At 44.0% G+C, this 1153433-nt stretch overlaps 1 protein-coding gene, 3 non-coding genes and 2 pseudogenes across 4 annotated transcripts; 2 read left to right on the top strand and 4 right to left on the bottom strand.

Moving 5' to 3' along the window:
• Positions 1-361838: 361838 nt before the first annotated feature.
• Positions 361839-1061673, bottom strand: LOC124552712 (acetylcholine receptor subunit alpha-like). The gene is made up of 10 exons (XM_047127053.1): positions 1061645-1061673; positions 773610-773654; positions 690797-690906; positions 638326-638506; positions 492909-493024; positions 451282-451450; positions 416807-416943; positions 402560-402706; positions 379140-379428; positions 361839-367142 (listed from the first exon to the last, which is right to left on the bottom strand). Exons 2-10 carry the CDS (start codon positions 773634-773636, stop codon positions 366951-366953), a joined length of 1368 nt encoding a protein of 455 aa, XP_046983009.1. The 5' UTR covers positions 773637-773654; positions 1061645-1061673; the 3' UTR covers positions 361839-366950.
• On the bottom strand, positions 459875-459993 carry LOC124552844 (annotated as a pseudogene).
• Trnas-cga lies at positions 501033-501107 on the top strand. The gene has a single exon. It is a non-coding gene; the product is annotated as a tRNA-Ser (tRNA).
• On the bottom strand, positions 708128-708202 carry Trnar-ucu. Its single transcript has one exon. It is a non-coding gene; the product is annotated as a tRNA-Arg (tRNA).
• On the bottom strand, positions 884478-884595 carry LOC124552895 (annotated as a pseudogene).
• On the top strand, positions 1057719-1057793 carry Trnat-ugu. Its single transcript has one exon. It is a non-coding gene; the product is annotated as a tRNA-Thr (tRNA).
• Positions 1061674-1153433: the final 91760 nt, after the last annotated feature.

Raw genomic sequence — 1153433 nt, 5'->3', positions numbered from 1 at the left:
ACACAGGTCTGCTTTCCGGTGGATGCCGCATTGTGACATTCTTTTCTGACACAGCTTGAATTGGCAGACGAGTCCCGGTGGTATCCCCGTCTGTACCACCTGCAGTCTCCTTGTCAACACGTAACTGTTGCTGTTAAAATATCTGGCGGTATTAGCTGGTTAACAAGGAATGAAGTTTTCCTATCTTATTAAATTCACTTGCGCTCACCAATAACTGGACGTAGAGGCAGAGTTGCATACTTTATTTCCCTTTTCGGTATGATTGCTGTTATCCACCCTCCCTTTTCGGCGTAATTGCTCTGATCAACCCATCGCTATGTGGTGTTGCATTATTAACATTGGGAAGTTCACTACTACTGACGCTACCTGCAACATCACCAAATTTGAACTACCGAAATGTCAATACCCAGGACTCAGTACTTTGACCAGAACTCTCTTTCAACAGCATTCATTGAAATTCGTTGCCTAAAATTTTAGTGAGCACCTAAATTCTTCGCGGAGCTAAATGCCTCTCAGCCGCCCGACTGGCGCACATTATGCCAGACCGTCAGGGCTCAGCCCGATCGTTACTTCGTAACTTAACGTGCTGGAAAAATTCCCTGAATGACTTATGAAACCAATAATCAGTGTTTTAAATGTGATCAATTCGTAAACGTCTGGCAGCTGACCAGACATCGAGACCTTCACCTCATTAGAAGCGGTAAGAACTCAATGACCACAAATTACAGTAAAAAATGCAGCAGTTGTTATTTCCTTGAGTGCAGGAAGAATCGTTGTGAAAGATTGAAAATACTGTACCCTTAATATCAGAAACAACTACATTACACAGAAGAAACTTATACTGCTCGAACAGTCCATGGGTGTACTGCCGGTTCGTAGTGCCCAATGGGCACAGTATTTCGGCCATCAGACATGTCGCTATCGTCAGGTGCGCTGACGAACTGAGCTCCTGAGGGCTGGTGCCCTCCGGGGTGAGGGGATGTAAATCGGCCGCCCGTCCTCAGCTCAGTTCGTCTGCGGACCTGACGATGGCGACATGTCTGATCGCCGAAATTAAAAAGTAACAGATCGGATAGGTAAGATGTTACAAAATCAGGTTTTATGTCATGTCTCTAAACCAACAAAGAAAATAAGTCAAGTACTACGATATGTGAAGGTTAAACGCCCTCCCCTGTCGACATGTGTGTGTGAAATTCCATGTACCTGTGGTAAAGTTTATATTGGTACTACCAAAAGAAGCGTAAACACGCGACTGAAAGAGCATGAAAGTCTCTGTCGACTTGGAAAAATAGAAAAATCAGCTGTAGCGGAACATGCTCTTTAATCAGGCAACCACCAAGTGAAGTTTCCGGATACCGAAGTTTTATCTACAACGTTAAATTACTATCCACGGCTATATAGAGAAGCTATTGAAATTTATAAACATAACGATAATTTTAATAGGAAAGAGGAGGCTATGAAACTTAGCGATATATGGACAGTGGCTCTACAAAATTGCTAACAATTTTTTTATCTTTGACAAGGTGGTAATCGATAGTCAACCTTATCTTTGCTATGGATTATCACTGCTCATCACGTGTCACCTGAACCACGCCCCCCTTTCTCACTATATGTAAGTCGCTCTCAGACACCCGACCAGTCAGTCGGCAAGACTCAGCGGAGCAGCGCCTCTGAGGAAGTCCAGCGCAGTCCTGGACGAAACGTAAGGAGCAGAAAAGTTCTTAGACCATGACCTCAAATCCCGGAAAGTATATCAACAGCCATGTCACCAGGTTGTGAAAGCCTTCATTCTACAAGCTGTCATTCTGCTCCAAAAAGAATACATTTCCGGTCGTGATCCTGGGAATAATGCCTTTCCAATCATCATCCACAGATTGTCAACACGGTACAGGGAGCAGGTCTGTACATGGTGAGTTGGAGAAGATCGCCAACGTATTGAAAACCCACGAGATATCAAGCAATCCCTGCGTTGCAAGACCATCTGCAAAGGCCACTGGAGACGCTGTGACCGATCACACTAACTAACGAAAAGGGCCTTACCACCTGGACATTTGCTCCAGCATCTTGCTCGACACATCCTGCAGTATGTAGGTAAGTTTCGCGAAGCCTGGACATTGACGTAGCGCAATCGCCGGCAGTATTCCGAACTAAACCCCAGTAACGTCTCCGTAAACTTATCCAGATCATGCCACATGGGTGCAGCGCACTGAAACGCTGAAGGAGGGCATAATTTTTACGGGGTCCAGCACTAAAAATTTAATGAAGAGTGTCTTTCCACTTTGAAATATCGTTATGTAAAAGATCGATTACGTAATAATTGTGTACTTCATTGATGAGAGATGAATCTATGATTTAGGACTGTACCCAGTCCTCAGTTATTGCTCAATGGAGTAAGGAAGCCATTTTACCCTCCTTTTGAACAGTGTATTTCATTAGTTGATGTGACTATATTTCTGTCCCTAAATTAGTTGTTAAATGTTAATCCAGTTTCTTCTTTGTAATAATTTACAGTGGGATTGTTACCTTCCTGGAACTTTAGGAAACCTTTCTATGTACCACAGGGCGAAAAGCTCTGTTGAAACGTAGCAGTTAGCTGGCATCATTTTCTCCTACGGCAGTTATGTTGATGACACCATTGTATTGAACGTAACCAATATTGAACGAAATGAATATGTGGTTAGTTTAATCTTTAGTGTTTAGTATATTATTTGGCATGATAACGAAAACTAGGGAATCCATTTCGTGGCTCCAAAAATGGCGCCACAGATACGTTTTTCAAAACCCACAACAAATGTTCTCAGCTAACTGCCCGTTTCTGTCAATACAGCTTTGTGCAAAAGATCGAGTCCCCAAAGTATCAAAGAAGATTGAAGACCGCAATGGTCTTGAGATGGCAATACAGTTTTATTTGCAAGAGAATAGCACTCACAGTGGAAGACGAGAGATGGAGAGGAAGACAGACACATTGCGTAGATGACGTTTTGAAGGTGAAAGACGTATGAGAAACTGAAGTATAGAGCCAGTCATTCCAAGAATACTGTGTTTACCTGCACGGGAAAAGGCAGAAGCGCAGGAGAGTAAGATGAAGCGTAAGGGGAACAAAGACCCAGCACAAAAAACTTGTTTTCAATGAATGCGGAGAAATGGAAGGAAATTAAATCGCCGCCAAGCTGATGGCTCTACTGACAATCGGCATGCCGAATTTCTCAAGTCAGTCACGAAGTCTGAAGCGACTAATGGAAGTTACCACAGCTTTTAATGTAGTCAGGATTCGTTTGCGACTGCTAGATTTTGCAAGTAACTGAAGCTTGATTTGCCACTACTCTTCTCGAGTAGTGTCGCGCGGTCTGGGATCCTTATCTAATAAAATTAACTGAGAACATCAACGAAGTTCAAGTTAGAGCAGAACGTTTCTTATTCTCGCGATATAGCGGAGAGAGTCACTGAAGTGATCCAGGATTTGGGGCGGACACCTGTGAAACAAATTCTTCGGTGCGGGTGTAGCTCCTCACGAAATTGCTATCACCAACATTCTCCTCCGAAAGCGAAAATACTTCGGTAACTCACAGCTACACACGGAGAAACTACTATTAGAATAACGTGAGGGGGCTCAGGGCTCACACAGAAAGATGGTTAGTTTTTTCCAGTCGTCGTTCGAGAATGGAGTGGCTAACATTAATAGCGAGAGTGGTTCGATGAAACCAGTGCCAGGCATGTATGACTTTTAGACTATGTTAATGTAGATGTGCTTTTATGTGAGCTGTTACAACAGCTGAACTGATTTTTCAGCCAGCAATAGGCAGACTATTGAATTACCTGAAGGAAATATTAAGGCTGCTGGCATCCTTGACGCTTCTTGCGACATAACGCCAGATGGCAGTTTTCTTTTTGACCACACAGCTGGCAGTCAATGTGCACAAGCTGTGCCGTTTAATCAGTCGGACTGAGTTTTAAGCGCCAAGCATGGTTCATTTTATATAGCAGAAAGAAATTTGCCTCTCGTTGGTGACGAACAAGAAAGGCAAATACTGAATGGGTGTGTGTAGCAGAGCCAATTTCCCGTTCCGCTGGGTAACACCGTGATTCTCTGTTGGGTCCAGTGTTGAAATCGGTCTGCGATAGAGCTTTTTATCCATCTTGAAGGTAAGTATCTGTTAATGGCTTCCTTTGTTGGCTGTCAAGTGCGTTGTGAAACGCGAACTACAAACATGTTTTATTAAAAACTAAAAACCCCTCTATTGCGAAAAAAAGCACCTAGTGTTTAACCCAGGTTTTGGCGTAGATAGCTACACCATCTTCAGAACAACAATAAAAACCACAATTGTCTAAGAAGACACTTGTCAATGATTAAAAGAACACCATAGCTATACATTTATAAACGAAAGAGAAAAGGAAAACACAAACAGTACGTGCGTATAAAGTCAAAACCACTACTTAACTTAATGGTGTACGCTCCACCTCACACCGGCCTATGTTCGATGGGCCTGACCCGCCATAAACTGCAGCTACAAACGGTCGCTCACTTAGAAACCTGACCCCAACGCTCACCGCCCTGCCCCAACACCATTGAGATTAAAAAACGCAAAACAGAATAAAAACCACTTTCCCGGAGGGAACTGAGAACCAGTTAGACTATCCGGGAATCGTCAGCCAACATTAAAGGTAAAGTGCGGGGCAGACCGTACTTAGAATGCAGAGTCTGAAGAAGGGACCATTCCACCAAAATGTGGCCTGCTGACTGGAATTCTCCACAACCACAAAGTGGGGGTGGCACACTACGCAAAAGAAAACCATGGGACAGCCTGGTATGGCCGATGCGGAGACGACACAGTGTGGTCGAGTCCTTTCGGGAGAGGCGAAAGGAAGAATGCCACGGGCCTGGTGTCACAATCGCATTAAGTTTATTAGACAGGGAGGTAGGCTCCCAAGACTTGGGCCATGATTGTGTGAAGTGGGATTTGATGTGGACTGTGATCAAGTTCCAATTGATGAGCTGGCCCTCCAAGCAGCCGTATCTGAACCTGATCGAACGTATCTGGCATGTGATTGAACGCTGTGTCAGAGCTTATCGCCCCCTCCACGGTACCTACTGTGTGTGTGTGTGTGTGTGTGTGTGTGTGTGTGTGTGTGTGTGTGTGTGTGGTGCCAACTCCCTACAGCGTCCTACCAAGGCACCACTGCTTCAATGTCACGACGCATCACCACTTTTATCCATGCCAAAGTTTGACATACCGGCCATTAGATACGCGGTCCTAATGTTCTGTCTGGTCAGCACATAGCTCTCTGACCATGATGAAGGATATTGTGATCTTCATTTAACTACGCTTTGGGTGTTTGTTTATCATGTGTGAAGGAAGATGTACTTGGGCTGATGATCCAGTGGACGGACTGAAGTCGTTACGTTTTTCCTGAAATTACGAGTTCTTGTTTGGACGTGCTCTACTAACGTAAAGATCGCTTCACGTATCTACAGAACAAGACAGCTCGAATGATTTAGTATCGCGGAACGAGACTGAAGCACACATGTTATGTCTGAATACGAGAGGCGAAGTTTCCCCAGCGTCTTGAGGCTTCGGCCACCCAAAATTTGAAGGAAACGTAGAATTAGAGTGAGAATATATTAGAATTCATTATAAACTGTAAGTGTATGATGATATAGCTTCATTCGAGCCATCCGTGAGCTTACCGTTCACTGCATTATTCATGCTACTCAGCTGAACAGTGAGCCGTGGTGGCTCATATCGATAGTGCCACTGTGGTGGTTTATCTTTCCTTCCAAGGTCAGGGCGGTAAGCAGCGCCCTCTGGGGCCTACACGAGGAGTGTCGAGGTGAGGTCCTGTGGGAGGGGTGTGCTCCGGGACGTGGTGGAAGACGGTTGTCTGGTTGACACAGCGGGTGTGGGACCGGACCTACCACATGGAGATATACAAGTTGGCTCTGAACGGATGGCGCCGTAGCAAGCAACGGGAAGTGGGCGTCCTGTAATTTGTGTAAAGGAGTAACGATTTTTGCATTGGATGTCCCAGTGGTTCCCGAGAGTTGCGGTGGCTGCTTTCGGAGAAGAAAATAGGTAAGAGCTTGTGTCTACGCTCTTTTCCATACGATGTTGCTGCCTGCCGTTATAAACGGGTGAAAATCAGGCGCTTGTATTGACCATACAGGAACTGGTGATGTAAAATTACATTTGTGATTGAGTCTCTCTTGTACTGTGACAATTTAGAGGCGAAATCACAAATGTAATTTTACAAGTGAGACGCGAACTGTGGTGGTTTCATTAGGTCTGGTCCTTTGCTGTGCAACTAAGGGAGTCAGTTATTTGGGGTAATTGAGGGAGCACCATTATGTTGGTCAAAGTGATACATTCTCCAGGTTTTGTCTATGGCTTTGCGAATCGAAATCGTGAGGCAGTACACATGTAATTTGTTATTGTATTGATGGTTATGTTGTAAAGACTGTCCTGTGGTCTGTTAAATCACCCACTGATTTGTAGCCAATCTAAGCAGAAGTTACCATCGCTACTTGCTTATGTGCTACTGTCCTTATGATTGGCGTTGTTTGCCATTTGATTGTAGGTGTGCTCAGGTTTAAAAAGTATTACGGCTACTATTCATAAGGGTTGTCTAGTAAGGAAATTGCTTAAACTTTTACCATATCCTGGTCTGTTTGCCTACCACATTGGCTTTCTATGCAGTAACTGAAGGGATGTGTGTGGTGGTTCAAGATTGTAGGCTGACTAGTATTTGAACTGGTGTCGAGGTTAAGGGCGAGATCAGCATCCCGCAAACCCACACGCTGCACGTGGTTAAATGTTCCGCTATTGGGGAGCCGGCCCTCTGTTCTTGTATTTTGTAAGGATACGTGATGAGTGCATCGCTGTAGTTTTTTATGTCCTAAATTGCGGGGCGTCGGTGCCGTCCTAGGACTAGACTTGTGATGTATGTTATGTTGGAAGTGAATTAACTGGACCAAACTAGGTCTGTACATGTAATGATGTTGATATTTTGTCGATAGCGGCCATAACTTCATGTGAAAGACTTTGAATGCACTGCAACAGTACAATAAAACTGAAACGTGCTGCTTAAAACTTGGGACTGCAGCTCTCTGATATTTATTACCGTTGAATCTTAAATGTCTTGGATGTAATATGGTTGTTGAGGATGATGTAATTAATTTTGATCGCTGGTTCCTTAAAAGAAGAATTTAGTTTTAAAATATGTGCTCGGTCAGAGCCTATTTAAATGATTTTAACTCATTCAAATTTTCTAGTCTTGCTTTGTTAAAAGGCTTTCAGTTAAGTGATTGCTATTTGCCTGTTTAAATGTTTGCGTGACTTAAATGAAAAGAATATTACATTTTTATTTGTACTGATTGTTCCTTTTGGGTAATACCTGACTTGTGTGTTCAATAAATGAGTGTCTAGTCAATTGTGATGCACTGTTCTCTTGATGGCCTACCCCTTCCACTCCACAGTCTACTGAGCTGCTTTGTTTCGAAACTGTTCAGAACACCCCTCTGACCTGACACCTTAAACAGTTTGCTGGAGGCTTCTAGAAACAATCTAGTTTCCACGTGGCAGCCAACAGGGAGGCAGGCGATCACGTGTCTCGTAGAGGCATAGCAACGAAGCTTGGCTTAGCAATGAGGGTGATTACTATGTGCCTATATTAAGGGATATCTACAGGAACACAAGTGTTTATTTAGCTAATTAGACGACTGATCCCAAGTTCAGCTTGGAAACAGTTAAAGCGCGCCTGTAAAGGTAAGCCTTTCGGGTCACTTTGACAAAATAGTTGGTAGGAGGGAACTATACAATTTCGATTTTCTTTATACACGAAGTGTCCTTGTCTTACCAGTTGCTCTGTATCTAACTGTATTGTTGCAGATTTATTGTTTGGTGGGTCTGTGATTGAAAAAATTGGACGTCTACTTCTTTCGGAGTGACAAATTTTGGCATAAAAACAGTAATAGCAAAATTCATGAAGGCACCTTCGTTATCACGGTAACTAAGTTGTTTGGTTATTGCCGAACTGAACAGTTTTTTGATGAGCTGAGCTGACATTAACAAGGAAGATAAGCACGAAGGCGGCGAGTGAGCGATGCGCGTTCGTTTGGCTCGCGACTTTACCCGAGTTTCAGAGGTGTTACCACGCAGCAAGCTTTTCAAAACATAAAGGGAATGGTGTGGCGTGTTCCTAGCTTCATTTTGACGTCTATATTTGACTGCTTGTAAAGTGGAACTGTATTTAAAATAGAAAACCGTCGTACAACATGCAGCGCCGCCAACGGCCAGTCGAATGAGAGCGCCGGACCTGAGCAGACAGCAGGAGATGCGGCCGCATCGTCCGCCATCGCCGACGTCAGCGCACTCATCAAGGCTGAGGTTAGAGTCGCGCTGCTGGCAGGGGACACTCGGGCTTGTCCAAACCATCACTGATGATGTCACCGCAGCTGAACTACAGAACACTCTGGAGGCGAATAAGACGGAGATCCGTGCCATGAGCAATTATTTAGAAGAACGTGAAGAAAGGGCACGAACGCTCGAAAGGAAGCTTATTGAGAAATCAGACGAAGTTGAACAATACCAGAGACTCAATAACCTGACACTTCACCAGTGTAAACAATTATGACGTAGTGATCAATATTTCTAGTGAGGAACTTTATGTACCGGTGACAAATGACGGACAGACGCCAGACAGTGGGTTATATGAAGCCAGGACCCACGAAACCTAGAACTATCAGTATCAGGTTCGTGTCATACAGGAGAAGGTCCGAAATCTTCAGAGCGAAGAAGAAACTCGCAAGATCAGGTATAACTATACGTGAGGATCTTACCTCTGAAGTATTGAGATTCTGAACAACGCGGTATCGAGTTTTGGACCGAAAAATGTATGGCAAAACAACGGCAGAATAATGGTGAAGACATCATGTGGGAAAAGTATGTAATGCGAATGAACTCCAAAGCCTGTGCTTTAGCAGCTAGGAATTGGTAAACACTGCTGCCCATTGCTCATTTGTTTTATTTTTGTACCTCTATTTTCTGAAGAACTAACTTATTTCATTGTACTTTCGTTATAACAATTTCCTGCTATCATTCGTTTGACTATGTACAATTTTGGTACTAGTTATAATAAATCTTTTAATTGTTTTGTTCTTCAAAGTCCAGTATTGTCATTTCACCCTTATTTCCCTACTCACATATGTCTCTGATTCCTATGATTAAGTTTCTGTAAATATACTTCTTTATTCATTAGCAACATAATCCTTGATGTACTGTTTACTCCATAGTCGTTTTACATTATTGTTCTACTTCACAATCATTTTTGTGGTTGTTTCCTGTTACATTTTATTTTCTTTCATTACGTATTTTACCGTACCTAAACATCTCACTGTCTCTCCATGTATTGTCGATCTCTGTAAGATTCCCGCACTCAGTACTGCCACACTGTCTCTGGGCCCACGTGCCTGTCCTTTAACCTCAGCCCGGCTCCCCTCCCAGCTGCCTTTAGGTTCGTTTGAGCAGTTACCAGCGGGCTCACGCGCATGCGCAGAGCTGAAGTCGCGTACGAGCAGTGTTTTCTCCCACTTTCTGTCTTCTTTAAGTCAGGCTGCCTGCTGTATGAGCAGTAGCAGCAGCAGCAAGCTGCCAGACGCGACCTTGAAAAAATGTTTCTGGCGCAGCCAAGCAGCCAGATTCGAGCATCCGCAGAGCTGTGCGAGTTGGATTGGGGGCGGACTTCACGTGCGTGTTCACTCTTCATTCTTTTCGAAGATGTTGTGGCAGTAGGTCTGCTCTCTTGCTGCTTACGCTGCATCTTCGTGAATTGTAAGGTAAGCATTTTTTTTATTCTCGGCTGAAGTCACCTTTACTACGCCGAGTACGAAGCGATGAGGAGCTAGAAATGTTCCAACCGCAATAGAGACAAAGGATCGAAATCAATGTAGAGAATGTGGCGCCACACTATAGCAACAGTGAATTTGTAGAACATTTTCGGGTGTGGCGTCACGTGGCAGATGGCCTTAATTATAGTATCTTGAATTTCTGAATCTTTTCCATTTCCCCCTGCCTGATACTGAAACTGCTCCCACTGCAGCACATCTTGATATTTTTGTAGTTTGCTGGTCACGAAGCTGCAGGTTTCAGGGATGTAGCAGATAGGTTCAGTATCTGTGTTTCTTCTGTGCTACGAGGTAGACAGTTACTAACTTCTTCAGTGATTTAGGATGAGAAGTTATACAGTGGACGTCCGCTGAAGAAAGTAGAGATTCAGTCTCATTTCCGGGCAAATGGATTGCCTCGTGCGATTGGGGCAATCGACGGTACACACATTAGAACTGATAGTCCTCAGAAACATCCCCAGTCGTGTATGAATAGGAAGAATTATTTTACATTTAACTGGAAGTAGTTTAAGATCATACCGGCTGATTAGGGACTTATTCTTCGCCTATCCAGGCTCTGTGCATGACAGGTGAGCGTTCAGGACGTCCACACACTACCAAATGCTCGAAGAAAAGTGTGGAGATTAATATTTTGTGTGACAGTGCCTATCCTTTCAGAAATACAGGGCATTTGTTCAGAGTGCAATGCGACTTCAATATGACTCAAAAATAACAAGTGTGTTGTAGAACACTGCTTTGGCCTGTTGAAGCAGCGTTTTAGAGAATTATAACACTTGAAATTGACGAGTGTGAAAGTGAACGCGCACTTCATCCGAGCATGCTGTGTGATTCACAATCTCGCCGAGGAATATAACTTGGAGTTAGGAGACAACGAAGGTACATACAGCAATGTGTGATTTCATTATTTTACTACATTCACAATAATTTTGTAAACGCTACTGACATAAGCTTAATATTCAGATAACTGAATTCTTGTGAGTGTATTTAAGTATCTGATCCACACAGGTGAAGTTGATGAACCAGTAGTTGGCTTTTACAACACGAATGACAAGTGGCATTACCAAGAGGAACCTTAATTGCAGTCCAGCTGCAAATGTAAAAGCAGCACCAGATGCCCTATCACCAACATATGGCAACAAAGGTAAGTAGAACGCTATCGGATAAAACCATACCCTCTGGTTAACAGCTTTAGGTAATCCTTTTTTAGTATGGCAAATTACCGAAAAATGCCATAAATTGTTAGCATTGGGTCGTGTAGTCTTCCGACACGTTTGGTTATTTGTTCAAGATGGAGCTGTTAACATCGGAATTCGCGAAATCTTGAGGCCTCAGTGAACCCGAAATTCAGTGTCAGTAGTATCGTTTCAGTGATGTGAGTTTGTTTCGTAGCTGTTTGAAAGCTTCCAGCTTTTTCACCGTATTGAAGTGTACACACAGGGCTCGAGACATACATATGCATATCCCCTGTTAGTCGATCTGTCTCATCAACTCGACCGGCCTTGTACATTTGAACAAACCTGACAGCTGATGTTAGGACACCTGTGCTGACAGCCTTTCCATACTGTTACCTGAACAGCACTGCCTATTAAATCTTAAAAATTTCATGTGAACCACTAAAATGATCGACGACGAGCGCTATCGCCACTACCAACAATTCTCGTATTGTAATCGTCTTCTGTCGTCTTCTCTGTGGCCACATTGTGTAATCTTCCCTGCTGCATTGTTGGAAACACCTAACAGGCGACATTTCTTAGCATCTCGCCTCTAGCCGCACCTCTACACCATTTTCGAACAACACTACAAAACAATATAAAACGACCAAGTTTTATTTATCAATCACTATACAGATTGTAAATATATATGTAACGGTTAGACAAAAATCTACATTTTACTGTGATGTCAACCATAACATATGTTGGCCTGTTAAAATTTTTCAGTTTTGTAAGTACATAGTTCCTGAGGTATTTTATACCTAAATTTTCTTTTAATGTCTTCTTTTAGTGCATGTAATTTGTCTGTAATATTGTGAACATAATTAAGTATATATTTTTTGTGATTTCAATGCAGTGCAAATGGAAGAACATTTCCAATAACAAAAATAAAATCGAGACCGAAACAAAATTTAATTCGAACTAAAAGTGGGGCCTTGTGTAAGCTAGGCCATATGTTAAGTGACAGTGGTAAGTATGTCTAAGGTTATATATCTTACTTTTAAGGAACTGGAAGTCTATGGGAAACAGCATTGGACATTTGCTTGTATATCTGATTCTGGCACAATAGAAATACAGGAGTGAAGGCGACCACTGACTGAAGTGAAATTACTCAATTTTTTGATAGTACTGTATCTACTATGTTTCCATGTTGCATTCGTGCATCTGAAGAAAAACAAAATTTACAAAGTGAAAATTGGAAGATATGGAATAATTTGTAACGTAAGCACATACTTTTATGTTCTATTATTAATGCTTCTTAACATCTGTAGCGTTGTGTGAACACACTGAATTAGAGCTGGCTGATCCTAAATTCCAGCTGTGAAATGATCTTGACAAATTGCAGTGCAGATGCCTGAAATCACATGCTGCTTTATTTCAGTCTAGGGAGCTTTATGGAAAAGAATGAGAAAGCTCAGAAAAGTAAAACACCATACAAATAGGTAGGTGAAGTGTGTGTTATCTGTCTGTGCTGCAAAGTGCCACAAGAAAGTTGCAAGTCTGTCCTGGAGGCACATTAACGTAGATCTGGTAAGCTGTCATCTGAATCACCCATGGCATCGATTGTGCTGCTTATGTAATATCACACGTTGCTCATGGATCACACTGACATTGTGATATCTTCCTGTCCCAGATTCTCTGATTTGCACCACACAGTCATGTTGCCCCAGCTTAAAAGCAGCATCTACAGCTTTTCAGTGTGCCAGTTCCTCTCGAGTTTACCTTTCTCACGTGCCTGTTGTTGAAATTGTGGTTGTCTAATACTACTATTCATATCTCGACTCTAGTGATTACAGTATAACAAATGATCCTTATTGCCTCAAATAATAATATTCCCTTATCAACGAAGATTGTTATTGTCATGTATTTTGTTGACCACTGTATCAGGTGTTCTCATGTATCTTGTTTATCTGTTTCATGGTATATGAATATTTTTGTTTTTATTCGTTTTTGTGCTGAGTTAAGGAACTTGCCTAGAACTAATCTTATTAACGACTTTTCCCCTCATAATTTAATTTTTTTGACCCTTAGCAACCCATTAATATTCCAAAAGTTCATTTCTAATATTACCTTTCTCCATATTTTTCTTGATCATGAATTATATTCTCTCTAGTCTGGTCATTTCAACAGCTTGATAATATGAATTTGTCTTACATTTCATTTTATTGCTCTTTTCCCCATTTATAAAAAGTTAGAGAAATTATTTTCCATAAACAAAATAATCACTAAGACAAGAGATGGTTCAAGCATTAGCTACCCATGTGCAACTGCTACCTTCAGAAAGTCCAGTCAGAGCAATTTTCGTCTTCTGACATTGAGTATAGTAATTTATGTAATGGAATTTATGTCTTATTATAGATATGACATTTTGTGCTGTGTTTTTTTCATTACTTTTGTCCATGTAATGTAGCAAATAGTGTATTAGTGCCCTTTGCAGCACATACAATTATTTTACTTTTTACATTTCTTAAAAAAATGTCCACAATACATGAAAATGTGGACTCAGGTATACATTACCTTATAATGAATGTGTGAAACTTTGGTCCGTTTTTTTAATACCTTCTGTTCCACTGAAAGTGCTAAATATGAGCTCACTTTATTTTTCTGTAGGAAAAACTAAAAAATAGAGACCTAGCTGCTCGAACTATGTAAGCAAATCTCATAGGTTAAAAGCGAGACAGTAGTTGTAACACTATGGGTAAGTGATAAGAGAGAGCCCAGGAAGCAGCTTGCTGAATAGGGTCTGAAGTATGTGAAGGTGTGAGAGGGGGGGGGGGGGCGGAACCTGTAGTCGCTTGCGGGGAGGGGGGGGGGGTGTTACCGGCCAGAGGGCCGGATTCTCTCCCCACAACCACCTTAAACACTAGAAGTGGTAGAGTATTATAGGCTGGAGGAAAATCCGCTCTCGATCTCAGATGCTTGCGGATGGCGGGACAGCAACTACCAAAGTTTTGAATGTCCTGATATAGACAAGCTGGGCGAATGCCGCGGACCAGCCAACAGTTGGTTGGTTGGTTGGTTGTTTGAGGTTAAAGGGACCAAACAGCAAGGTCATCAGTCCCTTGTTTCAAATAGACTCCATTCTGCTAACGGGACATCTCAGTATAGTCAGAAAAATAAAACGGATAAAGCGGAAACGTAAAAGGGCAGTCACGTTGTCATTAGTAAAAACAAATGAGGGAAGTCGGCAAGAGAACGAACCCAACACTATGCTGAAACAGCATAGGCAAGACCACCTGTGACTTAAAAGGTACAACTGCTATAATGCAGAAAGTACGTATGGGAATAGAAAAACTAACCAAGCCTTAAAAAGAAGGGGTAAAAACAGAGTAAAAGGGAAAGAAAAGAGGATTCCGGTCAGGGAGGTGAATCGGGAATCTCTGAACACTGCCTACAGTGGGAGACACCCAAACACTCACCGCCCTGCCCCAACACCAGAGGGAGATTAAAAACTTTAAAACTGAGAACAAAAACCACTCTCCCAGAGGAAACCTAGAACCAGAGAGACCATCCGGGAATCGTCAGCCAACATCAAAGGTAAAGTGTGGGGGAGTCTGTACTTAGCACGCAGAGCCAAAAGAAGGGGGCATTCAACCAAAATGTGGGCCACTGACTGGAAGGCTCCACAACCACATAGCGGGGGTGGCTCATCACGCAAAAGGAAACCATGGGTCAGCCTGGTATGGCCAATGCGGAGACGACACAGTGTGGTCGAGTCCTTGCGGGAGAGGCTAAAGGAAGAACGCCATGGGCCTGTATTCACCTTAATGGCACGAAGTTTATTAGACAGTGGAGTAGCCTCCCAAGAATTGGCCCATGACTGTGCAAAGTGGGATTTGATGTGAAGCCGTAAATCCGCTGCAGGAGGGGTTACAGAAAACGGGGGGGTAAGTAACTGCTCCCCCAGCCAAACGATCAGCGAGCTCATTACCCGGGATACCCACATGGCCCGGGACCCATAGGAAGTCAATGGAACAAGCAGCACGGTGAAGATCAGCGAGATGGTCATGGATGGCAGAGACCAAGGGATGGCGCGAAAAACACCGGTCAATAGCAAGAAGGCCACTCATCGAGTCCGTACATAACAAAACGCGGTTGTGTTGGGATTGTTTAATAAAGGTAAGGGCCCGGGAAATTGCCATCAATTCCGCAGTAAACAGCCCACATGAGGGTGGCAGTAGATGATTTTCCGTTCCAACAAAGGACGTGAAGGCATACCCAACATGATCAGCAGATTTAGAGCCATCAGTGTAAAAAACAACAGGATCCCGAAACTCCCATAAAATTTGGCGGAAAAAGGAACGGAACACCACCGGGGGGATGGAATCTTTCGGACCGCGGCGGAGATCCATCCGAATTCGAGGCCGAGGAACTAACCAAGGAGGGGCGGAGGGGAGGGAGCGAGGAAGACAGGACAAAGAAGGAAGCCGAAAATCACGGGTAAGAGACGCAAGGCGCAGCCCAACCGGTAAACCCGCCCGAGGGCGGGAGTCAGGCGGCCGACGTCCATGGTCTGGGAATAGGATAGAATAGGAAGGATGAGCGGGAGAAGAACGGATAGTAAGGGCGTAAGACACCAGAAGCTGGGACCGCCGAACAGAAAGGGGGGGATCCCAGCTTCAACCAGGAGACTATCAACAGGGCTAGTAGGGAAGGCACCGGTGGCCAAACGGATGCCACGATGGTGGACTGGATCCAGCACGTGCAGCGTGGAAGGAGCAGCTGAACCATAAACTTGACAACCATAGTCCAAACGTGACAGAACTAGAGCACGATAAAGACGGAGGAGGAGGGAACGGTCCGCACCCCAGGAGGAGTGGGCAAGAAAGCGAAGGACATTGAGTTTACAGAAACATCCTACCTTCAGGAGTCGGATATGGGGCAGCCAAGTGAGCTTGTTGTCGAAAAGAAGACCTAGGAAACGAAACTGTGGAACCACAGGCAATCTTTGTGCAGCGAGATAGAGCTCTGGATCAGGGTGGACCGTAGTACGGCGACAGAAGACCAGCCAACAGGGCGCACTCGACAAGAACACGTGCAATCTTCAGTAGACTACAGCAGCTGCAGTGTGGAGGATCCTCCTGACCCAGAAGGAACTCATTCGAGTATCGTGTGGTCGATGCCCACTTGCCACAACCTAACGGCATCTTTCTGAGATACCTGGAAAGATGGATGACACAGCATCGCGGACATGTCGGCCGCTTTCAACTTGTTTTGGGTCATAGCAGCCTGCCATTCCAATTCCCACAGCCTCCAAATATTGTGTCGATATTGTAATCCTGCGTCTGTGCCTAGTATCCTGATATGAAGTTGATCGCTTGTAGTTGCATCCTTAGCTAGACGGTCGGCGGGTTCATTTCCTGGAATGACTATGTGGCTCTGTGTCCATATGAAGGCAACTCCCTATCCAGAGCAGTAGGTGTCATTCAGTATGTCCTGGGTGATGGCGACCAAAAGGTTAAGGATACCTCCACGTTACACCTTTTAAGCAACTCGTGCATCTCGACAGATGAGAAAGTTCGTCGACGTCTGGGATTTGACCTACCGCAAAGCCTGAGTGATGGCAACAAACTCTGCAGTGAGTACTTCTCGTGTCACTGTGCATGCGTGAAATTTGTATCCTAACCTGTCTTCGACCTTCGATCTGTCTATGTAGATGCATACCGACATAGTGTAATCGTGGAGAATTTAAATGAACACGTGTCTGAGAAGTATAGCACCAGCGCCCTTCCAGGGGCCACGAAAGAGGTCCATCTGTATCACAGGACACCACACAGCCCACGAGGGGTGTCTAAGTAGAGCTGTAGGAACACCGACTGACACAGGCTGCTGGAGCTCTTTCAGTACAATATCGAGTCGGAACCGGGCTGGTCTTCCCAGTTTTGCGAGATTCGCTAACAGTCTGGACTGTTGGTTGTGGAACAGATTTGAGTGACACGTATGTGTAGGCACGTGGCTGATGGTGGCTGGGTAACTTGCCTGAAGCTGACGCCATTTAACCCACAGCGGTGGGACACTCGCTTCCACCAGGAGGCAGTCGCCAGGGCTCTTTAGGAAGACCACCGTTGCCAGCCGCAAGCTTGTGTGGTGGTCCAGCAAGCTCAGTAAAGACGGTGCTGCCGACCCACAGTTAACACATTCATAGTCGAAGCAGGTTAAAATTAGCACTTTGCAAAAATTCCGAAGAACAGTTGGGTCCGCAGTCCACGAGGAATGGCTAAGAGAGCAGAGCTTTCAGCTTTTGCATTTAAGTTAGTTAACCTTGAGCCACAGTCCTGAGTCGACAAAAATACCCAGAATTAAAAGCAATTTGTGTAAGGTCATCGCTCCCTAAGCCTACGCACTACATAATCTAAGTAACTTACGCTATAAAAACGCGCACACTCACGCCAGAGGGAGGTCTGTAACCTCAGTCGGGGGGGGGGGGGGGGGGGGGGGGGGGGGAGCCGCACGGACCATGAAAAGGCGGCTCGGACGGCGCGGCTACCCAGTCTTAATGTGGAGTCCAGTAACGGCCGGAATACAGTCTGTTGCGTTTCAAAGCCAATCCTGCCATTTGATTTTGATCAAAAGTTTATGTAATGGACTATTATGTACCACAAACTAGTATAGGAATCCGAACATTCGGTGGTCGATGTTTCCTCTAGTACCTGCTTCAATAAATGGTCAAAATCACAAAGCTTTCACTTCTAAAGAAACTTATTTCACTCTCAGAGAATCATCGAATAACCAAATGCGAATGGTTGTGTTCCAATTCGAGAAAATCCTATAGAAGTTCTATCTCACATTACACCACAAGAGTAACTCTTCAACGTATACGAAATGACGTATGCTCTGGGAATAGTCGACGCCGATCGTAAGGATGTCCCTCACAGACACACGAACAGGGCCACTGCACGCACCAGTTCAGTAACATCGAGATTAATATTACCAGCTTGAATACAATTTCTTTTTTTGCTGTAGCAGAAGTAGTTTGCTTCGCGAATTACACATTTGTAATGGCTGACGACCGCGGCTGTCCCTGCTGCTCCTTATCCATTACCCAGTCGTCCAGTTGCTGCTTGAACTGCTGGGTTCTCTCTTGGAACTTTTGTTCCATTCGCCCTTCACATCCGGACGCTAATTGCGTGTTCGCCTTCGATGGAAAAATTATGAAGACGATTTTTGAGCCTGTCCACGAAAGGAGATCGTGTTAACACAGACAAATCCAAGAATTTTATGAGCTGATGCAACCGAAAATTGTTCAAAAACTGAAAGCGCGAAGAGTAAGATTGGCAGGCCACATTTCTAGGAGCCAAGGCACCTCTAGCGCAAAAGCCGTGCTTATGGGAAGACCTGATGGTACTCGTCCAATCTGAAGACTCAGAAAGCGATGGATGAGCTACAAGAAGACCTTTGCCAGCTGTGAGTCACAACAAATGGATCCAAACTGCACAAGGTCGTCATGTATGGAGGAACATTGTGAGATCGGCACATCACCTACACGGTTCTCCATCGCCGATTTGATGATGATGATGCTAGGTAAGCAACAACGGTGGAGTAACAGGTTGCACTGTAATGTATTGTTTATTAAGGAAGTATGATTTTCCAAAAAACCTGCAAGCTGTAGGACGTTTTATCTGGAAAAATTGTGAGGCTTGTCACAAGTAGCAATGAAAGTGATGACAAACGAACGGGGCGGAAGATGTCTAAATATCTGCAAGGCACACATTTCGTAACGCAGTTCGTGGCTTCAAGCTATTCCTAAGTCTGCAGATCTGAGAAAGTAGTGGGTGTTTATTTTCCACCAAGTGCGACTTCGCGACAGATGTTTGATACTCTTCATGCTATTAATTATTTCATGAACTAAGTGAGTTATTTCAAGAAGTCATACACGAACGTTTGATAGCCTGAAATGTAAAAAAAACTGTGACAAGCTATCACGTCAATATTTTACTTTTATGGTCAAGTAGTTACTTCCATGAATCTAACCTCCATTAACAACGACGTATCAAAAGCTTCAAGCCGTTCGCGGGGTGATGCTTCTAATTTCCAACAAGAAAATGGAATTAATCATTCGCTGAAGTCAAGTTTGAACTTAAGCTGTTTCTGCATGCGAGTTACGAGTTTAACGACAGCGACTGTAAGGGTCAAGCGACCTACCGAAGTTCTCTATATTGTAATTTGGTTCTGTGCATCTAATGGCAGGTTCCTACCTGTGTCAGCTGATGTTTTGAAAATGAAACATTTAGAAATGCCCAACTGTCTTACACGCTATATACCAAGTTGCCGACTTATGACGACCTCACCGACAGTTGGAATGAGATGTTGGCCGGACGTGGCGCGTATGCCGCCGACCCGTATTGTTTTGACTGCAGTAATACCCTGGCACCCGAAGAGAACTTTCCAATGCCCGAGTCCAGCAGAACAAAAACTGACAGTACTGCCTGGGAGTAAATTGGCCAAGAATCGAAGGGCTTTCTGCTGAGTGCACTGTACCTTGCTCCAAGTTCTCTGAGGACAGCTGGAAAGGGTATCCATTTGAGAAGATCGCCATATATCTCCAGAAAGCAACCAAAATTTACCACCAGACTGAGGCTCCTGCTCACACAGGAATTTGGTCTGAAGATGACCACAGGCGTGGTCGAAACCGGTTAGCGGAGTAAATAAATTTGTGACCAAGACTGATTTTAGTAGTAACTACGAGTAATGACATTGATCACCCTCTGCTCTCACGATGTATACGAAAGTAACCAAAATTCAGATTGTCGCAACGCACTATTACCAATGGGTGGAATAACGCAGGCACTTATCTGGGGGACTGCATCCAGCCACACACCAAATAAGAATAGCTAACGCGGGAGGTAAGGAGCCGTTTTCTTAATTTTAGTACGCCAAAATGCCGTACATTGGCGGAGAAAATAAGCGAGATGAGGACGTGGTTCCTGATATATGGATTTCTCGGAACAGTGCAAGCGAATAGCTAACCTACAGAATTATTTTTTACGGTTTTAGGTGGGAGAAAGGAGACTCGACAATTCGACCGCTGGCTAGAGCTGTGTGATTCTTTAAGGTAACCCAGCGCAAGCAGAGGCAGGAGACACGATACATACTACTCTGTGGAGCACAGACCCAAAGACTACGTTTCACGACAGACGAAATGACACTGCTCTGCTATCCGCTGGATACCTCATAGTGACAGTTTTGTCTCTCAGACTTATCGCTCCATGTGATAGCTTGAATTGGCAGACGAGTCCCAGTGGTATCCCTCTGTACCACCAGCAGTCTTCTTGTCAACACGAGCAGTTATTGTTACATTATCTGGCGACATGAGCTGGTTAACAAGGAAAAAAGTTTTAGTATCTTAAATTCACTTACGCTCACAAATAACTGGACTGACAGGCATAGTTGCATAGCTGACTTCATTTCCCTTTCCGGTATGATTGCTGTTATCCATCCTCCCTTTTTACGTGTAATTGCTCTTATCAACCCATGGCTATCTGGTGCTGAATTACTAACACTGGAAAGTTCACTGTTACTGACGCTACCTCCTTGGTAAGCAGCATTGCAAAATTTGAACTATTTTACTGTCAATATCCAGGATTCAATACTTGGACCAGAACTCTTTCAACAGCATTCATTAAAATTCGTTGCATAAAATTTTATTGAGCGCCTGAATGCTTCGGGGAGCCAACTGCCTCTCAGTAGCCCGACTGAGGTATTATGTCAGACCATGAGGGCTCAGCCCGATCGCCACTTTGTAACTTAACGTCCTCGAATGACATATGAAACCAATAATCAGTGCTTTAAATGTGGCCAACTAAATGCTTCATACACTTCTGGCAGCTTACGAGACATCGCTATCTTCAGCTCATTAGAAGTAACAACTGTTATTGACCACAAATTTCAAGAAATGCAGCAGTTGTTTTGTCCTTGAGTGCAGTAAGAATAGCTATCAAAGCTTGAAAATACTGTATTCTTAATATGACAGTAAAGATAATTAACTACACAGGAGAAACTGTTATACTCTTCACTCACTATGTTTGACCGATGTCTCATTGAAGTTCAGAAGGAAAAAATCATCAGAATGTTCATTTTTGTTCACGGAATAATGTCATGAATCATAGGGGAAAATGTGTATCAACGTACAGTGTATTAACCTATTTTGATACAGGTGGTACTTATTGTCTTCGCTTTCAATGTAGCCAACAATTCAAATCATTCAGTATCTGTTGGCTGTGTTATGAATTACGTTGTCCGTTGACACATCAGAAAGAAGTGAATACCAGCGTGATAGTGTATGCTAGTGAGGTACACCGATGGCAGTTTTGATTTGCGGACGTTACACTCAACCAAGCCCATGCAACTGGACGTCTTTACGCAATGCAACTCGCAGAGGCTGTCAGTTTGGTCCAGAAGGAATACATTTCCTGTCGTGTTCCTCGAAATGTCAATGCCTTTCCAGTTATTCTTAGATTGTCAGCACGCTACCGGGAGCAGGTCTGTACAAGGTGAGTTGGACAAGGTCCCCAACATATTTAAAATCCCCACGAGATTTCAATAATCCCTGCGTTGCAGCGTATTACAGATACCGACAGAGTACTGGAAGACTATCTGCGAAGGGCCACTGGAGATGCAGTGACGAATCATACCAAGTTACGAAGAGGGCTTTACCACCTGGACATTGTTCCAGCATCCTGCTTGACATCCCGCAGAATGTATGTCTCGCGAAGCCTGGACATTGACGTAACGGAATCGCCAGCAGAATTCTGAACTGAACCCCAGTAAGATCTCCGTAAACTTTTCCAGATCATGCCACACTGGTGCAGTGCTCTGAAACGCCGAAGGAGGGCGTAATTTTTACGGGGTCCATCACTGAAAGTATAATGACGAGGATCTTTCCACTTTGAAATTTTATGTAGAAGATCGAGGACGTAATGATGCTTTGTTGTGTACTTCATTGTTGAGAGCTGAAGGTATGATTTAGGACTGTACCTAGTCTTCAGTTATTGCTCAATGGAGTAGGAGAGACGGCCTAAGCCATTTTACTCTCCTTTTGAACAGTATAATTAGTTGATGCGACTATATTTTTCCATAAATTACTTATTCAATGTTAATCCAGTTTCTTCTTTGTAATAATTAGCAGTGGGAGTGTTACCTTCCTGCAACTTTAGGAAACTATGTACCACAGATCGAAAAGCTTCGTAGCTCCTACAGGAGTTATGTTGACGACACCACAATTGTATTGAATGGAACATATTTAACGAAATGAATATATGACTAATTTTGAGTGACTAATATGATGTTGGGAATGAATTTGAAAACTGGGGAATGTACTTCCTGGCTTTAGAAATGTGTTACAGTTGAGCGAGTTTTTCGAAAGCCACAACAAACGTTCTCAGATAGCAGCCAGTTCCTGGCAATTTAGCTGTGTGCCAATCATCGATTCCCAAAGGTATCTAAGGAGATTGAAGAAAAGACTGCAATGGTCTGGAGATGGCAATACAGTTTTATTTGCGAGAGAATAGTGCACACAGTGGAAGACGAGAGATAAGAGGAAGACAGAAGACAGATTGCGTAGGTGACGGTTTGAGGGAGGAAGATGGGTGAGTAATAGTAGTATAGAGTGAAGTAAAATCGAACAGCCATTCCAAGAATACTGAATCTGCATGAATGGGAAAAGGCAGAGAAGGAAATTAACATGAAGCGTAAGAGGAACAAAGACACCGCACGAACTATTTTAACAAATGTGCAGGAATGAGAGGAAGTTACATTGTGACCAAGCTTATAGCCGACGTTTTAAGTATTGGAGCCTATGCTGACCCTTGACATGCTGAGCTTCCCTCTCACAAGTGTATCACAACGTGTGAACCAACTAACGGAAGTTACCACAGATTTTAAAATCTGTAAAGGTTCGTTTATGACTCTTAACACCTTCCAAATAATCTTTATTTGCCACTATTCTGGAGTAGTGTTGCGTGGTCTGTGAACGTCGTCCATGTTCTCAGTTAATCCTATCTGCTAAAGATCAAACAAGAGCGGAACGTTTATTACCGCGATATAGTAGTGTGTGTGTGTGTGTGTGTGTGTGTGTGTGTGTGTGTGTGTGTGTGTGTGTGTGTGTGTGTCACTGAAATGACAATTTCGTGAGAAGCTACAGTCGCACCGGAGAACAAATTTGTTTCATAGGTGTCCGCCCCAAATTCTGTCACCAACATTTTCCTACGAAGGCTGAACAGCTACACAGGGAGAAACTATGATCTTAAAATGAGGGGTACAGTGCTCACACAGAAACATGAAAGTAACTTTTTTCGACACATTGTACTTTCGTTATAACAATTTCCTGCTATAATCATTCGTTTAATTAGGTATAATTTTAGTGCTAGTTATAATTTTTCCTTTAATTGTTTTTTTTCTTAAGAGTCCAGTATAGTCGTTACTTCACCCTTACTTCACTACTCTCATAGGTCTGCTTCTAATGATTAAGTTACTGTGAATATACTACTTTATTAATTAGCAACACAAACCTAGAAATACGGTTCTCTCAATCCTCCTTTTGCATTATTGCTCTTCTTCAATCATTGTGGTTGTTTCCTGTTACATTACTATTTTCTTTCATTCCATATTTTCTCGTACCTTAACATCTCACTGTCTCTGCATGTATTGTCGCTCTCTGTAGGATTCACGCACTCAGTACTGCCACAGTGTCTCTGGGCCCACGTGCCCACCCTTGAACCTCACCCCTCCCCCCATCCCTGCTGCCTTTAGGTTTGTTTGAGCAGTTACCAGTGGGCTCACGCGCACGCGCAGAGCTGTAGCCGCGTATGAGCAGTGTTTTCTCCCACTTTCTGGCTACTTTAAGTGGGGCTGCCTGCTGTATGTGCAGTAGCAACAAGCTGCGAGACGCTACCCTGAAAAAATGTTTCTGGCGCAGCCAAGCAGCCTGATTCGCTCATCTGCAGTGGTGTGTGAGGCGGAGTGGGGGGCAGACTTCACGTGCATGTTTACTCTTCATTCATTTCGAAGATGATGTGGCAGTAGGTCTGCTCTCTTGCTGCTTACGCTGCGTTGTCGTGAATTGTAAGGTAAGCATTTTATTTATTCTCGTATTAAGTCACCTTTACTAGGCCGAGTGCGAAGGAATTGCATGTGGTTGAAACTTGAAATTTATTATACTATTTATTCCAGATATCCAGCGAGTCTGAATCAGATTTTGTGTGGAGCGATGAGGAGCTGGAAATTTTCCAACCGGGGTAGAGACAAAGGATCGAAAACAATTAGAGAATGTGGTGCCACACTATAGTGACAGAGAATTTGTAGAACATTTTCGGGTGTGGCGTCACGTGGCAGATCTTAGCGAAAGGTTTAGGAATTCAAGATTCTATAATTATGGGGCAGGGGGAAATGGTAACTGCTCCCACTGCACCACATCTTTATGTTTTTGTGCTTTGCTGACCACGAAGCTGCTGGTTGCAGGGATGTCGCACATAGGTTCAGTATCTGTATTTCTTCTCTGCTATGTGTTATACAGATAGTTACTAACGTCATCAGTGATTTATGAAGAGAAGTTATAAAGTGGGTATCTGCTGAAGAAAGGGTAGAGATTGAGGCTCATTTCTGGGGAAATGTGCGATTGGAGCAATCGACGGTACACACATTAGAACTGATAGTCGTCAGATCACAATCGTATATGAATAGGAAGAATTGTTTTTCTATTTAACTGCAAGTAGTTTCTGATGATAATCGACGGATTAGAGACTTATTCGTCGGTTATCCGGGCTCTGTGCATGGCGGGAGAGTGTTCAGGACGTCCACACACTACCAAATGCTGGAAGAATATTTGGAGATTATCATCATTTGGGTGACAGTGGCTATCCCTGCACCATAAATACAGAGAATTTGCCGAGAGTGCAATGTGACTTCAATATGACTCAAAAAACAGATGTGTTGTAGAACACTGCTTTGGCCTGTTGAAGCAGCGTTTTAGGCAATTAAAACACTTGAAATTGACGAGAGTGTGTGCTTCAAAATCTCGCCGTGGAAGATAAATTGGAGTTAGGAGACAACGAAGGTATATACAGCAATAACTTATCATATGATTGTTTTACTACTCACAATTTTTTTAAACGCTACTGACGTAAGCTTAATATTCATATAACTGAATTCTTGAGTGTATTTAAGTATCTGATCCACACAAGTGAAGATGATGAACCAGTAGTTGGCTTTTACATCAGGGATGACAAGGAGCATTACCAAGAGGAACCTTAATTGCAGTCCAGCTGCAAATGTAAAAGCAGCACCACATGCCCATCACCTACATATGGCAACAAATGTAAGTAAAACCCTATTGGATAAAACTATACCCTCTGATTAAAGCTTTAGTTACTCCTTTTTTAATATGGAAAACTACAGAAAAATTGCCATAAATTGTTAGCACTGGATAGTGTAGTCTTCCGACACGTTTTGTTATTTGTTCAAGATGGAGCTGTTAACATCGCAATTCGTTAAATATCGAGGCCTCAGTGGACCCAAAATTTAGTGTCATTAGTAGTATCGTTTCAGTGATGTGAGTTTATTGCGTAGCTGTTTGAAAGCTTCCAGCTTTTTCACCGTGTTGAAGTGTACACACAGGGCTCCATACATACACATGCATATTCCCTGTGAGTAGATCTGTCTCATCGACTCACCCGGCCTTGTGCATGAGAGCCTGCCTGACAGCTGATGTTAGGACACCTGGGCAGACAACCACCTTTCCATACTGTAACCCAAATAGCACTGCCTATTAGAAACGTGTTAAAAATTTCATGTGAACCATTAGAATGATCGACGAAGAGCGCTATCGCCACTCCCAACAATTCTCGTTTTGTAATCGTCTTCTGTGGGCGCACTGTGTGATCTCTGCTGCTTGGTTGGAAACACCTGACTGGCCCCATTTCTCAGCATCTCGCTTCTAGCCACACCTTTACACAATTTTCAAACAACACTACATAAAATTGTAAAACGACAAAGTTTTATTTAACCATCATTATACAGATCGTGAATATTATATTTATACGGGTTAGGCAAAAATCTAAATCTTACTATGATCTCAACCATAACAATTTGGCCTGTTAAAGGTTTTCAGTTTTGTGACTACGTAGTTCCTGAGGTATGTTATACCTAAATTTTCTTTCAATATCTTCTTTTAGGGCATGTAATTTGTAATATAGTGAACATATATACTTATTTTTGTGTTATTTCCATGCAGTAAAAATGGAAGAACATTCCCAATAACAAAAAATCGAGACCGAAACAAAATTCAATTCCAACTAAAAGTGGGGCCTTGTGTAAGCTAGGCCATATGTCAAGTGACAGTGTTTAGTATGTCTAAGGTTAAATATCTTACTTTGAAGGAACTCTAAGTATCTGGGAAAGAGCATTGGACATTTTCTTGTATATCTGATCCTGGCACAATAGAAATTTGGGAGTGAAGGCGACCGCTGACTGAAGTGAAATTCATTAATTTGTTGATAGTACTGTATCTACTCTGTTACCGTGTTGCATTCGTGCATCTGAAGAAAAAATTTACAAAGGGAAAATTGTAACATAAGGACATACTTTTATGTTCTATTATTAACGCTTCATCACGCCTGTAGCGTTGTGTGAACACACTGAATTAGAGCTGGCTGATGCTAAATTCCAGCTGTGAAATGATCTTGACAAATTGCAGTGCAGATGCCTGGAATCACATGCTGCATTATGTTCAGTCTAGGGAACTTGATGGAAAAGAATGAGAAAGCTCAGAAAAGTAACAGACCATACAAATTAGGTAGAGTGTGTTATCTGTTTGTGCTGCAAAGTGCCACAAGAAACTTGACAGTCTGCCCTGGAGGCACATTACCGTAGATCTGGTAAGCTGTCATCTGAATCACCCATGGCATCTGTGCTGCTTATGTAGGATCACATACACAGTGCTCATAAATCACACACTGACCTCGCGATATGACATCCCTGTCCCACATTCTCCGTTTTCCACCACACAGTCACGTTGCCCCAGCTTAAAAGCAGCATCTACGGCTTTTCAGTGTCCCAGTTGCTATCGAGTTTACCTTTCTCATGTGCCTGTTGTTGAAATTGTGGTTGTCTAAAACTACTGTTGACATCTCGACTCATTTGTGAGTACAGTATGACAAATGATCCACATTGCCTCAAATAATATTATTCCCTTATCACGGAAGATTGTTATTGTCATGTATTTTGTTTACCACTTCATCAGGTGTTCTGATGTATCTTGTTGATCTGTTTCACGGTATATGAGTATTTTTGTTTGATTAGTTTTTGTGCTGAAATAAGAAACTTGCCTAGAACTAATCTTGATAATGACCTTTCCCCTCGTAATTTAGATTTTTTGAACCTGAGAAACCTATTCTAAAATTTTATTTCTAATATTACCTTTCTCCATATTTTTCTTGATCATGAATTATTTTCTCCCTAGTCTTATGAATTTGCTTTTTCATTTCTCTTTTCCCCCTTTATTTTCCATAAACATAATCACTAACTTTTTATAAATTCTCTAAGACAGATGGTTCAATTATCAGCTACCCATGTGCAACTACTATCTTAAAAAGGAAAGACTCCAATTAGAGCATTTTTCCTCTACCGACAATGAGTATAGTAATCTGTATTGATGGAATTTATGCTTTATTATAGATGTGCTGCTATAAAATTAAATTTACATTTTTTGTTCATTACTTTTTTCCATATAATGTAGCGAAAGTGTAGTGCCCTTTTCAGTTCATATTATAGTATTTTACTTTTTATGTCACTTGTTAAAAACGAAAATGTGCACTCAGGTGTAAATTAGTTCACAACGAATGTATGGCGTTGGAAACTAGGGTAGAATTTGGTGCTACTGTAACATCAAAAACTGCTGACCCCTGGCCTTTCTTCATGTATCGAACCCTGCCATTGAAGTTCGCCCTTACACTACTACAGTGAACTTCAGTAACGATGAAGAACGAGCGGCTGAATTGGAATCCATGTCGTTTATTCTTGCTACCAGTTTTGACACCAAATGGAGTCCTCTTCAGGCCTTAAACGTGAACTGCCATTCATAACAGTTCATGTGTTGTGAATGGCAAGTTACTCTTGGGGCCTGAGGATGACCGGATACCAATTGAACTGGTAGCAAAAATAAAGGATATCTATTCCAACACAGCCGCAGGCTTTTCTACCAGTCAAGTACTTCATGTCCATCTGACGTGATGGATTACCAGCGACATTACAGACTAAGTTCGTAGGTATCTTTGTATCGAAGTTCGAAATTATGGAAAGAGTAATACTTATTCCGTTGCGTTGCGTGGTTTTAGTCCATCAGTCACGTATTTATGTTGTATGAGAAATTTTGCACAAGCCATAGAGGCTCTTCTTTCTGTTAGTGCCTTCTAATGTTTATCCAGCTCATGTAACTACTTGAAAATAACCTAAGGTCTAAACCGTTCCAGTGGATTCTGTAATAAATAGCACAGTCGATGGCCAAATTCGTACGACACTGATCATACAACAAATGTTTAACGGGAAGTTTACCACCTGTGAAGTGCGAGCACACGAGAAGTGTGAGCAAGTAACAAGTCAGGAATGGAGATTAAAACGTTTTGTAATTAACTGTGGCATATTGTTTTTATCCAGTTGCACAGTAAATCACCAGACAACGCTGTTAACAAGCGATGGGAAGAAATAAGGAACTCTTTAAAGCAGGTGAAGATATTCTAGGAGACAAAAAGCTAACTAAGAAAAATTGGATCAATGAGACATGTGAACAAGCTGTGATGGCCAGGAAGAGAGCAAGGGCGGTACACATCCTGGACAGAATGCGCGGATCAACAGGAAGCACTCAAAACCTTAAGGAGAGACACGAGTACGATTCTAAGAACAGAAAAAAGAAAGTTCGTGAACAATGACGAAATAGAAAAGGCAAATACAGTATAAGACAGCAGGAAAATATTCCGACGAATGGTCAGAGAAACGAAACTTCAGTTATTGATAAGAATGGAAATATGCTAACATACAAGAAAGAATTCTTAATAGTTGTAGAGAATATTTTGGAGAGTTATTAAATGCTGAAGATACAGGTAGTGCCTTTCCACATGAGAACAATACAAGGGTTCAAGGAGAAACCGTGAACATAACTCAAGATGGAGAAAGAGCAATGAGGGAACAGAAGGATAATAAGGTACCAGGAAAAAGGGGGGCGGAAACCCCGGAGGGGGGCGGAAACCCCGGAGGGGGGCGGAAACCCCGGAGGGGGGCGGAAACCCCGGAGGGGGGCGGAAACCCCGGAGGGGGGCGGAAACCCCGGAGGGGGGCGGAAACCCCGGAGGGGGGCGGAAACCCCGGAGGGGGTGATAATCAGCCACCATCATCCCACTGCATCAAAAGAACAGTAAGAGATTGTATGAAGTACAGGTGCATTTCTCTCTGAAGTGTACCTTATAAAGTTTTATCTTTAATAATACTTTAGAAACTTAAGCCATTTGCAAAATATGTTGTAGGATATTACCAGACAGGCTTCCAGGAAGGAGTATCGACCATCAATCGAAATTTCACCACGTGACAGATCTGGGGGAAGTGCTTGGGGCCTGATCAATCTGAGAAATCCACGAACGTTACCAGAAACAAAGGATTGTGACAGTATCCTTAGGTTCAGTATGTACAACATACTGAGAGAGCTTGGTATACCCATTACGTTTATAAATGTGGTCAAGGTGTGCACAGTAGAGATGAAAGCCAAAGTCAAATACCAAGGGGAACTGTCCACGGAGTTCCAGATCAGAACGGGTGAGAGACATGGTGATATTTCACTACTATTATTCGACCTGGTCTCCCAGAAAGTAATCTGAGAAATGAAAAGAGGGAACAAAGGGGTGACGCTAAATGGTAGGACAGATTTATTGGGCTATGCAGACGACAGCGCAGTTCTAGCAGTATCAGTGGAAGAGACAGCACAAACTATAGAGGACCTAGCACAAGGTACAAGAAAGTTCGGGGTACGGATTAATACAAGAAAGACTGAGGTCATGGAGGTATAAATAGAAGCCCCTAATGACATCCCATTACAAGCAGGGATATCGATATTTGCTGAAGTGGAAAATCTTTAATACCTCGGGACACGGTTCAACAGGCGAAATAATTTGAAGCGGGGAAAAGTATTGTTAATGGGTCTAAAACTGATTTCAGTATAAAGCAGATAATATCATCCAAGAATGTCACTGAAGACCTATGCCATTACAGCGCCGGTATTATTGTATGGGACCGAAGCCTGAAGCCCAACAAGGAAGAATGAAGGAAACTTGGATCTTTGAAAGAATAATTATGACGACAGGCATTAGGCCAGTCCACGAAGGGAGTGTAATATCGCTTGGCCCTGCTAGCTACTGGATGTGAACGGATCAGTTCAACAACCTTGCTATTATTATTGGTTTAAGTTAGTATATATCGCGAGGTAGTGCGTTTCGTCTACCTGAGCGACGTTATTCCTTTACTCCAAATTGCACCATGGCGAGCGAAAGAAAGTACGAAAATCGTAATGTGAGGGGACTCTCACCAACCCACACACCCGAGGGAGGACTAACCTCCGACATGAGGGAGAGTTAGGACCGTGACAAGGCGGCCTGGGCTACCCAGTCTTTATGTGGAGTCCAGCAACGGCCGGAATACAGTCCGTTGCATTTCGTAAGTAATCCGTCGTATTTAATTTTCATCAAAAGATTCTGTGATGGACTATTATGTACTACAAACTAGTATAGGACTTTGAACATTTCGTGGTCGATGTTTCCCGTAGCACCTGCTTCAGTAAACGGTCAAAAGCACAGAGAAAGTTTTCCCTGCTGGATGATTCATTTCACTCGCAGACGATCATCGAATAACGAAATGGGAATGGTTGTGTTCCAATTCGAGAAGATCCTATAGAAGTTCTATCTCACATTACACCACAAGACTAACTTTTCAACGTATACGAAATGACGAATGCTGTGCGAATAATCGACACCGATCAAAAGGATGTTCCTCACAGACACACGAACAGGGCCACTGCACGCACTAGTTCAATAACATCGAGATTAATATTACCAGCTTGAAAAAAATTTCTTTTTTGCTGTAACAGAAGTAGTTGTTTGCTTCGCGAATCACACATTTGTAATGGCTGACGACCCCGACTGTCCCTGCTACTCCTTATCCATTACCCACTCGTTCAGTTGTTGCTTGAACTGCTGGGTTCTCTCTTGGAACTTTTGTTCCATTCGCCCTTCACATCCGGGCGGTAATTGCGTGTTCGTCTTCGAAGGAAAAATTATGAAGACGATTTTTGAGCCTGTCCACGAAAGGAGATCGTGGAAACAGACAAATCCAAGAATTTTATGAGCTGATGCAACCGAAGATTGTTCAAAAACTGAAAGCGCGAAGAGTAATATTGGCAGGCCACATTGCTAGGAGACAAGGCACCTCTAGCGCAAAAGCTGTGCATATGGCAAGACCTGATGGTAACTCGTCCAATCGGAAGACTCAAAGCGATGGATGAGCTACATGAAGACATTTGCCAGCTATGAGTCAACGAATGGATCCAAACTGCAAAAGGTCATCTATGGGGAACACTGAGGTCGGTACATCACCTACAGGGTTCTCGATCGGCGAATTGATGACGATGCGAGGTAAGCAACAATGGTGTCTTAACAGGTTGCAAAATACTGTATAGTTTATTAAGAAACTAATTTTCCAAAAGACCTGCAAGCTGTAGGGCATTTTATCTGGAAAATTGTGGGGCTTGTGACAAATAGAAGTAAAAGCTATGACAAATGAACGGGGCGGAAATAGTCTAAATATCTGCAAGACACACGTTTCGTAACGCAGTTCGTGGCTTCAAGCTATTCCTATGTTTGCAGATCTGAGAAAGTAGTGGGTGGAGTCTCCAGGAGAGTGGAGAAAATCGTTTACGGACAAGTTTAATTTAAACGAAGTGCGACTTCTCGACAGATGTTTGATAGTTTTGAATATGAGTGTGGTCTTCATGCTATTAACTATTTTATGAACGAAGTGAGTGATTTCAGAAAGGTATACACGGACGTTTGATAGGCTCAAAGGTCAAAAAACAGTGACAATAAGATATCCTGTCAAAATTTCAATGTTTTGATAAAGTAGTCACTTCCATGAACCTAACCTTCATTAACGATGACGTATGAGAAGCATCAAGCCATTCGCAGCGTGATGCTTCTCATTTCTAACACGAAAATGGAATTAATCATTTACTAAAGTCAAGTTTGAACTTATCGAGCTGTTTCTGCATGCGAGTTACGAGTTACGAGTTTAACGACAGCGACTGTCAGTATCAAGCGACCTACCGAAGTTCTCTATATTGTAATTGGGTTCTGTGTATCTAATGGCAGATTACCTGTGTGAGATGACGTTTTGAAAAGGAATCATTTAGAAATGCCGACCTGTGTTACACTGTATATACCATGGTGGCGACTTATGACTACCTCACCGACAGTTGGAAGGATATGTTGGCCGGACGTCGCGCGTATGCCACCGGCCCACATTGTTTGGACTGAAGTAATACCCTGGCACCCGAAGAAAACTTTCCAGTGCACGAGCACAGCACAACACAACACCGAAAACTGACTCGTGGCCAATTTACACCCATGCCGTACTGTCAAAGTGCTTTCTGCTGAGTGCACTGTACCTCGCTCGAACTTCTCTGATGGCAGGTGGAAAGGCTATCCATTTGAAAATATCGCCATATATCTCCCGAAAGCAACCAAAATTTACCACCAGATGGAGGCACCTGCTCATACAGCATTTTGGTCTGAAGATGAACACAGGCGTGGTCAAAAGCGGTTAGCAGAGTAACTAAATTTGTTCGGAGCCCCTCAGCAACGTTCGCTAACGAGTAGAAATCATGAATTTGATTTCAAACACTTTCTGACGGGGAGGAAGTTTGAAGCTTTCCTTTATTCGGCCACGAGAATTCACCCGCAGCCCTGGTTGCAATAATTCTAATTCTCCCTTCCTCCGACGTGGCCAAGTGCACACAAAATTGAATACATGTGCCGTTACCTCGAAGGTGAGCCAGCAGTGCATATGAGGTCAATTGCACGCAATTGCAACTCAGTCAGGGAATTTCGACGTTTTTCTTTCAATTCATAGGTCAGTAGCAGCCCAAAGTCTAGTAAAACACAGACTAATCACGCTACCAGAACTCAACCAGTCGAAATTCTCCAGCCCTGTGCAGATGTTCTAACACATGCTGCAGGCGAATGAGTATTTAGACGATCCACATGGGCCTGGGGAAATTCTCATTTGTCTGCGAAAATATCCCATGCAATTGTGCCACGTTATCCTTGAAGGGCGACGCAAGGGCGACGCAAGGGCGACGCAAGGGCGACGCAAGGGCGACGCAAGGGCGACGCAAGGGCGACGCAAGGGCGACGCAAGGGCGACGCAAGGGCGACGCAAGGGCGACGCAAGGGCGACGCAAGGGCGACGCAAGGGCGACGCAAGGGCGACGCAAGGGCGACGCAAGGGCGACGCAAGGGCGACGCAAGGGCGACGCAAGGGCGACGCAAGGGCGACGCAAGGGCGACGCAAGGGCGACGCAAGGGCGACGCAAGGGCGACGCAAGGGCGACGCAAGGGCGACGCAAGGGCGACGCAAGGGCGACGCAAGGGCGACGCAAGGGCGACGCAAGGGCGACGCAAGGGCGACGCAAGGGCGACGCAAGGGCGACGCAAGGGCGACGCAAGGGCGACGCAAGGGCGACGCAAGGGCGACGCAAGGGCGACGCAAGGGCGACGCAAGGGCGACGCAAGGGCGACGCAAGGGCGACGCAAGGGCGACGCAAGGGCGACGCAAGGGCGACGCAAGGGCGACGCAAGGGCGACGCAAGGGCGACGCAAGGGCGACGCAAGGGCGACGCAAGGGCGACGCAAGGGCGACGCAAGGGCGACGCAAGGGCGACGCAAGGGCGACGCAAGGGCGACGCAAGGGCGACGCAAGGGCGACGCAAGGGCGACGCAAGGGCGACGCAAGGGCGACGCAAGGGCGACGCAAGGGCGACGCAAGGGCGACGCAAGGGCGACGCAAGGGCGACGCAAGGGCGACGCAAGGGCGACGCAAGGGCGACGCAAGGGCGACGCAAGGGCGACGCAAGGGCGACGCAAGGGCGACGCAAGGGCGACGCAAGGGCGACGCAAGGGCGACGCAAGGGCGACGCAAGGGCGACGCAAGGGCGACGCAAGGGCGACGCAAGGGCGACGCAAGGGCGACGCAAGGGCGACGCAAGGGCGACGCAAGGGCGACGCAAGGGCGACGCAAGGGCGACGCAAGGGTTTCGAGCAGAGCCGCAGCCGTCGGAGCAGATGGCACTCACGATGTAACGGAACACCCGGGTGACACGGAGCGAGCGATTGTTAGCAGCGTCGCTGCTCTTCACGGAGCTCTGGTAGAGCAAATGATGCCAGTGGTCGCCGATCGCCGAGAGGGAATCTGAGACACCCCGGAGGGGTAGAGATACGGAAATGAGCAGCGACGGCAGACTAAGGAACGATAGTTATGACCAGCCCTTGCATGATTATCGACCAAGCAATGGCAAGGGCGCTACTAATAGTGTGGGTGGTCCGCCAGTTATCCTAGAAATTCGTCCAGCAAACCCCGGACACAATCCGCCTAATGCCCCTAATCAAATGGAACAATGACAGTTGACTGATGCAGAATGCATCAACCTACAGAGGACCAGTGCTATTGTCGATATTTGAATACATTTGATTGAGGAGGACGGATATTAGGGAACATTTGTTGAGGGAGGGCCACTGTATTTCTGTGCCAGCAGTAAGCCCAGTCATTTGTTTCCATTCGAGGAGTCAGAATCGATATGGACAGCCCCTTTTCGTGAGGCAGAGTGTGTAAGGTGTGAAGAGACAGGGAGCAGGCCGACTTTCCAGGTGAGAGGAATCACAGTCAGTAGCGCGATGTAAGGAAAAAGTGTCAAGATACAGGAACGAGTAAACTTCATTTGTCAAGGTCATGAGTAAGTTCAATTTGTTGTGTTGCCAATATGAGCATGGCCATGATATTGGGGACTGACTTAATGAATGCACACTGCGCCGTAATTGACGTGGCTGGAGGTGTTATGACTTGTTGTCAGGAGCAGCCCTGTCAGACTAATTTTTGAGGAATGTCTTTTGTACAAGGAGTCTGAGGTGAGCTGTCAAATTTTACCTTAGAACTGAGCCGCGACCTGGGCAGGTGGTTTTTGTCAATCTTATTTGTGACCTGGACTCACAGTCTGGAGAGCATGAGAGGAACGCTGTTTTCACGAGCATTGTGAACAGATGTATTGCTGGTGCGGGACCCACGGAAACTATTGAGTGGAACTGTGTCACTTTCTGAGAAGCCACGCCTGAGTACCTTCAGACTCACCAGGGGTAATCATTGGATTGTACTGCTTTACAGTGCGCGACCATCTACCGTTTTTTGTTAAACCCTACCCTATTCCACTATTGTACAAAGTAGTGTGGAAGCCGAAATAAGTAGGAAGCCGGAACAGGGTGTAATACTGCGAGCAGGGAGTTCATACAAATCGCCGTTACTCGTTGTACGGAAGTGGGACAAATCCTTGCATTTGGTGCTCGACTCATCGCAAATAAATACGATTATTATGTCCGAGATGGATAGGCCAGAAGGTGTGAATGTTTTACCATCAGTTGACCTCTGGTCAGCTACTGGCAAATAATGCTCAATCCGTCATGCAGGCAATACTCTGCATTCCTCTGCTATGGAAGTTGCTACCATTTTGAACGCCTCCATTTTGGATTGTTTCTTCAGCCACTTTCGTAACAGGCCTGAATAGCATACTACCTGACGACTTGAAGGCATGCGCAACTGTGTACGTGGACGTTCTTATTGCAGAGAAGTCATGGAGGAACACAACCGGGTTCTAAATCGGTTGCTTGAGGTATTCGAGAAAGCAGGGGTAACAATCTGGACGAATCACATTTCGGGTGCGAAAGTATTAAGTTTCTGGGTCATATTCTGTAAGCAGATGGGGTTCATCCAGACTGACAAAATTGCAGCGATTGCGGAGTGTGTGACTACTTCAAAGTGTGAGATTAGGGGTTATTTGGGACTCTGCAACTTCTAGAAAAATTTCACTGTTTTGTCAACCCCTCGTTTGTGTGCACTGACAAGTAAGAACACAATTTGGATGTGGGATAAACAAGCACAGAGCGATTTTGACTGGCTAAAAAGTGAACTGGTTAATATTCCATTGCTCACGCTCCCGGATCTCAATCAGGAGTTTTGCCTGATGACAGCTCACTAAATGGGCTGGGAACGGTATTGTTCCAGACGGATGGTGGAAAGGACCCGTCTACCTGGGAAACTATTTCGTTCACCAGCCGTGTGCTCTGAGTGAACGGAACTACTGTCACAGAGCTTTAAACCCTGGCCATGATCTGGGCGTTCAAGAAATTCCGCTACTATTTGTTCGGGCGCAAGACTAGGGTGTAGAGCGACCATAGAGCATTACAATTATTAATGAGTGCCAAGATTAATCATCTTAGGCTAGGGCGGTGGACGGTATTTCTCAAGGAATACCATTTCACGATGGAATATAATCCTGGGCCCAAGAACATCATTGCTGATGCTCTGGCTCTGATGCCTATCAGGCTCACCCATGCTGAGGATGGTCCAGTAGAAGAAAATTTTAATGTTTATACCTACAATACATGGCATTTGAAAATTATGTCACTGCAACACTAGGTAATATCGGGGCAGAGCAAGGCAAGGACTAAGTTTTACATCACATCAAAGAGAAATTGCACAATAAAACTTGCACGGCCATGAGGCAGTATTGTATGGAATGGCGTCCTATTTAAAAGGCGAACCCTGGATGACTCCAGGTGGCTGTTAGCGATTCCCGAGGAACTTGTGAATAAGCTCGTGTGGTACGTGCATCTGAGCTAGGGTCACTTTGGTGCGCGGAAACGCTTGGAGAAGCGGAGGGAAACCTATTTTAATAATATGCTTTGGCGTATCCGTAAAGTAATTAGGGCATGCGAGTCCTGTCAAAGCCAAGCCACCCACTGTGTCGTTTGCTGCACCAATGCACACGATCATTCCCATTAAACTAAGGGATCTCTCAGCAGCAGACCTACTTGATCCACTGGTGCTCGCTCCATGAACGGGTTTGGTTACATATTCGTGGCGGTAGAGCCACATCAAAATTCATCTGCCTCACCCTGCCGCGTAATACGAGGTCGTTGGGATCCAGAGCGGCATTCCGTATTACCCTCCTGAACCCACCGACTCCATATTCTGCTGAAAGTCATTGGATCTCGACCAACGCGAGCAGCGATGTCGCGATACGATAAACCGCAATCGCGATAGGCTACGATCCGACCTTTATCACAGTCGGAAACGTGATGGTACGCATTTCTCCTCCTTACACGAAGCATCACAGCGTTTCACCAGGCAACGCCGGTCAACTGCCGTTTGTGTATGCGAAATCGGTTGGAAACTTTCGTCATGTCAGCACGTTGTAGGTGTCGCCACCGGCGCCAACCTTATGTGAATGCTCTGAAAAGCTTATCATTTGCGTATCACAGCATGTTCTTCCTGTCAAATTTCGCGTCTGTAGCACATCTTCGAGGTGTAGCAATTTTAATGGCCAGTAGCGTATATGCCTAAAAACAAATGAAACACTAAAAATACAAAATAACAAAAAGCAAAAATAAATTGAACAAAACCGACAATCTGCCCCACAGGACATACAAGAATAGTGTACACTGCACATACCCCAAACAGGCCAACAACAGTAAAACAAAACACTAAGCAGGAGGAAATGTCTAAAGACAACACCCTCCACATTAAGCCGGCTCTGAAGTATGAGGCCAAATATTAGTGAAAGCAGCAGCATACAGATCGTTCCATCAGAACCACCTGATGATGGCTGGAAGGTTATTTGCCGAAATATCGTGGGACTTTGAACGATCGCATCCGGCTGGACACCCGAGAGGCCTGGGAACAAAACCTTTGTTTCAGTGACTGCCACCCCAACTCACGCATCAAATCAGTGGTACTCTCACCCTTACTGCGCGGTAACACGAAACGAGCTGCCCTTCTTTGCACTCTTTCGATGTCCTCCGTCAATCCTACCTGGTAAGGTTCCCATGCCGCGCAGCAATATTCCAGCAGAGGACGGACGAGTGTAATGGAAGCTGTCTCTTTAGTGGGTTTGTCGCATCTTCTAAGTGTTCCGCCAACATAGCGTAGAAATTCGTGAAATTGAGAGCTGTCCTCATCTACAAAGTTTTCCTTCCCAGGAATCTGTTTGTATGGACGCTGTCATTTGGTTCTACATCAGATACAGATTTTGTGGGAACCTCAACCCAAGCGATTTTAGTTTGCAACAACATGTAAGCTATTCTGTCACTATTATAAAGCCAATTACATTAACATTACAGCCTTAATATGCTTCGCCCTCTACTTTTCTCTATTTACTAAATCGAGTAAGTTACTAAACTAATTCACAATTATCTGAACCTCTCACTCTCTCGCAAAGGCAATTACATGTTCACAGCTGAACAGTTTCTTCGGACTAACGGCGTATTTTATTGGTGAGGAGACTAAGCAGTACCTTCGAGGGGTTGCTATCTGAAGAAATGTACTGAAGAAAGTATTTCAAATTGAGTAAAGCTTTTTATTACCAAATGTGATCAAAGTTTAAATTCACTGCCGTAGTAAAGCGCAATGTTTCGGACATGGACTTGAACCTTTGAATCTTTGAATCTTTGAATACAGGGGTCAGCACAGGAAACTTTACTTCAAGAGAGCCGTTTTATTTTTTGTATATAGCTGATAATTACAAGGAAATTTAAATATCACGTATCAACTAGTTACGGGCAGGACTCAATTTTGGAGTTCAGTTATACAGTCAGTCGGTTCCAAGGAAGCAATGACTAAGGAGCTGCAGGAATTGTCTAATTAGACATTTTCATGGTTTGTGTTATCTACAGCTGTCTACAGCTATTCAGGAGTTTGTAATTTTGAAGTTTTAAAGGTGAAATTTTTCTTAAATCGTAAAATTGCAACACACGTAAGGGAAATTATTAATCCTCGAGGTTTTTCAAGGCGCATTAGAAAATGTGAATAATGTAAAGTTTGTACACTGGAGAGCAAGTCATCTAACTTTCATATAATTTAGTTAACGTCGAGTGAGCAGTTCTGATACGATCCTCGCAATGAACCGTTCCGCCAGTGTGTTTCCTAGGGCAGCTACCGCAACTGCCGACAGCTCCAGGTCTGAATTCATCTCAACTACCTCAGCTGTTTCAACGATTACGCATGGGATCGTGACAAAGCCTACGTCGAATAAAATAGTCACCCCTTGATACCGCAGTCAGCTTTGTAATTAAATGCTTTCATACTAACCGTTTTCCATTGATCATTGTAACGTAACTAATGCTAATGCAACTAGAAATAAACAGAGGGTTCCAAAAATTGTATCGACTGTTTAAAAGTCCATAACTGGCAAACTAATTGAGTTGTCTCATCTTTGGTAGTGTAATAATTGGTAGTTCCGGCAGTCGCCACACAAGCGTTGTGTTGCGTTGTTTTGTCAGATGAGTCACCAGATAGTGTTTTATTCTTTGTTGCACCTATACCCGGGCCGCTGAAAGGTCTTTGCGTATGAAGTTGGCAGCATAACAGAGTAACAAGTGAAGAACGATAGGCGCTAGGCGTTCAGCGTGGGGCGCCAGCCAATCACAGCGCAGTGAGCACTGCTGTTACTCAAGTGCTGTGACGTCAAAGTTCCCGCGTTGCCGGCTTTGTTTAGTGAATGTGTATACAACGTGAATTGTATGTTGTTTACCGCGTGTTTTCGTTGTACTGTGTGCTATATCGTTGTGACTTGTTACGTTGTGAGTGTACATACTTGGAAAATGCCACCGAAAAGACTTCGCTCATCTAGTGACAATCCTTTGCGTCGAGGGGTGCCGCTAAACAGCCAGGCACTGGAGTTAATACGCAGAACTCTTGAGTTTTACGAGCAGGAGAAAAACTACGTAAGCAATCATGGACAGCCATCAATTCCTGCCGACAAAGTGGTGGAACGTAAGTCGAAAACTCTTGGTATTAGTGCAAGAACCGTAGTAAGTAAGGGAGTATTACTACAAAACTTGGAAGATACTGAAGTGAGCCGTAATGATTCCGAGCTGTTTGGATCAAATAATACATTTTTATCAACCCCGGGAAAGAAGAAAACGCGGTCTAGTCCTATCACAGATTCAGATTCTTTCGAGACTGATGCAATTCGTAGGCACGTTTATGCTTACTACAGCAGAAAAGAGTATCCGACTGTAGCTAAGTTATTAATCTCTTTAAAAGAAAGTGAACTCTTCAGGGGTGGTAAAACATCACTAAAAATTGTGCTAAAAAATATGGGTTTCCGTTACAAAACGCTAGAAGGACGCAAAATACTGTTAGAGAGGGCACATATTGTTACCGCTCGTAGCATTTTCTTGCACAAAATTGTGGGCAGAAACATTCATTCCATAATTTGGCTAGACGAAACGTGGGTTAATGCCGGGGAAGCTGTCAGTAAATGTTGGACGGATAACACACCCAGCAGTAGCGGCCATCAGCCGACGGGAAGAGGAGCTAGATTAATTGTAGTCCATGCAGGCTCCTCTAGTGGTTTTGTCCCTGACGCACTTTTAGTTTTTAGATCGAAAAAGACTGGTGATTACCATGAAGATATGGATCACACACGATTTGTTGAGTGGTTCAGGAACCTTTTAAAACAATTTCCTGTCCCTACAACAATTGTAATGGACAATGCTCCATATCATTCCGTGATACAGAACAAAGCCCCAACCACAAATGATCGGAAAGAAGTTATGGTGCAGTGGTTACAGGCTCGAAATATTGCAGCGGATATGAGTATGACAAAGGTTCTGTTATATTCTCTTGTTAAAGAAAATAAGCCTACGACGCCTACATATGTAGTAGACGAAATTGCCAAGGAGCAGGGTCATACTGTAATAAGGCTGCCACCATATCGCTGCCATTTCAACCCTATTGAGTTAATATGGAGTGATGTAAAAATGTATGTAAGGAACAACAAGTCCTTTACAATAACAGAGGTGGAAAAGCTGTTGCGTGAAGCTCTTTTGACTGTGGATGCAGCCTCATGGAGAAAAAAAGTAGAGAACGTCGAGAAACTTGTACGAGCAGCACAGACGATGGAAGGCATTATCAGTGGCCATGAACAATTAATGATTTGTCTTGCTGATGACGAAGACTGTTTTGGCGATGAGTCGGACAACAGTGACGATGGCGAGCTGGATGCAATTGCGCCATTATCGCTGTAAATTGGTGAGTGAAAAATTACTACTATTGGTTATTTATTGCAATCTCTGTTATTTTGTGAACTACGAACATTATTGATTTTAAAGTACCAGTCGTCAGATGCTTGTTTTTTGTATTTCTTTGCTCCGTTATCGAAAGGGTGCGCATTGTTATGCTTTTACATGCATTATTATACGGTTGTTTACTTCCTGTCATTGTAGTGCAACTAAAAACGAGTTTTTATACACACTGTAATTGCTCAATCGCTTGCATTTACGAGACGGAACGGAAAACTGTATCGTCTGCTGTGTGTATAGAGGCTGCTGTTGCAACATCGCTATTACAGTATAGCCAACCTAACTAGACAAAAAGCGAACTGTCAAGTGCAATGTTTCGCCGGCGGGGGTATAGTTACCCGAGCAAACCTGGCTGGTGCAAGGCTTACATTCGATGAAAGGAAGCCAATTTTGTAGTGGTATTTTAAGTACGAAAACATTAATGAGGTTCAACGGCAATGGCGAAATGAGTATCAAACAGAGCCATCTACACATTTAACGATTCGTCGCATTCGAGACGTATTTGAAGCCGAAGGCTGTGTTAAAGATGTACACAAACAACGATGTGGACGACCTGTAACCGTAACAAGTCCAGCTAACTCCCGTCATGTGTTACACAACTCACTCGCTCACCACAGAAGTCTGAGACTGTGTCCGTTAAACAGGAATGAGTCGCTCAAGTGTTCGGCGAATTTAGGAGACGGCAAAGTGGAAGTGCTACATCCCACGATTGCTACACGCAATGAACGAGGACGACAGATCGTGGAATGGAGTACTGCGAGTGGTTTACTAACTTGGTGCGCAACGATGAAGAGTTTGCAGAGATGATTATGTGGTGTGATGAGGCACAGTTCAAACTCAGTGGTACAGTAAATCGCCACAATTGCATCTACTGGGGCGCCGAAAACCCGAACGTCCATGTAGACAAAGCCCTGAATTTGCCAGCAGTAAATGTGTGGCGTGGGTTGTCTTACCGGGGCTCGATTGGGCCGTTCTTTGACGGCACAGTTACTGGAGAGGTACCTTCAGAAGCTTCAGACATCCATTTTACTTGCCATCCGAGACTTGTACGGAGATGGGAAGAGTTTACTTTCAACAAGATGGTGCCCCAGCCCACTACCAAAATCGTGTTAGGGCGTATCTCGACGAAAATCTACCACGAAGATGGATAGGCCGTAGATGTGCTGTGGAGCATCCACCACGTTCCCCAGACCTAACTTCTATGTACGAGGGCCGTTCAGAAAGTAACCTCCGGTTGATTTAAAAAAATACACCAAGTTAAATAAAAATATTTTAATATATACATCTTACAACTACATCTTTGCACTATTTTTCTACATAGTCTCCATAGCGATTGAGGCACTTATCGTATCTCTTCACAAGCTTTGAAATTCCTTCTGCATAAAAATCACCCGCTTGTGCCTGGAGCCAGCCTGTGACCGCATCTTTGAGCTCTTCGTCGTCATCAAACCGCTGTGACCCGAGCCATTTCTTCAAATGCACACTTGGCGCCAGGTCTGGGCTGAAAGGTGAATGGTTGATAACGTCCCACTTGAAGGACTCAAGAAGGGCCGTTGTTCTGCGAGCAGAGTGAGGACGGGCGTTATCGTGCAAAAAAACGATACCGGAAGTCAGCATACCACGGCGTTTGTTCTGTATAGCCCGTCGTAACTTTTTTATTGTTTCACAGTACACGTCTTGATTAATGGTCGTACCGCATTTCATGAATTCAACCAACAACACCCCTTTGGCATCCCGAAACACCGTTGCCATCAGTCTTCTGGCAGAAAAATCTTGCGAGGCTTTTCTTGGTTTGGTAGGCGAATTTGAATGTGCCCACATCTTTGATTGTTCTTTTGTCTCAGGGTTCACGTACTTGGTTGGTTGGTTGGTTGGTTGGTTGTTTGAGGTTAAAGGGACCAAACAGCAAGGTCATCAGTCCCTTGTTTCAAATAGACTCCATTCTGCTAATGGGACATCTCAGTATAGTCAGAAAAATAAAACGGATAAAGGGGAAACGTAAAAGGGCAGTCACGTTGTCATTAGTAAAAACAAATGAGGGAAGTTGGCAAGAGAACGAACCCAACACTATGCTGAAACAGCATAGGCAAGACCACCTGTGACTTAAAAGGTACAACTGCTATAATGCAGAAAGTACGTATGGGAATGGAAAAACTAACCAAGCCTTAAAAAGAAGGGGTAAAAACAGAGTAAAGGGGAAAGAAAAGAGGATTCCGGTCAGGGAGGTGAATCGGGAATCTCTGAACACTGCCTACAGTGGGAGACACCCAAACACTCACCGCCCTGCCCCAACACCAGAGGGAGATTAAAAACTTTAAAACTGAGAATAAAAACCACTCTCCCGGAGGAAACCTAGAACCAGAGAGACCATCCGGGAATCGTCAGCCAACATCAAAGGTAAAGTGTGGGGGAGTCTGTACTTAGAACGCAGAGCCAAAAGAAGGGGGCATTCAACCAAAATGTGGACCACTGACTGGAAGGCTCCACAACCACATAGCGGGGGTGGCTCATCACGCAAAAGGAAACCATGGGTCAGCCTGGTATGGCCAATGCGGAGACGACACAGTGTGGTCGAGTCCTTGCGGGAGAGGCTAAAGGAAGAACGCCATGGGCCTGTATTCACCTTAATGGCACGAAGTTTATTAGACAGTGGAGTAGCCTCCCAAGAATTGGCCCATGACTGTGCAAAGTGGGATTTGATGTGAAGCCGTAAATCCGCTGCAGGAGGGGTTACAGAAAACGGGGGGTAAGTAACTGCTCCCCCAGCCAAACGATCAGCGAGCTCATTACCCGGGATACCCACATGGCCCGGGACCCATAGGAAGTCAATGGAACAAGCAGCACGGTGAAGATCAGCGAGATGGTCATGGATGGCAGAGACCAAGGGATGGCGCGAAAAACACCGGTCAATAGCAAGAAGGCCACTCATCGAGTCCGTACATAACAAAACGCGGTTGTGTTGGGATTGTTTAATAAAGGTAAGGGCCCGGGAAATTGCCATCAATTCCGCAGTAAACACCCCACATGAGGGTGGCAGTAGATGATTTTCCGTTCCAACAAAGGACGTGAAGGCATACCCAACATGATCAGCAGATTTAGAGCCATCAGTGTAAAAAACAACAGCATCCCGAAACTCCCATAAAATTTGGCGGAAAAAGGAACGGAACACCACCGGGGGGATGGAATCTTTCGGACCGCGGCGGAGATCCATCCGAATTCGAGGCCGAGGAACTAACCAAGGAGGGGTGGAGGGGAGGGAGCGAGGAAGACAGGACAAAGAAGGAAGCCGAAAATCACGGGTAAGAGACGCAAGGCGCAGCCCAACCGGTAAACCCGCCCGAGGGCGGGAGTCAGGCGGGCGACGTCCATGGTCTGGGAATAGGATAGAATAGGAAGGATGAGCGGGAGAAGAACGGATAGTAAGGGCATAAGACACCAGAAGCTGGGACCGCCGAACAGAAAGAGGGGGGATCCCAGCTTCAACCAGGAGACTATCAACAGGGCTAGTAGGGAAGGCACCGGTGGCCAAACGGATACCACGATGGTGGACTGGATCCAGCACGTGCAGCGTGGAAGGAGCAGCTGAACCATAAACTTGACAACCATAGTCCAAACGTGACAGAACTAGAGCACGATAAAGACGGAGGAGGAGGGAACGGTCCGCACCCCAGGAGGAGTGGGCAAGAAAGCGAAGGACATTGAGTTTACGGAAACATCCTACCTTCAGGAGTCTGATATGGGGCAGCCAAGTGAGCTTGTTGTCGAAAAGAAGACCTAGGAAACGAAACTGTGGAACCACAGGCAATCTTTGTGCAGCGAGATAGAGCTCTGGATCAGGGTGGACCGTAGTACGGCGACAGAAGTGGACCACCCGCGATTTTAAAGGAGAGAATTGAAACCCGCGGGAGAGGGTCCATGCAGAGGCACGCCGTATAGCCACCTGGAGCTGCCGTTCTGCAGATGGCATCGAGGAGGAACTAACCCAAATGCAGAAATCATCCACATACAGGGCAGGGGCGACCAAGGGACCGACAGAGGCCACAAGTCCATCGATAGCAATGAGGAAAAGAAGGACACTCAAGACCGAACCCTGTGGGATGCCCGTCTCCTGGGTCCGTGGAGAACTAAAAGCAGTACCAACTCGAACTCTGAATGACCGATGGATCAGGAACTGGCGGATAAAAATCGGGAGTGGGCCCCGAAGACCCCACTGATGAAGGGTTAGTAAGATGTGATGGCGCCAGGCCGTGTCATAGGCCTTGCGAAGGTCAAAAAACACTGCAACCAAATGGCGGCGCTGGGGAAAAGCCTGCCGAACTGCGGATTCCAAGCGAAGCAAATGATCGATTGGAGATCGTCCCTCTCGAAAGCCACACTGGTAAGGGGACAATAGATCCCGAGATTCGAGGACCCAAGTGAGCCGACGGGCGACCAGCCGTTCAAGTAACTTACAACCAACATTGGTCAAACTAATTGGCCGATAGCTGTCAACAGATAGGGGGTTCTGACCAGGCTTAAGGACAGGAACCACAATGCTATCCCTCCACTGAGAAGGGAAGTCACCCTGGAGCCAGATACGGTTAAACACCCGAAGAAGATGGTGCCATTGTGGAGCACTGAGATGTTGAAGCAGCTGGTTATGAATGGAATCTGGGCCAGGAGCCGTATCATGAGAAGCAGATAGAGCAGAAAGAAATTCCCATTCAGTGAAAGGTTCGTTGTAAGATTCTGACTCACAAGTGGTGAAACATAAGGTGACAGCTTCAGCCTGCTGTTTTTGATGAAGGAAAGCAGCTGGATAGGAGGCCGACGCTGATGCCACTGCAAAATGGGTCGCAAGATGTTCTGCGAGAACTAATGGGTCCGTACAAATGCCATCTGGGAGGTGAAGGCCTGGGAGGGTGGACTGCCGATGGCAACCTTGGAGAGAGCGAAGTGTAGCCCATACCCGTGACAGAGGGACAGTGGAACCAAGGGAAGAAACGAATCGTTCCCAACATATCCGCTTGCTCTGTTTGATTAAATAACGGGCTTTAGCGCGAAGGCGCTTAAAGGTAGAAAGGCTGGCTACAGATGGGTGCCTCTTAAAGTGTTGCAAAGCTCGACGGCGATCACGGATGGCAATGGCAATGGCCGTACTCCACCACGGGACTTGCCGACGACGAAATTGTCCAGATGAGCGCGGGACAGCAAGGTTAGCAGCGCGAACAATCGCGTCAGACACGTCACGTAGGACGTCATCAATACAACCCGACAAAGAGGGAGAAAACTCGACCTGTGCAGTATATAGAGGCCAATCGGCGCGGTGGAAAGACCAACGAGGTAACCTCTCCATCGGGGAGCGGGAAGGGAGCATGATAATCAACGGGAAATGGTCACTATCACAAAGGTCGTCGTGTGGCGACCAGTGTAATGAAGGGAGGAGAGAGGGAGAAGAAAGAGAAAGATCAATGGCAGAAAAGGTACCATGACCAGCACTGAAATGAGTAGGGGAGCCATCATTAAGAAGGCACAGGTCGTGGTCTGCAATAAATTGGTCGATAAGAAGACCTCGTCTAGATGGAAAGGCACTGCCCCACAAAGGATGATGAGCATTAAAATCCCCAAGGAGGAGGAAGGGAGGAGGAAGTTGCTGAAGAAGGGTGGTTAAGGCAGCAGGTGTAAGAGTCCTGTCAGGAGGGAGATAAAGATTGCATACTGTGACTGCAGAGTCTAAGTGGACCCTAACAGCAACTGCTTCCAATGTAGTTTGGAGAGGAATCCACGTGCTAGCAACGTCTGTACGGACCAACGTACAAACGCCACCAGAAGCCCGCAAGGGTCCGACCCGATTTCGACAGAAAACACGGAACCCACGGAGGGTCGGTGAGTGAGCATCAGTAAAATGAGATTCCTGGAGAACCACACAAGCTGCTGAGTAGGACGAAAGAAGGGATTTCAATTCCGGAAGGTGACGATAGTAGCCATTACAATTCCACTGGAGAACCACAGAACGATGGTTTAAATGAGGGCTGAACACGCTAAATCCAGTCATACCGCCGGGTCCCCACCTGTCACCGACAAGGAGGGGGCGACATCCATAAACGACAGGTCAGAATCCGGTTGTGAAGCCGGGGAAGGGACCTCCGGTGACACCAGAGGCTCTTTGTCCCGGGACTTATGTTTCTTCTTCTTTTCAGGCTGAGATCGAGGAGGGCTGTGTGGCATAATGGAGCCAGCTGCAGCAAGATCAGGAACAGAAAGAGACCGGGCGACCTGGGGGCCGATAGACCGCGGCTCTCGCGGTCGCCGCGCTGCAGCAGACCTTTGACCTGGAAGGTGCCGGGAAGGGGCATCCCGGGAGAGGCGCCCTTGACCGGCAGACGCCGAAGGAGTGGGACACTTCTCCGGCTGGGGAGGGGGAGCGGCGCCCAGAGGAGAAGGTGTGTGAGCCGCAGGGGAGGGGGGAAGGAGAGGGGTCCGGGACGGGGGTAAGGAAGGGGGAGGAAGGGATGAAGATGTAACCAAGGCGTAACTAGATGTCATGGACACAGGGTGCAATCGTGCATATTTCTTACGGGCCTCTGTGTAGCTTAAACGATCAAGAGACTTATACTCCTGTATCTTTTTTTCTTTCTTATAGACTGGGCAATCTGCTGAACGTGGAGAATGACTACCATGACAATTTACACATACAGGAGGGGGAACACAGGGACTCCCCTCATGGAGTGGACGTCCACAGTCACCACAGAGAGGGTCCTGGGTACAGCGAGAAGACATGTGGCCAAAACGCAAGCACTTAAAACACCGCATAGGAGGTGGGATGTACGGCTTCACATCACAGCGATAGACCATAATCTTAACTTTCTCAGGAAGGGTATCCCCTTCAAAGGCCAGGATAAAGGCACCAGTATCAATACGATTATCTTTAGGACCCTTCTGAACACGCCGAACAAAGTGAACACCCCGCCGTCCGAGATTGTCCCGAAGTTCCTCATCAGTTTGAAGGATGAGGTCTCTGTGAAAAATTACACCTTGTACCATATTTAGAGACTGGTGAGGGGTAATGGACACGGGAATTGTGCCAAGATGGGTACAGGCACGAAGGGCCGCAGATTGGGCAGCCGAAGCAGTTTTTATCAGTAATGAACCCGACCGCATCTTGCTCAGGGAGTCCACTTCGCCGAACTTGTCTTCAATGTGTTCCACAAAGAATAAAGGTTTGACACCGGTGAAAGTATCTCCATCAGTCCTGGTGCAAACTAGATAACGGGGGAAAGGTTTTGCCCCTAGACGACGGGCCTGACCCTCCTCCCACGGGGTAGCCACGGAAGGGAAGGCCGAAGGGGCAAGAGAAGCAGCACTTGAATCAGTACCACGCAGAGAGACGGCCGCAGAAGAGCGGCCAGAGGTTTGGACCCTTATGCGTTTCATCTGCATAGCGTCCGCCCTGATACCACCCACTCCGATCAGGGGCTCTCCTCACGGGCGCCACCCAGCCACAGCAAGGGCCGTCTGGCACGGCGGCCATTGCCGGGAGTTCCGATGCTCCAGGATGACGAGCAACCACTCCAAGGCATGCATGAGGAGGTCACAGCTCAGGTATCAGAAGTGTGATCCCTGTGTGTTCAGGGGGCTCAACCAAAAGGGTACATAGCGACCCCACCACACGGGCTGGCTACCGTGCTGGCTATGCACCCTAGCATCAGACAACGACGTAGAAGAAAAGGTGGAATATACTAGGAGGGCACACGTCGGAGACACTAGGTAAGGTGCTCTTCCCCAAATGGCTCACACTACGGAAGAGAAATTTTGGAATGGAGGTCAAACCCCAGAGGGGGACCAAGGAATGCCAAAAGGAGGAGATGATTACGCAACAAAGCCAGAGTGTAAAACCAACAGAACCAGGAGGATAGCGGGGGCCAACATAAGCAAGGACACCAATAGAGGGAGAGGAGAGGGCGATGGGAAAGGGGTATGGAGGGGAAAGGAGGGGAAGGGAAAGGAAATGCAGCCCGGGAGAGAAAGAAGGCTGCAATGGCTCGGGGCCCCGTGCTCGCCACGCACGTATCCACGAAAGAGTTGTGGACCCCCTGGGGGGGGTTCACGTACTTAATCCAGGTTTCGTCACCGGTCACGATTCTGTTTAACAATGGTTCTCCTTCGTCCTCATAACGTGACAAAGTCTAATGCAGAGGCCATTCTTTGAGTTTTGTGGTGGTCGGTAAGAATTTTGGGCACCCATCGTGCACAGAACTTACGGTAACCCAATCTTGCTGTCACTATCTCGTACAAGAGTCTTAGAAATCTGTGGAAAACCAGTAGACAACTCCGACATTGAGAAACGTCGATTTTCACGAACTTTTGCATCAACTGTCTGAACGAGTTCGTCAGTCACCAATGATGGTCTACCACTCCTCTCTTCATCATGAACGTTTTCTCGTTCACTTTTAAATAAACGTACCCATTCACGGACAACTCCTTCACTCATAACTCTTGGTCCGTACACGGCACAAAGCTCACGATGAATAGCTGCTGCAGAATATCCTTTGGCTGTAAAAAACCTTATGACAGCACGCACTTCACATTTGGCGGGGTTTTCTATTGCAGCACACATTTCAAACTGCCACAAAAACTAAACTAGCGCAGGTACGACGTTCACTCGACCACGGCTTGATGCAGACTTACCTGTTGAGTGCGTGAACGCACAGATGGCGTCGCTACTCCCCCCACAACCCGCACTGTGACCAATCGGAGGTTACTTTCTGAACCGCCCTCGTACTTTCACCTGTGGGGAACACTAAAGGACGTCGTTTATCGACAAAATCCACGCACATTGGATGAACTTCAAGAATCCATCGTACATTCATGTGCAAATATCCAACTGAACACGTTTCAGTCAGTAGTTCGTGCTGCAGTTCGGCGGTATCGTTTGTGTGTGGATGTTAACGGTAATCATTGCGAACACCTACAGTTAAATCTTTAAGTTGGACTTTAAGCTGCACTTTCACCAAAAATGAAAACTCCGTCAATTAGTTTGCAAGTTATGGACAGTGGATAAATATTTTGGATCCCTCTGTATTACCAAATGAAACGTTAATTTTTGAAGAATAGAGGTTAACTAGTTTTCACAAGTTTTTTGCACACATTAACACCTGTTAGCCCTTCTACGCATTTCGTGCTCCTAAAGTGAATTTATAAATAAACCGACTGTCTTCCAACTTTCTAGTATTTTATTCTGCTACCAGTTGCAGTATGATACATCCAGATGTCAGGCGTACGTAACATTGTATATCATTACATTCCAGTGCCAGTTTTTCCAGCGATTCTTGACACCATAGTTATGAGCAATAATTTGACATACTAGCTCCATTCGATTCTAGCTGAAAAGGAGATCTGAACCAGTAGTGGAATGGAATAATTGGCAACTGTAGCCGACAGGAATGAACATAAACTGGCTATTAATTTGCCTCTGAAGGACTATACGGAGGCAACTACTGAAGCTCTTATTTTAAAATAGCATACATAGTTTATCGTTCGATGCATTGTGTAATTTGTCTTCAACTTTCAGTTATAGCCTTGACGGTGCGAATGGTTTGAATATTTGTTTAAAACTGTATACAGTATTACGTTTTGGTTATGTACAACTCGTGCTGAGTGCAACCGAAACTTTCATGTACCTCCGATCCAGAAGTGTTTCACATATGACATGCAACGCAAGCACACGCCACTGCAGCTAACCTTCCTGTAGAAGTGCTAAGTGTGGTCCGCCAAGTACCGTACCCTCTGTCAGAACTATCACCGAACCTTTTTCCTGTTTCACCTTCAGATGCCATCGCTGTTTCCTTCAAAACTCTTTCGCAGTCAAAGTAAATGTGAGTCACCTCCAACCCGCAACAACATGTATACAGCCCACTTGCTGTGCTACCATATGGCAGGGACAAGCGCGATTGATCGCAAGTAATAACCTCTATTCCCTGCTGCTTTTGCTATAGAACCGAGACCACAATATTACAAGCATTTCGCATTATCTACATGCGAAATCCAGAAATACTCCGATAATTTATTGAAGAAGCTATGTAAAGCGACTGCTAAATGATTAGGCTTGACTACTTTTTTGTACATAAAAGACGTGACTAATGCAAAGGAAGAAATTTACTCACGTTGTTTGTTAAGCAGCTCTGGACCAATGATTTTCTTATTTATTTAAGAACGGACGAAACGTATTTCGACGCTGCTGAACCTCATGAAATCATTCTGAACGATAAAGAATAGTCATGAGATGGGCCGTAAGCTACAAGACGAGGCTGTTAGCTACAGTATGATTTCTAGTTAATGGCAGATGTTCCTACCAGCTCAAATTCAGTAGCATCGCCGTAACTATCTAAAATAAATGATAATTAACTGAAACCCACAGCTGCCGACAGGTGTTTATATACCTCGATGGGGACAGCTGAAAATGTGTGCCCCGACTGGGACTCTAACCCGGGATCTCCTGTTTACATGGCAGACGCTCTATCCATCTGAGCCACCGAGGGGACAGATGAATAGCGCGACTGCAAGAACTTACCCCTTGCACTCCTCACGTGAGAACACTCACGGTAAGAGTCACCTTAGTGTGCGCGAGTAATGAGTGGATGGGCAAAATATTTATTAGGAACATTACGTATGTAGATTGTTGAGAGTTGGGAATGTGGGTTCCACGGGATGCGTGCAAGGAATAAGTCTCTGCAGTCGCGCTATTCATCTGTGTCCCTGCTGGCTCAGATGGATAGCGCGGCTGCCATCTAACCAGAAGATCCTGGGTTCGAGTCCCGGTCAGGGGCACACATTTTCAGCTGTCCCCATCGAGGTATATCAACACCTGTTGGCAGCTGAGAGTTTCAATTAATTATTTTAGCGAAGCTGCACGGTGATCAATGGTATCTGTTCTTTCGAGAACAGTTACTATCTTCGTATATATCTAAAATGACTCATGAAACCTGCAACGTGGTTTTTAGTTGCCTGAGGTAATACATCATGGTGAAACAAAATAAAATATTTACTTCAACGTTTTTTATATACGTAGCATAAAGTATGAACTGTAAATAAGGAAATCATTTCAAATTCCAGGAAGACTGCACACTACGGGATGCAAATCAAATTCAGCAGATACATGCTAAATACGTTGAACTGTTAGAACTGTAGATAATATCCCCATCTTTGCTCAGAGGGCAGAGGTTTTGACAGAATGGGATTTTTTAACACTTGCACCAGCAAAGCTAGTGTCCCTATTGCATTTACATCAAATGTCGGTGTTTCGATTTTTTGACCATTTCAGGTAATTATGTGAAATAACTAATAAAAATACAAAGGGTTGACGTATTTATCCTCCATATGCTGCAAGTAACCATTGAGTTATTAAAAAATGTAAGTACTTTATTTCTCGCATCTGTATCTCTATACTCTGTGTGATGCGTTCCACACACTTTTTGGTCTTTAAATTTCTCCAGTATCTGTCGAAGTTTCGCCCTCTTCGCGCCCTGTTATGTATATTACAACGGCATTTTATCCTGAGTGTCTTGATAAAAAGGCCAATTTTTGTCGCGCGGTTGGCACGACAGCGCTACAATGCCGTAGTTTGTTCAGTTGTGGTCGGCTGTTTCTACACGCCCGACATCTCGACAAGGAATATTCGTCGGTTGATCGGTTAAAACCCCGAACTCGTCCTATTTGTCCGTCCGTCGGATAGTGCGTGCGTAGCGCCCTTACGATTGAAGACAGTATAGCAGGCCCCCACTACCTCCACCACAGGAAAGCTTTTAGGAGTGCTTCCATACCTGTAAGGCTACTACAGCTGCAGCTGAAACGTTCGCCTCATCAATTTACAATCATGACGCGGCACTATACCCATGAAGCTGGAGCAGTGACGTAAGTTTCACACATTTTACATATTCTAAGTTGTCCATGACTTAGAAAAATATTTCTAGTTTATACAGTTTGATGTTATGTTCCCTGTTGGTTTCAGTGTACCGCAGGTTTTAATGTAACTCAGCATTGCGAAAGCGTGCTAAGTTATAAAGAGCATGCAGAAGAACACATTCCAATAAAGTAATTCGATATCCTTTTGTTTATTGGACATATCAGATCGCTAACATGTAGAGCTCCGAAGGTAATGTTGGTAATGTTTTCTTTGTTCAAGCTGCACGTAAATATGGGGTGTACAGTGAGTCCATAAAGTATCAGTCTAGCTGCCTATCTTTTACAAAACAACGTCTATAACATTAAAAAATTTGTACAAAATCTGAAGAACCAGTCATGCATGAAGTACCTCGGTAAGTCATTCTTTTCGGAAAAGAAGGAAAGAAACACATCCAAAGCGACAGCAAGGTTAAAAAATAGAAAATGTAATACAAGTTCTGGTACATTAAGTATTCCCTCCGCCACGCCGAAATTCTGCGCGCAATGATTAAACTATAACGCTGACCCACGGCACACACTGGAGTCAACCAAGGGATCTCTAGAGCCTGTTGGGGTTCTGAAAGGGGCCGATACAGTACAATTATATGGAAGCTGGAAGAATCCTGGAGATACTAAAAGGTATCAGATTATATAATGGTAAGAGATTTAGGAACCAGGTTTTAAATTGTAGGACATTTCCAGGGGCAGATGTGGACTGACCACAATCTATTGGTTATGAACTGTAGATCAAAACTGAAGAAATTGCAAAAAGGTGGGAATTTAAGGAGATGGGACCTGGATAAACTGACTAAACCAGGGGTTGTACAGAGTTTCAGGGAGAGCATAAGGGAACAATTGACAGGAATGGGGGAAATAAATACAGTAGAAGAAGAATGGGTAGCTCTGAGGGATGAAGTAGTGAAGGCAGCAGAGGATTATACAAGTGCGATGTACTTGAGGACAATATTATGGAAATGGAAGAGGACGAAGATGAAATGGGAGATACGATACGTGGAGGGTAAAAATCGTAGAGGGAGACCAACAGATGAATACACTAAGCAGATACAGAATGATGTAGGCTGCAGTAGGTACTGGGAGATGAAGAAGCTCGCACAGGATAGAGTAGCATGGAGAGCTGCATCAAACCAGCCTCAGGACTGAAGACCACAACAATAACAGCAACAACACAGTGCAATTAGCGCCATGGGCCGTATAGGTAGTGAGACGGCGCTGATCAAAGGAATCTTATTCTGCGCTTACATAATGAGTGAAAATCATCTTACGAGACTGTTAAAGTAGTCTGTAGACCTACATAGACTGCTCAGGTCGATTTTGCGTAACAATATATATATATACGATTTGAGAGAGAACCTGAGCAGCAATCTTCAGTTGATGACGCTGCCGTTTATCGACTAATAAAGTCATCAGAATATCGAAACAAAGTGCAAAACGATTTAGAAAAGATATCTGAATGGTGCGAAAAGTGGTAGTTAACCCTAAATAACGAAAAGTGTGAGGTCATCCACATGAGTGCTAAAAGGAACTAAAACTTCGGTTACGCGATAAATAATCTAAAAGCCGTAAATTCAACTACATATCTAGGTATTACAATTACGAACAACTTAAATTGGATGGAACACACAGAAAATGTGGGGAAGGCTAACCAAAGACTGCGTTTTATTGGCAGGACACTTAGTAGGTTTCTAAGGAGACTGCCTACACTACGCTTGTCCGTCCTCTTAGGACATTGCTGCGCTGTGTGGGATCCTTACCAGTTAAGACCGGCGGAGTACATGGAAAAAGTTCAAAGAAAGGCAGCACGTTTTGTATTATCGCGAAATAGGGGAGAGTGTCACAGCAACGATACAGGATTAGAGGTGGGCATCATTAAATGAAAGGCGTTTTTCGTTGCGACGGAATCTATTCACGAAATTCCAATCATCAACTTTCTTCTCCGAATGCAAAAATATTTTGTTGACACCAACCTACATACGGAGGAACGGTCACCACGATGAAATAAGGGAAAGCAGAGCTCGTCCAGGAAGATATAGGTGTTCATTCCGCGCGCTATACGAGATTGGAATAATGGAGAATTGTGAAGGCGTTTCGATGAACCCTCAGCAAATCACATTTAAATGCCTGGCAGATTATCCATGTAGACGTAGATGAAGCCAACCATGCACCGGACACCGTCACACTGATGCAGACGTGAGATTTATCACGAGGGAAATTAGTAAGAAACCTAAGATCAGCGCTCCTAAGATGGCAGGGATTTAGAGTCTAGGGGAAAGAAGGTATGTGCCAACAAGCAGAAATACCTTCAAAATTTATGGGTATCCCGAGGACATGCAGCTTTACTGTATGATTAAATGATGATGGCGTCCTCTCGGGTAAAATATTCCGGAGGTAAAATAGTCCCCCATTCGGATCTCCGGGCGGGGACTACTCAATAGGACGTCGTTATCAGGAGAAAGAAAATTGGCATTCTACGGATCGGAGCGTGGAATGTCAGATCCCTTAATCGCGCAGGTAGGTTAGAAAATTTAAAAAGGGAAATGGGTAGGTTAAAGTTAGATATAGTGGGAATTAGTGAAGTTCGGTGGCAGGAGGATCATGACTTCTGGTCAGGTGACTACAGGGTTATAAACACAAAATCAAATAGGGGTAATGCAGGAGTAGGTTTAATAATGAATAGGAAAATAGGAATGCGGGTAAGCTACTACAAACAGCACAGTGAACGCATTATTGTGGCCAAGATAGATACGAAGCCCACACCTGCTACAGTAGTACAAGTTTATATGCCAACTAGCTCTGCAAATGAAGAAATTGATGAAATGTATGACGAGATAAAAGAAATTATTCAGGTAGTGAAGGGAGACGAAAATTTAATAGTGATGGGTGACTGGAATTCGTCAGTAGGAAAAGGGAGAGAAGGAAACATAGTAGGTGAATATGGATTGGGGGGAAGAAGTGAAAGAGGAAGCCGCCTGGTAGAATTTTGACAGAGCATAACAAACATAGCTTACACTTCGTTCAAGAATCATAAAAGAGTGTATACATTGAAGAAGCTTGGAGATACTGACAGGTTTCAGACAGATTTATATAATGGTAAGACAGATTTAGGAACCAGGTTTTAAATTGTAAGACATTTCCAGGGGCAGATGTGGATTCTGACCACAATCTATTGGTTATGAACTGTAGATCAAAACTGAAGAAATTGCAAAAAGGTGGGAATTTAAGGAGATGGGACCTGGATAAACTGACTAAACCAGAGGTTGTACAGAGTTTCAGGGAGAGCATAAGGGAACAATTGACAGGAATGGGGGAAATAAATACAGTAGAAGAAGAATGGGTAGCTTTGAGGGACGAAGTAGTGAAGGCAGCAATGGATCAAGTAGGTAAAAAGACGAGGGCTAATAGTAATCCTTGGATAACAGAAGAAATACTGAATTTAATTGACGAAAGGAGAAAATATAAAAATGCAGTAAATGCAGCAGGCAAAAAGGAATACAAACGTCTCAAAAATGAGATCAACAGGAAGTGCAAAAAGGCTAAGCAGGGATGGCTAGAGGACAAATGTAAGGATGTGGAGGCTTGTCTCACTAGGGGTAAGATAGATACTGCCTACAGGAAAATTAAAGAGACCTTTGGAGATAAGAGAACGACTTGTATGAATATCAAGAGCTCAGATGGCAACCCAGTTCTAAGCAAAGAAGGGAAGGCAGAAAGGTGGAAGGAGCATATAGAGGATTTATACAAGGGCGATGTACTTGAGGACAATATTATGGAAATGGAAGAGGATATAGATGAAGAAATGGGAGATAAGATACTGCGTGAAGAGTTTGACAGAGCACTGAAAGACGTGAGTCGAAACAAGGCCCCCCGGAGTAGACAATATTCCATTAGGACTACTGATGGCCTTGGGAGAGCCAGTCATGACAAAACGCTACCATCTGGTGAGCAAGATGTAAGACAGGCGAAATACCCACAGACTTCAAAAATAATATAATTATTCCAATCCCAAAGAAAGCAGGTGTTGACAGATGTGAAAATTACCGAACTATCAGTTTAATAAGTCACAGCTGCAAAATACTAACGCGAATTCTTTACAGACGAATGGAAAAACTGGTAGAAGCGGACCTCGGGGAAGATCAGTCTGGATTCCATAGAAATGTTGGAACACGTGAGGCAATACTAACCTTACGACTTATCTTAGAAGAAAGATTAAGAAAAGGCAAACCTACGTTTCTAGCATTTTTAGACTTAGAGAAAGCTTTTGACAACGTTAACTGGAGTACTCTCTTTCAAATTCTGAAGGTGGCAGGGTTAAAATACAGGGAGCGAAAGGCTATTTACAATTTGTACAGAAACCAGATGGCAGTTGTAAGAGTCGAGGGGCACGAAAGGGAAGCAGTGGTTGGGAAAGGAGTGAGACAGGGTTGTAGCCTCTCCCCGATGTTATTCAATCTGTATATTGAGCAAGCAGTAAAGGAAACAAAAGAAAAATTCGGAGTAGGTATTCAAACCCATGGAGAAGAAATAAAAACCTTGAGGTTCGCCGATGACATTGTAATTCTGTCAGAGACAGCAAAGGACTTGGAAGAGCAGTTGAACGGAATGGGTAGTGTCTTGAAAGGAGGCTATAAGATGAACATCAACAAAAGCAGAACTAGGATAATGGAATGTAGTAGAATTAAGTCGGGTGATGCTGAGGGTATTAGATTAGGAAATGAGACACTTAAAAGTAGTAAAGGAGTTTTGCTATTTAGGGAGTAAAATAACTGATGGTCGAAGTAGAAAGGATATAAAATGTAGACTGGCAATGGCAAGGAAATCGTTTCTGAAGAAGAGAAATTTGTTAACATCGAGTATAGATTTAAGTGTCAGGAAGTCGTTTCTGAAAGTATTTGTATGGAGCGTAGCCATGTATGAAAGTGAAACATGGACGATAACCAGTTTGGACAAGAAGAGAATACAAGCTTTCGAAATGTGGTGCTACAGAAGAATGCTGAAGATAAGGTGGGTAGATCACGTAACTAATGAGGAAGTATTGAATAGGATTGGGGAGAAGAGAAGTTTGTGGCACAACTTGATCAGAAGAAGGGATCGGTTGGTAGGACATGTTTTGAGGCATCAAGGGATCACAAATTTAGCATTGGAGGGCAGCGTGGAGGGTAAAAATCGTAGAGGGAGACCAAGAGATCAATACACTAAGCAGATTCAGAAGGATGTAGGTTGCAGTAGGTACTGGGAGATGATGAAGCTTGCACAGGATAGGGTAGCATGGAGAGCTGCATCAAACCAGGCTCAGGACTGAAGACCACAACAACAACAACAACAACAACACGGCCAAGTAGCGCGCAAGCAATTTTGGGTCAGTGAACTGAATAGAAATAAACGTCTTCATTTTGCGATGGAACAGACTCAAAATGGAAGATTTCTGGAATAGTATTTTCTGATGATAGTAAATACAATGTATTCCGGTCGGATGGCAGGCGAATGGTGTGGCGTAAGAAGAAAGCGGATATATTGCCAAGCAATCTTGTGCCAACACTGTGGCTCCCTGATTGTGTGGGGCAGTATGAGTGCTGCAGGTGTTGAAAAATTACATTTCGTAGAAGGTACAATGGATCACCATATGTATACCAACATTTTGAAGGACCATCTGAATCCTAGCGCTGAAAAATTAGGTCTGCAAGAAAATTACATTTTTTCAACAAGGTAACGATCTAAAGCATACGGCTCTAAATACTACGCTGTGGTCCCTGTACAGTACCCCAAAACAACACTCGTGAGAAGAGCCCAGACAATCCTACTGAACACCTTTGGAAAGCACTGGAAGATAGCATCAGGAAAAGACATTTCTAACAAGGGAGACCTAAAAGAAGTACTTTAGTGGGACAAAATTCCAGCCCCTCTCGCGACAAACTTGGTCAAAATGTCCAGACGAATACAAGCAGGAGAAGCTGCGGAGGGAAACCCCACTACATGTTAGTTTTTGTAATTGATATTTTCAGATCGTGAATTAAAAAATATGAGGGCGAATACTTTTTGAAGTAGCTCTTTAAATTCTCAATTTTGTCAAATTTGTCATCACTACGGATGTATTTAATTCCTTGTCCATCAATAAAAATGACTTATAAAGGTTCGTTGTATATGACTGGATGTTCACATTTTTGTTCCCTTCCTTCCAAGTGACATACTTAGTTTTTTAAAAGAATTACGAGACGAATACTTTTTGTACCGCCTGTAAGTGATATTTCTATCATCCACCAAAGCCCTTCCGCTCTGTTTTAGTTAAACGTTCACTTTAAGATGTGGCTTTTAGTGCCTCTAAACCGGAAGTGATCCAATAATTAACGACTAAATACAGCTGAAACTTAATACCGGAGATACATCGAAGTGTTTTTCCTTCGGCGCAACTCTTGCCACTTCTTCCACAGAATGTTCCCCCACAAAAACTGCTTATTTTAGTTATTTTCATGCATTATTGCTGTATGGAATAGTTTTCTGGTGTAATCAGCCACTATCTAAAAAAATATTCATTGCCCAAAAGAGTTATTAGGACAATGAACGGAGTCCAGCCTAGACATTCTTGTAGGTGCCTTTTCAGAAAATTAGGGATACTGACAACTGCATGCCGATGTATGTACTCCCTGTTATGTTTCATTGGTAAAAGTGGACAATCGTACAAAACCAATAATTCGTACCATACCCACAATACCAGGAGGAAGATGGACCTCTTATGAATCAAAAACCTTACTATTGTACAAAAGAAGTCCATTACATGAACTGCAAGGTCTTCAATGCTCTCCCACCATCACTGAATTACTTATCCACGAGCTTCCCAAATTTAAACAGCTAAAACAGTATTTATTAGATAATTTCTTCTATTCAGTACAGTTAACTGTAATTAGTTTCTCATTTGCTAATTTGATGTGCTATTGTGCATTACGATACTCGCAATCACTGTTAACATTACTGTGTCTGATTTAGCTATTAAGATCTACCATATTTTTAATGTAATTTTTTTTCTATACCTATTAATGTGTATTTTGTGTTATACCAGATATCTTCTTGCAAGAGGTACTTTTATGTATTCCTTTTGTATTTGTATTAATTCTGACACGTCCTACAGCCTCGCAGTATTGGATTTATGGGATATAAATAAATCGTACCGATTAAGTCTTCTCTGGCACGAGTAAAATTTTCTGACTGTTTCCTTTGAAATACAAATTTCTATTGACTACGACATTTATCGTCGGATTTAAGTTAAGTAAAATATCTCAAACTTCATTGGTTCACTTTTCTACGTGGCAATACAATGTTTGAGTGGCATTTCCCTTGAAGCACGCAGAGAGATACTTAGGTGACCTCACCTCCGCATCTTTTGTGCATACTTCAACGGCAAATATGACGTTCCTGGTAAACACGCAGCAGTGAAAATGGATCTTTCACCATTCTGACAAAATGCGGTATCGATAGCTGTAGCTGACAGGAAATTTTAAAGGTACGGTACCTGAAACCAATTACGAAAGTATTACGGTCACGAAATAAGTTACTCAAGAAAACTTGTCTTTACGTGTAAAATTACGGCATTTAGAACCGAACAATATTTCGGTCAGACAACTCGGTATTAAGTAAACATTCGTACCGAAACTAAATTCATGGAGAGCAATAAGAGTACGTTACTCATTCGAATACTTACGAAGACATTTTCATTTTGATGCATGAGAAATTAGTTACCGTCCAAGTATATTACAGCCTTGAATGTTGGCGAGATTACCATTATTGAAACCAGAATCAGCGAGATATATTTATTACAACTCCAGCGGAAAACATAACGCAACTGTACGTAAAGACAAGAAACTAGCATTTTCTACGTATCTGTTTCATGAAATACCCAAGTCATTCTCGTCAGAAGCTGCAATTACAAACATTTCCCCAAATCAATGTAAAAATCTGACTCCGCTCTTTTCAAGCCACTTCCATGTCATACTCCCCGTATTTCACATGGAGAGCACTGATTTCATTTGCCGTGGTTTGGCTCTGAGCACCATGCGACTTAACTTCTAAGTTCATCAGTCGCCTAGAACTTAGAACTAATTAAACCTAACTAACCTAGGGACATCACACACATCCATGCCCGAGGCAGGATTCGAACCTACGACCGTAGCGGTCGCCCGGCTCCAGACTAGCGCCCAGAACCGCACAGCCACTCCGGCCGGCTGCCGTGGTTTATGGGCGATTTTGGCGCAGTAATGTGGTAACAACCTTGACCTCGGGTGTAGCCTAATGGTTACTTCAGTGCAATATGTCAACGCACTTTGCGAGACTTAACGCATTTTGCATCATAACTTGGAGCTGGCTGGCTGCATACACTGTTCTGCACTTCTCCGAAAGCGGAATTGTATCTGGCACTAGAATCCTTACAGTTGTCAGTCCATTTCGAATTTAGAAAACGAGCTAGGCACTTTAGCAGTTTAGGGGGTACATGCGCTGATCACGAGAAAAGCACCTATTTTTGAAGTGTTAATCATTCGCTTTATTTTGTCGATCATTTTACAAACGCAACCACGAATCATGTGGAGTCAGTCTGGCAAAAACCTAAAGGAAAAAAATGCGTTTCGAAACTCACCGTGCTATGCTGAATAACTACCTGGCGGAATTTCTCTGGCGTCAACGTTTTGGAGAAAATCCATTGCACAATTTCAATGAGCATGTTCCAAAAATCTATCCTAATACTGCAAATTAACTGGAGGTGGCTGTTTTTATCTAATCTGTGATTCGAGCTTTAATGTGTATCTCTGCAAAATAAATATGATTTGAGAAAATTGTTATTAATTCCATCTTTTTGCAAAAAAAGTTTTTGAAATTCAGTGCATACATATGCAATACATTGATAAATTTGAGGCAGTTAACTGATTTTTTTTGCATCCATATGAAAGTAAGTACTTTTTTGGTGACGAGCGCATCAGATACGAATTTTTGAAATAAATTTTTTGGTATTCCGTACATATGTGTTTATATCTTCAGAAACACGCGTTTCCTTCAAAAATAGGTACTTCTCGTAATCAGCGCATGTATATGAAATATAAAATATTTTGTGAAGTCTACTGCACTAGCAATATCGTAACGAAGGAAATTTAGGCCCGACTTTACCGGTATCTTACGCAACCGCAGCTTAACACTCCACACTCCCCCCTCCCCCCCCCCCCCCCCCCCCACACACACACACGCACACACAAACTCTGAACTAGCTCTTCCAGGTCTCTACGTAATATCTATTCCTAGAGTTTCAAACAGTCTCAAAGTATGTTTCACTAGCTAACCGACAATTACACAATGCCCATCACACGTGACGTACACCGTCGCTGCCAACTGTGGTTCATCTTTTAAGCTAATCAACGTATGAAAAATTCTACCACGTTTGACTACACAATGCAACCACGGTGTAGGGTTCCCTCGGCAGGTAATGCGGAAACAATACTCAAATGCATACTTCCGGAATTAACACTTATTCTCAGAAAAATTTTTGAACCATGCAACCAACAGTATGTAGACAACTTATGTTTTACCTTTATTTGAATAAATAAGTAAACACACTCTTCGTAAGTAAAGTGATGCAAGGTTCACCACAGAAAGCAGCATTCGACAGCACGAATTTGTTTAGTCCTAATATGGCCAAGGGTTAAGATAGTAATTACATAATCAGTAACACGGGTTAACCTTATATATACTTGATGATGTTTAGAGGACAAATAGATGTACAAATTAATTTGCAATGTGAATGTAAAATGACTCTTTCCACATCATGACGATTTATCGTGCAAAATGATGCATGGAACATGAAAGTAACACTTAAACCTGTAACATCTACTCCAGTAGATTTTTTCCAACAAAACTGAGCTTTGTAGGACATTGGCAAAGCATGTTTGTACTTACCAAAATATGCAGCGTCAAACAGTAAACTGATGAGATACTGACCCAGAACTCTCCGCAGAATACGAACACACGTGTCACCAACGGCGGCGGCGGCGGCTGCTGTTGCTACGATTCCCACGCGAAACGAATGCTACGCGCCCGAACTGCGGCAGTAAACCCGACTAGAGTTAATGGGCTACCCCAGTGTGGAGCGATGCGTCACGTAGCGACTGTAGCGCCCTCTGCACCCGGCATCGACGCACACAACCTCTCGATATCTTACAATACTCGCAGTCTACAAATCGGAAGCGAACTATGCCGGCAGACGTCCCACTAATGATTGGGGACGTCGAATGTTTACTATAATACCAAGAGCCTTTGTTTCTGGTAATTTCCAGCGCATTAATTTATGGTTGAGGTGCTCAGCGTATATTAATTCCTTGGGCCGTGTGAAATAGCTTCGGTTAACCCACAAAGGAAATTTAATGAACGTGATATTCTGCTAGAGCAAGGAAGAAGGCAAAGTAGCGTCATTCTATGGTCCTTGGAAGCAAGCATTGGCATATCTTTTCTTGTCTTCATATACGTTTTCTTCTTCTATGACGTATTCTACATCTTAGAAATCACCTCACCATGGATCTAACAAGGGAACCTCCCCATCGCACCCCCCTCAGATTTAGATAAGTTGGCACAGTGGATAGGCCTTGAAAAACTGAACACAGATCAATCGAGAAAACAGGAAGAAGTTATATAGAAGTACGAAAAAAATAAACAAAATATACAAACTGAGTAGTCCATGCCAAGATAGGCAACATCTCGGAGAACATGCGCTCATGAGCGCCGTGGTCCCGTGGTTAGCGTGAGCAACTGCAGTAGGAGAGGTCCTTGGATCAAGTCTTCCCTCGAGTGAAAATTTTAATTTTTTATTTTCAGACAATTATTATCTGTCCGTTCGTTCATTGACGCCTCTGTTCACTGTAACAAGTTTAGTGTCTGTGTTTTGCGACCGCACGGCTAAACCGTGTGATTAGTAGACGAAAGGACGTGCCTATCCAATGGGAACCGAAAACATTTGATCGCAAGGTCACACGCCAACCGATTCCTCCACAGGAAAACACGCCTGATATATTCTATACGACACTGGTGACGGCATGTGCGTCACATGACAGGAATATGTTGTCGACCCACCTAACTTGTGCACTTGGCGAATGGGTAAAAAGATTCTTCTACCTTGCTCGATTTAGGTTTTCTTGTGGATGTGATAATCACTCCCAAAAAAGTGATCGCATCGGACGGACAGATAATAATTGTCTGAAAATAAAAAATTAAAATTTTCACTCGAGGGTAGATTTGCACCAAGGACCTCACGAACTGCAGCTGCTCACGCTAACCACGGGACCACGGCGCTCGTGAGCTTAGGAAGTTCTTGATGTTGCATATCATATACATAGACTATTCAGTTTGTATATTTTGCTTATTTCTTTCATACTTCCATACAACTTCTTCCTGCTTTCTCGATTGATCTGTGTTCAGTTCTTCAAGGTCTATCCACTGTGCCAACTTATAACTAAATCTGAGGGGGGTGCGATGGGGAGGTTCCCTTGTAAGAAGCAACAATATATCAGATATAAAATGTTTTTTTTATTCCAGTCTCTGATCACAATATCAATTCTGTTGACGATGACCGGTTTCAGTCCGTAATGACCATCCTCAGATCTGCTCTATACCATGTCCTAATGCCATAATGGCATAGTCAAAACATACAAATATACTCAGCACAGTATCGTCACATATATCTAAAATAAGGTGTAGAATAGGCCACATCGTCCACACAGTCATTTTTGCAGCTGCTGATATCAAATATAATAAAATTTGTAATAGTTGTAAGAATTCATTCACTTAACGTAAATAAATGTCGTGTGGCTAGGGCCTCCCGTCGGGTAGACCGTTCGCCTTGTGCAAGTCTTTCGATCTGACGCCACGTCGGCGACTTGCGCTTCGATGGGGATGAAATAATGATGAATAGGAAAACACAACACCCAGGCCCTGAGAGAAGAAAATCTCCGACCCAGCCGGGAATCGAACCCGGGCCCTTACGATTGACATTCCATCGCAGTGACCACTTCATTTTTTTAAAAATTCTCATTTTGTTCGCTTTTTGTTCGTTGCATCTGCTCGTTGCGGACGTCGTAAGACATCCATTTAAGTTCGTTGTTGATCCATTGACTCAGTTCTTTTTATTACAGAGGACAGCTAACCCTCTGACCGAACACGCTGAGCTACCGTGCCGGCCTCAGCTACCGGGGGCAGACGAACTAACGTGTAACACTATACACCAAATAGAATAAAAAATTCAAGAAAGGGAAGATATAAATAAAAACGATCCACTGAACTAACAAACAGTTGTTGTATGCTGATGGCGAGCCTTCTTATCGAATCCAGGCATGATGGTACAGCTATGAAAAAGTTGTCTGGTTTACCCAGATCACACTCCTCGGGAATGTGCTGGATGGTCAGGTTCGCTGCTCCACTATCACACCTTGGTCTGGACCGCTTACCTTACTTGTTCAGGTTGGTCTGTGCCCTGTTCGGTTACGATTTATGTTCTTCTATTCATGCCACGGATTTCGAAGCTTTTCGTTATCTGTATAGCGTTAAAAAGATGCACTTCTGACACAGTATTCGTAACCCAGGTTTTTGCTATCAATGGCGAAGCTGCTATCAGCTTCCTGTTGGGTCAGTCCTATTGGTGGATTTCTGTAACGAACCCAGGAATAACATCATGGATGGAACATTATAATTTTGGCATATTCTTTCGTGTCGACTTTCTTCTTAACAGAGGAGGGGTTATGTGGCTAAGTGCTGAAAATCATTATAGTGGTTTTGATCCACACAGAGATGCTTAACATGTGTATACTCAGCTGCCCATTTATTTAGGTAACGGCTATTCAACTACAGAGGAACCAATATGCAGTATTAAACAGAAGCGATTGCCACAACACACAGACCCATAAACATTTTGTAATTAATCGTCAGCCAGTGTCTGCACTACTGGCCATTAAAGTTGCTACACCAAGAAGAAATGCAGATGATAAACGGGTATTCATTGGACAAATTTTCATGCAGTTTGGGTGCATAGATCCTGAGAAATCAGTACCCAGAACAACCACCTCTGGCCGTAATGACGTCCTTGATACGCCTGGGCATTGAGTCAAACAGAGCTTGCATGGCGTGTACAGGTACAGCTGCCCATGCAGCTTCAACGCAATACCACACTTCTTCAAGAGTAGTGACTGGCGTATTGTGGCGAGCCAGTTGCTCGGCCACCATTGACCAGACGTTTTCAGTTGGTGAGAGATCTGGAGAGTGTGCTGGCCAGGGCAGCAGTCGAACATTTTCTGTATCCAGAAACGCCCGTACAGAACCTGCAACATGCGGTCGTGCATTATTCTGCTGAAATGTAGGGTTTCTCAGGGATCGAATGAAGGGTAGAGCCACGGGTCGTAACACATCTGAAATGTAACGTCCACTGTTCAAAGTGCCGTCAATTCGAACAAGAGGTGACCGAGACGTGTAACCAATGACACCCCATACCATCACGTCGGGTGATATCCTAGTATGGCGATGACGAATACACGGTTCCAATGTGCGTTCACCGCGATGTTGCCAAACACAGATACGACAATCATGATGCTGTAAACAAGGCCTGGATTCATCCGAAAAAAATGACGTTTTGTCATTTATGCACCCAGGTTCGTCGTTGAGTATACCATCGCAGGCGCTCCTGTCTGTGATGCAGCGTCAAGGGTAACCGCAACCATGGTCTCCGAGCTGATAGTCCATGCTGCTGCAAACGTCGTCGAACTGTTGTCTTGCAAACGTCCCCATCTGTTGACTCAGGGATGGAGACGTGGCTGCACGATCCGTTACAGCCATGTGGATAAGATGCCTGTCATCTCGACTGCTAGTGATACGAGGCCGTTGGGATCCAGCACGGCATTCCGTATTACCCTCCTGAACCCACCGATTCCATATTCTGCTAACAGTCATTGGATCTCGACCAACGCGAGCAGCAATGTCGCGATACGATAAACCGCAATCGCGATAGGCTACAATCCGACCTATATCAAAGTCGCAAACGTGATGGTACGCATTTCTCCTCCTTACACGAGGCATCACAACAACGTTTCACCAGGCAACGCCGGTCAACTGCTGTTGTGTATGAGAAATCGGTGGGAAACTTTCCTCATGTCAGCACGTTGTAGGTGTCGCCACCGGCGCCAACCTTGTCTGAATGCTCTGCAAAGCTAATCATTTGCATATCACAGCATCTTCTTCCTGTTGGTTAAATTTCGTGTCTGTAGTACGTCACCTTCGTGGTGTAACAATTTTAATGACAGTAGTGTAATACTCGATAATTCGAATTGCTTTATCGGTTATTAAGATAATAGTTTCGTCCTTCAACTTTTCGAAAAGTTCCCTTGTTTTCTCATTACAGCATAAGCACAGCACATAAATCTGTCGTAAAAATGACTTCGAAGAAGTATTACAAGTGTTCGACTACCACAAAAAAGAAGTGGATTCTTGAAGCTGCGGAATAGCGAGCAGAAAACAAATAGGATGTAACGTTTTGGGATTCCCTCATACTCGCTGTAGACATTCCTCAAGCAGGAAGATCAGATTGGTGAAGACATCTCACGAGGAGCGAGGAATAAATTCACTCTCAAATAACTACCCTATGAGATGCCTCCCCGCCTTTTGAAGGGTGTCATGGGCTTCTGCGGCCGTGGACTTTGCGACCCGTGACGTCAACGTGGTGTTTCTCACCACATACATTTCAGACGTGGGTTCTCCGACCTTCAAAGGAAGCCGCAACAATGGGGAGGTTCTGCCTGTCGTTTTGTAAAAAGAACGTCCCTCCACATTTTATCTAGTCTTAAGACTGACTATGCATATAGTGCATAGCCGTATTTTAAAACATACATACTTTTTTAACTTTTCCATTCTACAACATTATTGCAGGAAATTTAATCTTCCTGCCTTGTTTTACAAACTTTTCGTGGGGGTGTCGGAAATTTTAAACGTCTTAAATCGACCGAGTTGTTATGTATTCTTAATATATCTTTTAACCCTTTGTGACGCTTCGTCACATAAATGGACATTTGGAGAAAGGGAAAGGAAGTTTTTCTTATGAGACGTGTGAATTATAAATTATTTCAAGACTGTGTACGTGTGCGCGATGTATCACAAATAGTAAAGAACGTAAGTTATTATTATCAAAACACAAATATCGATGTAATTAACAAAACACAGTTTTTTGGTATAATCTCTGTGTAATATAGGCCATGACGGGCCATGAAGATCAGAGACAATGCTTTGATTGGACTAGCTCTCCTGTTTTGTTTCGTGTAGCGGTAGGCCGCCATTGTAGTGCTGTCTGATAATTAACGTAAGTTTCATCTGTATTTTGAAAAATATAATAGAAATTATTATTAGAAAGTGCGTATTATTGACTTAGTTGTCACCTCTCATGATCGCAACCATTAATTATAATTAACAAAATTTTTACAGAACTTCGCAGTACAGGGAGTTCATCTCCCCTAGCAGGATTTAGTCGGTCATTACGCTGACTGTATTATTTAATTAAAATATCATGTCATAATATTAAATGTAAATGCGAGAGACTTCTCAATTTTGATCTTTCATTAATTTCAAAGTTAAAAAGAGTCAAAATAGATTTCGTTTATTAATATTTAGAATACTGAGTGAGTTCAGTATGTTTCATTTTGGCCGCCTAACGGCAGACGAGATTCTCTCCAGTTTTGCCTTGCAAATCATGAACGAGATATATTGACAAGCATTACATTCCGCAATATCTGGTGGTGGTGGTGGTTAGTGTTTAACGTCCCGTCGACAACGAGGTCATTAGAGACGGAGCGCAAGCTCGGGTTAGGGAAGGATTGGGAAGGAAATCGGCCGTGCCCTTTCAAAGGAACCATCCCGGCATTCGCCTGAAACGATTTAGGGAAATCACGGAAAACCTAAATCAGGATGGCCGGAGACGGGATTGAACCGTCGTCCTCCCGAATGCGAGTCCAGTGTGCTAACCACTGCGCCACCTCGCTCGGTTCCGCAATATCTCAGTTAATCTTTGTGTAATTTGGTACATGAATAACCAGTAGCCCCTGAGACCCATATTAATAATTACAGTTTGCGTAATAATACGCATATTTTCTTTTCTAAAAAGCAGCGCTCACGCAAACTATTTATTACAAGGCAATGAGTCGCGCGCTTTGTTTAAAAAATATTATATCGTACGTACTTCGGGGCAGCCGATATCCGTACGAGTGTTATCGCGGTATAAGTTACTTAAAAGTCTCATGCTAGCCCACAATATTTAAAGCCACCCAAAACCAAAAATCATAAAATAGATTTTTGTTGTTGTTGTTGTTGTGGTCTTCAGTCCTGAGACTGGTTTGATGCAGCTCCCATGCTACTCTATCCTGTGCAAGCTTCTTCATCTCCCCGTAACTACTGCAACTTACATCCTTCTGAATCTGCTTAGTGTATTCATCTCTTGGTCTCCCTCTACGATTTTTACCCTCCACACTGCCCTCCAATACTAAACTGGTGATCCCTTGATGCCTCAGAGCATGTCCTACCAACCAATCCCTTCGTCTAGTCAAGTTGTGCCACAAACTTCTCTTCTCCACAATCCTATTCAATACCTCCTCATTAGTTACGTGATCTACCCATCTAATCCTCAGCATTCTTCTGTAGCACCACATTTCAAAAGCTTCTATTCTCTTCTTGTCCAAACTATTTACCGTACATGTTTCTCTTCCATACATGGCTACACTCCATACAAATACTTTCAGAAACGACTTCCTCATACTTAAATCTATTCTCGATGTTAACAAATTTCCCTTCTTCAGAAACGTTTTCCTTGCCATTGCCAGTCTACATTTCATATTCTCTCTACTTCGACCATCATCAGTTATTTTGCTCCCTGAATAGCAAAACTCATTTACTACTTTAAGCGTTTCATTTCCTAATCTAATTCACGCAGCATCACCCGATTTAATTCGACAACATTCCATTATCCTCGGTTTGTGTTTGTTGATGTTCATCTTATATTCCCCTTTCAAGACAGTATCCATTCCGTTCAGATGCTCTTCCAAGTCCTTTGCTGTCTCTGACAGAATTACAATGTCATCGACAAACCTCAAAGTTTTTATTTCTTCTCCATGGATCTTAATACCTACTCTGAATTTTTCTTTTCTTTCCTTAACTGCTTGCTCAATATACAGATTGAATAACATCGGGGAGAGGCTGCAACCCTGTCTCACTCCCTTCCCAACCGCTGCTTCCCTCTCATGTCCCTCGACTCTTATAACTGCCATCTGGTTTCTGTACAAATTGTTAATAGCCTTTCGCTCCCTGTATTTTACCCCTGCCACCTTCAGAATTTGAAAGAGAGTATTCCAGTCAACATTGTCAAAAGCTTTCTCTAAGTCTACAAATGCTAGAAACGTAGGTTTGCCTTTCCTTAGTCTAGCTTCTAAGATAAGTCGTAGGGTCAGTACTGCCTCACGTGTTCCAATATTTTTACGGAATCCAAACTGATCTTCCCAAGGTTGGTTTCTACTAGTTTTTCCATTCGTCTGTAAAGAATTCACGTTAGTATTTTGCAGCCATGACTTATTAAACTGATAGTTCGGTAATTTTCGCATCTGTCAACACCTGCTTTCTTTGGGATTGGAATTATTATATTCTTCTTGAAGTCTGAGGGTATTTCGCCTCTCATATATGTTGCTCACCAGATGGTAGAGTTTTGTGAGGACTGGCTCTCCCAAGGCTGTCAGTAGTTCTAATGGAATGTTGTCTCCTCCCGGGGCCTTGTTTCGACTCAGGTCTTTCAGTGCTCTGTCACACTCTTCACGCAGTATGGTATCTCCCATTTCATCTTCGTCATTTCCATAATATTGTCCTCAAGTACATCGCCCTTGTATAGACCCTCTAATACTCCTTCCACCTTTCTGCTTTCCCTTTTGCTTAGAACTGGGTTTCCATCTGAGCTCTTGATATTCATGCAAGTGGTTCTCTTTTCTCCAAAGTTCTCTTTAATTTTCCTGTAGGCAGTATCTATCTTACCCCTGGTGAGATAAGCCTCTACATCCTTACATTTGTCCTCTAGCCATCCCTGCTTAGCCATTTTGCACTTCCTGTTGATCTCATTTTTGAGACGTTTGTATTCCTTTTTGCCTGCTTCATTTACTGCATATTTATATTTTTCTCCTTTCATCAATTAAATTCAATATTTCTTCTGTTACCCAAGGATTTCTAGTAGCCCTCACCTTTTTACCTACTCTATCCTCTGCTGTCTTCACTACTCCATCCCTAACAGCTACCCATTCTTCTCCTACTGTATTTCTTTCCCCCATTCGTGTCAATTGTTCCCTTATGCTCTCCCTGAAACTCTCTACAAGCTCTGGTTCTTTCAGTTTATCCAGGTCCCATCTCCTTAAATTCCCACCTTTTTGCAGTTTCTTCAGTTTTAATCTACAGTTCGTAACCAGTAGATTGTGGTCAGAGTCCACATCTGCCCCTGGAAATGTCTTACAATTTAAAACCTGGTTCCTAAATCTCTGTCTTACGATTATATAATCTATCTGAAACCTGTCAGTATCTCCAGGCTACTTCCATGTATACAACCTTCTTTCATGATTCTTGAACCAAGTGTTAGCTATGATCAAGTTATGCTTTGTGCAAAATTATACCAGGCGGCTTCCTCTTTCATTTCTTCCCCCCAATCCATATTCGCCTACTACGTTTCCTTCTCTCCCTTTTCCTACTACCAAATTCCAGTCACCCATGGCTATTAAATTTTCGTCTCCCTTCACTATCTGAATAATTTCTTTTATTTCATCATACATTTCTTCAATTTCTTCGTCATCTGCATAGCTAGTTGGCATATAAACTTGTACTATTGTAGTAGGCGTGGGCGTCGCGTCTATCTTGGCCACAACAATGCGTTCACTATGCTATTTGTAGTAACTTATCCGCACTCCTATTTTTTTATTCATTATTAAACCTACTCCTGCATTACCCCTATTTGATTTTGTATTTATAACCCGACCAAAAGTCTTGTACCTCCTGCCACCGAACTTCACTAATTCCCATTATATCTAAGTCTAACCTATCCATTTCCCTTTTTAAATTTTCTAACCTACCTGCCCGATTAAGGGATCTGACATTCCACGCTCCGATCCGTGGAACGCCAGTTTTCTTTCTCCTGATAACGACGTCCTCTTGAGTATTCCCCGCCCGGAGATCCGAATGGGGGACTATTTTGCCTCCGGAATATTTTACCCAAGAGGACGCCATCATCATTTAACCATACAGTAAAGCTGCATGGCCTCGGGAAAAATTACGGCTGCAGTTTCCCCTTGCTTTCAGCCGTTCGCAGTACCAGCACAGCAAGGCCGTTTTGGTTGGTGTTACAAGGCTTGATCAGGCAATCACCCAGACAGTTGCCCCTGCAACTACTGAAAAGGCTGCTGCCCCTCTTCAGTAACCACACGTTTGTCTGGCCTCTCAACAGATACCCCTCCATTGCAGCTGCACCTACGGTACGGCTATCTATATCGCTGAGGCACGCAAGCCTCCCCACCAACGGCAAGGTCCATGGTTCATGGGGGGAGGAAATAGATATTATAAAATTAAAAATATACACTTGTACCGTGATACCTTTCTTTTTCCTCTTTCGTTGAAGAGGCTGGCCAACGTTTTTTTTTTTTTTTTAATTTCGAGTACTGATTTTACTGCTTCCTCCTTTAGCTTATTGATCAGTAACTGTTGGGTCAGATACTATTGCCTTATTGACGAGTATAGTTTGATATGCCAAACTTCGGCAGCATTCATGGTCCTGTGCATCGAATTGATGACAGTAGACACCCAACTGCAGGTACTTCCAAATAAATTCTCTTAACCCAGATAACTTCGCTTCTGTTGTCCTAGGTATCGATGTACTACCTAACATTGCTGAAGCCGAGTTCAGTTCAGTGAATTCATTTTGAAGTAATTTCGGTCGGCAGTCTATCGTTGTCAGTTCCACATTTCAATTGGTATACCAGGATTTTCCGTCCATTGAGTAACCATATACTCTGCGAAGACCACAGGGCCTTTCGTACAGTATTACCAACCACGTTTCGTCAAGAGTGTTTGTTGGAAGATGTGCTCTGCAGCACACACGCGGCAAAACAATCGGACTTATTCTCCAGCACTGTATTTATCCATTAACTCCAGTTCTTGTATGTCTTCCACAGACATTGGTTGAAACGAAAATTGCAAAGGGAAATAGATGTTTCGGAGAACACTGTTTCCATGGCTTTAATTGCAGCCATTTCTAAGTTCAACAATGCAGTATTAGATGACAACGCAGGTAACATATTTCTCATTCCAGAAAAAATACTTTGCGTTTATTTTGACTTCCCTCTGGCAAAAAAGCTCGTTTTCTGTGCTACCAATGTCAGTGTGCAATGATGTATGATTGTTTCGAACATATCCGAAATGTCACTCCATAAGAACAGTTTCATTTTCACACAATATTTTCTCCTCTTCTTCATATCTGACCACCAGTATTCTTATGTCAGGAGCAGATTCATTGTCAGTTTTCAAAACTTCAGTCACTTTCAAAATCTCTTCGCTCAGCTGAATACCTTAACTAATGCCATGGTCCTGGGTCATCCCAGCAGCTTCCCTTCCAGCTTTACATGCCGCAGTTCTCATAATCTGGCATACTTGGGTCGTAATCTAAACCTTTATCCAGCAAAACCTGAAATTCCTCTTTAAAACTTTGGAAAACAGGCACTGTCTTCTCCCCACATACTCTCTTCTGGCAGTTATTCTTTCGTTTCTTAATCTTCACATCTGTTTCGTCAGGTCCTGCTCCATCAGGTTGAGTGAGAATCTTGGTGTTCAGCTGTGATTGTGCCATTTACAATTTTTAAATGGCCGCTGCTCCTTCTCCAGTCTCAGTTAATGCACAATGAATTTGTATACACATCTCATTTTCCATGTTCCTGATACTGATGACCTTCATTCAGAAGGCACTCATTTTCCCTTCCCCTCCCTTCTTTTCCACTTTCCCATCCCACTTTGCTTTCTTCCTTTCCCCTCAACCCCTTTACCCTCCACCCTGCTCTCCCCCATGTCCCTCCCAACATATCCCCCATATCCCCCTGCTGCTACTCCCCCCCCCCCCCCCCCACCACTGCTCCACTATCACTGCCCCTGCCACTGCCACCCCAGTCGCTGCTCCCACCACCGCTGATGCTCCCCCTCCCGCCACTGCCCACCCCATTGCAGTGGCCCCATTGCTGCCCCCCCGCCACTGCCCACCCACTGCTGCCCCCCACAGCATCATCTCCCCACCAATGCCTCCCCATCAATGCCCTCCCCACCACTGCCCCCTGCCACTGCCCACCCTGCCACAGCCCCCCTGCCAGCCCTCCCCTACACTGGCCCCCCATCATATCATCTCCCCACCACTGCCTCCCACCACTGCTTCCACCACCACTGCCCCCCTCGCCACTGCTCCCTCTCCACCACCTCTGCCCCCCTGCTGCTGCTACCCCAATGCTGCCTCCCTGCTACTGCCCCCCTGCTCTGCTCCTCTCACTGCTGCCTCCCTGCCACCGCCCCCCACCGCTGCTCCCCACCACGGCCCCCCCGCCCTGCCAACCCCCACCGCTGCCCCCCTGCCCCTTTACCCTCACCCCTTCTTCTCCCCGTATATCCTCCCCCTTTCCCCTCCCCCTCTCCCCTTATCCTCCCACCCCCTTTCCCTATTCCACTCTCACTTTCCACTTCCCCCCTCCCTTAATCCTCTTTCATTCCCCTCCCCATTCTCCCATCCCCCTTTCCACTCACCCTGTTCCCCTCCATCCTATTCTCCTTCACCCTCTCTCCTCACCCTCTCCTGTCCCCCTTTCCCCTCCCCCTTTCCTCCTTACCCATTACCCTCCCACCTTGTACCCTCCACCCATTACCCTCACCCCATTACCCTCCTCCCTTTCTCCCCTCACGCCTGTTCCTCTCCCACCCATTCCCCTCGCCCCACTTCCCTCCCGCCCCTTCCCCTCGCCACCATTCCCCTCCCCTTTTCGCCCCCTGCACCTTTAAGCCCCGCTTCCTTTGACCCCTGCACCTTTGACCCCCGTGACTTCGCCCTCTCCTTGTAATCACATTGTGATCACTACCTATGGTCGACGTTAATGTGCAATAACCACTCACAGACGGCAGATGGCAGCACTTGCAGTGGAGGGTATAATAATCGTTTTAGGGGGATGCAGACAACAGTGGAGTCGTTTTCGTAATGCTTAAACTAAACCATTTATATGATCAGCTTTTGGGACTGGGGTGGTATCATTTTCGAAACGGCGAAGATCGTGCACTGTTCCTGTTTTGCCGCGTTTAAAGTACACTGTGCATGGCGCTATCCAAAATCGACGCCGAGGCAGTTGTGGTTCACCACGGGTCACAGGTGACAGGCGCGAATGAAGGTTGTTGTGCAGTTCAATTGTGTGCAATTATTGATCAACTGACCACCTACATGAACCAAGGGGTTACCAGCAGTGTACCCTCAAAGAGCATTCAGCAGACATTGCTGCATACGGGTCTCGCAGCAGATGTGTGGTCCGTGCACCTATGCTGGCTGCTGTTCATCGGCGACAAAGGCTGGAATTTGCATGCCAGTACTGCAACTGGACGTCCACTGAATGGTGACAGGTGGTCTTTTCAAGTGACAGATAGCCATTGGCGTGTATGGCGTGAAGCACCTGACAGCAAACATGTTGCAACTATAGTCGGCAGGGTTAAGGCAGGAGGAAGGATCGTTACGGTCTTCGGAACATTTTCGTGACACTCCCGACGTGATCTCGTCGTTCTCGAAGGCACAGTGAATCAACAGAAATATCTTTTGGAACCACTTTCACCCCTACATGCAGTTGTTTTTCCCTTGGCATCTACCAGCAGGGCGAGTGTACCACACTCCACTGACCAACAAACTCCCACTCTTTGGCGCGTTTGTGCTTGGCTACCATGGGGCCCCAGCCTTTGCAGCATTTTTTCCCTTCCGTCCTGCGTGTGTCTCCTCTTGCTATTCTTTTTCCCCTCCGTTGGAAAACATGTCTGGGGTATTATTGGGATTGTTTTGCGTTCTATCGCTGACGTGCAAACAGTCTCACCTTTGTTTTCTGCTCTCTTTTCCTTTCTTTGTTTCCCTTCTCCCCTCGTTCCTCTGCTTCGGCGTTTGAGGATCCTCTTTTTTCATCTTCCTCCCTTTGCCCTCCTGAAGGGCAAGCCAAGCGTCTGACGCTTAACAGGTGGCTGGATAACGCGGTAATTCCCAGCCACGGGTAGACAGGTAGGTTTCGCAAGTTTCCTCTGGTACAGGCAAGGCCCAGGGAGGGGTTATTGCCTTAGCTGTAGCCTTCCTAAATTGCCGATTGGTGCCTCCATCAGGCGTTCGGGAGGTGTGACCTGAGGTGTGAACCATAGCCAGGTGCACCCCCTTGTAAAGGGGGCCCTCAGTTGGAAGGAGCGCGGCATTGGAGACGCTGGCCATCATGGGGGACTTCCTCACGATGACTCAGTTATCTTCCCACTCAATCTAAAAAACGTAAACGCAAAGAGGCTAACAATTCGAAGACCCTTCCCGCTGCACCACAGTTCCTCATGGTCTCACTTACTGAAAATGGTGAGTCCTTCGCCACAGTAAATCTGTTCATTATTCAGAAAGGTGTAGATGCAATTGCTGGCCCTGTGAAATCCTGCTCTCGTTTACAGAATGGCACTTAGCTTTTGGAGATCACTTCTGATTCTCAAGCACAACAACTGCTTGAAGCCTCGCTTCTCCATGGTTACCCTGTTCAAGTCGAGGCTAAAATACAATCTTACCGCTCTGATCAGGGTGTCATTGCCATTCATCGTGTAATGAAATACGTCGATTCCTCCTTATCGCCCATCTGCACTCACTTTCTCGTCTTTGATAGAGTGATGCTTCCGTTCAAGTTCAAAGCAGCCTATGAAATTATCACCATCTGGCCATAGATTCCGAACCTGATGTGCTGCTACCAGTGCATCGTTTTAACCACACTAGACTGTCTTGTTGACACCCAGACAAATGTGTCATCTATGGCGGGGAAGTGCATGAGGGCCATTGTCCACCTCCTTCGCCCCGCTATACCAACAGCAATGGCAGCCATTTCCAGTATATCTTGATGAGTGGACTATTCAAGAGATTCGGGTAAAGGAAAAGGTGGCTCATCCAGTAGCTCTCAAGTTAATGGCTAGTTGCAAACCCTTCGTTCTCATGTCTTATACCTATAGCTCTGTTCTCGTTATCCCTCACTCCATGGAAGACATGGCCACACAGACATGCGACCTCCCCTTCAGCTCTGAGGTTGTGAAATCGCTCTGTCAAGGTAGAATCGCCATCCCTCCAGCCGAGTTGCCACCCCTATGTCTCTTCCTCATCATGACTCTCCTCCAATGGAACGTTTGTGCCCTTCGGTCCCACAAAGAGGATATACGGCTGCTTTGATTTTGTATTTATAACCCGACCAAAAGTCTTGTACCTCCTGCCACCGAACTTCACTAATTCCCATTATATCTAAGTCTAACCTATCCATTTCCCTTTTTAAATTTTCTAACCTACCTGCCCGATTAAGGGATCTGACATTCCACGCTCCGATCCGTGGAACGCCAGTTTTCTTTCTCCTGATAACGACGTCCTCTTGAGTATTCCCCGCCCGGAGATCCGAATGGGGGACTATTTTGCCTCCGGAATATTTTACCCAAGAGGACGCCATCATCATTTAACCATACAGTAAAGCTGCATGGCCTCGGGAAAAATTACGGCTGCAGTTTCCCCTTGCTTTCAGCCGTTCGCAGTACCAGCACAGCAAGGCCGTTTTGGTTGGTGTTACAAGGCTTGATCAGGCAATCACCCAGACAGTTGCCCCTGCAACTACTGAAAAGGCTGCTGCCCCTCTTCAGTAACCACACGTTTGTCTGGCCTCTCAACAGATACCCCTCCATTGCAGCTGCACCTACGGTACGGCTATCTATATCGCTGAGGCACGCAAGCCTCCCCACCAACGGCAAGGTCCATGGTTCATGGGGGGAGGAAATAGATATTATAAAATTAAAAATATACACTTGTACCGTGATACCTTTCTTTTTCCTCTTTCGTTGAAGAGGCTGGCCAACGTTTTTTTTTTTTTTTTAATTTCGAGTACTGATTTTACTGCTTCCTCCTTTAGCTTATTGATCAGTAACTGTTGGGTCAGATACTATTGCCTTATTGACGAGTATAGTTTGATATGCCAAACTTCGGCAGCATTCATGGTCCTGTGCATCGAATTGATGACAGTAGACACCCAACTGCAGGTACTTCCAAATAAATTCTCTTAACCCAGATAACTTCGCTTCTGTTGTCCTAGGTATCGATGTACTACCTAACATTGCTGAAGCCGAGTTCAGTTCAGTGAATTCATTTTGAAGTAATTTCGGTCGGCAGTCTATCGTTGTCAGTTCCACATTTCAATTGGTATACCAGGATTTTCCGTCCATTGAGTAACCATATACTCTGCGAAGACCACAGGGCCTTTCGTACAGTATTACCAACCACGTTTCGTCAAGAGTGTTTGTTGGAAGATGTGCTCTGCAGCACACACGCGGCAAAACAATCGGACTTATTCTCCAGCACTGTATTTATCCATTAACTCCAGTTCTTGTATGTCTTCCACAGACATTGGTTGAAACGAAAATTGCAAAGGGAAATAGATGTTTCGGAGAACACTGTTTCCATGGCTTTAATTGCAGCCATTTCTAAGTTCAACAATGCAGTATTAGATGACAACGCAGGTAACATATTTCTCATTCCAGAAAAAATACTTTGCGTTTATTTTGACTTCCCTCTGGCAAAAAAGCTCGTTTTCTGTGCTACCAATGTCAGTGTGCAATGATGTATGATTGTTTCGAACATATCCGAAATGTCACTCCATAAGAACAGTTTCATTTTCACACAATATTTTCTCCTCTTCTTCATATCTGACCACCAGTATTCTTATGTCAGGAGCAGATTCATTGTCAGTTTTCAAAACTTCAGTCACTTTCAAAATCTCTTCGCTCAGCTGAATACCTTAACTAATGCCATGGTCCTGGGTCATCCCAGCAGCTTCCCTTCCAGCTTTACATGCCGCAGTTCTCATAATCTGGCATACTTGGGTCGTAATCTAAACCTTTATCCAGCAAAACCTGAAATTCCTCTTTAAAACTTTGGAAAACAGGCACTGTCTTCTCCCCACATACTCTCTTCTGGCAGTTATTCTTTCGTTTCTTAATCTTCACATCTGTTTCGTCAGGTCCTGCTCCATCAGGTTGAGTGAGAATCTTGGTGTTCAGCTGTGATTGTGCCATTTACAATTTTTAAATGGCCGCTGCTCCTTCTCCAGTCTCAGTTAATGCACAATGAATTTGTATACACATCTCATTTTCCATGTTCCTGATACTGATGACCTTCATTCAGAAGGCACTCATTTTCCCTTCCCCTCCCTTCTTTTCCACTTTCCCATCCCACTTTGCTTTCTTCCTTTCCCCTCAACCCCTTTACCCTCCACCCTGCTCTCCCCCATGTCCCTCCCAACATATCCCCCATATCCCCCTGCTGCTACTCCCCCCCCCCCCCCCACCACTGCTCCACTATCACTGCCCCTGCCACTGCCACCCCAGTCGCTGCTCCCACCACCGCTGATGCTCCCCCTCCCGCCACTGCCCACCCCATTGCAGTGGCCCCATTGCTGCCCCCCCGCCACTGCCCACCCACTGCTGCCCCCCACAGCATCATCTCCCCACCAATGCCTCCCCATCAATGCCCTCCCCACCACTGCCCCCTGCCACTGCCCACCCTGCCACAGCCCCCCTGCCAGCCCTCCCCTACACTGGCCCCCCATCATATCATCTCCCCACCACTGCTTCCCACCACTGCTTCCACCACCACTGCCCCCCTCGCCACTGCTCCCTCTCCACCACCTCTGCCCCCCTGCTGCTGCTACCCCAATGCTGCCTCCCTGCTACTGCCCCCCTGCTCTGCTCCTCTCACTGCTGCCTCCCTGCCACCGCCCCCCACCGCTGCTCCCCACCACGGCCCCCCCGCCCTGCCAACCCCCACCGCTGCCCCCCTGCCCCTTTACCCTCACCCCTTCTTCTCCCCGTATATCCTCCCCCTTTCCCCTCCCCCTCTCCCCTTATCCTCCCACCCCCTTTCCCTATTCCACTCTCACTTTCCACTTCCCCCCTCCCTTAATCCTCTTTCATTCCCCTCCCCATTCTCCCATCCCCCTTTCCACTCACCCTGTTCCCCTCCATCCTATTCTCCTTCACCCTCTCTCCTCACCCTCTCCTGTCCCCCTTTCCCCTCCCCCTTTCCTCCTTACCCATTACCCTCCCACCTTGTACCCTCCACCCATTACCCTCACCCCATTACCCTCCTCCCTTTCTCCCCTCACGCCTGTTCCTCTCCCACCCATTCCCCTCGCCCCACTTCCCTCCCGCCCCTTCCCCTCGCCACCATTCCCCTCCCCTTTTCGCCCCCTGCACCTTTAAGCCCCGCTTCCTTTGACCCCTGCACCTTTGACCCCCGTGACTTCGCCCTCTCCTTGTAATCACATTGTGATCACTACCTATGGTCGACGTTAATGTGCAATAACCACTCACAGACGGCAGATGGCAGCACTTGCAGTGGAGGGTATAATAATCGTTTTAGGGGGATGCAGACAACAGTGGAGTCGTTTTCGTAATGCTTAAACTAAACCATTTATATGATCAGCTTTTGGGACTGGGGTGGTATCATTTTCGAAACGGCGAAGATCGTGCACTGTTCCTGTTTTGCCGCGTTTAAAGTACACTGTGCATGGCGCTATCCAAAATCGACGCCGAGGCAGTTGTGGTTCACCACGGGTCACAGGTGACAGGCGCGAATGAAGGTTGTTGTGCAGTTCAATTGTGTGCAATTATTGATCAACTGACCACCTACATGAACCAAGGGGTTACCAGCAGTGTACCCTCAAAGAGCATTCAGCAGACATTGCTGCATACGGGTCTCGCAGCAGATGTGTGGTCCGTGCACCTATGCTGGCTGCTGTTCATCGGCGACAAAGGCTGGAATTTGCATGCCAGTACTGCAACTGGACGTCCACTGAATGGTGACAGGTGGTCTTTTCAAGTGACAGATAGCCATTGGCGTGTATGGCGTGAAGCACCTGACAGCAAACATGTTGCAACTATAGTCGGCAGGGTTAAGGCAGGAGGAAGGATCGTTACGGTCTTCGGAACATTTTCGTGACACTCCCGACGTGATCTCGTCGTTCTCGAAGGCACAGTGAATCAACAGAAATATCTTTTGGAACCACCTACACCCCTACATGCAGTTGTTTTTCCCTTGGCATCTACCAGCAGGGCGAGTGTACCACACTCCACTGACCAACAAACTCCCACTCTTTGGCGCGTTTGTGCTTGGCTACCATGGGGCCCCAGCCTTTGCAGCATTTTTTCCCTTCCGTCCTGCGTGTGTCTCCTCTTGCTATTCTTTTTCCCCTCCGTTGGAAAACATGTCTGGGGTATTATTGGGATTGTTTTGCGTTCTATCGCTGACGTGCAAACAGTCTCACCTTTGTTTTCTGCTCTCTTTTCCTTTCTTTGTTTCCCTTCTCCCCTCGTTCCTCTGCTTCGGCGTTTGAGGATCCTCTTTTTTCATCTTCCTCCCTTTGCCCTCCTGAAGGGCAAGCCAAGCGTCTGACGCTTAACAGGTGGCTGGATAACGCGGTAATTCCCAGCCACGGGTAGACAGGTAGGTTTCGCAAGTTTCCTCTGGTACAGGCAAGGCCCAGGGAGGGGTTATTGCCTTAGCTGTAGCCTTCCTAAATTGCCGATTGGTGCCTCCATCAGGCGTTCGGGAGGTGTGACCTGAGGTGTGAACCATAGCCAGGTGCACCCCCTTGTAAAGGGGGCCCTCAGTTGGAAGGAGCGCGGCATTGGAGACGCTGGCCATCATGGGGGACTTCCTCACGATGACTCAGTTATCTTCCCACTCAATCTAAAAAACGTAAACGCAAAGAGGCTAACAATTCGAAGACCCTTCCCGCTGCACCACAGTTCCTCATGGTCTCACTTACTGAAAATGGTGAGTCCTTCGCCACAGTAAATCTGTTCATTATTCAGAAAGGTGTAGATGCAATTGCTGGCCCTGTGAAATCCTGCTCTCGTTTACAGAATGGCACTTAGCTTTTGGAGATCACTTCTGATTCTCAAGCACAACAACTGCTTGAAGCCTCGCTTCTCCATGGTTACCCTGTTCAAGTCGAGGCTAAAATACAATCTTACCGCTCTGATCAGGGTGTCATTGCCATTCATCGTGTAATGAAATACGTCGATTCCTCCTTATCGCCCATCTGCACTCACTTTCTCGTCTTTGATAGAGTGATGCTTCCGTTCAAGTTCAAAGCAGCCTATGAAATTATCACCATCTGGCCATAGATTCCGAACCTGATGTGCTGCTACCAGTGCATCGTTTTAACCACACTAGACTGTCTTGTTGACACCCAGACAAATGTGTCATCTATGGCGGGGAAGTGCATGAGGGCCATTGTCCACCTCCTTCGCCCCGCTATACCAACAGCAATGGCAGCCATTTCCAGTATATCTTGATGAGTGGACTATTCAAGAGATTCGGGTAAAGGAAAAGGTGGCTCATCCAGTAGCTCTCAAGTTAATGGCTAGTTGCAAACCCTTCGTTCTCATGTCTTATACCTATAGCTCTGTTCTCGTTATCCCTCACTCCATGGAAGACATGGCCACACAGACATGCGACCTCCCCTTCAGCTCTGAGGTTGTGAAATCGCTCTGTCAAGGTAGAATCGCCATCCCTCCAGCCGAGTTGCCACCCCTATGTCTCTTCCTCATCATGACTCTCCTCCAATGGAACGTTTGTGCCCTTCGGTCCCACAAAGAGGATATACGGCTGCTTTTGGCGTCTCAGCGTCCCCATGTACTCGGCTCCCTCACACCCGCTTTCAGCCTTCACAGTTCTTACCGATTCGTTTTGACCTCCCCCTGAGGTCGGCATTCCCTCTCATGGGGGCGTCATGCTGCTCATACAGTCAGTTCATATCCCCAACGACCAATCTTCAAGCTGTTGCAGTTCGCCTTTTCCTTCTCCACCTGACTTTTTTCCTCTGCACTATATATGTCCCATCATTCGCTGTCACCAGGGCAGACTTCCTTCAATGTACTGGGCAGCTACCTCCCCTTTTTTGCTACTTGGAGATTTTAATGCCCATCATCCTCTTTGGGGTTCTCCCAGGACCTGTCAGAAAGGTGCCCTCTTGGCTGACTTTCTTAACCAACTTAACCTCTTCTGCCTCAACACTGGAGCACCCACTTTCCTTTCCCACTCCTAGCACACCTATTCCCATTTGGGCCTATCCTTTTGCATTGCCCAGCATGCCCATCGTCTTAAGTGGTCCGTTCATTCGACCGAGCGACCATTTACTGCATACTATCCGTTTGCTGACCCCTAGTTCTTTTAACATTCCCACATCTTCCTCTGTCGTGTGGATCAACCTCCAGAGGCTCTCTGGAACCAAGATCCATTCCCCAATATACGGCCTGACAGTCGCTGACTATGTCATCATGGACACCATTGCTATCTCTAACACCTTGGGCAGCCATTTTGCGGAAGTTTCGAACTCTTCCCACTGTCATCCTGCCTTCCTCCATTGGAAACGAGTGGAGGAGGCTCGGGCGATACCCTTGTCTTCTCCAAATCGTGAGTGCTACAATGCTGTCTTTACTATGAAGGAGCTCGACCATGCTCTATTCATCCCGATTCTCCGCCCCAGGGCTGGACGCCATCCACATTCAGATGTTGCTGCACCTTTCTATTGTAGGCAAGCACTTTCTGCTTAACACATACAACCGTACTTGGGCATCGCCAATGGTCCTCCTTGCACTGGAATAAGCTCCAATTTATTAAGCCTCTCCCAGAGGCTTGGACGACTTCCTCTCGGCCCTCCCGCCATGAGGAGGTTTTTTTCACTCGGCTACATATTGGGCACTGCCTTTTTAACCATCGCCATTTGCTAAGTGGCGCTACCGCACCACTTTGTACAAATTGCGCCCAAATTTTAACTGTCCGCAACTTCCTACTGGAATGCCCTCTTTTTAACCATTTACGTTCCTGCTTGGGTTTGCCGTCTGATATATGAGGCGTGTAAGTAACGTTTCGCCACACCACGGCCGCAGCAGTGCGGTCGGCGTTCTGCGCATGCGCACTGGTTACCTACATCTGTTGTCTACGCACTGACGCCATTACAGTCTGATTCTTCCTTGTTCACGTTGTGTACTGAGTGTTTAAGATGCCTCCGATAATCGTGAGTCCGGCCGACTGTGAAGTACGGGCTTTTATAAGACTTCTTAGTGATAAAGGCCTAAAAGCGATCGATATTCATCGTGAGATCTGTGCAGTTTACGGAGAAAACATTATGAGTGATGGAATGGTAAGAAGTGGGTGAAATCATTGAAAGATAGCCGCACAAATGTGCACGATGAACATCGGAGTGGGCGTCCTTCAGTCGTCAATGAAAGTTTGGTGCATGAAGTGGACAATAAGGTGAGAGAAAACAGACGCTTTACGATTTTCTACTTGCGGGATGGCTATCCTAATGTTTCTCATAGTGTTTTGTACGGCATTGTGACCGAGCACTTGAATTACCGAAAACTGTGCACAAGTTGGGTACCGAAAATGTTGACGGATGTGCACAAAACCAAACGTTTAGACAGTGCATTGGCTTTCCTTGAGCGCTACCACAACGACAGTGATGATTTCTTAAGCCAAATTGTTAGGGGCAATGAAACATGGGTGGCCTACGTCACACCAGAATCAAAGCAGCAATCCACGGAATGGCGGCATTCAAAAAAATGGTTCAAATGGCTCTGAGCACTATGTGACTCGACTTCTGAGGTCATTAGTCCCCTAGAACTTAGAACTAGTTAAAGCTAACTCACCTAAGGACATCACACACATCCATGCCCGAGGCAGGATTCGAACCTGCGACCGTAGCGGTCAAGCGGTTCCACACTGCAGCGCCTAGAACCGCTCGGCCACTGCGGCCGGCGCGGCATTCAGATTCACCCAGTAAAGTGAAGTTTAAACAAACAATTTCTGCCCGTAAAATCATGTACACAGTTTTTTGGGACAGAAAAGGAGTATTGCTTATGGAATTTCTGCCGCGTAATGATACAATCAATGCAGCACTTACTATAAGACATTCCACAATCTGCGCCGTTCAGAACAAAAGACGTGGCAAGTTGAGCAAGGGCATCGTTTTGCTGCAAGACAATGCCCGTCCGCATGTGGCTGGCGAATCAGACCAAAGATCTCATCACGTCTTTTCGATGGGAAACTCTATATCATGCTCCGTACAGCTCCGATCTTGCGCCCAGTACTTGAAGAAACACCTTGGCAGTCAGCGTCTTCAAGATGATGAGGAAGTCAAAACAGTGGCGATGCTGTGGTTAACAAGCCAGGCGGCAGACTTGTACGAGGAGATTATTCAGAAACTTGTACAACGTTGTGACAAGTGCCTCAATATTGACGGAAATTATGTAGAAAAGTAGATCAACGTACAGGCTTTCATGTAAAAATAAAATTATTGAGATATCTTAGCACGTCTTTTTTTTAAATTTCAAAACAGTACTTACTTAAAAAACAAGCCTCATACATTTAAAATGTATTTTTACGTGACCATTGGATTGAGTGGTCCCAGATTAGTCTAGTGCGATATTTGGTTTATCGACGTGTATTATCAAGACCAGCAAAACACGAAGAGTGGCCGCTACTCCAGCAGCCACACCATCACTGCTGCATGGCGATAGAAGTCAGGGCCAGCTAGGGTGATGCTGTCTCTGGTGTTCTGTTGGCCCTGATAATACATACCGATAAAACAAATATCATACTAGACTAATCTGGGACCACTCAATCGAAAGGGCACGTAAAATTCCACTATAAAAATTTGTTTGCTACTAGTGGGAAAGAAAACGACGATCTCTATCGGAACTTTGCGTTTGATGAAAGACGTGATTTGTTGGGCTGAGTCCAATACATATTGCAAAAACGAATTTGCAAATATCTGCCGAATCACCAGACAAAATGCGCCTAATGACTCATGGGAGGAAAACCCTGTATGTGGGAAAAACACTCACGATTCAAATGCCCTGCTATCGTAGTTAAAGCAACTGCAAGAAAGCAAACCGTACATTTTCACAGCAGAGCACAGCATTTTCTTTGTCACAGTCGGTTTCAATAGAACATTTGTACACTTTAAAACTTCCTGGCAGATTAAAAGTGTGCCGGACCGAAACTCGAACTCGGGACCTTTGCCTTTTGCGGGCAAGTGCTCTACCAACTGAACTACCCAGGCACGACAGACACCCCGTTCTCACAGCTTTACTTCAGCCAGTACCTCGTCTCCTACCTAGCCAGAAGTCTCATAACAGCGCACACGCCGCTGCAGAGTGAAAATCTCATTATGGAAACATCCCCCAGGCTGTGGCTAAGCCATGTCTCCGCAATGTCCTTTCTTCCAGGTGTGCTAGTTCTGCAAGGTTCGCAGGAGAGCTTCTGTGAAGTTTGGAAAGTAGGAGACAAGGTACTGGTGGGAGTAAAGCTGTGAGGATGGGGCGGGGGGGGGGGGGGGGGGGGAAGGGCGGGGGGGTGGGGGTGACTCATACTTGGGTAGCTAAGATGGATGCCGGAATGGTAGATCAGCATGTTCGGTCAGAGGGCGACGTAAGGCCCTGATGAAGGCTAGCTGCAACGCTGGCCGAAACGTTGGCGCATTTTAAATTATGACGATGCGGTCTGATACCCTGAAGAATTTTATTGAAGAAGAAAAAAAATGGTAGAGCACTTGCACGCGAAAGGCAAAGTTGCCGACTTCGAGTCTCGGTCTGTCACACAGTTTTAATCTGCCAGGAAGGTTCATATCAGCGCACACTCCGCTGCAGAGTGAAAATCTCATTTTGTACACTGTTGTTTAAAACAATATTTAGCGTATATCTGTCCAAATGTTTAGTTGAGTATCGTTTACATATCTTAAGTAAATCTATGAATAACTTTTCGAGATTTTTGCCAACAATGTCGCCTTTTTTTAATTTTTGTATAGATTAATCTGTACTTTGGTCAGTTTTCGGTATTTGTTAAGTGTAATACGAATAGCTGTTTCAAATGTGAATAGATAAGAGGAGAATATTAAAAATATATTTCGCTTCACAAAAGCAATTAAATTAAATACACTGTTTTGGCTTTTGACAGGAACGTGGGAGGGCGGCCTGGGATTGGTGTAACGTATTTTGTGTGTGGGTGTGTGTGTGTGTGTGTGTGTGTGTGTGTGTGTGTGTTTGGCATTGACTGTCGGATAATAAAACACTCCAGATAAAAAACACTTCACAAATCTTTTTCGTGATACTATGGAATTCATTTTGCCGTGAACTAGGGTAATAGGGTACAATAAAAGTGAAAATAAAGGATAAATGCAAAAACAAAATATGGGATGTAAGTGTGACTACTCATACAGCATAACAATTGGCAAGTAATCGCATTGTATTTCTATTCTTAACAAGAATCTTGCAACACCCTTACGAGCTCTTCCGACTGTTTGTGATCACCAACTACAAAGGGTAGTGGTAAAGTTTTGCAATACGACGCAATAATAAGTCGCAGGAGGCTGATTGTTGCTGTGTTGTGAGAATACTTCATATTTGCATTGTAGCCGCTGAGAAGAGTCTGTGGGCGCAGTCGTATGAGATTGGGTAGCTTTGCAGTACAACTTCGAGTGGGGTTCAACATAGACCAGGGCTTTGAAGAAATGACTCTTGCATTCGGTGATGTGTGTACAACTGCATTCGGGTGGTACAGAGAATTACAAAGAGAAAATTTCACTCTTCAGGACACTGAGAGGATGAAAAGGCCATGATCATCAGTTGCGGAGGAAAACGTTGATGCTGTGAGGTAGATGCTAGACGAAGACAGGGGAGTGACCTATAAGCAGATAGAGGATACCTTACGGTTAAATGTACCAGCAATTCTTTCGATTCTTCTTGATCATTTGCAAGAAAAGAAACTTTGTTTTCTGTGGGTGCCACATAGACTGACAGAAGAGCAGATGACGCGACATGTGACTTGGTGCCGGGAGATGATAAAGAAGTTATCTAAGGGGCAATTTCAGCATGTGAATAACATCATGACAGGTGAATGGTCTTGGCTGTATTATTATGACATGCCAACTAAGACTCTAAACAAAGTACGGGTCTTTGAAAATGACGAGACACAAGCAGCTGCCAGAAAAGAAACTGAACAGCAAAGAAGAAAATGAAAGCTGTTTTTTTTTTCAAATGGAGTGGAATTATGGAGCGTGTTGTTTTGGACACACGGAAGAAATTCACAACTAAGTGGTACACTGAGCAGTGCCTGCCCAAAGTTATCTAATCTTTGAAGAACCTGCGACGGAAGTCAAGAATGAACCCTTGGTTCCTCCAGCACGACAAGGGTCTAGCTCACTGCTCCAAAGCATGCACCGAATATTTGCAGGGTACAGGACTGAAACTTTTTGAGCACCCCCCTTAAAGTCCAGACCTTGCTCTTTGTGACTTTGCACAGCTCCCGCTTGTGAAAATGAATCTGAGAGGAGTGCAGTTTTCAGGTGATGAGGACCTCTTGAGAGAAACTTGGGAGAACTGGTTTAGGGACTGGTTTCAGAGGATGGAGAGGTGTATTCAATGTGGCAGAAATTACAGGGTGTCCCACTCAAACCTTCCTGATTTCAAGGACCCAGGAGAGAAAATACACAGTAGATACGGCAGTCAAAAATGCACCACATTGCAGAGCATCTCAAAGAATTTATATTCCCACGTCAATAGTGTCAAGTATCGTCGCCAGATTGCAGCATGATGGCATTAATTGAAAATGGCGACTCCGCAGCAGCGCGCCCAAGTAGTGGTGTGGTGGTTTGCAGAAACAAAATCGCCGATTACTGTCAAAGAAATTATCGTGTGTATGAATGTGATCCACCTGATGTGAAAACAATTAAGGAATGGTATAGGACGTTTCTGGCAACAGGAAGTGTTCTGAAACATTCTGGTAGCGCACATTACATAGTTTCAGAAAAGACAGTGGAGGACATCAGACAAGCATTTCTCAGAAGCCCACGTAATTCAATTCGTTAAGTATCTAGGGAACTTGATGTACCTCGATCAACATTGCATCGTGTAGTTCACCGGTGTCTGCGTATGTGTGGTTACACGGTGCAAATACTGCAACATCTGACGCCGAACGACAAACCGCGCCGACAATTTGCTGTGGATAGGCTGCAGCGTATTAATATGGATGCCAGCTTCCTGGAATGATGTTTATTGACGAGGCAACCTTTCATCTATCAGGAACGGTTAATAGGCATAATGTTCGGATTTGGGGTTCGCAAAATCTGCACATTGTCACTGAACATGTTCGTGATAGCCCTAAACTAATCTTTTTTTTAGACAACATAGTTGTATGGAGATAAACAGCGATTAATTTACTTATAATCAATTATTCAATGCGATTGTGACTGTCATTAACCCAGCATCAGCTTTCAACAAGATGGCGTTCCACCGCATTGGTCAGAGGCTGTTTGCAAATTCCTGGACAGGAAATTTCCCAGTCGTTGGATCGGACGTTGAGGACTCTGGCGTTAGGAACTTGCTTATTAATAACAGTGATGCTATAACTGTTGGTTGGTAATGTTTACCGGCAAAATGCAACCTGACGCTAGATTGCGTTATTACAGCTATCCTGTGTGCCTGTTTTTTAGTACGACTTTAAAAGAGAGAGAGATTATTAGTTGATCAGCGATGCGTCGGTTCTCGATTGTGTTCAGGAGACGTACGGATTATTTATGCAAATAATTGACCTTTTGACGTGGATTGCCTTCACGCAATCAGAATCTTGGATGAAAATACCTAAGGAACCTGTTTGAATATAAAAATGGAAATGAAAGCAAATTAGTGGAATTTCGTAAGAGAAAGGCTAACAGATCGGAAGTTGGAACACATTAGTGGTTTCCCAAATACAATCGAGACACCACGATAAAGAGCGAACCTATAGCTGTGAGTAGCGGACGTGAGTCGTCCTTCGGTAGCTCAGATGGTAGAGCACTTGCCTGCAAAAGGCAAAGGTACCGAGTTCGAGTCTCGGTCGGGCACACAGTTTTAATCTGCCAGGAAGTTTCATATCAGCGCACACTCAGCTGCAGAGTGAAAATTTCATTCTCATATATACAATTTGAACATCATTTTTGGTTAGTGAAAAAAAGCATAAGAAGAAAATTACTGCATCGTAAGATATTAATATATTTTGAACAAATTGGCTTTAAACTACTAGACATTGACAAATACACAATAAATGCATGACTTACATCTGATATTTCTTCTGTGGATGGCACAGTCGAATAATCGCTGCTTTGTCAGCTCGTTCCTTCTTGTACCAATGCTATGTAGTACGTCTTAACATGTCGGCGACCAACAGTACAAGGGATAATGAAGTCACTAGAATATTTCTTAACAAAAGACAGATTGTTCTTTCTTCTGTTTCGCAGCCTCTTGCTATCAAGCGCTGCGACAATGATTTTAAATACACTCCTGGAAATGGAAAAAAGAACACATTGACACCGGTGTGTCAGACCCACCATACTTGCTCCGGACACTGCGAGAGGGCTGTACAAGCAATGATCACACGCACGGCACAGCGGACACACCAGGAACCGCGGTGTTGGCCGTCGAATGGCGCTAGCTGCGCAGCATTTGTGCACCGCCGCCGTCAGTGTCAGCCAGTTTGCCGTGGCATACGGAGCTCCATCGCAGTCTTTAACACTGGTAGCATGCCGCGACAGCGTGGACGTGAACCGTATGTGCAGTTGACAGACTTTGAGCGAGGGCGTATAGTGGGCATGCGGGAGGCCGGGTGGACGTACCGCCGAATTGCTCAACACGTGGGGCGTGAGGTCTCCACAGTACATCGATGTTGTCGCCAGTGGTCGGCGGAAGGTGCACGTGCCCGTCGACCTGGGACCGGACCGCAGCGACGCACGGATGCACGCCAAGACCGTAGGATCCTACGCAGTGCCGTAGGGGACCGCACCGCCACTTCCCAGCAAATTAGGGACACTGTTGCTCCTGGGGTATCGGCGAGGACCATTCGCAACCGTCTCCATGAAGCTGGGCTACGGTCCCGCACACCATTAGGCCGTCTTCCGCTCACGCCCCAACATCGTGCAGCCCGCCTCCAGTGGTGTCGCGACAGGCGTGAATGGAGGGACGAATGGAGACGTGTCGTCTTCAGCGATGAGAGTCGCTTCTGCCTTGGTGCCAATGATGGTCGTATGCGTGTTTGGCGCCGTGCAGGTGAGCGCCACAATCAGGACTGCGTACGACCGAGGCACACAGGGCCAACACCCGGCATCATGGTGTGGGGAGCGATCTCCTACACTGGCCGTACACCACTGGTGATCGTCGAGGGGACACTGAATAGTGCACGGTACATCCAAACCGTCATCGAACCCATCGTTCTACCATTCCTAGACCGGCAAGGGAACTTGCTGTTCCAACAGGACAATGCACGTCCGCATGTATCCCGTGCCACCCAACGTGCTCTAGAAGGTGTAAGTCAACTACCCTGGCCAGCAAGATCTCCGGATCTGTCCCCCATTGAGCATGTTTGGGACTGGATGAAGCGTCGTCTCACGCGGTCTGCACGTCCAGCACGAACGCTGGTCCAACTGACGCGCCAGGTGGAAATGGCATGGCAAGCCGTTCCACAGGACTACATCCAGCATCTCTACGATCGTCTCCATGGGAGAATAGCAGCCTGCATTGCTGCGAAAGGTGGATAATACACTGTACTAGTGCCGACATTGTGCATGCTCTGTTGCCTGTGTCTATGTGCCTGTGGTTCTGTCAGTGTGATCATGTGATGTATCTGACCCCAGGATTGTGTCAATAAAGTTTCCCCTTCCTGGGACAATGAATTCACGGTGTTCTTATTTCAATTTCCAGGAGTGTATCTGCGCCCAGCGGGTCATAGTGTTTATTTGGAGTATAAACGCTGGACGCTCGTCTTGGTATAGGCGCGCTAAATGAAAAAAAAAGAATTATTTCATCTCTTTACTCTCGCGCTGTGACGCTTAGCATCTTTACGACAGCTCGTTGGCTGCCTTTTCTTTAATGACAAATATCTCACATGCAGAGTAGCTGAAATCCAATAATATTACAGGAGCCATTGCCTGGCCACCACGTTCACCCGACATTACGCAGCTTGTTTTCTTCATGTGGAGATTCGTGAAGGACCGCGTGTATGCGGCCGAAGTGGACGATATTCCTACGTTGCGACATCGTATCACTAATGCGATTGCAGCAATGACAGAGGAAATGTTACAAAGAACTTGGCAAGAAACTGTATATAGACTTGATATTCTTCGTGCTACACGTGGTTCACATGTAGAGGTGTACTGATGATAAATAAATAAATTCTTTGAGATGCTCTACAATGTGGTCCATTTTTCATTGTCGTATCGATTGTGGTTTTTTTTCCTGGGTCTTTGAAGTCAGGGAAGTTTGAGTAGGACACCCTGTACGTCGAAAACATGAAATAAATAACTCTGCACTGCGAAACGTTTGTAGTACCCTTTGTATATTTAGGAATTGAAAAGCATTTCCAGGTCTGCATAAAAAGGTAAAAAGTTGCTAGCAAATATCTCGAAAAGTCCTTGGCCGATGTACTTCAAATGTTTATGCAAGATTATAATAAAGCTCTGTTCGAACAAAGGCTATATATTTTTTAAACAATAATGAGCACTTAAAGAAGACCGCAAAAAAGAAAATCCTATGCTGTGAAATTGTGCAGTGTTTTTGTCTTTCTCATAGTCGCTTTTAACAGCATCAATGGGTAAATCGATTGGGATAAAAAAAGTGGAATGTAATTATGCAGTTTCTCGTGTTTTGCTAATAAAAAGCGAGTGGCATCCCATGTAAACAAACTGACTGGAAATTTAATTATTTCTAAAATAACAGTTCCTCGCTGGAAGTTTCTTACAGCCTCAAGATAATGTATTTACGACGTACGTACTGTTTCCTGCGCAGGGGCAACAACTGTAGAAGACTAAAGGTTGGTAAACATTTATTAGAACTTAATGCGTTCTACTCAGGGCGGTGGAAGAAAACAGACACCTCGCGTGTACTGCAATCTTAGTACAACTGAGATCAGTGACACTTCATCTGTGGTAACACGGAGGAGGTATGAAGAAGAAAAATATTTTCGAGGGAAGGGGTTTGTCATACGCACGTATATATCACCCTGTCTCACGCTGTCTATCTTTTTTAACTTGCCGTAAAGCACTGATATACAACACAAACTGGAGTACACATATTGCCAAACGGTAGCCCCACCCCCAGTTGTACGCAAAGACGTCAATGCGTATGCCAAAAATGTCGAGTACGTTCTAGCCTGTCATGTCGACAAACCATGCAACCATTTCCTGTGCCGGCCGGGGTGGCCGAGCGGCTCTAGGCGCTACAGTCTGGAACCGCGCGACCGCTAGGGTCGCAGGTTCGAATCCTGCCTCGGGCATGGATGTGTGTGATGTCCTTAGGTTAGTTAGGTTTAAGTAGTTCAAAGTTCTAGGGGACTGATGGCCTTAGAAGTTAAGTGCCATAATGCTCAGAGCCATTGCCGTTTGAACCATATTTATGTTGGCTTACTTACCTGTTTCGTATTATAACTTTCGGTATGGCGTTTCAAGGAGACAGCGTATTGAAGATGTATAGACATGGCATCCCTATAAAACAATTTCAGTTAATAACGCATTAACAAGACGTTCAGTGCTTGAAGAAGCCATAGCGCAACGGTTAACCTACTGGGTTACAGAGTTAAGGAATGCAGGTTCCCATCCTATAGTGTGAGATGCTTTGCATTTTTTTCGTTTCCATTTTAGCGTTATTGACACATTCTGGGAGTTTCTTATGAATTTAGTACAGGTATGCTCTGCAATATTCGATGTAATTTAACATTTCCGTTTAATTACAGAACAAGGGGTGATATAAAAAATCGGTTGTTTATTTCCGAATATGTGGCGATTTTTGAGTGCGTGGTCTATGCAGGAACCTAAGAGAACGACAGCTTTAAATTGCTTCTAGGGAAATGGTGCGCAATAACATTCATTTCCCTCCTTTTCAGAAATATTTCGCTCATGTGACAAAGACTTCTTGCGAAGCAGTGCCACGTCTGGTGGTTATACAGAGTGGTCGGAAATTCCCGCTACAGACTTCTAAGACTTGTAGAGGCGAGTGAGTACATCGTATTTTGAATAGGAACCCATGTCCAGAAAGTCATCTAACGAGACTACAAAGCGTCAAAGTTATAGGCGCGGCCGTCTGTAAATGTACGTATACAAGGGGTGATTTCGTGATGATGTTACAGATTTTCTACGATGATGGAGAACGATAAATGTATTAATTTGAAGTAAGGATCCCTGTACCGGAAACTAAGAGTCGAAAGCTATAAACGAAAACCGTTCTGATACATCTCTCTGACAGTTGAATACATGTACCAGTTGTTGTGTTGAGAAGAGTGTAGGGTTGGTAACTTTAGGTGGTGGTAGTGTGGATAAAAACGAGAAAATGTCCAATAAACGTGGGCTCTAAATTGCATACCTGAGGAGCTATGACCATTTGTTCATGTGTTCATAGCTGTTAAGGTATGCACTTTAGAGCCCACGTTTATTGGACATTTTTCTCGTATTTGTCCACACCACCACCACTTAAAAGTTACCAACCGTACACTCTTCGCAACACAACAACCGGTACATGGATGCAACTGTCAGAGAGAGGTATCAGAACGGTTTTCGTTTATAGCTTTCGACTCGTTCGTTTTTGGTACAGGGATACTTAGTTCAAATTAATACATTTATCGTTGTCCATCATCCTAGAAAGTCTCTAACATTATCACGGAATCGCCCCGTGTATACGTACATTTACAGACTCCCGCGCCTATAACTCTGACGGTCTGTAGTCTAGTTAGATGACGTTTCCGGACATGGGTTCCTATTCAAAATACGATGTACTCACTCCCCCCTGTAAGTCCTAGAAGTCTGTAACGGGAATTTTCGAACACGCTGTGTTTCGCCGAAAACCAAGCTGATCTCTCCCAAGGTCGAATTCTACCGGTTTCTAGATTCTTCTGTAAATAATTAATTATTTTGCAACCACTACGTATTAAAGGAAATACGATATTCCAGAGCCTGTGTAATTCCGAATGACGATGCAGAGTTCCTTTGGGCGTCCAAAGGAACTTTCCATCGTCATTCGGAATAACATAAGACTGAAAATACGTATGGATGTCCGCAGCTCGTGGTCTTGCGGTAGCGTTCTCACTTCCCGCGCGCGCAGTCCCAGGTTCGATTCCCGGCCGGGTCAGGGATTTTCTCTGCCTCTTGATGACTGGGTGTTCTGTGTCTTTCATCATTGACTAGCAAGTCGCCGAAGTGGCGTCAACTAAAGAGGACTTGCAATACGGCGGCCGAACTTCCCCGCATGGGGTCTCCCGGCCAACAATGCTATACGATCATTTCATTTTTTTATGCATGGACGTCCGAAGGAACTTTGCATCGTCATTCGGATAGCACAGGCTCTGCAATATCCTATTTATTCGCCTACACCGATCTAGCGACTTTCAAATAAAATATCTGGCCTGTGCGGGAATGCACGTGATAGATGTATGAGAACCTGTTGTAGATGCATGCTTGACGAAATGTGGAAATATGGAAATCGTGCACGGATAGCCAAATTGTGGGGCGGCAGGTGGAAATTAAAGTTATTATATGTTTTTATTATTTGTTTGCCGTTCTCAACACAGGCTCTCTAACTACAATGTTGGCAACCAGAAAGTGATTAGCGAAAACGTGATGCCTGTAATTAGAGTTCACTGTACCCACTCTGATGGAGAATAAAAAGTTGTTGATTATTGAAGTTCATTACTCTGAGGATTTAGGATGATGTCTGGGATTCATAGAAAATGCAGTTTACTATAACCATTTTTAATATATTCTGAAAACGATAAAACGTAAAATTCCATACGAATAATTACCCATATCAGCTATTGTACTATCACAGCTGTTCAGAGTCTATTGCGTGGATCATATTATCACGCCCGCATCGAAATAATAAATAATAACTCATCTCGACTGCAGTTACTGCGGTTGTCAATATTGCGTGTCAGTGCGTTAAACCGTCAAGAAGAAAGGACCAATGACAAATTTTTGCGACTGTTTGCATTCCTTTTCACTGAAAAGGTGTGATACGTCCATATTAATTAATTAAAAACCATTTTAATCTTAAGACCGCTGCGCCTGCCTCGCTCCGCGTCATCGTCCTGCTGCTACCAGTGCCAGGGTAGCAGACGACACAAGGAGGTAGCCAGTCGCCACTAGCGCAGGTGCCTACGACCGCGCCACCTCCTCGCGACGGCTGTCACCCTAATAACGACAGCAGCAGGAGGATGTGGCCAACCGCCACTAATGCCGCAGCGCTGCACTCGCACAGCCACCGCGCCATCTCCTCGCCTCGGCTGTCACCCCGGTCACGACAGCAGCAGGAGGATGTGGCCAACCATCGCAAGCCCCGGCTGCGCTGCGCTCGAAAGGCGACCGCGCCACCTCCTCGCGTCGGCTGCCACCCTGGTCACGACAGAAGCAGGCAGAGGCTACGGCGGCAGCACCAATCGCCCCCCCCCCCCCTCCAGATTTTTTTCTAAGCCAAAGGCGGATATTTTAGTCGAATATGACACTATAAACTGATCAAACTTGGGATTTCCTCCCACTCATTTCTGTACCTGAAGTTCATATTGCAATGATTAGCCCACAACAGTGGCTTTGTGCAGGCTTTTTAATTACAGTAGAACCCCTCTAATCCGTCACCTTCGGGACTGGGACCACGGTCGGAACGAAAAAAAGGTCGAATTATCCGAAAAATCTAATATTTATTGAAAAAAATATAAAAAGACGTTTAGTACAAAAAATTAAATGATTTAAGAAGTAAAAGACGTCTGCAGTAATAAAAAAAGTTGCTTTTTACACAGTGTTAAACAATATATTAACTAAAAAACCTCTACAGACAATATAACATGTATTGGTTTTAAAAGGAAAAACGACAAACAAATTACAGCACTGTACTGTAGTTAATAACGTATAAACGATATATACTGTAAACTAAAAAATGTTTATAAGAGCAGTTGAACGGCATGTATAGTGTCTTGAAAGGAGGATATAAGATGAACGTCAACAAAAGCAAAACAAGGATAATGGAATGTAGTCAAATTAAATCGGGTGACGCTGAGGGAATCAGATTAGGAAACGAGAAACTTAAAGTAGTAAAGGAGTTTTGCTATTTGGGGAGCAAAATAAATGATGATGGTCGAAGTAGAGAAGATATAAAATGTAGACTGGCAATGGCAAGGAAAGCATTTCTGAAGAAGAGGAATTTGTTAACATCGAGTATAGGTTTAAGTGTCAGGAAGTCGTTTCTGAAAGTATTTGTATGGAGTGTACCCATGTATGGAAGTGAAATGTGGACGATAAATAGTTTGGACAAGAAGAGAATAGAAGCTTTCGAAATGTGGTACTACAGAAGAATGCTGAAGATTAGATGGGTAGATCACATAACTTATGAGGAAGTATTGAATAGGATTGGGGAGAAGAGAAGTTTGTGGCACAACTTGACTAGAAGAAGGGATCGGTTGGTAGGACATGTTCTGAGGCATCAAGGGATCACCAGTTTAGTATTGGAGGGCAGTGTGGAGGGTAAAAATCGTAGAGGGAGACCAAGAGATGAATACAGTAAGCAGATTCAGAAGGATGTAGGTTGCAGTAGGTACTGGGAGATGAAGAAGCTTGCACAGGATACAGTAGCATGGAGAGCTGCATCAAAACAGTCTCAAGACTGAAGACCACAACAACAACAACAGCACAGTATATAACAAAGAATTTTTTCACAATGAAATAAATTACTGTATGTATAAACTATGAAATGATTATACTGTATGCAATGTTTTTACAATAAAAACGAAAACAAATTACTTGGGAAAAAGTCAGTGATACATTTTTGTTTAGCACATGTTATTTTAGATTTCGCTGCAGTGTCCCTCCATTTTTTTTATCGACAAAATGTCTATTGGGATTGAAAGTGGATTCTGCTCGATGTCTTGAAGGGCGATGTCAAAAGCGTTTTTCCATCGTTGTGTGATATCCGGGAGGGGGGTTCGTCTTCGCCGCTGATTCCTCATTCACAGTTTTCTGGCTAACAGGGGCAGCAATCTGGTCGTCATTGAGCTCTTCAAAAGTGTCACAGCCTTTGTCACATTCGTTGATCCACTCTTCAACTTCATTGGCAGGCTCGTTCGGCTCTAGAGTTTGTAGATCTGTAACGATTTCCAGTGCGTCGTTGTTTTGCTCATCGCCGGTATGCTCATTTTCAGTCATAACTTGTGGACAGGTTTCAGTTCATCCCATGCTGCAGCGATTGTGTAGATAGCATCTTTGATGTCCAGGAATTTCAGTGCCTCAAATAAGTTATGACCTCCTTCAGATTTTTCCAAGATTGAGCTGATATACTTTCTGCGATATCGCCTTTTTAACCATTCGATAACGTCCTGATTCATTTGTTGGAAGAATGAGGTCACATTAGGAGACAGAAAGACAGCTCATATGTCCCCTTTCACCAAATCTTCCTCAGACAGATGTGATGGTGCGTTATCCAATAGCAGTAGAGCACGAACAGGCAGATTTTTTTGCTTCAAGTCTTTTTCGACCGCTGGCACAAACTCGTCGAAAAACCAGGATTTAAAAAGGTTGTAGTCCATCCAAGCAGATTTTTGATTGCGGTAATAAACCGGCAAGTAAGGTAAGTTTATATTTTTGAGTGCCCTTGTCTTCTTAGATTTGCCTATGACGAACAAGGGCAGCTTGTGGGTACCATCTGCGTTTGCTATCTTTTGTAGGTTTCGTTCCTACCACGGATTCATTTGAATTCGCGAGCGTTTTTGTTGGTAACATTTTAAAGTTCAGCCCTCTCTCGTCGATGTTATACACTTGCCAAGCAAGGTAACAGTTCATTTTCTTCTACAATTTCTTGAAACTTAACAGAAAACTCCTTAGCAGCTGCGGCATCGGCAGATAGTTTTTCACCGGAAATAGAAACAAATCGGACATTCGGCTTCCAGTTTTTTGTGCAAAACTATCGCTTTTTCTTTGAGAATTGACCCGGATATTGGAGTTCCTTTCATTCTTTCTTGACAAAACCACACCCACACTGCGTAATCAAGCAGTTCAAGTTTAGGCTTTTTTAATGTTTTGCGATTCTTCAGAGTGTTTTCACCATCAATCGTAACTATAGGATTCAATGTCTTTCCCATTCTTCCTCCAATCCTTAATTGTCGTAACACCTACATTCAGTTCCTTTGCAATTTTTTGGAGCGAATCTCATTCGTCCAGTCTTTGTAGAACAGCTAATTTTCCATTTAGTGAAAGAGTTGCGTGTTTACGTTTGAATCCAGACATGTTGAAAAACTGACAACTGTACACAAAGAGTCTACAGTAATAAGTACTGTAGAGAACGGGGAATAAAGCAAATAACGACGTTTTGTAATCCCAACAAAGGCTAAAACTGTACAATAACGTACAGTATAACAGTATGCACAGCATAGACACCGCAAGAATGGTCCGACAGGCGTCCAGTCAGTGACAAGTCGCTGACAAGCCTGAGCATGTCGGACTAACCGGAGTGACGGACCATCCAAGGCCGAATTAGAGGGGTTCTACTGTATTTTAATAAAAGCCTTTATTTACTATTCTTTTTAGTAAATATTCATAACTGGGCGCTTACAAAATGATAATCTGTGGAAATGAATTTAATCTGAAAAGCAATCGCAGTTCTTTTACAAAATGTGGCGGCTTTCGCAAATATTAAGAAAACGAAACTGGAGCAAAATGGCGCTCAACAATGACTTCGTTAAAATTACAAATCGTTTCCGTTTATGAAAAACGGTCATATTTATATTTATTGATAAAATCATTGTACTGATGGGAAGGGTAACATTAAATCAGTAAGACGACACATATTTAAAAATCGATTATTATTTCAAAAATATTTACTACTTATACAAATATCAACTTCAGAGTCAGCGTCAGAGAGAGCTCAATATTGATAATGTTACTGGGTTCATAGACCAAAAACAAAGGTCATATGTCGTTATTCAGTTACATAAACTTTGCTTTTTTATTATCTGTTTGGATTTATTACACTGATTACTGTCCTATGATAAATTACGAAATATATGTTATGTACGAGGAAAAGGACACTAGAGGGCATACAATACAGTGAGCGTTTTAGATGATTATCTTCACCTACGTGAATCCACGAGTAAACCTTACACCATTCGTCATTAAAATTGGTTTTCAGTTTCACTTTTAGTATCTTTTTCGCAGACGGCGCTTCCAGTACAGTAGAAACCCTTCTCCGTCAGTAACATCCAACTGTTTCGATCGATGCCCGGTTCGCTGCGGAGTTCCATGCAACTTAGCTGACTGCATTCACAGTCACGGTGCGGGGTGAGCAAACCACACAGTTGCATCTGCAAACAGAAGTCACAGATGAAAATCGATTAAATGACGTTCACAATCGAAAATTAAATCGTTATATGTACTGATATTTTTAATGAAGATCGTGAGGAATGATCAGAGGGAAGGAATATGTGGAAAACACTAACAAGCAGAAGGGAGAGGATAATAGGACATCTGTTAAGACATCGGGGAATGACTTCCATGTTACTAGAGGGAGCTATAGAGGGCAAAAACTGTTGAGGAAGGCAGAGATTGGAATACATCGCCGGCCGTGGTGACTGAGCGGTTCTAGGCGTTTCAGTCTGGAACCGCGAGACCGCTACGTCGCAGAATCGAATCCTGCCTCGGGCATGGACAAGTGTGATGTCCTTAGGTTAGTTAGGTTTAAGCAGTTCTACGTTCTAGGGGCCTGATGACAGGTGTCAAGTGCCATAGTGCTCAGAGCCATTTGAGCGATTTTTGGAATACATCCAGCAAATAATTGAGGACATAGGTTGCAAGTGCTTCTCGGAGATGAAGAGATTGGCACAGGAGAGTAATTCGGGGCGGGCCGCATCAAACTAGTCAGAAGACTGATGGCTCCAAAAGAAAAAAAAAAAAAAAAAAAAAAGAGGCACTTATTACAAGAATAGGAAACATTTGAAACCGAGTGAGATGCAACACACAGTAACAATGCGTCGTAGGGTCGTATGAATAAAAAAAAAAAGCATTCTCCGGAAAAGATTCTCAGACCAAAATAAACTGAGAAAGTTCTCAGTTTCGTATGAGTAAAATTTTCGAAGCATATTGTCTGACGAGGCAAGTTCCATCTCACTACCTCGTTTCCCTGAGAAGGTTCTCGGTGTATGTCGTCTGAACGCACGCGTTATGTTACATTTCGTTCAGCTACCTAAAACAGGCAAGCTATGGTATTCAGTGCAAGTACATGGAGCTGGCATCAGTGTGTTCTGGGAAAGTTGCACTACGTTTCGATTTTACTTTAATGTGCGACAACAAATTATTAAGATATTGCGGACAGTTCAAGAAAATGCATTTTCTTGTGATGTTACCGAATTTTGGACATGCTGGGAATATTTTTGTTATTTAAGTAAGGTAAACATGTTATGCGAACGAAATCTTAAAATTACATGATATTTTCATCTACTTCAAACCGGAACTCTGTAAGAGTTTTCTACCACGAGAAAATTTTGGTTAAATACGACGCACATTGGCCTGCTCGCGTGTGAAGTACGTAAGACGTCGCCTGCGCTAGTGGTTCCGAGAAATAGATCGCTAGGTTTGTAATAAATCAGTTACTAATTTTTCTGGTCCGCCTACGTATTCCTAACAGAACAAAATATAAGATTTATGCTGTGAGAAGACGTGTTGATGAACATAAGGAAATGACAGTAACACAGATGTTTGGTGCGTACCTAAACCTTCCCGTAAATCAGTCTGAAAAGTTGGATCTGCTAGCAACAAAAGTGTTTTAAGTTTCACTTCGCTTGAAAGGTCACCGTTCTCTCTTCTTTCATGATTTTCTGGAAGGAAGTCCGCCTCCCAAGCGTAAATTCTGCCAGTTCTACCAAAAAGTCGGAAAACAACCGAAGCTGAATACGCTAAGCTCGAAGTATACTACAGAGGTCACTTCAAAAAACCGAGGATGTTCTTCGCTTGTGAGAAGCTCTTCTAATTTTATTCATATGAAGTCGGAGAATGTTCGCTGTTTTAAGCGATTTTGTTCACCCTTCCACTTACGCTGAGAACATTTTCGGGCGAAGTACATTCTCTGACTCGCGTTATTCATACGAACCTGAGAATGTTCTTCGAAATTTTCAGTATACATACATTGTCTCACAAAATACTGTCAGCTATGTAGGTAACATTGGCTGCATCCAAAAACAAATGACCCTCTACCGAATCCTATCGACTTCTACCGATTTTCTGTCGTAAACTGGCATTGGTCCATATTTATTTATTTAGTTTTGGTCCTGTGACATCTTGTACAGATATAGGACAGGTCAATAAATGATATATAAAATTTAAAAATTACACACACACACACACACACACACACACACACACACACATGCAATGCTGTGGCTTTCAAATATCTACAGTAATACAACATTACATGTACAACTAGTACACTTTAATAAACAAATAATTGCCATTAATTATTTATTAATTTAACATTATAAAATTCTGTTTCATTCTGAGAGGTAGTAATTTACAGAGTAGAAACTGTGGTCCTTCAGAAATGACTTCAGCTTTTTTTGAACAAGCTATCTTACTTTATCAACTTGATGTTGTTAGGTAGGTGGTTATACGATTGTGTGCCTCTATGAAGGGCACTTTTCTGGTAGGATGATGTCCTGTCATATGAGACATGAATGTTTTTGCCATTTCTTGTTGTGTAATTGTGCACAGAGCTGTTCAGCTGATAAGCATTGGAGGTTCTTAAATATTCTCTTACAAAGACTACTCTTTCTAATATATATAGGCATGGGAGGTTCAGTATCTTTAGAATAGGAAAAAGAGAGCGACATGAACCTTGCCTCTTTATGTTGCAGATGATTCTGATAGCTCGTTTCTGGGTTTTGAAAACAGATTGACTACATCGTGCATTCCCCCAAAATATTATTCCATATCGGATTGCTGACTGGAAATGTGCATGATGCGCCTGTATTACTATTTCTCTATTACAGCTTGTGCTTAGTATCTGTAGCACGTAACAGATTGATGATAGCTTGGTTGTAAGAGTTTTAATGTGTGTATTCTACTTGAGATCACTATGCAGATATATTCCTAGGAACTTAACATCATCAACTAATTTTACAATTTTGTTGTTTATATTCAATCATGTTCATTTTGTTGTTTATAGTGGGATGTACGAAAATTCATGGCCACCGTTTTCCCAGTGTTAATTATAAATTTTTTTTTCAAACCAGTGTGTTAGCTCCAGAAATGATGCATCTGTAGATAATTGAAGCTCTTTTTGGTCTGACCCTGTAATCAAAATACTGGTATCATCTGCAAATAAAGTTTTCTGTTTGGCATGGACAGTGTCATTCAGGTCATCAATACACAAAAGAAAGAGGATAGGACCTAATGTTGATCGTTGTGGGACACCATATTTGATGGTAGTTTTTTCTGGTGTGTATGTTGTTCTTCTTGAAATGTTTTCATTTATTGTGTCTTGTTTGAGAACAACTTTTTGTTGCTGGCTAGTAAGATATGATCTAATCCATTCATTTGGAATACCTCTAATTCCCTTTCTTTCCAACTTACGTAGTAGGATACCGTGATCTAAAATGTCAAATGCTTTGGATAGGTCCAAGAATATTCCAACAGCCATTTCCTTTTCATCTACAGGTTGTAGAATGGATTGCAAATATTCATAGACTGCTGTGGTTGTGGATCTAGATTGCTTGAAGCCATAACTGTAGTGACGTGTACCTAAATTTTGGCTCCTTTTTGCAAAATGTATTGATGGGTTTCCAATCTTTTTGTAGAACGTAGGGACTTTTTGTCCAAGAAAGAAGAATTACAAAATAAGAAACTAAAAAAGTTGCGAAACTGCATACATTTTGGAAATGGCATATATCTGTCACCACTGTGCACGGTCTATAAGGGACTACCTCAAGGACGAAACGAGTGGCAGAAGGGAACCATTTTTGGTCAGTAACTGGAAAGGGTGTGTGACAGGGGAAATACAAATTTCACACGGAAGTGACATAGATTCGGGAATGTGCATTACGAGACAATAGTTTTCAAACGCGTTACTTATTTGTAGCAAAGAACTTGAATTACCCTAAAGTAGTTTGCAGTATAACGCAACGGTTAGAAGAAAAATTGGCACTGTTAAGGAAACTCTGACGCTAACAACACTCGTGTATAGAAGACAATCAACTTACAGCGCTACGAATAGGGCCGACATGCGGCGACTGAAACCTGGGGCCCTTCAGGAACATTTTAGAGCGTCTATTGTAATTTGTTAACATCGAGCATAGATTTAAGTGTCAGGAAGTCGTTTCTGAAAGTATTTGTATGGAGTGTAGGCATGTACGGAAGTGAAAGGTGGACGGTAAATAGTTTGGACAAGAAGAGAATAGAGACTTTCGAAATGTGGTGCTACAGAAGAATACTGAAGATTAGATGGGTAGATCACGTAACTAATGATGAAGTATTGAATAGAATTGGGGAGAAGAGAAGTATGTGGCACAACTTGACAAAAAGAAGGGACCGGTTGGTAGGACATGTTCTGAGGCATCAAGGGATCACAAATTTAGCATTGGAGGGCAGCGTGGAGGGTAAAAATCGTAGAGGGAGACCAAGAGATGAATACACTAAGCAGATTCAGAAGAATGTAGGTTGCAATAGGTACTGGGAGATGAAGAAACTTGCACAGGATAGAGTAGCATGGAGAGCTGCATCAAACCAGTCTCAGGACTGAAGACCACAACAACAACATTGTAATTTCTGCACCATTGTTACTTTCACAGTTATATTCTTAACTTCCGCGCCGGCGATTGTGTTTCTGTCTTTGTTGCGTGTTCACATACTGAAAATAAAGGATAAACAGCTCACGTTGATCATGCATGAGTAACTCTAGTATTAGTATTTTTTTATTATTATGGCTTCAGCACCGAAAATGAAAAGAGAGTTACAAAACAGTGATAGTCAAACCTGCAAACTGAAATTAAGGTTAAGTGTGGCAAGAGGAAGAACTGTGCAAAAGGTAGTTCACTTGAGATCCCAAGGACAGTTATCTGCGGGGCGTCTGATATTAGTTTGTATGCTGGAAGAAGCGAACTTTTGAAACACGCAAATCGCGATTCGCACAAAAATCTAGTGAAACGATGTAATAAACAACCAATGCTTTGTCGATAAAATTCTTCAGGGGTTTGGAGCCGCATTGTCAACTATAAAATTCCGACGTTTCGGCGACTATTGCCTTCCTCAGGGTGTATTGCTAATTGCTGAATGAATACAACCTGAGGAAGGCGTCTTGCAATAGTCGCGGAGACGTCGGTTTTTTTTTGTTGACAATGCGGCCCCAAACCCAGACCAAATTTTATCGACTGTGACAATGGTCGAGGAAGCCTAGGTTTACAACCAGTGTTTTCATTATTAGTGCATCGACCTACTGCACTACTGGCCATTAAAATTGCTACACCACGAAGACGACGCGCTACAGATGCGAAATTTAACCGACAGGAAGAAGATGCAATGATATGCAAATGATTAGCTTTTCAGAGCATTCACACAAGGTTGGGCCGGTGGCGACACCTGCAACGTGCTGCCATGAGGAAAGTTTCCAACCGATTTCTCATACACAAACAGCAGTTGACCGGCACTCCCTGGTGAAACGTTGTTGTGATGCCTCGTGTAAGGAGGAGAAATGCGTTCCACCACGTCTCCGACTTTGATAAAGGTCGGATTGTAGCCTATAGCGATTGCGGTTTATCGTACCGCGACATTGGTGCTCACGTTGGTCGAGGTCCAATGACTGTTAGCAGAATATGAAATCGGTGGGATCAGGAGGGTAATACGGAACGGCGTGCTGGATCCCAACGGCCTCGTATCACTAGCAGTCGAGATGACAGGCATCTGATCCGCATGGCTGAAACGGATCGTGCAGCCACGTCTCGATCCCTGAGTCAACAGATGGGGACGTTTGCTAGACAACAACCATCTGCACGAACAGTTCAACAACGTTTGCAGCAGCATGGACTATCAGCTCGGAGACCTTGGCTGCGGTTACCCTTGACGCTGCATCACAGACAGGAGCGCCTGCGATGGTGTACTCGACGACGAACCTGGGTGCACGAATGGCAAAACGTCATTTTTTTGGGTGAATCCAGGTTCTGTTTACAGCATCATGATGGTCGCATCTGTGTTTGGCGACATCGTGGTGAACACTCATTGGAAGTGTGTATTCGTCATCGCCATACTGGCGTATCATCTGGCGTGATGGTATGGGGTGCCATTGGTTACACGTCTCGGTCACCTCCTATTGGCACTGACGGCACTATGAACAGTGGACTTTACATTTCAGATGTGTTACGAGCCGTGGCTCTACCCTCCATTCGATCCCTGCGAAACCCTACCTTTCAGCAGGATAATGCGCGACCGCATGTTGCAGGTCCTGTACGGGCCTTTCTGGATACAGAAAATTTTCGACTGCTGCCCTGACCAGCACATTCTCCAGATCTCTCACCAACTGAAAACGTCCTGTCAATGGTGGGCGAGCGACTGGCTCGTCACGATAGGCCAGTCACTAGTCTTGATGAACTGTGGTATCGTGTTGAAGCTGAGTCGGCAGCTGCACCTGTACACGCCATCCAAGCTCTGTTTGACTCAATGCCCAGGCGTATCAAGGCCGTTATTACGGCCAGAGCTGGTTGTTCTGCGTGAAAATGTAATCACAGGTCAGTTCCAGCATAATACATTTGTCCAATGAATACCCGTTTATCATCTGCATTTCTTCATGGTGTAGCAATTTTAACGGCCAGTGGTGTACAAGCGCTGCTAGTCTTAAGCTCGAAGAGGACACCAAAGCTGCTGACATAAAACTGTCGACAGCATTTTCTCAGCACTCACTATCCTTGTCAACAATGCGTAATATAGGTGAGGCCATGACAGACATTTTCGTCGATTCTAAAATTGCCTAAAACACTAACAGCAGCAACCTTCCCAATTACCACTGTGAATATTTTGTTTGAAAACAATGATCATTCAATGTACGAAATTGTTAATAAAAGGGAACTGCAACTACACAATACGTGATTAGAAATTTTTTTGTCATCACTCGAGAATATCTTTCGTCCGTAGAGACTTTCGATGTGAACGTACGGACTTTTCACATGCCATGTATGGACGTGGTCGAAAATGAGTTGGCAACATTGATTTGGTCGTCGTCGGTTCAGGTCTAGGGAGATGATCGACCAACTTAAAGATGAGACTCGAAACGGCCGTTGAGTGCAAGTTTTTTTAGGACTAATAGCTGCATTTTTAAGGTCAATTAACTTTACAAGAGTGCCACTTAACTCCTGTAATGGACAGACTATATTGTGCGAAATACACTGAAGCGCCAAAGAAACTGATGTAGGCATGCGTATTCAAATACCGAGATATGTAAACAGCCAGAATATGGCGCTGCGGTCGGCAATGCCCATATAAGACAACAAGTGTCTGGCACAGTTGTTTGAACGGTTATCTCTGCTACAATGGCAGGTTATCAAGATTTAAGTGAGTTTGATTGTGATGTTATATTCAGCGCACGAGTGATGGGACACTGCATATCTGAGGTAGCGATGAACTGGGGATTTTATCGTACGACCATTTCACGAGTGTACCGTGAATATCAAGAATCCGGTAAAACATCAAATCTCCAACATCGCTATGGCTGGAAAAAGATCCTGCAAAAGTGGGACCATCGACGGCTGAAGAGAATCGTTCAACGCGACAGAAGTGCAACATTTTGCGCAAATTGCTGCAGATTTCAATGCTGGGCCATCAACAAGTATCAGCCTGTGAACCATTCAATGAAACATCATCGACATGGGCTTTTGGAGCCGAAGGCCCACTCTTGTACCCTTGATGACTGCATGACACAAAGCTTTACGCCTCGCCTGGGCCTGCCAATACCAACATTGGACTGTTGATGACTGGAAACATGATGCCTGGTTGGACGAGTCTCATTTCAAATTGTATCGAGTGGATGGACGCATACGGGTATGGGGACAAACATATGATTCCATGGACTCTGTGTGTCAGCAGGGGATTGTTCAAGCTGGTGGAGGCTCTTTAATGGTGTGGGGCGTGGGCAGCTTGAGTGATATGGTACCCCTGATACGCCTAAATACGACTGACAGGTGACACATACGTAAGTATCGTGTCTGTTCACCTGCATCCATTCATGTCCATTGTGCATTGCGATGGACTTGGGCAATTCCAGCAGGACAATGTGACACCCCACACGTCCAGAATTGCTACACAGAATTGCTAATACTTCTGCTGACCACCAAACTCCCCAGGCGTGAATAATGTGGACTATAACTGTGATGCCCTGCAACATGCTGTAGAGAAGACATCTCCACCCCCTCGTACTCTTATGGATTTGTGGACAGCCCAGCAGGATTCATGGTGTCAGTTCCCTGCAGCGCCGCTTCAGCCATTGGTCGAGTCCATCCCACGTCGAGTCGTGGCACTTATATGCGCTTGCGGGGACTCTACACGATATTGGGCAGGTGTACCAGTTTCTTTGTCTCTTCAGTGTATAATCTGTTCCAGTGTAATTGGTATTTTATGTACCGATCCAGATAAGGTTTAAACAGGAGCCGGGTTTGAACAGAAAAATTTTGACAATCCACCCCAAATCGCGATACGTAGGAACCCTGACCGTTCCCCACAGAAAAGGGTGAAGAAGTGTGTGACATCACTGAGTGGAAAAGTTTATGTAACTGACGTAATCGACAGGAACTGTGTTTCATTCGACTGAAAAAATCGGTTGAACGAAAAATAATCGATTGGCCAGTCGTTTGTTGAAAACAGTCAGTTATCCCATCACTATACAGGGAGTACTGCGAAAATGGAAAGTGGTATTGATATGCAGTTTTCACAGAATGGATTGGTTGTCAGGGGCTCGTATTGTTAGGCAGTCAACAGATTGTAATATACATACTTAGAAAGTGTATTTTTTGTGCAAAGATACACTTTTTTGAAAGTAACAATGCCTATTGACCTAAAAATATGCTAAATCAGAATGTCGGTGGTGTCTGTTGCAAGATTCTAATGTGAGTCGCTTACGAGGTATCGTAACCGGCCGCGGTGGCCGAGCGGTTCTAGGCACTTCAGTCCGGAACCGCGCGACTGTTACGGTCGCAGGTTCGAATCCTGCCTCCGGCATGGATGTATGTGATGTCCTTAGGTTAGTTAGGTTTAAGTAGTTCTAAGTTCTAGGGGACTGATGACCTCAGATGTTAAGTCCCATAGTGCTCAGAGCCATTTTTTTAGATATCGTATTTTGAAAAGTTTCATACCTACACTTGTTTGTGCCATTTACCCTGCGCATTTGCCAGGTACGATGTTGTTATGTTTTCTTCCAATGCGCTTGGGTGTTCCTTGAGTGGAATGCGACTTGTTAGTCAGTTAGTGTGCGACAGTCCGAGCAGTAGGTAGTGAGTAGACGATGGGATCTACCTATGCAGATAAAGCCGACAGGCTCTTGGTCTATGGAGAGTATACAAGGAATGCAGTTCGTTCTTGTACAGTGTATACGGCAAGATATCCCACTAGAAAACCATCTCGGCAGTTATTTACCAACCTCGTCAACCAGTTACGTGAAAGTGGTAGTGTAACACGTGGACAACGTAACAGAAGGGAACAAATGACAACAGAAGAGGGGGAAATTAATGTTCTTGCTGCTGTTGCGATCGATCCGCACGTTAGATCCCGCGCAATGACACGAGGAGAGCATATGGGCTATCAGATTGTGTGATTGGATTGAAGAGTTCTTAGATAACAGAACGCAGCATGTCGTTCCCAATGGAGAGAAGTCTTCCGAAGTAAGAGCGATTTCAGGTGTGCCACAGGGGAGTGTCATAGGACCTTTGCTATTCACAATATATATAAATGACCTTGTGGATAACATCAGAAGTTCACTGAAGCATTTTGCGGATGATGCTGTAGTATATCGACAGGTTGTAACAATGGAAAATTGTACTGAAATACAGGAGCATCTGCAACGAATTGACGCATGGTGCAGGGAATGGCAATTGAATCTCAATGTAGACAAGTGTAATGTGCTGCTAATACATAAAAAGAAAGTTCCTTTACCATTTAGCTACAATATAGCAGGTCAGCAACTGGAAGCAGTTAATTCCATAAATTATCTGGGAGTAGGCATTAGGAATGATTTAAAATGGAATGACCATATAAAATTAATCGTTGGTAAAGCAGATGCCAGACTGAGTTCATTGGAAGAATCCTAAGGAAATGCAGTCCAAAAACAAACGAAGTACGTTACAGTACACTTGTTCACCCACTACTTGAATACTGTTCCCCGGTGTGGGATCCGTACCAGATACGGTTGATAGAAGAGATAGAGAAGATCCAACGGAGAGCAGCGCGCTTCGTTACAGGATGATTTAGTAATCGCGAAAGCGTTACAGAGATGACAGATAAACTCTAGTGGAAGACTCTGCAAGAGAGGCGCTCAGTAGCTCGGTACGGGCTTTTGTTGAAGTTTCGAGAACATTCCTTAACCGAGGAGTCAAGCAGTATATTTCCCCCTCCTCCGTATATCTCGCGAAGAGACCATGAGGATAAAATCAGAGAGATTAGAGCCCACACAGAGGCATAACGACAATCTTTCTTTCTACGAACAATACAAGACTAAAATAGAAGGGAGAACGGATAGAGGTACTCAAGATAGCCTCCGCCACACACCGTCAGGTGGCTTGCGGAGTATGGATGTAGATTTAGAGGTGGAAGAGGTGGCATGAGCGAGGCAAATGTCCTATGCATTCTCCACTGACATAGGTTCCATCCGTATCACTTCTCTCTCCATCAAGAGCTGCATGGAAATGATGGTGAGAATCGTGTTAACTTATGTACAAGGGCATTAAACAGGATATTCCAGAAGTAGCATGTATTTTGTTCAGTGATGAAGCCACATTCACCACTAACGGCCAGGTAAACCTCCGAAACATGCACTACTAGTCTGTTAACAATCCCCGTCAGCTTCGGCAGGTGGGATGTCAGCGTCCATGGAGAGTAGTGTGTTGAGGGATAGTCAACCATGAGCTCATAGGCCGATTTCTCATAGACGGAACACTGAACGCGGAGGAGTAACGCAGCCTCCTAACAAACCATCTTCCATGGATGCTAGAAAGTAGAAGACTGGGAGGAACCTCTGGTACAACATGACAGCTCTCCAGCCCGTAGTGCACAAATTACTGCAGCATGTCTTCACTAGTTTTTTCCCATTCATTGGACTGGAGGCGCAGAGGATCTGTACCTTCGGTGGCCCGTTACCCAGATTTGACACCTCCGGCTTTTTTCTGTTAGAAAGCTATAAGACACTGTCTACAAGGACATACCAACTACATCCGATGATATGCAACGACTTATTACTGCAACCTGATCAGACATTTCTGCTGAAATGCCAGCACATGTGCAGCAGTCGTCGCATACAAGACTGGAAGTGTGTATCGCCACTGCCGGTTGGCATTTTGAACACAACAGAATCCACATAGCAACGAGGGCGTTTGAAAAGTCCGTGAAGAGTCCGAGAGATGGCACCACCGGCGCGTATCGACATCATGTTTAGTTAGTAGCTTCTTTGGAAAGAACGCACATCAAGTTTCAGCCATACTGGTCTATTTCTTTGTGTTTGGCATTCGTGTGAATCAAGGAAGTCGAGTGATTGTCAAAAAATGGACGAAAAAGTATTTCGTATGATGATTAAACATTACTTTATGAAAGGTAAAACGCCTCAGGAGACTAAAGAGAAGCTTGGTAAACATTACGGTGACTCTACACCTTCGATTAGAACAGTTTATAAGTGGTTTCAAAATTTTCGGTGGCCATATGGGCGCAAGTGATGCTGAACGTTCTGGACGCCCTGTGCAGGTTATGACTCCAGAAATCATTGATAAAATCCATGATATGGTGACGGATGACAGAAGAGTTAAGGTGCACGAGATTGCTAGTGCTGTGGGCATCTCGAATGAATGGGTACAGAATATTTTGCATGAAAGCTATCCGCAAGATGGGTTCCGCGATTGCTCAAGCTTGACCAAAAACGGAATCGTGTGAAGTGTTGCAAGGATGGTTTGCAGGTGTTCAGGAAGAATCCGTAGGACTTTAAGCGTCGCTTCGTCACTGTGGAAGAAACATGTATACATTACTATCCTCCTGAGACCAAACAACAATCTAAACAATGGGTTACCAAGGGAGAACTGCACCACAAAAGGCGAAGATCAGTCCTTCGCGGTTCTAGGTGCTACAGTCTGGAACCGCTCGACCGCTATGGTCGCAGGTTCGGATCCTGCCTCGGGCATGGATGTGTGTGATGTCCTTAGGTTAATTAGGTTTAATTAGTTCTAAGTTCTAGGACACTGATGACCTCAGAAGTTAAGTCCCATAGTGCTCAGAGGCATTAAAACCATTTGAACCAGTCCTTCGGCTGGAAATGTTATGACGACTGTCATTTGAGATTCGCAAGGGATAATCCTCATCGACTATCTGGAAAAGGATAAAACTGTTACAGGTGCATATTATTCATCGTTACTGGACCGTTTAAAAACCGATCTGCAAGAAAAACGTCCGCGATTTGATCGCAAAAAAGTCCTTTTCCATCACGACAATGCACCAGCACACACCTCAACAGCTGTGGGCGCAAAATTAATGGAAATAGGATTCCAACTCGTTCCACATCCCCCCTATTCTCCAGACTTGGCTCCATTGGACTACTATTTGCTCCCGAGTTTGAAGAAATGGCTGGCGGGACAAAGATTGTATTCAAACGAGGTGATTGCAGCAACTAATAGCTATTTTGCAGCCTTCGATAATTCCTGTTATTCGGAAGGCATCAACAAATTAGAACGGCGTTGGACGAAGTGTATAAGTCTAAAAGGAGACTATGTCGAAAAATAAAAAAGGTTTATCCCAAACACGTAAATAGTTTTATTTTTGCACGGACTTTTAAACGCTCCTCTTAGTGTATGCACTTGTGTAGTTCTTCAGTGTGTACTATCACAGATGGCGTACAAGTGTCGGTATGGGAACTTTTCAAAATACGATATCTCCTAAACGACTCACACTAGAATCATGAAACAAACAACACTAACATTTCAATTTACTCTCCGTTTAGTCTGTTAATGTCAGTTGGTATTGTTCGATTTAAAAAAGCGTATGTTTGTACAAAAATACACTTTCTAAGTATTACTTCAACTTGTTGATTGGTAACAATAGATTCTTTGAAAACTGCAAATCAATAGCACTTTCGACTTCTACAATATTTCCGGTGCAAGTTTTAGTTGGTTTATCCAGTATACAGGGTATGAGAGAGACCTCTCCAACTGATGAATCTGCAAGGATAGAGTCTTCATTGACGTTATTTTGCAAAGTTTTTATCTGTGAGTGGTTGGTATTACAAAGTTTCGGGCGATTGCATAGTATTCAGACCATAAACCACAAACACAGCTTTCCTAATGAAATGGTTTTCTGTTAACACTGACTGATAGGAAGGCAACAAAATGTCGCATTGTTGTGTAGATAAAGTTGTTTAAAACTGTATATCTGGAGAAACAATATACAAGGCATCTCAGCAGGAGGAATGTTCAATATTCAGTAATAAGACTCGAACGAACATTCAAACGTCTGTAGTCTGCTCCACGAACGATGGCGGTCTGCGAAAGTCGAGACAATGACGGGGATTGTATTGTTGTCGGTTCCTAGCGACAGTTGTGGTACGCGCATACACGTACTATGTGAAACTTCCTGGCAGATTAAAACTGTGTGCCGGACCGTGACTCGAACTCGGGACCTTTGCCTTTCACGGGCAAGTGCTCTACCAACTGAGCTACCCAAGGACGACTGACGCCCCGTCCTCACAGCTTTACTTCTGCCAGTACCTCGTCTCCTACTTTCCAGAAGAAAAGGTGTGAGGACGGGGCGTGAGTCATGCTTGGGTAGCTCTCTTGGTAGAGCACTTGCCCGCGAAAGGCAAAGATCCCGAGTTCGAGTCTCGGTCTGGCATACAGTTTTAATCTGCCAGGAAGTTTCATATCAGCGCACACTCCGCTGCAGAGGGAAAATCTCATTCTACGTACTATGTGCTTTGTAAAAGCGCGCATCTCGCAAATTATGTCTCTCGATTGCTTCCGTAGAATTTGTCGCTTACCACCACCATCAGCCGTGACAACCCGCAACAAATGGAATAAAAATCCACTGATTACCTGGCTACGATCACGTTAAACGGTCGCCCAGCATACAACATTCACAGCAGAACGCTCAGTATATTTCTGCACTTTTGAACACTCGTTGGTTGTCGGAGAATGCGTAACGTAGACAAGCAGAACAAGCCTAAACTCGATTGTCAATGTTCGTGCTTCCAACTATTGTAAAATTGGACTCTAAAATGCACGCTATGGGCATTTGTTCAACTTCGCTACTGTGGAACACGTCTCTCCTACTGAGCAAATGCTAATAGGTTTTAAGATATGCGTCTTAGAGGCCATGTTTGCTATACTACGAGGGTAATCCCCAAAAGTAAGGTGTCCTTTTTTTTTATAGGTACAGAACTCTGTTTGTGTGACAGTTGGTCACACTGTTATTAAGAGTGCTTCACACGCGCCGAGGCGCTCAGTCTTGGCTTGGCAGCCGTTGAGAATGGAGCTCCCTTTGGATGTTACCGCCAAGTGCGAATTGCGCGCAGTTATTCGGCTTTTGAACGCAAAGGGCACTGCGCCGATTGAAATCCATCGTCAATTGAAGGAAGTGTGTGGTGAGTCGTGCATGGATGTCAAAAATGTTCGTAAGTGGTGTAGAGAGTTTGCAGATGGTCGGACCGAAATTCACGACGAACAGCATGGCAGCGAGCTGGTATGCCATGGGCATACAAAAACTGCCACAGCGTCTACAAGAATGCATCGACAGAAATAGTGATCATGTCGAAAAATATCTAATGTTGAAGCTGTAAACTGATGTAAACCATTGTAGAAATAAACAGGTTTATGTACTTATAAAAAAATTAGGAGACCCTACTTCTGGGGTTACCCTCCTATCATTTTCTTGTTTTGGTTGTATCTCCTCGCAAAATATCATCAGCAAACACCTTCCTGGAGAACAGATTTGTTTTACAGCATCGAAGATTAATAATTGGTCGTAGCCCTCAAGGCATGCATTTTACAGCCCTTAGTTACTACACTTTTTTCCTTCGAATAATCGCTCTGTCCAATCCCTGAATACCGACTATTCCTCCTGGGACGCCCTGTATATGACAGCAACAATTTGTCGGACGGTTGAAACGCCCTGCTATCGTAGTTAAAACGGTCTGCGAGAAAGAAAACGAAGCCACACATTTTTATAGCACAGCACGCGATTTTCTTAGTCGCAATCCGTTTTAACAAAGAACCTGTATCCACATCTACATCTGTACTCTCAAAAACACCCCGAGATACATTGCAGAGGATACATCCGATTCTACCAGCTACTAGGGTTCCTTCCTGTTCCATTCACATGATCAGCGAGGAAAGAATGATTGTTTGAATGCCTCTGTGCACGCGGTAATTAATTTTATCCTCACGATCCCTATGTGAGCGATACGTAGGGGGGTTGCAGTATATTCCTAGAGTCATCATACACTCCTGGAAATGGAAAAAAGAACACATTGACACCGGTGTGTCAGACCCACCATACTTGCTCCGGACACTGCGAGAGGGCTGTACAAGCAATGATCACGCGCACGGCACAGCGGACACACCAGGAACCGCGGTGTTGGCCGTCGAATGGCGCTAGCTGCGCAGCATTTGTGCACCGCTGCCGTCAGTGTCAGCCAGTTTGCCGTGGCATACGGAGCTCCATCGCAGTCTTTAACACTGGTAGCATGCCGCGACAGCGTGGACGTGAACCGTATGCGCAGTTGACCGACTTTGAGCGAGGGCGTATAGTGGGCATGCGGGAGGCCGGTTGGACGTACCGCCGAATTGCTCAACACGTGGGGCGTGAGGTCTCCACAGTACATCGATGTTGTCGCCAGTGGTCGGCGGAAGGTGCACGTGCCCGTCGACCTGGGACCGGACCGCAGCGACGCACGGATGCACGCCAAGACCGTAGGATCCTACGCAGTGCTGTAGGGGACCGCACCGCCACTTCCCAGCAAATTAGGGACACTGTTGCTCCTGGGGTATCGGCAAGGACCATTCGCAACCGTCTCCATGAAGCTGGGCTACGGTCCCGCACACTGTTAGGCCGTCTTCCGCTCACGCCCCAACATCGTGCAGCCCGCCTCCAGTGCTGTCGCGACAGGCATGAATGGAGGGACGAATGGAGACGTGTCGTCTTCAGCGATGAGAGTCGCTTCTGCCTTGGTGCCAATGATGGTCGTATGCGTGTTTGGCGCCGTACAGGTGAGCGCCACAATCAGGACTGCATACGACCGAGGCACACAGGGCCAACACCCGGCATCATGGTGTGGGGAGCGAGCTCCTACACTGGCCGTACACCACTGGTGATCGTCGAGGGGACACTGAATAGTGCACGGTACATCCAAACCGTCATCGAACCCATCGTTCTACCATTCCTAGATCGGCAAGGGAACTTGCTGTTCCAACAGGACAATGCACGTCCGCATGTACCCCGTGCCACCCAACGTGCTCTAGAAGGAGTAAGTCAACTACCCTGGCCAGCAAGATCTCCGGATCTGTCCCCCATTGAGCATGTTTGGGACTGGATGAAGCGTCGTCTCACGCGGTCTGCACGTCCAGCATGAACGCTGGTCCAACTGAGGTGCCAGGTGGAAATGGCATGGCAAGCCGTTCCACAGGACTACATCCAGCATCTCTACGATCGTCTCCATGGGAGAATAGCAGCCTGCATTGCTGCGAAAGGTGGATATACACTGTACTAGTGCCGACATTGTGCATGCTCTGTTGCCTGTGTCTATGTGCCTGTGGTTCTGTCAGTGTGATCATGTGATGTATCTGACCCCAGGAATGTGTCAATAAAGTTTCCCCTTCCTGGGACAATGAATTCACGGTGTTCTTATTTCAATTTCCAGGAGTGTATAAAGCCAGTTCTTAAAACTTTGTCAGTAGACTTGTTCATGAGAGCTTCTGTCTATCTTCATGAGTCTTCCAGTTCAGTCCCTTCAGTATCTCTGTGACACTATCCCACGGATTAAACAAACCTCTGACCATTCATACTGTCCTTCTCTGTATATGTTCAATATCCCCTGATAGTCCTATCTGGTATGAGTTCCACACACTTGAGCAACATTCTAGATTCAGTCACACGAGTAACTTGTCAGCAATCTCTTTTGTAGACTGATTGTAATTCCCCAGTATTCTTCCAATAAACCGAAGGCTACCACCAGCATTACCCGCAACTGAACCTATGTGGTCATTGCATTTCATATCCCTACAAAGTGTTACACTCAGTTATTCGTGTCAGTTGGCCGATTCCAACAGTGACTCATTGATATTATACACTACTGGCCATTAAAATTGCTACACCAAGAAGAAATGCAGATGATAAATGGGTATTCATTGGACAAATATATTATACTAGAACTGACATGATTACATTTTCACGCGATTTGGGCCCATGCAGCTTCAACATGATACCACAGTTCATCAAGAGTAGTGACTGGCGTATTGTGATGAGCCAGTTGCTCGGCCACCATTGACCAGACGTTTTCAGTTTGTGGGAGATCTGGAGAATGTGCTGGCCAGGGCAACAGTCGAACATTTTCTTTATCCAGAAAGGCACGTACAGGACCTGCAACATGTGGTTGTGCATTATGTTGCTGAAATTTGGGGTTTCACAGGGATCGAATGAAGGGTAAAGCCACGGGTCATAACACATCTGACATGTAACTTCACTGTTCAAAGTGCCGTTAATGTGAACAAGAGGTGACTGAGACATGTAACCAATGGCACCCCATACCATCACACATGGTGATACACCAGTATGGCGACGACGAATACACGCTTCCAATGTGCGTTCACCACGATGTGGCCAAACACGGATGTGACCATCGTGATGCTGTAAACAGAACCTGGATTCATCCGAAGAAATGACGCTTTACCATTTGTGCACCCAGGTTCGTCGTTGAGTACACCATCGCAGGCGCTCCTGTCTGTGATGCAGGGTCAAGGGTAACCGCAGCCACAGTCTCCGAACTGATAGTCCATGCTGCTGCAAACGTCGTCGAACTGTTCGTGCAGATGGTTGTTGTTTTGCAAACGTCCCCACCTGTTGATTCACGGATTGAGACATGGCTGCACAATCCATTATCTTCTGCATGCACATCAGTTTTTTTTATTTTAAATCTTACAATTAGTAAAACTTCAGAGTCACAAATCTTCAGGTCTATATGTATGGGTTTATATATATGCAGTTGTTGAATAAACACTATTTTTTTCAAGTGCACTGCTCCAGAAGAATAAAGACAACAAATTGTGAAATTATGAGCAATAATCTAACATTCTTTTCTTCAGCTGACCATAATGAGAGATGCTTCTAAAGGCAAAACTAGGCAAAACTAACCAAACTCAGCTTCTTGATTAGTTTATACTGAGGTGATAAAAGTCATGGAGAACTCCAAATATTGTGTCAGACCACCTTTTGGCCAGTCTAGTGCAACAGCTTGATGTGGAATGGACCAAACAAGTTGGAAGTTCCTTGCACAAATACTGAGCCATGGTACCTCTATAGCCATCCACAATTGCAAAAATGCCGCCATTGTAGGGTTTTGTGCGTAAACTGACCTCTGAACTATGTCCCATAAATGGTTGACGGGATTCACATGGGTGGCTAGATCATTCACTTGAACTCTCCATAATGTTCTGCTAACCAATCACAAGCAATTGTAGCCTGCTGACTTGGCACATTGACATTGATAGAAAGTCCATCAGTGTTTCTGAAACACTGCATATGGTCTGAAAGTAACCAATCATAACCGTTTCCAGTCAATGATCAGTTCAGTTGGACCATAGGAGCCAGTCCATTCCATGCAAAACAGTCCACACCATTATGGAGCCACCATCAGCTTGCACAGTGCCCTGTTGACAACCTGGGCCCATGCATTTGTGCAGTCTGCACCACACTTGAAGCCTACTATCAGCTCTTGCCAACTGAAATTGAGACTCAGCTAACCAGGTCACAGTTTTCCAGTCATTTAATGTCCAACCGATATGGTCATGAGCCCACAAGAAGTGCTGCAGGCAATGTCACGCTGTTAGCAAAGACACTTGTCTCTCTCTCTCATCTGCTGCCATAACCCGTAACACCAAATTTCACCACTCCGTCCTACCAGGTATGTTTGTTGCATGTCCCACATTGATTTCTGTTGTTATTTCATACAGTGTTGCTTGTCTGTTAGCACTGACAACTCTACGCATACTCTGCTGCTCGCAGTCATTAAGTGAAGGCCGTCGGCCACTTTGTTGTCTGTGGTGAGAGGTAAAACCTGAAATTTGGTATTCTAGGTACACTTTCGACACTATGCAGCTTGGAATACTGAATTCCCTAATGATTTCCTAAACTGAATGTCCCATCCATCCAGCTCAAACTACAATTCCATGATCTAAATTTTTTAATTCCTGTTGTGCGATCATAACCACATCTGAAAATTTTTGTATGTATCACCTGAGTACAGATGACAGTTCTGCCAACGCAATGCCATTTTATCCCTTGTGTACACAATACCACCAGCATCTGTATATGCGCATACCACTATTTCATGACTTTTGCCATCTCAGTGTATTTGCGTGTGGACTCCATTGTAACTTATTATCCTGATGGACCCAAGAAGTTTTTCATAATGTACTTCACTGTTTTGTATGACCATTAATGACTACTTCTGATATCAGCAGGTTATTTTTGCTTGTTTGCAACCACATAATTTGAGTCTTCATGAGATTCGGACAAACTGTCAGTTGTGAATTGGCTACAGGGTTGTTCAGGTATCATCTGCTAAGAATGAGTTTGAATCATTATCACAAGCAAACATTAGTTTTTGAAATGCCCTTTGAAGTACCATAAAATGGGGTGACTTTGAACATTTTAAATTCATTTTTGTAAATTAAACAGAAACTTCTCAAGATATTGACATGAAACGTTTTGGGAAGTAGCAAGAGGTGTTGCTGAATATGATAAAGCATATTATACATTTTCATCCTCAATGCTTAGTTAATTTTTTATTTTTTTATTTTTCACTGTTGAGGTCACTTTGAACATGGAAACATTTGAATATTCTATGGGAGTCATGTCAATTACTGTTAAGTGACACCCCTATCATATGAAACAGCATGATATTTTGTATATAAATATAGTTTTGAAAGTAACTTATGTAGAAAAAAATTGAGTGTTTTTTATGTTTTTTTTAATCGCCTGAAACTGTTTGTATGAATATGAGTTAATTTTGCTAATAATGGAAATGGGTGCTGAGGTAGTTATGAAAATAAGAAAATTATTTAGAAACATATCTTTTCAAACCAGTCTGTATGACTCTAATAAAAGTAATGAAAAAAAGTTATTGCATTTTAAAGAAATACATCTGTAAGCACTCTACAGGAAAGGAAGTTGCCATGAAAGAGTATCCACTCTAGCAGATGTCATAGACATCAAATTTAAACTCAAAATGAAGCCTTCCCCTTCTATCTGCCTTTGAATCAGGTAAAATCCTACAAATGTCATCTTTCTCAAAACCTGACACATTGGTAACATTAGACCACATGAAAAAACATCATCTGATTCCACCTTGGAATGCCATTTCCTCAGAAGTGTAATTTGATCATCAGTGATAACATGTCAAACACATATTTTACATTTTTCTTTGAACGAAACTTCACTAAAACATGTTTTCCATGGTGCTGATGTTTCAAAGAATATGGAAGGCGCTGTTCAAAGTCGCCCTTTGAAAGCAAGCCTTCACCTTTTATTTTTTTATGTCATCAAAGAATAAATTTTAACATTTTATGCTTTCTGTAAATGTTCATTCAAGTGTTAACCTTGCCCATAAAAACTCGTTTCAAATTCTAAATTCAAAAATGCATCTAATAATAGGCAAATGTCTTTGCAGTTGCGAAAGAACTTACATTTCCAGAAAATTATTTTATTTTCTGGCATTGGTATGTCATATCGACTGTCATATCATCAGAAAATATCAGTTATTGGCGATATTTAACAACCTTGACCTTAGCACCATATTTACATACTACAGTGGAGCATTTACTTTAAGACGATGCTAAATTGCTGTTCAAAGTCACCCCACTTTATGGTAATCTAAAGATCATAAGAGTAGGATCCCACATGTTATGTTCTTCTGTCCTGAGGTTTGTTTCATCCCTGTAACAAGTCTGTGTGATTCTCTGCTTCCAGTGAGGAAGGTATGAACCCATGCATGGAGGAAGTGCATCATTAGAACCATAAATTTTAGTTTGCAGAATACAATTTTATTGTCCACAAACTCAAAGGCTTTGGCAAGGTCCCATAGCATACCATTGGGATAATTTGATATTTATCTATGACTGAACTTCATTTCTGAAGACTTGTACTGCTTCTTCTGTGGACAGTCTTTTACTACATGCTATCTGAGAGGCAGTTGACATGTTTTGCTCTGTTAAATGAGTGAATATTCTGCCATAGGTTACTTTACCAAACAATTTTGAAAAGACCGGAAGGAACTGAATGGCTCTGAATTATAAGTGGTTTGCTCATCTCCAGTTTTATAGATGGGTATTACTACAGAATATTGAAACCTGCTTCTGAGTCGCTGACTGATTACAAAGATAGCTTAAGAGTAAACCTATCAAGGCGACCCTCAAATTTTAACATTTTATGAGAAACACAATTGTTTACAGAATGAGATTTCCACTCTGCAGCAGAGTGTGCGCTGATATGAAACTTCCTGGCAGATTAAAACTGTGTGCCGGACTGAGACTCGAACTCGGGACCAACTGGCGGAAGTAAAGCTGTGAGGACGAGGTGTGAGTCATGCTTGGGTAGCCCAGATGGTAGAGCACTTGCCCGTGAAAGGCAAAGGTCCCAAGTTAGAATGTCAGTCCGGCACACAGTTTTAAGCTGCCAGGAAGTTTCAACACAATTGTTTTTTCTAAATCTGATGGCCTACATTGCATAGCTTAGTCTACTTTGAAATATGCCTGTATGCTGCTCAGTATCTTCTCTATGTGCAGAGTAGCAGCCAATTATAAACCATATTGTAGTTACACAACTTGGCAACATACTTATGGAAGAAACAGAGTTTCCAGTGACGAGAGAAATGGCTTTGTAAGAAGAGAAAGAGTTCATGTGAAGCGCAGGCAGCAAGTGCACATAACAGCAAAACTTGTTTCACGTGACGAAGACAGCTCAGGCAGTCATAAACGTACTGTATAGAAAATGGAAACAACTCAGAAGATTACCTTCAAGCACATATTATCTTGAAATTTGTTTATAGCAGCAACCTGTAATAATTTTTTGAAATTGTATTATATTTTTGTACCAAACTTTGAATTTGTTTTGTCTCAACATTTTTAAATATTTTTGGGAGAGACTGGATAGTAGTTTTACGTATATTGTTTTGAGCCTCTTTTTTTGGGTGATGGTTTTATTATAGCATACTTCAGAGAATCTGGAAGAACACTTCTTCAAAGGACTGATCAGCTATTGTGGATAGTGGCTGCACAATTATTTTAGAGATTTTTTTACACCTTCGTTGACATTCCATCCCATCCTGCTGACGTTTTACTTTTTAATAATAGTATTGGATTTTCTGTGTCTTTTGGTGTAGTCTTGCTGAATTACTCACCTTCAGATTGCTCCGTGCCAAAGAAATTAATTACTTCAGCTGTGTAATTTTCGGTATTAATGTTTGTTTTGTTTAACATTAAATGTAAAATTTATAGATTTTATAAAAAAATAATTAAAAAATTCTGAGATTGGAGCAGGATTTACAAATGTTTGTCTCATTTTATGAGACCAGTGCTCTACCACAGAGCTAAGAACCCGGCAGCTTTCCATTTGTGGGATTGTCATGTGATCATGCTGAATCTTACAAGCTACAATCAGATACTGAATTAGGACAGAGATGTCCACATCATCAATTTTCAGCTCTCTTGACCATTTCATCCCCATCATCCATGTCAAGTGTGAGCAGAAATATCACGGCCTTTAGTTAGAAGCCCTGTTTCAGATGTGATCACTAACCATACTGCCTCTATGACTTGTTTCCACCATGTAAAATAAACATTTTTGAATCATTTTTGCTGTCTTTACAACGCTCTTAAAAATATTATAATTTTTTTAATGTAGGTACTGAAGTCAGGACTTCTGTTGTAATTTAGTTCCCCGTGAATCTGTCTTTTTCCAGCACCAGGAGCTTTTATTCCTTTGGTAATCTACTCTATTTGTTACTTTTTTATGGTCTACAGTGAGAGGGAAAGTTTTATTAAAATGTGCAAAAAGTTTCCCAAGAATGGGTTCTCATGGTAGCTGTGGGTCTCCTTGCTTTTCTGATGTGCACTCTCTCTCATGTGGAATGGGCTGGAGAGGGGGCATATACTAATTTATTGTTGTCCATAGATCATATTTTACAGTGATATCTGACACATCATTTTGCACACTGTATACAGAATAAACAATATTCTTTGTACAAATTAATCAGCTGACACAGAAAAACAAAATGTTCTACATAATAATAATAATAATAATAATAATAATAATAATAATAATAATAATTATTATTATTATTAACATAGTAATGAAAAATTGGAAAACCACACTTAATATCCAAACAAATTCAAATAATATCACATCACAGCCAATACACATTAGGTGTGGAATATATCAAGGAGACTCATTAAGTCCTTTCTGGTTCTGCCTTGCTCTGAACCCACTATCCAACATGCTAAATAATACAAATTATGGATACAACATTAAAGGAACATACCCACACAAAATCACACATTTGCTATACATGGATGATCTAAAACTACTGGCAGCCACAAATCAACAACTCAACCAATTACTAAAGATAACAGAAGTATTCAGCAATGGTATAAATATGGCTTTTGGAACAGACAAATGTAAGAAAAATAGCATAGTCAAGGGAAAACACACTAAACAAGAAGATTACATATTGCATAACCACAGCGACTGCATAGAAGCGATGGAAAAAACAGATGCCTATAAATATCTAGGATACAGAGAAAAAATAGGAATAGATAATACAAATATTAAAGAAGAACTAAAAGAAAAATATAGACAAAGACTAACAAAAATACTGAAAACAGAATTGACAGCAAGAAACAAGACAAAAGCTATAAATACTTATGCTATGCCAATACTGACCTACTCATTTGGAGTAGTGAAATGGAGTAACACAGACCTAGAAGCACTCAATACACTTACACGATCACAATGCAACAAATATAGAATACATCACATACATTCAGCAACAGAAAGATTCACATTAAGCAGAAAGGAAGGAGGAAGGGGATTTATCGACATAAAAAACCTACATTATGGACAAATTATATATAAAAACAAAGATGAGGTGACTTACCGAACAAAAGCGCTGGCAGGTCGATAGACACACAAACAAACACAAACATACACACAAAATTCAAGCTTTCGCAACAAACTGTTGCCTCATCAGGAAAGAGGGAAGGAGAGGGGAAGACGAAAGGAACTGGGCTTTAAGGGAGAGGGTAAGGAGTCATTCCAATCCCGGGAGCGGAAAGACTTACCTTAGGGGGAAAAAAGGACAGGTATACACTCGCACACACGCACATATCCATCCACACATACAGACACAAGCAGATTATGGACAGGTAGACAATTTAAGAAAATTCTTTCTAGAACAAGCAGAAACTAGCAAAATACACAAAGCAATCACTCATATAAATACATCGGCTACACCACTACAATTTCATAACCACTTCTACAACCCTTTAGATCACATAATATCAACAGATACAAAGAAAGTAAATTGGAAAAAGAAAACACTACATGGCAATCACCCGTATCATCTAACACAGCCACACATCGATCAAGACGCATCCAACACATGGCTAAGAAAAGGCAATATACACAGTGCGATGGAAGGATTCATGATTGCAATACAGGATCAAACAATAAACACCAGATATTACAGCAAGCGTATTATTAAAGATCCCAACGCCTCAACAGATAAATGCAGACTTTGCAAACAACAGATAGAAACAGTAGATCACATCACAAGCGGATGTACAATACTAGCAAATACAGAATACCCCAGAAGACATGACAATGTAGCAAAAATAATACATCAACAGCTTGCCTTACAACATAAACTTATAAAACAACACGTTCCCACATACAAGTATGCACCACAAAATGTACTGAAGAATGATGAATACAAATTATACTGGAACAGAACCATTATAACAGATAAAACAACTCCACATAACAAACCTGACATCATACTCACCAATAAAAAGAAGAAATTAACAGAACTAATCGAAATATCCATACCCAATACAACAAATATACAAAAGAAAACAGGAGAAAAAATTGAAAAATACATCCAACTGGCTGAGGAAGTCAAGGACATGTGGCATCAGGATAAAGTTGACATTATACCAATTATACTATCAACTACAGGAGTCATACCACACAATATCCACGAGTACATCAATGCAATACAGCTACATCCAAACTTATATATACAACTACAGAAATCCGTAATTATTGATACATGTTCAATTACCTGAAAGTTCCTAAATGCAATATAACATATACCTTACAGTTAAAAGGAAGTCACGCTTGATCAAGGTCCGCATCACTTTCCATTTTTGACCAGACATAACGTCTGAGAAAAGAAAGAAATAATAATAATTATAGTAGTAGTAGTAGTAGTAACAACAACAACACAGAACTACTAGTAACCAGATGTTGCAGATATAACAAAGAGAAAGAGAAAAAGAAAAAACAAAATTTTAGCAATATATAAGGGTTGATTCACACAACAATCTTGCAGACACAAGAAAAGGAGATGAAGCTGCCATAATGCAGAAAAATACTAAAAATTTATACAAGCTGAAAAACTACTTTAAAAATCATGTTTGCACAAAACCATAGGATCAGGAACACAATTTTTCGCGTAATCTATACATTTCCTTCTGTATTTTCAGTACAACATCTGGTCATTTTTTCCCTCCTCAGGAACTTAGTTATTACAAGAAGCAGTAGTGTTCTACATTAATTTTAAATTTACATTTGTTGAATGAATTTACCTGCAAGTATTGGTTCAACTTTACCAACATCCTGAGATGAGGTGTTTGTTCAGTTTTCTTCTGGAGGTGCTCAGTTCCTTTATGCTAGGTAGCAATCCATTAAAAAATAAGTTTCCAGTATTGCTAGGGTCCTTATTGCCATTTTCAGCCTTCTGGAGCAGATACCGTAATTTTCTCTAGTTCTTGTGTTGTGGTCATGAAAATCTGTTGAAAGGTCTATACAAAGTGTTATTGAAATAAGTGTTGTCTCACATATATACAGACTTCATACAGTTCATATTTTAAATTGTTTTGTTTCTGCAGGATTCCTGTGATGTTAATTTCTCTATGTGTCTGATGGTTTTCTTTTTAAGTTTTAAAATTATCTAAATGTGTATGTCTGCTGCTTCTCTCTGTACAGGTATGCAGTAAAATATGTATGGGAAGGATAAGTCCCTAGTATATTTTTAGCAAGATTTCTGTGTCTACTCCATAGGACATTTTCTCCATTAAGTATATATTTGCACTTTTTTGCAGAGATCTTATCAATGTGATTTTTGCGTATCAAAAATTTGTCTACCTCTATTCCCAGAATACACTATTACAGTTCCCTTCTTCTAGGTCTGCATCCCTGAAGCTTAAAAAAAAAAAAAAGAGCCTCTGAGATGTCAGTTGTCTTTGTTTGAAATTGAAATTTTATACATGTTGTTTTCCCCTGTTGATCAATAAATTATGAGGGGGCAGGGGGGGGGGGGGGGGGAAAGAAAGAAAAACTGGTCTGTCCTGGGCAGAGTTAAGGATGTAAAACAAAGGACCCAGGTTTTCAACTTATCTGGCAGCTTCAAAATAATTTAAACCAAAACATCTTGACATATTTGCACTATTTGATGAGGGTGAGTCGAATGAAAACATTAAATATTTTTTTAAATATTATTTATTGTGCAGAAGTGGTACAAAGCTGTATCACTTTTCAACATAATCTCCTCCATGCTCAATGCATGACCTCCAGCACTCAATGTAAGTCCTCCAGCACTCAATGCAAGTCCTCCAGCACTTACAAAGTGCATAAATTCCTTTAGAAAAAAATTATTTTGGTAGTCCGTGCAACTACTCATTCACCGCGGGGCATACCTCTTCATCAGAATAGAACTTCTTTCTTCCCATTGCGTCTTTGAGTGGTCCAAACATATGGAAATCACTTGGGGCAAGGTCTGGTGAGTATGGTGGATGAGAAAGTGGTTGGTGGAAGTGAACCCAGGTTTCATCCACAGTAACGATTCTTGCAAGGAAGCCATCACCTTCTCATTCCAAGTGCCGAAGTTGTTCTTCAGAACAACATCTGGTCCTTTTTTCCGTCCTGAGGAACTCAGTTGTTACAAAAAGCAATAGTGTTCTGCACACATCGTTCCCTCATTTCAGGAGTCAGCTGCCATGGCACCCATCTTGCAGACACTTTGTGAAACTGGAGTACATCATGCACAATGTGATGTGCTGACCCATGACTAATCTGTAAACATGTTTCAGTGTCATTCAGTGTCACTCAGCAGTTTTCCTACACTGTGGCTTCAACTGCTGCAATGTTCTGTGGAGTCACAACTAATTGTGTCTGGACAAGGAGCATCTTCCACTGAAGTCACACCATTTGTGAACTTCTTACTTCATTTGTTAGACTTGCTGTTGTGACAAACATGCATCACCACACTGAACCTTCATTCGTCGATAAATTTCAATAGGTTTCACACCTCCACTACACAAAAACCAAATAATAGAGCGCTGTTCTTCCCTGGTGCAAGTCACAAGTGGAGCGGCCATCTTTATACTGATATTTTGCGCAATGGTATGTGTGCATCTGCACTATGATGCCACCTACAGGCCATTCTGCACGCTGTTTGTAGCACGCTTACCTACTTACAGGACAACAGCGTGAAATTTTGATTTGTTATTACAAATTTAAGGTTTTCATTTGACTCACCCTTGTACTTGAATATTCGTACCCATGTCATGTAATATAATGCATCATGTGAAGTAAAATAACATGATATACGATGTCATGTCATATGACATGACACATGGCATCATGTCAATCAATATGAAGTCTGTCATGTTGTGCAATATGACAACATTTAGGATGCATGCATGCCTTCTCTGTGATACTTCCTATCAACGGTGATGAATTTAGTTGACTATGATATAATGATGTACACAGCGTGATATATGGAATTTTGGGTCAGTCCAGGGAGTGTAGACAGATAGCCCCAGTGGTGAAGGTGACTGCTTGCTATAAGAGGGAAATCCAGGTTTGAAACCTGCACTGACACAAATTTTCATCTGTCACTGTTTGGTAATAAATCTGCACCTAATACAGCTGAGTGTGGGGAAGGGAGTGTTGAGCAGGCAGAAAATTTTGTCATGCTGCCAACTGTAGTAATCTACACTGCATACTTTGGCTTTTTATGAATGTGTGCCATGTTCAAACAGCAGTTTGTCTGCATTTGTAATCAGGATCGAACTGACTTGAGAACTGGACAAATACTCAACAATATCATGCATTTCTGCAGCAGAGGCTAAAAGTCTATACCGGAGCTGGTGGTGTACATATGTGTTTCGTGCAGCAATGTTAACAATGTGCACCATGAGGTATGACAGGAACAGTAGGGAGTGTGTCAGCTGCTGATACTCTACAGCCTATGGGGGAGTGATGGGCAGATAATATGTTGGGAAACACGAGACATTGAATCATTCTTATGTCAATATACAGCTGCATTCTCAGGTATCAACCTAACCACAAATAGCAATATGTTCAGAAGAAACAGCCAAATATTTGTGACAGTGAAATTATATCTTTGACAGCTGTCCTGTTAGGATGGTGAATATGATGATTAAAAATAGTGATACCACAGATGACAGGCTAAGTAAACGGAATAGGCAAGGAAGATCAAAATTAATGCAAACAGTTTCTTTTTGTTTATTTATCCTTATGTTATCAGAATGTAGACAATAAATAAGTGGCATAAGTTTAGAATATGTGTAATGTTAACTTTTTAGTTAACATTACACATATCAGCAAAAGTTTGTAAATTTTAAAGTCAGAATATGTTAAAAATTAAGTCTTTCTCATGGAGCCACTCAAAAAGAAGGGGGTCATCTTATATTCAGAGACATCTTATACTTGGGTAAATATGGTAACTGAACTGAAAATCATTTAGCTTCTTTAAATGCTGAGTAAGTGTAGTTGGTTTTGGAAAAGTTTAAAATAGTGACAGTAAAACATAGAAGAAGATATCCTGCTGACTAAACATCAATGTAATTGACATGTTGACCATCTGAAGACTAACATGATAGCCTGAAAGTGTTTATAGCATTGAAATAGACCAATTTAAAAGTATTTGTAGCTGGTTGTGTTATTCACTAATAACTGGCTCAACTCCACAATTGTAGAGGTTCCCCTCCCCATTGGAATCTTAAAAAAACAATGTTCAAATGAATGATATTCTGAGGTGTTCATTGATACATTAGTGTCACTTACATAACATCATATTACTTCTTAGTAGTTTGATACAAAAACTGATTGGTAACTTACTTCAAAAGTCAGGGAGGTGTTAATGAATACTTACCCATTACCTTTCTTACCTGTCAGTTCACACCCAAGTACCCCAGAGTATTAGTCGGATATAAAAACAAGAGTAGTTGGTAACTTACTGTACAATTCAGACAGTTGTTAATGAATACTTACCCCTTTACCTTCCTCACCTGGCAGTTCATGCCACAGTGCGCCACAGCTTTTATCAGGTGCAAATCCAAACGGGGGGGGGGAAGTCTTTGCAGCCTCTCCCCCCCCCCAAACATTTTAGTAAACAAGTTACTATTTTTACATATATTAACTTCTGTTTTCCTGATCCATGACATCAGGTTACAGCTGGTAGTGTTTGAGGGAACTCCAATGGCACAACAATACCTCTCATGTGACTGTATAGCGATCCCATTTTTTCAATAAGACAGAGCTCATCCACACACGGTGTGTCTTTATGAGCTGTTGGCAGGATGATGAGGTATTCTCACAGTTAGCAAGATCTCCATTTCTGACCTGATAGAACGTGTGGGACCAACTCGTACATCAACTCCATTGCTGTGCCAGTATCTGGGATCACGCATCCATGCAGGAGGTGGTTCAACGTTATACAGGTAAGTGGGCTCATAATGGAAAATTCTTCACAAATTTGACTTGATTTTGTAATCACTGCAATGACATCACATACACTCTCAGCCTGTGAACTTCCATTTCATTTCCCCCTCCACTTCTGGATGTTTCACTTTGTCAGACAGTGTATATGTAATCCCCCCCCTCCCTCCATAAACTGAACCCTATATGATCTACGTTTGACCCTTACAGTGAACACTAGCAGCAATATGATCTGCAATTTCACACTCTGCCCCATTGCTCTGAATATACAGTGGCAGCCCCACCATGTGTGCAGGTTTTCCTCCTTTCTTCCCCCCTCCCCCGCCCCCCCCCCCCCCTCTCTCTCTCTCTCTCTCTCTCTCTACATATGCAGTATTATGTCTAGGTTTCATCTTCGTGTCATCTAGAACACAACCTTGCATATTTTGCAGGAACTTCAATTAAGCTGTTTGTATACTAGTTATTTCCTTTAGAGGAAATCCATACATTACTGTAAGAATTGCCACAGTCTTGTGAAGTTTTAGCAGTGCATTCTTTCCAATTGTATTCCATTTTTTCAGTATACTGTGTCACATATACAGGGGATAGGTAACGTAATGTGAACAATGTCAGTAATGGGATGGTTGTCTTTGACAGTCAACAATGCAGGTAAGGCAGATGTCGCGCACGATTGTGTATGTTCAGTATGGACTAGACATCAGTGCAGGTTGTTTACGAGTAGTGCACACTCTGTATATGCATTCAGAGGCCGAGTCAACATGCAGTGAAAGGTTTACAGAGTTCCAAAGAGGGCAGATTGTGGTGGCTTGCTTAGCCGGAGCATCAGTAGCCAAGACCGCCAACATATTGAATGTTTCAAGAGCAACTGTTTCAACAGTCATGACAGCCTACACAAAACAGAAAAAGACATCATTGTGAAAATGTAATAGTGGGTGCAAATCAAACATACATGACAGAGATCATTATATGCTAATACAAATTGTGTCAAAACGATGCAAAACTGTGGCTGCTACCGTGACTGCAGAGTTCAATAGCTATCTTTGAGACCCTGTATCTATTTTTTCTGCCAAGAACTCCATAAAGCAAATATTCATGGACAAGCTGCTATACCGAAACCATTAGAGGTGGCAACCAATGCAAAGAAGCGTAAAACATGGTGTCAGAAGCATAAATCATGGACAGCTGATCAGTTCAAACATGTCATATGGTCTGATGAGTCAACATTTTTGTTATTTCCAACATCAGGCTGGGTTTATGTCTGGAGAACACCAAAAGAAGCCTACAATCCCGATTGCTTGATTCCAACAGGCATGGAGGTGGAAGTGTGATGGTGTGGACAGTCATGTCATGGTATTCTGCTGGTCACATCATTACTTTCAAAGGCTGTGTTACAGGCAATGGTTATGTGAACATTTTAGATCATCAGGTGCACCCCATGATGCAATGATAGGTCAATAATGCACCCATTAACACAGCCAGGACAGTACAATTGTGGTATGAGGAGCATGATGCTGAACTGCTGTGTCTTCACTGGCCAGCACAGTCCCCGGACTTTAACATCATTGAACCATTGTGGGCGGTATTGAGTTAGAAGAGGTTCTGGTTGAGGAGTGGCATAACATTCCACTGGAGACTAGACAATCATTATACACCAATATTCCAAGAAGAATCACAGCTGTATTACTGGAAAATGGTGGTCCAACCCTTTATTAATAAACCATTCCCAAGTAAGTACAGGGGTTCACATTATTTTGCCTATTCCCTGTACATGGAAATTTATATATCTTATGTTGCTGCTTTCATTCCAGATTATGTCAAATGTAAGATAAATGAGCAGTTACACTTAGCGAAGGGCAATCAACTGGTTTTAACAAACGATTCGTTAGTCAATAGTTTTCTTGCTGAAGCAATTTTTTCAGTCGAATGAAACAACCATACGAAACTAGGCTATGTGACCATGTTGACTATATGTATGTTCATTTTCTACCCATGTCTTGAGTGGTTTCACTTCTGTTAATGTAACATTACCAAGTGGCTGTTACATCTGTTATATGAATGTTTTCACTGGGTATCTCTGTAGTACTTTCATTAGCTGAATTAAAGCAGTGGTATAAAATTGGGGTTTACAAAACCACTGAGGGTAACACTAGTCCTGGAGGGTGGGGGAGAGGGGGGGGGCACACTAAACTTTTTTTGTATCATTTAAAACAATATATACAGGGTGATTAAAAAATGCAAACACTCTTTACAGCTCATAACTACAATACCTTTGCTTTCTTTTTCAGGTATAACGGCCTGGAAAAGGGCTGAAAGCAGGCTGAACCCTGAGCAACAAAAGTTCATTCTGATGTGCTTCTGAAGGACTGAGAGTGTATGTGAAATGCAAAGACAGTTCAGAATGAAGCTTCAGTGAGATAAATGGGTTCTGACCATAATTTATTGGTCGTGTGGTGACCAAATAATCAATTGCAACAAACTACTTCAACTGGGAAGTGTGTCATCTTTTTTATGCTTTTGATCTTTGATGTTCTCCTGGGTTTTAGCACCTTTTTCTGTTGACGTTCAGAATTTGTGCTCTTGTAATTGACTGTAACTGAAGGTATGTAATACTATCCAGAGTTTTGTATCGAGGTAGACACTGCACTAAAGCATTCATATAGTTACAAACTGCAGACTGAAATTGTAAAAAGGATGGAAATTAAGGATATGGGACCTGTATAAATTGTAGGAAGAAGGTATTGTTGAGAGTTTCAATGGGAGTACTGGGCAATAATTAAATGAAATAAGGATAAGAACATGATAGGAGGTGGATGGGTCACCTTGAGAGATGAACGACTGAAGGCAGCAGAGGATCAAACAGGTAAAAAGACACAGCTCAGTAGAAATCCTTGGACAACACAGTAAATATTGAAATTAATGTATGAAAAGAGAAAATATAAAAAAGTCATGGTTGACAAAAACAAAATGGAATACTATTATCTCAAAAACGAGACTGATAGAAATTTTTAGAGGGCAAAGACGAGGCTGTAGAAACATGCATAACTAGGAACAAGATGCCACCTACAAGAAAATTAGAGAGACCTTTGTAGAGAAGAGAAGCACCTGTATTTGTATCAAAATCTCAGATGGGAAGCCAGATCTAAGTAAAGAAGCATGAAAATGAACTTGAAGGCAGTATGATAGAAAGATTGGAGGAAGTAGATGAGGATGATATGAAAGACATGATACTTTGAGAATAATTTGACAGAGCACAGAAAGACCTAAGCTGAAACTGGGCCCCTTGGAAAGACTATGTTTCCTCAGACTGATTGAGATCCTTTGGAAAGCTTACCATGACAAATTTATTCCATCTGGTGAGCAAGATAATAAGACAGGTCAAATACTCTTGTATTTCAGGAAGAATGTAGTAATTCCAGTTGCAAAAAAGGCAGATGCTGACATATTTGAATTTTACTGAACTATCACTTTATTAAAGTCATGGGTGCAAATTACTGACACAATAGAGTAGAAAAACTGTTAGAAGCCACCCTCAGGCATGAACCATTTGGATTCCACAGAAATGTAGGAACATGTGAGGCAATAGTGATCCGATGACTTACGTTAAGACGATAAATTGAAGAAAGACAAACTAATGTTAATAGCATTTGTAGTTTTAGAGGAAGAGTCTTGTCAGTGTTGACTGGAATACACTCTTCGACAGAAACATGGATAAACTATAGGGATCAAAACGTTATTAGCAACTCATACTGAAACAAAACTACAGCTGTAAGAATCAAAGGACATGAAAGAGAAGCAATAATTGAGAAGGAAGTGGGGCAGGCTTGTAGTCTCTCCCCGATGTTATTGAATCTGTATATTGAGCAAGCAGTAAAGAAACCAAACAGAAATTTTGAAAGGGAATTAAAATCCAGAGAGATGAAATAAAAACTTTGCTATTTGCCAGTGACATTATAATTTTTCTGAGATGGCATAGAACTTGGAAGGACAACCGAATGGAAGATGAGTATTAACAAAAGTAAGACAAAGGAAATGGAATGTATCTGAATTAAATTAAACCAGGTGATGCTGAGGGAGACCATAATAAAGTAGAAGGGTTGGAACTTAAATAATGGCAACTATTTATTCACAGCTGATACAAAAGAGTTACATGTTTGCTTTTTTTCTGAGGGGTGGGGGGGTTAGGGCACAAAACATCTAAGTTCATAAGCGCCCAGTATAGAATCATAGAATGCTGGGACCATGAGGGTAAAAAAACTGTTTCGGGGTAAAAAAAAAAAAATAAATAAATAAATAAAAAACTGAACCATCAAGACATTATGGAAGAGCGTCTAAAAGACGTCGACAAGACACTGGAGCCACCAGGTAGAAATCAAATCTCTTGTCATATTACTGCTTTTTAAAATACTTAAAACACGAGCCACAGCTCGCACATCATCTGCTAAAATGTCCGGCAAAGCGGGCGGCAACCCGATCCAGAGACGTAAGTGGCTAAAATAAGGGCAGAGGATCAGGAAATCTCTGACTGCTAATGGCTGGCTGCAGAAAGGACAGCTGGGTGCAGGGTTGCCACTCAATAAGTCATGGTAACTAAAGTGGCAGTGCCATATTTGCAACTGAGCTAACATTACTTCCTCACGGTGAGATGGCCAGGAGGAAGTCGACCAGGCTGTTGGGAGAGATTTGACTTCTTTGAGTTTTTTTCCATGAAGGGACTATCAATGTTCATGCCAAAGTGACATGATACATTGACAGAGAAAATTATGAATATCTTGTGAGGGAGCAGAGTAAGAGGCGGGCCGAACGAGATGGACTGCGGCCTTGCTGCAGCATCAGCAGCATCATTCCCAGGCACACCAACATGGCCAGGAACCCACATGAATTTCACTTGGGCTACCCATCCGGGAACAAATGGAGGCAGTCCTGGATCCATCGAATGATGGGTTGGACTGGATCTGGGTCATCCATACTCCGAAGGGCACTGAGGGAGTCAGAGCCTCATGATACATTTTGCCATGCCGACTATACCGTTCCCTGGTCCAAACAGGAGGCAGTGACTAAAGAGATAAGAAGGATGCTCAAACTGGACATAATCAAACCATCTTTATCCCCATATAGTAGTCCGCTAGTTGCAGTAGCAAAAGCAGATGGTGGCATGTGTCTTGTACTCGATGCACGGGATATCAATGAAAGAATATTTCAGAACCTAGAGAGGACACGTGTAGTTTGTCAGAAAGTGAAACATATCAATCTGTCCACTGTAAGCAAACTTCATTCTATTGTACCCAACAAACTGTTACGAGTGGTTTCAGTGGATATCCAAGGACCACTACCCATTGGGAGAGGAGGTGTAAAATATATCTTTGCAGTGTATGATTCTTTTTTCAAATTCTTTAAGTTATACCCAGTGAAAACTTCAACTGATACACCCCTCATTCAAAAGTTATGAACTGACTACTTTATAAAAATTGGTAAACCACCTATCATTGTATCAGACAATGCTACATACTTTACCGGTATGAAATGGAAAACTTTTCTGCCAGAACACGGTGTTAAACACATTTTTGTATCTCGCTTTTATCCAGAAAGTAGTCTGGTTGAATGTACATTTAAGGAACTGAACCCGTTCATGTGAACCTATATCCCTAATCGCCATACCAATTGGGTAGAGTACATTTCGGCTTTTGAGGAGCTGCATAATAAGTTACCACACTCCCCCACTGGGTACACTCCGACAGAAGTCATGTTTAGTAAAAATGAGACTGATGGCTGGCTATCACCATTGCCAACTTTACCTCTGCAAGCTACACAACATGACCAAATAATAACTGAGACTTTCTGTAACCTAATGAGGTGTGCAGAAAAGAGGAAAGAGAAACATGACAATAAAATTAAAAAAGTAACGTTATATCAACCTGGTGACATGGTGTTACTGAAGACCCACCCCCAGTCTTTTATGTTAGCTAAGAGAAATAAGAAATAAGAAATGGCAACCGGTATATGCCGGACCTTATAAAATTATATATAAAAACAAAGATGAGGTGACCTGCCAGCGCTTTCGTTCGGTAAGTCACCTCATCTTTGTTTTTATATATAATTTTTCCCACGTGGAATGTTTCCTTCTATTATATTGGACCTTATAAAATAATAGACATACCTCATGGGTGTAGTTATTTGTGGGCGATGTCCAATCAGAGGAAGTAAAAGGACTACATCCGTATAAAGATCTGAAAAGATTTTCCCAATAGAGCAGTGTTCAAATTTGTAAGTAGTAGATTAAGTTTGTAGTATATTTTTCATATGTAAATGTCATATATTTCAATGTAGTATGTAAGAAAAGTTATGCACAAAGCTTTGTGTCATACATTTCTGTAGAGCTTAAAAATACCATTACCATGAAAATAATTTCAATTTTGAAGGAATAGTAAATATAGGTTAAAGAATGCTTTAAAATCGTATTCAAGAATATGAACAGTATACAAAAGCTGAATGAATTTCTATTAGTGTGTATAAGACATTTTAATTGTAATAGTAATGAAGCTTGTAGAAGCAAATATTGTATATTGTGTTCTCAGTATTTATGTGTGTTCCAAACTTGAGACACAAATTGATCCTAATTTGCTATACAACATGGGTGTAAGGTGTTTTAACACCAAAGGTTCCTCATGTTTGTGAGCAAAGAATAACTTATAATTAGTAAACGCGAGTAATTCTAGGCCCTGCTAAGGGCAGAGATATTTTCACGAGTTTATCGAGCAATTTCAATTCATAAGCAGCTGACAGCCTAGGAACTTGCACGTTAGGCCTAGGTTGCAAAATGAATAAATAATAACTTAGGCAAAGTTTTTGTAAAGTCAAGCCTGGCTCTGGAAGGCAAGTAGGCAATCTATAAGCAGACATGACATGGGACTTACCTCAGATCAGATGCAAATACAATGGTATTGTTAAGAATCTGATTGAAAGTATGAATATGTAAATGAAAGTTTGACTTGTGTATTTGGTGAAAGAAACTGGTAGAACACGGTATGAACTAAAAACCAGTTTGAACTAAGCTAAGTGTGTTAGTGCTTGTAAGCTAGCTGAGACCATTACTTTTGAACACTGTAAAATTGTGAAAGTGAAATTTTGATAACGGACAGTGAAGTGCAGATATTGAATGTTCAATAGTTGTGAACACACAAAACGACAATATTGTGCACAAGAAACTGTGAGTGTTATTATAAATGTGTAAATTTTTGACTCACAATGTGTCCACAACCCATGTTTTTTAGACAGACTGTGTTTTCATTAAGACTAACAATATGAGTTCGGTATGCTATGTGCGGACTGTTATAAACACAGCGAACTCAGATGCAAAAAATATCTGTGCAAAGAAGCGTACTTGTATTTGGATGCCCAAAAGTACCTGTGAGTGCAATGGAGAAATTAAAGTGACCTTAACAGAACCAAAGTTATGTGTAACCAAAACTGTGTCACATATAAACTGCATTTTAAGAGAAAGAGCCATGTCATGTTTTTCTGCTAAATAGTGCTTACTTGATACTCCAAAACTGGTGAAAACTTCACATCACCTGCCGAACTAATGAACTTTCCTATCCCACTAGCCATAACAGCTGCAGCAGGAAAGGAATATTACGTTGTGCCTGTATGTTGTTTCATGTACAATGCTGGAGATGTATTGCTGAGCAGAATCTTGTCAAGGAGAAGGGGGGGGGGGGGGGGGGGTCCTCATCCCACCCCAGCTGCTGACAAATGCGCATTGCCAGCTGTTCAGTGGATCAGCTGATCCCAATGTCCAATGCCTGCGGGTACCACGCCTACGCCATGTGGGTGTCGACCTCTCCATCGCCATGTGGATGCAGACCACACCTACCAACACCATTGGGAGCTGAACGTCGTGGCATTGAACAACAACCATCACCACCACAACAAATGAAAACAAAATTGATAAAAACCTACCGATCGATAGCAACATAAACTGTTGTAAAAAACAAACTGTCATTTGCACAAAATATTGGTACGGTTTACCAACCATCATTCTAACATACAACTCTCTTGCATGTTTTAACAAGCAATCACTAATTAACATACACATTTCACTGCTTTGCAGAGGTCATACAACAAGTATGAGGATGCGTCAAATGAAAACCTTAAATATTTTTTTAAAAATATTATTTATTGTGCAGAAGTGGTACAAAGCTGTATCACTTTTCAACATAATCTTCCCCACACTCAACACAAGTCCTCCAGCACTTACAAAGAGCATAAATTCCTTTAGAAAAGAATTCTTTTGGTAGTCTGTGCAATCACTCATGCACCACATGGCATACCTCTTCATCAGAACAGAACTTCTTTCCTCCCATTGCGTCTTTGAGTGGTCCAAACATATGGAAATCACTTGGGGCAAGGTCTGGTGAGTATGGTGGATGAGGAAGACACTCAAAATGCAGGTCTGTGATTGTTGCAACTTTTGTACAGGCAATGTAAGGCATTACATTGCCATGTTGCAAAAGGACACCTGCTGACAGCAATCCACGTTGCTTTGATTTGATTGCAGGCTGCAAATGATTTTTTAGGAGATCTGTGTATGATGCACTGGTGACACTGGTCCCTCTAGGCGTGTAATGCTCCAAAATGATGCCTTTTTTGTCCCAGAAGAGTCAGCATAACCTTCCCTGCTGATGGTTCTGTTCGAAACTTCTTTGGTTTTGGTGATGAGGAATGGCACCATTTCTTGCTTGCTCTCTTCATTTCCAGTTGGTGGAAGTGAACCCAGGTTTCGTCCCCAGTAATGATTCTTGCAAGGAAGCCATCAATCACCTTCTCGTTCAAAGCACCAAAGAAGTTCTTCACAAGCATCAACACGTCATTCTCTCATTTCAGGGGTCAGCTGCCATGGCACCCATTTTGCAGACACTTTGTGAAACTGGAGCACATCATGGACAATGTCATTCAGTGTAAATCGGCGGTTTTCCTTCGCTATGGCTTCAATTGCTGCAATGTTCTGTGGAGCCACAACTCGTTGTGCCTGACCTGGACGAGGAGCATCTTCCACTGAAGTCACACCATTTGCGAACTTCCTACTCCATTCATTCATAGACTTGCTGCTGTGACAAAAATGCACCACCGTACTGAACCTTCATTCGCTGATGAATTTCAATAGGTTTCACACCTTCACTACACAAAAACCGAATAACAGAACGCTGTTCTTACCTGGTGCAAGTCGCAAGTGGGGCGGCCATCTTTACTTACAGGATAATGGCGTGAAATTTCGATTTGTTATTACAAATTTAAGGTTTTCACTTGACTCATCCTCATAATTAATTGAGGATAGTCAAAGTGGGTTAGTCTATCACTCCGCCTAGGTTTTCACCTGGTGTTTCCCTCAGGCCTTGCCGAGTGGAGAGCGAACAGCTAATATCTCTGGACTTTATAAATTTTTGACTAACCCATAATTGATTGCCTCCAAGCACCAAACAAGCTGCAACAGTCAAAAGCAAGCAACCAAAGCTACAGTATGACCTCTGTATAGCAATACAGCCTACACAGTGTTTGAAATTCCATGTTATAAAATGTCAGTTCAATGGCATACTATTTCCATTTGTACATGACTTCATTTGTATGGTTTCGTTGACCAACAACATAACTTAATGAAATTTTTGAGAATGATGATGATGTATGTGCAAAAGAAAGTGATCAGTCTATGTGGTGAAGTGTTTAAATATATTTTGGTGGGCATTATGCCATCCCCAGTGAAAATATTGAAAAAACTTAAACAAAAATATTAAAAAGATTTAATATGGACAAGAACTTTTATCTCAGTGCAAAATATTACACTGAGTGCAATACTGGCTGCACAGGTGCCATAATTTTTCTCATTTGTATTATTATTGTGTAAAATGTTAATGTCAATATTTGAGTGCAAAGATTACTAATTATGCACAATATAATCTGTGTAAGTTTAATGTGAGCATAATATAATCTGTGTAAGTTTAATGTGAAGAAGAACAGCAGTTAATTCTACTTTTTTTCCCTCTCTTGGCTGATGTGGTAGAGGTTGGTATGTTTGTTAATTGCTGACAAATGTAAACTCATTTCTGAGATTAATTCAACAATATAATAGTTTAAAGTTATTGTTCCCCTTTATTTGTAGAAAGTGAGCCCTGTGTCATGTTTATTTCCCTTTAAAATCGGTATTCTGAGTAATTTTCAGTTTAACAGTTGCAGCCTCCACTGCAGCAACAGACGCCAAGATGCCATTATGTGGCATTTTTAATTCACGAATTTAGCAGAAGCGAAGAGATTGCCCACTCGAAACATAAATATTTTTTCCACAGCCGCCTGATGCAGCAGAAGAAAACATGGTTTTTAAGATTTTTATTTTCAGTTACTCACCGAGATCTAGAGCCACAACTCGGACTTCAATTGAGTGGTAAGAACAATTCTCTCACATGTGTGGGCAGTTGCAAATTATAACAAAGAACTCATGCTTGTTAAAAATATTACCCTAGGCAAATACAAAAATATTATTTCAGTTTTCAATTTAAATGCAATGTGATTCTAGACTGGTTCATACTAAAGTAACTTTAACATGAACAAAAAGTTTGCTCCTCTTAATCTTTATTGGGTTGGGTTGTTTTGGGGAAGGAGACCAGACAGTGAGGTCATCGGTCTCATCGGATTAGGGAAGGAAGTCGGCCGTGCCCTTTCAAAGGAACCATCCCGGCATTTGCTTGGAGCGATTTAGGGAAATCACGGAAAACCTAAATGAGGATGGCTGGACGCGGGATTGAACTATCATCCTCCCGAATGTGAGTCCAGTGTGCTAACCACTGCGCCACCTCGCTCGGTAAATCTTTATTAATCAGCCAGTTATTAAAAGCATTAACTCAAAAGTATAAATAAAATCTCAAAAATAATTTCAATTCAATTCAAATTCAAATCCAAATCACAATAATTGAAAAGTCTCACAGCCACACATTTTAAGGCATTGGAAACATGTGACAGTTGATGAAGAGGGAGGCTGTTTTAAGTTCTAAATGATAGAAAAACTTGACATATTCCTGATCCCTCATGTATTACTAAATGACATGCACTATTGAAAAGGCAGTTTTATGTTTCTTTTGTCCCTACAACAATGGTGGAGCTCCACGAGTAAAAAATATAAAAGAAGCAACTCCGATACATGTGAATTTGCTTTCCCTCATGAACCATGTCAACAAATTTGCATTGTGCTGCTGAATTCAGACAAGTTCATTCGAAATGGAGAAAAATGAAGAACAAATGACAAATTGGTCAACAATTATAATCAGGGGTTCTGGAGTTCCAGACAAGCAATATGGACATACAATCTCATGAATCACATGAATCTATTGCACCCTAAATCGTCAAGTGTAAAGGTAAACCCAGCAGATGTAAATGAAGGTGTACTTCAAGTAATCATCAAATTTATTGCAATGAAGTGCCATCACAAGAAAGCTTTTCAAACCATATATGCAGATTTTAAAACATTGCCAAGTTTCCACATCAAAATGTGTTTATCAGCCCTATGATCTGCCAGTTTTCAAGTTCAGGGAACTGCATGTTCCTGAATACAAGGAGGGGCAATCAGTGATGCCAAGTGGTGAGATTTGAGGATAAACAAACAATCAAACTTCGCTCAAACATACATGGGCCTATTAGAATTTGCCACAAATATCTGAGCCATTTTATGCAGAAAAGTGGGAAATAGTGAAGAAAGCATTGTTGCTGAAGAATAAGAGCAACCAGTGAGACAGAGATTCATCAAGCTGGCAAATAATACTAAAATGGTACTTATAAATGTGCCGGATGTCATACGAGTCCATTATTTCAACTGCTAATGGATTTGAAAAATTATTTCTATAGGCTGTTAGTACAATGGGTACCACTTTACTTGGAGGATGAATTTTGTGATGAACATAACAAATACAACGCTCTGTTTAAGATGTGACAAGATATCTGCTAATCTGTGTAGTAAGCATAGAATTAAAATTCGCCCCACCAGCCACTTGTAATAATTTGTGCTATCACTGTCATACCTGGCACTAGGCAGAGCTTACTTTTGTAAATAATGCTTCAGAGGAAATCAGTTGTGTGAGAGACTTATTCAGATGAATGGTAAAGCTGAAATCAGTACCCGTTTTTCAGGCTGACATTAAAGCTACCATGAGAATGTCACAAAACTTTACATTTTAAAATGGCACTGAACATATTAACATTTAGCATTTCTTCATTCAAAAGAGTGATAGAAGGAAACTTTATTGTTTAGTATGTATCAAAATTAGATCAATTAGCATAAAACATGAGGAAATCACTGACAGGACTGCTGTTTTTAAGTGATAAAGTTGGTCCCTCTTCAATGAGCCACATTAAATGTCTTTAATTACAGCTGTTTCTTGTTCTCATAAAAACTCTTCCAAATATTATACACTCCTGGAAATTGAAATAAGAACACCGTGAATTCATTGTCCCAGGAAGGGGAAACTTTATTGACACATTCCTGGGGTCAGATACATCACATGATCACACTGACAGAACCGCAGGCACATAGACACAGGCAACAGAGCATGCACAATGTCGGCACTAGTACAGTGTATATCCACCTTTCGCAGCAATGCAGGCTGCTATTCTCCCATGGAGACGATCGTAGAGATGCTGGATGTAGTCCTGTGGAACGGCTTGCCATGCCATTTCCACCTGGCGCCTCAGTTGGACCAGCGTTCGTGCTGGACGTGCAGACCGCGTGAGACGACGCTTCATCCAGTCCCAAACATGCTCAATGGGGGACAGATCTGGAGATCTTGCTGGCCAGGGTAGTTGACTTACACCTTCTAGAGCACGTTGGGTGGCACGGGATACATGCGGACGTGCATTGTCCTGTTGGAACAGCAACTTCCCTTGCCGGTCTAGGAATGGTAGAACGATGGGTTCGATGATGGTTTGGATGTACCGTGCACTATTGAGTGTCCCCTCGACGATCACCAGTGGTGTACGGCCAGTGTAGGAGATCGCTCCCCACACCATGATGCCGGGTGTTGGCCCTGTGTGCCTCGGTCGTATGCAGTCCTGATTGTGGCGCTCACCTGCATGGCGCCAAACACGCATACGACCATCATTGGCACCAAGGCAGAAGCAACTCTCATCGCTGAAGACGACATGTCTCCATTCGTCCCTCCATTCACGCCTGTCGCGACACCACTGGAGGCAGGCTGCACGATGTTGGGGCGTGAGCGGAAGACGGCCTAACGGTGTGCGGGACCGTAGCCCAGCTTCATGGAGACGGTTGCGAATGGTCCTCGCCGATACCCGAGGAGCAACAGTGTCCCTAATTTGCTGGGAAGTGGCGGTGTGGTCCCCTACGGCACTGCGTAGGATCCTACGGTCTTGGCGTGCATCCGTGCGTCGCTGCGGTCCGGTCCCAGGTTGACGGGCACGTGCACCTTCCGCCGACCACTGGCGACAACATCGATGTACTGTGGAGACCTCACGCCCCACGTGTTGAGCAATTCGGCAGTACGTCCACCCGGCCTCCCGCATGCCCACTATACGCCCTCGCTCAAAGTCCGTCAACTGCACATACGGTTCACGTCCACACTGTCGCGGCATGCTACCAGTGTTAAAGACTGCGATGGAGCTCCGTATGCCACGGCAAACTGGCTGACACTGACGGCGGCGGTGCACAAATGCTGCGCAGCTAGCGCCATTCGACGGCCAACACCGCGGTTCCTGGTGTGTCCGCTGTGCCGTGCGTGTGATCATTGCTTGTACAGCCCTCTCGCAGTGTCCGGAGCAAGTATGGTGGGTCTGACACACCGGTGTCAATGTGTTCTTTTTTCCATTTCCAGGAGTGTATGTAACATTTCCTGTAAGTAATAGAAGTAGTATATTTGTTTCATGTAATTCTCACAATTAAATCACTTCAGTAGACGTATATGTAATTTTTGTTGAAATATAAAAGTTTATGGAACTTCAAAATCTCCACCACGGAAAAGAGGCTTGTTTTTATGAGGGACTGGTGACTAGGTGTTTCCACATGACAGTGATGCAGAAATGTTAAGCAAAGTACAAGTGTGGGGAGAGAAGAAGGTTGTCGCAGCCAGCTTATGATGACAATGTGCCGGTGGTCGAGCTGTCGGGATGTATCAAGTTGGTGTCCAGGGCTGATGTTAAAAGATAGAACAGGAAATTAGATCAAATGAAGAGAATATTTTTCAATCTATGGGACACACAGGTTGCATGTAGGGTAGGAAGCTATCAGGCGAAGGCCAGTCTCGATTAAAACAACTAAAGTGAGCAATTGGAAGGGAGGCAGATCGTGCTAAGATATGTTGGTGGCTGGCCGTTGGGCATAGAGCCAGAGACTCTTCCTCCAAAGAAACATGTCCTATTCAAGACCTGGTTCACAGGAGAAGCAACTGTGTTGTGCTCCGCAAAACCCTCCAGCATCCACATAAGTGACCTGTCTCCCACACAAGTTATTTGCCAAGATTATGGTGTGAATTCACTAGCAGTTTCAGCAGAAAGCTGGAGGTGTCTCTTGTCAGCAGCTTTAACAGGACAGAACAGCCTCAGTTCTGTTAAGGCAGGCAGCTTGTGTCAAGTAGGGAAGCTGAAGTTACTCTGGGAGATAACTTGTAAAGAGTGGACTGTGGCCTTTGAAATAAAATTTTTTTAAACCAATTCCATAAAATACTACTCGACTGGCTACCACCTTTTACAGCAAATTGTAATTTTTTAAATCACAGTTTTGTGTGAGAAACAGAACACTTTCTCTTCTGTTTCAGTAGGAATCCTAAAATTCTGTTTGTGTTCAGTATCTTTTATTGTGTTTCCCAAAACAGGAAAACATAACACCACATGACTACAATATCAATGAATTACAATTGGAAACAGTTAACTCGTACAAATACTTGGTTGTAAGAATAGAATGGGGTAACCTCATATGCTCAGCTGTAAGTAGAGCATGAGGCAAACACTCTGGTCCACTGGTAGGATCCTGGAGAAGTCAAATCCATGGGGAAGGAGGTGTGCTTCCAGCACAAAGGCAATAACCATAAGTGGGTTGGGATCTTCCCTCACCATCTTGCTAGATCCTGCATATGACTGTAGCTCAGGCTTGGCAGTGAAATACTGCACAGTACCATGATGGTAGAATTATTGATAACATATATAGAAAATTGTAAACTTTCACATCCAGAAATGCCACAATTAATGAAATGTCTGGGCTATTACCCGTGGTTAAATGGATTTCACATTAAAACCTAACTTTTCATTCCCATCTGCGGAGGATGTTTTCAAGGAGGACTGTAGCTTCTTTGAGTGTGTTTCGCACCCTGTAATTTAAGTCAATGTTTTAATTTTTGATCCAATGGACCTATAGTGTAGAAGATATTTCTTAGAGACATATAATAAAATTGATAATGTCCTGGGACAAGAGCCACAATCTAGGATGTGAAAATACAATAATAGGCCCATATATAGAAAAGTTCACAGGCTTTACACATAAAATACACATGTGAGAGTGGTTACTAGATGAAAAATAAAAGCCAACCAAAATCTATTGTATTTGGGGAACTATATGAGGAGAAAGTAGATATTTTTGTAGACACGAGCAGTGTGATTTCACAAGAGCTATTACAAATGATGAGAAATAAAAATCAGTGTTCTACACTGTCTTTTACAAGTGTATATATCTCAAGGATTGCTGGAAGTAAAGATGAGTTAATTAAATAGTGAGTAGTAATAATAAGTACAGGAAATTGTCAATTTATGCAAACATTACTAATAGTACCAAATGCTAATTTAAAAATATTATTTGGTGTATATTGGTTACTGAAATATAAAGTAACTTTAGATTTTGATGCAGAATTATTGTTCTGGGAAACTGATGGGTGCCTGACAATAGTGCCCTTTAATATGCATTCTGCAATGGGTAAATGTGACACATTGGTCACAATATACACTTAACTGCAGATGCAAGGTTACGAGCCAGGAAGAACCTAAAAGTGGTATGCAGATTGAAAACAACCAAATATATAGTAATATATTCAAAAACAAAGATGATACGAAAGTGCTGGCAGGTCAATAGAAACACAAACAGACACATACATACACACAAAACTCAAGCTTTCGCAACAAACTGTTGCCTCATCAGGAAAGAGGGAAGGAGAGGGAAAGACGAAAAGAAGTGGGTTTTAAGGGAGAGGGTAAGGAGTCATTCCAATCCCGGGAGCGGAAAGACTTACCTTAGGGGGAAAAAAGGACGGGTGTACACTCGCACACACACACATATCCATCCACACATATACAGACACAAGCAGAATGTCTGCTTGTGTCTGTATATGTGCAGATGGATATGTGTGTGTGTGTGTGTGTGTGTGTGTGTGTGTGTGTGTGTGTGTGTGCGCGCAAGTCTATACCCGTCCTTTTTTCCCCCTAAGGTAAGTCTTTCCGCTCCCGGGATTGGAATGACTCCTTACCCTCTCCCTTAAAACCCACTTCCTTTCGTCTTTCCCTCTCCTTCCCTCTTTTCTGATGAGGCAACAGTTTGTTGCGAAAGCTTGAATTTTGTGTGTAGTAAAGTTTATGACTATTTTGTTAGTGAATAAGCAGAGAGAAAAAAGAGTTCTGCAATATCCTACGGCAATATAGATCAGCACTTTCCAATGGACTATGCATAATAGGTGATTACATTTGTCAATTTAAAATAAAAGATGACAGTCCTTTCTTTTGTAAACCCTATTCTGTACCTGGAAGTTTACAACCTGCAGTACAAGAAGAAATAAATAAAATGATAGAAAATCAAGTTACTGATCACTGCATCTCTACAACAATCTGTTGTTAGTTGGAGGGGGGGGGGGGGGGGGGAATGGCACAGGTGGAGTGTACCTGGTCTTTGACACATGTATTCTAAAGAAGATAGAGGCCTATGTACATCGATGTATTGCGTTCTAAGGTTTGAACCAGCGAAATATTTCAGTTCAGTGGATCTGGTAGATGGATACAGGCAAGTAAAATTACATGAAAATTCAAAAAAATTATACAGCTTTCTTGTTTGATGGAAACTCCTACAAATTTAAAGTGCAACCTTCTGGCTTAAGCATTTGAGTTGCAGTATTTATCAAAGCCTTAGATGAAGCTTTAGGGAGAGGATTATTGCAGAAAGTAGTTATTTGTGTTTCTGACATCTTATTAGTATTTAAAACAGCAGAAGAGCATTACACCTTATTAAGAAAAATTCTACAGAAGTTTTATGAGAAAGGTATTAATATTGAGTTAGCAAAGTTTCATTCTGGCAGGAAGGAACAAAGTCCTTAGGACACCTTGTAGGAATCAGATAGGAAACAATAAGAGCCACATATGACTGCCTTGGGAGAGCCAGGCCTAACAAAACTCTACCATCTAGTGAGCAAGATGTATGAGACGGGTGAAATACCCTCAGACTTCAAGAAGAATATAATAATTCCAATCCCAAAGAAAGCAGGTGTAGGCAGATGTGAAAATTACCGAACTATCAGTTTAATAAGCCATGGCTGCAAAATACTAACTCGAATTCTTTACAGACGAATGGAAAAACTGGTAGAAGCTGACCTCGAGGAAGATCAGTTCAGATTCTGTAGAAATGTTGGAACATGTGAGGCAACACTGACCCTATGACTTATCTTAGAAAATAGATTAAGGAAAGGCAAACCTACCTTTCTAGCATTTGTACACTTGGAGAAAGCTTTTGACAATGTTGACTGGAATACTCTCTTTCAAATTCTGAAGGTGGCAAGGGTAAAATACAGGGAGAGAAAGGCTATTTACAATTTGTACAGAAATCAGATGGCAGTTATAAGAGCTGAGGGGGATGAAAGGGAAGCTGTGGTTGGGAAGGGAGTGAGACAGGGCTGTAGCCTCTCCCTGATGTTATTCAATCTGTATATTGAGCAAGCAGTAAAGAAAACACAAGAAAAATTCAGAGTAGTAATTAAAATCCATGGAGAAGAAATAAAAACTTTGAGGTTTGCCGACGGCATTGTAATTCTGTCAGAGTCAGCAAAGGACCTGGAGGAATGGACAGTGCCTTGAAAGGAGGAAATAAGATGAACATGAACAAAAGCAAAATGAGGATAATGGAATGTAATCGAATTAAATCGGGTGATGCTGCGGGTATTAGATTAGGAAATGAGACACTTAAAGTAGTAAATGAGTTTTGCTATTTGGGGAGCAAAATAACTGATGATGGTTGAAGTAGAGAGGATATAAAATGTAGACTGGCAATGGCAAGGAAAGCGTCTCTGAAGAAAAGAAATTTGTTAACATTGAGTATAGATTTAAGTGTCAGGAAGTCGTTTCTGAAAGTATTTGTATGGAGTGTAGCCATGTATGGAAGTAAAAGGTGGATGATAAATAGTTTAGACAAGAAGAGAACTGAAGCTTTCGACATGTGGTGCTACAGAAAAATGCTGAAGATTAGATGAATAGATCACATAACTAATGAGGAGGTATTGAATAGAAGTGGAGAGAAGAGAAATTTGTGGCACAACTTGAGTAGAAGAACGGATCGCTTGGTAGGGCGTGTTCTGTGGCATCAAGGGATCACCAATTTAGTACTGGAGTGCTGTGCGGACGGTAAAAATTGTAGGGGGAGACCAAGAGATGAATATACTAAACAGATTCAGAAAGATGTAGGTTGCAGTAGGTACTGGGAGATGAAGAAGCTTGCACAGGATAGAGTAGCATGGAGAGCTGCATCTAACCAATCTCTGGACTGAAGACCACAACAACAACAACAATGGCTGTCCAGAATCTCAGAATATAACACAATTACTCTCATTCCTCTGGATTGCTGGATTTTATGACTGATACGAGGAGGTTCAGGTAATGAATGACCCTCAATTGTAATCATTATTAAAAATAAGATCTAAATGAATATGGGATGAAGGGGCAATAGAAGTTTTTAAGAATATTAAGGAAACACTAGTGAAAGTGCCTGCCTAAACTGAATCAGCCTTTGATGTATGAGTCATTAAGTTAGCAACAGAGGCTTCAAGATATGCTGCTGGGATATAATTATTGCAAGAACAATGGAATCCAGAAAATGGTGAATTTAAGTGTATCACTATCACAGATAGAAGCCTTAATGAGTAAAAATTAAATTACACAGCTACAGAGAAGGAGCTCCTAGCTACTGTTTGCAGTATACGAAAATTCCAGATGTTAATTTGGAAATCAAAATTGATTATCTATGCTGACCATGAAGAATTATCATTACTGATGGGAAGCAGACTATTGCATAATGCTCTAATGAGGTGGGAATTGTTTTTACAAAAATTTCAAATGGAAATAAAATTACGTGAAGTGTTCCGGTGTATTGACAAGCACTGGCACGAAGACGAAGATCGCAGGATCAAAGAAGTCAGTGTGGCAACGTCAGCCAATAGCCCACTGACAAGGACCACACCATGACAGGAGCACCCTCTAGCCGAAGAGAAAATAAGCACTGTTCCTGCCAGCCTTGGCCACTCAGTACTTCGACCGAATTCGCACAGGTATAGGAGAGCACTATGATAGCAGTGACGTGTCATCCATATCAATTGCTTACATGGACCTTGTAAACATCAAAGGATTGTTTGCAAGTCTCCCACTGCTTGTGACACCATTGTAATTAAAGTTAAGTATTGTCAATCTTCTTATTTGAGAAGGAAAGTTGCTACTCACCATATGGCAGAGATGCTGAGTCGTCATAGGCACAATAAAAAGATTCACACAATCATAGCTTTCGGCCATTAAGGCCTTTGTCAGCCGTTCAGCAATTCAAAAAAGCTGGTGTTGGTGGGAAGGATCCATATGGCACAGGCTGTGAAGCAGCCATTGAGATGAGGGGTATCATGTTTGGCAGCATGTTCAGCAACAGGGTGGTCCACTTGTTTTTTGGTCACAGTTTGTCGGTGGCAGTTCATGCGGATAGACAGCTTGTCGGTTGTCTTGCCTACATAGAATGCAGCACAGTGGTTGCAGCTTATCTTGTAAATCATGTGACTGGTTTCACAGGAAGCCCTGCCTATGATGGGATAGGTGATGATAGTGACCGGACTGGAGTAGGTGGTGGTAGGAGGATATATGGGCTACGCCTTGCATCTCGGTCTGTTACAGGGATATGAGCCATGGGGTAAGGGATTGGGAGCAGGGGTTGTGTAAGGATGGACAAGTATGTTGTGTAGGTTTGGTGGATGACAATACCACGGTGGGAGAGGTGGGACTCCTTAGTATGGAATGGGTGGCAGCTGTCGAAGTGGAGGTATTGCTGGTGGTTAGTAGGTCTGATATGGACGGAGGTTCTGATGTAGCCCATTCTGAGGTGGAAGTCAACATCTAGGAAGGTGGCTTGTTGGGTTGAGTAGGACCAGGTGAAGCAAATGGGGGAGAAGTTGTTGAGGTTCTGCAGGAATGTGAATAAGGTGTCCTCATCTTCAATCGAGATAGCAAAGATTTCATCAATGAATCTGAACCAGGTGAGGGGTTTAGAATTCTGGGTTTTTAGGAAGGATTCATCTAGATGGCCCATGAATAGGTTAGCATAGGATGGTGCCATGCAGATGCCCATAGCCGTACTGTGGATTTGTTTGTAGGTAATGCCTTCGAAGGGGGAGTAATTGTGGGTGAGGATATAGTTGGTCATTGGCTTGGAATCCATAGGGCATCTGGAAATGTAGTGTTTGATAGCAGTAAGGCCATGGGCATTAGGAATGTTAGTGTACAGGGAGGTGGCATCAATAGTGACAAGCACAGCACTGTGTGGTAAAGGGAAAGGAACTCTTTTTATTGCACCTATCATGACTCAGCATCTCCGCTATATGGTGAGTAGCAACTTTATTTCTCTGGTATTGTTACATTCCATCCTGGATTTCCCATTGTTCAATCTTCTTATTTGTAATTAAAAAAACTATTAATGTGATTTTGCTTTAATTGTTGTATAGCATTCCAAGAGCACAGCGTCCTTCAGGTACCCTATATGAGCCAAGTGGGCAGGATCCCACATAAGTGGTTCTCAGAATTAAGTTCCTGATTGTTGTCGAGATTACCCTTAGATATGAATTACATGAAAGTAGTGAGGGACCTGATGTCATTTTTTTGGTTAATTTTTTAATTTTAAGTTATACCAATAATAATATAAGGATCATAGCTTTAAGAATAAAGCAAGGAACAAAGATGGCTGAATAACTGGGCATCAAATTCATCTTTGTACACATCCACAAATGGTACCAGGTGAGCTGGAATTATCGATGAATATTGATGAAATTTTGTTCTGGATATTAAACAACACTGCATATAGTTGGAAATTATGCATACCTTGGAGTGGGGAAGAAGGTCTAATATGGTTTATCTATAAGAGAATGGACATTTCAGTATCCAGAAGTGCATTAAGCACATGAGCAAATTTTATTACTTATAGAACTTATGAAAATAGTAAACTTACTGCAAATACTGATAATAGCTTTCTAAGTATAAGTTCTATCCTATAATACAAAAAGGATATCATGATTTTAACTGCTGCTGATTTTTTTGGACAGTTACCTGAAGGTCAAGGTGTGGTAACCTACATCTTGATAATATTAGAGTGTTGGTCGTAGTACATTGAACTTTACCCTACTAAACAAGCCAACACAGATACAGTAACAAAATGTTTAAGAGATTATTTTAAAGATGTGGGTAAACCTTAAGGTTCTTTACTGTAAATGGTTCACAATTAACTAGCAATAACTTCAAGCAATTTTTAGTGCTGGAAAGCTTAGAACATGTAGCAATCTTGAAATATCGTTTGCAATCAAACTCTTGTGAATGTGTAATGAAGGAAATTGAATGTCTACGTAGAATTAATTGTTCTAACAAACTACATGGGCTAAACTGATTCCTGAGTTCCAGACTATAGTGAATGAATGTCCACAGGTCTAACCCCAGCAGAAATTATGAACAGGGTTTTTATTCATGAACCACTATCAAAGCTGTTTAACTGGCCGCCTTCAGAACCTATGGAAGCAGAACAACTACAGAACATCATAAAAGGAAACTTATGCAAACAAGCGGAAAATTTCCATAAAAACCTCTTGGTGGCTTCTTCCACCATTGTTCTGCATTACACATTAACAGCATTTGTGAAGTGACCTGCCATGTTTGTGTGTCACCTATAACCGAGCTGTAGCAGGCAGTAGATGTGGCAACACTGTAGTGGCAAGTGACATACATTGACTATCAAGTAATTTTAATCAGACTATAGGATATAAATCTGTAACTAATACTAAATCATTAATCAGCAATGCAGGTAATAATTGCTTTCTCACTGCATGTTAACAACAAATGCAGAGTGTGTTCAACTGAACATGAGAAATTACTAGATAATATATACAGTGGGTCTTGCTTTAGAGAAGTTAAGAACATAATATGCTATCATTAAAATGTCAGCTCCAAACAAATTTTCTTAGCAGGATCGCAGTGTGACTGCTTCAATAATACAATGCTCAGCCAGAACATTATGACCATTGACCTACTATCAATGTAAAATCAACTAGATGATAGCATCATCTGGTGAGGAATGACTGCTTAATCAGACACATGCACAATGCACGTATTATCAATGAGCATGCTGTCCATGTGTAGAACGGGTAAGGCACGCAATCGGAGTTTGACCGAGGGCAGATTGTGATGGTGTGGAAGCTCAGCACAAGCATTTCAGAAACAGCCTGACTTGTCGGGTCTTTGAGGAATGCTGTGGTGAGTGTCCCCAATACTTGGTGAAGCCACATACAGATGTCACGGGGTTGGGCAGGCACTCCTCATTATGGAAGTCAGACATCATAGGTTGGGCAGACTGGTAAAACAGGACAGGCAGTGAACTTTGGTAGAACTTAAAATCAGACTTTAATGCTGTGCAGAGTACACACAGTACACTGATCACTCCTAATGATGGGGTTCTGTGGCCAATGATTTGCATATGCCAATGTTAACACCATGACATCGGTAACTACTACTGAAATGGCACATGATCACCAGCACTGAACACTGGCATAGTGGCAGAGCATTGCATGGTCTGATGAATCCTGATACCTTCTTCATCATCCTAATGAGAGGGCACAATCTGTCGTCTATCAGGGAAACACTTCCCTGACAAGTTTATTGTGGGATGCAAGCAAGCTGGTGGTAGCTCCATTACACTCTCGGGAACATTCACATGGGCATCCATGGGTCCAGTTGATCTTGAGCAAGGCACCATGACAGCCATGTCACAAGGCTAGGAGTGTGATGGAGTGGTTTGAGGAACACAGTGGCAAGTTTCAAAGAGAGAGAGAGAGAGAGAGAGAGAGAGAGAGAGAGAGGGAGTGTGTGTGTGTGTGTGTGTGTGTGTGTGTGTGTGTGTGTGTGCCTGCTAACTCCAGCAACCTGCCAAGGCCTCACTACTTCCATGCAATGATGCATTGTCACTGTTATCTGTGCCAAAGGTGGACATACAGCCTATTAGGTAGGTGGTCAAAATGTTCTGGCTGATCAGCGCACTTAAGACAAAGCAAGCTGGGATAATTTAAATTCCCCTCTTGTTTTTCCATCTGTCTCCTTAAATTCATTTGGTTACTTTTAACTAATTATCATTAAGATATGTGAATACAACCTGTATTCCCATAAAAGAGAAAGTTTGGCCCTCAGTTTTAAAGTAAACGACACCAGATCTAATTTTGAGCTTAGTTTTATGTCTGTAATTGATTTTCTAATTTATTTCAACTATTCATAGTTAGTATAATTTGTTATAGGGTGAAATCAGTGATTGTTTTGCAACTTAAATTCTATTGTTGACACATAAACAATTATAAATTCTGTAATAATTGTAAACATTTGCAAGATGAAGTACTAGTAATTTTAAAGTATCTATTTAGCTCTATTCAAAAACATGTTAGCAAAAGCAGCCCTTCATTAATTCCAAAGTAATTAACAGTTTTGTCAAAAGTATTGTTTGTGTAACTATATTTGTTAATTTCACAATTTAAACAACTAATTTGGCGTAACTCTTGCAGTAGAAGAAACTGTTAAAAGGACAGAATTTTTAAATGTAGTCAGTTAATTGAATGAGTTAAGTTTTAATTGTAATTTCTGTAAATTAAACTTTGAACAATGTGTAGTTTCAGCACCTATTTTGTGATGATATATAAGGGCCCAATTTTTGGTCCCGAGACAGTCAGTTCATGGCCATGATTCAGACGAGTAATTTGTGCTGGTTAGAACAACAACAATGCTTCAAATTAACAGTGAAATAAGTGTTAAACAATTAGACCATGTGTAAAAACCAGTGACAATGTCTGCTCCATATGCACCTGATTACTCTTCAAGAACTGTGAACTTTGTGATTAGGTTTTACTGCTCGTAGATGTTCAACAAGAAACTATTGTAGCAGTATGTGGAGTTTTGCCTGCAAACTATTAATGAGGCTTATGGAAAGTTTAAACAATAGTGCACTAGCCACATACATATAACTGTGTCTTATTAGGGGTGGCGCAAAGTGAAAATTAAAGTACTGTAAAATCAAACAATGGAAAATCCAGGATGGAATGCAATAATACCAGAGAAGGAAAGTTGCCAGGAGATGCTGAGTCACGATAGGCTGTGTGAATCTTTTTATTGTGCCTATCGCGACTCAGCATCTCCGCTATATGGTGAGTGGCAACTTTCCTTCTCTGGTAAAGTACTGTAAAATGTAGCTGTGCATCTGTCAGCTACATGATTTAAAGTAGTAAGTGTCGGAATCCTCAAACCCCATGTTTTAGCCAGTGTAGCAACGAGGACAACAGACAACAAAGGAAGAAATAAAAATCAGGTGGAACCACCACACACTGTATAAATATGATAATCTAGTAACAATAAATAGATCATGAATGATATGCCTTTGAGAAAGATAACATGAGAGAAGGCCCTGTATTGCAGAATTTGAAAGGATGTATGTGAATTACAGCATTGCAAAAGGTCATAAAATAAGGTGTTGAAATAGTCAGGTAAGGCAAATAGGGTAGGGACAAACTTTGTTGTTGCAAGTTATGAAGGTAAAGGTTATAAGCTGTGCATAAAGATTCAAATTGTCAAGATGGGGTAAGCTGAATTTTATATATACATGGGAGAGAAGAAAGAGAAGTGAACAAAGAGTAGGGATGGCCTAATCCTTGGTCAACTGGAAGGACTGACCCGCACTGCTTCTTTTAGATAGAATCAAACTAATGAAGTGTTCTCCAAAAGCGTCAAAAGCTGGATAATGATTGGTTCTTTGAATATTTGTTTCTGTACATGTAGACCTATCACAAATCTGGGATTTGAAATTGTAGAAAGTCGTGTAGAGGAAAATGTCAGCAAGAATGATAATTAAAGATACCCTTTTTATCTTAGTAAATCTGAAAAACTTGTGCAGCTGTAGATAACGAGTTACAGTGAGAAGCAAATAACCTTTGAGTAAAGCCTGGTCAGATAGGACAAATCTCTTATAGGTTTCCTTCATCTATGAAAATATATGAATGTAATTACAAAGCAGTTGGATGGCAATAGTACTTGAAGAAAATGGGAGAGTATAGAGTAAAGACATTAGTAAAAAAGTTATCTATTAATGAAGTAAGCATAAATATGGTCAGTAGCTGAGCCTGGTAATCACAAAATGGAAAGACTGAACTACAAATATGTGTGCACAAGTTTTGTATTGTGCCCCACTGGGGGTCGAACTGCACAATTCCTTGGGTTCGGTGTGGGGTGGCGGTGGGGTGGGTGGACTGTTGTGGGGTTGTAAACCACTGAGGGCTACAGCAGGATGAAGCCTCTCTGTTGTTTCTAGGTCCCCAGTTTAATACCTACAAACAAACATGTGAAGCACCTATTAGGCATATTAAGATCATTAAACTTCTACTGTCTAAATGACAAACCCACCAGGCTCAGTGCTTGCTTAGATAATATAATATGCAACTTTCAGACAAATAAAACTGAATTTAATACTATAAATCTTGGGATATCAGACCATGTAGGGCTGTGGCTTAGGCACCCTCTAAACAACAAAACAGACAGTTCTTCTAATAATTTCTGGGTATGCAGCCGGATCCCGTCGACATTCTGCCACGATATTTCGGCCCAGAGATGTCCAGCCATCATCAGGTGAGTACACAACTACTGAAGAGCCCAGGTGCAGTCGCGGTATTTATGCCGAATCTCGCGCATGTGAAATGTACTGGCATCCTACAGCGCATGCGTCAGGTGTTGACATGCGCAGCATAGCCGAGTTGTACGTGCTGCCCTCGGTGGTGGAAATAAAGGTTCATCTAGTCATTGAGTATCGAATGACACTGTCGATTCCGCTGTGATTGTATAATTTTAATAACAGGATTCCAATTTTTATCCAGCTGAAAGCCGTTGTCACGATTTATAAGATTATTGGCAAGACGTATTTCCACTGATTCCTTGATTACGGAATCCCAAAAACCGGAAACCGGGGATAAAATTTTTGTTACATTGTATTCCATTGAATGTCCCAAAGAAATACAGTGCTCTGCTACTGCCGATTTTGACGGTTGCCGCAGACGGGTGTATCTTTCATGTTCTATACATCGTTCATGGACAGTTCTTGTCGTCTGGCCAATATATGCAGCGCCACATTCACAGGGAATTTTGTAGACGCCTGCCTTCTTCAGTTGTAAATCGTCTTTAACGGATCCAACCAGGGCCCGGTTCTTTGCTGGTGGACGGAAGATAACCTTGATTTTATTTTTCTTCAGTAATCGGCCTATTTTCGACGACACATTCCCGGCGTATGGAAGGAACGCCGTTGATTTAAAGTCATCATCTGCGTCCTCAGTGCGTTGCTTCTTGTTATGATAGTTGCGCATGGCCTTCCTTATTTGGCGAGAAGTGTAGCCATTCTCTTTGAAAACCTTCTCCAAGTGTTCTAATTCTGCGTGGAGGTTTTCATCATCCGATATTATATGCGCACGATGTATTAAGGTACTGAGAACACCGGCTGTTTGTGCTGGGTGATGGCAGCTTGACGCCTGGAGATACAGATCTGTGTGAGTCGCTTTCCTGTACACAGAATGTCCTAATGACCCATCATTTTTACGGCGTACTAGCACGTCTAGAAATGGTAAAGTGCCCTCTTTTTCAATCTCCATCGTAAATTTGATGTTCTCATGTAATGAGTTTAAGTGATGAAGGAATTTCTCCAGTTCCTGTCTGCCATGAGGCCATACAGCAAAAGTATCATCTACGTACCGCCAGAAGACCGTAGGCTTTAAAACAGCAGACTCAAGTGCTTTCTCCTCAAAGTCCTCCATAAAGAGATTAGCTACCACAGGCGACAAAGGTCTCCCCATGGCGACGCCGTCTGTTTGTTCAAAGAATTCGTCATTGAATAAAAAGTACGTTGAGGAGAGTATATGTTCAAACAAGGCCGTCATTTCTGCACTGAATAAGTTACCAATAAGACGTAATGATTCCATTAAAGGCACTTTGGTAAAAAGTGAGACCACATCAAAGCTGACTAATAAATCTGAGCTGCTAAGCTTAACTTCCTTCAAGCGACTGACAAAATCCTCGGAATTACGTATATGGTGGCAACACTTACCCACATACGGCTTTAGTAATGAGGCCAGATATTTTGCTGTAGAATAGATCGCAGCACCAATATTACTCACTATTAATCGTAATGGGGCACCATCCTTGTGTATCTACGGAAGACCGTAGAGTCTTGGTGGTACTGCATTGTGTGGTCTCAATCTCTTGATAACTTCTTCAGGCAGAGAACAGTCATTCAAAAGGGTAGTAGTTTTCCTTGATATTCGGCTTGTTGGGTCCTTTTCAATTCTACGGTACGTAGAATCATTTAGCTGACAATATATCTTCTCATTGTAGGCTTCTCTTGTCAGAAGAACTGTGGCGTTACCCTTATCCGCAGGCAGTACGACTGTGCTAGTATCATCTCTCAGGCTGCGGAGAGCAGCTAATTCCGAGGATTTTGTCAGTCGCTTGAAGGAAGTTAAGCTTAGCAGCTCGGATTTATTAGTCAGCTTTGATGTGGTCTCACTTTTTACCAAAGTGCCTTTAATGGAATCATTACATCTTATTGGTAACTTATTCAGTGCAGAAATGACGGCCTTGTTTGAACATATACTCTCCTCAACGTACTTTTTATTCAATGACGAATTCTTTGAACAAACAGACGGCGTCGCCATGGGGAGCCCTTTGTCGCCTGTGGTAGCTAATCTCTTTATGGAGGACTTTGAGGAGAGAGCACTTGAGTCTGCTGTTTTAAAGCCTACGGTCTTCTGGCGGTACGTAGATGATACTTTTGCTGTATGGCCTCATGGCAGACAGGAACTGGAGAAATTCCTTCATCACTTAAACTCATTACATGAGAACATCAAATTTACGATGGAGATTGAAAAAGAGGGCACTTTACCATTTCTAGACGTGCTAGTACGCCGTAAAAATGATGGGTCATTAGGACATTCTGTGTACAGGAAAGCGACTCGCACAGATCTGTATCTCCAGGCGTCAAGCTGCCATCACCCAGCACAAACAGCCGGTGTTCTCAGTACCTTAATACATCGTGCGCATATAATATCGGATGATGAAAACCTCCACGCAGAATTGGAACACTTGGAGAAGGTTTTCAAAGAGAATGGCTACACTTCTCGCCAAATAAGGAAGGCCATGCGCAACTATCATAACAAGAAGCAACGCACTGAGGACGCAGATGATGACTTTAAATCAACGGCGTTCCTTCCATACGCCGGGAATGTGTCGTCGAAAATAGGCCGATTACTGAAGAAAAATAAAATCAAGGTTATCTTCCGTCCACCAGCAAAGAACCGGGCCCTGGTTGGATCCGTTAAAGACGATTTACAACTGAAGAAGGCAGGCGTCTACAAAATTCCCTGTGAATGTGGCGCTGCATATATTGGCCAGACGACAAGAACTGTCCATGAACGATGTGTAGAACATGAAAGATACACCCGTCTGCGGCAACCGTCAAAATCGGCAGTAGCAGAGCACTGTATTTCTTTGGGACATTCAATGGAATACAATGTAACAAAAATTTTATCCCCGGTTTCCGGTTTTTGGGATTCCGTAATCAAGGAATCAGTGGAAATACGTCTTGCCAATAATCTTATAAATCGTGACAACGGCTTTCAGCTGGATAAAAATTGGAATCCTGTTATTAAAATTATACAATCACAGCGGAATCGACAGTGTCATTCGATACTCAATGACTAGATGAACCTTTATTTCCACCACCGAGGGCAGCACGTACAACTCGGCTATGCTGCGCATGTCAACACCTGACGCATGCGCTGTAGGATGCCAGTACATTTCACATGCGCGAGATTCGGCATAAATACCGCGACTGCACCTTGGCTCTTCAGTAGTTGTGTACTCACCTGATGATGGCCGGACGTCTCTGGGCCAAAATATCGTGGCAGAATGTCGACGGGATCCGGCTGCATACCCGGAAATTATTAGAAGAAGAAATACGCCGGGAAAATTTCAGAAGTCACAAAACAGACAGTTCTTTGACTGAACTAGCAAGAATAGTTAGGCCAACCAATGAACATAAATTGAATCAGTTAAAAACCAATCTTAATCACATAAACTGGGTTACAGTACTCACTAATGATATATCTGCCTATGATTCAACACAGAAATTTTTAGAAATATTAGTAGAACACCTTAACTCATTTTGTTCCAAATATCACAGAAAAGACAGAGAGCAGAACTGGAGCAATAAACCACAAGAAGTGAGAAACTGGTACATGCCACACCTGCACAAACTTAGGGAAGAATGATGGTGCACTATGACAGATTGCAGCAGAATCAAGCTGAGAAGGAAGCTTACACAGTAGCGAGAAGGGTGTATGGATCAGAAATAAGAGCAGCCAAGAGGAAAGCCAATAACAGTTGCATACTCCATTTGACTAATAAGTGTAAAGCATCATGGAAAATTATCAAAAGAGAGGTAAGCTCCAAAAATAAACACAACATTCCATTCCAACCAAACACCTTAAATGCACATTTTACCAGTTCTGGCTCAAATAAAACTTTCACTGAAGATGCAAGTAATGCTGTAGTTTTGCTTCCAGCTCTAGATGGTAAGCAACATGACAACTTCTGCTGGACTTGTGTATCCCACAGACAGATTAGTGAACCAATTGCCAAACTTGGCAATTCAAAAGCAGAAGGCTTCTATGGACTTTCATATAATCTAAAACAAAGATGCTGTAACTTACCTAATGAGAGCATTGGTATGTTGATAGAGACAATAACAAACACAAACACACACACAAATTTCAAGCTCTCGCAACCCACGGTTGCTTCATCAGGAAAGAGGGAAGGAGAGGGAAAGAAAAAGATGTGGGTTTTAAGGGAGAGGGTAAGGAGTCATTCCAGTCCCAGGAGCGGAAAGACTTACCTTAGGGGGAAAAAGGGACAGGTATACACTCACACACACACACACATATCCATCTGCACATATACAGGCCATATACGGCAACTTGAAATTAGCGGAGGTTGAGGCCTGGTGGGTAACGGGAAGAGAGGATATATTGAAGGGCAAGTTCCCATCTCCGGAGTTCTGATAGGTTGTTCACCAACCTAAGTTCACCACAGGATCAAATTAGCTCAGCTTTAACCAACACTTTTTCGACATTTTTCACATCAGATCTCCAGCTGCTTTCTAGTTCACCCTTATCTCTCCCCATATATTTTTATTTTTATTGTCATTTCAGCCTTATGCTACACTTTCAACCTTCTAATACCATGTCATCCTCACAACATCCCCACAACGACCCCATTAAGTTTTATTTACATTCCCTCTGCAAACATGCCTTCGCCCTAGCCAGATTATGCTCCCATATTTTATTTACTCAGTCTTTTCTGACATTTGGCATCACCCCCAAAGGCCTCACACTTAAAGTTCCCATCTCTAGCTGTAACCCTTCTTTCCATCAGTCCCTACACCAGTTCCCAACTGAATAATCCATAGCCCTCACCTGCCTAATCCTTCACCTACACATCAACTCAGCCAATGAACACACCCGTCAACTCCTATCCATAATAAAAGTCCTGAATCTTTCCTCTCCCACATCCAAACCGGCTGTTCAGAGCATCCTCCCACAGGCCAACTGCAAATTAGAAAAGCATGCCACCCTCCACCTCAAAAAACTATCCAATCTCCTGGTTTCCCACCTCTGGAAAGGCAACTCACTCACCCTCCACAACCTTTCCAGCAAACCTCAACCTCCTCTCATTGCACACAGACCCAGTCTCTCCCATCTACTCAATCTCCCACTTCCAGCTCCACTCCCCCCAAAACCTCAAAATTATAATCAACACAATCAGGAACCACAACACCCCAATTCAGTAGTTAACCTTTCCTCCAAACCTCTCTCCCAATCCGAAACCTCTGTCCTATCCAAAGGCCTCACCTTCAGCCCTACTCCCAGATTCAACCAAACAGCCGTCGTCAAAGATTTATTGTCCTACACTCGTACTCTCTGCTGGAAATATCACTTTGCCACGAAGAAAAAGAATTCTGATACTACTCCTAATGATTGAACTCCCCAAGACACTATCCAAATTGAACCCTGCCTGGAACAGTTCCGTCCTCCGTCACAGCGGGACCCACCTCCTATTCCTCAAAAATCACCCTCTCCAAGGGAAGGAGAGGGAAAGATGAAACCCCCCCCCCTACACACACACACACACACACACATATCCATCCGCACATATACAGATACAGGCTGAAATGTGTAAATCCAAAGAGGTTGGGCAGAGATGTCTGTCGAGGCAGAAGTACAGAGGCAAAGATGTTGTTGAATGACAGGTGAGATACGAGCGGCAGCAACTTGAAATTAGTGGAGGCTGAGGCCTGGTGGGTAACGGGAAGAGAGAATATATTGAAGAGCAAGTTCCCATCTCCGGAGTTCTGATAGGTTGGTGTCAGTGGGAAGTATCCAGATAACCCGGATGGTGTAACACTGTGCCAAGATGTGCTGGCTGTGCACCAAGGCATGTTTAGCCACAGGGTGATCCTCATTACCAACAAACACTGTCTGCCTGTGTCCGTTCATGCGAATGGACAGTTTGTTGCTTGTCATTCCCACATAGAAAGCTTCACAGTGTAGGCAGGTCAGTTGGTAAATCACGTGGGTGCTATCACACGTGGCTCTGCCTTTGATCGTGTACACCTTTCGGGTTACAGGACTGGAGTAGGTGATGGTGGGAGGGTGCATGGGACAGATCTTATACCAGGGGCAGTTACAAGGGTAGGAGCCAGAGGGTAGGGAAGGTGGTTTGGGGATTTCATAGGGATGAACCAAGAGGTCACGAAGGTTAGGTGTACTGCAGAAGGACACTCTTGGTGGAGTGGGGAGGATTTCATGAAGGATGGATCTCATTTCAGGGCAGGATTTGAGGAAGTCGTATCCCTGCTGGAGAGCCTCATTCAGAGTCTAATCCAGTCCTGGAAAGTATCCTGTCACAAGTGGGACACTTTTGGGGTTCTTCTGTGGGAAGCTCTGGGTTTGAGGGGATGAGGAAGTGGCTCTGGTTATTTGCTTCTGTACCAGGTCGGGAGAGTAGTTGCGGGATGCGAAAGCTGTTTTCAGGTTGTTGGTGTAACGGTTCAGGGATTCAGGACTGGGGCAGATTCGTTTGCCACAAAGACCTAAGCTGTAGGGAAGGGACCATTTGATATGGAATGGGTGGCAGCTGTCATAATGGAGGTACTGTTGCTTGTTAGTGGGTTTGATACGGACGGATGTGTGAAGCTGGCCATTTGACAGATGGAGGTCAATGTCGATGAAAGTGGCATGGGATTTGGAGTAGGACCAAGTGAATCTGATGGAACCAAAGGAGTTGAGGTTGGAGAGGATATTCTGGAGTCCTTCTTCACTGTAAGTCCAGATCATGAGGATGTCATCAATAAATCTGTACCAAACTGTGCGTTGGCAGGCTTGGGTAACCAAGAAGGCTTCCACAAAGTGACCCATAAATGGTTGGCATACAAGGGGGCCATCCTGGTGCCCATGGCTGTTCCCTTTAATTGTTGGTATGTCTGGCCTTCGAAAGTGAAGAAGTTGTGAGTTAGGATGAAGCTGGCTAAGGTAATGAGGAAAGAGGTTTTATGTAGGGTGGCAGGTGATCGGCGTGAGACGAAGTGCTCCATCGCAGTGGGGCTCTGGACGCGCAGGATATTTGTATATAAGCAAGTGGCATCAATGGTTACAAGATGGTTTCTGGGGTAACAGATTGGGTAAGGATCCCAGACGTTCAAGAAAGTGGTTGGTGTCTTTGATGAAGGATGGGAGACTGTATGTAATGGGTTGAAGGTGTTGAGCTACATAGGCACAGATACATTCTGTGGGGGCTTGGTAACCAGCTACAATGGGGCGGCTGGGATGATTGGGTTTGTGAATTTTAGGAAGTAGGTAGAAGGTAGGGGTGCGGAGTGTCGGTGGGGTCAGGAGGTTGATGGAGTCAGGTGAAATGTTTTGTAAGGGGCCTAAGGTTTTGAGGATGCCTTGAAGCTCTTCCTGGACATCAGGAATGGGATTACCTTGGCAAACTTTGAATGTAGTGTTTTCTGAAAGCTGACAGTACCTCAGCCACATACTTCCGATGAATAAGTACCACGGTCGTGGAACCCTGTGTCAGCCGGAAGAATGACGATATCGGTCAGCCTTCAGATCACGGATAGCCTGAGCTTCAGCTTTGGTGATGTTGACAGGATACTTTCTGGGACTGGATCAGACTCTGAATGTGGCTCTCCAGCAGGGATACCACTTCCTCAAATCCTGCCCTGAAATGAGAACCATCCTTCAAGAAATCCTCCCCACTCCACCAAGAATGTCTTTCTGCTGTCCACCTAACCTTCGTAACCTCTTGGTTCTTCCCTATGAAATCTCCAAACCATCTTCCCTACCCTCTGGCTCCTACCCTTGTAACCGCCCCCGGTGTAAGACCTGTCCCATGCACCCTCCCACCATCACCTACTCCAGTCCTGTAACCCGGAAGGTGTACACGATTAAAGGCAGAGCCGCGCGTGAAAGCACCCACGTGATTTACCAACTGACATGCCTACACTGCGAAGCCTTCTATGTGGGAATGACCAGCAGCATTCGCATGAACAGACACAGGCAGACAGTATTTGTTGGTAATGAGGATCACCCTGTGGCTAAACATTCCTTGGCGCACGGCCAGCACATCTTGGCACAGTGTTACACCGTCCGGGTTATCTGGATACTTCCAACTGACACCAACTTATCAGAACTCCGGAGATGGGAACTTGCTCTTCAATATATTCTCTCTTCCCATTACGCACCAGGCCTCAACCTCCACTAATTTCAAGTTGCCGCCACTTGTACCTCACCTGTTATTCAACAACATCTTTGTACTTCCGCCTCGACTGACATCTCTGCCCAACGTCTTTGCATTTACATATGTCTGCCTGTGTCTGTAAATGTGTGGATGGATATGAGTGTGTGTGTGTGCACGAGTGAATACCTGTCCTTTTTTCCCCCTAAGGTAAGTCTTTCTGCTCCCGGGATTGGAATGCCTCCTTACCCTCTCCCTTAAAAACCACATCCTTTTGTCTTTCCCTCTCCTTCCCTCTTACCTGATGAAGCAACCTTGGGTTGTGAAAGCTTGAAATTTGTGTGTGTATGTTTGTGTGTGTTTTATTGTCTCTATCAACATACCAATGCTTTCTTGTTTGGTATATATAAAAATAGAGGAAGACATTCCACGTGGAAAAAATATATCTAAAAACAAAGATGATGTGACTTACCAAACGAAAGTGCTGGCAGGTTGATAAACACACAAACAAACACAAACACACACACAAAATTCAAGCTTTTGCAACCAACGGTTGCTTCATCACGAAAGAGGGAAGGAGAGGCAAAGACGAAAGGATGTGGGTTTTAAGGGAGAGGGTAAGGAGTCATTCCAATCCCGGGAGTGGAAAGACTTACCTTAGGGGGAATAAAGGACAGGTATACACTCGCGCGCGCGCGCACACACACACACACACACACACACACACACACACACACACACACACACACACACACACATATCCATCCAGATATATAACAGTAAAACTGGAGATATTGTTTCCAAGTGTCTCCAATGAACATCAAGAAGTAATAAGACTATTAGGTTTCCACGCATATCAGAAACTCAACTGGACAAGTCACACAGAAAAATAGCACTCAAAACTTGGAGTAATTTATCTGCTTTACAAACTATGTAGTAATGTAAGCGAAACCCTACTAGTATATGTATATTTAGCATTTTTGCATTCCCACCTTACCTATGGAACTCTTTTATGGGGTAATTTTTCCAGCTCAAAAACTGTATTCAAGTGAAAGAAAGAAAGAAAAAAAAAATGTTGTGGGATGTACAGCAGCAGTGGATCCAAGAAAATCCTGTGAAGATCACTTCAAATAGCTCAATATTATTACAGTCCCAAGCTTTTATATGTATAGTTGCCTTCTCAGTGTTAAACAGAATTTAAATAATTTTAATCTTAAGATATCTGTACATGATCACAACACAGTATCTGGACAATCAATTGATATACCCTCATTAGGCTATCTAAGGTTCACAACAGTCACAAATGTCTGGGCCACAGAGTTTTCAATAGACTCCCAAAAGCTCCCCATTCTGTTCCCTATAATACATTTAAGAATGTTCTAGCAGGCTGGCTTAAGAAGGAAGCATACTATTCCATAAAAGAGTATGAGGGATCAGATTTAAGGGTCATGAAGTTCTGACTACTGTCATATTAAGTAGTAATAAATTATTGGTTACATGTTTCCTGTTTATATAATTTTCACCTTATATGTAACAATATGTCACTTATGTAAATACATTTTCATGTTTTTTATGTATCTTAGCTTTATATGTAAATAATTACACCAATAACATGTAAAATGTTTGAAGGTGAATAAAATCAGTCACCTTAAAAGACTCAGAGATAAATAACGTGAATTAACGTGCAGTATGTGTGGCACTTGAGATAGCATTATCAGACCTCATTATCATCACAGTAATTTATATATTTCAATTGCCTCTCATGTAAAAATGATTGTGTCCAAGTGTTTCCTTATAATGCTTGGACAAATAAAAAAGATGGCATCTCATTCTCTTAAGACTTGGAATGTAATTGTGATGCAAATACTAGGTGTGATGTCGTCAGTCATACGACCACACCGCCGCCTGAGAGAGCGATTTGCTGGATGTGATTCTCTCAATAAGCAGAACAGAAGATCAGCTGTGTTAGCCAAAGAGTACACAGCCAGTGGCAGTACTTACGCTCGCCGCGGGGTGCCGCGAGGCCACTTCATGTGCAGCATGAGAGTAGTGCAGTTGTGCCAGTCTACAGTCCGTAGCCATGCTCAGTGATCAGCCAGTGCCGATGTTAGTCATCGTCTGCAGCTCAGTCATTGCTGCCATCAAGTCTTTGTAGCTCCATTCCAACTTAGTCTTCAAATTCACTGGATTCGACAATCAAGATTACGAGAGATTAATTCGTCACTGCAAGATTTGTGACTTGTAAATTATGTCATTCTACAGACACTTAGTCTAGTCACGTCTTCTATAATTGTCAACCAACTGATCATGGACTACAGCAAAGTTAAGTAATAAATACTTTCTTATTTTGTACTCCTGCTAATTAATTGTGTTTTCCTGTTGTAACTACCAAGCAGTCTTGGCATAGTAGAACCCACGTTCCCATCTCCTTGGCTACCTCATATTTGCCACCTCATGTTGTGGACTCGATTATGGTGGAAGATCAAGAGACATCACTAGCAATCCCACAAACCTCCCTGATTAAACCAGCACTTTAGGAACCATGATCTACAGAGAAGACTTCCAGTGGGGAAATGCAACAGCTACAGTAGGTAAAAGGTAAGCAGGCCTCTGCTTAAATAACCAGTGAAACATCAAGTGCACACAATTATTGCAGGTTGTTAAATGTAGTCCTCCACATGCAACTTCCTGTAAAGGTCAACTCAGAGAGAGAGAGAGAGAGAGAGAGAGAGAGAGAGAGAGAGAGAGAGATAGAGATACAATGGTCATCATCAATGTTTGTATACCAGATAACTGGGTCTTGCAAACAGTAATGACTGCCCTGATCTCCTAGTATCCCTATAGAATTAACAAAAAATTATCAATAGACAATAAACACTGGTTCATTTTGGTGACACACACACACCTGCTGAAACTAAATCCAATTTTCCATTACACAACAAATTTAGTACCACTGCCATCTCTTCTGTGCCGTTGTTGCTTCATCATATTTCAGACTCAGAATAGGCAGGAAACAGGCACTATTTTGCAAACCTACTGCTGAGAACACAATCAATGCTTCAGTGCCACAGTTTGTGTTGAGTACAATACCTGGTGTGTTCCACATGCACTTTTAGCAGAGACGAATGTTTGTGAGTAACTGGTACGGATGTGTGGTCTGCACCAGCAACTGGGTTTCTCCAGCCATGTACAGGTAAAATTGTAGATGTATAGACAGTTGGACATTCAGCTGATGGCAGAATTTGATGCACTGCTGTAATCACCTGCAATAGATTAGGCTGTAAAGTGTACAGATGATGCATGCATATCAGACATGTTACAGAACTAATGATGTACAAACTAATAGAAAGCCAAAATCTTGAATCTGGTATGTAAGTGTCAAGGGATAAACTCGAAACTTTGATACCACCCATTGACTCCGACCACTGACGTCATCACAAATTCCAAAATACAACACGAACCTAACTTCAAAATGGAGATCATCATATTAACTAAATGAGACACTTTTTTCACCATGTTTCGCAAACTTTATTATTACTGTAAATGTCATCTTTTCAATCTATTGATTCTTGGCTTAAATTAAAGATGTTACCTCTGAAGACAATTCTGATGAATCACATATTTATTTACAGAATTTGTTAGGAAAGCATTTTCAATAGCTACGATTAAACATACATTGGAATAGAGCTATTGCAGAGGTATCGAATTTTTTGTTATGTGTGTGTGAAGGCACCTGGATTCTGCCATGTAGGTGTCGCAATGTTGTCTGAAAGGGGTGAATAATTGAACTGTGTTTGTTCATTCAATAATAAATTTGGGGTACAACATATCTCTTACTCAATTACTAAAATTTCTAACTGAGTGAGTTTTGCATCCTTTCCCTCTATGAGCAGAACCTGTACCTCTATTAGTATGAGGGTAAGTCAATTATTATATGCAAAGTAGTTATAAAATTTCGTTGTAATCAAATAAGAAACTTACAAGAACATAATTTTTTGACATAGTCTCCTTGCATTTCAATGCACTTGGTCCATCATTGTACAAGCTTCCTGATGCCCTCATAAAAGAAGGTTCTATGCTAAGCTGCGAGCCAAGAATGCACCGCTTCTTTCACTGCTTCGTCTGAGGCAAATCAATGGCCCCTTAATGCCTGTTTGAGTGGATCAAACAAGTAATAGTCAGAAGGGGCAAGATTGGGACTATATGGAGGATGATCCAGTACTTCAAATTTGAGTTTCTGGAGCGTTTCAGCAGTGTGGGCAGCAGTATATGGACGGGCATTGTCGTGCAACAACACAACACCTTTTGACAACAATACTCGGCATTTGCTTCGAATTGCAGGCTTTAGCCTGGCAGTAAGCATCTCACTGTAACATAAACTTTTATTGTTGTGCCCCTTTCCCCATAATGTTTCAGTACTGGACCTTGTGCGTCCGAAAAAATGGTAAGCATCAATGTTCCTGTGGACAGTTGGACATTTAACTTTTTTTTGCATGGTGAATTTGGACGTTTCCATTCCAAACTCTGCTGTTTACTCTTCAGCTCAAAATGATGGATAAATGTTTCATCACCAGTACTGACACTGTCTCAGAAGTTGTCCCCTTCATTGCGATAGCGATCCAAATGTTTTTTTTGCAGTTGTCCATGTGCATTTGTTTATGCAACTGTGTGAGTTTTTTTGGGACCCATCTGTTGTGGATGATTTCACATGCAGAACCATGACTAATTTGCAGACGATGTGCCACTCCATCAATAGTTAATCATCTAAGAGAATCATTTCACATGGTTTCTTCATTTGTGGTGGTAAACAGCTGTCTGGCTCCTTCATCATGTGTAACACTTGTGGGACCATTTCGGAATTTTTCAATCCATTTGTACATACTCCATTGTGGCAAAACACTGTTACCATACTGTACCGAAAGTCTTCGATGAATTTCAGCCCTTGATATGCCTTATAACAAAAAATATGGATCACTAAACGGTGATCTTTGGTGCAAATAGACAGTGGGGCAGCCATGATTAACAGCATGGCAACAATAACAAAACTAACCTAGCAGCTTGAAAATTGCAAAGATATAACAACAAATAAACAAAGCATGTATCATCAACGTAAAACAACAGTACTACCAAAATAAAAAAAAAATATATAACTAAATTGCAGATAATAATTGACTTACCACCGTATATGTGGTTTTCATTTATTCAATTTCAACAAAGGCTGAATCTGGGTTCTTTAACCCTTTCACTGCTGTGGAAGTGTATACATGTCCAGAGACACTGTTCCTCAGATGTTGTGGATATGTATACATGCACTGCTTACATTTTTCTACAGTGCTATGGATTTTTTTCAGTACAACCATTGTAGATGAGAAACTGTGACTTCTTTAAATTGGTGATTTATCTGGTAATAAATATGCAACATGTTTTTGAGCCACTGCAGGCTATGTTCACAAATGTCTAAATACTTTGTATATTTGTGCACATAGCTTGATAATGTACATTACAGGAGCAGATTTGATACGGATATCACAAGGTGGCACACTCAGCATGAGCACAGCATCTACCTACTACACTTGGTCCACACATAATGTTCTTGTTAACACCTCCATCTGATACTGAGGCTACAGTGGCTCAAAAACATGTTTATGGCAGAGTAAATCATATAAAAACCTTAAAAAGTGACACATTGCATGTTAGTTACTAGAATAAATTGCCAAAGTGCTATGGGTACCTCAATGCGCCCTGAGACGTCGGCTGCTCACTGGTGTGGATGAGTTTCTTCTATATGTCAGTGAATAAAACGTTTTGAGTAGTTCTCATACACCATATGTGCCAAATTGCATGCTATCATTTGTAAAAAACCTTGTTTCAATATCTTCAATAATATATGAGATACAATAATTGTTATGACCACATAGTTCATGATGCACAAGGATGTGAAAGGATATGTTGTGTGGGATCGTCCTTCGGATATAAAACCCAGTAACTTGAGAATGAAATGAGATCATCCGGCTCTAAATTTTAAATTTTCAGTTTGCTGAGCTAAAAATCAACCAAATGCAAAGCTTATGCAATGCGATTGTACCTCTGAAAATTCTTTAAAATTTCATGAAATATTTCGCTCAATTTGATTCTGTGCAGTAAAAATGGTGGATAATGAAAAGAAATTCAAAATTGGATGGTAAGTATCCCTTATTGACTCAAATGTTATCTCTCAGCAAAGGCACCAATATTTGGCAAGCAGTACAGCCATAATGAAAGCCATCTCAGCATGGAATATAAAGAACACATATGTGACAGCAAAAGGTTTAATATGCAAAAAACTGGTGATATCTCAAAATGGAGAACAATCAAGAATTGGGGGTTGCAAGGTTTGGTCTTGGGTCCTCTGCTGTTCTTAATATATATTAATGTCTTGCCATTCTATATTCACGAAGATGCAAAGCTGGTACTTTTTGCCAATGATACAAGTATAGCTATCACACCCAACAGACAAGAATTAACTGATGAAATTGTAAACGATGTTTTTCAGAAAATCATTAAGTGGTTCTATGCAAATGGGTTCTCATTAAACTTTGACAAAACACAGTATATACAGTTCCACACAGTAAATGGAATGACACCAGTAATAAATATAGACTTTGATCAGAAATCGGTAGCTAAGGTAGAATATTCAAAATTTCTAGGTGATGAGGGGTTGAACTGGAAAAACACATTGAAGATCTGCTGAAACGTTAGACTTCAGCCACTTATGCTATTAGGGTAATTGCAAATTTTAACGATATAAATCTCAGTAAATTAGCTTACCAGCCCTGTTTTCATTCTCTGCTTTCATATGGCATCATATTCTGGGATATCTTATCATTGAGCTATAGAGTGTTCATTGTACAAAAACGCGTAATCAAGACACACACACACACACACACACACACACACACACACACACACATTTGTAAAGGCAAAGAGTCTTTGCCTTTACAAATGTCTGCTTGTGTCTGTGTATGTGCGGATGGATATGTGTGTGTGTGCGCGCGAGTATATACCTGTCCTTTTTTCCCCCTAAGGTAAGTCTTTCCGCTCCTGGGATTGGAATGACTCCTTACCCTCTCCCTTAAAACCCACATCCTTTCGTCTTTCCCTCTCCTTCCCTCTTTCCTGATGAGGCAACAGTTTGTTGCGGAAGCTTTAATTTTGTGTGTATGTTTGTGTGTCTATTGACCTGCCAGCACTTTCGTTCGGTAAGTCACATCATCTGTGTTTTTTATATATATAGAGGGAAACATTCCACGTAGGAAATATATATCTGAAAACAAAGATGATGTGACTTACCAAATGAAAGTGCTCGCAGGTCGACAGACACACAAACAAACACAAACATACACACAAAATTCAAGCTTTCGCAACAAACTGTTGCCTCATCAGGAAAGAGGGAATGAGAGGGAAAGACGAAAGGATGTGGGTTTTAAGGGAGAGGGTAAGGAGTCATTCCAATCCCGGGAGCGGAAAGACTTACCTTAGGGGGAAAAAGGACAGGTATACACTCGCACATATCCATCCACACGTACAGACACAAGCAGACACATTTAAAGACAAAGAGTTTGGGCAGAGATGTCAGTCGAGGCAGAAGTGTAGAGGCAAAGAAGTTGTTGAAAGACAGGTGAGGTATGAGTGGCGGCAACTTGAAATTAGCGGAGATTGAGGCCTGGCGGATGACGAGAAGAGAGGATATACTGAAGGGCAAGTTCCCATCTCCGGAGTTCGGATAGGTTGGTGTTGGTGGGAAGTATCCAGATAACCCGGACGGTGTAACACTGTGCCAAGATGTGCTGGCTGTGCACCAAGGCATGTTTAGCCACAGGGTGATCCTCATTACCAACAAACACTGTCTGCCTGTGTCCATTCATGCGAATGGACAGTTTGTTGCTGGTCATTCCCACATAGAATGCATCACAGTGTAGGCAGGTCAGTTGGTAAATCACGTGGGTGCTTTCACACGTGGCTCTGCCTTTGATCGTGTACACCTTCCGGGTTACAGGACTGGAGTAGGTGGTGGTGGGAGGAAGCATGGGACAGGTTTTGCATCGGGGGCAGTTACAAGGATAAGAGGCAGAGGGTAGGGAAGGTGGTTTGGGGATTTCATAGGGATGAACTAACAGGTTACGAAGGTTAGGTGGATGGCGGAAAGACACTCTTGGCGGAGTGGGGAGGATTTCTTGAAGGATGGTTCTCATTTCAGGGCAGGATTTGAGGAAGTCATATCCCTGCTGGAGAGCCACATTCAGAGTCTGATCCAGTCCCGGAAAGTATCCTGTCACAAGTGGGGCACTTTTGTGGTTCTTCTGTGGGGGATTCTGGGTTTGAGGGGACGAGGAAGTGGCTCTGGTTATTTGCTTCTGTACCAGGTCGGGAGGGTAGTTGCGGGGTGCGAAAGCTGTTTTCAGGTTGTTGGTGTAATGATTCAGGGATTCCGGACTGGAGCAGATTCGTTTGCCACGAAGACCTAGGCTGTAGGGAAGGGACCGTTTGATGTGGAATAGGTGGCAGCTGTCATAATGCAGGTACTGTTGCTTGTTGGTGGGTTTGATGTGGACGGACGTGTGAAGTTGGCCATTGGACAGGTGGAGGTCAACGTCAAGGAAAGTGGCATGGGATTTGGAGTAGGACCAGGTGAATCTGATGGAACCAAAGGTTTCGTTTCGTTCGGTAAGTCACCTCATCTTTGTTTTTATATATAATTTTTCCCACGTGGAATGTTTCCTTCTATTATATTGATATCATTAATTTGAATCCAACAATTTTTTCTGTTATTGTCACTGTTGCATTTCGAAATCTTTTCTGTCGTCTTATTTTCCTCTTTCTGTTTTTGCCAGTAGTTTCACTTTGTATTCACCTTCTCCTTTTTACCGTAATCTGCTATACTATTTTATCCCGCCTATATATATACTCAATAATACGTAACCCACTTCCAAACCATAACCAAAAAAATTTTTTTGTTTGCCGCTTTCAGCACTACCGCCGCTATAATATCCACCGTTTCTAGTTCACAAACAGCTCCTTTCACCTTTTAAACAACCATATCGGCCAGTTCTAATAACTTTCGCTTTATTTCCATTTCCGTTTTTCCCACATCACTGATCATTTTTAGCCGCTTCCCACAGGTTTTAACGCCATTATTTCTTCGTCAGACAATTGTTAGCCTCATTTTCATAATCTGCCACCACAATACCACTCCTTTTAATATACTACACGCAGTTTTTTCGAAATTTTCCCGAATTTCTCCGTCCTTTAACGTGTTTTGGCGGCAACACAACCACCTAACCTTTATGCACATCGTTGTCTACCAACCCAAGTCCAACATAGCCCAGCTGTAACCAACACCTTTTCGCCTTTTTTCATTCCAGATCTCCAGTTACTTTCCGGTTCACCTTCATCTCTCCCCATATATATTTTTATTTTCATTTTCATTTCACCTCGTGTTACACTTTCCACCTTCTAATACCATGTCACCCTCACAACACCCACACAACGACCCCATCAAGTTTTATTTACATTCCCTCCGCAAACATGCCTTTGCCCTAGCCAGATTACGCTCCCATATTCTATTTTCTCAGGCTTGTCTGACATTTGGCATCACCCCCAAAGACCTCACACTTAAAGTTCCCATCTCTGGCTGCAACCCTTCCTTCCATCAGTCCCTATACCAGTTCCAAACTGAACAATCCATAGCCCTCACCCACCTAATCCTTCACCTACACATCAACTCAGCCAATGAACACACCCGTCAACTCCTATCCTTAATAAAAGTCCTTAATCTTTCCTCTCCCACATCCACACCGGCTGTTCAGAGCATCCTCCTACAGGCCAACCGTAAATTAGAACAGCATGCCACCCTCCACCTCAAAAAACTATCCAATCTCCTGGTTTCCCACCTCCGGAAAGGCAACTCACTCACCCTTCACAACCTTTCCAGCAAACCTCAACCTCCTCTCATTGCACACAAACCCAGTCTCTCCCATCTACTCAATCTCCCACTTCCAGCTCCACTCCCTCCAAAACCTCAAAATTCCGATCAACACAATCTGGAACCACAACACTCTAATTCAGTAGTTAACCTTTCCTCCAAACCTCTCTCCCAATCCGAAACCTCTGTCCTATCCAAAGGCCTCACCTTCAGCCCCACTCCCAGATTCAAACAAACAGCCCTCGTCAAAGATTTACTGTCCTACACTCGTACTCTCTGCTGGAAGTATCACTTTGCCATGAAGAAAAATGATCCTAATCCTACTCCTAATGATCCGACTCCTCAAGACACCATCCAAATTGAACCCTGCCTGGAACAGTTCCGTCCTCCGTCACAGCGGGACCCACCTCCTCTACCTCAAAATCACCCTCTCCAAACCTTCCAGGAATTTCTGACTTCCAGCCTTGCATCTCAATCCTTCTTAAAAAACCTTAATCCTACACCCAACATCACCACTGCTGAAGCCCAGGCTATCCATGATCTGAAGGCTGACCGATCCATCGTCATTCTTCCGGCGGACAAGGGTTCCACGACTGTGGTACTTGATCGTCGGGAGTATGTGGCTGAGGGACTGCGTCAGCTTTCAGACAACACCACATACAAAGTTTGCCAAGGTAACCCCATTCCCGATGTCCAGGCGGAGCTTCAAGGAATCCTCAGAACCTTAGGCCCCCTGCAAAACCTTTCACCTGACTCCATCAACCTCCTGACCCCACCGACACCCCGCACCCCTACCTTCTACCTTCTTCCTAAAATCCACAAACCCAATCATCCCGGCCGCCCCATTGTAGCTGGTTACCAAGCCCCCACAGAACGTATCTCTGCCTATGTAGATCAACACCTTCAACCCATTACATGCAGTCTCCCATCCTTCATCAAGGACACCAACCACTTCCTTGAACGCCTGGAATCCTTACCCAATCTGGTACCCCCGGAAACCATCCTTGTAACCATTGATGCCACGTCCTTATACACAAATATTCCGCACGTCCAGGGCCTCGCTGCGATGGAGCATTTCCTTTCACACCGATCACCTGCCACCCTACCTAAAACCTCTTTCCTCATTACCTTAGCCAGCTTCATCCTGACCCACAACTTCTTCACTTTTGAAGGCCAGACATACCAACAATTAAAGGGAACAGCCATGGGTACCAGGATGGCCCCCTCGTACGCCAACCTATTCATGGGTCGCTTAGAGGAAGCCTTCTTGGTTACCCAAGTCTGCCAACCCAAAGTTTGGTACAGATTTATTGATGACATCTTCATGATCTGGACTCACAGTGAAGAAGAACTCCAGAATTTCCTCTCCAACCTCAACTCCTTTGGTTCCATCAGATTCACCTGGTCCTACTCCAAATCCCATGCCACTTTCCTTGACGTTGACCTCCATGAAATGAAATATGTCTGCTTGTGTCTGTATGTGTGGATGGATATGTGCGTGTGTGCGAGTGTATACCTGTCCTTTTTTCCCCCTAAGGTAAGTCTTTCTGCTCCCGGGATTGGAATGACTCCTTACCCTCTCCCTTAAAACCCACTTCCTTTCGTCTTCCCCTCTCCTTCCCTCTTTCCTGATGAGGCAACAGTTTGTTGCGAAAGCTTGAATTTTGTGTGTATGTTTGTGTGTCTATCGACCTGCCAGCGCTTTCGTTCGGTAAGTCACCTCATCTTTGATTTTTTTATATATATATATATATATATATATATATATATATATATATATATATAAAAATTTTTTTTTCACTTATGAAATTTGTTATTAACAGTCTGAACGAATTCGAAAGTAATAGCAGTGTACATGGCTAAAACACTAGGAGGAAGGATGATTTTCACTACTCAAGGTTAAATCTAGCTTTGGCTCAGAAGGGGGTAAATTATGATGCCAAAAAAGTCTTTGGTCACTTACTTAATAGCATCAAAAGTCTGATAGATAGCCATATAGCATTTAAAAGGAAATTAAAAGAATTTCTGAATGGCAACTCCTTCTAACCATTAGATGAATTTAAATATTGAGTGTCATGTAATATTTTGTGTAATGTAATATCTTGGATAGACACCTTTTATTAACCTGACATGTTCCACATCATTACAAAGTGTTGTATTAATGATCTATGTAACAAGTACTAATCTAATCTAGTCTAATCTAATCTCCAACCTTGATTGTGTTCTCCAGCCTAGTGCAGATTAGCCTCAGAGTCTGTCTGTCTGACACACTCAGCATATGACCTTACAGACCTCACCTTTTCATGATGGCCTATTGTTTAACTTTTGAATTGAAGATCCATCTACCTACTGTCTGAGGGACACACAGGCAATCACAAATCCCTTGCTTTTAAAATGTTGCTTATCCTATTTGACGTTTTACCTATAAAAGGTAATTTGCACCAATTCCTTATTGGTATAACTATGTTGTACACTGTGTACAGTAGAGATCTGGTTTGCTTCTTTAGTTTTTCTTGAGAATTTTCTTAATAATGTTGGAATCAAATGTAATATTTGTGGTTATTGTTTTTATTCTATTGAGTTGTCTTATTATGCTGGTCTCTATTTATTTTATTTTATTTATTTATTGTAAAAACCAAGATGTTTGCATTCCTGTAAAGTGCTTCAATGCATATTCATTCCTTTAACACATTTACATATTCCATATGCATAATAAGATAAGGAATCTTCATTTATATGAAAGTATGTTGCATTTCTTCCTTTGATACATTTACATATTTCATAAGCATAATAAGACAGGAGTCTTCACCATTTACATAAAACTGTGTAGCACTTCACTAAAATGAGGAAATTATGTTGAACCAGGTATCTTGTGTTTGAATGCATTCAGTGTATCACAAATACATTATTTACAGTAATAATTCTTACTGAATTCCTGTCATAGTGCACTATTAATTTCTAGGCGGAAAATGTTGTCATTTCTAAAAGGTGCACATTTGATTTCTGCAAGTGGTTAAATATACTACTGACCCAATTTAATTTATGCAAAAGAATTTTCTTAATGTTGGTTGCTTTAACCCATGTGAGGAACATTTTCTTTGGAGATCATCACAAATCTGGACACTACACCAATTACATCCAAAAGCATAGGGTAAAACCCTAGAGCAGGCAACCCTCTTGCCTAGAATTTTTTGTCACAAACTCGTGGCGCAAAGAATAGCAGGAAGTTAAGATAGTGAGCAGCTGATTTGTGTAGCTGATAATAAACAGTAGTTTTTGTTTCGATCACAGGAGACAGAAATACTAATTTTTACATAATGAATGCCTAAACATAATAGGTTACCAAGTACAATGCAACTGAATTTTTGGAAGGAAACAACTTTTTTGCTGCCCACATATATATAATAAATGATTCAACACTTCCTCAGCTGTTTCCTTTTTCTTTCTCCCGGCCTGAAGTAAGGTATTCTGCTGGATTTTACAGCAATTTGAGACCAACAATCGGCTACAAGATGTGATGTAGTGGTGGCTGTGCTGTGCAGGGCATTGCCTTGTTTTCCTTGGGAACACTAGTAGTATTAAGTAAACACTTGTCACTTCAGTTTTAGGTGGGGGTATTCTGGAGTATGGTTGTGGAAGATACTGCTAGGGACTGGCCTGAACTATCACATTTATGAAATTGCCAACCTTAGCAAACCATTGTGGTGTAGCTGTTACCAAATGCTTTGTGTTTTCCACTTTATTTTGTCTTAACCATTGTTTTCTTTTCTTATTTTTAAACACTTTTTATTGCTCATTTTTTCCCTTTTTTTGATTTGAATTGAGTGGAGAGACTAATCCCAATCTACAATAGAGTTCAAGCACAACACTTGTAACACCAGAAATGATTGATGATTCAAAAGAGCTTTATGTCAGTTTCAGAATGAGATTTTCACTCTGCAGCAGATTGTGCACTCATATGAAACTTCCTGGCAGATTAAAACTGTGTGCAGGACCGAGACTTGAACTCGGGACCTTTGCCTTTCACGGGCAAGTGCTCAACAATCTGAGGTACCCAAGCATGACTCACGCCCCGTCCTCACAGCTTTACTTCCACCAGTACCTAGTCTCCCACTTTCCAAACTTCACAGAAGCTCTCCTGCGAACCTTGCAGAACGAGCACACCTGGAAGAAAGGATATTGTGGAGACATGGCTTAGCCACAGCCTAGGGGATGTTTACAGAATGAGATGTTCACTCTGCAGTGGAGTGAGCGCTGATATGAAACTTCCTGGCAGATTAAAACTGTGTGCCGGACCGAGGCACAGTTTTGCAGGAGAGCTTCTGTGAAGTTTGGAAAGTAGGAGACGAGGTACTGTCGGAAGTAAAGCTGTGAGGATGGGGCCTGAGTCACGCTTGGGTGGCTCAGATGGTTGAGCGCTTGTCCACGAAAAGCAAAGGTCCCAAGTTCGAGTCTCGGTCCAGCACACAGTTTTAATCTGCCAGGAAGTTTCATTATGTCAGTTGTTCTTTTGCAGGAGGACAAGACAAGGATGTAGACTGCTAGCCCTGAGGTAGGAAGGTGGGACCTGTTGTTGAATGTCACTTCTCTCCCCTCAGGTGGCCAAGTTCTTGTCAGTTTACACTTCTGACAAACTGCCACGATATAATGTCAGTACTATCAGCTGATGCAGTAGTTGTTGTTTGTACTAAATTTGGAGGGGACATATTGAATTGTGACAGTGTGGGCACATTATCAAATTAAGAATTTTAACTACATGTATATGCAAGGTTACTATTCTGATTAGTCAGATCTTTAATATTTATTATCTTTGGTTGTGCTAGTAGTAAGTGTAAATAGTGAATAATAGTGTAGCACATTGAGTGAATTTGTGCTTTAGATACCTGGTTCTAGTTTTAATTAAGTGCTGTATCCTTTTATATGGGTTGTACTGGGAGGAATTGTCAGTATTCAGGGGTATGATAGGAACAATCATTTGTAGCAAAAAAGTCTGGTAAACATGGACTCTAAAACATATAGCATAACAGCTACGAGCATTTTGTCTTTGCTACTGTGAAACACTTCACTTCTATTGAATAAGCGCTCATAGCTCTTCAGGTATGCATTTTATAGCCCATGTTTGCTGCACTTTTTTGTCTTGTTTTGGTCCTTACTACCTCCCCACAAATATGGAAAGCAAAGGGCTTGCATAGAGGAAATGTGTTTCACAGAATCGAAGATGACCGAGTGCTCATAGCTCTTAAGGTATGCATTTTAGAGTCCATGTTTAATACTTTTTTTGCCTTGAATGATGGTTCCTGCCATATATCTGAATGCTGACCATTCCTTCTGGGACATCCATCTTGTTATGAATATCAAACATAGAAACATATTAAAGTAATGATTATGCATTGGCAACTTCATAGTGAGGTAGGCAGTGATCAATTATTTTAAAAAAAAAACACTGAGAGATTGTATTCTTATAGCTGTATTGGTCTTTTAATCAATTTATGTTATGACAGCTATCACTTGAGAATGGCGTAACTGGCCAAAATCACAATTATGAATAAATACATCCAGTATCAGTCAGACAAGAAAGTAATGTTTCCAAAATATTGCAGGACTGTGGACACAAAGTAAACAGGAAATAAACTGTGATATGTTAACCAAAACACAGTGCAACATAAAGAACTGCCACTGCTTCCTAATTAGAATCTTCACCCATTTGTATTTGACTAAAGACTTAGCTTACTTTATATTAAAAACAAAAGTCCTCTATCACCTATAGAATTTTGACCCTCAGGGCTTTGGATGTCCTGTATTTACACCATAAGGGTTCTTCTGTGAAAGCAAATCCCAAACTCTTACAGAAGTGACTTATTGCCCATCTCCGTGATTTCCTATCTGCTTTCCATGTAATACTTCAATCTGAATCGTCAAATCACCTGTATCATCTATATCAACACATAATGATAGCTATATATATATATATATATATATATATATATATAGAGAGAGAGAGAGAGAGAGAGAGAGAGAGAGAGAGAGCTATCTGACGGAATTGTCCTATTGCAAGGTTAACACCTGCTACCACACTGCCAATCTGATGAAGGTTATGCACAGTGATTTGTTAGGAGACACTGCAACACCTTTGGCACCCTGAAGAAAGGCATGGGTCTGGTGGAGAAGTACAAGAGTGGGTGTGGTTGTGAACTATCAACAGCCAATTGCATTCTATGAAACAGGGACTGATTGTCTCATCACGTGTGGTGATTACTTTTGAAGTACATTTAACTGCTTGCATCAATAAAATGCATGGTTGGTCCACAGTGTGACAACAAATTGCCAACCCTGATAATTAAGTGACTTATCATTTTTACTTGACAGAAGATCCAGCTCACAGTATTTATATTACAAACTTAATATATCACGTACACTACTACATATTTTTTCAATTTATGTTTTCATCTCTAAATACAAGTGCTTATAAAAGAACAGATCCTCAAAACGACAACATAATGGCTCCAACTATACCACCACCAGGAAACCTTGTGGCTGATAGTTGTTAGAAAGCAGTACTGTCAAACAGCACAAAGCATGCTAACACTGCATGGTTTTGGTGGATATGTATATCACATTAAAAGACAGAATACAATCTAAACATGTAGTCCAAGATTGGCTGATGGTTTGAGGTATAAAAGGACCAAACTACCGGTTCATCAGTCCTATTTTCCTGACACAAACAAGGCTCAGGGGCCCATGACTGCGCCTTGTGGATGTCTCCCTGTAGGCACCCTCAGCAACACCAGTACTAGAGCAGAAGTATGAAATGCAGAAGTCGTTTTGCATACAGTGAAGGTGAAACAGACAGACCTACAACTGCTTCTAGACCATTAAAGACCACTAAAAATAGAGAGACACTCAATATGGAGCCCTGCACGACTCCATTTTCCTGGATATGGATGGGACTATGGGAGGCACCCTGCTTCTGCCAAGGATATGCAGATGACCTTGTCATAGTAATACTTGGAAAATTCACTGACACAGCCAGGAATATGGCACAAGGAGGGTTGGACATTGTGCAAAAATGGTGCATTAAACAGTATCTGAGAGTTAATCCTAAGAAGACTGTTGTGGTGCCATTTACTAAGAGACATATTCAGCATGCAAGTTGGAATCTAAAGCTCTTCCATGAAACTCTACCTGTGAAGGGGACAGTGAAATATCTAGGGGTAACCTTGGATGGGAAGCTAACTTGGACCCCTCATATTAAGAGTATCTGCTCCAAGGCAAAAAGCACTTTAGTGAGTACTAGGAGGGCTTGTGCAAAAGCTGGGGCCTAAGCCTCAGGGGTATGCACTGGATATACACCACAGTGGTTAGACCTATGATAGTGTGGTGGAAAAAGGTAGAACAGCGGATTGCTGCTAGAGAGCTTGCTAAGGTGCAGAGATTGGCCTGCTTAGCCATAACGGGCAGAATTAGCAGCACACCAACCACTGGAATGGAAGCCATGCTGGATATGCCTCCACTTCACCTTTGGGTTAAGATGGGGCCAGCAGCTGGGGCATACAGACTTAAAACTGGGCAAAACTGGGTCTCATTTGGATATCCAGAATCACACCCTAACATAGTGAGTGAGGTGAATATAGATATGGCTGGGGAAATGCCCACCGACTATATAATAACTCCCAACTGCTTTGACAAGCCATACAACATAATAATTGGAAGTAGGGGGCACTGGGAGAAAACAGTTCGACACCGTGCGGGGGACATCGTTTGGTTCACCGATGGGTCAAAAACAGATCAAGGCGTTGGGGCAGGGTTGTATGAGGTTCAGCCAAGACTGGAGAGCAGCATCTCTCTAGGGAAACTGGCCTCTGATTCCAAGCTGAAATTGCTGCAATCAGGGCATGTGTGGAGGAGAATATGAGTAGGTGCTGCAATGAATGTAGCATCTATATCTATTCGGACAGCCAGGCAGCCCTGAAATCATTGGCAGCTCCTGCAACAAGATCTAAGATTGTTGCAGATTGCCACAGGGCTCTGGTGGAGCTAGGGGGAAGCAATAGGGTGTACCTAGTGTGGGTCTCTGGCCACTCAGGAATCTGTGGCAATGAACAAGCCGATGAGCAACAACTCCATTTATTGGACTGGAACCTGTCTTGACAATCACCAAGGCTATGATCAAATTAGAACTATGGAAGTGGCTTAGCATGTAGGATATTGGACCAAGGTCCATAAACAAAAACATGGTAAGGTAATGATGCCCAAGCCATGTTTTAAAAGAAGCTCTGTAATCCTGGGATTGAACAGGAAAGAGATCAAACTCATGACTGGACTGATGACCAGCCATGGGAATTTCAAAAAATACCTACACACAATAGGTACAATGGAAGAGGACCATAAATCTAGGATCTGTGATGACGGTGAAGAAACTGCATCACACCTAATCTTTGAATGTATGACATTGGAGAGTAAAAGATACAGAATCTTCAGGACAACTAGACCTGAAGAAATTGTGTCTAACAAAAAACTGGTAGAGGGGCTCCTTGCACTATTTAAGGGCACTGGTTGGCTGTACTAGATATAAAGGGAGCGATACCGCACAATAAGCCTAGTTTTGGCGTGGGCAGTGGCAGGTTAGACCTAAGCTGTTTTAGCTCTCCTGTTAAAATCAATCAATCAAGCAATGGGAGGCACTCACTTGGACATGAAAAGGATGGAGCATCACGAAGTTTTGGTTAAAAATTGGGAGTGGGCCCTGCCCCACTCATATAAAGTGGCAAGGATATGATGTCACCAGGTTGTGTCATATGCTTTCCATGAATCAGAAAAGACAGAAACCAGATGTTTGCACCTGTAAAAGGCTGTTCGTATGGCAGACTCGAGGGACACAAGATTATCAGTGGGAGAGTGACCCTGGTGGAAACTTCCCTGACATGGGGCTATTAGGCCCCATGACTCCACGAACCAACACAACCACCAACTTAGCATATGTTCTAACAGCTTACAAAGAATGTTGCTGAGGCTGATGAACTGTGAGTTATTCACTTCAAGCAGGTTTCTGATGAGTTTGAGCACTGGAATGATGGTACTCTCCTGCCATTGCAATGGAAAGGTGTCATTGCCCCGGATTTGGTTGAAGATGATGAGGAGATGTCGCTTGTAGTAGAGATGTTTAATCATCTGATTATGGATTGGATCTGATCTGGCCCAGGAGGTGTCGGGGCAATGGGCAAGGGCACTGAGGAACTCCCACTTTGTAAATGGGGCATTATAGGTGCCACTGTGGAGTGTAATGAACGAGAGGACCTTCCCTTCCATCCACCGTTTGAGGACAGAAAGGCTGGGGAGTAATCCTCTGATGCAGAGGTGCGAGCATAGTGCTCAGCAAAGTGCTCGGCAATCGCGTTTGTGTCGGTAGATAACACACCATTTATGTTACCGACAGGAACACCTGTTGGGATCTGGTACCCAAAAACTTGTCTGTTCTTCGTCCAGACTTGGGGAGGTGACATATGGCACCCAATGGTTGAGACATACCTCTCCCAACACAACTGTTTCCATCTGTTTATAAGCTGGTGAACATGGGCATGGAGGCATTTAAAAGCTATCAGGCGCTCCAGGGAAGGGTGCCGCTTAAGTCGTTTTAGAGCCCACCTACACTCTTTAATGGCCTCAGCAATTTCCGGTGACCACCAGGTTACCGTCTTTCGCTGGGGGCATCCTAAGGAACAAGGGCTTACAATTTCTCCCACAGAAACGATTGTCCTGGTGACACACTCAACCATCACATCGATGTTACCATGTGGGAGAGATTCAACGGTGACAGCAGAGGTGAAAGCTTCCCAGTCTGGCTTGTTTAAAACCCATCTGGGTAGGCGTCCATAGGCATGACGCTGGGGCAGTGACAGGAAGATGAGGATGTGGTCACTACCACACAGGTCTTCATGTGCTCTCCAGTGTATAGATGGGAGAAGTCCTGGGCTGCAAAGTGATAAATTAATGTCTACCATGAGGCACAATGAAATGTGTGGGGGCCCCAGTATTTAGGAGGCAGAGGTCAAATTTAGACAGTAAAGTTTCAACATCTCTACCTCAGCCAGTGAGCAAGGTGACACCCCACAAGGTGTTATGGGTGTTAAAAACTACCAAAAGCATGAAAGGTTTAGGGAGTTGATCAATCAGAGCAGCCAATACATTCAGGGGTACAGCACCATATGGAGGAAGATATACATTGCAACAGATATTTCCTGCGTTGTCCTTATCCTGACAGCTACAGTTTCCAGAGGTGTTTGAAGGGGTACAGTTTCTCTATATACTGAGTTCAGGACATAGTCGCAAACTCCATGTGACACACTATTATAGTCACCACCGCTACGTTTCCTGTAATATCCCTTATAGCCACGGAGGGCAGGGGTCTGCATTGCCAGGAACCAGGTTCCCTGGAGGGCAATGCAGAAAGCAGGTGAAAAGCTTAACAGTTGCCATTGTTCAACCAGACGGTGGAAGAAACCTCCCTCTGCAATTCCACTGGAGGATGATGTGATCATGAAGTTGGGAAGGCATGAAACATTCAATTAGGCTGTTTACACATCAGGGACATCTGCTGCCACTGACTTAGTTCCTGAGATTTCTATATCCAGGTGAGATCTAGGTCCTCAGCAGATGCCGGAATCTCCACCTCATCCTCTGATGCAGAGCTAGCAGGTAGCAATGGTGTGGGTGCCACTGCAATTTCCTTGGTCTTGGGGGTCTTCTTTTTGGATTTCTCATGCTGATCCCTGGGTTTCTCTGGCTGAGAGGGCTTCACTGATTCATTCTCCAGGACTGAGGAGGAACATGAAGCCCAACGACCAGCTGCTTTTGGGCACTTCAGCCACTGGCAGGGGTCATCTTTCCCACTAGCAGAAACCTGGGAAGGGAGGGACCCAAGGGACTCCTTCCTAGTGAGAGGAGTTGAAGAAGACTTGCACTTTTCTGGCTGAGAACTGGGGATTGATGTCCCCAATGGGTGGGGTGGGGGGGGGGGGGGGGAGTGCTCCTGACTCCCAAGGTAGGTGATGTGGGAACAACAGGGAGGGAAGTGCCCCCCACCATCAAGGGGGCAGGTGTAGTCTTATGGCTCTGAGAGCCAACTGGAATAGGCGGAATGGAAGGTGATGGAACAGTTGTCGTAGCAGCGGCATAGGTGGATGTCATATGCACAGGATGTAGCCTTTCATATTTACTTAGCCTCAGTGTAGGTCAGTCAGTCCAGGGTCTTGTATTCTATTATTTTCCTGTCTTTCTGTATAATCCTACAGTCCGGCAAGCAAGGGGAATGGTGCCCTCCACAGTTGACACAGATGGGAGGCAGGGCACATGGAGAATTGGGATACTGGGAAGACATATGCCTGAACTTTCCGCATTTAAAGCACCACATTGGGGGAGGGATATATGGCTTCGCATCACAATGGTAAACCATCACCTTGACCTTTTCGGGTAATGTGTCACCATCAAAGGCCAAGTTGGAGGCACAGGTGGCAACCTGATTATCCCTTGGACCCCGATGAATGTGCCGGATGAAATGAACACCTCATCACTCTAAGTTAGTGCACAGCTCATCATCAGACTGTAAAAGAAGATCCCTGTGGAATATAATACCCTGGGCCATATTTAAGCTCTTGTGGGGTGTGATGGAAACAGAAACATCCTCCAGGTTGTCACAGGTGTGTGACTGGGCAGAGGATGCTGTTTTTATGAAGACTGACCCAGAGTGCATTTTGGACAAGCCCTCCACCTCCCCGAACTTGTCCTCTAAATGCTCCACAAAAAACCGGGGCTTCAGGGACATGAAAGATTCCCCATCAACTCTCATACATACGAGGTACGAAGGTGAATAAGCTTCACTGCCTGGGGGTAGGAGCCTGGTGCTCCTACCATCATGTGGCAAGGGAGGTGAATGATTTGGGGTTGTATTTCTTTGCATTGAAGTTAGACCTCGACTGCTGGTGGTCCACCAGCAAGAGATGACGTACTACACTTCATGGCGTGTCATCCACCCTGATGTCACCCACTCTGACCAGGGCCCCTCCCTATCGGTGCCACCCAGCCACAGCACAGGCCACCAGGCAGGATGGCCATTGCCAGGAGTCCCGTTGCCCCTGGGTGACAAGCATCTATTCCTTGGCATATGTAGGGACTTAACGGCGCAGGCATCAGCAGAGTGATCCCTGTGCAGTCAGGAGGCTACAACCTGCAGGCTACATGGGGGCCCCGCCACAATGGACTGGCTACCGTGCTGGATATCAGGTGCAAACAAGCAAAGAAGTCCATTTCATCGTCAGCACAGGAAATGATACTGCACAGTGGATGGAGGAAAATGCACCCAGGAGGGTGACCTCACCCAACAGCTGAAGAATGAGCAGAAGCACAGATCCATGTTGACGAAGGATGCAAGAGGTCTCAGTGTATGATGGACCATATAAGGTGACCTTTGGCTCGCTCTTTGGGAAAATTTTGAAAAATCAAGGTCAAACCCTACAGGGGACCATCACATAAAGGCCAAATTGTGTGACTCCTTTTAGTCACCTCTTACAACAGGCAGGAATGCCTCGGGCCTATTCTAACCCCCAGACCCACAGGGGTTGTTGTCAGGGAATGAGAGGTCGTAAGTGAGGGCTTATTCTCACCAATTACTTTTCTGGCAATTGAATACAGTTAAGCTTCACACATCCCACTGCAAATTGAAAGATTGACATCTTTTCTGCAAATTAATTAATGCCTCACATTTCAGGCGCAGAGTAGGCAGGTCACTGACGAGAATGTAGTCAACACTTTAATACCACAACTGTATCTTTAGTACAGTACCTGCTCTGTTCCATATGTGCTTGTAGCAGGTAAACATCTCCGAGCCACCAGCACGAGAAGTGTTGCCTGTGCCAGCAACGAGGTTTCTGCGGCCTTTCACAGGCACAACTCCAGGAACGTAGACTGCTGGCGGTTCATCTGATGCCAGAATCTACGGCACTATTGGAACTTCCTGCAGTAAATTAGGCCATACAGTGTACACATAAATCACATGTGACTTAACTACCAAAATATAAACTACATATCCATACCACAAAAGGTAACACTTGCCACAAGTGTCAGGGGGTAACTCAGATATTTATATTCCACCTGATCAATGATGTCTTCATGAGCCCCAGAATACAATACAAATATGAATCATGATCACCCATTCCCATAATGCAAAAATATACATATCAGTTATGGAATTCTACAAGATCTTAATAGTATGAGTGTCATTCGGAAAATAAAGCACACACAGACACAAGCAGACATTTGTACAAATGTCTGCTTGTGTCTGTGTATGTGCGGTTGGATATGTGTGTGTATGCGAGTGTATACCTATCCTTTTTTCCCCCTAAGGTAAGTCTTTCCAATCCCGGGATTGGAATGACTCCTTACCCTCTCCCTTAAAACCCACATCCTTTCGTCTTTCCCTCTCCTCCCCTCTTTGCTGATGAAGCAACCGTTGGTTGCAAAAGCTTGAATTTTGTGCGTATGTTTGTGTTTGTTTGTGTGTCTACATTATGGACAGGTAGACAATTTAAGAAAATTCTTTATAGAATGAGCAGAAACTAGCAAAATACACAAAGCAATCACTCATATAAATACATCGGCTACACCATTGCAATTTCATAACCACTTCTACAACCCTTTAGATCACATAACATCAACAGATATGAAGAAAGTAAATTGGAAAAAGAAAACACTACATGGCAAGCACCCGTATCACCTAACACAGCCACACATCGATCAAGACGCATCCAACACATGGCTAAGAAAAGGTAATATATACAGTGAGATGGAAGGATTCATGATTGCAATACAGGATCAAACAATAAACACCAGATATTACAGCAAGCATATTATTAATGATCCCAATACCACAACAGATAAATGCAGACTTTGCAAACAACAAATAGAAACAGTAGATCACATCACAAGCGGATGTACAATACTAGCAAATACAGAATATCCCAGAAGACATGACAATGTAGCAAAAATAATACATCAACAACTTGCCATACAACATAAACTAATAAAACAACATGTTCCCACATACAAGTATGCACCACAAAATGTACTGGAGAATGATGAATACAAATTATACTGGAACAGAACCATTATAACAGATAAAATACCACCACATAACAAACCTGACATCATACTCACCAATAAACAGAAGAAATTAACACAACTAATCGAAATATCCATACCCAATACAACAAATATATAGAGGAAAACAGGAGAAAAAATTGAAAAATACATCCAACTGGCTGAGGAAGTCAAAGACATGTGGCATCAGGATAAAGTTGACATCACACCAATTATACTATCAACTACAGGAGTCATACAACACAATATCCACCAGTACATCAATGCAATACAGCTACATTCAAACTTATATATACAACTACAGAAATCCGTAATTATTGATACATGTTCAATTACCCGAAAGTTCCTAAATGCAATGTAACATATACCGTACAGTTAAAAGGAAGTCACGCTTGATCAAGGTCCATGTCACTTTCCATTTTTAACCAGACATTACATCTCAGACATGAAAGAATAATAATAATAATAATAATAACAATAATAGTAATACAACTTTGAATTTAAAACAGGCATGAGGCTGGGGATGGAGTGCCTCTGTTATTATTCAATTGCATTTTGGAGAAAGTAGTATGGGAATGGAGACATAGGAACAGAAGACAGGGAATAAATAAAGTAAAACTTGGAAGAAAGAGAGAGAACCCCAAAACTGACTGCTTAGCTTTTGTTGTTGATTTAGAAATCCTTAGCATAGAACCTACAAGAAGCAACACAACTGTTTTAACATTCTGCACAAGGTGGCAGAAAAAACTAGATTACAAATTTTCTATGAAGTAATTGTTACAAGGCCAACACGAAGGGTGCTGGCAAAACAATGGGAATCAAAATCAGGAAAAATAAAGTTTCAGAATTTAAATATTTAGAAGAAATTATTCAGCCAAATACTCTGAACAAAGCATGTAACATAAATACAGCCTTAGAAATGGAAATGGCATTGCACTTAACAAAGAACATGTAGAGTAACAAATCCTATGTATTAATACAAAATTGAGGAATTACAATGTGGTGATTAAAACTGGGTGCCTTTATGCCTCATCAGTCAAACAGTCACATAATCTGGAGAGGGAAGAAAGAAGAATAATTCAAAACATTTTGGGTCCATACTATGAAAATGAAATATGAAAACTTAGAAGCAACAAGCAGGTGTATGAAGAAACTGAATATATGAGGTACAAGGAGAAACCACAGGATTGCATGCTATGGGGAAGAACACCAAGATTAATGGTTTATAGAAAGATATACAGGAGTTGGGAATAACAGACAAAGACATAGAAAACTGACATGAATTCGGGGAAAAGGGTACAAGAACTCACAGGTTTAAGAAGAAAACACAAAAGAAGAGAGGAGGTACGTGCAGAGACGCAAGAATACTAGAAAGCAACAATGAAGAATTATTGGGAACTAAAATAAAGAAAAAGTGTTGTGACTCGCCGATCAACTTGAAGTTATAACAATTGGCAATGAGGTAGTGATTTTTTTCCCATTGTTGATCCACATGTTTCCATGGCTACTTTAGAGCAACTATTGCAAGGTCTCATAGAACAGCAAATGCTACTCACAAATGCGATTTGTGATTTTGTTGCAGCACCAAATGTGGGGTGTCTCTTGTCATTCTCTCTACCTGCTTTTCCTCCTTACGACGAGATGGCGGAAGACTAGTCTGATTACGAGAAATGTCTTCGACAGCACTTCTTGGCATTTCATGTTGCGGATGAACAAACATGTAAGTCTCTGTTCCTCTCATGGATTTCACCTCAAATGTATCGGTTGTTGTCGCAATTGGCTCTTTTGAAAGATCCTGCGTCTTTGTCCTTTGCTGAATTGTGCTCACTTCTGTCCGTCTATTTTCAAAAACAAACACATGTGGTAACCTCTCGTGTTGCCTTTTATCGTTGTCAAAGACAACTGAATCAATCCTATCGCGCTTGGGCTGCTGAACTTCGTGGCCTCAGTAGAAAGTGTCAATTTGTTACTGAAGTTCACAAAGAATCCTACGCCGATTCCATGGTATGGGATGCTATTATCCAATTGGCACCTGAGAAAGAAGTTAGGCAACGTGCCCTTCAGTTAGCAAATCTGACTCTAGATGAAGTCCCATCCATCGCTCAGTCTTTTGAAATTTCTCACACCGCTGGAGCGCAAATAGAGGCATGGGGCGATGTTGGGGAAATACAACCTCTGTGCGACGTTGACGAAGTGTGTGGCGTGTCCCCGCTGGCCAATGTGGCCACAGTATGCTCCCAAGTGCAGCCTCAGCCTAACCATAAACAAACCTCTAAGAAACTGTAGCAAAATCCAGGGCAACTTCCTTCATGTCCGCGGTGTTTTATGAAACATTCACAAGACGATTGTCCACAACGTTAGGACATGTGTCACAAATGCAAAAAAAAGGGTCATCTGTTTGCAAATCTGACCCCATGCATGATGTTCATGAACATGACACTGATTCTGATTCTGTGTTGTCTGTCAGTTGTACTTCTTCCCTTTCAGGGGAGTTATTCCTCACTGTCCAAATACTTGGTTCAAATGGTTCAAATGGCTCTGAGCACTATGGGACTTAACTTCTGAGGTCATCAGTCCCCTAGAACTTAGAACTACTTAAACCTAACTAACCTAAGGACATCACAGACATCCATGCCCCAGGCAGGATTTGAACCTGCGACCATAGTGGTCTTGCGGTTCCAGACTGTAGCGCCTATAACCACTCGGCCACTACGGCCGGCCCAAATACTTGATCAAGATGTTTGCATGCAGGTGGATACTGGTTCTGCTGCCACTATCATCAATTCTCAGACGTATCTTCAGTTGGGTTCTCCAATCCTGTCACCTGTCACTAGGCAATTACGGACTTACAATGAACAGAAGATTTCTCTCTTGGGACAATTTGATGCAGAGGCATCTTACAAATCTGTCGTTCGTACTGTTCCCATATTTGTGGTCAAACATAGTAATGTGGAGAATCTTTTTGGTTTCAATGCCTTTTGCGTTTTTGGGTTCTCCATAGATGACTCTGTCAATATCGTCTCTGATGCTATTTCTTATGCTCAATTGGATTCCTTGTCAACGACGTTTTCATCCTTTTTTTCTCCTGGGTTAGGCCATGAAAACGACTTTGAAGCTCATATCACGCTCAAACCCACTGTTCGGCCTAAGTTTTTTCAGGCTCGGCTCATTCCTGTGGCCCTTCGTGATTGGGTCAAATGGGAGCTGGATCATCTCACTGCTTCAGGGGTCTTGCTTCCTGTCACTTGCAGTGAGTGGTCCTCTCCTGTCGTCATTGCTAAGCCAAATGGTGATATTTGTATCTGTGGCGATTTCAAAGCCACTGTAAATGCTCAACACTTTATCGACACTTACCCTATGCCTCAACCTGAAGAATTGTTCACTAAACTTGCTGGAGGCCAGTATTTTTCTAAACTTGACCTGTCAGAAGCTTATCATCAACTTCCTCTAGACGCTGCTTCCTGGCAATTTCTGGTCCTTAACACGCCTTTCGGCCTCTATCAATACTAACTATTGCCATTCGGGGTTGCCAGTGCCCCTGCTCTCATTCAGCGATTCTTGGAACAATTATTGCTCACTGTCCCTGGGTGTATAAATTACCAGGACAACATTGTTGTCACTGGCTCCACCACTGAAGAACATCTTCAGAATCTCCACACACTTTTTCATGTCTTACAGACTGCCGGTCTTAAGTGTAGTCTTCAGAAATCAAAATTTTTTCAGGCATCTATCACGTACTTGGGGTTTCAATTCTCTCAGGATGGTATTCGTTCGCTTCAGCAAACTGTCGCTGTGATCGATGCCCTTCCTTGCCCTACATCTGTTAAGGAATTGCAGGCCTTCTTGGGGAAAATAGCATACTATCACAAGTTTTTACCATCTGCTGCTTTGGTGGCTCAGCCGTTGCAATGCCTGTTGCATGAAAACATGCCTTTTCACTGGTCCATGTCATACGATGCGGCTTTCCAGAAATTGAAGACTATGCTGAAACAGGCCCCATGCCTGACTACTTATCGACCTGGCCAAAATCTTGTTCTTGCCACGGACGCCTTTCAATAAGGGGTCGGTGCAGTCCTTTCGCATCGTTTTTCTGACGGTTCTGAGCAACCCATTGCTTATGCCTCCAAAACGCTCACGGATGCCCAACAAAAGTATTCTCAAATTGAAAAAGAAGCTTTGGCCATTATTTATGCTCTTCATAAGTTAGGTGTTTTTCTCTATAGATCAAAATTTCATCTTGTTACGGATCGCAAACCACTTGTTTCCTTGTTTCATCCATCAACGTCACTTCCAGACAAGGCTGCATACCGCTTCCAGCGTTGGGCTCTTTACTTGTCTTGTTTGAATTATGAGATTCATTTCTGGCTGACGGCTCAACATGTGAATGCTGATTCACTGTCTCATCTTCCCATGGGTCCTGATCTGGCATTCGATAGGGACGAACTTCTGTGTTTCCACTTGGATATTGCTGAGCAGCGGGTTGTGGACGGGTTCCCCATCACCGGGGACCGGCTGGCGGCTGCTATGGGTTCTGACCCTACCCTCTCCCGGGTTTTACACTGTATTCAGAAGGATTGGCCAGGTTGTCCATCCGCTAAGACTTCTGATCCATTGTGGAACTACTACGCTTTGCATCACCGGCTCATGGCTAGGGATGGTATTATCCTCCTTTCCACTGACAATGCTTCCCCGCATGTTGTGGTACCTGCGTCTTTGCATGCTTCGGTCTTGCGCCTCCTTCACCAAGGGCACTGGGGTGTCTCTCACACAAAATCTCTGGTGCACTGTCATGTGTACTGGCCCATTATCAACTCTGAAATCGCACACACGGTTGCTGCCTGCGGCCCTTGTGCGTCACAGCCTGCCGCCCCGAAGTCATCTTTGTCACTGTGGCCTTCACCTGAGAAGCCCTGGGAGTGTATTTATGCTGACTTTGCGGGACCTTTTTAGGTACTTATTGGCTTCTCGTTATTGACGCCTACTCTAACTTTCCTTTCATTGTCCGTTGCACGTCGCCTACCACTGCGGCAACCACCAATAATGAAGCTCGCATTTTCTCTTTGGAAGGCCTTCTCTCTACTCTTGTTACTGATAATGGTCCGCAATTTGCCTCTTCCGATTTTGTGGATTTTTGTGCCCATCACGGCGTCATGCATGTCACGGCCCCTCTGTGCCATCCACAGTCAAACGGTGAGGCTGAACAACTGGTCCGCACATTTAAGGCTCAGACTTCTTCTGCTGCTGATGATGTGCTTCTCCCATTTCTGGCTTCTTACCATTTCACCCCCATGGGCGACCACAGCCTGGCTGAGCTCTTACATGGCCGACAGCCCCGCAAGCTACTTCATCTTCTGCGGCCTTCCACCTCACGGCTGCTGGTGCCTTCGCTTGGCCAGTTCACTGCTGACAACCATGTATGAGTATGGGGATATGGCAGGTGGCCAAAATGGAGTCCTGGCCGCATCTTACGACACTGTGGCCGACGCCTGTATGAAATCCAGATGGACACGGGTGTTGCAGTGCATCATTCGGACCAGCTTCAGCCTCGTGTGCTGGCAACGCCTGTTCCAGATGCCGCTACACCACCTTCGGCTCTACCCGATGCTCGGGATACTGGAATCTCTCATTACTCACAATGCAGTCCTCTCACCATCATATCGGTGCCAGCACAAGAACTGACGCCACCAGGAGACATGCTCATGCAGGAACCAGATGACCACGATCTGTCGGAGCAACTCTACTCGCCTCCTTCTCCTACGGACGCGGACACATCGCCCACGTCTCCTGTTATACCAACCGGACTTGCCGCAACGGGCAGATTGGTGCACGGGGCCCCAGCAGATTCGACCCACATGTCTCCTGTCATCTCAACCCATTATCATCGGGGACACTTCTGTCCATATGGAAAGCCTCCTCCTCGAGACTTTACGGTCAGTCAAACAACACCTATCGACGTTAGCACTCTACAGGCCATCTCCGTCAAGACCTGTGCAAAAAATTCAAAGGGGGGGAAAAGTGTTGTGACTCGCCGATCTTTCCAAGTGCCGCCGTGCAGTTACGCGTGTCCTCTACATGCGGCGCTGTCTGCCAGCCACGCAGCAGCAGCGCCACCTAAGTGGCCAGCCAGCCAGCGACCGCTAGACTTGGACTCAGTTATGATTTGAATGTTAAAGTGTACACACGTCTTACTCTGTCTACTTGATCTGTGACTTTCATGTATTGTGTCTTCCTTGAAATATATTTGTTCAATTTGAAGTTATAACAAAAAGTATCAGCTATTTCATCTGATCCTGAATTGGGCAAATTATAACAAGAAAAACAATGTTATGCACAAACCAAACAACCATAATCTCCCCTACCACTTAATAAATAACAAGAAAAATAAGAACCAAAATAAATTTGAAATATAAAGTGGTAAATATAAATCAAAACAAAAAATACAAATAACAAAATAAGATACAAAACGTAAATCCACCCACTTTTGTTTGCTATTTGTTCAAGACATCTTGAACTATGTGTTCCTTGTTCTGGATTGGCTAAAATCTGGAGATGTTTGTCCACTTTGTACTAAATCTCTTTTATATCCATCTGGCCATCCAAAATTGGTGCTCCAATGCCATGCCAAAACAAATGCACACTCATAGTGCCAACACTTTGTGAGGAAAGCACAATTTGTTCCTCCTGAAGATCCATTCTACAGCCACTGTCAACATATTGGGTTTCAGTGAGTGGAACAGAAAGATGATCGAAATGTTGTGAAACAAAGCAAATACAGCTTACATAATAGTGAAACTATCTGCAATAATTAAAAACATAAGACTTCTAACATTCAATTCATGCATAACAAGTGTCACAGAAGTTTCGTAATAATAGGTTAAAATCACCTCGCTCCCCACACTAGACTGACCTCCACTGTCACAGTGACATCTTCACATATCACCATCTAATGACTGCTTTGAGAAAAATTTTGGTAGGTGTGTATTATCCCCACAGATACAACATTTACAAAATTCCCCAGTTACACCACACATCAACAAGAATTTCACAGTTGACTTGAGCCTCCATCTCTTGCCACAACATGTCACTGTTAAATATAATAGAAGGCTCCATTTAGCAAAGAGAGGAACAAATTGCACTGACTGCGATGTTACTGCTCAAATCAGATGTGTGATATCAAAAACTCGAACTGAGCTAAACCAGCTGCACTATGGGGGCTACCTGCAATACAAAAAGTCCATTCATGTACCGGCAATATATGTATATCTTACATGTGATAGTATCATTGGCACAAGTACCCAAAGTGAAATTCCATGATGTCCAGAGAGAGCTTCAGTATTTTTCCCTATCAAATTTTGAGGTCTGAGGGATAAGTAGACAGATACATTGGGGGGGGGGGGGGGGGGGGGGAAAAAAAAAAAAAAAAAAAAAAAAAAAAAAAAAAAAAAAAAAAAAAAAAAAGTGTAGGGACTTTATGAATGTGTTGCTGACTCTCATTATGGATGAACAGCAACTTGTTGTCTCCTTTACAGGATTGATGATCTGAAAGGTACATAAACCAGTAAGTTGTGTAAATAAAATGTATTTTTAGTTAAAGGATTTCTGTGTTTATTAATGAGTTAACTCAAACTTTGATCTAGCAGCAAGTTTTTGCTCCTCCCCCACACAGTATTTATAAACTTTCTAGTTGAGATAATGTGTCAGACTGGAAAAGAAACACAATAGGAATATTTTGTATAACATAACATTAAAATTCCAGAAATAAAAGGATGACACTGGAATACATATAGTGACACGCCAAACAATACTCGGTATTTTGTCAAACAATAAGAGGCCCAATAAACAACTAAAACCAATAAATGAAAACTCCTTTGTGAAAGAAGCAATCTTTTCATCAGTTCCACTCAGTTCATTGGCCCTCTTGACGAGTATCCATGACTTTTTGGTCTTTCATTTGTTAAGTTGCTGGGCCCTGGGCCACTGTATAGCTCTCTTGGTTTCTTCATCACTTTCACATTGCATCTGCTTTAAAGCCTCACCGTATCGAACTTGAGTGTTATGATAGTCGAGAATCAGTCTTTAAAATCTTGAATGTGGTGGCAGTCAGCAACTGTAGAATTATGGATACAATGGGAATCATACAGGTAACTAGTTGTGTGTCAAAAGTTTATTCAAACCTTTACCTAGGTTCGACAGCTATAAATCTATTTTTCTCAGAAGAAATAATATGTGTCACATATTGTATGGAAAGAGAAACCAAGTCGTAAGGATTCATCAACAATGAAATGATCCATATAAATGCTATGGCATGACAATAAGGTTTAGACACCAGTAAAAATGATCCATGTAAAATCAAAGGCAGACATGCAGCATACACACAAATTTCCCTATTTGAATTATTATGTCTTCTGAGGAAGACAGTCAAAAGCTAGGTACAAGTTTGAATAAACTTTTGATGTACAGCTGGTCGGCTCTGACATTAAAAAGAGTATGATCCTGGATAGAATGGGAATTAATTTTGAAGACACTGCATGAACAGACCCAGCCTGCAGGCAGATTGGGGAGACTACATCTCATGGTCAGAGCCTACACCTTAGTGAGAAACAACAAGCCTCAGATCGGCAAGCCCAGTCACCAGAGATAACCATGGGACTGGGCCACAGTTCAGGTCTGTTGTGGAAATCCACACGTGCAGCCAGCTATTCATGTCCACTGACATGAGTCGCCCAGTGTGTTGATGAAATGAGACTGTGCACATCAGTCCATCTATCAGATAACTTTGCGAATACTGTTGAGATCCAAAACCAATCCTCACACCTCCCTGCCACTCTGACAAAATCTGCTAAGTGGTAGGAAGGATGGAATAGGGATGGGGTTCATGGCATCCACCAGCTACTCGGCTGCATTCAGCTAGTGATGATACATGGAGTCTCCATAAACAAACCATTTCATCAGTTAAGCCAAAAATCAGATTTTCCAGTTTGTCACCCATTCCTGACACATTTGATATTCCCTCAGTTCCAGGAACTTGTGGCAGGTCTGATATTCATATTGGGAAAGTCAAATTTGTAATTTTGCGTATGCTTCAAGTGCCAAAATTGCTCCTATTTTACTGAAAGGTTTAGGAAAAATACAAATGTGGCTTTCACATTGTGTGTCCCATGATTTCTTCTATTATATCACTACGGTCTATATCCATGCAAAGAAGAAAATGTCTGGTCTGTAACGAAAGCCTGTGACAGGGCTACTGGCCTGCCTGCAGGCAGAATTCAACCTTCCTTTGCCATGGCACTAGGATGGGGTGGGTGGCAGGTTCATTGTCCTAGCCACCTTTTACCCTTGGAAAGGAAACCACAGTACTCATTTAATAGCAGGCTGAGTGAGTCTTGAGTAACCTTGGAGGGACTGGAATAAGGAAGAACTCCCAATCTTACCTGGGACTCTTTGGCCAGAGACGAGCACCCTACCAGCTAGTACATCACAGCCAACTATGTCCCTGTATAGAATGAAACATTATTTTGTTGTTTTATTTTTTACTAGCTGTACCCAGCCACATGTTGCCGTGGCTTAGTCTGGTTAAATGAAGAAATTGCTAAATATTTATGGAAATTGGATATACATCCTAATCTCCTCCTGCCCCCTCCCTCTGAGTCTGTCTCCTCCACCCCCCCCTCTCTGTCCATATCATCTGCCACCCCCCCCCCCCCTCTTTCTGTTCCTCTCCTCCAGCCCCCCCTCTCTCTGCCAATCTCCTCCTGCCCCTCTCTCTCTCTGTTCATCTCCTCCTTTCCATTCCCTAGGTCCGTTACCTCCCACCCCTCTGTACATCTCTCCCCCCTCCCCCACCCCACCCCACTTTCTATCAAACACAGTCTTGTTTATTGTTACTGCAAATTCATTTTCTGTAGTAGTATTCTAATCATACACCAGTAAGCCATGAGTATAAATTTGCTGTATGCTACAATGTTTCACTATTACATATCTGAAATACATAATCTGAGTGTGTCCAAATAGTTATTACAGTAATATGTAAAAATGTGAAGTCAAGTCAGTCGAGTACTTATGACATTTCTGGTAACAATGCTCCCCCTTTATATATTACATCTAAATATTTGTAAATTGTAAAGTTATATAATAAACAATATATAGTGCACATCCATCTGAAAGTTCAAAATTTTTTAGTAAATCTGTCAAGAATATACACTCATGCTCATAAATTAAGGATAATGCTGATACATGGTGAAACAACGCTCTGGTGGGCAGTTTGCACATTTAAATCACCTCGGGATATGACCATGCAGTGCATTTGACCTGCGGTCTTCGCACGGTGGCACTGGAAGCAGTCCACAAATGCAGAGGTGTGTTGGTGCATGTCAGAGTACAGTGCAGCGAGTAAGTGTGCAGACGTTTTCAGATGCGCTAATGGTGACTGTGTGTTGAAAATGGCTCAAAGAACACATATTGATGACGTTATGAGGGGTAGAATACTAGGGCGACTGGAGGCTGGTCAAACACAGCAGGTCGTAGCACGGGCCCTCCGTGTGCCACAAAGTGTGATCTCAAGATTATGGCAACGATTCCAGCAGACAGGAAACGCGTCCAGGCGCTACATTACGGGACGTTCACAGTCTACAACACCACAAGGAGACCGATATCTCAGCATCAGTGCCTGCAGACAGCCACGGAGTACTGCAGGTTGCCTTGCTTGGGACCTCACTGCAGCAACTGGAACAGTTGTCTCCAGACACACAGTCTACAGATGACTGAACAGACATGGTGTATTTGCCTGGAGACCTGCAAGGTGCATTCCACTTACCCCTGGTCCCAGGAGAGCCTGTAAAGCCTGGTGTCAAGAACACAGTACGTGGTCATTGGAACAGTGGTCCCAGGTTTTGTTCACAGGCGAGTCCAGGTATTGTCTGAACAGTGATTCTCACCAGGTTTTCATCTGGCATGAACTAGGGGGTGGGATAATGAATGATGCATGTACACCCCTGCATGTCTTTGACAGAGGAACTGTAACAGGTCAGGTGTATCGGGATGTCATTTTGCACCAGTATGCCAGCCCTTTCAGGAGTGCAGTGGGTCCCACCTTACTCCTGATCAATGACAACGCATGGCCCCACTGAGCTGCCATCGTGGAAGAGTATCTTGAAACTGAAGATATCAGGCAAATGGAGTGGCTTGCCTGTTCTACAGACCTAAACCCCATCTAGTGCGTCTGTGATGCTCTCGGTCAACATATCGCTGCATGTCTTCAAACCCCTAGCACACTTCGGGGGCTCGAACAGGCACTGGTGCAAGAATGGGAAGCTATACCCCAGCAGCTGCTCAACCACCTGATCCAGAGTATGCCAAGCCTTTGTGTGACTGGTGTACTTGTGCATGGTGATTATATCCCATACTGATGTCGGGGTACATGCGCAGGAAACAGTGTTGTTTTGTAGCATCACCAATACCGTGAACTTACAGATCTGTGTCATGTGTGTTCCCTGTGTGCCTATGATATTGGTGCCTGTTTTGTGTAGTGCTACGTTGTGTAGCACCACACTCTGCAATTATCCTTAATTTATGAGCATGAGTGTATATGTAAAACTTGTATTTGAATGCATTATGTCAAAACTTCACAAATCCATCAACCAACTACTTTTTGAGTTTTGCAGGTATGAAAGTACACAGGCTGAATTTCTATGTACAAATATTTTCACATGTCTGGTTCCATAGGATGAAATTCAGGAGCGGATCCCCATGATCTTGGAACAAGTCAGTACATAAAATTACCATCAGAAAAACTAATAGCAAATAAAATAAAATGTACTCAAATTCTGTGCAGACAAACTACTGAATACACGCTAGCAGAATAAACAATGTGACACAGCAATTTCATTAATTTTTTTTCCTGGAACTCCCCAACAGAATATAAGTCATGAGCCATGAGGAAATTCTTCAGTTTAGACTTGAAAGCATATGGATTACTGGTAATATATTTTAGTTTTTGTGGTAGCCCACTGAAAATGTGTGCAGCAGAATACGCCTTTCTGCATGAGAGTTAAGGAGGTACGATTCAAATGGGGACCGGTTCTCTGACTAGTATTAACTGTGTTAAAGCTGCTAAATTTGTTCATTTATCGCAGATACTGTTCTAATGGTAAATATAGCATCATTCAATTTTTGAACAACGTCCTGAACATGAGCTTTCTATGACAGCTCACCACCTATCTCAACACCCAGGAGGCCAGCCGGTGTGGCTGAGTGGTTCTAGGTGCTTCAGTCTGGAACCGCATGACCGCTACAGTCACAGGTTCGAATCCTGCCTCGGCCATGGATGTGTGTGATGTCCTTAGGTTAGTTAGGTTTAAATAGTTCTAAGTTCTAGGGGACTGATAACCTTGGATGTTAAGTCCCATAGTGCTCAGAGCCATTTGAACCATTTTCAACACCTAGGAATTTGAATTTTGCGGACTCATTAATTGTATACTCATTCTGTATAAGCTAAATGTCTGTTTTATTGAACTGTGTTAGAAACTGTAAAACTAAGGTTGACTGTGATTTAGTATCAATTTAGTTTATGCAGGCCATGAACTTGCATCCTGAACTGCTATATTTGATGCACTGCCTATGGTACACTCATCTCCTTCAATATCAAGCTATTGTCATCAGCAAACAGAAATATTTTACAGTCATCTGTCATAATAGAAGCCATATCATTTTGGTACCAGCATTGACCTCAGGCACCATCCCTCCCACCCCTGTTTCAATCGTGCCCCAATCAGACTGTTCCACATCTTAACCACTCTGATGATGATGAAGAAATACTTTTCCTGTCTGTTCATAAAGTATGAGAGGAACCAATTGTACACTACTCCTGTTATTCAATAGTAGTCAACTTCTGCAGTAATATTTTATGACCACCACCATGAAATGCCCTAGATAAGTCAAAGGAGACAAACAGCATTCGTAATTTTTTGTTTAAATCATCCAGAGCCTAAAAAAGGAAAGACAATACAGCTTACTGAGGACAAATATCAATGAAACAGTGAAACATATCTTATTAATCCTGTCTGTATCTATGTACGTGCTCTGCAGCCCAACATGTGGTGTGTCAAGAGGGTACCTATTACATTACTAGTCCTTTCTTTTCCTGTTCCACTCGCAAACAGAGCAAAGGGAAAATGACTCTCTACATGTCTCTGTGCAGGTCCTAAGCTTCCTAATCTTTATCTTCATAGTGCTTACACAATATGTACATTGAAAGCAGTAGAATTGCTTTGCAGTCACAGCCTCAAATGCTGGTTTTCTAACTTTCTCAACAGCACACCTTGAAAAGAATGTCACCTTCCATTTGAGTTCCAGAAGCATCTCCATAATACAGTACCTGCATGTTGTCTGAACCCACCGGTAAAAAATCTAGTAGCCCACCCTTGAACTGCTTCAATGTCTTCATTAAATCCACCCTGGTGCAAATCACGAACACTAACAGTACTCAACAGTGGATCACACTAGTGTCCTATGTGCACTTTCCTTTACAGATGAACCACACTTCCCTTAAATTCTCCCAATAAACAAATGTTGACTACATATTTCATTGGCGTGGTTGTGTCAAGCAGCACAGTACTAATGTTATAGTCAAAGGTAATGGGTTTGTTTTTCCTACTGAACTGGATTAACTTACATTATTATACAGAGTGAAAAGTATTTAAACCAACAAACTCTGGGAGGTTGTAAGGGACATCAAAACAAATATTTTTCCCTAATGTCGTTTTTTCCTATGAGGATTATTTAAATCAGTGGAGGCTGTATTATGCTATTCAGTTATAAGCAACTGCTGTCCACCAGTGTAGTAGTGCAGAGTACACTGATATGGTTGGTTCATACTACGTAGCACACCACAACGGACGAGCTGCACAGCGGGTTTATCAACAACAATATCCTAATCACCGTATCCCGCATCATACGACCTTTGCTACTGTGTACCAATGTCTGCGTGAGACCGGGAAATTTAGCAGATTACCTGGAGAGGGACGCCATCACACAGCAAGAACACTGAAATTTGAGGAAGCTGCCTTGCAACATGTGAAGCGGGATCCATCAATCAGCACTTGTGCAACTGCACATAACATGGGGACTTATCAGATGAATGTAAGAACAGTCCTTTGAGAGCAATTGCTACATCCATTTCACTTACAGTGTTTCCACAACCTGGAACCAGTGGTACCTAGAACAGTGTGAAATGTATCCTACATTTCCAGCCTCTGTGTTGTTTACCGAAGAAGCAATGTTCGGGCATGATGGAGTCTTCAACATGCGCAATTCGCATGTTTGAAGTGAGGATAACACACATAGCACAGCTACTAGTGCTCATCAAGTGCGGTTCTTCATTAATGCGTGGGTCGGTGTTGTTGGGGACTGTTTACTTGGGCTGTATCTGCTACCTAGGCCATTAAATGGCAGGCAGTATTACAATTTTCTTGCCAGAGCGTTGCCAGAATTGCAGGAAGATGTCCTGCTCCCTACAAGACCACGCATGTGGTTCCAATGTGGTGGGGCGCCGGCACATTTCAGTCGTCATGTGCGTCGATTCCTGGACCGACGGTTCCCAGAAATGTGGATTGGCAGAGGTGATCCTGTACCATGGCCTGCTTGATCCCCAGATATATACCCTCTGGACTTTTTTTGTGTGGAGCGAGATGTGCAACCTTGTTTACACAACTCCTGGTTGCCCGGATAGTAGCAGCAGCAGCAGCAGGAACAATTCAGGATACTCCTGGTTCTTTTTTGGCCTGTGTCAGCCAGAACATGATCCGATGGTGTAACCTTTGTTTACGTGTCAATGGAGGCATTTTTGAAAATCTACTGTAATTGAAATTGGGTTGTGTTAATGTGTTGTCTCTTGGTCATTATAAAATAGAAAAGTGTTTGTTGGTTTAATTAATTTGCCATCTGAGAAATCTTCCTCTAACGGTTTAAATACTCCTCATAGGAAAAAATGACATTTGGGAAAAATATTTGTTTTGACGTCCCCTACAACATCCCAGAGTTTGTCGGTTTAAATACTTTTCACTCTGTACATTTGTAACTAGCTGCCATTCATCACACCAACTAGAAATTTTGTCTAAGTCATCTTATATTGTCGTACAATCATTCAACAACAACATCTACTCATACACCACAGCATCATCAGCAAGCAATTGCAGACTGCTACTTAGTCTGCCTGCCAGGTCACTTACGCATATAGAAAATAACAGCAGCCTTATCACACTTCCTTGGGGCACTCTTGACGATACCTTTGTCTCTGATGAATGCCCGCTATCTCTCAAAGTACTACAACTGAGTCAGTGTAAGACAAGCCCAGACAGCTGCAGTGGGCTCAGTGTACCTGCTTTGGCTGTCTATCTCAGGCAATCATGTAATGCGACTTTGTATGCATCTCTATGGCAATGCCTCAGTGTTATTGAGCTCTACTACAGTCTTCTACTGTTTTCACATGCAGCCATCTGTGCTTCACAGATGAGCTGGTAACAGTGCAGCTGTTTCTTCATCCGATGACTCCACTATGAATCACATTTCTCTTGTCGCAAAGTACGTATCATGTTACTGGTTGAAAACTACGCAATAGGGAATACATTGTTTGGCCAAGGGAGGTGAGGGTGAGCCAGAAGTTAAGTATAGTGAAGGTTGGTGTCTGCAAAAACTAAGTCCACAGTGCCACAGCACCGGGAGAAGCAGGAAGATCTACACTGCTACAGGGCGCACGTCAAACTCCAGGAGAGCAAGAAAACGAGAGAGCAGGCCTGGTGATGGGCGGCCAGGTATGTTCGACACACCACATGCCTTCCTCTGACCTGATTGGTCGTGATGGAGAAAACCGTGAGGGCAGCATTGGAACTTTCCAGAGGGTCACGTGCTCAGCAATGCCTCCGCATAGCACACCCTCGTCAGCACACGAGGGAGGCATGTGGTCAAGATAACCTTCCCCAGTGCTGACTTCCTGCTGCTAGACCATGGGACAAAAGTCTCTATCAACATACCAACGCTTTCGTTTGCTAAGTTACATCATCTTTGTTTTACACAAACATACACACAAAATTCAAGCTCTGTACTTCCGTTTGACTGACATCTCTGCCCAAACTCTTTGCCTTTACAAATGTCTGCTTGTGTCTGTGTATGTGCGGATGGATATGTGTGGGTGTGTGAGTGTATACCTGTCCTTTTTTCCCCCTAAGGTAAGTCTTTCTGCTCCCGGGATTGGAATGACTCCTTACCCTCTCCCTTAAAACCCACATCCTTTAGTCATTCCCTCTCCTTCCCATTTTCCTGATGAAGCAACCGTTGGTTGCGAAATCTTGAATTTTGTATGTATGTTTGTGTGTCTATCAACATGCCAGCACTTTCATTTGGTAAGTTACATCATCTTTGTCGTGTAATATTTTGTGTAATGTAATATCTTGGATAAACACCTTTTATTAACCTGACACATTCCACATCATTATGAAGTGTCGTATTCATGATCTATGGAACAAGTACTAATCTAAAGAATTTTCAGGCAGCTTACACTGCTGGCCGTGGCTTGGCCGTAATGGAAAAATGAAGTTACCTTTGAGAGCTAATAGAATAAATTAAAATTTTCCTACCAACTGGCTCATCCATTACACACCACACTATTCACAACTACATACTCATACACTGACAAGAGAAGCCTTGAGAAGGCAGAAAGTGGGGGAAAATGCATTGAATACTGGACATAACACATTGCAAAACAAACCATTCAATTCAGAAACAAACCCAACAATTAAGGCCTATGAGAGACAGCAGAAATCAAGATCTATTAATTCAGTGGGACAACCTGTGACTGTACACGAAGGTGACAACTATATTTGACACAACATAGTTATTTTCTCAATGAGCAAGTTAACAGTAGGAAGCAAGCCTCTTTATGAACTTACTGAATGGATACCAGATTGAGTGAATCAGTGATAAATATTAGTTGCCAAGGTTAGCTAGGAAGAAACAGAAAAAGTTATCAAAGAACTAAGAAATACATATTGAGCAAGATGTTACAGCTTGTGACAAGGGTGTACAATCAACCCCCACACCTACGAAGAAAATCTTCGCACACTGAACACATGTCATGGCCCAGTAGACAGGCAGAAGCATCACTTTGAAGAAAGCAACATAAAATGGATATTAATAAGTAACAAGTGTACTCAGAGTTCAAAAATCTCAAATTATTTAGACTTTCACTGCAATGGTAGCACGAGTTGCCTCCTCACCTAGTTCAGGTCTTAGGTATGCTCTTGTCTCTCCCTCCAAAATATAATTTAGCTCATTATCATCAGGAAAATTGAAAACACACATGAAAAGCTACTGTAATGGAATACCATTGCTTTATAATATCAAAACCATTAATGGTAAAAAGAGAGGGGGGGGGGGGGTTGGGGGGTTATTTAAAGGATAGTTGTAAGTACCAATGTGAGTAATTGGAAGACAAAGCACAGTATTGGATAATTACTAGACAATTATGAGACAAAGAGAATTAAAAGGTAAGAACTTTTAAAACAGAAGTAGTATTTCAGAACCACACTTCATAATTTAAAGAGCTCTTTGTTGTATTTGACATTACTGTAGAGTTACTTCACATCAGCAATGGTTTTGCCATGAAAGGGATTAATTGACTGTCTTGATACAACAAGGCAGATTTTGTAGCTACTTCCACTTGTTCTTTCAATGTCCACTGACTTCTACTCTCTCCTAACTACTTTGAAAACCTCATTTCAAGCGCCATAGTTTAATACAGGAGAATGGAAGGAGCAACATGGAAATAAATAAGTGGGGGTGATGAGCAAAAGTATTGCAGGAGAATGTTAGAATCCTGTTATGGTGGAAGATGTTCCTCGAAACAGTACAACTCTGATACACTGGATATACTATGTTCAAGATCTTGTAATATGCCTGAAGAACACAGTAATGAAGGGATGATGATGATGATGATGATGATGATGATGGAGGTTCCATACTCCGAGGAGCGTAGGGGACGATGCGAGAGACCCGCACCGCTGTACTAGGCAAGGTCCTAGTGGAGGTGGTTTGCCATTGACTTCCTCCGACCGTAATGGGGGTGAATGATGATGATGAGGACGACACAACACCCAGTCATCTTGAGGCAGGAAAAATCCCTGGCCCCATCGGGAATCAAACTCGGGACCCCGTGCGCAGGAAGCGAAAACGCTACCGCAAGACCATGAGCTGCGGATGTAACAAAAGGAAGAGAGAAGAAAAATACAAGACAGTGGGAAGAAACTGCTGAGAAATAGTACTGGACTGAAGAAGATAAAAGGGTTAATTAGGGAACTAGTGAAGAGGAACCATTACCAGACAGGACAGAGGAATTGAGGCTTAAATGGTATAAACATAACAAGCAAATGGAGGAGAAGATGATCTCCTGGAAGATAAATGAAATGAAATGCAAGGGAAGAAAGACCAAAAGACATGTGGCAGAAAGGTGTGATCGGCTGTATATGAAATAATGGATGAAACTGGATCTGAGTGAAGACAGAGAGATGGGAAGACAGAAGTTGATGGAGAGGGCCATGTTCCAAAGAGACGCAACCAGTGGCTGGAAACTAAAAGAAGATCATGATTTCAACTTTCATCAGACACTTCTTACATTTTAGACGAATCTCGGCAGGAAGTGGTCTTGTCAAGATTGTAAAAACATTTTTATCGTCTTTTACACGAGTCTCTCCATTACATCTTTCACCAACTCGTAAAAGCTGTAAATTGTGAATGAATTGTTCATGACCCCTCTTATAGTTTGCTGTAAGTGCCCACTAAAACTGATGTAATTCCGTTTGTGTATGATTCAAATAAATCAAGGTGTCTTCTCGACCCTACAATACACTAATAAACGTAATAAGTGATACATATAATAAGAAAGTGATACATATGATAAGAAAATGTTAAGAGAAACTTTCCTCTGGAATAGTGAGAGGACATAATTTTTTGTGATTTCTTTTCTTGCTTTAAAATCTTCGAAACTCCTCATTCAAATATAATACACTCCTGGAAATGGAAAAAAGAACACATTGACACCGGTGTGTCAGAACCACCATACTTGCTCCGGACATTGCGAGAGGGCTGTACAAGCAATGATCACACGCACGGCACAGCGGACACACCAGGAACCGCGGTGTTGGCCGTCGAATGGCGCTAGCTGCGCAGCATTTGTGCACCGCCGCCGTCAGTGTCAGCCAGTTTGCCGTGGCATACGGAGCTCCATCGCAGTCTTTAACACTGGTAGCATGCCGCGACAGCGTGGACGTGAACCGTATGTGCAGTTGACGGACTTTGAGCGAGGGCGTATAGTGGGCATGCGGGAGGCCGGGTGGACGTACCGCCGAATTGCTCAACACGTGGGGCGTGAGGTCTCCACAGTACATCGATGTTGTCGCCAGTGTTCGGCGGAAGGTGCACGTGCCCGTCGACCTGGGACCGGACCGCAGCGACGCACGGATGCACGCCAAGACCGTAGGATCCTACGCAGTGCCGTAGGGGACCGCACCGCCACTTCCCAGCAAATTAGGGACACTGTTGCTCCTGGGGTATCGGCGAGGACCATTCGCAACCGTCTCCAGGAAGCTGGGCTACGGTCCCGCACACCGTTAGGCCGTCTTCCGCTCACGCCCCAACATCGTGCAGCCCGCCTCCAGTGGTGTCGCGACAGGCGTGAATGGAGGGACGAATGGAGACGTGTCGTCTTCAGCGATGAGAGTCGCTTCTGCCTTGGTGCCAATGATGGTCGTATGCGTGTTTGGCGCCGTGCAGGTGAGCGCCACAATCAGGAGTGCATACGACCGAGGCACACAGGGCCAACACCCGGCATCATGGTGTGGGGAGCGATCTCCTACACTGGCCGTACACCACTGGTGATCGTCGAGGGGACACTGAATAGTGCACGGTACATCCAAACCGTCATCGAACCCATCGTTCTACCATTCCTAGACCGGCAAGGGAACTTGCTGTTCCAACAGGACAATGCACGTCCGCATGTATCCCGTGCCACCCAACGTGCTCTAGAAGGTGTAAGTCAACTACCCTGGCCAGCAAGATCTCCGGATCTGTCCCCCATTGAGCATGTTTGGGACTGGATGAAGCGTCGTCTCACGCGGTCTGCACGTCCAGCACGAACGCTGGTCCAACTGAGGCGCCAGGTGGAAATGGCATGGCAAGCTGTTCCACAGGACTACATCCAGCATCTCTACGATCGTCTCCATGGGAGAATAGAAGCCTGCATTGCTGCGAAAGGTGGATATACACTGTACTAGTGCCGACATTGTGCATGCTCTGTTGCCTGTGTCTATGTGCCTGTGGTTCTGTCAGTGTGATCATGTGATGTATCTGACCCCAGGAATGTGTCAATAAAGTTTCCCCTTCCTGGGACAATGAATTCACGGTGTTCTTATTTCAATTTCCAGGAGTGTATTTTTATCTTAAAGTTACTTCTGGGAATTTGGCATGGTTTTTCGTATACGCAGTTTTTGAAAGTAGGTTGGGTTGCGATGCAATATACACACAGAACTCTTCCCTACTTTTGGTAGAATCTGATATTTTTATAATGGACAGAAGTTTCGCTTCAGCTAATTAATGGACTTTCATTTTGTTCTAGGGTACGGAATTGAGTGTGGGTGCAAAAAGCCATCAGGAGTAATTGAATTCTGTGATGGTTACCATCTTATGTCGAGTACAGTTCCATACATCCTTAATACTGGTGCACACAAAACGATATTATTATTCATCTATTAAGTACAAATGGTTCAAATAGCTCTGAGCACAATGGGGCTTAACAGCATCAGTCCCCTAGAACTTAGAACTACTTAAACCTAACTAACCTAAGGACATCACACACATCCATACCCGAGGCAGGACTCGAACCTGCGACCGTAGCGGTCGCGCGGTTCCAGACTGTAGCGCCTAGAACCGCTCGGCCACTTCGGCCGGCTCATACGGTAACTCTGATACGTCTAGATATGACTGACAGGTGACACACATGTAAACATCCTGTCTGATCACCTGCATCCATGTCCAGCGTGAGTTCCAACGGACTTGGGCGATTTCAACACGACAATGCGACACCCTACACGTCCAGAATTAATTCAGGAATAGTCTTCCGATTTCAGACACTTCTGCTGGCAACCAAACTTCCACATATTAAACTGGCAAACTGTAGTGGAAAACCTTACAGCACGCAAGATGCTTTTAAGATACTAGTCGTTAACTCTGTCGAATGCCTTTGCAAAGTCAATTGCGCTTTAGCATCACCTAATCTTGCAAGCATCTGCAGTGGCAATGACATCTCTGTCCTGAAAGAAGTCGTAGATGACGTTTCTGGCAATACCGACGCTTGTTTGGCACCGACCGATTATTGTATGCTTTAGCGTTTAACGTCTGTGGGGAATTATTCTTGCCATTATTTTATAGCCACTGTTCAGTAACGTAAGCGATCTAAAATCATCAGTAAAACTGCTTGCTGCGTATTTTAATCCCTGAACAGCGGTACCTGCCATGAGCTCTCGGGGGACATTAAAATTCTGTTGCAGTAATTCACTATACGTAGGCTTACATAGTAACTTGGGCTTCAGTTGATCTTGAGAGACATAATAAAATTCTGCAGCGAGGCCGTCGGGTCCCAGTGATTAATTTTTGGGGCTTAGTGATAAGGCACATTCAAGTTCCTCTCCATCGATTTCCTGCAAGAGGTCTTCGACTTCAGCAGCGCTTGATTTTCTGTGGTTGTTTTGCAGTAATTCTTGCTGTATTCCGTCGTCGGTATGTTTCACCGCCAGCAGTTCTTCTAGATGTTGATGGATGGCGATTTTGATTTCGTTTTGCTGCAAGAGCGTGGTGCCATCACTTAGCTTGCTGTGTGTTTTAATTTTCCTCTTCCCTCTCTTATTTTCACGGATTACGTGGAACGTAGTTGATTCTTCTTGCTCTATCACATTCTGCAACCTCGACCTTATTTTGTAGCTTTTCGACTGCTGTTACCTGAGTTTTAGTTTTTTTTGTCTTTAGATAATTTTCTACTACCGAGACACCCAAGGTGTATAGATCTCTGAGACAAGTAAAATAAAATTCGGTTGTGTTCTTTTCCTATGAATACTTTTCTCTTGCGTAAGTTTCAAACGTTTCTGTTATTTTTGTTTGGGATGTTTTAGTTACGGTTCCGTTCCCGAGCTGTATTGTGCGGCTTTATTTTCATATTCTCTCCAAGAGTATATGGTATGTCAGTAGAATAGCTAATTCTCAGGATAAAACTAAAAATATATGGCCACTTGTGAAGGAAGTGTCTGGTCAGCAGCACTGGGTCGACGATATAAAGTCAAAAAATGGTTCAAATGGCTCTGAGCACTATGGGACTTAACTGCTGAGGTCATCAGTCCCCTAGAACTTAGAACTACTTAAACCTAACTAACCTAAGGACATCACATACATCCATGCCCGAGGCAGGATTCGAACCTGCGACTGTAGCGGCCACGCTGTACCATGCTGTAGCGCCTAGAACCGCACGGCCACCCCGGCCGGCGATATAAAGTCAGTTTGCAGTAAAATTATTTCTGTTACTGATAAGTCAGATATATGTACAGTATTTAACAATCATTTTCTGAGCTGGTGAATTAAATGAAAACAGTTTCTACAGAGAATCATATAACTCTCTTGGAAAATGCCTTTCCGAGACATGTCTGAGGGAGATTGAGCCAATATTTAAATCACTGAAGAAATTTTCAAATGTGTGTGAATTCCTAAGGGACCAAACTGCTGAGGTTATCGGTCCCTAGACTTACACACTACTTCAGCTAACTTATGCTAAGAACAACACAACCCATGGTTATGATGGGATGCCTAGCAGAATACTGTGCTTCATATGTTAGTCCTGTATTGAGCCATATTTGTAATGTTTCCTTTAGGAATGATCAGTTTCCTGAACAAAGTACTCAGTAGTTGTAGTTGTTGTTGTGGTCTTCAGTCCTGAGACTGGTTTGATGCAGCTCTCCATGCTACTCTATCCTGTGCAAGCTGCTTCATCTCCCAGTATCTACTGCAGCCTACACCCTTCTGAATCTGCTTAGTGTATTCATCTCTTGGTCTCCTACGATTTTTACCCTCTACGCTGCCCTCTAATACTAAATTGGTGATCCCTTGACGCTTCAGAACAATTCCTACCAACCGATCCCTTCTTCTAGTCAAGTTGTGCCACAGACTCCTCTTCTCCCCAATTCTGTTCAATACCTCTTCATTAGTTACGTGATCTACCCATCTAATCTTCAGCATTCTTCTTTAGCACCATATTTCGAAAGCTTCTATTCACTTCTTGTCCAAGCTATTTATCTTCCACATTTCACTTCCACACATGGCTACACTCCATACAAATACTTTCAAAAACGACTTCCTCACACTTAAATCAATACTGGATGTTAACAAATTTCTCTTCTTCAGAAACGCTTTCATTGCCATTGCTACATTTTATATCCTCTCTACTTCGACCATCATCAGTTATTTTGCTCCCCAAATAGCAAAACTCCTTTACTACTTTAAGTGTCTCATTTCCCAACCTAATTCCCTCAGCATCACCCGACTTAATTCGACTACATTCCATTATCCTCGTTTTGCTTTTGTTGATGTTCATCTTATACCCTCCTTTCAAGACACTGTCCATTCCGTTCAACTGCTCTTCTAGGTCCTTTGCTGTCTCTGACAGAATTAGAATTACAATGTCATCGGCGAATCTCAAAGTTTTTATTTCTTCTCCATGGATTGTAATACCTACTCCAAACTATTCTTTTGTTTCCTTTATTGCTTGCACAATATACAGATTGAATAACATTGGGGATAGGCTACAACCCTGTCTCACTCCCTTCCCAACCACTGCTTCCCTATCATGTCCCTCGACTCTTACAACTGCCATCTGGTTTCTGTACAAATTGTAAATAGCCTTTCGCTCCCTGTATTTGACCCTAAAGTGACTGGAATTTTCGAAAACATATTTTTGCCGCCGTCTGAAAGACAAATTTCTCCATTTCAATCGTTGATCTGGTCTTAAACGCTCCTTGAACAAGTGTCGCTCATGTTTCAGGCAGGGAGTATCACTACAAACATTTCTTGCCTGCCATCGTCATGGACACAATAAAGCCAATATAGAGGACCTTGCAGATACAAACCACCTTCAGTATTTGAAAGAGAGTATTCCAGTCAATATGTCAAAAGCTTTCTCTAAGTCTACAAATGCTAGAAATGTATGTTTGCCTTTCCTTAATCTTTCTTCTAAGATAAGTCGTAGGGTCAGTATTGCCTCACGTGTTCCAACATTTCTACGGAATCCAAACTGATCTTCCCCGAGGTCGGCTTCTACCAGTTTTTCCATTCGTCTGTAACGAATTCGTTTCAGTATTTTGGAGCTGTGACTTATTAAACTGATATTTCGGTAATTTTCACATCTGTCAACACCTGCTTTCTTTGGGATTGCAATTATTATATTCTTCTTGAAGTTTGAGGGAATTTCGCCTGTCTCATACATCTTGCTCACCAGATGGTAGAGTTTTGTCAGGGTTGGCTCAGTAGTAAAGCCGCTTTGTAAAAAGGGAGGAAAGGATAATGTAGGCAATCTTAGACCTATTTCTATGCCATCAGTGTTTGCTAAAGTTATTGAAAAGGATGTGTATGTAAGGATAATTGATCATTTTACATCACACGATTTGCTATCAAATGTACAGTTAGGCTTTAGAAGTCGCTTAACAAATGAAAATGGTATATTCTCTTTTCTCTGTGAGGTACTGGATGGGTTGCACAAAAGGTTTCGACCGATTGGCATATTTTTTTTTATTAAACTAAGGTGTTTGATTGTGTTGATCACAAAATATTGCTCCAGAAGTTAGACCATTATGGAATATGGGGATTTGCTCACAGTTGGTTCACCTCTCTTTAGCAACAGACAGCAAAAGGTCATTATTCATAATGTTGAGAATGGCTGTGATGTGGGGTCTGAGTGGGGTGCCCCAGGGATCACTGTCGGGGCCACTCCTGTTCCTTATTTATATAAATGATAAGCTCTCTAGTATTGCAGGTAACTCTAAAATGTTTCTGTTTCCTGCTGACACTAGCTTGATAGTAATGGATGTTGTGTGCAACATAGGCTCGGTTGCAAATAGTGCATCTCATAACCTAAGTTCATGACTTGTAGAAAATAAATTAACGGTAAATCACAGTAAGACTCAGTTTTTACGTTTTCTAACACGCAAGTCAACAAAACCTGACGTTTTAATTTCGCAGAATGGGCATATGATTAGTGAAACTGAACAGTTCAAATTTCTAGGAGTTCAGATAAATAGTCAACTGTCGTGGAAAGCCCACGTTCAGGATCTTGTTCAAAGACTTAATGCTGCAATTTTTACTATTCGAACAGTATCTGAAGTGAATGATCGTTGGACACGAAAATTAGTCTACTTCGCGTCGGATCGTTCGCTTATGTCGTATGGTGTTATATTCTGGGGTAACTCTTCCCATTCTAAAAGGATATTCTTGGCTCAGAAATGGGCGGTTTGGGCAATATGTGATATAAGTCTACGAACCTCTTGTCGACCCCTGTTCACGAGTGTGGTTATTTTGACATTGGCCTCTTAATATATATATTAGTTACTGTCATTTCTTGTTAACAATATTAGCTTATTCCCCAGAATAAGCAGATTTCACTCAGTTAATACTCGGCAGACATCAAACCTGCATTTGGATCGGACTATCTTAACTCTTGTGCAGAGAGGTGTGCAGTATAAGGCTGCATCCATTTTCAGTAAATTACCACTTGAATTCAATAATCTTAGCAGTAATTCACGCGCTTTCAAATCGAAACCGAAGAGTTTCCTAATGGGTCACTCCTTCTATTCTGTCGAGGAGTTCCTTGAAAAAGTAAGCTGCGTTTACTTATGACTTGACTTTTTTCGGGTTCATAAACATTTTATTTTTATCTGTTATTACTTTTGTGTTGTAATAACATGTACTGACACGTTCCATGACCTTGGAGATTTACTCCTCAATTTGGTCCTACGGAACTTGACATGTAAATAATAAAAATAAATAATAATAAATGTCGCAGTAATTATTACTATTAACGAAATGGCGGGTATATCATCATGACATGATATATGAAGCTGGAAGTAAAGCACAAATAATTTTTTTTTTTTACCAAACATTTTCTGTGTAATGGTTTGAGAAAGATTGCAGGGCTTGCGCCTCGGTTCTGTCATCATTGACATGCCGAAAGGTGGAACACATTTGTCGGGCTCCCGAAGAAACGAATGAACTCAGCCAGTGCTTTGGACAAAAACTGATCTGTGCGCATCGGCCACCGTACACTGTGTGGACTCTTATCAGGAACTTTCCTTGGTGGGAGGGCTGGTACGAGCTGCATTCGGCCCCCGTGAGCCCAACTGAGGAGCTGCTGGAGCGATGAGTTGCAGTTCCGAGGCGGAGAAACCCGACAAAGGACGGGAGAGTGCGGTGTGCTGACCACAAGCACTTCCATACTCATAGAATGACGTCATTGGCTTAAGGTGACACGGCGGTCGGTCGAAGTATCCGGAACTTTACCTTACCTTCATCAGCGTACGAGGTGTGACAACAAAGTAATGAGACTGATGTGAAAAAAAAATAAAAAAAAAGATGTTGCTTACCGTTTGAGTCAAGTTTAGTGTTGTCTCCTTCAAAGTAGTTCTCTTCTGTTTGCAAACACTTTTTCGAGCGCTTCTGCCATTGATGGTAAGATTTCTGGCTCATCTTCTGTAATATCCTCCAAGACCCTCGACACAGCTTTTTGGACATCTTCTGTTGTTTGAAAATGGGGTCCCTTGACCGCCATTTTGACTCTCGGAAATAGAAAAAAGTCACGCATAGTGATATCTGGTGAATAAAGTGGCTGTGGTAGCACTGAAATTTATTTTGAGGTTAAAAATTGCTTTTTCTTTTTTTTTTTTTTTTTAAATGGTTCAAATGACTCTGAGTAAAAATTGCTGTACCGACAGAGCAGTATGGGATGGCGCATTATCGTGATGCAGAATCCAATTATCAGCAATGTTGGCACGGACACGAAGTCTTTTTAAAATTTCTTTGTAGTAATATTGGTTAACTGTTTATCCAGGAGGCACCCACTCTTTATGAACAATTCCCTTGGAATCAAGGAAGCACAGAAGCATGCATTTCACTTTTGACTGACATATGAGCTTTTTTTGGTCTGGGTTTGAGCACCATTGCGAACTTTGGCGTTTTGTCTCTGGGTTGTACTGAAAAAGCAACTTTCGTCACCAATAACACGGCTCAACAATTCTCGATTGATTTCCGTTTGCTCTAACAGATCGGCTGCCACGTTTTTCCGTGTTTCTCACTGTTGTGGTGTGAGATTTTTGGGGACAATTTTTGCACCAATCTTTCTCATAGCAAGATCTTCAGTTATTATTAGACAAACCGTTTCTCGATTGATGGTGAGTTCTTCTGCAATCATTTTCTACATCTACATCTAGGTGATTACTCTGCTATTCACAATAAAGTGCCTGGCAGAGGGTTCAATGAACCACCATCAAGCTGTCTCTCTACCGTTCCACTCTCGGACGGCACGCGGGAAAAACTAGCACTTAAATTCTTCTGTGCGAGCCATGATTTCTCTTATTTTATCGTGATGATCATTTCTCCCTATGTAGGTGGGTGTCAACAGAATGTTTTCGCAATCGGAGGAGAAAACTGGTGATTGAAATTTCATGAGAAGATCCCGTCGCAACGAAAAACGCCCTTGTTTTAATGATTGCCACTCCATGTATCATGTCTGTGACACTATCTCCCCTATTTCGTGATAATACAAAACGAGCTGCCCTTCTTTGTAGTTTTGTTATGTCATCTCTAAAGCTATAGATACAGCAATAAGGAATAGCGCAGTAGGCAGTACGGTTAAAGAGGAATGGACATCTCCAAAAAGGGCAATCGCAGAAGTTAGGAAGGAAAACATAGGTACAAAGAAGGTAGCTGTGAAGAAACCATGGGTAACAGAAGAAATACTTCAGTTGATTGATGAAAGGAGGAAGTACAAACGTGTTCCGGGAAAATCAGGAATACAGAAATACAAGTCGCTGAGGAATGAAATAAATAGGAAGTGCAGGGAAGCTAAGACGAAATGGCTGCAGGAAAAATGTGAAGACATCGAAAAAGATATGATTGTCGGAAGGACAGACTCAGCATACAGGAAAGTCAAAACAACCTTTGGTGACATTAAAAGCAACGGTGGTAACATTAAGAGTGCAACGGGAATTCCACTGTTAAATGCAGAGGAGAGAGCAGATAGGTGGAAAGAATACATTGAAAGCCTCTATGAGGGTGAAGATTTGTCTGATGTGATAGAAGAAGAAACAGGAGACATTTAGAAGACATAGGGGATCCAGTATTAGAATCGGAATTTAAAAGAGCTCTGGGGGACTTACGGTCAAATAAGGCAGAAGGTTCAAATGGCTCTGAGCGCTATGGGACTTAACATCTTAGGTCATCAGTCCCCTAGAACTTAGAACTACTTAAACCTAACTACCCCTGCGACCGGAGCAGTCCCGCGGTTCCGGACTGAAGCGCCTAGAACCGCACGGCCACCGCGGCCGGCTATAAGGCAGAAGGGATAGATAACATTGCATCAGAATTTCTAAAATCATTGGGGGAAGTGGCAACAAAACGACTATTCACATTGGTGTGTAGAATATATGAGTCTGGCGATATACCATCTGACTTTCGGAAAAGCATCATCCACACAATTCCGAAGACGGCAAGAGCTGACAAGTGCGAGAATTATCGCACAATCAGCTTAACAGCTCATGCATCGAAGCTGCTTACAAGAATAATATACAGAAGAATGGAAATGAAAACTGAGAATGCGCTAGGTGACGATCAGTTTGGCTTTAGGAAAAGTAAACGGACGAGAGAGGCAATTCTGACGTTACGGCTACTAATGGAAGTAAGGCTAAAGAAAAATCAAGACACTTTCATAGGATTTGTCGACCTGGAAAAAGCGTTCGACGATAGAAAATGGTGCAAGCTGTACGAGATTCTGAAAAAAGTAGGGGTAAGCTATAGGGAGAGACGGGTCATGTACAACAACCAAGAGGGAATAATAAGAGTGGACGATCAAGAACGACGTGCTCGTATTAAGAATGGTGTAAGACAAGGCTGTAGCCTTTCGCCCCTACTCTTCAATCTGTACATCGAGGAAGCAATGATGGAAATAAAAGAAAGGTTCAGGAGTGGAATTAAAATACAAGGTGAAAGGATATCAATGATACGATTCGCTGATGAGATTGCTATCCTGAGTGAAAGTGGAGAAGAATTAAATGATCTGCTGAACGGAATGAACAGTCTAATGAGTACACAGTATGGTTTGAGAGTAAATCGGAGAAAGACGAAGGTAATGAGAAGTAGTAGAAATGAGAACAGCGAGAAACTTAACATCAGGATTGATGGTCACGAAGTCAATCAAGTTAAGGAATTCTGCTACCTAGGCAGTAAAATAACCAATGACGGACGGAGCAAGGAGGACATAAAAAGCAGACTCGCTATGGCAAAAAAGGCATTTCTGGCCAAGAGAAGTCTACTAATATCAAATACCGGCCTTAATTTGAGGAAGAAATTTCTGAGGATGTACGTCTGGAGTACAGCATTGTATGGTAGTGAAACATGGACTGTGGGAAAACCGGAAGAGAAGAGAATCGAAACATTTGAGATGTGGTGCTATAGACGAATGTTGAAAATTAGGTGGACTGATAAGGTAAGGAATGAGGAGGTTCTACGCAGAATCGGAGAGGAAAGGAATATGTGGAAAACACTGATAAGGAGAAGGGACAGGATGATAGGACATCTGCTAAGACATGAGGGAATGACTTCCATGGTACTAGAGGGAGCTGTAGAGGGCAAAAACTGTAGAGGAAGACAGAGATTGGAATACGTCAAGCAAATAATTGATGACGTAGGTTGCAAGTGCTACTCTGAGATGAAGAGGTTAGCACAGGAAAGGAATTGGTGGCGGGCCGCATCAAACCAGTCAGTAGACTGACGACAAAGCAAAAAAAAGTAATCCGTCAGTCCCACCTGATGCAGATCCCACACCGCACAGCAATACCCCAGAATATGGTGGACAAGCATGGTGTGAGCAGTCTCTTTAGGAGACCTGTTTGGTTTGCTCTACCCACAATATTACCTGTGTGATCGTTCCAATTTAGCTTATTTTTAATTATAATTCCTATGTATTTTGTTGAATTTACAGCCTTCAGATTTGTGTGACTTACCACGTAATCGAAATTTAGCTGATTTCTTTTAGTACTCATGTGAGTAGCTTCTCACTTTTCCTTATTCAGCGTCAATTGCCACTTTATGCACCATACAGATATCTTATCTAAATCATATTGCAAGTCGTTTTGATCATCTGGTGACTTTACAAGACGGTAAATGACAGCATCATCTGCAAACAATCTAAGACGGCTACTCAGATTGTCTCCTATGTCGTTAATATAGATCAGGAACAACAGATAATCTTCGATCAGATTGTACGAGTTCAGGCACCCTCGTCAAGTTGACATCCATCCGTGAGGTTGCCACTTTGACTAGAAGCAGCTTATAGACCAAGGTCAAAAATATTGTGCCTACACAAGCCTGCAGGGTTGTCACATCTTGCAAAGAAAATCAGTCTCATTACTTTATTGTAGCACCTCGCATACCTCTTGAAGAGCGGATTATGACAGCATTTAAAATATTCAAAATTCGGTAAATAATTATAAAAGGCGATGAAAATCAGTTTTTTGTAGTTTCTGAAAGCCGTTAGATTAGTAACCTCCAACTGGGACCATGCACCATGCACTGTGTTAATCGTCTGGTACTGTAGATGTTCCTTGTTGCACATCTGCAGAAAGCCATAGCTTTTGTTTCCTTGATGTTTATGTCCATTCTTATTTCTTGGATATAATCTGTGTAAGTAGCCTGTTCATATGTTTGCATGTTGGCAGCGCTTTAGACAGCATTAATATCTCTGACAGCGCTGTGTGCTCTCTGTAACAGACTCTTTGGCTGGTTGGACTCGCAGTTGGGAGTTACCATACTCATGCCCATAAATTAAGGATAACTGCAGAGTGTGGTGCACAAAACCTGGCACTTCACAAAACTGGCGCTAATAGCATAGGCACGTAGGGAACACACACAGATCTGTAAGTCCACAGTATTGGTGATAAGTTGAGAAAACCGTCCCGAAACACATGTGCTGCAAAACTCCACTGATTCCTGCGCATGTACCCCGACATCAATATGGGATACGATCACCATGCACACGTACACAGGCCGCACAACAGGTTGGCATACTCTGGATCAGGTGGTCGAACAGTTGCTGGGGTATAGCCTCCCATTCTTGTACCAGTGCCTGTCCGATCTCCTGAAGTGTCGTAGGGGTTTGAAGACGCACAGCGATACGTCGACTGACAGCATCCCAGATGTGCTCGATGGGGTTTAGGTCTGGAGAACAGGCAGGCCACTCGATTTGCCTGAAATCTTCTGTTTCAAGGCACTCCTCCACGATGGCAGCTCGGTGGGGCCGTGTGTTGTTATCCATCAGGAGGAAGGTGGGACCCACTGCAACCCTGAAAAGGCGGATATACTGGTGCAAAATGATGTCCCGGTACATCTGACCTGTTATAGTTCCTCTGTCAAAGACATGCAGGGGTGTACTTGCACCAATCATAATCCCACCCCACACCATCAAACCACAACCCCCATACAGGTCCTTTTCAAGGACATTAAGGTGTTGGTATCTGGTTCCTGGTCCACGCCAGATTAAAACCCGGCGAGAATCACTGTTCAGACTATGCCTGGACTCGTCCGTGTACAGAACCTGCGACCACTGTTCCCTTGACCATGTACTGTGTTCTTCACACCAGACTTTACGGGCTCTTTTGCGACTAGGGGTCACGGGAATGCACCTTGCAGGTCTCCAGCCGAATAAACCATGCCCGTTTAGTCGTCTGTTGACTGTGTGTCTGGAGACAACTGTTCCACTGGCCGCGGTAAGGTCCCGAGCAAGGCTACCTGCAGTACTCTGTGGCCGTCTGCGGGCACTGATGGTGAGATATCGGTCTTCTTGTGGTGTTGTACACTGTGGACGTCCCGTACTGTAGCGCCTGGACAGGTTTCCTGTCTGCCGGAATCGTTGCCATAATTTTGAGATTACACATTGTGGCACACAGAGGGCCCGTGCTACGACCTGCTGTGTTTGACCAGCCTCCAGTCGCCCTAGTATTCTACCCCTCATAACGTCATCAATATGTGGTCTTTGAGCCATTTTCAACACACGGTCACCATTAGCACGTCTGAAAACGTCTGCACACTTACTCGCTGCAACGTACTCTGACATGCACCAACACACCTCTGCGTATGTGGACTGCTGCCAGCGCCACCTTGCGACGACCGCAGGTCAGATGCACCACGTGGTCATACCCAGAGGTGATTTAAACCCGCAAACCGCCCACCAGAGCCCTGTTTCACCATGTATCAGCATTATCCTTAATTTATGAGCACGATTGCAATTAGCAGTGATGGAGGTTAGAAACAGTGCTATCGCGAGCGGACGGTCTGGACGTGTGTCCGTCGTGGAGATTTAATATTGGTTGGACATGGATTGTAAAATGTGGGCAATGGAATACTGACGATTATATAATTTTTTTAACTGGTTGTCACATTATTAAGGTAAAATCTGCAAAATACATTGTTTGCTCCGCAACTAAATCTTTCCTTTTCTAACCACATGTCTAGTAGTAGTTACAACCTACAGTAGTTAGAATCTTTTTATTTAGCTGGCTGTATGCTTGCTGTAGTTCGTGTCATGAAGATTTTCTGTGAGGTAAATGACTTACGAAATGTATTGTTAGGATTTATTCTAATTCAGGGCCATTACTTTGTGTTAATTAATAGTCAGATTGCATTATCCTTGAACATTGTGCGTCATAAATGAATAGAATAAGTTTGAACTGTATTTGCCAGGGAAAATTCTGTAGGTCAGTGTTGAAATGATAAGGACAAGCAAAGTGACAGTACTTTCGTTTCACTCAGCAGTTTAAGAAGGATCACTTGCGTTCAATCTCACGCAGCAGTTTCAGAATTAAATAAAGAAGTTTCATCTGTAAATTGTTTGCCGAGTTCTACATGTCATCTCCTGGAGAAAGTAAAGCATCTGGCTTTATGTTTCTGTTGATTTGAATGAAATCGTGTGGCATTTGTCCCCATTCTTGAGTGATTTTATCCCTAAAAATAACAAACAAGAGTGCTGAAAAGATCGCATCTCTGTCAGGTTCCTGGATGTATTCTGCCTGACTCTGGTCTTTTGTGCTCTTTCCCGCACGAATAAACTTGTTTAGCGACATCTACTAGAATCTGTAACAATCTGTTTTTGTTCACGTTATCGAAAACTATTTTGAAGTCGACGAAGGCAATATGTGTTGATACCGTGGAGAGTTGCATCGTACCAGTCTTCAAGCAGACGACCACAACAACTACCAGCTGCTCTAAATAAAACAAAGAAAAAATATTTCATGAAGTTGTGTGGCAGCGAAACCTCGCTACAACACGGAGGAGAAAAACAGTAGCAGAGGTCATATGTAAAGGAATCGTATAAAATACACATGGACAATTGAAATTTTTTGTCGGCGTTACTACTATTGCTTCGTTATGTTTCCGACAACCGATGCGTGTTTCATGTAAATGAACGTTTGTGGGATGAAGAATTGAAATGCTAATTCGTTATCCGTGCGGCAAGAAAAAATGTAAAATGTGGGAGGGTAAAAGAGACGTATATATAGAGACGGCTTTTCATGCGAGGAATAATTACGAGCGACAACGCATTGATTTAAAAATGGAAATAACACAACGAAGCTGACCGGATTATTTACATTAGATGTAACGCGCAAGAAAAAGCTTGAGTACCAGATAGGAACACGGCTGGTGCTAAGAGGAGATTTACATGTTGGGAAATCTATCACATGATAAACTTGAACCTGTGATTTAATTTTATTGAATTTGAAACGTCCCCTTTGGAAAATTAATGAATTACTGTGCTGATAAACCTCTTACGTTATTTGATTTTCTAACAGCTGAGCAGAACTGAACGTACTCAGACATTTCTCTCTTTACTTATTCTGATCAACACTAAACTGAGACACACAATATTTTTAGCGCAACGCAATCTGACTTTCAATAATCCCTACAAAAGAATGACCCTGACTAACATTAACCTATACCTTTCACGAATCACTTACCTCACAAAAATCTTCGTTACTCTAACTACTGCAATACAGCAAGCGCCACTACTGCCAGCTAAATAAAAGATTCTAACTACTGAAGGCACTAACTACTGATAGGCATAGTTAGCAAATGAAATAATTTGATAGAGAACAAACAATGTGTTTACCTTAATAGTGTTCAAAAGTCATCATATACATATCAGTTCATGATATCCAGTGTTACAAATTTACTCTTTCTGGCGGACACACGTCCAGATCATCCGCACTCAAAACTCGGCCATCTCTCTCTCCCCACATCCACCACTGCTGGCGGCTCACCTCCAACTGAGCAACGCTACGCGCTGTTCACATCCAGCTGCCCAACACTACAGTAGTGAATATTACAACAATGCCAACCAGCCACAGACTTCACGCAGCACAGTCAGTTATTTTCACATAGAGCCCTACGTGGCGTTACCAACAAAAACCTAAACACCCTACTTTCTCTGCACTTTTTGTGAATCAGAGTTCGATTGCGAGGACGCGATCAATAGCGAACCGATTGCTTCAAAACGGAAGCACATTATTCATCACAACCAATTTTTTTCTTTTTTTTTTTCTTTTTTGTAAAAGTCGATTTTGGAGTAACAGTTGACCACGGTAGTGCACGCAGTTGCCGCAGACTACACGTCTCTTTCCAAATATATCTTTTTTCATACGTTTATCAACTTTATTCGTAGTATTCAAGTTTTCGTATTTGGTTTCTGTTTATAAAATTATCCGCAGCATTACTGACATTTGTTGCAAGTCAGCCATTGACGGATCCACAACCATGCCTACTCTTGCGCTTCCTCATGACTGAAACCGACGTCATCGCATGTCTTTCTTCAGGTAGCCAAAGATATGAAAACCAAATGGTCAGACACATTGGCTGTATGGAGGATGGTCCAATGTTTCCCAACCAAATCGCCGGAGTGTAGCCTTTGTGCGACTGGCAGTGTGGGATGATTCCATCAGACAGCACTCCTGGACGTTTTGTTTTTATGGCAAGTCACAGTCTCTGCGAAGTGTCTTCACAGCACTGGACATTGATTGTGGTTCAATGCTCCAGGAACTTGAAGAGAAGAGAGGGCCTCTGCAGTCGAAAAAGAAGGTCATCATGACGTTATCGGAACATGTTTGAACAACTTTGCATTTCTTTGGCGAGGAAGATGTGGGATGTTTCCACTGTTGACTTTGCCGTTTGTTCTCAGGTGGATGGATTGCTGTCGGACTGAATCACCCAGTTGCACGATAACGCACGCTCCCACACTGGCAATTGGATGAAGGCTATGCTTCAGCGATTTGATTGGGAAACATCGCCAAGACTGGAAAGTTGCACAGGTCACACCAATATTCAAGAAAGGTAGTAGGAGTAAACCACTGCATTACAGGCCCATATCGTTAACGTCAATATGCAGCGGCATTTTGTAACATATATTGTGTTCGAACGTAATGAATTACCTCAAACGGTCTATTGACACACAATCAACATGGGTTTAGAAAACATCGCTCTTGTGAAACACAACTAGCTCTTTATTCACATGAAGTGCTGAGTGCTATTGACAAGGGATTTCAGATCGATTCCGTATTGCTGGATTTCCGATAGGCTTTTGCCACTGTACCACACAAGCGGCTCGTAGTGAAATGGGCGTTATGGGACTGTCGGAGAGGTCACAGTTCGTTGTAATTGACGGAAAGTCATCGAGTAAAACAGAAGTGATTTCTGCGGTTCCCCAAGGTAGTTCTACCGGCCCTTTGCTGTTCCTTATCTATATAAACGATCTGGGAGACAATCTGAGCAGCCGTCTTCCGTTGTTTGCAGATGACGCTGTCGTTTATCGACTAACAGAGTCATCAGAAGATCAAAATAAACTGCAAAACGATTTAGAAGAAATATCTAAATGGTGTGAAAATTAGCAGTTGGTTGGTTGGTTGTTTTGGGGAAGGAGACCAGACAGCGAGGTCATCGGTCTCATCGGATTAGGGAAGGAAGTCGGCCGTGCCCTTTTAGAGGAACCATCCCAGCAAAAATTGGCAGTTGACCTTAAATAACGAAAAGTGTGAGGTCATCCACATGAGTGCTAAAAAGAACGCGTTAAACTTCGGTTACACAATAAGTCAGTCTAATCTAAAAGCCGTAAATTCAACTAAATACCTAGGAATTGCAATTAAGAACAATGTAAATTGGAAGGAACACACAGAAAATGTTGTGGGGAGGGCTAACCAAAGACTGTGTTTTATTGGCAGGACACTTAGAAAATGTAACAGACCTACTAAGGAGACTGCCTACACTACGCTTGTCCCTCCTCTTTTAGAATACTGTTGCGTGGTGTGGGATCCTTACGGGATAGGACTGAGTACATCGAAAAAATTCAGAGACAGGCAGAACGTTTTGTATTATCGCGAAATATGGGAGAGAGTGTCACAGAAATGATACAGAATTTGGGATGGACATCATTAAAAGAAAGGCGTTTTCCGTTGCGACGGAATCTTCTCACGAAATTCCAATCACCAACTTTCTCCTCAGAATGCGAAAATATTTTGTTGACTCCGACTTACATAGGGATGAACGATCACAAAGATAAAATAAGGGAAATCAGAGCTTGTACGGAAAGATATAGCTGTTCATTCTTCCCGCTCACTATACGAGATTGGAATAATAGAGAATTGTGAAGGTGGTACGATGAACCCTCTGCCAGGCACTTAAATGTGATTTGTAGAGTATCCATGCAGATGTAGAGGTAGATGTAGAACGTGCAGATCTTCCAGTGTGTGATTTTCACATCTTTGGTGATCCGAAGAAAGACCGGCGTGAATGTTGGTTTCAACCAGGAGAGAAGGTGAGGTTGTGGAGCTATCAGTGGGTGACTGAATTCCGCAAAACATGAATTGATCGTCTCGTCTCCCAATAGGATAATTGGTTCAACGTGTGTGGTGATTAGTTTTGAATGGGACCATTCCATGGCGCTGTTGTGGCTGCTGTTCATTTCTCATTTGACTGCCCTTCATAAACAACTAAACTACCCACTCTGCAGTAAAGAAAATGCATAACGTTCAGTTCACCCTGCGTGAAGCGAGTGCTGTTTTGATCATCGTGTTCGCCTCACATGTTCTGAGACAATCACAAAGGCCAATAGACACCTCTTGCCATCTTTGATACAACATGTGACATCAAAATGATGTCACAGTTACCTCATGTGCTGTGAGCTGTGGACTGTGTGAAATATGGTCGCCTGTAAAGGAACTTGTGACGTCACACTAATTGCCTTGCCTGGGGTAAATCGCGAACACAGTACTACTTTTGGAGCCAAGAGGGAAATTAGTATTTGAATTAAAAGATACCCATTGAAGTCCTTAACTTTTTCATTTGTTATCGCGAGCTTGTCTGTATATAAACTAGCGGCTACAAAATATTAAATTGTTGTGAAACAGTAAGTCGTTCCCCTGAAGAAATAGCCACCACAGCTCGTATGACCTATTGTGTCACGTGCTATGACACACGCCGCTTGGCCTGCACATCTCGTTCGCCCCATTGTTAACCTGGCGTCAGACTGTCACCACACGGAACGAGAGAGTGAATGCTGAAGTGCACGCAGACGGGATTTCCAGCTACAGGACACACTGAAATGTCGGCACACGGCACGAGCTGGTTAACGTGATTTTGCGCTGTCAGTGCTCTCCAGTGGTAGTTGTCTGCTTTATTTGCCTCCCAAACCTCACAGTTTGTTCACGAAAATGAATGCTCACAGAATTCCTATGCTGGCTCTGTCGTGACCATATGCTAGTCGTGTTGTTCTGTCTCACATAAATAAAAGTTCAATATAAGTGAACGTGTAATACGACAAAAATGAGAGGAACATATACACTACGTACGAGCATCAGCTTATAAGAGTTCAGCCAATCAAACAAACTCATTCGCTCTGCCTTGCCATCCGTATCCGCCTTCCTTCCCCCACATGGTTCCTGTATTAGCTCATCCCCTTCCCCCACCTCCTCCTTTTCCTCCAACGTCTCCACAGGCTTGATCCCCACCCCCTGGTTTCCACCTTCCTCTCTGCCCCCCAACCACTGCCGCACCTCTGTATCCCTCCATCTCCACACCCTCCATCTCCTTCATCAGGGCAATTTCCAGCACCTCCCCCTCCCAGATATTGAACTTCACTGTGGACATTAGTATTCCAATTAAAAAATACCCAATAAAGTCCTTAACTTTTTCATTTGTTATCGCAAGCTTGTCTGTATTTAAACAAGTAGCTACAAAGTGTTAAATTGTTGTGAAACAGTAAGTCGTTCCCCAGGTTATCCTGGCCTTCCAGAATGAAGTTTGCAAGGTAGGAGACGAGGTACTGGCAGAAGTAAAGGTGTGAGGACGGGGCGTGAGTCGTGCTTGGGTAGCTCAGTCGGTAGAGCACTTGCCCGCGAAAGGCAAAGGTCCCGAGTTCGAGTCTCGGTCCGGTACACAGTTTTAATCTGCCAGGAAGTTTCTTATCCTGGCCTTGTCCCCCGCCCCCCTGCCCAGGGCCCTCCCCTTTTCCTCTCCCCTCCTTCTCCAAGAGCGGATTTTCCTCCTTCCTCCCCACTGAGTCCCTATACCCCATCCTCGCCTCTTTCCTTCCTACGTACCCTCCCCGGCCCTCTTCGGCGCGCCCAATGATCGTCCCCCCCTTCTCTTCCCCTCCCTCCCTTTTTTCCTTCTCCCTCATACGCTTGCACCTGGCAGATCTCGGTCCGGTACACAATTTTAATCTGCCAGGAGGTTTCTTATCCTGGCCTTGTCTCCCGCCCCCCTGCCCAGGGCCCCCCCTTTTCCTCTCCCCTCCTTCTCCCAGAGCGGATTTTCCTCCTTCCTCCCCCCTGAGTCCCTATACCCCATCCTCGCCTCTTTCCCTCCTACGTACCCTCCCTGGCTCTCTTCGGCGCGCCCCATGACCGTCCCCCCCTTCTCTTCCCCTCCCTCCCTTTTTTCCTTCTCCCTCATATGGTTGCACCTGGCAGATGCTCTGTTTTCCTCGTCGTCATCAGTGTGCTATGTCAGTGTTGTGTTTGGTGCTGTTCTTCTGTGTGTCGAGGGGTGTGATTTTAATTGTGTGCTGGACTTGTACACGGTGTTCCTGTCAGTGATTGTTATGTACTATGCCTCCCGCTGATACTTTTATGCTTCGGTCATACTTCGCCTAGTTTTCTTTTAATTGTCACAGTGTGTCGTTTTTTGTGTGCGCCACTTTTTTCGGTTTTTATCTCCATTTTACAGTCGCCCCTTTTGTCTATTGTCTTCCACAATGTTCCCCCTTTTTTGTCTCTATGTACACCATGTTATCTCCTTTATGTTATTTTCAAATGTCTTCTATTGTTTGTTCTATGTCTTTCAGCTGAAGAGCAATGCATATGCTGCTGCCAGCCCACCCCGATGGCGAATTGAAATACAATGAAGAAAAAAAAAAAAAACAAAAAAAAAACAAAAAAAACAACTCATTCCTGACAGAGAGTACACACTTATATTTACATAACATCAAATATTACAGATACTATTTCCATTAATTTTATAGAAAACTCCTACAATACATCGGAAAACGCAAAGGTGAAAAAAAAGGCTTTACAACAACATGCAAATCTTCGACCCATTGATCCTCAGTTCTGCAACGTCTCAACCAACTATGTTGTGCTAAAACTGAGCTTCTAGTAATCTCATGTTGTACAATCTTCTAAAGGTTTTAATCGCCAACATGTTATAGCCATTATTTCATAAAAAATCCTAATAAGAAAGACGCGTTTTCATAAATCTTCAATGGGTCGTTGCCTTAAAACGGCCTACTCTCATAACACGCGTAGTAACGCGAAAGTAACTAAATACAAAAATTCTTTAACCACCAGTATGACGTTTTCCATCATTTTATTAGAACAGATCGTACCGACAGGGGCCAATCCGTTATCGGTTGTATCTTTTTTTCTACACCATTTTAACCCCAGTGTTAAAACTGCTCACAATTACCAGTTCCCGAAATATTTGATTTTCGGTTTTTTAAAGTCCTATTGTTCACTATAATAAACGCAGAAAGGGAACAAAAATTGAAAAATTTTAACTCACCTCCAAGACAAATAGAATCAAAATATTAAATTAAGTTGGCGAAAAAAGCTTAGTCCATCCACCATTTGCTGCTTTTCACGAAGAGTGGTAAGTCGTTGAATAACACAAAAAATCACCGCTGTTCTACTGTTGATTCTAATGTTTTGAAACTGCTAAAAAATCACATTGTAATCGGAGATCGCACCACTATTTGGGCACTGCTAAAGACTGAAAGCTGATGTTAAAGATATCTGTTTCTCGAATCAATTTGTCCGTTTTCATGTGCCACAAGCAGATAAGGGCATATTATGTAGACACAGGAAGCAGATCAGTTACTATCTATTTTACAGTATACTAAAACTGCTCGAAATAAGCTGTTTCTGAAATAACAGATGTTTCTGTTATGTTCATAATTTATCACTGTTACCACAGTTTCCTTCCTCATTTGTATTTCATAGAAATGACAGCCGTCCCCCCCCCCCCCTCCCCGCCCGGAACCATGGGCCTTGCCGCTGGTGAGGCGGCTTGCTTGCCTCAGCGATACAGATAGCCCAACGGAGGGGTATCTGTTGAGAGGCCAGACAAACGTGTGGTTCCTGAAGAGGGGCAGCAGCCTTTTCAGTAGTTGTGTAAGTAGGCTGTTTAGGTTTTCTTATTGGTAACGCCACGTAGCGCTCTGTGTGAAAATCACTGGCTGCGCTGTGTGCAGTCTGTGGCTGGTTTGCATTGTTGTCTGCCATTGTAGTGTTGGGCAGCGGCAGCTGGATGTGAACAGCGCGTAGCGTTGCGCAGTTGGAGGTGAGCCGCCAGCAGTGGTGGATGTGGGGAGAGAGATGGCGGAGTTTTGTAATTTGTCATGAACTGCTATATATATTATGACTATTAAGGTAAATACATTGTTTGTTCTCTATTAAAAACTTTCATTTGCTAAATATGCCTATCAGTAGTTAGTGCCTTCAGTAGTTTGAATCTTTTATTTAGCTGGCAGTAGTGGCGCTCGCTGTATTGCAGTAGCTTGAGTAGCGAAGATTTTTGTGAGGTAAGTGATTTGTGAAAGGTATAGGTTAATGTTAGTCAGGGCCATTCTTTTGTAGGGAATTTTTGAAAGTCCGATTGCGTTGCGCTAAAAATATTGTGTGTCAGTTTAAGCACAGTCTTGTATAATTGTTCAAAAGGGGACGTTTCATATGGCGACCCTTAGCCGAGGATACCTCACTGGAATCTTCTGATTTTTTTCTTGTAGTTTGTGTAATTAGTGTAGCTATAGTTTATTGCTAGCGCGTAATTGTAGAGAGAATCTCCTTTGTAGTTGCAGTCTTTCATTGTTGTACAGTAAAACAGTTGTGGCATGCATGTAGATTTGCACCAAGTATTTCGCAGCTGCAATTAACTAGATATTATTTTCAGTGCTATGTTAATGTGTTCCCCTATTTTTGTTCTTCAAATTGTGTTTTTCTGTGTTGTTGTGTGAAATATTGTGACAATAATGGCGTGTGAAAAACGTAACACTAGGCTCCAAAGTAAACTGAGAAATGACAGCGAAGATGAAAGCAGTGTGTTAGCGCCACTGCCTAATGAATTAACTAATGTTCAACATAGTAACTTGGTAATTGTGCATAGGGAAATGGAGCGGGCGGCAAACAATGGCGTAGGCAGTGAAACAATTAGTGAACAGGGAAGCATTATCGATCGATCGATCGGTAACAGCTCGCCTCAGGAATCGGGAATGACAGAACACAACACGGCAAATACTGTAGACTCAGGTTTTGGGTTCTCACCGTTTTCTCAAATGAGTCAAGAAACATTTTCTGCTTGTCAAAATGTGAATGTTGCCGGTGCAACTTCACTGCCGAAAAGCACTGAGGAACATGTTTCAGACACCAGTGCATTGTTATTACAGTTAATGCAACAAATGGGACAAAGGCTACAAAAATTAGACACAATGGAACAAAATCTTCAAAAGTTAGACACCACGCTTGAACAAACACGTGAAGATTTAACTACTGAGTTACATAACATCGAATCGAAATGTCAAAAAGTCTGCAATGACGTAAAAACACAAATTTGTGAGCATTTCCAACCTATTTTTTCGCGTCATGAAAATGCATTACAGAATCACGAAGCAGCCATAAAAGAACTGCAAACTATTGTTCATGAAAATCACGACACCTTGCAAGCTAAAATTGACTCAGTTGCATCTACCGATTCGGTTACGCAACTTGCAAAAACTCAGGAAAACTTAAAGGACACAGTAGATACGATTTCAACACAAATGGACACTCTGAAACTTGGTTCAGAAAAACACACTGAGGAAATAAGTACACTATCGGAGAAAGTAGCCGAACTTTCGGATCAGTTTGCGAGGTGCCGGGGCTAGGAGTGTATTTAACACTAAATTCTAGAATCTACATATGTAAATAATGCTCTAAACCCCCCCCCCCCCCCCCCCATTCTAACTCCGACTTTTGCTGTTGCACAAGGATTAAAAAATATACGCGAACTGACTGTAATCAACCCTGCAAGTGGAGTAGAAAAGAGTTTGGCACCTGCAATAATTTAATTTGATAAATAAGTTAAATAAACGAAGGTTTCATTAACATAGTGAGGAATGATAGGTTTGCTCTACCGATTAACAGAATGAAAGTTCTCTCCAAAATAACAATATGATTTATTAAGACTAAACACAAAATACTAAACCAAAACACATGAAACATTTACAATACATCAAATTGGCTCAAATTGGATACTCATACAAACACTGTAAAGGTGAAGTTGTCCCTAAACTAGATTGTGAGGTTTAAGACGAAGTGGTATGTGGAGCCAATTCCTTGCTACTCAAATCATAAGAGAGACACACAACTGACCCAACATTAACTGCTGGTACTCAAGACAGAACAAAGTTAGAAAGAGACGAACAGGCGCGCTCTGCTGAGCTCTGATTATCACCTAGGAAAATCCCTGTCTGCCGGTGCTGCGGACATACATTACCAAACTGTCTTCTTAACTGCCAGAACACGATCTGGTGTACCGTAGGCGATGGCTGGTTGCTTCGACGTCCTCGACCGAAAGGCGAGAGCCCACTACACCACAAGAGCACCCGTACAGGCCGAACACAGAACATTCCCGCCCCCACGACAGTGGCCGTGGTTAAACGTTCCAATCAGCAACTCGAAAACCGGCGGAAAATTCCACCCCATTGCCGGAACACTACCATTCCACCAATGGAGATTCTTGGCGCCAATTTCTGCACTGATTTTACTAAGTCACGGAGCTATGCCCTGAGCAAGCCAATCACAGTTACTATTTTGCAGAAAGCGCGGGAATTTTCCCGCCACAACTGCCTGGGTACACAAGTCATTCCCACGCCTCGCTGGTAGCCCGCCAGAAAGTGTTTTCGCTAAGTTTCTGCGAAGTAACGGAACCTCTAGCCCAGCTGCTACTTCAGGCCCCGGCGGGCGTGTCTCTTGACAATGTCGGCGTCTGGAAAGCATTCACTCGACTGCCTCACACACGTCGGCTTAACCCTCTCGAGATCAGTATTGCCCGCCTGTCACCTGACCACCTGGGTGACGAGAGACGCTGCGTGGGAAGTCCGCGTGTGAAGGAATAGTAACTTTCCACCGCATACAATAAGAGAGGAGAATCGTAAGATAGAAATATGAGAGGGGGCTCATGCCAACTCTCAAGTTCACTAACTTATCTGCAAAGGTAGATGATGATCTGAGTGACACAAGACCTGTAGCCATCACTGACACATAAGAGTATGAACAAAGTAAGAAATTTAAACAAAATCAGAATCAACTTAATACGCAATACAAAAGAGAAATCCGGGAAGTACAAGATCAGTTGGCACAAGTAATACAAAAATTTCGTATTTCAGAGGACACTCGCGCTCCAACAAAATAATAACACAGGGCATTTCGGAAATTATGAAAGAAATTGGCAAGGTGCACCGAATTTTGAAATGGAACCGCCGAAACGACGTAACAATGACCGATATGCGACTCGCCGACATGATGACTTTGACTATAAGCTGTTCATTACTACACGTAAATTCAAAACATTTAAGAATTCTGGCAACGACATTCATCCACAAGCGTGGCTCCATCAATTCTCTCATTGTTTTCCTCCCAACTGGTCATTAGAGCACGGATTAGAATTTATGTGTGGCTACTTAGAGAATGAACCAGCTGTAAGAATGCGATCGGTCATTCACGATTGCCACAGTGAAGGAGAGTTTTACCATGCCTTCCTCTCAGCACAATGGTCTCAAGCCACACAAGACCGAGTAAAACATAGCATCATAATGATGAAACATTTCGAACAATCTGAATTTTCCAGTCTTGTGAAATATTTTGAAGACATGTTACACAAGAATCAGTACCTGTCAGACCCATACAGCCCCTCAGAACTCATCCGCATTTGCTTAATCAAATTGCCTGAACATTTACGACATATTATTTTGGCAGGACGTTGCAAAGACGACATTGAAGCTTTTCAGGGACTTTTACAAGAATTAGAAATTGACACAGACAGTCGCGGGATGCGAAAACAGGTAAACAATCACTACAGGTCACATCCGTCACAATTCCGTGACGACAGAAACGATAACTGGACGCGACAAGGCTATTCTCACCACACAAATCGTGACCAAAACAGACACCACCCGTATGACAATCGTTGGCAGAGTAGTAATAATTACAGGGAAAGATCACCTCTCCGCAGTAATGACTATCACAGAGAAAATCAGAGAAACAGACAATATGGGAACCAAAACAATTATTATTACGGGAGACAGAATAACTTTAGACGCAACGGTCCACCGTGCAGTGATAATTCAGGGAGAAATTCTCCACCACTTAATCGAGAAGAAAGAAACTACAGGAACTACCGACATGACGACAGACGATATGATCGTAATGACAGACCTGAATTGCATCAGAACTGGCGGGATTCAAACAGAGCAGGGCCCTCTCGACAAAGTGAATTTGTAGAAGTTAGGTCTCCAAACCCCAATAACGACGCGCGCCAACAAAGAGACAATAGGCAATGACTCATACCGCTGACAGCCACAAAACGTACGTATGAAACTAACGACGCAGCTGCTGTAGCTAGTAATTACGTAAAAATGGAAGACATTAGGGACATCCTACTCCAGGAACACGACATAAAACATAACAACATTGCATATCCTGTGATTCACATTACTGTAAATGACGTAAAATTTACGGCAGTATTTGACTCTGGCAGTCCCATTTCAGTAATTAGTGAAACAGCTTTTAGCAAATGCAACAAATCGAACGATTGCCCCACACTTCCGTTACGTAAGATTAAATTACAAGGTGCAATCTTTGGAAAAAGTGTAGATGCACGCCAACAAACAAATTTAGAATTCCTTTGCCAAAGCCACAGCTTCTCTATGAACTTTCTTATTTTTCCATTATTGTCGACGGAAATTATATTGGGAGTAGACTTTTTGAATGAATACAAAGCAATCTTAAACTTTCACGATGCGGAAATAAGTTTAGAGAAGGAAGGTAAGTCAATAGCTTTGAAATTTGAAGATTGGCTCTCAAACCATGACGACGAAATTAATTGGCTTTACCTTCTGTTAGACAACAGTTCGGAATTTTCTACGGAACTAGACACTAACAATCACTCTGCAAGTACTGACAGGAATGACATCGACGGCATATTTGAAATTAATGAGTTAATTCAGAATAAAATTCAAACAATAGAGAATTGTAATGACTCTAATAGGCAGGACCTTTTTGAGATTTTACAAGCACATTCCACAGTTTTTACTCATAAAACAGGAGCAATCAAGGGATTTCAATACCAATTTCGTGTTCGTGAGCATACTAAATTTTGTGTTAGACCATATGTAATTCCAGCACATTATAGGGACCGTGTTAGAACAGAAATACAATCTATGCTTGACGAGGGCATTATTGAGCCTGCAGTAAGCTCATACAACAATCCATTACATGTTGTTGAGAAGAAAAATGGATCGATCAGGCTTGTCTTAGATTCGAGACAAATCAATACTATCATTATTCCTGAAACAGACAGGCCGCAAACGTTGGAAGAACTTCTTCAAAATTTTAATGGTGTAAAAGTGTTGTTTTCCATTGATCTCAGATCCAGCTTTTATCAGATCGAACTTCATCCAGAATGTAGAAAATACACAGCTTTCCTTTGTTTTGGCGTTTGTTATCAGTTTCGGAAACTTTTCTTTGGTTTGAACATTTCTTCAGCCGCATTCATTCGCGGGCTAAATTCCATATTACCTGAGTTCTTAAAACGTCACATCACCTTATATGTGGACGATATTCTAATAGCAGAAGCTTCATGGGAACAACATAATCGCATCCTCAACAGTTTGTTACGTATTTTTGCAGAATCTGGAATTACAGTTAACTTGGAAATGTCTGAATTTGGTAGGACAAAGGTGAGGTTTTTGGGACATATTATTTCTTCTGAAGGCATTCAGCCGGATCCTGAAAAGTTAGAAGCAATCAGAGCCATTCCAGTTCCATCCACAAAAAAACAAGTCCGCAGTTTTCTAGGTCTCGTAAATTTTTACCGTCGTTTTCTGAATATGCAAATTCTTGTTACACCAAAACTTTGTTCTCTCACTGGAAAAAAAAACTATTTGGAACTGGGACGAACAAGCACAGTTGGAATTCAATTCTTTGAAAGAATCGCTACTTAACGCGCCAATACTAGCACATCCAGATCTGTCACAAGATTTCTGCCTCAGCACGGATTCTTCTAAAGTCGGTCTTGGTGCCCATTTATTTCAAGAAGCCATAGAAAATGACACTACCGTTCAGAAAACCATTGCTTTTGCTAGCCGAGTGCTAACAAAATCTGAAAAAAATTATTTCGTTACTGAATTAGAAGCTTTAGCTATTGTTTGGGCATTTAACAAATTCTGTTTCTTTCTTTCTGGTAAGCACGTAAAAGTATACAGTGATCATCGTGCATTACAATTTCTTATGTTTTCAAAATTAAATCATGACAGGTTAAAACGTTGGGCATTGTTTCTGCAAGAATTCCACTTCACAATAGTCTACATTCCCGGGAAGGAGAACATTGTTGCGGACGCACTGTCACGCGCACCGGCTGGGCTTGAGAAAAGTAACACAGAAGGCAACCTCGAGAAAAATTTCAGTATTCTTTACATTCAGAAAGTCGCCTTTGAAAACTTCATCACCACATCTTTAAAGGACATTGCTCATGAACAAGATAAAGATCCGATTTGGAAAGACATAAAAAGCAAATGGCATGAAAAGACGCACACACAGATTCGGCATTATTATCTGGTTAGAAACAACATACTGTTCAAACGCTGCACTGTTGATGACAAGCTATGGGTACTTTGCATTCCTGACGATTTTGTTAATAAGCTCATTTGGTACATTCATTTCAGCTACGCACATTTTGGTCCATGAAAATGTTATCATATTCTTCGAACGACTTGTTATTTTAACAATATGGAAAAGAGAATTCGAAGAGTCCTGTCTATTTGTAAACTTTGTCAAAAGGCTAAACCATCTACTATCTCACATCGTGCTCCGTTGTTTCCTATCATTCCTTCTAAATTAAAAGAATTTGCTGCAGTTGATCTATTGGGACCCCTTGTCAGAACATCAAATGGATTTTCGTATGCTCTAGTCGTTGTTGAACTTACTTCAAAATCTGTTTCTCTCACTCCGTTACGTAAAGCCACTGGACGATCTGTATCCAACGCCTTTGTTAAAAATTTCTTACGTGAAGTTGGCCATGTTGCTAAAGTCATTTCAGATAACGGACCGCAATTTAGATCTGCTGTTTGGTCACGCATGCTTCGGAATCATAAAATCAAACCTGTTTTTATTTCATTGTACTCACCACATTGTAACCCGTCTGAACGGATTATGAAAGAAATCAATAAGCTTTGCAGACTTTATTGTCACAGAAAGCATCAGCATTGGGACAGATATGTATACTTATTTCAAAACGTGCTGAATGAAATGCCTCACGACTCCACTGCTTTACCACCTACTCTTGTACTGAAGAATGAAGAACCACCGAACAGAATCAGAGAGTTTGTACCTTTCCCAAATACACGTAAACTTCGACACAAAGACATAATTGATTTGGCTCTTAAAAATATAAACTCTGCAGCAGACAAAAGGAGAAAACCACACGGTAAAGCAAATGCAAAGAAATTGTATATTGGTCAGAAAGTTCTCATTAAAGCTCATTCATTGACACATAAGAAGAAACACTTGAGTCACAAATTCTTTCTAGTTTACAATGGACCTTACAGAATCCGACGTATACCACATGATAATTGCGTTGAAGTTGAAACTCTGCGTACTAGGAAGAGGAAAGGTTTACACCACATTTCACATGTAAAACCGTTTATTGAAAGATAATCTGCTTTTTAACTTTGTCTTTGCCATATAACTTTTCACTTTACATTACTAGTATGCTTTGTCAGACTAAGAATCTGTTAACATGCGACAATGTTTGAAGTTAAATATCCAGTCAAGAACCAAGAGAACTTATTTAAACAGAAATTACGAATGCATTGTTATTGTGAACAGACGACACAGTATAATTGTGTGTGTACATTCTTGCTTGTTAGTTGCACGATTACGTAACGGCTATAAGGCTCACATACTTAGATCATTTACCAATACTGCTAATGAGATTTTAATGCAACATTTTGGTTTACTTGAAAATACAATCTGGATTTAAAGTACTTTCTGTGAGATACCAGATGACACAGTGGTTAGTTTATGTGACAGCTACACGATCTTATCACGACACTACTAATGAGTGACAATTTACAATGTTGCTTTTGCGGTGTTTCTGTTTTATATCTGGACAGTTTTCTGAATTCTTCTGGAAAGTAAAACATGTTTTAGTAGTAACTTTTGTGGTATAGCAACAATGAGACAGCCTTTTTCGTGGCACAACAATACGTTACTGTACAGTACTTTTTTCATCACGCCAATAGGCATAATAACTACGATATCTATACGCAAAGCATTTCACTTTTGTTTATCATGAGGTAAGTACATTGACTTCAGCAGAACTTTGCTTACAGAGGACGATAACTACGACACTTCCACAGAATTATCTTACAGTAAGACGCACATTTAGCGCTACAGGACACGCATTTGAGTGATTAATTTTGTACTTAAAACATTTATTTTTAAAGATATTTGAAGTACAATGATGCAAAGGTTTTCCGTGATACATTTCATTCCATTGCTGTAATCTGTAACACCTGAGGGTAGAATTACATTAATCCTCAGGGGGATACACGCTCACTTTGTGTACCATGTGTTTGGCAAGCACAAGGAGCCCTAGCTAATATGGTATTTGCTTATACAACGTTACACATCGGTACCATATTTCTCTAACACAGAATTACACAGCTATCTGATTATTTGACAGAGAAACAAACATTCTTTTTACTATGTCAGTGGCAGATGTTTACGTAATTACACAGTTGGATAACTTCACACTTATTAAATTGTATTTTGTCTGTACTTTGTAAACTGTTAATATTTTTTCGGAACCATTGTGATACTATGAGAGCTTTGAATGATGTATTTGGTATGGGATCATGATTTTTAAAGTGTGTTTGAGGCAGATGACACTTTTGACATGAGCAGAGAATTTTTTTAGGTTTTGAAATTATTGGAGGAAGCTACGACGATTTTGAGAGTTGACTGAGGTGTTATGATGTTATTTTTACGACGACGATGTGTATTATGCTGCTGAGGTATGTTTATGGTCAATAAGCTGATGCTATATGAGGAATTTGATTATGCTACGTATCTGTTATGATGAAATTTTGAAGAAGTGTCGACGAATATTTATATGTGTAGTAAGGTAAAGAGTAATGAACAGTGGTTACAGACTCTGACTTGTGAAAAAGGATGTTGGAAACCAAGAATCATACTTTAAGAATTATGAAATGTGTGTACATGCGTGAATGTATTACAATGCCACTGAAAATTTTTTGGACTCTGTTATATTTACAGGATTTTGTTTCTACAGATTTGTAACGCAAATTCTTGACCTGTGAAATACTTTTATATGAGACTGTCACTGTAGCGGAAACTGGTGTCGTAAATATTTCGGTAAGAAAGTTAAGTGACCACCTGCACGTAATGCGTCGTGGGCACCCAGCTGGGCGACAGTCGCCATGAAAAAAAAAAAAAAAAGAGCCATTAGCGTGTGCCTTTCAGAGGTACAGGTGAAAAAAAAGGAGACCATTATCCTCGCTATTGACATTCCTTAGTAGAAAGCATCGCAAATACGACACGCTCATTACTTGGAAAGATACTTACATCTGCACACCTGATTATGACAAGCGTCTTCCTACGAGAGTTGAGAGAATTTCTACTAACTTATGAAATGTCACATGACTATTGAATGATATTTTTATGCTTTGGTTTGCGTAATTGCTTATTTCATTTGATATCTGGTTTCCAGCTGTGTTGCAGCATTGGTTTTATAAAATAAAATTAAATGCATTTGCTAATGTGAACACTTTCTGTCAACAGATCTATTAAATAATTATTTTATGATCCACATTCTTCGAAACAGGAGCTCTTGGAATGGAAACAACAATAAGAAGGGACTAATAACAGTAACTGCATATATAATTTTCTTTTCAAGTACTTGGTAACTTTTTTTGGTAGAGTAACTTCTTGTTGTGCACCACTTTAATTACATGGACATTAAGATGCGATTATACATTTCCTTTTCTGCATTGTTGTCTTTAGTGTACTATTTTTTCTGCTTGAGCTTTGTCATGTTTAGATATAATTTATTGCTTTTGCTTCTGCTGTTTGCCAGGCATAGTGCTATTAAATTTCACTTTGTATTACTCTGTTAATCTAGTTTTACTACTGATTTATTTTTCTTGTTGCTGCACGTTGGCTCATATTAGTTGTAATGTTGAATTGGTTGGTAATTTAGATTTACTGTAGCTTGCTTTGCAAATTTCCATTTTTTTTTCATTGCTGTTTGTATTAATTGTTTTGTGCTGCTGCATTGCCTCGTCCCTTAGTTTAGCATCTGAGCTCAGTAGATTTAAGTTAGCTTAAGAGGGGGTAGACTATAAGAAACTGACTGTGGACAATAGGGAAAAAATGCATTGAGAAGTTATATGAAAAAGATTTGGGCCAAAATGAATATTGTACACTAAGAAATAATTATTTTGAAAGAAATATGAATATAATACAGAAAGCAGGTATAGATAGGACATTTTGGGAATAATGATGAATGAAGGGAGATCTCCAAGAAGTAAAGAAAGTTTTGTTTGCAAAATACTGCAGTAAAACAAACCCTGTCCTTTCCTTTTGTATTATTATGCTATGTGTTTGTGTACCCTTGTGTATTTCTTTTCTTCCTGTCTCTGTGTACTGTTTCATAGAAATTTTTTTCTGTTCTAGTACTAAGCTACATTCACTATGATGAGGAATACCGTTATCATCAAATATAATTTGCATTTATAATATGTTATATTCTTTGTAAAGATGTTTAGACATTATTAATTCTGTTCTGTCTTAATGCTCATGTGTGAAGTTGATGTTTCAAAAGTTATTCTGATCTTTTATGTATGTACTTATGTCATTATTTTTGTAATACTGATGTATACATTTTTATTCTTTTGTAAAGCCTGTATTACTACAAATGTTATCTGTATTATTATGTTTTTAATGATGTGTTTTGTACTTTTGTTATTGTGTTCTTATGTTATAAAATTGTACTTGACACCAGTTCATCAAATTAAGTAACTTGTAAGTTCCATTTCACTGCACACATTTCTGTTGGTCATAGTATATGGACAATATGTGAGAAGTAGGGACTGTTAGTGTTTGCACGTGTGTTAATAATTCAGCAAGGGACTGGATAACAGCATTGCTGGTTCTAAGGACAATTCCAAACACTTTGTGAGTGCACAAGTGGTGGTTATGGACTTGCTATATTCTCCGCAAGAATCTTCGATGGTGATTGTGCACCTGCACAGTCGCAATGGATGGCTGCTGGCCGTCTCTACAAGGACTACAGTGGGTCTACACCTTTGCTGACTCACCAGTACCATTATTTCTACAAGGACTGCAGTGGGTCTGCACCTCTGGTGGCCCACCAATACCGTAATCTCTACCAGGACTACAGTGGTCTGCTCTGTGATCACCTACCTACCAATATTCTTCAAAACTTCGACTGACTCTGCTGTGGGTTTGCTCTGCTGTCTTTCCGTTGGAAGGACAACACTACTTCTTCAAGACTGCATGGAAATCCACTACTTCTGTGTGCAATTTCTTTTACTAATGAGACTTTGTGAAAAAAAACTGTAATTACTATTATGATGAATGATCAGGACTGTCTTTATGGACTGTGAGAAAATTTTAGCTTTTGACCAACATTGTATCAATAACTGTGTGCATTTGATTTCTTTGTTATTGTAATTATGAAAATTTTTTTCAAATCATTAGTGGCCACTGCCCAAAACAATTTGTAAAATTTTTTGTGGGGAGCATGAGGGCTATGTAAGTAGGCTGTTTAGGTTTTCTTATTGGTAACGCCAAGTAGCGCTCTGTGTGAAAATCACTGGCTGTGCTGTGTGCAGTCTGTGGCTGGTTTGCATTGTTGTCTGCCATTGTAGTGTTGGGCAGCGGCAGCTGGATGTGAACAGCGTGTAGCATTGCGCAGTTGGAGGTGAGCCGCCAGCAGTGGTGGATGTGGGGAGAGAGATGGTGGAGTTTTGTAATTTGTCATGAACTGCTATATACACTCTTGGAAATTGAAATAAGAACACCGTGAATTCATTGTCCCAGGAAGGGGAAACTTTATTGACACATTCCTGGGGTCAGATACATCACATGATCACACTGACAGAACCACAGGTACATAGACACAGGCAACAGAGCATGCACAATGTCGGCACTAGTAGAGTGTATATCCACCTTTCGCAGCAATGCAGGCTGCTATTCTCCCATGGAGACGATAGTAGAGATGCTGGATGTAGTCCTGTGGAACAACTTGCCATGCCGTTTCCACCTGGCGCCTCAGTTGGACCAGCGTTCGTGCTGTACATGCAGACCGCGTGAGACGACGCTTCATCCAGTCCCAAACATGCTCAATGGGGGACAGATCCGGAGATCTTGCTGGCCAGGGTAGTTGACTTACACCTTCTAGAGCACGTTGGGTGGCACGGGATACATGCGGACGTGCATTGTCCTGTTGGAACAGCAAGTTGCCTTGCCGGTCTAGGAATGGTAGAACGATGGGTTCGATGACGGTTTGGATGTACCTTGCACTATTCAGTGTCCCCTCGACGATCACCAGTGGTGTACGGCCAGTGTAGGAGATCGCTCCCCACACCATGATGCCGGGTGTTGGCCCTGTGTGTCTCGGTCGTATGCAGTCCTGATTGTGGCGCTCACCTGCACGGCGCCAAACACGCATACGACCATCATTGGCACCAAGGCAGAAGCGACTCTCATCGCTGAAGACGACACATCTCCATTCGTCCCTCCATTCACGCCTGTCGCGACACCACTGGAGGCGGGCTGCACGATGTTGGGGCGTCAGCGGAAGACGGCCTAACGGTGTGCGGGACCGTAGCCCAGCTTCATGGAGACGGTTGCGATTGGTCCTCGCCGATACCCCAGGAGCAACAGTGTCCCTAATTTGCTGGGAAGTGGCGGTGCGGTCCCCTACGGCACTGCGTAGGATCCTACGGTCTTGGCGTGCATCCGTGCGTCGCTGCGGTTCGGTCCCAGGTCGACGGGCACGTGCACCTTCCGCTGACCACTGGCGACAACATCGATGTACTGTGGAGACCTCACGCCCCACGTGTTGAGCAATTCGGCGGTACGTCCACCCGGCCTCCCGCATGCCCACTATACGCCCTCGCTCAAAGTCCGTCAACTGCACATACGGTTCACGTCCACGCTGTCGCGGCATGCTACCAGTGCTAAAGACTGCGATGGAGCTCCGTATGCCACGGCAAACTGGCTGACACTGACGGCGGCGGTGCACAAATGCTGCGCAGCTAGCGCCATTCGACGGCCAACACCGCGGTTCCTGGTGTGTCCGCTGTGCCGTGCGTGTGATCATTGCTTGTACAGCCCTCTCGCAGTGTCCGGAGCAAGTATGGTGGGTCTGACACACCGGTGTCAATGTGTTCTTTTTTCCATTTCCAGGAGTGTATATTATGACTATTAAGGTAAATACATTGTTTGTTCTCTATTAAAAACTTTCATTTGCTAAATATGCCTATCAGTAGTTAGTGCCTTCAGTAGTTTGAATCTTTTATTTAGCTGGCAGTAGTGGCGCTCGCTGTATTGCAGTAGCTTGAGTAGCGAAGATTTTTGTGAGGTAAGTGATTTGTGAAAGGTATAGGTTAATGTTAGTCAGGGCCATTCTTTCGTAGGGAATTTTTGAAAGTCCGATTGCGTTGCGCTAAAAATATTGTGTGTCAGTTTAAGCACAGTCTTGTATAATTGTTCAAAAGGGAACGTTTCAGTTGTAGGGGCAACAGTCTGGATGATTGACTGATATGGCCTTGTAACACTAACCAAAACGGCCTCTCTGTGCTGGTATTGAGAACGGCTGAAAGCGAGGGGAAACTACAACTGTATTTTTTCTAGAGGGCATGCAGCTTTACTGTATGGTTAAATGATGATGGCATACTCTTGGGTAAAATAGGCCCCCATTCGAAACTCCGAACGAGTACTACTTAGGACGTCGTTATCAGGAGAAACAAAACTGGCGTTCTACGGATCGGAGCGTGGAATGTCAGCTCCCTTAATCAGACAGGTAGATTAGAAAAATTAAAAAGAGAAATGCATAAGTTAAAGTTAGAAGTAGTGGGAATTAGTGAAGTTTGGTGGCAGGAGTAACGAGACTTCTGGTCAGGTGAATGCAGGGTTATAAATACAAAATCATATACGAGTAATGCAGGAGCAGGTTTAATAATGAATAGGAAAACAGGAATGCGGGTAAGCTACTACAAACAGCATAGTGAACGCATTATTGTGGCCAAGATAGACACGACGCCCACGCCTACCACAGTAGTACAAGTTTATGTGCCAACTAGCTCTGCATGTGACGAAGAGATTGAAGAAATGTATGATGAGATAAAAGAAATTATTGAGATAGTGAAGGCAGACGCAAAATTTAATAGTCGTGGGGGACTGGAATTCGATAGTAGGGAATGGAAGAGAAGGAAAAGTATTAAGTGAATATGGACTGGGGTAAGGAATGAAAGAGAATTTCGCTCACAGCATAACTTATTCATAGCTAACACTTAGTTTAAGGATCATGAAAAAAGATTGTATGCATGGAGGATACCTGGACACAATAGAGGATTTCAGATTGATTATATAATGGTAAGACAGATTTAGGAACCAGGTTTTAAATTTTAAGACATTTCCAGGGGCAGATGTGGACTCTGACCACAATCTACTGGTTATGAACTGTAGATTAAATCTGAAGAAACAGCAAAAAGGTGGGAATTAAAGGAGCTGGGACCTGGATAACCTGAAAGAACTAGAGGTTGTAGAGAGTTTCAGAGGAGCATTAGGGAACGATTGACAAATAAAGGAGAAAGAAATACAGTAGAAGAAGAAAGGGGAGCTATGGGAGATGAAATAGTAAAGGCGGCCGAGGATCAAGAAGGGAAAAAGACGAGGGCTACTAGAAATCCTTGGGAAGCCGAAGAGATACTGAATTTAACTGATGAAAGAAGAAAATATAAAAATGCAGTAAACGAAGCAGGCGAAAAGGAATACAAATGTCTCAAAAATGAGATCGACAGGAAGTGCAAAATGGCTAAGCAAGGATGGATAGAGGACAAATGTAAGGATGTAGAGGCATATATCACTAGGGGGTAAGATAGATACTGCTCACACGAAAATCAGAGAGACGTTTGGAGAAAAGAGAACCACCTGTATGAATATCAAGAGCCTATATGGAAAACCAGTCCTAAGCAAAGAAGAAAAAGGAGAACGATGGAAGGAATATGTAGAGGGTCTAGACAAGGGCGATGTACTTGAGAGCAGTATTATGGAAATGGAAAAGGACACGGAAGAAAAGGAAACGGGGGATATGATACTGCATGAAGAGTATTACAGAGCGCTGAAAAGGCCCTGGGAGTGGACAACATTCCATTAGAACTACTGATAGCCTTTGGAGAGAAAGCCACGACGAGACTCTGCCACGTGGTGACCAAGATATATGAGACAGGCGAAATACCCTCGTACTTCAAGAAGAGTATAATAATTCCAATTCAAAATAAAGTAGGTGTCGGCAGGAGTGAAAATTACCGAACTATCAGTTTAATGGCACGAGTGCAAAATACTAACACGACTTCTTTAAAGGCAAATGGAAAAATTGGTGGAAGCCGACCTCGGGGAAGATCAGTTTGGATTCCGTAGAAATGTTGGAACATGTGAGGCAATACTGACCCTACGACTTATCTTAGAAGAAAGATTAAGGAAAGGCAAACCTACGATTCTAGCATTAGTCGATTTACAGAAAGCTTTTGACAACGTGGACTGGAATACTCTCTTTCAAATTCCGAAGGCGGTAGTGGTAAAATACAGGGAGCGAAAGGCTATTTACAATTTGTATAGAAACCAGAAGGCAGTTATAAGAGTCGATGGGCACGAAAGGGAAGCAGTGGTTGGGAAGGGAGTGAGACAGAGTTGTAGCCTATCCCCGATGTTATGGAGTCGGTACACTGAGGAAGCAGTAAAAGAAACAAAAGAAAATTTTGAAGTCGGGGTTAAAATCCATGGAAAAGAAAAACTTTGAGGTTCGCCGATGACATTGTAATTCTGCCAGAGACAGCAAAGGACCTAGAAGAGCAGTTGAACGGAATGGACAGTGTCTTGAAAGGAGGATATGAGGTCAACATCAACAAAAGCAAAACGGGGGGAATGTAGTCGAATTAAACCGGGCGATGCTGAGGGAATTAGATTAGGAAATGAGACAAAGTAGTAGATGAGTTTTGCTATTTGGGGAGGAAAGTAACTGATGATGGTCAAAGTAGAGAGGCTATAAAATGTAGACTGGCTATGAAAAAGAAAGTGTTTCTGAAGACGAGAAATTTATTAACATCGAATATAGATTTAAGTGTGAGGACGTCTTTTCTGAAAGTATTTGAATGGAGTGAAGCCATGTATGGAAATAGTTTAGACAATAAAAACTTATGAAACGTGGCGCTACAGTAGAATGCCGAAGATTAGATGGGTAGTTCACGTAAGTAAAGAGGAGAAACTGAATAGAATTGGGGAGAAATTCGTGGCACAACTTGACCAGAAGAAGGGATGGGTTGGTAGGACATGTTCTGAGGCATCAAGGGATCACGCACCAGTTTAGTATTTGGAGGAAGCATGGAGGGTAAAAATCGTAGAGGGAGACCAAGAGATGAATACACTAAAGAGATTGACAATGTTGCAGTAGTCAGAGAGGAAGAAGCTTGCATAGGATAGAGTAGCATGGAGAGGTGCATCAAACCAGTCTCTGGACTGAAGACAACAACAACAGAAATGGCAGACAAATCTTTAATCTCTTAAGCAAATGAAGCATTGTATTTCATTGCTATATCAGAATGCGGAAAGTGTGATTCTGCAGTACAATGGAGGTCTGGTCGGCGCAATTCTAGCAAAATGCACGTCCAAGCGTACCGTAAAATAAGTCACAACACACGGTAACAGTGGCATTGTTGTCTCAGCAACGCTGTACCAAGACATATTCTATTTCTTTGTTGATTGTTTCTGTCGGTATTGTTACTAAAATATAACTCATCACTTTTCTGGATTTTCTATAACAAAATAACCCAGTATTTCAAACCGATGCAATTTTTTCGAATAAAAATTACTCCTTTCTTAAGAAAAAGTTTATTTAAGAACGAAAAATTTCGCACTACTGCTATTGTTAATGTTATTAGAAAAAAATTTAAACAGCCACGCTTTGCAACTGAGACCAAACAAATAGCTAGCTTATTCAAAACTACATGGGTGACCTCAAAAGTAAAATAAGATTTTCAGTTTTCTTAACAAGTATAAAGAAACATTATTTACAACAAATTGCGCATACTTTTGAGGCTCGAACATTTTCCTGTTTTCTCCAAATAATTGTCATTTCGATCGATGCATATTTGTAGGTGCTGTAGGAGTTTTTGTATGTCCACTTCATATCAGCCAACCGCCATGCTACTGAAGAAGCGCCGTCCGTATCTTTCACCTCATCGACGTCATTCAAACGCCTTCCAGCCAATTATTCTTTCAACGTGGGAAACAAGTGGTAGTTACTGAGCGCTCCGGACTATACAGGGTGGTTCATTGATCGTGACCGGGCCAAATATCTCACGAAATAAGCGTGAAACGAAAAAACTACAAAGAACGAAACTTGTCTAGCTTGAAAGGAGGAACCAGATGGCGCTATGGTTGGCCAGCTAGATGGCGCTGCCATAGGTCAAACGGAATTCAACTGCGTTTCTTTTAAAAATAGGAAACCCCATTTTTTGTTACATATTCGTGTAGTGATATCAGATAGTGAAGGGAGACGAAAATTTAATAGTCATAGGTGACTGGAATTCGAGTGTAGGAAAAGGGAGAGAAGGAAACGTAGTAGGTGAATATGGATTGGGGCTAAGAAATGAAAGAGGAAGCCGCCTGGTAGAATTTTGCACAGAGCACAACTTAATCATAGCTAACACTTGGTTTAAGAATGATGATAGAAGGTTGTATGCATGGAAGAACCCTGGAGATACTAAAAGGTATCAGATAGATTATATAATGGTAAGACGGAGATTTAGGAACCAGGTTTTAAATTGTAAGACATTTCCAGGGGCAGATGTGGACTCTGACCACAATCTATTGGTTATGACCTGTAGATTGAAACTGAAGAAACTGCAAAAAGGTGGGAATTTAAGGAGATGGGAGCTGGATAAACTGAAAGAACCAGAGGTTGTACAGAGTTTCAGGGAGAGCATAAGGGAACAATTGACAGGAATGGGGGAAAGAAATACAGTAGAGGAAGAATGGGTAGCTTTGTGGGATGAAGTAGTGAAGGCAGCAGAGGATCAAGTAGGTAAAAAGACGAGGGCTAGTAGAAATCCTTGGGTAACAGAAGAAATATTGAATTTAACTGATGAAAGGAGAAAATATAAAAATGCAGTAAATGAAGCAGGCAAAAAGGAATACAAACGTCTCAAAAATGAAATCAACAGGAAGTGTAAGATGGCTAAGCAGGGATGGCTACAGGACAAATGAAAGGATGTAGAGGCTTATCTCACTAGGGGTAAGATCGATACTGCCTACAGGAAAATTAAAGAGACCTTTGGAGATAAGAGAACCACTTGTATGAACATCAAGAGCTCAGATGGAAACCCAGTTCTAAGCAAAGAAGGGAAAGCAGAAAGGTGGAAGGAGTATATAGAGGGTCTATACAAGGGCGATGTACTTGAGGACAATATTATGGAAATGAAAGAGGATGTAGATGAAGATGAAATAGGAGATACGATACTGCGTGAAGAGTTTGACAGAGCACTGAAAGACCTGAGTCGAAACAAGGCCCCCGGAGTAGACAACATTCCATTAGAACTACTGACGGCCTTGGGAGAGCCAGTCCTGACAAAACTCTACCATCTGGTGAGCAAGATGTATGAAACAGGCGAAACACCCTCAGACTTCAAGAAGAATATAATAATTCCAATCCCAAAGAAAGCAGGTGTTGACAGATGTGAAAATTACCGAACTATCAGTTTAATAAGCCACAGCTGCAAAATACTAACACGAATTCTTTACAGACGCATGGAAAAACTAGTAGAAGCCGACCTCGGGGAGGATCAGTTTGGATTCCGTAGAAATACTGGAACACGTGAGGCAATACTGACCTTACGACTTATCTTAGAAGAAAGATTAAGGAAAGGCAAACCTACGTTTCTAGCATTTGTGGACTTAGAGAAAGCTTTTGACGATGTTGACTGGAATTCTCTCTTTCAAATTCTAAAGGTGGTAGCGGTAAGATAGAGGGAGCGAAAGGCTATTTACAATTTGTACAGAAACCAGATGGCAGTTATAAGAGTCGAGGGGCATGAAAGGAAAGCAGTGGTTGGGAAGGCAGTGAGACAGGGTTGTAGCCACTCCCCGATGTTATTCAATCTGTATATTGAGCAAGCAGTAAAGGATACAAAAGAAAAATTAGGAGTAGGTATTTAAATCCATAGAGAAGAAATAAAAACTTTGAGGTTCGCCGATGACATTGTAATTCTGTCAGAGACAGCAAAAGACTTGGAAGAGCAGTTGAATGGAATGGACATCAACAAAAGCAAAACGAGGATAATGGAATGTAGTCGAATTAAGTCGGGTGATGGTGAGGAATTAGATTAGGAAATGAGACACTTAAAGTAGTAAATGAATTTTGCTATTTGGGGAGCAAAATAACTGATGTTGGTCGAAGTAGAGAGGAAATAAAATGTAGACTGGCAATGGCAAGGAAAGCTTTTGAAGAAGAGGAATTAGTTAACATCGAGTATAGATTTAAGTGTCAGGAAGTCGTTTCTGAAAGTATTTGTATGGAGTATTTCCATGTATGGAAGCGAAACATGGACGATAAATAGTATGAGCAAGAAGGGAATAGAAGCTTTCGAGATGTGGTGCTACAGAAGAATGCTGAAGATTAGATGGGTAGATCACATAACTGATGAGGAGGTATTGAATAGGATTGGGGAGAAGAGAAGTTTGTGGCACAACTTGACAAGAAGAAGGGATCGGTTGGTAGGACATGTTCTGAGGCATCAAGGGATCACCAATTTAGTATTGGAGGTCAGCGTGGAGGGTAAAAATCGTAGAGGGAGACCAAGAGATGAATACACTAAACAGATTCAGAAGGATGTAGGTTGCAGTAGATACTGGGAGATGAAGAAGCTTGCACACGATAGAGTAGCGTGGAGAGCTGCATGAAACCAGTCTCTGAAGACCACAACAACAACATATCTCACTGACATGTGTTCGCCATCTTTTCAGTAGCAAAAACCGCATTGTAGCACTCCTAGCGGAGCGCCAGTGTGGTACCAACACCACCCTTGTGGGTTAAAACCATACCTATTTCGTACATACAAAAGATTCTAGCCTAAGCTAACCACCTTGACCCCGGCAAAAGCTGACGAGGGAGATCGGACGCATTGTGACCAAGTTTTCGGCCGATGTTATCAGGCGATCTCAGGCGACGGTGCCTGACGACTGTTTTCTGCGCCGATGTGAACGCAGCGGCAAGCCGTTGGCACACGGGATGAGGCAGCTGATGTCCGCATGCACGCAGGCGGGATATCCCACGTCACCACACTCAGCGCTACCGCCATACGACACGAGCTGGTTGAGGCGAATTTGCGCTCTCCGTCGGTGGTTGCCGGATTTATTTGGCTCGCAAACTATACGGTTTGTTCAAGAAAATGGATGCGCGAAGAATCCTGCCTTAGCTCTACTGAAACGAACATTTCCTTTCCTGGCCGTGTGCCAGCCATGTTGTTCGCTCTGTGGTATACATAAAAAATTTAATATCTGTGATAGTGTAATAAGACAAAAATGAAATATACATGTCCACTCAGGAAAGACATCAGCTTATAAAAGTTCACCAAATTAAAAGCCGTCACATCTGACGGAGAGCACACTCATATTTACACTATTGGCCATTAAAATTGCTACACCACGAAGATGGCGTGCTACAGACGCGAAATTTAACCGACAGGAAGAAGATGCTGTGATACGCAAATGATTAGCTTTTCAGAGCATTCACACAAGGTTGGCGCCGGTGGCGACACCTACAACGTGCTGACATGAGGAAAGTTTCAAACCGATTTCTCATACACAAACAGCAGTTGACCGGCGTTGCCTGGTGAAACGTTGTTGTGATGCCTCGTATAAGGAGGAGAAATGCATACCATCACGTTTCCGACTTTGATAAAGATCGGATTGTAGCCTATCGCGATTGCGGTTTACCGTATCGCGATACTGCTGCTTCCGTTGGTCGAAATCCAATGACGTTAGCAGAATATGGAATCAGTGGGATCAGGGCGGTAATACGGAACACCGCGCTGGATCCCAACGGCCTCGAATCACTAGCACTCGAGATGACAGGCATCTTATCCACATGGCTGTAACGGATCGTGCAGCCACGTCTCGGTCCCCGTGTCAACAGATGGGGACGTTTGCAAGACAACAACCATCTGCATTAACAGTTCGACGACGTTTGAAGCAGCATGGACTATCAGCTCGGAGACCGTGGCTGCGGTCACCCTTGACGCTGCATCACAGACAGGAGCGCCTGCGATGGTGTATTCAACGATGAACCTGGGTGCACGAATGACAAAACGTCATTTTTTCGGATGAATCCAGGTTCTGTTTCCAGCATCATGGTGGTCGCATCCGTGTTTGGCGACATCGTGGTGAGGGCACATTGGAAGCGTTTATTCGTCATCGCCATACTGGCGTATCACCCGGCGTCATGGTATGAGTTGCCATTGGTTACATGTCTCGGTCACCTCTTGTTCGCATTGACGTCACTTTGAACAGTGGACGTTACATTTCAGATGTGTTACGACCCGTGGCTCTACCTTTCCATCGATCCCTGCGAAACCGTACATTTCAGCAGGATAATGCACGACCGCATGTTGCAGGTCCTGTGCTGCCCTGGCCAGCACATTCTCCAGATCTCTCACCAATTGAAAACGTCTGGTCAACGGTGTCCGAGCAACTGGCTCGTCACAAGACGCTAGTCACTACTGTTGATGAACCGTGGTATCGTGTTGAAGCTGCATGGGCAGCTGTACCTATACACTCTATTCAAGCTCTGTTTGACTCAATGCCCAGGCGTATCAAGGCCGTTATTACGGCCAGAGGTGGTTGTTCTGGGTACTGATTTCATAGGATCTATGCACCCAAATTGAGTGAAAATGTAATCACATGTCAGTTCTAGTATAATGTATTTTTCAATGAATACCCGTTTATCATCTGCATTTCTTCCTGGTGTAGCAATTTTGATGGCTATTAGTGTAATACAGTTCCATAACCAACTACGTTTTTTTTCGATAAATGGTCATTGTATTTGTTCGAGGCGAATATCCCACGATGCTTGTTCAAGTTCATCGTTGATCCATCAAGTCAGTTTTTATTTATCACAGAGGGCACCTAACCCTCTGACCGAACACGGTGTGCTACCGTGCCGGCTAGGCTAAACTAACGTCCACCTAAGTCGCTGTCTCTTGTTATATTTTACTCTCCAAAATAGTATTGATTATTAGTTATGTAATAAATCTTAATAAGAACGACATGTTTTCATGAATCTTAAATGGGCCGTTGCTTTAAAAAGGCTTACTCTCACTACATCGAAATATAACGAGAAAATAACTAAATATTAAAATTCTTAAACCAGGAATGTGACTTTTCCAGTCGTTTTATAACCATTAACGATTCAGAATTTGACAGAGCACTGAAAGACCTAAGTTGAAACAAGGCCCCAGGAGTAGACAACATTCCATGAGAACTACGGATAGCATCAGGTGAGCCAGTCATTACAAAAAACTTCCATTTGGTGAGGAGGATGTATGTGACAGGCGAAGTACCATCAGACTTCAAGAAAAATATAATAATTCCAATCCCAAAGAAAGCAGGTGTTGACAGCTGTGGAAAGTTACCGAACTATCAGTTTAATAAGTCACGGTTGCAAAATACTAACACAAATTCTTTACACACGAACCGAAAAAGGGATGGAAGCCGACCTCGGGGAAGATCAGTTTGGATTCCACAGAAGTGTTGGAACACGTGAGGCAATACTGACCCTACGACGTATCGTAGAAAATAGATTAAGGAAAGGCAAACCTACGATTCTAGCATATCTGGACTTACAGAAAGCTTTTGACAATGTTGACTGGAATACTCTCTTTCAAATTCTGAAGGTGGCAGGGGTAAAATACAGGGAGCAAAAGGATATTTACAATCTGTACAGAAATCAGATGGCAGTTATAAGAGTCGAGGGACATGAAAGGGAAGCAGTGGTTGGGAAGGGAGTGAGACAGGGTTGTAGCCTCTCCCCGATGTTATTCAATCTGTATACTGAGTAAGCAGCAAAGGAAACAAAAGAAAAATTTGGAGTTGATATTAAAATCAGTGGACAACATATAAAAACTTTGAGGTTTGCCGACGAGATTGTAATTCTTTCAGAGACTAAGGACTTGGAAGAGCATTTGAACGGAATGGACAGTGTCTTGAAAGGAGGATGTAAGATGAACATCAACAAAAGCAAAACGAGGATAATGGAATGTAGTCGAGTTAACTCGGGTGATGCTGAAGGAATTAGATTAGGGAAAGAGACACTTAAAGTAGGACTTTTGCTATTTGTGGAGCAAAATAACTGATGATGGTCGAAGTAGACAGGATATAAAATGTAGACTGGCAATGGCAAGCAAAGCGTTTCTGAAGAAGAGAAATTTGTTGTCATGGAGTATAGATTTAAGTGTCAGGAAGTCGTTTCTGAAAGTATTTGTATGGAGTGTAGCTACATATGGAAGTGAAACATGGACGAAAAACAGTTTAGACAAGAAGGGAATAGAGGCGTTCGAAACGTCGTGCTACATAGGAATGGGTAGATCACGTAACTAATGAGGAGGTACTGAATAGAACTGGGGAGAAATTTGTGGCACAACTTGACTAGAAGAAGCGATCGGTTGGTAGGACATGTTCTGAGGCATCAAGGGATCACCAATTTAGTATTAGAGGGCAGCGTGGAGGGTAAAAATCGTAGAGGGAGACCATGAGATGAATACACTAAGCAGATGCAGAAGGATGTAGGCTGCAGCAGGTACTGGGAGATGAAGTTGCACAGGATAGAGTAGCATGGAGAGCTGCATCAAACCAGTCTCTGCACTGAAGATCACAACAACAAAAACGAGTCACCTGCAGACATGCAACGTATTGGTGCTTAGAAATAGCATATAAAACCCATAGAACATGGGTTTCTGTTAAGCACGACAGGTACAATATGACATCTTACTTTTTGCTTCCTATTGGTTGTACTTTACGTGGCACGTTGCCGAAATATCGCAGAATTTTCTTCAGCTGCCAGAGGCTGTGATCGTAAGTGTGTGAGTTGCGTTTGCGTGAGCGTCTGTGTCTGTCGTCTATTTTTGACGAAGGCCGAAAGTTTATTTTGTGTCAGTCTTTTTGTTGTGCCTATCTGCTACTCAGCATCTCCGCTGTATGGTGAGTAGCTACTATCCTATTCACAATATTGTTACATTCCAGCCTGGATTTTCCATTCTTTGCTTTGGCATAGCCTATTTAGTGTTTTATGTGAAGAAATGGCTGCTCAAAGAGAAATAGCAGGAAATGACGTCATAAAACTCGAGCGCCTCGCCATCTTTAGCTAACACGTCCCGTGTGCAGACCATGGAGGTAAAAATAAGAGTTGTCATCACGTCACAAACTTGAAGCCGACCCATGTGAAGATCCGTCATGTTAGCTACCCCAAAACATTCGCTTCTGGTGTTTTGATTCCGTGTAGTCGTGAAGTGTTTTAATAAAAAATGCCGGCTTGCGTCGCTTATGGGTGTATAAATTGTTCTGATTGTAGTCTTAAGTTTAAACAAATCACATTTCATCCGTAAGTGGACTTATTTAAGCGCTATTTTCTTATATATACTTGAAATTTTGATGCACTGTAAAGTTTTACAGTATGGTTTTATTTATGTGATTTGACTTTAGATTTCCTATCAATCCAACGCGAAGAGCTCTCAGGAGGTGAGCAATACACTTGGTTTTCATTGTTTGTCTATTCCCAAGGAACTGAAAAGTCCTGGCAAGAAATATCCTGGATATGGGGTCTAATATTTTAAAATGCAATAATTTAATACAAAAGTAATGTAACTACATGTAGTTAATTAAATATTCAGTAAAGTGTGCGGAACACCCGTTACAGTGATTAAATTATACGTACTTAAAGCAAAGTTCCATATCTATGTCTAGGCTATTTAGACCATTATATTAACCACTGTGTTGTTGTGTTACCCTGTAAATTGCTGTTATCTGCCACACTGAATGTCACATGGTAGTTACAATTTGAAAACCAAGCAGATGTGTAAACTACAATGGGCCTGACAATCTTAAATTCCGTTCTTTATCTTCGTAATTTAACGAATCTTTCACATTGTTGACATGACAGCTGGCTTGTTTATATCATTCCTGTATACGTCTATGGGACACCAAAGGAAATAAGGCAAGTTCCTTGCAAACTTCAACATTTAAAATTTGCATTTGACTTGAAAATGTAACGAAAACAAATTGGTGCCTCTAAACTATCATTGCGTTTGGAGTTGTGGCTTTATCAATTATCTTCACAAACTCAATGAAAATGGAAATGGATTACGAAAGCACGCTTTTCATAGCACGTACTTCTCGGTTATTCGAAGTGTATAAACAAAAAGGAATTACAGTACTGAGGCCAGAAGCGTCATATTTTCGTGTCGTATTACTGTATCGAACATGCGTTTAAGACCAGAAAAACGCTTGAAGTTGCGTTCCTTATGCTGTGTTGCTCACTAAAACAGTGTAACATTTACTATATAAAACAAATATTGCGTGCAACGACAGAAATATTTTGTGTTCAGACATAATGACCTTTCTAGACTCTGAGAAGCTCATCTGCAGAAACCAGCGCGGTTTTAGGAAACAGCGGGCGAGACACAGCTGGCGCTCTTTGTGCATGATATACAACAGGCTCTAGATACCGGCTCCCAGGTTGATGCCATATTTCTCGAGTTTCGAAAGGCGTTCGACTCAGTTCCGCACTGTCGCTTGCTACAAAAAGAGCACGCTTACGGCCTATCCAATGACATATGCAGTTGGATAGAAAGTTTTCTAACAGACAGGGAGCAGTATGTCGCCCTGAATGGGGTAACTTCAACATAAACAAGAGTAACTTCAGGTGTGCCCCAGGGCAGCGTAATAGGTCCTCTGCTTTTTACGATTTACATAAACGATCTGGTTGATGGTATTGACAGCGGCCTTAGACTGTTTGCCGATGATGCTGTGGTCTACAGGAAAGTAGTATCACACGAAAGTTGTGAACAAAACAATGAGGATTTGCAGAAAATAAGTGCGTGGTGTAATGAATGTCAGTTATCTCTCAATACTAGTAAGTGAAACCTACTGCGCATAACAAGGCGAAAATCCCCATTAATGTATGAGTACAAAATAAATGCCCAATCTTTGGAAGCTGTAACATCCGTCAAGTATCTGGGTGTGACTATTCGAAATGATCTCAAATGGAATGATCAGGTTACACAAGTAACGCGCAAGGAGAACTCTAGATTGCGGTTTATTGGTAGAGTCCTGAATCGATGCAGTCCTTCAACAAAGGAAATGGCTTACAATACATTAGTTCGTCCAGTCTTAAGAGTATTGTTCGCCTGTGTGGGACCCTTACCAGTTGGGTCTGATTCAAGAGATGGAGAAGGTCCAAAGAAGAGCGGCAAAATTCGTGACTGGTATATTTAGCCACCGCGAGAGCGTTACAAATCTTATAGAAAGTTTGAAGTGGGACACACTTGCAGATAGATGGGGCGCTAAACAGAAGGATATGCTCACTAAATTCCGAAATCCAGTCTTCGCCGAGGATGTAGAGCATTTATTATTACCACCAACTTTCGAATCGCGTAACGATCATCAGTCAAAGATAATGGAAATAAGAGCTCGTACTGAAGCGTTCACAGAGTCGTTATTCCCTCTCGCGATCCGCGAGTGGAACAGAGGTGGGGGGGGGGGGGGGGGGAAATATGACTTCGGCGCGAATTGTGCCCTCCGCCACACACCGCTTGGTGGCTAGCGGAGTATACAGGGTGTTACAAAAAGGTACGGCCAAACTTTCAGGAAACATTCCTCACACACAAAGAAAGAAAATATGTTATGTGGACTTGTGTCCGGAAACGCCTAATTTCCATGTTAGTGCTGATTTTAGTTTCGTCAGTATGACCTGTACTTCCTCGATTTACCGCCAGTTGGCCCAATTGAAGGAAGGTAATGTTGACTTCGATACTTGTGTTGACATGCGACTCATTGCTCTACACTACCAGCATCAAGCACATCACTACGTAGCATCAACAGGTTATCACGGACGTGGTTTTGCAGTCAGTGCAATGTTTACAAATGTGGAGTTGGCAGATGCCCATTTGATGTATGGATTAGCACGGGGCAATAGCCGTGGCGCGGTGCGTTTGTATCGAGACAGATTTCCAGAACGAAGGTGTCCCGACAGGAAGACGTTCGAAGCAATTGATCGGCGTCTTAGGGAGCACGGAACATTCCAGCCTATGACTCGCGACTGGGGAAGACCTAGAATGACGAGCACACCTGCAATGGACGAGGCAATTCTTCGTGCAGTTGACGATAACCCTAACTTCAGCGTCAGAGAAGTTGCTGCTGTACAAGGTAACGTTGACCACATCACTGTATGGAGAGTGCTACGGGAGAACCAGTTGTTTCCGTACCGTGTACAGCGTGTGCTGGCACTATCAGCAGCTGATTGGCCTCCACGGGTACACTTCTGCGAATGGTTCATCCAACAATGTGTCAATCCTCATTTCAGTGCAAATGTTCTCTTTACGGATGAGGCTTCATTCCAACGTGATCAAAATGTACATTTTCACAATCAACATTTGTGGGCTGACGAGAATCCGCACGCAATTGTGCAATCACGTCATCAACACAGATTTTCTGTGAACATTTGGGCAGGCATTGTTGGTGATGTCTTGATTGGGCCCCATGTTCTTCCACCTACGCTCAATGGAGCACGTTATCATGATTTCATATGGGATACTCTACCTGTGCTGCTAGAACATGTACCTTTACAAGTCAACACAACATGTGGCTCATGCACGATGGAGCTCCAGCACATTCCAGTCAAAGTGTTCGTACGCTTCTCAACAACAGATTCGGTGACCAATGGATTGGTAGGGGCGGACCAATTCCATGGCCTCCACGCTCTCCTGACCTCAACCCTCTTGACTTTCATTTATGGGGGCATTTGAAAGCTCTTGTCTATGCAACCCTGGTACCAAATGTAGAGACTCTTCGTGCTCGTATTGTGGACGGCTGTGATACAATACGCCATTCTCCAGGGCTGCATCAGCGCATCAGGGATTCCATGCGATGGGGGGTGGATGCCCGTATCCTCGCTAACGGAGGACATTTTGAACATTTCCTGTAACAAAGTGTTTGCAGTCACGCTGGTACGGTTTGTTGCTGTGTGTTTCCATTCCATGATTAATGTGATTTGAAGAGAAGCAATAAAATGAGCTCTAACATGGAAAGTAAGCATTTCCGGACACATGTCCACATAACATATTTTCTTTCTGTGTGTGTGAGGAATGCTTCCTGAAAGTTTGGCCGTACCTGTTTGTAACACCCTGTATATGTAGGTGCAGAAATAACGAACAAGAAGCAATTGGAAACAATCGTCTGCTAATGTTTTGGGGGATCCAAGATGGCGGCAGGCGCCGTCCACTGTCATGAAAACAACGTACAGCGTAAGTCTGTAGCGCCATCTCCCCCTATTCTACGGGTAGCATTCATTTCACGCTAAGTGAGGAGTGCTCCACGTCATAGTGACGTAGGCACGCGTCATGTTTCTCGAGTTGTGCGATCGACTGTTTGTATGCTGTATACATCGATTGTTGTGTGCCCTTTGATCTGCATTGCTATTTGTTTGTGTGGTTTCATTGTCCTCTTATACGGTGTTGCTTGCGTGGCGTCCTTCTGAACAACGTTTCTGCTCACATGAATTGTATACAATTAATTGGCTTTTATAAAAATACGAAACATTTTAATTTCTCCCTATTTCACGTTTTTATCCACATGATTTACGCACGATTAACCGGATTTAAAGAAATGAAGAGACACTTTTTCTAACTTTCGTTAAGGTTATGATTCCTTTATTCAGATATTCGTTGTGTTCGTGAAAGACATTAGTTTCTTTGGATTGCAGCTTAATAATTAATTATTTCTCGTTTCTGTCCACACGATTTATGCACGATTCATCGGATTAAAAAAAAAAGTCTTCTTTACGTTATGGATCCTTCCTTCAGTCATTTGTTATGTTCATGAAAAACACACGTTTCTGAACACACGATTTTTATACTTTCGTTATGGTTCCTTCGTTCGGACATTCATTCAACTCGGATAAGCATATCACATAACTCCTGTCACTTCGATTGTACACATGTATTTACATTTACCTTTGACGATATCGGTACAACTGCAAAGATCGATATACGTACTCATGTAGTCGATTTAGGTTATTTACGTCACGAAGACGCGTACCTACGTCACTATGACGTAGGGCTCTCCTCATCTTGCGTGAAATGAATGCACCCCTATTCTACCTCCATGGTGCAGACGGCATTGCCCGCAGCCGTCACTGCGAACAGCTGAGCGCCGAACAAGACAGGTGACGGTGCGATGCGACGCCCGCGCCCCTGGCGGCCGCCGGCGAAAGCGCATCGGCGCGCGCTCCGCATGGCAGGCTGTGTAGCGAGGCAGCGCTGGTGCCGCTGCGAACAGCTGCTGCTGCTGCTGCTGCTGCTGCGACAGGACGCGGCCTCGCTCCCCTCTGCCCGACTATCGATCCAGCGCGACGCCGCAGCATCCGCCGGTCCCTGACCCACATACAGAGGCGGGGCACACTGTCCAAGCACGCGGCGTTACTCTCCCCTCACTGCCTGTCTCTCTGGGCTCTCAAACTCCTCAGCATACTGTCCGTGGAGATTAAGTATTCTACACTACTGGCCATTAAAACTGCTACACCACGAAGATGACGCGAAAATAAACCGACAGGAAGAAAATGCTGTGATATGCAGATGATTAGCTTTTCAGAGTATTCACACGAGGTTGGCGCCGGTAGCGACACCTACAACGTGCTGACATGAGGAAAGTATCCAGCCGATTTCTCATACAAAAACAGCAGTGGACCGGCGTTGCCTGGTGGAACGTTGTTGTGAAGTCTCGTGTAAAAAGAAGAAATGCGTACCATCACGTTTCCAACTTTGATAAACGTCGGATTGTAGCCTATCGCGATTGCGGTTTATCGTACCGCGACATTGCTGCTCGCGTTGGTCGAGGTCCAATGTTAGCACGATATGGAATCGGTGGGTTCAGGAGGGTAATACGGAACGCCGTGCTGGATCACAACGGCCTCGTATCACTAGCAGTCGAGATGACAGGCATCTTATCCGCATGGCTGTAACGGATCGTGCAGTCACGTCTCGATCCCTGAGTAAACAGATGGGGACGTTTGCAAGACAACAATCATCTGCACGAACAGGTCGACGACGTTTGCAGCAGCATGGACTATCAGCTCGGAGACTGTGGCTGCGGTTACCCTTGATGCTGCATCACAGACAGGAGCGCCTGCGATGGTGTACTCGATGAGGACCTGCGTGCACGAATCGCGAAACGTCACTTTTTCGGATGAATCCAGGTTCTGTTTACAGCATCATGATGGTCGCATCCGTGTTTGGCGACATCGCGGTGAACGCACATTGGAAATGTGTGTTCGTCATCGCCATACTGGCGTACCACCCGGCGTGATGGTATGGGTTGCCATTGGTTACACGTCTCGGTCACCTCTTGTTCGCATTTGAATAGTTGACATTACATTTAAGATGTGTTACGACCCATGGCTCTACCCTTCGTTCGATCCCTGCGAAACCCTACATTTCAGCAGGATATTGCATGACCGCATGTTGCAGGTCCCGTACGGGCCTTTCTGGGTACAGAAAATGTTCGACTGCTGCCCTGGCCAGCACATTCTCCAGATCTCTCACCAATTGAATACGTCTGGTCAATGGCGGCCGAGCAACTGGCTCGTCACAATACGCCAGTCACTACTCTTGATGAACTGTGGTATCGTGTTGAAGCTGCATGGACAGCTGTACCTGTACACGCCATCCAAGCTCTGTTTGACTCAATGCCCAGGCGTATCAAGGCCGTTGTAACGACCAGAGTTGCTTGTTCTGGGTACTGATTTCTCAGGATCTATGCACCCAAATTGCGTGAAAATGTAATCATATGTCAGTTCTAGTATAATATATTTGTCCAATGAATACCCGTTTATCATCTGCATTTCTTCTTGGTTTAGCAATTTTAATGGCCATTAGTGTAAGTTTACCTAAGCAAAGAGGAAGCACTCTAGAACTACGGCACCAACTGTGAAAAGAACGTGTTTTGGAGACTGTGAAGAAAGGGGGTATTTAAGAGCAAGATCGAATCGAGTAAATGATGAAATGCATGAAACGCAAAATGCGGATTCAAGGAAAGTTTGCAAGGGTGGAGAAAGGAGCGAAAAAACTACGTTGTGATTGCTGCAAGAACTAAGATACTGAACATTTCCTGAACTTAGTGTAGTACGTATCTCTAAGTTCAAGGAAGTAGTTCATAACTGTGGTACAAAGTAGGAAAGCAGGTTCCTAATTTGTACCACTCGCAGTATATCACACTTCTCCTGGCTGCAACGAACGAGTTTCCCTTTCCAACTATTTTTGCGATTTTGTGTAAAATTTTGGTCTTCATTGTTCTCGGCAAGAACCCTTCATTATCCATTAGATGTACAGCAGTATTATCACTGCCGCCGTCTCATTTCCATCTGTCTTGAAATAAATGAAAACACTGAGAGGCAACTGTTATTTGCCTTCTCCTGGGAGTTGTAAAGCTAACGGACCCAAAGAGAGGCGCGCTGTCGCGTTTGTAATAGATATGCTAAAATAAAGGGTGAGTGGTATTTATGTTCAAGAAGGAAGGACAAACAGATTGTATTCAACAGAGCAAAGAAAAATTTCTTCCGCCAGTCTCAGTCGAAAGTACTATAAGCGGCAGTCAAATGAAAACGAGACTGATGGGAAAGAAGTCCATAAACAGTTATTTCAAAACTAATCGCTGTAACTGTAAATATATTTATCCCTCTGTGAGACTAGACGGTCAGTGCCTTCAAGGAGAAATGTTTGCGGTTGCCTACTTAATCATGACTGTAGCCAGGCGTCTGAAACGCCCGCTAAACCCGCTGGCAGAACAGGTGATTAGGATTGTGGAAAGAGCCTAATAAGGGTGGGGTCAGTTTCACCTTAAAATTATAATTTATCGTAATTTAATAACACATTTGCAACAAAAGGGGCACGTAGCCGAACTTTTACAACTAAGAGTTTGAAACTCTTAATCTTATATGGCTGAAAGCCTGCAAACAAGAAACCTTAAAAATCAACAAAGTAAATTTCAAGTGACTGAAGACACGCAGTTTGAATTACAAATAAAATAATTAATATATGACAGCTAGGGTGATAGCCACAAGGCAAGGGTGGATAGACAAACATAAACAAGATGCAATACAAACGGCTGAAGAACCACAATAAAAATTTCAAGATTTTAAGGTAAATTACCATAATCTTTCAAAGGCAGAAGGCCGCAATGTTTAAACTTGAAAGGTAATTTTAAGCGTGAGGTTCCAAGGCTGGAGGCCACCAATTAATTATCCAAAATAAAAAAAAAATAACCATAAGCCATAAGTTTTAAGTAGATAAACCTGGACTAGAAGAAAAGACAACACAACGGCAATAACCTTTCAGCAAATATCCACTTGCCGCAATTCAAACTTACTTATATAAAGCACAATAAAACCAAGAATTTTTTTATCATTGGCTGTGATAGATTATAAACAGACAATTAAACACCGGTGAGAAAGACAGCAAAGACAACAGCACTCATAAGCCTCCAGGGGGTCGGTCTGCCCTCGTTCACTTAGGTGAGACAGCAGGTGAGCCCAACTACACTTGATCCGTCGGAACCCAACCAAAGGACAGCCAGGGACCGACCGACAAACGACTTGCTTGCCACTAGTCGGTACAGGAGAATTCAAACACAAAATGTTACAGGCGTGATCATCCACAATCAAATATGTACATTTATTAAGCTGTCAAAACTACACACCGGGTTGGACAGCGACAACAGGTGAGGATAGGACACTGTCTGAAATTATGTTAGTGGCCAGGGCAGGTTACCCGAACGCTAACGGCCACAAGAGCAGTGTGCGATTTGCAGGGGGGGAATGGGGGGGGGGGGATTTCCCCCCCCCCCTCTGCATCAGACCATCCCCTCCTCTGGTTTTAGTTTATGCATCCCAACCTGGGATGTTTATTTCCCACGCACTGGAGTAAAACTTTACATATAATTTAAATTTGTGGAGCCGAACACTGAAAGTTTTTAATAAGTCTTACTATATATACGTTTCAGTTTTCTATCATCAGAATAGGTACAACTTTTCACAAATGTGCCTCTACTTTTTGAACTCCCCTCGTATAACCGTACCCATATGTAGATGATTTTGTAAATAAGCTTTACCTATAATGTACTTTTAAAGATATAACAAGGGATGGCTTTTCTGATAGTGCATACGCGTCAATAGTGAGTTTCGGCATTAACGTCTATTTATAAATAGCTGTTTAACCATGTGTAACGCCACGGTCCAAGCTAGTAACATATATAATTATACTAACCCCCTAAGACATCCCCCCCCCACTGGTAAAAGCACAAATCGCACCCTGCACAAGACAGAAAATTCCGCTGGTGCACTCGAGTTGTAGTCAACCAATATAAATTCCACCGCATGGCGGCTAAATTTCAACAATACAAACATTTTGTGTTGCTAACAGGAAAACGTCCCCAACAGCGAACCACCGAAACGGACCCCACAACATGAATGGACGTAGCTTAGGTACTTAACACACCACTCAGCTTTGACGTCCTGGGTCGGTGAGCCACGAAGCTCGTAGCGATCGGACAGCTCCACACACGCTCCGACACTGCGCAGGGACCACCAGCGGACCCAGCCGACTGCACCGCGCGGAGATAAGTTCCCTGGTCCGCAGGAACCGACCGACTGCCCGCAGAATGCCGACAACATCTAAAATAGTCGTCAGTGGAAATAGCGCCAGGTACACACACAACCTGACAAACACTTGCACGAAGACCCGAATGATACCCAACAGTAACTAAGCACGCATGAGTCGATGCGCACGCACGCACGCGCACACACACACACACACACACACACACACACACACACACACACACACACACACAAAGTCAACTGATGAACGATCGGCGAGCCAAAACGCGTCGTCCAGTACGACAACCGACCGACGATCCACCAAGACCGTGGTCCGGCTCAAGTGGTGCGTGGCGGCAATGGTGGGGCGAGCCATGTCGACGCAGACCTCACTGCTGCTCCAACCCGGCTGCACCAGTGCCGCGTTGCAACTCCCCGACTGGCAGGTCCGGACTGCGCTCCAGACGCGTTCCAACTCACTGGCCGCCGGAAGTCGCGACCCGAACTGGTTACGACAGACAGCGACGGGAAGTAATAGCAGTCGAGCAAAGATACTACGAGAGGGGATATATCGATACGTTCTGCTAACGCCGCTCACGGTCAGGCAAAGCAGCAACTCAGTGACAGTAGGAATTTAAATAAACGTAGTGAGGTGGAAGTACGTTAAAAACAGGGTGTACAATACATGATGACGGGAACACGAGCCACGCACGGCTCAGCGTGCAACTGTTCTTCCTAAGCAAATTGACGGCTATGAATGTCTTTCTCCAGAGCTCCAAAAATATGGAAAAGGCATGGGGGGAGATCGGAACTGTATGGAGGGTGTGTTAAGGGGTTCTGCAGCGTAGTCGAAATCATCATGGTGACATGTTGGCGGACATTTCATTGCAACCGAATGCTGCCCCCGTCAACACTCCCGGGCGTTAGGATTTGATGGCGCGCTTAAAGTTTGCGAAGTGTCCCCGAGCCGCTGCGCCTTAATTGTGGCGTCGTGTTCCACTATGTCAACCAGCAGTGAGTTTCGCTAGTTAAAGGGAAAGGTCATCATGACTTTTCCGGAGCTGGTGTGCCCATCGTCTCGACTACGATGCCGCAGATAACATCCTCCATAGAGTGCCGATCTCTGCTCATGCGGTTTCCATATTTTTGGAGCCCTGACGAAAGACATCCGGGGCCATCGATTTGCTTCGGACTAAGAGGCGCTCGCTTGGGTACAGTAATGGTTTCGTAGTCAGCCGAAAACATTTTTCCACGAGGACACTGAGCGTCTTGTCTCACCGAGGGATAAATATATTAACAATTATGGTGATTACTTTTGAAATGACCTGTTTATTTACTTTATCTCCATCTGTCTTGTTTTCATTTGACTGCCCCTAATGCAGAATGTGTGTTATAGCTTGAGACAACTAAATGTCTGGTAAACCACGCATTGTACGAAACCCAAAGTAAATAAATAAATAAATGTGTAGGTGAAAAGTTAATATTAATAAGAGGCACATCTGTATGTGCTACAATTGGTCACCTCCTAACTACCGCTCTTGCGTGGGCGGGGTCAACTTTGTATTTTCAAATGTGAATGCCACATTTTCTCTATAATGCCGCCCTGAAGAAGGTGATAAGAAACGCAGATTTTCTGAAAAGGGGAACGATCTTCTATAAATCAGTCCAGATACTAGCCTATGCGGATGACACAGATGTAATAGCAAGAGCCCAAAATGCAATAGAAGAGACATTTGCAGCTCTCGAACAGGCTAGTAGGAACATGGGGTTAATTATTAACGAACAAAAAACAAAATATGTGGCAGCTGGAAAAGCACATAGAGGAAATATGCCAAATGCAACAACAATGGGCAATTATACGTTTGAGAGAGTTGAACATTTCAAGTACCTGGGCTCGACAGTTACATATCTAAATGTACCTCCTATGAAATCGAGCAGAGATTAATACTAGCCAATAGAGCCTATTTTGCCCTAACAAGACTTCTATCCTCAAGGCTCCTGACTTGTACCACTAAATTAACTATCTATAAAAAATCTTATATGACCAGTGTTTACATAAGCCTCTGAAGCCTGGACATTAACAACTAAAGATATTGAAACACTGGATGCATTTGAAAGAAAGGTACTTAGACGAATTACCGGCCCAGTCTGTGAAAGAGGAAGATGGAGGAGGAGATACAACCATGAGTTGTATACCATATACAAAGACCAACCCATCATAAGGTTAGTGAAATCAACCAGACTGAGGTGGGTGGGACATGTGGCTCGCATCAATGTTACAGAAGTACCAAACAGAATACAAGCCAGGAGGGCAGAGAGGATGTGGTCGACCAAGAGCCAGATGGGAAGATGGAGTAATCGAAGATCTTAGGAAGATGGGCTATAGAACCTGGAGAGTATTGGCAAAGGACCGAAAGAAATGGAAGGAAATTGTAGGCCAAGGCTCATCATGAGCTGTAGAGCCAAGAAAGAAGAAGAATGTGAATGCTACATTTTTGTTGCATATTCGGATTCTACGCCAAAAAATATGTACGCTGTACTCAAAAGAATGTTCTCTATTCCTGGTACATGGCGCTGTAATCGAGAGTTATTAAGTGTGCCTGTTTTTGCAGTTTGATTCTACATTTCATTTTCAATATAAATGTAAAAATTATCTTCTGACAGTTGATATTTATGTTCGAAATGTGCTTTAGCGCTGCAAATTTTATTGTACGGTACAGTATCTTTAGCAATTTCAATGTTTAGCTTGACCTAGGAACTACAACGTAATTTTAATAGTTTTCTGTTCCCATCGTGATGTCTGATTTTGGTGAGTCCCCTTACCTCTCGGCATTCGTGTGCTTGATTTTGGTGAGTCCTTGCCTCTCGCTCTTGGTGTGCTTGATTTTGGTGAGTCGCCTTCCCTCTCACGAGTGATGTGCTTGATTTCAGTAAATGCTCTTGCCTCTCACCATTGGCGTGCTTGTTTGCTGTGAGTCCCCTTGCCTCTCACCATTTGTGATCTTCATGTCGGTGAGTCCCCTTGCTCTCACCGTTTCTGTGCTTGATGTCGGTGAGTCTCCTTGCTCTCACCGTTTGTGTGCTTGATGTCGGTGAGTTCCCTTGCCTCTCACCGTTTGTGTGCTTGATGTTGGTGAGTTCCCTTGCCTCTCACCGTTTGTGTGCTTGATGTCGGTGAGTTCCCTTGCCTCTCACCGTTTGTGTGCTTGATGTCGGTGAGTTCCCTTGCCTCTCACTGTTTGTGTGCTTGATGCTGGTGAGTTCCCTTCCCTCTCACCGTTTGTGTGCTTGATGTCGGTGAGTTCCCTTGCCTCTCACCGTTTGTGTGCTTGATGTCGGTGAGTTCCCTTGCCTCTCACCACTGTGTGCTTGATGTCGGTGAGTTCCCTTGCCTCTCACCACTGTGTGCTTGATGTCAGTGAGTTTCCTTGCCTCTCACCACTGTGTGCTTGATGTCGGTGAGTTCCCTTGCCTCTCACCACTGTGTGCTTGATGTCGGTGAGTTCCCTTGCCTCTCACCACTGTGTGCTTGATGTCGGTGAGTTCCCTTGCCTCTCACCACTGTGTGCTTGATTTCGGTGAGTCCTTGCCTCTCACCATGGGTGTGTTTGATTTTGTTAAGTCACCTTTCAACACTAGGGTGCTTCATTTTGGTGGGTATTCATAGTATGTGCAACTTCCACGTCATGGACATTTTACCTGATTGCAATCGTCGTGGTTTGTGTCACACCAGTACCCACGCAGCGGCCAGGGCAAGAGTTACGGCAGTTGGATGAAAACACACACCGAATTGAGTCACCCAGTTGACGGGGTTCGAGGGCGGCCACTGAAATCAAGCATTCTGATGGTGTGGGGATTCACCACTATCAAATCCACAGGTAACAGTCAACTAAATTACCATATAACGAGCTTATTTGCCAGAAATATCAGTGTCTAGCCATAGTTTGTGAACTGTGCAATCTCATTTCCGACACTGGAGTAACATTTAAACATCGTGTCCACCGTTACAACACAACGATTTACATTTACATCATAAATGAAATGTAGAATCAAATGTATCGTTTCTTAGCTGCAAAAACAGGAACGGTTGGTATTTGTCGATTACAGTGCTATCTACAGGAAAATGCTGAAGATTCAATGGCGACATCGAGTAAGTAATCAGGAGATACTGAATCAAACTGGGGAAAAAATTATGACAAACATGACTACAATAAAACTTCCTGGCAGATTAAAACTGTGTGCCGGACGAAAACTCGAACTCGGGACTTTTGCCTTTCGCGGGCAAGTGCTCTACCATCTGAGCTACCCAAGCACGACTCACGCTCCGTCCTCACAGCTTTACTTCCGCCAGTACCTCGTTCCTACCTTTCAAACTTTACAGAAGCTCTCGTGCGAATCTTGCAGGACTAGCACTCCTGAAAGAAAGGATATTGCGGAGACATGGCTTAGCCACAGCCTGGGGGATGCTTCCAGAATGAGATTTTCACTCTGCGCCGATATGAAACTTCCTGGCAGATTAAAACTGTGTGCCCGACCCAGACTCGAACTCGGGACCTTTGCCATTTGGATGATTACAATAAGTGATCGGTTGACAGAAGAATCGTCTATTTGGTAATGAAAGGAAGAATGTGGGGGAGGGGGGGATTAAAATTGTAGAAGAGACCAAGGGACGAATATAGTAAGTTGGTTCATATGGCTGTGGATTGCAGTAGCTATGCAGATATGAAGAGGGTCGCACTGTACAGATTACCGTGGACAGCTACATGAAAGCAGTTTTACCACTGGAGACCGTAATAGCAACAACATCTCGTTACATAAACAGAAGTGCATGGTAGTTGGTATGGCACGTCATGTTAAGCTTTTTTCCCGTTCCAACTGTGTACAGATCGCAGGAAGAATGACTTCTTGAATGCCTCTGTGAGTGGTCTAGCTAGTCCAACACCGTCTTGGTGATCCCTACATGAGCGACACGTAAGACGTTCAGTAACACTTCTAAATTCTAATTTTGTCACAGCATAACTGACAGCTAAATATCTCCTGCTGTGCCTGTTCGGATTTTTCAACATCTACCTGACCTTCTCCTGCAATCCAAACCACCCTGTGACAGTTTGTGCCGTCGTTCTTTGTATACGTTCCTTATCCGCCGTTAATTAATACGTGACATACACACTATGCGAGATGCTAATACGAGGGGCGTTCGAAAAGTCCGTGCCGAGTCCGAGAGATGGCACCACTGGCGCGTATCGAGATCATGTTTAGTTAGTAGCATCTTCGGAAAGAACGCACACCAAGTTTCAACTATATTGGTGTATTTATTTGTGTTTGGCATTCATGTGAATCAAGGAAGTCGAGTGATTGTCAAAAAAAATGACGAAAAATAATTTCGTATGGTGATTAAACATTACTTTATGAAAGGCAAAACGCCTCAGGAAATTGAAGAGAGGCTTGATAAACATTACGGTGACTGCACCTTCGATCAAAACAGTTTATAAGTGGTTTCAAAATTTTCGGAGTGGCGTCCTCGTGCGCAGGGTGGGGTCGCGATTGGCCACCTTAAGCATATCCCCGTCCGGCCACAACCTCTCCTCAATGACCCCACTGAACACCTTATCCTCAGCGTCTTCATCCTCTCCCTCACCATTACCTGTGCCACCATCTATGTCCGCTCCACTGCTCCTCTTCCTTATGACTTCATCTCGCACATTGACCGCACCTTCTCCACCTATGTGATTGCCGCCGACCTCAACATCCATAGCCGCACTCCTGCCGCCCTTCGGCGGTGGCATCAGTTCCTCTCCACGATCCAAGGTGACCTTGTTCCCCTTCCCCAGTACACCCGACCCGAAAGTGACACCACCCCCAATGTTGTCATTGCCTCCGCCAACCTCCTTGAGCGTATTGCTGTCGCCGTCCTTGACCCCACAGGTAGCGATCACCTCCCTGTCCTTCTCACCATAACGTCTGCAAACCGCCCCCCTCCGGCTCTGCACCCTGCACCCCCTCCCAAGGTCGTCCATGACTATCACCGTGCCAACTGGGATGCCTACTGGGACTCCATTTCCACCCAGGTTGAAAGCCACCCTCTTACCTATCGCCATCCTGACGACATCATCCATGCCTCGTCCTTCCTTCAGAAGGTAATTACTGACGCTGTGGAGGCCCATGTTCCAACTAAAACCATCCACCCACACCGTCCCACTCTCCCTCCGTGGGCTCCTCCATGAATCCCGCCGCCTCTATCACTCATTCCTGCGCACTCGTCACAGGGATACACTCCAACGCCACCGGCAAATACAGCGACACGTACGTAACCTTATTACAGCAACGAAACGCCGACACTGGCGCCAGACCTGCACAGGACTCAACGCCACCCTCCCTATCAACTCCTCCAAGTACTGGTCCGCCTTCCATCACCTTACTGGTTCCCTTTCTGCTCCCCACTATCTCCTTCTCCATAACGATCGCCCCCTTCCTGACGACCTCAGTAAGGCCAACCACTTCGCTTCCCACCTTTCTGAAGTCTTCTCCATCCCAGATGATCCCCACTGATTATTCTCTTTTCCCCACCATCATGGAATGTGCTGATACCTCAGTCGCTCCACTTGCTCCTAGTCTCCAGTACTTGGGGCAGTTGTACCCCTCCGACATAAACACTCCCATCACAGCACGAGACATTAAACTTATCCTCTGGTCCAAACGTAACACGGCCCCTGGTCACGACTGTGTCACCTACCGCCACCTTCGAGAAAGCTCCTATTCCTTCCTGACTGTCCTTGCCCATCTGTATAATGTCATCCTCTCTAGTGGCTTCTACCCTGGCCTGTGGAAGACCTCCCGCATCCTCTTATTCCCCAAACCCAACAAACCCCCTTCTGCTGCCTCTTCCTATCGTCCCATCTGCCTCACCTCCGTCTTCAGTAAGGTCTTTGAATCTGTCCTCTCCCACTGTATCCATCAGCAACTTACTCAACACCACCTCCTCCCCCCTACCCAGTGTGGCTTCCGACCCTCCTTCTCTGCTGAAGACCAACTTCTAAACCTCGTTCACCTTCTGTCCCTCCAGCTCAACTCCTGTCGCTCCGCCATTTTTGTTTCCCTTGACCTCCAAAATGGCAACTCCAAACCTACACCCTGCCTATCAATTTTCTCCATCTGGTCACTTCCTTCCTCTCACACCGTCCTTCCTATGTCACCCTCCACAACACCAACTCCCGTGTCTTTTATCCCACGGCTGGCATCCCCCAGGGTTCTGTCCTCTCCCCTCTCCTTTATCTCTTGTATACAGCTGATATGCTCAAGCCACCCCCACCAGTCCACCTCCTCCAGTATGCTGACGTCACTGCCTTCCTGGCTCTCTCCTACAATGGTCCCAACATACCCTCCAAACCCACCTTAACCAGTTCACCACTTGGTGTAACCAGTGGTTCCTCCGTCTCAACCCCTCCAACACCCCGGCAATCATCATAGGCTGCACCACTCACTCCTTTCGCCTCCATGATTTCTACCTCACCCTTTATGGTCATCCAATCCAGCTCACCCCCACCCTGAGATACCTTGGCCTCACCCTCGGCCGACACCTCACCTGGACCCCTCATCCCCAGACCGTCCGGCAGAAAGCCCATTCCCGCCTCCGTCTTCTGAAACTCCTGTCTGGCCAGACATGGGGATTGCATCCCTCTACCATCCTCCACACCTACAAATCCCTCATCCGTCCTATTCTCTGTTGTGCCAGTGTTGCCTGGATCTCTGCCCCCACCCGCTTTTACAAGTCTCTCAAAATCCTTGAACGCCATGCGCTCCGCCTTGTCTTCCGTATCCACCTTCCTTCCCTCACACAGCTCCTGTATGAACTGATCCCCTTCCCCCACCTCCTCCCTCCAACATTTCCACATCCTTTACACTGTCCGCAGGCTTGATCCCCCCCACCCTCTGGTTTCCTCCTTCCTCTCCAACCCCCGCACATTGGCGCGCCTCTATGGCTGTATCCCTCCCTCTCTCCACCTCCACACCCTCCATCTCCTTCATCAGGGCAATTTCCAGCGCCTCCCCCCCCCCCCCCCCCCCCCGATGACGAACTTCGCCGTGACATCTACCCTTCCTTCCAACTATAACCTGGCCTTGTTCCCTCCCCCTCCCCAGAGCCCCCTTTTTTCCTCTTCCCTCCTTCTCCCAGAGCGGATTTTCCTCCATCCCCCTCCCCTGAGACCCTGCACCCCATACTTGCCTCTTTCCTTTCCACATCCCTCCCTCCCTGGCCATCTTCAGCGCGCCCTCCGCTCATCTCCCCCATCTCTTCCCCTCCCTCCCTTCTTCAGGTCTCCCTCATCTCCAAGCGCCTGTATTGATCATCATCAGTGTGCCACATCAGTGTTGTGCTTAGTGCTGTTTCTCCTGTGCGTCAAGAGGTGTGATTTTAATTGTGTACTGCCTTGAGGTTCGCCGTCAGTGTTACGTTATGTGCTACGCCATCTGTCGATACTTTTTATGCTCCAGTCATACTGTGCCTTGTGTTCTTTTAATTGTCGCAGTTTGTGGCTTTTTGAGTGCGCTACTTTTAAACAGTTTTTTATCTCCAGTTTACAGTCACCCCTTTTTTAATCTATTGTCTTCCATGATGTTCCCCTTTTTTATATCTATGTTCACCATATACTCTCCTTTGTTATTTTTAAATGTCCTCTATTTGTTTGTTCTATGTCTTTCGGCTGAAGAGCAGCGCCTATGCTGCTGCCAGACCGCCCCGATGGGGAATTGAAACACAATAAAGAAAAAAAAAATAATTTCGGAGAGTCCACATGGCCACAAGTGATGCTGAACGTCCTGGACGCCCTGTGGAGGTTAAACTCCAGAAATCATTGATAAAATCCATGATATGGTGATGGATGACGGAAGAGTTAACGTGTGTGAGATGGCTAGTGCTGTGGGCATCTCGAATGAACGGGTACATAATATTTTGCATAAACATTTGGACATGGGAAAGCTATCCGCAAGACGGGTTCCGCTAATGCTCACGATTGACTAAATGCGGATTCGTGTGAAGTGTTTTAAGGATGGTTTGCAGCTGTTCAGGAAGAATGTGCAGGACTTTAAGCGTCGTTTTGTCACTGAGGATAAAACATGGATACATTACTATACTTTTGAGACCAAACAACAATCTAAACAATAGGTTACCAAGGGAGAATCTGCACCAAAAAAGGCGAAGACCATTCCTTCGGCCGGAAAGGTTATGGCGACTGTTTTCTGAGATTAGCAAGGGATAACCGTCATCGACTATCTGGAAAAGGGTAAAACTATTACAGGTGCCTATTACTCATCGTTACTGGACCGTCTGAAATCCGAGCTGCAAGAAAAACGCCGGCGATTGGACCGCAAAAAAGGCCTTTTCTATCACGACAATGCACCAGCACATATCTCAGCAGTTGTGGTCGCAAAATTAATGGAAATAGGATTCCAACTTGTTTCACACCCCCCCCCCCCCTCCCCCCTGTTCACCAGACTTGGCTCCCTCGGACTACTATTTGTTCCCAATTTGAAGAAATGGCTGGCGGGACAAACATTTTATTCAAACGAGGAGGTGATTGCAGCAACTAATAGCTATTTTGCAGACTTGGACAATTCCTATTATTCGAAAGGGATTAACAAATTAGAACAGCGTTGGACAAAGTGTATAAGTCTAAAAGGAGACTATGTCGAAAAATAAAAAAGGTTTATCCCAAACTTTTCAAACGCTCTTCGTATGAGGCGCCCAACTGATTTGCAGTCGTTTTCCTTTGTATGCATATTGCATTTACCCAGTATCCAACAAATGAACCAAAGCCTTTCACGTGCGTTACATACGTCTGAACTTATGTAATCATTCCGTTTGATATGCCTCACAAATTATTACACCTAGGTATTTGTATTCGTTGGCTCATTCCAGTGGAGACTCATCGATGCTGCAGTCAAAAAAGGTAATGAGGCATTGTGGTATGAGTGCAGTCAGAGGTCAAGATCAAAGATCAGCAGTGGTCAGCATCCTGAGGCCACTGCCCTCCTTCAAGGTCACAGGTGAATGTCCTCCTCGGTCATACACGTGGGACAGTTGTCCTTCTTATCTTAAAGGTCATGGACCAATGTCCTCTGTGAGAAAAGGGCTCTATTGTTCTCCACAAGTCAGTGACATGGACCAGCTTCTTTCTCATATAAAAATTCACTGATAGAAAAAAATCACAACACTAAAAAATAATTTTGGGAGGACAATTGTGTAGCTAATAGATTTACGTGATTAACATTGAATGTAAGCGGGAGATAAGACATTGCAAATGTGAAATGCTGGTACATTAATAAACTGTGTAACTGCCAAAACATTCAATGAAAACATTCAAATGTGCATCCATTGTGTTTTACAAGTGCTGGATGTCAGCTTGTGGGATGGAGTTCCATCCTTACTGGACTTGGACGGTCAACACATGACGTCCCTATGTGCTCGGTTGGAGACTGATCTAGTGATCGAGCAGGTCAAGGCAACATGTCAGCAGTCGGTAGAGCATGTTGACTTATAACAGCGGTATGTGGGCGTGCGCTATTCTGTTGAAAAACACCCCCTTGAATGCTGCTTATGAATGGCAGCACAACATATCGGATAGCAGATCGAAGTACAGATTTACAGTCAGTGTGCTTGGGATACCGACGAGAGTGCTCCTGCTGTCATACGAAATAGCAACCCAGGTTTAGGTCCTGCGTGTGTAGCAAGCAGACAGGTTGGTTGCAATCCCACAGCTGGCTTGCTGGTAACCAACACTTGGCCATCACTGTTACTTGGGGCTTCTCTTATGAAGGGCGCGAAATTTGAATAGACCTCTTTCAGATGTAGAAACACGTCTACCAGTCGCACAACTCGTTCTTGGTGTAACGATTTTTTCCGTCAGTTTATATCAATTACAGTTATTTATTACCTAGCACTCTTATCATAGTTATTTACGTGTTAATGAATGACCTGTCGTTATTTACAAACCAATTATATAGATGTATTAACCAAAATAACAATTTTTGCCAGTCACTTCAACCATCAAGGTGACTCTTCAGTACACCACAATCTCGCTAGTGGTTCTGGGTATCTGTACACCTGAAATGTGTCTCAACCTTTTATTCTATTAAGTTTTCTTGCAATTTTAGCATCAAAGTGGTCCTATTGTTTGGGGAAATGAGTACAGATTGCAGATTTTTATCAGTTCTTTTGTGCAAATTATAATCCAGCTACAATGATTTATATCTCAAAAAACGATAGTGGAAATTTTTAAAAAGTTTCTCTATTCCCCACGATACTGCAGGCATATGCCATCCCCCCTCCCCCTCCGCAGCTCCACCAGTCCAAAAGAGTTACTGCCACCACTCACCAACTCAGTTCAGACGTAATAGCCATGTGATTTTGGTGCTGTGTACACCATAGACTGTACACCATACAGAGACAGGATCTTGAAGCACCATCAGCAAAGATCTACCCTCGACACAAGCAATATAAAAAGAAACTAGCTGAATCGAGGTATTATTAGTCCTCGCCCAACGCTCATTATTATTGTTATTATTCTATATGTTTTCACAAATACTTAACGGTTATTGTTTCCACAGACGCAGTAGCTGATATATTCCTTTTGCTATCACTGCTCAAGCTGCAGTGTATGGATGGAATACGAGGGGGGTTTGAAAAGTCCGTGCAAAGTCCGAGAGATGGCACCACCGTCGCGTATCGAGGTCATGTTTAGTTAGTAGCATCTTTGGAAAGAACGCACACCAAGTTTCAGCCATATTGGTCAAATTCTTCGTGTTTGGCATTCGTGTGAATCAGGGAAGTCGAGTGATTGTCAAAAAATGGACGAAAAAGAATTTCGTGTGGTGATGAATCATTACTTTATGAAAGGCAAAACGCCTCAGGAGACTAAAGAGAAGCTTAATAAACATTACAGTGACGCTGCACCTTTGATTAGAACAGTTTATAATTGGTTTCGAAATTTTCGGAGTGGCCACATTGGGGACAAGCGATGCTAAACGTTCTGGACGCCCTGTGGAGGTTAGGACTCCAGAAAACATTGATGAAATCCATGATATGGTGATGGATGACAGAAGAGTTAACGTGCGTGAGATTGCTGGTGCTGTGGGAATCCTTAATGAACGGGTATGTAATATTTTGCATAAACATTTGGACACGAGAAAACTATCCGCAAGATGGGTTCCGCGATTAGTCACGCTTGACCAAAAACGGAATCGTGTGAAGTGTTGCAATGATGGTTTGCAGATGTTCAGGAAGAATCTGCAGGACTTTAAGCCTCGTTTCATCACTACAGATGAAACATGGATACATTACTATACTCCTGAAACCAAACAACAATCCAAACAATGAGTTACCAAGGGAGAATCTGTACCAAAAAAGGTGAAGACTATTCCTTCAGCTAGAGAGGTTATCGCGACTGTCTTTTGGGATTCGCAAGGGATAATCCTCATCGACTATCTGGAAAAGAGTAAAACTATTACAGGTTCATATTATTCATCGTTATTGGACCGTTAGAAATCCGAGCTGCAAGACAAACGCCGGCGATTGGACTACAAAAAAGTACCAGCACGCACCTCAACAGTTGTGGTCGCAAGTTAGTGGAAATAGGATTCCAACTCGTTTCACATCCCCCCTATATTCCAGACTTGGCTCCCTTGGACTACCATTTGTTCCCCAATTTGAAGAAATGGCTGGCAGGACAAAGGTTTTATTCAAACAAGGAGATGATTACAGCAACTAATAGCTATTTTGCAGACTTGGACAATTCCTACTATTCGGAATTAGAACAGCATTGGAAGAAGTTTATAAGTCTGAAAGGAGAAAAAAATGACTCTGAGCACTATGGGCCTTAACATCTGTGTCATCAGTCCTCTAGAACTTAGAACTACTTAAACCTAACTAACCTAAGGACATCACATACATACATGCCCGAGGCAGGATTCGAACCTGCGACCGAAGCGGTCACGCGGTTCCAGACTGAAGCGCCTAGAACCGCACGGCCACACCGGCGGTCACGCGGTTGCAGACTGAAGCGCCTAGAACCGCACGACCACACCGGCCGGCATGAAAGGAGACTACGTCGGAAAATAAATAAGGTTTACCCCAAACTCGTTAGCAGTTTTTATGTTTGCACGGACTTTTCAAACGCCCCTCGTATGTCATCTAAATAATTCATTATGACCTGTGAGAGACAAAGTGAATCGGTGGCTGTTATATGTGGAAGCTATTTAGACTGACGTGTATTGTCCGTGTGAGCGTAGTGTGAACGTAAATAATTTTATTGTTGTGGTGTTTGTTGGCGGCGGTTGCTGGTAACCAGTTGAAAGTGGTCCATTGATCTGTTAGTGGTAATAAGATTTCAGTCCCGTGGTATGAACTGAGAATCTTCCTTGAAACTAGTGTGACGAGGCCGTCACATATTGTAAAGCGATTTGATTTTTTTCTTCTCATTTGTTGGCTATTTCTGAGGGGAGCACAGGGCTTGATAATGGGAAGAAGAGTTCAAATTATCTTGAAACTTTCTGGCAGATTAAAACTGTGTGCCGGAGCGAGACTCGAACTCTGGACCTTTGCCTTTCGCGGGAAAGTGCTCTACCATCTGAGCTACCCAAGCACGACTCACGCCCCGTCCCCACAGCTTTACTTCTGCCAGTATCTCGTCTCCTACCTACCAAACTTTACAGAAGCTCTCCCGCGAACCTCTGTCTGTCACAGACCAGGAGAGCTTCTGTAAAGTTTGGAAGGTAGGAGACGAGATACTGGCAGAAGTAAAGCTGTGAGGACGGGGCGTGAGTCGTGCTTGGGTAGCTCAGTTGGTAGAGCACTTGCTCGCGAAAGGCAAAGGTCCCGAGTTCGAGTATCGCTCCGGCACACAGTTTTAATCTGCCAGGAAGTTTCATATCAGCGCACACTCCGCTGCAGAGTGAAAATCTTATTCATCAAATTATCTTGTTAAGAAGCTAGTAGCCCCAGCTGTTCCTCCTCTGATCTGACTGGACCACAGGAGATCAGTTGCAGAGGCTCTACAGGAGGAAGTGGGTCTCTAGGACACTCCAGCTCACGCAAGTGGTTGCAGGAAGTTCACGATCCACACTTTGGCGGAAGATGCCGTTTTCTCCTTCCAAGGCAGCTGCTGCCGAGCCCCTCCAACCCCTAGTGCAAGTCTGGCCAAACAGCACTCCGCGAGTTAGACCGCTGCGACCGCGCTCCTGCCTATTACTGAATGCAGTGGCGAATGATGTTGAGGGATGAGGAGGAAGAGGGAAGCGAAGGCCGCATCCGCCATTATAACGATGCATTCACCTTGTCAGACGTCAAGCACTTCGCTGGCAGTACTGCTTGCGTTAAATTAGACTTTCGTTGCGCATTAGGACTACTGTGATGTCGATGTTTCTGACAAAAAAAAAAAAAAAAAAAAAGAAGAAGAAATGCAGAAGAAACATCGTTCAGTGCCAGACGAAAATTACTTAATTTTTCTTATCAATAAATGGCTCTGAGCACTATGGGACTTAACATCTGAGGTCATCAGTCCCCTAGAACTTAGAACTACTTAAACCTAACTAACCTAAGAACAACACACACATCCATGCCCGAGGCAGGATTCGAGCCTGGGACCGTAGCAGCAGCGCGGTTCCGGACTGAAGCGCCTAGAACCGCCACAACGGCCGGATTTTTCGTACCATTTAAAGGCCATGCAAAGTGCTTAATACGTCATCGCACTATTATGAGCTTGAAAAACACTGATAGGAACGTCATTACAACACCGGCAAGAAAGTTTCATGCACTTGTCTTCTTATGAACAACAGCTCGCTCAACTGAAAGCTGCCATTGCGGAAAACTGAGGTAATGGTAAGTAAAGTGGTGACAATATCTTTAATGGCTGGTACTACCAATTCTTCAATACATTAACTGTTTCAATGCAAGAGAAGAATTATTTGGTAACAGGTACGACGGACAAGGTTGATGTCATCTGACAAAAAATAATCGTATGGAAAAGTCAGGTTAAAGTTCATGATGTGAAACATTTCCCGTAACTCAAGGCACTCATTTGAGGACGAGACATGTTTGAGGAATTGAAATATTTAATCACGAGTTCTTAAGGAGAGGTTTACTATCTTTTGGTTTAAAAAAGATGTTTTTTAAAAATTGCATTTTTGGATCCATAAAAGTGTTTAGAATCCACCCCTGAAACAGTTTTTCCGAATACGGAACGGAAATGTTTGTTGAACAAAAAAATGCACCTGCCTGAAATCGGGCTTTTTGACGAACCAGTTTCTTTTGGGAATTTCGACTTTGTAGCAGCGAAAAATTATTCTATGTGCTTGCCTATGACTAAATCTGATAAAGTGATCAAGGAGATTACGACGTACTACGGATTGGCAATCCGATGGCATTCCAATTCGGTGTAACAGATGAAGGCAATTTTGCCAACGTATTTCCACAAGTGTTCAACGGATGACCACCCACAACACCAAAATTGTCCGGCTGGGGAAACTAGTTGGTGCAAGTGGTGCATTGCAGAGTCTACCGGACATCTCGACCAATACGAACACGACCAGCCGCTCTCCAAAGAAGTTCAAAAAGTGATTCATCCGATCTAAGAGGCCCTTACGGAGAAGGAGTTATTGTACCAGTGCTTGGGAGGAAACACACGAAATTCAAATGAAAGTTTGAACGCGTGTGTTTTGAAGTTAGCCCCCAAGCATTTGCATTCTGGTGCGAAGACTGTGGAGACTGCGACTTTCCTGGCAGTGAGCAGCTTCAACGAAGGGTATTCAGCAATTCTGAAGACCATGACAACGATGGACGTCACCCTGGGACTCTATTCGGTGCGGTTTGACAAGCATTCGGACGACCATCGGATTCAAACGGCCGAAAACCGCTTGTCACCGGCCGTACGAGCGGCTCTAGAGCAGCGCAGGATGGCCCAGATCGAGCAGAACGCCCTTTTTGAGGAAGAGGAAGGACTACTTTATGGACCCGGAATAGGAGATTGAACGTAAGTTGCATAATATTGCATTTATATGTAATCAAAACTTCAAACACGTTTTTCTCGAAATGACCTTTTTTTTTTATCGCGCGGTATGGTAATTAAAATCTACTGAAGCGATTGGCATGATTCTTTGTTTCCGACGAAGCTAATTGAACTGTCTAGGAGTTGTACCGCTTTTATTCCGATCCATAAACTATAAATATTTTTACTTGGCTGACGAAGTCCAAAAATCGATGGAAAAAACCCCATTTTTTCAAATGGCCGTCATTTTGTTTCCTATGGTCCAAATAACTTACGCGGGGTACAACTCCTAAAGAATGTTATATACTTCGCTAACGTCAACTCAAATTTGATTTCAGACGAGCCGGCTGACCTGTGACATACCGCGCGTGGAGGTGTACATCGAAATTTTTGTTTCGTTCCGATGGCACTTCCGACTTCGTTCTTCGACATTTTCGGTGGACAAAATTCCAGTTTATAGAGGAAATATCAATAAACATTTTGAGCAAATTTGACATTGATATCTATAACACATCCCGAGAAAAAAAATCTCAAAGAACATGCTTTTTCCGGCCAAAAATAGTATACCTCCCCTTAAAGAGATTCCAAGATTTTGGTTGAATGAAGAGAGATTCCGATTTAGCCATCAGACCGTTCTCGCTTTTGGTTGCTAATATACCTCATTAATTCCCACTTGAGCTGATAAATGTACACAACCCAGCGACCTCCAATCCAAAAACTTACAAGAATTTTGTGAAATGTTACCCCAAGAGCTCAGACAAGCCGCTAAAGTTGTGACAGTATTTGGTTCGACACATGTGTGAATGTCCTTTCCTTCTGTTATGAAAATGTCTCATCAGTGTTCAAGTTAAACGGATTTTAATCTACATAAATCCACGTGTTTGTGTCACAAACCACACGGCCAGATATATAACATATTTTCAAAATCTAAATGTCCGTGATTGTACGAACATCAGGACTTAATGTTGAATGCTTCTATTGTAGTTCTGCTCACTGTATTAGCACCTTCTTATATACTCCTTTACTGAAGTAATAAAAACTATAGCACTGGCAACAAATGAGTGGTTAAAAATGATTGTATACCAGTGATGTTCATCTCAGAGCATGCTGATAAAATAGCTCCATATTTAGCAATTATATACAACCCATCGCTCACAGAAAGATCCGTACCTGAAGACTGGAAAATCGCTCAGGTCACAGCAGTACCTAAAAAGGGAAGTAGGAGTAATCCGCTGAATTACAGGCCTATATCACTAACGTCGATTTCAAGTAGGGTTTTGGAACATATACTGTATTCGAACATTATGAAGTACCTCGAAGAAAACGATTTATTGACACATAGCACGGATTCAGAAAATATCGTTCTTGTGAAACACAACTGGATCTTTATACTCATGAAGTAATAAGTGCTATCGACAGGGGATGTCAAATTGATTCCATACTTTTAGATTTCCAGAAGGCTTTCGACACCGTTCCTCACAAGCGTCTTCTTACCAAACTGCTTGCCTACGGAGTATCGCCTCAGTTGTGCTACTCTATTCTTGATTTACTGTCAGAAAGGTCACAGATCGTAGTAACAGACGGAAAGTCATCGAGTAAAACAGATGTAATATCCGGCGTTCCCCAAGGAAGCGTTATAGGCCCCCCTATTTTTCCTGATCTACACTCCTGGAAATGGAAAAAAGAACACATTGACACCGGTGTGTCAGACCCACCATACTTGCTCCGGACACTGCGAGAGGGCTGTACAAGCAATGATCACACGCACGGCACAGCGGACACACCAGGAAGCGCGGTGTTGGCCGTCGAATGGCGCTAGCTGCGCAGCATTTGTGCACCGCCGCCGTCAGTGTCAGCCAGTTTGCCGTGGCATACGGAGCTCCATCGCAGTCTTTAACACTGGTAGCATGCCGCGACAGCGTGGACGTGAACCGTATGTGCAGTTGACAGACTTTGAGCGAGGGCGTATAGTGGGCATGCGGGAGGCCGGGTGGACGTACCGCCGAATTGCTCAACACGTGGGGCGTGAGGTCTCCACAGTACATCGATGTTGTCGCCAGTGGTCGGCGGAAGGTACACGTGCCCGTCGACCTGGGACCGGACCGCAGCGACGCACGGATGCACGCCAAGACCGTAGGATCCTACGCAGTGCCGTAGGGGACCGCACCGCCACTTCCCAGCAAATTAGGGACACTGTTGCTCCTGGGGTATCGGCGAGGACCATTCGCAACCGTCTCCATGAAGCTGGGCTACGGTCCCGCACACCGTTAGGCCGTCTTCCGCTCACGCCCCAACATCGTGCAGCCCGCCTCCAGTGGTGTCGCGCCAGGCGTGAATGGAGGGACGAATGGAGACGTGTCGTCTTCAGCGATGAGAGTCGCTTCTGCCTTGGTGCCAATGATGGTCGTATGCGTGTTTGGCGCCGTGCAGGTGAGCGCCACAATCAGGACTGCATACGACCGAGGCACACAGGGCCAACACCCGGCATCATGGTGTGGGGAGCGATCTCCTACACTGGCCGTACACCACTGGTGATCGTCGAGGGGACACTGAATGGTGCACGGTACATCCAAACCGTCATCGAACCCATCGTTCTACCATTCCTAGACCGGCAAGGGAACTTGCTGTTCCAACAGGACAATGCACGTCCGCATGTATCCCGTGCCACCCAACGTGCTCTAGAAGGTGTAAGTCAACTACCCTGGCCAGCAAGATCTCCGGATCTGTCCCCCATTGAGCATGTTTGGGACTGGATGAAGCGTCGTCTCACGCGGTCTGCACGTCCAGCACGAACGCTGGTCCAACTGAGGCGCCAGGTGGAAATGACATGGCAAGCCGTTCCACAGGAATACATCCAGCATCTCTACGATCGTCTCCATGGGAGAATAGCAGCCTGCATTGCTGCGAAAGGTGGATATACACTGTACTAGTGCCGACATTGTGCATGCTCTGTTGCCTGTGTCTATGTGCCTGTGGTTCTGTCAGTGTGATCATGTGATGTATCTGACCCCAGGAATGTGTCAATAAAGTTTCCCCTTCCTGGGACAATGAATTCACGGTGTTATTATTTCAATTTCCAGTAAACAATCTGAGTAGCCGTCTTAGATTGTTTGCAGATAATTCTGTCATTTACCGTCCTGTAAAGTCATCAGATGACCAAAACGAATTGCAAAATGATTTAGAAATCTGAGTGGTGCGAAAAGTGGCAATTGACCCTGAATAAAGAAAAATGTGAAGTTATTCACATGAGTACTAGAAGAAATCCACTAAATTTCGATTACCCAATAAGTCACACAAATCTGAAGGCTGTAAATTCAACTAAATACTTAGGGATTACAATTACAAATAACGTAAATTGGAAAGAGAACATAGATAATGCTGTGGGTAGAGCAAACCAAAGACTGCGATTCATTGGCAGAACACTTAGAAGCTGCAACAGGCCTACTAAAGAGACTGCTTACACCACGCTTGTCCGCCCTATTCTGGAGAACTGCTGTGCGGTGTGGGATCCGCATCAGGTGGGACTGACGGATGACATCGAAAAAGTACCAAGAAGGGCAGCTCGTTTTGTATTATCGCGAAATAGCGGAGATAGTGTCACAGACGTGATACGTGAATTGGAGTGGCAATCATTAAAAAAAAAGGCGTTTTTCGTTGCGACGGGATCTTCTCATGAAATTTCAATCATCAGTTTCCTCCTCCGATTGCGAAAACGTTCTGCTGGCACCAACCTACATAGGGAGAAATGATCATCACGATAAAATAAGAGAAATCAGGGCTCGCACAGAAAAATTTAAGTGCTCGTTTTTCCCGCGTGCCGTTCGAGGGTGGAGCGGTAGAGAGACAGCTTGAAGGTGGTTCATTGCACCCTCTGCCAGGCACTTTATTGGGAATAGCAGAGTAATGACTTGCATGTAGAACACCTATGATAAAATCCTGCTAATACAAGTATGCTGCAGTTATCGCCTCCTAGGAGTAGTTGCACTGTGCTGCAAACACGTCTTCCTGTGTTTCCTGGCCGGCCGAAGTGGCCGAGCGGTTTTAGGCGCTACAGTCTGGAACCGCGCGACCGCTGTGGTTGCAGGTTCGAATCCTGCCTCGGGCATGGATGTGTGTGATGTCCTTAGGTTAGTTAGGTTTAAGTAGTTCTAAGTTCTAGGGGACTGATGACCTCAGAAGTTAAGTCCCATAGTGCTCAGAGCCATTTGAACCGATTTTTGTGTTTCCTGCACGTATAGTCTTTGGCATTAGTCGTCTCACTTACACACTTGCTTGCAATAGTGTAATGGTGGGGGAAGCCAGAGGCTAAGTAGAGTCGACAGTGCTTGCAGAGAGTGCTCCAGGAATGCAAATCTTTACCGGCCTGCGCTAGTGTTTAACTGTGTGTGACGAATCCACCTCCCTCTTTGCAGATCTAAGAACGAGCCAAAGAGTGCTGCTTGGCCACGGTGAGAAAATTAGTCACATGCCCCCTCCTCCCCGATATTGTTATGCAGACAAATGATTCTTACTGCTACCTTACGTAGGCAGGAAAGGCTCGACCAGTGATTGGGACATTGATGGCAGCTGATACCTGATGCCAACCCCTTGCACATTAATGTGTGTTCTGTAACCCACAATGAAACATTTGTGCTGGGCTCCTCTGTATTCATGTAATATTGTGGCAATGGATGAGTGTCATCCCTTCCATGCAGAGTTTGGTAACAGTGGGGAGATAGGTTCAATGGAATACAATTGCTGTCCTGCAGTAGAGGCAGAGAGACTTCTTATGTAAATTGAAGGTGGATGGGGAGAAAGGAAAGAAAAGGGCCAGGTTTGAAAAGACAGACACCATGCAGTCACACAGTTTATTTACATCGCAACTGCCTAGTAAGCAGGAGATGCCGGCTTCGAGTCCCTGTTCACCACACATTTTGACTCTGTTACTGATTCCGCATGAAGTCCCGATGTCGCGGATATAATTAACTCCTTTCCTTTCTCCCTCTCCAGCTTCAATTTGCATAAATCGAATCACAGCTGCGGATTTCGCGTGGAGTCAGTTTTTTTTTTCGGACATGTTGACATTAAAGAGACACTTCTGGTTGCTGACACGGACTGGGGGCGCACCTTTGATGAGTAAGTTTCGCGTTTCACCTTATTGCACTTTCTGAGCAGCTCAGTTTTCGGGATTTGCGACGCAACTCGTGTTGGCTGGTAAATTTGTTTCGTGGGTCTTGGACTCTTTTACTTTGCATTTGCGAGCTGCAGAGATTAGGAAAGCTGGTAATGTTTCCCAGGCAGTCTTCCATGTAATTGAGATACTTCCCCCAGTGCTAGCGTGGCATTCATGATTAAACTGAGTTCTAGATAGCTTTTGTGTTTCAGTGTTCTATGTGACTCTGTGATTGTGTTGGAGCAATTCTTCAGCCAGTATTACGAGACTTTATGTTAATTTCATTCGAAACTTATTCTCTGTCATTTTGACGTGGTATGTGTCGAGATCTTAGAGTAAACAAATATCTTTCTAATCTCGAACTTGATATGAATCTCACAACCAAACCATTGTCCTACAATTGATCGTGACTAGCCGAACCTCTGAAAACAGATATAACCGCTGCATTTCTATATGTTTGTCTCATTCTGATGGTGTTCTATTGCAAACTAGGAGCTGACCCTTTCTGTGTAAGTATTACATATAAGAGTATTTTGATCCGTGGTAACGACTTATGATTTACAAGTATTGTACTGAACTTGTCACAGACTTACTAAAGACAAGTTAGAGAGACCAAGTGCGATACCTCCTTCCGTGTTTGGGACATCATGGTTTAACGCAAATGGTCTAATACTGAATGAGGAAAAGACCCAGAATATGTTGTTCAGTCTGTCAAAGACTAGAAAAATAGAAAAACAATAGGCAAAGTTTTTAGGTATCATACTTGACAACAGACTAACATGGATTATCTTGTTGATCACATAGTGGCTAGGTTGTCAAGAGTTATATATTTGTTGAAGAGACTGATGTGTTGTGTGGCATTTGAGTACGCTAGGACAGCGTACTTTGCCTTTTCTCAATCTGTTTTAAGGTATGGGTTAATACTCTGAGGAAACAGCAGAAAAATAAATGAAATTATGGTGATCTAGAAGAAAGCAATCACAGTAATGGCTAAGGTAGATAATAGGACAAATTGTAAACCGTTGTTCATTAAATATAGAACTTTAGCAGTTATTAATTTATATATTCTTGACAGCGTTAACTACATACTTGCTGAACTACTTAATTTAAGTGTAACAAATCAAAGGCATGACTACTATACAAGAACCTGCTGTTGCCACAAAATAGGTTAGCTAAAACTAACAACTGACATACGTATATGGCAGTTAAAATATATAACAAACTGTCTACGAATGCGTCAATCAAGCCAGACAAATTATTTACAGAAAATGTTAAAAAAAATGGCTCTGAACACTATGGGACTTAACATCTATGGTCATCAGTCCCCTAGAACTTAGAACTACTTAAACCTAACTAACCTATGGACAGCCCACAACACCCATCCATCACGAGGCAGAGAAAATCCCTGACCCCGCCGGGAATCGAACCCGGGAACCCGGGCGTGGGAAGCGAGAACGCTACCGCACGAGCACGAGATGCGGGCTTTACAGAAAATGTACATAACGTCTTGTTAACTAATCCATTCTATTCTATTTTTAGAAACGTCCAATATCAAATTAAATATGTAAAAATGTATTTTGTAAAATTAATAGGTTAAGTGAACTGACGAAGTCTATGCATGTAATAATGCTGAATGACCAATAAAGAATCATAATCTGAAAACCATCCTTAAAGTTAAAGACGGGCAATTCACTCAAAATTGAAGAATTCAACAGATAATTCTTAACTGAGCATTTTTCATCATCATGTTTTAAGGAATAATAATAAGGCAAGCAAATAAATTTCTCAAACGGCTTGGATTTGAAAAGAATTAAAAGTTTGATTCTCGTTGCATGGAAATAATCCCAGGTAGAGTGCTGCGAAGGATAGCATTCGCTGCACGGTATCGCATAAGGACAAAAAACGAACCTGTATCAAATGGTTCAAATGGCTCTGAGCACTATGGGACTTAACAGCTGTGGTCATCAGTCCCCTAGAACTTAGAACTACTTAAACCTAACTAACCTAAGGACATCACACACATCCATGCCCGAGGCAGGATTCGAAGCTGCGACCGTAGCGGTCGCGCGGTTCCGGACTGCGCGCCTAGAACCGCGAGACCACCGCGGCCGGCGAACCTGTATCAAAGCTGGTTGTATACATAAAATAATGCACTCGTATACGGCGCGCTGTTTAATCACAGCGCATGGATAATCGTTGCCTGAAGTTTTCCTGTGATTGCAAAAGACTAATGCTCAATTTGGGCATGAGATATAGAAGAGAACAATCGCTTAACCGACTCGTTAAGAAATGTTTACATCACTTACTCCAAACCTGGTAAATCGATAAATTTACAAAACATACGAGGGTGAGTCAAATGAAAACCTTAAATTTGTAATAACAAATCAAAATTTCGCGCCGTTATCCTGTAAGTTGGTAAGCATGCTACAAACAGCGTGCAGAATGGCCTGTAGGTGGCAGCATAGTGCAGATGCACACATACCGTCGCAGTATCAGTATAAAGATGGCCGCCCCACTTGCGACTTGCACCAGGAAACAACAGCGTTCTGTTATTCAGTTTTCGCGTAGTGAAGGTGTGAAACCTATTGAAATTCATCGACGAATGAAGGTTCAGTATGGTGATGCATGTTTCTCACAGCAGCAAGTCTACGAATGGTGTGACTTGAGTGGAAGATGCTCCTCGTCCAGGTCAGGCACAACGAGTTGTGACTCCACAGAACATTGCAGCAGTTGAAGCCATAGTGAAGGAAAACCGCCGAGTGACACTGAATGACACTGCAGCATGTTTACAGATTAGTGATGGGTCAGCACACCACATTGTGCATGATGTGCTTCAGTTTCACAAAGTGTCTACAAGATGGGTGCCACGGCAGCTGACTCCTGAAATGAGAGAACGACGTGTTGATGCTTGTGAAGAACTTCTTCGGCGCTTTGAAAGAGAAGGTGATGGTTTCCTTGCAAGAATCGTTACTGAGGTCGAAACCTGGGTTCACTTCCACCAACCGTAAACGAAGAGAGCGAGCAAAGAATGGCGCCATTCCTCATCACCAAAACCAAAGAAGTTTCAAACAGAACCATCAGCAGGGAAAGTTATGCTGACTCTCTTTTGGGACGAAAAAGCCGTCATTTTGGAGCAATACATGCCTAGAGGGACCACTGTCACCAGTGCATCATACACAGATCTCCTAAAAACTCATCTGAGGCCTGCAATCAAATCAGTGCGACGTGGATTGCTGTCAGCAGGTGTCCTTTTGGAACACAACAATGCAAGGCCCCACACTGCCCGTACAACAGTTGCAACAATCACAGACCTGCATTTTGAGTGTCTTCCTCATCCACCACACTCACCAGACCTTGCCTCAAGTGATTTCCATATCTTTGGAGCACTCAAAGACGCACTGGGAGGAAAGAAGCTCCGTTCTGATGAAGAGGTATACCACGCAGTGCATGAGTGGTTGCGCGGACTACCAAAAGAATTTTTTTCTAAAGGAATTTATGCTGGAGGACTTGCACTGAGCTTGGGGGAGATTATGTTGAAAAGTGATACAGCTTTGTACCACTTCTGCACAATAAATAATATTTTAAAAAAATTTAAAGTTTTCATTTGGCTTACCCTCGTATCTTGAGAACGTTTTAAAACCATATGTCGGCCCGCATCTCGTGGTCGTGCGGCAGCGTTCTCGCTTCCCACGCCCGGGTTCCCGGGTTCGATTCCCGGCGGGGTCAGGGATTTTCTCTGCCTCGTGATGGCTGGGTGTTGTGTGCTGTCCTTAGGTTAGTTAGGTTTAAGTAGTTCTAAGTTCTAGGGGACTTATGACCACGGCAGTTGAGTCCCATAGTGCTCAGAGCCATTTGAACCAAAACCATATGTCGCAGATACTGGTTTTCTGGCATGGACGAACTAATACCGTCATGTATTACAACGTCTTTATAGATGATGGACGTCAACCGAGTTGCACAGTAGAAGTAATATCGCCAGACTGTACACCTGTGTGTCAGCCATGTGATGTTTATTTTGATCGCCACGTTAAAAACTTGATTTCAAGACTTTAAAACTGCATCTGCTTCTGGAAGTCCAGTGGGAATAGTAAAGCAAGAGGATGCAATAACGATTCACAGCATAATTCATGACCTCCTTTTAGCATCGGTTTCTCAGACAATGAATGGTAAGCATCACAACTAATTCCCGAAAAAAAAATTTCTCAATATAAACCAAGTATGGTTTTCGCCAAATCTTCGAAAGCAACGACATAACTGCGAAGATCGCATTCATTAGGTGTTCTGTGTGCTGCGAGTACATTTGAATCGAATGTTTATATGAAAAGTACCACACATCTACTCGTTCGCAAGAAATGGAGGACAGGTAACAGAATGTGTGAAAGAGCCACTGTTAAGCAATCAGGATTACATTTTTATTTCTTTATTAATCAAAGTCATTTGAGAAATTTGTCTTTTTATTATTCCTTTTTCATTTACTTACCATATTAACCCTCGTATTTCTACCAGTCTCGAAATCGATAAAATACAAATTAAAAAATGCATTTCGGAATTGAACACAGGTTCTGTCCTGCCTAGGTCGCTATAGCATCGGCGTTTTCGTTGCACAGCGTTTGGTTTATGGTACGTAATAGGCAATCAAAATTTCTGTCCTCGCTTTATAGAAAAACTAGCTTAGCCCCCCCCCCCCCCCCCCCCCTGCTACGCTCGCGTGGGCTGTACGGCCCCCGCAGATATTTTTGCTATTCTTTAATAGGATATTCATGTTGTTCACGAACTGCGACACGTTCTAAGCTTTTCACGCTAACAAAGGCCATACAAGCATGGTCTTTGCCGAACGCACTTCTGATAAAGAAGCGATTCTGGTAGGTGGAGCCCAAGGTTTTTGTTAAAAATGGCTTTTGCGTTCTTGTGGTGGTGTTTCAATAGAAAATTTTATCCCCTAACATATTTTTTCGTTTCTAACAGAGAAGTAAAACATAAATTTTCATAGATTTATCTTTAAAAACGTTTTTTAGTGTAGTCAAATATTTTCTTAAAAATTTTCATATCCTTTTTCACTCTGTTAGGTGTTGAATTGCGAAAAAGAGTGAGATCCATATTTTTTATTTCTAATATAGAAATCAAAGCATAGATTTAACTTTTTTAAATGATTTCATAATGAAATAATTTTATAAAACTTTTCACTCCCTATTTCACTCCCTTAGGGGATTGAATTTCCAAAACCAATAAAACAGATATAATATTTATTTTTAACCGAGAAGTCATTTACCATCTTTCACAGACCTAGCTTTAAAAATGTTTTAGTTGTTAATTAACAACGATTTATTAAAAGAAAGCTTTCACCCATCAATTTATCCCCTTAGTGACCGAATTTCCCAAAGCGCTGAAATACGAATTTCTTTTTTAAATTTATGACTGAGAAAGCAAAACTGCCTTAATAGCGAATATTTTAAAAAACCTTTCATTCCCTATTTCACCCCTTTAGGAGTGAAATTTCGACCAATCCCTTCTTAAGGTGCCTACATAATATGATCCACACCCTCTCTAATTTTTTAAGTTTTTCTCCTTAGCGGTTTGGGCTGTGCAATGATGAGTGTTGAATCATTCAGGCCTTATTTCATTTGAATTTCCAAAAACTGTAAAACACGTAGTTTTTTCATTCGCAGCTGAGAACACAAATCTGATTCGATTTCTCGTCATGGACAGATCGGTTTCCTCAAAAACGGAAGAGTGTTGAGCTGAAGTATTTTCCACTTCATGCTGTACACAAGCGACCTGCCAAATGCGATCGGAATCGGTTGGCCGTATCTGAGGCCTTCCCCTTGCAAACGGTTACACTTTCCTTAAAAGCTCCCCTACACGATCAAGTAGTTAGTCAAGTTCTCAATTTTGGATCCAAGGGTTTGTCAAACAAGCCCGTTCTTATTCCAACAAAGTATATCAATTTACCCTGACTTTTGAAACAGAGGCTCTTTGTGTCGCGAAGTATTTGGACACTAGTGGGAATGGATACCAATGCAGCAAGCGTTTTTAGCGTTAACATAGGCACTGTGTTTCAAGTAGAAGAAGAAAACGAGGTATACTGATCCAGGGAAAGGCTGAAATTGAGGGGTAAATATACAAATGAAAATCTGGTAAAGGAAATATTACACTAAAACTTGATTGGTCTGAAGTGACAAAAGTCATGGAATGCCTCCGAATATAGTGCCAGACTACCTTTTAGTAGTGCAGCAATTCGACATGGCACGAACACAACAAGCATTCGAAGTCCCCTGCAGAAATACACTACTGGTCATTAAAATTGCTACACCACGAAGATGACGTGCTACAAACGCGCAATTTAACCGACAGGAAGAAGATGCTGTGATATGCAAATGATTAGCTTTTCCGAGCATTCACACAAGGTTGGCGCCGGTGGCGAAACCTACAACGTGCTGACATGAGGAATGTTTCCAACCGATTCCTCATACACAAACAGCAGTTGACCGGCGTTGTCTGGTGAAACGTTGTTGTGATGCCTCGTGTAAGGAGGAGAAATGCGCACCATCACGTTTCCGACTTTGATAAAGGCCGGATTGTAGCCTATCGCGATTGCGGTTTATCGTATCGCGACATTGCTGCTCGCGTTGTTCGAGATCTGTTAGCAGAATATGGAATCGGTGGGTTCAGGAGGGTAATACGGAACGCCGTGCTGGATTCCAACAGCCTTGTATCACTAGCAGTCGAGATGACAGGCATCTTATCCGCATCGCTGTAACGGACCGTGCAGCCACGTCTTGATCCCTGAGTCAACAGATGGGGACGGTTGCAAGACAACAATCATCTGCTCGAACAGTTCGACGACGTTTGCAGCAGCGTGGACTGTCAGCTCTGAGACCATGGCTGCGGTTACCCTTGACGCTGCATCACAGACAGGAGCACCTGCGATGGCGTACTCGACGACGAACCTGGGTGCACGAGTGGCAAAACGTCATTTTTTCGGATGAATCCAGGTTCTGTTTACAGCGTCATGATGGTCGCATCCGTGTTTGGCGACATTACGGTGAACGCACATTGGAAACGTGTATTCGTCATCGCCATACTGGCGTATCACCCGGCGTGGTGGTATGGGGTGCCACTGATTACATGTCTCGGTCACCTCTTGTTCGCATTGACGGCACTTTGAACAGTGGACATTACATTTGAGATGTGTTACGACCCGTGACTCTACCCTTTATTCGATCCCTGCGAAACCCTACATTTGAGCAGGATAAAGTACGACCGCATGTTGCAGGTCCTGTACGGGCCTTTTTGGATACAGAAAATGTTCGACTGCTGCCCTGGCCAGCACATTCTCCAGATGTCTCACCAACTGAAAACGTCTGGTCAATGGTGGTCGAGCAACTGACTCATCACAGTACGCCAGTCACTACTCTTGATGAACTGTGGTATCTTGTTGAAGCTACATGGGCAGCTGTACCTGTACACACCATCCAAGCTCTGTTTGACTCAATACCCTGGCGTATGAAGGCCGTTATTATAGCCAGAGGTGGTTGTTCGGGGTACTGATTTCTGAGGATCTATGCACCCAAATTGCGTGAAAATGTAATCACATGTCAGTTCTAGTGTAATATATTTGTCCAATGAATACACGTTTATCATCTGCATTTCTTCCTGGTGTAGCAATTTTAATGGCCAGTACTGCATTGAGCCATGCTCCCTCTATAGTTGCGCATAACTAAGAAAGTGTTGACGAACTGGCCTCTGGATTATATTCCATAAATGCTAGACGGGATTCATGTAGTGCGAACTAGGTAGTCGAAATATTCGTTCGAACTGCCGAGAATGTGCTTCAAACCAGTGGCGAACAATTGTGGCCCGGTGACATGACGTATTGTCGTCCATAAAATTCCATCGCTGTTTGTCAACATGAAGTGCATGAATGACTGCAAATGGTCTCCAGGTAGCCAAACGTAACCATTTACAGTCAATGAAACCCATGAACGCAGTCCACACCATTATGGAGCCACCATCAGGTTGAACAGTGTCTTGTTGACAAATTAAGCGCTCCGTCCTCAGGCCACAAGTAACCCATCGGTACCATCCGACCGCCCTGTCATCCTCAGCTGAGGATGCGGGTAGGAGGGGCGTGTGGTCATCAAACCGGTCGTTACGGTGGTTTTCTGTGACTGGAGCCGCTACTATTCGGTCGAGTAGCTCCTCAATTGACACCAGCAGTGCACCCAAAAAATGGCAACAGCGCATGGCGGCCTGGATGGTCACCCATCCAAGTGCCGGCCACACCAGACATCGCTTAACTTCGGTGATCTGACGGGAACCGGTGTATCCACTGCGGCAAGACCGTTGCCTTTTAACAAACTAAGCTCACGGTTTAGTGGGGTCTGCGCCACACTCGAACCCTACTGTCAGCTATTACCAACTTAAATCGGAGCTCATCTGACGAGGCCACGGTTTTACAGTCGTCTAGGGTCCAACAGACATGGTCACGAGCCCAGGAGAGGCGCTGCAGCCGATGTCGTGCTGTAAACAAAGGCACTCGTCTTGGTCGTCTGCGGCCATAGCCCATTAACGCCAGATGTCGCCACACGGCCCTAACGGAAACCTTCGTTGTACGTCCCAAAAATGGTTCAAATGGCTCTGAGCACTATGGGACTCAACTGCTGAGGTCATTAGTCCCCTAGAACTTAGAACTAGTTAAACCTAACTAACCTAAGGACGTCACAAACATCCATGCCCGAGGCAGGATTCGAACCTGCGACCGTAGCGGTCTTGCGGTTCCAGACTACAGCGCCTTTAACCGCACGGCCACTTCGGCCGGCCGTCGTACGTCCCACGTTGATTTCAATGGCTCTGAGCACTATGGGACTTAACATCTAAGGCCATCAGTCCCCTAGAACATAGAACTACCTTAACCTAACTAACATAAGGACATCACACACATCCATGCCTGAGGCAGGATTCGAACCTGTGACTGTAGCAGCAGAGCAGTTCCGGACCGAAGCGCCTAGAGCCGCTCGGCCACCGCGGCTGGGAACGTTGATTTCTGCTGTTGTTTCATGCACTGTTGCTTGTCTGTTAGCACTGACAACTTTATGCATATGCCGCTGCTCTTGGTCGTTAAGTGAAGGTCGTTGGCCATTGCATTCTCTGTGGTGAGAGGTAATGCCTGAAATTTTGTAATCTCAACACGCTCATGACACTGTGAATCTCGGAATATTGAATTCCCCAAAGATTTTCGAAATGTAATGTCCCATGCGTCCTACCTCCAACTACCATTTCGAGTTCAACCCCTGATAATTCCAGTTGTGCGGTTACAATCACGTCGGTAACCTTTTCACATGAATCACCTGAGTACAAATGACAACCCCGTGGTACCACCACCATCTGTACGTGGGTATATCGGTATCCGATGTCTCTTGTCGCCTCATTGTACATCATATTTGTCCAAATTGTCAATTAAAGTTTTATTAATTGAGTCACTTCGCCCTCATACTGAGAAGGAGAGGCCACTACTTTGGGATCATAAATTGACTTCAAACTTTGCACACCTTTAGTTGGCCATTAAAACAACATAATGTGCAAGTAGTGAGGTGTACTACTCTGCCAGTTCCGAGAAAATCTCAAGAGAAGTTTTACGCGTCTATTGCGTAATTGATGTCCCTGGGCGTAGGGGCCGAACGTTAGAAGTTAGCGGTGGTCAAGTTGTTAGCATTCGTAAGAGGAACGGTAAGAGGTGAAAGTTCGACTCCCGCTCAAACGTTCAGTTTTGTACTACAAGTGTAGATTCTGTAATATTAAAAAAAATTGCACTAATACTATTCGTTCTTGCTTCACACAGGTTGACTGCCAAATGGGGCCTGGTGCTGAGTCTGCAACGCGAAGCTTCGATGTGCAAAGTAGTTCCGGATACCTTACCAGACTGCATGTACAAGGGATTTCGCAAATCACGACAGCCACATACTTTCAGGAAAGCTCTATACGTTTATTCATTTACTTGTTGATCATCATCATCATCATCATCATCATCAGTGTTCTGCCAATAGGTAGGTTTTCACATGGTAGTTCTCCAGGCTGTCCGGTCTTCTGCCATCTTCTTCAGGTATGCATAATTTCCTCTTCCCTTTATGTCGTCTATCATCTTGTATCTCCTTCTTCCTCTCAGTGTTCTCCCACAAACCAAAGCATCTGCTAGTAAGCACTCCCTTCTAAATGAATGCCCCAACCAGTTCTTTTTCCTTTCTCTTACAACCTTCAGCAGATACCTTCTCTCACCAACCCTTTCCAATAGCCGGCCGTGGTGGCCGTGCGGGTCTAGGCGCTGCAGTCCGGAACCGCGGGACTGCTTCGGTCGCAGGTTAGAATCCTGCCTCGGGCATGGATGTGTGTGATGTCCTTAGGTTCGTTAGGTTTAAGTAGTTCTAAGTTCTAGGGGACTGATGACCTCAGAAGTTAAGTCCCACAGTGCTCAGAGCCATTTGAACCTTTCCAACACTCTTTCATTAGTCACTCTTTCCATCCAGCTTATTCTCTCCATTCTCCTCCACATCCACATCTCAAATGCTTCTAACGTTTTTTCATCCTGTCGTCTCAGCGTCCGTGTTTCTGCCCCATATAGTGCCACACTCCAGACAAAACATTTGCCAAGCCTTTTCCTTAGTCCTTTATCTAATTTGCCACATAAGAGTCTCCTCTGTCTGTTGAATGCCTCCTTCGCTATGGAAATTCGAGTTTTCACCTCCTGGTGACATCTCAAGTCTTCAGTTATTGTGCTTCCAAGATATTTAAATGCACTTACTTGGCTAATGGTAGATTGTCCTACTTTAGTATTGGACAGTCGGCGTCTTGTACTGATGACCATACTCTTTGTTTTTGCTGTGTTTATTTGCATCCCATATTCCACACAAGCTCCATTCAGATCTTTGAGCATGTTATTCACTGTCCGCTCACTTTCTGCCACTAATACCATGTCATCAGCAAATCTTATACATTATATTCTCTTTCCACCAATACATATTCCCCTTTTCCCATCTAAGCCTTTCGTAATAATCTCTTCAAGGTATACGTTAAACAACAGTGGGGAAAGGCAACAACCTTGTCTAACAACTTGTCCAATACTGCTTCCTTGTGAAATTTGATTTCCTATCCTTATCTTTACTTTCTGGTGTAAATATAGATTCTGTATCAGTCGTCTGTCTTTCCAATCTACTCCTTTCCTCTTCAAAATATCCACCAGCTAGTTACATTGAACTCTGTCAAAAGCCTTTTCTAAATCTATAAAAACAGCAAAGATTTCTCTACCTTTTTCCATATATCTTTCCCCTATAGTTCTTAGCAGGCCAATAGCATCTTTTGTTCCTTTCCCTCTTCTAAATCCGAACTGTTCCTCTGCAATCCCTCTATCCAGCTTGCCATATAGCCTTCTATTCAACACTCTCAGCAAGACTTTAGCTGCATGAGAAATTAGACTGATGGTCAGGTGCTCTTCACATTTTTAGTGTGTCTCTTTTTCTCTATTTCTCTGTTGGTATCATAACTGCTGCTAGGAAGTCCTCAGGCCATTTCCCTTTGTCGTATATCTCGTTACAGAGGCAGACTATTTCTTTTCTTGCCTTGTTTCCGAGAATCTTCAATAGTTCTGCTGCCAAATCATCAATATGTGCCGGAAGATGGAAAGGGATTCACCATCTTGGAAGCAGAAGTAGAAGTAGAAAAGGCGCTGAAGGAGATGAAGAATAGGAAGACATGTGAAATTGATGATACTTGTCGATAGTTACAAAATTGTTTGATCTAAGAATTAAATTTAATTAAATACAGTAAGTAGTCAATTAACAATAATTCACGAACACTTCGTGGAAATACGAATGATTTTTTAAAATTGTATTACGTGTCAAGTGTCATCTAAATTAAATAATACGACCAGTGATGAAAAACATACAGATTGAAACTCAATTTTTAGCAGGTGTCGAACCGTCGCCTCATACATGTTCGTCTTACGTAGCTCGAACGCTAACCACTCTTTTTTTTCCATTTTGTTCGTTATTGTTTCGTTGTATTTGTTCGGGGCGGACGTCCCATGACGCTTATAAAAGTTCATCGTTGATCCATTCACTCAGTTTTTTTGTTACAGAGGGCAGCTAACGCTCTGAACACGCTGAGCTATCGTGCCGGCAACCACTTCAAAAAACACCGTGAATTCTAACGTCCGGCAGCTACGCGCAGATACACCTGTTACATAATACACGCGTAAAACTTTGCAGTTTTCTCAGAATTGCCAGAGTAAATTACAATGAAATGAATACCCTTAGCTGCATACAGGCGTTGATATAAGTCAACGGGGACAGTTGAAAATGTATGCCGCGGCCGGGACTCGAACCCGAGATCTCCTGCTCACATGGCAGACGTTCTATCCATCTGAGCCACCGAGGACAGAGAGGGTACGACTGCAGCGACTTACGTCTCGCACGCCTCCCGTGAGACCCACATTCGCAACTTATTGTCCCGCACTATATTCGTAGTGCCCCTGCCCATCATACTTTACCGCCGATTCCCGTAAGACTTCGGGCACAGTTTGTGCATCCGCACAGAATAAGATGGTCAAATGGCCGATGAGCCTTAACATATACGGGGTGTTACAAAAAGGTACGGCCAAACTTTCAGGAAACATTCCTCACACACAAATAAAGAAAAGATGTTATGTGGACATGTGTCCGGAAACGCTTACTTTCCATGTTAGAGCTCATTTTATTACTTCTCTTCAAATCACATTAATCATGGAATGGAAACACACAGCAATAGAACTTACCAGCGTGACTTCAAACACTTTGTTACAGGAAATGTTCAAAACGTCCTCCGTTAGCGAGGATACATGCATCCACCCTCTGTCGCATGGAAACCCTGATGCGCTGATGCAGCCCTGGAGAATGGCGTATTGTATCACAGCCGTCCACAATACGAGCACGAAGAGTCTCTACGTTTGGTACCGGGGTTGCGTAGACAAGAGCTTTCAAATGCCCACATAAATGAAAGTCAAGAGGGTTGAGGTCAGGAGAGCGTGCAGGCCATGGAATTGGTCCGCCTCTACCAATCCATCGGTCACCGAATTTGTTGTTGAGGAGCGTACGAACACTTCGACTGAAATGTGCAGGAGCTCCATCGTGCATTAACCACATGTTGTGTCGTACGTGTAAAGGCACGTGTTCTAGTAGCACAGGTAGAGTATCCCGTATGAAATCACGATAACGTGCTCCATTGAGCGTAGGTGGAAGAACATGGGGCCCAATCGAGACATCACCAACAATGCCTGCCCACACGTTCACAGAAAATCTGTGTTGATGACGCGATTGCACAATTGCGTGCGGATTCTCGTCAGCCCACACATGTTGATTGTGAAAATTTACAATTCGATCACGTTGGAATGAAGCCTCATCCGTAAAGAGAACATTTGCACTGAAATGAGGATTGACACATTGTTGGATGAACCATTCGCAGAAGTGTACCCGTGGAGGCTAATCAGCTGCTGATAGTGCCTGGAAACGCTGTACATGGTACGGAAACAACTGGTTCTTCCGTAGCACTCTCCATACAGTGAAGTGGTCAACGTTACCTTGTATAGCAGCAACTTCTCTGACGCTGACATTAGGGTTATCGTCAACTGCACGAAGAATTGCCTCGTCCATTGCAAGTGTCCTCGTCGTTCTAGGTCTTCCCCAGTCGAGAGTCATAGGCTGGAATGTTCCGTGCTCCCTAAGACGCCGATCAATTGCTTCGAACGTCTTCCTGTCGGGACACCTTCGTTCTGGAAATCTGTCTCGATACAAACGTACCGCGCCACAGCTAATGCCCCGTGCTAATCCACACATCAAATGGGCATCTGCCAACTCCGCATTTGCACTGACTGCAAAACCACGTTCGTGATGAACACTAACCTGTTGATGCTACGTAGTGATGTGCTTGATGCTAGTACTGTAGAGCAATGAGTCGCATGTCAACACAAGCACCGAAGTGAACATTATCTTCCTTCAGTTGGGCCAACTGGCGGTGAATCGAGGAAGTACAGTACATACTGACGAAACTAAAATCAGCACTAACATGGAAATTAGGCGTTTCCGGACACATGTCCACATAACATATTTTCTTTCTTTGTGTGTGAGGAATGTTTCCTGAAAGTTTGGCCGTACCTTTTTGTAACACCCTGTATATTATTGCCAGAGCATTGCACCTTACTTCTTGCACATTATGTTGTTCTGATGGCCTGCCCATCAGTTGTTGACTTAGGCACATTCTTCACTGAGGCGCCAAAGAGCCTGGTATAGGCATACATATTCAAATACAGAGATATGTAAAGATGTAGAATAAGGCGCTGTGGTCGGCAACGCCTATATAAGACAACAAGTGTCTGGCGCAGTTGTTAGATCGGTTACTGCTGTTACAATGGCAGGTTATCAAGATTTAACTGAGTTTGAATGTAGTGTTATAGTCGGCGCGCAGTAAAACCTAACAATGATAAGCAATGGGTAACTAAAGGCACAAAAATTTCCAGTGAGAGAAACAGATTTTTGCACTACTGTTGCAAGAAATACAAAGTAACCGAAGAATTCGCAGATTATTCAAAAGCCAAAAAAAATCTATGGTAGAATAGTCAAAGAGGCAAAAATTATGTGGAATGACAATTCGATAAGAAACTCATCTAACAAAATGAGATCCACGTGGAGAGTTGTAAAGAAACAAACTTGTAGTTCAGCGCCAAAGAAAAAGAATGTGTCATTAACACTAGAAGGCTCAAAAGTCACAGATCCAAATTCAATTGTGGAAAAATTCAATGAATGCTTCATCTCACTAGCTGAAGACCTCATTCAAGTACACTGTCAAGAACTAGTCCCAAGTTTCTCCAGCAAGCCGGTGATCTCGACTGCTTCTGTGTTATGTTTATGAAACAAATCCCAATGGAATTACAAGTAAAATTAAATCATTAAGCAATAAAATGTCAAGTGGTCTTGATGAAGTACCTGATTTCATAATAAAAGCATGTGCTCACCACATAGCAAACCTCTAGGCAAAAATTTTCAACCTCTCTTTAAAAACTGGTGTATTTCCAGATTTTTTAAAATAGCAAATATTTCACCACTGCCAAAAAAAGGTTGTTCTGAAAAAAAAATGTAACTACCGACCCATGTCAAAATTAAGCTCCTTCTCAAAAATTCAAGAAAAACTCTTCTATGACAGGCTTTTAAGCTTCATAAATAAATATGCACCTCTTACAGTACAATAACATGGTTTTAGAAAGTCTAAATCTATACAGACAGCAATTTTCGAATTCTTATACTGCATTTTAAAATCCCTTGATCAACATGAATGAGCTGCAGGTATTTTTCTAGATCTATCAAAAGCCTTTGACGTCCTCGACCATAACATTCTGCTCGAAAAATGAGGAAGACGAGGAGTTAGAGGTGTAGCACATACCTAAAAAAAACCACAGGCAGAAAGTATCACTTCAGTATGAATTCAACAAAATGAATAAAACAAGAAACAACTCCTTTCTAGCGAATTACCAATGAAATATGGTATACCACAGGGCTCAATGTTAGGTCCACTACTCTTCTTGATTTATGTGGACGACTTAGTTGAATATATGAGTCCCACAAAAACTATCTTGTTTGCCGATGAAACCAGCATATTGCTCACTGGATCCAGTCCAAAAACTTTGCAGTCCACAGCAGAAAGTTCTATGAAAATACTTTGAGTGGTTCACAAAAAACAAACTCATTACAAATATTGAAAAAACTGTGTATGTCGATTTTCATTTAATTCCTCCAACTAATCAAATGTCATTTCGAGTAGAATTAAAAAATGATCCCCTAGAAAGTGTAAATCACAAAATTTTTGGGCCTGTGGGTTCAGCAAGACTTAAAGCGGGACATACATATAAATAACTTGTTTAGAAAACTATCATCTGTGTGCTATGGCCTAAGAATTTTAAAGGCTACAATAAGTAAAACAACAGTACTGCAGGCATACTATGCACAGTTCCACCCACTAGTCTGATACGGGATCGTTTTCTGAGGATACTCAACTCACAGTGTAAAGGTTTCTGGAATGCAAAAAAGAGCTCTAAGAATAATTTGTGGCCTTAAAAAGATGGAGTCCTGTAAATCCCATTTTACTGAGCTCTAAATGTTCCAAGTTTATTCATTTATGACACTATCTTGTCCACTAGGGACTACCTCCTGAAAACAGGCAAACTGCTACAGAACAAAAATGTACACAACCGTAGTACCAGAGGGAAATCAAATATACATCTAAAATATTACAGAACAACTACCTATCAGAGGAGCGTAATTGACATTGGTGTAATACTACACAATATGATACCAGAGGAAATAAAAAATGCTACTCATCCAATATTTAAAGCTAAACTAAAGGCATATCTAATAAAGCACTGTTTCTATTCTGTCAGAGAATTTCTGAATACGTAACAAAATTAATTGTAATAGGTACCTATTTTTAATTTGCCTACTATTTTGCTAATTCTATGTATTATTGTAACTTATCTTTGACCTGTCCAATACCAATTGTACAATTTGTGCTGTATGATAAAACTGGACCAATAAAAAATCAAATCAAATCGAATCAAAGCGATGGGACACAGCATCTCCGAGGTAGCGATAAGTGGGGATCACACTAAATTTCTGACATCTCTGCTGTCGGAAAAATATCCTCCAAGAACGGGACCAACGACGACTGCAGAGAATTGATCAACGTGTCAGAAGTGCAGCCCTTCATTCAATGAAACATCATCGATATGGGCTTTCGTAGCCGAAGTTCCAGTCGTTTACCCTTGACGACTGCAGGACACAAAGCTTTACACTTCACCTGGGCCCATCAGCGCCGACATTGGACTGCTGCTGACTGGAAACATGTTGCCTGGTCGGACGAGTCTCGTTTCAAACTGTATCGAGCGGATGGACGGGTACGGGTATGGAGACAACATTATGAATCTATGGATCCTTCATGTCAGCAGGGGACTGTTGAAACTGGTGGAGGCTCTGTAGTGGTGTGGGGTTTGTGCAGTTGGAGTAATACGGGACCACTGATACGTCTGGATACAGCTCTGAAAGGTGATTCACTAAGTGATCAAAAGTATCCGGACAACCCCAAAAACATACGTTTTATATATTAGGTGCATTGTTCTGCTACCTACTGCCACGTAGTCTGTAGTGAATTGGCAGGAGCCAATTCACGGGGTTTGGAGGAAACCGAAAGGCACGCCTTTAAACTCACGCAGGCTGGCGTGAGGTCTGGAACAGGTCAGAGAAATAAGACTAGCAAAACAGGAGGTAACTGGTAAAATACTTAACTTTAATCCATAATTGAAGAACATCGCTCTTGATGATACAGAATTATAATAGCAATATAATCTGGTAATGGCGCCTTGCTAGGTCGTAGCAAATGACGTAGCTGAAGGTTATGCTAACTATCGTCTCGGCAAATGAGAGCGTATTTGTCAGTGTAGCATCGCTAGCAAAGTCTGCTGTACAACTGGGGCGAGTGCCAGGACGTCTCTCTAGACCTGCCGTGTGGTGGCGCTCGGTCTGCAATCACTGACAGTGGCGACACGCGGGTCCGACGTATACTAACGGACCGCGGCCGATTTAAAGGCTACCACCTAGCAAGTGTGGTGTCTGGCGGTGACACCACATACTCCATATCAGCGACCTGAGTAGTCATTAGACATCGTGGGAGAGCAGAATGGGGCGCTCTGCGGAACACACAGACTTCGAACGTGGTCAGGTGACTGGTTGTGTCATACGTCTGTACGCGAGATTTCCTCACTCCTAAACATCCCAAGGTCTTCTGTCTCCGATGTGATAATGAAGTGGAAACGTGAAGGGACACGTGCAGCACAAAAGCGTACAGGTCGACCCCGTTTGTTGACTGACATAGACCGCCGACAGTTGAAGAGGGTCGTAATGTGTAATAGGTAGACATCTATCCAGACCATCATACAGAAATTCCAAAATGCATCAGGATCCACTGCAAGTACCATGACAGTTAGGCGGGAACTGAGGAAACTTGGATTTCATGGTCGAGTGGCTGCTCATATGCCACACATCACGCCGGTAAATGCAAAACGACGCCTTGTTTGGTGTAAGGAGCGTAAACATAGGACAGTGGAAAAACGTTGTGTGGGGTGACGAATCACAGAACACAATGTGGCAGTCCGATGGCAGCGTGTTTGTGTGGCGAATACTCGGTGAACATCTACCAGCGTATGTAGTGCCAAAAGTAAAATTCGGAGGCGGTGGTGTTATGGTGTGGTCGTGTTTTTCACGGAGGGGGCTTGCACCCCTTGTTGTTTTGCGTGGCACTATCACAGCACAGGCCTACATCGATATTTTAAGCACCTTCTTCCTTCCCACTGTTGAAGACTTCAATGCGATAAGCTTGCAATCGTTTCCACAACGAAACTTGGTCTCGAAACCTGGCAGAAATTCCAAATAGATTCTGGTCGTATGTGAAGTATGTTAGCGGCAAGAAACAATCAACACTTCCTCTGCGCGACAGCAGTGAAGATGCTATCGAAGACAGCGCTGCCAAAGCAGAGTTACTAAACACAGCCTTCCGAAATGCCTTTACAATAGAAGACGAAGTAAATATTCCAGAATTCGAATCAAGAACAGCTGCCAACATGACTAAAGTGGAATATCCTAGGAGTAGTGAATCAACTTAAATCACTTAATAAAAGCAAGTCTTCACGTACAGACTGTACACCAGTTAGTTTCCTTTCAGAGTATGTTGATGCATTAGCTCCATACGTAACTATCATATACAACCGTTCTCTCGACGAAAGATCCGTACCCAAAGACTGGAAAGCTGCACAGGTCACACCAATATTCAAGAAAGGTAATAGGAGCAATCCACTAAATTACAGGCCCATATCATTGACGTCGATATGCAGCAGAGTTTTGGAAAATATAGTGTGTTCGAACATTATGAATTACCTCGAAGAAAACCGTCTATTGACATACAAACAACATGGATTTAAGGAACATTGTTCTTGTGAAATACTAGCTTTCTATTCGCATGAAGTGTTGAGTGCTATTGACAAGGATTTTCAGAGTGATTCCGTATTTCTGGATTTCCGGAAGGCTTTTGACACTGTACCACACAAGCGGCTCGTAGTGAAATTGCGTGCTTATGGAATATCGTCTCAGTTATGTGACTGGATTTGTGATTTCCTGTGATAGAGGTCACAGCTCGTAGTAATTGACGGAAAGTCATCGAGTAAAACAGAAGTGATTTCTGGCGTTCCCCAAGGTAGTGTTATAGGCCCTTTGCTGTTCCTTATCAACATAAACGATTTTGGAGACAATCTGGGCAGCCGTCTTCGGTGGTTTGCAGATGACGTTGTCGTTTATCGACTGATAAAGTCATCAGAAAATCAAAACAAATTGAAAAACGATTTAGAAAAGATATGTGGTGTGAAAACTGGCAGTTGACCCTAAATAACGAAGAGGTCATCCACACGAGTGCTAAAAGGAATGCGTTAAACTTCGGTTACACGATAAATCAGTCAAATCTAACGGCTGTAAATTCAACTAAATACCTAGGAATTACAATTTCGAACAACTTAAATGGGAAGGAACTCATAGAAAATGTTGTGGGGAAGGCTAAGTCAAGATTGCGTTTTATTGGCAGGACACTTAGAAAATGTAACAGACCTACTAAGGAGACTGCCTACACTACACTTGTCCGTCCTCATTTAGGATACTGCTGCGCGGTGTGGGATACTTACCAGATAAGACTGACGGAGTACATCGAAAAAGTTCAAAGAAAGGCAGCACGTTTTATATTATCGCGAAATATGGGAGAGAGTGTCACAGAAATGATACAGGATTTGGGATGGACATCATTAAAAGAAAGGCGTTTTTCGTTGCGACGGAATCTTCTCACGAAATTCCAATCACCAACTTTCTCCTCTGAACGTGAAAATATTTTGTCGATACCGAACTACATAGGGAGAAACGATCACCACGATAAAATAAGGAAAATCAGAGCGCGTACGGAAAGATATAGGTTTTCGATTTTTCCTGCTCTATACGAGATTGTAATAATAGAGAATTATGGAGGTGGTTCGATGAACCCTCTGCGTGGCACTTAAATGTGATTTGCAGAGTATCAATGTTGTTGTAGATGTAGAAGAGCAATTCGGGGATGGCGATTGCATGTTTCAAAACGATCGGCCTGTGGCGGAGTGGTTACACGACAGTTACAGCCTTGTAATGGACTGGCCTGCACAGAGTCCTGACCTGAATCCTATAGAACACCTCTGGGATGTTTTGGAACGCCGACTTCTTGCCAGGCCTCACCGACCGACATCGATACTTCTCCTCAGTGCAGTGAATGGGCTGCGATTCCCCAAGAATCCTTCCAGCACCTAACTGAAGTGCCTGCAAGTGTGGAAGCTATAATCAAGACTAAGGGTGGGCCGACATCATATTGAATTCCAGCATTACCGATGGAGGGCGCCACGAAGATTTAAGTCATTTTCGGCCAGGTGTCCGGATACTTTTGATCACAGATTGTACGTACGTAAGCATCCTGTCTGATCACATCCATCCATTCATGTCTATTGTGGATCGCGGCGGACTTGAGCACTTCCAGCAGGACAATGAACCGCTACACAGTGGCTCCAGGAAAACTCTTGAGTTTCGCTGACCATCAAACTGTCCAGACATGAACATTATTGAGCGTATCTGGGAAGCCTTGCTATGTGCTGTTCAGAAGAGATCTTCACTCCTCGTCCACTCTACGAATTTATGGACAGCCCTGCAGGATTGATGGTGTCAGTTCCCTCCAGCACTACTTCACACATTGGTCGAGTTCATGCCAAGTCGTACTGCGGAACTTCTGGGTGCTCGCGGGGGCCCTACACGATATTAGGCATGTGTAGCAGTTTCTTTGGCTCTTCAGTGTATATGCGCGCACGTTCGTTTAATCCTTGTTCCTCATTTAGCTGTACTATTACGTCTTAATGTCTAAATGGAATTTATCTGCTCTCCACTTCCCATAACGCATTTCTGTGCCATACTGTAAATACCAAATCGTTAAATGATTAATCATTTAGGATAACCTCATTAGAAAATCCACATCATTTCTAAAGATTACTTTGCACTATATACTAAACGTGTTTCTTAAGCTTCTCAAATTTTTTTATTTGAGCCGTTACAATATCGAAAACTCATAATGGTACGTTGTAGTCAAGGCTGCCACTTAGTTCTAGTAAATTTCCTACAAAGGAAACAACGAATACAGATTCGTGACCGTCTGGTAATTATTATTTCATGTATACACTCCTGGAAATGGAAAAAAGAACACATTGACACCGGTGTGTCAGACCCACCATACTTGCTCCGGACACTGCGAGAGGGCTGTACAAGCAATGATCACACGCACGGCACAGCGGACACACCAGGAACCGCGGTGTTGGCCGTCGAATGGCGCTAGCTGCGCAGCATTTGTGCACCGCCGCCGTCAGTGTCAGCCAGTTTGCCGTGGCATACGGAGCTCCATCGCAGTCTTTAACACTGGTAGCATGCCGCGACAGCGTGGACGTGAACCGTATGTGCAGTTGACGGACTTTGAGCGAGGGCGTATAGTGGGCATGCGGGAGGCCGGGTGGACGTACCGCCGAATTGCTCAACACGTGGGGCGTGAGGTCTCCACAGTACATCGATGTTGTCGCCAGTGGTCGGCGGAAGGTGCACGTGCCCGTCGACCTGGGACCGGACCGCAGCGACGCACGGATGCACGCCACGCAGTGCCGTAGGGGACCGCACCGCCACTTCCCAGCAAATTAGGGACATTGTTGCTCCTGGGGTATTGGCGAGGACCATTCGCAACCGTCTCCATGAAGCTGGGCTACGGTCCTGCACACCGTTAGGCCGTCTTCCGCTCACGCCCCAACGTCGTGCAGCCCGCCTCCAGTGGTGTCGCGACAGGCGTGAATGGAGGGACGAATGGAGCCGTGTCGTCTTCAGCGATGAGAGTCGCTTCTGCCATGGTGCCAATGATGGTCGTATGCGTGTTTGGCGCCGTGCAGGTGAGCGCCACAATCAGGACTGCATACGACCGAGGCACACAGGGCCAACACCAGGCATCGTGGTGTGGGGAGCGATCTCCTACACTGGCCGTACACCACTGGTGATCGTCGAGGGGACACTGAATAGTGCACGGTACATCCAAACCGTCATCGAACCCATCGTTCTACCATTCCTAGACCGGCAAGGGAGCTTGCTGTTCCAAACGGACAATGCACGTCCGCATGTATCTCGTGCCACCCAACGTGCTCTAGAAGGTGTAAGTCAACTACCCTGGCCAGCAAGATCTCCGGATCTGTCCCCCATTGAGCATGTTTGGGACTGGATGAAGCGTCGTCTCACGCGGTCTGCACGTCCAGCACGAACGCTGGTCCAACTGAGGCGCCAGGTGGAAATGGCATGGCAAGCCGTTCCACAGGACTACATCCAGCATCTCTACGATCGTCTCCATGGGAGAATAGCAGCCTGCATTGCTGCGAAAGGTGGATATACACTGTACTAGTGCCGACATTGTGCATGCTCTGTTGCCTGTGTCTATGTGCCTGTGGTTCCGTCAGTGTGATCATGTGATGTATCTGACCCCAGGAATGTGTCAATAAAGTTTCCCCTTCCTGGGACAATGAATTCACGGTGTTCTTATTTCAATTTCCAGGAGTGTATTTACCCATAAATAGAACATTGTCTTAGCACTTACCTTAGAAGAGTAATGCTGTTCCGTACTTGTATTTACAAGACCAATAACAAAATCAATGTTGTCTTCACAGTTTCTACTCCGAAACAAACAGAAGTTATAGCTGGCAATATGGCGCCAAGAAACAAATGGTTCCCACTGAACTTGCTGAATGTCCCGTAGTACAGGTAGTACTAATTTGATAGCAGTGCTACAGATTAGGAGTAGCCGTTGCGATGTAAGTCTCTCCTACAAGCGAGAAAAGTAAAAACTAAAGAAGATCGAGGCTATGCGTCTCTTCAGCGGACGATGCACGCTATATGCTCCCAGGTACTGACACCAAGCAGAAGCAAATAAACTTTCGCATATTTGTGACTTCTGTCTCACAAGGAAAGGCCACGACGTTGGAATCATAGATTTATTTTAATCTTTGTACAGCTGAAATAGGGCTACAGGTATACATAAAAGAAATATCGTCGAATCTGATGGAAATGTTGAATGTTTAAGTAGAAGTTGAAGGCATAGGCAAGGTGGCTGTGAGCTGACGGGTAGCCCAAGCAAAGGAGAAGAAACCTGGAACTACAGCTTCAATTGTGAAAAGGCAGGGTTGTGGAGACACCACTATGGGGATCGGGGGTATTTGCGAGGAAGGTTGGATGAATAAAATCATCGGATGCATGAAAGGGAAAGTGTGGATGCAAGGAAAGTCTGCAACAGTGGAAGAAGGAACGAGAAACTGCATTATAATTCCCTCAAATAGTTATCTAAGAAATAAGGTATGAAGCATTATCTTAAATTTAGAGTAGTACATTTCTTCAAGCTCAGGGACATACACTACTGGCCATTAAAATTGCTACACCAAGAAGAAATACGGATGATAAACGTGTATTCATTGGACAAAGATATTATACTAGAACTGACATGTGATTACATTTTCACGCAATTTGGGGGCATAGATCCTGAGAAATCAGTACCTAGAACAACCACCTCTGGCCGTAATAACGGCCTTGATACGCCTGGGCATTGAGTCAAACAGAGCTTGGATGCCGTGTACAGGTACAGCTGCCCATGCAGCTTCAACACGATACCACAGTTCATCAAGAATAGTGACTGGCGTATTGTGACGAGTCAGTTGCTCGACCGCCATTGACCAGACGTTTTCAATTGGTGAGACGTCTGGAGAATCTGCTGGCCAGGGCAGTAGTCGAACATTTTCTGTATCCAGAAAGACCCGTACAGGACCTGCGACATGCGGTCGTGCATTATCCTGCTGAAATGTAGGGTTTTGCAGGGATCGAAAGAAGGGTAGGGCCACGGGTGGTAACACATCTGAAATGTAGCGTCTACTGTTCAAAATACCGTAAATGCGAACAACACGTGACCGAGACGTGTAACCAATGGCACCCCATACCATCACGCCGGGTGATACGCCAATATGGAGATGACGAATACACGCCTCCAATGTGTGTTCACCGCGATGTCGCCAAACACGGATGCGACCATCATCATGCTGAGAACAGAACCTGGATTCATCCGAAAAACTGACGTTTTGCCATTCGTGCACCCAGATTCGTCGTCGAGTACACCATCGCAGGCGCTCCTGTCTGTGATTCAGCGTCAAGGGTAACCGCAGCCACGGTCTCCGAGCTCATAGTCTGTGCTGCTGCAAACGTCATCGAACTGTTCGTGCAGATGGTTATTGTCTTGCAAATGTCCCCATCTGTTGACTCAGGGATCGAGACGTGGTTGCACGATCCGTTACAGCCATGCGGATAAGATGCCTGTCATCTCGACTGCTAGTGATACGAGGCCGTTGGGCTCCATGACAGCGTTCCGTATTACCCTCCTGAACCCACCGATTCCATATTCTGCTAACATTGGATCTCGACCAACTCGAGTAGCAATGTCGCGATACAATAAACCGCAATCGCGATAGGCTACAATCCGACCTATATCAAAGTCGCAAACGTGATGGTACGCATTTCTCCTCCTTACACGAGGCATCACAACAACGTTTCACCAGGCAACGCCGGTCAACTGCTGTTTGTGTATGAGAAATCGGTGGGAAACTTTCCTCATGTCAGCACGTTCTAGGTGTCGCCACCGGCGCCAACCTTGTGTCAATGCTCTGAAAAGCTAATAATTTGCATATCACAGCATCTTCTTCCTGTCGGTTAAATTTCGCGTCTGTAGCACGTCATCTTCGTGGTGTAGCAATTTTAATGGCCAGTAGTGTAGTTTATAAGGGCGGTATAATTTATGCACTGACTGATACGAATTAGGAAACCAGATCCCTTGTACCGCTTGAACACGTGTAGAAAATTACGTATGGTGTGTCTACTATACTCAGAATTTCCATTTTTAAAATTATATACCAAGAAGAACATGCTGCATTTGAGGATAGCGATATTTAAGTAATTTTATAACTTACTGTTTTGGCTGCAATAAACACATCTGAGAAGTGTTGAACTATAGGCAACTCTATGAGGTGTTATCAAAAAGCAACGGGAATTCTTTAATTTCGCGAACTTTAGACATTAATTTTCAACCCGCCAGGGTAGCCGAGAGCGCTAACGTGCTGGTTGCAGGAGTCGGGGAGGCGTACCGGACCCCGATCGAATCCGCCCGGCGGATTAACGAGGGCCGGTGTGCTGGCCAGCCTGGATGTAATTTTTAGGCGGTTTTCCACATCCCGTTAGGTGAATACCGGCCTGGTCCCCATGTTCCGCCTCAGTTGCACGGCTCGCAGACATGTGAACACATTCGCACTCTTCCATGGATTATACTAGACTCAGACAGTTGGGGTACACTAATTCCTTCCCGGGGAGGTACGGGGTGGCGGCAGGAAGGGCATCCAGCCACCCCTTAAACATTAACATGCCACATCCGATTACCAGCAGACGACCCTGCAAGTCGCGATAAATGCTTGGAAAGAGAGAGAGACATTAATTTTCAACTTTCTTATATTGTTGGTACACATGAACCTGATGTAAGTTTGCATTTTCAGCCGTTTGGAATATTTGGTTTATTGTTGACAGTCTATAACGTTATACGTCTTTTTGAGAGCTCGGCGAATTTTTGCTTTGGAAAAATATGGATCAAGAATTTCCATTAAATTGTGCTTGTAAAAAAAATGAAATAAAGTGCAACACCGCATGCGAAATGTTGACTGTGGCTTTTGGATCATCTACTATGAGTAAGACAGTGGTACAAACGTTTCAAAGAGGGTCCAGAAGACACTGAAGACGACGGCTGCACTGGGCGTTCTAGCACACCAGTTACTGAAGACAATGTGGAAGAGGTAAAGAAATTGGTTCTGGAAAATCACCATGAGACACTTTGCTGATGTTGTCGGTATATCCTTTAGCTCATGACAAGCAATTTTTATCGGATGTTTTGGGCATGGAACGTGTAGCAGCAAAGTTTTTTCGAAAATTGTTGAGTCTCGACCAATAACGACGTCTCGTAGACATCGCTCAGGAATTGCTGAATGAAGACGACAACGATCCAGAACGAAAGAAGGTTATAACAGGTGACGAAACATACAGGGTGGCGCACGAAATGTGTTACCATTTTGTTTTTGAATATGAACTTTATTGTCAATACAATCTGAGAGGAACGTATACTACAATGAAGAGCCGTCCATGGAGATTTGTTCTAACTCAGCACATGCGCAATATGTCCACCATTTCGTTTCCTAACTTCCTTCAAACGAACACTGAAGTTAGTGATTACCCTACGCCACATGTCTTCCGTAATTTCACTGCAAGTTTGGAGAATAAGTCTTTTGAGCTCCATTAAATTCCAAAGCTTCTTGCTACTGCCTTACCCTTCAACACGCTGTGGTTCATGCAAGATGGAGCAAGGCCACATACTGCAAACACTGTGTTAAAGTTTTTCACGAGCATTTCGACATGCAGATCATTTCACTCAGGTTTCAAGGTCGCTTCAATGACTGACAAAATTGGCCCCTCAATAGTCCAGACCTCAATCCATGTGACTTTTTTCTTTAAGGATATCTAAAGGAAAAATTTTCCCGAAACCTCCACGTGATTTAATGGAGCTCAGAAGACGTATTCTTCAAGCTTGCAGTGAAATTACGGAAGACACGTGGCGTAGGGTAATCACTAACTTCAGTGTTCGTTTGAGGGAAGTTAGGAAACGAAATGGTGGACATATTGAGCACGTGCTGAGTTAGAACTAATCTCCATGGACGGCTCTTCGTTGTAGTATATGTTCCTTTCAGATTATATTGACAATAAAGTTTATATTCAAAAACAAAATGGTAACACATTTCGTGTGCCACCCTGTAGGTATACGGGTATGACGTCGAAACCATGGCCTAGCCGTCCCAAAGGAAACTACCTGAAGAGCCAACACGGAAAAAAATTTTAGGAGTCCGACCACATGTTAAGGTTCTTCTCACGGTTTTCTTCGATTACAGTGGGATAGTGCATCACGAGTTCCTGCCTTGTGGTCGTACGGTCCATATGAAATACTGCATGGAAGTCATGCGCCGTTTTCATAAAGAATTGCAGCATAACCAGTCGTGGAAATTGCATCACGATTACGCTTCCGCTCATAACTCAATGCTTGTTCGGGCCTTTTTGGCAAGAAACAAAACCGTTACGTTGCCTCAGCCGTAGAATTCGCTGAACACTGCGACTTCTTTGTATTCACGAGGAGTAGGATTACCATGAAAGAACGTCGTTTTGTCACCATTGACGAAATAAAAACAGAAGTGCTGAAGGAGCTGAACAACATAACGAAGGGTAAGTTCCAGAAGTTCTTCCAAGACTGGATAAAGCTCTGGCGCAAGTGAGTTACTGAAACGCCATGCAGGACAGGTAGTTTAGATTGTGGAAAAGGGCCAAAATAGGCGGCTGTCAGTTACACTCGAACATAAAACTTTATTTATTTGACCAAACATTACAAGAGCCAAGAAAATTAAAAAAAACTCAGTATTAATCTTTGGAACTTAATTACTGTCTGAATGCGCCATACAATCTCATGCCTTAAGGACAAGACCACTTTAATTTAAAATCGGCTGAAAGCCAATAACATAGGACTCAAACCAAAATCAGAACTTTTAAAGGCAAAGGGCCTTATCTTAAAACAGTTCTTTAATTAGGCTGAAGGCCCAAACAATCTTACGCCTTAAGGGCAAAACAACCTTCATTTAAAAATCGGCTAGAAGCCTTACAAATACAAACGACAAGAACAAATAAGAAAAGGCAATACGGGCAACGGCGCTCAGAAGTTTCTGAGGATCGGCCTGGAAAACAAACACCAGCGCTCGCTTAGGTGAGACAGGCAGTCGGGCCAACCATTCTCGATCCGACGGCAACCCAACCGACAGTCAACGGACCCACCGACAAGATAACTTCCGCTCCACCCGACCAGCACACAACAGGCAGTTCAATGGAACACCACAGAAAGTATTGGCGCCCACAACCAATTATACATTGAGCGACAACACGATGAGGAAACTACACTGGCTGCATTTTCGTCAACGGCCAGGGCAGGTAATCGGAACGTTAACGGTCACAAGGCAGAAGATTCCGCTGGTGCACTTCAATTCAAAATAACCAAGTACAGTTTAGCTCCACCGGAGGGTGGTTAAAATTTACCAACTTGAAAACACACGTTGTTGCTCGCAGGAATGTCCCGACAGCCGATAACCGACACAATTTGAACAGTCTTGACTTGCTGGTAGATTAAGTCAAAACTCAACTTTCGTGTCCAGGATCGGTGAGCCACGGACCTCGCAGCAATGGGAACAGCACCACACACTCCGACTGCGCGTGGACGCCGCCAGCGACCCAGGCCGAACTACGCGCCACGGACATTTCCTCGCTGCTCCACGCCAACCGACCAACTGGTCGCACACAGCACAGCCGGAAACTATAAGCGCCAGGCCAAAGATAGTACAAGTTGCGAATATCGATACACACCGCTGCTGCCACTCGCGGAGAGGGAGGATAACAGCATAATCGCAATAACCGCAGGAGACTAAACACAGAATATCAATCAAGGTTTAATCCAATGCATTACAATGAGCCAGCCACGGCTTAACCTCCCCCACTCAAACTTAACATAGGGAGAGGGTGATTCAACCCCTGAGCTATCTGAACTTAACTTGGCTAAGGTGAACCCGATATTGCTTACCTGAACTATTCTCCTTGACCAACAGGTTTACCGGGCATAAAATACGCACGATAGTGCAAGGCCCCAGAAAACGAGGAGTAAATTTACTAAGATTCGCGCCAGGCACCTACCTCCCAGGAAATTGCGGACATAAACTTGATCCCCCGGCCTGCCCTTAAAGGTTTGTCGATTACGATTATTATGGGCTCTGAGTATATTACACTTGGTCCAGTTCCAGGTTTCCTTGATAACACGAGGACTAATATCGGCTGGAATAAGATCTTGAATTCCCCACAAATTCGAAAGAGGGGAATTAACCGGATAGGAAAGGATCAAGGAGGCGGGTGTAGTTCGCAAGGCTTCATGACTGGCGGTATTAAAGACAAAACTAAGCCAGGGAAGACTGGAGTTCCATTTACTAGTGGTTTTCTGATGATAAATAATCAAGACAATATTTCGGTTAACTCTCTTCGCAAAGGACCCCTGAGGATAATACGGGGTGGTCGTGATACGCTTGACACCTTTCTGAAAACAGAAGGCCTTGAAAGGAAGCCGGCCGGTGTGGCCGAGCGGTTCTAGGCGCTTCAGTCTGGAACCGCGCGACCGCTACGGTCGCAGGTTCGAATCTTGCCTCGGGCATGGGTGTGTGTGATGTCTTTAGGTTAGTTAGGTTTAAGTAGTTCTGTTCTAGGGGACTGATGACCTCAGATGTTAAGTCCCACAGTGCTCAGAGCCAGTTCTTGAACCTTGAAAGGTGCCGAATGAAAAGCAGGATCATTATCGCTAACAAGCTGATTGGTTGGGCCAAAAACGCTGAAGGCATTAATTAAATGATAAATAGTGGTGGCAGCGCTAATGTTATGGCTCAAGAGAAGCCAAGTAAATCTGGAGAACGAATCGATACTAACTAGTTCATATCGATGGCCCTTCTTAGTACGAGGTAATGGTCCTAAATAACGAATATAGAGCTTGTGCATAGGGCAGCACTCTCGTTCAGAACTCAACAAACCCTGTTGAAGAGCATTCTTGGGTTTGGCTGCATTACACAAGTGGCATTGTGATATCATCTCTCTGACAATCCAGTCTAAGTAGGGCCAAGTTAAATGCTGCTTGATTTTTTGGAGAGTCTTACAAGTACCAGGTAGATTAAGTCAAAACTCAACTTTCGTGTCCAGGATCGGTGAGCCACGGACTTCGTAGCAATGGGAACAGCAACACACACTACGATACCGCATAGAGGCCGTCGGCCCTGGCCAAACTACACGCCGCGGAGATTTCCTCGCTGCTCCACGCCAACCGACCAACTGGTCGCACACAGCACAGCTGGATACTATAAGCGCCAGGTTAAAGATAGTACAAGGTGCGAATATCGATACACACCGCTGCTGCTACTCGCGGAGAGAGAGGATAACAGCATAATCGCGATAACCGCCGAAGACTAAACACAGAATAACAATAAGTTGGCACAGTGGATAGGCCTTGAAAAACTGAACACAGATAACTCGAGAAAACAGGAAGAAGTTGTGTGGAACTATGAAAAAAATAAACAAAATATACAAACTGAGTAGTCCATGCACAACATCAAGGATAATGTGAGCTCAGGAGCGCCGTGGTCCAGTGGTTAGCGTGAGCAGCTGCGGAACGAGAGGTACTTGGTTCAAGTCTTCCCACGAGTGAAAAGTTTAATTTTTTATTTTTAGACAATTATTATCTGTCCGTCCGTCCGATGCGAGTGATGGGAGTCATTATCACAGTCGCAAGAAAACCTAAATCGAGCAAGGTAGAAGAATCTTTTTACCCATTCGCCAAGTGTACAAGTTAGGTGCGTCGACAACATATTCCTGTTTAATATAATCCATTATGGGGTCGAGGTAGCAGTTGTTATACTGGTTATCACTGTTAGTATTCATACATATACAGGGCTATTACAAATGATTGAAGCGATTTCATAAATTCACTGTAGCTGCATTCATTGACATATGGTCACGACACGCTACAGATACGTAGAAAAACTCATAAAGTTTTGTTCGGCTGAAGCCGCACTTCACGTTTCTGCCGCCAGAGCGCTCGTGAGCGCAGTGAGACAAAATGGCGACAGGAGCCGAGAAAGCGTATGTCGTGCTTGAAATGCACTCACATCAGTCAGTCATAACAGTGCAACGACACTTCAGGACGAAGTTCAACAAAGATCCACCAACTGCTAACTCCATTCGGCGATGGTATGCGCAGTTTAAAGCTTCTGGATGCCTCTGTAAGGGGAAATCAACGGGTCGGCCTGCAGTGAGCGAAGAAACGGTTGAACGCATGTGGGCAAGTTTCTTGCGTAGCCCGCGGAAGTCGACGAATAAAGCAAGCAGAGAGCTAAACGTACCACAGCCAAAGGTTTGGAAAATATTACGGTAAAGGCTAAAGCAGAAGCCTTACCGTTTACAATTGCTACAAGTCCTGACTCCCGATGACAAAGTCAAACGCTTTGAATTTTCGGCGCGGTTGCAACAGCTCTTGGAAGAGGATGCGTTCAGTGCGAAACTTGTTTTCAGTGATGAAGCAACATTTTTTCTTAATGGTGAAGTGAACAGACACAATGTGCGAATCTGGGCGGTAGAGAATCCTCACGCATTCGCGCAGCAAATTCGCAATTCACCAAAAGTTAACGTGTTTTGTGCAATCTCACGGTTTAAAGTTTACGGCCCCTTTTTCTTCTGCGAAAAAAACGTTACAGGACAGGTGTATCTGGACATGCTGGAAAATTGGCTCATGCCACAACTGGAGACCGACAGCGCCGACTTCATCTTTCAACAGGATGGTGCTCCACCGCACTTCCGTCACGATGTTCGGCATTTCTTAAACAGGAGATTGGAAAACCGATGGATCGGTCGTGGTGGAGATCATGATCAGCAATTCATGTCATGGCCTCCACGCTTTCCCGACTTAACCCCATGCGATTTCTTTCTGTGGGGTTACGTGAAAGATTCAGTGTTCAAACCTCCTCTACCAAGAAACGTGCCAGAACTGCGATGCTTTCGGACTCATTGATGGGTACACGCTGCGCCGATTGTGGGAGGAACTTGATTATCGGCTTGATGTCTGCCGAATCACTAAAGGGGCACATATCGAACATTTGTGAATGCCTAAAAAAACTTTTTGAGTTTTTGTATGTGCGTGCAAAGCATTGTGAAAATATCTCAAATAATAAAGTTATTGTAGAGCTGTGAAATCGCTTCAATCATTTGTAATAACCCTGTATTTTAACAACGCGTTTCAAGAGACAATGCTCTCATCATCAGGTTGTAAAGTCTGTCATGAAATCAAACGGACTAAAGACAAAATACCATCAAAAATAGTTGGGAAATCCATAGAGTAAAACAGAATTAAAAGTATATTGGACTGTGGGTCCCCGTCTTACATTGAAGTTGTTGACACAAGTCGATGGCCGTCCCATAGCTACCAGATATGCTGTCGCACTGTGCCGGCTCGGGACTTGTTACAAGTCACTGACGGAGTTGCGAGAGGCTAACGATGGCAGAACAATGCAATAAGGAAATAAGGCGCCCAATAGCATAGCGTTACCGTCAAGCACACGGCTGTAACCACGCCACAACACCTAGGCTCGGCAGTCCACAACAGTCCCGAGCCGGCACAGTGCGACAGCATATCTGGTAGCTATGGGACGGCCATCGACTTGTGTCAACAACTTCAATGTAAGACGAGGACCCACAGTCCAATACACTTTTAATTCTGTTTTACCCTATGGACTTCCCAACTACTTGTGATGTTATTTTATCTTTTTAGTCCGTTTAATGACATAGACTTTACAACCTGATGATGAGAGAATTGTCTCTTGAAACGCGTTGTTAAAATATATGTATAAGAATCGCGGTTGAATGCTAACAGTGATAACCAACATATTCCTGTCATGTGACGCACATGCCGTCACCAGTGTCGTATAGAATATATCAGACGTGTTTTCCTGTGGAGGAATCGGTTGACCTATGACCTTGCGATCAAATGTTTTCGGTTCCGATTGGAGAGGCACGTCCTTTCGTCTACTAATCGCACGGTTTTGCGCTGCGGTCGCAAAACACGGACACTAAACTTATTACAGTGAACAGAGACGTAAATGAACGAACAGACAGATCATAACTTTGCGAAAATAAAAAAAAAGTAAACTTTTCACTCGAGGGAAGACCTGAACCAAGAATCTCGTGTTCCGCAGCTGCTCACGCTAACCACGGGACCACGGCGCTCCTGAGCTCACAGTATCCTTGATGTTGCCTATCGTACGCATGGACTACTCAGTTTGTATATTCTGCTTATTTTTTCGTAGTTCCACACAACTTCTTCCTGTTTTCTCGATTGATCTGTGTTCAGTTTTTCAAGGCCTATCCACTGTGCCAACTTATAACTAAATCTGAGGGGAGTGCGATGGGGAGGTTCCATTGTCAGTTAGATCTGAGGAGAAATACTATGAAGAGATGAAGTCGGCTTTGATGAATGAATAAAAGTTCCTTAAGAAAAACAAAAATTTCCGTACTTTTTGATCAAACCTCATTTAAGCTTTGGATGAAAGACGTAATACCTCTTCCATTTCGGTAATTGCCACTACTGTTTTGTTCTTATCCTTGATCGCATTTTGCACTTTTGTGGAAACCCGAAGCAGTAAGATAAACTGTATTAATACTCTTTCTCGTTAAACGTCAGAGGCGAAACAATACACACAACGTCCATCTTGTCAAATCTGCCGTCGATCAAAATTTCTCTCAAACACGTCATTCACGCACTGCGTTTGACAAACGCGTCAAACAGCGCCGTACAGTGTCAAAAGTATGTAGCAAATATCTCTCAAATACGTCATTCACGCACTGTGTTTGACAAACGCGTCAAACAGCGCCGTACAGTGTCAGATGTACGTAGCATATTTCTCTCAAATACGTCAAACACTCACCATGTTTGACAAACCCTTCAAACATCGCCGTACAGTGTCAAATATACGTAGCAAATTTCTCTCAAACACGTCAAACACGCACTGTGTTTGACAAACACGTCAACCAGCGCGGTAAAATGTCAAATATACGTAGCAAATTTCTCTCAAACACGCACTGTGTTTCACAAACGCGTCAAACAGCGCCGTACAGTGTCAAATATACGTAGCAAATTTCTCTCAAACACGTCAAACACGCACTGTGTTAGACAAACGCGTCAAACAGCGCCGTGCAGTGTCAGATGTACGTAGCAAGTTCCTCGTCTTCGCAGACAGCAGAAATCCTTTTCCCCACCCGTCCCCTCTCGACGCTCTCCTCGCTCGTCAGCTGTTCTGTGCATCCTGACGGTGTCAGCAGACGTTTCCGCCAGCACTTCCCCCGCTACACATCCGCCGGCCACAGGCAGAATGGATAGGCAACTGGGTCAGCACCCCGGGAGACTCTCCCCCCCCCCTTCCCCCACCCACGCCCTTCACTCCTCACCCCCTCCCCCTCCCACAGCTCTCCCACCACCACCCCATTCAGAGTCGCACGTCTCCAGGGATCGATCCCAGAGCCTCACACCGCCGCCCACAGACGATGTCTGCGCCCATCGAAAGTAATGCGGTGCCCGCTCGCCACCCAGCTACACGGCTCTCGTCTCTCCTATCCACCAGGCCGCAGAATAACCACCACAATGATCAATTATTTTCGGAAAAATGGCAGTTCTTCAGGAGATTCTTTGTACACTTAAAATTTTCATTGACGCAGTCACTAAGATAGTCTTTTTGCAAAAATTTCCAATTGCAGGTTCTCGGCTGATGCTATGGCTCACTTTATTAATACACTCCTGGAAATTGAAATAAGAACACCGTGAATTCATTGTCCCAGGAAGGGGAAACTCTGTTGACACATTCCTGGGGTCAGATACATCACATGATCACACTGACAGAACCACAGGCACATAGACACAGGCAACAGAGCATGCACAATGTCGGCACTAGTACAGTGTATATCCCCCTTTCGCAGCAATGCAGGCTACTATCCTCCCATGGAGACAATCGTAGAGATGCTGGATGTAGTCCTGTGGAACGGCTTGCCATGCCATTTCCACCTGGCGCCTCAGTTGGACCAGCGTTCGTGCTGGACGTGCAGACCGCGTGAGACGACGCTTCATCCAGTCACAAACATGCTCAATGGGGGACAGATCCGGAGATCTTGCTGGCCAGGGTAGTTGACTTACACCTTCTAGAGCACGTTGGGTGGCACGGGATACATGCGGACGTGCATTGTCCTGTTGGAACAGCAAGTTCCCTTGCCGGTCTAGGAATGGTAGAACGATGGGTTCGATGACGGTTTGGATGTACCGTGCACTATTCAGTGTCCCCTCGACGATCACCAGTGGTGTACGGCCAGTGTAGGAGATCGCTCCCCACACCATGATGCCGGGTGTTGGCCCTGTGTGCCTCGGTCGTATGCAGTCCTGATTGTGGCGCTCACCTGCACGGCGCCAAACACGCATACGACCATCATTGGCACCAAGGCAGAAGCGACTCTCATCGCTGAAGACGACACGTCTCCATTCGTCCCTCCATTCACGCCTGTCGCGACACCACTGGAGGCGGGCTGCACGATGTTGGGGCGTGAGCGGAAGACGGCCTAACGGTGTGCGGGACCGTAGCCCAGCTTCATGGAGACGGTTGCGAATGGTCCTCGCCGATACCCCAGGAGCAACAGTGTCCCTAATATGCTGGGAAGTGGCGGTGCGGTCCCCTACGGCACTGCGTAGGATCCTACGGTCTTGGCGTGCATCCGTGCGTCGCTGCGGTCCGGTCCCAGGTCGACGGGCACGTGCACCTTCCGCCGACCACTGGCGACAACATCGATGTACTGTGGAGACCTCACGCCCCACGTGTTGAGCAATTCGGCGGTACGTCCACCCGGCCTCCCGCATGCCCACTATACGCCCTCGCTCAAAGTCCGTCAACTGCACATACGGTTCACGTCCACGCTGTCGCGGCATGCTACCAGTGTTAAAGACTGCGATGGAGCTCCGTATGCCACGGCAAACTGGCTGACACTGACGGCGGCGGTGCACAAATGCTGCGCAGCTAGCGCCATTCGACGGCCAACACCGCGGTTCCTGGTGTGTCCGCTGTGCCGTGCGTGTGATCATTGGTTGTACAGCCCTCTCGCAGTGTCCGGAGCAAGTATGGTGGGTCTGACACACCGGTGTCAATGTGTTCTTTTTTCCATTTCCAGGAGTGTATTTATAATACAGAGTCATATCACCAACTACAGATACATTTTCAGCAAGTGCACTAATATCTTTCATCCATAGATGAATTTTTTCATCATTACTAACTTTTCTACAGGAACGGGTACACAGAGTAAAAGGCATATTACAATAAACATAACTAGGTCTACTAGAGCTCTTCAGGTCGATTCCACAATGCCAAGTCTTGTAGGCGATGACATCTCGGTCGGCGAATGATTCCAGTCCAGGTAGCGAAGCGTTTTCACAGTGGACAATGGCGAGTGTAAACCACCCAGTGCCAGCTGCTCCGGTAGCGACATCAAGTGTGAAATTAATTCGACAACCACGAAAGAATACAGGTTCATTTAGAATAACAGACTGTGCAGTGCCATTTGTGCCAAGTTTATTTTCAAGACTGAGAATATTTATGTAGACTGGATGCGGTGGCGGCGTTGACGATACACACGTCGACGAGGCATAGTGCTTCAATGCTGTTGCAGATAGAGCTCACAGCGGAATAGTTCCGCTGGCATGCACTGCCCGCTTATATAGAGAACGGGTGATCTTGGTTACCGTCTGATCCATGGCATAGGATACCTGTACCACTTATAACACGCCAAAAGTATGGCATTCCTATGTCAAATATAATTTGTGATGTCAGTTTCACAAAAACTTCAGTACAATCTTCTTGGTTTACAAGCCGCGTTACTTCAAACAAAACACTTGAGCTTTCGATAGCTGTCTTTGCCTTTGTCGTCAGGAGTTAAGGTCACCGACTACCGCCACTTGGGCTGTGTTGTTCTTATATACTTGTAGATGCTACGGCAGTGTCTGGAACCTTCCAGAGAGGACTGGGATGATGCATGCGTAAATAATACACTCAGTCTTTCGATAGCTGTCTCCGCCATCATCATTGAAACGCCAGCTAAATCACGCAGGGCTAACAGGTAATTAATATTGTAGAAAGGGCCAAGGGAGTTGCAGTCGGATTCATTTCACAATTGTAATTTATCATCATTTAGTTCCCAAATACACTTTTGAAAGAATTAAATTTGCTTCGCGGCTGAAGGCCTCCAAACAAATGCTTTAGAATAAGTTCAATTTTGAAAAGACATGACACACAGTTAAAATTACGAGTAAGATAAATCGTATACATGTATGAGATCAGCATGCGGAGCGGCTGAAGGCCTCCGGATTAAATCTTCAAAATTCCATATAAACTGGGTGATCACAAAGTCAGTATAAATGTGAATACTGAATAAATCACGGAATAATGTAGATAGAGAGGTACAAATTGACATACATGCTTGGAATGATATGGGGTTTTATTAGAACAAAAAAAAAAAAAAAATACAAAAGTTCGGAAATGTCCGACAGATGGCGTTTCATCTGATGAGAATAGCAATAATTAAAGTAACAAAGTAAGACAAAGCAAAGATGATGTTCTTTACAGAAAATGCTCAATATTTCCACCATCATTCCTCAACAATAGCTGTAGTCCAGGAATAATGTTGTGAACAGCACTGTAAAGCATGCCCGGAGTTATGGTGAGGCATTGGCGCCGGATGTTGTCTTTCAGCATCCCTAGAGATGTCGGTCGATCCGATACACTTGCGACTTCAGGTAAGCCCAAAGCCAATAATCGCACGGACTGAGGTCTGGGGACCTGGGAGGCCAAGCATGACGAAAGTGGCGGCTGAGCACACGATCACCACCAAACGACGCGCGCAAGAGATCTTTCACGCGTCTAGCAATATTTTTTTTTTTTTGGTTCTAATAAAACCCCATGTCATTCCAACATGTGTGTCAATTTTTACCTCTCTATCTATATTATTCCGTGGTTTATTAAGTTTTCAAATTTATACTGACTTTTTGATCACCTGGTACTATGTTTATTTCTGAAGGCAGAAGGCCATAGTGTTTTAAGATTCTAACAAGGCTGATATCCCACAAGGGGCACAGAAAGAGATAAACAAACGCAATAAGATGGCTGAAGGCCGCAAAGTTAAATTCTGCAAATTAAGTTAGAACTAATTAAACCTAACTAACCTAAGGACATCACACACATCCACGCCCGAGGCAGGATTGGAACATGCGACCGTAGCGGTCACGCGGTTCCAGACTGTAGCGCCTAGAACCGCACGGCCACACCGGTCGGTTGTAAATTAAGGAAATGTATATATTGCAACAATCGGTAAAACAATACATTAAGTGTAAAAATTTCCTTTCTGCAACACCAACGGCGGAAAGCCCACAATAATTTGTAAAATCTTTCAGAGGAAATTACAATTACCTTTCAGGAGCAGAAGGCGCTAATGTTTGGACTTGAAGGGAACTCTGAGAACATGTTTTCACGGCTGAAGGCTCACAACTAACCTTGCCAAATTGAAAACATAAAATACAGTTAAATTACAACAACATTAAGACTGCCAAAAGGGTAATTAGGAGACCGGCAGTCAGTAGTCTCCAGTGGATCGGTCTGCCCTCGTTCACTTAGGCGAGACAGGTGGTGAGTCCAACTACACTTAAATCGTGCGAACCCAACTAAGGGACAGTCACGGACCGACCGACCAACCGCTTGCTCGGAGAACACGAGAATTCAAGGCATCCCAAAAAAATTAGAAGTATCACTATCCCCAAACAAACTCGTATGCGAACTGAGCTATCAAACCTACACACCATGTTGGGCAGCAACAAGAGGTGAGGAAAAGACACTGCCTAAAAACTACGTTAGCGGCCAGGGTAGGTAACCAGAACACTAACGGCTACAAGGCAGAATATTCCGCTGGTGCACTTGACTATGGGTAAATTAATTTGATCAATTCCACCTGACGGCGGCTATTTGGAACACTTCACTCGTTGTTGCTCACAGGGAAACCTCCACAACAGCAACGCCGGAACCAACAACGTAATGCTCAAAACCACTCAACCTGCACGTCCTGGGTCGGCGAGCAACGATGCTCGTACCGATCGGACAGCTCCAAACTCCGACACTGCGCAGAGACCGCCAGCGGACCCAGTCGACTGCGCCTCACGGAGATGTGCTCGGACCAACCGACCGACCAACAGTCCACCAAAGGTCAGGCCCGGCTGAAGTGGTGCGTGGCGACAACGGTCGGGCGGGCGATGTCCACGCAGGGCTGACTGCTGCTGCAAGCCGGCGACTGGCTGGCCCGGGCTGCGTTCCAGACACCTTGCAACTGCCGCCGTGAACTCTCCTCCACGCACGTTCCGACTCAGTCCACGATGATGACAACCGGGAAGTCATAGCAGCCGAGCAAAGGTCCTGTCAGATGGGATATATTGATACCAGCTACTAGCGCCGATGACGGTCAGGCAAAACAGCAACTCAGTAACGCCAGTAATTTAAATCAACGTGGTGAGATGGAAATACGTTAAGACAGGGTGTAAAATACCAAATGGTGGGACGGCGAGCCACGCACGGCTCAATCATCGTGAGATAATGTGGTGTCACCGCCAGACACCACACTTGCTAGGTGGTAGCCTTTTAAATCGGCCGCGGTCCACTAGTATACGTCGGACCCGCGTGTCGCCACTGTCAGTGATTGCAGACCGAGCGCCACCACACGGCAGGTCGAGAGACTTCCTAGCACTCGCCAGTTGTACAGCCGACGTTGCTAGCCATGGTTCACTGACAAATTACGCTCTCATTTGCCGAGACGATAGTTAGCATAGCCTTCAGCTACGTCATCTGCTACGACCTAGCAAGGCGCCATTATCAATAGAGATTTAACTTGTGATGCCTGTACCGTCAGACCACATGTTCACCAATTATGGATTAAAGTTAAGTATTACATCAACTACGTACTTTATTTGCTACTAAAAATTCCCTTAACTGTTCCAGACCTTACGCCAGTCTGCGTGAGCTTAACGCGTGCCTTTCGGCTTCCTCCAAACCCCGTGAATTGGCTCCTGCCAATTCACAACAGATAAAATCACTCACTACCTTGGGTGACAGTGTTATGCTTATTAAGATGCAGTGGGAACCTGTCAGAGAGGGCTGGGAAGCTGCATGTGCAGAGGTCAAGTTGGGCAGTTTCTAGCACCTTCGTTTCACAGTGGGACTGGATACCGCAGGTGTTACGAGTGACAGCCGTCTCTGACAGGCAACAAGTAACTATTTCAAACGAGTTAAATAATTATTAACTTCACATTTAAATGCACGTACACACACGACAACACACGACGAGGTTAAGACTGTAAATAGGCTGTTTATGTTTTTATGTTGGTAATATGTACGTAGGCTGTTTAGGTTTTTATGTTAGTAACGCCACGTAGTGCTCTGTATGAAAATCACTGACTGCGCTGTGCAGTCTGTGGCTGGCTGGACTCATTTTTGGAATATTCGCTAGTGTAGTGCTGGGCGATTGGATGTGAACAGCGCGTAGCGTTGCGCAGTTGGAGGTGAGCCGCCAGCAGTGGTGGATCTGGGGAGAGAAATGGCAGAGTTTTGAGAGGTTACTGTAAGCGGACGATCTGGACGTGTGTCCGCTAGAAAAAGAAAATTTGTAAAGTTGGATTATATATATAACTACTGGCCATTAAAATTGCTACACCAAGAAGAAATGCAGATGATAAACGGGTATTCACTCGACAAATATATTATACTAGAAAACTGACGTGATTACGTTTTACGCATTTCGGGTGCATAGATCCTGAAAAATCGGTACCCAGAACAAGCACCTCTGGCCGTAATAGCGGCCTTGATACGCCTGGGCACTGAGTCAAATAGAGCTTGGGTGGCGTGTACAGGTACAGCTGCCCATGCAGCTACAACACGATACCACAGTTCATAAAGAGTAGTGACTGGCGTATTGTGACGAGCCAGTTGTTCGGCCACCATTGACCAGACGTTTTCAATTGGTGAGAGATCTGGAGAATGTGCTGGCCAGGGCAGCAATCGAACATTTTCTGTATCCAGAAAGACCCGTACAGGACCTGCAACATGCGGTCGTGCATTCTCCTGCTAAAATGTAGGGTTTCGCAGGGATCGAATGAAGGGTAGAGACACGGGTCGTAACACATCTGAAATGTAACGTCTACTGTTCAAAGTGCCGTCAATACGAACAAGAGGTGACCGAGACGTGTAACCAATGGCACCCCATACCAACACGCCGGGTAATACGCCAGTATGGCGATGACGAATACACGCTTCCAATTTGCGTTCACCGCGATGTCGCCAAACACGGATGCGACCATGATGATGCTGTAAACAGAACAAGGATTCATCCAAAAAAATGACGTTTTGCCATTCGTGCACCCAGGTTCGTCGTTGAGTACACCATCGCAGGCGCTCCTGTCTGTGATGCAGCGTCAAGGGTAACCGCAGCCACGGTCTCCGAGCTGATAGTCCATGCTGCTGCAAACGTCGTCGAACTGTTCGTGCAGATGGTTGTTGTCTTGCAAACGTCCCCATCTGTTGACTCAGGGATGGAGACGTGTCTGCACGATCCGTTACAGCCATGCGGATAAGATGCCTGTCATCTCGACTGCTAGTGATACTAGGCCGTTGGGACCCAGCACGGTGTTCCGTATTATCCTCCTGAACCCACCGATTCCATATTCTGCTAACATTGGATCTCGACCAACGCGAGTAGCAATGTCGCGATACAATAAACCGCAATCGCGATAGGCTACAATCCGACCTATATCAAAGTCGCAAACGTGATGGTACGCATTTCTCCTCCTTACACGAGGCATCACAACAACGTTTCACCATGCAACACCGGTCAACTGCTGTTTGTGTATGATACATCGGTGGGAAACTTTCCTCATGTCAGCACGTTGTAGGTGTCGCCACCGGCGCCAACCTTGTGTCAATGCTCTGAAAAGCTAATAATTTGCATAACACAGCATCTTCTTCCTGTCGGTTAAATTTCGCGTGTCTAGCACGTCATCTTCGTGATGTAGCAATTTTAATGGCCAGTAGTGTATTTACAGTACGTGTTTCATTTCGCGTTTGAATCATTAGATTCTTCGAAATAAAATTGATACACAAAAATTGTGGATAGGGCAGCTGTGTGTTCCTCACCAAAAGGACCCGAATCTGTCAGCTGATTTCAAATTCAGTTATGACGTGTCAATCATCCTTTGTTTCGAGCGCTAAATGGCAGCTCACTGCTCGTGGCGTACTTAGGATTGTCCGTATTGTAATGTGTTATACATTCTGATGAATCCCGATACCGTCTTCATCATGCCGATGACAGGGTGCGAATCGGTCTTTTTCCAGGGGAACAGTCCTTGAGAGGGGCGGAGACAAGGCGACGGCAGCTCCATTACGCTCTGGGGAATATGGATGTCCATCCGTGGATCCAGTGGATCTCGTGCAAGGCACCATGATCGTGAAGGAGTGCCGTACACTGGTTGTAGGTCACGCGCACCCCTACGTGACGATAATGTTTCCCGACGGCAGTGGCATTTTTCAGCAAGACAATGCGCCATGTCTGAAGGCCAAGAGTATGATGGAGTGGTTCGAGGAACACAGTGGCGAGTTCCAGTTGATGTGCTGGGCCCCTAACTCCCCCGATCCGGACCAGAGCTAAGACATCTGGGATGTGATTGGACGTTGCCTCAGAACTCATCGTCCCCAACCCAGAATTTACGGGAATTAGGTGACTTGAGTGTACAAGCGGTGCCAACTCCCTCCAGCGACCTACTAAAGTCTCAATGCTTCCATGCCAGGACGCGTCGCCGCTTTTATCTGTGCCACAGTTGGACATACCGTCTATTGGGTAGGCGGTCATAATGTTGTGGTTGATTAGTATAAATATAAAGCATAGTACGCTTTGCTTTCTCGAGAGATCTCTCAACATGACAGATTCTACAGAACGAGTCCAGACTGTTTCTGCTATGTTGAGCAACTACACTCATGCTCATAAATTAAGGATAATGCTGATACATGGTGAAACAGGGCTCTAGTGGGCGGTTTGCGGGTTTAAATCACCTCGGGGTATGACCATGCGGTGCATGTGACCTGCGGTCGTCGCACGGTGGCGCTGGCAGCAGTCCACATACGCAGAGGTGTGTTGGTGCACGTCAGAGTACGGTGCAGCGAGTAAGTGTGGAGACGTTTTCAGACGAGCTAATGGTGACTGTGTGTTGAAAATGCCTCAAAGAACACATATTGATGACGTTGTGAGGGGTAGAATACTAGGGTGACTGCAGGCTGGTCAAACACAGCAGGTCGTAGCACGGGTCCTCTGTGTGCCACGAAGTGTGATCTCAAGATTATGGCAACGATTCCACCAGGGAAGAAACGTGTGCAGGCGCTACAGTACGGTACGTACACAGTGTACAACACCACGAGAAGACCGATATCTCACCATCAGTGCCCGCAGACGGCCACGGAGTACTGCAGGTAGCCTTGCTCAGGACCTTACCGCAGCCACTGGAACAGTTGTCTCCAGACACACAATGAACTCGCTGTCTGGTCTCCTCCCCCAGACAACCCAAACCCCAAACGAAACCGCTCTAAACGTCGATATGCAGCAATATGCAGGAGGATTTTGGAACATATATTGTGTTCGAACATTAAGAATTACCTCGAAGAAAACTTGTATTGGCACACAGCCAACATGGGTTTAGAAAACATCGTTCCTGTGAAACACAAGTAGCTCTTTATTCACACGAAGTGTTGAGTACTATTGGCTAGGGATTTCAGATCGATTCCGTTTTTCTGGATTTCCGGAAGGCTTTTGACTCTGTACCACACAAGCGGCTAATAGTGAAATTGCGTGCTTATGTAAAATCGTCTTAGTTATGTGATTGCATTTGTGATTTCCTGTCAGGGAGGACACAGTTCGTAGTAATTGACGTAAAGTCATCGACAAAACAGGAGTGATTTCTAGCCTTCCTCAAGGTAGTGTTATAGGCCCTCTGCTGTTCCTTATCTATATTAATGATTTGGGAGACAATCTGAGCAGCCGTCTTCGGATGTTTGCAGATGACGCTGTCGTTTATCGACTAATAAAGTCATCAGAATACCAAAGCAAACTGCAAAACGATTTAGTAAAGATATCTGACTGGTGCGAAAAGCAGCAGTTGACCTCAAATAACGAAAAGTGTGAGGTCATCCACAAGAGTGCTAAAAGAAACTCGCTAAACTTCGGTTACACGATAAATTAGTCTAATCTAAAAGCCGTATAGTCAACTAAAAACCTAGGTATTACATTTACGAACAACTTAAATTGGAAGGAACACATGGAAAATTTTGTGGAGGAAGGCTAACCAAAGACTGCGTTTTATTGGCAGGACACTTAGAAAATGTAACAGACCTACTAAGGAGACTGCCTACACTACGCTTGTCCGTCTTCTTTTAGAATACTGTTGCGCTATGTGGGATCCTTACCAGACAGGACTGACGAAGTACATCGAAAAAGTTCAAAGAAAGGCAGCACGTTTTGTATTATCGCGAAATATGGGAGAGAGTGTCATAGAAATGATACAGGATTTGGGCTGGAAATCTTTAAAAGAAAGTCCTTTTTCGTTGCGACGGAATCTTGTCACCAAATTCTAAACACCAACTTTGTCCTCCGAATGCGAAAATATTTTGTTGACACCGACCTACATAGGGAGGAACGATCACCACGATAAAATAAGGGAATCGGAGCTCGTCCGGAAAGATATAGGTGTTCATTCTTTCCGCGCGCTATACGAGATTGGGATAATAGAGAATTGTGAAGGTGGTTCGATGAACCCTCTACCAGGCACTTAAATCTGATTTGCAGGGTATCCATGTAGATGTAGGTATAGAAGAGCTTTAAAACCTTGTTGAAAACATTTCATTCCTTTAAAAAACACGTTTTCTTCAATATTTCGGTTTATACGAGCTGTAGATGGATTAAACATGTTACAGAATTACCTGCCCCCGTCGTACGTATCCTTATATCCAAAACCTCGTTTCTGTTCCACGAAATGAAAGGGGTGTACGTTTTACGTGGTCCTTCTTGTGTAGCCCACGAGTTGTGAGAGTCTTGTCCGGCAGGAGATATGAAGACCTAAGCAAAGCCTGTACCGGAGTGAATATGCAAATAAACTCGACATATGGTGCGAAAAAGAGAAGCGCTCAGAGTCCGAAACTAGTCAAAGCAGAGGGGAAGAGGCGTATGAATATTTTGAGAGAACCGCACTCCATCAAAGCCGGGAACATCAGGAGTCGTGTGCTGTGAGTGCTCGCTTTGACCGGCAATGGCATCCGAGGGCCGAAGTAATTAACACTCGAGTTTCGTCTTACAGGCAGCCGCTGAAGAGCCACTGGTGCAGGGAGCGTAAGATGGGCAGTGGCCGCGATGTTATTCTGTCTGTAAATTGAACAAATAGTAAAGGCAACCAAGGACAAATTTAGAAAGGAAGTTGTGAGAGACAAAATAAAAAAATAAAAAATAGAAGTTTGTAGCTGTCTCAATTCTGTCACAGATGGTCTCTGAGGTTCAGCAAAACGGAATGGATGATATTTTGAAAACACATGTGCCCTCGGAGTATTTGGCAGAGGTATGTCTGAATCTGTACATTGAGCAAGCAGTAAAGGAAACAAAAGAAAAATTCGGGGTAGGTATTAAAATCCATGGAGAAGAAATAAAAACTTTGAGGTTTGCCGCTGACATTGTAATTCTGTCAGAGACAGCAAAGGACTTGGAAGAGCAGTTGAACGGAATGGACAGTGTCTAGAAAGGTGGATATAAGATGAACATCAACAAAAGCAAAAAGAGGATAATGGGATGTAGTCGAATTAAGTCGGGTGATGCTGAGGGAATTAGATTAGGAAATGAGACACTTAAAGTAGTAAAGGAGTTTTGCTATTTGGGGAGCAAAATAACTGATGATGGTCGAAGTAGAGAGGATATAAAATGTAGACTGGCAATGGCAAGGAAAGCGTTTCTGAAGAAGAAAAAATTGTAATATCGAGTATAGATTTAAATGTCAGGAAGTCGTTTCTAAAAGTATTTGTATGGAGTGTTGCCATGTATGGAAGTGAAACGTGGACGATAAATAGTTTGGACAAGAAGAGAATAGAAGCTTTCGAAATGTGGTGCTACAGAAGAATGCTGAAGATTAGATGGGTATATCACATAACTAATGAGGAGGTATTAAATAGAATTGGGGAGAAGTGGAGCTTGTGGCACTACTTGACTAGAATAAGGGATCGGTTGGTAGGACATGTTCTGAGACATCGAGGGATCACCAATTTAGTATTGGAGGGTAAAAATCGTAGAGGGAGACCAAGAGATGAATACACTAAGCAGATTCAGAAGGATGTAGGCTGCAGTAGGTTCTGGGTGATGAAGAAGCTTGCACAGGATAGAGTAGCATAGAGAGCTGCATCAAACCAGTCTCAGGACTGAAGACCACAACAACAACAACATGGGCATTATCATTTTCCGTTCGTTCTAAAATTGAGGTTGAACATAATGTTGCACTGGGGACACGCCCATCTGTCAGTTTGAAGTGCTGCTTTGTGAAGTGATGCTTTATTTTGTCCTTCCATTTTCTCTGTCGTTAGTTACGGGTCGTTAACACAGGTGTATTCTAGTAGGCACTGACGTACAGGCATGTCTAGAAGGGTGTGGTTCGAATGCAAACAAAGATCTGAGAATATATGATTTCGGAATTTCATATGCATGTGGTTTTGTAGTTATTGTGTGTCGTTTTGTTTCTGTGTGTGTGTTTCCTGTGCTATAAATGCCGAGAGTAAAGAAATTTAGCCCCAAACGAAAGTTTTGTGGCAACCAGTTCCAAACAGAACCGAATAATACACATCAGAAGCTTCCAAAGACGCCCACGGAAACTGTGTCCACAGGCAGTGCTTCTAGACGTAAACTTTCTGAATGTAATAAGAAGTCTAGTAGTATTGTGAGCAGCAATTACGACTGAAATGTTATTGTGAACCTAAATATGCTGTCAAGACTTTTGAAGAGTGCTGTGAAATGTTAAGTACTGCAATTGTGAAGGTAGTATTGACGTTTCTGAGGGCATTTCAGCAAGGAAGGATATTTCAAGTCGGTTAGTGATTGCCTGTAACTTGTGTAAGATGCACAGTGATACTATGACATCGCCAGTTACTGATAGTCGACGTTACAGTGTAAATATTCAGCTTGCTTATGCAATGCGATGTATTGGAAGGGGAAGGAGAGCTGCCCAGAGTTTTAGTACAGTGATGGATTTGCCTCCACCTCCACTGAGGTTTGACAGAGACATTCAATGAAAAGAGCAGCAGAAGAGGCAGTAGCCTTGCCTGAGAATGCATACATTGTAGTGGCATTTGATGGATCTTGGCAGAAGAGAGGTCATACTTCTCTGAATGGGGTTGTAACTCCCACATTTATTGAAACTGGTAAGATACTAGATTATGAATGTCTAACGAAGCACTGCAAAGGTTGTTCAAGTAAATTTATTGGCACCCATATTTGTGTAAAGAACCTTGATGGCCGAAGTGGAAACATTTTTAAGAGATCAGTCGTGTTGTGAGGTATGTAGCCTACCTTGGGGATGGGGACTGTAAAGGACACACTACTGTTGTTAATGAAAGCTCATATGGGGACACTCTGATAGAAAAGCTTGAATGTGTTGGGCATGTACAAAAAAGAATGGGAGCTCTGCTGAGAAAATTATGTAAAGACTTCATTGCAAAAGAGCTGTCTGACGGCAAACACATTGGTGGTATGTGGTCCAGGTCGTCTTACAAAAAGTGAAATTGATTCTTTGACTCAATATTATGGGCTAGCAATAAGGAAAATGCAAATGAGCGTTTGGCGTCACTGGCCTTACGGGGCAGGTCCGGCGGCCTTGGTGCAGGTCTTATTACATTCGACGCCACATTGGGCGACCTGCGCGCTGGATGGGGATGAAATGATGATGAAGACAACACAACACCCAGTCCCTCAGCGGAGAAAATCCCCGACCCAGCTGGGAATCAAACCCGGGCCCATAGGATGGCAATCCGTCATGCTGACCACACAGCAATTGGGGCGGACAGCAATAAGAAGAAATGTAGGAGAGTTGGAGAACATGAGACGAGCTGTTTGGGCAAGATGGTTTCACAGAGCGTCAACAGACGAAATCCCACAGCATGGTTTCTGTCCAAAAGGGAAAGATTCGTGGCGCAAGTACTGGTTGAGAAATGCTACAGGCTTAGAATATGCCAACAAGCACTCCTTACCACTTGCTGTGATGGAGGCAATTAGGCATATATATAGGAATCTGGCAAATAAAAATCTACTTAGGAAATGTATGCATGGTCTCTCTCAGAATGCAAATGAAAGCTTCAACAGCTGTATATGGGAGAGAATACCCAAAACTGTATTTGTTGGGCTGACAGTGCTGAAGATTGATATAATGGATGCAATAATAACATTCAATGATGGTGAAATTACAAGGATCAATGTTATGCAGAAATTGAACATCCAGATGGGAAGGAATATGGCTTCAACTCTAACTGCTATTGATAAGTGGCGGGTAGCCGAAGCAGAGACAGCTGCAGAAGCTGCTACCAAGGAGTCAAGGGTAAAGAAAGGATGGAAGAGAAAGAGTGCGGGGATAAGGTTCAAATGGTTCAAATGGCTCTGAGCACTATGGGACTCAACTGCTGTGGTCATCAGTCCCCTAGAACTTAGAACTACTTAAACCTAACTAACCTAAGGACATCACACACACCCATGCCCGAGGCAGGATTCGAACCTGCGACCGTAGCGGCCTTGCGGTTCCAGACTGCAGCGCCTTTAACCGCACGGCCACTTCGGCCGGCGGGGGGATAAGGAAATAGGACAACTGGAGTATGCAGCTGGAATGTTCTAAACGAGCATAGGGGTAAGTTAATAAATCTGTAAATTGTCTTTTGCGATTTAATGAAAACTTGAATTTTCATCATTCAGGTACACTTTTTTCCTAAATGAGTTAACTCACAATAAATTATGTTAATTTCGTCTGTACTCTGACTCTTTTTTCAAGCAATCCAGTCAGTGGTTCCAGAGAAAATTGTAGCGCAGTGAAACATGTTCCGTTTTTTATACTATTATAAATGTTGTTGTCAGTACCAAAATGTAATAAATATCACAATGATTTTTTGGGAAATACTTTGACCGATGACCTAATTATGTAAGTCACATTTGCACCATGAGGGTGAAGATAATGGTAAAAATGCAGCCCAATCAGGGGTGTGCACCCTCAAAGGCTATTAGTTGCTCTAGGGAAGGGTGCTGCTTATATTATTGGCCGACGCCCTTAAATTGCCTCAGCGACTTCCGGCGACCAGTAAGGGACTATCTGTTGCCGGGGTCACCCTAAAGAACGAAGGACCGAGTTTTCGCTTCAGAGACGACCGTTGTAGTGACCTGCTCAACGACAAAATCGATGGTACCATGTGGGGGAGATTCAACGGTGACAGCAGAGGTGAAGACTTCCCAGTCTGCCTTGTCTAAATCCTATCTGGGTAGGCGTCCATGGGCATGACGCTGGGGGAGTGACATGAAGATAGGGAAGTGGTCACTACCACACAGGTCATCATCATGTGCTCTCCAGTGGGTAGATAGGAGGAGTTCTGGGCTGCAAATTCATAAATCAATTGCCGAGTAACTACCATGAGCCACACTGTAATGTGTGGTGGCCCCAGTATTTAAGAGGCAGAGATCGAGTTAGGAAAGTAAATTTTTGACCTCCCTACCTCGGCCAGTAAGCATGGCGCCACTCCACAAGGGGTTATGAGCGTTAAAATCTCCCAAAAGTAGGAAAGATTTAGGGAGCTGATCAAACAGTGGAGCCAATACGTTTAGGGGTACTGCACCATCTGGAGGAAGACATACATTGCAGACAGCTATTTCCTGCGTCGTTCTTATTCTGACAACCACAGCTTAAGGAGGAGTTTGAAGGGGCACAGGTTTATTACATACTGAGTTCAGGACATACACCCCTTAGGTTTGTGTGGCTGGGAGGGCTTCAGTGATTCAGTCTCCAGGACTGAGGATGATCGTGAAGCCCTACGATCGTCTGCTTTTGGACATTTCAGCCACTGGTGGGTGTCATCTTACCCACTAGCAGAAACCTGGGAGTGACCCAACGGGCCCCTTCCTAGTTAGAAGACTTATGCTCCAGCTGAGAAGTGGGGACTGGTGTCCCCAGTGGCTGGGGGACAGTGCTCCCAAGATAGGTGGTGCTGGAGCACACTTCAGCCACTGGTGGGTGTCATCTTACCCACTAGCAGAAACCTGGGAGTGACCCAACGGGCCCCTTCCTAGTTAGAAGACTTATGCTCCAGCTGAGAAGTGGGGACTGGTGTCCCCAGTGGCTGGGGGACACTGCTCCCAAGGTAGGTGGTGCTGGAGCATCAGGGAGGGAAGTGGCCCTCACCATCAAGGGGGCAGGTGTAGCTTTCCACCTCTGAGAGCCGACTGGAACTCGGGGATCTGATGGGGCTACAACTGTTCTCGTTTTTTTTAAATTTATTTTTTGTCATCAGTCTACTGACTGGTTTGATGCGGCCTGCCACGAGTTCCTTTCCTGTGCTAACCTCCTCATCTCAGACTAGCACTTGCACCCTACGTCCTCAATTATTTGCTTGACGTATTCCAATCTCTGTCTTCCTCTACAGTTTTTGCCCTCTACAGCTCCCTCTAGTACCATGGAAGTCATTCCCTCATGTCTTAGCAGATGTCCTATCATCCTGTCCCTTCTCCTTATCACATATTCCTTTCCTCTCCGATTCTGCGTAGAACCTCCTCATTCCTTACCTTATCAGTCCACCTAATTTTCAACATTCGTCTATAGCACCACATCTCAAATGCTTCGATTCTCTTCTGTTCCGGTTTTCCCACAGTCCATGTTTCACTACCATAAAATGCTGTACTCCAGACGTACATCCTCAGAAATTTCTTCCTCAAATTAAGGCCGGTATTTGATATTAGTAGACTTCTCTTGGCCAGAAATGCCTTTTTTGCCATAGCGAGTCTGCTTTTGATGTCCTCCTTGCTCCGTCCGTCATTGGTTATTTTACTGCCTAGGTAGCAGAATCCCTTAACTTCATTGACTTCGTGACCATCAATCCTGATGTTAAGTTTCTCGCTGTTCTCATTTCTACTACTTCTCATTACCTTCGTCTTTCTCCGATTTACTCTCAAACCATACTGTGTACTCATTAGACTGTTAATTCCGTTCAGCAGATCATTTAATTCTTCTTCACTTTCACTCAGGATAGCAATGTCATCAGCGAATCGTATCATTGATATCCTTTCATCTTGTATTTTAATTCCACTCCTGAACCTTTCTTTTATTTCCATCATTGCTTCCTCGATGTACAGATTGAAGAGTAGGGGCGAAAGGCTACAGCCTTGTCTTACACCCTTCTTAATACGAGCACATCGTTCTTGATCGTCCACTCTTATTATTCCCTCTTGGTTGTTGTACATATTGTATATGACCCGTCTCTCCCTATAGCTTACCCCTACTTTTTTCAGAATCTCGAACAGCTTGCACCATTTTATATTGTCGAACGCTTTTTCCAGGTCGACAAATCCTATGAAAGTGTCTTGATTTTTCTTTAGCCTTGCTTCCATTATTAACCGTAACGTCAGAATTGCCTCTCTCGTCCCTTTACTTTTCCTAAAGCCAAACTGATAGTCACCTAGCGCATTCTCAATTTTCTTTCCCATTCTTCTGTATATTATTCTTGTAAGCAGCGACGATGCATGAGCTGTTAAGCTGATTGTGCGATAATTCTCGCACTTGTCAGCTCTTGCCGTCTTCGGAATTGTGTGGATGATGCTTTTCCGAAAGTCAGATGGTATGTCGTCAGGCTCATATATTATACACACCAACGTGAATAGTCGTTTTGTTGCCACTTCCCCCAATGATTTTAGACATTCTGATGGAATGTTATCTATCCCTTCTGCCTTATTTGACCGTAAGTCCTCCAAAGCTCTTTTAAATTCCTATTCTAATACTGGATCTCCTATCTCTTCTAAATCGACTCCTGTTTCTTCTTCTATCACATCAGACAAATCTTCACCCTGATAGAGGCTTTCAATGTATTCTTTACACCTATCTGCTCTCTCCTCTGCATTTAACAGTGGAATTCCCGTTGCACTCTTAATGTTACCACCGTTGCTTTTAATGTCACCAAAGGTTGTTTTGACTTTCCTGTATGCTGAGTCTGTCCTTCCGACAATCATATCTTTTTCGATGTCTTCACGTTTTTCCTGCAGCCATTTCGTCTTAGCTTCCCAGCGCTTCCTATTTATTTCATTCTTCAGCGACTTGTATTTCTGTATTCCTGATTTTCCCGGAACATGTTTGTACTTCCTCCTTTCATCAATCAACTGAAGTATTTCTTCTGTTACCCATGGTTTCTTCGCAGCTACCTTCTTTGTACCTATGTTTTCCTTCCCAAATTCTGTGATGGCCCTTTTTAGAGATGTCCATTCCTCTTCAGCTGTACTGCCTACTGCGCTATTCCTTATTGCTGTATCTATAGCGTTAGAGAACTTCAAACGTATCTCGTCATTCCTTAGTACTTCCGTATCCCACTTCTTTGCGTATTGATTCTTACTGACTAATGTCTTGAACTTCAGCCTACTCTTCATCACTACTATATTGTGATCTGAGTCTATATCTGCTCCTGGGTACGCCTTACAGTCCAGTATCTGATTTCGGAATCTCTGTCTGACCATGATGTAATCTAATTGAAATCTTACCGTATCTCCCGGCCTTTTCCAAGTATAGCTCCTCCTCTTGTGATTCTTGAACAGGGTATTCGCTATTACTAGCAGAAACTTGTTACAGAACTCAATTAGTCTTTCTCGTCTTTCATTCCTCGTCCCAAGCCCATATTCTCCTGCAACCTTTTCTTCTACTCCTTCCCCTACAACTGCATTCCAGTCGCCCATGACTATTAGATTTTCGTCCCCCTTTACATACTGCATTACCCTTTCAATATCCTCATCACCAGATTTGGCTTCAATACAACGTATACGACTCATAACCGGGCGAGCGTCATCCACAGACAGCATTAACCGTCGCTGTATTGGACCGACCAATTGCAACAGGCATAGAACTCCAGCCCACAAACTGACATCCGGCATCTCTGTAACACAGTGCATTCACACTAGCATGCTTGGATTCAACATTATGGCGGTTACACCGGTTGTTAATGCAACAATACTTAAGGGGAGGTTTACTATCTTTTCGTTCAAAAAATCAATTTTTTTTAAATCGCATTTTTTTTATCCATAAAAGTGTTTAGAATCCACCCCTGGAACGGTTTTTCCGAATACGGAACGGAAATCGGCCTTTCCCCCCACCAGTTTTTTTCTTTCGGAGGACGAGTTATTATACCGGTGCTTGGGAGGAAACATACAAAATTCAAATGAAAGTTTGAACGTGTGTGTTTGGAAGTTAGCCCCCAATCATTTGCTTTCTGGTGCAAAGACTGTAGAGATTGCGACTTTCCTGGCAGTGAGCAGCTTCAACGAAGCTAAAGACCATGACAACTATGGAAGCCACCCTGGGACTCTATTCGACGCAGTTCGCCAAGCATTTGCACGACCACCGGATTCAAGCGGCCGAAAACCGCTCGTCACCGGCCGTACGAGCGGCTCTGGAGCAGCGCAGGATGGCTCAGATGGAGCAGAACGCCCTCTATGAGGAAGAGGAAGGACTAGTTTATGTGGTGTCACCGCCAGACACCACACTTGCTAGGTGGTAGCTTTTAAATCGGCCGCGGTCCGCTAGTATACGTCGGACCCGCGTGTCGCCACTATCAGTGATAGCAGACCGAGCGCCGCCACACGGCAGGTCTAGAGATACTTACTAACACTCGCCCCAGTTGTACAGCCGACGTTGCTATGAAAGGTTCACTGAGAATTACGCTCTCATTTGCCGAGACGATAGTTAGCATAGCCTTCAGCTAAGTCAATTGCTACGACCTAGCAATGCGCCATTTATCCTTTGCTATGTATCTAATGAAGCATGTACAGTAACAAGATCAATGTTCACCAATTGTGGATTAAAGTTAAGTATTCCAGCAGCTACGTACTTTTCTTTATAGCATTCATTACGTATCCTGTTTCAGACCTCATGCCAGCCTGCGTGAGTTTAAGCGCGTGCCTTTCGGTTATCCGTCACTGTGGACTGGCTGTCAGTCCACAACAGTTTATGGACCCGGAATAGCAGATTGAACGTACGTTGCATAATACTAGATTTATGTGTAGTCAAAATTGCAAACGCGTTTTTCTCGAAATGACTTTCTTTATAGCGCGGTATGGTAGATTCAAATCTACTGAACCTATTGGCACGCTACTTTTGTTTCCGACGAAGCTAACTGAATTGTCTAGGAGTTTTATCACTTTTATTCCGTTCCATCAACTATAAATATTTTTACTTGGCTAACGAAGTCGAAAAATCGATGAGAAAACCCTATTTTTTTCAAATAGCCGCCATTTTGTTTCCTATGGTCTAAATAACTTAAGCAAGGTACAACTCCTAAAGAATCTTATGTAGTTCGCTAACGTGAGCTCAATTTTGATTTCAGACGAGCCGGCTGACCTGTGACATACCGCGCGAGGAGGTCTACATTAAAATTTAGTTTCGTTCCGACGGCACTTCCGCTCTTTTTCGAGTCCGGATCCGCCACAAATTTTCACTGTCGTGATTCCATTCTATAACTGATAGCAGTCTTTATTCGCAATTGGGAATACGTTTGATACGTGACAGAGTGGGAAGTGCCCTTGTAAAGCAACCAGGATTAAATTTTTCTAATCCACGTTGTTTGAGAAATTGATTTCCCTACCTTGTTATTATTTCTCTTATTAACCTTCTTATTGCTGCCAAAGAAAAAAATATACATGGAAACATAAAAAAAACGTGAAGGATGCACCAGAGAATCGAACACAGGTCCCAGTCAGATGAGTGGCTCATTCGTTGAACGGCGTTTAGCTTATGGGTACATTCATTGAGGGACAACGGCCTTGCAGCAGTGGTAACACCGGTTCCCGGCAGATCACCGAAGTTAAGCGCTGTCGGGCTGGGCTAGCACTTGGATGGGTGACCATCCGGTCTGCCGAGCGCTGTTGGCAAGCGGGGTGCAGTCAGCCTTTGTGAGGCAAACTGAAGAGCTACTTGATTGAAAAGTAGCGGCTCCGGCCTCGGAAACTGACATACGGCCGGGAGAGCGGTGTGCTGACCACATGCCCCTTCATATCCGCATCCAGTGACGCCGGTGGGCTGAGGATGACATGGCGGCCGGTCGGTACCTTTGGGCCTTCATGGCCTGCTCGGAAGGAGTTTACATTCACTGAGGTGACAAACAGTCATCGGATAGCCGTATGTACATTCTGATGGCGGCAGTATCATGCACGCAAAGTATGAAAACGTAGTGCTTGGCCGAAGCTGTCGTTTGTACTCAGGTGACTCATATGGAAAGGCTTCCGACGTGGTTATGGCGGCACGACGGGAATCAACAGATTCTGAACGCGGAATGGATGTTGACGCTAGACGCGTGGGAGATTCATTTAGGAAATAATTACGGAATTGAACGTTCCGAGAACCACAGCGACAAGACAGACGAGAATTCCAAATTTCAGGTATTACCTCGCACCACGGAGAACGCAGTGGTCAATAGTCTTCACTTAACGACCGAGAGCAGCGCCGTTTGCGTGGAGTTGTCAGTACTAACAGACAAGCAACACCGTATGAAATAACAGCAGAAATCAATGTGGGACGTAGGACGAACGTATCCGTTAGGGCAGAGCGACGAAATTTGACATTAGTGGGCTATGGCAGCAGACGACCGACGTGAGAGCCTTTGCTAACAGCACGAAATCGAAGGCAGCACCTCTCCTGGGCTCTTGACCATATCTGTTGGACCCTAGACGACTCGAAAACCGTGGCCTGGTCAGATGTTAACCAAACGATAGCATGTCACTGGGCCACAACTGTTCGCAATTGGTTTAAAGAACATTCTGGAGAATTTGAGCGAAAGATTTTCCTACCCAGATGGCCCGCTATGAATCCCACCGAACATTTGTGGGACATAATTGAGGCCAGTTCGCGCACAGAATCCTGTGCTTCGGCAACTTTTTCGCAATTACGAACTGCTACAGAGACAGCGCGGCTTAATACTTCAGCAGGGGGATTAGAACGACTTGCTCACGCCATGTGGAGTTTGAGCACTGCGGCGAGCAAACGGAGGTACGACATGATACCAGGAGGCATCCCCTGCCTTTTCTCGCCTCAGTGTAATGTGGCAGTTGTAGAAGTTTCTTTCCTCGATTTATAGGAGAAGCATTGCAGAACGCATGTAAGATGACGAAAAATGATGTTTTAACCGTCTTTAGATTCCGTCAGTTTTAAGTCTATCGGGCATCATGAACCTAAGGGGTGGTTTTATCAAAAACATGGGCGTACTGAGCTCAAATACCTTAGCCTTTCATTGCAGGCTGTACACAAACAACCTGCCAAATATCAGCCCAATCGGTTGGGCGCGTGTGGGGTCTTTCCCTTGTGATCGTAGAACTTCCGACGGGGGGGCAGCCGCGCGAACCGTGTTAAGATGCCTAACACCGTGCGGCTACGCCGCGCGGCGGAAACCTTAAATCACGTTGCAGGTATCAGGAATCATTTTCATATTCAAATAACTGCGATCAATCTATACACGGTCAAGGATTTGTTCATGTCTTGAAATAAGACACCTTCTTTCTTTCTTTCTTTCACTGGTGCCTTATCCAGCGGTTTCTCAGGGTCGGCATGGTTAGGAACGGATTTGGCAAGGTTATTTTAAGGGGTGGCCGGATGCCCCTCCTGCCACCACCCCATACCCCCTGGGACATAAGTAGTATACGCTAGCTGTCTGCATCTAGTGTAATCCATGGAATAGTGCGGACGTGTTCTGACGCCTGCGAGTCATGTAACTGATATGGAACGTAGGGACCAGCCCAGTATTCACCTAGTGGGATGTGGAAAACCGCCTAAAAACCACATCCAGGCTGGCCGCTACACCGGGCCAACGTCGGTAATCCGTCAGGCGGATTCGATCTGGGGCCGCCACGCCTAACCGAGTCCAGGAAGCAGCGCATTAGCGCTCTCGGCTAACCCGGAGGGTCTATTGAAATAAGACATTCCTGGTTGCAAATTATGTTATCTGCCTATTGGCAGTGACATTTCTCCCATCTGGGGCATCTTCCAGTTAATCGAGGGGTGTAAAATAACGCTGTGAGGCGTAACTACATTGAAAACGAGTGGTTAGAGTAGTACAAGGCAAAGTTGCAGGCGTGTAGCCGTTTCTATAGCTGGCAACAGTCGGCCCTGCACACGCGCTAATCGATCGACCGTCATATTGAACGTACGTTGGTATTTTGACCGACTGAATGGCGAAGTTCCTGGGATGTTGGGTGGGTAGGACCACACGACAGACAATCGTCAATCGTCCCCCCCCCCCCCCCCCCCCGCTCACCCCTTCCCCATGGCCACTCTACACTTTCATCCAACAAACTGCTCCGTGTGCAGTGATGCCATGCCAATAGCCCGACAAAAATCCGTCTTTTACCATTAAGTGCGGGCGAAATATCAACAGAGTTTCCGAAGAAATTCAAAGACTGAAGAAGTTTGTGTGACATGTCGAGCGAAAACAACAGAGATCTAACAAATTAAGCACCTGTTTCATTTTCTGTAACGGATCCATAATGCTTTATGTGGCAAATAGAGTTAAAGATGTAAACTCCTGGAAATTGAAATAAGAACACCGTGAATTCATTGTCCCAGGAAGGGGAAACTTTATTGACACATTCCTGGGGTCAGATACATCACATGATCACACTGACAGAACCACAGGCACATAGACACAGGCAACACAGCATGCACAATGTCGGCACTAGTACAGTGTACATCCACCTTTCGCAGCAATGCAGGCTGCTATTCTCCCATGGAGACGATCGTAGAGATGCTGGATGTAGTCCTGTCGAACGGCTTGCCATGCCATTTCCACCTGGCGCCTCAGTTGGACCAGCGTTCGTGCTGGACGTGCAGACCGCGTGAGACGACGCTTCATCCAGTCCCAAACATGCTCAATGGGGGACAGATCCGGAGATCTTGCTGGCCAGGGTGGTTGACTTCCACCTCCTAGAGCACGTTGGGTGGCACGGGATACATGCGGACGTGCATTGTCCTGTTGGAACAGCAAGTTCCCTTGCCGGTCTAGGAATGGTAGAACGATGGGTTCGATGACGGTTTGGATGTACCGTGCGCTATTCAGTGTCCCCTCGACGATCACCAGTGGTGTACAGCCAGAGTAGGAGATCGCTCCCCACACCATGATGCCGGGTGTTGGCCCTGTGTGCCTCGGTCGTATGCAGTCCTGATTGTGGCGCTCACCTGCACGGCGCCAAACACGCATACGACCATCATTGGCACCAAGGCTGAAGCGACTCTCATCGCTGAAGACGACACGTCTCCATTCGTCCCTCCATTCACGCCTGTCGCGACACCACTGGAGGCGGGCAGCACGATGTTGGGGCGTGAGCGGAAGACGGCCTAACGGTGTGTGGGACCGTAGCCCAGCTTCATGGAGACGGTTGCGAATGGTCCTCGCCGATACCCCAGGAGCAACAGTGTCCCTAATTTGCTGGGAAGTGGCGGTGCGGTCCCCTACGGCACTGCGTAGGATCCTACGGTCTTGGCGTGCATCCGTGCGTCGCTGCGGTCCGGTCCCAGGTCGACGGGCACGTGCACCTTCCGCCGACCACTGGCGACAACATCGATGTACTGTGGAGACCTCACGCCCCACGTGTTGAGCAATTCGGCGGTACGTCCACCGGGCCTCCCGCATGCCCACTATACGCCCTCGCTCAAAGTCCGTCAACTGCACATACGGTTCACGTCCACGCTGTCGCGGCATGCTACCAGTGTTAAAGACTGCGATGGAGCTCCATATGCCACGGCAAACTGGCTGACACTGACGGCGGCGGTGCACAAATGCTGCGCAGCTAGCGCCATTCGACGGCCAACACCGCGGTTCCTGGTGTGTCCGCTGTGCCGTGCGTGTGATCATTGCTTGTACAGCCCTCTCGCAGTGTCCGGAGCAAGTATGGTGGGTCTGACACACCGGTGTCAATGTGTTCTTTTTTCCATGTCCAGGAGTGTATATCTCTTGAATGAAAGTCTGTCGACCTTGTGTATTTTGGCTTTCGGTTGGTTGATTTGCGGTATGGGACCAACCCAGTGACGTGATCGGTCCCATCGGATTAGGTAAGCATGGGGGAGGAAGTTGGCTGTGCCCTTTCACACGAACCATCCCGGCATATCGTTCAAATCTTTCACAGATTCAACCTCCGGCTGCAATGCAACTCGATGAAAGGTGACCTAGATCACTGATCATCACGAACAAACAAGGATCAACAGAGACAGAATGTCTGTGCAGCACTTTCTACTCCAAGTCCACAGACATCTACTCATTGTTATCGGCAGTTGACAGTTCAAAATGGTTCAAATGGCTCTAAGCACTATGGGACTTAACATCGGAGGTCATCAGTCCCCTAGAACTTAGAACTACTTAAACCTAACTAACCTAAGGATATCACACACATCCATGCCCGAGGCAGGATTCGAACATGCGACCGTAGTGGTCGCGCGGTTCCAGACTGAAGCGCCTAGAACCGCTCGGCCACTCCGGCCAGCCCCGGCATATGCCTGAAATGATTTAGGGAAAGCACAGAAAACCTAAACCAGGATGGCCGGACGCGGGTGTGAACCTTCGCCCTGCCGAAAGAGAGTCCAGTGTGCTAACGACTGCGCCACCTCGCCCTGTTCGGTTTTTAGTATTTCCATTTCCGATATGTATTGGAATTAAATCTTAAAAACCGAAATATACGAAAGCAATAGACGTTCATTCACACAAGGCTTACTTGCTTCACTGTTACAAGTTTTAAACCAAAAGTCCAACCTATATCCAAGCGTTCTGCTGTGAAGACCAAAGCGTGTTTTTGTTCCAACTCTAACAGGCTCTGAATGCTTTATTTCATATATATCTGTTGGATTTACCAGATGATGAGCACCATCATTTGTAGTCTTTCTTCTTCTCATTTGAAATGAGTTTATTAAATTTACAGAGCCATCTTTTATAGTACATACATAAACAAATTAATAAAGTTTTCATGAACAGCTTTTGTTTTATTTATTTTGCTTTCCTACGACGTATTTCCTCAGACAACTGTGAATTTTTACATTTCGTAAATTTGTGGTAAGTTCCTGCGGGACCAAACTGCTGAGATCATCGGTTCCTAAGCTTAGACACTACTTAATCTAACTTAAACTATCTTACGCTAAGGACAACACACACACCAATGCCCGAGGGAGGACTCGAACCTCCGAGGGGGGGAAGCCGCGCGAACCGTGGCAAGATGCCTAAGACCGCGCGGCTACCCCGCATGGCAGCAACTGTAGATTTCGTTGCAAGTATCAGGAATCATTTTGATTAATTGTGGAGGTACAACAGCACTGATTTTCAGGTCCTCTAAACTTCTGCCAGTGGCTGGAAACCGTAAAGTAACTAACAGCCTCTCCTGTCAATTTACAGCCCCTCTCATGACTGCATTCTTTTTCGTTAAGAACGTTTTGATGATGCTCAGCAGTTCCGAAAAGCGTGTTTCGTCCATTTTTAGATAATTCAGAAAATCATCGCCTCCCGGCTCCTTCGATAAGAGAATGTGCACGAATTTCTTTCCTCGTATTAGCCACTTATTTGCCCACAGCTTACTCTCAGCTTTTATTGGCCTTGTTACCTCTACAACTGCCAAGGCAAATACGGACGAATTTTTGTTTCTGTGTAAAACCAAAGGGGATTTCCTAAAACATAAACACATCATCATCATCATCATCATCATCAAAATTTAAGACTGATTATGCCTTTCAGCGTTCAGTCTGGAGCATAGTCCCCCTTATAAAATTCCTCCATGATCCCCTATTCAGTGCTAACATTGGTGCCTCTTCTGATCTTAAGCCTATTACTTCAAAATCATTCTTAACCGAATCCAGGTACCTTCTCCTTGGTCTGCCTAGACTCCTCCTACCCTCTACTGATGAACCGATGAGTCTCTTGGGTAACCTTACTTCTCCCATGCGTGTAACATGACCCCACCATCTAAGCCTGTTCGCCCTGACTGCTACATCTATAGAGTTCATTCCGTTTTTCTTTGATTTCCTCATTGTGGACACCCTCCTGCCATTGTTCCCATCTACTAGTACCTGCAATCATCCTAGCTACTTTCATATCCGTAACCTCAACCTTGCTGATAAGGTAACCTGAGTCCACCCAGCTTTCGCTCCCATACAACAAAGTTGGTCGAAAGATTGAACGGTGCACAGATAACTTAGTCTTGGTACTGACTTCCTTCTTGCAGAAGAGAGTAGATCGTAGCTGAGAACTCACTGCGTTAGCTTTGCTACACCTCGCTTCCAGTTCTTTCACTATGTTGCCATCCTGTGAGAATATGCATCTTAAGTACTTGAAACTGTCCACCTGTTCTAACTTTGTTCCTCCTATTTGGCACTCAATCTGTTTATATCTCTTTCCCACTGACATTACTTTCGTTTTGGAGATGCTAATCTTCATAGCATAGTCCTCACATTTCTGATCTTGCTCTGAAATATTACTTTGCAAACTTTCAATCGAATCTGCCACCACAACTAAGTCATCCGCATATGCGAGACTGCTTATTTTGTGTTCACATATCCTAATCTCACCCAGCCAGTCTATTGTTTCCAACATATGATCCATAAATAATATGAACAACAGTGGAGACAGGTTGCAGCCTTGTCTTACCCCTGAAACTACTCTGAACCATGAACTCAATTTACCGTCAACTCTAACTGCTGCCTGACTATCTATGTAATGACCTTTAGTTGCTTGCAAAAGTTTGCCTCCTATTCCATAATCTCGTAGAACAGACAATAACTTGCTCCTAGGAACCTGGTCATATGCCTTTTCTAGATCTACACTCCTGGAAATGGAAAAAAGAACACATTGACACCGGTGTGTCAGACCCACCATACTTGCTCCGGACACTGCGAGAGGGCTGTACAAGCAATGATCACACGCACGGCACAGCGGACACACCAGGAACCGCGGTGTTGGCCGTCGAATGGCGCTAGCTGCGCAGCATTTGTGCACCGCCGCCGTCAGTGTCAGCCAGTTTGCCGTGGCATACGGAGCTCCATCGCAGTCTTTAACACTGGTAGCATGCCGCGACAGCGTGGACGTGAACCGTATGTGCAGTTGACGGACTTTGAGCGAGGGCGTATAGTGGGCATGCGGGAGGCCGGGTGGACGTACCGCCGAATTGCTCAACACGTGGGGCGTGAGGTCTCCACAGTACATCGATGTTGTCGCCAGTGGTCGGCGGAAGGTGCACGTGCCCGTCGACCTGGGACCGGACCGCAGCGACGCACGGATGCACGCCAAGACCGTAGGATCCTACGCAGTGCCGTAGGGGACCGCACCGCCACTTCCCAGCAAATTAGGGCCGCTGTTGCTCCTGGGGTATCGGCGAGGACCATTCGCAACCGTCTCCATGAAGCTGGGCTACGGTCCCGCACACCGTTAGGCCGTCTTCCGCTCACGCCCCAACATCGTGCAGCCCGCCTCCAGTGGTGTCGCGACAGGCGTGAATGGAGGGACGAATGGAGACGTGTCGTCTTCAGCGATGAGAGTCGCTTCTGCCTTGGTGCCAATGATGGTCGTATGCGTGTTTGGCGCCGTGCAGGTGAGCGCCACAATCAGGACTGCAAACGACCGAGGCACACAGGGCCAACACCCGGCATCATGGTGTGGGGAGCGATCTCCTACACTGGCCGTACACCACTGGTGATCGTCGAGGGGACACTGAATAGTGCACGGTACATCCAAACCGTCATCGAACCCATCGTTCTACCATTCCTAGACCGGCAAGGGAACTTGCTGTTCCAACAGGACAATGCACGTCCGCATGTATCCCGTGCCACCCAACGTGCTCTAGAAGGTGTAAGTCAACTACCCTGGCCAGCAAGATCTCCGGATCTGTCCCCCATTGAGCATGTTTGGGACTGGATGAAGCGTCGTCTCACGCGGTCTGCACGTCCAGCACGAACGCTGGTCCAACTGAGGCGCCAGGTGGAAATGGCATGGCAAGCCATTCCACAGGACTACATCCAGCATCTCTACGATCGTCTCCATGGGATAATAGCAGCCTGCATTGCTGCGAAAGGTGGATATACACTGTACTAGTGCCGACATTGTGCATGCTCTGTTGCCTGTGTCTATGTGCCTGTGGTTCTGTCAGTGTGGTCATGTGATGTATCTGACCCCAGGAATGTGTCAATAAAGTTTCCCCTTCCTGGGACAATGAATTCACGGTGTTCTTATTTCAATTTCCAGGAGTGTATAAAGCATAGATACAATTTCCTGTTCCACTCGTAACACTTCTCCATTATTTGCTGTAAGCTAAAGATCTGGTCCTGACAACCTCTAAGAGGCCTGGCAACAATCACGTAAACACAATGAATTTAAAATAAACAAGTAACAACAACAGGGTGGAGCTGTAATCGGAGAGTGCTGACACGGAAATGGTCGGTCGGTCGGTCGGTCGGTCGATCGGCTGATAAACTGATACATCTGTAGCGGCCTTAACTGAACTGACGTAGGAAGTAGAGAGGTGATCGAACATCCATGCTCTAACGTCAGAGGATGGAATTAATACAATACAACGAAACATCGTCCTATCGCCATTAGGAAAATAAAAGCATAAGGCACTTGAAACTCGGTATAAAGTACCAGAGTATAACTACGGTACCTAGTGGAGAGAGCAACTATGGAAAACCAAGAAAAAATATTTAATAGCTTACATAAGACGGAGCCAACCGCATTCCGGCGTACACAGCATGAAGCGTCGCGTGCAGCGGACGAAACGTAAATGTAATGCGGTTGAGAACACAAGGTAAGTCAAACCCTGCAGCCGGCCACACAAACATGGAGGCGTAGAGACAAGGTCATACAACCGTAATAACAGACATCAAGGGTAGATGGCGTTGCTTAACCAGCGTACTTACGAAGAGCGTTTTCACGGCTAAATTAGATATGAGGAAAAAAGTAAATTAGATAAACAGTAAAATTATTAAAATTAAGTCAGTGCAGCTTGTGTCTTGGCACTTATTTTATCACTGTACCTGCACTAATTTAATTTTAATAAATTGACTGTTTATCTATGTTTCCCCCATATGTAATTCAGCTGTGTAACCGCTTTTCTTAAATGCTCACGCCTGTCAATGTTATTTTACATCACTAGCTTAATCTGAATATGCCCCACAACGGTGAAACACGACACTGCCGAAAAACAGACAACACAATTTGCAACCAGCCGGCCACGGTGGCCGAGCGTTCCAGGCGCTTCAGTCCGGAACCTCGCGACTGCTATGGTCGCAGCTTCGAATCCTTCCTAGGGCATGGATGTGTGTGATATTCTTAGGTTAGTCAGGTTTAAGTAGTTCTAAGTTCTAGGGGACTGATGACCTCAGATGTTAAGTCTCATAGAGCTCAGGGCCATTTTTTTTTTTGCAAACAAGGCCGTCTTATCTAAAGAAATTCATAACCGTTTACTGTACCAGGCGTCCAGCCTAAAACTGAACCAGTTGTATTCCTTTATTTATTTCTGATTGCAAACTTTTCCTCGTTGACTGTAATTGTGTCTTGAAGCAGGTACCTGTCAGATCAGCACAACAGTCAAAAATTTTACTAGAAGACGCCTTAATTACCACTGTAAATCCTTCATGCGCATAAGCTACGACTTTCACAATCTGTCATGTGGATGTTCCCCAGAAAAGGTAAAAGAAACGATAATAGTCCTGAAATACACTCTAAGGGAAAAAAAGACGCACCGCGAACGGAATTATCAGAATGGAACGGAAATCAGTAGATGTGTTGTACACGTACAGACAAGCTAACGATTACAATTTCATGGTAACAGAATCTTCCGTCAGTTCTTGGTACAACAACATTATAATAAAGATACAATAAAATAGATAGATACAATAAAATAATAAAGATACAATAAAATTTATTGCCACAGCCAATGGCTACAATCCAGTTCCTAATGACCACATCTTGCACAGGAAACAAAAACGGGAAATTATACCCCTTCTGTATGCCCCACCCGCTTCCCCATCCTCCGCCTGCAAGAAATGGTGTACACTACCATTCCTAGGAGAGGTATCACAGATTGTAGCCAAAGCACTGAAATCCTGGAGGTATAGGCTTTCCTACTATGTCAGGAACACGACAGCCCAGTGTGTTTTTAATAGCAAAGACAAGATCCAGTTATTAGCCAACAGTGGGGTATACAAAATCACCTGTTGTGATTGTGACAAATTTTACATTGGTCAGTCTGTCAGAGACATATCAACTAGGCTGGCTGAACATGAACGCAGCTGGAGGTTGCAGAATTCAGACTCTGCATTTGCTGAGCATGTACTGAGTGAGGGTCACAACTACCAGACAGTGTCCCATGTACTTCACTTAGCAAACAAAGGCCATAAACTCAACCTGCTGGAAACCCTGGAAATTAACAAACATCTTGCTCACAATCCAGATCTGACCCTAAATGAGCAGACACTACTCAACACTTCCCCTCACCTAAACTTCATATAATAATCTCTGTTGTTCTTTACTTCCCACACTATTTGTCGATATATATTCCCATTTTCCTGTATTCATTAAGTTCTTTTGTTTGTTGAAGTTGTCTTTGTATTCAATATAGACTGTAGTTTCAATAGTTACGGCTTTCTTTTAACTGGTACTTGTATTACTGTCCATGTTTAACACCCCTTGTAGTTGTATCATCAAATATTGTTCATATTTTACTTTGTTCATTTATTTAATGCAAACTGTTACACAGCCACTGTTTTGATTATAATGTTAATGTTAAAATGCAGTACCACCACACTCTCAAAGATTACATTTACTGTAGGTTCCCTCAAACACCTCCATTTTCCTGCATTTATTTATTTCTGTTTATGTTATTGATATTCCTTATGTATTCTGTAGTTACACTGATAATTGTCTCTTCTTTTAATTGGTTTCAGTATCACTCTCGATGTTTCATACCTCCTGATGTAGCCTTGTCCAGTGCTGATTTTATTCTATTTTATTAGTTTTGTTTATTAATAGAAACTGTTATGTAGGCACGCTATTCCTATTTTGTGTTAAAGGTTTTCCAGTCCACACCATCGTTATTTATGTACTGTTCAATTTTTACTTTTTCATTGTATTACCACCACACTGTCAAAGATGTTTCTTATTGTATGTTTCTACTTCAATCTAGACGTGTTACTTCTCTCCCATTTTGTTTTTAAGCATTGTACCTTCTTTGGTGATAATACTCAATAGACATCTGAAGATGGGCGTGTAAGCCGAAAATCGGTTAACAATAAAAGTAATATTGTAGAACAAAAGCAAACTAGTGCTTTCCATTTATGATTACAATTTCAGAAAACTGGTGATGTATTCAAGTGTAGGTGCTTAACAAATTGAGCAAGTAAATAACGCATTGGTCGACATCCAGATCTTGTGTAATCAGTTATTCGGCTTGTCACCGGTTGATGGAGTTGTTGGATGTCCTCGTGAGGGATACTGCGCCAAATTCTGTCCAACTGGCGCTTTGGTTCGTCAAAATCCCGAACAGGTTGGAGGGCCATGTCCTTGATGCTCCAAACGTTCCCTAGCGGTGTGAGAACTGGCGACCTTCCTGGACAAGGTAGGGACTGCTAAGCACGAGGACAAGCAATAGAAACTCTCGCTATGTGCCAGCGGACATTATCTTGCTGAAATATAAGGCGAGGATGATTTGCTATGAAGAGTAGCTAAATGGGGCGATGTGTTAAGCAGCGCCTATTAGATGGAGGGGGGTCCGACAGCCGATCAGTTCCAGTCATTCCACCAGGAAGGAGGTACATGACTCTTGTTGTCTGAAATTCAACCATGCCTAGATGGTCAATACTGCTGTTCGATCGTGTGGTGTGCATACTGTAAGACGTTCGGTACACACACCATCAGATTATTTGACTTGTCGCTCTAACGAAGTAGGCGAGTGTCAGCAATATGTCTCGTGGTCTTATCGTGGCGTGTTTATCTTCTGCCGTTAGGACGGACGATAGAATTGCCGCTTGCACGCTTAGAGTAGCAGATTGACGCTGTCCAACTTTGAACAGAACTTGATTAATTTTCACACACATTTATTAAAATAATAAAAAGCATAGACAGTACATAACTTGATTCTGGATGCTGTTTACAATTGACAATGTGAAGTTCCTTTGGTCTTGGTACGTTAATCTTATTATCACATATCTCTGATACTTGACAAAGTGTCTATTCATTTATCTTCATGGCTATGTACAGAAATATGATAATCTTCCTAGGTGCAGACTGAAACTTGACTCTAGACTGGTGCAGACAAATGCAGATTAACTAATTGGAGGTCTGTACACTCGTTATAATACCTCGCGTGTTCAGGTATCACTGTGTGATTGTGATCTGCGAGGAGAAAAGGTTCTACGTTAGCAGCAATCTCATTGGCTGCGTTACATATTAATATGTGGATTGGCGGAAGCAGAATTTGGTCTGTCTCTAAGGCAGCGCCATCTTGTAGTGTGGAGACGGACGAGCGCTGCGCCTGCGCTGTTGTGCTTAGCGGGGCGCGCTCTAGTGGGAAAGTTCTGTACGCGCTGACTACACAGAACTATGTGCAAAACAGATCGTGTCCACATTGTTACTTTGTGACACGAAGGGCTCTCAACAAAGGAAGTGTCCAGGCGTCTCGGAGTGAACCAAAGAGATGTTTTTTGAACATGGAGGAATACAGAGAGACAGGAACTGTCGATGACATGCTGCAGTCATGCCGCCCAAGGGCTACTACTGCAGTGGATGACCGCTACCTACGGATTAAGGCTCGGAGGAACCCTGACAGCAACGCCACCATGTTGAATAATGCATTTCGTGCAGCCACTGGACGTCGTGTTACTATTTAAACTGTGCGGAATTGCTGCATGATCCGCAACTTCACTTCTGATGTCCATGGCGAAGTCCATCTTTGCAGCCACGACACCATGCAGCGCAGTACGGATTGGTCCAACAACATGCCAAATGGACCACTGAGTATTGGCATCAAGTTCTCTTCACTGATGAGTGTCGCATATGCCTTCAACATCAGAGACGTGTTTGGTGGCAACCTGGTCAGACTGAACGCCTTAGACACACTGTACAGCGAGTGGAGGTGGAGGTTCCCTGCTGCTTTGGGGTGGCTTTATGTGGGGCCGACGTGCGCCACTGGTGGCCATGGAAGGTGCCGTAATGGTTCTACGATACGTGAATGCCTTACTCTGGCTGATTGTGCCGTGGATGGCAGCTACAGGAGCCCTGCTATAAAAAGAAATGGCACCCGCGGCACCCCAGACCATCACAACTGGTTGTCGGAACATATGGCGGGCAACAGTCAGCTTGCCTTCCCACTACTGTATGGGCAGTCTCAAAACAAGGCTTCACTGGTTGACAGGGTGGCGGGGCTCATGACTGAAGACAATTCTACTCCAATCAACGAGATTTCAGGCCGAATGTGCGTGTAAGCGAATGCGTGAACTCAAACCCCTATCTGTGAGCCGCCTATTAATAATCCTTGTGGTCGCTGAAGGACCAGATGCACGTCGGGTTGATAATAATGACAAACCGGGGGCTTCGAGTGCCTCTCTGACGATTGCTCGGTTCTCATGTTCTGTCACCCCTTTAGGTCGGCCGTTTCCATTTCGACCCTGTCTTCGGCCATGTTTCACCAATTTCTGCCAGCAACGTCGAATGCTGCGATCGCTCCTACTCGAATGTCGAGCGATTCGCCGGTTGCTCCAACCGGCTTCTTTGAGCCCAACTACACGTCCCCTCTCAAATGCTCACATCTGCGTATATTGTTCATGCGGCAGTTGGCATGGCAAAGCTGCTGTCGAACTGAGTGCACCGAATGAAATCCGCGAAGACTTTATGCCCAGGTATGGACACGTCCACCATTTACAGTCCTTACCAGCTGCGCAATGAAATTGCGCTGCAGTGTCACACATTCATCTATCGCCTGTCAACGTTTGCACGCTTGCATTCAAATCCTACAGTTTACAACTGTTATTCATGTACCAGTACTTCACACTTGCAGTTGTTGATGTCATGCTTATAAAAACCAGTGATCTCGCAATGTTTATCACTTCAATATGTTACTTAGACAAATGTGTCCAGAAATTTGATTACTATACTTTACTTCTTTTTGTTGTTTTTCCGTCGGTGTATACAGGGTGGTCCATTGATCGTGACCGGGCCAAATATCTCACGAAATAAGCATCAAACGAGAAAACTACAAAGAACGAAACTCGTCTAGCTTGAAGGGGGAAACCAGATGGCGCTATGGTTCGCCCGCTAGATGGCGCTGCCATAGGACAAACGGATATCCACTGCGTTTTTTGAAAATAGGAACCCCCATTTTTTATTACATATTCGTGTAGTACGTAAAGAAATATGAATGTTTTAGTTGGACCACTTTTTTCGCTTTGTGATAGATGGCGCTGTAATAGTCGCAAACATATGGCTCACAATTTTAGACGAACAGTTGGTAACAGGTAGGTTTTTAAATTAAAATACAGAACGTAGGTACGTTTAAACATTTTATTTCGGTTGTTCCAACGTATCATTTCTGAGAACACATGTTGTTACAGCGCGATTACGTGTAAATACCACATTAATGCAATAAATGCTCAAAATAATGTCCGTCAACCTCAATGCATTTGGCAATACATCTAACGATATTCCTCTCAACAGCGAGTAGGTCGCCTTCCGTAATGTTTGCACATGCATTGACAATGCGCTGACGCACGTTGTCAGGCGTTCTCGGTGGATCACGATAGCAAATATCCTTCAACTTTCCCCACAGAAAGAAATCCGGGGACGTCAGATCCGGAGAACGTGCGGGGCATGGTATGGTGCTTCGACGACCAATCCACCTGTCATGAGATATGCTATTCAATACCTCTTCAACCGCACGCTAGCTATGTGCCGGACGTCCATCATGTTGGAAGTACATCGCCATTCTGTCATGTAGTGAAACATCTTCTAGTAACATCGGCAGAACATTACGTAGGAAATCGCCATTTAGACTGCCATCGATAAAATGGGGGCCAATTATCCTTCCTCCCATAATGCCGCACCATACATTAACACGCCAAGGTCGCTGATGTTCCACTTGTTGCAGCCATCGTGGATTTTCCGTTGCCCAATAGTGCATATTATTCCGGTTTACGTTACCGCTGTTGCTGAATAACGCTTCGTCGCTAAATAGAACGTGTGCAAAAAATCTGTCATCGTCCCGTAATTTCTCTTGTGCTCAGTGGCAAAACTGTACACGACGTTCAAAGTCGTCGCCATGCAATTCCTGGTGCATAGAAATATGGTACGGGTGTAATCGATGTTGATGTAGCATTCTCAACACCGACGTTTTTGAGATTCCCGATTCTCGCTCGATTTGTCTGCTACTGATGTGCGGATTAGCCGCGACAGCTGCTAAAACACCTACTTGGGCATCATCATTTGTTGCAGGTCGTGGTTGACGTTTCACTTGTGGATGAACACTTCCTGGTTCCTTAAATAACGTAACTATCCAGCTAACGGTCCGGAGACTTGAATGATGTCATCCAGGATACCGAGCAGCAGACATAGCACACGCCCGTTCTGCATTTTGTTCACAATAGCCATACATTAACACGATATCAACCTTTTCCGCAATTGGTAAACGGTCCATTTTAACAGGGGAAATTATCAAGAAGCCAACACTGTCCGCACTGGCGGAATACTACATGATACCATGTACCTATACATCTGTGGCTATTACAGCGCCATCTATCACAAAGCGAAAAAAGTGGTCCAACTAAAACATTCATATTTCTCTACGTACTACACGAATATGTAATAAAAAATGGGGGTTCCTATTTACAAAAACGCAGTTGACATTCGTTTGACCTATGGCAGCGCCATCTAGCGGGCCAACCATAGCGCCATCTGGTTTCCCCCATCAAGCTATATAAGTTTTGTTCTTTGTAGTTTTTTTCGTTTGACGCTTATTTCGTAAGATATTTATATATGGTGTGTGTGTGTGTGTGTGTGTGTGTGTGTGTGTGTGTGTGATGTATATTGCTAATCGGCTAACATGGGACGTGCTCCTACGAGCTGAAATTTATTGTAGAACTCAATCTTCCTAGTACCAAGCCCATACTCTCCCGTAATCCTTTCTTACAATCCTTCCCATTCAACCGCACTACAGTCCCTCTTGACTCTTAGATTGTTCTCATTTTACGCACTGAATTACCCTTTCAGTATCGTCATATAAATTCTCTGTCCTTCAAGTTCGGCTTATGACGTCGGCATCTATACTTGAACCACCGCTGTCGGTGTTGCTTTGCTGTGGATTCTGATGTGACCAATCATATCACTGTACTGTTCACAGTAACTCTCTATCTCTGCCTTACCTTCATATTAATAACCAATCCTACTCCCGTTACATTATTTTATGCTGCTGTTGGTATTACCCTGTACCAGAAATCCTTATCTTGTTTCCATTTCACTTCGCTGCCCCCCATTTATCTAGGCTGAACCCCAGCATTTCCCCTTTCAGTTTTCTAACTTCCCTACCCCAGTCAAACTTCTCACATTCCACACACCGACTCATAGAACGTAACTCTTTCGTTGAGTATTCAATCTTTTTCTCCCGGTCACCTCTCACTTGGCAGTCCCCTCCCAGAGATCTGAATGGGGGACTAGTCCAGAGTCTTTTGCCAGTGGAGAGATCATCATGACACATTTTTCAGTTGCAGGCCACTTGTGGATAAACATTACGTGTCTTTAATGAAGTGATTTCTGTTGTCTTCTGCATTCACACGCCGCTGATCATCACTGATTCTTCAGCCTTTAGCGTCAGTTTTCCACTCCAAGGGCAAAAGAGTGCCCTAAACCTCTTTCCACTCCTCTGCCCTCTTTGACGAGGCTGTTTGGTGAATGAGGGTGACCATGCCGGAAGTCTTTGCCCACCATTGCTGATGATTCTTATTCAAAACTTAAGCAGTGATGGGGTTCGACCCCAGGTCTGAGGACGTTTTGGTTACTAATGAAAGAGCTACTCCTAGACCATGGGTGCAGGCTAAATAATGGACCATAACTTCAATTTCCACGAAGCTTGAGACAAGAGTGGTATAATAATAATAATAATAATAATAATAATAATAATAATAATAATAATCGAACAGCGCACAAGAGCTTTATTCATGCCAACAACAAACCATGGGAAGTTGATCTTCCCCATAAGACATGGATTACATCAGACCAGATACAGACCAACCATGGGAGATTCAGTAACCTGTTACACAGTTGGGGTTTCCAAGAGACTGTCAGACACATTATGGAAGACTGTTCCAAAATTCTTACTCTGCAAACTCCTCAGACTTCATGGATACTACAGCAGATGTCACAAAATACACATATATAAAAAAAGTTTTGCATCAACTCTGTTCCGAGAGTTGGAATAGAGATCAACATAAACATCATTTCCACCCTTTTCATCGCTCATAGAAACCACACATTGCATGTTGTACCACCATACAGCGAGACCTTCAGAGGTGGTGGTGCAGATGGCTGTACACACTGGAACTTCTACCCAGCAGCACATCCTCCTGCATTGATGGATGCCTGTATTCCTAATGGCATACTATCCACAAGTTCATCAAGGCACTGTTGGTTCAGATAGTCCCACTCCTCAAAGCCGATTCGGCGTAGATCCCTCAGAGTGGCTGGAGAGTCACGTTCGTCCATTAACAGACCTTTTCAATCTTTCCCAGGCATGTTCGATAGGGTTCAAGTCTGGAGAACATGCAAGCCACTCTAGTCGAGCGATATCGTTTGTCTTGAAGGAAATCATCCACAAGATGTGCACGATAGGGGCGCGAATTGAATTGTCGTCCATGGAGACAAAAGCCTCGCCAGTATGCTGCCGATATGGTTGCCCTATCAGCCAGAATATGGCATTCACGTATCGTACAGCCATTACGACATCTTCCATGGCTACCAGTGGCGTACATCGGCCCCACATAATGCCACCCCACAGCAGCAAGGAACCTCCACTTTGCTGCACTCGCTGGACAGTGTATCTAAGGCGCTCTGTCTGACCAGGTTGCCCTCAAACACGTCTCTGGCGCCGGCCGAAGTGGCCGTGCGGTTAAAGGCGCTGCAGTCTGGAACCGCAAGACCGCTACGGTCGCAGGTTCGAATCCTGCCTCGGGCATGGATGTGTGTGATGTCCTTAGGTTAGTTAGGTTTAACTAGTTCTAAGTTCTAGGGGACTAATGACCTCAGCAGTTGAGTCCCATAGTGCTCAGAGCCATTTGAACCATTTTTGAACGTCTCTGGCGATTGTCTGGTTGAAGGCATCTACGACACTCATCAGTGAAGATAACTTGATGCCAGTTCTAAGCGGTCCATTTGGCATGTTGTTGGGCCCATCTGTACACCGCTGCATGATGTCGTGGGTGCAAAGGTGGATCTCGCCATGGACATCAGGAGTGAAGTTGCGCATCATGCAGGCTATTGCACACAGTTTAAGTCGTAACACGACGTCCTGTGGCTGCACGAAAAGTATTATTCAACATGGTGGCGTTGCTATCAGGGTTCCTTCGAGCCATAATCCGTAGGTAGCGGTCATCCACTGCAGTAATAGGCCTTGGGCGGTATGACTGAGGCATGTCATCGACAGTTCCTGTCTTTCTGTATTCCTCCTTGTCCAGACAACATCTCTTCGGTTCACTCCGAGACAACTGGACACTTCCATTGTTGAGAGCCCTTCCTGTCACAAAGTAACACTGTGTACATGATCGAATTGCGGTATCGACCGTCTAGGCATGGTTGAACTACAGACAACACGAGCCATGTACCTCCTTCCTGGTGGAATGACTGGAACTGATCAGCTGTCAGACCTCCCTCCATCTAAGAGCAGCAGCTCATGCATGGTTGTTTACATCTTTGGGCGGGTTTAGCGACATCTCTGAATAGTCAAAGTGACTATGTCAGTGATACAATATCCACAGTCAAAGTATATCTTCAGGAGTTCTGGGAACTGGGACAATGCAAAACTTTTTTGTTGTGTGTATATAAATAATATGCGTGAAAATTTGTAAATTATGTATGTATGTATTCTATTTGTATTTCTAAAGTGATGAGTTATTGTCATACAATTTGTAATAATGTGGCTCTCAACATGTGGTGCACTGTTGATAATAATAAACGTATATTTCAGAAATTGTGGTCTGTGCAAAAGAACATGACTTCATAACCTTCATGTGCCACCTTTTATTGTAGTGAATGCTATCTGACTAATTAGCATCTACATGAAAGGAATATAGCATAATCCTGCTGTCATATTTAGAGTGAGGTGAAACATTTTTGCATTATTTTCTGGACTATTCACACATCATTTCGCACTAACCTACAATATATTACAGTAATATAAATGAGATTGTAGTTGGTACTCAATTTCAAAACTAAGATGACTAAGCACGATGAATTTAGTCGCAATTGTTTCACTGTAGGTATTTTGTTTTCATTCTTTATTCATTTTATTTGTCCACAGTTGGTAGTACCAAAAGGCTCCACAAGCAGATCTGAAAAATATTTTGTCACTTGACTAGTTGGTAACATTGGAAATACCATGTAATGTGGACCATTGTCATATGTGAGAAATTAACAACAAAAGGTTGTAAGTAAGAAGTATGAAAATAATTTCCTAGTAACAAGAAACAGAAAGAAATGAGTCATCATTTAAAATTTTTAAACATTGTTTGCATAAAATAGTGACCTTCTCATATCTGGCAGATGTCAAAAGCCACATAAGCTGTTGTCAGATGTTATCTACCTTATGGAACGCTGTATTAATTTTATATGTTGAAAGGTAAACATATCAGCATAAGAATAAATTTCCACACTTCCCTCTGATATATCACCAGACTAAATCTTCATGCTTGACATAAAGCAACAGACTGAATAATTTTACACACTTTCTGTTAGGGTGTAAATTAGGTATTTAAATAATTTGATTTATGTTACAGAAATGGTATGATTTAAACAAAATTTAAATATATTTAATCATAATTTTATTGTGAATTATTTACTTGCATGTTTATATTTCTACATTCTAATACAAGCCACACAGACACCAATAGAGTTAACCATAATTATTTTTCAACATTTTATTACTGAAATGTAATATTATAAAATCAAGCAACAATAACAATTATATCTATCACTTTCTCTGCTTCATAAAATCCTTAACAAATATTATTGTGAACTATTATTGGAACAAAAATCAGTTTTTTGTTCTATGAGTAAATACATCTTGCTTAAAATTATTTTGTTCCACTCTAAATGTTCTTTTACTTCAAAATAACGATTTTCTATTTTATGAAGTGAATTTTATGTAGAGGTTGTACTTCAAAATAAATTTAATGAAAGACCATAATATCAAAATTTAAAATAATAAATTTTCTGTATATAATCTTGGAAAACACTAGCTTAATTAATGAAACAGTATTTCATCAGTAACAAATTGTATTCATTACTATAAAATGTAGTTCAAATTACGCTGAATGTGCTTATGGCAAAATAACAGCTGCACACATGAAGCAAGATTTATTTATTCAGTAAACTTTAATGTCAGTAATTATGTTATTTTCTTTAGTATGCTACTAATTTTAACTAAATACTATCTCATAGACTATACAATCATGATTCCAAATGAAACAACATATTATATCATACAAAGTTTTCTTTTATCTTGACATGTAAACAAGTTGGAATTCTATATTACTTGTATAAATATCTGTTTGCTCCCTAGACATTTGTATGTACAAATATATAAACAATATAATTTGTATCTGACTCTGTCTTCATACCAGTAACATATATAAAGTAGTAAACAAATCTTATTTTTGTGCTTGAACTGTGCTATTCTTAGAAGTATATGTTTAAAATATGCTTTCTTGGTTGGAATAAAATGGCAGATGTCTGTTACTCATGATTATGAGAAATACTGCATCTATTTCACACATAATAGATACTGAGTTCCTGTGCTTCAGTGTCATTTCTTTGCTGATTTAGTGTATTTAACTCATTGAATAGAAACTCAACATGAGAGATAATTTTAAGTGGCCCTGCTTACAGCTAAAATTTACACAAAATCTACGAAAGATGAACTTATTCGTAAACGAGGTAACATGTTAATTTTATCATGTAACATAAATGGTTTGCACTAACATTCATTAGTCTTTATAAAACCATAGTTAGTTGACATCAAAAATGAAAGAATACAAATATTTCACTAACAAAATTCCATTCACAAGTCATTCACCTTCCTAGTTTTGTTTATAACTTTATGACAGTTGTATCACAGTATGAATCTACTACAAATTCCTTATTAAACATGTTCGTTTTCTTTGTAATTTCATGCTTAACGACTTTAATCAGTGTGATATTGCATTTTCCAGTGTTCGATTTTAGGACTCTTTTTTATTTCAGAGCAAATGGAGGTCTGTTTTTTGTAAACAAAATTTGTTTATTGGATTATCATATCCAGTACAAAAGTAGTGATGCTGAATAACTACTCTGGACCACTCTGGACTTGGACTCAGTTCAAATAACAAAAACTTAATCGAAAATACGCTAGTTATTCCTGTTTTTTATTGCATATTTTCAAAATAAAACTGTTTGTGTAGGGAAATGACATATAGGGAAATGTTTTAAGTTTAACACCCATAAGATAAATGTCACACAGAAATTTACAGAATGTTTTGAGATGTAGAAAATTCTGTCAGCAGTAAATTTTTTAAACTCATCACCATTGTTAAGTTTAGATGCCATTGTGTATTACTAAGCCAGTTGGAGAAAAAGAAAGAAAATCTAAACAGTAAATGAATTTTAACAGTTATAAGCATGAGTACATTACACATGCTTCACCATGTGTGTAAAACTATAAGGAATTTACTTCTGTTACTTCTAAACATTTAAATGATTCGTCACATGCACAATGGGCATCTGCTGGTCTACCATTCACACTTAACTGAAGCTGAGCAAACTGAGAGGTCAGAACTTTGATGCTGGATCCAGGAATTTACTAGCTGCAAAGATCCATTCTCCATCAGAGGGAACGCTATCCAATTCTCAGTAGATATTAGGCCATTATTGAGAAATTTTCTTCTTTTCCTCTAAATAATTTGCCAAATACAAGCCTCAGAGGAACAACTATGCCAGAAGAAAGAAGTCAGTTTCGAAGACTGTGTTCACTCATCTGTTGCATGGATAGAGATCTCACAGTCCTACTTGCTAATATCCTTAGCTGTACCATGAAATGTGTGCAATTTCACCAATAGTGCCTTTAGTTAAGGTATTCCATAACAGACACTTTCCCCTGTAAGAAAATATCGTATTTTAGTTCAGCATCATTCAATTCATTCCAAAACATGCACATTTTTCTATGCTCTGTTTTCCTTTGTTGCCTTTCAATTTTGCATGCCAAATTCGTTATTTTAGTGCTACTCATTGCTGACTAAGTCATGCAATGGCTCAGCAAAATGTCCTGTTGCTTGTTCCTTTCCAGCACACTACATGCTCAGCTATAGTCATAGAAAGCACAGTGCAAAATATTAATAAGCTCAAGAATAAAAATAATGATACAGCCAATGACAATCTACATACCAATATTAATATTCTTTTAATGATTGGTATTATTAAGTAAATAAAACCAATTTGGTAAATACTTTTGGGAGTTAGAAAAAAATTTTTAGTGCTAACCAAACTTATTAGTATTACATTTTATTTTGTTCACTTACTCATTGTTGTTGTTTTAAAACCATTTTGATGCTGAAATGAGTTTAGTAGCTACATCTGTTCATGCATATTAAAATTTTACATCGCCAGTAACTGGGATAGTGTTTTGGTAACAGATTTCCACAAATCAGCATTTCATATTTTGCTTTGTTTTATGTATGTTGCTTCAAAAGTCATGTCTTTAGTTGTATTTATTTAATTAGTTTTTATATCATAATTTATTCACATATTTGGTATACATTCTATTTCTTTTACTTCAATCTGATTTTACAGTTGAATCAGAAATTATTCATAAAGTAATCACATACAATTTTACGTGCATGAACTGACTACATTAACATAATATTTAATTTATGTTGTCTATATGTTGTTATTTAATGAAAATTATTAGACAAACTTGTATGAAGTCTAAACCAGAAGACAATGTTCATATTAGTACATAATTATTGCTTGAATAGTTAAAATATTTGTATTTCTCTCTCTAATTATGCATTTTTATATTATTGCTTTAAGAGTAACACATAAATCATACTAAAATATAGGCTTAGTTGCCCAATGGAAGACACATGCTCAAAAAATGGAAGTAAATATCTGTATATGATAACAATAGAACAACTGTACAACTAATATTACATAATTGACTAGAACAATGAATGTATAATTTCTGATGACTGACATTGTTGAATGTTAGTGGTTTGTATGAATATAATGTTCTTATATTTCTCATGTCATTTCAACTGATCACATGTAACATACCCCAAAACCAGTGTGAACAAGCAAGCAAGAAATTATAGAAGGCATTAATTATTCTTTCAAACTCGTGTTCATTTCTTATGCACATAGCTCTGTTACATACATGAAGAGTGGTGTGAAAGCTTGCAGCTATGAAATATTTGGAAATAAAGGCACATTTTAAATATGTCTTGTAATGTTAACCAAATGGAGACTGTGGGTAAATTTAACAAGCTCATAGTAATTGCTATAAACTGAATATGATTTGGTTGAAGTTGGCAACAAAATAAGAAATCTTATGGTAATGAGAATTCCTGTACCTCTTTTCTATGTAAAATTCACCGATGATTGATTGCAAATACTTGTGATTATTTCTGAATGTAGTCTGCATAGATGTCTAATTAGTTTGAATTATACTATGTAAAAAGGAAAGTTTTGGTTTTAATATTTGTAACTTAATCGTGCATACATTCCTCCACTGTCACTGTTACTAAACAGCTCTATTACTACAAATCTAAATACCATGGCTAAGGATGATTATTAGATAGATCACAGATTCACTAAAACAGCACATCACTTTCAACAATGCTCACTACATAAAACTAAGACACACAATAATTTGCCTACTTATCAACCCAGATAGCCAATAAATTATCTAATAGTTTGAGACTTGTCACTGAAATAACCTTGTATATTTTTTTGTAACTTTGATTTTACCCTGAGTTACAAGCATTATTTTCTTATTAAATGTGTCTTTATGTCAAGTAGCTTATGTAAGTTAAAGAAGCTGCAGAACAGTATGGTTTTTGGGATTTTATGTCTGATTAAAAAGTGCAACATAACGGGAATTGATGAAGGGTATGGGTACATGCCCTTTTCGGGTTTGAGTGTTCTGACTGATACTGTACACGAAGAAGCTTGACAGATATGTGGAGTAAGTCAGAAAAAATTGTCAAGTAAAGATCATATATTTGGATACTGAATATAAAATATATGACAATATATGTAAAATATTGTGTAAGTGAGAGGAAAATTAACTGAAGATGGAATTTCCAGAAAAATAAAAGATAATATATTTAGCAGAGTATTTTTATCAGTTTCTTGCAATCTACAAAATTTTTGTTACAGAAATATATAGCATGAAATAGTGAAGTGTTGCCGACTGTGTTGTTCATAACGGAATGAAAGCAAGGTATGAATTTGTAAAGAAGAGGTGAATGAGTGGAAATATTGGAAGAATATTGGACTGGTTGACTATTGTGGTACAGTGCCAGAAAAACTGCGTCATTTTCTTGAAATGTCTGAGTACTGATAGTACCCATGGCTTTCTGATGAGCCTGCCAGTTGTGAATTTGGAGGAAGGTATGACATTTAAAGCATAGTGACCTACATCCCAGAAACTTGTCTTCAGTTGGAGGTTCTAATAAATTGTTAAAATTATAGGAATGTGGAGGCTGCTTTCAGACACCTAACGAAGCCGTAGTCTTCGAATGAACCTAATAGCCGATAACAATGCCGATGAAGGACATGGGGGCGTTAGTGATGCTACTAAAAACTCGTCTGCAGAATCAAGTAAACCGTTGGAGCTCTGTGCGTTGCACCTGCATGTCGGGAGCAGGGATCGGGTGCAATGCACGAGCCCAGCTGGCACAGTGTTCCGTGGCCTTCGTGGACGGGAGTATCGCAGGGAGAGGTAGGAGGGAGGCGGCCACCTACTGAGGAGGGCAGCGTACCACGGTGGTCGTGGCGAACTCGCTGAACTTCTTGTCGATGGGCACTCTGTCGTCGTAGAGCGTGGGAGCCTGTAGGATGATGCCCGCTGTGCCCACCAGCACGGCCAGTGTGAAGATCCACAGGAACAGCCGGTCGAGCACCATCGCCACGTACTTCCAGTCCTCCTTCACCTGTAACCAGTGGTAAACCACGTTGAGCTTCCTATGCTGCTTAGCTGGAAGTGAACGACACGACCGTTAACGTGGAAAGGATGAAAACACATGGAAACTATCACTCCTGTGCCACTGTCACGCACTTCCAATCCTCCATCGCCTGCAACCAACAGTAGACCACATTTAGCTGCCTAAGTGTGAGTTTATGGGCAAGAACAGCTGGAGACAAAGGAAATGACCATCAATGTGAAAGGAATGAAGACTACTACTACTACGAGGTGCATTCAAGTTCTAAGGCCTCCGATTTTTTTTCTAATTAACTTCTCACCCGAAATCGATGAAACTGGCGTTACTACTCGACGTAATCGCCCTGCAGACGTACACATTTTTCACAACGCTGACGCCATGATTCCATGGCAGCGGCGAAGGCTTCTTTAGGAGTCTGTTTTGACCACTGGAAAATCGCTGAAGCAATAGCAGCATGGCTGGTGAATGTGCGGCCACGGAGAGTGTCTTTCATTGTTGGAAAAAGCCAAAAGTCACTAGGAGCCAGGTCAGGTGAGTAGGGAGCACCAGGAATCACTTCAAAGTTGTTATCACGAAGAAACTTTTGCGTAACGTTAGCTCGATGTGTGGGTGCGTTGGCTTGGTGAAACAGCACATGCGCAGCCCTTCCCAGTCGTTTTTGTTGCAGTGCAGGGAGGAATTTGTTCCTCAAAACATTTTCGTAGGATGCACCTGTTACCGTAGTGGCCTTTGGAACGCAATGGGTAAGGATTACGCCCTCGCTGTCCCAGAACATGGACACCATGATTTTTTTAGCACTGGCGGTTACCCGAAATTTTTTTGCTGGCGGTGAATCTGTGTGCTTCCATTGAGCTGACTGGCGCTTTGTTTCTAGATTGAAAAATGACATCCACGTCTCATCCATTATCACAACCGACGAAAAGAAAGTCCCATTCGTGCTGTCGTTGCGCGTCAACATTTCTCGGCAACATGCCACACGGGCAGCCGTGTGGTCGTCCGTCAGCATTCGTGGCACCCACCTGGATGACACTTTTCGCATTTTCAGGTCGTCATGCAGCATTGTGTGCACACAACCCAGAGAAATGCCAACTCTGGAGGCGATCTGTTCAACAGTCATTCGGCGATCCCCCAAAACAATTCTCTCCAGTTTCTCGATCATCTCGTCAGACCGGCTAGTGCGAGCCCGAGGTTGTTTCGGTTTGTTGTCACACGATGTTCTGTGTTCATTAAACTGTCGCACCCACGAACGCAGTTTCGACACATCCCCAACTCCATCACCACATGTCTCCTTCAACTGTCGATGAATTTCAATTGGTTTCACACCACGCAAATTCAGAAAACGAATGATTGCACGCTGTTCAAGTAAGGAAAACGTCGCCATTTTAAGTATTTAAAACAGTTCTCATTCTCACTGTTGGCGGTAAAATTCCATCTGCCATACAGTGCTGCCATCTCTGGGATGTATTGACAATGAACGCGGCCTCATTTTAAAACAATGCGAATGTTTCTATCTCTTTCCAGTCCGGTGAAAAAAAATCGGAGGCCTTAGAACTTGAATGCACCTCACACTACTACTACTACTACTACTACATGATCAGGCCCAGTGGACAGCATGCATCTACAAGTTTCCTCCTCCACTGTATTCTGTCCATTGTTGCTATCCGCCATTCGTCCACATCTATTGACACTTTGTTTAAATCTTCATGGAGTCCATCCCTCCAATGCTTCTTGGGTCTCCCTCGCGGTCTCTTTCCTGTAGGTGTGAAATCCAGGAGCTTTAGAGGCCATCTGTGATCCTCCATCCGGGCCACATGGCCGGCCCACTGCATTCGTGTGGCCTTGACAGTTTCTGCTCTGTTGGGCTGCTGGTATAGTTCCTCAAGCTCTTGGTTGTATCTGATCCTCCATTCCCCTGTATCTGCATCCAGAACCGGACCGAAGATCTTCCGAAGCACTTTTCTCTCAAAAACAAGGAGCTTATGGAAGTCCTGTTTCCGGATACTCCATGTCTCACAGCCATATAGAACAACAGGCTGGATCAGGGTTTTGTACAGTCGAATCTTGAACTGTCTGGAGAGATCTAAATCCCCTATTCAGTCACTCGTTGACCACGATGGCACCGAAACAGAGGACGACCGAAGAAAGGCAGAAATACTGAATTCAGTGTTCCGAAACTGCTTCACTGCGGAAAATCGTAACACGGTCCCTGACTTCAGCCGTCGCACGGACGCCAAAATGGAAAACATTGAAATAAACGCTATCGGAATTGAAAAACAACTGCTATCACTTAGTAGCGGAAAAGCATCCGGACCAGACGAGATACCCTTAAGATTCTACAGTGATTATGCTAAAGAACTTGCCCCCTTTCTATCAGCAATTTATCGTAGATCGCTGGAAGAACGTAAAGTACCTAGCGACTGGAAGAAAGCGCAGGTCGTTCCCATTTTCAAGAAGGGTCATAAATCAGATGCGAATAATTATAGGCCTATTTCGCTTACGTCAATCTGTTGTAGAATAATGGAACATGTTTTGTGTTCTCGTATTATGACGTTCTTAGATAATACAAATCTCCTTCATCATAACCAACATGGATTCCGCAAACAGAGATCATGTGAAACTCAGCTCGCCCTATTTGCCCAAGAAATTCACAGTGCCGTAGACACTGGCGAGCAGATTGATGCCGTATTCCTGGACTTCAGGAAGGCATTTGATACGGTTCCGCACTTACGTTTAGTGAAAAAAATACGAGCTTACGGAATATCGCACCAGGTTTGTGATTGGATTCAGGATTTCCTAGAAGAAAGAACACAACATGTCATTCTTAACGGTTCAAAATCTGCAGATGTAGAGGTAATTTCGGGAGTACCGCAGGGAAGCGTGATAGGACCTTTATTGTTTACAATATACATAAATGACTTAGTTGACAACATCGGTAGCTCCGTGAGGCTATTTGCAGATGACACGGTTGTCTACAAGAAAGTAGCAACATCAGAAGACTCGTACGTACTCCAGGAGGACCTGCAGAGGATTAATGCATGGTGCGACAGCTGGCAGCTTTCCCTAAACGTAGATAAATGTAATATAATGCGCATACATAGGGGCAGAAATCCATTCCAGTACGATTATGCCATAGGTGGTAAATCATTGGAAGCGGTAACGACCGTAAAATACTTAGGAGTTACTATCCGGAGCGATCTGAAGTGGAATGATCACATAAAACAAATAGTGGGAAAAGCAGGCGCCAGGTTGAGATTCATAGGAAGAATTCTAAGAAAATGTGACTCATCGACGAAAGAAGTAGCTTACAAAACGCTTGTTCGTCCGATTCTTGAGTATTGCTCATCAGTATGGGACCCTTACCAGGTTGGATTAATAGAAGAGATAGACATGATCCAGCGAAAAGCAGCGCGATTCGTCATGGGGACATTTAGTCAGCGCGAGAGCGTTACGGAGATGCTGAACAAGCTCCAGTGGCGGACACTTCAAGAAAGGCGTTACGCAATACGGAGAGGTTTATTATCGAAATTACGAGAGAGCACATTCCGGGAAGAGATGGGCAACATATTACTACCGCCCACATATATCTCGCGTAATGATCACAACGAAAAGATCCGAGAAATTAGAGCAAATACGGAGACTTACAAGCAGTCGTTCTTCCCACGCACAATTCGTGAATGGAACAGGGAAGGGGGGATCAGATAGTGGTACAATAAGTACCCTCCGCCACACACCGTAAGGTGGCTCGCGGAGTATAGATGTAGATGTAGATGTAGATATTTGGACTGAAGCAGTTGTGCTAGGCTGTGGTAAGATCGGTTTCCTGCTTGTATTCTGGCATTGATCTCTGCTTCACATGACGAGTCCTCAGTGAAAAGTGCCCCTAGTATTTGAGTTCTTGCACACTCTTGTAGGAATGGTCCTCAACCTGCAATGATTGTAGATGATCAGCAGTCTGACAATGACCACGCGCCATAACGAGGTACTCTTCGTTTATGGTTCAAATGGCTCTGAGCACTATGGGACTTGACATCTGAGGTCATCAGTCGCCTAGAACTTAAAACTAATTAAACCTAACTAACCTAAGGACATCACACACGTCCATGCCCGAGGCAGGATTCGAATTTGCGACCGTAGCGGTCACGCGGTTCCAGACTGAAGCGCTTCGTTTATGTTTAGCCCAAATTTGCTGGCAGCCTCCTTTAGTGCTCTGGTCATTTACTCCAACTCCTCTTCCGACCTAGACAGTAAACAGATGTCGTCTGCATAGGCTAAGTATGTCAGTCTCTTTCCTTCAATTTCAAACCTTTCTCTTGGAATGTCTCGCGTACGATCTTCTCGAGGGCAAAGTTGAACAGGATAGGGGATAACCCATCTACTTGCCTGGGTCCTGTCACAATTTCAAACTCCTCAGTTACGCGATTTCCCATCTTTACCTTTCCACGTGTTTCGTTCAGACATATCTATATCAGATTGATGAGTTTGTCTGCTGTGCCAGACTCCCTTAAACAGTTGAGCAGGCTCTTGCGATGTATGCAGTCATAGGACTTCTTAAAATCAACGAATAAAATATGCAAATCTTTACTATATTCACACAGTTTCTCAGTGAGCTGCTGGAGACTGAAGATGTGATCTACTGTTGACCGTCCTGTCCGGAAACCTCCCTGGTACTCCCCAATCACCGATTCTGCTACTGGCTGAATTCTATGTATGAGGCAATTTGACAGGATCTTATACCAGACGTTAAGCAGGGCGACCCCTCGATAGTTGTCACATTTCAGTTTGTCGCCCTTCTTATGTATTGGACAAATCAGAGCTGTTTTCCATTCTCCTGGTAGTTCTTCTTTGGTCCATATTGCCTGTATCAGTTGGTGTATTTTTTCTGCAAGTTTCTCTCCTCCTGCCTGGATCATTTCAGCCTGTATTCCATCTTCACCTAGACTCATATTCTGTTTAAGGTGTCTGATTCTGGTTTTTATCTCATCCAGGGGGTAGTTGGGGGACAGTCTGCATCGGCTGTAATTGGGTACTGGAAATCAAACTGCAGTTCGGGTTCATCACAATTCAGCAGCTATCGAAAGTAATCTTTCCATCTCTCAGCTATGTCCCTATCGTTCGTCAGGATCTTATCATGGGAATCTTTGACAAATTTCTGCTTGGCCTGGTGACCTTTGCAGAGACACTTCACCCTCAGAAACATTTCCCTAGCCTTTTGTCCTCTGAAGTCTGTTTCTGCTTCAGTGATGATATTCCTTATGTATTTCCTCTTTGCTCTTCTCAGAATTGTTTGTGTAGTCTTTCGGACCTCCTCAAATTGTGCTTTGGCCTGTGCCAGATTTGTCCCCTTCAGCCACTTGTTCCTGGCTTCCTTTCTCCTTTCCAGGGCATCTGCACATTCCTTTCCAAACCAGATCTTCTTGCCCACTGGGTTTCCCATGAGTGTTTCCTTTGCTGTATTCCTAACTGAGCGCTAGATGTTTCCCCACATTACACATGGAAATAATCGTCTCAGCCTTATTACCACATATTTCCATTCTGCCTCCACCTGCAACTACCAGTACAAGTCATTCAGCTGTCATCCACTTAGTTTGGAGACGAGCTACATAATCAACAATGTGGATGAGGATAAAGACACATGAAAACAGACATAAATACCACTGCCATGTTAGAGTAGATAAAATCCTCATTTACCTACAATGATCAGTACGCTGTATTCAACTGTGATCAGGAGGTCATGCCAGACACAACTTTTTGAAGGTCAGCAACATAACCAGCAACGTGGCAGTAGTGAAAACCCATGGGGACGTACCTCTAGTAATGCGTTACCTAAAACCACTATCACACCAGACTGCACTACTGTTTAGTGGTTTGATGGATGAACAACTTAACTGCAGGGTGAGCTAAATGAACATCATCAACCTCACTGTGAAGATTTGCAGGAACATTCCGCTGAGCACCATCACCACATGCATACAGTCTCAAATCTGCAACCACCAGCAAGCAACATTTTGCACCCGATTCAGTAACCAGCCACGTAGGTGTTCAACTTAGCTGGAGTATGAGCTACACGACCACCACCCATGTGGTGTGGGTGAAGATTAATCAGAACAATGAGCACAGCAGCACCATATATCTCAAAGCATGGTTCACATGCGGCTACGAACTGTCAGTGGGGAAATGGTCGAAAAATGCAGTTGAAGGATAAACTACTCACCACCTTGAACAGGTGAGGAATGAAAGAGACAATGACCATCAACACGGCTTTCTATTCACAGGTTTGTTATCGATAGTTAAGAATTTATTTACGTATGTAATGAGTCCCATGTTTATATGTTATATAGATAAAGCAGAATGTATGTGTGTATGACTGAATGTCCAGTATCTTTTTCGCAAACCCCTGGATCGATATCAGATAAATTTGGCACACAGACAGTCGGCCTCTTGAGTATCAGCATTGCGGGTTTTATAACATTCTATTTTCAATAAGAGTGGAGATGGGGAAAAACGTTCTTTTTACAGTCTCTGGCGTATAGGCTGCCCTGAACAACAGACAAATGTGTGGCAATCGTATTAGCCTTTCAAATCATACTACTTTTCTGGGCAGCCTACATGTCAGGGGCAAGAAATAGTTTATTGGGCTCTAACATGTAGGCTGCCTGCATATGAGTGTGTTATGGTAGAGTAGTATTGACCTTCTTTATCGGTTTGCTTTGCATGACAGCCTATATGTCAGGGGGAAATAAATGATTTTCAAGCCCCTGATGTGTGGCATTACATGTATGTTGTGGGATTAGTATCAGCTTGCTTCACTGGACTGCCTTGCATGGGCTACATGTGGAGATGGGCATGTCTACGGAGGGGAGAGGTGGAGATGGATAGATAAGGGGATGAACAGAGTGAGGGGGGGACAGAGAGAGGGGAAGACGGGGAGATGTGCGAGGCAGATGTAAGGTGTAGAGCGGTAGTGGGCAGGTGGAAAAGAAAGAGGATGAGGTGGAGATGGAAAGAGAGAAGGGGAGGAGGATATAGTCAGAGGGGGGGGGGGGCTAGACAGACATGGAAAAGATTATTTCTCGATTTCTTCACATTTTTGATCCAGCCATGTCGCCTAGTTTCCCTGCACTTCCTATTTATTTCATTCCTGAGTGACTAATATTTCAGTATTATTGAATTTCCCTGAACATTTTTGTACTTCCTTCTTTCATCGATCAACTTTAGTATTTCTTCTGTTACCCCTGGTTTGTTTGCATTTACCTTCTCTATACCTATATCTTTTTTCCAACTTCTATGACTGCCCTCTTTAGAGATCACTGTGGCTTTAGGAAAAGGGAAGGCACTGGGGAAGCAGTTCTGACGTTGCAGTTGATAATGGAAGCAAGATCAAAGAAAAATCAAAACATGTTCATAGGATTTGTCGACCTGGTAAAAGCGTTCGACTATTTAAAATGGTACAAGATGTTCTGAGAAAGGTAGAGGTAAGCTGTGGGGAAAGACGAATAATATACAATATTTACAAGAGTTGAGAGGGAACAATGAGAGTGGAAGACCAAGATCGAAGTACTTGGATTAAAAATGGTGTAAAGCGGGGATGTAGTCTTTCACTCCTACTGTTCAGTTTATACATCGAATAAGGAATGATAGAAATAAAAGAAAGATTCAAGAGTGGAACCAAAATTCAAAGTGAAAGGGTATCAATGAGAAAATTCGCTGATGATGTTGCTATCCTCAGTGGAAGGGAAGAAGAATTACAGGCTCTGCTGAATGGAATGAACAGTCTAATGAGTACATAATATGGAGTGAGAGTAAATCGAAGGAAGACGAAAGTAATGAGGACATGCGAACAGCGAGAAACATGACGTCGAAACTGGCATTCACGAAATAGATGAATTTTGCTACGTGGGTAGCAGAATAACCCATGATGGACGGAGCAAGGAGGACATAAAAAGGAAACTAGCTCTGGCGAAAAGGGCATTCCTGGCCAAGAGAAGTCTAGTAGTATCGAACATGGCCCTATATTTCAGGAAGAAAATTCTGAGAACGTATGTTTGGAGAACAGCATTGTACGGCCGTGAAACATGGACTGTGGGAAAACCGGAACAGAAGATAATCAAACAATTTGAGAAGTAGTGCTACAGAAGGATGCCGACTTGCAAGGTAAGGGGTTGGGTTGTTTGTGGGAAGAGACCAAACTGCGAGGTCATCGGTCTCGTTGGATCAGGGGAGGATGGGAAAGGAAGTCGGCCGTGCCCTTTCAGAGGAACCATCCCGGCATTTGCCTGGTGTGATTTAGGGAAATCATGGAAAACTTGAATCAAGAGGGCCAGTAGCGGGATTGAACCGTCGTCCTCCCGAATGCGAGTCCAGTGTGCTAAGCACTGCGCCACCTCGATCGGTGCAAGGTAAGGAATGAGGAGGATCTCGGCAGAACCAGCGAAGAAAGGAACATTATGGAAAATGTTGACAAGAACAAGGGACAGGATGGTAGAACATGTGTTACAACATCAGGAAAAAGTCTCCATGGTACTAGATGGAGCTGTAGAGGGCAAAAACTAGAGAGGAAGACTGAGACTGGAATATAGCCAGCAAATAACTGAAGACGTAGGTTGCGAGAGCTACTGTGAGATGATGAAGTTGGTACGGGAGAAAATTCGTGGCAGGCTCCGTCATATCAGCCAGAAGAGTGACATCAAAAAAGCTGTACATTGCTCATATACAATATTTAAAGGTTTTAAAAAAGCGAGCAGGCTCCATGCAGTGTGTACCTTCCGTCTCATAACGTACGTTACTACATGATTTGGATTTTTTATAGGCTATTTGTCTCCTGATTCCTTTTCCATCTTATTCTACATCTCTTCCATCAAGTTGCACACAAAATATTTCATTATTCCTTCATTACACATAAATACTGAACTTTGATGGACATATCTTTTCCTGAACTCGAATGTTATGAAGTATCTCGAAAAGCAGAGCCTGCTCGACGCCAACCAAAATGAATTCTGCATACAGTGTCCAGTTTGAGCTTTCCTCACATGGCGTTCTGAATGCGTCGGCAGTCAGTTGGACGCAGTATTTCTTGACTCCCGAAAAGCATTTGAGTCGGCATCACATCCACGTTTACAGTCGGAAGTACAGTCATATCGGATATCAGAAGAAATTTGTGAGTAAACTGAGGACGTCTTCGTAGCGAGGATGCTGCGTGTTATCTCTGCTAGACAATCATTTACAGATGTAGAAATAACTTTAGCCGTGATCCAGGAAAGTGTGTCAGGCCCTAGCTGTTCCTGTTGTATATTAATAACCTAGCAGACACTATTAATGATAACTTCAGAAGATGATGCTCTAACGTATAAAGAAGTAAGGAGTGCTAGTTCTGCAAGGTTCGCAGGAGAGCTTGTGTTAAGTTTGGAAGGTTGGAGACGAGGTACTGCCAGAAGTAAAGCTGTGAGGACGGGGCGTGATTCGTGCTTGGGTAGCTCAGTTGGTAGAGCACTTGCCCGCGAAGGCAAAGGTCCCCAGTTCGAGTCTCGGTCCGGCACACACTTTTAATCTGCCAGGAAGTTTCATATCAGCGCACACTCCGCTGCAGAATGAAAATCTCATTCTATAAAGAAGTACTCTCTAAAAACAGCTGGAGTTTTGTTCACCTAGATGTTGATAAAACCACAGGACTTAATAACAAAATTGGTCTTGATATGTATTCTAACTGCTGGAAAGAATGATAACTTTCTATAAGTATACAAGAATGTAAAATTATGCACCCCTCAAAGTCGCGAAAAAGAGTTTCTGTGACTACAATATCCATGATGTGGAAGTGAGATCATCCACCACATACAAATATCTGGGTGTAACAGGCTCAGACATAGGTAAAGCAAGTGGTAGACTTTGGCTTAGTGGTGGAATACTACGCAAATACTATCAGTCTGCGAAGGAGATTGCTTTGCCGGACGGAGTGGCCGAGCGGTTCTAGGCGCTACAGTCTGGAACCGCGCTGCTGTTACGGTCGAGGTTCGAATCCTGCCTCGGGCATGGATGTGTGTGCTGCCCTTTGGTTAGTTAGGTTTAAGTACTAAGATCTAGGGGACTGATGACCTGAGAAGTTGAGTCCCATAGTGCTCAGAGTCATTTGAACCATTTTAAGCACTAGTATATTGCACAAATTTGGGGGACCGACACCAAATATAACTAGCAGGTGATATCCACCAAGTATAAATGAGGCAAGTACAATTGGTCATAAGTTTGTTTGACCCACAGGAGAGCATCAGGGAGAGAATCCTGTTCCGGCAGCTGTTTGAAGAAGGACGCCAAATATCATGTGAAAGCCTACATATAAGCTTTCAAGGATCAGTATTAATTGAAGAATCTAGTAGTACTTGAACGTGCTATTTACTGGTCTCATAGGACTGTAAAGACAAAATTAGATTAACTATAGCAAATACATAAGATCACCAGTTGCCAGAAAACCACTGAGGGTAATGTAGCATAGAATTTACTGAAAGGCTGCTGACAATCTACATCTACATCTACATATATACTCCTCTAGCCACCAAGCGGTGTGTGGCGGAGGGCACAATTCGCGCCAAAGTCATATTTCCCCCTCTTTTCCACTAGCGGATCGCGCGAGGGAAAAACGACTGTCTGAACGCCTCAGTACAAGCTCTTCTTTCCCTTATATTTGAATGATGATCATTACGCGATTTGAAAGTTGGTGGTAATAATATATGCTCTACATCATCGGTGAAGATTGGATTTCGGAATTTAGTGAGCAGCCCCTTCTGTTTAGAGCGTCGTCTATCTGCAAGTGTATCCCACTTCAAACTTTCTATGAGATTTGTAACGCTCTCGCGATGGTTAAATGTACCAGTCACGAATTTTGCCGCTCTTCTTTGGACCTTCTCAGTCTCTTGAATCAGACCGAACTGGTAAGGGTCCCATACAGACGATCAATACTCCAAGACTGGACGAACTAACGTATATTGTAAGCTATTTCCTTCGTCGAAGGACTGCATCGCTTCAGGATTCTACCAATAAACCGTAATCTAGAGTGCGCCTTACATGTTACTTGTGTAATCTGATCATTCCATTTGAGATCATTTTGAATAGTCACACCCAGATACTTGACTGATGTTACCGCTTCCAAAGACTGATCATTTATTTTATACATTAATGGGGATTTTCGCCTTGTTATACGCAGAAGGTTACACTTGCTAATATTGAGAGATAACTGCCAGTCATTACACCACACATTTATTTCCTGCAAATCCTCATTGATTTGCTCACAACTTTCGTGTGATACTACTTTCCTGTAGACCACAGCATCATCGGCAAACAGTCTAAGGCCGCTGTCAATACCATCAACCAGATCGTTTAGGTAAATCGTAAAAAGCAGAGGAGTTATTACGCTGACCTGGGGCACACCTGAAGTTACGCTTGTTTCTGTTGAAGTCACCCCGTTCAGGACGACATACTGCGCCCTGTCTGTTAGAAAACTTTCTATCCAACCGCATATGTCATCGGACAGACCGTAAGCGCGCTCTTTTTGTAGCAAGCGACAGTGCGGAACTGAGTCGAACGCCTTTCGAAAGTCGAGAAATATGGTATCAACGTGGGAGCCGGTATCTAGAGCCTGTTGTATATCATGCACAAAGAGCGCCAGCTGTGTCTCGCATGACCGCTGTTTCCTAAAACCGTGCTGGTTTCTGCAGATGAGCTACTCAGAGTCTAGAAAGGTCATTATGTCTGAACACAAAATATGTTCCATGATTCTACAACAAATCGATGTAAGTGAAATTGGCCAGTAATGATGTGGTCATAGAGTGTTTACTGACATTAGCAGGGCCTTCAAGTACATGCATGTACTCGGTGATGAAGAGCGTGCTGTGGATGACGGGTGAAGATGATTTATTAACCTTATTGTAGGTCTGCTGTAGATGACAGACAGTAACTTCACTGGAGTGCTACTGTTAATGCGTTTATCAAAGACTGGTGGCTCACCTTGGTGGAGTCCTCGAGCATGCGCGTGTGCTCAGCGATGAAACGCACACAGAAGCAGGAGCGGTGCACCTCCGGGGGACAGCGAGAGTGGGGGAAGGCTGGGGGACTCCGCAGCGCCCCTTGGGGGTGTGGGGGCGCCGCCAGCCCCAGGCCCAGTGGAGGCAGTGGCGGCAGCGGGGGCGGGCTCTTGCACGCCTCCTCTGCGTCGGACAGTCTCTCTGCCTCCAGTGCCGCTCCCAGGGGGCCGTGCACCTGGCAGCTGCCGCCCAGCAGCCCGCCGTCCAGCAGGCTGTGCAACACACCGGCACACTCACCACACTCCGCATATTCTCCGTTTCTACACCACGCGTCAACACATTCATCACTCTCCAAATATCTTACAGCGATATGGGACACACCAACATAATCATTATACTCCACATCTCCTCCATTCCCACACAACACAGCAACACATTCATCACACTCCAAACCTCCTCCAGCACTACAGCACACAACAATATAATCAACATATCTCACATCTCCTCCATTTCCACACATACAGCAACATACCACATTACACATCTTCTCCATTTCCACACAGCACAGCAACACACTCACCACAGTCTGAATCTACATATCCACTTCACACACCAACGCAAGCACCACCCTCCACATCATATTCGTCTTCATACTACACACCAACAGGTTCATCACATGCCACATATCCTACATCTCCATACCACACACCAAGACACCACACTCCAGGTGTCCTCCATTCCCACACAACACATCAACACATTCATCACACTCCAAATCTCTTACAGCGCTACAGCACACACCAACATAATCACTCCACATCTGTTCCATTCCCACACAACACAGCAACATAGTCACCACATTCCACATCTTCTCCATTTCCACACAGAATAGCAACACACTCATCACACGCCGAATCTATATACTTCACACACCAACACACGCACCACCCTCCACATTATCTTTGTCTTCACACTACACACCAACAGGTTTGTCACATGTCACATATCCTACATCTCCATACCACACACCAAGACTCCACACTCCACATCTCCTCCATTCCCACACTTACAGCAACATACTCACCACATTCCACATCTTCTCTATTTCCACACAGCATGGCAACACACTCACCACAATCCGAATCTACATATCCACTTCACACACCAACACACACACCACCCTCCACGTCATATTCGCCTTTACACTACACGCCAACAGGTTCGTCACATGTCACATATCATAGATCTCCATACCACACACCAAGACACCACAGTCTAGGTCTCCTATATTCCCACACAACACATCAACACATTCATCATACCCCAAATCTCTTACACACCAACATAATCACAAACTCCACATCTCCTCCATTCCCACACATACAGCAACATACTCACCACATTCCACATCTTCTCCATTTCCACAGAGCATAGCGATGCACTCACCACAGTCCGAATCTACATATCCACTTCACACACCAACACACACACCACCTTCCACATCATCATCATCATCATCTTTACACTACACACCAACAGGTTCGTCACATGTCACATATTCTACATCACCATATCACACACTAAGACACCACACTCCAGGTCTCCTTCATCTCCACACAACATATCGATACATTCCACCACACTCTACAAATTCTCCAGTTCTACACCTCATACACAAACGCTGATCACACTCCACATTTCATCACACGACAATACACTCACCAAACTCCACAGTCCATCCATTTGTACACAACGGAGCACCACACTCACCAGACTGCACACCTTCTCCACCCACACAGCACTGACCAACACATGCATCACGCTGAGAGTGGCTATAGTTATCAAGCTGTTTGAATTAAAAATAATATAATGATATCATCATCATTCGATGTCTGGATAAACAGTAACTAATGACATGAGGCGCATCATAGAAGCAAATGAAACAGTATGTTTTCCACATTACGTACAGAATGTGAAGCAACCTATTGTACTGCTACGTTTCCCCCCAACTGGTTCTATTCGGAAACAGACCTCGTTAACATTACATAAGAACTCTTCACATAATCACATTGGCAAAACACATAATTTATGTAACAAACGCCACTGGCACAGTCTAAGTACCAGGGGTACTGTAACTCGTCCACCTGCTGAAGCGATAGTTTCACAGTAAACAAATGGAAACATAGGGAAAATGCATGTCACTGAATCAATCAACGGTCTTCAGTTGAAGATGGTGTGGGTAGATTGCACATCACTGGAGAGAAGGTAGAAATTCTACTCATCTATGAAGAACGTAAGCTAAAAAAACAGTAACTGCAATAATGTTTCCTTCTTTTCAACAGAGATACATACAATACAATACTGTAATACATTTCAACGCTATGCTGTGTACAGTATATTTTCGGAACGAACAAAGTTACAAGAAAGACGATCATGCATGTTAACGTCCCACTAGTACCTGAACAACATATGCTTGATACATTGTTTATCTTGCTTCTGGGCAAAAAGTTGTTTGGCGTGGCCAAGATAAACGGAACAAACACCCTTATGTTATTGTCCGTTTTCGTCTCATCTGCTATCACAGTCGGCGTTATCAGACACGTTATCATTTGCTGAAAACTTGTCTATTAAGTACATTGGAGATGACTGTTAACCACTTGGTAAGGTATTTTTCGAAAAGAGTTGACGTTCATTGACAACGACAGATACGCTGTCTTCCTCTACGATTTTTACCCTCCACGCTGCCGTCCAATGCTAAATTGGTGATCCCATGATGCTGATGAGAGACCAGATCAGCCAATCATCCAGACTGTTGCCCCTGCAACTACTGAAAAGGCTGCTGCTCCAATCCAGGAACCACACTTTTGTCTGGCCTGTCAACAGATACCCCTCCGTTGTGGTTGCTCCTACGGTACGGCTATCTGTATCGATGAGGCACGCAAGCCTCCCCACCAACGGTAACGTCCTTGGTTCATGGGGGAGAGGGGGGAGGAATATGCTGATGGAAAAAAATTGCAACACAAGGAGGAGTTGTGTAACATAAACGAAAGTTGGTAGACGTGTTTCTACATTTGAAAGATGACGTATATTAAAATTTCATACCAGGTTCGCCGATGACATTGTAATTCTGTCAGAGACAGCAAATGACTTGGAAGAGCAGTTGAACGGATTGGACAATGTCTTGAAAGGAGGGTATAAGATGAACATCAACAAAAGCAAAACGAGGATAATGGAACGTAGTCGAATTAAGTCGGGTGATGCTGAGGGAATTAGATTAGGAAATGAGACACTTAAAGTAGTAAACGTGTTTTGCTATTTGGGGAGCAAAATAACTGATGATGGTCGAAGTAGAGAGGATATAAAATGTAGACTGGCAATGGCAAGGAAAGCGTTTCTGAAGAAGAGAAATTTGTTAACATCGAGTATGGATTTAAGTGTCAGGAAGTCGTTTCTGAAAGTATTTGTATGGAGTGTAGCCACGTATGGAAGTGAAACATGGACGATAAATAGTTTGGACAAGAAGAGAATAGAAGCTTTTGAAATATGGTGCTACAGAAAAATGCTAAAGATTAGATGGGTAGATCAGATAACTAACGAGGAGGTATTGAATAGAATTGGAGAGAAGAGGAGTTTGTGGCACAACTTGACCAGAAGAAGGGATCGGTTGGTAGGACATGTTCTGAGGCATCAGGGGATCACAAATTTAGCATTGGAGGGGAGCGTGGAGGGCAAAAATCGTAGAGGGAGACCAAGAGATAAATTCACCATGCAGATTCAGAAGGATGTAGGTTGCAGTAAGTACAGGGAGACCAAGAAGCTTGCACAGGATAGAGTAGCATGGAGAGCTGCATCAAACCAGTCTCAGGACTGAAGACCACAACAAGAACAACAACAACAACAACAACAACCAGTCACGTAAGAGTGGGACTAGTAGTGTCACTTTGAGGATGAAAATCCGGGAGCTCCATGTTCAAATGTGTGTGAAATCTTATGGGACTTAACTGCAAAGGTCATCAGTCCCTAAGCTTACACAATACTTAATCTAAATTATCCTAAGGACAAACACACACCCATGCCCGAGGGAGGACTCGAACCTCCACCGGGACCAGCCGCACAGTCCATGACTGCAGCGCCTAAGACCGCTCGGCTAATCCCGCGCTGGTTTGGTTTAAATACACCCTGTAACGGTCGCGAGCGATAGTTTCCTTTGGGACTGGAAATTTTGAGTTGGTCAACAATGTCTTTAAGGCGATGAAGATGGCATTATCAGTGCCTCACTGAGTTTGATCAAACTCGTGTGGTAGGGCTGCGAGAAGTTGGATATTCCTTCTGCGATAGTGCAGAAAGACTTGGCAGGAATGTAGCCACTGTACATGATTGTTGCCAGCAGTGGTCACGGGAATGTAAGGTAGCAAAAAGACTGGACGCCGGTCGGCTACAGGGCACTACCAAGAAGGAGGACCTTCGTGTTCTGCATATGGCTCTGGCGCATAATACAGCATCTGCTGCAGCAATTTGAGCACCAGTTGGTACCACAGCGCCACAACGAACTGTTACGAATCTATTACTTCAAGCCAGAAGCTCCGTAAGCGTGTATTGCACTGACCCCAAACCACTGCCAATTGCGACTTCAGTAGTATCAAGCGAAAGTTTATTTGACGGGAGGGGGGAGATTTGTTATGTTTTCTGATGAAGTCTAGATCTGTCTCGGTGTCCGTGATGACCGTGTACTGGTTGGGAGGAGGAAAACTGAGGCCCTGCAACCAACCTGTCTACGTGCCAGACACACCGGACGTACACTTGGAGTTATGGTCGGGGGTGGAATTTCCTATGACAGCAGGAGCACTCTCATGGTTATCCCATGCAAATTTGTAAGTTCATCTGGTCGTGTGACTAGGGCCTCCCGTCGGGTAGACCGTTCGCTAGGTGCAAGTCTTTCGACTTGACGCCACTTCGGCGACTTGCGCGTCGGTGGGGATGAGATGATGGTGGTGAGGACAACACAACACCCAGTCCCTGAGCGGAGAAAATCTCCGACCCAGATGGGAATCGAACTGGGCCCTTAGGATTGACATTCTGTCGCGCTGAGCAGTCAGCTACCGGGGCCAGACAGTCCACCTGGTGATTCGATGTGTTGTGTTGCCATTCATGAACAGCGTTCGAGGGGGTGTTTCCAAACAGGATAACGCTAGCTCATACGCCGCTGTTTCAACATAGTACGTTGTACAGAGCATCGACACGTCGCGTTAGCCTCTTAGATCATCAGATCTGTCTCCAATCGAGCACGTATGGGACCTCATCGGACAACATCATCCACAAGCATCATTAACAATCCCTGTATTGATTGACCAAGACCAAAGGCATGGAAAGCCGTTCCACCAACAGACATCTGTCACCCGTGCAACGCAATGTATACACGTTTGCATGCTTGCATTCAACATTCTGACCGTCACAGCTGTTATTAATGTACCAGAATTTCACATTTACAGTAGCTTATCTCGCGCTTACATTAACCTGTGATACTGCTGTGTTAATCACTTGTATACTCCTATATTACCTAGACAAATGTATTCCCGAAATTTTATTTTCTACATTGATGGTGTAGTGATTTTTTTCGTCAGAGGAATACAAGGTAAATAATTTAAAATTTATGTAGAAAAGTTGAGGCAAAATACATGGAGATAGGGATCGAGGTGATCCCTTCTTAAAGATGTTCGACAATGCGTTCAACATTAAGGACTCCCTTATTTCTGCTGCGAAAACACGGAGAAAGGTGGCACAGAGAACTCAAAAAAGAATTTGGAGAATTATAGGACACAGGGATACTACTGGAGTGGATGACCGCTACCTGCGGATTATGGCCCGGAGGAACCGTGACAGCAACGCCACCACGTTGAATGATGCCTTTCCTGCAGTCACAGGACGTCGTGTTACGACTCAAAATGTGTGCAATAGGCTGCGCGATGCGCAACTTCTCTCCGACGTCCATGGCGATGTGCATCTTTGCAACCACGACACCATGCAGCGCGGTACAGATGGGCCCAACAACATGCCGAATGGACCGCTCAGGATTGGCATCGCGTTCTCTTCACCGATTAGTGTTTCATATGTCTTCAACCAGACAATCGTAGGGGACGTGTTTAGAGGCAAGCCGGTCAGACAGTATTACACACACGCTCCAGCGAGTGCAGCAAACTGGATGTTCCCTCCTGTTTTGGGGTGGCATTATGTTGGGCCGACGTACGCCGCTGGTGGTCATGGAAGGCGCCGTAACGGCTGTACGATACGTGAATGCCATCCTCCGACCTATAGTGCAACCATATCGGCAGCATATTGGCGAGGCATTCGTGTTCATGGACGACAATTCGCGCCTCCATCGTGCACATCTTGTGAATGACTTCCTTCACGATAGTGATACCGCTCGACTAGGGTGGCCAGCGTGTTCTACTTACATGAACCCTATCGAACGTGCCTGGAATAGATTGAAAAGGGCTGTTTATGGACGACGTGATCCACCAACCACTCTGAGGGATCTATGTCGAATTGCCGTTGGGAAGTGGGCCAGTCTGGACCAACAGTGCCTTGATGAACTTGTGCACAGTATGCCGCGACGAATACAGGCATGCATTAATGCCGGACGACAGTGCTACTGGGTATTAGAGGTACCGATGTGAACGGCAATTTGGAGCACCACCTCTGAAGGCATCACTGCATGGTGGTACAACATGCAGTGAGGGATTTTCACGAGCAATAAAAATGGCGGTAATGATGTTCATGTTGACCTGTATTCGTATTTTCTGTACAGGTTCCGGGAGTCTCGGATCCGAGGTAATGCAAAATTTTTCTGATGTGTGTATGAATGACGATCCAACGTATCATGAACCACTATCGTTCGCGATCGGTTTGAAGAACATTCTGGACAGTTCGAGCGAATTGTTTGTGCTATGTCTCTCGTAGTTAGATCCTTGAGAAATAACACGTTCCAAATCAACAAGAGAAAGATTTATAACATGACTGGATATTAGGTAAACAAAAAACTACTTCTTACAAAAGATAATCTCATCTCTCGCAGAAATCGGTGAGGTGCTCTCCTAGACAACAACAAAGTTAATTAAGATGAAGGGACGCAAAGGCTACTCTAACGAAGTTTCCTACTGGAAGGGAGCAGGGTGTACCAGCCAGCAGCTGGCCAAAGATACTTATCGGAGGCGACGTTGGAGAGGTCCAACGTCGCGTTGCGATGGTTCCAACCGAGCTCTGATTGTGGAGTTACTATTAGCGGGGACAATAGTTGGCCGAGAGCGTCAGAGAACTACCGACGAGTGGAGTTGCACCGCTGTAAATAGCGGCTGCGCTGGGGCATACTTCTGGATATTCTTCCTCACACGTGACTCAGCGGAGGGAAGTAGATCTCTAGCGAGGATGCCCCCACCCCCTCCCCCCGTTGTGCTAGCCCCGCTGTCTCGCTATGACGCACGCCGGGCGCCGGAGCCCTTGTTGGAGACGCCTTACAGGTACGCATGTCCGCGATACTTTCCTGTAAGCCAGGTTGCCGGTCTGTCAGGCGTACTGCTGGTATATGACAGCTTGGCTACGCTGATCTCCCGACATGAATCCCATCGAACATTTCATGGGATATAATCGAGAGGTCAGTTCGTGCACAAAAGCTTGCACTGGCAACACTTTCGAGATTAAAGCGGCTGTATAGGAAATATGGCTAAATATTTCTGCAGTAGACTTCCAGCGACTTGTTGCGTCCAGGCAACGTCGAGTTGGTCCAATACGAAAGGAAATAGGAGGTCCGACACGATATTTCTGCAGCTGGCACATCTAATCATTCTGTCTGATATTGATTGCAAATACCGTAATGTAGCTCAATTTTTTACATTAAATAAATGTAATATAATTGACAGTTAATGGTCCACCTCATATCATAACGTCTATCTCTTTCTTATACTTGTCAGAGCTGCCTGCACACTTCCCCTTGTCACACAGTCCTTTATTGAAAATTCTGTCTTTATTACTTCAATCTTCTTGTCTTTCATTATCTCTTCAGATTCATATGGCAGTAAACACGGCTGCAAATGTTCTAAAGTAATCAATATTTTTGTTGTTCTTAATGCCATAAATTATCGTCACTATTACTACTAGCATCGTTATAATTATTATTGTTATTGTTTTTATTATTATTACTCACAATTATTACTGTTCCATGTTAAGTGTGTGTGAATGGTTTTGTATGCATTGTTCCTGACTCCACGTAAGAGAAAGCCTCAAGGCCCTGAACCTGTTAGGCTAAACTATAAATAAATAAACTTATTAGTAGGATGAATAACGTAACAAAAGAATTAGTGCTAACAAATTTATAGAGCGAGGTTAAGAAAATGCTCTCTGAATGAATTGACTTCACAAAGTGTGTCCCGACTTACTGCAAATTACAGCGTCTGTAAGTTGACTAGCGAGACTGTTGAAAGATGATGTTTAAGAAGTTATCATCCACAACAGTGAACGAACTTCTCTGTTTTTACCATCTCTGCTAGAAGTCAGCTGTTTAGTTTTATCTTATGATGCACCTACCAGTAGCCTGGACCATGGATCACTTTCATTTATTCGATAACTGCCACTTTAAGTAAAAATAACGCCTTGCTCGATGCGTGGATTACTTCTGTGTCCATCCTCTGCTCATTTGCTGTGCTTCATGAAAGCGTATGAAACTGTCGACAACTGATATGTCTTTATGATTTAATTCAATCTGTTATAGTCACACTAATACCAATGAAAGGAAAAAGGAGAGATCCGCTGAATGACAGAGCCGTATCACAAATATCTGGAGCGCCGTCCGATGTCGTTTCTGAACACGGATTCCTACCTTCCATTTCTTCCTGGAGACACCCTCTACAACTTCTCAAACTTTGTCGCAACATTTTTGGGGCACCTGGCACATTCCACATTATGTACGAATGTTTACTCGAGCACTGACAAGCACTTGCATGTCTCAAAGAATGCGTAGCTACTCTTCCATCTACTAGAGTAGCTTTGTCTTTAGCTGAGTACATAGAGTATAAATATCCACGGAGCGAGCATAGTCTACTGCGCATGTTCTCAACATCAAACCGGGCCAGTCACGTGGTAATGGGACGTCGCCTCTTGTCTGCAATTTGTGGTAACGGCGAACCTTTAGTATTACACGTATTCACCTGTTTTTACATTCGTTTCTACACGTTTTAGAAGTAATAGCAGCCATGGTGCAGTATTGTTGTTGCTACGGATGTGAAGAGAAGTACGTCAAAGCAGGGCCAGTTACTTTAGACAGGTACGTACAACAAATCTCTAATAGTGCATATCATATTGATGTGAGACGCTTTATATGTTTAAATATATCGAGACGCGTTATTGTAGTGTCTTGTATTGTAGAGCAAATTTCAGCGATTTTTTTCTGTCGATGTGTTCGTGAGAGAAATGCTAGATAAATTTGCAACTGTGTTCAAGCTGCCTGTCAGTGTTTACGTATTCGTGCTATGTCATCTACAGATCAGATTTATAAGAGAGAGTGTGATTAATTTCCTCCAGTTTATTCAGGTGAATAAGTGCAATAGAAAACCTAAAAAGAATATTGTTGGGTGTCAAATAAGCAGGTGGTGTAAATTGCTTATTTATACCAAGAATTTCATTGCTACAAATGAGTTTTTACCCTCCTTCCTGTGATGCATCGGCGCCCAACACAGTGTCATTGTGATGCAATTAATTAGAATGGAGATTCGACAACATGAATAAGTGCAATAGAAAACCTAAAAAGGTAATCTTCGCTTAGAGTGACCATACGTCCCAATTAATCGGGATTGTCCCGTTTTTTGAGGCTCCAAAATTTGTCCCAACTTTTTTTTTAAAACAAGCAATTTGTCCAGATTTTCAAGGATTATTTTCAGACATTTACAAAGTGATTAAAATATTTTCTGAGTGTCGATTTTATAAACTATCAATTGAAACTGACATTCCATACGTTGGTACCCCCTGAAAATGTACAGCTTAAGCACTATAATTGTTGCGTACTCTTATTTTCTTTGCTTTTGCTTGCCATTGTTGTCAGTACTCAGCTTCGTGAAGTGCTAGCACGTCGTGGCGATGCCGAAACGAAAATCAAGTCTTCGGAAGAGCTTCAGAAGAAATTTCCTTGCTTCACTGCTACAGACAATGGCTGTTCAGCAAAATGTAACGTATGTAACTGTGCTGTATCCGCGTCTCATGGTGGTGCTGCAGATCTCAAGCATCATATGGAATCAAAGAAACACAGGAAGAATCTTCGATCGGCAGGTTCCTCTCCAAAAATGACGAGATATTTTGTAACTTCAAATACACAGGAACAGAAAACCTAGCTGCAGCAGAAGGAACACTGTAATTCCATGTTGTTAAACACCACCAAAGCTATTGTTCTAATGTCTGCAGTGTTCAACTAAACAATTCCTGATTCTAAGATTGCAGAAAATGTTTCCTGTATAACAACAAAGTGTGAAGCAGTTATCAACAATATTATAGCTCCGCATTCCCAGAAACAGGTAATAGCTGCTGTAAACAGTGCAAAATACTTTTCAATATCTACTGATGCTAGCAACCATGGGCATCAGAAAATTTTTCCTGTGATAGTTCATTATTTTTCTGTAAGTGAGGGTGGACTGCAGACGAAATTGCTTGATCTTCATGAATTGCAGAACGATAAGTCCGAAACAATTTCCAATTATCTTTCTCATGTTATACAGTCATTCAGTATCATCTCAAAGTGTGTTGCATTTGGTGCAGACAATACTAACTGTAATTTTGGGGGGTTAATGAAGAAAGAGGGTAATAATGTTCACACACATCTGAAAAAAAAATTAAAAAACTCTAACATTGTTGGCATAGGTTGTCCAGCACATGTTGTTCGTAACAAACTTCAAAGTGCTTGTGATGTTTTACCTATTGACATTGGCTGCATTGTCATGAAGTTGTACAACCATTTTCATATTTTTTCTATTCGTGTTGCAGAACTCATTGAATTCTGTGAATTTGTTGGTGTCACTTACAAAAATTTACTTTCCTTTTCCAAAACAAGGTGGCTTTCATTGTTGCCAGCCATAGAAAGGATCTTGAAAATGTATGAACCTTTGAAATCTTACTTTTTGTCACAGTCTAACTCAATGTGCCCTGCAATCTTAAAGAGTTTTTTCACTGATCCTATAAATGAATGTTATTTAGTTTTTGTACATTCACAAATGAGTGTTTTCCAACAATCCATTCTGAGCATTGAGAAACAGAATAATTCCATATGTGAAGTATTAGAAGTCTTAAATAAAGCTTTGACAATACTAAATTCAAGGAAACATGAACATTTTGTACCACTAAGAGTAAAAAACATGCTGAATGATTGTGATGACCAGTCTGTTAAGAGATTTGACATAGCAATATCAACGTTTTATGATGCTTCAGTAGGCTATTTATCCTCATGGTTAGAGAGGTAGCTGAGTTTTCTGTATTCTCATGGATGATGCTCGCAGAACCACCAGAATGGTTAGTAGTTGAAAATACTTTAATGTGGCTAAATGAAAACGGCATTATAATAAATGACAGCCTCTTATTTGATGAAATAGTTCATATAGAGTCATTTGTAAAACAACAAGTGGAAACAAACAGTGAACAATGGAATCAGTTGATGGCACATGAAAAATGGTGTAGGTTTTTCAGATCTTGCCAGTGTAACGAACAGTTCAGAGAATCGCCTAATATAGCGCAGTACTTCTTTTCACTCCCTGCCCGCAATGCAAATGTTGAAACAGTTTTCAGCTTACTATCGTCACAGTGGACAGATGAGAGGAATTGATTTACGGTGAGGAGCGTTAAGTGTATTTTACTGACCTGTTTAAACTTCACTAAATACAGCTGCACTGACTTCTATTCATGCCTATGAGGCAAACCTGAATTGCTGAATGAAATTTCATCTTCGAAGAAATATGATTGCCGTGTGGAATCCACAAAACCCTAAATTTCTTGTGTTCACTAAGAACTTTTTTTTGTAGTGATTGTTACTGTATGTCTTTCTACATTCTGTGTTATAAATGTTACATTTCTTAATAAGTAAATTTCTGAAAACTTGAAATGTACTTCTTTCCAGTCTTTCCATTCTTTGTTTGGTTTTGTGCACACACACACACACACACACACACACACACACACACACACACACACATATATATATATATATATATATATATATATATATATATATATATATATATATATATCAGTGAAGGCTATATTTGCAGAGGAAGAAGAAATGTTAGCATTAAAAGTGATATTTAACGAGAAATAAAAGTTGTCCCACTTTTTGGCCAAGAAAATGTGTGAAAGTCCCACTTTGTCCGAAGAAAATATGGTCACACTATCATCGCTGTCACTTCTTTTCTCGCATCCGAAAAAAACGTAAGTAAAGTGGAAGTGAGCTATGATACTGTAGCGAAAAAGAACAAGACCCTTGCCCTTCACAGCTTTAAAACTAGTTAAGTTCCAGGTATAAAATTGTTGAGATGTCTATAAAATGCATATACAGAGTTTCAGGATACTATCTGTCTGTTCTAGCGAAGTAATAACACTCAAAATACGCCAAACGCTATAAGGACTAACATCGTCGTCCCAATACCACGTGACTTGAGCAGCAGTAGAAGTAGCGGACAGCTTTCTTGTTCTGCACATCCGAATGCTCATTCCATAGATACTTACACTCTATAGCTGAGAACTATAAAAGCATGTCCTGAGCAAGGCTCTCAGACAGATTAGCCAGCCAATCGTGTCGCCTGACACGGAGGGTCAGTCAGCAAAACTCCACGGCTTGTGGACAAAGACACGCCTCTTCGCTTCCCTGTTTGGTCGTGCCGGACTCAATAGTACAGACGCTTTGCGGTGTCAGATTGAAGTGCGCACACTGAACTGGCGTCGTCCAGCACTATGGTAACATGGTTACTTATTTCAGCAGTCTTCGCTTAATTATATACTGAGTCGTTTTTCAGATTTATTCACGCGAGGTACTTTGAAATCGCAATCTATGTGAGGATGCTAGTTCTTTGCCTGGTTTCACAACTTAGTTGGAACTCACGGAAATCAATATCCATTTCCTGTTCAGTCATATGGTCTGCAAGTTGTTTATCCCATTGTTTTTCCTCTCATTAAATAATTTTACTGGCGTTAATATAAATATAGCGTTATTTTTCTGCCATTTGTAAATATGTGGTCATGTAAGGTCACGAGTTCATGTAAGGACACTTGTCGGAAAGATATGACTATTTCTACTCTATTTCTATTCATTATCTTCACAGTATACAGGCTGGCGGTCGCAGCGCCGTTGTACACCCCTGTAGTGGTGGGAGACGCTCACTGACCTGCCGGGGGAGAGGTCGTCCTTGGAGGTGGGCGTGCGCAGGCTGTCGCTGGAGGAGGCGCGCAGCCGCGCCAGCCCGCCCACGCCCACACCGCCCCCGGCGCCGCCCCCGCCGCCCCCGCCGGGGTCGTCGCCGCAGGGCGCGCGCTCCTGGTAGGGGTAGAAGCAGGCGTGCGCCTGGCCCACCCCCTCCTTCCGCAGCGCCCCTATCGGCCGCACCAGGACGCGGCCGCACGCGAATCTGCAACACGACGAAGCGCCGGTCACCACACTGCCATCACGTGACACCCCGCTGGCAGGCAGCAGCACTACGTTGCTTGGCACTTGCTGTGGAAGACTGCTACGGAACACCCGACCAGTGATACACTACTGGCCATTAAAATTGCTACACTAAGAAGAAATTCAGATGATAAACGGGTATTCATTGGACAAATATATTATAGTAGCACTGACATATGATTACATTTTCACGCAATTTGGATGCATAGATTCTGAGAAATCAGTACACAGAACAACCACCTTTTTCCCCTAATAACGGCCTTGATACGCCTGGGCATTGAGTCAGAGCTTGGTTGGCATGTACCGGTACAGCTGCCCAAGCAGCTTCAACACGATACCACAGTTCATCAAGAGTAGTGACTGGCGTATTGTGACGAGCCAGTTGCTCGACGACCATTGACCAGACGTTTTCAATTGGTGACAGATCTGGAGAATGTGCTGGCCAGGGCAGCACTCGAACATTTTCTGTATCCAGAAAGGCCCATACAGGACCTGCAATTTGCGGTCGAGCATTATCCTGCTGAAATGTAGGGTTTCGCAGGGATCGAACGAAGGGTAGAGCCACGGGTCGTAACACATCTGAAATGTAACGTCTTCTGTTCAAAGTGCCGTCATTGCGAACAAGAGGTGACCGAGACGTGTAACCAATGGCACCCCATACCATCACGTCGGGTGATACGCCAGTATGGCGATGACGAATACACGCTTCCAATGAGCGTTCACCACGATGTCGCCAAACACGGATGCCACCATCGTGATGCTGTAAACAGAACCTGGATTCATCCGAAAAAATGACATTTTGCCATTCGTGCACCCAGGTTCGTCGTTGAGTACACCACCGTAGGCGCTCCTGTCTGTGATGCAGCGTCAAGGGTGAAAGCAGTCACGCTCGCCTAGCTGATAGTCCATGTTGCTGCAAATGTCGTCGATCTGTTCGGGCAGATGGTTGTTGTGTTGCAAAGGTCCCCATCTGTTGACTCAGGGATCGAGACGTGGCTGCACGATGCGTTACAGCCATGCACATAAGATGCCTGTCATCTCGACTGCTAATGATACGAGGCCCTTGGGATCCAACACGGCGTTCCGTATTACCCTCCTGAACCCACCGATTCCATATTCTGCTAACAGTCATTCATCCTCGACCAACGTGAGCAGCAATGTCGCGATACGATAAACCGCAATCGCGATAGGCTACAATCCGACTTTTATCAAAGTCGGAAACTTGATGGTAAGCGTTTCTCCTCCTTATGCGAGGCATCACAACAACGTTTCACCAGGCAACGCCGGTCAACTGCTGTTTGTCTATGAGAAATCGGTTGGAAACTTTCCTCATGTCAGCACGTTGTAGGTGTCGCCACCGGCGCCAGCCTTGTGTGAATGCTCTGAAAATCTAATCATTTGCATATCACAGCATCGTCTTCCTGTCGGCACCGTAACCTTAGGAGGGTGTTTCGAACGAGACGGGTCTGTATTACTAAATGTGTAGCGATACTTCTATCGCGGTTGCTTAACAATAAACTGCCTGAAAAAATGCAACTCCCTCAACGTCAACATCATTTTACAAGATACTGTAGTGCATGCCTTTCGAAGGAATAGGCAGTGATGCGATTACCGTGGTTATGAAATGCATGAAACGTATTTGCACTTGCGGATACGGACAACCTTCATCTGCATAATGGAATGAGGACATTGATATTTTATGTAGATCATTTTACAGACAGGCGATGTGACAGGTAATCCATCATTGTAGGTGTTGTAACGTTCCCTGGCAAACTCACGTTATTAAAAAAAAAAAAAAAAAGGGTTTATTTGTACCATGTACGCCGCTCTGGGCAAGTTGTATATATCGTAATTATTGAACAAAAATATTACTGAATGTGGTGTAAAAGACATTTGTTATTCTCCTTATATTTTTTGTTGTAATATTTGTCTGTATTTAGGATAGGAATTTTTTCTGTATTTATTATGTGATTGTAAAATGTGTCAGTATTTGCGATAGCAGAGATATGTTGCCAGAAGAGAATAATATCGTCAATTTGCAAAGAAATGTTAATAGTCAGCAATACTATTTAAGCACAATGCATTATGTATTCTTTGGTCTTCTCTGTTCAGAAGTCATTGCGGTAGGACACTGTGAAAGAGTTTTTTACGAATGGGTAGACTTCCTTTGTCTCTGTCTGGACTTAGCCGCCATTAGACGATGCGTTACGAATTAATGTGAGTTGTATTGTTGTTTGATCTAAATATATTAGAGTTTATCAAAAGTGTGAATTATTTATGTAAATTAGCTTGCCCACGTCATCTATAAAATTTCTTTAAGAATTTTTCAGCATTTTTTAGCGGTGTTGCTGGGCTGTGCCGCGACCAACAATAGCAAACCCGTAAATCGGGAACAGATGCATAAAAATCAATGGTGAATTAAGAAATTGTTCTTCTTTTTCAGTGATTCTGTGGCTGATAAAATTTGAATTAATTATACGTTTGTGCATTCGTAGGCGGATAGCTAATGTTAGTTAACATTGAAATTTAAACAGTTTGATTCTTTCAAAATATCTTAAATGTGTAATGAAGTAGGTTTGATCAGTGATAAATGTCGGCTTGGCAATAATTAAAACATTTTCTGCTAATAGAGGTAATCTTGTGTTCTATGGCTAGTGCCGGGATAAAATTCAGTAAAAATATTTAACAAAAAATCCACTGCATCAGGAAAGTGTATGCCAAGGCCGAATGATTTAAAGGACCCAATTCTCAACCTAATATTCTTAACCAGTTCATATGAGTTCACGTAAATATTATTTTTTCTTTAAATGTACGTAATAATTAAGTAAGTAAAAATTTTTTATTACCACACGAAAATAAGAGAGTGGTTCTACAACAAAGTTCGCACGAAAGAAAATTAACTTAAAAACAACAGATAAATTTTATTATTCTTCTTTAACGAAATTTCAAATCAATCCCATTCATTACGACCGATTTCGTTAACGGTTGTAATGAATGGGATTGATTTGAAATTTCGTTAAAGAAGAATAATAAAATTTATCTGTTGTTTTTAAGTTAATTTTCTTTCGTGCGAACTTTGTTGTAGAACCACTCTCTTATTTTCGTGTGGTAATAAAAAATTTTTACTTACTTAATTATTACGTACATTTAAAGAAAAAATAATATTCACGTGAACTCATATGAACTGGTTAAGAATATTAGGTTGAGAATTGGGTCCTTTAAATCATTCGGCCTTGGCATACACTTTCCTGATGCAGTGGATTTTTTGTTAAATATTTTTACTGAATTTTATCCCGGCACTAGCCATAGAACACAAGATTACCTCTATTAGCAGAAAATGTTTTAATTATTGCCAAGCCGACATTTATCACTGATCAAACCTACTTCATTACACATTTAAGATATTTTGAAAGAATCAAACTGTTTAAATTTCAATGTTAACTAACATTAGCTATCCGCCTACGAATGCACAAACGTATAATTAATTCAAATTTTATCAGCCACAGGATCACTGAAAAAGAAGAACAATTTCTTAATTCACCATTGATTTTTATGCATCTGTTCCCGATTTACGGGTTTGCTATTGTTGGTCGCGGCACAGCCCAGCAACACCGCTAAAAAATGCTGAAAAATTCTTAAAGAAATTTTATAGATGACGTGGGCAAGCTAATTTACATAAATAATTCACACTTTTGATAAACTCTAATATATTTAGATCAAACAACAATACAACTCACATTAATTCGTAACGCATCGTCTAATGGCGGCTAAGTGCAGACAGAGACAAAAGAAGTCTACCCATTCGTAAAAAACTCTTTCACAGTGTCCTACCGCAATGACTTCTGAACAGAGAAGACCAAAGAATACATAATGCATTGTGCTTAAATAGTATTGCTGACTATTAACATTTCTTTGCAAATTGACGATATTATTCTCTTCTGGCAACATATCTCTGCTATCGCAAATACTGACACATTTTACAATCACATAATAAATACAGAAAAAATTCCTATCCTAAATACAGACAAATATTACAACAAAAAATATAAGGAGAATAACAAATGTCTTTTACACCACATTCAGTAATATTTTTGTTCAATAATTACGATATATACAACTTGCCCAGAGCGGCGTATATGGTACAAATAAACTCTTTTTTTTTTTTTTTTTTAATAACGTGAGTTTGCCAGGGAACGTTACAGTGTGTAGGATAACAAATTCAGCCGAAATGAAACACTCATGTTGCGGTAAAGCCTGTCTAAACAGACGCATTAACACGCAGCGCATCTCCCCCTGGCGACAACACACGCGTTTATTCTCCCATGCAAACGATTACAAAAGTGTGATCCTTGAAGTTTTGCCGGCGTACTGAATATTCTATGAGGTTTCGGAATCGTAGACGGATCATGTTGACTTCTTGCTTCAATGTTTCGGCTGGCAGCCGTTCAGCCATCTTCAGGTGAGTCTCCGTCACCGTAGACTAGCAGTCTACTGTGGCGGACAATCACCTGAAGATGGGTGAACGGTTGTCACTGAGTGGCAGAGAAACCAACGCAACACGGAATTTCTACCACCTCGGCTGTATGGATTACCTAAGATCTATAACAACAACGTTCCACTAAGATCGAGTGTTAGCGCCCCTGGCTCACCGACGTATTAACTGGCAAAACACTTGGCCTCTCTGCTCCAACCACAAGTGGGGAAGACCGAAACATACATAAAGGGCTCAGGACATTTCATTGAGAAGCTGAAGAAACGTAATCCTCGTCAGCTTTGATATCGTTTCCTTGTTTACGAAAGTGCCACTCAGTGACGCTCTGGAGTACATCGGTTCCATTTTTCCGCAAGACATGACAAAGCATGTCTCACCACGAGCTATTTCACGTGGAATGGCGGTTTCTACGAATAGCTGGAAGGCGTCGCCATGGGTAGTCCAGTGGTGGCCAACTTCTTCATGGAACATTTCGAAGCACAGGCACTGGACTCGGCGACTTGTAAGCCTAAGGTGTGGCGCAGATACGTTGATGATACTTTCGTTGTGTGGAGCCATGGCGAAGAACATCTCGGTGACTTCCTAACACACCTCAACAGCCTCCACGCCAACATACACTCCTGGAAATTGAAATAAGAACACCGTGAATTCATTGTCCCAGGAAGGGGAAACTTTATTGACACATTCCTGGGGTCAGATACATCACATGATCACACTGACAGAACCACAGGCACATAGACACAGGCAACAGAGCATGCACAATGTCGGCACTAGTACAGTGTATATCCACCTTTCGCAGCAATGCAGGCTGCTATTCTCCCATGGAGACGATCGTAGAGATGCTGGATGTAGTCCTGTGGAACGGCTTGCCATGCCATTTCCACCTGGCGCCTCAGTTGGACCAGCGTTCGTGCTGGACGTGCAGACCGCGTGAGACGACGCTTCATCCAGTCCCAAACATGCTCAATGGGGGACAGATCCGGAGATCCTGCTGGCCAGGATAGTTGACTTACACCTTCTAGAGCACGTTGGGTGGCACGGGATACATGCGGACGTGCATTGTCCTGTTGGAACAGCAAGTTCCCTTGCCGGTCTAGGAATGGTAGAACGATGGGTTCGATGACGGTTTGGATGTACCGTGCACTATTCAGTGTCCCCTCGACGATCACCAGTGGTGTACGGCCAGTGTAGGAGATCGCTCCCCACACCATGATGCCGGGTGTTGGCCCTGTGTGCCTCGGTCGTATGCAGTCCTGATTGTGGCACTCACCTGCACGGCGCCAAACACGCATACGACCATCATTGGCACCAAGGCAGAAGCGACTCTCATCGCTGAAGACGACACGTCTCCATTCGTCCCTCCATTCACGCCTGTCGCGACACCACTGGAGGCGGGCTGCACGATGTTGGGGCGTGAGCGGAAGACGGCCTAACGGTGTGCGGGACCGTAGCCCAGCTTCATGGAGACGGTTGCGAATGGTCCTCGCCGATACCCCAGGAGCAACAGTGTCCCTAATTTGCTGGGAAGTGGCGGTGCGGTCCCCTACGGCACTGCGTAGGATCCTACGGTCTTGGCGTGCATCCGTGCGTCGCTGCGGTCCGGTCTCAGGTCGACGGGCACGTGCACCTTCCGCCGACCACTGGCGACAACATCGATGCGCTGTGGAGACCTCACGCCCCACGTGTTGAGCAATTCGGCGGTACGTCCACCCGGCCTCCCGCATGCCCACTATACGCCCTCGCTCAAAGTCCGTCAACTGCACATACGGTTCACGTCCACGCTGTCGCGGCATGCTACCAGTGTTAAAGACTGCGATGGAGCTCCGTATGCCACGGCAAACTGGCTGACACTGACGGCGGCGGTGCACAAATGCTGCGCAGCTAGCGCCATTCGACGGCCAACACCGCGGTTCCTGGTGTGTCCGCTGTGCCGTGCGTGTGATCATTGCTTGTACAGCCCTCTCGCAGTGTCCGGAGCAAGTATGGTGGGTCTGACACACCGGTGTCAATGTGTTCTTTTTTCCATTTCCAGGAGTGTAGAATTTACTACGGAAGTACGAGGGTGAGTCAAATGAAAACCTTAAATTTGTAATAACAAATCAAAATTTCGCGCCGTTATCCTGTAAGTTGGTAAGCGTGCTACAAACAGCCTGCAGAATGGCCTGTAGGTGGCAGCATAGTGCAGATGCACACATACCGTCGCAATATCAGTATAAGGATGGCCGCCCCACTTGCGACTTGCACCAGGAAAGAACAGCGTTCTGTTATTCGCTTTTTGCGTAGTGAAGGTTTGAAATATATTGAAATTCATCGACGAATGCAGGTTCAGTACGGTGATGCATGTTTGTCGCAGCAGCAAGTCTACGAATGGAGTAGGAAGTTCGCAAATGGTGTGACTTCAGTGGAAGATGCTCCTCGTCCAGGTCAGGCACAACGAGTTGTGACTCCACAGAACATTGCAGCAGTTGAAGCCACAGTGAAGGAAAATCGCCGAGTCACACTGAATGACATTGCAGCATGTTTACAGATTAGTCACGGTTCAGCACACCACATTATGCGTGATGTGCTCCAGTTTCACAAAGCGTCTGCAAGATGGGTGCCGCGGCAGCTGACTCCTGAAATGAGAGAGCGACTTCTTGATGCTTGTGAAGAACTTCTTCGGCGCTCTGAACGAGAAGGTGATCCTTGGAAGAATCGTTACTGGGGACGAAACCTGGGTTCACTTCCACCAACCGGAAACAAAGAGAGCGAGCAAGGAATGGCGCCATTCCTCATCACCAAACCCAAAGAAGTTTGGAACAGAACCACCAGCAGGGAAGCTTATGCTGACTCTCTTTTGAGACGAAAAATGCGTCATTTTGGAGCATTACATGCCTAGAGGGACCACTGTCACCAGTGCATCATACACAGATCTCCTAAAGAATCATCTGCAGCCTGCAATCAAATCAAAGCGACGTGGATTGCTGTCAGCAGGTGTCCTTTTGCAATATGACAATGCAAAGCCCCACACTGCTCGTACAACAGTTGCAGTTTGCATTTTGTGTGTCTTCCTCATCTACCATACATGGACCACCAAAAGACGCAATGGGAGGAAAGAAGTTCCGTTCTGATGAAGAGGTACGCCACGCAGTGCATGAGTGGTTGCGCGGTCTACCAAAAGAAATTTTTTCTAAAGGAATTTATGCACTTTGCAAGCGCTGGAGGACTTGCACTGAGCGTGGGGGAGATTATGTTGAAAAGTGATACAGCTTTGTGCCACTTCTGCACAATAAATAATATTTTAAAAAATTTAAGGTTTTCATTTGACTCACCCTCGAGGAAAAGGACAAAAAAATCTACCATTTCTAGATGTGCTGGTCACAAGGGATGGCGAAAATCTGGGATATATCGAAACCCGACACAGACGGACCGATACTTGCACAAACTGTCAAGCCACCACCCGAGCCAGAAAAGAGGCACGATCCATACGCTCGTAACGCGGGGCAGGACGAGAATGTGACGTGAGCCGCAGCACTTCAAACGCGAAATGCAACACCTGGAAAGTGTTCTGACGAGCAATGGGTACTCCACAAATTATATTAGAAGTGTAACAGAGCCAAACACTCGGCGAAGTAAGAAACCAGAAAAAGAAATGTCAGGTACTGCCTTTCTGCCATATATTCCCAGAGAGTGTGACAAAATCGGCCGTATATTGCACGAACACGGCGTGAAGACAATTTTCAAACCGACAAGGGAGATCAAAGACTGCCTTAGATCGGCAAAGGATAAAAGCGACCCACTTGCAATGTCGGGAATATACCGCATACCATGCACATTCGGAAAAGTTTACGTCGGAATGACTGGACGCTCAATCAGCACCAGGATCACAGAACATAAGCGACATTGCAGGTTGGGGCAGGTGGAGAAATCGGCCGTGGCAGAGCACGCGCTGAGTGAGACCGACCACGTAATAAAATTCGCCAACACGGAAGTTCTGGCTGTAGAAAAGCACTATCACACCCGCTTGTTTAGAGAAGCTGTAGAAATACACAAACACGGGAATAGCTACAACAAGGAAGAAGAAAGCCTTAAGGTAAACGGATCCTGGCTTCCCGTACTGCAGCGAACGACCGGCGCACGTAGCAAGAGGAGAACCGCAACGGAAATGACAGCAGAGAAGCCCTCGGACGTTGGCGCGCCAGGTACATATAGTCTGCGGCCGCGAGCTTGGCTCCAGTTCACCAACGGCAGCGGGGGGTGAAGCTTTGACAACGCCAGCCACTCGTGCTGGCGAAACGTCAGAAAGATCATCAGACAAACGTCGGCCGAAGAGCCCGAGACAGAAGCAAATAAGCAAAACTATAAAACTGTGTCTTGTATAACGTGGAATTGGTCTCCAAAAAAACTTTTGTTTATTGTCTGGTGTTGAGATGACAAAACGGAGGTGGGGGTGGGGGAGGGGGAAAGGTTGACGACAGCATTGTAGGTCATGAGAACCCAGGAGGAAAATGGCTTGGGCGGTATTAATATAGAACTGATTAAACGTGGGGTACAAGTTGAACACAAAGTTCTGTTACACTTTTCAAGTATACAGAGTAGTCCATTGACCGTAACCGGGCCAAATATCTCACGAAATAAGCTCCAAACGAAAAAACTACAAAGAAACAAACTTGTCCAGCTTGAAGGGGGAAACCAGATGCCGCTATGGTTGGCCCGCTAGATGTCGCTGCCATAGGTCAAACGGATATCAACTGCGATTTTTTAAATAGGAACCCCCATTTTTATTACATATTCGTGTAGCACGTAAAGAAATATGAATGTTTTTGTTGGGCCACTTTTTCCCCTTTGTGATAGATGGCGCTGTAATAGTCACAAGCATATGGCTCACAATTTTAGACGAACAGTTGGTAACAGGCACGTTTTTTAAATTAAAATACAGAACGTAGGTACGTTTGACCATTTTATTTCGGTTGTTCCAATGTGATAATGTACCTTTGAGAACGTATCATTTCTGTTACAGCGTGATTACCTGTAAATGCCACATTAATGCAATAAATGCTCAAAATGATGTCCGTCAATCTCAATGCATTTGGCAATACGTGTAACGACATTCCTCTCAACAGCGAGTAATTCGCCTTCCGTAATGTTCGCACATGCATTGACAATACGCTGACGCATGTTGTCAGGCGTTGTCGGTGGATCACGATAGCAAATATCCTTCACCTTTCCCCACAGAAAGAAATTCACTCACCTGGTGGCCTCGAACTGGTACTGCGGCCGGCGCATCACCAGCAGGCGGGGCAGGATGTGGATGAAGACGCGCTTCACCCAGGGCGCCATCTTGTGCGTCTGCGGCGACCGGAAGTGCACGTTGAGCACGACCACCGTCACGCAGATGCTGCGGCACACACACAGACACGGGAGGCCGCCATTAGTCGCCGGCCCTGCAACGCAGTCCCACTTCGGGAGTAATGAGTTCGGGGAAACAGACCTTCCAGTGGCAGCAGACAACAAGTGACCTGATGTCGGTCACTAAACAAAATACCCAGAATCTACACCATCTGACCAGAAGTATCAATGGATATTAATATGGGGTGTGTCCATTTTTCACCTTGATGGTGGTTTGAATTGTCTGAATGTCTGCATGGATGGCAGCCCATTTCTCCTCAAGAGCAGAATACAGATAATGCTGGACGCTGGGGCCTGATGTCAGTCACTGAATGAAATGCCCAGAATCTACACCATCTGACCAGAAATATCAATGGACATTAGTATGGGGTGTGTCTATTCTTCACCCTATGGTGGCTTGAATTGTCTGAAGGTCTGGACGGATGGCAGCCCATTTGTCTTCAAGAGCCGAATACAGATAATGTTGGACGCTGGGGCCTGATGTCAGTCACTGAATGAAATGCCCTGAATCTACACCATCTGGCCAGATCTATCAATGGACATTAATATGGGGTGTGTCCATTCTTCACCTTCATGGTGGCTTAAATTGTCTGAATGTCTGGACGGATGGCAGCCCATTTCTCCTCAAGAGCTGAGAACAGATAATGTTGGACGCTGGGGCCTGATGTCAATCACTGAATGAAATGCCCAGAATCTACACCATCTGGCCAGATGTATCAATGGACATTAATATGGGGTGTGTCCATTCTTCACCTTCATGGTGGCTTAAATTGTCTGAATGTCTGGACGGATGGCAGCCCATTTCTCCTCAAGAGTTGAGAACAGATAATGTTGGACGCTGGGGCCTGATGTCAATCACTGAATGAAATGCCCAGAATCTACACCATCTGACCAGAAGTATCAATGGACATTAATATGGGGTGTGTCCATTCTTCACCTTGATGGTGGTTTGAATTGTCTGAATGTCTGCATGGATGGCAGCCCATTTCTCCTCAAGAGCAGAATACAGATAATGCTGGACACTGGGGCCTGATGTCAGTCACTGAATGAAATGCCCAGAATCTACACCATCTGACCAGAAGTATCAATGGACATTAATATGGGGTGTGTCCATTCTTCACCTTGATGGAGGCTTGAATTGTCTGAATGTCTGCATGGATGGCGGCCCATTTCTCCTCAAGAGCCGAATACAGATAATGCTGGACGCTGGGGCCTGATGTCAGTCACTGAATGAAATGCCCAGAATCTACACCATCTGACCAGAAATATCAATGGACATTAGTATGGGGTGTGTCTATTCTTCACCCTATGGTGGCTTGAATTGTCTGATGGTCTGGACGGATGGCAGCCCATTTGTCTTCAAGAGCCGAATACAGATAATGTTGGACGCTGGGGCCTGATGTCAGTCACTGAATGAAATGCCCAGAATCTACACCATCTGGCCAGATCTATCAATGGACATTAATATGGGGTGTGTCCATTCTTCACCTTCATGGTGGCTTAAATTGTCTGAATGTCTGGACGGATGGCAGCCCATTTCTCCTCAAGAGCTGAGAACAGATAATGTTGGACGCTGGGGCCTGATGTCAATCACTGAATGAAATGCCCAGAATCTACACCATCTGGCCAGATGTATCAATGGACATTAATATGGGGTGTGTCCATTCTTCACCTTCATGGTGGCTTAAATTGTCTGAATGTCTGGACGGATGGCAGCCCATTTCTCCTCAAGAGTTGAGAACAGATAATGTTGGACGCTGGGGCCTGATGTCAATCACTGAATGAAATGCCCAGAATCTACACCATCTGACCAGAAGTATCAATGGACATTAATATGGGGTGTGTCCATTCTTCACCTTGATGGTGGTTTGAATTGTCTGAATGTCTGCATGGATGGCAGCCCATTTCTCCTCAAGAGCAGAATACAGATAATGCTGGACACTGGGGCCTGATGTCAGTCTCTGAATGAAATGCCCAGAATCTACACCATCTGACCAGAAGTATCAATGGACATTAATATGGGGTGTGTCCATTCTTCACCTTGATGGAGGCTTGAATTGTCTGAATGTCTGCATGGATGGCGGCCCATTTCTCCTCAAGAGCCGAATACAGATAATGCTGGACGCTGGGGCCTGATGTCAGTCACTGAATGAAATGCCCAGAATCTACACCATCTGACCAGAAATATCAATGGACATTAGTATGGGGTGTGTCTATTCTTCACCCTATGGTGGCTTGAATTGTCTGAAGGTCTGGACGGATGGCAGCCCATTTGTCTTCAAGAGCCGAATACAGATAATGTTGGACGCTGGGGCCTGATGTCAGTCACTGAATGAAATGCCCAGAATCTACACTATCTGACCAGAAGTATCAATGGACATTAATATGGGGTGTGTCCATTCTTCACCCTGATGACTTGAATTGTGTGATTGTCTGGACGGATGGCAGCCCATTTCTCCTCAAGAGCCGAATACAGATAATGCTGGACGCTGGGGCCTGATGTCAGTCACTGAATGAAATGCGCAGAATCTACACCATCTGACCAGAAGTATCAATAGACATTAATATGGGGTGTGTCCATTCTTCACCCCTATGGTGGCTTGAATTGTGTGAATGTCTGGATAGATGGCACCCCATTTCTCCTCAAGAGTCAAAAACAGAGAAGATAATGTTGGACACAGTGGTCTGGGGCGAAGTAGAGGTTCTAACTCATCACGAAGGTGTTCCATTGGGATCAAGTCGGCACTCTGGACAGGTCAGTCCATTTCAGGAATGTTACTGTCCACAAGCCATTGCCCCACACCTGCTGCTCTATGACAGGGTCCTGATACAGTCATCATCTCCGAGGTGTTCCCCTACAGCACGCAGTACATAATCCTGCAAAATGTGTTTATACTTTTCTACGAGGGGGAGTTCAAAATAAATGTGGGCAGAGTTGTGCGATATGGCGAAAGACGACACGGCAGGTGAACGCGCACTTGCAAGACACCGATACATCACTGGGTACAGGTCGAGCGCGATCTAGCAGATGGCGCTGTAGCAGTGCCTGCACAAAGCGGAGGCCAGCCGCTCACTCAGTCTTTTCCTCGAGCTGTGGAGAGAAGGTGCGTTTTGGAGTCGGGGTCACAGGCGGAAGTGAGAGCTGCTATCCGGTACGAATGGGCAGGTGGAGTATCAGGTACAGGAATTCATAACCGCCTTGTTGAGGTGTATGGGTCAGGTGTGATGTCGAGGCAAATGGTGCGGAGATGGTGCCAGCAATTCAATGATGGACGTCAGCAAGTGCAGGACATACCGAAAACTGGATAGACGCACGCGGCCACTACAGATGCAAATGTCAGAAAGGTGGATGACATGATTAAAGCGAACAGGCGTATCACCATTGATGGAGTGTGGCAGAACTTGGAATCAGACATGAGCGAGCTCACGAGATCATCCACGACATTCTTCGATACAGCACGATGTGTGCCCCACCAGCTGACCCCGACACACATGGAACAACGCGTGACGTTCAGCCTGGAACAGTTCGTGCGTTACCACGAATTTGGCAATGACCTTCTATTTCGCACTGTGACGGGGGATGAAACGTGGGACCACTATTACACGCCCGAATCGAAGGCCGCCTCCATGGAGCGGAAACATCCGTCATCATCTGTCCGAAAGAAGTTCAGAAGCACTCCGTCTGCAGGTAAAGTGCTACTCACCGTTTTCTGGGACGACAAAGGAGTTTTGCTGCTGGACTTTCTGCAGGATGCAACCATCAATGCTGTGCGGTACTGTGCCACTCTGTCGAAATTGAAAGAGGTGATTCGGAAAAAGCGGCCTGGCCCGGGCTATCCAGAAAGGCCCGTACAGGACCTGCAACATGCGGTCGTGGATTATCCTGCTGAAATGTAGGGTTTCGCAGGGATCGAATCAAGGGTAGAGCCACGGGTCGTAACACATCTGAAATGTAACGTCCACTGTTCAAAGTGCCGTCAATGCGAACAAGAGGTGACCGAGAAGTGTAACTAATGGCACCCCATATCATCACGCCGGGTGATACGCCAGTATGGCGAAGACGAATACACGCTTCCAATGTGCGCTCACCGCGATGTCGCCAAACACGGATGCGACCATCATGGTGCTGTAAACAGAACCTGAATTCATCCGAAACAATGACGTTCTGCCATTCGTGAACCCAGGTTAGTCGTTGAGTACACCATCGCAGGCTCTCCCGTCTGTGATGCAGCGTCAAGGGTAACCGCAGCCGTGGTCTCCGAGCTGATAGTCCATGCTGCTGCTAACGTCGTCGAATTGTTCGTGCAGATGGTTGTTGTCTTGCATACATCCCCATCTGTTGACTCATGGATCGAGACGTGGCTGCACGATCCGTTACAGCCATGTGTATAAGCTGCCTGTCATCTCCACTGCTAGTGATACGAGGTCGTTGGGATCCAGCACGGCGTTCCGTATTACCCTCCTGAACCCACCGATTCCATGTTCTGCTAACAGTCATCGGATCTCGACCAACGCGAGCAGCAATATCGCGATACGATAAACAGCAATGGCGATGGGCTAGAATCCGACCTTTATCCAAGTCGGAAACGTGATAATACGCATTTCTCCTCCTTACACGAGGCATCACAACAACGTTACACCAGGCAACGTCGGTCAACTGCTGTTTGTGTATGAGAAATCGGTTGGAAACGTTCCTCATGTCAGTACTTTGTAGGTGTCGCCACCGGCGCCAACCTTGTGTGAATGCTCTGAAAAGCTAATCATTTGCCTATCACAGTATCTTCTTCGTGTCGGTTAAATTTCGCGTCTGTAGCACATCATCTTCGTGGTGTAGCAATTTTAATGGCCAGTAGTGTATATCTTATCTTTAATGTCTCATTCTCTTTTTTACTTTTCACACACAACTCTCCACAGTCGACACGGGAAACTTATTTTCCTACTCCCCCACGTACATTAAGCATTTCTTAAGCACAGTAAGACGAAGACATTCTAACCAAGAAAATTGGCCGCCAATACCGAACCCCACCTCCCTCATATTTCACTGTTGGCACCAGACATGATGGCACGTAATGTTCTCCAGGCACTGGCCTATCTAAACCTTATCATCTGATTTTCACTGGCTATAGCGTGATTCATCAAACCACTCTTTTACAGTAATCCACTGTCCAGTGATGTAGCTCTTTACATCACCTTATCGGAACTTAACACTGAGTACAGAAATGTATGGCCTATGACCCCGACCATTGTACACAACGCATTTTGGCTCCCTGCTCACAGTCACTGTGCTACATTCACTGCTGCCACAACTTTCGAACTCACGATTTCATACGATTTTTTTACAACCACCCTCCACGATGCTAGACGATCCCTGTCCGTCATTTTAGTTTAGCTGCGGCTGTTACTCCGCTTTTTCGTTTCGCAATCAAATCACGAACTGTCGACTTAGGAGGTTCTAGAAGGGTAGAAATGTGCCAGATGGATTTGCTTCTCAGATGACATCTAATGATTCGTCACTGAGCACTGCTGACTTATTCCCATGTTACAGCGTGTCTACTGACAACGCAATCCTACCTGCCTCCTTCAATACCCTCGGGTCTGCCTCTCGCGACATTAGATTGCATTACCATCGAGGTGTCCAGACGCTTTTGGTCAGATAATGTAGATCTAAATCCATATTCTGCAAGCCCCTGTCATGTACTTGGAACTGTATGATGACGACCGCCCTTCGTGGATGGATTACAAGAAAGCTGATTGAATGTTTGTGGTGGAATGAGTCTAGCGCTGTCTTTGTCGTATCTACAGGAGCAGTATATAGGGGACGCTAGACTGTTCCTTGATTTCTCATTCGGTATTGCTATTTCAAACTTTGTAAGTAGGAATGATATTTTCACTCTGCAGTGGAGTGTGCGCTGATATGAAACTTCCAGGTAGATCAAAACTGTGTGCCTGACCGAGACTCGAAATCGGGACCTTTGCCTTTCGCGAGCAAGTGCTCTACCAACTGAGCTACCCAAGCACGACTCACGACCCGTCCTCACAGCTTTACTTCTGCCAGTACCTCGTCTCCTACCTTCCAAACTTTACAGAACCCTTCGCAAGAGATCAATCTGTATATTGAGCAAACAGTAAAGGAAACAAAAGATAAATTCGGAGTAGGTATTAAAATCCATGGAGAAGAAATAAAAAATTCGAGGTTCGCCGATGACACTGTAATTCTGTCAGGGACAGCGAAGGACCTGGAAGAGCAGCTGAACGGAATGGACAGTGCTTGAAATAGGATATAAGATGAACATCAACAAAAGAAAAACAAGGATAATGGAATGTAGTCGAATTAAATCGGGTGATGCTGCGGGAATTAGATTAGGAAGTGAGACACTTAAAGCAGTAAATGAGTTTTGCTATTTGGGGAGCAAAATAACTGATGACGGACGAAGTAGAGAGGATATAAAATGTAGACTGGCAATGGCAAGGAAAACGTTTGTGAAGAAGGGAAATTTGTTAACATCGAGTATAGATTTAAGTGTCAGGAAGTCGTTTCTGGAAGTATTTGTATGGAGTGTTGCCATGTATGGAAGCGAAACGTGGACGATAAATAGTTTAGAGAATAGAAGCTTTTGAAATGTAGTGCTACAGAAGAATGCTGAGGATTAGATGGGTAGATCACGTAACTAATGAGGAAGTATTGAATAGAACTGGAGAGAAGAGATATTTGTGGCACAACTTGACTAGAAGAAGGTATCAGTTGGTAGGACATGTTCTGAGGCATAAAGGGATCTCCAATTTAGTGTTGGATAGCAGCGTGGAGGAAAAAATTCGTAGAGGGAGACCAAGAGATGAATACACTAAACACATTCAGAAGGATGCAGGTTGCAGTAGGTACTGGGAGATGAAGAATCTTGCACAGGATGGAGTAGCATGGAGAGCTGCATCAAACCAGTCTCTGGACTGAAGACCAGAACAACAACATATTTATTGAACAAGATGCCGCACTGCGGACATAGACAGGTGTTGTTGAGCGTTTGTAGAGATAACCGAGTTCACAGGGTTGTAGCCCTTTACTTTTATTTGTATGTAGACTTTAATCAGTCTGTCAGCGGGGAGGGGGCGGGGAGGGGAGAGTAACTGGCACCACCCCTATTGTTGCTTTTTGGCATAATATAATCTTACATTTTATATAAATAATATAATGAAAATGACAAATGTGTAAAATATACGTAGAGCATCAAATATAAAATTTAAAAACATACATGTAAATAAAATAATTATGCGTATAAAAATACGAAATTTAACAAACATAAATATAAAAACTCCAAATGCAAAAACATAAACAACGTAATGTAATGTAATATACTTTCCCCCACGAAAACAGTGAAGTACCCACAAACCATGTGCAACTGCTTCAGGTACATGTCATTGGCGGATATGTGAGCGTTAAGAACTGCAATTCTCTGTGACTGATCGAATGGCCAGCAGAGATCATTAGATCTTTGTACGTCCAACCTTGTAATGGTTTCAAGGACTTCGGCTGTTCAATATGAAATGACAATTAGAACACCAGCAGCCGTCCTTTTGTATTTAATTTTTTAATATCTTCAACATTTTGCGGCTCTGTCAGCAACTGTATAAATATTAATTTTTAATTAACAACAGCCCCAGTTGCAATGTTTACCTAGATTTACCTTGGTTTCAGTTGGGGTAACCCAACCTTCTTCAGAATAAAAGGACAAATCGTAGTTCCTCCTATTCTGAAGAAGGTTGGGTTATCCCAACTGAAACCTAGGTAAATCTAAGTAAACATTGCAAGTGAGGCTGTTGTTAATTTAAAATTAATATTTTTTTTTTTTTTTACGGAGTCAGTTTGGGACGGTGGGATGATAGAGATAACGTCATGTAAACCAGAGATCTGCAGACTCTAGTTGTGTAATATTGGCTCCTGTTCTGACTGCACACCAGACTGGGTCCCTCTCAGTTTACATTGGATTGGCAAGATTGTGTAATGGAACATCGAAATTTGACGCGTAAATAAATTAAACGCAAAAGTGGCGGCTGGAAGTGTTTGATTTTCATTTCAGTGTTCATTAGAGTTACCAGGACGGGTAGGATACATAAGGGGTATAAGCAGCGATCTGTGATCACTATGTAGGATAAAGAAATGTGGCGTACTCGTACGAGGCAGCCTTATCAGCACATGACAATTTTAAGCGACCTTCCTTATAGTGGGTCTCCATTTCACCGACTGATGGTATCATGGGGCATTCGAATGTCGCAGTGGCCCGATGTTGGACTTAATGGATATGTGAGGGTATGCCTAATATTTTGGTCTGTCCAACAGAACGGAGGATCGCCATATTGTGCCCACAAGCTGACCCCTTCACATTTGCGCCTGCACCCCGAGAACAAGTAATGGACTCCCTAATCTAGCCTGCATCGTTCCACATAACTGGTCGGCAGCATGTGGACTGGGGAATTCCCGTCCAGCGCGTAGGCTGGCGCTAACGCCACAACACGAATGGCAGCATGTTGAGTGGTACTGGGACAGGGAGGCACAGTCACTGATGAATGACGTTGCATCGTGTTCAACGATGAATCGAAGCTCTGCACTCTCCTGGATGACAATCATTGCGGCGACTTTGGGAGAGATGCCATCCTACTAACAATACTTTGGAAAGGGGCAGCAATGTTACTCGTGGGATCACGGTGGGATGTGACATCAGCTATGACTTCAGGTGATATCTAGTAGTATTAGAGGGAACTCTGACAGCACAAAAAATGGTTCAAATGGCTATGAGCACTATGGGACTTAACTTCTGAGGTCATCAGTCCCCTAGAACTTAGAACTACTTAAACCTAACGACATCACAAACATCCATGAACGAGGCAGGATTCGAACCTGAGACCGTGGCGGTCGCGCGGTTCCAGACTGTAGCGCCTAGAACCGTTCGGCCACCAAGGCCGGCTCTGACAGCACAATGGTACGTCACGGACATACTTTGTGTTACCTCTCATGCGACACTATTGTGGTGCCAGTTTTCAACATGACAACTCTCGCCAAAAATATCATATATCTCTATGAATTAACGGCGTGATGATGAGGTACTCTCATGGCCAGCATACGTCTCCAACATAATATGTGCACAACAGCACTGACGTGAACTCCGTCTTAGAATCAGTACTCTGAAGGAAGAGTTACAACAGTAGTGTGCCGATTTGCCTCAGGAGACGATACGATGGCTTTATGGCTGAAATACACTCATGTTCTGAAAAAAAAATAAAAATGACAGAACTAGAGATAACACATTCATGTTCACAGGACGAGTTCATTAGTATGTTCTGAAGAAATTATTACCATTTGAACCACGCCAGCCCGCGGATTCAAGGTCAACATCGATATTGCGGGGCAACACGTCCCACCGGTAAAAAGTGCCTGCGGCTGTCGTTGTCGCCATAAATCGAACGTAACGGATCAGGGTGACTTAGCAGACGTGCAGGATGCCTCGCAGACGTATGCGCGAACCGTAACATAAAATCAGTTGGTTTGAAAGAGGTCTCATTATTGGCATGAGAGAATGTGATGCATCCACCTGGGGAACTGCTGGGACAAAGTGTTTCGGCAGTGCAATGGGTGTGTGGAGAACCGTTCATGGAGGGTCGTAGAGCACGACGAGATGGGTCAGGTCTCACCACCCAGACCACTCCTCGAGATCGACACCGCATCCGAACGGCTTTGCAGGACGATCTACGTCCCCCTCGGCTCTGGCCGAACAGTGGGACATGTCGTACTCTATCAGGGGATGACAGTCTGTAGCCGTTTATTAAGGCACGGGTTACGTGCGCTTCGACCACTTCTCCGCCTACCTTTGACGAATGTGCAGAAACATGCTGGAGCGCACTGGTGTGTGGAACAATGACAGGGGGGCAGGTAATGCATCAGTTAATGTTTTCCGACGAATCCACGTTCTGTTTTTTTTTAAAATGATGCCGCATTTGGGCTCGCCATATACAGTGCCATCTTTAGGCCATATGGTATGACGTGTTATTGGACACAACCACAAATTCACAGCTCTTGCGTGTGCAGGGCACTGTAACCTGAGTGATATACATGTATGACATCCTGCGACCCGCAGCCATACCCTTTCTGCACAACACAACAGCCGCAACTTTCCAGCATGACAATGCATGACCACTTGTTGTTGCACGAATATGTGCCTTCTTGGTGTCACTAGATGGCAGCCTTTTGCACTGGCCAGCCAGATCACCAGACCAGTGCCAGTCACTACAGATGTACTTTGGAACCAGGTGAATGCACCATGGATGGCTATACCACAGGACGCCGTTCGCGACTTATACGCGTCGTGCCATCACGCATGGAGCAGCTTATCAAGGTCCATGGCAGACGCTGTGTCTACTAGGCAACAGAACAAATGCTGAAACGAGGTGACTGAAATGCTAATTATTTCTGCAGAATGTAGCAATGTACATGTCCTGTGAATTCGAACGTCCTATGTCTAGTCATTCAAGGTGTTTAGTTCTTTCTGAGCATGAGTTTGGTGTGTCATATCTGTCAACCTGTGAAGTTTTCTGGAACCACGCGACCGCTACGGTCGCAAGTTCGAATCCAGCCTCGAGCATGGATGTCTGTGATGTCTTTAGGTTACTTAGGTTTAAGTAGTTCTAAGTTCTAGGAGATTGATGACATCCAATGTTAAGTCCCATAGTGCTCCGAGCCATTTTTTGTTGTTGTGAAGTTTAACTACGTTCCCTCCTCCTTTTCTGGGTGCCTCACTTTTTCCGTTAGGCAGTGTAAAAATAACATAAAGAAAATATTTATATTGAAGACGTTTCTATACGGAATACAGCTGAGAAGTGTCGAGATGTAGGTGACGGGTTCAAATGGCCCTGAGCACTACGGGACTTAACATCTGAGGTCATCAGTCCACTAGAACGTAGAACTACTTAAACCTAACTGACCTAAGGACATCACACACATCCATGCCCGAGGCAGGATTCGAACCTGTGACCGTAGCAGTCGCGCGCTTCCAGACTGAAGCGCCTACAACTGCTCGGCCACACCACCTGGCTGGAGGTGATGATTTTTCTTCTGGCTGATACGAAGTGGACATGGTTCTCCATGAAGGTCAGCTCAGGGAACTGTGGCAAGGGTGGGAAGAGAGGTTGGATAGATTTGGACCAATGCGGATGTGTGACTACACGGGGTGTGTCAGGATGCGGATGGGTGTTCACTGGAAAGGGCGTGAGGATCAGACACCAGATGGTAGAAAGAACAAGGCGGTGCAGTGGTTGGGCTGTGCTCAGCGAAACGTCTCAAGTGCTGTGCTTTGTGGCGCACCATTAACATGAAGAGAGAGCTGCTGTCAGCAACTCAGCTACGAGGGTCACTCCATAAGAAATGCACACTATTTTTTTTAAATCCATATTTTATTCCACATGTTTTAAAGTTTTACAATGTGTAGATATGTCCTTTAGGAACAATATTTTCATTTTCCCACTCAATTTCCATCCCTCTCAACTGCCTTACGCCATCTTGGAACCAGCGCCTGTATACCCAAACGGTAATATTCTGGACCAACCTGTTGGAGCCACTGTTTGGCAGCGTGCACAAGGGAGTCATCACCTTCAAATCTTGTTCCACGAAGAGAGTCTTTCAATTTCCCAAAGAGATGATACTCACATGGACCCAGGTCAGGACTGTAAAGCGGGTGTTTCAGTGTTGTCCATCCGAGTTTTGTGATCGCTTCTATGGTTTTTTACTGACATATGGCCGTGCAACAGCAAAACATCCTGCTTTTGCCGATGTGGTCGAACACGACTCAGTCGAGCTTGGAGTTTCGTGAGTGTCTTCACATATGCATCAGAATTTATGACGGTTCCACTTAGCATGATGTCCGCAAACAAGAGTCCTTCAGAATCGAAGAACACCGTAGCCATAACTTTTCCTGCACAAGGTGTGGTTTTGAATTTTTTTTTCTTGGGTGAATTTGCATGATGGCATTCCATTGTCTCTGGTGAAAAGTGATGGAGCCATGTTTCATAATCTGTCACAATTCTTCGAAGAAATTCATCTCCACCATTCTCGTACTGTTCCAAAAGTTCGCTGCATACCGTTTTTCTTGTTTCTTTGTGAGCCACTGTCAATACCCTGGGAAACCACCTGGCACAAACCTTTTTTAACGCCAACACTTTCAGTGTCCTGTAAACACTTCCTTCCCCTATCCCAACGTAACGTGACAATTCGTTCACTGTGATGCGTCTGTCAGCAGTCACCAATTCGTTAACTCTCTGCACATTGTCTGGAGTGTGTGCAGTATGAGGCCTGCCGCTTCGAGGACAGTCCTCAATATTGCCGTGCCCGCTTTCATCACGTAACCTGCTCGCCCACAGACTAACTGTACTGCGATCGACAGCAGCCGTGTACCGTAAGTCTCTAGAGGAGCGGAAGGTTCCAAATGATTGGAAAAGAGCACAGGTACTCCCAGTCTTCAAGAAGGGTCGTCGAGCAGATGTGCAAAACAATAGACCTATATCTCTGACATCGATCTGTTGTAGAATCTTAGAAAATGTTTTTTGCTCGAGAATCATGTCGTTTTTGGAAACCCAGTATCTACTCTGTAGGAATCAACATGGATTCCGGAAACAGCGATTGTGTGAGACCCAACTCGCTTTATTTGTTCACGAGACCCAGAAAATATTAGATACAGGCTCCCAGGTAGATGCTATTTTCCTTGACTTCCGGAAGGCGTTCGATACAGTTCCGCACTGTCGCCTGATAAACAAAGTAAGAGCCTACGGAATATCAGACCAGCTGTGTGGCTGGATTGAAGAATTTTTAGCAAACAGAGCACAGCATGTTGCTATCAATGGAGAGACGTCCACAGACGTTAAAGTAACCTTACTTTTCACAATATATATATATATAAATGACCTAGTAGATAGTGTCGGAAGTTCCATGCGGCTTTTCGCGGATGATGCTGTAGTACACAGAGAAGTTGCAACATTAGAAAATTGTAGCGAAATGCAGGAAGATCTGCAGCGGATAGGCACTTGGTGCAGGGAGTGGCAACTGACTCCTAATATAAACAAATGTAATGTATTGCGAATACATAGAAAGAAGGATCCTTTATCGTATGATTACATGATAGTGGAACAAACACTGGTAGCAATTACTTCTGTAAAATATCTGGGAGTATGCGAACGGAACGATTTGAAGTGGAATGATCATATAAAATTAATTGTTGATAAGGCGGGTGCCAGGTTGAGATTCATTGGGAGAGTCCTTAGAAAATGTAGTCCTTCAACAGAGGAGGTGGCTTACAAAACACTCGGTCGACCTATACTTGAGTATTGCTCATCAGTGTGGGATCCGTGCCAGATCGGGTTGACGGAAGAGATAGAGAAGATCCAAAGAAGAGCGGCGCGTTTCGTCACTGGATTATTTGGTAACCGTGATAGCGTTACGGAGATGTTTAGCAAACCCAAGTGGCAGACTCTGCAAGAGAGGCACTCTGCATCGCGGTGTAGCTTGCTCGCCAGGTTTCGAGAGGGTGCGTTTCTGGATGAGGTATCGAATATATTGCTTCCCCCTACTTATACCTCCCGAGGAGATCACGAATGTAAAATCAGAGAGATTCGAGCGCGCACGGAGGCTTTCAGACAGCCGTTCTTCCCGCGAACCGTACGCGACTGGAACAGAAAAGGGAGGTAATGACAGTGGCACGTAAAGTGCCCTCCGCCACACACCGTTGGTTGGCTTGCGGAGTATAAATGTAGATGTAGATGTAGATATACCATTTTCAACCTCTTGTGGATCTTTCCCACTGTCTCGTTTCCACAGGACAGGAATTCTAGGACAGCACGTTGCTTCTGACGAACGTCAAGTCCAAGAGCCATCTTGAAGACATGCTATGACGGCGCGGGAAGGATGTATCTACACAGTCTAAAATTGTCACACATGCAGACTGAAAACTGTATTTTTACAAAAATAGTGTGCATTCCTTTTGGAGTGACCCTCGTACATGGTGTTGGTGCGCCCAAACCGTCGGGCAAAGTAAGCAAGAGCGCGCGGCGTACCCACCTGATGGAGACGAGGATCATGGCGAAGATGAGGTACTTGCCGAGTAGCGGCACCACCAGCGACGTGGGCGGGATGATCTCGACCACCAGCAGGAAGAACACGTGCAGGCTAATCAGGATCGAGATGGACAGCGTCACCTGCGGCACACGATCACACCCATCATCAACTTCCCAGCGAGACGTGAGAAGGGACTGTTCGAAGACAAAGGTATTTGGCTCCACAACAGACACCATGTGCACAATGAGGGTTAATATTCAGCTCACAAAACGTAATGTTTTCCAAACAAGGCGTGAATAAAAATCCAATGTTTGACGCCGTAATCAGAAAACCGACAATAAACAACATTAACTTTTATGCATCAGGTGTATTGCCTTTTGGAAAGACAGTGTTGTTGTTGTTGTTGTTGTGGTCTTTAGTCCTGAGACTGATTTGATGCAGTTCTCTATGCTACTCTGTCCTGTGCAAGCTGCTTCATCTCCCAGTACCTACTGCAACCTACATCCTTCTGAATCTGCTTAGTGTATTTATCTCTTGGTCTCCCTCTACGATTTTGACCCTCCACGTTGCCCTCCAACACTAAATTGGTGATCCCTTGATGCCTCAGAACATGTCCTACCAACCGATCCCTTCTTCTAGTCAAGTTGTGCCACAAACTTCTCTTCTCCCCAATCCTATTCGATACCTCCTCATCAGTTATGTGATCTACCCACCTAATCTTCAGCATTCTTCTGTAGCACCACATTTCGAAGGTTCTAGTCCTTCTTGTGCGAAGTATTTATCGTCCACGTTTCACTTCCATACATGGCTACACTCCATACAAATACTTTCAGAAACGACTTCCTGACACTTAAATCTATACTCGATGTTAACAAATTTCTCTTCTTCAGAAACGGTTTCCTTGCCATTGCCAGTCTACATTTTATATCCTCTCTACTTCGACCATCATCAGTTATTTTGCTCCCCAAATAGCAAAACTCCTTTACTACTTTAAGTGTCTCATTTCCTAATCTAATTCCCTCAGCATCACCCAACTTAATTCGACTACATTCCACTATCCTCGTTTTGCTTTTGTTGATGTTCATCTTATGTCCTCCTTTCAAGACAGTGACCCTTTCATAAAAAGTATTTATGTGCAGGGTGAGCTCAAAGTTATTCCTTGCTAACAAAAAATTGTGTTTAAACAACTACGAGGGTAATCCCGTCTGTACTTAGACAGCGCTCCCTTTCCAAAGAACAAGATTGTTTTTGTGATTAACGATGTTTTCGCGACTGTGCACACACGTGATGAGGGCTTTTAGCGGTGAGAACGTTTATTGTTTCTGAGACGTATGTTGACAGCAGGACGTCACTATTTCCAGGAAGGGAACACGTGGTGTCCCGTTAGGACCATCAGGAAGAATGCATTCGGTGTTGTTCTGGGCTATTTTCGTACACACATCTTGTCAGGTCAGGAATTTCCATGCAGGCAAGCTGAGAGATTGCGAAAGCTCCTACAAAAGCGCCAGTTAACTATTTCTGCAGTAGTTTACGAATTCTGGGAAGGGACTGAGTGCCTAGGTGAACACGTATTTCGACATTCCTCGGGTGCCAAGTGTTAAAGGGATGCCGCCGCCTCATCATTGTGGGACCCGAACTGACACCTGCACGTGGTTCGGCAGCTGACGGCCACGTTGAAAGGTATGTGGCCAACCTTGCCACATGGGAGAAAGACAGTGGTAGTGATGACTCAGTAGTATGTGGGCCCAGCTGACTGAATTGATGGCTCACCTGCTCCCAACTGACATCCATCACAAATGGCTGCTGAGTTCTGTGGCCCAGGCCATGTAACTGAGGTGGCAACAAATCCAGAAGGCACTACAGCTGGCACCCATACAAATGTTCTGCCCGACTGCACCCGTTGACTGATGTCGTCCTGTACATAGCCAGAAAACTGACGACACATTGCCGCTGTCACTGTCTGTGGCAGTGGGTCTTGACATATCCACAAAGTAGATGTAGCTCATTTGAAGTTTATGGCACATTATGAAGTTTTGTGGAGAGCAAATTCTTCCTCTGTGAAGCCACCATGTAGGTGACTTTGCAACTTAATACTAAAAAAGAAAAAAGAAATGTACCCAATTTCTTTTCTTCATTTGATTACTTTGTCAGTGTCCCTTTCAGAGAGTATTATTATTTTTCTTTGGTTTGATTTTTCATTATCAAAGGAAGTTAATTGATTTTGCACACTCATCTATTGGTCACTGGTATTCTGGAGAGCAAACTGTTTTGCCGGCCGGTGTGGCCGAGTGTATAGGCGCATCAGTCTGGAACCGCGCGACTGCTGCGGTCGCAGGTTCGAATCCTGCCTCAGGCATGGATGTATGTGATGTCCTTAGGTTAGTTAGGTTTAAGTGGTTCAGAGTTCTAGGGGACTGATGACCTCATAAATTAAGTCCCATAGTGCTCAGAGCCATTTGAACCAAACTGTTTGTTTTTGATTACTCTAGATATGGTATGAAATGAAATGTCGTGTGGCTAGGGCCTCCCGTCGGGTAGACCGTTCGCCTGGTGCAGGTTTTTCGAGTTGACGCCACTTTGGCGACCTGCGCGTCGATGGGGATGAAATGTGATGATGATTAGGACAACATAACACCCAGTCCCTGAGCAGAGAAAATCTCCGACCCAGCCGGGGATCGAACCCAAGCCCTTAGGATTGACAGTCTGTCACGCTGACCACTCAGCTACCGGGGGCAGACTTTAGATATGGTGAGAAGTAGTTTGTTCACTTCACAAAATAAGTCTGATTGTGCTTGGTTAACCTTGTGAAATTACAAAATACACTGATGGAAAAAAAAATTACAAAACCAAGTAGGACTTGTGTAAAATAAATGAAGTTTGGTAGACATGTTTCTATATCTGAAAGATGATGTCTGTTCAGGTATCATACCAGTCACATAAGAGTGGCAATAGTAATGCCACTAAAATGATGCAAATCAGGTTTGCTTTAGATACAAGCTGTAATGGACATGAGCACCAATTTCCCTTGGGATTAGACTTGGTGAGTCAAGAACCCTGTAAGATGACAAAGATGTTATTATCAACATGTCATTGAGTTTGATGAGGTCATGTAGTTGGACTATGAGAAGCTCTAAGTTCTTTCTGTGATACTGTAGAAAGGATTGGCAAGAATGTAGCCACTGTACATCATTGCTGACAGCGGGGGTCACGAGAACGTACAGTCGCAAGAAGACTGGGCTCCAAACAGTCACGTGGCAGTACCAAGAGGGAAGATCATCGTGTTCAGCATATGACTGTGTCTGCAGCATCAATTTCAGTAGTAGCTGGCATGATAGTAACACAACGAACTGTTACAAATCGGTTACTTCACGTACAACTTTGAGCCAGATGCCCTGCAGCATACATTCCACTGACCCAAACCACCGCCATTTGTAAGTTCAGTGTGAAAGGTATGTACTGAGATTCGATCAGGATAGAGCCAGTGAAAAATGTCGATAGTTACCAACCGCAAGGTTGGACGAGTAGTACATCTTCGAGTAGTAAGATCTTTGACAGCTAACAGAGCTAGGTGCACACGGTAAAAGTTTGACTAGTGGTGATGAGATGCGCAGAGACAGCAGACGTGTTTCGAGTCGGAGCTACAGGGTGTTTCAAAAATGTCCGGTATAGTTGAAACGGTAATAAAAACTAAACGAGCAGCGATAGAAATACACCGTTTGTTGCAATATGCTTGGGACAACAGTACATTTTCAGGCAGACAAACTTTCGAAATTACAGTAGTTACAATTGTCAACAACAGATGGCGCTGCGATCTGGGAAACTCTATAGTACGATATTTTCCACATATCCACCATGCGTAGCAATAATATGGCGTAGTCTCTGAATGAAATTACCCGAAACCTTTGACAACGTGTCTGGCGGAATGGCTTCACATGCAGATGAGATGTACTGCTTCAGCTGTTCAATTGTTTCTGGATTCTGGCGGTACACCTGGTCTTTCAAGTGTCCCCACAGAAAGAAGTCACAGGGGTTCATGTCTGGCGAATATGGAGGCCAATCCACGCCGCTTCCTGTATGTTTCGGATAGCCCAAAGCAATCACACGATCATCGAAATATTCATTCAGGAAATTAAAGACGTCGGCCGTGCGATGTGACCGGGCACCATCTTGCATAAACCACGAGGTGTTCGCAGTGTCGTCTAAGGCAGTTTGTACCGCCACAAATTCACGAAGAATGTCCAGATAGCGTGATGCAGTAATCGTTTCGGATCTGAAAAATGGGCCAATGATTCCTTTGGAAGAAATGGCGGGCCAGACCAGTACTTTTTGAGGATGCAGGGACGATGGGACTGCAACATGGGGCTTTTCGGTTCCCCATATGCACCAGTTCTGTTTATTGACGAAGCCGTCCAGGTAAAAATAAGCTTTGTCAGTAAACCAAATGCTGCCCACATGCATATCGCCGTCATCAATCCTGTGCACTATATCGTTAGCGAATGTCTCTCGTGCAGCAATGGTAGCGGCGCTGAGGGGTTGCCGCGTTTGAATTTTGTATGGATAGAGGTGTAAACTCTGGCGCATGAGACGATACGTGGACGTTGGCGTCATTTGGACCGCAGCTGCAACACGGCGAACGGAAACCCGAGGCCGCTGTTGGATCACCTGCTGCACTAGCTGCGCATTGCCCTCTGTGGTTGCCGTACGCGGTCGCCCTACCTTTCCAGCACGTTCATCCGTCACGTTCCCAGTCCGTTGAAATTTTTCAAACAGATCCTTTATTGTATCGCTTTTCGGTCCTTTGGTTACATTAAACCTCCGTTGAAAACTTCGTCTTGTTGCAACAACACTGTGTTCTAGGCGGTGGAATTCCAACACCAGAAAAATCCTCTGTTCTAAGGAGTAAACCATGTTGTCCACAGCACACTTACACGTTGTGAACAGCACACGCTTACAGCAGAAAGACGACGTACAGAATGGCGCACCCACAGACTGCGTTGTCTTCTATATCTTTCACATCACTTGCAGCGCCATCTGTCGTTGAAAATTGTAACTACTGTAATTTCGAAAGTTTGTCCGCCTAAAATGTACTGTTGTCCCAAGCATATTGCAACAAACGGTGTATTTCTATCGCTGCTCGTTTAGCTTTTATTGCCGTTTCAAATATACCGGTCATTTTTGAAACACCCTGTAGATGCCTGCAGGAGGCAGCCGGGTCGTGACAGCATCAAAGTAAGAATTGGCGCTACGCACATAATAAGCTACATATTGAGCGAAACTCGGCACATATCCCTGGGGAAACTAGAAAGAATAATTAATAAAATAGGTTTTCTTTGGTTAAATAATGTCTAAAAGCTATATAGAAATCCCATTGTTGATGCAATAAGCGTTTTGTGAAACTTTCTCGTAAATCCATGCTATAGAAGTTTTTTTTAGTTTTTCACATGTGCCTTAAAAGTTTGAACAATAAATATTTTTTAGATGAAATTAGAGTTTCATCTCACACCTTATGTCGTTCTCCGCATCCTGTGCTTGCATTGAACCAAAAGGTACATTAAAGTAAAGTTCCCACGAGTAAAGCTAATAATTTCATTTATCAGAGTAAAATAATCTATATGCCATTGCACAGTTGGCAAATTATTCAGGACAGAATTTTTATTAAGTAACAAACAGTGCCAAAATGAGTAAAGTTATCTAGAATGACAATTTTATGCCATTGCACTACGGCTGAGTTGAATGTATGTTTTATTATCGGCTAAACGGGAAGGAGCGCACGAGCTAAGTCCACAGGCGCAGTCAGATGCAGGTTGGTGACTTTCATTTATTTTTACCACTAAACTTTCATGCAGTCAGATGTGTATTTTGAGTCTTAATTTTCCAACAATATATTCATGCAGTCAGATAAAGTTCAGTTCAGTTAAATACGCAGTCAGATGCAAGTTTTATTGAAGACTAAAGCAATCACATGCAGTTCAGTCTAGTTCATATAGCGAAGTTTTATTAACAACACTTTCAACTTTTACGCTTCAGGTGTTTTGCCTTATGGAAAGACAGCGACCCTTTCATAAAAAATATTTATGCGCAGGGTGAGCTCAAAGTTGTTCCTTCCTAACAGAAAATATTATCTAAAGAACTACGCTACGAGGATAATCCCAAAAGTAAGGTCTCCTCTTTTTTTATAAGTACAGTTGGTCACACTGTTATGAAGAGTGTTTCACGCGCTGTGTGTAAACATGCGCACGCCGCGCTGAGGCGCTCAGTCTTGGCTTGGCAGCCGTTGAGAATGGAGCTCCCGTTCGATGTTACGCCAAGTGCGAATTGTGCGCAGTTATTCAGTTTTTGAACGCAAAGAGCACTGCGCCGATTGAAACCCATCGCCAATTGACGGAAGTGTGTGGTAAGTCGTGCATGGATGTGAAAATGTTCGTAAGTGGTGTACAGAGTTTGCAGTTGGTCGGACCGAAATTCACGACGAACAAAGGAGCGGGAGACCGTCAGTTTCTGAAGAGACAGTGTTCAAGGTTGAGCAAAGCATGCGTGAAGATCGGCGGATCATCCTGGATGATCTCTGCACGTCGGTTCCTGAGATTTCCCAAAGCACTGCTGGCAGAATTGAACTACCGGAAGGTGTGCGCAAGATGGGTGCCACGCATGCTGACTCAGGACCACATGTGGCAACGAGTTGATGCTTCCCGCGCATTTCTTCACCGCCTTGCTGCCGAGCAGGACAACTTTCTGGACTCAATTGTCACGGGTGACGAAACCTGGGCATACCACTTTACACCTGGGACCTAGCAACAATCACGCCAGGGGCGGCATCCTTCTTCGCCAAAGCTGCGGAAATTCAAACAAACACAGTCTACTGGTAAAGTCATGACAACCGTTTTCTGGGATCGGAAAGGGGTATTGTTGGTCGACTTTATGCCCACTTGGACCACAATTAACGCTGACAGGTACTGTGAAACTCTGAAAAAAACTCAAACCGGCAATTCAGAACCGGAAAATAGAAATGTTGAGCAAGGGCATACACATTCTCCATGACAACGCTCGCCCACATATCATTCAGCAAACCGTTGCTCTCCTGCAAACAATTTCAGTGGACCATAATCACCCACCCACCCTATAGTCCTGACTTGGCGCCCAGTGACTATCACCTGTACCCTAGGTTAAAAGAACGTTTGGCCAGAAAGCGATTCAGCTCTGACGACGAGGTGAAAGAAGAGGTTCATAACTTTCTGAACAGCATGGCGGCGGGCTGGTATGACATGGACATACAAAGACTGCCACAGCATCTACAAAAATGTATTGACAGGGGTGGTGATTATGTCGAAAAATAGCTAAATTTTCCAACTGTAAACTGATGTAAACCATTTTAGAGATGAACAGGTCTATGTACTTATAAAAAATAGGAGACTTTACTTTTGGGATTACCTTCCTACAACCATGTATGCGTCTTGTTGCAAATGGTGGCTTAACTCATGTACTTTTTATGTGGATACTTCGGAAATTTATGTTGCACCTCAGTAAGAGTAACTTCAAGCAGGGGTCGTTGTTCCAACAGGTTGGTGCATGCACCATCACACAGGGGGTTACCTGTTTATACATTCTTAAATGGAGCTTTTCTGGACTCATGGATTGCTAAAGACGGCCAAACTTTCTCGTTCATCGGTCGTAAGCTGTCTTGACCTTGTTTTGCTGAGTTGCGTTAATAATGACGTGCTCCGTTCACCAGCATTATACAGCAACTCGCCAACTGAAGATCGAAAGTCCCGATATCATTTAATGCACAAACCATTGGCGGAACTGAATATGTACAGATTGACCTGCAGGGTTCAACATATCAGAATAAAGCTACAAGCCTTCTTTTTATATATAGTTGCGATATAGCGATCTTTTAACGACTAACTGCACAGAAGATAGTAATTACAATTATATGAGGAAATGTACCACCACAGCTGTATCTTGAGAATGTCTTTATTCTATCACAAAACTAGTTTCGGTGGCACATTACCGCCATCCTCAGGTGCCGTTTACTAAAGAACAGTATCACAATGCCAGTGCTTGAAAACAAAGCAACTATAAACCAAAAATCAGCAGCAGCAGCATGGCCGAGACAGACGCCGCAACAAGTAACTGATTTTGTGACTTTTACGAGTTCTTAATCAGGAGCGAATTTTGTAATATCATCTGTGTGCTTTAATAGAATACTTTCTTGATTCTGCATGTTAATTTACTATCTAATACCCACAGTTCTCGCATCTTCGTTTCCGTCGGAAAGCAAACCGATTTTGTGACATATTACGAGTCCCTAATCAGGGGCGAATTATCTAGTTTCACCTGAATGCCTCGCTATCTCTGATTCTCTGTATATTAATCTAATTTATTAGACAGAGCTCCTGCGTTTTCATCTGTGTCTACAGTAAAGTTCCACAGCACTTGCTGACAGTCCTTTTATCTGGATAGTTTAGTTTACCACCCTCTTTAGTGTGGACAGGGGCTGTGATTATTGTGTGCAGATGGTGACACTTCGCTCTCAGCTCCAGGCTGTGATGACTTCAGTTACACAGCTTGAAGCTGCAGTGGATGGGCACCACTGTTGTGGGCCTGCCATTGTGATCCAACCGATATCCAGTATGTCCTCACCAGTGGCCAGCCCAGTTACTGCTCACACTGAGGTTGATCCCTCACCTGCAGTCGAGTGGGAGGTAGCCCTGGGGCGCAGCAGGCGGCGAAAGACTTCCCAGGAGGCTGCACGTGAGGCCTGCCCAGTTAGTCGGACAAACAGGTTCCAGATGCTGTCTACATCTACATCCATACCGCCCAAGCCACCTGACGGTGTGTGGTGGAGGGTACCTTGAGTACCTCTATCGGTTCTCCCTTCGATTCCAGTCTCGTATTGCTCGTGGAAAGAAAGATTGTCGGTATGCCTCTGTGTGGGTTCTGATCTCTCTGATTTTATCCTTATGGTCTCTTCGCGAGATATACGTAGGAGGGAGCAAGATACTGCTTGACTCCTCGGTGAAGCTATGTTCTCGAAACTTCAACAAAAGCCCGTACCGAGATACTTAGCGTCTCTCTTGCAGAGTCTTCCACTGGAGTTTATCTATCATCTCCGTAACACTTTCGCGACTACTAAATGATCGTATAACGAAGTGTGCTGCTCTCCGTTGGATCTTCTCTATCTATCCCACTGTCATCTATTTCGATATCTACCACTTTGTCATCTGTGCGACAATCTAAAGACGGAACTACAGTGCAGTCTTTCTCTGCGAAACAGCTTTGGAAAAAGACATTTAGTATTTCGGCCTTTAGACTGTCATCCTCTGTTTCAGTACCATTTTGGTCACAGAGTGTCTGGACGTTTTGTTTCGATCCACCTACCGCTTTGACATAAGACCAAAATTTCTTAGGATTTTCTGCCAAGTCAGCACATATAATTGTACTTTCGAATTCATTGAACGCCTCTCCTGTCCTGTTTAGAAGAAACATCTCAGCCTGTAAGATCCGAGCAATCACAGAGGGTGGGATTATTGATAGTTAGGCACATTACAGGGCTCCTTAGGGACATGGCTGTCAAGAAAGGAAAGAAAACTAGTGTGCACTCCGTGTGCATACCGGGTGGTTTAATTCCAGACGTGGAACGGGTACTCACGGATGCCATGAAGAGCACAGGGTGCAGCCAACAGCAGGTGGTTGCTCACTTCGGTACCAATGATATGTCTCACTTTGGACCGGAAGAGACTCTCTGGTTTCGAGCGGCTATCAGAAGTGGTAAAGGCTGCCAGTCTTGCTTGTGAGATGAAAGCAGAGCTGACCAATTGTAGCATAGTCGAAAGGACCGATTGCGGACTTCTGGTACAGAGCTGAATGGAAGATTTTCCAGGCGATTCTGCGACAGTGTAAGCTGCAGATTCCTCGACTTGCGCCAAAGGGTGGTTGGGTTTCGGGTTCTGCTGAATAGGTCAGGTGTGCACTATACGCAGGAGGCGGCTACACGGGTAGCAGGGGCTGTGTGGTGTGGAGTGGGTGGTTTTTTAGGTTAGAGGGTCTCGGGAGAACACAAAAAGGGCTTTAGCCACAAAGGGTGCAGGCCGAACACAGGAAGAACGTAGAGACAGGGACCATCGGTATAACAGTTGTAAACTGTCGTAGCTGTGTTGGGAAAGTACCAGAGCTCCAAGCGCTAATAGAAAGCACTGATGCTCAAATCGTTATAGGCACTGAAAGCTGGCTAAAGCCGGATGTAAGCTCAGCCGAAATTTTTGCAAAGAACCTAAGGGTGTTCCGAAAGGATACACTAAACACGGGTGGCGGTGGGGTGTTTGTTGCTGTCAGAAATAGTTTATCTTGTCACTAAATTGAAGTAGATACTTCCTGTGAGTTAGCAAGGGCAGAGGTCATTGTTGGCAACCGAAAGAAAATAATAATGTGATCCTGTTACTGACCTCCCAATTCAGATGATACAGTTGCTAAAAGGTTCAAAGAAAACTTGACTTTGATTTCAAACACGTACCCGACTCATACGATTATAGTTGGTGGTGACTTTAATTTACCCTCGATATGTTGGCGGAAATACTTGTTTAATTCCGGAGGCACACATAAAACATCATCCGAAATTGTTTTAAACGCATTCTCTGAAAATTATTTCGAGCAGTTAGTTCACGAGCCCACGCGAATAGTAAACGGTTGTGAAAACACACTTGACCTCTTAGCAACAAATAATCCTGAGTTAATAACGAGCATCAAAACAGATACAGCGATTAGTCAACTCAGGGTTGTCATAGCGAGATTGAATATTGTAACCCCAAAATCCTCCAGAAATAAAGGAAAATATACCAATTCAAAAACGCAGATAAAAATTCACTTGACGCCTTCCTGAGAGACAATCTCCACCTCTTCCAAATAAACAATATAAATGTAGACCAGATGTGGCTTGAATTCAAAGAAATAAAATCGACAGCAATTGAGAAATTTATACCAAATAAATTAACAAACGACGGAGCTGATCGTCCTTGGTACACAAAAGGGGCCAGAAAACTGTTGCAGAAACAACGAATAAAACATGCCAAATTTAAACAGAGTCAAAATCCCAAAGATTGGCGACCTTTAACAGAAGCTCGAAATTTGGCGCTGACTTTAATGCGAGATGCTTATATAAGCTTCCGCAACGAAACTTTGTCTCGAAACCTGGCAGAAAATCCAAAGAGATTCTGGTCGTATGTGAAGCATGCTAGCAAACACAGTCTTCCGAAATGACTTCACAAAAGAAGACGAAGTAAATATTCCAGAATTCGAATCAAGAACAGCTGCCAACATGAGTAACGTAGAAGTAAATATCCTTGGAGTAGTGAAACAGCTTAAACGACTTAATTGAAGCAAGTTTTCAGGTCCACACTGTATACCAATCAGGTTCCTTTCAGAGTATGCTGAGGCAGTAGCTCCATACGTAAGAACCATCTACAACCGTTCGCTTGATGAAAGATCCGTATCCAAAGAATGGAAAGTTGCACAGGTCACACCAATATTATTCGAACATTATGAATTACTGCGAAGAAAACGGTGTTCTGACAGACGGTCAACACGGATTTAGAAAATATCATTCTTGTGTAACACATCTAGCTCTTTATTCGCATGAAGTGTTGAGTGCTACTGACGGGGGATTTCAGATTGATTCCGTATTTCTGGATTTCCGGACACTGTACCACACAAGCAGCTTGTAGTGAAATTGCGTGCTTATGGAATATTGTCTCAGTTATGTGACTGGATTTGTGGTTTCCTGTCAGGGAGGTCACAGTTCGTAGTAATTGACGAAAAGTCATCGAGTAAAGGAGAAGTGCTTTCTGGCGTTCCCCAAGGTAATGCTACAGGCCCTTTTCTGTTCGTTATCTATATAAACGATTTGGGAGACAATCTGAGCAGCCGTCTTAGGTTGTTTGCAGATGATGCTGTCATTTATCGACTAACAAAGTCGTCAGAAGAGCAAAAAATTTGCAAAATCATTTAGAAAGGATATCTGTGTGGTGCGAAAATTGGCAGTTGACCCTAAATAACGAAAAGTCTGAGGTCATCCACGTGAGTGCTGAAAGGAATCCGTTAAACTACGATTACGCGACAAATAAGCCAAATCTAAAGGCCGTAAATTCAACCAAATACCTAGGAATTACAATTACGAACAACTTAAATTGGAAGGAACACACAGAAAATATTGTGGGGAAGGCTAACCAAAGACTGCGTTTTATTGGCAGGACACTCAGAAAATGTATCAGACCCACTAAGGTGACTGCCTACACTAAGCTTGTCCGTCCTCTTTTAGAATACTGTTGAGCGTTGTGGGATCCTTACCAGATAGGACAGACGGAGTACATCGAAAAAGTTCAAAGAAGGGCAACACGTTTTGTACTATCGCAAAATATTGGAGAGAGTGTCACTGAGATGATATAGGATTGAGGGTGGACAAAGGCTTTTTCGTTGCGGCGGAATCTTCTCAGGAAATTCCAATCACCAACTTTCTCCTCCGAATGCGATAATATTTTGTTGGCACCGACCTACATAGGGAGAAGTGATTACCGTGATAAAATAAGGGAAATCAAAGCTCATACGGAAAGATATAGGTGTTCGTTCTTTCCGCGCGCTATACGAGATTGGAAAATAGACAATTGTGAAGATTGTTCGATGAACTCTCTTCCAGGCACTTAAATGTGATTCGCAGAGCATCCATGTAGATGTATACTTGAAATAATATGGTAGAGAACCATAATTTTGTGTGTTCCTTGTTGTATAGTTGTTTAGCTTTCAAATATTGGCAATGTGTTATTGCTCCTTGGTAAGCAGGGCCTGAGGATGGCGGTAATGGTTCGTCGAAACTAGTTGTGTGATAAAATACAGGCATTCACAAGATACAGCTGTAACGGTACTTTTTCTAATATGTATCATCAGCTGAACTCCCTCGTCCATGCAAGAAGATGGACAGCCAGAAGTTGCAATTGTGGTTGAACTGTTCTGGAGGGCCGGCCGGTGTGGCCGAGCTGTTCTAGGCGCTTCAGTCTGGAACCGCGCGACTGCAGGTTCGAAACCTGCCTCGGGCACGCATGTGTGTGATGTCCTTAGGTTAGTTAGGTTTAAGTTGTTCTAAGTTCTACGGGACTGATGACCTCAGATGTTAAGTCACATAGTGCTCAGAGTCATTTTTGAACCTGTTCTGGAGGCTATCTCGTTGCAGTTAGATTTCGAATGATTTTTTTTCATAATAATCACTTTTGTAATGACGTTCAGGAAATATCCCTCTGGCCATTCGACATAAAAATTTTTGAGAATCGTAGAGCGCCATGATGTAAAAAACTACGCTGGGCAAACTAACGTTTCGGCGACGCTGTAGTCGTGGTCAAAACGTTGGTTTGTCCAGCACAGTATTTTACATTATGACGCAGTACAATATTCAAACTTTTATGTCAACTTAATCTGGCTGCGGAAGCCTATATAATTATACCTCTGTGGCCAGTTTTATTTTGGAGATCCCTTGGAATACCTATGTTAGGAGCACAAGTTGGGATTTGCGTCACAAGTTTTCGAAACCTATGCTGCTCTCCACGAACAAGACCACATCTTTCCGGGTGGGTCGTTATTTTTACGCTCCTTGTATAGTCATGATTTTGATTCTCCTCGAAAAGCACCAATTTCCATGACAACCTTCATACATCACCCACCTGACGAACCGAGCGAAAAGGGTCTTATACAGGGTGGTCCATTGATCCTGACCGGGCCAAATATCTCACGAAATAAGCGTCAAACGAAAAAACTACAAAGGACGAAACTCGTCTAGCTTGAAGGGGGAAACCAGATGGCGCTATTGTTGGGCCGCTAGATGGCGCTGCCATAGGTCATACGGATATCAACAGCGTTTTTTAAAAAATAGGAACCCCCACTTTTTTATTACATATTCGTGTAGTACGTAAAGAAATATGAATGTTTTAGTTGGATCACTTTTTTCGCTTTGTGATGGGTGGCGCTTTAATAGTCACAAACATGTGGCTCACAATTTTAGACGAACAGTTGGTAACAGGTAGGATTTTTGAATTAAAATACAGCACGTAGGTACTTTTGAACATTTTATTTTGGTTGTTCCAATTTGATAAGCATGCTGTTACAGTGTGATTACCTAAGTACCACATTAATGCAATAAATGCTCAAAATGATGTCTGTCAGCCTCAATGCATTTGGCAATACGTGTAACGACATTCCTCTCAACAGAGTGTAGTTCGCCTTCCGTAATGTTCGCACATGCATTGACAATGCGCTGACGCATGTTGTCAGGCGTTGTCGGTGGATCACGATAGCAAATGTCCTTCAACTGGTTCAAATGGCTCTGAGCACTATGCGACTTAACTTCTGAGGTCATCAGTCGCCTAGAACTTAGAACTAATTAAACCTAACTAACCTAAGGACATCACACACATCCATGCCCGAGGCAGGATTCGAACCTGCGACCGTAGCGGTCACGCGGTTCCAGACTGAAGCGCCTTTAACCGCACGGACACACCGGCCGGCTGTCCTTCAACTTTCCCCACAGAAAGAAATCCGGGGACATCAGATCCGGTGAACGTGCGCGCCAAGGTATGGTGCCTCGACGACCAATCCACCTGTCATGAAATATGCTATTCAATACCGCTTCAACCGCACGCGAGCTATTTGCCGGACTTGCATCATGTACATCGCCGCTCTGTCATGCAGCGAAAATCTTGTAGTAACGTCGGTAGAACATTACGTAGGAAATCAGCGTACATTGCACCATTTGGATTGCCATCGATGAAATGGGGGCCAATTATCCTTCCTCCCATAATACCGCACCATACATTAACCCGCCAAGGTCGCTGATGTTCCACTTGTCGAAGCCGTCGTGGGTTTTCCGTTGCCCAACAGTGCATATTATGCCGGTTTACTTTACCACTGTTGGTGGATGACGCTTCGTCGCTGAATAGGACGCGTGCAAAAAATCTGTCATCGTCCCGTAATTTCTCTTGTGTCCAGTGGCAGTACTGTACACGACGTTCAAAGTCGTCGCCATGCAATTCCTGGTGCACAGAAATATGGTAAGGGTGCAATCGATGTTGGTGTAGCATTCTCAGCACCGACGTTTTCGAGATTCCCGATTCTCGCGCAATTTGTCTGCTACTGATGTGCGGATTAGCCGCGACAGCAGCTAAAACACCTACTTGGGCATCATCGTTTGTTGCAGGTCGTGGTTGACGTTTCACATGTGGCTGAACACTTCCCGTTTCCTTAAATAACGTAACTATCCGGCGATCGGTCCGGACACTTGGATGATGTCGTCCAGGATACGGAGCAGCATACATAGCACACGCCCGTTGGGCATGTTGATCACAATGGCCATACATCAACACGTTATCGAGCTTTTCCGCAGTTGGTAAACGGTCCATTTTAACACGGGTAATGTGTCACGAAGCAAATACCGTCCGCACTGGCGGAATGGTACGTGATTCCACGTACTTATACGTTTGTGATTATTGTAGAGCCATCTATCAGAAAGCGAAAAATGTGGTCCAACTATAAGATTCATATTTCCTAACGTACTACACGAATATGTAATAAAAATGTTGGTTCCTATTTAAAAAAAAAAAGCCTTTGATATCCGTTTGACCTATGACAGCGCCATCTAACGGGCCAACCATAGCGCCATCTGATTTCCCCCTTCAAGCTAGACGAGTTTCGTTCTTTGTAGTTTTTCCGTTTGATGCTTATTTCGTGAGATATTTGCCCCGGTCATAATCAATGGACCACCCTGTACATGTGCGGTGAAAGTCTCCATGGAGAGATTCGGTACGTGCCATGTGACATCATTCGGATATGATACTGGAGGGGAATGTGCTCAGCACACTGCTCCTCCCCCCCCCCCCCCCCCCCTCAACTGGCCACTGCCAGGTTCTTCCTCGAGTAGCGCCTTAGTTGGCATGATGGCATGACACTATGTACACACTGTCCTAGTCCTCCCACCAAGGAAAAGCTGCCACGGTACCGGGACTTGAACCCGGGTCCTCCTCCCATGACAGGCAGGCGCACCAACCACTCAGCTACGAAGACGGAGAGGTTTAGTATCTGAGACAGTTTCGGCGCTATAAAGCAACTCTCCTCCCTCCACTAACCGAATTTGTTTCACTACAGGGATTTAAATCAGTTACCGCGCAGTAACACTGCGCTGTCTCATCCCGATCTGGCGACCTCAAACACTTACACGTGCGCCTATCTGTATATTGAACAATATCCTTTCCGAAAGAAAAGCAAATCACATGACGCTCTAAGGAATGCATATAGTTCATTTATATTCATGGAACCTATCTCAAAGCAATTTGCAGCTAAAACTCACCCCAGCATGGGAACGTAGGACAGCAAACAAAAAGTCTCCAGACCCATCCTATATAAACAGTACAATTTTGTCTTTTAGAAGTGCTGTCATCGGTTAAGGTAGAAACCTGATTGGATTTTGTGTAAATTTTAAAGAAACGTTAAAAAGGTCGCCGGTGGTGCTATATACGCTACTGGCCATGAAAATTCCTACACCACGAAAATGACGTGGTACAGACGCGAAATTTAACCGACAGGAAGAAGATGCTGTGATACGGAAATTATTGGTTTTTCAGAGCATTCACACAAGGTTGGCAACGGTGGCGACACCTACAACGTGCTGACAAGAGGAAAGTTCCCAACCGATTTCTCATACACAAACAGCAGTTGACCGGCGTTGCCTGGTGAAGCGTTGTTGTTATGCCTCGTGTAAGGTGGAGAAATGCGTACCATCACGTTTCCGACTCTGATAAAGGTCGGATTGTAGCCTATCGCGATTGCAGTTTATCGTATAGCGACACTGCTGCTCACATTGGTCGAGATCCAATCACTGTTAGCAGAATATGGAATCGGTGGGTTCAGGAGGCTAATACGGAACGCCGTGCTGGGTCCCAACGGCCTCGTATCACTAGCAGTCGAGATGACAGGCATCTTATCTGCATGGCTGTAACAGATCGTGCAGACACGTCTCGATCCCTGAGTCAACAGATGGGAACGTTTGCAAGACAACGACCATCTGCACGAACAGTTCGACGACGTTTGCAGCAGCATGGACTATCAGCTTAGAGACCGTGGCTGTGGTTACCCTTGGGGCTGCATCACAGACAGGAGCGCCTGCGATGGTGTACGGAACGACGGACCTAGGTGCACGAATGGCAAAACGTCATTTTTTCGGATGAATCCAGGTTATGATTACAGCATCATGATGGTCGCATCCGTGTTTGGCGACATCGCGGTGAACGCACTTTGGAAGCGTGTATTCGTCCTCGCCATACTGGCGTATCACCCGGCGTGATGGTATGGGTTGCCATTTGTTACACGTCTCGGTCACCTGTTGTTCGCATTGACGGCACTTTGAACAGTGGACGTTACATTTCAGATGTGTTACGACCCGTGGCTCTACCCTTCATTCGATCCATGCGAAACCCTACAATTCAGCAGGATAATGCACGACTGCATGTTGCAGGTCCTGTACGGGCCTTTCTGGATACCGAAAATGTTCGACTGCTACCCTGGCCAGCACATTCTCCAGATCTCTCAGCAATTGAAAACGTCTGGTCAATGGTGGCCGAGCAACTGGCTCGTCACAATACGCCAGTCACTACTCTTGATGAACTGTGGTATCGTGTTGAAGCTGCATGGGCAGGTGTACCTGTACACGCCATCCAAGCTCTGTTTGACGCAATGCGCAGGCGTATCAAGGCCGTTATTATGGCCAGAGGTGGTTGTTCTGGGTACTGATTTCTCAGGATGTATGCACCCAAATTGCGTGAAAATGTAATCACATGTCAGTTCTAGTATATTTGTCCAATGAATACCCGTTTATCATCTGCATTTCTTATTGGTGTAGCAGTTTTAATGGCCAGTAGTGTACAAATACACTGCCTGACAGGAAAACAGTAAGCACCCAGAAAACGTGTTAGAATGTCAGCGTAACTACACTTACACGCCATCGGCAGACACGTGATTGATTTTAGTGGTAATTCTTTAGGACAGGTAGAACGGAAACCAGGGAGCATTTATAAAGTCCATGTTTTGTGTTAGTGTGTAAGCGGCGTCAGTTGTTGAGGGATCACTGAGGAACAAGGAAATACCGCGTAGTCGTGTGAGACAGCTTTATCAGCTCCTGCCAGAGCTTGAAAGAGGCCTCATTGTGCCCTGCCATTTGGTAGGGTGGCCGAATGGTGCAGTATCTAAATTTCTGACAGTGTATTTGAATGTGAGAGTGACCCGATGCTGGACTCTGTGAGAATGCAAGTGCAGACATCCTCGACACAATGTTCCGGTCGAATGCACCTGTCCAGCACAGGGGACGATCACTGTAGTGTGACCGACCACATCATAAGCCCTTCAGATCCGTGCCTGCCATCCGAGAACAAGTAACGGACTCCCTGAAGGTTTCTGTGTCATCCTGGAGGCTAGCGTCTCCCGGACTAGGGAATTACCGTTCCATATGTTGGCTGTCGTTAACACCACAACACAGTCGGCGGCGTTTTGTGCGGCTCTGTGTCCACGAAGCGTGGACTGCTGATGAAAGGAGTTGTATCGTGTCAGCGATGAATCTCAGTTCCGTTCTATGCTGGGTGACAATCGTCAGCAAGTATGGTGCCAACTCAGGCATAGGTCCCATCCTTCCATTGTTTTGGAGAGGGATCGTGTAGTCACTCCTGATGTCGCGGTATGGCGTGCCATCAGATATGCCTTTAGGTCACGGCTGCTAGTCTGAGGACACAGCTGTACATCACAGGCATCCTGCGACCTCATATGTTACCCGTCATGCTACAGCACTCTGGTGCCATTTTTCAACAGGACAACGCTCGTTCACGAGTGGCACATGTCCCTATGAACTGTTTGCATGATGTTGAGGCACTCCTGTGGCCAGCAGGCTCCCCAGGTTTCTCTCCGACAGAACATGCCTGGATCCACTCCCTCTCAGTGCCTCAGCAGAGGACAAGACTGCTTTATGCCACGCTTTCCAACCCAATGACTGCTTGCAGCCAGGACAGAGGGGCTGCAGCGTAGCACTCATAAGTGGGCTCATTCCGCCAGATTCTCTGTAAATTTGAGTCGAGTCTATAATCACTAAAATCACATCATATACCATCTCAAACCGTCACACTTCATATCATTTCTTCTTTTATTTCCGGTTGATACACTCCTTTTGTCCAGGAACTAAACAACATATGCTATGCAAGTAAAGTTACACTCTAAGAGAAAAAATGACGTACCAAGGAGGAATTACCAAATGGGACGAAAATCGATGAATGTGATGTACTTTACAGACAAAAAGAAAATATTAAAATTTCAGAAAATAGTCGAAACAAGGCCCAGGGAGTAGACAACGTTCCAGTAGAACTACTGACAGCCTTGGGAGAGCCAGCCATGACAAAACTGTACCATGTGGTGAGCAAGATGTATGAGACAGCCGAAATACCCTCAGACTTCAAGAAGAATATAATAATTCCAATCCCAAATAAAGCAAGTGTTGACAGTGTGAAAATTACCGAACTATCAGTTTGACAAGCCACGGCTGCAAAAAAACTAACGCGAATTCTTTACAGACGAATGGAAAAACTGGTAGAAGCCGACCTCGGGGAGGATCATTTTGGATTCCGTAGAAATGGAACATGTGAGGCAATACTGACTCTTCGACTTATCTTAGAAGAAAGACTAAGGAAAGGCAAACCTACGTTTCTAGCATCTGTAGACTTAGAGAAAGCTTTCGACAGTGTTGACTGGAATACTCTCTTTCAAATTCTGAAGGTGGCAGGGGTAAAATACAGGGAGCGAAAGGCCATTTACAATTTGTATAGAAACCAAATGATAGTTATAAGAGAAGAGGGCCATGGAACGGAAGCAGTGGTTGTGAAGGGAGTGAGACAGGGTTGTAGCCTCTCCCCGATGTTATTCAATCTGTATATTGAGCAAGCAGTAAAGGAAACAAAAGAAAAATTCGGAGTAGGTATTAAAATCCATGGAGAAGAAATAAAAACTTTGAGGTTCACCCATGTCATTGTAATTGTGTCAGAGACAGCAAAGGATCTGGAAGAGCAACTGAACTGAATGGACAGTGTCTTGAAAGGAGGATATAAGATGAACGTCTACAAAAGCAAAACGTGGATAATGGAATGTAGTCGAATTAAATCGGGTGATGCTGAGGGTATTAGATTAGGAAATGAGACGCTTAAAGTAGTAAATAAGTTTTGCTATTTGGGGAGCAAAATAACTGATGATCGTCGAAGTAAAGAGGATATAAAATGTAGACTGGCAATGGCAAGGAAAGCATTTCTGGGAAAGAGAAATTTATTGACATTGAGTACAGATGTGAGTGTTAGCAAGTCCTTTCTGAAAGTATTTGTATGGAGTATAGCCATGTATGGTAGCGAAACGATAAAAATTTTAGACAAGAAGAGAATAGAACTTTCGAAATGTGGTGATACAGAAGAATACTGAAGATTAGATGGGTAGATCACATAACTAATGAGGAGGTTTTGAATAGAATTAGGGAGAAGAGAAGTTTGTGGCACAACTTGACTAGAAGAAGGGATCGGTTGGTAGGACATGTTCTGAGGCATCAAGGGATCACCAATTTAGTACTGGAGGGTAGCGTGGAGGGTAAAAATCGTAGAGGGAGACCAAGAGATGAATACACTAAAGAAGTTCAGAAGGATGTAGGCTGCAGTAGGTACTGGGAGATGAAGAAGCTTGCACAGGATAGAGTAGCCTGGAGAGCTGCATGAAACCAGTCTCTGGACTGAAGACCACAACAACAAGATGATTCATTCAAGTGAAAGAGCTTCACAAACTCAGTAAGTCAATGACAGGTTGTTCCTCCTCAGGCCATTATGCAAGCAGTTATTCTTTTTCGTATTGGTTAACAGAGTTTTTGGATGTCTTCCTTAGCGATAAAGTGCCAAATTCTAAAGGGGCGCATTAGATGATCAAAATTTCGAGCTCGTTGGAGGGCCCCGCCCATAATGGTCCAAACATTCTCAGTTGAGGAGTGATCCGGCAACCTTGCTGGCCAAGGTAGGGTTTGGCAAACATGACGACAAGCAGTAGAAACTCTCGCGGTGTGCTGGCGGGCATTATCTTGCTGAAATGTAAGCCCAGGGCGTGAAATATCGTCGACGTAGAGATTTGCTGTACGTTTGGTGAGCAAGACAACCAAAGGAGTACTGCACCCGAGACCACCACTCCTACTTATCGGGATGTACGATGGTCTTCAGTCAGACTGGCACCCCACCGCTGTCCAGGGCTTCTCTAGTCACTTCTCCATCCTGGAATCTCATTGACTGGAGCAGAATTGTCTTGAGTGATGACTGTCGCTTCGAAATGAGCCCCGATGACCAGTGAAGACGTCTGGAGATTCCCCGGACAGTGGTGGGATCCCAACATGACAGTAATCCGCTACAGTGCCCGAGAAGCAGGACTGATGGTCTGAGACACCATTTCTTTTCATAGCCGGACCACTTTGGTTGTGATCCGCGGCATCATCGCAGCGCTGCGGTACGCCTACGATATTTTACATCCCGTTTTGTTGCCCTTCCTGGCGAGCCACCCTGGACTTCAATTTCAGCAAGCCAATGCGCTTCCGCACATGGCAAGAGTTTCTACTTCATGTTTCCGAGCTTGCGAAGCACTACCTCGGCCAGCTTGGTCAACGGATCTACTCCCAAATGAAAACTTTTGAAGTTTATGGGCAGGGCTTTCCAATCTGCTCGGGATTTTGACGCTCTAATGCGCCAACTCGACAGAATTTGGTACGATATCACTCAGGAGGACACACAGTAACTGTCAGCCTACGCCAAGACGAAAAATTTCCTGCATAACAGCCAGCTGTGGACGAATGTGCGAGTTGCACAATTTGGGAACCTCTTTATCTTGAATAAATCATCCAGTTTTTTTTGAAATTTTAAACATTTGATCGTCTGTAAAAGTACATCACATGTACCGATTTCCTTTCCATTCGGACAATTGCTTCGTAGTCCGTCGTTTTTCTTTTGTCTTAGCGTGTACTTGAATGTGCTAAATAAGGCTAACGTAATGCTCGTAAACAGGCTGAAAGATCTTAGATCGTTTGACTACGCCGTTGGAGCCCCTTCACTGGAGTCAGTAATAACCATTAAGCATCCGGGAGTACTGGGCAGCGAAGATGAGAGGGATGGGGTGGCGGATGGGTGTGGTTAGGGTTAATGAATAATGCAATAATCTAGCTCTCATCTGCGTAGGTGCCAGTCTGTTTTTATTCGAGGAGTTGTAAAGAATTATAATTGCTCACGAAAGAGGTGGCTTAAAGTCATTTGTTTAGTTAATTATGGCACTGACATGCTAGAAAACTTGTCACAAAAGCTTGATTTTACAGGGTATGTGAAAAAAGCTTTTGTGTGACGTCTAAAGGAGTTTTCGTTATTCGCTGAAGTGCCAAAGAAACTGGCGTGGGCATACGTATTCACGTGCAGATATATATATATATATATATATATATATATATATATATATATACAGGCAGAATACGGCCCTGCCGTCGGCAACGCCTATACAGGGTGTAGATTTTAAGTTGACAGACCAGAATAAATCGAAAAATAAGCATCATACGAAAAAATGTGTAGAATCCAAAGTTGATTATTTTCGAGGGGGACATCTGCTGGTGCTAAAAGTAGCCCGCCTCCCCAGCCCAATGGGAGTGGGGCGGGAGGCAACTTTAAAATTTCAAATCGGGACCACCATTTTTTATTGCAGAATCAGATTCTACATTAAAAACTACGTACATTTTGTCTTAAGCATTTGTTTTGATTCTTGGTAGTTGGCACTGCAATTCAAGAAAATCCATGTTCTCATTTTTGCGTGGAAAATGGTTACAGATAAATAAAAAGTACATATTCACTTCGTAAACTTTGATTCGCTAAAACTAAAACTGTCCCTCTCCCCCATAGGTTGGGGTATGAGAGAGAGGAATGTTGACCCAAATACTGTATTAAGTTTTTCCTCAGATTCGGATAAGTTTTGTTTGTTTCGCGGTCATGAGGCCGCACAACTTTTAATTGTCAAACAAAACATCTGACTAGCTAACTAACTAAACATCCTACTTGTTATTTATCCGTAACCATTTTCCATGCAAAAATGGTGAAAACACAGTAATCATAAATGTACAACATAATGATATCAGCAGTATCTCATATTAGGTCTGGTAGAACAAAATGTATGCCATTTTCGGAATGAGTAGCACCAAAATACCTAGAACCAATTCAAAAATTTCGTGGATTACGAAAACATTTTTTGCTGTTCTCCAGTGTTACTTGTAGGATATATTTCGATGTTCTTCTCCTAAAGTTTTTACCCTCAACCATGAGACTTATTCCGTGATAAATTTGGAAGCTTAATGATCTGACGTATGAGAAGCAGAGCAAGTACACTCAATTCAGCGATATACTATAAATAAATGAATGACGAATGTTTAAAAAGAAAGCAAAGAATTATTTTATCGAAGTTCAATGACGCGAAGTTTACTTTTTACGTAATGTTTTGAAAGGTAACATTGGAATTACAGTAAAAAAAAATTAACAATCATAAACCAATACGCAAAGATTTACTTACGAAGGAATTCTGATTGTACTAAATCACGACTATATTTAAACTATATTAGCAGACGTATCTCTAATCAGAGTATGTAAATAACTGTTGTTTGTTTCCATAGTAACCAATACATCTTTGGCCTGCGACGACAACTGCTTTATAAAAATAATTCACTGAATAACCTTTTACACATTTTGGAATGCGTAAGTGCTGTAATTAAGAAGTATGGTTAATTAACTAAATAATTTAATGCCAAGTACAACGTTTTCATTATTCGAGTAACGAGTTAAATGGTGTCGGTATTACGTCGTACGTACGTTAACCTCAGTTATGTATCCTTTGTGGATTCACATTTTAATGTGCAGCTGAAGATGGGTCATATGTCCTGAAAAAGGGGTTGTACTTTCTTTTTTAGAGGTAAATAACTTTTACAACTGTAGCAGATTTTATCATTGGCTCTAGCATGGCTCAGACAAACGGTTTTTAAACAATCCCCTTTGTAGAGTGACTGCATTACCCCAGTATTCTACCAATGTAAATTTTACCTACGCCTGAGCCTATGTAATCCATACATTTCGTATTTTTACAGATTGTTACATCCAGTGTGCACGCGTTGACGATTCTAGTTGCGACACACCATTATTTTCTACATCTACATCTACATCAACATGGTTACTCTGCAATTCACACTTAAGTGCCTGGCAGGGGGTTCATCGAACCATTTTCATACTACTTCTCTACCATTCCACTCCCGAATGGCGCGTGGGAAAAAGGAACACCTAAATCTTTCAGTTCGAGGTCTGAGTTCAATTATTTCATTATGGTGATCATTTCTCCCTACGCAGGTTGGTGTCAACAAAATATTTTCGCATTCGGAAGAGAAAGTTGGTGATTGAAATTTCGTAAATAGATCTCGCCGCAAAGAAAACCCACCGTCTCTATTTGAGTGACTGTCACCCCATTGCACGATAACACGAAACGAGCTGCCCCTCTTTGCACTTTTTCGATGTCCTTCGTCAATCCTACCTGGTAAGGATCCCACACCGCGCAGCAATATTGCAGCAGAGGACGGACAAGTGTAATGTAGTCTCTGTCTTTAGTGGGTTTGTGGCATCTTCTAAGTGTCCTGCCAACAAAGCGCAGTCTTTGTTTCGCCCTCCCCACAATATTATCTATGTGGTCTTTCGAATTTAAGTTGCTAGTAATTGTAATTCTTAGGTATTTAGTTGAATTAACAGCCCTAAGATTTGTCCGATTTATCGCATATCCGAAATTTATCGGATTTCTTTTAGTACCCATGTGGATGACCTCGCACTTCGTTTAGTGCCAATTTCGCACCATACAGAAATTCTCTCTAGATCATTTCGTAATTGGAATTGATCGTCTGACGATTTTACGAGACTTTAAATTACAGCGTCATCTGCAAACAATCTAAGGGTCTGCTCTGATTATCACTTAAATCATTTATGTAAATCAGGAACAACAGAGGGCCTGTGACACTACCTTGCGAAACGCCAGATATCACTTCTGTTCTACTCGATGATTTACCACCTATCACTACGAACTGTGACCTCTATGAGATGAAATCACGAATCCAGACACACAACTGAGACGATACTCCATATGCACGCAATTTGATTAATACACTCCTGGAAATTGAAATAAGAACACCGTGAATTCATTGTCCCAGGAAGGGGAAACTTTATTGACACATTCCTGGGGTCAGATACATCACATGATCACACTGACAGAACCACAGGCACATAGACACAGGCAACAGAGCATGCAAAATGTCGGCACTAGTACAGTGTATATCCACCTTTCGCAGCAATGCAGGCTGCTATTCTCCCATGGAGACGATCGTAGAGATGCTGGATGTAGTCCTGTACAACGGCTTGCCATGCCATTTCCACCTGGCGCCTCAGTTGGACCAGCGTTCGTGCTGGACGTGCAGACCGCGTGAGACGACGCTTCATCCAGTCCCAAACATGCTCAATGGGGGACAGATCCGGAGATCTTGCTGGCCAGGGTAGTTGACTTACACCTTCTAGAGCACGTTGGGTGGCACGGGATACATGCGGACGTGCATTGTCCTGTTGGAACAGCAAGTTCCCTTGCCGGTCTAGGAATGGTAGAACGATGGGTTCGATGACGGTTTGGATGTACCGTGCACTATTCAGTGTCCCCTCGACGATCACCAGTGGTGTACGGCCAGTGTAGGAGATCGCTCCCCACACCATGATGCCGGGTGTTGGCTCTGTGTGCCTCGGTCGTATGCAGTCCTGATTGTGGCGCTCACCTGCACGGCGCCAAACACGCATACGACCATCATTGGCACCAAGGCAGAAGCGACTCTCATCGCTGAAGACGACACGTCTCCATTCGTCCCTCCATTCACGCCTGTCGCGACACCACTGGAGGCGGGCCGCACGATGTTGGGGCGTGAGCGGAAGACGGCCTAACGGTGTGCGGGACCGTAGGCCAGCTTCATGGAGACGGTTGCGAATGGTCCTAGCCGATACCCTAGGAGCAACAGTGTCCCTAATTTGCTGGGAAGTGGCGGTGCGGTCCCCTACGGCACTGCGTAGGATCCTACGATCTTGGCGTGCATCCGTGCGTCGCTGCGGTCCGGTCCCAGGTCGACGGGCACGTGCACCTTCCGCCGACCACTGGCGACAACATCGATGTACTGTGGAGACCTCACGCCCCACGTGTTGAGCAATTCGGCGGTACGTCCACCCGTCCTCCCGCATGCCCACTATACGCCCTTGCTCAAAGTCCGTCAACTGCACATACGGCTCACGTCCACGCTGTCGCGGCATGCTACCAGTGTTAAAGACTGCGATGGAGCTCCGTATGCCACAGCAAACTGGCTGACACTGACGGCGGCGGTGCACAAATGCTGCGCAGCTAGCCCCATTCGACGGCCAACACAGCGGTTCCTGGTGTGTCCGCTGAGCCTTGCGTGTGATCATTGCTTGTACAGGCCTCTCGCAGTGTCCGGAGCAAGTATGGTGGGTCTGACACACCGGTGTCAATGTGTTCTTTTTTCCATTTCCAGGAGTGTAGTCGCTTGTGAGGAACGGTATCAAAAGCCGTCTGGATATCTAGGAATATGGAATCGATCTGAGATCCCTTGTCGAGAGCTCTCATAACTTCATGGGAATAAAGAGCTACCTGTGTTGCACAAGAACGATACTTTCTGAATCCGTGTTGGTTATGTATCAATAAGTCATTTTCTTCAAGGTGATTCATAATGTAATTCATAATGTAATGTAATTCATAATTCGAAAATCCTACTGCAAATTGAGTTCAGTGATATGGGTCTATAATTCTATGGGTTACACCTATTTCCTTTCTTGAATATTGGCGTGACCTGTGCTACTTCGCAGTCTTTAGGAACAGACCTTTATTCAAATGAGCGGTTGTATATGACTGCTAAGAAAGGCGCTATTGTGTCTGCATACTCTGAAAGGAACCTGATTGGTATGCCATCTGGACCGGAAGACTTGCCTTTCTTAAGTGATTTGTTTCCCAACACCTAAGATATCTACTTTTATGTCAGTCATGATAACAGCTGTTCTGGTTTCGAATTCTGGAATATTTACTTCGTCTTCTTTCGTGAAGGAATTACGGAAAACTGCATTTTAGTCAATTGTTTCTTCTTTGTTTCCTATCTTAAAGTGCGCAGCTTTATTTCTCTTTAAAGAAAATTGTCCATCTTCGGAACATTTTGAAATTTTGTAACGATCTAATTGAATATTGATACAACTTGAAGTTTGCAAGAATAGGCTAACTGATAGGAGACACAGAATTGCCGATATGCTCTATTAACAACGCTACGAGGGCCATTCGGAAAGCAATGCACTGTTTGCTTATTTTCGTTTATATTTTACAAGAAAAGTAAAAGCTTTATATACAGGGTTTAAACGGTATAAGGCGCCAAAATTATACAGATGGTACATCTCGGAGTGCTTGACAAAGAAGTCTAATGACATTTTCTTTATTTTTGTATTATTAAAACCCAGTGTTCGTAGGATAGATAGTATACGCATTTCTGTTTACGTGGCCAACCGACAGTACACGGCGTACCGAGCTTTTTGCGTACAAATGACGGGGCGGCCAGAGAAAGGCAACGAGCCGATCAGAGGATTGAAATCATTAGACGTGCACAACGACGTGGTGTGATAATCAGGTGGTACCGAAAAAAGGAATGTAAACGGTTTTCGGGTCGTCAAAAATGTGTAATTTGCTTTACGTGAATTGAATACAACCAGTCTGTTTCTCAACAAGTCGATAACGAAGGTCGTAGTAGTAATGACAAGCTAATATCAAACCCAATGTATTACCATTAGTACAAATTCAATCAATCACCAAGTAGACAGTTGTGCATTAATTACAATCAACTGTTTCACCTTTTTACGGCAATGCCATAACGAATACTAAATTCACATTATTTTCCTTCTGTACAACAACATCGCAACGAAAAGAAAACCCATTACTTCGATTCCTCTTACACCAATACTACAATAAATGTTCGAAATGACCACCATTCGCTTCTACACATGCTTCATTACGGCGAACCCAGTTTCGTCGCACTTGTTCACACACATGCACATTGGCCTCTATGGTATTGGCAGCATCTAAAATTTTCTGCGTCAATTTGTCCACATTACTTACTGGCTCAGCATAAACAGGTTCCTTCGTATGGCCCCAAAAGTAAAAATCCAGTGGATTTAAATCAGGGCTGCGTGCTGGCCATCGACGTGGACCCGAACGCCCGATCCATCGTCCTCTAAATCGACTATCCAAAAAACTGCGTACCCTGTGACCAATGTGGGCTGGAGCACGACCGTGGAGGAGCCGCATGTTATGACGTAGGCCTAACGGAATGTCTTCTAACAACATTGGTAACGATGTTTCCTCTAGAAACGTTCGGTAATAGTTACCAGTCAAACGTGCAGGTAAAACATAGGGCCCAATAATGTAATTATCGAGCATACCCGCCCACACATTTACGGAAAATCGTCGCTGAAAATGTGTTGCCACTACGTGGCGAGGATTGTGTACACTCCAAGTGTGCATGTTATGGAAATTAGTTATTCCGTCGCGATTGAAACACGCTTCATCTGTGACGAGTATTTTGTTGACAAAATCGTGCTGCGCAGTGTGTAACAAAAACCACTCTGAGAATTCAAGTCGTGGAGGGAAATCTTGTTCTTGCAATGCTTGTACGCGTTGGATGTGGTAAGGCCGCAGACGCTCCTCTTGCAAAGTGCGATGAACGACAGTGTGCGATATACCCACGTGGCGGGCGATGCTTCTAGTTCTCTGAGAAGGATCCTCCTGGATGCGGTCCAGAATTCTTTCCTCAGCTTCCAATGTACGATCGGCCCCGTTGTGGGCCTCTGTCTTCTGTGCGGGGCAGTAAAGAGCCAGTATCTCTCAATCTAACAAGGGAGCCTCCCCGTCGCACCCCCCTCAGATTTAGTTGTAAGTTGGCACAGTGGATAGGCCTTGAAAAACTCAACACAGATCAATCGAGAAAACAGGAAGAAGTTGTGTGGAATCATGAAAAAAATAATCAAAATATACAAACTGAGTAGTCCATGCGCAAAATAGGCAAGATCAAGGATAGCGTGAGTACACGAGCGCCGTGGTCCGGTGGTTAGCGTAAGCAGCTGCGGAACGTGGGGTCCTTGGTTCAAGTCTTCCCTTGAGTAAAATGTTATTTTCGCAAAGTTATGATCTGTCCGTTCGTTCATTGACGTCTCTGTTCACTGTAATAAGTTTAGTGTCTGTGGTTTGCGACCGCACCGCAAAACCGTGCGATTAGTAGACGAAGGGACGTGCCTCTCCAATGGGAACCGAAAACATTTGATCGCAAGGTCATAGGTCAACCGGTTCCTCCACAGGAAACCACGTCTGATATATTCTATACAACACTGGTGACGGCATGTGCGTCACGTGATAGGAATATGTTGTCGACCCACCTAACTTGTACACTTGGCGAATGGGTAAAAAGATTCTTCTGCCTTGGCAGATTTACGTTTTCTTGTGGATGTGATAATCACTCCCAAAAAAGTGATGAAAACATAAGACTTTGTCACATAAACTAAAAATAAAAAATTAAAATTTTCACTCCAGGGAAGACTTGAAGCAAGGACCTTTCACTTCGAAGCTGCGCACGCTAACCCTGAGACCACGGTGCTCCTTGGTTGTACTTCCTTTATGTTGCCTATCTTACGTATGGACTACTCAGTTTGTATATTTTGCTTATTTTTTTCATAGTTCCATACAACTTCTTCCTATTTTCTAGATTGATCGGTGTTCAGTTTTTCAAGGCCTATTCACTGTGCCAACTTATAACTAAATCTGAGGGGAGTGCGATGGGGAGGTTCCCTTGTAAGGAAATTAAATGCGTACTCGGCAGTTGTATTCTGTCATGATGTAACAAAAACGGAAAGCACATCAGAACAGAAGATACGTTTCGCATACGGACGAAAATTTACAAAGGTGCAGATAACTACTGTACTTTATTAAGGTGTAAATGCATAATAATCGCATACAAGTAGAGAATTACAATGACACGAACCTTTGGTGCACAGCAGCAAATGTCTTTCGTGCAGGAAGTCGTCGTTGTGGGAAGCGTTCTCGATAAATTCGTACAGCTGCCCTCGCAACACCTTTTGCCTCGCCATAAATTAAATGCATATCGCATAGTTCAGCTATAGTACATCTCCTTTCCATCCTAACAGTTAACAGAGTTGCAATAACAGCAGCACGGGTTACTCGCCCACTGTCGTCGCTCGGTGTACGAGGTCCGTTCAGAAAGTAACCTCCCGTTTATTTAAAAAAAATACACCAAGTTAAATAAAAATATTTTAATATATACATCTTACAACTTCATCTTTGCACTATTTTTCTACATAGTCTCCATAGGGCACTTATCGTATCTCTTCACAAGCTTTGAAATTCCTTCTGCATAAAAATCACCCGCTTGTGCCTGGAGCCAGCCCGTGACCGCATCTTTGAGCTCTTCGTCGTCATCAAACCGCTGTGACCCGAGCCATTTCTTCAAATGAATGAAGAGGTGATAATCACTTGGCGCCAGGTCTGGGCTGTAAGGTGGATGGTTGATAACGTCCCACTTGAAGGACTCAAGAAGGGCCGTTGTTCTGCGAGCAGAGTGAGGACGGGCGTTATCATGCAAAAAAACGATACCGGAAGTCAGCATACCACGGCGTTTGTTCTGTATAGCCCGTCGTAACTTTTTTATTGTTTCACAGTACACGTCTTGATTAATGGTCGTACCACGTTCCATGAATTCAACAAACAACACCCCTTTGGCATCCCAAAACACCGTTGCCATCAGTTTTCTGGCAGAAAAATCTTGCGAGGCTTTTCTTGGTTTGGTAGGCGAATTTGAATGTGCCCACATCTTTGATTGTTCTTTCGTCTCAGGGTTCACGTACTTAATCCAGGTTTCGTCACCGGTCACGATTCTGTTTATCAATGGTTCTCCTTCGTCCTCATAACGTGACAGAAAGTCTAATGCAGAGGCCATTCTTTGAGTTTTGTGGTGGTCGGTAAGAATTTTGGGCACCCATCGTGCACAGAACTTACGGTAACCCAATCTTGCTGTCACTATCTCGTACAAGAGAGTCTTATAAATCTGTGGAAAACCAGTAGACAACTCCGACATTGAGAAACGTCGATTTTCACGAACTTTTGCATCAACTGTCTGAACGAGTTCGTCAGTCACCAATGATGGTCTACCACTCCTCTCTTCATCATGAACGTTTTCTCGTCCACTTTTAAATAAACGTACCCATTCATGGACAACTCCTTCACTCATAACTCTTGGTCCGTACACGGCACAAAGCTCACGATGAATAGCTGCTGCAGAATATCCTTTGGCTGTAAAAAACCTTATGACAGCACGCACTTCACATTTGGCGGGGTTTTCTATTGCAGCACACATTTCAAACTGCCACAAAAACTAAACTAGCGCAGGTACAACGTTCACTCGACCACGGCTTGATGCCGACTGACCTGTTGAGTGCGTGAACGCACAGGTGGCGTCGCTACTCCCCCCACAACCCGCACTGTGACCAATCGGAGGTTACTTTCTGAACCGCCCTCGTATTACAATGACGCAGCCACTCAGGCCGCAGTTGCCTATGTGTTTACGATTTACGCTCGCGATGTCAATATGTGCAGCAGGCAATAACAGCAACCGTACGTGCACGGCTAAGTATCTAATTTTCCAAAACCATTATCCTGAGACGAACTGTTTTTCTCTGGGACAATCGTAGGAAATACGCAAACATCTTACTAGACCTTTTTGTGAAGCATTGCGAGATGTTCCATCTGTATAATTTTGGCGCCTTATATCGTTTACACCCTGTATAGGATGACAGCTACAAGTTTCCAGATTAAATTTTCCATTTATCACTTTAACAACCATCTACACCTGCACTTCTTTTCCTTGAAACAAGAGGTGTGTGGTGAAAATAATGATCCTGCTTCCTATGCCACTAGCGCACGCACTTTCAAGGTCGCAACGACTTTGATGTGTATGTTCAGAATGAAGAAATTCCGATATCTGCCACTTTCGAGCAGATTTCGTTGGTAAAAAGTAAAAAATTCGAACGCGGGACTTCAGCTTGCTAGGCATATGAGTTAACCATGTACGACACCTTAGAACAGTGGTTAGACAGAAATGCACGGACTACCCAAGAACACCTCCCTCTTCACTGCAAATTCCTATTAGCTGCACACTATCGAGGTAGCTTCCCCTACCCCTTTTCCCTTATTTTGGTCGTCACATCACATGAAATCCCGCACGAGGTCTGGCGAAGATTGCTCTGCACTGTAGCACTGAATGATCACCTTAGCTTTCGTGGTGCATATTAACCTACACTGCTGGCCAATAAAATTGCTACACCGCGAAGATGACGTGCTACAGACGCAAAATTTAACCGACAGGAAGAAGATGCTGTGATATGCAAATGATTAGCTTTTCAGAGCATTCACACAAGGTTGGCGCCGGTGGTACACCTACAACGTGCTGACATGAGGAAAGTTTCCAACCGATTTCTCATTCACAAACAGCAGTTGACCGGCGTTGCTTGGTGAAACGTTGTTGTGATGCCTCGTGTAAGGAGGAGAAATGCGTACCATCACGTTTCCGACTTTTATAAAGGTCGGATTGTAGCCTATCGCGATTGCGGTTTATCGTATCGCGACATTGCTGCTCGCGTTGGTCGACAACAAATGACTGTTAACAGGATATGGAATCGGTCGGTTCAGGAGGGTAATACGGAACACCGTGCTGGATCCCAACGGCTTCGTATCACAAGCAGTCGAGATGATAGGCATCTTATCCCCATGGCTGTAACGGTTCGTGGAGCAACGTCTCGATCCTTGAGTCAACAGATGGGAACGTTTGAAAGACAAAAACCATCTGCACGAACAGTTCGACGACGTTTGCAGCAGCATGGACTATCAGCTCGGAGACCATGACTGTGGTTACCCTTGACGCTGCATTGCAGACAGGAGCGCCTGCGATGGTGTACTCACCAACGAACCTGGGTGCACGAATGGCAAAACGCAATTTTTTCGGATGAATCGAGGTTCTGTTTACAGCATCATGATGGTCGCATCCGTGTTTGGCGACATTACGGTGAACGCACATTGGAAGCGTGTATTCCTCAACACTATACTGGCGTACCACCCGGCGTGATGGTATGGGGTGCCATTGTTTAGACGTCTCCGTCACCTCTTGTTCGCACTGACGGCACTTTGAACAGCGGATGTTACATTTAAAATGTGTTACGAGCTATGGCTCTACCTTCATTCGATCCCTGCGTAACCCTACATTTCAGCAGGATAATGCACGACTGCATGTTGCAGGTCCTGTACGGGCCTTTCTGGATACTGAAAATGTTCGACTGCTGCCCTGACCAGCACATTCTCCAGATCTCTCATCAATTCAAAACGTATCGTCAGTGGTGGACGAGCAACTGGCTCGTCACAATACGCCAGTCACTACTCTTGATGAACTGTGGTATCGTGTTGAAGCTGCATGGGCAGCTATACCTGTACACGCCATCCAAGCTCTATTTGACTCAATGCCCACGAGTATCAAGGCCGTTATTACGGCCAGAGGTGGTTGTTCTGGGTACTGATTTCTCAGGATGTATGCACCCAAATTGCGTGAAAATGTAATCACATGTCAGATCTAGTGTAATATATTTGTCCAATGAATACCCGTTTATCATCTGCATTTCTTCTTGGTGTAGCAATTTTAATGTCCAGTAGTGTATATGAGTGGTGCCTATTCTCTCGGACATGTGCGAAAGAACAGACACCACTCTTATAGGTTGAGATGGAAGTCTGGTGGTGCAATGGTGGATGATTCGATCTCCATGCTGGATGCTGTGTGACGTCACTGCAGTCGCTGTCTGGGCACTCCGCTTCCAGTTGAAAACACCCATATTGCTAAGGTGCTGACATCTACCGTAACGTCTCCAAACACCTTGTTCAGCGTTTCAGTAACACAATTGACCGTTTCACCTTCTGAAGTAAGAAATTCTACTGCTGAACGCTGTTTTATACATACGTCAATTTTGGTTATTTTTTAAACATGAACAGTGCTGTCATCCGTTGATGTAGGACACTGTTACAAGAGTGGGTTGTAGAAGAAAGTTTCCGAAAGTGGGCCAGATTCGGGAATCCTGAATTACCATGAGGGAGAAATAGGGTAGGAGAAATTACTTTCTGACTAGCGCTTGCTGCTGCCGTGGCTTTTTTTTAACACTTACCTTCTCCCCGCTGTCGGAGGGCAGGTAGAATGTGAGCACGGTGAGGAACGAGATGCCCATGCAGGGGATGATGATGTTCACCGTGTAGAAGAGCGTCTTGCGGCGCATCGTGATGTTGAACGTGATGTCGAGGTACGGCTCGTCACAGCACGTGTAGAACTTCTCGTTCCTGTAAGCGAACAGTCGATGTCACGGTCAGCAGTGCACGGGGCCCACTAGTTGGCAGGTGCCCATTTCGTGGCACTGAAACTACTGCTAATATTTGCAACAAATCTTAGTTGTGGTATGGCCGAAAAAGACCGCACAGAGTAAATGGGACAAGATGTTGCGTGTGCATCATAATATGAAGATTGGAATATTACTAGTGGCAACACTGCCATACAGACGCAAGCCGATAAAATGTCGCTTACGTTACATATTAATTTCATGTACCTACCTTATCTCTGTGCAAATGGACCTTCCCTTTCCACATCAGCCGCACGGAGTGGCCGAGAGGTCTAGGGCGCCATGTCACGGATTGCGTGGCCCCTCCCGCCGGAGGTTCGAGTCCTCCGTAGGGCATGGGCGTGTGGGTTCTTCTTAGCGTAAGTTAGTGTCAGTTTAAGTTGTGTGTAAGTCTAGGGACCGATGACCTCAGCAGTTTGGTCCCTTAGGTATTCACACACACTTCGTCCCACAGTAGGCGTATGCGAAGTTGTGAGAAGAAAATCAATGGTTCAAATGGCTCAGAGCGCTATGAGTTTTAGCATCTGAGGTCTTCAGTCCCCTAGAACTTAGAACTACTTAAACCTAACTAACCTAAGTACATCACACACATCCATGCCCAAGGCAGGACTCGAACCAGCGACCGTAGCAGCAGCGCAATTCCGGACTGAAGCGCCTATAACCGCTCGGCCACCGCTGCCGGTACGAGAGACAGGCCGTGTGGCGCACGTCACAGCACTTGACTTTACGGGTCTTATGACTGCCAGAAGCCGTGTCTGGCTGCGAGCGAGTAACTATTTCAGACGAATTTAGTAGTTCTTGTGTAAGACATCTTTGTCTCCTGACCTTCATAGCAGACAGCGTTCGCTGGAGGGAAAGGAGGAACGACCCCGCTTTCGGCTTAAAAGCAAATTCCGCTACATTATGTGGGAGTGGCCAGCCTACGCATTCTTTACAAACATAGCACGCAGTTTCAGAGATTTTCACAGGGAGACAGCAAGCGCCAAACGCTGATACTACAGATTTCCGGATTGGTCGCCCTAAATGAAGCGTCATTCTCCCGTTTTAGAAGAGCAATGCTGATTGGCAGACTATATTTCTGACACCTTGAGCTGAGGGAGTAATGAAAGGGACCGAAAGATATGCCCCTTCAAGTCTGGCATGTAGAGATTCCGTTCCGTTGTCGCTCTTGGAGCGAGGAGCAAGTCTCTCCTCAGTACTTCACTGGGAGAGCACCTCTGTCGAGTGCGACTCTTTATTGAGTCCTTGCGATTAAGCGTTGTTTACTGTGTTGGCTGACACACTTATTGTGTGGTGTGAACGGACAGAGTTATAGTTAAACGCCTGCGAGCGAATTTTTGAGTGGCATCTCGGTGGACTGGTTATCTGACCGGTGTAGTGCGCCAATAGTTAGACGAGGGGTGAACAGGAATCCTTGACTTCATCAAGGCGTAGGGAGAGTTTGATTGGCGAAGGTTAGTCCAGATAGAACGAGAGTTACCTTATTTGTCAGCAGCAAGCGGCGCAGACAGCAGTCATCGCAGCTTACAGTATTGTGCGCTACAGCTATTGCGAGCCCCATATTGCCTCCACAACAGTACACTTCACTGCATTTCACACGCGACAGCCTCAAACGTACCTAGCAACATTCTAAAGGATAATTATTCAAGCTGAGTAGGCGCGCCTCTCAGCCATTCTGCCAAGCCAATGACCATCTTAAGCTTTGTATAGAAATTTCATTAGCTTCGCGATAATACAAAACGGGCTGCCCTACTTTGAACTCTTTCGATGTCCGGCGTCAGTCCTATCTGGTAAGGGTCCCATACAGCACAGCAGTACTCTAGCGGAGGACGGACAAGCGTAGTGTGGGCAGTCTCTATCTTTCGCCTCATCGAAACTGAGATCATTAGCTTCGATTCTCCGTGGCGCTTGTCTACTGGAATGTCTGATTTCGCTCACAGACTACACTGGAAGCTCTAGCAGCTTTCTGTCCTCGTCAGTCAGTTATTGAGCTGAAAATGGACGGAATTAGGCTAGAAACAGGGAATTGGAAGTTGTAACAACTGGCTGGACTTCAGACAGATGTATCGAGCAAAACAGGTCTATTTCAATATGGAGAAACTTTGGTGCGGAACCATGTATGATATGTAAGTACAAGGGGGTGTTAGAACGAAAAAAAAATTTTTTTTTTACATTTTCGAATTTTTATCTCATTATAAAATTTGCAATTTTCCGAATAAAATTGTATGTCTATCACTTATAAACTCATATGGTAAGTATTGTATACAATTTTTAAATATTATCTACATCGGTTGAAAATGTTAAGAGGAGACTCAAAAGCACATAACAGTGTAGTAGCCACTCAGCCTTATGGTGACAAGATTATCACAAAACTGGATTGTGTTGGTCATGTCCAGAAGAGGATGGGCACCAGGTTGAGGAAGCTGAAACAAAGTTTGAGAGACAAGAAACTTTCTGATGGTGAAATCATAAGAGGCAGGCTGACAGGCAAAATGATTCATGAACTACAGCAGTATTATGAGATGGCCATTAGATATAATACAGAGAATTTGTTGAAAATGAAACAGGCAGTATGGGCTACATTCTTCCACAGACTGTCAACTGATGAAAAACCGGTACACCACCTTTACCCTCCTGGACCTGATTCATGGTGCAATTACCGCAATGCCCAGTACTCAAACAGTTCACACAGTTATAAAAATTCCATACCAGCAGCAGTCATGGATATCATAAAAGCTATTTACAGAGACCTGGCAAATCCTGAATTACTGAAGAAATGTCTGCATGGTCAGACTCAATATGCCAATGAGTCGTTCAATAATCTTATATGGACTCGCTTACAAAGAAATGTTTTTGTTGGAATGAAGTCACTAAAGTGGGTGGTCAGTGAGGCTGTTCTTGCTTTTACTGATGGCAACATTGGTAGGGTGAAAGCGCTACAGCATATGAGAATTAATCCTGGAAAGAACTGCATCAGAGAACGAACGGATGCATAAGGTTCGCATCGATAAAGCAGAGTATGCAGCACAGTTGGCCACTAAGGAGTCCAAAAGAGGAAAAGAAGAAAAAACTTGGAAAAAAGATCAAGAGGATGATGTACAGTATGGTGCAAGGTGCTTCTGAATGACTAAAAATAAAACAAAATTGATCATGTATTGAGTTACAGTATTTTGAAATTTTAGGGGCCGTTCCTGAATATTTACTTTTTCTGTTGCATTTTGCCATAAATCTCAGAAACCACTTCGAACAGGGGATTCAAATTTTCAGGGAGTAATAACATACATGTACTGAGTCTGCTGAACTAAAAGAAGAACATAATGTTATGAATAATTAATATTATTTACGATAAAATTTTAACCGTATAATAAATAAATGGTATTTCCGCAAGCAGTGGCTGAAATGCAATTGTTGTGGTTCAGTAGACTCAGAACATACATTTTAATATACTTTAAAAGTTTCATGTCGATGGCTACAGTGGTTCCTGAAATACAAGGAAGCCAAGTCACTAAATTTAACATTGTCGGCATAGGGCGTTCCAACTCCCCTTTAATGCACTCGTATCTTTAGACTTTTCTATTAACTTCCTGCATGTTGGGTAATGAAACAGGAAACGACAGACTTTTAATTGCATCCACAGGGTTGCAATACAGGACAAAAGTGAAACCAAAGTTTTAAATGTCGTGTTAAAAATCATTCACGCAGGATGATCGTACAGAGTCTGAGCTTCAGACTCGTTCCCATATGAAGAACACAGAAATTTAGGTGTCCCTGGCGTTGAGAAGTAGTTGAAAGAGTTAGAAGCAAATATGTCTCCAAGTCTGGTTGAGATCCCATTTCGGTTTCAGAATGTGTACCCTTCCGCAATGGCTCCTTAATTATCTCGCAAATGTCGTGAGTCTCTCACCTAGGGGAAAGACCCAAGCGACTGGAAAAATACACAGCGGCGTTGCTAATGAAAGAAAAGTAAAACAACTGATCCGATATTACAGAAAACGCCTTTAACTTAGGTTTCAAAAAATGGTTCAAATGGCTCTGAGCACTATGGGACTTAACACCTGAGGTCATCAGTCCCCTAGAACTTAGAACTACTTAAACCTAAGTAACCCAAGGACATCACACACATCCATGCCCGAGGCAGGATTCGAACCAACGACCGTAGCTTTCGCGCGGTTCCAGACTGTAGCGCCTAGAGCCGCTCGGCCACCCCGGCCGGCTAACTGTGGTTTGCTGGACATATCCCCAGCCTGTTCTACGTACGAATATAATAAATTACCTTAAGGGAGAAAAGATTATATCCACGAATTGATAAGGATTTAGAAACCATCGCTCGTGCGACTTACCTTGAATGAAGAATAGCCAGATCTCAATTCCAAGATTTCCGGAAAACATTTGACATAGTGCCATATTGCAGGCTGCTAACCAAGGTCCGAGCGTACGGAATAGGTTCTCAGATACGTAAGTAGCTTGAAGACTTTTCAAATAATAGAACGAAGTGTGTTGTCCTGGATGACTAGTGTTCGTCAGAGACAGGGGTATCTCCAGGAGTCTTCCAAGGCACGGATCTCTGTATATATAAGTAATCATACCGGTAGACTGAACTGCAACCTGCTGATGAAGTTGTAGCGTACGGGAAAGCGTCCTGTTTCAGTGACTGTGGGAGGATACAGGCTGACTTGGTTCAAATGGCTCTGAGTACCATGGGACGGCATCTGAGGTCATCACTCCCCTAGACTTAGAACTACTAAAACCTACCTAACCTAAGGACATCACACACACCCATGCCCGAAACCGGATTCGAACCTGCGACCGTAGGGGTCGCGCGGTTCCAGACTGTAGCGCCTAGAACCGCTCGGCCACTAAGGCCGGCTCAGTATGGTGTTGGCCCACCCTTAGCCTTGATGACAGCTTCCACTCTCGCAGAAATACTTTTACTCAGGTGCTGGAAGGTTTCTTGGGGAATGGCAGCCCATTCTTCACGTAGTGCTACACTGAGGAGAGGTCTCGATGTCGGTCGGTGAGGCCTGGCACGAAGTCGGCGTTCCAAAATATCCCAAAGGTCGTCTGTAGGATTCAGGTCAGGATTCTGTGCAGGCCAGTCCATTACAGGAATGTTATCATCATGTAACCACACCAACAAAGGACGTGCATTATGAACAGGTGCTCGATCGTGTTGAAAGATGCAATCGCCATCCCCGAATTGCCCTTCAACAGTGGGAAGCAAGAAGGTGCTTAAAACATCAATGTAGGCCTGTGCTGTGATATTGCCACCCAAAACAACAAGGGGCGCAAGCCCCCTCCATGAAAAACACGACCACACCGTAACATCACCGCACCCGATTTTACTGTTAGCACTACACGCGCTGGCAGATGACGTTCACCGGGCATTCGCCATACCCACACCCTGGCGTCGGATCGGTACATTGTGTACCGTGATTCGTCACTCCACACAACGGGTTTCCACTGTTCAATCGTCCTTACGCCAAGCGAGGCGTCGTTTGGCATTTACCGGCGTGATGTGTGGCTTACGAGCAGCCGCTCGACCATGAAATTCAAGTTTTCTCACCTCCCGCCTAACTACTTGCAGTGGATCCTGACGCAGTTGGGAATTCCTGTGTGATGGTCAGGATAGATGTCTGCCTATTACACATTACGGCCCTCTTCTACTGTCGGAGGTCTCTCTCAGTCAACAGACGAGGTCGGCCTGTGTGCTTTTGTGCTGTACGTGTCCCTTCACGTCTCCACTTCACTATCACATCGGAAACAGTGGACCTAGCGTTGTTTAGGAATGTGGAAATCTCGCGTACGTACGTATGACACAAGTGACACGCAATCACCTGACCACGTTCGAAGTCCGTAATTTCCGCGGAGCGCCCCATTCTGCTCTCTCGCGATGTCTAATGACTACTGAGGTCGCTGATATGGAGTACCTGGCAGTAGGTGGCAGCGCAATGCACCTGTCTGGGGGTGTCCAGATACTTTTGATCACAGAGTGTTCTTTGCGCGAAACACTGTTTGGAAAGATCAGAGAAGCAGTATTTGCAGCAGACTGCAGAACGATTTTACTGTCACCGACATATTCTTCGCATAAGGGCCGCGAAGCCGAAACAAGAGAAATCAGGGACTGTATTGAAGCAGATAGACAGTAATTTTTCCCTCGCTACGTTTGCGATAGGAACAGAAACCGGACGACCAGTAGTGGGTACTGATACAGGGTACGCCCCCACCCTCCCCCCATCCCCTGCCCCACCATGCACCGCACGGTGACTTATGGGCTTCTGGAGTACGTATGTAGGTGCATGAACAGTTAAGAATAATTATCATACCATTGTTGTCTGGAACATACTGAGGGATCGATCCTGACAGCTAATCAAAGAATTTCCACAATGTCCTGTATACACCAGCTGCGTCATCACGAGTGATGTCTTCTATGTCGGACATGTCCAGTAGAACGGACACTGAAGATTAAGACCGTGTGCCGGACCGAGACTCGAACTCGGGACCTTTGCCTTTCGCGGGCATGTGCTCTACCAACTGAGCTAACCAAGCACACCTCCGTCCTCCTTTACTTCTGCCAGTATGTCGTCTCCTACCTTCCAAACTTTACAGAAGCTGTCCTGCGAACCTTGCAGAACTAGCACTCTTGAAAAAAAGGATATTCTGGAAACATCCCCCAGGCTGTGGCTAAGCCATGTCTCCGCAATATCCTTTCTTTCAGGATAGCTAGTTCTGTTAGGTTCGCAGGAGAGCTTCTGCAAAGTTTTGAAGATAGGAGACGAGGTACTGGCAGAAGTAAAGTTGTGAGGACGAGGCGTGAGTCGTGCTTGGGCAGCTCAGTTGGTAGGCAAAAGTCCCGAGTTCGAGTCTCGGTCCGGCACACAGTTTTAATCTGCCAGGAAGTTTCGGTAATACTGTGCATTGACGGTCTGGCGTGGAAGAACTTAATGCGTTAGGATAACATCATCACAGTCGAACAAGCGAATCACCATAACTTTAACTGGGGCTCCGACGCACTTTCGACTTTCGCGGCGATCCATAGTGACGCCATTCGTTAGATTGGCGTTTCAGTGTTGGCTCGTACGATGTGGCCCATGTCTCATCCAGTGTTACGATACGGCTTAAAAAAGCCTCTTCTTCACGCTCATAGCGCTCCAAGTGCGTCTGAACAGAGTCGTAACGCACCCATTTCTGCATTTCTGTCGACTGATGCGGAACACATCATGATGCAGTGCAATTTTTCGCATGCCCAAGCGTTTCTTCAGGATGTGAAGCACAGTCGTATGAGCTAATCCGGTGTTGTGGGCGAGCTCACATAGTGACACCGTTACGTTAGACCGCTCGATTGTGCGTGCACGCTGTTGACGTGGGAGGGGAGAATCCATTTGCTCGTAGGTAAGGAGGCATGTCAACAACTTTTGCTATCAGTGACAATAGTAAATTCCATTGCATAGTGTTTCCACAGCAATGTTGCCGCTATTGAAGTTCCAACCTTCGTATCAACAGGGACAGCTGAAAATGTGCGCCCCGACCGTGACTCGAACCCGGGATCTCCTGCTTCCATGGCAGACGCTCTATCTGTCTGAGCCACAGACGGCACAGAGGGCAGTGCGACTGCAGGGACTTACCTCTGGCACGCTCCCCGTGAGACCCACACTTTCCAACTTTCTGCCCACACACTACATTTGTAGTGCCGCTGCCCACCATTCTCATTACTCGCGGCAGTCGATCTACCGATTCCCGTAAGAGTTCGGGCAATGTGACGGTATCCGCACTAAAAAGGATCATTGGCCGGTAGGCCTTATCTATATAGAGATGGGTTGATGAACAGATTACATTAGGATATAACTACAAACTGTACCGAAAGGTGGAACCAGTAAGATAGTCAGGAAGAGAAGAGTGCTGTTTTACTGACACTTATGCAGACTGGACAATGAGACGGAGGAGAACGAATTCGAATGCAAAAAAAAAGTCGGAAACTCCTTAACGCCTATAGCGGTCGATGCAGTCATCTGTAGGAAGGTGCAACGCCAGGAAACTGTAGCGAATTGCAGGATGACCTGCATCGGTTGGTGCAAGAACTGCCAGTAGATCCTAAGGGTAAAGAAATGAAGCATATTGTGTCTAAATAGGGGAAAATATCCACTGCTATTCGATTACTAAAAACTCCGCCCGTACAGGCCTCGGAAGGCCCAATGCTACCGACCGACCGCCGTGTCATCCACAGCATATTGGCGTCACTGGACGTGGGTATGGAGGGGCATGTGATCAGCACACCGCTCAGCCGGCCGTTGTCAGTTTTCGTGACTGAAACCGCTACTTCTCAGTCAAGTAACTCCTCAATTCGCCTCGCAAGGGGTAAGTGCACCCCTATTACCTACAGCACTCGGTAGTCCCGGACGGTCACCCAACCAAGTGCTAGCCAAGCCCAACAGCGCTTAACTTCTGTGATCTGACGGGAACCGGTGTTACTACTGCAGCATGGCACTACTCGGGAACACTATTTTCAATAAATCAATGAAAACAGTAACAGTCGTAAAATATCTATGAGTAACAACCAGAGCATCTACAGTGTGTTAACTGTAAGACAGTAGAGTTGTGAGGGGAGTGCGGGGAGAGGAGGAAGCAAGCATTGGCTGGCGAGGGGAGAGGAGCCGTTGGGGTGGGGAGACAAGGCACACCTACCAGTTGCAGTGCTGGCACTACAAATTGCGCGTCATGCTTACACAAAAGCAGACGAAAGGCTTGGAAGTAAAACTCGCTTTAAATGTTGTTCGTAAACGAAACGGAAATCGTCATGTACATTTAAATATATATATATATATAAATGAATGTATGTATGTTTGTCTACTATGCGCTCACAAATCATTCATCCGATTGCAGTGAAACTTTGGTGAGTTGTTCTCCGAACGCCCGAAAAGAGTAATGGACAATGTTTTAACAGTTAGGTCACTGTAGAATGCGTCAGTAGCGAGCCAGTGGGTGTGTTGGACCTTCCATCGAGCTACGGACCCCCTTGAAGATGTATCCCGCAGTCGGAGACAAACGTTGGGAATTGACACAGAATTCATCAACCGACCACGGCATAACATCCCGGACAATTATAATGGACACGTAGCTTAATTGTTTGCACATTCGTCTCTATACGCTAATTGGCCTCTGTAATAAAAAACTGAGTGGGAGGATCAACAAACGGACTTTAACGGATGTCATGCGACGTCCGCAACGACCAAACACATCCATCAACAACGAACAAAAATGTAGGAAAAGAAATTGATTAGGTAAAGGCTTGCTATGCAGCGGACCCGGGGTCAATTCCCACTGCTCGCAATTTTTTATTTAATTTCGTTCCCCGCAATGTTAAACAATTAATTATAAAATTTAAATATACTTAAACAGGTCATATTACGTAACTGTCAGTCTCTATATATATAAATGAATGTATGTATGTCTGCCCTTTGTGCGTTCCCAAACCATTCATCCGATTGCGATAAAATTTTGGTGATTTGTTCTCCGTACGCCCAGGAATGTTCCTAGCCGAAAAAAAGTCACATTCTTGAGGAGATATGACGTCATAAACAATGAGATGCCATCGCGGGAAAATACACCAAAAATGGTTCAAATGGCTCTGAGCACTATGGGACTTAACATCTTAGGTCATCAGTCGCCTAGAACTTAGAACTACTTAAACCTAACTAACCTAAGGACATTACACACATCCATGCACGAGGCAGGATTCTAACCTGCGACCGTGAGAATGAGGGCACTTAGCGACTAGCAACAAACGTTACATACAATTTCAAACCTTTACGAAAATTTTTCTCGCTGACACCCCCCACAAAATAATGAAAGGAAAAAAGGTTGCCGCTTACTACATTTTCTCAGTACATACCGCAAATCTTCCGCAGTAGGCATGACGTTTTAATGTATTATTTCGTTACTATTAACTCTAATCGCAACGTATTTCACATACAGTATCCACATATATCAGTAAATGCGCCGGAAAATTTATGACTCTTTACGACATATAATCCAAGAGATATGACGTGGTAAAAATCGAGATGCGTGGAAAACTGCCGCGTCAGGCATGACGTTTTGTTCTATTATCTCCTCACTACTAACACTATTCGCAACACGTTTCGCAAACATGTTAAAAAAGTATATAAAACCACGGGCGTATTCCTAAAAAAACTCCCGAGATAAGCCAGCAACTGCCTCTTCACTCATTTTGATAATGTTTAGCACAACTGCACAATAAAAACACGCAGAACAGTACAGCGCAAAACAATAACGAAGCAGACGACAATGGCTACCTTGTACAACACAGTCAGCTACGTAATGTTGGCAGCAGTCGAAACTGCGTGCCTACCGAAGCCTCCCGACGCTTACCGACTTCTACCGATTCAGGACTAGCGAGAGGTTTGCCATCTAAAAGTTTACACACTGTAAAGTGGAATGAGCACAGATAACAGATCGTAGGGAAAGTATATGCTAGGTTCAGATTCATTAGAAGAATCTCAAGGAAACGTAATCCGTCCACAAAAGCAGAAGCTTGCAAAACTTTCGCAGGTAGGACTGATGGAAGAGACGTGCAAGTAAGCGCTGCACAGGGTCGTTTAGCCGGTGCGAGTCCGTTACGGAGACGATTGACGAACTTCGGTGGCAGCTGTTGTAAGAGATGCGTCGCGCATCGAGGAGAGGTTTACTGTTAATAATTTTTTCATAATGCGGGGGCACAGTCATAATATATTTCTTTAAAGTCAGTACCACCATTAGGCTGTTGTTTATTTAATGTGTTACATTTACGCTTACTGTAATGTTAGTAATTTTCGCCTCACAAACATTAATATACGCTCAATAGTAAACGCCTGATGGCCTAGAGTTATCGAACAATTGTAAAGTAAAAGAAATGAACCATCGCATAGCAGTGACAGAATCTATTATTCTTTATCTTTGCCGTTCTTGCGCGGTGCCAGTAAATCTCTATGTACATGTATCGATTAATGGTATAAAAAAGAATTCTGTTGTTTCAAGACAAATGAGGCTTTTGGCGCCTCACCTTTTATTGTTTGTATTCCATGAGAGGCGGACGCGGACTTGCTGCGTTCCACAACTGTATTTTATATTTGATCTGAAAATATTGAGTGAATATGCTAATTGTTATTTTTTCCAATCAGAAAAGATGTAGTTTCTTGTAACTGATATCGAACAGACAGCATCAAGAGGACATTTTGACTGTTATGTATAAATTATTTAACCACAATGGCCATCTATTGTAATTTAATATGAAAAGGTACGTAGCATTAAAAAAAAAGCGTGTTAAAGATAAGTGTGCTTATTTTCGTAAATTAACCTTGATGAGTCCATCTCCTTATTTACTTAACTGTTAATTATTTTGTGTTACTTCATCATCAGAAATTACGATCACGCTGATGGGCCGAACGCAGTATGAGGCAGAAGGAACATTATCGTTTTCCTATTATTTCTGAACCAACTTTTTTTGTGTAGTGTTGCATTTCTTTTAAAGTCTATAAATCTTCTGGTCCCTTAGTGTTGATCCGGGTATGACTACATCGCGACTATAAAAAATGCACAGAAATGATAATGTTTCTACCGAGCGATCTCAAATATACACTCCTGGAAATTGAAATAAGAACACCGTGTATTCATTGTCCCAGGAAGGGGAAACTTTATTGACACATTCCTGGGGTCAGATACATCACATGATCACACTGACAGAACCACAGGCACATAGACACAGGCAACAGAGCATGCACAATGTCGGCACTAGTACAGTGTATATCCACCTTTCGCAGCAATGCAGGCTGCTATTCTCCCATGGAGACGATCGTAGAGATGCTGGATGTAGTCCTGTGGAACGGCTTGCCATGCCATTTCCACCTGGCGCCTCAGTTGGACCAGCGTTCGTGCTGGACGTGCAGACCGCGTGAGACGACGCTTCATCCAGTCCCAAACATGCTCAATGGGGGACAGATCCGGAGATCTTGCTGGCCAGGGTAGTTGACTTACACCTTCTAGAGCACGTTGGGTGGCACGGGATACATGTGGACGTGCATTGTCCTGTTGGAACAGCAAGTTCCCTTGCCGGTCTAGGAATGGTAGAACGATGGGTTCGATGACGGTTTGGATGTACCGTGCACTATTCAGTGTCCCCTCGACGATCACCAGTGGTGTACGGCCAGTGTAGGAGATCGCTCCCCACACCATGATGCCGGGTGTTGGCCCTGTGTGCCTCGGTCGTATGCAGACCTGATTGTGGCGCTCACCTGCACGGCGCCAAACACGCATACGACCATCATTGGCACCAAGGCAGAAGCGACTCTCATCGCTGAAGACGACACCTCTCCATTCGTCCCTCCATTCACGCCTGTCGCGACACCACTGGAGGCGGGCTGCACGATGTTGGGGCGTGAGCGGAAGACGGCCTAACGGTGTGCGGGACCGTAGCCCAGCTTCATGGAGACGGTTGCGAATGGTCCTCGCCGATACCCCAGGAGCAACAGTGTCCCTAATTTGCTGGGAAGTGGCGGTGCGGTCCCCTACGGCACTGCGTAGGATCCTACGGTCTTGGCGTGCATCCGTGCGTCGCTGCGGTCCGGTCCCAGGTCGACGGGCACGTGCACCTTCCGCCGACCACTGGCGACAACATCGATGTACTGTGGAGACCTCACGCCCCACGTGTTGAGCAATTCGGCGGTACGTCCACCCGGCCTCCCGCATGCCCACTATACGCCCTCGCTCAAAGTCCGTCAACTTCACGTACGGTTCACGTCCACGCTGTCGCGGCATGCTACCAGTGTTAAAGACTGCGATGGAGCTCCGTATGCCACGGCAAACTGGCTGACACTGACGGCGGCGGTGCACAAATGCTGCGCAGCTAGCGCCATTCGACGGCCAACACCGCGGTTCCTGGTGTGTCCGTTGTGCCGTGCGTGTGATCATTGCTTGTACAGCCCTCTCGCAGTGTCCGGAGCAAGTATGGTGGGTCTGACACACCGGTGTCAATGTGTTCTTTTTTCCATTTCCAGGAGTGTATGTGTCAATATGCTGCTCTTATTCAGGTATTTAATGGTCAACGTATGTTATTATAATAGCGTAATAAATCCCTGATTCTGTTGCCAAGTGGCCCACCAAAAATATTCACTTTTTCGACATTAAAAAAAAAGTAACAATTCTTTTTATTTTCGTCCCCCAAGAGCAACGCTACATTACACAATCATGAATTCGGTTTCAAAGTGTATTTTAATACGACAGTATGCCATCTTAGACAATTTGTAACAGTCAAAACACTTGCTAATGCCACTTTGAAGCCGAGTTCATGATTGTGTAAGTGTAAATGTAACACTGTAAACAAACAGCACTCTAATGGAGGTACTGACTTTAATGTTTACTGTTAAAATTGCGGTAGCGTAAGTTCCAGACACACATGCAGAACTTAACGTTTCCTCTAACATGCATGCGTCTCTAGGAATGATCACGACGATAGAATAGGAGCAATTAGAGCTCTTGCCGAGCTTTACCGACAGTCCGTCTCGAGAAGAACATGGAAAGAACCGTCCTCCAGACACCGTAAGGAGGGTTACGGAGTGTAGATACTGATGTGTATGGAAATTTAGAAGAGCAAAGTAAAAGCCACCCAGAACAGGAGTGAAGTAAAGTGTAATTAACATATAGACAGTAAAACTGTATAAATGAAGTTACACTATTGGCCATTAAAACTGCTACACAAAGACGAAATGCAGATGATGAACGGGTATTCATTGGATAAATATATTATACTAGAACTGACACGTGATTACATTTTCACGCAATTTGGGTGCATAGAGCCTGAGAAATGAGTACCCAGAACAACCACCTCTGGCCGTAATAACGGCCTTGATACGCCTGGGCTTTGAGTCAAACAGAGCTAGGATGGCGTGTACAGGTACAGCTGCCCATGCAGCTTCAACACGATACCACAGTTCATCAAGAGAAGTGACTGGCGTATTGTGAGGAGCCAGTTGCTCGGCCACCATTGACCAGACGTTTTCAATTGCTGAGAGATCTGGAGAATGTGCTGGCCAGGGCAGCAGTCGAACATTTTCTGTATCCATAAAGGCCCATACAGGATCTGCAACATGCGGACGTGCATTATCCTGCTGAAATGTAGGGTTTCGCAGGGATCGAATGAAGGGTAGAGCCACGGGTCGTAACAAAACTGAAATGTAAGTCCACTGTTCAAAGTGCCGTCAATGCGAACAAGAGGTGACCGACACATGTAACCAATCGCACCCCATACCATCACGTCGGGTGATATGGCAGTATGGCGATGACGAATACACGCTTCCAATGTGCGTTCACCACGATGTCGCCAAACACGGATGCGACTATCATGATGCTGTAAACAGAACCTGAATTCATCCGAAAAAAGGACGTTTTACCATTCGTGCACCCAGGTTCGTCGTTGAGTACACCATCGCAGGCGCTCCTGTCTGTGTTGCAGCGTCAAGGGTAAACCGCAGCCATCGTCTCCGAGTTGATAGTCCAGGCTGCTGCAAACGTCGTCGAACTGTTCGTGCAGATGGTTGTTGTCTTGCAAACGTCCCCATCTGTTGACTCAGGGATAGAGACGTGGTTGCACGATCCGTTACAGTCATGCGGTTAAGATTCCCGTCATCTCGACTGCTTGTGATACGAGGCCGTTGGGATCCAGCACGACGTTCCGTATTACCCTCCTGAACCCACCGATTCCATATTCTGCTAACAGTCATTGGATATCGACCAACGCGAGCAGCAATGTCGCGATACGATACACCGCAATCGCGATAGGGTACAATCCGACGTTTATCAAAGTCGGAAACGTGATGGTACGCATTTATCCTCCTTACACGAGGCATCACAACAACGTTTCACCAGGCAACCCCGGTCAACTGCTGTTTGGGAATGAGAAATCGGTTGGAAACTTTCCTCATGTCAGCACGTTGTAGGTGTCGCCACTGGCGCCATCCTTATGTGAATGCTCTGAAAAGCTAATCATTTGCATATCACAGCATCTTGTTCCTGTCGGTTAAATTTCGCGTCTGTTCGTGGTGTAGCAATTTTAATTGCCAGTACTGTATATTCAGTTGATAGACTGTTGCATTTGAAGTCGCTAAAGGCAGTTGTTGGACGGATAGCGAAATAAATAAGTTCAGGGTAAAATTGCTTGATTGCTTTTGGTAATCTAATATGTATTTTGATTGCTAATACTGAACTATGTGATACTGTGTGTTGTTGAGAGTGAAACGGAGGGACATATGTGAGGAATTGTTAGCAGAGACACAAAGATGGGCTAAAGCCCAGGGAAGAGGATGGAGTGGAAGATGTAATTACGACTGTAATGAAAATTAGCTGTACGTTGCTTGGAAATGTAGAGAGGCGAATGGTTTCACCGAGGGAGTTCTTTGTTAGAGCCACAGAGACGGGAAAATACCAAACGATGACCTAATGGGTAACGCATACATGGCATCAGAAGACATGCAGGAGCAAAGCAACATAGATCAGCATAAATGTAAAAGTCCATACGAGGGCTATATTGAGCTGTAGGTGCCGAGTGGCTGATTTTGATGGTGATGGTGACGATGATGATGAAGATGACGATGATGTAGTTAACATAAATTAACAGTTCAGCAAAATTACAAAATAGCCAAGCTAAGCCTGCAAGGTGTATTTACGTGTTTTGGTGAATGGACTTATACTTAAACCGCAACATGACTTAAATATGTGTGCACGTGAATGCTGTAACGCCCCAAGGACAGAAAACCCCAGTTAACAAACTTTGTGGAAACTTAAAGTAGCGAAGTGAGTCATCTTGACAGTGACGGCAACTATTGACGATAAAATCTACACTGGTATTATTTTGATTAACACCTATATCATTCAAATACTGAGAATAGAGGAGATAAAAGTGAAGGATGATCCTAGATCCTTTATCAAACATCTATAGAATAAATTTAAAATCATATGGACGATGGTTAAATCCAAGAAAGTAATTCAGTAAAAGATAACATTTACCATGGAAGAGAGTTCTATCCGCATCGAAAAGGAAATTCAATGCGACTAAAAAAAAAAAAAAAAAAAAAAAAAAAGAAAGGTTCAAATGGCTCTGAGCATTATGGGACTTAACTGCTGAGGTCATCAGTCACTTAGAACTACTTGAACCTAACTAACCTAAGGACATCACAGACATCCATCCCCGAGGCAGGATTCGAACCTGCGACCGTAGCAGTCGCGCGGTTCCAGACTGTAGCGCCTAGAACTAAAATGCAACTCGAATTTGGAAATGGTCAGTTAGTTAGATGCTCTCGAGTCGCTCTAGAGTACTTTTGCGGTAGTTGTCTGGACCAAAAAGCTATTAGATTCTATCTGTTCTGTAAGTTAGATAATTCGTGAGATAGAGACTGAAGTTTTGCTCGGTCATTCGACTGATGAAAGTTAATCTTTACCGTTTCCAACGCGACGGTATAGTAAGACGTGTGTTAGACTTGGATTGAGTGATATTGGTTTATCGGACGTAGCCTTCGTTCTGATGAACAGTTACAAACCTTGAGAACAATGGATCAACGACAGAAAAACAATTCGTAGTCTTTAGTAGGACACCATAAAACGAAGACACGAAGAAAGACAAGTACGCCGATTAGTCAAAAGTTGTCGTCAGCTTCACGATTACTGAACTGAACAGAAGTTAGTCTCGAATGACATATCGGTGAGCGTGTGTTGTAGGGACAAACAATTAATTGCAGAAAGAATAATAAAATCGGAGTCAAAAGGTAAATCTTACGTGTCACCTAACTCTTTAAACATTTTAAGTGACTAAGTGAGTACCTGAATAATGGAAAGTCAAGAGTGATTAGTTTAAACCAGTATTACGGCGTATAAAAAAAAAGAAAAAAAACATTTACTCTGACGTAAGTTACCTCTGGAGTTACGTCGGACCGTTGTTCAAATGGTTCAAATGGCTCAAATTGCTCTGAGCACTATGGGACTTAACATCTATGGCCATCAGTCCCCTAGAACTTAGAACTACTTAAACCTAACGACATCACACAACACCCAGTCATCACGAGGCAGAGAAAATCCCTGACCCTGCCGGGAATCGAACCCGTGAACCCGGGTGCGGGAAGCGAGAACGCTACCGCACGACCACGAGCTGCGGACGGTCCGGTGTTAATAACTTGACGTAGCAACGGAATAGCAGACAGCAAATTCTCATCCTCGCTATGTATGATGTGAAAAACGACCGTAATGATGAGATCAAGAATCGAGATTTTATTTCATCACGGAACTAACCGGCCATAAAAATAAAAATAAACGACTGCAGTTTACCAGTTCGCACAAGCCGAGAAGACTGTTGCGGACAGATGACAGAATATTTCTAAACCACGCGAGGAGTTGTGTTCTTACGAGAGCTACAGTTTTGCTGTTCCACGTCATGCCGACGGGGACGAACATCGTTACGAGGCGCGTCTCCTCTCGGCGAGTGAAGAAGGAGGGAAGGGACGTCACAATGCGGGCGACAAATATGACAATCTGGTAAGTTGAAACATTGTTTGCTACATCCTGATGAACATAGTCGACGCAATTGTGCTTAAAGCAATATAAAAAAAAATGGCCAGTTGCGAGTAGGCCTCACGCTCTGAGAGTTCTGTAAAAACTTTATTATGTACAGGGTGTTTCAAAAATGACCGGTGTATTTGAAACGGCAATACAAACTAAACGAGCAGCGACAGAAATACACCGTTTGTTGCAATATGCTTGGGACAACAGTACATTTTCAGGCAGACAAACTTTCGAAATTACAGCAGTTACAATGTTCAACAAAAGATGGGGCTGCGGTCTGGGAAACTCTATAGTACGATATTTTCCACACAACGTGTCTGGCGGAATGGCTTCACATGCAGATGAGATGTACTGCTTCAGCTGTTCAATTGTTTCTGGATTCTGGAGGTACACCTGGTCTTTCAAGTGTCCCCACAGAAAGAAGTCACAGGGGTTCATGTCTGGCGAATAGGGAGGCCAATCCACGCCGCCTCCTGTATGTTTCGGATAGCCCAAAGCAATCACACAATCATCGAAATATTCATTCAGGAAATTAAAGACGTCGGCCGTGCGATGTGGCCGGGCACCATCTTGCATAAACCACGAGGTGTTCGCAATGTCGTCTAAGGCAGTTTGTACCGCCACAAATTCACGAAGAATGTCCAGATAGTGTGATGCAGTAATCGTTTCGGATCTGAAAAATGGGCCAATGATTCCTTTGGAAGAAATGGCGGCCCAGACCAGTACTTTTTGAGGATGCAGGGACGATGGGACTGCAACATGGGGCTTTTCGGTTCCCCATATGCGCCAGTTCTGTTTATTGACGAAGCCGTCCAGGTAAAAATAAGCTTCGTCAGTAAACCAAATGCTGCCCACATGCATATCGCCGTCATCAATCCTGTGCACTATATCGTTAGCGAATGTCTCTCGTGCAGCAATGGTAGCGGCGCTGAGGGGTTGCCGCGTTTGAATTTTGTATGGATAGAGATGTAAACTCTGGCGCATGAGACGATACGTGGACGTTGGCGTCATTTGGATCGCAGCTGCAACACGGCGAACGGAAACCCGAGGCCGCTGTTGGATGACCTGCTGCACTAGCTGCGTGTTGCCCTCTGTGGTTGCCGTACGCGGTCGCCCTACCTTTCCAGCACGTTCATCCGTCACGTTCCCAGTCCGTTGAAATTTTTCAAACAGAGCCTTTATTGTATCGCTTTTCGGTCCTTTGGTTACATTAAACCTCCGTTGAAAACTTCGTCTTGTTGCAACAACACTGTGTTCTAGGCGGTGGAATTCCAACACCAGAAAAATCCTCTGTTCTAAGGAATAAACCATATTGTCTACAGCACACTTGCACGTTGTGAACAGCACACACTTACAGCAGAAAGACGACGTACAGAATGGCGCACCCACAGACTGCGTTGTCGTCTACATCTTTCACATCAGTTGCAGCGCCATCTGTTGTTGAAAATTGTAACTACTGTAATTTCGAAAGTTTGTCCGCCTAAAATGTACTGTTGTCCCAAGCATATTGCAACAAACGGTGTATTTATATCGCTGCTCGTTTAGTTTTTATTGCCGTTTCAAATATACCGGTCATTTTTGAAACACCCTGTATATTGACTGTTCGTCCATCCTGGAAATCGAGAAACTTGACAATTTTTGCCTATTACGATACTGATACAGGCAAAGTATCTGTTCGGCGGCAATCCGGGGCTTTTGACAATGTTTTAATTTTAAGTTTGAAGTCGGATGAGAAATAAAAAGACGAATTTTTTTCGTATGATATAATTACAAATTAATAATTTTCTGACTTTATTCCTTTGCTTGTACTGTGAAGCCTGGGTGCTTGCCAAATTTCACGATTCAACCTCAACGAGATGTAGCCTATTGGTTTTGAGGAGTCAGTTTTACAAGTATCAATAAATGTGACGTACGAGGGCGAGTCAAATGAAAACCTTAAATTTGTAATAACAAACCGAAATTTCCCGCCGTTATCCTGTAAGTTGGTAAGCGTGCTACAAACAGCGCGCAGAATGGCCTGTAGGTGGCAGCATAGTACAGATGCACACATACTGTCGCAGTATCAGTATAAAGATGGCCACCCCACTTGCGACTTGCATCAGGGAAGAACAGCGTTCTGTTATTCGGTTTTTGCGTAGTGAAGGTGTGAAACCTACTGAAATTAATCGACAAATAAAGATTCAGTACGGTGATGCATGTTTGTCACAGGAGCAAGTCTACGAATGGAGCAGTAAGTTCGCAAATGGTGTGACTTCAGTGGAAGATGCTCCTCGTCCAGGTCAGGCACAACGAGTTGTGACTCCACAGAACATTGCAGTAGTTGAAGCCATAATTAAAGAAAACCGCCGAGTGACACTGAATGACACTGCAGCATGTTTACAGATTAGTCATGGGTCAGCACACCACATTGTGCATGATGTGCTCCAGTTTCACAAAGTGTCTGCAAGATGGGTGCCACTGCAGCTGACTCCTGAAATGAGAGAACGACGTGTTGATGCTTGTGAAGACCTTCTATGGCGCTTTGAACGAGAAGGTGATGGGTTCCTTGCAAGAATCGTTACTGGGGACGAAACCAGGGTTCACTTCCACCAACCGGAAACGAAGAGAGCGAGCAAGCATTGGCGCCATTCCTCATCACCAAAACCAAAGAAGTTTGGAACAGAACCATCAGCAGGGAAGGTTATGTTGACTCTCTTTTGGGACGAAAAAGGCGTCATTTTGGTGCATTACGTGCCTAGAGGGACCACTGTCACCAGTGCATCATACACACATCTCCTAAAAAAATCATCTGTGGCCTGCAATCAAATGAAAGAGACCTGGATTGCTGTCAGCAGGTGTCCTTTTGCAACATGACAATGCAAGGCCCCACACTGCTGGTACAACAGTTGCAACGATCACAGACCTGCATTTTGAGTGTCTTCCTCGACCAGAATACTCGCCAGACCTTGCCCCAAGTGATTTCCATATGTTTGGGCCACTCAAAGACGCAATGGGAGGAAAGAAGTTCCGTTCTGATGAAGAGGTAGCCACGCGGTGCACGAGTGGTTGCGCGGACTACCAAAAGAATTTTTTTCTAAAGGAATTTATGCACTTTGTAACCGCTGGAGGACTTGCATTGAGCGTGGGGGAGATTATGTCGAAAAGTGACACAGCATTGTTCCACTTCTGCACAATAAACAATATTTTTAAAAAATGTAAGGTTTTCATTTGACACACCCTCGCAAATAGCCGTATCTTTTGTCTGTACTGACTCAGAAGCCTCAATTTCATACACCGGCATGTAACTATAGGCCTCAATTTGTGACATAAATTTGAACTTGACACGTACACCAGTTTCTGAGAAAAAAGCATTTTTCAAAGTAGAACAGACAGACAGACAGGAAGACAGACAAAGAAGTGATCCTATAACGCTTCCTTACGGTCGCAGGTTCGAATCGTGCCTCGGGCATGGATGTGTGTGATGCCCTTAGGATAGTTAGGTTTAAGTAGTTCTAAGTTCTAGGGGACTGACGACCTCAGTAGTTAAGTCCCATAGTGCTCAGATCCATTTGAACAATTTTTTTTATATAACGCTTCCATTTTTACCAATTAAGGGGCGGAACCGTAAAAACATCGAAATTTCTCTCAGGCTATGGGAAATCGTGTTGTGTACGTGAGATATTTTTGTGCAAATGGGCAGAACGCAAGACGTGAGCGGAAACTGCGTGGGAGAAACGACTTCTCGGAGACAGGTATCGGAACATTGGGGATTAGAAACAACAGAGTTAACGCCGTCATTGCTCACAAATATACACTCTGACGCGTCAAAAAAACTAAAAAACCGAAACTGGATAGCACTAAGTTAACCCGTAATTAAGGAAAATTTTTCGCATCCAAGATACGCTTTTAGTCGGATCCACGGACGACAGCTAACATAATGTATGATTTGATTCAAATTTGTCATCATCTGACGTTTGAAGTCCAAAGTAGCGACGTTGTGAGCTAGTAGGCTAGTAACTGCTGGCGGTCGCCACAGCACTGCACTCTCCGCTACGAAAGGAAATCGCTTTAAATTCTTTTGCGTCTGTTAAGAAGACCACGTAAAAACAACGAAATTCAACGTCGGTGTTGATCTCGACAGCCCATTTAAGCATTACAAAAATCTCATTAAAATATTTCTCTGTGCACTGTCGTGTCATCTTATAAAAGTTCTTAAAATGATACAGTTACTAAAATAACCGATTCTTCACCCATTTTATAGCGGTCTTGTTCTGAGCAAAGAATAATTACTCGGAGAGTGGGTGTTTCAGTGCGTTGCGTTCCTAATGGTATCATAAGACCTCTGACGTACATTTCTTCTAATTGATTTGCCTAAAATAGCACTGGTCGGTCTTAGGAGAGAGGGAGAGCGTAAATGTCAGACTAGACCAGTCGTTCCCAACCGGGGGTAATTACCACCTGAGATGTAAAATGAAGTTTTCTGAGGGGTAAGAACTAAACGATAAGATTCTGTTTCATTCACGAAACTAAATTATTTTTTAAAGATCATTACTACTATCAGAATTTAGTAAGACCCTAATACTTATTATATATGTGGTCAATAATTACTTTTCCTGAATCAATAGCATTAATGCGCTAGATGTTACAGGTTTCTCACATAATCCTATCACTGCATTGCTGTAGATTGCTGATGATAAAAGTGAGACATATACGTAACAAATATCTGAAGAAAATGTCTTCTCCAAATTGCATGTCCTACCAGAAATAGTCCAGAAATTGCTTCGTTACTCGCTTCGAAAGAGAGAAATGAATTAGTTGTGCACCCTGACACAGCAGTAGCTACATAAGGGCTACTATAGTTCTGCACACAGTATTATTATTATTATTATTGTCACTATTACTGACTCTGGTCAGACCCAAAACATTAAGAGCCTGAAGTCTTCCAGTTTCTGCCAGTTTAGAAGTAAAGACTGTAGCAATCAGGTGATTCACCAACAGCAATTATAGTGCACAAATTTGAACTTTGTTGATTTTAAATGGGGTTGCAGTGTGCAGGTCAAGTAAGTGCCATAATGGAGAGAATGTAATGCTGGGGAAGCGTGTTCTGTAACACGTGTCATCCCTCATTGTGGATAGTTAGGTTTCTTATCTGAGAAGCAGTTGTGGGTAGCACTTGCGATGCACCACAAATTCTTTCACCATTCATTGTAACACACACACACACACACAAGCTAAATATCATTCATCTTTCATCATTTTAAAAATAAAATTTTTCCAAGAAAAGTCTTTTATTCTACAATTTAGTTACGTGCTGAAGTTAATGATAATGTTGGGGATTGGGGGGGGGGGGCTGGGTGGGACAGCAGACGGCATGGGGGGGGGGGGGGTGTGAGAGGGGGGTTTCTACCTAATGTCTGATATAACGAAGGAGTAATTATCTTACAAGGGGAGGCCGCCAATTGTGAAATTCAGATTCGATTCATACTGCGCATAATAAAAGCTCATGGCCAGAGGTGTAATGTGGCCATGCACCAAGATGCACTTCTCAGCCGTTGTCGAGAAAATCGACAGTTAAAAGAAACCGTTGCGGTGAAATATCGCTACGATTAATAATTTTCAACAGTGTCGTGGCGCAGCGGTAAGCGCTCGGGTTCATAATCCGAAGGTCGCCGGATCGAATCTCGCGCCATGCGACCTTTTTTTTTTTTTTTTTTTTTTTAGTATTTGTTTTTTGTAATTCAAATGTGTATACACACACACACACACACACACACACACATATATATATATATATATATATATATATATATATATATATATATATATTCCCGGCAATCAGTTGCAACAATTATGCATATAATAAGTTGTTGAAAGTCGTTTGTCGTGGAAAAACTGGCGACTTCGAACATTATGTTTTCCGCAAACAAAGTTGTATTTCACAAATGTTATTAATTGTCTTCATAATGTTAACCACGTATAGTTAACGGAAGACGTAGAAACGATATTCCGAAACGAATACGTATAGCGTAAGTCAAACGTTCGAATTAGAATAGAAACCCCACGAACACAAATTTGCTGTGGCAGGTATGAAACTCCGTTACTCGCTCGTTACACTTGAAGGACAGATGTTGAATGGGCCGAAACGAGCCGTCGCATAACAGCGTAGTTGCCTGCTAACTTCGAAAGAAGGTAGATACGGTCCCTAGCGCAACTTATAACATCGTCGAATATCAGTGCGGACGTGAGAGCTTTGGTACACCCTGTTAAACAAACGGAAAAATGGAGGCGGTACAATTGGAGAGCGATCCGCCTTCACCAACATGCATAGCAATTCATTAATAGTATATATATATATATATATATATATATATATATATATATATATATATATATGCATTACAAAAAACTAATAATAAAAAAAATGTTTCATGGCGCGAGATTCGATCCGGCAACCTTCGGATTACAAAGCAGAGCGCTTACCGCTGCGCCACGACGCTGTAGAGACTTATTAATCGTAGAGAGTATTTCACCGCAACGGTTTCTTTTAACTGTCGATCTTCTCGACAACGGCTGAGAAGTGCATCTTGGTGCTTTGCCACATTACACCTCTGGCCATGAGCTTTTATTATGCGCAGTATGAATCGAATCTGAATTTCACAATTGGCGGCCTCCCCTTGTAAGAAAGGATTGGAACCACAGGACTAGACTGTTTGTGGAATGCACGGCTTCTTGGCAACTGGTACTTCTCTATGAATTAACCAGACGCTGAACAAATGTAGCATGTGATAATCGGATGTCTCCCCTCGCCTACAGCACCAGACATCTTGATGCATGCATTTGAATAGTAGCCTTAAACTCCACAGAGTTCTACCCACGCTGTTGGTTGCGATACGTACACGACCTATTTCATCGGTTTGGCTGCATCGAAAAGCAGAGCTGCGTGAATTTTACCAGCATATTAAGAATGTGCACAAGAAAATCCACACCATGCTGGAACAGGGAAGTAACGGCGCAGTTATGATACTGCACGCGGAGGACCACCGAGCTCCCAATGGGAAACTAGGACACAACTTGTGTGCCGGAAACGCGTCCGCACATTATCCGGTACCTAAACGCCGAGTTCCACCACAATCCGTCTCAGAAATTTTGGTCTTACGTCAGAGCGGTAGGTGAATCAAAACAAAATGTCCAGACACTCTGTGACCAAAATGGTACTGAAACAGAGGATAGGCCGAAATATTAAACGTCTTTTTCCAAAGCTGTTTCACTGAGGAAGATTGCACTGTAGTTCCTTCTCTAGATTGTACCACAGATCACAAAATGGTAGATCTCGAAATGAAGACAGAGGGATAGAAAAAAAAATTAAAATCGATCAAAAGAGGAAAGGCCGCAGGACCTGATGGGATAGCAGTACGATTTTACACAGAGTACGAGAAGGAACTTGCCCCCCTTCTTGCAGCGGTGTACCGTAGGTCTCTAGAAGAGCGTAGCGTTCCAAAGGATTGGAAAAAAGGTACAGGTCATCCCCGTTTTCAAGAAGGGACGTCGAACAGATGTGCAGAACTATAGTCCTATATCTCTAACGTCGATCAGTTGTAGAATTCTGGAACACGTATTATGTTCGAGTATTACGACTTTTCTGGAGACCAGAAATCTACTCTGTAGGAATCAGAAACGGTTTCGAAAAAGACGATCGTGTGAAACCCAGTTCGCGCAATTCGTCCACGAGACTCAGAGGGTCATAGACACGGGTTCCCAGGTAGATGCCGTATATCTTGACTTCCGCAAGGCGTTCGATACAGTTCCCCACAGTCGTTTAATGAACAAAGTAACAGCATATGGACTATCAGACCAATTGTGTGATTGGATTGAAGAGTTCCTAGATAACAGAACGCGCCATGTCATTCTCAATGGAGAGAAGTCTTCCGAAGTAAGAGTGATTTCAGGTGTGCCGCAGGGGACTGTCGTAGGACCGTTGCTATTCACAATATATACAGGGTGTTTCAAAAATGACCGGTATATTTGAAACGGCAATAAAAACTAAACGAGCAGCGATAGAAATACACCGTTTGTTGCAATATGCTTGGGACAACAGTACATTTTCAGGCGGACAAACTTTCGAAATTACAGTAGTTACAATTTTCAACAACAGATGGCGCTGCAAGTGATATGAAAGATATAGAAGACAACGCAGTCTGTGGGTGCGCCATTCTGTACGTCGTCTTTCTGCTGTAAGCGTGTGCTGTTCACAACGTGCAAGTGTGCTGTAGACAACATGGTTTATTCCTTAGAACAGATAGACACTGGACTCGCATTCGGGAGGACGACGGTTCAATCCCGCGTCCGGCCATCCTGATTTAGGTTTTCCGTGATTTCCCTAAATCGCTCCAGGCAAATGCCGGGATGGTTCCTCTGAAAGGGCACGGCCGACTTCCTTCCCCATCCTTCCCTAATCCGATGAGACCGATGACCACGCTGTCTGGTCTCCTTCCCCAAAACCAACCAATCCTTAGAACAGAGGATTTTTCTGGTGTTGGAATTCCACCGCCTAGAACACAGTGTTGTTGCAACAAGGCGAAGTTTTCAACGGAGGTTTAATGTAAGCAAAGGACCGAAAAGCGATACAATAAAGGATCTGTTTGAAAAATTTCAACGTGACAGATGAACGTGCTGGAAAGGTAGGGCGACCACGTACGACAACCACAGAGGGCAACGCGCAGCTAGTGCAGCAGGTGATCCAACAGCGGCCTCGGGTTTCCGTTCGCCGTGTTGCAGCTGCGGTCCAAATGACGCCAACGTCCACGTATCGTCTCATGCGCCAGAGTTTACACCTCTATCCATACAAAATTCAAACGCGGCAGCCCCTCAGCGCCGCTACCATTGCTGCACGAGAGACATTCGCTAACGATATAGTGCACAGGACTGATGACGGCGATATGCATGTGGGCAGCATTTGGTTTACTGACGAAGCTTATTTTTACCTGGACGGCTTCGTCAATAAACAGAACTGGTGCATATGGGGAACCGAAAAACCCCATGTTGCAGTCCCATCGTCCCTGCATCCTCAAAAAGTACTGGTCTGGGCCGCCATTTCTTCCAAAGGAATCATTGGCCCATTTTTCAGATCCGAAACGATTACTGCATCACGCTATCTGGACATTCTTCGTGATTTTGTGGCGGTACAAACGGCCTTAGACGACGCTACGAACACCTCGTGGTTTATGCAAGATGGTGCCCGGCCACATCGCACGGCCGACGTCTTTAATTTCCTGAATGAATATTTCGATGATCGTGTGATTGCTTTGGGCTATACGAAACATACAGGAGGCGGCGTGGATTGGCCTCCCTATTCGCCAGACATGAACCCCTATGACTTCTTTCTGTGGGGACACTTGAAAGACCAGGTGTACCGCCAGAATCCAGAAACAATTGCACAGCTGAAGCAGTACATCTCATCTGCATGTGAAGCCATTCCGCCAGACACGTTGTCAAAGGTTTCGGGTAATTTCATTCAGAGACTACGCCATATTATTGCTACGCATGGTGGATATGTGGAAAATATCGTACTATAGAGTTTCCCAGACCGCAGCGCCATCTGTTGTTGAAAATTGTAACTACTGTAATTTCGAAAGTTTGTCTGCCTGAAAATGTACTGTTGTCCCAAGCATATTGCAACAAACGGTGTATTTCTATCGCTGCTCGTTTAGTTTTTATTGCCGTTTCAAATATACCGGTCAGTTTTGAAACACCCTGTATAAATGACCTTGTGGATAACATCGGAAGTTCACTGAGGCTTTTTGCGGATGATGCTGTAGTATATCGAGAGGTTGTAACAACGGAAAACTGTACTGAAATGCAGGACGATCTGCAGCGAATTGACGCATGGCGCAGGGAATGGCAATTGAATCTCAATGTAGACAAGTGTAATGTGCTGCGAATACATAGAAAGGAAGATCCTTTATCATTTAGCTACAATATAGCAGGTCAGCAACTGGGAGCAGTTAATTCTATAAAATATCTTGGAGTAGGCATTAGGAGTGATTTAAAATGGAATGATCATATAAGGAAATGCAGTCCGAAAACAAAGGAAGTAGGTTACAGTACGATTGTTCGCCCACTGCTTGAATATTGCTGAGCAGTGTGGCATCCTTACCATATAGGGTTGATAGAAGCGATATAGAAGATCCAACGGAGAGCAGCGCCCTTCGTTACAGGATCATTTAGTAATCGGGAAAGCATTACGGACATGATAGATAGACTCCAGTGGAAGACACAGTGGGACACATCATTGGTACCGAAGTGAGCAACCACCTGCTGTTGGCTGCACCCTGTGCTCTTCATGGCATCCGTGAGTACCCGTTCCACGTCTGGAATTAAACCACCCGGTATGCACACGGAGTGCACACTAGTTTTCTTTCCTTTCTTGACAGCCATGTCCCTAAAGAGCCCTATGATGTGCCTAACTATCAATAATCCCACCCTCTGTGATTGCCCGGATCTTACAGGCTGAGATATTTCCTCTAAATTGGACAGGAGAGGCGTTCAATGAATTCGAAAGTAAATTTATATATCCTGACTTGGCAGAAAATCCTAAGAAATTTTGGTCTTATGTCAAACTGGTAGGTGGATCGAAACAAAACGTCCAGACACTCTGTGACCAAAATTGTACTGAAACAGAGGATGATAGACTAAAGGCCGAAATACTAAATGTCATTTTCCAAAGCTGTTTCACAGAGGAAGACTGCACTGTAGTTCCTTCTCTAGATTGTCGCACAGATGGCAAAATGGTAGATATCGAAATAGCTGACAGAGGGATAGATAGGGTTGATAGAAGAGAGAGAGAAGATCCAACGGAGAGCAGCGCACTTCGTTATACGATCATTTAGTAATCGCGAAAGCGTTACGGAGATGATAGTTAAACTCCAGTGGAAGACTCTGGAAGAGAGATGCTCAGTAGCTCGGTACGGGCTTTTGTTGAAGTTTCGAGAACATACCTTCGCCGAGGAGTCAAGCAGTATATTGCTCCATCCTACGTATATCTCGCGAAGAGACCATGAGGATAAAATCAGAGAGATTAGAGCCCACGCAGAGGCTTACCGACAATCCTTCTTTCCACGAACAATACGAGACTGGAAGGGAGAACCGATAGAGGAACCCAAAGTGCCCTCTGCCACACACCGTCAGGTGGCTTGCGGAGTAAGGATGTAGATGTAGATGTAGAAGTGTTTCGTGCTACGAACGCTGACGGGTTCAGTGACAAAAACGAGAACCGAAAGAGCTGCATAACACTTTGCGAGACAACAAATACGACAATAAATGGGTAATAGGAGCCAGTAAGTTTAATAGGACAGCAGATACAAAGAATGAGATAAGAGAACAGTGCTAGTAATGGTGAACTTACCATAGGTCAGGTGTATCAGTCATCGGGTAGACAATACGCTTCGCTGAGGACTCTTTTGCGTCCTTCTGGGCATAGGCAGAACACGCTTTATGACAGTGGTACAGAGATCATGATCAAACAGGCGGTTTCCGTGGTCGATGACGGCGGAATTCATGAAGTGGACGGCGATCCAGAGTGTAGTGATAGTCGTCGTAAGCGTTTGGAAACAGTAAAGGGAGAGATGCGAATCAGTAACGTAATCGCAGGCAAGGCTAATCACTCTAGTGTCAATGGCACGTGTGAAAGGCTTCCTGCAGCACTGCGAACTGCGGGACAAATGCGGGCTGACAGTGTTTACGGACTCTGTCGCTTCGGTGGACCGGCCCACGTGACGTGCCTGCAACAAGCTGTGGCCGTGCTATGGAGTCATGAGACTCTCTGGATCTTTCCTGAATATGGATACTCGATCTGGGAGGGGAATCCGAATGATTGTCCAATTCTAAAGAGGCATCAGTGCAGCTTTCCAAAGTGGCTGCGATATTCAGGATTGCGTAGTGTCCACTAAGAAAGCAGCAAAAGTCATCGACGATACGGGAGGTTTCGAGATACAGTCTTAGTTTGGTATCGCCTATACTGGAGAAACCGTAACGTCTGGTAACTCATGCGCTGAGTTCAGCTGGAGTAGCAGGACCGATCCACACTAGCAGAGCACCATTCCGATTGAGGACCAGCTATAGACATCCAACAAACCCGACTTGTGCCGAGTGGTGTGGCCGAGCGGTCCTAGGCGCTTCAGTCTGGAACCGCGCGATCGCTACGGTCGCAGGTTCGAATCCTGCCTTGGGCATGGATGTGTGTGACGTCCTTAGGTTAGTTAGGTTTAAGTAGTTCTAAGTTCTAGGGGACTGATGACCTCAGATGTTAAGTCCCATAGTGCTCAGAGCCATTTGAACCACTTGAACCCGACTGCGTGCGAGATAGCCGTGGGTATGCGCATAAGAGACGCAGTCGAAATCCTGAAGCACCCTGAAAACATCCAACAGGCAACGCGACATCCTGTTTGCCAGCGAACCAGATAGTATTTTCTTTTTCTGTCATCAGTCTTCTGACTGCTTTGATGCCGCCCGCCGCGAATTCGTCTCCTGTGTTTGTGCTGACCTCTTCATCTCAGAGTAGCACTTGCAACCTACGTCCTCAATTATTTGCCGGATGTATTGCAATCTCTGTCTTCCTCTACAGTTTTTGGCCTTTACAGCTCCCTCTAGTATCATGAAAGTCATTCCACGATGTCCTAACAGATGTCCTATCATTCTGTCCCTTGTCCTTACCAGTGCTTTCCACATATTCCTTTCCTCTCGGATTCTGCGTAGACTCCTCATCCCTTACCTTATCAGTCCACGTAATTTTCAACATTCGTCTGATTCTCTTCCGTTTCGGTTTTCCCAAAGTCCACATTTCACTACCATACAATGCTGTACTCCAGACGTACATCCTCAGAAATTTCTTCCTCAAATTAAGGCCGGTATTTGATACTAGCAGACTTCTCTTGGCCAGTAATGCCTTTTTTGCCATAGCGAGTCTGCTTTTGATGTCCTCCATGCTCCGTCCGTCATTGGTTATTTTGCTGCCCATGTAGCAGAATGCCTTAACTTCATCTACTTCGTGACCATCAATCCAGATGTTAAGTTTCTCACTGTTCTCATTTCTACTACTTCTCATTACCTTCGTCTTCCTCCGATTTACTCTCAAACCATACTGTGTACTCATTAGACTGTTCATTCCGTTCAGCAGGTCATTTAATTCTTCTTCACTTTCACTCAGGATAGCAATGTCATCAGCGAATCGTATCATTGATATCCTTTCACCTTGTATTTTAATTCCACTCCTGAACCTTTCTTTTATTTCCATCATTGCTTCCTCGATGTACAGATTGAACAGTAGGGGCGAAAGGCTACATCCTTGTCTTACACCACTTTTAATACGAGCACTTCGTTCTTGGTCATCTACCCCTTGGCTGTTGCACATACCGTATGTGACCCGTCTCTAGCTATAGCTTATCCCTGCTTTTTTTTCAGAATTCCGAACATGTTGCACCATCTTACATTGTCGAACGCTTTTTCCAGGTCGACAAATCCCATGAACGTGTCTTGATTTTTCTTTAGCCTTGCTTCCATTATTAACCGCAACGTCAGAATTGCCTCTCTCGTGCCTTTACCTTTCCTGAAGCGAAACTGATCGTTATCTAACGCACCCTCAATTTTCTTTTCCATTCTTATGTATATTACTCTTGTAAGCAACTTGGATGCATGAACTGTTTTAAGCTGATTGTGCGATAATTCTCGCACTTGACAGCTCTTGCCGTCTTCGGAATTGTGTGGATGATGCTTTTCCGAAAGTCAAATGGGATGTCGCCATACTCATACATTCCACACACCAACGTGAATAGTCGTTTTGTTGCCACTTCCCCCAATGATTTTAGCAATTCTGATAGAACGTCATCGATCCCTGCTGCCTTATTTGACCTTAAGTCCTTCAAAGCTGTTTTAAATTCTGATTCTAGTACTGGACTCGCAACCTCCTTTAAATCGACTCTTGTTTCTTCTTCTATCACATCAGACAAATCTTTCCCATCGTAGAGGCTTTCAATGTGTTCTTTCCACCTATCCGCTCTCTCCTCTGTATTTAACAGTGGAATTTCCGTTGCACTCTGAACGTTACCACCCTTGCTTTTAATGTCACCGAAGGTTGTTTTGACTTTCCTGTATGCTGAGTCTGTCCTTCCGACAATCATTTCTTTTTCGATGTCTTCACATTTTTCCTGCAGCCATTTCGTCTTAGCTTCCCTGCACTTCCTATTTATTTCATTCGTCATATACTTGTATTTCTGTATTCCTGGGTTTCCCGGAACATTTTTGTATTTCTTCCTTTCAACGATCAGTTGAAGTATTTATTCTGATACCCATGGTTTCTTCGCGGTTACCTTCTTTGTACCTGCTTTTCGTTTCCCAACTCCTGTGATGGCCCTTTTTAGAGATGTCCATTCCTCTTCAAATGTGCTGCCTACTGGACTAGTCCTTATTGCTGTGTGTATAGCTTTAGAGAAGTTCAACTATATCTCGTCATTGCTCAGTACATTCGTATCACACTTGTTTGCGTATTGATACTTCCTGACTAATGTCTTAAACTTCAGCCTACTCTTCATCACTACTAAATTGTGATCTGAGTCTATATCTGCTCCTGGGTATGCCTTACAATCCAGTATCTGCTTTCAGCATCTCTGTCTCACCATGATGTAATGTAACAGAAATCTTCCCGTATCACCTGGCCTTTTCCAAGTATACCTCCGCCTCTTGTGATTTTGGAACAGGGTATTCGCTATTACCAGCTGAAACTTGTTACAGAACTCAGTTAGCCTTTCTCCTCTCTCATTCCTTGTCCCAAGCCCATATTCTCCTGTAACCTTTTCTTCTACTCCTTCCCCTACAACTGCATTCCAGTCCCCCTTTACATACTGCATTACCCTTTCAATATCCTCATACACTTTCTCTATGTGTTCATCTTCAGCTTGCGATGTCGGCATGTATACCTGAACTATCGTTGTTGGTGTTGGATTGCTGTCGATTCTGATAAGAACAACCCCATCACTGAACTATTCACAGAAAGAGATTCTCTGTCCTACCTTCCTATTCATAACGAATCCTACTCCTGCTACACCATTTTCTGCTGCTGTTAATATTACCCTATACCCATCTGACCAGAAATCCTTGTCTTCTTTCCACTTAACTTCAGTGACCCCTACTATATCTAGGCTGAGCCTTTGCATTTCCCTTTTCAGATTTTCTAGTTCCCTACCACGTTCAAGCTTCTGACATTCCACGCCCCGATGCGTATAAACTTATCCTTGGCAGTCCCCTCCAAGAGGTCCGATGGTATAGTCCGAGTGAAACCCCGTTGACAGGTGACGTCTGTCACTTGCCGCTACAGTGTTGCAACATCGTCTATCGGCTATCGCTCGAGTTCAGGCGACACACCTACACGGAGGGTCACTTCACAAATTCGGCGCAATGTTGGAAGTGGCCGCCGAAAGATGTGTGGGAAATGCGAGGTTTTTCTGTCTACAGCTGACTTTAAGCGACCAATGACCGAACTGCCACAGACGATTCGTTTTATGGCCATGAATTTAAACTCCTGCCCAGAGATAACCACAACCTCGTGACGTGGTATACATCCGAGAAAACGGCGGTAACAAGCCGCAGCAGAACTGAAACCACTATTGCTTTGTTGACGATGGTTAAAACTAACCTCTATGAGTAAACTGAAGACAGAGAGAATTTAGTTTCAGTGCTATAAACTTACTATAATTTCTTGCTGTCATTTATTCGTCACCTGAGACTGTCCTCATACTGATTACACCAACTGCTGTGTTACCAACTGATGAGCAGTCATGGTTGGCATTTGGTCGCAGGAAGATTACACCCAAAAAAAGACGATACGAAGAAAAACAAATAAGAGGAAATAAAAAGGGCAGTATGATGGAGAAAATAAAATTAGAAATAAAAAATTATGAGGGTAAGCCAATTATTATCCGCAAAGTAATTATAAAATTTTATTGTAATCAATTAGGAAACTCACAAGAACATCATTTTTCGACATAGTCTCCTTGCGTTTCAACGCACTTGGTCCATCATTGTACAAGCTTCCTGACGTCCTCATAAAGGAAGGTTCTCGGTTGAGCTGCGAGCCAGGAATGCACCGCTTCTTTCACTGCTTCGTCCGAGGCAAATCGACGGCCCCTTAATGCCTGTTTGAGTGGACCAAAGAAGTGATAGTCAGAAGGGGCCAGTAACTTCAAAATTGAGTTTCTGGAGGGTTTCAGCAGTGTTGGCAGCAGTATGCGACCGGGCATTGTCGTGCAACAACACAACACCTTTTGATAGCAATCCTCGGCGTTTGCTTCAAATTGCAGGCTTTAGCCTGGCAATAAGAGTAATAGAAGGCAGATTTCAGACTACCTAACAAATCAAAACGAAAATTTCTGTTCCGACACTGACAATGTTGAGTGTTTATGGAAAAAGTTCAAGGCAATCGTAAAATGCGTTTTAGACAGGTACGTGCCGAGTAAAACTGTGAGGGACGGGAAAAACCCACCGTGGTACAACAACAAAGTTAGGAAACTACTGCGAAAGCAAAGAGAGCTCCACTCCAAGTTTAAACGCAGCCAAAACCTCTCAGACAAAAAGAAGCTAAACGATGTCAAAGTTAGCGTAAGGAGGGCTATGCGTGAAGCGTTCAGTGAATTCGAAACTAAAATTCTATGTACCGACTTGACAGAAAATCCTAGGAAGTTCTGGTCTTACGTTAAATCAGTAAGTGGCTCGAAACAGCATTCGCAGACACTACGGGATGATGATGGCATTGAAACAGAGGATGACACGCGTAAAGCTGAAATACTAAACACCTTTTTCCAAAGCTGTTTCACAGAGGAAGACCGCACTGCAGTTCCTTCTCTAAATCCTCGCACAAACGAAAAAATGGCTGACATCGAAATAAGTGTCCAAGGAATAGAAAAGCAACTGGAATCACTCAATAGAGGAAAGTCCACTGGACCTGACGGGATACCAATTCGATTCTACACAGAGTACGCGAAAGAACGTGCCCCCCTTCTAACAGCCGTGTACCGCAAGTCTCTAGAGGAACGGAGGGTTCCAAATGATTGGAAAAGAGCACAGATAGTCCCAGTCTTCAAGAAGGGTCGTCGAGCAGATGCGCAAAACTATAGACCTATATCTCTGACGTCGATCTCTTGTAGAATTTTAGAACATGTTTTTTGCTCGCGTATCATGTCATTTCTGGAAACCCAGAATCTACTATGTAGGAATCAACATGGATTCCGGAAACAGCGATCGTGTGAGACCCAACTCGCCTTATTTGTTCATGAGACGCAGAAAATATTAGATACAGGCTCCCAGGTAGATGCTATTTTTCTTGACTTCCGGAAGGCGTTCGATACAGTTCCCCACTGTCGCCTGATAAACAAAGTAAGAGCCTACGGAATATCAGACCAGCTGTGTGGCTGGATTGAAGAGTAGAGTTTTTAGCAAACAGAACACAGCATGTTGTTATCAATGGAGAGACGTCTACAGACGTTAAAGTAACCTCTGGCGTGCCACAGGGGAGTGTTATGGGACCATTGCTTTTCACAATATATATAAATGACTTAGTAGATAGTGTCGGAAGTTCCATGCGGCTTTTCGCGGATGATGCTGTAGTATACAGAGAAGTTGCAGCATTAGAAAATTGTAGCGAAATGCAGGAAGATCTGCAGCGGATAGGCACTTGGTGCAGGGAGTGGCAACTGACCCTTAACATAGACAAATGTAATGTATTGCGAATACATAGAAAGAAGGATCCTTTATTGTATGATTATATGATAGCGGAACAAACACTGGTAGCAGTTACGTCTGTAAAATATCTGGGAGTATGCGTGCGGAACGATTTGAAGTGGAATGATCATATAAAATTAATTGTTGGTAAGGCGGGTACCAGGTTGAGATTCATTGGGAGAGTGCTTAGAAAATGTAGTCCATCAACAAAGGAGGTGGCTTACAAAACACTCGTTCGACCTATACTTGAGTATTGCTCATCAGTGTGGGATCCGTACCAGGTCGGGTTGACGGAAGAGATAGAGAAGATCCAAAGAAGAGCGGCGCGTTTCGTTACCGGGTTATTTGGTAACCGTGATAGCGTTACGGAGATGTTTAATAAACTCAAGTGGTTGACTCTGCAAGAGAGGCGCTCTGCATCGCGGAGTAACTTGCTCGCCAGGTTTCGAGAGGGTGCGTTTCTGGATGAGGTATCGAATATATTGCTTCCCCCTACTTATACCTCCCGAGGAGATCACGAGTGTAAAATTAGAGAGATTAGAGCGCGCACGGAGGCTTTCAGACAGTCGTTCTTCCCGCGAACCATACGCGACTGGAACAGGAAAGGGAGGTAATGACAGTGGCACGTAAAGTGCCCTCCGCCACACACCGTTGGGTGGCTTGCGGAGTATCAATGTAGATGTAGATGTAGATGTGGATGTAACTTACACTGTTTATTGTTGTGCCCCTTTCCCCATAAATGTTCCAGTACTGGACCTTGTGCGTCCCAAAAACCAGTAAGCATCAGTATTCCTGAGGACGGTTGCGTCTTGAACTTTATCTTGCACGGCGAATTTGGATGTTTCCATTCCATATTCTACCGTTTACTCTCCGGCTCGTAATGATGGATCCATGTTTCGTCACCAGTAATGATCCTGTCTAAGAGGTTGTCCCCTTCGTTACCATATCGATACAAATGTTCTTTTGCGCGTTTTTTTAATGCAACTGTGTGAGTTGTTTTGGGACCCATCTTGCGCGAACTGTTGTGGATGATTTCGTAGGCAGAACCGTGACTAGTATGCAGACGATGTGCCACTTCGTCAATAGTTAATCGTCTATCCAAGAGAATCATTTCACGTGAACGCTGAATCGTTTCTTCATCGGTTATTGCTTGTACAGAGACGCGCGTGATGCATACTATATAGAGAGCAGTTTTTGGCTTGAAATTCTGCAGATAGACCTGTGAAAATCGTGAAATATGCAATACAGATTTTGACGGCTGTCGGGCGATCGTAAGGTAGTCAGACAGTTGTTCACGATTATGATTGAATACTGCACTACAGGCCGCAGTATCGGTTTGAAATTTTGAAAATACAGTTATGATCATCCGAAATTCAACGTATAAATTTAGGCAACCACTGATGTATCGTAATCCACCCACCGTGTTAGTCGAGAGCGTTAATGCGCTGTTTCCTGGACGCGAGCAGGCGCGCCAGCCCCGGATCGAATCCGCCCAGCGAATTAATGACGAGGGTGAGCCTGGATGTGATTTTTAGGCGGTTTTCCACATCCCACTCGGCGAATACTGGGCTGGTCCCTACATCCCGCCGCAGTTACACGCCTCACCGACTTTTGAAACACGTTCACACTATTTCCTGATTTACACTAGATGCAGACAGCTGGGGTACACTGATTCCATCCACGGGGGTATGGGGCGGCGGCAGGAAGGGCATCCGGCCTCCCCTCCCAACTAACCTTGCCAAATCCGATTGTAACCACGCCGAACCTGCGAAAACTGTGGGACAAAGGCATAAGTAAAAGAAATATTGGTCGATCGTAAGGTAGCCAAAGCATGATTACGAGCATGATTGCATACCTTGGTACAGGCCGCAAACATGCGTCTTTTCTTTTTAAATTTTCAAAATAGACATGTAAACCATCCTAAGGTTATTGCATAGATTTTTGACAGCTATCGGGCGATCATAAGGTGGCACAATTTCTGTTCACGAGTATGAGTGCGCCTCACGCGACAGGCCGCAGTTTTTGATCGTTTGGTTTCAAATTTTGAAAACATCCTTTGCAGTACAGATTTTGACAAGTACCATAAAATACCGATATGAGAATTACTGGATGCCACACTACAGCCTAAATGAGGCACTATGAATTTGCTGTAAGATTTGGTCGATCTTAGCGTAGCTAAATGCCTCTTCATGTGCAAGAATGCTGCTGCGAATCACTCGGAACTGGCTGTAAGGATTTTGGCGACGATTGAACTATCTTAAGGTAGCCAAATACCATGGCTCGAGGGTGACGGGTATAATCTTGTGGCTTCGTCATCGTTTCCCTCAGTCATTTTGTACTATAAATATTAATACACTCCAGGAAATGGAAAAAAGAACACATTGACACCAGTGTGTCAGACCCACCATACTTGCTCCGGACACTGCGAGAGGGCTGTACAAGCAATGATCACACGCACTGCACAGCGGACACACCAGGAACCGCGGTGTTGGCCGTCGAATGGCGCTAGCTGCGCAGCATTTGTGCACCGCCGCCGTCAGTGTCAGCCAATTTGCCGTGGCATACGGAGCTCCATCGCAGTCTTTAACACTGGTAGCATGCCGCGACAGCGTGGACGTGAACCGTATGTGCAGTTGACGGACTTTGAGCGAGGGCGTATAGTGGGCATGCGGGAGGCCGGGTGGACGTACCGCCGAATTGCTCAACACGTGGGGCGTGAGGTCTCCACAGTACATCGATGTTGTCGCCAGTGGTCGGCGGAAGGTGCACGTGCCCGTCGACCTGGGACCGGACCGCAGCGACGCACGGATGCACGCCAAGACCGTAGGATCCTACGCAGTGCCGTAGGGGACCGCACCGCCACTTCCCAGCAAATTGGGGACACTGTTGCTCCTGGGGTATCGGCGAGGACCATTCGCAACCGTCTCCATGAAGCTGGGCTACGGTCCCGCACACCGTTAGGCCGTCTTCCGCTCACGCCCCAACATCGTGCAGCCCGCCTCCAGTGGTGTCGCGACAGGCGTGAATGGAGGGACGAATGGAGACGTGTCGTCTTCAGCGATGAGAGTCGCTTCTGCCTTGGTGCCAATGATGGTCGTATGCGTGTTTGGCGCCGTGCAGGTGAGCGCCACAATCAGGACTGCATACGACCGAGGCACACAGGGCCAACACCCGGCATCATGGTGTGGGGAGCGATCTCCTACAGTGGCCGTACACCACTGGTGAACGTCGAGGGGACACTGAATAGTGCACGGTACATCCAAACCGTCATCGAACCCATCGTTCTACCATTCCTAGACCGGCAAGGGAACTTGCTGTTCCAACAGGACAATGCACGTCCGCATGTATCCCGTGCCAACCAACGTGCTCTAGAAGGTGTACGTCAACTACCCTGGCCAGCAAGATCTCCGGATCTGTCCCCCATTGAGCATGTTTGGGACTGGATGAAGCGTCGTCTCACGCGGTCTGCACGTCCAGCACGAACGCTGGTCCAACTGAGGCGCCAGGTGGAAATGGCATGGCAAGCCGTTCCACAGGACTACATCCAGCATCTCTACGATCGTCTCCATGGGAGAATAGCAGCCTGCATTGCTGCGAAAGGTGGATATACACTGTACTAGTGCCGACATTGTGCATGCTCTGTTGCCTGTGTCTATGTGCCTGTGGTTCTGTCAGTGTGATCATGTGATGTATCTGACCCCAGGAATGTGTCAATAAAGTTTCCCCTTCCTGGGACAATGAATTCACGGTGTTCTTATTTCAATTTCCAGGAGTGTACATCATATATTCTCGAGTTACCGTGACAAAATGTTCGGCACAGACCCGTTTATAAATAACACCAAGTGTTTCACGAATCTAGGTGGAACAAAATACACTGATAAGTCAGAACATTATGAAGCACTCCATCTTCGGACCACAAGTGGCCTCCGGGACCATCCGACCGCCGTGTCATCCTCAGAAAAGGATGCGGATAGGAGGGGCGTGTGGTCAGCACACCACTCTCCCGGTCGTTATGATGGTTTTCTTTGACGGGAGCCGCTACTGTTCGGTCCAGTAGCTCCTCAATTGGTATCACGAGGCTGAGTGCACCCCGAAAAATGGCAACAGCTCATGGCGGCCCGGATGGTCATCCAGCAAAGAGGCGGCCACGCCCGACAGCGCTTAGCTTCGGTGATCTGACGGGAACCAGTGTATTCACTGCGGCAAGGCCGTTGCCCGGAACATTACGACCATCTATCTAATAACCGGAATGTCCACTTTTGGCATGGATAACAATGGCGACACGTCATGGCCTGGAAGCAATGAGGCCTTGGAAGATTGCTGGAGAGAGCTGGCATCGCATCTGCACTCCCAAGTCACCTACTTCCTGTAAATTCCGGGCAGGGGGACGATGAGCTCTGATGCCACGTTCAACCACATTACAGGTGTGTTGGACTGGGTTCGGCGGCCAGCACATCAGCTGGAACTCACCACTGTGTTCCTCGAACCGCTGCAACACACTCCAGGCCTTGTGACATGGCGCATTATCTTGCTGAAAAATGCCACTGCCATCGCAAAACATGATCGTCATGAAGGGAGGTACGTGGTCTGGAACCAATGTACGATACGAGCTCCTGCCGGCCTTGGTGGGCGAGCGGTTCTAGGCGCTTCAGTCTCGTGCCGCGCGACCGATACGGTCGCAGGTTCGAATCCTGCCTCGGGCATGGATGTGTGTAATGTCCTTAGGTTAGTTAAGTTTAAGTAGTTCTAAGTTCTAGGGGACTGATGACCGCAGATGTTAAGTATCATAGTGCTCAGAGCCATTTGAACCATTTACCTGAGGGTTGTATTGGACAAAATTTATCGTGCATCCCTGCACCAAGAAATCGATCAAAACTACATCCTCTGCATCCCACGATACTGTAGCCACAATTCTTTCTGCCAAACGCACAGTTTGGAACTTTTTCTTCTTCAGTCAGTTCCTGTGACGCCATTTCACTGACAGGTGCTACAATTCTGGTTAAAAAAAACCTCATGTTTCGTTCCCGGTTACAATTTTTTCCAGATACTCCTCTTCCCCTAAACGGCACAAAGGCACCGCCGGAGGGGTTAACATTCTTGGTAGCCAACCCGCACAAACCTTTGAGTACCCCTATTGTTGAAAACTCGTCATCGTCCAGCCGTTACTGAGAGAGATAATGCGACAAAAATCATCTGCAGCCACCCGGCAGTCACCACGAATGATGTCTTCGACTCGCCGAATGTCTTGTGGAGTCACTGCAGTCACTGACCTGCCGCTTCACAGTTCGTCAGCCAAGGGGGCAACAACAGAAAGTACTTACAAAGACACAGAGAAACAAAATAAAAGAGTTAGATCGTTTTGGGCAGGTCCGTCAGTGTAATAAAACGAAGGCCACGAGCAGCTGCTCGAGCATCATCAGCTAACATAGGACAACACGAGAGTGAATAAAATGGGGACGGGACAACAAAATATGGTGCACCGTCAATGGATGACCGCAGGGGCACTGCAGGCCGGGGTCACCGGACAACAGGTGGCGGTGGCTAAATCGGCAATGCCCAATCCGCAACCTGGCCAAAATGACCTCCTCTCGCCGGGAAGGTCGCGAGGAGGTCGTCCGAGCCGCCGGGATCGGTTTGATGGCCCTTAGCTTATTTTCATGGAGAGAGGACCAAGCCTCATGCCACAAAGATGAAAAGCGCCGACAAAGAATCCCACTAAAATCAGTTCATGGGACACAAAAGGAAGCTGTCCGAGGCAGGAGGACAGCAGCCTTCTCCGCAGCATCAGCAGCTTCGTTCCCAGGCTGTCTACTACGAACACCGATGTCGGCCATTTGGAAGTGACACTGGTACCGGCATTTGTTGATGCAGAAGGTTACTACTGAAGTGGTCTGGAGAAGAAGCTTTGCCGAATTGAAATTTTTCACTTTTTCAATTAAGGAGAAAAAACTGGAGGCCCAGCTTTTTGACTGACCCTCGTTCTACTCCTCCTGTTTTGGTAAAAGAATGAATGTTCAACAGAGCAGGGTAGAGTGTGTGGAACGACTGTAATGTAACAACTTACTGACCTGACTGCAGGCACCTCCAGGATGTCCCACTCGACGGACATGTAGAACTCGGACAGGTCGACGCCCACTTCCACGACGTTGGAGCCCGCCTGCTCATCCATGTGCCGCAGGTCCACCTGCGGAAAGGAAGGAGCCAGGCCGTCAGCGCGCTCGTCGCTACTCACACTGACGCAGACGCCGCGCGGGCTGGCGCAGCCGCCCGGGACCCTAGGATGCCCAGCTGGTGCACAGAGGATCCCTCGCTGGTTTCACTGGAACGCGTCTGTCGAAATGCCTCGTGGAGAGGTGGTAGACGGAAGCTCTGGTTGGGGTTGGGTTGTTTGGGGAAAGAGACCAAACAGCGAGGTCATCAGTCTCATCGGATTACGGAAGGACGGGGAAGGAAGTCGGCTGTGCCCTTTCAAAGGAACCATCCTGGAGAGATTTAGGGAAATCACGGAAAACCTAAATCAGGATGGCCGTATGCGGAATTGAACCGTCGTCCTCCCGAATGAGAGTCCAGTGTGCTAACCACCGCGCCACGTCGCTCAGTTACTGTACTCTGATGGAGGCCTACTTCACACAGACCGAATAATGCCAACCTGCGGCTTCTGATGCGCTGTCGACTGCCTTGCAGCAACCTAATCGTAGACACATTGTTGACAAGTCGTTGGTAGCCCAGCCTTTTTCAGATGTATGGATAAATGAGCAAGTTAAAATCCCTGAAATTGCTATAATGTCCTCAAGTTTATTCTTGGCATGTGTCTCATTGACAGACAAATGAAGTGAATCACCATGAAGAAACAGTCGAGTGACAATGTCAGTACACAAACTCATCATTGGCGGCAATGTAAATGATTAGCGCTGCAGATCTCTGAAACAGGTAGAAGGGCCACTGGAGTGCATTCGTGTTGTTCCCCTTCAGTGTCTTTACTGGGCCTGGCAATATATACAACGGAAGTGATCACTCTGAAGGACTTGGACATGCCACATAATTGTATGAGACTGAGTTGCCAACACTTGACAGCATCTGAATTGGGCCTCATTGTGGAACTCAATTTTGCCTGCTGCTCAAATCGTGGAATATTCACATCAGACTGAATGAGAACGTGAGGGTAGCCATACTTGCTGTCAAGGTTCTGGTCCACCACGCCTGAGCATCACAAGGGAGGGTCATCGCATTGTGCCATAAGCACATCGTAACCCTTTCACATCCAACAGCAAGTAATGAACTCCATACGATATTCTGTCTCATCCTGCACCATTGTTCAGACACTACCTGCAGCCAATTACTGTCCTATGTCCAGCCTGGCGTTAACACCACAAAACTGGTGGCTGTGTTTGGAGTGAGTGTTTAGTGACGAATCGCGGTTTTCACCACGCAAAATGACCATCGGTGACGAGTCTAGTCTTGTGGCAACCTTGGGAGAGGTCCTGTTCTTCCAAAGTTTTCGAGAGAGGTGATGGTGTTACTCCTGGCGACGTGCGGGGAGCCATTGGGTATTACCTCACGTTACAGCTGGTGATTTTTTAACAGGACAACGCTCGTCCACACATGGGGCATGTGTCTATGAACTGTCTGCATCATATTGAGGTACCCTTGTGGCCAGAAAAATACCCACATCTGTCCCCATTAGAAGACATGCAGTACCACCTCAGACGTCAACCCCACTCCAGTGCTAGTACTGACCATGTCAAACACACTTACAACAGCGGTGGGCCAGCTTGCCACAGGAGAGGAAACAATGGCTACACCATGTGTAGGTGTGTGCATCCAATCATGACTCAGGATCTGCTAATACGATTTGCTTCACTTATCGCTTAATACCAGCAGAATATTGCAATGAGATGAGACACACTTAGCGCCTCTTTTTGTGGGGACATTGGTGGGAAATTGTTGACACATTAGCATATGCCTGGTAAGTGTATAACTTACTATCTGAGAAAACATTCTTAGGGGGTTTCTGGAGCATGATTGAGGTGAAATGCGAAAATAATTGAATATGGACCATATTAGGATCGAATCCACAGTTTCTGGGGGTTACTGGTTTGATTGGTGACAGTCACGAAGTGATTTCACTCTAAGAGATGACTTGGGGTTGGGTTAGGCTGAAATAAACCACAACTGGGACATGTGCTTGTTAAATGAATAAATCAAGTTAGCCGCATGGGGAAGGAGTGTGGCCACATGTAGCTGACGAACCAAAGAGTGTAAGCAGCAAAGCAAATGTATTTTCGGACTGAAGCCGAGAAAAGAAGCTGAAGATCAAGTTTTATTGTCTTACAAGCTATTTTCTGTCTTTTAAAACAGAGAAATATGCTAGAGAAGGTTGCTGTCTTTCAGCTACTCTGTTTAATACTGATATCTTTTAGTTCAAAATTTCTTCCAACGTAAGAGTGGTGTGACAGTAGGAGTAAGGACAATAAAATGTATAAGGCTTGCTGTTGACATGGTATTACTAAGTGAACCTGAAATATCAATAAATAGTGTGTCGTAAGAGGAGGACACTTGCTGCGAGGAGTATGGAAAGATGGTAAATATTAAAAACCTAAGGAAATGATTTTTGCGAGGCAATCAAGGAAGGTAAGGGAAAATTTGTAATGGGTTAGTGGGGCAGTGCAAAATAATCATCAATATTACATGAAATCAAGAAACAGTGTTGAAAAAATAATGTTTTACAGAGAGTTTATCATTTTCAGTGGTTTACTAAATAAAAAATTGAATAGGAGACTGGTGTTTAGTATGGGGTGTGGATCTGAAGAAGAATGGAAGATCAAGCGGACACACAAAACAAGGACTGAGGTTCTGTTGTACAAGATGAACGAGAAAAGACAAATACTGGAACCAGTTAAGGCAGAGGAAAAGAAATTGGTTAAGAAACTGATTGAGAATTGACTGCATAATGAGGACGCACAAGAAGGAATGGTGACTGGGAAGAGGACCAGAGGAGGAAGAAGAAGATAGCATCCAATAAAACGAATGCTATTTTAACCATAGTTTTGGATTTAGCTTTACATATTAAACTCTCTGCAAAGTTTTCGAAAAGTATTTTTAAAATCTCTTTGACAGCATGGTTGCTTCATTGTCATTTGCAGAGCATTCTACCATTTCGATTGCGTAAGTAGATTGCACACTGATGTCGCTAACATAGGATTTTAGTTTGTTGTAGGAAACTCGATAAAAGATGCTTCCGATCCGAAACTGATCGATGTGACTATGTAGAACATATTACAATCTGCCTACCTGCTGTCGTTCCGCAGCTAATATCATTATGGAAGTAATGTAAGTAAGGTGGAGAGTTACTACCGACCTTCCCCACGGGGCACGTCCATATCTCACCACTGACTTCTAGTATCAGCCGCACGCAGTTGACGTCAACAAGTGTTGGGCCGAAGATGACGTTGTTACAACGTTGAAACTAGTTGCAAACATAAAATCGACACCTTAAATATCGTGCGAGAACGACACGAACATCCGGCTGGATTCCCGAATATCCAAGATGTCAACAGATCACCGGGAAAGCATGAAGAATTACACCTTAAATACAGCTGGAGGAATTTCTTCATTTTTAACATAAATTTATACCAGCTGACGTCCCACGGTCATCCATTTCAACTATGCATGTTCGAAGGTGCCATCTAGATTGTGGCAACACTTAACAAATAACAACCATCTCTGACCTGTATCCACATGACAGTGATCCCGTCAACTAAGCGAAAGACGTTTTTCCATGGACATTGAGACGGTGTCACGCACTGATCTGTTCAAAAGTCCACTCGAAATCCTATAAAACATCTTTGAATTATTCTGGAGGCCAGCATCTTTTTACACCCAGAAAATGGGCATCCACCACGCAATTAGTGCAGCGGAAACAGCGTACCAGGGATTCATGGGAAAAACTGTTCCCCAACGAAGTATGCTAATGAAGGAAGGATCGTTTTGTTTTTAGCTACTTTTGTTCGACCCTCCACCAGCCCCCCCCCCCCCCCCCCCCCGATGAATTGGTCCCCAGCGCCAACTTTTTCATTTCAGAATAGCGCTTGCAACCTACGTCATCAATTATTTGCTGGATTTATTCCAATCTCTCTCTGCCCCTACCGTTTTCGACCTCTACAACTCCCTCTAGTACCATGGAAGTCATTCTGTGATGCCTTAGGAGATGTCCCATCATACTGTCCCTTTTTCTTGTCATTGCTGTTTTCCACACATTCCTTTCCTCGCCCATTCTGCGGAGCACATCCTCATCCTTTACCAGTTCACCTAATTTTCAACATTCTCCTGTAGCAGAACATCTCAAATTCTTCGATTTCTTCTGTTCCAGTTTTCCGACAGTCCGTGGATGACTACCGTATACTGCTATGGTCCAAACGTACGCTCTCAGAAATTTCTTCCTCAAATTAAGCTCTATGTTTCATACTATTAGATCTGTTTTGCCTAGGAATGCCCTCTTTGCGAGTGGTGTTCAGCTCTTTACGTCGTCCTTGCTCTTCTGTCAACATAACAGAGTTCTACTTCGTGTTCATCAATTCTGACAAGTTTCTCGCAGTTCTCATCTCTGCTATTTTTCATTGTCTTCGTCTTTCTTCGATTTAAACTCAAAACATGTACTTTATCCAGTAGACAGTCCATTCCATTCAACAGATGCAGTAATCCTTCTTCACTTTCTTTGAGGATAGACATGTTATCAGTAATTCTTATCATTGATAGCCTTTCACCTTGAATTTTAGTTCCACTCTTAAGCCTTTCTTTTATTTCCGTCATTGCTTCTTCGATTATTATTATTATCGTATGCATCAATTACAGTAATACACATTTGGAAAAACAAAGAAATAAAAATAAAAAATGAACATATGAAATTATATATAGTACACAAGTTTTAAAACGGCTCAGACTACACTCGGATGTTGATAGACTCGATCCAGCGGAGTGCCTCGTGGGATGCTTGACGGAGCTTCTCAATGCCACCAGGGAAGCGTCTGATTGGACAGTCATTCACAATGTGGCTCATTGTTTGGGTGTCGCCACAGTCACACACACTGTCACTTGAAAAGCCCCACTTGTGCATGTTGTATTTGCACCTACCCTCTTCAGTTCGATATCTGTTTAACTGCACCCACAACTCCCCTGGTTGGTGGAAGCCTGGAACTGGAACTGTTGGACTGTATACAAGTTCGTGATTTCGGGTTCTTGTAGCTTGCCACTCACGTTTACACTCTGCGTCCTGGTCGAATCCTGTGGATAGCATTTGGACTCCCATTTCATATGCTGGTCTTCTTCGATGTATAGACTGAACAGTGGGCATGAAAGACTACATCCCTGTCTTACATCCTTTTTAATCCTACCACTTGATTCTTGGTCTTCGAGTCTTATTGTTCCCTTTTAGCTCACATATGTATTTTTTACTACCCATCTTTCTCTATAGGTTATCTGTAATTCTCTCAGGGTTTCGAACATTGTCCAATAGTTTTTCCAGGCCGACATATGCTATGAACGTGTCTTGATTTTTCTTGTCTTGCTTCCACCATGAACCACTATGTAAGAACTACCTCTCTGGTGCCTTTACCTTTCCTAAAGCCAAATTGACTGTCGTCTAGTAATTCTCAATTTTCTTTTCCATTCTTCTCAACACCGATCAGCCAGAACATTATGACCACCGACCTGCTATCGAAATAAACACGTCCAGGCTAGAGCAGCGTCACCTGGCGAGGAATGACTGCTAGTCAGAGACAACGGTGCATGTAGTACCACTGAGCATGCAGTCCGTGTGTAGAATGGGGAAGGCGCGCGCTCTGTCTGAGTTTGATCGAGGGCAGATTCTAATGGCACGGAGGCTCGACACGAGCATTTCGTAAATTTCGCGATTTGTCGGGTGCTGTGGTGAGGATCTTCAGCGTAGCAAAACCAAGATGGAACCATTCCCAGACGTAGTTGAGTTTGACGACCACTCTTCATTACAGATGTCGGACGTCATAGGCTGGGCAGACTGATAAAACTGGACAGGCGGCGAATTGTGGCGGTGTTAACATCAAACTTCAATGCTGGATGGAGTACAAGTGTGTCTGAAGACACAGTGCACCGAACACAACGTTGGGTGTCCCCAGCCGACAACCCATGCATGTGCCAGTGTTGACAGCACGACACAGCTAACTACTACGACTGAAGTTCCTTTACGTCCGGAAAGCGTTTGACTCGGTGCCCCACTGCAGACTCCTAACTAAGGTACGAGCATATGGGATTGGTTCCCAAATATGTGAGTGGCTCGAAGACTTCTTAAGTAATAGAACCCATTACGTTGTCCTCGATGGTGAGTGATCATCGGGGGTGAGGGTATCATCTGGAGTGCCCCAGGGAAGTGTGGTAGGTCCGCTGTTGTTTTCTATCTATATAAATGATCTTTTGGATAGGGTGGATAGCAATGTGCGGCTGTTTGCTGATGATGCACTGGTGTACTGGAAGGTGTCGTCGTTGAGTGACTGTAGGAGGATACAAGATGACTTGGACAGGATTTGTGTCTGGTGTAAAGAATGGCAGCTAATTCTAAACTTAGATAAATGTAAATTAATGGAGATGAATATGAAAAAGAATCCCGTAATATTTGAATACCCCATTAGTAGTGTAGCGCTTGACAGAGTCACGTCGATTAAATATTTGGGCGTAACACTGCAGAGCGATATGAAGTGGGACAAGCATGTAATGGCAGTTGTGGGGAAGGCGGATAGTCGTCTTCGGTTCATTGGTTGAATATTGGGAAAGATGTGGTTCATCTGTAAAGGAGACCGCTTATGAAACACTAATACGACCTATTCCTGAGTACTGCTCGAGCGTTTGGGACCCCTATCAGGTCGGATTGAGGGAGGACATAGAAGCAATTCAGAGGCGGGCTGCTAGATTTGTTACTGGTAGGTTTGATAATCACGCGAGTGTTACGGAAATGCTTCAGGAACTCGGGTGGGAGTCTCTGGAGGAAAGGAGGCGTTCTTTTCGTGAATCGCTACTTAGGAAACGGAGAGAACCGGCATTTGAGGCTGACTGCAGTACAATTTTACAGCTGCCAACTTATATTTCGCGGAAAGACTACAAACATAACATAAGAGAGATTAGAGCTAGTACAGAGGCAGTCATTTTAACCTCGTTCTGTTTGGGAGTGGAACAGGGAGAGAAGATGCTAGTTGTGGTACGAGGTACCCTCCACCACGCACCGTATGGTGGATTGCGGAGTATGTATGTAGATGTAGATGAAATGAGAACGTGAGTTTCCGCACTGGGCGTTGGTGTAGTGTCAGAGCATTGCAAGGTCTGTTGAATCCCGATACCTTCTTCAACACGCCAATGAGAGGGTGCGAATCCATCGTCTTTCAGGGGAACAGCTACTTGGCATGTGCACTGCGAGATGGAGACAGCTGGTGGCTGCTCTATTATGCTCTGGGGAACATTCATGTGGGCATCCATGGGCTCAGTGAAGCCCGTGCAAGGCACATGTCGGCCAAGAAGACTCGTACACTGGCTGCAGACCACGCATATCCCCTCATGACAATCGTGTTTCGCGACGGCAGTTGCATTTTTCAACAAGATAATGCACTGTGTCACAAGGCCAGGAGTGTGATGGAGTAGTTCGAAGAACACAGACGCGAGATCCATTTGGTGTGCTGGTCCTCTAACTCGGTAGACCTGAACCCGGTCGAATACATCTGGAATGAGATGGAACGCGGCGTTAGAGATCATGCCCCCCCCCCCCTACCCATAATTTACGGGAATTAGGTGAGTCATGTGTGTAGGTGTGGTGCCAGTTCCCTCCAGCAACGTACCAGTGCTTTACTGCCTTCATGCCATGATTCGTTGCTGCTGTTATCCGTGCCAAAGATATACATAACGGTTATTAGGTAGATGGTGATAATATTCTGGCTGATCAGTGCATATTATTCCTGCCAGCAAATTAGATGCATGAGCTGTTAAGCTGATTGCACGATATTTGTCGCGACTTGTCGGCTCTTGCAATCTCTTCGGAATTGTGTGGATGATGGATGCCTGTAAAGTTTTAATCATCACTTCCAAAAAATAAAATTCGTTAATAATTTTTTTGTTTCAAGTGCTCTAGAAGACAAGGTACTGGCAGAAGTAAAGCTGTGAGGACGGGGCATGAGTCGTGCTTGGGTAGCTCAGTTGGTAGAGCGCTTGCCCGCGAAAGGCAAAGGTCCCGAGTTCGAGTCTCGGTCCAGCACACAGTCTTAATCTGCCAGGAAGTTTCATATCAGCGCACACTCCACTGTAGAGTGAAAATCTCATTCTGGAAACATCCCCCAGCCTGTGGCTAAGCCATGTCTCCGCAATATCCTCCTTTCTTTCACGTGTGATAGTGCTGCAAGGTTCGCAGTAGAGCTTCTGTAAAGTTTCGAAGGTAGGAGACGAGGTACTGGCAGAAGTAAAGCTGTGAGGACTCGGAGTGAATCGTGCTTGGGTAGCTCAGTTGGTAGAGCACTTGCCCTCGAAAGGCAAAGGTCCCGAGTTAGAGTCTCGGTCTGGTACACAGTTTTAATGTGCGAGGAAGTTTCATATCAGCGCAAACTCCACTGCAGAGTGAAAATCTCATTCTGGAAACATCCCCCAGCCTGTGGCTAAGCCACGTCTCCGCAATATTCTTTCTTTCACGAAAGCTAGTTCCTCAAGGTTCGTAGAAGAGCTTATGTAAAGTTTGGAAGGTAGGAGACGAAGTACTGGCAGAAGTAAAGCTGTGAGGACTGGGCGTGAATCGTGCTTGGGTAGCTCAGTTGGTAGAGCAGTCGCCCGCGAAAGGCAAAGGCCCCGAGTTTGAGTCTCGGTCTGCCAGGAAGTTTCATATCAGCGCACACTCCGCTGCAGAGTGAAAATCACGTTCTTGAAAGAATTTTTTGTTTGTTTGGAGATACATGTCTGTAATCCCGTTACACATCAAATTCCCCGCGCTACAGTACCTCGATACGCCGCTAGAAGAGCCAAAACAAAGTGGTACAACACGTTGTATACTGGAGTACCTTCTGGTATTTCGTCTCGTGCATTTGGCCGAGAACAACGCCGGCAATAATCCGTGCCGAGTGGGTGCGAGTGTACGCTGACGGTGCACCAGTAAGTGACATAGTGATTAGGTTGCACAGAGGCTTCCAGTGTGGGCAGGCTGATTTACAAAGAACGACGTGGCAAACTTTGTATCTTCCGAATGACCAGGAATCTTAAGAGCAGTGGAGGTCCTGGTGCTCCATGCCTGGCGAATGACAATCGAGACGATAGTGGAGAGAGTGGAGAAGTTGCACAATATTTTGAATGTGACCGCCTACTGTGCTCTGCAGCTACGCACATCTGTTTAGTTAGCCCGCTGGACTAAGGCTGCAATGGAAATAGTGTCGCTATATCAGCTTAATCCAGATGATCTCTTCAGTCGCTTCACAACAGATGAGACAGAGGAGCGAAGCAAGCTGTTCAGTCATATGAATTCACCATAGCAGCCACCATCTGGCCATGTGATGGTGAGCATTTCTTGAGACTGCTGCGGTTTGGGGTGCGATGTTACAAGTTTACGCTCATAAGAGGAAAACCGTCACAGGAACATACTACCAAAATCTCTTGATGAAGTTGCGTGAAACTGTAGAGATCAAGCTCCAAGAAAACAGTCTGGTGGTGTGTTTTTGATCCACGAAACTGCCCCAGCTCATTCTGAACTGGGTACAGTCACACAGGCTGCTTCTTTAGGCTGTGAAATTTTGACTCAACCCTGTATTTTTCTGACATTGCACCTAGTTCCAAAAGATTGGAAAAGGGCACAGGTCATCCCCGTTTTCAAGAAGGCACGTCGGACAGATGTGCAGAACTATAGACCTATATCTCTAACGTCGATCAGTTGTAGAATTTTGAAGCACATATTATGTTCGAGTATAATGACTTTTCTGGAGACTAGAAATCTAATCTGTAGGAGTCAGCATGGGTTTCGAAAAAGACGGTCGTGTGAAACCCAGCACGCGCTATTCGTCCACGAGACTCAGAGGGCCATAGACCAGAGTTCCCAGATAGATGTCGTGTTTCTTGACTTCCTCAAGGCGCTTGATACAATTCCATACAGTCGTTTAATGAACAAAGTAAGAACATATGGACTATCAGACTACTTGTGTGATTGGATTGAAGAGTTCCTAGATAACAGAACGCAGCATGTCATTCTCAATAAAGAGAAGTCTTCCGAAGTAACAGTGATTTCAGGTGTGCTGCAGGGGAGTGTCGTAGGACCGTTCCTATTCACAATATATATAAATGACCTTGTGGACAACATCGGAAGCACTGAGACTTTTTGTGGATGATGCTGTAGTACACCGAGAGGTTGTAACAATGGAAAATTGTACTGAAATGCAGGAGGATCTGCAACGAATTGACGCATGGTGCAGGGAATGGCAATTGAATCTCCATGTAGACAAGTGGAATGTGCTGCGATTACATAGAAAGAAGGATCCTTTATCACTTAGCTACAATATATCAGGTCAGCAACTAGCAGCAGTTAATTCCATAAATTATCTGGGAGTAGGCATTAGGAGTGATCTAAAATGTAATGACCATATAAAATTCATCGTCGGTAAAGCAGATGCCACACTGAGATTCACTGGAATAATCCTAAGGAAATGCAGTCCGAAAACAAAGGAAGTAGGTTACAGTACACTTGTTCGCCCAATGCTTGAATACTGCTCACCGGTGTGGGATCCGTACCAGATGGGCTCGATAGAAGAGATAGAGAAGATCCAACGGAGAGCAGCGCGCTTCGTTACAGGATTATTTAGCAATCGCGAAAGCGTTACGGAGATGATAGATAAACTCCAGTGGAAGACTCTGCAAGGGAGACGCTCAGTAGCTCGGTACGGGCTTTTGTTGAAGTTTCGAGAACATACCTTCACCGAGGAGTCAAGCAGTATATTGCTCCCTCCCACGTATATCTCGCGAAGAGAACATGAGGATAAAATCAGAGAGATTAGAGCCCACAGAGAGGCATACCGACTACCTCTTTCCACGAACTATGCGAGTCTGGAATAGAAGGCAGAACCGATAGAGGTACTCTAGGTACCCTCCGCCACACACCGTCAGGTGGCTTGCTGAATATGGCTGTAGATGTAGATGTAGTTGCTTCTTTCTCTTTCGTTTTCGCATTTCCAGAATGACTGAACTATGGTTCTCGAGGTGGGATGTGTTGTCAACAGGCAAAATGCAGAATTTCACAATCAAGTTCTCCGCAAAATCATCCATCATTAGGAAAGACGTTGCGGCTTCAGGGGTGAAAATTAAGTCTGACAATAGCAGCTTGACTTTTTCGACGTTGATAATTAATACAAGTGGCAGTCAAATGAAAACCGAACGCCCACCACAATGGGATCATGGAATACTTCCAGTCAAAGGTATTAAACCTCTATCCCAGCGGGACAAGAGGCGGTAAGTTCCTGATTCGTAGAACAGTTGATGGATCCACAACTACACGCTCACATGCAGTTCCTCGTCCGACTGAAACCGACGTACAATCATCTCTTTCTTCGGGTCGCCAACAGTGTGAAAATCACAAGTTAAAAGATCCAGGCTCTATGGAGGATTCTGCAGTATTTACCAACCAAATTGCTGCCGCATACTCTTAGTTCGACTGGCAACGTTGGGGCGGGCGTTATCGTGCAACAAAATCATTCCTACGAGTTTTAACTTCATGGCGAGCCACAGTTTCTGAAGTGTCCTCATGGCGGAGCGCATTGATTGTGGACACACTCTCGAGGAACTCGATGAACAAAGTGCCCTGCACCGAAGAATGAGGTCGTCGTGACCTTACTGGAACTTGAGTGAACAGCTTTGGATTCCTTTGGCGATGGAGATTTTGGATGGTTCCACTGTTGGCTTTGCCATTTGTGCTCGGCTGTCAGAGGGAATTATCCTGTTGCATGATAATGCCTGCATGCCCCCACACTGCCAACCAGAGAAATGGTACACTGGATCGATTTGGTTCACAATCACAGCAACGTCCTCCATACAGCCTGGATGTCCAAATGTGTGACTTTCACACCGTTGCCCACCTGAAGAATGACAAGAATTGATGTCAATTTCATCTGGATGAGGAAGTGCAATAGTGAATGCGGTTGTTGATCCGTCAGTGACAGAGAGAGTTCGACGAAACAGAAACTGATCATCTTCTTTCCCAGTGGGATACATGTCTTAATGTGTTTAGTGATTTAATATAATCCATTATGGAGTCAAGGTAGCAGTTGTCGTTATACTAGTTAACACTGTTAGCATTCAACCGCGATTCTTATACATATATTTTAACAACGCGTTTCAAGAGACAATGCTCTTATCATCAGGTTGTAAAATCTATGTCATGAAATTAAATGGACTAAAAAGACAAAATATCATCACCAATAGTTCGGAAGTCCATAGAATAAAACAGAATTAAAAGTATATTGGACTGTGGGTCCTCGTCTTACATTGAAGTTGTTGACACAAGTCAATGGCCGTCCCATAGCTACCAAATACGCTGTCGACTGCGACGGCTCGGGAGCTGTTGTGGACTGACGTGCCTAGGTGTTGTGGCGTGGTTACAGCCTTGTGCTTGACGGTAACGCTATGCTATTGGGCGCCTCATTTCCTTATTGCATTGGTCTGCCATCGTTAGCCTCTCGCAACTCCGTCATTGACATGCTACAAGTTTAAAGTCGCATGCCTGCCTTAAAATAATTCTAAAAACCCGCTAAAAAATCTCATTTCTTTAAAGTTATCTTGTACATTTAGGATATTGCTTTGTTTCTTTTCATGGATAGCTATCGCGAATTCCTGTAGTAAATCAAGTTTCCTCCCTTTCTTTTCTACATGCAATATTTCTACGTTGTCTTCTATGCTATTAAGGGGATGGCCTGTTTCATATATATGGTTCACAACAGCTGATTTGTCATAATTCCCTAACCTGAACGCATCTTTATGTTCTTTATACCAGATCGCGAATGATCTTCCTGTCTGCCCTATATATTTTGCATTTAGTGATTAATTTTGATTGGAACCATTCAATGACCGAGTTGTGGCGAGTGTTTTGTTTTCATGTGACTGTCCTTCGTACTTTAGAACTACCCCCATCATATTGGCAGGGGAAGACGTCCTGTACACTGCTAGTTACATGTTTGATGTCCATGGAACGAACGCAAGTTGTTGGAGTCCGAACAAGTTTGAATTCGAAGTATTTATCTTACGATTACAATGCGTTAATTGATGTCGCTGTGCTCCAGCCGGTGCGATGTAGGGTCCCGGACAGCTGAGCGCGTTTTGTAGACATATGGTACTTACCAGCAAGTGCATCCAGAACACGAGTCAGATAGTAGCTGCAGGGTGTTCTTCCTTGAGCAGGATCAGTCCTCGCCACCTTACCATATATGTCGCAGACGACGAGTTCGCTTCAAATTCACCACTTGAGCTAAATTAAGCCTTGAATACAATTTCTGTCATTCACAGAACATGACATGGAACGCCACATAGACATTCAGTTTAACCATACACACACACACACACACACACACACACACACACACACACACACACACACACACACACATATATGCTGATCCGCACACCCCTTGGAGTCTTCAGGGAAACAAATATCATTTTCCTAAAACCGATCTTTTATTGCGCATGTAGATTACTTCAATTTTTCAAAATCATCGGTTTTGGTTCAGCATGCAGCATCCTCGGATTCCTGGATAAAAGTAAAATAACTAATCAACAGGTACTCTAAGGAAATCAGTCTTGCTATTACACATCACCTTCAAATATCAAATCAACAGAACGTAGCTCATTGTACGGATTACAGCAGTAACCTATCAAACTTACTGGTCGGAAATTTTACATTCTACATCATATGCAAATAATAACTGAGGTAATCCACATCGTTCATATAGCCCACAATGCAACTACCAACAAGTCCATGTCGTACATGTGTCACATATAAATGAAAAACATATGCCCAACAGGAATTAATAATAATTTATCTTTGTTTGATGAGAATACATTTTGGAACAGTACTAAAATTTGTGGTTTGTTAGGGCTAAAAAATTTGAATGGTAGAGTTCGCCTGTACAAGACAGAATTCTCAACGAGTTAACAAATATTATTGTTAATTCAGTTTGGATACATATTTTTCATTCATATGTGACAAATGTACGAGACGTCATTTGTTGGCAATTGCCTTGTGGGCAATACGAAAAATGGGGAATTTACCAAACCACTATTTTCTCTTGTGACATAGCAAGTAAATTTTTCTGATAAATTTGACGGGTTAGTGTTGTAAACAATACTATCAGGCACGTTCTGGTACACTTGATGTTCGTTGGTAGTAGCCACGTCGAAATTCGTAGAGTTCATGTTGAATAGTTATTTTATTTTTATCTATGGATTCGAGGACGCTTGATACTGAACCGAAGCGGAGCATTTAACAAATTAAAGCAATCAAAAATGTCAATAAAAATGTGTTTTACAACAAGTGACTGCTGATCATATGCGAGGACATTATGCCAATTTTTGGAAAATCCTTTTCGCTCCAGCACGTTCTCTGCTGTCGGCTACCCACCTTCCACCAACAACTCCGTCGACTTCTTCGTATCTCTTGAAATCCAGCAGAACAACTTCCTGCAACTCAATAACCTCACTCCGTTCCCCACCCATATGCATTACATTTCCGTTGAAGTCGTAACTACTTCTTCCACTGTAGCCAGTTCCCAGTTCTGCATGTTTATTCTTCTCTCTTACCCAGTAGTTCCCACCGTCCATCACTCCATTTCTCGCGGACTAACCATTAGTTTTCGAACGGTCTTTACATCAGAAGTTCATCTTTGACCGTCGTAAGTCGGATGCGGAAGCATAGGCGACGACGCTCCATCTTTTTCTGTACAAGACAGCCGCACATGCCGCTTCTTTTGACTACCGAATTTTGAATGTTATGAACCGCACTGGCTGTAAAACATATGTGATTAAATGACACGAGCAGTTTCGCGTCAACAGAAGACACTTCCTCAGTAATGTATAACATTAGTAAGGAAAATTTCTTTTACTAAGAATCCTCAACAATCCCCCGAAGAATAAACGGTTACGGAAAAGTAATATAATATAGCAGTACTTGAAGAGTACTCACAGGGATTCTTTTTAACAAATCAAAGAAGCAAAGTAAATGCTTTAGAACCATTACTCATCATTCACGTCACGTGATGTTTACACGTCGGTCACCTGACGATACGTTTTCAGTTGACGCAAATCCGGTCGTGACTTTTAATGAGAAGAAATTTACAGTCAGCGTGATTTAGCATCATTCAAAATGTGGAAATTTGGCTGCTTTTGCCCTCAACTTAAAACAACATTTCTGATTTTGCCTCAGCGCCTGTGTTCTTCTGATGTGGTGCCCAGCTACGTCTTCCTCTTTGCTCAGATGAAGAAAGTGTTGGGTGCTAAGCATCCCGAATGACAACGACGCATTTTAGGGGGGACGTAATCTCAACAGCAAAAATGCGGACTTCTGCAGTCAAGGTGTTTGCCACGTCACTCGTCATTGGAAAAATGCGTTTCATTCAAGGGTGAATATGTACAGAACAACTAATGCCACCACCAGATTTCAAGATCACAGATTGATCCTTTTCGAGGTGACAGTTCAAACTTTAGGTGTACCCCGCGTTTCTTTCCAGTATATTGACTGCATATTCTGTTTACTCTTATTCTAATTTTCAGATTCTGAGATTTAAAAAAGAGTGTTGGACGAAAGAGGCAAGCATTTCTCTGGCGTTGCGACGAGACCCAAAATCCTAGCAGTCAGGCTGGCAACACCGCAAGCCACTACGGCACATTCCTCAGAAAGGTGGACTCTCCGGGTTTAGCCGAAAATATTAATAAACTAGTCATCTCAGAGAGGAGTCCAAGAAAATCGTTGCGCCACTTAACACTCAAAACTGCTCGCAGAACTGAGCAACAAAACTCGCCCTGAAATCTTCCAAAGTAAAGTTAATACATCGACTGACCAATTCAGAGTTGCTCGACTTCAGTAGCGTAATGGCTGTTGCGCGGCGCACGTTGGAGAGGTTGATACATAAATACTCTTCTTTCTTCTGGTGAGCATGGCTGCGTTTACTGGGACACTGAGTCACATGTCGTGAAGAGCAGATGGGGTATTCACTGATGCACTACCACAAGGAGTGAGGGTTGACACTGCTGTGTGATGGGAAAACATCAAAGTTGCAGTGCAGTCCTATCTGCATCACAGATTGCCAGGTACCTGCGGACTCAACAAGTACATCCATTGTGAAAAGTGAAATGTTGTGACGGTCTGGGACTCCAGTGTGGGTTTATGGCTTTATCACGGACAGTTGTATTACACTATCTGACTGCGCATCAAGTTCTGACACAAATCTTCATTGTAAATGATGTCTCCCGTTGTTATTTCTGAAAACTGCATCCATTGGTTCTTGCAAGGGGTAAGTAAGATGGAGGATGGAGTCTGTGGATGTCGCTGCATTACCCTGCTGTAGAGATATCCTGATAGACTAATAGACTATAGCGACTACAACCGAGAGGTAATAGATCCATGTTCCAGGACAAATTTACGTTCGTCACGACTGTAACTATATACATGTACATTCCAGTGGCGAGCATGTAAATCATTAGATTTGAAGTTCTCTGTGACGGGTAGAATTGCCACCAAATGGATTACAGCTGTTTGAGTTTTGCATTGTTAATAGGCCTAATAGGGTATAGAATCGGAGTGAACAGGTCAGATGTTGAGTGAACATAGTGTAGAGCATGGAGATTCCGTGTACTAGTGTGAGATGGAACTGAGGTCTCCTTTTGGCAGGTTGGACTGTCGAGACATGTAGGGCATTTGGATGTGATAGTGACCTGATGTTGGAGTACATAGGAACGTGAGGGCAACCATACTCGTCATCAAGGTTCTGGTCATGCACATTTGACCACAGCAAGGTAGGATCGCCATACGGTGCAACGAGCACATCGTAGCACCTGCCTATCTGCAACTGCCATTCAGGAACAAGTAATGGACTCCCTACAACGTTGTCAACCTGCACCATTGGTTGGAGACCAACAGCAGCTGGACTGGGGAATTACCATCTCATACACAGGCTGCCATTAACACAAAACAAACAGATGCTGTGGGAGTGGAGCCATGACCGGGAACCATGGACTGCTGTTGAATGTCGTCGCACGGCATCCGATTCAAAATCGTAGTTCTGTTCTATCCTGGATGACCATCGCTGGCGAGTATGGTGGCGATCTGTAGACTGGTTCCATCCTTACTTTGTATTGAAAGGCACGGACTTGTTACTACTCGCGTCATGATGAGGGGAACCATCGGAAATGACTCCATACCAGTGTGGGAAGCCATTGAGTATGACTTCAAAAAAATGGCTCTGAGCACTATGAGACTTAACTTCTAAGGTCATCAGTCCCCTAGAACTTAGACCGACTTAAACCTAAATAACCTAAGGACATCACACACATCCATGCCCGAGGCAGGATTCAAACCTGCGACCATAGCGGTCGCGGGGTTGCAGACTGCAGCGCCTAGAACCGGTCGGCCACTCCGGCCGGCTGAGTATGACTTCAGACCACAACTGCTAGTGACTTCGAGATCTCAGACGGTACATCACATGGATACTGCGTCCTCGTACGTTACCCCTATGCGAAAGTAAGACAATACCATTTTTCAAGCTGCATGATGTTAAGATGACCAGCAAGATCTGTTGTCAATAGAGTATATGTCAGACCAGCTCGGGCATCTGCTCTGTGTGAATGCCGTTATCCAGGATGTCTCGGACCAGTTACACCAGTTGTGGTCCAGGTTGCCACAGGAAAAGATACGACGACTTTACGACATCCTTCTGAATAGTGCATGAATCCAGGTCAGATGGGTGGCGGTGGTTAGTGTTTAACGTCCCGTCGACAACGAGGTCATTAGAGACGGAGCGCAAGCTCGGGTTGGGGAAGGATTGGGAAGGAAATCGGCCGTGCCCTTTCAAAGAAACCATCCCGGCATTTGCCTGAAACGATTTAGGGAAAACACGGAAAACCTAAATCAGGATGGCCGGAGACGGGATTGAACCGTCGTCCTCCCGAATGCGAGTCCAATGTGCTAACCACTGCGCCACCTCGCTCGGTTGGGTCAGATGGGGTGCAACGCCGTACCGATAAGCAGTCTCCTACTGCCAACTTCATGGTACATTTGACTGAGTTTTGTAATCACTGTAGGGACTGATGACCTTAGCAGTTAAGTCCCATAAGATTTTACAAACACTTTTTTTTGTAATCATTGAAATAACATCGCGTATCCTCTCAACTCGTCAAGTTTCATTTCATTTCCGCCTCCACTTCTGGGTGCTTCCATCTCCTGGTCAGGCAGTGTAATTTCATAATTTCATGGCATTCCATCATTATTTATTTAATTTCCACTGACTGCTTTCATTTCACTTCAGTCAACTTAATAAATTTAATCGAAAAGGTGTTCTCGCTAGCAGCTTCCTTTCAGATAAGAGCCTGTGTGCTTTACCAAGACTTGAACCCAGTACCTTTGCCTTTCCTAGATCGTGCCCATACAGACTGAGTTATCCAGGCAGGCCTCACGCTCCACTCTCACAGCCCTACTTCCCCTGTACGTCGTTTCCCAGCATCTCCAAAATGTTCAAATGTGTGTGTGAAATCTTATGGGACTTAACTGCTAGGGTCATCAGTCCCTAAGCTTACACACTACTTAACCTAAATTATCCTAAGGAGAAACACACACACCCATACCCGAGGGAGGACTCGAACCTCCGCCAGGACCAGCCGCACAGTCCATGACTGCAGCGCCCTAGACCGCTCGGCTAATCCCGCGTGGCCCCAGCATCTGAAACTCGCTGGATTAGCACTCTTGGAAGGAAGAGTATGGTGGACAAACAGCTTGCAGAATTAATCTTTCACTGTGTAGTGAAGTCGTGAATATTACTGAGGAGCCCAAAACATTAGAAATAGTGTGTTGGTGCCCCGTAAATTACGACCTGGTACTTTGTTGGTGGAATGGTGGTGACTGATAACGTCAAAAATGCCCAACATTAGGCCAATCTGGTGGCCAACACAAGAAGGTGAGTTTACTTGTATCCTTGTAGAAACATGTGTAGCACGATCATTGGCCAATGACGCAGTTATCCTGAAGGAAGATATCACACCACTGCATAAAACATGAAGCACGAACACATGAAAGCGGTTCCCTGAATTTTGCGTTAGTGCCAAGCTGTCGTGGCGTCTTCTATTACTAACACAAGTACAATGGAAGCTATGGTGACTGTCAAACATAGCATAGTGGTGTCTCCACCGGCCTGCGTGATGATGAAAGTTTCAAACAGACATTTGCCTCGAAAATGGCATATTCAGACACGCTCGTCGATCTGGTGCAACAAGACACATGATTCATCCATCCAGGCGACACGTTCCCATTGATCAGACCTCGATGACTCTGTGCCCACTGGAATCGTAATTTACAATATCATTGGGTCGACACGGGAACGTTTAACAGTCGTCTGCTGTGGAGACCCTCATTCCCCGACGCGCGCTGAAGGACGTGGTCTGAAACACTTGTGCCTGCACCAGCGCTGAACTTTGTCATCAGATTTGCTACAAGTCGCCGCCTAATTACGAGCGTCACTCCAAATGAAATGCACACAATTTTTGGAAAAAATACAGTTTTCATTCTGCATGTGTGAAAGTTTTACAGTGTGTAGATACATCCTTCCCGCATGTCTTCAAACTTAGTTCAACCCGTTCCCGTGAGTGGCGCCGTCACAGCATGTCTTCAAGATGGCTGCTACACTTGGCGTTCGTCAGAAGCAACGCGCTGTCATAGAACTGCTGTGCTTTGAAAACGAGACAGTGGGAAACATCCACAAGAGGTTGAAAAAGGTGTATGGAGATGCTGCTGTCGACTGCAGTACAGTTAGTCGGTGGGCAGGCAGGTTACGTGATGAAAGCGGGCACGGCAATATTGAGGATTGTCCTCGCAGCGGCAGGCCTCGTACTGCACACACTCCAGACAATGTGCAGAGAGTTAACGAATTGGTGACTGCTGACAGACGCATCACAGTGAACGAATTGTCACGCTATGTTGGGGTAGAGGAAGGAAGTGTTTGCAGAATACTGAAAGTGTTGGCGTTAAAAAAGGTTTGTGCGAGGTGGGTTCCCAGGATGTTGACAGTGACTCACAAAGAAACAAAAACGGTATGCAGCGAACTTTTGAAACAGTAGGAGAATGTTGGAGATGAATTTCTTGGAAGAATTGTGACAGGTGATGTAACATGGCTCCATCATTTTTCACCAGAGACGAAGAGGCAATTAATGGAGTGGCATCATGCAAATTCACCCAAGAAAAAAAATTCAAATCCACACCTTCTGCTGGAAAAGTTATAACTACAGTGTTATTCGATTCTGAAGGACTCTTGCTTGTGGACATCATGCCAGTGGAACCACCATAAATTCTGATGGATATATGACGACAGTAAAGAAACTTCTAGCTCGACTGAGTCGTGTTCGACCACATCGGCAAAATCAGGATGTTTTGCTGTTGCACGACAATGCACGGCCACATGTCAGTCAAAAAAACCTGGAAGCGATCTCAAAACTCGGATGGACAACATTGAAACACCCGCCTTACAGTCCTGACCTGGCTCCATGTGACTATCATCTCTTTGGGAAGCTGGAAGACTCTTCGTGGAACAAGGTTTGAAGATGATGACTCCCTTGTGCACGCTGCCAAACAGTGGCTCCAACAGGTTGGTCCAGAATTTTACTGTGCGTGTATAAACGCGCCGGTTCCAAGATGGCATAATGCAGTTGAGAGGGATGGAAATTATGTGGAGAAATGAAAATATTGTTCCTAAAGGATGTATCTGGCAACGGCCTTTCCGCAATGGATACACCGGTTCCCGTCAGATCACAGAAGTTAAGCGCTGTCGGGCGTGGCCGGCACTTGGATGGGTGACCATCCAGCTGCCATGCGCTGTTGCTATTTTTAGGGGTGCACTGAGCCTCGTAATACCAATTGAGGAACTATTCGACCGAATAGTAGCGGCTCCGGTCAAAGAAAACCATCATAAGGACTGGGAGAGCGGTGCGCTGACCACTTGCCCCTTCTATCCGCATTCTCAACTGAGGATGACACGGCGGTCGGATGGCCCCGATGGGCCACTTGTGGCCTGAAGACGAGGTGCTTAAAGAATGTATCTACACACTGTAAAACTTTCAAACATGTAGAATAAAAGATGAATTAAAAAAAATAGTGTGCATTTCTTTTGGAGTGACCCTCGTAGTTTACAGACGGAACTAGCTTCTGGCCTGCAAGTTGCGTGATGAGGACTAGACTCCCAACATCCTGTCGCTGAGTCTTGGTTTCACCATGTTTGAACCACTTTATGTAGATCCTAAACACAGCAGTACACGAACAGCCGAATAGATCCCAGTTTCCGAGATGCTGTATTCCAGGTGCCGTATCGTCGCTGTTATAATTCCCTCTTCCTCTTTGCTGCACTCATATGTTTCCTGTACCTTGTCACGTGTCCGTAACGTAACCAGGCGGCATTCAGTATTGTGGTGGGCAGTGGCCATTGTGTGTACTCTGCAATTGGTTTTCTGTTTCGTTCCATTTGTGGTACCTGTCAACCCTCCAGAGACGCCTTGCTGTTTGTCATCTAGTGGCCTCGGGGATTTTTCATGCCTGCCGATACTTTGTTCTGCAGCAGATAATGTTGCTTTTTCCGCAGTGGCAAGGGATTTTCTAGACGTAAGATGTACTTTGACAGATGCCTAAAAACTTACTAACTTTTCGTCGCATCTGGAAAGGCATTAAGGTTTTACATTAATCAGCTTGCCTGGTGAGAGGCTCAGAAAACGAAAAGACTGCAAGTCCAATAGTTCGCAACTCATTGACGACACGAATCTTCTGCAGTGAGAATCAAAGGAACATCGCCAACACTTAGCTGTTGCACAAGGTGTGCTTTTATTTACATTACTGGCCATTAAAATTGCTACACCAAGAAGGAAGGCAGATGATAAACGGGTATTCATTGGACAAATATATCATACTATAATTGACATGTGATTACATTTTCACGCAATTTGGGTGCATAGATCCTAAATAAGTACCCAGAACAACCACCGCTAGCCGTAATAACGGCCTTGATACGCCTGGGCATTGAGTCAAACAGAGCTTTGGCGGCGTGTACAGGTACAGCTGCCCATGCAGCTTCAACACGATACCACAGTTCATTAAGAGTAGTGACTGGCGTATCGTGACGAGCCAGTTGCTCGGCCACCATTGAACAGACGTTTTCAATTGGTGAGAGATCTGGAGAAAGTGCTGGCCAGGGCAGCAGTAGAACATTTACTGTATCCAGAAAGACCCGTACAGGACCTGAAACATGCGGTCGTGCGTTATCCTGCTGAAATGTAGGGTTTCGCAGGGATCGAATGAAGGGTAGAGCCACAGGTCGTAACACATCTGAAATGTAACGTCCACTGTTCAAAGTGCCGTCAGTGCCAACAAGAGGTGACCGAGACGTTTAACCAATGGCACGCCATACCATCACGCCGGGTGATACGCCAGTATGGCGATGACGAATACACGCTTCCAATTTGCGTTCACCGCGATGTCGCGAAACACAGATGCGACCATCATGATGCTGGAAACAGAACCTGGATTTATCCGAGAAAATGACGTTTGGCCATTCGTGCACCCAGTTTCGTCGTTGAGTACACCATCGCAGGCGCTCCTGTCTGTGATGCAGCGTCAAGGGTACCGCAGCCATGGTCTCCGAGCTGATAGTCCATGTTGTTGCAAACGTTGTCGAACTGTTCGTACAGATGGTTGTTGTCATGCAATCGTCCCATCTGTTGACTCAGGGATCGAGACGTGGCAGCACGATCCGTTACAGCCATGTGGATAAGATGCCTGTCATCTCGACTGCTAGTGATACGAGGATTGTTGGGATCAAGCACGGCGTTCCGTATTACCCTCCCGAACCCACCGATTTCATATTCTGCTAACAGTCATTGGATCTCGACCAACGCGAGCAGCAATGTCGCGATACGATAAACTGCAATCGCGATAGGCTACAATCCGACCTTTATCAAAGACGGAAACATGATGGTACGCATTTCTCGTCCTTACACGAGGCATCACAACAACGTTTCACCAGGCAACACCGGTCAACTGCTGTTTGTGTATGAGAAATCGGTTGGAAACTTTCCTCATGTCAGTACGTCATACGTGTCGCCACCGGCGCCAACATTGTGTGAATGCTGTGAAAAGCTAATCATTTACATATCATAGCATAGCATCTTCTTCCTGTCGGTTAAATTTCGCGTCTGTAGCACGTCATCTTCGTGGTGTAGCAATTTTAATGGCCAGTAGTGTAGTTCCTCTACCCTGTAGCAAAGCTTGGAAGACTCCTCTGAATAAAACCCACAGGCAGTACTTTTAAAGCATGACGGATCTACCACACTATCAGCGTAATTGTACGCGATATCTGAAGCTTCTGCTGCACGTCAAGCAACACATTGCTGCCAAGACTACGAGGAGCCAAAGTAAACCACGGATTCCTTTAACAGAAGCAGAAAATATCTCTGGCCAGGCCCAAACTTTGTTAGTGGAGAGAACCAAGCATTGTTACCTGGTTGACATGTCACCCTGTGCGACGTAGTGTCATTCAGACGCAGCGTGAAAGCGCATATCGTCATCTGCTCTTTCCGTCGCCGTCGTCTTTCAAGATGCTGGAGCCTCTGCTCCCTATTACAGTACCTCCTCAGTTGCCTTCAGAATCAGAATCACAAAATATACTGCTCCCAGAAGGGGAGCAGTAAACGACACGAAACTTTCTCAGGCTGAGACAATATGTGATGATGATTTACTGATTACAAAATCAAGTCAAATTTATAGAGAACTTTCAGCCCCTCTGGCCTGCATGCATGCTTTCACCTGCTGACAAGGGTATCATAAGGTCATTGTGGAGCTAAACAGGCCCACAGCTGTTGTTAATGGCCCTTGCTGCCATGGATAAAGACACTACAAGGGAGTCGACATCCGAGCTGGTCACACAGATGTCTTGTCAGGGACAAATCTGGGCATCTTGCAGGCCCATAGAGTACCTTAAACTCACGTAGACTGTTCATAACCACGCTTGCGAAGTGTGGACGAGTATTGTCCTGTTGAAAAATGGCACTACGATGCTGTCACATGAGACGTAACATGTAAGGACACAGGCTATCAATGGTGCACCATTAAGCCATCTGAGTTCCGTAAAACAGTCATCACCTGGTCATAAGTCGAACCTGATGGCTCCCCAACCCCTTGACAACGGAAATAACACCGCTGCACCTCTTCAGAACACTGGAGGATGAGGTATATTTCCAGAGTTCCACCATACTCATCACGATGGCCACCCAGGATTGTGAAGAAGTGCGATCGATTACTGAACGTAATGCAACACCTTTCACCAGCAGCCCATGCTACCTTGCCACGGTACCATTCCAAATGCAGCTGTTTGTGTTTTTATGTTAACACCAGCCTGTGCATTGGACGGTAATTCCCTGGTCCCATCGGCGCTAGTACTCGACCAATGGTGTGGGCTGACACAAAATATTGAAGGGTGCCTGGTACTTGTTCTCAAATGGCAAGCATCGATACGAAGTGTTTACAGTGCTCGGTGTGCTTGGTGCGAAATATGGTGATCGTTCACTTTGGTTATCAGACATAATGGACAAGAATCTTGACGAGGAGTATCCCTGCCCCCACGTTCGCATCGAGCCACTATCATATCCGAATGACCCACAGATGTGGACATTACATGATTAGTTAAGTTGGCCAAAAGAAGACCCAGAATAAGAACCCTTTCAAGGTCTGTCAGGTGTTGATAATACTGTCTCACACGGGTTCAACATAGCATCGAAGTGTCTGCCACAGTGATCAGTCAACATCTGAAGGTATTCACGCCCTGTTCATACCTTACTAGATCTGGAAACGACAATAAACATGACCAACACAAATGCACTCTGGTGGTCCGGCGGATATTACATACCTGTGTACATGTACAAGGTTATACTGACTTCCAAACATGTCTTCTGGATTCTTCAATATTTTTTGCCAAGAAGAACAGGCGAAGCAATTCTGCAACCTTGGAAGCAGAAGAAGAAGACTACCATGAGCAAAGAGCCCATTCCTCGCAAAAAGAAGTTTACTGCTACCGAACGTAGTTTTGAATTTGGAAAAGAATTTTCTAGTTAGATCTGTGTGGTAGTGATTCATAGATTGTAGGAAAATCAGAAAAGATGTAGCGATACAGAAGGATTGTAGAAATTAGGTGGACTGATAATAAATGAAGAGGAAATCCACAGAATCAGCGAGAGCAGAAACATGTGTGAAACACTGACAACAAGGATGGTCAAGTAATAGGACATGTATTAAGGCATCAGTGAATAACTGCCATGGTACTGGAGGGAGCCATATGCTGCAGATCTGTAGGGGAACTCAGAGATTGGGATGATGATGATGACGAGGTCCCATACTCCGAGGAGCGTAGGGGACGATGTGGGAGACCCGCACTGCCGATTAGGCAAGGTCGTAGAGGAGGTGGTTTGCCATTGCCTTAGATTGGGATAGAGCCAAAAAATAATTGAGAATGGTGGACGTTTATGCTACTGCAAGATGAGTAGCAAATCGTGGCAGAGCGCATGAAACCAGTCAGATGATGATGGATGGATGGTCATGGAGAGGGTTGTATGGGCGCACGATGGCAATGTCTTCAGCGCCCACTCAGTAACAGGTTGAGACGGGTGTCAAGAAAAGACTCAGAACAATAAGATAAAACAGAACGTAAAACACAGGTAACAAGGTTGGAGAAAGATGTGCCTACCCACACCGAAGCGTGGGACGAAGCATGCCGTCAACAGTAAAACACGGACAACACAAGAAGAAAGTGGTAGAGGGAGCTAAAACAATACAGCAGACGGAAGTGGCTGGCTGACCCCAAGGAAGAAGGGAGGTGCCAGCCACTGTGCAATACACTAAAACCTCCAGCCTAAAAGTTTAGGCCAGAGTCCAGACACAGTTACTTGTCTTTGAAATCAGTTAAGAAAGACTACATGGTACAAGGGGGAAACTTGAAACCTCCGCGTCTCAGTTACATGACGATATAAGCCATCAAGTAGTGGAATGTTGACTTAAATTTTTAGTTGCTCATATTTCTATGAAATTAACAGCAAACACACTGACTTGTGCACCAAGGTCAAACGTCTTCATCTTGCAGAAGTGATTTCTGATTGTACAGATCCAAAGTCCTCAATACATCTTTCCGTTTACGTCGTGATTCTACACAATGGGTGTAGTTCAGCGCCGAGCAAGCACTATTTTGTAAACAGCTTATATAGTTAGTTTACTTTATCTGCACTCTCACTCGCTAGCTCCCTCCTTTGTAAATAAGAGCTACTTTTTAAGGCATCTGTCTGCTAACTGGTTTGATACTGCCAGCCAGGACTTTCCTGTGCTGCTCTTTCATCTCAGAGTAGCAATTGCAACCTACATCCTCAGTTATCTATTGAATGTATTCCAAACTCTATGGAAAAATCGTCTTGGGTTGACAGCTGAATCAATGCGTTGTTCTCTGGCAACGTTTCAGTAAGTTTCTTTCTTGCCATCTTCAGGCGAAGTGTATCCTTGATGTCTCAACACACATCCTATCATTAGGTCCCTCTTTCTTCTCAGTGAGTTCCGTATAATATTTTCCTCAACAATTCTGTCCTCCTCATTACTTATCTAATCAGTCCATCTAACTTTCAACATCCTTCTACAGAAATACAATTCAAGCACTATCATCCTCTTCTTCACTGGATCCCTTAAAGTCAATTATTCACTATACCATGCAATGCTTTTCCCAAAACGTACGTTCTGGGAAATTTATAATTTATTTCTTGAAATAAGGCCTATACTTGGTAGCAGTAGACTTCTTTTGACCAGGAATACCCTCTCTGGCTTTAGTAGTTTCCTTTTTATATCCTCCTGGTGTCAGCCATCATGCATAATTTTTGTCTCAATCTGTTGGGTTTGTTCATTAGACTGTCCTTTAACTCTTCCTCACTTTCGCCGAGGACAGCAATGTCATCACCGAATCTTACCACTAATATCACTTCACCCTGAATTAGAATCTCCCTGCTGAACATTTTCCGTCTTTGCTTCTTTGATGTATAGATTGAACAGGGGGGGGGGGGGGGAGGGGCGAAAGGCTGTATTGCTCTCTTAAATATTTTTCAAACCGAACACTTCGTTCGTTCTTATTTCTTATTCCAGTCTTATTTTCACCTTTTGGATCTCATCTGAACTGCATATTACACATGTATATTTCGAAGATACTCCACCATTTTAATTTATCTACGACATTTTCTAGGTGACAAATTCTCTGAACGTCTCTTGACTTTTCTTAAGTCTTGATTCCATTATGAAGTGCACGGTCAGAATTGACTCACAAGTGCCTTTACCTTTCCTAAAGCGAAACTGATCATCATACAACACATCATCCATTTACAGACATCCATAGAATAACTAAACAAAACAGGTCAGATTCAAATGTGTTTGCTATCATTTCCAATAACCTTCATGAGACTGTCACAGTGTTCGGAATACTTGGGAATGGACATATATGTATACTGTGGCTAAGACAGAAGCTGTTCTTTGGTCGTTATAACACAGTACTGAGACAAGCACACAAGTAATTTCGGGTACGCATCTGTAAACGAAACACAAAAAATCTCATTATGGCCAGTGTTGTTTGCATGAGTGGGTGCAACATCTGAATGCACACTATTAGTCTTGATGAATGGAACTTTGTCGACAGGTGAACTAAAAAGTAACTAAATTCATAGTATCCGCTGATGAAGCTATTTTCAAACTCAGTCCCATCAAGAACAACCATTGCTCATGTTGGTGATGTGACAGAGAGCACTGTGAGATGCTATATTTTAAGTAAAACTTCTCCACAGATGCGATCGACTGCCTCCCACAAAAGATAAAACTGTCATCATAACAAAACTGCAATGTGAAGTACTTTATTACTTTTTGTCAAGTCTTTGCTTACCCTCTAATGTTTAGTATTTAGCTCACTCCTAGCACACTTTACACAAGGTGCAAATTTCTCCCACTGCTTTCTGCATCAGACAGGTGGCTGGTTGTCCATATCATGGACATTATTACATATACTGCAACTTCACCTGCATATGCATTTGATGCATATATTGTACACACCTCCCACTGACTATGACTACCTCTTCCTCCCTTTGTCTGTCCACCTCATACTCCCACCTCTATTTGTCTGTTCACCTCATATCTCACTCTCTAACCTCTATCTGTCAATCTACCTCATCCTCCAACCTCTGTCTGTCTGTTCACCTCATCTGTCGTCCTCTGTCTGCTATCTGCTTCTCCCTACACTCTCTGTCTCTTCTCCTCCTCCCTGTCTCTCCTCCTCCTCCTTCTCTCTATTTGTCCATGTCCTCTGCTCCCTCTCTCTCATCACATCTTCCTTCCCCTCTCTCTGACCATATTGTCCTCTCCCTTTCTCTTTCCTTCTCTACCTCCCCTCTCCTTTTTCCATAAGCCCACTACCCCTCCACACTTGCCTCATGCATCTCCCATTTCTCCCTACTTTATATCCATTACCTTCTCACTTTCACTCTGTGAACCCCTCCTCAGTCCATCTCAGTCGACTCCCAATCATGCTCACTGGCACATTTAGCATCTACAATACAGTTCAATAAAGCAAACTCATACTACTCCTACAACACACCTGTCATCCCAGCAAACTTTCTTGCACCTGACATGGAGACTGCCCTGCAAAACAGGTTTAATTGGCGGTTTGCTTCTGTTCCTGCACACCATGGTTGTTACACACGATAGCCTATACAGCAGGGGTTGGAAAAACACGTTTTGCCTGCATCTCCACCCCTGTTCAAGCTAGGAAACTGTAAACACCACAGTGCTGTTAATCTCGAGGACTGCTGTTTTTCTGACATATTTGGTTAAAATCAGTTTGGGAGGTGATCGAGGACATACAAACACTCTGCTTTATACATATGTATATCTGTGTGTGTGTGTGTGTGTGTGTGTGTGTGTGTGTGTGTGTGTGTGTGTGTGTGTGTGTGTGGTGACGAAAATACAGACAGCACTATGCGATGCTACATTTTTAGTACAGCTTCTCCACAGATATGATATGATGTGATCAACACTCACAAAAAAGTCATCACACTGGAACTGCACTGTGAAGTATTCTATTATTCTTGTCAAGTCTCTCGTTAACCTCTCCAATTTTGTATGTAGCCCACTGCCTGTACACTGTAGACAAGTTGGAGATATTGGAATTTTCGTACATGGAGACAAACTGCAGGAAAAGATTCTTGAGGAAGAAATAGCAAAGAAAGTGATATGGCCAATGGCTCAAAATGTACCCAAGGGAGGTACAACCACTTGAAGATGGAGATAAAATATGTTTGACAGTGACTCCAATATCAGCACCAAGCAGGTAGCCCACTAGCAAGGAGTAAGCCACTGGCCACATGGAACATTATCCATGACAACTGCTGCTATCCATGTCACTTACAACATGTACAGGTCTTACTACTATGGACTTGCTGCTACAATGACATTTTTCTCGATGGTTCGTCGAAAACGTCACTATGGCACTGACATTTCTGCCATCTTTCCTATTCATAGATGATGCTACCTTTATGAGGGGTGGCATCATCACAGTTCACAATACTGACGTGTGGGCTATGGAGAATCCCCATAGAATTGTGGCAGTACCTGTCCAGCCTCAGTGTGTGGATGGGGATTATTGGCAACTGCCTCGTGGGATCAGTCATCCTTCAATGACATGTCACAGGTGAGGCATATCTGCACTTTTTATGGGTGAACCCTCCTTCCGTGCTGGAAGATGTGCCTTTGATGGTACAAAGGTCAATGTGAATACTGCATGGTGCTGCTCCAGTTCATTTCCCTCTCGAGTGTGGAACTAAAATATGTACAGACAAAACATTCCCACTTGTCTGGTATTTTCTCACATGTGCTTTCAATCACTGAAGCCCACATTGTCAATTTTATCTCCACCTTCAAGTGGGTGTACCTTCCTCGCAAAGCCTTTCTGGGCATATGCCAATATGATCTTTTTTTCTCCTTATCCTCCGAGCAATGGTTTCCTGCTGTTCATTCCAACTTAGCGAAATCACCACACACACACACACACACACACACACACACACACACACACACATATAATATATATATATATATATATATATATATATATATATATATATATATATATATATATATATCAGGGTGTAAAATACCTATATACACATAATTTTAAATTGCTCTGAGCAGATAAATATAAACTTTTCTGGTATGACAAAAACGTTGCAGGAGCTGCAATTCACCACTAGGGGTCAATGGAGGTTTTGATGGTAATGATGTTCAGTGACAGTGTTCAAACTGCTGTGTGGTGAATATTGTTTCAGAGATGTTGCTGAAAATAACTGACATCTGTGAGCTAATTATCGTCTAACATACACAAAACAGCCAGGTGTTTTATGAATAAGGCGGCAGCTTCAGTCAGCAGGCAGCTCTTCTATAGTATCTGTTAGTGTCCCACACATCAGACACTCCATCTCGCCCTCCTCCTCCCCCCCCCCCCCCCATCACACCGCCCTCAAAAACCAATCCATAGGAGTGAGATTGGAAGAACTCGGTGGCCACACTTCTGAGCCACCCCTCCAATGCAACCTTTAGGGAAAACATTGTCTAAATGTCCTCTTACATCAATGGAAATTTGTAGTGGGTCCAAACCATGCTGGAACCATATTTATTGCCTACTAGCGAGACATTCTCCAAGATCTCCAGTAGTTCATTACTATAAGGTAATTTCCTTCAAGAAGAGTGTTCGACAGGAGATATAGTCCAGCAGGTGGTTGTGAACTAAAGCAGTCCACACATTATGATAAATGGTGCAACATGCGAGTTTTCTTAGGATATTCCATCACCCAGACATGGTTATTGTGGCTGTGAAATATTCCTTCCCATTGTCAAGACAGCCTTGTCAGTGAACAAAACACTCAACACACACTTTTGGAAATCAGGTATGTTAATAATTTCGTGTAGATACCATCAGTTGATAAGTCTTATGCCTTTTGATACCTGAATGGCTCCATGCCCATCTTGTGTTGGACGACATTCCACACATTGGCGCTGGAGGATTGTGGGCTGATGCTGGGTTTGTTATCAATTTGTTGTGAGGTAGCTATCTCAAACTGAACAGTTCACACACTGTGAGGTCTATCAGCTTCCCACTTCTGTGGTCTAAGGGATCGTGTTTCACAGCTAAGGCCTCCAACTCTTTGAATATGACATGATTTGGTAACCTTCTCTGTGGAAATCGTTCTGCATACAAATGCCTTGCTGCTCGACTAATCAGCCATCAAAAACCTGTGAACATTAGTTGAAACTGTCAGGTATAGACAACATAACATGAACAATAATAATGCAATTGTTGATCCAGAGACGTGAACAGTGCTAGCGGTGATGAAAACTTACCCTTCCTAGCAGTAAGACGTAACTGCGTTGCAAATCACGTTCCAGTGTTAAAGTGTTGCATACGAAGCTGTCGAAATAACTGTGAACTTTGCCAAAGGGAAGTTCAGAGTCAACGCCTTGAAGGACTTGTAGCAGGGAAATTGTGCACCTGAGACATTTGTGTCACATAACAATCTGTATATTGAGCAAGCAGTGTAGGAAACAAAAGAAAAATTCGGAGTAGGTGTTAAAATCCACGGAGAAGAAATAAAAACTTCGAGGTTCGCCAATGACATTGTAATTCTGTCAGAGACAGCAAAGGAGTTGGAAGAGCAGCTGAACGGAATGGACAGTGTCTTGAAAGGACGATATGAAGTGAAACATGGACGATAACTAGTTTGGACAAAAAGAGAATAGAAGCTTTCGAAATGTGGTGCTACAGAAGAATGCTGAAGATTAGATAGGTAGATCACATAACTAATGAGGACGTATTGAATAGAACTGGGTAGAAGAGGAGTTTGTGGCACAACTTGACTAGAAGAAGGGATCGGTTGGTAGGACATGTTCTGAGGCATCAAGGGATCATCAATTTAGTATTGGAGGGCAGCGTGGAGGGTAAAAATCGTTGAAGGAGAACAAGACATGAATACACTAAACAGATACAGAAGAATGTAGGTTGCAGTAGGTACTGGGAGATGATGAAGCTTGCACAGGATAGAATAGCGTGGAGAGCTGCATCAAACCAGTCTCAGGACTGAAGACCACAACAACAACAACAACAACAACAACAAAATAATTTCTTTTTTTATGACCTACAAAAACTCCACACTTGTACAGCTAGCTTTTTACATCTTGTGCAAACAGGGTGTATCATAATTAATATTAAAAAATGATACATGCGAAAATACAGGATGAAAGAGGAAAATAATTTAAGTGAACATGGGTCGACAACAGAGCCTTTTGTCAGATGATTGCGGATGTTTGATCATGAACGCCACTGACTTCAGTATGAAATGTTGCCCTAGCAAGTGTATTTGAAATGGAAATTTTCGATTAAGGCCTCATCTCTTCAGGCTCAGATTTCAGTCATGACCTACCTCAACTTCGTCATGTTACACTGTTATAATGTACTGCACACTCGTACTTGTTAGGAGGTGTTCAGCATGTTGCCCTCTCGTTTACCTGCAATACTTACAAATTCTTTCAAGCAGCCCCAGATCATCATCTATAGCTGGACAATGCTCTACAATTCGCTTCTCTGGTTGATCAACCATATCAACACAAGTTTTTCTGCTTCACATTTGATATGTACTCTGTCAGTAAAATACAGAGAACTGAGGTCAGGTGACCCTAGAAACTGTGGTACAGGGCCTGCCCTGCTTGACCTGTCCATGGTGGACCAGACTCCCAAATTACATGTCATTTTACATCAGCAACAAAATGTGAGTGTCTCATCATCGATCATGTATCTATCACATTCAACATCCATGAATTAAGTGGAAAATTTGAATGCAGATAGACGAGAACTTGACCCAGCCAGATGTGGCATGGAAACAGCAGGCTTCACGAGTATCAGCACTGCATTCTATAACATCCAAGAAGAGCAGAGGTAGAGGCAAAAACGTGTTTTTTCATCCTCTGGCATGCAGACTGCCCTGCATGACTGGTGGATTGTATGGAAATAGAATCAGCCTGCGTTATCGAGCTGATTTGCCTGGCAGCCTGTATGTCAGCAGCAAAAAACTGTTTTCAAACCCATGAAGTGTATGCTGCTCTGTGCAACAGGAGTATTGTATTGGAGCAGTATTGGCCAGCTTTATCGACTTGTTTTGCAGGAGCTACATTTATGGATGGGCATGGCTAGGTGAATGATGAGATGGCGAAATGAGGGATGGATAGAGAAAGGTTTGGGTAAGGGATGGGCAGAGAGAGATGAGGAGATGTACAGAGAAAGGTGGAGATGTGCGAGAGTGGTAGGAGATGGAGATGCAGGAGGAAGGTGTAAGCGGTTAGTGGGCATGTACGAATAGGAAAGGGCCAGGAGATGATGAACAGAGAGAGGGAATGGGGAGGAAGTTACGGTGATTTCTGTTATGCGTATCATTAACACAAAGCAGGCAAAAATATGAAAACAGCACAATGCAACGCTTCACCAAGCTTAACATGGTATAGGAAAACCATTCGCATTCAAACAGCTTCTAGTCATCTCGGAATGGATAAATATAGGCCCTCCATGGTTTTCAAGCGAATCTTAAATCATGTTCCTCCAAAATAGTGGTAAGTTTAGGAAACTGTGAAGGAGGTGGGTAGCGATCACGTACACTTCTCTCGACAGTAGATCAGGAAGGCTCAATGATGTTGAGATCTGGTGACTGTGCTGTCAAGGGGAGATGCGACAATACATCCCTGTGCCCACAAAACCAATGAGCTTCGTGAACAGGGGTCATGCCGTCTTGGAACATAGCATCAACATTGGGGAACAAACACTGTACTGCAGGAAGGACCTGACCAGCCGAAATGGTTTCATAACTGTTGCCAGTAATGTGGCCTCGCAGGCTAACCATGGCACAAGACTTCCACATGGGACGTAAACCTGGCCAGAAGTTGGAAAAAATTTGCAGCAAGAGTCATCCGATCAAATGAATTCCTCCCATGCCTCCACAGTCCAGGTTTTGTGCCACCGGCACCAGGTTTTCCTGGTACGGGCGTTTGCATCACTGATGGCTCGTTTAGAGTTCCAGTTCGCACTGTAATTACCAGCTTATGAAGCACCCTTCGTGTTGCTTTGCTGTTGATAGTTTTGTCGTGTGTGACATTCAGTTGTGCAGTGACTTGCGCTTTCGTCGCCTTATTTTTCGTAAAAACCCTCTTCAATGACTGTCCACTACGACCACAAACATTCATCCGCGTTGCGACTTAACGGATGGTGTTCTCCCGATTTCCCAGTATGCGGTATAAATCTTCGATAAGGTGTCTCTTGAAACAGCAGAAACTACGACTACCTTGCTACAGAAGCACTCACCATACGAATACCACCAATTTACCCATGTTCGAAGTGAGTTGGCCCCCACATACTGCACTCGCAAATACACTACTGGCCATTAAAATTGTTACACCACGAAGATGACGTGCTACAAACGCGAAATTTAACCGACAGGAAGAAGATGCTGTGATGTGCAAATGAAGCATTCACACAAGGTTGGCGCTGGTAGCGACACCTACAACATGCTGATATGTGGAAAGTTTCCAACCGATTTCTCATACACAAACTGCAGTTGACCGCCGTTGCCTGGTGAAACGTTGTTGTGATGCCTCGTGTAAGGGGGAGAAATGCGTACCATCACGTTTCCGACTTTCATAAAGGTCGGATTGTAGCCTATCGCGATTGCGGTTTATCGTATGGCGACATTGCTGCTGGCGTTGGTCGAGATCCAATGACCGTTAGCAAAATATGGAATCGGTGGGCTCAGGAGGGTAATACGGAACGCCGTGCTGGATCCCAACGGCCTCGTATCACTAGCAGTCGAGATGACAGGCATCTTATCCGCATGGCTGTAACGGATCGTGCAGCCACATCTCGACCCCTGAGTCAACAGATGGGGACGTTTGCAAGACAACAACCATCTGCACGAACATTTCGACGACGTTTGCAACAGCATGGACTATCAGCTTGGAGACCATGGCTGCGGTTACCATTGACGCTGCATAACAGACAGGAGCGCCTGCGATGGTGTACTCCACGACGAACCTGGGTGCACGAATGGCAAAACGTCATATTTTCGGATTAATCCAGGTTCTGTTTACAGCATCATGATGGTCGCATCCGTGTTTGGCGACATCGCGGTGAACGTACATTGGAAGCGTGTATTCGTCATCGCCATACTGGCGAATCACCTGGCGTGATGGTATGGGGTGCCATTGGTTACACGTCTCGGTCACCTCTTGTTCGCATTGACGACACTTTGAACAGTGGACGTTACATTTCAGATGTGTTACGACCCGTGGCTCTACCCTTCATTCGCTCGCGGCGAAACGCTACATTTCAGCAGGATGATGCACGACCGCATGTTGCAGGTCCTGTACGGGCCTTTCTGGATACAGGAAATGTTCGACTGCTGCCCTGGCCAGCACATTCTCCCCATCTCTCACCAACTGAAAAAGGCTGGTCAATGGTGGCCGAGCAACTGGCTCTTCACAATACGCCAGTCACTACTCACTGTGGTATCATGTTGAAGCTGCATGGGCAGCTGTACATGTACACGCCATCCAAGCTCTGTTTGACTCAATACGCAGGCGTATCAAGGCCGTTACTACGGCCAGAGGTGGTTGTTCTGGGTCTCAGGATCTATGCACCCAATTTGCGTGAAAATGTAATCACACGTCAGTTCTAGTATAATATATTTGTCCAATGGAAACCCGTTTATCATCTGCATTTCTGCTCGGTGTAGCAATTTTAATGGCCAGTAGTGTACATAGCACACTGCTCTGGCCATGAATTACTCTTACAACGTGTTTATTTCATTTCATACGTGGCGTCTGTGCTCAAATAAAGAGCACAACCTGCATCCGTGGTTAGCATCTGCATTATATTCACGCACGCAGTTCCTGCGGGGTCGCCAGATTTTTGTCCAACTCCTGCAGATGGCAGGATCGATGCATCCACTGATAATTGGACGCCTGTTTACACAAACTTTTTTCCACATTACCACCTCCTGAAATACTTACCAGTCCTTACCCAGACACACTATGTATTATGGCTTCGAAGTTTCTCCACAGCAGCATCGATGCACAAATTTTTCTCCAGTGTTCAAGTCACATCATATTTGAATTAAAACTAGCTGTTAATGTTATCTATCGTCTCCTTCGTCAGGAGGCCACCTGGCTGACTGTTAGGACCAATGTGTGTGCCTCTCATATGGTAGAGGTCCAGCCTAGTAATGATGGAGAGACTGTAATCTCTTTTTTCACCTAGACAAACAATGTTTTGGGATTCTGTAGACGATAGTATTTTCTTTAGCTCATTAATCATCCAACTACAGGCATCAATTTTGCTTTAAATAGAATAGCAGAACTGAATAGAAAATATTAGTGATGAAACTTCATTAAAAGTGTCTGCTGAACTGAGACATGAAATCAGGACCTTTGTCTTTCCTGAGTGAGTGCTCTACCAACTGAGCTATCCATCCACGACTCGAGATCCGTCCTCACAGCTTTACTTCTGCCAGCACATCATCTCCTACCGTGCAGTCTTCACAGAAGTACTCCCACCGCCTTTGCGGGACTAGCACTTCTGGAAGAAAGGATATTGCGGAGAAATGGCTTAACCACAGCCTGGGAGATATTTTCAGAACGAATTTTCACTCTGGAGTGGAGTGTGTGCTGATACGAAACTTCCCATGATTAAACGTGATTAAAACAGGTCTGGCGTAGGGTTCTAATCTGGTAAGAAGTTTTGTTTCAGCTCACACTCCGCTGCAAAGTGAAAATTCATTCAGGAATATCAGTGATATAGCTCTTTGCACAGTATTTATGTTATAAGCACATGGGTCAAAATACACTAATCCAATAAATACAATAAATACACTAATACAAAAAGTAAATAAAAAAGCGGAAACTACGCACCATGAAGGAATTATCCGTGTAAGTCAGAAATAGGTGGACGCGACACACTTGCAGAGACAAACAAATGGTAACAATTTCAGAAAAAATGGATAATTTATTCAAAAGAAAGAGCTTCACATATTGAGCAAATCAGTAATGTATTGGTCCACTTCTGGCACTTAGCATTCCGTCATCAGGCCAGATGTGGCCCACGGGGATCATCCGACCGCCGTGTCATCCTCAATGAGGATACGGATAGGAGGGGTGTGTGGTCAGCACACTGCTCTCCCGGTCGTTATGATGGTTTTCTTTGACCAGAACCGCTACTATTCGGTCGAGTAGCTCCTCAATTGGCATCACGAGGCTGAGTGCACCCTGAGAAATGGCAACAGCGCATGGCGGCCAGGATGGTCACTCATCCAAGTGCCGGCCACACCCAATAGAGCTGAAGTTCGGTGATCTGACGGGAACTGGTATATCCACAGCAGCAAGGCCGTTGCCTACTTCTGGCACTTAGACAACCAGTTATTCGACTTGTCATTGATTAACAGAGTTGTTGGATGTCCTCCTGAGGGATATCATGCCAAATTCTTCCCAAATGGCGCGTCAGTCCATCAAAATTCCGAGATGGTTGGAGACTGCTGCCCAAAATGCTTGAAACATTGTCAACTGGGACGAGATCCGACGACCTTGCTGGCTGACGTAGAGTTTGGCAAACACGAGAACAAGCGTCAGAAACTCTCACCGTGTGCAGGCAGGCATTATCTTGCTGAAATGTAAGCCCAGGACGGCCTGCCATGAAGGGCAACAAAACGGTGTATGGAATATCGTCGACGAACCGCTGTGCTGTGAGGGTGCCATGGATGACAACCAAAGGGGTCCTGCTACGAAATGAAATGGCATCCCAGACCAACATTCCTGGTTGTCAGGTTGAAGGCAGGGTCATGTTGGAATCCCACTGCTGTCCAAACATGTCCATGCTGGTCATCTGGGCTCAGTTCGAAGCAGGACTCATCAGTGACGACAATTCTACTCCAGTCAATGCGATTCCATTCAGTTGATGACTGGTGCAGTGGACACATGGTTCGTCGACGATATTCAACCCCCTATTTGCTTGCTCTTCATGGCGATCTACCCTGGGCTGAAATTTCAGCAATATAATGCCCACCCACAAACGGCGAGAGTTTCTGATGCTTGTCCATTCTTGGCCAGCAAGGTCGCAAGATTTCTGATCAATTGAGAACATTTTGAGCATTATGGGTAGGACCCTCCAACCAGCTCGGGATCTAACACGCCAGTTGGACTAATTTGGCACGATATCCCTCAGGTGAACGTCCAATAACTCTATCCATTAATGCCTAGCTGTACAGCTACTTGTGTAACGGGCAGAGATGAACCAACGTGTTACTGACATGCTGAATTTGAGAAGCTGTTTCTCTTGGATTCTTTCTTTCTTTTGCTACTGCCTTGATCAATGTGCACAGGGTCGACAGGGTGAAGTACGGAATTGGCATGGTTAATTTTAAGGGGTGGCTGGATGCCCTTCCTGCCGCCACCCCATACCCTCCTGGAAGGAAGTAGTGTCCCCCAGCTGTCTGCATCTAGTATAAATCGTGAAATAGTGTGAATGTGTCGCAAATGTCTGCGAGTCGTGTAACTGAGGCGGGACGTGGGGACCAGCCCAGTATTCACCCAGTAGGATGTGGGAAACCGCCTAAAAACCACATCCAGGCTGGCCGGCACACCGGCCGTCGTCGTTAATCCACTGGGCCGATTCGATCTGGGGCCGGCGCGTCTACCCGAGTCCAGGAAGCAGCGCGTTAGCGCTCTCGGCTATCCTGGCGGGTAAGCTGTTTCTCTTGGATAAATCATCCAATTTTTCTGAAACTGTAATCATTTATTTATCTGTATATGTACATCACATCTACGGATTTCCAACCCTTTTAGGTAATTCCTCCATGGTTTGTTTTTTTCTTGGAGTCTATTTAACTTGTCAAAAGTTACTTGAAGTGAAAAAGCTAGGCACCTCATCGTGTACAGTCGCTTCACCAACACCAGTCTTCTACTATATGAGGGATACACGTCTATCCTGGAAGGCAGTCAGTCTCTAGACGAAGAAGAGGGAGAATATCCTGGAAAGTTCGAATATTAAATATGATGTGGCTTGGAGACAGAGAATATTTTACACATATTGTGCGATGCTGATGAGAAAAGGAGCCGATGGAGGGTCGGCTAGGTTCCCACTGTCGAGCAGCAGTGAGGCAGCATTTCAGCCTACAACACTTTGCAAAATCGTATGAAAAACGAAGTAAAAAAAAATCTGCAGTTTCTCACAAGCAGCCCAATCTCATCGTCCCTGGAATGTGACTCAATGACCGAGGTAACTTTTAAAAATTCGACATGATGATGAAATGGTTACCCAGATCCGCGGCAGCACCTGTAATCTGGAACAGCGGTACGTTCTTCGGCGCTGCAGTGTGTGGAGTACAGGGGAGAAATCCGTCTCGAGAGAGTTTTCCATGGTGATCCCTGTAGCGATGTGGTCGCAGCGAGAAGGTCCCTGTGGGGCAGCTACTCAGCTGACCGTGGCATCTCCACATACCAACACCACAACACGTCAACAGCGACTGCACGGTCTCGCATCGTGCTCTTTACACCTTCACGAGAAGTAATGACGGCAGAGTGTGGAGAACAAGTCAAAAATCACCGGGGGCGCAAGAACGTCCGGGAATAGCCTCGTCTCTTGGCACGAGAGACTTTTTTTTTATGTGTTCTCCCAAAAGCTGCTGTTAAACACAACTTTATTTTACTGCGATTAATTTCGACTATGTTTGATCATCTAGCAAACTTTACAACTTAAACTGGTACAATCCAGCAGGCCAGGTTCACACGGAGTTTAACTCAGTTATATAATCGCTACTGTGGATGCAAGTGGGCCGGTGTATGGCATGACATCATCCAACATAAACAGATATGTAAACTGAGGCTCAATGCTCAGATTACTTATGTCTTGGACAGATTATGAAGAACTACCAATGTGCATAACATGGGGAACTGTAGTTCGTAGGCTGAACACTAAACATATATCGTTGTTTATATTACTACGAAATCTTAGTACAGCACAGTATATCAGAAGTGATATTAGAGTGTCTAACACATCATATAATTTATGTAGTTAAATAAAATAAACCATATTAATAGTTGCTCTTAAACTCTTAAATGTCACGCTGTAAAACCTACCAGCTGTAAAACCTACTTGTGTTCTTACGAGAACCTTCTTCACAAAAAGCTGGGCACAACCACTAGTTTCTGGTAACGCAAACACTGAAGTACATGACGTAAGAAGCATGATATCTTCGGTTGTTCAATCTTATCGTACATGGCTAGTGTTAGTGTTATCATAAGGACTTTCAGAGAATAATTAACCGTGCAAAGTATTATGATAATGCTAACACTAGACATGTATTGTAGCGGTGACCTTATCTAGATAAAATGCTTCTTACCTAATGTGGTGTCATAGTTACGACACAGTCTACTAATACACAGCAGGATAAAGTAATGGTAGTGTCAAAGTTTCTTAAAGGAAGTTTTCATAAGAAGATTGGTGCCTAGTAGATTTTATAGCAGCATATTTTAAATTCCATGTCAAACTGCTTTTAAATGCATGTTTTATTGAAATCGCAAATATTACAAGAAGACAGGTGGCTAGAAGGTTTTACAACATGATATTTTAAATTATATGCCAAACTGTTTTTACAGTAATTTTTTTAAAATGCTACATACAGCAGTTTAATCTCCGTTCTGAAGTATTACACAGTGAAACTGTACTGATATGAACAACGAAATATGTTTAGTATTGAGCAGTTCTATATAATCTGTCCAAGACATAAATACGCGGAACATCGAGCCCCAATTCACTTTTATTTTGTTGCTGCATGATATGGTGCCATACACCATTCCAACTTGCTTCTACTGTGATAATTCTATAACTGAGCTACATTATATTCATACACTCATTGTTGGCACCACTTTGATCTGTAAAGTCTGCCAGATGATGACGATAACTCGAAATAGGTCGGAGGAAAACAGTGCTTCAATTAACAGCAGCTTTTGAAGGCATGTATGAAAAAGTTCTTTCATACAACATATCAAAGTATATATTTAAGGCAAAGTATATATTCAGCGGAGACAAATCTTCAGATGTAAAAGTAACTCTAGGCTTACAACAAGGGAGTCTTACAGGAGCATTGATGTTCACAAAATAGAGGGTTGCCCGTTTATCTTGACCTCTCCAAAAACGTTTTACCCAGAAGCAAAATAAAAAAAATGTATAAGGCAATTGTTGTTTAACTACCAGGGAACATTAACTAGTTTGACTGCCATTCTTGTCACTTTGTTTCATTGCCGAAATACAGACTCCGGTAAGTTTTTTGAAACATCACCCTATATTTTTTTATTCTGTATTCCACTTTCCCTCCTCAAGACCTGTTCAAAAACGTATATCAGTTAGCATCGAGGTAATCATCACGTTGATAGTAACGTAACGCAGAATTGATTTTCACTTTCTTGTACACAGGGCAGGTATCCGGCGTAAAGTAACTCGTCCAAATGCTGAAGCTGACAATAAACAAATGGAAACACAAGAGAAGACCACAACGGTCATCCAATCAACGTTATGATCGCCTGGGACAGAGTACGTTCACTGTACCTTTACCTTTACGAAATTTCGACAAGTTCTTAGTAATAGGGATTGCAACATGAATCTGAGTCCGATTCATAAAATGGTCCTTCCTTCCGAATAGAATGGGAGGCTGAACGTTAACAGCCTGCATCAGCAAAAATATGCAGGTATTTAAAAAGTGCAGCTATTGTCGTTCCCTCAAAATACTATGGACAGTGCTGTCGGCGAGAGAAGAATAAAAAAAAAAAAAAAACAATCATTCTCGGTTGCAGGGATGTATTTATTATTTATTTACCAACGACGCTTTTCGCTTTTTAGGTACATGGGATACAGAGCATATAGATCGTCCCATATGCGTAACACCATCTAATATTCAGCCAATCTGAAGATGCCTGAATCATGCAAAAAGCGTCATTGGTAAGTAAATAATAAATACATCCCCGCAACCAAGACTGTCTGTTTGTTTCTTCATAGTATATTACTTATTGCTGTACCATACCTACCAAGTGCCGGAAAACATTTTACAGATGAAGTAGTTCTGTGCCACTTACACAAAAACCGTCAGTAGTTTATTCCACTCAGAATGAGAAAAATTACTCTTTGGGACATCTACTGGCAAATTCGGAGTACCAACGACTGAATATGATCATTGAAGGGAAAATAAAAACCAATCCTGAAGAAGCAAAAGAAAAAGAAAGTTGTTTCCTAAAACACACGGCAATGGAGAGGGTGCTTGCTACTGTCAAGCAATGGATAGGCATCAAAAAGGAAGAAGAAGAAATTGAAACTTGAAGCTAAAGTATAAGAAAAATGAGCTAAAATTGAAAGGTAAGGCAAAAGGAATTTGCTGTTTCATCTACATCTACGCATTAGAAGTCATCTTACGGTGTGTGGTGGAGGGTACTTTGTGCACTGCTGCATTTTTTCCCCCTGCCTTTTCTTTTTTGGTCGCGAATAAGTCGCGGGAAGGAGGATTGCCGGTAAGCCTCTGCGTGGGCTTGAATCTCTTTGATTTTATCTTCACGGTCTTCTCGTAAGCAATAGGTAGGAGGAAGCAATATATTGATTCACTGTTCTACGAATATACGCTCTCGCAATGTTTATAGTAAATCACGCCGTGATGCAGAACGTCTCCCTCGCAGTGTCTAGACACTGGACTTCGCTAAGCACCTCCGTTACGCTTGCGTTCTTACTAACTGGACCTGTAAAGAAACGAGCTGCTTTTCTTTGGATCTCTTCTATTTCCTCTATCAGTTGTATCTGTTAAGGCTTCCAGATTGACGAGCAATACCCAAGTACTGCTCGGACGAATGTTTTGGAAGCTACCTCCTCTGTGGATGGTCTGCGCTTTATGAAGATCTTCCAGTGGATCTCAGCGTGGAATCTAGCTTGCCTGTGATTAGCTCTGTGTGGTCGTTCCACTTTAACTCGCTCTGCATACATATCTTAGATATTTTGTGGATGTGCCTACTCCCAGTGACTGTTCTGAAATCGGACAAGCATACGATAATTAGTTTTGCTGCTTATTTATGCACAAAATGTTAATTTGCTTACGCTGAAGGCCAACTGCCAAACCCTGCACCAGGCACCGGTCCTCTGCAGGTCTACCTGCGCTTCGCTACAATTTTCTGTCATTGCGACTTTTCTGTTTACAATAACATCATTTACGAAAAGCCTCATCGAACTAGCGACGTTAACCACTAGGTCATTTACATAGATTGTGGAAAGCAGCAATCCTGTAACGTTTTTTTGGGGTATGCCCAAAAGTAATTTGGCGTCTGAAGACTAAACTCTGTTAAAAATGAAATGACAGGTTCGTTTTGCTGGAAACTTTTCAGCCGTTTCTTTGATATCCCGTGCGCTCGTAATCTGATCATCATGCCGAAATGCGGAACCGTATAGAACGCTTTCTGGAAGGCAAGCAACACAACATCAACCAGCAAAGAGTGGTTTGGGAGGTACCACACTGGTCTTCGTCGTTTTTATGCAGCATATCTCAAGTATTAGGGCATACACACTCGGTAAACTATTTTTGCAATCCCCATCCGATGTGATAAACCTTAATATAGAGAGTGTGGGGGGTACAAACGTAGATATTTCCTTTGGTAACTAAGGACAGTGTACTGAACAACATAACATACCATTTACATCATTTGTGGACTAGTATTTATAGCTCTAACAAGTCATATATTTTTAGGTTGGGTAGTACCTCCAAGTGTATGTGGCAGAAAGAAGTCATTAAAGTTCATTTTCCCCACAGCAGCAGGTCAGGTATTGAAGTGTGGATGTGTGGATGCTAAACTGGTAGCATGTACTGCCAGGTGTCATTCACTTTGTACCTCAGCTACGGCCATGCAGAAAATATCAAGTTGTAAAGTTTCTGCCGTGTTTGAGGGAAGACTGTTCAACACAGAGAGTAAAGAACCAACACACTAACGTGTATACATATCAAGGTCAACATATAAAAATACCCACACGTATACCCATTCCACCTGTATATTCTCCGATACAAAAGTCGTAGCTGACTTTGTATCTGTAATGTATGATATAGGACAAAGAGAAAAATTTGTACTGTTAGTGGTTTTTCCCCTTTACTTCGCTCCTGATGGCTACTCCTGCGTATTTTACGGCTTTAGCTGTTTCTAGCGATGACTCACTTATTTGTAATCAAGTGTGGTTCAGAGCCTCATTGCTGAAGTGTCACACTATAGATTCAAAGGTCTGTGATTCTGTCCTCGGCTACTGCTAGGGTATTTATTTTTTATCCATGGAGGTGTTGGTTAATGTGAAAAATGCCGAGCGCCACTGCGATTCAGTGATCACGTTAAAATATGAATCCGCACATAGATGGGTTAGTCATTTCGAGGAAGGACCTCGTCTCCAGTAGGACTATGCCTATGTGTTTAAAGCAACTTTTGTCTGGACGCCCTTACCTTTTTTGGAATAATCGAACACTAATGGGTTTCTCCGCCTATTCATGCGCAAATAGGAGATGATTTGCTGCTCGGGGAGCAAAATGGTTGTCTCTGGCAGTAACATAGAGAGTTTAAAATGCAGACTGACAATAGCAAGAAAAGCATTCGTGTACAAGAGAAATTTTCTGACGCCCCTTATAAATTAATTATGGAATCTTTTCGGAAGGTATTTGTGTGAAGTGTAGCGTTGTATGGTAGTAAGACTTGGATGATATAAAGCTTACAGAAGAAAATATTATCTTTTGAACTGTGCTGCTACAGAAGAATGCTGAGTATTAGATGAGTAGACTGAATAACTAGTGAGGAGATACTGAACAGAAGAGGTGGAGAAAGAAAGTTGTGTCTAATTTGACTAAAAAAAAGGGGTCGGATGATAAGACACTTCCGAGGCATTAAGGAACTGCCAGTTTGGGTACGGAGGGAAGTGTGGGATGCAGTTATTGCGAAGCGAGTCCATGGCTTTGTTTCAGTAAGCAGGTTCAAACAGATTTAGCTTGATTCAGTTGTTAGGAGATGAAGAAGCTTGCTCAGGATAGACTGGAGTGAAGAGCTGCATCAAACCAGTCTTCAGATTGAAGTCAACAACGACAACAACGTTACATTTATTTACGATTGGGAATAAAATGTCGGTCCCTGCACCAATTGGTCGATCCTCTTTTTTTCCAGATTCTATCTTTAATGCATAAACTATTCTTTCAGTCATTGGACGCATATGTCAATTATTCTCATAGTTATCCTTTTAACGTGGTCACCCACATGCACTATGTTAGATTTCACAACTACGATTCCTTATCAATTTATTAAAAGTTCATTTGCTTATCTCAGTGGGAATTCATTTATTGATGCTTTATGGCAATAAACCTGATTGTTACAGTGACCATTTGTTTCTGGTATGAATAAATGATCTCTCCTCTCATTAAGATGTCCATGTGTGGTGTGGTACCCATATTTTCATGCTTGATTGGGCCACCTCTATCAATTACTACTCAATAACACATTTCGGTTTGTGCAAAATTATCATTTTCTTAAAATTTCTATTATATTACCAGGAGTTTCCGTATAGGTCACCAGAGATCGGAGTCATAGCATCCTAGGAATATGCTAAACAGTTCAATCAGCACCCCAATATAATGTCAGTATTCCACTATACAAACATGGATTCGCAGATTAATATATGACACTGAAACAGTTATCCTATAATCTGATTAGCTTAGCATCTATCGAATCAATCGTTTCTGGATCGGTACTCCTTCTCCAGAATTTCTGAAAGTGTGTATAATCTTCACAGAAACGCACTGGATCAATATATTAATGTGGAAATAAAAAAAATGTCTAAAGCACAGGGGAGCACGTGAAACTGTGTGCAACCTGTTGAACTTCTCCCACAAAGCAAAAATCCCTAGCAATGCTAGGAACAGAACTGATATAAGGATTTTACCATGAAAGAGATTGTTATGAAGGGTTTTTATACAAATGGTTCCCCAATGGCCTTTACCCAAAGCTGAAACTACCCCTAATGCCATCTACAGTCTATACTAGTCTATATTAGAGCACTGGATACTGGTAGCCAATTCTTTCGCGTCGAGACATGGTTTAAGCTAGACAAAGCTGTCTCATGTGTAAGGATGTGTCAGTTATGTGCAAATGTGCCTTTCCATAAGTGGTTGGTTGGTTTGTGGGGGCCATCGGTCCCTTTCCAGAAGTGTCTAGCACATTGATCATCATAGATACTAGATAAAGCTGTTGGATGCCGACATTTTGCATTTCACCTGTCATCTCAATGACGATCAAAAAATGAGAATCTGTTTCTTCCAAAATGAACAATGACTGCAACAACGATCAATTCTCTCGAGGAATGCTGAGGAGCTAACACACAAAGTCCGTTGAACTAGGGGCATTAAATGATCACTAGACCTGTCCCTAAAGTGTACTGCATGTTACGGACAGTAAGTAAGAATCAAGTCCAACAAATGTGGCTTATTGTAGTAGGAACAGCTGGATGTTTATGAATTTATTATGCCACCAAATTATCCAGAGGCTATCGCAGTGCATACGAGCTGTTAAGGATCTTTGAGGTGTTGCATGCTATTAGGAAAGAGTAAGATAGCAGACTGACTAATTTGGAGTTCTGATCTACGTTAACACGTACAGGGGTCGCCATAGTTATATGGACACCTACTTCAATATGGTGAAAACCCTTTTCATTTACCGAACAGACCGAATTCCCTAGCTGATTGACGCCTACAAGTCCAGAATAACACTCGATAGAATATTATGACCATGATATGTGGTCGTCCCCTATCATTCATGGTATTCAATCTGTACATTCAGGATGCAGGTAATGGAGCGAAGGAGAAATTCGCGAAGGTAACTACAGTTTGACGAGTAGAAATAAAAAATTTTTTAAGGTTTATCGATGGCATTGTAATTCTGTCAGTAATGGCAAAGGAGATGGAAGAAATTTCAACGGAATGGATAGTCCGTTAAAAAGAGAACGTTAAACGAACATCAGCACAAGTGAAACGAGGGTAGCGGGATGTAGTCGAGTTAAGTGATGATGGGGGAATTAGATGAGGAACTGAGGTGCTGCTAGTAGTAGACGAGTTTTGCAGACTAACTGATGAGAGCAGAAGTGAAAGGCAGATAAACACTAGACTGGCACTAGTCACTTACTAAAAAGTATTTTGTGGAAGTACTTGACTGGAGTTTAATCGTGTCAAAAGTGAAGCGTGGAAGACAGACAGCACAGAGGAAAAAGAGTAGAATCCTTTTAGATGCGGTGTTACAGAAGAATGCTGTATATTAGATAGCTAAATTGGGAAGGTAATGAAGAGGTACAGAATCGAACTGAGGAAAAAAATATTGCGAAGGCTGGCTAAAAGAAGGTAGATGTTGACATCCTGAGTCTCTGAACTATCGTCAATTTGGTAATGTGAGAAAGGATGTGTGAGCACCAGAAAGACTAACATAGAGTCCTCAGACTGTTAGCAAATAAGGATATTTTCAATCTCTCGCAAACTGTTCCGACTCCCCTTGTAATGGAGAAAATATTTCTCACGTAGTATTAATAACCACAGATATTACAGGCGGAAGACAAGTTATTAAATCCTCGCACACAACAAGTCATGGTCCTTCCCAGTCATTGTGTGAGGTATTGTCATCTTGGAAAATGCGTTCTACATCTTCATCTACATCTGACCACCTACCGAGACGCGAGCGTTACTGAGAATATCGAAGATGATCTTGCACTTAGCAAGGCCGGGGTGCAGCGAGTCACCTGTCAGAGTAGTAAATCAAACATGACGCAGACGATAGATACTGTGGCACACTGCTGCCGAAATCTTCAGCGTCATACTCGTTCAATGGAGTCCAACAGTAGTAGAACATAGTCTACAGGAAATACATCGAATGTAGTATGACTACATCAGAGTCTAGGCTTCATCTTCAGATTACTAGGACTGCAGTATGAAGAAATCTATCGAGATACGAACAAGTGACGAACTAACGCACCGAATGTGGGCTACATCGCATGCAAACATTGGCGATTTAATAAAGAACGAGAGCGATACTTTCAGCGTACTGCAGTTCTCAGATATTGAAGAAAAGACATTTTTAAATGTTCGACACGAAAGCTGGCTGACTAATTTGGGGCTTTGCCTATTTTCACACGCCACGTATTACGAAGAACAAAACTTCTTATAAGTGGATGTGGAGAACGTGGATAATAAAGATATCAGAAATAAAGTGGTTCGTTTGGTAACTATTTACGTATTTGCATGCAGGATGGTTGGTTGGTTGGTTTGGGGAAGGAGACCAGACAGCGAGGTCATCGGTCTCATCGGATTAGGGAAGGACGGGGAAGGAAGTCGGCCGTGCCCTTTGAAAGGAACCATCCCGGCATTTGCCTGGAGCGATTTAGGGAAACCACGGAAAACCTGAATCAGGATGGCCGGACGCGGGATTGAACCGTCGTCCTCCCGAATGCGAGTCCAGTGTCTAACCACTGCGCCACCTCGCTCGGTGCATGCAGGATATGTTTGTTGTGGATAGTTCAGTTTATTTCATCAGACTTACTGTACCTCATATCTCCATTAGAAGATATCATCTTACAGTATTACGTTAACACATGTGCATGATAAATACACTACTAGCCATTAAAATTGCTACAGCAAGAAGAAATGCAAATAATAAAAGGCTATGCATTTGACAAATATGTTATGCTAGAACTGACATGTGATTACATTTTCACGCAATTTGGGTGCATAGATCTTGAGAATCAGTACCCAAAACAACCACCTCTGGCGTAATAACGGCCTTGATACGTCTGGGCACTGAATAAAACAGAGCTTGGATGGCGTGTACAGGTGCAGTTGCCCATGCAGCTTCAACGCGATACCACAGTTCATCAAGAGTAGTGACTGGCGTACTGTGACGAGCCAGTTGCTCGGCCACCATTGACCAGACGTTTTCAATTGGTGAGAGATCTGGAGAATGTGCTGACCAGGACAGCAGTCGAACATTTTCTCTATCCAGAAAGGCCCGTAGAGGACCTGCAACATGCGGGCGGTCGTGCATTATCCTGCTGAAATGTAGGGTTTCGCAAGGATCGAATGAAGGGTAGAGTCACGGGTCATAACACATCTGAAATGTAACGTCCACTGTTCAAAGGGCCGTCTATGCGAACAATAGGTGACCGAGACGTGTAACCAATGGCACCCCATACCATCACGCCGGGTGATACGCCAGTATGGAGATGACGAATACACGCTTCCAATGTGCGTTCACCGCGATGTCGCCAAACACGGGTGCGACCATCAAGATGCTGTAAACAGAACCTTTATTCATCCGAAAAATGACATTTTGCCATTCGTGCACCCAGTTTGCTCGCAGGCGCTACTGGCTGTCATTCATCGTCAAGGGTAACCGCAGCCGTAGTCTCCGAGCTGGTAGTACGTGCTGCTGCAAACGTCATCGAACTGTTCGTGCAGATGGTTATTGTGTTGCAAACGTCCCCATCTGTTGACTCAGGGATCGAGACGTGGCTGCACGATCCGTTACAGCCATGCGGATAAGATGTCTGTCATCTCGACTGCTAGTGATACGAGGCCGTTGGAATCCAGGACGGCGTTCCGTATTACCCTCCCGAACCCACCGATTCCATATTCTGCTAACAGTCATTGGATCTCGACCAATGCGAGTAGCAATGTCGCGATACAATAAACGGCAATCCCGATAGGCTGCAATCCGACCTTTATCAAAGTCGGAAACGTGATGGTACGCATTTCTCCTCCTTACACGAGGCATCACAACAGCGATTCAGCAGGCAACGCCGGTCAACTGCTGTTTGCGTATGAGAAATCGGTTGGAAACTTTACTAATGTCAGCACGTTGCAGGTGTCGTCACCGGCGCCAACCTTGTGTGAATGCTCTGAAAGCTAATCATTTGCATATCACAGCATCTTCTTCCTTTCGGTTAAATTTCGCGTCTGTAGCAAGTCATCTTCGTGATGTAGTAATTTCAATGGCCAGTAGTGTATATTTTGTACTGATGAGCCAAATAGTTACGACCACTTGCTTCATAACTTGTGTTTCCGTCTCTGGGACGAAATACATTACTGCTTCTGCGTATCAGGGATCGGACAGTTTTCTGGTAAATCTGTACAGAGGTCATGTAATATGGGTAAATAACAGACCTCGATGGCGGCGTTCGTGGAGACAACCATCAACCTAGTGTAGCAAAAATGTTATTCACCCGAAGAGCCGACACGTTTCCATTGAGAGACGGTCGGACCTCGATGGTCCCGTGTCCACTGCAGTCGTAATTGACTTGTCGCTGGGTCAACATGTGAATACGTAGGCTTGGTCTGCTGTGGAGCTACATGTTCAACAGTCTACGATGAACTGTGTGCTATGAAACAGCATTGTGGTCTTTCGGCAGAGATGCCACACATCAGCACCTGTCCTACTTTACAGAGCAGACAAGCTTCCGAACCCCACGTTGTGTGAACAGTCGTGGATGTACAACCAATTAGCGCCTAGTGTCCTACCTCTTTCCATAGGTGCTGACGACAGTAGCACGTGAACATTCGACCAGCTTCGCAATTTTCGAGATACTCGTTCACAGGCCCTGTGTCATAGTAATCTGGCCTTTGTTAAAATCGCTTATCCCCATGATTTTCTCCATTTGTAGCCCATATTTTCGCTAGGGTGATTCCCCGTCCGTGTCAGCTTCGCTTACATACGAGGGTTGGAACTTAAATAGTGGCAACTATTTATTCACAACCGGTACAGAAGATTTACATGTTTGCACCTGTTACTGTCCTTCAAAGTAGTCACCAGCGTTGTTTAGAACCCGTTGCCAGCGATGGTGGAAGTCATAGTACACAGTCAGCAGAGCCTGTTCTGTTGATGGTGCGAATGGAGCTGTCTACTGCCTGTCGAATCTCTGGAACAATTCCGAAGCGAATGCCACGAAGTTCCTTCACTTTCGGAATCAAATCAGACTCACAAGGACTTCAGGCCGGGAAGTATGGTGGATGGTACAGTACTTCCCAGTCTCTTCGACCGAACAGAGCAGCCACAGATTGCGCTGTATGCGCCCGTGCATTGTCGTGCAAAATGATGAGTAGGTTGCACAGAAAGTGTCGACGCCTCTTTCGCAAAGCTGGTCGCAGGTGACGTTCCAAAAACGAACAGTGGATGAACAGAAGTTTGCTTTTGTCCTGACCCCTACATAGTGTTAGTTTTTCCTCGGCATGACGGTGTCTACCACCAGGACACCACAGCATATCACACTGGCTGCAGTGTAAATGCGCAGCTGGCCATGGCCAAGGTGTCGGCATGGCTCCACATTCCCATCGCTACCTTCCAGAACATTATCATCTCAGTTCCGCCGGCCGGTGTGGCCGAACGGTTCTAGGCGCTTCCGTCTGGAACCGCGCGACCGCTACGGTCGCAGGTTCGAACCCTGCCTCGGGCATGGATGTGTGTGATGGCCTTAGGTTAGTTAGGTTTAAGTAGTTCTAGGGGACTGATGACCTCAGATGCTGAGTCCCATAGTGCTCGGAGCCATTTCAGTTCCGGCACATCTCGCAGTGGTCTGCGCTGCAAAAGGTGGTTATTCATGCTTCTGACAGGTGGTCAGTTTAATGTGAATGGACGATGCAGTAACCAGCCAAACATCCCACGATCGCCATCAATACATGAATGTCTTCGCGCATGAGTGGTCAACATTTCTGATAGCCATGCGGACGACCCAGCTTCAGTTCCTGATACTCCGAGACATCCTATCTTGGTGCTAGGCTGGGATGGGATTCACTCAGCTAGTGATACAAATTAAGGTGCTACTTTAGTGAGAAGTAGCGGCTCCAAGGCCCAGTAAGCTGACAACAGTAGGGAGAGCGGCACGCTGGTCCCATGGTCCTCCACCCCGCATCTGAATGCCCCCACGAGGTGTGGAATGACACGGCAGTCAGCCTGCTTTACGTGTTCTCTGGGCGTGACTGCGGAGTTCTTTTTTATACCATCAGTACATGTTAGACCTTCAGCCACCTCATCTTGGCCTATACAAATGCAGTGGCGGTCTAGACCCCTTCCAAGTCCATTCTGTCCAAACTCATAAATGACGTGCACTCTTCTTGCTATCCTTAGCAGATTACTCTTCTCCACACCTATTCTGTACTAGCTCATCAAATTACTACATGGCCTTAACGATACAAGACATTTTCATGCGTTCAAGAAAATACATTTTAAAATTTTTAAATTTTTAGTACGAAAGCTGCTGTTTATTTACTGGCTGACTAGCTTCGGACTGTGCGCGTTTTCGCAAGTCATGTATCACACGGAACAAAATTTGGTATGCGTGGATGTGTCGAATGAAGATACCAGCGATAAAATGTTTCATACGCTAACTCCTATTATTTGTCTCTATGATATGTTTAGTAGGGATGGTTCACATAGTAACATGTATTTGCATGTAGGATTAGTCCACTAGACTCAGAGAGCGATAGACACGGGTTCGCAGGTAGATGCCGTGTTTCTTGACTTCGTCAAGGCGTTCCATACAGTTCCCCACAGTCGTTTAATGAACGAAGTAAGAGCATATGGACTATCAGACCAATTGTGTGATTGGATTGAACAGTTCCTAGATAACAGAACGCAGCATGTCATTCTCAATGGAGAGAAGTCTTCCGAAGTAAGAGTGATTTCAGGTGTGCCGCAGGGGAGTGTCGTAGGACCGTTGCTATTCACAATATAAATAAATGACCTTGCGGATGACATCGGAAGTTCACTGAGGCTTTTTGCGGATGATGCTGTAGTATATCGAGAGGTTGTAACTATGGAAAATTGTACTGAAATGCAGGACGATCTGCAGCGAATTGACGCATGGTGCAGGGAATGGGAATTGAATCTGAATGTAGACAAGTATAATGTGCTGCGAATACATAGAAAGAAAGATCCCTTATCATTTAGCTACAATACAGCAGGTCAGGAACTGGAAGCAGTTAATTCCATAAATTATTTGGGAGTACGCATTAGGAGTGATTTAAAATGGAATGATCATATAAAGTTGATCGTCGGTAAAGCAGATGCCAGACTGAGATTCATTGGAAGAATCCTAAGGAAAATCAATCCAAAAACAAAGGAAGTAGCTTACAGTACGCTTGTTCATCCACTGCTTGAATACTGCTCAGCAGTGTGGGATCCGTACCAGATAGGGTTGATAGAAGGGATAGAGAAGATCCAACGGAGAGCAGCGCGCTTCGTTACAGTATCATTTAGTAATCGCTAAAGCGTTACGAAGATGATAGATAAGCTCCAGTGGAAGACTTTTCAGGAGAGACGCTCAGTAGCTCGGTACGGGCTTTTGTTGAAGTTTCGAGAACATACCCTCACCGAGGAGTCAAGCGGTATATTGCTCCCTCCTACGTATATCTCGCGAAGAGACCATGAGGAGAGATTAGAGCCCACACAGAGACATACCGACAATCCTTCTTTCCACGAACAACACGAGACTGGAATAGAAGGGACAACCGATAGAGGTACTCAAGGTACGCTCCGCCACACACTGTCAGGTGGATTGCGGAGTATGGATGTAAATGTAGATTTAGATGTAGATGTCTTGGCTTGGCAGCCGTTGAGAATGTAGCTCCCGTTGGATGTTACCGCCAAGTGCAAACTGCGAGCTGTTATTCGGTTTTTGAACGCAAAGGGCACTGCGTCGATTGAAATCCATCGCCAATTGACGGAAGTATATAGTGAGTCGCGCATGGATGTCAAAAGTGTTCGTAAATGTTACAGGTGGTCGCACCGAAATTCACGACGAACAAAGTAGCGGGAGACCGTCAATTTCTGAGGAGACAGTGCTGAAGGTTGAGCAAAGCATGTGTGAAGATCGGCGGCTCACCCTGGATGATCTCTGCTCGTTGGTTCCTGAGGTTTCCCGAAGCACCGCTCACAGAATTTTAACGGAAACATTGAACTACCGGAAGGTGTGCGCAAGATGGGTGCCACGCATGCTGACTGAGGACCACATGCGGCAACGAGTTGATGCTTCCCGCGCATTTCTCCACCTCCTTGCAGCCGAACAGGACAACTCAATTGTCACGGGTGACGAAACATGTGCATACCACTTTACACCTGGGACCAAGCAACAATCACGCCAGTGGCGGCATCCTTCTTCGCCAAAGCCGCAGAAATTCAAACACAGTCTGCCAGTAAAGTGATGACAACCGTTTTTGTGGGATAGGAAAGGGGTATTGTTGGTCGACTTTATGCCCATTGGGACCACAATTAACGCTGACATGTACTGTGAGACTCTGAAAAAACTCAAACTGGCAGTTCAGAACCGGAGAAGAGGGGTGTTGAGCAAGGGTGTACACATTCTCCATGACAACGCTCGCCCACATATCATTCAGCAAACCGTTGCTCTCTTGCAACAGTTTCAGTGGAACATAATCACCCACCCACCCTATAGTCCTGATTAGGCGCCTAGTGACTATCACCTGTTCCCTAGGTTAAAAGAACATTTGGCCGGAAAGCGATTCAGCTCCGACGACGAGATGAAAGAAGAGGTTCATAACTTTCTGAACAGGATGGCGGCGAGCTGGTATGACATGGGCATACAAAAACTGCCACAGCGTCTAGAAAAAATCATCGACAGAAATGGTGATGATGTCGAAAAATAGCATAATGTTCAAGCTGTAAACTGATGTAAACCATTGTAGAAATGAACAGGTCTATGTACTTATAAAAAAATAGGAGACCTTACTTTTGGGATTACACTCGTAGATTAGATGGTTGTGGAGTCTCACGGATGAAAGAGTGAGTGGTTATGGCTTGACTATGGCAGGGTTCATGGAGGGGGCTCTGAGCACTATGGGACTTAACATCTATGGTCATCAGTCCCCTAGAACTTAGAACTACTTAAACCTAACTAACCTAAGGACAGCACACAACACCCAGCCACCACGAGGCAGAGAAAATCCCTGACCCCGCCGGGAATCGAACCCGGGAACCCGGGCGTGGGAAGCGAGGACGCTACCGCACGACCACGAGATGCGGGCGGGTTCATGGAAATGTACACTCGCTACATCACACTTGCCGTTGCTGAACTGCTGCTGAAGGGGTGGTTGAGATGAGTAGTGGCAATCTGGAAGACTGTATCAACGAAAGACACGACAATAACAAAAAGAAAGGACACTGTAGTGAGAAGTTACAAGAACAGTGGTAAGATTCTGGAGTCCTGCGTATTGTTTAAGTATTACACCTAACAAGTGACATGAAGTGGGAGGAAAGCATGAGGTCACCAATAGAGCGAATAGAGGATTATTGAAGGGTTCTAGTAAAGTTCAGTGGATTTGTAAAAGAGATCGCACAGAAGGCGTTCGTGTGGTCATGTCACGAGTTTAGGTCCGCCATCATCCACGAATCGCGTAAGAATCCTTTTGACAGGACAGGTCGATTTCCGTCTCTGGTCTTTCACTGTTGTGACTAACGTCCACAAGACGCTAAACTCTCGATGGAATAGGGTGACCACTCTGCGATGCACAACACATTACTTGTAGCTTTACTAACGAAACCTTTGTGACAAAATGTACGGCTCTACTTTGGATTTTCTCTGGCATCCCCATCTGTCCTGCTTATTGAGGATTGCAGACTGATGAGAAATATGAATTACATTTACGTATGAATTACATTTCCTTAATCTTTTTCCCAGCAATGCCTTCATTACAACTAGTTATGAGGTGCGACAATAAAGTAATTACACTGATTTTCTTTGCAAGATGTGGCAACCCTGCAGGCTTGCGTAGGCACAATATCTTTGACCTTGGTCTATAAGCTGCTTCTAGTCTAAGCAGCACATCGATGCAACTGCTCAGTCGTGAGTTGTGCTGTAATACGTTAGCACATGTTTGTGTCTCTCGTCACGGAAATGGAACCGCATAATATTGCGCAACGGTATGCTATTTGTTTTTGCGTTAAATTGGGTGAAAATGTGGCTACAACTTACGGTAAGCTTCAGAAGGCTTTTGGAAAGGAGGTTATGTCAAGAGCTCAAGTTTTTCGTTGGCATAAAATGTTTAGTGAAGGCACAACGAATGTTGAAGATGGACCGCAGTGGACGACCACCAGCCATACGTCGAATGTCAACTCGGCCAGGGTGCGTGAACTTGTACGATCTGATCGAAGATTATCCGTGAAAATGATTGAAGAAGAACTGAACATCAATCGAGAAACGGTTCGTCTAATAATAACTGAAGATCTTGGTATGAGGAAGATTGGCAGCCGATCTTTTTAGAGCAAACGGAGATCAATCCAGAATTGTTGAGCCGTGTTATCACTGGTGATGAAAGTTGGTTTTTACAGTACAATCCAGAGACAACACGCCAAAGTTCGCAATGGTGCTCAAAGGGATCACCCAGACCAAAGAAAGCTCGCATGTCAAAGTCAAAAAGTGAAATGCATGCTTGTGTGCTTCTTTGATTCCAAGGGAATTGTTCATAAAGTGTGGGTGCCTCCTGGACAAACAGTTAACCAATATTACTACAAAGAATTTTAGAAAGACTTCGTGAAAGAGTTCTTCGTGCCCATGCCAACATTGCTGCTAATTGGATTCTGCATCACGATAATGCACCATCCCATACTGCTCTGTCAGTACAGCAATTTCTAACCTCAAAACAAATTTCAGTACTACCACAGCCACATTATTCACCAGATATCTTTCCGTGCGACTTTTTTCTTTTTGACTTTCTGGTCAAGGGACACCATTTTTAAACAAGATGTCCAAAAAGCTGTGACGAGGGTCTTGGAGGATACTACAGAAGATGAGTCCCAGAAATTTTACCATCAATGGCAGAAGCGCTGGAAAAAGTGTGTGCAATCAGAAGGAAACTACTTTGAAGGAAGCAACACTAAACTTGACTAGAACGGTAAGCAATTTTTTTTCACATCAGTCTCATTACTTTATTGTCGCACCTCGTGTACGTACTTGCTGCACTTTAAATACCTCTGAATACATGATTGTTTCTAGCGGCAGAGTACCTGTTGCTAAAACGAGTAACAACGGACTTTTTCGCCCTTTTTGTGTGCAATTTACTGCGTTGGTTTATGGTCAGAATGATCTTCCAGCCCGAAGTGTCGGTCGTCTGATGTCATATTGCTCTATGCTACAGTTCTCTGACACTGAAACTGCCCTATACACAGTAGAGTCATCCGTCAACAGCTCCATGCAGATAATTTTTATACATTGCTTACCTTAGGGTACTACCGAAGCCGCTTTCACATCTGACAGTTTCGCGCCATTAAGGGGAGGTTCAAAACATCGATTTTTTAAAATTGCATTTTTGGATCCATAAAAGTGTTTAGAATCCAACCTTGAAACGATTTTTCCGAATATGGAACGGAAATGTTTGTTATTCCCTGTTGAACATAAAAATGCACCTGCCTGAAATCGGCCTTTTCCACGCACCAGTTTTTTTTTGGGAATTTCGACTTTGTAGCCGCGAAAAATTATTCTATTGACTTGCCCGAGGACCAAGTGATCAAGGAACTTACGACGTGCTACGCCTTGGCAAGCCGACGACATTCCAATTCGGTGGGACAGATGAAGAAGGCAATTTGGGCAACGTATTTCCACAAGTATTCGACGGATGACCACCCACAACACAAAAATTGTCCGGCTGGGGAAACTGGTTGGTGCAAGTGGCGCGTTGCAGAGGCTGCCGGGCATCTGGACGAATATCAACGAGACCAGCCACTATCCAAAGAAGTTCAGAAAGTGATTCATCCGATCTACGAGGCCCTTTCGGACGAGTTATTTTTCCGGTGCTTGGGAGGAAACACACAAAATTCAAATGAAAGTTCGAACGCGTGTATTTCGAAGTTAGCCCCCAAACATTTGCATTCTGGTGCGAAGACTGTTGAGATTGCGACTTTCCTGGCAGTGAGCAGCTTCAACGAAGGGTATTCAGCAATTCTGAAGACCATGACAACGATGGACGTCACCCTGGGGCTCTATTCGACGCAATTCGCCAGGCATTCGGACGACCACCGGATTCGAGCTGCCGAAAACCGCTTGTCACCGGCCGTACGAGCGGCTCTGGAACAGCGCAAGATGGCCCAGGTCGAGCAGAACGCCCTGTGTGAGGAAGAGGAAGGACTAGTTTATGAACCCGCAATAGCAGATTGAACGTAAGTTGCATAATATTGCATTTATATGTAATCAAAACTTCAACCGCGTTTTTCTCGAAATGACTTTTTTTTTTTTATCGCGCTGTATGGTAACTTCAAATCTACTGAACCGATTGGCATAATTATTTGTTTGCGACGAAGCTATCTAAACTGTCTAGGAGTTGTACCACTTTTATTCCGATCCATCAGCTATAAATATTTTTACTTGACCGACGAAGTCGAAAAATCGATGAAAAAACCCTATTTTCTTTCAAATGACCGCCATTTTGTTTCCTACGGTCCAAATAACTTAAGCGAGGTACAGCTCCTAAGGAATCTTATATACTTCGATAACGTCAACTGAATTTTGATTTCAGACGAGCCGGCTGATCTGTGACATACCGCGCGTGTAGGTATACATCGTAATTTTGTTTCGTTCCGAAGGCACTTTCGTCTTTGCTCTTCGACATTTCCGGTCGAAAAAAATTCCAGTTTGTAGAGAAAATATCAATAAATATTTTGACCAAGTTTGACATTTATATCTATAACACAACCCGAGAAAAAAATTCTCAAAGAACATGCTTTTTTCGGGCCAAAGATAGTAAACCTCCCCTTAAGAATAATTCGCTGTGTTCTACCTCCAGAGTATTCCTGAACCTAGTCACAAAACTGGTTCCGTCTATTTCGTTAACTGAGTTGGTGAACTGACTAGCTCCCTGTTCCCACGACATAAATCCCATTAAAGGCATGTGGATGCATTAGCGAGACGTATTGCAGCTCGTTCACATACACCAGCAAGAGCAGTTGTAAACCGTGCTGGTGCACCAATGGAGCGCCCTACCACAATAGTTCCTTAACAACCATGTGGTCAGTATGGGAGCACGCTGCAGATCAGTCCGTGGTGATCGTACACCCTATTAAGAACCATTTCCTGCCTTTTGTGATGTTCAGGGACCATCACGAATCTCGGTGATCTCGGTGAAATAATGTCTTTGAATAAACCTGTAATTTCTGTTAGCCTGATGGCGTTATTGTTCCATTTATCTTCTGTACTATACAGGAGGAGTTCTTTCTGCATACAGCCCACGTTTCTTGCCAGTGATGCAAAAGTTACTTTATGTCATTAAGTTTTGTGCACCAATGTAGATTTCTTTTACTCACTGTTAACCACACGCAGTCGTAGCCTACACAAAATCGAATGTAAAACCTTTGTGCTTCGCTTTGCAACAGAATATCAGATTTGCATACTACACGGGTAGAAGCCTGTAGTCAGGATCACATATCACACTGATTGTAAACCTTTGACTGCTACACGTTGGACATGTGGCACTGCCAGCTCAGTGGAATTCCTCTGAACTCATCAGCACCAAGCCCCTGTTAACTGCTGCCCAAGGACCAATCAGAGTACATTCCTGTCACACGTCACTGTCTGATTACACCGAGCCCCGGCTGCCACACAGAACATCTGCCATGCAATATTCTGAATGAACAAAGCTGTCGCAGGTGTGCGAGTAACATCCTTACCATACATGGAGCTTTCTGTAGCTAGATTAGGCAACTAGACAAAAGACTGGGTATCTATTACAGTGTTTCGATGGTATGGTGATATTGTTTTTCAAGCTACTGGAATTGTAACTGCAAGAAGAAAGGCACTAAACAAACACAAAAAAACAAAAATCTCTACAGGTCCCTTATTGCTACACAAAAAGAAGGTGATGGAGAAACTCTTTTGTTTCTGTAAGGGAGTCCTGCCCTCATAAAAATTTAGTTCGATCCAGCATCGGACATATTATTTGTATAGTAGGCACGATAAAATAACGTGTTGTATCAATACGAGGGTAATCCCAAAAGTAAGGTCTCCTATTTTTTGTAAGTACATAGACCTGTTTATTTCTACAATTGTTTGCATCAGTTTACAGCTTGAACATTTCGCTATTTTTCGACATAAGCACCATTTCTGTCGATGCATTTTTGTAGACTCTGTGGCAGTTTTTGTATGCCCATGTCATACCAACTCTCCGCCAAGCTGTTCAGAAAGTTATGGACCTCTTCTTTCACCTCGTCGGCGGAGCTGAGTCGCTGGAACCACAATTAACGCTGACAGGTGCTGCGAGACTCTGAAAAAACTCAAATGGGCAATTCAGAACCGGAGCAGAGGAATGTTGAGCAAGGGCGTACATATTCTCAATGACAGCGCTTGCCCACACATCGCTCGGCAAACCGTTGGTCTACTGCAACAGTTTCAGTGGAACATAGTCACCCACTCACCCTATGGTCCTGACTTGGCAGCCGGTGACTGTCACCTGTCCCCTAGGTTAAAAGAACATTTGGCCAGAAAGCGATTCAGCTCCGATGAGGAGGTGAAAGAAGAGGTTCATAACTTTCTGAACAGCATGGCGGCGAGCTGGTATGAGCATACAAAAACTGCCACAGTGTCTACAAAAATGCATCGACAGAAATGGTGATTATATCGAAAAAGAAAGCTAAATGTTCAAGCTGTAAACTGATGTAAACTATTGTAGAAATAAACAGGTCCATGTACTTATACAAAAAATATGAGACCTTACTTTTGGGATTACCATCGTAGTTAGTTGAAGTACTGCTCAACCATAAACTGAATATCGTTTTCTCTTTCCATAGAGTTCCAGTGACAACTGCTGTTGGATAGCAATCACTTTGATCACATGCAGAACTAACTTTGAGCTGCTTTTTTATATTTTGTGAATCATTTACTGATCCAGATCTAAGTTAACAAACACTGTAAGGTCTTAAAAGCGTGACATTCTTCTTATGAAACACACGTTTCAGCACAAGGAAGGAATATTATCGTGTATACAGTGTCTAGGACACGAGAAGATCCGTGACAGATGAACTGAGTCTGGCACAGCTCCTCCACATGCCTGCCGCTTAACTCCAGTTTGTTTACATTTCGACGCTCTGCTGTGGCCTTGAGCCAATGCTGTAGCAACCATCTGCTCTCTAAGACTGAAATCTGGCAACAGCGCTGGTAGCTGCCACGGACCTTCTTTAGCCCCGCAGAGAATAGACTCTGTAGAGAAGGCTTTTACCAGTCTTGCGCCCAGTGGATGTTGACAGTTCTTTTCCACTCTGCACTGCTAAAGGAGGCGAGACTACGTGAGACTGTACCTCGGCATGGTGAGAGAGACATCTAGGGTAAGCTTGGAGGGGCAGCAGGTCATCAGAGGGCAAGCGACTTTTTCAGCAGCACCAGGGAATCGGTTTCCACCAGATACCACACTGCGCTCATCTAAAGTAATCATGACAAACGACACGCTAGGAGTAAAATGTGGTGCACCAAAGTCAAAAGTAATAAACAGCTTAGTTATTAAAAGAGATATTTCAACAAATAACTATAAAATGGATGTGAATATATATACATATGGTTTTATAAGCTTCTCATCAAACAAGCTCTACAGAGGTCAGTCACTGTCTTTCCACAATGTGCTCTTTACAGTCGTTTGACAAAAACAATGAGGGCTTGCTTCAATCAAATGCTTTGTTGACAGTATGGGACTGCTGAAACTCAACACAAAAGTTACCTGACTTACTTTTATTGTGTGAATTTCTATTGTGAAATCCCTGAATATTAATCTTGAAAGTTATGCGAAGCAATAAGTTAATTTATAATCTGAATCCTAATGAAAATTACTGGAGATGGGGGGGGGGGGGGGGGCTAGATCTGCATCTAGCCTCAATGCTTGTCAGGAAGCAGCTGGAATAAATCTTTAAGTTTGTGTCACGAGAAGATGTAATACCTGCACTCCTGAGCTTCAAAGGATCTCCCACCTGCGAGCCAGAAAGGTCCTTCCACCTCTGTGACGAGTGTGCCTTTAGAAACGTTCTCAGGTATTAACCTAGGTGGTGGAATATTTGGGCCGACTGACATGTTACCATCTCATTGGTCTTCTCCACAGTGCCATCTTATATATCACCTCTGTCCCATTGTTGAGCTCTCGTTGGTTTGCAGTTTGCGCCATCAGCTGCACTGTCAAGGTGGAGGGGGAAGTGTGCTGTCAGGATACGAGATGCAGTTCCCAATGTGCATGCCCCCACCATGGGGGTTGTAAGCCCTCAAGTGTGGAGGAGGTGCACGAACATGGTGTGGCCTCTACTCTTTGGTACCATGAACATAACTCGCCAACGCTGTTATAGTGCTTTGGGCATGTTGAAGGCTGGGTCCCAAAGCTTACTTAATTGGAAATCGCTGGCATTACTTATCAACACATCATGTATCTGGATCTTTTCTGATGCTTTCCATCGTGCTCGAAGCACAATGACAGTCTGTGGTAAGATCCATTAACTGCATGGCAGCTGGCTATCTTTGATTGTGTTTCCACTTATAGGGTTTGAAGTTCAATGTCCCGACATGAGTTTCGTAAACAAGCACGACAAATTATTTAAAAAAACGAAAAATTCTCCTTTTAAAATTTCCAATCACTGACAAGTAGGTTTGTCATTTAGTATCATAAACAAATGCGTAACAAAATTGTGTTGTAATTATGAAGTTGCTGGTTTCAATCTTGCTAGGTGCATTTTTTAAAAAAAATTCTGTATTTATTAACGAGTTAAAATGTTAATTAATCAATATTATACCATATTTTTCAATACAGATGATGTGTTTTAATTTTGAATTACTGCCTACATGAAAATAAACTAGTATTTGATACAGACATGCGAAATGCCATTTTTGTTACATGACAAAAAATTAAATACATTGCTTATACTGTTCAGTCCCTAGAAACCTCTAAAAATATTTGCTTTTCTATTTGATGTTTAGCATTTTTCCAAGAAAAAAATGGTTCAAATGGCTCTGAGCACTATGGGACTCAACTGCTGTGGTCATCAGTCCCCTAGAACTTATAACTACTTAAACCTAACTAACCTAAGGACATCACACACATCCATGCCCGAGGCAGGATTCGAACCTGCGACCGTAGCAGTCGCACGATTCCGGACTGCGCGCCTAGAACCGCAAGACCACCGCGGCCGGCTTTTCCAAGAAATATGAATTTACTGCAAATTCTCAAATTTGGAAGCAAAAATAGTAATTAAAAATAAATAAGTTAATTTTCTTGAAAGTTATGGTACTGCATTTGTTAACTAACGCATCTTTTTACTTGAAATTATGCTGTTAGCAAGTTTGGAACCAGTGACATTATAATTACAAATGTAACATGTTTTTAGCACTGTCTTGTACTACTATAGTTAACTGACATCTGTACACTGATCTCTAAATGCTACAACTATGAAAAAAGTCGAAGGGGGTTGTCAGTGTGTAAAGTTCCATTGTAAGCCAGTTGGAATAGGATGTATGTACCTTCATACAAACTTTTTTTGAGCTATGACTATGATGGAAAGAATTTATAGATATCTGACTACATGAGGAGATGATGAGCTGGTAAATAAAGGTGGCAGCTTCCAACTAATTTGGGACCCAGCCTTAAGCACCCTCAAAGCATTACAGGATCCTGTTGGGAGATCAGTTCATAGCCCACCAACTGAAGAGCTGAGACTGCACCACACAAGTGGTCTTGCTCCACACAGGCGGCGTCCTGACCCCCACAGACGCGGTATAGAAACTGAGGACTGCGACTCATGACTCAGCAGCACAGTATGCTTCCCCATCCACCTCACCAGTGGAGTTGTCCCCTGGGAACCGCGGACCAACCAGAGCCTCGCAGTGGGAGGGAGAAGTTACATAAGATGGCGCTCAGTAGAAGACAAATCAGTCATCAGGAGCGCCTGACGATAACAAAAACTCAGTTTGCACAAATACTGCACCATTTGGACAAGACTGTAAGTCTCAATACCCGAGAACATTCCAAAGCCCTTACATGCAGAAGAGGTGTGAAATCAGGTTGTTAACACACACAATTTACCTATCACCAGAATAAAGCTAATGGTAGATTCCCCACTTAATGTCAAAGTGAATTGGACCGCATGTCTAGGCTCAGATCCAAAAAAGATACCTGAGTAATACGGAGATCAATTGTGAGAGAAGCAAAGATGCATTTCATCTCTACAAATTGATTAGTTAGTGTGTATTATAGTGATCACAGACTGGATATATATATTGCCATTTTCCAAACACCATGTTATGCTGCAAGATATCTTTAGACTCATCAATATCACCCATTATGGGCTACGCTGTGATGAGTACAGCTGCTAATACACAGGGCGATCATACGTTAGATGAGTTGATAGAGGATTCGAAGCACAACTTTTTCAGTAAGAACACATGGCCTTGGAAGTAATACGGAGCCAATGAAAGATTTGGAATGTTAGGAACAAAAAGGACAATCAATGGACGTACACCTTAAGTTCAGTAAAGATAATGCACTGTTTTGGAGGCACATCAAAAGCCTTGAGTATGCAACAATAGTTATAAAAAAAACCTTCTAGCCAGGATACTTCAAGCATCTGATGAGGTTCATGCTATATCTGGTGTACTTGTTAGATTGTGCCAGAATTTTCTACAAAGATGTTATGCCTGTATGGAATGCTGTGGTCGTTATTTTGATCACCTTCTGTCATTAACAGTATTGTTGATAGAACGGTACAGTATCTTTGCTGAACTTGACGCGCATGTGCATAGATTGCCTTGTTGTTCCTGACATTCTAAAGCATTCACTGGCTGAGGACCATTTACAAAACCATAACTTCCTCTTCCAAAGTTGTTGCAATTAGATTCGTCTATCAGCTCCAATCAGTGAGCTACCTTCTTTTGGAGGACCCTGCAGAATGAAAATATGATTCTGCATCAGTCACGAAGTTTTGTTTCATTAACTGACAGCTTCAATGGTTAATCATCATCATCATCATCATCATCATCATCATGAATTGGAAGACATATTTGCATAGCTGCTCTTTTTGTAAGCAGTATATGAGGTGGCCTACAGGTTACTTTTATTTTGCATTGTGAATAGTTTAATGCTAACCAAAGAGCTTGTGCGGGAGGGACAAAATAAAACTGACCTTGCACAGATTTCATGGAGATTTAGATAGGGAACCCATCTTACTTCATCTGCCCTGGATAATAATGATGTAGGGAACCCAACTCACTCCATCTGCCCTAGTTACAGATGCTATAGGGAGCCCAACATGCTTCATATGTCCTTGGTATGGATGATATAGGAAGCCCAACTCACATCATCTGCCCTCAATACAGATGCTGTAGGGAGCCCAACTTACTTCACCTGCCCTATATGTGGAGGATGTAGACAACCCAATGTACTTCATCTGCCCTGTGTATGAAGGGTATAGAGAGCCCAACTTATGTCATCTTCCCTGTATATGGGGAGTCTAGAGAACCCAACTTACTTCATCTGCCCTGTATATGGAGGGTATAGAAACACAACTTACTTCATCTGCCCTGCATACGAAGTGTATAGAGAACCCAACTTACTTCATCTCCCCTGTATATGGAGGGTATAGAGAACCCAACTTACTTTATCTGCCCTGTATATGGAGGATATAGAGAGCCGAACTTACTTCCTCTGCCCTGTATATGGAGGGCATAGAGAACCCAACTTACTTCATCTGCCCTGTATATGAAGGATATAGAGAACCCAACTTACTTCATCTGTCCTGGATTTGGACCATGTTAAATTAGGCTACCTGTCATAAGATGCATGAAATTTTTTCTGAGCCAATATTATTTTGACTGCATTATAGGTGTGACTTAGTTGATGGTTTAAAGATATAAAAGATACTAAGAGTGCAAGAAGAAGTGATAAAAATATTCCATTACTGGCATCATAACAAAGCACACAGTTCTCCTTGGACTGAAAGTACTTTTTGTATCTTAAAACTGTCTACTACATCACATGTACAAGCTAAGTGACAAAATCATCTAATTATTAACAATGCAAGACAGATCATAGCCTTTCAGCCACTCATGTGCTGTTTAGCATGGAGTCGCCTCTTCTTACCACTAAGAGCATCTCTGTAAATATGCATTCCACACCACAACGATGCTTAATCTTCAAAGCGCCTAATGGAGGCAATAATAATTCATGCCTGATGCAGGATTATAGTACTTCTGTATTTTCATTAAAATGAGATTCTGCAGTTATAATTAAGGTTCCTGGCATCAGTTGGTATATACAGACTACTCTGTCTTGTTTGATGTAATGGCTACTACATATTAAAGTGTTTTCCCCACAACATATTTTATAGCCTTTGCAGTGATTGCATCCATGGCCGTTTACAGTATTTGATTTGGAAGTCTTGTGTCCCTCAAACCAGAATAGATAACAATTAATTTTTTTTCTTTTTAATGTAGTACAGTATGTCCTGAAGACACCGTATTGACATCATGGAACATTCTTGCCAGTTTACCACGTTAGTGCACTGAACTTTGCTCTGATATTTTTAAGATTCTCTCTGTTTCGCTGGAACCATTCCCAAAGTAACCAAGGCACATTGTGGAAAGCGTTCCTCTCTTCATTTCATACAGAAATAAATAAACCTGAAATGAATGTCATCAATGTACAGTTGCTTTAATAGGTAATAACAATGGTTCAAGTTGACAGCTTAATATGGTACAGGAATAAGCGATTTATGATACTGGTGTAAGGCTGAGAATTCTGTAGACACGGCGATTGCTTGCATAGCAGGGGCAAAGTTTGAACGGATTATCATACACTCAAAACCTGTGTTACACACAGAATTGCTGAGACGCGATGGAGGCTCAGACGGTACAGAATTCTCAGCCAAAGCTAAGTCTATAAAGCTCTGGAGAAATTATACATGGTGAACACAAGTACTTATATAACGGTACAAATTCGCAGCGCATTGCAAAAAAGACAACTGGATTTTATTGGAACAATATGTGGGTCTTATGAACCTCTCTGGTTTATGTGGTATCTGATACTAACGGAAGCATTTAATTACTTTGCTCAAAAATAGAGATGGTCTTCGGAGGGGATGTTTGTTGAACAAATGGTACACTGTTTTTTATTTGCATTCACTGCACATATTTGGAGAGATTTAGTATCTTCGCTCCCAGAACATTATAGATGAAACCCAGTTGCCGTATTTTGCAGATAGTGCATTAGAAAAGATTCGCCATTCCACATGTTATGTTATTGAACGAAAAGTGATCATGTATACATTTCTACATTGGAAAATGCATTACAAAGTAAGAGAGACTCGAAGAGTACACAGGAAAGACACATACGAGCGTGCAGTCCAAAACACTCAGATGTACGCAGTCGCAGGCAATAGAAGGCAGGGAGGCCATTAACAAGGGATCAGACGTGACGTCATGCGCAGGCGAACAAACGGCGCATGCGCGAAGGTAACGGAGCAGCCGCTAGTGGTACACTGAGCTACGCTACACTACTCTAAACTACACTAAGCTACAGTACTTACTCTTGCAAGCCACACAGCAGGAATTGCTTCCACCAAAATCGAACCGCACTAAAATTTGCAGCTCAGGTTGGCAACAATAGAACCATAAACAATAGTTAGTTGCACTAGCTGATTAGAAGAACAGGCATAAAAAAAAGAAAGGAAAGAGAGAGAGAGAGATTTTTTTTCATACTGATTTAGAGAAATTTTTTTTAGTAACCTCTCGACGGTTTATATTTATATTTTTAATTCTGTTGACGTATTGTAGTGTTGTATGCACATCGCTTTAGAGATGCCAGATTTATCTCCGTTATAATTGGTTATTCATTTAAATCATTTACAAAATGTATTGGCTTAGAATGTGAGAGTCATCAACAGACGGATTAATCGGCGTCCAGGAAGGCTCCACACTTTGACTAACTTTAGGCTAGTACATCATTCTTTTTCCCTCTAAAAACAATTCCTGCCTTTTTCCACTAGTCTAGAAATCTAAGCACCTAACACAGTCGACAGTATCTCCTAGCTCGGCTAAAGTAGAAACTGAGCTAGCTGGTTGTACTCCCAGCGTTTGACAGCTGGAGTGGCGAATCTAGGCTAGTTTTGAGCGACGTCTCCTGAGCGCTCATAACCACGCGGAAAGCCACTGGCACTGCACCCACGCACATGGTTCAACGTCCGAGAAACATAAACAACTACAACTATCAACTCTACAGACTGTCTCCCACTAAGAGGCGTTTGTATCAGTGGTGTGGTTTTAGTGTGAATGTTACTGCTCCCAGCATTAAAGGACTGTGGTCGAAGGTCCAAATGACACGTGGGAAGGTCTCGTGTGTTTTTTTTCCATTTACTGTACGTTTAGTTTGTGTTGCTGTTTATGGGGAGAATAAACTGATCTACGCTCTCCACAGCTTTCGAACACCTAAGCCACACTTTCACAACGCCCCAACATCCCAACACTGCGGACAGTCGACTACTTTCACTGCACCTGGAACAAAAGCGGAGTCGAATCCTCATTATTTCCAATGAAAGCGTCTTATTAATTCTACAACTAATTTTCTGAACAATGTCTTGCGACATATCCATCTTTAACCGCTCCTTACTGGGAAAACGTGTTTTTGCGAATTCATCTCCGCAAATATTTGTGAAGATTCCCTCCTGCTTCCACGCACGCTTCAATAGTTAATTTCTTCTTAGGTCTGTTTATGTTATGAAGAAAACGCTTAATGGCTTTATCTGCGCCTTTTTAAACGGACGATTTGCTTAATGGAATTCTAATCATCTTGATTCCATGAATGCGCTCATATAAAACATCTCAGAGTTCACATTGACAAGTTTCCAAAAAATAGGCGAGGAATGGTCTCTATGCGATTCCTGTAAAAAATTTACCTCACATGTATCGTCGCACGAATGTTTCTACGAAGTATCGATTGTGGACATTGTATTAAAAAAAACGCGTGCTCAATAACTGAACAAGCTACAGCAGTTTTTGAGCATGTGCGTCACAAAGATTCCTTTTATTTTCTACGACCCGTTGGTTTTCGCTTCGAAAAACCATCCTCAGATCTGCAGCAGAAAAAGTGCCGTAAATCATTCGGAAAATTTTACATAATTTAATGCGTCATCATGCAGAATGCATATTAAAATATGCCTATTACATATTTGTCAGGTACATATACCATGGTATTACCGCTAACTCTTTTAATTGCAACTAAAACTATATTTAATGACTGCCCGCGCTCAGGGTCCTGGGTTCGATTCCCGGCGGGGTCAGGGTTTTTTTTTTTTTTTTTTTTTTTTGCCTCGAGATGACTGGGTGTTGTTGTGTCGTCTGCATCATCATTCGTCCCCATTACGGCGAAGGAAGGCAATGGCAAACTGCCTCCGCTAGGATCTTGCCTAGTAGGCGGTGCGGGTCTCATCATATGCAGTACATTTTCGGGCATTGTCAGTTATTGTTAACTTTTAAATTCGTCAACTTAAGATAAAAGACAATGTAATGTATTTTCATTTTATGCACAAAATTTGGAGTGACATTATGATCCTTCCTACTGTTATGATGCTGTTTCATGTAATGACTAAAGTGTAACTGAAGGGCGCCATAAAGGTTGTCGACAATAAAGTTTATTTCAAATCTGTGTATGGTTCAGATGGCTCTGAGCACTACGGGGCTTAACTTCTGGGGTCATCAGTCCCCTAGAACTTAGAACTACTTAAACCTAACTAACCTAAGGACATTACACACATCCATGCCCGAGGCAGGATTCGAACCTGCGACCGTAGCGGTCGCGCGGTTCCAGACTGTAGCGCCTAGAACCGCTCGGCCACTCCGGCCGGAAAATCTGTGTTCTTACGTTTGACTGGGCACTAGTGACTTCAGCTGAATGAATATTGCAACAATTGCTATAGACATATTTTAATGTATATTGTACTTGATGACACATTTGAGTTACGTAAAATTCTCTGAATGATTATAGTGTTTTACCTGCTGCAGATATGAAGATGCCTAACGAAGAGCACAGAAATCCGTCATCATAGATAAAAACAACCTTTGTGATCCATACAGTGAAAAAACTGTTATGGATTACGGACACTGCAGACCTTAAAAGCACTAAACAGGTCGTAAGGTTTCTCGATACAGTCAAACGTCCCACTTTTGCGTTTTTATCGTTTCTTCCGAAACTTGTTTCTGTACCTGGGCCATTCATCTCATATTAGTAGCGTCGAAGCTATGTGCTTACGTTTCCTGTATTTTTGCAGAGAAATTACTCAGAGAATTTGAACTGCCAACAGGGGTGAAAACAGTAGTTGAATGACCAGAGTTGCGAAAACGTCGTCTGTAGATTATAGACTGTTCGGCAGTTTAGAAAGAGTAACCTTTCGTTTGATCATATCACTGAAATAGTTACAGTATTTAAACATCTTTTCTCAGTACACAACAGCGTCCAAAATAGAATGACTAAAGTATCAAAAGATCAGAAGCGATTTTTCTTTCTTTCGTACTACGTTCCCCTCTTGTATTTCACCTAGCATGGAGGGATGTAAATTTCTGCCACATAGATGAACAGACAAATACTTATTTCCAAACAATTTGCAGTGGAAAACAAATGTTTCTTTCCATATTTTTTCTCAGTCTCCAACGAGCTACACCTTTGCTTCTGTTGGTGCATTACAACAATGATGCGCATGTGCTAACAATGACGACAGCTTACTATTTTCTGAAAATATCAGATTTATCGTAAAAATTTTGAAAATAATTTTGTAAATATGTTACAAATCTGGACGAGATTGTGTTTACTTTAGATTTTGTGTAGCGATAAGTGCTTTAAAAAACGATATTTTCTTTGTATGTCAATTAAACAAAATGGCCAAGTAGTGAAAAGTAAGTTAACAGCGACAAGGTTTGATTCGCAGTTCAGCAACAGTGATATGGACTGCCGCAATGCCTTGTTCGTTGAGTTTTGTTTCAATTTCTACAACAAAATTAGAAGTACTTACCATTCCAACTCCACGTTTCTGTGGTAATATATCGGAAACTGTAATTCATCTGCCAAAATTTTTTTAGGTAGGAGGGAAACGTAACACAAATATTTGGGCGATGAATACTCGTTCTATTGAAATTGCTAAATGTCTTGTTAATAAAAATAAATTACGTATTTCCTCGACTCTTGTCACAAAGAATATCTACGAGAAGTTTCCATACAGCTCGGGGTAAAGATACAACTATTGGAGTGTTCTGATAGATACCTTCGAGTTTGAGTTTCCAGCACAATTTTCACCCTTTATTCTGACGTCAGATCACCACGCCAATATTCGTAACAATTGCTTAAAGGTTGGGTTAGAATTTATACTTGGAAATTTACTGAGTATTTTAGGTAGGTTAATACTGTGTTGCGCATTGAAGTTAGATGTAAGATTTGCCGAATTACTTCGGAAGACAGTGTTTTTAAATAAACGGCTAGTTAAAATTGTTGTTTATTGATCTCTTTGACAGTTTCACTGTGAAAATGTTGGTAGCAATTAAACAGAGATAAAATTTTACAGTCATAGATAACCATAAATAATGAGCACTTATTTAGTTCCTTGAAGAGACCATTTGTTTTCCTCGCTGAGTGCTGAAATGATTTCAGAAGATAACTGGTCAGATGACGATGAACTGATTCTGGGTTATTCGTTTCTTAATACGGTGGATTATTCATATGAGTTGATATTGTTTTGTGTGGGAGTATGGAAACTTTCGTGAAGACAAGTTTAGATAACACTGCAGTATGATTCACAATTGTTTCTACGATTTAGGTTATTATAGTAATGATCAAATATTTTTGATGTGAAATGTGGATATTTAATTTTTGAGGTAATTTTGGTTTTGATGTGTGTCGTGGGGTGTGGTGAGGTGGTAAAGAATTTTGACATTAGAAAACTGCGAATTCCCATCACTTGGTAAAGGTGCAATAATTTTATACGGATTTAGACGTAAATAAAAAGGGTAGGAATTTATTGTAATGACGGCACAGTTTAACTTTTAATGGTTAGTGTTGAAGGAGAGAGTCTTTTTAATTGGAAAGGATTTACTGTTAGGATTGAGATATCGATTTGCTGTCAGCATTTAAGAGGAAGAGAAACTTTTGAGGATTGAAAGCTCACAGAACGCATCGGCGGGGAAATTTTGTTTTCCTGGCGCCGATGAGAAAGGAACATAAAGAACACAAAAAAAGAACACTCATGATAAAACAGTCGACAGTCAGGTGAGCTTATGGAGAAAGCTGTGGCGAACACCGACAGGCAGGGCGATCCAGGGAGTCGGGTGTGGGAGGGTGAGACACACAGAACAGCCGGATATCTACGACATCGACAACCCAGGCGCTCGGCAAACCTCGTCAGCAAATTGTGGCGCCAACAAAAAAACACAACACACACGTTCACGAAAATTACTGGTCAGTAACGACTACAAAAAAAGCGCAATCTGCTCGAGACGTGTGAAGCTGTTTCATGTGGTGCCGTGTGGGGGCGTATCATCTGGAGTCCAAGCTGTGTGTTCTGTGTGGACCTCTGGTGTTAGTGCTGCAATAAAGTCCCCGTGTCTGTACAGTTATTCACAACAACGAGTTGACTGAAGGGACTAAATCAAAAATACTTGATAGAACCACTTTTCGCGCTTGTTTCTATGTATGAGCAAGGAATCTAGATGTGTGCTGGCAGTGTTTTCGAACGCGCCTCTATATAATTAAGTAATCACTTTGATGCAGGAATGGATAATGTTGTCCCTTTGTTTTCAGATGATGACCACAAAACTTTAACAGGTAATTAATTTTGGTCAGTAATCTTCATCTTCAGGACGGAAATAAAACAAAAGACCCTTGCTTATAGAATACTCGTCGCTGTGGCCAGGTATGGAAGTGTCTCGCTTGTTATGTTTTGTAATCTGGTGTACAATATACATGGTCCTGTTCTTTTCCAACACACCTCTGTTCTATTTTAGGTCTGAAGATGGCTGTTACAGAACGAAATTAATTGCCTCATTAAATTTTCGTGATCAATGGCTGATAATCAAAAGAAAAACACAATTTATGTCCTTCCATTCACACTCTGCTTCAGTTTGTTTTAAAGTATGTCCAGTGATCTGAAATATAAACATATTTACATATTGCGTGTTCTGCCCATGGGATAAATTAAAAAAAACGCGTTTTTTCTAGCTATAAACAGTTCTCTAGCTTTCTAGCTTCATACGTACTTGTAACTTTACCAGGACTTCACTCCCACTCCACGTAAGGTTAGGTCTGACAATACGTACACTTGTCAAAGCATTACTCAAATTTATTCACTTTTATCGACCGTGTTATAGTGTTCTGCTTATGTCAAAAATTCGTCCCCCTGCCGTACTAAAGGTGTACCCCTGATGTCGCCCAAAAATATCACAGTCTAAGTTTGGCATGAGGCAGCATACTCATGGTTTCAAATTAGTAGATCAAACTGCAACAATTTGAACCGCTGTCAGACCCACACACTGACAAGGGAAGCGAAGCACTCCAACTCAGACGCCTATAACCGAACACAAATGATTTTAAAATACGGAGCTGTGTCTTTTCTACCAATCATAAAGGTCATTTACCTGGGAAACCTTGCACTCGTGAATAACCGACATTTGAAAGTTAATAAGAGAATGATCCAACAGTCGTTGAAGAAAGAGTATTGTGTAACAGAAAATTATGACCAACGGGTTCATAAGAATCATACGTGAGACACTATTTGGCGAAAAGCTAAACATCAAACGAAGTAAACACTTGCAGTACTTCTACAGCCACGTTTCCCCAAGTAGAAATAGCTGTGTTGTATTTCTTTCCTTATTCGCCATCGACGTACAAAGGAAGTGATCAGGAAACAGCAGAAGATAATGGCACAGTATTTAGACGTTGCTAGGGCACTATATGAAAGTGCTACCTCATTTTCGGTGCTTCGGAACTAGAATAGTCCAATATTAAAAGCCACAGTTACCACATTGTCTAAATCTTTGCCACGAGCTGATCGATTCCACTGTCTATACATCACTGCAATGTAGCTGCATATTTACACGTCGATGACGAATACGGAAAGAACGCATAACAGGTCAGCAACATGTATTTTAGAAGGTACGATTCTGTGAATACTGCATACGTTAACATATGTTGTTCAAAGGATTAATTGGCGTCACCATATATGGGTTTTGAGATATATAAACAGTGTCAATTTGTGACGGACTGAGACCCTAACCCCATCTGTCTGCATCGAGAGTGAATTTCATGTTCAAGTCCGAAAATGTTTTCTGAATGTTTGTACAGTGTGTACCTGATGTGGGATGTGGCCAGTAGTTACATAGTGGGCGTGTGGGAAATCGACTAAAAGATACATTTACTCTTAACAGCTCATTAGCAATCGTCTTTAATTTGTGAGAGGGATTCGATTCGAGGCTGGTTCGCCTCCCTAAATACCGGAAGCAGCACATTAACATGCTTGGCTATCCCTGTGGGATACCTTTGTGCCAAATAACTCATTTATGACTCTCGTGAATTTGATGGTCGTAATTGTCTGTTAGATGGTATTGTTTCTTAAGCGGTCTGTGCTATGTAGTGTTCACATTCGTTAACTTTCAAACATCGGTTGTTCACAAATGGAGAGCTTCACAGGTACCTGACCCTGAAGGGGGTCAAGAACAGCAATATTTAGGTGTTTTAAAATATTTTTCTTTTAGTACTTCCATTGCTAGTTCGGCTTTGGGCTCCACATTGAAGCAGGATGCGAGTCGGTTATAGGGAGCAGCAGTCTGAAATACACTCCTGGAAATTGAAATAAAAACACCGTGAATTCATTGTCCCAGGAAGGGGAAACTTTATTGACACATTCCTGGGGTCAGATACATCACATGATCACACTGACGGAACCACAGGCACATAGACACAGGCAACAGAGCATGCGCAATGTCGGCACTAGTACAGTGTATATCCACCTTTCGCAGCAATGCAGGCTGCTATTCTCCCATGGAGACGATCGTAGAGATGCTGGATGTAGTCCTGTGGAACGGCTTGCCATGCCATTTCCACCTGGCGCCTCAGTTAGACCAGCGTTCGTGCTGGACGTGCAGACCGCGTGAGACGACGCTTCATCCAGTCCCAAACATGCTCAATGGGGGACAGATCCGGAGATCTTGCTGGCCAGGGTAGTTGACTTACACCTTCTAGAGCACGTTGGGTGGCACGGGATACATGCGGACGTGCATTGTCCTGTTGGAACAGCAAGTTCCCTTGCCGGTCTAGGAATGGTAGAACGATGGGTTCGATGACGGTTTGGATGTACCGTGCACTATTCAGTGTCCCCTCGACGATCACCAGTGGTGTACGGCCAGTGTAGGAGATCGCTCCCCACACCATGATGCCGGGTGTTGGCCCTGTGTGCCTCGGTCGTATGCAGTCCTGATTGTGGCGCTCACCTACACGGCGCCAAACACGCATACGACCATCATTGGCACCAAGGCAGAAGCGACTCTCATCGCTGAAGACGACACGTCTCCATTCGTCCCTCCATTCACGCCTGTCGCGACACCACTGGAGGCGGGCTGCACGATGTTGGGGCGTGAGCGGAAGACGGCCTAACGGTGTGCGGGACAGTAGCCCAGCTTCATGGAGACTGTTGCGAATGGTCCTCGCCGATACCCCAGGAGCAACAGTGTCCCTAATTTGCTGGGAAGTGGCGGTGCGGTCCCCTACGGCACTGCGTAGGATCCTACGGTCTTGGCGTGCATCCGTGCGTCGCTGCGGTCCGGTCCCAGGTCGACGGGCACGTGCACCTTCCGCCGACCACTGGCGACAACATCGATGTACTGTGGAGACCTCACGCCCCACGTGTTGAGCAATTCGGCGGTACGTCCACCCGGCCTCCCGCATGCCCACTATACGCCCTCGCTCAAAGTCCGTCAACTGCACATACGGTTCACGTCCACGCTGTCGCGGCATGCTACCAGTGTTAAAGACTGCGATGGAGCTCCGTATGCCACGGCAAACTGGCTGACACTGACGGCGGCGGTGCACAAATGCTGCGCAGCTAGCGCCATTCGACGGCCAACACCGCGGTTCCTGGTGTGTCCGCTGTGCCGTGCGTGTGATCATTGCTTGTACAGCCCTCTCGCAGTGTCCGGAGCAAGTATGGTGGGTCTGACACACCGGTGTCAATGTGTTCTTTTTTCCATTTCCAGGAGTGTATGTCGCCAGCTCATCCCACAACGTGACGTAATCTGCGTCAGTGGCGAACCGGGGTTTCCGGAAACCGCCTCACTCCCCTTCCCGCGCATGCGACACTTCGCCCGGTATAAACACACACTTGCAGTGGCTATCCTGCCAGTCAACAGTTTCAGTCCTGAAGACGATGGAAATGCAGCTGTCGAAAGCTTTCGAATGTTATTCGAAGTAGCGCTGCTTTTTATCGAGCAAGCGATCTTTCTTCAATATACTTATGCATAACAGTAGTGATCTCACAATTTAATTACCCAAAATGCATGTACTATCAGTATGTAACGAATTTTGGCTATTTTTTACCTATTACGCTCCACTACACGCTTTTCATCATGTGGTGTACCAAATTGAAAAATGACGAAATTAAGCTGGAGCTCGCTCGAACTGTTTACAGCCAAAGAAAATCTGGTTAAAACGTGTCAATATGCCTATAAATCAGGTCACTGAAGGCATCTCACACAAATTGACGCAATGGTGACAGACGACAAATTGCACTTATTCAGTTGCACATAGAGGTATTCCAAAATTAACGCTGACAAAACTCCTCATAGAGTAAACAGAGATCTATATGGTCTAAACAAAAATAGCCGTCCGAAAAACAGGGTGGGTCAGGAAAGACGACACATGGGTATGGATAAAAGGGGTAGAAGGTGGTTGGCCACATTATGGTCTAAGTACTGGCCTCATAAGCCATGGATGGTGGAGATGTGGAAGTTGTTCTCTGGTTTCGAAAAAATGTTACTTCAGGTCCCTGACTTGTCCTTTCCTCATGTAACACTGACGGTGCTGGGCGTTTAATCCAAGGCCGCTGCGTGAAAGTCACGCAACTTAAACATCAGTTGGAAGATGGACAACCTAAATGTAAGCAAATGGTTTGTGCCTCAAGTCAGTACAATGATATGACTACCACACATTTAATATCTGGAATGAATAGGGATTACTTAGAAAGCTTGTGGTCGGACAATGCAATGACTAGCAGTTGTGGAGGCAGCCAACAAACACACCACAACCCAATGAATTCAGTTTCTTATCAGTTGATGGACGTTCAAGCTATAACACTGATCTATGCGGGGAAATGTGGACCTGTTTTGTGTTCTTGGAAAGTAACACAGATACAGAGTGGGCAAGTGAAATTTTGTCACTGATTTAAATTTCAGATCTATGAAACTGCGCTAATGGAATGAAATTAGAAATATGAGTGAGTGAAGGCGATGCAAGATGTGTGTCTGGGTGTTAGACTTGATGAAATCCGGTACTACTGGTAGACTGAACGAAAGCACTTTGACATCTGCACTTGTTTTTTGCTAATTTTTTTTGTTAGGAGTGCTCGTATTAAAAAGCATTAGATACTACTGTTGTCATATACTGTACAACAGAAGAGGAGAGCCACTCGAATACTCTAAGGATCTAAACTGTCTGATGAATTACAAATTTGAAGTGTAAGCTTAACAAAAACAAGAGCATCTGAAGTATTTAAGAAGACTATAGAATTATGTTTGACTGGAAAAATACTCTGTCACATGCGATATATTTTCAACTATTACCGAGTTGTAGTTTCTTCGAACTTGTAGCGTTCACAGACACCATCACACGAGGTGTCTTCAGAACGCAATGGCAATTTTTATTTCTTGGAAGGAAGTTTATTTATTTGTCTACATCAATCATATCCCCTTCAGACAGCACCAGTTAGGTTCTACATACTTATGTGAGCGCTTGCACTAATCCCCGAAACAGTTTTGGAACTGTCTTTCGGAAAGCTTTTGACCGTCTCTGAGATGCGGTTTTAGCTTCCTCAGTGCTTGCGAAACGATGGCGCTTTAATGTTTACGTTATTTTTGGGAAAAGAGAAGAATCATGTGAGACCATGTCTGGTGACTGTGGAAGCTGGGGTGTCATTACAGTGCTGCTTTCGCCAAAAATTCACGTAACAGAAATGAAGTGTGAGCACGTAGATTTTCGCACTGCGAAAGCCAGGTATTGTTTCTCCACAAATCCAGGCGTCTTGTTTTATGAGATCCTTTCACGCAATCTGTGGTGAACTCTTTAGCAACTCGCAGTGACTATACAGTTAAAATCGAACGCACATTTCATGTCACTTGTTGAGTTTCTTTCGCTCTTGGCAACTCAGAGTACTTCCACTGCACCGATTGAGCTTTATTTTCGACGTAATTCCCGTAAATCCATGTTCATTAATTGTTATGCCGTGTTTCAGTGGCCCTGTATCGTTGCTGACTGCATCGAATTCGCTGCTGCTTCTATTCGAAATTCAAAAATTTGGAAACCATTTCATATCCGAAAAATCGGAAAGATCATGAGCTAGTTATTACCAGCGGCTTCTCTGTTTCTAATTCGGCATTAAGTTATAACCATTTGTTGCACTTTTCCCATCCGTGATTTCACCGGTTGATGAAGTACTAGGATGTCGAGGGCACTCATCACTTTCAATCTCTTCAGGGTCTGCATCAAAACATTTAAACCACTGATAAACCCCTGTTTTACTCATAGCAGGCTCTCCAAAAGCGATGTTTAATATTTCTGAAGTATTGTTGCACTTTATTTTGTGTTTTTTTTTTGTTGAGTTTCAGTCTTGTGACTGGCATGATATGGCCCCTACGAATTCTTCTCGTGTACCAACCTCATCATCTCGGAGTAGCACGTGCATTGTACTCCCTCAGTTATACAGGGTGGTCCATTGATCGTGACCGGGCCAAATATCTCACGAAATAAGCGTCAAAACAAAACTCTACAAAGAATGAAACTTGTCTATCTTGAAGGGGGAAACCAGATGGCACTATGGTTGGCCTACTAGATGGCGGTGCCATAGGTCAAACGGATATCAACTGCGTTTTTTTGAATGGGAACCCCCATTTGTTATTACATATTCGTGTAGTACGTAACGAAACACGAATGTTTTAGTTGGACCACTTCTTTCGCTTTGTGATAGATGGCGCTGTAATAGTCACAAACATATGGCTCACGATTTTAGACGAACAGTTGGTAACAGGTAGGTTTTTTAAATTAAAATACAGAACGTAGGTACGTTTGAACATTTTATTTCGGTTGTTCCAATGTGATACATGTACCTTTGTGAACTTACCATTTCTGAGAACGCATGCTGTTACAACGTTATAACCTGTAAATACCACATCAATGCAATAAATGCTCAAAATGATGTCCGTCAACCTCACTGCATTTGGCAATACGTGTAACGACGTTCCTCTCAACAGCGAGTAGTTCGCCTTCCGTAATGTTTGCACGTGCATTGACAATGGCTGACGCATGTTGGCAGGCGTTGTCGGCGGATCACGACAGCAAATATCCTTCAACTTTCCCCACAGAAAGAAATCCGGGGTCGTCAGATCCGGTGAACGTGCGGGCCATGGTATGATGCTTCGACGACCAATCCACCTGGCATATAATAGGCTATTCAATACCGCTTCAACCGCACGCGAGCTATGTGCCGGACATCCATCATGTTGGAAGTACATCGCCAATGTCTCATGCAGTGAAACATCTTGTAGCAACATCAGTAGAACATTACGTAGGAAATCAACGTACACTGCACCATTTACATTGCCATTGATAAAATGGGGGCCAATTATCCTTCCTCCTATAACGCCGCACCATACATTGACCCGCCAAGGTCGCTGATGTTTCACTTGTCGCAGCCATGGTGGACTTTCCGTTACCCAATAGTGCATATTATGCCGGCTTACGTTACCGCTGTTGCTAAATAGAACGCGTGCAAAAAATCTGTCATCGTCCAGTAATTTCTCTTGTGCCCAGTGGCAGAACTGTACACAACGTTCAAAGTCGTCGCCATGCAATTCCTGGTATATAGAAATATGGTACGGGTGCAATCGATGTTGATGTAGCATTCTCAACAACGACGTTTCTGAGATTCCCGATTCTCGCGCAATTTGTCTGCTACTGATGTGCGGATTAGCCTCGACAGCAGCTAAAACACCTACTTGGGCATCATCATTTGTTGCAGGTCGCTGAACACTTCCTGTTTCCTTAAATAACGTAACTATCCGGCGAACGGTCCGGGCGCTTGGATGATGTCGTCCAGGATACCGAGCAGCATACATAGCACACGCCCGTTGGGCATTTTGATCACAATAGCCATACATCAATACGTTATCGACCTTTTCCGCAATTGGTAAACGGTCCATTTTAACACGGGTAATGTATCACGAAGCAAATACCGTCCGCACTGGCGGAATGTTACGCGATACCACGTACTTATACGTTTGTGACTATTACAGCGTTATCTACCACAAAGCGAAAAAAGTGGTCCAGCTAAAACATTCATATTTCTTTACGTACTACACGAATATGTAATAAAAATGGGGGTTCCTATTTAAAAAAGAAAACGCAATTGATATCCGTTTGACCTATGGCAGCGCCACCTAGCGGGCCAGCCATAGCGCTATCTGGTTTCCCCCTTTAAGCTAGACGAGTTTCGTTCTTCGTAGTTTTTTCGTTTGATGCTTATTTCGAGAGATATTTGTCCCGGTCACTATCAATGGACCACCCTGTATATTGGATGTATTCGAGTCTCTGTCTTCCTCTACGGTTTTTACTCTCTACAGCTGCCTCTAGCATCAACGAAGTTATTCCCTGATGTCTTAATAATTTTATATCACCCTGTTTCTTCTTGTCACTGCTTTCACATATTCGTTTCTTCCCCGATTCTGCAGAGAACCTCTTCATTTCTTATCTCATTAGTCCAACGAATTTTTAACGTCATTCTGTAGCAGCACATCTCAAACCCTTCGACTCCCTTCTTTGCCGGTTTTCCCACAGTCCATGTTTCATTACCATATTACGCTGCGCTCCAGTGTACATCCTCAGAAACTGCTTCCTCAGATTAAGGCCGTTGTTTGACACTAATAGACTACGTCTGGCTGTTCTTATAGCAAATTCCGTGTTACATTATTACAAAAAGTTATTAATACCGATACTATAAAAACAGACGTAACTTTTTTGACAGATGACAAAATGCTAACATAATAAATATATTTTTTTCAGATTTATTTACCAGCGTAATAACGAAAACATCCTGAAAGTCGGATAAATGTAACACATGAAATTACAACGTTCCCGCTACTATTTAAAAACACCTCTATAACGTGCCATCACTTCAGTATGCAGGCTATAACAAAAAGACACAGACACACTTCGAGGAATCGCAGAGGAGGTCTTGAGTGATACATTCCCGGAAGCGTCACCCAGCGATTCTACAGAAGGTATAGGCCTAGGCATGAGTCAACACCTGCCACTAGGCAGCTGACATGGCTTTGCATCCAAGCTCAAAGTAAGCAGAGTTGTTGCGATATGTGTTGGTGTGTTCAGTGCCACAAACCGTTTTGAATACTGTCTGGTCCGTTGCGAATAGCTCCAACTGGGCGCTGTCAGCGTGCAAACACACAAGTACTGCTGAAGGGGTGAGTTAGCAGCAGCCATTAACATGTCTAATTCCTATGCCTTGTACACTACTGGCCATTAAAATTGCTACACTAAGGAGAAATGCAGATGATAAACGGGTATTCATTGGACAAATATATTATGCTAGAACTTACATGTGATTACGTTTCCACGCAATTTGGGTGCATAGATCCTAAGAAATCAGTACCCAGGACAACCACCTCTGGCCGTAATAACGGCCTTGATACGCCTGGGCATTGTGTCAAATAGAGCTTGGATGGCGTGTACAGGTACAGCTGCCCATGCAGCTTCAACACGATACCACAGTCCATCAAGAGTAGTGACTGGCGTATTGTGACGAGCCAGTTGCTCGGCCACCATTGACCACAAGTTTTAAATTGGTGGGAGATCTGGAGAATTTTGCTGGCCAGGGCAGCAGTCGAACATTTTCTGCATCCAGATAGGCCCGTACAGGACCTGCAACATGCGGTCGTGCATTATCCTGCTGAAATGTAGGGTTTCGCAGGGATCGAATGAAGGGTAGAGGCACTGGTCGTAACACATCTCAAATGTAACGTCCATTGTTCAAACTGCCGTCAATGCGAACAAGAGCTGACCGAGACGTGTAACCAAAGGTACCCCATACCATCAAGCCGGGTGATACGCCAGTATGGCGATGACGAATACACGCTTCCAATGTGCGTTCACCGCGATGTCGCCAAACACGGATGCGACCATCATGATGCTATAAACAGAACCTGGATTCATCCGAAATAATGACGTTTTGCCATTCGTGCACCCTGGTTCGTCGTTGAATACACCATCTCAGGCGCTCCTGTCTGTGATGCAGCGTCAAGGGTAACCGCAGCCCCGGTCTCCGAGCTGATAGTCCATGCTGCTGCAAACGTAGTCGAACTGTTCGAGCAGATGGTTGTTGTATCGCAGACGTCTCCGTCTGTTGACTTAGGTATCGAGACGTGGCTGCACGATCCGTTACAGCCATGCGGATTAGATGCCTGTCATCTCGACTGCTAGTGATACGAGGACGTTGGGATCCAGCACGGCGTTCCGTATTACCCTCCTGAACCCACCGATTCCATATTCTGCTAACAGTCATTGGATCTCGCCCAACGCGAGCAGCAATGTGGCGATACATTAAACCGCAATCGCGGTAGGCTACAATCCGACCTTTATCAAAGTCGGAAACGTGATGGTACGCATTTCTCCTTCTTACACGAGGCATCACAACTACGTTTCACCAGGCAACGCCGGTCGACTGCTGTTTGTGTAGGAGAAATCGGCTGGAAACTTTCCTCATGCCAGCACGTTGTAGGTGTCGCCACCGGCTCCAACCTTGAGTGAATGCTCTGAGAAGCTAATAATTGGCGTATCACAGCATCTTCTTCCTGTCGGTTAAATTTAGCGTCTGTAGCACGTCATATTCGTGGTGTAGCAGTTTTAATGGCCAGTAGTGTAGTATCATTGGATTACATTTCTGAACAAACGTTCGCGGAGTTAATATGTTCGTCAAGGCAGCTTCTACAACTCCTCGAAGTTTCTCACCATCGTTTCGTTACAAGCTGTAGTTTCACAACCCCCAGTAAAAGGGTCTCATGAAAGGGTGAACCTAAAGCACAAAGAATTCCTCCCCTAGGGGCTCCAAGGTCTGGGAAGAGAGGCGTCCTGGCTCCATAGCCGTCCTTACCGCATCCAGACGACGGCGCATGGCAGAGGATGACATGGCGGCTGGTCGACATTGCGTTGTGCTCAGGGGCTGATCATGGAATTACTTCTCAGCATCTCCAACGTGTGGGAACATCAACGTCCTGACGCCGTGTCCCTCCACAACGCATTTAAATGACGCCACAAGCCACACGACGGCATGCGGTCGGAATCATGGTAACCTCTTTGCCTGATTTTAGAGTTTCTCCCAGCAGCTCTAGAGCCTGGAGAGTGCTATGACCCCATACCCCTCCATAATGCATCCAAAATTGCAGCCGTTGACACAGTGACTGGTTGGTGCCGCATTAGCCTTAGTGCATGATCGCGGAGTTACCTTTTCTTGTAAGACTTTTCTCCTCACTGTAGTCTTAGAAGTGTGGATTCCGTGGGCGGATCGGTGGTTGCTTCTTGATGACTCTTTCCCACATCGTCCAACAATATCTCCATAACTCCACTCCTGCGAAACAGTTCATTTCGGCCCCTTGCATAGCTTGAACAATTCAGTCTATTGTGCGCTCCTATCCATGGACATTAATTTTTTATAATTTGAATGCCACCTACTGCGAAATTATTAACTTAATGCTTACCACTCCATCTAAATTTTCATCTACAAGACTACTCTGCAGCTCACACTTAAGTGCTTAGCAAATGGTTCATACGAGGGTGAGTCAAATGAAAATCTTAAATATTTTTAAATATTACTTATTGTGCCGAAGTGGTACAAAGCTGTACCATTTTTTAACATAATCTCCCCCACGCTCAATGCAAGTCTTCCAGCGCTTACAAAGGGAATAAATTCCTTTAGAAAAAAATTCTTTTTGTAGTCCGCGTAACTACTCATGCACCGCGTGGCGTACCTCTTCATCAGAACGGAACTTCTTTCCTCCCATTGCGTCTCTGAGTGGTGCAAACATATGGAAATCACTTGGGGCAAGATCTGGTGAGAATGGTGGATGAGGAAGACACTCAAAATGCAGGTCTGTGATTGTTGCAACTGTTGTACGGCCAGTGTGGGGCCCTGCATTGTCATGTTGCAAAAGGCCACATGCTGACAGCAATCCACGTCGCTTTGATTTGATTGCAGGCCGCAGATGATTAATTAGGAGATCTGTGTACGATTTACTGGTGACAGTGGTCCCTATAGGCATGTAATGCTCCAAAATAACGCCTTTCTCGTCGCAAAAGAGACTCACCATAACCTTCCCTGTTGATGGTTTTGTTCGAAACTTCTTTGTTTTGGTGATGAGGAATGGCACCATTCCTTGCCCGCTCTCTTCGTTTCCAGTTGGTGGAAGTCAACCCAGGTTTCGTCCCCAGTAACGATTCTTGCAAGGAAGCCATCACTTTCCCGGTCAAAGCGCCGAAGAAGCTCTTCACAAGCATCAACACGTCGTTCTCTCATTTCAGGAGTCAACTGCCGTGTCACCCATCTTGCAGACACTTTGAAAAACTGGAGCACATCATGCACAATGTGGTGTGCTGACCTACGACTAATCTGTAAACATGTTGCAATGTCATTCAGTGTCACTCGGCGGTTTTCTTTAATTATGGCTTCAACTACTGCAATGTTCTGTGGAGTCACAACTCGTTGTGCCTGACCTGGACGAGGAGCATCTTCCACTGAAGTCACACCATTTCCGAACTTCCTACTCCATTCGTAGACTTGCTGCTGTGACAGACATGCATCACCGTACTGAACCTTCATTCGTCGATGAATTTCAATTCGTTTGACACCTTCACTACGGAAAAACCGAATAAATGAATGCTGTTCGTCCCTGGTGCAAGTCGCAGGTGGGGCGGCCATCTTTATGGTGATACTGCGACGGTATGTGTGCATCTGCACTAAGCTGCCACCTACAGACCATTCTGCACGCTTACCAACTTACAGGATAACGGCGCGAAATTTCGATCTGTTATTACAAATTTAAGGTTTTCACTTGACTCAGCCACGTATAATCATTTTCAGACTATTTTTCCACCATTCCACTCCCTAATAGCATGTGGGAAAAATGAACAACTATATCATTTCGCCGAGCTCTGATTTCTCTCGTTTCAATATGATAGCATTTCTCCCGGTGTAGGTGGGAGGCAACATAATATTTTCACAGTCGGAGGAGAATGTTCGTGACAGAAATTTCGTGGAAAGATGTCGCAGCAACGAAAATCGTCTTCATTTGAACGACTGGCAGCACGACTCCCCTATCACATCTTTTACACTCTCTCGCCTGTTTCGCGATATGTACACCACTGGCCATTATAATTGCTACACCACGAAGATGACGTGCTACAGACGCGAAATTTAGCCGAGAGGAAGAGGATGCTGTGATATGCAAATGATTAGCTTTTCAGACCATTCACACGAGGTTGGCGCCGGTGGCGACACCTAAAACGTGCTGACATGAGGAAAGTTTCCAACCGATTTCTCATACACAAACAGCAGTTCACCGGCGTTTCCTGCTGAAACGATGTTGTGATGCCTCGTGTAAGGAGGAGAAATGCGTACCATTACTTTTCCGACTTTGATAAAGGTCCCATTGTAGCCTACCGCGATTGCGGTTTAATGTATCGCGACATTGCTGCTCACGTTGGTCGAGATCCAATGACTGTTAGCAGAATATGCAATCGGTAGGTTCAGGAGGGTAATACGGAACGCCGTGCTGGATCTCAACGGCCTCGTATCACTAGCAGTCGAGATGACAGGCATCTTATCCGCATGGCCCTAACGGATCGTGCAGCCACGTCTCGATCCCTGAGTCAACAGATAGGGACAAGATAACAACCATTTGCACGAACAGTTCGACGACGTTTGCAGCAGCGTGGAGCATCAGCTCGGAGACCGTGGCTGCGGTTACCCTTGACGCTGCATCACAGACAGGAGCGCCTGCGATGGTGTACTGGACGACGAACTTGGGTGCACGAATTGCAAAACGTCATTTTTTCGGACGAATCCAGGTTCTGTTTACAGCATCATGACGGTTGCATCCATGTTTGACGACATCGCGGTGAACGCACATTGGAAGCGTGTATTCGTCATCACCATACTGGCGTATCACCCGGCGTGATGGTATGAGGTGCCATTGGTTACATGTCTCGGTCACCTCTTGTTCGCATTGACGGCACTTTGAACAGTGGGCGTTACATTTCAGATCTGTTACGACCCGTGGCTCTACCCTTCATTCGATCCCTGCGAAACCCTACGTATCAGCAGGATAATGCACGACCGCATGTTGCAGGCCCTTTACGGGCCTTTCTGCATACAGAAAATGTTCGACTGCTGCCCTGGCCAGCACATTCCCCAGATCTCTCACCAATTGTAAACGTCTGGTGAATGGTGGCCGAGCAACTGGCTCGTCACAATACGTCTGTCACTACTCTTGATGAACTGTGGTATCAAATGGTTGACATGGCTCTGAGCACTATGGGACTTAACATCTGAGGTCATCAGTCCAGTAGAACTCAGAACTACTTAAACCTAACTAACCTAAGCACATCACACACATCCATGCCCGAGGTAGGATTCGAACCTGCGGCCGTAGCAGTCCCGCGGTTCCGGACTGAAGCACCTAGAACCACACGGCCACCGCGGCCGGCACTGTGGTATCGTGTTGAAGCTGCATGGGCAGCTGTACCTGTACACGCCATCTAAGCTCTGTTTGACTCAATGCCCAAGCGTATCAGAGCCGTTATTACGGCCAGAGGTGGTCGCTCTGGGTACTGATTTCTCAGGATCTATCCACCCAAATTGCGTGAAAATGTAATCTGGTGTCAGTTCAAGTATAATATATTTCTCCAATGTATACGAGTTTATCATCTGCATTTCTTGTTGGTGTAGCAATTTTAATGGCCAGTAGTGTACAAACCGAGCTGCAATGCTTTGAACTTCTTCGATGTCCTCCATCAATCCTAAGGAGTCCATATCGCACAACAGTACTCAAGAAGAAGACGGGAAAAAGGTACTGTAGGCAGTTTCTTTGGTAGATATGTAGCACGGTCTATGTGTCCTGACAATGACTCTCAGTCTTTGGTTCGCCTTCTCGACATTACCTATATGAACATTCCAGTTTAAGTTACTCGTAATTGCAATCGCTAAGTATTTAGTTGAATACAGAACCTTTAGATTTGTGTGATTTATGGTATACCCGAAATTTAGCGGATTTCTTTTAGAACTCGTGTAGAGGATCTCACGTTTTTATTTTTTTTAGGTCAACTGCCACTTGCACGATAAAGATATCGTGTCTAAATCATTTTTCAAATTCTATTTCATATTCTGATGACTACCAGATGGTAAGCGACAGTATCATATGAGTAAAATGTAAGAGGGGTGCTCAGATTGTTTCCTAAATCTTATATGTATTTTACGAATACCAAATGGCCTGTAATAGCTCTTTAGGAAACCCCAGATATGACTTTGTTTCTATCAATGCCTTTCCATCGATTACTACGAACTGTGGCCTTGCTAACAGGAAAATGGACGCTCCTTGTGTGGAACGGAGTAAAGCCTTCTGGAAATCTAGAAAGATAGAATCATTTTGGCATTTCGAGTCTATAGTATTCAATACTTCGAGCGAATGAAAAGCTGTATGTGTTTCAACATAACGATAATTACTGAATCCGTGCCGGTTACGTTTCAGTAGATCATTTCCTTGGCGGTATTTCGTAGTGTATGAATACGATAGATGTTTGCAAAATCCTCCTGCAAGTCGCTGTCAGTGATGTGGGTCTACAATTTCTTGGGATTACTTCTATTTCCTTTCTTCAGTGCGCTACTGGTGTCACTGGACTCGCATTCGGGAGCACGACGGTTCAAGCCCACGTCCGGCCATCCTGATTTAGATTTTCCATGATTTCCCTAAATCGCTCCAGGGAAATGCAGGGATGGTTCCTCTGAAAGGGCACGGCTGACTTCGTTCCCCATCCTTCCCTAATCAGATGAGACCGATGACCTCGCTGTTCGGTCTCTTCCCCCAAACAACCCAACCCGCTGCTGGGGTGGCCTACCTAACTTTCCAGTCTTTGGGTACGGACACTTCCTCAGGTGAGAGGTGGTGTATGGTTGCTACAAAAAGGAGCGCTCTGCTCATTTATGACGCTGCACCACCTGACTGTTGATTTTATTATCTCAAAGTATAAGTTCAGGAGCGTAACAAAAAAACTCCGCAATCTGTTTCAGAGGACCAGGCAGAAGCAGTTCCTCAATTGGCGTCTTGGGACTGAGTGCGCCCTGCTCCATTCTCTGGCAGGCCTCGAACTGAACCCGATTCCTCTGGATGGTAGTGATACGCATAGAATGCTCAGGTATGGGGAGCCCATCCACACTCAGGCTCATAAATTAAGGATAATTGCAGAATGTGGTGCCACACACCGTGGCACTACACAAAACTGGCGCTAATAGCATAGGCACATAGGGAATACACACGACACAGATCTGTAAGTCCACAATATTGGTGATAAGTTGAGAAAACCGTCCCGAAACGCATGTGCTACAAAACGCCACGGCTTCCTGGTCATATACCCCGACATCAATATGTGATATGATCTACATGCACACGTACACAGGCCGCACAGTGGGTTGGCACACACTGGATCATATGGTCGAGCAGCTTCTGGGGTATAGCCTCCCATTCTTGCACCAGTGCCTGTCGGAGCACCTGAAGCGTCCTAGGGGTTTGAAAACGTGCAGCGATACGTCGACCGAGAGCATTCCAGACGTGCTCGATGGAGTTTAGGTCTGGAGAACAGGCAGGCCACTCGATTCGCCTGATATCTTCTGTTTCAAGGTACTCCTCCACGATGGCGTCTCGGTGGTCCGAGCGTTATCATCCATCATGAGGAAGGTGGGACCCATTGCACCCCTGAAAAGGCGGTCATAGTGGTGCAAAATGACGTCCCGATACACCTGACCTGTTACAGTTCCTCTGTCAAAGACATGCAGGGTTGTACGTGCACCAATCATAATCCCACCCCACACCATCAAACCACGACCTCCATACAGGTCCCTTTCAAGACATTAAGGTATCTGGTTCCTGGTGCACGCCAGATGAAAACCCGGTGCGAATCACTGTTCAGGCTATACCTGGACTCGTCCGTGAACATAACCTGGGACCACTGTTCCAATGACCTTGTACTGTGTTGTTGACACCAAGATTTACCGACTCTCCTGTGACCAGGGGTCGGAGGAATGCACCTTGCAGGTCTCTGGGCGAATAAACCATATCTATTCCGTCGTCTGTAGACTGTGCGTCTGGATACAACTGTTTCAGTGGCTGCGGTAAAGTCCCGAGCAAGGCTACCTGCAGTAATCCGTGGCCGTCTGCGGGCACTGATGGTGAGATATCGGTCTTCTTGTGGTGTTGTACACTGTGGAGGTTCCGTACTGTAGCGCCTGGACACGTTTCCTGACTGCTGGAATCGTTGCCATAATCTTGAGATCACACTTAGTAGCACATGGAGGGCCCATGCTACCACCTGCTCTGTTAGACCAGCCTCCAGTCGCCCTAGTATTTTACCCCTCATAACGTCATCAATATGTGTTCTTTGAGCCATTTTCAACACACAGACACCATTAGCACGCCTGAAAGCGTCTGCACACTTACTCGCTGCACCATACTCTGACATGCACCAACACACCTCTGCATAAGTGGACTGCTGCCAGCGCCCCCGTGCGACCACCACAGGTGAGATGCACCACATGGTCATACCCGATGTGATTTAAACCCGTAAATCGCCCAACAGAGCTTGGTTTCACCATGTATCAGCATTATCCTTATTTTATGAGCATGAGTGTAGTATCATCTAACGGCTCCACAATGTTGAAGCTGAAGGTACCTTTGTTTCTGTTTACTCCAGAAACCGCTCTACTTGGCAGCATCATTTTATGGTTCCACTCATTGCAGCTGGGTCATAGGAAGGTTTGTAGCCACTGCCGTTTCAGTACTTGCGCAGTCGTACTCCCCAGGTGTGATTCGTTGGAATCACCTTGACTGGTATCGAGAGGGGAAAGCACTCTCAGTTGGTTCGCTAATATACTGGTCTCATGTTCCAGAAGAGGAGATGCCTCGCCTCACCTCATCCATCGATATTTTGGTAAGTCCAGATTTCTCCAGTCTGGGGCAGGTACGTACTGGGTCAGTTTCCTCAAATAGGACTCTGGCTAAATTATCAAAGTCATTCTATGTTTTCTGCTACTTGCTGAACACGTGTATTCATAGGTTTGAACATGCCACTACAAAGGTACGGCGATACAGGGCCTTGGTCGAATTTGCATCAGGTTTCATTAATCTTCCTTTGGATACTGACAGGTTTGTAAATAAAACAGGAAAGTCAGTAAAGGCATTTCGTTCGTGAAGAACTATTCTGAGTAGTTCCAGGGGAGGTTTTTAGGTCTTTAAATTGGAAAAACGAGGAAGGAATAAACTGAGGTGACAAAAGTCATGGGTATCTCATAATATCGTGTCGGACAGCTCGATGTGGTATGGACGCAACAAATCGTTGGAAGTTCTCAGCAGAAATATTGAGTCGTGTTTCCTCTATAGACGTCCATGAAGGAGAAAGGGTTGCTGGTGCACGATTTTGTGCACGAACTGATCTCCCGATTATGTCCTGTAAACGTTCGATGGGATTCGTGTCGGTCGATCTTGGTGGCTACATTATTCGCTCGAATTATCCAGAATGTTCTTCAAAGCACTTGTGAACAACTGTGGCCCAATGACATGATATCATTGTTTGGGGACATGAAGTCGATAAACGGTTGCAAATGGTCTCTAGGCAGCCGAACATAACCATTTCCAGTCGATGATCGGTTCAGTTGGACCAGAGGACGCAGTCCATTCCATGTAAACACAGCCCACACCGTCGCAGAGCCGCCACCAGCTTGCACAGCGCCTTGTTAACAACTTGGGGCCGCGCGGAGTGGCCGCGAGGTTTGAGGCGCCATGTCACGGATTGCGCGGCCCTTCTCGCCGGAGCTTCGAGTCCTCCCTCGGGCATGGGTGTGTGTTGTTTTCTTAGCATAAGTAAGCTTAAGTAGTTTGTAAGTTTAGGGACCGATGATGTAGCAGTTTGGTCTCTTAGGAACTGACACACTTTTGAACAGTTTCACAACTTGGCTCCGTGGCACCGTGGGATGCGTGCCGTACTCTAATCCCACCATTAGCTCTTACCGACTGAAATCTGGACTCATCAGATGAGGCCACGGTTTTCCAGTCATCTATGGTCCAGCCGATACAGTCAGGAGCCCAGGAGAGGCGTTGCAGAGGATGTCAAGCTGTTAGCAAAGGCACTCGCATCTGTCGTTTGCTGCCATAGCCCTTTAACGCCAACTTTCGCCGCACTGTCCTAACGCATACGTTCGTCGTACGTCTGTTAGTACAAGCAGTGTTGCTTGTCTGTTAGCACTGACAACGCTATTCAAACGCCGCTGCTCTCGATCGTTACGTGAAGGCAGTCGGCCATTGTGTTGTCCATGCTGAGAGGTAATGCCTGAGTTCTGAGCACACTCTGCGCACTGTAGACCTCTGAATATTGAATTCACTAACGATTTCCTAAGAGGAGCGTCCAATGCCTCTATCCCCAACTACAGGGTGCCGCACGAAATGTTTTACCATTTTGTTTTTGAATACAAACTTTACTGTCAACACAATCTGAAAGGAACATATACTACAATGAAGAGCCGTCCATGGAGATTTGTTCTAACTCGACACATGCTCAATATGTCCACCATTTCGTTTCCTAACTTCCTTCAAACGAACACTGAAGTTAGTGATTACCCTACGCCACATGTGTTCCGTAATTTCACTGCAAGCTTGAAGAAGTAGTCTTCTGAGCTCCATTAAATCACGTGGACGTTTCGGGAAAATTTTTTCCTTTAGGTACCCCCAAAGAAAAAAGTCACATGGATTGAGGTCTGGACTATTGGGGGGCCAATTTTGTTCGTCATTGAAGCGACCTGGATATCTGAGTGAAATGATCCGCATGTCGAAATGCTCGTGTAAAAACACCAACGCAGTGTTTGCAGTATGTGGCCTTGCTCCATCTTGCATGAACCACTGTGTGTTCAAGGGCAAGGCAGTAGCAAGAAGCTGTGGAATGAACCTATTTCGAAGCATGCTCAAATAACGCTCGCTATTCACAGTTTCTTAAAAAAAAAAAAAAAAGGTCCAATTAGTCCGTGACTGGAAATTGCTGCCCACGCTGTAATCCTGGGAGCATAATGTTGTCGTTCATGAAGCACTTGTGGGTTTTCAGTGGCCCAAAAGCGTACATTTTGTTTGTTAACCACACCGTCTAAATGAAAATGTGCCTCACCTGAAAACCAAACGTTGTTGAAAGTTTCTTCCCTGTCCTGCGCCCACTGAGCAAACAGTAGTCTCTGCTGCTTGTGTTCTTCAGTGAGCTTCTGTGCACAGGTCATCTTGTATGGGTACAGATGGAGGTCACTTTTAAGAATGCGTTGAACGGAGCGTCTGGATATTCCCAGTTGCACTGCTGCCTTTCTACACGATTTCCCAGGACTTCTCTGTAGAGCAACTCGTACCCTTCAATATTCTCCGGCGAAAACAAAAAGGCTTAAGCCGAGGTCGCTTCGCTTCCAGTACTGTTCCTTCCTGTACAGATTTATCGTACAACCTGTGGATGGTCTTCTTGCAAGGGACCCATTGTCGTGTTAAACTGTTGTCGAAAACGCCTCTGAGTCACAACAAGGCTTTTCGTTTCATGAAAAAGTAAAACAATTGCTGATCGTTGTGTGTCGTCAGTCTTCCATTGTCAGCCATTGCTGCTTACTAGTCTCCTAGCGGCAGTATCGTGAATTACACGTCACTTCGTAACTCATTTGTTTTTCCAGGCTCTGCTGGTACTGCTGTAGAGATCCCAAAGGGATATCTAATGTGTGTCGTAAATTGTGAAAGAAACAATTGGTAGCACATTTCGTGCGCCACCCTGTACCTTTCCGCATTCAAAGTCTGCTAATTCCCGACTTGAGGCCATAATCAGTTTGGAAACCTTTTCACATGAATCACCGGAGCACAGATGACAGTTCTGGCATCTACTGTTCTTTTTTTTTTATCTTGCGTACGTGGTACTACGGCCATTTGTATATGAGTGTGTTGCTATCCCATGACTTATGTCAGTTCAGTGTATGTCTTAGCAGAACATTCTGAACCTCTTTTGCTTGCTGATGGCATTGTACTGTGCTCCTCTAAAAATGGTTCAAATGGCTGGCTCTGAGCACTATGGGACTTAACTGCTGAGGTCATCAGTCCTCTAGAACTTAGAACTACTTAAACCTAACTAACCTAAGGACATCACACACATCCATGCCCGAGGCAGGATTCGAACCTGCGTCCGTAGCGGTCACGCGGTTCCAGACTGTAGCGCCTAGACCCGCTCGGCCACTCTGGCCGGCCTGTGCTCCTCTAAAAGAAAAGTAACTCCGCCATCATGTGCAGATGACCAAGTAATTCCAGTAGGCTGCTGTGTCAATCTCAGTCACAGGGCGTCATTCGGATGTAGCTTGGAGGGAAATGGAGTCAGCACAGCGTCTTCTCGGCCGTTGTCAGCGTCTCAGACGGTGGGAGCCGCTACTTCTCAACCAAGCTGTTCCTAAGCTGGCATCACGAGGCAGAGCGCATTCAGCTGAAGTCCTTCCGCCGGTAAAATATCTGTGGTAGCACTGAGAATCGAACCCAGCTCCTATGAATGGCAGTCATGCGAGTATTCCAGTTACGCTGGCGAAACTGTTTTCCTCTAGTTCAGACGTGCTTAAAAAACGAACAGTGGAACTTGACAGGTTAAGTTTCCAAGTAAGTTTCAAAATCAGTTAATAGCAATCTATAACCAAGACATAAAAACGAAAATGGGAAGTTAACAAGTAAGTAAAAGAAACAATTGTAGGGTTTTTGTACGTATTTGTAGCAGTCAAAGTAAATCGCCAGACAGAATGGATTAGGAATAAACAGAATAATGAAATGTCCTAGAGTGCTTTTCAGCCGTAAAGTAAAATGTGTGACTGCTGCACATTATGAGTTTTCACCTATTACAGTGGAACATGGACTTTTAATGTGGGAACCATCTATGACAATGCTCAGTGACCAGTGGATAGAACCCTATTAGGACTTACAGGACATGAAGCAAACAAGTGGATCAGGGAAATCACTGGAATGGATGAAGTACACTACTGGCCATTAAAATTGCTACACCAAGAAGAAAAACGAGTATTCATTGGACAAACATATTATGCTAGAACTGACATGTGATTACATTTTCACGCAATTTGGGTGCATAGATCCTGAGAAATCAGTACCCTGAACAACCACCTCTGGCCGTAATAATGGCCTTGATACGCCTGGGCATTGAGTCAAACAGAGCTTGGATGGCGTGTACAGGTACAGATGCCCATGCAGCTTCAACACGATACCACAGTTCATCAAGAGTAGTGACTGGCGTATTGTGACGAGCCAGTTGCTCGGCCACCATTGACCAGAAGTTTTCAATTGGTGAGAGATCTGGAGAATGTGCTGGCCAGGGCAGGAGTCGAACATTTTCTGCATCCAGAAAGGCCCGTACAGGACCTGCAACATGTGCTCGTGCATTATCCTGCTGAAATGTAGGGTTTCGCAGGGACCGAATGATGGGTAGAGCCACGTGTCGTAACACATCTGAAATGTAACGTCCACTGTTCAAAGTGCCTTCAATGCGAACAAGAGGTGACCGAGACGTGTAACCAATGGCACCGCGTACCATCACGCCAGGTGATACGCCAGTATGGCGATGACGAATACACGCTTCCAATGTGCGTTCACCGCGATGTTTTGCCATTCGTGCACCCAGGTTCGTCGTCGAGTACACCATCGCATGCGCTCATGCAGCGGCAAGGGTAACCGCAGCCACGGTCACCGAGCTGATAGTCCATGCCACTGCAAAAGTCTTCGAACTCTTTGTGCAGATGGTTGTTGTCTTGCAAACGTCCGCATCTGTTGACTCAGGGATCGAGACGTGGCTGCACGATCCGTTACAGCAATGCGGAAAGATGCCTTCATTTCGACTGCTAGTGATACGAGGCCGTTGGGATCCAGCACAGCGTTCCGCATAACCTCCTGAACCCACCGATTGCATATTCTGCTAACAGTCACAGGATCTCGACCATCGCGAGCAGCAATGTCGCGATACGATAAACCGCAATCGCGATAGGCTACAATCCGACCTTTATCAAAGTCGGAAACGTGATGGTAGGCATTTCTCCTCCTTAGACGAGGGATCACAACAACGTTTCACCATTAACGCCGGTCAACTGCTGTCTGTGTGTAAGAAATCGGTTGGAAACTTTCCTCATGTCAGCACGTTGTAGGTGTCACCACCGGCGCCAACCTTGTGTAAATGCTCTGAAAAGCTAATCATTTGCATATCACAGCATCTCCTTCCTGTCGGTTAAATTTCGCGTCTGTAGCTCGTCGTCTTCGTGGTGTAGCAATTTTAATGGCCAGTAGTGTATTTATGACAGCAATGAAAATGAAACTAAAGTAGTACTTTCAACATTGTAGCCGAGTCAGCAATCGTGATAATCTAATACATACGAAACTAGCAGCCTCGATTGCTGTAATGAAACCAACCTTTACCTAGGTTTCAACCCAAATAATTGAGCCTACTTCGGAAGATATACCTGAATCTATAATTTGTCTAAGAGGGCATGGTCTAGAAATAATACTAAAACAGCCTGAATAGGCATAGTTACGTTTTCAAAATGCGGTATATAAGTTAAGTCTTGGTGTTGACTTAGTACGTATGTACCGCATTTTTAAAATGTGACTACGCGTATTCAGGCTGTTCTAGTTTTATTTCTAGACCATGCCCTCTTAGACAAATTATAGATTCAGGTATATCTTCTGAAGAAGGGTCAATTATTTGGGCTGAAACCTAGGTAAAGGTTGGTTTCATTACAGCAATCGAGGCTGATGGTTTCTTATATATTAAACTGAAGTGGATCTTACATGTATATACTCAAATGAATGGCAAACGGATAACGAAAATTCTTTGGTGTATTCCTAGAGATAAAGAAAGAAGAAAACGACGAGCTAATGGAAGGTGGGTAGCTGCCGGAGTGCGGTGGGTGTGTAGAGCTGAGGATCACAATGCCTGAAGAAGTCTAGACTAGGCCATTATACAGCTTCGGGCTCAAATGCTGTAGCTAATGATGATTTTATGTTGTGTGTAGGACTTTATCATATTGAGGAGGACTTTTCTCTTAGTTTGTCTACCCCTGCAAAAGTCTGTTTGGATCAGAGCTCTGAAACTGCCAGTTACACGCTTCCTTCCAGATAGTACGCACCGCCCCAAATATCCTTCTAACTAATTCTCTTTACTCGGGCGTTGCCGGGATAATTTTCTAGGATACAGTATTCGGCAATGTCCCTATGGTTCTGCAGCAGGAATGAACACATACTGGATCCATTTCTCACTTATCGACCCTAGCACTCAGTTCCACGTCAGGACCGTTCCAGAGGTCTTTGGTGGTCTTCGTTTTTGGGAACCAGCGCACAAGTCCTGTGTGTTATTTCTCAGTGGAATAAAGTGTTGTAGTCTTTACCACCTATGGGGACTCAGCTCGCTAGTTCGAGGAGTTTTCGACCCTAGATTACTTTCCACAGGCTATTATAGGCTTAGCCACTGTTAACTTTTGGAAGAGAGGTCTGATGGTGGACTGGTCCTCACTGAGATGATGGGATACCGAAAAACCTTGCTGTTCAACAGCTCTATGTAGCTGTTGTAATTCAATATACGGTACTCAACACTTTTACTGAGACATCCACAGAACTTGAAACAGGTTCTTGTTTAGCTCACACAATGTCTCGTCGTGAAAGACTATGTTATCATTATTCAATACGGAGATAGTACGAATTGCCTGCTCCTGACTTGTAGCAGGTAGTGTTGGAGTCAGCTTATGGAATGGGGAATGATGATGAACAAGTGCTTAATAATTAAACTGAGGGTGATGGCGTACATTAATCTAAGTATACGGTGTTTCACGTACGATGACTGGGGAAGCCTATAGCTCACATGGCAGGCTTACCGCTGTTTTCACCCTGCATCTGCTGCAAGATGGTTGCACGCACTTACATTTACGAGGAGAACACGACAAGTGCGATAACTCGATTTCCCGACAACTTCGCTCAGTGGGACTCAAAATAAGTGACCACTTGTCTCGGCGTATCTGTAGATACTGGACCGTTTCTGAGAAAACGGCCTTCGAAGTCTCTGACGTTCTTCAGACATCTTTTAGCGCATGCCAAGCTTGGCCCTACCGGTGGACAATGTATTCTCGCTTTCGCGTCCTGTGTTCGAAACCTGACTACTGTTTTTACTTTTTTTTTCATTTAAATGCCAAAGTCTGTAGAGGTTACTACTTGAATATTTTTTGTCAAGTTCGGGGATATATTGGCGGTACATTAATTGTAAAATTACAACTGGATTTCACTATAATGTCATACACATATTATGTAATATACATGTATGTCATTTTCAGGTTCGAATCCTGCCTCGGACACGGATGTGTGTGATGTCCTTAGGTTAGTTACGTTTAAGTAGTTCTAAGTTCTAGGGGACTTATGACCTCAGAAGTCCCATAGTGCTCAGAGCCATTTGAACCATTTTTTGTCATTTTCAAGGTTTACAATGTTTCTGAATTCTGGTATCCTTATATCTTATATCGATCACAGTTCATGTATGTCTTATGGGTATTCTCTAGGAAGGCTTAGTAGATTCCCTTCTGTGACACCAATTGTAAAAACATTTGAAACATAGAAATTCCAAGTAGCGTGATCAACACGCAAAGGCAGGTCTGTCACGGCGACATTTCTCTGTATCAGTCTCTGGCTGGTTCAAATGGCTCTGAGCACTATGGGACTTAACACCTATGGTCATCAGTCCCCTAGAACTTAGAACTACTTAAACCTAACTAACCTAAGGACACGACACAACACCCAGTCATCACAAGGCAGAGAAAATCTCTGACCCCGCCGGGAATCGAACCCGGGAACCCGGGCGCGGGAAGCGAGAACGCTACCGCACGACCACGAGCTGCGGACGTATAAGTCTCTCTCAGGGAAGATACGTCATTAACATTGCTGAAGATTGCAAGTGTTGGCAATAATTTCGCGGCAAACTATACATAAAAGACAAGTTTTCAGAAGATTGGCGCTTGCAGCTGATCATGAATCGAGATACACCACAGGAGTTTAAACGAAAACAGTTTCAAATTATTTTTCCATTCATTTATTATTTTTTTAATTAATTAAAAAAGCACTCCATCTTGAGGCCATAAGTGGCCAATCGGGACCATCCGACCGCCGTGTCGCCCTCAGTGAAGGATGCGGATAGGAGGGCCGTGGGGTCAGCACACCGCTCTCCCGAACGTTATGATGGTTTTCTGTGACCGGAGCCGCTACTACTCGGTCGAGTAGCTCCTCAATTGGCATCACGAGGCTGAGTGGACCCCTAAAAATGGCAACAGCGCATGGACGCTGTATGGTCACCCATCCAAGCGCCGGCTACGCCCGACAGCGCTTAACTTCGGTGACCACACGGGAACCGGTGTATCCACTGCGGCAATGCCGCTGCAAATTCATTAACCATACATACAATTAGTAAACGAATAAGGACGACGTTATTTCAGTATACCGGGTGATCAAAAAGTCAGTATACATTTGAAAACTTAATAAACCACGGAATAATGTAGATAGAGAGGTAAAAATTGACACACATGCTTGGAATGACACGGGGTTTTATTAGAACCACCCCATATTGCTAGACGCGTGAAAGATCTCTTGCGTGCGTCGTTTGGTGATATCGTGTGCTCAGCCGCCACTTTCGTCATGCTTGGCCTCCCAGGTCCCCAGACCTCAATCCGTGCGATTATTGGCTTTGGGGTTACCTGAAGTCGCAAGTGTATCGTGATCGACCGACATCTCTAAGGATGCTGAAAGACAACATCCGACGCCAATGCCTCACCATAACTCCGGACATGCTTTACAGTGCTGTTCACAACATTATTCCTCGACTACTGCTATTGTTGAGGAATGATGTTGGACGTATTGAGCATTTCCTGTAAGGAACATCATCTTTGCTTTGTCTTACTTTGTTATGCTAATTATTGCTATTCTGATCAGATGAAGCGCCATCTGTCGGGCATTTTTTGAACTTTTGTATTTGTTTGCTTCTAATAAAACCCCATGTCACTCCAAGTATGTGTATCAATTTGTACCTCTCTTTCAACATTATTACGTGATTTATTCAGTTTTCAATTTTATACTGACTTTTTGATCACCCGGTATACTGGAGAGCATTCGTGCTGTAATCTGTTAAGGGCATGGACGGATAAATGAAAAACAGAAATAAAAATCGGGTTTCCAACGTAGGGTGTAGAAGTTTGAAGCCGCGAAGCTAGTCACTGTGCCACCACTTAGGATGAGCTGTTAACGCGGTAAAAGGCACATAAAGTACCTTGAGATTATTCATTGCCGTTTTATCAGTAGCAGTGGAGTATCTAAGGCTAAGCCAAGACATGTGTTCGCGTATTTTGACCCTTCGTCCTCTGAATGAAGTTTCTGGGAAATCGGTTATAATACTTGTCGTGTTCTGCTCGTGAATGTTTCACGTACGATGCCTGCACTGAGTCTGGAGGTTCCCATGCCAGTACGTCACTGGGCCCAGTCCTCGGACAAACACTGTGTGTGTGAATCCTATATTGTGCGATTGAGTTTACGAGTGTTTTGAGGATCAACAAGTGTTTCTTGTGTTGACCTAAGCAAAATCAGAAATGTCAGCATGAATTCATTTGAAAATTTCTTGGTGTCCGCGTTCCCAGTGATTCGACGATACATAGATTAGTGACGAGTGCCTGGATCCATGCTAGGCGAACGAAGGTCTAGAGAACAAAATGTTTTAACTGAAGATAAATTAGATGAGGCAGAAAAAGCCTCGCAAAGTAGACTGAGAAAATTACTGCGCATTTCAGCAATTCATAATGGTGTGGCAGTAGCACCTGCTGAAAAAACTGTGCATGATGGGGAGTTTCATACTGAAATACCGTTTTTCTCTGATGAAGCATGGTTGTATTTGATGTTCCTAAGAAATATGGAGTCTCATCTTTATCTACGTTAATGACATAGACTAAAGCAAAGAATTAAAATTTGTGCCAACACCAGGTCTCATGCTTACTAGGCAGAGGTGCTACCCGCTGTACCACACTGGCGAGTTTAGAAGGGGAACGGCAATGGGCTGAGGTGTAAATTGGAATTTTTATCAATGAGGGAGACATACTAGGATAGTCCATGAACCTGTGGGAATGTGTGGCGCACCAGATAGCGCATCTGCCTCGGAGTCAGACGATGTGGGTTCGAATCCTGGCGCTGGTACAAATTTTAATTCATTGCTTCAGCCTGTGTCACTATCGTAAGCATGACTACGCTTGTCAGGCTACGTAAATTCGCAGAAAAATCGACGTTGGAGTTGCGAAACTCCTCAGCAGTTACATCAACAGTCACTGCATGATGTTAAAACAGGAGTGTGGTGTGCAAATAGTGAGAGACGAATTATGGGGCCAATCTTTTTGCATGAAACAATGACTCCCCACAGATTTGGGAACAGTACACTGCATCTTCTTTTAAGAGGACTGACCTCTAACCGAGAGACCTAGGATTACTTTATGTAGGACAATGCAAGACCACACACAGTCAATACCTCTATGAAAGTAATACGAAGTATTTTTGATGGTAGGACACTTCACTATTCTCCTGATTGGTTTAAATGGCTCTGAGCACTATGGGACATAACATCAGAGGTCATCAGTCCCCTAGACTTAGAACTACGTAAACCTAACTAACCTAAGGACATCACAAACATCCATACCCGAGACAGGATTCGAACCTGCGACCGTAGCAGCGGACTGAAGCGCCTAGAACCCCCCTGCCACAGTGGCCAGCTCTCCTGATTGTACAGATTTACACCCATGTGATTTCTATTTTTCGGGGATGTTAAATGGTATATGCAAAAAATTGCCAGAGACTCAACGAGTTAGTCATTTCTCAAGTGTTTGGTGATGTGTTCGTAAGATTCCTGGCTGTTCTCGTCAGAGAGGAAACTTATTTTGAGCACCTGCTGTAAGTAAAGTTAAGGTTAATTTAGACAGATTCCATCACTTTTTACACTCAGCTCAGGGGATGTACTCCGAGCCGTCTTGCGGCAGAAGCAGGGGACAACAGCCTGTAATCTGCAGTGTGAGCTGTGGGCTGCCCCCCTGGCGTCGCACGTGAAACACGCTGAATATAAAGTGTATATGTTCTTCTCCATACTTTACCGATCTACGTGTATTATACGAAGCATTCAGGCTCATTTCCCAGAACTCGCAGAGATTTTTCCTTGATTGGATGATGGAATAGAGTGGACTCAGGATAACTGAGCATTTACTTGAGAAGAACCGAAATCATAAAATGGTTCAAATGGCTCTGAGCACTCTGGGACTCAACTTCTGAGGTCATTAGTCCCCTAGAACCTAGAACTACTTAAACCTAAGGACATCACACACATCCATGCCCGAGGCAGGATTCGAACCTGCGACCGTAGCGGTCTCGCGGTTCCAGACTGCAGCGCCAGAACCGCACGGCCATTTCGGCCGGCCCGAAATCATAGTTCGGAAAGCTGACAACAGCAAGGAGAGTGGTGTACTGATCTCATACCCCTCCACACCACATCCAGTCACGCCATCTGACAGAGAATGACATTGTGGCCAGTTGGTTTCAGGTGGTTCACTGGGACTTAATGTGGAGTCATACACACTAACACACAAGAAAAATCCATGAGGGAATTGCCCGAATGGGTCGGAAACCGTTAGATGTGATGTAATTCAATGCGAGATGCTTTTAATAATTTCCACGACGAAATTCTGTCTCGAAATCTGGCAGGAAACCCAAAGAGATTCTGGTCATATATAAAGCGCACCAGTGGCAAGACGCAATCAATACCTTCACTGCGCGATAACAACGGTGAAGACACTGATGACAGTGCCACTAAAGCAGAGTTATTAAACACGGTTTTCCGAAACTCCTTGACCAAAGAAGGCGAAGTAAATATTACCGAATTTCAATCAAGAACAACTGTCAAGATGAGAAACATAAAAGTAGATATACTCGGAGTAACGAAGCAGCTTAAATCAATTAATAAAGGCAAGGCCTCCGGTCCAGATTGTATACCAGTCAGGTTCCTCTCATAGTATGCTGATAAAATAGCTCCATATTTAGCAATTATATACGACCACTCGTTCACAGAAAGATCCGTACTTAAAGACTGGAAAATTGTTCAAGTCACACCAATATCGAAAAAGGGAAGTACGAGTAATCCGCTGAATTACAGGCCTGTATCACTAAAGTCGATTTACAGCAGGGTTTTGGAAGATATACTGTATTCAAACATTATGAAGTACCTCGAAGAAAATGATTTATTGACACATAGTCAGGACGGTTTCAGAAAATATCGTTCTTGTGAAACACAACTAGCTCTTTATACTCGTAAAGTAATAAGTGCTGTCAACAGGGGATGTCAAATGGATTCCATATTTTTAGGTTTCCAGAAGGCTTTCGACACTGTTCCTCACAAGCGTTTTCTAACCAAACTGCGTGCCTCCGGAGTATCGCCTCAGTTGTGCGACTGGATTCGTGATTTCCTGTCAGAAAGGCCACAGTTCGTAGCAATAGACGGAAAGTCATCGAGTAAAACAGATGTAATATCAGGCGTTCCCCAAGGAAGTGGTATAGGCCCTCTGTTGTTCCTGATCTATATTAACGACATAGGAGACAATCTGAGTAGCCATCTTACATTGTTTGCAGATGATGCTGTCATTTACCGTCTTGTATAGCCATCAGTTGACAAAAATGAATTGCAAAAAGATTTAGATAAGATATCTGTATGGTGTGAAAAGTGGCAATTGACCCTGAATAAGGAAAAGTGTGGAGTTATTCAAATGAGTACTAAAAGAAATCAGCTAAATTTCGATTACGCGACAAGTCACACAAATCTGAAGGCTGTAAATTCAACTAAATACTTAGGGATTACAATTACAAATAACCTAAATTGGAACGATCACATGCATAATATTGTGGGTATAGCAAACCAAAGACTGCGATTCATTGGCAGAAAACTGGAAGGTGCAACACGTCTACTAAAGAGACTGCTTACACCACGCTTGTCCACCCTATTCTGGAGTATTGCTGTGCGGTTTGGGATCCGCATCAGGTGAGACTGATGGATGACATCGAAAATGTACAAAGAAGGGCAGCTCGTTTTGTACTATCGCGAAATAGGGGAGATGGTGCCACAGACATGATGCATGAACTGGAGTGGCAATCATTAAAACAAAGGCGTTTCAACCACCAGTTTGCGAAAACATTGTGTTGGCACCAACCTGCATAGGGAGAAATGATCAGAAATCAGAGCTCGCACAGAAAAATTTAAGTGCTCGTTTTTCCCGCGTGCCGTTCGAAAGTGGAACGGTAGAGAGACAGCTTGAAGGTGGTTCATTGAACCCTCTGCCGGGCACATTATTGTGAATAGCAGAGTAATCACGTAGATGTAGATGTAGGCCATTCTTAATCCGCCTATCCCCATGATGAGTCAACATTTTATTACTACGTCATAGATACCTACGGTTTACCAAAGATATTTTTTTCCATTCTTGGTAGATTGCTCTATAATCGAGAAAATTCTATTTTTCTGGTTTTTTCAATTAAGAATCGACTCACTTGATCTTCTTAGTTCTATAAATTGATGCTGTTGATATAATTTGATTTTGCTTGTAAATTAGACAGTACAGTAAAACTTTTACGTCTTGACATTTTAGAGTCCGGCAAATTAGCTACAAATAACGTGACGTAATTTTCGGTTGATTTCGGTGGGGGCCAATTATCCTTCCTCCCATAATGCCGCACCATACATTAACCCGCCAAGGTCGCTGATGTTCCACTTGTCGCAGCGATTGTGGATTATCCGTTACCCAATAGTGAATATTATGTCGGTTTACGTTACCGCTGTTGGTGAATGACACTTCGTCGCTAAATAGAACGCGTGCAAAAAATCTGTCATCTTTCCGTAATTTCTCTTGTGCCCAGTGGCAGAACTGTACACGACGTTCAAAGTCGTCGCCATGCAATTCCTGGCGCATAGAAATATGGTACGGGAGCAATCGATGTTGATGTAGCATTCTCAACACCGACGTTTTTGAGATTCCTGATTCTCGCGCATTTGTCTGCTACTGATGTGCGGATTAGCCGCGACAGCAGCTAAAACACCTACTTGGGCATCATCATTTGTTGCAGGTCGTGGTTGACGTTTTGGTTGACGTTTCACATGTGGCTGAACACTTCTTGTTTCCTTAAATAACGTAACTATCCGGCGAAAGTTCCGGACTCTTGGATGATGTCGTCCAGGATACCGAGCAGCATACATAGAACAATCCCGTTGGTCATTTTGATCACAATAGCCATACATCAACACGATATCAACCTTGCCCGTAACTGGTAAAAGGTCCATTTTGACACGGGTAATGTAACACGAAGCAAATATCGTCCGCACTGGCGGAATGTTACACGACATCACGTACTTATACGTTTGTGACTATTACAGCGCCATCTATCACAAAGCGAAAAAAGTGGTCCAACTAAAACTCTCATATTTCCTTACGTACTACACGTATATGTAATAAAAAATAAGGGATCCTATTTATAAAAAACGCAGTTGATATCCGTTTGACATATGACAGCGCCATCTTGCGAGCCAACCATATTACCATCTGGTTTCCCCCTTCAAGCTAGACGAGTTTCGTTCTTTGTAGTTTTTGCGTTTGATGCTTATTTCGTGAGATATTTGGCCCGGTCACTATCAATCGACCACCCTGTATATTATTTTTTACCAACCAGTACTAATTATTTCAGTCGTTGCAGATGCAGACTATGCAGTCAGCTCATTACTGAATTTACTGCCAAACCTGCAATATATGTTTCTCAAAATGGTTCCAATGGCTCTAAGCACTATGGGACTTAACATCTAAGGTCATCAGTCCCCTAGACTTAGAAACTACTTAAACCTAACTAACCTAAGGACATCACACACATCCATGCCCGAGGCAGGATTCGAACCTGCGACCGTAGCAGCCGTGTGGTTCCGGACTGAAGCGTCTAGAACCGCTCGGCTACCGCGGCTGGCAATATATGTTTCTATTTTGCGTTGGCCACCTGTCATCATAACAACTGACGAGGAGAATCATAACACCACGAATGAAAAATACTGTTTTAGATAAACCGTAGGTTTGGCGTATGATACGAATCTGCAATAGAAAAGGAGATTTCCCATATTTTGAAGTAAAAATCTGCCCCTTCCCCATGGGGGTAAGGGGGATTTGGGGGCGTCAGTAGTAGCAGAGGTACATGTTCTCTTTGAAAATATTAACTTTTCCTCTGGATCATGTTTTTTCAAACATTGCCTACTTTTGGAGACATTTAGTTTTTCCAAGTTACAACAAACAACCTCTGCATGTCTGGAATGTGACCTAACCCTTTTCGCACTACTTTTTGCTGCAATGTGTGTGTGTACTGGTAAAAAAATGGTTCAAATGGCTCTGAGCACTATGGGACATCTGAGGTCATCAGTTCCCTAGAACTTAGAACTACTTAAACCTAACTAATCTAAGGACACCACACACATCCATACCCGAGGCAGGATTCGAACCTGCGACCGTAGCGGTATTGGATGAAGTTGAAACCGCACAGAGCAGTTAAGGTGACAAGATAACATTTATTATACTTCAATGATCACTTGGAAATTATGCCTCATGAGCAATTTAAAAGCGGCGATCAACAAATTTCCTGGTCGCCATAAATGTTCCTTTATTACAGTATTTCGAGTTGGCGAAACCCAAAGCAAGTGAAAGGATAGAAAAGAAAATTCTGCTCTTTAGGGACAGAGGATTGCGCAATGTCGACCGGTCACCGTGTCATCCTGGGTCATGTGACTCCATTGGGATACGTTATGGAGGGACATATGGTCAGCACATCGCTCTCTCTGCTATTGTGGGATTTCGAGCTCTTGGAGGCACTATTTGTCACTAATTTGCCATCGAAGCGTTGAGTGCACCCTGTCCAGTTCCTCGCACCGAGGAAAGTGCCTGGCAGTACTGGGAACTGAAGGAAATTCCAATACGTGACATGCTGATCACTTAGATACGTAGGAAAATTGAGTAAGGCAACGGAGTGAAATATTTCAGCATAGCTAGTGACGAAAATCACCACCAGTGACTATAACCCACAATACATATTTGTTGTATTCCCGTTGTTTCGAAGATTAGAAGCCCGTCCGAGTTGGAAAAGCTTTGTCGAAACGTCTTTGGGTGAAATGAAAATAGTGCTTCATGGTGGAGACGGCAGTTGTTATGGTGTCTCTGCCACAAAACGGACCATTTAGTACAAGAGTTGAAGCGGTACAGGGTGAATTACCAAAGCTGTTAACCAAACATATTTTAGGAACCATCACATTTCTCGAAGCAAGAATTCCAACACTTGATATTACACGATGAGGTGGGTATTACACGGAATCTTTAGTGGCCACAACAGTTTTGTCTAAACAACTTTGCAAAAGAAGCATTGCAGAGTCCTTCGACAGAGGAATAGGATCCTTCGTACTTCTTGCATACAGAAATTTTATAGAAAAAATAGGAGCATGAAACTGTTTAAAAAGAAAGTAACTTCCCCATCTCTCTCTCTCTCTCTCTCTCTCTCTCTCTCTCTCTCTCTCTCTCTCTCCCGCCCCCCCCCCCACCCCCCCCCCCCCGTTATCGTTTATCTCAGGTTCGCTTTTTTCACGATTTGGCAAATCTGTTTTACTTTGCGTTAGAGTGCCATATCTCTTTTAACACTCGTCAGTTAACCTAAGGGAGCGAAGTCGTGTACGGGATATTCTGACTCCGAATCGTGCAATCTTTATTGTGTGTGCTATGATACTTTAACTGTTTGCGTATTGTTTTTTGTGAGAGAAGATTGGTAACCAGCTAAACATTTGACTAAACGAGCGTGGAAAACCGCCTAAAAACCACACGTCAGAGTAGCCGGTGTACCACATCATCGGTTGTTAATCTGCAGCGCAGGTTGGATCTTGGCCTGCCACACCTACCTCCGTCGCAAACTAGCATGCTACACATTAAGTGACACGGCCAGGTCTTAAAAAGAACATGATCAAATTTCATAAATCTCTATTGAGTGAATGTGTTAGTAGACAGGAATGTTACGAGCTTTATAAGTTGTTGTTGTTGTTGTTGTGGTCTTCAGTCCTGAGACTGGTTTGATGCAGCTCTCCATGCTACTCTATCCTGTGCAAGCTTCTTCATCTCCCAGTACCTACTGCAACCTACATCCTTCTGAATCTGCTTAGTGTATTCATCTCTTGGTCTCCCTCTACGATTTTTACCCTCCACGCTGCCCTCCAATGCTAAATTTGTGATCCCTTGATGCCTCAAAACATGTCCTACCAACCGATCCCTTCTTCTAGTCAAGTTGTGCCACAAACTTCTCTTCTCCCCAATCCTATTCAATACCACCTCATTAGTTACGTGATCTACCCACCTTATCTTCAGCATTCTTCTGTAGCACCACATTTCGAAAGCTTCTATTCTTTTCTTGTCCATACTAGTTATCGTCCATGTTTCACTTCCATACATGGCTACACTCCATACAAATACTTTCAGAAACGACTTCCTGACACTTAAATCTATACTCGATGTTAACAAATTTCTCTTCTTCAGAAACGCTTTCCTTGCCATTGCTAGTCTACATTTTATATCCTCTCTACTTCGACCATCATCAGTTATTTTACTCCCTAAATAGCAAAACTCCTTTACTACTTTAAGTGTCTCATTTCCTAATCTAATCCCCTCAGCATCACCCGATTTAATTTGACTACATTCCATTATCCTCGTTTTGCTTTTGTTGATGTTCATCTTATATCCTCCTTTCAAGACACTGTCCATTCCGTTCAACTGCTCTTCCAAGTCCTTTGCTGTCTCTGACAGAATTACAATGTCATCGGCGAACCTCAACGTTTTTATTTCTTCTCCATGAATTTTAATACCTACTCCGAATTTTTCTTTTGTTTCCTTTACTGCTTGCTCAATATACAGATTGAATAACATCGGGGAGAGCCTACAACCCTGTCTCACTCCTTTCCCAACCACTGCTTCCCTTTCATGCCCCTCGACTCTTATAACTGCCATCTGGTTTCTGTACAAATTGTAAATAGCCTTTCGCTCCCTGTATTTTACCCCTGCCACCTTCAGAATGTGAAAGAGAGTATTCCAGTCAACATTGTCAAAAGCTTTCTCTAAGTCTACAAATGCTAGAAACGTAGGTTTGCCTTTTCTTAATCTTTCTTCTAAGATAAGTCGTAAGGTTAGTATTGCCTCACGTGTTCCAACATTTCTACGGAATGCAAACTGATCTTCCCCGAGGTCCGCTTCTACCAGTTTTTCCATCACATTCACTTTATAAGTAACGAATGTGTATCCAACGAGATTCGCTGTTTAATTTTTTTGGAGAAATATTTCTAGGACATAGCTATTCATTTTCTGTAGCACTTTGAGAGTTCGTATATCAAACCGCCTGACCTAGACGGTCGTGTCACCTATAGAAATACTGCCCACAGGAATGGATTAATCATCGCAGTTATTCCTGCAGCAATGTGTATCGCACTAGTTAAACTGAGCACATCTCAGGAAAAACATTGCAGCAGCTGAGTGTACAACAAAATTTCAGTATTCTCGCCCACCATTACTAACCTAAATCTTTTTTTCTAAATGTTGAATGGGTCCGAATATATTTCATGTTAACAGCTTTGGTACTTCACGCTGTATAATTGCTTTCCTGAAGCTTGAATGTTGTATCAGACGGTACCACTGAACTGTTTCTATGGAGCACCATTTTCAAGGATCTTTGTTGATCCGTTATGGACCATGGGACAGCGGCTGGCACGTATTTCTTGATGCAATAATTTACCAACAGCCGTATGTACTGTAGAAATTTATTTCATGAATTTCTTATGTGCTACCAGTTTCGGCATTACACTGATGCCATCTTCAGGCCCCACACGTCATAGTCGTAAAATCGCTATACACGGAAGGAGCCATATAACTGGATCCGTGAATCAAATCGTTATGCAACAGCTCTTGGTGGTCAGCGATTTTACGACTGTGACGTATGGGGCCTGAAGATGGCATCCATATAATGCCGAAACTGCTAGCACATAAGAAGTTCATAAAATAAATTTCTACATACGGCTGTTGGTAAATTACTGCCTCATGAAATTTTTAAAGATAGTTTAAACTGTTGGTGTAGGATTCCTGCAGAGTGTTAATAGTCGTGCCAAACATGCTGACGCTTATGCCAGTCATATCATAATGTATCAATGAGATTTTTTTCTTATGGTGCACGTGCTCATCATCATAAAAGGTAATTTTGACAGTAGGTGTAGAGCCCCGGTGGGGCGTAAACGATCGCGGTGGGATATGGAGTGCATTGCTGTACCAGATGGTATCGCTGAAACGTTTCTATGGAGCAGTCACTCATCATCATCATCATCATCATCATCATCATCATCAATTATTGTTTTGGTGCCTTATGTAGGACCCCTGTAGAGCACCAATAGCCATTATAACATACACAGTTTATTGGTGGAGTTTATGCAGACTGCATCAGATGGAATCGCTGAAACTTTTCTACAGAGCAGTTGATCATCATCGCAATCATGAAGGATGGTTCTCACTTTTGGATTAGGACTCCCATAGGCAACGGCATAACAGAGTACGAACCTGAAGCCTATTCATGTGGGCGAGATGGTACCTCCAGAACGTGGCTGTGGAGCACTTGTTTATAGTCATCGTCAGGAATAGTTTTGGCTGGTGGTTTAGGATCCCTATAAGATGTTAATGGTGAAATACAACGTAGCACTGACAGTATACATCATTACCTAAAGATGACGATGCTGTGACATTTATTAGAACAGATGTACCAAAATAGCTAATTATAGTAACTAAACTTTATTCATGATTTTTGTCACCATTGTCAAGTAAGTCTAGACCGAAGTGACGTCCATATTACGTAGTTGTATTGTATGTTAACCGGGGGCCTAGAAACGACGGAGAGGCTCCGTCGCCACCACAGCCGCAGTGGTCCACAACCCCACGACGACTACCGCAGTCCACTTCACCCCTCTGCCACCCTACACCGAACCCACAGTTATTGTGTGGTTTGGCCCCCGGTGGACCCCCCCTCCCCGGGCCCCCTTCCCCCCCCCCCCCCCCCCAGGGAACGTCTCACACCAGATGAGTGTAGCCCCTATGTTTGCGTGGTAGAGTAATGGTGGGGTACATGTACGTGGAGAACTTGTTTGTGCAGCAATCGCCGACATAGTGTAACTGAGGTGGGAACAAGCCGACATTCGCCGAGGCAGATGGAAAACCGCCTAAACACCATCCACAGACTGGCCAGCACACCAGACCTCGACACAAGTCCGCCGGGCAGATTCGTGCCGGGGACCAGGCGCTACTTCCCTCTCCGAAAAGCTGCGCATTAGACCGCTCGTCTATCCAGGCGGGCATATTGCCTAGTTAGTGGACTGTCTTATAACTAGCCCACTAACGACGCAATATGGACGCCACGTGAATGTAGATGTACTTGAAAATGGTGATAAATGCTGATAAAGTCTGCAGTGAATAAAGATTAGTTATTATAAGCAGCTATTTTGGTGCATCTATTGTAATGATTATTTGATTATCGGGTATATACAGGGTGATCAAAAAGTCAATATAAATTTGAAAACTGAATAAATCAAGGAATAATTAGATAGAGAGGTACAAATTGATACACATACTTGGAGTGACATGGGGTTTTATTAGAACCAAACAAATACAAAAGTTCAAAAAATGCCCGACAGATGGTGCTTCATCTGATCAGAATACCAATAATTAGCATAACAAACTAAGACAAAGCAAAGATGATGTTCCTTACAGGAAATGCTCAATATGTCCACCATCATTCCTCAACAATAGCTGTAGTCGAGGAATAATGTTGCGAACGGCACTGTAAAGCATGTCCGGAGTTAGGGTGAGGCATTGGCGTCGGATGTTATCTTTCAGCATCCCTAGAGATGTCGGTCGATCACGATACACTTGCGACTTCAGGTAACCCCAAAGCCAATAATCGCACGGACTGAGGTCTGGGGACCTGGGAAGCCAAGCACGACGAAAGTGGCGGCTGAGCACACGATCATCACCAAACGACGCGCGCAAGAGATCTTTCATGTGTTTAGCAAAAGATTTTTTTTTTGGTTCTAATACAACCCCGTGTCATCCCAAGCATGTGTATGAATTTTTACCTCTCTATCCACATTATTCCGTGGTTTATTAAGTTTTCAAATTTATACTGACTTTTGATCTCCTAAAGGAGAACAATTTCTGTGACGACGTTAGATTTTGCCAACGATATTCAGAATCTCAGGAACATGGTTTAGTATACCTGGGAAAGCTTTAGATGCAGATGCATTTCGTTCATTATTCTCATTTGAACACGGGTTCTTTCGAGAAGCAATGTGAGTGGGGGTGAGCCTACCTCTGTTGAAGAAAAGTACGGCTGCTGGAGAGCGGAAGTGTTGCGAGTGGTGTAGTGAGAGGTGTAGGTGTCAGTGTGTGTGTGTGTGTGTGTGTGTGTGTGTGTGTGTGTGTGTGTGTGTGTGTGTGGCGAGCAGCAGGCGGTGAGGAAGAGGCGTCACCTTGAAACCGTCATAGGTCCAACTGCCTAGCTTCAAGACACACGTCTGCACGTCGTAGGGAAAGAACTCAACATCGATAGAGCAGGAGGACTTGTAGACCGCCGGCGGCTGCCACATGACCAGCCCCGTGTAGTAGACGGTCGCCTTGGTCTTGATGGTCACCTCGTAGCTCCCGTCGGCGCTGCAACCGACAAAGCGGTCCCGCACCGCAGGGTCAGTCTCCGAGCGGTCCCCCGGGCTCCAGAAGGCGGTGGGGTGGCGACTGCACGGGACACCTGGAGGCTCCGGTCTGGCGGTCTGGACTCCTGCGGGCAGCGCAGCAGCGGCCACACACACACACACACCCACACCCACACCAACCCGCCCACACCAACCCACCCACACACACATGCACGCACATCGCAGCAACGCCAGCACTATAAAGTCCACATACATGTATACGCGATGCCTCAGACGTGTTGTCATCCGAGGCTTGAGCCGTTTCACCATTGACACTGGTCACATCTGCTGCGCATTGACCAGACCAATGAGTACCACCAGCCATACATAAACTTACCACACTCGCGATGGACATGTAAAATTTTTACGTGGGAAGTAGACAATAAATCCCAAACCAACCCGTCTTCCTTCCTGCCATACACCACATTTTAAAACTATCCCAGTGAAGCCAAAATAAGCACACAGTCTGCTCCACCAGCTCCAAACACATCAATTGGCCAAGTCGACATCACAATATACAATACTGAATGATAACACTACATTACTTACTCGAGTAAGCTTGCACAAAAATACAATTCTTTTTTCGCTACTTAAAATAAAAAGAGAGAATGAGAGAGAGAATGAGAATGAGAATGAGAGAGAGAGAGAGAGAGAGAGAGAGAGAGAGAGAGAGAGAGAGAGAGAGAGAGAGAGGTGCAATAGAAATTAAATTTTATTTCTAAGTTACTGCTCAGCTGTGTTTAACATGTTAACTGGCAGCAGAACCAACTTTTAATGCTGCCTGTAGCATGCAGATGGTTACAATACAATACAATACCAGGTAATGGTTGGGATGACATATTGGTAGGATCGGAATGGAGTTCAGAATGTACCAGCCCACAGCATTCGTTGCGACAGGGCTGCCAACAAGTCATGCACTTGCTCTCATTGGACTTTACAACTACATATTGCTACTTTTCACAAGTCACTTCATTGTGGAAGGGTACTGATTCTGTTGAACACTGATTTTGACCTGTCGAATATCTAACGCTAATGTTGAGTAAGTGATAAAGACGACAAAACAGCGAAGGTCACTAGTCAGCTGTTCAACCCCTCAGGACAGAAACAGAGCTGCATGTAGTGTAAACTGTGTGTGCTAGTAAGAGGAAGTGTTCGAAGTGTTTTCGTAGCGTGTATCCAAGGCGAAACGTGCGAACGAACACAGTATTCACCAAGTGAGATGTGGGAAACCGCCTAAAACCAATATCCTCGTCTTTAATCCACAGGGTGGATTCTATCCTGTGCCAGTGTGCCTCTCCATCCCGGGAAAGCTCATATAACACACGCGCCTATCGAGGCGGGTAATGAATCCCTAACCTCACACCCAGAGAGGCTCTACTATAAAAGCGAACCAGACTACTGCCTAAGTCGCAGAAGTTTGGCAGGTGCCACATTTTCGGACAAAAGCTGTGAAAGCGTGCGGCCCAGCCAGTGATTTTTCATAAATTTTGTTTCAAAAAAATGTTCAAATGTGTGTGAAATCTTATGGGACTTAACTGCTGAAGTCATCAGCCCCTAAGCTTACACTCGAGTTAACCTAAATCATCCTAAGGACAAACACACACACCCATGCCCGAGGCAAGACTCGAACCTCCGCCGGGACCAGCCGCACAGTTCATGACTGCAGCGCGCAAGACCGCTCCGCTAACCCCGCGCGGCAAATTTTGTTTACACATGCCAGTATGCGTGGTTTGTATTTCCGAGGTGGTAGGAGTGAATATTTTGACTTAAACCTACATAATTGTTTTACCACATTTATTCAATGAAATATCTCTTAACTCAGTGCTGATACTTGTACTCCAGTCAGGTGCAATTGCACAGTAATACAATACTCAGAGATAAGCAAACAGCCAATATTAGCGTAAAATCAATATTTTTAGGTATCGCTATGCTGATAACTTTTAACGGGTGCAGTACTCGAGAAAGTGGATGGTAGGCAGGATATGGGGAGAAGTAACTTGCTCACACGACTAGGTATAGCAATACTGCAGTTGGAAGTAATGCGTGTTGTTGCCCAGCAGGCGAAGCTCTGGAAGTGATTGCGGAAACGGCTCTCGACGATGACAAAGGAAAGGGAGTGAAAGTACTGACGGAAAGACGAGAGAGCGTGTAAGCAATATACACTGCCGGGAGAAGTACTCAAAAGATGATGTGGAAACGTAACATCACTGGTTGACAGAGTAAGTGGTGTTATTTCAGATGTTAGAGAATGGAGTAGCATTTACTTGACAGGTTCAAACGGCTCTGTCTTTATTCAAGACAGACTCTATCGGCATTTATCACCATTGTCAAGTACGTCTATGGTTCAAACGGCTCTGAGCACTATGGGACTTAACATCTGAGGTCACCAGTCCCCTAGAACTTAGAACTACTGAAACCTAACTAACCTAAGGACATCACACACATCCATGCGCGAGGCAGGATTCGAACCTGCGGCCGTAGCGGGCACTTGACAGTATTAGCCCACTTATGAGTGCGATATTGCACCCTGTCTGGTCTCGGTGCCTGCACTGATTCGATTGGAAAGTGTTTCACAAAACTGCTTATCTTATCCTGAGACAAGATTGCACAGAACTGTTTCAAACAGTCCTTCAAATACTGGCACTTTAACGGAGTTGGCGGCTGAGATAGTCCACACGAGTTCCGTCAGGGACAGATCTGCGTATTTTCCTGCCCATGGGAGTATATCGACATCACGCACACGTAGATAAACGTGACACGTTTGGACGAGTGTGGTCCTGTTGAAAACTGCACATGAGAGGTAATGAAAAAGTACGCAGGATGTCCGTGACGTATTGTTGTGCCTGCTGTAACTTTCGTACATCTACATCTACATCTACATTGATACTCCGCAAGCCACCCAACGGTGTGTTGCGGAGGGAACTTTACGTGCCACTGTCATTACCTCCCTTTCCTGTTCCAGTCGCGTATGGTTCGCGGGAAGAACGACTGTCTGAAAGCCTCCGTGCGCGCTCTAATCTCTCTAACTTTTCATTCGTGATCTCCTCGGGAGGTATAAGTAGGGGGAAGCAATATATTCCATACCTCATCCAGAAACGCACCCTCTCGAAACCTGGCGAGCAAGCTACACCGCGATGCAGAGCGCCTCTCCTGCAGAGTCTGCCACTTGAGTTTATTAAACATCTCCGTAACGCTATCACGGTTACCAAATAACCCTGTGACGAAACGCGCCGCTCTTCTTTGGATCTTCTCTATCTCCTCCGTCAGACCGATCTGGTACGGATCCCACACTGATGAGCAATACTCAAGTATAGGTCGAACGAGTGTTTTGTAAGCCACCTCCTTTGTTGATGGACTACATTTTCTAAGCACTCTCCCAATGAATCTCAACCTAGTACCCGCCTTACCAACAATTAATTTTATATGATCATTCCACTTCAAATCGTTCCGCACGCATACTCCCAGATATTTTACAGAAGTAACTGCTACCAGTGTTTGTTCCGCTATCATATAATCATACAATAAAGGATCCTTCTTTCTATGTATTCGCAATACATTACATTTGTCTATGTTAAGGGTCAGTTGCCACTCCCTGCACCAAGTGCCTATCCGCTGCAGATCTTCCTGCATTTCGCTACAATTTTCTAATGCTGCAACTTCTCTGTATACTACAGCATAATCCGCGAAAAGCCGCATGGAACTTACGACACTATCTACTAGGTCATTTATATATATATTGTGAAAAGTAATGGTCCCATAACACTCCCCTGTGGCACGCCAGAGGTTACTTTAACGTCTGTAGACGTCCTTCCATTGATAACAACATGCTGTGTTCTGTTGGCTAAAAACCCTTCAATCCAGCCACGCAGCTGGTCTGATATTCCGTAGGCTCTTACTTTGTTTATCAGGCGACAGTGCGGAACTGTATCGAACGCCCTCCGGAAGTCAAGAAAAATAGCATCTACCTGGGAGCCTGTATCTAATATTTTCTGGGTCTCATGAACAAATAAGGCGAGTTGGGTCTCACACGATCGCTGTTTCCGGAATCCATTTTGATTCCTACATAGTAGGTTTTGGGTTTCCAGAAATGACATGATACGCGAGCAAAAAACATGTTCTAAAATTCTACAAGAGATCGACGTCAGAGATATAGGTCTATAGTTTTGCGCATCTGCTCGACGACCCTTCTTGAAGACTGGGACTATCTGTGCTCTTTTCCAATCATTTGGAACCCTCCGTTCCTCTAGAGACTTGCGGTACACGGCTGTTAGAAGGGGGGCAAGTTCTTTCGCGTACTCTGTGTAGAATCGAATTGGTATCCCGTCAGGTCCAGTGGACTTTCCTCTATTGAGTGATTCCAGTTGCTTTCCTATTCCTTGGACACTTATTTCGATGTCAGCCATTTTTTCGTTTGTGCGAGGATTTAGAGAAGGAACTGCAGTGCGGTCTTCCTCTGTGAAACAGCTTTGGAAAAAGGTGTTTAGTATTTCAGCTTTACGCGTGTCATCCTCTGTTTCAATGCCATCATCATCCCGTAGTGTCTGGATATGCTGTTTCGAGCCACTTACTGATTTAACGTAAGACCAGAACTTCCTAGGATTTTCTGTCAAGTCGGTAAATAGAATTTTACTTTCGAATTCAACGAACGCTTCACGCATAGCCCTCCTTACGCTAACTTTGACATCGTTTAGCTTCTGTTTGTCTGAGAGGTTTTGGCTGCGTTTAAACTTGGAGTGGAGCTCTCTTTGCTTTCGCAGTAGTTTCCTAACTTTGTTGTTGTACCACGGTGGGTTTTTCCCGTCCCTCACAGTTTTACTCGGCACGTACCTGTCTAAAACGCATTTTACGATTGCCTTGAACTTTTTCCATAAACACTCAACATTGTCAGTGTCGGAACAGAAATTTTCGTTTTGATCTGTTAGGTAGTCTGAAATCTGCCTTCTATTACTCTTGCTAAACAGATAAACCTTCCTCCCTTTTTTTATATTCCTATTAACTTCCATATTCAGGGATGCTGCAACGGCCTTATGATCACTGATTCCCTGTTCTGTACATACAGAGTCGAAAAGTTCGGGTCTGTTTGTTATCAGTAGGTCCAAGATGTACCTGGGAACTACAAGTCTGATCACGTCTTCTCATTGCTTCACTTTTTTCTGAAGCAGTATAAGCCTGTCACGTGCAAAATTACAGAAGGAAGGTCTCGATGCTGAGTGTAGTGAGACTCAAGTGTCTAGAATCAGAACACAGGCAATAAATGACCCATTGATGTTATGGATAAATGCGTCGTTAGGCATAAATTTTTGCGATTTATGAGTTGTGCTAAGAAATACCACCTCTCAGAAAACTTAGTGTAGCAAGGTACTAAGCGTGTTTTTTAAGTATCTACCGTTTTGAAATAAAAAAAAGACGTGCTAAGATATCTCAATTATTTTAGTTTTACATGAAAGCCTGTACCTTAATCTACGCACTGATGCCATTACAGTCTGATTATTCCTTGTTTACGTTGTGTACTGAGTGTTTAAGATGCCTCCGATAAACGTGAGTCCCACCGACTGTGAAGTACGGGATGTTATAAGATTTCTTAGTGCTAAAGTCCTAAAAGCGATCGATATTCATCGTGAGATGTGTGCAGTTAACGGAGAAACCATTATGAGTGATGGAATAGTAAGAAAGTGGGTGAAAGCATTTAAAGATGGCCGCACAAATGTGCATGATGAACGACGGAGTGGGCGTCCTTCGGTCGTTAATGAAAATTTGGTGTAGGAAGTGGACAATAAGGTGAGAGAATACAGACGCTTTACGATTCCATCCTTGCGGAATGACTTTCCTATTGTTTCTCGAAGTGTTTTGTATGGCACTGTGACCGAGGACTTTAATTACCGGAAACTGATAATTTCTTAAGTCAAATTGTTACGGGCGATGAAACATGGATGGCCTACGTCACACCAGAATCAGAGCAACAGTCCATGAAAGTTGAGCAACGGCATTGTTTTGCTGCAAGATAACGACCGTCCGCATGTGGCGAATCATTTCATCCTCCGTACAACCCCGATCTTGCCCAGTGACTACCATCTGTTCCTGCACTTGAAGAAACACCTGGGGGGTCAGCGTCTTCAAGACGATGACGAAGTCAAAACAGTGGCGATGCAGTGGTTAACAAGACAGGCAGCAGACTTCTATGAGGAGGGTATTCAGAAACTGGTACAACGTTATGACGAGTGCCTCAATAGTGACGGAAATTGTGTAGAAAAGTAGATTAAGGTAGAGGCTTTCGTGTAAAAATAAAATTATTGAGAAATCTTAGCACGTCTTTTTTTAATTTCAAAACGGCACATACTTAACAAACACGCCTCGTATAACTGAGAGCGTTTATTTTGTTTAGTTTTAAAAGGTACCAAAGTAAACGAGTTGTAATATACATTGACGAGACAGGATAGGTTAAGAAATCATGTTGAAATGGCTCATCACAATTTAGTTGCTCAATGGATCATTTATTCGGAAAGTGGATTCAGACATTATTGGGCAAATGAACGTTGTCAAAGTGTGCGGACAGTACTGTTAAACAGAAGTGTCGTTCAGTGTTTACTTGTAGCACTATTCAGGTCGTACACATGTAGCATGTTACAAGACTCCACATGTAAGGAAACTGGACTGTAGGCTGTTACCACCTCCCTTCCGAGTCCTTCGGGTATTACAAATTATGGTGCTGCCTCTATAGGCAGGTCTTCAGTTCGCTTTGTTAGGCCGTAAATTTAGATCCTATAAATAATGTAAATTTACCCTACAGGCCAATATCATTTCTTTTACAGTCACATTCCATCTTCTTCTACACTGACTGTTAAAATTTATAAACAGGTTTCTGAGAGATAGCTAACAGTCACATATTATTATTAAACTGCAACAAATATTTTTTAAATACTACATTTCAGCATCATAATTGGTTTTGTGCTGTCAGGACCAATTTCAGATGGCTAACTTGCCCTTGTGGATCCTGCAATTCTCTGTGTTAAAGTGTCCTTCATCCATGAACCATGATAACGTGCTCCATTGAGCGTAGATGGAAGATCATGGGGCCCAATCAAGACGTCACCAACAATGCCTGCCCAAACGTTCACAGAAAATCTGTGTTGATGACGTGGCTGCAATATTGCGTACGGATTCTCGTCAGCCCACACATGTTGATTGTGAAAATTTACAATTTGATCACGTTGGAATGAAGCCTCATTCGTAAAGAGAACATTTGCACTGAATTGAGGATTGACACATTGTTGGATGAACCATTCGCAGAAGTGTACCCGTGGGGGCCAATCAGCTGCTGATAGTGCCTGCACACGCTGTACATGGTACATAAACAACTTGTTCTCCCGTAGCACTCTCCATACAGTGACGTGGTCAACGTTACCTTGTACAGCAGCAACTTCTCTGACGCTAACATTAGGGTTATCGTCAACTGCACGAAGATTTGCCTCGTCCATTGCAGGTGTCCTAGTCGTTCTAGGTCTTCCCCAGTCGCGAGTCATAGGCTGGAATGTTCCGTGCTCCCTAAGACGCTGATCAATTGCTTCGAAAGTCTTCCTGTCGGGACACCTTCGTTCTGGAAATCTGTCTCGATACAAACGTACCGCGCCGCGTCTATTGCCCCGTGCTAATCCGTACATCAAATGGGCATCTGGCAACTCCGCATTTGTAAACATTGCACTGACTGCAAAACCACGTTCGTGATGAACACTAACCTGTTGATGCTACGTACTGATGTGCTTGATGCTAGTACTGTAGAGCAATGAGTCGCATGTCAACACAAGCACCGAAGTCAACATTACCTTCCTTCAATTGGGCCAACTGGCGGTGAATCGAAGAAGTACAGCACATACCGACGAAACTAAAATGAGCTCTAACTTGGAAATTAAGCGTTTCCGGACACATGTCCACATAACATCTTTTCTTTTTTTGTGGGTGAGGAATGTTTCCTGAAAGTTTGGCCGTACCTTTTTGTAACACCCTGTATATAAAGTTATGAAAATTACAGTTATTCCCGCATACGTGTTACTTTGATGAAACGCGCCTTTGGTTCCAGCAAGCTTCGCGTGTGTTTTTTTCGTTGGCCGAGAAGCTATACGATAGGAAACGGTCCTGCCTTCTCCACGTTGTGTGCCAACAGGAGAAGGAAAACATGCTCCGGGTAGCCGGCAGGAGGTAGAGGGGGGAGGCACGGGAGTGTTATTGGATGTGGAACGCGCTGACTGTCGCAAGGGGGGTTATGGGTGGATGGCAATGGGTAGAGAACGGGTGTGGACAGCGAGGGCAAATTCCGCTGTGAACTGCCCGATAGGCGGCGGGATTACGTCTGTGTGTGTATGTGTGTGTGTGTGTGTGTGTGTGTGTGTGTGTCGGCGAGGGGGAAGGTGGGGGAGGAGGGGGCGGAAATCCCTGCTTACTGGCACGCGGCCGGATTTGACGGAGCAGGAATTCGGGACCCGGTGTCGACGACTGTGCGGCGCTCTGCTGTGATTGCCGATGCGGCGATAACACGGACGCTGCCAGCTGTGAACTACAACGAGGCAGGCAGGTTGGCAGCACTGGCGACAACGCGAGTAAAGCCTCTGCACATGGCTTGTTCTTCTTCTTTTCTTTACAAAGAGAGGTCCCTATGGCTGAGGCTGACTTTTTGAAACCATCTACATCGACATCTGCATACATACTCCGCAATCCACCATACGGTGCGTGGCGGAGGGTATCTCGTACCACAACTAGCATCTTCTCTCCCTGTTCCAGTCGCAAACAGAACGTGGGAAAAATGACTGCCTACATGCCTCTGTACGAGCCCTAATCTCTCTTACCTTATCTTAGTGGTCTTTCCGCGAAATGTAAGTTGGCGGCACTAAAATTGTACTGCAGTCAGCCTCAAATGCTGGTTCTCTAAATTTCCTCGGTAGCGATTCACGAAAAGAACGTCTCCTTTCCTCCAGAGACTCCCACCCGAGTTCCTGAAGCATTTCCGTAACACACGCGTGATGATCAAACCTACCAGTAACAAATCTAGCAGCCCGCCTCTGAATTGCTGCTATGTCCTCTCTCAATCCGACCTGATAGGGATCCCAAATGCTCGAGCAGTACTTAAGAATAGGGCGTATTAGTTTTTTATAAGCGGTCTCCTTTACAGATGAACCACGTCTTCCAAAAATTCTACCAATGAACCGAAGACGACTATCCGCCTTCCGCATTACATGCTTGTCTCACTTCATATCGCTCTGCAATGTCACGCCCAAATATTTAATCGACGTGACTGTGTCATTCGCTACACTACTAATGGAGTATTCAAACATTACGGGATTCTTTTTCCTATTCATCTGCATTAATTTACATTTGTCTACATTTAGAGTTAGCTGCCATTCTTTACACCAATCACAAATCCTGTCCAAGTCATCTTGTATCGTCGCTCAACGGCGGCACCTTCCCGTACACCACAGCATCATCAGCAAACAGCAGCACATTGCTATCCACCCTATCCAAAAGATCATTTATGTAGATAGAAAACAGCGGACCTACCACACTTCTCTGGGACACTCTAGATGATACCCTCACCTCCGATGAACGCTCACCATCGAGGACAACGTACTGGGTTCTATTACACGGTTGTGTAGGTTAGGGTCCCAGGTATCACACCCTGTAGCCATTCAGCCTCATGCGCCCACATTTGCAAGCAATTCATTAAAAAAAAAATTCATTAACTTCGCATGATGCTCTAAAACAGTGGTAGTCAACCTGGTTCCTATCGCTAATTTCTAGAAATTCTTTCTTTCGTGCTGGGTGGAGGGTGGTATGGATCTGAGAAACGTTTTCATTAGTTTTCATAAAATTTTGTCATAAAACGTTTGGTAAGTACTTATTATTATTAGATATTTGACTTGCTGCGATTCTGCTTTAAAACTTTGTGAAGTTGCTTCCTTACTTCATAAATCACCATTATAGTGCGACCGACAGGAGTTTAGAAAATTTTACTACTGACAGAGTTACAATAGGTGGTTGGTAAAACATAATGATTACTCTTGCTCTATAGTTCTGAAAATGGTGGGACTACACAGAATGTAATGGTTAATGTGCATTCTCCATATAGAGATGGTTGTGTGCTGGAATCTCTGGAAGTATTTTGAAGTTTGTTATTCCTTACTGAAATGGTTTTGAGAATTATTTTTCCAAATGGTTCAAATAGCTCTGAGCACTATGCGACTGAACACCTGACGTCAGTCCCTAGAAGTTAGAACCACTTAAACCTACCTAACCTAAGGACATCACACACATCCATGCCCTAGGCAGGATTCGAACCTGCGACCGTTGCGGTCGCGCCGTTCCAGACTGAAGCGCCTAGAACCGCTCGGCCACAACGGCCGTCTAAATTATGTTTATTCAATTAATTTTTGTTCAGTTAATTACTTTAAATGTAATTTTTTATTTCTAATTCCTATTCATGTCGTTTTAATCATCATTTTAACTTTTTTATTTGCTCTCATTTTTCTTCCGTTCATTCTTTCTTTCACAGGGAATTTTGTACATGTAGCTTTAATTGTTACATATTAACTTCGATTTGATTTCTTCAGTTTCGGCATCTTTTATTTTCGTCCGTGTTAGTACATTCATTATTTATATTCCTTATTTTGGTGCAATTTTATTTAAATCTTCATCTGTGTAACTTGAGTGCAACAAGAATTTGTGTTTTAAATGTATGTATCACGATCACCATCCAAGCGTGCGCCCCCGGTATCTGAGTGGTCAGCGCGAGAAAATGTCAATCCTAAGGGCCCGGGTTCGATTCCCGTCTGGGTCGGAGATTATCTCGCTCAGGGACTGGGTGTCGTGTTGTCCTAATCATCATCACTTCATCCCCATCGACGCGCAAGTCGCCGAAGTGGCGTCAAATCGAAAGACCTGCACCAGGCGAACGGTCTACCCGACAGGAGGCCCTAGCCACACGACATTTACATTTACCATCCAAACAATGTACATCTTGTAACAAAAAATACATTTCTGACACCATTCCACATTCAGTTTAAACAGATTATTTCGTCTTTTGTTTTTAACAGTTAGACTGGCGTTTTAAAATGTTTGAGTATTATGACAGATAATCGAAAATAATGAAATTCACATGCACATACATTCCAAATGGAAAAAGAATGAATGGAAGAAAAGAAATCATGTAGTCAAGCCGATGGTTAAAATGATTTGACAGAGCGTTATAAATAAAAGAATTACACATAAAACACTAATTGAATACAAATTATGACCAAAATTACTTTGATAAAGTTTAAAAAGTAAAATATTTCAAAGCATCTGAGGAAATAAGAACCCAAGACGTACTCCATATGAAGAATCTAGTTAAACCATTATTCTATGCCACCAATCTGGGCAATGCTCCTATTTTTAAAAACTGTAGTATGGCATAAAATTACAAAATTTTCTTTCTTAGGTTAGTGCCAAATGAGAGCCCATCAGGGTGAATAACTGCGGCGTGTGATACCTGGGACACCAACACACGTCACCATACAGATGGTTTTCAAAAGTCAATCACACCCATGAGAACGTCTCCTTGTGAACATTAATGTCACCTACTGCAGGATCTACAGTACTCAGATTGTGGCAAATTTATTTTAACTTTGCGCCAGTGTTTTTTCTGTCGCTGCAGTCGTCAGTTGTCTAAAGGAGTCTGTGGAAGAGGACCTGATCGAGTTGAGTAATTTCCAAGTATCGAATTTCGCGTCCTGATACACTGCCATGCGTGGAGAGAAGGATCTGCAAAGCCAGATTTTTGCTTCTGGACAGGCAGAGGTTTGACGCCACACGTAGAACTTAAGAGACGCCACATTTGATTGACTGACTCACAGTTGAACTCAATATTTGATGCGTTTTATATTATAATGTACGGGCAATAAACGTAAACTGTTTCCAAGCAAGGGCACATTGAGGATACATCGAAAAAGCGTCGTTTTTGGTACGATTTCTTATAGTAAAATTCAGGAAAACTGCATATCGATAGTTAAAAATACGTCTCGTATTTGAGGATTTTTGTATTATATACTGCGTATTATGACAGTGTACTGTTTCAGCGCTATGTTTCAGTGATGACTAATCAGAAGTGTATCGTTTTTGAGATCTATAACTGTAGCCTTGAGACATACATACATACAACTTAGATACCGGTGGTAGGTTAAAATTGTAAAAGTAACTGATAGAGTAGAGGAGTTGTGGGCTGTGAAACGAGACGTAGCAGGTTCACAACTGCGTAACTGCGTTTTTTTCCACCTTTTGTTTTCTAATATATAAAACAATTGAAGACGTCGAAATGACAACATCTGCTGCTGACAAGAAGAAGAATACTATAAAATCTGTCGCTGCACATTCACTACTAGATGGACCCGCTGTCTTCTGTGGATGTAGACTGAACTTCAGTATTGATCTGAATCATACATTTTCTCATGGCAACGGCTGGCTAACTGTTGCAATTGTACGAGGTGGTACAGGCGTACCCAATGTATCGGGACTGGAAAGCTTCATCGACCGTGACGTACCGTCTGCAATATTTAATGTTATTTCTTTTGAGTCAGAGAGCTCCCAATGTGGGACAGAGTTTGTCCAATTTTGTGACTGTCAGGGAACATGGACCAATAAACTTTGCAATCTGCATCACTGACTGATTCCCTCCTGCTCCGACGATAGCTAACAGAGTTAATACACCGCATTTACGCGCGTCCATTTTCGTAAACAAACTGTGCTATTTGCGCACGAGACGCAGCTGACATCTGCCACTGGAGAGCGCTGTGGTTGCAAATCATGTTGAGGAGCGTTCTCTGTGAGATGTAGCAGATCGCTTCAGCACGTAACTATGATAGACACCACATCTGATGTGCTTCATAATGAGCAACACTTACACTATGAGGACAGCTCAAGGGAATGCAGATCCCTTGTCCTATTTGTGATCGTATTTAAAGTGTTTATTACATATCGCACTCACACGTTTTTAGGCTGATATTGGCGACCAGTCCAGCTTGTATGTGAGAAACCGCCTAAAACAACACTCAGGCTGGTTGATATACTAGCCCACAGTTGTTAATCTGCAGCACAGGCTTGATGCGAGTCTATTTCTCCTCCCTGTCTCGCAAAATCGTGCGTTTCACATTATGTAATACAAGAAGGTTAAAAAAACTTCCTGGCAGATTAAAACTGTGTGCCCGACTGACACTCCGACCTGGGACCTTTGTCTTTCGTGAGCAAATGCTCTACCACCTGAGCTACCCAAGCACGACTCGCGGTCCGCCAGTACATCGTCTACTATCTTCCACACTTCACAGGAGCTCTCCCGCGGACATTGTAGAACTAGCACTCCAGGAAAAAAAATGGATATTTCGGAGACATGGCTTAGCCACACACTGGGGGATGTTCCCAGACTGAAATTTTCACTTTGCAGCGGAGTGTGCGCTGATACGAAACGTCCTGACAGATTAAAACTGTGTGCCAGACCGAGACTCTAACTCCATACCTTTGCCTTTCGAGGGTAAGTGCTCTACCATCAGAGCTATCCGAGCCTCTACACATACAAACTGGAGAAAAGCAAGACACTAAAGAGGTGAGGTGTAGGGAAGTCAAACGGAGCAAAATTATCCAGATGGCTACAGCCCGGAAATGAACTGGTGTGCAGCTACAGTCATAAAACGACAGCTAATCAGCGACGATTGAAGTTTGACCAACAAGAGAATAAATAAGTGGCAAAAGGAAAGTTTCAGTTTGAAGCCTTTCGAATCGCCCTGCTAAACCTGCAGGACAGGACAGGTAGTTGGAATTTTGGAAAGGGGCCAAAATGAGTGGCTGTCAGCTACACTCGAACACATACAACTTTATTTATTTGAGCAAACATAACAGTACAAATTCTTGAAGTTAGTTATCAGCTGAATACGCCACACTATCTTATGCCTAAAGGGCACAACCACTTTAATTAAAAAAAAAAAAAAACGGCTGAAAACCATTAACTCAAAATTCAGATGCCAAAAAAAAAAAATAAAAAAAAAAAATAAAAAATTTAGAGGGCAGAAGGTCTCAAGTTAGTAATTTCGCTGAAGGCTCCAAAATCTAACACTTGAAAAGCAACAACCTCAATTTAAGGACGGCTGACGGCCGATGATTTAAGACTCAAGGTAAAATTAAATAAAAAAACACAAGACAGAAGGCCTTATCTTCAATTAGGGTGAAGGCCCCAAACAGTCCGATGCTCGAAAGACCAAGATCCTTAATTTAAAAACGACTGAAGGCCCCATGACTTAAAACTCAAGGTAAAATAAATTTAAACAACAAGACCTTGTCTTAAACTAGGCTGAAGGCCCCAAACAATCTAACACTTGGCAAGCAAGGAACTTTAATTTTAAAACGGCTGAAGGCCCATTACTTAACTAAAATAATATTATTATGCAGAAGGCCCAAGGCTTTACCGTTAAACAATATATTAATCAGGCTGAAGACAAACTCAAGAAAGGAATTGTAAGTGGAAACGGCTGAAGGCCCATAACTTAAAACATAGCTAAAATAATGTTTAGTAGGCAGAAGGCCCAAGGCTTTATTTTTAAAGAATATTTTAATCAGCTTGAAGGCCCAAACAATCTAACACATGAAAAGCAAGGAATTTTAATTTTACAGCGGCTGAAGGCCCATGACTTAAAACATCACTAAAAGTAATTCAACTTTGATTCAAAACCATCGGCTACGAGTCATACGAGTACACATAACAGAAAATAAGAAAAGGCAGTGCAACTAACGGCGCTCAGAAGTTTCGGGTGTCGGCCAGCACTTGAAATACTAACATTCACTTAGGTGAGACAGGCAGTCGGCCCAACCATTCTCGATCCGACGACAACTCAACCAACAGACAGACAGTCAACGGACCCACCGACAAGGTAACTAGCGCTCCACTCGATCGACTCCTCAGAGCCAGTACGCCGATAACATTTAAAATAGCTTGTCAGTAAAAATCACACAAACTACACACAGTTTCAGGAACACTTGCACGAAGAACCAGACAATGCTAACGACAGTGACTGTACATTAACAGGGACGAACCACGAGGCGGCACACACAACCAACCCATAAGCGATCGTCGGCCAAATACACGTCGTCTGGCAAGACGACAGACTGACGACCAACCAAAATCGTCCCCACTCCAATCATGTGTGTCGGCAACTGTCAGGCGAGTCACGGCAGTCCGGACCTCACAGCCACCGCGCCCCGACTGCACTTGTGCCGCGTGCCGACTCAAACACTTTTTCATTCCCTTCTTTTGCTACTGCCTTTATCCCACTTTCTGTGCAGGGTCGGCAGGGTTAATTGCGGTATTGGCATGATTAATGCCAGATGCCCTTCCTGCTACCACCCCATACCCCCTGGGATGGAAGTAGTGTACCCCAGCTGTCTGCGTGTAGTGTGAATTGTGAAATAGTGTGAATGTGTTTCAAATATCTGCGAGTCGTGTAACTGAGGCGGGACGTGTGGACTGGCCCGGCATTCACCTAGGAGGATGCGGAAAACCGCCTAAAACCACATCCAGGCCAGCCGGCACACTGGCCGTCGTCGTTAATCCGCCGGGCGGATTCGATCCGGGGCCGGCGCGCCTACCCGAGTCTAGGAAGCAGCGCGTTAGTACTCTCGGCTACCCTGGCGGGTTGCGTTCCAACTCCTTGACACTCGACGATCGGGAAGTAATAGCAGTCCAGCAAAGATAATACTGCAGGGCTTATATCAATAAGCGCTGCTGCTGCTGCCGCTCACGGGCAGGCAAAGCGGCAGCTCAGTGACACCAGTAATTGAAACGAACGTAACAAGGTAGCAGTAAGGCAAAAAACAGGATGTTAAATAAGAAATGGCACGAGCACGAGCCACGGACGGCTCAGCTTTGATACAGCATACATGCAATATAACGTGACTCCAATGCGGGTATATAAGCATCAGCATGTAAGCAACAAGTTAATGTGGCATTTGTACCTCTCTGATACGCATGCCATTAATCCAGAAACATGAATTATGGCATCGTTATGACAGAAACCAGATGGCAGGTACAAGAGTCGAGGGACATGAAAGAGAAGCAGTGGTTGGGAAGGGAGTGAGACAGGGTTGTAGCCTCTCCCCGGTGTTATTCAATCTGTATATTGAGCAAGCAGTAAAGGAAACAAAAGAAAAATTCGGAGTAGGTATTAAAATCCATGGAGAAGAAATAAAAAACTTTGAGGTTCGACGATGACATTGTAATTCTGTCAGAGACAGCAAAGGACTTGGAAGACCAGTTGAACGGAATGGACAATGTCTTGAAAGGAGGATATAAGATGAACATCAACAAAAGCAAAACGAGGATAATGGAATGTAGTCGAGTTAACTCGGGTGATGCTGAGGTAATTAGATTAGGAAATGAGACACTTAAAATAGTAAAGGAGTTTTGCAACTTGGGGAGCAAAATAACTGATGATGGCGAAGTAGAGAGGATATAAAATGTAGACTGGCAATGGCAAGGAAAGCGTTTCTGAAGAAGAGAAATTTGTTAACATCGAGTATAGAATTAAGTGTCAGGAAGTCGTTTCTGAAAGCATTTGTATGGAGTGTAGCCATGTATGGAAGTGAGACGCCGGCCGGAGTGGCCGAGCGGTTCTAGGCGCTTCAGTCTGGAACCGCGCGACCGCTACGGTCGCAGGTTCGAACCCTGCCTCGGGCATGGATGTGTGTGATGTCCTTAGGTTAGTTAGGTTTAAGTAGTTCTAAGTTCTAGGGGACTGATGACCTCAGATGTTAAGTCCCATAGTGCCCAGAGCCATTTGAACCATGAAGCAGCTTGCACAGGATAGAGTACCATGGAGAGCTGCATCAAACAACACCACAACAACAACAACAACATTACCAAATGTCTCCAAACAGGACCAACGTGCTGTTATTCCTTTCTTGGTTACCGAAGAAGAAACACAGGTAGGCACCCATCGGCGAATGGAGAATGTGTGTAGGACAGCACTGTTGTGGAATGGTGCGCCAAGTTCCGTGCGAGACGGGGTGCCGCCACTTCATGACAACACAGCTTCCCATATTACAAATATCGTGAAGGAAAACTTGCGTTAAACGCACGTAGGAGACACTTGAACACCAGCCCTGTAGTCCTGATCGCTGCCCATACAGTTAACGCACCTTTAGCCCCGCACAAAAGGTCTCGAAGGGTCGATGATTCCTGTCGGACAAGGACTTGTAGCAGGCAGCTAAGGACGTGGTGTTTCACGAAAATAGTATCGTCAACCTGGACTATCAATGGCATGGCTCACTCAGCGCTCAGGGTTATTTTGCCTGATCGGCATACAGATTCTGGACTGTACAAAGGGAAACTTTTTGATCACTTCAGCGACGTCAACTTGGGACCTAATACGCTGGAGGCGAAATTACGAGATTTTTCAGTTGATAAATACACTCCTGGTCATTAAAATTACTACACCAAGAAGAAATGCAGATGATAAACGGGTATTCATATTATGCTAGAACTGACATGTGATTACATTTTCACGTAATTTGGGTGTATAGATCCTGAGAAATCGGTACCCAGAATGACCACCTCTGGCCGTAATAACGGCCTTGATACGCCTGGGCATTAAGTCAAACAGAGCTTGGATGGCGTGTATAGGTACAGCTGCCCATGCAGCTTCAACACGATACCACAGTTCATCAAGAGTAGTGGCTGGCGTATTGTGACGAGCCAATTGCTGGGTCACCATTGACCAGACGTTCTCAATTTGTCAGAGATCTGGAGAATGTGCTGCCCAGGGCAGCAGAAAGGCCCATACAGGACCTGCAACATGCAGTCGTGCATTATCCTGCTGAAATGTAGAGTTTCGCAGGGATCGAATGAAGGGTAGAGCCACGGGTCGTAACACATCTGAAATGTAACGTCCACTGTAAAAAAGTGCCGTCAATGCGAACGAGAGGTGACCGAGACGTGTAACCAATGGCAGCTCATACCATCACGCCGGATGATACGCCAGTATCCAATGTGCGTTCACGGTGATGTCGCCAAACACGGATGCGACCATCATCATGCTGTAAACAGAACATGGATTCATCCGAAAAAGTGACGTTTTGCCATTCGTGCATCCAGGTTCGTCGTGGAGTACGCCATCGCAGGCGCTCCTGTCTGTGATGCAGCGTCAAGGGTAACCGCAGCCACGGTCTCAGAGCTGATAGTCCATGCTGCTGCAAACGTCGTCGAACTGTTCGTACAGACGATTGTTGTCTTGCAAACGTCCCCATCTGTTGACTCAGGGATCGAGACGTGGCTGCACGATCCGTTACAGCCATGCGGATAAGATGGCTGTCATCTCGACTGCCAGTGATACGAGGCCGTTGGGATCCAGCACGGGGTTCCGTATTACCCTGCTGAACCCACCGATTCCATATTCTGCTAACAGTAATTGGATCTCGACCAACGCGAGCAGTAATGTCGCGATACGATAAACCGCATTCGCGATAGGCTACAGTCCGACGGAAACGTGATGGAACGCGTTTCTCCTCCTTACACGAGGCATCACAACAACGTTTCACCAGGCAACGCAGGTCAACTGCTGTTTGCGTATGAGAAACCGGTTGGAAACTTTCCTCATGTCAGCAAGTTGTAGGTGCCGCCACCGGCGCCAACCTTGTGTGAATGCTCTGAGAAGCTAATCATTTGCGTATCACGGTATGTTCTTCCCATCGATTAAATTTCGCGTCTGTAGCACGTCATCTTCGTGGTGTAACAATTTTAATGACCAGTAGTGAATGATATGGTAGAAAAAGAGAGTGTTTAAAATTTGATTTCTTTTTACTGTCTTGGTAAATGCTTTCTGACCTACTGTAAATGTTGGAATAACTTGTACATTAGCAAGAATTAAAACTTTTGTCCTTTACATTTAGTCATTAAAAAAGATTTATCGTGCAGTAAAGCATGTAGACAGCCACACTGCAGTGTACTCTCTGCACTACAGCTTAACAAATTAATGTCGTTGTGGTACTTTTAGCGTAATTAATACTCAAGCTCTACCCAGTAAACATCACGAAAAATTCGCGTGTAATGTAACAAGCCATGGAAACGTGTATAAAAGTTTTCAAAACAAATTTCATTACGCCTAATGAGTAAAAGTGTGTGAACTGCCGATATTCATCCCCCGATTTAAAGTCGTGAATTCTTAAATCTTCTTTAGAGCTAATGGCAAATAAGAACTATTATTGGCCAGTCATACTGATTAGTGCTGCTACCGTGACTCCACAAAATAAAACTAATTAAAAGAACGAAAATGCAGATATGTTTTTCAAAAACGTGTCCTTGCTCTGTTCCTCGTTTATTATCCGCTTATTTGTCTTTGTGGGATAAAAAATAAAGGACTGATTGAATCGATGTTAAGATTTCTTATAAAAACATTGATAAGAAAATAAGTTCATACATAAATTTATATTTAATTACAGCCAGAGTTAACTAAATGGGTCGGAAGACCCTTAGACAATGTGTCTAATAGTGTATTTCAAATACGACAGTATTCCATCTTAGGCACTGTATAACATTAAAACACTTTAAAGCCGAAATCTTGATCGTGTAAATGTAACACTGCAAATAAAAAAAACAGTCTAGTGGCGGTACTGACTTTAAAGAGATATTTACTACTTGTTAATTCTTTCAGCATATGTTCAAAATTTTTTGAATGACACTTACATTGAAAAATTATGAAAAGTGAGAAACAGGTTATGCACTCCACGACATTTAATTACATTTCTCGTTCTACAATAAAGGATGTAGTATTTCCTTCGTGAAACACCTATAAAATTTGACTAGTAGTTGTTTTGGTAAAAGCCAATACTAGTAATACCAAGTGCAATATGTTGCTGTTTGGGCATTTAAAGAAAGTCGATTAAAAAGTGTACGATTTAGGCCTTATTTATACAAACAGGGCATTAATCGGTATCCGCATTATAATCATGCAAACACAAAAATTCTTTTCAACGTATTTTTTTTGTACAAATATTAAAAGAGTAAATGAATGACGAGAGACTTCGATATGAAATATTTATAAACTTGAATGATAGTATTACTATATGGAATAAAACTAAACATTAATTTCTGGGTTCCCATACTGTCACAGTCACGGTGATAAAGACATATTATTGTGTCGCCTTTCAAGTAAACTGTTAGCGAAAATGTCCTACACAGTAAAGAAATAGACAATGGAAATCATTAAAAGTATGTTTAGTAAGCTGAATGCCAAATTTTGGGAGATGGTATCAATGTTTCAATTTTTAAGTTGTTTGAAGAGGGGCAGAATTATAAAGTATCCATTCTTGTTATTGCGAAAATGGGGAAGAACTCATCAGTTTCATCTCAAAATGAAATTGAAGTATTAACTCATTGTATTACAATTCACCTAAACCATCATACACAGTTCAATCAGATGCTTCAGAGGATGTAAAAGGCGTTCTATCCTTCAGTCTATTTAAAACAAAGGATGCAAGGAGCTTTAAGTCAGCATTTTCAGCTAAACCTGACGAAAATGAAGATTACTCTTTATTTATGATATTTGACTATCAAATGATCGGTAAAACATGTGACAAATTTCCTCATTTAAAGAATTTAGCTGCTATTATCTAAACTTTTACAATGTTTATTCATAATTCGTTATTAGCTTGATAAAAAATCCCAAGACGCAATTTGCATCAAAATATTTATATTTCTCACAGATTTTGTCTGCCACATTAGAACCATCAGTCTGAATTGGGTTCTTTATCAGTGCGATGAAAAATGCCATTATAATGATTTCTGTCAATATTGATAGAGATCATTAACTCTTGGTATGGTTTAAAAAATGCTACGCCATGTAATCATGTGGCTACTAAATAAAATAGAATTAATTTTGAAACATATTCCACTATCAGAACTCTCACTTTCTGCACAGCGCCTTTTATTCTGAAAGTTAAGTTGTGGAGTGTGAGCAGTGTCATTACGGAACTCTGGTTGCTCATATCATTGTCCATGATGTGAACCGTGTGGTCTGGAAAAGAAGGCACTTGTGGACTGAGGTAAACACGAAGCGAGTCTCGCAATAACGGCGATGGGATGTGGAAGCCACCCCGCTCTCAGGACATTGTACATAAAACGTGTGGACGCAGCGGGCTGAGCTTTAAAAATGGGAATAAAAGCCGTGAATAGAACCGCGGGAGATGGCGCCGTGGTTTTTGTTCCACGGCTCGCCTTCATAAGAGGCGCCATATCGCGCGCCATTGTGCGTCCGGAGCAGCGACGCGCGCCCCTAGCGGCCGCCGCGGCAACTGGCGCTGCTGCAGTCGGCTGTGCAACAGTCCGCCATTAAGGGGGGATTTCACAGCCACTGCCGGCAATAACCGGTAAATGAAGGCTGGGCGTCATGGCTTTAATTCTGACTCCCTTTCAAAGCATCAGCGCTACGCGTTAACTGAGGATCGTTTCTCGATATCTTATTTTAAATATTGCGCTTCTACCGTAATGCGCATGGCTCACGTTCCCAGCATCCTCTGCGGCAAAAGTAGAAGCCATTTGCAGTGCTACCGATGGTTTTCTTGCTGTCTAGTGGACGAACAGAATATTTGGTAAACTGGAGCACTGTGCTTTCGGTGACTGTTGTTTTTTTTAAATTGGGAATGTTGCAACCAACATCTCTACTCGATTCTGCTTACCGCTGTCTTCTTCTGCACAATTTACTCCCCTGTACCTTCCTCTGTCCCGAAACTGACGATTCCTTGATGCTCTAGAAAGTTTCCTATCAACCCATCACTTTTCAGACACATTGTGTGAACAATTTATCTTCTTCCCTGCTCAATGTGCTACCTCTGCTTTAGTTATACAGTTTATCCATGCTGATTTCAACATTTTTCTGTAGCATCACATTTCGAAAACTTCTGTTCCCTTTGACTGCACTGTTCCTCACCCCCATTTTACTTCCATATAAGGCTACACTCCAAATACGCCCAGAAGACTTCCCAACGGGAAAAACACATATTTGATTGCCAGTCTACATTTTATAACCACTCTGCTTTGCCTGTCATCACTTACTCCTATTTATCTGCCCGTATGGTAAAATTCATCAACCACTATAGTGAGTTTGGTTCTTACATAATTCTCTCAACATTATCTGATTTGGCGAGACAATAATATTTATTGAATTATTTCGTAGTTTAATTCCTAAACTACTTTGGTACCAGCATCAACTGTTTTTACCCTCCACGCTACTCTCCAATGCTAAATTTGTGATCCCTTGATGCCTCAGAACATGTCCTACCAACCGGTCATTTCTTATAGTCAAGTTGTGCCACAAATTCCAGCACCACATTTCGAAAGCTTCTATTCACGTCTTGTCCAAACTATTTATCGTCCACATTTCACTTCCATACATGGCTACACTCCATAGATATACTTTCAGAAACGACTTCCTGACACTTAAATCTATACTCGATGTTAACAAATTTCTCTTCTTCAGAAACGCTTTCTTTGCCATTGCCAGTCTACATTTTATATCCCCTCTACTTTGACCATCATCAGTTATTTTGCTCGCCAAATAGCAAAATTCCTTTACTACTTTAAGTGTCTCATTTCCTAATCTAATTCCCTCAGCATCAACCGACTTAATTCGGCTACATTCCATTATCCTCGTTTTGCTTTTGTTGATGTTCATCCTTTCAAGACACTGTCCATTCCGTTCAGCTTCTCTTCGAAGTCCTTTGCTGTCTCTGACAGAATTACTATGTCATTGGCGAACCTCAAACTTTTTATTTCTTCTCCATGGATTTTAATACCTACTCCGAATTTTTCTTTTGTTTCCTTTAATGCTTGCTCAATATACAGATTGAATAACATCAGGGATGGGCTACAACCCTGTCTCACTCCCTTCCCAACCACTGCTTCCCTTTCATGCCCCTGGACTCTTATAACTGCCATCTGGTTTCTGTACAAATTGTAAATAGCTTTTCGCTCCCTGTATTTTACCCCTGCCACCTTTAGAATTTGATAGAGAGGATTCCAGTCAACATTGTCAAAAGCTTTCTCTAAGTCTACAAATGCTAGAAACGTAGGTTTGCCTTTCCTTAATCTTTTTTCTAAGATAAGTTGTAAGGTCAGTATTGCGTCATGTGTTCCAACATTTCTACAGAATCCAAACTGATCTTCCCCAAGTTCAGCTCCTACTGTAGAGAAGGTCTAATATCTCTTTACATCATTCTGGCACAGTGTTCCTGTCCATAAATCGGGAAGGTCAGTCACATTAATGTGTCCACATCCTATGGTCGACCTCAATGTGCCATAACCACCCACAGATGATATGTGGCAGCACCAGTTCTGGATGTTATATAAAGTATCTCAAAATTTGGAATACTTTTTTTTAACAGCTTGTATAGCGCATGGCAGAGGGTAGTGTGTACTGGTATTAGCTGCCTTCTGTCCTGTCCCATTTGAGTATGTCCCAGTACCCGCCCCCATATCTCTCATCTTACTGGGATAGCGGCAGTAGAAACGCTGCATAGTCCTCATGGAACATAATTTCTGTAGATTTTAATGAAATCGACATTGCGAAAAAATACTACATTTTTCAAACACTCATTTTTAAACTGACTAGAGTTTCTGTTACTCTTTCACATGGGCTATACAGTCCTGTAATTAAACTAACAATACTTCCCCGAGTCTACTCGTCTTTGGTTATGTTCACTCCATATTCTGTAGCAGTATTCTAGAAAGTGTGTGTTATGTCGTGCTTACAGATCCACCACACTTTTCTAGAACCTGATGTGATACCAAATAATGAAGTCTTCAATAGCGGTATATTATGAAGTGAACGATACCAGTGTGTGCCTGACTCATCCTTCTTTTGAGATGAAAAGATGTAATATTATATTCCATAACATTAATTACTAAACAGGAGATCAGAATATATATTTTTTGTAACTACTAATGTATCGCTAACAGTCTATAGATAACTCTTTGAAAGCCAAAATGGATGACACAGACAATGGAAAGATTGTATGGTTCACAGAATTCAATTAGCGGAGGTGATCGAGGAGACTGGACTAGAACATGAAATAATCAATGGCTGGGTCTAAAAATCACGCTGAGTCTACTTTCTAACAAACAAAATTTTTTCTATAATAAGGGACTTAGCTCTTGGGCAAGTTTACACACTCTTTCATGTTTATGAAACAAGAAAGATTACGTGTACTGGAGACTTTAAGTATGAGTAGTAATCGTCCAGACATCTAGTTAATAATTTTTGCAACAGATGAGTCTTTGGACAGATAGAGTTAAGACATAACGGAGCATGGTAGTTACAGATGAGAACAAAGAAATCACCAGTTATAAAAACAAGACTCGTCTGTGGCCATATGTAGATCTAAAGAGTGGACAATGATCGGTTAACCAAGAGTATTTGGAATTTATGGTTCAAAATAAAAGAAATCTTAGCTGGTTTTATGCATGGATGAACGATCTGCAACAAGTTCATATCCCAGGAACATGGCGAGACCCGGAGATAGATGGCGACAGACTGCATGCAGCTAGCAGGAATTCTCAGTACAGTAAGCACCCAGAGAAGCAGGATGGAAGATGCTGTAGAAACCTTACCAAGGGGCTCAGACATTGATTGTTATTGCAAATGCAAAAAAGGTAAAATGCTGATTGTCAGGTACACGAGTGCAGCGAGTTGTATCTTATTACAGGGCGTATCTTTCGAGTAAATGGGGCTTCCCGCAAGTAATCAAGCAGGTATAAGGTGAATCAGCTGTCCCTACCGATGTCGTTGCATGCAACTCCCAATTCTGTATCTGGCATTCAAAAACCACCACTTGCAAAAGTTGCATATTCTCTTGCACACACTGCGCGCACGGTTAGCGCTAGAGAAAAATTAACAGGATCTTTTTGCACGAAATTTAATGTTCATTAATTCTGTGCTGGGATATGTTTTCGCTAGAGACCATAGCTTCGAGTTTTTCAAGAAAAAAGTTCAAAAGTGATCTCCACATGCACCACCACTCCCAGACTTAGCCCTAAACAGTCAGCATTTATAGTATGTTATTCGTGGCACTCCCTCCTACCAATGTACAAAAATGTGCGACTGCACGAATTATTCCCCACATTCGACTTTTTTTGGTCTTCGCTGTCTGACCTTATTACACCATTGGCTTAGTGGATCACTTATACATTGTAAAATTGAGATTTGTGTATATGTTACCTAACAGTTTTGTGATTTTTAACATCATAAAATAAATATATCGTTGTATTCGGCAGGCCTTCTGACTAGCGAAGCTACTATGCTTGATATGGTGAAGTTTGGATCCAATTATCAACGTAATTAGTTTCAGCGTAACGCTTACGAATGTCCTTTATCAGTAATTACCCTTATGTGCACGTTTAGACTGATGATGTTAACGAAATAGCCCACTGTGCTGGTGGCGTAGTAGTCCAGTCAACAGAGATCAAAGAGATCGAATATTGAGAATAACTCGTGTAGTCAGAAATTTTTGTACAGTCAAAGAAGGGAGTGCCACGAACAACATACTAAAAATTCTGACCGATGAAGGATGTGTGTGAGGGTGGAAGCGTATTTAGCGGTCACTTTTGTACGTTTTTCTTGAATAAATCGAAAACCGTGGCCTCCGGTGGAAATGTATCACAATAAAATATTTAACCACATTAAATTTCTTACAGAAAGATCCTGTTCATTTTTTCTGTGGGGCTAATAGTTTGAGTGTAGCGAGTGTGAGACTATAAAACATGTAACGCGCCAGCCTCGGTTGTAAATAGAAACCAAACTTTACCCAGGTTTCAGCCAAAACAATTTGGCCTCCTTCAGTAGTTTAGTGTCACTCGCTTCTGAAGAAGGCCAAATTATTTTGGCTGAAACCTGGGTAAAGATTAGTTTCTACTTGCAACTGAGGCTGCACAATGTTAAAAATTCTTAGACCATAAAAACGTCAAGTATGGTTCTTGAAGACCAGATAGGCCCTTTAACACTGCGGGTTGCATAAAACGACATTTGTAGGGGCAGCTGAATCACGCTTACATAAATTTATTTTTAGTTCAGCGAAGTTCTGGAATTTCAAGCGCTGTTGCAGTGTTGGGAAACGATTAAGGTTTGACAAGTGTCACACTGAGAGGTGGAATGAGCCCCCTCTCATATATCTCTGAGTAATTCGATTTTTCTCTCTAAGTGCATGCAGTGAAAAGTTGCTATTCCTTCACATGCGGACTTCCCATGCAGCGTCTCTCGTCACCCGGGTGGTCCAGTGACAGGCGGGCTCTGCTGAGCTCGAATGGGTTAAGCCGATGGGTATGAGGTAGTCGAGTGGATGCTTTCCAGATGCCGACATTGTCATAAGAGTGGCGGCGACACGCCCGCAGGGGCCTGAAGGAGCGGCTGGGCTAGAGATTCCGTTTCTTCACAGAAACTTAGTGAAAACACTCCCTGGCGGGCTACCAGCAAGGTGTGGGAATGACTTGTGTTCCCAGGCAGTCTTGGCGGGGAAATTCCAGCGTTTTCTGCAAAATCGTGATTGGCTTGCTCAGGGCATAGCTCCATGACGTAGCAAAATCGGCGCAGAAATTGGCGCCAAGAATCTCCATTGGTGGACTAGTAGTGCTTCGGCAATAGAGTGGAATTTTCCGCCGGTTTTCGAGTTGCTGATTGGAACCACGGCCATTGTCGTGGAGGCAGGAATGTTCTGTGTTCGGCTTGTACGGGTGCTCTTGAGAGAGTCGGCTCTCACCTTTCGGTCAGAGTAGGTTTCAAGACTGAGCTCTCACTGCTCTGGACAGCCTGCCTTCGGTTGGCTGTCTAATATACTTTTATTTAATCGTAACTGTTTGACAAAGTTGCTGAAGTTCCGACTTCAACGTAACTTTCCGTGTACAGCTGGCAATTGAGCGTTCTGCGTACAAGCGGCCTATGTTGTCTGTCTTGAGCAGTTTGGAGTTACTGTCTGACTTCGCTTGTTAAAATCAATCACTGTACCATCAGTGATTGTGTGGCAAGCCTTCTTCATCTCCCTCAGAGGCGCATTTGTATTGCTAGGAAGTCTTTAGTCTGGAACAACAAGACCAGGATAATTTGTTTCAGGCTATACTCGCGACATTATCATCACCACGACGCGACGTTGAAGCAACCAGCCATCGCCTCTGGTACACCAGATCGTGTTCTTGCAGTTAAGAAGACAGCTTGGTAATGTGTGTCCGCAGCACTGGCAGATTAGTGATTTTCCTAGGTGATAATCAGAGCTCAGGAGAGCATGCCTGTTCGTCTTTTTCTAACTTTGTTCTGTCTTGGGTGTTGTCTGAGTTCTCACTACTGTAGCAGCAAATAATGTTGGGTTGGCTGTGTGTTTCTCTTAAGATTTGAGTTGCAAGCAATTGGCTCCACATACCACTTCGTCATAAATGTCACAATCTAGTTTAGGGTCAACTTCACCTTCACAGCATTTATTTGAGTATCCAATTTGAGCCAATTTGATGTATTGTAAATGTTTCATGTGTTTTGTTTATTATTTTGAGTTTAGTCATAATAAATCATATTGGTATTTTGGACAGAACTGTCATTCTGTTAATCGGTAGAGCAACCCTTTCATTTCTCACTACGTTAATGAAACTTTCCTTTATTTAACTTATTTATCAAATTAAATTATTGCAAATGCCAAACTCTTTTCTACTCCACTTGCAGGGTCTATTACAGTCAGTTCGCATTTCTTTTTGATCCATGTGCAACAGCAAAAGCCGGAGTTAGAATAGGGGGGGCTTAGAGCATCATTTATATATGAAGATACTAGAAGAGTTTAGTGTTAAATACACTGCTAGCCCCAGCAACTCGCAACACACGTCATCATCTGGTGAAGTATGGTGTAATATTTATTTGTTTAAAAATATACTGCTCAACAGCGATGAAGTTCTTCCAGCAGCTAAGCTATTTACATAAACTGTTACCTTACATTTATGCAAAACAGTTTAACAATATCTCAGTATATTTTAGAAAAGTGAACTGACAAAGCTAGCTTGAGATTTTCTTCAATAGTGATCAAATTAACAAGGGAAGAACAACATATTGTCTGGCTTCTTACTATTTTCATAGCTCCCCGTGTCATGCAGTGGCCAAATGCTGGACTGCTACCTGTGTACGGACACTGGAACAGCAAACAGCGATTCTACAGATACGAGAATGGAAAAAAAATGGGAGTGGAATATAGCGACATCTTGGGGGAAGGTAGTTTTACAGACATTGTCAGTGAGGTGTTGTGACCTGTGAAGTTGAGATATACTTTATGCCTTGTTTCTGTTCTCGTTGTTACAGCACTTCACTCAGCTGTGCAAACAGATATGTAGCATTTGACAGTGCTCTATTTGTAAGTGTGTGGGAGTGTGCACCGGTACTGTCTAGCCGAGCCCACCTCCGTTCTCAAGTATAAAAGTGATGTTGCTGCCAGCCTGGCCAGGTAACCAGTTTGCCTTGCCGACTAATCTACGGGGTAAGTCAGCTGCCCCTGCTGATCTCGTTGCATGCAACCCGCAATGTTACAGGACCTATCAGGCCTTAAAAAACCACACACGAGGTTTTCATATTTTCTCACTCAAAAAAATGGTTCAAATGGCTCTGAGCACTATGGGACTTAACTTCTGAGGTCATCAGTCCCCTAGAGCTTAGAACTACTTAAACCTAACTAACCTAAGGACATCACACACATCCATGCCCGAGAAAGGATTCTAACCTGCGAGTGTAGCGGTCACGTGGTTCCAGACTGAAGCGCCTAGAAATGCACGGCCACACCCGCTGGCTTCTCACTCACTATGCTCAAATTATTAGTCCTACAGAAAAAAATTATCAGGCCTTTTTTTGCAGGAAATTTAAGTAGGTAAATTTAGTATTGTGATACGTTTCTATTGGAGGCGACGGTTTTGAGTTATTCAGGAAAGAAGAGACGAGAGGGACCATCAAATGCACGTCCACCCCCGCGCTCATTCCTCATCACTCAGGAATTTTAGTGCCTTGTTCATGGCACTCCCTCCTTCCACTGTATAAAAATATTTGCCTTCTTCAGTCCCTATTGATCAGACTATTACACCACCAGTATTATCGGCTACTTTGTTAATGTCATTAATTGAAACTTGCCCATGAGGCTAATGAAAAAATAATGACTTTCGTGAATGTTATACTAAAACTAATTACGTTGAAAACTCTATCCAAATCGTAACCTTGCAAGTAATGTATGTTGTCGGCCCAGTTGGCCTTGCGGTCTAACTCACGACTTTCCGGGCTGGAAGGAGCTCCTGGTCCCCGGCACGAATCGGCCCGGCGGAGGTCCGGTGAACCAGCCAGTGAACCGGCCAGTCTGTGGATAGGTTTCAGGCGGTTTTCCATCTACCTTGGCGAATGCAGGCTGGTTCCCCTTATTCCGCCTCAGTTACACTATGTCGGCGATTGCTGTGCAAACAAGTTCTCCATTTATACGTACACCACCATTACTCTACCACACAAACATAGGGGCTACACTTGTCTGGTGTGAGACGTTGCCTGGGGGGGTCCACCAGGGGCTGAACCACACAATAATCCTTGGTTCGGTGTGGGGAGGCGGAGGGGTGAAGTGGACTGCAGTAGTCGTCATGGGGTTGTGGACCACTGCGGCTGCGGTGGGGACGGAGCCTCTCTGTCGTTTCTAGGCCCCCGGTTAACATACAATACAATAAAATAGAATGTATGTTCGTAGGCAGAATGCCTGCCAAATACATCAACATACTTGCTTTTTTTATGCTATTAAAATTCGCAAAGGTAAAATTTACACAAATGTCTAGCTTGTGGTGTAGTAAGGCCAGTCAGTGAAGACCAAAAAAGGTCAAACGTGGGAAATAATGCGTGCAGTCGCAAATTTTTGTTCAATGGTAGGAGGGAGGTCTGTCTAGGAACAGTATACTGGAAGTCCTGACTGATGGGGCTCAGTGTGGAAGTGGGGATTGCACGTGGCAGACACTTTCTTACGATTTTCTTCAACTGCTTGAAACTACGGACTCTAGTGAATACGTATCCCGGTCCAAAATTAAACTACATTAAATTTCTTACAAAAAGGTGTTGTTATTTTTTTTTCTTTTTGACTGACAGTTTGCGTGTAGCGAGCGAGATAATATGAAAATCTATCTGGCACATGGTTTATAACTGTAACATTACGACATCAGTAGGAGAAGTTGGATCATTGTGTATATGTGTATGTTAATAAATACATTCCGCTGTGGTGAATCCTTTAATGTTGCCGAGATGTTGTAAGAGGTCCATGACTGACGGGTGTATTGCTACCGCACTTGAGCAGATGTAATTTCGACGGGTTGCTCACGCGCTGCCTGCGATGTGTAAGCTATAAGAGAATCTCAGACCAGGGAGCAGTGTTGGCTGCAGTAGGAACTGTGTGTCAGTGGGAGTAAGCAGTAGCGAGCAGGCGTGTGTATGGAGTTGGCTGGGCCGGTCGTGGGGAGCGATAGTGGTGCCTGAGTGACGTAGTATAAGGTAAAAGCACCCTCACGCATCTGTACTATTGTTATATCAAGTCCCATGTAAATGTTTTTAAAAAGAATATCTTAATAATAATCGTTCTTACAAAAATTAACTTTTGACAATCATTGATCTCAATTTAAAGAATTTACGGATTTCTCCAATCCATGGTCATCCCGATTATTGTAAAGAAAAATCAGTTGTTTCCTTTGATACATGACAAATCTATCGGCCAGTATTGCACTGGGCTATGCCAGAAAAATTTCTTCCAGGAGCAGATATTGTAAGCAGGCTGTTTAGGTTTTTTTATTGGTAACGCCACGTAGCGCTCTATATGAAAAATCACTGGCTGTGCTGTGTGCAGTCTGTGGCGAGTTTGCATTGTTGTCTGCCATTGTAGTGTTGGGCAGCGGCAGCTGGATGTGAACAGCGCGTAGCGTTGCGCAGTTGGAGGTGAGCCGTCAGCAGTGGTGGATGTGGGGAGAGAGATGGCGGAGTTTTGTAATTTGTCATGAACTGCTATATATATTATGACTATTAAGGTAAATACATTGTTTGTTCTCTATTAAAATCTTTCATTTGCTAACTATGCCTATCAGTAGTAAGTGCCATCCACTACTTCCGTGTGCATTTTCTTTTACTACTCAGACTTTGAGAAAAAAAAAACACTGTAAGTTCACTGTGATGAATAGTCAGGACTGTCTTTATGGACTGTGAGAAAATTTTAGCTTTTGACCAACATTGTATTAATAAGTGTGTGCATTGGATATCTTTGTTATTGTAATTATGAAAAATTTTTTCAAATCATTATTGGCCACTGCCCCAAAACAATTTGTAAAATTTTTTGTGTGGAGCATGGGGGCTATGTAAGTAGGCTGTTTAGGTTTTTTTATTGGTAACGCCATGTAGCGCTCTATATGAAAAATCACTGGCTGTGCTGTGTGCAGTCTGTGGCTAGTTTGCATTGTTGTCTGCCATTGTAGTGTTGGGCACCGGCAGCTGGATGTGAACAGCGCGTAGCGTTGCGCAGTTGGAGGTGAGCCGTCAGCAGTGGTGGATGTGGGGAGAGAGATGGCGGAGTTTCGTAATTTGTCATGAACTGCTATATATATTATGACTATTAAGGTAAATACATTGTTTGTTCTCTATTAAAATCTTTCATTTGCTAACTATGCCTATCAGTAGTAAGTGCCTTCCGTAGTTTGAATCTTTTATTTAGCTGGCAGTAGTGGTGCTCGCTGTATTGCAGTAGTTCGAGTAACCAAGATTTTTGTGAGGTAAGTGATTTGTGAAACGTATAGGTTAATGTTAGTCAGGGCCATTCTTTTGTAGGGATTTCTGAAAGTCAGATTGCGTTGCGCTAGAAAAATATTGTGTGTTAGGTTAAGCACAGTCCTGTATAATTCTTCAAAAAGGGGACGTTTCAATATATATGCGCTATCTGACGACCTTATTAAGGTAAGAATTTTCAATTTATTCAGAATGATCTTTCAGGGCAGCACTGCTGACGTCCAAAATTTACCAGTTCAAATTCACAGTCAATTATTGAAAGGTTATAAGTGAGCCACAATTTTATTGAGAAATTAGTCACGTTATTATTGGTAGGTTACAGAATAATAAACTGTTGCTAGGTTACACTAAATGTCAATGCTATACATATTTTCACTGTTGGGTAGTTATGCTAAATGTGAGTATCACTTATATTATTTTATTTGTTGGGAGGTTACAATGTTACCGACTCTCAAGAAAGAGCTTTGTCTGCAAAGGATGCTGTGGAGCTGGGGGTGACTCGTGTGTAGCACAACTGGAAGTTTACAAAATTAGGCTGTTTTAAATATGGGGAAACTGGCAACTGTACCACTGGCGAGCACAGCCCAGTCACCTGAAAAGAAAACTGAGGGGTGGGGGAGGTAGGAGGGGAGGGAGATCGACCGGAGGAAGGAGAGTGGGAGCGTGAGCTTACCTTAAACCCGTCATAGGTCCAACTACCGAATTTGAGCACGCACGTCTGCTCGTCAAACGGGAAATACTCGACGTCGATCTCGCAGGAGGACTTGTAGATGGCGGGCGGCTTCCACTCGACGAGGCCCTGGTGGTAGATGGTCGCCTTGGTCGCCAGCGTCACCTCGAAGTTGCCGTCGGCGCTGAAAGCGGCACGCCTGCAGCCTGCGTTCCGCGCCGCGCAACACGCACTGCCCACGCACCACCCACGCGCACCGCCCACGCCGTGTGTCGGTCGCGCCGGTGCGACCCAGCCAGCGCCGCAGTTCAGCTGTTGACCGCCGGAGGGCGCGCGCGTAGCGGACAGTGACCATGTTGGGCGCGACTGCACCAGGTGCATGTGCTCAAGCAAACACCGACAGGGGGGGCGGGGGGGGGCAGCTGCCGACACTGGGTTACAAGGATAGGGCTGTCAGTCACCACACTCTGGATCCAAGTCAAGCAATCCAGTCTTTTTTCGATTCTGCATTATTACTCTCATGACTGGTTTGATGCGGCCGACTGCGACATCCACTCCAGTGACGATCTCCTCCCCTCAGTTTCTCACTTACACGCAATATCTTAAATCACATCATGACTGGATGTATAACTGGCAGTCAAATGTAAACATAAGACCCGAGAATGGTACCAATCAAAATAATCACCACACACTTTAAGATGTTTACCTCGCTGGGAGACAAGACAAACAATTGAAACTTCCTGGCAGATTAAAACTGTGTGCCCGATCGAGACTCGAACTCGGGACCTTTGCCTTTCGCGGGCAAGTGCTCTACCATCTGAGCTACCGAAGCACGACTTACACCTGGTCCTCACAGCTTTAAGGTAGAGCACTTGCCCGTGAAAGGCAAAGGTCCTGAGTTCGAGACTCAGTCGGGCAGACAGTTTTAATCTGCCCGGAAGTTTCATATCAGTGTACACTCTGCTGCAGAGTGAAAATCTCATTCAAGACACAATAAATTCCTAACTTTAATTTTAATAATCAACAGTCTCAGTTGCACCGTTTCCCTAGAATTTACCAAGGTTTCAGTTGGGATAACCCGACCTTCTTCAGCATAACAGTAACTACCGTTTGTCCATAGTGGATATCGTCAGGCTAAAACTACAAATCCACAAATTATCGTCAGACTGTAAAAACGTATCTGAAACTGCCTCGGCACCACTTCGCGACCGCAATGCGGCAGCCACGAGTGCTGTACTGGAACTGACCGTAGCATCATGAGGCCGGCCTTCGTGGACACACTACCTTGTGTCTGCGCATAAACTGTGTGATAGGTACTTGTTGGGACAAGACGCGACCTTAACTCCTAAACTTGAATTTACTAGTAAAGTGTAAACAAAAGGTATAGCTGGGGAAAAGGCCGTATATGTTACCCTGTGCAGAACGTACTTAGATCGATTGTCTTAACATTTATGAAGTATTCGTTGGTCATTATATAAGGAAGACATCATGTGCTTACAAGGTACTGCCTATCTAGGAAAATTTTTGTTCTTAAGCATGAAGTTTAATCACCTAAAAAGAACTTGGGTGTGGGAAGGATAATTTAAAACCAACATCGTCATTATTACGACTGGGTCTAGAAAATTTTTTTAAGACGAATTTGTTAAGCACTTGCTTAGCTATGGTTGCAATGCATGAACATCCTATTGACTTAGAACACAAATAGTCATGATTGAACTTGTGACCAAGTCTATATCTAATCTGTAACATCCGGCAATATGGGCCATATAAATTAGATGGTCATTATTCAAGATTAGTATATTTGACCTGATATGGTCTAGAATCAAGTCAAAAACTAATGCACGTGCGTGATTGAGCTTCTTGGCGGAGTTACGGTTATGAGTGGCGGAAAACACTATAGTAGTCAAATATACTAATCTTCAATAATGACCATCTAATTTATATGGCCCATATTGCCGGATGTTACAGATTAGATATAGACTTGGTCACAAGTTCAATCATGACTATTTGTGTGCTAAGTCAACAGGATGTTCATGCATTGTAACCACAGCTAAGCAAGTGCTTAACAAATACGTCTTAAAAAAAATTTCTAGACCCGGTCGTAATAATGACGATGTTGGCTTTATATTATCCTTCCCACTCCCAAGTTCGTTTTAGGTGATTAAACTTCGTGCTTAAGCACAAAAATTTTCCTACATAGGCCATACCTTGTAAGCACGTATCTTCCTCATATCATGACCAATGAATACTTCATAAATGTTGAGACAGTCGATCTAAGTACGTTCTGCACAGGATAACATATACGCCCTTTTCCTCAGCTATACCTTTTGTTTCACTTTACTAGTAAATTCAAGTGCAGGAGTTAAGTTCGCGCCTTGTCCCAACAAGTACCCATCACACAGTTTATGCGCAAGCGTAAGGTAGTGTGTCCGCGTAGGCGGGCCTCATGACGCTACGGTCAGTTGCAGTGGAGCACTCGTGGCTGCCGCATCGCGGTCGGGAAGTGGGGGCGAGGCAGTTTCAGATACGTTTCTACAGTCTGACGATAATTTGTGGATTTGTAGTTTTAGCCTGATGATTTCCACTATGGACAAACGGTATTTACTGTTATTCTGAAGAAGGTTGAGTTATCCCGACTGAAACCTAGGTAAATTCTAGGGAAACGGTGCAACTTAGGCTGTTGACTATTAAAAATAAAATTAATATTTATACAGCTGCTGACAAGACCACGAAATGTTGAAGATACATACAATTCATTTTACGTAGAACGTGGTCGGCCACTGACCAATCCACAATCATTCTCACTATTGGACTTCCTCATCTGACAGCAGCTTGTCTCTCTTCAGGTCGCCAAAGAAGCGAAAATCCGACAGTGTAAAATACAAACTGTACTAAGGCTGCTGCAGTGTTTCCCAAACAAATCACTGCAGTGTGGCCTTCCTCTGGTTGACAGTAAAATTATTGTGCAACAGTATGATTCTGCCCAACAGCATTCCTGGGTGTTCCAACTTTATGGTGCATCACAGTTCCTTCATAGCATTGCATGTTGATTGTGGTTCCACGTTCGAGGAACTCAATGAGCAGAGCGCCTTTGCAGTCCTCATGACCTTACCAGAGCTTATACGAACATCTACGGATGGCTTGGATTTCTTTGGCAAGGGAGGTGTGGGATACTTCCACTGTTGGCATTGCTGTTTCCCCTCCAGCAGTCAGACAGAACATCCTGCTGCATGATAACGCCCGTCCCCACACTGCCAATTCGACGAAGACTACAGTTCAGAGAATTCGTTGAGAAACACTGCATCATCCTTCGTAGAGCCTGGATCTTTCACTTTCATATATTTGTGTACCTGAAGAAAGATATGATGGGCGTCTGTTCCAGTCGCACTACGAAGTGCAGGAGTGGATGTAGTTGTGGATCCATCAGCTGACGGCCATCTTCTACGAAACAAGACCTGATCATCATGTTTCCCAATGGGATAAATGTCTTAAAACCCATGACGATTACTTTTGATGGAAGCATTACATGGTCCCATTGCAACAGGTGTTTGGTTTCCATTTCACTGCCCTTGATATGACAATCTTTGTCTTTCCCTACAGTTTCTACAGCTCCCCCTAGTACCATGAAAGCTATTCCCTAAAATCTTAACACATGTCGTATCGTCCTATCCTCCTCCTAGCTTGTGTTTCCCACCTAGTCCTTTATTAGCCAGTTCTGCAAAGGATCTCCTCATTTCTTACCAGTCCACCTGATATTCAACACCCTTCTGCAGCACCACACCACAAACGCTTCGATTCTCTTCTTTCCCACTTTCCACTAATGCATGATTCACTATCATAGAGTACTGTGCTCCAGACGTATATTCTCGACAGTCTCTTCTTCAAATTAAAGCCACTGTTACATACTACTAGACTTATTCTGACCAGCAATGCCTTCTTTGCCTGTGAAAGTCTGCTTTCTATGTACTCCTTGCTTTTACTGTCATACAGTGTTCTCCTTCCAAGGTATCAGAAGCCCGTAGCATCGTGTACTCCTTGAACACCAGTTTTTATTTTAACTTCCTCACTATTCTCGTCTCTGTTACTCCTTATTTCTTTCGTCTTCCTTCAGCTTACTGTCGATCCATACTCTGTAGTCATTGGGCCATTCAACAGATGTTATGAATCTCCTTCTCTTCCATTGAAGACAGTAACGTCATCAGCGAGTCTTATCGCTGATATCCTTCACCATGACTTTCAGTCCCACTCCTGAACCCCTCCTTTACTTCCATCGTTGATTTTTCGATGTATATATTGAGTAGTAGGGGGTAAATGTTACACTCCTATCTTACACCCTTTTTAATACGAGCACTTCAGTGTAGCTCTTTCATTCTCAATGGTTCTCGTATGTATCGTATATTATGTGCCTCTTCCTGTAGAGAGACTTTTGAATATGTTCCACCACTATCGAAGGTTTTTTCTACGCCGAAAACTCATATGAAGCTCTAGTCCTATCATTTTAAAAAGAAACACCCTAGTCTCTGCCTCAAGCTACTTAGGGATACGACAGGTATCCTACACCTGGACAGATCGGTTGGGTTTGAACGCTGTACTTCTGATTGTGGGTGCCAGTGTCATCCCAATTGGCATCTCTACCTAACTAGTTCCCTTTGACTGCCCTGGATACAAAAAACTATCAACTGCTTCTATTGTAAATATGTACACATTTTTATGTGCTGTTTATATATTATTTTGCCATATTATTGTTGATTTTTAAGTATACTTTCAAAAATAGTAATGTTAAGTTTATCCAATGGTTTTCAAAGGTAATCTTGACTATTAGCAACCAAAGAAGTTTAACTACTGAGGTCAATTTTTTTTTTAATTTATCGGTAATTTTGACTCGCAGTTCCGTTTTTTCAACCAGTTTCAAACACTTCTGCAGTCCAGGAATCATGAACGAGATTAAGTACTTGACTCCTTTCGTATGAAAGTGGCAGAAATGACTGTCAAAGTTAGGAATAAATATAGTTTTTTTTAGAACATTCAGTGTACTGTATTGACCTCTCCAAATAAATTAAATCAGCTGAGGACAAAGAAGTAGCAAAGTTAATAATAAATACTCAGTAGAAAGTAAAACATGGTCGAGGTAAATCACTTGGAACTAACACTTGATCAAACAATTTATTACTATTTACTAAACATCAAGAAGGAGAGCTACAAAAAACAAATAAAACTACTAAACCGCTATACAAAAAAACCAATGACTGACTTTCTGCATAAGGCGATTAAAGCCTGTCTCCTCAAGGACACGTACAAGACTAATCACCACGAATGCAAAAGAAGCAAAGGTTTACACTCCTACAATGTTTCACTTCTCTGAAGCCCTGAATTTCTGTACCCTTTCACTCTGTCAGTATCCACCTTACATCTCTCACTCGGTGCATAAAGTTGTTGCACTTTGTCAGATACCTAGAATATCTTCATCTGACCAACATCTCCAGTAAACTTTAATGCCAATTACTCATTGTACCTCTGTCACTAGAGGCACACTGCAATTTTGGTTTGACGTGTGGGGCTGCGCACATTCAGGGAGTCCCTGTAGGCCAAAATATTGCCTGTCATCAGAAAACACATGACCCCTATCCTAGAGATGTGGATTACACACTCTGTCATATGGGAGCAACACACGTGTATCGACAGCAGAGTACCTCATAATCGTCAACAGTGACTAAGCAAATTCTGCTAGAATAATCTTGCTAATTTAAGTACTCCAATGTAAGCACCTTGTGTTCCACGCAGTCTAGATGAAAACCTGACATACCCTATGTTCTGTAACAGGTAGATCAGCCCAATTTGGGCAGTGAGTCCACTCTCATCGTCCAGATGTGAGTGGGTAAGTGTGGGAAGCTGAGAAGTAGGTTCAGTCTCACTGCGTGGAACTGAGAACCTGGGGTGACATGTGCTTAATTGGGGGTAGCATTGACCAACTCAGAAAATGGGTCCACTCTCACTGTCCACATTCTGAGAACCCTGAAGGACACTGGTTCAGGTGGGCTGGTCTGGTTAACTCAGGAAATGAGTCCACTCTCATAATGTCCAGATTCTGAGAAGCTGGGGTAACCTTTGATCAACAGTACACAGGTCTGGCCAACTCATGCAGTGGGTCCTCTCTCAGTGTCTGAATTCTGAGAACCTCCAATGAAATAGACTTAACAGTGGGTATATCTGATCAACTTGGGCAATGAGTCCACTGTTATTTTATGGAGGCTGACAGCCTGGGAATACGTGGGCTTAACATGGTTGTGGCCTTGTCCTGCATTCAGGAGGACGACGGTTCAATCACACGTCTGGCCATCCTGATTTAGGTTTTCTGTGATTTTCCTAAATCGCTCCAGGCAAATGCTGGGATGGTTTCTTTGAAAGGGCACAGCCGACTTCCTTCCCCGTCCTTCCCTAATCCGACGAGACCGATGACCTAGCTGTTTGGTCTCTTCCCCCCAAACACCCCCCCCACTTGTCCTGCAGTTAGTCTGCTGTCATTGTATGGATGCTGAAAAAGTGCTGTCAACAGAAGTTAATGTCTTTGGTCGGACAGTATGCTTAACATTGTAAAGTACTGTTGGTGATTGATAGGTAATGTATGAGACAACAGACACATGTGTATACGATAGATGCTACAACTCAAAACAATTGAATGCTTTGCTACCGAGGACATTTTTTTACTCTAAATGTATCTGTGACGAACATGATTGCTCGACCATAAATAGTTGTCTGTGAATGAATATTTATTACAATAGCTCTTGGTGATGCAATGATGCAGTTCTTGCAATTCACTGAATTTGTGCAGCTAGAGGAAATGATTTTATCTAGCTACTGATCTGTTTCTATCCACGGTTATTAATTTCTTCCACTTGGTATGATGCTTCTTGCAAAAAATTCCTTACTTGTCCAGCGAAACCCAACAATAGTAGATTCATTCGCCATTATGGACATTGTATGTTGCTACACTTTTCGTTGAATGCATGTTTGAAGGGTCCAGTAACGAATAACGTTCAGTGCTGGACAACCGCACAAGGCTCCCATAGCTGCCGTCTCTAACGCAAGCCTGAATGCTGGCGCTTGGCTCAGAGGTACCTGGGTGGAATCCTGATCGTGGAAAAAGAGCTCACCACCAGTACATGCCCAGCAGTAGGAGGAGAGGAGAGGAGGTGGCGTTGAGTTCCAAATCACCAATCTTTGCGCAGGTGTACTGGACTACATTCCAAACCTCTCTTCAGTGTATTAGGGCCTGAGACATTCTTGAAGGTGATCTGCCTATTGGTTGGGAACATTAAGCTTGGCGGCATCTTTGGTGCCATTTGGGAAGGGCAAGCTGGGTGCTGACAGTAAGTTCCACTTTGCCCACTCCATCACCAACACAAGCTTGATACTAGTCTTGACATGTACCCATTACAATCACCTACATGCACTGGATACACTTAACATTTTTTTTTTTTTGGTCATCAGTCTACTGACTGGTTTGATGCAGCCCTCCACGAATTCCTTTCCTGTGCTAACCTCTTCATCTCAGAGTAGCACTTGCAACCTACGTCCTCAATTGTTTGCTTGACGTATTCCAACCTCTGTCACATACAACTCTCAAAATATACTGAGGAGAGAGGCCATTGTGGAAATAGGTAGGAAACGCTTTCGATTAGGCCACTGAATTTACTCTTTGGGGTCACCCTGTGAACAAAGCCATGTGAGTTTTCCTTTTCTGATAACCAGTCAGGACCTGTCAACGATAGCAAACTCCATATTGGACACATCAGAAACGACTGTTTATTACTTTCCAAAGAAGCTTCACCAGTGTCGAGGTGGCAAGATGGATCTTTGCAATTGATATGTGATCCACCTACTAGCAAGTGACTCTCACCTGCTGCCCTTTCAAGATGATAAATATTCATTTCTGCCAGTTCCAGAGCTCAAACCACTCTCTTTATGATCCTCTATCGCTTTACTGTTTAAGGGGGCCTGTCATGTGGCTACTTTCAAATATTTGTCACGTTCTTCCTTTATCTCTCTGAACAGTCTTTGCAAATACTTCGTAACGACGTTTCTGTAACCATCATCGACTACAGACAATCGTAATGTTTGGGATTTCTCTCTCTCTCTCTCTCTCTCTCTCGCTCTATATATATATATATATATATATATATATATATATATATATATAGAGAGAGAGAGAGAGGGAGAGAAATCCCAAACATTACGATTGTCTGTAGTCGATGATGGTCACAGAAACGTTTGGAAAGATTTGGGCACTCGTTTGCGGGAAACTGGCCCATCAGTGCTTAGGCTATTTGGAAGCATACTGCTTTCAAAGACAATTGGGCCAGGGGCTTCGTCAAGACAGACTATAAGAAGTTGCTAACTACGGTACTTCAATTGCAGTTGACATAATTGTCTTGAGAGATTCGGCAACTGTTTAGATAATTAATATAATTCTCATTTATTGTTCCATCTCAGTTGCAGCTGAAAGAACAATAAATGGGAAGTATCCTGACAGTTCAATTGTTATTAGGATCTTGTGATTGATTTTTAAAGCTTAACACTACTCAGTTTCTTATTCTATGTATAGTACGAGGGTCACTCCAAAAGAAATGCACACTACTTTTGTAAAAATACAGTTTTCATTCTACACGTGTGAAAGTTTTACAGTGTGTATATACATCCTTCTCGCTTGTTTTCTTAGTTCAACCTGTTCCCATGAGTGGCGCCATCACAGCATGTCTTCAAGATGGCTGCTACACTTGACGTTCGTCAGAAGCAACGTGCTGTCATAGAATTCCTGTGCTGTGAGAATGAGACAGTGGGAAACATCTACAAGAGGTTGAGAAAGGTGTATGGAGATTCTGCTGTCGATCGCAGTACAGTTAGTCGGTGGGCAAGCAGGTTACGTGATGAAAGCGGGCATGGCAATATTGAGGATTGTCCTCGCAGCGGCAGGCCTCGTACTGCACAAACTCCAGACAATGTGCAGAGAGTTAACGAATTGGTGACTGCTGACACACGCATCACAGTGAACGAATTGTCACGCTACGTTGGGATAGAGGAAGGAAGTGATTGCAGAATACTGAATGTTTTGGCGTTAAAAAAGGTTTGTGCCAGGTGGGTTCTCAGGATGTTGACAGTGGCTCACAAAGAAACAAGAAAAATGGTATGCAGCGAACTTTTGGAGCAGTACGGGAATGGTGGAGATGAATTTCTTGGAAGAATTGGGACAGGTGATGAAACGTGGCTCCATCATTTTTCACATAAGACGAAGAGGCAGTTAATGGAGTGGCATCATGCAAATTCACCCAAGAAAAAAATTCAAAACCACACCTTCTGCTGGAAAAGTTATGGCTACGGTGTTTTTCGATTCCGAAAGACTATTGCTTGTGGACATCTTGCCAAGTGGAAGAACCATAAATTCTGATGCATATGTGACGACACTGAAGAAACTTCAAGCTCGACTGAGTCGTGTTCGACCACATCGGCAAAAGCAGGATGTTTTGCTGTTGCACGGCAATGCACGGCCACATGTCAGTCAAAAAACCATGGAAGCGATCACAAAACTCGGATGGTCAACACTGAAACACCTGCCTTACAGTCCTGACCTGGCTCCATGTGACTATCAACTCTTAGGGAAACTGAAAGACTCTCTTCGTGGAACAAGGTTTGAAGATGATGACTCCCTTGTGCACGTTGTGGTCCGGAATTTTACCGTGCGGGTATACAGACGCTGGTTCCAAGATGGCGTAAGGCAGTTGAGGTGGATGGAAATTATGTGGAGAAATGAAAATATTGTTCCTAAACGATGTATCTACACACTGTGAAACTTTCAAACATGTAGAATAAAATATGGATTTAAAAAAATAATGTGCGTTTCTTTTGGAGTGACCCTCGTATCTTTCCATAGCGACATTAATTTAGGCGTATGTTCCTCATGTTGTTTTCTTTTCACGTACTGAAGTCAGACTGACTTAATAAATATGTTACGTGAGTCGTTACTGGGTTGTTATAGGGCATAGTCTGTTTAAATCACAGCAAGAATGGTTTACTTCGGTAAAGTTTACCCGAAGAGAGCACGCCAAATATCTGTGTATTTCCAGACATTCTAAGAGAAGGCGAATGGTCGTAACATTCTGCTCTACGCGTATCAAGGAATGTCAAGCAATACTGACAGGGGTGGATGAACTGCGCTCGTAAGGGCTCCTGCCCATCTCAGTACTCCACCTCCTACGTTCTCCTTACAATCTACCAACTCACAGACAACTACGCAGCGTCGAGTACTGCCATCGTTCTTATTCATAAGCATGTCGACATGGCGTAGTGGACAGTGGTAACTCACTACGACAAATCGATTATCAGCTAAATTAAATACGACGGTGAGTCAAATGAAAGCCTTACATTTGTGATAGCACATCGAAATTTCGCTCTATTATCCTGTAAGTTGGTAAGTGTGCTACAAACAGCGAGCAGAATGGCCTCTAGGTGGGAGCATAGTGCAGATGCACACATGCCGTCGCAGTATCAGTATAAAGATGGCCGCCCCACTTACGACTTGCACCAGGGAAGAACAGCGTTCTGTTATTCGGTATTTCCGTAGTGGAGATGTGAAACCTATTGAAATTCATCGACGAATGAAGGTTCAGTACGGTGATGCATGTTTGTCACTGCAGCAAGTCTATGAATGGAATAGGAAGTTCGCAAATGGCGTGACTTCAGTGGAAGATGCTCCTCGTCCAGGTCAGGCACAACGAGTTGTGACTCCACAGAACATTGCAGCAGTTGAAGCCATACTGAAGGAAAACCGCCGAGTGACACTGAATGACATTGCAACATGTTTACAGATCAGTCGTGGGTCAGAACGCCACACTGTGCATGATGTGCTCCAGTTTCACAAAGTGTCTGCAAGATGGGTGCCACAGCAGCTGACTCCTGAAATAAGAGAACGACGTGTTGATGCTTGTGAAGATCTTCTTCGGCGCTTTGAACGAGAAGGTGATGGCTTCCTTGCAAGAATCGTTACTGGGGACGAAACCTGGGTTCACTTCCACCAACCGGAAACGAAGAGAGCGAGCAAGAAATGGCGCCATTCCTCATCACCAAAACGAAAGAAGTTTCGAACAGAACCATCAGCAGGGAAGGTTATGCTGACTCTCTTTTGGGACGAAAAAGGCGTCATTTTACATGCCTAGAGTGACCACTGTCACCAGTGCATCATACAAAGATCTCCTAAAAAATTCGTCTGCGACCTGCAATCAAATCAAAGCGACGTGGACTGCTGTCAGCAGGTGTCCTTTTGCAACACGATAATGCAAGGCCCCACACTGCCCGTACAACAGTTGCAACAATCAAAGACCTGCTTTTTGAGTGTCTTTCTCATCGACCATACTCACCAGACCTTGCCCCAAGTGATTCCCATATGTTTGGACTACTCAAAGACGCAATGGGAGGGAAGAAGTTCCGTTGTGATGAAGAGGTACGCCACGCGGTGCATGAGTCGCTGCGCGGACTACCAAAAGAATTTTTTTTTCTGAAGGAATTTATGCACTTTGTAAGCGCTGGAGGAATTGCATTGAGCGTGGGGGAGATTATGTTGAAAGGTGATACAGCTTTGTACCACTTCTGCACAATAAATAATATTTTTAAAAAATATTTAAGGTTTTCATTTGACTCACCCTCGTATAATCTAATGACCAGTGTGAGAGACATGATACAGAACAAGTTGTGAGGATCCTGCATTCTCCCACGTCCGGATATTTGCTACACACCCTAAGAATGAAGAGAAACCGATGCATCACGACGTAGTTATGCAGGTTGGTCGTAAGCTGATACTCATACAGGTATCGACGGAAAACGCAAAACTGTAAATTTTGGCGGCTGGTGGATGAATGTATGACGCTGCAGCGCAGTTTCACCGCGAGTTTGGCAAGGATGGTATGGGGGGGACATGTCGATACCGAGCCATGAGACCTTTGCGAATTTCTTTCTACTCAGTTGGACAGTAACTATACTTGGCAAACAGGTGCATCAATAATATACGCAGATGAAACTTCCTGGCAGATTGTGTGCTGGACCGAGACTCGAACTCTGGACCTTTGCCTTTCGCGGGCGAGTGCTCTACCATCTGAGCTACCCAAGCACAACTCACTCCCCGTCCTCACAGCTTTACTTCGGCCAGTACCTCGTCTCCTACCATGATCGCGAAAGGCAAAGGTCCCGAGTTCGAGTCTCGGTCCGGCACACAGTTTTAATCTGCCAGGAAGTTTCATATCAGCGCACAGTCCGCTGCTCATTCTATATACGCAAGTGTTCAGCGTTTGGGAGAGGACGTGTAGTTGGGCTCAAAGAAGCCGGTCGGAATAATCGGCGAATCGCCTGACATTAGAACAGGAGTGATACCAGTATTCCACGATTTTGGCAGGAATGGGTAAACCACGGAAGAGCACAGTGTCAAGAAGTAAGCAGTCCCTCCTGGAATCTCATTGCGTGGAGTGGAATCGTCTTCAGTGATGAGCTCCGCTTCGAACTGAGCCCAGATGACCAGCGTGAACATGTCTGGATATCGGTGAGAGACCAACATGACTGTTGCCCACCATACAGCCCGACAACCACGACTGATGGTCTGGTAGGCTATTTTATTTCATAGCGGCACCCTTACAGCACACGGTAAGTCAACGATATTCTACGCCTCGGTTCGGCGCCCATCATGGCTTACCCATCAACAAGATGACGTCCGCCCAAAAACTGCTTGTCTTCGTACCTGCCAAACATTACTTCGGCCATTCAATGAATGCTTTACGACCGGTTGTTTCGGCTGCTGAGAATTTTTCCAGGTCGTATGGCCGTGGTCCACGAGACTCTTAAATCCCTGTCGTTTCGTCCAAGGCTACGTTGGACACCTTCGGAGGTGCTCCTGGTTGTGCTGAGTCTTGCCGACTGCCGAGTCGGACGTCGAAAAGCGGCCTAGATACTGTGGAAAGTGGGCGTGATCTGGATTTCTCGTGATACGAGACGCCAGGGATAGAAGAGTTCCATGGACCACGGCCATACAACCCGGAAAAATTACCTCAGCCGACAAGATCGCCAGATCTCACCCCACCCAAGAACGTTTGGAGCATAATGGGCAGGGCCCTTCCACTGTCTCAGTATTTTGACGATCTAACGCATCAGTTGGACAGAATTTGGCACGATATCCCTCATGAGGACACCCAAGAACTCTATCAATGAATGCCAAAGCGAGTAACTGCCTGCGCAAGGCCCTGAGGTGGACCTACACATTACTGATTTTCTCAATTTGTGTAGCCCCGTCTCGTGAATAAATCATCCAGTTACTCTGAAATTGTTAAAATTTGTTTGTCTGTACATGTACTTCACATTTACCGATTTCCGTCTCATTCGGATAATTCCTTCGTTGTGCGTCGTTTCTGTTTTCTGAGAATGTAGCTGCACCAGCCACTCCGCGCCGCAGTAAAACTGATGGAAAATTAACAATATTTTACTATGCGTTCCACATTCGTCTCGCCTTCAGACCAAGTAGAGCGCTGGTGTTAACTTGAATTTTCTGTTACTCCCTCGAAAGAATATGGAACATACGAGGGGCGTTTGAAAAGTCCGCGCAAAGTCCGAGAGATGGCACCACCGGCGCGTATCGAGGTCATGTTTAGTTAGTAGCATCTTTGGAAGGAACGCACACCAAGTTTCAGCCATCCTGGTCTATTTCTTTGTGTTTGGCATTCGTGTGAATCGAGGAAGTCGAGTGATTGTCAAGAAATGGACGAAAAAGAATGTTGTGTGGTGATTATACATTATTTTACGAAAGACAAAACGCCTCAGGAGACTAAAGAGAAGCTTGATAAACGTTACAGTTAGTCTGCTCCTTCGATTAGAACAGTTTATAAGTGGTTTCAAAATTATCGGAGTGGCCCTATGGACACAAGTGATGCTGAACGTTCTGGACGCCCTGTGGAGGTTTTTTTTTTTGTCATCAGTCTGCTGACTGGTTTTACTGGTTTGATGCGGCCCGCCACGAATTCCTCTCCTGTGCTAACCTCTTCATCTCAGAGTAGCACTTGCAACCTACATCCTCAATTATTTGCTTGACGTATTCCAATCTCTGTCTTCCTCTACAGTTTTTGCCCTCTACAGCTCCCTCTAGTACCATGGAAGTGATTCCCTCATGTCTTAGCAGATGTCCTATCATCCTGTCCCTTCTCCTTATCAGTGTTTTCCACATATTCCTTTCCTCTCTGATTCTGTGTAGAACCTCCTCATTCCTTACCTTATCAGTCCACCTAATTTTCAACATTCGTCTGCAGCACCACATCTCAAATGCTTCGATTCTCTTCTGTTCCGGTTTTCCCACAGCCCATGTTTCACTACCATACAATGCTGTACTCCAGACGTACATCCTCAGAAATTTCTTCCTCAAATTAAGGCCGGTATTTGATATTATTAGACTTCTCTTGGCCAGAAATGCCTTTTTTGCCATAGCGAGTCTGCTTTTGATGTCCAGGTTACGACTCCAGAAATCATTGATAAAATCCACGATATGGTGATGGATGACAGAAGAGTTAAGGTGCGTGAGATTGCCAGTGTTATGGGCATCTCGAATGAATGGGTACATAATATTTTGCATAAACATTTGGAAATGAGAAAGCTATCAGCAAGATGAGTTCCGCGATTGCTCACGCTTGACCAAAAACGGAATCGTGTGAAGTGTTGTAAGGATGGTTTGCAGCTGTTCAGGAAGAATCCGCAGGACTTTAAGCGTTATTTAGTCACTGTGGATGAAACATTGCTACATTAATATACTCCTGAGACCAATCTAAACAATGGTTTCCCTAGGGAGAATATGCATAAAAAAAGGCGGAGACCATTCCTTCGGCTGGAAAGGTTATGGCGACTCTCTTAAGGGATTCAAAAGGGATAATATTTATCGACTATCTGGAAGAGGGTAAAACTATTACAGGTGCATATTATTCATCGTTATTGGACTGTTGGGAAACCGAGCTGCAAGAAAAACGCCGGCGATTGGCCCACAAAAATGTCCTTTTCCATCACGACAATACACCACCACACACGTCAGCAGTTGTGGTCGCAAAATTAATGGAAATAGGATTCCAACTCGTTTCACATCCCCCCTATTCTCAAGTCGTGGCTCCCTTGGACTACTATTTGTTCCCCAATTTGCAGAAATGGGTGGTGGGACAAAGATTTTATTCAAATGAGGAGGTGATTGCAGCAAGTAGCAGCTATTTTGCAGACTTGGACAATTCCTGTTATTTGGAAGGGATCAAGAAATTAGAACAGCATTGGACGAAGTGTGTAAGTTTAAAAGGAGACTGTGTCGAAAAATTAAAAAAAGGTTTACCCCAAATATGTGTCTTTATTTTTGCACGGACTTGTCAAACGCCCCTTGTATTCAGTTAAAAGGTGGTGTATCGAGCTGCACACTCCACAAGCCCTGCAAAATGGTGGGTCCCCTCGCCAGAGGACGACTGCCGCTTCATTCCACCTCCGTGACCGGAAGGAGCAACGCCACGGCCAGACAGCTGGTTTCACAGAGAGCAGCTCATATGGCGCTACTTCCAGCCACTCTGTCCCAACAGCTTACGACTTTCTGGATCAGATGCGAGGAAACGGTTCGCATTGTGTGCTTGGTCACCTTCCTTGATTGACGAATCAGCTTTCCTCTTATCTTTGATTCTGACGTGCCCTGGTACCCAGCCATGGCAGCTTTGTTTCCATGGCCATGCGGATGCGTTATTGTGTCCTCAAGCGTCTGAAGGAAGTCGGTGCACATGAGAAAATATTTTCATCCCACTTGTACCACCGATGCAACCTTACAAATGCATAACAACGACACGCCTTTGAAACACCTCTCAATTCCACGGCACACGCAAAATCTCCCTCTAGTCCGGTTCTTCTTACCTGGCCCACTGTAAACCAGCACTAGGGTCGGTCTCCAATCTTTCCCTACATTATATACACGCCAACAAGCCAGATGGCGCATCGGTAAGTACACTGGACTTTCATTCGAGAGGACATACCTTTAAATTGCCGCCCATCAAGTTGGATTTAATTTTCTGTGGTTTCCCTAAATGAATTAAGTCAGTTTCGAGGATGGTCCTATCTCCTGCCAAATAACCTAAGCTCTCAGTAACAACGGTATCCATTTCATATTATATGCCCTACGTGGCGTGCTGTTGATCAGAGTTATCACTATGCCTACTAAAACAGCTTGAGGTCACCTCTGATGACACATCAGTTTTGTACTTTTGAATTACAACAAATGGGAGAAAACTTCCTCTGGATCCTGTTCTCAACCGTTCTCTTCACAAGGGTACATTATCCTAATTTTTCTCCCTGAATCTACTCCTGTAGGAGATCCTAAATGAAGAACACCACCAGGCTCCATATGGTCCTTTTGTTTGTTAGAACAACTGACATCATGGATCCTAATCATGGTCTCAGTTATAACGCTTTTGAATTACGTTAAAGTTTTTTTTGTCAAGTCTTAAGATTTTCTGTTACAGTATTTTTTCAAAATAACCTCCACTATGGAGGACTTAAATGTACTCTGCGTAGCAGAATGAACAGCCATTTTTTTCGAAACCGTGTAAATGTCTTCCACTGCTACGCAGAGGTTTGCAATTTGGCTCAAAGGTGCCTTCCTCCGTAACGCGACGTGTCGACACATCCGAAAGAAAAGGCGAGAGCTCAGAAGCTCATGTGGCGTTAAGGTGGATTAGTGCTATCACATGGGCACCAAATTTCAGCCCAATTCCGCCCAGTTCCACCATGGACGTATCACAGGATGGGAAGTTTGTGACATCCCCTTCTACCCACATTCGCCTCTTCTTTTGACGTCCCTGTGACAGAGGTCAGAACCATGATGTCCAGTGTTGAAATCGTCCGGTTTTCTTATAGGCAGCCGAGGAAAACATTTCAGCCACACCACCGCTCAGAACCGACTATCAAAGTCCTCAGGCTGCGGCATGAAGTGTGTCAATGAAACCAACCCTTTCCTTGGGGCGTTGGTTTCCACACATTTCATGGTCAAAAACGACAGTTCCCATTGCCATGAGCAGCAGAAAGACATTCTTCACAACCTTTGATAATGGTGATACCCCTGAACATTTCAACCCTTCACTGAGGGCAATGCGGGGCCACATCACCACTCAACGTGGTCACGTCCATTTGAAGTGCAGTGCGACTGCAATTTTTGTTCTTGTGTGCAAGTTGGAACACTAGGGACTGTTCATAACCATTCGACGAAATGTGAACGTGATCCGAAGGAGAAAAGATTGCTTGCACATTTTCAGCTGTCCTGTCCTGTGCCCCCCTGTGGCGTGATCATAGGGGATGGGGGTAGTGCATCATTGATGTATGTGTGAATACAATGGCAAAGGGTCACTCTAAGACCCCCAGTTTGGCCACACCCTTGCTGGCACCCAGACACGTTTACTGAGACTTTTAAAAATGGGCCTTTGCAGAAATAACCTGTGAAATGGTCCTCAGCTGCTGCACCAGTAGTAGGACAAAGGGGCCATCAGCGCACTTGTGGGTTGCCTACATAAGGGACAAGTGTACATTCAGGGGGAAACCTATTGTTCTCTTTTGACTGACAGGTGCTTACCCTATAGTTCTGCTAAGAGGATTAAGATCCCCTGGGGATAATCCTCTTAGCAGAATGATAGGTTAAGGACCTGTCAATCAAAGGAGAACAATAGGTTTGCCCCTGAATGTGTGCTTGCCCCTGATGCAGGAAACCCACAATGTGTGACGATGCCCACTTTGGTCTACACTGACAACCCTCTGATGCCAGTTGCCTGACTGCAGGTAATTATGGCTACTTTACAGGTTGTCTTTTAAAAGGCACATTTTTAAAATTCTCAGTAAATGTTGGCGTGTGCAATTGAGAGTATTTCCAAAATGTGGGGCCTTACAGGGACCCATCACCATGAGTTTGGTAAAGTTGCCACCTGAGTTCCCAGAAATATATGTTATTCCAGAGTTCTTCACAGGCATGCCATGGATGTAGAGTTCCGCGTACAAAATTTAGAGTTCTTCAGAAATTCGCAAAGAAAAGAATAATAATTGGAAAAATTTCATTTAATCTTGTAGAAAAATTAATTGCTAAATTTGCAAAAAAATAATAATCACAATTCTGAATGTGTCTCGCTAAATGCTGGAATATCCCAGTATGCACCGAGCAGTGAAGTAACAGACGTTCCTGAAAGCATATCTTGAAATCTGGTGCTTAATTGTACGAAAGAATATCAAGTTGAATTAAAGTTATTGTAATACAGCACAATAATTAAACAAAAAAATGGCAACTACAGGTAGATTGCTGGGGTTGTCAGCCATCGGATACATAGCGACATGCAACAAGGTGTGCACTGACTTGTACCCGCATCCACTTACTACAACTATGGCAGCGAAGCTCAGCCTCCAAACGAAAAGCTATATGCTAGTGAAGTGGATCCCACATTATTACAATTATAAACGATTACCTTCTCAAGAAATTACACCAGGTTTTTTGATAAAACTCCTAGGGTGTTACCCAGAACTGCGATCATAACTGTCTTATGAACTCTAGTGCTATTTCATGTATTTTCTGTAGTGAAAATTGGTTCCTCATTATTGCAGTTATCTAATAACCTATTATTTGCACAAAAATATCATTAAGCTCTTGGGGAGCTATGCAGAATTACGATCAAAATTTTATTTTCGCAAACTGGTATATAATTTTATTTTACATTAAAATTTTTCGATTACTAGTGTTTTCTTCTCCGAATTCTGCAGAAATATTCAAATTTAGTACAGAGCTCTCTAGAACTATACCAGACATGCCATGAACTCTGAAAAAAATGTATGTTTCCTGAAATTCGGGTGCCAGTTTCATATGACTGTGGCAATGGGTCCCTCATTATTACAGTTATCTCAGACTTTTATCAGCACGAAAAAATGTCATTAGGGTTTTCCATATAACTCTTGCAGAGGTATTCTGAACTGTGATTATTATTTTTTCTTTTGCAAATCTGGCAGTTAATTTTTTTTACAAAACTGAAAATTTCCCAAGTATAATTTTTTCCTTCGCGAAATTCTGCAGAACTATTTAAATGTTATACAGAGAAACCTACAACTATGGTATACCTGTGAAGAACTCTGAAAAAAATGTATATTTCTTGAAATTCGGGTACCAGCTTCACATGACTTTTGCCATGGCTTTCACGCATGTGTCAACTATGCACACCTGTGTAATCATGCCGCAGGAGGGTGGCAAACCAGAAGGGCTGAAAAAGCATAAGCACTTCTTCCTGCTTCAGATCGCTTTTAAATTTCGTGGAATCGTTTAGACCATCGCTACTGGTTCCAACTTGTACACGAGAGCAAAAATGGCAGTCGCTCTTAATTCCAAAGGGGAACGATCACGTTCTATGTGGATGCAGAACTACAGTGTCCTTAGAGTGGGGGTTAGAATGATTTGTGCCACTCTCTGAGGCCTTTCTGTCTGGCTGGGCTAGCGCTTGGATGGGTGACCATCCGGTCTGCCGAGCTGTTGGCAAGCGGGTTGCACTCAGCCCTTGCAAGGCAAACTGAGGAGCTACTTGGTTGAGAAGTAGCGGCTCCGGTCTCGGCAACTTACATACGGCTAGGAGAGAAGTGTGCTGACAATGTGCCCCTCCATATCCGCATCCATTGACGCCTGTGGGCTGAGGATGACATGGCGGCCGGTCGGTACCTTTGGGCCTTCATGGCCTGTTTGGTAGGAGGAGTAGTCTGAGTCCTTTACGTGTCAATTCTGAGCGGCGGTGTATCTGAAACACCTCCATAGGCCACCCATAAGAAAATCATGTGATTTCAAGTCTAGATGTCCTCGTTCTGACCTCCATCGCAGAGGCGTAAAAGAAGGGGGTGGAATGTTGCTAAGACGGCGTTTGACGACCTTCCCATTGTGTGACTCGCCCACAGAGGCGGTGGGCAGAATTGTGGTGTAATATGGTGCCAGAGTGACATCATTAACGTGCTTACAAGTCACATGAACTTTCAGCTCTGGCCTTGTTTGAAACGTCGTCTTGCCTGAGGGTGATATCAAAGGTCGTCATAGTTTTTCACCTTTACAGCCTAATTTCAAACCTCTGTGTCACAGCAGGAAACAATTATGGGGTTTCCAAAATTCTTATTCTGTTGTGCAGTGTAGTTATGGCCGGCCATAATCATGACATCATAGATCAGTCACGGAGCACTGTGGTATTCAATTGATGGCGAAAATTTCAGTGCAGTGTTCCTAATAGGTACTTTAACTCCTTGGCTCTTGTAGTATCCAGTCTTCACGCAACCATCAGTGTTACATGTCGATAGTTAAATACGCTGGTTGATTCGGTAAGAGTGACTGGCCTGTTTGCCCTGGACAGATGCACGTAACTGAGACGTCTTTCTGGGTATTGCAGAGTGGTATCTGAAGGCGTCATTCAACTGCCGCCACCTCAGTATGCTTTCTTATTTGTAACTGTAGTTTGATCAAGTGTGACATTTATCAGTGTAAACTCCTATGTCCGTGCTATACAGGCGGTCTCCAGCGATATTATGTGAGCTGGCTGCAGAATGATTGATCTGTCACCCTTGCCCGATTTCTTACAATTTACATCCTGTAGCCCCAAAACTTCCCTCTGCCTCTGAGGGAGACTTTCTCCCTTACTTTCTGCCTCATCCTATCGTGGTGGCGCAGGCTGATTCATTCTCTGTATCTGTCTTTCTATCCTTTTATTTTACACTCTCTCATCCCATACAATCCTCTCTTTGTTGCAGTTGGTCTCATGCAGCTGTGTTTGCTGTTCTTCCGTAATCCCCCTGATCTCACTCTCTCTCTCTCTCTCTCTCTCTCTCTCTCTCTCTCTGTCTGTCTCTCTCTCTCTCTCTCTCTCGCCTCTGCCTCCCTCTCCTATTTTCTATCGCTCTTCTTTTTCTGATCTTGTTACTTTACTCTACCATTGTCACTTTGTGATTTTCAGATTAATGTTTTCACTTTTCCTTTTTCTTTTCTTCTCTGCCTCTACTTTTTAGGGTCGTGCTTTCCTAGCCATGAAAATAAGATGAGTATTTGTTAAAAAATTTTAGTTGAATTTAAAAAGACTCTTTCCATATCCCCCCAGTTTTACTTGCTGCATTTATATTGAAATTAGATGCAACACACAAAAGAGGGATCATCAGAATATTAAGAAGATGAATAAATGGTTTTGTTGTGGTCTTCAGTATGAAGATCGGTTTGATGAAGTTCTCCATATCTGAGTATCCTGTTCAAGTAGCTGCTCAACTAACTACAACCTACATCCTTACTGGAGTCAAGCCGTGGTCTCCTTCTACAGTTTTCATTCCTCACACATCTGATTATTATCAAATGAACTACTGCCTGACCCCTAAGGAAAGGTCGCATTAGTCTGCCTCCTCTTTTGCTCAAGCAATACCAAAAGCTTTTTTCTCAGTTTGATTCAGTACCTCACCATTAGTTATCCTATCTCCTCATCTTATTTGCACCGAACTCCTGCTGCCCAAATTTCATAATGTGTTATTTGCTGCTTGTGTGTACTGTCCAAGTTTCACTTCCGGATAAGGCTACACTGTTGACAAATAGTTTGAAAAAACACTTCTCAACACTTAAATTTACACTTCATGTTAAGACAGCATCTTTTTCAAAAAAGTATTGCCAGTCTATATTTCCTATCTCCTGACTTCTGCTACCTAAGTATCAGAACTGATGCTTCTACTTTTATCATCCGATGTTCTCATCTAATTCCCTTAGCATGTCCTAAACTAACACAAAGCCTGGAGCGCTGCAGAGAGTGGTGTGTTCTCTACACGAGGCTTGCTTCTTTACCTACACAGGAGCAGAGAGAGGAATCTCGCTGGAACGTAATAGAATAAACGATCAGAGGATCCACCCAGAGGCGCTGGAGCGCTTTCTGTCAGCCACTGGAGGCCGTGTCTGGCTTCACAAGGACAAAGAGCAAAGTGGGGACTCGAAGGCGGCTGGAGGCGCACGCTTTCTCGCACGGCAGACGGCGTCCAGCTGGTCACTGCCCGCTCCTAAGGGATCGCCTGTCTCTGATATTGTGCGCTACGAATTGGGCGCCCAAAGGTGCACGGTGCTTCATCCGGGGAAATCTGGCCTGCAAGGAGTTACAAAGCGAGGAGCGGATGAGGGAATCGCACCGCACTGCGGATCGACTTCTTCCTTTCTGAGCAGCTCTCCAACACTGTGGACAGTGTCAGCAGATCAGTTATAAACGCTCCAACTGGTCCTCTGAAACATTAAAGAAAAGCTTGGAATCCTGCCTGTGGAAACAGGTGGTGCGATGCCAGCAGCTGTTGCCAGACTGCAGTCCTCGGTTGGTGAATCACCGCTCTCCGACTGTGGAAATAAATGGCCACCTGATTTCACTTTAATGCGTTCCAAAAGTCCTTCATACTTGTATATGCTCCCAGAACTATGTGACACCCCCACACAGTAACGTGATGTAGGCAAACGTTCTGCAACAGGATAATTAATAGAGACATATAACATTCAGAACTGTACCATGTAGATCACCTTTAGGTGTCCAAGGGTAGTAGTATGTGGCGCGCTACCTTTATGATCCCTTACTCCTCACACGAACATCTTGCCCCTCTACACAACTCTAATTGCAAACAGTATTGTGCCTCACCAAAAGTCTGAATTTGCTTGTTATTATCAGAATGGTCATTTCATGAGAATGTCAAGGGAGGAACTTTGCCATTACATTTACAGGAATGAGTCTACACACAGGATAAAGCAGGTAAGACATTGTTGTTGTTGTGGTCTTCAGTCCATAGACTGGTTTGATGCAGCTCTCCATGCTACTCTATCCTGTGTAAGGTTCTTTATCTCCCAGTACCTCCTGCAACCTACATCCTTTTGAATCTGTTTAGTGTATTCCTCTCTTGGTCTCCCTCTACGATTTTTACCCTCCACGCTGCCCTCCAATACTAAATTTGTGATCCCTTGGTGCCTCAGAATATGCCCTACCAACCGATCCCTCCTTCTAGTCAAGTTGTGCCACAAATTTGTCTTATCTCCAATTCTATTCAATACCTCCTCATTAGTTATGTGATCTGCCCATCTAATCAGGTAAGACATGGCACGAGAAATACATCCAAAACAAGCAATCACGTTTGTACGCGGTTGTTGCTAAGTAAACAATGTGGTGAATTATTTGAAGTATACACATGTATGGTATAGCATTCGAAATACGACGAACTTTTTTTTTTTTTTTTGTAAACAGAACTATACCACAGCTCCTCCCCTTCCCAGCTTAGCACAGATAGCACAAAGTATCTGCAGCTGGACGACTTGCCTGGCATAGTGGTAACGGATAATATACAGAGTTTCAAAGTCTTCGCATTAAACGTTTAGGGACGGTAGATCACATCATAGGGAACTGTTTTATCGAAGACAGAATGTGTATCCAAGCTTCCTTGCGATGCTAGGGGTCGTTTTATTCACTTCGCTGGATTTGTAACAAGAAAACCTTAAGAATGAGGTCTCTGATTGGAGAAAGATATTTTAGAAACTCCGTCTATCCCTTTCCATGCAGAACAGGTAACTGGATCATAGGCAACCCACACTGCAAATGGAGAACACCGCAGTCTGCCTACGTTCTGCTGTATCTCACTGGCTTAACTAATTGTAAACAATGCCTAGCTTCGCCCGTAAGCATCAGTGAACATTTTGGTCCTAACAAAAATTATTCCCCATGACGTGTTTTATCAACCATAATGATTAATGCAAAGACTTTGAACCACCTAGTATACACAAACCTTCCACGTAAATCACTTCGCCTATGAGTGAAAACCGTTTCAAAACACCTACAATAGCTTCTGAGGTCAGTTCTCGCATGCAGACAGTTTGAACGCGTGAGTTGGGTCAGGCAAAAGAATGATCTGCAATTAGTACATTTCAACACACTTCATCTTTTAAACATTTCACTTCAGTAGCTTCAAAATTGGCCACAGTCCTCTTATAAGTGTCTATGGAAACTGGAAAGTGATGTAGCGTTTGCATACAAGATTCTGAGATACTCTTAACAGATGAAGCATGAAGCCGTGAAACCATGGACAAATGGCGCTTCGGGAAACGCATTAGTGAGCAGCTGAAAATCCCAATCTGGCGGCCGTAAGTGCATAAACAACGATCTTCGTCTGTGAACGTCAATCGTGGGCTTTTCAAGGGCCTCCTCATGGGTTCTTGTTTCACTGATGAGAATAAATAGTGTCACGCAAGTACAGTTCCAAAGAGATACGCTAGTGAACTTACTGGAAATGCATACCAATGTACAAAAGGTAGGCATTGAGTTATGAACATGACAGATGTCCCGCCAATTCCACATATGTAAATAAAAACCTTCTTAACAGAACGTTTTGAGACCACTAACCCTGATGAAATTCAATGTGCAATACTGTCTATCCAGAAGCAAATTATATTATGTATCAATGTTCAAAATTATGAGTCGATCTTAGTTATCGACCATATCCGAGTCACGTGTATACCTCAAATTTGGGATAATGAGGTAGGAATTTGTGAAACTCTCTATCTTGTCAGTGGGACACTGATTTACAGCACTGTTATCCTATTACTGTTACATTATGTTCCACACGTGCTGCACCAGTGAAGACGTCTCCAAAGCGTCTTTCCAGAGTTAAAGCAAAAAATATGTACACTCGTGAAGCAAAAAATTATGACCACTGCCTGCCACAGAACTGAATGTCACCTGGTTCTGTTGCAGGGACGTGACACAGATACGGACGTATACAGGGTGTAATAGGCGTAAGAGCAGATTTTCTTATATGTGGTACCTCATCGGTGTCTTGGTTGATTTCTCGGCATCTAACAGCCTTCGCACAAACATGTCACAAAATTTACAACCTGATCTCGAGCTGGTGCAAGCTGTCGCCAGCACACCAGTCGGCAAAGATGTAGCGCGAAGATCGATATTAGGGGCTGGATCCAGTGCGCCTGTCACGAGAGAGGCCAGAGACACTCCGACATGCAACAAGCCGCCAACGTCCTCTTGACAGCAAGTATTTAGGCTGCCGCCGCCGCTGAGCGGAGAGCTACACTGGTTAACTCTTCCAGTTTTGTGTCTGTCAGTTAGTTGCAGTGAGGGTTTAGTTCACGTCTCGGGTTATGACAGTCCATTGTGATTGCAGGGTTACTGACATTGACTTCACAAAATGGCTCTGAGCACTATGGGACTTAACATCTATGGTCATCAGTCCCCTAGAACTTAGAACTACTTAAACCTAAGTAACCTAAGGACATCACACAACACCCAGCCATCACGAGGCAGAGAAAATCCCTGACCCCGCTGGGAATCGAACCCGGGAACCCGGGCGTGGGAAGCGAGAACGCTACCGCACGACCACGAGATGCGGGCTTGACTTCACAAGGACTATTACTGATGAGCTTGCACCACAACACATGAACTCTTCAAGATAAATAAATGTTCATATAAATAAAGAACCATATTAATTCACATGCGAATTAGAGTTGTAGAGAGAGGATACTGGCCACACATAACACCATCCTCTCCCTTGTTTCCTTGTGGTTCAAGACTCTATAGATCTTCTCTACACAGGCGTAGTGCACCAGCAAGTGGGTGACACCTGTCAGTATAGGCCAACCATTTTGTGTCCATGTGTATACTTCAACACCCGATCTGCACCGCCTAGGGTAAATAAGCGTTAGTGGCTTGCTCTTGCCAGATAGGGATACTAACGAACCTAAAAACATATGTATTGTAATGGCTATAACAATTACTCTGTAAATGATGGAAGTACTGATGTAAAGTTTTTCAATACACCGTCCTCAGTAACCAATAGAAATATCTCACTTACAACTGTTACACCATGTACAAGGGGACCAGAATGGGGTAACATCCTAACGACGATACGGGCCATGAACAGGGAAACACAGTCATAAGTGACTTTGACAAAGGGCAGGTTCTCATGGCCCAGTGCCTGCTAAAGAAAGTCTCGGAGACAGAGAAGCCAGTTGGGCTGATCACGTACTATTGTCATGTGAACCTATGGATTATGGTTGAAGAACGGTGAATCGACGCCGGCCGCGGTGGTCTAGCGGTTCTAGGCGCTCAGTCCGGAGCCGCGCGACCGCTACGGTCGCAGGTTCGAATCCTGCCTCGGGCATGGATGTGTGTGATGTCCTTAGGTTAATTAGGTTTAAGTAGTTCTAAGTTCTAGGGGACTAATGACCACAGATCAACGAAGAGGTGACAAGAGGCTTGTCTGCTCTGTGTAACAGGGTAGGCTGTCATCTGAGGCAGATATGAAGAGACAATAAGATGCTGGTGCTGGCAAAAGTGTTTCACAGCACACCGTTGGGTGCTCATGGGTCTCACTTGCGTTCCCGTGTTGATATGATGAAATCATGAATTACGACTGCAGTGGTTCAAATGTGTATGAAACCTTATGGGACTTAACTGCTAAGGTCATCAGTCCCTAAGCTTACACACTACTTAACCTAAATTGTCCTAAGGACAAACACACACACCCATGCCCGAGGGAGGACTCGAGCCTCCGCCGGGACCAGCCGCACAGTCCATGACTGCAGCGCCTTGGACCGCTCACCTAATCCTGTGCAGCGACTACAGTGGGGAGTAGGTCGTAGAGACTCGATATAAATCCTGAAAACACTGCAGGATCGAATCGATGGATGTGTGTGGCTATGCCATCATCCAGATAAATAGGTGCTCGAAACATGCACTGTGCTATGGACGTGGGCCTGTACGGGCGGTATTGTGCTACTGTTCACCTGGCCTTGAGAGTACCTGGATGTGGTGCTAATCAAAGGAACCATGACAGCTGTGGACCATGTGTGCATACATGTACACTGAACTGTGAAAGAAACTTGTATCGGCATGCGCATTCAAATACAGAGATACGAGAACAGGCAGAATACGGCGCTGCGGGCGGCAACGCCTATATAATACAGGGTGATTCAAGAAGAATACCACAACTTTAAAAATGTGTATTTAATGAAAGAAACATAATATAACCTTATGTTATACATCATTACAAAGAGTATTTAAAAAGGTTTTTTTCACTCAAAAACAAGTTCAGAGATGTTCAATATGGCCCCCTCCAGACACTCGAGCAATATCAACCCGATACTCCAACTCGTTCCACACTATCTGTAGCATATCAGGCGTAACAGTTTGGATAGCTGCTGTTATTTCTCGTTTCAAATCATCAATGGTGGCTGGGAGAGGTGGCCGAAACACCATATCCTTAACATACCCCCATAAGAAAAAATCGCAGGGGGTAAGATCAGGGCTTCTTGGAGGCCAGTGATGAAGTGCTCTGTCACGGGCTGCCTGGCGGCCGATCCATCGCCTCGGGTAGTTGACGTTCAGGTAGTTACGGACAGATAAGTGCCAATGTGGTGGCGCTCCATCCTGCTGAAATATGAATTGTTGCGCTTCTCGTTCGAGCTGAGGGAACAGCCAATTCCCTAACATCTCCAGATACTGTAGTCCAGTTACAGTAGCACCTTCGAAGAAAAAGGGACCAAAAACTTTATTGGCTGAAATGGCACAGAAAACGTTCACCTTAGGCGAGTCACGTTCATACTGAGTTGTTTCCCGCGGATTCTCAGTGCCCCATATACAGACATTGTGACGGTTGACTTTCCCGTTAGTGTGAAAAGTTGCTTCATCACTAAACACAATCTTTGAAATGAAAGATTCATCTGTTTCCATTTGAGCAAGGATAAAATCACAGAAATCGATTCTTTTAATCTTATCAGCTGCAGACAGTGCTTGAACCAATTTCAGACGATAAGGTTTCATAACTAACCTTTTTCGTAGGACTCTCCATACAGTTGATTGCGGAATTTGCAGCTCTCTGCTAGCTCTGCGAGTCGATTTTCCTGGGCTGCGAACAAATGCTTGCTGGATGCGTGCTACATTTTCATCACTCGTTCTCGGCCGTCCAGAGCTTTTCCCTTTGCACAAACACCCATTCTCTGTAAACTGTTTATACCAACGTTTAATACACCACCTATCAGGAGGTTTAACACCATACTTCGTTCGAAATGCACGCTGAACAACTGTCGTCGATTCACTTCTGCCGTACTCAATAACACAAAAATCTTTCTGTTGAGCGGTCGCCATCTTAGCATCAACTGACGATGACGCCTAGTCAACAGCGCCTCAAGCGAACAAATGTACAACTAAATGAAACATTATAGCTCCCTTAATTCGCCGACAGATAGTGCTTAGCTCTGCCTTTTGTCGTTGCAGAGTTTTAAATTCCTAAAGTTGTGGTATTCTTTTTGAATCACCCTGTACAACGAGTGTCTGGCGCAGTTGTTAGATCGGTTACTGTTGCTACAATAACAGGTTATCAAGATTTAAGTGAGTTTGAACGTGGTGTTATAGTCGGCGCACGAGCGATGGAACACAGCATCTCCGAGGTAGCGATGAAGTGGGGATTTTTCCGTACGATCATTTCGCGAGTGTACTGTGAATATCAGGAATCCTTTAAAATATCAAATCTCCGACATCGTTGGGGCCGGAAAAAGATCCTGCATGAACGGGACCAAGGACGACTGAAGACAATCGTTCAGCGTGACAAAATTGCAACCCTTTCGTAAATTGCTGCAGAGTTCAATGCTGGGCTATCAACAAGTGTCAGCGTGCAAACCATTCAATGAAACACCATCGATGTCTTTTGGAGCCGAAGGCCCACTCGTGTACCCTTGATGTCTGCATCAGACAAAGCATTAAGCCTCGCCTGGGCCCGTCAACACCAACATTGGACTGTTGATGACTGGAAACATGTTGCTTGGTTGGACGAGTCTCGTTTCAAATTGTATCGAGTGGATGGCCGTGTATGGGTATGGAGACAACCTCATGAATCTATGCACCCTGAATGTTAGCAGGGGACTGATAAAGCTGGTGGAGGCTCTGTAATGGTGTGAGGCGTGTGCAGCTGGAGTGATATAGGTCTCCTGATCCATCTAGATACGACCCTGACGGGAGACACGTATGTAAGCAGCCTGTCTGATCACCTGCATCCATTCAGAGCCATTGTGCATTCCGACTGACTTTGGCAATTCCAGCAGGACAATGCGACACCCCACATTCTGGCAATTCCAGCAGGACAATGCTACACCCCACACCTTCAGAATTGCTACAGAGTGGCTCCAGAAACACTCTTCTGAGTTTAAACACTTCCGCTGGCCACCAAACTACCCTGACAAGAACATTGTTGAGCATATTGGGGCTGCTTTGTAACTTGCTGTTCAAAAGAGATCTCCACCCCCTCGTACTCTTACAGATTTATGGACAGCCCTGCAGGATTAATGGTATCATTCCCTTCAGCACTACTTCAGACATTAACCAACTCCTTGCAACGTCGTGTTGCATCACTTTTGCGTCCACACGAGGGTCCTACACGATATTAGGCAGGTGTACCAGTTTCCTTGGCTCTTCAGTGTAATTGATACGCCTCGAGAGGCTATGAATCCTCAAACATCAGTGCAGACGCATATTTACTTTCAGTCTCCAGTGGGAATTTAAAGTTATCAAGCAGTGAGGACATGGGCTGCTGGTAAGTGGTAGCAATAGTGCAAATACGGGTCAGCTGAGGACAGAGCCGAAACAGTATACGCATTTGCAATTAGCACTGTGTCCGGGTGGCACAGTGGATAACTCAGCTGCCTGGTAAGCAGGAGATCCTAGGTTCGAGACCTAGTCTGACACACATTTTCACTCGTAGGCGCTCGTCCCAAAGTTCCCAATGCAGATGAAATCGTAAGTTTCTTACCTTTCCTTTTCTTTCTCTCCACTCCATCTTCAGTTTACCTAATATGTGAGCATTATTGCTCACTGCCTGCGTTCCCACTCATGCTTGATGCCTTTCCTTACGACGATGGCATCTTCCAATACTATAACTCTTCATGTCATTCTGCCACAAACGTGCTACTGTGATTTCAGGAGCATGACAGTGAACACACACTGATTTTTGGTCACGAAATTCGTCTGATCTGAACCTGATTCAACGCATCGATCGAAGACGCTAGTGGGCGCCAGCTGCAGGTCCGTAAACCACCCTAACCCCCCTACCCCCTCCCGTAATTTGCGGGAAGTGAGTTACCCTTGAGTCGGCATCTTGTGCGACCTTCCTCCAAAAACCTACCAAGGACATATCGAATCCATGCCATACACAGAATCTCTGCTGTATTGCTTCTCTACAGATAGACCAATAAGATATTAAGTTACTCATTATGTCTTCGCTCATCAGTATTGTTCCGTAACATAAGACTGTAGTTGTCATAATCGGCACCTATTAACGATCAAAGCTACTTTCATGCGTTACAAAATTCACCACATTGTCCTCTTTAACTTAGCGAAAACCGCTACAAGGTACACTACTGGCCATTAAAATTGCTACACCATGAAGATGACGAGCTACTGACGCGAAATTTAACCGAAAGGAAGAAGATGCTTTGATATGCAAATAATTAGCTTTTCAGAGCATTCACACAAGGTTGGCGCCGGTGGCGACACCTACAACGTGCTGACATGATGAAAGTTTCCAACCGATTTCTCATACACAGACAACAGTTGACCGGCGTTGCCTGGTGAAACGTTGTTGTGATGCCAATTGCAAGGAGGAGAAATGCGTACCATCGCGTTTCCTACTTTGATAAGTGTCGCATTGTAGCCTACCTCGATTGCGGTTTATCGTACCGCGACATTGCTGCTCGCGTTGGTCGAGATCCAACGACAGCAGAATATGGAATCGATGGGTTCAGGAGGGTAATACGGAACGCTGTGCTGGATCCCAACGGCCTCGTATCACTAGCAGTCGAGATGACAAGCATCTTATCCGCATGGCTGTAACGGATCGTGCAGCCACGTCTCGAACCCTGAGTCAACAGATGGGGACGTTTGCAGGACACACTATCTGCACGAACAGTTCGACGACTTTTGCAGCGCCATGGACTGTCAGCTCGGAGACCATGGCTGCGGTTACCCTTGACGCTGCATCACAGACAGGAGCCCTGGGTGCACGAATGGCAAAACGTCATTTTTTCAGATGCATCCAGGTTCCGTTTATTCCAACATGATGGTCGCATCTGTGTTTGGCGACATCGCGGTGAACGCACATTGGAATCGTTTATTCGTCATCGCCATGCTGGCGTATCACCCGGCGTGATGGTATGCGGTGCCATAGGTTAAACGTCTAGTCACTTCTTGTTCGCACTGACGGCACTTTGAACAGTGGACGTTGCATTTCAGATGTGTTACGACCGGTGGCTCTACCCTTCATCCGATCCCTGCGAAACCTTACATTTCAGCAGGATAATGCACGACCGCATGTTGCAGGTCCTGTGCGGGCCTTTCTGGATACAGAAAATGTTCGACTGCTGCCTTGGCCAGCACATTCTCCAGATCTCTCACTAATTGAAAACGTCTAGTCAATGGTGGCCGAGCAACTGGCTCGTCACAATACGGCAGTCACTACTCATGATGGACTGCAGTATATTTTAAAAGTTTTTATCAGAATACTATTAATGAAAAGGAAGAAAAATTGTGAAAAATATAAACAGGTTGGTCCATTGATAGTGACCGGGCCAAATATCTCACGAAATAATCATCAAACGAAAAAACTACAAAGAACTCGTCTAGCTTGAAGGAGGAAACCAGATGGCGCTATGGTTGGCCCGTCAGATGGCGCTGCCATAGCTCAAACGGGTATCAACTGCATTTTTTTTTAAACAGGAACCCACATTTTTTATTACACATTCGTGTAGTACGTAAAGAAATATGAATGTTTTAGTTGAACCACTTTTTTCAGTTTGTGATAGATGGCGCTGTAATAGTCATAAACGTATAAGTACCTGGTATCACGTAACATTCCGCCAGTGCGGACGGTATTTGCTTCGTGATACATCACCCGTGCTAAAATGGACCGTTTACCAATTGTGGAAAACGTCGATATCGTGTTCATGTATGGCTATTGTGATCAGAATGCCCAATGGCCGTGAGATATGTATGCTGCTCGGTATCATGGACGACATCATCCAAGTGTCCGGACCGTTCGCCGGATAGTTATGTTATTTAAGGAAACAGGAAGCGTTCATCCGCATGTGAAACGTCAACCACGACCTGCAACAAAAGATGATGCCCAAGTAGGTGTTTTAGCTGCTGTCGCGGCTAATCCGCACGTCAGTAGCAGACAAATTGCGCGAGAATCGGGAATCTCAAAAATGTCGGGGTTGAGAATGCTACATCAACATCGATTGCACCCGTACCACATTTCTATGCACCAGGAATTGCATGGCGACAACTTTGAACGTCGTGTACAGTTCTGCACTGGACACACGAGAAATTACGGGATGATGACAGATTTTTCGCAGGGGTTCTAATCAGCGACGAAGCGTCATTCACCAATAGCGGTAACGTAAACCTGCATAATATGCACTATTGGGCAACAGAAAATCCACGATGGCTTCGACAAGTGGAACATCAGCGACCTTGCCGGGTTAATGTATGGTGCGACATTATAGGAGGAAGGATAATTGGCCCCCATTTTATCGATGGCAATCTAAATGGTGCAATGTATGCTGATTTCCTACGTAATGTTCTACCGATGTTACTACAAGATGTTTCACTGCGTGACAGAATGTCGATGTACTTCCAACGTGATGGATGTCCAGCGTATAGCTCGCGTGTGGTTGAAGCGGTATTGAATAGGATATTTCGTGACAGGTGGATTGGTCGTCGAAGCATCATAGCATGGTCCGCACGTTCACCGGATCTGACGTCCCCGGATTTCTTTATGTGGAGAAAGACGAAGGATATTTTTGCTATCGTGATCCGCCGACAACGCCTGACAATATCCTTCAGCGAATTGTCAATGCATGTGCGAACACTACGGAAGGCAAACTACTCGCTGTTGAGAGGAATGTCGTTACACGCATTGCCAAATGCATTGAGGTTGACGGACATCATTTTGAGCATTTATTGCATTAATGTGGTATTTACAGGTAATCACGCTGTAACAGCATGGGTACCTTGAAATGATAAGTTCACAAAGGTACATGTGTCACATTGGAACAACCGAAATAAAATGTCCAAACGTACGTACGTTCTGTATTTTAATTTAAAAAACCTACCTGTTACCAACTGTTCGTCTAAATTTGAAAGCTTATGTTTGTGACTATTACAGTGCCATCTAGCGGGCCAACCATAGCGCCATCTGGTTTCCCCCTTCAGGCTAAACAAATTTTGTTCTTTGTAGTTTTTTCGTTTGACGCTTATTTCGTGAGATATTTGGCCCGGTCACGATCAATGGACCACCCTGTATTTCGTTTGTTCATGTGTTCAGTACGCAGTTTGTCCTTTCCGAGTCTTATTTCTTGTCTCGGGTCTTACACTCCTGGAAATTGAAATAAGAACGTATTTGGGCTGGACCGTTCCACGACCGAATTTTGGTGTGTCTGTACCAGCAGGGTACGGGGCGAGGGGGGGGGGGGGGGGGGGGAGGAGGGAGATGAGTTGCGTGTGAGGCTTTTACTCCCCGCTTGCTTTTACGCGTTCCTATGAGCAGCTTTACGGTCTCTTAAGTGATACAACTGTGCTTTATCAGATGTCAAAATCTAAACATCTTCTGACATGTATGCATGTCGTCGTCGTATCCTTGTCTCGGGTCTTACACTCCTGGAAATTGAAATAAGAACACCGTGAATTCATTGTCCCAGGAAGGGGAAACTTTATTGACACATTCCTGGGATCAGATACATCACATGATCACACTGACAGAACCACAGGCACATAGACACAGGCAACAGAGCATGCACAATGTCGGCACTAGTACAGTGTATATGCACCTTTCGCAGCAATGCAGGCTGCTATTCTCCCATGGAGACGATCGTAGAGATGCTGGATGTAGTCCTGTTGAACGGCTTGCCATGCCATTTCCACCTGGCGCCTCAGTTGGACCAGCGTTCGTGCTGGACGTGCAGACCGCGTGAGACGACGCTTCATCCAGTCCCAAACATGCTCAATGGGGGACAGATCCGGAGATCTTGCTGGCCAGGGTAGTTGACTTACACCTTCTAGAGCACGTTGGGTGGCACGGGATACATGCGGACGTGCATTGTCCTGTTGGAACAGCAAGTTCCCTTGCCGGTCTAGGAATGGTAGAACGATGGGTTCGATGACGGTTTGGATGTACCGTGCACTATTCAGTGTCCCCTCGACGATCACCAGTGGTGTACGGCCAGTGTAGGAGATCGCTCCCCACACCATGATGCCGGGTGTTGGCCCTGTGTGCCTCGGTCGTATGCAGTCCTGATTGTGGCGCTCACCTGCACGGCGCCAAACACGCATACGACCATCATTGGCACCAAGGCAGAAGCGACTCTCATCGCTGAAGACGACACGTCTCCATTCGTCCCTCCATTCACGCCTGTCACGACACCACTGGAGGCGGGCTGCACGATGTTGGGGCGTGAGCGGAAGACGGCCTAACGGTGTGCGGGACCGTAGCCCAGCTTCATGGAAACGGTTGCGAATGGTCCTCGCCGGTACCCCAGGAGCAACAGTGTCCCTAATTTGCTGGGAAGTGGCGGTGCGGTCCCCTACGGCACTGCGTGGGATCCTACGGTCTTGGCGTGCATCCGTGCGTCGCTGCGGTCCGGTCCCAGGTCGACGGGCACGTGCACCTTCCGCCGACCACTGGCGACAACATCGATGTACTGTGGAGACCTCACGCCCCACGTGTTGAGCAATTCGGCGGTACGTCCACCCGGCCTCCCGAATGCCCACTATACGCCCTCGCTCAAAGTCCGTCAACTGCACATACGGTTCACGTCCACGCTGTCGCGGCATGCTACCAGTGTTAAAGACTGCGATGGAGCTCCGTATGCCACGGCAAACTGGCTGACACTGACGGCGGCGGTGCACAAATGCTGCGCAGCTAGCGCCATTCGACGGCCAACACCGCGGTTCCTGGTGTGTCCGCTGGGCCATGCGTGTGATCATTGCTTGTACAGCCCTCTCGCAGTGTCCGGAGCAAGTATGGTGGGTCTGACACACCGGTGTCAATGTGTTCTTTTTTCCATTTCCAGGAGTGTATAATGCTGTTAACATCTTTAACGTGAATCACACCGAGTCAATAGTCTTGTATACTGTGTACATGACAACTGCTGAAAATCACCAAAATATTGAACCATGTATTCTTGCTAACATACTGCATTGGAACAATAATTTTTATATCCTGTCATTCCTGGCATTGCAATTTTAATGCAGTTCTATAATGTTCTACGGGTCATGTGGTCAGTCACTACAGAATATCCATTGATGAATATCTGACCATCCAAGGTTGAATGTTCTCAGTGTAATACTACTTCGATGGAGCTGTAAATACCTTGTTCATGAGTTGTATCCCATGTTTTGTATAAGAGGAAGGCTTATTATGGTATTTTATTTGCTACGGGCAAGACAAGCAACGTCAATATTTTGTGTGTGTGTGTGTGTGTGTGTGTGTGTGTGTGTGTGTGTGTGTGTGAGACAGTGTTATGGCCATAAAGAATTAGCAGGAGAGGATCTTCTTTCGTGGCTTGGTCGTCATAATTAAGATTCGAAAGCAGTCTGTAAATAGATTTTCTTGAACCCACCCACGTGGAGCCGCTCTCATTAAAATGCCTAGCAGGTTTCTCCTCGTGAAAATCATTAGTGGTGGGACAAAAGTTCCTCCCGGACTCATTCAACACTCAGCAGTAATGATAAGACCTGCTTCCCCTCTACTCCCCCTTTCACTTTTTTTTTTTTTCATTTATTGAATTTCAATTCCCCCCGAAGGGGGCTGGCTGGCAGCAGCTTAGTATGCCGCTCTTCAGCCGACAGATTTTGTGACAAAGATCAAGAGAACAAATAATAAAAAACAGGCGATAAAATCGGAGACTTAGAGAGTAACAAGGCGAAAAGAAATCGTGGAACTTAAAACAACAACACAGGGATGATGACGCTAATAAAAATACATACGAAGCAGACAGGGAAAACAATAGACATTAAAAAAAAACACGGCGACAGTCTGGATTCTGTTCGCAAAGGACATAAAATTCGCACCTAGCGACAGCATGGTTTCTGTTCGCAACACGAGAAAGACAAACAACACTGAATAGTCACTGGAACACTGCACTAAGAAGTCGGCAAATGTGACACCACAGTCGAGAGCAGGTGGGGGGAGTCGAGAGCAGGTGGGGGGAAACTGGACAGAAGATGGGAAAACAAAAAAGGGGGGGGGAAAGGAGAGTAAAAGCGAAGGGGGGAGCCGGGAAGGGAGCTGAAGGAGGATGAGGACCCATAAGAGGGGTGGGGGGCAGACGCGACAGGGAGTGGGGTAGGCAGAGGAGGGGAATACAAAAGGACTGGGGGGGAGAAGGGAGGTAGGGAGAGGTTTAATGGGGAGAAAAACAGGACGGAAGGGGGGGGGTGGTGGGAGCCCAGGGAAAGGACAGAGGAAAGGAGGGGGATTGAGGATCAGAGTTGATAGGAAGGATAAATGGAGGGAGAGAGGGCATCATCCGGGAGGGGGAGTTGACAGAAGCGACCTTGGGAAAGGAGATGTAGGGTGTAGAGATGGAGGGTAGGGGGGACACAATGGTGAAGACGTGGCAGGGGGCGGGGATGGGAGAGGAGAGGAGCAACCAGGGGGTGAGGGGGTTCGCTTTCACCCCACTCTATGGTATCTGAAGCAGCAACGCGGCGTTTGCCTCTGAGAATGGCAGTCAATCGAGGGACCTAGCTTTATACAGCGTGTCCAGAAAAGGACTCCCTGCTTTCAAAATTAAATATCTCGAAAACAAAGATCGATAGAGGAATACAGTAAACGGTATGTTTATTGTGAAAGCTGTAAGAAGTTTATACAGCAGTTTGAAATAATAGTTACAAAAGCTGCTAACAGATGGCGCTGTTATCGCCATACGTAATGCCTAGTATAAATAGTAATCCGAAGCCCAGAGCGATCAGTTCCACTATTGAGAGGTGAAAGGAGGTTAGCGTACCGAAGGAAGAGATTAAAACCATGTACTCCATCGAACAACGCGTTTTTCTGGTGCTAGAGTACCACAGGTTAGAAGAGAGTCCTGCGGCAACAAGGCGAAGTTTTCAAGCACGATTTAATGTTCCAAAAGGACCCGATGCGAAAACCATTCGTACGCTCTTCGCAAAATTTCAACGAACAGGCAGCGTAACCGATGATCTAGTGGGGCTTGTTGGCCGCAAGCAAACCGCAGCTGCGCCTGAAAATATCGCCACAGTTTCCGGAATTATTCAGCGAAATCCAATGTCATCCGTCCGTAGAATTGCGTCTGAGTCTGGTTTGAAGCGTTCCAGCACGCAGAAAGTACTGAGAAAGAGCCTACACATGTTTCCATTCAAAATTCAAACGCATCAGGCCATACCCGTACGAGCTGTGCAACAAAGGGTTGTCTTTGCTAATCAGATGCTCACAATGATTGATAGTGAAGGATTTGATGTTGGCTGCATCTGGTTTACAGATGAAGCATACTTCCATCTGAATGGATACGTGAATAAGCAGAACTGGCTATTTTGAGGTTCCGAAAAGCCATATTGGTGTGAAGCGAAACCCCTGTATTCTCCTAAAGTTACTGTGTGGGCTGCAGTATGCAGCAGAGGCATTATTGGCACTTTTTTCATTCGAGAAACGGTCACTGGTGCACGTTACGTTGCAATTTTGGAACAATTTGTCGTCACACAGTAAGCGTTAAGAGGATCGACCAGGTACTGCATGGTTTATGCAACATGGAGCCCGACCACATCGGACCGAACAAGTGTTTCGCTTTCTTGTGGAATACAACGGGAATCGAGTCATTGCTTTGGAATATCCAAACTTTACTGGTGCAGGCATGGATTGGCCTCCATATTCGCCGGATTTGACTCCCTGTGACTTTTTTTTTTGTGGGGCGCAGTGAAAGACATGGTCTACCCGAGCTTGAATCGCCGATCTCTGTAGCATGTGAATACATTTCGGTTGAGACACTAGGAAATATGATGACGAATTTCATTCTTCGTTTGCGCCACCTCTGTACTGCCAATGGTGAACATTTTGAAAACATTGTGGTGTGATTGTTTGCAAAGATTGTTTTCATACGATTATTTTACTTATGTATGCTGATATGAGCTGTACAGCGCACAGCGCCATCTGTTAGCAGATTTTGGAACTATTATTTCAAATTGCTGTATAAACTTCTTACAGCTTTCACAATAAACATACCGTTTACTGCATTCCTCTATCGATCTTTGTTTTCGAGATATTTAATTTTGAAATCAGGGAGCCCTTTTCTGGACACCCTGTACGATGGACAATCCTAACTCGTGCTAATTAATTATAACATTCGGCTGACTGGAATGTTCATCGAGCTCACGTTTCGGGAAACTAAATTCCTGAAAGCATGAGCGCAATAAAGCGGAAGTTGTTGGGCCAAAACACTTCTGAGGCGGCATATGAGATTGAGTACTTAACACTTTCTTTCACGCAGTGACAGAAAACGCCTTATGTCGTTTTTCATCATACTGACAAAGAATTACTTGGTGACCAACTGCGACTGTTTTCAGTACGTACATTATTTCCATGATAAAATGTTATTTTTTTGTGTAAGTTTCATGAAATCGCCGAATTTGATCTTGTAACTTTACCAATGAATGCATGTGGGATTCCATTTCTCTCACATGACTGCCACAACGAACACTGCGGATGAACTCATCTGAGCTCATAGAATATCGTTAGCATCACATACTTGACAAGTTTCTCTTCCTTATCATTAAATAGAATAGACTACTTTCAGATTTCTGTACTAACTGGATCGTTCGAGAGAGAAGTTCAGACCAAAAAGCGTTGGTATAGTGGTTCTAGTAGAATAAATTACTTTCACAGCATTTAGGGAGACGTGTCTTTTTACTGACAGAACCTGTAAAGCATTAATAATGACATTTTTATTCCAAATCTTCCTTTTTAGGTTCTGGGAGTTACGTCGTTACGAGGCATACACAAATCCGATCAGAAGCTCCACAGGGATTGCAATTTGTGATGTTTCCTATTAGAGGCACACACAGCAATCCTAAAATTTCTCATCTAACTCTAAACACACAGCACAAAATTAATACCTGATCGTAAAAGTCGATAAGGATACGATGATGATAAAGTCCCATACTCTGTAACAAGGCGTAGGGGACGATGCGGGAGACCCGCACCGCCGTACTAGACAAGGGCCTAGCGGAGGTGGTTTGTCATTACCTTCCTCCGACCGTAACGGGGATGAATGACGATTGTGAAGACGACACAACAACAGCCAGTCATCTAAAGGCAGGTTAAAATCCCTGACCCCGCCGGGAATCAAACCCGGGACCCCGTGCTCGGGAAGCGTGAACGCTACCGCGAGACCACGAACTGCGGGCGATAAGGATATAACATAAGAAAAGAAGTGGCAGGTCATAAGAAGTGAATTGTAAATACTATTAATTTTAATTAATATTTTATAGAAACTTAATACTTTTTTAATGATGTAAGGTATGCTTACTTTTTACCGATCTGTTTAATAATATACCTTCAAAAAATACGAAATAAAAGTTTGGCGTACTTCGTGTCAGATTAAGACCTTAAGGCGTGACACATTCCCACTACTCGCCGAATAAGTCATATCAAGACAACAGGTTTAGAAATTAACTCTCTCTTTCATAAATTTCTGTGGATGCCCATGTGAGTAGCTCACTGGCTCATTGGCTGGCAGTCAGATGGAGCTGCTACCTAATAGAAGTACTTGTAGTTACCGTCATCTGCAATTCAGAGACTGGTTTGATGCACCTCTATATGCTAGTCTACCCTCTGCAAGTTTCCTCGAATGTGAGCAACTAGCTTAACCTACATCTATCTGACTCTGCTTACTGTATTCATCTCTTGGTCTCCTCTACAGTTTTTACCTTCCTCTCTCCCTCCATTACCAAATTGATGATTCATTGATGCCTCAGTATGTATCTGGTCAACCGATACCTTCTTGAGTTAAGTTGTGCCACAAAGTTCTATTCTTCCCAATTCTATTCAGTACCTCCCTATTAGTTACTCGATGTACCCATCTTATCTTCACCACCCTTCCACACCACACATTTTAAAAGCTTGTAGTCTCTTCACTTTCGTACATGGCTATTCTCCAGATTAATATCTCCAGAAGAGACGTCGTAACACATTTGTATAAAATGTTAACAAATTCCACTTTTTCATAAATGTATTCCTTGCTCTTGCCAGTCCACATTTTATACTCTCTCCATTTCGATCGCTAGTTATTTTTTCCCCACAAGTAACAAAACTCATCTACTATTTCCAGTATCAGTTTCTGCTTCTGTCTCGGCAACGCCCAATTTAATTCGACTACATTCCATTCTCCATGTTTTACCTTCGTTGATCTTCATTTTATAACCTCTAGCTTAGACGCTATCTATTCTGTTGAACCGGCTCTTCCAAATTCTTTATCGACTCTTACAGAATTACTTAAACTACGTCACTAGCAAACCTCAATCTTTCTATTACCCCCCCCCCCCCCCCCCCCTTGTATTTTACTTCAATTCCCAAATTTTCTCCTTGGTTTTATTCACTGCTTGCTCAGTCTGCACATCTACACAATAAAGAACGTCGAGGATGAGCTACAAACCTTTCTCACTCCCTTATCCACTACTGCTACTGCTTCTCGTTCACGCCTTCGACTCACAACTACAGTATAGTTTCTGTAGAAGTTGTGGAAACTTTGATTTCTGCTACCTACAAAGTTTCGAAGACTGTACTCCAGCAAATTTAGTTCTAAATGTAGAAATGCTATAAATGTAGGTCCGAGTTTTTTCAACCTCCAATCTACAAAAAGTCGTACAGTCAGTACTGTCTCGCGTGTTCCTACATTTCTTCAGAACCCAGACTCATCTTCCCCGAGGTCGGCTTCCACAGCTTTATTCATTCTGCTGTAAATGATTCGTAACAGTGCAGCAGCAGTAATAGCATCGAAGGAAACAAACACAGCGTGAGAACATGGCCGGAGAAAAAAAAAAAAAATACGTGTCGCCTGGAACAGGATTCACTTTTCTCCTACTGCTGCACCTCCAGACAGACCTAGAAGAATCACGAACGGTGTTGAGAACAGTTGTACACAGTTGCAGCAGACAGCTGTCCATGGCTGCACCTGCGAAAGTGGACAGAAACAGTGTGTCACATGCAGTGCACAGAGTTACAATTCCAATGTAGTTTCCTCCAAGTTCTGAAATGGTCGAAATTTCAAACTGCAGCAAACAACAATGCGAAATGCAGTGAAACGTGGTGAACTACTCTACGCAATGGCGGCTGCAACAATTTACACACTTCACTTCACACGCTGACGCAACAGTCAGACCTCATGCAACAGTCATCACAATAACAGCGGTACATTAGCGTTTGTTATGGTTGCGTCTGCTCATTGAAACCGCGGTGCTGCGAGAATGTACTCTTCCGCAATCGTAAGCTACAGCGTCCTTGCTTACGCTCGATAGGCCCTAATGGGATTACCGAGGATGCAGTTCATGTGTTGACTTCCAAGGCCGGCAAATACCAAAATACCTTTTTTTGTGTTCTCTGCTGTGTAGTCAAGTGCTCGAACATGAAGCTATATTAATAACGACTTATCCTGAAAAAAATGGAAATTTGCAGTAGGAATAGTGCAGATTGCTCTGAGCACTATAGGAGGTCATCAGTCCCCTAGAACTTAGAACTACTCAAACCTAACACATCATACACGTCCATGCCCGAAGCAGGATTCGAACCTGTGACAGTAGCGGTCGCACGGTTCCAGACTGTAGCGCCTAGAACCGCTCGGCCACCTCGGCCGACAATAGTGGAGATAACAGCAGTTTTATTCGGCATTTACTATCGATAAGAGAGAGGTAATACCATTTGCAGCGCATTACGTCATCCAAGGTGTCATGATGGAGACAGTGGAAGGAAGGATATTTGGCTCGCTTTACCGCTAACATCGCCAAATCCAATAGTCAACATGCCGATCCCATAGAGATAAGGGATAAAGGCCAGGAGAAGAAAGAAGAAAGAAGAAGACGTGCCAATTGTTTGGCTGAAATTGGAGAGACATACATGTGAGGAATGTGGAGTATGATTTGATATATTTTGAGTCAAGATTTGATTTTATGGCTGATATAAATTGGAACATAATCTAACTTGTACGTTACCTATTGTCGTTATACACTACTGGCCATTAAAATTGCTACTCCACGAAGATGATGTGCTACAGATGCGAAATTTAACCGACGGGAACAAGATGCTGTGATATGCAAATGATTAGCTTTTCAGAGTATTCACACAAGGTTGGCGTCGGTGGCGACACCTACAACTTGCTGACATGAGGAACGTTTCCAACCGATTTCTCATACACAAACAGCAGTTGACCGGCGTTGCCTGGTGGAACGTTGTTACGATGCCTCGTGTAAGCAGGAGAAATGCGTACCATCACGTTTCCGACTTTGATAAAGGTCGGATTGTAGCCTATCGCGACTGCGGTCTATCGTATCGTCATATTGCTCCTCGCATTGATCGAGATCCAATGACTGTTAGCAGAATACGGAATCGGTGGGTTCAGGAGGATAATACGGAACTCCGTGCTGGATCACAACGGCCTCTTATCAGTAGCAGTCGAGATGACAGGCATCTTATCCGCATGACTGTAACGGATCGTGCAACCACGTCTCGATCCATGAGTCAACAGATGGGGACGTTTTCAAGACATCAACTGTTGTGGTTGGCAGGAGAGCCAACACCGTGTTACTAGAGGAAGCCGAAAGGCAAGCGTTTTAGCTCACGCAGGCTGGCGTGAGGTCTGGAACAGGACAAGGAAAGTAGAATTTAGAAAAAACGGACGTAGCTGGTGGAATACTTAACTTTAATCCATTAATGGTGAACGTCGCTCTGGACGGTACATTATTCACAGTATCAATAGTAACTGGTAGTGGCACCTTGCTAGGTCGTAGCAAATGACGTAGCTGAAGGCTATGCTAACTATCGTCTCGGCAATTGAGAGCGTATTTTGTCAATGAACCATCGCTAGCAAAGTCGGTTGTACAACTGGGGCGAGTGCTAGGAAGTCTCTCTAGACCTGCCGTGTGGCGGCGCTCGGTCTGCAATCACTGATACTAACGGACCGTGGCCGATTTAAAGGCTACCACATAGCAAGTGTGGTGTCTGGCGGTGACACCACATCAACCATCTGCATAAACAGTGCGACGACGTTTGCAGCAGCACAGACTATCAGCTGCGAGACCATGGCTGCGGTTACCCTTGACGCAGCATCACAGACAGGAGCGCCTGCGATGGTGTACTCAGCGACGAACCTGGGTGCACGAATGGTAAAACATTTTTTCGGATGAATCCAGGTTCTGTTTACAGCATCATGATGGTCGCATCCGTGTTTGGCGACATCGCGGTGAACGCACATTGGAAGCGTGTATTCGTCATCGCCATACTGGGGTATCACCTGGCGTCATTGTACGGGGTGTCACTGGTTACACGTCTCGGTCACCTCTTGTTCGCATTGACGGCACTTTTAACGGTGTACGTTACATTTGAGATGTGTTACGACCCGTGGCTCTACCCTTCATTAGAATCCCTACATTTCAGCAGGATAATGCACGAACGTATGTTGCAGGTCCTGTGCGGGCCTTTGTGGATACAGAAAATCTTCGACTGCTGCCCTGGCCAGCACATTCTCCAGATCTCTCACGAATTGAAAACGTCTGGTCAACGGTGGCCGAGCAACTGGCTCGTCACAATACGCCAGTCACTACTCTTGATGAACTGCGGTATCGTGTTGAAGCTGCATGGGCAGCTGTACCTGTACACGCCATCCAAGCTCTGTTTGACTCAATGCCCAGGCGTATCAAGGCCGTTATTACGGCCAGAGGTAGTTGTTCTGGTTACTGATTTCTCAGGATCTATGCACCCAAATTGCGTGAAAATGTAATCACATGTCAGTTCCACTATAATATATTTGTCCAATGACTACCCGTTTATCATCTGCATTTCTTCTTGGTATAGCAATTTTAGTGGCCAGGTCCGCAGCTCGTGGTCGTGCGGTAGCATTCTCGCTTCCCACGCGCGGGTTCCCGGGTTCGATTCCCGGCGGGGTCAGGGATTTTCTCTGCCTCGTGATGACTGAGTGTTCTTTGATGTCCTTAGGTTAGTTAGGTTTAAGTAGTTCTAAGTTCTAGGGGACTGATGACCATAGATGTTAAGTCCCATAGTGCTGAGAGCCATTTGAACCATTTTTAGTGGCCAGTAGTGTAACTTGTACGTTAGCTACTGTCGTTATACTTATGGACGTGAATTATTAACAAAAGTACGCTGAGGGAAAAAAATCGCAACCCCCAAGGAGGAACTGTGCGACATAAACCAAGGATGGTAGGCGTGTTTCCACATCTGAGACATGATGGCTCTTCATATTTTGCGCCGGTCACATAAGGTTGGTGTTAGTAGCTAAACAAGGAGACTGCGCATCGTGTTTTTGCTTTATATACACGCTGTAACGATCAGAAGCGTTAGTTACCTTTGCGACAGTACGTGGTGAGCTGGGGGTTAGTCAAGAATGCCTCTAAGGCGACGAGGTAACCATTATCAATCAGTCACTGAGTTTGAACGAGATCGTGTAATAGGGCTACGAGAAGCTGGATTTCCCTTCTGCGTTATTGCAGGAAGACTTGGCAGGATGTACATGATTGTTGGCAGCGGTGGCCACGACAATTTACGGTCGCAAGAAGATGGGGTTGCAGACTGCCATGTGGCACTACCGAGAGGGACGACTATCGCGTTCGACTCATGGCTATGGAGCATCATACTGCAGCAATTTCGGCAGAAATTGGCACAACGAACATAACGAACGACGATCTACTGCAAATACACTCCTGGAAATTGAAATAAGAACACCGTGAATTCATTGTCCCAGGAAGGGGAAACTTTATTGACACATTCCTGGGGTCAGATACATCACATGATCACACTGACAGAACCACAGGCACATAGACACAGGCAACAGAGCATGCACAATGTCGGCACTAGTACAGTGTATATCCACCTTTCGCAGCAATGCAGGCTGCTATTCTCCCATGGAGACGATCGTAGAGATGCTGGATGTAGTCCTGTGGAATGGCTTGCCATGCCATTTCCACCTGGCGCCTCAGTTGGACCAGCGTTCGTGCTGGACGTGCAGACCGCGTGAGACGACGCTTCATCCAGTCCCAAACATGCTCAATGGGGGACAGATCCGGAGATCTTGCTGGCCAGGGTAGTTGACTTACACCTTCTAGAGCACGTTGGGTGGCACGGGATACATGCGGACGTGCATTGTCCTGTTGGAACAGCAAGTTCCCTTGCCGGTCTAGGAATGGTAGAACGACGGGTTCGATGACGGTTTGGATGTACCGTGCACTATTCAGTGTCCCCTCGACGATCAACAGTGGTGTACGGCCAGTGTAGGAGATCGCTCCCCACACCATGATGCCGGGTGTTGGCCCTGTGTGCCTCGGTCGTATGCAGTCCTGATTGTGGCGCTCACCTGCACGGCGCCAAACACGCATACGACCATCATTGGCACCAAGGCAGAAGCGACTCTCATCGCTGAAGACGACACGTCTCCATTCGTCCCTCCATTCACGCCTGTCGCGACACTACTGGAGGCGGGCTGCACGATGTTGGGGCGTGAGCGGAAGACGGCCTAACGGTGTGCGGGACCGTAGCCCAGCTTCATGGAGACGGTTGCGAATGGTCCTCGCCGATACCCCAGGAGCAACAGTGTCCCTAATTTGCTGGGAAGTGGCGGTGCGGTCCCCTACGGCACTGCGTAGGATCCTACGGTCTTGGCGTGCATCCGTGCGTCGCTGCGGTCCGGTCCCAGGTCGACGGGCACGTGCACCTTCCGCCGACCACTGGCGACAACATCGATGTACTGTGGAGACCTCACGCCCCACGTGTTGAGCAATTCGGTGGTACGTCCACCCGGCCTCCCGCATGCCCACTATACGCCCTCGCTCAAAGTCCGTCAACTGCACATACGGTTCACGTCCACGCTGTCGCGGCATGCTACCAGTGTTAAAGACTGCGATGGAGCTCCGTATGCCACGGCAAACTGGCTGACACTGACGGCGGCGGTGCACAAATGCTGCGCAGCTAGCGCCATTCGACGGCCAACACCGCGGTTCCTGGTGTGTCCGCTGTGCCGTGCATGTGATCATTGCTTGTACAGCCCTCTCGCAGTGTCCGGAGCAAGTATGGTGGGTCTGACACACCGATGTCAATGTGTTCTTTTTTCCATTTCCAGGAGTGTATGTTACTTCAAGGACAGGTCAGAGCAAGATGTCCTGTAGCGTTTGTAACGCCGGAAATGCATCTCCTCCTATTTCCATCTATTGTACTATAATTTTTTTCCTTGTTTTGTTACCTCAAGATATGACATTTCTGTGTCTTTATATATTGTAATTATTTTACTGTTTGTATGTATATATATATATATATATATATATATATATATATATATATATATATATTTATGCATTTATGTCGATGTATAATTGGTTTGTTTTGTAAATATTATTTGTGTTTTTACGCTGGGTCTTGCCTAGGGAAAACTATGCTATCGAACTAATACATCGATAGGTCGTGTGGAGAACCATAGTGTTTAGGATCTTTGCAGGGCCTTTGCGGATACAGAAAATCTTCGACTGCTGCCCTGGCCAGCACATTCTCCAGATCTCTCACCAATTCAAAACGTCTGGTCAATGGTGGCCGCGCAACTGCTGCGTGGAGCACGGGCAGAGCAGACAGAGTCTGGCTCGAGTAGGGCAGTGGAGCAGGTGTGTTGTGTGACGCTCCCGCGAGTTGCCGCGCTTTCGGGGTTTGGAGCATGTAATTGCGCTCGACTTGATATGATAGTTTCTGACACGGTGTCGCGGACGGGAAGTATTAGCTGGCACACATCGAGAGCCCGTTTGGCCTGGTGACCGTGTCGAGAAGAAGGCGCGCCAACATCCAGCTTTTGCAACAGTGACGGCCGACAATGAGTGGCTGTCGCCACCTCCTCGATTGACGACTTCAAACCTTCAATCAACCAACAAGGAAGACTGGAAGCACGTAAAGTTTTAGAACTGTATGGCAGACCTCAGCTTTTAAAATTGTTGCATCACAACATTACAGCAACTTAGCATGAACCTTTGTAGCTCATTGTCCCAATCGCATTATCAAGCAAGGTTCCTTCCTTTTCCGAAATGAACCCCAGTGTCGTTGAAATTCAGACGCCAGCATTAAAGTAATATCATTCCATTTTAGTGCTTTAATTTCAAAGTTCAGTTAAGGTATTCATAGCTGGCTACAATATTTAGATTACACAAGCACAAATTAAGAGTGCGAATTTTGTTAGCATATTTTAGCTTACCTGTGACTGTAGCTCAGCTTGTTACGTACTAAATTTTACTATTGTTGATTGTTCAGAATCATTTAATTCAAGTTCAAAGTTAAATCTCTTATTTCTAAATTGCGTAGATTCCAGTAGCTTTTGAAATGATTGTTGAGGTAGCCCAAGACTAACCGTATTTTACTGAATTTCGATGTGCTTCAGAAACAAAGCTCACTATTAATTTCAGTCACTAAATTAACTTTCAATTTTCCGGTTTTATTAATTCTTTTGCTAAATTAAGTCAGAGTGTAGCGAAATTTATTACTTCTGACAAACTTTCAGTTTTCACACTACACGTGTCAACCTTCAGTTGCCACGCTTCTAGTGCTAATTATATGTGTAATAACCTTTCTTTTTCAGTTACTGTACTAATTGCCCATAGGACTGGCGACCGTAATTTTCCCCAAATCTCAAATATCTAATTACCGCTAGTTAATTGTTAACGTAACAGCCGCACATTTACTTTCTTTATTAACTTTACCCCTTTTCAAAATTAATTTCCACCAGTTTCAATGGCATTTTTCCTTTCATTTAGATGTAACCCTTTCCTCCCCCTTTACCAACAGATTAGCTTCGGTGACGATTGCTTTTCCCAAATTTCCATTAGGTACACGCGGTTTAATTTTTCACTGTCATTACGGTCGATAAGTGAGGGGGAGGTTACACGTTCATTCCAGTGATCCCAAAGCACCGCTATTTGCGACTTCAGTGGTATCAAGAGATCTCACTGGAGGGCAGGATGGAGGTTGTTGTGTTTTCAGATGAAAGCTGGTTCTGCCTCGGTGCAGTGATGGCCGAGTTGGTTAGGGGGCTAATTGAGGGAGTGCAACCAACCTGTCTACGGGCAAGAGAGACTGGACATACATCTGGGGCTATAGTCTGAGGTGCGATTTCGTATGTCATCAGGAAAGCTGTCGTGGTTATCTAATGAAAAAAATTGAACACGTTCAGCAGTCCTTACGATGTTGCATGGCAACCAGCTTCGGTGCTTCAGTGCTTCTAACTGACGATGAGAGTGTTAACTCCAATCGACAGTAGTCAACATCTATGAACTGTAGCTGTAACAACGGTGTTGTGTATTCAACCGTAAACTACCGAAACGGGTAGCCATACAATAAATAACAACGGTGTTGTGTATTCAACCGTAAACTACCGAAACGGGTAGCCATACAATAAATAACATACACTACTGGCCATTAAAATTGCTACACCAAGCAGGAATGCAGATGATAAACGGGTATTCATTGGACAGATGTATTATACTAGAACTGACATGTGATTACATTTTCACGCAGTTTGGGTGCAGAGATCCCGAAGAATCAGCACCCAGAACAACCACCTCTGGTCGTAATAACGGCCTTGATACGCCTGGGCATTGAGTCAAACAGAGCTTGGATGGCGTGTACAGGTACAGCTGCCCATGCAGCTTCAACACCATACCACAGTTCATCAAGAGTAGTGAGTAGCGTATTGTGACGAGCCTGTTTCTCGGCCACCATTGACCAGAAGTTTTGAATTGGTGAGAGATCTGGAGAATGTGCTGGCCAGGGCAGCAACCGAACGTTTTCTGTATCCAGAAAGGCCCGTACAGGACCTGCAACATTCGGTCGTGCATTATCCTGCTGAAATGTAGGGTTTCGCAGGGACCGAATGAAGGGTAGTGCCACGGGTCGTAACACATCTGAAATGTAAAGTACACTGTTCAAAGTGCCATCAATGTGAACAAGAGGTGACCGAGACTTGTAACTAATGGCACCCCATACCATCTCGCCGGGTGATACGCCAGTATGGCGATGACGAATACACGCTTCCAATGTGCCTACACCGCAATGTCGCCAAACACGGATGCGACCATCCTGTTGCTGTAAACAGAACCTGGATTCCTCCGAAAAAATGACGTTTTGCCATTCGTGCACCCAGGTTCGTCGTTGAGTACACCATGGCAGGCGCTCCTGTCTGTGATGCAGCGACAAGGGTAACCGCAGCCACGGTCTCCGAGCTGATAGTCCACGCTGCTGCAAACGTCGTCGAACTGTTCGTGTAGACGATTGTTGTCTTGCAAACGTCCCCCTCTATTGACTCAGTGATAGAGACGTTTCTGCACGATCCGTTACAGCCATGCAGATAAGATGCCCGTCATCTCGACTGCTAGTGATACGACGCCGTAGGGATCCGGCACGGCGTTCCGTATTATTCTCCTGAACCCATCGATTCGATATTCTGCTAACAGTCATTGGATTTTGACCAACGCGAGCAGCAATGCCCCGATAATATTAACCGCACTCGCGATTGGATACAATCCCACTTTTATCAAAGTCGTAAACGTGATGGTAAGCATTTCTCCTCCTTACACGAGGCATCACAACAAAGTTTCACCAGGCAATGCCGGTCAACTGTTATCTGTGTATGAGAAATCGGTTGGAAACTTTCCTTATGTCAGCACGTCGTAGGTGTCTCCACCGGCGCCAACCTGTGTGAATGCTCTGAAAAGCTAATCATTTGCATATCACAGCATCTTCTTCCTGTCGGTTAAATTTCGCTTCTGTAGCACGTCATCTGCGTGGTGTAGCAATTTTAACGGCAAGTAGTGTAGGAAGTACGGATGTACGCGTTCAATTTTTTTTGACATAGGTGAATGGCTCTCAGACTCCCAATAAGAAGGGTGGACATACAAAAACTGTCGTGGTTATCCCACGCACCTTGACTGCAAGTTCGTATGTCAGTCTGACGATTCGACCTGTTGTGCTGCCATCATGAAAAGCATTCCACAGGGCGTTTTCCAACAGGATACCACTCGCCCAAGATTACCAATTGTCACGTATTGCCTTGACCTGCTCAATCAACAGCTCTGTCTCCAAACGACCCCAAATGGGACATGATTGGACATGAACTGCTTCGTCATCCACAGACTGCATTAAGCAATCCTGTATTGACCGAGCAAGTGAAACAGGCATGGAACTCCCTTGCACAAACTGGCACCAGGCAGCTGCAAAACACAATGATGCACGTTTGCATATTTGTGTTGAACATATTGGCGGTTACACCAGTTATTAATGCGTCAATAGTTCACATTTGCAACTGCTTATTTCGCGTTTACATTAACCAGTGATCTTGCTGTGATAATCACTGAAATATCTAACCTAGACAAAAGTATATCCAAAAGTTCAAAAGTTCATTAGTGTACATTAATTACTTTTTGCTGTTATGATTTTTTTCGGTTGTGGTACGTTAATGTAAATAATTACTATTATAGCTGTAACAATCAGACAGCTCTTTCTTCTTTGTGGCAGTTGTTGCTAAACAAATATTACGTGTTTTTATGTGAGACGTGTTTGCTAAGTAAGTACCGTTTTGAAATTAAAAAAAGACATGCTAAGATAAAAAATTTATTTTTACAGTGGTGATGCAGTGGTTAACAAATCAGGCGGCAGACTTCTCTGAGGAGTGTATTCAAAAAATGGTACAACGTTATGACAAGTGCCTCAATATTGACGGAAATTATGTAGAAAACTAGATTAAGGTACAGGCATTCATGCAAAAATAAAATTATTGAGATATCTTATCACGTCTTTTTTTAATTTCAAAAGGGTACTTACTTAAAAAAACACGCCTTATATCATTTTAATTTTTTCAGGCTCTTATTTATAACTGAATTTCGTTCACATTAGTCATACAAGTAACATGGAGCAATTGAGGAAAACAGAAACGTCCAAGTAGTAGATTTTTCGTAATTTACTGTGTTTTCATTACAAATTGTCTGTAACAAACCTTGCCGCGCGGGATTAGCCGAGCGGTCTGAGGCGCTGCAGTCATGGACTGCGCGGCTCGACCTGGCGGAGGTTCGAGTCCTCCCTCGGGAATGGGTGTGTGTGTGTGTGTGTGTGTGCCTTAGGATAATTTAGGTTGAGTAATGTCTAAGCTTAGGGACTGATGACCTTGGCAGTTAAGTCCCATACGATTTCACACACATTTGAACATTTTTTTTGTAACAAACCTTGCTATTTTTGGACTATCAAAAGTTGATTGCCGCGTTGGGTTCAAATGGTTCAAATGGCTCCGACCACTATGGGACTTAACTTTTAAGGTCATCAGGCCATTAGAACATAGAACTACTTGAACCTAACTAACCTAAGGACATCACACACATAGATGCCCGAGGCAGGATTCGAACCTGCGACCGGCCGGCGGTAGTGGTCGAGCGGTTCTAGGCGCTACAGTCCGGAACCGCACGACCGCTGCGGTCGCAGGTTCGAATCCTGCCTCGGGCATGGATGTGTGTGATGTCCTTAGGGTAGTTAGGTTTAAGTAGTTCTAAGTTCTAGGGGAGTTGTGACCTCAGATGTTAAGTCCCATAGTGCTCAGAGCCATTTTTTTTAACCTGCGACCGTAGCGGTCGCGCGGTTCCAGACTGTAGCGCCTAGAACCGCTCGGCCACCCCGGCGGGCCCAGGTTGGGGTTTCATATAAATCGAGTGAAGCTTTTATCGCTATCAAACGAATGCCAAGTATTCCGTTGCAATGGCTGTAGGTCGTAAGTACGGCATGAATGATAATGTTTGGGGGTATCTGGAGAGTAAATTCGAGTGAATGAAGTGCACGTTGTTGTACTTTGCTGTGTGTTGATTAAGAAGTAGCTGTAAGCGTATTGGTTACTTCTGGAACAGAGAGAGTTGGTTCTTGGGTTGGGGTATCGTATAAGTCAATTGAATCCTTTTACGGCCACCTACCGAACGCCAAGCGTTGCATTTCAGGGCCTGTAGATCGTGTAACGTACGCTTGCGGAAGGGTACTCGAGGTAGCTGCGCAGTGCGTCGCGCCGCAGACGGGCTTGGGGGCTGGCTCGCTGTGTGGTTGGCGAACTACTCACTTGTTGTAGAGGACGATGTCTGGCCGCCAGATGTGGTCGGAGGGCACGTGCAGCATGTGGACGCCGCCGTACTCCTTGGGCTCCCACCGCAGCTTGTAGTCGTACCACGACTGCCAACACACAGAGCAGTCGAGACAGGCGCGCCAGGACTCTCACAGAGACTGGTGACGGCGGGGTGCTGGGCTGGGGGGGGGGGGGGGGAATCGCTACTGTGGCAGGGGAGGGAGGGGCAGGGAATACACAAAATAAGGAAAGCAGTACAACGCACTTCCCGAAACCACCTCACAAAATCGACATCAAAGACTTGAAAATGGTAGGCGTGTGGAGTGTCCAAAATACAGGGTGGTCCATTGATAGTGACCGGGCCAAATATCTCACGAAAAAACTACAAAGAACGAAACTCGTCTAGCTTGAAGGGGGGAACCAGATGGCGCTATGCTTGGCCCGCTAGATGACGCTGCCTTAGGTCAAACGGATATCAACTGCGTTTTTTTTTAAATAGGAACCCCCCATTTTTTATAATATATTCGTGCAGCTGAGTGGTCAGCGCGACGGACTGTCAATCCTAAGGGCCCGGGTTCGATTCCCGGATGGGTAGGCGATTTTCTCCGCTCAGAGACTGGGTGTTGTCCTAATCATCATCATTTCATCCCCATCGACGCGCAGGTCGCCGAAGTGGCGTCAAATCAAAAGACTTGCACCAAGCGAACGGTCTACCCGACGGCAGGCCCTCGCCACACGACATTATTATTTATTCCGCCAGTGCGGACGGTATTTGCTTTGTGATACGTTACCCGTGTTAAAATGGACCGTTTACCAATGACGGAAAAGGTCAATATCGTGTTGATGTATGGCTATTGTGATCAAAATGCCCAATGGGCGTGTGCTATGTATGCTGCTCGGTATCCCGGACGTCATCATCCAAGTGTCCGGACCGTTCGCCGGATAGTTACGTTATTTAAGGAAACAGGAAGTGTTCAGCCACATGTGAAACGTCAACCACGACCTGCAACAAATGATGATGCCCAAGTAGGTGTTTTAGGTGCTGTCGCAGCTAATCCGCACAACACTAGCAGACAAATTGCGCGGGAATCGGGAATCTCAAATACGTCGTTGTTGAAAATGCTACATCAACATCGATTGCACCCGTACCATATTTCTATGCACCAGGAATGGCATGGCGACGACTTTGAACGTCGTGTACAGTTCTGCCACTGCGCACAAGAGAAATTACGGGACGATGACAAATTTTTTGTACGCGTTCTATTTAGCGACGAAGCGTCATTCACCAACAGCGGTAACGTAAACCGGCATAATATGCTCTATAGGGCAACAGAAAATCCACTATGGCTACGACGAGTGGAACATCACCGACCTTGGCGGGTTAATGTAAGGTGTGGCATTTTGGGAGGAAGGATAATTGGCCCCCATTTTACCGATGGCAATCTAAATGGTGCAATGTATGCTGATTTACTACGTAATGTTCTACCGATGTTACTACAAGATGTTTCACTGCATGACAGAATGGCGATGCACTTCCAACATGATGGATGTCCGGCACATAGCTCCCGTGCGGTTGAAGCGGTATTGAATAGCGTATTTCACGACAGGTGGATCGGTCGTCGAAGCACCATACCATGGCCCGCACGTTCACCGGATCTGATGTCCTCGGATTTCTTTCTGTGGGGAAAGTTGAAGGATATTTGCTATCGTGATCCACGCCTGACGACATGCCTCAGCGCATTGTGAATGCTTGTGCGAACATTACGGAAGGCGAACTACTCGCTGTTGAGAGGAATGTCGTTACACATATTGCCAAATGCATTGAGGTTGATAGACATCATTTTGAGCATGTGTTGCATTAATGTGCTATTTACAGGTAATCACAGTGTAACAGCATGCGTTCCCACAAATTATAAGTTCATAAAGGTGGATGTATCACATTGGAACAACCGAAATGAAATGTACAAACGTACCTACGTTATGTACTTCAATTTAAAAAACCTACCTGTTACCAAGTGTTCGTCTAAAATTGTGAGCCATATGTTTGTGACTATTACAGCGCCATCTATCACAAAGCGAAAAAAGTGGACCAACTAAAGCATTCATATTTCTTTACGTACTACACGATGATGTATTAAAAAATGGGGTTCCTATTTTAAAAGAAAACAAAAAAACCCAGTTGATATCCGTTTGACCTATGGCAGCACCATCTAGCGGGCCAACCAAAGCGCCATCTGGTTCCCCCCTTCAAGGTAGACAAGTTTCGTTCTTTGTAGTTTTTTTCGTTTGACGCTTATTTCGTGAGATATTTGGCCCGGTCACGATCAATGGACCACCCTGTGGAGACGTTGTTAGTAAAAATCTAGTTCTTCACAACTTACTTCAAATTTTACACGATACACTAATAAACATTTGGACAGACATAGGCTACATATTTCTAATATATATAATATTGTAATATATAGATACACACATATGATATGTAAAGGGGCGTAGATCTCGTAAAGTTCTTGACTGCTTAATTCTAAGTTTTCACGATCTGCAATAACATCATGATTATGTAGTGCATTAACAACCTTTTTTTCACGAAACTCAAATATTGTATAAGGTTTCGGGACTGCAACCGGATGATGTTGACTTCTTGCCGCGATATTTTGGCTGGCAACTGTTCAGCCATTTTCAGGTAAGTGTCTGCCACTGGAGAATGTTAGTTCACGGTGTCGGCTTTACAGCAAAAATTGGCGTGGAGACGCTTGTGCATTGGTGGCCGTCACAGGGGCACCCTCTATCGAAATCCGCGCCCTTTGCAAACATTGTTCCATCTGTAGCGCGCAGACGCATGCGGAAAGGGGAAACTGCGGGTCCACCTTCTGTCGGAACACGCGCTTGCAGCGCTAAAAAAAGAAGTATGTCACCAGACGTGCCATTATGAATAAAATATTTTCTCTAAAACGAAATTAAAGAGATCACCGGATCCCAAGCCTTGGCCAGCTGAAAGCCACCATCATTTATATTTGTGCTAGCCGTATGTCCACAGATTCTTTAATTAACGAATCCAAATAGGATCTCGCCGGGGCCGCGATTTTGGTGGCAGAATATTACACAGTGTGTCCTGTGGTAATACAATGCTCAGCTACGGTCGACTTACTGGACTGCGAAAGTAGAGTGTGGCGCTCATGTTTTACGCACCTGCCATGTACTGTGCGTATCGTGTGACCTATGTAAGCTTTGTCCCGCTGGGGAGGAATTTTATAATTCCAGCCTTCCACAGTCCCAGATCATCCTTTTCCGAACCGATAAGAGCACTGATATTCACCGCTGGTCGGAAGATTTGCTTTAATTTTATATTTCCTTTGCGTCCTGTCTAAGTTAGACGACAGCCTCCGATGTATGGAATAAAAATAAATGTACGGATAGATGTAGGCTACATATTTTTAACACATATGTTAAATCGCATATAAAGGGGAATCGTTGTTTGGAAAAATCTCCAGAATTTCTTAATCCATTTACGTCACGATTTTACATGATACTCTAATAAACATTTGGGCAGACGCAGGATATAACACTGACGTACCTTCATTGGTTAAGCTATGCTTTGAGCCTTTATCCACAAGAGTTGATAAACGAACATACTGGAAAGACGTATTGTCCCGGAGCTAAAAATCAGTGAAAGAAATACGCAACGAGACTGCGAAAACAGCAGCAAGTGAATTAGATTATCACTAACCTTCATTAAAACGAATAGCTATCAGACTCTGACATATTTTGGTCGTCCGACTTTTGGGCATATCCCATATTGTATGGTGCGAGGGTAAACGAGCAAATCGAAAAACGACTTTAAGGCGAGCTTTGTTGAGATTGTTAAACAGATAACCGCTGTCTCAATATTTATCGCAGCAGAAGTCCGCAATAATGCACTTTGAAGTACAGTGGACCCGAGGACGTAAAAAATAGGACAAGTGCGAATAGGAGTCGCACTTCGAGGGTTCCGTACATTCTTAATTATGTATATAAATCCATGTATATGTATATAAATCCATACCGTGAATCGAGAAATTCGACGATTTTTTCCCTGTTATCGAGATCGATACTGGCACGATATCTGTCCGGAGAAATCCAAGACTTTCGACAATCTGTTAACTTTAAATTTTTTGAGTTATTTCGCATTCGCTATTGTAATTTTTCATTTATTTTTGTTCGATTAACATGTTTTGCTAACTAGCACTTTGAAGATGTGTTGACTGCTGTAGTCTCTGCTGTGATTACTTGAAAGTGACACACACAGTGGTTACGGTTACTTCAAGCCACACCACAAGTTGGGAAACGGGGCCAAATTTCTTGCAGTTAACTGTCGAGTTGAGATTTTCACAAATGTTTTATTCGTATCTTACAGAAACTAGCAGTACGGCAACAAACAGCTTTTTAAACAGGCCGCTAACGGCAATCAAGTAATTTATAGCAATACAATATTTTTTAAAAAAACCAGAAGCTAGCAGTACGGCAATAAACTACCTTTTCAAATACGCCGCTAACGCCAATCAAAGTAATTTACAGCAATACAACAATTTTTTAAAAAATTTAAAGAACATTAGTAAACAGGCTACTAAAGTAAATACAGAACTTTGTTAATAAAGTACGGTGAGGTACTGAAGCTAGCAACACCGTCATTAAAAAAAAATTAAACAGGTCTCAGCAAACACACGATTAATGGCAATAAAGGGAATTTACAAACTTGGAGGAATTTAAAAAAAACTTAAACAAAAGTGTCCTGGAATATCATTAGAACATAGTAGATATGACGGACCCGTGTAAGGCGGACACAAATCACCCACTCAGGGATGCTCAGGCTAGGCAGAATACTGAGCAATTTAAATACGCTGGTAAACACAATTGCCACTCCCAGACTGGTCACTGGACCGACTTTTAGCCAGCGAAAACTTGTTATAAGATGGCTTAACTTGCTGACAGAATTAGAGCTAACCTCGTGCAAGGAAACACTACACCACACAGTCCTGAATGAGCGACCACATGATCAACCAACAAAAGGCATGAATTTACTCATAACACTCGACAGAATAGCGAAACAACTAAACTGCCAAACCTACACCTCCCATCGGACAGTAACGAGAGGAGAAGGAAAGGTCACTGTCTTCAATTACACCGGTGCCAGAGACAGGAAACCCGGTCGCCGGAGGCCACAAGGCAGAAGAGACGCTGGTTACACAAAATTGTTACTTAATGATTAAACCTTCCACGAACTTAACTTGCAGTTATGCTCGAACAGGCAGTACACGACCTCCGATGGCAAGGATCCACACATCCGTCCGCGCACGCGTCGCCAGTGTACCTAACACGCCACGGTCACGCGACAACACGCTCTGTCACCGGAGTTCACGTCTTCTCTGCATTGTTGACGGGTAGTGACTGCTCCTTCATGTTAGGTGTCTCCTTTTAAGCTCCAGTGTTGGCACGGAGGATTTAAAGAAGCTTGTTAACGTCCCACCAAGGCGAAATCAACAGCAACTACACGTGGGGCGATTCAGTATACAACCTACACGCAGGGAGCTCATTCGTCAACTCGACCCGCTCGTTACACACAACCGACATACATCCCGTGGCGACTCGGTACAACCGCCCACGCCTGCTTCGCGCTGGAGAGCCACACAGCCCTCCCGTGTCCACCACACTCTCTGCGCGCAACGCCCCTACTTCCGCGCCACCACACGAGGTTACAACCGGTCAAATCTCCCACTTCCTCCACAGCAATTTTCCGGAAGCAAAAACGTAGATATCGATAGCAGAGGGAAAAGACAACCAAGCAGCCACTTAATGACAGACAACATATCAAAGAAACATGCCAGGGGAAGAAAAGGAGAACCAATGCAATCTAAACTTAATGTGTAGCACGAGTCGATACACGGCTCAGAAAGATTTGACGGAAGCCAACAGAGAAGTAAAAGATACATCCGGGCATAGGGCTCTTGTTGTTACGCGAGTTGTTCTGTGGAACGCTTCAATGGATATGTAGTAGGCTATTGATACCTCGTCCCAAACAATTAAGTCTGATCGTGCATCAGTTACGAGTATTATTTTGCTTTGAAACATTACACATTCTGGACGTATCGTAAGCGTAGACTGTCGGGGAATGTTTTTAAGGAGAATGAGCCGGCATTGCGCCTTACGCCTGTCATCGCTAGATGGCAAAGACATTGTTTTCACAGCGACGGAGAAATTCACTTTATCGCAGCATGAAATATGTGTAAATTATACACAGAGAGCCACCTCGTGAATCACCGGACCTATTACTGAAACCGAGATAAAACTCTTTACAATAGTTCCTGAAATTTTTAACAGATTGCGAATACCATGTAAGTTTCTATTCGCGAAGAAGTATTTTTGATGTCATATAATTACAGATGAACGATTTTTTCCTTTATTTGTACTGTGTGAAACTGTGGTGTGCGTACTGTAAGACCTTCCATACACACACCATCAGATTATTTGACTTGTCGTTCTAATGAAGTAGGCGAGTGTCAGCAATATGTCTCGTGGTCTTAATGTGGCGTATTTATCTTCTGCCGTTAGGTCAGACGATAGAAATGCCACTTGCACGCTTAGAGTAGCAGATTGACAGGGGCCAACTTTAAACAGAACTTGATTAATTTTCACACACATTTATTAAAATAATAAAAAGCATAGACATTACGTAACTTGATTCTGGATGCTGTTTACAATTGACAATCTGAAGTTCCTTTGGTCTTGGTATGTTAATCTTATTCTCACATATCTCTTATACTTGACAAAGTTTCTATTCATTTATCTTCATGACTATGTACAGGAATATGATAATCTTATTAGGCGCAGACTGAAACTTGACTATAGACTGGTACTGACTAATGCAGACTGGTACTGACTAATGCAGACAAATGCAGACTGACTAATCGGAGGTCTGTACACTTGTTATAATACCTCGCGCATTCAGGTATCACAGCGCGAGTGTGATCCGTGAGGAGAAAAGGTCCTACGTTAGCAGCAATCTCATTGGCTGCATTACATATTAATACGCGGATTGGCTGCATTACATATTAATACGCGGATTGGCGGAAGCAGAATTTGGTCCGTCTCTAAGGCAGCGCCATCTCGTGGTGCGGAGACGGACGAGCGCTGCGCCTGCACTGTTGTGGTTAGCGGGGCGCACTCTAGTGGGAAAGTTGTGTACGCGCTGACTACACGGAACTATGTACACAACAGAAACCTTACTTCTTGTCAAATTTTATGAGTCTTGGTGACCGGGAGGTACCTTATAGGTTTTGATGAGGGAGTTTCTGAGAATTAGACAACAGGCGTATCTTTTTATTGCATTGCCTTAGAGGCTTAAGTCTTTAGACTGCCAGGAGAACGTAGATCTTATTATGTGACATAAATTTCATCTTGATACTGCCACCCTTTCCTAAGAGAAAGGGGTGTTACTAATCGAACGGATACAAAGATGGACAACAAAGTGATCTTGTGAAGGGTTCCGTTTTTACCGGCTAAGATACAGAGTCATAAAAATGATGTCGAATGTATTCCTGAAATACTGGAAAGCATTCACAATTTTATGTCAATGATCTATTGTTTCCAGTCCTTTAAAAACCGCTCAATCGTGAAAACATATTCGTAAACAGTGTTTTTATTTTAAAATTTTTATTTTAAAATAACTATTGCGTAACGTCCTCGGTGATCATAGTCTGGAAACGAGAGAGTATAAAATGGTTCTGATACCTCTTGACAGTGGAATACATGTACTGGTACTATTGTTGATGAAACTGTGGGGTAGGCAACTTTCATCAGTCATGGTATAGACCAAAACAAGGCGCTGAGTCATGGATGTGCGGCTGGTCCCGGTGGAGATTCGAGTCCTCCCTCGAGCATGTGTGTGTGTGTTTGTCCTTAGGATAATTTAGGTTTAGTAGTGTGTAAGCTTAGGGACTGATGACCTTAGCAGTTAAGTCCCATAAGATTTCATACACATTTGAACCAAAACAAGGATAAAAGGTTATTAAACATGAGCACTAAAACGCATATCTCAAGAACTACAAGCAATTGTTCCTTAAAAGTGGTGTGTAGCACAGTAGAGAAAATGAACAAGTGATCATAGCTCTAACATTCGACTCTGCCGCTTCTTGGTCCCTTACCTCAAATGGACACATTTATCCTCCTCAATCATTTCTGAATGTCTGTAATTTTATTACCGTTTAAAACTCACCAAAGCGACATAGATAAAAATCTGGAAATTTGTGGTAAGGTCTTATGGGACTAAACTACTTAAGTCATTGGTCCCTAAGCCTACTGTTGTGTACATAGTTCCTCATAGTCAGCACGTACACAACTTTCCCACTAGAGTGCGCCTCGCTAAGCACAACAGCGCAGGCGCAGAGCTCGTCCGTCTCTGCACTCCGAGATGGCGCTGCCTTAGAGACGGACCAAATTCTGCTTCCGCCGATCCGCGTATTAATATGTAATGCAGCCAATGAGATTGTTGCTAACGTAGAACCTTTTCTCCTCGCGGATCACACTCGCGCAGTGATACCTGAACGCGTGAGGTATTATAACGAGTGTACAGACCTCCAATTAGCCAGTCTGCATTTGTCTGTAGTCAAGTTTCAGTCTGCGCCTAATTAAGATTATCATATTCCTGTACATAGCCATGAACATAAATGTGTAGACTTTTTTGTCAAGTATCAGAGATATGTGAGAATAAGATTAACGTACCAAGACCAAAGGAACTTCAAATTGTCAATTGTAAATAGCATCCAGAACCAAGTTAAGTAGTTTTTAGGCTTGTTATTATTTTAATCATGTTCTGTTTAAAGTTGGTCACTGTCAATCTGCTACTCTAAGTGTGCCAGTGGCAATTCTATCGTCTGACCTAACGGCAGAAGATAAACACTACACGATAAGACCATGAGACATATTGTTGACACTCGCCTACTTCGTTAGAGCGACATGTCAAATAATCTGATGGTGTGTGTTTGCACAACACATATACACATTACTTAACCTAACTTAAACTAACTGACGCTATGGACAACACACACACCCATGGGCGAGGGAGGACTCGAACCTCCGACGGGGAGAAGTTTTTATTTTAAATTCAGAACTCCTATCGGCTCATTTCTACATGGAACACTAGGCTTTGGGGTGTGTGTCCCACCAAAGCTTGGTCGTAAGACGTGGCATACAGTAAAACGATCTCGTGTAACAAGAAGAAAAATCTACAAGCGCGTGTCAGAAGTCGAGAAGTGCAGGACCGTGGCCTGTTATGGCTGTCGTCCTGAGGCTGCTGCTCGTACTCGTCGAGATCGGAATGTTTGAGACGGGAATAGGGTAACGAACGATTCAGGAGGGCCGCCATATTGAACGCTGTATGCGACCTTACCGGCCCAAGCGACTAGCGCCCGAGGGGACTGACATGTTGTTCAGTCTGCAGTGCAGGATCGTACAGCTACATCATGTACAGTGAGGAAAGGGGCTTGTCTCCAGTAAGACGAGTATCCACTCAGACAGAGGGATAAATTCTGTCCGACTGTTAGTACGTCAACCACCGCCGCGGCTTCGCTTCAAGCGGCAGTAAGAGAAGGTGTGTCGACAGTGGCGCCAAATCTTTGCGTACATCTCGGTGGTCGTATCAACATGTGGAGGGTCGGAGCAAATCAACGCTGCCAGACGTCGTACAGATCCAGTGATGGAATGGTGTACCACTGGGTACTGTTTATCCATCCAGAAAGTAAGGGAACAGCAGAGCGAAATTTTATAGGATCCGACAGAACGGCGTTGGTGAAGCACACGGAAGTATCGACACGAGGCAACCGCTACCGTAAACATTTCGACAAATTACCTTGTGGATGACATCAGAAGTTCACTGAGGCTTTTTGCGGATTATGCTGTTTAATATCGGGAGGTTGCAACAATGGAAAATTGTACTGAAATGCAGGAGGATCTGCAGCGAATTGACGCATGGTGCAGGGAATGGCAATTGAATCTGAATGTAGACAAGTGTAATGTGCTGCGAATACATAGAAAGATAGATCCCTTATCATTTAGCTACAAAATAGCAGGTCAGCAACTGGAAGCGGTTAATTCCATAAATTATCTGGGAGTAGGCATTAGGAGTGATTTAAAATGGAATGATCATATAAAGTTGATCGTCGTTAAAGCAGATGCCAGACGGAGATTCATTGGAAGAATCCTAAGGAAATGCAATCCGAAAACAAAGGAAATAGGATACAGTACGCCTGTTTGCCCACTGCTTGAATACTGCTCAGCAGTGTGGGATCCGTACCAGATAGGGTTGATAGAAGAGATAGAGAAGATCCAACGGAGAGCAGCGCGCTTGCAGGATCATTTAGTAATCGCGAAAGTGTTATGGAGATGATAGATAAACTCCATTGGAAGACTCTGGAAGAGAGATGCTCAGTAGCTCGGTACGGGCTTTTGTTGAAGTTTCGAGAACATACCTTCACCGAGGAGTCAAGCAGTATATTGCTCCCTCCTACATATATCTCGTGAAGAGACCATGAAGATAAAATCAGAGAGATTAGAGCTCACACAGAGGCATACCGACAATCCTCCTTTCCACGAACAATATGAGACTGGAATAGAAGGGAGAACCGATAGAGGTACTCAAGGTACCCTCCGCCACACACCGTCAGGTGGCTTGCGGAGTATGGATGTAGATGTAGATGTAGATACTGTTAGTCGTTCACAAGACTGCGACACCATCACTTCTGTGTATGAGTGTGAGCAATCTGTGCGGAAAAGCGTTAGACGAGTGCAGACCAACCTGCCGCCATTACTCTCCTGACATTATGCAAGAAATGCTAACGAGGAAGCAGCAACCTATATCAGGGGTTTGACGAACCAGATAGGACACTGAAACAAATTTGTTAAAATCTTTCTAAAGGCAGGATCGCATAAAGGTATTTCTTTATTTAAAACAACCGCTTTCGACAGACTTTAGTTGTTATCGTCAGGTCTCAAAAAAACCTTCTTCTTATGAAACGTCTTCATTTTAAGCTGGACCTCACGCCAAGTTGTCATGTGGATTAAAAACAGTATAATATAAAAGGTTGGGCTACAAATTTCCTACTAGAAAAGGCAGTATATGGAAAACAAACCTGTAAATTATCTCCCCATTACTGCTCAATGCGGGAAAGTTGCAGAAGCTGCCCACTTCAGATATCTGGGAGAGAGAATTCAACCATCAGGGCTGAACTCAATAGCCAATAAAGATAGAATCTTAACATTACAAAAAGTATATTCGCTCACTTGGAATCACTATAATAAGAAATCTATTTCTGACAATGCGAAACTAAGGAATTACAGCACAGTAGTCCTACCAGAAGCACTTGATGCTGCAGAAACTACAGTGATTCATGGTCATATAAGATAGAGATTGAAAAGCAGGAAAAAAAATTGAGAGGAAAGTATATGAACCAGTGTTTTGGTAAGGAATTTGGATGAAGAGATCAACGAGAGACATTTACAAAGACATAGAAACACTAACAGACATCATTAGAAAGAGAAGGATGAAATTTTATGGACATATCAGCAGGATGAATAAAAGCAGGCTCACAAGACAAATCTTTGAGATAGAAAACAAGAGCAAAAACAAGACAAAGTGGATCACTGAAGCAGAAGAAGACATTAAAGAACTGGGGATCACACAAGACAACATAAACAATAGAGAACAGTTTAGAAACATCATAAAGAAACACACACTTGAACAAGATCATATGGAGAATAGAACGGGAAAAAGATGGTCGGAAGAACGCAAGAGAGAACGCAGTGAACGTATGAAGAGAATTTGGGAAGAAAAAAGAAAGAAGAAGAAATCATGACTACTCAAGTTCATACGCTCTCTCAGAAGGGAATGGTCGAAAATATTATTATTAATATTAGGTTGTCATAACCAAAATTTAAAACGAATACGTTTCGTAAGGAAAAGTTTTTTAACACCTGAAGATAATGGAATGGTCTATCGAAATCGGTTGTTTTAAATAAAGAAATACTTGTGCCATCTTGGCTCTAGAAGGTTTTTAGCAAATAGAACAGATCGCTTCTTCTTCTGTCTTCTCAAAGTGAGAAAATTTAACCGAAAGTAGGATTATACAGGCAGCCGATTGGTCATAACTGGTAGGTAGATTGAGCTATGTTTCGACACCTACTAGGGGCGTCTTCATTAGAATGAAAATATGATAAGTCGAAAAATTACATTGCTAAAAAGGAATGGTCAGAAGTTAGAGTAACTATGCCCATGAAACAAAGCAAGTGGAGCAGAACAGAGGACCACTGACAACTCATGAAGAGCAGGACTGATTTGGTCATGACATATGACCTCAAAAAGAAGTGTCTCTCATCAGCGCCATAAAACTCGTCAGGCTAGAGTCAGGCGATCAGTAGGATCGGTGGCGGTCGTGTTATTCGAACTGGGTTCTCCAATTGTTTTACGAGGTGCATTCAAGTTCTAAGGCCTCCGATTTTTTTTCTCCGGACTGGAAAGAGATAGAAACATGCGCATTGTTTTAAAATGAGGCCGCGTTCATTGTCAATACGTCCCAGAGATCGCAGCACCGTACGGCAGATGGAATTTTACCGCCAGCGGCGAGAATGAGAACTGTCTTAAATACTTAAAATGGCGACGTTTTCCTTACTTGAACAGCGTGCAATCATTCGTTTTCTGAATTTGCGTGGTGTGAAACCAATTGAAATTCATCGACAGTTGAAGGAGACATGTGGTGATGGAGTATTGGATGTGTCGAAAGTGCGTTCGTGGGTGCGACAGTTTAATGAAGGCAGAACATCATCATGTGACAACAAACCAAAACAACCTCAGGCTCGCACAAGCCGGTCTGATGACATGATCGAGAAAGTGGAGAGAATTGTTTTGGGGGATCGCCAAATGACTGTTGAACAGATGGCCTCCAGAGTTGACATTTCTGTGGGTTCTGTGCACACAATCCTGCATGACGACCTGAAAATGCGAAAAGCGTCATCCAGGTGGGTGCCACGAATGCTGACGGACGACAACACGGCTGCCCGTGTGGCACGTTGCCCAGCAATGTTGACAGCAACGACAGCATGAATGGGACTTTCTTTTCGTCGGTTGTGACAATGGATGAGACGTGGATGCCATTTTTCAATCCAGAAACAAAGCGCCAGTCAGCTCAATGGAAGCACACAGATTCACCGCCACCAAAAAAATTTCGGGTAACCGCCAGTGCTGAAAAAATGATGGTGTCCATGTTCTGGGACAGCGAGGGCGTAATCCTTACCCATTGCGTTCCAAAGGGCACTACGGTAACAGGTGCATCCAACGAAAATGTTTTGAAGAACAAATTCCTTCCTGCACTGCAACAAAAACGTCCGGGAAGGGCTGCACGTGGCTGTTTCACCAAGACAACGCACCGGCACATCGAGCTAACGTTACGCAACAGTTTCTTCGTGATAACGACTTTGAAGTGATTCCTCATGCTCCCTACTCACCTGACCTGGCTCCTAGTGACTTTTGGCTTTTGCCAACAATGAAAGACACTCTCCGTGGCCGCACATTCACCAGCCATGCTGCTATTGCCTCAGCGATTTTCCAGTGGTCAAAACAGACTCCCAAAGAAGCCTTCGCTGCTGCCATGGAATCATGGCGTCAGCGTTGTGAAAAATGTGTACGTCTGCAGGGCGATTACGTCGAGAAGTAACGCCAGTTTCATCGATTTCGGGTGAGTAGTTAATTAGAAAAAAAAAATCGGAGGCCTTAGAACTTGAATGCACCTCGTAGTGTAACATCTTGTGTATGAGCTTGTTACAGTTCTGGCCAAACTCCTGCCACCTTACGAGATGACCACTGAGCCGTGGCCACAGATGATACGAGACAAACTCCAGCAGCAGTGACCACTGATGAGTAGTCCAGAGACCGTTAAAAATGGTTCTAAGCACTACGGGGCTTAACATCTCAGCTCATCAGTCACCTGGACTTAGAACTACACTACTGGCCATTAAAATTGCTACACCACGAAGATGACGTGCTACAGACGCGAAATTTAACCGACAGGAAGAAAATGCTGTAATATGCAAATGATAAGCTTTTCAGAGCATTCACACAAGGTTGTCGCCGGTGGCGACACCTACAACGTGCTGACATGAGGAAAGTTTCCAACCGATTTCTCATACACAAACAGCAGTTGACCGGCGTTGCCTGGTGAAACGTTGTTGTCATGCCTCGTGTAAGGAGGAGAAATGCATACCATAACGTTTCCGACTATTATAAAGGCCGAATTGCCGCCTATCGCGATTGCGGTTTATCGTATCGCGACATTGCTGCTCGCGTTGGTAGAGATCCACTGACTGTTAGCAGAATATGGAATCGGTGAGTTCAGGAGGGTAATACGGAACGCCGTGCTGGATCCCAACTGCCCCGTATCACTAGCAGTCGAGATGACAGGCATCTTATCCGCACGGCTGTAACGAATCGTGCGGCCACGTCTCCATCCCTGAGTCAACATATGGGGACGTTTGCAAGACAACAACCATCTGCACGAACAATTCGACGAAGTTTGCAGCAGCATGGACTATCAGCTCGGAGACCATGGCTGCTGTTACCCTTGACACCGCATCACATATAGGAGCGCTTGCGATGGTGTACTCAACGACGAACCTGGGTGCACGAATGGCAAAACGTCATTTTTCGGATGAATCCAGGTTCTGTTTACAGCATCATGATGGTCGCATCCGTGTTTGGCGACTTCACGGTGAACGCACATTGGAAGCGTGTATTCGTCATCGCCATACTGGCGTATCACCCGGCGCGATGGTATGGGGTGCTATTCGTTACACGTTTCTGTCACGTCTTGTTCGCATTTGACGTCACTTTGAACAATGGGCGTTATATTTCAGATGTGTTACGACGCGTGGGTCTACCCTTCATTCGAATCCCTACATTTCAGCAGGATAATGCACGACCGCATGTTGCAAGTCCTGTACGGGGCTTTCTGGATACAGAAAATGTTCGACTGCTGCCCGGACCAGCACATTCTCCAGATCTCTCACCAATTGAAAACGTCTTGTCAATGGTGGCCGAGCAACTGGCTCGTCACACTACACCAGTCAGTACTCTTGATGAACTGTGGTATCGTGTTGAAGCTGCACGGGCAGCTGTACCTGTACACGCCATCCAAGCTCTGTTTGACTCAATGCCCAGGCGTATCAAGGCCGTTGTTACGGCCAGTGGTGGTGGTTCTGGGTGCTGATTTCTCGGGATCTGTGCACCCAAATTGCGTGAAAATGTAATCACATGTCAGTTCTAGTATAATATATTTGTCCAATGAATTCCCGTTTATCATCTGCATTTCTTCTTGCTGTAGCAATTTTAATGACCAGTAGTGTACTTAAACCTAACTAACCTAAGGACATCACACACATCCATGCCCGAGGCAGGATTCGAACCTGCGACCGTAGCAGACGCTTGGTTCTGGACAGAAGCGCCTAGAACCGCTCGTCCACCGCGGCCTGCAACACCGTTCCAGCCTATGGCACTGTCCGCCCCGATAGCTTAATGGTCAGCGTGACGGACTGCCGCCTTAAGGGGCCCGGGTTCGATTCCCGGCTGGGTCGGGGATTTTCTCCGCTCAGGGACTGGGTGTTGTGTTGTCTTCATCATCATTACACCCTCATCCGGCGTGCAGGTCGCCCAATGTGGTGTCGCTACTAATAAGACCTGCTCCAAGGCGGCCGGACTGCCCCGTAAGATCCTCCCGGCCAATGACAGACACCAAACGCTCAGTTCCAATTTACCCTATGGAACTAGCTGCTCTAGAGTCCAGCGTGGTTTTGGACAGAGAGCCTACCCATCCGGAGGCCGGGACCAGCATCCAACGCCAGTTCAGGGCATCCAACATCGCGGTCCATCCAGTGGGATAAAGCGGGCAATGGCCTGGCAGGGTTAGATTACTCACAGGACGGCATGTGGCACACAACACTCACGCGCCATTTCCTAGCAGAGCTTCCGGATGGCAGCGCCTTCCACACCACGGGCGGCAACGGCTCTTACTTGAGTCACCGGCCTGAGCACAGGGCTGACGCAGAGATATACCGCAGCCTCTGTCTTCAGCAGATTACTCGCCGGCTTGCTAGGCCTCCGGGCGCCGCCAAAGATACGACAACGAGTTGCATACAGAGACAAAAATAAAGTCTTATTTAACTATGTTTTACTGCGTCTAGCGAAGCCGCGCAGATTCCTCTGCATTCATCCTGGCGAAACAGTACGGGTTAAATGATAATTGGTTGAAACCCTCAGCTGCCGACAGGTGTTGTTGGTATACCTCAATGGGGACACCAGAAAATATGTGCCCCGACCGGGACTCGAACCCGGCATCTCCTTACATGTCAGACGCTCTATCTATGAGGTACATTACATATGTAGATTGTGGACAGTTGGGAATGTGGGTCTCACGGGAAGCGTGCAACGTATAAGACCCTGCAGTCGCGCTATTCATCTGTGTCCTCGGTCGCTCAGATGGATAGAGCGTCTGCCATGTAAGCAGGAGATCCCGGGTTCGAGTCCCGGTGGGGCACACATTTCCAGCTGTCCCCATCGCGGTATATCGACAACACCTGTCGGCAGCTGAGGGTTTCAACTGATTATCATTTATCCTAGAGAAGCTAAACGGTCATCAATGGTATAGGATAGAGCGTCTGCCATGTAAGCAGGAGATCCCGGGTTCGAGTCCCGGCGGGGCACACATTTCCAGCTGTGCCCATCGCGGTATATCGACAACACCTGTCGGCAGCTGAGGGTTTCAACTGATTATCATTCATCCTAGAGAAGCTACACGGTCATCAATGGTATATGTTCTTTCGAGAACAGTTGCTATCTTCATATATACAGTACGGGTTTCCTGGGTTGGAGCGGACGCCCTTTACAGTACACAACACGATCAGCTCCGATTCACACAGCTGGTAACTTGGACAATAAGATTTGCATTTGTGACATACCAACCTTAGCTGATTATGCCCTACCTTCAACATGTCGACATGAACTGATCCTTCAATAAGATAACGCAGTACTGGATGTCGCCTGTGTTCTGCAGATCTATCGTGGAACAGAGGGTGTTCGATTGCTGCCCTGGCCAGTAAGTGCTCCACATTTCTCATCCACTGAAAACATCTGGTCGTGGGACCACTCGCCAGTTAATTAACTTTGCCATAGAGTTAAATCATTACGGTAATCAACTGAAACCCTCAGTTGCTGACAGGTGTTGTTGATATACCTCGGTGGGGACAGATGAAAGTGCGTGTCCCGACCGGGACTCGAACCCGGGATCTCCTGCTTAGATGGCAGACGCTCTATCCATCTGAGCCACCGAGGACACAGATGAATAGCGCGACTGCACGGACTTACGTCTTGCACGCTACCCGTGTTCTATCGAGAACAGTTACTATTTTCATATACATAGTTATAGGCTACCCGGCCATTGGCGTTTGTTTGTGCGAATGCGCACAGGTTGGCCGAACTCCTACGGGAATCGTCACCTTAGTGTGCGCGAGTAATGAGTGGATGGGCAATTATCTATTAGGTACATTACGTATGTAGATTGTGGACAGTTGGGAATGTGGGTCTCACGGCAGGCGTGCAAGGGATAAGTCCCTGCAGTCGCGCTATTCATCTGTGTCCTCGGTGGTTCAGATGGATAGCAGGAGATCCCGGGTTCGAGTCCTGGTCGGGGCACACATTTTCAGCTGTCCCCATTGAGGTATATCAACAACCACTGTCGGCACCTGAGAGTTTCAATTAATTATCGTTTATTCTAGAGAAGCTGCACGGTCATCAATGGTATCTGTTCTTTCGAGAACTGTTACTATCTTCATATACAAATCAATACGGGATTACATACCCACATCAATCACGTATGCTCATTTGAACCCAACGCCTACCAGGGTTAGAGACATTGCCGCTCTCAAAGTTGGCATCTAAGCACTAGAATTCGCGCTATGTACACCCCCCAAATCACCTACAAGTTTAATCAGATGTTCTTCCTACTATACTGTATACACAAATTCGTCATTTTGTTTCAATTTAAATGGAATGCAGCGTACTGACATGCGAGCAAACAAAAAATGTGCCAGGAAACATACCAAGGTGTAAGAGCTAGTTATGACCGTATGACAAAAGAGCAAATGATATACATGTGGGCGCAAATTCGTTGCTACTGATACAAGGAGGTTCCCCGCTGGAATCCATGTTGTACGAAAAGAGCAAAGGTGGGTGGAGGTGGGCGAAACATACTTTCTGAGTAACCCATGGCCACTTCCTGATGCGTTGCCTGTTCGTTCTCATCCCAGCATCTTGGGCCGAAGGTTCTTTTGTGGTTTTTCTGACTATTCGCCAACTCGGAGTGGCTGGCATTTTCAGAGATTCACCCTACAATACTTTTTCGGTTCCCTACCTCAATCTGTGCCAACGACCTTGTCGCAGTGGTAACACCGGTTCCCGTCAGATGTCTGAAGTTAAGCATTGACGGTCAGGGCTAGCACGTGGATGGGTGACCATCCGGTCTGCCGAGCGCTGTTGGCAAGCGTGGTGCACTCAGCCCTTGTGAGGCAAACTGAGCAGCTATTTGATTGAGAAGTAGCGGCTCCTGTCGGAAACTGACATACGGCCGGGAGAGCGGTGTGCTGACCACATGCCCCTCCATATCGGCATCCAGTGACGCCTGAAGGCTGAGGATGACACGGTGGTCGGTCAATACCGATGAGCCTTCCTAGGCCTGTTCGGATGGAGTTTTTTTTCCATGGGTGGTCTGTGAGAGGATATAACTATCTTCATTTCCTAACAAATATACTTTTGCAGTTGATGGCAGATATTCCTCTGGACAGAAGGCAAGCTATGTGATACCAACATCACAGAGGTCCTACCCATTCTGCACACATAATAGCATACCTCCTTCACACAAGACGCCTTTATGGCCTATTCGGATGGGCCCTAATGGCCTGTTCGGACGGATTTTAGTTCTTTTTACCTCAATCGGTAAAAACGGAATTTTTTGACCATCTAGTTGTCTGTCTGTCTATTCCACTGTTGATAATCCTTTTTATCAGTAACGGACACACGTATCGAGTTGAAATTTATGTCACATACTGAGGTGTACGGTCCACTGACGCTGCAAATAAAAAAAAAAAAAAAAAAAAAAAAAAAGTTGCCAGGCCAACGCAATCGAAAGATTCGACCTTTTACACCACTCTTCTAAACAATTGGCCTAGATTCGTGAAATTTGGAAGAAGCAAGGTACACAGTACACGTAAAGGATGTTATCCGTCTCTCTCCATTCGTCCGTCGGTGAAAACGTCTTTTTATTTGGAACTGGTAGACGTATCAAATTGAAAATTTATGTCACATGCTAAGGCTTACTGTTCATGTAAAAAGGTACGGTTCTAAGTCAGGGCAGAGATAGTGGCATTTGTTGTTGTTGTTGTGGTATTCAGCCCTGAGACTGGTTTGATGCAGCTCTCCATGCTACTCTATCCTGTGCAAGCTTCTTCATCTCCCAGTACTTACTGCAACCTACATCCTTCTGAATCTGCTTAGTGTATTCATCTCTTGGTCTCCCTCTACGATTTTTACCCTCCACGCTGCCCTCCAATGCTAAATTTGTGATCCCTTGATGCCTCAAAACATGTCCTACCAACCGATCCCTTCTTCTAGTCAAGTTGTGCCACAAACTTCTCTTCTCCCCAATTCTATTCAATACCTCCTTATTAGTTACGTGGTCTACCCACCTTATCTTCAGCATTCTTCTGTAGCACCACATTTCGAAAGCTTCTATTCTCTTCTTGTCCAAACTAGTTATCGTCCATGTTTCACTTCCATACATGGCTACACTCCATACAAATACTTTCAGAAACGACTTCCTGACACTTAAATCTATACTCGATGTTAACAAATTTCTCTTCTTCAGAAACGATTTCCTTGCCATTGCCAGTCTACATTTTATATCCTCTCAACTTCGACCATCAACAGTTATTTTACTCCCTAAATAGCAAAACTCCTTTACTAATTTAAGTGTCTCATTTCCTAATCTAATTCCCTCAGGATGACCCGATTTAATTTGACTACATTCCATTATCCTCGTTTTGCTTTTGTTGATGTTCATCTTATATCCTCCTTTCAAGACACTGTCCATTCCGTTCAACTGCTCTTCCATGTCCTTTGCTGTCTCTGACAGAATTACAATGTCATCGGCGAACCTCAAAGTTTTTACTTCTTCTCCATGAATTTTAATACCTACTCCGAATTTTTCTTTTGTTTCCTTTACTGCTTGCTCAATATACAGATTGAATAACATCGGGGAGAGGCTACAACCCTGTCTCACTCCTTTCCGAACCACTGCTTCCCTTTCATGCCCATCGACTCTTATAACTGCTATCTGGTTTCTGTACAAATTGTAAATAGCCTTTCGCTCCCTGTATTTTACCCCTGCCACCTTCAGAATTTGAAAGAGAGTATTCCAGTTAACATTGTCAAAAGCTTTCTCTAAGTCTACAAATGCTAGAAACGTAGGTTTGCCTTTTCTTAATCTTTCTTTTAAGATAAGTCGTAAGGTTAGTATTGCCTCACGTGTTCCAACATTTCTACGGAATCCAAACTGATCTTCCCCGAGGTCCGCTTCTACCAGTTTTTCCATTCGTCTGTAAAGAATTCGCGTTAGTATTTTGCAGCTGTGACTTATTAAACTGATAGTTCGGTAATTTTCACATCTGTCAACACCTGCTTTCTTTGGGATTGGAATTATTATATTCTTCTTGAAGTCTGAGGGTATTTCGCCTGTCTCATACATCTTGCTCACCAGATGGTAGAGTTTTGTCATGACTGGCTCTCCCAAGGCCATCAGTAGTTCTAATGGAATGTTGTCTACTCCCGGGGCCTTGTTTCGACTCAGGTCTTTCAATGCTCTGTCAAACTCTTCACGCAGTATCTTCTCTCCCATTTCGTCTTCATCTACATCCTCTTCCATTTCCATAATATTGTCCTCAAGTACATCGCCCTTGTATAAAACCTCTATATACTCCTTCCACCTTTCTGCCTTCCTTTCTTTGCTTGGAACTGGGTTGCCATCTGAGCTCTTGATATTCATACAAGTGGTTCTCTTCTCTCCAAAGGTCTCTTTAATTTTCCTGTAGGCAGTATCTATCTTACCCCTAGTGAGAGAAGCCTCTAAATCCTTACATTTGTCCTCTAGCCATCCATGCTTAGCCATTTTGCGCTTCCTGTCGATCTCATTTTTGAGACGTTTGTATTCCTTTTTGCCTGCTTCATTTACTGCATTTTTATATTTTCTCCTTTCATCAATTAAATTCAATATTTCTTCTGTTACCCAAGGATTTCTATTAGCCCTCGTCTTTTTACCTACTTGATCGTCTGCTGCCTTCACATTTACGTCACGTATTTTCATACTCGTCGATTAAAACAAAGAATCACGAAATTTGGCACGAAACAAGGTTTCAGAGCACAGGTAAGCGTAAAAAATCAGTAAATTGTCTATTCTTAATTATGTCACACGAAAAAATCTTTCTTTTGTTATTTATTGTCCGACTTCAGACTTAAAATGTTCTCGAAAGTGTCGGTATTCCTTCGACGGGTATGTTGCCAGTATCGACATTGATAACAGAGAAAGTTGGTCGAAATTCTCGATTCACGCGATGTATGAAGTCCCTATACACACTTGATGTTGCACGGAACCCTCACTGCCCGAGTACTACTCCGGCACCACACTGCCACACGTGTAAAATGATGTAATCTTCGAAGCATTTCTCCACGCTAGTCTATTCTCTGCAAATTACTTCATCTCTGCACAACTGCTAGAGCCATCAACCATTTGAACTGGCTTATTGTACTCATGCCTTGGTCTTCCTGTGCCGTGTTGATGTCCCCCCGCACGTCCCAGTATTACCAAACTACGTCAAGATGCGTCTTATAACCGAGCACTGCTTGTATTCAAATTTTGGTACATGTCTCTTTTCTTTCTCAGTGCGGTTCGGTATCTCATCGTAAGTTACTAGCTTCACCGATGTAATATCCAGTATTCTTCTGTAGCACAACAGTTCAAAAGCTTCTATTCCGTTCAAATATGAACTGCTTACCAACCACATTTATCTTCTGTAGACGGCTACAGTCCAGACGAATACCACTATAAAAGTTTTCTTGTAACTTAAATTTATGTTAAATGTTAACAAATTCCTCGCTTTCATGAATACTGTTCTTCCTATAGCCTGCACACTTTTTATGTGCACTCTAATTCTCAGGTCGTCAGTTGTTTTGCTGACTGAACAGCAAACATCAATTACTTCTTTTAGTATCTCACTTCCTAGTGTAATCCTTCACTTTCACTTGATAAAACTCCACATTTCGCTACATTTGGTGATTTTCATCTTATAACTTCTATTCAAGATATTATCTACATCATTCAATTGCTCTTCCAAGTCATTTGCTGTGTTCTCAACCACTGCTTCCCTTTCATCTCCGACTTTTGCATATGAACTTTGGTTGTATGTGTGTATTGAACTGGGGGTCAAGAAACGACACGGACGCTTCGTTCCGCCGTAGCTCTCAGTGGTTCACAACCCCAGAATAGGCCACAGCAGTCCACCCACCCCAACGCCGCCTCATACCGACCCAAAAGCGATTGTGCGGTTCGGCCACGGTGGACCCCTCACCCCCTCCGCCGGGAACGACGTACGTGGAGACAGTGTTTGCGCAGAAGTCGTCGAAATAGTATAACTGAGCCGGAATGAGGGGAAACACCCGCATTCGCCACGGCAGATGGAAAACCACCTAAAAACAATCCACAGGCTGGCCGGCACACCGGACCTCGACACTAATTCGCCGGGTCGATTAGTGCAGGGGACCGGCGCGCCTTCCTGCTCGGGAAGCAGCGCGATAGACCGCGCGGCTAGCCGGGCGGGGTTTGGACTGTGGTTTCTCTATAGGTTGTAAATAACCTTTTTCTTCTTGTATTTTATCCTTGCCACCTTCAGAATTACAATGACTGTCATGCAGTCAACATTATGAAAACTTTCTCTACCAGGCGTGGAAATATGAAACCGGAATCTCCCTATATACGGAGCCAACCGTCAGTGTAGGGCCCGTGAGACCGCGTCTGCAGCGCCATCTGCTTTCTGTAACGGCTGGCGACGAATGTCAACACACAGTAACCAAAGTTCCATACATCGGTATCTGTTTCAAACTCGTAAACATCGCGAGATTTGTGCCTACGAACTACGATTTGCGGACAGCATCGATTTTCTGTTGTCGTTTGAAGAAAGCTGCTGCAGAATCGCATCGAATGCTTGTCGAAGCTTTCAGCGAACATGCTCTTGGGAAAACACTGTGTGTCGAGTGGTTCGAAAAGCTCAAAAGTGGAGTTTCTGAGGTGAGAAACGACGAGCGCTGGAAACCGCCGAAATGGTTCAAATGGCTCTGAGCACTATGGGACTTAACATCGGTGGTCATCAGTCCCCTAGAACTTAGAACTACTTAAACCTAACTAACCTAAGGACATCACACACATCCATGCCCGAGGCAGGATTCGAACCTGCGACCGTAGCAGTTCCGCGGTTCCGAAACCGCCGAAATGTTCGAAAACAACGAATTGCAGGCCTTACTCAAACTTAAGAGGAACTCGGGGAAAAATTAAATGTGACACAGAAAGCCGTTTCTCTTCGATTGAAAGCTATGGGAAAGGTACAGAAACTGGGAAAATGGGTTCCTCATAAGCTGAATGAAAGACAGCAAGCAAATCGAAGGAGCACTTGTAAAATGCTGCTTACCAGATCCAAAAGAAAGTCGTTTTTCCATAGAATACTGACAGGTGATGAAAAATGGATATATTTTGAGGATCCTAAGCGTCGAAAGTCGTGTGTTAATCTAAGAAAACTATCGATATCCCCTACACGACCAAATCGCTTTGGAAAGAAGAAAATGCTCTGTGTTTGGTGGGATCAGAAGAGCGTCATGTGTTATGAGCTGCTAAAACCTGATCTGTATCAACAGCAAATAATCGATTTATATCCAGCGTTACGTTAAAATGACCGGAATATGGAAAACGGCAACACGAAGTCATATTGCTCCGTGATTACGCCCCATCACACACAGCAAATCGGGCCAGGGAAACGATCGAGGCGTTCAGTTTGGAAATACAAGGGCATGCGGTTTATTCTCCAGACTTGGCTTCGACCAATTATCATCTGTTTACATAACAGGGACACGCTCACGCTGGACGACGGTTCAATCCGTATGAAAATATACGAAAATGACTCGATGACTGGTTCACTTTAAAAGAAGAACTGTTTTTCTGGCGTGGCATTCATATCCTGCCGGAGATGGTTCAAATGGCTCTAAGCACTATGGGACTTAACACCTGAGGGCATCAGTCCCCTAGACTTAGAACTACTTAAACCTAACTAACCTAAGGACATCACCTACTTCCATGGCCGAGGCAGGACTCGAACTTACGAACGTGGTTCCGGACTGAAGCGCCTAGAACCGCTCGGCCACAACAGTCGGCTCCTGCCGGAGAGGTGAGAGAACTGTATAAATAGCAATGGAGGTTATTTTGAATAAAATAATGTTTGTCAGTTTCAAACAACAGACGTGTAATTATTATTGCAACCAAATTCCGGTTTCGTACTTCTACACCAGGTAAATCTACCAACGGCATAACTGAAAATTTCCCTTTTTTGAGCTGTATTCTATAGGATCAGAATAGACTCCGTGTTCCTAGATTTCTCCGGAACCCAAACACATCCACCTTAAGGTCGGCTTCTAACATTATTTCCATTTCTTTGCAAATAATTCGTTTTTGTGTTTTACAAATGGTTCAAATGGCTCTGAGCACTATGCGACTTAACTTCTGAGGTCATCAGTCCCCTAGAACTTAGAACTACTTAAACCTAACTAACCTAAGGACATCACACACATCCATGCCCGAGGCAGGATTCGAACCTGCGACCGTAGCGGTCGCTCGGCTCCAGACTGTACCACCTAGAACCGCACGGCCACACCGGGCGGCTGTGTTTTACAACTAATACTTAGTAAACTGCTAATATGGTAATGTTCACAAAGTTCAGCACATGTCCTATTTGTAATTGGAAATATTATATTCTGCTCTAAGTTTGAAGGCATTTCGTCTGTCTCATGTATCTTGCACACCAGATGTAATAATTTTTTCGTGGCTGATTCTGCCAAGGATATCAATAATTCATTGTACAGTGTACAGATATGCTGATTAAAATGTTCTTCAAGCGTATCACATGACTTGCACAGTTAATTTGTATCGTTTGCAAATATAAGCGGTGATCAAATTCTGTTCGAAGGCCGCACAGTCTAGAATCGGTATGTCAATCATGAAAAATCGCCGTGAGCGTTGAGGCAATCATTACATCGACGCACCAGTTTGAAGATACCCGTTTGGTAAAACGCAGTGTGCTACTGCGTGAAGAAGTCAGTAAATGCCTGCTGTACATCTTCGTCTGTCAGTAGTCGTGGAATCGTCGACTCTTCATGGCCCTTTCAAACGAAGCGATGATGTGATAATGGTATGGGGAGAGATAAAGATTATGGGACGGGTGCATTTCCTGCATGTCGGTGCTCGTATACCCGCGTAGGAATCGAGCTACTTGTCTATAGGCTACAGCAACGCCAACAAACGGAAAATTTTTGGCCGCGTTATGATTTAAAATGAAGCGGCCTCTGACTCATAGACTACCCTTCACTCACGGTAGGTAACCGGGTCTGCATATATGCCAGGCGCAACTAGTAAGCCCTTAGTACAGGTCGGCAAAGGCGGAGGTCAACGTTTCACATCACCCGTCACGTGACGTGACGTGACGTTATTTAGCCGGCAGGGAGTGAGTGTGGTAATCCACCGGAGAATTATCCAGTAGTGAAAATCTTAGCAGCAGCAGCAGCCGATACTGCTCCAGCCATACTATGCGTCAGACCGAGGAGGAACTATCTCTCTTCGACAGTGTTTATAAGAATATAGAGACTGCTTTGTGTATTGGACTTAATCGCTAACAGCACTGATACGACATGGTTCAAATGGCCCTGAGCACTATGGGACTTAACAGCTGACGTCATCAGTCCCCTAGAATTTAGAACTACTTAAACCTAACTAACTTACGGACATCACACACATCCATGCCCGAGACAGGATTCGAACCTGCGACTGAAGTGCCTAGAACCGCTTGGCCACACCGGCCGGCCGGCACTGATACGGACTTGCACTGTGGGAAGGATATTAAAACAATAATGATCACAATCTATTCATGATAATAATTTATCGCTGTAGCATTTAATCTTCTGATAGCTTTATGTATAAAAAACATGCCCTACGAGTGTAATTTCATTGTTAGCACTGCTGGTTACTTCCTTTAAGAGACGGGCAAGCTAAGACATTTTCAGTACCGCCTATCGCCACAAAGGAGATGACACGCGATGAACAATTTAAGGCTTTGAAATTGTGCTGTCGTCTCGCCAAATCTTCGGTTTAGGCCTGTGGTATGGTACAGGAGGCCTATGGAGGGTCTGTTAGCACAGTTAGAATATGGTGTAGATTGTTTAATGAGGGGAGACAGTCGTATCTGGTGCTGCAGTCACACTGCTCAAGAGAGAAAACATAAATGCTGCTGGTGTCACTGAGAGGGAGGCTCGACGAATAACCTTACGAAGAGTTTCTGGAACACTGAAAATTTCATTGGCTGCCAACCACATGCTGAAAACAGAATACTTACGATCATTCTTTATTGAACATCCCTCGTACACCGCTGTAAAGTTGAGTATTTGTGCTCTTTTCATAAAACTCTGTCTTTGGAATCTTATATTATAATGATTTCGTATATGATTGCCATTATACAGCTACTGGGCGCAATCTGTTATATTATTCTGAAATATCAGGTACGCCAAGATCGACTGTAAATCTTTTTATTGATTACCGGTTTCACAGATCCAATGATGACAGCACAGATCAGTCGAAAGCGGTGATCAATAAGATTTTAAATCTACACTACTGTCCATTAAAATTGCTACACCACTAAGATGACTTCCTACAGACGGGAAATTTAACCGACAGAAAGAAGATGCTGTGATATGCAAATGATTAGCTTTTCAGAGCATTCACACAAGGTTGGCGCTGGGGGCGACACCTACAATGTGCTGACATGAGGAAAGTTTCCAACCGATTTCTCATACACAAACAACAGTTAACCGGCGTTGCCTGGTGAAACGTTGTTGTAGTGCCTCGTGTAAGAAGGAGAAATGCGTACCATCACGTTTCCGACTTTGATAAATGTCTGATTCTAGCCTATCGCGATTGTGGTTTATCATATCGCGACATTGCTGCTCGCGTTGGTCGAGATCCAATGACTGTTAGCAAAATATGGAATCGGTGGGTCAGCAGATGGGGATGTTTACATGACAACAACCATCTGCACGAACAGGTCGACGACGTTTGCAGCAGCACGGACTATCAGCTCGGAGACCATGGCTGCGGTTACCCTTGACGCTGCATCACAGACAGGAGCGCCTGCGATGGTGTACTCAACGACCAACCTGTGTGCACGAATGGCAAAACGTCATTTTTTTCGGATGAATCCAGGTTCTGTTTACAGCATCACGATGGTCGCATCCGTGTTTGGCTACATCGCGGTGAACGCACATTGGAAGCGTGTATTCGTCATCGCCATACTGGCGTATTACCCGGCGTGATGGTATGGCGTGCCATTGGTTACACGTCTCGGTCAACTCTTGTTCGCATTGACGGCACTTTGAACAGTGGACGGTACATTTCAGATGTGTTACGACCCGTGGCTCTACCCTTCATTCGATTCCTGCGAAACCCTAAATTTCAGCAGGATAATGCACGACCGCATGTTGCAGGTCCTGTACGGGCCTTTCTGGATACAGAAAATGTTCGATTGCTGCCCTGGCCAGCACATTCTCCAGATCTCTCACCAACTGAAAACGTCTAGTCAATGGTAGCCGAGCAACTGGCTCGTCACAATACGCCAGTCACTACTCTTGATCAACTGTGGTATCGTGTTGAAGCTGCATGGGCAGCTGTACCTGTACACGCCATCCAAGCTCTGTTTGACTCAATGCCCAGGCGTATGAAGGCCGTTATTACGGCCAGAGGTGGTTGTTCTGGATACTGATTTCTCAGGATCTATGCACCCAAATTGCGAGAAAAAGTAATCACATGTCAGTTCTAGTATAATTGTCCAACGAATACCCGTGTATCATCTGAATTTCTTCTTGGTGTAGCAATTTAAATGGCCAATAGTGTATTTATGGCCAAGGGCACCAGTCTTCCTAGCAGCCATGATCGCTTCCCGTTTCCCATTCCTTTCCCGATCGCCAGGGTAGCACGTGGTGTCGTTTGAACGTTCAGTAGTGACCGAAGTTTCTCTTTTTCTCAGTTCCCCAACCTGCGTTACCAACCTTGTAACTGCTATTTCTGCTCCGTTTTAACGTCGCGAGGTCGCCTCCCTATGGGATTCCGGACTTCTGATTGGTCAGTTCAGGTGCGCGCCCGTTTTTCGCGGGTGGTCGCCTAGCGCCATCCGCTGGTGGATGGTGGACAAAGGGGCAGTAAGTCAGTTCCAGTGTGACTGTGCCTGCGACTGGAGATGGTGCTTCCAGGACATGAAGTTTCGGTAAGCACGAGCGCCGACGTGCACTGTAGCTTCGCGCCCTGCCGCCCAGAGGGAACCTTATAGGTCATTTTGCTGGTGTGCGTTTCTTAAATTACATTTTACGCACTTTTTACGGGTTATAAGACTGTAGGTTTTCCTTGTAGGGTTGGGCATAATGTGCTCGATAGGTTGGTTAGTCGCAGTTCGGCACTAAAGTGTATACCTTCACGCTCACTTTTCCGCTTTGTCTGGCAGTAGCTCTTTCAGTTCTCCCGTGTAAAATTTGACTTAGAATTTAGGTCTTCCTAGCTTGAAAACTTGTGCCCTTTGTCCTACGCCGCGTAGTGAGCGTCTGGCGCCAATCGTACCAGGACGTCTTTCGTTTTCATTCAAGACACCCTCATCAAACAGCGGTACTTCGACGATATTCTACGCCCCATTCGGTTGCCCTTCATGGTAAGCCATCCTGCCCTTACATTTCAGCAAGACAATGCCCGCCCGCACACGGCGAGTGTTTCTACCGCTGGTCTTCGTTCTTGCCAAACCGTACATTGGGCAGCACGGTAAGGTAACCGGATCTGTTCCCAAATGAGAACGTTTGGTGCATTATGGGCAGGGCACTCCAACCATCTCGGGATTTTGACGATCTAACGATCCAGTTGGACATAATTTCGCATGATTTTCATCAGGATGGTTCAAAATGGTTCAAATGGCTCTGAGCACTATGGGACGTAACATCTGAGGTCATCAGTTCCCTAGAACGTAGAACTACTTAAACCTAACTAATCTAAGGACATCACAGACAGCCATGCCCGAGGCAGGATTCGAACCTGCGACCGTAGCGGTCGCGCGGTTCCAGACTGAAGCGCCTAGAACCACTCGGACACACCGGCCGGCAATTCAGCACTTAAATGGAGATGATAATCTAATAGTCATAGAAGACTTTAATGCGGTTGTAGGGGAAGGAGTAGAAGGAAGGATTACGGGAGAATATGAGCTAGTTAGTAGGAATGACAACGGACAAAGACTACTTGGTTTCTGCAATAAATTCCAGCTAGTAATATCGAATGGTCTATCTAGCAATTACAAGAGATATACTCGGGAAAGGTTGACAGATACAGGAAGATTCCAGTTGGCTTGTGCCATGGTCAGGCACTGATTCCGTCATCAGGTAGTGGATTATAATGAGTACAGGTCACAGTTTAGGAATGATGAGACTAGTGAAGAAGGATCAGTGAACAAATAAATCTAATACGAAGGTACGAAGGAATGAGGAGATACGCTTGAAGTTGTCTGATGCTGTAGATACTGCGATGATGAATAGCTCAACAGGCAGTTCAACTGAAGACGAATGGATATCTCTGAAAACGGCAATCACAGGTCTTGGACAGAAAACCATAGGTAAACGGAAAGTAACTGCGAAGAAACTATGGACAACAAATGTAATACTTAAATTTATTGGCAAAAGAAGGAAATACTCAGGGAAAATCGAATAGAAACACAAATCTCTTAGGTATAAAATTAATAGGAAGTGGAGCGAAGCTAAGGCGAAATGGCAACATTTGTGAAGAAATCGTAAATAAATGATTGTCGGAAGGACTAACTCAGCTTATAGAAAAGTCAAAACAACGTTCGGTGAAATTAAGCAAGGGCGATAGCATTAAGAGTACAACGATAATTCCACTGTTAAATGCAGAGGAGAGGGTGGATAGGTGAAAAGAGTACATTGAAGACATTTAAGAGGGGAATGATTTACCTAATGAAGTGACGGAAGTAGAAACGGGAGTCAACAGGGAAGAAATAGGGGATCAGAATTTAAAAGTGGTCTGGACGTCTGATAATCAAATAAAGAAGAAAGATATAACACTGCATAGGAATTTATAAAATCATTGGGGCAAGCGGCAAGGAAACAACTCTTCGCATGGTGTGTAGGAAATCTAAAAACACCATCAAAATAATTCTGAAGATAGCAAGAGCCGAAAAGTGCGAGAATTATCGCACAATCACCTTAACAGCTTCTGCACCCTAGCTGATCCAAGTTGCTGACATGAATACTATGGAGAAATACGGAAAAGGAATCCGAGTATATATTAGATGGCGATCAGTGAGGCTTTAGGAAAAGTAAAGTTATGAGACAATCAGTTCTGACGTTGCGTTTGATAATGGAGGCAACAACGAAGAAAAATCAAGACATGTTCATAGTTTGTCGACCTGCAAAAAGCTTTCGACAATGTCAAATGGTGCAAAATTATTTGAATTCTGAGAAAAGAAAAAGGGTAAAGTGCATTGAAAGGCGAGTAATATATAATATGTGCAAGAACTAAGGAACTGGAAGAAAAAGAATGAAGTGCTCGGATTAAAAAGTGTGTCAGAGAGGAATGCAGTCTTTTCCTCTACTATTCATCTCACACGTCAAAGAAGCAATGACGAAACTAAAAGAAAGGTTCAAGACTGAAATGAAAATTCAGAGCGAGCGGATGTCAATGGTAAGATCTGCTGATGACATTTTTATCCTGAGTCAATGTGAAGAAGAATTACAACAAGTGTTGAACGGAAAGAACAGTCCAAGGAGTACACAATCGAAGAAAGACGAAAGTAGCGAGAAGTAGCTGAAGTGACAACAGCGAGAAACTTAACATAAGGATTCGTGATCACGAAGGAGATGAAGTTAAGGAGTTAAGGAGTTCTGACACCTAACCAGCAAAATGAACCACGACGGATGGAGCAAGGAAGACTTGAAAAGCAGACTGGTACTAGGAAGGAGGGTATTGCCAGCCAAGAGAAGTCTAATAGTATCAAACTGAGCTGGGGAAGACCGTAAATCGAAGCATTTGAAATGTGGTGCTACAGTCGAATATTGAAAATTAGGTGAACTGATAAGAGAAGAAATGAGAAGGCTCTGCGCAGAATCGGCGAGGAACAGAATATACTGAAACCACTGAAAAGAAGAAGAGACAGAATGATGGGATATCAGGGAATAATTTCCATGGCAATAGAGGAGGTTGTGGAGAGTAAAAACTGTAGAGGGAGACAGAGATTGGAATATGGAATACATCCAACAAGTAATTGACGATGTGCGTTGCAGTTAGTTCTCTGAGATGAAAAGGTTGGTACAGAAGAGGAATTTGTGACGGACCGCATCAAACCAGTCAGAAGACAGATGAGAGGGAAAAAATGCATCGAGGATTCAACAGCGATTGAGGGAGATTCTTAGTGAACTTGTGACGTTCATCTGCTTTATTTCTTCGTTGATAGTCCTCGGTGTTGATGTACTGCGTTGCTGCGTTTTTATACTTGCTGAAAAACGGGAGGGGGGAGGCAGGGGGGGAGGTGTAAGTTCAACACTGAGTACTGTAACACCGTTATATGGCCAGTTAACTAAAGGTAAATGTTGATAAGCCTCATTGATAGTTTGCAGGCATCCATCAGCATACTGCTACAATAGTTTGCAGTTGAACATCTATGAGCAGTAAAATCCTAACCACACATTTCATAGTCTTTCAAATAAATTGAACAGACACTGTCAATGTTTAACACACGGCGTATTGGTTTAACACGTATTTCACGGTTAAGCTGATGCATTGTTGTTCTCCTAACCGGCACGGATTTCTCGTCTGAAAATCGGCCGTGGACTGTCTGACCCAGCCCAAAAATTGAGCCTTTATCTGTCCTCACAATAATAGGTACTGAAAGTATACATTGTTCGATGTTTAATTTACAGAAATTAAAATTGAAACATACTTCATTCAATTAACTGATTATATAGGAAAACTCCACCGTTTTTAACAGTTTCTTCTACTACGAGAGTTAACCTGTATTATTTGTTTAAATTATGAAATTAACAGATATAGTTACGCAAACAATACTTTTGACAAAACTGGTAATTAATTTAGCCGGCCGCTCTGGATGAGCGGTTCTAGGCGCTTCAGTTCGGAACCGCGCGCTTACTACGGTCGCAGGTTCTAATCCTGCCTCGGGCATGGATGTGTGTGATGTCTTTGAGTTAGTTAGGTTTAAGTAGTTCTAAGGTCTAGGGGACTCATGGACTCATGATCACAGCAGTTAAGTCCCATAGTGCTCAGAGCCATTTGAACCTTTTTTTTTTTTTTTGGTAATTACTTTGACATTGCTAACATGTTTTCTAATAGAGACATACATACATACATTAATCCTTGTTCCATAGTTCATGAATACGACATTTCGTAATGATGTGGAACGTGTCACTTTAAACAAAATAATTAATTAATTAATTTTTTGTTTAGTTACTACTTCATATATAAGAATTCATCTATTGAGTAGAAGGAGCTGTCATTCAGAAATTATTTTAATTTGCTTTTAAATGTTGGTTGGCTATATGTCAGACTTTTAATACTGTCTGGCAAATGACCAAAGATTTTTGTGGCAGCATAATCCACCCCTTTCTGTGCCAAAGTGAGATTTAATCCAGAATCGTGAATATCATCCTTTCTTCTAGTGCTGCAGCTATGCACTTCGCTATTATTTTTGAATTGTGATGGGTTATTAATGACAAATTTCATAAGTGGATATATGTATTGCGAAGGTATTGTGAATATCCCGAGTTCCTTCAATAAATGTCTGCAAGGTGATCCTGGGTGAGCTTCAGCTTTTATTCTGATTACACGCTTTTGTGCAATGAATACTTTCTCTCTTAATGACGAATTGCAACAAAGTACGATGCTATATGAAAGCAGTGAATGAAAATACGCATAGTAGGCTAATTTACTGATACGTTTATCATCAAAATTTGCAATAACCCTAACAACATAAGTAGCTGAACGTAACTGTTTCAGCAGATCATCGATGTGTTTCTTCCAATTTAATTTCTCATCAGTGCACACACCCAGAAATTTTGAGTACTCTGCCTTAGCAAGAGACTTCCGTTCATAGTCTATATTTATCAATGGTATTACGCCACTTACTGTACAGAACTGTATAAACTGCATTTCTCAATATTTAGTGAGAGTCCATTTGCAGAGAACCCCTAAATAATTTTTTGAAAGACATTATTTGCAATTTCCTTAGCTGAGTGTTGCTTCTTGGGTGTCATTACCATACTTGTATCGTCAGCAAAAAGAACTAGCTTTGCATCTTCATGGAATGGCAAGTCGTTAATATATATCAAGAACAATAAGGGACCCAAGACAGAACACCGTAGGACACCATTCTTGAAATCTCCCCAGTTAGAGGACTCTGTTGGTTGTTGCAAATTATCTGTACTGTTAATTTCAACCTTCTACATTCTTCCAGTTAAGTATGAATTAAACCATTTGTGCACTGTCCCACTCATACCACAATACTTAAGCTTATCTAGTAGAATTTCATGATTTTCACAATGAAAAGCCTTTTAGAGATCACAAAACAGCCCAATTGGCGATGATCGGTTATTCAATGCATTTTATATTTGATCAGTGACAGATATGTAACATTTTCTGTTAAAAAGCCTTTCTGAAAACCAAATTGACATTTTGTTAGTACTTCAGTTTTATAAATATGTTGAATACATTAATTTTTTCAAGAATTTTGGATAAAGCTGTCATAAGTGCGATTGGGCAGTAGTTGATAGCATCAGATCTATCTCCTTTTTATGCAATGGTTTAACAATAGGGTATTTCAGTATTTCAGTCTGTCTGGAAAAATTCCCTGTTTCAGTGAGCTACTACATATGTGGCTGAGAATCCTACTTATTTGTTGGGAACAAGCTTTTAGTACCTTGTTGGAAATGGTATCAATTTCATGTGAGCTTTTACTTTTGAGTGAATTTCTTATTTTCCTAAGTTCAGTAGGAGAGGTGGGTTGAATTTAAATTTTATAAAAATGCATATGTACTGCCTCTTCCACATACTGCCTTGCATTTTATAATGAATAGCTGGATCCTATTTTCTCTTCAAGACTTAAAAATGATTATTTAAAATGTTTTCTACATTTAACTTATTGTTAACAAACTTTTCATTGTGTTTGATAGAAATACATTCTTCCTTTACTCTCGGTTGCCCTGTTTCCCTTTTCACAATATTCCTAATTGTTTTAATTTTATTATCAGATGTGCTAATCTCAGACATAATGCACATACTTCTGGACTTTTTAATAACTTTTCTTAATATAGTGCAGTAGTTTTTATAAAATGACAATGGTTTGGAATCATTACTCCTCCTAGCTATAAGATACATTTCTATTTTCTATTTACAAGATTTTTTAGTAAGCCATGGCTTTTTGCATGGTTTCTTACAATTATATTTCACTGTTTTCTTAGGAAAACTGTTTTCAAATATACTCACAAAGGTATCATGAAATAGGTTAAATTTTAAATTAGCATCATGTTTCCTGCACACCTCATTCCAGTCTAAATGTTGCAAGCTTTCACTAAAATTTAGAATTGTTAAATCATTAATGAAACGCACTATTTTGGAGGTCTGTTTTGCTTTACTGTATGGAGCTATATCATATTCTGTAACTAGCTGTGTATCATCGTCAGACAGACCATTCTCAACAGGTAAAATTCTTATTTGATTAAATTTATCTTGGTCTATCGGTGTGCCAAATAGATTCTTTAAGAATACTATTAGCTGTTCCCCAAATGTTTATAATTAGTACAGAATTTATATTTGTTTATATATCAACAATAGAATTTAAGTTACGAAACAATTACCGATTTCACCCTATAACCAAAGTATTAACCAGGAATAGTGGAAAGAAATTAGAAAATCAACAACACACACAAAAACTAAGCATAAAACTATGTCTGGTGGTACGTTCTTTATGCCTGAGGGCCAACCTTTCTCTGTTATGAATATGCATATTACACTTACGTTACTGGCAATTAGTTAAAAAGTAGAAAAGAATTTTAAGCAGGCAGATGGCAAAACAAGAGGGGAAGGAAAAATATCCCAGCTTGCTTCGTCACAAACTGTCGCAGCAACTTTCTCTCTCTCTCTCTCTCTCTCTCTCTCTCTCTCTCTCTGTATCTAAATGTGAACATTAATGAAACCGACAGACTGCAAAGACGGATTCCTGACTGGAAAAAAAGGACGAAAGGCCCAATAAACCTATGCCCGAACATTCATCTTTTCCACAGTAGATAGCGCCAACGAATGAAAGTTTCCAGTCCCTGCAGTTTGGCAGTTTTATGAATCTTCACTCTGTGAATAGGGAGAACATAGAAATGGGGATTCATGGTGTCGAAAAGCACCTGAAACAGATGAAAACAAAGTAAGTCGTCAAGTCCAGGTGCAATCTCAACTACGGAATTGGCCTCTTACTTCGCTTGCATTTATCGCGAATCTCTCGCGCAAGGCAAACTCTCAAGGAGTATCTAAGAAGCGTGAAAGAACGGACCCCGAAATTACAGACAAATATCCCTAATATCGGTTTGCTGTAGAATTTTTGAACATATTTTAAGGGCTATAATAAATTTCCCTGAGATAGAAAAGCTTCTGTCCACAACTTCAGTACTAATTTATAAAGTATCGCTCGTGAGAAATTCAGGTTTGCCTTTTCTCGCACTATATCCTGCGAACCAAGGATGAAGGGCAAGAGGTACATTCCACGTTCCTAAGTTTCCAGAAACCGTCTGACGCTTCACTACCTCACTACATATTGTTAACGAACGTACGTCGGAACAGCTTCTCAGATGCGTGAGTTGTTCGACGACTTCTCCAGTAATACGTTGTCCTCGACGGCGAGTGAATCGTCTGAAGTGATCCGGGGAAGTGTGGTAGGGCCACTCTTGTTCCCAATACACATAGACTATCTTATGGATTGGGCGAGCAGCATTCCGCGACTGTTTGCTGATGACGATGTAGTGTAGGGGATAATGTCTTTGCGTCACTGTAGGAGGATACGGGATGACTTACACAAAATTTCTAGTTGGTATGGTGTATGACAGCTATCTCTGAGTGTGGTACAATGAAAGTTAATGAAGATGAGTGGGGAAAACAATCCTGTAATGACGTATCTAGGTGTAACATTGCAGAGCGACACGGAACGGAATGGACATGTATTGACTGTTGTAGGAAAAGCGAATGGTGGCATCGGTGTATTAGGAGACTGTTTAGGAAAGTGTGGTTCATTTGTAAAGGTGGCCGGGTACAGACGGCAAGGGCAAGCCATTCTGAGTACTGCTCGAGTGTTTGGGATCCTCGCCAGGTCAGATTAAAGGGAAGTATCAAAGCACTTCTGAGGCATGTTGCCCGATTGGTTATAGTACGTTCAATCAACAGGCGAGTATTACGGAAATGCTACGCCAAATCAAGTGGTATTTCCTGAAGGGAAGGAGACGTTCTTTTCATTAAATCCTGTTGGGAAATTTAAGAGAGCCGGCATTTGCGACAGACTGCACCGCCAAGACAGCAAGAGAAATTAGTGCTCGTACGGGAGGATGTAGATGTCATTATCTTGCTACATTTGCGATTGTACAATGTAGCGAGTGGTTAGTGTTGGTACACGATACCCTGCATGATGCATCTATGGTGGCTTGCAGAGCAGCTACGTACGTAGAGCTAGTTTCCCTACATTCATCGTATTTAACACATCCCATTATTTTCACTTTGTACACAAACTAAGACTAGCGGAGCGCGTGTATATCGCTATGAGTCTGTATAATTCACTAACACCGTCGACTTGCGTTTGTTGCGCTGTATTTTGAATGATTATATCCTGTTTGAAAAAAAAAATTCGTGACTGAACTGAGGAGTTTTTAGTAGGAAATACTCAGCACGTTATCTCATCGACAGATGTAGATATATATATGTGGTGTTTTCTTTATAACATGTCCAAAAGGACAGACAAATGGCTCAAATGGGTCTGAGCACTATGGGACTCAACTTCTGAGGTCATCAGTCCCCTAGAACTCAGAACCACTTAAACCTAACTAACCTAAGTACATCACACACATCCATGCCCGAGGCAGGATTCGAACCTGCGACCGTAGCGGTCGCGCAGTTCCAGACTGTTGCGCCTAGAACCGCTCAGCCACCCCTGCCGGCAAGTACAGACACCACATATATATAATTAAGGCGGTAACAGAAATGATCCCTTTAGTGCACAACCTAACACTACGGGAATCGGTGAGATGCTGCGAGTAATGAGGCAGGGGCACTACATCAGCAATGAGTGGTATAAGTCGACACAAAGGAATTAAAGATAGTGGGCATTTATTTATATCAATGGGGTATGTTGAAAATTTGTGCCAGACTGGGATTCGAACCTGGGCCTCCTGTGGCTCACGTTGTGGGTTCTTAATGATCTTGCAGACATCATTAATGGTGACCTCAGACTTTTTGCAAGAATTGTGTTATTTATAACGAGAAAAAGCTTCGCAGATTCACTTCTTAACAACAATGTGGGGATCCCAGAGGGGAAAGAGTAAATGAAATTAAACTTCACTCGTGGAGACAGTATGTGATATTATTGCGGAAATTAAAGAGTCGAGTCAGATTTACAAACAAGATGGCATTGTGAGCCTTCTCTGGCTTGAACGCATCCACTGATTCGGCTGGGAAGGATCTCATAAGACCGTTGTACCTTCTCCTCCGCGTGACGTCCATCTACTATTGCAAATTGTACTCCACGTGATCGCAACTGGCACACGTGTGGTCCAATTCATCTTCTGGGCAGGGGTAGGGATCTTACTCCCATGGGAGTACTTGAACATCACGCAGGCAGTTCACAGAGCAAAGTGGGATGTGTCGAAGAGCATTGTAATGTTGAAAAATGGCACCACCATACCGTCATGTCAGAGGTAACACTGAGGACACAGGATGTCCTTGATGTACCGTTGCGACGTCACGGTTCAATCAATCACTATCAGTCACGTCCTGAGCTCATGCGCAATGGCTCCATACACCATAGCGGTAGGAGTAACACAGGGGTGAGCCACGTGGGGTAGCCGTGCGGTCTCGGGCGCCTTGTCACGGTTCGCGCGGCTACCCCCTCCCCCCTCCCCCCACCCCGTGGGAGGTTCGAGTTCTTCCTTGGGCATGCGTGTGTGTATTGTCCTTGCATTAAGTAACTTTAAATTAGATTAACTAGTGTCTAAGCCTAGAGACCGATGACCTCAGCAGTTTGGTCCCGTAGGAACTTGCCACAAGAAACTCAGGTGTGGATCTCCAATACACTGGAATAATGGGACCTCTCTCCAAGTTGCCACTACATATGCTGATGATCGACATCTATGTTAGTTCAGAACCAATAGTTAATCGCTAAAGACTGCGTGGCGCCATTCATTATCAGTCCATGCTTCCAGGCCACGCCAGGAATCCAATCGCAACAGTTTGTGTTGTGGTGTTAATGGCAAGCTACACAGGGTACGGTAACTCCATAGCCCGACTCCTGACAGTTTCGACCAATGATGCGAGACGATACAGAATATCGTAGCTAGCCCATTACTTGACCTCTAATGGCAGGCGCAGATGTGACAGAAGACATGCTTGGTGCACAATATGGTAACCCTCCTTTGAGGTGGTCAGACATGGTCAACCGGAACTTTGATGAAGAGAACGCCTGCCAACACGTTCCCATGCAGTCCAAAATTGGGCCACTGTTACATTCAAATGCACCACAAATTTGCGCTTTTCACGGTTGTACCAACTGGCCAAACAGATCCAAAATGAAGCATTTTCAAACTGTATCAGCTGCTCATAACGCTATATCACACTAGTATAGCTGAATGGTCATCGTGACGGACTGCCGTCGTAAGGGGCCCGGATTCTAAACCCGGCTGGGTCGGGGATTCTCTCCGCTCAGGGAGTGGGTGTTGTCTTCAGCATCATTTCATCCCCATCCAGCGCGCAGGTCGCCCAATGTGGCGTCGAATGTAATGAGACCTGCACCAAGGCGGCCGGACCTGCCCCGTAAGGGGCCTCCCGGCCAGTGACACCAAACGCTCATTTCCATTTCATCACACTACCATGCGGCTTCCTTGTCTTAAACTCAGTGATCACTCAGCATCTGACACTATACACGTCCCTTACATACCATATCACGCCCGGTACCAGAACTAAAGACGAACAACACTAAAGACGAACAACACTAAAGACGAACAACACTAAAGACGAACAACACTAAAGACGAACAACACTAAAGACGAACAACACTAAAGACGAACAACACTAAAGACGAACAACACTAAAGACGAACAACACTAAAGACGAACAACACTAAAGACGAACAACACTAAAGACGAACAATACCAGTGCCCTCTGAAGGCCGCTATGCCTGTCACAGAAAATTGCAATCGTTTACATCTACATCTACATGACACTCCGCAATCCACCATACGGTGAGTGGCGGAGGACAGCCTCATCCACTACTAGTGATTTCCGTTCCTGTTCCACTCGCAAATAGAGCGAGGGAAAAACGACCATCTACATGCCATGGTATATGCCCTGATGTGTCGAATCTTATCTTCGTGGTCCTTACGTGCACTGTACGTTGCCGGCAGTGGAATCGTTGGGCAGTCAGCTTCAAATTCCATTTCTCTAAATTTTCTCAATAGTGTTTCTCGGAAAGAACGTCGCCTTCCCTGCAGGGATTCTCATTTGAGTCCCCGAAGCATCTCTTGCGTGTTGTTCGAACCTACCGATAATAAATCTAGCAGCCAGCCTGTGATATGCTAGGATGTCTTCCTTGAATCTGCCTGGTAAGGATCCCAAACACTCTAGAGTAGGTCGCACCAGTATCCCATATGCAGTCTCCTTTACAATTGAACCACTCTTCCCTATTATTCCCCCAACAAACCGAGGTCGACCATTCGCCTTCCCTACCACAGTTCTCAAATGCTCGTTCCATTTCACGTCCCTTTGAAACTTTACGCCCAAATATTTAACGGACTTCACTGTGTCAAGTAGGACAGTAGTAATACTGTAACCGAACCACAGCAGGTTTCTTCTTCCTACCATCCGCAATAACTTACATTTTTCTACATTTAGAGCTAGTTGGCATCCATAACACCAACTAGAAATTTTGTCTAGGTCGTCTTGTATTTTCCTACAGCCACTCAACTTCGACATCTTACCATACACCGCGGCATCATCCGCTGTCAACCAAATTATTTATGTATATGGAAGTCCCTGGAGCACTTCTAACGATACCCTGGTCTCTGATGAAATCTCGCCGTCGAGTACAGCGTACTGGGTTCTAGTACTTAAGTAGTCTTCGAACCACTTGCTTATCTATGAAAATATTCCATATGCCCGTACCTTCATTAACAGCCAGCAATGGGGCACGGTGTCAAATTATTTCCAGAAATCTAGAAATACTCTTCCTGTTGCCATTCATCGATAGTTTGCAGCGTATCATGTGAGAGATGGGGAAGCTGAGGTTCGCACAAGCGATGCTTTCTAAACTCAAGCCGATTCGTTGACATAAGGTACTTATGAAGAAAGTTTATTTTATTCGAATTGAGAATATGTTCAAGAATTCTGCAGTAAACCAAAGTCAGGGACATTGGTCTGTAATTTTGAGGGACGTTCTTTTAGCATTCTCATATACTGGAATCACGGGGCGCTATTTTCCAGTCTCTTGAGACTTTGCACTGGGCGAGAGATTCACGATGAGTGGAAGCTAGGTAAGGGGCCAATGCTGTAGCCATTCCATCTGGACCTGATGATTTACACTCCTGGAAATGGAAAAAAGAACACATTGACACCGGTGTGTCAGACCCACCATACTTGCTCCGGACGCTGCGAGAGGGCTGTACAAGCAATGATCACACGCACGGCACAGCGGACACACCAGGAACCGCGGTGTTGGCCGTCGAATGGCGCTAGCTGCGCAGCATTTGTGCACCGCCGCCGTCAGTGTCAGCCAGTTTGCCGTGGCATACGGAGCTCCATCGCAGTCTTTAACACTGGTAGCATGCCGCGACAGCGTGGACGTGAACCGTATGTGCAGTTGACGGACTTTGAGCGAGGGCGTATAGTGGGCATGCGGGAGGCCGGGTGGACGTACCGCCGAATTGCTCAACACGTGGGGCGTGAGGTCTCCACAGTACATCGATGTTGTCGCCAGTGGTCGGCGGAAGGTGCACGTGCCCGTCGACCTGGGACCGGACCGCAGCGACGCACGGATGCACGCCAAGACCGTAGGATCCTACGCAGTGCCGTAGGGGACCGCACCGCCACTTCCCAGCAAATTAGGGACACTGTTGCTCCTGGGGTATCGGCAAGGACCATTCGCAACCGTCTCCATGAAGCTGGGCTACGGTCCCGCACACCGTTAGGCCGTCTTCCGCTCACGCCCCAACATCGTGCAGCCCGCCTCCAGTGGTGTCGCGACAGGCGTGATTGGAGGGACGAATGGAGACGTGTCGTCTTCAGCGATGAGAGTCGCTTCTGCCTTGGTGCCAATGATGGTCGTATGCGTGTTTGGCGCCGTGCAGGTGAGCGCCACAATCAGGACTGCATACGACCGAGGCACACAGGGCCAACACCCGGCATCATGGTGTGGGGAGCGATCTGCTACACTGGCCGTACACCACTGGTGATCGTCGAGGGGACACTGAATAGTGCACGGTACATCCAAACCGTCATCGAACCCATCGTTCTACCATTCCTAGACCGGCAAAGGAACTTGCTGTTCCAACAGGACAATGCACGTCCGCATGTATCCCGTGCCGCCCAACGTGCTCTAGAAGGTGTAAGTCAACTACCCTGGCCAGCAAGATCTCCGGATCTGTCCCCCATTGAGCATGTTTGGGACTGGATGAAGCGTCGTCCTACGCGGTCTGCACGTCCAGCACGAACGCTGGTCCAACTGAGGCGCCAGGTGGAAATGGCATGGCAAGCCGTTCCACAGGACTACATCCAGCATCTCTACGATCGTCTCCATGGGAGAATAGCAGCCTGCATTGCTGCGAAAGGTGGATATACACTGTACTAGTGGCGACATTGTGCATGCTCTGTTGCCTGTGTCTATGTGCCTGTGGTTCTGTCAGTGTGATCATGTGATGTATCTGACCCCAGGAATGTGTCAATAAAGTATCCCCTTCCTGGGACAATGAATTCACGGTGTTCATATTTCAATTTCCAGGAGTGTACTTGTCTTCAGATCTTTCAGTTGTTTCTCTATGCCAGGGGCGCTTATTACTATGTCGTCTCTACGGGAGTCTCTCCGACAGTCAAATGACGGGGTATGTTTGTACGATTTTCCTATGTCAACGGTTTTTTGAACGTAAAATTTAAAACTCGGGCTTTCGTTTTTTTATCTTCAGCTGTCACACCAGACTGGTCAACAAAGGACTGTGTGGAAGCCTTAGATCCGCTTAGTGATTTTACATAGGATCCATCGACAGTGTGTACGTGTATGCAGTCACGTTGACATCCGGCCATGTCTCTGTGTGCTATTTCTACTGGGTTGTGCAATACACTGATAGAATTGGCTTATAGGAAATGGGGAGACGCACTAAAGGTGTTGAGAACCACAGCCCAAGCCGATGCTTTTCACAGCAGAATATACATGCTCGGTGTGGTCCATTTCCGCACATGCCAAGAAAGATCAGCTTACCCTTAAATGGAACATGCCAACTAATAAATGATTTGGCCGAGCGGTTCTAGGCGCTTCAGTCCGGAACCGCGCTGCTGCTACGGTCGGAGGTTCGAATCCTGCCTCGGGCATGGATGTGTGTGATGTCCTTAGATTAGTTAGGTTTAAGTAGTTGTAAGTCTAGGGGACTGATGACCTCAGATGTTCATAGTGCTTAGAGCCATTTGAACCATCAACACACAAATGTAAGCAAACCTTTTAACACATTTGTGTGAGTTTGTTGCTAATTTGTTAGACTGTTGTAGAGCCTTCGTTCTCCAATCCTGTTGCCTGGAGCATGGCTGTGTAATAGGAGGAGCGAGGAATTGTCCTAGCGGTGTACTGCACCAGAAACCGTTTCACCATCTCAGAACTCAGCCTGCCGTAACAGTGAAAACTCGGCCTCCACAGTAAAAGTGACAAGGGCTTAATAAATCTGGCGATGAGGATTTACAGAACAGGGTATGCAAGTAGATGCAGAAGTTTGACAGGGCTCATGTGACTCGTGCACACGGCTGGTAACTTTATCAATGTGATACACGCAACTTGAGAACAAAGACATTCGCCAGTGCTGTCACGATCGAGATGACCTAGTAGACAGTGTCGGAAGTTCCATGCGGCTTTTCGCGGATGATGCTGTAGTATACAGAGACGTTGCAGCATTAGAAAATTGTAGAGAAAAGCAGGAAGATCTGCAGCGGATAGGCACTTGGAGCAGGGAGTGGCAACTGACCCTTAACATAGACAAATGTAATGTATTGCGAATACATAGAAAGAAGGATCCTTTATTGTATGATTATAAGATAGCGGAACAAACACTGGTAGCAGTTACTTCTGTAAAATATCTGGGAGTATGCGTGCGGAACGATTTGAAGTGGAATGATCATATAAAATTAATTGTTGGTAAGGCGGGTACCAGGTTGAGATTCATTGCGAGAGTGCTTAGAAAATGTAGTCCGTCAACAAAGGAGGTGGCTTACAAAACACTCGTTCGACCTATACTTGAGTATTGCTCATCAGTGTGGGATCCATACCAGATCTGGTTGACGGAGGAGATAGAGAAAATCCAAAGAAGAGCGGCGCGTTCCGTCACAGGGTTATTTGGTAACCGTGATAGCGTTACGGAGATGTTTAGCAAACTCAAGTGGCAGACTCTGCAAGAGAGGCGCTCTGCATCGCGGTGTAGCTTGCTCCCCAGGTTTCGAGATGGTGCGTTTCTGGATGAGGTATCGAATATATTGCTTCCCCCTACTTATACCTCCCGAGGAGATCACGAATGTAAAATTAGAGAGATTAGAGTGCGCACGGAGGCTTTCAGACAGTCATTCTTCCCGCGAACCATACGCGACTGGAACAGGAAAGGGAGGTAATGACAGTGGCACGTAAAGTGCCCTCCGCCACACACCGTTGGGTGGCTTACGGAGTATAAATGTAGATGTAGATGTAGAGAGTCCGATTCGAAATCAGTAAGAGAGCAAACTAAAAAAGCCGGTATTGAAGCACGAAGCGTTGTATAAAACTGGCTTGGGGCTTTACAGATTCAAGGAAGGAGAGGTGGCTTACGAAACACTTGTTCGACAGATTCTTGAGTACTGTTTATTTGTCTAGGAGAGAGATGGAAAGACCATTCGAAGAGTGGCCCCTTTCCTTCACCGGAAGTTGCTCAAGAAACTCCTCTGGCTGGTGCTACAAGAGAATCTCTGTGCATCACGCAGAGGTTTACTGTCGAAAGTCAGGGAAAGTGCGTGCCAAACAGTACAGATGTTAAGTCCCATACAGCCATTTCAACCATTTGAATAAATGATTGCATGAAACACTCTACAAACTGCAAGAAGCGCCAGCGTTAGGGTCACTAATTACCGGAGGGCCGGTCACGAACGCACTGAGAAGGTCAAGCATAACTTCGAAGAACGCCAGTCCCTGTTTGGAGATACCTGTGAACCTAGAGGCCTCAAACCCTGAAAGAGATTCTCCAAACGACTACCCTGCAATGCAGGAGATGCCCAGCGGCGAGAAACTGATACGGAAGATGTGGAGGAGCCTGAATTGCGTCAGAATATGCTTAAGACTAGCGAGTGCGAACATGACAATGTGGGACCTTCTGGGTGAATACGACAGACGGCTCATGTGATGGAAGCGAATACACTACTGGCCATTAAAATTGCTACACCACGACGATCACGTGCTACAGACGTGACATTTAGCTGACAGGAAGAACATGCTGTGATGTGCAAATGATTAGCTTCTCAGAGCATTCACACAAGGTTGGCACCGGTGGCGACACCTACAAAGTGCTGACTTGAGGAAAGTTTCCAACCGATTTCTCATACACAAACAGCAGTTGACCGGCGTTGCCTCGTGAAACGTTGTTGTGATGCCTCGTGTAAGGAGGAGGAATGCGTACCATCAAGTTTCCGACTTTGATAAAGGTCGGATTGTAGCCTATCGCGATTGCGGTTTACCGTACCGCGACATTGCTGCTCGCGTTGGTCGAGATCCAATGACTGTTAGCAGAATATGGAATCGGTGGGTTCAGGAGGGTAATACGGAACGCCGTGCTAGATCCCAACGGCCTCGTCTCACTAGCAGTCGAGATGACAGGCATCTTATCCGCATGGCTGTAACGAATCGTGCAGCCGCTTCTCGATCCCTGACGTTTGCAAGACAACAACCATCTGGACGAACAGTTCGACGACGTTTGCAGCAGCGTGGACTATCAGCTCGGAGACCAAGGCTGCGGTTATCGTTGACGTTGCATGACAGACGGGAGCACCTGCGATGGTATATTCAACGACAAACCTGGGTGCACGAATTGCAAAACGTCATTTTTTTCGGACGAATCCAGGTTCTGTTTACAGCATCATGATGGTCGCATCCGTGTTTGGCGACATCGCGGTGAACCCACATTGGAAGCGTGTATTCGTCATCGCCATACTGGAGTATCACCCGGCGTGATGGTATGGGGTGGCATTGGTTACACATCTCTGTCACCTCTTGTTCGCATTGACGGCACTTTGAACAGTGGACGATACATGTCAGATGTGTTACGACCCGTGGCTCTACCCTTCATTCGATCCCTGTGAAACCCTACATTTCAGCAGGATAATGCACGACCGCATGTTGCAGGTCCTGTACGGGCCTTTCTGGATACAGAAAATGTTCGACTGCTGCCCTGGCCAGCACATTCTCCAGATCTCTCACCAATTGAAAACGCGTGGTCAACGGTGGCCGAGCAACTGGCTCGTCACAATACGCCAATCACTACTCTTGATGAACTGTGGTATCGTGTTGAAGCTGCATGGGCAGCTGTACCTGTACACGCCATCCAAGCTCTGTTTGACTCAATGCCCAGGCGTATCAAGGCCGTTATTACGGCCGGAGGTGGTTGTTCTGGGTACTGATTTCTCAGGGTCTATGCACCAAAATTGCGTGAAAACGTACTCACATGTCAGTTCTAGTATGATTATCCGTTTATCATCTGCATTTTGTTCTTGGTGTAGCAATTTTAGTGACCAGTAGTGTAATAGGATATGGTACAGCTCCTGGTCTGTCCTAGCTCTCCTTGTAACACACCCTCGACCAATTATGAGAGGGTAGCAAGGAGACATTAGACGTAGCCCAGTTATGCCCTGCGAAACTTTGACCTCCGGAAAAAAGAAGAAGTAAGGAAAGATATGATCTCGGGGACGGCTCCGCTTTTGGAGCGTTCGGTGGCAGCCGCACTTGAAGAGTATCGACGTTTGTGTCAATAGGGCGGAAGGGAGAACTGCTGAGCGAACAGCGAACTACCGCTGGAGCAGCCAAGTGTCTCAGGAGATTGGGGAAAGGGGCCAGTCGTTACAGCTTTCATGGAGGCTCGTCGCACTCACGCACACAGCTGTAGCCAGATGTAACTGACGTTAGAACACGTTGCGACATACCTGGTCAGAAACCAATTTGTAGTTCCTCCGTGGCACCGATCAAAGCGAAAAACTGGTTGTAAATATGGGTAGGTGTAGCACTATCTACACTCATGCTTATTAATTAATTAAGGATAATTGCAGAATGTGGTGCCACACAATGTGGACTACACAAAACTGGCGCTAATAGCATAAGCACATAGGGAACACACACGACATAGATCTGTAAGTCCACGGTATTGCTGATAAGTTGAGAAAACCGTCCCGAAACACATGTGCTACAAAACGCCACTGTTTCCTGCGCAACATCAATATGGGATATGATCACCATGCACACGTACACAGGCTGCACAACGGGTTGTCATACTCCAGATCAGGTGGTCGAGCAGCTGCTGGGGTATAGCCTCCCATTCTTGCACCAGGGCCTGTCGGAGCTCCTGAAGTGTCCTAGGGATTGTGCTGTGATACATCGACCGAGAGCATCCCAGACGTGCTGGATGGGGTTTAGGTCTGGAGAACAGGCAGGCCACTACATCCGCCTGGTATCTTCTGTTTCAAGGCACTCCTGCACGATGGCAGTTCGGTAGGGCTATGCATTATCATCCATCGGGAAGAAGGTGGGACCCATTGAAGCCCTGAAAAGGCGGACATACTGGTGCAAAATGACATACCGATACACCTGACCTGTTACAGTTCCTCTGTCAAACACATGCAGGGCTGTACGTACACCAATCATCATTTCACCCCACATCATCAAACCACGACCTCCATACAGGTCCCTTTCAAGGATGTTACGGGGTTGGTATCTGGTTACTGGTTCACGCCAGATGAAAAACCGGCGAGAATCACTGTTCAGACTATACCTGGACTCGTCCGTGAACATAACCTTGGACCAATGTTCCAATGACCATGTACTGTGTTCTTGACACCAGGCTTTACGGGCTCTCCTGTGACCAGGGGTAAGTAGAATGCACCTTGCAGGTCTCCGGGCGAATAAACCGTGTCTGTTCAGTCGTCTGTAGACTGTGTGTGTGGAGACAGCTGTTCCAGTGGCTGCGGTAAGCTCCCGAGCAAGGCTACCTGCAGTACTCCGTGGCTGTCTGCGGGCACTGATGGTGGGATATCAGTCTCCTGGTCGTTTTGTACGCTGTAGACGTCCCGTACTGTAGCGCCTGGACACGTTCCCTGTCTGCTGGAATCGTAGCCATAATCTTGAGATCATACTTTGTGGCACCACACGCAGGGACTGGGCTACAACCTGCTGTGTTTGACCAGCCCATAGTCGCTCTAGTAGTCTACCCCTCATAATGTCATCAATATGTGTTCTTTGAGCCATTTTCAACACACAGTCATAATTAGCACGTCTGAAAACGTCTGGACTCTTACTCGCTGCACCGTAGTCTGACATGAACCAACACACCTCTGCAGCGCCACCATGCGACGACCGCAGGTCAAATGCACCGCATGGTCATACCCTGAGGTGATTTAAACCAGCAAACCGCCCACCAGAGCGTTTTTTCACCATGTATCAGCATTATCCTTAGTTTATGAGCATGAGTGATCATCCAATCACGTGGTCGACACACATTCGGTTTACTTCCATAAAAACCAGCCCCCCCCCCCCCCTCTCCTGGATGGATTAGTTAAAACCAGTCAGTGTCTTAATTACGTAGTTAAGTCTCATTTTCAGATGTACACATACTGTACCTTCTAATTGTACAATTTCAGCCACTATGCAGCACAACCTAACCAACCAACAAGTCTCCTCGCATGCAAAATACGTGTGACAGTTTTGTATTAAAGTTAATCAGCAATCATTGTTAACTGTCCTGCTTCACCCTCCGTCTTTTTATTCGCAGCAACATATCATTACTCCATTACATTATTACAGTTCTGACTGACACCGGTCCCACTCTCAAAATCTCGAGACAGACTGACTGTAAAATGGCTCCAGGCCAAGTGCTTATATAGCTTCGCAAAAATGGCTACGAAAGTTTCACGCTACTAAATATGTAATTTAGATCACTTGCAATTATAATTGTACATCTAAACTTAATTGAATAATGCAGAAAAATTGATTTTGGTCTGATCTCTGTTACAATAAGAGTTACAGATTAAAGAAACCTTCTTGATAACGAAACCCCAAAAAAAAGGTAAATAAAGGATACCACAGATACAAGTGTTAAATACCCCAAACTAATTAAGTGCTGATGTTTGTACCATGTTTTTGAAACTAGCTACAAGAATATTTTAAGGATTTCTGTGGGTTATTTCTCTAACTTCATCAGTAATATAGTAGTTACATCTATTTACATGTCAACAACGTGACTGAAATAGGGACTAACTACTGTTAGTTAATTGAACTGAGCTCTAGCAGCCGGCCGTTGTGGCCAAGCGGCTCTAGGCGCAACAGTCCGGAACTGCGCTGGTGCTACGGTCGCAGGTTCGAATCCAGCCTCGGGCATGGATGTGTGTGATGTCCTTAGGTTAATTAGGTTTAAGTAGTTCTAAGTTCTAGGGGACTGATGACCTGAGATGTTAAGTCCCATAGCGCTGAGAGCCATTTGAACCATTTGAGCTTTAGCAAAATTAGTTACTTGTAACGCTTTAATCTAACTACAAATTATTTAGACTAATGTAATTTAGCAAACTTGGGGATGGCCTTATACTCGGCATTACTTCAAAATGACTCTACGCAGTATGGGATATAACATCTGAGGTCATCAGTCCTCTAGACTTAGAACTACTTAAACGTAACTAACCTAAAAGCATCACACACGTCCAAGTCCGAGGCAGGATTCGAACCTGCGACCGTAGCAGTCGCGTGGTTCCGGACTGAAGCGCCTAGAACCGCTCGGCCACAGCGGCTGGCTAGGAATTACGGAGCGACAGCTTTACGTTATGGCACATCTCTCACTGAGATAATTAAGAAATTATATATCACTCAATGAAGCTCCAATGAAACTGGTATATGGTATAAACATGCGTGTTCATTTACGGAGATGTAAGCAGGCAACAAGTGTCTCGCGCATTTGTTAGATCGGTTACTGCTGCTACAATGACAGGTTATCAAGATTTAAGTGAGTTTGAAGGGGGTGTTATAGCTGGCGCACGAGCGATGGGACACAGCATCAGCGAGATAGCGATGAAGTGGGGATTTTCCGGACGACCATTTCAAGAATGTACCGTGAATATCAGGAATCCGGTATAACATCAAATCTCCGACATCGCTGCGGCCGGAAAAAGGTCCTACAAGAAGAGGACGAGCGACGACAGAAGAGAATTGTTCAGGGTGACCGAAGTGCAATCTCTCCCCAAATTGCTGCAGATTTCAATACTGAGCCATCAACAAGTGTCAGCGTGCGAACCATTCAACGCAACATCATCGATATGGGCTTTCGGAGCCCAAGGCCCACTCGTGTACCCTTAATGACTCCACGACACAAAGATTCACGCCTCGCCTGGGCCCGTCAACACCAATATTGGACTGTTGACGACTGGAAACATGTTGCCTGGTCGGACGAGTCTCGTTTCAAATCATATTGAGCGGGTGGATGCGTACGGCTATGGAGACAACCTCACGAATCCATAGACCTTGCATGTCGGGAGGGGACTGTTGAAGCTGGTGGAGGCTTTTGAATGGTGTGCGGCGTGTACAGTTGGATTGGTATGGGACCTCTGATACGTCTAGTTACGAATCTGACAGGTGACACGTACGTAAGCATCCCTGTCTGATCACCTCCATCCATTCATGTCCATTGTGCATTCCGCCGAACTTCGGAAATTCCAGCAGGACAATGTGACACCCCACACGTCCAGAATTGCTACAGAGTGGATCCAGAAACACTCTTCTGAGTTTAAAAATTTCGACCCAGAATTGCTACAGAGTGGATCCAGAAACACTCTTCTGAGTTTAAAAATTTCGACTGGCCACCAAACTCCCCAGACATGAACATTATTGATCATATCTGGGATGTCTTGCAATGTGCTGTTCAGAAGAGATCTCCACCCGTGGTACTCTCTAAGGATTTATGGTCAGCCTTGCAGGATTCATGGTGTCATTTCCCTCCAGCACTATTTCAGACATTAATCGAGTCCATGACACGTCGTTCTGGGGCACTTCTGAGTACTCGCGTAGGTCCTACACGATATTTGTCACATTTACCAGTTTCTTTGGCTCTTCAGTGCTTATATCATTTAAGGAGGCACATAACAAAACAAAATGGAGATGGGTCCCGGTTTGCTTTGCTACAATGTTTTATGCTCTTGTATTACGACATTTCTGGAGACCAGAAACCACGTGCTTAAGAATCAAAATGGACTCCGCAAACAACGGGGCTGTGAAGCCTACCTCCCTCCGTCGTCCACGAGACACGGGAGACAATAGACGCGGATTTCCTAGACTTCTAGAAGGTGTTCAAAACAGTCCTGCGCTGCCGCCTACCGGGCAGAATACTTGCATACGAAATATTAGAGCAGCGTATTGGTTTTCCTTTGTGGGACACGTACCTCAGTCCTTGCAGTCTAGCTCTCCGGACAACGTTCGGTTTGTATTTTTCTTCATGTCTCACTCCACGGTTACGATTAGGATTAGGTTCATCGTCTGAACTGTCAGACATGGTTTAAGAACTGCACACTACTTAATAATCACTAAACACGCCAACATTTCCACTACGAACACACATTCGATCACTCCGTGTTTATTACCATAACAACAACAGACTTGGTGAAAACAAAAGAAGGGTCACGAAATACGTAATCCTAACAGGGCCACCAACCGTCATGAGTGGAGCACTGAATTTACCGCAGAAAGAACCTAAGACACGGTGCTTGGATTCTTTCTGAAATACATTATTTACACAGCTGCCTAATAGCAGTCTTTATATGGAACATGAGCTCTTTCTGCAATAAACAATGTATTTGTCTCGAAATACACTACTGGCCATTAAAATTGGTACACCAAGAAGATATGCAGATGATAAATGGGTATTCATTGCACAAATATATTATACTAGAACTGACATGTGATTACATTTTCACGCAATTTGGGTGCATAGATCCTGAGAAATCAGTACCCGGGACAACCACCTCTGGCCGTAATAACGGCCTTGATCGCCCTGAGATGGATGGCGTGTACAGGCACAGCTGCCCATGCAGCTTCAACACGATACCACAGTTTATCAAGAGTAGTGACTGGCGTATTGTGACGAGCCAGTTGTTCGGCCACCATTGACCAGACGTTTTCAATTGGTGAGAGATCTGGAGAATATGCTGCCCAGGGCAGCAGTCGAACATTTTCTGTTTACAGGAAGGCCCGTACAGGACCTGCAACATGCGGTCGTGCATTATCCAGCTGAAATGTAGGGTTTTGCAGGGATCGAATGAATGGTAGAGCCACGGGTCGTAACACATCTGAAATGTAACGTCCACTGTTGAAAGTGCCGTCAACGCGAACAAGAGGTGACCGAGACGTGTAACCAATGGCACCCCATACCATCACGCCGGGTGATACGCCAGTATGGCGATGACGAACACACGATTCGAATGTGCGTTCACCGTGATGTCGGCAAACATGGACGCGACCATCATGATGCTGTAAACAGATCCTGGATTCATCTGAAAAAATGACGTTTTGCCATTCGTACACCCAGGTTCGTCATTGAGTACACTATCGCAGGCGCTCCTGTCTGTGATGCAGCGTCAAGGGTAACCGCAGCCACGGTCTCCGAGGTGATAGTTCATGCTGCTGAAAACGTCGTCGAACTGTTGGTGCAGATGGCTGTTGTCTTGCAAACGTCCCCATCTGTTGACTCAGGGATCGAGACGTGGCTGCACGATCCGTTACAGTCATGCGGATAAGATGCCTGTCATCCCGACTGCTAGTGATACGAGGCCGTTGGGATCCAGCACGGCGTTCCGCATTACCCCACTGAACCCACCGATTCCATATTCTGCTAACAGTCATTGGATCTCGACCAACGCGAGCAGCAATGTGGCGATACGAGAAACCGCAATCGCGATAGGCTACAATCCGACCTTTATCAAAGTCGGAAACGTGATGGTACGAATTTCTCCTCCTTACACGAGGCATCACAACAACGTTTCACCAGGAAACGCACGTCAACTGCTGTTTGTGTATGGGAAATCGGCTGGAAACTTTCCTCATGTCAGCACGTTGTAGGTGTCACCACCGGCGCCAACCTTGCGTGAATACTCTGAGAAGCTAATCATTTGCATATCACAGAATCTTCTTCCTGTTGGTTAAATTTCGCGTCTGTAGCACGTCACCTTCGTGGTGTAGCAATTTTAACAGCCAGTAGTGTAGTAAAATCCCATCAAAATCTCCATTTTGTTAGAAGTGTCACTTAGGTGGTTGAAGAGTCAACCAACAAATTGCTTCCCCCCCTACCTAAAAGACCAGGAAGGTAAAGTCAGAGAGACTGTAGCTCACACTGCGGCTTACCAAAAAATTTTCTTCCCGCAAACCATACGCGACGAATAGGAAAGGAGCGAAGTGACTGGTACAAAAAGTTCCCTCCACCAGATACAAAGTGGCGTGTGGAGAATAGCTGTAGATGTACAGGAGGCGGTAGGTCGAGGTGTCATCTAGCTTTCTTGATTGTTGTCCGCTAGGATACGAATAGCTGACCGCAACGTATCATGATACGGCTAATGCCTTCTCAGCGTCCATGCGAGGCACTTTTTATGCTGTTCTCGTGAAATGGACGTACATGGAAGGAATAACTACAGCAGCACTAACTTTAACAGTTCTCTGCTTGTTCCACACACTTAGGAAACGAGGGCTGTTTTTCTGTTATCAGGTTGGTTTTATTCAGATTCCAATGTACAATATTATTCCCCACCCTTTTGGCTACAAAGCCATATTTTTCAATATAATCTCCGTCAAACATGATGGCCTTACTGCCAGGGCCTGTATGCCTGCATGGTACCACCCTACGTGTTAACGTCGAAGCCAATGCATTGCTGTATCAGTAACATCGTCCAACTACTCCTTCCCGTGGAATGCGTCCTTCGTTGGGTCAAACAGATGGACGTCTTCTCTTAGGCGGCGAGGAACCGCAACTGGTGGACGAGTGTGTAACAGTATTGCCAACACAGACATAGAGTGGAGCAGCGACGTGCTTGATTGTGATCCGTAGATCACCTCGAATGAGAGGGTCCGCACGTTCCAACACTGGAAGGGCCGGCAGGCGCGATATCGCACAGATTTGCGCGACCTTGTTGCAATGAAGGCAGACGCCTCGTCCAACGACGTAACTCCGTTTTGTTCATTGCCAGGTCTTCGTAGACATTCTGTAATCGCCCATGAATATCTGTGATGCTCTGATTTTCCGCCAAAAGAAACCCAATGACAGTTCTCTATCTGGAACACACCTCCGTTGCAGAGGCCATTTTGAAGGCTACGTATAGCACCATCACCGATCGGAACTTCATGAAACTATACGGGCTGAAGCGAGAATATTCCACGATGTCCCTCAACAAATTCCGCTTCTTTTCAACCGAAACTGGCCCAAAAAAAATAGTTGTTTTAGTTATTGTACTCCCCTCATGTATTGGCTCACGTCACATGTCATCAGTTAGAATGACACGTGGCACAATGAACAACTGACACCGCAGCCCTATCTGAGGAAGCAGTAAGGTGATGGTGGTAACAGAATTGTCTGCAAATGACGTGGAAATCTTTAGCGTCTATACTGAAGTCTTGGGAGACGGATGTGGTTAAAATGAGTTGTTGTTGTCTTCAGTCCTGAGACTGGTTATATGCATCTCTCCATGCTGCTCTATCCAGTGCAAACTTCTTCATCTCCCAGTACCTACTGCAACCTACATCCTTCTGAATCTGCTTGGTGTATTCATCTCTTGGTCTCCCTCTACGATTTTTATCCTCCACGCTGCCCACCAGTACTAAATTGGTGATTCCTCGATGCCTCAGAACATGTCCTACCAACCGATCCCTTCTTCTAGTCAAGTTGTGCCACAAATTTCTCTTCTCCCCAATTCTATTCAATACCTCCTCATTAGTTATGTGATCTACCCACCTTATCTTCAGCATTCTTCTGTAGCACCACATTTCGAAAGCTTCCATTCTCTTCTTGTCCAAACTATTTATCGTCTATGTTTCACTTACATACATGGCTACACTCCATAAAAATACTTTCAGAATCAACTTCCTGACACTTAAATCTACACTCGATGTTAACAAATTCCTCTTCTTCACAAACTCTTTCCTTGGCATTGCCAGTCTACATTCTGTATCGTCTCTATTTCGGCCATCATCAGTTATTTTGTTCCCAAAATAGCAAACTCATTTACTGCTTTGAGCGTCTCATTTCTTAATCCAGTTCCCTCAGCATCACCCGACTTAATTCGCCTACATTCCATTACCCTAGTTTGCTTTTGTTGATGTTAGTCTTATACCCTCCTTTCAAGAAACTGTCCATTCCGTTCAGCTACTCTTCCAAGTCCTTTGTTGTCTCTGACAGAATTACAATGTCATCGGCGAACCTCAAATTTTTAATACCTACTCCGAATTTTTCTTTTGTTTCCTTTACTGCTTTCTCAGTATACAGATTGAATGGCATCGGGGATAGGCTAAAACCCTGTCTCTCTCACTTCCCAACCACTGTTTCCCTTTCATGTCCCTCGACTCTTGTAACTGCCATCTGGTTTCTGTACAAATTGTAAATAGCCTTTCGCTCCCTGTATTTTACCCCTGCCACCTTTAGAATTTGAAAGAGAGTATTCCAGTCAACATTGTCAAAAGCTTTCTCTAAGTCTACAAATGCTAGAAACGTAGGTTTCCCTTGAGTGTGTGTGTGTCAAAAAATAATAGAATAACAAAAAATATTTTTTAAAACTTCTCTTGGATAAAAAGAAACAAAACCAATAGTCAGTCGTCATAAGCTGGATACTAGTTCGATAATCTGAATATGAAAACAAGAGAACTCGTGACAATTCCTCGTGGACTCCACCCACGAAGTGAAGTCGACAAGCTGTAGTTGCCCACAAACCCTGGCGGTATTCGACCCACGCAAGTGAAACTCGCTGTGGAAGAAGATAAGCACTCACCGGTACACTACGTGAAACGTAGCAAAGAAGCAGCCGAAGCCAACAACAGACAGCTTCTGAAGGCGCGGCATATCAAGAAGCAATACCGAAAAAGCCGTACACAAGTGCCGGACTGGCAGTATGCTCAGTAAAGCCCTGCATGGACAGTTTTTGGAGAAGATTGGAAGCAACACAAAAAAGTTGCACCATGAAGAAGTTACGCGAATTGGCCCTACAGGTGAGGACGGAAAATGCGAAATCGTTAATTATACCAGCCGATGGAGCAATGTGTGATGCTGCAGTACAATTTCAACGCGCAGGTGGCAAGGCTAGGGAATTGGAGACATGTCAATAACAGGGCATAGAATCCGTATACTCTGACAGTATCTATGCCTCTCAAATGTGTCGAGTGGTTCTAGGCGCTTCAGTCTGGAACCACGCGACCGCTACGACTGCAGGTTCGAATCCTGCCTCGGGCCTGGATGTGTGTGATGTCCTTAGGTTAGTTAGGTTTAAGTAGTTCTAAGTTCTAGGGGACTGATGACTTCAGATGTTCAGTCCCATAGTGCTCAGATCCATTTGAAGCATTTTTATGCCCCGCAAACAGGTTGTGAACAATACATGAAGACGTGAGGATGTGTAGTCGGGTTCATAGAAGCTGATTGGAGTAATCGGCGAATCGCCAGACATTTGAATAGAAGCGATGTCACTATCCGACGATGATGGTATGAATGGATGAACCACTACCGAACACAGTGTCAGAAAGGAAGCGGTCGACCTAGAGGGACGACATAACGTGAGGATCGAGCAATCGTCAGAGAGGCACTCCAAGGCCCAGATTCATCATCATCATCATCATCATCATCACCACCATCATCATCACCACCATCACCATCACCACCACCACCACCACCACCACCACCACCATCGATCCGATGTGCAACTGGTGCTTCAGTGACCACAAAGAACATTAATAGGTGGCTCACACAATGGGGACTGATGTCATGGCGATGCTTGCGCCGACTGCCATTGGCTTCTGCACACCAACAAGCCCTATGGCAGTGATGCCTGCCACATTCTGGAGTCTCACTGACTGGGCAAGAACTGTCTTCAGCAATGAGTCCCGCTTCTAAGTGGCCCTGATGGCAAGCGAACAAGTATTGCAGATGGCCCAGACAGCGGTGAGGTACCAATCTGAGTGTCGTCCATCGTACGGCCGACAACTAGGGGTGATGGTCTGGGGTGTCATTTCATTTCATAGAAAGACCTCTGTGTTTGTGATCCGCGGCAGCCTTACAGTACAGTGGCAAGCTATCCTGGCTCTACATTCCAGCAAGATAATGGCTGCCCACACACGGCGAAAGTATCTACTGCTTGTTCTCGCGCTTGCTTGCGACGTCACCCAGTCTCTCCCCAATTGAGAACGTTTGGGCCATCACAGTCTGGGCCCACAAACCAGCTCGGGATTTTGACGATCTAAGATGCACGGTAACCTGCGATAGGGCTGCGACGTCAGTTGTTAACTGTGCCACGTGTCATTCTAACTGACGAAGTGTGACGTGTGCCCAATACACGAAGACAGTGCTTACTGCCAACTATGCGTTTTCGTGAACTTCGCTGTCTATCTGTATTTGGTTTCCAGCCCTTGTTGCGGTTACGTCGTGGTTCTTCTTCCTTATACATGTGGCAGCAGCATTGTGTATCGATATTTGCACCGTGTACCATCTTTAGTTTTGTGCATCCAGTTTCCGGCTAGGGGGTCTGTGGTGGGTCGGTCGACTGCTGCGGCAGGGAAGTTATCTCCGCGCGGTGCAGTCGGCTGGGTCCGCTGGCGGTCCCTGCGCAGTGTCGGAGCGTGTGTGGAGCTGTCTGATCGCTACGAGCTTCGTGCCTCACCGACCAAGGATGCCAAAGTTGAGTAGTGGTTTCAACTACCCAAGCCACGTCCATTCATGCTGTGTGGTTCGTTTCGGTGGTCCGCTGTTGGGGAGGTTTTCCTGTAAGCAATACCGAGTGTTTCTGTTGCTGAAATTTAGTCGCCATGCGGTGTAATTAACTATATTGGTTGACTACAATTCGTGTGCCCCAGCAGGATTTTCTACCTTGTGGCCGTTAGTGTTTTGGTTACCTGCCCTGGCCACTGACGTAAATTCAGGCATTGTTCCTTTTGGATGAAGTTAACTAAATTACCGTATTTCAAATTAAATTGTACCAGCGGAATTTTCTGCCTTATGGCTGTTAGTAAAATGCGTTTTAGACAGGTACGTGCCGAGTAAAACTGTGAGGGACGGAAAAACCTACTGTGGTTCAACAACAAAGTTAGGAAACTACTTCGAAAGGAAAGAGAGCTTCACTCCAATTGTAAACGCAGCCAAAACCCCTCAGACAAACAGAAGCTAAACGATGTCAAAGTTAGCATAAGAAGGGCTATGCGTGAAGCGTTCAGTGAATTCGAAAGTAAAATTCTAATTACCGACTTGACAGAAAATCCTAGGAAGTTCTGGTCTTACGTTAAATCAGTAAGTGGCTCGAAACAGCATATCCAGACACTCCGGGATGACGATGGCATTGAAACAGAGGATGACACGCGTAAAGCTGAAATACTAAACAGCTTTTTCCAAAGCTGTTTCACAGAGGAAGACCGCACTGCAGTTCCTTCTCTAAATCCTCGCACAAACGAAAAAATGGCTGACATCGAAATAAGTGTCCAAGGAATAGAAAAGCAACTGGAATCACTCAACAGAGGAACGTCCACTGGACCTGACGGGATACCAATTCGATTCTAGACAGAGTACGCGAAAGAACTTGCCCCCCTTCTAACAGCCGTGTACCACAAGTCTCTAGAAGAACGGAAGGTTCCAAATGATTGGAAAAGAGCACGGGTAGTGCCAGTCTTCAAGAAGGGTCGTCGAGCAGATGCGCAAAACTATAGATCTATATCTCTGACGTCGATCTGTTGTAGAATTTTAGAACATGTTTTTTGCTCGCGTATCATGTCGTTTTTGGAAACCCAGAATCTACTATGTAGGAATCAACATGGATTCCGGAAACAGCGATCGTGAGAGACCCAACTCGCTTTATTTGTTCATGACACCCAGAAAATATTAGATACAGGCTCCCAGATAGATGCCATTTTCCTTGACTTCCGGAAGGCGTTCGATACAGTTCCGCACTGTCGCCTGATGAACAAAGTAAGAGCCTACGGAATATCAGACCAGCTGTGTGGCTGGATTGAAGAGTTTTTAGCAAACAGAACACAGCATGTTGTTATCAATGGAGAGACGTCTACAGACGTTAAAGTAACCTCTGGCGTGCCACAGGGGAGTGTTATGGGACCATTAATTTTCACAATATATATAAATGACCTAGTAGATGGTGTCGGAAGTTCCATGCGGCTTTTCGCGGATGATGCTGTAGTATACAGAGAAGTTGCAGCATTAGAAAATTGTAGCGAAATGCAGGAAGATCTGCAGCGGATAGGCACTTGGTGCAGGGAGTGGCAACTGACCCTTAACATAGACAAACGTTGTTGTGGCGTAACAAGCTTGCTACGCCACACTGCGAAGGGAGCCGAAAGAAAGACACGCGTACACACACGCCGACTGGCGTCAATTCTGGAACAGGATACGTTATGACTGCTATAAAGAAAATACGCAGCTTTGGAATATACTTAACTTTATTCTTTGTTGGTTTACAACGTTCTTCTGGAGACATTTATACGATAACTCTCAAAGTAGGTAAGGCTAATGGCGCCTTGCTAGGTCGTAGCCATGGACTCAGCAGAAGGCTATTCTAACTGTCTCTCGGCAAATGAGAGGAAGGCTTCGTCCGTATTGTCGCTAGCAATGTCGTCCGTACAACTGGGGCGAGTGCTAGTCCGTATCTCGAGACCTGCCTTGTGGTGGCGCTCTGTCTGCGATCACACAGTGGCGACACGCGGGTCCGACATGTACTAAATGGACCGCTGCCGATTTAAGCTACCACCTAGCAAGTGTGGTGTCTGGCGGTGACACCACAAATGTAATGTATTGTGAATACATAGAAAGAAGGATCCTTTATTGTATGATTATATGATAGCGGAACAAACACTGGTAGCAGTTACTTCTGTAAAATATCTGGGAGTGTGCGTGCGGAACGATTTGAAGTGGAATGATCATATAAAATTAATTGTTGGTAAGGCGGGTACCAGGTTGAGATTCATTGGGAGAGTCCTTAGAAAATGTAGTCCATCAACAAAGGAGGTGGCTTACAAAACACTCGTTCGACCTATATATGAGTATTGCTGATCAGTGTGGGATCCGTACCAGATCTGGTTGACGGAGGAGATAGAGAAGATCCAAAGAAGAGCGGCGCGTTCCGTCACAGGGTTATTTGGTAACCGTGATAGCGTTACGGAGATGTTTAGCAAACTCAAGTGGCAGACTCTGCAAGAGAGGCGCTTTGCATCGCGGTGTAGCTTGCTCGCCAGGTTTCGAGATGGTGCGTTTCTGGATGCGGTATCAAATATATTGCTTCTCCCTACTTACATCTCCCGAGGAGGTCACGAATGTAACATTAGTGAGAGATTCGAGCGCGCACGGAGGCTTTCAGACAGTCGTTCTTCCCGCGAACCATACGTGACTGGAACAGAAAAGGGAGGTAATGACAGTGGCACGTAAAGTGCCCTCCACCACACACCGTTGGGTGGCTTGCGGAGTATAAATGTAGATGTAGATGTAGATGTAGATTCCGGTTACCTGCCCTGGCCACTAACGTAATTTCAGGCAGCATTCTTTCCTCACCTGTTGTCGCTGTCCAACATGGTGTGTAGTTTTGACAGCTAATACATATTTCTTTGTGAATAATCACGTTGGTAACTTTTTTGTTTGAGTTCTCTTGTACCGATTGGTGCCAAGCAAGTCGTTTTGTCGGTCGGTCCGTGGCTGTCCCCTGGTTAGGTTCCGATGGATCAAGTGTAGTTGGGCTGACCACCCGTCTCACCTAAGTGAACGAGGGCAGACCGACCTCCCTGGAGGCTTCTGAGTGCCGTTTTCCTTATTGTCCTACTCACCAGCGTTTAATTGTCTGTTTACAATCTATCATAGCCAGTGGCCTTCAGCCACTTAAATCCTTATTCTAAAATAAAAAGCAACATTGCGGCCTTCTGCCTTTGAAAATTTTATTATGGGCCTTGAGCCATTTCTATTGCAGGCTCCCAGCCGCACTATATACATAAATCATTTTATTTGCAATTTTAACTGCATGTTTTTACCACTGCAGATTTATCTTGTGGCTTTAAGGTTTCTTGTTTGGAGGCTTTCAGCCGTGAAGTAATTGTTTTTTTGAAACTCTTAGTTCTAAAGCTTCAGGTATATGCCGTTTTGGTCGTTTTGTTTTAAAGGTGTTATTAAATTACAATAAATTACAATTTTGGGTGAACCTGGCCGACACCTTATTTGGCCAATCCTAATCACCTGTTCTCCCCAGCGAGTTTAGCGGGCATTTCAAATGCCAAGTCGAATAACTGGTTGCATAATAGCATGAGATGGAATAATGCGTTACTGACTTGCTCGATTTGTGAAGCACCCAATTCCTCTGAAACTGTACTCATCTGTTTGTCTGTAGATGTACATCACATCTATCGATTTACGGCCCGTTACAATTGCTTGATGGTGCATAATTTTTTTTGTCTTAGAGCGTAGATAAAAAAAATTCTAGTCTAGGCTGACCAACTGAATCATAAAGAAGGGAACAGGACTGATTTCTGCAGCGATGGAAAAAGCCATCGCAACTAACGCCATCAAAGCGAAAATCGAGAATCCAGAAAAATCCCCAAAAAGGAGACTTTGCAAGGAAGCTGATGAAAATATTTTCAATATCTCAAGCTGTTGCAAGAAGATGGCTCAGACTGATTACAAGTATGGCGACAGTGCTGTGGTGTGTACGAACAACTGGAACTTACGCCAAAATTACCACCTGCGTATGGCAAGCAAAAACCAGTTGTCGAAAAAAGAAAATGCCAAGTTATTATGGGACTTCGTAATTCAGTCAGATCTAATACCGGAACACAAAACTCAAGGCGTCACAATTTTAGAGATAAAAAAAAAAAACTGTGGGCCATTGACATTGCCACCCCAGTTGATAGCAGAATCAGCAAGAAACAACTTGAAAATCGAGCTACAGCGACCATGGCGTAAATAACTCAAGATGGTCCAACCAGATCTCGGCGCACTGAGGGCAGTGCCAAAAGATCTTGGTGGGAAATTGAAAACCGTTTTATTGATAAAATATCCTTCTGGTAACTACAAAAAACCGTGCTCTAGGATCTGCACTATTCGCCAGAGTATGACTTCCTAGACGCTTATAAACTGTCCGAGCAGTCATAAAATAGGAAATTCAGCATAGATAACTCATCTGTTGTGTCTGGTGTTGTAATAATAAGAACAACAACAACAATAATAATAATAATAGATGAGATTCAGCGAAAGCAGATCCTGAGCTCTACCATCTCTTAAGTACTGAGAGAAGCTTTCCAACATGTAAAGACAGGCAAACCCAGCATTCATATTTTCTGATAAGACATTCAGCAACAGGGTACGAACTTTTTAGTTTATTAGAAGGCAGAAGGACGTGAAAAGTAGTCAAGAAAACATTAACCATCACCACTCCGAAAGCTAAATTTTTATTCAATGTTTGGGAAAGTATTGTTATTATTTTCAGCCGTAATGGCTATGTTTGTGAACCGTGACTTTGTTTTGGTATTTATGTAACTCTGGGACGGTGTTGCTTCATTGAGAGCAGAATAATGTGAGTAAAGGCAATAATTACCATGGATTACACTTGCTGGAGACAGAAGTGATGACACTTTCTGCAGGACCTGACCATCATTTTGCAGGGCAATGCTCAAGCACGTATAGTGCAAGCTGTTACTGATTTGTTTGATTGATCGGGCTACTAAGTGCTGCACCACCTAATACACTGCCCTGACTTAAGCCCTCGTAAGTTCAACTCGGTTTCTAGACTGAAGGAAACACTTCACGGCATTCGCTTCAGAACTGCTACAAAATTGTCGGGCAATAGACCGCGCCGCTCGAACTGCCAACACAACTGGCACTGCTAAGAGTATCCTACGACTTCCACATCGCTGGCAACCGGTTATACACAATGCTGGTGACTACTCTGAAGGTCAGTAAAACTTTTGAAACACGTATCTATTTTGTACGAGCTGTAAATAAATTGTTGCCACTATTAAAGATCCAACCCTCGTATATAACCGCTATTAGCGTGAGCGTGTAAGTAGTGTCACTGACATCCGATCATGTGTTCTAGCTAGTTCACCATTTTTCTGAGCAGTGTAGCGGAGCTAAGAAGAAGAAGAAGAAGAAGAAGAATGATCTAAATTATACCACTTGAAAAAGTTATTTAAAAAATTCACAATCCGAGATTTAACACGATGGAATTAGAGCCCCATAATAAACACCGAAACTTCACACAGATCGTAAATGATGTTTATTAGAATGTTAACTGGAGTGTAAACGCATCGAATTATTCTAGCATTGTGTGAAAGTCTCCACCACTGGCAGGAAGAAGCTGTTGAAATTTTATGAGCACGTAATAAGCGTGAAGAATTCCATATTAAGAGAAATATTACTCAAACGTCCCCTCTTGAAGAAAAGTTAAGAACGTCTTCTTAAAATTGGAAGAGGCTCTCAGGAAATACAGATCAAAACCGACTTTACATAGATAGGCACAAAATTCTAAACTTATAATTCACAACATCCGAACCAAGAAAAGGATAAACAGCAGGTTTATCAAACGGGGAAAAGCCGGCCGCTGTGGCCGAGTGGTTCTAGGCACTTCAGTCTGGAACCGCGCTGCTGCTACGTTCGCAGGTTCGAATCCTGGCTCGGGCATGGATGTGTGTGATATCCTTTGGTCAGTTAGGTTTAAGTAGTTCTGAGTCTACTCAGATGTTAAGTCCCATAGTGCTTAAAGCCAATTTTTTCAAACGGAGAATAGAAGAAACTTGAAAACTTCAGCGAAAACCGTTTTGTGAGATGGACAATACATAATCGCTTTCTTACCCACTGTACCGAGAGGTTAATCTACTCAAGAGGTCTCGTTTTCAACAGACTTATAGAAAACGGGAAAACATACACTGGTAAACACCATGTACGCACGTCCACAGCCCATAATTTAGTTTTTCGTATTTTATTAATACTTTAATTCTTCACATTATAAACTTTTGTAATGAGCATTCTGTAAACAAAATGAAGCTCTACTGCGCTCCTCAGTTCGGCTTAATGGTGCAAGCAGAAGTAAACTAAAATCTAGAAACTTGACCCTTTGCTCTTATTCCTGACATTTCAAATTCTCTCTCGCTTCCCTCACTTTGTCTTATTAGCCCGTTCCTAAGCTACGAGCAGCAAATGTATTCTTCTTTAGATGAAGTGGCAAACTTACGCCGGTTCTGACGCAATCTGTGAATTATTATCTCTCGCAAGCGTTCCACACAGTTGGAAGTTATATCAGGCTAACGTCTTATCAGAGCGGAGGTTAAGTATCTTGCTGAACTTACGTCTCACCCGATCGATTCTCTAATTAACTGAATAGCGAAGCTTGAGGACCGCCTTTCCTGTAACTGGCCGCCGAGTTGTGGGCCCCTAGTTAACCAGGTTTAGGCGCTGAAAATATACTCTACAGATGTCAACAACATTTCTGCCGCTAATTTTTTTTCTGTCATCAGTCTACTGACTGGTTTGATGCGGCCCGCCACGAATTCCTTTCCTGTGTTAACCTCTTCATCTCAGAGTAGCACTTGCAACCTACGTCCTCAATTATTTGCTTGACGTATTCCAATCTCTGTCTTCCTCTACAGTTTTAGCCCTCTACAGTTCCCTCTAGTACCATGGAGGTCATTCCCTCATGTCTTAGCAGATGTCCTATCATTCTGTCCCTTCTCCTCATCAGTGTGCCGGCCGGTGTGGCCGTGCGGTTAAAGGCGCGTCAGTCTGGAACCGCGTGACCGCTACGGTCGCAGGTTCGAATCCTGCCTCGGGCATGGATGTGTGTGATGTCCTTAGGTTAGTTAGGTTTAATTAGTTCTAAGTTCTAGGCGACTGATGACCTCAGAAGTTAAGTCGCATAGTGCTCAGAGCCATTTGAACCTTATCAGTGTTTTCCACATATTCCTTTCCTCTCCGATTCTGCATAGAACCACCTCATTCCTTACCTTATCAGTCCACCTAATTTTCAACATTCGTCTATAGCACCACATCTCAAATGCTTCGATTCTCTTCTGTTCCGGTTTTCCCACAGTCCATGTTTCACTACCATACAATGCTGTACTCCAGACGTACATCCTCAGAAATTTCTTCCTCAAATTAAGGCCGGTATTGGATATTAGTAGACTTCTCTTGGCCAGAAATGCCTTTTTTTGCCATAGCGAGTCTGCTTTTGATGTCCTCCTTGCTCCGTCCGTCGTTGGTTATTTTACTGCCTAGGTAGCAGAATTCCTGAACTTCATTGACTTCGTGACCATCAATCCTGATGTTAAGTTTCTCGCTGTTCTCATTTCTACTACTTCTCATTACCTTCGTCTTTCTCCGATTTACTCTCAAACCATACTGTGTACTCATTAGACTGTTCATTCCGTTCAGCAGATCATTTAATTCTTCTTCACTTTCACTCAGGATAGCAATGTCATCAGCGAATCGTATCATTCATATCCTTTCACCTTGTATTTTAATTCCACTCCTGAACCTTTCTTTTATTTCCATCATTGCTTCCTCGATTTACAGATTGAAGAGTAGAGGCGAAAGGCTACATCCTTGTCTTACACCCTTCTTAATACGAGCACTTCTTTCCTGATCGTCCACTCTTATTATTCCCTCTTGGTTGTTGTACATATTGTATATGACCCGTCTCTCCCTATAGCTTACCCCCTACCTTTTTCAGAATCTCGAATAGCTTGCACCATTTTATATTGTCGAACGCTTTTTCCAGGTCGACAAATCCTATGAAAGTGTCTTGACTTTTCTTTAGCCTTGCTTCCATTACTAGCCGTAACGTCATAATTGCCTCTCTCGTCCCTTTACTTTTCCTAAAGCCAAACTGATCGTCACCTAGCGCATTCTCAGTTTTCTTTTCCATTCTTCTGTATATTATTCTTGTAAGCAGCTTCGATGCATGAGCTGTAAGCTGATTCTGCGATAATTCTCGCACTTGTCAGCTCTTGCCGTCTTCGGAATTGTGTGGATGATGGTTTTCCGAAAGTCAGATGGTATGTCGCCAGACTCATATATTCTACACACGAACGTGAATAGTCGTTTTGTTGCCACTTCCCCCGATGATTTTAGAAATTCTGATGGAATGTTATCTATCCCTTCTGCCTTATTTGACCGTAAGTCCTCCAAAGCTCTTTTAAATTCCGATTCTAATACTGGATCCCCTATCTCTTCTAAATCGACTCCTGTTTCTTCTTCTATCACATCAGACAAATCTTCACCCTCATAGAGGCATTCAATGTGTTCTTTCCACCTATCTGCTCTCTCCTCTGCATTTAACAGTGGAATTCCGGTTGCACTCTTAATGTTACCACCGTTGCTTTTAATGTCACTAAAGGTTGTTTTGACTTTCCTGTTGCTGAGTCTGTCCTTCCGACAATCATATCTTTTTCGATGTCTTCACATTTTTCCTGCAGCCATTTCGTCTTAGCTTCCCTGCACTTCCTATTTGTTTCATTCCTCAGCGACTTTTATTTCTGTATTCCTGATTTTTCCGGAACATGTTTGTACTTCCTCCTTTCATCAATCAACTGAAGTATTTCTTCTGTTACCCATGGTTTCTTCGCAGCTACCTTCTTTGTACCTATGTTTTCCTTCCCAACTTCTGTGATGGCCCTTTTTAGAGATGTCCATTCCTCTTCAACTGTACTGCCTACTGCGCTATTCCTTTTTGCTGTATCTATAGCGTTAGAGAACTTCAAACGTATCTCGTCATTCCTTAGTACTTCCGTATCCCACTTCTTTGTGTATTGATTCTTCCTGACTAATGTCTTGAACTTCAGCCTACTCTTCATCACTACTATATTGTGATCCGAGTCTATATCTGCTCCTGGGTACGCCTTACAATCCAGTATCTGATTTCGGAATCTCTGTCTGACCATGATGTAATCTAATTGAAATCTTCCCGTATCTCCCGGCCTTTTCCAAGTATACCTCCTCCTCTTGTGATTCTTGAACAGGGTATTCGCTATTACTAGCTGAAACTTGTTACAGAACTCAATTAGTCTTTCTCCTCTTTCATTCCTTGTCCCAAGCCCATACTCTCCTGTAACCTTTTCTTCTACTCCTTCCCCTACAACTGCATTCTAGTCGCCCATGACTATTAGATTTTCGTCCCCCTTTACATACTGCATTACCCATTCAATATCCTCATACACTTTCTCTATCTGTTCATCTTCAGCTTGCGACGTCGGCATGTATACCTGAACGATCGTTGTCGGTGTTGGTCTGCTGTCGATTCTGATTAGAACAACCCGGTCACTGAACTGTTCACAGTAACACACCCTCTGCCCTACCTTCCTATTCATAACGAATCCTACACCTGTTATACCATTTTCTGCTGCTGTTGATATTACCCGATAGTCATCTGACCAGATATCCTTGTCTTCCTTCCACTTCACTTATAACATCTGTAACTTCAAATGGTTCAAGTGGGTCTGAGCACTATCAGACTTAACTTCTGAGGTCATCAGTCCCCTAGAACCTAGAACTACTTAAACCTTACTAACCTAAGGACATCACACACATCCATGCCTGAGGCAGGATTCGAACCTGCGACCGTAGCGGTCGTGCGGTTCCAGATTGTAGCGCCTAGAACCGCTCGGCCACTCCGGCCGGCCATCTGTAACTGACATATATTGAAGATAACAGGTGTTTCCTTTTATATGACAAAATAATTTCGTTTTATGTACCATGCAACACTGTGGGATTAGGTACAGACCTCCAGTTCGCTTACTACCTAGCAAGTAGAAAGCAGAAGGCTGTTCTACACTCCTGGAAATGGAAAAAAGAACACATTGACACCGGTGTGTCAGACCCACCATACTTGCTCCGGACACTGCGAGAGGGCTGTACAAGCAATGATCACACGCACGTCACAGCGGACACACCAGGAACCGCGGTGTTGGCCGTCGAATGGCGCTAGCTACGCAGCATTTGTGCACCGCCGCCGTCAGTGTCAGCCAGTTTGCCGTGGCATACTGAGCTCCATCGCAGTCTTTAACACTGGTAGCATGCCGCGATAGCGTGGACGTGAACCGTATGTGCAGTTGACGGACTTTGAGCGAGGGCGTATAGTGGGCATGCGGGAGGCCGGGTGGACGTACCGCCGAATTGCTGAACACGTGGGGCGTGAGGTCTCCACAGTACATCAATGTTGTCGCCAGTGGTCGGCAGAAGGTGCACGTGCCCGTCGACCTGGGACCGGACCGCAGCGACGCACGGATGCACGCCAAGACCGTAGGATCCTACGCAGTGCCGTAGGGGACCGCACCGCCACTTCCCAGCAAATTAGGGACACTGTTGCTCCTGGGGTATCGGCGAGGACCATTCGCAACCGTCTCCATGAAGCTGGGCTGCGGTCCCGCACACCGTTAGGCCGTCTTTCGCTCACGCCCCAACATCGTGCAGCCCGCCTCCAGTGGTGTCGCGACAGGCGTGAATGGAGGGACGAATGGAGACGTGTCGTCTTCAGCGATGAGAGTCGCTTCTGCCTTGGTGCCAATGATGGTCGTATGCGTGTTTGGCGCCGTGCAGGTGAGCGCCACAATCAGGACTGCATACGACCGAGGCACACAGGGCGAACACCCGGCATCATGGTGTGGGGAGCGATCTCCTACACTGGCCGTACACCACTGGTGATCGTCGAGGGGACACTGAATAGTGCACGGTACATCCAAACCGTCATCGAACCCATCGTTCTACCATTCCTAGACCAGCAAGGGAACTTGCTGTTCCAACAGGACAATGCACGTCCGCATGTATCCCGTGCCACCCAACGTGCTCTAGAAGGTGTAAGTCAACTACCCTGGCCAGCAAGATCTCCGGATCTGTCCCCCATTGAGCACGTTTGGGACTGGATGAAGCGTCGTCTCACGCGGCCTGCACGTCCAGCACGAACGCTGGTCCAACTGAGGCGCCAGGTGGAAATGGCATGGCAAGCCGTTCCACAGGACTACATCCAGCATCTCTACGATCGTCTCCATGGGAGAATAGCAGGCTGCATTGCTGCGAAAGGTGGATATACACTGTACTAGTGGCGACATTGTGCATGCTCTGTTGCCTGTGTCTATGTGCCTGTGGTTCTGTCAGTGTGATCATGTGATGTATCTGACCCCAGGAATGTGTCAATAAAGTTTCCCCTTCCTGGGACAATGAATTCACGGTGTTCTTATTTCAATTTCCAGGAGTGTATAAACAAGGTGGGAGGTTTTGAACGTTGGTGCACTTCAGCAACTGCACATTCAAGAGCTTCGATGGATTGTAACTAACAGCCAACCAGTTGCAAAATCCAGGTTTAGAAAACCGTGACCATGGTTTTATAACCGTCTCCTATGTAGGACATAAAATCACATTGTCTATAGTCAATTTGGGAGTCGATGATTCTGACACTTAACCACCACTTAAAATTTATTATACGAAAGTAGTAGCCGTCCACTGTAAGACTCTTAAGATTTCAGAATTTTTTTAAAAAATGTCAGGTCTGACGCTGGATACAACAACATATGCACACACCAAAAAAAGTTTTGCAACACCCCGGTTCCCAAAACTCCTGAAGATGGACGTTAACTGTCGATATTGTATCACAGACACAGTCCCTTTGACTGTTCAGGGATGTCACTAAACCCGCCCAAACATGTCCTCGTAAACAGCCATGCATGAGAAGCGGAGGGGGTCCGACAGCCGATCAGTTCCAGGCATACACCAGGAAGGAGGTACACGGCTCATGTTGTCTGTAGTTCAACCACGCCTGGACGGTTAGTGCCGCGGTTCGATCGCGCCCGCATTGTTACTTTGGGCCGGGAAGGGCTCTCAACAAGGCAAGTGTCCAGGCGTCTCGGAGTGAACCAAAGCTATGTTGTTCGGACATGGAGGAGATACACACTAACTGTCGATGACATGCCTCGCTCAGGCCGTCCAAGGGCTACTACTGCGGTGGAAGACCGCTACCTCCGGATTATGACTCGGAGGAACCCTGACAGCAACGTCACCATGTTGAATAATGCTTTTCGTGCAGCCACATGACATCGTGTTACGCCTCAAACAGTGCGCAATAGGTTGCATGACGCGCAACTTCACTCCCGGCGTAAATGTCGAGGTCCATCTTCGCAACAACGACACTATGCAGCTGGTACAGATCGGCCCTGCTGAATCCACTGCTCAGGACTGGCATCACGTTCTATTCACCGATGAGTGTCGCATATGCCTTCAACCAGATTATGTGTTTGGAGGCAAGTGCAGCAAGGTGGAGGTTCCCTGCTGTTTTGCGGTGGCATTATGTGGGTCCAATGTACGCCGCTGGTGGTCATGGAAGGCGCCATAGCGGCTGTACGATACGTGAATGCCATCCTCCGACCGATAGAGCAACCATATCGGCAGCATACTGGCGAGGCATTCGTCTTCATGGACCACAATTCGTGCCCCCATGGTGCGCGTCTTGTGAATGACTTCCTTCAGGATAACAACATCGGTCGACTAGAGTGGCCGGCACGTTCTCCAGATATGAACCCTATCGACCATTACTGGGATAGATTGAAAAGGGCTGCTAATGGACGACGTGACCCACCAACCACTCTGAGGGATCTACGTCGAATCACCGTTGATGTGTGGGATAATCTGGACCAACAGTGCCTTGATGAACTTGTGAATAGTATGCCACGACGAATACAGGCATCCATAAATGCAAGAAAATGCGCTACTGGGTATTAGAGGTACCGGTATGTACAGCAATCTGAACCACCACCTCTGAAGGTCTCGCTTTATGGTGGTACAACATGCAGTTTATGGTTTTCGTGGGCAATAAAGAGGGCGCAAATGATGTTTATGTTGTTCTCTATTCCAGTACCTGTGCAGACAGGTTCTGGAACTCTCGGAACCGAGCTGATGCAAAACTTTTTTTGATGTGTGTAGTATGCTACTTAAAACATTTGTATAAAACTGATATTTAAATATTAGACGTGGCATCAGAGCTTATGGGCGTAAATATTTCACGTTCAGCACTAGTGACATGTGCATTCGGCAAACTGAGTTTCGCACAAGCGATGCTTTTTAAGTCGGTGCTGATTTGTGGACATGGGCTTTTCCGTCTCTGGGACATTTATTGTACTCGAAGAGGCAATATGTTCAAGAATTCTGCGGCAAAGCGATGTTAAGGATGTTGGTCTGTAATTTTGCGGGAACGTTTTTTTATCCTTCTCATACACAAGAGTCACCTACGCTTTTTTCCCAGCCGCTGGGTATTTTTAGCTGGGCGAGAGATAGATATATCTCAATAGTCTACACATGACAAAGAATTGTAAAAATTCTCCTTTGAAGATGATAAATGTGTCATTGTAAAAGACGTGGAACGTAACATAAATGATGTAGCTAAAGGGCAGTTGATAACCTGAGCAGGTGGCTTTCAGAGAACGGATTAATGCTTAGCTGCAACAAAACGCAATGCATATTTATAGATTCTGAAAGGGGACTCTTGTAAAAGCGAAATTTTACTGTCACAAGGTGGTCTAAAAGTCGACCATACTAATTTGTTGGGACTGAGTGTAGATGGAAGAATGTTGGACGTAACGCATTCTAGATTTTGTACAGAAACTGAACGCTATAAACATCGTTTACTTCCATTGTCTTGCCTCATACAGTGTTGTGTTTTGAGCCAACTCTGTTCACTCCGCAAGATTAGTGAGCAACATTAAAAGAGTTATAACTCTGAACAGTTTAAGTAGAGTATCCTTTCGAATGTTAAACTTTCATGTTCGTCGCATTGTACCAGAAAAATGCTTAAACCTTTAAAGTACATTATAACATCGTCTGTTTTGTGTTTACTCGAGATGATACCTCAGATATTTAAATCCAGTTCTTGCTTCCACTATTTTTTTCTTTTACTGTAATTTTTGCTCTGATTGGGTCTAATCCTGAAAATGCTGTCAATTTAGTTTTCAGTTCTCATTCGATGTGCCTCAGCAGCCTGACTGAATTTCAATACTGCTGTATGTGTTTCATTATCGGCACTGCCTGCTACGACTTGGGCTTCAGTAAACAAGAGGGTTGTGAAATTCACGCATTTAAGGACAAAAGTGCAGTTGCGGTGTAAAGCGCATTTCTTACGACTATTATGGTGCGTGGATGAACGTCATTGTGTGTCTCCTCGATCAATGACTCATGATACTGTTTCACGTCTCAGACGATAAACCTTATTGTTACCATTCGGGCGCAGAGATTGAACGTGACCAAACCTTTCCCAGGACGGTGGATAGATCATCAGCATCACCATACCTGACAACTCGTTATGGGGAGTCACTGATGCGCATGTATCTGCACGTCGTCATGCTACAAACGAAGATCTGCACAATGCCATTGAGGACTCACTTCGCACTAACACCAAATATGCTCAAAAATAAGTCAAGAAGAACACGGATCGTGTTTGCAGCATGATGGAGAACATATCGATATATTGGACACTTAATACATAATTAAGTACATGTTCTAAAACAAATCAAATAGCATTCGGTATTAGGGATAGACGGCCGTTGTGGCCGAGCGGTTCTAGGTGCTCCAGTCCGGAACTGCACTGCTGCTACGGTCGCAGGTTCGAATGCTGCCTCGGGCATGGATGTGTGTGATGTCCTTAGGTTAGTTAGGATTAAGTAGTTCTAAGTCCAGGGCACTGATGACCTCCGATGTTAAATCCCATAGTGCTTAGAGCCATTTGAACGATTTTTTGATATTAGGGGTACGGGGACTTATCGCCCAAGCTGTAGACATTGGCTTATGACTTTCCTTACACAGACGATATTCAGGATTAGGCAACGTGCACGCGACATCTGAACATATATCCAGAACGTGTAAACTCAGTGGTGAGTCACAATTACATGTCTGCCTGCTTAATGGCGTGCGGGTCCGACTTTGGAACGCAGAAAGTGTGTATTTGACAGTTCCTTGACAGGTTTCTGGAGGTACAGTACTGGCCATTAAAATTGCTTCACCAAGAAGAAATGCAGATGATAAACGGGTATTAATTGGACAAATATATTATACTAGAACTGACATGTGATTACATTTTCACGCAATTTGGGTGCACAGAGTCTGAGAAATCAGTACCGAGAACAACCAACACTGGCCGTAATAACGGCCTTGATACGCCTGGGCATTGATTCAAACAGAGCTTGGATGGCGTGTACAGGTACAGCTGCCCATTAAGCTTCAACACAATACCACAGTTCATCAAGAGTAGTGACTGGCGTATTGTGACGAGCCAGTTGCTCAGCCACCATCGAGCAGGCGTTTCTAATTGGTGAGAGATCTGGAGAATGTGCTGGCCAGGGCAGCAGTCGAACATTTTCTGTATCGAGAAAGGCCCGTACAGGACCTGCAACATGCAGTCGTGGTCGTGCATTATCCTGCTGAAATGTAGGGTTCCACAGGGATTGAATGAAGGATTTCGTAACACATCTTAAATGTAACGTCCACTGTTCAAAGTGCCGTCAATGCAAACAAGAGCTGACCGAGACGTGTAACCAATTGCATCCCATACCATCACGCCGGGTGATACGCCAGTATGGCGATGACGGATACACGCTTCAAATGTGCGTTCACCGCGATGTCGCCAAACATGGATGTGACCATCATGAAGCTGTAAACGGAACCTGGATTCATCCGAAAAAATGACGTTTTGCCATTCGTGCACCCAGGTTACTCGTCGAGTACACCATCGCAGGCGCTCCTGTCTGATGCGGCGTCAAGGGTAACCGCAGCCATGGCCTCCGAGCTGATTGTTCATGCTGCTGCAAACGTCGTCGAACTGTTGGTGCAGATGGTTGTTGTCTTGCAAACGTCCCGACCTGCTGATTCAGGGTTCGAGACGTGACTGCACGATCCGTTACAGCCATTCGGATAAGATGTCTGTCATCTCGACGGCTAGTGATACGAGGCCGTTGGGATCCAGGACGGCGTTCCGTATTACCCTCCTGAACCCACCGATTCCATATTCTGCTAACAGTCATTGGATCTCGACCAACGCGAGCAGCAATGTCGCTATAGGATCAACCGCAATCGCGATAGGCTACAATCTGACCTTTATCAAAGTCGGAAACGTGATGGTAGGCATGTCTCCTCCTTACACGAGGCATCACAACAACGTTTCACTAGGCAACGCCGGTCAACTGCTGTTTGTGTATGAGAAATCGGTTGGAAACTTTCCTCATGTCAGCACGTTGTAGGTGTCGCCACCGGCGCCAACCTTGTGTGAATGCTCTAAAAAGCTAATCATTTGCATATCACAGCATCTTCTTCCTGTCGGTTAAATTTCGCGTCTGTAGCACGTCATCTTCGTGGTGTAGCAATTTTTATGGCCAGTCGTGTATGTGCCACGAGATGCCTACGCCCGTAAATTCTAGGAAACTGGTTTTTGGGTTTCTAGCTGACACCAGATGTTGTCACACATGTGTTCTACCGGGAGCAAATCAGGCGATCATTTTGGCCAGGACTGTAGCACTGTAACGATTCTGGTTTTATGATACATGGAGTTATCCTGATGGATGGTGTCACCGGCATCGGGGAAGACATCACGCCTGATGGTATGCAGGTAAATCGTAACAGCGTCCAGGCAGCTCAAAGAAGACACGATGCTTTCGATTACTACCAAGCACCCAGGGGTGCCCAATAAACTTGCTTATGTGACACACTGCATATGTCGGACAGCTGCCCGCTGGTTGACATGACCATCGAAATTGTGCGTCAAAATACCGCGTGATTACAATTAAAGTGCAGCTACTCAGAGAAGGAGCAACAGGCCTGGCGCAGTGGGTACACCGGTTCCCTTCAGATAACCGAAGTTAAGCGCTGTCGGGCGTGGCCGGCACTTGGATGGGTGACCATCTGGACCGCCATGCGCTGTTGCCATTTTTCGGGGTGCACTCAGCCTTGTGATGCCAACTGAGGAGCTACTCGACAGAATAGTAGCGGCTCCGGTCAAACAAAACCATCATACCGACCGGGAGTGTGGTGTGCTGACCACACGCCCATCCTGTCGGCATCCTCACCTGAGGATGACACGGCGGTCGGACGGTCCCGATGGGTCACTTGTGGCTTTTTTACTCAGAGGCCCAGTGTGGGCTGTAACTATCGTATGGCGGCTGTAACTACCGTATGGTCGATACTTAAATGCAGAACCAATTTACGCTCGAAAAATAAAGTTCCAATTTTGGCACTCAGGTTGGTGCTGTTCACTGTTTGTATGACGGTATGACACCCATGCTGTCATCTGGAGGGAACAGTGTGGTTATCGAGCAGAGAGACCGTGCGCTGTTTGCGAAACTGTTTTATGTGAACGGCAGCAATCACAGTTCTGCACTGAGAGAGTATCGCCGACTGGAAGATCTGAGGAGAGGTGCCATGTCATTAAGATGGGACATTGATGAAAAACACACAATATTTCAAAAATAAAGTAAAAATATTTATAGGTGATGGATCGGAATAAAAGTGGTACAACTCTTAAACACTTTCGTTAGCTTTGTTGGAAACAAAGAATCATGCCAATCGGTTCAGTAGATTTGAAGTTACCATACCGCGCGATAAAAAAAACGTCATTTCGCGAAAAATGGGTTTGAAGTTTTGAATATATATAAATGCAATATTATGCAACGTACGTTCAATCTGCTATTCTGGATCCATAAACTGGTCCTTCCTCTTCCTCAAAGAGGGCGTTCTGCTAGATCTGGGCCAACCTGCGCTGCTCCAGAGCCGCTCGTACGGCCGGTGACAAGCGGTTTTCGGCCACTTGAATCCGGTGGTCGTCCGAATGCTTGGCGAACTGCGTCGAGTTGAGTCCCAGGGTGACGTCCATCGTTGTCATGGTCTTCAGAATTGATGAATACCCTTCGCTGAGCTCCTCACTGCCAGGAAAAGTCGCAATCTCCTCAGTCTTCGCACCAGAATGCAAATGCTTTGGGGCTAACTTCCAGACACACGCGTTCAAACTTTCATTTTAATTTTGTGTGTTTCGTCCCAAGCACCGGTACAATAACTCGTCCTCCGAAAGAAAAAGAAAAAAAATTGGTGCTTGAATAAGGCCGATTGCGGGCAGGTGCATTTTTTTGTTCAACCGCGAATAACAAACATTTCCGTGCTGTATTCGGAAAAACTGTTTCAATGGGGGATTCTAAACACTTTCACGGATCCAAAAATGCAATTTAAATAAAAACCGATCTTTTTAACCAAAAGATAGCAAACCTCCCCTTAAAGCAGAAAATTAAAATTTCTCGCAAATGACGAGAATATTTGCCTAGTAAGTTGACATATTCAATCGTGAATAACTTTATGATGCAATCACAAATCGACCAATTATTTTGGTGGCACTATGTTTACAAAAGCCTAAGCTTATTGGATGACACTTATGACTTACCACCTGCACTGGCACTTTCCGATACTGCCATCTATAGGAAAACGGATGAAGCAAAATTGTATACGGTTACAGCTTTTCAGTGCCTCCAACTTGAGTTGACAGATGAGTATGGTGTATCCGCACTCCGCATCCATGTTCTCCACGACCGCTATCTTTAGATTCCCATTGGAGATCGAACTCAAATGTGCATCCGCACTGAAGGTTGTGAATTCATTGCCCATCGAGGCGAATCAGCCATATGAATGTGTGGTGTTTGTTCTTCCGGATACGAATTCGTATAACGTCTTCCTTAGTTTCCCATGTGTGCAGCTTTTAGTGCACACATCTCACTCACACACACCTGTTCTGAACACCGCTGACCAGACTTGGTTGCTCTCTTAGAGCCCCAGCTTACTCCAGAAGCACAAATGTTGGCCAAGCATGTTATACACTCCTGGAAATGGAAAAACGAACACATTGACACCGGTGTGTCAGACCCACCATACTTGCTCCGGACACTGCGAGAGGGCTGTACAAGCAATGATCACACGCACGGCACAGCGGACACACCAGGAACCGCGATGTTGGCCGTCGAATGGCGCTAGCTGCGCAGCATTTGTGCACCGCCGCCGTCAGTGTCAGCCAGTTTGCCGTGGCATACGGAGATCCATCGCAGTCTTTAACACTGGTAGCATGCCGCGACAGCGTGGACGTGAACCGTATGTGCAGTTGACGGACTTTGGGCGAGGGCGTATAGTGGGCATGCGGGAGGCCGGGTGGACGTACCGCCGAATTGCTGAACACGTGGGGCGTGAGGTCTCCACAGTACATCGATGTTGTCGCCAGTGGTCGGCGGAAGGTGCACGTGCCCGTCGACCTGGGACCGGACCGCAGCGACGCACGGATGCACGCCAAGACCGTAGGATCCTACGCAGTGCCGTAGGGGACCGCACCGCCACTTCCCAGCAAATTAGGGACACTGTTGCTCCTGGGGTATCGGCGAGGACCATTCGCAACCGTCTCCATGAAACTGGGCTACGGTCCCGCACACCGTTAGGCCGTCTTCCGCTCACGCCCCAACATCGTGCAGCCCGCCTCCAGTGGTGTCGCGACAGGCGTGAATGGAGGGACGAATGGAGACGTGTCGTCTTCAGCGATGAGAGTCGCTTCTGCCTTGGTGCCAATGATGGTCGTATGCGTGTTTGGGGCCGTGCAGGTGAGCGCCACAATTAGGACTGCATACGACCGAGGCACACAGGGCCAACACTCGGCATCATGGTGTGGGGAGCGATCTCCTACACTGGCCGTACACCACCGGTGATCGTCGAGGGGACACTGAATAGTGCACGGTACATCCAAACCGTCATCGAACCCATCGTTCTACCATTCCTAGACCGGCAAGGGAACTTGCTGTTCCAACAGGACAATGCACGTCCGCATGTATCCCGTGCCACCCAACGTGCTCTAGAAGGTGTAAGTCAACTACCCTGGCCAGCAAGATCTCCGGATCTGTCCCCCATTGAGCATGTTTGGGACTGGATGAAGCGTCGTCTCACGCGGTCTGCACGTCCAGCACGAACGCTGGTCCAACTGAGGCGCCAGGTGGAAATGGCATGGCAAGCCGTTCCACAGGACTACATCCAGCATCTCTACGATCGTCTCCATGGGAGAATAGCAGGCTGCATTGCTGCGAAAGGTGGATATACACTGTACTAGTGGCGACATTGTGCATGCTCTGTTGCCTGTGTCTATGTGCCTGTGGTTCTGTCAGTGTGATCATGTGATGTATCTGACCCCAGGAATGTGTCAATAAAGTTTCCCCTTCCTGGGACAATGAATTCACGGTGTTCTTATTTCAATTTCCAGGAGTGTAGACTGATTCAGCATGAAGGAAGCTGGAGACTAAAAAATTGGCCAAGCGCGAGTACAATTCGCGCATTGAAGGTTCTATTTAAATTTAATTACATATTCAGATAGTTTATCCACTTTGTGAACGAAAGTTTCGACGATTTTTGACCGCCATCGGTAGCGATACTGGCAACACAGTGGTCCCAATAACTCCAGGAGCACATCGGAATCTCTACAGTGTAAGGTGCAATATTCGTGGTTTACTTTTTCTAGGAGTTGAAATGACATGTTTAATGTCGCAATATTAGCACAAAAATACACGATTTTACGCAGTTCTCAATATGACAACAAAAAACTTGTCAAGATAACGCATCTCGTCAGCATCAAAAAGTGAAATAATCCCAAACACAGCAATATTAAATATTAACTCTCAGAAGGTTAAATTTTCCTAAACACGACAATATTCAAGTTTATCTAGAAATTTCTTTACAAAATTTTTCCTACACTTACGTTATGATGTTGGTCAGCACTACGAAAATCGTTCGATTCCGTTTCGAAGTTCGGTACTATTTTTAGGATGACAGTCAAGTCGTCGGTGGATAGTTTGTTTGTGACAAATTGAGCAAAAGATTACCCAAGGTCGCCCGAGTTTACAGTGGACGCAAGCTGGTGAACCAACAAGTTTACACCTCTGCACATGGTATATACCTTAAGCTGCAATGAGCTGTCGTTTGCTAGGCCGCTCTCTTCCGCTGAAATCCCTATAAAACTAATTATACCTTTGCTGAATTTTCCAGCAGAAACTTTGCCTATGTTTCTCGTTATGCGAGAGGACACGTACTCATCCCTAGTCTTAAAATGTGGCGATATACACGCGCATGGTTGGAACAGAGTGCAAATTATAATGCCCTTTCAGTTCTCGCAAGAACAAGTAACTAATTGGCTGGTTCGTTTCTCCACAGTTGAAGCTAAGCGATGCTACAGCTAATTTCTAGCTGGATATCAGCCGCTGTGAACACAAATTACTAATCTGTGTCGTACAGAGCATTATGCGCTCCATTCTGCAATTCTGCATTCAACGCCAGTTCAGAGAAGAGTCGCCGAAAATTTCCGTCTTTTCTTATGCATAGCGGAACTGTCTCCCCACCTGGGTTCTTTCTTTCTTCACGTCACGGATTTTTTCGACCAATAGGAGCGTTCCTCTTATTTTGAGGAAACTCTCCCTACCATAAAATGGCGTCAAAACTTTGGCTCTTTTCTCCTTCCCAGCGCGTTTCCGCCAATCGGACGTTTTGTGCCCATTCCAGATGCCTAAATGCGTACATTGACTCTGTCATGTGTGTACCACTTGCCAGACATGTGATCGAAAATGCGGTACTGGTCATGTTCGTATCCATATGGAATTCCGAAACGCAGTTTTCTAAAAGCTTTCTTTCCTGTTCTCCCTCAGATGGTTCATCATACTCGCTCTCCCCATCTGAGTCACCTGGTCGGTCATTGACTTTCCGTCTGGGACACCCCTTTAAGAGGTTTCCGTGGTACCCCCTGTAGTGTGGCCTTGCCTCTGCCCTCGTCCCTCTGAATTCCAGACTAAAACACCTCTCGCTGCTTGTTTCACCTTCCGCTCAAACACGCATTATAGGAACGGTGTGTTAATTACTGTCGATTGAGTGTCATCCCTTTTTGCTCTACATACTGATAGGCAAATTTGCTCATTACCACCAAATTAAGTTAGGCGTCATATTCACCTTCCCGTTACGATGTATAAATCTCTCATGTAAGGTGCGAATCTGACCTTCATTTATCCTGCCACCTTACAACAGTAGTTCCTCAGATTAGTCCAGACAAACAAAAATAAGCGAGCAGGGATTTCCAGTTTAAATATGTAGAGAAACAAGCTTTAATAAAGTATCTTCATTTACTTACTAAAACATGAATACGACTTATATGATACTTTTGCAAGGATTGATGTTCGTCTATTATGCTTCTCATTGATGATGAATGGAATATATGTTCAAATGCCAGAAGACAATTTTTATTTGATACATTAACAATTTACAAAGTTTCAGAATTAGTATTGTGTCAAGGTTCGGAATGGTATTGTGTTTGTCAGCGGCACTCTTTCTTCAGAGATCAGCCATTAGTTACATCGTTGGTGAATTCTTCGCTGAAAAAGAAAGAACCGCAGTACACTTTTGGCCAGGATATTACAAAGGTAGCTCATCTAACAAATCGTAACTGATCTTCCGACAATCTCCATCATATGTAACGCGATGTTCCATCGATTGTTCGTTGTCAATTCGAGTGCGTATCCCAGGATTGAAAAGGTAAATTTTTTCTAATCTGTCCGCTGCGACACAAGGTGTAAATCTAAAGCTGCACCGCGCATTACACAGTATTCACATGTACCACCCAATGTACCTGTAACGTTATACCATTGTATAATACATACCTCATGGGACGTGACATCATAAAGACGAGGTGCGTCTGTTGCTTAAAACGAGTCGCAAATTACCCAAATTATTCTCAACCATCGTTTCTTAAGAAGACCACTTAGCGACTTCCAACTAATTTGAAAATAATTGCAAACCATTTCTAAACTATCTCTCACTTACATTAACTATTTTTTAAAGTAATCAGAAGTTTTCAGCTGTTTTATACATGAGAGCTCGATTCTGTAAAGAATCGGGGTTTAATCGTACAAATAGGTTTACGCATAAGTACTTCAAATGGTCTTTTTGCTTGAGGGAAACCAAGGATGCATCAGTTACGTTCACTATTTTCCTTTCTGTCACTATTTAGTCAGTCTTCACATTAACAGCTGCAGAACGAAATTGAGGAAGTGTGAAATATTGAAATGTGAGATCAGAAGATTGCTCATCAGGAAAGCATAAATGGAAAGCCTAATAGGGAACATGTTGTGTTGCTCTGCTGATGCTGCTGTTATGTTCGTAATTCTGAATTATTAGTTTGACGCAAGCCTCTACGGTAATCAAATCTATGCAGCCTCCTGATCTATGCCTAAATACAGCAACCTGCAAACATTTGAACCTGTGAGTTGTAGTCACACCTTGGTCTCCCTCTACAATTTTTACCTCCCATACTTCCATCTATTACTAAACTGACAGTTCTGTGGTTCCTCTGGGTGTATCCTTTCACCCTGTCCTTTATTTTAGTCAGGTTGTGCCACAAATATATTTTCACCCCAATTTCATATTACCTATTCGATCTGCCCAACTAATCTCCAGCTTTCTTCTGTACTATCACATTTCCGTCTTGGGTGGATTGTTTATCTTCCACGTTTCAGTTCCGTACAAGGCTACATTTCAAACAAATACATTCAGAAAATAGTTTCTAATACTTAAATTTACGTTAAGTGTTAGCAAAATTTCCTTTTTCAGAAACGCATTGCCTGCTGTTTCCATTCGTGGTTTCTACCTTGCCAGTCATCAATTATTCTGATGCCTAAATAGTTAAATTCATCTTTTAGTGTCTCATTTCCTAATATAATTTCCTCACCATCACCTAATTTAATTCGACTATACTGTGAACTATGTTTTGTGTTTCTTGACACTGGTCTCTTATCAGAATGGTATCCATTCAGTTTTACAGTTCTCCCAAGCCCTTCGCCGACTCTGGCAGTATTATAGTGCCATCGTTAAATCTCAGATTTCATATTTCTTCTCCCTTGAACTTAAATTAGCTTTCTGAATTTCTTCTTTGTTTTCTTTTAGCTTTCTAAATTTCTTCTTGGTTTTTTTTACTACTTGTTTCCACGTTCACTGAATATCATCGTAGTATGTCTCACTCCTTCCTAAATTTACTGCTTCCCTATCGCATCCCTCGACTCTTATAACTGCAGTCTGGTTTCTACACAATTTGAACATAACTCTTCGCTCCCCGTATTTTTTCCTTGTCGTCTTCATGATTTTAAAGAATGCCAGTAACATGATAATACTCAAATGGGTACAATACGGACAGGAACTGACAAAAAAGCATAGTATTTGTATGATGTTTACGCATCGAAAGGGCACTGTTCATAAAGGCAGTGTGACAAGCTATAAGATATGATAGAGGAAAAGATGAAGGTTTACACTCACCTGCTCGACCCACAAGTTCGTCGTCATTATCTGGTTCTTCAGATTCTGGAACAAACAAAATAGCAGAGTTACAAAGAAGCACACCCTAGCAGGAAAGTAAAAAAGTCCTATGCAGTGTTTGAACAAAGCGATATGAATCACCACGAAAAATAGCCCGATATCAGATTTTGGTCTCTCAGTTATTTGTGAAGTACTGCTGAAGCGTTGTGTGCAAAATATCTTCCGAAGCATTGTAACTAACTGGTTCGTCTGCGAACTTCGTGATGGTGTAGTAGTAATAGCATTAGTGGTAGTTTTATTTTCCCGTGGATCACAAGGATGTTGGACGTGCCGTGATTTTACAGTATTAGAATCCCATATCCATTCTAATATTACAAGTGCGAAAGTAACTCCGTGTGTTATGCTTTCTTGACTAAACCGCCTGCACCGATTTTAATGAAATTTGGTATGGAGATAGCTTGACTGCTTAGGAAGAACATAGCCTACTTTAGAAAGTGTATGGTAGAACGTGTGTTTTCATCAAAGAATGTAACGGAAAATATGGAACAATAATTTTTTTTTTGAAAAAGCTATTAACTCTTCGGCTTTAGAACTTTATCATGTTTGTGAAAATGCTTTTATTGTTTGATATGTCCTACGCAATACGATTCAATTTAATTAATACATTGTTTACACAATCCTCAAAGTGTTTATCCATATCTCATTCACGTCCGATGCGTATTAGGTCCTGAACGTCATGCATATCTTATAGCTGCTATAACGCCTGAAGGTTCGCAGCGATGGTGTCATTTAAATGCTATACTGCAGACTGACGTCATGGATTTACATGCAGAAAGAGGTAACGGGAACACACGTGAGGGCAAGTGACGACGTTACATGCACGAATATCATTAAAGTTCCGTTACACCGAACTAGTAATTGCTTGTTTTCTTTCTTCATCGAGTTAGTATGTTTGTTACTCTCCCACGGCGAAGTGATTGTACAGATTTTGATGAACTTTGGGATGAGGACAGTCTATAGCCCGAATTACCACATAGGCTGCCTCTTATTCCGAAGAAAATCATGTTTCCGTGGAATGATCAACGTGACTATTGCTCCCGTGGAATCTGTAACGCGACTGAGAAGTCATTCATGTTCATTAAATGAATGAGTTAAGTTTATCGTGGAGATTAGTTTTTAACTGTTTTGACCAATGAGAAAAGTACGTACATAAATGTAGAAGAGTAGAAATATTCCTGTAGGGTAAAATCATCACTAGACTTCCTTACAATGCAACATGTGCACACGAAAAGTATTCCGCAGTGTATTGGATAGTGATATTATAAGGAATATTAAGGGAGGGCGTTCACTATTTAAAAGACGCATCAAGTCCACAGTTCTGTAGATAGCGCAATGAAATTTTATACCCTGCATTAACACATTTGCCGTTAAGTTCTTGGATTGTGTGTATTTAACTTTTTTATATGGAATTAAAAAAAATTATTTAAAAATGTATGTACCTTTTTCTCAGAAAGTATTCAAGAGATGTCTGCAAAATTTTCTCTGTTTAATCCCTTTGCTTACAGCAAGCTCTCTTCATGAAGGAATAGGAAAATTTTAATAAATTTTTAATTATAATTCTATAAGTATAACATAAAATTCGTGCAAAATTCCACGCAATTTGCCCAGAATCTCAATTTACACTCAGAATTTCAACTCTTTAGAAATCAATTGGTTTTATAGAAGTAAGTGTACAAAATTGCATAATGCTAGACTTCATAGGTTCTGAGGAAGAGGTAAATACACTTTAAGAAAACATATTTTTCAGGAATTGCAATTTAAAATTCCACCGAATTTTTTTCAATGTTTCTCTTCAGAAGGCCCCACATTTGTACTCAAGGTCCTCATTCCCTTCAAGACTTCTTTTTCTTTTCTGCCTTCTTCTCTTTACCAGGCCTTCACCTGACCTTTCAGCTGCAGAGAGGCACAGTAAATCAGTTTTTCTCAAAATTTCTAGAGCGAAATTTCCTATCTTACAGCCCATTTTCTCTAATACCTTCTTCCTGCTTACGTTTCCATCATTAAATGCAAGAACAGCATTGTAAGTTGCAATTGTGATAACTGTAGCAGATGAAATTCGGTAGCAGAATGCAAGACAGGAACAGCTTCTTCATAAACCAGGACAGACTGATGGAGTACATCGAAAAAGTTCAAAGAGGGACAGCACGTTTTGTATTATCGCGAAATATGGTAGAGAGTGTCACAGAAATGATACAGGATTTGGGCTGGACATCATTAAAATAAAGGAGTTTTCCTTGCGACGGAATCATCTCTCGAAATTCCAATCACCAGCTTTCTCCTCCGAATGCGAAAATATTTTTTTGACGCCGACCTACATAGGGAGAAACGATCACCATGATACAATAAGAGAAATCAGAGCTAGTACGGAAAGATATAGGTGTTCGTTCTTTCCGTGCGCTATACGAGATTGGAATAATAGAGAATTGTGAAGGTGGTTCGATGAACCCTCTGCCAGCCACTTAAATGTGATTTGCAGAGTATCGTTGTGCATGTAGATAAACAAAGCAGTTTGTTACTATTTCTAACATACAGAACAGACCCACAGGTGATCTATAAAATGAAAGAGTATGTATCACAGTTTTCTATATGCGTCCCATGAAAGTTTGCTTGAAAGTAATCCAAGAAATCGTTGTTCTTGGAGTTAGTATTGAAGCGTAGCTTCCAAAAATGGGCTTGGCAGGAGGATCGCGTCACACATTTAATTATTTTTCAGCCACTTTGGATGTGATCTCATCATTGAAACTTTGCGAACTTATTGCCCCTGAGTTCTACTAATAACTAAAATACAAACTGAAAATTAACATTTTCGGTCAATGCTAAGAACGCTACACCTTAAACTCTGACTTCGAATTTTTTATGTTGATTTCGTCTGCTTCTGGTGTCTCGATAGTTCAGAAGAATTAACGTCGATAACTGGAAATTGAGTTGTGAGGGACAAGAATTCTGTCAGATTCTCCCATCGTCTCAAAATCTGATTTCTTTTTTTTTTTTCGATGTCGCATGGTTCGCGGGGGCACAACTATCTTTCGCCTCGGCAACACCAGGACACAACTTTACTGATGGCGCATACGCATGAGTAGTAAAGCTCTGCAGTAATATTCCTTTATAAATAACTGTTTAACAGCGAGTAACACCGTGGGGTGCAGCTAGAAAAATAAAATAAAAATAAAAATTGTCAGTCTACGGCGATCTACATTGAATGATATCCGAAGGAAACTTAACAAATCAAGATCGCTAAAAAAAACATTTTACTGTGTGACTGGTTTCGACTGATCTATGCAGTCATCAGGGAATCTTATGCTTTTGAATTTTTACAACATATTATCCAGCAGTACTTGAGGGCAATATTATGGAAACGGAAGAGGATGTAGATGGATATGAAATGGGAGATACGATACTGCGTGAAGAGTTTGACAGAGCACTGAAAGACCTGAGTCGAAACAAGGCCCCGGGAGTAGACAACATTCCATTAGAACTACTGACAGCCTTGGGAGAGCCATTCCTGACAAAACTCTACCATCTGGTGAGCAAAATGTACGAGACAGGTGAAATACTCTCATACTTCAAGAAGAATATAATAATTCCAATCCGAAAGAAAGCAGGTGTTGACAGATGTGAAGATTACCGAACTATCAGTTTAATAAATCACGGCTGCAAAATACTAATGCGAATTCTTTACAGACGAATGGAAAAACTGGTTGAAGCTAACCTCGGGGAAGATCAGTTTGGTTTCCGTAGAAGTATTGGAACACGTGAGGCAGTACTGACACTACGACTTATCTTTGAAGAAAGATTAAGGAAAGGCAAACCTACGTTTCTAGCATTTGTAGACTTAGAGAAAGCTTTTGACACTGTTGACTGGAATACTCTCTTTCAAATTCTAAAGGTGGCAGGGGTAAAATACAGATAGCGAAAGGCTATTTACAATTTGTACCGAAACAAGATGGCAGTTATATGAGTCGAGGGACATGAAAGGGAAGCAGTGGTTGGGAAGTGAGTGAGACAGGGTTGTAGCCTATCCTCCATGTTATTCAATCTGTATATTGAGTAAGCAGTAAAGGAAACACAAGAAAAATTCGGAGTAGATATTAAAATCCATGGAGAAGAAATAAAAACTTTGAGGTTCGCCGATGACATTGTAATTCTGTCAGAGACAGCAAAAGACTTGGAAGAGCAGTTGAATGGAATGGACAGTGTCTTGGAAGGAGGATATAAGGTGAATATCAACAAACGCAAAACGAAGATAATTGAATGTAGTTGAGTTAACTCGGGTGATGCTGAGGGAATTAGATTGGGAAATGAGACACTTAAAGTAGTGAAGGAGTTTTGCTATTTGGAGAGAAAAATAACAGATGATGGTCGAAGTAGAGAGGATGTAAAATGTAAACTGCCAATGGCAAGGAAAGAGTTTCTGAAGAAGAGAAATTTGTTAACATCGAGTATAGATTTAAGTGTCAGGAAGTCATTTCTGAAAGTATTTGTATGGAGTGTAGCCATGTATGGAAGTGAAACATGGACGATAAATAGTTTGGACAAGAAGAGAATAGAAGCTTTCGAAATGTAGTGCTACAGAAGAATGCTGGAGATTAGATGGGTAGATCACATAACTAATGAGGAGATATTGAATAGAATTGGGGAGACGAGGCGTTTGTGGCACAACTTGACTAGAAGAAGGGATCTGTTGGTAGGACATGTTCTGAGGCATCAAGGGATCAGCAATTTAGTATTGGAGGGCAGCGTGAAGAGTAAAAATCGTAGAGGGAGACCAAGAGATGAGTACTCTAAGCAGATTCAGAAGGATGTAGGCTGCAGTAGGTACCGGGAGATGAAGCTGCTTGCACAGGATAGAGTAGCATGGAGAGCTGCATCAAACCAGTGTCTGGACTGAAGACCACAACAGCAACATCCAGCAGCGTAGAAGTCGCTTCACATTGCATACATGAGGTGACAATAGTCATGGGACAGTGATATGCTCGTATACAGATGGCCGTAGTATCGCATACGCAAGGTATAAAAGGACTGTGCATTGGTGGAGCTTCCGTCTGTACTCAGATGATTCATGTGATAAGCTTGCACAACTGTTGACAACTTGTCTTCACGGCTTCGAGGTTTCTGCGCCACACTCGAACCCTACCATCAGCCCCTGCCACCTGAAATCGGGACTAATATGGCAAGGGTGCAGTTTTCCAGTCATCTGTGGTCCAACCTATATGATCACGAGCCCAGGACAGCTGTAGGCGTTGTCGCGTTGTTAGGAAAAGCAGCCGCGCCGGTAGTCGGCTGCCGTTGCCTATTAACGCCAGGTTTCGCAGCACTGTCATAATTTATACGTTCCCCGCACGTCCAACATTGATTTCTACGGTTATTTCACGCAGTGCTGCTGGTCTGTTAGCACCGACAACTCTACGCAAACGCCGCTGCTCTGAGTCGTTGGCCGACCGACACCAGTACCTCTCCACAGTGCAGCACACCGTGAACAATGGGCTGCCATTCCGTAAGAAACCTTCCAGCACCTGATTGAACGTATGCCTGCGAGAGTGGAAGCAGTCATCAAGGCTAAGGGTGGGCCAACACCGTACTGAATTCCAGCATTACCGATGGAGGACGCCACGAACTTTTAAGTCATTTTCAGCCAGGTGTCCAGATACTTTTGATCACATAGTGCAGCCATTCACTTCATGGTAGCAAAATATGAGAGATGAATTAAACTGGGTTCAATTATCGAAGTATGGATTTCTTACAGGAATTCTAAGACACAGTTTCAGAGCCATTGTATGGTACCTACCTTATCTAATCAATGGAGAGATCTTCCGAAGTAAGAGGGATTTAAGGTCTGCCGCAGGGTAGTATCGTAGGATCGTTGCTGTTCACAATATATATAAACGACCTTGTGGATAACATCGGAAGTTCACTGAGGCTTTTTGCGGATGATGCTGTAGTATATCGAGAGGTTGTAACAATGGAATATTGTACTGAAATGTAGGCGGACCTGCAACGAATTGACACATGGTGCAGGGAATGGCAATTGAATCTCAATGTAGAGAAGTGTAATGTGCTTCGAATACATAGAAAGAAAGATCCTTTATCATGTAGCTACAATATAGCAGGTCAGCAACTGGAAGCAGTTAATTTCATAAATTATCTGGGAGTAGGCATTAGGAGTGATCTAAAATGGAACAATCATCCAAAATTAATCGTCGGTAAAGCAGATGCCAGTCTGAGATTCATTGAAAGAATCCTAAGGAAATGCAGTCCGAAAACAAAGGAAGTAGGTTACAGTACACTTGTTCGCCCACTGCTTGAATACTGCTCACCGATGTGGGATCTGTACCAGATAGGTTTGATAGAGGGGATAGAGAAGATGCAACGGAAAGCAGCGCGCTTTGTTACAGGATCATTTAGTAATCGCGAAAGCGTTTCGGAGATAATAGATAGACTCGAGTGGAATACTCTGCAAGAGAGACGCTCAGTAGCTCGGTGCGGGCTTTTGTTGAGGAGTCAAGCAGTATATTGCTCCATGCTACGTATATCTCGCGAAGAGACCATGAGGGTAAAATCAGAGAGGTTAGAGCCCACACGGAGGCAAACCGACAATCTTTCTTTCCACGACCAGTACGAGACTGGAATAGAAGGGAGAAACGATAGAGGTACTCAAGGTACCCTCCGTCACACACCGTCACGTGGCTTGGGGAGTATAGATGTAGATGTAGAAAGGAACTACCAGTACTGGATTGTTGTCTTGTGTATAAGAGAGAATGTAATTCACTCGATATAAATTTAAGGTTAGGGTTAAAGGATTTGTTGATAGGTGTCGCGATCTACTTTGCATCGATGATCTTTCATGAAATTGTGTGATACATGCATTTCAAAGGGAGGAAATCCTCACGTGTGTTAATATCCTAAGTATCCTCTGCCGTGCACTTTGCAATTGTGTGAATGGTTTCGGCCGTAGATATAGATGCGCAGCAGCTGTTGTCCGATCATTTTAAAAGCGAGCAGCACGTATTCAGTTTCCCGGGATTCACGTGGCGGGGGCGGAGATGGAAGCAATGCTCTTGCCTGAGCGTCAAGGAACCCGGCCATGCCCACACAGACTTCCACGGCATCGCCTTACGGCTGGGAGAAGCTTTCAGCGGGCGCGCACCTATGAGGCCCGGATCACGTGTCTGCCGATACCGCCCCGGGGCGCACATCTCCTTGAGTGAACACCCAGCGACGCCACAGCTATTAAATAACCGCCTTCACCTCGTCTCAGATCGAGCACCAGTCCTACTGCCGTGTATAGGACGCGGAGAGAAATCTTCAGACGTAAAATGTACTTTGGGTGCAACGCACGGGAATGTTCTCAACCATTTTAACAAAATACGGTGTGTTAAGTAATGTATGGCAGGTCTCTGGTGAGTGGATAGATGACATAAAAGAAGAAAAGAAGTTCAGATATACATATGGTCAATTTTTTATTTAGTTTCCTACTTACAGACACTTTTTCGTTCTTAGATACACCACTGGCCATTAAAATTGCTACACCAAGAAGAAATGCTAAGGATCGGGTATTCATTGGACAAATACAGTATACTAGAACTGACATGTGATTACATTTTCACGCAGTTTAGGTGCACAGATTCTGATAAATCAGTACCCAGAACCAACTAACTCTGGACGTAATAACGGCGAAGATACGCCTGGACATTGAGTCAAACAGAGATTGGATGGCGTGAACAGGTACAGCTGCCCATGCAACTTCAACACGATACCACAGTTCATCAAGAGTAGTGACTGGCGTATTGTGACGTGCCAGTTGCTCGGCCACCATTCACCATACGTTTTCAGTTGGTGAGAGATCCGAAGAATGTGCTGGCCAGGGCAGCAGTCGAACATTTTCTGTATCCAGAAAGGACCGTACAGGACCTGCAACATGCGGTCGTGTATTATCCTGCTGAAATGTAGGGTTTCGCAGGGATCGAATGGAGGGTAGAGCCACGGGTCGTAACACATCTGAAATGTAACGTCCACTATTCAAAGTGCCGTCATTGCGAACACGAGGTGACCGAGACGTGTAACCAATGGCACCCCATACCATCATGCCGGGTGATACGCTAGTATGGCGATGACGAATACACGCTTCCAATGTGCGTTCACCGCGATGTCGCCAAACACGGATGGGACCATCATGATGCTGTAAACAGAACCTGGATTCATCCGAAAAAATTACGTTTTGCCATTCGTGCACCCAGGTTCGTCGTCAAGTACACCATCGCAGGCGCTCCTGTCTGTGATGCAGCGTCAAGGGTAACCGCAGCCATGGTCTCCGAGCTGATAGTCCATGCTGCTGCATACGTCGTCAACTGTTCGTGCAGATGGTGTTGTCTTGCAAACGTCCCTATATGTTGACTCAGGGATCGAGATGTGGCTGTACGATCCGTTACAGCCATGCGGATAAGATGCTTGTCATCTCGACTGCTAGTAATACGAGGCCGTTGGGATCCAGCACGGCGTCCCGTATTACCCTCCTGAACCCACCGATTCCGTATTTTGCTAACAGTCATCGGATCTTTACCAAAGCGAGCAGCAATGTCGCGATATGATAAACGGCAATCGCGATAGGCTACAATCCGTTTATCAAACTCGGAAACATGATGGTACGTATTTCTCCTCCTTACACGAGGCATCACAACAACGTTTCACCAGACAACGCCGGTCAACTGCTGTTTGTGTATGAGAAATCGGTTGGAAACTTTCCTCATGTCAGCACGTTGTAGGTGTCGCCACCGGTGCCAACCTTGTGTGAATGCTCTGAAAAGCTAATCATTTGCATATCACAGCATCTTCTTCATGTCGGCTAAATTTCGCGTCTGTAGCACGTCATCTTCGTGGTTGAACAATTGTAATGGCCAGTAGTGTATTTGCTTCGTTTCTGGCTTTTTGCTTTCGAATTTACAGCTTGGTTCCATAGGTATGTTTCTTTCCGAATCTTGTCTCCTAATGATTGAATGAATGGCTCAAAATGTTTACCATTATGTCTACCACAAACTGCTTAAGGCCGCAATACGGCTTAACTGCTCTCACATTACGAATGTCTACTGTATCTGCTGGATTCCTTGCTGAACACGCTGACTAAGAATATCAACTTTCGCAACAGGTCTTGAATACTCAATGTCTTAAATGTCACCAAAAGTAAAAATCAATGTGTTGAGCTCAGGAGATCGAGCAGGCCAAGTTTTTGCTGTCCCACGACCTATCCTTTTATTTGGGAAACACAGACTAAACTTGGTCTTGCTTGCGCAACACAGTCAGCTGGTGCCCCGTAGTGTATGAAGCGCATGTTCTGACCCATGAGTGATAGAACGTCTTCCAGCCACTGTACAACATGCTTCCCCTGCAAACTGTGTTCATTTATTACCAACGTGGGAACGCATGTAAAGATAAAAGTGCTTTGAATTGACAGTTTCCAAAACAAACATCGTGTGAAAAGAAGTTATTTAAATGTAAAACTTTTTAATAAAGATGTTCAGGAACTAGAAAGTATAAAAGAATTTCTCCTAGCTCCTTGCAAACTGATAACGCAAGCAACAGTCCTGAAAATTTGTGCTTGTGAATTTTTAATTGCTGTGTTAATACTCGTGAATTTCAAAACGAAATATGGAGGGCCCATGCAATAGATATCCCACACATGAGCAGAATGAGATTTTCACTCTGCAGCGGAGTGTGCGCTGATATGACACTTCCTGGCAGATTAAAACTGTGTGCCGTACCGAGACCCCAACTCGGGTACCGAGTTCGAGTCTCGGTCCGGCACACTGTTTTAATCTGCTAGGATGTTTCACACATGAGGAATTCATCTAAGTCGCTATCATGTGTATTGCACAGCAGATGATATCGACTATTATGTGATTTTTTTCTTAAGGACATCTACTCCCTACACTCCTTCCTGTCATTTACTTCATGCTCAGGACGGTTTTCTTTTTAAATTTAACCAGTATTGTCACAGTGTAAGTAGGCTGTTTAGGTTTTTATATTGGTAACGCCACGTAGCGCTCTGTATGAAAATCACTGGCTGTGCAGTGTGCAGTTTGTGGCTGGTTGGCATTGTTGGAACATTCGCTATTGTAGTGTTGGGCAATTGGATGTGAAAAGCGTTGCGCAGTTGGAGGTGAGCCGCCAGCAGTGGTGAATGTGGTGAGTAAGATGGCAGAGTTTTACGAGCGGATGATCTGGACGTGCGTCCATTAGAGAGAGTAAATTTGTAAGACTGGATGTCATAAAAGGCTCTGAGCACTATGGGACTTCTGTGGTCATCAGCCCCCTAGAACTTAGAACTACTTAAACCTAACTAACCTAAGGACACCACACCTAAAGACATGCCCGAGGCAGGATTCGAACCTGCGACCGTAGCAATCGCGCGGTTCCGGACTGAGCGCCTAGAACCGCGAGACCACCGCGGCCGGCAGACTGGATGTCATGAACTGATATATATATTATGACTTTTCAACACTCTTAAGGTAAATACGTTGTTTGTTCTGTATCAAAATCTTTCATTTGTTAACTATTCCTGTCAGTAGTTAGTGTCTTCAGTAGTTAGAATCTTTTATTTAGATGGCAGTATTGGCGCTCGCTGTATTGCAGTAGTTCGAGTAACGAAGATTTTTGTAAGTGATTCATGAAAGGTATAGGTTATTGTTGGTCAGGGCCGTTCTTTTGTAGGGATTATTGAAAGTCAGATTGCGTTGCGCTAAAAATAGTGTGTGTCAGTTTAGTGATGATCAGAATAAGTAAAGAGAGAAATGTCTAAGTACGTTCAGTTTTGCTCAGCTGTTTGAAAATCAAATGACGTATGTGGTTTACCAGCACAGTAATTCATTAATTTTTCTAAGGGGACGTTTCATAAAAGCTATTAAAAATTCACAAACACAGCTGTTCAGGAATATCTGTAAGGGATTAGGAATCGGCATGAGGCTAGGAGAAATTATTATATACTTTTTAATTTATGTTAAAAACGTTTCATACTAAAAAGTCTTTATGTATGTAATCATTTTGTGCTTTTTAGTTTTTTGTGTGTTTTTAAATTTTGAAGCGATTTCAAACATTTTGATCAGATTACAACAGAGACACGAGTTAAATTTATGTTTTGTTACAATTTGTCTTCACGTGACTCAACCACTATATTGCTCCCTCCTGTGAACAGGATGGCCTAGAAACGTTGCGACAAATTTCGAGGGGTTGTAGCGAGTATCTTGAACAAATCGGGGATAGGAACGCGTGCCCGAAAACGTCAGCCAACGACGATACGAAGCGTCGAAGTTCCAGGCATCGGCGCTTTCCACTGTGCCACCCGATAGGCAGCAAACGTAATTTTTTAAGCTGACGGAGCTTAGGTGGAAGACTCGCAATGTTGTTCGTTATACAATGATCGCGACCGGCTGATTGACACTATTGCCAGTGGAGGTCAAGTAAGTAGCTGCTGAGTAGAAAAGCCTTGTGTCCTATAAATGCAATGCTTTGTTGCCTCAGTGGATGGCGGTTTAAGACACAGGTTTCCATTCGGAGTTTATGTTTGTCCTGGAAACTCTAAAATCCCTAATTTTTTTTCGCTATACAGGAGAAATCAAAATTGCGAATGGAAACGCATGTCCAAAACCGTCATCCCCCAAGGCAGCAGCGCATCGTATTTATATGAGACAAGGCCTGTCTCATGAAGTAACAAGTGCTATCGACAGGGGATGTCAAATTGATTCCCTATTTTTAGATTACCAGAAGGCTTTCGACACCGTTCCTCACAAGCGTCTTCTAACCAAACTGCATGCCTGCGGAGTAACGCCTCAGTTGTGCGACTGGATTCGTGATTTCCTGTCAGAAAGGTCACAGTTCGTAGTAATAGACGGAAAGTCATCGAATAAAACAGAAGTAACATCCGGCTTTCCCCAAGGAAGTGTTATAGGCCCTCTACTGTTCCCCATCTATATTAACGACACAGGAGACAATCTGAGTAGCCGTCTTACATTGTTTGCAGATGATGCTGATGCTGTATTTACGGTCTTGTAAAGCCATCAGATGATCAAAACGACTTGGAAAATGATTAAGATAAGATATCTGTATGGTGCTAAAAGTGCCAATTGACCCTGAATAAGGAAAAATTTGAAGTTATTCACAAGAGTGCTAAAAGAAATCAGCTAAATTTCGATTACGCGATAAGCCACACAAATCTGAGGGCTGTAAATTCAACTAAATACTTAGGGATTACAATTACAAATAATCCAAACTGGAACGATTACATACATAATATTGTGGGTACAGCAAACCAAAGCCTGCGATTCATTGGCAGAACATTTAGAAGGTGCAACAGGTCTACTAAAGAGACTGCTTACCCCACACTTGTCCGCCATATTCTGGAGTACTGCTGTGCGGTGTTGGATCCGCATCAGGTAGGACTGACAGATGACATCGAAAAAGTACAAAGAAGGGCAGCTCGTTTTGTTTTATCGCGAAATAGGGGAGATAGTGCCACAGACATGATACGTGAATTGCAGTGGCAATCATTAAAACAAAGGCGTTTTTCGTTGCGACGGGATCTTGTCATGAAATTTCAATCACCAGTTTTCTCCTCCGATTGCGGAAACGTTCTGTTGGCACTCACCTACATAGGGAGAAATGATCATCACGAAAAAATAAGAGAAATCAGGGCTTGCACAGGAAAAATTAAGTGCTCGTTTTTCCCACGTGCCGTTCGAGAGTGGAACGGTAGAGAGACAGCCTGAAGGTGGTTCATTGAACCCTCTGCCATGCATTTTATTGTGAATAGCAGATTAATCGTGTAGATGTGGATGAACGCAGCAGCAAGTTCAGTCTTCTCCACTGGCGATCGTGGAAATCAGTCACAATCACTGAACAACATTGCGAGACGTTCCGCCTGTGATCCGACAGCGTACAAAGTCATGTTTGCTGCCGTAAGGGTGGCCGAGCAGCAGGCGTCAGCATCTATAATTTTGACGCTCTGCAGCGTCGTTGGCTGACGTTTCGGTACACGGGTTCCTATCCCCAATTTGTTCTCAAGACACCCTCTACAACCCCCCAAAGGTGGCCACATCATTTCTGTGACACCCTGTACATCCCGCAAAAATACCATGGAGCTAAAAATTACATTTGACAATTTTAAACATGGCTGACAGAAGCAACTGTAAATAAATTTTCAATATATAAACAATACAGCCTACCCACTGCGTAAGTTTAATACAAAAAACCTTAACCAGTTCTTCAGAGCTATAATGTTTGAACATATTACAAAATAAATGTCTAAAACACTTGACCACACTGAAAAGGAGAACATGGAATAGAAATAGTACTTACATAAATTACGTGACGTTAAAATTGTAAATATACGTGATGAGGTAAGGAGCTCAAGGCAAATGGCAGAAAATGTGAAATGAAATGCTCCATGGAGACAATAAAAACTGTTACAACAGGTACACCATATTACAAGAGCAGATATTAGACTGAACAGTTCGTAGTTAGTTGCGATGCTGGGTGAATGTGATCTAGAGCGCATCATTTACTGGGTGCAAGCAAGTGTGATAACCGCTCCACTGTATGAAATACGTAACTGTTACAGTAATGCATCAGTATGATACATATTTGGATGCCAGAGAGAGATTTTCACTCTGCAGCGGAGTGTGCGCTGATATGAAACTTCCTGGCAGATTAAAACTGTGTGCCGGACCGAGACTCGAACTCGGGAACTTTGCCTTTCGCGGGCAAGTGCTCTACCATCTGAGCTACCCAAGCACGACTCACGCCCCATCCTCACAGCTTTACTTATGCCACTATCTCGTGTCCTACCTTCCAAACTTTACAGAAGCTCACCTGCGTACCTTGCAGAACTAGCACTCCTGAAAGAAAGGATATTGCGGAGACATGGCTTAGCCACAGCCTGAGGGATATTTCTAGAATGAGATTTTCACTCTGCAGCCGAGTGTGCACTGATATGAATCTTCCTGGCAGATTATCTGCAATATCCTTTCTTTCAGGGGTGCTAGTTCTGCAAGGTTCGCAGGAGAGCTTCTGTGAAGTTTGGAAGGTAGGACACGAGATAGTGGCAGAAGTAAAGCTGTGAGGACAGGGCGTGAGTCGTGCTTGGGTAGCTCAGATGGTAGAGCACTTGCCCGAAAAAGGCAAAAGTCCCGATTTCGAGTCTCGGTCCGGCACACAGCTTTAATCTGCCAGTAAGTTTCACATAGTTGGATGTTAAACAAATTAATTGCATGTGATATAGAAAGCGATGTGCCTAAAATAATTTTTCCCTCTACACCCAACTGTATCATTTTGTTCTTGTGCCTCTACCCTCCCTACACACCATTGCTACTCCTCACCCACTGTCCTTCCCATTATCTGTATTCCCATTACCTGCTTCTCCTCCTATGTATCATATCCATAGTTTCGCCACCTAACAGAACCCTGTCTCCTTACCTTCCCCTTCCCCCATACCTCTATGGAACATATTCTCTTCAACCAGAATACTTGTTCACCCTATGCAGGTTCTTCAGACATTCAGTGAAAGTGCATTGCTGCAGTTTTTTATTCAAGAATTTCACCTCATCGCAACTGGATACATTCTTTGTCCTTTTAGCTGTTCTGTTTGCCATTAGACTTTTGAACTTTCAATGTAATCAGTCCTCATACATTTATTTTGCTATCGCTTCTGTTCTCTTTTTAAGAGCAGTCTTGGCTGAATAGTGGAGTACTGTACTGTTGACACTCTACACCCCGCCCACATGTGGCAGAAGGGAGAGGGGGGTTGAAATAACAATAAAGAGAAAAAAAGTGTTCCGAAATGGCAGTAAATGGAAACATGATGCAAAGCACCACAAAACTGCGAGCTGTGGCTTACAGGCGTTAAAGAAGCTTCTGTCTGGTAACTGCTTCTGTCTGCTTCTGTCTGTTCGTTTAATATGAGGCCATCGTTCCTGATCATGTGTCTAGTGATCTCAAGCTCTTCTAAGACATGATGCTTCAACCTTTCTTTCTCCCTATGCAGCATCGTCGTTTCGTCGATTTTTATTAATAAATGTTCTGCGAATGTAGAATTATGAACATTAGTACCTTTCCTCCCTAACAAGTGTTGCTTATACACTCCTGGAAATGGAAAAAAGAACACATTGACACCGGTGTGTCAGACCCACCATACTTGCTCCGGACACTGTGAGAGGGCTGTACAAGCAATGATCACACGCACGGCACAGCGGACACACCAGGAACCGCGGTGTTGGCCGTCGAATGGCGCTAGCTGCGCAGCATTTGTGCACCGCCGCCGTCAGTGTCAGCCAGTTTGCCGTGGCATACGGAGCTCCATCGCAGTCTTTAACACTGGTAGCATGCCGCGACAGTGTGGACGTGAACCGTATGTGCAGTTGACGGACTTTGAGCGAGGGCGTATAGTGGGCATGCGGGAGGCCGGGTGGACGTACCGCCGAATTGCTCAACACGTGGGGCGTGAGGTCTCCACAGTACATCGATGTTGTCGCCAGTGGTCGGGGGAAGGTGCACGTGCTCGTCGACCTGGGACCGGGCCGCAGCGACGCACGGATGCACGCCAAGACCGTAGGATTCTACGCAGTGCCGTAGGGGACCGCACCGCCACTTCCCAGCAAATTAGGGACACTGTTGCTCCTGGGGTATCGGCGAGGACCATTCGCAACCGTCTCCATGAAGCTGGGCTACGGTCCCGCACACCGTTAGGCCGTCTTCCGCTCACGCCCCAACATTGTGCAGCCCGCTTCCAGTGGTGTCGCGACAGGCGTGAATGGAGGGACGAATGGAGATGTGTCGTCTTCAGCGATGAGAGTCGCTTCTGCCTTGGTGCCAATGACGGTCGTATGCGTGTTTGGCGCCGTGCAGGTGAGCGCCACAATCAGGACTGCATACGACCGAGGCACACAGGGCCAACACCCGGCATCATGGTGTGGGGAGCGATCTCCTACACTGGCCGTACACCACTGGTGATCGTCGAGGGGACACTGAATAGTGCACGGTACATCCAAACCGTCATCGAACCCATCGTTCTACCATTCCTAGACCGGCAAGGGAACTTGCTGTTCCAACATGACAATGCACGTCCGCATGTATCCCGTGCCACCCAACGTGCTCTAGAAGGTGTAAGTCAACTACCCTGGCCAGCAAGATCTCCGGATCTGTCCCCCACTGAGCATGTTTGGGACTGCATGAAGGGTCGTCTCACGCGGTCTGCACGTCCAGCACGAACGCTGGTCCAACTGAGGCGCCAGGTGGAAATGGCATGGCAAGCCGTTCCACAGGACTACATCCAGCATCTCTACGATCGTCTCCATGGGAGAATAGCAGCCTGCATTGCTGCGAAAGGTGGATATACACTGTACTAGTGCCGACATTGTGCATGCTCTGTTGCCTGTGTCTATGTGCCTGTGGTTCTGTCAGTGTGATCATGTGATGTATCTGACCCCAGGAATGTGTCAATAAAGTTTCCCCTTCTTGGGACAATGAATTCACGGTGTTCTTATTTCAATTTCCAGGAGAGTATTTTGCTTTAAAAGCCTCCAAGTTTTTTTTCTGTGTATAACACGGGGCAACTATGACAAGTGATTTCTGTAAACTGAGCTACATCATAATGATGTGTTACTGTAAAAGTTACGTACTTGATACAGTTGAGCGTTTCTTACGCTACGAAGGCCCAGTAAAGTGACGTGCACTACACCATGTTTACCTGGCATCGCAACTAGTGCCCAAATGTTCAGTCTAATGTGTGCTCTTTTGACATGCTGTACCTATTGCAAAATTTTTTATTGTGTCTATGGAGGACTTTTTTTCATATTTTTTCTTATTTATTGTCTTATAGTACCTTTTAACATTATAGGTGACTTCTTTCTGAATAAGCTGCCCTTAGTATTATCGAAAACAGGCTAAGGTTTTTACATTAAATTTATGCAAGCGTTTGGCTGTATACGTTGTATATTGAAAATTAAGTCTGAGCTCACGCGAAGGCTTATCAGCAATCGTTCTCAGCGCGGAACATTCGCGACTGGAACAGGAGAAAGGGAACAGAGTAGTGGTGCACTAAGTACCTTGCGCCACACACCGGACGAGGAAGTGTGTTAGTATTGCATCGTCAGTCGGATCTGAGATGGATTGAGAGTTTTAATTCTCTAGCTAATCGAGAAGTTAGTTTAAAATCAATTGCAAAACTTGCACTGACCAAACAAGCCGGCCGCTGTGGCCGAGCGGTTCTAGGCGCTTCAGTCTGGAACCGCGCGACCGCTACGGTCGCAGGTTCGAATCCTGCCTCGGGCATGGATGTGTGTGACGTCCTTAGGTTAGTTAGGTTTAGGTAGTTCTAAGTTCTAGGGGACTGATGACCTCAGATGTTAAGTGTCACAGTGCTCAGAGCCATTTGAAATTCCGGCTGTCTTAAGTTTTCCGGTAGTATTTCTCAAAACGAGCGTCGTCTTCCTTCCAGCCTTCATGTGGGAGTCTGTGCGACTATCGAATGATGGTATATCTGTTCGACCCTCCTGCCATAATATTTTTTCAAACGCCAATTTCGAAATTTCAGCCCTCCCTTTGCTGCCTTTTATTGCCACGCAAGACTGAGTGACGAGTGACCGGAGAGAAGCCTTCGACCGGCTTAGCGATTTTGTAGGACAGGAATTTTATCAGGTCCTTTGGCAAAATATAACGGAGGAAATTATTATATACTCCGCACAACGTTATTTTTATAAACGTACGAGTTTCTACTAACTTTTGCCTGTCGACATTTCTGCGCTTTTGTCTAAGCGAGACCATTTTCTTTTTTTAAACCACGACGCGCCATCGCCATCCATAATCCGCTTATTCGGGACGTACTTCTCCAGACTGAGATTTACTACAAGTTTAAGTTTCCCCACAATTGCTGTAAGTCAGTCATATTGGAAGATTTTCATCTCACAGTCAAGAGAATAATTGAAAGCTTCCATTACATCGTCAACTTGGTACACTGGTGCCAAAAGTGAATCAGTTCAATTCATCTTTTTGTTTTGCTGTTCTTGCGTTTGCAGTTTTTGCAGATAAAATTACTGGATGTAATGTCAGCTGTTAAGCTAAATACCGTATTGTTCATGTAGACCCAAATATGTTTCAGCACCTTTGTGCCATGGTCAGTCGGTTTCCTTTACTCAAAGCTGTAAAACGTGGACTTTTCAAGTGGTTTGCTGTCGTCAATACCTTGATATGCTGCAGTCGTATATGCTGTTGTGCTATCCGTCACACTGACCTTAATTACGATTTTGGAGCATATACTGTACTCGAGCATTATGCATCACCTTGAAAAAAATGACTCATTGATACATAACCAACACGGATTCAGAAAAAGCCGTTCTTGTGCAGCACTGCTAGCTCTTTATTCCCATGAAGTAATGAGTGCTGTCGACAAGGGATCTCAGATCGTCTCCATATTCCTAAATTTCCAGAAGGCTTTTGATACCGTTCCTCACAAGCGTGCATATGGAGTATCGTCTCAGTTGTGTGACTGGATTAGTGATTTCCTATCAGAGAGGTCACAGTTAGTAGTGATAGACGGTAAATCATCGAGCAGAACAGAAGTGATATCTGGCGTTCCACGAGGTAGTGTCATAGACCCTCTGCTGTTCCTGATTTACATAAATAATATTTGGTGATAATCTGAGCAGCCGCCTTAGATTGTTTGCAGATGACGCTGCAATTTTCCGTCTAGTAAAATCAACACACGATCAATGCCAATTACAGAATGATCTAGAGAGAATTTCTGTACGGTGCGAAATGTGGTAATTAGTACTAAAAGAAAAGTGCGAGGTCATCCACATGGGTACTAAAAGAAATCCGATAAATTTTGGGTATAGGTAAAACGCACAAATCTAAGGGCTGTCAATTCGACTAATAACCTAGGATTTACGATTACGAGCAACTTAAATTGGAAAGACCACATAGATAATATTGTGGGGAAGGCGAAACAAAGACTGCGCTTTGTTGGCAGAACACTCAGAAGATGCGACAAACCCACTAAAGTGACAGCCTACATTGCACTTGTCCGTCCTCTGCTGGAATATTGCTGCGCGGTATGGGATCCTTACCAGGTAGGCTTTCTTTTGCGGCGAGATCTATTTACGAAATTTCAATCGCCAACTTTCTCTTCCGAATGCGTTAATATTTTGTTGACACCCACCTACGTAGGGAGAAATGATCATTACAATAAAATAAGAGAAATCTGGGCTCGAACGGAAAGATTTAGGTGTTCCTTCTCGCACGCGCCATTCGATAGTGGAATGGTAGTGTAGTAGTATGAAAATGGTTCGATGAACCCTCTGCCAGGCACTTAAGTGTGAATTGCAAAAAAATGGCTCTGAGCACTATGGGACTTAACATCTTAGGTCATCAGTCCCCAAGAACTTAGAACTACTTAAACCTAACTAACCTAAGGACATCACACAACACCCAGCCATCACGAGGCAGAGAAAATCCCTGACCCCGCCGGGAATCGAACCCGGGAACCCGGGCTGTGAATTGCAGAGTAACCATGTAGATGTAAATGTACGTCTGCAAGTCGACTACGATTCGATAGCCATTAGTGCGAGCTGCATGGCACACCCACGAATTCAGCATATAAAACATCAAACAATCTATTCTATACTCAGATAGAATCCAACGCAGCCGTACACCTGTTGATATTTATTCACACTGCTATGTACTAATGCAACTGAATTTCATTATCAACGAAACAAGAATTTCATTAAATTCATATTATTAAAAATGACTAAGCTAAAAAAAATGTGAGAAATCTTATGGGAATTAACTGCTAAGGTCATCAGTCCCTAAGCTTACACACTACTTAACCAAAATTATCCTAAGGACATACACACACACACACACACACACACACACACACACACACACACACACACACACACCCATGCCCGAGGGAGGACTCGAACCTCCACCGGGACCAGCCGCACAGTCCTAGACTGCAGCTCCTTTGACAGCTCGGCTAATCCCGCGCGGCGTGACTAAGCTAACTCTCAAGATTAAAAGAAAACAATATATTTCTCGTAATGGCATTTGTATGACACTCGAAACACCTTCACAATGACATCGAAAATTTTTTATTAGGGTTGCCTCATCACAATGTTTTGGAGGAAATGATTGCGTGAGAAAAGTTATTTCCATATACCAGTTTATTTGGTCTCAATCACTGTGATTTAATGGAGGTTCTACTGATTCACAATTACTTTCGTGAAAAACGTAGACAGCAATATGCTACCCATTTCTAGGTTTCTCTGGATCATCAACAAGATAATATTCAAATGAGTGCAAACTGCATCTGTGTAGAAGACATCTGAATGCTCCCTGGAAGACCGCAGATTGACATGAAAATCACATTCTGAAGTTTAGGCAACTCACAAAATGTACATACACTGGAAACCATAGTCTCTAGATCCCAGCACGATAAATAAATAACGATAAAACGCAGTCATCAGTTGCGAAACAGAGTCGCAAATTGTGACCTATGCGATTCAAAGAAAAATGCAAACGCTAAACGTGACACTTACTATAAAAAGCGTGACACGTACTCGAGAACCGCAAAGTTGCGCGAAACTGCGGCCATGCACCAAACAGTAGCTCTCCATTGAACGAGACATGCGCAGCCACCTTGCGTTCACCTAAAAATAAACACCTGCCCACTCCAAGCGAACCCTGTCTAGGCTTTGTCCCTCACACTTCTCAGACTTACGGAGGGGGCGAAAGTCCAGGGTTTTCCATAGTGACAACTGAAAATCTCCCTCTGTCTTCCTGTGTACACGGAAAGCCACCACAATTTTCTCATCCAGCATTTGTTTTATTCGCTGTCAACGAACTGAAGTTAGCAGAATGCCGGCCCTCGCTTCATGACTGGAGGAAAGCTATAAGGGCGCATAAAAGCAGCTTGTTTCACAAGCTGTTAATGGGAATCTAGTGGTGGCCCTGGCTTCCTGCTTCCGTCTTCTGCAGCAAATGGCTCTGAGCACTATGGGATATAGCATCTGAGGTCATCAGTCCCCTAGGACCTAAGGACAACACACACATCCATGCCCGAGGCAGGATTCGAACCTGCGACCGTAGCAGCAGCGCGGTTCCGGACTGATGCACCTAGAACCGCTCGGCCACAGCGGCCGGCGTCTTCTGCACCGCCTATTGGCTTTATTCATCCCTCTCAAAACCTCTTGTGGCTAGCAAGCGTCTGAAAGGCACTTTTGTGTGCCTTAAGAGACACTCAAATCGGCTTACTCGCGTGACTGCTGCCAGTGAGAACATCTGTTGAGAAACCTCACGGAATTCCACTATTGTTAACCCACTGCCGAAGATCTGCAGTGCCAAGCCCCACCACATTCCACAATCTGAGAAAAAACACGAGCTAGTATGTCAGAACTCACGAGCCTTGCTTTTCCATTCGCAAAGTTCATGAGAATACTACGTATAATGATTATATGTCTATACACACTGAAGAGCCAAAGAAACTGGTACACCCGCCTAATATCGCGTAGGGCCCCAGCGAGCACGCAGAAGTGCCGCAACACGACGTGGCATGGACTCGAGTAATGTTTGAAGTAGTTCTGGAGCGAACTGACACCATGAATCCTACAGGATCTCCATAAATCCGCAAGAGTACAAGGGAGTGAACATCTCTTCCGAACAGCACGTTGCAAAGCATCTAACAAGTGGCCACGAAAGCCTTAACAATTTTTCATCGCAGATATGCTCAATAATGTTGGTGTCTGGGGAGTTTGGTGGCCAGCAGAAGTTTTTAAGCTCAGAAGAGTGTTCTTGGAGCCGCTCTGGAGCAATTCTGTACGTGTGGGATGTCGCAATGTCTTCGTGGAAATGCCCAAGACCGTCGGAATACACAATGGAAATGAATGGATGCAGGTGATCAGACAGAATGCTTAAGCACGTGTATAAGTCAGAGTTGTATCTAGAGGTATGAGGGGTCCCATATCATGTCTACTGCACATGTCCCACGCCATTACAGAGCGGCTTGAACAGTCCCTGCTGACATGCAGGGTCCATGGATTCATGAGGTTGTCTCTATAATTGTACACGTCCATCCGCTCAATACAATTTGAAACGAGACTCGTCCGACCAGACAACATGTTTCCAGTCATCAACAGTCCAAGGTCGGTGTTGACAGGCCCAGGCGAGGCGTAAAGCTTTGTGTCGTGCAGTCATCAAGGGTACACGAGTGGGCCTTCGGCTCCGAAAGCCGATATCGATGACGTTTACTTCAATGGTTCGCACGCTGACACTTGCTGGTGGACTGAAATCTGCAGCAATTTGCACTTCCGTCACGTTGAACGATTCTCTTCAGTCGTCGCTGGTCCCGTTTTTGCAGGATCTTTTTTCCGGCCGCAGGGATGACGAAGATTTGAGGTTTTACTGGATTCCTGATACTCAGAGTACACTAGTAAAATGGTCGTATGGGAAAATCCCCACTTCATTGACACCTCGGAGATGGTGTGTCCCATCGCTCGTGCACCGACTATAACACCACGTTCATACTCACTTAAATATTGACAAGCTACCATTGTAGCAGCAGTAATCGATCTAACAACTGCGCCAGACACTTGTTGTCTTACAGAGGCGTTGCCGACCGCAGCGCCATATTAATCCCTTGTACATTCCTCTATATTTGAATATGCATGTCTATAACAGTTTTTCAGTAGTTATATATATATATATACATATATATATATATATATATATAAAGCTCCAAAACCACCACAACCTTAATTTTAGACTATAGGGTTATGTTATTGGGTACTGTTAGCTTGTCATCTGCAAGTGAATGACTTTAATGCGAACTTTTGGGCAAGTTAATACAGCACTTATGTCTAGATATGGTGTCGTTGAGCAAAAATATTTCCCCACTGTATTAGCGGTTACTTACAGTCAGTTTTCGCAAATCCTTTTTCATCAGCTTTCCTATGAGATGTTGAGAAGCTTACATAAAAACTACACATATTTTGCAGCATTTCATATGTAAATAAAACAACTTTGCTAAAATACATTGTAAATGCTGTTGTTTTGTGTCCAGTTCCAGATGGCGTTCACTTGTTCTCAAACAGAAATGGTTCGAAACAATGTTCGTTTTGAGAAACACTAACGGATAACTTAAGACAGCTTGAATTTCAAATGGATCTGAGCACTATGGGACTTAACTTCTGAGGTCATCAGTCCCCTAGAACTTAGAACTACATAAACCTAACTAACCTATGGACATCACACACATCCATGCCCATGGCAGGATTCGGACCTGCGAGCGTAGCGGTCGCGCGGTTCCAGACTGTAGTGCCTAGAACCGCTCGGCCACCCCGGCTGGCTGTTCTCAAACAGGTTTGTCACCATATTTGAATTCTGTTTACCTCTCTCTCTCTCTCTGTCTGTCTCTTTCTCTTTTTATGTGTGTATGTGAGTTTATCAATTTGTGTTGTCTTTCCTCAACATTTCCTTTAATGTGTTAAGTGCTGTCTTATGACATTTGGTTGCACAATTTACTACATAACCCTTTAACGTAATATTAAGGTAATGACAACAACAATGCCTAATTATCATTTGAAGCATATTGATATTCTATGGATTTGAATAGAGAAATGCCACTGACATTGGCACAAAGGCGCTGAAACATGTTTGGATGTGTACGAAGAAAGTGTTTTGCCTAACATGTGGTCTTTAGTTTCAGTAACTGAGTCAGTTCTTTGCATCGGAGGGGAGAGGGGACGACATTTACGGGGACAGCTCTGAGCGCCGCCGTGTAGAGCCGCCGTGGGGCGCCTCTGCGCTAATAACCGTCCTGGCAGGGTCGCCAATAATTCAGCAGCTAAACGGCAGCTGCTCGGGTTTTAATGGCGCCCGGGGGCCGAGGTGTTGGCCGCCATAGGCCTGACAATGGCGTGCTTTGGGGAGCGCTGCGCTCCTAACAGCACAGTGTAGTGTAGCGGGTGTGGCGTGGCACACGCTGTTACAGTCACCTCTTGTCCTTCCCCCTCACCATGGGACACCTCACAGCTACTCAGTGGCTGCCGACCTGACGTTCCACAGTCCCCAGCTAATGTCAACGTTTACACAGCCTTCCGCTCACCACTGAGATCAGATGTGAAAATCTGTTACACATCACAACCCGACAAGAAGAGTGACAAGACAAAAAACGACAATTTTGGAGTTTTTGTCTATGAAAACTTTTTGTGTTAAGTGCCTCAACGTGCACGGAAAACTTCACGTATCTCTATCGCAGTTTCTCCACTTCAGGACAGTTGTATCAGTTTTGTTGTCGGCTACTTCATGATGCGTTACGGTAAGAACAGTATCATTTCAGCCTTGCTATTGGCAAGTGTTCACAACTCGCTCAAGAAGTGCGCCACACTCTGAGTTGTGAAACTTTTCACATATAAGGTAAGTTGAACGTAATTTTTGATATAATTGATTACTGTAATGTCTGTGATTATACAATGTCTGTATCTTACATTACAGTGTCCTTCAGATATGCATCCATTCATGTCTGAAGGGACAGACACTGTTTTGACGATGACACGTATCGTAAATATTACGAAATTTCGTTTGTTCCAGAGTACAAGAAGAAAAACATGGGAATTTCTGCTACGAAGAAAGCTCATATTGGATTGCTTTTCTCGGTGAAAATTATTCCTGTATCATTTAAGCCCATTCATAATTTTGTTTCCATAAACTATTTTCCTTAAATCGTACATAATTGATTTTCGTTATTAACTTGTATTCAGTTTCATAAATTACACATTTTGCGTTTTTCTAATACAACAACTTCAACTTTTTTCAAATTTTATTTTTACAGAAGTACCGTACCAGTTTTTCCTGATGGTGGTTCGACTGTCGTATTACATCACAGTGCGTAAAAAAAATGTATATTCTTTGGAATGGAAAAGCTTTACATGAGGGCATAAAGAAAACGAGGTGTTTAGGAGATCAATAAAGGTTACACAACTCAAAGATTTAATTAATAATTAAAATCGCACAAAAGAGGAAAGGCCGCTGGACCTGATGGGATACCAGTTCTATTTTACACAGAGTACGCGAAGGAACTTGCCCCCCTTCTTGCAGCGGTGTACCTTAGGTCTCTAGAAGAGCGTAGCGTTCCAAAAGATTGGAAAAGGGCACAGGTCATCCTCGTTTTCAAGAAGGGACGTCGAACAGATGTGCAGAACTATAGACCTATATCTCTAACGTCGATCAGTTGTAGGATTTTGGAACACGTATAATGACTTTTCTGGAGACTAGAAATCTACTCTGTAGGAACCAGTATGGTTTCGAAAAGAAACGATCGTGTGAAACCCAGCTCACGCTATTCGTCCACGAGACTCAGAGGGCCACATACACGGCGGGTTCCCAGGTAGATGCCGTGTTTCCCACAGTCGTTTAATGAACAAAGTAAGAGCATATGGACTATCAGACCAATTGTGTGATTGGATTGAAGAGTTCCTAGGTAACAGAACGCAGCATGTCATTCTCAATGGAGAGAAGTCTTCCGAAGTAAGAGTGATTTCAGGTGTGCCGCAGGGGAGTGTCGTAGGACTGTTGCTATTCACAATATACATAAATGACCTTGTGGACGACATCGGAATTTCACTAAGGCTTTTTGTGGATGATGCTGTGGTATATTGAGAGGTTGTAACAATGGAAAATTGTACTGAAATGCAGGAGGATCTGCAGCGAATTGACGCATGGTGCAGGGAATGGCAATTGAATCTCAATGTAGACAAGTGTAATGTGCTGCGAATACATAGAAAGATAGATCCCTTATCATTTAGCTACAAAATAGCAGGTCAGCAACTGGAAGCAGTTAATTATATAAATTATCTGGGAGTACGCATTAGGAGTGATTTAAAATGGAATGATCTTATAAAGTTGATCGTCGCTAAAGGAGATGCCAGACAGATTCATTGGAAGAATCCTAAGGAAATGCAATCCGAAAACAAAGAAAGTAGGTTACAGTACGCTTGTTCGCCCACTGCTTGAATACTGCTCAGCAGTGTGGGATCCGTACCAGATAGGGTTGATAGAAGAGATAGAGAAGATCCAACGGAGAGCAGCGCGCTTCGTTACAGGATCATTTAGTAATCGCGAAAGCGTTACGGAGATGATACATAAACTCCAGTGGAAGACTCTGCAGAAGAGACACACAGTAGCTCGGTACGGGCTTTTGTTGAAGTTTCGAGAACATACTTTCACCGTGGAGTCAAGCAGTATATTGCTCCCTCCTACGTATATCTCGCGAAGAGACCATGAGGATAAAATCAGAGAGATTAGAGCCCACACAGAGACATACCGACATTCTTCCTTTCCATGAACAACACGGGAATGGAATAGAAGGGGGAACCGATAGAGGTACTCAAAGTACCCTCCGCCACACATCGTCAGGTGGCTTGCGGAGTATGGATGTTGATGTAGATGTAGATGGGTGTTTTCCACTGACAGTCAATACCGTCACTGCGCGATAGCGATGGAAATGTTACCGATGATGGTGCCACGAAAGCGGAGTTACCAAATACAGTTTTCCGTAATTCCTTCACAAAAGAAGCCGAAGTAAATATTCTTGAATACGAAACCAGAACAGCTGTTACCATGTGTGACATGAGTAGATATCTTAGGTGTTGCGGAACAACTCAAATCACTGAAGTAAGACAAGTCTTCCGATCTAGATGTTATACCAATTGGGCTCCTTTCAGAGTGTGCAGACACAATAGCGCCTTTCTTAGCAATCATATACAACCGCTCACTTGACGAAAGGTCTCTTCCTAAAGACTGGAAAGTAGCACAGGTCACATCTACATTGAAGAAAGGAAATATTGATAACCCTTTGAATTACAGACCCATATCACTGACCTCAATTTGCAGTAGGATTTTGGAGCATATGATGTACTCAACACTATGAATCACCTTGAAAAAAATGACTTATTGATACATAACCAACACGGATTCAGAAAATATCGTTCTTGTGCAACACAGCTAGCTCTTTATTCCCATGAAGTAATGAGTGCTGTCGACAAGGGCTCTTAGATCGATTCCATTCTCCTAGATTTCCAGAAGGCTTTGGTACCGTCCCTCACAACCGACTATTTATCAAAATGCGTGCATATGGAGTATCGTCTCTGTGTGACTGGATTAGTGATTTCCTCTCAGAGAGGTCACAGTTCGTAGTGATAGACGGTAAATCATTGAGTAGAACAGAAGTGATATCTGACGTTCCGCAAGGTAGTGTCATAGGCCCTCTGCTGTTCCTCATTTACATAAATGATCTAGGTGAAAATCTGAGGAGCCCCCTTTGATTGTTTGCAGATGACACTGTAATTTACCGTCTAGTAAAATCATCAGACGATCAATTCCAGTTGCCGGCCGGGGAGGCCGAGCGGTTCTAGGCGCTACAGTCTGTAACCGCGCGACCGCTACGGTCGCAGGTTCGACTCCTGCCTCGGGCATGGATGTGTGTGATGTCCTTATGTTAGTTAGGTTTAAGTAGTTCTAAGTTCTAGGGGACTTATGACCTCAGCGGTTAAGTCCCATAGTGCTCAGAGCCATTTGAACCATTTTTCAATTCCAGTTACAAAATGATCTAGGGAGAATTGCTGTGTTGAGCGAAAAGTGGCAATTGGCGCTAAACAAAGAAAAGTGCGAGGTCATCCACATGGATACTAAAAGAAATCCGATAGATTTTGGGTATACGATAAATCGCACAAATCTAGTCAGTTCGACTAAATACCTAGGAATTACAATTACGAGCAACTTGTATTGGAAAGACCACATAGATAATATTGTGGGGAAAGCGAAACAAAGACTGCGCTTTGTTGGTAGAACACTCAGAAGATGCGACGAACCCACTAAAGATACAGCCTACACTACACTTGCTCGTCCTCTGCTGAAATATTGCCGCGCGGTGTGGGATCCTTACCAGGTAGGATTGACGGAGGACATCGAAAAGGTACAAAGAAGGGCAGCCCGTTTCGTGTTACCGCGCAGTAGGGGTGTGAGTCTGATATGATACGCGATTTGGGGTGACAGTCACTGAACCAAAGGCGGTTTTCTTTGCGGCAAGAGCTATTACTCAAATTTCGATCACCAACTTTCTCTTCGGAATTCGTAAATATTTTGTTGTCACTCACCTACGTAGGGAGAAATGATCATCATAATAAAATAAGAGAAATCTGAGCTCGAACGGAAAGATTTAGGTGTTCCTTTTTCCCACGCGCCATTCGAGAGTGGAATGGTAGAGAAGTAGTATGAAAATGGTTCGATGAAGCTTCTGTTAGGCACCTAAGTGTTAATTGTAGAGTAAGCATGTTGATGTAGACCCGAAACCATCGCCATCTGCGACATCAGTGGTGTCAAGCGACAGCTGATTGTGTTTTCTGATGAAAACTAGATCCGCCTCGGTGCCAGTGGTGGCCATGTGTCGGTTAGATGGAGAACAATTGAGGCCCTCCAACCAACCTATCCGTGTGCCCGACATAATGGGTCTACATCTGGAGTTATTATGTAGATTGTGATTTCGTGTGACAATAAGAGCACTGCCGTTTCCATACCACGACTCGTGACTGCAAATTTATACGTGAATCTGGTGTTAGACCTGTTGTGCTGCCATTCATAATTTTTATGTCCTGACACTTTCATCAGTCAGCAGCACTGAAAAAAATCAGATGTTTGACAAAGTAGTAAAACAAAAGCAATACAAAACATTGGTACAGATATGTAGGCGACATAATCTGCCTAATAGATAAAGCGCAATCGCTTATAAAAGAACTTCATGAGGACATAAACATCATCCACCCATAAATACAGTTCACCATTGAAGCACAGGCAGATGTACGACGGGCGTTTGAAAGGTCCGTGCAAAAATAAAAACTACTTATGTGTTTGTGGTAAACCTTTTCTATTTTTTGTCTCCTTTTAGACTTATACACTTCGTCCAGCGCTATTCTCATTTGTTGATCGCTTCCGAATAATAGGAATTGTCCAAGTCTGCAAAATAGCTATTGGTTTCTGCAATCACCTCATCGTTTGAATAAAATCTTCATCCCGCCAGCCATTTCTTCAAATTGGGGAACAAACGGTAGTCCGAGGGAGCCAAGTCTGGAGAAGAAGGGGGATGTGAAACGAGTTGGAATCCTATTTCCACTAATTTTGCGACACCAACTGCTGCATTATCGTGATGGAAAAGGACTTTTTTGCAAACCAATCGCTGGCGCTTTTCTTGCAGCTCGGTTTCCAAACGGTCCAATAACGATGAATAATCTTCACCTGTAATAGTTTTACCTTTTTCCAGAGGTTCGATGAGGATTATCCCTTTCGAATCCCAAAAGACAGTCGCCATAACCATTCCTGCCGAAGGAATGGTCTTCGCCTTTTTTGGTACAGATTCTCCCTTGGTAACCCATTGTTTAGATTGTTGTTTGGTCTCAGGAGTATAGTAATGTATCCATGTTTCATCCACAGTGACGAAACGATGCTTAAAGTCCTGCGGATTCTTCCTGAACAGCTGCAAACCATCCTTGCAACACTTCACACGATTCCGTTTTTGGTCAGGCGTGAGCAATCGCGGAACCCATCTTGCGAATGGCTTTCTCATGTCCAATTGTTTATGCAAAATATTATGTACCCGTTCATTCGAAATGCCCATAGCACTAGCAATCTCACGCACCTTAACTCTTCTGTCATCTATCACCATATCATGGATTTTATCGATGATTTCTGGAGTCGTAATCTCCACTGGGCGTCCAGAACGTTCAACATCACTTATCTCCATATGGGCACTCCGAAAATTTTTAAACCCCTTAAAAACTGTTCTAATCGAAGGTGCAGAGTCATCGAAATGTTTATCATTCTTCTCCTGAGGCGTTTTGCCTTTCGTAAAGTAATGTTTAATCACCACACGAAATTCTGTTTCGTGCATTTTTTGACAATCACTCGACTTCCTTGATTCACACAAATGCCAAACACAAAGAAATAGACCAGTATGGCTGAAACTTGGTGTGCCTTCTTTCCAAAGAAGCTAGTAACTAAAGATGACCTCGATACGCTCTGGTGGTGCCATCTCTCGGACTTTGCACGGGCTTTCCAAACACCCCTCGTAAAACTCAACTTCTTAGATGTCACCATACACCAGAGAAACAACAAACATGAGCTCAAAATTTATAGAAAACCTACAATCACCAGCACCCTTATTCATAACTAACCCAGTAATCCCATAAATTATAAAGAAGCGAGATTCGGGTATTTATTGCACAAACTGAACAAAAGACCCATGAACAAACATGATACAGAAGATCTGAAGACAATAAAACAAATTGCACAAGAGAATGGGTATGATACAAAGACTGTAGATAAATAAAAGCAAAGTACAAAAACAGGCAACACGTAATCATGAAGAACACACACACACACACACACACACACACACACACACACACACACACACACAACAAATTAGGAGACATTAAGCAACAAATGGCATACAATCACTCAAAACAACGAAGTCACACAGGGCGAAATACTAAAGAGAAAATACGCTCAACATACAGAACAAACAACACAATACAGAATAGACTTGGATGAAACACCGCCAACGCTGGCAAATACAGCTAGTCTGGAATATATCAACTAACTTGCAACTACTGTCAATGTATATATATATATATATATATATATATATATATATATATATATATATATATATATATGAGTCAAACATGCGGGAATTTTAAAATCAGTTATGCAGAACATCTTAGAGCATTGAAAAGCAATAGCTCACACTCAACATTTGCTGATCAACTAACGGCACAGAATCACCACCCAACCAACATAGAAACTGAACTGGAAAAATCCTTAAAATTACCAACAGTCTATACTACAAATTAACAACAGAATAGAACTATCACAGCGGAAAAGCAATAACTCAGATAAAGAAACTAAGAAACGAACTGGTCCCTAAATATGCGTCAATTTCTAGATGAAAAGTTACCGGATAGGTGGGTTGACCGAGATGGTCCAATTCGATGGCCGCTACGATCCCCTGACCTTACATCACTAGAAATCTTCCTGTGGGGTTTTGTAAAGGTTGTGCTGTACCGAACTAAGGTTAGACACTACAGGAGTCAAGGCACGCATTTTCAGTTCATCTGAACACGTCACCATGGAGTAGGGTGACCAACTTTTCTAAAGGAAAATAAGGGAGATTCTTATATCCTTAACAACAAATAAGGGAGATTAATAGCAAGGCAAAATTTCGCCAAAAATAAAAGCAGTATTTGTAAAAGTAGACTGTTTATTTACACATCACAATTACTTATACATATTTTGCAACATATATTGCCTAAGTAGTTTTACATCATTTTTAGCAAATTCAAAGAATTCACTATACGAATAAGGAAAATTCATGGCAACTTCTTGTTGAGATTTGATTAAGTTTGTGCTACTTGTGTTTCTTACATCAGTCCACTTCTTACTCATAAGAGAAAATACAATCTCAGTGTGAGCATTACTTCCTGCTATACTCATAACAAAACAAACCAGCTTACCCAAGTTTTCAAAATTAGCATTATTTGATTTCAAAGCTGTAAAAACCTGTATCCATTTCTGGCTAACATTACCATCTAAAGAGACAGCACATTTGATTGCATCAGTAGAACTACAAAACTCCTCATACAAGTCATATTCATTAATACAATCCAGCTTAAGATATTCTACAACATGCATGTCACTGAATGTCAATTCCCTTTTTAGACATAGTGGGATTAAACTCTTTAAATTATTGTCAAATTTACTACCTAAGTAAGAATATAAACAATCATAGAAGTCAATTAAGTTGTTCTCACTACTTGATTTCAAATTTAAATCAAGAATATAGGCTAATAATTTATGAGTACCACTACCAAAAAACCTATCTTCGTTTCTCTGTCTAAAATATTTTTGCATACCGGTAAGTGACAAGAAAAGTTAAAGACGGGAGATATATGGCCACTGAGCCTGAAAATACGGGAGCCTGGAGATTATGAAAAAATTTCTCTAAATACGGGAGATCCTGGGAAATACGGGAGAGTTGGTCACCCTACCCTGGAGATCTTTAATCGTTCATGAAGAGAAATAGTATTTAGACTATCCATTATCCACGCTAATAAGGATACACACATTGACGTGTATGATTGAAGAAAATAAACTTTATGAGTTACTTCACCAGATGTTCAAAACCATTTCTTAATATCTAGTACAATTTTGAACGTATTCATGTGTTGTTGTTGTTGTGGTCTTCAGTCCTGAGACTGGTTTGATGCAGCTCTCCATGCTACTCTATCCTGTGCAAGCTTCTTCATCTCCCAGTACCTACTGCAACCTACATCCTTCTGAATCTGCTTAGTGTATTCATCTCTTCGTCTCCCACTACGATTTTTACCCTCCACGCTGCCCTCCAATACTAAACTGGTGATCCCTTGATGCCTCAGAACATGTCCTACCAACCGATCCCTTCTTCTGGTCAAGTTGTGCCACAAACTTCTCTTCTCCCCAATCCTATTCAGTACCTCCTCATTAGTTATGTGATCTACCCATCTAATCTTCAGCATTCTTCTGTAGCACCACATTTCGAAAGCTTCTATTCTCTTCTTGTCCAAACTATTTACCGCCCATGTTTCACTTCCATACATGGCTACACTCCATACAAATACTTTCAGAAACGACTTCCTGACATTTAAATCAATACTCGATGTTAACAAATTTCGCTTCTTCAGAAACGCTTTCCTTGCCATTGCCAGTCTACATTTTACATCCTCTCTACTTCGACCATCATCAGTTATTTTGCTCCCCAAATAGCAAAACTCCTTTACGACTTTAAGTGTCTCATTTCCTAATCTAATACCCTCAACATCAACCGACTTAATTCGACTACATTCCATTATCCTCGTTTTGCTTTTGTTGATGTTCATCTTATATTCTCCCTTCAAGACACCATACATTCCGTTCGACTGCTCTTCCAAGTCCTTTGCTGTCTCTGACAGAATTACAATGTCATCGGCGAACCTCAAAGCTTTTATTTCTTCTCCATGAATTTTAATACCTACTCCGAATTTTTCTTTTGTTTCCTTCACTGCTTGCTCAATATACAAATTGAATAACATCGGGGACAGGCTACAACCCTGTTTACTCGCTTCCCAACCACTGCTTCCCTTTCATGCCCCTCGACTCTTATCGCTGCCATCTGGTTTCTGTACAAATTGTAAATAGCCTTTCGCTCCCTGTATTTTATACCTGCCACCTTTAGAATTTGAAGGAGAGTATTCCTGTCAACATTGTCAAAAGCTTTCTCTAAGTCTACAAATGCTAGAAACGTAGGGTTGCCTTTCCTTAATCTTTCTTCTAAGATAAGTCGTAAGGTCAGTATTGCCTCACGTGTTCCAGTATTTCTACGGAATCCAAACTGATCTTCCCCGAGGTCGGCTTCTACTAGTTTTTCCATTCGTCTGTAAAGAATTCGTGTTAGTATTTTGCAGCTGTGGCTTATTATACTGATTGTTCGGTAATTCTCACATCTGTCAACACTTGCTTTCTTTAGGATTGGAAAATAATTGATGTACACCTTGTACAACACGACCAGCTAGGAAATCGACATATTTCCCTGGGGAACGTCTGTCGATAACTCACTATCGCTAATATGATCTTGCTTCCTCCTTACCAACAATTCCTCACACAAGTTCCAAAATGAGCTCGATACGCCATTCCAGTGCACTCTCGATAACAGGCGAACATGTGGTACCGAGTCTCGCGTAGCGTTCTCGCTCCAGCAGAACCGCAGGGAGCCACAAAACCGGATCCAGGCCTGCCTCGAGGCTGTACAAAGCACGGCACACAGCGCTGGGTAAAGCTGCTGAAATATTTCACTCCGGCAGCCGCACTCAATCCATAATACAACGAACACGAACGTGGGAACAAATACAGGTTGCAGACTGTATGGAGCAGGCGAAGGTCTCCGTGAAGACGGGACTGCAGAATGCCTGAATCCAGAATCACCACGATGCCACACACCACGCTCCATTCTACACTGCTGGCCATTAAAATTGCTACACCAAGAAGAAATCCAGGTGATAAACGGGTATTCATTGGACAAATATATTATACTACAACTGACATGTGATTACATTTTCAGGCAATTTGGATGCATACATTCGGAGAAATCGGCACCCAGAACAACCACCTCTGGCCGTAATAGCGGCCTTGATACGCCTCGGCATTGAGTCTAAAAGAGCTTGAATGGCGTGTACAGGTACAGCTGCCCATGCACCTCCAACACGATACCACAGTTCATCAAGAGTAGTGACTGGCGTATTGTGACCAGCCAGTTGCTCGGCCACCATTGACCAGACGTTTTCAATTGGTGAGAGATCTGGAGAATGTGCTGGCCAGGGCAGCATTAGAACATTTTCTGTATCCAGGAAGGCCCGTACAGGACCTGCAACAAGCGGTCGTGCATTATCCTGCTGAAATGTAGGGTTTCGCAGGGATGGAATGAAGGGTAGAGCCACGAGTCGTAACACATATGAAATGTAACGTCCACTGTTCAAAGTGCCGTCAATGCGAACAAGAGGTGACCCAGACGAGTAATCAATGGCACCCCATACCATCACGCTGGGTGATACGCCAGTATGGCGATGACGAATACACGCTTCCAATGTGCGTGCACCGCGACGTCGCATGGTCGCATGGTCCATGGATTCATCAGGTTGCCTCTATAACCGTACACGCCCATCCACTCGATACAATTTGATACGACACTCGTCCGATCAGGCAGTCAACAACAGTCAAATATCAGTGCTGACGGGCCCAGGCGAGGCGTAGAAGTTTATGTCGTGCAGTCATCAAGGATACACGAGTGGGCCTTGGGCTCCGAAAGCCCATATGGACGATGTTTCGTTGAATGTTCGTTAAATTGGAAAGAAAGAGCACATAATGTTGTGGGGAAGGCAAACCAAACACTGTGATTTATTGGCAAAACACTTAGGAAAAGTTCTACTAAAGGGAGTGCCTACACTACGCTTGTGCGCCCTCCTTTGGAGTACTGCTACGCAGTGTGAGATCTTTCCAGATAGTATTGACATACTACACCGAGACGGTTCAAAGAAGAGCAGCACTTTTTCTATCATCAAGAAATAAGGGGGAGAGTGCCACGGACAAGCCGGCCGGTGTGGCCGTGCGGTTCTAGGCGCTTTAGTCTGGAACCGCTTCACCGCCACGGTCGCAGGTTCGAATCCTGTCTCGGGCATGGATGTGTGTGTTGTCAGGTTAGTTAGGTTTAAGTAGTTCTAAGTTCTAGGGGGTGATGACCTCAGAAGTTAAGTCGCATAGTGCTCACAGCCATTTGAACCTTTTTTTTTTTTTTTGCCACGGACGTAATACAGGATTTGGGATGGACATCATTAAAACGAAGGCGTTTTTCGTTGTCACTGGATCTTCTGACCAAATCTCAATCACCTACTTTCCCCTCCGAATGCGGAAATATTCTGTTGACGCCGACCTACATAGGGAGTAAAATAAGGGAAATCAGAGCTCGCACGGAAAGATGTAGCTGTTCGTTTTTTCTGCGTGCTGTTCGAGATTGGGATAATAGAGAATTATTGTGAAGGTGGTTCGTTGAACCCTCTGCCAAGCAGCGCGCGCGCCTGCACACACACACTCACACACACACACACACACACACACACACACACACACACACACACACACACACACAAACTTCATAACCCTCGAAGCGATGTAGATATTTCTGAGACAAGTCATTTAATATGAAGGGCTTAGTTCAATAGTGGTACAAAAATGTGTGTGAAATCTTATGGGACTTAACTGCTAAGGTCATCAGTCCCTAATCTTACACACTACTTAACCTAAATTATCCTAGGGACAAACACACACACCCATGCCCGAGGGAGGACTCGAACCTCCGTCGGGACCCAATAGTGGTGTAAGTTCATTTTTGTTCATTTTGTGATACTGAGCCCTAAAGCATATTCAAGCATATGGCTTCTACCTAGAGGTGAATGTTCCTTTCTGTTTCTTTGGATCATTAATTTCAGAAGCATTATAGGCAAAAAAGTGGAGGTAATAGACTTGTACCACTATTGAAGTAAGCCCTTCATATAAGGCGCCTAGATCACAGATGGAAATACCTCAAAAGTGGATGACAAATGTTGAATATGTACCGTCACGAGGTGATGTGGCGCTGCAGTCATGGACTGTGCGGCTGGTCCCGGCGGAGGTTCGAGTCCTCCCTCGGGCATGAGTGTGTGTGTCTGCCCTTAGGATAATTTAGATAAAGTAGTGTGTAAGCTTAGGGACTGATGATCTTGGCAGTTAAGTCCCATAAGACTTCACACACATTTGAACATTTTGAACGAGGTGACCTAACTCGCCTCACGTGCATTGGTTGGGTGTGTCCATCTTACAGTCGCCATCAGAGGGCGGTGCTACTGAATTCTCTGCGACCCTACTGTTTTCAAACGTCTTTCGTAAATGTGATGTGTTGAAATCTGTCTTCGGTCTAACGATGGAAGAGCTGTTCTTACTTTGCGTTTCCTTCATTTTGTCACATCCTGTTTTGTTTACAGACTTCATTTAGTGAAGCACGCGTAGCTAATTTACTGTTAGCGATGGAATTCGGAAGCTTTTACTTATTCACTTCTGTCATAATACGGTGGGCTTTGTTGTATGGTACTTCACAGTTAACCAGAGGAAGCTGCGAAACCGGTATAAACAATACACTAATGGCCATTAAAATCGCTTCAACACGAAGATGACGTGCTACAGACGCGAAATGCTAGCGACAGCAAGAAGATGCTGTGATATGCAAAGGATTAGCTTTTCAGCGCATTCACACAAGGTTGGCGCCGGTAGCGACACCTAAAACGTGCTGACATGAGGAAAGTTTCCAACCCATTTCTCATACACAAACAGCAGTTGACCGGTGTTGCCTGGTGAAACGCCAATGACTGTTAGCAGAATATGGAATCGGTGGGTTCAGGAGGGTAATACGGAACGCCGTGCTGGATCCTAACGGCCTCGTACCACTAGCAGTCGAGATGACAGGCCACTTATCCGCATGGCTCTAACAGATCGTACAGCCACGTCTCGATCCCTGAGTCAACAGATGGGGACGTTTGCAAAACAACCATCTGCACGAACAGTCCGATGACGCTTGCAGCGGCATCAACTATCACCTCGGAGGCCGTGGCTGCGGTTACCCTTGACGCTGCATCACAGACAGTAGCGCCTGAGATGGTGTACTCAACGACGAACCTGGGTGCACGAATGGCAAAACGTCATTTTTTCGGATGAATCCAGGTTATGTTTACAGCATCATGATGATCGCATTCGTGTTTGGCGACATCGTGGCGAACGCTCATTGGAAGCGTGTATACGTCATCGCCATACTGGCGTATCACCCGGTGTGATGGTATGGGATGCCATTGATTACGCGTCTCGGTCACCTCTTGTTCGCATTGACGGCACTTTGAACAGTGGACGTTACATTTCAGAAGTGTTACGACCCGTGGCTCTACCCTTCATTCGTTCCCTGCGAAACCCTACACTTCAGCAGGATAACGCTCGACCACATGTTGCAGCTCCTGTGTGGGCCTTTCTGGATACAAAAAATGTTCGGCTGCTGCCCTGGCCAGCACATTCTCCAGATCTCTCACCCTGTGAAAACGTCTGGTCAATGGTGGCCGAGCAACTGGCTCGTCACAATACGCCAGTCACTACTCTTGATGAACTGTGGTATCGTGTTGGAGGTGCATGGGCAGCTGTACCTGTACACGCCATCCGAGCTCTGTTTGACTCAATGCCCAGGCGTATCAGAGCCGTTATTAAGGCCAGAGGCGGTTGTTCTGGGTACTGATTTCTCAGGGTCTCTCCACCCAAACTGCGTGAAAATGTAATCATACGTATAATATATTTGTCCAATGAATAGCCGTTTATCATCTGCATTTCTTCTTGGTGTAGCAATTTTAATGGCCAGTAGTGTAATTAATCGTACCTCAATGTAAAGACATAATTGCGTAACGCAGAGCGAGAAACACTGCCTGCCAGACCTGAGATTCGATCCGCAGTTAATACTCGCTCAAGTTCCGCACGTGGGCCCGGAGCCACATCGACTGGAATACCTGACCTGGGTTGGGATGATCCGGTACGACACATCGATAGGCCTCGACGCAGTTCGCGCGACGAGCTGCGTCATCCCGATGATACCAGATGTTCAGTGCCTGTCATCCAGTTACGAAGTATTTCCCGAGATTTGTGGCACCTTGTGCCATACATCAAATTACTTGTGTCTGCGTTATCTACGTTGCCGCGCGGTGTAACCGCGCGCTCTAGGCCGCCTTGTCATGGTCCACGCGGCTCTACCCGTCGGAGGTTCGAGTCCTCCCTCGGGCATGTGTGTGTGTGTGTGTGTGTGTGTGTGTGTGTGTGTGTCTGTGTGTGTGTGTGCACCTTACCACAAATTTCCAAATTTTGGTGAGTTTTGAACGGTAATAAAAATTACAGACTTTCAGAGATGACGGGAAGGATAAATGTACCCATTTGAGATAAGGGCCCTAGTTCAGAAGCGACAGAGTCGAATGTTAGAGCTATGAGCACTTGTTCATTTTCTCTACTGTGCTACACAACTCTTTTACTGAACAATTGCTTGTAGCTCTTGGCGTATGCGTTTTAGAGCTCATGTTTAATAGCCATTTTTTTCGTGTTTTGGTCTTACCACAAATGGTTCAAATGGCTCTGAGCACTATGCGACTTAACTTCTGAGTTCATCAGTCGCCTAGAACTTAGAACTAATTAAACCTAACTAATCTAAGGACATCACACACATGCATGCCCGAGGCAGGATTCGAACCTGCGACCGTAGCACTCGCTCGGTTCCAGACAGTAGCGCCTAGAACCGCACGGCCACTCCGACCGGCGGTCTTACCACAACTTATTAAAATTGCCTACCCTACAGTTTCATCAACAGTAGCACCAGTTCATGTATTCCACTGCCAAGAGGTATCAGAACCATTTTCGACTCGTTTCCAGACTTGGGTCACCGAGTGAGGTGACGCAGTGGTTAGCACACTGGACTCCTATCAGGAGGACGACAGTTCGAACCGGTGTCCGCCCATACTGATTTTGGTCTATCATGATTTCCCTAAATCGCTTCCGGCTCGGCCGACTTCCTTCCCTATCCTTCCCTCATCCGACTGGACCGACGACCTCGCTGTTTCGTTCTCTCCCCCCAAATCAGCCAACTAACCAATCTCCTCAAATGGATAAATTTACTCTTGAAACTTCCTGGCAGATTAAAACTGTGTGCCGGACCGAGACTCGAACTCGGGACCTTTGCCTTTCGCGGGCAAGTGCTCTACCATCTGAGCTACCGAAGCACGACTCACGCCCGGTGCTCACAGCTGTACTTCTGCCAGTACCTCGTCTCCTACCTTCCAAACTTTATGGAAGCTCTCCTGCGAACCTTGCAGAACTAGCACTCCTGAAAGTGCTAGTTTAGAACATGGTAGGCGTTTCGGGATTAGACCCATCTCCAGACATCACAAACTTCAACTCCTTCCTAACCAAGCAGGCGTTCAGCCTTGACAACTCAAAGAAAGAGTCGAATAACATATGACTGCGACACAAGCAGTCTTGAAGCAGAGTTGTCAAGGCTGTACGCCTGGTTGATTAGGAAGGAGTTGAAGTTTGTGATGTCTGAAGATGGGTGTAATCCCGAAACGCGTAACATGTTCTAATAAGAGTCAATTGAACATCTCATGACTTTGTTGCGCTTGTACAGCATTGGTTGCCAATTATTAAGATATCATAAAGCCTAGTCACTTAATTTTCACAATTCAGAATTGGTATCTTGTACGGACGACGCTAGTGTTATTAGTAATAAATCTCACTATGCAGAAAGCAGCAGAGGAGATTGTTAATGTTTTTGAAGAATAAATTTGGTCTAAGATAATGCTGGAAGCTGAAGAAATGAGCTAAAATTTGTGCCATGGCCAGGACTCGAACTCGGGTCTTTTTGCTGACCAGGTAGAAATGCTGACCATAACACTACCACAGCACAAGCGCCAACATGTCTGCCAAACTGCCCAAGTCGAGTGACCTCCCCAACACAAACTTCAGTTCATATCTTCTGCTTATTTCTCCCGTCAGTTGTTACTATTGCCAGGGCTCTCCGGCATTGGAAAGGCACCCCAGCGTTTGACAGAATGGGGAAGATCGATAAATTAAGTGGTAATCTGAAAATGGACTCTCTCTCAATTTTCAGAGAATATGCTAAATTAAGTTCTGAAAACAATTATTCGTGCCAGCAATTCATGTAGCACATGAAGAGAAGTCAGCAAACACGTCCGAGCGCTCAACATTTTTGGATATACCTAGTGATGAGAACTCGAGCTGGAAGAAACATATTAATGAGCTGTTCAAACAGTTAAGTTCTACATCTACATCCATGCTTCCGCAAGCGGCGTGTTGCGGAGGGTACCTTGAGTACCTCTATCAAACTCCCGTCTAATTCATTCTCGTATTGTTCGTGGAAAGAAAGATTGTCGGTATGCCTCTGCGTGGGCTCTAATCTCTCTGATTTTATCCTCATGGTCTCTTCGCGATATAGTCTACTGCTTGACTCCTCGGTGAAGGTATGTTCTCGAAACTTCAACAGAAGCGCGTACCGAGTTACTGAGCGTCTCTCTTGCAGAGTCTTCTACTGTAGTTTATCTATAATCTCCGTAACGCTTTTGCGACTACTAAATGATCCTGTAACGAAGCGCGCTGCTCTCCGTTAGATCTTCTCTCTCTCTTCTATCAACCCTATCTGGTTCGTATTCCACATCGGTGAGCAGTAGTCAAGCAGTGGGCGAACAAGTGTACTTCTTAGGGTTCTTCCAATGAATCTCAGTCTGGCATCTGCTTTACCGACGATTAATTTTATATGGTCATTCCATTTTAAATCACTCCTAATGCCTACACTCAGACAATTTATGGAATTAACTGCTTCCAGTTCCTGACCCGCTATAATGTAGCTAAATGATAAAGGGTCTTTCTTTCTATGTATTCGCAGCATATTACACTTGTCTACATTGAGACTCAATTGCCATTCCCTGCACCATGCGTCAATTCGTTGCAGATCCTCCTTAATTTCAGTACAATGTTCCATTGTTACAAACTCTCGATATACTACAGCATCATCCTCAAATAGCCTCAGTGAACTTCCGATGTTATCCACAAGGACATTTGTATACAGGGTGTCCGAAAAGTCTTTCCCTGATTACATAAATTCATAACTCAGGCTAGAAGTAAGATACAAATATGAAACTGGTGTCTAATTGTTTACAAACTATCAAAGTTTTTTTAGCACATCAGTAAACTTCCACATGAGCACCCTTGGTAGCACGTAGCACATCTAGGCGATATTCAATTTCCGTCCACACATTACCCACCATCACTGGAGGGATCGATTCCACGACTGTGGTTATCCGTTGCCGCAGGGTTTCAAGATATGGTACACGTGTTCGGTAGACCTCGTCCTTGACATAACCCCATAAAAAGAAGTCTAATGGTGTTATGTCAGGAGAGCGTGGAGGCCAAACCGTTGGCGCCTCACGGCCGATCCATCGCCCAGGAAAAGTCATATCGAGATAGACACGGACGTCCAAACCCCAATGAGGCGGTGCACCGTCTTGCTGAAACAAGACATTGTGGTGATACTGAAGCAGCTGAGTAACAGCATACAGTTGCAACATGTCCAGATACACTGCAGATGTGATGGTAGCCTCAGTGGAGAAGAATGGCCCGATAATTCGATCGTGCAATAGCGCGATCCAAACATTCGCCTTTGGACTGCCTCTGGTGCACTCCATGACCTCGCCAGGGGGTTGAGAACCCCAAACGCGCACATTATGGTGATTCACTACTCCACTGACAAAAAAGGTCGCTCCGTCGGAAAAGGCAATTCGTCTGAGATAACCATCATCGTCCTCAATACGTGATAGCATTTCGACCGCAAAGTCATATCGACGTGTACTGTCATTGGGCAACAAGGCCTGAACTATTTGCACTTCGTATGCACGAAACAATAAACGTTTGTGTAAAATGTCATGGAGAGAGCTTTTTGGCATCTGTAATTCACATGAGGCCCTGCGCACCGATTTCTTCGGACTTCGCAGAAAATGCCTTACAGCTTCCACCCTGTCTGCTGAGGTTCTTGGTCGACCGGACCTCGGAAGGTCAGCAACCGATCCTGTGTTCTTGAACCTCTCATACCAGTCTCTAATTCTCTTGACATCAGGTGGATTCCTTCCAAATGTTGTCTGGAAGTGTCTCTGCACTGTGGTTGGTGATCGTGTCTCATGGTACCACAGGACACACTGTGCCTTCTCCTTATTGGTTAACATGGCTTCTTGGGCACTGCACCTCATCCACTACTTACGTACTGCGAACCAAAAACAGAAAAACAACTTTGATAGTTGTAAACAATTCGACACAAGTTTCATATTTGTATCTTACTTCTAGTCTGAGTTATCAATTTATGTAATCAGGGAAAGTCTTTTCGGACACCCTGTATATTGTGAATAGCAACGGTCCTACGACACTCCCCTGCGGCACACATGAAATCACTCACTTCGGAAGACTTCTCTCCATTGAGAATGACATGCTGCGTTCTGTTATCTAGGAACTCTTCAATCCAATCACACAATTGGTCTGATAGTCCATATGCTCTTACTTTGTTCATTAAACGACTGTGGGGAACTGTATCGAACGCCTAGCGGAAGTCAAGAAACACGGCATCTACCTGGAAGCCCGTGTCTATGACCCTCTTAGTCTCGTGGATGAAAAGCGCAAGCTGGGTTCCACACTATCGTCTTTTTCGAAAAAGAATAGGTTTCTAGTCTCCAGAAAAGCCATTACACGCGAACATAATACGTGTTCCAAAATTCTACAACTCATCGACGTTAGAGATATAGGTCTATAGTTCAGCTACTTTCGCTCCTCTCATAATTGCTAGTCTTGCAAACAAACGAATCAACATCCTACCATATTTTGCAATAATTTGCCAGGTATAGTTCATATATTAGAAAGAAAGTTCTGATTTAGCGCCTGCCGAAATGGCCGAGCGGTTCTGGGTACTACAGTCTGGAACCGCGCGACCGCTACGGTCGCAGGTTCGAATCCTGCCTCGGGCATGGATGTGTGTGATGTCCTTAGGTGAGTTAGGTTTAAGTAGTTCTAAGTTCTAGGGGACTGATGACCTCAGAAGTTGAGTCCCATAGTGCTCAGAGCCATTTGAACCATTTTTGAACCTGTAACAACAGCTGCGAGAATCTGGCAGGTAGAAGGGCTAATTGCGGTGCTCCTCGGACTCTCCGCACTCTCGACTTGGAAGAGGACATCCTTCGTCACGTAGAAGACTATCCAAAGACGAGTATCGCAAATACTGTCCGTGGCATGGTCTCATGTCGGACACACGGGTCAGATCTCATCGATTCTGTTGTTTGCTACCGTGAAGTGGGAGATTTGAAAGTAATCCAGTCCTGAAACCTGTTTGACATCCAAACGCTACATTTCCGGACATGACTTCAATGACCCCTGTAATAGGAAATTGTGAAATACCAAGTATATTCGCTAGTGGGATTCGTCATAAGAAATGCATCACAATTTGAGAAGAATAGCCAAGACAGTGCCTACAACACTAGAGGCAAAGAAGACCTCATTACCGATCAATACAACTGCCAGTGGCTCAGAAGAGAGTTCAATATGCAGCAACAAAAATTTTCGATCATTTGCCCAGCAACATGTAAGTCTGACATGTACCAAAGAAAGTTTTAAATCTGACCTAAAATCATTTCTTTCAGAAAACTCCTGCTATGGCAACAGACAAATTCTTGTTTCGTAACTGGTAGGGTGTACAAAGTCTCCATATTAAGCGGAGTTGCACAAACAAGTCTAAAACATGACGGCTATCATTTTTTCGCATTCCGTCGTTCCTTGATTCCTTCACTATTAGTGGCGGCATGTTCTGATTTTGCAACTAAAGGAAAGGCAGTTTGGTTTTTGTGATCCGTGTTTCGGTTCTTTTATTTATGAAGCATCTTCAGTGGTGATTTACAATGTCACTTGTCCCCACTCGTGGTATACAGAAGAAAATTGTTATAAAGGAATGATTTAAATGTAAATACTGTATACAGAGAGAAAAAATATATATCTCTCTCTCTGTCACACACACACACACACACACACACACACACACACACACACACACTCAACTCTCTCTCTCTCTCTCGCACGAAACAGAACATGAAACGTAGCTTTAGTGTGATACATGTCACATCACAGCCATGAGTCATCACTTTGTCGATGAAACTAACGTATAAATGTGAGAAAAAACTCATCTCCAGAATGACACACATAGACTAGAAACATTGTAAATGGCCACTGAAGATACTTTATAAATAAAAGAAGCGAAACGCTTATGGCAAAAAGTAGTTGTTGATGTTGTTGTTGTGGTCTTCAGTCCTGGGACTGGCTTGATGCAACTCTCGAATCTACCCTATCCTGTGCAAGATTCTTCATCTCCCAGTGCCTACTGCAGCCTGCATCCTTCTGAATCTGCTTAGTGTATTCATCTCTTGGTCTCCCTCTACGATTTTTACCCTCCACGCTGCCCTCCAATGCTGCCACAAACTCCTCTTCTCCCCAATTCTATTCAGTACCACCTTGTTACTTATGTGATCTACCCATCTAATCTTCAGCATTATTCTATAGCATCACACTTAAAGACCTTTTATTCTCTTTTTGTCCAAAATATTGTCCATGTTTCACTTCCATACATGGCTACACTCCATACAAATACTTTCAGAAACGACTTCGTGACACTTAAATCTATACTTGATGTTAACAAATTCCTCTTCTTCAGAAACGCTTTCCTTGCCATTTACAGTCTGCATTAAAATGCCTTAAAAGTAGTTGCAAAGACGGAACATACGTCCATGAATAACATGTTCATTAATACTACAACGAAACAAGTAAATATACGCTGTAAAATGACTCGGTCCAATTCATTTCGATAAAAGAATAGTTCAAATGATCTACACAACATGTAAGTATCTAACTTACAACTCATAGACACAGCCAGACAGCCGCCTGAAAGGAAAAGTAAACAGAAGTAAGAACTGGTCTCTGGTTCGGTTTACTTCTGATTTGCTGGTCAAACAGAGGTGGGCTCTACTAATTACGCCAAGTGTACACGAGGCGGTCTGCTCCGGCAGTGTAGAAGAATTAACAGTTGAGTCCACCCAACCCAACCCCACCGCTGGGCTGCGATAACAGAGGGGGCGCAGAACAGAGCAGAGTGCAAAGTGAAGTCATCTCTGCCTTCCACGCGCCGCCTCCAGTCCTGTTGAAACTCACAGCCAGGCGGGCTGAGGTTAAGGCCGCTCCCTGAGGAACGCAGCGCGCCAGATTAGCGGCACGGGGAGGGGTTGGCAGCGCTGCGGGGGCTTCCCCCGACACGGCGGCGACACGCGGGGGGGAAGCCCCGCCTCGGCGGGCGAGGAAAAATCTCTGCCGCCTGCGCCTGCCTCCTCTAGCCTTGCCTTCCCAGCGGGGGCCAAGGACTCGTGAGCGAGCGAGCTGCTGCGGTTACTGCCTGGTCTGGCGAAACACTGCGCTACTTTGCCGTGAGTGCGGGGGATTGGACACGGAATGCAAAGAGCTTTAAAATGGCACAAAGAACTCATCACCTCCATCAATCAAGCATGAAAGGATAATCATTAAATTTTAATTTTCAACAAATAGCTTGTAAAGTGCATGACGAAAAATATGTCCATTAACGTCAACATTGTGAGATCTTATCCTGGCGAATTGAATGACAAATAACTTATGGGTTTGCTGCCGGGTGACGTCGTTGACCACCGCTGATATTTCGACAGCCGGCCGCGGTGGTCTAGCGGTTCTAGGCGCTCAGTCCGGAACCACACGACTGCTACGGTCGCAGGTTCGAATCCTGCCTCGGGCATGGATGTGTGTGATGTCCTTAGGTTAGTTAGGTTTAAGTAGTTCTAAGTTCTAGGGGACTGATGACCACAGATGTTAAGTCCCATAGTGCTCACAGCCATTTGAACCATTTTGAAATTTCGACAGGAGCACACCCTGCCATTCTCAAGGCACAACTGCAAGGAGGAAGCAACGTGCAAGGGAATTTAATACCTTGGTTCACAGAGGAGAAACAAGGAAGATACCACACACCAAAACCAGTAACCACAGAGTCAACACACAACCAAAGATAACCAATATCTGAAATAGCGATAGTGACTATTAAGCAACAGGTGAGATACCACTAATTTTTGATGAGGGACAGAGCCGGATTCCAAGCAGCATTTAAACGGAATGACCCTGAAAGTTTGGCAGCTGAGCTATCACATCTCGAAGTCACCTTTCGTCAGAATGGTTATAGTGAGAAACAGATCAAACGTGTGTTGCGCTATCAGCCTTCTGTGCAACGGGTGAGTGAACATCTCATGACTTTATTGCGATTGTACAGCATTGGTTGCGAATTACGAACATAAAAATGATCGCAGGTCTCAGACGGGATTTTATGTCCTGTATATCATAAAAGCACTCCGTCTTCAGGCCACGAGTGGCCTACCTGGACCATCCGACCGCCGTGTCATCCTCTGTGGTGGATTCGGATAGGAGGGGGGTGGGGTCAGCACACCGCTCTCCCAGTCGTTATGATGGTGTTCTTGATCGAAGCTGCTACTGTTCGGTCGAGTAGCTCCTCAATTGGCATCACGAGGCAGAGTGCACCCCGAAAAATGGCAACAGCGCATGGCGGCCTGAATGGTCACCCATCCAAGTGCCGACCACGCCCGACAGCGCTTAACTTCGGTGCTCTCACGGGAACCGGTGTATCCACTGCGGCAATGCCGTTTCCCCTGTATGTCATACCTTATGATGTGTACTACATTTGTGTGACAGAATAGACCGGAAGTCCTACAGATTATTGAAAACACAGAATGTGGAAATTAGTATGTGGATTGATGTGAAATGGCATAGACACATACGTTCCATCTATTTACATGCATCGAATTATGTTATTTTTTCCACACTGGATCACGCTTAAGGCCGCAGCCGTTAAGGCAGGGGACCGATGACCGTAGCAGTCTGGTCCCTTCAATCCTTCAATCCCACAAAGCAACCAACCAACGTTAAGGCAGGCGTTTTAACTGCGTTCCAAATAAAGCAGCATCTTCCCCAACTACGTTCTGCCTTTGTATGTATCATAATGTCTTTAGACATCGAAACTAATTTCTGTATTCGATAGGCAGACTGCGTCAGTGGACACACAATTGGGTGGTTTTTCTTCCAGTTTCACCCAGCTGAAGCCTCAACGTCAAATTCGAGCAATGTTTTTACATGTAAATTTATGGACCGTATCCGACCTTATGGTGTGTGCCGGAGAGTTATTTCTCTTCTAGCCTCATTTCCCCACTCCCTGTTTGAGTCGCGAATGGTTCAAATGGCTCTGAGCACTATGGGACTTAACTTCTGAGGTCATCAGTCCCCTAGATCTTCGCACTACTTATACCTAACTAACCTAAGGACGTCTCACACATCCTTGCCAGAGGCAGGATTCGAACCTGCGACCGTAGCGGTCGCGCGATTCCAGACTGTAGCGCCTACAACCGCTCGGCCACCAAGGCCGGAGAGTCGCGAATGGTTTGCAGAAGGAACGACTGCTGGTTATTCCTCCGTGTGAGCTCAGACTTCTCTAATTTTGTCCTCATAGTCTTGTCGCGAGATATACGTAGGACTAAGCAATACGAGGTGCATTCAAGTTCTAAAGCCTCCGATTTTTTTCTCCAGGCTGGAAAGAGATAGAAACATGCGCATTGTTTTAAAATGAGACCTCGTTCATTGTCAATACCTCCCAGAGATGGCAGCAGCGTACGGCAGATGAAATTTTACTGCCAGCGGCGAGAATGAGAACTGTTTTAAATACTTAAAATGGCGACGTTTTCCTTACTTGAACAGCGTGCAATCATTCGTTTTCGGAATTTGCGTGGTGTTAAACCAATTGAAATTCATCGACAATTGGGGGAGACGTGTGGTGATGGAGTTATGGATGTGTCGAATGTGCGTTCGTGGGTGTGACAGTTTAATGAAGGCAGAACATCGTGTGACAACAAACCGAAAAAACCTCGGGCTCGCACAAGCCGGTCTGACGACACGATCGAGAAAGTGGAGAGAATTGTTTTGGGGGATCGCCGAATGACTGTTGAACAGATCGCCTCCAGAGTTGGCATTTCTGTGGGTTCTGTGCACACAATCCTGCATGACGACCTGAAAATGCGAAAAAGTGTCATCCAGGTGGGTGCCACGAATGCTGATGGACGACCACACGGCCGCCCGTGTGGCATGTTGCCAAGCAATGTTGACGCGCAACGACAGCACGAATGGGACTTTCTTTTCGTCGGTTGTGACAATGGATGAGACGTGGATGACATTTTTCAATCCAGAAACAAAGCGCCAGTCAGCTCAATGGAAGCACACAGATTCACCGCCACCAAAAAAAAATTTCGGGTAACCGCCAGTGCTGAAAAAATGATGGTGTCCATGTTCTGGTACAGCGAGGGCGTAATCCTTACCCATTGCGTTCCAAAGGGCACTACGGTAACAGGTGCATCCTACGAAAATGTTTTGAAGAACAAATTCCTTCCTGCACTGCAACAAAAACGTCCGGGAAGGGCTGAGCGTGTGCTGTTTCACCAAGACAACGCACCCGTACATCGATCTAACGTTACGAAACGGTTTCTTCGTGATAACAACTTTGAAGTGATTCCTCGTCCTCCCTACACACCTGACCTGGCTCCTAGTGACTTTTGGCTTTTTCCAACAATGAAAGATACTTCCGTGGCCGCACATTCACCAGCCATGCTGCTATTGCCTCAGTGATTTTCCAGTGGTCAAAACAGACTCCTAAAGAAGCGTTCGCCGCTGCCATGGAATTATGGCGTCAGCGTTGTGAAAAATGTGTACGTCTGCAGGGCGATTACGTCGAGAAGTAACGCCAGTTTAATCGATTTCGTGTGAGTAGTTAATTAGAAAAAAATCGTAGGCCTTAGAACTTGAATGCACCTCGTATATTGGTAGATTCTTCTGGGAGTGTACGCTCTCGACATTGCGATGCAGAGCGCCTCTCTTACAGCGACTGCCAGTGGAGATTGCTGAGCATTGCCGTGAAGTTTTCGTGCTCACTAAACGAACCTTTAACGAAACGCGCTGCTCATCTTTGAATCTTCTCTACTTCCTCTATCAGTTGTATCTGGTACGGATCCCATACTGACGAGCAATATTTAAGAATTGGTCAAACGAATGTTTTGTGAGCCACCTCCTTTGTTGATGGTCTATATCTCATGAGGATTCGTCCGCAGCTCGTGGTCTCGCGGTCGCGTTCTCGCTTCCCGAGAACGGGGCCCCGGGTTCGATTTCCGGCGGGGTCAGGGATTTTCACCTGCCTCGAGACGTGCTGTCATCATTTCATCATCATTTATCAAAGTGGCGAGGTTGGACTATCATTATCATTATCATTATCATTATCACTATCATTATCATTATCATTATCATTATCATTATCATCATCTTTAGGATTCTTCCAATGCCTCTTACTTGCGATTTATTTTATGTGGTCGTTCCACTTTAAATCTCTCCGTACTCATACGCCAGATACTTAACGGAAGCGACTGTTTCCATTGATTGTTCTGCACTCGTGTAATCATACGATAATAATGGGTCTTTCTTGCTATCGATGCACAATACGTTACATTTCTTTGTATTGAGGCTCAACTGCCAGTCCCCACATCAAGTGTCGATCCTATTGAGGTCTTTCTGCATTTCGTTATACGTTTCTAGCGTCGGCGACTTCTCTGTAATCAACAGTATCATCCTATATATGGAAAGTAATCGTTCCGTAACCTTCCCCTGGATACGCTCGAAGCTAATTTTACGCCTGAAGATTCAGCTATGTTGAAGAATTATATGCAGAACTGGCAAGTGCGCTACTACTCCATTCTTCCAGGAGTGCTAGTTCTGAAAGGTTCGCGGGAGAGCTTCTGTGAAGTTTGGAAGGTAGGAGACGAGGTGCTGGTGGAAGTAAAGCTGTGAGGACGGGCCATGACTGGTGTTGGGTAGCTCAGATCGTAGAGCACTTGACCGCGAAAGGCAAAGGTCCAGAGTTCGAGTCTCGGTCCGACACACAGTTTTAATCTGCCAGGGAGTTTTATGGTGAAGTTGTTATTACTAAACTTTTGACACCGTAACCCAGAGAGCTCTCCAACTACTAAATAATCTTATCTCTATAGCACATAAAAGATTTCATCTCCTCTCTCGTCTTATAAAACTCTACCATAGCAGTATTCTAACTTCAGTAGTGGGTTACGACTCGGGAGCCTGGGCGCACAGGCTCACGAGGGTCGTTCCCGCCATGACAGTGAGAAGGGTCCAGAGAAGCAGGATTATGAGATCTGTGGGGGCTTACAGAACATCTCCGGGGGGAGTTCTGTTAGTCATAAAGGGGCTCTGCCCGTTAGACACCAAGATGCGGGAACAAGCGGCGTGGTATTGGGCCAAAAAGGGGAATATGAAGAAAATAACAGAAATTATGGGGGTAAGCTATAGGGAGAGACGGGTCATATACAATATGTACAACAACCAAGAGGGAATAATAAGAGTGGATGATCAAGAACGAGGTGCTCGTATTAAGAAGGGTGTAAGACAAAGCTGTAGCCTTTCGCCCCTACTCTTCAATCTGTACATCGAGGAAGCAATGATGGAAATAAAAGAAAGGTTTAGGAGTGGAATTAAAATACAAGGTGAAAGGATATCAATGATACGATTCGCTGAAGACATTGCTATCCTGAGTGAAAGTGAAGAAGAATTAAATGATCTGCTGAACGGAATGAACAGTCTAATGAGTACACAGTATGGTTTGAGAGTAAATTGGAGAAAGACGAAGGTAATGAGAAGTAGTAGAAATGAGAACAGCGAGAAACTTAACATCAGGATTGATGGTCACGAAGTCAATGAAGTTAAGGAATTCTGCTACCTAGGCAGTAAAATAACCAATGACGGACGGAGCAAGGAGGACATCAAAAGCAGACTCGCTATGGCAAAAAAGGCATTTCTGGCCAAGAGAAGTCTACTAATATCAAATACCGGCCTTAATTTGAGGAAGAAATTTCTGAGGATGTACGTCTGGAGTACAGCATTGTATGGTAGTGAAACATGGACTGTGGGAAAACCGGAACAGAAGAGAATCGAAGCATTTGAGATGTGGTGCTACAGACGAATGTTGAAAATTAGGTGGACTGATAAGGTAAGGAATGAGGAGGTTCTACGCAGAGGAGAGGAATATGTGGAAAACACTGATAAGGAGAAGGGACAGGATGATAGGACATCTGCTAAGACATGAGGGAATGACTTCCGTGGTACTAGAGGGAGCTGTAGAAGGCAAAAACTGTAGAGGAAGACAGAGATTGGAATACGCCTGAAATACTTTGAACCTACACGAGGACTCATTCTCTTTCTCACTGGCCATGGACGCTATCCGACATACTTATGTCGGTTTGGGAAGAGGGCAACCCCCGCGCGTGACTGGCGCGGCAGATGGTACTCCAGACCATGTGGTTTACGAGTGCCCCCTCTTCAATGATGTCGCGACAACACTCCGGGACAGACTTCAAAATCACGACATCCAGAAGACATCTGAATGCATTGGCAGATGGGGTATCACGAGAAGTGTTAGTAGAATACCTGAGGGACCTAGATTAGGTATCAACTTGTAGACCAAACCAACTGAGACCAGAGCCCATTCCCATACTGCCTCTGCGTGGGCTGGCCTACTTCCGTCACAGTTGGAATCCGCCACGTACGGGACTAGGAGGGGTTGGGTCAACACCATAGATCAAGACAACCACCGGATACGACGTAGGTTAAGTTAGTTTTGTAGGACTTAGATTAGGACACTAATTTAGGGAATTGCAGCGATTACTTACCTTTGCCAGACCAGTGCCAGGGGCATGCTCTTCGGGCTTATCTCGTTGAGCCTGGCTATCCTAAGTAGGTTTATATACAACTGGCACACCTGCGGCGCTGCAGGTAATAAGAAATGGTCATAGTAGATTAGTTAAGTAAAAGGTAGTTAGATCAAATTGCCCATTGCCATAGTAAGCTGAAACTAACACATTGTAGTAGTAAACCGTAGCTCACTAACACAATTGTAAAAGCTGCATTGTAATCTTGTCTATGTATAATTATTATGACCCACTAATCGTCTTAGGAGGTGGGTTAATATTGTATAATTATTATTGATTATGAAATAAAGAATTAAAAAAAAAGACTTAGTTGTTTGAAATTAGCGTTTGTTTTTGCAGAAGACAGAATCGCAGGTTAAGGTGTATTTACTCGTCACACTCCCTTGGCACCCAGTGATTCAAATATGCCCTTCCGTATAAAGTGACTGCGGTTTCCCATGAGGCTTGTCTTCGCTATAAGTATCGACAAGGGAGAGGGCCAATCACATTATGCAGCAGATATTTGACTTCGACTGAAGATGGCAAAATGTAATATGGCGTTTGAAAAGGTACGCTTGTGACGTAGAGCGTCACCTTGCGTCTTATTGGTCACGTTCCCGACCACGAAGCAAAATCATGATCTGTCATTTCCAATGCTTCGCGCCACGGAGTGCTGTCGGCGTCACAACAGCCGACCAACTCCTCGCTGTCGAACGCTTTCATGTTCCGTGGCAGGAGGGCGGCTTGCCGACAGGAACCATAGCCGAGTGTGACCGCCTTGTCGATTGCAGTCGGTCTACGAATCGACACGAACCGGCGCTGTCTGTGAACGCAGGTCCACCACGACCAGTTTCCGACCGGAGATTGCGAAGGGAACTGCATACAGTGTACGCGTGGAGTCGGGTACCGAGCAGAAGGCCGTTTCTCACAGCAGAGCTGCGTCTTCCGTGCGCAAAGCAACATTGAACCTCGACACCAGCCGACTGTAGGCGTGAATGGAACGCAACATTTTGTGCCTTCTGAAATGACAAAAGTCGTCGAGTTCAGCGACAGCTCAGTAAGATGTATGAATGCAGAGTCTCGCGCCGGCAACATCGCATAAAATGTTCTCGGGTTTCCAAGCGCGTCAATTGCTTAAAACTACAGGAGCTTTCGGCCAAGCACTCCTTGGCCATTGTCAAGTGGTATGACTACCGGTAGGCTGTTGGTGCGTCCTTATACAGGGTGTTACCAAAAGGTGCGGCCAAACTTTCAGGAAACATTACTCACACACAAAGAAAGAAAATATGATGTGGACATGTGTCCGGAAACGCTTACTTTCCATGTTAGAGCTCATTTTAGTTTCGTCAGTATGCACTGTACTTCCTCGATTCACCGCCAGTTGGCCCAATTGAAGGAAGGTAATGTTGACTTCGGTGCTTGTGTTGACATGCGACTCATTGCTCTACAGTACTAACATCAAGCACATCAGTACGTAGCATCAACGGGTTAGTGTTCATCACGAACGTGGTTTTGCAGTCAGTGCAATGTTTACAAATGCGGAGTTGGCAGATGCCCATTTGATGTATGGATTAGCACGGGGCAATAGCCGTGGCGCGGTACGCTTGTATCGAGACAGATTTCCAGAACGAAGGTGTCCCGACAGGAAGACGTTCGAAGCAATTGATCGGCGTCTTAGGGAGCACGGAACATTCCAGCTTATGACACGCGACTGAGGAAGACCTAGAACGACGGGACACCTGCAATGGACGAGGCAATTCTTCGTGCAGTTGACGATAACTCTAGTGTCAGCGTCAGAGAAGTTGCTGCTGTACAATGTAACATTGACCACGTCGCTGTATGGAGAGTGCTACGGGAGAACCAGTTGTTTCCGTACCATGTACAGCGTGTGCAGGCACTATCAGCAGCTGATTGGTCTCCACGGGTATACTTCTGCGAATGGTTCATCCAACAATGTGTCAATACTCATTTCAGTGCAAATGTTCCCTTTACGGATGAGGCTTCATTCCAACGTGATCAAATTGTAAATTTTCACAATCAACATGTGTGGGCTGACGAGAATCCGCACGCAATTGTGCAATCACGTCATCAACACGGATTTTCTGTGAACGTTTGGGCAGGCATTGTTGGTGATGTCTTGATTGGGTCCCATGTTCTTCCACCTACGCTCAATGGAGCGCGTTATCATGATTTCATACGGGATACTCTACCTGTGCTGCTAGAACATGTGACTTTACAAGTACGCCACAACATGTGGTTCATGCACGATGGAGCTCCTGCACATTTTAGTCGAAGTGTTCGTGCGCTTCTCAACAACAGATTCGGTGACCTATGGATTGGTAGAGGCGGACCAATTCTAGGGCCTCCACGCTCTCCTGACCTCAACCCTCCTCATGACTTTCATTTATGGGGGAATTTGAAAGATCTTGTCTACACAACCCCGGTACCAAATGTAGAGACTCTTAGTGCTCGTATTGTGGACGGCTGTGGTACAACACGCCATTCTCCAGGGCTGCATCAGCGCATCAGGGATTCCATGCGATGGAGGGTGGATGCACGTATCCTCGCTAACGGAGGACATTTTGAACATTTCCTGTAACACAGTGTTTGAAGTCACGCTGGTACGTTCTGTTGCTGTGTGTTTCCATTCCATGATTAATGTGATTTGAAGACAAATAATAAAATGAGCTCTAACATGGGAAGTAAGCGTTTCCAGACACATGGCCACATAACATATTTTCTTTCTTTGTGTGTGAGGAATGTTTCCTCAAAGTTTGGCCGTACCTTTTTGTAACACCCTGTATACTTATATGGAAATGTCCGAAAGAACAGACACCATTGATGACCTGCAGCCATCTAGAATTAAATTAGAATTATATATTAATACCTTTCGGCCATTTTCAAGAGAACAGACACCATATCCATGTAAGTATGTAGTTCTGGCAATACCAGATCAACGATCAACAACGAATAAAATGAAAAAAAATTTATTATAAAGCGTCTGCCATGTAAGCAGGAGATCCCGGGTTCGAGTCCCGATCGGGGCACACATTTTCACCTGTCACCTTTCAAATATATCAACGCACATCAGCAGTTGAAGGTGTTAATATAATTCTAATTTCACTCAGTTAGATGTTTAACCCACGGTGTATGGAGAATGTGGTGCAGGCCGTAGGTGGTACTCTTATGTTTTGCGGGTGTTTTTCGTACCAGGACTTCGTCCTGCTCTAACAGGCCACTGTCAGCGCAAACCGCGATGTTTATCGTAACATTCTCGGTTACCAAATGTTGCATTATGAGTATCCTGTAGACACACACATATTTCAACAGCCGTGTTAACAGAGCTACACTCGTATGCTCCCAGAATGACGAACATTCGGGAACCATATCGCATTCCGTTTGTTCCGCTAAACCAACTGTTCTCAAAATCCCACAGAAAATATGTGGAAGCATTAGGAAAAGTGGGTGTGGTTTCAGTCTACGAGAGCGTGCTGAAAATTAAAGCCTCTCAATTTTTTTGTGTGAAAATTCTTACAGCCTTTTAAATAAAATAAACCCCATTAACAGTCTGCATCTTTATTATTCAATTCTACCTATCTATTTCTCAGCATAGTCACATTGGTAACGACCACAGTCCTCCCAGGCCGTGCTGCAGCGTATCATTACCAACCATTTGGGTAAACTCTACTGTTCGAGTCCACTCGCCGGCACTGAGCAGTGACGTCATGTCAGAGTCAAGGACGCTACATAGAAGCAATCTCTGAAAGCAGCAGAGGGTATTCGTAAACAAAACAATCTGGCATACAATAAAATCACAACCACAATTCACGCGATAGTTTTTACTTAGCGACAAATTTTATCGAAACTAATTGAAGATAAAAAAGGGAGAGAAATATATGTGTGAAATAAATTACTGTTGTAATTTATGCGAGTAAGGAAAGCACAGAGAACCTGTGAGTTCCATTACAGCAGTGCGCGTGGTGGAGTCGAAACATTATAAAATAGCGGTAATTTTTGTGATTATCAAATCCTAGGGGATTACCGCGGAATGGTTGAGGTTTTGGTCGTGGAGAAACTGAAATGCGACACAATAGTGGGAAATAATAACATATATGAAACAATTGAAAGAAAACCGCCCTCGGTCGCTATTTTTAACGAATTAACCGGGTTTCAACACTGCTAGGAGTGTCTTCCTCAGAATTTAAATCAAAAAATGGTCTATAACATGGTCACAGAATTATGACTAAAAACGTATGATACCGAGTGCAAGTACGGCATTATCGTGAAAGAGTGGCAGTACTTATATGTCATTTATAAAATAATAGATATGCCAAAAGGGCATTAGTCACGAAGATATTTACGATAAAAAGCTTGTGATGGCGAGCCACTAAAGGCTGCTCGTTACTTGCGCGGTGCAGGTTGCAAACGGACTGAGGTCTTTCACGATGAGTCCGAACTTATACTCTGTATCATACGTTTTTAGTCATAATTCTGTGACCATGTTATAGACCATTCTTTGATTTAAATTCTGAGGAAGACGCTCCCAGCAGTGTTGAAACCCGGGTAATTCGTTAAAAATAGTGACCGAGGGCTGTTTTCTTTCAATTCACGGTCTCTGAACGCGCAGCCATGTACAAAATTTTGCGACATATATGAAACGTTAACATGAAAACGTAAACAGAAATCCTAAAAAATGCCAGTACCACAAGTAACGAAAATTCAGGAAATATAACAAATATTCAATCGGTAACTAGAATTAAGCTATACATTTCAGTTATAGACACAGATTTCAATTTTAGCCGCAGTTTCGCGGAAGTTCAGAGAGCAGTTAAAAGAGCAGAAATCCCATTATATTTCAGTGCACACACTTGCTGCAGTGACTATCTAAATAACGAACAACGCAATGCTTGGAATCGGTAACTAGTATTGACCTATATAGGTGGTCAGTTCTTGTTACCGATTCCAACCGTTCCGTGATTCATAATTTTGAACATGTTTGTGGTACTTGTGCGAAATGTGTTTTTTTTAATGATTTGTAGTGTTCCTACTAATCTCTGAGCTACTCCGAAAAGCTAGAAAAAATTGCAGGTATGGATTCCAAGCATTTTTCATATTAGTGACAAGAGTAAAACCAAATGTAGGAATCCCATAACACTATAATGCACACAAGTGTTGCAAAAACGGTCTAAATGGTGAACTATGCAATGGCTGGAAACGGTAACTAGAATTAACCTATATAGTTTAATTCCCGTTACCGATTCCCATATTTGTTACTTTTTTTGAATTTTCGTTACTTGTGTTCCGGCTTTTCTTTATGGTTTCTGTGCAGGGTTTTTCACATTTCGGTCTAATGTTTCATACGTGTTGTTATTCGAGTGGCCGAGGGGTTCTAGGCGCTACAGTCTGGAAGCGCGCGACCGCTGCGGTCGCAGGTTCGAATCCTGCCTCGGGCATGGTTGTGTGTGATGTCCTTAGGTTAGTTAGGTTTAAGTAGTTCTAAGATCTAGGGGACTGATGAGCTAAGAAGTTAAGCCCGATAGTGCTCAGAGCCATTTGAACCATTTGAACATGTTGTTATTTATTTCATTTTCCCGCTGTTGTGTGACATTTTAGTTGCTCTTGCCAAAAATCTCATCTTGCCCCGGCAGTCCTATAAGATTTAATAATTATTATTAACAATTAACGCTATTTTAAAATATTACGAGTCCACCATGGGCAGTACTGTAATGGAATTTACAGGCACTCTGTGCTTTTCTTAATCGCACAAATTACGAGAATAATTTATTTCAGACGTGCATATTTTCCCGATTAATACTTTGTGCTGGACCTAGACCCTAACTCAGGGCCTTTGTCGCGCGTTAAAGTCTCTGTCAGACGCACAGTTTTAATCTGCCAAGAATTTTCATGTACATTCCTCTATTTCCGTTCTTATTTTTTTGTTGCCTTCATTTCTTTCCGATATAATTGGTGGGTAAGTAATTAATCACATGATCTGTGATCGTAATTTTATCGTATGCTACACTCGTTTGTTTACAAATATGATCAGTTGCTTTCAAAGCTTGGCCAGCGATGAATACAGGCCTAAGTGTACGTCTTTGTGACGTCAGAAATGTAGTTCTAACCGTAGGTCGAAGAAAACGCTGGGTTTGCCAAAGATTTCGTCGAACATTTTTGACCAAACTACTTGACTGGAGCTATTACACAATCGGAAAATTTTTCTTCGTAGGTGCTTGGGAATGATTGCCGAACAGGTAACAACAGCATGCGTTCGTAGCAAGTGCCCTGCTTGAAAAGAAAGAGAAATGGACACGATAGTGGGTGAAACCGTGGACAGCGAAAGGAGACACTCGAAGTGTTCGCCAGAATTAGCTACGTGAGCTACAGTGCGAGGATGTAAAGAACAACGAAAATTATTTGAGAATAGGCGAACAAGCTTTTCAGTTTGTCCTCATGAAAGTGGCCCCTTATATTTGCATGTGCAACAGTCCTTTAAGAAATGCCATTCTAAATTTTATTCATCATAATCGATGTTTCTGGAAGGCCTGCAGCTGCGTAATTGTTGGTTTAAATAGTGAAATACTGCACTAGTTACATATTTTTTCATGCATGATATGACGTTTTTCGAAAACTTATTCTCATTATCAAATGGGAATATTCACATTGATATTTTATGCGGTGTTAATATGTGTCTTGTTCTGCCCCTCTTGCCCTGCAGTTGTGTTTATGGTTTACTGCAGTCAGACAGACTTCTTTTTTCCGATTTTCCGAAACATCAAACAAAATACCTTTGTATGTATCTGCAATTGGTCATGAGAATAAGTTCTAGTACAGCATCGTGCAAAAATACGTAATTTATTGGTACAACGTTTTATTGTTTGAATCATGAATGCTCTTTCCGCTAAGGATTGCCTTATGACTAAGTTAAGATTTTTAGCAAAAGGAGAAAGCTATTCCGGATTGCAATGTACTTCTCGAATATCCTTGCACCATTTTAAATAATGTTCCAGAAACATGTGAACGAATATTTAAATCACCTAATGAGAAATTCATGAAGTTTAAATTCGGTTATTTACAGAACAAATAAATACATTTATTTCACTTATGTGCACTTTGAATACACTTGGCCTTACACATCTCTATCTCCATCCACATCCATTCTTTTTATATGTAATCTTCAACTTCGAATGCAGCTGACTGCTGCAACTATTTCTTTCTAAGATTCGAACCGCTTGTTACTTTTTCTGTAATCAGCGTGCGTTGTGCTATAAAGAATTTCGTATTCTTGACACTTTGCAAAGATCAGTGTGATGGTAGCTACGCACAGAAAATACATTTATAAATTAAATGCACCAAACCAAGCGAATCGACATGTAAACAACAGTCCTCGCACTAATGTTTATCAAAGATCTTTGATAAGAGCTTCCCTACTGTACTGTCACAGGTTTGGCCAACGAGCTTTGGTAAATATTTATCGCTGTCCAAGAACACTGCATTGCTGACGTCACAGCGATGTGCGCTTAAGTCTGTATTTATCGTTGGCCACGCTTTCAAAGATTGCCTCTATGTGGCATCTTTGCCTTAGATATGGCGTCATTGCTCAAAGCCGACAGGTGGAATCGGACAGTAGCATTGATCCAAATATTTTATTTCCCGCTCCATTCTACATCTACGCCTACACTCCTCAAGCTACCTTATACTGTGTGGCGGAGGGTATTTTGTGTACCCATGTAACTTTCCCCCTTTCCTGTTCCTGTGGCGAATTGTTCGTATATAAAATGACTGCCGGTAAGCCTCCGTGCGGCCTCGAATCTCTGTAGTTTTAACTTCATGGTCTTTTCGTGAGACAACGCGGCTCTTTTTACCATCCTCCCAACTCAGATGATACAAATCCTGAAAGGTTCAAAGGAAACTTGAGTTTCATTTCAAACACATACGCGACTCATACAATTATATTTGCTGGTGACTATAATTTACCCTCGATATGTTCACGAACCCCCCATGAACCATGGACCTTGCCGTTGGTGGGGAGGCTTGCGTGCCTCAGCGATACAGATGGCCGTACCGTAGGTGCAACCACAACGGAGGGGTATCTGTTGAGAGGCCAGACAAACATGTGGTTCCTGAAGAGGGGCAGCAGCCTTTTCAGTAGTTGCAGGGGCAACAGTCTGGATGATTTACTGATCTGGCCTTGTAACATTAACCAAAACGGCCTTGCTGTGCTGGTACTGCGAACGGCTGAAAGCAAGGGGAAACTACAGCCGTAATTTTTCCCGAGGACATGCAGCTTTACTGTATGATTAAATGATGATGGTGTCCTCTTGGGTAAAATATTCCGGAGGTAAAATAGTCCCCCATTCGGATCTCCGGGCGGGGACTACTCAAGAGGACGTCGTTATCAGGAGAAAGAAAACTGGCATTCTACGGATCGGAGCGTGGAATGTCAGATCCCTTAATCGGGCAGGTAGGTTAGAAAATTTAAAAAGGGAAATGGATAGGTTAAAGTTAGATATAGTGGGAATTAGTGAAGTTCGGTGGCAGGAGGAACAAGACTTTTGGTCAGGTGATTACAGGGTTATAAATACAAAATCAAATAGGGGTAATGCAGGAGTAGGTTTAATAATGAATAAAGAAATAGGAGTGCGGGTTAGTTACTACAAACAGCATAGTGAACGCATTATTGTGGCCACGATAGACAAGGCCCATGCCTACTACAGTAGTACAAGTTTATATGCCAACTAGCTCTGCAGATGATGAAGAAATTGATGAAATGTATGACGAAATAAAAGAAATTATTCAGGTAGTGAAGGGAGACGAAAATTTAATAGTCATGGGTGACTGGAATTCGTCAGTAGGAAAAGGGAGAGAAGGAAATATAGTAGGTGAATATGGATTGGGGGGAAGAAATGAAGGAGGAAGCCGCCTTGTAGAATTTTGCACAGAGCATAACTTAATCATAGCTAACACTTGGTTCAAGAATCATGAAAGAAGGTTGTATACCTGGAAGAATCCTGGAGATACTAAAAGGTATCAGATAGATTACATAATGGTAAGACAGAGATTTAGGAACCAGGTTTTAAATTGTAAGACATTTCCAGGGGCAGATGTGGATTCTGACCACAATCTAGTGGTTATGAACTGCATATTGAAACTGAAGAAACTGCAAAAAGGCGGGAATTTAAGGAGGTGGGACCTGGCTAAACTGAAAGAACCAGAGGTTGTAGAGAGTTTCAGGGAGAGCATAAGGGAACAATTGACGGGAATGGGGGAAAGAAATACAGTAGAAGAAGAATGGGTAGCTCTGAGGGATGAAGTAGTGAAGGCAGCAGAGGATCAAGTAGGTAAAAAGACGAGGGCTAATAGAAATCCTTGGGTAACAGAAGAAATATTGAATTTAATTGATGAAAGGAGAAAACATAAAAATGCAGTAAATGAAGCAGGCGAAAAGGAATACAAACGTCTCAAAAATGAGATTGACAGGAAGTGCAAAATGGCTAAGCAGGGATGGCTAGAGTACAAACGTAAGGATGCAGAGGCTTGTCTCACTAGGGGTAAGATAGATACTGCCTACAGGAAAATTAAAGAGACCTTTGGAGAGAAGAGAACCACTTGTATGAATATCAAGAGCTCAGATGGCAACCCAGTTCTAAGCAAATAAGGGAAGGCAGAAAGGTGGAAGGAGTATATAGAGGGTTTATACAAGGGCGATGTACTTGAGGACAATATTATGGAAATGGAAGAGGATGTAGATGAAGATGAAATGGGAGATAAGATACTGCGCGAAGAGTTTGACAGAGCACTGAAAGACCTGAGTCGAAACAAGGCCCCGGGAGTAGACAACATTCCATTAGAACTACTGATGGCCTTGGGAGAGCCAGTCATGACAAAACTCTACCATCTGGTGCGCAAGATGTATGAGATAGGCGAAATACCCTCAGACTTCAAGAAGAACATAATAATTCCAATCCCAAAGAAAGCAGGTGTTGACAGATGTGAAAATTACCGAACTATCAGTTTAATAAGTCACAGCTGCAAAATACTAACGCGAATTCTTTACAGACGAATGGAAAAACTGGTAGAAGCGGACCTCGGGGAGGATCAGTTTGGATTCCGTAGAAATGTTGGAACACGTGAGGCAATACTAACCTTACGACTTATCTTAGAAGAAAGATTAAGAAAAGGCAAACCTACGTTTCTAGCATTTGTAGACTTAGAGAAAGCTTTTGACAACGTTAGCTGGAATACTCTCTTTCAAATTCTGAAGGTGGCAGGGGTAAAATACAGGGAGCGAAAGGCTATTTACAATTTGTACAGAAACCAGATGGCAGTTATAAGAGTCGAGGGACATGAAAGGGAAGCAGTGGTTGGGAAAGGAGTGAGACAGGGTTGTAGCCTCTCCCCGATGTTATTCAATCCGTATATTGAGCAAGCAGTAAAGGAAACCAAAGAAAAATTCGGAGTAGGTATTAAAATTCATGGAGAAGAAGTAAAAACTTTGAGGATTGCCGATGACATTGTAATTCTGTCAGAGACAGCAAAGGACTTGGAAGAGCAGTTGAACGGAATGGACAGTGTCTTGAAAGGAGGATATAAGATGAACATCAACAAAAGCAAAACGAGGATAATGGAATGTAGTCAAATTAAATCGGGTGATGCTGAGGGGATTAGATTAGGAAATGGGACACTTAAAGTAGTAAAGGAGTTTTGCTATTTAGGGAGTAAAATAACTGATGATGGTCGAAGTAGAGAGGATATAAAATGTAGACTGGCAATGGCAAGGAAATCGTTTCTGAAGAAGAGAAATTTGTTAACATCGAGTATAGATTTAAGTGTCAGGAAGTCGTTTCTGAAAGTATTTGTGTGGAGTGTAGCCATGTATGGAAGTGAAACATGGGCGATAACCAGTTTGGACAAGAAGAGAATAGAAGCTTTCGAAATGTGGTGCTACAGAAGAATGCTGAAGATAAGGTGGGTAGATCACGTAACTAATGAGGAGGTATTGAATAGGATTGGGGAGAAGAGAAGTTTGTTGCACAACTTGACTAGAAGAAGGGATCGGTTGGTAGGACATGTTTTGACGCATCAAGGGATCACAAATTTAGCATTGGAGGGCAGCATGGAGGGTAAAAATCGTAGAGGGAGACCAAGAGATCAATACACTAAGCAGATTCAGAAGGATGTAGGTTGCAGTAGGCACTGGGAGATGAAGAACCTTGCACAGGATAGAGTAGCATGGAGAGCTGCATCAAACCAGTCTCAGGACTGAAGACCACAACAACAACATGTTCACGAAAACACATTCCGGAGGTACACATGAAACATCGTCCGAAATTGTGGTCAATGCATTCTCAGAAAATTATTTCGAGCAGTCACTTCATGAGCCGAAGCGAATAGTAAACGGCTGTGAAAACACACTTGACGTCTTAGCAACAAATAATTCTGAGTTAATAACGAGTATCAAAACAGATGCAGGAATTAGTGAACACAAAGTTGTCGTAGCGAGATAGAAGAATTGAATCCCCAAATCCTACAAAAATGAACGAAAAATATACCTATTCAAAATAGCAGATAAAAATTCACTTGACACCTTCCTGAGAGGTAACCTCTACTCTTTTCAAATTGAAGATATCAGTGTAGACCAGATGTGGCTTGAGTTCAGTGAAATACTAGCGGCAGCAACTGAGAGATTTATACGAAAAAAATTAACAAACGACGGAGCTGATCCTCCATGGTATGCAAAACGGGCCAGAACAGTGTTGCAGAAACAACGAAAAAAGCATGCCAAATTTAAACAGACGCAAAATCTCCAAGGTTAGCTATGTTTTACAAAAGCTCGAAAATTAGCGCGGACTTCAATGCGAGATGGTTATAATGGTTTCCACAACGATACTTTTTCTCGAAAGCTTGCAGAAAATCAAAGAAGATTCTGGTGGTATGTGAAGTATACTAGCGACAAGATACAATCAACGTACCGTCGAAGCAGAGTTACTAAACACAGCCTTGCGAAATGCGTTCACAAAAGAAAAAAAAGTATATATTCCAGAATTTAAATCAAGAACAGCTGCCAACATGAGTAACGTAGAAATAGATATTTTCGGAGCAGTGAAGCAATTTAAATCACTTAATAACAGCAAGGCTTCTGATCCAGACTGTATACCATACTTAACAATCATATACAACTGTTCGCTCGACGAAAGATCCGTACCCAAAGACTGGAAATCTGCACAGGTCACACCAACATCCAAGAAGGGTAGTAGGAGTAATCCACTAAATTACAGGCCCATATCATTAACGTCGACGGAACGTATATTGTGTTCGAACATTATGAATTACGTCGAAGAAAACGGTCTATTGACACACAGTCAACATTGGTTTAGAAAACATCGTTCTTGTGAAACACAACTAGCTATTTATTCACAGGAAGTGTTGAGTGCTATTGACAAGGGATTTCAGATTGATTCCGTATTTCTGGTTTTCCGAAAGACTTTTGACACTTCACCACACAAACGGCGTTTGCTAAAATTGCATGCTTCTGGAAATCGTCTCAAATTATGTGACTGGATTCATGTTTTCCTGTCAGAGAGGTCACAGTTCGTAGTACTTGACGGAAAGTCATCGAGTAAAACAGAAGTGATTTCTGGCGTTCCCAAAGGTAGTGTTTATAGGCCCTTTGCTGTTCCTTATCTATATAAAACATTTAGAAGACAATCTGAGCATCCGTCTTCGGTTATTTGCAGATGACGCTGTCGTTTATTGAGCAGTAAAGTCATCAGAAGATCAAAGCAAATTGCAAAACGATTTTAAAAAAAATCTGAATGTGCGAAAATCGACAGTTGATCGTAAATAACGGAAAGTGTGATGTCAGCCACATGAGTGCTAAAAAGAATCCGTTGAACTTCGGTTACACGATGAATTCGATGTGGGATACTTGCCAGATAGGATTGACGGAGGACATCGGAAAAGTTCAAAGAAGGGCAGCACGTTTTGCATTGTCGCGAAATAGGGGAGTGTGTGTCACTGATATGATACAGGATTTGGGATGGACATCATTCAAACATTGGCGTTTTTCGCTGCGGAGGAATATTCTCACTAAATTGGAATCATCAGTTGTCTCCTCCGAATGCGAAAATATTTTGTTGACGCCGACCTACATAGGGAGAAACAATCACCATGATAAAATAAGGGAAATCAGACCTAGTACGGAATGATATAGGTGTTCCCTCTTTCCGCGCGCTATACGAGATGGGAATAATAGAGAATTGTGAAAGTGGTTCAATGAACCCTCTGCCAGGCGCTTAAATGTGATTTGCAGAGTATAGATGTAGATGTAGATTAGAAAGCAACACGTTTGCTCGCTCTTCTAGTACTGCACGCTCTCGGAACATTAACAGTGAAACACACCGTGATGCAGAATTCATATCTGCCTCTGGAATTGGTTGATCATCACGATGACTCTTTCGCGCTTAGTGAATGGACCTGTAACGAAACGCACTGCTCGTCTTTGCATCTTCTCTACTTCCTCTATGAATCCTGTAAACACTATGAGTCTCAGTCTGGCATCTATAATATTTTATGGAAGTAACTGCTTCTGCTGATTGTTTCGTAATGAATCTCGCTACGTATTTTGAGGGCCAATGGCGACTTCCTGCACCAAGCGCTTATGCCCTACTGCTCTTTCCTCATTTCACTTCAATTTTCTATCGTTGCAACTTTTCTGTATTCAATAGTAACATCCGCGAGAAGCCTAATGAAAGCTCTGGCGTTATCCAGTCGATCATTTATACAGGTGAGTTCGCTGAAAAGTAATCCACACATGCTTGTAGAACGCAACTTAACTGATCTTGTGACACGCGCTAAGTGGCAGTTGGGAGGTAACTTGCGCAGTTTGAATGCGTTGCTGTCTTCCTATATATTTTGAGTAGCGGAAGTCTGGAAACGTGTTCTAGTACTACACTACTGGCCATTAAAATTTCTACACGAAGAAGAAATGCAGATGATAAACGGCTATTCATTGGACAAATATATTATACTAAAAATGACATGTGATAACATTTTCACGCAATTTGGGTGCATAGATCCTAAGAAATCAGTACCCACAACAGCCACCTCTGGCCTTAATATCGGCCTTGAGACACCTGGGCATTGAGTCAAAAAGAACTTGGATGGCGTGTACAGGTGTAGCTGCCCATGCAGCTTCAACACGATACCACAATTCATCGAGAGTAGTGATTGCCATTTTGTGACGAGCCAGTTGCTTGGTCACCATTGAGCAGACGTTTTCAGTTGGTGAGAGATCTGGAGAATGTGCTGGCCAGGGCAGCAGTCGAACATTTTCTGTATCCAGAGAAGCCCATACAGGACCTGTAACATGCGGTCGTGCATTATCCTGCTGAAATGTAGGGTTTCGCAGGTATCGAATGAAGGGTAGAGCCACGGGTCGTAACACATCTGAAATGTAACGTCCACTGTTCAAAGTGCCGTCATTGCGAACAAGAGGTGACCGAGACGTGTAACCAATGGCACCCCATACCATCACGCCGGGTGATAAGCCAGTATGGTGATGAGGAATACACGCTTCCATGTACGCTCACGGATGCGACCATCATGATGCTGTAAACAGAACCTGGATTCATCCGAAAAAATGACGTTTTGCCATTCGTGCACCCAGTTTCGTCGTTGAGTGCATCATCGCAGACGCTCTTGTCTGTGATGCAGCGTCAAGGGTAACCGCAGCCATGGTAGTCCATGTTGCTGCAAACGTCGTCGAACTGTTCGTGTAGATGGTTGTTGTCTTGCAAACGTCCCCGTCTGTTGACTCATGGATCGAGACGTGGCTGCACGATCCGTTACAGCCATGCGGTGAAGACGCCTGTCAATTCGACTGCTAGTTAGTGATACGAGGCAGTTGGGATCCAGCACGGCGTTCCGTATTACCCTCCTGAACCCTCCGATTCCATATTCTGCTAAAAGTCATTGGATCTCTACCAACGCGAGCAGCAATGTCGCGATACGATAAACCGCAATCGCTATAGGCTACAATCCGACCTTTATCAAAGTCGGAAACGTGATGCTACGCATTTCTCCTCCTTACATGAGGCATCACAACTGCTGTTTGTGTATGAGAAATCGGTTGGAAACTTTCCTCATGTCAGCACGTTGTAGGTGTCGCCACCGGCGCCAACCTTGTGTGAATGCTCTGAAAAACGGATCATTTGCATATCACAGCATCTTCTTCCTGTCGGTTAAATTTCGCGTCTGTAGCATGTCATCTTCGTGATGTAGCAATTTTAATGGCCAGTAGTGTACATTAACGCTAGTCAAACAGCGTGCTAATATCGAATTTTTAACTGCTGAAAAACCGACTTCCAGTGATAGTCGTCGTCGCTAATAGGCTGTTTATAGTGACGCTGTTGTTGATAACTGTACTGTAAATCGATGGGTAATAAAATTTCGTGGTTGCGAGCCTGGAAAAGCCGTAACTGTTGATGAAACACACAGCCCACTGATCACCGCCACAGACGATAAACATCGATTTGGTTCAAAATGACCGGCGAACCACTCGAAAGCGCACAGCAAACCACGTTGGAATATCCGAGGAACGTGTCGTCTTCATTACTGAACAGAGTACCGTAAAATCTGTGCGCGATGCGAACCACGCCCTCTCACGGACGACAACAAGCAGCGTCGATGGGAAGGCTCCCAGCAACTTTTCTTGCGCTATCGTCACGAAGGAGACGACGACTTCCTTCTGAATACTGTGACGGGAGACGATTCGTGGGTCATCATTACAATCCAGAAGAGAAAAGCACAGGGTGCTGATATCGTCTTCTCCTCAGGCGAGTAAGTCCTAAACACACCCACCCGAAAAAAGGGAAGATTACCCTGACTGTGTTTTCGTATGTTCACCGAGTTTAGGTGACTGATCATCTGCGCGAGGACCAGCGGCAAATTCCTCTCAGTACGCAGAGTGTCTAAAACACCTCCGATGGCGCGTTTGTCGTGCTAGAGGTAGATAGACACCAATTATATTTCAACATGACAACGCTCGTCCACGCACCTCACCCGCAGCTGAAGAGGCCGTGCCAAGCCTGACATTTGAACCGATTCCAGACCCCCCGTACTCCCCAGATCTTGCACCTTGAGATTTTTATTATTTTTTCCTCTACTCGAGAGACTCCTCAGAGGTGATCACTATACCTGGGACGATGAGATGAAGGCAGCTGAGAAGTCCTGAAATCGACAATAGTCGAAATAATTTCCAAGTGACGGAATGAAAACACTTGTTACACTACGAAAGAAATGTGTTAGCCTTAACGGTGACTATGTTTATAAAAGAAATGTCATTTTGAACCTTGCGAATTTTACTTTAACATACTTTTTGATCGATCTTCCTAGTTTTGTTTTTTCTTCCATCTCTACAAACATGTGTGCATCTTCAACTTACCCTCGTATATTGTGAACGGTAACTCCGTTGGGTTATTTTTACGTCGCTATATTTCTCTCCCTTCCGCGCCTTGTTCTGTTTGCTAGAAACTATTCAATCCACTTACACTTGGCACTAAACAAAGATACGTGCGGGGTCATCCACATGGGTACGAAAAGAAATCCGATAAATTTTGGGTATACGATAAATCGCACAAATCTAAGGGCTGTCAATTCGACTAAATACCTAGGAATTAAGACTACGAGCAACTTAAATTGGAAAGACCACGTAGATAATATTGTGGGGAAGCCGAAACAAAGACTGCGCTTTGTTGGCAGAACACGTAGAAGATGCGACAAACCCACTACAGAGACAGCCTAGATTACACTTGTCCGTCCTCTGCTGAAATATTGCCGTGCGGTATGAGATCCTTACCAGGTAGGATTGACGGAGGACATCGAAAAGTGTAAAGAAGGGCAGCTCGTTTCGTGTTATCGCGCAATAGGGGTGAGAGTGTCACTGATACGATACGCGAGTTGGAATGGCAGTCACTGAAACAAAGGCGGTTTTCTTTGTGGCGAGATCTATTTACGAAATTTCGATCACCAACTTTCTCTTCGGAATGTGGAAATATTTTGTTGACACCCACCTACGTAGGGAGAAATGATCATCATAACAAAATAAGAGAAGTCAGAGCTCGAACGGAAATATTTAGGTGTCCCTTTTCCCACGCGCCATTCTAGAGTGAAATGGTAGAGAAGTAGTTTGAAAATGGTTCGATGAACCCTCTGCCAGGCACTTAAGTGTGAATTGCAGAGTAATTATGTAGATGTAGATACAGTTGGCCTGATATTCCGTTCATTAGGTGACAGTGTGAAGTCGTACTGGACGTCTAGCGGAAACCGAGGAATGCGGAATCTATCTGGGCGGCTGTATTTAATTCTTTCTGGGTCTCGTGGATGTATGGAGCGAGCTGAATTTCAACGACCGTGTTCTTCGGAACCCTTGTTTACTACAGATGAAATTTTCGAACTCCAGCAAAGTCATAATAAGCGAGCATAAAACATGTTCCAAAAGCCTATAACAGACCGACGTCAGACAAAGGTCTACTGTGCACCTGTTCGATGACCCTTCCTGTGAACTGGAATGACCTACGCTTTTTTTCAATCATTACGAAGGCTTCTCTCCTCCAGTGACCTATGTTACAGTGCTACTAAAAGTGGAGCAATTTCTTTCATACCCTCTATGTATTCGAGTATGAGAGTTGGGAAAGTGGCTGTTATATGTCTCTGTCAGCGTCCTAATCTCTCGTACCTCACCCCTATAACCGCTACTTAAGGCATGCGGTGGTGGATGCATAATGTTTGCACAGTCTTCAAAATCTACATCTACATCCATACTCCACAAGCCACCTGACGGTGTGTGACGGAGGGTACCTTGAGTACCTCTATCGGTTCTCCCTTCTATTCCAGCCGGCCGGAGTGGTCATGCTGATCTAGGCGCTACAGTCTGGAACCGCATGACCGCTACGGTCGCAGGTTCGAGTCCTGCCTCGGGCATGGATGTGTGTGATGTCCTTAGGTTAGTTAGGTTTAAGTAGTTCTAAGTTCTAGGGGACTTATGACCACAGCAGTTGTGTCCCATAGTGCTCAGAGCCATTTGAACCAACCTTCTATTCCAGTCCCGTATTGTTCGTGGAAAGATGGACTGTCGGTATGCCTCTGGGCTGTAATCTCTCTGATTTTATCCTCACGGTCTCTTCGCGAGATATACGTAGGAGGGAGCAATATTCTGCTTGATTCCTCGGTGAGGGTATGTTCTCGAAACTTCAACAAAAGCCCGTACCGAGCTACTCAGCGTCTCTCCTGCAGAGTCTTCCACTGGTGTTTAGCTATCATCTCCGTAACGCTTAATCGATTACTAAATGATCCTGTAACGAAGCGCGCTGCTCTCCGTTGGATCTTCTCTATCTCTTCTATCAACCCTATATGGTACGGATCCCACACTGCTGAGCAGTATTCAAGCAGTGGGCGAACAAGTGTACTGTAACCTACTTACTTTGTTTTCGGATTGATTTTCCTTAGAATTCTTCCAATGAATCTCAGTCTGGCATCTGCTTTACCGACGATCAACTTTATATGATCATTCCATTTTCAATCACTCCTAATGCATACTCGTAGATAATTTGTGGAATTAACTGCTTGCAGTTGCTGACCTGCTATATTGTAGCTAAATGATACGGGATCTTACTTTCTATGTATTCGCAGCACATTACACTTGTCTACATTGAGGTTCAATTGAAGTATTGCTTAGTTAGATCAACCGAAGAGGGTTCCGGGGCAGTTACGTTCGCTCTCTTCAGTGGATTCCCATTTGTTTTTCCCGAATATCAGTCCGACATTTTCGTATGCGCAGTAACGATGTATTACGATCCTACGAATTTTCTCGTGTCTACTGCAATGCCTACAAACACTGGAAGAATACTAGCACTGGCACTGTTGAATGAGGTTTCCTTTACAGATGCACCCAACTTTTCGAGAACACTCCCCTCATACTGCTTTTTCGTGTTGATACCCCTAAATAAGCACAATGGACAGTAATTAGTCGCCCTTAGTAGACTTGACATTAATTCCGTGTAACAGAATGGTAATGGCCTCAATTCGGTGAGGAAGTGAGTCAGAGTGTTTCTTCAGGATTGCCATATGCAGCTGAATCCAGTCATTGGTGATTCCATACTGCAGAGCCAGCAAAAAGGAAGGGGTGTTCACTAAAATATTTCACACGCTGTTCTAAACAGTCCCAGACATTTTCTACACAATACATATCGTGTGATTTATATGGTCAGTGAAGGGGCGACTGGGTACAAAACAGCAGCGCTGTGAAGAAAGATGATATCTTCTAAAACTAGTCATGAAGATTTGGTACACAGAGAACAGCTGGTCATCGAGAATGATGAAAAGACATCCTGGTTCATGTTAACGGTAAACGAAATGACTGAACCCAAGTCACGGTGCGAATCTCACCCCCAAAGCGTCACAGTACGAGAGCCCACGGCCAAAACGGTATAAAATAGAGTACATGTTCCTAGATGCGACTGGTGGGCAGTAACGGTCAAAGACATCACAGTTCAAGGTTCAAATGGCTCTGAGCACTATGAGAGGTCATCAGTCCCCTAGAACTCAGAACTACTTAAAACCTAACTAACCTAAGGACATCACACACATCCATGCCCGAGGCAGGATTCGAACCTGCGACCGTAGCGGTCACGAGGTTCCAGACTGCAGCGCCTAGAACCGCACGGCCATTTCGACTTCGGCCGGCCATCACAGTTCCACAGGGTCAATTTCCACTATGGGAAAAAAAAATTTTGCTCGTAACATTTGGCCTCAGTGCTTTTTCAAAAATTTCGACGTAGTTTATCGAACTGTACCATAGTGACCCGGTTACCTTTATTATAAAAAATTAGATTGGTTATAACGATTACCAAAATACTTCCCTGAGGCACTTTCTACGTCAATTACACTTCCAAAAAGGAAAAGAACGTTCCAGTGCTTGTTAGCCTTCCATGTTGAGAAGTGATATTTACAAGGTTAAACCCTTATTCCTCGATACACATCTTACGAACACAGGAAGTCAGAGCTTCTCATTTCGCGAAAGAATTGAGAAATATAAAATGCAATTAATTTTGAATTAATAATTGGCCACAATAGGGAATGGCGCAAAATATCACGAAAAAACTCACGTATGAATGTATTAATCACGACATGTGCTATGAATATTGTGCCGCAATATGGTAGTGCTAATCAAACCATTAATGCAGATCTAAGTTGTCACAAACACAAGGAAACAGATAGTAAGATTGTTTACCATGTTTGTCACATTATTTACGAGGTCGAGATCCTATTCAGTATTCTACACAGGCATTCCAATTATGAGCTTGGGAATATGAAATCTGAAAAAGTTCCAGAAAGATTTGGATGAATGTTGGCATTAGTAATTCCCGTCGTTGCGTTGGTGTTCCCCGTCACGATGAAACAATCGGATTGCTCTAGCGAAATCCTTAGCTGCTTTTCACACTATTACCGGCTGTTGTTACAGTCCCCATTCTACCGCAAGGGGAAAAGGATATTGACAATGTTGAAAAGTTCTACACGACACCGAAAGGCTTCCACAGATTCAGGCAAATATACTTCTGACACTGGAAATGTATTGAACGTCGTAGAAAAATTCACGTGGATATTCCATAACGAAAAATATTAATGACATCGAGTCGGTTAAGTTAAACAAGTTTACACATAGATATAAAATGAAAAGTGAACTTACTTCTACATATCTAAATCTGGATTCATCTCATTTTGACACCTGCTATCTCCTACCGTGTAAAACAGGAATGAAATAGCCTTTGTTGAGAACCAAATATGTACCGCAAATATGGAGCAACGCTCGTACGAAAAATGTAGCAGGTCTAAATCCCACAAATTTCTGGTGGTATGGCAGCGATGGTATTACTTTTAAAGTAGGACAAAATATGGTCGACGTTGCGCCAGCAGAATGGCAATCGATTACTCTTAATCGAGAATGATGACGCCTTCCAAAGACAGGCGTACCGTCGGCATCACCTGACGAATGGTGGTGCCCTCTATGCGCTCTGTAAATGCGAGCGTACCTGGAGCCTCAGTGGCAGTAGCCGGACGACCTCAGAAGATGTCTCCCGCAGATGGAGACGAAACGTCAGGGGGAAATTTTATACATCGACCACGGCCTCCCAGCCCGGAAGTTTCAACTGAAGACAACACCGGCCGTGAAAGCCTACATTGTATGGCATAAGTAGTTTTTATTTTTGCACGGATTTTTCAAACGCCCCTCGTAAGTAGATGTAGGTGGTCCGTTGTCCGCCGGCAGCACGTGTGCGGAGCCAGCGCCGCGGTTCTGCATTCTGCGGCGGAGGGGCCGTTCTGGGCCGTCGGCGCCGCCTCGCCACCTCATGAATGTATTCATCCGCGCCGCAGTCTATCGCGCCCAGATCCCCCGCCAGCCGGCGGCTGGCGCCAAACAAAGTTAGTCCGCCAGTTCATGAGGCTGCGACACAGGCGGGGGGTAGCTGGCGCCAGTCTTCGCTGCAGCACTCTTTCTGCTGGGACTCGTCGCGGCCTTCTGGCTTTATGCAGCTCTCTACGCTGTCCTGTGCAAGCCTCTTTATCTCTGCATATCTACTACAGGCTACATCCATTTTTTTTCCTTTATTGAATTTCGATTCCCCCCGAAGGGGGCGGGCTGGCAGCAGCTTAGTACGCTGCTCTACAGGCTACAGACTTTTTAAAAACGTGTCCGCAGCTCGTGGTCGTCCGGTAGCGTTCTCGCTTCCCGCGCCCGCGTTCCCGGATTCGATTCCCGGCGGGCTCAGGGATTTTCTCTCCCTCGTGATGACTGGGTGTTGTGTGATGTCCTTAGGTTAGTTAGGTTTAAGTAGTTCTAAGTTCTAGGGGACTGATGACCATAGCTGTTAAATCCCATAGTGCTCAGAGACATTTTTTAAAAACGTAAGAAGAAAAGAAACAAGAAAAACAGGCGATAAAACGGTGACTTAAATTGGAAAACGGCGGAAAATTGTCGAAAGTTGAAACAGAAAGCAAAGGTGTTGGCAATGTTAATAAAATACGCAGGAATCAGATAAGTAACGTAGTAGACACACAATTAAAAAAAACATGGCGACAGACTGGTTTCTGTTCGCAAGAGATAATAATCACACCCAGCGACAGTATAATGGCCGTTCGCAACACTTCTCAAAAGACCCACAACACAGAACACTCACTGTAAAACACTGCACGAAAATGTCGGCACAAAGATGACACTCCCCAGGCAAGGGCAGATGGTGGGGGGGGACATGGATGAAGGGGAAAACAAGGAGGGAGGAGAGGAAGAAACGAAAGGGGGGGGACCAAGGGAGGGAGAGGACTCATAAGGGGGAGAGGGGTTGGAAAGACGTGAGAGGGAATGGGAAAAGGCAGAGGAGGGAAATGCAAAAGGACTCGGGGGAGAGAAGGGGTTAGAGAGAGGGTAGGTGGGGAAAAAAAGAGGATGGAAGGGGGGAGAGGGAGCCCAAGAAATGGATGGAGGAAAGGAGGGGGGGGGGGTGAGGATCAGAGTTGATAGGAGGGATAAATGGAGGGAGAGAGGGCATCATCTGGGAGGAGGAGTTGATGGAAGCCACCTTGGGAAAGATGAGGGGTGTAGAGATGGAGGGTAGGGGGGACACAACGGTGAAGACATGGCAGAGGGCGGGGATGGGAGACGGGTGGAGCAACCAGGGGGTGAGGGGGATCAAGGCGGCGGGAGAGAGTAGAGTATGCGGATATGTTCGAGGAACAGGAGCATTTGGGGGAAAGGAATAAAGTCATAGAGGATCTGCATGGGGGACGGGAGGCATATATGGGAGGCGAGGCAGAGAGATGCTCAAGGATCTGGAGGGACTTATAGAATTTGGGGGGGGGGGGGGGGGGGCAGAGGCGATATCCAGGCGGGAGCGGGACTGGCATAACAGAGGATGGGACGGATTAAGGATTTGTAGGTGTGGAGGATGGTACAGGAGTGCAGCCCCCCTACATCCATTCACACCTATTAGCTATGTTTAAACCTTTCTTATCCCAGCAACAACCGTACTATATTCTTTAATCTCCCATCAATTTAATGCACCTGCTTTCATATGCGTGATTATACAGGGCTGTCCATTCATAGTGACCGGGCCGAATAGCTCACGAAATAAGCGTCAAACGAAAAAACTACAAAGAACGAAACTTTGTAGTTTTTTCGTTTGACGCTTCAAGGAGGAAGCCAGATGTCGCTATAATTGGCCCGCTAGATGGCGCTGCCATAGGTCAAACGGGTATTAACTGCGTTTTTTTAAATAGGGACCCTCAATTTTTATTACACATTCGTGTAGTACGTAAGGAAATATGAATGTTTTAGTTGGACCACATTTATCGCTTTGTGATAGATGGCGCTGTAATACTCACAAAAGTATGGCTCACAATTTTAGACGAACAGCTGGTAACAGGTAGGTTTTCTAAATTGAAATACAGAACGCAGGTACATTTAAACATTTTCTTTCTGTTGTTCCAATGTGATACATGTACCTTTGTGACGTTATCATTTCTGAGAACGCATGCTGTTACAGCGTGATTACCTGTAAATACCACATTAATGCAATAAATACTCAAAATGATGTCCGCCAACCTCAGCGCATTTGGCAATACGTGTAACGACATTTCTCTCAACAGCGAATAGTTCGCCTTCCGTAATGTTCGCACACGCATTGACAATGCATGTTGTCAGCTGTTGTCCGTGAATCACGATGGCAAATATCCTTCAACTTTCCCCACAAAAAGAAATCCGTGTACCTCAGATCCGGTGAACGTGCGGGCCTTGGTATGGTGCTTCGACGACCAATCCACCTGTCACGATATATGCTATTCAATACCGCTTCAACCGCACGCTAGCTATGTGCCGGACATCCATCATGTTGAAAGTACATCGCCATTCTGTCATGCAGTGAAACATCTTGTAGTAACATCGGTAGAACATTATGTAGGAAATCAGCATACATTGCTCCATTTAGATTGCCATCGATAAAATGGGGGCCCATTATCCTTCCTCCCATAATGCCACACCATACATTAACACGCCAAGGTCGCTGATGTTCCACTTGTCGCAGCCATCGTGGATTTTCCGTTGCCCAATACTGCATATTAGCCGGTTTACGTTACCGCTGTTGGTGAATGACGCTTCGTCGCTAAATAGGACGCGTGCAAAAATTTTGTCATTGTACCGTAATTTATCTTGTGCCCTGTGTCAGAACTGTACACGACGTTCAAGATCGTCGCCATGCAATTCCTGGTGCATAGAAATATGGTACGGGTGCAATCGATGTTGATGTAGCATTCTTAACACCGACGTTTTTGAGATTCCCGATTCTCGCGCAGTTTGTCTGCTACTGATGTGCGGATCAGCCGCGACAACAGCTAAAACACCTACTTGGGCATCATTTGTTGCAGGTCGTGGTTGACGTTTCACATGTGGCTGAACATTCCCTTAAATAACGTAACTATCTGGCGAACGGTCCGGGCAGTTGGAAGATGTCGTCCAGGATACCGAGCAGCATACAAGCCCACGCCCGTTGGGCATTTTGATCACAATAGCCGTACATCAACACGAAATCGACTTTTCCGCAATTGGTAAACGGTCCATTATAACACGGGTAATGTATCACGAAGCGAATACCGTCCGCACTGGTGGAATGTTATGTGATACCACGTACTTATACGTTTGTGACTACCACAGCGCCATCTATCAGAAAGCGAAAAAGTGGTCCAACCAAAACATTCATATTTATTTACGTACCACACGAATATGTAATAAAAATGGGTTCCTCTTTTAAAAAACGCAGTTGATATCCGTTTGACCTATGGCAGCGCCATCTGACGGGCCAACCATAGCGCCATCTGGTTTCCCCCTTCAAGCTAGACGAGTTTCGTTCTTTGTAGTTTTTTCGTTTGATGCTTATTTCGTGAGATATTTGGCCCGGTCACTATCAATGGTCCACCCTGTATATGCATGGTTCGCATCAAAGTTAGAGCAATGTTTTTGAATTTAAATGATCTGAGTTTCCTAGTAGCGCATTTTATCTCCGGAATGTTTTACCCAAGAGGATACCATCGCCACCAAGCCATACAATATGGCTTCATGCGGTCGAGGAACGTAAGGGCTGCTTGCTGTAGCAGCAAAGTAAGGACAGGTTGGCTGACGTTCCAAAGGCCAGATCAGTCAATCATCGAGACAGCTCCTCCTGCACCTACTGGAAAGGCTACTTCCTCTCTCCAGGAGGCGTAGTTCAGTCTGTCCTATGGGTCTGCTACTTCATTGTGTTGCACCAACACTACGGTTGTGTGTAGCCCTGAGGTGTGGCTCTAGCGTAGCTAAAACCGGACCTGCTCACGAGTGATTCAGCTTGCCTAGGACATAAAATAGTGCCCTTCATTTTAACTTAGACTATCCGTTCTGGTAAAAAAGAATGGCCATTCCGTCTGTTAAGAAGAGTATCATAAGCCTGATATAAACACATGCGGGGTGTTGCTGTTGTTTTTGTTGTTGTTGTTGTTGTGTTCTTCAGTCCTGAGACTGGTTTGATGCAGCTCTCCATGCTACTCTATCCTGTGCAAGCTTCTTCATCTCCCAGTACCTACTGCAGCCTACATCATTCTGTATCTGCTTAGTGCATTCATCTATTGGTCTCTCTGTACGATTTTTACCCTCCACGCTGGCCTCCAGTTCTAAATAGGTGATCCGTTTGTGCCTCAGAACATGTCCTACCTACCGATCCCTTCCTCTAGTCAAGCTGTGCCAAAAATTTCTCTTCTCCCTAATTCTATTTAGTACCTCCTCTTTAGTTATGTGATCTACCCATCTAATCTTCAGCATTCTTCTGTAGCATCACATTTCAAAGGCTTCTATTCTCTTGTTATCCGAACTATTTATCGTCCATGTTTCACCTCCATACATGGCTACACTCCATACAAATACTTTCAGAAACGACTTCCTCACGTTTAAACCTATACTCGATGTTAACAAATTTCTCTTCTTCAGAAACGCTTTCCTTACCATTGCCAGTCTACATTTTTATATCCTCTCTACTTCGACCATCATCAGTTACTTTGATCACCAAATAGCAAAACTCCTTTACTACTTTAAGTGCCTCATTTCCTAATCCAATTCCCTCAGCATCACCGATTTAATTTGACTACATTCCATTATCCTTGTTTTGCTTTTGTTGATGTTCATCTTATATCCTCCTTTCAAGACACTGTCCATTCCATTCAACTGCTCTTCCAAGTCCTTTGCTGTCTCTGACAGAATTACAATGTCATCGGCGAAGCTCAAAGTTTTTATTTCTTCTCCATGGATTTTAATACTTACTCAGAACTTTTCTTTAGTTTCCTTTACTGCTTGCTTAATATACAGATTGAATAGCATCGGGGAGAGGCTACAACCCTGTCTCACTCCCTTCCCAACCACCGCTTCTCTTTCATGTCCCTCGACTCTTATAACTACCATCCGCTTTCTGTACAAACTGTAAATAGCCTTTCGCTCCTTGTATTATACCCCTGCCACCTTCAGAATTTGAAAGAGAGTATACCAGTCAACATTGTCAAAGGCTTTCTCTAAGTCTACAAATGCTTGTTTCATACATGTAGCTCTCCATATGGTAGAGTTTTGTCACGACTGGCTCTCCCAAGGCTATCAGTAGTTCTAATGGAATGTTGTCTACTACCGGGGCCTTGTTTCGACTCAGGTCTTTCAGTGCTCTGTCAAACTCTTCATGCTGTATCATATTTCTTATTTCATCTTCATGTACCTCCTCTCCTCTTCCATTTCCATAATATTGTCCTCAAGAACATCGCCCCGGAATAGATACTCTGTATACTCCTTCCACCTTTCTGCTTTCCCTTCTTTGCTTAGAACTGGGTTTCCATCTGAGCTCTTGATATTCATACAAGTGGTTCTCTTCTCTCCAAATGTCTCTTTAATTTTCCTGTAGGCAGTATCTATCATACCCCTAGTGAGATAAGCCTCTACATCCTTACATTTGTTCTCTAGCCATCCCTGCTTAGCCATTTTGCACTTCCTGTCGATCTCATTTTTGAGACGTTTGTATTCCTTTTTGCTTGCTTCATTTACTGCATTTTTATATTTTCTCCTTTCATCAATTAAATTCAATATTTCTTCTGTTACCCAAGGATTTCTACTAGCCCTCGTCTTTTTACCTACTTGATCCTCTGCTGCCTCCACTACTTCATCACTGAGAGCTACCCATTCTTCTTCTATTGTATTTCTTTCCCCTATTCCTGTCAATTGTTCCCGTATGCTCTCCGTGAAACTCTGTACAACCTCTGGTTTAGTCAGTTTATTCAGGTACCACCTTTTTGCAGTTTCTTCAGTTTTAATAGTCCACATCTGCCCCTAGAAACGTCTTACAATTTAAAATATGTTTCCTAAATCTCTGTCTTTCCATTATACAATCTATCTGAAACCTTCTAGTATCTCCAGGGTTCTTCCATGTATACAACCTTCTTTCATGATTCTTGAACCAAGTGTTAGCTATGATTAAGTGAAAGCCCACAAAACATCGGTTATTTTCGAAGTACAGGGTGTTTTATTTATCTAATGACCGCCTGGTCGGGGTATTGCAGGCCGCCCTCGGATGCAGCGCCTACAGGTCTAATGGGTCACGTGGGTCCGCACTATGCCCCCTGAGCCGTGGCGGGTCTGGCGCCAGGGATATCTTTGGTTTAGGCACTATCGATTTCCTCTGGCAGAAGTTTGTCTTTGGAGCCTGGGTCGGCTCAGGATATAGCGGGCAGTATCGAGTGGAAAGGGGGTGGGGGAAACAACTTTTGGCAGCGCACGCCGAAGTGCGCGTATTAGCGAGACGTTGGAGAGGCGACGGGGAGCACGATGTGCCTGAGTACGGGTGGCAGTTAGCGATCGTACTGGGGTCAGCAACAGCGGGCCGGCGCTGTGGCTTCTTGGCAAAGTCGTGAAGCTATGCACGTGCTCGCTTCCGTGAAGGAATACGCTGTTACTATCGGACTAAGCAAAGCCTGGTGTCTTCGCCGCATAGATCCAGCAGCTGGCATCAAGGTAAGTAATGTCCTACCAACGACTAGTGAAATATAACGATGATTGCTCTCGAGGCAGCAAGGGTTTACAATGACTGATGTGATATTTCATGCTTCATGCCTCTTATTAAGTGTGTACTTCGCTCCTTAATCGCACTGTTCTTATTTCAGCTGGCAAGTGTCAATATATATATATCGCTACGACACGGTGGTGCTCCCCGAGGCACTGTATGCAGCAGAGACCACACTAATCGTAGGGTACACACGTATCAGACAACTACAAAAAGTAGAACGGAACATACTTAGGAAAATATTTGGCGCAACTAACAACAATGGAATATGGATCAAGAAACCTACAGAGGAACTGTACAAACATACGGAGACAATCACAGAAAAGATTAGAAAATGCAGACTACAATTCTATGGACACCTATAGAGAATGACATCACACAGACTGACCAAACACATCTTTGACTGGGTAACCACTAGAAACAACAAATAGATGGCAGAGGTAAAAAACGACCTGAACCAACTCAACATAGCAGCAGACACAATAAACGACAGAATAAAATTCAGAAACATCATTAAGAAAAGCCGGCGTAAAATAGATCGAAGAACTCTAGCAAGACCACAGCCGGAAGATGAAAGAAATATGGGCAACCAAGAAGACAATGAAGATGAAGCCGAAGACACAAAGCCGACAAGAAGCATGGACAGAGGACCTGAACCAGAAACACAGTGAGCGAATGGGGGAAGTTTGGGAAGCAAGGAAGGCAGCAAAAGGAACTGGCCATGTAGTTTAGTCCAAATGCGCTCTTTAAGGGCAAATCACCAATAATAATAATAATAATAATAATAATATATATGTACGTAGCTTACCGAGCGATCTATATTCTGTGTCTAAACATTGCCGTGTGGTACCTTACAGGCCCACAAAAGGTGCCCCATGTGATGTTTGGGTTTTAATGAGCCAGTTTCGTTTGCATCATCAGTGTACGTGGTTCTGCTTAAAGGAATGAAATCAGTTCTATTATTGTCAATTTTATCGAAGTAGTTTTCTGTATAAGTTTGAGTATTAAGGTGAAGGAAGGGTTGTTTGGTTCCCTGTTGTCGCTTCTGATTCATGTTTCAGAGATCGGAAACAGTGGGCAACCGAAGTGCATCAGGATGACCGGACGCGGGATTGAACCGTCGTCCTGCCGAATGCGAGTCCAGTGTGTGGGCGTATACAGGGTGAAAGGTATTTAAGCCGACAAACTCTGGGGGGCTGTAGGGGACATGCAAACAAATATTTTTCCCTTATGTCATTTTTTCCTATGAGTAGTATTTAAACCAGTAGAGGAAGATTTCTCTGGCGGCAAATCAATTAAACCAACAAACACTTTTCCATTTTTTTATGACCAAGAGATAACAGATTAACACAACCCAGTTTCAATTACATTCGATTTTCAAAAATGCCTCGATTTACACTTAAACAAAGGATACACCGTCGGATCATGTTCTGTCTGACACGGGCAAAAACCCAGGTGTATCCTGAATTATTCCTCCTGCTGCTACTATCCGGGCAACCAGATTCTCTTCTGATGAAACAGGAGTTGCAGAAACAAGGTTGGGCATCTCTCCCCACACAAAAAAGTCCAGAGGGGACATATCTGGGGATCGAGCAGGCCATTGTACGGGATCACCTCTGCCAATCCACGTTTCTGGGAGCCGTCGGTGCAGCAATCGACGTACACGACGGCTGAAATGTGCCGGCGCCCCGTCATGTTGGAACCACATGCGTTGTCTTGTAGGGAGCGGGACGTCTTCCAGAAATTCTGGCAGTGCTCTGGCGAGAAAATAGTAATAGTGCCTGCCATTTAATGGCCTAGCTGGCAGATACGGCCCAATTAAACAGTCCCCAGCAACACCGACCCACTGATTAACGAAGAACCGCACTTGATGAGCGCTAGTAACTGTGGCATGTGGGTTATCCCCACTACAAACATGCGGATTGTGCACGTTAAAGACTCCATCACGCCCAAACGTTGCTTCATTGGCGAACAACACAGAGGATGGATGCATTTCACCCTGTTCCAGATTGTTGTTGTTGTGGTCTTCAGTCCTGAGACTGGTTTGATGCAGCTCTCCATGCTACCCTATCCTATGCAAGCTTCTTCATCTCCCAGTACCTACTGCAGCCTACATCCTTCTGAATCTGCTTAGTGTATTCATCTCTTGGTCTCCCTCTACGATTTTTACCCTCCACGCTGCCCTCCAATGCTAAATTTGTGATCCCTTGATGCCTCAAAACATGTCCTACCAACCGATCCCTTCTTCTAGAAGAGAAGTTTGTGGCACAACTTGCCACAAACTTCTCTTCTCCCCAATCTGTTACAGATACCACTGCGAAAACTGTGCTCTGGGTGGGTAATCAACTGGTTCCAGGTTGTTAGCACGCTCTAAGTGAAATGGACGTAACAATTGCTCTCGAAGGACTGTTCTTGCATTCGTCTGATTCGTCCCCATGTTACGTGCAATTGCACGAGTGCTGATTGAAGGATCCGGCTCCACATGCTGCAAGGTAGCTGTCTCAAATTGCAGCGTTCTTACCGTGCGACGGCGTCCCTGTCCAGGTAATCTGCTAAATGACCCGGTCTCACGCAGACGTTGGTACACAGCAGCAAAGGTCGTATGATGCGGGATACGGCGATTAGGATATTGTTGTCGATAAACCCGCTGTGCAGTTCGTCCGCTGTGGTGCGCTACGTAGTGTACTCACTCCAGGTGTATCGCTCCATTAGTAAACAGAGACACTGCACTACTACACTGGTGGACAGCAGTTGCCTACAACTGAAGATCGTGATATGGCCTCCATCAACTGAAAAGCGTAATACGGCCTCCAACGGTTTAAATAATCCTCGTAGGAAAAAATGACATCAGGGAAAAATATTTGTTTTGACGTCCCCTACAACCTCCCAGAGTTTGTCGGTTTAAATACTTTTCACCCTGTAGAGTCCGCTCGTACTGTTCGCAGTTTAACAGAAGTATCCAGGTGTTCGAGTACCGAGTCGTGATGCAGTTCACAAATTAGTTAATAAATTTCGTGCAACGGAAAGTGTGCAAGACAACAATCGTAAGTGACGACATACGGTGCTCATAAAAGCTCGTCTCGATGACATTGCATACCGCCTGAAAAGTTCCCCTAAAAAGTCTCTTCAACGTCTTTTGCAGTAAACAAAAATATCGCACCTCTACATAAAGAGATGCTAAGCTGCTTGGGCGGAAGCCCTATAGTGTCAGTAGTACGAGAACTTCGATCTGGTGATCCTGCGCATGGGGTTTAAATTTTGCGGGAACCGCGCTGCTGCTACGGTCGCAGGTTCGAATCCTGCCTCGGGCATGGATTTGTGTGATGCCCATAGCTTAGTTAGGTTTAAGTAGTTCTAAGTCTAGGGGACTGATGACCTCAGATTTTAAGTCCTACAGTGCTCAGAGTCATTTGACCACCCATTTAAGTTTTGCGAATGGGTTGTAAAACAAGTGTATGACGGTGAAATAGATCTCTATCTTATTCTGTTTTCAGACAAGGCTTGGTTCCGGGTATGTTAATTCCCAAAACTGTCGACACTGGAGTGCAGACAGACCCGTTGAGCTTCATGAGGAACCACTTCATGATCAGAAAATAGGTGTGTGGTGCGCAGTTAGTGGCGACAGTTACAACTGAAAGATGTCTGCAAAAAACTTTGAGACCGCTTTTTAATGAACTGAGTGAAAGAACAAAGCATCGCATTTTTTCAGCAGGATTCGGCAAGGTCTCATACGGCCAATGTTTCTTTGCACGATGTGTTCGATGAGAGAGTGATTGGAAGCAATATCTAGCCAGCTAAATGTCCTGATTTAACTCCATGCGATTTTTATTTGTGGAGTGCAATGAAGGACGAAGTGTACACAACAAATCCTTACACGAAAGAGGAACTCAAGAATGATACCCGCTAATCAATTAATTCAATATCTGAGAGAGAATTACGTCGTGTGATTAATAATTTCTTGAGTAGACGTCAGAAATTCGTGGAAAATAATAGCAGGCACTTCCAGCATTTACTTGCGTGACAATGAGAGATTTTTTGCAGGCGTTCTATTTAGCGACGAAGCGTCATTCACCAACAGCGGTAACGTAAACCGACATAATATGCACTATTGGGCAACGGAAGATCCACGACGGCTGCGACAAGTGGAACATCAGCGACCATGGCGGGTTATTGTGTGGTGCGGCATTATGGGAGGAAGGATAATTGGCCCCCATTTTATCGATGGCAATCTAAATGGTGCAATGTACGCTGCTTTCCTACGTAATGTTCTACCGATGTTACTACAAGATTTTTCACCGCATGACAGAATGGCGATGTACTTCCAACATGATGGATGTCCGGCACATAGCTAGCATGCTGTTGAAGCGGTGTTGAATAGCATATTTCATGACAGGTGGATTGGTCGTCGAACCACCATACCGTGGGTTGCACGTTCACCGGATCTGACGTCCACGGATTTCTTTGTAGGGAAAGTTGAAGGATATTTGCTATCGTGATCCACCGACAACGCCTGACAACATGCGTCAGCGCATTGTCAATGCATGTGCGAACAGTGCGGAAGGGGAAATACTCGCTGTTGATAGGAATGTCGTTACACGTATTGCCAAATGCACTGAGGTTGATGGACATCATTTTGAGCATTTATTGCATTAATGTGGTATTTACAGGTAATCAAGCTGTAACAGCATGCGTTCTCAGAAATGATAAGTTCACAAAGGTACATGTATCACATTGGAACAACCGAAAAAAAATGTTCAAACGTACTTACGTTGTGTAGTTTAATTTAAAAAAAACCTAGCTGTTACCAACTGTTCGTCTAAAATAGTGAGCCATATGTTTGTGACTATTACAGCGCCATCTATCGCAAAGCGATGAAAGTGGTCCAACTAAAACATTCATATTTCTTTACGTACTACACGAATGTGTAATGAAAAATGTGGGTTCCTATTTTAAAAAAAACGCAGTTGATATCCGTTTGAGCAATGGCAGCGCCATCTAGCGGGCCAATCATAGCGCCAATTGGTTTCCCCCTTCAAGTTAGACGAGTTTCGTTCTTTGTAATTTTTTCGTTTGACGCTTATTTCATGATATATTTGGCCCGGTGACTATCAATGGACCACCCTGTGTATACGCAGCTGAGAGCAAGTGGCGATTGAAATCTGTACGCCCTGAGAATGCCGGAGTGGTGGTATGCTACCCTGTTTCTTTCGGGCGGCTATGTAAATTGCAAACTAGCGGGCTGTGTGCGGCGGAGGCGAGACGTGGAGGCGAAACCAGTGAATCGATTGCGGCCACACACACAAAAAAAAAAAAAAAAAAAAAAAAAAAAAAAAAAAAAAAAAAAAAAAAAAATCTCACGGTCTAGCGATCAGGCAGACGGATCGCAATTTACTCTCTACCAGAGCCCTGAAATCACAGTAGATTTCAGTGTGTGTCACTCCCGTTCGCTGGCCGTACCAAGGACCAATTTGTCTCACTTATACGACAGAGCGCACAAGGATAACAAACGTCAAGACTCATAAACCAAAAAAGATTAAGTGTGACCCCGGCAAACGAGTAGTCCGAGACACACTTTTGGTACAGTAAGAACTTCACCACAGGCTCTCCAGTCTGGACTACTCGCAAGTGAAGTCAGAGTCAGGACAGGTTCCAAGCACCACCCACACATACCAGAGGCTCGACTAGAAGTGCTTCCAAAGCAATGTCCCTGCACCTGAGATGCTTCGCACCTTTCCAGAAAAAAAAATCCGTTTCCCTGCAAAGTGCATGAATGACATTGCAAGCACCCCATCTTCAGCCAATCACAGGGCTCTTGAGGCGCTAAATCTACCCTCCCAAACGACAGCACATACTCATGTCTAACCATGGAAAGAGTTAAGAAATCTGTGTCAATGAAAAAATAAGAAATCGCCAATTAGTAGCTTTTTCAAGTTTTCGCAGAAGAGAAGTGCTGGTTTTCTCTGAAGTTGTTTCCGTTGGTAATAAGCTAACAGATAAAATCTTATAAATCTTTATCTAAATCGCCTGTGCCTTGGAGCTTGTTAGGCCTAGCTATGAGTTGTAGTAAAGATTCAATCTCTAAACGTTTCTCAGACGCCAGATTTTTCTTACACAACCGAGGCAGCCAGGAAAGTGGTTCACTGGCCTATTTGCACTTTCGGCGAACACTAAAACTTGTGAATTTTTATTACGCGTGGCTCTGCACACAATTCCCGGTTTTTACAACTACACTGTGTAGACGCATTCCTTCAGACCGTCGCCACCAGTCCAGGCTTCGGCTGGCGCCGTGGCAGGTATCGCGGCATTGTTCTGCTGGAGACCTGTCTCGGCAAAGGGCCACCCTGTATGGCTGTGGGCCTGTCCCGCAAGATTTAATATGGGATGGGCTCGCCAACAATTACTTTCAACTCCCAAAAAGCCTTTCTATGAGCTAAGAATCGTAAAAATACCTTATGCTTTTAGCGCCCTGCCAGACTCCATCAATGTCTGCACAGGCCATTAACTTTCCAGAGTCTCGCTCAAGGTGCATCAAGTTGTAACAAAATCTTTAATAATTTTCCTTATGCAAAAAACAGGTGAGAGAGTAACTTGTCCTCTCTCATAGTCATCTTCGCCATCGCAATTTCATGAATAAAATCAATGAATACAGCATACAGTCTTCCAATTTCAGATATTTCAAAAACATTCTCTTGATTCGTGGGAAGGGCAGATTTATCAGCCACTTTACGATCAAACCTCTGCAGATGAAATAAAAGCGTGCACCTGCACAGTAAAAATTATTTCACCCAAATATACTCCACTTTGTTAACGCTGGGATATTTATTTTCACAGGCAGGTTAAAATATTCATGAAAAAATTCTGAAGGCTCCGAACTTCCTTAGACGATAATAGAGAAATCGCTTTGAGAGAATATTCCATAAATAAACAAATATATTCTTTAATCTTGCATCAGTTTAATGCACCTGCTTTCATATACGCGTGGTTCACATCAAAGTAAGAACAATAATTTTGAATTTAAGTTACCGGAGTTTCCCAGTAGCGATTCAGAAAACTCTGTGGGAACAAGGACGTAGCTTTTATTAAATATGCGTGATGTTCCACGAGTTTGTGATTCGGTTGCCTCTACGAGAAATACCATCCGGAATACTCCTCTAGCACACCAAATCATGCAAGCAATAGTGAGCAAGACGATTCTGTAATCTATTCCATAACAAACAGAATACACCTTTGAAGAAAGTTTTCTGTAATGCTTGATTTATTAATGGAATCACTACATCGAAGATGAATACTATCGAATAATTTGGGATGACAATTACTATTTAATAAATTTATGAGTGAAGAAGTTGAAGCAAAAGGAAAAGTACATGGGCAGAATCTGTACCACTACCACTAGCGTGACAACGGTGAACTTCAGCCGATGCGCTACTTTGGCTTGTCGAAACGCGACGAACGCTGCAGGTCCAGATGGTACCACTGAAATTTCAACATCGATTTTCTCGGAAACCGGAGGCTGTCGTGTGAAATGCAGCTAGCCGGGAATTGAGCACAGATCTCTCTACAACGTACCTAAGGCTCATGACGTTCTATGTTTAACAGGTCTGATTGTCCCCTTGTCAATAGTGTTGAAATTTGGGTTGATGGTGACCACTTAGTATTAGTTCATTTTCGAAACATTACCTACTTTAAAAGTACATGATTATTCAAACAGTTAAATCTAAGTAGTGAAATAGACAACTGTTTTCTTACAAATCCCCCAGGTTGTTGCTAAGCTACGTCTCTGCTTTATACACAGATCAAAAAACTTTTGCATCACCTCGGTTCCGAGAGTTCCGGAACCTGTACAGAAAATTGGAATAGAGATCAACATAAACATCATTTCCGCTCTTGTTATTGCTCATGAAAATCACGCACTGGATCTTGTACCACCCTACAGCGAGACCTTCAGAGGTGGTGGTCCAGATTGCTGTACGCATCGGTACCTCTAATACCCAGTAGCACGTCCTCTTGCATTGATGTATGCCTGTATTCATCGTGGAATACTATCCACAAGTTCATCAAGGCCCTGTTGGTCCATGTTGTCCCACTCCTCAACGGTGATTCGGCGTAGATCCCTCAGAGTGGTTGGTGAGTCACATTGTCCATAAACAGCCCTTTTCAATCTATCCCAGGCATGTTGCACAGCGTTCATGTCTGGAGAACATGCTGGCCACTCTAGCCAAACGATGTCGTTATCCTGAAGGAAGTCATTCGCCAGATGCGCACGATGGGGCTGCGAATTGTCTCCCATTAACGCGAATGCCTCACCAATATGCTGTCGATGTGGTTGCACTATCGGTCGGAGGATGGCATTCACGTATCGTACAGCCGTTACGGCGCCTTGCATGACCACCAGCGGCGTACGTCTGCCCCACATAATGCCTCCCAAAACATGAGGGGTGCTTCACCTTGTTGCACTCGCTGGACAGTGTCTCAGGCGTTCTGCCTGACCAGGTTGCCTCCATACACGTCTCCGACGATTGTCTGATTGAAGGCATATGCGACACTCATCGCTGAAGAGAACGTGATGCCAATCGTGGGCGGTCCATTCGGCATGTTCTTGAGCCCATCTGTACCGCGCTGCATGGTGTCGTGGATGCAAAAATGGGCCTCGACATGGACGTCGGGAGTGAAGTTGCGCAACAAGCAGCCTATTGCGCACAGTTTGAGGCGTACACGACATTCTCTGGCTGCACGAAAAGCATTATTTAACGTGGTGACATTGCTGTCAGTGTTCCTCCGAGCCATACTCCGTAGGTAGCGGTCATCCACTACAGCAGTAGCCCTTGGGCGGCCTGAGTGAGGCATGTCATCGAGACTTCCTGTCTCTCTCTCTACCTCCTCCATGTCCGAACAACATCGTTTTGTTTCACTCCGAGATGCTTAGACACTTCCCTTGTTGAGAGCCATTCCTGGCACAAAGTAACAATGCGGACGCGATCGAACCACAGTATTAACCGTCTAGACATTTTTGAACTACAGACAACGCGAGCCGTGTACCTCCTTCCTGGTGGAATGACTGGAACTGATCGGCTGTCGGACCCCCTCCGTCTAATAGGCGCTGCTCGTACATAGTTGTTTACATCTTTGGGCGGGTTTAGTGACCTCTCTGAACAGTCAAAGGGACTGTGTTTATGATACAATACCCAAAGTCAACGTCTATCTTCAGGAGTTCTGGGACCCGGAGTGATGCAAAACTTTTTTTGGTGTGTGCACTTCCTTCCAGGAGTGCTGGTTGTGATAGGTGTGGATCGCTATTTCCGTGAAGACTGGAAGGCAGCAGAGGACACATTGGCGGAAGCAGTGCTGTGAGAGCGGGTTGGGAGTAGAGCTGGGTAAGCACCATCTATCTGCAGAGTACTTGCCCGTGAAAGTGAAAGGTCCCACGTTGGAGTCCCGATGTGGCCTACAGTTTTGAACTGCCGGCAGGTTTCAGATCAGCCGTCACACCCCTGCAGAGCAAAAATCTATTCTGGAAACTTTTTCTGTTCACGGTGTTTGGTGACGACAACATTAATGGCGACTTCACTCTTCGTCCTCCAAACCTACGTTCAGCAGTGGTCGGATCAGTCTCTGGTTTGTATTTCGAGCAGTGCTAGCTGTACATTAACACTGACACACAGCAGTACGGATAATGTTGCTGCTGAAGAATTGGACGGTATGCATCTCTTAATCTCGTATACGGGTTCACTGAATGGAATGGAAGGGCCACACAACGACGTTATGCTCAGCTGTTCCCGCAAACGACGGGTAAGCACATCACAGTACTTTTGCACCCGTATGCGGGTTGTTGCATAACTCTGTGTGTTGTGCGTACGTTTTGGTGATTGCATATTATAAGAATTACAGATTTAGGTATTTTCACTGAAATGGAAAGAGCTGGGGTATCAAACCTAATAAATCGTAACATTATTACTCCGTAACGAGCCGCCGGTTACCTGAGATCCCTTATACCCAAATACTCTTAAAATATTACAAAAAATTATTTGCTTTATCGTACAGTCGCACCTTTGTTTTGCCTACTGCCTAGGTACTGGTTTCGATATCGAGTACCATCATCGGGCCATCCTACGAACAGTATACATTCATTCGTTCCTTCAATATACACTCCTGGAAATGGAAAAAAGAACACATTGACACCGGTGTGTCAGACCCACCATACTTGCTCCGGACACTGCGAGAGGGCTGTACAAGCAATGATCACACGCACGACACAGCGGACACACCAGGAACCGCGGTGTTGGCCGTCGAATGGCGCTAGCTGCGCAGCATTTGTGCACCGCCGCCGTCAGTGTCAGCCAGTTTGCCGTGGCATACGGAGCTCCATCGCAGTCTTTAACACTGGTAGCACTCCGCGACAGCGTGGACGTGAACCGTATGTGCAGTTGACGGACTTTGAGCGAGGGCGTATAGTGGGCATGCGGGAGGCCGGGTGGACGTACCGCCGAATTGCTCAACACGTGGGGCGTGAGGTTTCCACAGTACATCGATGTTGTCGCCAGTGGTCGGCGGAAGGTGCACGTGCCCGTCGACCTGGGACCGGACCGCAGCGACGCACGGATGCACGCCAAGACCGTAGGATCCTACGCAGTGCCGTAGGGGACCGCACCGCCACTTCCCAGCAAATTAGGGACACTGTTGCTCCTGGGGTATCGGCGAGGACCATTCGCAACCGTCTCCATGAAGCTGGGCTACGGTCCCGCACACCGTTAGGCCGTCTTCCGCTCACGCCCCAACATCGTGCAGCCCGCCTCCAGTGGTGTCGCGACAGGCGTGAATGGAGGGACGAATGGAGACGTGTCGTCTTCAGCGATGAGAGTCGCTTCTGCCTTGGTGCCAATGATGGTCGTACGCGTGTTTGGCGCCGTGCAGGTGAGCGCCACAATCAGGACTGCATACGACCGAGGCACACAGGGCCAACACCCGGCATCATGGTGTGGGGAGCGATCTCCTACACTGGCCGTACACCACTGGTGATCGTCGAGGGGACACTGAATAGTGCACGGTACATCCAAACCGTCATCGAACCCATCGTTCTACCATTCCTAGACCGGCAAGGGGACTTGCTGTTCCAACAGGACAATGCACGTCCGCATGTATCCCGTGCCACCCAACGTGCTCTAGAAGGTGTAAGTCAACTACCCTGGCCAGCAAGATCTCCGGATCTGTCCCCCATTGAGCATGTTTGGGACTGGATGAAGCGTCGTCTCACGCGGTCTGCACGTCCAGCACGAACGCTGGTCCAACCGAGGCGCCAGGTGGAAATGGCATGGCAAGCCGTTTCACAGGACTACATCCAGCATCTCTACGATCGTCTCCATGGGAGAATAGGAGCCTGCATTGCTGCGAAAGGTGGATATACACTGTACTAGTGCCGACATTGTGCATGCTCTGTTGCCTGTGTCTATGTGCCTGTGGTTCTGTCAGTGTGATCATGTGATGTATCTGACCCCAGGAATGTGTCAATAAAGTTTCCCCTTCCTGGGACAATGAATTCACGGTGTTCTTATTTCAATTTCCAGGAGTGTATCTTTCCAATGTAAATAATTTTCTTTTTCAGTTTTTAGTGCTATTATGGCAGGCAGTACATATCTGTTTAGACGATTTATGATTGGATCGGTGTTTTATAGTGGTATGAACGGTATACAAATGGGGGATGGAAACTCATTCTGCTTTTAATGTTTTATTACAGCGGCTGTTTCATTCGTACTTATTGTTATATATTGTTACTTATCCGTTTTCCATATTTTAAGATATTTTTATTTTTAGATGGCTTTTATATTGTGCTTTTTTTTGTAACCCTTTGAGCCTCAGGGATTTTTGCCTGAAGCCAACACATTATTTTATCAAGTACTAGTGCCTTTCGCATGAAACCACAGATGCTATTGCAAGACACACACTGAGATACTCCTACGGGTGTAGTGCATTGCGGTTCTTTTTTACAGCGGCCACATTAAGGAGATAACTGACAGAGATTATAAGGGTTTCTAAAATTATTGTGATGTAATTGTGAGTTTGTACTACTGTGTGCGTGAGTATTATCTATACGAAGCCTCTGGGACAGCCAACCGCTGTGGCTGTTCTAGGCGGTTCAGTCCGGAACCCTGCGACCGCTGCGGTCCCAGTTTCGAATCCTGCCTCGGGCATGGATGTGTGTGTAGTCCTTAAGTCAGTTACGTTGAAGTTTTATAGGACTATTGACCTCAGATGTTAAGTCCCATAGTGCTCAGAGCCATTTGAGCCTCTGGGACAGTATATAGTTCTGATGCAAAATGTATTGAATATTTGGACAATTTTTTCTTGGCATTTAGGAATGTAATTTGTTTTTGGCGTTATAAATTCATAGAAGTTTCGAGATGTGGGATTTTCTATAGGGAAAAATGCGAATTTGCCTTTAAATGTATCAGTTGAAATGATGGGTGGTTGGAAACTGGATGCCCCAGTGGTTCCAAAGCGATGCCATTTACTTAAAAAAAACTGATTGTTTACTTACCGCCATTTTCTTCTTGAATTCGTTGCTTAATAAAAACTAATTTTGGTAAAAATGGTAGATTTGCAATACAAAGTGCAACCACATCCCTAAATTGGCATAAAGTAAATAATTTTTTTTCTTCTTGTATTCGGTGCTTACCGTGAATAACAAACGTTTAATTTTGTAAAAAAAATTAAATTTCTATTGTTAGGTTTAAGTAGTTCTAAGTTCTAGGGGACTGATGACCTCAGATGTTAAGTCTCATAGTGCTCAGAGCCATTTTTTTTTCGTTAATAGGGAAGAAAACTTTATTCACAAGGAGCAACTCATGTCACTTGGCAGCGATTTGTGTCTATTTAAAGCTGAATATTAACCTTTCCTATACGACATACGTATTTTGGTGAGCAAGCATTACGGCTGAGTGCCGGGGGTAAGGGACTGCCTAGACAAAATGTTTCACAAATCTATTACTGACTGCTGTAGCTTATAGGCGGTACTTAGTAATTGACATTCTGATGAGGAACGTACGTCCGGAATTTTACCACTCTACAACCCCTAGAGACCTGTGCCAGGAATAGTGAAACGCCCTACATTTTAACGTTATACTTTATACCACAGTCTAGGAATTACAGAGAAAAAGGTATTTGGAAATGTACCTTAAATAATATTTAAACTATGTATTTTGATTTTTTTGATCGTAGGATGGTCTGAATATACGACTATAGACTAAAGCAAGTAATTATTTTTCTGGTTGTGTTTGTCACGTTCTCAAACGACAGTGTGCTGTCAATATGGAAATACTCCCGGAAAGTCTCCGAACTTTTTCGGTAAAGTTCGTGCTCACCGCCAATGACGTGCCGGTAGTAAGGCAGTGAGTGGGATTTTTATGTTCGACTCGATTGAAGAATCACAGCAGAAATAGGAAGATGTAAGGCGGAACGCGACACAATGCACCACCCACCGAACCGAGACTCGCCGTGTAATAAGGGAGGATCGCGGTCGCTCGGAAACGAGCAACGTCCGCGGCGCTTGGCTGCAGTGGCTGAAGCTCAGCCGCTGCGGGGGCGGATGTCCCGGCAGCGGCGGAGGCGGAGGCGGCGGCGCGGTCGATAGCGCCGCAGCCACAGCGCCACTGACGCACACCTCGGCTGCGCCCAGCGCCCACCGCTGTCTGCCGGCCCGCAGCTCGCGGCCCCTGCCGTGTAGGCAACCCATCCGCGGGTTGAGTTCGGCGGCATGCATAATTAACAGGCGCAATAAAAATTTTGTCGTATTTATTTTTTGTAGTGTCACAAACTTGTTTGCGACGGTCATTTTTCGCAATAGCCGATCAAATGTACGTTCCATACATTTTAACAATGTTTATTACGTTTTTAATTATTTAGATAATATGTTTATTATGTAAATACAAAACTGTGTTTTGTTTTCACGTCACGGCTGATCACTCGGACAACGTGAGACGTTTCTGACGACGGAGCCATTAATGACCAGCTGCAGTGTGTCGGAGGTCATCAATCCTCACAGAAGGGGTCGCTTATTTGCTCTGCAATCAGCGATCGCTGTTGAAGCATCAGAACCTTTACTACCAAAAACGAATATTGTTTCTGCTGAAATAAATGTTATCACTAATTATGGGTATTATCTTTTATTTACAAAAATATCATATTCGATCATCCCAACTTCTTGCTTAGTGACCAAACTCATTTAAAAAAATTGAAGATTCTTGGATAGCTTGTCTATTTTATGCGCGAATGACACAAAGTAACATGGCAGAAGGATGCGTTACCTTCTCCCATCGGATGTAGGTTTACTGCTCTAACATTCTGTACAGAAACATATGTACTATGATTTTACAATCACACGGTTTTATTTGATGACAAGGGAGAATCTTATGCGTCACCACTTTTTACTTTCATCTTTCTTTATTTTTAGAATATCGTAAGTGATGTATTAGGTCTACAATTTTGCTTCCGTCGTTTTGCAATAGACGGCAGTAGCGGCAAATGGGTTTTGTGTGGTTGGTCATAGGTGTAATACAGTAAGCTTAGGCATCTGCAAACACAGTGCCGTAAAAATATTAGTCAATTTATGATTGCATCATAAGCTTAATTTCGATTAAGTACGTTAATTTACGTACCAATTTCTCGCCATTTGCGGAAAGTTTTAATTTTCTGGTTTTACATAAAGAAATCTACGGCTGTGGCTCTCAAAATGCTGGATAAGACCAATGGTGAGGGAACTATTAGTGTAAGAACGTGCATAGAATGTTTTCAATGCCTTAAGAACGGTGATTGTGATGCCGAAGACCGGCATGGCGGTGGAAGACAGAACGTTTTTGTACCTACTGAAACAGAGGAAGAGAGTCACAAGACATCATTATCGAAAGCAATTGATGGGTTAGAGCCCAGCACTGAAACACAAACGGCCACAACACAGCGATAGACACTTAAAGGCAGTTTTAATCAGCCAGAAAGTTTCATGTCAGCGAACACTCCGCTGCAGAGTGAAAATCTCATTCTGGAAACATCCCCCAGGCCGTGGTTAAGCCATGTCTCCGCTATATCCTTTCTTCCCGGAGTGCTAGTTCTGCAAGGTTCGCAGGAGAGCTTCTGTGAAGTTTGGAAAGTAGGAGACGAGGTACTGGCGGAAGTAAAGCTGTGAGTCCGGGGCCGTGAGTCGTGCTTGGGTAGCTCAGGTGGTAGAGCACTTGCCTCCGAAAGGCAAAGGTCCCTTCGAGTCTCGGTCCGGCACACAGTTTTAATCTGCCAGAATGTTTCACGTAATTTTGTAGCAGGTCAGTGCTCGACCCCATGTCGCAAAACCCGTAAAAATATACATGGGAACATTGAAATGAGAAGTGCTGTCCCTCCCGCCGTTTATTTGTCAAGTAAGACGTATTAATGTGAGTTACAAAAAGATGCAGTTCATATTCAACAAATGCTTATAAATAAACATCGGCTCCACAATCCTTACCATCAAGAGCAATGTAGTAATTCATATTCTAAAGAAAAAAAGCGGTCAACTGTGTCCTATGACTTGCGAAATACAGCATCGGTCTCGGCGCCTTCGTCTACGGCGCTATGGAGCTCATGGAGGAACAGAGGGAGCTGAGCTTCGCAAGATCCCTGTTTGCAGGAGACATGTTACGGAACACCGACACGAAGAAAGTCTTGTTTCGTTCTTACGTGTCCAAAATTGACTCCATCGTGCAATATGAGAATTCGTATACCGTAAGATGTTTCCCACATTCGTCCCTATGTTATACTTCACCCAAACAACTCCAAAAAATTTCCGAAGCTCGTTTTGTTAACTTTTTATCACGTCAGTTGACAATAATATAAATCATGAAAATAATGCAATAAATCCGTTAACATAGTCAGGTCCAAAGTCTCTAAGTAAAAAAGGATGTTGTAGATGGCAGCAAAGTATAAAAACCGTTATTTAAAAGAGCCAGTCATGACAAAACGGTTCCACACAGCAACCAAGATACAGTATACGGCAAAGGCAAAATAACCCTCGGGCTTCAAATAAAAAAAAGTAATAATTCCAGTTTCAAAGAAAGGTAACTGCTGACACTTGTGAATGTTATCGGAGTTTAACGAGTCAGCTCGTAAAACACTGACACGAATCCATCACTATTATACAGGATGTTACGAAAAGGTACGGCCAAACTTCCAGGAAGCATTCTTCACACACAAAGAAAGAAAATATGTTATGTGGACATGTGTCCGGAAACGCTTACTTTCCATGTTAGAGCTCATTTTAGTTTCGTCCACTTACACTCAATGGAGCACGTTATCATGATTTCATACGCGATACTCTACCTATGCTGCTAGAACATGTGCCTTTACAAGTACGACACAACATGTGGTTCATGCACGATGGAGCTCCTGCACATTTCAGTCAAAGTTGTTCGTACGCTTCTCAACAACAGATTCGGTGACCTATGGATTGGTAGAGGCGGACCAATTCTATTCCGAATCTTGGTACACATATCACTTACATAAGAGTTTGTTTATATGTTCGTCATCTCCTACTAAAACACTGGATAAATTTCCGAATGTTGGTACACATAAAACATACTGCTGGACAGAACCAACTTAGCTCAAAACATGGTTCAAATGGCTCTGAGCACTATGGGACTTAACATCTGAGGTCATCAGTCCCATAGACTTGGAACTACTTCAACCTAGCTAACCTAAGGATATCATACACATCCATGCCCGAGGCAGGATTCGAACCTGCCACCGTAGCAGTCGCGCGGTTCCAGACTGAAGCGCCTAGAACCGCCCGACCACTGCGGCGGGCGGACATAAACAAAAGGGGAGGAGATGGACAGAGAGAGAGAGAGAGGAATAAGGAAGAAATATACAAGGAGGGGGGTGGATAGTAGAGGGACATTGAGTGGAGGAGAAGGAGTAGGAGGAGGACATTGATGGAGAAAGGAGAGAGGAGGCGATAGACAGAGAGAGCGACAGACACAGATGGATAGAGTGTGGGTTGAGGAGTTAGACGCAGAGAGCAGGGGAAGAAGAGTTGGACAGAGAAAAGGGAAGAGAAGAGGGGAACTAACAGAAGACTGGAATAAATACAGACCCGCCCAACGATGGGAACTCAGCTATTTATTTATAGACGAATGGAAAATCAGGTGACTCAACAAAAGCTGTTCTATATTCACAGAATTTTGTAGATTTAGTGCAGTTTGCCCAGAAACCAGACATTATTTATAAAAATCGTAGGAATTGAAAGAGACGGAGTGGCTGAGAAAGCAGCGAGACAGATTTGTAGACTCGACGTTTCTGAAGGTATCTGTAAAGAATGTAGCCTTGTACAGTGCAAAGAGAAAAGGAAACCGATGAGAAATTTCGAAAAGGAGTTAAGAGTTCAAGGACCAGAAATGAAAACTTCGAGGCTGGCCGATGCGACAAAGGACTCTGAAGTGTTGAACGGAAAGGATGGTTTCTTGAACAGAGGTTATCACACGAATATCAACAAAAGCAAAACAAAGATAATGGAATGTGATCTAACTAAATCAGTCGATGCTGAAGGTATTACAATAGGAAATGAGTCACTAAAACTAAGAGATGAATTTTTGTATACTATGAATTTTTCTATTTGGGCAGGAAAATCTGACGAAGGCCAAAGAAGAAAGCGTGTAAAGTACTGATCGGCAGTAGCAGGAAAAGCATTTCTGAAGGTATCTGTAAAGAATGTAGCCTTGTACGGAAGCGGAAGACTGAAGACCACAACCTCAACAACAACCTCAGCAACAACAACAACAACGCTGATCCACAACGCCCCTCTTGTAGCGTCTGCACTGGAGTTTGTTGATTACCTCTGCAATGCTCTCTCTCTCTCTCTCTCTCTCTCTCTCTCTCTCTCTCTCTGTCTGTCTCCGATCACTCCTACCTGGTACGGGTCCTACATTTATGAACAATACCCAAGAATCGGTCAAAAAATAGCCTTGCAAGCCACTTCTTTAGTGAATGAATATCATTTACTGAAGATTACTCTTATGGATCTCAGTCTGGCTTCTGCTTTTCCTACTATTCATTTTATACTGTCATTCCACTTACCGACACACTTCATAGTATGTACTGACTTGGCAGAAAATCCTAAAAAATATTGGTCTTATGTCAAAGCGGTAGGTGGATCAAAACAAAATGTCGAGACACACTGTGACCAAAATGGTAATGAAACAGATGATGACAAGATAAAGGCCGAAATACTAAATGTCTTTTTCCAAAGCTGTATCACAGACTGCTCTGTAGTTCCTTCTCTAGATTGTCGCATAGATGACAAAATGGTAGATATCGAAGTGGATAAGAGAGGGACAGAAAAACAATTAAAATCGCTCAAAACAGGAAAGGCCGCTGGACCTGATGGGATACCAGTTCGATTTTACACAGAGTACGCGAGGGAACTTGCCCCCGTTCTTGCAGCGATGTACCGTTGGTCTCTAGAAGAGCGTAGCGTTCCAAAGGATTGGAAAAGGGCACAGGTCATCCCCGTTTTCAAGAAGGGACGTCGAACAGATGTGCAGAACTATAGACCTATATCTCTAACGTCGATCAGTTGTAGAATTTTGGAACACGTATTATGTTCGAGTATAATGAATTTCCTGGAGACTAGAAATCTGTAAGAATCAGCATGGGCTTCGAAAAAGACGATCGTGTGAAACCCAGCTCGCGCTATTCGTCCACGAGACTCAGAGGGGCCATAGACGCGGGTTCCCAGGTAGATGCCGTGTTTCCCACAGTTGTTTAATGAAGAAAGTAAGAGCATATGGACTATCAGACCAATTTTGCGATTGGATTGAAGAGTTACTAGATAACAGAACGCATAATGTCATTCTCAATGGAGAGAAGTCTTCCGAAGTAAGAGTGATTTCAGGTGTGCCGCAGGGGAGTGTCGTAGGTTCGTTGCTATTCACAATATATATAAATTACCTTGTGGATTACATCGGAAGTTCACTGAGGCTTTTTGCGGATGATGCTGTACTATATCGAGAGGTTGTAACAATGGAAAATTGTACTGAAATGCTGGAGGATCTGCAACGAATTGACGCATGGTGCAGGGAATGGCGATTGAATTTGAATGTAGATAAGTGTAATGTGCTGCGAATACATAGAAAGAAAGATCCTTTATCATTTCGCTACAATATAGCAGGTCAGCAACTGGAAGCGGTTAATTCCATAAATTATCTGGGAGTAGGCATTAGGAGTGATTTAAAATGGAATGATCATATAAAGTTGATCGTCGGTAAAGCAGATGCCAGACTGAGATTCATTTGAAGAATTCAAAGGAAATGCGGTCAGAAAACAAAGGAAGTAGGTTACAGTACACTTGCTCGCCCACTGCTAGAATACTGCTCACCAGTGTGGGATCCGTACCAGATAGGATTGATAGAAGAGAGAGAGAGAAGATCCATCGGAGAGCAGCGCGCTTCGTTACAGGATCATTTAGTAATCGCGAAAGCGTTACGGAGATGATAGGTAAACTCCAGTGGAAGACTCTGCAGGAGAGACGCTCAGTAGCTCGGTACGGGCTTTTGTTGTAATTTCGAGAAAATACCTTCACCGAGGAGTCAAGGACTATATTGGTCCCTTCTACGTATATCTCGCGATGAGACGATGAAGATAAAATCAGAGAGATTAGAGCCCACACCGAGGCCTACCGACATTCTTCCTTTCCACGAACAATATGGGAATGGAATAGAAGGGAGAACCGATAGAGGTACTCAAGGTACCCTCCGCCACACACCGTCAGGTGGCTTGCGGAGTATGGATGCAGATGTAGATAGTTTCTTATAGATGTTTTAAGGTAGTTATTGTTTCCACCAACTTGTCTTCAATAGTATAGTTGTACAGTACTGGATTTCTTTTCCTATGTGTGCGTAGTATGCTGCATTTACGTACTTTCAGGGTCAGCTGCCAGTGCCTGCATCATTGGCCAATTCCCTACAGGCCATTCTGCAAATCTATACTGTTTTCGGGCGTTGCTACTTTCAGATAGATAACAGCATCATCTGCGAACAGTCTTAAAGATCTTTCGACGATTTCTACTACAATATTTGTATACATTGTAAACAGTAGCGGTCCTATCATACTTCCTTGTGGTACTCCGGAGATTAACTTCACATTTGTTGATTTTTTTTCTTTAAGAGCAACGTGCTTAGTTCTCTCTGCAAGAGAGTCCTAAATCCAGTCACAGAACTGGTCCGAAATTCGGTAAGCTCGTATTTTCCCACTAAATGGCAGTGCGGGATGGTACCAGGGAACTCGGCACCAACCTGAGCGCCATTATCTACAGCGCAAGGGATGTCATGGACGAAGAGAGCCAGCTGAGGTTCGCAGAATCTCTGTTTGTGGAAATCAAATGGTTCAAATGGCTCTGAGCACTATGGCACTTAGCTTCTAAGGTCATCAGTCCCCTATAACTTAGAACTACTTAAACCTAACTAACCTAAGGACATCACACACATCCATGCCCGAGGCAGGATTCGAACCTGCGACAATACCAGCAGCGCGGTTCCGGACTGGAGCGCCTAGAATTTGTGGAAATCATGTTGATTTTTATAGAGCACATTTTATTTCTCCAAAAATTTCATAATACATTGGCAAAAAACTTGTTGCCTAATTCCACAAGAAATTGTCGTCAATGACATACACCTATAATTACGTTCGTCTATCCTTCGACGCTCCTTGGAAACGTGAGTGACTTGCGCTTTTTTCGAGTCGTTCGATGCCCTACCTCGCCACAGCAATTTACGGTAAACTGCCTCTAGGACGGGAGCGAGTTCTTTGCGTAATCTCTGCAAAACCTTACAGGTATCTGACCTGGTCCTGACGTCTTTCCACTATAAATAAATTGGAAATGTTTTTCATCATCGAATAAACGTTAAACCTTTTACCTTTCTTCATATAAAATGTAGACTGGCAACGGCAAGGAAAGCGTTTCTGAAGAAGAGAAATTTGTTAACATCGAGTATAGATTTAAGTGCCAGGATGTCGTTTCTGAGAGTATTTGTATGGAGTGTAGCCATTTATGGAAGTGAAACATGCACGATAAATAGTTTGGACAAGAAGAGAATAGAAGCTTTTAAAATGTGGTGCTATAGAAGAATGCTGAAGATTAGATGGGTAGATCACATAACTAATGAGGAGGTATTGAATAGAAGTGGGAGAAGAGGACTTTATGGCACAAGTAGACTAGAAGAAGGGATCAGTTGGTAGGACATGTTCTGACGCATCAAGGGATCACCAATATGGTATTGGAGGGCAGCGTGGAGGGCAAAAAGCGTAGAGGGAGACCAAGAGATGAATACACTAAACAGATTCAGAAGGATGTAGGTTGCAGTAGGTACTGGGAGAAGATGAAGCTTGCACAGGAGGAGAAGGGAGGAGGAGATTAGTGTTTAACGTCCCGTCGACAACGAGGTCATTAGAGACGGAGCGCAAGCTCGGGTGAGGGAAGGATGGGGAAGGAAATCGGCCGTGCTCTTTCAAAGGAACCATCCCGGCATTTGCCTGAAGCGATTTAGGGAAATCACGGAAAACCTAAATCAGGATGGCCGGAGACGGGATTGAACCGTCGTCCTCCCGAATGCGAGTCCAGTGTGCTAACCACTGCGCCACCTCGCTCGGTAGCTTGCACAGGATAGAACAGCATGGAGAGCTGCATCAAACCAGTATCAGGACTGAAGACCACAACAACAACAAGTTTTACCTCCTGTCTTGGATCGGTAGACTGTATAGCGGGGAGCTCATTTTGTATTATCGCGAAATGTGAGGGAGGCTTCCACCGATGTAGTAAGAGTTTGGTTGGCAGTCCATAAAACGAAGCTGTTATATATTGTGGCGAGATCTTCCCGCGAAATTGCAGTCAGCAGCTACCGCCTCCGAAAGCAAGAACCTTTTGTTGACAGAATGAGATTTCCACTCTGCAGCGGAGTGTGCGCTGATATGAAACTGTGTGCCGGACCGTGACTCGAACTCAGGACCTTTGCCTTTCGCGGGCAAGTGCTCTACCAACTGAGCTACCTAAGCGCGACTCACGCCCCGCCCTTATATTAACCCTCCGCTAAACACCAGCGAATTGCAAGATAGTCATGGAGATACAGACGTAAATGTAGATGGTACAGTTTCTGTCTGGTCTGTGGAAAATCCAAATGTCCCCCCCCCCCCACCCCCACCTTGAAAAAGAAAAATCTCGGATGTCTCGAGCGTACCTTATTTTAGAACTTTTTACTATGCGGCTTTCTTGTGTTTCTTCAGTATAAATTTTGCAAATGATTTTAAATTTATTTCCTGATGAGCCACAGAATTGAAACTGTCAAATATAGCTCAGAAATGGATGACAATGCAATATTAACTCGCTTTCTTGTCTGGTGTGTGGCAGAGGGTACTTTTTGTACCACTGGTGTTTTCTCATTTTTCTGTTCCACTTGCGAATGTTTCGCGGTAGGTACAGCAATGTATTGCTTGACTCAGGTGAAGAGAGAGTAACGATAGTCCTCAAATTCACAAAATGTCTCTCTTATAATCTCATCGAAGTGTTGAAATCGATTGAAAAATTTGAAACACGCAAGACTAAAAATAGAAAATGATTGTTTAAATAAAAAATCTGTACTATAACGCGTTTCTAAAACGAATTAACTGTAGTTTTGTTTATAAATAAATAAATCTGCCGCTACCAGTAACAATTTTGCTTTATTTTACTTTTCGCACTACGCGTTTCGAGAAATAATTCCCATTTGGAAGTGCGTTCTTTGTGTGTATTAAGCGATTTCAATTCGTGTTGTTAATGAGTGAGAGTCTGCTTCATTTCGTTGACTTTTACTGCACACATAACAAAAACGCGATCTTTTAGTTGGGTATCAATTCTTTTGGTGAAGTTAATGGCGAAATTTAGAAGAATTTGTACTTGCGGTTTTCTAATGGTCCATTTGTGCAGAGTCTCACACACACTAAACATCGCGCACAACTTGTTGTACACTTTTCACATCGAAAATATCTTACATAAACAAAACAGTTACAAAGATCTTCTTCCAGGTATTCCACAGAGATAACATTATAGGTCTTCCACAGATTGTGTTATGCTGGTGTAGAAATTTCGGCCTGTTTGTCCTAGGTAGAACATGGAGCTTTCCTGGCATGTTACCTCGTATATTCCAGGTACGCAGAGCACATTAGTTCATACACACACAACAAACACACTACATCAGCAATAGCAACACACATACATAATACAGGACACCCATTTGGTAAAATAGAGCAAAATGTCAAAGTACTCCACCGACTAAATAAAGGACATAAAATGGATTTGCTAGAAGAACTGGAGATATATTCACATTACAGAAAATATGAAGGTAAAATATTAAATGAAAAACTTGAAAGTGAATCAGTGAATTTCTTCAGATGTTTCGAGAATATACTTAAATACAAATAGTAAAACATAGAAATAAGAACAATTGTAAAATCAATATAAGTAATTTATGAGCCAAATTGTTAAGATAAATAACCTCTGTACAAAAGCATAACATAATCTGTGGAAGACCTGTAATGTTATCCCTGTGGAATACTTGTAAGAAGATCTTTGTAACTGTTTTGTTTATATAAGATATTTTCGATATGTAAAGTGTACAACATGTTGTGTGCGAGGTTTAGTGTGTGTGTGAGACTCAGCACAAATGGAACATAAGGAAACTAAGTACAAATTATTCTAAATTTCGCTACTAGCTTCACCAAAATAATCGATAGCCAACTAAAAAATCGCATGTTTCTCATATATTGCAGTAAAAGTCAACGAAATGACCGAGATGAAGCAGACTCTCACACATTGACAAAACCAATAAAAATGGCTTAATACACACAAAGAACGCACTTGAAAATGGGAATTATTTCTCGAAACGCATCGTGCGAAAAGTACGTGACTAGTAGCACAAGATTTATTTATCTATAAACAAATCTATTGTTTTTACAGTCGCAGGCTTTCAAAAACCATTTATAATGGATCAAATCAGACGGATTAACTACTGTAAAATAATTTTTCCTAGCTCTATACAGGCTCCCAGCCCATACAAATAGTCCTGAAAATTTATGTACGGTATGTGAGTTTTTACTAACTATGAAAATACTTGTAGAATTTAAAACGGAAAACAAGGGGTGAATGCATTACATAACTGATGCATGAAAAATCCACTTCCTTTCAATATTCGTTTCACATGTCTCACGTTTTCATTTCTACTTCTATTTTCATAGCTATAAAAAAATTCACAAGCGCAAATTTTCAGGTCTGTCTGTATGGGTTTAGAAATCTGTACAACGCTAAGAGATATAACGTTATACTTTGTCAGTTTTAGAAACGTGTTATACAAAAAGAGGTTTTTATTTAGCTAATTATCATCTCGTTATTTTGTTGATACGTCACACTACACCAGCAGTTACCGACTACGATACTGGTACAGCCAGTTGGAGCCCAACATTTTTTTTGTGATAGCAGTTATAGTAATAATTGTTTTTCGATACCAATTATTTATAACGGCTACAAGTACCTGGCAATTACCTGTTCTGTAATTGGCTGATGCAGAACAGGGCGAGCAGCCTCCGTACGGATTGCACAATTACGAGGTTGGTGTTTTTTTTTCCTTTTTTCTTTTTTTTCTTTCTTTTTTGTATTGCAGCCTAGGCGCTACAATAAAATGTTTTCAGTCGCCGACACATCCTTGCCATGGTAGAATCTATGGGTCACGGTAAGTTACCATTTACTATGCCGACACACGTTTCTTGGTTCCCCTAACCTTATCAGGCACCATCTTCTAACATACTGAGGGCAAAATCCACTGAAGCGCCAAACACACTGCTATAGGCATGCGTATGCAAATGCAGAGATAAGTAAACAGACAGAATACGGCGCTGCGGTCGGCAACGCCTGTATAAGACAACAAGTGTCTGGCGCAGTTGTTAGATCGGTTACTGCTGCTATAATGGCCGGTCATCAAGATTTCAGTGAGTTTGAACGTGGTATTATAGTCGGCCCACGAGCGATGGGACATAACATCTCCAAACGCAGCAATGAAGTGAGGATTTTCCCGTACGACCATTTCACGAGTGTACCGTCAATATCAGGAATACGGTAAAACATAAAAAACGGGGCCAACGACGACTGAACAGAATCGTTCAACGTGACAAAAGTTACCTTCCGCAAATGGTTCAGAGTTCAGTCCTGGGCCATCAGCAAGTGTCAGCGTGCGACCCATTCAACGAGACATCGTCGATATAGGCTTTCAGAGTCGAAGACCGCTGTTATTTTCTATATGGTTCAAATGGCTCTGTGCACTATGGGACTTAACTTCTGAGGTCATCAGTCCCCTATAACTTAGAGCTACTTAAACCTAACTAATCTAAGGACATCACATCCATCCATGCCCGGAGCAGGATTCGAACCAGCGACCGTAGCGGTCGCGCGGTTCCAGACTGTAGCACCTAGAACCGCTCGGCCACCCCGGCCGGCCTATTTTCTATATGCATAAATGATATGGCGGACAGAGCAAGCCGCAGTCAGTCTGCATGTGTTCGCTAATGGTGCTGTGGTGTTTGAAAAGTAGTTGTTGAGTGATCGTGGGAGGATACCAGATTACTTGGACAAAGTTTCTAGTTGGTGTGATGAATGGCAGCAGCACTAAATGTAGAGAAAACGTAATTTAAACCAGATGAGAAGGAAAAACAAACCTATAATGTTAGAGTACAGCAATAGTAGTATAGTAGTCACGAAGTTTAAGTATCTCGGCATAACGTTGCCGGGTGATATGAAATGGAGCGGACTTGTAAGGATTCGTATAGTGAAGGCGAATGATCAACTGCGGTTTATTGCTAGAATTTTAGAAATGAGTGGTTCATCTGTAAAGGAGACTGCATATAAAACTTTCCTGTCAGATTAAAACTGTGTGCCGGACCGAGACTCGGGACATTTGCCCTTCGTGGGCAAGTGCTCTACCAACTGAGCTACCCAAGCACGACACACGACCCGTCCTCACAGCTTTACTTCCGCCAGTACCTCGTCTCCTACCTTCCAAACTTCGCAGAAGCTCGCCTGCATACCTTGCAGAACTAGCACTCCTGGAAGAAAGGATATAGCGGAGACATGGCTTAGCCACAGCCTGGGGGATGTATCCATAATGAAATTTTCACTCTGCATCGGAGTGTGCGCTGATATGAAATATCGTGGCAGTCGTCCTTGGGTAGCTCAGTTGGTAGAGCACTTGCCCGCGAAAGGCAAAGGTCCCTAGTTCGAGTCTTGGTCCGGCACACAGTTGTAATCTGGCAGGAAGTTTCATATCAGCGCACACTCCGCTGCAGAGTGAAAATTTCACTCTGGAAACATCCCCTAGGCTGTGGCTAAGCCATGTCTCCGCAATATCCTTTCTTTCAGGTGTGCTAGATCTGCGAGGTATGCAGGAGAGCTTCTGCGAAGTTTGGAAGGTAGGAGACGAGGTACTGGATGAAGTAAAGCTGTGAGGACGGGGCGTGAGTCGTGCTTGCGTAGCTCAGTTGGTAGAGGACTCGCCCACGAAAGGCAAAGGTCCCGAGTTCGAGTCTCGGTCTGGCACACAATTTTAATCTGCCAGGAAAGTTTCATGTCAGCGCACACTCCGCTGCAGAGTGAAAATTTCAATCTGGAGACTGCATATAGGTCACAAATGCGAGCTATTGTTCACTACTGTTCGAATGTTTGGATCCACACTAGGCAAATTGAAGGAAGACATCGAAGCAATTCAGAGGCGGGTTTCTGAAAGTGTTACCAATAATATGTTCGAGTAACAAGCCGAGTATTACGGAGATGTTTCCGGAACTCAAATGGGAATCACTGTAGGGAAGGCGACATTGTTTTCGCGAAACACTACTGACAAAATTTAGAGAAATGAGGAACAAACCGCCTTCAATCACAAGTTGCGTTTAGAGTCCTGGAGGCTCCTCTCCTGGTGCTTTTTAGTGATTTACATCAGGTTTTTTAATTGTTTGCAAAAAATGGCTCTGAGCACTATGGGACTTAACTTCTCAGGTCATCAGTCCCCTAGAACTTAGAACTGCTTAAACCTAACTAACCTAAGGACACCACACACATCCATGCCCGAGGCAGGATTCGAACCTGCGACCGTAGCAGTCCCGCGGTTCCGAACTGTAGCGCCTAGAACCGCATGGCCACCGCGGCCGGCAGTTGTTTGCAGTTTAACATTGTATGATGTCTGCCTCTGTTGTGCAGTTGGTATACACACTACACATCTTTAATTTTGCAGTATATACTGCGATATATACATGTATATATCCCAGTATATACTAAAAAATTAAAGATGTGTATTGTATATACCAACTGCACAACAGAATCATACATCATACAATGTTAAACTGCAAACAACTAAAAAACCTGATGTAAATCACTAAAAAGCACCTGAAGATGAGCCTCCAGGACTCGAAATGCATAAATAAACGCAACTTGTGACTGAAGGCGGTTTGTTCCTCATTTTACGAAAGTAAAACAGTCGGGGACGAAACACTGAAAAACAATGGATAAAATTAAAATTTAGTGAACTGGCATTTGAGACTGACTGCAGAGGGAGTCTATTGCCGCCAATGTACACGTCGCGTAAGTACCACGAAGATAAGATTAGAGAGAGATGAGGGTACGTACCGATGCAGATAGACAGTCGCTCTATTTGCGAGTGGAACAGGAAACTAAATGAGTGGTAAAGGTAAGAGGTACCCTTCGCTACGCGGAGTGTTGTGTCTGCAGAGTGATGTGTCGTCCGAACAAGACACAGACAGAGCAAAAACACCACAGGCGCAAAAATGTCAGTTGGTGCCAGTTTGAGAGAGATTCGCCATTTGCGCGAGTTCCACAAGAACCCCGAGCGGCGCTGAGGATGGAGATATCGACTTCGCCTCGGCCAATTGTCGGCCGAGTACAATCGGCCAATGACAGGACGACAACAGACAGCAGTCTACTCAGAAACAAAAGAGCAGCTCTCACCCACCTGCTTACAGATCATCGTCCGTCATTTAGTGAACTCTTAGAAGTGAACAGACAGTAGTTATAAATTGCCTTTGCTGTGTACTGTCAAGTCTACCTACGATTATTTGCATTTAGCCGTTGAGGGGTCTATTTTATTTTATATTACAAGTAGTGTTGCAGACATCTTATTCGTCAGGACACAAATATAAGTAAAACCTTCAACACATTTGTGTGACTTTCTTACTCGGAGTAGTGAAGCAACTTAAATCGCTTAATAAAAGCAAGTCTTCTGGTCCAGACTGTATACCAGTTAGGTTCCTTTCGGAGTATGCTGATGCATTAGCTCCATACTTAATCATATACAACCGTTCGCTCGACGAAAGACCCGTACCCAAAGACTGGAAAGTTGCACAGATCACACCAATATTCAAGAAAGGTAGTAGGAGTAACCCACTAAATTACAGCCCCATATCGTTAACGTCGATATGCAGCAGGATTTTAGACCATATATTGTGTTCGAACTTTGTGAATTACCTCGAAGAAAACGGTCTATTGACACACAGTCAACATAGATTTAGAAAACATCGTTCCCGCGAAACACAACTAGCTCTTTATTCACATGAAGTGTTGAGTGCTATTGACAAGGGATTTCAGATCAAGCTCTTTATTCATATGAAGTGTTAAGTGCTATTGACAAGGGATTTCAGACCGATTCCGCATTTCTTGGTTTCAGGAAAGCTTTTGACACAGTACCACACAAGCGGCTCGTCGTGAAACTGCGTGCTTATGGAATATCGTGTGATTTCCTGTCAGAGAGGTCACAGTTCGTAGTAATTGACGGAAAGTCATCGAGTAAAACAGAAGTGATTTCTGGCGATCCCCAAGGTATGTTATAGACCCTTTACTGTTCCTTATCTATGTAAACGATGTGGGAGACAATCTGAGCAGCTGTTTTCAGTTGTTTGCAGATGACGCTGTCGTTTATCGACTAATAAAGTTATCAGAAGATCAAAACAAACTGCAAAAGGAACTCAAACTTCGATTAGGCGATAAATCAGTCTAATCTAAAAGCCGTAAATTGAACTAAATATCTAGGCGTTACAATTACGAACAACAATTGGAAGGAACATGTGTCATCGCCAGACACCACACTTGCTAGGTGGCAGCCTTTAAATCGGCCGCGGTCCGTTAGTATACGTCGGACCCGCGTGTCGCCACTATCAGTGATTGCAGACCGAGCGCCGCCACACGGCAGGTCTAGTCTAGAGAGACTCCCTAGCACTCGCCCCAGTTGTACAGCCGACTTTGCTAGCGATGGTTCACTGTCTACATACGCTCTCATTTGCCGAGACGACAGTTTAGCATAGCCTTCAGCTACGTCATCTGCTAAGACCTAGCAAGGCGCCATATTCAGTTACTATTCTGAACAGATAATATTGTGAATCGTGTACCGTCAAGAACGACGTTCATCCTTAATGGATTAAAGTTAAGTATGAAACTAATTACGTCCGCTTTCTGAATTCTAATTCCTTGTCGTGTTCCAGACCTCACGTCAGTATAGTTCCTCCCTCCTCACGCCAGCCTGCGTGCATTTCGGCCTCCTCTAGTGACACGGTGTTGGCTCTTCAGGCAACACAACAGAACACATAGAAAATGTTGTGGGGAACGCTAACCAAAGACTGCGTTTTATTGGCAGGACACTGAGGAAATTTAAGACCTACTAAGGAGACTGCCTACACTACACTTGTCCGTCCTCTTTTAGAATACTGCTGCGCGGTGTGGGATCCTTACTAGATAGAACTGACGGAGTACATCGAAAAAGTTCAAAGAAGGACAGCACGTTTTGTTTTATCGCGAAATATGGGAGAGAGCGTCACAGAAATGATACAGGATATGGGCTGGAAATCATTAAAAGAAAGGCATTTTTCGTTGTGGAGGAATCTTCTCACTAAATTCCAATCACCAATCTTCTCCTCCGAATGCGAAAATATTTTGTCGACACCGACCTACATAGGGGGAACGATCACCACGATAAAATAAGGGAAATCAGAGCTCGTGCGGAAATATATAGGTGTTCACTCTTTCCGTGCGCTATACGAGATTGGAATAGTAGAGAATTGTGAAGGTGGTTCGATGAACCCTCTGCCAGGCACTGGAATGTGATTTGCAGAGTATCCATGTAGATGTAGATGTTGGAGTCTTGTAGAACCTTCGTTTTCCTATTCTGTTACCCGACTCTGGGGCATAGCTGTGTAACAGTAAAGTCACTCCGTCGTCAGGCCACGAGTGTTCTACCGGGACCATCCGACCGCCGTGTCATCCTCAGTGGAGGATGCGGATTGGAGGGACGTGGGGTCAGCACACCGCTCTCCCAGTCGTAAGATGCTATTCTTGACCGAAGCCGCTACTATTCGGTCGAGTAGCTCCACAATTGGCATCACGAGGTTGCGTGCACCCCGAAAAATGGCAACAGCGCATGGCGGCCTGGATGGTCACCCATCCAAGTGCCGACCACGCCCGAAAGCGCTTAACTTCGGCGATCTCACGGGAACCGGTGTATCCACTGCGGCAAGGCCGTTGCCCCTGTGTAACAGTGGCAGCGAGAAATTGTCTTAACGGTGTACTGCACCAGAAACCGTTTCATCAACTCAACTCGGCCTACCGTAACAGTGACAAGTCGGCCTCCACAGTAGTAGTGACAATGCCTTTCTACATCTGGCGATGAGGGTTTACAGAACAGGGTATTCATGTAGATACAGAAGTTTGACAGAGCGCATGCGACTCGTGCACACGGCTGGTAACTTTATCAATGTGATACACGCAGCTTGAGAACAAAGACATTCGCCAGTGCTGTCACGATCAAGAGTCCGAATCGAAATCAGTAAGAGAGCAGACTAAAAAAGCCGGTATTCAAGCACCGAGAATAATATAAAACTGACGTGGGGGCTTTACAGATTCAATGAAGGAAAGGTGGCTTCCGAAACTCTTATTCGACAGATTATCGAGTACTGTTTATTTGTCTGGGACCCTAACTATGTTGAATGAATGGAAATGGTAAGACCATTCGAAGACTGGCGCCTTTCCTTCACGGAAACTTGCTCAAGAAATTCCAGTGGCAGGTGCTACAAGAAATGCACTGCACATCACGGAGAGGTTTACTGTTGAAATACGGGGAAAGTGCCTAGCAGATGTTACTTATTTCCACATACGTCTCGCGTAATGACCACAACAAGAAAAAAAAGAAATTATAGCTTATACGAAACCTTGTCGGCAGTTGTTCTTCAAATACATCTTGAATTACTGAGGAGAGTGGGGTAATGGGGAGGGGAGCGGAGAGAGGGGAGGGGCGAAAAATAGTGATCGCAGAGGTACCCCTCCGTTACACTCGCGCAGCGTGACTGTATATACGATGGTTGGAACATTAATAGTGGCAATTATTTATTTACAGCTCGTTCAAAATAGATACGTGTTTCAAAGTTTTAATGACCTTCGAAGCAGTCACCAGCATTGTGTATAACTCGTTGCCGGCGATGAGGAAGTCGTAGGATAGTATCAGCAGTGCGATTTCATTTTCGAAACACAACCTACGACCAGCTTAGAGACAGAAGTGATGACAGTTTCTGCGGGACCAGACCATCATTTTGCAGGTCAATGCTCAAGCACGTACAGTGCAAGCTGTTACTGATTTGTTTGACTGATGGGGTTGCTAAGGCTATACCACCTACTGCACTGCCCTGACTTAAGCCCTCGTGAGTTCAACTCGATTCCTAAACTGAAGGAAACACTTCACGGCATTCGCTTCAGACCTGCTACAAATTCGTCGGGCAATAGACCGCGCTGCTCGAACTGCCAACACAACTGGCACTGCTAAGAATATCCTATGACTTCCACATCGCTAGCAGCGGGCTATACAGAATGCTGGTGACTACTTTGAAGGTCAGTAAAACTTTGAAACACGTATCTATTTTGTACGATCTGTAAATAAATAGTTGCCACTATTAAAGTTCCAACCCTCGTATATGCATATACACTCACGCTCATAAATTAAGGATACTTGCAGAATGTGGTGCCACACAACTTGGCACTACACAAAACTGGCGCTAACATCATAGGCACATAGCGAACACACACGACACAGAACAGCAAGTCCACAGTATTGGTGATAAGTTGAGAAAACCGTCCTGAAACACATGTGCCATAAAACGCCACTGTTTCCTGTGCGTGTACCCCGACATCAGTGTGGAGTATGATCACCATGCACACGTACACAGGCCGCACAACGGGTTGGCATACTCTGAATCAGGTGGTCGAGCAGCTGCTGGGGTATAGCCTCCCATTCTTGCACCAGTGCCTGTCGGAGCTCCTGAAGTGTCGTAGGGGTTTGAAGACGAGCAGTGATACGTCGACCGAGAGCATCCCAGACGTGCTCGATGGGGTTTAGGTCTGGAGAACAGGCACGCCATTCCATTCGCCCGATATCTTCTGTTTCAAGGTACTCGTCCACGATGGCAGCTCAGTGGGGCCATGTGTTGTCATCCATCAGGGAAGATGGGACCCACTGCACCTCTGAAAAGGTGGTCATACTGGTGCAAAATGACGTCCCGATACACCTGACCTGTTGCAGTTCCTCTGTCGAAGACATGTACGGCTGAACGTGCACCAATCATCATCCCACCCCATACTATCAAACCACGACCACCATACAGGTCCCTTTCAAAGACTTTAAGGGGTTGGTATCTGGTTCCTGGTTTACGCCAGATGAAAACCAGGCGAGAATCACTGTTCAGACTATACCTGGACTCGTCCCTGAACATAGCCTAGGACCACTGTTCCAATGACCATGTACTATGTTCTTGACACCAGGCTTTATGGGCTCTCCTGTGACCAGGGATCAGTGGAATGCACCTTGCAGGTCTCCGGGCTAATAAACCATGTCTGTTCAGTCATCTGTGTGTCTGGAGACAACTGTTCCAGTGGGTGCGGTAAGCTGCCGAGCAAGGCTACCTGCTGTAATCCGTGGTCGTCTGCGGGCACTGATGGTGAGATGTTCTTGTGGTGTTATACACTGTGTACGTCCCGTACCGTAGCGCCTAGACACGTTTCCTGTCTGCTGGAATCGTAGCCATAATCTTGAGATAACACTTTGTGGCACGCGGAGGGCCCGTGCTACGACCCACTGTATTTGACCAGCCTCCAGTCGACCTAGTATTCTACCCCTCATAATGTCATCAATATGTGTTCTTTGAGCCATTTTCAACACACAGTCACCATTATCACGTCAGAAAACATCTGCGCACTTACTCGCTGCACCGTACTCTGACATGCACCAACACACCTCTGCGTCTGTGGACTGCTGCCAGCGCCACCGTGCGACGACAGCAGGTGATATGCACCGCATGGTCATACCCCGAGGTGATTTAAACCCGCAAACCGCCCACCACAGCGTTGTGTGACCATGTATCAGCACTATCCTTAATTTATGAATATGAGTGTAGATGTAGATGTAAATGTAAATTACCGTCTGGCTATCCAGTTTAGTTTTTTTATGATTGCCCTAAATCGTTTAACGCAGATGCTAGGGTGGTTTCCACGTAATTGCAAGCCGTCGTCCTTCACACTGTATCATCGCGAGCTTGTGGTCCAGCTCTAAGAACCTCGTCGTAGACGGGACATTATACGCTAATCCTCCTCTTGGTTGGAGAGAGGACGGTCCAACCGCCTTGCACAGCTGTTTTGAGAGGCAAATTTCGCTTAGCTCCAACTCCTCCCCATCTACATCTCCACCCACATCTACAATTAGAGCATAGCGTATACAGTCGCCACATTCGCTACTCTGAAGGTCGTTACACTCTGACATTTGAAACGATCTGACTCCCCTAGCGGCGAGAAAGTCAGCCACAATTTTGATGTTTGTTTTTAACTGCTTTTTTTACTTCATTTATGAAATAGCTATTACCAGTAATCTCCACACACTCGATTCTTTAATGAATCGAGCTCCGATGCATAAAACTGCTTCAAACATTTGATTACTTTACAAACTAATTAATTCGTTAAATACTCGACGTTGAGAAGTGAATCCTTTACAGTTGTAAATTCAAAGCCCTGATTATGTTGCTTTTATTAGTTTGGGGTTACTCAGCCATGAATAACGGAACTTGCACGTAATTTCCAGAAAACTTAGATTTTTTTTACCCATCCCAATGTAATGACGTCATACAGGGTGACAGTTATTGAACAAATTAGTTAGTACCTACGGGGTGCACACAGTTATTCAAGATGTAAGCGTCACTACAGATATTCGGATTTAGGTATGACATGTTCGATATGCCTTGCCATCATTGACGATGATGTGGCGCAGACGAATAGCGAAATTCTACACGACCTACTGAAGTACCGGAACATCGATGCAGAATGGCTGTTTTCAGCTCAGCAATGGTAACTGCTGTGCACCTTGCCTTTAATACAGCCCTACAGAAAGGAGTCTCATGTCTTCAGATCCGGAGAATATGGCGGCCATTCTATGCCCATGCCAATGGCCTCTGCGTACCCCGCAGCCAGAATGTGTTCCCCAAAGTGCTCTTCCAGGACAGCAAACACTCTCCTGCTTCGATGGGGTCGAGCTCCGTCTTGCATGAACCACACATTGTCGAAATAAGGGTCACTTCGTATAACGGTAGTTACCGTGCCATCATGGAATATCGCACCGATTATTCTGTGACTGTACATTCCACATCACACAGACAGCCGTTGGGGGTGAAGAGACGTCTCGATCGCGAAATGCTGATTTGAAGTCCCCCAAATGCGCCAATTTTTCTTACTGACCCCATCCAAATGAAAGTGGTCTTCGTCGCTAAATCAAACCATGCATGTGCGTACTAATTCCCATAATGCCCCGCCACCAATCGTGCAGTTTGAACTCGCTAACGGTAGCCGTTCAGAAGTTACGACGGTTTTATTTCTTATAATTCAATAATTGTCTCACTGTATCTCCCTAACTGTCTCTCGTGCGATGATATAATTTTGTATATATAAGGGAACTCGGGCCGGAACGGGATACTTAATGTTTAACAATTTCTATAAAATAAGGGAACACAAGGAAACACTTCTTAAAGTGAAATGATAAAAAAACACCTTGTAGTGTAACCTAATGTACCTTATTTTAAAATCACTTAAAATAGTACATTTTGCATCTTTTATAATTTTTCAAAAAAGTCTTGCAGATTTCCCGTTCCGCCCCACCCACGGGGCAGAATGGGATAAGGGTATTTTTGTTAAATTATTGCATAAACGTTGAATTTGAATTACGAATATCGTATTAAACTATGACAAAATGTTGTATAACAGGCAATTCAGACTAAGGAATTTGTAATTTAAATAATTAAAAAGTCGTTCTTCAAAATAAGAAAATATTTTAATGTCATTCTGAAAAATGTATAATGCTTAATAACCACCAAACCACTAACTACTAGTCTTTTCGACAATAGTCCCAAACCAGTCTTTCCTCTTCATCTTCACTGTCTATGCCAGCACATGAATTGTGTGCCCACTCTGGCATGCGACCCAGCCCTCATTAGAAATGGACTAGAAGTCCCCACAGTAGAGACACTCAGCATCCTCTCTCTCTCTCTCTCTCTCTCTCTCTCTCTCTCTCTCTCTCTCTCTCTCTCTGAATTTCTCTTCTCCATCATCCTCTTCCTTTTATTTTACTTAAGGTCTTTGATGTCCTCTGTTTTGGTTTTTTTGGGTGTACTGTTTGATATTTTTGCCTTAAGTAGCATTGCACCTGACGCCTCTGACCTGACACTGTTCATATTTGTGCACCCTCCTCCTTTCTGTAGGCCTACTTTACGTGCGACAGCATTCTGCAGCTCCTTCTTATAAGGAGAATCTGTTAATACGATGGTCTTTCCTTTTCGTCTTGTAGTCCGCCGAGTATTTTGACAGATTAGTGGGATTGGAATGACAGCCTCGGGCGATATCTGTAAAGCTGAGTTGTTTGGCAAACATAGCTGGTTAGGAGAGTCTGGCATCCATGAACATCCAGGCTGGGTTTGCTTTCTACTTGCATCAAAATATGACGTGGCAGAACGGGACACTATCCCATTCTACCGCGTCCCGTTCCGCCCCAAAAGCACTTTTGAGGTTAACAACTTTTACGGAGTGTAATAACTGACGTATTTAAACGCATTAAATAACTAAAGTATAACAAATGCCATGCAATTTAAGGGAATGTGTCATTTTAGGGTATACAATTAACAATTAACAGTTTACCTGGCGTTGAAATTCACCAAACGTTAGAACAACGCAAGCGGTCAAGCGGTAACGTGACGGACAACAATTCACTTAGATCTCGCACTTCAAACGAAATCGAAATGGCTACCGTGACTTCTCTTCCATTCGGAGAAATAGTTACATGTCCATAGAACAGGTTGCAACACTGTCCAGTCTAGAAAAGAGCACTTTCCCATTGTGCCCCGCTATCCCTTTCTGCCCCGAGCACTCACTGACCAGCAATATCTCGTTTCTCTTTGGCTTCCACTGCCACTGTCTTCATCTCCCTTTCTTTCTCTTCCACTGCCACTGCCACTGCCACTTTCGGTCTCCCACCATCACTGTCTCCTATCTCTTTCTCTCCCACTGGCCTGTCTCCTCTCCCTTCTACCGTATCTCTCTCTCTCTCTCTCTCTCTCTCTCTCTCTCTGCCAATCTCTTTCAGCACCAAAAAGCTTAGCAGTGTTCATATTAATGAATCTGTCTTGTAACTACTCAATCATCGTGTCCGAAATCTTACAGTAGATTAACGGAAAGTTGGTTTCCAAATTGACTGGAGTATCATGTATAGGACGTTTAGTTACTGGTTAATCCGTCTGCTAGCCATGAATGACTCTTTTCCATATTTGTTCAAATCTGTAACATTTAGCTTTCATTATCTCTTGGATTTTCTTTTTTTTTTTTTTTTTTGTTACACATTACCTCTGGCTTGAACATCAGATAAGACGTCATTAAGAAGGAAAATATCTCCAAAATCTTGCAGAGCGAAACTGACTTACATCTTCCTGTGGTTGTCGCCTTTAGTCTGAGGACTGGTTTGGTGCAGCTCTCCGTGCTACTCTATCCTGTGCCAGCCCCACTGACTCCGAATAACTGCTGAAGTCCACATCCTTCTGAATCTGCTTACTATATTCACCTCTTGGTCTGGCTCTACAATTTTTACCCTCCACATCTCCGTCCGGCACTAACTTGGTGAACCACTGATGTCCCAGAAAGTGTCCTATAAACCAACCCCTTCTAATACATGGTCCTGGGTTCAATTCCGGGGTGGGTTCGGAGGTTCTCTGCCTTGGGACTGGGTGTGTGGTGTGATCATTTCATCACCATCACCACCACCACCACCACCACCACCACCACCACCACATTCATCATCATCATCATTCGTGACAGTGGCTGAATGGATTGTGTAAAAAAATTGGACTGTAAAAATTGGGACTTTGTACAGGCGCTGATGACTGAGCAGTTGAGCGTCCCACAAACCAATCACCACCACCACCACCACCACCACCACCACCCTTCTTCTAGTCAAGTTCCCTCACAAATTTCTTGTCTCCCCACTTCTATTCAATACCTCCTCATTAGTTACGTGATCTACCCATTTAATCTTCAGTATTCTTCTGTGGCACCACATTTTAAATGCTTCTGTTCTCTTTTTGTCTAAACTGTTTCTAATTCATGTTTCATTTCCGTACATGACTACACTTCATACGAATACTATCAGAAAAGACTCCTAACACTTAAATCTATACTCGATGTTAATAAATTTCCCTTCCTCACAAACACTTCTCTTGCCACTACCAATCTACATTTTACACTCTCTCTATTTCGACCATCATTAGTTATTCTGCTGTTCATATAATAAAACTCATGTAGTTCTTTCAGTGTTTCATTTCCTAATCTAAATCCCCTGCATCACCAGATTTGATTCTACTATATCGTGTTATCCTTGTTTTGCTTTTGTTGATGTTCGTCTTATATCTTCCTTTCAAGACCCTATCCACTGCGTTCAACTGCTCTTCTAAGTCCTCTGCCGTCGCTGCAGAATTATAATGTCATCGGCAAACCTGAAAGTTCTTATTTCTTTTCCCTGAAGTTTAATTCCTACACTAAATTTTCTTTTGTTTCCCTTATTGCTTGCTCAGTGCACAGTTTGAATAAATTCGGGATATGCTACAACTGTCTCACCCCTTCTCAACCACTCCATAAGTACTTCTAATATACGAGGAGCTGTAGAGACTTCTCTGTTGCTGTCATCTGGCTTTGTTATCTTGTTGAAAAGAGAAACTAGTCGACTCCAATATAACGTTTTCACCAAGCTCGACCGCGTGACAGCTTTAGGAAGTCTATTCTTTACTTCCTAAACAAGGACCCTGGTTATTTTGGTCTACTTTGAAACTAATTGTCAGGAGCATTAAAGTGACGGAAAAAATTCTGCAGTAATTTGATCTTTGACGCAACTTGCAATAGCGCTGGAGTCAGTCGACAAGTGAAACGATGTACTCAACAGTAGTAGAAAGCATGTTTCTCACTCTGGATTGCAGTCCATTCAAGTTCGAAAATGGTTCAAATGGCTCTAAGCAGTATGGAACTTAACATCTTTCATATTCTTTGCGGTGACTGATGTGGAGCACTGTTATTCTTCTGTTACTAAAAACCAAACTCCTCCCGAACAGGCCATGAAGGCCCAACAGCACCGACCGGCCGCCGTGTCATCCTCAGTCCACAGGCGTCACTGGATGCGAATATGGAGGGTCATGTGGTTACCACACCACTCTGCCGGCAGTGTGTCAGTTGCCGAGACCGGAGCCGCTACTTCTCAATCAAGTAGCTCCTCAGTTTTGCCTCACAAGAGTTGAGTGCACCCCGCTTGCCAACGGCACTCGACTGATCGGAAGGTCACCCATCCAAGTGCTAGCCCAGCCTGACAGCGCTTAACTTCGGTGATCTGACGGGAACCGGTGTTACCACAGCGGCAAGGCAATTGTCATTCCTCTGTCACTAGTTGTAGGTATCTTCCCAAAAACTGTGCTTTAAAGCGGTAACTACTGTGCGTTCATTTTATGTCTTTATGTCCAAATAGGAAGAGAATGTGAACACACCGTAGTTACGACTTTAAATAGCAGTTGAATATCTGCAGCTAGTGACAGAAGAGTAATAGTGCTCCACAGCAATTAACGGAAAGAACATGGAAATTGTGAAAAGAGAAGTTCGCAACGTGAAAAGGTGCTGTAAAAGTTGTTGTAAATGATGTTTTGCTGTTCGTTACATTCAGTGAGAAGATGTGCAAGTTGAACAAAGTTGCATTTATTAAGCTTTTGCACATTAAGGCATCATGACAGCCAATTGTTACTATTGTAAAAATGCATATTGAACCATTATATTGAAGATTTTTAGTTGCGTCGCATGATCCAGTTGTATGTCTACACAGTTGTGCCACAGCTGCTGATCGGTTAGAGAAAAGTGCATCCGAGCGTTGCCAGTACACTACTGACAGAAAAACAACTCAACATTCCCCACCCCCTCCCCCTCCCACCACCCCCTTCGACGCGTAGGTTATGTCATTCCTTCTCCACTGCTCGAATTCCCTTGAGCGAGATCGCCTTTTTTCCTTAGAAGCACGAAGCGAAGAAAGATTATATGTCGACAACAGTATCCATTACTACACTAAATCTTTTCGAGATCTGTCGGTCAAAGAACTGTCGGTAGTACCTCGCGGGACTAATATTTACAACAGTGTTCACTGACGGAACATAGGGGAGAAAAAGGTGGTCAATAGGAGAGCCGTAAAGATTAATATAATGTAGTTATAATACGAGAGTTCCCGCAAAATACGGGAAAGTTGTTCATCCTAGAGTTACCTAAGGTTGAAGTGGCGCTTACGAGTTTTGTAACGTCACTTCCTGCTATTACACGTTAAGGTGCTCTTGTGCCTGACAATTCGCAATTTTTCACAAAAATAACTTTTATTGAAGTAAGTACACAAGAATGATGACTGAACAACAAACGAAAGGTAAAATAACGATGCCAGTAAAAGTCTCCTAACTGCGGCAACAAAATTTCCACTAATTTTCCACAAAGATTCGTGGTAATACACAAACACACACTAGTAACAGTCCAATTCATAGATGAAGACGTAATCTTCAACGGTCGCAGTACATGAGGTCGGCATCCGGCATGAACTGAACTTTGGGACTGGTCTAGCCCCTAAATAGCTGTCACCAGCCAATCAGGTTTTGGCGTAGTGATACTTCCTGCAGGCCGTGGCTCGAGCTCCCTATGCAGGAAGTAGTGCTCGGGATGTCTGTTTACATTATCTTGTATGTAAATAGCCGGTGCTACCATGGTGGTTTTGGCACGCCTTTGGCATAGACAACCTCGTCCTCTGCGGTGTAATTAGGGTTGCCGGCCCTCAGGGGTTACTTTGGCTTCGGTATAACAGGAGCCGTTTCGTCACATTCGTCACATGAAACACAAAATAAGTTCTGCGATATTTCGACAAAGTGACGCATAATCTAGAACCTGTAGGAACCAGGAATGGCCCCTACGAAACAAGCAGCAAGAAAGTCACCATACTGTATTTTTAGACTGCAGTAGAAGCCCATATTCGGTGGGTTTTGTGTTGTACGGTACAACCCAGCACACTGAATGTCTCGACAATGAATTGTTATTTGTTGTAATAACATTACGGAAAACGACATATTGATGGTTAAAGAATTTTCATATTTTGTTATTTACGCGTTATAACTCGCGTGTTACGAGATTAAGCTGTTTTAAGGCAACGACCCATTGAAGATTCATGAAAACTAGTCGTTCTATTTAGAAATTGTTTTAATTAATTGTTATTTATTCTTGCAGTGGAAGAAATTGAAAGAATACCTCAAAGGGAGCGTGCAATTCCGCATTGATATAGACTAAGGTCACTGCGAAGTTACGAGAAATGACAAATGATATGAAAAATTGCTGTTTCGAAATAAGTTCGACAAAAAAAAAAAAAAAAAGAAGTGATAGTGCTCAGGAAAGGAGGACGAGCTCTTGCATTGACTGAGACCTTCATATAGGAGAGAAAACAGAAAATCGTAACAGATTTCAAGTACCTAGGCGTCACGATACAAACACCTGAAAAATGATTCACAAAACGTGTAATAGAGAATCCAATGCAAGTATGAAACAGAAGACATTATATCCCTCCATCTATAGACAGCAGTGGTACTTTTCAGACCTAAAATCTCACCACTACTGACACATAGCATAGAAGTCATGGGTCCACATCCCACAATGAAAAATCTAACGACACTACAAAGAGTAAAGGTGACCTATATAAAGAAAGCGATCGGAGTACCCAAAACAACACCATCCACAATCGTGAATCTGCTAGCAAGGAATTCCTTCATCATTGAAGACCAACAGGTAAACCTGATGCTACCCAACACCAGCGCTACGTAATATCTACGAAAGACACGAAAGGAAAAAAACAAAGGAAGACATACCTCCAAAATTCTACAGCATAGGCGCCATGATTCACCGAACATGGACAAAGGAAAATTTCGAGATGAAGCATGTGATGACCAAAACGGCAGTCCATGGTTTTCACCATCCTATTTGCGACAACACTTAATATAATGAACCAAATGCAACGTGTGAGTGTAAACTGTGTCATCGAGCATGCAAACGTTACAGGATTCTATACAAGAAGGACATGGTCAACAATTGGCTATGTAAACCACAATATGTAAAATTTCTAATTTCGTGTATATTAGAATTGTACTATGTACTTGTATGGCTTTCTGGCTAAAATAAACGTATTATTATAATTGAATGTCAATTAAAGCGTATTGATAATTGTATCATACAATATGAGGTCACAGGACACACAGTTTAGGTAGTGTAGTTGGATAAAAACCAAGAGTGAACAGGCAGAAGATTCGCATACTGGTGTATATTAATTTTTTTTCACCCTCGCATTTTGAAAAGGCGACGAGACTTTCCGCATGAAAATAATATACCTAGTGCTGTGGCCTTCTCCACCAGACATTACGGCGCCTAGAGTATTAGCAACCAAACTGACAGCCTGCAGCCGCGGGTTGCCCGCTCGCAGGCACACCGAAGCACTACACAGCCGACAGGCAATATTGATGAACGGCCACAACAACAACAACACTGCAAAGACACCAGGGGCCACTACTGGCCCACATAAACATAAGGAATAGGTCGCTACAGATCCCAGATTTCACACGTCAAACCACGCGATGGAAAATAGTTTCGTGGTACTCATCCGCCAAAGCGCTATAAAGGCCGGCGCTCGGCCGCACATCGGTAGTTCATCGACCGCCAGCAGACGTGAATAGCTGCCGTCCCGGCAGCACGGCTTGGATCTTCTCGCTGATCTCTGGATTAGGCTTGGTATATCGGAGAAGTCTCTGGCGGAGACTAGTAGGAATTTATTTCTGTTGTTTTCTATATTATTCTTGTATGTAGTTGTGATTCGAAGACGGATCACTATTTTGTGTTGGTGTTATACTTGGACAATTTGTTTTGGTTAATTGAACAGTCTAATCAATTGTTTTCGGACTTTGATCTTCTGCTTACGCGGACATAGTAGCTAGTTTCTCTAATTTTTGATGTTATGAAAATGTAAGTGCATTCGCTGTCAGTAGTGAGTTTGTTCGATTCGGTGAACTTTCAGAAGCTGACGTCCTTACTTACCGAGACATACATCTTTCATTTTTGTCGTTACTTACACGATCATGGTTACTGAAGATTTTATTTATGTATACTCTAGACAGGAAATGCGTGACTAGCATGCAGTCTAGCGAGGAAATAAACATTTTAATAGAGCTAATGTAGGAATTCATTGCTCGTCCAAAGCCGACAACTGCTGCTGGAGAGCGCTGAAAACTCAAAATCACGTTAACTAACTCGTGCCGTCTACAGACGGCGCTGTGTCTTGTGACAGTGAATATACCATCTACGCGCATGTCAACGTTAGCTAACTCGTCCCGTGTGGCGATAGCTTAGCTTTCGCGCCAACAGCAACATGCCGATCCCATGGTTATTATAATCTGTTAAGGTTATTTATGGCGCCGAATGCACGTCAAACTACACTGAAAGGCCAAAGAAACTGGTACACCTGCCTAGTATCGTGAACGGCTCCCGCTAGCAAGCAGAGGTGGCGTGAACTCGACTAATGTCGGAAGTAGTGCTGGAGGGAGTTGACACCATGAAACCTGCAGCGCTGTCTATACATCCATAAGAGTACGAGGGGGTGGAGATCTCTTCTGAACATCACACTGCAAGCCATCCCAGACGTGCTCAATAATGTTAATGTGTGGGGAGTTTGGTGGCCACTGGAAGCGTTTAAACTCAGAAGAGTGTTGCTGGAGTCACTCTTTAGCATTTCTGCACGTGTGGGGTGTCGTACTGTCCTGCTGGAATTTCCCAAGTGCATCAGAATGCACAATGGACATGAATGGATGCTTACGTGCGTGTCACTTGTCATAGTCGTATCTAGACGTATTAGAGGTCCTATATCACTTCAATTGCACACGCCCCCCATCACCACAGACCCTCAACCAGTTTTAACAGTCCCCTGCTGACATGCAGTGTCCACGAATTCATGAGGTTTTTCTCCATATCCGTAGACGTCCATCCGCTCGATATATTTGAAACCAGACTCGTCCGACAAGACATGTTTCCAATCGTCAACAGTCCAATGTCGGTGTTGACGGGCCCGGGCGAGACGTAAGACTGTGTTGTACAGTCACCAAGGGTACGCGTGTGGACCTTCGGCTCCGAAAGCCCATACCGATGATGTTTCGTTAAATGGTTCGCATGCTGATACTTCTTGATAGCCCAGCACTGAAATCCGCAGCAATTTGTGGAAGGGTTACACTTCAGTCACGCTGAACGATTTTCTACAGACGTCATAAGTCCCGTTCCCACTGTTCTTTTAATTTTTTTCGGCCGTGCGATGTCGAAGATTTGATATTTTACCGGATTGGCTCTGAGCACTATGGGATTTAAAATCTGAGGTCATCAGTCCCCTAGAACTTGGAACTACTTAAACCTAACTAACCTAAGGACATCCATGCCCGAGGCAGGATTCGAACCTGCGACCGTAGCGGTCGCTCGGTTCCATACTGAAGCGCCTAGAACTGCTTGGCCACACCGGCCGGCGTTTTACCGGATTCCTGATATTCTCGGTACACTGGTGAAATGGTCGTACTGGAAAGTCCCCTCGTCCGCAGCTCGTGGTCGTACGGTAGCGTTCTCGCTTCCCACGCCCGGGTTCCCGGGTTCGATTCCCGACGGGGTCAGGGATTTTCTCTGCCTCGTGATGACTGGGTGTCGTGTGATGCCCTTAGGTTAGTTAGGTTTACATAGTTCTAAGTTCTAGGGGACAGATGACCATAGATGTTAAGTCCCGTAGTGCTCAGAGCCATTTGAACCATTTGAAAGTCCCCTCCTCATTGCAACCTCGGAGCTGCTGTGTCCCATGTCTCGTGCACCGACTACAACACTGCGTTAAAACACCTAAGTCTGGATAACCTGCCATTGTAGCAGCAGTAGCCGATCTAACAACTGCGCCAGACACATGTCTTCTATAGGCGTTTCCGACGGCAGCGCCGTATTCTGCCTGTTAACATATCTCTGTATTCGTATACGAATGCCTGTACCAGTATCTTTGGTGCTTCACTTTTTAACCAACTGTAATCCTATTGAGTAACTTACTCGTAAATGGTTGAAGACGTCTTCATGTATAAGTAGACAGGTTGGCAATGTCAGGGATTATGCATGTTGTAAAATCTGAGATGTACTGCTGTCTGAGTGTGGCGTGCAAGACTGGAGAGAAGAAATTCTCAAGTTAACTATGATAAAGCAGCCCCCCCCCCCCCCCCCTACACAAAGCGCAAGCAAATCAATGTGATTGTCGACCGCGTGGTGGCAATGTGTCTAGCAAGACTTGGTGGAAATAGATGCACATGGAGATAGAGAACATTACCACAGTAACGTTGAATGGTGAGTATACCTTGTTCAAAGATTGAGCAGACAATAAACCTATCCGTAATTATTCCTCTCCACACCAAAACAGCTGGACCATCAAAACGAACATGTTGGAAAATGTTTCCATCGCTCGCTATTCGAGGACACGTCCTGAATCACCACTCAGACTGAAAGTGGTCTCATAGGAGAAGACCACGCGACCCATCTCCCCACTGGTCCAGTCCCTGCGGTCTAGGCACCATTGCAAAGGGTGCCGCCGAAGTGTGGGTGTTTACTAAACACAAAGTACTGGTCATCGGACTGAGAGACCACCCTATACAGTCACCGTACCATTGTGAAGCCAGAGATTCCGTACCTTGGAGTGCTATTAAGGGGACCACAGCGTGGTTCAGGTCGAAAAAATAGATTTTCGGTTTTCATCACATTTCGATAGATTAAGGTTTTATTTAAGTACTGTGAAAAGGATTTTGATAAAAAAAAAGTTTTTCGAGCATTTAAAGAGCATTTTCCTACCACGTGTTTATGTGCGATGCCCACTTTTGTCACCCACTTTTCTGCATGTAGTTTAGATATCCATATCCTCTACATTGGACGTTAGGGATTTTTTTTTTACTCCCAAGTGTTGGCTATCCTGGGAATGCAACGGTCGGTATTCTTTTGTTTCTGCTGATTGTAAACAACACGCTTCCAAACGAGCGGGTAGTTTTGTTCAAGTGTGATTGCGAGTAGTTGTTATACTTACGTTTGCAGTGCTTGTTTACAAACGTACTCACCTCTTTCACAGCAATTTATATAGAAGCTCCTGCAAGTTAAGCTTATACTTAACGTCCTCTACTGATACGGCATATGATGGATTGGGTCCACACCAGGAGAAAATGCGTGGTACACATACAACAGGGCTGAGGCAACTGGAGAATCTTACTCTTACCAGCATTCTCTTCCTGCTGCTGCTGTTATTACAGCAATTAAACCTATTTTCAGAGACTTGGCTCATCCTGACCCTCTAAGGAAATGTCTGTATGGGCAGACACAGAATTCAAATAAATGTTTCAACAGCATAATTTGGAACTACCTTCCTAAAACTTTATTTGTAGGCATGCATACAATGTAATTAGGAGTTCATGATGCTGTTATTACATTCAATTGTGGTAATATTGTAAAGTGTTGGGTACTGAAAAAGCTGGGAACTAATCCTGGTGAAAATATCATCACTGGGATGCAACATTGCGATAAAATGAGGATAGCCGATGCAGACAGGTCTGAATCTAATGTGTCCAAGAAAGCAAGACAAACATCTAGGAAGGTGAAAAAGAAGCTGGACGACCTGCTAGAGGCCAAAGATGGGCCATCGTATGCAGAAGGACAGTTTCAATTAACTGTAAGTAACAAATTTCAAAAGGTTTTTTCTTTAAAGTCAATTTCCCGCAAACTAAAATTTTCAGTACATATGCCCCATTAATCAGAAACTATCATAGATAAATGAATGAAATTTTCAGAGACGCTGCATAACATAAAAGCCACCTCTGGTACTACATTCATTAATATTCCCCCATTAGGAAGTTCACAAAAAATATTTTCTGAGAAAAGCGTAATGTTTTTGTTAATAAATTTGAAAGAGTATTTCTTAAAACCTATAAAATGGAGAAAGTAGATTTTAGTACCGTTGACTATTAGCATCATGCAACATACAGTAAAAGTGTTAAGGTCATGCATAAAATATTTTTTCAGAAATGGGTCAGATACTTGCCTAAATTAACATTGGTTAGATAGGCAGGGTGTGGTCCCCTTGAGTGTGGTTGCTAATGCATCCGCTGTTTGACGTTTATCTTTGCCACACAATGCCATCTGCTGCTGTAGTTGACTGTAGTGGATCACCACATCGCCTTTAGGCTGCACTCCCTGGGGTTGCGAACGCTTCCCACGCCCGCGAAACAATGCTGTGAGCAATACCAAAGCCCTGGACTGCATTCGTCACTCTGTGTACTCTTTCCAGTTTGCTGATGATTCTCCTGTGTCTGAGGTTGTCCAGCTGTTGTCTTCGGGCCATATTGTAATGAAGAATACCACGGCAGCGCATGGTGCTCGCTGATACGGACTGTCTTCTTTCCGTTTCTTCATCCGCCTCGTCTCGTGGGACCAGCCTCATCTGGCTGACCTCAGGCCATGTGAAGCCCGGCGCATTGGGAGATCTGTAGTAACATGCTCCCGCACTTCTATTCATTTCCAATGAGTCGTTAACATTTTACGAAGGTCACTCCAAAAGAAATGCACACTATTTTTTTTAAATCCATCTTTTATTCTACATGTTTGAAAGTTTTACAGTGCTTAGATACATCCTTCAGGAACAATGTTTTCATTTCTCCAGATAATTTCCATCCCTCTCAACTGTCTTACGCTATCTTGGAAGCAGCGCCTGTATACCCGCACGGTAAAATTCTGCACCAACCTGTTGGAGCTGGAGCCATTGTCTGGCAGCGTGCACAAGGGAGTCATCTCCAAACCTTGTTCCACGAAGAGAGTCTTTCAGTTTCCCAAAGAGATGATAGTTACCCGGACCCCGGACAGGACTGTAAAGCGGGTGTTTCAGTGTTGTCCATCCGAGTTTAGTGATCGCTTCCATGGTTTTTTTTACTGATATGTGGCCGTCCATTGTCGTGCAACAGCAAAACATCCTGCCTTTGCCGGTGTGGTCGAACGTGACTCAGTCGACCTTGAAGTTTCTTCAGTGTCGTCACAAATGAATCAGAAATTATGGTGGTTCAACTTGGCACGATGTCCATAAGCAAGAGTCCTTAGGAATCGGAAAACACCGTAGGTATAACTTTTCCAGCAGAAGGTGTGGTTTTGAATTTTTTTTCCTTGGGTGACTTTGCATGATGCCACTCCACTGATTGCCTCTCCGTCTCTGGTGAAAAATTATGGAGCCATGTTTCATCACCTATCACAATTCTGGCAAGAAATTCATCTCCACCATTCTGGTACTGTTCCAAAAGTTCGCTGCATACCGTTTTTCTTGTTTCTTTGTGAGTCACTGTCAACATCCTGGGAAAGCACCGGCACAAAGCTTTTTTAACGCCAACACTTTCAGTATTCTGCAAACATTTCGTTCCCCTATCCCAACGTAGCGTGACAATTCGTTCACTGTGATGGGTCTGTCAGCAGTCACCAATTCGTTAACTCTCTGCACATTGTCTGCAGTGTGTGCAGTACGAGGCCTGCCGCTGCGAGGACAATCCTCAATACGGCCGTGCCCGCCGAACTGTACTGCAATCGACAGCAGCATCTCCATACACCTTTTTCAATCTCTTGTGGATGTTTCTCACTGTCTCGTTTTCACAGCACAGGAATTCTATGACAACACGTTGCTTCTGACGAACGTCAAGTGTAGCAGCCATGTGTTTACGACCCGTGGCTCTACCCTTCATTCGTTCCCTGCGAAACCCTACATTTCAGCAGGATAATGCACGACCGCATGTTGCAGGTCCTGTACGGGCTTTTCTGGATACAGTAAATGTTCGACTGCTGCCCTGGCCAACACATTCTCCAGATCTCTCGCCAATTGAAAACGTCTGGTCAATGGTGGCCGAGCAACTGGCTTGTCACAGTACGCCAGTCACTACTCTTGATGAAGTCTGCTATCGTGTTGAAGCTGCATGGGAAGCTGTACCTGTGCACGCCATCCAAGCTGTGTTTTACTCAATGCCCAGGCGTATCAAGGCCGTTATTACGGTTGTTCTGGGTACTGATTTCTCAGGATCTATGCACCCAAATTGCGTGAAAATGTAATCACATGTCAGTTCTAGTATAATATATTTGTCCAATGAATACCCATTTATCATATGCATTTCTTTTTGGTGTAGCAGTTTTAATGGCCAGTAGTGTACTTAGCGAAGGCTCTTTTTTCCAGATGTGGATAACATTTTAATATGCTTTGGTCACATGGTATTCTTCGCTAGCTGAATGGTCAGCGTGACGGATTGTCAATCCCGGCTGGGTCGGGGAATTCTCTCCGCCCATGGACTGGGTGACATCATCATCATCCTCATCGACTGCAGGTCGCCGAAGTGGCGTCATATTGAAAGACCGGCACCCAGCGAACGGTCTGTCCTACGGGGGGGGGGGGGGGGGGGCTAGCCGTACGATTAAATATATTACACTACATTTTACTGTGGTCCAGAAACGGCAGTGAGATTTAATTTTAAATAATTAAAAAAATATTAGTAGAATGGTAATCGAATTTGAGCTCCAGCAGACGTAGTGATAGTTGTCGTCAATGTACGTATCACTAATTGTTGTATAACTTCCAAATTGATGTAATGCAATCAGTATTAAAACTGTTGGAACCGTGTTGTCCCATTGTATAATTAAATTTTCTCTGGATTGTATCTGCATAATTAGTAACAAGTTCCACTAACGGTCATAAATCAATACTTGTAATTAAACATGTTTTATTTTATCATTATTGGCGCATCTTATTCATATGTCGTACTAGATGTACACTTGCCCACATGTTTCGATTTATATTCTTAGAAACTTATCCCGTTACCTGTAGCTGGGTACATTTAATCAGGGCTAATTGCAAGCGTGCTGAAGAGTGAACTACGGTTACAACTTCTTTCGTGGATGAGTTATAAGGGCTAGTGAAATGAAAACGACGCAAACTGAGAAAAAGTAATCTGTTTTCTTAAAAGTAATCGCCATAACTTGATACATTTATCATACGATGGAACAAGCCAGTCAGTGCCTTCACGAAAATATGTTTGCGATTTACTGCGTAACTATGATTGTACCCTGGCGTGCACCTGTAGATCCGGAGGAAGTCGACGGCCACGAATCTCTTTTTTTTTTCGGGCTCCAGAAGTACGAAAATCGCATGGCGACAGATAGGGACTGTAGTCGAAGCAACCTTGGCAACATGTGGGCGCGCATTATCCAGCAACTTAATGATGCCGTCCATCAAAACTGCTTGGTGTTTGGAATACGAGGGGGTAAAGAAAAAGGTCATAATGACTTTCCCCCCAGTTGCTTTCCCTGTTGTTCTGGGTACAACAGAAGTTTCACTGGGTAGCCCTTGCACATCCTCCACACAGACCTACACCCTACCTGTATTATTTCCTTGTTTTTGGTGCCCCAAAGGCCAACATTCGTGGCCATGGATTTGCATCAGACTAATAGGTGCACAATTGGGTGCAATAATGGTTCTGTAATCAATTGCGTGCTTTATCAACATGCTTTGCATGGTTGACTGTATGTTAGAAGAATGATTTTCAAGCCCCTGATGTGTAGACTGCCATGCAGGACACTTTGAACTGTATTGCAGGGGCTATATGTACTGATCAGTGAGGCTGGGCTAAGATGGATATAGGAAGGGATGGATGGAGTGAGGGGAGGAAGGTGAGAGGCTTGTGGAGGGTATAGAGTGGTGGGGGGGAGGGAGGGAGGGGCGCCGGTGGAAAAGGAAGAGGGGGGAGGAGGAAGTCTAAGACAGATGATGATATGGTCGGTCAGATGGAGAAGGAGACACGGTCAGAGAAAGGAGGGTGGAGGAAATGGACAAAGAGAAGAGGAGGAGGGAATGAACAGAGACAGATTGGAGAAGAGGAGATAGACGGAGGTGGGAGGATGAGGTCAATGAGGAGAGGGAGGAAGACATGAGCACAGAGAGGGGGAGGAGAATATGTGTTAAATATCTGTGTCAAACGCATATTCAGGCTCGTCTACAGGGAAAAATGCTAGTACCGAAATAAATCCATCAGTCTCTTAAGTTAACTATCAGATTTCAAACAGTGCAAAACAATACCTACAAACAGCCATGAGTCATATGGATTCACACACACACACACACACACACACACACACACACACACACACACACACACACACACACACACACACACAACATTTACACTTTAAACCCAACTTTAAAACAAATTCCTGTAGTATGTTACAAATTCCTACATTCTTTAAAAAAAAACAAGTAATTAACACATGAGAAGGAAGTGGTTGATGCATATGGACCAGCTGTGTAATGTAATTTGGATTCCCTTCTGTATCAACGGCAGACAAAGAACTGATTGATGCCCTGGAGTTCCCCCCAGTCTCAATATGGCGACGGTCATCGGGGAAAATAGACGAGATATCCAGTGAATCCCTAAGGTAGGTTTATAGGCCCTCTGCTGTTTCTAATTTAGGAGCAGCCCTCTTGGACTGTATCCAGATGATGCTGTCATAAACGTCTTGTAATGTCATCAAATGATCAAAACCAATTGCAAAATGATGTAGTCAAGGTATTTTTGTGATGAGAAAAGTTGTAATTGACACTAAATAATGGAAACTGTGAAGCCAACCACACGAGTATTAAAAGGAATCCGCTAAACTTCGGTCACACGATACATCACAAAAATCTACAGGCAGTGAATTCCACTAAATACACAGAGATTACAGTTACGAGAACTGAAACTCGAACGATCACATAGATGATGTCGTGGGAAAAGTGAACGAAAGTGCTACCTGTTGCCAGAACACTGAGAAGATGCAACACTACGCTTGTCCATCCTCTGCTGTAGTACTGCTCCGCGTTGTGGGATCCCCATCGGGTAGGACTGAGAGAGGACATAGGAAAAATTCAAAGATGGGTTCCGCATTTCGCATTATCGCGAAATAAGGGGTAGACTGTCATGGATATCATACGCTAGTTGCTGTGGCAATCACGAAAACAAATGTGTTTTTCGTTGCAGCGAGATCTTCTCACGTAATTTAAGTTACCAACGTTTTCTTGCCGCCCACCGACATAGGGCGAAATGATCATTGTAATAAAACAAGAGAAAGCTGACCTCACACAGAAAGATTTAAGCATTCGTTTCTCCTGTACGCTAATCAAGAGTGGAACAGTGGAGAAATAGCTTAAAGGTGATTTCATATTCTATAAACCCTCTGCAGGCACTTAATTCTTAATTTCAGAGAGTTCATGTAAATGTACACTACTGCCCATTAAAATTGCTACACCACGAAGATGACGTGCTACAGACGCGAAATTTAACAGACTGGAAGAAGCTGTGATAGCTGTGATATACAAATGATTAGCTTTTCAGAGGATTCACACAAAGTTGGCGCCGGTGGAGACACCTACAACGTGATGACATGAGGAAAGTTTCCAACCGATTTCTCATACACAAACAGCAGTTGACCGGCGTTGCCTGGTGAAACGTTGTTGTGATGCCTCGTGTAAGGAGGAGAAATGCGTAGCCTATCGCGATTGCGGTTTATCGTATCGCGACACTGCTGCTCGCGTTGTTCGAGATCTAGTGACTGTTAGCAGAATATGGAATCGGTGGGTTAAGGAGGGTAATACGGAACGCCGTGCTGGATCCTAACGGCCTCGTACCACTAGCAGTCGAGATGCAGGCATCTTATCCGCATGGCTGTAACGGATCGTGCAGCCACGTCTCGATCCCTGAGTCAACAAATGGGGACGTTTTCAAGACAACAACTATCTGCACGAACAGTTCGACGGCGTTTACAGCAGCATGGACTATCAGCTCGGAGACCGTGGCTGCGGTTACCCTTGACGCTGCATCGCACACAGGAGCGCCTGCGATGGTGTACTCAGCGACGAACCTGGATGCACGAATGGCAAAACATTTTTTTCTGATGAATGCAGGTTCTGTTTGCAGCATCATGATGGCCGCATCGCAGGCCGGGGTGGCCGAGCGGTTCTAGGCGCTACAGTCTGGAACCGCGAGACCGCTACGGTCGCAGGTTCGAATCCTGCATCGGGCATGTACGTGTGTGATGTCCTTAGGTTAGTTACGTTTAAGCAGTCCCTAAGTTCTAGGGGACTGATGACTCGCCCACAGCTAGCGAATGGCGAGTACATTAAGCCGTACTGCCAACCTAACGACAATCAGAACAAAAGCCAAGCAACTTGTTTACGCTCGTAGTTACAATGTGTGTGTCCATTTAAATAAGCAGACTGTGTGGTTTACGCGTCAGATGTAGACAACTGCAGCTGGAGAACAATGTGTTTACAAATCACGTTGAAGAACACGAACGTTCCATGTAGTATACCAGTTCGCTTCTGAGTGTGCACCAAACCACGTTGCAAAACAGTGCTGACGAGCTTCACATTCAGGAACGCGTCTCCTGTGATGCTGACTTTACGTTTTCTAAAATAAAAAATATGAGAAAGTATAGTCATTGAGTGACTGTGGGAGGATACAACATGACTTCGATAGAATCCTATTTGGTTTCATGAATGGCAACTTGCTCTAATGTGTGAGAATGTAACTAGAGAAAACTTTCCTGCGCTTTTCAATACTGCTTGAAACAGTCATGTTATTCAATATCTGGCCACAACGTTACAAAAAAACGTGACAAGGAAGGGGAGCATATAGATAGTTGTAGGAAAAGCGAATGGTCGGTAGACTTCGGTTTATTTATTTTAGGAAAGTATAGCTCATCTGTAAAGGAACTGCGTACATATAACACTTGTGCGACTCGCTGTTGAATACTGCTGCAGTCTAGAATAAATTTTCGCACTGTCGCCGCGTGTGCGCTGATATGAAATTTCCTGGCACATTAAAAGTGTGTGCCGGATCGAGAATCGAACTGGGGACTGTTGCCTTTAGCGCGCAAGTGCCCTATTGACTGAGGTAGGGAATCACTCCACTGCAGAGCGAAATTTCATTTTGGAAACATCCCCTAGGCTGTGGCTAAGTCATGTCTCCGCAATATCCTTTCTTCCAGAAGTGTTAGTTCTGCAAGTTTCGCGGGAGAGCTCCTGTGAAGTTTGGAAGGTAGGAGACGAGAAACTGGCTGGAGTAAAGCTGCCAGGAGGGGTCATAAGTCGTGCTCGTGTAGCTCACTCGATAGAGCACATGCTCGTGAACGGCAAAGGTCCGGAGGCCGAGTCTCGGTCGGGCACACAATTTTAATCTGGCAGGTAGTTTCATATTGGTGCAGTGTTTGGAATCTCCACCAGATTAGATTAAAGAACGACAACGAAGTACTTCAGATGCGTCTACTAGGTTTTTCACCGATAGGCTCGATGAACACTCGAATGTCACGGAAATTCTCGGTGAACTCAAATGGAAATCCCAGAAGGGAAGGAGTGTTCTCATAGTGAAATACATATATACAGAACAGACACATTGCAAAGGATTTTGCTGCTACCAACGTATTACCCGGGTAACGATCCCGAAGAGAAATAAGAACTCGTAAGGGGGCATATAGATTGTCGTTTTTCCACTGCTTCATTAGCGAGTGCAACAGGAAAGGAAATGAGTAGAAATTGTACAGGGTATCCTCTGCCATGCACCGAACGGTGGTTTTCTGAGTATATACACTCCTGGAAATTGAAATAAGAACACCGTGAATTCATTGTCCCAGGAAGGGGAAACTTTATTGACACATTCCTGGGGTCAGATACATCACATGATCACACTGACAGAACCACAGGCACATAGACACAGGCAACAGAGCATGCACAATGTCGGCACTAGTACAGTGTATATCCACCTTTCGCAGCAATGCAGGCTGCTATTCTCCCATGGAGACGATCGTAGAGATGCTGGATGTAGTCCTGTGGAACGGCTTGCCATGCTATTTCCACCTGGCGCCTCAGTTGGACCAACGTTCGTGCTGGACGTGCAGACCGCGTGAGACGACGCTTCATCCAGTCCCAAACATGCTCAATGGGGGACAGATCCGGAAATCTTGCTGGCCAGGGTAGTTGACTTACACCTTCTAGAGCACGTTGGGTGGCACGGGATACATGCGGACGTGCATTGTCCTGTTGGAACAGCAAGTTCCCTTGCCGGTCTAGGAATGGTAGAACGATGGGTTCGATGACGGTTTGGATGTACCGTGCACTATTCAGTGTCCCCTCGACGATCACCAGTGGTGTACGGCCAGTGTAGGAGATCGCTCCCCACACCATGATGCCGGGTGTTGGCCCTGTGTGCCTCGGTCGTATGCAGTCCTGATTGTGGCGCTCACCTGCACGGCGCCAAACACGCATACGACCATCATTGGCACCAAGGCAGAAGCGACTCTCATCGCTGAAGACGACACGTCTCCATTCGTCCCTCCATTCACGCCTGTCGCGACACCACTGGAGGCGGGCTGCACGATGTTGGAGCGTGAGCGGAAGACGGCCTAACGGTGTGCGGGACCGTAGCCCAGCTTCATGGAGACGGTTGCGAATGGTCCTCGCCGATACCCCAGGAGCAACAGTGTCCCTAATTTGCTGGGAAGTGGCGGTGCGGTCCCCTACGGAACTGCGTAGGATCCTACGGCCTTGGCGTGCATCCGTGCGTCGCTGCGGTCCGGTGCCAGGTCGACGGGCACGTGCACCTTCCGCCGACCACTGGCGACAACATCGATGTACTGTGGAGACCTCACGCCCCACGTGTTGAGCAATTCGGCGGTACGTCCACCCGGCCTCCCGCATGCCCACTATACGCCCTCGCTCAAAGTCCGTCAACTGCACATACGGTTCACGTCCACGCTGTCGCGGCATGCTACCAGTGTTAAAGACTGCGATGGAGCTCCGTATGCCACGGCAAACTGGCTGACACTGACGGCGGCGGTGCACAAATGCTGCGCAGCTAGCGCCATTCGACGGCCAACACCGCGGTTCCTGGTGTGTCCGCTGTGCCGTGCGTGTGATCATTGCTTGTACAGCCCTCTCGCAGTGTCCGGAGCAAGTATGGTGGGTCTGACACACCGGTGTCAATGTGTTCTTTTTTTCCAATTCCAGGAGTGTATATACAGGGTGAGTCACCTAACGTTACCGCTGGATATATTTCGTAAACCACATCAAATACTGACGAATCGATTCCACAGACCGAACGTGAGGAGAGGGGTTGTGTAATTGGTTAATACAAACCATACAAAAATGCACGGAAGTATGTTTTTTAACACAAACCTACGTTTTTTTAAATGGAACCACGTTAGTTTTGTTAGCACATCTGAAAATAGAAACAAATACGTAATCAGTGCCGTTTGTTGCATTGTAAAATGTTAATTACATCCGGAGATATTGTAACCTAAAGTTGACGCTTGAAACCTCCGACCGCGGCCCGTGTTTGTTACAACACGCAACTGCATAGTCACCGCTTTCACCCGTTTCATGTGTCGCTACATCAGCAATTACATGGTGACGACTTTAATCATCGAGTGCAATTCTGTCAATGGGCATTAACAGAGAATGCGTTGCAGTTCTACCTGTTTACCGATGAAGCGGGTTTCACAAACCACGGGGCAGTGAATCTACGGAACATGCATTACTGGTCCGTGGACAATCCTCGCTGGCTCAGACAGGTAGAGCAACAGCGACCGTGGACTGTAAATGTATGGTGTGGAATCATTGGCGACCACCTCATTGGTCCTCACTTCATTGCAGGGGCCCAAACAGCTGCAGCATACATCGCGTTTCTACAGAATGATCTGCCAACGTTAGTCGAAAATGTCCCACTGGAAACGCGTCGACGTATGTGGTATCAGCATGATGGTGCACCTGCACATTCCGCAATCAACACTAGGCTGACTCTTGACAGGATGTTCGACGGGCGTTTCATAATACGTGGAGGACGCATAAATTGGCCAGCCCGTTCTCCTGATCTTACACCTCTGGACTTCTTTCTGTGGGGTACGTTAAAGGAGAACGTGTACCGTGATGTGCCTACAACCCAAGAGGATATGATACAACGTATTGTGGCAGCCTGCGGCGACATTACACCAGATGTACTGCGGCGTGTACGACATTCATTACTCCAGAGATTGCAATTGTGTGCAGCAAATGATGGCCACCACATTGAACATCTATTGGCCTGACATGTCGGGACACACTCTATTCCACTCCGTAATTGAAAACGGAAACCACGTGTACCCCACCCCTCATGGTAATGTACATGTGCGTCAGTGAAAAAGACCAATAAAAAGGTGTTAGCATGTGGACGTAATGTGCTGTTCCAGTCTCTTCTGTACCTAAGGTCCATCACCGTTCCCTTTGGATCCCTACGTAATTCGGTGCTCTCCGATACACACGATCGAACAGCGGAGGAGTGGTACTCAAGCGTCAACTTTAGGTTACAATATCTCCGGATGTAGTTAACATTTTACAATGCAACAAACGGCACTGATTACGTATTTCTTTATATGTTCAGATGTGCTAACAAAACTAACGTGGTTCCATTTGAAAAAACGTAGGTTTGTGTTAAAAAACATACTTCCGTGCATTTTTGTATGGTTTGTACTAACCAATTACACTAGCCCCTCTCCTCACGTTCGGTCTGTGGAATGGATTCGTCAGTATTTGATGTGGTTTACGAAATATATCCAGCGGTAGCGTTAGGTAACTCACCCTGTATATATATAAGAAACACACACACATACACACACACACACACAAAAAACAAAAAAAAAAAAAAACAAAAAACAAAAAAAACACGCGCTCGCGCTCGCTTAGATGATGTACAGAAAATTTGGCAGTAATATTGCAGCAAATGGATGATTTTTTGATTGTCTTCTAGAGAGGCTGCCTTGTCGCAGTAGCAGATTTTGCACTTCGTTTCAAGTCTCTTGTAGACAGAGATATGTTACACAAAATTTTGCTACCGAATAGAAGCAATGAGCTAACAGGATTGCCCTAAGGGTTTTACTGAAACGTAAGAATGATAAAATAATTTTTTATCTTATGTCGAAGTCTACTGTAAATTTGTATCGCACGCATGGTAGTGGAAGTTTCAGAAGCTGATGGCCTTACTGACAGGACTAAAAACTTTTCTTCTTGCCTTGTATCATGTTCATAGATATGGAAGTTATCATTTACACATACTAAAAACGAAATAAGATGGCTACCATTTGGATGAGAGAGCTAATGTGTGTTTCAATAGAACTAACGTAGCAATAGCAAAAGCGTCCATTTTCGCTGCAGAAGGAAATTGTAAGGTAAGTACGTGCTGCACAGCAGAGAGAATCTGTCCATTATTTCGGAAACTATAAAAATCCTAACCCTTTGGCTGCCTATGCATTTACGAAATTATAATCTTCTTACACAGAAGACAAGAAATGTTTTAGGAGCATCATTTTGGCCACACTTATAACAAGAGAAACAAGGAGAATTTTATGATTTCCACATACAAACTATATGTACAGACTTCACAGAGTATGGAAATAAAAATGTATAATAAATTAATAAATAATAGAAATAAATAATAAAAACGTAGTTCATATAAAGTCATACCATTCAAAAATAAGCGTATAGAACACTCTGGATATTATTGGAATATGATATTGTCATCATCAGCATCAGTTATCTATTTGTGGTAAAATTTTACTACAAATATTTGACGTGTTCTGTATAGTAATAGAATAATGTAGATAGTAGATGTTTATTGCATTGTAGATTTAGAGACAGCATTTGAAAACGTTGCTTGGACTATACTCTTCGAAATACTGAATACGGAATAAGGGAGTGAGATAGGGTTGTAGCCTATACCTGGTCTTAAGCTGTAATTAGGCCAAGCAGTAAAGCAACCCAAGGAGGAATTGGAGAAGGGAGATGAACCTCAGGGAGAAGGGGTAAAAACTTGCAGGTTTGCCGACGACATCGCATTTCGGTAATAGACGGGAAAGGACATGGAAGAGCAGTTGAACGGAATGGATAGTGCCTTGAAAAGAGGTTAAAAATTAGTATAAACAAAACAAGGGTAATGGCTTATAGTGGAGTGGAATCAGGCGATGCTGAGGCAATTACATTATGAAATGAAACAAAAAGTTAGTAGTTCAGATTTTCTATTTGGGCAGAAAAATAACTGATGATGTTCTAAGTACAGAGAATGTAAAATGTAGACGGGTAATAACAAGAAAACCGTGTCTGAAGAAGAGAAATTTCTAAACGTCGATTTAGATTAAAGTGCTAGGAAGTACTTTCTGAAAATACTGGTGTGGAGTGTAGCTTTGTACAGAAATGAAACGTAGACGATGAGAAGGTCAGACAAGTAAATAACGGAAGCTCTGAGTGTGTAGATTAAATGAATTGACGGAATAAGTAAAGAGTAAGTACCGATTCGAAGTGAGGAAGAAAGAAATTTATGGCACAACTTGGCTAGGAGAGACTTGATAGAAGACAGCAAAGTAAGTAGGTTCGTGTCCTGCTACACACTAATATTTTTTTTCCTTTTTAGCGTTTTTTCCACGTTCTGCGATTTTCTTATGAATGCAAGCATGTTCCGCAATATCTTGAGTTATTTACATATTTTGTGACTTCTGTCTGATTAGATAACGAAGGACGAAATTACTGCGAGAGAAACAATCAACAGTTTACAAATATCTGGCCGTTTTGTCCGTATATGGCCGGCCGGTGTGGCCGTGCGGTTCTAGGCGCTTCAGTCTGGAACCGCGTGACCGCTACGGTCGCAGGTTTGGGCATGGATGTGTGTGGTGTCCTTAGGTTAGTTAGGTTTAATTAGTTCTAGGGGACAGATGACCACAGATGTTAAGTCTCATAGTGCTCAGTCCCATAGTGCCATTTTAACCATTTTTTTTTTTGTCCGTATATGGCGCGATTTACCAGGGAGTGTTCAGTGAGGGATCTAAAAGAACAACTTAAATTGTTGCGAGTGGGATACTCAGGTGTTGTTTCTGCTATGGGAGGTGGTGTGTTCACTACAGTTGAAAGCTTTTTGAACGCAGTTGATATCGATACTGGGTCGGACTGTGAAATAATCTGGATAAAGCTATCAATCAGACAAGGACTGACCATTGTATTAGGATGTTTTTATAGACCATCAGCATCAGCAACATACGTCGCAGAATGTTTCAGGGAAAGTCTTGAATACATAGGAAAAAAATATCCAAATTATCCATTAGTTATAGGTGACTGGGAAAATTACAAGTTTATCGCAGGGGGCAGAAGCAAAGATTCGGTGATGTTATTCTAGGAGCGCTCTCAACATAGAAGCTTAAGCAATTGGTTAGAAAACCAACGCGAGATGGGAACGTATTAGATATCATGGCGACCTGATATTTTTGTGGAAGTTAATCTAGAAGAAGGTATTAGTGACCTTAATGTCGTTGTAGCTTCTATGTCAGATGAAGCTGAAAACAAAAAAACAAAAAAAAAAAACAAAAAAAACCGAGAAACAGCGTAGAGTTTTCTTGTTTAGGAAAGCAAATAAAAGTGTCTTCATAGTCAGCGCCAAGTATTCACCGCGGGACACAAAGATATTGAGCATTTTTGGTCGGAATTTAAACGTATTGTCCACCATGTGCTAGAGAAGTATGTGCCTAGCAAAAAATATATGGGAGGGAAAGGATCCACCTTGGTACAACAAACATATTAGGAAGTTGCTGAGGAAGCAAAGAATTTTGAACAGTCATTTTAAACGTAGTCACCGCCCCGCTGACCAACAGAAATTATGCAGCATGAAATCAGATGTCACAAGGACGATGAGAAAAAAAACACAAATAATTTTGGTCGTACGTAAAATCTATGAACGCTACAAATAATTCAGTACCTTCTCTTGCTGATAGTACGGGTAATGTAACGGATGATGATAAACAGAAGGCCGAAATTCTAAACCTAGCTTTCAAAAACTCGTTTACGGTAGAGGACTGCAGCACCATTCCCCCTTTCAACCATCGAACGAACGCAAGGATGGCTGAGGTAGTGTTTAGTGTATCTGTGACTGTGAAACAGTTAAGATCCTTAGACGCCAAGAAGACATCTGACCCAGACGGTATACCCGTAAGATTTTATGTTGACTATGCTACAAATATAGCACCGTTCTTATCCATCATCTGTCATAGATCATTGGAACAGCGGAAAGTTCCACGGGACTGGAAGAAGGCCCAGGTCATAGCAATCTATAAAAAGGGTAGAAAATCGGATGGACATAATTAACGGCCAATTTCACTGACATCGATTTGTTGTAGGATCATGGAACGCATTTTGTTTTAAGACATAATGACCTTTATGGACTCTGAGAAGCTCATCTGCAGAAACCAGCACGGTTTTAGGAAACAGCGGTCATGCGAGACACAGCCGGACCTCTTTTTGCATGATTTACAACAGGCTCTAGATACCGGCTCCCAGGTTAATGCCATATTTATCGACTTTCGAAAGGCGTTCGACTCAGCTCCGCACGGTCGTTTGCTTCAAAAAGTGTGCACTTACGGCCTATCCGATGACATATGCGGTTGGATAGAAAGTTTTCTAACAGACAGGGAGCAGTATGTCGTCCTGAACGGGGTGACTTCAACAGAAACGAGCGTAACTTCAGGTGTGCCCCAGGGCAGCGTAATAGGTCGGCTGCTTTTTACTATTTACATAAACGGTCTGGTTGATGGTACTGACAGCGGCGTTAGACTGTTTGCCGTTGATTCTGTAGTCTACAGCAAAGTAGCATCACACGAAAGTTGTAAACAAATCGATAAGGATTTGCAGAAAATAAATGCGTGGTGTAATGACTGGCAGTTATCTCTCAATATTAGTAAGTGTAACCTAATGCCTGTAACACAGCGAAAATCCCCATTAATGTAAGAGTACAAAATAAATGTTCAGTCTTTGGAAGCCGTAACATCCGTCAAGAATCTGGGTCTGACACTTCGAAATGATCTCAAATGGAATGATCAGGTTACACAAGTATCGGGTAAGGCAAACTCTAGGTTGCGGTTTATTAGTAGAATCCTGAAGCGATACAGTCCTTCAGCAAAGGAAATTGCTTACAATACGTTAGTTCGTCCAGTCTTAGAGTATTGTTCGTCCTTACCGGATGGGTCTGATTCAAGAGATTGAGAAGGTACAAAGAAGAGTGGCAAGATTCGTGACTGATACATTTAGCCCCATCGCGAGAGCGTTACAACTCTCATAGAAAGTTTGAAGTGGGACACACTTGCAGATAGACGGCGCGCTAAACAGAAGGGGCTGCTCACCAAATTTCGAAATCCGATCTTCGCCGAGGATGTTGAGCAGATATTATTACCACGAACTTTCAAACCGCGCAATGATCACGATTCAAAGGTAAGGGAAATAAGAGCTCGTACTGAGGCGTTCAGACAGTCGTTTTTCCCTCTCGCGATCCGCGAGTGGAACAGAGGGGGGGGGGGGGGGGAATAAGACTCTGGCGCGAATTATGCCCTCCGCCAAACACCGCTTGGTGGCTAGTGGAGTATATACGTAGATGTAGATAGCCTTTTTTTACCCGAGAATCTCAAGACGACGACCAATATATTTTTATTTTGGGTCAATGTGGCACAGAAAATAGTGGCTTTCATTTGTCCTTTTGTTCCTTTTCGACGTTTTCCCGCCTGATTTATTTATTTCGATATGAACGGTTTTGTCTGCAACCTCAGACTCTTTCCATTAGTGGCTTTTCTCAATTCGAATCATCATCAGGTAACCACTAATACATGATCCTCTAGTAAGCAGAACCATTTCTAAACGTTTTCCACTTAAGAATCTGAAGGTGTCTCTTATACTGCAACGCCAACGAAAGTAAGGTTTTGGAAGTATAGTTTCTGTAACCTTAGCATTTTTCAGGCAAATATGACCCAAGTTATATGATTTTGAATTACTTTTTCCAAGACTTATATTGTGGGCTCGTTGAATTCATTTTAAGCTGCCAAAATAGTTCAGTCTAAGTTCCCCAAACGCATTTTAGCAAACACCAAACTCGTTTTCCGTATTATGTTAATGTAAAAGTTCATGTCTTTAAGATCGTTTCCTTTCGCACTAAACTTTCTTCAAATTGCACCTCATACACCAGAATGTGGTTTTTAATATCCAACGAGCTATATTTTTCCCTATTTCAATCAATGTTTGCCCGAAATTTAGAAAGTCCATATACTGCTAAATAGACGCAAGACTTTAGCACACATCTCCACGCACTTATCAGCCAATGTCTTTGTCCTCTTTCAAAATAATGGTTCAAATGGCTCTGAGCACAGTGGGACTTAACTTCTAAGGTCATCAGGCCCCCTAGAACTTAGAACTACTTAAATCTAACTAACCTAAGGACATCACAAACATCCATTCCCGAGGAAGCACTCGAACCTGCGACCGTAGCGGTCGCGCGGTTCCAACCTGTAGCCTAGAACCGCTCGGCCACCACGGTCGGCCTCTTTCAAAATACGAGGGTCGTTCAATAAGTAACGCCCAAATTTTTTAATAATAAGAACCCCTTAATATACATAGACAAACGTCCTAGTTGGTGCTTCACATTTGATGTTTCTTCTGTGCGTCGGTGGCGTTTCGAACCGTTCTGGCAGCGTCTAACTGGCGTCTACACACGACTCACGTTACAAGCAGCGTGCTGTTATTGAAATCTTGTGTGCAGAAAAAGATACCGCGGTGAACATCCATAAACATTTGTGTGCAGTGTATGGCGATGCTGCAGTTGCTAAGAGTACAGTTGGGCGATTGGCAAAGAAAGTTACAGCCTCGGGAAATGCAGAAACAGAGCTCCATGATCAGCCACACTTGGGACGTCCTGTTGAAACGTCCCCATAGAAAAATTTATGAATTACTGTGCTGATAAACCTCTTACGTTATTTGATTTTCAAACAGCTGAGCAGAACTGAACGTACTCAGACATTTCTCTCTTTGCTTATTCTGATCAACACTAAACTGACACACAATATTTTTAGCGCAACGCAATCTGACTTTCAATAATCCCTACAAAAGAATGGCCCTGACTAACAATAACCTATACCTTTCATGAATCGCTTACCTCACAAAAATCTTCGTTACTCGAACTACTGCAATACAGCGAGCGCCACTACTGCCACCTAAATAAAAGATTCGAACTCTGGGGGCAGAAGCTGTGGTTTATCAGCCCATAGTTAATGTCTGGATTTTGTAGGGTCAATTATGAGGAGCCACAGAATGCCCCAGGAGGTGGTCATTGTTAAATTATTTTGCTTTATTGTATTTCGATTACGCCCCAGAGGGGCTGCGGGCTGGCAGCAGCGTAAAACGCCGCTCTGCAGCCTGCAGATAAAGTTGAAAAAGATATCGAGGAGATATAAAAATAAAAACAGGTGATAAAATGGTGACTGCTTAAAACTGACATGGTGCAAAGTTGCTAAGAAAATATAAAAAAAAAGGGTGGGCTATGGTGATGAAAACACACAGTAATTAGACAGGCACAATTAAAAAACATAAAAAGGGGGATGCACAGCACTAAACACTCATGGACAACACTGCACTATAGAGTGTACAAATGCAAATTGGGGAGGGGGGGGGGGGAGGACCTAGACAGAGGAGGGTGAAAAAAGGAGGGGAGGAGAGGAAAAGAAAGAAGGGGGGAGACAATGGAGGGAGAGGACACAGAAAAGGGGAGGGGCAGGGAAGATGTGAGGAGTAGTGGAGAAGGCAGTGGAGGGGAAAGCTAAAGGTGTCAGGGGAGAGAAGGGAGTCAAAGAGAGGGTAGGCAGGTAAAAGGAAATAGGATGGAGGGGGGGAGAGGGAGCCCAAGAAAAGGACAGAGGGGGAGGTGAGGATCAGAGTTGATAGGAGGGATAAATGGAGTGAGAGAGGGCACCATCTAGGAGGGGGAGATTGTTAAAAAAATTTTCTGTATTGTTATTTTAATACCAGCAGTGGCCTATCTACGATGCTCTTCAACCACAGAAAAACACACTAAACACGAAGACAGAAAAACAGACATACATGAATGGTAAAAACAGGAGACATACATCAGAAATGACATGAAGGCTTTTGCGGAAGGCACTGGTTGTAGAAGTTAGTTCAGCAGTGCACACAAATGTACCAAACAGTTTCACACGCGAATGAAGGAGGACACTGACGCACTTAGACGAAGAGAACACTGTGGCACTTTGGTGATGATCGTCAGCGCACTGAACACACTGTGGAGATGGGGGGGGGGCTGCCGCTGGGTGCAGGAGATGGGCAGGGGGGAAGGAGAGGGGGGAAGAGCCAACGGGGGAGAGAGGAGGGGAGGGGAGGGGTGGGGGGAGGGGGGCAGGGTCGGGTGTAAAAGCCCAGGGAGGGGGGGCGAGGAAGTGGGAAAACTGGGAGAGAGGAGTCGGATTGTTAAGAATGTGTGTCTTCGGTGATATAAACTTGATGTTCTGTAAGTAAAGGCGAGAACATTTCTGTGATATGTAGATTGGCTGGCAACTTGCATGACTTACTAACAACGTAAGGGTGTGAACCTCCCTCATGAACCATGGACCTTGCCGTTGGTGGGGAGGCTTGCGTGCCTCAGTGATACAGATAGCCGTACCGTAGGTGCAACCACAACGGAGGGGTATCTGTTGAGAGGCCAGACAAACGTGTGGTTCCTGAAGAGGGGCAGCAGCCTTTTCAGTAGTTGCAAGGGCAACAGTCTGGATGATTGACTGATCTGGCCTTGTAACAATAACCAAAACGGCATTGCTGTGCTGGTACTGCGAACGGCTGAAAGCAAGGGGAAACTACAGCCATAATTTTTCCCGAGGGCATGCAGCTTTACTGTATGATTACATGATGATGGCGTCCTCTTGGGTAAAATATTCCGGAGGTAAAATAGTCCCCCATTCGGATCTCCGGGCGGGGACTACTCAAGAGGATGTCGTTATCAGGAGAAAGAAAACTGGCATTCTACGGATCGGAGCGTGGAATGTCAGATCCCTTAATCGGGCAGGTAGGTTAGAAAATTTAAAAAGGGAAATGGATAGGTTGAAGTTAGATATAGTGGGAATTAGTGAAGTTCGGTGGCAGGAGGAACAAGACTTCTGGTCAGGTGACTACAGGGTTATAAACACAAAATCAAATAGGGGTAATGCAGGAGTAGGTTTAATAATGAATAGGAAAATAGGAATGCGGGTAAGCTACTACAAACAGCATAGTGAACGCATTATTGTGGCTAAGATAGATACGAAGCCCACACCTACTACAGTAGTGCAAGTTTATATGCCAACTAGCTCTGCAGATGACGAAGAAATTGAAGAAATGTATGATGAAATAAAAGAAATTATTCAGATTGTGAAGGGAGACGAAAATTTAATAGTCATGGGTGACTGGAATTCGAATGTAGGAAAAGGGAGAGAAGGAAACATAGTAGGTGAATATGGATTGGGGGACAGAAATGAAAGAGGAAGCCGCCTGGTAGAATTTTGCACAGAGCACAACATAATCATAACTAACACTTGGTTTAAGAATCATGAAAGAAGGCTGTATACATGGAAGAACCCTGGAGATACTAAAAGGTATCAGATAGATTATATACTGGTAAGACAGAGATTTAGGAACCAGGTTTTAAATTGTAAGACATTTCCAGGGGCAGATGTGGACTCTGACCACAATCTATTGGTTATGACCTGTAGATTAAAACTGAAGAAACTGCAAAAAGGTGGGAATTTAAGGAGATGGGACCTGGATAAACTAAAAGACCCAGAGGTTGTACAGAGATTCAGGGAGAGCATAAGGGAGCAATTGGCAGGAATGGGGGAAATAAATACAGTAGAAGAAGAATGGGTAGCTTTGAGGGATGAAGTAGTGAAGGCAGCAGAGGATCAAGTAGGTAAAAAGACGAGGGCTACTAGAAATCCTTGGGTAACAGAAGAAATATTGAATTTAATTGATGAAAGGAGAAAATATAAAAATGCAGTAAGTGAAACAGGCAAAAAGGAATACAAACGTCTCAAAAATGAGATCGACAGGAAGTGCAAAATGGCTAAGCAGGGATGGATAGAGGACAAATGTAACGATGTAGAGGCCTATCTCACTAGGGGTAAGATAGATACCGCCTACAGGAAAATTAAAGAGACCTTTGGAGATAAGAGAACAACTTGTATGAATATCAAGAGCTCAGATGGAAACCCAGTTGTAAGCAAAGAAGGGAAAGCAGAAAGGTGGAAGGAGTATATAGAGGGTCTATACAAGGGCGATGTACTTGAGGACAATATTATGGAAATGGAAGAGGATGTAGATGAAGATGAAATGGGAGATATGATACTGCGTGAAGAGTTTGACAGAGCACTGAAAGACCTGAGTCGAAACAAGGCCCCCGGAGTAGACAATATTCCATTGGAACTACTGACGGCCGTGGGAGAGCCAGTCCTGACAAAACTACCATCTGGTGAGCAAAATGTATGAAACAGGCAAAATACCCTCAGACTTCAAGAAGAATATAATAATTCCAATCCCAAAGAAAGCAGGTGTTGACAGATGTGAAAATTACCGAACTATCAGCTTAATAAGTCACAGCTGCAAAATACTAACACGAATTCTTTACAGACGAATGGAAAAACTAGTAGAAGCCAACCTCGGGGAAGATCAGTTTGGATTCCGTAGAAACACTGGAACACGTGAGGCAATACTGACCTTACGACTTATCTTAGAAGAAAGATTAAGGAAAGGCAAACCTACGTTTCTAGCATTTGTAGACTTAGAGAAAGCTTTTGACAATGTTGACTGGAATACTCTCTTTCAAATTCTAAAGGTGGCAGGGGTAAAATACAGGGAGCGAAAGGCTATTTACAATTTGTACAGAAACCAGATGGCAGTTATAAGAGTCGAGGGACATGAAAGGGAAGCAGTGGTTGGGAAGGGAGTAAGACAGGGTTGTAGCCTCTCCCCGATGCTGTTCAATCTGTATATTGAGCAAGCAGTAAAGGAAACAAAAGAAAAATTCGGAGTAGGTATTAAAATTCATGGAGAAGAAATAAAAACTTTGCGGTTCGCCGATGACATTGTAATTCTGTCAGAGAGAGCAAAGGACTTGGAAGAGCATTTGAATGGAATGGACAGTGTCTTGAAAGGAGGATATAAGATGAACATCAACAAAAGCAAAACAAGGATAATGGAATGTAGTCTAATTAAGTCGGGTGATGCTGAGGGAATTAGATTAGGAAATGAGGCACTTAAAGTAGTAAAGGAGTTTTGCTATTTGGGGAGCAAAATAACTGATGATGGTCGAAGTAGAGAGGATATAAAATGTAGGCTGGCAATGGCAAGGAACGCGTTTCTGAAGAAGAGAAATTTGTTAACATCCAGTATTGATTTAAGTATCAGGAAGTCATTTCTGAAAGTATTCGTATGGAGTGTAGCCATGTATGGAAGTGAAACATGGACAATAAATAGTTTGGACAAGAAGAGAATAGAAGCTTTCGAAATGTGGTGCTACAGAAGAATGCTGAAGTTTAGATGGGTAGATCACATAACTAAAGAGGAGCTATTGAATAGGATTGAGGAGAAGTTTGTGGCACAACTTAGCTAGAAGAATGGATCGGTTGGTAGGACATGTTCTGAGACATCAAGGGATCACCAGTTTAGTATTGGAGGGCAGCGTGGAGGGTAAAAATCGTAGAGGGAGACCAAGAGATGAATACACTAAGCAGATTCAGAAGGATGTAGGTTGCAGTAGGTACTGGGAGATGAAAAAGCTTGCACAGGATAAAGTAGCATGGAGAGCTGCATCAAACCAGTCTCAGGACTGAAGACCACAACAACAACAACAACAACAAGGGTGTGAAATAAAACGGATGACCAAATCACGGGTTTACCACCAGTTACCAGCGTGCCACTTAGACACAAAAACGAAATGTAAACCTGTGATTTGGTCATCCATTTTATATCCCAGCGTTATCCTGTTAATAAGTTACGCAAGTCACCAGTCAGTTAACGTATCACACAGAATTTCTCTCACTTACCTGTGAAACATCAGTTTTATATAATGCAAATAAGTATTTTGATGACGTTAGACATTTTTTTAACACTTGGAAATGGCCTCAGGGTGAAAGCTAGATCGTCTGATGATGCATGTCATGCAGACAAAGGGCGGTTGTATCTTTCCGTAACTCTTATACGACTGTGGTTCCGCATGAAGGAACCCCCTTTCTTAGTCCTCTCCCTCCTTGGTTCCCCCCCCCCCCCTTTTTCGTTTTTCCCTATCCTTCCTCCTTGTTTTTCCCCCTACTCCAGGTCCCCCCCCCCCCATCTGCCTTGGATCGGGAGTACCATCTTTGTGCCGCCTTTTTCGTGCAGTGTTTTACAGTGTGTTTTTCCAGTGCATGCTCCGTGTTGTGTCTTTTGGGAAGTGTAGCGAACAGCCATCTTACTGTCGCTGGGTGTGCTTTTTTTTTTTATCACTTGCGAACAGAAACCAGATTGTCGCCATGTTTTTTAATTGTGTGTCTACTATGTTACTTGTCTGATTCCTGTGTATTTTATCAACATTGCCAACCCCTTTTGCTTTCTGTTTTAACTTTCCGCATTTTTACGCCATTTTACACTTTAAATCACCATTTTATCGCCTGTTTTTCCTTGTTTCTTTCTTCTTCCTTTTTTAAACAAAAGTCTGTAGGCTGTAGAGCAGCGTAGTAAGCTGCTGGCAGCCCGCTCCCTTCGGGGGGACTTGAAAAAAAAAAAAAAATATGAAGGAAAAATCATTGCCTGCTCTCACGAGGAAAGCCGGTGTGGCGCGCCCCGTGACGGACCAGATCGCTGCCGAGCGCGCGGCAGGCCCGCTGCAAACCACGTCGAGAAACGCGGCCCGTGTGAGGAGCGCCCCGCGGCGCCGACTCGCAGAGGCGCCTCGTCAGCCAGCGGGGGCCCGGCCGGCCGTGTCTGAGAGGAGAGGAGCGGAGAGCGCCGACCGCCATTGTGCCGCCCCCGCCGCCCCCGCCGCCCTCGGCAGTCAGCACTTTGCGGCGCTTTGTGTCCGCCCGGGCCGGCCCTTTCAGCCGCGCCCGCGGGCGGCGGCCGGAGGCAGCGCCTCCTCCACGCTGACAAAGAGGCGCCGCGCCGCTAACCAGCCGGCAGGTCACCGCTAACAGTCAGCAACAGCCCGGGCGCGGGGGAGGACCCCAGCTACACAATGGCCGGCCAGGGGGCACTGCACGCCGGCTGCGGCGCTAACCCCGGCTCCCAAAAAGTGAGCAGCAACCTGGGCTTCCAGACACGACAGCACCTGCTCGTGAATAAATCTCTTCTACCCAACCCGGCAATGCTTCGCAGTTTCTAAATATGTTGTAATCACCTCATATGTCTGTTTCCCTCTCCACTCCACGTAGCGCTCTGTATGAAGATCACTGGCTGTTCTGTGTGCAGTCTGTGGCTGGTTGTCACTGTTGGAATATTCGCTATTGTAGTGTTGGGCAGTTGGATGGGAACAGCGCGTAGCGTTGCGCAGTTGTCTTGCGCATGATAGTTCGCGACTGGGAACGTTCAGTTTAGTTCGCGGTTCTGTCGCGAACTAGGTCGCTCTTTTAGTTCGTTAGCTCCCATCTCGATTTCCAGAAAGACAGTTCGCTCGCTTTGCTACCGCTACTGCACACGCTCTTCTATTCGTTATGCTAGTCTTTTAAAATAACGACCAGTGTTGCCAATGCCCGTATTATTACAGTTTTATGGCGAGTAATTAGACTTCGAAAGGGCAAATAAACCAGTTATTTACACAAATGGGTAAAATGGGGTAGTACTTTACATACAGTGCACTCTTAGTATTTTAATTTTAAAATATATTTATTTACTTATTTATTAGTTCATTGTACGAATATTATATTTTGACTAAAATTCAGTCTTGATCACATCATTTATGTTTTAATGATATAGGTAACCGGTTTCTGTTCTTTTTACAAAAACATCATCAGACCTGTGGATAAATTTTAAGAAATATTAGATACCAGTCAACTGACTGCGTAGCAGCGAGGAGAGCTCCGCCTACCATCCTAAGGGAGCCATGGGTATAATTAATTTTATTTTTCCTTGTTAAATTTTGACATCATTAGACACTTTCATTTTATTTAAAGATTGGTATCTAGTATTTCTTAAAATTTATCCACAGGCCGATGATGATTTAAAAAAAGAACCGAAACCGGTTACCTATATCATTAAAACATAAATGATGTGATCAAGACTGAAATTTAGTCAAAATATAACAATTAATTGATCACTGTTTTCCAAAAATGTTTACCAAAATAGTACGAATATTACTTACAGAATATGCTAAATGCGTTTTTTGTGAATAAAAATACACTTTCATAAATAATCGACTTTTTTAAAGTTTTGGAAATAACCAGCAAAAAATATTTCTGCTTTAGGACAGGTTAAGTACTATATGGCACAAACAATAATACCTTTATCATTAACAGAAGAAACGCTAACATAATTTGTTACCAGACAATTAGACATAAAAAATATAACTATGACTCCTGAGTGAGATCGTGTTCTAAAGCTTACTTTTTGTGCTTTGCATTATCATTCTTTAAATAATCAGTCTTATAATTTTCAAGTTAAATGTTACAAAAATTTACATATTATTATGTAAAAACATGAATTTTGAAACTTTGTTCGTTGATAACAGTGTTCTTCGTTCATTAAGGATTTGTCCCGTCGCCGAAAAAACGCGTTCGCAGGGTACTGATGTCGCTAGCATGCAAAACCTCTTTAACACATATGCATATACATGAGGATACAACTGACGACGCTCGTGCCAACACTAGAGCGGATCTTTTTTTCGATCTAAATACTCTTCATTGAGTTATTTATCGAGTTCACGAATACCAGCAGCAAGTTGGTTATCTTGTATAGTGATTTTTCTTATTTCTTGGTCATACTCGTCCCATACAGAGGCTTTTTTATTTTCGTTACTGCTGCCACTCGAACAAGACGCCGAAGGGTCGCTAGCAGTAGGATCAGCCACTAAAATATCTCGATTCTCCCTCTGAAGTAACTGCACTCTGCCAACTTTATTTTTGAGGCGTTGTATTGCAACTTCAAAAGCTTTTTGATTTCTAAATCCTCTCTGTCTAAATCGGGAGTCCAGAATAGCACACTCGCCGTATAGAATGTTATTCTCTAAATCATTAAAACGGTCTTCCATGCCTTTCTTGAGTACTGATTGCACAGCGACAATTTTTTATTGTTACAAGCATGCTTCTGCAGAAAACTGTTGAGCAGGTTACAAAACACAATAACTTTTGAAAAAGTCACATTTCTTTCGGCACTTATTTCTACCGTAGTTTCATAGACTAAGAAAGGGCAAAACTCCTATTATTTCCCAGTCACTTTTATTGTTAGGTCAGAGCGCAGAAGTGCTAACGTAACGATCACTGCATCCTTTACCTTCATTATTCGCTGAAGCATGTCAAAAGTAGAAATCTAGCGGGTCTGGACGTCCTGTTTGAACTTTATGACAGGGAGATCCATTTGCTGTTGTGTAGCAATCAGTTGGCCTTGTGTACTACGATTGAAAAACTCGACAATATTTTTAACTTGCGCCAAAACGTCAGATATTTAGTAGCTTCTTGTACAGCAAGATTTAGAGAGTGAGCGAAACATGAGACTGATCACCACTCACCAAGTCTGACAGCAGATAAGATATTTGCAGCATTATCGCTAACAATAGCAGCAACTTTGTGGGAAATATGCCAGTCTGTCATAACGTCGTTCATGAAACTGCACAGGTTTTGGCTGGTATGCAGCTCTTTATAATTAATACTACCAAGTAACGTCGACTGAAATTTAGTCTCTTCATCTATAAAGTGGGCTACAATGGCTATATAGCTTTCATTATTCCTCGACGTCCAACCATCAGTACTGAGAGAGAACGCAGATATCAGCGCACACTCCGCTGCAGAGTGAAAATCTCATTCTGGAAACATCCCCCAGGCTGTGGCTAAGCCATGTCTCCGCAATATCCTTTCTTTCAGGAGTGCTAGTTCTGCAAGGCTCGCAGAAGAGCTTCTGTAAAGTTTGGAAGGTAGGAGACGAGATACTGGCAGAATTAAAGCTGTGAGTACCGGGAGTGAGTCGTGCTTCGGTAGCTCAGATGGTAGAGCACTTGCCCGCGAAAGGTAAAGGTCCCGATTTCGAGTCTCGGTCGGGCACGCAGTTTTAAGCTGCCAGGAAGTTTCATATCAGCGCACACTCCGCCGCAGAGTGAAAATCTCATTCTGGAAACGCAGATACAGCTTGCACCTTCTTTTGTACTTCATCCATTATGTTATAGTGAACCCTTGATATTAAATTTTCCGATAACGTTTTTCTTGATGGAAGTTTGTAGTTTGGGCAATGAGAAACTAGTTCTATCAGTTTTCCACAATTCGTAGAGCGTGATTCCCTTTAACTACCATCTTGACAACTTGTCTATTCGCCCGCATCTCGTGGTCGTGCGGTAGCGTTCTCGCTTCCCACGCCCGGGTTCCCGGGTTCGATTCCCGGCGGGGTCAGGGATTTTCTCTGCCTCGTGATGGCTGGGTGCTGTGTGCTGTCCTAAGGTTAGTTAGGTTTAAGTAGTTCTCAGTTCTAGGGGACTTATGACCATAGATGTTAAGTCCCATAGTGCTCAGAGCCATTTGAACCATTTGAACTTGTCTATTTCTTCAGGCTTTCGGACTGACGGTGGTCTTCGAATATATTGCTTCATTGATAGTTGGGAGGCTAACACCGAAATAACATTCTGCAATAAGGATGTAGTTTGATTTTCTTGCAGTGGGTTTAAACTATACGTTATCGGTAGTTGTCCTTCCATCGTTATTGGTATTAAAGCGTGTTTTGTTTTCATATGCCGGGTTCAATTTCCGTTTGAGCCTTCTGCAATACTTATTAATGTGAACAGTGGTCACATTTCGCTTTTCTTTTATCTGAGTCTTCAGTGAAATGTGTCCACAAGGAACTATGTTTCCTAATAAACAGCCTAAAACGAAACATAGTAACCCTATAATCAACCGATACGCATTACCGAACTGCACATCATAGCATTGTAGAAGTCCTTTGTTATGAGATGATAGTCATTTTTCATTACACATTTTAGGTACTGTACTTACCTAACGCTGTGTACGATTTTACTTCTTGACACTATGGTTATATGTCAGACACAGCAGTGCAGAATACCGTAAAACAGAAAATTCGCAGCACTGAACTATGTAGCTGCAGCTGGCAGACGCTTAGCACGATATGATGCTCATTGGTGGTCGGAGGGGGGGGGGGAGGAGGGGGGAGGGGGAGGGGGGAGGAGGGAGGAGGGGGGGAAGCACGTGATTTTTTAAAGCCTACTGCGGGCTCTCGCTCCGTCTCGCCATTTTCCGTCGGTCTTCGGAAAAGAGCGAACGAACTAAGTAGCGAGGTTATCCGTTAACTAGTTCTCGTAGTTCGGCTGTGGGAGTGCTCTTCCGAACTAGTTCGTTCGCGAACTACACAAGACTATTGCACAGTTGGAGGTGAGCCGCCAGCAGTGGAGGATATGGAGGGAGATGCCAGAGTTTTGAGAACGGACGATGTGGATGTGTGTCCGCCAGAAAAAGGAAATTTGTAAAGATAGATGTCATGAATTGATAGATACACATATGATGACTGTTGAACATTATTAAGGTAAATACATCGTTTGTTCTCTATCAAAATCTTTCATTTGCTAACTATGCCTATCAGTAGTTAGTGCCTTCAGTAGTTAGAATCTTTTTATTTAGATGGCAGTATTGGCGCATGCTGTATTGCAGTAGTTCGAGTAGCCAAGATTTTTGTGACGTAAGTGATTCATGAAAGGTATAGGTTATTGTTGGTCAGGGCCATTCTTTTGTAGGAATTATTCAAAGTCAGATTGCGTTGCGCTAATGACAGTGCTGGTAAACCTCTTACGTTATTTGATTCTCAAACAACTGAGTAAAACTGAACGTACTCAGACATTTCTCTCTTAACTTATTCTGATCAACAGTAAACTGACACACAATATTTTTAGCGCAACGCACAGAGTACGCGAAGGAACTTGCCCCCCTTCTTGCAGCGATGTACCGTAGGTCTCTAGAAGTGTGTAGCGTTCCAAAAGATTGGAAAAGGGCATCCTCGTTTTCAAGAAGGGACGTCGAACAAATGTGCGAAACTATAGACCTATATCTCTAACGGCGATCAGTTGTAGAATTTTGGAACACGTATTATGTTCGAGTATCATGACTTTTCTGGAGACTAGAAATCTACTCTGTAGGAATCAGCATGGGTTCCGTAAAAGGCGATCGTGCGAAACCCAGCTCGCGCTATTCGTCCACGAGACTCAGAGGGCCATAGACACGGGTTCCCAAGTAGATGCCGTGTTTATTGACTTCCGCAAGGCGTTTGATACAGTTCCCCACAGTCGTTTAATGAACAAAGTAAAAGCATAAGGACTATCAGACCAATTGTGTGATTGGTTTGAAGAGTTCCTAGATATCAGAACGCAGCATGTCATTCTCAATGGAGAGAAGTCTTCCGAAGTAAGAGTGATTTCAGGTGTGACGCAGGGGGGGGGGGGGGGTGTCCTAGGACCGTTGCTATTGACGATATACATAATTGAACTTGTGGATAACTTCGGAAGTTCACTGAGGCATTTTGCGGATGATGCTGTGGTATATCGAGAGGTTGTAACAATGAAAAATTGTACTGAAATGCAGGACGATCTCCAACGAATTGACGCATGGTGCAGGGAACGGCAATTGAATCTCAATGTAGACAAGTGTAATGTGCTGCGAATACATAGAAGGGAAGATCCTTTATCATTTAGCTAAATTATAGCAAGTCAGCAACTGGAAGCGGTTAATTCCATAAATTATCCGGGAGTAGGCATTAGGAGTGATTTAAAACGGTATGACCAAATAAAATTAATCGGCGGCAAAGCAGATGCCAGACTGAGATTCATTGGAAGAATCCTAAGGAAATGCAGTGCGAAAACAAAGGAAGTAGGTTACAGTACACTTGTTCGCCCACTGCTTGAATACTACTCACTGGTGTGGGATCCGTACCAGATAGGGTTGGTAGAAGAGAATGAGAAGATCCAACAGAGAGCAGCGCGCTTCGTTACAGGAACATTTAGTAATCGCGAAAGCGTAACAGAGATGATAGATAAACTCCAGTGGAAGACTCTTCAAGAGAGACGCTCAGTTGCTCGGTACGGGCTTTTGTTGAAGTTTCGAGAACATACCTTCACCGAGGAGTCATGCAGTATATTTCTCCCTCCTACGTATATCTAGCCAACAGACCATGAGGATTAGAGCCCTCACTGAGGCATACCGACAATCTTTCTTCCCACGAACAATACGAGACTGGAATAGAAGGGAGAATCGATAGAGGTACTCAAGGTACCCTCCGCCACATGCCGTCAGGTGGCTTGCGGAGTATGGATGTAGATGTAGATGGAAGGAACTAATGATATTGGCTACATCGGGAGTTCGTTGGAATCAGTGGTGACGATATGTATCGGCCCAGGTCCCGAACTCGGCATCTCTTGCGTATTGGGCAATTGGGCGAACCACTGCGCCACCCGGACACAGTGTTTATCTGGAAGTGTGCGGACTATCTACAACACTTCCCCGAAGGACTCCCATTCGCACATAGCACCATTTATCCGCAGTCCCCATAAGTGTCACCCATGTTCGCTGATCTTTGATTCCTGCTGGAGGTCGAACGTAAATGTGCATCCACGCTGGAGGTTGTGGATTCATTGCCCATTCAGGTGATGGCGATGATGATGATGATGATGATGCTCGGTTTGTGGGGCGCTCAACTGCTCGGTTATCAGCGTCCGTACAGATTCCGAATCTTTGCTCAGTCCAAACTTGCCACAGTCATTCATGATGAGGAAATGGTGAGGACAACACAAATACCGAGTCATCTCGAGGCCGGTGAAAATCCTTGACCCCACCGGCAGTCGAACCCGGCATCTGTGGTCGGGAAGCGAGAACGCTACCGCGAGACCACGAACTGCGGATCATTGAGGCGAATCAGTTATATGAATGCGTGGTGTCTGTTCTTTCGGACATGTCCGGGAGAATAGGCACAGCGTGTTAGTATCATATACATACTAAATTTTGCCTCTTTATATTCATGACCAATACACTCAAGAGCCAAAGAAACTGGTACCGTGTAGTACCCCCGCGAACACCCAGGTATGCCGCAACACGACGTGGTATGGACTCCACTGATGTCTGAAGTAGTGCTGGAGGGAACTGACAGCACAAATCCTGCAGGGCTGTCCATATATCCGTAAGAATACTAGGGGTGGATATCTCTTCTGAACAGCGCGTCGCAAGGTATCCTAGATATCTACATCTACATAAATAGTCCGTTAGCCACCAAGGGGTGTGTGGCCGAGGGCACAATTCGCTCCAAAGTCATATTTCCCCTCTCTGTTCCACTCGCGGATCGCGCATGGGAAGAACGACTGTCTGAACGCTTCAGTACGAGCTCTTATTTCCCTTGTCTTTGAATGGTGATCATTGCGCGATTTGAAAGTTACTGGTAATAATATATGCTCTACATCCTCGATAAAGATTGGATTTCGGAATTTGGTGAGCAGCCTCTTCTGTTCCGCGCGCAGTCCATCTGCAAGTGTCTCCCACTTTCTATGAGATTTGTAACACTCTCGCGATGGGTAAATGTACCAGTCACGAATCTTGCCGCTCTTCTTTGGACCTTCTCAATCTCTTGAATCAGACCCAAGTGGCAAGGGTCCCATACAGACAAACCATACTCCAAGACTGGACGAACTAACGTACTGTAAGCAATTTCCTTTGTTGAAGGACTGCAGCGCTTCAGGATTCTCCCAACAAACCGCAATGTAGAGTTCGCCTTACCTGTTACTTGTGTAATCTGATCATTCCATTTGAGATCATTTCGAATAGTCACACCCAGATACTTGACGGACGTTACCGCTTCCGAAGTCTGGGCATTTATTTTGTACTCACCTTGTTACACGTAGTAGGTTACACTTATTAATATTGAGAGACAACTGCCAGTCATTACACCACGCATTTATTTTCTGCAAATCCTCACTGATTTGTTCACAACTTTCATGTGATACTACTTTCCTGTAGACTACAGCATCATCGGCAAACAGTCTAACGCCGGTCTCAATACCATCAACCAGATCGTTTATGTAAATCGTAAAAAGCAGCGGACCTATTAAGCTGCCCTGAGGCACACGTGAAGTTACGCTTGTTTCTGTTGAAGTCACCCCGTTCAGGACGACATACTGCTCCCTGTCTGTCAGCAAACTTTCTATCGAACCGCATATGTCATCGAATAGACCGTAAGCGCGCGCTTTTTGTAGCAAGCGACAGTGCAGAACTGAGTCGAACGCCTTTTGAAAGTCGAGTAATATGGCATCAACCTGGGAGCCGGTATCTAGACCCTGTTGTATATCATGCACAAAGAGGGCCAGCTGTGTCTCGCATGACCGCTGTTTCCTAAAACCGTGCTGGTTTCTGCAGATGAGCTTCTCAGAGTCTCGAAAAGTCATTATGTCTGAACACAAAGTATGTTCCATGATTATACAACAAATCGATGTCAGTGAAATTGGCCGTTAATTATGTCCATCCGATTTTCTACCCTTTTTTATAGATTGCTATGACCTGGGCCTTCTTCCAGTCGTGTGGAACTTTCCGCCATTCCAATGATCTCTGAAGGATGATGGATAAGAATGATGCTACATTTGTAGCATAGTTAACATGAAATATTACATGCCTTCCTGGCGTTTAAGGATGCTCAATAATGTCCATGTCTGGGGAGTTTGATGGGCAGCGGACGTGGCTAAATTGAGAAGTGTGTTCCTGGAGCCACTCTGTAGCAATTCTGGACTTGTGGTGTGTCCCATTGTCCTGCTGGAATTTCCCAAGTCTGTAGGAATGCGCAGTGGACATGAGAGGGTGCAGGTGATCAGACAGGATGCTTACGTACGTGTCACCAGTCAGAGTCGTATATAGATGTATCAGGGGTCCCATATCACTCCAACTGCACACGCCCCACACCATTACAGAGCCTCCTCCAACATGTATGTAGCCACTGTACATGATTGCTACCAGCAGCGACAACGGGAAGGTACGATCGCAAGAAGACCGGGCTCCCAACGGCCACGTGGCACTACCGCGAGGCAAGACCGTCGATTCGGCGTATGGCTCTGCTGAATCATACTGCGTCTGTAGCAGCCATTTGAGCAGCAGTTGGCAGCACAGTGTCAACAGTTACAAATCGGTTACTTCAAGGACAGCTCCTAGCATGTAATGTGTCAGGCAAATCCAACACCTTCCATGAAAACCCTGACACGATAATGAAATCCAGTAGTATGTCACATAGCTCCGAATAAATCGTGACATTAAATTAACCAAAGTAATACGAGTAACGAGTGAGCAAATGGAATACCACAGACTAACACAAGAATGCCTAAATGCATGTCACACCTTCCCACCGTGAGACAGACGCAGTTCCGAGGGGAGAAACGAGAACAGAAGCCGAGAGCAGAACCGTGTTAAGTTGGAAGGCCCTACGATAAGGGACGGACGGACACCCACGTCGCCAGCTAACCGCTAGGACCACACCACCCGCAAGTTTTAGTGTGAGACTTTTTCGTGTCTCTGTTACGTCAAGACCACCCCCCAGCCAATGTTAAAAGCTAGAGCCCTCCAGAAGAACAGTATAGATCTTACGATGACACAAAAAGGGGCTACACCACCCGCAAGTTTTAGCGTGAGACTTTTTCGCGTCTCTGTTACGCAGCAAACTTTAAAAAACATTGCCCCACCACGAAAAGTGTAACGTTTCTCATTGGATAGACAGAATTTTTGTAGGCGGAGCTTAAGGGTAACATGGAGACCCTGATTGGTCAGATGACAACACAGCCAGATAGTTTTTTTTTAAACCAACTTTGGTAAATTGTAGTAAGGAGAAGTTAGAGAAGAGTTGCTTCGAAGACGACGAGGTGAGCGGAGCTGTGCTGCCCGCCGCCCCCTGACGAACACCGACAAGGTAATGAATGCACGCGATGCCGCCTTTTTGAGCGCATAAGGCTTCACTCAGAACTGCAGAGGTCTCATCTGTTACATCCCCTTTTTGCGTAATACTAGTGTCGATCGTTAATTAAATCTCATGGTGTTCACATTTGCCATTTGAAGTAAAAATCTGAAAAGTGATGATTTTTCTGTTATATAGTTATTGAGAAGCCACATCAGCCACTGTAATTTACGACAAGTTAGATAAGTAATTAAAGATAATTGACGGTCACTGTAGACCATTTTGATAATTTGCTTTTTTGTGAAACTTAATTTAAACCTAAATTATAGATGTGATAAGGCATAGGTCATCCTTCGATCCATTGTAGAACTTGGAAACCCATTCAGGGAATATTCGTTCACATTTTTGTTGAACGCAGTTGGTTTTTACCATCCTGTATTAAAACATGTCCTTTTATCAACACTGCAATTTATAAACGATGTTTCGCGAGTAGAATAAAATTTCCAGTTGTAAACTTAAATGCTTTTTCGACGTTATTTTACCAGCTAACTAAAAATAGGAAAGCCTTGAACCCCTTCCACTAAATTAAGTTAGTATTAAGATTCTTTTACAGGGAGTGCAGTGGAGCTGACGCTGAAATCATTAAGTATTTGGCTATATCATTGCTAGTCTCACTGAACTCTTCTGAATTCTACATGTCATGTGTGGTCTGGCGTCTCCTAACCAGCAACAGGTCCCAGGTTCAAACTAGTCAATTCCCTAAAAAACACGCTCAGAGCGTCGTTGCGCGATAGTGGTAGGGAGACACGAAATAGAACAAACAGGCACCACGCAGAATGTTAGAGACAGACTCCTCGTAGCGTGCACTGCACTGATTCCAAAACACCGCCATTTGAACCTTCAGTGGTGTCAAGGGAGACCTCAAAAATGGTTAAAATGGTTCTGAGCACTATAGGACGTAACATCTATGGTCATTAGTCCCCTAGAACTTAGAACTACTTAAACCTAACTAACCTAAGGACGTCACACAACACCCAGCCATCACGAGGCAGAGAAAATCCCTGACCCCGCCGGGAATCGAAGCCGGGAACCCGGGCGTGGGAAGCGAGAACCCTACTGCACGACCACGAGATGCGGGCTCAAGGGAGACCTCATTGCAGGGCATGTGCTGTGATTTCTGATGAAAGTTGATTCTTCCAGCGATGGCCTTGTTTTGGTTAGGAGGATGCCAATTCAAGATCTACACCCAACCATTCTGCGTGCTAGACACACTGCACCAACACTTGGAGTCATGGTCTGGGTTGCGATTTCGTGTGACAGCAAGAGCCCTCTCGCGGTTCTCAGAAGCGTCTTGACGGGTAAACTGTACGTCCAACTGATGATTCGACCTGCTGTGCTGCCATTCATGAACAACATTCTGGAGGGTGTTCTCCAATATTTTAAGGGGACCACACGCTGCCTATCTAACCCATGTTAATTTAGCCAAGTATCTGACGCAATTCTGAGAAAAACTATTTGATGCAGGACCTCAATATGTTTGGTCTGTTACATGATGCTAATAGAATCAACTGTACTAAAATCTATTTTATACATTTTATAGTTTTTAAGAAGTACTTTTTTAAATTTATTCACAAGAAAACATTAACTTTTACTGCAGAAAATATTTTTTTTTTACTTCCTAATGGGGGAATGTTAATGAATGTAGTACCAGAGATGGCTTTTTATGTTATGCAGAGTCTCTGAAAATTTCATTCATTTATCTATGATAGTTTCTGATATAATGTGGCATATGTACTCAAAATTTTAGTTAGCAGGAAATTGACTTTAAAGAAAAAACTTTCGAAATTTGTTATTTACAGTTAATTAAAACTGTCCTGATGAATATGACGGCCACTCTTTGGCCTCTAGCAGGTCTTCGAGCTTCTTTGTCATCTTTCTGGATGTTTGTCTTGCTTTCTTGGCCATATTAGATGCACACCTGTCTGCATCAGCTATCCTCATATTATCGCAGTGTTGCAGCCCAGCGATCATATTTTCACCAGGATTAATTCCCAGCTTTTTCAGTACCCAACACTTTCCAGTATAACCACAATTGAATGTAATAACAGAATTTTGAACTCCTAGTTTCATTGTATGCATGCCTACAAATACAGTTTTAGGAAGGCAGTACCAAGCTATCCTGTTGAAACATTCATTTGGGTTCTGTGTCAGCTTATGCAGACATTCCCTTACAGGGCCAAGATGAGCCAAGGCTCCGAAAATAGTTTTAATTGTTGTAATAACAGCAGCAGGAAGAGAATGCGGGTATGAATAAGATTCTCCAGTTGCCTGAGCCCTATTGCATTTGCACCACGAATTTTCTCGCGATGGACACAATCCATGACACAGCTTATGATCAGTAGAGGACTATGGAAGAATATGGCCCAAACACCTCTCTTCATTGCCTTCAGATTTTCTTTATTTCTCCTAATTGCCTGCCCATAGTATATCTGCAAGTTTTCAATAACAACTACTCACAATCACACTTGAACAAAACTAACCGCGTGTTTGGAAGCGTGTTGTTTACAATCAGCAGAAACATAATAATACCGACCATTGCATTCCAAGGATAACCGACAGACTCAGGAGTAAAAAATGACCCTGATGTGTAATGTAGGATGTGGTGTCACCGCCAGACACCACACTTGCTAGGTGGTAGTTTTAAATCGGCCGCGGTCCATTAGTACATGTCGGACCCGCGTGTCGCCACTGTCAGTGATAGCAGACTGAGCGCCACCACACGGCAGGTCTCGAGAGACTTACTAGCACTCGCCCCAGATGTACGGACGACTTGGCTAGCGACTACACTAACGAAGCCTTTCTCTCATTTGCCGAGAGATAGTTAAAATAGCCTTCAGCTAAGTCCATGGCTACGACCTAGCAAGGCGCCATTAACCATTTCTAGAGAGTCTCACTTGTATCATCAAGAACGCTGTATACAAATGATGGATTAAGATTATGTATTCCTGCAGCTACGTACTTTTATTTATAGCATTCATTACGTATCCTGTTTCAGACCTCAAGCCAGCCTGCGTGAATTGACGCGTGCATTTCGGCCTCCTCTCTCAATTAGTGTGCGTTGTGTTGGCTAATCTGCCGACACAACATAGGGGATATAAAGATCTAAAATATATGCGGAAAAGGTGGGCGACAAAATTGGCGTGGCACAAACACTTGTGGTAGGAAGATGCCCTTTAAATGCTCATAAAAAAAAAAAAAAAAAAAAAAAAAAATGCAGCAAAATTCTTTTGAGAGTACTTAAATAAAACCTTGCTGTATCGAAATATGATGAAAACCGAAAAACGATTTTTTTCGACCTGAACCACTCTCGTCCACATACCGCTGTTGTAACCCAACATGCGCTACAAAGTGTCGACATGTTGCCTTTGCCGACTCGATCACCAGTACACCACCTTTGCCCTCCTGGACCTGATTCATGGTGCAAGTACTGCAATGCCCAGTACTCAAACAGTTCATACAGCCATTAACATTGCATCCCAGCAGCAGTCATGCATATAATAAACCTATTTACAGAGACCTGGCAAATCCTGAGTTACTGAAGAAGTGTCTGCACGGTCAGACTCAAAATCCCAATGAGTCGTTCAACAATCTTATATGGACTCGCTTGCCAAAAAATGTTTTTGTTGGAATGAAGACACTTTTAATGACAAAATTGGTTGGGTGAAAGTGCTACAGCATATGGTAATTAATCCTGGAGCAAACTGCATCAGATAATTTGAACGGATGGACAAGGTTCACATTGATAGAGCAGAGTATGAAGCACAGTTGGCTACCAAGGAGTCCAGAAAGAAGAAAATAAGAAAAAACTTGGAAAAGATCAAGAGGATGATATACAGTATGGTGCAGGGTGCTTCTGAGGGAGTAAAAATAAAAAAAAATAAGCGTATATTAAATGAGTTACAGTATTTTGAAACTTCAGCAGCCGTGCCTGAAAATTAATATTTTCTGTTGCATTTTCCCCTAAATCTTAGAAATAGTTCGAGTATTCAAATTTTCGGGGAGTTATAACATACATATCCTGAGTGTACTGAACTAAGAGAATAACATAACGTTATGTATAATCAAAATTATTTAAGATAACGTACAAAAAAGTACACAACATTTTAACCGTGTAATTAAAAAGTTGTATTTTCGAAAGCAGTGGCTGAAATTGAGTTACTGTTGTTCAGTACACTCAGAACATGCAGTTTAAGGTCCTGTAAAAGTTTAATGTCGATGGCTACAGTGGTTCCTAAAATACAGGGAAGCCAACTCACTAAATTTAACATTGTCAGGTTAGGGCATTCCAACTCCCCTTGACGTAATCTGAAGGGGCGATATAGCTCCAGATTTTTTATAACACCAGTCTTGTTTTAATGTTTTTAACATAGCTCTTCTGATCTCGTCCGCCGTGGTGTACGGATGTATTTTGTTCTATATGTGTCTAAAAAATAAAAAATTGAGAGCTCATTGAAGAGAAGTATTTTATTTCTACGAGCTTCAAGATCACCTGTTCAGCTCTAATAGCATCACGAGCTATCGAAGCAAGTCTTCGGGTGCACAGGATTAATCTTCAAAAAGACGACCGTCGCATCGTCATCGGCATTCTCATAATGTGAGAGAGAAGAGGTAACTATCATTAATAGGCAGAGAACGTCAAAACTAATTATTTCTAAACTGAAGAGCCAAAGAAACTGCAACACGTACCTACTATGTGTAGGACTCCCACGAGCACGCACAAGTGCCGCAGCACAACGTGACATGGACTCGACTAATGTCTGAAGTGGCGTACATGTGCAGGGAGAGGAGAGAAGGTGTTGGATCCGGCTTACGACGACAACGTACAGGAGGTCGAGCGGTCAGGACTTGTAAGTGGGCATCACAGAAAATGGCTCTGAGCACTATGGGACTTAACATCTGAGGTCATCAGTCCCCTAGAACTCAAAGAACTACTTGAACCCAACTAACCTGAGGACATCACACACATCCATGCCCGAGGCAGGATTCGAACCTGCGGCCGTAGCGGTCGCGCGGCTCCAGACTGAAGCGCCTAGAACCGCTCGGCCACTCCGACCGGTGGGCATCAAAGGCTGACGTTAAATGGCAGAACAGGAAATTAGTTACAATGAAGTGAACATACGAGGGGCGTTTGAAAAGTCCGTGCCAAGTCCGAGAGACGGCACCACCGGCGTGTATGGAGGTCATGTTTCTTTGGAAAGAACGCAAACCAAGTATCAGCCATATTGGTCTATTTCTTTGTGTTTGGAATTCGTGTGAATCAAAGAAGTCGAGTGATTGTCAAAAAATGGACGAAACAGAATTTCGTGTGGTGATTAAACATTGCTTTATGAAAGGCTAAACCCCTCAGGAGACTAAAGAGAAACTTGACAAACATTACGGTGACTCTGCACCTTCGATTACAACAGTTTATAAGTGGTTTACAAATTTTCAGAGTGGCCATATGAGCACAAGTGATGCCGAACTTTCTTAACGCCCTGTGGAGGTTACGACTCCGGAAATCATTGATAAAATCCATGATACGCTCAGGGACGACAGACGAGTAAAGGTGCGTGAGATTGCGAGTGCTGTGGGCATCACGAATGAACGGGTACATAATATTTTCCATAAACATTTGGACATGAGAAAGCTATCCACAAGATGGGTTCCGCGATTGCTTACGCTTGACCAAAAACGGAATCGCGTAAAGTGTTGCAAAGACGGATTTCAGCTGTCTAGTAACAATCCGCAGAAATTTAAGCGTCGTTTCTTGACTGTGGATGAAACATGGATACATTACTATACTCCTGAGACCAAACAACAATCTAAACAATGGGTTACCAAGGGAGAATCTGTACCAAAAAGAGCGAAGACCATTCTTTCGGCCGGAAAGGTTATGGCGACTGTCTTTTGGGATTCGCAAGGGATAATCCTCATCAACTATCTGGAAAAGGGTAAAACTATTACAGGTGGATATTATTCATCGTTATTCAACCGTTTTAAAACTGAGCTGCAAGAAAAACGCCGGCTATTGGACCGCAAAGAAGTCCTTTTCCATCACGACAATGCACCATCCCACACCTCAGCAGCTGTAGTCGCAAAATTAATGGAAATAGGATTCCAATTCGTTTCACATCCCCCCTATTCTCCAGACTTGGCTCCCTCGGACTACTGTTTGTGCCCCAATTTGAAGAAATGGCTGGCAGGACAAAGATTTTATTTAAACGAGATGGTGATTGCAGCGACTAATAGCTATTTTTCAGACTTGGACAGTTCCTATTATTCGGAAGGGATTAACAAATTATAACATCGTTGGTCGAAGTGTATAAGTTTAAGAGGAGACTATGTAAAAAAGTAAAAAAGGTTTGTCCCAAACACGTAAGTAGTTTTTATTTTTGCACGGACTTTTCAAACACCCCTCAGATGGTTCAAATGGCTCTGAGCACTATGGGACTCAACTGCTGAGGTCATTAGTCCCCTAGAACTTAGAACTAGTTAAACCTAACCAACCCAAGGACATCACAAACATCCTTGCCCGAGGCAGGATTCGAACCTGCGACCGTAGCGGTCTTGCGGTTCCAGACTGCAGCGCCTTTAACCGCACCGCCACTTCGGCCGGCAACAACCCTCATATTTCAGTGTACGGTATATACAGAGCGCTCCTAGGGTCTGAAGTTAACAGGTTTAGGTCAGCCTAGGAGGTCTAACAACTAATTGAAGAGGGCAACGGAAGGGGTGGCCGGTCATGTAACGCAGTGAGAGAGGCTCTGCGTTCCAAAAATGTATTTGTTCTGCTCGAGACCTAGATCACAAGAGAGACGAACAACGGTGTTCTGCAGTGCAGAACGCTCCAGCGTCTTCACACGTGACCTGTATCACGCTATTGGCTAAAACCGATAACGTGAATTCACTACCAGTTTTAGCGTATGGCTCAAGGCATCTCTTGTCAGTAGTTTTAACTGGACAGAACTCCCTCGGTTCTGAAAGATAGGCAACTTGTGTCACGTAGGCACAGTGTTAAGTTGCTCTGCGAGAAAACGTAGCCTGGGCCTTTGAAATAAATTTTTTGAACCAATTCCATAAAATATTTATCGACAGGCTAATATCTGGTACAGTGGTGCGGGGGGGAATTGATACAATGAATCCTGCAGGATTGTTGATAAATCCATAAGAGCACTAGGGGGTGGAGATCTCTTCTGAATAGTATGTAGCAAGGCATCCCAGATGTGCTCGATAATATTCATTTCCGAGGAGTTTGGTGGATACCGAAATGTTTAAACTTAGAAGAACGTTCCTGAAGCCAATTCGTAGCAGTTCTGGACGTGTCACACGCATTGTCCTGCTGGAATTGCCACAGTCAGTCGGATTGCACAATGGCTATGAATGGATACAGGTGATAAGACGTATCACAGGTCTGTTACCACTCCAACTGCATACGCCCCAACCATTACAGAGACTCCACCATCCTGAACAATCCCCCACTGACATGCAGGGTCCATGGATTCATGAGGTTGTCTTCATACCCGAACACGTCCATCCACTCGATACAAGTTGAGACGAGACTCATCCCACCAGGCAACATGTATCCACTCAACGGTTCAATGTCGGTGTTGACGGGCCCAGGATAGGGGATAAAGCTCTGTGTCGTGACCTCTTCAAGGGTACCCTAGTGGGCCTTCGGCTCCGAAAACCCATATTGCTGATGGCCCAGCATTGAAATCTGCAACAATTCGCGGAAGGGTTGCAATTCTGGCACGCTGAAAGATTTTCTTCAGTCGCCGTTGGTCCCCTTCTTGCAGGATCTTTTTCCGGCCTGTGATATTCGCTATTTTTGGCTTAATTAAAACAGCAAATTCAGCCAGAAGGCAAATACTTGTTTATAAAGAATGATTAATATATAATAAGGCGTCGCATGGCGACGGTGGAATTTTCTAGATAATGTAATTCGTCGTCTTTGGGCGGCAATAAAAACAGAAAAATACGGATAGATATACGATCCTTCACTATTTTGTTCGCTGGAGAACAAATGAAGCCTTGAGCGCTAAAAAGACTTTTACTGTTTTTCTCGAGTAAGACGGACGCAGATTTGTGGCGGTCTGATCTAATTATTTTTACTAAATAAATAAAAACGTGTTCCGTCTAAGTTTTGAGTGAAGTGTAGGAAGAAGAACTGTTGTAACTTACCGTGACGAAGCACGAGCGACTCAAGAGGACAATGGCTATATAAAAGAGCGCTCAATGGACATGATATGGACATAAAAGTCTACCGTCATTGTAGTATTAAGCTTAAGGTACGATATATGTTTTAGTTTGTAATAAATATTTGTTCTGGGAATGCTGAATCATTTAGCAGTGCTCATTTCTATTATCTCCTCAGTATTATTTTCATTTTAATTATGCATTTTGCTAATATTACAGACTCCAAGATCAGCAGTCCAATGTGCGTGTTACCTTGATAAAAAGAAAACTGTTTTATCGTCTTCTTGCATCAGCTTTAATATTGAATTTCTCTTTTGTGTGATGTTACAGTTGTTTTTGCGCCCTTAAGAACTTTCTGGTCCCTTAGGAAATTTTTTTTGTCATAACAATAACTTCACAACCGGGTATGATCGTATCTACGATCATGAAGTAATTAGAAAGACGATAACGCAACTTCTTAATCAATAGCACGCTAGTTGTGACTGCCTCAAGCCACGCGAAACCGCAAGTAAAAACTATTCACATCTCATAATGCAATATTTTATGACAATGGTCAATCCATGATTCTTACGCCAATTGTGATTGATAAAACAGTTAGTTAAATCTCAATTTCCAACTTTCCATTGAATAGCAACATCACTTCTATTTTGTAACATCACAAGCCGCAGTGATGTCGGAGATTTGATGTTTTACCGGATTCCTGATATTCACGGTACACTCGTGAAATGGTCGTACAGGAAAATCCCCGCTTCATAGCTACCTCGGAGATGCTGCGCCCCATCGTCCGTGCGCTGACTATAAAACTACATTGAAACTCACATAAATATTGATAATCTGCCATTGTAGCAAAAGTAACAGGTCAAACAACTTCACCAGACGCTTGTTGTCTTAGTTAGGCATTGCTGGCCGTAGTGCCGTCTTCTGCCTGTTTACGCATCTCTGTATTCGAATACGCATTCCTGTACCAGTTCCTTTGACGCTTCAGTGTAGTTTATGTTGCAGGAGATTGAAAGCAGTACCTATCGTCTTGTCCTGAAAGCTGTTTGTGTAAGATAGAAACATCAACAGTCTCCGCTGATTATGACAGTCTTGTTATGTCTTTCTCACTCGCCAAATTTATTGTATTTTTGTACATTATGTATAAGAATATTCCTACACTCCGGGAATCGAGAATTTTGACGTTCTTTACTTGTTATCGACACTGATACAGGTATCGGTTCAGGTATTCCAAGACTTTCAAGAATGTTTTAACTTCACATATTAAGTCTGATAAACGTCAAAAATATTTTTTGGGTGTGATATAATTATAAATTATCGATTTTCTGATTTTTTTGTTTACTTGTACTGTGAAACCTTGCTTCTAGCCGAATTTCATGATTCTACGACAAGGGGAAATGCCGTACAGATTTTAATGAGTGAGTTTGAGAGTATCAAAATATGTCTCATAAATGGCCGTGCCTTTTGACTGCAGTGACTCAGAAGCTTTTTACTTCGCTAATACGCTCAGCACATGATCGGCCCTTCCTGATACCCTCTTGATATTCCGTCAACTATAGATTTGTTGAAACTTCCTGGCAGACTAAAACTGTGTGCCGGACCGAGATTCGAACTCGGGACGTTTGCCTTTCGCGGGCAAGTGCTCTACTAACTGAGCTACCAGAGCATGACTCACACGCCCCGTTCTCACAGCTTTAATTCCGCCAGTACCTCGTCTCCTACCTTCCAAACTTCACAGAAGCTCTCCTGCGAACTTGGTAGGAGACGAAGTACTGGCGGAATTAACGCTGTGGGGACGGGGCGTGAGTCGTGCTTGGGTAGCTCAGTTAGTAGAGCAATTGTCCTTGAAAGGCAAAGGTCCCAAGTTCGAATCTGGGTCCAGTACACAGTTTTAATCTGCCAGGAAGTTTCATATCAGCCCACACTCCGCTGTAGAGTGAAAATTTCATTCTGTAGATTTGTTGTTTCACCCTATTCCGTAGAGCTTTTGTGAGGACCTTATAAGTTGTTATCTGGTGGGAGACGCCACGGTAGTTGTTAACGACTGTTCTGTCCCCTGTATTATGTAGTGATTGAATTAGGGCCACTTTACAAGTTTTGCTTTTTCTCAGATGGGGAAAATACGGACCACGTGCAGTTTCAGTTCCTTACTGGCAGAAAGAGGAGATAGAAGTGAATGGTGTGAAGAAGAAAGCAAACATAAGGAGGGGAGTAATGCACGGATTCCCATTATCACCATATTTGTTCAAATTATTTATTGAAAAAACCATTGAAAAGAATAACAAAGGAATTAAAATTAAGGGGGAACGAATACAATGTATACGTTTTACAGGTGATATAGTAGTACTTGCTGACTCAGTAAAGGAAGTGGAGTTTATGTTGCTAAAATTTGCCAAAATCCTAAGAGAATTTAATCTAAAAATAAATAAAAAAGAAAACAAAAACTATGGTAGTAGGGAAGAGAAAAGAAAATGGTAAAGTTAATATTAAACTAGAAGATGATGTTCTAGAGCAGGTTGAGAACTTCTGTTATTTGGGGAGCACAATCACTGACGACAATAAATGTATCACAGATTTAAAGACAAGAATAGCCTTGGCAAAGCAAGCTTTCCAAAATAAAAGTAATTTACTAACAGACAATCGTGTAAGACTAGAAAGCAGGAAAAAGTTTGCCAAAACTTTTGTCTGGAGTCTCTTAACATACGGATGTGAAGCGTGGACTCTGGGAAAGGCAGAGAAAAAGAGACTGGAAGCAATGGAAATGTGGATATGGAGAAGAATGACGAAAACAAGCTGGGTAGATAGAAAAAGTAATGAACAAGGGTTAAGAGAAGTGAATGAGACCAGAGCGCTGCTAAACTATATAGGAAGAAGAAAATAAAAAATGATAGGGCACATAATGAGACACAACCAGTTCCTAAAGTATGTATTTGAAGGGAAAGTTTTAGGGAAAAAAAAAAACCAAGAGGCAAGCCGAGAGACGCCACGGATAAAAACGTATGAAGAATTGAAGAGCATAACAAAGGACAGACGGACGTGGCTACGTCGACAAGGCATAGCCTTTAGTTTACGATGATGATGAAGGGACCGTGCGTCTTAATATGTGACCTAAGTGTCATCTTGACACGTCTATTAGTTCCTGAATAAAAGGGCTCTGAACAGCAGGACATCCAGACAGACGGACGAAAGGACAGGTAAATGATCCTGTAAGAATTTCGATTATACGAGCTGCCGTACGAATTGTAAGAGTGTAGTGACTGGAACGCGACATTACGTGTCGCTTGCGTGGGGAAACGTTCTCGAACCAGCCCTGTTGACGATGTAATATTAGAAAGTGTTTTCAAAGGACAAGAGTGACGAAGAAGGAAGTCTCTCATCTCTTGGGCTCAGGCTCCTACAGCCTTGAGAGGGAACAACAGAATGACGGTCGAAAAAACTAAATTTCTTTATTACCGCATTCGAATGTATACAGGGTAGTCCATTGATAGTGATCGGGCCAAATATCTCACGAAATAAGCATCAAACGAACAAAACTACAAAGAATGAAACTCGTCTAGCTTGAAGGGGCGAACCAGAAGGTGCTATGGTTGGCCCGCTAGATGGCGCTGCCATAGGTCAAACGGATATCAACTGCGGTATTTTAAATAGGAACCCCAATTTTTATTACATATACACGTAGTACGTAAAGAAATATGAATGTTTTAGTTTGGCCACTTTTTCGCTTTGTGATAGATGGCGCTGTAATAGTCACAAACGTATAAGTAAGTGATATCACGTAACATTCCGCCAGTACGGACGGTATTTGCTTCGTGATACATTACTCGTGTTAAAATAGACCGTTTACCAACTGCGGAAAAGGTAGATATCGTGCTGATGTATGGCTATTGTGATTAAAATGCCCATCGGGCGTGTGATATGTATCCTGCACGGTATCCTGGACGACATCGTCCGAGTGTCCGGACCGTTCGCCGGATGGTTACGCTATTTAAGGAAACAGGAAGTGTTCAGCCACATGTGAAACGTCTACCACGACCTGCAACAAATGATGATGGCCAGGTAGGTGTTTTAGCTTCTGTCGCGGCTAATCCGCACATCAGTAGCAGACAAATTGCGCGAGAATCGGCAATGTCAAAAACGTCGGGGTGGAGAATGCTACATCAACACCGATTGCATCCGTACCATATTTCTATCCTATTGCATGGCGACGAATTTGAACGTCGGGTACAGTTCTGCCACTGGGCACACGAGAAATTACAGGACGATGACAAATTTTTTGCACCCATTCTATTTAGCGACGAAGCGTCATTCACCAACAGCGGTAACGTAAACCGGCACAATATGCGCTACTGGGCAACGGAAAATCCACGATGGTTGCGACAAGTGGAACATCAACGACCTTCGCTGATTAATGTATGGTGCGGCATTATGGGAGGAAGGATAATTGGCCCCCATTTTATCGATGGCAATCTAAATGGTGCAATGTATGCTGCTTTCCTACGTAATGTTCTACCAATGTTACTACAAGATTTTTCACTGTGTGACAGAATGGCGATGTACTTACATCATGATGGATTTCCGGCACAAATCTCGCGTGCGGTTGAAGCGGTGTTGAAGAGGATATTTAATGACAGGTGGATTGGTCGTCGAAGCAACATACCATGGCCCGCACGTTAACCGGATCTGACGTCCCCGGATTTCTTTTTGTGGGGAAAGTTGAAGTATATTTTCTATCGTGATCCACCGACAACGCCTGACAACATGCGTCAGCGCATTGTCAATGCATGTGCGAACGTTACGGAAGGAGAACTACTTGCTGTTGAGAGGAATGTCGTTACACGTATTGCCAAATGCATTGAGGTTGACGGACATCATTTTGAGCATTTATTGCATTAATGTGGTATTTACAGGTAATCACGCTGTAAGAGCATGCGTTCTCGGAAATGATGAGTTCGCAAAGGTACATGTATCACATTGGAACAACTGAAATAAAATGTTAAAATGTACCTATGTTCTGTATTTTAATTTAAAAAACCTTCCTGTTACCAACTGTTCGTCTAAAATTGTGAGCCATATGTTTGTGACTAGTACAGCGCCATCTATCACAAAGCGAAAAAAGTGGTCCAACATTCATATTTCGTTACGTACTACACGAATATGTAATAAAAAATGGGGGTTCCTATTTTTAAAAAAACGCGGTTGATATCCGTTTGACCTATGGCAGCGCCATCTAGCGGGCCAACCATAGCGCCACCTTGTTTGCTCCTTCAAGCTAGAGAAGTTTCATTCTTTGTAGTCTTTTCGTTTGACGCTTATTTCGTGAGATAGTTGGCCCGGTCACGATCAATGGACCACCCTGTATACATTGAAGAATTATTGCCCAAAATATTGTGCCTGAACCCCATTAAAAAAACGATTCTGTGAGCGTTTCAAGCCATCGTGCACGGCACGTGTGTTCAGGTGTGTGTGAAGTGCTAAGGGACCAGACTGCTGAGGTCATCGGTTCCTAGACTTACACACTATTTATTCTAACGTATGCTAACAACAACACACACACCCATACCCGAGGGAGAACTCGAACCACCGTCGAGAGGGGCCGCGCAATCCGTGACATGGCGCCTCAAACCACGCGGCCACCCCGCACGACACGCTTCGCTATTAGAGAACCGGTTCCCACAAGTCGTTATCGACGCCATCATCGGTGTTTATATCAATCTGAGTAATCCTGATTTGCTGGAGCGTTGTATCGGCGGTTTTACTCAAAATGTGAACGGAGGTTTCAATAGTCTCATTTGGGGGTACGCTGCAAAAATAACATCCAGCAGAAGCGAAATTGTCAACATTGCTTCAGATTAGGTCGTTATGTCTATTCAGTGTAGGCCATACTGCATTGATGAACGTGGCACATGCCCTTTAAATCAAAAGCGGCGATTAAATGCGCCTATTACGCGAAAGAGGCGCCAGCTGCGGCGCGCGCAGCAACTAAAAGCGCTTTGAGGACGAAAATGGGGGCTTATCAGGTGAAAGTAGCAGACAGCGGCCATCCACTAACAGGGGCGATAGTTATTATGGACCAGGCACCGATGATATCCCGCAAGTTTGAAGCTTTGTCCCCTTTTTACATGATAAATATTTGTCAATAAATATTTGTCAAACATTAAAGCGTTTTTCTCAAAACCATGCTTTTCGGCATGGTTGTCGTCGCCCACTTTACAATTTTCATCCGATTTTAATGATTTTCAGTCCCCTTGAAGCAACCTGAATTCTCTTCAGTTCACCGTACCCGATTTTTTTATGTTGGTATTTCGAATTTTTCTGCCCAAATGGAGAGGTCCAGAAATGGTCATTCTTTTCAATTGTCTATAATTACGGCAAGATTTTTTTTTTTCATATTCCTACGAGATCTATAATTACATCTGTAACGATGCACCTCGGGCGTGGATGTGTGTGATGTCCTTAGGTTAGTTAGGTTTCAGTAGTTCTAAGTTCTAGGGGACTGATGACCCCAGAAGTTAAGTCCCCCCCCCCCCCCCCTCTTATCACTTGCGTGAAATTCGCTGGAAGTAACCACCGACATAATGCATTTGAAGTTGTGAATCTGTATATAATATAAAACTGTGTTTCGCAAAAAAAGATCTCAGTCCAAGGAACAGTGTTCCAAAGAAAGTTTCAACTAGCCCATCAGTGGTAGACACCAGTACGACATATTCCGCACCCTCGACGACGCCAGATATCTGTGCTGTTTCTGAAGACAGTGATTGCAGATAAACTGCACCAAATTCTTGGTGACAATTTTGATTTATCAGCTTGTTCTTGGTCTTTTCATATCAATTGTGCATGTTTTACTTCGTACCTGTCGTGAAAAAGAATTATTTATGTTTGTTAAGCTTCTGACGCACGCAAGCCTCCCCCTAACGGCAAGGTCCATGGTTCATGGTCCATGGGGGGAGGGGGGGGGGGTGAAAATTAACGAAGTATCAGTTTAGTAAGCCACGGCTGCAAAATACTAACACGAATTCTTTACAGAGGAATGGAAAAACTGGTTGAAGCCGACCTCGGGGAAGATCAGTTTGGATTCTGTAGAAATGTTGGAACACGTGAGGCAGTACTGACCCTACGACGTATCTTAGAAAGTAGATTAAGGAAAGGCAAACCTACGTTTCTAGACCTTGTAGACTTAGAGAAAGCTTTTGACAATGTTGACTGACATACTCTCTTTCAAATCCTGAAGGTGGCAGGGGTAAAATACAGGGAGCGAAAGGCTATTTACAATTTGTACAGAAACCAGATGGCAACGAAAAGAGTCGAGGGACATGAAAGGGAAGCAGTTGTTGGGAAGGGTGTGAAACAGGGTTGTAGCCTATCCCAGATGTTATTCAATCTGTATACTGAGCAAGCAGTAAAAGAAACAAAAGAAAGTTTCAGAGTAGGTATTAAAATCCATGGAGAAGAAATAAAAACCTTCAGGTTCGCCGATGACATTGTAATTCTGTCAGAGACAGCAAAGGACCTAGAGGAGCAGATGGACGGAATGGACAGTGTCTTGAAAGCAGGATATAAAATGATCATCAACAAAAGCAAAACGAGGATAATGGAATGAAGTCGGGTGACACTGAGGGAATTAGATTAGGAAATGAGACACTTAAAGTAGTAAAGGAGTTTTGCTATTTAGGGAGTAAAATAACTGATGATGGTCGAAGTAGATAGGATATAAAATGTAGACTGGCAATGGCAAGGAAAGCGTTACTGAAGAAGAGAATTTGGTAACATCGAGTATAGATTTAAGTGTCAGGAAGTCGTTTCTGAAAGTATTTGTATGGAGTGTAGCCATGTATGGAAGTGAAACATGGACGATAAATAGTTTGGACAAGAAGAGAATAGAAGTTTTGTAATGTGGTGCTACAAAAAAATGCTGAAAATTTGATAGGTAGATCACATAACTAATGAGGAGGTATTGAATAGAATTGGAGAGAAGAGAAATTTGTGACACAACTTGACTAGAAGAAGGGATCGGATCGTAGGGCATATTCTGAGGCATCAAGGGATCACTAAATTAGTACTGGAAAGCAGCGTGGAGGGTAAAAATCGTAGAGGGAGACCAAGAGATTCAGAAGGATGTAGGTTGCAGTAGGTACTGGGAGATGAAGAAGCTTGCATAGGATAGAGTGGCATGGAGAGCTGCGTCAAACCAGTCTCTGGACTGAAGACCTCAACAGCAACAAACTTCTGAGCCTTAAACTGATGTAATAGAGTAGTATGGTATTCAGTTTTCAGTTACATTTGGTTTTACTGGAACCCATGCCTCAGTCAGTAAAAACGGAACCCTTAAGCCTATAATATCGCTCTGTGGGCCATCCGTCTTCCTGTCCGTCAGTCAGATTGTAAAGATCCCTTTTTTTATCAGCAACGGGTAGCCGTATAAAGTAGAAATTTATTTAGGTCTATGCTCCCTGGACGATGTAGAAAAATTTAACTTTCTGATTCAAGGCAGTCAAAAGACACGGCAATTTATGTCACATAATCTGATATCTTGCCATTCGATCATGTCAAAATCTTTGAAATTCCCGATTTCCAGGACCGGTTACCTTTCTATATACATGATGAATTTCGTACGGAACCCTTGGTGCGCTGGTCCTGCCGGCCGCGGTGGTCTAGCGGTTCTAGGCGCTCAGTCCGGAACCGCGCGACTGCTACGGTCGCAGGATCGAATCCTGCCTCGGGCATGGATGTGTGTGATGTCCTTAGGTTAGTTAGGTTTAAGTAGTTCTAAGTTCTAGGGGACTGATGACCACAGATGTTAAGTCCCATAGTGCTCAGAGCCATTTGAACCATTTTTTGCGCTGGTCTTCCTTGCACTTACCCGGATGTTTTTAATACGAGGGTTTGTCCAGAAAGCAAGTTCCGATCGGTCCCGAAATGGAAGCCACAGTGAAAACCACAAACTTTTTTTTTTCGGCCAGTTATCAGCACTGGTCTGCAGTTCGTAGTCTGTGGAAAAATTTTGTCTTCATAGCCAGCGGTGCTGGTGAGCAGAGATGAGACTCAGGGGGAGACAATTATGGACTGTATTGTGGGTGATCAAACACTTCTGATCGGAAACACTGCAGGAGCGTCTCAATTTCCCCTGCAGTGTGCTTCGGAGAACTGACAAGACGAACGAACTGCTCGACAGTTGTTTTATGTGGGCTGCGCGACACAGCCGGGAACTCTAACCAGGCCGTCATACTTGGCGGGAGACGCTATTGCCTATGCATCTATACGTGCTCACTGTTCACTCAGTACTGAAAAGAGCGACGCGACACGATCGACGGGCACACTGGAGACACTGCCCAACACATCTGTGGAAAGCTTTACCACAGACGTGTAAGCTACTTCTAAATAACGCACTACAAACAACTCCTAATTACCGAAATAATTTCAGTACAAACATACAAACTACTCCTAAATAATGCAGTACACAGGCTCCCAGGTAGATGCTATTTTTCTTGACTTCCGGAAGGCGTTCGATACAGTTCCGCACTGTCGCCTAATAAACAAAGTAAGAGCCTACGGAATATCAGACCAGCTGTGTGGCTGGATTGAAGAGTTTTTAGCAAACAGAACACAGCATGTTGTTGTCAATGGAGAGACGTCTACAGACGTTAAAGTAACCTCTGGCGTGCCACAGGGGAGTGTTATGGGACCATTGCTTTTCACAATATATATAAATGACCTTGTAGATAGTGTCGGAAGTTCCATGCGGCTTTTCGCGGATGATGCTGTAGTATACAGAGAAGTTGTAGCATTAGAAAATTGTAGCGAAATGCAGGAAGATCTGCAGCGGATAGGCACTTGGTGCAGGGAGTGGCAACTGACCCTTAACATAGACAAATGTAATGAATACGTAAAAAGAAGGATCCTTTATTGTATGATTATATGATAGCGGAACAAAAACTGGTAGCAGTTACTTCTGTAAAATATCTGTGAGTATGCGTGCGGAACGATTTGAAGTGGAATGATCATATAAAATTAATTGTTGGTAGGCGGGTACCAGGTTGAGATTCATTGGGAGAGTCCTTAGAAAATGTAGTCCATCAACAAAGGAGGTGGCTTACAAAACACTCGTTCGACCTATACTTGAGTATTGCTCATCAGTGTGGGATCCGTACCAGATCGGGTTGACGGAGGAGATAGAGAAGATCCAAAGAAGAGCGGCGCGTTTCGTCACAGGGTTATTTGGCAACCGTGATAGCGTTACGGAGATGTTTAACAAACTCAAGTGGCAGACTCTGCAAGAGAGGCGCTCTGCATCGCGGTGTAGCTTGCTCGCCAGGTTTCGAGAGGGTGCGTTTCTGGATGAGGTATCGAATATATTGCTTCCCCCTACTTATACCTCCCGAGCAGATCACGAATGTAAAATTAGAGAGATTCGAGCGCGCACGGAGGCTTTCAGACAGTCGTTCTTCCCGCGAACAATACGCGACTGGACAGGAAAGAGAGGTAATGACAGTGGCACGTAAAGTGACCTCCGCCACACTCCGTTGGGTGGCTTGCGGAGTATAAATGTAGATGTAGATGTGCAGTCACGTAATCAACTCGTAAGCTGTCCAAATAACGCATAGCACAGCCTACAGACCTGCTTGCAAAATAATGCATCGGACACGCGAACAACGGGCACAGATGCCACCTGCCGCTTCCTGTCCACTGGACCGCACAGGAATCTACTGCACACACTCCCAGAAGCCGAGATGCACCAGCAGCTGTCAAACCACGCACAGGAAACCCGCAAGCATGAGGTGGCGACATCCGTTTCACACTGGAAACCTGAGAAATTCCTCTCAAAATACGTGATCGCCTAGGCACCGTTGCTGATGCGACTGGACGGGAGTGAAGACCTATTTGCAGAGCGCAGACGCTCAAATTCGACATTTGTTGTTTTCTGCTCCATAATGTACTTAGGACTTTCCTGAACATTTTGGTATGTAATACATTTAAACCAGACAATTGTGACATCTTCAAATAATATTTTGAATCTTGACATGTGCCAGTCAAGTTTCACGGTTACGCATATACTGCCACAGTTGAACATTCATTTCTTGGGAACTACACGCTCTAGAACTCTGTGAATTGCTTTGTTTTATATAGAACATGTCAAGAAAAGGATGGGAACATGTCTGCGTAACCCAAAAACCTAGCTAGGAAACACAAAACTGTCTGATGGGAAGACAATTAAATGTGTTTCAAGACTAACGGACAAAGTAATTGATGAGTTACACCAATATTATGGGCAGGCCATTAGAGAGAACTGTGACAATTTAGAGAAGATATAAAGATCTGTGTGGAGCACTTTCTTTCATTGAATGTCAACCGATGAAAAGCCATGTCATGCTTTGTGTCCACTTCCACCAAACAGTTGGGGTAAATACAGGCAAGCTGAATTTTCTGGTACCCCACATGAATTTACCCGTAAACATTCTCTTCCTTTGGCAGTAATGGAGGCAGTCAAACCTATTTGCAGAGATTTGGCAAATCCTGAACTACTAAAGAAGTGTTTACATTGGAGATCCAGAATATGAATGAGTCCTTCAATAATGTTGTGTGATGCAGTGAGCCTAAAAATGTATTTGTTGGCCTTAAGACTCTGAACTTAGCAGTGTCTGATGCTGTATTAACTTTTAATGGTGCAAACTATGAAAGACTTAAGGTTCTGGAGAAATTAGGGGTAATATTTGGACAGAACACAGCTAAAGGACTGCGGGAACTGGATGAGCTTCATGTACGTGAAGTAGAGTTAGCTGCTCAGCAAATGACAGAAGAAACAAGAAAGAAAAGGAGGAGACTGTTGTGACACTGTAGAAGACGCAGACTAAGGGCCAGGGCAATTCTAGTGCATAAAAGACTCAGAACTGTAAGTCTGTATAAGAATTTGTAATAAAAAAAGTTTTAAACCTTAGTATCTCTGAACTACATTTTTTGAAATAAATTAGGCATTTTCTAAAAATGGTAGAGACATGAAATTTTCACAGCATTCCAAGTGTGAGACTCAACACATATGGAACTAGAATAATCAAACTATCCTGAGTTGTTTGGTTTTTCATTTATTTACAAAATTCTGTCAAAAATTGAGTGTTTGAAAAAAGAAGATAACATGCCCCACAATACAATTTTAGTAATAATTCTAGTTCAGTGTATCTAGAAATGTGCATTCAATAATTATAGAAAATTATAAGTTGGCGTCTCAGGAAGTTTCCACAATAATGGTTCACAAAATTCTATAATTTAAGTGATTAAAATTCTTATGGGTGTTATGCCGCGTCATTGCTAAAAACTAACAACAATAATAAACTAAAACCGACGTTTCGGCCGAATTGCAACGGCCTTCCTCAGGGCACGACTTATATCTATAATTTAACATTGGCGGCATAGGACATACAATGTCCGCTTCAGTAAATGTTTGTGCTCATTTAAATGAAGAAACGTATTAATCCACGTGTACATTTGTGTTATAACAACGTCCTCTCCCTTGCTTCCTTGCGATACAAGACTCTACACTTGTGTTCATACATTGTGCCATCCATAATTACAAGATCACCCAGGGAATACCACGAAAACATTTGCCAGGCCATGACATTCCCTCCTCAGACACGAACACTCGCAATGATTGCTCCAGGATATTTACTTTCAGACGTTTCACATCACACACGCTAACGGCCATCTGACCGATGGAGCATAAAACGTGGTTCATCTGAAGAGGTCGCAATTCTGTGAACGTCCAGTCGCGGTACTGGCGTGCAAATTCCAGCCTCGTTCGCCGATGAAGGGCCGCGAGCACGGTTGCATGGACCATGCGCCTGCTGTGGAAGCTGATACGCAGCATCGTTCGCTGAATGTAGAAACTGTTCGTAGCCTTCCGGTTCATCTGGCCAATCGGATGCTCAGCACGTGCATGTCGCTCGCCCGTATACACGTCCGCAGTCGTCTTTCACCCCTCTCATCTATGCCAGTAGTGCACCACAACTGCCTATTTCGGAAATGCTTCCACCCTTAGCGTGATCATGCCCGTTTGGACGTCAGATAAATCGCTCCGCTTCCCTTACGACTTCGACAGCCCTGATTTCCGCGTCGTCCGGACACGACTGTACATCCTACACTGATACTGCTGCCATTTGCCGTCTGGGAGTGGTTATTGAACTTTGACGTCGACCGTAGGCGGTAGTCACAATAACGTACCCGGCCGCGTATAGCAAGCTGCATGATTCCTGCGTGTATCAGGTCTTGTTTAACACCTCTAATCCACTTTATTTTTGCAATTTCAGCTCCACTGTGGTTCTTTTTAGAATTCCAAAAACCATCTGGTCGATCTGATTCGATCCACTTGTTTACTGTAGCTTTTTTAATCTCTGTTTTTCATAGCCGCATAAATGTTGGTATACTTTTCAATATCTACGCATCCTCTTAGGGCGTATGTTCCTTCCTTAGTATTATTTGCACCTAAATTTTTCATTACTTTTCGTTCCCCTTTTTAAGATTTCATTTCCTCTCTTTGTATTAAAAAATCAATTTGCAAACTGCGATTATGGTTCCGCATTGGCTGTAGAATATTTCAGAACAAATGAATATTTTATGAATTAAGTCCAAAAAGCTGCTTCTTTTTTTAAGATTTTTATTTAATCACGACAAGCCTGTTTCAGCACTATTGCTACCATCAGGTGATCTGAAAGTAATGGTTTTATTATATACTATTGTGTAGGATAGATGGTAGCCTACTTGTCATATATGAGATGGAGAACCATACATTCAGGGAATTCTTAACTTACCTATAACGTCGCTGGTTAGTCACTCAAGCGTTTTTGTTACGTCTTTTAAAGTTATTTTGTGACGTAGCTTTCATAGGCCATATTTGTTGGAAGTTATAGCCTAAATTTTATTTGTTGTGTGTGACAAATTTTTTGTTTTGACGTTTAACCAACGATGTTATAAGTTTACATCAGAGCAGTTACTTATCGATATCCCATAGTTACCGTGTTGTTTATTTTTATCCGTGAATGTGCTATTAGTCTGGCTTAGCTTATGTCTTTGGTTGTTTATCCGTTTTCAAGATCGATGATTTCAATAAAGTTTTCTATATAGTGTTTATGTTATTCGTTGAGTAATACCACAGGTATCCAGCTAATACACAATGCACGAAATGCATTACATCCAAAAATGAAATTTACAATGGATCTAGGAAACAACACAGAAATAAACTTTCTAGACCTTACCATAAAAACGTTGAAAATACAAATGCGATATTTATCAGAAACCTACCACAACAGATAACATTATACATGCTACTTAGTGCCACGCAAATGCACATAAATACGCCTAATTCGATGCCATGATCAACAGGATAATAAACCTCCCATTAGAACAAGAAGCCATACATAAAGAAATAAAATTTTTTAAATATGTGGCTCTACAGAATGCTTATAATCCAGAATTGGTTCAAATGATATATGACAAAAATACCACACCATTAAATTCATAAATACGTAATGAAATAACAATTCAACAAGAAACACAAATCAAACAGAAATTCACATATATACCGACAACATATATAGGCAACATATCGAACATACTAAACACAATATTAAAGAAAACAAATGTAACCCTCGTATACCACACTAAAGAAAAATTAAAAAGTAGATCGGGAAAAGTTAAATTATCCATATACTCGTATCCAGGTATATACAAAATTCATTGTAAAGATTGTGATAAGTTCTATATAGGTCAGCCAGGCCAAAACTTTAATATCAGATACAGAGAACACACTAGAAACACCGAACACAACCCATCAACCTTCTTTAAACACCTGCAGATAGAACCATATACCACAGACAATGTAGAAAAAGCAATCAAAATTTTGCATAGAACACCTAAAGGTCGCTTACTCAGTATTCTGGAAAAGGACGAAATCTACACACATGCACACAAATATCCACAACAAATACTCAACGAGCAATTAGATCTAAAATATAAACACTATATAGAAAACTTTATTGAAATCATCGATCATGAAAACGGATAAACAACCAAAGACATAAGCTAAGCCAGACTAATAGCACATTCACGGATAAAAATAAACAACAAGGTAACTAAGGGATATCGATAAGTAACTGCTCTGATGGAAACTTATAACATCGTTGGTTAAACGTCAAAACTAAAAATTTGTCACACACAACAAATAAAATTTAGGCTATAACTTCCAACAAATATAGCCTATGAAAGCTATGTCATAAAATAACTTTAAAAGACGTAACAAAAACGCTTGAATGACTAACCAGCGATGTTATAGGCAAGTTAAGAATTCCCTGAATATATGGTTGTCGATCTCATATATGACAAGTAGGCTACCATCTACCCTACAAAGTAGTGTATAACAAAACCGTTACTTTCAGATCTCCTGATTATGGCAGTAGTGCTGAAACAGGCCTGTCGTAATTGAATGAACAGCTGAAAATAGAGGCAGCTATTTGGACGTAATTCGAAATGTCTTTACACGACTTATATCGAGCCGCGGGGCCATGGAAAAAAAATGAATATTTGTACCGACCCGGGATTCAAACTAGAGTTTCCCGCTTGTCATGAGCCACTTCGGGTTGTCGAGCGAGCTTCCAGGAACGGCACAAATCTCCATTTGTCCTGGCGTCTAGTTCCTACTGTGCTCTTACTATATAACCGTGGTTTCTACACGGAGTGAGGGACTGTTTTCTGCCTTCCCTTGGCATGGCACGAAATGCTGTAGGGCAGTGTAAGACTCTGCACTGACGAGCGACAGCTCTTTTCAATTTAGAATGAACTCGCCAACTGCCACTATGGTTCCGCATCAGCTGTAGAACATTTCAAATCAAATGAAGTGGATAAGGCGGTCGCTCGCGACGAGGAGGAAACACAGGTTCGAGTCCCGGTCTGGCAAAATATTTTAGTTTTTTTCTGAAATATTGGCCAAGGTAGGGTTAGGTAAACAGGAAAACAAGCAGCAGATTGATTCAAAGAGTTATTGGATGTCCTCATGAGGGATATTGTGCCAAATTCTGTCCAACTGGCCCGTTAGATCGTCAGAATCCCGAGCAGATTGGAGGGTCCTGCCCAAAACACTCCAAACGTTCTCACCTAGGGAGCAATTCAGCGCCCTTGCTGGCTAAGGCAGGGTTAGTCAAGCACGAAAACGAGCAGAAGAAACTCTCACCGAGTGCAGGCGAGCATTATTTTGCTGAACTGTAACACTAGGATAGCCTGCCATCAATGGCAACGAAACGGTGCGTAGAATACGGTCGATGTACGCAGTGCTGAAGGGTGTTGCAGATGACAACCAAAGGGGTCCTGCTATGAAATAAAATGCCACCGCAGACCATCACTCCCGTTTGTCGGGCCGTATGGCGGGCTACAATCAATCGAAAGTTAGGTCAACAGCGGTAACGGGCGAATTGGTAGTACTGAGAAATTATGCAGTAAAGTTTCAATAAGATTTCGTAATTCCAAGTACATCCGCTGTAATTTTTTTACTCAGGAAAGTCACTGTTCTCATAAACTTTCAGAGTAACGACATTTTTAAAATATTTAAGTACACTCAAAACTATTATTAAAAATGCGTCCGTGTTGCGTTAACATTGTTTACTTGCAAATTGAGTGAGCTTCATATTGGTTACCATTAACATGCTACTACTTACTTGCAGGCCGAATCAATGAAACATTACTGTGAAACCTCTCAGAAATACAAACAGAAAAACTCCGGATCTTTTCAGTTTATGCCGACGGCGCTAGCCGAGCGGCTCTAGGCGCTTCAGTCAGGAACTGCGCGCCTGCTACGGTCGCAGGTTCGAATCCTGCCTCGGGCATAGACGTGTGTGATGTCCTTAGGTTAGTTAGGTTTAAGTACGAGCCGTGTTTTTTAAGTAAGTACCGTTTCGAAATTTAAAAAAAGACGTGCTAATGTATCTCAGTAATTTTATTTTTACATGAAAGCCTGTACCTTAATCTACTTTTCCACATAATTTCCGTCAAAATTGAGGCACTTGTCATAACGTTGCACCAGTTTTTGAATACCCTCCTCATAGAAGTCTGTCGCCTGACTTGTTAACCACTGCATCAGCACTGTTCTGACTTCCTCATCGCCGGCCGCGGTGGTCTGGCGGTTCTAGGCGCTTCAGTCCGGAACCGCGCGACTGCTACGGTCGCAGGTTCGAATCCTGCCTCGGGCATGGATGTGTGTGATGTCCTTAGGTTAGTTAGGTTTAAGTAGTTCTAAGTTCTAGGGGACTGATGACCTGAGATGTTAAGTCCCATAGTGCTCAGAGCCGTTTGACTTCCTCATCGTCTTGAAGACGCTGACAGCCCAGGTGTTTTTTCAAGTGCAGGTACATATGGTAGTCACTGGGCGCAAGATCGGGGCAGTGCGGAGGATGATCTAGAGTTTCCCATCGAAAATATGTGATGAGATCTTTGGTCTGATTCGCCACATGCGAACGGGCATTGTGTTGCCAGCAATCGGATACCCTTGCTCAACTTCCATGGACTGTTGCTTTGGTTCCGGTGTGATGTAGGCCACTCACGTTTCATCACCCGTAAAAATTTGGCTTAATAAATCATCACCGTCGTCATGGTACCGCTGAATGAAAGTCAATGCACTGTCTAAAAGTTTGGTTTTGTGCACATCCGTCAACATTTTCGGTACCCAACGCGCGCACAATTTTCGGTAATTCAAGTGCTCGGTCACAATGCCATACAAAACACTACGAGAAACATTAGGAAAGTCATCCCGCAAGGACGAAATCGCAAAGCGTCTGTTTTCTCTCACCTTATTGTCCACTTCCTGCACCAAACTTTCATTAACGACCGAAGGACGTCCACTCCATTGTTCATCATCCACATTTGTGCGGCCATCTTTAATTGCTCTCACCCACTTTCTTACCATTCCATCACTCACTCAATGTTTTCTCCATAAACTGCACAGAAGGGGGGTTTACTATCTTATGGTTCAAAAAATCGATTTTTTTTTTAAATTGCATTTTTGGATACATAAAAGTGTTTAGAATCCACCCCAGAAACGGTTTTTCCGAATACGGAACGGAAATGTTTGTTATTCGCGGTTGAAAAAAAAAGTGCAGCTGCTTTTACATGCACCAGTTTTTTTCGGGAATTTCGACTTTGTAGCCGCGAAAAATTATTCTATGTGCTTGCCCAAGGATCAAGTGATCAAGTATCTTAGGACGTACTACGGCTTGGCAATCCGACGGCATTCCAATTCAGATAAAGAAGGCAATTTGGGCAACGTATTTCCACAAGTGTTGGACGGATGACCACCCACAACACCAAAATTGTCCGGCTGGGGAAACTAGTTGGTGCAAGTGGCGCATTGCAGAGGCTACCGGTAATCTGGACGAATATCAACACGACCAGTCGTTCTCCAAAGAAGTTCACAAAGTAATTCAACCGATGTATGAGGTCCTTTCAGAGGACCCTATATTGTACCGGTGCTTGGGAGGAAACACACAAAATTCAAATGAAACTTTGAACGCATGTGTTTGGAAGTTAGCTCCCAAGCATTTGCATTCTGGTGCGAAGACTGTGGAGACTGCGACTTTCCTGGCAGTGAGCAACTTCAACGAAGGGTATTCAGCAATTCTGAAGACCATGACAACGATGGACGTCGCCCTGGGACTCTATTCGACGCAGTTCGCCAAGCATGCGGAAGACCACCGGATTCGAGCGGCCGAAAACCGCTTGTCACCGGTCGTATCAGAGCGCCCTCTGTGAGGAAGAGGAAGGACTAGTTTATGGACCCGGAATAGCAGATTGAACGTACGTTGCGTAATATTGCATTTATATGTAGTCAAAACTTCAAACGCGTTTTTCTCGAAATTTTTTTCTATCGCGCGGCATGGAAACTTCAAATCTATCGAACCGATTGGCATGGTTCTTTGTTGCCGACGAAGCTAACTAAACTGTCCAGGAGTTGTACCACTTTTATTCCGATCTATCAACTATAAATATTATTTGGCCGATGGAGGCGAAAAATCGAAGAAAAGAAAACCCAATTTTTTTCAAATAGCCGCCATTTTGTGTCCTATGGTCCAAATAATTTAAGCGAGGTACAGCTCCTAAAGAGTCTTATATACTTGGCTAACGTCAACCCAATTTTGATTTCAGACGAGCCGGCTGACCTGCGACATACCGCGCGAGGGTCTACATCGAAATTTTGTTTCGTTCCGACGGCACTTGTGCCTTTGCTCTTCGACATTTCCGGTCGACAAAATTCCGGTTTGTAGAGGAAATATCAATAAACATTTTGACCAAATTTGACTTTGATATCTATAACACATCCCGAGAAAAAAATCTCAAAAAAATGCTTTTTTCGGGCCAAAGATAGTAAACCTCCCCTAAATGAGAATGTGGAATTAGAGAAGTAGTTGCCACTTCTCAGTTTATCGTCGAGGTATCACGTTATATGAATAAACCACATCACATACCTTCTTTGACTTTTTGTAAGACTGTTTCTCATCGACTGTCTCTAAACACTGCTTACAACAGAGGTTGCCAATACGTAAGCTACTATCATCGTTGAGACCGATAGTTACATTAGCGTATATCGTTCCGATTTCGCTTGGCTCACATTTGGTAACGGTTGGAGCCAAGGAGAACAAACACTAACTGGTAGTTGGCTGGATCACGCGATGGACTTGCTTAAGAATCAGGACGCGAGAAGAAGTTAAAATCGTGGTAAAAATGTAATTAAAGATGTGCTTGCGCAAGTGCATAAACAGTAACGGAAAAGGTGGCTCGCGAAATGAGTAAGCTCAAATAGAATTGCGATAAATGCTAGTTAATGCCCATATGCATCTGTCGTGAAGGATGAACGGAACCATTGCACCAGTCAGATTGGTACGAGCATCGCTTTGGTGAACTGCAGTCATTGGAAGAGGGGGTTGGGTTGTTTGGGGGAAAGAGACCAAACAGCGAGGTCATCGGTCTCATCGGATTAGGGAAGGATGGGGAAAGATGGGGAACGAAGTCGGCCGTGCCCTTTTAAAGGAACCATCCCAGCATTTGCTTGGAGTGATTTAGATAAATCACGGAAAACCTAAATCAGAATGGCCGGACGCGGGATTGAACCGTCGTCCTCCCGAATGCGAGTCCAGTGTCGCATTGGAAGTGAATAGGACTCAAACAAATATTATCCTCTAACGTGTGAATATTGTAGCCCTACGAAGAACAAAAACCAATTATCAGATCAAGTTCCATCTCACTCATGTTACGTCCCCTCTGCAGTTACCTGATTACTGTAGCAACCTTCCAGCTTTCGTTGCAGATACTGCAGGGAGAGAAGCGAAAGATAGCTCGACAATGCAGATGAGTGGAACAGGCACACTGTCGTTAAACATGTTCACCCTCCTCTCATCCCCCTGTCCCATATCAGTTCGCTCATAACATCGTTAATTACGTCCCACCAAAATCATATTATCCTCATGCAGTCTGGGAAACCAGAGCCCCCAGGAACTGGGACAATGAAGAACTGAATGTAGCCCACACACCTCCAGTTCAGTGGACAGACAACTGCACTGTAGAAGCCCTTGATAGTACTCTCCAAAACGCACCGCCCACTCTGTTACGCGGCGTTTCTTTTCTCGTGTTTACCACTGCGCTGCTGGCGGACTCATTTAGCAGTCCGGAGAGCCCACCTCTCCAGGCAGATAGCTGGACAAAGGCCGGGCATACCACTGCTGGACAGGTGGAAAGATTAGCCCGCGTGCAACTGAAGGGGTTGAGGGGGGAGAGAGGGGGTGGCTTCTGGATGAAAGAGGGTGAAAGCAAGCCTCGGCTGCAAACGGCGGCATTCCGACAAAGCGCGGACACAACGGGAAGCAGGGGTGGAGAGGGGTAGGGACGGTAGAGGGGTTCATTACGCGGCTGGACTGTCTGCCTGCTGGAGCCTGAAGTGGCTCTGACCTCACTGCTGCTTTGAAGACTCAGGATGGCCGAAACAGCCCCAAACAGTCCGTCGGCCAATTTTAGTACATAGCTCGATACATCACTCATTTTTTTTAACTTTGCATGTCCAGTTCCGTAAGACCAGATTGATGAGAAATTCTCCATAGTCCTGGAAGGAATCAGTACAGGACATTATCATTAATAAAATAAAATGTAAACGAATTCTATGTAGAAGACAATCTACTAGAATATGCCCTCTAAGATAAAGAAGTAATGCCCCACGAAGGAATTATTTGAATGAGACGGAAATATGTACATGAACTGAGAAACAAATGATTACAGTTTCAGAAAAATTGGATCACTTGCTCAAGAGAAAGAGTTGCACAAATTGAGCCAAGTCAATAACACGTTACCTCCGGATCTTATGCAAGCAGTTATTCCGCTTGGTACTGATTGATAGAGTTGTTCCATGTCCTCCTGAGGGATACTGTACCAAATTATGCCCAACTGGCACATTAGATCTTCAATATCCCGAGCGGATTGGAATACCCCAACCATAATCCTCCGAATGCTCCCACATGGGGAGAGATCCAGTGATTTTCTGGCTAAGATAGTGTTTGGCAAGCTCGAAGACACAATAGGAACTCTCAGTTTCACCAAGTGCGAGCAAGCTTTGTCATGATGTAATGTAAGCCCAGAATGGCTTTCCACAAGGGTAAGGGTGTCGCAGATAACAACCAAATGGTTCTTGTTATGAAAAGAGATGGCACCCCACACCATCACTCCTAGCTGTTGGGGAGTACGGCGGCCGACAGTCAAGCTGGTATTATACCGCTTTCCGGTGTGTCTCCAGAGACCTCGTTCGTCATCAGGACTCAGTTTGAAGCGTTTTTTTTTTTTTTTTTTTTTTTTTGGTGGGGTTTAAGGGCGCTCAACTACTGAGGTCATTAGCGCCCAGTCACTGTTGTTAGAGCACATGGAATCTAGTAAAACTCAAGGGGAGGGGGGACACCAGAAAGACCTGACAAAGATGTAGATAAAATAAATAAAAAGGTTAGATGTGTTTGGACAAGCCAGTCAAAGTTATAAAACGCAGAACACGAGCAGCTGCTCGAGCGTCATCAGCTAAAATATCCGGTAAAGTAGATGGCAGGGACAGGACAACACGAGATTGACTAAAGCGGGGACACGAGAATAAAACATGGCGCACTGTTAATGCCTGACCACAGGGGCACTGCGGGGCTGGGTCACCGGAGAGCAGGTAGCGGTGGCTAAACCGGCAATGCCCAATCCGCAACCTGGTCAAAATGGTTCAAATGGCTCTGAGCACTATGGGACTCAACTGCTGTGGTCATAAGTCCCCTAGAACTTAGAACTACTTAAACCTAACTAACCTAAGGACAGCACACAACACCCAGCCATCACGAGGCAGAGAAAATCCCTGACCCCGCCGGGAATCGAACCCGGGAACCCGGGCGTGGGAAGCGAGAACGCTACCGCACGACCACAAGATGCGGGCGCAACCTGGTCAGAAGGACCTCCTCTAGCCGAGATGGTCGGGAGGAGGTTGTCCAAGCAGTTGGGAGCGGTTTTACTGCCCGGAGCTTGTTTCCTTGGAGGGATGACCAAGCATCCCACCGCATCGACACAAGCCTCTTACAAACATCCCCACGAACGTCAGATGACGGGACACAATAGGAGGCTGGCTGAGGCAGGAGGACTGCAGCCTTGGCTGCAGCATCCGCAGCCTCATTCCCAGGCACTCCTACATATCCGGGAACCCACAGAAAGCTGACAGGAGAACCATTATCAGCGAAAGAATGGAGGGAATGCTGTATCCGTTGAACCAAAGGATGGACCGGATAGGGAGGTCCAAGGCTCTGAAGAGCACTGAGTGAGTCAGAGCAGAGTACATACGATGAATGGCGGTAGCGGCGGGCATACTGAACGGCCTGATGGAGAGCAAAAAGCTCGGCCGTAAAGCTGGAACATTGGTCGAGGAGCCGGTATTTAAAGGTGGCGGCCCCGACGACAAAGGCACAGCCGACACCGTCGTCAGTTTTGGAGCCATCGGCGTAAATAAAGGTGTGACCGGCAAGTCGAGCACGAAGTTCGACAAACCGTGAGCAATACACTGCAGCCGGAGTACCCTCCTTCGGGAGTGAGCTGAGGTCGAGATAAATATTACTGGAGCCTGGACCCAAGGCGGTGTCGGGCTCTCACCCTCTCTGAAGGTGGTAGGGAGGGCAAAATCCAACTGTCGAAGCAGGCGACGGAAGCGGACTCCGGGGGGCAACAGGGCAGAACATACAACACGTACTGACGGTCGAGAGAATCGGCGAAGAAGGACTGATAAGAGGGGTGGTCGGGCATTGACAACAGCCGGCAGGCATACCAACACAGCAGTACGTCGCGCCGGTAGGTCAATGGTAATTCGGCAGCTTCAGCATAAAGACTCTCGACAGGACTAGTGTAGAAGGCTCCGGTCGCAAGACGTAACCCCCGATGGTGGATCGAGTTGAGATGGCGTAAGAGGGATGGCCGAGCAGACGAGTAGACGAAGCTCCCATAATCCAGCTTTGATCGGACTATGGACCGATACAAGCGAAGCAGGACAGTGCGATCCGCTCCACAAGATGAACCACTAACAACTCTGAGGACATTAAGGGAACGTGTACAACGGGCCGCCAAGTAAGAGACATGCAGAGACCAACACAGTTTCCTGTCCAACGTGAGCCCTAGAAACTTAGTTGTTTCCACGAACGGGAGAACAACAGGTCTGAGATGTAAGGTTGGCGGAAGGAACGCTTTATATCGCCAAAAGTTGATACAAACCGTCTTCTCTTCAGAGAACCGGAAGCCATTTGCCACACTCCATGAGTATAGGCTGTCTAGACAACGCTGAAGGCAGCGCTCCAGGAGGCATGTCCGCTGGGCACCGCAGTAGATCGCGAAGTCATCGACAAAGAGAGAACCTGAGACATTAGGTGGAATTTAATCCATAATTGGATTAATCGCGATGGCAAAAAGGGCTACGCTCAAGACGGAGCCCTGAGGCACTCCGTTCTCCTGGAGGAAGACGTCCGACAATATGGAACCCACACGTACCCTAAACTTTCGATCCGTTAAAAAGGAATCAATAAAAAGGGGCAGGCGACCGCGTAGGCCCCACCTGTGCATAGTGCGGAGGATACCTCCTCTCCAACAGGTATCATAAGCCTTCTCCAAATCGAAGAACACGACTACCGTTTGGCGCCTTCGCAAAAAGTTATTCATGATGAATGTCGACAAGGTCACAAGGTGGTCAACAGCGGAGCGGCGGCGACGAAAGCCGCTTTGGACATTGGTAAGTAGCCATTGAGATTCAAGAATCCAGACTAACCAAGCATTAACCATGTGCTCCATCAGCTTACAGACACAGCTTGTAAGAGAAATGGGGCGGTAACTAGAAGGAAGGTGTCTATCCTTCCCGGGTTTGGGTATAGGAACAACGACGGCGTCACGCCAACGCATGGGGACCTGACCTTCGGTCCAGACGCGATTGTAGGTACGAAGAAGGAAGCTTTTGCCCGCCGGGGAAAGGTGTGCCAGCATCTGAACGTGAATGGCATCTGGCCCCGGAGCAGACGACCGGGACAGTGCAAGCGCACGTTCGAGTTCCCGCATAGTAAAGGTGGCATTATAAGTTTCCAGATTCAGCGAGTGGAAGGAAAGTCGCCGAGCCTCTTCTGCCTCTTTCCTGGGAAGGAAGGCAGGGTGGTAATGGGCGGAGCTTGAAACCTCCGCGAAAAAGCGGCCGATGGCGTTGGAGACAGCCACAGGATCAACAAGGACCTCATTACCTGAGGCCAGGTACCGAGGAGTGGGCCTTAATGCCCGACAGCCGGCGCAGGCCACCCCCAAACGACGGAAGAGGGAGTAAAACTGTTAAAGGAGCTGGTGAAAGAGGCCCAACAAGCTTTTTTGCTGTCTTTGATGACTCTACGGCATTGCGCTCGGAGTCGTTTGTATCCAATACAATTCGCCAACGTAGGATGGCGGCGAAAGGTGCGTAAAGCACGTCGTCGAGCACGGATAGCGTCTCTACAAGCGTCGTTCCACCAGGGGACGGAAACGCGACGTGAAGAAGAGATAGTACGAGGAATGGAACATTCGGCAGCATTGATGATAACAGCCGTGAGGTATTCGACCTGACTGTCGCAACTGAGAAAATCGTGGTCCGGAAAGGTCGCCAGGGAGGAGTAAAGTCCCCAGTCAGCTTTAGGTATGTTCCAGCTCAAAGGACGTGGGGATGGGGTGTGGTGCAGGACACAGGGGAAGTGGTCGCTCGAATAGGTGTCAGAATCGACATACCACTCGAATCGACGGGCAAGAGTGGTACAACAGTCGGGGCGCCAGTATTGAGGCAGACAAGATTGAGATGGTTGAAGACATCCGCCAAGACGGATGCAGGAGAGCCCCAAAGGGGATGATGGGCATTGAAGTCGCCAAACAATAAAGATGGCGGGGGAAGCTGAACAATCAGGTGCATCATGTCAGCCCGACTAACAGCGGATGACGATGGAGTGTAGATGGTACAAACTGAAAAAGTAAAAGCAGAAAGAGTAATACGGACAGCTATTGCTTGGAGTGGGGTGGTCAATGGGATGGAATGGTAATTGACATCGTCCTGAACGAGCAACATGACCCCACCATGTGCTGGGATACCGTCCACAGGGGTGAGGTCATACCGCTCCGAAGTATAGTGGGTAAAGGCAATACGGTCAGTCGGGCGCAACTTGGTTTCCTGGAGACCAGGGACGAGCGGACAGTGCAGGCGGAGGATCAGCTGTAATTCCTCCTGATTAGATCGAATACCTCTTATGTTCCAATGTAACAAGGCCATCGCTAGTCAAAAAATTGGGGGAACGAGACGGGGGAAGAGCTGGTCACATCGACGGCCGCGGGGGGCCAGGTTGCGAGGGAACAACGGTACAACCGGCGGGAGGCGGATCCGGTTCCATCGAGTCGTCGCCAGCTGCGGCCACTGTCCCTGGTTGTGTAGGAGGGGCAGCATCATTTGCCGACAAGAGGCCAGCTGAGCGCCTGGCAGCAGAGCGTCCCGGCGAAACTGAAGACTGCCGGGAGCAGCGACTCCGAGGAGGCACAGGGGTGGTGGGCTGGACCCGAAGAAGGTCCTCACGCACGGGGTCTGTTTTGGAACGCCGGACCTCTGGAGCTGGGGTCCGGAACATTTCCCCGATGGATGCCTGAGAAGAGGATCGCTTCTCAGGCGGCGGGGGGGGGGGGGAGGAGGAGGAGGAATGATGGCCCCTGGGGCAGAGGGGGCGGGGGCCACAGGGGAGGAGGATTTGTAAGGGAGGGATTTGGGAGGCGGAGGCAGAGACCCCCGGATGGGGGGAGGAGGCGGAGGGGGGACAGGATAGGGGTGAGGATACCGTGGAAGGAGGGGACACAACTGAAGCAAACGAAGTTGTCAATGGCATGGGATGGAGGCGGTCATTCTTCTTCCTGGCCTCAGAATAAGAGAGACGATCCAAAGTTTTGAGTTCTTTTATCTTCTTCTCCTTCTGATATGCGGGGCAGTCTGAAGATCTAGGTGAGTGGATCCCAGGACAATTAACACACTGAGGTGGTGGGGTGCATGGATGTTCCTCACGAAGAGGACGTCCACAATCGCCACAAGGGGGCTCAGCCTCACACCGTGACAACATGTGCCCAAAGCGCAAACACCGAAAACAGCGCATAGGAGGCGGGACGTAAGGTCGCACGTCGCACCGGTAGCACATCACCTTTACCTTCTCCGGGAGAACGTCCCCCTCGAATGCGAGCATAAAGGCCCCGGTGTCGATGCGACGGTCTTTGGGGCCGCACTGGACTCGCCAGACGAAATGCATGCCTCAGCGCTCCAGGTTGGCCCTGAGCTCCTCATCAGATTGCAGCAGGAGGTTGCGATGAAAAATAACCCCCTGCGTCCTATTTAGTGCCAGATGCGGGACAATGGACACTCGGATATCCCCTAGGCGGTCGCACGCCTGGAGCGCCGCCGACTGTGTGGCGGAGGTGGTCTTTATAAGAACGGACCCCGAACGCATCTTACTTAGAGCCTCGATTTCCCCGAAGATGTCCTCAATGTGCTGAACAAAGAACATGGGCTTGGAGGTGGCAAACGTCCCCCCATCGGTTCGAGAACAGACCAAATAGCGGGGGAAGTACTTCGCCCCAAGCCGGCGGGCCTGTCGCTCCTCCCAGGGAGTGGCCAATGGGGAAAGGGCAGGAGAACCAGAACTAGAGACAGTACCTTTCTTTTTGAAAGACTCGGCCGCAGAGCGACCTGATACGTGTTGACGTTTCATCTGCAAAACGTCCGCCCCGATACCACCCACTCCGACCAGGGGCTCTCCCCATGGGCGCCACCCAGCCTCAGCAAGGGGCTGGCAGGATGACCGTTGCCGGGAGTCCTGATGCCCCAAGGAGACGGGCATCTACTCCTTGACCGATGTGGGGAGGGTGCAGCTCAGGTATCGGCAGTACGATCCCTGTGTTGTCAGGGGGCTACAACCTAGAGGGTACATGACGACCCCACCACAACGGGCTGGCTACCGTGCTGGATTTCTGGTGCCATGGAAAGTCCATCATGATCGTAGGTGCAGATTGGGACGCACTATGGGCATAACTTGTACAACCCGTCAGGCGTTTAGGCCCAATTTGAGGAATAGTGTGTATGGTTACAACGCCGGTACAATGCTGAGTGCCAAGGTCTTAGTGCACTGAGGACCAGTGGTACACCACGTAAGGCGTCCTTCCCCAAAAGGCTCGTACTTCTGTAGAATTTTGAAAAATGGAGGTCAAACCCCAAGGGGGATGATCACATGGAAGGCCGAAATGGTTGAAACTCCTTTTAGTCGCCTCTTACGAAGGCAGGAATACCTCGGGCCTATTCTTACCCTGGACCCGCAGGGGGAGTTTGAAGCGTGTTCCTGCCATGAAAAGAGATGGCACCATCACTCCTAGTTGTCAGGGAGTAAGGCAGCCGACAGTCAAGTTGGTATTCCACCACTTTCCGAGGTGTCTCCACACACCTCGCTCATCATCGGGACTCAATTCGAATTGGGTTCCTGACATAAAAAGAGATGGCACCCCCACAACTAGTTGTCGGGGAGTATGGCAGCTGACAGTCAAGTTGGTATCCCACCACTTTCCGAGGTGTCTCCAGATATCTCGCTCACCATCAGGACTCAGTTCGAAGCGGGACCCACCACTAAAGACAGTTCACTCCGTTCAATGAGATCCCAGGCTGAATGTGCCCAACACCACTGCAAATGGGCTCTTCAGTGTACACAGGTAAATGGTAGTCGGCGTGATGGACACCGTGAGCTCAACCCCCTTTCTGTGAGCCGAATGTTAATGGTCATGTGGTCACTGAAACACCAGCTCCACGTCCGAACGATGATGATGATGATGAATCCTGGACTGAGTGCTTTACTGTCGATTGCTCGGTCCTTTTTTTTAAGAGCTGGAGCCCTTCCACGCCCACACCAGCGTGATGGCCAACTCAAAATGTCTGCTGCCATCTCTGCATAAGGGTTACTTTTTACTGAAGCGAAGTGTTGCAGGATGTGGCTACTGCGATGTTTACGTACATCTGGTTAAGGTTAGCCATTTATACCCTTTCATCTGCAGATAGATTGGGTCGAAAGTCGAACAAAGGGTAGCCGTTTAAGGGCAAAGGGAGAAAAGTACCAAGGCAAGCTGCGGCGGCTCTGGTCTTTCCGTCCCTTTACGACGGACCTGCACCTACCTGTGAACATTGTCTCAGCATATCATCAGTAGGGAAGCCGAATGAAACATACTGTACTGCGACGTGAACCAGGCTGCAATTAAAGTCACTAATCTACGTTTCGGGAGAAAGTTTTCACATAAAATGAAAGTTTGGAAATTTTCTCCTCAATTAATATATTCTGACAATTAGGTGAACAAGTATCACTGCCAAGCCCGTGCTAGTCTTAACACAGTCACTCACGATCCCTTTCACTCACGTTAGCAAGTTTGTGGTGTTGCATTTCCAGAAAACGTAACAGCTACAAAAATACTGATTGTTTTTGATTGAGAATGCTCGCCAAATGCAGTCTCAGTTTTAGCCACCGACCTGCTCAATGCGCCACGCGGAATATGTGTCTTTTCTCATCACAAAACTCACTTAAAAATCCCGAAATTTCTACACCACCATCGGGATTATTATGCCGTCACTTTCCAACACTTTTGATGTATGAAAACACTGCTGGATCCGGCAACTTCTCATTTCTAGCGGAACTAGAACTACACATGTCCGAACTGTTTCATGGCTAGGCTTCGACTCCTCTTCCCTAGAATACTCTAAGTTTCTTTACCAGCAGAGAAAGGCGCGCGAAGAATATTGCTTTACTCAACAGCCAAAAGCAAAACAACGTTCTCCGGCGTCTATCCGCGCTTTTCATCAATAACCAAACGCAAAAAAGTAAACCTAACGACTGGACTTTTAACCGACGTATTTATCTAATATGCTGAAGATTTGCTTATGCATAAAGTTATTTATTATTGTTATTTATACCTGAATTAACTTCCACTTTACCATAAAATTACTTTACAAATCTATTCTACAAATATCCCCTTTGTCCACATCCATACTACTACGAAATATTCCCACACTAAATCCCACTACATAACCCGTTAAACAATTATCTTCATATTAACCTTAAATAACCCTCACGCATCATTCATACTGCTAAAACACATTTATAACATTTTACATACAGAAAAATACATAATAACACTTTATGAAAATACTATAACAGTTTATGAAAAACATTCTATTACTTTAGTGTACTCTAGTGGGCACAATCGAAACTAATATCACTGTCCCCCTATTCAATATTGTCCTTTATCGGCTGATACATAAACTACGTGCACGTTCAGTCTCGCATCACCATCTGTCACTCTCCAGCTCTGAGACACATTTCCCACTTAAGCGCCTCCAAGGCAGGGTCAGTATATGGCGCTACGCCTCAAAACGCCAAGGAAAAAAACCCTAGGTCAGGTAGTAAGAGCAGTAGCAGATGTCTTGCTGATTGTGATAGGACATGCAAGGATGGGTTAAGTTAGAAACGGGTATGGTGCATACGGATACTATGTCAAGCCGTATGTTCGTCATAAGACATCAGAACGTGATGGTGCTGCACCATGGTGTGCTGCGGTTTAGGCCGAGAGAGCCCCCTGTCGCGCTGCATCAGTGGTGACTTGGCGCGGTGGAAGGCCCAGGTCTCCCATCGGTGTCTGGTGGGCGAGCGTCGAAGCCAAGCGCTCCAAGATGTTCAAAATGGTTCAAATGGCTCTGAGCACTATGGGACTTAACTTCTGAGGTCATCAGTCCCCTATAACTTAGAACTACTTAAACCTAACCAACCTAAGGACATCACGCAAATCCATGCCCGAGGCAGGATTCAAACCTGTGACTGTAGCAGTCACGCAGTTCCAGACAGGAGCGCCTAGAACCGCTCGGCAACACCGGCCGGCGCTCCGAGTTGTGCGGTCGCATAGTGGAACCTACCCTCTCTCAACGCTGCGCTGACAGGCTCAGTGAGGGCCGCGGTTGAGTCATCTCCGTGTAGCTCATGATGTAGCCCTAGCCCTAGATTGTCCTCATCGCTCTGGTAGCCCACTCTTTGGAGCAGAGCTGCTTGGAACTGACGGGCTTTGGCGTTCCTGTGGCGGTACCCGAGTTGTTCTTCGGAGTGTCCGCCGCGTTGAGGTTTCCCGCCAGCTGCTCCACAAGGGGAGTGGCGGCAGGTGGCTTCTGTTCGCCTGTGGCGTCCACACAGATGTCATGCAATAGCTCCGAGCGCAATTGCCGCAGTTGGCTGCATGCCTCCACCGTCCCTGCAGACAGGGTGGCCATAAAAGCTGCCCTATCTGCGTCCGTGGCGGCTCTGAAGGCCGCAATCGTCTCCTCCGCCGCGACAACCAGCATAGCGCACATGTCCTGCACTTGCGGCGCCTGCTGCGCTACCACCGGTCCCCCGCGCCACTCTCACTGGCTCGATATTCCGGCCATCTGTAGGCAGTGGGAGCTGTCTTCTCGCCTTTCCGTTATCTTCGTTGGGTGGCGCTTGCAGCGCCGTCGTCGTGTCTTCTCGGCTTGCGCCTTGTCTCCAGCACAGCTGACGCTAGCGAAAGCTGGGCAGCCACGCCAGGTTGCCGCCGCAGCGAGCCCAAGTTGGCGCCTCTTCTTTTCAGCTGTCACAGGCGCGGGTGTCGTTCGCGACAGCGCACTTTACGCACCGCGATGAGTTGCGGAAGTATTTAGCCGCATACCCTTCAGCTCGGCACCTGAAGCACTGTGGCTTAAGGTCCATGCCTAGGGAGAGAACTTCGACGGTCACAGGAAAGCCTAACTCATCTCGAAGATGTCGCTGCCATCTGTTGCAGTTTCCACTACTACCATGTACAGAGGCGGCCTCTTCTTCTCCGTCCAGTAGTACGGCTTAGTACACTACTGGCCATTAAAATTGCTACACCACGAAGATGTCCTGCTACAGACGCGAAATTTAACCGACAGGAAGAAGATGCTGTGATATGCAAATGATTAGCTTTTCAGACCATTCACATAAGGTCGGCGGCTGTGGCGACACCTACAACGTGCTGACATGACGAGTGTTTCCAACCGATTTCTCATACACAAACATCAGTTGACCGGCGATGCCGGGTGAAACATTGTTGTGATGACTCGTGAAAGGAAGAGAATGCGTACCATCACGTTTCCGACTTTCATTAAGGTCGGATTGTAGCCTAAAGCGATTGTGGTTTATCGTATCGCGACATTGCTGCTCACGTTGGACGAGATCCAATGACTGTTAGCATACTATGGAATCGGTGGGTTCAGGAGGGTTACACAGAACACTGTGCTGGATCCCAATGGCACCTTATCTGCATGGCTGAAACGGATCGTGCAGCCACGTCTAGATCCCTGAGTCAACAGATGGGGACGTTTGCAAGACAACAACCATCTGCACGAACAGTTCGACGTCGTTTGCAGCAGCATGGACTATCAGCATGGAGACCATGGCTGCAGTCACCTTTGACGCTGCATCACAGACAGGAGCGCCTGCGATGGTGTACTCTACGATGAACCTGGGTGCACGAATGGCAAAACGTCATTTTTTCAGATGAACCCAGGTTCTGTTTACAGCATCACGATGATCGCCTACGTGTTTGGCGACATCGCGGTGAACGCACATTGGAAGCGTGTATTCGTCATCGCCACACTGGCGCATCACCCGGCTTGATGGTATCGGGTGCCATTGGTTACACGTCTGTTACCTCTTGTTCGCATTGACGGCACTGTGGACGTTACATTTCAGATGTGTTACGTACCGAGGCTCTACCCTTCATTCCATCCCTGCGAAACCCTACATTTCAGCAGGATAATGCACGACCGCACGTTGCAGGCCTCTCTTGATACAGAAAATGTTCGACTGCTGCCCTGCTGCCCCGGCCAGCACATTCTCCATATCTCTCACCAAATGGAATCGTCTAGTCAATGGTGGCCGAGCAACTGGATCGTCACAATACGCCAGTCAGTACTCTTGATGAACTGTGGTATCGTCTCGAAGCTGCGTGGGCAGCTGTACCTGTACACGCCATCCAAGCTCTGTCTCAATGCCCAGGCATATCAAGGCCGTAATTACGGCGAGAGGTGGTTGTTCTGGGGACTGATTTCTCAGGATGTATGCACCCAAATTGCGTGAAAATGTATTCACATGTCAGTTCTAGTATATGTCACATAGCTCCGAAGAAATCGTGACATTAAAGTAACCAAAGTAATACGAGTAACGAGTGAGCAAATGGAATACCACAGACTAACACAAGAACTGCATGTCATACCTTCCCACCGTGAGACAGACGCAGTTCCGAGGGGAGAAACGAGAACAGAAGCCGAGAGCAGGCCCTACGATAAGGGACAGACGGACACCCACGTCGCCAGCTAACCGCTAGGACCACACCACCCACAAGTTTTAATGCGAGACTTTTTCGCATCTCTGTTACGTCAGGACCACCCCCCCAGCCAATGTTAAAAGCTAGAGCCCTCCAGAAGAACAGTATAGATCTTACGATAACGCTAAAAGGACCACACCAGCTGCCAGTTTTAGCGTGAGACTTTTTCGCGTCTCTGTTACTTTGCAAACTTTAAAAAACATTCCTCCACCACGATAAGTATAACGTTTCTCATTGGATAGGCAGAATTTTTGTAGGTGGAGCTTAAGGTTAACATTGAGACCCTGACTGGTCAGATGAAAACACAGCCAGATAGCTTTTTTTAAACCAACTTCGGTAAATTGTAGTAAGGAGAAGTTCAGAAACAGTTGCTTCCGAGACGGCGAGCTGGATGGAGCTGCGTCGTCCGCCGCCCTCTGACGCTGCATAACCAACGACAAGGTAATGAACGCACGCGATGCCGCATTTTTGAGCGCATAAGGCTTCGCTCAGAACTGCAGAAGTCTCATTTGTTACACCCCCTTTTTGCGTAATACTAGTGTCGGTCGTCAATTAAAGCTCATGGTGTTCACATTTGCCACTTGAAATCTGAAACGCGATGATTTTTCTGTTATATAGTTATTGAGAAGCCACATCAGCCACTGTAATTTACGACAAGTTAGATAAGTAATTAAAGATAATTTAGGGTCACTGTAGACCATTTTGATAGTTTTCTCTTTTGTGAAATTTAATTTAAACCTAGATTATAGATGTGATATGGCATAGGTCATCCTTCGATCCATTGTAGTACTTGGAAACCCATTCAGGGAATATTCGTTCACTTTTTTGCTGAACGTAGTTGGTTTTTACCATCCTGTATTACAACATTTCCTTTTATCAATAGTGCAATTTATAAACGATGTTTTGTGAGTAGAATAAAATTTCTAATGGTAAACGCAACTGCTTTTTCGACGTTATTTTACCAGCTAACTAAAAATAGGAAAGCCTTGAACCCCTTCCACTAAATTTAGTTAGTATTAAGATTCTTTTACAGGGAGTGCAGTGGAGCTGACGCTGAATATTTGGTTATATCATCGCTAGTCTCACTGAACTCTTCTGAATTCTACATGTCATGTGTGGTCTGGCGTCTCCTTACCAGCAACAGGTCCCAGGTTCAAACTAGTCAATTCCCTAAAAATACACGCTCAGAGCGTCGTTGCGCGAAAGTGGTAGGGAGACACGATATAGAACAAACAGGCACCACGCAGAATGTTAGATCCTATTCAAATGTCGAGCGATTCGCCGATCACTGCAGCCGGAGCCCAATTACAAGTCGTCTCTCAAATGCTGACATTGTTCACGTGACAGTCTGCGAAGCAAAGCTACTGTCGAAAGGAGTACAAGGGAGTGAAATTCGCAACGATATTGTTTATTGGTATTGCCATGTTCCCTGTTTACTACCCTCGGCAGCTGCACGGTGAAATTGCGCTGCGGCATCACACATTCGTCTCTCAGTTGCCAAAGTTTACAGTTCTGCATTTTCCATAGACATCTATACGAATATCACTTTGTGACTAATTTGCGTAACTCCTTCGTGGTGCCTCTCTTTTTATTGTCTTAGAGTGTTTTACTGCCAGCATCTCGTGGTCGTGCGGTAGCGTTCTCGCTTCCCACGCCCGGGTTCCCGGGTTCGATTCCCGGCGGGGTCAGGGATTTTCTCTGCCTCGTGATGGCTGGGTGTTGTGTGCTGTCCTTAGGTTAGTTAGGTTTAAGTCGTTCTAAGTTCTAGGGGACTTATGACCACAGCAGTTGAGTCCCATAGTGCTCAGAGCCATTTGAACCATTTTTAGTGTTTTACTATAATCAATAGTACATCACAAGAATTAGCTTAATTTTTCCTATAGGAGAGAAGGAGTGATTCACGAGGAAATTCTTCAGTTTAGACTAGCATGTGAGACGATTACTCGTCTCTCCACAAGAGTCGAGCGGGTGTGGTCCAAATACCGATTGAATTTCTGGCAAGTATTAAGTGAGTGAAAGCTATTAATTCGTTGGAATAAGTTCATATTATTACCAAAAAACGACATTAAAAAAATAAATATTGAGAGGCCAATGTCAGAACTCCCAGACTCTTGACCAGTGGTCAAGAAGAGGTTTGCGAAATTACACCACGTACTGCTCCCGCGAAATTGCACCGCGTACTGCTCCAACAGCCTGTTTCTGAGCCAAAAATAGCCTTTGTGAATGGGAAGAGTTACCCCAGGATACAATGCCGTGTATCACAATCAAATGAAAAGCAATGTAGACTAATCTTTGTGTTGGACACTCACTGATTGCAGATACTGCTCTAATGGTAAATATAGCAGCATTCAGTTTTTGAGCAAGATCCTGAACATGGACCGGCCGCTGTGGCCGAACGGTTCGAAGCGCATTAGTCCGGGAACCGCGCTGCTGCTACGCTCGCAGGTCCCAATCCTGCCTCGGACATGGACGTGTGTGATGTCCTTAGGTAAATTAAGTTTAAGTAGTTCTAAGTCTTAGGGGACTGATGACTTCATATGTGAAGTCCCATAGTACTTAGAACCATTTGAACCATCCTGAACATGGGCCTTCCATGACAATTTACAACCAATCTGAACTCCTAGGAATCTGAATTGTTAAGACTCACTAACCATACTCGCAGTTTTATCTTAACTTTGTCTTACAACTGTAAACGCTGAGCGTTACCGTGATTTATGACTAATTTATTTTGTATAAGCCATGAACTTGTTTCCTGCACTGTATTTTTTGATGCATCGACTAAGAAGAACTCATTATCCTTCACCATCACGGGCAACGCCGAAATTCCGGGTATTTATATCTAAATTTAACCTACTCACAGATTCCAATGTTGACTGTAGTTATCGTATGGCAGCTATACTTGGTAGATCTCTACAACTAATGCGGAACCGATTTACGCTGGAGAAGAATTAGTTCAAATTTCGGCCATCAGGTGCAAATCTCCTTCTGTGAATACTAGCGAGACGTATAGAAACGTTTCCATATGTAATGGACAAGGAACTGGACGTGGACAGAAAAGATCGAATATGTAAGAAAGACAGAATGTCGAATTTATAATTCACTGCTGCACCGGAGACGTCGAAGATATGTTTATCTTGCAGCAGTTCCGGTGGAATCTGAGCAACATGTATCTGTATACTTGCGTTATGATCAGGTAGAGGCCGGCCGCGGTGGCCGAGCGGTTCTAGGCGATTCAGTCCGGAACCGCGCAACCGCTACGGTCGCAGGTTCGAATCCTGCCTTGGGCATGGATGTGTGTGCTGTCCTTAGGTTAGTTAGGCTGAAGTAGTTCTAGGGGGATGATGACCTCAGATGTTAAGTCCCATACTGCTCAGAGCCATTTGAACCATTTTTGCTCAGGTAGAGACCGAGAAGACGTTCTTTTGGATATCCTCAGAGCCAAAAGTCACATGGATTCAGATCAGGTGATCTTGCAAGCCATGCATCTGGAGAAACCTGTTGCGATAATACAATCGTGGGAGGTTGCACTATGCAGATCTTTCACTCAGCAAAAACACAACAACAGTGTTTTCCACACAGCTGCGCTCTTCGAAGCTGTACAAGGTGGCCCCGATAACGTGCAGACGTCATAGTACATGTGACAGGTCATAGGGCTCTGTTCTCTTCAAAGAAGGACGGGCCGAAAATAAAGGTCCTCGTGAATCCACACCACCCAGTCACATACAGCAGGCAGATTAACCGTATCCCGAATTCTGCAGTTCTATGTATTCACTGCCACCTGCACTGTAAACTGTACCTCGTCACTCCATAGAATACTGCACGGCAACATGTCATCAACTTCGATCAGTGTGCTACAAACTGAAGAGCAAACGTGTAACGTTACTGCAGACCATGAGATTTCACTTGCTGCACTGCCTGGATATTGTATGGGTACAGTTGACGATCGGACGGACAATTCTCGTGATACTGTATGAGAACTAGAGCTATCCGGGGCACGTGCTGTATGCTCATCTACAGCAACAGCAATCTCGTCAATAACTTCCACCGGGACGGGTCGTCTTCCTCTTCTAGGTGCTACACTATTTTCACCTGCAATTCTAAACTTCGCTATCTTCACCTTCTGTAAGGGAAGGTTTACTATCTCTCGGTTCAAAAATCGATTTTTTTAAAATTGCATTTTTGGATCCATAAAAGTGTTTAGAATCCACCCCTGAAACCGTTTTTCCGAATACCGAACGGAAATGTTTGTTACTCGCGGTTGAACAAAAAAATACACCTGCCTGAAATCGGCCTTTTTCACGCACCAGTTTATTTTTTCTTTCGGAGGACGAGTTACTCTACCGGTGCTTCGGAAAAAACACAAAAAATTCAAATGAAAGTTTGAACGCGTGTGTTTGGAAGTTAGCCCCCAAGCATTTGCAGTCTGGTGCGAAGACTGTGGAGATTGCGACTTTCCTGGCAGTGAGCAGCTTCAACGAAGGTTATTCAGCAATTGTCAAGACCGTGGCAACGATGGACGTCACTCTGGGACCCTATTCGACGCAGTTCGCCAAGCATTCGGACGACCACCGGATTCAAGCGGCCGGATACCGCTTGTCACCGGCCGTACTAGCGGCTCTGGAGCAGCGCGGGATGGCCCAGATCGAGCAGAAGGCCCTCTATGAGAAAGAGGAAGGACTAGTTTATGGACCCGCAATAGCAGATTGGACGTAAGTTGCATAATATTGCAAAACTTCAAACGCGTTTTTCTCGAAATGACATTTTTTTTATCGCGTGGTATGGTAACTTCAAATCTGCTGAACCGATTGGCATGATTCTTTATTTCCCGCAAAGCTAACTAAATTTTCTGGGAATTATACTACTTTCATTCCGATCCATCAACTATAAATATTTTTACTTGGCAGACGAAATCGAAAAAATCGATGAAAAAATACCCTATTTTTTTCAAATGGCCGCCATTTTGTTTCATATGGGCAAAATAACTAAAGCGAGGTACAACTCCTAAAGAGTCTTACATACTTTGCTAACGTCGACTCAGTTTTGATTTCAGACGAGCCGGCTGACCTGTGACATACCGCTCGTGGAAGTCTACATCGAAATTTTGTTTCGTTCCGACGGCACTTCCGCCTTTCCCCTTCGGCATTTCCGGTCGAAAAAATTCCAATTTGTAGAGAAAATGTCAATGAACATCTTGACCAAACTTCAAATTGATATCTATAACACATCCCGAGGAAAAAAAATCTTAAAGAACATACTTTTTTCGGGCCAAAGGTAGTAAACCTTACCCTAAACCATTTAATGGAATCGGACCTATCAGTCGTCGAAACTCTTCTTTTGCAGCACTGTGATTGCTGCCGTCCACATAAAACAGCATCACTAACAGCGCACAGTCTTTCTTCTCGATAGCGATTGGGTTGGGGTTGTTCTGGGGAAGGAGACCAAACAGCGAGGTCATCGGTCTCATCGGTTTAGGGAAGGACGGGGAAGGACGTCGGCCGTGCCCTTTCAAAGAAACCATCCCGGCATTTGCCTGGAGCGATTTAGGGAAATCACGGAAAACCTAAATCAGGATGGCTGGACTCGGGATTGAAGCGTCGTCCTACCGAATGCGAGTCCAGTGAGTTAACGACTACGCCACCTCACGCGGTAGCCATAATGTGCACTCACTTCATAGTTTGCCAAATTACAGCGTCGATGTCGTACCGCCATAATGTGTGCAGCGCCCAATTTCCACCTGGCAGCCACAGTTCGAATTAATGTGGTTTCCAGTGCAGATCGGTTCCGCACTAACGCATTAGCATATCTACGAAATACCGCCGCCATACGAAAATTACAGCTCAGACTGGACCTTCATCAGTAGCTGCACCTTAATTATAGCCACCCGGTAATTATGAACTTTGAATAACAAAGGGTTAGTTTCGGTAATAACTAGATCAGACAAAACTGATTAAAAATGTAAAATTACGAGTGTATAAAAATTCAAATTAGAGAGTAACTATATTATTAATAAAACTAGTAAATGTTTGATAAAATCTATATTAAGGGAGGTAGGACGTCAAACGGGCCGACTTGGAGCAGGAGAGGCATCGCAGGACATTTTAATTTCCACTGTCTATACTTTTACAAGTAAATTCATAAAACTTTGTCTGCATGACCAGGAAGGATCAGAATTTACACTCACAGCAGTGGAAGTTCGAAAACATAACAAAATAATTTTTTTTTACATGTGAAATTACATCATTTTTCTCACTTACTAATGGCAGCATTTGTTGCTATAGGTACACTTTTCTTCATAAGTAAAAGAGATTCTTCGATGAATTTTGCACAGCATACAAACCATACTCGAAGGTGCATGGAACTCTAGAATTCAACAAATCTTTTAAAAACTGTGGTAATTAACTAGAAAATTTCTGTTTTTTCTAAACATGAAGTTTAAAATATAACAACTCTTTAGTTTTTTTCATAAATTAAATAAATTCTAGAGTTTCATACACCTGTAAGTATGGTTTGTATGCTGTGCAAAATTCAACGAGGAATCTCTTTAACTTATGAAGAAAAGTGTACCTATAGCAACAAATGCAGCCATTAGTAAGTGAAAGAATGATGAAATTTCACACGTAAAAAAAAATTTATTTTCTTATGTTTACGATCTTCCACTGCAATGAATGTGAATCCTGAATCCTTCCTGGTGATGCTGACAAAGTTTTATAAATTTCTTTGTAAAAGTATAGACAGTGGAAATTAAAATGTCCTGTGATGCCTCTCCTGCTCCAAGTCGGCCCGTTTGACGTCCTACCCCCCTTAAGGAATATGTTTAAGCAGAGTCACTCAACCAATCATTATTAATTATTAATATTCCCTTTGGGCAACCTGCGATGCGCATTTTTGGGGTTCCTTATCTTATTCGGTACAAACAGAACTCTTATGTGATCACCGTGTTGTCTATCTGTATGCCTGTCCATTTGTGTGTTAAGACCTTTTTCTCCGGAACGGGTAGCCGAATCGAATTTAAATTTATGTCACATGTTAAGCTCTACGGTCCCTTGGCGCTATAAAAAAATAAGTTTGTAAGTCAGTACAATCTAAAGAGATTGTTATTTATGCCACTTCTTTCGATACTGGGGCAACGGCCTTGCCGGTGTGGATACACCGGTTCCCTGTCAGATCACTGAAGTTAAGCGCTGTCGGGCGGTCCGGTACTTGGATGGGTGACCATCCGGACCACCATGCGCTCTTGCCAGTTTTCGGGGTGCACTCAGCCTCGTGATGCCAATTGAGGAGCTACTCGACGGAATAGTAGCGTCTCCGGTCAAAGAAAACCATCGTAACGACCGGGAGAGCGGTTTGCTGACCACATGCCCCTCCTATCCGCATCCTTATCTGAGGATGACATGGCGGTCGGATGGTCCCGATGGGCCACTTGTGGCCTGAAGAAGACGGAGTGCTTTTTGATACTGGCACGCTGACTCATCAAAACATATGGAGTATCTCTCGTTTATCTAGAAGTAAAGGAAAAACTTCGAAGTGTTAATTTGTAATTATAACACACGATTTTTTTTTCATTCGTTATTCGAATGTTTGCCCGTCCGTTTGTTGAGACACCTTTCTTTTCCTCAGTAATCACAAAACGAAAAGCGAAACTGCACAAAAAAATTTAACTTAAAATTAAAACGTTTTGAAAAGTCTTGGAATTGCCAAGACTGAAAGCTTACCAGTATCGTTAACGATAACAGGTAAGAATCGTAGAGGTTCTTGACACATGGGACGCATTAACTGTCTACATAGACTACATAATTAAGTTTATTTGGAACCCCGGGAGTTGGCCTGTGCTTTGTCGCATCTGTTCCTTCAGAGGCATGGGTGAGGATTTGCACTGATTTCCACTTACTAAATTATGGACATCATAATTGAAGAACTAACGTGGTCTGAAGCTGTTTGTTTAAATAGATGAACTCGCAATAACTGGATTCTTTCGGCATAAATGACGGAACCACATATCTGTACCGAATTTGACAACGGCCAATTAGGAAGTCAAGACAACATAAGAAAAGCAGAAGGCTTATTATTATTATTATTATTATTATTATTATTATTATTATTATTATTATTATTATTATTATTATTATTATTATTTTATAATTCTTGTGAAACTGGACAGTTCTGAAGTTAACAGTGTGAGCTATGCGCTTATTGGAGCCACATTCTCAGTTGTGTACTGAGCAACAGAACGTCCGAAGACCGCATTGATTTTATTCCAGTTTTCATCTAACAATTTGTGTCAGTGGCGATGACAGTTACTGTTACAAGGTAAATGGCAACATAATGTATTACTCATGGATGATGGATGAACATACATGAAATGACCATAGTTCAGAGACAGTCTTGAACACGTGTTCCTTGTAGCTCGTTTGTAGGAATTTTACAAAGACAAAATGACGACGATGCCTATAATATACCACTATACGTTAATAGACCATGACTGTATTTTTTTTTAAAGTCATCAGTCTTCTAACTGACCTTATGCGGCCCGCCATGAATTTCTCTCCTGTGCCAAGCTCTTCATCTCAGAGCAGCACTTGCAATCTACGTCTGCAAATATTTGCTGGATGTATTCCAATCTCTGTTTCCCTCTACGTTTTTGCCCTCTACAGCTCTCTCTATTATCGTGGAAGTTATTCCGTAATGTGTGAACGGATGTGCTACAATCCTGTCCTCCTCCTTGTCGGTGTTTTCCTTGTATTCCTTTCCCCGCCGATTCTGCGGAATCTTCGGACCCCATACCTTATCAGTCCACCTAATTTTCAACCCTTTCCTGTAGCACCACGTCTCAAATGCTTAGATTCTCTTGTTTTCCGATTTTCCCGCAGCCCGTGTTTCATTATCACACAATGATGTGACCAATGTACATGCTCAGAAATTTCTTCCTCAAATTAAAGCCTATGTTTGATACTAGTAGATTTCTCTCGGCCATGAATGCCATTTTTGCCAGTGCTAGTCTGCTTTTAATGTCCTCCAGCGTCATGGGATGTTTAGCTGCACAGGTAGCAGAATTCCTTAACTTCATCTACTTTGTGATCACCATTCCTGATATTGAGTTTGTCGCTGTCCTCATTTCTGCTACTTCTCATTACTTTCGCCTTTGACTTACTCTCAATCCGTATTCTTTACTCAGATATTCACTACATTCAACACATCCTGTAATTCTTCTTCACTTTCAAATGTCATCAGCAAACCATGTCACTGATATTTTTCAGGTTGAATTTTAATCCCACGCTTGAACCTTTTATTTCAGTCAGTGTTTCTTTGATGAATGGATTGAACGGGAGGGGATAAAGACTAGGTCGCCAGGTTATGCCCCTTCTAATCCGAGCACTTTGCTATTGGTCTTCGCCGGCCGAAGTGGCCGTGCGGTTAAAGGCGCTGCAGTCTGGAACCGCAAGACCGCTACGGTCGCAGGTTCGAATCCTGCCTCGGGCATGGATGTTTGTGATGTCCTTAGGTTAGTTAGGTTTAACTAGTTCTAAGTTCTAGGGGACTAATGACCTCAGCAGTTGAGTCCCATAGTGCTCAGAGCCATATTGGTCTTCCACTGTTATTGTTGCCTCTTGATTCTTTATCATATTGTGTATTACCCGTGTACCACTATAGCTTATCCCCTTTTTTTCAGACTTTGGAACATTTTGCATCATTTGACATCGTCAGACGCTTTCTGCAAGTTGACAAATCCTATGAATGTGTATTGATTTTTCTTTAGTCTTGCTTACAACATCAACCGCAACGTCAGAACTGCCCTCTCTCGTGCCTTTACTTTTCCTAAAACCACACTAATCGTCATCTAACATATCCTCAGTTGCCTTTTCCATTTTTCTGCATACTATTGTTGTCAGCAACCTGGATGCATGAACTGATAAGCTGATAGCAGAATAATTCCGGCCGTTTCAATCTTCGAAATTGCGTGGCTGATGTTTTTCCTCATCCACCTATCCGGTCTCTGCTCTACATTTAACAGTGCAATCCCCATTGCAGTCTTAATGTTACTACACTTGCTTTCAATTTCCCCGATGATTGTTTTGACTTTTCTACAGACTGAGTGAGGCCTTCCTACAATCAGTTCTTTTTCAGTTTCTTCCCTTTTTCATGAAGGCATTTCGTCCTAGCCTCCCGATATCGTACCAGTGAAATTCAAGTATCTTGCTCGTGTTGTGAGCTTTAACACATGCGTTTAGCAATACTAGAGCAACTCAATGTTTAAAAATGATGTGAATTTTCTAATGTGTTCGTTGTCATGATTTACTTATTGAACAATAATTTTTATTGCAGTCTAACAAAAGAAACGCGTTATGGAAAAAGGAACACAGATTAATTTCATTTAACAGTAACAATTTATCTAAATGAGCACCACAGGATAAATTAATGTGCACTTGTATTGTATAAAATGTGCCTGAGCCAACAATTAGGAGGCTTGCTCAAAATAAAAATAAAAATAAAAGTTTAAACGGGGAAATAGAAATTTTTGGCGTAGTAAACTTCTCCCAACGATACTGAAAACGAATCGGAAGCAGATATTCGGTTTAAACATCTCGAACTTAAAACTTGCCTTTGGCGTTAAAGGGTGAAAAAATTGCTCCATAATTTCAATGCAGAGGAAGCCATGGTACACGAAGAGAGGGATGAAGGTGCCCATCCGTGAAATATCGCCCAATCCACGAGAAACAATGAAACATCCAAGAAGAAGTTCAAAGTCTAGCCAAAGTGCCTGTAAAATGACGTGTAGTACAGGCAAAATAAAGCTCACTGGAGCCAAGGTCTAGAAATCTGAAACTACAGGCCCCGATGTGGAAACCAAGTGTTTTGTACACTCTGCAGGGAATCAGTAACAGAAACTCATTCGTGAAACAGAGGTATGGTGGAGCTAGATGTGCGGGGAAGATAGACTGGAAGAAATGGTCAGGTGAACGGAATGCAGAATGTATACATCCAAAGTGAGCAGGGGTGGAAAGGAAGGCAGGAAAAAGTTATATTGCTTTCAAATAATGTAAGCACTAAAATGTTGAACGTTCCCTTAAACTAAGACTACAATACATCTTTAAACTCAGGGACACAGTTCATAAGGGTGGTACAATTTACGCACCCACTGAAACAAATTAGGAAATAAGACTTCTAATTCTTACCACTTGCAGATGTTTCGAAAATTAAGTATACTTTGTTTATATATCCCAGAACTGTCCTTGTGTCAATAATATGCAAAGAACAACATCCTGTAGATGACGTTGATTAAATAATTATGTAACTTATTATTTAGGGTATAGCAAATATAATTTCAGAAAACGTGTAGTTTGGGAAACTTTGGCATACTTCAAACTGTATTGCATTTGCAAGGAAAAACTGAGAGCGGAGTTGCTTGTCAGGTGTGTTTTGAGAAAGACTATTTTTTCTGATGTGTGTCGATGTACTGCTCAGTTTTAGCAACCATGTTGGAACTATAATGTGTATAAAACTTAAGTGGGGCAAGAAGTAACAGTAAACAGTGAACAATGAAGATTACTACAACTAATGCCCTTTCTTAACTTGCTTCGATTCATTTCACAAAACTATTATGTAACATTTCTCTAGTGCTGCTCCAACGAACCTGGAGATACAAACTACGCATTTCCTGCTTTCAAATGGTTCAAATGGCTCTGAGTACTATGGGACTTAACATCTGAGGTCATCAGTCCCCTAGAACTTAGAACTACTTAAGCCTAACTAACCTAAGGACATCACACACATCCATGCCCGAGGCAGGACTCGAACCTGCGACCGTAGCAGTTTCGGGGCTCCAGACTGAAGCGCCCCACCGGCCGCGTTTCCTGTTTTCAACGAGAAAAATTATAACTCAAATGCAGTTACTCACGGAGGTCCAATGTGGGCTGCAATTATTGTACGGCAGCGAAATACAATACTGCACTGTGTCAGTATCGCTATCTGAAGAGTGATAGGATGTCAGTAAATGGTGTAAAGAAGATAATTAAATTCGAAAACAGGAGTGAGCTCTGCACGGAAGCTGGTAGAGGAAGCCGTCCTATCCCGGTGGAAGTTATTGAAGAGGTTTCTGTTGCTGTAAATGGCCATTCAGCACGTGTCCCGGGTAATCCTGGTGCTCGTGAAGTGTCAGGAGAATTGTCCGTCCCATGGTCAACAACACAGGAAGTCAAATATTCAAATGTGTGTGTGTGCGCGCTAAGGGACCAAACTGCTGAGGTCATCGATACCTACACTGTTAAGTTTCCACGCTATTGACACCTCCCTGTACAACATACGATTCCTGCTTTGGAAGAACTCAGCTGTGTTGAAACGACTGTTTTCGTGCAAGAGGGGGCAACGACTCATGTCGCTCGCTCAGTAAAGCATTGTTTACTACAACCTTTCACGAATGTGTCATCTCCAGAGGTTTTCCCGGATGCATGTCCTACAATATCACCTGATCTCATTCCGAGTGACTTATGTCTCACGGGATATCTAAACGAACGCTCTTACCAGGGACACGTCCGGTCTCTACCCGATCTGAATGTTAGTATACAGCAACATGTACATCTACGTGATTACTCTGCTATTCACAATAAAATGCCTGGGAGAGGGTTCAATGAACCACCTTTAAGCTGTCTCTCTACCGTTCCACTCTCGAACGGCACGCGGGAAAATCGAGAGCTTAAATTTTTGTGTGCGAGCCCTGATTTCTCTTATTTTATCGTGATGATAATTTCTCCCTATGTATGTGGGTGGGAACAGAATGTCTTCCCAATCGGAGGAGAAAACTGGTGATTGAAATTTCGCGAGAAGATCCCGTCGCAACGAAAAACGGCTTTGTTTTAATGATTGAAACGCCACTCCACGTATCATGTCTGTGACACTATCTCCCCCATTTCCCGATAATACAAAAAAGGAGCTGCCCTTCTTTGTACTTACTCGATGTCATCCGTCAGTCCCACCTGATGCGGACCCCACACCGCACAGCAATACTCCAGAATAGGGCGGACAAGCGTGGTCTAAGCAGTCTCTTTAGTAGACCAGTTGCACCTTCTAAGTATTCTGCCAATGAATCGCAGTCTTTGCTTTGCTCTACCCACAACATTACCTATGTGATCGTTCCAATTTAGGTTATTTGTAATTGTAATCCCTAAGTACTTAGTTGAATTTACAGCCCTCAGATTTTTGTGACTTATCGCGTAATCGAAATTTAGCTGTTTTCTTTTGGTACTCATGAGAACAACTTCATACTTTTCCTTATTCAGGGTCAATTGCCACTTTTCGCACCATAAAGATATCTTATCTAAATCATTTTGCAAGTCGTTTTGATCGATGATGACTTTACACGACGGTAAATGACAGCATCATCTGCAAACAATCTAAGACGGCTACTCAGATTGTCTCTCGTCTCGTTAATGTAGATCAGGAACAGTAGAGGGCCTATAACACTTCCTTGGGGAACGCCGGATATTAATTCTAGTTTAGTCGATGACTTTCCGTCTATTACTATGAACTGTGACCTTTCTGACAGTAAATCATGAATCCAGTCGCACAACTGGGGCGATACTCCGTAGGCACGCAGTTTGGTTAGAAGACGCTTGTGAGGAACGGTGTCTAAAGCCCTCTGGAAATCTAAAAATATGGAATCAATTTGACATCCCCTGTCGATAGCACTTATTACTTCATGAGAATAAAGAGCTAATTGTGTTTCGCAAGGACGACATTTTCTAATTCCATGTGTCAATAAATCGTTTTCTTCGAGGTACTTCATAATGTTCGAATACAGTGTATGTTCCAGACCCCTACTGCAAATCGACGTTAGTGATATAGACCTGTAATTCAGTGGATTACTCCTACTTCCATTTTTGGGTATTTGTGTGACATGAGCAATTTTCCAGTCTTTAGGTACAGATCTTTTTGTGAGCGAGTGGTTGTATACAATTGATAAATATGGAGCTATTTTATCAGCATACTCAGAGGAACCTGACTGGTATACAATCTGGACCGAAGGCCTTGCCTTTATTAACTGATTTAAGCAGCTTTGTTACACCGAGGATATCTACTTCTATGTTTCTCAAAATGGCTCTGAGCACTATGGGACTAAAAATCTGAGATCATCAGTCCCCTAGAACTTAGAACTTCTTAAATCTAACTAACCTAAGGACATCACAAACATCCATGCGCGAGGCACGATTCGAATCTGCGACCGTAGCGGTCGCGCGGTTAAAGACTGTAGCGCCTAGAATCTCTAGGCCACCCCGGCCGGCTATGTTTCTCATCTTGGCAGCTGTTCTTGATTGGAATTCCGTCGGAACTGCTGCGATCAACTGTTGATCACGTTGTCCTAAGGTTGCAGCATCTTGTCAACGTCCCCGGTGCTCATATAGAATGCACTGTGATGATGATCGGTTTATTGGAGGCTCAACTGCGCGGTCATCAGTGCCCGTACAAAGTCCCAATTTTTTCACACAGACCAATTTTGCCACTGCCACGAATGATGGTGGTGATGATGATGAAATGATCAGGGCAACACAAACACCCAGTCCCCGGGCAGAGAAAATCCCTAAACCGGCCGGGAATCGAACCCGGGACTGCGTGATCCAGAGGTAGCAAAGCTAGCCACTAGACCACGAGCTGCAGACAGAACGCACTGTGTAAGTGGCGCTTAGTAATAAAAATCAACGTTATGCGTTTCTCACTTGTTTCCGTCCACGTTCGTAAACCATTACACACGGGAACTTTTCTATTCGCCTTTCTTCCATTTCGAGCGCCAGATAAGCACCTGGTGGCCAAAATTGGAACGATTCTTTTTTTAAGCGTCAATCGGTTCTGCATTAACGCATTAGAATATTCACCAAGTTTCTCTGCCGTACGATAATTATAGCCCACAGCGGACATCCGTGAGTAGCTGCGCTTTAATTATAACCACGTAATATACTGTGCCGCCGAACTTTCGTGGCCATAAAGGAATGTACAGTGCTGTACTTGAGTGAGCTGCAACTACCGATCCGCATACCACATAGAATTGGAGAGGAGGCCAGTCGGTGCACATCCATTTCACTTTCGCATCACAGTCTTGGGATGCTGAGCAAAGCGTGTAGCAACATGGCAGTACAACAAACTGTAGCGTCGATACGCCACGATTCCTGCCATTGACGATGTTTAACGCTGTCCTATCGCAGACAACCAACAGCCATCTGCGATTTCTGAATGAGAAACCAGATGTGTTATTCCGTATGTGCTTAGTGGAAATGGTATTACACTACTGGCCATTAAAATTGCTACACCAAGTAGAAATGCAGATGATAAACGGGTATTCCGGTATTCATTGGACAAATATATTAAACAAGAACTGACATGTGATTACATTTTCACGCAAATTGGGTGCATAGATCCTGAGAAATCAGTACCCAGAACAACCACCTCTGGCCGTAATAACGGCCTTGATACGCCAGGGGCATTGAGTCAATCAGAGCTTGGATGGCGTGTACAGGTACAGCTGCCCATGCAGCTTCAACACGATACCACAGTTCATCAAGAGTAGTGACTGGCGTATTGTGACGAGCCAGTTGCTCGGCCACCATTGACGAGACGTTTTCAATTGGTGAGACATGTGGAGAAAGTGCTGGCCAGGGCAGCAGTCGAACATTTTCTGTATACAGAAAGACTCGTACAAGACCTTCAACATGCGGTCGTGCATTACCTGCTGAAATGTAAGGTTCCGGAGGGATCGAATGAAGGGTAGAGCCACGGGTCGTAACACATCTGAAATGTAACGTCCACTGTTGAAAGTGCCGTCAATGCGAACATGAGGTGACCGAGACGTGTAACCAATGGCACCCCATACCATCACGCCGGGTGATACGCCAGTATGGCGATGACGAATGCACGTTTCCAATGTGCGTTTACCGCGATGTCGCCAAACACGGATGCGAGCATCATGATGCTGTAAACAGAACCTGGATTCATCCGAAAAAATGACGTTTTGCCATTCGTGCACCCTGGTTCGTCGTCGAGTACACCATCGCAGGCGCTCCTGTCTGCGATGCAGCGTCAAAATGGTTGTTGTCTTGCAAACGTCCCCATCTGTTGACTCGGTGATCGAGACGTGGCTGCACGATCCGTTAGAGCCATGCGGATAAAATGCCTGTCTTCTCGACTGGTAGTCATACAAGGCCGTTGGATCCAGCACGGCGTTCCGTATTACCATCCTGAACCTACCGGTTCCATATTCTGCTAACAGTCATTGGATCTCGACCAGCGCGAGTAGCAATGTCGCGATACGATAAACCGCAATCGCGGTAGGCTACAATCGGACCTTTATCAAATTCGTAAACGTGATGGTACGCATTTCTCCTCCTTACACGAGGCATCACAACAACGTTTCACCAGGCAACGACGGTCAACTGCTGTTTGTGTATGAGAAATCGGGTGGAAACTTTCCTCATGTCAGTACGTTGTACGTGTCGCCACCGGCGCCAACCTTGTGTGAATGCTCTGAAAAGCTAATCATTTGGATATCACAGCATCTTCTTCCTGTCGCCTAAATTTCGCGTCTCTAGCGCGTCATCCTCGTGGTGCAGCAATTTTAATAGCCAGTAGTGCATTTAAGCAAGCCTTCCTGTTCAGATTCTATACCGGCTGGATTCCTTTCAAACTATGCTGATATAATAGCTCCGTATAATCATATGCAACCACTCGTTCAAGGAAAGATCCGTACCTAAGGACTAGAAAGTTGCACAGATCACACCAACACTCAAGAAAGGAAATAGCAAAAATCTGCTGACACACAGACCCATATAACTGAGGTCCATTTTCTGTAGGATTTTGGTACATATACTGTGTTCGAAGATTATGAATTTCCTCCAAGATAACGGTGTATTAACACATAGTCAACACGGATTGAGAGAAATATCGTTCCTCTGAAACGCAACCAGCTCTTTATTCACACAAGAAGTGGAAGGAATGAGTGCTACAGTCACGGGGTCTCAAACTGATTCTACATTTTTAGATTTTCAGAAGACTGTTGATATTGTTCTTCACAAGCGACTTATAATCAGACTGCGTGCCTATGGAGTATCATTTCGGTTGTGCGACTGGATTCGTGATTTCCTGTCAGAGAGGTCACAGTCTGTAGAACTTGACAGAAAGTCATCAAGCAAAACAGAAGTAACATTTGACTTTCCCCAAGGCTGTATTATAGGTCCTGTGCTGTTCCTCATCTACAGAAATGATGTAGGAGATAATCTGAGTAGTCGTCTTAGACATTCTGAAAGTGTCGCTGTCATTTAACATCTAGTTAAGTCACTGGAAGATCAAAACCAATTCCAAAATGGTTCAGACATGACATCTGTATGGTGCTAAAGGAGCAACTAATTTTAAATAATGAATAGTGCTATGTCGTCGACGTCTGTGCTAAAAGGAATCCTCTAATTTTCGGTTACACGATGAATCATAGAAACCTATAGGCTGTTAACTAAAGTACTGTGTTTTATTGGTAGAACACTCAGAAGGTGCAACAAATGCACTAAAGAGACTGGCTATACTACTGCCGTTCGTCATCTGTTAGAGTATTGGTGTGACGTATGGGACCCCTGCAAGCTAGGATTGACAGAGGCCATCGGAAAAGTTCAAACAAGGCCAGTATTATCACGAAATAAGAGTGTCACTAACATGACACGCGAGTTGACGTGGCAATCATTAAACAAATGCGTATTTCTTCGCGGCGAGAAATTTTCACAAACTTTCAATTTCCAACTTTCTCCTCGGAATGAAACAAATATTTCATGGACAGCCACCTACAAGGGGAGAACTGTTCACTGTAATAAAATAAGAGAAGTCAGAGTTGGCACGGAAAGATTTAAGTGCTCCTTTTTTCCGCGCGCTGTTCGAGAGAGGAGCAGTAGAGAAACAGAGGGAAAGTGGTTCGATGAACTCCCTGAGAGGCACAGAAGTGTGAATTGCGAAAGTAGCCATGTAGGTCCGGATGTGGATTGGCCACGGCGCTACAACAAGTGCTTTCAGTCGACTGAGGCAAACAAGCGTTGTGTTCCGCTGCCAACACCTCGTGTTTCAACGCAGTGCTACCAACTCCGAGCATCACTGGCTACGTACTCTTACATTCTGGACATGCCTCGTGTCGAACCATGTAGTACACTCCATGCTAATATGACTTTTGTTGCATGCAGCTTCTTGGCGCTGCAATTTCTATTGGCCAGCAGTGTACGAAAAGTCGCTTGTACCACGTAATTCTTGCTTTATTTTCGACGTGTTTATTTTTCCGTCTAGATTAGAGGTTTGGCGGTGTGCCTTATTCCATCGATTGCTGTGCCAGTAATCACCACTTCTGGGGTCATTTTATTAAATCATCGGTTTTGGCAACACTGAATAGCAATATCTTCCTACCTCTAAAGTTTTAAAACCAGGGTCAGGTTTATTTGTGGTTTACTAGATCGGTACTCTTCTTAATCTATTAAAACCAATATTTTCTATTATCACTTCTTTATTAATTTATTTTGGCAGTGTTTACGTTTTAATACATTGATTATTCCTTGCTGCTGTAGTGTTACCTTGAAGCTGTGAGGAAGGAGGACAGACGCTCCAAGGCGCGGAAGCCGAGACGATGCTGAGGGCAGACGAAAATAGGATAGATATTGTTACCTGAAGTAAACAGTAAGGGGAGCGCCTTGCGAAAATGCAGACGCCCCCCAGAAGCGGTCCCAGGGCGTTACTTACTCTTCAAAGAATTAACATGTAACTTCATATGTCGTCTAGACACTGTGGTAGGTTGCCACCGTAGAACTTTCTAATGAACAGTCACGTACTAGCGTATAATGCCAACTTGATACCAGCCCTGAGAACAGCAACGTCAATAGGCTCACAAGGTTAGAAAGAGAGCGAAAACGCCAAAAACTGTTCACCTAGCAGTCCCTACCCCGGAGAGCCCGAGGGGCGGGGCTAAATGACGTATAACAATAATGTTGCAAGCCTTATTTGGCAGAGCAGTTACGTTTAGCTTTCAACTGACCTATGTTGATACCAAATTCGGGCGCCGGCCGGAGTGGCCGAGCGGTTCTAGGCGCTACAGTCTGGAACCGCGCGACCGCTAAGGTCGCACGTTCGAATCCTGCCTCGGCCATGGATGTGTGTGATGTCCTTAGGTTAGTTAGGTTTAAGTAGTTCTAAGTTATATGGGACTGATGACCTCAGAAGTTAAGTCCCATAGTGCTCAGAGCCATTTGAACCAAATACGGACTTAGTGCAACTGCTCTAACACCTCCGCCTTAGGAGCAGTAGACGGGACCTGACTAAACCGCGATTAGAGGGCACCTGCAATAGACCTGAGGGTTCGGCTGCGTGGTTGTAAGTCGGAAAAACAGTGCCCCCACGCGACTCTTTAAGGGGCTCCGGAAAGGCTCAAAATCATGAAAAGTTCAGTTTTTACTTTTTTGCGTTTTCTGAATCTGCAGACTATTACCTTTTAATAGATATATAATTTATTCAGTTCCGAAGACTACAACTATTTTTAAATTTTTTTTGAAATGTGTTCTACATGGGCGTGACCCACTGTGGCGCTGTTAAACTGCTGTCAAATGGTGTTGTTATTAACGTCCGTGTTCATCAGGTACATTTTAGTGATGTGAGATAAAGTATGTGTTGTGGCTAACCTGTGATGGTTCAATATATATCGCTGGTGTGATTGTCGATTGTTTCATGTTTATTTACTCTGTCGTTATCTCGAAAATATTCGTAATTAATTCTGTTTCTTGAGTCCCTGTTTTGTTGAAGTATAATAATGAGTAAAAGTAAAGTTATTATAAATCCTCTGAAGCCTTTTAAGAAAAGGAGAAATGTTGGGAAGCCAAAGGTATGTGTTATTACTGTAAACAATAAAGACGATAACCAAGTGAGTGAACCTAACCTCTCAAGTACACCTGCCCATAGCAGTCAAAGTGGGAAAGAAAATATTTCACAGAAGAAGCTTGGTTCAATGAGTGAAAACTATGAATGTTTTATGGGCGAATCGGATGTGAATGAAATATTTGATATGTCGGTTCTCAAAGGAATTTTTTCAAACTGTGTAAGATGTATTCATTGTAGTGAAGTTGGTCTGGAACTCTCCATAATAAAGCACGTAGGACTTGCTACTGAAATACAACTGAAATGTGATAAGTGTTCATACATGACCACCTATTGGAACAGTGCTGCAGTAACTGCAACTGAAGAAAATGGTAGCAAAATCTACGAACACAACAACGAGCGATGCTTGCTTTAGGCAAGGAACGCCTTCGGGCTGCCGACAGGGCTGTAAAGAGTCTAGAAATCCAAGCAAGAGTGAACAGGAGGAGGAACAAGAGGAAGCTGGAGGAGGAGTTTGCAGAGGATGAAGATAATCCATCCTATGGACCTGGAATGCACTAAAAAGTTAATCCAATCTTTGTCGCTCGATTCCCAAAACTTTTATTTTCTCATACTAATTACATATTTTCTAAGGATTTTCGAAACATATTTGTTTCAAACTTTCAGTAAATGTTACACAGTACCTTCTGCATAATTTAACACAGCCTTTTTCCAAAAAACTGTATATTTTTGAATATATAAATAAAAAATTGCAAATAAATATTGTGAATTTTCATTACAATTGAAAAAAAAATCATCTTTAATAACTGAACTAAAATTTTGTAAAAATCCCTGTGTTAAGTTGTAGCCCATATTCCAATAAATAATCTGTAAAAAGTTCAACTTCCTACCTCAAATACTTTGTGAGGAAAGATGTAATTTATAAGCGTTATTTTAACATTGCAAGCATTGGGCGTTCCGGAGCCCCTTAAAACCACTACATTCCGCATTTTGGCGGAGTTCTCGGTCAGACGATCTGGACGCCGAATCCGCGTCCGTCGACTCCTGCCTCGGACCAGCTCCGCATAAGTTTGCTCTCTCACTTGGAGTGCCTCAGTGAACAGTGTCACATTCAGTATGTTGTGTTTTGCAACCTACTTGTTGACTTAAGATGCTGCTAGTGTTTTCTACTGTGGTTAGCATCCACTCCTGGGACTTCTGCACTGGCTTCTGTTGTAACAGTGTTACTCGTGCTGTTTCTAACCCTGGAACTAGCCTCCAGTGTATTAGTTGGTCCCGTCTGGAACAAACAACTATTTCAAAACCCTTTTTGTCCGAGAGTCTCCACAACGAGTTCCCTACCAAGTCTCACCACCTGCATTTCTAGTAAATGTCTGTACCAGTGTTGGCTCAGATAGAAGAAAACTATCAAATGTCTTTACTGTGAATTGTCCTTCTGCCTTCTGCTCTGTACGACTCGCGAGCGCAGAGTGACCAGTAACCCCTTCTTTCCCCTTTTCCATCTATGTCACGACACGACAACGTGTGTTATTCAGAAGATTATTACTGACAGTGTTCTACCATTTTTCGGGAGTGCATGTTGTACCAACATTGACAACCTTTCAGCCACTCTCAAGCTAAGCCGCTTGCAAGGTTTTTACGTGCATCAAAAATAGCACTACTTGAAACGAGCACGAAACATCGTCTGTCATAGATAAAATTTTACGCTGTTGGGAGTAAATCAAAACAAGTTCAGAATCAGCAAATGCACAGTTGTAAGTAGGCTGTTTATGTTTTCTTATTGGCAACGTTACGTAGCGCTCAATATGAAAATCACTGGCTGTGCTGTGTGCAGTCTGTGGCTGCTTTGCATTGTTGTAATACTCGCCATTGTAGTGTTAGGCAGCTGGCTGTGAACAGCGCGTAGCGTTGCGCAGTTGGAGGTGAGCCGCCAGCAGTGGTGGATGTGGGGAGAGAGATGGCGGAGGTTTCTAATTTGTCATGAACTGATATATATATTATGACTTGTGATGATATTAAGGTAAATACATTGTTTGCTCTCTATTAATATCTTTCATTTGCTAACTATCCCTATCAGTAGTTAGTGCCTTCAGTAGTTTGAATCTTCTATTTAGCTGGCAGTAGTGGCGCTTGCTGTACTGCAGTAGCTTGAGCAGCGAAGATTTTTGTGAGGTAAGTGATTTGTGAAAGGTATAGTTTAATGCTAGTCAGGGCCATTCTTTTGTAGGGAATTTTGAAAGTCAGATTGCGTTGCGCTAACAAAATATTGTGTGTCAGTTTAAGGTCAGTCCTGTATAAATTGTTCAAAGGGGAAGTTACACAGTGTCTATGAAGTATTTATTTGGTTATTATGAATGGCTTATGTTGGAACGCCAGGCAGTGAAGAATTAGTACAAAATTTCTTTTAAGAGCGCCGACATGAAATGGGGGGCTGCCATGATTTAGCAAGCTGGAAAGCCTCGTCTCGTTTGAGAAGGTTGTCTCCTGATTGTATTTTCGTAGCTTCCTTGACTGCTGAATCCCAGTATGGTAAAGCTGCGGCCAGTAACTTCAATTTCCCGTAATCTCTGAATGGACCATAGAGTAGAAATACCAGTGGAGAGAGCATTCAGATGCACAGAACAGATTTTGCTTTGTCAACATACATTGCCATCGTCATCACGCGATCTTGGAACAGCGCACGTTTTTCCGTAATGCGTTCCATAAATTTTGAATTTCATATCACTCGTACAGATGGAGACCTTTCGTAGATGATATGAATTTGGTACCTGATATAAGGTGGGCTCTTAGCTTTAAATAGCAAAACGAACGGGCATCACGTCATGGTACCGTCACGTCAGCGGTTATTCACATTGTTCATCAGGTCATCTCACGTCAGTTCGCTTAGCCCAGTACTGGTCAGTTACGCTATGAGGAACCATCCGTGATACTAAAAATGAGAGGTTAGTATCAGAATTGAGGAACTACAAAGTTTATTAATGGCCAAAGGAAACTTCTCAACGTGTGTTCTTGATCAATTTTGTTTGGTAACATTGTGAGAAGTGAAACAATATTCCGAAAAATCTAAATGTATTTGTTAGAAAAAAATATACGTATACATAAAAAGACATCGAACAATTCCTGTAAAGTAATAAATGGGCCTGTTTACCTTAGCCATTTTTTTTTCCTTAGAAAATACTAACCTCTTAAGCAAATGTGATTTTCTTCTCCATTAAAGCTGGCCATTCGCTTAAAATGTAATGAAATGGAAGTTACTTCGTAAACTTAAGTTCTTATTTACATGCATTGTTATGTTATCGAAAACCCCAAACAATTTTTGCGAATTCAGATATGTGATCTCGCTTGTGTAAGAACACTTGCTGGAAAAAAATTAAAGTCCTTATGGAACATATGCAATTTGCCGCAAGAACAAAGCATAAGAGTAAAATAGAGACTACGAAGGCACAAATGCACTAAATCAACTATATTACAAGAGTGAGCGTGGCGATAATATAACAACTTTTGATGTTAGACGACGATACTGTCAATACATTCTTCCCCAGAAACCTTGACGTGACGGTCTGTTGACTACATGTGTAAATGCCGCCATCTGAAATGGATTGTAGAATGTTTTGACGTGGCGGGACGGCCAATGTGAAATGGCGTTAAATAACGAACGTCGTCCTTACACCCAGATTAATGTTGACAACTTGCGCAGAATGCAATGCTCACTACAGACATATTTCTACTCTACGGAATGGCCAGGCGAGTGTATCGCAGTGCGTATTGAGATCTGTTGAGCTTCGAATATATTGTTCTCTCTTTAATTACATTAATTCTTATTTTTCCCAGCGGCGTCAATCAAGTACCACGTGCCAGTTTTAATTCCTTATTCGTTGTTGATTTCCTTTCTTTCTGTTCACTATTACTTTCTCTTCCCGTCTTCTGACCACTACACACAAGTTTCTTTTGACGTTTCTACGTCTGAATCCTTCCATAGTCAATAATTACGCTAAAACATCTGTCGGTTGCTTCTCTAGCTTTTATCTTCTTTTTCTGGTACTCGTTTACACCCCGAGGATCCAATAATTTGTTGATTTTTTTATCCAAAAATATTCGCCATTTCTTCTACGTTATTTACTGTCCTGTTTTCTGTATAAATTTCCCAGAAATACAGCCAGCCTTCTTTTCCTCACTACGTTTGATAAGTTTTCAACGTTCAGATGAACTTCATCGTTCACAGTTTCCCCACCTTCCATAGTATTTCGTTGGCTTAATATTTTTCTAACGACTCGCCTTTCTAGATTTTCTTATTTATTTAAATTATAGTTTAAAGCTAAACATTCGATTGCATATAGATACTGTGACGTCACTTGTGTATCGTAATAACTTATTTTTGCATTTTTGCACAGGATTTTTTTCATTGTAAAGGCTTTAGTTATAGCACGTGCTTTTCCCATTTTGTGTATCCTTTCTTCTGTTTGTACAAACTATTTTCTTCGCTTATCTCCAGAAAATATTTAAGTTTTTTAACCTCCTCTGTTTGGCCAATATCATTTTGCAGACATTTCGGCGCCTTGTACTGTTTCTTGAAAATTTGTTGTTTTTCTGTAGAAATTCAAGCCGTTTCTACTGGCTATATCTTCTAAAAAATTAATTAGTGCTACAGCTGATGTCACATTTCCAGGAAGTACAGCAAAGTCATGCGCGTATGTGACACGGTTTATTGCAGTACTTTTGTTTCCTCTTTCCATTCTTATTAGTGACATTGCTTTAGGTCTTTCTATTTGGTTTCTATAATTCTCTCTCATAACCATTATATCTTAGTTTTTTGTTTTTCTTTATGTTAACAGATTAATTTATAACTTTTTTCTTGAATCCTCTTTGTTTACCAAATTATGCTTTATGATTGGCTCATTCTTTGATGTTTCAGTATTCAGTTTTTGGATTTGTTCTTTAATAATGACTGCCAAAGGTTCCGCCATTTATCCTATTTTTGTTTTCGTTTTAATTTTAGTCATTACCATGTGTTTCTCATTTCCTAGATTCAGTTTATTATCTCTTTACATTTTTTTAAGGCGACACTAGTTCCCAGATTACTTTTAGCTTTTCGTTGGATTTATCAACCTGAATGTCTTCAGTCCGATGTATATATAATTTTTTACACTTCAGTTGTTTTCTCACCTTTAGGCCATTGATCACGCAGAACTACTTAATGTTCACGTTTTTATAATACTCTTATTTCTTTTGTTGTTGGATTCGGGATCATCTTTTACAAACAACTTATGGGAATTCAGCCAGGTAATATGTACAGCGACAGCCGATATTTCGGCGGGAGGACACCCCGCCATTTTCAAGGCACAAATATCGGCGGTCGCTGTAAATATTACCTGGCTGAATTCCGCTACTTGTTTGAAAATTGTATACACCAGGAGGAACGTAGGTGTCACAGGATCATCTTATTTAATTTCAGCTCTTTACTTACGATGTCAATACTTTTCTTTCATCTCTGACTATCTGAGGCTCACATGCTCCGGATAGAATAATTAGTGCTGGTGTTCGATTAATGCTAGGCGGTTATCGTATTTTTCATGTAATAGGCGATATTTCTTGTCTGGGACTAAGGTTTAATTGTTTTCGATTATCTTTGAGTTGATCAGGATGTGTTATGGCAAGATTTATTTGTTTTCCTCCGGTTGATTTAAAGACTTCAATTGCTTATTTTCCTGTCTGTCGTATGGGAATGGTTATTGGTGAGTTAATAACTATAAATTGTGAGGTCGTTTGGGTTCACTATCTTTAATGATCGGTCCCGATTTATGTTCGCTACGCTGCTTCTGCTGCTACATGCACTGTTCCGCTCGCCTGCGGGAACTGGTTCGCCTGTCGATGCTGCAACCCGGCGCGCAGCCGTGCATTGTGGGAGGCCGGCAGACAGGCGCACCGGCTATCGGAATCCGATCGCGAGGATTGTCCCCGTAATGACATCGCGGCCACGCCGCGCCTCAACTCGTTCGCGCTTCCTCCCTCCCCTCCCCTACCCCTCCCGCAGCCACCGTTGCAGACTGCCAGCAGCCAGACTGCCCGCTAACACCGTGCCCTGGCACCGACCCCCAAAATAACCCTCCAGCTGGCCGCATTAGCGGGAGGTCGAAGGGGCACAGTCATTGTATTAAAAATTCAGAAAGCAGGTATAGAGCTGGGTTTAGTGTTATTTTATTGGGAAAAAAAATCAAGTTTTTTGCCTTAAACTAAAGATGTATGTGATTTCCGTTGGTTATCCTACACACGTACCTCGAAACTCAATTTCTTCCCCAACTCGCTGTAGCATTGCAGGTGTAACTTGCTCAGTGGCGGCGTAAATTCTTGCTCTGAGTTCAGGTAGACAAGCTGGAATAGGAGGTACAAACCCGATATCGTCCCATAAGAAAAAAATCGAGTTGTGTCAGGGCTGGAAAACGTGGGGGCCAGGCAATTGACGCATCACGGCCAATCCACTGACCTGAAAAGCGATCACTGAGAAAATTCTATACGTCAGCCAGGGAGTGGGATGATGCACCACCTTGAATGAAGTAAACATTTCGTTTCTCGTCGTCCTCATAATATGTGATATCAAAAATTGTTGTAACATATCCAGGCAAATTACCACGTTGAAGGTTCTCTCACGGAATAATAGAGGCCATACACTTTGTTCTTGCTCAACGCACAAAAAACGTTAAGTTAAGGACTATCAAGAGCATGTTGCAGTGTTTGATGTGGATTTTACTGCCCCAAGTTGTGCAGTTGTGTGTGTGAACCTTGCCACTTAACTGAAAAGTCGACTCGTCAGAAAAGATGATTTTGTCCAAGAAATGTTCATCCTTACGTAATCGATTTGACACATCCGCACAGAAGTTCTTGAGAGCAATTTTATCAATGTCTCTTATTGCTTGTAACATCGTCAATCTGAGCAGTCTCAGATGCAAACGGTTTCTCAACACACACCAAACAGTCGTTTGTGGGAGTTGCAGTTCGCGAGATGCACGCCGGGTCGATTTCGTAGGGCTGTTGACAAAACGTTGTCCCACTCGCTCAACAATGTCGTCAGATATGGTTGGACGACCTGATGACATAACTCGAGGTATTTCCTAAAAAATGACACTGCAATCACCTGTGTAGGTAATATGAATTAATTTATAGTAATTTTCAAAGTTGTAAAGTCCTTTTTTGATACACCCGGTATATTGTCTTCAACTAATCCACACACACACACACACAGAAACAACGCTCTGGTGGGCGGTCTGCAGGTTTAAATCACCTCGGGGTATGACCGTGCGGTGCATTTGACCTGCGGTCGTCGCACGGTGGCGCTGGCAGCAGTCCACATACGCAGAGGCGTGTTGGTGCATGTCAGAGTACAGTGCAGCAAGTAAGTGTGCAGACGTTTTCAGACGTGCTAATGCTGACTGTGTGTGGAAAATGGCTCAAAGACCACATATTGATGATATTATGAAGGGTAGTATACCACGGCGACTGGAGGCTGGTCAAACACAGCAGGTCGTAGCACGGGCCCTCCGTGTGACACAAAGTGTGTTCTCCAGATTATGGCAACGATTCCAGAGGACAGGAAATATGTCAACGAAATGTGTCCAGTACGGGACGTCCACAGTGTACAACACCACAAGAAGACCGATATCTCACCATCAGTGCCCGCAGACGGCCACGGAGTACTGCAGGTAGCCTTGCTCGGGACCTTACCGCAGCCATTGAACAGTTGTTTCCAGACACACAGTCTACAGACAACCGAACAGACATGGTTTATTCGCCTGGAGACCTACAAGGTGCTTTCCACTGACCCCTGGTCACAGGAGGGCCCGTAAAGGGTGGTGTCAAGAACACAGTACATGGTCATTGGAACAGTGGTCCCAGGTTATGTTCACGGACGAGTCCAGGTATAGTCTGAACAGTGATTCTCGCCGGGTTTTCATCTGGCGTGAACCAGGAACCAGATACCAGATACCAACCCCTTAATGCCCTTGAAAGGGACCTGTATGGAGGTCGTAGTTTGATGGTGTGGGATGGGGTTATGATTGGTGCATGTACACGCCTGCATGTCTTTGACAGAGGAACTGTAACAGGTCAGGTATATCGGGACGTCATTTGGAACCAGTACGTCTGCCTTTTCAGGGTGCAGTGGGTCCCACACACTTTCATCAGAAGAGAATGCTCGGCACTTACTCTTTCACACATCTGGGTGGAAGTATCTTCAGGCAGAAACCAATGAAAGTCATACTCCCATAAGCATGGTTTGGCACTTGTTGCTATAAATGATATAGAGTTAACTTTCAGATACCTAACCAACCCTCGATAGCGGAAAAAATATGTGTACATCGAAAAACACAAAATACGAATGAGGACTACGACCACCTTAAATGGATGCATTGTCCAAAAACAGTATATGTGCCAGCAAATGCTGTGAAGATATTTGTCTAGTGCTTTTGGTGGGAATGTATCTAGTATTAAGTTCCTGCAGAGATTAGGCATCCAGACTGAAGATACTCGGAAGCATCGATGAAGCACGACCCGACAGAGCTCAGGCAGCAGAAGAAAAAATGCGAAAGTTGGCTAGGCAAATGCAGCAGAGGGAGATATTAGTCCAGGAAGACAAGGAACAGAAGGAAGATTATGAGATATGGACATAAATAGTGACTGGAGATATGACAGTATTCTTAAAAATTGAAATAAGAACTTCAAATCAGAATTGCCATACAGTGATTTTTGAGGTATAATGCACGTGTTCGCAGGACCTAGAAAAGCTAACTTCCTGTAATTTGACAATTCTTGAAAATTACTTACTGAATAATCCTACGCTGCAAGTTTTCTTCGTTTTGTGTCAGGAGAAAAGTTCACATATACTGGATGAAGAAAACAGAGCTGTCTCTGTTAACATAAAACGGAAAAATTAATTTGAACGTAACGGTGAGCTGACACAAAAATCTGTTGCACACGTTTCACCAGCCCTTTATGCGTAAATGTAAGCTGTAAAGTCTTACCTTCTATGCTTTATTGGTTTATGAGACAAGGTACATTATATGTACAATGATAATTAACAATTCATATCCTTATAAAATGAACATGGATGAACATTATCAAACAAAAACTGCACAATCTGTCTTGCACTATGTTCTACATAAAATTCTCAGATTACAACATTTTGACGGTACAATTATAGGAGATATCATTGTTTAAATTTCAGTATTCATTTTCGTCTACGTCTGCCGTTAGCCGTTAAGAAAAGGCTCGTCAGTGTTGTTATGAATACCCATCAGCTCCCCTCTAAGTGAACAACCAGTCAAATACACAACATGGGCGCACAGTCATCACTTCTTCTATTATCAAAACGGAGATGTGATAGAATATTCAAAACGAAATTTCTGTTTTAGGCACAAATCTACGATCAAAACTTTTTACCGCTGGTGTACATACTACACTGAAGAGCGAAAGAAACTGGTACACCTGGGTAATATCGTGTAGGGCTCCCGCGAGCACGCAGAAGTGCCGCAACATGACGTGGCATAGACTTGAGTAGCGTCCGAAGTAGTGCTCGACGGAATTGAGACCATAAATTCTGCAGGGCTGCCCATAAATCCGTAAGAGGTACGAGAGGGTGGAGATTTCTTCTGAGCGGCACGTTGCAAGGCGTCAAAGAAATGCTCCATAATGTTCATGTTTGGCGAGTTCGGTGGCCAGCGGAATTATTTACACTCAGAAGAGTGTAGGGTGTCGCGTTGTCCTGCTGGAATTGCAGCAATCAGTCTGAATGCACAATGGATGTAGGTGATCAGACCGGATGTTTATATACGGGTCACATGTCAGAGTCGTATCTAGACGTATCATGGGTTCCGTATCACTTAAACCGTACCCCCATCCCCCCCCCCCCCCCCCACACACACACACCATTACGAAGCATCGACAAGCTTGAACAGTCCCCTGCTGACATGCAGGGTACTTGGATTCATGGTATTGTCTCCAAACCCGTACTCAGCCATACACTCTACACAATTTGAAAAAGAGACTCGTCAAACCAGTCCAACCAGTCATTAACAGCCCAGTGTCGGTATGACGGGCCCAGTCGTCCAGAGTATACAAGTGGGCCTTCGGCTCCATATATCGATGATGTTCGTTGAATGATTTGCACGCTGACACAACGGCACAGTATTGAAATCTGCAGCAGTTTGCTGAAGGGTTGCACTTCTGTCACGCCGAACGATTCTCTTCAGTCGTCGTTGGTCCCGTTCTTGCAGGATATTTTCCCGGCTGAGGCGATATCGGAGATTTGGCGTTTTACCGGATTCCTGATATTCGCGGTATATTCGTGAAGTGGTCGTATGGGAAAAGCCCACTTCATCGCTAATTCGGAGATGGTTGTCCCATCGCTCATGCGCCGACTCAGTTAAATCTTGATTACTTGCAATTTTAGCAGCAGTGACCAATCTAACAGCCGCGTCAGACACTTGTCGTCTTACATAAGCGTTGCCGACCGCAGCACCGTATTCTAGCTGCTTACATACACTATGTGATCAAAAGTATCCGGACACCCACAAAAATGTACTTTTTCATGTTAGGTGCATTGCGCTGCCACCTACCGCCAGGTACTCCATATCAGCGACCTCAGGAGTCATTAGACATCGTGAGAAGGCAGAATGGGGCGATCCGCGGAACTCACGGACTTCGAATGTGGTCAGGTGATTGGGTATCACTTGTGTCATACATTTGTGCGCTAGATTTCCACACTCTTAAACATCCCTTTGTCCACTGCTTCCGATGTGATAGTGAAGTGGAAACGTGAAGGGACACGTACAGCACAAAAGCGCACAGGCCGAGCTCGTCTGTTGTCTGACAAAGGTCTCCGACAGTCGAAGAGGGTCGTCATGTGCAATAGGCACACATCTATCCAGATCATCACACAGGAAATCTAAGCTGCATCAGCATCCACTGCAAGTACTATGACAGTAGGGTGGGAGGTGAGAAAACTTTGATTTCATGGTCCAGCGGCTGCTCATAACCCACACATCACGCCGGTAAATGCCAGACGACGCCTCGCTTGGCGTAAGGAGCGTAAACATTGGACGACTGAACAGTGGTTAAAACGTTGTGTGAAGTAACGAATCACGGTACGCAATGTGGCGATCAGATGGCAGTGTGTGGGTATGGCGAATGCCCGGTGAACGTCATCTGCCAGCGTGTCTAGTGCCAAAATTCAGAGCCGTTGTTTTCATGGTGTGGTCGTGTTTTTCATGGCGGGGGCTTGCACCCCTTGTTGTTTTGCGTGCCACTATCACAGCACAGGCCTACATTGATGTTTGAAGCACATTCCCAGTGTTGAAGAGCAAATCGGGGATGGCGATGGCATCGTTCAACACGATCGAGCACCTGTTCATAATGCACGGCCTGTGGCGGACTAGTTACACGACGATAACATACCTGCAATGGACTGGCCTGCACAGAGTCCTGACCTGAATCCTTTGGGATGTTTTGGAACGCCGACTTCGTGCCAGGCCTCACCGACCGACATCAATACCTCTCCTCAGTGCAGCACTCCGTGAAGAATGGGCTGCAATTCCCCAAGAAAACTTCCAGCCCCTGATTGAACCTATGCCTGCGAGAGTGGAAGCTGTCATCAAGGCTAAGGGTGGGCCAACACCATACTGAATTCCAGCATTACCGATGGAAGGCGCGACTAAATTTTATGTCTTTTTCATCCAGGTTTCTGGATACTTTTGATCACATAGTGTAGGTAGTCATTATGCTCTGGCTGATCAGTGTATTCTACACTGCTGGCCACCGTAAATGCAACACCCTGAAGGAAGGATCCGAATCCAGTGAAATTTACACCATGGGTTTGCAGCGATGAGATATGCAACTGATTAGAATTTCAGCGCAGACGCACATCACGCGCGCCTGTGGCGCCACCTCATAGCGCCATTTAAGGCTTGGCGATTTCGACGAGTGTACGTTCGGCACGTGTGTTTACCTTGTGGTTGTTTCACAAGACGATCAGTTATGCCTCGTAGACAACAGCGAACTTCGTTTGATCAAGTATCCGAGTTCGACAGAGGAAGGATAGTGGCTTACCGAGATTGTGGATTATCATACAGAGAAATCGCTAGTCGTGTTGGACGAAACCAAACAACTGTAATGCGGATATGTGACCGTTGGATGCAGGAGGGTACGACGGACCGACGTGGTCGATCGCATTCACCTCGGTGCACCACTGCACGTGCTGATAGGCAAATTGTGCGCATGGCAGTGACGGATCGCTCAGTGACATCCCGAACCATAGCACAGCACATTGCGTCTGTAACGCATCACCCAGTGTCTGCGCGTACCATTCGACGCCGTTTACAGCAGAGTGGTCTGTCCGCAAGACGTCCATTGCTTCGTCTACCATTGACGCAGAACCACAGACGTCTCCGTCGCCAATGGTGTGATGACAGACGGATGTGGACGGCAGAATGGAATGACGTTGTCTTTACTGACGAGGCACGCTTCTGTCTGCAGCACCACGATGGTCGGATTCGAGTGTGGAGACACCGTGGAGAGAGGATGCTGGACAGCTGCATTATGCACCGCCACACTGGTCTTGCACCGGGTATTATGGTATGGGGCGGTATTGGATATTACTCTCGCACGCCTCTAGTATGCATTACCGGTACTTTAAATAGCCGGCGCTACATATCCGAGGTGCTGGAGCCAGTTGTCCTTCCTTACCTTCAGGGCTCGGCCACAGCCATATTTCAACAGGATAATGCGCGACCACACGTGGCACGGATTGTCCAAAGGTTCTTCGTCAATAACCAGATTGAATTGCTTCCCTGGCCGGCTCGCTCTCCGGATCTTTCGCCGATAGAAAACATGTGGTCCATGGTTGCTCAACGAGTGACCCAGATTACATCCCCAGCTGCCACACCAGATGATCTTTGGCAACGTGTGGAAGCTGCTTGGGCTGCTGTACCCCAGGAACACATCCAACGTCTCTTTGACTCAATGCCGAGACGTGTGGCAGCGGTGATCTCCAACAATGGCGGCTACTCTGGCTACTGATTCTGGCAGGAACCACATGTCACAGCCGTCTGTAAACGCAATCATTTGATACTTGGTCAACATGTTATCTACAAAATAAATTTTGTTGTGCTACCTCTTGTCTTTCTTGGTGTTGCATTTACGGTGGCCAGCAGTGTAGATGATCCGGGAATTATAAATTATACAGGGTGAAAAGTATGTAAACCGACAAACTCTGGGAGGTTGTAGGGGACATCAAAACAAATATTTTTCCATAATGTCAGTTTTCCTGAGAGGATTATTTAAACCGGTGGAGGCCGTATTACGCTCTTCAGAGGCCGTATTACGATCTTCAGTTGTAGGCAACTGCTGTCCACCAGTGCAGTAGTGCATTGTCTCTGTTTACTAATGTAGCGATTCACCTGGAGTGAGTACACTGACATGGTTGGTGCATACTAAGTAGGGCACCACAACGGACGAGCAGCACAGCGAGTTTATCAACAACAATATCCTAACCGCCGCATCCTGCATCATACTACTTTGCTGCTGTGTACCAACGCCTGCGTGAGACCGGCTCATTTAGCAGATTACCTGGACAGGGACGCCGTCGCACGGTAAGAACGCTGCAATTTGAGGAAGCTGTCTTGCAGCATGTGGAGCGGGATCCTTCAATCAGTACTCGTGCAACTGCACGTAACGTGGGGATGAATCAGACGAATGTAAGAACAGTCCTTCGAGAGCAATTGTTACGTCCATTTCACTGGACTGGGGCCACAACATATTAAATTCTAGCAGTACCGATGGAGGGTGCCACGAACTTTTAAGCCATTTTCAGCCAGGTGACTGGATACTTTTGCTCACATAGTGTATCTCCGTATTTGAATACATATGCCTATACCAGTTTCTTGGCGCTTCAGTGTATATCAAGTCTTTGTGAAGTGTGTGAGCAAGCACACAATGAGAACGTCATGCCTGTACTGCGAACATTACAGAGTCAATGTACAATCGAATCATTTCGTTGCTGTGACGTAACAGTCCGGGCACTCAGCCATGTGGTAATGGTCGCACATCCCCCCACGTCGATCTCGTAGGTCCCGCTGGTCGGACCAGTGAGCAGTCGGGAGTGACTAACACGTCATAGCACGTTCCACCTCCACCAAGCTGGGATACGCAACAGCTAACAGCCGCCACAGCCACGTTGACTCTTTCATGACGAGCGTATGGACCATCAGTTTTTCGGGCCCGATTCCATCAACTGCGCATTATTAACGAAAAACTTTTTAAAACAATTAGCACTTTTGCTGCTATTGCAAATTAGTAACGAGTTTTCTGAATCTCAGTGCAGTCCTGACTATTCGGAAAGTAATGAATGATAGGTCGCGAAATGGAAACCTCAGTGAAAAGCAAAACTACACTCCTGGAAATGGAAAAAAGAACACATTGACACCGGTGTGTCAGACCCACCATACTTGCTCCGGACGCTGCGAGAGGGCTGTACAAGCAATGATCACACGCACGGCACAGCGGACACACCAGGAACCGCGGTGTTGGCCGTCGAATGGCGCTAGCTGCGCAGCATTTGTGCACCGCCGCCGTCAGTGTCAGCCAGTTTGCCGTGGCATACGGAGCTCCATCGCAGTCTTTAACACTGGTAGCATGCCGCGACAGCGTGGACGTGAACCGTATGTGCAGTTGACGGACTTTGAGCGAGGGCGTATAGTGGGCATGCGGGAGGCCGGGTGGACGTACCGCCGAATTGCTCAACACGTGGGGCGTGAGGTCTCCACAGTACATCGATGTTGTCGCCAGTGGTCGGCGGAAGGTGCACGTGCCTGGGACCGGACCGCAGCGACGCACGGATGCACGCCAAGACCGTAGGATCCTACGCAGTGCCGTAGGGGACCGCACCGCCACTTCCCAGCAAATTAGGGACACTGTTGCTCCTGGGGTATCGGCGAGGACCATTCGCAACCGTCTCCATGAAGCTGGGCTACGGTCCCGCACACCGTTAGGCCGTCTTCCGCTCACGCCCCAACATCGTGCAGCCCGCCTCCAGTGGTGTCGCGACAGGCGTGAATGGAGGGACGAATGGAGACGTGTCGTCTTCAGCGATGAGAGTCGCTTCTGCCTTGGTGCCAATGATGGTCGTATGCGTGTTTGGCGCCGTGCAGGTGAGCGCCACAATCAGGACTGCATACGACCGAGGCACACAGGGCCAACACCCGGCATCATGGTGTGGGGAGCGATCTCCTACACTGGCCGTACACCACTGGTGATCGTCGAGGGGACACTGAATAGTGCACGGTACATCCAAACCGTCATCGAACCCATCGTTCTACCATTCCTAGACCGGCAAGGGAACTTGCTGTTCCAACAGGACAATGCACGTCCGCATGTATCCCGTGCCACCCAACGTGCTCTAGAAGGTGTAAGTCAACTACCCTGGCCAGCAAGATCTCCGGATCTGTCCCCCATTGAGCATGTTTGGGACTGGATGAAGCGTCGTCTCACGCGGTCTGCACGTCCAGCACGAACGCTGGTCCAACTGAGGCGCCAGGTGGAAATGGCATGGCAAGCCGTTCCACAGGACTACATCCACCATCTCTACGATCGTCTCCATGGGAGAATAGCAGCCTGCATTGCTGCGAAAGGTGGATATACACTGTACTAGTGCCGACATTGTGCATGCTCTGTTGCCTGTGTCTATGTGCCTGTGGTTCAGTCAGTGTGATCATGTGATGTATCTGACCCCAGGAATGTGTCAATAAAGTTTCCCCTTCCTGGGACAATGAATTCACGGTGTTCTTATTTCAATTTCCAGGAGTCTATTTTATTCCTCCTCCTTCCAGCTACATCTCTACACAGTCGCCGCTCAGACTTAGACATTTGTCGTGACGTTGTTCCAACTTTTCAATTCCGTCGTTATAAAAGACAGCCGCCAGTGCTTTTCGACAGTTTTCTACTCTGGACTGAAGCTCGTTGTCTGTGTCAAAATACTGTCCTCATAGCCGGCGGTTCATTCGAACAGACATGAACCTCAGGGGTAGCCAGTTACGTGCTGTACTGATGGTGATCAAACACTTCCCATCAAAAACACTGCAGGAGTATCTTCATTGCCCCTGCCGACTGCGGCCGAGAATTGTCGTGTAGAACGAACCGCATGGCAGTTACGTTATGTGGATTGCATAGATTCAGGCGAAATCTTTCGCCAGGCCCTCAGACTTGGCGGGAGACGCTGATTTCTAGCTATATTTAGGTTCTCACTGTGAGCTCACAACTGAAAAGGCCGACATGATGCGATCGACGGGCGTACTAGATACAGTGCCAAACACATCTGTGCAAAGCTTCATCAGATTTTCACTGTATTTTCCCTTCCGCGACCGATCGTTCCTTACTTTCCGAATAACCGACGTATATGCTAATGCACCAAATAACAGTCCGGTCAAATTAATATAGCAACCGTCTATTTTCGACATCGCCATTCAATAAGCACGCGCAGATGGCATGTGGCAGTTCTAACTGTGGAGAGTATACAAAGTTTTTGTGGCAGTGCAAAAACGGAGCGATTTATCTGACGTCCAAAAGCGCATGCCGAAGGGTGAAAGCACTTCCGTAACGGCAAAGTCTGTAAACAGTTCGCGTGTCGGCATGGTTAAAGTACACTACTGGCCATTAAAATTGCTACACCACGAAGATGACGTGCTACAGACGCGAAATTTAACAGACAGGAAGAAGATGCTGTGATATGTAAATGATTAGCTTTTCAGAGCATTCACACAAGCTTGGCGCCGGTGGCGACACCTACAACATGCTGACACGAGGAAAGTTTCCAATCGATGTCTCATACACAAACAGCAGTTGACCGGTATTTCCTGGTGAAACGTTGTTGTGATCCCTTGAGTAAGGAGGAGAAATGCGTACCATCACATTTCCGACTTTGATAAAGGTCGGATTGTAGCCTATCGCGATTGCGGTGTATCGTATCGCGACATTGCTGCTCGCGTCGGTCGAGACCCAATGACTGTTAGCAGAATATGGAATCGGTGGGTTCAGGAGCGTAATACGGAACGCTGTGCTGGATCCCAACGGCCTCGTATCACTAGCAGTCGAGATGACAGGCATCTTATCCGCACGGCTGTAAAGAATCGTGCAGCCACGTCTCGATCCCTGAGTCAACAGATGGGGACTTTGCAAGACAACAACCATCTGCACGAACATTTCGATGACGTTTGCAGCATGGACTATCAGCTCGGAGACCACGGCTGCGGTTACCCTTGACACTGCATCGCAGACAGGAGCGCCTGCGATGGTGTACTCGACGACGAACCTGGGTGCACGAATGGCAAAACGTCATTTTTTCGCATGAATCCAGGTTCTGTTTACAGCATCACGATGGTCGCATCCATCTTTGGCGACACCGCGGTGAACGCACATTGCAAACGTGTATTCGTCATCGCCATACTGGCGTATCACCCGGCGTGATGCTATGGGGTACCACTGGTTACGCGTCTCGGTCACCTCTTGTTCGAACTGACGGCACTCTGAACAGTGGACGTTACATTTCAAATGTGTTACGACCCGTGGCTCTACCCTCCATTCAATCTCTGCGAAACCCTACGTTTCAGCAGGATAATGCACTACCGCATGTTGCACGTCCTGTGCGGGCCTTTCTGAATACAGAAAATGTTCGACTGCTGCCCTGGCCAGCACATTCTCCAGATCTCTCACCAATTGAAAACGTCTGGTCAGTGGTGGCCGAGCAACTGGCTCGTCACAATACGCCACTCTTGATGAACTGTGGTATCGTGTTGAAGCTGCATAGGTAGCTGCACCTATACACGCCATCCAAGCTCTGTTTGACTCAATGCCCAGGCATATCAAGGCCGTTATTACGGCCAGAGGTTCTGGGTACAGAATTCTCAGGATTTATGCACCCAAATTGCGTGAAAATGTAATCACATGTCAGTTCTAGGATAATATATTTGTGCAATGAACACTCGTTTATCATCTGCATTCAGATGTGTTACGAACCGAGGCTCTACCCTTCATTCCATCCCTGCGAAACCCTACATTTCAGCAGGATAATGCACGACCGCATGTTGCAGGCCTCTCTTGATACAGAAAATGTTCGACTGCTGCCCTGCTGCCCTGGCCAGCACATTCTCCATATCTCTCACCAAATGGAAACGTCTGGTCAATGGTGGCCGAGCAACTGACTCCTCACAATACGCCAGTCACTGCTCTTGATGAACTGTGGTATCGTGTTGAAGCTGCATGGGCAGCTGTACCTGTACACGCCATCCGCGCTCCGATTGGATCAATGCCCAGGCGTATCAAGGCAGTTATTACGGCCAGACGTGGTTGTTATGGGTACCGATTTCTCAGCATCTGTGCACCCAAATTGCGTGAAAATGTAATCACATGCCAGTTCTAGTATAATATATTTGTCCAATGAATACCCGTTTATCATCTGCATTTCTTCTTGGCGCAGCAATTTTAATGGCCAGTAGTGTATATCGCGCATCCAAAACGACGCCAAGGAAACTGTGAAGCTTCTCGGGTCATTGATGACAGGGGTGAGCGATGGCTGTACTTATGCGAATAAACGTGCAACTGTTGAGCAACTGGCAGCGTAAATGAGCCAAGGGATTACCAACAGTGTCTCCTCAAAGGCCATGCAGTGGACGTCGCTGTTGATTCCGCAGCAGGTGCCTGTCTCATGCACACACGCTGACTGCTGCTCATCGGCAACGAAGGCTGGCGTTTACACGGCTTTACCGAAACTTTATGTCCCCTGTGTAGCGACAGGTGGCATTTTCATATGAATCTCGCTTTACAGCTGCACCAGACAGATGGCGGTTAGAGTGTAGGGCATAAAACGTCTAAAACCAAACGAGAGGGGAGCGTTATGGTGCTCTTAGTACCACGCACGTACACTGTGAGTTTGCATTGTCCGGTTGGTGTATACCATAACGCCAAAGAACAACAATGTGTGAGTAGACACAGTCTCTTCGGATACCTGCATACTTGTCTTGATCCATTGTGCCTTCCAGAATGACGAGATCATCCAGAAAATGCTACAAAACTGAAGGAAACACTTCACGCCATTCGCTTCAGTACTTCTACAAATTCGTCAGGCAATAGACCGCGCCGCACGAACTGTCAACACAATTGGCACTGCTAAGAGTATCCCAAGACTTCCACATCGCTGGCAACGGGTTATACACAATGCTGGTGACTACTCTGAAGGTCAGTAAAACTTTAAAACACGTATCTATTTTGTACGAGTTGTAAATAAATAGTTGCCACTATTACAGTTCCAACCCTCGTGTGTACTATCAGGTGACAAAAGTGTTGGTATACCCCCTAATGCGTGCCGGATCTCCTGTAGCCCAACTTGGGTGCAGCAACTCGACATGGAGTCGCCTCAACAAGTCGTTGGAAGACCCCTGCAGAAATATTGAACAATGAGGCCTCTATAACCATGAGACATGGAGTCGCCTCAACAAGTCGTTGGAAGACCCCTGCAGAAATATTGAACAATGAGGCCTCTATAACCGTGAGACATGGAGTCGCCTCAACAAGTCGTTGGAAGACCCCTGCAGAAATATTGAACAATGAGGCCTCTATAACCATGAGACATGGAGTCGCCTCAACAAGTCGTTGGAAGACCCCTGCAGAAATATTGAACAATGAGGCCTCTATAACCGTGAGACATGGAGTCGCCCCAACAAGTCGTTGGAAGACCCCCGCAGAAATATTGACCCATGGGGCCTCTATAACCGTGAGCGAATTGACCTCTCGATTGTGTCCCATAAACGATTCGTATGTGGAGGGTCTATACAAGGGCGATGTTCTTGAGGACAATATTATGGAAATGGAAGAGGATGTAGATGAAGATGAAATGGGAGATATGATACTGCGTGAAGAGTTTGAATGAGCGCTGAAAGACCTGTCGAAACAAGGCCCCGGGAATAGACAACATTCCATTAGACTATTGACAAAACTCTACCATCTGGTGCGAAAGATGTATGAGACAGGCGAAATTCCCTCACACTTCAAGAAGAATATAATAATTCCAATCCCATAGAAAGCAGGTGTTGACAGATGTGAAAATTACCGAACTATCAGTTTAATAAGTCACTGCTCCAAATACTAACGCGAATTCTTTACAGACGAATGGAAAAACTGGTAGAAGCCGAACTCAGGGAAGATCAGTTTGGATTCCGTAGAAATGTTGGAACACGTGAAGCAATACTGACCCAACGACTTATCTTAGAAAACAGATTAAGGAAAGGCAAACCTACGTTTCTAGCACATATAGACTTAGAGAAAGCTTTTGACAATGTTGACTGGAATACTCTCTTTCAAATTCTGAAGGTGGCAGGGGTAAAATACAGGGAGCGAAAGGCTATTTACAATTTGTACAAAAACCAGATGGCAGTTATAAGAGTCGAGGGGCATGAAAGGGAAGCAGCGGCTGTGAAGTGAGTGAGACAGGGTTGTGGCCTATCCCCCATGTTATTCAATCTGTATATTGAGCAAGCAGTAAAGGAAACAATAGAAAAATTCGGAGTAGGTATTGAAGTCCATGGAGAAGAAATAAAAACGTTGAGGTTCACCGATGACATTGTAATTCTGACAGAGACAGCAAAGGACTTGGATGAGCAGTTGAACGGAATGGAAAGTGTCTTGAAAGGAGGATATAAGATGAACATCAACAAAAGCAAAACGAGCATAATGGAATGTAGTCGAATTAAGTCGGGTAATGCTGAGGGAATTAGATTAGGAAATGAGACACTTAAAGTATTGAAGGAGTTTTGCTATTTGAGTAGCAAAATAACTGATGATGCTCGAAGTAGAGAACATATAAAATGTAGACTGGCAATGGCAAGGAAAGCCTTTCTGAAGAAGAGAAATTTGTTAACATCGAGTGTAGATTTAAGTGTGAGGAAGTCGTTTCTGAAAGTATTTGTATGTAGTGTAGCCATATACGGAAGTGAAACATGGACGATAAATAGATTGGACAAGAAGAGAATAGAAGCTTTTGAAATGTGGTGCTACAGAAGAATGCTGAAGATTAGATGGGTAGATCACGTAACTAATGAGAAGGTATTGAATAGAATTGGAGAGAAGAGGAGTTTGTGGCACAATTTGACTAGAAGAAGGGATTGGTTGGTAGGACATGTTGTGAGGCATCAAGGGATCACCAATTTAGCATTGGAGGGCAGCGTGGAGGGTAAAAATCGTAGAGGGAGACCAAGAGATGAATAAATACACTAAGTTGATTCAGAAGGATGTAGGCTGCAGTAGGTACTGGGAGATGAAGAAGCTTGCACAGGATAGAGTAGCATGAAGAGCTGCATCAAACCAGTCTTAGGACTGAAGACAACAACAATAACAACGATTTCCGAAATAAAATACCATTTTGCATTTAAAGTCTGTTGGTTCCTGTCGTGTGGCTATAATCACTTCGGAAACCTTTTGACATCAAGCATCCGAGTACAAATGACGGCCCTGTCAATGCATTACCTTTTTATATGTTTTTGTACGCGATACTGCTCCATATGTACATGTGCGTATCGATATCCAATGTCTGTCACCTCATTCTATACATCTTTCTATGAAGTAAATAAAAGTATAAAAACGGTAACAAAATGTACTCTAATTAAATCAGGCAATACTGAAGGAATTACATTTTGAAATGTTGTTGTTGTTGTTGCTGCTCTGGTCGTCTGTCCAGGGACTGGTTTGACACACCTCTCCATCCTCCTCTATCCTGTCCGAGGTTCTTCATCTCTGAATAACTACTGCAACCTACATCCTTCTAAATCTGCTTAGTGTATTCATCTCTTCGTCTTCCTCTACGATTTTTACCCTCCCCACTTCCATCCATCACTAAATCTGTGATCCCTTGATGCCGTAGATCGTGTCCTACCAACTGATTCCTTCTTCTAGTCAAGTTGTGCCACAAATTGGTCTTCTCCCCAATTCTGTTCAGTATCTCCTCATTGGTTACGTGATCGACCCATCTAATCTTCAGCATTCTTCTGTAGCACTGCACTTAAGAAGCTTCTGTTCTCTTGTCTAAACTATTTATTGTCCATGTTTCACATCCATACATGGCTACAACCCATACAACTACTTTTAGAAAAGACTTTCTGACACTTAAATCTATACTCGACGTTAACTAATTTCTCTTCTTCAAACGCTTTCCTTGCCATTGCCAGTCTACATTTTATATCCTCTCTACTTCCACCATCATCAGTTATTTTGCTCCCCAAGTAGCGGAATTCATCTACCACTTTAAATGTCTCATTTCCTAATCTAATTTCCTCAGCATCACCTGATTTAATTACAGTATATTCCATTATCCTCTTTTGCTTTTGTTGATGTTCATATTATATCCCCCTTTAAAGACACTGTCCATTCAGTTCAACTGCTCTTCCAGGTCCTTTACCTTTTCTGATAGAGTTACAGTGTCATCGGCAAATCTCAAAGTTTTTATTTCTTCTCCATGGATTTTAATTTCTACTCTAAATTTTTCTTTTGCTTTCTTTACTCCTTGCTCAATACACAGATTAGTAACATCAGCGTTAGGCTACAACCCTGTCTCACTACCTTCCCAACCACTACTTCCCTTTCATACCACGTAAGTCTTATAACTGCCATCTGGTTTTTGTACAAACTCTAAATAACCTTTCACTCCTTGTATTTGACCCTTGCCATCTTTAGAATCTGAAAGAGAGCATTCTAGTCAACATTATCAAAAGCTTTCTCTCAGTCTGTAAGTGCTAGAAACGTAGGTTTGCCTTTCCTTAACCTATTTTCTAAGGTAAGTCGTAGGGTCAGTATTGCCTCACGTGTTCCGAAATTTCTATGGAATCCAGTCCTCCCCGAGGATGGCTTCTACCAGTTTTTCCATTCGTCTGTAAAGAATTTGTGTAAGTATTTTGCAGCTGTGACTTATTAAGCTGATAGTACGGTAATTTTCACACCTGTCATATATTATGAAACTAGAGACAAACTAGTGAGAAGGTTTGTTTCTCGGGCAAGAAAAGAAGTAACAATTGTTAATTTACACAGGACATAAAATGCATACAAGCAATAGTAGGAAAAGCTTTCCTGATAAAAAGAGATGTGATAATATATGAATTCAAATGTTATTCGGCCTTTTCTAAAGGAGTTTTTCCTGGAGTGTACTCTTGTATAAAAGAGATGTGTGGGTAATAAAGAGTTCAACAGGAAGAGCTGAAAAAGAAGAATGCTGAAGATTAGATGGGTAGATACACTGACTGTTTAGAGGGTGCTGTGTCGCCTTGTGGACAAAAGAATTTTGTGACAACTGGACTAAATGAAGGAACGGGTTGTAGATTCATCCTGAGGTATTAAGGAATAAATTTGAGAATGGCAGCAAGTTTGGAGGGTGGAGGTAAAAATGTGCAAGGCGGACAGAGGTTTGACTCAGAAAAAAGGAAAATGTGGATGAAGATTGAAGTAGGTTTGCAGAGATTAGGAATATTGTGCAAGATAAACTAAAGTGGGGAGGAGCATCGAACCCATGATTGATGATGATGATTCTCGTTAGAGAATGCCATTTTGGCCGAGAACTATGTAGTTAGGTGTGGGGTGCAGAAGGAGACGTTTTTGCAGAGTGATGATATGGAGGTCGCTGACGTCATCGGTATGGAGGCAGCCATGGGAAGCTGGGAGCCGCTCCTTGGCTCGGCTCTGGGGAACAGCAGAAGAGCGGCTTGCAACACTAGCGCTGCCACGCGGCGGCGACGGCTGCGCGGTCGATGCTGCCCGCTTTAAAGTCGATAGCAGCGTCGACCGCCGCGCCAGAGACATCTGCCGGCTGTCCGGACACAGCCAGCGGACTCATCGCTGCTGTGAAGTCCGGTACTTCCAACGATGTTACGTACTAGCGAATCCGGCAATGCTTCGCAATTGCTACACAGGCATGGGAAGTGGATATACGTCGTTATCTCCTCCTCTTCACCGTTCTCTCTGATCATGATCCTTATTTATCGTCATTTCACACGAAACCTTGATTGGGAATGAAGTCCCTTAAAATGAGTGCTAGCATTATGAAGTTCCGGCCGATTCATATTACGTACTACTATTCTAGTCATAGGTTGGTAAGCCGTAAATACAAGTTGCACGTTTCCTGTAAAGCTAACAGCGAAAACGAATAGAAACAGCACACTATTGTGTATACAGCTTTTATTGGAAATTAGATACACGGATAAGGAATATTCTATCGGAGAAACAATTTGTCTAATGGTTTAAGTGCCCTCCTGTCGTCGTTATAACTGATTGCGAAAAAAATGGTTCAAATGGCTCTAAACATTATGGGTCTTAACATCTGAGGTCATCAATTCCCTAGACTTAGAACCACTTAAACCTAACTAACGTAAGGCATCACACACATCCACGCCCGAGGCAGGATTCGAACCTGCGACCGTAGCAGCAGCGCGGTTCCAGACCGTAGCGCCTAGAGCCCCTCGGCCACACCGGCCGGCACTGTTTGCGAGAAAGGAAACGAAAGAGCACGTTTTAACAGACCAGCATAGAATTTTCTTTCTCGCAGTACGTTTTTTTCAGTAATGCTGTAAATCGAATAATTAAAAAATATACAGTCCACGTCTGTGCGAATGTTTAGTATCGTCTACAAATTAGAACTAAATCAGTAAATAACTTTTATATATTATCGCTAATAACGTTCCCGTGTAACAATTTGTAGTAAATCGGTCAACAGCTTTCAGAGATTTTTGGTCACATCGTCTCCGCATTATATGTTATATACCGTGTAAATCAAAAGCCGTGTCGCATAATACCTATAGGGCGACCGAAACTTCATCGACAACTTTCAAAAATGCTTACCTTATAAGTATGACAACTTGTGCATCTTCGCTACGCTCAAACACATCTCTTAGCTCATAAGGTATTCATTTCAGAGCTCATGTTCACTCTACACTTTTTGATTGTTGTAGTCCACACTACCACATCTGAAAATTGCCGGTGGAATTCTGGTCAGCCTGTTCGTCCTATGGACATGACTTTTGAATCGAGCTGTATGTACACTCCTGGAAATGGAAAAAAGAACACATTGACACCGGTGTGTCAGACCCACCATACTTGCTCCGGACACTGCGAGAGGGCTGTACAAGCAATGATCACACGCACGGCACAGCGGACACACCAGGAACCGCGGTGTTGGCCGTCGAATGGCGCTAGCTGCGCAGCATTTGTGCACCGCCGCCGTCAGTGTCAGCCAGTTTGCCGTGGCATACGGAGCTCCATCGCAGTCTTTAACACTGGTAGCATGCCGCGACAGCGTGGACGTGAACCGTATGTGCAGTTGACGGACTTTGAGCGAGGGCGTATAGTGGGCATGCGGGAGGCCGGGTGGACGTACAGCCGAATTGCTCAACACGTGGGGCGTGAGGTCTCCACAGTACATCGATGTTGTCGCCAGTGGTCGGCGGAAGGTGCACGTGCCCGTCGACCTGGGACCGGACCGCAGCGACGCACGGATGCACGCCAAGACCGTAGGATCCTACGCAGTGCCGTAGGGGACCGCACCGCCACTTCCCAGCAAATTAGGGACACTGTTGCTCCTGGGGTATCGGCGAGGACCATTCGCAACCGTCTCCATGAAGCTGGGCTACGGTCCCGCACACCGTTAGGCCGTCTTCCGCTCACGCCCCAACATCGTGCAGCCCGCCTCCAGTGGTGTCGCGACAGGCGTGAATGGAGGGACGAATGGAGACGTGTCGTCTTCAGCGATGAGAGTCGCTTCTGCCTTGGTGCCAATGATGGTCGTATGCGTGTTTGGCGCCGTCCAGGTGAGCGCCACAATCAGGACTGCATACGACCGAGGCACACAGGGCCAACACCCGGCATCATGGTGTGGGGAGCGATCTCCTACACTGGCCGTACACCACTGGTGCACTGAATAGTGCACGGTACATCCAAACCGTCATCGAACCCATCGTTCTACCATTCCTAGACCGGCAAGGGAACTTGCTGTTCCAACAGGACAATGCACGTCCGCATGTATCCCGTGCCACCCAACGTGCTCTAGAAGGTGTAAGTCAACTACCCTGGCCAGCAAGATCTCCGGATCTGTCCCCCATTGAGCATGTTTGGGACTGGATGAAGCGTCGTCTCACGCGGTCTGCACGTCCAGCACGAACGCTGGTCCAACTGAGGCACCAGGTGGAAATGGCATGGCAAGCCGTTCCACAGGACTACATCCAGCATCTCTACGATCGTCTCCATGGGAGAATAGCAGCCTGCATTGCTGCGAAAGGTGGATATAGCTGTACTAGTGCCGACATTGTGCATGCTCTGTTGCCTGTGTCTATGTGCCTGTGGTTCTGTCAGTGTGATCATGTGATGTATCTGACCCCAGGAATGTGTCAATAAAGTTTCCCCTTCCTGGGACAATGAATTCACGGTGTTCTTATTTCAATTTCCAGGAGTGTATGTTATATATATCAAAAAATAAATAGCATACGTGCCTTCTAGTGTTTACTGGAGTATCGTGTAAAAATGTGATGGAAATCGGTCAAGAAATTCCCGAGATTTTTGATGACAATGTCTTGTTTTTTATTTAGTAGTATAGAAGTACATATTAAGACTGGATCCCATTCCATTCGAGCACGGTAAGAGAGACTGCTTAAATGCCTCTGAGCACTAGCAAATAATCTAATCTCGTTTCCGCTGCTAGTAAGGGGATGTAGTATATTCATAGATTCTTCATTCGACACGCTTTCTTGTAACTGTGTAAGTAGGCGCTCTGGGAACAGCTTGCGTCTCCCATGGGTCGAAAAAAAAAAACCTGTGACCATTCGTGCTTCTCTTCTTTGTATATATGCAATATCCCCCGTCAGTCCTAATACAGCTCACACACATTTGAGCAACATTGTACGGTGTGGTGCATTACAGATCTGAAACCTGTTTCTTTTGTAAACTGATTACACATGCCAGTATGCTACTATCGAAGCGAAACTGAAACGTCATTAATCGACAGCTGAGTGTGTGTTATTACACCATTTCGTACTGCACAGAAAATGACAGGCACAAGTCTTTCTACGAGTCAACTAATTTCAGTTGTGACTTATCAAAGTCCTCTTCGTGCGCTTCCGTATTTCGCAAAACGTACAAGGTTGCGTTTCTGGTTATTGAGAGCAAGTTGTCAGTACCTCCACTACTTTGAAATATTATCATGACCTGACTGGATGTTAGCCCACATTTTTTCAGACAGTACTGCAATATAGGTAACTGCATGGTTTGCATTTAGTCTGATTATATTACACTACTGGCCATTAAAATTGCTACACCAAGAAAAAATGCAGATGATAAACGGGTATTCATTGGACAAATATATTATAATAGAACTGACATGTGGTTAAATTTTCACGCAATTTGGGTGCATAGACTCTGAGAAATCAGTACCCAGAACAACCACTTCTGGCCGTAATACGCCTGGGCATTGAGTTAAACAGAGCTTGGATGACGTGTACAGGTACAGCTGCCCATGCAGCTCCAACACGATGCCACAGTTCATCAAGAGTAGTGACCGGCGTATTGTGACGAGTCAGTTGCTCGGCTACCATTGACCAGACGTTTTCAATTGGTGAGAGATGTGGAGAATGTGCCGGCCAGGGCAGCGGTCGAACATTTTCTGTATCCAATGTGCGTTCACCGCGATGTCACCAAAGACGGATGCGACCATCATGATGCTGTAAACAGAACCTGGATTCATGCGAAAAAATGACGTTTGGCCATTCGTGCGCCCAGGTTCGTCGTTGAGTACACCATCGCAGGCGCTCCTGTCTGTGATGCAGCGTTAAGGGTAACCGCAGCCGTGGTCTCCGAGCTGATAGTCCGTGCTGCTGCAAACAACGTCGTCGAACTGTTGGTGCAGATGGTTGCTGTCTTGCAAACGTCCCCATCTGTTGACTCAGGGATCGAGACGTGGCTGCACGATTCGTTACAGCCAAGCGGATGAGATGCCTGTCATCTCGACTACTAGTGATACGAGGCCGTTGGGATCCAGCAAGGCGTTCCGTATTGCCCTCCTGAACCCATCGATTCCATATTATGCTAACAGTCATTGGATCTCGACCAACGCGAGCAGCAATGTCGCGGTACGATAAACTGCCACCGCGGTAGTCTACAATCTGACCTTTGTCAATGTCGGAAACGTGATGGTACGCATTTCTCTTCCTTACACGAGGCATCACAACAACGTTTCACCAGGCAACGCCTGTCAACTGCTGTTTGTGTATGAGAAACCGGTTGGAAACTTTCCTCATGTCAGCACGTTGTAGGTGTCGCCAGCGGCGCCAATCTTGTGTGAATGCTTTGAAAAGCTAATCATTTGCATATCACAGGAATTTCTTCCTGTCGGTTAAATTTCGCGTCTGTGGCACGTTATCTTCGTGGTTTAGCAGTTTTAATGGCCAGTAGTGTAGATATGCAGAACACAGCATCGCAACACTTCGCCAGAAGATGACGGGTACGAAACTTATTGAAACGTTGCGACAAGACGACGCCACCATTCGGCTGATAACCCGAGACGAATTCATCATTGTTTCTCCCTTACTTGTCCAACGGTGAGGGTATCCGTTGTTCTGATGCTCATTAATAGTTTGCAAAATTTGGCGTCCACAAGAATTTATTAGGGTTGTAAGGGAGGCAATACTATAAAATTTTCCATATAAATGTTATTATTTATATAAAGATTGGTACTATTACACTTATGTTCAGAAAGAACAGAACACCTTCAACGGATAGAGACAGGACGTTCCTATTCACAGGACAAGTAAATTAGCACGTTCTGCAGATATTATTAGCATTTGAAGCATGCCGGATCGCGGATTCAAGGTCAACATCACCATCTCGTCGCAACATCCCCTATCGGTAAAAACCCGTCTGCGGCTCACGTTGTCTCTATAAACCGAAGGTGACGGGTCAGTTCGAATTGAGCAGGCGAGCAGGATGCCTCGCAGACGTATCCGCGAACCGTAACGTCAAATCAGCGAGTTTGAAAGTGGGCGCCTTATTGGCATGAGAGAATGTGATACATCCATCCGGGAAACAGCTGCTCGTGTTGGACGAAGTGCTTCGCTAGTGCAACGGGTGTTTGCAGAATGGTTCGCGGAAGACCGTAGAATACGATAACCTGGGTCATGTCACCACCCAGACAATCCCCCCCCCTCCCGCTCTTCCCAGATCATCCGAATGGAACTGCAGAACAGATCTGCGTCCTCTTCGGCCCTGGCGCTACTGTGGAACACACCGTACACAGTCACCGCTGACAGTCCGACGCCGTTTGTTACGATATCGGTTACGTGCGCGTCGTCCACTTCTCCACTTACTTTTGACGAATATGCAGAAATGTGCCACACGGCAATGCTGTATGGACCGGCGTTCCTGGGGATAAGAGTGTCATCTGTGTTTTCGGACGATTCCTGGTTCTCTTTGTTTGAAAATGGTGGTCGCATTTTGGTCCGCCTTAGACAGGAGGAGCGGCATCATAGCCAACTCAAGGCCTTATGGTGTGGGGTGCTCATAGCTCTTAAGGTAAGTACTTTCGGGTCCATGGCGTAGACATCATAGCACGGACAGTACAGGCTCTGAAAAGCTTCTACGGCCTTAAGTCAAGCAAGTAAGAAGATTGGTCTTTTGATAAATGAAGATAAAACTAGATACACAACTGGTCATTAAAATTGATACACCACGAAGATGGCGTGCTACAGACGAGAAATTTAACCGACAGGAAGAAGATGCTGTGATATGTAAATGATTAGCTTTTCAGAGCATTCACACAAGGTTGGCGCCGGTGGCGACACCTACAACGTGCTGGCATGAGGAAAGTTTCCAACCGATTTCTCATACACAAACAGCAGTTGACCGGCGTTGCCTGGTGAAACGTTGTTGTGATGCCTCGTGTATGGAGGGGAAATGCGTACCATCATGTTTCCGACTTTGATAAAGGTCGGATTGTAGCCTATCGCGATTGCGGTTTATCGTATTGCGTCACTGCTGCTCGCGTTGGTCGAGATCCAATGACTGTTAGCAGAATATGGAATCGGTGGGTTCAGGAGGGTAATGCGGAACCCCATGCTGGGTCCTAACGGCCTCGTATCACTAGCAGTAAAGATGACAGCCATCTTATCCCCACGGCTGTAATGGATCGTGCAGCCACGTCTCGATCCCTGAGTCAACAGATGGGGACTTTGCAAGACAACAACCATCTGCACGAACAGTTCGACGATGTTTACAGCAGCATGGACTATTAGCTCGGAGACCACAGCTGCGGTTACCCTTGACGCTGCATCACAGACAGGGGCGCCTGCGATGGTGTTCTCAACGACGAACCTGGGTGCACCAATGGCAAAACATTTTTTTGTATGAATCCAGGTTCTGTTTACAGCATCATGATGGTCGCATCCGTGTTTGGCGATATCGCGGTGAATGCACATTAGAAGCGTGTATTCGTCATCGCTATACTGGCGTATCACCCGGCGTGATGGTATGGGGTGCCATTGATTAAACGTCTCGGTCGCCTCTTGTTCACGATGACGGCACTTTGATCAGTGGACATTACATTTCAGATGTGTTACGACCCGTGCCTCTACCATTCATTCGATTCCTGCGAAACCCTACATTTCAGCCGGATAATGCACGTCCGAATCATGCAGGTCCTGTACGGGCCTTTCTGGATACAGAAAATGTTCGACTGCTGCCCTGGCCAGCACATTCTCCACATCTCTCAGCAATTGAAAACGTCTGTCAATGGTGGCCGAGCAACTGGCTTGTCTCAATATGCCAGTCACTACTCTTGATGAACTGTGGTATTGTGTTGAAGCTGCACGGGGAGCTGTACCTGTATACGCCATCCAAGCTCTGTTTGACTCAATGGCGAGGCGAATCAAGGCCGTTATTACGGCCAGAGGAGGTTGTTCTGGGTACTGATTTCTCAGGATCTATGCAGCCAAACTGCGTGAAAATGTAAACACATGTCAGTTCTAGTGTAATATATTTGTCCATTGAATACCAGTTTATCATCTGCATTTCTTCCTGGTGTAGCAATTTTAATGGCCAGTAGTGCACATGGCCTGTGGGAAAGCATATCAACCCAATACGCCGTCAACTTCCAGTGTGAATGGATAGACATTTGAAAGAGTTGATAGCTTCAAGTGTCTTGGTTCCAGTCACTTGCTTTAATGACATCTCAACTGAAATTAAGATTAGTCTGATATCAGCAAATAAGTCATATTTCACCTTGAGTAATTTATTCCGGTCAAGACTCCTCAGTCGCCCAACAAAATTCACTTTTTATAAAACCCTTGTTAGACCAGTTCTCACTTATGCTTCGGAAACATGGCCCTTGACGGAAACCGTTGCAAGGCTGCTCGACGGATATGAGAGAAAGGTTTTGAGGAGAATAATCGTACCTGCGTGTGACAGAACAATGGAGGAAAAGGTACACTGCGGAATTGTACACATGTATGCCGAGGCCCCTACAACAAAAATCATACGATCATGAAGGATAAGATATACAGGTCATCTGGCAAGAATGGAGGAGTGAGGTGATGAAGATTCTCTTTGGTAATCCAGGAGGACAAAGAGGGCGAGGTCGACCTCGAGCAAGATGGCTGTATGAAGTGGGAAAAGACCTACGGAAGCTGGGAAGCAGAAAGTGCAGGAGGGTACCACGTGAAGGGGATGGATGGCGGAAGCTCGTTGAGAAGGCTAAGGTTCATCCTGGACTGTAGTGCCACATACGTAGACTTTTCCTGGACATTTTTTTCTTGTTTTGGTCCATATTATCAACTCTGAAAGTTGCCTACCCTTAGTATCCTAGCAACAGTAGCGGTACACGTGTTAAACTGCCAGAACCATTTTCGCTTGTGACTTTAGACTCGATCGTTTCCGGACCAACATACTTTACCTCAAATCGATACAGTCAGCCTTCTCCATCACCCCTGAAAGTTTGTAACGTCATCACGGAATCACCCTGTGTACATATACACATTTTTACAGAGGTCAAACTGTGTACAGAAAGGATGGATGAAATAAAGTAGGTGGTGGTGTGTTTGTGTCTGTTGGTAGTAGTTTATCTTGTAGTGAAGTTGGAATAGATAGTTCCTGCGAATTACTATGGGTAGAGGATATACTCAACAGCTGCACCAAAATAATAATTGGCTCCTTCTATCGACCCTCACCCCGACTCAGATGATATAATAGTTGAATGGTTCAAAGAAAACTTTAATCTCATTACAAATAAGTACCTCACTCACACAGTTATAATTGGTGGAGACTTCAATCTACCATCCATTTATAGGCGAAAATACATGTTCAGACAGAAAACATCTTCCGACATTGTACTAAATGTTTTCTTTGAGAATTACTTCGAACAATTAGTTCATGAGCCCACACGAATTGTAAATGGTTTCTAAAACACACTTGACCTCTTAGCCACAAATAATCCTTATCTAATTGAGAGAGCCATGACGGATACAGGGATTAGTGAACACAAGGTCATTGTAGCGAGTCTCACCCAAAAAGACTAAAAATAAACGCAAAATATATCTATTTAAAACAGCAGATAAAAATTCGCTTGATGTCTTCCTAAGAGAGAGTCTCCATTGCTTCCAAGCTAAATTTGTAAGTGTAGACCAGATATGGCTCAAATTCAGAAATTCAATATCGACAGTAATAGACAGATTCATACCGCGTAAGTTAATAAGAGACGGGACTGATCCACCATGGTACACAAAACACGCCCAACACTGTTGCAGAAGCAACGATAAAAGCATGCCAAATTCAGAAGAACGAGAAACCCACAAGTTTCACGGAAGCTCGAAATTTAGTAAGGACGTCAATGCGAGATGCTTTTAATAGTTTCCACAATAAAACATTGTCTCAAAACATGGTAGAAAACCCGAAGAGATTTCTGGTCGTACATAAAGTACACCAGTGGCAAAAAACGGTCAATATCGTCACTGCGCGATAGCGATGGAAATGTTACCGATGACGGTGCCACTAAAGCGGAGTTAGTAAATACAGTTTTCCGTAATTCCTTCACGAAAGAAGACTAAGTAAATACTCCACAATTCGAAACCAGAACAGCTGTTAGCATGAGCGACATAAAAGTAGATATCTTAGGTGTAGGAAAACAACTCAAGAAAGGCAAGTGTTCTGGTCCAGATCGTATACAAATCAGGTTCTTTCAGAGTATGCAGACACAATAGCGCATTTCTTAGCAATCATATACAACCGCTCACTTGACGAAAGGTCTGTTCCTAAAGACTGGAAAGTAGCACAGGCCACACCAATATTCAAGAAAGGAAATAGGAGTAACCCATTGAATTACAGACCTATACCACTGACCTCAATTTGTAGTAGGATTTTGGAGCATATACTGTACTCGAACATTATGAATCGCCTTGAAGAAAATGACTTGTTGATACATAACCAACATGGATTCAGAAAATATCGTTCTTGTGCAACACAGCTAGCTCTTTATTCCCATGAACTAATGAGTGCTGTCGACAAGGGATCTCTGATCGATTCCATATTACCAGAAGTGCAGAAGGCTTTTGATACCGTTCCTCACAAGCGACTATTAATCTAATTGCGTGCATATGAAGTATCGTCTCAGTTGTGTGACAGGGTTCGTGATTTCCTCTCAGAGAGGACACAGTTCGTAGTGATAGACGGTAAATCATCGAGTAGAACAGAAGTGATATCTGACGTTCCGCAAGGTAGTGTCATAGGTCTTTTTCTGTTCCTGATTTACATAAATGAATAGGTGATAATTTGAGCAGCCCCCTTAGATTTTTATCAGATGACGCTCTAATTTACCGTCTAGTAAAATCATCAGATGATGAATTCCAATTACAAAATGATCTAGAGAAAATTTCTGTGTGGTGCGAAAAGTGGCAATTGGTACTAAATAAAGAAAAGTGCGATGTCATCCACATGGGCACTAAAAGAAATTCGATAAATTCTGGGTATACGATATATCGCACAAATATGAGGGCTGTCAGTTCGACTAAATACCTAGGAATTACTATTACGAGCAACTTAAGTTGGAAAGACCACATAGATAATATTGTGGGGAAGGCGAAACGAACACTGCGCTTTATTGGCAGAACACTTAGAAGATACGACAAACCCACTAAAGAGACAGCCTACATTACACTTGTCCATCCTCTGCTGGAATATTGTTGCGCGGTGTGGGATCCTTACCAGGTAGGATTGACGGAGGACACCGATAAAAAGCAAAGAAGGGCAGCTCGTTTCGTGTTATCGCGCAATTGGGGTGAGAGTGTCACTAATATGATACGCGAGTTGGGGTGGCAGTCACTGAAACAAAGGTGGTTTTCATCGTTGTAAAATCTATTTACGAAATTTCAATCACTAACTTTCTCTTCCGAATGCGAAAATATTTTGTTGACACCCACCTACGTAGGGAGTAATGATCATCATAATAAAATAAGAGAAATCAGAGCTCGAACGGTAAGATTTGTGTGTTCCTTTTTCCCAATGCACTGGATAGAGCACGGCATGAAAATGGTTTTCTCGTTTTAAGAAGGATCGTTTCGACATTCGACGGCTGGCCGTGGTAGCCGAGCGGTTCTAGGCACTTCAGTCTGGAACCGCGCGACCGCTACGGTCGCAGGTTCGACTCCTGCCTCGGGCGTGGATGTGTGTGATGTCCTTAGGTTAGTCAGGTTTAAGTAGTTCCAAGTTCTAGGGGACTGATGACCACAGATGTTGAGTCCTACAGTGCTCAGAGCCATTTGAACCATTTTCTTTCTATCCCATGGTCACTTTCTTCGATATCGGACATTTTGTAGTCCTTGCAACGATTTGAAGGCGGCGCTTCGTTTTAGTGCCATTACACTCACATCACACGACGTCTGCTGCGTCGGTGGCTACGATCTGTTTCCTGATTTAACATAAGACCAAAGCTTCTTAGGATTTTCTGTGAGGTAGACTGACAGAATTGTACATTCGAATTCGTCGAACGCTTGACGTATGGCTCTCCTTACGCTAATTTTGACTTGCTTTAATTTCTGATTATCTGTGAGGTTTTCGCTACGTTAATCTTTGCAGTGAAGCTCTCTTTGCTTTCGCCGCAGTTTTCTAACACAGCTCTCGAACCTCGGCTGGTCTTGTCGGTTCCCCACAAATCTGCTCTTCCATTAAGGTGTCTTTTCCACCAATTTCAGTACCTTTTCATCTTGTACGAATTCCATTACTGATATAATCTTAGTCTTTCCTTTTTCAAATTGTATCTGTTTAAAATAGTCTGTAGTCGACTATTACTTCAGTGGAATGGTGTAAACCATTTCTGACCTTAACGGGAGACTGTCACGGAATTCACCAAGAATGTCAATTTTGAGGTTATTTTTTATTTATTAGTAGAACTCACAAACAATAAGTTTCGCTTACAAAGTCTCTGAAAAAGCAGTTAAATGTGTGGCGACCTTCCTGCCATGCTCACCTTTTGAAGAAACACATCAGTACTGGCTTGGTGAACGACGATTCCGTGGATTACTTTCATGTAAACTTACACTGGATACATCTACAAGCCTGTGGTATATACTGTTTGGTTTTGTAGATCTGTGACTCTCCGTATATTAGGAAAAAATAACAAACCAGTTGCTTTGTTTATGAAGAAGCAATTCTTGTTTGGCCTTGTACTGCTGGCGCAAGTGTTCGATGATTTCAACATTCTTTAATGCCACGGTTTTGTATTTAGTGATAGGAACGCAGGGAGGATGACGATATTAGAGGCAATGGGCATCAAGATAGGAAATTTCCCTCAAGACACATAGAGATAAATAGATTTACAGATTTGAAGTCCTGGTAAATGAAAGAAGGAAGAAAACGAGAAACCAGAAGAGAATCTTTGAAGGGAAAAAGAGGACACTGAGTAAAATCCTGGGGCCTTCTGAAGAGGTGACATAAGAAAAAGCGTTGGGTCGACCTTCAAATTACATTCCCTGAAAATTATGTTTCTTTAAGTTTATGTACCTGTTTCTCAAAAACTACGAAAAACTTATTTACATAACCCCAATGAATGTTGTCTCAAGACTAAATTTTGAAATTCTCAGTGTAAGCTGAGATATGGGGCAAAGTGCTTGAAATTTTGCATGAATTTTATATTATACTTACAGAATTACAATTCAAATAATTATTAAATCGTGGTAAAAGCTCACTATATGCAAAGAAATTAAACAGAGAAAATTTTGTACAATATCTTGAACAATGTCTGAAATTGTGAAATCAAAATTTTTGAATTCCTTAAAGTTAAATAACATACTCCAAGGAATTTGACAGAGGGTTTGTCAATTTCATGTAAAGCGTGGTACAAAATTTCATTGTCGCATCTTCAAAATTGTGGATATGGAGCATCTTTTGAATAGTGTATGTTTTTCATGAACACCCTGCCTTAATCTATTATCACTTCGGGTTTACTCTGATATCATGCAGACATGATCGAATCATGACTGCAGTATGAACTCAGTCACCGTTTCACAAGAGGACTACTCCGCTGGGGCACAAGATTTTCTCTTTTCTTACGATATTCTCCTGATATGACACGCGGTGACCTCTTTCCTCAGATGAGGAAACCATTGCGTGGCAGACATTCAGGAACCCACCAGATGTTTTTCGTCCTGAAATATACGATGGACAGCGAAAATCCAGATTTCTGCAACTAAGGTATCTGCCAGGCCATCCATCGTTGAGAACAATCTGTCGCATTGAAGGATGACTAGCTAGAGAAGGATTAACACTATTACCAAGTCGTATTCTTGCAGCTCCATATTTTTGAAGTGCTAAATAAAATTTTATACGTGATTATAAATACGATGTTGATATAATGTGTGCGTGCGTGCGTGTGTGTGTGTGTGTGAGAGAGAGAGAGAGAGAGAGAGAGAGAGAGAGAGAGAGAGAGAGAGAGAGAGAGAGAGAGAGAGATTTGTAACTTCTTTCACGGTTTTACATTTTTAAAAACTTTGATCATAAATTATTTTCAAATGGGAACTAAACACCTGGCTTTGATGTGCCCGATAAAAATGATTGTCATCGTATTAACTGATTCTTTCATCGGTTCGCGGTAGACCAGCAGCTTAGTATATGAAAAACCTTACATTGCTTATATTCTATATGATTAATTTAATGGGTTAACCGATTTTCGGTTTACACAGGCATCATTAGACTGACTACCGTCGCAAAGAAGTAAACAATATTGCAAAAGATGAAACTTCCTGGCAGATTAAAACTGTGTGCCGGGCCAAGACTCTAACTCGGGACCTTTGCCTTTCGCGGGAAAGTGCTGTGCCATCTGAGCTAACCAAGCACGATTCACGCCCCGTCCTCATAGCTTTACTTCTGCCAGTACCTCGCCTCCTACCTTTCAAACTTTACAGAACCATGCAGGACTAGCACTCCTGAAAGAAAGGCTATTGCGTAGACATGGCTCAGCCACAGCCTCGGGGATGTTTCTAGAATGAGATTTTCACTCTGCGGAGTAGTGTGCGCTGACATGAAACTTTCTGGCAGATTAAAACTGTGTGCCGGGCCGAGAGTCGAACTCGGGACCTTTGCTTTTCGCACACACTCCGCTGCAGAGTGAAAATCTCATCCTGGGATTGCAACAGATGTTACACACATTATAGATTGAGGCACAAACACAGAGTAAATGTCATCTTTGACATTCATATTTATTTATTGTTCAAATTTTATCTTTTAAATTATGTTACTACCACACCCTGCGAGACGTCATTTACTGAAACTTCCTGGCAGATTGTGTGACGGATCGAGAATCGAACTTGCCACCTCTGCCTTTCGCAGGCAACAGCTCTACTGACTAAGCTACTAAAGCACGACGTACGACCTGTCTTCACAGCTGTACTTCTGCCATTAACTCACTTCCTATCTTACCAGCAAAAGGCAAAAGTCCCGTGTTCGAGTCTCGGCCTGGCACAAAGTTTCTATCTGATACGAAGATTCATATCAGCGCACACCACACTGCACAGTGAAATTTCTCGAAAGATCCTAGAAGCTGTAGCTAAGCTATGTCTTCTCAATATCCTTTCTCCCAGGAGTGCTGGGACTTGCAAGATACGCAGTAGAGTTTCTGTAAGTTTGTTCGTGGCTCTGTCTATATGTGTAACATATTTTCCAATGTTTCTTTGGCGATAGTAGTCAAAGTCTGATGACAGCCTCCTAATCCAAAAACTGGTTAACTGGTTGAAATGGATCTGAGCACTATGGGACTTAACATCTGAGGTCATCAGTCCCCTAGAACTTAGAACTACTTAAACCTAACTAACCTAAGGACATCACACACATCCATCCCCGAGGAACGATTTGAACCTGCGACCGTAGCGGTCGCGCGGATCCAGACTGAAGCGCCTAGAACCGCTCGGCCACATCGGCCTGCAGTTAACTCAGATTAATTCTGTAGAACATAAGCAATATATAGTGTTTTTCGTTTGTCCTGGCGAGAAAATTTGCTGTCTGAGAAAGTTTCCAAATAAATCCGTGATTATTGGAACATTTACCACAAAATCCTGGGCAACAATATTACGCCTAGATAGTAGACAACTGATGTGAAACAAGCTTCGCTGATTGAGCGTGTTATGCAGGGGCCTCGCACCCTCCCGCATAAAAGAAGTGCATCACGGGTGGCCTACACCGCCAGCTGCAGGGGACACGTCAGCGAGCACCAGCACTGAAACTCGGATCGAACGCCTCGCCTGCAGTTGACAGCAGGCTCGTCACAAGAGGACACTGTCCCCGAGGACCTGCTTCCGTCCACAGGGTCACATACTCTCAAATAGGTCGGGCTGTGTCATGGTGCCTCCTCCGTATTTAGGCCGGCAATCAGCGGTACCAGGCCAGTTGCTCTGAACCAGAAATCTGTGCTAAGCGCCCGGGCGTCATTTGACAGACTAGCCTGGAACAGCTGGCAGCACACGAGAATACTTTAGCGATGGGCCACGGATACTTCTACATCTACATTTATACTCCGCAAGCCACCCAACGGTGTGTGTCGGAGGGCACTTTATGTGCCACTGTCATTACCTCCCTTTCCTGTTCTAGTTGCGTACGGTTCGCGGGAAGAACGCCTCCGTGCGCGCTAGAATCTCTCTAATTTTGCATTCGTGATCTCCTCGGGAGGTATAAGTAGGAGAACGCAATATATTCGATACCTCATCCAGAAACGCACCCTCTCGAAACTTGGACAGCAAGCTACACCGCGATGCAGAGCGCCTCGCTTGCAGAGTCTGCCACTTGAGTTTGCTAAATATCTCCGTAACGCTATCACGCTTACCAAATAAGCGTGTGACGAAACGCGCCGCTCTTCTTTGGATCTTCTCTATCTCCTCCGTCAACCCGATCTGGTACGGATCCCACACTGATGAGCAATACTCAAGTATAGGTCGAACGAGTGCTTTGTAAGCCACCTCGTTTGTTGATGGACTACATTTTCTAAGGACTCTCCCAATGAATCTCAACCTGGCACCCGCCTTACCAACAATTAATTTTATATGATCATTCCACTTCAAATCGTTCCGCACGCATACTCCCAGATACTTTACAGAAGTAACTGCTACTATTTGTTCCGCTACCATATAATCATACAATAAAGGATCCTTCTTTCTATGTATTCGCAATACATTACATTTGTCTATGTTAAGGGTCAGTTGCCACTCCCTGCACCAAGTGTCGATCCGCTGCAGGTCCTCCTGCATTTCGCTGCAATTTTCTAATGCTACAACTTCTCTGTGTACTACAGCATCATCCGCGAAAAGCCGAATGGAATTTCCGACACTATCTACTAGGTCATTTACGTATACTTCCGACGCATTGTGGAACACATGCAGTTCCCGCCTGCACGCTAAGCTTGGTGCGCTCGTTCAGAAGAGCTGGTCTGGCACCGCCAGAGGGGGGCTTAAACAAGGAGGAGGCCCCAGGATACAGCCCGACCTATCTGAGAGCATGTGGCCCTGAGGAAGCAAGTAGGTCCGTCTTTCAGGCCATCACCTGGAGTAACTGTCGACGTGAGCCCATTAGCCGGACACACACGTGGGGAGTCAAATTTACGAAGTCCGTGGGTTTTCTTGTGGTTTCCACGTGATGGATAGTTGCTTCAAGTATGGCGAAGGGGTCGATCAATGCCTGCATTGAAAAACGCGTACAGTTGTGCTGTGAAAAACCTTGTTTATGGAAAAAGACCCATGAACATGAAACGAACAGAGCGTGTGAAGAGATGGTCTCAACATTTCCAGAGGATATTGAACTGTTCACCAAGATGAATTAAAAACGGCGTCACAAAATTTGAGGTCAAGGTTCAGAAATGATGTCGGAAAGGGAGATATCTCTGAAAGAAGCGGAAAAATAAAGTATGAATTATATAAAATCCGTGTTACGTTCACAATAGTGTCAGGCATTACCATGTTACGTTCATTACTTTGCCAGTAGGCCATTACGAAACTTCCTGGTAGATCAAAACTGTGGGCCGGACGATGTCTCGAACTCGGGAGCATTGAGATGAGGTACTAGCTGAAGTAATGCTGTGAGGACGAGTAATGAGACGCGCTTGGGTAGTTCATTGGTAGAGCACTTCCCCGCGAAAGGCATAGGTCCCGAGTTCGAGTCTCAGTCTGGCACACAGTTTTTACCTGCCAGGAGTATCGTATCAGCGCTTACTCCCCGGTGCAGAGCCAAAATTAATTCTGGAGGCTACTACGAATTTTTTTTCCAGATTACCCTGAAAAGGAACTAAAAAATGTTATAATTTAATCTCAAAGATACAAGAAGAAAATTTGTCATACCAGAGGAATACTCTGAAAAACTGTTTTATTCTTCATAGACAAAGGACTAATTTCGAGATTCTTTTATTACTTCTAGTATTAACTACTTTTTGTTCTGATGTGCTGGCGTAAAGACGTACTGTATAATTTCATGTCTATGTGTGTGTTAAATGAAGGTGTTAAATGAAGGTGTTAAATGATGAAAAAGTGTTTTATAATTTCTGTCAAGATCAAGCCTAAATTCCATACCAATGGAGTACAAATTATTCTGTTGATTCGAGAAGGCGAATTTTAGATGGAGGCGACGATCTTCACGACGGCGCTGCTCAACAATAGAGGTACGTGATTGTGCTTACTACTTTCCTCTGGTGGCCGCTAAGATTCATTCCGATGTGTTTTTGCGGAGACATTCAGAACCCGCAATCTTCCTTTTCGTATAAAAATAGGGGTCCGATAGAAAAAAGAAATATTCATAAATTTAAATAATTGCAATTCTTTTACCCAGGCCATGGGGAATGATAGAACGTACGTGCCTCTACCCTGATTGAACGTTCGCAATCTCCGAGTGTGTTACGACGTAATTATTTTACGAAAAAAAAAAATTGAGATAGATCTTTCTCATCAGATGGCAACCACTCGCACGCGAATGTACGTACCCTCTGAATGTGTCTAGTCAGTCGTGCGCATTGTTCTAAAGCTTTTATGTTAATATTCAGTGGATTGCATCACCGCAATTAATTTTTGTTCATGCCGCAAATCGCACCTCACGCGAAGTATTTATTACGCATTACGCAAGTTTCAGGCTCCATTTAATGTCAAAAATTCCGAAGTACGGCTGACTAAGCAAACCGCTACAATAATTTCATATCTCTACAACTACAATAACACAAAACGACAACCCAGAAAAGCCTCTTTCTGATGAGCGAAAAAGTATTAAATTTGGTATTGTGGGAAGTACCCTCTTCCACGCACCTTAGAGTGGTTTGCAGAGAATGGATATAGTCTGAGATGTAGATCTACGGTACGAGGGAAACAGCACAAACGGTGATCATTCTCTAAATAACTGCACTTTTGGATCGACTTTGAAGCAGCCAATCACGGCTGAAGTTTCAGGAAGGCCTGCTATGGTCGCTGCTCGAAACACGAACACGCTTGACATCCTCATCTGGCGAGTATCGTAGAGAGCAGACATGGTGCAAGCAGCATGCGCCGCTAAGACTCGGTGGGCCTGTTTCATCATCGCCTGGCATTGCTGGCAACGTGCGAGCATTGAGGCTGCAGCATGAACACCCCCTGAGGCCGTCCTCACGCGGGACGAGAGAACGTTCGTGGGCGACGAGCTGGTCGAGTATTGCGACGTCACAGTGTGGAGTGTGACGTTGCACAGCATTCCCTGCTGCCAGAGACTGAGTAATACAGGTCAGATTTTTGCGTCTTGGAGAGGTTCAAATGGTTCAAATGGCTCTGAGCACTACGGGACTTAACATCTTAGGTCATCAGTCCCCTAGAGCTCAGAACTACTTAAACCTAACTAGCCTAAGGACATCACACACGTCCATGCCCGAGGCAGGATTCGAACCTGCGACCGTAGCAGTCCCGCGGCTCCGGACTGAAGCGCCTAGAACCGCACGACCACCGCGGCCGGCTCTTGGAGAGGAACATGGCCAAAGAGATGCATGTCCGCATTCTACACGGCTATCAGATCTTAGGAGATGTCATACTGGATTTCGTCTTTTTCAGTGGAAGCCCATATTTCGTGTGTTTTGTATTCTTCCGAGCGGCTGAAAGCAAGGGGAAACTACAGCCGTAATTTTTACTGGGTGCATGCAGCTTTACTGTATGATTAAATGATGATGGTGTCCTCTTGGGTAAAATATTCCGGACGTAAAATAGTACCCCATTCGGACCTCCGGGCGGGGACTACTCCAGAGAACGTCGTTATCAGGAGAAAGAAAACTGGCGTTCTACGGATCGGAGCGTGGAATGTCAGATCCCTTAATCGGGCAGGTAGATTAGAAAATTTAAAAAGGGAAATGGATAGGTTAAAGTTAGATGTAGTGGGAATTAGTGAAGTTCGGTGGCAGGAGGAACAAGACTTTTAGTCAGGCGAATACAGGGATATAAATACAAAATCAAATAGGGGTAATGCAAGAGTAGGTTTAATAATGAATAACAAAATAGGAGTGCCGATAAGCTACAAACAGCTACAAACAGCATAGTGAACGCATTATTGTGGCCAAGACAGACACGAAGCCCACGCCTACTACAGTAGTACAAGTTTATATGCCAACTACCTATGCAGATGACGAAGAAATTGAGTACATGTATGATGAGATAAAAGAAATTATTCAGATAGTGAAGAGAGACGAAAATTAAATAGTCATGGGTGACTGGAATTCGATAGTAGGAAACGAAAGAGAAGGAAACGTAGTAGGTAAATATGGATTGGAGGTACGAAATGAAAGAGGAAGCCGCCTGGTAGAATTTTGACAGAGCATAACAAACATAGCTTACACTTCGTTCAAGAATCATAAAAGAAGAGTGTATATATGGAAGAAGCTTGGAGATACTGACAGGTTTCAGACAGATTTATATAATGGTAAGACAGAGATTTAGGAACCAGATTTCAAATTGTAAGACATTTCCAGGGGCAGATGTGGACTCTGACCACAATCTATTGGTTATGAACTGTAGATTATGTAAGTAGGCTGTTTAGGTTTTCTTATTGGTAACGCCACGTAACGCTCTGTGTGAGAATCACTGGCTATGCTGTGTGCAGTCTGTGGCTGCTTTGCATTGTTGTAATACTCGCCATTGTAGTGTTGGGCAGCTGGGCTGTTAACAGCGCGTAGCGTTGCGCAGTTGGAGGTGAGCCGCCAGCAGTGGTGGATGTGGGGAGAGAGATGGCGGAGTTTTGAAATTTGTCATGAACTGCTATATATATTATGACTATTAAAGTAAATACATTGTTTGTTCTCTATTAAAATCTTTCATTTGCTAACTATGCCTATCAGTAGTTAGTGCCTTCCATAGTTTGAATCTTTTATTTAGCTGGCAGTAGTGGCGCTTGCTATATTGCAGTAGTTCGAGTAACCAAGATTTTTGTGAGGTAAGCGATTTGTGAAACGCATAAGTTAATGTTAGTCAAGGCCATTTTTTTGTAGGGATTTTTGAAAGTCAGATTGCGTTGCGCTAAAAAAATATTGTGTGTCAGTTTAAGCACAGTCATGTATAAATTTTTCAAAGGGGACGTTTCATATGGCGACCCTGAATTTTTTGTCATTGATTTTTATATTAATTGTTTTATGCTGCTGCGTTGCCTCGTCCCTTAGTTTAGCGTCTGAGCTCAGTAGATTTAAGTTAGCTTAAGAGGGGGTAGCCTATAAGAGAATGAGTTGCGATGAATTTGAAGAAATGCACTGAGAGGCTATACGAGAAAAGTACAGAAAGCAGGTATAGATAGGACTTTTGGAGATAATGAGGAATGAAGGGAGATCTCCGAGAAGTAAAGAAAGTTTTGTTTGCAAAATACTGCAGTAAAACAAACCCTGTCCTTCCCTTGTATTATTCCGCTATATGTTTGTGTACTCTTGTATATTTAAGTTCTCCCTGTCTTTATATGTTTACCTCATAAGACTTATGTTGTAGAATTTTTCTCATACTCAGCTACATGAACTATGATGAGGAATATTGTTATCGTCAAATATAATTTGCAATAATAATATGTTATTTACTTTGTAAAGATGTTAGACATTATTAATTCTTTTCTGTTTTAATGCTCATGTGTGAAGTTGATGTTTCAAAAGTTATTCTGATCTTTTATGTATGTACTTATGTCATAATTCCTGTAACACTGATGTATCTGTTTATTTCTATTCTTTTGTAAAGCCTGTAATACTACAAATTTATCTGTATTGTTATGTTCTTTAATGATGTATTTTGTACCTTTGTTATTGTATTCTTATGTTATAAAATTGTAATTGACACCAGTTCATCATATTAAGTAACTTGTAAGCATTCATTTCACTGCACACATTTCCGTTGGTCATGGTATATGCACAATATCTGAAAAAAAAGAGGACTGTTAGTGTTTGCACATGTGCTAATAATTCAGCAAGGAACTGGATAACAGCATTGCTGGTTCTAAGGACAATTCCAAAAACTTTGTGAGTGCACAAGTGTTGGTTATGAACTTGCTATATTATCCGCAAGACTCTTCAATGGTGATTGTGCACCTGCACAGTCACAACAGATGGCTGCTGGCCATCTCTACAAGGACTGCAGTGGGTCTGCACCTCTGGTGGCCCACCAATACCACAATCTCTACCAGGACTACAATGGGTATGCTCTGTGACGACTTACCTACCAATATTCTTCAAAACTTCGACTGACTCTGTGGTGGGTTTGCTCGGTTGTGGACCATTACCAGTCTGCATGTCAAGAGTCAGCACTGTCTTTCCGTTGGAAGGACAACACTACTTCTTCAAGACAGCATGGAAATCCACTACTTCTGTGTGCATTTTCTTTTACTGCTCATACTTTGAGAAAAACACTGTAATTTTACTGTGACGAATTATGAGGACTGTCTTTATGGACTGTGAGAAAATTTTAGCTTTTGACCAACATTGTATCAATAAGTGTGTGCATTTGATATCTTTGTTATTGTAATTATGAAAATTTTTTTCAAATCATTATTGGCCACTGCCCAAAACAATTTGTAAAATTTTTTGTGGGGAGCATGGTGCTATGTAAGTAGGCTGTTTAGGTTTTTTTATTGGTAACGCCACCTCCGTATGAAAATCACTGGCTGTGCTGTGTGCAGTCTGTGGCTGCTTTGCATTGTTGTAATACTCGCCATTGTAGTGTTGGGCAGCTGGGCTGTTAACGGCGCGTAGCGTTGCGCAGTTTGAGGTGAGCCGCCAGCAGTGGTGGATGTGGGGAGAGAGATGGCGGAGTTTTGAAATTTGTCATGAACTGCTATATATATTATGACTATTAAGGTAAATACATTGTTTGTTCTCTATTAAAATCTTTCATTTGCTAACTATGCCTATCAGTAGTTAGTGCCTTCCATAGTTTGAATCTTATTTAGCTGGCAGTAGTGGCGCTCGCTGTATTGCAGTAGTTCGAGTAACCAAGATTTTTGTGAGGTAAGCGATTTGTGAAAGGTATAGGTTAATGTCAGTCAGGGCCATTTTTTTTTGTAGGGATTTTTGAAAGTCAGATTGCGTTGCGCTAAAAAAATATTGTGTCAGTTTAAGCACAGTCATGTATAAATTTTTCAAAGGGGACGTTTCAATTAAAACTGAAGAAACTGCAAAAAGGTGGGAATTTAAGGAGATGGGATCTGGATAAACTGACTAAACCAGAGGTTGTACAGAGTTTCAGGGAGAGCGTAAGGGAACAATTGACAGGAATGGGGGAAAGAAATGCAGTAGAAGAAGAATGGGTCGCTTTGAGGGATGAAGTAGTGAAGGCAGAAGAGGATCAAGAAGGTAAGAAGACGAAGGCCAGTAAAAATCCTTGGGTAACAGAAGAAATATTGAATTTAATTGATGAAAGGAGAAAATATAAAAATGCAGTAAATGAAGCAGGCAAAAAGGAATACAAACGTCTCAAAAATGAGATCGACAGGAAGAGCAGAATGGCTAAGCAGGCATGGCTAGAGAACAAATGTAAGGATGTAGAGACTTATCTCACTAGGGGTAAGACGTACTGCCTACAGGAAAATTAAAGAGACCTTTGGAGAAAAGAGAACCACTTGTATGAATATCAAGAGCTCAGATGGAAACCCAGTTCTAAGCAAAGAAGGGAAAGCAGAAAGGTGGAAGAAGTTTATGGAGGGTCTATACAAGGGCGATGTACTTGAGGACAAGATTATGGAAATGGAAGAGGATGTAGATGAAGATGAAATGGGAGATATGATACTGCGTGAAGAGTTTGACAGAGCACTGAACGACCTGAGTCGAAGCAAGGCCCTGGGAGTAGACAACATTCCATTAGAACTACTGACAGCCTTGGGAGAGCCATTCCTGACAAAACTCTACCATCTGGTGAGCAAAATGTATGAGACAGGCGAAATACCCTCAGACTTCATGAAGAATATAATAATTCCAATCCCAAAGAAAGCAGATGTTCACAGATGTGAAAATTACCGAACTATCAGTTTAATAAGTTACAGCTGCAAAATACTAACGCGAATTCTTTACAGACGAATGGAAAAACTGGTAGAAGCCGACCTCGGGGAAGATCAGTTTGGATTCCATATAAATATTGGAACACATGAGGCAATACTGACCTTAAGACTCACCTTAGAAAAAAGATTAAGGGAAGGAAAACCTACGTTCCTAGCATTTGTAGACTTAGAGAAAGCTTTTGTCAGTGTTGACTGGAATACTCTCTTTCAAATTCTGAAGGTGGCAGGGGTAAAATACAGGGAGCGAAAGGCTGTTTACAATGTGTACAGAAACCAGATGGCAGTTATAAGAGTCGAAGGGCATGATAGGGAAACAGTGGTTAGGAAGGGAGTGAGACAGGGTTGTAGCCTCTCTCCGATGTTATTCAATTTGTATATTGAGCAAGCAGTAAAGGAAACAAAAGAAAAATTCGGAGTAGGTATTAAAATCCATGGAGAAGAATTAAGGTTCGCCGATGACATTGTAATTCTGTCAGAGACAGCAATGGACTTGGAAGAGCAGTTGAACGGAATCAACAGTATCTTGAAAGGAGAATATAAGATGAACATCAACAAAAGGAAAACGAGGATAATGGAATGTAGTCGAATTAAGTCGGGTGATGCTGAGGGAATTAGATTAGGAAATGAGACGCTTAAAGTAGTAAAGGAGTTTTGCTATTTAGGGAGCAAGATAACTGGTGACGGTCAAAATAGGGAGGATATAAAATGTAGACTGTCAACGGCAAGGAAAGCGTTTCTGAAGAAGAGGAATTTTTTAACATCGAGTATAGATTTAAGTGTCAGGAAGTCGTTTCTGAAAGTATTTGTATGGAGTGTAGCCATGTAGGGAAGTGAAACGTGGACGATAAATAGTTTAGACAAGAAGAGAATAGAAGCCTTCGAAATTTGGTGTTACAGAAGAATGCTGTAGATTAAATGGGTAGATCACATAACTAGAATAGATCACATAACTTGAACAGAATAGGGGAGAAGAGGAGTTTGTGGCACAACTCGGCTAGAAGAAGGAATCGGTTGGTAGGACATGTTCTGAGGCATCAAGGGATCACCAATTTAGTGGTGGTGGTGGTTAGTGTTTAACGTCCCGTCGACAACGAGGTCCTTAGAGACGGAGCTCATGCTCGGGTTAGGGAAGGATTGGGAAGGAAATCGGCCGTGCCCTTTCAAAGGAACCATCCCGGCACCGGCATTTGCCTGAAGCGATTTAGGGAAATCACGGAAAACCTAAATCAGGATGGCTGGAGACGGGATTGAACCGTCGTCCTTCCGAATGCGAGTCCAGTGTGCTAACCACTGCGCCACCTCGCTCGGTACCAATTTAGTATTGGAGGGCAGCGTGGAGGGAAAAATCATAGAGGGAGACCAAGAGATGAATACACCAAGCAGATTCAGAAGCATGTAGGTTGCAGTAGGTACTGGGAGATGAAGAAGCTAGCACAGGATAGAGTAGCATGGAGAGCTGCATCAAACCAGTCTCAGGACTGAAGACCACAACAAACAATATTCTTCCTTCCTAGAAATAAGACGGCCGCTGTGGCCGAGCGGTTCTAGGTTCTTCAGTCCGGAACCGCGCTGCTGCTACTGTCCCAGGTTCGAATCCTGCCTCGGACGTATATGTGTGTGATGTCCTTAATTTAGTTAGGTTTAATTACGTTCTAAGTCTAGGGGACTGATGACCTCAGATGCTAAGTCCCACAGAGTTTAGCCATTCGAACCATTCTAGAAATATACGCTGTTTCAAAATATCAAGGCGTTGACGATCTCTCGAATAAGTGCCGTTCTCGATTATGTCTGGGAAACGTTACATTGGTGGTTAAAGAGTATTCGTATTTGATTGTTTTTGCATTATAGCTTTCTTTCATAGCTTTCTTTTCCCCACCTCCCTGTCGCCCCTCTCCCACCCCCACGCTCTCACCACTTTCACCGTCTCCCCCACCCCTCAAAAAAATGGTTCAAATGGCTCTGAGCATTATGGGACTTAACACCTGAGGTCATCAGTCCCCTAGAACTTAGAACTACTTAAACCTAACTAACCTAAGGACATCACACACATCCAGGCCCGAGGCAGGATTCGAACATGCGACAGTAGCGGTCGCTCGGTTCAAGCCTGTAGCGCCTAGAACCGCTTGGCCACTTCGGCGGGCTTGAAATTATCGCTACCGAGGCCGTTAACAAAGCCTGAAGTTCCAGTTCAGGGCATCTACTGCATCGAAATGTACCATCGTCCCACCGTTTTTCAGGCTCTGTTCTAATTCCTGGAAAACTACATTAACCTAGGCTGATGACCACTTTATGTTTGCTTCTCTGTGAAAAGAAAAAATGTTTCAGACTTCACGTTCACAGACTATAATGCCACTTAATCGGACGAGAAATGAAAATCAAAAATTAGCTCCAAAATTCCCATAGATTTCCCCATAACAAGTTCCTAATTCCATGAAAAATGAACAAGCAAACAAATTTCCAGTTAACACTATTATTTGGATATTAACCTGTAATTGAATCAGGAATCTAATACTTAGTAATTTATTAAGGGGCTCCGGAAAGGCTCAAAATCATGAAAAGTTCAATTTTTACTTTTTTGCGTTTTCTGAATCTGCAGACTATTACCTTTTAATAGATATATAATTTATTCAATTCCGAAGACTACAACTATTTTTAAATTTTTTTTGAAATGTGTTCTACATGGGCGTGACCCACTGTGGCGCTGTTAAACTGCTGTCAAATGGTGTTATTATTAACGTCCGTGTTCATCAGGCACATTTTAGTGATGTGAGATAAAGTATGTGTTGTGGCTAACCTGTGATGGTTCAATATATATCGCTGGTGTGATTGTCGATTGTTTCATGTTTATTTACTCTGTCATTATGTCGAAAATATTCGTAATTAATTCTGTTTCTTGAGTCTCTGTTTTGTTGAAGTATAATAATGAGTAAAAGTAAAGTTATTAGAAATCCTCTGAAGGCTTTTAAGAAAACGAGAAATGTTGGAAAGCCAAAGGTATGTGTTATTACTGTAAACAATAAAGACGATAACCAAGTGAGTGAACCTAACCTCAAGTACACCTGCCCATAGCAGTCAAAGTGGGAATGAAAATACTTCACAGAAGAAGCTTGGTTCAATGAGTGAAAACTATGAATGTTTCATGGGCGAATCGGATGTGAATGAAATATTTGATATGTCGGTTCTCAAAGGAATTTTTTCAAACTGTGTAAGATGTATTCATTGTAGTGAAGTTGGTCTGGAACTCTTCACAATAAAGCACGTAGGACTTGATAGTGAAATACAACTGAAATGTGATAAGTGTTCATATATGACCACCTTTTGGAACAGTGTTGCAGTAACTGCAACTGAAGAAAATGGTAGCAAAATCTACGAACACAACAACGAGCGATGCTTGCTTTAGACAAGGAACGCCTTCGGGCTGCAGACAGGGCTGTAAAGAGTAGAAATACAAGCAAGAGTAAACAGGAGGAGGAACAGGAGGAAGCTGGAGGAGGAGTTTGCAGAGGATGAAGATAATCCATCCTATGGACCTGGAATGCACTAAAAAGTTAATCCAATCTTTGTCGCTCGATTCCCAAAACTTTTATTTTCTCATACTAATTACATGTTTTCTAAGGATCTTCTCAACATATTTGTTTCATACTTTCAGTAAATGTTACGCAGTACCTTCTACATAATTTAACACAGCCTTTTTCCAAAAAACTGTATATTTTTGAATATATAAATAAAAAATTGCAAAAAGATGTTGTGAATTTTCATTAAAAATCATCTTTAATAACTAAACTAAAATTTTGTAAAATCCCTGTGTTAAGTTGTAGCCCATATTCCAATAAATAATCTGTAAAAAGTTCAACTTCCTACCTCAAATACTTTGTGAGGAAAGATGTAATTTATAAGCGTTATTTTAACATTGCAAGTATAGGGCGTTCCGGAGCCCCTTAACATACGAAAGAAAGATAGGATTCCAGTAAAATCAAACTCAAAATTCAAAATCGTAGTAAACCACAAAATCATTATAATTAAAATTTTCAAAGTAGTACCAACGTTCCCAAAGAATACTCCGTGCGAGTACTCTTTGAGATTCGTGAGTAATGGCTAAGGATAATTCAATCCATTGTCACTACGTTACGAGAGTTAGCCGAATCAGGTCATACCTTTGAATGCTCGTGTAAGTGGGCGCAATTAGATTGTTTTTTTTATAATTGATTATTGCGATCTACTATGACGCAGTGAAACGATACTTTGACTTGAATATATTAGACAGAAGTGAGTTTTAATTAGATAACCTGAAGTCAACACTATTTAGAAAGTGCACACAGAAAGACAATTCGTAATAATTAATGGACTATGGAACGTGGAGATAGTTACGAAGTATATAATTTATAATTTCCCCCAACACCTAGGAAAGCTTCTTCCTCACGGCTCTGTTAGGAAGTGACTAATATTTTGCAATAAACCAGAATATCGTGTCAAATCAAGCATTTATCATTCAAGTTTTACAATATTATTTATAGAGATACCGTGATGCGATATTATTTGTTTGAAGGGCTCGGCGCTTATATAAAAACTCCTTGACGTTAGGAATTAATAACACTGTTACGACTGATTATAGATTTGAGATTACAACCAGTCTATAGGGAATTTGGTGTCGCTGGAACTAATTTGAACTTATCATTAATATTTAAATAGCAACTGATAAATCATCGATTATAAACGATTTAATTACGACGTTTGGTGAAGTACATATCTCGCACAAGTCACAAGTTCAGTTCATCAATGTCCTTTTTGTAACGTCGATACCGATACATAAGAAATAACGATCTCATTGCTCTACCGCTGAGTATTAGCCAAGACCGAAGATCTGAAGAAGGACGTTACAAGCCAATAGTCCAAAAATACGCAGATATTTGTTAATATTTGGATGTGGAACACTGTAGAAGGGCATTCTATATGTAGTGCAACAATTTTTTTTTCTTGACCAATTTTTCTGGAAAAAGTGCGAAATTTGTTGTGGCACGTAGTGAAATACTCCTAATCCAGCCTCTATAGTTCCGATAGATAGCGGTGCTATACGTAGCCTTAAATATGACGTCAGTAACGGAGATGGGTTCCAAGTAGAGGGCTGGGGCTGTTTCTTTTGGGGGCAACCAGAGCATCGCACATATTCATAGGCGCTTGCAGAACGTCTACGGAGACCTGGCAGTGAACAAAACCTCGGTATGTCGTTGGGCGAGGCGTCTGTCATAGTTGCAACAAGGTCGCATCAACCTGTCGGCTCTCCCGCGTGCCAGCCAACCATACGAAGTGTGACTCCTCCAGTGCTGGAACGTGCGGACACTCTCATTCGAGGTGATCGACGGATCACAATCAAACACCTCGCTGCACAACTGGACATCTCTGTTGGTTGTGCTGACACATTCGTCCACCAGCTGGGCTACTCAAAGTCGTCTGCCCGCTGGTTCCTCGCCTGGATCTCTCACCTTCCGATTTTCGTCTGTTTGGCCCGATGAAGGATGGAGTCCAGGGGAAGCAGTACTGAATGGCGGGGAGGTTATTGCTGCAGCAAGACCGTTGACTCCGACGTCGACCAGTACGGTGGTAGCATGCGGGCACACGCGCCGTCCCAATAATGTGGCGTAAGATACTCGCATTGACTGAAGATTGTGTTGAAATATGGGGTGTTGCACCTAAAAGAGTGTGGAATAATGTGGTGCGTGCATGCGTGTGTGAGTGAGGCGTGGGATTGGGAAGCCAGCTATTTTATGAAAAGCGCTTAATTATATTTTCTGTTTTCTGTTTTTTTTTATTTGTTTACGTTCAGCCTCCAAACTTTTCATGTGGAATTTCCAACATTGTTTGGGGGTTTCTAAGGCAAGCTTACCGTTCTGCACTATCCGAAAAATTTTGTTGTTGTTGTGGTCTTCAGAGACTGGTTTGATGCAGCTCTCCATGTTAGTCCATCCTGTGCAAGCTCCATCTGCCAGTACCTATTGCAACCTAAATCCTTCTGAATCTGTTTAGTGTATTCATCTCTTGGTCTCCCCCTACGATTTTTATCCTCCATGCTGTCCTCCAATACTAAATTGGTGATCCCTTGATGCCTCAGAATCTGCCCTACCAACAGATCCCTTCTTCTAGTCAAGTTGTGCCACAAATTTCTCTTCTCTCAAGTTATGTTCAATACCTCCTCATTAGTTATGTGATCTACCCATGTAACCTCCAGCATTCTTCTGTAGCAACCATTTCGAATGCTTCTATTCTCTTCTTGTCTAAACTATTTATCATCCACGTTTCAGTTCCGTGCATGGCTACACCCCATACAAATACTTTCAGAAACGACTTCCTAACAAATCTATACTCGATGTTAACAAATTTCTCTTCTTCATAAACGCTTTCCTTGCCATTGCCAGCCGGCCGAAATGGCCGTGCGAATCTAGGCGCTACAGTCTGGAGCCGAGTGACCGCTACGGTCGCAGGTTCAAATCCTGCCTCGGGCATGGATATGTGTGATGTCCTTACGTTAGTTAGGTTTAATTAGTTCTTAATTCTAGGCGACTGAAGACCTCAGAGCGATTTGCCATTGCCAGTCTAAATTTTATATCCTCTCAACTTCGACCATCATCAGTTATCTTGCTCCCCATATAGCAAAACACATTTACTACTTTAAGCGTCTCATTTTCTAATCTAATTCCCGCAGCATCACCCGACTTAATTCGACTACATTCCTTTATCCTCGTTGTGCTTTTGTTGATGTTCATCTTATATTGTCTTTTCAAGACACTGTCCATTCCGTTCAGCTGCTCTTCCAGGTCCTTTGCTGTCTCTAGCAGAATGTCATCGGCGAACCTCAAAGTTTTTATTTCTTCTCCATGGATTTTAATAGCTACTCCGAACTTTTCTTTTGTTTCCTTTATTGCTTGCTCAATATACAGATTGAATAACATCGGGGATAGGCTACGACCCCGTCTCACTCCCTTCCAAACCACTGTTTCCCTTTCATGCCCCATATTCGCAGCAAATATTTAAGTTACAATCATACTTCAGTTTTTTTTTTCGTAGCTCTCGTCGACACAAACTACGTGTTTATGAGTCATAGCGACTCCAAAAGATGACATCGGCACATCGAGGACTTTTGGATGAATCCTTTTGTTCTCATTAATTCGTCGGAACTATGAACGAGAGTTTTGTATTTTCTAACGTTTACTTTGTCGATTCGAGTTTTGTTCTTATTTGTAAGTAAATGCAGACAATCAGTTCAGTAACCCTGTCTTTATAATTCGCGGGACTAATGAGCCACAGGAGAATAAACGCGTTATGATACTCTTAAAATATTCCATCTGCTTCTCGTTGGACTCTTCGTGCACTCTGCTAACGCAACGGCGAATTTGAATGCGTGCGAAAATTGAATTTTAACTGCGACACGTAATAACACAAAGTTGCACGTCTATTCGCCTAGACACATCCCTGTAATCTATGGTCCGTAGGGCAACCCAGCTGCCTGGGCGCTGTATTGGATAGCGTCATATCGCCTTACCACAGTTCACAAACATAGCCGTTTGAGAAATGCTTCCTGGCTTGGCCCGAAAGCCCATGATCATTCCCTTTCGGACGTCAGATAAATCGCTCTCCGCATTACGACAGTGACTACACTGTTTCACGTGTCCCCAGACACAGTTCATACACCCTCCACCTCTAGTTTTCTTCCTGCCGTCTGTGAGCGGCTACTGCACTCTGACGTCAGACATACGTACTAAAGTACTGCACTGTGAATAAGACTCGTATCAGTCGGTTATATCGCGACAACTACACTACTGGCCATTAAAATTGCTACACCAAGAAGAAATGCAGATGATAAACGGGTATTCATTGAACAAATAAATTATACAAGAACTGACATGTGATTACATTTTCACGCAGTTTGGGTGCATACATCCTGAGAAATTACTACCCACAACAACCATCTCTGGCCGCAATAACGACCTTGACACGCCTGGGCATTGAGTCCAACAGAACTTGGATGGCATGTACAGGTACAGCTGCCCATGCAGCTTCAACACGATACCACAGTTCATCAAGGGTAGTGACTGGCGTATTGTGACGAGTCAGTTTTTAGATTTTATGTAGGTAACGCCACGTAACGCTCTGTATGAAAAGCACTGGCTGTGCTGGGTGCAGTCTGTGGCTGGTTTGCATTGTTGTTGTTGGCTATTGTACTGTTGGGCAGCTGGATGTTAACAGCGCGTAGCGTTGCGCAGTTGGAGGTGAGCCGCCAGCAGTGGTGGATGTGGGGAGAGAGATGGAGTTTTGAGAGCGGATGATCTGGACGTGTGTCCATCAGATAGTAAATTTGTGAGACTGGATGTCATGAACTAATATATATATATATATTATGACTTTTGAACACTATTAAGGTAAATGCATTGTTTGTTCTCTATCAAAATCTTTCATTTGCTAACTATGCCTATCAGTAGTTAGTGCCTTCAGTAGATTGAATCTTATTTAGCTGGCAGTAGTGGCGCTCGCTGTATTGCAGTACTTCGAGTATCGAAGATTTTTGTGAGGTAAGTGATTTTGTGAAAGGTGTAGGTTAATGTTAGTCAGGGCCATTCTTTTGTAGGGATTATTGAAAGTCAGATTGCGTTGCGCTAAAAATATGGTGTGTCAGTTTAGTGTTGATAAGAACAGGTAAAGAGCGAAATGTCTGAGTATATTCAGTTCTGCTCAGCTGTTTGAAAATCAAATAATGTAAGATTTTTCTAAGGGGACTTTTCAAGTTGCTCGGCCACCACTGACCAGACGTTTTCAATTGGTGAGAGATGTGGAGAATGAGCTGGCCAGGGCAGCAGTCGAACATTTTCTGTATCCAGAAAGGCCCGTACAGGACCTGCAACATGCGGTCGTGCATTATCCTGCTGAAATGTAGGGTTTCGCAGGGATCGAATGAAGGGTAGAGCCACGGGTCGTAACACACCTTAAATGTAACGTCCACTGTTCAGAGTGCCGTCAATGCGAACTAGAGGTGACCGAGACGTGTAACCAATGCCACCCCATACCATCACGCCGGGTGATACGCCAGTATGGCGATGACGAATACACGCTTCCAATATGCGTTCACCGCGATGTCGCCAAACACGGATGTGACCATCATGATGATGTAAACAGAACCTGGATTCATCCGAAGAAATGACGTTTTGCCATTCGTGCAGCCAGGTTCGTCGTTGAGTGCACTATCGCAGGCGATCCTGTCTGTGATGTAGCGTCAAGGGTAACCGCAGCCGTGGTCTCCGAGCTGATAGTCCGTGCTGCTGCAAACGTCGTCGAACTGTTCGTGCAGATGGTTGTTGTCTTTCAAGCGTCCCCATCTGTTGACTCAGGGATCGAGACGTGGCTGCACGATCCGTTACAGCCATGTGGATAAGATGCCTGTCATCTCGACTGCTAGTGATGCGAAGCCGTTGGGATCCAGCACGGCGTTCCGTATTACCCTTCTGAACACAACGATTCCATATTCTTCTAACAGTCATTGGATCTCGACCAACGCGAGCAGCAATGTCGCGATACGATAAATCGCAATCGCGATATGCTACAATCGTACCTTTATCAAAGCCGGAAACGTGATGGTACGCATTTCTCTTCCTTACACGAGGCATTACCACAACGTTTCACCAGGCAACGCCGGTCAACTGCTGTTTGAGTATGAGAAATCGGTTGGAAACTTTCCTCATGTCAGCACGTTGTAGGTGTCACCACCGGCGCCAACCTTGTGTGAATGCTTTGAAAACCTTATCATTTCCATATCACAGCATCTTCTTCCTGTCAGTTAAGTTTCGTGTCTGTAGCACGTCATCTTCGTGGTGTAGCAATTTTAGTAGTAAGTTCGTCCAAAAAATATTGAGAATGAAATCCTGGATCTAACCAGAAGAGCTATATTGATGCGGTTTACGGCAGGCATGATAGTGAGAGGCCATGGCTAACTACTTTGACGTGATTCATTTGCCAGACAGTGACAGATTGAGGATCGCATTCTGGGTGTAATGTATTCTGGTGACCAAGAAAATGATGACAATGAAGCCCGAGCATCCGTCACCGCAATTGCAATATGCAGGTATGGAATGTTTACTGCGTTTTGAAAGACGAATTGTCGGCCGTTGTGCCCGAGCGGTTCTAGGCGCTTCAGTCCTGAACCGCGCTGCTGCTACGGTCGCAGGTTCGAATCCTGCCTCGGGCCTGGATGTGTATGATGTCCTTAGGTTAGTTAGGTTTAAGTAGTTCTAAGTTCTACGGGACTGATGACCTCAGGTGTTAAGTCCCATAGTGCTCAGAGGCATTCAAACCATTTTTGAAAGACGAATTAAGGGCGAGGAAAGTGAGCGCAAAGTTAGCCCCAGAAGTCTGAGGTGTCGAGAGTTGTTGGAACGGCGCGAAATTGACACAAACTTTTTGGAGGGAACAGTGACTGGCGACGAGTCACGAAGCTTCGAGTACTACCCCAAATCAAAACGACAAAGCGACAAGTGGCACACGCAAAATTCACCGCACCCAAAGAATATGGACCAGAGGGAATCCAAATTTAAGTCAATGCTCAATTTTTTTTTTTACTCGAAAGGTGCTATTCACAATTTGTGGTTCAAGAACAAACAAAGAGTTTTACACTCAAGTCCTCACCTGATTGCAAAATGAAGCAAAAAGTCTCAGAAGACGTCGCTAAGAACTGGAAGTTTTTTATCATGACTATGCACCATGCTGCACCACCGTCATTATGCAAAGGCTTCTCATTAGGAACGGTGTGGCCACGTTGCCACAACCATTGTATACCCCTAATTTGGCACAATTGGACTTTTTTTTCTGTTTCTGGGGACGCCGTGATGGATCACTGGAGAGCGTAAAAGAGGCCTCGATGGCGTGCCGGCTTAACGAGATTGCTGATGGCGCATTCCAGAGTCGGCTAGGTGAAGCTATGACTGCGATGTATAAATGTGAAAGGAACTCTCTAAAACTGACTATAAAGCTTTTAGGACATGCCCTGTATATTATTTGCTTGGTTTCATCTACAGCTTGCCGAGTGTTTGCACTGAATAACATCAGTAATAGGCTACAATGTAGTCCCATCCCATTTCTCTAGAACTGCGTTCCTTTCATGAACGTCGATTCTTACAACTGCAGTCTGGTTACTGTAGAATTTGCACATAATCTTCCATTGCATATATTTTATCCGTGCTACTGTCAGAATTTCTGTGAGTGTAATCTAGTCATCTTTGTCAAGAGCTTTCTCCGAATCTACAGATACAAACGTACGTTCACCTTCCTTTAATCTATTTTCTAACACATGTTCCTAAATTTCTCCGAAACCAGGTCTGATCTCCCACGAGGTCGATCTCTATCAGGTTTATCGTTCATCTGCACATAATTGTCGTCGGCATTTCACAACTGTGACTCATTTAACTGATAGTACGCACAATATTCAGAACTATCAGCACAAATTTCTTTTGAAATGGAATTATTGCACTGTTATTTATGCCTTCGGGTATCCCACCTGTCTCAGTTATCTTGCACACCAACTAGAATACGACCTATTCTTGAGTACTGCTCGAGCGTTTGGGACCCCTATCAGGTCGGATTGAGGGAGGACATAAAAGCTATTCAGAGGCGGGCTGCTAGATTTGTTACTGGTAGGTTTGATCATCACGCGAGTGTTACGGAAATGCTTCAGGAACTCAGGTGGGAGTCTCTAGAGGAAAGGAGGGGTTCTTTTCGTGAACCACTACTGAGCAAATTTAGAGAACCAGCATTTGAGGCTGACTGCAGTACAATTTTACTGCGGCCAACATACATTTCGCGGAAAGAACACAAAGATAAGAGAGATTAGGGCTCGTACAGAGGCATATAGGCAGTCATTTTCCCTCGTTCTGTTTGGGGGTGGAACAGGGAGAGAAGGTGCTAGTTGTGTTACGAGGTACCCTCCGCCACGCACCGTATGGTGGATTGCGGAGTATGTATGTAGATGTAGAATCGTACTGTCATGGCTGGCTTTCCTGAAGGTGTCAATAATCTGTGTAAATATCGTCTAATCCAGCGGCTTTGTTTCCACCTGGGTGTTTCACTACTGTGTCGAATTCTCACAATTTCGCTCCGTCTATCTTCATCCACTTCACTTTCTCTAATACTGCCCATTTAGTTCGTTTTCCTTGTACAACCCTCCTGTACATCCGTGCCACCTTTCATCTTTCCCTTCTTTGCTTAACACTGTCTTACCATTTGAGCTCTTCACATTCGTACAACTGCTTTGGTTTCTCCAAAGGCATCTTTAATTTTTCCCTATGCAACATCTATCTTTCCCAGAGGCAGGAATGCTTCTATAGTATCTTGCTTTACCATTTTCCGTCTTCTGTCAGTCTTATTTTTTAGACGCCTGTATTCTCCCCCGTCTTTCACAAGCTGTTTAAAGAAATATGTCGTTTCAAGTAGTTGCTCATATACAGCGATCACCATTTCATCTCTCAGAGCTACCAATTCCTCTGCTGTTTTATTTGTGTTACATATTTTAGTCTAGGTTTTCAATCTATCTTCTACGATAAGTCGTCGGGTAAGCGTTGACTCCCGTGTCCCTACAGTTCCCTCAAACCAAATCTGTTCTTAATATAAGGGATCAATAGGATCGATTAATCCACTGGACAACTATTTTGTGTCAAAACCATTTCTGGCCATGTAGACTGAAATTTCCTTTGTATTCTGTGAAATGGTTTAGTCGAATACCGGGATGGTCCCCTGAGAATGCTACGGCCGTTTCCTTTCCTCTTTCTTGTCAATCTAAGTCAGTACTCTTAAGTGCGTTGGCAGAACGTTAAAACATAATCTTTCATATCCTCGAGTAAGGTCTGTGCAGTTGTGGTTCAGATACCCTTTACAGGAGCCATCCCAGCATTTTCTTAAACGATTTAGTCAATCAGGAAAACCTAAATCTGGTTGCCTGCATATGGATATGAACCACTGCCACTCGCCAGCCGCTGTGGTAGAGCGGTTCTATGCACTTCAGTCCGGAACCGCGCGAGTGCTACGGCCGGAGGTTCGAATCCTGCCTGGGGCATGGATATGTGTGATGTCCTTAGGTCAGTTAGGTTTAAGTAGCTCTAAGTTCTATGAGACTGATGACCTCAGATGTTAAGTCCCATAGTGCTCAGAGCCATTTGAACAATTTGAATCACTGCCGCTCCGAATAGCACACTGCCTTATCACTTTGTTACCTCTCTCAGGCTTTGTGCTTCAATGGAGAAAAACGAAAGTATCGAAATGATCTCACAAAAGACGCAAGAGCATGGTTACCCCGCATCTGATATTTTAAGACCAGTGCATAGAATGTCACTTCTTTTTTACTTTGCATTTCAGACTATGGCCTTTACACATTATGTTACTTGTAATTTAAGTGAAATTTACGCAATAAAAGTAGCATAGAGACCACCATGAAAGATAATATTTTTATTTCTTTAGCAAGAAGAGCTTCGGTTTCTACATCTACGTGATTGCTCTGCTATTCACAATAAACTGACTGGTAGAGGGTTCAATGAACCACCTTCAAGCTGTCTCTCTACCATTCCACTCTCGAACGGGACGCGTGAAAAACGAGTGCTTAAATTTTTCTGTGCGAGCCCTGATTTCTCTTTTTCTTATTGTGATGATCATTTCTCCCTGTGTAGGTGGGTGCCAACAGGATGTTTTCGCAATCGGAGGAGAAAAATGGTGATTGAAATTTCATGAGAAGGTCCCGTCGCAACGAAAAGCGTCTTTGTTTCAATGATTGCCACTCCAATTCAAGTGTCATGTCTGTGGCACTATCTCTCCTACTTCGCGATAATACAAAACGAGCTACTCTTCTTTGTACTTTTTCGATGTCATCCGTCAATCCCACCTGATACGGATCCCACACCACACAGCAGTACTCCAGAATAGGGCGGACAAGCATGGTGTAAGCAGTCTCTTTAGTAGACCTGTTGCTCCTTCTAAGTGTTCTGCCAATGAATCGCAGTCTTTGGTTTGCTCTACCCACAATATTATCTATGTGATCGTTCCAATTTAGGTTATTTGTAATAGTAATCCCTAAGAATTTAGCTGAATTAGCAGCCTTCAGATTTGTGTGACTTATCGCGTAATTGAAATTTAGCTGATTTCTTTTAGTACTCGTCTGAATAACTTCACACTTTTCCTTATTCAGGGTCAATTCCACTTTCCGCACCACTCAGATATCTTATCGAAATCGTTTTGCAAGTCGTTTTGATCATCTGATGACTTTACAGTACGGTAAATGATAGCATCATCTGCAAACAATCTAAGACGACTACTCAGATTGTCTCCTAGGTCGCTAATATAGATGAGGAACAATGGGCGTATAACACTTGCTTGGGGTACGCCGGATATTACTTCCGTTTTACGCGATGACTTTCCGTCTATTACTACGAACTGTGACCTTTCTGACAGGAAATCATGAATCCAGACGAACAACTGAGGCGACACTCCGTAGGCACGCAGTATCTATGTATAACCAAATGATTGAATTTAGACAGAATATCGGAATTCCTTATATTTGTAGAAAAGCATAAAGTTCAATTTAGCCTAAAGAGACAAGTGATTCCGGAAGGAGTAATTACCTTTAATTTTAAGACTGGAGGACTATATAGTAAACATCAACATCGATACTCCGAAAACCACCGAACGGTGCGTGGCGGAGTGTACCCTGTACCACTACTACTCATTTTCTTTCCTGTTCCACTCGTAAAGAGGGCGAGGGAGAAGCGTCTGTCTGTATGCCTCGGTATGAACCGTAATTTGTCGTATCTTATATTCGTGGTCCTTACGCGCAATGTTGTTGGCGTGAGTGGAATCTTTCGGCAGTCTCTTTCAAACGCCGATTCTCTACATTTTTGTAATTATGTTTCTCGAAAATAACGTCTCCTTCCTTCCAGGGATTTGCATTCCCGAAACATCTCCGTAACACTTACGTGTTGTTCCAACCTACCGGTAAGAAATCTAGCAGCCCGCTTGTGAATTGCTTCGATTTCTTCCTTCAATCCGATCTGGTACGGATCCCAAACACTCGGGCAGTACTCAAGAACAGGTCGCACCAGCGTCCTATACGATGTCCCTTTTATAGGTGGACCACTGTTTCCTAAAATTCTCCCAATAAACCAAAGGTGGCCGAGCGGTTCTACGCGCTTCAGTCTGGAACATCGCTACCGCTACGGTCGCAGGTTCGAATCCTGCCTCGGGCATGGATGTGTGTGATGTCCTTAGGTTAGTTAGGTTTAAGTAGTTCTAAGTTCTAGGGGACTGATGGCCTCAGATGTTAAGTCCCATAGTGCTCAGAGCCATTTGAGCCATGTCCGAAAGAGCAGACGCCATTGATGACCTGCAGCCGTCTAGAACGAAATTAGAATTATATTAATACCTTCAGCTGCTGACGGGCGTTGATATAAATCAACGGGGACAGGTGAAAATGTGTGCCCCGAGCGGGACTCGAACCCGGGCACTCCTGCTTGCATGGCAGACGCTCTATCCATTTGAGTCCGAAAGAACAGACACAATATCCATATCAGAATCTAGTTCTGGCAATATCGCCTGTGACCTCCTCCTGTGCGGATGCGCACATATTACCCGAACTCTTACGGAACTTGGTAAGAGTGTCTTCCACGAGTAATGAGTGTGTTGGGGTGGGACACTACGAATGTAGTGTGTGGACATACAAGGTGAGAATGTGGGTCTCGCGGGAGGCATGTGCGAGATAGTCCCTGCAGTCGCGCTATCCTCTGCGCCCTCGGTGGCTCAGATGGATAGAGCGTCTGCCATGTCAGCAGGAGATCCCGGGTTCGAGTCCCGGTCGGGGCACACATTTTCAACATGTCCCCAATGAAGTATATCAACGCCTGCTTGCAGCTAGGGTGTCCATTTAATTATTTCATTTCTAGCAAAGCTGCATGGTCATCCACGGTAACTGTTCTTTCGGGAACAGATACTACCGCCATATATAGTTAAAAATGAGTTTTCTTAAAGAATGAAGTGTAATAAAAAAATTCCATTCTTCCTATAACTGTGCACAACCCACAAAATCTGTTTGCTTCCTTACTCGTTGTACTTCACGTCGAGAAATTTATGTTATCGACATTTCCGAATCAGCACAACACGCATGGAGACTCCCGGCCAACAATGCCATACGCTCATTTCATTTTCATGGCATACAACTTTGCAGACGCAAGACGCTGTGTTTTGAGAGCATTTTCCCCCCTGCAATGAAGTACCTGTTTTCGTTTTCTCCAGTTTCTAGACAAAGTGCCGTACAGGAATCAATCAAAGTTAGTTCGGTTCAACACGTGATATTCAGGTCCAACATATTTAATAGTCTGGGCTGTGGATCTTCGTGACAGATCCAAACTTTGTGGAGGAATGGGATTCGAACCAGAACTATTCCTGCTTGCGAGCCGTCGCCTTCCCGGCTGAACCATGCAGTTGAAACTTACGACCCGTCTATAAAGCTTCAATTCCGATATTCCGACACTAACTTTCTAGAAACTACAGGAGTATTCTTGCATATCTCGCTGGACTAGCACTCCCAGCGGATGTACTGCAGAAGTTTCTGAGTCAAAGGGCGCTGACTAGATTATAGTGTGATAGTGCTGTCACCGCCGCCCCCTCCTCTCTCCACAACTTCCTTAAAAATATTGGTTCTTCTGACACTGATCTATAGCGTACTCAGACATCTAAGTGAATTTGCGAAGTGAAATTTTGTTTAACTGGACGGAGCCAATGAATGTTAATACTAAATCAATGTTGTGGTGACCGACCGATATGTAGCGTAGCTCATGGCCTACGTTCGCACTTCGTGTATCGCACTTTTAGTTATAAATAAAACTCTAAAGTAAATTCAGCTATTTAAATAACTGGAAAAGCTACAACGAGTATTTTGATGCACATTATAAACACTAATTTCGTAAGTATAAAATATGCATGGATACGCAGTAGGGGGCGGTGTACGTAACTCTTCCACAGTGACAATCACACAGTGATCATCTTGTGAAAAAAAATTGTAAACGATAAAAGTTTTTTCATACTAGGTGTGTCAGCCGCAAATTTATTAACAGAAAACACCATTTTCCATTTCTGCTCTATTACGATTACAGTCTTTAGATTCACACGATCAGCTGATCTCGGTGATGTGCCACTTTCAAAAACTAAGTCGCAAGTTGTACGTCTGTTATTTAAATATGTAATTGTTTAAGAAATACTACTGTCGTAGTGGCATACGAATGTAGTCATTAGAACTCACAGTATACCGATAGAACATTGCTCTCCACGCGTTGATTTGACAATTTCAGTTGACGAACTACGATGTAATGTATTCAGATCACAGAACCATGACTTGGTAATGAATAGAAGTCGGCAACGACGCGATTTGTGTGACCTGAACCTGAAATATATAATAAACAAATTCTTACGTACTAGCTGTTCCAGAGGTAAACACTGTGGGAGTGTTATAGCAGGGCGCACTCCACCGCAGTGTGAAAAGTGTTTTCCGTAGTCTGGGCTGCAGTGTATTTAGAGTATGCATTACCATGCATCCAGAACATGGATGTGTGCGTTTTATTATTTGTTTCTTTATCTGTACAGGGCGCATAAAGAAACAGAAAATTCAATGCCGGCGTCCACGCCAGAGGTGAGATTCAAAGTCGCTATATGATGTAGCAACGTTAGTCTGTGATCAAAGCGGCGAGCATCAACTTCATGAACATAACGGACAGGTTTCCTTATCAAAGAAGAGTATAACATTTTATCATATCCTCAGCGCTAACAGCCTTAAATGCCATTGATACTCTGAACGTGCGTAGCTGCTCAAGAGTTACATGCAGAAAAGATGACAACGATAATGGTGAGCGTAATTTACGTCATTTTAATGAAGTACATAATCTCGTTCTTACTTTATATCGACGCAGTCTTCCAGTTAAATAATTACGCCATGGACATGATGGTGAAGTACATATAGGTTACCTACTTTTAAAATTTTAACATGTGCTGAAGCATAATTTTCTCAGTACTCCGGTTGATAACAGCCACACCTCTGCAATCACTGTAGTGCTTTTTTTTCTGTTGCGAAGACACTGCACAACATACCTGTACCAAGGATCTGACGCAGCATACGTCCGAACGTGTGATTTATTTAATTCAAAGCAGCAAGCTTCGGGAAGACATGATCCCATTACCAAGTTTACATCACTAGGCATAGTAAAAAAATAAGAAATCACGAAGCAAGCGCTGTCAAATGTATAATGGTATGTTGGTGTAGTTGTGGTGTTCAGTCCCAAGAGGGGTTTGATGCAGCACTCCATGCTACTCTGTCATGTCCAAAATTTCTTGAATTCATGTGAGTACTGAAACCGATATCCACTGGAATCTGCTTACTGTGTTCATCCCATTGTGTCCCTCTGCGATCTTTATCCTCCTACGCCTCCCTCCATTAGGAAACTGAGTATTCCTCCACGCCTCTGGCTCTCTCTTATCTCTTCTTCTCAGAAATTTCTTTTCTTCCCGGATTCGATTCAGCACACCATTGTTAGTTACTCGATCTACCCATCTAATCTTTAGCATCATTATGTAGCACCACGTTTCAAAAAGTTATTTGCTTCTCTTGTATGAACCTTTTTCCGTCCACGGTATGGCATGGTGTGGTATAACGTAAATAATTACTGGTATCTCTTAACACTCACGTTATTATGTTTACTAGCTGACTGACTGACGATCAAAAAACAGTGTTGCGACAGACTGGTAAGCATGACCAGGAATTACTAATGCTATATGTTGAAACTAAAATCTTTTCTCCTCATAAGAAATACCCCATACGCTCAAGGATGATAATAAATAATGCACCACATGAGCAGGTTCCCACTTAAAATTTTTAGGATGCGACGTAAGCTACTACATGGCAAGGACATATAAAATAAAATTAACATATCAGTGAATATGCAGAATGATAATCAAAATAGTCAACAATAAAATACGGAAGGAAGAAAAACTACAATTTTATAAGACCATCGCTTCACTTATATTGCTATATGGAAATGAGATATGAATAAAAAAAACGTGATAAAACAAACTGGAAGCAGCAGAAATGAGATTTCTTAGGAAAGTGGGATGTGTTACTGAGAAGATCGTATAAGAAATGAAAATATTTGAAATGAACTAGGTATTTATGATATTGCTGAAAAGACTGAAAAAAATAATACATAGTACCCGACGTCTGGCCGGCAGAACAGATATAGGGAGACCCAGATTTAGGTGGCGGAACGGGCACAAGTGCGTAAGCCTTAAAGAGCGGAAGCAGAAGAAGAAAATACCTTGCACAATACATATAAGAGAGTCATATTTCTGACAATGTACGTTCGTTGGCTGCTAAATTTTTACTATGACTGACTGCACAATAATTTTAAGAACCTGATGTAGGGGTCATCTTCATGTGTACCAGAAACATATCGTATTTTGAATTAAATAAATAGCACATTTGCACAACTTGTGCGTTGCAATGCCCGTACCGATGTAGTGGATTTTATAGTACGGTGAAAAGATTTACAGTGGAAGGCGATCGTGATGTCCTAAATTTTCTCTGCGACTGTGAATCCCAGCCGCGAAAAGGTGCGAAGGGCCGAGATACGGGAGAGGGTAGCGGATGGAGGAGGAGGAGGAGGACTCACCACGTCGATGAGCTGCGACAGCTTGAGCTTGATGCAGACGCGCAGCACGTCGGACGTGTTGACGACTGGCCGCACGAGCTTGTTGTAGGAGCTGAGCAGGTCGTCGTATAGGCGCTTGGCGTCCGGGTTGCCGGCGACGGCGCCGTGCACGACGAGCGCGGACAGCAGCCAGGCGCGCAGCGTCTCGCCGGCGGTCGGCGCCAGGCGCCGCGCCCACAGCGCCGCCGCGTGCATCGCGCCCGGCGGTCGCAGGCGCACTGGCCGCGGCCAGACAGCTGCCGCGCGGCGCGGCACGGGCAACGCTCGCGCGCCGAGCCCAGCCGGAAACCGACGAAGTACGGCGACAGCTGCCGACGGAGCACGGCGGTGGCCGAGTTCGGCCGAGAACGCCGACTGCCCGAGCTAGGGATGGGAAAAAGCGGTCGGCTACGACCGATACCGGTATTTTACCGGGCGATCAAAAAATAAACCACAGAATAATGTAGATAGATAGGTAAAAATTGACACACTTGCTTGGAATGACTTGGGGCTTTATTAGAACAAAAAAAAAAAAATAAAGTTCACAAAATGTCCGACAGATGGCGCTGGACAGCAAAACGTCAGTGACTGCGCATGACAATCGTCTATAAAAGAAGCTGTATTGAGAGAGAGAATCCACCTATAACGCACACCCAACAGCCGAGTGCTGCGAGGCCCCCACCTGCCCTCATTGTAGGCAAGTGCACTTCCTCTGGCAGTGCCCTAACCTTCAATCCCCTCCCTCCTACAATACCTGCAATCTCCCCCATCCCATCTACTCCCAAAAGTGTAAAGCCCGACCCCCTCGGACCACTCCTGAACTCACCGTCCCTGTCCGCCCTCTGGACGCCCCCACCCCTCCCGGCAACTCCCTTCGCCCACCCCCTACCGCTGAGGACATCATCAGATTCCTCACCATTGTCCTGCAGAATGTTCATCCTTTTCAGCGCCCACACACCCTCCAACAGATGTCCCTCGGTGCCCGTTCCATTTTCCACCTCAAAATGTACGCCACCTACTCCAACAACCAGGCCCATTTCACCTTCTCCCGTCTTGACACCCTCGTATAAATCCCTGTCATGGCACAGCAGCACCGTATCCTTTTCAACAACATCCGCTCCCGTCCCGCCAACAAGAACCTCTTCCTACACACCCTTGCCACCCACCGCGTGGACGCCTTCCTCCTTAATGAAACCTTCCTCCAACCCCACCACACCATTCACACTTCGCCCTACCTCCTCCACCGCTCCGATAATCCCCTCCCAATTGCGCGTGGCGGAGTTGCCATTGGGCACCATCGCCAGATCCCCGTTCGGCTCCAACCGCTCCTTCCCGACCCCACCAAACACCTGATCCTTAGTCTCTTCTTCCCCGGCCTTACCCCTACCTGCGCCACCATCTATGTCCGCCCTTTGACTTCCCCTCCCACGTCGACCATACCTTCTCCTCCTACGTGATTGCCGCCGACCTCAACATCCATAGTCGTTTCGCTGCCCAGTTACGGCGGTGGCATCGGTTCCTCTCCTCCCTTCAAGGCGACCTCATTCCCATCCCCCAGCACACCCGTCCCGAATCCGACTCCACTCACGATGTTATCCTCTCCTCCCCCAACCTCCTTGGGCGCATAACGGTGGATGTCCTGGAGCCTATTGGTAGCGACCATCTCCCTGTCCTCCTCATCGTTTCAGACGGTCGTCGCCCCCGCCCCGACCCCCGTCATGACCCTCCCCCTAAGTTCGTCCATGATTATTCCCGTGCCAACTGGAATGCCTACCGGGATACCCTCTCCGCCCGGGTCGATAGCCACCCTTTCACCTACCACCACCCCGATGATGTCACCCATGCCGCCTCCTTTCTCCAGCAGACCTTGCCTGAGGCTGTGGAGGGCCACGTCCCTACTGTCACCATCCACCCCCACCGTCCTACCTTACCCCCACAGGCCGCCCTCCTCCTCCGTGAATCCCGCCGTCTCTACCGTGCCTTCCTCCGCACGCGTGACCCGGACACACTACGACGCCACAGGCAACTCCAGCGACACATTCGTAATTTGCTCGCGGCTAAGAAACGCCGGGACTGGCGACAGACATTCACCCATTTAACTGCTACCCTACCTATCAACTCGTCCAAGTTCTGGTCAGCCTTCCGTCGCCTTACCGGAACTAAACCCTCCCCCTACTATCCTCTTCTCCATGATGATCACCCTTTCCCTGACACCCTTACCAAGGCCAATCACTTTGCCTCCTACCTCTCAGATGTATTTTTCATCCCCGATGATCCCCGGTTCGATTACTCCCTCTTTCCAGATATCCGCAATCGAACTGACACCTCTGTCCCTCCCCTCGCTCCTGGTTTCCAGTACTTGGACAACATTGCACACACGGAACTCAATGCCCCTATCACTACACAGGATCTCATTGCTACACTCCGCACAAAACGCAACACCGCTCCTGGTCACGATCGTGTCACCTACCGTCACCTTCGTGAAGCTCCTGTCTCTTTTCTCTCCACCCTGGCCAGGCTCTACAATGTATTCCTGTCCACCGGTTACTACCCCGACCTGTGGAAAACCTCCCGTATCCTCATGTTCCTCAAACCTGGCAAACCGCCGTCCGCCGTCTCCTCCTACCGTCCCATCAGCCTTACCTCGGTCTTTAGCAAGGTCCTGGAATCTATCCTCACCCGCCGCATCCACCAGCATCTCCGCCAGCACCGCCTCCTTTCCGTTACCCAGTGTGGCTTTCGGCCGTCCTTCTCTTCCGACGATCTTCTCCTTCACCTCACTCATCTCCTTTCCGAACAGCTCAATTCCCGTCGCTCCGCCATCTTCCTCTCTCTTGACCTCGAACGCGCATATGACCGCGTATGGCATTCCGGTCTCCTCTTCAAGCTCCAAACCTTCGCCCTTCGCATTAACTACGTTCGTCTGATCGGTTCCTTTCTCTCCCGCCGTCCTTCCCATGTCACCATCCATAACACCGATTCCTACACCTTTTTCCCCTCCGCCGGTGTGCCCCAAGGCTCCGTCCTCTCCCCCCTTCTGTACTTGTTGTACACGGCGGACATGCCGCCGCCATCACCCCCTGTCCACCTTCTCCAGTTTGCCGATGACACCGCCTTCCTTGCCCTTGCCCCCACCCTGCGACGCTCCCAACACCTTCTCCAATCCCATCTTGACCGGTTCACCGCTTGGTGCAACCAGTGGTTGCTCAAGGTCAATCCTTCCAAAACCCAGGCGATCATTGTAGGCAAAACCACTCCCTCCTTCCGCCTCCTTGATTTCTATCTCACTGTTTATGGTCGTCCCATCGCTCTCACCCCCACCCTTAAGTACCTTGGCGTCACCCTCGACCGTCGCCTCTCCTGGACTCCCCATCTCCAGACAATCCAAGCCAAGGCACGTTCCCGACTTCGTCTCCTCAAGCTCCTTTCCGGCCGAACGTGGGGTCTGGACCCCTCCACCATCCTCCACACCTATAAGTCCCTCATCCGCCCTATCCTCTGTTACGCCCATCCAGCCTGGATCTCCGCCCCCCCTTCCTTTTATAAATCCCTCCAAATCCTTGAACGCCATGCTCTCCGCCTTGCCTATCGCATCCGTCTCCCTTCCCCCACGCGGATCCTGTATGACCTTATCCCCTTCCCCCACCTCCTCCTCTTCCTCGAAAGGATACGAATCCTATACACCTCCCGTAAAATCGATCCTCCTCACCCGCTCGTCTCCCCGATCCTCTCCCACCCCCGCCCGCTGCCGCGCCTGTACTCCCATGTCCCACCCGGTCTCCATCTCTCCACCCTCCTTACCATCTCCCAAGGTGGTTTCCGCCAGCTCCCTCTCCCTGATGATGTCCTCGTCCCCTCCATCTACCCCTCCTATCAACTTTGACCCTGCCCCCCCTCCCTCCTGGTGTCCTTTCCCTTCGGCACCCTCCCTCCTTTCTCTTCCCTTCCCTTCTCTTTCCTTTTCCCCCGTCCCCTCCCTCCACCCCTCTTCTTCCGGGCATCCCCTCCCCCTTCCTCTCTCCCCCCTCTTTCCCCTGCCCGTGGCGTCCCTGCTCTCCCCTCTCGCTTTCCCACTCCCCCTCCTCCTCCTCCTCCTCCTCCTCCTCTCTTGGCAGGTCCCCGGACTCGCACACGCATCGTGAACTTTCGCGCGCCGGAGATCATCGCCCTCGGTTTAGTGTCTGTGCCGTCGTGTCTGTGCCTCAGTGTTTTTCGCCGTCCACGCTCCTTCGTTCACGTGTGTCATCTCCCTCGTCAGTGTTTGTGCCCAGTGCCGACGGTTTTTCTTGTTTGTTTCGTCAAGTGTGAACGGCTTCATGTTTTTTTAACTATTGTATCTCCTGTTTTTTAAACCGCCATTCTGTTACTTGTCTGTCTCCCTTTCTTTTTTATTGTACTGCTTGTGGCTGAAGAGCGGAGTACACTGTTCCGCTGCCAGCCCACCTTGTATGGGGTGTCCAAATTACAATAAAGAAAAAAAAAAAAAAAAAAGAGAGAGAATCCACCTATAACGCACACCCAACAGCCGAGAGCTGCGAGGCCCCCACCTGCCCGCATTGTAGGCAAGTGCACTTCCTCTGGCAGTGCCCTAACCTTCAATCCCCTCCCTCCTACAATACCTGCAATCTCCCCCATCCCATCTACTCCCAAAAGTGTAAAGCCCGACCCCCTCGGACCACTCCTGAACTCACCGTCCCTGTCCGCCCTCTGGACGCCCCCACCCCTCCCAGCAACTCCCTTCGCCCACCCCCTACCGCTGAGGACATCATCAGATTCCTCACCATTGTCCTGCAGAATGTTCATCCTTCTCAGCGCCCACACACCCTCCAACAGATGTCCCTCGGTGCCCGTTCCATTTTCCACCTCAAAATGTACGCCACCTACTCCAACAACCAGGCCCATTTCACCTTCTCCCGTCTTGACACCCTCGTATAAATCCCTGTCATGGCACAGCAGCACCGTATCCTTTTCAACAACATCCGCTCCCGTCCCGCCAACAAGAACCTCTTCCTACACACCCTTGCCACCCACCGCGTGGACGCCTTCCTCCTTAATGAAACCTTCCTCCAACCTCACCACACCATTCACACTTCGCCCTACCTCCTCCACCGCTCCGATAATCCCCTCCCAATTGCGCGTGGCGGAGTTGCCATTGGGCACCATCGCCAGATCCCCGTTCGGCTCCAACCGCTCCTTCCCGACCCCACCAAACACCTGATCCTTAGTCTCTTCTTCCCCGGCCTTACCCCTACCTGCGCCACCATCTATGTCCGCCCTTTGACTTCCTCTCCCACGTCGACCATACCTTCTCCTCCTACGTGATTGCCGCCGACCTCAACATCCATAATCGTTTCGCTGCCCAGTTACGGCGGTGGCATCGGTTCCTCTCCTCCCTTCAAGGCGACCTCATTCCCATCCCCCAGCACACCCGTCCCGAATCCGACTCCACTCACGATGTTATCCTCTCCTCCCCCAACCTCCTTGGGCGCATAACGGTGGATGTCCTGGAGCCTATTGGTAGCGACCATCTCCCTGTCCTCCTCATCGTTTCAGATGGTCGTCGCCCCCGCCCCGACCCCCGTCATGACCCTCCCCCTAAGTTCGTCCATAATTATTCCCGTGCCAACTGGAATGCCTACCGGGATACCCTCTCCGCCTGGGGCGATAGCCACCCTTTCACCTACCACCACCCCGATGATGTCACCCATGCCGCCTCCTTTCTCCAGCAGACCTTGCCTGAGGCTGTGGAGGCCCACGTCCCTACTGTCACCATCCACCCCCACCGTCCTACCTTACCCCCACAGGCCGTCCTCCTCCTCCATGAATCCCGCCGTCTCTACCGTGCCTTCCTCCACACGCGTGACCCGGACACACTACGACGCCACAGGCAACTCCAGCGACACATTCGTAATTTGCTCGCGGCTAAGAAACGCCGGTACTGGCGACAGACATTCACCCATTTAACTGCTACCATACCTATCAACTCGTCCAAGTTCTGGTCAGCCTTCCGTCGCCTTACCGGAACTAAACCCTCCCCCTACTATCCTCTTCTCCATGATGATCACCCTTTCCACTCACCCTTAGCAAGGCCAATCACTTTGCCTCCTACCTCTCAGATGTATTTTTCATCCCCGATGATCCCCGGTTCGATTACTCCCTCTTTCCAGATATCCGCAATTGAACTGACACCTCTGTCCCTCCCCTCGCTCCTGGTTTCCAGTACTTGGACAACATTGCACACACGGAACTCAATGCCCCTATCACTACACAGGATCTCATTGCTACACTCCGCACAAAACGCAACACCGCTCCTGGTCACGATCGTGTCACCTACCGTCACCTTTGTGAAGCTCCTGTCTCTTTCCTCTCCATCCTGGCCAGGCTCTACAATATAGTCCTGCCCACCGGTTACTACCCTGACCTGTGGAAAACCTCCCGTATCCTCATGTTCCTTAAACCTGGCAAACCGCCATCCGCCATCTCCTCCTACCATCTCATCAGCCTTACCTCGGTCTTCAGCAAGGTCCTGGAATCTATCCTCACCCGACGCATCCACCAGCATCTCCGCCAGCACCGCCTCCTTCCCGTTACCCAGTGTGGCTTTCGGCTGTCCTTCTCTTCCGACGACCTTCTCCTTCACCTCACTCATCTCCTTTCCGAACAGCTTAATTCCCGTCACTCCGCAATCTTCCTCTCCCTGGACCTCGAACGTGCCTATGACCGCATATGGCATTCCGGTCTCCTCTTCAAGCTCCAAACCTTCGCCCTTCCCATTAACTACGTCCGTCTGATCGTCTCCTTTCTCTCCCGCCGCCCTTCCTATGTCACCATCCATAACACAGATTCCTACACCTTTTTCCCATCCGCCGGTGTGCCCCAAGGCTCCGTCCTCTCCCCCCTTCTGTACCTTTTGTACACGGCGGACATGCCACCGCCGTCACCCCCCGTCCACCTTCTCCAGTTTGCCGATGACACCGCCTTCTTTGCACTTGCCCCCACCCTGCAGCGCTCCCAACATCTTCTCCAATCCCATCTTGACCGGTTCACCGCTTTGTGCAACCAGTGGTTGCTCAAGGTCAATCCCTCCAAAACCCAGGCGATCATTGTAGGCAAAACCACCCCTTCCTTCCGCCTCCTTGATTTCTACATCACCATCTATGGCCGTCCTATCGCCCTCACTCCCACCCTTAAGTACCTTGGCGTCACCCTCGACCGTCGCCTCTCCTGGACTCCCCACCTCCAGACAATCCAAGCCAAGGCACACTCCTGACTCAGTCTCCTCAAGCTCCTCTCCGGCCGTACGTGGGGTCTGGAACCCTCCACCATCCTCCACACCTATAAATCCCTCATCCGCCCTATCCTTTGTTATGCCCATCCAGCTTGGATCTCTGCCCCCCCTTCCTTTTATAAATCCCTCCAAATCCTTGAACGCCATGCTCTCCGCCTCGCCTATTGCATCTGTGTCCCCTCCCCTACGCGGATCCTGTACGATCTCATCCCCTTCCCCCACCTCCTCATTTTCCTTGAAAGGATACGGATCCTGTACACCTCCCATAAACTCGATCCTCCTCACCCGGTCATCTCCCCGATCCTCTCTCACCCCCACCCGCTGCCGCGCCGGTATTCCCATGTCCCACCCAGTCTCCATCTCTCCACCCTCCTTACCCTCTCCCAAGGTGGCTTCCGCCAACTCCCCCTCCCTGATGATGTCCTCCTCCCCTCCATCTACCCCTCCTATCAATTTTGACCCTGCCCCGCCCCCCACTTCCGGTGTCCTTTCCTTTAGGCACCCTCCCTCCCTTCTCTTCCCTTCTCTTTCCTTTTCCCCCATCCCCTACCTCCACCCCTCTTCCACCGGGCTTCCCCTCCCCCTTCCTCCCTCCCCCTATCTCACCTGCCCTTGGCATCTCTGCTCTCCCCTCTCGCTTTCCCACTCCCCTTCCTCCTCCTCCTCTCTTGGCAGGTCCCCGGACTCGCACACGCATAGTGAACATTCGCGCACCGGAGATCATCGCCATCAGTGTCTCGTGTATGTGCTTCGTATTGTGTTTCGCATTCTTTCGCAGTTACAACTCCACTGTTCACATGTGCCGTCGCCATCCTCCGTGTTTTGTGCGCCGTGTCAACAAGTGTTAGTGTTTTTATCGTCCAGCGTGAACGGCTTCATGTTCATTGTTTTTTGTATCTCCATTTTTTGCCCGCCGTTTTTTTGTATTATCTGTATCACCTCTATGTCATGTTATTGTTCCACTTAAGGCTGAAGAGCAGCATAATATGCTGCTGACAGCCCGCCTGTAAAGGTGATTAAAATTACAATAAAGGAAAAAAAAAAAGAGAGAGAATCCACCTATAACGCACACTCAACAGCCGAGTGCCGCGTGGCCCCCACCTGCCCGCATTGTAGGCAAGCGCACTTCCTCTGGCAGTGCCCTAACCTTCAATCCCCTCCCTCCTACAATACCTGTGATCTCCCCCATCCCACCTACTCCCAAACGTGTAAAGCCCGACCCCCTCCAACCACTCCTGAACTCACCGTCCCTGTCCGTCCTCCGGACGCCCCCACCCCTCCCGGCAATTCCCTTCGCCCACCCTCTACCGCTGAGGACATCATCAGATTCCTCACCATCGTCCTTCAGAATGTTCATCCTTTTCAGCGCCCCCACACTCTCCAACAGATATCCCTCCTCGCCCATTCCATTTTCCAACTCAAAATGTACGCCACCTACTCCAACAACCAGGCCCATTTCACCTTCTCCTGTCTCGACACCCATGCCTAAATTCCTGACATGGCGCGACAGCACCGTATCCTTTTCAACAATATCCGCTCCCTTCCCGCCAACAAGAACCTCTTCCTGCACACCCTTGCCACCCACCGTGTGGATGCCTTCCTCCTCAATGAAACCTTCCTCCAACCCCACCACACTGTCCACACTTCGCCCTATCTCCTCCACCGCTCCGATAATCCTCTCCCAATTGCGCGTGGTGGAGTTGCCATTGGCCACCACTGCGAGATCCCCGTTCGCCTCCAACCTCTCCTTCCCGACCCCACCAACACCTGATCCTTAGTCTCTTCTTCCCCGGTCTTACCGTTACCTGCACCACCATCCATGTCCACCCTAACGCCCCTATTCCTTTCGACTTCCTCTCCCACATTGACCGTACCTTCTCCTCCTACTTGATCGCCGCCGACCTCAACATCCATAGTCGTTCCGCCGCCCAGTTACGGCGGTGGCATCGGTTCCTCTCCTCCCTTCAAGACGACCTCAATCCCATCCCCAGCACACCTGTCCCGAATCCAACTCCACTCCCGATGTTATCCTTTCCTCCCCCAACATCCTTGGCCCCATAACGGTGGATGTCCTGGAGCCTATTGGTAGCGACCATCTCCCTGTCCTCCTCACTGTTTCAGACAGTCGTCGCCCCCCCCCCCCCGCCCCTCGAAATGACCCTCCCCCTAAGTACGTCCATGACTATTCCCATGCCAACTGGAATGCCTACCGGGATACCCTTTCCACCCAGGTCGATAGCCACCCCTTCACCTACCACCACCCTGACAATGTAACCCATGCCGCCTCCTTTCTCCAGCAGGCCTTGTCTGAGGCCATGGAGGCCCACGTCCCTACTGTCACCATCCACCCCCACCATCCTACCTTACCCCCACAGGCCGTCCTCCTCCTCCGTGAATCCCGCCGTCTCTACCGTGCCTTCCTCTGCACGCGTGACCCAGACACATTATGATGCCACCGGCAACTCCAGCGACACATTCTTAATTTGCTCGCGGCTAAGAAACGCCAGGTCTGGCGACACACATGCACCCATTTAAATGCTACCATACCTATCTACTCGTCCAAGTTCTGGTCAGCCTTCCGTCGCCTTACCGGAACTAAACCCTCCCCCTACTATCCTCTTCTCCATGAGGATCACACCTTCCCTGACACCCTTAGTAAGGCCAATCACTTTGCCTCTTACCTCTCCGATGTCTTTTCCATCCCCGATGATCCCCAGTTCGATTACTCCCTCTTCCCGGATGTCCATGATCGAACTGACACCTCTATCCCTCCCCTCACACCTGGTTTCCAGTACTTGGACAACATTGCACACACGGAACTCAATGCCCCTATCACTACACAGGATCTCATTGCTACACTCTGGACAAAACGCAAAACCGCTCCTGGTCACGATCGTGTCACCTACCGTCACCTTTGTGAAGCTCGTGCCTCATTCCTCTCCACCCTGGCCAGGCTCTATAATGTAGTCCTGTCCACAGGCTACTACCCCAACCTGTGGAAAACCTCCCGTATCCTGTATTCCTTGAACCCGGTAAACCGCCGTCCGCAGTCTCCTCCTACCACCTCATCACCCTTACCTCGGTCTTCAGCAAGGTCCTGGAATCCATCCTAACCTGACGCATCCACCAGCATCTCGGCCAGCACTGTCTCCTTCCTGTTACCCAGTGTGGCTTTTGGCTGTCCTTCTCTTCTGATGACCTTCTCCATCACCTCACTCATCTCCTCTCTGAACAGCTCAACTCCCGTCGCTCCGCTGTCTTCCTCTCCCTCGACCTCAAACGTGCCTATGACCATGTGTTGCATTCCGGTCTCCTCTTCAAGCTACAAACCTTCGCACTTCCTATTAACTACGTCCGTCTGATTGGCTCCTTTCTTTCCCAACGTCCTTCCTACATCACAATCCATAACAAGGATTCCTACAACTTTTTCCCCTCTGCCGGTGTGCCCCAAGGTTCCGTCCTCTCCCCTCTTCTGCACCTTTTCTATACGGCGGACCTGCTGCCACCTTCACCTCCCATCCACCTTCTCCAGTTTGCCAATGACACCGCCTTCCTTGCCCTTGCCCCCAGCCTGCAGCGCTCCCAACACCTTCTCCAATCCCATCTTGACCGGTTCACCACTTGGTGGAACCAGTGGTAGCTTAAGGCCAATCCTTCCAAAACCCAGGCGATCCTCTATTTCTATATCAACATCTATGGCCGAACTATCGCCCTCACCCCCACTCTTAAGTACCTTGGCGTCACCCTCGACCATCGCCTCTCCTGGACTCCCCATCTCCGGACAATCCAAGCTAAGGCACGCTCCCGACTCCATCTCCTCAAGCTCCTTTCTGGCTGTACATGGGGTCTGGAGCCCTCCACCATCCTCCATACCTATGAATCCCTCATTCGCCCTATCCTTTGCTACGCCCACCCTGCCTGGATCTCCACTCCCCCTACCTTCTACAATTCCCTTCAGATCCTTGAACGCCATACTCTTCGCCTCGCCTATTGCATCTGTCTCCCCTCCCCCACGTGGATCCTGTACGACTTATTCCATTCCCCCACCTCCTCCAATTCCTCGAATTGATACAGATCCTCTACACCTCCCGTAAACTCGATCGTCCTCACCCGCTTGTCTCGCCCATCCTCTCCCGCCCACGTCCGCTGCTGTGCATGTATTTTCATGTCCCGCCTGTGTTTATTCCTATGGGCACCCTCTCTCCCTTCTCTCCCTCTTCCCTCCCTCCTCCCTTTCTCCCCACTCATCCACCGGTCTTCCCCTAACCCCCTACCTCCATTCCTCCTACCATCTCCTCTGCCATTGGCATCTTTGTTCTCGCCCCCCTTCACCCCCTTCTTCCCATCTCGGCAGGTCCCCAGACTCGCACACGTTAAGTGGACATTCGCGCGCCAGAGAACATCGCCATCAGTTTCTCGTGTGTGTGCCATTGTGTTTGTGTGTTAGTGTTCTTCGCCATCATGCTCCTTCGTTCACCTGTACCATCTACGTCGTCACTGTCTGTGCGCAATGCCGACAGTTTTTTTAGTGTGTTTTTCATCGAGTGTGAACGGCTTCGTGTTATTCGTTTCTGTGTCTGCTGTTTTTTGCCCACCACTTTGTTCAGTATATTATGTGTCTTCTTTGTATTTTCATTGTCAAACCTGTGGCTGAAGAGCAGCGTAGTATGCTGCTGCCAGCCCACCTTATGAAAAGGTGTTTAAATAACACTAAAAAAAAAGAGAGAGAGAGAATCAGATGCGCCAGCAATCGCGGCATGTGACGTTACCTGAAAAGGCGCTTTTAGTGAAGCTGTACTATCAGAATGGGGAATGTGCTGGTTCAGCGTTACGATCCTATCCCCATAGGAAGGGGATTCGAACGGGTGAAGGTCCGTTGACAAATGCAGCTGTGGAGAGAATGATTTCGAAGTTCGAATCCACGGGTTGTTTAGACGATAGACCCCGTAGTGGCCGACCGAGCACAAGGCGTAATGCTGCTGAGACAGTTCAGGAAGAAATGGGGACTGTAGCGGGTTCGTCTATGCACGGTGAAGTCAGCCCTCGTGCAGTCGCACGTCGCACCAGCATTGTATACACTACTGTTTGGTTGGCACTTAGCCGTACCCTCCGATGCTATCCATACAATATCCATCGGCATCATGAATTGTTACCTTGCGATTTAGTGAAGCGGAGGGCATTTGCGTTGTGGGCGTTTCAAAAGATGGCGGAATATGACGATTGATTAACGTGTTGCGGACCGACGAAGCTCATTTTACGCTCCAAGGGTCTGTCAACGCCCACAACTGCAGAATTTGCGCTACCGAAAATCCTATAACTGTCGTGGAAACTCCATTGCACGACGAGAAAGTCACGGCATGGGTTGGATTTACCAGATCTACCGTTATCGGGCCCTTTTTCTTCGAGGACATGCGTGATTCTGGTTTTGTAACTGTTACCGTGAAGGGTGAGAGGTACCCCGATATGTTACAGAATCGTATCATCCCCAGGCTGCCTCATAAACACCTGCTAGAATGTACGATGTTTATGCAGATTGCGCTCCATCCCATATTGCTAGACGCGTGAAAGATCTCTTGCGCGCGTCGTTTGGTGATGATCGTGTGCTCAGCCGCCACTTTCGTCATGCTTGGCTTCCTAGGTCCCCAGACCTCAGTCCGTGGCCGGCCGAAGTGGCCGTGCGGTTAAAGGCGCTGCAGTCTGGAACCGCAAGACCGCTACGGTCGCAGGTTCGAATCCTGCCTCGGGCATGGATGTTTGTGATGTCATTAGGTTAGTTAGGTTTAACTAGTTCTAAGTTCTAGGGGACTAATGACCTCAGCAGTTGAGTCCCATAGTGCTCAGAGCCATTTGAACCATTTTGAACCTCAGTCCGTGCGATTATTGGCTTTGGGGTTACCTGAAGTCGCAAGTGTATCGTGATCGACCGACATCTCTAGGGATGCTGAAAGACAACATCCGACGCCAATGCCTCACCATAACTCCGGACATGCTTTACAGTGCTGTTCACATTATTCATCGACTACAGCTATTGTTGAGGAATGATGGTGGACATATTGAGCATTTCCTGTAAAGAACATCATCTTTGCTTTGTCTTATTTTGTTATGCTAATTATTGCTATTTTGATCAGATGAAGCACCATCTGTCGGACATTTTTTGTATTTTTTTTTTTGGTTCTAATAAAACCCCATGTTATTCCAAGTATTTGTGTCAATTTTTACCTCTCTATCTACATTATTCCGTGATTTATTCAGTTTTCAAAATTATACTGACCTTTTGATCACTCGGTATCTCTGAATAACTGGTATTTGTTTTGTTTCGTTTCTTTTATATAAGATATTTTTTTTAATTTTTTAGTGGTAACTGGATAGAAAACAGTGTTTTAATTTTCCTAAACAGTCAGTGGTGCTAAAACTTAAGGTATTTAAATATATTAAAAAAAAACGAGTAATGTTTATTCGTTGTTAATATAACTGCGGAGGCTTCCGCGGCCAGAGTCAGTCGACATAAAAGTTTTCTGGGTATGGTACCGCGTCATAATGCATAATGTAAAAAACCACTGCTGCTGAAGAAAAACCAACGTTTCGGCCATGGTTGCAGCGGCCTTCTTCTGGGTCTAATTGTGCGTTCTAGCTGTGCAGTGTCCTTTATATTTTGTCGTTAATGTTCACTGCGCATGCCATTACGTCATTTATTCGTTGTTGTTGTGGTCTTCAGTCCAGAGACTGGTTTGATGCAGCTCTCCATGCTACTCTATCCTGTGCAAGCTTTTCATCTCCCAGTACCTACCACAACCTACATCCTTCTGAATCTGTTTGGTGTATTCACCTCCTGGTCTCCCTCTACGATTTTTACCCTCCACGCTGCCCTTCAATACTAAATTGGTAATCCCTTGATGCCTCATAATATGCCCTACCAACCGATCCCTTCTTTTAGTCAAGTTGAGCCACAAATTTCGCTTCTCTCGAATTATATTCAGTACCTCTTCGTTAGTTATGTGATCTACCCATCTAATCTTCAGTAGCTCCACATTTCGAAAGCATCGATTCTCTTCTTGTCTAAACTATTTATCGTCTACGTTTCACATCCGTACATGGTTACACTCCATACAAATACTTTCAGAAATGACTTCCTGACTCTTAAATTCATCCTTGATGTTAACAAATTTCTCTTCTTCAGAAACGCTTTCCTTGCCATTGCCAGTCTACATTTTATATCCTCTCTACTTCGAACATCATCAGTTATTTTGCTCCCCAAATAGCAAAACTCTTTTACTACTTTAATCATCTCGTTTCCTAATCTAATCCCGCAGCATCAACCGATTTAATTCGACTACATTCCATTATCCTCGTTTGGTTTTTGTTGATGTTCATCTGATGATATCCTCCTTTCGAGATACTGTCCATTCCGTTCAGTTGCTCTTCCAGGCCCTTCGCTGTCTCTGACAGAATTACAATGTCACCGGCGCACCTCAAAGCTTTTATTTCTTCTCCATGGATTTTATTCGTAAAATCTTTATTTCTTTGAAATATTGGATTATCATGTAAAATGGAAGTCAACAAATGGTTCAAATGGCTCTGAGCACTATGGGACTCAACTGCTGTGGTCATCAGTCCCCTAGAACTTAGAACTAATTAAACCTAACTAACCTAAGGACATCACACACATCCATGCCCGAGGCAGGATACGAACCTGCGACCGTAGCAGCAGCGCGGCTCCGGACTGGAGCGCCTAGATCCGCACGACCACCGCGACCGGCTGGAAAATCAACAGCCTTCACGAAATGGTAACATCGGTTCCCGTCAGACCACCGATGTGAACCACTGAGTGAGCATGCCTATGTATGAAGTGCTGCGTCAAACACAAATAATATTGTCTTATACAGGGGGTTAGTAAGTAACTATGCAGTTCACAATTTGCCGTATTAAAGTCGTGGAAGCTATAAGAGATGCTAGAAGTGATACCCTTGAACTTGAAGACACAGTCGCACACGTTTCTGCGTGTTCTTGAAGATGTCATGCAGAACATCGGGAGTGATGTTCCGAATGTGACGCGCCAGTGCAGCTTGGAGTTCTGGTATGGTGAGCATGTTGCCTTCATAGTTTCTTCCCTTCTACGTATGCCATAGAAAGTATGTAATATACTGATTATTCCTTGCTACTATAGTGTTACCTTGAAGCTGTGAGAAAGGAGGACACGCGCTCCTAGGCGCGGAAGCAGAGACGATGCTGAGGGCAGAAGAAACTAGGAGAGATATTGTTACATGAAGTAAACTGTAAGGGGAGAGACTTGCGAAAATGCAGACGCCCCCAGACGCGGTCCCAGGGCGTTAGATACTCTTCAAGGAATTAACATGTAACATCATATGTCGTGTAGACACTGTGGTAGGTTGCCAACGTAGAACTTTGTGACCAACAGGCACGTACTAGCGTATAAAGGCAGCTTGATACTAGCACTGAGAACAGCAGCGTGAGTAGGTTCACAAGGGTTAGAAACAGAGCGAAAACGTCAAAAACTGTTGACCTTGCAGTCCCTATTCCGGGAAGCCCGAGGGGCGGGGCTAAATGACGTATAACAATAATGTTGCAAGCCTTATTTGGCAGAGCAATTACGTTTAGCTTTCAGCTGAACAATGTTGATACCAAATCCGGACTTAGTTACTGCAACTGCATTAACATCCCCGCCTTAGGAGCAGTAGAGGGGACCTAAGTAAACCGTGATTGTCAGGCGCCTGCAAGAGACCTACGGGATTGGCTGGGTGGCTTTAAGTGGGAAAAACAGCGCCCCCGCGCGGTTCTTTAAAACCGCTAGATTCCGCGTTTTGGCGGAGTTCTCAGTCAGACTATCTGGGCGCTGAATCCGCGTCCGTTGACTCCAACCTCGGTCCAGCTCCGCGTAAGTCTGCTCTTTCACTTGGAGTGCCTCAGTGAACAGTGTCACATTCAGTATGTTTTGTTTTGCAACTAAGCTGTTGCCTTAAGATGCTGCTAGTGTTTTCTACTGTGGTTAGCAGCCACTCCTGGGACTTCTGCACTGGCTTCTGTTGTAATAGTGTTATTCATGCTTTTTCTAATCCCAGAACTAGCCTCCAGTGTATTAGTCCTGTCTGGAATAAAGAACTATTTCAACACCCTGTTTGTCCACGAGTCTCCACAACGAGTTCCCTACCGAGTCTCACCACCTGCATTTCTAGTAAATGCCTGTACCAGTGTTGGCTCAGGTAGAAGAAAACAATCAAATGCCTTCACTGTGAATTGTGCTTCTGCTTTCTGCTCTGTACCTATCGGGAGCGCAGACTGACCAGTAACCCCTTTTTTCCCTCTCCCACGTATGTCAGGACACAACAAGTAATCCAGTGGAGCCAAGGTGGGTGTACGCGGAGGCCAGATCCCTCGAAACATGATACGGTCAATGAAGATGTCCTTTAAAAAGTTCATCGCCTTTTGGGCGGTATGTACTGTCGCCCCATCCTGTTGGAACCAGGCATTCTCAATTTCGTGCTCATTCAGCTCACCGACGAAGGGTTCCAGAATGCAGGTGCAGTACTGCACTGCAGTTATGGTATTCTGACCACCAAACACCAACATTTTCATCATGCAGTGGGGACACCTTAAATTCTGATTCTCCATAGTCCACACGCGACTATTCTGGCTATTCACGTAACCATAGAGGTCAAACCATGCCTCATCCGCGGAAAACGTTGTCAAGAATACCCTCATCATTGTCCTGCAGGAAGGACAGAAACCAGTTGCAAAAGTTCACGTGTGTGGAGCGATCGTTGTCTCTCAGTTCATGCACGGCCGACATCTTCTACGGATACATGGACAGTGACGTCTGGAGAATCTTGTGAGAGGAACCCATGAACACGTGTGCCTGAAGACCTAGTCGTCTAACCGATTTCTTTGGATACGAAGACAGTAACTTGTTCTCGAAAGAACAGTTACTGTTAATGACCGTGAAGCTTTTCCCTGGAATAAATGATGACTAACTGATAACCTCAGCTGCCGGCAAGTGTTGTTATACCACGATGTGGACAGGTGAAAATGTGTGCCCCGACCAGGACTCGAACCTGGGATCTCCTGCTTACATGGCAGACGCTCTATCCATCAATGGCTCAGATGGATAAAGCGTCTGCCATGTAAGCAGGGGATCCCGGGTTCGAGTCCTGGTCGGGGCACACATTTTCACCTGTCCACATCGTGGTATAACAACAACACTTGTCGGCAGCTGAGGTTGTCAGTTAGTCATCATGATTTCTTTGGACTTTGCAGCATCATGTCTTGCACCTCCACCACCAGGTCTTCGGATGTGGATGTGGATGGCCTGCCTGATTTTTGGGCATTATGAACGCTTCCTGTCTTTCGAAACTTGGTGGTGAGATATCATACTGCATTGCCGTCAGGCATCTTCACTCCCGGTAACTTTACTGTAAATGCAGCTTCTACTGTGGAGCTAAACTTGTCTCCATAAGAAACACTTTTTGTTCAATCGTCAGCATGATGACCTGGATGACAATTATGTCTCTCCAATCAAACCGGACCTGCGAACAAATACATATATCTGGTCAAATACAGTTCAAATATGTTAAATAATGGACAATGTTCTATTAATAATAGACAATCATGTCAGTCATTAATTAACACACCACAACACGACGCCGGCCGGAATGGCCGAGCGGTTCTAGGCACATCTCTGCGGTAGTTCTGCGTGCTCACGGGACACCTGGAGGGTATCAGGCAAGTGTATGGGTTTCTTGACTCTTCAGTGTCCACTTGTACATTACGCCTATTTCTTTGTACGACTGTTTCATAATTTCAAAGTTGTTTTCTCGAATCCATGGAAATGAATTTTTTTCGATACTTCACTACAGACACAGTTCATTTTTCCTTTCAGTTTCTGATAGGAAATTGGCAAAATGAACACCCAGGCAATGCCGTCATTGTCAGACAGTAATATCAATAAAAAACGGAAAAGCAGTTATTTCAAAACTGCACAGTTGGAGAGGTTTTCAATCCTGCCTCGGGCATGGATGTGTGTGATGTCCTTAGGTTAGTTAGGTTTAAGTAGTTCTAAGTTCTAGGGAACTGAGGACCACAGATGTAAGTCCCATAGTGCTCAGAGCCATTTGAACCATTGTTTTTTTACTTTGGCAAATCGATCATAATAACACATCCACCCATATTTCGCATCTGATTCAGACTCTACGAAAGATTCGTACCCAAAGACGCTAAAGCTGCACAGCTCAAAACAATATTCAAGAAAGGCAATAATAGTGATGGAAGTCGATATGCAGCAGTATTTTTACACATATATTGTGTTGGAACATTATGCATTACCTCGAAGAGAACGGTCTATTGACACGTAGTCAACACGGATTTAGGAAACATCGTTCTTGTGAAACACAACTATTTACTCAGACGAAGTACTATGGACAAGGGATTACAAATGGATTCCGTATTTCTAGATTTCCAGTAAAACATCGAACCTCACAAGCGGTTTGTAATAGAATTGCGTGCTTATGGAATATCGCCTCACTTATGCGACTGGATTCGTGATTTCCTGTTAGAGTGGTGACAGTTCGTAGTAACTGACAATAAGTCCTTGGGTAAAACAAAAGTGATTTCTATCGTTCCTTATATAAACGATTTATGAGAGAATCTCAGCAGCCTCTTTATGTCGCTTGCATTTTGCTGTCGTTTATCGTCTAGATAAAAACAAATTGCAAACCGATTTAGAAAAGATACCTTATGGTGTCAAAATTGGCAGTTGACCCTAAATAAAGAAAAGTGTGAGGTCATCCACATGAGTGCTAGAAAGAGTCTACTAAACGTCCATTACACGATCAATCAATCAAATCTAAAGGCCGTAAATTCATGTAAATACCTAGTAATTGTTGTTGTGGTCTTCAGTCCAGAGATTGGTTTGATGCAGCTCTCCATGCTACTCTATCCTGTGCAAGCTTCATCATCTCCCAGTACCTATTGCAACCAACATCCTTCTGAATCTGTTTAGTGTATTTATCTCTCGGTCTCCCTCTATGATTTTTACCCTCCACGCTGCCCTCCAATACTAAATTGGTGATCCCTTGATACCTCAGAATATGCCCTACCAACCGATCCCTTCTTCTAGTCAAGTTGTGCCACAAATTTCTCTTCTCTTCAATTCTATTCAACACCTCTTGATTAGTTATGGGATATACCCATCTAATATTCAGCATTTTTTCCCAAGAGGACACCATCATCATTTAACCATACAGTAAAGCTGCATACACTCGGGAAAAATTACGGCTGTAGTTTCCCCTTGCTTTCAGCCGTGCGTAGTACCAGCACAGCAACGCCGTTTTGGTTAGTGTTACAAGGCCAGATCAGTCAATCATCCAGACTTTTGCCCCTGCAACTACTGAAAAGGCTGCTGTCCCTCTTCAGGAACCACACGTTTGTCTGGCCTCTCAGCAGATACCCCTCCGTTGTGGTTGCACCTGCGGCACGGCCATCTGTATCACTGAGGCACGCAAGCCTCCCCACCAACGGCAAGGTCCATGGATCATGGGGGCATTACAATTACGTACGAGTTACATTGGAAAGAACACATAAAAATATTGTAGGGAAGCCGAAGCAAAGACTGCTACTTACCTGTATTGGCAGAACACTTGGAATGTTACAGCGTAAAGTGAACAGCCGGCACGCCAGTCGCGAAAGACAGAGAAGAGAAGGCGGTGAGAAGAAGTCAGCCAATCGCACGCTGACCGGATTTACCCCCACGACGACATTGCCATGGCAGCTGCTCCTACGTAAAGAGGACATAAGCGCTGCGACCTACTGCTGATGGCCCAGTTGAACAGCAGCTTGAAGATTAGCCATTTGTATAACACCCTGAGCGCTAATCATTTCGCTTGTATTCTCTATGTAGCAGAGACTGGGAATTGTCTATACTGAAGAAGACTGGTTATTCTTCCAATGCAATTCTTCTGTCGCGGAGCACAATTACATTTCTTTGTCATTTATGGGCAACTTTAGTTATGAACTGGCAAAACTTTTCCGGGGAGTGGGCTCTCGTATAGTATTTTCCGCGGCTACCAATCTCCAGTTTATGTACATACATAATGAATCACATAAAAAGAACAACCTTTTGGCATCTGGGGTATATCTGCCCAACACCTTAAAGCCAGTGGCTATAGTCCTCCACAAGGACAAAATCTTAAGATTTTGCATTTTGCGCAAAAGGGTAAGAAGTTAAACATCTTGGAAGAAATTGAAATATTGAGGCATATGGAAGACAAAGATTTGTCTCTCCTTAACGGCCAAATATTTGGCGCCAGTCAGGCCTTTTTAGAAGTTATGAAATCGGTGTTATTAATGTAATCCTGGAGCTCTCGTAATTCTGCCTAAATATGAGCCCTGTTTCTCTCTGGTCTTATGTCGTCTTCTTAGCCAAGCCATTTGGGTTTTTTGACTCAAACAGGATACTTGCGAGTTTGTCGCTTTAAATGATGACGCATTTTACACATTTCCATATAGCTATAAAAAGGAGGAGGGGGGCGGAGTTTACCCGCATAACGTCCGTCTTCCACGTTAGTACGTATTTTTTAAGCCTAATAATTTTACTTGTATTTTATAGAAAAAGTTTTCTTGCCAGAAGTTCTAGCTCCGAATGACGCAGTATTGAGTGTTATATGGGCAGCCTCTTTATCTGAAATTACGGTCCTGTGTTTTTAATGTTCTCGTTCTAGTGGTATATGATACGAAAAATCTGTTTGTGTACTGCATCTGTGTGTTGTATTATACACCTTGTTTCCTCATTTTAAATTTAACGCCTTCATTTATATTTTACTTCGTCAAAATTTTAGGATAAGTTATTGTACAGGTGTTGCCCTAGTAATTCCATCTTATCAATGTTTTACGTGCATTACATTTATAAAGTTTTAGTGGGTATGTATACCCAGTTTACGATCTCTCATTCTTATCACTCCTGAGTCGCAGCGCCACCTATTGAGATGATTCTGTATTATGCGTCAGTACTGGCACACGACGCTGTGGTGCACTATGGTTACTACCTGAGCCCCGTCTTATTCTGTTACTCGCTCCTGTGAACGGGAACGCGTTATGCAGATCTTGGTGCCTCTCGCGTCCATCTAGAAAAGGTAATGATGTTACTGTTTTATATTTCTAGTTTTTACTGAGTTTAACAAAGGCGATACTGGCCTGATATATTCGACGATGCACTTTGGCTGCACGGACTAAAGGGTTCTTCTAAGAAATACCAAATTAAGGTATTTGCTCTTTCAACATTTGATCTGTTTATACATGCTTATAGGTTATCCAAGCCTGCATTTGTTCTCTGTTCCCTATGTAGATAACCTGAAGATGCCTAAATAAAGCGAAACGCGTCGTTGAAAAATAAAAAAATAAAATTGCAACCAAGACTAGTTTTTAACTAAGACTGATTATTTTGTCTGTCGCCCTTTGCTTGCGACACATCCGTGTAATTGCCGAAGTTAAGTATTGTATCTTTTGTTTTTGTAATAAAACTCGTCAATACCATTTGTTTGAATGTTTGTCTAGCGAACCGAGTACGCAGGATTCCTAAACACCACATAGAAGATGCAACAGATGTACTAAAGGGACTCCCTGCACTACGCTTGTCGGACCTCTTTTGGAGTACTGCTGCACGGTCTGGGATCCTTACCAGACTGGATTAACAGAGCACATCTAGAGAGTTCAAAGAAGAACAGCACGTTTTGTATTATTGAGAAATAGGGGAGAGTGTGTCATGGACTTGATACAGGGCTCTGGGTGGACATCATTAAAACAAAGCCGTTCCTCGTTGCGGCGGGATATTTTCACGAAATTTCAATCATCAACTTTCTCCTCTGAATACGTAAATATTTTGTCGATCCCGACCTACATTGGGGGAACCGATCACCATATTAAAATAAAGGAAATTAGTGCTGGCACTAAAAGATACAGCTTTCCGTTGTTTTCCGCTGAATAATACGCAGTTATTGTGGAGGTGTTTCGAGGAACCATCTGTCAGGCACTTAGATGTGATTTGCAGAGTAGCGATGTAGATGTAACTTTCTCGTCGGAAACAACATTCATGTGGTCAGGCTTCCTAATCCCTAGAAATGGCTCCATGCGGCTATTCGCTGTATACCGAAGTGAAAATTCCTCTGAATGGAACACTAGTTGAATCGGGAAAAAACGCCATGGGGAACATGGCTGTCTGGTTGATGGCTGCTCCCAAGGTGTTTCCAAAAATGGCGAGAGCGGTGGGAAACTGGAAATTTGTGGTAAGTTCCTATGAGACCACACTGCTGATATGATCGGTCCCTAGGCTTACACACCACTTCAACTGACTTAGCGAAGGACAACACGCACACGCACACGCACACGCACACACGTACACACACACACACACACACACACACACACACACGCACACACACACGCACACACACACGGGGGGGGGGGGGCGAATCGTGGCAAGGCACCCTAGACCATGCGGCGACCTGCACGGCATAGCGATGGGAGATTTGCGTGAATTACAGAGGAGATTACTTTCAAGGGGATTGTCGTTCTGTACATACCATATTTTTGGCCTTCAGTTCGTCCACGTACAATGGTGTGTAAAACTGAAGGACAAAAAATAGCTTTCACATGACAACAACTGCCACAGTATAGTACAAGAAGCTAACTGAACAAATATGCATTGAGATAAACGGAAATGACACTTGTATTGAAATATTACACTGAAGTAACCACGATTCATGATGCCTATCTGGACGTCACAAACGGCGGGAGCTGTATGTTAACAAGGTGTGTAATCACCATTGCAGTGACGGCGTCTGCCACCGAATGTATCAGGATGACCAAATGTAGCAGGAAGACACCTAATGTAGTGGATAGGTGCCAGGCGGTGCCGTATTAAAACTCAGTGAGAGTTTTCCAAATGATTTATTTGCTTCCAGTACAGTGCTCCATTCACCACGGTCTGCATCGCAGGGCCCTGCATTGCTGAGGAAGCGCCCCAGCGGCCTGTGCAATGCAATGCTGTGTCGTGCCAGCCTTGGCTGGCCCGCTGAGTTCCAATAATGTCAGGACGACTGCGTCAGCAGCCGACTCAGCACTGCTTGGTGTGAGCCGCAGGTGGCCAGCTGCGTCCTTTTACTCGCCTGCATGGCATAGCTGAGATCACAGCCATGAACAAGCGCCCACTACCCGGCATCCGAACCTGTGGCCCTCACCTCGGGAAGTCTCTGGCATGTGTCAGGATTGCCCGCGGCAGTGAGCTGAAGAGTGGCCCGCCGCTGGCTGTCTGCAGACCCCGCATTGGCCTCGGAGTCTCGAAGCAACGACCCGCTGTGGACTGGGGCGCTAGTTCCCCATCTGTTGCTGTGTGTAGCCCGGTGGTGTGAAACTCCCCGCCGGCCTGATTGGCCGAGCGGTTCTAGGCACTACAGTCTGGAAACGCGCGACCGCTCTGGTTGCAGGTTTGAAGTCTCCCTCAGGCATGGTTGAGTGTGATGTCCTTAGGTTAGTTAGGTTTAAGTAGTTCTAGGGGACTGATGACCTCAGTAGTTAAGTCCCATAGTGCTCAGGGCCATTTTGATACGCCCGCCGTCCAAGAGAACTGCCATACTTGAATGAATCTTGTTAGAAAATGGCATCTATTTGATACATCGTGGTATGGGAAAACTTAACCAAAATGTAAGGTAAGCAGAGCTCAGTGGCTGCAGGGAGTGAAAGTGTAGACCCAAATGAGGTTACAGTTTCAAACACAATTTAAAAAGCACTTTTTCACTGGTGTATATATATATATTTATTTATTTATTGTTCTATACAACAGTGATTCTTCCAGAAGCAATCTATGTAGCTGAAACAATGGTGATTGATGGTCATTCAAAAATTAAGTAAATAGAAAAGCAGGAAAGAAAAATTCTCAGGAAGATTTACGGTCCATTCAACAAAAATGGCATTTGGATGAAGAGACCACAAAACGAACTCTATAGAAAGATCAACATAGTAACAGATGAAATCAGAAAGCGCCGAGCCAAATTTTATACACACATCTACAGGATGGAAGACTCCAGAACAGCAAAGAAATTATTCAATATTATAACAAGGAGTAAATGTGGCACAGAATGGCTGAAAGAAGTCCAGAGGGATCTACAGCAGATCAACATAAAAAATCTCGAAGATCGCACCGAGTGCCGGCATAAAATCACTGGTGTGAAGTTTGGGGAAAGAACATCGCGTCAGCCTGGTAAAAAATGGACAGAGGAACGGAAGAAGGAGCATTCTGAGAGGATGAGGAGGTTTTGGGAAGCAAAGAAGAAAAAACATCCGAAGATGAAATTATGAATTCAAGTTCAATCGCTCTCCTAAAGGGGAACAATCGTTATAATATAATAATGTAGTATATATTGTTCTTATGGTCTTCAGTCCTGAGACTGGTTTGATGCAGCTCTCCATGCATACAATAAGGCTGCATGCCCTCAGGAAAAATGACGGCTGTAGTTTCCCCTTGCTTTCAGCTGTATATATATATAACCACAAAACACAATAAAATTTTATAAACTTCAGGACTGAAGGGCCACTGAACATTCACAACTGTACTGTCAGAATGACAATCTTAAGATTCAATATAATCACGGTCTGAAGGACCCAACACTTTTGATTAATTATTGACCAATACAATAAGTTACTGAAAGGAATGACTTTAATGATTCGGCCAGAAAGGCTAATCAAATATAACCACAAATGCTGTTTTGATAATGCTACAAGAATGCAAAACCAACAGTTAATTTACTTCGTCCAAAGGAGCAGTAAAGACCAAACGACAAATTCATATACCAAAGGTGTTTTCTTTTTAATGAAACAAGCTAACAAGATAAAATTAATAACCAAAAGGGGGAGTGACGTCGCCACTCGGTCTGAAGGACCTGAATATCAGTAGTAATAAATATTTGAGAATGGTTGAAGTTAGTGAGTTAGCACATAAAACCACCACTAGGAAAAATTTACAATCAGCTGTGCTAGGACTGCCTGCTTTACCAATATGGCGCAGACCAGCAGAACAACTAGAAACTTCACCAACGTGGTGAATCGTCCACATAGGGCATGACAGCAACTCTCTATAACACATAAAGTAACAATTACTAAACATTGAAACACATGGTTCAAAATATAACGCCTATCTAGGCAGGAACTGTTAATGACGCCCACAGGCCTTTGTAAATCTTCGACTTAGTAAATGTGACGGCCAGTACTAAATAATAATACCACTCAACAAATTGTAAAATACAAGATCGTCATTGTACTTGGGTCAGAATAAAATTTCAACCACAAATAATATTTTAGGCTCAGTTATTAAGGCACAGACAGTTAACACTCTTTTCTAGTGATAGTTACACTTGACAATATAACAGCAGATCATTGAACCGGGATTCCGGGCACGCCGGAGCCTACTAAAATTGCGAAACACCATGGCGCACGACCTTAGAGCAAAACACACCTGACGACACAGACAGAAATTGAGTGAGACACATCAAGTCAAGAAATTTTCACCGTTAGTCCAGAAGGCAGTCAAGCATTCGGCGACAGGTTGTAACCAGCACCAACTCGATTTATGTCAATCGCCCCAGTTCCGCCTTAGCAACGCGGACATGGCACGTCAACAGTTGCCACGCTGAGCTTCCTTATCACATAGCCGTCCAGAGCGACTGCCGCCGTCCCGAGTACACACGCACGTAGCAAATCACGTGCGTTCACAGGAAGTTATACCACCTTTCCCGCAACATTGCGCTGCCACACAACCAAAAACTAAACTCCCCATCTCAGTCCGGCAGCAGCACTGATACTCTCGTTGTCACCAGGTCTCTCCCTAGAACGCCGCGGCCTCAGAAATTTAAAAGCAAACTGACCAATCGCGGCAGAGCAAAAGCCAAGGATCCAGAAGACGACACACCACACCTAGGCAAAGGTGAAGATGATACGGTTCACTATTTATACTCGGCTGTGCGCCTCTGTTTTGCCGAGTGCGCCGCTTCGTGTCACCTAGGCATAACACTTAGGTTGGCCAGTGGCCCTCTTCTGCCTGTGACTTGTGCCATGGAAACTGCTGTTTGCGCCCTCTCTGGCAGTTCCATGCCCCTGTGTCCTCTATTTGCCTTTGCAACTGCTGGTATGCGTAACTTACTGCAATCGGCCCGCACCTGGCTGTAACTCATACTCCGAATATCGCACAGAACTAACTTTCCCTATCCTAAACGATGGTGCCGCTATACCATGAACGGCAGCGCATGCTCTGCAGAATGTTCTCGTGGTGGTCACAAGATGGGTGAGGAGGTCTCGTGTCAGAGTGTTCCATTATTCCATCATCATCATGGTCAACAGCCACTGGATGGTCCATGGTGCGTGTTGACATGCTGTAATATCCTTCGCCAATGCATCCCACAGGTGCTCAATGAGATTTAAATCGCTAAATCAAGTAAACAGGCATGCCAGTCCAGTACCCTCTTGTTCCAAGAGCCCCTCGACATGCACCGTTCGATGCGGTCACACATTGTCGTCCACAAAAATGAATTCACGGCCAAATGCACTCCTGCAAAGATGCACATGAGAAAGGAGTACAGTGTCACAACAACGTTGCTCAAAGATTTGGAAGCCAGTACGCCCATGAAACGTCATGCTTCCCCACACTATAAAACTGGACCACCAAAATGATCATGTTCGACAGTGCTAGATGTATCTTCTGTTGAGTGGTACTTAAGATAAGTAAATAAATTAGAGAAATTAGAAAATAAATGAAAAACTTGGTTTAGTTTAGAGAGTTACATACTGGCAAACAGTGGGCAGAACAGCAGAGCAGAAGAGACAATGACCATGAAGTCAGCAAGTTCCACATAAGCGGACGCTGTCGATTCAGCCGTCAGGGCATCGCCCGACCGGCTCACGTGTTTCTCAGTTGTCACATGTGAGCAAAGGCCCTCGCCTACATTCCAAGAGCCATGACTAACGTTAAGAAGATTCTTCGAGAAGCTTTTCAACGTGACAGAAGAGGCAATGGCCATGAAGTCGTTCACCTCCAGTAAACTGAAGTGAATAAATACGCGAGATGCAGTGGGCCCGACAGACGAAGGAAGAAGAGAAGAGTAGCAGTAGCTTTCAGTCAGTTTCGGTGCTGAAGACCGTCATGCAAGAACAGACTACATCATGCACAGACGCACCAAGTCCGCCGCTGTAATGGAATAGCAAGCAGGAGCCTCGGCGCCAGAAGACAGAAGTTAAAAGGTATTTGAAGACTGATTTTTACGTACCCGGGTGACTCGTGAGGACGGGAAGGAGACGACCTCACACCAGCAGTCACCTGTGAGCTGGGATGAAGACCTGACAGCCGAAGACTGGCAAGTGGGAGTCCATTGTTCGAGTCCGGGACACTGGCCTTCCCCCGCCGCGCCGCTCCGCTGGCCGACGCACAACACACGCGGCCGCTTAGAGAAGAGAAACACTGGGACGCCACATCCAAGGTATCACCATCCGATGCACGACTTCGCTCTCAATGATTAAGCGGGTCACCCCGCGCTGCGCATCTCCAGTCAGCTGGGCGAGACAGCGACACGAGATACACACTGCCACACGTAATCAGACGCCGCCGCTGCCGCAGCAGAAGGCTTCGCAAACGACACAGCTGCCGTTCTCCGAGCCAGAACATCGAGTAAGGAAACAGTTGTAAGAAAATTGCAATAAAAGTTATGTAAAAATGCTGTTTCATTCTACCTCATACCTGAGCCAACGAAAAACCCACCCTGCTCACATGTTGTTAAGAGAGAAAAATTAATTAATTTAGTATTTTCATCCTGACAGAATGCTTTAGAATCAAATGCCCTTTGCAGTAATACTCATCCTGACAATTGACTAGTATCAAAAGAGAAAACCCAGTTACATTTAGTGACAGAAGTGTTACACTTCATATGGCGAGAGGTGAGAACACGTAATGCACCCAGCAGCTACCATTGGCAGGTGAGTGTGTGTGTGTGTGTGCGCGTGCGTGCATGTGTGTATGCATGTGTGTAAACATTCTGTGCGATTCGAGTCTGTTCATCATGTAGTAACTTAATTTTGTGTCTCATCGATTATATGTACAATTTACCTCAATGATGTGGAAGGAGTCATTTTACATTCATATTGCACAAGTGTTAAGCGGAGTAGGATGTCAAATGGGCCTACCTGGAGCAGGACAGGCACCAAAGGACATTTTAATTTCCACTGTCTATACTTTTACAAATAAGGTCATAAAACATTGTCAGCATGACCAGGAAGGATTCAGGATTCACACTGATCTACATCTATATCTACACGGATACTCTGCAAATCACATTTAAGTGCCCAGCACAGGGTTCATCGAACCACCTTCACAGTGCTTTCTCGTATAGCACGTAGAAAGAACGAACACCTATATCTTTCAGTACGAGCTCTGATTTCCATTATTTTACCGTGGTGATCGTTTCTCCCTATGTAGTTCGGTGTCAACAAAATATTTTCGCATTCGAAGGAGAAAGTTGGTGAATTTCGTGAGAAATTGGTGCAGCACCTGTAGATGTGAAGTACTAGATAATCTATCGTTCTGAAATTGAGAGTAAGACCATTTGCAGAAACCATTTACTAATACTTTTAAGAACATTATCTGCTACTTGTGTTGCTGTACGTATCTATGGATCGATTACAATACTAGTGTCATCTACAAAAAGAAATAACTTTGCTTGTTGCATGTTAGACAGAAGGTTGTTTACACGTAAGAAAAAAAATGGCTCTGAGCACTATGGGACTTAACATCTATGGTCATCAGTCCCCTAGAACTTAGAACTACATAAACCTAACTAACCTAAGGACATCACACAACACCCAGTCATCACGAGGCAGAGAAAAGCCCTGACCCTACACGTAAGAGGTACAATAATGGACCTAAAACTGAGCCTTGTGGAAGCCATTAAGTGACTTCTTCCCAGTTAGTATAACCTCCCCTGAATACAGAGGTTGCATTATTAAGCTGAACTTTCCGCATTCTTGTGGTTATATATGACATTAACCATTGGTTGTCTATTTCATTAGTTCCATAAACCCTTAGGATACATGGAAGGTATCGCGATTAAAAAAGGCCACAGACAGGTCACAAGAAAAAGCAACCAGTGCTATTTTGTTCTTTAACGCTTGTAAAATTTTGTGGACGAATACGCAAACGTCGTTCTCAATTGCGCAACTCTTTCGGAATCCAACGTGTGATTTACTAAAGATCTTACTCATGTAGTATACTATTTTAGAATACATCATCTTGTCAGCGTCAGAATAAAGTCGAACATTTCGCCCCTATTCTAGCGCATTTCCCAGAAACAAGATGCGATATACGGCTGGGCAAGAAACACGTCACAAAATGACTGTGCTGAGCACTCCCGTAAAACTTTTATGTCGCCGTTAATGTCAGAATCTCAAAACTATTATGGCCTGTTTTATGGGTTTGCGTGTAAGAAGCATGGATCCTAACCATGCGAAAATTCTCGTATAATGTTTATGTTGACAGGACTCAGTGTGTGTTTTTACAGGATATGAATCACATGTGGGCTTACGCTGCATAGCACAGCTTTGTTAGTACGCAATAAAATGCACGCTAATGACAGATATTCGACAAAATTCAAAATAAAAAGAACGGTGGCAATACATCATTTGGGAGCATGAACGTAAACAACAGTACACTCGGTAGTGATAATAGAAGACTTCAGATCGTCAAACTTCGAAGCAAAGGAATGAAAACGTGAATATTGAACATCCCACAACATTGAGTTTTTGGCCACTGCTGCAGTTAAACTATAGTAATTAGTGCAGAAAGTTTCAAAGTAGATCTAAAAGTCAGTTATAATACACTGAGGAACCAAAGAAACCGGTGCACCTGTTTAATATCGTGTATGGTCTCCAGAACTACGCATAAGTGCCGCAACACGACGTAGCATGGACTCGACTAATGTCTGAAGTAGTTCTGGAGGGAACTGACACCATAAATCCTACAGGGCTGTCCGTAAATCCGTCATAGTACGGCAGGGTGGAGATCTCTTCTGAACACCAAGTTGCAAGGCATCCCAGATATGCTCAATAATGTTCATGTCTGAGGAGTTTGGTGGCCAGCAGAAGTGTTTAAACTCATAAGAGTGTCCATAGAGATACTCTCTAGCAATTCTGGACGTGTGTGGTGTTGCATTGTCCCGCTGGAATTGTCCAAGTCTGTCGGAATGCAAAATACACTCCTGGAAATTGAAATAAGAACACCGTGAATTCATTGTCCCAGGAAGGGGAAACTTTATTGACACATTCCTGGGGTCAGATACATCACATGATCACACTGACAGAACCACAGGCACATAGACACAGGCAACAGAGCATGCACAATGTCGGCACTTGTACAGTGTACATCCACTTTTCGCAGCAATGCAGGCTGCTATTCTCCCATGGAGACGATCGTAGAGATGCTGGATGTAGTCCTGCGGAACGGCTTGCCATGCCATTTCCACCTGGCGCCTCAGTTGGACCAGCGTTCGTGCTGGACGTGCAGACCGCGTGAGACGACGCTTCATCCAGTCCCAAACATGCTCAATGGGGGACAGATCCGGAGATCTTGCTGGCCAGGGTAGTTGACTTACACCTTCTAGAGCACGTTGGGTGGCACGGGATACATGCGGACGTGCATTGTCCTGTTGGAACAGCAAGTTCCCTTGCCGGTCTAGGAATGGGAGAACGATGGGTTCGATGACGGTTTGGATGTACCGTGCACTATTCAGTGTCCCCTCGACGATCACCAGTGGTGTAGGCCAGTGTAGGAGATCGCTCCCCACACCATGATGCCGGGTGTTGGCCCTGTGTGCCTCGGTCGTATGCAGTCCTGATTGTGGCGCTCACCTGCACGGCGCCAAACACGCATACGACCATCATTGGCACCAAGGCAGAAGCGACTCTCATCGCTGAAGACGACACGTCTCCATTCGTCCCTCCATTCACGCCTGTCGCGACACCACTGGAGGCGGGCTGCACGATGTTGGGGCGTGAGCGGAAGACGGCCTAAAGGTGTGCGGGACCGTAGCCCAGCTTCATGGAGACGGTTGCGAATGGTCCTCGCCGATACCCCAGGAGCAACAGTGTCCCTAATTTGCTGGGAAGTGGCGGTGCGGTCCCCTACGGCACTGCGTAGGATCCTAAGGTCTTGGCGTGCATCCGTGCGTCGCTGCGGTCCGGTCCCACGTCGACGGGCACGTGCACCTTCCGCCGACCACTGGCGACAACATCGATGTACTGTGGAGACCTCACGCCCCACGTGTTGAGCAATTCGGCGGTACGTCCACCCGGCCTCCCGCATGCCCACTATACGCCCTCGCTCAAAGTCCGTCAACTGCACATACAGTTCACGTCCACGCTGTCGTGGCATGCTACCAGTGTTAAAGACTGCGATGGAGCTCCGTATGCCACGGCAAACTGGCTGACACTGACGGCGGCGGTGCACAAATGCTGCGCAGCTAGCGCCATTCGACGGCCAACACCGCGGTTCCTGGTGTGTCCGCTGTGCCGTGCGTGTGATCATTGCTTGTACAGCCCTCTCGCAGTGTCCGGAGCAAGTATGGTGGGTCTGACACACCGGTGTCAATGTGTTCTTTTTTCCATTTCCAGGAGTGTAGACATGAATGGATGCAGGTCATCAGAAAGGATGCTTACGTACGTGTCACCTGTCACAGTCGTATCTAGACGTACCATGGGTCCCATATCACTCCAACTGCTCACGACGCACACCATTACAGAGCCTCCACCAGCTTGAACAGTTCCCTGCTGACATGCAGCGTCCATGGATTCATGAGGTTGTCTCCATACCCGTAAACGCCCATCCGCTCGATACAATCCGATCAGGCAACATGTTTCCGCTCATCAACAGTCCAGTGTCGGTGTTCACAGGCCCAGGCGAGTAGTAAGACTTTGTATCGTCCAGTCATCAAGGGTACACGAGTGGGCCTTCGGTTCCGAAAGCCCACATCGATGATGTTTCCTTGAATGGTTCGCACACTGACACTTGTTGATGGACCACCACTGAAATCTGTAGCAGTTTGCGGAAGGGTTGTACTTCTGTCACGTTGAACGATTCTCTTTATCGGCGTTGCGGACCCCAGCGCCGTATTCTGCCTGTTTACATTTCTCTGTATTTGTCGTTGGTCGCTCTCATGTAGGATCTTTTTCCGGCCGCAGCGGTGTCAGAGATATGATGTTTTACCGGATTCCTGATATTCACGGTACAGTCGTGAAATGGTCGTAAGGAAAAAAATTTCCTCTCATCGCTACCTGGGAGATACTGTCCCCCATCGCTCGTGCGCCGACTGTAACACCACGTTCAAACTCACTTAAATTTTGGTAACCAGCCATTGTAGCAGCAATAACCGATCTAACAACTGTGCCATAGAATTGTCGTCTTGTATCGGCGTTGCGGACTCCAGCGCCTTATTCTACCTGTTTACATATCTCTGTATTTGAATACGTTTGCCTATACCAGTTCCATTGGCACTTCAGTGTAAGAAAACAATAACCTACAAGCTGAATTTTTTTTCTTTTGGGATATCAGTCTACTGACTAATTTGATAAGGCCTGCAAGGAACTCCTCCCCTATGTCAATTCATCTCACCATAACACTTATACCCGACTTCATTACTAGAGAAGGTGCCACTTGCAGTCCGTCTATATACACTACTGGCCATTAAAATTGCTACACCAAGAAGAAATACAAATGCTAAACGGGTATTCATTGGACAAATCCATTATAATAGAACTGACATGAGATTACATTTTCACGCAATTTGGGTGCATAGATCCTGAGAAATCAGTACCCAGAACAACCACCTCTGGCCGTAATAACGGCCTTGATACGCCTGGGCATTGAGCCAAACAGAGCTTGGATGGCGTGTACAGGTACAGCTGCCCATGCAGTTTCACCACGATACCACATTTCATCAAGAGTAGTGACTGGCGTATTCTGACGAGCCAGTTGCTCGGTCACCATTGACCAGATGTTATCAATTGGTAAGAGATCTGGAGAATGTGCTGGCCAGGGCAGCAGTCGAACATTTTCTGTATCCAGAAAGGCCCGTACATGACCTGCAACATGCGGTCGTGCATTATCCTGCTGAAATGTAGGGTTTCCCAGGGATCGAATGAAGGGTAGAGCCACGGGTCGTAACACACCTGAAATGTAACGTCCACTTTTCAAAGTGCCGTCAATGCGAACAAGACGTGTAACCAATGGCACCCCTACCATCACGCCGGGTGATACGCCAGTACGGCGATGACGAATACACGCTTCCAATGTGCGTTCACCGCGACGTCACCAAACACGGATGCGACCATCATGATGCTGTAAACAGAACCTGGATTCGTCCGAAAAAATGATGTTTTGCCATTCGTGCACCAGGTTCGTCGTTGAGTACACTATCGCAGGCGCTCCTGTCTGTGATGCAGCGTCAAGGGTAACCGCAGCCACGCTCTCCGAGCTGATAGTCCATGCTGCTACAAACGTCGTCGAACTGTTCGTCCAGATGGTTGTTGTGTTGCAAACGTCCCCATCTGTTGACTCAGGGATCGAGACGTGGCTGCACGATCCGTTACAGCCATGCGGATAAGATACCTGTCATCTCGACTGCTAGTCATAGGAGGCCGTTGGGATCCAGCACGGCGTTCCGTATTACCCTCCTGAACCCACCGATTCAATGTTCTGCTGACAGTCATTGGATCTCGACCAACGCGAGCAGAAATGTCGCGATACGATAAACCGCAATCGCTATAGGCTACAATCCGACCTTTATCAAAGTCGGAAACGTGATGGTACGCGGTTCTTCTCCTTACACGAGGCATCACAACAACGTTTCACCAGGCAACAACGGTCGACTGCTGTTTGTGTATGAGAAATCGGTTGGAAACTTTCCTCATGTCATCACGTTGTAGGTGTCGCCACCGGCGCCAAACTTGTGTGAATGCTCTGAAAAGCTAATCATTTGCATATCACAGCATATTCTTCCTGTCGGTTAAAGTTCGCGTTCGTAGCACGTCATCTTCGTGGTGTAGCAATTTTAATGGCCAGTAGTGTATACCGGCGTTGCGGACCCCAGCGCCGTATTCTGCCTGTTTACATTTCTCTGTATTTGAATACGCATGCCTGTACCAGTTCCCTTGACACTTCAGTGTAAGAAAAAAATAACCTACAGCCTGATTTTTTTTCCTTTGGGTCGTCAGTCTACCGATTAATTTGATGCGGCCTTTAATGAATTCCTCTGCTTTGTCAACTCATCTCACAGTATCACTTCCACCCGACTTTCATTACTAGAGAAGGTGCCACTTGCAGTCCGTCGATATACGTAGTTCCATCACGATAGAGCACCCGCACATTTCAGTCGAGATGCCAGAAACCAGTTAGGTCCTATGGTTGGGCATCGATGGACTGATCGAGGTGGCCATGGAACGTGGCCACCTCGGTCTCCTGACCTCAACTCGCTGGCTTTCTTCCTGTGAGGCCGTCTGAAGAATGTGGTGTAAGAAACACCGTTGAAGTCAGCGAAAGATGTAACGGCGAGGCTACATGCAGAGTGTTAGGTTGTCCATGCCACGTCCGGTATCTTTGTGCGAGTACGCCAGACAGTAATATGCAGATGTCAGGCATGCTGTCACGCTGGAGAGATGCATTTTGAGCATGTCGTAATTTAATTTGTAAGTAGTGAAATTGTTGACAGTAGTACCAGTGATCTGATAAACGAACAAATGAAGAAAACAGTCATGATCACATTGGAACATCTACACTAATGCTCATAAATTAAGGATAATGGTGATACGTGGTGAAACAACGCTCTGGTGGGCGGTTTGCGGGTTTAAATCACCTCGGGGTATGGCCATGCGGTGCATTTGACCTGCAGTCGTCGCATGGTGGCGCTGGCAGCAGTCCACATACGCCGAGGTGTGTTGGTGCATGTCAGAGTACGGTGCAGCGAATAAGTGTGAAGACGTGCTAATGGGGACTGTGTGTTGAAAATAGCTCAAAGAACACATTTTGATGACGTTATGAGGGGTGGTATACTAGGGTGGCTGGAGGCTGGTCGAACACAGCAGGTCGTAGCACGGGCCCTCCGAGTGCCACAAAGTGTGATGTCAAGATTATGGCAACGATTCCAGCAGACAGGAAACCTGTCCAGGCGCTAAAGTACGGGACGCCCACAGTGTACAACACCTCAAGAAGACCGATATCTCACCATCAGTGCCCGCAGACGGCCACGGAGTACTGAAAGTAGCCTTGCTCGGGACCTTGCCGCAGCCACTGGAACTGTTGTCTCCAGACACACAGTCTACAGACGACTGAACAGACATAGTTTATTCGCCTGGAGACCTGAAAGGTGCATTCTACTGACCCCTGGTCACAGGAGAGCCTGTAAAGCTTGGTGTCAAGAACACAGTACAACATGGTATTTGGAACAGTGGTCCCAGGTTATGTTCACGGACGAGTCCAGGTATAGTCTGAACAATGATTCTCGTCGGGTTTTCATCTGGTGTGAATCAGGAACCAGATACCAACCTCTTAATGTCCTTGGAAGGGACCTGTATGGACGTCGTGGTTTGATGGTGTGGTGTGGGATTATGATTGGTGCACATACACCCCTGCATGACAGAGGAACTGAAATAGGTCAGGTGTATCGGGACGCCATTTTGCACCAGTATGTCCGCCTTTCCAGGGGTGCAGTGGGTCCCACCTTCCCCTGATGGATGATAACGCACGGCTCCACCGAGCTGCCATCTCTGGAGGACTACCTTGAAACAGAAGGTATCAGGCGAATGGAGTGGGCTGCCTGTTCTAAAGAGATCAACCCCATCGAGCGCGTCTTGGATGCTCTCGGTCGACGTATCGCTGCACGTCTTCAAACCCCTACGCCACATCAGGAGTTCCGACAGGCACTGGTGAAAGAATGGGAGGCTATACCCCAGCAGCCGCACGACCGCCTGATCCATAGTATGCCAACCCGTTGTGCGGCCTGTGCACGTGTGGATGGTGATCATATTCCATATTGATATCGTGGTACGTGCGCAGGAAACAGTGGCGTTTTCCTAACTTATCACCAACACCGTAGACTTATATATCTGTGTCGTGTGTGTTCCCTATGTGCCTGTGCTATTAGCGCCAGTTTTTTTTGTAGTGCCACGTTGTGTGGCACCACATTCTGCAATTATCCTTAATTTATGAGCATGAGTGTAATTTTTAACATTCGTTTCACATGTTTTTTACTTTGTACAATGTATCAGTTTGAGATAGGACAAGTCATTCACTTTCATGTTCAACTCTATTCTTTAATGTTGTTATTACACCCTAGACATCATTTTCTGTGAGATGACAGGAAGTTACCAACATGAGTAGGTACTGCATGTACATTGTTAATGCATGCAGTATCTTTACGGTAGCTCTCTTTCGTATAGTACGAGGACTATTGGGAAAGTAAGAAACGATAGGTCGCGAAATGGATACCGCAATGAAAATCAAAATTGTTTTATTTGCAACAGTTAGCTACAACTTCCACCTACTTATCTCTATAGTAGCCGACCCGACTTTGACGTTTGTCGTAGCGTTGTACCAACTTTCCAGTACTGTCGTTTTAGAATTCAGCAGCCAGTGCTTTCCGCCAGTTCTCTACCCTGGCCTACAGCTCGTTGTCTGTGCCGAAATGTTGCCTTCATAGTCAGCGGTTCATGTGGGCAGAGATGAAACTCAGAGGTAGTCAATTGCGGGCTGTATTGTGGGTAATCAAACATTTCCAATTGAAAACGATGCAGGAGCATCTTCATTGCCCTTCAGAATGCGGCTGAGAATTGTCCTGAAGAAGAAAGCGCACGACAGTTACGTAATGTTGGCTGCATAGCTTCAGGCGAAATTTCTCACCAGGCCCTCGTACTAGGCAGGAGACACTATTGTTCTATGTAGCTTTATGTGCTCTCTGTGTGCTCAGAACTGCAGTCCATATCCTCCACACTCGCTACTTTGAGATTCCCGCAGGAAGTCGAACGTGATTGTGCATTCGCACTGACGGTGGAGGAGTCACTTCCCATCGAGGCGACTCAGGTGTATGAATGCGTGGTGACTGTAGCGACAGAACAACGCCGTCGGTCACCATGTAGTCAAGGATTGATGAATAACGATCAGAATTGAATCGTAAGAGGTATGAAACCTAAAATTAAATACTAAAACAGTATGACTGGTTAAGGAATGTTTGAATATATGTCAAATGGTTACTCTTAAAACGATAGTGGAAACGGCACTCACAAATAGTCCAAAAGCACCAAATGTACAGTGGCAAGCTTATGACTTAAATACATGACGGAAATGATGTCGTAATTACCACATTTATAGAGTAAAATCAGTAATATATAAGTATGGAAAAAAGAGGGAGATGATGGAAATTACAGATGACTTAAAAACAAGAGAAGCAAAAGAGACATGCATTACAGCAGATCGTCAAAAAGATCGAAGAAAAGTTTATCCTTAAAGCTTAGTTGCTCATTCGATAGGGTAGATGGCTGTCTTTTATAACAGATATAGATTTCAACCTCCTCCAAGTGGTTTAATAAGAGCCCTTTGGGGGCGTTGTGTAGGATTTTTAAATTCTCTTGGATAAGTCTGAGCCAAGCTGCAGCTTGCGTTTGTGCTGTTTGTAGGTTTCTGCCCTCTGTTGGATGCCAGACGATATTGTTTAGTTGACATGGTTGCAGTTGTTTGTCTTCTCGTGCTGACTGGCGCCACCCGGTTTCTCAAGCGTTGCCTGTCCGCTAATGGCAGCAGCTGCGGTTATCGATATGTAGTAACTGTTACTCTATCTTTGGGGCGAAGTCGTTGTTTTTCCGGGTCGTGTGAGTGGGTCAGTTCGGTTGGGGACTCAGGAGGAGCCAGGTCTGCACAGTGTGCGAACACGCCGGGACCGCTGATGGCACGCATGGACTGCCGGATGGAAGGGCTGTGGTCACGAGGGTGCACGACCTAGTCGTAAACCGGATCCAGCAAGCTTTAAGATGAGAGCATTTCAATCCAAGTAGAGAAGCCTCCACCACTGTGATATCTCATGATTCTCCAGTGGCTTGGGTTCGTGTTGCTGTTCACAGTATCGCCGAGGCGAAGAGCAGCGAGTGGAGTACTTGGGAAAGGCGGATCAGATTAGCTTTCCTCGACTTCTTATTACTATTTACTGCGTTCAATTTGTTACAATTTGTTCAACCAGCGGAAAATTTCCTTGCCTGGTGGCTGCTAACGCCCCAGTTACCTGCCCTGGGAGTTAGTGTATGTGACGGCAGTGCACATTTCCTGACCTTGCCACTGCTGTCAATAAGGCGCGTAGTTTTGACAGCTTTCTTGATTGTAGGCCGATTGGTGTTTCTTCTACTCTGGTGGTAGTGATTCCTTTCTCGTTCCGGGCGCTCTAAGCACAGTATTCTGGGGACGTAGTGCAGACTGCCGGTTCCGGCTTTGGCGTATTGTTTCGTCGTTGAATTTGGCTTATCGGACTTCAGGTAGCTTCAGCAAGATTATCATTAGCCATTCGTTATACTGCCACTAGTCTAAGCTACCATCTTGTGAAGTGAATGCAACTCTTGGCTGCCTATCTCATCGACCCGCAAAAGTGTTTGTTGCCGGACCTTCTCAGAGGTCGATTCCTGGAGCACCGTCTGTGGCCCTTTGGTTCTTGTAAGACATGTGTGTTCCAAAAGGAGGTCTGATGGCCGTTAGTTCAGTGTAACGCTCCTTCAGCCCACGCCTTCTGCGGGTATAATCGGGGTCAGTACCCTTTAAGGAACTTATGCACTGGTCCTTGTATTTTATTATTGTATTATTTAGTCCAGTACCTTGTAATGCCTACATTAAATGTTATATATGCCTAGTTAGTAGTTCTGGTCGCCGTCAGGAATAAATATAGCAGTGTAGTGTTCAGTGGATGTTAAGAGTTGTGTTATAAAGTTCACAATCATCTTATTTCACCCGTTTGGTGATCAGTTGCTTGTTTTTTAATTAATCTTTGTTATTGTATTTGCTGTTATAGAACAGGATTCTAAATTTTTATATTATTGCCGCTCCTGGTGTGTAAGGCCTTCAGCTGTGATTGTGGTTATTTGCCTTAAAATTCTAATTTGGCATTTGTATTTATGCAGTAAGCCTTCAAAACCTTATTTACTGCCATTCCTGGCGTCTGATGCCTTCCGCTGTTTGTGGCGACTTGCCATTAATATTTTCAATACCTGTAATTTGTAAGTTGCAATGAGTTTTAAACAATTCTTAATTTATTGCCATTCCTGGCGTGTAAGGCCTTCTGCACACGTCACAGTGGCTTGCTTTTAAAACATTACCTGCTGTATCTGAATTTGATGGTCATTTGCTAAATTGTAACTCACTGAAACACTATTACTTACACAGTTGTTTATTCCTTCATTAATATCTTGTAGTATTTTTATTTATTGTTTAGTCTGGAATTACTGGATTAAAATAAATTGTGTGTAACTGTAAAAGGCAACCAATAGTAATTCATTACCGCCCGCCCACAATCGTGACCAAATCCTGTCTTCCCTTGACATCAGGTTTCAAAGTCTCCCTCTATGTTCATCATGCAGATGAAGTGCGTGACAAAGAATATTAATGGTTAACACTTCAGGGACATATCTTGAAGATAATTTTACATAAAATGGAAACCAGATACCATGTGATTATTAGTTTTCAATAGATCCTTGCTATCAAGCTCGATCAATATTTTAATTATCTCTCAGATCGTTGTTAATTTCGAATAATACGTTTTCAAAAGTCAGTTTCGTGTGTGTGTGTGTGTGTGTGTGTGTGTGTGTGTGTGTGTGTGTGTGTGTGTGTTCGCTCACGTGTGACTGCACATTTATTCTGATACACTGTATTGTCAAATTAAAGTAATAATTCTACTCGTGTGGTTCCAGGCGCTTCAGTCCGGAACCACAGGACTGCTACGGTCGCAGGTTCGAATCCTGCCTCGGGCATGGATGTGTGTGATGTCCTTAGGTTAGTTAGGTTCAAGTAGTTCTAAGTTCTAGGGGACTAGTGCTCAGAGCCATTTGAACCAATAATTCCACTGTTACCGTTGCCAATGTCTGTAACTGATCAGCCACACTTCTAGGACTATTCTTTGGTGATACTGTCAATTATTTTGATAAATGGAGCTAGCTATCTTCAATATCTTCTTCTGCATATCTGAGCCTTTTTTCTGTCTGATGTCGAGCTATGAATATGTGAGTGGTCATTCCTGTTACTGCTTCGACACAAATTATGTTGTACTCATAATACAGATTGTGCTTATTTTAAAGTACTTTACCTTACTCGTTTCCTGATTAATGAATATAAAATTTATACGTATTCCTCTATTTTTCCAGTGGACATACCGAAAATATTGAAGGCAGATTGTTGCTTGATATAAAGACCGGATACTTTAAGTGCTATATCGTTATTCATGCCTTATACAAACCAGAACTGCCCTGAGACTCATTTGCCTATAGTTTCCTCATTATCACGCACATTTTTTCGTAAGAACTTTGTTGAACTAATCGTCCAACTGCCACAGAACAATGACGTGCCCATTTTCTCAATTTTCTGTTGTCCACAGCCCCAGAATTTAATTTCGACAAGGAATTTTTTTCATAAATGTATGCTGACTCATAGTCATATACAATATTGCAGTGGCTATGTTATTCCGAATGTAAAGTTCCTTTGGACATGCATGCATGCACTGCGTCTACTACAGACGTTATGAAATACGTTAAACGTATTCGCAATTGCGAACATGGACAACAACTTGAAAGTCGTGACTTTTCAGGCTTTCCCGGTGGATCTGTTGCAAAACACGATTCTCTTGTTTTCCGCCGAATCGTATTGTGTAAATCCCACAATATTTCATCGATGCAACTGTTCCACATCTTCACGTGGTGGTAGTTGCTTCTGTCGTTGGTGCAGTCGCTTCTTGCAGCGGTGGGTTTTACACAATACGATCCAGCGGCAAACCCGAGAAGTGTATTTGCAACTCGAAAGTCACTCACTCGCTGTCAGCGGATATCGTATTCATCCGTCGACAGCGGGCAAGTGACTTTCAAATAAAACGTCTCGTCTTAACTGGAATATTCATAATGAATGTACGAGTACAAGTTTTCGACAAATGGTTGGCGGCATATGGGAGTTTGGGTCTCGTTGTGAGATGTGCTCGGATATCCAAACGGTAAGACAACGCTCGCGATAAGCAGGAAATTCCGGCTCGAGTCCCGGCCTGGCACAGATTTTGATAGCCCATCATTCCATTCTACAGTTCATGGTAGCCACCTTTCTCATTGGGATACTTAAGTTACACAAAACTGCTGGGTATTAATAGTATCTTCATCTCGTGACTTACTGAGAAATTTTTTATTAAAATACCTAACTCCTGCGGAGAAGAGGAAGAACGCATCAGTCTTCATTATACACACGAGATCGGGCTGAAAAGTAATGCCTCCGAATTTTTTGTGTGAAAACTGTTAAGGCTACAATGAGATTTTCACTCTGCAGCAGAGTGTGCGCTGATATGAAATTTCCTGGCAGATTAAAACTGTGTGCCAGACCGAGACTCGAACACGGGACCTTTGCCTTTTGTGGACAAGTACTCTACCAACTGAGGTACCCAAGCACGACTCACACCCCGTTCTCACAACTCTACTTCCGGCAGTACCTCGTCTCCTACTTTCCAAACTATACAGAAGCTCTCCTGCGAACCTTGCAGAACTAACACTCCTGGAAGAAAGGATATTGCGGAGACATGGCTTAGCCACAGCGTCGGGGATGTTTCCAGAATAAGATTTTCACTCTGCAGCGGAGTGTGCGCTGATACGAAGCTTCCTGGCAGATTAGAACTGTGTGCAGGACCCAGACTCGAATTCGGGACCTTGGCCTTTCATGGGCAAGTGCTCTACCAACTGAGCTACCCAAGCACGACTCACACCCCGTCCTCACAGCTTTACTTCCGCCAGTACCTCGTCTTCTACTTTCCAAACTTCATAGAGCATCTCCTGCGAACCTTGCAGAACTAGCACACCTAGAAGAAAGGATATTTCGGAGACATGGCTTAGCCACAGCCTGGGGGATGTTTCCAGAATGAGATTTTCACTCTGCAGCGGAGTGTGCGCTGATATGAAACTTCCTGGCAGATTAAAACTGTGTGCTGGAGAGAGACTCAAACTCGGGACCTTTGCCAGTACCTCGTCTCTGGCGGAAGTAAAGCTGTGAGGACGGGGCGTGAATCGGGCTTGGGTAGCTCAGCTGGTAGAGCACTTGCTGATGAAAGGCAAAGATCCTGAGATCGAGTCTCGGTCTGGCACATAGTTCTAATCTGACAGGAAGTTTCACTGTTAAAGCTTTTAAAATAAAACAAACGTTATTAATATTCTACATCCTTATTTTTCATGTCTACGTATTTATAGCTCAACTTAGTCAACTGAGAAACCATTTTTCCCAAGGAGAGACTAGTTTTCTGATGCCATCACTGTAGAATGTTTGACTTTGTCAACGGAGCTACAATCTCACCTCTGCTTGTACCTTTTCGTCACTATCAAAGTGAAGTCCTCACATGTGTTCTCTAAGTTTTAGAAACCGATGAAATTCGAATGGGGCCAAGTTGGGACTGTATCGAGGATGTCGATCACAGTGAACCCAAGGCGTCAGACTGTTGCAGGTGTCAAGCGCTTTTGGGTGATCTAGCATTCTCAGGCTGAGGGGGAGAGAGTTCTATGTATGGACGAACTCTTCGAATTCGAAACTTGATTATAACACGTTGTTTCTCACTGATCGACATAGGTACGTTACATACCGCCATGTTACACACTAGAATTGAGACCAATCTACTGGCACGTATGTAGGTATGTAGATTAGTAGAAATGAAGAATAAAGATCTAAAATGTTAATGACATTTGTTTTATTTAAAAAGCTTTAAGGGTTGTCACATAATAAAATACCGGGGGCATTATTTTTTAGCACACCCTTGTAAAAGAGTGGATGACTGGGGACACTCTTGTCTAACGCTTGGTTAATTTCATCTACATTTTGTCTGCTGTTCGCTGCTTTTATTACAATTTTGTTATTCACAAGTAAATCGTTTACCTCTTCTATAAGATGAAATTGGATCTCTCTGTTTCTTCAAATTTTCTAGTTTGTTTCGATTTTCTTTATTAAACACCATTTCGTAATCAGTGAAGGCAAGGAAAGTTGGCAAATTTGTAAGGTTTCAGTATCGTGAGACATGGTAGTTTTCTGGAGGGTTCGTCTTTGGATACCTGAATACACGGGTGATATGCAACTCTGCGGTTATCAGAGGTTATGTTAGGAGCAGATGACGTCACTGTCATTCTGCCGCAAGCAGTCAGTTTTCGGTGGACGGTGAGAGACCAACGTGGATGGCGGACGTATAGGATAGAAATGCTTCTTGTTGTGAACGAACATTTGGAAAGAGATTACATGGGCAGAGTTCTAGTCTCCTGCGAAAGTTTGTTGTAATAATAATGCAAACTGCTTTGGGCACATTTAATCTTCCTCAAATTGTCGCAATATAAAATGTAAAATTCCGCCCAACAGTCTATACTTTGGTATCCACTTCAAAATCGTCAATCGTGTGTTCAGGTTCCTGATTACTATTTCGCACCACCCATCATTAAAAGCGTTTCAAAAGAAAAGTAAAGAGAAAATGTCATGTAATTTAAGTACTGACCGTTCTTTAGTTTCCAGTGAATGAGTTTCATTGTTTGCAACACTTCAGAAGATTATACAGTTCTCACGGTAATTTAATTCGAATTCTGTGTGGTTACAAGTGGCAATATAATTTCAGTTCAGAACAACCGTTTTCTTTATTTGCACTCAGTTTGTTAAGCTTTCCTCATACTGCCTGAAAATAGAACTTAACGTAACTTTGCTGTCACGCCTTGCACTATTGTGCTGCCAGCTAGCAGCAGTCCTGGAAACATAACGAAACTTTATTTCCCGAGCAGCTAACGTAATTTTCTAATCTATCAGCGCAGTGCTTTCTTACAGACACATGTAGTTCAGTGACTTATTTTCATGCATTAAAGCAGAACATCGGTTCCCATTCCGCAAGTATTCATGGGACCAAGACGAACGTTTGTGAGATAGAACCAGCAAATTGTATTCATTCGCAAATTTCCTATATGGTTCAGAAGTTACATCTATAACTACCTACACATTTAGCAGGCCATAGTTGACCATTCTATCTCCTGATCATTGATGAGGAAGTCATTCAGTGTATCTAGATAACTACTCTTGGTATTCAATTATTAATCATTTACAGTTTGTGATTGTAAGTTTAGAGTAATTAAATCTCACATGTTAGACGAAATTTGTAGAGATGATGTTGTTCATATTCAAAAGTAGTATAGCTATGCAAGGGCACCAAAACTATAGTTTGTAGCGAGTGGAGGGGGGAGAGAAGGGGCTAGTTCGGAGAGTATGGAATATTTTTAATATTTTGGAAGAGAATGACGACTTGGGATTTCTAAACTTGTTACTTGTGTAATATCGACTTTTACATCATTATATTGGAAGACAAAACCCACTACACTATACTTTTTCTTTTCGTGAGAGAAAGGGGAGGGGGGCACCTTGCCCCTCTTGTAATTACGTCATTTCTAGGTCACGGCATACTGGCGATACAGAATCAGAATTTGTTCTAATTCTGTTTCCTGATAGTACACTAACACATGGTATTTTTTCCAATAAACCATCATTAATTTTTTTGAGATATAGTTTAAAGGAGATGTTTCAATTACAGTTGCAGCATTCTATCTTATATTTTTGAATCATTATGCAACTACAAAAGAACTCTGAAATACTTTTCAGACAGAAGCATAGTATCAAAGACTACGCACGTGCTATAGTATAACAGACTGTACAGTAATTGTAATAAGTTGTACACTAAAGTAGGAATTAAACATGGCACACTATTACACTCCCACCAGCAACTTTCACTAAGAGTCTTCGCCATAAAGTTTCCAAAGAGAAGTTTGACCATAAAAAATTTCAAATGGAATTCAAAGTGGCTTTCTGTTAGTTGTGTCATACTGAAGTTACAGTCCGATCGTGACTGTCCTTTGACAACATAGTTTCAACGACTGGCGATAAACGTTTTGCTAAAATTCTAGTATACAAAATATAACAAGCATTTAGAAGGCTAAGACCTCTGTAGTCGTGACATTCGCGTCTATTTATTTTCTTATAAATTGGGCAGATCTAGGCTGTACCCCGTTCTTCATGTATACGAGGGTGAGTCAAATGAAAACCTTAAATAACTTTTAACATATTATTTGTTGTGCAGAAGTGGTACAAAGTTGTATCAATTTTCAACATAATCTCCTCCACGCTCAATGCAAGTCCACCAGCACTTACAAAGTGCACAAACTCCGTTAGAAAAAAATTATTTCGGTACTCCGCGCAACCACTCATGCACCGCGTGGCGTACCTCTTCATCATAACGAAACTTATTTCCTCCCATTGCGTCTTTGAGTGGTCCAAACATATGGAAATCACTTGATGATGAGGAATGGCGCCATTCCTTGCTCGCTCTCTTCGTTTCCGGTTGGTGGTAGGGAACCCAGGTTTCGTCCCCAGTAACGATTCTTGCAAGGAAGCCATCACCTTCTCGTTCAAAGCGCCGAAAAAGTTATTCAAAAGCATCAACACATCGTTCTCTCATTTCAGGAGTCAGCTGCCGTGGCACCTATCTTGCAGATACTTTGTGAAAATGGAGCACATCATGCACAATATGGTGTACTGACCCATGACTAATCTGTAAACATGCTGCAATGTCATTCGGTGTCACTCGGCGGTTTTCCTTCACTATGGCTTCAACTGCTGCAATGTTCTGTGGAGTCACAACTCGTTGTGCCTGACCTGGACGAGGAGCATCTTCCACTGAAGTCACACCATTTGCGAACTTCCTACTCCATTCGTAGACTTGCTGCTGTGACAGACATGCATCACCGCACTCAACCTTTATTCGTCGATGAATTTCAATAGGTTTCACACCTTCACTACGCAAAAACCGAATAACAGAACGCTGTTCTTCCCTGGTGCAAGTCACAAATGGGACGGCCATCTTTACACTGATACTGCGACGGTATGTGTGCATCTGCACTATGCTGCTACCTACGGGCCATTCTGCACGCTGTTTGTAGCACACTTACCAACTTACACGATAACGGCGCGAAATTTCGATTTGTTATTACAAATTTAAGGTTTTCATCAGACTTTCCCAGCACATGTTCATAAAATCCAATGTTTATATTTTTTAAGTATTTGGTGCATACTTTATTGATACTTTCTTGATTTTATCTCATTATGCTGTCTTCCTGTTCCTGGTGAAAGTTATTGCATCCTATAGTTCCTCCAGCGTTATTAAATCTGCATTCCTATCTGCTTCAATACCTTACACATCAGCCCTGAGTGCTACACTCCTGGAAATGGAAAAAAGAACACATTGACACCGGTGTGTCAGACCCACCATACTTGCTCCGGACACTGCGACAGGGCTGTACAAGCAATGATCACACGCACGGCACAGCGGACACACCAGGAACCGCGGTGTTGGTCGTCGAATGGCGCTAGCTGCGCAGCATTTGTGCACCGCCGCCGTCAGTGTCAGCCAGTTTGCCGTGGCATACGGAGCTCCATCGCAGTCTTTAACACTGGTAGCATGCCGCGACAGCGTGGACGTGAACCGTATGTGCAGTTGACAGACTTTGAGCGAGGGCGTATAGTGGGCATGTGGGAGGCCGGGTGGACGTACCGCCGAATTGCTCAACACGTGGGGCGTGAGGTCTCCACAGTACATCGATGTTGTCGCCAGTGGTCGGCGGAAGGTGCACGTGCCCGTCGACCTGGGACCGGACCGCAGCGACGCACGGATGCACGCCAAGACCGTAGGATCCTACGCAGTGCCGTAGGGGACCGCACCGCCACTTCCCAGCAAATTAGGGACACTGTTGCTCCTGGGGTATCGGCGAGGACCATTCGCAACCGTCTCCATGAAGCTGGGCTACGGTCCCGCACACCGTTAGGCCGTCTTCCGCTCACGCCCCAACATCGTGCAGCCCGCCTCCAGTGGTGTCGCGACAGGCGTGAATGGAGGGACGAATGGAGACGTGTCGTCTTCAGCGATGAGAGTCGCTTCTGCCTTGGTGCCAATGATGGTCGTATGCGTGTTTGGCGCCGTGCAGGTGAGCGCCACAATCAGGACTGCATACGACCGAGGCACACAGGGCCAACACCCGGCATCATGGTGTGGGGAGCGATCTCCTACACTGGCCGTACACCACTGGTGATCGTCGAGGGGACACTGAATAGTGCACGGTACATCCAAACCGTCATCGAACCCATCGTTCTACCATTCCTAGACCGGCAAGGGAACTTGCTGTTCCAACAGGACAATGCACGTCCGCATGTATCCCGTGCCACCCAACGTGCTCTAGAAGGTGTAAGTCAACTACCCTGGCCAGCAAGATCTCCGGATCTGTCCCCCATTGAGCATGTTTGGGACTGGATGAAGCGTCGTCTCACGCGGTCTGCACGTCCAGCACGAACGCTGGTCCAACTGAGGCGCCAGGTGGAAATGGCATGGCAAGCCGTTCCACAGGACTACATCCAGCATCTCTACGATCGTCTCCATGGGAGAATAGCAGCCTGCATTGCTGCGAAAGGTGGATATACACTGTACTAGTGCCGACATTGTGCATGCTCTGTTGCCTGTGTCTATGTGCCTGTGGTTCTGTCAGTGTGATCATGTGATGTATCTGACCCCAGGAATGTGTCAACAAAGTTTCCCCTTCCTGGGACAATGAATTCACGGTGTTCTTATTTCAATTTCCAGGAGTGTATATAGTACCTGTTTCAGAAATTGTGTTCATTTCTAGATTGTGCTTATCTACTTTGTTTCGATATGTCATTATTTTACATGCTTTGTCTTTTCTTCCTCGTCTATATCTACATCTACATCCATACTCCGCCAGCCACCTGACGGTGTGTGGCGGAGGGTACTTGAGTACCTCTATCAGTTCTCCCTTCTATTCCAGTCTCGTATTGTTCGTGAAAAGAAAGATTGTCGGTATGCCTCTGTGTGGGTTCTAATCTCTCTGATTTCATCCTCATGGTCTCTTCGCGAGATGTACGTAGAAGGCAGCAATATACTGCTTGACTCCTCGGTGGAGGTATGTTCTCGAAACTTCAACAAAAGCCCGTATCGAGTTACTGAGCGTCTCTCTTGCAGTCTTCCACGGGAGTTTGTTATCTGCGTAACGCTTTCGCGATTACTAAATGATCCTGTAACGAAGCGCGCTGCTCTCCGTTGGATCTTCTCTATCTCCTCTATTAACCCTATTTGATACGGATCCCACACCAGTCAGCAGTATTCAAGCAGTGGGCGAACAAGTGTACTGTAACCTACTTCCTTAGGATTCTTCCAATGAATCTCAATCTGGCATCTGCTTTACCGACGATTAATTTTATATGGTCATTCCATTTTAAATCACTCCTAATGCCTACTCCCAGATAATTTATAGAATTAACTGCTTCCAGTTGCTGACCTGCTATATTGTAGCTAAATGATGAAGGATCTTTCTTTCTATGTATTCGCAGCACATTACACTTGTCTACATTGAGATTCAATTGCCATTCCTTCATGTCCGGTATCTGAAACTATGATTTCTAACTTGCTTGACTTCCCGTTTCACAAGAGGTGATTTTCTGTTATAATGTAGTCTCAGATCATGTCACCTGAGGAATCTAACATTTTTCAGTAGGCATGTTCCTTAATTTTAAGTAAACTACGTATTTTATCACTGAAGTGTAGCAGATCCCTTTCAAAAAATCTCTTTTTTGTGCCAAGTGGTTTTGTTTCTGCTTTAATTAGTGCTTCATACTATAAGGGGAGATCAAAATGTATCTGTATGCCAATGAGGCAAGATCGCCATAGGAATTGAGGCAACCATCCCACCGACTCACCAGGCTGAAAATATCCATTTCATGTAACACCGTGGTTTTCTGCGCGAAGGAGTCCGTAACTGCCTCCTGAACATCCTCGACCGACAGGAATCGGCGACCCTTTTTTTTAAGAGACTGAAGGTGTGACAGACACGGGGAATAGATCAGAACTATAGGGCGAATGCTAGAGTGTCTCCGACTTGCGTTGGCGTAACTTCTAAGTTACGCCATTTGTGATATGGGGATGTGCGTTATCATGAAGCAGCAGCACTCTTTTTCTGAGGTTTTGCCGGACGTTTCACCTTATGGGGACCACACCGTGGTTCAGGTGGAAAAAAATCGATTTTCGGTTTTCGTCATATTTCGATAGACTACAGTTTTATTTAAGTACTCTGAAAACGATATTGCTGAAAAAAAACATTTCGAGCATTTAAAGAGCATTTTCCTACCACTTGTGTTTATGTGCCACGCCCACTTTTTTCTCACCCACTGTCAACCCACCCACTGTCAACTCTTAAGCCATAATAACAGTAACGGTAATAACGGCTCCAGCAGAGAAGACCAAAAAATGGAAAGGGTGGCAACGCTCGAGAAAGACTGAGCAGCATGAGAAATTTCATCTACATCTACACACGTACTCCAAAACCCACCATATGGTGCGTGGCGGAGGGTACCTCTTACCACTTCTACTTATTTGCTTTCCTGTTCCACTCGCAAATAGAGCGAGGGAGAAAAGATTGTCTGTATGCTTCAGTACGAGCCCCAATATCCCTTATCTCATCTCCGTGGTCCTTTCGCGGCAGTAGAATCGTTCTCGCAGTAAGCCTCAAATGCCGGATCTCTAAATTTTCTAAAAAAGTGTTCCTAGAAAATAACGTCACCTTCCGTCCAGGCATTCCCATTTGCATTCCGGAAGCATCTCCTTAAGGGGGCCACACCGTGGTTCAGTTCGAAAAAAATCGATTTTCAGTTTTCATCATATTTCGATAGATTGTTTTATTGAAGTACTCTGAAAAGGATTTCGCTGAAAAAAATTTTTTTCGAGCATTTACAGAGCATTTTCCTACCATGTGTGTTTATGTGTCACGCCCACTCTTCTGTCACCCACTTTTCTACATACATTTTAGATCTTTATATCCCCTACATTGGACGTTATCAGTGGAAGAAATGATGGATGTTCGGATATTGCAGTTGCACTTGATGGATGTTGGCAGAAAAGAGGACATACTTCTCTGAATGGAGTAGTGACTGCCACGAGTGTAAACACCGGTGAAGTATTAGATGTGGAATAATCTCTAAACATTGCAAATGTTGTAAAGTCAATGAACATAAAGAACACAACTGGGTGGCTAATTTTAGAGGAACAAGTGGTGGTATGGAAGTTCATGGAGTACAACAAATATTTCATCGCTCCATATAAACAAGAGGCGTACGGTAGACCAAATATTTCGGCGATGGTGACAGTAAGACATATAACATTGTGGTGAAGTCTAAGCCATATGGAGATGCCATTATTAGCAAACTAGAATGTTTAGGCCATGTTCAAAAACGTTTGGGAACAAGGCTGAGAAAACTAACTGTTGCTATGAGAGGAAAAAAATTAGAAGGAGGAAAATTGTTAACTGGACAGGGTCGGTTAACTCAAACTGAAATAGAAAATTTGCAGGTATACTATGGGCAGGCAATCAGGAGAAATAAAGAAGATCTGGAGGCAATGAAGAGAGATGTTTGGGCCACATTCTTCCGTAAGTCCACTACTGATGATGAGCCATGTCATGAATTGTGTTCATCAGGAGAAAATTCGTGGTGCAAATACAATAGGGCTCAGGCAACTGGAGAAACTTATTCTGTCCAGAATTCTCTTACTGCTGCTATTTTCAGAAACTTGGTTCATCCTGCATGGGCAGACACAGAACCCAAATTAATGTTTCAACAGCATAATTTGGAACCGCCTTCCTAAAACTGTATTTGTAGGCATGCATACAATGCTGTTATTACATTCAATTGTGGTAATATTTGAAAGTGTTGAGTACTGAAAAAGCTGGGAATTAATCCTGGTAAAAATATAATCATTGGGCTGCAACATTGCGATAAAATGAGGATAGCCGATGCAGAGAGGTCTGCAACTAATATGGCCAAGAAAGCAAGACAAACATCCAAGAAGGTGAAAAAGAAGCTGGAAGATCTACTAGAGGCCAAAGAAGGGCCATCATATGCAGCAAGACAGTTTTAATTAACTGTAAGAAACAAATTTCAAAAGTTTTTTCTTTAAAGCCAATTTCCTGCAAACTAAAATTTTTAGTACATATGCCCCAATATATCAGAAACTATCATACATAAATGAATGACATTTTCAGAAACTTTACATAACATAAAAATCCACCTCTGGTACTACATTCATTAATACTCCCAGATTAGGAAGTTCACAAAAAAATATATTCTGCAGAGAAAACTAAACATTTTTTGTTAATAAATTTAAAAAAGTATTTGTTAAAAACTATAAAATGGATAAAGTAGATTTTAGTACAGTTGTCTCTATTAGCGTCATGTAACATACAGTAAAAATATTAAAGACCTGCATCAAGCAGTTTTTTCAGAAATGGGTCCAACACTTGCCTAAATTAACATGGGTTAGATAGGCAGGGTGTGGTCCCCTTAACCGCACGCCATAATTTCTCCAGCGTTGCGCAGTACCGTTTCCCAGTGATAGTAGCTTCCTTGAAATCAATACGTAATGTGCCCTGATAATCAAAGAACATGGTGAGCATCACCCTCCCAGGAGATTGCTGGCTTTTGCATTGTTGGGACAACCAGAAAGTGGATGATGCCACTTTACCATCGATGGTATCGACTCCAGTTTCCAGTGGTGGCGCCAGCTTCAGTGGACTGCAACTACTCTCAAGGAATGTGTTGGCTTCAACACTGAAACGCATCAGCTGCCCCAGGCAACCAGCCATTTTATTTGCTGTTTGTTTCGCATTCAATGCAAGTGGCATCCACTAGCTGCATATCTTACAATAGCGAAACTCCCTTTGGATTATGTGTTGCACACTACTGAAGCTGCTGTCTAGATCTTTAGCTGGGCACGAATGGTTATGCGCCAGTTCGCCTTATTCGCATCACTAGCCACCTGCTTGTTGTCCAAATGGGTGAGGCTGCCCACCCAGATAAACCGGCATCTAGCATTGAATCGTGACCAGCATGGAACTTGGTGCACCATTCCACAACGATGGTTTTTGGCATACATACTGCCCCGTAAACAGTCTTTATTCTCTGATGGATGTCTGAAAGCATCTGTCCTTCAGCAGCCAAGAAATGAATAGCAGCATGTTAGTACTGTTGAGACGCATTTGGTAGTAATTTCATCATAGTTCACATTTTCACATTTACAATGCAAATGCCATACTAATCCTTGCCTACATGTCAGTACTTATATACCACCATAGAAACCAAGCAAGGTGGCGCAGTGGTGTACACACTGGACTTGCATTCAGGAGGATGATGGTTCAATCCCACGTCTGGCCATCCTGATTTAGGTTTTCCGTGATTACCCCTAAATCACTTCAGGCAAATGCCTGGATGGTTCATTTGAAAAGGCACAGCCGACTTCCGTCCCCATCCTTTCCTAACCTGATGAGACCAATGACCTCACAGTTTGGTCTCCTACCCCAAATCAACCCAATCCAACCAGCACAGAAGTTGCGTTATGTTGCGTATAGGCTATAGCAATGCCCTGAAATAGAAACTTTTTGATCACCCTTTATATTGTATTCCTGATTTTCTGTTGAGATGTCCAAGTAAGTATTTTGTGAATTTAGTTCGTTTTCCATTTCTACTGCTTTATCTCTGATACTACTGATATTTGAAGTAGCCTCTCTGAATTCACTTCCATTCCAAGTACTTTGTTCCTGTTGTATATGAAGGTCCTCTTCAATTTATCCATCTGGCTTACTTTCTCCCAATGTTTCTGTATAATATTACAATTACCATGTTATAAGCCTGTAGCCAGGGCAACTAGGTGATGGGGCTGTTACATGTACATGACGCTTCTGTTATCCACATTTAATGAGACATTGTACATGAAATTTGTTGAAATTTGACGTTTCTTGTTTTCTAAAATTACTGAAATGAATAATTTACTTTAATTTTTGTCAATACTTGGTAGTAATAGCCAAGAAACTACCAAATGTCTGAATGATGGATTTAATGGAAGCAGATGTAAGTATTAAACCTGTGAATATTAGAAGTTTAAACTTTATTCATGTACATAATTTTACTGTTTATTGAGTGAGGGTCATTAATATTAATGAAACTCAAGTTTTTCTAATTACATTTTTGTAATGTGTTTATCTGACATGTTCCACACCCAGGATGATTCCCTCTTTTATCGGTCTATGGAATGAACAATTAATTTAATCTAATCTCTAGTTTCCTGAACATTTTGATATATAATACAGTAAAATTAGATAGTTGTGAGACCTTCAAATAATATTTTCAATGTTTAAGAGTGTCAAATTTCGTAGCTACGCATATACTGCCACAGCTGAGCAGCCATATCTTGGGAACCACACAGTCTAGAAGGCTGTGAATTGCTTTGTTTTGAGCCTACTGCTACGTCTCAGAAGTTGGTATTACGAATTAAGAAATCAGTCCTTTGTTTCTGATACTAGTTTTCGTTGAAAGTAGTCTGATTGTCAACTATTGTTGTAATAAGCTAACTTCCTTTGCGTTTTATAAGTAAATAAAATGACTAAGTGTAAAAGTAACTTCAAGAAACGCAAGATGAAAAGAGCTGTGTGGAACACTTTCTTTCATCGAATATCAACAAATGAAAAGCCATGTCATGCTTTGTGTCCACCTCCACCAAATACTTGGTGTAAATATGGGCAACCTGAATTTTATGGCACCCTGCATGAATTTACACATATTCTCTTCCTTTGGTAGCAATGAAGACAATCAAACCTATTTACAGAGATTTGGCAAATAATGAGCTACTAAAGAAGTGTTTACATGGGAAGACACAGAATGTGAATGAGTCCTTCAATAATGTTGTGTGGTGCCGTGTTCCTAAAAATGTATTTGTTGGCCTTATGACTCTAAAGTTAGCAGTGTCTGATGCTGTAATAAGTTTTAATGGTGGGAACTATGAAAGACTTTAGGTTCTGGAGAAGTCAGGGGTAAGATTTGGACAGAACACAGCTATAGGACTGCGGGAACTGAAAGAGCTTCATGTACATGAAGTGGGGTTAGCTGCTCAGCAAATGAAAAAAGAAGCAAGAAAGAAAAGCAAGTTGTGACACTGAAGAAGACACAGACTATGAGCCAGGGCAACTCTAGGGCACAAAATACGCAGAAACGTAAGTCTGTGTAAGACTTAGTAATAAAAAAAGTTTTAAACCTCATAATTTCTCTGAACTACAATTTTGGCAATAAATTCGTTTTGTAAAAAAGTACTGATGGTAGAGACATGAAATTTTCGCACCATGCCAAGTTTGAAATTCAACACATATAGAATTAGAATGATTAAAATGTCCTGAGTTGTTTTGTTTTTATGTTCATGTATTTACAAAATTCTGTCAAAAAACTGAGTGTTTGAAAAAAAAAAGATAACATACCGCACAATACAATTTTAGTAATAATTCTAGTTCAGTGTATCTACAAAGGTGCATGCAATACACTGAAAAAATTTCCGAGATAATGGGTCACAGAATTCGATAATTTAACACTGACATACAATGTCCCCTTCAGTGCCTGGCTGAGGGTTCATCAAACAACTTTCACTCTGTTCTCTACCGTTTCTCTCCTGAACAGCGAGTAGGAAAAACGAACACTTACATGTTTTCGTGTGGATTTTGATTTCTCTTATTACAATTATCATTTCCCATATGTACGTGGGGTCAACAAATATTTATGCATTCCAAAGAAACGGTGGGGATTGGCATTTAGTGAGAACATCTCGCTGAAACGAGAAAAGCCTTTGTTGTAAAGATTGCCACCCAAACTTGCGTGTGATATCCTTGACACTCTCCCATTCTGCGACAATACAAAACGAGCTGCCCTTCTTCATAACTTTTTTTTCCTGAGAAATTTCATGTAACCAGACATGCTGCAGCATGCCGCAATTACAGTAAGTCAGTAGAAATTTTGTTTTGTAACTAGATGGTGCTCCACGACATTTTCTTTTAGATATTCATGATCACCCAGCACCAAACTGTCTGGGGGTTAAATTGAACGTGTTTTCCATCAGGACTCTGCTCTTCTTCAGTGGCCCATATGACCAACTGACTTACCCCAATAAGTAGAAACGCCATGGAATTGTGTCAAAGATCGTTTGTTCCTGTCACCACTGTCACTTAATTTTCAAGACTTGCAAGGAAAGGCAATTGCTTATGATCACTGATATTTACCACAATGTTCAGACATACATGGCAAGAGTTTGATAATTGTATTGATGTTTGCTACATCACAAATGGTGCCCATGTTGAGCACCTCTAATGTGAGATAAAAACTTGGGGACATGCTTTACCAACTGACATGTGTCTATTTTCTGTATGTCTCACAGTCATCTTCTGAAACCATTGAGATACTGATGAAGAAACATGTGTAAATATATTGATACAGATTAAAAAATGCCTCTTGTGTTACCATCACTAACTGCAGGGTAGCTGTGGTATATAAGTCAGAGCTTTATGCTGCCGATTCCTTTAATGCGGCAGGCGCCATGAGCCTCAGAGGAATGCGGTAGACCCCAGCCACCTTACTATCGCAGTTGGCACCGCTGTTGGGATTCGGCTCGAGCCAGTGGGAACAAAGGTGCCGGGGAAACCCCGGCCTGGCGGGACGGAAGCATGTCAGAGCGTGGGCCTGCGAGATTGCTTGCTGCCTTCCACTCGGTCCCTGGGCGCGAATTACTGTGTTAGTCGATTGTCTGCTACTGCTCATTGTTAGGCAGTCCGAAATTACTCACAGGCGACACATATTCATATGTGATCAGTCTGAAAACAGAGTAGCAGTCAACTGCCGGTGTCTGAACACTCATGTACAACATATAATTACACTACATCCCTTGCCGTTTCAAAAATTTTTCCGCCTTTTGATAGGGTTCCACTGTGAAACTATAAAAGAAAAATTCAATTAAGAATTGAAATATGCTGAAACTTGCTATTGTAGCTCTATATTTAAAGGCACTGCATTCTTTCAGCTCCTGACTTTAAGTAAAATGTATTGTGAAAGTAATCCCTGAAATATAAGTACTTTCAGAAAACTCGTATCCATTAGTAGACTGCTCTTATTTTCAACATAAGTTTTAGCTATCTGCTTCAGAGTTAATGTCGATTCTTGTTCTCATCCTGTGTAGTTTGCAGTTCTCCTATCCCACTCTTGGAGGCTCCTGGAGTCCATAGCTTCCTTGTCACCTGTCACACATTTTCCAGGATATCGACATTTTTTTAAGTTTTTACTCGTGGATCCCCCTCCATACCTTCTTCGCAACATCTGTTATCATCACTTAGTTCTGAAGACCCATACAATAGCGACCTCTTCATTTCAATATCTTCTATAACGTTCCACTTTCACATTTCCAACCTCTTAATTTCATAACATTCCACTTCCATTAATATTTATAATCTCTTATTACCAATGTTACCAAATATTGATAGTCCAGCACTTCATCTCCAGTAATCTACTACCACGGATAGCAAAACTTCTTATACATATAATTATATGCTTTGTACTATTTGTTTCTAAACACTAATTTTAGTTTATTTCATGTTATAACTCCAAAACATTAAGTTTAAGTGTGGAGTAACAAGTATCAACTGCGTAGTCTTATTTTTAATATTTTCAAACAGCTCCCTCAGCAAACAGCTAGCCATCATTGTTTTCAGCAAATATCTTTTCCCATCTGTGAACTGGAAAGAGAGGAGTTTATCGTTCTCCAGAGCCTCTAACCCTCACCTCTCATACTCCTTACCAGCTTCCCATTCTCCAGTAATGTCACAACATAACACAGGAAATTTCCAAAAAGCATTATAGTTTAGCTGCACTACTGGCCATTAAAATTGCTACACCACGAATATGACATGCTACAGGCGCGAAATTTAACCGACAGGAAGAAGATGCTGCGATATGCAAATGATTAGCTTTCCAGAGCATTCACACAAGGTTGGCCCCGGTGGCGACACCTACAACGTGCTGACATGAGGAAAGATTCCAACCGATTTCTCGTACACAAACAGCAGTTGACCGGCGTTGCCTGGTGAAACGTTGTTGTGATGCCTCGTGTAAGGAGGAGAAATGCGTACCATCACGTTTCCCACTTTGATAAAGGTCGGATTGTATCCTATCGCGATTGCGGTTTATCGTATCGGGTCATTGCTGCTCGCGTTGGTTGAGGAGGTTCAGGAGGGTAATACGGAACGCCGTGCTGGATCCCAAAGGCCTCGTATCACTAGCAGTCGAGATGACAGGCGTCTTATCCAAATGGCTGTAACGGATCGTTCAGTCACGTCTCGATCCCTGAGCCAACAGATGGGGACGTTTGCAAGACAACAACCACCTGCACGAACAGTTCGACGACGTTTGCAGAAGCATGGACTATCGGCTCGGAGAGCATGGCTGCGGTTATCCTTGACACTGCATCACAGACAGGAGCGCCTGCGATGGTGTACTCATCGCCGAACCTGGGTGCACCAATGGCAAAACGTCATTCTTTCGGATGTATCCAGGTTCCGTTTACAGCATCAAGATGGTCGCATTAGTGTATGGCAACATTGCGGTGAACGCACATTGGAAGCGTGTATTCGTCATCGCCATACTGGCGTATCACCCAGCGTGATGGTATGGGGTGCCACTGGTTACAAATCTCGGTCACCTCTTGTTCGCATTGACGGTACTTTGAACAGTGGACGTTACATTTCAGATGTGTTACGATCCGTGGCTCTACCCTTCATTCGATCCCTGCGAAACCCTACATTTCAGTAGCATAATGCACGACCGCATGTTGCAGGTCCTGTACGGGCCTTTCTGGATACAGAAAATGTTCGACTGCTGCCCTGGCCAGCACATTCTCCAGATCTCTCACCAACTGAAAACGTCTGGTCAATGGTAACCGAGCAACTGGATCGTCACAATACGCCAGTCAGTACTCTTGATGAACTGTGGTATCGTGTTGAAGCTGCATGGGCAGCTGTACCTGTACACGCCATCCAAGCTCTGTTTGACTCAATGCCCAGGCGTATCAAGTCCGTTATTACGGCCAGACGTGGCTGTTCTGGGTACTGATTTCTCAGGATCCCTGCATCCAAAGTGCGTTAAAATGTAATCATATGTCAGTTCTAGTATAATATATTTGTCCAATGAATACCGGTTTATCATCTGCATTTCTTTTTGGTGTAGCAATTTTAATGGCCAGTAGTGTATGTACAGTGTACCTTTTTTCCATCAGTCCGATGTGGCCCACCATAATTGCTATAGCATGTATTCCCAGTTTCTAAACTCTACAATTCCCTATAGCATCATGGAAGTTATTTCTGGACATCTTAACAGATGCCCTGTAATCCTGTTCTTTTGATCAGTGTATCATACTTGTTCCTCTCCTTATCGATTCTGCAGAGAAAATCCACATTGTTTATCATATCAGTCCACCTAAATTTCAAGATCTATCAATCATACCCCATTTCAAATATTTCAGTTTTCTTCTTTTCCATTACTGACACAGTCCATCAGACACTTCCATGCGGTGCTGTGTTTCAAATGCAGTATGTGGTTATAACAAGAGTTACGGTGTTCTGAATGTTGCAGTGCGTGCTATATACATCATAGGACGCTGAAACATCGTAGGTATCCTCATTAATCGATCTGTGCGCTGTAAGCAGTCCGAAAGTGGTGCGGGTACAAGAAAAAGAGGGAAACGATCGAACACATGAGAACGTGGTTCTGGGATATTTATTACGATGTGTCCACAAATTATAAAATCAACAACATCCATAACGCTATTTAGTCGACAATTGCTCGTAGGATAGCCAGTGTATTCAGAGTGACATGTCGTTATTAGCTATCCTTCAGATCAAGAAGAGTCCAGATACATATATGATAGACACGAGCTTTTAGATATCACCACAACCAGAAATGACGTGGATTTACGTTCGAGTATCTGGCAGGTCACACATCTTGAAGTTGTCGGATGATGTGGTCGTTACTGAAGGTTTCTCAAAGCAAATTTTTTCACCTGGCAAGAGTCCTGTGATGTCACCACATCTTGCGTGAAAATAGTGGTATGGACACAGTTGTGTTCTAGCAAAGTTGGAATCACATGTTGCACTAGCACAGCATAATTATGTCGTCTCCTTGAAGAAAAATGGACTGAAAATGAGAGAGGTTGTGAAACCTCAGCACACCGTCATATAAGCTGCGTGCTATTCCTGCACAATATGTGATGGAGAAGAATCCCATACGCTACAGTTCTCTGCATTCATGACACTGTGCAGAGTGAGAAGTCCGATGTCCATCGAAATATCCCTGGCCACATGTCATCCATTTCCATGCGTGTCAAAAAATGAAGAGTAGAGTCACTGGGTTTCAGCCTATCTTGGGGTTTATTAGATGGACATTCTGAATCTTGTAGGGATAATAGTGTAATATGCGCCACAAAACCTTTTGAACTATTGACTAGTGGATAAGACAAATCCCGTGATACAGCTCGAGCAGTGACTGCAGAATTATGTGTTGCATGGTCGGCTATAGCTACATCAACATCTGCCATGGGAATGGGCCACATCCCTCTCCCTACTGCAGCACTTAATTTACCTGTTTCTTCAAACGTCTTGATCATATTCTTTAGCCCATTTATTTACGTGGGACCCCTTGCATCCATTCTGTCGACGTTATTTTCGAAATGCAGCGCTCTTATTGCTGCCATTTTGATACATTAAGCATACCAGCACTGCACAGCCTTCCTTGGCCGTAGCCATTGCGTTTCTTATGGAAAAGTGTAACCTTATTAACCCTTTACAACTGAAGTCGCTTCAAGAAGAAATTAAGACACGTCGTCAAGTGACAAACAGCACACGTTAAATGAGGAACATTTCAAATTCTGACTGCTTACAGCGCCATATTTTCACCTGGTGGCAGAAAACAGATATATTATCTTTTTCCGCATACTCTGTGAGCCACTGGTTACTGAATATACATATGATGTTTCAGTAACTTGCAATGAATATATCCCATATATATATATATATATATATATATATATATATATATATATATATATATATGTGTGTGTGTGTGTGTGTATCGCAAACCCTTTCTCTCGTAAATGTTTCTCCCCTTCACACCTCCTCATATATATCATAAACCCATTCTCTCGAAAATGTTAATTAAGACTGCAGTACACGCAAGGTGCCTAGTTACTCCCACCTGAGTGGAATGCATAATTTCTGAATAATATTCACTAGCCTGTAGTCTTCAGTAGTTGTTGCCCCCTGCGCAGAAAACAGCACATAGTCGTGAATGTTATCTTGAGCCTGTAAAGAACTCATAGCAAGGAACTGTTATTTTAGAAATATTTAAATTTCCAATCAGTTTGTTTATATGGGATGCCACTCGCTTTTTATTGGCAGAACACGAGAAACTGCACAATTACATTCCGCTATAGAGTCACAAATCATTTCTGTACTTCAACAAATTAATGAACTGCGTATTTCTGTAATTACAGCTCTCACATTTATAAACTAGATATTGCAAGTTAAGTCTTAACTGATACCGCGGCAGACAACATGTCTGCCCAGAATGAGATTTTCACTCTGCAGCGGAGTGTGCGCTGATATGAAACTTCCTGGCAGATTAAAACTGTGTGCCGGACCGAGACTCGAACTCTGGGCCTTTGCCTTTCGCGGGCAAGTGCTCTACCAATTGAACTAACCAAGCACGACTCACGCATCGTCCTCACAGCTTTACTTCTGCCTGTACCTCGTCTCCTACCTTCCAAACTTTACAGAAGCTCTCCTGCAAAGGTCCGGAGTTCGAGTCTCGGTCCGGCACACAGTTTTAATCTGCAAGGAAGTTTAACATGTCTGTCCTCCGACACAGCCGAACCAGCTGTTATGTTACAGCCAAACCACTTTGCCCGCGCGAAGTGCTTTCTCTGCCTTTTCGTTGTTTATTATTATGCTGGTTATTAATACCCGTGAAATAATGGAATGATAGCAAGCTATTGAGAGATTCTTTAATTTGAAGCCGGCCGGTGTGGCCTAGCGGTTCTAGGCGCTTCAGTCTGAAACCAGGCGACCGCTACGGTCACAGGTTCGAATCCTGTGTGTGACGTCCTTAGGTTAGTTAGGTTTAAGTAGTTCTAGGTCTAGGGGACTGATGACCTCAGATGTTAAGTCCCATAGTCCTTAGAGCCATTTTTAATTTGAAATCCAAGTAAATACGATGTTTGTCTAATGTCAATAACAAGATTATCATTTTGGCGCCCAACTTTCGAATGCAGCAGCCAATGGCGGAGGAGGAGGTCTCTCTCACTATACCCGAATCGAACAAACTATCTGTCGTCGGTACCTTACGCCTCATTACGTCATCTTGCCACTTCTGCCTTCTCAGCTGTTCTAAGAAGAGCGTCTTCTACCTGAGCACAATGGCTGCAAAGCCAGAAATATTACAAGAACCCGGAACACTGTCACTTTGATTATAACAACCCAGTACACTCTCAGAAAATTCTTCCTCAGATTAAGGACTGTATTTGAAGTCAGTGAACTTCCTCTGAACATAAATGATTTCTTTGCCTGTGGTAGTCTGCTTTTTCTGTCCTCTTGTTTTTTGTTCGTTTTGTCTGCTTATTGGTTGCCAACTTTGATTTTAAGTTTCTATGCTCATTACACAGTTTATTCCATTCACAATGTCCTGAAATTCTCCTCACTTTCACTGAGAACAGCAACATAATCAGTGTATCTCATCACTGATAACCTTTCATCCAGAATTTTAATCCCATTCTTCAATCTTTCTTTTTCTTTTAATACCGTCATTGATTATTTGAATGTACATTACCTCTTTCCCTATTTTTCTCGGAATTTCGAATTTGTTGCGCCATTTTACATTTTCAAGAACTTTTTATAAGTCGGCAAATTCTACACTGAAGCGCCAAAGAAACTGGAAAAGGCATGCGTATTCAAATTCATAGATATGTAAACAGGCAGAATACGGCGCTGCGGTCGGCAATCCCTATAAAAGACAACAGGTGTCTCGCGCAGTTGTTAGATCGGTTACTGCTGCTACAATGACAGGTTGTCAAGATTTAAATGAGTTTGGACGTGGTGTTATAGCCATCGCACGAGCGATGGGACACAGCATCGGTGAGGTAGCGATTTTCCTGTACGACCATTTCACGAGTGTATCGTGAATATCAGAAATCCGGTAAACCATCAAATCTCCGACATGGCTGTGGCCGGAAAACGATCCAGCAAGAACGGAGCCAATGAATCGTTCAGTTAGATGGAAGTGCAACTCTTCTGCAAATTTCAATGCTGGGCCATCAACAAGTGTTAGCGTGCAATACAGTCAACGAAACAATCATCGATATGGGCTTTCGGAGTCAAAAGCCCACTCGTATACCCTTGATGACTGGATCAAATAAAACTTTACTCCTCGCCTGGGCACCTCAACACCGACACTGGACTGTTGCCTGGTCGGAGGAGTCTCGTTTCAGATTATATCAAGTGGATGGACGTGTACGGGTAAGGAGACAACCTCATGAATCCAGGGACACTGCATGTCAGCAGGGAACTGTTCAAGCTGGTGGAGAGTCTTTACGAGTGTGGAGCGTGTGCAGTTGGAGTGACCTGGTACGTCTAGATAGGTCTCTAACAAGTGAGACGTACGTAAGCATCCTATTCGGTCACTGGCATCCATTCGTTGCGCACTCCGACGGACATGGACAATTCCAGCAGGACAATACGCCACCCCACACGTCGAGAATTGCTAGAGGGTGGCTCCAGGAACACTCTTCTGAGTTTTAACGCTTCTGGTGGCCACGAAACTCCCCAGTCATGAACATTATGGAACATATTTGGGGTGCTTTGCAATCTGCTGTTCAAAAGAGATCTCCACCTCCGCTTACGGATTTATGGACAGCCCTGCAGTATTCATAGTGTCAGTTTTCTCTAGCACTACTTCAGACGTTAGTCTAGTCCATGCCACGTCGTGTTGCGGCATTTTGGCGTGCTCGCGGTATTAGGCAGTTGTACCAGTTTCTTTGCCTCTTCAGTGTATTTACGTGTCTTGATTTTTCCAAAGTCTTGCTGTCATAATGAAACACAATGTCCGAGTAGCGTCTCTGGCGCTTTTACCTTTCATAAAGCCAAAATGGTGGCCATCTAACAGATCCTTAAAATTCGTTGCTATACCCCTGTTGTGAAGGCAATTATACAGAGGAGTCCAAAAAAATGTGTCCACTGTTTAAAAGTCCATAACTTACAAACTAATTGACGGAGTTGTCTCATTTTTGGTGAAAGTGTAGCTTAAAGTTCAACTTACAGATATCACATTAGTTGATCGAAATGGTCACCATTAACATCCACACACAAACGATGCCGCCGAACTGCAGCACGAACTACTGACTGCAACATGTTCAGTTGGATATTTGCACATGATTGTGCGATGGATTCTCGAAGTTCATCCAATGTGCGTGGCTTTTGTCGATAAACGACGTCCTTTAGTGTTCCCCACAGGTAAAAGTCCAGAGGAGTTAGGTCTGGGGAACGTGGAGGATACTCCTAAGCACCTCTACGGGCTATCCATCTTCCTGATAGAATTTCGTCGAGATACGCTCCAACACGATTTTGGTAGTGGGCTGGGGCACCATCTTATTGAAACTCTTCCGTCTCTATACACGTCTCGGATGGCAGGTAAAATGGATATCTGAAGCTTCTGAAGGTACACCTCACCGGTAACTGTGCCGCCAAAGAAGAATGGCCAAATCAAACCCCCGTGAGACAACTCACATCACACATTTACTCCTGGCAAATTCACGGTTTTGTGTACATGGACGTTCGGATTTTCGGCGGCCCAGTAGATGCAATTGTGGCGATTTACTGTAGCATTGAGTTTGAACTGTGCCTCATCAGACCACACAATCATCTCTGCAAACTCTTCATCGTTGCGCTCCATGTTAGAAAACCACTCGCAGTACTCCATTCTACAATCTGGGTCGTCCTCGTTCATTGCGTGCAGCAATCGTGGGAAGTAGCACTTCCACTTTGCCGTCTTCAAAATTCGCCGAACATTTGAGCGACTCACTCCAGTTTCACGGGCACACTGTCTCACAGACTTCTGAGGTGAGCGAGTGAATTGTTGTAACACGCGACGAGAGTTACTATTACAGGTCGTCCAGATCGTTGTTTGCGTACATCTTTAACACAGCCATCGGCTTCAAATTTGTCTCGAATGTGACGAATCGTTAAACGTGTCGGTGGCTCTGTCTGATACTCATTTCGCCATTGCCGTTGAACCTCATTAATGTTTTCGTACTTAAAACACCACTTCAAAACTGACTTCTTTTCACCGAATGTAAGCCTTGCGCCAGCCATGTTTACTCGAGTAACTAGGTGCAACTAAGAACAAAAGACAGACTATCTGGCGACTGTCATCTGACAAAACAAAACAACGCAATACAACGCTTCTGTGGCGATTGCCGTAACTACAAACTAGTACACTACCAAAGATGAGACAACTCCATCAATTAGTTTGCCAGTTATGTACTTTTAAACAGTGGATACATATTTTTGGAACCCCTGTATTTTCAGCCATGGGTGAGGAATGAAAAACATAGTCTCCGTAATAGTGCTGGGATGATGGTCATTATTTATCATGCTGTAAGTGAATTAGCCGTGGTGAAGTAGCGCATTGGCAACGCTAGGTGAACAGGAGATGGCGTTGGGAGATCTTATATACTGCACTCCACTCTGCTCCAAGGCGAGTGACGTGTCCCCGGAGGCGTCGGTGCTGCCATCTGCGCCTCCCCTTGGGGACAACGCTGAGTGCAGCCACAGACATCTCACCAGGTGAGCGGCGTCCCCTACCCCCCCTCCCCCTCCCCCTCCAGCCAACATGGTGGAAGCTGCTGGTGTGACTGTCTGACGAGATAGCTCCAGCGACCCTAACACTTACGGCTGCGACACTCGCTGCTGTGAATGTTGTTGCTATCTGGTAGTTGTGCACACACTAGCGCCCCTGGCGGCAAAAAGCCGTTCTTCATTTAACGTCATATGTACCACAAGTCTAATGTTTGTTTTTGATTCGTTATCTGCTTAATTTACACAACAGTTATTATGGTTTTGCTTCTCAAGTGTTAGTAAAAATATCAAGAGACTTGACTAAATGTAAAATAAATATAATCAGAGCCAAGACCTAAACCACAAAGTTATCAGGAAAAAATATTCTCGAAACAGCATTTAACTGCAACATATCCAACTAAAACCAAGTGAATATAAAGAGTGCGTCAGCCCTGCCCCTCTCCCCCCTTATGAGTCCTCTCCCTCCTTTGGTTCCCCCCCCCCCAATTTTAGTTTTTTCCTCTCCTCCCTCCTTGTTTTCCCCCTCCTCCAGGTCCCTTCCCCCCATCTGCCCTTGGCTAGGGTATGTCATCTTTGTGCCGACATTTTTGTGCAGTGTTTTACAGTGAGTGTTTTACCGTGAGTGCTCCGTGTTGTGTGTCTTTCGGCAAGTGTTGCAAACGGCCATCATACTGTCGCTGGGTGTGATTTTTTATCTCTTGCGAACAGGAACCAGACTGTCCCCATGTTTTTTAATTGTGTGTCTACTATGTTGCTTGTCTTATTCCTGTGTATTTTATTAACATTGCCAACCCCTTTGCTTTCTGATTTAACTTTCCGCAATTTTCCGCCATTTTACACTTTAAGTCACCGTTTTGTTTCTTTTCTTCTTCCGTTTTTAAAAACGTCTGTAGGCTGTACAGCAGCGTACTAAGCTGCTGCCAGCCCGCCCCCTTCGGGCGAATTGAAATTCACTAAAGGAAAAAAAAAATTATAACGAGTGTATTTCATACAGAAGAAGTAAATATTTCTGTTGATGCCTGTTCTTCTACATCTACATTTATACTCCGCAAGCCACCCATCGGTGTGTGGCGGAGGGCACTTAACGTGCCACTGTCATTACCTCTCTATCCTGTTCCAGTCGCGTATGGTTCGCGGGAAGAACGACCGCCGGAAAGCCTCCGTGTGCGCTCGAATCTCTCTAATTTTACATCCGTGATCTCCTCGGGAGCTATAAGTAGGGGGAAGCAATATATTCGATAACTCATCCAGAAACGCACCCTCTCCAAACCTGGACAGCAAGCTACACCGCGATGCAGAGCGCCTCTCTTGCAGAGTCTACAAATACAAACTTGAGTTTGCTAAACATCTCCGTAATGCTATCACGCTTACCAAATAACTCTGTGACAAAACGCGCTGCTCTTCTTTGGATCTTGTCTATCTCCTCTGTCAACCCAACCTGATATGGATCCCACACTGACGAGCAGTACTCAAGTAGAGGTCGAACGAGTGTTTTGTAAGCCACCTCCTTTGTTGATGGACTACATTTTCTAAGGACTCTCCCAATGAATCTCAACCTGGCACCCGCCTTACCAACAATCAATTTTATATGATCTTTCGACTTCACATCGTTCCGTACGTGTACTCCCAGATATTTTACAGAAGTAACTGCTACCAGTGTTTGTTCCGCTAAATAATCTTATAACTGAAACTTTATTCGAATCTCAACGATTATGCACAAAGTCTAAATATTTTCTCATTGTTGTATGGCAATGGACAAATATTTGTTTACTGTAACTATGTCTATGTCAGATGACGACTGTGTGGAAAATTTTTAATGTGTGTGGCTTTGATGTAGCAACAATTGCGAAATTGTTTACTTTTGAGTTGGGTAAGGGTTTTACTGTTTTTTTTTTTCATTCATTATCAAGCTTGTGTGGTAGTTTCCTCTACAGTTGTAGTGCCTTATCTGGTATGTTAAATAATCTGTGTACTGCATTCCATAAAATTTCGTATTTTCGGCATTCAAAAACTCTTTTGTTTCTAAGTGAAGTTGTAGCGTGCATTGATATTTTTGATGTGAATATACGTAATTTTTGCTCGTAGTCTGTATATTGAGTAAGCAGTGAAGGAAACGAAAGAAAAATTCGGAGTAGGAATTAAATCTAGGGAGAAGAAATAAAAACTTTGAGGTTTGGCGATGACATCGTCACTCTGGCAGAGACAGCAAAGGACTTGGAAGAGCAGCTGAACGGAATGGACAGTGTCTTGAAACGAGGATGTAAGATGAACATCAACAAAAGCAAAACGAGGGCAACGGAATGTAGCCGAATTAAATCGGGTGACGCTGAGGGAATTAGATTAGGAAATGAGACACTTGAAGTAGTAAAGGAGTTTTTCTATTTGGGGAGCAAAATAACTGATGATGGTTGAAGTACAGAGGATATAAAATGTAGACTGGCAATGGCAAGGAAAGCGTTTCTGAAGAAGAGAAATTTGTTAACATCGAGTATAGATTTAAGTGTCAGGAAGTCGTTTCTGAATGTATTTGCATGGAGTGTAGCGATGTACGGAAATGAAACATGGACGATAAATAGTTTGGACAAGAAGAGAGTAGAAGCTTTCGAAATGTGGTGCTACAGAAGAATGCTGAAGATTAGATGGGTAGATCGCATAACTAATGAGGAGGTATTGAATAGAATTGGGGAGAAGAGGAGTTTGTGGCACAACCTCACCAGAAGAAGGGATCGGTTGGTAGGGCATATTCTGAGGCATCAAGGGATCACAAATTTAGTACTGGAGGGCAGCGTGGAGAGTAAAAATCGTAGAGGGAGACCAGGGGATGAATACGCTAAGCAGATTCAGAAGGATGTAGGCTGCAGTAGGTACTGGGAGATGAAGGAGCTTGCACAGGATAGAGTAGCATGGAGAGCTGCATCAAACCAGTCTCAGGACTGAAGATCACAACAACAACAACAACAACAACCACATCGTTATGTTAATTTCAATTACTGGTGTCACCGAATTGCCACCTTACCTGCCCGTGAGTGGCAGCAGCGGCGCTTACCCATAAGCCGTGGCGTTTTATCTTTGCTGACTGCTATTACTTCCTGGTTGTCGTGTGTTCAGAGTTAGTTCAGATCTGCTAGTGAGTTGGGAGGCACTAGCAGTGTAGTTCGGACCTGGCAGTGTTTGACTTAGGCACGGCTGCAGTGAGGTCTGGACAGCCATGATTCGACCGATGGTTGCACTTGAGTGCGGACCACCTTGGTTGGTCGTCGGTTGGTCGTCTTGTCAGACGATGTGTATGTTGGTCGGTGTTCGCTTATGGGTTGCCTGCGTGTGCCGACTGGTGATTTGTCCTTGTTATTGAACAGTCGCTACCTGCAATCCCGTGCTGATGTGTGGCAGTCGGTCGGTTGGCGTGCAGCAGCGAGGAAATCCCCACGGGGTGTAGTTTGGCGGGGCCCACTGGCGGTCTCTACGCAGTGTCGGAGTGTGTGGCTCTCTTCCCACTGCTCCGAGGTCAGTGGCTCACCAATCCTAGACTTCACTTTGGATTTAATTTATCAGCAAGTCAAGACTGAAACTTACTGGCAGATTAAAACTGTGTGCCGGACCGAGACTCGAACTCGAGACCTTTGCCTTTCGCGGGCAAGTGCTCTACCAACTGAGCTACCCAAGCACGACTCACGCCCCGTCCTCACAGCTTTACTTCTCCCAGAGCACTTGCCCGCGAAAGGCAAAGGTCCCGAGTTCGAGTCTCGGTCCGGCACACAGTTTTAATCTGCCAGGAAGTTTCATATCAGCGCACACTACGCTGCAGAGTGAAAATCTCATTCTGGAAACGTCCTTCGGGCTGTGGCTAAGCCATGTCTCCGCAATATCCTTTCTTTCAGGAGTGCTAGTTCTGCAGGTTTCGCAGGAGAGCTTCTGTAAAGTTTGGAAGGTAGGAGACGAGATACTGGCAGAAGTAAAGCTGTGAGGTCGGGGTTTGAGTCGTGCTTGGGTAGCTCAGTTGGTAGATCACTTGCCCGCTAAAGGCAAAGGTCCCGAGTTCGAGTCTCGGTCCGGCACACAGTTTTAATCTGCCAGGAAGTTCCATATCAGCGCACACTCCGCTGCAGAGTGAAAATCTCATTCTGGAAAAGTCAAGACTGTTCACATTGTTCCGTTTGGTTCTCGTTGGTGGCTGTTGGGACATTCCCGCAAGCAACAACATGTGTGTTCGAGTTGCCGATGGTTTAGCCACCGTCCGGTGGAGTCTAACTGTATTTGGTTATTTGCAATTGAAGTGCACCAGCGGAATTTTCTGCCTTGTGGCCGTTGAAGCCGGCCGAGGTGGCCGAGCGGTTCTAGGCGTTGCAGTGTGTAACCGCGCGACCTCTACGGTCGCAGGTTCGAATCCTGCCTCGGGCATGGATGTGTGTGATGTCCTTAGGTTAGTTAGGTTTAAGTAGTTCTAAGTTCTAGGGGACTGGTGACGTTAGAAGTTAAGTCCCATAGTGCTCAGAGCCATTTGAACCATTTGGCCATTAACGTTCCAGTTACCTGCCCTGGCCGTTGACGTAACTTCAGGCAGTGTCCTTTCCTCACCGTTTTGTCGCTGTTCAGCACGGTGTGTAGTTCGACAGCTTAATGTATTCTTGGTTGTGGGCGTCCGTGTCTTTTACGTTTGCATTGAACTCCCAGTTGTGTGCTGGTCGAGTGGAGAGCAAGTTACCTTGTCGGTGGGTCTGTTGACTGCCTGTTGGTTGGGTTGTAGTCGGATCGAGAATGGTTGGGCCGACTGCCCGTCTCACCTAAGTGGTCGTTAGCATTTCAAGTGCTGGCCGAACCCCGATACTTCTGAGCGTCCTTAGCTGCACTGCTTTTTCTTATTTTCTGTTGTTGTATTTGTGTGGCTCATATCCGATGGTTTTGAATTGAAGTGAATTGTTTTTAGTGGTGTTTTAAGTCATGGGCTTTCAGTCGCTTTAAAATTAAAGTTCCTTGCTTTTCAAGTGTTAGAGTGTTTGAGCTTTCAGAGTGATTAACATATTGTTTAAAGATAAAGCCTTGGGCAATCTGCCTGATAAAAATTATTTTAGTCGTGTTGTAAGCCATGGGCTTTCAGCCATTTTAAAATTAAAGTTCCTTGCTTGTCAAGTGTTAGATTGTTTGGGGCCTTCAGCCTAATTTAAGGTAAGGCTTTGTTGTTTAAAGACAGCCGTTTTTAAATTAAGAATTTTTGTCTTTCGAGCGTCAGACTGTTTGGGGCCTTCAGTCTAATTGAAGATAAGGCCTTCTCCCTTTTTATTTAATTTTACCTTGAGTCTTAAATCATCCGCCTTCAACCGTCTTTAAATTAAGGTTGTTGCTTTTCAAGTGTTAGATTTTTGAGCCTTCAGCCAAATTATAGAACATACTTAACATGAGGCCTTCTGCCTTCTAAATATTCTTTTTCGCGTCTGAATTTTGAGTTAATGGCTTTTAGCGTTTTTTCAATTAAAGTGGTTGTGTCCCTTAAGGTATAAGATAGTGTGGCGTATTCAGCCGATAAGTAAGTTCAAGAATTTGTACTGTAATGTTTGGTCAAACAAATAAAGTTATATGTGTTCGAGTGTAACTGACAGCCGCTCATTTTGGCCCCTTTCCACAATTCCAACTATCGGTCGTGTCCTGCGGGTTTAGCAGGGCGTTTCATAGCTGCTTCGGAAATGCTTCCACCTATGGCCCGAAAGCCGGTGTTCGTGCGTTTCTGGACGTCAAATGAATCGGTCCGTTTCCACATTACGGCAACGACGGCACTGTTGGCAGCGTCCACTCGCTCGCTCGCTGTAAAACGCTGGCGACATATGCCAGGTGTAGAGGCAGTGTAAGCAGCGGAGCTATTGTTCCTTCGCTGACCTATAGTTTTGGCAGTGGGACCTGTCTTGACGAGCTGTCCTCAGTGTGCGTCCCTGGCTATAAAGACGCTCTTTGTATCTTCATCGGGACTGCGGGAGAGGACTACTCCCGTAGTAGGTCGGGCCAACGTGTTGTCGGCCTGTGGTGGACTTGTCGGCCCTGCGTTGTTGTGGAACACCCTGGCGATTTGCCGGAAGCGATCCCGCAGGAAGGGGATGCCTGCTTCCTCATGGAGCAGCGAGGCGGCTTGTGGAGCGCAAGTCGCAGCGCCCTCTTCTGGACGCGTTGGAGCGTCGCAATGTGCGTCGCTGCTGCATTGCCCACACCACGGCCGCGTATTCCAGAACCGGCCGTACCAAGGCCAGGTACACAGGCCGTGGCGCGAAGGTAGTGTGGACGAGGGGTTGAGCAGCGGGTACAGCGCACGTAGTGTCCCCACTGCTCGCCCTCTGACGTCACGGACGTGGGGCAGCCACGTCAGGTGCCTGTCCAATGTGCCGGTCCGCAACCGTGAGATAGGGCCCCCCACGGTCGTGACCGGGGGCAGGTCCGGGGGTAGCCTCTTCCTGCTGAAGACGACAGCCTGGCTCTTCGCAGCGTTGTACTTTAGGCGCCACTTCGTGGACCAGGCGCCCAGGACGTCACATCAGAGCTGCAGGCGGCAGCGCATCTCGGCCGCATTCGTGCTGCGGGTGAACACCGCAGTGTCGTCAGCATAAAGCGCTAACTCCACGCGTGCCACCAGCGGTGCGTCCGCGGTGTTCACCTGTCTATTTGCGCAGGAAGAAGTGGCGGCAGCGATCTCAGAACTCAAAAAGGCGCCTGGACCGGATGGTATCCACTCTGAGGTACTGAAACAAATTGCACCGCAGATCACCCCGGTTCTCACAACGTTGGTAAACGATGCATTAAGGCTGGGCCGTGTGCCTGCAGTGTGGAAGACCTCGAAGGCGGTTATCATCAAAAAGGCTCCAGACAAAGACCCATCAGACCCCAAGTCATACAGACCAATTTGCCTTATCAATACACTCGGTAAAGTACAAGAAAAACTGCAAAAGACTACAAGCACACCAAGCACTACAGGGACTGACACCACACCAATACGGCTTCAGGGAAGGGAAATCTATAGACGACGCAATTAACAGAGCACTCCAAATAGTACACGACACACCCTCCAAATACACACTTGCAATTATGATAGACATCTCAGGTGCCTTCGACAACCTCTGGTGGCCGGCCTCGTTCAAGAGGCTCAGACACCTGCAGGTACCGGAGTCTCTGTATAATAGTTTCATGGACTATTGCAGAGACAGAACGGTCGTTTGGCAAATGGACAACCAGAAAGTGATTAAACGAATTACAAAAGGCTGTCCACAAGGGTCGATCTGCGGCCCCATCTTCTGGGGCATAGTTATAGAACCACTCCTACACCTACTAGAGGAGCACATCTTGATAGATGGAGTTGTCGCTTATGCTGATGATCTACTCGTCGTAGTTTCAGCAAACAACCGTGCCCAGCTAGAAGAAAGAGCCAATGGAACACTTCGGACAATAACCCAGTAGTGCACAGATAATAAATTAAAGATAGCAGGAAACAAAACACGGTATACATTGCTAAAGGGTATCCTGCGCAGGAACTCAACAGTCAAAATCGAGGACACAAACATAAAAAGACTAACAATCACACGCTATCTAGGAGTATACATTGATGAACGATTGAACTTCCACGAACACATGCAAATATGCACAAACAAAGCAGAAAAGATACTACACAAACTGGCTAGGCTAAATTCGGAACAATTCAGACTACCCCTGTCAGTGACACCAACATACCATTGCGCTCTCTTCGAGTCAGTACTATGCTTTGCTGCCAGTACGTGGGCCCACAGATCAAATCTCTCAACCAACAGAACCATTGTACGTCGAGGCCAAAGAAGTGTTCTACTTCGACTAACAGGGGCATTCAACACAACATCAAATGACGCACTATGTGTCGTCATGGGAATCTTCCCCACAGATATCACCATCAGGCACCGCACAACAATGTTCTGGCTTAGGATGGGGAGAATAGACCAGCTTCGGCAGATCACTGTTGTACCGATTGAGACAACACGCCAACTCAGAGCATGGCGAGTGGATACCTGGCAGAGCGAGTGGGCCAACAGCGATAAGGGCCGCCGTGTATACAACTTCTTCCCTGACATCCGGGAAAGACTAAAATTAAAACATATCGATCCCAGCCGCGGTATGGTATATTAGTAGTGGAGCAATGGGGCTTCAAGCACCAGCGACGTCACAGCCTATCTCTGACGTCACAACAACGTAATGATGACGTCACAATGACGTAATGATGATGTCATAATGATGTAATTATGACATCACATTCTCAACCTATCTATGACGTCATAATGACGTAACTATGACGTCATAATGACGTCATGCTTATTTCCGCATGTTTTGATACTGACCTTACATAATATGACATCTTTAGCTCAATGCAAAAATTTTTTTTATGAAGTTATGATATACTTGGTGGACTTTTGCCAACAGCGTTGACCTTATTTCCACATGTTTTGATACTGACCTTACATAATATGACGTCTTTAGCTCACTGTGATAGTGTTGACAGTGCCACAACCTACATAGCTATATTTTGTTAAGTCATGATGATGGCATGGTGATGTACTTGATGGCACTGACCTTACGTAAAATTCACACACACACACACACACACACACACACACACACACACACACACACACACACACACACACACACACACACACACAAGGTGTGCAATAAAAACAAGCTTATATGTTTATTCAGATATCATTTAATGTAAAAAAAATAATTTTATTACAAAATGTTATTAATTTATTTTACACTTTTACTTAAATCTACTACATCATCTGCCAGATCAGTTTTATTTTTCAACCATAAATACATGCAACCAGGGAACCAGCGATAGTGTTCACCCCATGGATCATCACCATCAACCCAATCATGCAGTGTGCCACCACAGTAGAAGCAGGTAGTGTGATCAGCAGTACCAGAGTAGAAGAAACCTGCTTCAGCCAGTTCTTCAGCCTTTACTGGGATATACGAGGGCCAATCATGGAAGGACTGTTGACGTACTTGTTGACAGCAATACTGAGCCCATGCTGGTTGTGCTGTATGCATCAAAGAGTGTTTTTTAACTGTACAACAAGGACAACATGTGTTGATACCACCAAGATGGTATGATGCAGGACATATATGTCTCAGAAATGGTATGTCATCAAATTGCCAGTTACTCTCTTCAATGTTACAATACATACATTTTACAGTATCATCGTTACTGTTGTGATTTGGTCTATAGAAGCCCATCTCTGCTAGGTCTTCAGGCTTCAAAAAGTCGATGGGCCAGTTACCATTCTCAAAAGTCTTTAGACGCTCAGCAAATGTAGGGTACATTGTGTGGCCTGCTTACAATTCTTAGTGCACATGTGTTATGTGGTCACTGACTCGTTATTTGCTCTTTATATATTCTAATGATTAGATAACCAACTCTTACATAATTATTCCAGCTTCTCGTAATTCTTCTTCAATAGAAATAATCTCATTGTCATGTGATGAATTACCTGCTGCTTTTGACCCATGCAAAAAGAAAAGACGTTCAACAAGTTCATTTGGGTCATCCCAGTACACATAATCAGGAGGTAAATTGCTGCTATACGTCTTCCACTGTTTTACTTCTGGAACATTACCTTCTGTTTCTTTCTCATCTACAGTAATTCCTTTACCACTATGAATACTAGGTTCACTTTCCAAAGTTTCCTCACTTAGCTGACGATGTGCTTTTAGTAAATTTGCTCGAGATGATTTTCGAACTTCGCTTACATCAGACCGATTTAAATGAAGTATGCGTCGTATGATTGTTTTATATTTTATACTGTTATTAATATTAACTGGCTTATGAGCAGAATAACCTTTCTTATGGGCATTGGTAGCTTTTAAAATTTTTGCATACGTAAGAAGATCAGATTTTGTATAGCTTCTAGCTAAAGGTTTTTTTCTAAGAAGTAGATTATATAATCCTTTTGAACCATTGTATGTTACATCATTAATGATTATATCCGCTCCATCAATTACCGCTTTTTCATTCCCTATCATCCACCCATTACGGAGATCATATCTCATACCATACACTTCATCACGTTCTTTAGGAGGAATTTGCCTTAATATTGATGATACTAATGTCTCATCAGGTGAAGTGAGAATATCTGGTTTCTCATCATCTTCCACTTTTTCCTCTTGATCATATGATATAACATCGGGTGAAATAAGATTTTCTGGTTTCACTTCCTCTTTATAATGAGATGCTGTAAATGTAGGATATGAAAGTTTTTCTCTTTTACTAATAGAAACAAGTTCTCTCAGAGGATCAGAAACTGGCTTCAATTCTTCCTCCAATTGTTTTTTTCTTTTAATCTCTTTTTCCTTAAGGGATAAAAATTTTTTACGTATATTTCTTCTAGCAGACATAATTTGCCTTTTCAATTTTATATTGCGGTTTACAGCCTGTTGAAGCATTTCAAGTTATTTGTATGGTTGGCACTAGATAATGATTGAAACAGGTACTGAGGTTACATCTCATCTGAGAAATATAGTCAAATTACAGCATATTTATATTACCTCATATTCAAATTCCACATGAAGACCATAATTTCCCAATTGAAATGGGTGCGGTTGTTTAAAACTGAATTTATCTCCTTCCTTCACGCTTAAGGGTACATTTAACGCAAGCTCAGTTTCCTTGCCATTGTGTACAAATGTAATCACTTCCAAATCAGGTGATGCTGAGCGTAGTTTCATAGTTCCTGTATAAGGAATATCATATTCATACTTTCCATTATGCAACAAATATTGTATAGAATTAGGATTTGTGGAAGGTATGCTATCTATGCGTAAAATGAATTTCTGACTTACTTTAGAGAGCGTTTTATCTACATATGCTTTGTTAGCTGCGTCTGTTTCTATTATTGGTTCTCGCAAATTTGCAAGACGCTTATGTTGTATATCAAACACTCGACCTGTTACACCAAAGAGATCTAACATATTTATATTAGGCTGTGACATTTTAACTCGAATATTATTCTCATTTTCTAACATAGATGTTACTTTATGATCGATTTTTTTTACAATATTTTCAACATATTTCTTATTAACAGCATCATACATATTAATTGGATCCAAAACATTTTCAATTCTCATATTGTTTATATCAAGAACACCTTCCCTGACTGATAAATTATTCAGTAGTAAATCATTCTGAGGAATCTTATAGGAATCGACAAGTGGTCTGATTTTTACTTCTAACTGATTATATTTTCTATCCACATAACCCTTTGTAGCCACATCACTTGATATTAATGGATCTATGACCCCACTTAGTCGTTTACCTTTAAGTTGCATGACATTGGTTCTATCATCGGACTCTAAGAAGCTCTTGTTTTTCAAGTCCATTTTTTGCTCAAACTGCTTCTTAAGCTGTATAAATGAATCATCCACATATTTCTTTGTGCTAGCATCATTATTTTCCTTAGGAGAAGAAAGGTTGCTAATGCGTTTCGAGTTTAGTCTGATAGAATCACTTAAGACATCGAATGCACTTAAAACAACATTAAGTTTGTTCCAGGTAACTATACTGTCAACAAACCTTCTAAGACTAGTTATGGAACTATCAACATACTTTTTGGTAGATGCGTCACTGTTCTCCAGTGGATCTCGCAAACCTGAAACACGTTTGTTTCCAAAGTTGACTGCATCATGTGAAAGATGTAGTATACTGAAAAATGATTTTAGCTGCGGAATCCATTTACTGATTGAAGCTAAGAAATTGTCAACATATTGCTTTGTAGCTACATCATTCACTGCTTGTGGTTCAGAGAGAACAAGCTGAACATTTCCAGAGGACTGCATTGTGCAAACTAAAATAAAAGTAATGCGAAGTCTTCTTAAATGCAAAAGTACTCATCAAACGTCTTGCGATAACGTCCATTGTGAATTTTATCATCTTTGCTGATAACTAAGAAACTGTGTGGTTCACTATCCCAAACTTGTTTACACAAGTTTAGAAATTGAGCATAATCCATATCTGTATTAACATGATCATTGTATACATGCCTTAAATTACACTCATCTTGTTTGAATAGTATAATCATGTTAGCATTATCTCTAATCAGTTGCTTTGGGATCCGGCTGTAGGTCTGACATAGGTAAAGGCAGTCAATATCATAATGTCGCCCCATGCAAAAATAAGCCCTTATGTTGTCCTGTTTGTCGCATATAACATCATCAAAAACAAAAACTGAAGATGGTAAGGCTTTATCAGGTAAAATAACATCTTCATTGTTTGAAAATGTAAAGAATTTGATCCCTTCAAGCCCAGATAATATGTGTGTGAGAAATTTATACTTCGCTTGATGCAACGATTTTGAATATATATAAATATTCTGAAATTTTAGACCATTTTCATGAATTAGAAGATTCACTACAACGTTAGTTTTTCCACAATTTGAGGGTCCGCAAATAATGCATCGCACAGTATCTGGTAACAAATCACCATGTTTCTTCCTCTTACCATCTACATTATCAAATGAAATATTTGTAACTGGTAGTTGGAGTACATGTTTCTTCAAGCGCATGTTGGTTAAAAGTGTTACAGATGCTTGGTGTAATGTATATAAAAGTAGATTTTTCCTACCAATCTAATCATTTAATGGCTAGACACGCTCAGAGGAAGGTTGGCAGAGGTATTTTAAACACAGCTATTAACAAACTCCCTATAGAATTGCACCTACCAGGATACAATTATTGTGGTCCAGGTACCAAACTACAGAAGAGATTACAACGTGGTGATCGTGGTATCAATCCACTAGATGATGCATGTAAAGAGCATGACATAGCATACGCCACATTTCCAGATAATCTTTCACAAAGACATAAAGCTGATGAAATGTTAGCAAAGAAAGCTTGGGAACGTGTTAAAGCAAAATCCGCAAAGCTTGGTGAGAAACTGGCGGCATTAGGAGTTGCAGGAACAATGAAAGCAAAAGTTAAATTGGGGATGGGCGCAAAATATACTTCAAGGAGGAGGAAGAAAGACACATTGAAGAAGGTTATTACAAAGGTAGGTAGAGCTATGAAGGGATTAAAGAAGAATGGGAATCTTCTTAGTACAGCTAAGATTGCTCATAAAATAGCGGTAGACAGTGTTCGAAAGACAGGAGTCGAAAATTTGCAAAAGAATAAGACTCGTTTCATACCTATTCCAAAAACAGGTGGTGCTTTACCTCTTATACCTATTTTTGCAGCTCTTTCTGCTATTGGAAGTCTTGCAGGTGGAGCCTCTGGTATAGCTAAAGCAGTTAATGATGCAAAAAGTGCCCGTAAGCAGTTGGCAGAGATGCAACAACATAATAGAAAGATTGAAGCTATAGCTTTGCAAAAGGGTAATGGCCTTTATTTAACCCCATACAAAAAGAATGGTATGGGACTTTATCTAAATAAAGGAACTAAAAAAAAAAATTCAGTTGATCTTACCAGATCGACCTCTTACAAATATCGATTTGAGACTCTATGCAAAAAAGTTGAAAATACCTAATTTCCGAGGTGTTTTCATGAGAGACACATTACCTAAAACAGCAAAAAAATTTGAAAGTCCAATTGTGAACTTGAACACTTCAAAAGAGCCTGGATCACACTGGGTTGCATACAAAAAGAAGAATGATACTGTCTACTACTTTGATAGCTTTGGTAATCTACCACCACCTTATGAAATCTTAAAATATTTGAATCATTGCACTTTTAAATATAATTACAATACCTTTCAAGCAATTAGTAGTTACAATTGTGGTCACCTGTGTTTGAAATTTCTTTGTAAAGAATAAAAGGAGCTACAAGTGTACATACATATGCATTCACACAATGGATATTGGACAAGGTAAAACATTAATTGTTAGTGGAAAAAAATCAGTGCTGGTAACAAAATTTAATCCAGCACTGGACGTATCAAATGGTGTCTATGAAATAGCGCTTCTGAACTATTTTTCATACAATTCGATACCTAATGTTACTCCACAGAATTGCAATTTCTATTTTTCTAAACATAATGAAATATTCCAGAAGTTTGTCAATCCCACTGGTTCATACGAATTGCAAGATATTTTCTCTGAACTGTTAAAACAAACAGATGAATATAATGCAAAATTAGCAAGCTCATCTCTCAAAATTTTTCTTGACTTTGATTATGATAAACATCTTAATCGATGCAAAATAAAGCACAATGTTACACTAAACTTTGATTTAAATAACAATCTTGGATCCCTTCTAGGATTTACAAAAGGAGTGTTTAAAGGCAATAAAGATGATCACATTATATCAATAGCTAACCATTCTGTGAATATTCAGAACATAAATGTTTTAAATATAGAATGTAATATATCAGGTGGTTCCTATATTAATGGTGAACCTTCTCATGTTATTCACCAGTTTTGGCCAACAGTAGCTCCAGGATATAAGATTGTGGAAACACCAAATTCACCCATTTATATGCCAGTCATTACAAGATACATAACAGATTTGATAATATCTATCTGTGACCAAGACGGGCAAGTTGTACCACTAGATGAAGACGAAATAACTGTTAGGCTTCACTTGAGACGAATTAAGTAATGGGAATTGTGTATAAGGAGAACTGTAATTTTAGTAATGGAAGTGGTGTCACTATCAAAAAAGTAAGAAAAACTAAAAAAAAAAAGTTTTTAACTATATACAGTAAACAGCTATTGAAGTCATTAGGGTACAAATTAGTATAAATACTATAACACCATAGATGGTAACAACACTTCTGCATGGATTGCTAAACAGTGAAAAAGGAACGATGAGCAGTATTTTGAATGTTCGTGAAACCATTACTTTCGATGATTCAATTCATCGAATTGAGAACCATGCATACAAACCGTATGGACAATCAGTATTTGGGTATAATGATTCAGTATCAATTGTCATTCAAAATGAAAACAGTTACTTATTACCTTCAGAAAGCAGATCATTCATTGAAGGAAAAATAGTAAATACGGCTAAAACTAAGGCAACTGATGCTAATTTAGGCAAAAACTGTGCACTTTTCTTATTTTCAGAACTTCAATATCGTCTTAATAATGAAGTTGTTGACCATGTTCGTAATCCTGGAATTACTACACTTCTGAAGGGAACCGCATCTTTTACACCTGATCATTCCAATATACTGTTAAATGCAGGATGGGGCTCAGTTGCAAACATCAAAGAACTTGTAGATAGTAAAGGACATTTCAACTTCTGTATTCCTTTGAAAATGATATTTGGCTTTTGTGAAGATTATAAAAAAATTATACTGAATGCACGACATGAATTAGTTTTAATTCGTAACAGGAATGATACATCGTCCGTATTAGCAACTAAATCAGATCCGGATGTGCAAATAATACTGGAAAAAGTGTGGTGGGAAATGCCTCATGTGCATGTATCAGATGAAAATCAAATTCCATTGTGGAATATTTTGAAAAATGATAGAAGTTTAAGACTTGCCTTTCGTCATTGGGATTTAATAGAAAGCATAGCACCAGAGATTAATTTTTGGTCCTGGCAAATTAAGTTCACGACACATCTGGAAACTGCTGGATATGTAATTTTGGGTTTTCAAGTTGATAGGGAAGCCTATGACAAAGATTCTAGTATATTTGATAGTGTAGATATAACAAATTTGAAAGTGTATTTAAATTCTGTGCGATATCCAGAAGAAAACTTTCTATGTGATTTTGAAACCAAAACATTGGCTCAAGCATATGATTTATATTCAAGATTTCAGCCTTCATATTATATTTATAATGGATTAAGTAAACCACTTTTCAGTCCAATTGAATTCCATAACAACCCCATATTTGTTATTGATTGTTCACATCAAAATGAATCAATAAAATCCTTCATAATAGATATGAAGATTGAGATAGAAACAAAGAATCCTTTTAAAAGAAACACAATGGCATACTGTCTTGTAATACATGATGTTATTATTGATATGAACCCCACTACCAACCGCGTGATAAAACGTGTGCAGATATAAGCTTATAAAGTTATATTCTACTGTTAGTACTGCTCTTGTAACAGACTGTATCAAAATGAATAAGGTAATAAACATTGAATCAAGACACAATATTGTGACTTGTTTAATGGTGAACTTGATTGAGGATGCTGAAAAAATATTAAGTGTTCATACTGTACCTTATTCAGCAAGTACACTGGAAAGTCTTATAAGAACCTTGCTTCTAGCGCACAGAGAGTGTAAAACAATTGCATACTCTAGAAATCATCTGCAAATGGAAATTCTACGGTGCTTGAAGAATGTTATTCCGGATGACTTAAATCTCATACAACTTGAAGATTATGGTTTCCAAGAAGATGAGTGCGACGTTTTTATGGTGTTTCAATGGTTAAAGTCAATAAATGTTTGTAAAACTATATTTAGAATATATCTTAAACTGGGACAACCTCAGAATCTAAATGGTTTAGATTATTATCTATTTCCTGTCAAGCTCTTACCTATGTTAATCTCAGTTCCACAAATCTTTAAACTGTTACCACAATGTATGCAAGATGATGAATATTTAAAATGTTACCAATATTGTTATCGACTTCATGCCAATGATGTTAGAGATAATTGTTAAATGTGAATGTAAGTGATAAGGTTTATTTTTTTAATAAAATACTGAACAACTTATATAGACTTACTATTTTTATTTACTTTATAAGTATACATTTTACATATCACAAGTTTTGATAATGACATATTGTGCTACACATCCGAAAGTTTTTCTATCCTATAATGTCCCCATGGTAATGTATATACACCATTTTTTTCCACATACCTTTTATCATCATCATATGTTAATGCTAATTTTCTTTGCTTTATAGTGTGTACTATATGAGAATTAGATTGAATAGTGTATTGTGTAGTCATTTTTGGTACATTATCCAATATGCAACTACGATAGTCATCAATACTTATTTCCTTCAGAGATGCACGTTTCACACCTTTCGCCTTCTTTATAGTAGAATGAGAATCAGTATCTATTACATACATTTTTGCTCTGAGACCAATAAATTCAGTTACAATCTCTCCATTAAATTCATCTTTCATTAAACCAATTACACGTTTGTTACATATTGGAATATTATATCTATTTTCAGATGAATATCCAGAGGTATCAAACATACAACTAATGTCGGGTCTGATATCACTATACAAATCACTTGTAGATATAAGATATACAAAGCTGTCAGTACCAGTGTAACACATTTTCACTTTTTGTAGAGGATACTTTTTCAACATATAATTATAATGGAAGTTAAACATACTTGTTTTAGAAATGTCAAGGATTGTCATTCCTACCGCAATCGGTTTATCAAATACTACTGATGTTTTTGCCATTTCTATAGCAACTAAAGATTCATCGAAAATAACCCTCTTCTTAAAATTTGGTTGGGCAATATATGCTGCTGCACCATACCTACCATTCCATGAGGTTACCAATCGAACATCTCGCATTTTTCTTACATTTTGCATAGTCTTACCAAAGGTACTATTATTCATTAACTTAAAAAAGTTTTTTTCAAAATCGTTTTTAGCTTGAATCCTTTTTCTTGTGTTGATTTCAATATATGGTTTCATCCATGCCTTCTGAGAAAATGATAGAATTCTGTGAATCTTTTCTAATTCAAGACCTAAAGAGAGGCTTTGTTTAAGATTTCTGTAATGTAAAACATATTTCGTTTTATCATAAAGTGTACACATTAATCTAGGTGGGGCTTTACTATTACTCTTAGGAGATTTCATTTTCTCAGGGCACAAAGGAAAATCTTGATGTTGGTCATGACATTTTTTGGGATACTTCAGATCAACTTCTAATATGTATCCAACATCAGCTTCATCCAATACATTCATTACATTGAATGTTTGTACCTCATCTGCTGTTAACCACTTAAAATTACCAACAGGTAAGTATTGCATCATTGCCCACCCATACAGATTATTTACATCAAAATATCCAATGAATGATTCTTCCTTAGAAGAATCATAACTCTTCATATACTTGTTATTAGCTACAGCATGTCTGTGTGAGCAATGAACAATACCTCCTCTGATTCCTCTTTCAACAAATTGTAATCGGGTTACATCTGTAATTAACTCCAATATTACATTTGTAGATTTAAGAAGAGCATCCCAAGCTAAACCTGGTGATGTTACATAATGAGCAGGATCTAATTTATATGTATCAAGACATAATTTTCTGAAATTTTCAAATACATCTGCAAGCAATAGAACATCAGATTTTAAGTATATATCTGAATAATCTCCAATAGTTTTACATTTAAAAAGAGCCCATACATCATATGCACGTTTATACTCTAAGTGTGATACAGTTTCACCAGTTAGAAGACTTTGGAAATGTTCTCTCTGTGGTAGTTTTGTTTCTTGCAATTTCATTTCATCAGTGATATACTCATATGGGAATATACCTTTCTGACATACTAAACTGAACTGATTTTCATCATTAAAATATTTTCTTGTTAATTGTAAAGAGCATTTATCCATATATGAGACACATTTTTCTAATGAACAAGCTAAAAAATTTAGAGAGTCTATAAATCGGTATTTAATGAAGCCAAATGATTTATCACCCATTACTTTTTTCACATATTTTGTAAATGACTTGTATTTTTCAGTATTTGTAGGTATTAAGGTGACACGGCTTTCATTCTTTTTTGAAATTTCTTTCTCCTCATCAGATACCTTGCATTCACATAAATCTTTTATAAGAAAGTGATCATCATAGTTCGTTAAGTTATGGAATATTACTGGTATTATCACACTAGGCTTATAATTTAAATTACAAGATTGATGTGCTGCTCCACGAAATTTTCCAGTAAAATGACAATGATCCTTGACTCTTACATCAGTTGTAAGGAAGTGTTTTTTACATATATGGCATGTTTTAGCGTTTTCAAAGAACTCTTTGTCCTGATCATTCATCTGTAATTGCTTTTTATTCTTAAAGTACTGTAATATATTGTCCGAAATTGCATTTAGATTATCAGTAAACCACTTCATACAATCTAACCCTCTATACAAGTAAAAATTGGAATATTTTTCATCATGAGTACAATGTACATACATTGCAACACTGTATGGAACATGAACATGAACAGGTTCTGAATGAGATCTCTCACTACTTTGAGAACATGTTGTGAGAGGTTGTAACATACATTCAATATCACCATAAATAACAAATGGTACCTTTTCCTTATTGCAGTAGTTTTGAAATTGTATAGTTTTAGTTTCTTTACTTGGCATTACTGTTCTCACAGCCTGAAATTTAATACAATCTTCCAAATGCACCTTCAGTTTATCCTCTGTGTAAAAGTAACACAAACATCTTTCACAGAAGTGAATCGATTGTTTATGGCTTGTTAGTGAAGATCTCATCAAACGAGATAGATTGGTTATGCAGTAGAAGTGATAAATATTAGAAAAATCAGTTTGAAGTACTAATAGATTTGCATGCCTATTATGTCTTTGTTTGCTTATATGTATAGGTACAAAATTAAACTCTTTATTTTGAGTAATATTTTTCCTTGCAACCATCCAATCACCATTATCATACTGAATTCCATAGACATTAACTGATATACCTGGATTCTGCCTCTCGAATTGAGTAAGATATTTAAACTCCATTGGAAATGGAATTCCAGTAAAATTAAGTTCATTTTCAAATTTTTTATAATTAGACAACTTATATTTATTCTGTTTCACTGGATACAAAGCACATAACACTGCCCATTTAAAACATTCATTATCACTGCTATGTATGCTAACTACTGCTCTCTTGTCTCTAATTACATCAGGCAATTCATGATTCCCCCCAACTCGAAAGCCTTTATTTACATTAAGATTTACACAAAGCTTTACAATTTCCTTTAATGCTAAACCTGAATCTCTCTCTTGAAATGAATCAAATTTTTTCATGATTGCCTCCACAACATGTTCTGTGTACCATGCATATATATCATCAGAAATAAAAAACTCTTTATTTTTAGAAGAAATATAAATTTCCTTTTCCTCAGCAGATATTGGTGAGAGGAATATGCACAAAAGAGAACAATTGATTTTCAAAGCCTGATGTTTTGTTTCAACATTTGTTTTAAACAATGGAAAACACCTTTCCAAAAAAAGTCGTGGGTCTTGAATGTTATGATTATATATTTCACCAGTACAAATACGTTTTTGGAATGCTGATTGTCTATCAGTCCATTCTAATTCTACATCTGCTTGCTCACTTCTTTGCTTTTGCGGTAGAGCACTAGTAGCCATGCCCCCACAGTTTGTACAGTCTATCTGTACCGAGAAGTAATTGCTTACAATTTGAATATACACACTTGATTTCTCTGTTTGAGAAATCTGTTTTCAAATGATACTCTGCTTCACATTGGTCATATCTACAGAACACAGAATCTGATATCGAAGATGTCTGTAATATATATAACAATTCTTTGAAGTAGTGTACTCCAAGTTCTTTTGGATTGAATACGAAAAGTTCAGTCTCATAAGTACACTGGAGTTTGCTGTATCTCAGATAAGCCAAGTAATGCTCACCTTTACAGAACTTGTCATTTATTTCTTTCAAAATTACTTCTTCCAGAAGCCTTTTATATTCTAAAAAATTGTTACTGACACTGTGTAATCTAAATCTGAAGTTGAGTGTATCCTCATCTTTAAGTTTTCTATCACACCCATCATCCACAAAACTGTTGACATCTACAACCTTCACATTCCCATGTGCACATACTTTATTAAATTCTAAAGACATTTTTCTTCTTTCTAAACGCAAAGTAATTAGTCACACTATAAAACACTCTACAAGACACACTATAAAACACACTATAAACACTCTTCTTAGTCTACACAAAAACTAACTGTGTCCATATTATTTTCCTCAACTCTTCCAGTATATGTTAAATGAACTTTTCCACTGTTGAGGTACTCCAAATCTTCATCGCTCATCTTAGAAAACCGAGTAGGAAGAAAGACTTTTGTGCTTTCTAATTCCACAAGCACCGCTGGACCAAAGGGTGTAGTAACCCTTTTTGCTCGTAGTATTATGAACTTCTCATTTATAGGTAATGTTGACAACCTCGTTGTTGCCTTCTGTATGCTAGCCCCACTGCCAAGAGCATTAAGGTTCTGCAATGAAGGATTCCTATCTTAAGATATAATATAAACTATTTCATGTTTATGTTGATGCTTAACTATGCTTAAAGCAATACATATACTTACATTTTGGTAGGTCTTTGAAGCAAGATCAATAACACAGCTATTGACTTGTAGAACTCTAACTTCTCTGATCTGTGAATGAGCTTATATACACACTCCACCAGGATATCTCTAAAGTTCCACTTTTTTGACTTAAAAGGTTATCCAGAAGGTTAGAAGATGTAATGCTTTGCAGCTTCTACAAAACTAAAAGGTTATCCATTAGGTCAATGTGCTGAAATGTGACATCAGCATGCAGGCTGATGAAATTTGTGTCCCACGCAGAGGGTTATCCATAGGTCAACAGTCTAGCAGTCTTAATTATAACTGAAAGCCAGCTAATTAATCGATGTGATACCAACCAGTTGGCAAACGAAATGTTTACAGATTATCCATCAGGTCAACAGCTTGAATTGTGATGTAAGCTTGCTGGCTGATGAAATTTTACCCTATGCAAAGGGTTATCCATAGGTCAGCGAGCTAGTAGTCTTAATTACTCCCAATGTCTGCTAATTAAACGATATGCGATTCTGGTCTGTGTGATAAAATTTTACCACATGCACAGGGTTATCCATAGGTCAACAGTCTAGCAGCCTTAATTATAACAGAAAGCCTGCTAATTAATCGATTTGATACCGGCCAGTTGGCTAACGAAATGTTTACAGATTATCCATCAGGTCAGCATCTTGAACTGTGACCTCAGCCTGCTGGCTGATGAAATTTTATCACATGCAAAGGGTTATCCATAGGTCAGCGAGCTAGTAGTCTTAATTACACCCAGTATCTGCTAAATAAACGATATGCAATACTGGTCTCTTGGCTGATGAAATGTTTACCACAAGCATAGGGTTATCTACATAGGTCAATAAAACTAATGATTTGTTAACTCCATGGAGAAACAGCCTTTGAAAAAGGTTATTCATAGGTCAGCGAGCTGGTGGTCTTAGTTCCAACCAGCAACTCATAATTAATCGATAAGTGGTATCAGTCTGTTGCCTAACGAAATGTTTAGCGTATGCAAAAGGTTGACAATAGGGTCAACACACTGCTTAAAAATACTCAGCTCTTTATTATATAGCCAGCCCTTGGAAGAGGGAATAAAGTGGAAGCTATTTACGACATTGCAATGAGCTAAAGGCGTTATATTTATTTATCTGTAAATTATCTCCTCAACCAAACTAAAATGTATTTATACCACAAATTTGTGAAGCATATTAGTCAGTTCACTCTTCACCATTCTGGTGTGTGTGTGTGTAAACTTCTTTCAAGATGTATACTGTAATCTTTGACTGTCAAGGCTTCAAGACATGTGCGAATGAATTTGTTCCTAAGGACTTAGCATTCCAAATGCTGTGCGATGATGGAACAGTGTTTGCCTCTGGAAGCTACATTCTTCAATGTACAACACCGCATTATGAACTTGATATCGAATCAGCAAAATGGTTGGCAGAGAACCATCACCACTACAACATTAATTCAGTTGGAGTCTCGCTAGATAGTGCATTAAACTCCATCAAATCAGTGGTACCAACAAACTGCATTGTACTTGTTAAAGGTACTGAAAAAGTGAAATGGGTAAGAGAGTTCTTACCTGACTGCCTAATAACTAATGCGGAGGAGAAAGGCTGTCCTTCACTACATGCTCTACGTATGCTGAATGGTATTGGCAGGTACCAACCAGTAACTGCGAAATTGAACACAAATCTGCTGGTGAAGTGGTACAAAGAGTACTACTTAAAAAATGATGCCAAACAGTGTGGTGTAAAGAGTGTGATGGACCCATACTAAAACAGGCAAGTGTGAACTGATAGACAATTGTGAATCCTGTGAAAACTGTGAAGCTTATTTTCATTTCCTAGTATTCAGACCTTTTTTGTAAATGCTTTAAAAATTCCTGATGTGTTGTTTGATGGTGTGCATCTGTGGTATAACTATTAAGAACTTGAAGAAGCAGTTGTTCGTTTAGTATATCTTTAAAACATAACTGTAATTTTATATAATTCTTTAAAAAAACTGTAATTTTATATATAAAATTACATGTTATGTTACTGTAATCCAACTGTTATGTTTTCTATCAAAACCTAACCATTTCACAAATGCTTTATTTCCTTTCCTGTACAATACTTTCTCTACTAGATAAGTATTGGGGTATTTTGTTGTTTGTAATTCATGACCATAAAACGCACCAGCAATATTATTTAGTTCAAAATCTTGCAGAGTGTATGTCGTAGGATTTGTTTCTTGGACTCCAATTATCTTAAATATTTCTGTAGACCAATTTGGTGTGTATCCTTTATCAAAAATGGCTTTGTTTTTACTGATTCTTACGAACTCTCCTACTTTAAATTTCTGCTTTGATTTGTCTATGGTACGTATTTTATTATATACTGTGGATAAAAGGTGATTATCATTAACATCGCAAGGTCGCATCTTAATTGTGGAATGCTTTGTTCTATTATATTTATCAATTAAATGTGGTAGAATGTTAATCCACCTGTAAGAGCCTGTAGCTGTAAATTCTTTAAACATTAGTCCTTTTAATGTTCTGTTGAAACGTTCAACAACTGAAGCCTTCAGATTGGAATAAGTAGAATAATGATGGATGTTAAGTTGCAGCATTAACATTTTAAATTTTGAATTATAGAATTCTTTTCCAAAATCTGTTTGTAAAAATGCGGGTACTCTCTCACTGTGTTTGTACAATTTCTTAATAGCTTTTGTAACTTCATCTCCAGACTTGGTCTTTAAAGCAACTGCCCAAGCATATTTCGAGTACACATCAATCAGTGTTAGTATATACTTGTAACCTGAATTGTATTTAGAATATGCACTCATTTCCACTAAATCAGCTTGATGCAAGTCATCAAGTCCTTTGGTAATAACTGCTCGCCTAGGATACACTTTTCGAGCACTACGATGGAGCTCATTAGCAATGGCACGTTGTGTCATATTGAGTTGTGTAATTAGAGAAAAGTGATGTCATTTACACATGTCTGATGTTCTTTATACGTGCAGAATATATGAAAAAATTCAATGTCACTTCAGTGTGTGTGTGTGAGTGTGTGTGTGTGTGTGTGTGTGTGTGTGTGTGTGTGTGTGTGTGTGTGTGTGTGTGTGTGTGTGTGTGTGAATTTTACGTAAGGTCAGTGCCATCAAGTACGTCACCATGCCATCATCGTGACTTAACAAAATATAGCTATGTAGGTTGTGGCACTGTCAACACTATCACAGTGAGCTAAAGACATCATATTATGTAAGGTCAGTATCAAAACATGTGGAAATAAGGTCAACGCTGTTGGCAAAAGTCCACCAAGTATATCATAACTTCATAAAAAAAATTTTGCAGTGAGCTAAAGATGTCATATTATGTAAGGTCAGTATCAAAACATGCGGAAATAAGCATGACATCATTATGACGTCATAGTTACGTCATTATGACGTCATAGATAGGTTGAGAATGTGATGTCATAATTACATCATTATGACATCATCATTACGTCATTGTGACGTCATCATTACGTTGTTGTGACGTCAGAGATAGGCTGTGACGTCGCTGGTGCTTGAAGCCCCATTGCTCCACTACTTATATTTCATCACAGGACATGGCCCTTATCCCACGCACCTATACCGCGTCAGTCTGCAGCAGACTAACAGATGCACATGCGGGGAAGAAGGTTCCCCTCAACATACTGTCTTCTTCTGCGGACAACGCACGAACATAAGACACACTGTACACATAAATCGCCTGAACACACAGAACGAACTACATGTCATAATACGCGACCCGGAAAGGTGGACTGAGCTCAACAAACTAACTGACGAAATCTCGAAGATCCAACAACTATAATACTTGCGCAACAGACCCTACCGAAGGCAAGTCGGTCCAGACAGACATCACGATGCCCAGGGGGACACAGATACGATTAGCACCACGAGTGATGAAGAAGAAACAGATACAGACCAGGGCACCAACACAGATATTGAAGCGTCCAGCGTGGATGATCCATAGTGTCAACCAAGTCAGCTTCAAAGATCAGAGTGGAACAACCGACAAGAGGTGCACAAGTCACACACAATCCTAAAAACAGATTGCACCTTATATGTAAATAGTAAACAGCATCTCCATGTCTAATAAGAGCTTAAAGCTAGGTACCTCTTCAAGGGACCTACGCCTTCCGTTAAGAGGCAGCGCACAGTCTGGATGGAAGGATCTTAATTGTGGTTCCTCTCTTTTGAGCCCAACCTGACGGATACCTATGGTAGATCGGGGAAAACCACCGTTCAGGTCGTGTTGTTGGCGGGGCCTGGAGGTGCTTGCGCCTGATGTACTCTTCTAGGAGCCCTGTAGGCTCAACACAAACCGTTAGCGTCCTTACCTTATTACATTTACCACGAGTATCCTTTCATTAGCAACTTTGAGCCAAGCACAAAATCAGATACCTCTCTATTGTATATCGTAAATAGTTTAGCAGGCTGGACATGGAGGTCTTAGTCTTAGTTTCTAGCTTTAATGTACCCCACCTCTTCTAGTTAAGTTAGTTTTTAGGATGGTAGACCGAGCGAGGTGGCGCAGTGGTTAGCACACTGGACTCGCATTCGGGAGGACGACGGTTCAATCGCGTCTCCGGGCATCCTGATTTAGGTTTTCCGTGATTTCCCTAAATCGCTTCAGGCAAATGCCGGGTTGGTTCCTTTGAAAGGGTACGGCCGATTTCCTTCCCCATCCTTCCCTCACCCGAGCTTGCGCTCCGTCTCTAATCACCTCGTTGTCCTCCTCCTATGATGGTAGATGTTAAAGGCATGGTGAGTGACGGCCGGCGTCTTGAGGGTCATTCCAAGACCCGGGCCGCCGCCCACAACCAGGTGACGGGCAATATTATACCTATCCCTCCTCTACTCAATTCTCCTCCTTCCTTCTTCCTAAATATTTAATTTCGTTTTGTTTATTAATATCTCACTTGATTTTGTAGTAGTTATAAGTTTTTCTAATCCTGCATAAAAAAAATATCAAAACAAATAGAGCCCACCTTCACGTGGCGGGACACGGGCAACGGTGTGAGTGG

The sequence above is a fragment of the Schistocerca americana genome, chromosome 10 (assembly GCF_021461395.2).
Source record: "Schistocerca americana isolate TAMUIC-IGC-003095 chromosome 10, iqSchAmer2.1, whole genome shotgun sequence".
Lineage (NCBI taxonomy): Eukaryota > Metazoa > Arthropoda > Insecta > Orthoptera > Acrididae > Schistocerca > Schistocerca americana.
This window is presented reverse-complemented; position numbering and strand designations above follow the sequence as displayed.

Coding starts and splice junctions, on each gene's coding strand:
- LOC124552712 (XM_047127053.1), bottom strand. CDS start 773,636: ATGACGACGAACTTGTGGGTCGAGCAG. Junction 493,025..638,325: donor GGACCTATGACGGGTTTAAG/GTAAGCTCACGC, acceptor TCCTTTCCGCAG/GTGGACCTGCGGCACATGGA. Junction 402,707..416,806: donor ATGATCCTCGTCTCCATCAG/GTGGGTACGCCG, acceptor TGTGTGCCGCAG/CATCTGCGTGACGGTGGTCG.